A 1,148,637-nucleotide genomic window follows, 5' to 3' on the forward strand; every position below is an offset into this window, starting at 1 on the left:
TAGAATTTTTGATGCTGCAAAAGAAGTAGCACTCATATAAATTTCCTCAGCAAGGCAATTTACTTCTACAGAAGGGTGGGGCTCACAGATGGAACAATGGTGAGCGCATATTTGGACAAGGGAGAAAAAGGGGTACTTACGCCTGAGGGGGTCGCCCCTACTCGTGTGTCATTCCCCTCTTGGCTAGGGTTAGACCGGACAAGATATTTTAAAGAGACCAGGGGTCTGAGATGGAGTGGCAGGGTGGGTGGTTTGGCGGGAAGGTTATGGGTGGGTCAGAGCAGGTAGCTAGGGGTGACTTAGGTCAAAGAAGGTGACCAGAGCAGGTGCCTGGAGCAGGTGACTGAAGCAGGTGATTGGGATGAGTCAGGATGAAGCGGGGGGCCAGGGGAACAGATGTGAACTCCTGATTAGAACTGGTGGAAAAGATTGTTTACTGAAACTACAAGGAAGTTAAACTTTAAAATAGAGAATTAAAGAATAAGAGAGCTAAGCATACTGACATACCGATTCTTTGAAGAGAAACTTGGGGTTCACTATATCTAACACTACCATGTGAGAAACTGTATAAGGTAGCTTTACAGCCACGGCCCAGTGTTCTCTATTTTAAAGGCAAGTGTGAATAGCAACTAGACATACATGTAATATTTTCATTTATATCTTATTTCTTTTAAGTGGGCCTTCTCAGAAAGAAGTGCTGAGGAGGAGTTTCCTTTTCTCCACATCAAGATTTTGCTATTTCAATGGCATCCCAACAAGTTACACAATAAAAAACTTCTTTCCCTTACTTCCCTCATTCCTGGAACTTGCCATTTTGGCTCTTCCTAAGAAATGTTTTCATTAAAATTTGTTTTCATTACAAAGCTCTTATTTAAAATACTCAGGGTTTAGCCGTCAGGTGGCTTTCAAGTTATAAACAATAATGCACTTGGGGAAATTGGAGAATTCCAGAATGTGGAAGTGTCTCATCCTAATCAGAGAGGTTACTGTTGCAATATGGAGAAATCAACATTAAGAGGCTGAAGTTATTGGTCCTCTGGTTTCTCTGGTTTACACTGCAATTGAATGCCTTCGATCAACAAGCTTTCTTCATGTTGGCCAGGCTGGTCTCAAACTCCCGACCTCAGCTGCTCCACCCACCTAGGCCTCCCAAAGTGCTGGGTTTACAGGTGTGAGCCACTACATCCAGCTTGTTTTTTTTAATAATCATGTGAATATATTACTGCTTCCTTCAAAATTATGTTTAGATTTTATCCAACTATAAGAGCAACACATATTTGTTTTTTCTGTTCATTGGCATCATTTAACAAAAATATTGTAGCCCACCGGGCACAGTGGCTCATGCCTGTAATCCCAGCACTTTGGGAGGCCAAGGCAGGCAGATCACCTGAGGTCAGGAGTTCGAAACCAGCCTGACCAATACGGAGAAACCCCGTCTCTACTGAAAATACAGAATTAGCCAGGTGTGGTGGTGCCTGTAATCCCAACTACTCGGGAGGCTGAGGTAGGAGAATCGCTTGAACCTGGATGGTGGAGGTTTCAATGAGCCAAGATCACCCCATTGCACTCCAGCTTGGCCAACAGGAGTGAAACTCTGTCTCAAAAAAAAAAAAACAAAAAACTATAGCCCTAATGATTATTTTCCCCACACCCACTATACCATCAGCTTCCAAATGTTTGTTTTGTTTTGAGATGGAGTCTCTGTCACCCAGTCTGGAGTGCACTGGTGCAATCTTGGCTCACTGCAACCTCTGCCTCCTGAGTTCAAGCAATTCTCCTACCTCAGCCTCCTGAGTAGCTGGACTACAGGCGCATGCTGCCACACCAGCTAATTTTTTTATATTTCAATAGAGATGGGTTTTCACCATGTTGCCCAGGCTGGTTTTGAACCCCTGAGCTCAGGCAGTCTGCCTACCTCGGCCTCCCAAAGTGCTGGTATTACAGGTGTGAGCCACAGCACCCACCCCCTAAATGTTCTTAATTTTCTGAGCCATAATTTACATGCAATAAAATGCACCAATTAAGGCATATTGTTCAATGAGTTTCAACAAAAGTACACATTAGTGTAATTACCAACATAATCAAGATGTAGAACATTCATATCATCTGAGAAAGTTCCCATGTGCCCTTGTTACTCAAAAGGGTTCCCAAACAGACCCCAAAAAAAGGTTGGTGGACTTCATGCAAAAAAAGCATTCGGGGTGAGTCCATACAGTAAAGTGAAAGCAAGTTTATTAAGAAAGTAAAATAATAAAAGAATGGCTACTCCATAGGCAGAGCAGCCCCAAGGACTGCTGGCTGGTTACTTTTATAGTTACTTCTTGATTGTATGTATTATCTTTTTTATATATTTCAAGATGTTATTTTAAAATATTTTGTTGATAAATTTGGAGCCGGGTGCAGTGGCTCACGCTTGTAATCCCAGCACTTTGGGAGGCAGAGGCAGGTGGATCGCTTGAGCCCAGGAGTTTCAGACCAGCCCGGGCAACATCGCAAAACCCCATCTCCACAAAAAAAATAGAAGACTTAGCTGGGCGTAGTGGCATGCACTTGTAGTCCCAGATACTCAAGAGGTTAACATGGGAGAATCACCTGAGCCCAGGGAAGTTGAGGCTGTAGTAAGCTGTGATCACACCACTGCACTCCATCGTGACAAAGTGAGACCCTGTCTCAAAAAAAAAAAAAATGAATCTATGTTAAAAAAGGATATTGGTTTATAGTTACCTTGCAATGTGGTTCTTTGGTTTTGATATCTGGGTAATGCTGGCCTCATGAATTGAGTCAGGAAATCCATCCCCTTTGTTTATTTTCTGGAAGGATTGATATATTTTGGCAATTTTTTGTAAAAGCAACGTAATTTCTTTTGAGACAGGGTCTCCGGCCGGGTGTGGCGGCTCACGCCTGTAATCCAATCACTTTGGAGGCCAAGGCGGGAGGATCACCTGAGGTCAGGAGTTCAAGACCAGCCTGACCAACATGGTGAAACCCCATCTTACAAAAAAAAAAATAATAAATATAAACAAAAAAGAGAAAGAGAGTCTCACTCTGTCACCCAGGCTGGAGTGCAGTGGCATGGTCTCGGCTCAGAACAACCTCTACCTCCTGGTCTCAAGTGATCCTCCTGTCTCAGACTCTGGAGTAGCTGGGACCATAGGTGGGTGCCACCATGCCCAGCTAATTTTTTTATATTTTTGGTGGAGTTTGGGTTTTGCCATGTTGCCTAGCTGATCTCGAACTCCTGAGCTCAAGCAATCTGCCCAACTTGACCTCCCCAAATGCTGGGATTATAGGTATGAGCCACCACATCGGCCAGGATTGATATTATTTGTATTGAATGTGTGATAGAAATTTACTGGTGAAACTATCTGGGTACAAAATTTTTTTGGGGGGAAGGTCTTACCTGATGAATTTGATTTCTTTTCTTTTTCTTTTTCTTTCTTTCTTTTTTTTTTTTTTTTGAGACACAGTCTTCCTTTGTCACCTAGACTGGAATGTAGTGGCACAATCTTGGCTCACTATAACCTCTGCCTCACGGGTTCAAGTGATTCTTCTGCCTCAGCCTCCTGGGTAACTGGACTACAGGCACGCACCATCATGCCTGGCTAACTTTTGTATTTTTAGTAGAGATGGGGTTTCACCAAGTTGGCTAGGGTGGTCTTGAACTCCTGACCTCCTGATCCTCCCGCCTTGGCCTCCCAAAGTGCTGGGATTTACAGGCATGAGCCACTGTGCTTGGCCTGAATTCAGTTTCCTCAACTGATTTAGGACCATACAGGTTTTCTATTTCTTCATTAATTTTTATTGATGCATAATAGATGCATATAGTTTTGGAGTACATGTGATAATTTAATATATTCATATAATTTATAAATATCAAGTCAGTGTAGCTGGATATCCATTACTTTAAATATGTGTATTTTCTTTTTGCTAGAACCATTTGAATTATTGTCTTTTTTTTTTTTTTTTTAAAGACGGGGTTTCACCATATTGGTCAGGCTGGTCTCGAACTCCTGACCTCAGGTGATCCACCCACCTCAGCCTCCCTAAGTGCTGGGATTATAGGCGTGAGCCACCGCACCCGGCTTTGAATTATTGTCTTCTAGCTATTTTGAAAGGTACAGTAGATTATTGCAAACTATAGTCACCCTACTGATCTGATACTGCCTTATTTCTCCTATTAAATCGTATATTTGTACCCATTTCATTTTTTTTTATTTTTTTGAGATGGAATTTCGCTCTTATCATCCAGGCTGGAGTGCAATAGTGTGATCTCCGGTCACTGAGACCTCTGCCTCCTGTCTCAACCTCCTGAGTAGCTGGGATTACAGGCACCCGCCACCATGCCCAGCTAATTTTAGTATTTTTAGTAGAGATGGGGTTTCACCATGTTGGCCAGGCTGGTCTCAAACTCCTGACCTCAAGCGATCCACCCACCCTTGGCCTCCCAAAGTGCTGAGATTATAGGCCTGAGCCACTGCACCCAGCTATTTGTACCCATTAATCGACTTTCCTTTATCCTACCATTTCCCTTTCCCCTGCTGCTTTTTTTTGTTTTGTTTTTTTCCTGAGACAGTCTCCCGCTGTCACTCAGGATAAAGTGCAGTGGTGCAATCTAGGTTCACTGCAGCCTCTGCCTCCTGGGTTCAAGTGGTTCTCCTGCCTCAGCCTCCTAAGTAGCTGGGATTACAGGCATGTGCCAACACGCCTGGCTAATTTTTGTATTTTTAGTAGAGATGGGGTTTCATCATATTGGCCAGGCTGGTCTCCAACTCCTGGCCTCAAGTGATCCGCCCGCCTTGATCTCCTATAGTGCTAGGATTACAGGCGAGAGCCACCATGCCCAGCCTCCTATCCTTTCTTTTTGAATTAGTTTTAGTAATTTGTGATTTCCAGTGAATTTGTCCATAAAACTAAGTTGTTCAACTTGTGGGCATAGAATTGTCTGTAGTATTCCCTTATCCTTCAAAGGTATGTAAGGTCTACAGTGATAGCTCTTCTTTCATTCTTTGTTATTGTTATTGTTCCTCTTTCATTCTTTTTCTTTTTTATTTATTTATTTATTTTCTTGAGACATAGTCATGCTATGTTGCCCAGGCTGGAGTGCTGTGGCTATTCACAGGCGCGATCCCACCACTGATCAGCACCGGAGTTTTGACCTGCTCCGTTTCCGACCTGGGCCGGTTCACCCCTCCTTAGGCAACCTGGTGGTCCCCGGCTCCCGGGAGGTCTCCATACTGATGCCGAACTTAGTGCGGACACCCGATCGGCATAGCTTATACAGCCCAGAACTCCTGGGCTCAAGCGATCCTCCCACCTCAGCCTCCCGAGTAGCTGAGACTACAGGCACGCGCCACCGCGCCCAGCGGAAAAATCTTTATGCATGAAATCATTGGAAACGGATGGGCGCGGTGGCTCACACTTGTAATCCCAGCACTTTGGGAGGCCGAGGCGGGCGGATAACAAGGTCAAGAGATCAAGACCATCCTGGCCAACGTGGTGAAACCCCGTCTCTACTACAAAATACAAAAATTTGCTGGGCGTGGTGGCGTGCGCTGTAGTCCCAGCTATTCAGGAGGCTGAGGCAGGAGAATTGCTTGAACCCAGGAGGTGGAGATTGCACTCCAGCCTGGCACCTGGCAACAGAGCAAGACTCTGTCTCAAAAAAGAAAAAGAAAAAGAAAAAGAAATCATTGGAAACAACCTGAATATACCCAAAGAGTTAAGCCATACTATATCTTCTTAGAACTATTATGCAGTCATTAAAATTCTTTAGTTTGTAAAACAGCACAGGAAAGCATGCATAGGGCAGGAAAAATACACATGCATGATTACAGCTTTGTAGTGGGAAGGAAGTCCTATCCATAGAGTCTGGAATTAACAAAAATGTCACCTGCTTTTTCCATTAGGTTAGAGAAATAAGGGTATTTTTCTCTATTTTCCTATTTTTTCAAATTATATTGTATTATATTTATTTTTTAGACACAGGATCTTGCTCTGTTGCCAAGGTTGGATTGCAGTGGTGTGATCCTAGCTCACCAGGCTCAAGCAGTCTTCCCACCTTGGCCTCCTAAAGAGCTGGGATTGTAAGTGTGAGCCACCATGTCCAGCCATTTTCCAAATTCTATTCAATATCATGTTAATTTTAAAATGAAATATCAAGGCCAGGCACAGCAGCTCCTAGCACTTTGGGAGGCAGAGGCAGGCGGATCACCTGAGATCAGGAGTTTGAGACCAGCCTGGCCAACATGGTGAAAGCCCATCTCTACTAAAAATACAAAAGTTAGCCAGGCATTGTGGTGCACACCTATAATCCCAGCTACTCAGAAGGCTGAGGCAGAATAATCGCTTGAACCCAGTAGGCAGAAGTTGCAGTGAACTGAGATCACTCCACTGCATTTCAGCCCAGGCGACAAAGCAAGACTCCGTCAAAATAAAACAAAACAAAACAAAAAAACAGGCAGGGCTCCATGGCTCACGCCTGTAATTCCAGCACTTTGGAAGGCCAAGGCGGTCAGATCACCAGAGGTTGGGAGTTTGTGACTAGTGTGACCAATATGTAGAAACCCCATCTCTACTAAAAATACAGAATTATCCAGGCATGGTGGTGCATGCCTGTAGTCCCAGCTACTCGGGAGGTTGAGGCAGAATTACTTGAACTGGGGAGGCAGAGGTTGCAGTGAGCTGAGATCGTGCCATTGCACTCCAGCCTGGGCAATAACAGGGAAACTCTGTCTCAAAAAAAAAAAAAAAAAGAAATAAAGAAATAAAATAAAATAAGTATTTAATACATCCTGCCAGGCTTGGTGGCTCACGCCTGATAATCCCAGCACTTTGAGAGGCCAAGGCAGGTGGATCACCTGAGGTCAGGAGTTTGAGACCAGCCTGGCCAAAATGGTGAAACCCCGTCTCTACTAAAAATACAAAAATTAGCTGGGCCTGGTGGTGTGGGCCTGTAGCCCCAGCTACTTGGGAGGCTGAGGTGGGAGGATCACTTGAGCCTGGGAGGCGGAGGTTGCAGTGAACCGAGATTGTGCCACTGCACTTTAGCCTGGATGACAGAATGAGACCCTGTCTTAAAAAAAAAAATTTTCCCAGCCCTTTGGGAGGCCGAGGTGGGTGGATTATGAGGTCAAGAGATCGAGACCATCCTGGTCAACATGGTGAAACCCCGTCTCTACTAAAAATACAAAAAATTAGCTGGGCATAGTGGCACGTGCCTGTAATCCCAGCTACTCAGGAGGCTGAGGCAGGAGAATTGCCTGAACCCAGGAGGCAGAGGTTGCGGTGAGCCGAGATTGCGCCATTGCACTCCAGCCTGGGTAACAAGAGCAAAACTCCGTCTCAAAAAAAAAAAAATTAAAATTAAAAATAAAATAGCTAATGAAAATGGTGGCTGTTAGGATTTAAAATTAAAAATATATAAGCACAGGCCGGGCGCAGTGGCTGACGCCTATAATCCCGGCACTTTGGGAGGCCGAGGTGGGTGGATCACAAGGTCAAGAGTTCGAGACCATCCTGGTCAACAAGGTGAAACCCCGTCTCCAGGAAAAATACAAAAATTAGCTGGGCATGGTGGTGTGCGCCTGTAGTCCCAGCTACTCAGGAGGCTGAGGCAGGAGAATTGCTTGAACCCAGGAGGTGGAGGTTGTGAGTTGAGATCGTGCCATTGCACTCCAGTCTGGGTAACAACAGTGAAACTCCGTCTCAAAAAAAAAAAAAAAATATATATATATATATATATATGTGCACAATAGAAAAATATATAGTATCAAATGATGAAATATCGAAACAGAAAAATACATATCAAAAGCACAAAAATTGTATTTCCAGTGTAATTGTAATTATGTTTCAAGTGTGTGTGTATATGGTGGGGGAGAGAGAGAATAGAAAGAAAAGTATCAAAATGCCAGGAAGGACTGTATAAAGTAGGGCTGTGGTGATTTTTTTTTTTTTTTTTTTTTTTTTTTTGAGACGGAGTTTCGCTCTTGTCACCCAGGCTGGAGTGCAATGGCGCGATCTCGGCTCACCGCAACCTCCGCCTCCTGGGTTCATGCAATTCTCCTGCCTCAGCCTCCTGAGTAGCTGGGATTATAGGCATGCGCCACCGTGCCCAGCTAATTTTTTGTATTTTTTAGTAGAGACGGGGTTTCACCATGTTGACCAGGATGGTCTCGATCTCTTGACCTAGTGATCCACCCGCCTCGGCCTCCCAAAGTGCTGGGATTACAGGCGTGAGCCACCGCACCCGGCCTGTGGTGATATTTTTAATCTTATTTTCTAAATGTTTTGTAAGTTAATTTTTATTTATTTTTATTTTACACATTGAATTTCTGCAGATGTATTACTTTTTAAATAAGTACCTTTTTGACAAATTACCTGGCTGACTCATAGTGAGTCAACTGCACCCAGGCACCCTGGTTTACTGCAGGCCTCATCTTGGCTTACTGCTGGGACATGCCTTGTCTCAAAATGATAAGATGCCTTTAGGGAATTAAAGTTCTATTGTGTCATAATTTATCAAGCCCATAGACAGATAGGGGCAAAGCTGCTGCAGTGACTTTTCGTACTATAGTTGAAAGAATGCTGAATGGAACAAGAAGCCCAGAAACACTGGTTCCATGTTCAGTGCTGCCTTTTTGTCCAGAGTGGTCATTTAACCTTCTTTCCTTGTTCCAATACTAAAAGGGTCAGATAACTTGTGAATCTCTAATTATGTTATGTATAGAAATGTCAGCTGAATAGAGGAGATATAGAAAATTAGTGGTAGACTACAGCAAGACTCCAAGAGTTTGGGAAACAAGGAAGCATGGTTTATGACCTCTCATACTAGGAAAATACAAAGTAAAGAACTTAACAATGGGTTGAGACAAAAGTGCAGGATTTCCCAAAATTTAGACAAGAAATCTGGGTAATAGCATACAGCACTAGCAACAGGTTTGAGTAACAGGAATTTTTTAAACTCTGTCTAGCAAAAAACAGAAATTTGTGGTAGGGTGTAATCACACACATAGAATTTAGGTAGGCACTCCAGGCTAGAATGAAGATGTAGAGAAAAATGCTGTTTCAGGTATAGACGAGTGTTTCACTTGAGAGAATACTGAAGCCGAAAAGGCTCATGTAGTTTGGGGAGTCAGTACTTCTCAAATGCACTATCCAGAAGAACTCTTTTTTTGAGACGTTGTCTCACTCTGTTGCCCAGGCTGGAGTGCAACAGCGAGAACTCAGCTCACTGCAGTCTCCACTTCCCGGGTTCAAGAGATTCTCCTGCCTCAGCCTCTCAAGTAGCTGGGATTACAGGCACCTGCTACAACACCCAGCTAACTTTTGTATTTTTGGTAGACAGGGGGTTTCACCATGTTGGCTGAGCTGGTCTCAAAGTCCAGACCTCAACTGATATGCCTGCCTTGGCCTCCCAAAGTGCTGGGATTACAGGCATGAGCCACTGTGTCTGGCCTTTTTTTTTCTTTTTTTTTTTTGTGACAGAGTCTCACTCTGTGGCCCAGGCTGGATTGCAGTGGTGCAATATCTGCTCATTGCAACCTCCACCTCTAGGGTTCAAGTGATTCTCCTGCCTCAGCCTCCCAGGTAGCTAGGATTACAGGCACATGCCACTGTACCTGGCTCAGTTTTTTGTATTTTTAGCAGAGAAGGGGTTACACCACGTTGGCCAGGCTGGTCTCAAACTCCTGACCTCAAATCATCCAGCTGCCTCGGCCTCCCAAAATGCTGGGATTACAGGCGAGAGCCACCACGCCTGGCCAAGCCTGCCTTAAACTTAACCTCAGATTAGATCTGGGCTCTAGAGTTTGGAAAGGCATAGCAATTCTTTCAGTGACACTCATAATAGAATCAACTAGTGCAGACAAGGATGTTCCTAATCTTAGACTGTTCCTAAGTGCAAAAATAACAGAGCCAAATCACACAGATTTATAAACTGGACTCTGGACCTAGAAATCCAGACATTGCTTTCTACCCTGACACAGTTAAGAAAAGAGACTATTTTTTAGTATGCCATACAGGTTTATTGGTTATTTTACACAAAGGAATGTGAGCAATTTGCAAGGATTCAATACTTTAAAAGGCTCAATACAAGCTGCCTTCCTTTCAACCTAAGAAAGTATACTAACTCCAGGTAAATAGAATAGACTATTTATACAATAGACTAAAAAGAAACCCAGGGTCCCTGCTTTGTTAGGAAAATGGACAAAACTGGCTAAAAGTAAAGGAAAAAAATTAAAAGTAAGATATTGGCTGGGCACCGTGGCTCACACCTGTAATCCCAGCACTTTGGGAGCCGGAGGAGGGTGGATCACTTGAGGTCAGGAGTCTGAGACTAGCCTGGGCAACATGGTGAAACCCCATCTCTACTAAAAATACAAAAAATTAGCTAAGTGTGGTGGCACACACCTATAATCCCAGCTACTCAGGAGGCTGAGCCAGGAGAATAGCTTGAACCTGGGAGGCAGATGTTGCAGTGAGCAGTGATCATGCCATTGCACTCCAGCCTTGGTGACAGAGTGAGACCCCATCAAAAAAAACAAATACTAAAGTACTGATTCCTATAACATTAACTATTCACCTATGAGACAGACAACACGTTCAACATTCAAACATAAAGTTAATAAATTTTAAAAAGGAAAAAAAGTGGCTACTCTAGGGACACTGCCTATGGGGTAGCCCTGCTCCACAAGGAGCAATTAAAAAAATAAATAAAAAGAAAAAAGTACTGGTAAAGTTATCAGGTCCAATTTTTAAAATGAATCATTAATAGTTTTACCAGCTCCCTTCGAAGGAATCCAAAAGCCAAGAAGTAAAACAAAATTTTAAAATGATCGGAGTCTTCCTGAAACTAAGCCCAAGATTCCAATATTTTTCCTTTCTTCAAATCCTCTAAACCCTTTTCCTTTCTTCAAATCCTCTAAACCTATCCTATGAGGGTATCCTCTAAACCATTTTGTGAGAAATAACACACTCTGATCACTGCAAACATTTCTGCACAATGACATAATCAGAAATTATACTTCTTCCATTATTTAACTTATTCATTCTTGTTCTCCACATACCATGAACACCAGAGTAAGCAAGAGAATATAATTTTCCTCTGTAACTGAAACATTACTAAATTTACAACGTGAGAAACTTAGGCACTGTGGAAGGCCCTGATGGCAAAGAAATAAGCCACTCGCATGGCCTCAAGAACAAACTGCGCATCTCTAAGGAAGATTTACAGAGGCATTTATCCAGGAATGGGTCTTCTCCAAGCCTGGACAGGGAGGGAGTGCAGAAAGCACAGCATTTCTTGTAGGATAAAAGGTGTCACTTGGAGACACTCTGGTGTCCTGAGGAAGAGAAGGAGACACTGAAACAGCCTGTTTTGTGCATTTTAAATCTTCCTTGTTTTCCACCATCAATAACTGTTCTATCTTCTCTTTCAAAGATAAATTTGCCTGAAACTCATGTTTGGGTGTCATAAAGTGTTCTTTCTGAGTTATTCTCTGGTCCTCTGACCCCTTTGACTCAGGGCAAATGAGTTTGTTACTGGAATCCTCACTGGTTTCCCCTTTTTCTATGGGAGGTAGATGTTGAGGTTTTGTAGCTTGTTTATTCATAGATTCTTCTTTCAGTAAATTCACATCCCCATGAAAGTCTTGAGATGTAAAACTTGGAGTTTTATCTATCCTAGAATTTTTACCAAATAAGAAACCTTTGATATTCTGTTTCATTGCTGCTTCTGTCACTAATTTCTTTGGCTGTAGCACTGTCCTTATAAGGAGTCCCTGTGCATTCACCCTATATTCTCTTGCAGCTTTCTCTCTGCGCTGCTTCTGGAAGTCCTTGAGTTGAAGCAGTTCCTCTGGCAGTTCCATACATGTAGGCTAAGAAGAGAAAGCGAACACAAGTTTACCATAACTAAACTTCTGAATATAGTACTTAACATCACTTCTTTTGTTTTTCGAGACGGAGTCTCGTTCTGTTGCCAGGTTGGAGTACAGTGGCGTGATCTTGGCTCACTGCAACCTCTGACTCCCTGGTTCAGGTGATTCTCCTGCCTCAGCCTCCCAAGTAGCTGGGATTACAGGCACACTCCACACATCCAGCTAATTTTTGTAGTTTTAGTAGAAACAGGGTTTCACCATGTTGGCCAGGATGGTCTCAATCTCCTGACCTTGTGATCCACCCACCTCAGCCTCCCAAAGTCCTGGGATTACAGGCATGAGCCACTGTGCCCAGCCTGAAATCACTTCTATTGTACCGAATGGTAATTGGTAAATGAGGGTCTATTCAAATGTGTTCATATAGCACCCTCTGGTGTCTTCAACTATAGTAGTACCATTTTTCTAGTAATTTCCATATTTTGAAAAGGCAGTGAATCTATAGGGCTGTGTGTCTGTGTGTGTATGCACATATGTATAAAAATTATATAGGAAAAGTAAGTCTCCCTTCCAACCTGGCTTCAGTTGCCTTAGCAGGTACATCTTAGTTTCTTGTGTTATCTACCAAATACAGTCTACTCATGTATGATCATATACATATACATATTTTTTTCCATCAGATTACATTTTTATTTTCCTCCAAATTTTTATTTTGTTAACTCTTTCAGGTTTGGGGGAGGGTTTTTTTTTTTTTTTTTGAGACAGGGTCTTGCTCTGTTGCCTAGGCTGAAGTGCAATGATGTGATCATGGCTCACTGTAAACTCTAACTCCTGTAACCTCTAACTTTGTGATCCTCCTGCCTCAGCCTCCTAAATAGCTAGAACCACAGGTACATGCCACCATGACTAATTTTTTTTTTTGGTGACAGGGCCTTGCTCTGTCACATAGGCTGAAGTGCAGTGATGTGATCATGGCTTACTGAAACCTCCACCTCTTGGGCTCAAGCAATTCTCCCACCTCAGCCTCCCCAACTCAGAGTAGCTGGAACTTCAGGTGTGTGCTACCACACCTGGCTAATTTTTAAATTTTTTTTTTTTTTTTTTTTGAGACGGAGTTTTGCTCTTGTTACCCAGGCTGGAGTGCAATAGCACGATCTCGGCTCACTGCAACCTCCGCCTCCTGGTTTCAGGCAATTCTCCTGCCTCAGCCTCCCGAATAGCTGGGATTACAGGCACACGCCACCATGCCCAGCTAAATTTTTTTTGTATTTTTAGTAGAAACGGGGTTTCACCATGTTGACCAGGATGGTCTTGATCTCTTGACCTCGTGATCCACCCGCCTCGGCCTCCCAAAGTGCTGGGATTACAGGCGTGAGCCACGGCGCCCGGCATAATTTTTAAATTTTTTGAAGAGACGGTTTTACTACACCGCCCAGGGTGGTCTTGAATTCCTGGGCTCAAGTGATCCTCCCTCCTCGGCCTCCCAAAGTGCTGAAATTATAGGCATGAACCACCACACCCAGGCTCTGATTACATTTCCTAGCTGCTCCTATGGACATCAAAAAGCTATTAATTTTTACATATGTACCAGGCACTTTACAAATTGCCTTTTTGTTTGTGGTAGTCTTTTTCAGTTGATTCTCTTCAGTTTTTAGTTGTGAACTGGCAAGTCATAATTCCGATTCTTTTTTTCAATTTTCACAGCTCATATTTTATTTTCTAGTTTCAGTAATAGCTTCAAAAATGCTAAAATAGTGGTGATTGTCACAATTTTTGTACATTCCTGATATTAATGTTCTCGAACAAATATGCAGTCTTCTCTCTTGAGATACTTTCCATATCCATGAGTTCTGCATCCATGGATTCAACCAACTGTGGATTGATATAGTCAGGAAAAAGGGGTGGGCCCGGTGGTTCGCACCTGTAATCCCAGCACTTTGGGAGGCTGAGGTGGGCAGATCACATGAGGTGAGGAGTTCCAAAGCAGCCTAACCAACCCCATCTCTACTAAAAATACAAAAATTAGCTGGGCATGGTAGCGCATGCTTATAATCTCAGTTACTCAGGAGGCTGAGGGAGGAGAATCACTTGAACCCAGGAGGTAGAGGTTGCAGTGAGCCAAGATTGCACCACTGCACTCCGGTCTGGGTGACAGAGTAAGATTCTGTCTCAAAAAAAAAAAAAAAAAAAAAGGCTGGGCGTGGTGGCTCACGCCTATAATCCCAGCACTTTGAGAGGGCGAGGCGGGTGGATCACGAGGTCAAGAGATCGAGATCATCCTGGTGAACAAGGTGAAATCCCGTCTCTACTAAAAATACAAAAATTAGCGGGGTGTGGTGGCATGTGCCTGTAGTTCCAGCTACTCTGGCAGCTGGGGCAGGAGAATCGCTTAACCTCGGGAGGCAGAGGTTGCAGTGAGCCGATATTGCACCACTGCACTCCAGCCTGGCAACAGAGCAAGACTCCATCAAAGAAAGAAGAGGGGAGGGGAAATGAGGGAAGGGGAGGGGAAGGGAGGAGTATTAGGCTAGGCATGGTGGCTTATGCCTATAATTCCAGCACTTTGGGAGGCCAAGGCAGGCAGATCACCTGAGGTTGGGAGTTCGAGACCAGCTTGGCCAACATTGTGAAATCCCATCTCTACCCAAAATACAAAAATTAGTTGGGTGTGGTGGCACATGCCTGTAATCCCAGCTACTCAGGAGGCTGAAGCAGGAGAATTGCTGGAACCCCAGAGGCGGAGGTTGCAGTGAGCTAAGATCATGCCATTGCATTCCAGCCTGAGTGACAGAGTGAGACTTCATTTCAAAAAAATAAAATAGAATACATAAATACAGAAATATTAAACTTACACATTCTTAGACAGAAATATTTCTTGGAAACCTAACTTACTATGAAAAGGTGTGCAAGGGGATGGATCATGCCCAAGCTGTTGCCCCTTCAAGAATGTTTATCACCAAGTTGGCCCCATCAAAATTATTGCAGCTATTAAGAAAGAGTATCACTGTGTCTGCCTTCCATGGGAAGAACGCAGAAAGGAGGTTCTGAAGACAGAGAGCTGCAGCTACCTCGGTGCCTCCAAGACGGTCTGCAGACCCTCCGCGGTATGTGTTTAGGTATCCATCCACCAGAGTGGTTAGGTCAGACATCATCTCATCTAGGAGTGCCAGGCGAAGGGGTAATAGGTAGGTAGCTTCCAGGGCCAAAATTTTCAGTAAAGAGGGTGAAACAGGTCGGATAAACCATACTTCTGGATTTTCCTGGAGACAATAAAACAATTTCCTCTGAATAGTAAGCAAGACTTTAAAGAAAATAACTGTTTAAGTGTTGCTTAATTTAAGACACTATCATTTTCTTCTATTACTACCTTCTACTTTCACACTATCGATAGCCTTTGAGCATACACACACTTGCGCACATACTCCTACATTAACAGTGTGTGTGTAAAATAGAGAAAGAGACGGGTAGAGGAAGAGACAGGTTGGTCAATCAAGACTTCTCAAAGCTAGAGGCAGCAAACTTGATTATGTGAACAGAATTGTAACCAATATATTTATGACCTAAGTTAGCATGCAAGGATTATCAGGAGTAAAAGAAAATTCACCTTACTTTGGGATAAATAACTAGGGTGATTTGGTCCCATTGACTTGATCCAAATTCCCACAAAAACTCCCCCCTTGACCCAGCTAGAAAATTTATTCAAGAATGCTTTTTATTTATTTTTATTTTTTGAGATGGAGTCTCTGTCTGTTGCCGAGGCTGGAGTGAAGTGTGCAGCGGCGCCATCTTGGCTCACCTCAACCTCCACCACCCTCAGCCCCAACCCTGGGTTCAAGTGACTTTCTTGCTTCAGCCTCCTGAGTAGCTGAGATTATAGACGCCCACCACCATGCCCAGCTAATTTCTGTATATTTAGTAGAAATGAGATTTCACCATTTTGGTCATGCTGGTCTTGAACTCCTGACCTCAGGTGATTCACCCGCCTTGGCCTCCCGAAGTGGTGGGATTACGGCTGGCCTAAGAATGCTAAGATAGCCAACAAACCTGGATCTTGGCTTTTATCCACTTGAGACCAGATATAAACTGTTCCTATTTGGCACAGTTAAGATTTCGGCAATGTTCCTATGATTACATGGCAGCTGTCGTTTTTCTATGTAATAGGCTGATAATACTGCTCAGAAAACACTTGAAAAAAGATAATGTCATACAGGACATCCTTTAACACTCACCTGAATCAGTTTTTGTCTCTCTTCTAGAAAGGAGAGATATTTAGGGGCTACTTTAAGGTGTTTGATTAAACTCTCCTGCAAAGTAGTGATGCAGTTTGGAAGATAGCCACCCGTTTCCATGGAAAACTGAAGGACATCTGCTACCTGTGGTATTTTAAAAAGACAAACAGACCAGTTGAATATATACAGAGAGCTATCTCATGGCAGAAATATATTTAGAGAAATGTCTAACTACCATTTTCCCCAAGGATCCACATGACAGACTACGTCATCATGAAATTTAAAGTTGTTCAGTCAACTTATTCTGAAAAAATGGGGAAAAAAAGCTTTTTTTTTTTTTTTTTGAGGTGGAGTCTCGTTCTGTCACCCAGGCTGGAGTGCATTGTGCAGTGGCATGATCTCAGCTCACTAAAACCTCCACCTCCCAGGTTCAAGCAATTGTTCTGCCTCAGCCTCCCCAGTAGCTGGGATTACAGGTGCACACTACCACCCCTGACTAATTTCAACTTTTTTATTTTTATTTTTTATTAGAGACAGAGTCTCGCTCTTATTGCCCAGGCTGGAGTGCAATGGCGCAATCTCAGCTCATCGCAACCTCTGCCTCCCGGGTTCGAGTGATTCTCCTGCCTCAGTCTCCCAAGTAGTTGGGATTACAGGCGCCTGCTACCATGCCCAGCTCAACTTTTTTTTAGAGACAGGGTCTTGCTATGTTGTCCAGGCTGGAGTGCAGTGGCTATTCACAGGCAAGATTCCACTACTGATGAGCACAGGGGTTCTGACCTGGTCCATTTCTGACCTGGGCTTGTTCACCTTCACTTAGGCAACCTGGTGGTTCTCCCTGCTCCTAGGAGGCCACCACATTGATGCCAGTCTCAGTATGTACACCCAATCAGCACAGTGCCCTATAGTCCCCAACTCCTTAGCTCAAGCAATCCTCCCACCTCAGTCTTCACAGTAACTGTGACTACAGGCACAAACCATCATAGCCAGCAATTCAAATTTACTGTGTCCTTCTCGCCACCGAGATGGAGTCATGCTCTGTCACCCAGAGCTGGAGTGCAATGGTGCAATCTCGGCTCGCTGCAACCTCCACCTCTGGGGTTCAAACTATTCTCCTGTCTCAGCCTCCTGAGTAGCTGAGATTATAGGCACGCGCCACCACGCCTAATTATTTTATTTTTAGTAGAGATGGGGTTTCACCATGTTGGCCAGCATGGTTTCAATCTCTTGACTTTGTGATCCGCCTGCCTCTGCCTCCCAAAGTACTGGGATTATAGGCGTGAGCCACCGAACCCGGCCAACAAGTGTTTTTTTAAGAGCAGGGCACAGGGATATTTTACTACAGTCAGAGGAGAAGGTGATGTGATGATGGAAGCAGAGATTACAGTGATGCACTTTGAAAACCGAGGAAGGGGCTACAAGCCAAGGAATACAATTGGCCGCTAAAAGCTGAAAAAGGCAAGGAAACTCTCTCTTCAGAGCCTCTAGAAGAAACCAGCTGTGCAGAACACTTTGACTTTACTCTAGTGAAAATGAATCAAGACTTCTGACCCCTAAAACAATAAAGTAATAAATTTGCACTGTTTTAGGCCACTAAATTTGTGGTTATTTGTTACAGCAACAGTAAGAAACTAAAATGCTGTTATAGAAAAACAAATTGGTAAAATTTCTGCTTCTTGGACTATGTAAATCTGAAAAGAGAAACATGAACAGATATGCTAAGGTCTTCATTAGACAATATGTATAAGATCTAATCAAGAAGCCTAAAGGCCTCAAGGAAACAAGCAGCAATTATCTTAGAGTTTGGAGTAAGCATAAAAGCAATCTCTACTTAGTGAAACATCCTGAAAGAAGGCACAAAGGAACACTAAGTTAGAAATGGCAGCAAATTCATTGTGGATAGATACATAAACAGAAAAAGTGAACCAAATATAGTAACATAAAATTGAATAGGGATTGCTGCTCAAAAATAATTGGCCAACTCCTTAGTTCAATTTCTCTCCAAAGGCTCTAGGCTTGTGCAGTCAAGATTTCCCTTTCAGTCATAAACCTAAAAGACTAGAAGTACCTAATGAAAACTAGTGGTTTTAGTGCTCTCACAGCCAAACCAGAAACCTAGATCAGCTCTAAGAGATAGTAGAGGTTCATCATGTATTTGGGTGGCTGAGGCAGGAGGACGGCTTGAGCGTAAGAGTTTGAGACTAGCTTGGGCAACATAGTAAGACTCTGCTTCTAAATGATAATGATAATAACAAAACAATAATGGTTAGTAGAATCTAGGGAATTTTTATTTCTCTAAGGTCCCTTAGATGACAGACAAATTATATCACTTCAGGCTGTTTTGGGCCCAAATAGATTTGGGGGTCATATGCAGGACAACCTGTACTCCTGAGTTAGATGTCAGTTTGCCATAATTGTTACATATGTGGTAAAGGCAGATATTTGATTGTTCCTCTCACACTACGTCTCCCATGTCAGGCTTCTGAATGATCCCTAAATTACTCAAGATTCACAATGCTATGGACTACGGATCTTGCTTCTTATTTGACAAATTCTGGAGCAAAATGAGGAAAACATCTTTCTAAATAATTTTAAGAAACTTCTCTGCAGTGCTTTTAGAGTACACTAAATCTTCTCACATATTATACAAACATTTTACATGAGAAGTGAGCAGAAATGGGGCACCAAAAAAAAAAATTAAAAAGACTTTCACTTATCAGATGACCAGATGTGCCCTTTTATCGTTCCAATTTTAGTATATGTGCTGCCGAAGCGAGCACGAACCCTTTTATCAACAGGAACTGTGTATATTGGTTTGAATCCAGTGCTTCCCTTCATGTACCTGTGTGTCAAAGACATTATTCAGCAAAATTCCATACTGATGAGAGAGGCAATCAGAAAGCCAACGACAATCATGGATAACCTAAGGAATCAGAAGGGAACAGTTATTAGAACCAGGCTGCTAATCTTAATAGCGCAGGAATTGGTTTACACACTTACCTTCAAAATTCTCTTGTCTTCTAATATCATCTGAAGTCCATTGTTGAAAGCTCGACTTCCCAGAAGGAAAATGTCAAATAAATAAACTCGGCAATTTGTGGCCACCTACAATAGACCATTCAGACACACATATCATAGGATAAGGAAGAACTAAGGAAGGGAAATCTGAGGATGAAAAGTAAAAGACGTGTTAAAATATCTAACATCTTCACTTCATCTATCTATTTATTTATTTAGAGACAGAGTTTCACTCTATCGCCCAGGCTGGAGTGCAGTGGCACAATCTCGGCTCACTGCAGCCTCCATCTCCTGGGTTCCAGCGATTCTCCTGCCTCCGTCTCTCTAGTAGCTGGAATTATAGTCATCTGCCACCATGCTCAGCTAATTTTTGTATTTTTAGTAGAGACAGGGTTTCACCATGTTGGCCAGGCTGGACTCAAACTCCTGGCTTCTTTGGCCTTCCAAATACTGAGATTACAGGCGTGAGCCACTACACCCAGCCAATTTTTTTTTCTTAAATTTTTAATACAGACAAGGTCTTGCTACATTGCCCAGGCTGGTCTCAAACTCCTCAGCTGAAGCAATCCTCCTTCCTTGGCCTCCCAAAGTGCTGGGATTACAGATGTGAGTAACCACACCTGGCGTAGAGTAATGTTTTTAGGGTTTATATATATATATATGTAGAGAGAGCGAGAGAGAGACACAGACAGACAGAGAGAGGAAGAGAGATGAAGTCTTGCTCTTTCACCCAGTCTGGAATGCAATGGCACAATCCTGACTCACTACAGCCTCCACCTCATGGGTTCAAGCGATTCTCCCATCTCAGGTTCCCAAGTAGCTGGGATTACAGGCATGTGCCACCACACCCAGCCAATTTTGTATTTTTAATAGAGATGTAGTTTCACCATGTTGGCCAGGCTGGTCTTGAATTTCTGACCTCGTGATCCACCTGCCTTGGTCTCCCAAAGTACTATGTATCATGAAAGTTCTGAGAATGGGTGCTAGGTATGTCTGGCAATTGTAGTTATAACATAGTTCAGCTCCTGAAATGACATAAATGGTATCAGACTGTCACGTGCCTAGCTTTCTCGATTCATTTGGATGTTGTGTTTTAAATTAAATTTTTTTTGTTTTTTTTTGTACAGACAGGGGTCTTGTTTGGTGCCCCAGCTAGACTTGAACTCCTGGTTTCAAGTGATCCTCCCACCTCAGCCTCCAAAGTGATGAGATATAGACATGAGCCACCATGTCTGGCATCTGGATTTTTTTTGTCTTTGCTGTCGTAGTAGATCATCCAGCTATGCTGCTTTTGTGATTTTTGTGATCAGAAACAATGTTGGCTGCGCATGGTGGCTCAGGCCTGTAATCCCAGCACTTTGGGAGACCGAGGTGGGCAGATCACCTGAGGTCAGGAGTTTGAGACCAGCCTGGCCAGTATGGTGAAACTCTGTCTCTAATGAAAGTACAAAAAATAGCCAGGCATACTGATGGGCTCATGTAGTCCTAGCTATACTTGGGAGGCTGAAGCAGGAGAATTGCTTGAACCCAGGAGACGGAGGTTGCAGTGAGCCGAGGTCTTGCCACTGTACTTTAGCCTGGGCAACAGAGTGAGACTCTGTTTCAAAAAAAAAAAAGAAAGAAAAGAAACAAACAACCTAAAATTCTTACAATTATATAAAATTGATCTGTAAGCAGCATTGAATATTTGACATTTTACCATTTGTATCAGTGTATTTGTTGCCTGTTTTAAATTGCTAGAGGGCAGGGATCTTCTCTTATGAAAAATTTTATGTAACACCTAACACAATCTTACATATTAAGGAACTCAGAGAAATAGCATTTTCAGTTGATAACCATGAGATACTACTGTTCATTCACCTTAAACTGGTGTTTTCCTGAAGTATTAGACTTAGAGATATAGAGAAAAAAACTAAAAGTGCTTTTTTTTCCTATACTCTCTACTTAACACAGAACATTCTGGCCAGGTGCAGTGGCTTACACCTGTAATCCTACCCCTTTGGGAGGCCAAGGTGGGCAGATCACCTGAGGTTAGGAGCTCGAGACCAGCCTGGCCAATATAGTGAAACTCTACTTCTACTAAAAATACAAAAATTAGCTGGATTTGGTGGCAGGCACCTGTAACTCCAACTACTTGGGAGGCTGAGGCAGGAGAATTGAACCTGGGAGGTGAAGGTTGCAGTGAGCTGAGATCATGCTACTGCACTCCAGCCTGGGCGACAGAGTGAGACTCCATCTCAGAAAAAAAAAAAAAAAAAAAGAACTTTCTGTCACCCTAGATGTGTGTGGGTTGTTTCCTCACACATGAAGCAAGCAATTCTGCTGCTACTCTCCAGCATACACCAGTTTAGTGTCCTCTAATTCAATTCTGGTGCTGTTTACCTGGAAATAGTGCCAGAATCCACAGGTTGAAGGCTCAGTCCCACAAGAAGGCAGTCTTGTGGGACTGAGGCCTCAACCTGAATATTATGAAAGATACAAAAGATACAGATAAACTGTCAGACTGAAGAGATACACAGGGCAAGGAATGGGGGGAGGAGTCCACCCCGCCCAGGAAACCTCCCCCTGCTCAGCTATCTGGAAGCCCTAGCCCTATGAATTTTTTTTTTTTTTTTTTGGAGACGGAGTCTCACTCTGTAGCCCAGGTTGGAGTGCAGTGGCGTGATCTTGGCTCATGCAACCTCAACCTCCTGGGTTCAAGCGATTCTTCTGCCTCAGCCTCCCGAGTAGCTGTGACTACAGTCGCGTGCCACCATGCCCAGATGTTTTTTGTATTTTTAGTAGAGACAGAGTTTCTCCATATTGGCCACGCTGGTCTGGAACTCCTGACCTTGTGATTCACCTGCCTCAGCCTCCCAAAGTGCTGGGATTACAGGCATGAACCACTGCACCTGTCCAGGCCTTTTCTTAGTGTCTTAAAAATTAAAAAAAACAAAAGGTTGGGGGGCCTGACATGGTGGTGCATGCCTATAATCCTAGCACTTTGGGAGGCCAAGATGGGTGGATCCCTTGTGTCGAAGATTTCAAGACCAGGCTTGGCAACACAGGGAGACCCCATCTCCATATTAAACAAACAAACAAACATACAAAACCTTGGTGCTCACCTCAGCAGCACATATACTAAGGGAAGGAAGGAGGGAAGGAGAGAGGGAGGGGCTAATAAAATGAGATAATTACTAATTCTATGAAAAACAAGAAACTGTTCAAGAAAGAAACAATCCTCCTTGACTCAGCTGAGTTATCATTACAGCCATAATAACATGTAGACTAAACTCTGTCTTTTTTTTTTTTTTTTTAGATGGAGTCTCACTCTGTTGCCCAGGCTGGAGTGCAGAAGCACAATCTTGGCTCACTGCAACCTCTGCCTCTGAGGTTGAAGCAATTCTTCTGCCTCAGTCTCTCATAAATTCTGAATTCTGTCTTGATAAAAATTTGTGACATAACTAAGTTGGAAAGACCTAGGGAAGAGCAGGTGCTATAAAGGAGCAAAATCACACAAAATAGAAATTAAAAAAATAAATAAAAAATAAAGGAGGAAAATCTTTATGTATCATAATAAAATTGAATAGATAATTTGTAAAACTGAAGAATCAAGAGAAAGCAATAAGCATGTTATTAAAAACAGGAAAATATGGGCCAGGTGCAGGGGCTGATGCCTGCAATCCCAGCACTTTGGTAGGCCAAGGCGTACCGAGTACCAGCTAGGCCAGGAGGACCCCGACCAGGTGGTGCTGACGGCAGTGAGAGGCAAACACTCTGATAGAACAGCAGAGTGAGTCTATCCCAGGGCCAGCAGCCCATCGAGCTGAGAGCCTCAGGGGCTGCCAGCATTCCAGGCTGAAGGCCCGTAGCATCTTCTGATCCATGTTTTTATGCTCTCTTAAACAGGTGAGTCTTATTTATTTTATTTTATTTTTTATTTTTATTTTTTTGAGATGGAGTTTTGCTCTTGTTACCCAGGCTGGAGTGCAATGGCGCAATCTCGGCTCACTGCAACTTCCGCCTCCTGGGTTCAGGCAATTCTCCTGCCTCAGCCTCCTGAGTAGCTGGGATTACAGACACGCACCACCATGCCCAGCTAATTTTTAGTATTTTTAGTAGAGACGGGGTTTCACCATGTTGACCAGGATGGTCTCGATCTCTTGACCTCGTGATCCACCCGCCTCGGTCTCCCAAAGTGCTGGGATTACAGGCGTGAGCCACCGCACCCGGCCCCAGGTGAGTCTTATTAATAAACAGGTGTTCTGTATTTACTAATAGCGCAAAAATATACCACGTAGGCAGCTGTTATCCATCTACCACTAATTGCAAACTAAAAGGTATTCACAAGGGAGCCATTGGGACAGAGTAAACCTAATGTTCCTCAACAGTAAACTTAGTATTTCTCAACAAAGGTGGGCATACCATTTGAGGTTAGGAGTTTAAGGCCAGCCTGGCCAACATGGTAAAACCTGTCTCTACCAAAATTACAAAAATTAGCCAGGCATAGAGGCCAGTGCCTATCATCACAGCTACTTGGGAGGCTGAAGCAGGAGTATCCCTTGAACCTGAGAGGCAGAGATTCAGTACAGTGAGCCAAGAGATCACACCACTGCACTCCAGCCTGGGCAACAGGGCTAGATCCTGTCTCAAATTAAAAAAAAAAAAAAAAAAGGAAGAAACACCAAAATAGCAGAAACAACATTTCAATGTGTTAAAAGTAGTTGACTCCCCTAATGTTTGTAAAAGTGTTTTTTAAAGTGTAAGGTACTGCACAAATATAACAATCCTGTTACTCAACTCTTTGATCTGGTTGGGGAAAACGTGTCCATTAATTTGCTTGTAGTCACAGAAAGGACAGCTGTAGGCCAGGTGTGGTGGCTCATGCCTGTAATCCCAGCACTTTGGGAGGCTGAGGTGGGGTGATCACCTGAGGTCAGGAGTTCGAGACCAGCCTGGCCAACATGGTAAAACCTCATCTTTACCAAAAAGACAAAGCCGGGCAGAGTAGCTCACGCCTGTAGTCCTAGCTACTCGGGAGGTTGAGGCACAAGAATCACTTAAACCTGGGAGGCAGAGATGGTGTCACTGCACTCCAGCCCATGTGACAGAGTGAGACTCTGTCTCAAAAAGAAAAAAGAAAAAAAAAAAAAGAAAGGACACCTGTAGCCAACTCCATGTCCCCTCTGATAACCAGAAAACCAAAGGGGACAATTTAAGAAATAAGCTAGAACTGCCCGGGCCTGTGTTACCAGGAAGTCTACTCTATTTTGTTTTGGTAGATATAAGTTTTGGGTTGTTTTAAGTAATTTGCATTCGTGCTGCTAATTCAAACCTAGTCATCTGAAAGCTAAGGTTGGCTAGATGCAGTGGCTCATGCCTGTAACCCCAACATTTTGCAGTTAGGCTGACTCAGAAGGATCGCTTGAGACCAGGAGTTTGAAACCAGCCTAGGCAACATGGGGAGATCACATCTCTGAAGTAAAAAAAAAAAAAAAGGAAGAAGGACCCAAAAGCTATCCATCCTCTAGCTATTCTTCAAGGCTAACTACAAACTTTTAGAAAATATCATCCAGGCACGGTGGCTTATGCCTGCAATCTCAACACTTTAGAAGGCCAAGGTGGGTGGATCACCTGAGGTCAGGAGTTTGAGACCAGCCTGCCCAACATAGTAAAACCCCATCTCTACTAAAAACACAAAAATGAGCCAGGTGTGGTGGTGCGTGCCTGTAGTCCCAGCTACCCAGGAGGCTGAGGTAGGAGAATTGCTTGAACCCAAGAGGCAGAGGTTGCAGTGAGCCGAGATCGCACCATTACACCCCAGACTGGGTGACAGAGCAAGACTCTGTCTCAAAATAATAATAATAATAATGTTAACGATAATGATGATGGAGACTCTCAACTGACATCTCCCAGGTCCAGGGAAACTAAAATGATGTGGTGAGAAACCTACTGTGGAAAACTACCACCCTAGAAAAGAGAAGACACTCTTCATAGAACTAAGGTGATAGGACAGAGCTGGGAAAGACCTCCAGCAGAGCCTGTGAGACAGCACTGATGGCTGTAACAGTGAACCTATTCTTGCCACTGAGCTTTAAAAAAAAAAAAAGTGAATCTATAAGGAGATAGAAGCTCTTTCCTTTTGAAAAGAATAAATTGAGTACCAGGAGAAGGAAGAATATTCCAACAAGTTACGTAACAATGACACTAGGGTGGCAGAAAGAAGATAATTCATAAATCTAACAGTGAGCCAGGTGCAGTGACCTATCCCTGTAATCCCAGTGACTAGGGGGCCTAAGGCAAGAGGATTACATGAGGCCAGGAGTTTGAGATCAGCCTGGGTAACACAGCAAGAGCCCATCTCAGAAAAACAAAGCTCAGTGTGGTGACACTCATCTGTAGTCCCAGCTACTCAGGAGGCTGAAGTGAGAGGATAGACAGCATGAGTCCAGAAGTTCAATGCTTCAGTGAACTATGATCTGCACTGTGGCCTGGGTGACAGAGTGAGACCCTATCTCTAACATATAATGTTCAAAAAGAAAGAAAAAAAATCTACCAGTGGCTCTATAATTACTTCAAAATAAAAAGTTTTCAGAAGTCTTTTACCTGCAGCCAGCACAGTTTCCCATGGCGACACACATTCACTCCTTCTGCTGCCACGCTCAGGACACTCTGCTTCTTGATGTGGAGCATCTGGTAAGAAAAAGAAGGAAAGAAAAACATTTCAGGGAATAAATGTTGGCATGATAACATCATGATTGGCACAATTACAATGGCTACAGTAAACAAAGTGCATAATCTTTGTTAAACTTACAAAATTTGATTAATACAAAACACAGTCTGTTTCTTTTTTTTTCTTTTTTTTTTTTTGAGACAGAGTTTTGCTCTTGTTACCCAGGCTGGAGTGCAATGGTGCGATCTCAGCTCACCACAACCTCCATCTCCTGGGTTCAACCAATTCTGCTGCCTCAGCCTCCCGAGTAGCTGGGACTACAGGCGTGCGCCACCATGCCCAGCTAATTTTTTGTATTTTTAGTAGAGACGGAGTTTCACCATGTTGACCAGGATGGTCTTGATCTCTTGACCTTGTGATCCACCCGCCTCAGCCTCCCAAAGTGCTGGGATTACAGGCGTGAGCCACCGCACCCGGCCCCTAATTTTTGTATTTTTAGCAGAGACAGGGTTTCACCATGTTGACCAGGATGGTCTCGATCTCTTGACCTCGTGATCCACCCGTCTCAGCCTCTCAAAGTGCTGGGATTATAGGCGTGAGCCACTGCACCTGGCCAACACCGTCTGCTTCACATACACACATATATCAGCACTCAACACTTCTGATTCTCATTTTAGTTTTAGGAAAAGTGTTCCACAGCTGGAAAATAAATCGCTCATATACCAAATAACAATAAAAGTTGAAAACTCAGACACCTTTTGTTACTACTGATGAGACAGAGAAAGAATCATAATCTGTTTTTTTTTTTTTTTTTTTAATTGAGGTGGAGTTTCACTCTTGTTGCCCAGGCTAGAGTGCAATGGTATGATCTTGGCTCACTACAACCTCCAACTCTGGGGTTCAAGTGATTGTCCTGACTCAACCTCCCAAGTAGCTGGGATTATAGGTGTGTACCACCATGCCCAGCTAATTTTGTATTTTTAATAGAGAAGGGGTTTCACTATGTTGGTCAGGCTGGTCTTGAACTCCTGATCACAAGTGATCCACTCATCTCGAAGTCCCAAAGAGCTGGAATTACAGGCATGAGCCATTACGCCCGGCCCTGAATTATAATCTTTAAGACAAGATTCCTCATGCAAACTATGGCATGCTGTAACACAGGGCAATTCTGAAAGGAATATATGTGGTGGCTAAGTCTCAGAGTATCCACTGCTCAGAAAGACAGAAACAAGGACTCTTCAGATGCCTTAAAGCCTCAGATTCACTGAATTACTCAAAACTAAAATAGTGGCCAGGTGCAGTGGCTCACCCCTGTAATTCCAGCACTTTGGGAGGCTGAGGCAGGAGGATCGCTTGAGCCCAAGGGTTTGAGGCCAGCCTGAGCAACACAGTGTCTCTATAAAAAATACAAAAAATTATTCAGGCATGGTGGTGCACACCTGAAGTGTAGCCCCAGCTACTCTGGAGGCTAAAGTGGGAAGGTCACTTGAGCCTGGGAGGCTGAGGCTGCGGTGAGCCATGATGATGCACTTCAGCCTGGATGAGAGAGTGAAACTCTGTCAAAAACAAACAAACACAAAAAAACTGAAATAGTGGTACCCCAGGTACACACTCTTGTCCTTTGATTATCTATAATCTTAGCCTATTTCATTATAGAATTCTAAAATCCTTAATCCATAATTCATAAAAATATTTGCATGACACAAGATTCTCCCCATTTTATAGGTAGGTAAATTATTCAAGAACAGAAAGGCACAGTAATTTACACTGGCACAATATCTCCCTTTAGAGAGCATAAAGTGTTCTACATTCTAAGTATCTCTCATCAATGATGAGAAAATAGGACTGAATTTCAGCTTCATTCCCAATCAACAAAAGATGGCTGCAGAAAGGGCAACAAAAGCTGAATTTTCTATTGATGAGAACTCCTAATTACCTCTTCCAACTTCCAGAGCAAAAGCTTTTTTTTTTTGTTTTGTTTTGTTTTTGAGACAGTCTCATGCTGTCCCCCAGGCTGGAGTGCAGATCACAGCTCAATGCAGCATGGAACTCCTGGGCTCAAGCTATCCTCCTATTTTAGCTTCCTGCAGCCTTGACCTCCCAGGCTCAGCTGATCCTCTCACCTCACCCTCCTGGGTAGCTGGAATTACAGACATGTGCCACCATGCCCAGCCAATTTTTTGTATTTTTCTGTAGAGGTAGGGTTTTGCCTTGTTGCCCAGGCTGGTCTCTAACTCCTGGGCTCCAGTGATCTGCCTGCCTTGGCCTCCAAAAGTGCTGGTATTACAGGAGTGAGCCACCATGTCTGGCCACAAGTTCTTTTTTTTTTTTTGAGACGGAGTTTCGCTCTTGTTACCCAGGCTGGAGTGCAATGGCGCGATCTCGGCTCACTGCAACCTCCGCCTCCTGGGTTCAGGCAATTCTCCTGCCTCAGCCTCCTGAGTAGCTGGGATTACAGGCACGTGCCACCATGTCCAGCTAATTTTTTGTATTTTTAGTAGAGACGGGGTTTCACCATGTTGACCAGGATGGTCTCGATCTCTTGACCTCGTGATCCACCCGCCTCAGCCTCCCAAAGTGCTGGGATTACAGGCATGAGCCACCGCGCCCGGCTGGCCATAAGTTCTTATCCTCATTTTTTTCTTATTGTTGTCATGGTCCCTTTAAATAATCTGCTTATACATATATAATTCTTACAGCTCAATGATAAAAATAATTATTACAACTCAATTAAAAAATAGGAAAAGGTTTGGGCACAGTGGCTCATGCCTGTAATCCCAGCACTGAGGAAGGCTGAGGAGGACAGATTGCTTGAGCCTAGGAGTTAGAGACCAGCCTGGGCAACATAGTGAGAGACTGTCTCTACACGAAATACAAAAATTAAAGCTGGGCGTGGTGGCTCACGCCTGTAATCCCAGTACTTCAGGAGGCCAAGGAAGACAGATTGCTTGAGTCCAGGAGTTCAAGACCAGCTTGGGGAACACAGCAAGACCTCATCTCTTAAAAAAAAAAAAATGAGTTGGGCATGGTGGTACATCCCTGTAGTCCCAGTTACTCAGAAGGCTGAGGTGGGAGGATAGCTTAAGATCCTAGGAGGCGGAGGTTGCAGCGAGCCGAGATCGTGCCACTACACTCCAGCCTGGGCTACAAAGTGAGACTGTCTCAAAAGGCAAAGGATCTAAATAGATATTTCTCCAAAGAAGTTATACAAATGACTAGTAAGCTCATAGAAATGTTCAACATCATTAGCCATCAGAGAAATGCAAATCAAAACCACAATAAGATACCACTTCATACCCACTAGGATGGCTATAATCAAAATTACAGATAAGTGTTGGCAAGGATGTGAAGAAATTAGAACCCTCACAGACTTCTGGTAGAAATGTAAAATGGTGCAGCAGCTTTGGAAACAAAGTCTGGTCATTCCTCAAAAAAGTTAAACACAGAATTACCAAATGATCTAGCAATTTCACTCCTAGGTAACTATCCAAAAGAAATAAAAACATCAAGACAAAAACTTGTCCATGAATGTTTATAGTAGCATTATTCACAATAGCCAAAAAGTAGAAACAACCCAAATGTCCATCAAATGATGAATGGATAAATAAAATGTAGTATATCCATACAATGGAATATTATTTGGTGGCTGGTTGTGGTGACTCACGCCTGTAATCCCAGCACTTTGGGAAGCTGAGGCAAGTGGATTGCTCGAGCCCAGTAGTTTGAGGCCAGTCTTGGCAACATAACTAGACATTGTCTCTACAAAAAATATTTAAAAATTAGCTAGGTGTTGTGGCACATGCCTATAGTTCCAACCACCTGAGAGGCTAAGGTGGGAGGACTGCTTGAGCCTAGGAGGTCCAGGCTATAGTGAACTGTGATTCTGTCACTGCATTCCAGCCTGGGTGACAGAGAAAGACCCTGTCTCAAAAAAAAAATTTTTTTAATGTATATGAAATATTATTTGGCAATAAAAAGAAGTGAAGTCCAGGCGCAGTGACTCACACCTATAATCCCAGCACTTTGGGAGGCTGAGGTGGGTGAATCACAAGATCAAGAGTTAAAGACCAGCCTGGCCAAGGTGGTGAAAAAAGAAGTGAAATACTGATAGAAGCTACAATATGGATGAACCTTGAAAACATTATGCTAAGTAAATAAAGCCTGTCAAAAAAACTACTATTTTACTTTATTTTATTTTATTTATTTTGAGACAGAGCTTTGCTCTGTCTTCTGGGCTGGAGTACGGTGGCATGATCTCGGCTCACTATAACCTCCACCTTCTGGCTCAGCCTTCCCAGTAGCTGCAACCACAGGTACCCATCACTACACCTGGCTAATGTTTGTATTTTTAGTAGAGACGGGGTTTCACCATAATGGCCAGGCTGTTTTAGTGGTTGCCAGGGGCTGAGGAGTGATGAATAAGGGGTGTGGGGTTTCTTTCTGGCGTATTGAAAATATTCTAAAATGTATTATGCTGTTTTCCATACAACTCTGTGAATATACTAAAAACAAACAAACTGTTTGTTTAACTAAATAAATTGTATGGCATATGGATATCTCAATAATTTTTTATAAAACTTTTTGTTTTCAAATAATTTTTTAAAATTTATTTTAAAATTTCAAATAATTTTTAAAAAAAATTTTCTGTTCAGTTCAGACTTAGTTAAAAAATAACCTGTTGATAGCTAACTCTCCTTTTAAAAATCCATCCATGGGCCAGGCACAGTGGTTCACGCCTGTAATCCCAGCACTTTGGGAGGCCGAGACAGGCGGGTCACCTGCGCTGAGGAGTTTGAGACCAGCCTGGCCAACATGGTGAAACCCCATTTCTACTACTAAAAATACAAAAATTAGCTGGGTGGTGGTGCGCACCTAGTAATCCCAACTACTTGGGAGGCTGAGGCAAGAGAATCACTCGAATCCAGGAGGCAGAGGTTGTGGTGAGCCAAGACTGGCCTACCAAACTCCTGCCTGGGTCACACGGTGGGACTCCATTTAAAAAAAAAAAGGTCAAGTCAATGATAAAGAAAAAAAAGATGCATCCATGTACACACAAACATAAGTTTGCATCTATACAGAAAGCTCAATGACCTTCCTGAAGCCCATCTGTGAACCACACTACAGGATACTTGCTGCCATTTCTCAAATTAATACATGATTAATAGAGTAATTGCCTAAGTACAGTATCCTACGTGACACTTTTAAAATGTAAGTCAGACTGGACGCGGTGGCTCACACCTGAAATCCCAGCACTTTGGGAGGCCGAGGCAGGCAGATCCTCTGAGGTCGGGAGTTCGAGACCAGCCTGACTAACATGGTAAAAACGCGTCTCTACTAAAAACACAAAATTAGCTAGGCATGGTGGCACATGCCTGTAATCCCACCTACTTGGGAGGCTGAGGCAAGAGAATCACTTAAACCCAGGAGGCAGAGGTTGTAGTGAGCTGAGATCGTACCATTGCACTCCAGCCTGGGCAACAAGATCGAAACTCTGTCTCAAAAAAAAAAAAAAAAAAAATTCTGACTCTTCTCTGAAACTGCCAATGGCTTTCCATGTCACTCAAGTCAAACTCAAAGTCTTTACAATGTCTAGAAAGTCTTAAATGAACTGCCTCCTACCCCCTTCCATCTCCTACCATTCTTCTTCACTGTGGTCCTGTCACACTGACCTCCCTGCTGTTCTTCCACACAAGTCAGGAATATTTCAGCCTCAGGGCCTTTGCACTTGCTAATTCCACTTTTAAGTTCTTCACTTTGATATCTACCTGGCTCCCTTACTTACACAAGTCTTTATTCTAATGTCACTTCCTCAGATATGTTTTCTCTGCCTATCCCACATAAATTAGGACCTCTTTGTCACTCTAGTCCCCATACCATGCTTTCTTTTTTTTCCCCCTTCCCAACCCTCACCATGCTTTATTTTTATTCCCAAAACTTACTGCCACCTAAAATATAATAAATTGTTTATTGTCTTGCATTAGAATATAAGCTCCTTGAGGGCTGGAACTTTGTATTTTCTTGATTATTGTTTACTCCAGATCTCAGAACAGTGCCTGGCATATAGCAGCCACCAAATATTTTCTTGAATAGAAAAAAAATAACAAAAATTTTTTAAGGCATCCATGGGAGAGCAAAAAATCTTATGATAAAGAAATGTATGAGACACAGACATGATACCTACATACAGGTAATACTAGTAATGATTGAAGACAATACTTACTGCAGCACCAAACTTCTGCTGGAACTGATCAATGACTGTGTATGTCACCTCCTCTTCCTCTACAGGACAAAGGTGGCATTAGATCTATTTCTATTCCTCAGCAACAGAATAGCTCTCCCACTAATTTTGGCCATACTCATATATTCCTACTCTATTGCAACTCAAATGTCTAACGTTATTTCATTATCACCTGCATTAGCCCATTACACAGTGAACACTAATTAACATCTTCTTTGTCAAATGAGAGTAAACAAAAGTCCCACCAATTGAACTGTTTATATGTCCTGTGATAATCCAGTAATGTTTCTCTCCTTATAGGTTTATATCTTGAATACTTCAAAGAATACACTATGAGATGGAGTTTCCCTCTTGTCACCCAGGCTGGAGTGCAATGGTGCAATCTCTGCTCACTGCAACCTCTACCTCCTGAGTTCAAGCGATTCTCCCATCTTAGCCTCCTAAGTAGCTGGGATTACAGGGGCCTGCTACCACACCCAGCTAATTTTTGTGTTTTTAGTAGAGACAGGGTTTCACTATGTTACCCAGGCTGGTGTCGAACTCCTGACCTCAGATGATGTGCCTGACTCAGCCTCCCAAAGTGCTGGAATTACAGGTATGAGCCACCGCACCTGGCCAAAATTTTTTAATATTTTCTTTAAATTGAGATGATGTTTCACCATGTTGCCCAGGCAGGACGTGAACTCCTAGGCTCAGGCAATCTGTACAATGCACCCACCTTAGCCCCCTGAAGTGCTGGGATTACAGGCATAAGCCACCATGCCCAGCCTTATTTTATTATTATTTTTTTATAGAGATAGGATCCCATATGTTGCCCAGGCTGGTCTTGAACTCCTGGCCTCAAACAATCCTCCCACCTTGGCCTCCCTAAGTGCTAGAATTACAGGCGTAAGCACTTGTGCCTGGCCTTGTTGTTTTTTTTCTTGAGACAGAGTCTTGCTGTGTCGCCAGGCTAGAGTGCAGTAGCACAATCTCAGCTCACTGCAAACTCCACCTCCTGGGTTCAAGCGATTCTCCTGCCTCAGCCTCCCAAGCAGCTAAGATTATAGGCATACGCCACCATGCCCGGCTAATTTTTATATTTTTAGTAGAGATGGGGTTTCACCATGTTGGCCAGGATGATCTCAATCACTTGACCTCATGATCCAGCAGCCTTGGCCTCCCAAAGTGCCAGGATTACAGGCATGAGACCCCAGCCTGCTTTGTTTTTAATAAAAAACAAACAAACAAAAAACCTCCAAGGGTTCCTCGTCTCACTTCAGAGTAAAAATTTAACTCCCAGTTGGGCATGGTGGCTCATGCCTGTAAACCCAGCACTTTGAGAGGCCAAGATGGATAGATCACTAGATCAGGAGTTTGAGACCTGTCTGGCTAACATGGTGAAACCCCATCTCTACTAAAAATACAAAAAAGGTGTCTCTACTAAAAATACAAAAAAAAAATTTTAAAAATTATTTTTTTTGTATTTTTAGTAGAGACAATACAAAAAAAAATTTAAAAATTTTTTTTTTGTATTTTTAGTAGAGACACCTGTAGTCCCAGCTACTTGGAAGGCTGAGGCAGGAGAATTGCTTGAACCTGGGAGGTGGGGGTTGCAATGAGCTGAGATTCTGCCACTGAACTTCAGCCTGGGTGAAACAGCGAGACTCTGTCTCAAAAAAAAAAAAAAAAAAAAAAATTAGCTGGGTGTGGTGGCACACACGTATAATCCCAGCTACCCAGGAGGCTGAGGTAGGAGAATCACTTGAACCTGGGAGGTAGAGGTTGCAGTGAGCCAAGATCCACCCACTGCACTCCAGCCTGGAGGATGGGATGAGACTCTGTCTCAAAAAATAATAATAATAATTAAAAATTAGCTGGGCATAGTGGCACACATGCCTGTAATCCCAGCTACTCAGGAGGCTGAGGCAGGAGAATCACTTGAACCTGGGAGGTGGAGGTTGCAATGAGCCAAGATCAAGCCACAGCACTCCAGCCTGGGGAACAGAGTGAGACTCTGTCTCCAGAAAAAAAGTTTAAGTCCCCGCAAGGCTCTAAGAACTCCTCTTTGACTCACCTGTTCCATCTCATGTACTGCTTCTCTCCCTGCTCCAGCTGCTCTGATCTCCTTGCTGTTCCTTCAAGATTCTGGTATGTTCCTATCTCAGTGACTTTGTATTTGCTTTTTTTTTCTCCCCAGCCTAAAGCACATTTCCCCAAGATATCCCTAGAGCTTGGTCCGTCGCCTCCTTCAGATCTTTACACAAATACTATCATTTCAGGAAAACTTGTCCTGGATACCCTAAAATTGCAAAACCACCCTCCCTACATATTACTTCTCTTTTATTTTTTTCCTCCTTAGCATTTGGCACTATTACACTATGTATTTTATTTATTTATCTTATTTAGCATCTGTATGCTGCTCAATAAGGGGAGGGATACCATACTTCAGAATCCCCAATAAATGAGTGTGCCCCAATAAATGAGTGCATACACAGTATGAACTCAATTATTAAATTAAAAAATGAATCACAATATTTTATCTTAATTCAGAACCCAGAAGCAATGGCTCAGCTAAGCATTCTATAGAGGTTACACCAACCCTAAACAGTGAAGAGAGTCTAGTTGAATTTGACTGACTTGGTTCAAAAAAAAGGAGAGCCTAGAAAATTCAGAGCCGCTGTACTTACCTGATGGGCTGTACTTGAGGTCATTCAGCAGAGAGGTAGTTGGTGCTTCAGGGGCAGGAGAAACAGACTCACATACATTTAGGACTTCAATTTTCATTTTCTCCATCCCAGTTCTTTCTGCATTTAGACTATCCTTACAAGAAACAACATCCAGATGGACTTGTTCTTTGTTGCTGATGCCACACACAGATTCTGCCACACATTAACATTAAGGGCTGTGGTCCTTCATTAACCAGAGGACCCATTCATCCACTGCTTATTCATCCAATGCTTACATTGATTTGAGGGTGCTATCTAACATGGATGAAAACACACACACACACACACATATATGTGTGTATATATATATATATATATATATTTTTTTTTTTTTTGAGACGGAGTCACACACTGTCACCCAGGTTGGAATACAATGGTGCGATGTGGGCTCACTGCAACCTCCACCTCCTGGATTCACTCGATTCTCCTGCCTCAGCACACTACCACATCCAGCTAATTTTTTGTATTTTTAGTCAGGATGAGGTTTCACTATGTTGGCCAGACTGGCCTCGAACTCCTGACCTCATGATCTGCCCACCTCGGCCTCCCAAAGAACTGGGATTATAGGCATGAGCCACTGCGCCCAGCCTATATATTTCTTCTCGTTTATATTTCCTCATGCCAAGGAATTAAGCAGCTAGTGAATTACAGTTAAGGCTTTCTACTCTAATGTGCACATTTGGGAAACATCATAAGTAAGAAAATGATTCCATCTTACCTAACAGACGATGTATTTTCTCTCACTGAGCTTTGTTCCACTTCATCTAGTAGTTCCACTGTAAAACAACCAAATGGCTTCCAACAGAGTCTCCAATCTGAAATCAATTAACTACTCTGCTACCCACACATCCCCAGTTTAACCATGTACTGCAAACAATAATCAGAAATGAAATGTTAGTCTATAGAGGCTTTTACTGGCCAGCAATAAATACAACAGAAGAAACTAAAGTGTCAAAGACTCTCAATATTATATCCCTACAAAGCTTCTGGGTTATTTAGAAGGATTAGGAACCTTTCTATGTATCTCCTTCACCCTTTTTCTTCTAGGGTAGCTTTGTGGTCATTCAAATTAGTTCTAGACATTTCTTTCCCATTCATCCTAATCTTAATGCACCTTCTCTCACATGGTACACTGTTTGAGGGTTTTCTCTTAAATTATTCACAAATCTGTCCCTAGCACTCTCACAGGCTAGCACATTAATAGTTCAGTGACATGAAAGGTAATGAAGGCTTAAATGGAACTACCAAAAGAATTATGAGAGAAATATTCCATGGAGATCGTGAAATCTTTTTGTTTTTAACCTAATTATGCAGGAAATGTAGAGAAATACTATATTCCACTGATTCTTTTTTTTTTTTTTGAGACGGAGTCTCACTCTGTCACCCAGCCTGGAGTGCAGTGGCCTGATCTGAGCTCACAGCAACCTCTGCCTCCCTGGGTCAAGCGATTCTTGTGCCTCAGCCTCCTAAATAGCTGGGATTACAGGTATGCACCACCATGCCTGGCTAATGTATTCTGTTGATTCTAAGATACACATTTTAAACACCTGAAAACAGTCTGTTGGTTCCCAGACCTATGTAACATGTATTAAGAAAAAATAAATAGAATAAACATCTGAAATTTGATGTGATTACAAGAAAGTTTAATTGACAGCTTCTTTTTCTTTCTTACAATGCAAAAAGGAATAGTGTGCCTTATAATTAATGGCATCTTAGATTCAATGAAGTACATTTAGGTAGTTTTTTTTTTTTGAGACAGAGTCCTGGGCTCTATCTCCAGGCTGGAGTGCAGTGGCGCAATCTAGGCTCACTGCAACCTCCGCCTCCCAGGTTCAAGTGATTCTCCTGCCTCAGTCTCCTGAATAACTGGGACTACAGGTGCACCCCACCACACCCAGCTAATTTTTTTATTTTTAGTAGAGACAGGGCTTCACCATGTTGGCCAGGATGGTCTCCATCTCTTGACCTTGTGGTCTGCCCATCTCAGCCTCCTAAAGTACTAGGATTACAGGCGTAACCTACCGCGCCCAGCCTTATTTAGGTACTTTTCAAGCAAAAAGCCTCTATGTTTCAAATGTCTCTTTTCTCTGAACTATCTAGAAGTATTGAATCTGGGGCAGAGAAAAGGTAAAATTGACTAAAAAAATGCTGATTAGCCATGATTATCCTTCATCTTGACAATTCTTTTTTTTTTTTGAGATGGAATCTTGCTGTGTTGGCAGGCTGGAGTGCAATAGCACAATCTTGGCTCACTGCAACCTCCAACTCCCTGGTTCAAGCGATTCTCCTGCCTCAGCCTCCTGAGTAGCTAGGATTATAGGCACACACCACTACGCCCACCTAATTTTTTATTTATTTTTATTTATTTATTTTTTTTTGAGACGAAGTTTCACTCTTGTTACCCAGGCTGGAGTGCAATGGCGCGATCTTGGCTCACTGCAACCTCCGCCTCCTGGGTTCAGGCAATTCTCCTGCCTCAGCCTTCTGAGTAGCTGGGATTACAGGCATGCTCCACCATGCCCAGCTAATTTTTTTTAATTTTTTAGTAGAGACAGCGTTTCACCACGTTGACCAGGATGGTCTTGATCTCTTGACCTCGTGATCCACCCGCCTCGGCCTCCCAAAGTGCTGGGATTACAGGCGTGAGCCACCGCGCCCGGCCCCACCTAATTTTTATATTTTAGTAGAGACGGGGTTTCACAATGTTGGCCAGGATGGTCTCAATCTCCTGACCTTGTGATCCGCTTGCCTTGTCCTCCCAAAGTGTTGGGATTACAGGCATGAGCCACCGTGCCTGGTAACAATTCTTATTGAAGGTGCTTTTTGGGGAGACTTGTCCATGGTTGATTGGGCACAGAACAAAGAAAGAAATGACTATCATTTGAGCTTAAAAATCATGAACAAAGCCTATAATTCCAGCACTCTGGGAGGCTGAAGCAGGCAGATCACCTGAGGTCAGGAGCTCAAGACCAGCCTGGCCAACATGGAGAAACCCTGTCTCTACTAAAAAAATACAAAAATTGGGTTGGGTGCAGTGGCTCATGCCTATAATCCCAGCACTTTGGAGGCTGAGGGGGCAAATCATTTGAGGTCAGGAGTTTGAGACCAATCTGGCCAACATGGTGAAACCCTGTTTCTACTAAAAATACAAAAAAATTAGCTGGGTGTGGTATGGTGGCACACACCTGTAATCCCAGCTCCTGGGGAGGCTGAGGCAGCAGAATTGCTTGAACCCAGGAGACGGAGATTGCAGTGAGCCAAAACTGTGCCACTACATTCTAGCCTGGGCCAAAGAGTGAGAATCCGTCTCAAAATTTTATATATATACACACACACATACACACATACACAGACACACACACATACAAACATACACAAGTTAGCCAGGCATGGTGGTGGGTGCCTGTAATCCCAGCTACTCAGAAGGCTGAGGCATGAGAATCGCTTGAAACCTGGAGGCAAGGTTTTCAGTGAGCCAAGATCACGCCACTGCACTCCAGCCTGAGTGACAGAACAAGACTCCATCTAAAAAAAAAAAAAAAAAAAGGTATGAACAAAGGCCAAATCCTGGATAAGAATTTAGGAGGCAATGAATTCCATGTGTACAAATCAAAAAGCTGGTCAGCCATCAGCCTTCTCAGTTGGGGAGATGATAGTAGTGATTCCTTCACTTTTCTCTACAAACCCATTCACAGCCTAGCTTTGCTCCAGTCCAGAGCTCTGTTTCACTGCAAAGGCTGATAATGAAAATACAATTAAGATCTCCAACTACCACCACTATCCCTATCATTATAAAAGAGTATTCAAGGGACAGACTGTTCATGACAGCATACTCAATGAGAAAGAATAGTTAGGTAGCTGACCAGACTTACATTACCTGAAGTGGCTCAGAATTGGCAGTCATTAATTTGATGAGATTTTCATTTCCTCCTAAATTCTAGTTTTCTCACAAAGCAAAGCAATCTTTCAAGCAGTAGTAAAGTCTCATTTATAGGAGTCCTTTCCTTTCCTCAAATCTGCCCCAAAGTGAGAAGTACACAGCCCTAAGAGGTCCCAGAACTCTCATTCCTCTGCCCCCTCTACCCAGCTCCTGATCTGTACTCCTCCTTAAAGGGCAGAAGCAGAAAGCTCCTGAGTCCTTGAAAGCAAGACATTTATACCTACTCTTTCAGACAATTGTACCTACTCTTGCTAAATGGTTTGTGCTAGCAGAAATAAAGAATAAGGCTGCTTCCTGCCATTCCAAAGTCCAAAAAGCTCTGAAAACCAAAATTTTGTTGTAACTTTTGGTGGCAGAACTGGATGTGATATGCTATTTATAGTCTGATTTTATTCCACTTAGTATGATTGTCCACTCATTTCTCTGGAGAAATGTGTTGTATTATAGAGTACCGTAGAGTACTGCCCAGACTTTGTGGAAGTGTTATGTAATATGAATATTATATATGCTGTTACATTTTCCAGAAGTCCAGAACAATTCTTGATTCTGAGACATCTGGCTCCAAGGTTTTGGATGAGGAATTGTGAACGGACTGTAAAACGGTAGCATTTTAAATAGCTTGCTTAGCAAGACAATCCCTTCCTGTTCACATTCCTAACTGCCTGCTGGCCCAAGTCACTAGTGATAAGCACCAACAGACCTGACATTGTAAAACCAAAATGATTATAATTCAGTAAGACTATTCTACTCACAGGGTACCCACAGAAACAGTAAGAAAAGGGTCAATTCTCAAATACCAACTTTAAGAATTCATAAGTGAAACATTAAAGGCAAGACAATACCCTATTTCATTTCAAATATTGGAATGAGGCTGGAAATCTCAAGTTTACTACTGCTGGAAATCTCAGTACTAGCATTCAAGGAACATGGGGGTCTCACCATTCACAATCTCATGCCCAAAAAACATCTTCACTCCTGGGACGCTCCGACCTGTCTCCACATTCTTCACTGTTAGAGAAAACAGTTCATTCAGTTAATAACAAATAATAGTTTCCTAAAACTCCATGAAAATATGATGCCTCTCAAAATTTCCCAAGTCTGAGTTTTATTTAAAAAAAATCTCTAAACTATTTTTCCCAAGGAATGAAGAGTCAATAATAAACAAGTAGTATAAAAACAAGCCTTTAAACAAATAGTATAAAAAACAAGGGAAACCCCGTTATGTTTCAGGAGAAACCAAAAAGGATAGTATACAGAATTTAAAATTCTCCTGAGAATATTCTAAGGCCTTTGACTTTTTATTTAATTTTACTCCACTTAACTCCAGAAAAAAAAATTTAAGGCAGCCCACAACTTCTAGTGTCCACACCTGCTTCATGTCATGCTACACACTCAAAAGTATCATCAAGGACAATGATCCAAATCCTGGCTCTCCTATGAGTAGATCAGCAAGTTAGAAGGTTAGGCACCATCTCTACAATGTGCTGTCGTTTTCCTAGATGGAAGTATTCATAGCAGCTGTCTTTTTTCACACCTCTCAGCAATTCAAATAATTGAGTTCCACCCTCACTGTTACACTGAATATATTCTTACCAGGGTCAAAGATCACCAACTACTTATTTGTCAAATCCAAAAAAATGTTTTGCAATCTTATCTTCCTTGACTTTCCTGCAACCTTTGACAATCCTGTTCTCTATTTTCTTTTTAACTCCTGGCCTCAAGTGATCCTCCCACCTCAGCCTCTCAAAGTGCTGGGATTATAGGTGTGAGCGACAGTGCGAGCGGAACCTTCTTTCTTCTTTAGTTGTAAGACACTGTGATTCTTTTCCTATTAATTATCTAGAGCTACCATATTGAGCACCCACTGAGCCAGGCATCATGCTATTTCCTTTTGTTCTCTTATTTATTTATTATTATTATTATTTTTTATAGAGAGATAGGGTTTCACCATGTTGGTCAGGCTGGTCTCGAACCCCTGACCTCGTGATCCACCCGCCTCAGCCCAAAGTACTGGGATTACAGGTGTGAGCCACTGTGCCTGGCTGGCATCATGCTATTTCTCTATACTCAGTTTTCTAGTAACATAATAAGAATTTCATTATCTCAGTTATGGAGGACTCTGAGGCTCTGAGGTTGAATAACTAGCTCAAGGTACCACTGCTAGCAAAAAACAGTCAGGAGTCAAATTCAGGACTCAGTGATTTTAATATGTCTTTTTTTTTTTTTTTTTAACTGACACAGGGTTTTACTCTGTTGCCCAGGCTGGAGTGCAGTGGCATAATCCTAGCTCACTGCAGCCTTGAACACCTGGGCTTAAGTCATCCTTCTCCTTAGCTTTCCGAGTAGATGGGACTACAGGCATGTGCCACCATGCCTGGCTATTTTTCTTTTTTTTTGGTAGAGATTGGGTCTCACTATGTTGCCCAGGCTGGTCTCAAACTCCTGGGCTCAGGCCATCCTCCCACTTCAGCCCCTCAAAAGTTGTAGGATTACAGGTATGAGCCACCCTGCCTGGCAATACACTTTCTTACAACCACTGTTACAGTGGCTTTCTGATTTGCTCCTTCCAGTCTCCATACCTCTGCCTGCCCCTTGTACATTGATGGTCCCCAATGTTTTGTCCCTCATCCTTTTTCCTTCTCTTTGAATGATCATACCCACTTCTTAGTTGTCCTGACATCCATTTTTTCTCCAGCATGAACTATTCTTCTCAGCTTCACTCATATTTTCAACTAAGAATAGACTTACTAAAGATTTTCAAATTGGGCCAGGTGCAGTGGCTCATGCCTGTAAATCCCAGCATTTTGGGAGGCCGAGGCAGGTGGATTACCTGAGGTCGAGAGTTTGAGACCAGCCTGGCCAACATGGCGAAACTCTGCCTCTACTAAAAAATACAAAACTTAGCTGGGTATGGTGGCATGTGCCTGTAATCCCAGCTACTCAGGAGACCAAGGCAGAAGAATCCCTTGAACCTGGGAGGCAGAGGTTACAGTGAGCCAAGATTCCTCCCAAAGTGCTGGGATTACAGGCATGAGCCATCACTCCGGGTCCCTTCCCCATTTTTGACTCCTACTCAACCAGATGGAGTTCCAACACCAATTCCTCCTTTAGAAGATCACTCCACTGTCCTAATTCAAGCACTTCTAGATCCAAATTAGCTGAATTTTTGTGTTTTCATAGCATCCTTTGCATCTTCCTATCAGAGAGGATCTCATACTCCATTATACCTGTTTACCTATCTATCTACTAGAGTAAGTTTTTTTTTTCTTCTTTTAGAGTAAGTTTTTAATTAAAAAAAAGTTTTTTTAGAGATGGGGGTCTTGCTCTGTTGCCCAGGCTGGAGTGCAGTGGCATGCTCATAGCTCACTGGAGCTTCAAACTCCTGGGGTTAAGTGATCCTCCCACTTCAGCTCCAAATACCTGGGACTACAGGTGTGAGCCACCAAGACTGGCTAATTTTTTTAAAAATTGTTTTTTATGCTGGATGTGGTGGCTCACACTTCTAATCACAGCACTTTGGAGGCTGAGTGGGAGAACTGGTTGAGCCCAGGAGTTCAAGACCCTCCTGAGCAACACAGGGAGACCCTATCTCTACAAAAAATTGAAAAAATTTACTCGGCTTGGTGGCACATGCCTGTAGTCCCAGGTATTTAGGAGGTTGAAGCAGGAGAATCACTTGAGCCCAGGAGGTCAAGGTTGCAATGAGCCATGATAGTGTCACTACACTCCAGCCTGAGTGACAGAGTGAGACTCTGTCAAAAAACATTTTTTTTGTTGGGGGCTGGGTGTGATGGCTCATGCCTATAATCCCAGAACTTCGGGAGGCTGAGATGGGAGGATCACTTGAGCCCAGGAGCTGGAGACAATCCTGGGCAACATAGTGAGACTCAATCTCCATCTCAATTTTTTTTTTTTTTTTTTTTTTTGAGATGGAGTTTTGCTGTTGTTGCCCAGGCTGGAGTGCAATGGCATGATCTCGGCCCACTGCAATGTCTGCCTCCCGGGTTCAAGTGATTCTCCTGCCTCAGTCTTCTGAGCAGCTGGGATTACAGGCATGTGCCACCATGCCTGGCTAATTTTTTAAAAATTTTTATTTATTTATTTATTTTCAGTAGAGATGGGGTTTCTCCATGTTGGTCAGGCTGGTCTCGAACTCCCGACCTCAGGTGATCCACCCGCCTCAGCCTCCCAAAGTGCTGGGATTACAGGTGTAAGCCACCGTGTCCTGCTTCCATCTCAATTTTTAAAAAAAGAAAAAAAATTAATTAAAAAAAAAATTTTTTTTTTTTTTGAGACGGAGTTTCGCTCTCGTTACCCAGGCTGGAGTGCAATGGGGCGATCTCGGCTCACCGCAACCTCCGCCTCCTGGGTTCAGGCAATTCTCCTGCCTCAGCCTCCTGAGTAGCTGGGATTACAGACACACACCACCATGCCCAGCTAATTTTTTGTATTTTTAGTAGAGACGGGGTTTCACCATGTTGACCAGGATGGTCTCGATCTCTTGACCTTGTGATCCACCTGCCTCGGCCTCCCAAAGTGCTGGGATTACAGGCGTGAGCCACTGCGCCCGGCCCCCAAATTTTTTTTTTTTACAGATGTGGTTTTGCTATGTTGCCCAGGCTTGTATTAAACTCCTGGCCTCAAGCAATTCTGCCTTACCCTCCGAGATAGCTGGGATTATAGTCTTGACTAAGTTTTTTGAGAACAGGGACCACATTCTTTCTATATGTGTCCCTGGTACCAAGCAGAGTTCCTGAGACACAAAACAATCAATACATGATTACTAAATGAATTAATGTTGCAGAAACCTGTTACAATCCCATCCTAGCCCATAAAAGTCTATTTTAACTTGAAATATGGCTTAATAACATTAACCTATCAAATGCAATTTATACATGTTTCCATGATGAATCCGAAACTTATGATACCAGGAAACTCTATATATTGAAGCTTCCAGATTTCAGACATGGAGGTACTGGGAGGGTGGCACAACCAAAGAGGACATGGAAATTCCATCTCCCTTCCCCCATAAAAAAATGAAACATTAAATCAGAAAAAAATATTAACATAAAACTAGCATTTTGGAGGCCATGGAGAATCACTTAAGCCCAGAAGTTTAAGACCAGCCTGAGCAACACAGGGAGATCCTGTCTCTACAAAAAATAAAGATTAAAAAAATTAGCCAGGTGAGGTGTTGTATAAGTGTAGTCCCAGCTACTCAGGAGGCTGAGGTGGGAGGATCACTTAACCCTGGGTAGTTGAGGCTGCAATGAGCTGTGATCACATGCCATTGCAATCCAGCCTGGGTAGCAGAGCCTGACTTTGTCTTAAAAAAAAAAAAAAAAAAAACAAGATTGCCCTATGTATCTCTTGCATTTGCCTGTTCTTGAGCTTTATCCTTTATGATAAACAGGAATTGAAGCTGGGAGGTGTAGAGACTCTACTGGTGACCATGAGGATAAGAGATGATCACTGACGTGGCAGAGCAGGTGCAAAAGGCACCTGGTCTCTGTTGGTGTCTTTCAGCCATTGCACTATTCTTCAGCTGCCTACCTCTGTACTTTTTGTATGAGAAAAATTAACCTCTTACTGTGTGAACTCATCTGCTGAAGTCAAAAGCAATTCTAACTAATGTGGTGGTTATTTTTAATTTCAAAATGCATATGGAAAGAAATTAAAGGGTCGGGCACAGTGGCTTACATCTGTAATCCCAGCACGTTGGGAGGCTGAGGTGGGCGGATCACCTTAGGTCCTGAGTTTGAGACCAGCCTGGCTAACACAGTGAAACCCTGTCTCTACTAAAAATACAAATATTAGCCAGGCGTGGTGGTAGGCACCTGTAGTCACAGCTACTTGGAAGGCTGAGACAGGAGAACTGCTTGAACCTCGGAGACGGAGGTTTCAGTGAGCCAAGATAGCACCACTGCACTCCAGCCCGGGTGACAAGAGCAAGTGTCCATCTCAGAAAAAAAAAAAAAAGGTGGGGGCTAGGCGTGGTGTCTCATGCCTATAATCCCAGCACTTTGGGAGGCTGAAGTAAAGAGATTACCTGAGATCAGGAGTTTGAGACCAGCCTGCCCAACATGGTGAAACCCTGTCTCTATGAAAAATACAAAAATTAGCCAGGTGTGGTGGCATACACCTGTAATCCCAGCTACTTGGGAGGCTGAAGCAGGAGAATTGCTTGAACCCAGGAGGTGGAGGTTGCGGTGAGCCAAGATCATGCCACTGCACTTCAGATGGGGCGACAGAGCAAGACTCTATCTCAACAACAAAAAACAAATTAAAAAAAAATGTTTTTTTAATTAAAAAAACTTTTTATATTGAAAATTCCCGCTATCATGTCAAAAGTATAGAAGTAGAGACAAACCAGCATATACAGTCACATTATTCTGTTTGGGAAAAACAGTATTCTAACCTTCCTCCCACACCTTCCCTAAAATAGGAATAATGCCACCCTCCCAATTGCTAATGGAGCCCAAACCTATCACTGAAACTCAATCATTAATCTCTTCAAAGGCAGAACATTATGAGAAATAGAACAAGACCTTTCTTCAGGACAACAATCTTGTTAGGGTCAACATGCTGAAGCACACCCTCGAAGATGCCACAGACCAACGTGAGTTTCACCCTTCTCCACAAGATCTGGTTGAGGAAATGATAGTCACTGCTGGGATCCATGCTAATTGATTCCAAAAGCCGTCTTCAAATTACCTTCTTTAAGCATCCAAACACTTGAAAATTAATAAAGAGATCTATGAATTTTAAAATATTTTTAGGGGAGCAAAGTTATTTTCCTTTTCTCATATCTGTAATGGAAAAGAAGAATAAAATCTGAATAATTCAGTTCTATTCATCTTTTTGGAATGATGAGAAAAGGATCATTGCAAGCACCAACTCTCATATATAGGAAACTGAAAACCATAAGAAATTGGGCAAGATAGGCTTGGCTTCTTTGTTTTAAAAAATGGGCATGATAGGGCTGGGCACAGTGGCTCACACCTGTAATCCCAGCACTTTGGGAGGCTGAGGCAGGCAGATCACGAAGTCAGGAGATCGAGACCATCCTGGCCAACATGGTGAAACCCCGTCTCTACTACAAATACAAAAAAATTAGATGTGCATGGTGGCACACGCCTGTAGTCCCAGCTACTCAGGAGGCTGAGGCAGGAGAATTGCTTAAATCCAGGAAGGAGGTGGAGATTGCAGTGAGCTGAGATCATGCCACTGCACTACAGCCTGGGTGACATGATATCATCTTTCCTTCCTTAGCTAAAAGAAAGAAGCAGAAAGGCCGGGCGCGGTGGCTCACGCCTATAATCCCAGCACTTTGGGAGGCCGAGGCGGGTGGATCACGAGGTCAAGAGATTGAGACCATCCTGGTCAACATGGTGAAACCCCGTCTCTACTAAAAATACAAAAATTAGCTGGGCATGGTGGTGTGCGCCTGTAGTCCCAGCTACTCGGGAGGCTGAGGCAGGAGAATTGCTTGAACCTGGGAGGCAGAGGTTGCGGTGAGCCAAGATTGTGCCATTGCACTCCAGCCTGGGTAACAAGAGCGAAACTCCATCTCAAAAAAAAAAAAAAAAGAAAAAAGAAAGAAAGAAGCAGAACATTTAGAGGCTTTTTTTTTTTTAGATGGGGTTTCACCCTGATGGCCAGGCTGGTCTCGATCTCCTAACCTCAGGTGATGAAGAAAAGTTGACATCAGCAGAAATACTTGCCAATACATGCTTTAATAAATTGTTTAGGGCAGCATAACTACTTGGGCTCATATTTTTTATAACTCTGGTTGAGATTTTAAGGGCATGGTAATTTTTACCAAAACTGAAGCTGATAATTTTAAGTAAAGCAACTAAATTTACCCTTTACTTAAGGATTAAAAGGAAATCAAGGCAGGTAGGACAATAGTGGTACATTGGGAAAGAGCTTTTCTTTCAAATTGTGTTTAATGACTGTTTCCCATAACTTGGGTCTATGCTATTGTATTAATTTTTATGTCTAGGTACTTGAAATGTTCCATTTCTTTGTGTTTTATTATTTTCTGCCCTATGACTGTTCTATGCTAAAAGTATTTTAAAATAAAAGCCAAATTGAAGATTGAAAAATAAATTGTTTACCCAGAAATGTCTGGATGTACCCTCTTCTGGATGTATCCTCTTCTGGATGTATCCTTTTCTGGTTTAATAACATTTCCATAGATTGACATTGTTACCGAGCAACCAACACAATTAACGCATAACCAATCCAGTTGCCATGATGTTATTGCAAAGACCATTCCAAGCTACCTGGGCCACAGCTTGGGGATTGGGCTGCATACTGTAATCAACCAGTCATATGCAGCCTGACAGATGAAACTGCCACATGCCACACACTCAAATGTTTTTGTAAAAATGATATATGTCACCGGGTGTGGTGGCTCACGCCTGTAATCCCAGCACTTTGGGAGGCTGAGGCCGGCGGATCACCTGAGGTCAGAAGTTTGAGACCAGCCTGACTAATATGGTGAAACCCCGCCTTTGAAAACAAAATAAAAAAATAAGAAAAAAAAATGATACATGTCCATTATAAAGAATTACAACAACACAGGCCAGGCATAGTGGCTCACACCTGTAATCCCAGCTTTTGGGAGGCCAAAGCAGCAGATCAATTGAGGCCTGGACTTCAGGACCAGCTTGGCTAACATGGTGAAACCCCATCTCTACTAAAAAGACAAAAGTTATCCACACACAGTGTCCTGGGCCTCTAGTCCCAGCTACTTAGGAGGTTGAGGCAGGAGAATCACTCACTTGAACCCAGGAGGCAGAGGTTGCATTGAGCCAAGATCGCACCACTGCAGTCCAGCCTGGGCAACAGAGCAACATTCTGTCTCAAAAAAAAAAAAAAAAATTACAGTATGGAAATCTACAGAGTAAGAAAAAATGTACTAAGAATTGAGATGAGATGTGGGTGGGGACACAGAAACCAAACCTTATCAGTGCCTCTATATTGAAAGTGCATGTCTTCAAAATAGCATATGTTTGGGTTCTGTTTTTTTGTTTTTTAAATTTTATTTATTTATTTATTTTAGAGATGGGGTGTCTCCATGTTGGTCAGGCTGGTCTCGAACTTCAGATGATCCACCCACCTCGGCCTACCAAAGTGCTGGGATTACAGGCATGAGCCACTGCGCCTGGCCTTGGGTTCTGTTTTCTTTTTTTAACCTAGTTAGACAATCTCTGTCCTTTAATTGGAGTACTCACCGCTGGGTGCAGTGGCTCCTGCCAGTAATCTCAGCACTTTGGGAGGCTGAGGCAGGCAGATCACCTGAGGTCAGGAGTTCAAGACCAGCCTGGCCAACATGATGAAACCCCATTTATACTAAAAATACAAAAATTAGCCAGGCGTGGTGACATGTGCCTGTAATCCTAGGTACTTAGAAGGCTGAGCCAGGAGAATCGCTTGAACCCAGGAGATGGAGGTTGCAGTCAGTTGAGATCCTGCCACTGCACTCCATCCTGGGAGACAAGAGTGAAACTCTGTCTCTCTCTCTTTTTTTTTCTTTTTTCTTTTTTTTTTATAAAGATGGGGTTTCACCATGATGGCCAGGCTGGTCTTGAACTCCTGACGTCAGGTGATCCACTCACCTCGGCCTCCCAAAGTGCTAGGATTACAGGTGTGAGCCACCACACCCAGCCGAAACTCTGTCTCAAAAAAAAAAGAAAGTAGGTACTCTTATTTACTATAATACAGTAACTTTTAAAAGTTATTTTAGAACTATTCTGTTATTTAGATGTCCTTGTATTTAGAAACTTAGATAAATATTCTTCTACAGTGTTTTAAATTTAAAAGCTGCTTACTTTTGCCACACTAGGAAAACTCAACCAGTGACTTTTTCAATTTAGCCATAAAACCACTGATGAAGTAACTAGAGTCTAAGTCAACTAGGAAGAAGGTGAGATGTTACATACCATTTTCAGTGAAATCAATAACCTATATTTTATATTTTAAGGTCAATCAAGTGCCTACACAAATATTACTTGATACAACAACCATAACCTAATTTATAAATGAGGAACCTGTAGTTTAGAAGTTTAAGACACCTGCCCAAAGTCACACAGCTAGAAGGTAATGCAATCTCAACTAAGATCAGGCCTCTAGTGTAGGATGTTTGTAGTCTAGCTCAAGACCAAGTATTATGCAACCAGACAGAACACAAAACAATCAGAGAGTCTAAGAGAAATCATTCTGTAAGTTAATCCAACAAGTAAAAGAAGAATTTTTAAAGCAAAATATATAAAACTGGAAAAAAAACCAGCCCTTGATAGACGCAAAAGCTAATTTATCTTTTTAAAAGCTACCCAAGAAAGAAAAGTTTGTGAAATGCCTGGAAAATAAGAGAATTACTAACACAAAGTAATGAAAGCTTTGACTGGTGACAGCTGCAAATGGTAAGATTCAAGATTAGAAAGGAAAAAAGTAAGGTCAGCAGCTAGAGATGGGCTTCAGGGCTGAGAAAAGGGACATTTATGGGGCTGACAAAGTTTTCCTGTCACAGCCATATTCCAACATAAAAAGCAGCTCCAGTGATTAAGCTTTTGGGCACATCCAAAATGTTACTGAGTGTTAGGAACAATATCACTAGGTCAGACAAGCCCATGCCAATCATAAAAGTAATCTAAGGCCAGGCACCGTGGCTCATGCCTCTAATTCCAACACTTTGGGAGGCTGAGGCGGGTGTATCACCTGAGTTCAGGAATTGAAGGCCAGCCTGGCCAAGATGGTGAAACCCTGTCTCTAGTAAAAATACAAAAATTAGCTGGGTGTGGTGGCACGCAACTGTAATACAAGCTACTCGGGGGGCTGAGGCAAGTGAATCATTTGAACTTGGGAGGCGGAAGTTGCAGTGAGCCAAAATTGCGCCGTGATCAGGCCATTGCACTCCACCCTGGGCAACAGAGTGAGACTCTGTATCAAAAAAACAAAACAACAAAGAAACAGGGCCGGGCGCGGTGGCTCACGCCTGTAATCTCAGCACTTTGGGAGGCCGAGGCGGGCGGATCACCTGAGGTCAGGAGTTCAAGACCAGCCTGGCCAACATGGCGAAACCCGTCTTTAAAAAACAACAACAACAAAGAAACAAAACTCTAGTTCTTCAAAGTAGAACCTCAGCCTGCAGGTAACGTGTGGGGCCTCAGGCTAAGCTGTAAAGCTTTAGGTAACGCTTAAAATTAATAACCTAAGTTGACCTGGGAAGCATGCTAAGACAAAAATATCCTAGTACTTAGGTACTAACAGTAGTCGGAATTCGGTTTTTCCATATTCTATATATGAGTTCTAACCAAGCAGGTGTGAAGGGGTAAGGCAAGTGAAGCAGTAAAAACTGGTTCACCTGACAGTGGGTACCAATTTAACGGGTGACTTTTACCTTTTTTTTTTTTTTTTTTTTGAGACCCAGTTTCACTCTTGTTGCCCAGGCTGGAGTGCAATGATGCCATCTCGGCTCACTGCAACCTCCGCATCCTGGGTTCAAGCGATTCTCCTGACTCAGTCTCTCGAGTAGCTGGGATTACCGGCGTGCGCCACCACGCCCGGCTAATTTTGTATTTTTAGTAGAGACAGGGTTTCACCCTGTTAGTCAGGGTGATCTTGAACCCCCAACATCAGGTGATCCGCTCGCCTCGGCCTCCCAAAGTGCTGGGATTACAGGTGTGAGCCATCGCGCCCGGACTACCGTTTTCATCAAAACAAACAATACACTATGAGAATGAAATACACATTTTCTCACTTTTAAGACAAAAATAAGGAAACGGCGGACCATACGCTAGGAATTCAGGGTCCTCCACCGTTAGGGCTTTTTCCTCCGAAGCAAGTTTGGGAAATCTGGACCCCAATTTCACCCAAGTGGTTAGTTCCTCAGTCTAGGTCTAAAAGAAGAGAGGCTACAGTGAAGGAAGAAGTCTCGAGGCGCTCCACGCCACCCGGCGGGAGTTACCAAATCACAGCCTAAAAGCAACCTGGCGAAGCCAGGCACCCGCGCCGCAAAGCCGACGCCCGCCCGGCCCAACGTCGAGAATTGTCCGTTTCCCGAGAAGCCAATCAGCATGCGACCCCGAGGCCGGCTCCCCAGCGCCCCCTGCGGCCTGGAGGAGGACGGCCGCCAGGAAAGATGACTGGAGACTCCCCGCGTGCAGTTCTCGAGGGGCACACCCTAGGGTTCCCCCCACGCGACGTTTCTTTTCGCAGTGCGTACCAGCTATCGAGTTGGATTCCTAGTGTTCGATGCCTGTGAGAAAGGGTAGGCTACGCTGCCTGCCGCACGTTTGTTGTCAAACGGTTGGTCAATTGAGTTGCCCTTTTAATTGCGTCGTTAGCGCCAGAGTGGCATCGCCCTTTTAAGGCCGGTGGCAGCTGCGGTTCCGGGGGCGGGGTCCGTCTTCTGCAGGACTTGGGTTGGAGCTGGGCTGATTCATTCGGGGCTGGAACTCGAACGCTGACGTCGGCTCCTGAGCCGGGCGCTGCCTCGCGCCTGATTGGCGGGTCCTCGGGGCCGCCTTCCCCAGCGCACCACCCCTGGGTTCCCTCCTGGGTCCGCAGTGGAAACACTGCCCTCTCCCTTCTTGACCCCTAGCCCTTCCTCCCCTCCCTCCTTCCCTCCTGTCGCCGTCTTTTCTGGCGCCGCTGCTCCCGGAGGAGCCCCCGACACGGCGATGGGTTCTCGGGCCTCCACGTTACTGCGGGACGAAGAGCTCGAGGAGATCAAGAAGGAGACCGGCTGTGAGTTCTGGTTGGGGGTGGGAACGCCGGGCGCCTCAGGCTGGCCTCAGAACCGAGGGCGGCTGTCTCGATAAGGTCTGGAGCTCAGGTGTCTGTGAGGATGGGGGTCCTGGGCAGCCTCCAGGTTTGGGGAACGAGAGCTGGAATACCTGTTCTTCCAGCTGCAGCTTCCTGGAGTGGGGCTGTAGCTATTGTGGCTCGTCCTTCCCTTCAAAATCGGGAGTCTTGATCACTCGTAGAGCGTCGACGTCCCCGTTTTCTGCCTCCTGCCCGTCAAAGTCCCCGAAGTCAATTCCCTTCTGTTGCCTCGCACCACCCTTCCCTATGAAGAGGCATCCTGAACGGTAGGTAAAGCCCGAGAAGCAAATTCAGGAACTCGAGATGGATTCTGTAGAAAATCAATTTCTGAGCAAGGACCTAAAACCGCTGACAATTGTGGGAAATTACAAACAAGTTCTTGTCACAAATTGGGGAAACTACCCAGAAAGCAAAACCGTGTAGTAAGGCTTTGGAAGACATGATCCGATGCCTGGAGACTTTTAAACAATCAGGGATCTGGGATTGTGAAAGTTCTTTCAGTCTCAACTTTTAGAGAAAATACACAGATACTGTGACCACCAATTTTTTACTTACACGAGGATATTTGCTGTCCTAGTGCTCCAAAAACTCCATGTGAATTTGTACTAGGAATTGATTTTTTCTTTCTTTCTTTCTTTTTTTTTGAGACAGAGTCTCACTCTGTCTGCCCAGGCTGGAGTGCAGTCTCCTGCCTCAGCCTCCCTAGTAGCTGGGATTACAGGTGTCTGCCACCACACCCGGCTAATTTTTGTATTTTTGGTAGAGACAGGGTTTCACCACGCTGGACAGGCTGATCTCAAACTCCTGACCTCTCAAAGTGTTGGGATTACAGGCCTGAGGCACCACGCCCAACATAACTGATTTTTTTTCTTCTCTTTTTTTGTAGTCCAGTCTCTTCCTCATTAGCTTGAACAAAGGAGCAAAAGAGTTCTGGTGATTCTGAAGCTCTGTAAAATACCGTCATACGTTTGAATAGCCCTTGATAATGCAATGTATGATACAATGGTATTGATCCATACAATATTTTATCTTTTCAGTAAACCTTTATGATTCTTGTTGAGTTAACGAATGATGTAGCACATGAGCTCTGACTCTTCATCATACCTGTCTTTGAGAATGACATGATCAGTAACTCACTCAGGGGCCCGTATGCAGATAGTACTGAGGAGTGCTATGAGGAACTACAGAATTATTCCGGCCTAGGATATATTAAGTGCTGTTCTCTTCGTGACAAATTCAACTTTCTAGAGTTTTCAAGTTGGAGGGGACATTATCTAGTTCCATCCCTTTTTGGATTGGTTTGCTTCTTTCAGCCTCCCCCCAAAATATAAGCCTCTCTGTAAAGACCTTTAATGATGAGAACCTCACCACCTACCAAGGCAGTCCTTCTCACTATTTTGAATGAGCAAAAGTAGTTAGCTCTCTATAATTTGCATTACTTGTTTGGCCACTGACTTACTCTGACCCTAGGAGTGGATACAGGCAGTTTGGATTCAGCAAGCATTTTGTTACATTTTGTGGCCATAACTTCTGGCCGCATTTGTAATTAGAACTACTTTAGGTCAAGGGTGACATCAAATTTAAGTATTTATGTTAAAGAGTCACAGGGAGAAATAAGGAGAACCAAATAAAAATAAAGAGTCACATAATGAGAAAGTGTAAACCATAGTGAGCATGCAAAAAGCCATTTTTGCTTCAGAATGAAGGGAGCAGTAATCCCACTCTGGTTTATATATGTTTGACCAAATAGAAAGGCCCTAAGATGGCTGTAGTCCTCTGGGATACTTTTACCATGTGGCTTGTGGACAAACAACTAAGTGCTCATGGAAAACTGTTTTCCCTATTGACAATGAGTGAATACTTTGTGAGGGAGATTCTCACCACAACCAGTGCAAATGTATGTATTGAGCCAGAATGCTTAGTGAAACAAGTGCTTACTGAATTTGTACAGTGTCTGTTCAGTACTGTGCTAGGTACTCAGAGCAGATGGTGACAAAAAAAACGCCCACAACCTGATTGGGGAGATAAGCCCAAGAGAGTTATGATTAGCATCATGACATAAGAAAGCTGAAATTGTGTGTCACCCACCTTCAGAAATCAGGGAAGAGAGAGTCTTTGTGGAGGACAGGAATTGGGCCTTGATGCATGTATGAATAGATTAGATTTGGAGAGATTAACCTAGGGCATTTTGAGTAGCTTCCAGGAGAGATCTCCCCTAAGCCTGCTACAAAGTCATTCCTTTGCCCTGGGAACCATCAGTTTATCCAAATAGTGCCCATTATCAGAGTTGGTTTTTCTTTTTCTTTATTTTAGACACAGGATCTTTGCGCTGTGTCTTAGGCTGCACTACAGTGGCTTGAGCATAACTCACTGCAAGCCTCCAACTCCTGGGCTTAAGCCATCCTCCCACTTCAGAGTCCCAAGTAGCTAGGACTACAGATGCATACCACCATGCCTGGCTGATTTTTATTTTTTGTAGAGATGAGCTCTCACTATTTTGTTGAGACTGGTCATGAACTCCTGGCCGCAAGTGATTCTTAGGCCACCTCAGCCTCCCAGAGTGCTGGGATTATAGATGTGAGCCACTGCACCAGGCCCAGAGTTGTATTTTCAAGGAGTAATTTGGTATGATGCAAAAGATTTTGAAGAATAAAAACAGATACCTGGAGTGGGTAGAGAGGTGAAATTTGTCCTGTTTTCATCTACCTTTTGTTCTATGAAGAATTTGAGGAACTATCAGAAGTACTTTAAGAACAATTATAGGCAGGGCGTGGTGGCTCATGCCTGTAATCCCAGCACTTTGGGAGGCCGAGGCTGGCGGATCACGAGGTCAAGAGATCGAGACCATCCTGGCCAACACGGTGAAACCCCGTCTCTAAAAATAATAATAACAATAATAAGACATTTTACTACTTACTCCCTTTGCCAGTAAAAAATGTAACCATAATTGAGGAATACTAACTTTATATTCATTGTGAAAGCTTTGCATTGGAATTGATGATTGCATTTAACCATATTTTTTGTAAATTTAAATTGATTAGAACTCATATGACTAGATTAGCTGGTATTTGATATTTAATGAATAACATTGTTTGGAAAAGTATTTATTTATTTATTTTTTAAAGATGGGGTTTCACTATGTTGGTCAGGCTGGTCATGAACTCCCAACCTCAGGTGATCCGCCCGCCTTGGCCTCCAAAGTGCTTGGATTACATGCGTGAGCCACCATGCCTGGCCAGAAAAGTAATTCTTAAATAAGAATTACCTGTGAGCCTCAGTTTCATCATATGTAAAATTAGAATAATAATAGTGTCTGCTTTATTTGTTTGTTTGTTTTTTTGAGATGGAGTCTCACTCCTGTTGCCCAAGCTGGAGTGCAATGGTGCGATCACAGGTCACCACAACCTGCTCCTACCAGGTTTAAGTGATTCTTCTGCCTCAGCCTCCTGAGTAGCTTGGATTACAGGCAGCTGCCACCATGCCCAGCCAATTTTTGTATTTTTAATAGACACGGGGGTTTCTCCATATTGGTCAAGTTGGTCTTGAACTCTCAACCTCCCAAAGTGCTGGGATTACAGGTGTGAGCCACCATGCCTGGCAGTAATGCCTACTTTATAGGATTGTTATAACAATTAGATGAATTATGTAAACTACTTAGAATAGTGTCTGGTATAATAAACTTCATGTGAGAGTCATTATTTTGAACCAGAGATAACAATCATCTTATTGAGAAAATACCATTTGCATGTGCTAGTTATAAAAACTATTGTAGGGCTATATAATTGGTGAGGTTACAGCATTTTGTACTTCTATTGTTAGTGGACATTTGATTAGGAATTGAGTACAGATGTTTTGCCAATTTTAAGGAAATAAAACTTTTAAAGGAGTTTTTAACCGTTTATGAAACTGTTTAGTCATGATGTGTTTTTGTTTTTTGTGAGTTGGAATTTCGCTCTTGTTGCCCAGGCTGGAGTATAATGGCACGATCTCGGCTCACTGCAACCTCTACCTCCCAGGTTCAAGTGATTCTCCTGCCTCAGCCTCCCTAGTAGCTGGGATTATAGGCATGCGCCATCATGCCCGACTCATTTTTTGTATTTTTAGTAGAGATGGAGTTTCACTATGTTGGTCAGGCTTGAATTCCTGACCTCAGGCAATCCACCCGCCTTGGCCTCCCAAAGTGCTGGGATTACAGGTGTGAGCCACCGCCACCAGCCAAGTCATGATGTTTTAACAGTTTAGGAATTGTCTAAGAAATGCTTTCTGTTGGTATGCTTGCTAAATTGTCATTGTTCTACTTTCTTTCAGACTTCTGCATTTTCATAAATTAAAGCTCATTTGAATAAAAGGTGTAATTGGGGATAAGCCACAAATGTCTTAGGAGTTTCTGTAATCATCACCCTTAATTCACTTAATTGCAGATTATTTTTAGTCTGTACCTTTTGGTGTGTGTCATGTGGTATGGGAAGGGTGTTGTACAGGTTTAGGAAGTAGTACAGGTTGGTGAGGTTTTGTTTGTTTGAAAGAGTGTAATAATGATAGAACTAGTTCTAACAGAATACGAGCCTGGCAAAGGCAATTGCTTAAGAACAAATTCATGGCTAGAATGTAAGTAGAAATGCGACTTCAGGTTTCTCGTCCCTCCAAATATAGGACCTTTCTCAACCCTCACCAGCCTGAAGGTTCTGTTATTACAGAAACCTTGCTGTCTTCTGCCTCCTATTGGAATGGACATGCATGGATAACTAACACCTTTACCTGGTTTTGGGTTAAGTGATTTGTAAAGCTCTGTACTTTTCTAGTTCTAGTGTGAAGTTTTATTCTCATTTGATGCCATAAAGGGGTAAGAAGCAATTGTTTGTCACATTAGAGAGGACATGGTGGGAAAGAGACCCTAGGAACTTTTTTTTTTTTTTCTGAGACAGGGTCTCTGTTGCCCAGGCTGCAGTGTAGTGGTGCAGTCATAGCTCACTGCAGCCTCAAACTCCTGGCCTCAAGTGATCCTTCCACCCCAGCCTTTCAGAGTACTAGAATTACAGCTATGAGCCACTGTGGCCAGCCACTGCCTGATTTATTTGTTTATTTATTTATTTATTTATTTTGAGACAGAGTCTTTCTCTGTCACCAGGCTGGAGTGCAATAGTATGATCTTGGCTCACTGCAACCTCCACCTCCTGGGTTCAAGCGATTCTCCTGCCTCAACCTCCTGAGTAGCTGAGACTACAGGTTCGTGCCACCACCCCAGTTAATTTTTGCATTTTAGTAGAGACAGGGTCTCACTATGTTAGCCAGGATGGTCTGAATCTCCTGACTTCATGATCTACCCACCTTAACCTCCCAAAGTGCTGGGATTACAGGCATGAGCTACTGCACCTGGCCCACTGCCTGATTTTTAATTTTTATTGATTTTTTGAGACAGGGTCTTGCTCTGTCATATCTAGGCTGGAGTGCAATGGCATAATTACGGCTTACTGCAGCCTCAAACTCCTGGGCTCAAGTGATCTTCCCAGCTCAGCCTCCTGAGTAGCTGGGACAACAGGCACATGCCACCATGCCTGGCTAGTTTTGTTTTGTTTTGTTTTGTTTTTGTAGAGACACGATTTCACTATGTTGCCCAGGCTGGTCTTAAACTCCTGAGTTCAGGTGATCTGGCCATTTCAGCCCCTCAAAGTGCTGTGATTACAGACATGAGCCACCATGCCCTGCCAGGAACCTTTTTGGGGTGCAAGGGGCAAGGTGGTTCAGGGCATAGAGTAGTTGGAGTTTTATTCATTCAAAAGATAATTGACCCCAGCAGCAGCTGCAAAGATACAAGCTTTTTTTTTTTTTAGGGAATAATTTTTTTTTTTTTTTTTTTTTTTTTTGTGACGGAGTTTTCGCTTGTTACCCAGGCTGGAGTGCAATGGCGCATTCTCGGCTCACCGCAACCTCTGCCTCCTGGGTTCAGGCAATTCTCCTGCCTCAGCCTCCTGAGTAGCTGGGATTACAGGCACGCGCCACCGTGCCCAGCTAATTTTTTGTATTAGTAGAGACGGGGTTTCACCATGTTGACCAGGATGGTCTCAATCTCTTGACCTCGTGATCCACCTGCCTCGGTCTCCCAAAGTGCTGGGATTACGGGCTTGAGCCACCGCGCCCGGCCCAATTTTTTTTTTTTTTATTGCATTTTAGGTTTTGGGGTACATGTGAAGAACATGCAAGATTGTTGCATAGGTGCATACGTGGCAGTGTGATTTGCTGCCTTCCTCCCCTTCACCTATGTGGCATTTCTCCCCATGCTATCTCTCCCCAACTCCCCACCCCCTGCTTTTTTTTTTTTGAGACAGAGTTTCACTTTTGTTGCCCAGGCTGGAGTGCAATGGTGCGATCTCAGCTCACTGCAACCTCTGCCTCCCAGGTTCAAGCAATTCTTCTGCCTCAGCCTCCTGAGTAGCTGGGATTACAGGCACATGGCACCACGCCCAGCTAATTTTGTATTTTTAGTAGAGATGGGGTTTCTCCAACTCCTGACCTCAGGTGAGCTGCCTGCCTCAGCCTCCCAAAGTGCTGGAATTATAGGGGTGAGCCACTGTGCCTGGCCAAGATACAAGCTTTATCTATTTATATAAATTTTTTGATAAACCATTTGAAAGTTGCAGGTAAGGGCCAGGTGCAGTGGCTCACACCTGTAATCCCAGCACTTTGGGAGGCTGAGGTGCGTGGATCATGAGGTCAGGATTTCAAGATCATCCTGGGCAAGATGGTGAAACCTCATCACTACTAAAAATACAAAAATTAGCCGGGTGCAGTGGCAGGTGCCTGTAATCCCAGCTACTCAGGAGTCCGAGTTAGAAGAATTGCTTGAACCTGGGGGGCGGAGATTGCAGTGAGCTGAGATTGAGTCACTGCACTCCAGCATGGGTGACAGAGTGAGACTCCACTCCATCTCAAAAAAAAAAAAGGAAGTTGCAGGTATTAGAACTCCACTTCTTCATACTTCTGCATTGTCCCCTAAGTATTGGGATTGTTTTCACGTAACTGCATTACTGTTATCACACCTTAGAAAGTTGATAATACTGCGTAATATTATCTATCATTCACTTCCTATTCAATTTTCTCCAATTATTAGAAGGTAGATTTTGTTTGTTTTATATAATGTTTTTTAAATCCCTCTTAATCCCTAAGAGACTAGTCCAGTTCTTGAAGTCTTCATGTCAGGGGGAATGTTTAGGTGTAGAGTGTTTGGGACACACAGGCCTCAACTTTCCTTTATCTAGAGCTACCTTTAGCTGTACTTGTATGCTTTACCTAGGTTATCAGTCTGTTCTTCTGCATTAAGATTTGGAATAAAGGCAAGGACAAAGTAACTTTTTCTCACTCCGTTGTTTTTATTCTTTCCTGTGCCATTTCTGCTTGGCACTTCTCTGAAATGCCTTCCTCTTCTTTGCCCAATGCAGTGATGATGGAAGATTTCAGGAAGGTTAACAGGGCCTTCTTCTCCTCCTCCTCTTCTTCTTCTTCTTTCTTCTTTTTTTTTTTTGTGTGTGTGTTTTTTGAGACAAGGCCTCACTCTGTCACTCAGGTTGGAGTGCAGGGGTGTGATCATAGCTCACTGCAACCTTGAATTCCTGGGCTGAAACAGTCCTTCTGCCTCAGCCTCCCAAGTAGCTAGGTGTACAGGCATGCACCACCATGGCCAGCTAATTATTGATTGATTGATTCATTCATTCATTCATTGTAGAGATGGGGTCTTTTTTTGTTGCCCAGGCTAGTTTTGAACTGGCCTTTCTTCAGGGGATCCTCCCACTTAGCCTCCCAAAGTGCTAAGATTACAGGCATCAGCCACTGCCCTCAGCCAAACAGGGTCTTTTAAATAATCTTTCAACAATTTAAAATGATTATTTGCCCATGCCAGTGGAGAAAAAACAGCTTCATTCAAGACATGTTTACATGCATGACTTCTCTGAGAGTAGCTGTCAACTCCTGATACTTCCTTCGGGTTACCAAGAATTGTGCAGGTTTTGGGCACCTGTCTGACTGGCTTAGAGCCTTCTGGGGGAAATAGTTCACTGGAAACATGATCTGCCTTCATTCTTCCTGGTTCCAATACCTTCCTGCACATGGATTGTCTAGTTCCTTTATAGATAGATTAGGGTTGTTCTGAGATTGCTTTATATTCTTTGTCACAGTGAATTTAGCACCTAAATTAAAGCCTTCTCTCCTTTTTGTTAACAAAACTCCTTGTAACCATATCATTATGGTTCTAAAATTAGTTCTAAAATTTTGGAGTTTAGATATGACCATATTGATTAATATTAAAAGTCGACATTTGGTTGTATGTTTCTTTGCTGACTCCCATATAGCCCAGTTCATCCTGGAAGACAGTAGTTTTATGATTGTTTTGGCTACTTATTTACATTATTTATTTTTAACATATTAGTACTTTGTTGTTGTTGTTGTTGTTGTTGTTGTTGTTTGAGGTGGAGTCTCACTCTGGAGTGCAGTCGTGAGATCTCAGCTTACAGCAACCTCTGCCTCCCCGGTTCAAGCAATTTTCCTGCCTCAGCCTCCTAAGTAGCTGGTATTACCCCACCACACCTGGCTTATTTTTGTATTTTTAGTAGAGACGGGGTTTCACCATGTTGGCCAGGCTGGTCTCGAACTCTTGACCTCAGGTGATCCATCTGCCTCAGCCTCCCAAAGTGCGGGATTGCAGGCTTGAGCCACTGCGCCCTGGTGTTATACTATAGGAGGTTTCAGTGCACAGTAAACTGGTGTTATACTATAGGAGGTTTCAGTGCACAGTTACTTTAGATAATATAGATTAGAAAGATGTTTAATGGCTTATTTGTGGCTTTTTTTGGTTTAAAATAATTTTATTTTTTATTTTTGTAAAGATGGGGTATCACTCTGTTGCCCTGGCTGGTCTTGAACTCCTGGCCTCATCCTGCCTGAAAGTGCTGAGATTATAGGCAGGCCATTGTGCCTGGCTCTCATTTGTTCATTGAAGGGGTTGGATTAGATAACATTTCTTCCAATTTTAAAATTACATAAATGGGATTAAGAAGGATCCAAAGCAATATAGAAAAAGTGTGAATTACTAAATGAAAACCAAGCTATTACAACTTTGTAAAGTATGCAAGTAACTGATACTAGATGACATGTGAAGAAATGAAAATGGCAGTGTTGGAATTGTGAACAAATTTTGTTTTTTTTAAAAAGTCTTTTGGGAAACTTAGTAATTCTTTAACTGACTTATTTTTGCTTAACTAAAGGGAACATCATTACAAGAGTAGCCTTTGAAGCCTGAGACCAGAGCTGGGATAGACTGGTCAAATTCTTAAAGAAAATAGTTGTAACTAGCAGAATCAGGAGGGAAATGGAGAGTAATTAGTGCAGCACTAATACTTGTGCCTTCAGGCTCAGAATGTAAGCATGATGCTGATAATAGCTAACCTGGACTGCTTGCCATATGCCAGGCTCTTTGCCAAGCACTTTCCTTTCATTGACTGGTTAGTTTGCCCTACAGTCGCATTCACTTACCCCTCTCTGGTAAGCAGTGGTGCTATCTGCTTAACTGTCACAAGTGTGTACACTTTACAGTGATCCATTTATACCTGCCTGGCTGGCAAAATGGTCCACAACTGCCTCCTTAGTGGCTGGATCCCTGCTGGCTCTGTCTCCGATGGAAATGCTTTTGCCTTCTCTGTTCAGTGATCAGCTTAGAGCACTAGGACAGAACAGCCCAGCTTCAAGGGTGAAACCTAATGCTGAAGAATTCACAGCCTCACCTAGTGTGTCCTCTTACCGCAGCTCTGGGCCACTCACTTCTTGCTTGTTCCTGTTTACTTTGTCCCATTGTTGCCAACACTGGTAAATTTCTGTTTCATGAGCTGAGGGAGGAGGACAGCTATCGAAACTACTTGGTCACCCCTTTAAACGTCTGAAGGTACAGCCTAGGACAAAGTCCACACCTGTCACACCCTTTTAGGATGTTGTCTTTTCTCCTCCGATAACTCTGTTTGTTGACCTTCCTTACTTCCAGTCTATCAGGAGACTAAACTAATTCCCAGAAAGGCCTTTTTGACTTTTTAGTGTTATTGTGTACCTGCCATTATTACATCATTTTAATTGTCAACTTGTACCTTGAGTTTATGGACTAAATCCAAAATGAGGAGCAAAATAGCTTTCTGGTAGATGTCATCTGATGATCGCATGACCATTTTACACATTTGCCTAATTTGCTTCCTTGGAGCCAGTTCCTTTCCTGGGAACTCAGTGAAGCTCATACAATCACAGAAAAGAGGCTGATCTTTTACCCAAGGGTCCATCCCAAAAGAAAGGATAAAGCCTGTAATGCTTGGTATAGGAGTAAACAGATTTGTAAAACAGAATCTGTTTGATGTACCCCAGTCAAACATTCTACACACAACACCTACCTTGCAGTACGCCCTGAAATAGCAAACAGATCATAGGTATTTTTTCAATCAAAACATGCATTTTTAGCCAGGAACTGTAGCTCATGCCTGTAATCCCAGCTACTCGGGAGGCTGAGGCACAAGAATCGCTTGAACCCAGGAGGTGGAGGTTGTAGTGAGCTGAGACTGCACCACTGCAGTCCAGTCTAGGTGACAAAGTGAAACTATCTCAAAAAAATAAAATAAAATTTAAAAAATAAGTAAAATAGGCTGGGCATGGTCGCTCATGCCTGTAATCCCAGCACTTTGGGAGGCCAAGCTGGGTGGATCATGAGTTCAGTAGTTCAAGACCAGCCTGGCTAACACAGTGAAACCCCTTCTCTACTAAAAATACAAAAAATTAGCCAGGTATAGTGGCGGGCACCTGTAATCCCAGCTACTCAGGAGGCTGAGGCAGGAGAATCGCTTGAACACGGGAGGCAGAGGATGCAGCGAGCTGAGATTGCGCCGCTGCACTCCAGCCTGGGAGGCAGTGTGAGACTTCATCTCCAAAAAAAGTAAAATAGGCCAGGCATGGTGGCTCATGCCTGTAATCCCAGCACTTTGGGAGGCCGAGGCAGGCGGATCACCTGAGGTCAGGAGCTCAAGAGCATCCTGGTCAACATGGCGAAACCCTGCATCTACTAAAATTACAAAATTAGCCGGGCATGGTGGTGGGCGCCTGTAATCCCAGCTACTTGGGAGGCTCAGTCAGGAGAATCGCTTGAACCCGAGAGTTGGAGATTCCAGTGAGCTGAGATCGTGCCATTGCACTCCAGCCTGGGCAACAAGAGTAAAACCCCATCTCAAAAAAAAAAAAAAGTAAAATAAAATAAAAACACATTTTCTCAGCCTCTAAGTCAGGACATTGAAATGTGAAAGTTTCAGTTTCCTTTTAAACTAAATTTGGGCCAGGTGTAGCAGCTCATGCCTATAATCCCAGCACTTTGGTAGGCCGAAGCAGGTGAATTACCTGAGGTCAGGAGTTCAAGACCAGCCTGGCCAACATGGTGAAACCCCATCTCTACTAAAAATACATAAAATTAGCCGAGTGTGGTGGCAGGCACCTGTAATCGCAGCTACTCCAGAGGTTGAGGCAGGACAATCGCTTGAACCCAGGAGGCGGAGGTTGCAGTGAGCCGAGATTGTGCCACTGCACTCCAGCCTGGGTGAAAAGAGCAAAACTTTGCCTCAAAAAAATAAAATAGAAAACTATACAAACAAAAGAAAAAGAAGGAAAAAAACACTAAATTTGGCTTTGTTTTGTTAAATATTAACCATCTGACATTCAATACAGTCTTAATTAAGCCTAGACTTCATTCTTGAGATTGAATTTTGATTGCCTTTGATTTAGTTTATTTTCTAACTCCTTTCATTCTTTAGCTTTTAAACTTTATGCTTTAACATTCTCGAGATAAGAGTTGCGACATCCCCGTCTTACTCAATTTTCAAGCATTTGACAGCAGGGGGTGGGTTCAGTGTGAAGGAGGGCTGCTCCCCCGCCCCCCTCCCCCGCACTAATTTTGTGCTCTTTAGTTTCTCACAGTCAAATCACTCGCCTCTACAGCCGGTTCACCAGCCTGGACAAAGGAGAGAACGGGACTCTCAGGTAGGCAGTGTTTTTATTTTCTTCACAGAAACCAGAAACTCTCTGGCAGTGTCTGAATAGCTGCCTTTATCCCCAAGGCAGACATGATAGGCATCCAGCATGCAGATAGCAGGGACCATTTCTCTACTGGTCTTTGAGCATCATTGATCCACAAGGGAATTAAATCAACAAAACAGTGGCAATGAAGAGTATTACCGGGTCCCTGTTGCTCTATTCCAACTCCCGTTAATTTAGGTGACCATTGTTCTAATCCTAGGAATGTATTTTCAAGATTTCAATTCTCTCTGCTTACATTTTCCCATAATCCTTTCCCAAACATTGGCTTTTAGGAAGCTGACCCATAGCAATCCCAGGTGGTCTAGGTTTTTTGTCTTCTCTGATTTACCAACTCATAACCCTAAGGTACATCACTTCATGTATATTAATGTTAGCCAGAATGTTCAGTATTTTAGTCTAGAGCTGTGGTTCTCATCTGAGAGCCATTTTGCCACCTGGGGCAAAATGTCTGGAAACATTTTTAGTTGTCATGACTGGAGAACGCTACTAGTGTCTGGTGGGTTGTGGCCAGAGATGCTGCTAAACATCCTGCAAAGCACAGGACAGCCCCCATGACAAAGAATTCTTCTGGTCTAGATGTCAGCAGTGCCAAAATTGAGAAACTTTGGTCTGGGTAAGTACATGATATCAGAGTGATGTAATGCTGTACTGTTTCATGTTTGTAATTGTCTTACCATAGTCAAAATTTTTTTATCATTATCTCCCATGCTGACTCTCAGTAGCAACCTTTCTTATACTGTGGTTCTTCATCTTTGATTAACTAGCGTGTATTGAAGCTGTTTGCTTTCCTTTTGGCTGGCATCAAGCAGTTTAGGACTTCTTTAGAAAGCTTCCAGCACAGGTGTTGGATGTAGCATAAAGGGGGAAGCAATACAGTTGCTAAGCCTTTGGACATAATCACCCCAAGTGGAAACCCCATACTCATTAAGTATGAGGTTAAACATACCTATTAAGCATACCTATTCCCGCCTTCTCTCATCCCCTGACAACCATAAATCTAACTTCTTTTTCTCTCTGGACAATTCATATAAATGGACTTATGTGGCCTTCTTATAACTGACTTCTTCCATTTAACGTGCTGTTTTCAAGGTTCATCCATGTTGTAACATGTACCAGTACTTCATTCCTTTTTATGGCTGAATAAATAGTCCATCATATGGATATGCCTCATTTGTGCATCCATTCAGCAGCTGGTAAACATTTGCATTTACGCCTTTTGAGTACTGTGAATAGTGTTGCTTTGAAGATTTTTGGGTACACATGTTTTAATTTCTCTTGGACATATACCTACGAGTGGAATTGTGGATCATATGGATTGTCTTTTCACTTTCTTTATAGTGTTCTTTGAAGCACAACAGTTTTTAATTTTGATGAACTTTAGTTTATTATTTATTTATTTATTATTATTTTTAATTATAAATTTTTTTTTTTTTTTAGAGACAGGGTTTCTCCGTGTTGGTCAAGCTGGTCTTGAACTCCTGACCTCAGGTGATCCGCCTATCTCGGCCTCCCAAAGTGCTGGGATTACAGGCATGAGCCATCGTGCCCGGCCAGTTTAGTTTCTTTAATATTTCTTTCGGTGCTTGTGCTTTTGGTATCATATATAAGAAACCATTTTCAAATCCAGTGTCCCAAAGCCTTATCCCTATATTTTCTTGTAAGGGCTTTATAGTTTTAGCTGTTACATTTAGGTCTTTGGATTTATTTTGAGTTGATTTTGTATATGGTGTGAGAGAAGAGGCTAACTTCATTTTTTTTGCATGTGGATATCCACTTGTCCCAGCATCATTTGTTGAAGACACTTAGAAAACTTTGTGAATTTGCACTTGAAAAATAATTGGACTAGAAATCTCTATTTGTGATTTCAGCTCCAAAACTTAAAAATTCCTTTGAGTTTATACTTTCCTCATAAATTCAGACTTAACCACCATAAAGTATTATAATACTTTATTATATATAGTAAAGATATATATAATTCATATTAGTTCTGAGTTCTTTTCTTCTCTGTAGAAAGTGGGTGGTTTCTAAATGTGTGTGTTTTTACCATGTTTGCTGTATGCTGGAAAACAATAGAAAAGTTTTTTTTTAATGAGCTATTTCTTGTTAGAAAGCTTGAACACTTTCCAGGTGTCAGTGTTACCTGCTCCTTAAAATCTAAGTAAGGGCCAGATGTGGTGGCTTATGCCTGCCTGTAATCCAGCACTTGGAAGGCCAAGGCAGGTGGATCACTTGAGGCCAGGAATTCAAGACCAGCCTGGCCGACATGGCAAAACCCCATCTTTACTAAAAATATAAAAGTTAGCTGGGTGTGGTGGTGCATGCCTGTAATTCCAGCTACTTGGGAAGTTGAGGCAGGAAAATTGGCCTGGTGAAATGGCTCATGCCTGTAATCGCAGCACTTTGGGAGGCAGAGGTGGGTAGATCACCTGAGGTTAGGAGTTTGAGACTAGCTTGGCAAACATGGTGAAACCCCCATGGAACACTAAAATTAGCCCCCCAGGAACACCAATAAGGACTAATTATTAGTGTTCCTGGGAGTCTAATTTTGTATTTTTGTTTCTACTAAAAATACAAAAATTAGCTGGGCATGGTGGCATGTGCCTATAATCCCAGCTACTCAGGAGGCTGAGGCAGGAGAATCAACTGAGCCTGGGAGGTGGAGGTTTGCAGTGAACCGAGATTGCGCCACTGCATTCCAGCCTGGGTGAGAGAGTGAGACTGTGTCTCAAAAAAAAAAAAAAAAGAAAAAGAAAAGAAAAGGAAAAAAAAAAAATGTTATCTGGGAGTGGTGGCCCATGCCTGTAATCCCAGCTACTCAGGAGGCTGAGGCAGGAGAATCGCTTGAACCTGGGAGGAGGGGGTTGCAGTGAGCCAAGATCATGTCATTGCACTCCAGCCTGGGAAACAAGAACAAAAATTTGTCTCAAAAAAAAGAAAAGAAAAGAAACCTCACCTGGATTTTGTTCCTATTTTACAAATTATTTCCTTTCCTCTTTATTTTTATTGATTGATTGATTGATTGATTGAGATAGGGTCTCACTCTATTACCCAGGCTAGAGTGCAGTGGTGCAATCTCAGCTCACTGTAACCTCTGCCTCCCAGGCACAAGGAATCCCGGCTACTATAGTCTCAGCTACTTGGCTAGTTTTTGTATTTTTTTGTGGAGATGGAGTTTCACAATGTTCCTTAGGCTGGTCTTGGCCTCCTGAGCTCAAGCAATCCACCTGCCTTGGCCTCCCAAAGCGTTGGGATTACAGGTGTGAGCCTCCACACCTGGCCTCTTTATTTCTTCTTTATGGCATTTCTGTTGGTTGGCTGTTGGACCACCATGGCTCAACTTTTATATTTTCTGGCTCTTTGACATTTCCTTTGTTTTCTGGAAGATATTATTGAATTTATGTTTGAATCCTTTTGATGGACTTTTTATTTTTTTAAGTCCACAATCATATTCTTTTTTTTTTTTCTTGTGGTTATATATATATTTTTTATTGCATTTTAGGTTTTGGGGTACATATGAAGAACCACAATCATATTCTTAATTTATAAGAACTTTTCTTGTTCTCTCACCTCTGCTGTATCATAGTAGCTTATTTTTGTTTTACAGGTGCAAAAACTTATCAAATGTCTCCTAGATTACTTATTAGGTTCCTTATTAGTGCTTATTAGTCCTTATTAGTGTTCCTGGGGGGCTAGTCTCCCATACTTGGCTGAAGTCCTGCTCAGGTAGAGCTTTCAGTTTTTTTTCTATAACAGTTCTCCATTTTATACTTGAGACATATTGTTTTGTAATCTTGGGATGGGTGCTGGGAGCAGTGGGCAGATGGCCCCCCTTTTTTTTTTTTTTTTTTTTGAGATGGAGTCTCCCTCTGTTGCCCAGGCTGGAGTGCAGTGGTACAATCTCAGCTCACTGCAACCTCCACCTCCTGAATTCAAGCGATTCTCCTGCCTCAGCTTCCCGAGTATCTGGGACTACAGGCGTGCACCATCATGCCGACTAATTTTTGTATTTTTAGTAGAGATGGGCTTTCACCATATTGGCCAGACTGGTCTTGAACTCCTGACCTTGTGATCCACTCACCTCAGCCTCTCAAAGTGCTGGGATTACAGGCGTGAGCCACTGTGCCCAGCCAGGCCATTCTTTAAAAGGTCCTTGAATTGATTATTTTGAGTACGGCTTCCCTTACCCGGCGACTCTGAGTGTGGTGCCTCACTGAGACTCTGCAGCATAGAATGGCTCTTAGCCCTGCTACAGTCTGTTCATCAAACTTCTACTCCAACTTACATCTACTTTCTGAATTCCAGATTTTTTGAAAATCCCTTTGTCAGTGTGTTTCTCCTACCCTGATTATTTGTAATGTGGATATATTTTCATATGTACATTTTTGCTGACATTTCAGGGGGTGCTAGAGAATGAGAAGAGGTAAATGTGTATGTGCTCACCACTCTTAACCAAAAGTCAGAATGCAACCTTGCAGATAAGCCAGCCTAGCCCTAGAGTCCTAAAGTAACCAATTAGCAGACTGGCTTTAACATTTATTGGCACTTTATATGAAAAACTTATATTATCAAAACAACAAGATTATCCCTTCTTTTTTTTTTTTTTTTGAGATGGTGTCTCGCTCTGTCGCCCAGGCTGGAGTGCAGTGGTGCGATCTCGGCTCACTGCAACCTCAGCCTCCGAGGTTCAAGCGATTTTCCTGCCTCAGCCTCCTAAATAGCTGGGACTACAGGTGCATGCCACTGCATTTAGCTAATTTTTTTGTATTTTTTATTAGAGACAGGATTTCACCATGTTGGCCAGGCTGGTCTTGAACTCCTGACCTCAGGTAATCTGCCTGCCTCAACTTCCCGAAGTGCTGGGATTACAGGTTTGAACCACCTTGCCCAGCTATATGATCCATTTAATTTAAAATACCAATTAAATAGCTAATGGAAATTATTGTCATTGCAGTGTTAATAAATACATCGTACCATATGATTAACCGCTGTCATACTAGTTACATATGAAAAGCTGTGTTTTTTTTTTTTTTTTTTTTTTTTGGAGATGGAGTTTCGCTCTTGTTACCCAGGCTGGAGTGCAATGGCGCGATCTCGGCTCACCGCAACCTCCGCCTCCTGGGTTCAGGCAATTCTCCTGCCTCAGCCTCCTGAGTAGCTGGGATTACAGGCACGCACCACCGTGCCCAGCTAATTTTTTGTATTTTTAGTAGAGACAGGGTTTCACCATGTTGACCAGGATGGTCTCGATCTCTTGACCTCGTGATCCACCCACCTCGGCCTCCCAAAGTGTTGGGGTTACAGGCGTGAGCCACCGCGCCCAACCCAAAGCTGTGTTTTCTTAATTGAATGTGTGTTCTAGTGGGTATGTCCTATTAACAGATTTTAATCTCTTCATTATGTAAGTCATCTAAAGCAACAACCTGTGGGTGCTTGAGATAGAAGTTACCTGTGAGGCTGAATCTCTATGTAAGAGAAGGGACTTGTGCAGTGAAGTCGAGCAGTGTAGAGGGATGGCATGTCTGGTTACTAACAGTCTCAAAACTCTGGTTTTGGCTGGGTGCAGTGGCTCACACCTGTACTCTTAGCTACTCGAGAGGCTGAGGCAGGAGAATTGCTTGAACCTAGGAGGTGGAGATTGCGGTGAGCCGAGATCGTGCCACTGTACTCCAGCCTGGGCAACAGGAGCGAAGCTCCATCTCAAAACAAAAACAAAAACAAAAACAACTCTGGATTTTCAGAGCATCCCTGTGCCTTGAATGTCTTGAAAACCACTCCCCATTAGGAATTTCTTGGCCACAAAGAATGCCATCGTACATGGCTCTGTTCTTAGACTTGACTACTACCAGTGATACTGTCTTTTTCTCAAAAAATCTTCAAGGAAGGTTTTCCTAGGTATGCCATGAGACAGAATATAATGTTGATATGTTTTTCAGTGAATGCATACAGATCTATATTTCAGATGGATTTTTTTTCTTTAAAAATTTCAAAAAATTTATTTCCTTTTTGTGGAGAACAGGGTCTCGCTATATTGCCCAGGCAGGTCTCGAACTCCTGGGCTCAAGCTGTCCTCCCACCTCTGCCTCCTTAAGAGCTGGGATTACAGGCATGAGCCACAGTGCCTGGCCAGATGGATTTTATGCTTGTGGTTTTTAAGCCAGTTTGGAGTATTTATTTTTTTCTTTCTTTTTTTTTTTGAAATGGAGTCTCACTCTGTCACCAGGCTGGAGTGCAGTGGCGCGATCTCGGCTCAGTGCAACCTCCTCCTCCCACGTTCAAGTGATTTACCTGCCTCAGCCTCCCGAGTAGCTGAGACTACAGGCATGTGTCACCACACCTGGGTAATTTTTGTATTTTTTAGTAGAGACAGAGTTTCACCACGTTGGCCAGGCTGGTCTTGATCTCTTGGCCTTGTGATATCCGCCTACCTTGGCTTCCCAAAGTGCTGGGATTACAGGTGTGAGCCACCGTGCCCAGCCATATATATATATTTTTTATTAGGTATGTGTAGATGGGCAAATTTGAGAAGCTAAGTTTTAGAGAAACTGCCCAGATCTCCATTCTGCTATAAACAACCAGTAATAATAACTTGTTTGTATATTATTTAACAGTTGACAAATTTTTTTTTATACTCTTTCTGTTTTTTCTGTTTTGAAACAGGGTCTCGCTCTGTCACCCAGGCTAGAGGGTAATGATGTTATTATGGCTTCTTGCAGTCTTGACCTCCTAGGCTCAAACAATCCTCCCACTTCAGCTTCCCAAGTAGCTGGGACTACAGGCATGCGCCACCATGCCCAGCTAATTTTTTTTATTTTTTAAATTTTTTAGATATGTGGTCTTGCTCTGTTTCCCAGGGTGGTGTCCAACTCCTAGCCTCAAGCAGTCCTTCCACCTTGGCCTCAAAGTGCTGGGATTATAGGCTGAGCTGCCACGCACAGCGCTCTTTCTTTTTAACTTTAATACTTTCAGTAATATTCCCTCGATTTGGGTGACTGGAACATACTATGTATACAATCTAAATTCTAAGACTAGATTTAAATAGTATCAAAGGACAGGTCCTTATTGACATTGGAAGTCCAAGTCTGCACCCCCTTATTGAGACTGAAGTTTAGGCTAGGTTGTGCATCCACTGCTTGATACTCGACTTGGTATTTAAACTGTGCCTCTTCTCTGCTGAAGTTTCTTAAGCTTGTTAGACATTAAACTGAGGTATGTAGCCAAGCAATTCAAATCAGCCTTAGTCTTAATTTAAAAGGGAGTAGTTATTGTTTTTTGACCTCTGTCAGACAAGAGGAGCTATGTTTTGATGATAGTGTAGACTTTGTATTATAGAATAAATTATGTAATAAAAGCTTAGTACATGTTTGTTGAATTAATAATCAGGACCTTGTTAATTGTCTATTACATCATCTTCAGCAATCCAATTATCTTATGAATTGCTTCTTCTAGTTCATTCATTGATAAAAAATTATTACCATGAATGGTCAAGACAAACTAGAATCCAGGGTTCTTGTTCCAGAGCTTTGTATTCAGTCCACTAGGTCAGTTTCTCCCTGTGTCGCCAAATGTGGTGGAGATGAGCTTGCTGAATTAAGTAAGTACCATGTAAAGGTTAAACCACAAGAGGAACAGAGTGTGAAGTCTCCTGGGTGAAGTAGGAGTATTTTATTGTCTTCTGTTTTTGCTAACATGTATTACAAAGAGGGTAGAGGTATATGTTTTATCTCTTCTGTAAGTAAACTTCTTGAAGGCAGAAGTAAGATCTGTTCAAGTTTATAATCTTTTTTTTTATTTAACTTTATCTGAAGTAATTTTAAACTTGAAGTTACAAGAACAATAAAAGACAACTTTTATTCTGATATGCCAGTTGACCAATTGTTAACATTTTGTCACATACTTCACTGTTTATTTCCTATAAAAAGGACATTCTCAGATGAAAATCAAAAAAGTTAACTTTTTGAAAGAGTACCATTATGTGGTATTCCATATTTCATATGGTCCATGCTTCATTTTTATGTATCACCGAATAATGTCCTTTGTAACAGTTTTTTTCCTAGTTCAGGGTCATGTGTTGGGTTTTGTTGTATGTCTCTTTAGTCCCCCTTGATCTGCAACAATCCTCTGCTTTTCCTTGTCTCCCATGACATTGATATTTTTGAAGACTACAACACAGGTAAGTTGTAGACAGAGGCCGGGTGCGGTGGCTCACACCTGTAATCCCAGCACTTTGGGAGGCCAAAGCTGGTCGATCACCTGAGGTCAGGAGTTCGAGACTAGCCTGATCAATATGGTGAAACCCCGTCTCTAAATAAATAAATAAATAAAAAGAAGTTGTAGACAGCTTTGTATTCTTGGCCCAGGACATCAACCAAAGAAAGTTTTTAAAAAATACTTAAAAATTTGGGGGCGGGGCGTGATGGCTCATGCCTTTAATCCCAGCACTTTGGGAGGCTGAGGTGGGTGGATCACCTGAGGTCAGAAGTTCAAGAGCAGTCTGGCCAACATGGTAAAACCCCTTCTCTACTAAAAATACAACAATTAGCTGGGGATGGTAGTGAGTGCCTGTAATCCCAGCTACTTGGGTGACTGAGGCAGTAGAATTGCTTGAACCCAGGAGGCGGATGTTTCAGTGAGCCGAGATGGTGCCACTGCACTCCAGCCTGGGTGACAAGTGAGATTCCATCTCAAAAAAAAAAAAAAAAGAAAAGAAAAATTTTGGGGAAAGTAACTTTCATTCAAAAAGTTTAATACAAAGGGCCGGGCACCATGGCTCACACCCGTAATCCCAGCATTTTGGGAGGCCGAGGTGGGCAGATCACCTGACGTCCAGAGTTCAAGACTAGTCTGGCTAACATGGTGAAACTCCCTCTCTACTGAAAGTACAAAAAATTAGCCAGGGCTGTTGGCAGGTGCCTATAATCCCAGCTATTTGGGAGGCTGAGTCTAGAGAATTGCTTGAACCTGGGAAATGGAGGTTGCAGTAAGCTGAGATCCTGCCATTGCATTCCAGCCTGGGTGATAGAGTGAGACTCTGTCTCAAAAAAAAAAGTTAAATATAGGAAAGAAATGTGATTTCTAGAAAAAGAACACATACTTTGACTTAGGGACTTAGATTTAAATCACAGTTCTGCCACTTAGCAGTGGTGTGGCATTGGGCAAGTTACTTTATCTTCCTGACTCTCAATTTCCTTAGCTCTAAAAGGGTATACATAAAATATTGGTGTGAAGAAATGAGACAATGTATGTAAACAGAGCTGCACATGCTGTGTATGCAATGCATGGTAACTGACAATACTCGCTTTGGGATAACCTTGCCTAAGTAAAGTGAGGATGACTGCTTATGTCATATTTGACGGTTAAATATTTCTATAGCCCTAGTCCACAGAACATGGAAATAGAGAAAAAGCCAGAATCAGAACAAGGAAATCAATTGGTTGTCACATTCTTTCCTTGGATGTAAATAGCACCTAAGAATTCCTTGCATTTTCTAAGTGCCTTAAATCTTAACAAGAATGTGGAGACTCCTCTAAGTATTTGTCCCCATATTCAAGTTCTGCAGTATTTAATACTTTCCGTTTGCTGTTCACTTTCCAAATTTAATAACTAGGTACGAAATGCTAATGTTCAAGGAATCATTTACTAGGGGACAGCTTACTAGTTGCTTGTGAATTGGCTTATTGACGTAATCTGTGTGCTGAATTCACTGGAATGTGGCATAGTCAAATCTGGCTTCTTCTACTACTGAGTTGGTGCAAGAAACACTTGGCAGGTATTAAAGTGCTATTCTTTGCAGTTACTTGGTATAATTTGCCACAGAAGTAAATTCCAGGAGGTAATATTCTTGCTAGGTTACACCCTGTTACCTCCTGACTTAAGGAGTTCAAGCTAAGGGCAATGGTCTCTAACTCAAGGTGATTCTCTTGGCAGCCGGGAAGATTTCCAGAGGATTCCAGAACTTGCCATCAACCCATTGGGGGACCGGATCATCAATGCCTTCTTTCCAGAGGGGTGAGTCAGTACAGTTGTTGGACTTCCTTCCTGAAGCTATCACAGCCTAAATTATTTGCTAACCTGGAATAATGGTATTGGTTGTGTCATCTCAGACTGTGAGATCCCCTGATTATATTGCACATTTCTAATTTTGACATTTCTAGAATATCTCTTCTGTTCTAACCTACTGTGTGGTTTTTTTTTTTGAGACGGAGTTTCGCTCTTGTTACCCAGGCTGGAGTGCAATGGCGCGATCTCGGCTCACCGCAACCTCCGCCTCCTGAGTTCAGGCAATTCTCCTGCCTCAGCCTCCCGAGTAGCTGGGATTACAGGCACGCGCCACCATGCCCAGCTAATTTTTTGTATTTTTAGTAGAGGCGGGGTTTCACCATGTTGACCAGGATGGTCTCAATCTCTTGACCTCGTGATCCACCTGCCTCGGCCTCCCAAAGTGCTGGGATTACAGGCGTGAGCCACCGCGCCCGGCCTACTGTGTGTTTTAAACTTCAAATAGATATATGAGTCTATCTTCAAAATTCTGTCTTTAATCCATGCTTATTATTGATGTAAAACTAGACTTTAAAAAAATGTTTATTTGGAAATAATTTCAAATTTACAGAAAAGTTGCAAAGTGAAAAATAGTACAAAGAATACTTGTATACCTATTGCCCTGATGCATCTATTGTTATATTGTCAACGTTTTGCCTCATTTGTGTGCTCTCTTAGTGGTAGCCAAGAAAAATATAATACAAGCCATATAAATAATTATACATTTTCTAGTAACCACATTAAAAAAGTAAAAATAGGCCGGGCGTGGTAGCTCATGCCTGTAATCCCAGCAGTTTGGGAGGCCAAGGTGGGTGGATCACCAGGGCAGGAGATCGAGACCATCCTGGCTAACACATTGAAACCCTGTCTCTACTAAAAATACAAAAAATTAGCCAGGCGTTGTGGAACGCGCCTATAATCCCAGCTACTCAGGACGCTGAGACGGAAGAATCGCTTGAACTCGGGAGGCAGAGGTTGCAATGAGCCGAGATGGCGCCATTGCACTCCAGTCTGGGTAACAACAGCGAAACTCCGCCTCAAAAAAAAAAAAAAGTAAAAATAAATTAACTTTGGTAATGAGGGAAGGTGTTCTCTTTCCAGGATCCACAAGGGGGCGTAATTTTAAGGGCAAGCATTTCCCAGCGTCACGCCCCCGTCCCATCTCTCTGGGAGATTTAATGGTTTATGTTTAAATTTCGCCGGCTTGGGAGGAAACAAAAAGTCAATCACTCAGGGGAAGTTCTAAGGAACTCCTTTCATTGGCAAGGGGTCTTAGAGAAGGTGAGGGGGGTTCCTCCCAGGTTAAAAGTCCCTTCCTTCCACATCTCTTTGGACTCCATGTTTGGATCCCCTTCCACAAACACTCTATTTCTGGAGTCCCCTGCCACAAACACTCCCGTAGTGGAAGGCTGTCTTCCCCTACTAAACTCCATCTCTCTCTATTCCCTTCCACTGAGTGTGGAAGCTGCTTTCCTCTCCTGGACTCCATCTTTCTGGATTCTCTCACTCAGTGTGAGAGTCAGCTGTTGCTCTCTCTCTCCTTCTCCTGTTTCTATCTAAATAAATCACTTTATTTTTATTTTTTAATTTTTTTTTACAAAAAGCTCTAGGCATGGAAAATAAATCACTTTCTTTCTTTCTTTTTTTTTTTTTTGAGACGGAGTTTTTGCTGTTGTTACCCAGACTGGAGTGCAATGGCGCGATCTCGGCTCACCGCAACCTCCGCCTCCTGGGTTCAAGCAATTCTCCTGCCTCAGCCTCCCGAGTAGCTGGGACTACAGGCACGTGCCACCATGCCCAGCGAATTTTTGTATTTTTACTAGAGACGGAGTTTCACCTTGTTGACCAGGATGGTCTCGATCTCTTGACCTCGTGATCCACCTGTCTCGGCCTCCCAAAGTGCTGGGATTATAGGCGTGAGCCACCGCACCCGGCCAATAAATCACTTTCTACAAACACTTTTGAGTCTGTCATTTACTGCACATTGCACTGTGGTCACCTCTCTCATTCTTGAGAGGGCAAGAGACCAAAACCCTGGAGAAAAGTTCTCTCAGAGGAGCTGAGGGCACCCTGAACCCCAATATTACAGTAATATATATTTAATATATTTAAAATATTATTTCAATATATAATCCATATTAAAAATAACAGATATTTTACTTTTTTTTACAGAGTCTCACTCTGTTGCCCAGGCTGGAGTGCAGTGGCACGATCTTGGCTCACTGCAACCTCTGCCTCCCGGGTTCAAGCAATTCTCCTGCCTCAGCCTCTGAGGTACCTGGGATTATAGGCGCACACCACCCCATGCCCAGCTAATTTTTGTATTTTCAGTAGAGACGGGGTTTTGCCATGTTGGTCAGGCTGTTCTCGAATTCCCGACTCCAGGCAATCCGCCCGCCTCGGCCTCCGAAAGTGCTGGGATTACAGGCGTGAGCCACCATGCCTGGCCTACACTTTTTTGTAATTAGTCTTTGAAATCCAGTGTGTAATTTATATTTAAACACATATCAAGTCAGACTGACCATGTTTCCAGTACACATAGCCCCATGTGACAAGTGACTGCAGTATTGAACAGTGCAGTTTGTTCTACATACCCTCTTGCTAATGTTCCACATACCCTCTCTTGTTCTACATACCCTTTCTTGCAGACATTTTTTCCCTGTCTCTCTCCTCTCTCTCTACACACACTCTATGTGTGAATGTATATATATGTTTATACATATACTTATGTAATTTTTTTGTGTATGTTTGTTCATATAATTGTATTTCTGAACTATTTAAGGATAAGTTGCATAGTCATGACCCTTTACCTCTGAATACACCTGTGTGTGTTTGCTAAGTGTAGGGACATTCTTTTACATATCCATAGTATAGTTATCCACATCAGTAAACTTAACATTGATAAAATACTCTTATTTGTGTTCGGATCACCTCTGGATATAAAAAAAAAAAGAAAGAAAAAAATACTCATCTATTACTGTTTCATTAATATATTATCTATCTTATCCTAATTTATATTCATATTCCAATTTTGTCATCTAATAATTTGTTTTATAGCACTTCCCTGCCTCCGGTATAGGATCTATTCTGGGTCAGTTGTCATGGCTCTTTAGCCTCCTTTAATCTGGAACATTTCCACAGCCTTTATTTTACTTTTGTGGTACTGAAGAAAGATACAGTTCTCATCACACACACACACTTTGTCAAGTAAATTGTTCTTTTTTTTTTTTTTTTTTTTTTTGAGACGGAGTTTTGCTCTTGTTACCCAGGCTGGAGTGCAACGCACGATCTCGGCTCACTGCAACCTCCACCTCCTGGGTTCAGGCAATTCTCCTGCCTCAGCCTCCTGAGTAGCTGGGATTACAGGCGCGCGCCACCACGCCCAGCTAATTTTTTGTATTTTTAGTAGAGACGGGGTTTCAGCATGTTGACCAGGATGATCTCGATCTCTTGACCTCATGATCCACCTGCCTCAGCCTCCCAAAGTGCTGGGATTACATGAGTGAGCCACTGCGCCTGGCCCAAGTAGATTGTTCTTAATGTGGGATTTTCTAACGTGAAAGTAGTCTTTTGATGTGCTTCACTACCTAATACACTGCCTTCATAGTGCTGAGTAAATATTTATTGATTTGATTAGGTACCTTTTCATGAATAAAGCTTACATATAAGCTTGTTTTAAGTAATTTCCTAAACAGTCTCTTCCTGGTTCATATGAATGGTCTTATGACCTACAGGACTTCAAAATATTATATGGGTGCCAGTTCTTAATAATGAGACTGTCAATGAGGACACTATCAGATAAAATGCCTGGAGAGGAAATTTTAGAACTCTAAATTGAGAGCAAAAGAATTTGCTAGTTGAGAGGGTTGGGCACTCAGTAAATGTAAGCAAAAGTCAGAAGGGGAAGTTAGTTCATGTAAAGGTGGGAATCAAATCATGTTGACAATGAGGAATCTTGTGCCCTCCTTCATTTTTCTCTTTCTCCTTGAACTGGCCTGTTTATTTCAGGTGTGGTGTGTCTGCTGAATTCTTCCTTTTTCTACTTCCTCTTTTACCCCTGCAAAGCACTGAACCCTATCCAGAGATAACTTTAACAGCCATGCTTTGTATCCAAAGCTTTTGCAATGAAAACTAAACCCAGGAGAGTCACTGTGCCAACTTTTTTTTTTTTTTTGAGACGGAGTTTCGCTCTTATTACCCAGGCTGGAGTGCAATGGCGCAATCTTGGCTCACCGCAACCTCCGCCTCCTGGGTTCAGGCAATTCTCCTGCCTCAGCCTCCTGAGTAGCTGGGATTACAGGCACGCGCCACCATGCCCAGCTAATTTTTTTTTTGTATTTTTAGTAGAGACGGGGTTTCACCATGTTGACCAGGATGGTCTCGATCTCTTGACCTCGTGATCCACCCGCCTCAGCCTCCCAAAGTGCTGGGATTACAGGCGTGAGCCACCGCGCCCGGCCCGCCAACTTTTTTTTAGAGTTCCTTAGTCACCATTGATTACTTGAAGAAACAAGCTTGTGGGAAGCTGTTTTGTAAGGCTAAACCACATTTGCTGTGACTACAGTGTCACCTGCCATTTTGTCCACCAATCGACTGCTAAGGAAATGGGACAGAGTGCATATGAAGAAATGGAGGGCTCTTCTGGGCTGCACTGCTTAGCTCTTAGCAAGCTGTGCCTCTGCCTCTTGCTCTAATCACATAGATATATTTGGCTTCTGGGTTTTTCTTTCTTCCCTAGTCATATGCACATGGGGGCTTTTTAAACATTTTTTTATTTTAAGAGTGAGATATGGAAGTGGACCATGGTTATTTAATTCCTTTTTACCCAGAAACTTTATGTTATCAATACTCATTAATGTGTTTTTTCTGGCATATTATTTAAATTTTACTCCACGTTACTTGATTTCTCAGATCTTACATTTTTGACCAGATACTGGTCCATTAGCAATATAGATACCTTGAAGAACTAAAAGGTCATTCTTTTTTGTTTGTTTTGTTTTTTTGAGGCAGAGTATCCCTTGGTCACTCAGGCTGGAGTGCAGTGGAATGATCTTGGCTCACTGCAACCTTTACCTCCTGGGTTCAACCAGTTCTCCTGCCTCAGCCTCCCCGAGTATCGGGGATTACAGACACATGCCATCATGCCTGCCTAATTTTTTTTGTATTTTTAGTAGAGATGAGGTTTCGCCATATTGGACAGGCTGATCTTGAATTCTTGACCTCAGTTGATCCACCCGCCTTGGCTTCCCAAAGTGCTGAGATCTGGCCCCAGGAGTGAGCCACCGCACCCAGCCAAGGTCATTCTTTTGAGTATAGATGGCTCACAGGCTAGCCTTTGAACTCTGCCTTTAGAAAGTCCCTGAACTGCATGTCTATAGGGCACAAAAGAGACCCTAGATACCTCAGCTATTCGGTGGGGCACAGAGAGATTTTTATTTATTTTTTTTTAGGTAACCAGAGGAACCAGGCCACTTGCCTTAGATAAATATTATGTCACATAGGACATTATTTATTTATTTATTTATTTTGTATTTTATTTTATTTTATTTTATTTTATTTTGAGACGAAGTTTCGCTCTTGTTACCTGGGCTGGAGTGCAATGGCACGATCTCAGCTCACCGCAACCTCCGCCTCCTGGGTTCAGGCAATTCTCCTGCCTCAGCCTCCTGAGTAGCTGGGACTACAGGCGTGCACCACCATGCCCAGCTAATTTTTGTATTTTTTTCAGTAGAGACGGGGTTTCACCATGTTGACCAGGATGGTCTCGATCTCTTGACCTCGTGATCCACCTGCCTCGGCCTCCCAAAGTGCTGGGATTACAGGCGTGAGCCACTGCACCCGGCTCTTTTTTTATTCTTATTATTTTTTTATATGTCGTCCAGGCTGGAGTGCAGTGGCTATTCACAGACGCAATCCCATTACTGATCAGCATGGGAATTTTGACTTGCTCCATTTCCGACCTCAGCCAGTTCACCCCTCCTTAGGCAACCTGGTGGTCCCTCGCTTCCGGGAGGTCACCATATTGATCCTGAACTTAGTGTGGATGCCCGATTGTCATAGTGCACTACGGCGCTGAACTCCTGGGCTCAAGTGCTCCTCCAGCCTCAGCCTCCCAAGTAGCTGGGATTACAGGCACGTGTCTCCGCACCCGGCTCTTTTTTTTTTTTAATTTTTATTTTCACCACTATACTAACAAGAATCTTTTTTTATTATTAAAGAACATCTTCATTCAAGCTTTGAGAATTATTATTATTATTATTGTTTGAGACGGAGTCTCACTCTGTCTCTGAGGCTGGAGTGCAGCGGTGTGATCTCGGCTCACTGCAACCTCTGCCTCCTGGGTTCAAGCTCTTCTCCTGTCTCAGCCTCCCAAGTAGCTGGGACTACAAGCACATGCCACCACACCGAGCTACTTTTTTGTATTTTTAGTAGAGATGGGGTTTCGCTTTGTTAGCCAGGATGGTCTCAATCTTCTGACCTCATGATCTGCCCATCTCGTCCTCCCAAAGTGCTGGAATTATAGGCGTGAGCCATCACACCCAGCTGAGAATTATTTCTTATAGGGTTATTGATTAGCCTGTGGCAGAATAAAAAGATTTTCTCTAAGCTTAAGTGCCAAAAAGGCTTTATTCACAAGAGGTCTTTCAAAACATTTTTTTTTTTCCTGAGATTAAGTCTCCCTCTGTCACCCAGGCTGGAGGGCAGTGGCGTGATCTTGGCTCACTGCAACCTCCATCTCCAGGGTTCAAGTGGTTCTCGTGCCTTAGCCTTTTGAGTAGCTGGGATTATAGGCACACACCACCACACCCATCTAGTTTTTGTATTTTTAGTAGAGACAGGGTTTTACCATGTTGGCCAGGCTGGTCTCGAACTCCTGACCTCCGGTGATCCACCCGCCTCAGCCTCCCAAAGTGCTGGGATTACAGTTTGAGCCACTGTGCCCGGCCCAAAATATTATTTAGCAAAAAATTGGCCAATTATAAGGGAATAATAAAATCATGATGTGTCCACAGAGTTATGCATGGATTTTAAATGTTTCGAAGTGTTTATATTGATTGGAGAAATGCTTAAAAGTTAAAAAAAAAAAAAAGGCAGGATACCAAATTACATAATACGGTATGTTTGTAATTATCTAAAAAGCATAGAAAAGTTAAAAGAGAAAATATATTCATATATATATATATATATGGGGATCTTGCACTGTCATCTGTGCTGGAGAGCAGTGGTACAATCTCAGCTCACTGCAACCTCTGCCTCCTGGGTTCAAGTAATTCTCCCACCTCAGCTTCCCAAATAACTGGGAGTATAAGCATGAGTCTGCCTATCTTTCTTTCTTTTTCCTTCCTTCCTTCCTTCCTTCTTTCCTTCTTTCCTTCCTTCCTTCCTTCTTTCATTCCTTCCTTCCTTCCGTCTTTCATTCCTTCCTTCCTTCCTTCTTTCCTTCCTTCCTTCCTTCCCTCCGTCCTTCCTTCCTTCTTTCCTTCTTTCCTTCCTTGTTTCCTTCTTTATTTCTTTTCTGTTTTGAGACAGATTCTCACCCTGTCACCCAGGCTGGAGTGCAGTGGCATGATCTCGGCTCACTGCAACCTCCGCCTTCCAGGTTCCAATGATTCTCCTGCCTCAGCTTCCAGTAGCTGAGATTATAGGCGCCAGCCACCATGCTCAGCTAATTTTTCTATTTTTAGTAGAGATGGGGATTTCACCATGTTAGCCAGGCTGGTCTCAAACTCCTGACCTTGTGATCCACCTGCCTTGGCCTCCCAAAGTGTTGGGATTACTGGCGTGAGCCACTGTGCCAGGCTTTTTTTTTTTTTTAAGACAGAATCTCCTCTGTCACCCAGGTTGGAGTGCAGTGCTGCAATCTTGGCTCACTGCAGCCTCTGCCTCCTGGGTTCAAGTAATTCTCCTGCCTCACCCTCCTGAGTAACTGGGATTACTCAGGTGCCCACCACCAGGTCCAGTTCATTTTTTTGTATTTTTAGTAGAGACGGGGTTTTACCATGTTGGCCAGGCTGGTTCAGTCTCCTGGCCTCAAGTAATCCACCTGCATCGGCCTCCCAAAGTGTTAGGATTACAGGCGTGAGCTACTACGCCTAGCCAGTATTTTTCTTTTTTGAGATGGAGTCCCACTCTGTCGCCCAGGCTGGAGTGCAATGACACGTTCTTGGCTCACTGCAACCTCCGCCTTTTGGGTTCAAGTGATTCTCCCACCTCAGCCTCCTGAGTAGCTGGGACTACAGCCTTGTGCCACTACACCCGGCTAATTGTTTTGTATTTTTAGTAGAGACAGGATTTCACAATGTTGGCCTGACTGGTCTTGAACTCCTGACCTTGTGATTTGCCTGCCTTGGCCTCTCAAAGTGCTGGGATTACAAGCATGAGCCACCAAACCCGGCCCCAGGATCAGTATTTTTCTGTCTACTTTTCTTTTTTCCAAATTTTCAAAAATATGTTTGCTTTTATAATTAAATAAATTTGGCTAGGTGCAGTGACTCATGCCTGTAATCCCAGTGCTTTAGGAGGCTGAGGCAGGTAGATCATGAGGTCAGGAGATCGAGACCATCCTGGCTAACACAGTGAAATGCTATCTCCACTAAAAATACAAAAAATTAGCCGGATGTGGTGGCATGCACCTGTAGTTCCAGCTACTTGGGAGGCTGAGGCAGGAGAATCTCTTGAACCTAGGGTGGCAGAGGTTGCGGTGAGCCGAGGTCTCACCACTGCACTTCAGCCTGGGCAACAGAATGAGACTCCATCTCAAAATAAATAAATAAATAAAAATTAAAAATTTAATAAACTTTATTTTAAAAGCAGCTGTTCTATAATGTACCTTAATTTTAAAATATTCCGAGTATACATTACTTCAGGAGAGATGTGGGAGATGGCTGAGGAGTCATTGGGTTGAATTGACTTAACCTGTGGCTTGCTGCAGAGTTCAAAGCAATGAGTTCAAGTTCTTGCTTTCTTTTATAGTGCTGGCACTACTCTATATCTGTTTTTTGGAAAAGAGATACAAGTAAATTCAATAGCTAACTGTAGCCCTGGTAAGTCCTGTTACCTAAGTCTGGTTAAATCATTTATAAAGTGGAAGTAATAGTGGGAATAATAGCACCTGCCCCTTAAGGTTGGGGTGAGGCTTAGATGATAAGGTACTATGAGCCCCAAAGTACCATGCATATGGAAAGAAACCTCATTAAATGGACTTTCAGGTGATTGTAGCTAAAGCTGTTGATTTAATTAATTCATAAGAAATAATCACCGTGATTGACATCGTGTTCTGTTTGTTATACTTCATAATCAGAGAGGACCAGGTAAACTTCCGTGGATTCATGCGAACTTTGGCTCATTTCCGCCCCATTGAGGATAATGAAAAGAGCAAAGATGTGAATGGACCCGAACCACTCAACAGCCGGAGCAACAAACTGCACTGTAAGGAGCTAAAGTCTTCTGGCTTAAAATACTTGCTGTCCATTTCTTTAAAATCATGTATGCCGGGCGCAGTGGCTCAAGCCTGTAATCCCAGCACTTTGGGAGGCCGAGGCGGGTGGATCACAAGGTCAAGAGATCGAGACCATCCTGGTCAACATGGTGAAACCCCGTCTCTAGTAAAAATACAAAAAATTAGCTGGGCATGGTGGCGCGTGCCTGTAATTCCAGCTACTCAGGAGGCTGAGGCAGGAGAATTGCCTGAACCCAGGAGGTGGAGGTTGCGGTGAGCCGAGATCACGCCATTGCACTCCAGCCTGGGTGACAAGAGCGAAACTCCGTCTCAAAAAAAAAAAAAAAAAAAATCATGTATTTACTCATTCATTATTTGAACAAGCATTTACAAGAACATACTGGTTAAGACCTCAGACTCTGAAGCTAAACTAGTCAAATTTAAATCCTAGTCTACCTCTTTTTGGCCATGTAACTTTGGGCAAGATACTTAACCTCTTTGGGCTTTGGTTTTCTCTTCTGTAAAATGGGATATTAAGGGCTTCCGCATTGGATTGTTGTGAGGATTAAATGAGGGAATAAATGTCAAGTGCTTCAAACAGTGCTTGGCATATACTAGATACTTAATAAGTGTTAACTAGTATCATTATAATTCACTGAGCACCTACTGTATGCCAGGCACTGCAGTAAGTACTAGCATGGCAATAGTGAACAAGACATAGGCCCTACCTTTAAGAAATAATGGCAGTCCTCAGCTCATCTTAGAATTTGGTAGACACTGGGTCCTCAGCTCATCTTAGAATTTGATAGACACTAGATGTGACTTAAGTAGGGGGGAACAGCCATATTTAATTTTTATACCCATGTCTCATGCCTCTTTTCCTTTAATACTTGTTTGCTTTCCCTTCTGCCCTTACTGGTTCATGTATGATATTGCCCAATCCCTTAAAACACTTCTCCAGGAAATTGAAATTGAATTTCTCTTTTTACTCAGTACAACTTGAAATTGAAATTGTATTAAAACTGACTGAAGGCTGGGTGCAGTGGCTCACTCACACCTGTAATCCCATCACGTTGGGAGGCCAGGGTGGGTGGATCACTTGAGCCCAGGAGCTTGAGACCAGCCTGGGCAACATGGTGAAACACCGTCTCTAATAAAAATACAAAAATTTGCCAGGTGTGGTGGCATGCACCTGTGGCCCCAAGTATTAGGAGGCTGAGGTAGGAGAATTGCTTGAGCCTGAGAGGTTGAGGCTGCAGTGAGCCATGACGGCACCACTGCACTTCAGCGCAGGTGACAGAAACTCTGTCTCAAAAAAGAAAGAAAACAAAATCTTCCAAATAGCACTAATGGATTTGGGCGTTAGTTGGTGTCTTAGGATGCCTTTAGTTGACTCAGCTGGCTTAAACAATAAGGAAATATATTAGCTCACTTTACAGGTCAGGTTAGGCCAGCAGGAAGGTTGATTTTGTTTCAAGCACTAGGGATTTTTATCTTTACTCTGCCATCCTTGTAGTCTGTTTTATCCTGAGGTATTATGGTCATATGACAGCTCTCAGTTGTTAACAGGGCTTCTTTTTTTTCTTGTTCACATCTGGCAGTAGAGGAAGAGAGATATATGTAGAGAGAGATCGAGACTGAAATTGAAATTGAGCAACACTCCTCCCAAGCATGGAATGTAAGTCCTTCCCCTCACTTTGATAAGTTAGTTTAGGTCAGGAGAGTGCCAAGTGCTAAGGAGATTAGGCTAATGAGACTCCTCTCCTAATGCTGTGGTTGGGGTTCTGCTAAGGAAGAAGTTTGGAATGTACAGAAATGGCAAATTTCAGGATGAGATAGAATAATAACAAAGTGCTATATGCAGGTTATGCTTGGGTTTATTTTGTTTTTTCTTTTTACTTTTTTTTTTTTTTGAGACGGAGTTTTGCTTTTGTTACCCAGGCTGGAGTGCAATGGCGTGATCTCGGCTCACCGCAACCTCTGCCTCCTGGGTTCAGGCAATTCTCCTGCCTTAGCCTCCTGAGTAGCTGGGATTACAGGCACGCGCCACCATGCCCAGCTAATTTTTTTTGTGTGTTTTCAGTAGAGATGGGGTTTCACCATGTTGACCAGGATGGTCTCGATCTCTTGACCTCGTGATCCACCCGCCTCGGCCTCCCAAAGTGCTGGGATTACAGGCGTGAGCCACCATGCCCGGCTATTTTGTTTTTTCTTAATTTTTTTTTTTTTGTTTGTTTGAAACAGGGTCTCACTCTGTCACCCAGGCTGAGTGCAGTGGCATGATCACGGCTCACTACAGCCTTGACTTTCTGGGCTCAAGTGATCCTTTTGCCTCAGCCCCACAAGTTGCTAGGACTACAGGTGTGTGCACTACACCCAACTAATTTTTTTTTCTCCTAGACTTCGCAGCAGGATAATTTTTCATTTTCTAATTTTTTGTAGGGACACAGTCTCACTGTGTTGCCCAGATTGGTCTCAAAATCCAGGAAGCAAGGAATCATCCCACCTTGGCCTCCTGAAATGCTGGGATTACAGGCATGAGCCACCATACCCAGCCTGCCTTTTTCATTACATGCTTTAGTCTTGGATGTTGGATTAACTTTTACAGGAAGCTAAAAATTAATTCGAATTCTGTTGCAGTCTCTCTGTAGGGCTCACGTTCATGTAATTAAACCAGTAAAACCTAAGCTATTCAGAGGCCAAAGAAAAGATGGAAGAGCCTGAAAAGTCCTCAGTTTCTATCTGTTGCTTCTCTTTGAACTTCCCACAGGGCTGTATAAGCTGCAGGATGGTGCCTCTTCTTGTAGACTGAGGGCAATTGAATGTCATATACAATGTCTCAGGGCAACACATTTGCCACTGAGACACATTTACCTTAGAGATAGGGGATGTGTTACTTAGAAATGTAGATTTACAGGCCAGGTGTGATGGCTCATGCCTGTAATCCCAGCACTTTGGGGGGCCAAGGCAGGTGAATCACTTGAGGTCGAGAGTTCAAGACCAGCCTGGCCAACATGGTGAAACCTGTCTCTACTAAAAATACAAAAATTAGCTGGGTGTGGTGGCACCTGTAATACCAGTTATTCAGGAGGCTGAGTCAGGAGAATAGCTTGAATGTTGGGGGCAGAGGTTGCAGTAAGCATAGATTGCACCATTGCTCTCCAGCCTGGACGACAGAGTGAGACTTCATCTCAAAAAAAGAAATATGGGTTTACAGAAGAGTGGAACCAAATTTTATTATGGTTTCTCCTTTGCATAGAATACTGTCTTCAGGAACTCTTAGAACACACCTTGTTCTATTTCTTTTATGTGCCACAGTGAGAGAACTTTTTTTTTTGAGATGGAGTTTCACTCTTGTTGCCCAGTTTTGGAGTGCTATGGCGTGATCTCAGCTCAGTGCAGCCTCCACCTCCTGGGTTCAAGCGATTCTCCTGCCTCAAACTCCCGAGTAGCTGGGATTACAGGCACTCACCACCATGCCCAGCTAATTTTGTATTTTTAGTAGAGATGGGATTTCTCCATGTTGGTCAAACTGGTCTCGAACTCTCGACCTCAGGTGATCCTCCCGGCTCAGCCTCCCAAAGTGTTAGGATTACAGGTATGAGCCACCACGCCCAGCCGAGAATTTCAATCACAATCAGCAAGGCTAAAAACTGTGCCCACGTAGGCACAGGCCCAAGCACACATAGTGCTACTCTGATCTTCTGTTTGTCTCCTGGAAGTGGTACCTTATTGCTTTTCTCTTTGGATTGGTGAAGTTATATAATGCTTTGTGTAGGCCATGTGCAGTGGATCATGCCTGTAATCCCAGCACTTTGGGAGGCCGAGGCGGGTGGATCACAAGGTCAGGAGTTCAAGACCAGGCTGACCAATGTGGTGAAATCCCGTCTCTACTAAAAATACAAAAATTAGCCAGGTGTGGTGGCACATGCCTGTAATCCCAGCTACTTAGGAGACTGAGGCAGAAGAATCGCTTGAACCTGGGAGGTGAAGGTTGTAGAGAGCCAAGGTCACGCCATGGCACTCCAGCCTGGGCGACAGAGAAAGACTGTCTCAAAAAAAAAAAAGTGAAAGGTATAGAATATCCATTTTAGAATGCCCCAGGGCATGGTAAATAAGAGAATTCAAGAGGTCTACAGGTTTTCCTTCCCACATTCTAATTGTCCTTTTAAATGGTTTACGTTTGTATAACATATAATGATGCAGAAAGTAGAGTCTACATTAGAATATTTTATTTGGGTGTTGAGTATAGGTGGAGTAGAGCTTGGGAGTGTAGCCAGGAAGAAATAGCAGCATTATTCATAGAATCCAAAAGGTAGAAGCAATCCTAGTATTCGTCAACAGATCAATGGATAAATAAAATGTGTAGATATACAATCGAATATTAGTCTGTGTTAAAAAAGGAAATTCTGGCACATGATACAACATGGATGAATCTTGAAGACATCATGCCAAATGAAAATAAAGTGGATATGAAAGGACAGATATTGTACGATTCCTCTTATGTGAGGTTTCCAGAGTGGTGAAATTTGTAGAGATGGAAGGTAGAATGGTGCTTGCCCAGGGCTGGGGGCTGGGGGATGGTGGTGGTGATGGTAATGGAGTTACCGTTAAAAGGGTGCGTATTCTGCTGGTGAAGATGCAGAAGTTATGGAGAGATGGATGGTGGTAATGCTTACACAACAGAGTGAAAGTACTTAATGCCACAGAACTGTGCCTGTAGAAAAGGTTAAAATGATAAATTTTAGGTATATTTTACCACAATAAAAAAAAGAAGCAATAGCATTCATTGAAGTAAAGGTAAAGGTTTGTAGCCTGGACAACAGAGTGAGACCCAGTATCTACCAAAAAAAAAAAAAAATGAGCTGGTTATGGTGCCACATACCTGTATTCCTAGCTACTCAGGAGGCTGAGGCAGGAGGATCACTTGAACCCAAAGTTCAGGGCTGCAGTGAGCCATGATCACACCACTGCACTCCAGCCTGGGCAACAGAGTGAGACCCTATTTCTTTTTTTTTTTGAGACCAAGTTTCACTCTTGTTGCCCAGGCTGAAGTGCACTGGCATGATCTTGGCTCACTGCATCCTCTGCCTCCAGGTTCAAGTGATTCTCTTGCCTCAGCCTCCCGAGTAACTGAGATTACAGGAATGCACCACCATGCCTGGCTAATTTTGTATTTTTAGTAGAGACAGGGTTTTTCCATGTTTGTCAGGCTGGTCTCGAACTCCTGACCTCAGGTGATCCACTCGCTTCAGCCTCCCAAAGTGCTGGGATTACAGGTGTGAGCTACTGCACCCAGCTGACCCTATTTCTTAAAAAAAAAAAAAAAAAAGAGGTAGAGGTTTGACTGAGATCATTCCTTTCATTTTTCATTAAACAAATGTTTGAGCACCTACTATATGCCTGTAATTTTAGGCCCAGGATACAGTGATAAATAAATCAGGTAAGGTTCTTACTCTTTTAGAACTTATGATCTAATAAGAGAGACAGATTATAGAGAAAATTGGTGAATAAACAGGATTTATTATGGTAGCAAGGTCTGTGAAGGAAATGAATACATGAGATGAGAAAGTCATGGGGAGATGTCACTACTTTACAAAGAGTGATCAGTGAAAACTTCTCTGAGGAGTTGAAATTTGAGCCAAAAGCCTGGTCACAGTGGCTCACACCTCTAATCCTAGCACTTTGGGAGGCTGAGGCAGAAGGATTGCTTGAGCCCAGGTGTTCAGGACCAATCTGGGCAACATAGTGAGACCCTGTCTCTATAAAAATTTTAAAAAATTAGCCAGGCGTGGTGTCTGTGGTCCCAGCTACTCTGGAGGCTGAGGTGAGAGGATCCTTTGAGCCTGGGAGGTTGAGGCTGCAGTGAGTCATGATTGTTGCACTCCAGCCTGGAAGACAGAGAAGGAGCCTGTCTCAAAAAAAAAAAAAAAAAAAAAAAAAGCTAACCAAATTAAACCAAAAAAAAAAAAAAAAATCAGAAAGTCTCTTCTAGCTACTTCCTTTCTCCAGAATTCTGATATATAACTTACAAAGACTAAATTAGATTCTAAAATTATTTTTACTTTTTTTTTTTTTTGAGACAGAGTCTTGCTCTGTTGCCAAAGCTGGAGTGCAGTAGCATGATCTCGGCTCGCTGTAACCTCTGCCTCCCACATTCTAGCAGTTCTCCTGCCTCAGCCTCCCAAGTAGCTAGGACTACAGGCGCATGCTGCCACCCCCGGCTAATTTTTTGTATTTTAGTAGAGACAGGGTTTCACCTTGTCGCCCAGGCTGGTCTCGAATTCCTGAGCTCAGGCAATCCACCAGCCTTGGCCTCCCAAAGTGCTAGGATTACAGGTGTGAGCCACCGTGCCTGGCCTATTTTTACTTCATCTTTTAGTGGACTCACCCTTTTATTTTGGAGGGCAGGGATATTTATTTTATTTATTTATTTTATTATTATTATTTTGAGATGGAGTTTCACTCTTGTTGCCCAGGCTGGAGTGCAATGGTGCAATCTGGGCTCATCACAACTTCTGCCTCCCAGGTTGAAGCAATTCTCCTGCCTCAGCCTCCCAAGTAGCTGGGATTACAGGCATGCACCACCATGCCTGGCTAATTTTTTTGTATTTTTAGTAGAGATGGGGTTTCTCCATGTTGGTCAGGCTGGTCAGGCTGGTCTCAAACTCCCAACCTCAGGTAATCCACCTGCCTTGGCCTCCCAAAGTACTGGGATTACAGGCCTGAGCCACTGCCGCTGGCAAGAATATTTAAACCTGTAGATAGGAATCCATGTTCTTATGCCTTTGTGCCCAATAATAGCTCTTCGGAATGCTTGTCACATTTTTATTTGTCTTTCAAGGCCTTGTTCAAATGTAACCTTTCCTTGATGTTTCCCCAGCTCCACCAAAAAGCTGCATCTGCCATGCACTTTTTTACCCCTGCATTTTGGATATGTTGTAGAGCTTAGGATATATTTGAGGGGGTCATGTGTATTGCTCTCCTCTACAAGATAGTGAGCTCCTAAGGACAGAGTCTAAATCCGTGATCTTAATAGCTCGAGAGCAGTGGATTTAGACCTTTTAGTATTTGCGACACCCTATGACCCAGAGTCTTAGTGGCATTATTCAAGTGATTCAAAACCTAAAAACCATGCTAAATTCAGTTGTGGGAGAAGACATTCATGTCCTCAGGGCGAATTTTTCTCATGGCACCTATAAAATCACCCAGTATTATTACCCTATTCTGTTGGTAGCCTTTCAGCACCATGGTAGAAATTTAATAATTTTGCTCTTCTGATTTCTCTCTCATATGGACCCAAGCAAAGTTCTCATATATCCTAGTTTCTAGAAGGCTTAAAGAGAAAGAAACATGATAAGGCCAGGAGACCATCTGAGCCATCATATTTATTTGAAACTCAATTTCTTTTTTTTTTTTTGAGACGGAGTCTCACTCTGTCACCCAGGCTGGGATGCAGTGGCATAATCTCAGCTCGCTGCAATCTCCACCTCCCAGGTTCAAGTGATTTTCCTGCCTCAGTCTTTGAGTAGCTGAGATTACAGGTGCCCACTACCACGCCCAGCTAATTTTTGTATTGTTAGTGGAGACGAGGTTTCATGGTGTTGACAAGGCTAGTCTTGAACTGCTGACCTCATGATCCGCCCACCTCGGCCTCCCAAAGTGCTGGGATTACAAGCGTTAGCCACCTCGCCCAGACTGAAACTCAATTTCTTTATCTGCAGGACTCCCAAGTGATAGAGAATTACTTGAAATTTGAGACAATTTTGCCCAGGAGGCTCTATTCCCACAGTAGTACTTTGTGTCATCAGCTCTCATGGTGCCTGTGGGGCACCTATTGTTGGTTTTCCCTGAGTGGTGCCTGGTAGAATTGATGTTTATGTGAGGTGGCCTAACTTACAGAACCACGTAAGGGATGTTTGGGGGGCTGTTCAACATTCTAGGTTAAGAAAAAGGACATTTGGCTTTCTTTTTATGAAGTTTTCTGATTTGTTGGAAGAGGGACCATACTTCATGCAATCTAAGATCACATCAATACTCAGTTCTTCAATGTTACAATTTTTTTAAAGCCCTACAAGTAATGGCAGTTGTTCATAAAAAATTGATTAATTGGCTGTCAGTTTTCTGTCTAGTGTCTTATATATTTAGTTCCTTGAGAAGAGGCAACACACTACAGAATTTTGACTAACTTTGTGTTTTTCCCTTACAGTTGCTTTTCGACTATATGATTTGGATAAAGATGACAAGATCTCCCGTGATGAGCTATTACAGGTATGTGGGAGAGCTCCTGGAGAACTTGTGTTTGGACCCTGCCTGCTTATTATTATGGGCAGGAACTATTCTTTCCTTTAGTAAGCATTTATTTAATACCTGCTATGTGCAGAGTCCTGACCTGGTTATAAGGCAAAGGAGATGCCCTGGGAAAATTTGAAATAGCTCATTGTGTTTTCATAGACAGATATCTCCACTATATAAAAGCTAACTAGGGCCAGACATGGTAGCTCACGCCTGTAATCCCAGCACTTTGAGAGGCCAAGACAGGCGGATCACGAGGTCAAGAGTTCGAGACCAGTCTGGCCAACATAGTGAAACCCCATCTCTACTAAAGATACAAAAAAAATTAGCCGGGTATGTTGGCAGATGCCTGTAATCCCAGCTATGTGGAAGGCTGAGGCAGGAGAATCGCATGAACCCAGGAGGTGGAGGATGCAGTGAGCCGAGATGGTACCATTGCACTCCAGCCCAGGTGGCAGTGTGAGACTCCACCTCAATCAATCAATCAGTAAAATAAAAGCTAACTAGGCTGGGCACAGTGGCTCATGCCTATGATCCTAGCACTTTGGAAGGCCAAGGTGGGCGGATCACCTGAGGTCAGGAGTTCAAGAGCAGCCTGGCTAACATGGTGAAACCCCATCTCTACTAAAAATACAACAATTAGCTGGGCATGGTGGCAGATGCCTGTAGTCCCAGCTACTTGGGAGGCTGAGGCGGCAGAATCGCTTGATCCTAGGAGGTGGAGATTGCAGTGAGCTGAGATCCCACCACTGCACTCCAGCCTGGGCGACAAGAGCAAAACTCCATCTCAAATAAATAAATAAATAAACAAACAAACAAAATAGGCTGATGCCCTTTTCAGCCTCAGCCCACGTGCACTCAGGTGAATAAAAAATAAAATGAAATAAAATAAAAGCTAAATAAATGGCTTTTAGGTACTGACTGACAGTTAAAATATACAACATGATTTAGATCAAATAGTTCAGTTATTGACAAATAAGATTGTTGGCAGCCAGGTAATTCTGATGTTACTTAGGTAAATGCTGTTATTTAGTCTGTCCTTAGGCTTGACAGAAGAGTCAAGGAGCTGCTGCTGTGCTGGTGTACCTTGAGCTAACTGCCCACTTTCCTTGTTGCTCCTAGGGATAATTTCCTGTTTTCCTCCTAGCAGTGACTGGCATTTCATCCTATTAGCATTGCCCTTCTCTTCCTCCTTACCCCTTTCTCCTTCTGTAAGGTTAGGAGGGATGAAAATTACCCTTTTAAAAAGTGTGTGGTCTGGGTGTGGTGGCTCACACCTGTAATCTCAGCACTTTGGGAGGCCAAGGCAGGTGGATCACCTGAAGTCAGGAGTTCGAGACCAGCCTGGCTAACGTGGAGAATCCCTGTCTGTACTAAAAATATAAAAATTAGCCGGGTATAATGGTGGGCACCTGTAATTTCAGCTACTCAGGAGGCTCAGGCAGGAGAATTGCTTGAACTCGGGAGGCAGAGGTTGTAGTGAGCTGAGATCGCACCATTGTACTCCAGGCCGGGTGACGACAGCAAGACTCTGTCTCAAAAAACAAGCAAACAAACAAAACAAACAAAAAGTGTGTGTGTGTGTATTTATGAGTCTGGACTCTAGGAGGCTAACACATTGGAATTCCATGGGGAAATTCTCTATTTCAAGATATACTTAAAAAAATAAAGTGGTTTCCACCCATTCATTCAGAGTATTGTCTTCCATGTTGAAAATTACTCAGGGCAGACTCGGGAGCAACCGATCATATTCTTACATTTCTATGAGCAGAAACCAAAACAGTCTGCAGGTCAGTGTTAGCATCCCTTGCTTCTGAGTTGAGAATTTCTTTAGCAAGAAGCATTTGTTTTCTTGCAAGTTGCTACATATGGACTTCTGAGTTCTGAAGAGAAAAGACAGGTGTGGGCCAGGTGTGGTGGCTCACGCCTGTAATCCCAGCACTTTGGGAGGCTGAGGCGGGCAGATCACAAGGTCAAGAGATCGAGACCATCCTGGCCAACATGGTGAAATCCCATCTCTACTAAAAATATAAAAATTAGCCGGCCGTGGTGGCACGTGCCTGTAGTCCCAGCTACTCGGGAGGCTGAGGCAGGAGAATTGCTTGAACCCAGGAGGCGGAAGTTACAGTGAGCTGAGATCACGCCACTGCACTCCAGCCTGGCACCTGGTGACAGAGCAAGACTCTGTCTCAAAAAAAAAAAAAAAAAAAAGAGATAAGAGAGCCAGTCACTCTATAGTTGACATGTGTTAATGCTCTGGCCCAAATCTGGTTGCCAGAAAGATTTTTTTTGAGTGGAGGATTGATTTATTTTTCATTATTAGGATATAGAAAGCCTGAGGCAGGCAGTGGGGAGGAGACCATATAGCCGGAGTGACAGTCAGTGCCACCAAAGCATTCCTGGGGCCAGGAATGACTTTGGGACAAATGTGCTCATGGACTGTTGAGGCATCAATTAGTTATATCCTAGCAAGAAGAGGATATGAACATTTTACCAAGTTAGAGAAGAGAACAAAGTTTATCTTTTTAGTCACTGCAATTTCTAAAACATTTGGAAATTTTCAATTCTTAGCTCTTCGGTATTTTGTTTTGTTTTGTTTTGTTTTTTTTGAGACAGTCTGGCTCTGTTGCCCAGGCTGGGGTGCAGTGGCGTGATCTCCACTCACTGCAACCTCTGCCTCCCGGGTTCAAGCCATTCTCCTGCCTCAGCCTCCCTAGCAGCTGGGATTACGGGCATCAGCCACCACACCTAGCTAATTTTTATATTTTTAGTAGAGATGGGGTTTCACCATGTTGGTCAGGCTGGTCTTGAACTCCTGACCTTGTGATCCACCCGCCTCAGCCTCCCAAAGTGCTGGGATTACAGGCATGAGCCACCGTGCCTGGCCTTCAGTGGATGTTAAGAATTTTGTGGTGAGTTCATCCTAAGGAAAGACTGAGTGGTCATGTTTGCTTTCTTTTTTTTCTTTTTTTTTTTTTTCTGAGATGAGTCTTGTTCTTTCACCCAGGCTAGACTGCAATGGTGCGATCTTGGCTCACCACAACCTCTACCTCCTGAGTTCAAGTAATTCTGCCTCAGCCTCCCGAGTAGCTGGGATTACAGGTGCCTGCCACCACGCGTGGCTAATTTTTGTATTTTTAGTAGAGACGGGGTTTCACCACGTTGGCCAGACTGGAATGCGAGCCACCGCCCCCTGCCACAACTTCTAATTTTCAAGAATTGGTTTATTTAAAAAATAACCAGTTTGGATACAAATCAGTATTTCATCTTTTTTTCTTTTTAGAAAATCATGTCATTTACTATTGATGGATTGACTGATTAACTGATAGGGTCTCTCTCTGCTGCCTAACCTGGAGTGCAGTGACTATTCACAGGCATGATCACAGCACACTCCAGCCTTGAACTCCTGGCCTCAGACCATCCTCCTTCCTCAGCCACACAAGTAGCTAGAACTATAGGCACGCACTACTACACCCAGCTTATAATTTACTTTTTAAAAATCTGTTTCATGGGCCAGGCGCAATGGCTCACACCTATAATCCCAGCACTTTGGGAGGCCGAGGCGAGTGGATCACCTGAGGTCAGAAGTTTGAGACCAGCCTGACCAACATGGTGAAACTCCATCTCTACTAAAAATACAAAAATTAGCCAGGAATGGTGGTGGGTGCCTGTAATCCCCACTACCCGGGAGGCTGAGGCAGGAGAATCGCTTGAATCCGGGAGGTGGAAGTTGCAGTGAGCTGAGATCGCACCATTGCGCTCCAGCCTGGGCGACAGAGTGACTGTCTCAAAAAAAAAAAAAAAGTCTATTTCATGAGACTGTCGAAGGAAGTAAAGGGCTGGGCACAGAGGCTCATGCTTGTAATCCCAGCACTTTGGGAGGCTGAGGCAGGTGGATCACCAGGTGAGGAATTCGAGACCAACCTGGCAAACATGGTGAGACCCTGTCTCTACTAAAAATACAAAAAAAATTAGCCGGATGTAGGGGCATGCACGTGCATTCCTAGCTACTCAGGAGGCTGAGGCAGGAGAATTGCTTGAACCCTAGAGGTGGAGGTTACAGTGAGCCGAGATTGCACCATTGCACTCCAGCCTGGGAGACAGAGCGAGCCTTCACCTCAAAAAAAAAAAGTAAGTAAAAGAGTGGAGGCAAAGAAAGCCTATGAACCACTGGGCTAGAGGCCCTTTCTTCCTGTGGAAAAGCTCAGCTCTTAACATTTGAAGACAGAGGTGACTGACTACAGTAATATGAGGAGTCAGAAAGGCACCCTGTCCCCCATTTCATACTGTCTAAGAACTAGCCTTTCTATATTGTCTTATAGTCAAAGTGTTAAAGTTCCTTTTTTTGTTTAAGGGAGCAATTTTCAAAGTATGTTCACACCCTAAAGATATTAATAGAATTGCTAGGGCCCAAGGGTTGGTTAAGTTTGAGACAAATTTGGTGAAACAGTGTTAAATTCTCTTACTAAATTCTCACAGCCCTTTAATTGTCCTTGTTATTTTTCTCAGAAAGGGATTTAGCATTTAACTCTTCAAGGATTTTTATGTTTTTGGGGGGCATACTTTAGGAATAGCTGGCTTAAGGCAGCACCTCAAAGAGGACTACATTTCCGAGGGGATTTCAGAAAGTCCCCACCAAACTAATTTAAATAAATAAGGAACTAGTTATGCTCACACAACAAGAATTTTTCGTATAGATTGTCCAGGCTTATATAGTACCTAACTGGTGTCCAGGAACCAGGCTTATTCTGTGTTCTTGTCTTGGCATCCATAGCTTATGTTACTCACCTCATGGCTCCAGGGTGGCTGCAGTGCCACCAGACGTCATATTTATATTCTGGGTAAGAAGAATGAGGAAGGGCAAAATGCAAAGGACTGTCCCTTAGTAAGTCTTTGTCTTCTTAACCAGTAACTGGGATAAGTTCTCCTTACCTCATTACCTAGATGAGAAGATAAGGGTTTCAGCCTTTTAGCTGCTATATAGTCAAATGATGCTAATGATGAGGATACATTCTGAGAAATGAATTGTTAGGCAATTTTGTAGCTGTAGGAATATCATAGAATGTACTTAGGTGAGCTGGGTGCAGTGGCTCATGCCTGTAATCCCAGCACTTTGGGAGGCTGAGTTGGGGGGATCAACTGAGGTCGGGAGTTCAAGATCAGCCTGACCAACACAATGAAACCCCATCTCTAGTAAAAATACAAAACAATTAGCCGGGCATGGTGGCCCATGCCTATAATCCCAGTTACTTGGAAGGCTTAGAGGAGAATCGCTTGAACCTGGGGGGCGGAGGTTGCAGTGAGCTGAGATTGTGCTATTGCACTCCAGCCTGGACAACAAGAGCAAAACTCTGCCTCAAAAAAAAATGTACTTACATGAATGTAGATGGTATAGCCTACTACACACCTAGGCTATATGGTGTAACCTATTATTCTTAGACTACAAACCTGTACAGCATGTTACTGTTCTGACTACTATATGCAGTATACTATAGTATACTATACTGTATACCATTTTGTGTATCTACTATATGCAGTATAGTATACTATATGCAGCATATATAGTATATGCAGAACTATATACTGTTTTGACTACTATATGCAGTATACTATATGCAGTACATATAGTATATTCTACTATATACCATTATGTGTATCTACTATATGCAGTATAGTATACTATAGTACTATACTATAGTATGAACACATAATGGTATTTGTGTATCTAAACATATCTGTGGCTGGGCATGGTGGCTCACGCCTAGAATCTCAGCACTTTGGGAGGCAGCAGAGGGAGAATTGCTTGAGCGCAGGAGTTGAAGGCCTGCCTGGGCAACATAGTGAGACCCCATTGCTAAAAAAAAAATTTAAAAAATTAGCCAGGCATGGTTGCATGCACCTGTAGTGTAGTCTCAGCTATTTGGGAGACTGAAGTGAGAGAATCACTTGAGCGTGGGAGGTGAGGCTGCAGTGAGCCACATTCACACTACAGCACTCCAGCTTGGGCAACAGAGTGAGACCCTGTCTCAAAAAAAAAAAAAAAAAAAACCGAAACAAATATATATATCTAAACATGGAAAAGGTACAGTAAAAATATGGTGGTGTAATCTTTTTTTAAAATTTTTTAACTTTTAGGTTCAGGGGTACATATGCAGGTTAGTTATGTAGGTAAACTCTTGTCATGAGAGTTTGATATATAGATTATTTCATCACCCAGGTACTAAGCCTATTACCCAGTAGTTCTTTTTTCTGCTTCTCTCCCTCCTCCCATCCTCCACCCCCTGGTAGCCCCCAGTGTCTTTTGTTCCCCTTTTTTTGTCCATGTGTTCTCATCAAAATACAGTGTTATAATCTCATGGCACCACCACTATATATGCAGCTGATCATTAACCAAATATTATTATGCAGTGCATGACAGTATTTGTGGGCATCAGAGGAAAAGGAGGATGGTGATAGCTTTATTTTTAATCTTACTGGAAGAGTCCCTCTGATTCCCAAGGCCCTTGTCATTCCTGGCTCTTGATCTTGCAGGTGCTACGCATGATGGTCGGAGTAAATATCTCAGATGAGCAGCTGGGCAGCATCGCAGACAGGACCATTCAGGAGGCTGATCAGGATGGGGACAGTGCCATATCTTTCACAGAATTTGTTAAGGTTGGTCACTTATCTCTTTGTTTTTGTTTTGTTTTGTTTTGAGACAGTTTCGCTCTTGTTGCCCAGGCTGGAGTGTAATGGTTCAATCTCAGCTCACTGCATCCTCCGCCTCCCAGGTTCAAGGGAGTCTCCTGCCTCAGTGTCCTGAGTACCTGGGATTACAGGCATGCACCACCACACCTGGCTAATTTTTGTATTTTTAGTAGAGATGGGGTTTCACCATATTGGTCAGGCTGGTCTCGAACTCCTGACCTCGTGATCTGCCCGCCTCAGCCTCCCAAAGTGCTGGGATTACAGGTGTGAGCCACCGTGGCCGGCCACTTCTTTCCTTAAAAAGTTAAATTCCAGCCGGACATGGTGGCTCACACCTGTAATCCTAGCACTTTGGGAGGCCAAGGTGGGTGGATCACCTGAGGTCAGGAGTTCAAGTCCAGCTTGGCCATCAGGGTGAAACCCCATCTTTATTTTTTATAAATTAAAAAAAAAAAAAGAAAAAGAAAAAAAAAGTTAAATTCCACTGAACAGGAGGGAGAAGGGAAAACATAACTCAGATAAGAACTTGGGAGTGTTGTGACCTTTATAACCTTCATAACTGTCACTGGTTTTCTCCCACAGGTTTTGGAGAAGGTGGATGTAGAACAGAAAATGAGTATCAGATTTCTTCACTAAAGGATGGAGACCAAACTGTTTCTTGAGGTCTAGTATTTAAGAACTGGAACTTGAAAGTCCTCCTTCCACCAACCCCACCTCTCCCCCATCATTCCCTTTCTCCCTAAGTACTACTGCTGTTGCATGACAACCCTGAATATGTTCTGTCAACACAAATCTGCCTTTGATGTATAAACAGGGCATTACAGAATGGTACACCCAGTCTATTTCTGTTCGGTATTATTCACTTGTTCTTCATTTATAAATATCATCTTCCCCTTTCTGCTGCTGAATGCCACACATCCATCCAGTCTGAGAAAGTGAGAGAGGGACTCATGCCAAGAACAAGCCAGCAAAGCTCTTTCACTGGATGTAGACCGTAGCCCTGCTGCCTTCCCTCCAGCGAGCCTGCCAGCATGCTTCTTTATCCTTTTTATATGGCCTTTGCTTCCTACTTCTGTGTCATCCAATATACTGTTCACTTAGTCTGGCAGTCTTTCTGCTTTTCATTAAGTCTCAAAATCTCCTCTGTTTTACTTGGCACCACAAGCTGTGCCCTATATATGTATTTCTGACTTGGCAGGATAGTTCAGGGATCTGGTAGTTTTAATTTACCTTCATTATTAAATGGACCTCTGGGATGTTGCCTTTCTAGGAGCTTTTTGGTAACCAACACTTGTCTCAGAAGTATAAGATCATCCTCTGCACTCTGCTCTGTGATCAAAGGGCTGCTGGGCGGAGATATCCCTTCTTGAAAGGTGGCCCTGGTGAGAGGTGTGGAGTCAAGTCTTCTAGGTTGCTTGCCCACATCACTCTACCTCTGGCCTCTGATTCTCAACTTTGTACCTCTGTGGCTCCTCTTGTTAATGCAGTGTTGACTGATCAAAAAATAGCAACACGCCTACAGGTTTGCTTAGTTTGGGGACACCATTACCACCAGAATGGCTGCTCTGACAATATGCCTGGGAACTTTCTCATAGCTTTTTTTAACAAGGAGGCTGGGCACCCTATAAAGCCTCATGCATTCACACCTTTGCAGCATGGTTTGTGCCTCAGTGTTATGTGCACTGGAATGTTTTTCGCTTCACATTTCCAAGTAGAAAGATTAGTGTTACGAGCCAGGCATGGTGGCTCATGCCTGTAATCCCAACACTTTGGGAGGCCAAGGAGGGCATTTCACAGGTCAGGAGTTCAAGACCAGCCTGGCCAACATGGTGAAACTCCGTCTCTACTAAAAATACAAAAATTAGCCAGCCGTGGTGGCAGGCACCTGTAATCCAAGATACTCAGGAGGCTGAGGCAGGAGAATCACTTGAACCTGGGAGGCGGAGGTTGCAGTGAGCCGAGACCACGTCATTGCACAATAGCCTGGGTGACAAAGCAAGACTCCGTCTCAAAAAATAAAAATAAAAAAAGAATGATTAGTGTTATGGAAGTGCCTAAGTTATCCTAGTCCAAAATATTTAAAGATTGCTTCCTCAGTGTCTTGAGGTTTTGCACAAAATTATTATTATTATTTTTTAAGACAGAGTCTCACTCTATCGCTTAGGCTGGAGTGCAGTGACACCATTTCGGCTCACTGCAACCTCTGCCTCTTGGTTCCAGCAATTCTCCCACCTCAGCCTCCCAAGTAGCTGGGATTACAGATGTGCACCACCACATCCAGCTAATTTTTCTATTTTCAGTAGAGAGGGGATTTCACCATGTTGGCCACGTTGGTCTTGAACTCCAGACCTCAGGTGATCCTCCTGCCTCAGCTTCCCAAAGTGCTGTATAGGCATGAACCACCACACTTAGCCACAAAATTCTTTATGAATTTTATACTTGGCAGATATTAATGATGGAAGCCATAGTCAGCTCCTAATACAAGTTCAAAGAATTGACTATTGTATCATTAGCTGCCTGGTTACATTAGCTTCCTAGCTCCTTGTAAAGACCACCACTAATCCCTTAAAAACAAGAGGTCTGGCAGTGGTAGCACAACCTAAGGTGGCATTACAGATCTTTGAGCAAGCCACAGCAACTTTTCTGCCAAAGTCAACTTAGTTTAGACTTCAGTGATTCAGGCTATTGCCATCCTAATGTATGTCTCTATGAGTCCGTTTATCCACACATCTGCCCTTGGCTGACTCTGATTCATTGCTTGCTTGCTTGCTTGCTTGTTTCCTTGCTTTGGAAAACTATTGAAGATGTGTACATAAGTCTTTAGGAAGGGGATTGCTAAAAAATGCCACTGCAAAGTGATGGAAAAGGGTGGAGAACACGGAAGTAGCCAGGCTGGATGGCTTAAAATATAAATTAATGAATAATTCTTTATGAAGTATCAGTCAGACTTTGTGATCAAGTGATGCAATATAGGAATTATGTAAAAGGGAAGAATGTCCAATACCGACCTATTAGAGAGGTACTTCACAGGCTCCTTAATTTGCATATTTAAAGTTCCTAAGGTTATAGCTTTTCCCCCTTTTGGCTGTGTAGTAAACTGTTTTAATCCACAGTTGTGCCTTATTGTTCCATTAAAATTGTATCTTCGATCCATCAATAAATATTTGTGGTTGAAACAAAATAACTTGGTTGATTTTGTTCATTTTACAAGAATTTTATGTAACTTAGTCCCTTCTTCAAGTTTGAAATCAGAGTGTCTCCCTTACTCAAGTTAGTCTGTACTGTCAGCTGCAGTCTACTTTGCTGCTGCCTGGACATATGAAGTGGAAAGATTCTTCTACAGGCCAGCACTCTCAGCCTCTAGACACGGTTTTGTCAGCCATGGCCACTTCCCATTCATTCCAGGTAAGATGCAATTTCTATTCTTGACTCCCTGATTCTTTAAAGATAGAAAAAGCCTAAAAATGCAGTATCTGTCTATTCCTTGTTATTAAGTCGCCCACCTCTTCCTTTATGTGCAGCCTCAGTGGTGACATACTCTGCTTTTACGTGGCATTTCACATTTTCATTTCTTTTTTGAGACTGAATCTCACTTTGTTGCCCAAGCTGGAGGGCAGTGGTGTGATCTCAGCTCATTGGAACCTCCAACTCCCAGGTTCAAGCGATTCTCCTGCCTCAGCCTCCCAAGACGATGGGATTACAGGCGTGTGCCACCACACCCAGCTAATTTTTAGTTTTGTTTTGTTTTCTTTGAGAAAGAGTCTCACTTTGTTGCCCAGGCTGGAGTGCAATGGCATGGTCTTGGCTCAGTGCAACCTCTGCCTCCCGGGTTCAAGCGATTCTCCTGTCTCAGACTCCCACGTAGCTGGGATTACAGGTACCCACCACCATGCTCAGCTAATTCTTGTATTTTTAGTAGAGATGGGGTTTCACCATGTTGGCCAGGTTGGTCTTGAACTCCTGACCTCAGATGACATGCCCGCCTCAGCCTCCCAAAGTGCTGGGATTACAGGCGTGAACCACTGAACCCGGCCATAGCCTATTGTTTCTAATTTTATCTGTTATAAAATATTGATGTAATGAATCTCTGCATATAACTTTTTACTTTGAAAAATTTACAAGGGTGGAATTACTAGGTCAAAGTTCAAGCATATACTTACATTGTTTGCTACGTTTATTATGCTCCTTTATCTTTGGTGTTCTATTTAGGATATCTTTATCGTCACTTGTTTTTCCAAATTGATTTTAGAATCATTTTGTCAATTGCATTTAAAACGTTATTAGGCTCACGCCTCTAATCCCAGCATTTATGGTGGCTGAGGTGGACAGATCACTTGAGGCCAGGAGTTCAAGACCAGCTTACCCAACATGGCGAAACCCCTTCTCTACCAAAAATGCAAAAATTAGCTGGGTGTCGTGGTTGGCGCCTGTAATCCCAGCTGCTCCAGAGGCTGAGGCAGGAGAATCGCCTGAACCCGGGAGGCAGGGGTTGCAGTCAACCGAGACTGTGCCACTGTATTCCAGCCTAGGCAACAAAGCAAGACTCTATCTCAAAACACACACACACATTATTAGAATAGATTGTGTTAATTGGGATTTGGAACAAGTATTACTGCAGAGATGCCTTAAAAGAGGACTACCTTGCTCTTTCATTGGGGCCGCCAACATGCCTTCCAGACTGAGGAAGACCCAGAAACTTCAGGGCCACATTTGCCATGGCTGCATCTGTAAGCACTGGAAGTACCCTGGAGGCTGTGGTAATGCTGGTGATATGCATCACCACAGGACCAACTTCAACAAATACCGGCCAGGTTCCTTTGGTAAAGTTGGTATGAGGCATTACCGCTTAACAGAGGAACCAGACTTCTGCCCAACTGTCAACCTTGACAAATTTTGGACTTTGGTCAGGGACCAGACGGGTGAATGCTGCTAAAAACAAGACGGGCTGCTCCCATCACTGATGTGGTGAGATCTGGCTATACAAAGTTCTAGGAAAGGGAAAGCTCACAAAGCAGCTTGTCATCTGAAGGCTAAATTCTTGAATACAAAAGCTGAGAAGATTAAGGGTGTGGGTGGAGGGGGAACTGTGTCCTGGGGGCTTGAGGCCGAATGGAGGGAGGTTCATTAAAGGCTAACTACTTAAAAAAAAAAAAAAAAAAAAGAGGACTTCGTTTACAAACAGATTTTCTTATACTACAAACTAGGTGTGGCCACCGCCGCCTGGCCAGAAATCTATATTGCTACGAATCGACCAGGTGACAGCCCTCTTGGTGTCTGGGAAGCACGGTGGACCTACACCGCCTACGCCAGGCCCCTCTTGTCATAACCCCAATAAGGAGCCACCCCATATACATACCCTCCCTGCCCTTCTTGGAAACCTTGCAGAAGAAAGGATGTCCTACAGTTGGGTGTAGCAAACAACAAAATTGCCAGTCATAACAGGTTACCTCTATGTAGAAGGGCCCTCAGGAAAGTAACGAATCCTTCTCTCCTGTATTGATCAAAGCTGTAAACAGCAGGACATTTGGGCCCTTTAAGAGTCTAAATGAGTCACACTCAGAGATAAACTGGAACCATTACATTTTTTGCCTAGGTGTTGTGCTATCCCAGAATTAAAAGCCGTGGGGTTGGGTACGGTGGCTCACGCCTGTAATCCCAGCACTTATCACCTGAGGTCAGGAGTTGGTGACCAGCCTGACCACAATGGTGAAACCTCGTCTCTACTAAAAATACAAAAATTAGCCAGGCGTGATGACCTGCGCCTGTAATACAGCTACTCGGGAGGCTGAGGCAGGAGAATCATTTAAACCCGGGAGGCATAGGTTGCAGTGAGTCAAGATAACGCCACTGCACTCCACCCTGTGCCACAGAGCAAGACTGTCTCAAAAAAAAAAAAAAATCCCTCGGGCCTGAAACTGAAATTATTAGTCCTACAGTTTAACCTAACAGTGGATTAAAATAGTCACGTGGCCTGGCCACACTATCTTACCAAGTGGCACAGCTTTTACGCGAAGATTTTACAGTCTTAATAAATGAATTACAAAAGTATTTTTCCCTGTTACATCAATTCCGGGACCCAATCCGACAGAAAAGGGATGGAAGGAGTGTGGTGAGTGCTATTGATTGACGTGCCTTCCAACCAACCTACAACGTATGAAGGGCGCGCGCGAGCAAGCCTGTGTCCAATCACTACTCAACGGCAGTGGCGGGGGCGGGGCTTGTGGAAACGGCCCGCCGCAGGGTTGGCAGGCTTGAGAAGCTGCGAATATGGCGGAGTGAGGCGTGCCTCTGTGAACTGGCCTCTGGGCCTGGGGCAGGCCAGTCCGGCCAGCCCCCGGGAGGCCGAGTGCATTTATTGGACCGTGCGAGGTGAGCCAAGAAGGCCAGTGACTAGGGGGACGAGCAGGTGGCGAGGAGGTGGCGTGGCCTAGCCGTATGCCGGGGACGGAAGCTCCCAGGAACCTGCGAGCTGCGAGTAGCCGGCCTCAGCCTCGGCCGGGCGGGTTCCAACCTCAGGGGCCCTAGGGCGGCCCGTACCCGCCTTTTGGGTGTGTCGCACGGCCCACACTCTCCTCAGCCCGCCTGGGTCCTTCCCAGTGCCGTGCCTTTAGCCGCCTTTGTGTTTTCTGCTTGCACCCACGCGGGGCTGTACCTGGCAGTCGCTGCATCCACCATCGATTTATTTTTCGAAGAATATCTTTGTTTTATTAATTTACTTACACTCCTCGCCTCAAGACTTCGTGCCCCCTCTTTTGCCCCTGGCTGCGGTATCATTTGAGGCCTGTTGTGGCGCTGAGTACTTTTTGTCCCTAGCTCGTTGACCTTGAGACTTGTAAGAGGTTCCCCTTGGGAATTGCATTCGCGTGTGTGTATCTCGGACATCCTCGTGCAACTTTTAGTAAATCCATTCGCTCCCACTCCCACCTCCCAAACTTTTACTATCTGAGTAAGCAGTTTTGGCACTGATGTCCTGATAGCGTTCTAATGGCGCAGTAATTTCCGCTGACGCCAGGCTCTGGACCGTTTTTGGTTTCTGTGTACACTATTGTTCTTATAGAGACAGAATGAAAATCGTTTGGGGAAATGTTATTAGAACGTACTTTGTGTAAAGTGTGGAGTAGCACAGTGTCAACACTGTGAGGCATTTGGTGTTTGGTTTTCCTTTGACTTCACGGGGTGTCTCTTTTTGTAATTTGGATTGTTGTAACCCCTCATCTGGTCTCTCAGTTAAATTCTAGGAAAGTTCCTGTTTAAAACTGGGCACATTTGTTCAGTTCCGTTCCGATGGACACATCATTAGACAAATTAATGTTTTGGGTATGCTCCTTGTTGGCCCTGGATTTACTGGAGTTGAAAATAACAAATAAAGGAGGACTTCTATATGAGATCTTTTTTGTCGTTTTTGTCAGTTTATTTTTTGTGGGTTTTTTTTTTTTTGGTCTCATCCAGAAGAAAAAAAAGATCGGCCAGAGGAAAGGAACTGAACCCCTGCCTTACCGAGGGGAGTGGTCACCTACACTAAAGCAAAGGTCTAAATAGAGGTCCATAAACTACTGGAAATTTTATGCACAATTACAAATTTTTGTGGGAAGAAGAAGGTCCATAGCTTCAGATTCTCAAAAAGGACAGTGTTCCAGAAAAACGAGAATCAGTGCTCCAAGACTTGTCATCTTTTTAAAAATAATGCCAGTGCAGGTAGAGAGTAACTGCTTTCTTATTGTTCCTTTTGAATAGTTTATGATATTAGTTGTTTTTTTTAAGAATAGCTTGTTTAATTTTGTATACTAAAATTAGTAGCAACAGTGAGGGCTATATGCTTAACGTTCTTTTTATTTTCAGATTCCTTATCACAGGAAGAACATTTTCCTTGACATTTGGGTGCTTTTACATTCATCTCAAAAACAAAATTCTGAACTCAGGACTTGGCAAGTAAGTAATTGTAGGCTAATCATTCCAAATACTGTTTAAGCAGCTTGAAAACAGGTACATAGAAGTGGAACGATAAGCCCTGAGCTTCAGCAGAATATGAACATGAAAAATGACTGTAAGTTGTTGAAATTTAAGTTCAATCTTTTATTTTTCAACAGCAGAAATGTATTAAGTAAAAAGGAATAGTCTTGATTATTAGTCCAAACTACCAGCAGTTTTTACTGTCTAAAGAAAAAAGACTCGTATTTAATTAGATTGAAGGAAATCAAATGATAAAAAATAGGCCTGGCGTGGTGGCTCACACCTGTAATCCCAGCATTTGGGGAGGCCGAGGTGGGCAGATCACCTGAGGTCAGGAGTTTGAGACCAGCCTGGCCAACATGGGGAAACCTCATCTCTACTAAAAATACAAAAATTAAGCAGGTCTGGTGGCCCATGCCTAAACCCTAGCTACTTGGGAGGCTGAGGCAGGAAAATTGCTTGAATCCCGGAGGCAGAGGTTGCAGTGAGCCAAGATCGTGACACTGCACTGCAGCCTGGGCAACAGAGAGAGACTCCTTCTTGAACAAAAATATCAATTAAAAAAAATAAATGTAGGCGGGGCGCGGTGGCTCACGCCTGTAATCTCAGCACTTTGGGAGGCTAAGTGGGCCGATCACTTGAGGTCAGGAGTTCAAGACCAGCCTGGCCAACATGGTGAAACCGCGTCTCTACTAAAAAAATACAAAAATTAGCCATGTGTGATAACTCGCACTGTAATCCCAGTTACTTGGGAAGCTGAGACAGGAGAATTACTTGAACCCAGGAGGCGGAGATTGCAATCATTCGAGATCATGCCACTGCACTCCAGCCTGGGCGACAGAGTGAGACTCTATCTCAAAAAAAATAAAATATTACGTGGTAGTTTTATTTAAATAAATTTTGTGTATGTTTCAGGTATACAACATGATGTTATGGGATACATACACATAGTAAAAAGGTTTCTACAGTGAAGTAAATTAGCATCCATTATGTCACATAGTTTTTTTCTTTTTGAGATGGAGTCTTGCTCTGTCGCCCAGGCGGGAGTACAGTGGCACAATTTGGCTCACTGCAACCTCTGCCTCCCAGGTTCAAGCGATTCTCCTGCCTCAGCCTCCTGAATAGCTGGGATTACAGGCGTGCCACCATGCCTGACTAATATTTTGTATTTTTAGTAGAGATGGGGTTTCACTGTGTTGGTCAGGCTGGTCTCGAACTCCTGACCTGGTGATCCACCTGCCTCGGCCTCCCAAAGTGCTGGGATTACAGGTGTGAGCCACTGCCCCCAGCCTATTCTTTTGTTTTGTTTTTGTGGCAACAGCTGAAATCTCATTTAGCAGGGATCCTGTTTACAGTACAATTTTGTTACCTATAGTTGTCATATTGTACATTAGATCATTAGACTTGTTCATCCTACATAACTGTTCCTTTTTGTCCTCTGACCTTTATCTCTTCATTTTCTAACTCCTTCATTAATTTTTGTTCTCTATCTCTGTATATATATTTTTTAAAATTGCACATGTAAATGAAATAGTGCAATATTTTTTTCTTTTCTTTTTTTTCCCCTCCCCCTTCCCTGTGCAATATTTTTCTCTCTGTCCTCCTGACTCATCTGCGTTGTAACAAATGGCAAAATCTCTTTTTTTTTTAGACAGTCTTGCTCTGTCACCCAGACTGGAGTGCAGTGGCGCCATCTCGGCTCACTGCAACCTCTGCCTCCTTAGTTCAATTGCACAAGCGATTCTTGTGCCACAGCCTCCCGAGTAGCCAGGATTACAGGTGTGTGTCACCTTGCTTAGCTAATTTTTGTATTTTTTTAGTAGAGACAGGGTTTCACCATGTTGGCCAGGCTGGTCTCCTCACCTCACCCCAAAGTGCTGGGATTACAGGTGTAAGCCACTGCGCCTGCCAAGATCTTTCTTTTTTAGGGCTGAGTAACATATTCCATCATATATACACACTATAGTTTCTACAGTTTATTCATTCATGCATTGATGGACAGTTAGGTTATTTCTATATCTTGGCTATTGTGAATAATGTTCCATTGAACATAGGAGTGCAGACATCTTTATGAGGTGGTGATTTCATATCATTTTGTTGTATGCCCAGAAGAGGGAGTGATCGGTTATGTGGTGGTTCTATTTTTAATTTCTTTAGAAACTTCCATACTGTTTTCCATAGTGACTGTTCTAGTCTACACTCCAAGCCACGAACAGTGAACAATAGTTAATTTTTTTCTACACCTGGGCAAATTTTAGAATATCACCATTATATTTATTTAAATTTTAATTATAGGGAAATATTGATATTTTCATCTTTAATTTCTTTTTTTTTCTTCTTTTTTGGGACAGAGTTTCACTCTGTCACCCAGACTAGAGTGCAGTGCCAGGATCTCGGCTCACTGCAACCTCCACCTCCCGGGTTCAAGCGATTCTCAGCCTCTTGAATATCTGGGATTACAGATGCGCACCACGCCCGGCTAATTTTTGTATTTTTAGTAGAGACGGGGTTTCACCATGTTGATCAAGGCTGGTCTCACTCCTGACCTCATGATCTGCCCACCTTGGCCTCTCAAAGTGCTGGGATTACAGGTGTGAACCACCACACCCCGCCCCCCCTCCCTTTTTTTTTTTTTTTTTTTTTTTTAAGAGAGGGGGTCTTGCTGTGTTGCCCAGGCTGGTCTTGAACTCCTGGGCTCAAGCAGTTCTCCCACCTCGGCCTCCCAAAGTGTTGAGATTATAGGCGTGAGCCACCATGCTTGACCTTTATCTTTAATTTCTGAAACCTTAAGTACACTTTTAATAATTCTTGGTATGTGGCTATTTGGTGCCAAGGGTTGTTGACATCTTACGAATTTACCACAAAAGTAAACTAGGTTCTGGTACTCAAAAAGCAAAAGATGATATGTCCTTTCTTAACTGACAATAACATTATGTCTGCAAAATAGACTTCATACCTACTGTGGTAGTTTTAGTTTCCTAGGCCTGCTGTAACAAAGCACCACAAACTAGGTAGCTTAGAATAACAGAAATTGTTTCATAGTTTTTTTTTTTTTGAGATGGAGTATCACTTGGCTCACTGCAACCTCCGCCTCCTGGGTTCAAGCGATTCTCCTGCCTCAGCCTCCGGAGTAGCTGGGACTACAGGTGCACGCCACCACGCCTGGGGTTTCACCATGTTGGTCAGGCTTGGTCTCAAACTCCTGACCTCATGATCTGCCCACCTCAGCCTCCCAAAGTGCTGTGATTACAGGCATGAGCACCACACCAGCCTCCCCTAACTTTTGTAAGGACACCAGTCATATTGGACTGGGGTCCACCCTGCTCTGTTATGACCTCATCTTGGCTGCTGACATCTGCAATGACCTTATTATGAGATAAGGTCACAGTATGAGGTAGTAGGGGCTAGGAATTTTAACATCTGAGTATTGGGAGGACACAATTCAACCTAGAACACCTACTTAGACTTTGATTGTATTATATGAAAAGCATTCAGTGTACAACTGCTTTGAGGATGAAAATCTTCTATGTAGTCCCAGCTACACTCTGAAAACTGAGGTAGTAGGATTGCTTGAGGCCAGAACGCTGATTATGCCTGTGAATAGCCACTGCACTCCAGCTTGGGCAACATCAGCATCAAAGAGACAGAAAGTAGAATGACAGTTGCCAAGGGGTGCAGGAAGGGAAGGGAAAGGAAATTACTGTGTAATGTATACAAGGCTTCAGTTTGGGAAGAAGAAATGAGTCCTGGAGATGGATTATCATGATGGTTGCACAGCAGTATGAATGTACTTAATACTACTGAATTGTATTCTTGAAAAGGGTTAATATGGTAAATTTATGTGTATTTTATAGCAATAAAAAATTGAAAAATATAAAACCACCTTTGTATGTATATGTATATATGTGTGTGTATGTATATTGTGTCTGTATATATATGTTATATGAAAACTATTCAGTGTACCTTTGCCTCCTGGGCTCAAGCTATCCCCCCCCCGTCAGCCTCCTGGGTAATTACGACTATAGGCACATGCCACCACACCTGCTAATTTTTAGTTTTTTGTAGAGACAGAATTCTCAGTATATTGCCAGGCTAGTCTCAAACTCGTTGGCTCAAGCAGTTCTCCCCACCTCCCCCTCACAAAGTGTTGGGGTTACAGGTGTGAGCCACTATGCCCAGACAGCCACCCTCAGATGGGTTAGTTATATCCTGCAGTTCATGACACAGATACATACAGACTTGTGTTAACAGTATGTAAAATTGAATAGTTATGTCAGATATGAAATTTAGCATTTTGAAGAGAATACAAGGATATGATTTGCTAGGGTTATTGTCTAATATTAAGATACAGATTGTTTACAGATAAGATTGTGAAAGTTTTTTGGGTTTTTCTAAAAAATTAAATAATTTAAAAAAATATAGATTGTTTGGGGGACAAAGTTTATATATGTTCAAGGTGTGTCCCCCACACCCCAAAACCCAGGCTGGAGTGCAGTGGCGCAATCTTGGCTCACTGCAACCTCTGCCTCCTGGGTTCAAGCACTTCTCCTGTCTCAGCCTCCCCAGTAGCTGGGATTACAGGCATGTGCTACCACGCCCAGCTAATTTTTGTATTTATAGTAGAGATGGGGTTTCACTTTGTTGGCCAAGCTGGTCTCGAACTCCTTACTTCAGGTGATCCACCAGCCCTGGCCTCCCAAAGTGCTGGGATTACAGGTTCCACTGTGCCCGGACAAGGTGTGCATTCTTTTACTTGTGTTTTTTGGGTTTTTTTGGAGACACAATCTCACTCTGTTGCCCATCTGGAGGGCTATGGCGCTATCACGGCTCATGGCAACCTCTACCTCTTAGGTTTCAAGTGAGCCTCTGTAATGAAGTAACCCTGCTGCTCATAGGATTCTAAAGGTATGCCTGTGGATCTTTACTTTCCTCTTCTATGCTGCTTTTGCAACAAGTACAAATTCTTCCTCCTGATTTGATTCTGGATTAATATATATTTGACTTTCCCAGGCTTTGAATAAGAACCCTATCTTCAACCGGCTGGGTCTGGTGGCTCAATGCCTGTAATCCCAGCACTTTGGGAGGCTGAGGCAGGCGGATCACCTGAGGTCAGGAGTTTGAGACTAGCCTGACCAACATGGAGAAACCCCATCTCTACTGAAGGTACAAAATTAGCCAGGTGTGGTGGTGCAGGCCTGTAATCCCAGCTACTGTGGAGACTGAGGCAGGAGAATCACTTGAACCCGAGAGGTAGATGTTGTGGTAAGCTGTGATTGTGCCATCCTGGGCAACGAGCAAAACTCCATCTCAAAAAAAAAAAAAAAAAGAACCCTATCTTCAACCAGAAGAGGTTATTTAGGTTCAATTTAGAGTTTAATGTATATGACAGACTAAAAATAGTGGGCTAGAAAGACTAGTTAACAAATTGCTATTGGCCATTTTTGTAAACTAAAATCATTTAAGCCTTTGTCCTGCATCTGTGATGTATTTATTATTGTAGAGCATATATAACAAAACTCTTTTAACCATTTTACAGTATAAAATGTATTGGCATTAAGTATATTCTACATTGTTGTATTATAACTATTACCATTATCTCTAGAATTTTTTCATCATCTTAAATAAACTCAGTACTTATTAATCTCCCTCCCACAGCCCCTGGTAACCTCTCTACTATCTCTATGAATTTGACTATTGTCAGTATCTCATATAAGTGGAATTACTCAATATTTGCCCTTTTGTGTCTAACTTCTTTTTGAAAATTTAACAGTTTTACAATGAACTTGATTTTGTGTTTTTTTGTGTGTGTGTTTTTGTTTTTTTTGAGGCGGAGTCTCACTCTTGTCACCCAGGTTGGAGTGCAGTGGTGCTATCTCGGCTCACTGAAACCTCTGCCTCCTAGGTTCAAGTGATTCTGCTTCAGCCTCCTGAGTAGCTGGGATTACAGGCACCCGCCACCACACCTGGCTAATTTTTTTTTGCATTTTTAACAAAGACAGGGTTTAACCATATTGGCCAGGCTGGTCTCCTCAGGTGATCTGTCTGCCTCAGCCTTCCAAACTGCTGGAATTACAGGCATGAGCCACTGCACCCGGCCTTGATTTAGTTTTTACATGTTTGCAGTTGGTGATAATGGAATAGTATATATTTTACTTACAGTTATATTTTATAAAATATCATCTGTTGTTGGTAGTTGAAGGTGATTCAGAGTAAGATACATATGGTTTTGAGTATTATGTATTTAAACATCAAATTTGGAGTACAGTGCTACTTTATTTTTGTTTCTTTTTTCTTTTGATAAGAGCTGCAAGCAAAGATATAGTACTACCTTGTTTTTTATTTTCAGAGACAGTCTAACTCTGCTGCCCCAGGCTTAGTGCAGTGGTGCAGTCATAGCTTAAGCTATCCTTCAACATCAGCCTTCAAGTAGCAAGGACCACAAGAGGGCGCCACCACACCCAGCTAATTTTTTATTTTTTGTAGAGTGGGATCTTGCTGTGTTGCCCAGGCTGGTCTCCAACTCCTAGGCTCAAGGGATCCTCCTGCTTCAGCCTCCCAAAGTGCTGGGATTACAGGTGTGAGCCACCGCACCTGGCTTAGTGCTACTTTTAAACACAAATGTGGCCAGGCACAGTGGCTTATGCCTGTAATCCCAGTACTTTGGGAGGCTAAGGTGGGTGAATCACTTGAGCTCAGGAGTTTCAAAGCAGCCTGGCCAACATGGTGAAATCCTCTTTCTACTAGAAATACAAAAATTAGTTGGGTGTGGTGGTGCACACCTGTAATCCTAGCTACTCAGGAGGCTAAGGCAGGAGAATCGCTTGTACCCAGGGGGCGGATTGTAGTGAGTTGAGATAACTCCACTGTACTCCAGCCTGGGTGACACAACAAGACTCTGTCTCAAAAAAAAAAAATGTTTTATATGTAAATAAGCTTTTTTTCTATCATGCTTGTATAAATCCAGCTTTTTTTTTGGTATCTACTTGTATTTTTTTTTCTGGCTGTTACTGCCTTTCTGATGACAGTACTGAATTTGGTGTTATGGTTGGTCACTTTCTTTTAGATAATACATAATCCAAAATATTCTTTTCTTTCTTTCTTTCTTTTTTTTTTTTTGAGCCGGATTCTTGCTCTGTTGCCCAGGCTGGAGTACAGTGATGGAATCTTGGCTAACTGCAACCTCCACCTCCTGGGTTCAGGCGATTCTCCTGCCTTGGCCTCCTGAGTAGCTGGAACCATAGGTGCCTGCCACATGCCTGGCTAATTTTTGTATTTTTAGTAGAAATGGGGTTTCACCATGTTGGCCACTTTTTCTCTTTTTTTGAACTGGAGTCCCTCTTTGTCCAGGCTGGAGTGCAGTGGTGCCATCTCAGCTCACTGCATCCTCTGCCTACCAGGTTCAAGTAGTTCTCCTGCCTCAGCCTCCCAAGTAGCTGGGATTACAGTCACACACAAGCCCACCTGGTTAATTTTTGTGTTTTTGTTTTGTTTTGAGATGGAGTCTTGCTCTGTAGCACAGGCTGGAGTGCAGTGGCTCAATCTTGGCTCACTGCAGCCTCCGCCTCCCAAGTTAAAGTGATACTTGTGCCTCAGCCTCCCGAGGAGCCGGGACTACAGGTGTGTACCACCACTCCCAGCTAATGTTTGTATTTTTAGTAGTGACAGGGTTTTACCATGTTGACCAGGCTGGTCTTGATCTCCTGACCTTGTGATCTGTCCACCTCAGCCTTCCAAGGTGCTGGGATTACAGGCCTGAGCCACAGTGCCCAGCCTTCTCTTTTATGTTTTAGATATTGTTTTTAATCAGCTCATGCAGAAGTACCTGTACTAATCTTCCTGTTTTTATTTTGTATTTCTAGGTGTCTCTACGTCATCTCCTAGAGTGTATAGTTCTACTTCTTTTACCCAGTTACTTTTCCTATTCTTTTTTTTTTTTTTTTTTTGTTCTGCCTCTCGGACTGAACACAGAGGAGCTCCTAGGATTCCAGTTATCCTGCCAACTTCTCCACGAAGAAAGAAGCAACTTGCATAGGTCTTCTGCTGTTTGCTTAATTATAAAGACATCATTTTGCAAGCTGAAGGCTGAGTTTCATTTGAAACAGGTGCTTGGGTGGTGGTATTTGTGAATACTTTTCGTTACGAACAAGAAGACTAAATAAATAGCAAGTATGACTTCAGGGTTTAAAAACAAAAATGTCTTCCAGTTTCAGCCACTATCCTGATAAGCACAGTTGAGACTGCAGCAGTAAATTCCAAATATGCATTTCTAATTTGACATGAAAGATAGTAAAAAAGTACATATATTTATATATTTAAATCCTGGCTCATCCTGTGACATAGATTTACTAAATAAGAACAAAGGCACAATTTTATACAAAAACCTGGGCCAGGCACGGTGGCTCATGCCTGTAATCCCAATACTTTGGGCGGATCACCTGAGGTTGGGAGTTTGAGACCAGCCTGACCAACGTGGAGAAACCTCATCTTTACTAAAAATACAAAATTAGCCAGGCATGGTGGCGCATGCCTGTAATCCCAGCTACTCCAGAGGTTGAGGCAGGAGAATTGCTTGAACCTGGGGGGTTGCAGTGAGCCGAGATTGTGCCACTGCAGTCCAGCCTGGGCAACAGAGTGAGACGATCTCAAAAAAATGAAGAAAAAAACTTTGGACATAGAGGAGTTGGGGGTGGGATGGGAGGATGAGAGAATTTTTCATATAACTCCTTTTCCCTAAGAAAAGCAAAAATGCTTCATGCAGTGCCATTTGGCTTTATAGTGTTTCATATTATATATTCACTGTTTTCCTGGAACCCAAGGTGGATACTTAGATGTTTGATTGCTTTTTTTTTTTCTTTTTTTGGGGGGGGCGGCAGAGTCTCACTCTTTTGGCCAGCCTGGAGTCAGTCTTCGCCGCCCGGGTTCAAGCAATTCTCCTGCCTCAGCCTCCCAAGTAGCTGGGATTACAGGTGCCCACCACCACGTCTGGCCTGATTTCTTACTCAAGATACTAGGTGTAGTGTTAGGCTCAAAAGGCTGGGACTCAGGTACTTTTCCTGGTTGGGACTGAACTTTCTCATCAGAGAATGAATGGGCCTCAGAAGCAATGTTCCCAAACTTGTAATTGGATCATTGTAGATTCAGGATGTGGAAAAGAAACCTTGAACACGAAAAATAGTTACAATAAGAAATGGATTTTCTTTTTTTACCATAATAGTTATTCGTTATAAAAAACAGATTCTCATAGAAAACTGTCCTTGCTTCCAAATCAGGACCATTGTATGTACTGTTATGTCTTTACATAAGAGTGAAACCTTTATTTATGCTTCTTTGTGAGTAGAGAATAAATTTTAAAACTAATTAGTTGAAATTAAGGACAGATAGTATTGGAACATCTGTGTGTTTTCCAGAATGTTTACTCAGGGCCATGAATGCTGTGATGCTGGGACTTAGGGCAGAGTCACCAAAATTTGAGAGTGATAGAAATGGCCCAAAATGGGAAATTACTGAGATTGGTCAATCAACCCATTTGAAATGGGTAAAAAATACTTTTAGTGAAATAATTACATATTATATGTAAAATATAATTTTTTTGAGGGCAGCTACGAGTGATAAAGCATAGTAGAAATAACTTTAGTTAAAAGTAACCCAAATTTTTCTCTTAAGTAATCTTCCTACTTCCTGATGTTCTTAATATTTTGGAATTGTTCAAGACAGTGGAGCCTACATGTTTGGGTTCTACTGATATGTTTAAAATGTCATATCATAGAGAATTTGTACCTTCCAGTTGTCTGTTACTTGTCTTCTCTGTGTACTTTGGCATCTTTTTGGGTAGGATCATTTGGCAGGGGGTAGAGTACCTGTACTTTTGGCACCATTGAAAGCAGCTCTGGCCCACTTGTTTGAATAGATATCAGACTCAGCGTCTCCATATGCTTTATATTTTTTCATTTCACAGTTGAGAGAACCAGAGTTTAATGCTTTTTGAAACTGTTTCTGTATCTACCATGGTTCAGACCAGGTGCATTTAACAAAATGGATATATTCCAGCTGTAGTTGCCCAGTGTTTACTTAATACATCTACATTTTTTTCTTGTCTATTTTTGTCCCCTTGATAGGAAAAGCTATAATTTAGGCGGGACTGTGCGTTGATTTGTAGCCATGCTTCCTTCCTTTCCTTTGCTTATTCATGTTAGCTGGCAATTTTTCTTTTGAAAAATGGGACATGTGCAATAGAAATATATATATATATATATATATGTATATTTTAATACTTGTGGACAAATGTTACAAGTTGTTTAAGAACAACAAAATCACCAATGTCTTCCATTTTGAGATGTGTATAGTTTTGTAAGCATTAGTGCTTGGTAGCATATTGTAGTGCCATGTTAGGGGTTAGTGCATGAGCCTAGTAATTTTAAACTTCAGGGTGAATTATTAATAATAACAAATACTGTAAAAAGAGTGGAAAATCTAAACCTTTTCTTTTTTTCATAATGTCTAAATCTGTTATATTTTCCCTGGGGAAAAGAGATTAAGGCCCAAAAGATTCATTTATGAATAGAAATGTGGGGTCAATGTGAGGGCTGTCTCTGCCATTCCATCCACCTCGCCCTTCACACCTAAACTTGAGCCTGCTGCTCACCAACCTAGCATTGCTCTCGCCATGGCTCTCAGCGATGCTGACGTGCAAAAGCAGATTAAGCATATGATGGCTTTCATCGAACAAGAAGCCAATGAGAAAGCAGAAGAAATAGATGCAAAGGCAGAGGAAGAGTTCAACATAGAGAAAGGTCGACTTGTGCATACCCAAAGACTAAAGATTATGGAGTATTATGAGAAGAAAGAAACAGATTGAGCAGCAGAAGAAAATTCAGATGTCCAATTTGATGAATCAAGCAAGGCTTAAAGTCCTCAGAGCAAGAGATGACCTTATCACAGACCTACTAAATGAAGCGAAACAGAGGCTCAGCAAGATGGTAAAAGATACAACCAGGTACCAAGTGCTGCTGGATGGACTGGTTCTCCAGGGTTTGTACCAGTTGCTGGAGCCCTGAATGATTGTTAGATGCAGGAAACAAGATTTCCCTCTGGTAAAGGCTGCGGTGCAAAAGCCAATCCCAATGTACAAAATTGCCACCAAAAACGATGTTGATGTCTAAATTGACCAGGAGTCCTACCTGCCTGAGGACATAGCTGGTGGAGTTGAGATCTATAATGGGGATCGTAAAATAAAGGTTTCCAACACCCTGGAAAGCCGGCTGGACCTCATAGCCCAGCAGATGATGCCAGAAGTCCGAGGAGCCTTGTTTGGTGCGAATGCCAACAGGAAGTTTTTGGACTAAGCCTCCGGGAGGTAGAGCTCATTCTTGGCTCTCCTGCTGTGACGTGAAATCTTCTGATATTTGAAGAAACACGATGTCTCTGTAGCTTCCTCTTTACTGCCCCAGTGTTGCTCTGTATTTATCATCAGTGATGCCCCTCTGTCTGTCACTAATGCCTTGCCTAATTGTTCACAGCGGTGGAAAGCTTCATGTAATATGATCAAGACCCACCTCCAGTTCATCTGAAAGTAACACAGCGTCCGGTTGGTTCAGCACACTAGGGGAGGGGCAGGTGGTGGTTGCATGGGCTTCCTGGGTCTCCATTCTCCATCTGGCGTAGAGGTGATGTGTTTGGTGTTCTCGGCCCTGCATTCCCCACTCTTGAGGCCTAAGGCGCATGTGGCACACTACTTCTTCCAGTAGTCGCTTCACTGTTCCCTGTTTAGGCCTAGAACTTTTCCCTCTTCTGTAAATGTGATTCAGAATCTAAGCCATGGATATGCTTTATTTATTAAAAGAGTTATGTGGAACTATAAAAAAAAAAAAAAAAAAATGTGGGGTCAAAATCTGAGATACTATGTTTGAGGACATTTCAGCTTTCCATAAGGAATCTGGAAACCAGCTGCCTTTGTGTCTTATGAAACCTCAAGTCAAAATGAGACCCCATTTCTTTATTCTGCTTTGATCTTTTTTTTTTTTTTGAGACAGTGTCTCACTCTCTGGCCCAGGCTGGAGTGCAGTGGTACAATCTTGGCTCACTGCAACCTCCACCTCTTTAGTGGCTGGAACTAGGCACGTGCCACCATACCCGGCTAATTTTTGTATTTTTAGTAGAGACGGGTTTTGTCATGTTGGCCAGGCCCGTCTCAAACTCCTGACCTCAAGTGATTCAGCCTGCCTTGTCCTCCCAAAGTGCTGGGATTACAGGCGTGAGCCACCACACCTGGCCTGCTCTTAAACTGTCTTCACATGGCATGTCTTTTAGGTTCATTATTTTCCTACTCCTTGTATGTCAAGAAATTATATTTTGCATGTCTTATGGAGATGCTATGTTAATTGCTTTAGTGAGTGCTTTTCTAATCTGCAGACCATTTACATTTCCTATTTGTAGCATGCTGTGTGTAAACACTCAGTAATTTGGAGTATTCAGTTATTTGTTATGGGCTCTTCCTATTTCCAAATCTGCTGAAATGTCTATTGATGGGATTTCAGACTTTTTCCTGAGAACTGGAAATGTAGCTGGGTGATGCTTACCTAGGTTGCTATGTAACAGATAGACTCTTTTCCTTGGTTATAGTAAGCCTCAGACAGCTTTCACTTTTATCTACTTTACTTGTGGAAATCAAACTGTTGGTTTATTCTGAAAGCTATCTTCTGAAAGGTAAGAATAAGGTAGCTTTCTGAAAGAATAAGATAGCTTTCTGTAGGGAAGTAATTTCTACCTGTAAAAGCTGCCTTGAGAACTCAGAAGTGGCAGTTTTCTGAGGCTTTTAAATTTCAGTATTAGGGAGCATTCATCATTTGCTGACAGATTCTACATAACTTGTATGATAACAAATGCAAAACTATAATAATGTGGTATATCTTGTACATACAAAGGTTAGAACAAGTAGATTCTGGCAGCAGATCTCCAGAGACCCAAGTTTAGATTCTCATAGTGTATGCGAAGTAGTTATATTCTTGGCTTAAATAGTTTAGTGCCTGGGACAATCTATTACTGAAAAGCAATTATTAAAAAAAAAAAAACTGAAAAGGTAATGAATGCAGAATAGCACAGTATATAGGAAAGGATATTTCCTGTTGCAAAAAAAAAAAAAGCCATAAAATGAATAGTAATTTTCAAGAGATAGAATTGTAGTAGCAATAACAATTTTTGCATTTATAATAATTTGCATTAGCAAGGTTGTACAATAGAATATGTGATACTACTTGAGTTTGTGGGGCTCTGCAATCAACAGTTGCACAAAAGGAAAAAATGTTCTGGATAAAGAGCATATAAAAGGTACTCTTAGAACAGTATGAATGTATATGAATTTATCTTTGTGTGAGAAATGTCAGCTTTTGTTTAAGTTAAAGGTTAAATACCCTATTTGTTTCCTAATTCAGAGGGTTAGAGCCGTTGAAATTAAAGCTTTATAGTGCTTAACCTGAAAACAAATGTACTACAGTCCCACTGAAGCCGCTGTGTGGGTTTTTGCTTAAGATGTTTTAGCAACAGGCATTTATTCTGTAGAGTGGTATACTTTCTGCTTTGTCTCATCTTTCTCCATTGGTTTCCTGGGTACATTTTTTAAAGGGAGAGAAGTTTGTGAGTTTAATGTTTAAAATAAAACTCCCATGAACATGGATAAGCTGGATTTCTCTCATGATTAGGGAATAAGGATTTAAAGATGAAAGGCAGAAGGATTGAAGGGAATAGCCATTGAATATGTTTGGGTGAGTGGGGTGTAAAACCTTGTCTAATGTAGATATGGCCTATGGCCTGTGACTGCTTATTTATCAAGGAGAACCCAGTAAACTAGTTTCTTGCTTGATCTGAGGAACCACACAGCTCGCATCAGGATATAATAGTGGAATTAGGGTGACTTCACTCCCTTTCACCTGATGCCTAATCCTGGCCTTTTAGCACTTTGACTATCCCTGAAAAGACTGGGTCTACATTTCCTTGTTTTCCCAGGGGAAAAACTGAAAGATAAGTGATGTAGATCTAGGAATAGTGCCTCTTTTTAATTCTTACATGACAACTAACGCATAGGGAAAAGGCTATGTTAAGTTGATTGTAGATCCACTTTAAATGTCCTGTGCTGTCAGTTGGTCTTAGAGACATTGGAATAACCAAGCAATATTCAGATATCAGCCATCTGGGGACGGTGTTACCTATTACAGTGATGTCAACAGTTCAGTTACTTGGAACAATTAAAGATTACCCTTAACAGCCATGTTAATAATTCTAATGCTAAAATATACTACAAGCTTTCAGTCTTAAAAGTTTGCTGTTACTTTAAAAAGTTGTGGTCTCATGTTTACTCTTCGTGTATCTGTGATATGCAAAAGTAAGAAGAGATTCTTGGCCTCCAGGAGTTTACATTCTCATGGTGCTGTTGGTGCAAGCAAATTGCTTCTAGTTTATTAATAAACATTAATTGGCTATTAATTATATTCTATTTGGAAGAATCCCTTGGTGAACAGTTTTAAAAAGCAGAGAGCTGTGTTAAATTTCAGGGTATTGATGCTTGAGTTTACACTGTACTGACCTTGCTCCTTATCATCTTTTCCCCAGGGAGCTATGCAGGTAATGCTCGTTAGTGTGAATTAGAAAAGAAACCACCTGTGTTCTCCTGTTACAGTTGTAATGGCCAAGAAAATTTATAGCTCTTTAAGACTGTTTTTATATAATTCTCACTCAGAAGGGCCAGGATTTGCATATAAGCCTTTTAAAACTGATTAGTGGTCCTAATTTTAACATTTTTGTGTATGACTGACTCCTCTGTCTCTGTTCTGAAGCACCATTGTGATAAAAGTGGAGCATCTACCTGCATTTCTAAGCAATTATTAACCCAACTTTTGAGTTGAAACTTGAATGGATCCTTGTTATTTCCCATAATTCCTCTGAATCAAGGAGTTTATTTTGCATGCTTATTAAACTAAAATGGAGCCTGATTGAAAGTGCAAGCAATAGTGGCAGGCCCATAACTCTAATTTTAGAGTACAAACATTCTAATGCATGACTGAAAATATCCAGTGTTGTGGTTACTAGTAGTTTTATATATGCATTTATTAACAATGAAGCAATAGAGACTAAAACCAATAGCTTGAATTTATTCAGATTGTTTTCATTTTTTTTTATAAAGGATTTTTCTTCCATTGAAAATGGGAAGATAAACAGGGGCAACCACAAGACATTCAGACTGTCAGGACTAGGGCATAACAGTGCCCACCCTCTAACCTCTTGCCTGGTTACATTAGTCCCCAAGCATGTTTGAAAACAAAAGACACAAACCAAGCATGTTGAATAAATTAGCTTCTATGGCTATAATAAATAATCAGAAAGGTGCAGAGTTTCACAAAGAGTAGGAAAGTAGGGAATGCTAGTATGGAGTATATAAAATAACTAGATGTGGATATGGAGTTTGTTTATGATATGGTTTATTTACACATCTGGGATTTGAGTTGAATATAATCTGTGTGCAAGAAACAAAGTACCCCTGCAACCCTGCAACAAGGGAGACTTCCCTTTATCTGTGGTTTAGTTTCTGTTATTGTATTGCATAAAGAATAGTTTAAACAAATTTTATAGCCAAAGTTCTACCCTTGATGGGTTTGGTCAGACTACAATTCCTTGATTAAAGCTTTTGATGCCAGGTTAAACAGGAGAAACCATTTCCACTTTAAAAAAAGAAGAAAATCCTTGCCATTTATTTGATGAATAAACACATTTATTGCAGTAGCTTAAAATTTTTCTTTTCCTTTTTTTTTCAAAACAGTCTCACTCTGTTGCCCAGGCTGGAGTGCAGCGATGTGATCTCAGCTCACTGCAACCTCCACCTCCCTTAGTAGCTGGGTTTACAGACTTGCACCACTACCCCCAGCTAATTTTGTGTTTTTAGTAGAGACGGGGTTTCACCATGTTAGCCAGGCTGGTCTCAAACTCCTGGCCTTATGTGATCCTCCCCCTTAGCCTCGCAAAGTGCTGGGATTACAGGTATGAGCCATTGCACCTGGCCTGTAGTAGCTTAAAATTTTCCTTGAGAAAATTCCTGACTTTGAAAATAACCCTTATATAAATACAAATGATATGACAAATAACATACAAATAGCATTCATGATGTCTGAAAGAAGCCTCAATAGAATTCAAGATTAGACTAAATGATTTTCACTAGGCACATTCAAGGTTTTACATTCTCTGATTGAAGGAAAAAAAATTTTTTTTAAAAAAACCATTTTTATTTCACATTCTTTCCTGTATGATTTTGCTAAAAATACCTTTGGGAATGAATAAAGTGGAATGATAACTTTTCAGTGCTTCAGAATTGAATAAGACTTCTTATCATTGTGATGTTTGGTTTCCATTCAAATATATGAAGTGAGATGTCGGCCAGGCGTGGTGGCTTACGCCTATAATCCCAGCACTTTGGGAGGCCAAGACGGGTGGGTCACGAGGTCAAGAGATGGAGACCATCCTGGTCAACATGGTGAAACCCCATCTCTACTAAAAATACAAAAATTAGCTGGGCATGGTGGCGAACACCTGTAGTCCCAGCTACTTGGGAGGCTGAGGCAGGAGAATTGCTTGAACCCAGGAGACGGAGGTTGCGGTAAGCCGAGATCGCGCCACTGCACTCCAGCCTGGGTAACGAGCGAAACTCCGTCTTAAAAAAAAAAAAAAAAAAAATGAAGTGAGATGTCATATCCTGAATATAGTTTCTCCTCCCCAATTACTGATAGCATGTCTGTCAGCCAGTAAAGATTAAGAACAGAGTTTCTCTAACTTCCTCTGGTTATTCCACTAAAGCACATTAAAATACTTAATTTTGGAAAACCAAACATCACAGATTTCTTGTGAACTCCTAAATCTTTAAAGTCAGAAAAGGTATCTTTGTTACTGACAGTTTTCAGGTTTTTTTCTCCATTGGTGATGATATGTCATTACATCATTGAGAAAATATTTTTCTCCTAGGGGTAAGAAAGGTATTCTGGCAATACATTATCATCAATCCTTAAACAGTAACAGTTTTGGCATTTTTCTTAAAACCACTAATCTCTTATAACCAGTAAGATTATCCTAGACTGTCCTTCACGTTATACTTTACTTACTGCCTTGTAAGAATATGAGTTGCTCACTGTGTTTACGTGCTGTCCTGCATATTCTCTACTGCACCATTGGTGTATAATGTTAAAAATAATTTCATTTAATATTATTCGAAGTATTACAAAAGGCAGCTTGATTTCAATCTATGCATCCTTGCGGTTTTTGAAGAAGAAATGTAATTCTTTGATGTAAAAAGGAACTGTTAAAAGAGCTGGAAACTCTGCACCTGTGTATATATATATTTTTAGCAATAAAGCAGCATGGGCTGAGAATGCACTGAAATCTCATTGTGTGTCGTTACTTGAAATGGGTAATTTTAAATAATGCAGTATATGATGATGATGGGAGAAGGAGCCTTCCCAAAGGACCTGTGCTGAATGAAGTACTCTCCAGATGGCAAAGGACAAAGGACCAGGTTACTTGAGACCTAGTGTGGCAGTTTCTGGTGTACGTTATACAATGGAACAGGCAGCCATTCAAACTTGAGTATGTAATGTTGTCCTTATAGCCATATGGAGTTTTGGAATACTTTTTTCAACATATATGTAATTGTCTTTATTTTGCATCTCTGTGTGTATCCACATACATGGAGTTTAATAATAATATTAATTGAGCACTGACTGCCAAGCACTGCTCTAATGACATTAGATGTATTAATTAACTCATTTAATTTTCACTACACCTCTAATTACTCTAGTTTTTATCCCTATTTTACATAGAAATTAAAACAGATGATTAATTGTTGCAGTTCATGGCTAGTAAGTACCCAAGTGACATTTTCAATCCAGTTTGGTTCCAGAGCCTGCTCACTTACCAGCATATGCTATATTGTGCCTCTCAAAAAACAGAAAGGTAAGAAGTGTCCTTTCACTTTGTATTTTGTCACACATCTCTGTCTTTTTTTCTGGACTGAGCATGTAATTTGAAAAAACTGAATCTGTTTAAAGCTAGCCAGTTTAATATGATATAAGGGTCAAGCATTTAATTTTCTATTGCAAGTCATAACCGGCCAGGCGCGGTGGCTCACGCCTGTAATCCCAGCACTTTGGGAGGCCAAGGCGGGTGGATCACGAGGTCAAGAGATCGAGACCATCATGGCCAACACGGTGAAACCACATCTCTACCAAAAGTACAAAACATTAGCCGGGCGTGGTGGTGTGTGCCTGTTGTCCCAGCTACTCAGGAGGCTGAGGCAGGAGAATTGCTTGAAACCGGAAAACAGAAGTTGCAGTGAGCCAGGATTGTACCACTGCACTCCAGCCTGGCGACAGAGTGAGCCTCTGTCTCAAAAAAAAAAGTCATAGCCAAAACAGCAATCCAGAGTTAACAAATGCCCATTTGTTTATTTATTTATTTAGAGATGGAGTCTCACTGTTGTCGCCCAGGCTGGAGTGCAGTGGCCTGATCTCCGCTCACTGTAACCTCTGCCTCCCAGGTTAAAGTGATTCTCCTGCCTCAACCTCCCAAGTAGCTGGGACTACAGGTATATGCCGCCATGCCTTGCTAATTTTTGTATTTTTATGAGAGATGGTGTTTCACCATCATGGCCAGGCTGGTCTCAAACTCCTGACCACAGGTGATCAGCTTGCCTTGCCCTCCCGAAGTACTGGGATTACAAGTGTGAGCCACCACGCCTGGCCTATTAAATTAATCTTTCGATTAGCTACTCAAAGTGCTACATAAAGCAAAATTAAACAGTACTTTAGTGAATGTTTGATATTTTATCATTCCTTTCATTATTGCTCTGTTAACCTCAGTTTACAATTGAGAGACAAATTGTATATTATTCAGCCAATTTATTAAACATTACCTATAGAATATCATGGTCTCTATTTTATATATGTGTAAAATTTTACTAATAAAAAATGATTTATAGTATTCATAACAACTGCTTCATGCAAGAATACGAGTAGTCAACATTAAGCCCAACTATTTTCAGACCAACCATGCAACTGTAGAGAGGACATGAGACTCTGCATCTTAATTCCTAAATTTACAGTCAAAGACGTTTTTAGAGGTAAGTATTGTGAATTCAGTAAGAATCTAAAATAAGTTCTTAAGGCAAATAGCTATAAAACAGAAGAATCCTTAGTTTATCATCTTCTGAAAACAGCTTCACAAATCATTTGGAAAATCAGCCTAGAAGTAAATGGAAACTGCATTTCCTGCCCCCATTCTTGAAGCCAGTCTTTTTCAAGAAATGACGTAAGCAGCACCTGTTGTTGAAGACATCAATAAAGCCTGAACCTGACACTCAAGCTTTGGTACAGATCAGTTTTCTGGCTTGGACTGGTCAGAAGTCACTTCACTCAGAATCTTCATTAGTGAATTTAAGCGAGTGTGCATTAGCACTATCTTCTCTTTCAGCTAGGAAGAGAAATATATTGATATCAGGGCATCCTTTTAAATTTTTATTTATTTTTTTTAAGAGACAGGGTCTCACTCTGTTGCCCAAGCTGGAGTAAAGTGATGCAATCATAGTTGACTGCAGCCTCAAGCTCCTGGGCTCAAGTGATCCTCCTACTTCAGCCTCCCAAGTAACTAGGACTAGTCAATGTGTTTTAATTTTTTTTTTGGTAGAGACAGGGTCTTGCTTTGTTGCCCAGGCTTGTCTTAAACTCCTGGTCCCCAGTGATCCTCCTGCCTTGGCCTCCCAAAGTGCTGGAATTATAGGCATGAACCACCATACCCTGCCAGATATCTGGGCATTTTAAGCTTAACTTTCAATTTGCTGGTCATCAAAGCCATTTCAAATTTAAGTTAGCTTATATCTAGTAATTGGGAGCTGGCAATGTCTAAATGCATTCGAGGAATAGATTTCTTCTAATTCTGAAAGAACTTTATACAATAACCTAGTGTACAGTAAGATCCTCAGATGTAAAGTTTCATGTGAAAAAAAACCACTGATGAGCAGCACTGCTTCAGTGAAGACGAATACAGTGTGGTCAGAGAACTTCGTGGAAACAATTAGTCTTCCCCTTCTTTTCCAATGGCAAGAATTTAGCTTTTCTTTTTCTTTTTTTAGCTTTTCTTTTAACCCTTTGTTAAGAGTAACAAATGCTTTTCTTACTTTAATACTCTACTAATGGTCTGCAACATTAACCCTGGTTATTAGGTTTAGAATAAATAATTGTTGCAATTAAATAATTTCCAAGAGTTCTTGCACCTTAGAACAGCTAAATTTGGAACAAAATTTAGTGGTGTTACTCAGCAGGGCAGGAGCAGCAGCTTCTGGTCATCTCCATTCACCCCTCCCAGCATGGGATTTCCACCCTACAAGCAAGCTGGGGGGCAAAGATAACTGGGTTCTCAACATTTTTGGCCTACTGTGCCTGTAGCAGAATACACTACAAAGGCCATTTCTACCTGGAATAGAGTTTCTGAAACACAGAGCTGGGGGTGGTGAGAAATGCTGGTGGCCTAACCCTCCTGGGGAGATGCCATGGTCCATGAGTGGAAGCTGGGGGAAAAACATCCCTGCGTCCTTGACTGCATCTGCCCTGATGGGGCCTCCCTCCCTCTGAACTGGGATAGTAGAGTGGAAGGGAGGGAGAAAGTAGGTTGTGAGTCAAATGCTAGACTCCCACTGTTCTTACCAAGGTTTAGTAGACATTGGTAAATACGTGAAAATATGATGAACCCCCATCTCTACTAAAAACACAAAAATTACCCAGGCATGGTGCATGCCTGTAATCCTAGCTACTTAGGAGGCTGAGGCAGAAAAATCGCATTAACCCAGGAGGTGGAGGTTGCAGTGAGCCAAGACTGTACCACTGCACTCCAGCCTGGGAGGCAGAGTAAGACTGTCTCATAAATAAATGTATGTATATATGTTTCTCTTTCTGCCATATGCCTTGAAAATTTCCACAAACTTAAGATGGTTGTTTCCTTCATAATATTCTACCTGGATCCTATCCATGGAACTCCTGATATTGCCATTCCAAAGTCATTTCCTGTACCAATTATTAGTATTACTTTTTGAGACAGACTCTCATTCTGTTACCCAGGCTGAGTGCAGTGGCGTGATCTTGGCTCACTGCAATCTCTGCTTCCTAGGTTCAAGCGATTCTCCTGCCTGAGCCTCCGGAGTAGCTGGGATTACAGGTGCCTGCCACTACGCCTAGCTAATTTTTGTGGTTTTAGTAGAGAGGGGGTTTTACCACCTTGGCCAGGCTGGTCTTGAACTGACCTCGTGATCCACCCACCTCAGCCTCTCAAAGTGCTAGGATTACAGGCGTGAGCCACTGTGCCCAGCTAGTAAGAATTCTTAATGACTATTTTATCACTCTCTTCTGAGACAGTAGAGCAATTATAAGGTGTTTGCAAAGAAGACAGCTCTATGGCAAAATGATGATGTCCATTCTCAGCACAAACAGGAGTGCAGCACTTGAGCAGCTTTCCCTTTCTTCTTGAACTACCCCTTACAGCATGGCTTTAGTATTTTGTTTTTTTGTTACAAATTCAATAGGGAAGGTCAAACCAAGTACAAAGGACTATTGAGCATCACACCACTTCATCATCCCCAAGTTCGTTGGTACAAATTATCAAGAGTTGTCTCTATTTTTTAAAACCATAGAACCATCGTGAAATTTTACCTCTGCAATCGTTTCTGATAGAGGAACATTGTGAATATCCATCTCTGATGCATTTACTATGGCTTTTGTTTTTAAGAGATAGCTAGATAGGAAAAAAAGACAAAATATTAGTGTCATACCACAGTTAAGATTACAAATGAACCAAACTTGCCTTCTAAAGAAAATAATGTGTCAAACAAAGACTGCCTTCTTACTGATTTTCATTTCAAGACTCATGTATCCATGGGTACAGTATCTATGGATTCAAACAATCATAGACTAGAAATATTTGGGGAAAAAAAGGATTATGTCTGTACTGGACATGTACATATTCTTTTTCTTGTCACCATTCCCTTAACAATGTAACAACTTTGTAAATTTGCTATGTAAATTTGTAATGTACATAGCATTTACATTATATTAGCTAACATAAGTAAACTAGAGATGATTTTAAAGTATAAAATATATACTTTTATGCTTCAAAAAGGAGGATATCCAAAAGTAATATGCAAATATTACACCATTTAATATCAGAAAATTGAGTGTCCATGGATTTTAGTATCTGGTTGGGTCCTGGAACCACAGATACCTGAAGGATGATTGTAATTTGTTGAAAAAAAAAATTCAAAAGTAAACAAATTGAGAGGATCTCTGACTCATCCTATCAGAGACAAAATTATCTCAGAGTAAACTAAAGACAAAAACCAGGCTTATATGAATAATTATGATGAGTATAAGCTTTACACTTTACCAGTAGGTAAATCCTGTAGCATAGTTTGAAGCAAAGTAATCCCAGTGTGAGACATAGTGTTGGTTACCTATTCCCAGTAGCTATTCCTCACTTTTTTTTTTTTTTTTAAAGATGGAATCTCACTCTGTCAGCCTGGAGTGGTGGATTCTCCTGCCTTAGCCTCCCAAGTAGCTGAAATTACAGGCGTGTGCCACTACATCCTGCTAATTTTGTTTGTTTGTTTTGAGACGAAGTCTTGCTCTGTCACCCAGGCTGGAGTGCAGTGGCGTTATCTCAGCTCACTGCAAGCTACACCTCCTGGGTTCAAGTGAATCTCTTGCCTCAGCCACCCGAGTAGCTGGGATTACAGGCGCATGCCACCACACCTGGCTAATTTTTGTATTTTTAGTAGCGATGGGGTTGGCCATGGTGGTCTCGAACTCCTGACCTCAGGTGATCCGCCCACCTTGGCCTCCCAAAGTCATGGGATTACAGGCATGAGCCACCGTGCCTGGCCCATTTTTCTTTTGTAAGAGACAGGATCTTGCTCTGTTGCCAATGCCAGAATACAGTAACACAATAATAGCTCACTATAACCTTGACCTCCTGGGCTGTAGCTATCCTTCCACCTTGGCCTCCCAAGTAGCTGGGACTACAGGCATGCACCACCACACACAGCTAATTTTTAAAAATTTTTGTAGAGACAGAGTCTTGCTATGTTGCCTAGGATAGTCTCAAACCCCTAAGCTCAAGTAATCCTCTCAACTCAGCCTCCCAAAGTGCTGAGATTACAGGCATGACCCATCATGCCTGGCCAGGTATTCATTCTTGATCTAATACCTGAAAGTGGGAATCACACATGATACAAATACGGTCCCAACGCCTGACCTATGAGAAGAGACAGAGGCTAGGCACAAACCCAAAAGGTATCTACTACATTTATTTTGTAAAAGCTTACCTTCTAGAATGTTCTTTTTATCTTTTATTTTATTTATTTTTTTGGGACAGAATCTCATTTTGTTGCCCAGGCTGAAATGCAGTGGTGCGATCTCAGCTCACTACAACCTCTGCCTCCAGGGTTCAAGCCATTCTCCTGCCTTGCCTCCTGAGTAGCTGGGACCACAGGTGTGTACCACCATGCCTGGCTTATTTTTGTATTTTTTAATAGCAATGAGGTTTCACCATGTTGGCCAGGCTGGTCTTGAACTCTTGAACTCAGATGAACCGCCCACCTTGGCCTCCCAAAGTGCTGGGATTACAGGCATGAGCTGTTGCACCTGACCATACAATGTTCTTTTTATTAATTTTTTTAAAGGGGGTGGTTTGAGATGGCAGGCCTCACTATGTTGCCTAGGCTGGATTCAAACAGCAAGACTCAAGGGATCCTCCTGCCTCAGTCTCCTGGGTAGCTAGAATTACAGGCACATACCACCACATCTGCAAAAGTTTCTTTAATGAAAGAATACCCTCTGAATTATTCCATGGTATGATTATTAAGATATGGTATGATAAGACACCAAAGATAATCATAATGTTATAAGATTATATTTTGGTCCCACTGCTATCTTTTCTTTTTTAAGATATGGGGTCTCGTTTTGTCATCCAAAGTGGAATGCAGTGGTGTGATCACAACACACTGTAACCTTAAACTCTTGGACTCAAGTGATCCTCCCACCTCAGCCTCCCAAGTACTGGGACTATAGGGGCATGCCACCATATCTGGCTAATTTTTTTTAATTTTTTTGTAGAGATGGGGGTCTCACTTTATTGCCCAGGGAGGTCTTAAACTCCTGGCCTCAAGCAGTCCTCCCTCCTTGGCCTCACAAAGCACTGGCACTATAGGCGTGAGCTACCACACCTAGCCCAATGCTATCTTTTTGCCAGAGACAGTGCCTGACTTTAGCATATTCTTTGGTACAAACACTGCCTTTTTTTTTTCTTTAAAAAACAGAGTCTTGCTCTGTCGCCCAGGCTGGATTGCAGTGGCGCAAACTCAGCTCATTGTGCAACCTCCACCTCCCAGATTCAAGCAATTCTCCTGACTCAGCCTCTAGAGTACCTAGGACTACAAGTGTGCATTAGCACACTCGGCTAATTGTCTTTTTTCTTTTGGAGACAGAGTCTCTGTGTCCTGGGCTGGAGTGTAGTGGTGCTGTCTCGGCTCACTGCAGCCTCTGCCTCCCAAGTTCTAGCAATGCTCTTGCCTCAGCCTCCCAAGTAGCTGGGATTACAGGCGTGTGCCACCACACCTGGCTAATTTTTGTATTTTTAGTAGAGATGGGGTTTCACCATGTTGACCAGCTGGTCTCAAGTGATCCACCTGCCTCAGCCTCCCAAAGTGCTGGGATTACAGGTGTGAGCCAGTGTGCTTGGCCTACTTTGTCTTTTCTGAAAAATCTTTTAAAATTTATTTGATGGGACTCTGTCTCAAAATAAATAAAATAAAAAAATAAAATAAAATAAAATGTATTTGATGATCACTAAGTCTACTCACCACACTATTTTGTCACTGGAAAGGCAGAAGTAACCTCTCAAGGCAGCCAGGGCAGCATAGGTAGAATACAGATGGAAACCAATGGGAATCCCACAGGAACCACAGAACAAAAGGTTGTAAGTACTAGGGGTGGGGAAAAACAGAATATGGGTAAGAATTAAAAATCATATAAGAAATAAAAAACAACTAGTCTCTAAAGCATTCCTATCACTTAAGTCATGAGTGAAAATTATGTTGTAATAGGAGTGTGACTGAAAGAATGTCACATTCCAGAAAGACTAACTCAGATTCTAATTTAATTACATGCTGAATTATGGATAACCTCTTAGATTCTGGAAAAAGCAATTATGGATGTATAATTGTCACTTCAGTAGAGAAAGGTAATTTGCCTCTTAGAAAAAGAGCTAACTAATCTGATTAACATTTATATATTTAAAATTACAAATCACCATATAAAATGGCTGTCATTATATAAATTAACAGTTGTTGAAAAATAATCAAGTTGACTGGAGGCTTACTAAAGAAATTGTTAATAGAACTAAAATCAAGATTTGTCTTTTGCAGATATAAAAAAAGTTAATGGAAAAAGTGCCCAGACTAAAAGAGAAAGAAATAAAAGGGAATCCCATCACCCTAGCAAGCAATCTGTTTTGTTTTCCTTCTCTGAAAAGATTACTGATGAGGAGTCAGATGTTGATTTTAGTTCTCATTACAATATTTGAGCAAGTCATCACATTTGGGGGTATATAAGACATATTTAAATGTTAGAAAGAAACATTTTGGTCAGGCACAGTGGCTCACGCCTGTAATCCCAGGACTGTGAGAGGCCAAAGTGGGCAGATCGCTTGAGCCCAGGAATTCGAGACCAGCCTAGGCAACATGGTAAAACCCGTCTTAAAATTAAAAAAAAATTTTTTTTCAAGAAAAGAACTTTAAGAAAGTTAAATATTTCATCATGCTTGTACTAAAAGCAATTTTAAAGTGGTTTGGTAAAGGAAAAATTTATTTACATTAATATAAATAGAGTATACTATAAAGAATTTTTTTTTTTGAGATAGGGTCTTGCTCTGTCCCCCATATTAGAACGTAGTGGTGCAATCAGCCTTAAATACCTGGGCTCAACTGACGCACCTGCCTCAGCCTCCCAGATAGCTGGGACTACAGATGCATGCTACCATGCCCTACTTTTTTTTTTTTTTTTGGCAGAAATGGAGTTTTACTTTGTTTCCTAGGCTGGCAGAATTCTATTAATAAAATATGACATAAAAATCACATAGCTGTCATGGCACCTTAGTCATATTAAAAAATAAAAAAAAAAAACAACACATAGTAGGGACAGGGCAGGGAGGGATAACACCGGAAGAAATGCCTGATGTAGGTGACGGGCGGGGGGGATGGAGACAGCAAACCACCATGGCATGTATGTACCCATGCAACAATCCTGCAGGATGCTGGATGTGCACATGTATACCAGAGCCCAAAATACAAAAAAAAAAAAAAAAAAAAAAAAAAAAAATCACATAGCTAGGCCAGGATGGTGGCTTACGCCTATAATCCCAGCACTTTGGGAGGCCAAGGTGGGTAGGATGCCTGTGGTCAGGAGTTTAAGACCAGCCTGGCCAATGTGGTGAAACCCTGTCTCTACTAAAAATACAAAAACTGGCTGGGCGCACTGGCTCACGCCTGTAATCCCAGCACTTTGGGAGGCCGAGGCGGGTGGATCACAAGGTCTGGAGTTCAAGACCAGCCTGGCGAACATGGTGAAACCCTGTCTCTACTAAAAATACAAAAATTATCCAGGCTTGGTGGCGTGAACCTGTAGTCCCAACTACTCGGGAGGCTGAGACGGAAGAATTGCTTGAACCCGGAAGGCAGAGGTTGCAGTAAGCCGAGATCATACCACCGCACTCTAGCCTGGGCCACAGAGCAAGACTCCATATAAAAAAAAAAAAACAACAAAAATTAGCCAGGCATGGTGGTGGGCACCTGTAATGCCAGCTACTCAGGAGGCTGAGGCAGGAGAATCACCTGAACTCAGGAGGCAGAGGTTGCACTGAGCTGAGATTGCTCCATTGCACTGCAGCCTGGGAGAGAAGAGTGAAACTCCTTCTCAAAAAAAAAAAAATTACATAGCTAAAAAGGAAATATTCATGTCAATGGATATAAAAAATAACAAAATACTTATTAGTAAATGAAGTCCCATACCACACATATAGTACTGTAATCTTGTGAATATAAGTAACCAAAAAGCAAACTATGAAATAAAGTGTCATTAATTTGAAATTCCACATAGGAATTAATTAGTTCAGACAAAGCACAGTACTTATAAACAGATATCTCAATGGAAATTAATTTAATGGGCCAGGTGCAGTGGCTCATGCTTGTAATTACAGCACTCTGGGAGGCCAAGGTGGGCGGATCACTTGAGAATTTTAAGACCAGCCTGGCCAACATGGTGAAACTCCATCTCTACTAAGAATACAAAAATTAGCAGGGTGGTATGCGACTGTAGTCCCAGCTCCTAGGGAGGCTGAGACAGGAGGATTGCTTGAACCCGGGAGACTGTGGATACAGTGAGCCAAGATCTCACTACTGCACACCAGCCTGGGTAACAGAGTGCAACTTAAAAAAAAAAAAAATTATATGGCACAGAGCAATATGTAAAGAACTTCCAACATTATGCATACAATAGAAAACAAATACAGGTATACCTTGGAGATATTACAGATTTGCTTTCAGACCACTGCAATAAAATGAGTATCACAATTAAGTAAATCACACCAATTTGTTTGTTTTCCCAGTGCACGAGTGTTTACACTACAGTCTATTAAGTCTACAATAGCATTACGTCTATAAAAATGTACAGACCTTAATTTTAAAATGTTATTGCTAAAAAATGCTAGCAATCATGTGAGCCTTCAGCAAATCATAATCTATTTGCTGGTGGAAAGTCTTGCCTCAATGTTGATGGCTGCTGACTGATCAGGATGGTGGTTGCTGAAGGTTACAGTAGTTGGGGCAATTTCTTAAAATCAGACCATAATGAAGCTTACTATATCAACTGACTCACAGATTTGTGTAGCATGCAATGCTGCTTGATAGCATTTTACTCTAGAGTTTCTTTCAAAATTAAGAGTCAATACTCTGAAACCCTAACACTGCTTTATCAAGTAAGTTTATCCAATATTACAAATCCTTTGTTGTCATTTCAACTACATTCATAATATCTTCACCAGGAGTAAATTCCACTTAAGAAACTACTTTCTTTGCTCATCCACAAGACGGGCCTCCTCATTTCAAGTTTTTTTTTTTTTTTTTTTTTTTTTTTTTTGACACAGTCTTGCTCTGTCACCAGGCTGGAGTGCAGTGGTGCAATCTCGGCTCACTGCAACCTTCGCCTCCCGGGTTCAAGCTATTCCCCTGCCTCAGCCTCCTAAGTACCTGGGACTACAGGTGCGTGCCACCATGCCTGGCTAATTTTTTGTATTTTAGTAGAGACAGGGTTTAACCATGTTGGCCAGGATGGTCTCAATCTCCTGACTTCATGATCTTCCTGCTTCGGCCTCCCAAAGTGCTAGGATTAGAGGCATGAGCCACTGTACCCAGCCATCTGTTCAAGTTTTATCATGAGACTGTGGCAATTCAGTCACATCTTCAAGCTATACTTCAAATTCTAGTTCCCTTGCTATTTCTCACATCTGCAGTTACTTCCTTCACTGAAGTCTTGAACCCCTCAAAGTCATCCATTAGGGTTGGAATCCACCTCTTCCAAACTTCTGTTAATGCTGACATTTTTACCTCATTCCATGAATTATTTATTTATTTTTTTTGAGATGGAGTCTCGCTCTGTTGACAGGCTGGAGTGCAGTGGTGCAATCTCAGCTCACTGCAACCTCCGCCTCCCAGGTTCAAGCAATTCTCCAGCCTTAGCCTCTCAAGTAGCTGGGACCACAGGTGCGTGCCACCATGCCCGGCTAATTTTTTGTATTTTTAGTGGAGATGGGGTTTCACCGTGTTAGCCAGGATAGTCTCAATCTCCTGACCTCGTGATCTATCTTCCTCTCCTTCCCAAAGTGCTGAGATTACAGGCATTAGCCACCGTGCCCAACCTAGAAAGCTTTTTCATCTGTACTGAAAATCTGTTGTTTAGTGTACCCACCTTCATTTTCTACAGCTTCTAGATCAGTACTTGCTGCTTCACTTTGGACTTTTATGTTATGGAGTTTTCTTTCCTTAAATCTCATGAACCATCAGCCTTTTTTTTTTTTTTTTTTTTTGAGATAGTCTTGCTCTGTCACCCAGGCTGGAGTGTGGTGGCACAATCATAGCTCCACTGCAGCCTCTACCTTTCTGGGCTCAAGCCATCTTTCCATCTCGGCTTCCCAAGCAGCTGGGACTATAGGTGAGTGTCATCACACCTATTTTTTTTTGTCTTCTGTAGAGACAGCATTTCACCATGTTGCTCAAGCTGGTCTCAAACTCCTGAGCTCAAGCAATCCACCCGCCTTGGCCTCCCAAATTGCTGGCGTTACAGGCATGAGCCACTGCGCCCCGCCAACATCTGCTACTTTCAGACTTCTTCTGCAGCTTCCTCAACTCTTAGCCTTCATAGAATTTAAGAGTTAGGGTCTTGTTCTGGATTAGGCTTTGGCTTAAAGGAATGTTGTGGCCACCTTGATCTACTCATACCACTCAAACTTTCTCCATATAAGCTTATCACTGGAGTAGCACTTTTAATTTACATTTATTTATTTATTTTATTTTATTTTTGGGACAGAGTTTTGCTCTTGTTGACCGAGCTGGAGTGCAGTGGTGTGATCTCGGCTCACTGCAACCTCCACCTCCTATGTTCAAGGGATTCTCTTCCCACAGCCTCCCAAATCACTGGAATTACAGGCGTGCACCACCATGCCCAGCTAATTTTGTATTTTTAGTAGAGACGGGGTTTCACCATATTGGTCAGGCTGGTCTCAAACTCCTGACTTCATTTGATTCACTGCCTCAGCCTCCCACAGTGCTGGGATTACAGGTGAGAGCTACCACACCCACCCCCCTTTTTTTCTTCATATTCACAATTTGGCATCACTTCACATGCCTTCCTCACTAAGCTTAATCATTTCTAGCTTTTAAGTGAGAGACTTGCAACTCTTTCTTTCACTTGAACACTTAAAGGCCATTGTTGGGTTAATTGGCCTGAGAAGGCAAGAGACTGGCTGGTTGATGGAAGTCAAAACACACGCATGTATTAAGTTTGCTGTCTTCAATGGGTGCCGTTTGTGGCATCACAAAACAATTATAATAGTAACAGCAAAGATCATTGATCACAGATCAGCATACAGACATAATAATGAAAGGTTTTAAAAACTGCCAGAATTACCAACATGTGACAGAGACACAAAGTGAGCACATGCTGTTGGAAAAGAGGTGTCAACGGACTTGCTCAACACAAGCTTGTCACAAACCTTCAATTCGTTAAAAAAAAAAAAAATATATGTATCTGGACCAGGCGCAGTGGCTCACACCTGAAATCCCAGCACTTTGAGAGGCCAAGGCGGGCAGATCACTTGAGGTCGGGAGTTCAGGACCAGCCTGGCCAACATGGCAAAACCCCATCTCTATTAAAAACACAAAAATTAGCCAGGCGTGGTAGCGCACACCTGTAATCCCAGCTACTAGGGAGGCTGAGACAGGACAATTGCTTGAATCCAGGGGGCAGAGAGACCACGCCACTGCACTCTAGCCTAGGCAACAGAGTGAGACTCCACCTCAAAAAAAAAGAAAAAAAGAAAAAAAAAGCAGTATCTGCAAGTGCAGCAAAACAGGGTAAGACTATATTTTGTTGATAGTAGTATATTTTATTCTACTATAAAACAAGGAAAATAAAAATTTTAATAAATTCAGATAGTGAGATTAATGACATAGCAGTGCCTCTGTGGCTAAACCATAGTTTATGATTTAAAAAACTTTATCTTGGCCTGGAGCGGTGGCTCATGCCTATAATCCCAGCACTTTGGGAGGCAGAAGCAGGCAGATCATGAGGTCAGGAGATGGAGACCATCCTGGCCAACATGGTGAAGCCGTCTCTACTAAAAATACAAAAATTAGCTGGGCATAGTGGCACATGCTTGTAGACGCTGCTACTCGGGAGGCTGAGGCACAAGAATCACTTGAACCCAGGAGGCGGAGGTTGCAGTGAGCCAAGATCATGCTACTGCACTCCAGCCTGTCAACAGAGCAAGACTCCATCTCAAAAAAAAAAAAAAAATTTATCATAAGGTGACTACAGTAAGAAAAAAAGAATTTAATTCCCATACTTTGCCTCTGATCAAGTGTCTAGTCTGTGGCTCCCTATTTTTAAGGAAATTTCCACAGTAGGTACTACGTCTCTAACCATCTGTGCTGAGCTGCTTTGGGTTGCCTTGCTCTGCCACTAAGGGTTAGCACCACCTAGCTTGCTGGGATCATGGGCACTGGAGGGTGTTATGGGAGGAAAATACCTTCAAGACACTAGCAAATACAACTGTTTCTCCATTTCCTTATCTGTAGAATGAGGTCAACTAGATTATGACATCTTTAGGGTGTAAGATTCTGTGAATCTACAAGACAATAGGAAGTAATACCAAAGTGATCAAGAGTTGATTTATTTTCTGTGATTTGTTTTAAAATATTACAGGAATTAAAAAAAAAAGAGTATAGATGAAAAGAACTGTCAAAATATTAATAACTGTTGAAACTGGGTACCTGTGGCTTATTATAGTATTTGGGGTATGTTTAAATTTTTTCATAATAAAAAGTTTTAGACCAAGCATGGTGGCTCATGCCTGTAATCCCAGCACTTTGGAATGCCAAGGGGGTTGGATCATGAGGTCAGGAATTCAAGACTAACCTGGCCAAGATAGTGAAACCCAGTCTCTACTAAAAATACAAAAAAATTAGCTGACGTGGTGTTGGGCACCTGTATTCTCAGCTACTTGGGAAGCTGAGACAGAGAAGTGCTTGAACCCAGGAGGTGGAGGTTGCAGTGAAACAAGATCACACCAGTGCACTCCAGCCTGGGCAACAAAGCGAGACTCCATCTCAAAAAAAAAAAATTTTTAGATTTTTTTTGGTGGCTCAAACCTGAAATCCCAAGACTTTGGGAGGCTGAGGAAGGAGGACTGCTGGAGCCCAAGGAGTTGGAGGCTGCATCGAGGTATGATCATGCCACTGCATTTCATCCTGGTCAACAGAGCAAGACCCTATCTCAAAAAAAAAAAAAAAGTTTTAAAAAGCATCAATCTGGCCAGGTATAGTGGCTCACGCCTGTAATCCTAGTACTTTGGGAGGCCAAGGCAGTGGATTATGAGGTCAGGAGTTCAAGACCAGCCTGGCCAAAATGGTGAAACCCCATTTCTACTAAAAATACAAAAATTAGCCGGTTATGGTGGTGGGCACCTGTAATCCCAGCAACTCGGGAGGCTGAGGCAGAAAACTGCTTGAACCCAAGAGGCAGAGGCTGCGATGAGCCAAGATCACACCACTGCACTCCAGCCTGGGCTACAAAGCAAGACTCCACCACACACACAAAAAAAGCATCTATCTACAAACAACATTAAATTATTAAATGTAGTTTCCCAATAACATACTTTGCTTTTTATAGATATAATTAGGTTATATCTATAAAAAGAATAGAAAGGCTGGATGCAGTGGCTCACGCCTGTAATCCCAGCACTTTGGGAGGCAAAGGTGGGCAGATCACTTGAGTTCAGGAGTTCAAGACCAGCCTGGACAACATGGTGAAACCCCATCTCTACAAAAAATTAGGTGGGCATGGTGGTGCACACCTTATAGTTCCAGCTACTTGGGAGGCTGAGGTGAGAGGATGGCTTGAGCCTGGGAGGCGAAAGAGCCAGATCCTGTCTCAAAAAGTAATGGAAAAAAGTTTCTTATAAAGATCCTCACCACATATTTACGGATAGAATGATATAATTTCACGTATTTGCCTCAAAACATTATGGAGGATAGATGTTTCGTTTTGTTTTTAAGAGAGAATCTCGCTATGTTGCCCAGGATGGTCTTGAACTCCTAGGTTCAAGTTATCCTCCCACCTTAGCCTCCAAAAGCGTTGGGATTACAGGTGTGAGCCAGCACACCAAGCCAACTATAATTTTAGATAAAATGAGATTCACCAAGGGTTGATAACTGCTCTAGTTTAGTGACAGGTAGATAGAGGTTCATTATACTCTTCTCTCGTGTTGGAATTTGCAGTAACAATTAGAAAAAAATGTACCTCATTTATAACACAAGCAAAATTCCATTAAATAAATATGCTGTTGAGCACAACAAACGCTAAGGGTAACAAAGCTATTTCTATGTGTCAGCATACTATAATAATCCTTTTTAAAAGTAGTTACAATAAATCCTCTACCAGTAAGAGAACAAAAAAATGTAGATGGAAGAAGTAACCTTGTATCTGTCTCCTTTATGACTATGAATCTAGGAGGCTCATGCCAACTGTAGAATGTTTAAATGTGGGGGTGGGGGAGTACATTTTAGAATTATTCAAATATGACAGACTGAGAGGGATCAATTTATTTTACATGCCTTATTAAGAGGTAAAGTTAAAAGAGCCTGTCTTCGCTCTCCAAAATTTATGCTCTTTTAGCTGCATCAGTAATCATCCTCTTTTTTTTTTAAACAGGGCCTCACTCTATTGCCCAGGCTGGAGTGCAGTGGCGCAATCTTAGCTCACTGCAGACTCTGCCTCCCAGGTTCAAATGATTCTCCTGCCTCAGCCTCCTGAGTAGCTGTGCTGGGACTACATGCATGCGCGCCACCATGCCTGGCTAATTTTTGTATTTTTAGTACAGATGGTGTTTCACCATGTTGGGCAGGATGGTCTCGATCTCCTGACCATGTAATCAGCCTACCTTGGCCTCCCCAAGTGCAGGGATTACAGGCATAATCCACCACACCCAGCCCAGTAATCATCTTCTTAATTCATTCTCTGATCCCACCTAGGTAATAAACATACACTTAAAAAAAAAAAAAAGTTTTCTTGAGCTGTGTCATTTCGTAACCCTCTCTACAAGTCCTATAGCTCATCTTGTTCCACAATACAGAAACCCATGGGACTTTCCAGTTTTTTACAAAGTATCTAAACTAGCATTGTCTAATAGAAATATAATGTGAGACACATAAGTAATTTTAAATGTTCTATTAGTTTTGCTTTAAAAAATAAAAAACAGGTGAAATTAGTTTTTAAATATTTTACTTAACCCAGTATATAAAAAATGTCATTTCACCATGTAATCAATATTTTAAACGATTAATTTTTCTGTACTAAGTCTTTGAAATCCAGTGTGTTTTCTGCATTCACAGCATATCTCAATGCAGATTTAATAATATATAACAGCTACATATGACTAGTGGTTACAGTATAGGACAGCACAGGTCTAGATTCATTAGCCTCTCCTCCAAGAGGACATTCAGTAAGCTTCTGCTTCTAGCCCCAAAATATACCCAGTTCCAAGCAGGCCACTGCTCCTTGCTTTGTCCTCTTTAGGTGGGAAGGGGACGGGGACTCCTGTAGTGATAGGGAGTGTCTTTTATTGAGGAAAAAGAAAGGTAGCTGTGGGTCTAACTCAGTTTGTGAAGTTTGTCCAAGCTGCAGAAATCTTTCTGATTACTGTTCAAAGCAAGTAAAAATTCCTATACTTTAACCCTAACATTGAATCAAACTAGTCAGAATGAAATATATTGTCTCTTAAAGCCAAACTCAAACTCCAGGAGCCTAGTAATATCAAATTCACTGAGTACTTTGTTATCACTTGTAAATCATAGTAGAGGCAGGACGCAAAGGTTACCAGGCAGTATTCAAGTACAAAACATTCTAGTTGCATTTTTCTCCAGTTTCTGGGGTTACTGAAGAATTAGCCCTGGCATCGCCTATTACAAACTAATCATATATGCAAACTTAAAAGTTCTAATATCAAACCTGGGCAATATAGTAAGTTCTCTACAAAAAATGTAAAAATCAGCCGGGGGCTTTGTGGTGTGTGCCTGTAGTCCCAGCTACTCCGGAGGCTGAGGTTGGAGGATAGCTTGAGCCAGGAAGGTAGGGGCTGTAGTGAGCTATGATGGCATCACTGCACTTCAGCCTAGGCAACAGACTGAGATCTGGTCTCAAAAAGCAGTATGTCAGTTCCACTCTCTTCAGTCTCATAAAGTCCGGGACTAGAGACCAATACGTAATTTCCAATACGTACCTGCCTTTGAGTGAACCTTCAATGCCAACTAGGAAGGGCGCTTCCAAAACGATGTTATTTGTAACTCCTAAAAAGACAAACATGGGTCAGAACCCAACCTCTTCGGGCCTTGAAATGGAAAAATCTCAGGCCGGGCGCGGTGGCTCATGCCTGTAATCCCAACACTTTGGGAGGCCGGAGGCAGGCGGATCACGAGGTCAGGAGTTCGAGACCACCCTGGCCAACATGGTGAAACCCTATCTCTACTAAAAATACAAAAATTAGCCGGACGTGGTGGCGGGTGCCTGTAATCCCAGCTATTCAGGAGGCTGAGGCAGGAGAATCGCTTGAACCTGGGAGGCATAAGTTGCAGTGAGCCGAGATCGCGTCACTGCACTCCAGCCTGGCGACAGAGCGAGACTCTTGTCTAAAAAAAAAAAAAAAAGAATGGACAATCTCTCTTATAGACAGACTCATCCTCGCCATAAACATCAGGAGACTTCCCGGTTCCCTGCCCCATCCTCAGGCCACGGAGTTACTGCCTTCCAAATTTTCATCCCGTTTTCTTCCCCCAGTGGTTCTCCTCCGCCGATGGAGAAAGCGGAACAGCCTCTCGGGCTCGCCTCTACCTTTCCCGAATGCCGCACTGCACTCACTGGAGAAGACCACGGCCCCGAGGGACCGCGACAGGTCCCAGGCGAGATGCACCGAATCGGCGAGCACTGCGTGGCACTGTGCGCACTGGAACACAGCGCACCGCTCAGGCTGCAGCCAAGACGGTAGCTGCTGGCCGGCGGCCAGCTCCTCAGCCTCCAGCCCCGCGGGGCCGAGCGGCGAGGACCCGTTCACCACCTGAGTATCCCACTCCATGGAGGTCGTAAAAGAAGCTTCGTCAATCGTCCTCTCAGTGCCATCACAAAAGTCAACCTGGAGCGGCGTTGCAAACGGCGAGAGACGCCGCCGCGGCTGAGCAGCCATCTTCCTGCAGCCGGCGCCTCCGTTTCGAATACACGCTAGACCCCGCCCCAAGCACAGTTCCTGCGTCCTCATTGGACATCGTGGGCAGCGGGCTCTGCTCTGCGCTCGTTACCTGCACACGCCTTACAGGCCCTTCAGGCGCCCGCGCATTCCCGAGGTGTGGGAAAAGCGCGCGTCTGATGGGACGGGAAATCAGCCTTTCTATTGGTCAGGGTTAGAAATCCCGCCTTTGAGGTATTTTGAACCAATGGAAGAGCGGCATTCTTCATTTTTAAACTGTATATAAATTTCTGTTTGGTCAAAGCTGGAAGTGGAGCCAGGGATTTCAACCGCGGTATCGGAGCTGCGTGATCCGTCTTCTGAGTATCGCCGGAATTTCGAATCGCAATGGTCGTCCCCTCCCTAGAGGAGCTGGACTCCCTCAAGTACAGCGACCTGCAGAACTTAGCCAAGAGTCTGGGTCTCCGGGCCAACCTGAGGGTACGGCGCTGGCGGTGCAGGCCCCTGGGCGGGCGCAGCGGGAATGTGGGAGCGAGAGCGGCCTCGGGGAGATGTGGTGCGAAGGGACAGAGCGGGAAGCCTAGGGGCTGAGGTGGCTGTCCCTGCCCCTCGGGCTGTAGACGTAGTTCACGGTGGTCCCAGTTAGAACTCAGCGAAACGGAAAAAGAACTGTAGTTTTCACTCATTTTGAGGCTGGCTGCTCTTGGTGTTCATGTGATAAGCCTCAGTTCCGGAAGGGCTAGTTTGTTGTTTTGTTTTGTTTTTGAAGTTACTTTATACCTCTTAGGGCATTGATGACGAAACGCAGGCCCAGAAAGCCCTGTTGTTAACCGTTAGACAGTTAAATACATAATTGGCTTAGCTGCTGGAAAACTCACCAACAGTTAGACTTCAGTGATTTGTAATATTGCCGATAATTGGCCGGGCGCGGTGGCTCACGCCTATAATCCCAACTTTGGGAGGTCGAGGCGGGTGGATCACGAGGTCAAGAGATCGAGACCATCCTGGTCAACAAGGTGAAATCCCGTCTCTACTAAAAATACAAAAATTAGCTGGGCATGGTGGCGCGCGCCTGTAGTCCCAGCTACTCGGGAGGCTGAGGCAGGAGAATTGCTTGAACCCAGGAGGCGGAGGTTGCAGTGAGCCAAAATCGCGCCATTGCACTCCAGCCTGGGTAACAAGAGCGAAACTCCGTCTCCAAAAAATATATATATATATGTATATATTGCCGATAGTTTCTTGATGCTTTGTTGGTGGACCTGTCAGGGGAAAAAAAAAAAGCGACTTTTAGGGGACCACCTCCGTGGGTGAATTTTTATAACTCAGCGCTGATCTAGTGTAGTCATGTACTTATTGATGACTATTGTGGTGATGGTCTCGTTCAAAACTAGTAAGGTCTTTGACTCCGAGGCTGCAAGATGTTTAGGAGAATTGGCCGGGCGCGGTGGCTCGCACCTGTAATCCCAGCACTTTAGGAGGCCAAGGCAGGCGGATCACCTGAGGTCAAGAGTTGGAGAGCAGCCTAGTCATTAAAAAATTAGCCAGGCGTGGTAGCACACACCTGTGATCCCAGCTACTTGGGAGGCTGAGACTGGAGAATCGCTCGAACCCTGGAGCGGACGTTGCAGTAAGCCGAGATCATGCAACTGCACTCCAGCCTCGGTGACAGAGCAAGACTCTGTTTCTCAAAAAAAGAAGAAGATTTGGGCGTTCAATGTAGGATTACAGTTTTATATATTTTGTTAAGTTGAGACTTTCCACTTAATACTGCTGTATACTCTGGAGGTTTGTCCTGCAGGCTGTGATACTGACACTGAATAAATGCCTAAATCAGTCATCACAAACGTATTTAAATGGTTTAAATAAAATAGTTAGAGCCTAGGTGCCTGTTGGGGCTGAATGACCAAAGGGTTGTCCTTGGGGATGTTTCTGAGCTATAGTGGTTAATAGCTTCCCTATAAATTCCTTAGGTATTTTTGCCGCCTGGCTGGAATTTTTTATCCAAGGCTGCATCCCTGAACACTTGGCACTTTTGTCCATCTTTGTGCAAATGCTTATTTTGACCCTTTGGCCTCAGATCCCCTTCTCTCTCCTTTATCTGCCTGGCTAATTTTTTTTGTTTTTGTTTTTTTGTGTGTGTGTGTGTGTGTGTGTGTGTGTATCTATCTGTATTTTTAGTAGAGCTAGGGTTTCGCCATCTTGCCGAGGTTGGTTTTGAACTCCTGAGCTCAAGCGATCCTCCAGCCACGGCCTCCCAAAGTGCTGAGATTACAGGCATGAGCCACCACACCTGGCCCATATCAAGTATTTATAGGTGAAATGTCATGATAACTGCAAAATTTGCTGTAAAATACTCGAGGAAAAAGGGGGAAACTAGGTGAAGTAAGAATAGCATAATGTTAATAATTACTGAAACTGGTGATAGGTACATGGGATTGTACTATTCTCTCCAGTTTTGTAGGTTTGAAATTTTCCATGTTTTAAATTACTTACTGTTGGTACATCCCAAGAGCTCATTAAGTCAATTGCCTTTTGAAAATCTAGTACATAGCAAAAATATTAATAAATTTCTCTGAGAAATTATCAAGATTTGATGAAAATGAAACAATACAATTTAAATAAATTTTACTAGTGTGATACTATTAATAATTGTATGACTGGGCATGGTGTCTTCTGCTTATAATGCCAGCATTTGGGAGGCCAAGGCAGGTGGATCACCTGAGGTCAGAAGTTCAAGACCAACCTGGCCAAAATGATGAAACCCTATGTATACTAAAAATACAAAAATTAGCTGGGCATGGTGGCGGGCACCTGTAATCCCAGCTACTCAGGAGGCTGAGGCAGGAGAATTGCTTAAACCAGGGAGGTGGATGCTGCAGTGATTGGAGATCTCACCATTGCACTCCAGCCTGGGCGATAAGAGCAAAACTCCGTCTAAAAATAATAATAATAATAAATTTATGGGAGAGAATATTAGCTCTTTCTTTTGAGAGACTTCTCTTAATGGTAAAGCAAACTGAAGAAACCAGTTATTAATGTTTGTGTGGCTACTGGACCTTTTCTCAATCATGTCCTCACTTCCTTTCTTGTGAGCTTAAATTACAAATACTGGCACTATTTCCACTTCCTTGCACCTCCCTCTACTCACCTGGCAAAACCCAAGCCTGATTAAACCCAGCTATGTGCTTAATCTTTGCTTATACGTCTGCAGCTAACTCTAGCTGGAGAAAAATACCTAACTTTGTTGACTGAGCTAATTTTAGATATGTGACTGTAAACCTTAAAATGAGAATTTGATCCTCCTTTTTTTTTTTTTTTTTGAGATAAGGTATTCTGTTGCCCAGGCTGCAGTGGCATAAGCAGGACTCACTGCAGCCTCAATCTACCAGGCTCAAGCCATCCTCCCACCTCAGCCTCCCAAGTAGGTGGGATTATAGGCACTTGCCACCATACCTGGCCCATTTCCTTGTTAGTCATGAACTTTCCTACTTTTGATACTTATCATCATCTTGACTCAACTTGGCTCCCTTCCCTCCCTTGATGACTTTACCTCATAGGTCATGGGAAAATAGATGCAATCAACAGAAAACTACCTTATCCTTCAACCACCAAATCCCCACCATTTTTTTTTTCTTCTTCTTCTTCTTTTTTTTTTTTTTTGAGACAGGCTTTTGCTCTGTCAGCCAGGCTGGAGTTCTCTGGAGTGCAATGGTGTGATTAGGGCTCAAGCAATCCTCCCACCTCAGACCCCTGAGTAGCTAGGACCCCTGAGTAGCATGACCACTATGCCTGGCCAATTTTTTTTTAAATTTTAATAGAGATGAGGTCTCACTATGTTGCCCAGTCTGGTCTCCAACTCCTGAGATTCAGCTATCCTCCTGCCTTGTCCTCCCAAAGTGCTGGGATTACAGGCTTGAGCCCCTGGGCTTGGTCCCACCACCAAACCTTCTAGCGCTGAAGGTATTTGAGAGGCAGACACCCAGATAGCACAACAAAGTGGATCTAACCTGGGGACCAACAGCCTGAGAGCCTATGGGGCTTACAGCTCTCCAGGCTGAAGGCCCAGAGCAGACTTTCATCCACACATTTAGTTGCTCTTAGACAGGTGAGTCTCATTAATACACAGGTGTTCTATTTACGCATAACTTAAAAATACATCGAGTAAGCAGCTGGTACCTACCTACCACTAATTACAAATTAAAAGGTATTCCCCACAAAGGAACCATGGGGGCAAGGTCAAGTTAAGTTTCTCAATATCTAAAGGCAACCTTTCCATTTATGCTGAAGATCCTGGGCCCTCCTGCCTCCCCTAGGACTACATTCCCACAATTAGAGCCTCTCTCTTGCATCAGTTTCTCCACTCTGCTAGCTTATTGCCATAAGGCATGCAATCATGTTTTACTATCACCCATCTTTAAAAAAAATAAAAAGCCAAAATCCTCTCCTGACCCCATGTCCTCATTCCATCTTCTGCCGGATTTCTCTGTTCTTTTCTACTGAAATTGCTTTTATTAAGGTCACCATCTTACAAAGCTTGTGTTCGTCTTTCCCCTCACCTGTGCCTATCAGTAGCATTTGGCAAGATTGAACGTTCCTCTCTGATCCAGCCACTTTCTGTTGTAGACTTTGATATTTCACTATATCCTGCCTTACTAGAACTTCTTTCTAGACTTCTTAGTTGGTTCTTTGCCAGATCTCTAAATGTAGAGTGCCCAGGGCTCTCTCCTTGGCTCTTTTCTCTAACTGTGCTCTATCCCTTGGTGATCTTGTCTACCCCATTCCCCCTCCCCCGAGACAGAGTCTCACTCTGTCACCAGGCTAGAGTGCAATGGCACTATCTTGGCTGACTGCAACCTTCGCCTCCTGGGTTCAATCGATTCTCATGCTTCAGCCTCCCGAGTGGCTGGGATTATAGGCATGGGCCGCCACACCCAACTGATTTTTGTATTTTTAGTAGAGATGGGGTTTCACCATATTGGCCAGGCTGGTCTCCATCTCGTGACCTCGTGATCCACCTGCCTTGGCCTCCCAAAGTGCTGGAATTACAGCATGAGCCACTGTGCCCAGGCTTTTTTTGTTTTGAGACACAGTCTTGCTCTGTCACCCAGGCTCGAGTACAGTGGTGTGATCTCGGCTCACTGCAACCTCTACTTCCCGAGTTCAAGCAATTCTCCTGCCTTACACTCCCAAGTAGCTGGGATTACAGGCACCCGCCACCACACCTGGCTAATTTTTTGGTATTTTTAGTAGAAACAGGGTTTCACCACGTTGGCCAGGCTGCTTTCAAACTCCTGACCTCAAGAGATCTACCTGCCTTAGCCTCCCAAAGTGCTGGGATTACAGGTGTGAGCCACCGTGTCCAGCCCACTTCCATAACTTTAAATTTACTCAGAAGCTAATGCCTTCCAAACCCACATCTCCAGTAGGACCTCTCCCCCGAGATGCTGACTCATGTATTTCAGTGCATTTTCAACAACACAGTCAGTTCCAAGCATCGACAGTGTCTTCTCCCTCTCAGGACATGGTTCAGGCCCAGGTTGGATCACCCTTGATTACTCTCTTCTTCACCCACAACCATCTAACATTGTCAGCAATGGCGCGATCTCGGCTCACCGCAACCTCCGCCTCCTGGGTTCAAGCAATTCTCCTGCCTTAGCCTCCTGAGTAGCTGGGACTACAGGCATGCGCCACCATGCCCAGCTAATTTTTGTATTTTTAGTAGAGACGGGGTTTCACCATGTTGACCAGGATGGTCTCGATCTCTTGACCTCGTGATCCACCCGCCTCAGCCTCCCAAAGTGCTGGGATTATAAGCATGAGCCACCACGCCCAGCCCAGCACTGTCATCTCTTGACCACTGCCTCAGTCTCCCTACTGGGCTTCCTGCCTCTACTCTTAACCTCACAATAGTGTTCTCTTGGTAGTCGGAGTGATATTTGAAACTTATGGAAAAAACAAAAAAAAAAGAATAGAAAGACCAGGCGTGGTGGCTCATGCCTGTAATCCCAGCACTTTGGGAGGCTGCGGTGGTTGGATTGCTTGAGGCTAGGAGTTTGAGACCAGCCTGGCCAAGATGGCAAAACCCTGTCTCTACTAAAAAAAGTATGTATGTATGAATTAGCCAGGCATGGTGGCTCGCGCCTGTAATCCCAGCTACTCAGGAGGATGAGACAAGAGAATCCCTTGAACCTCAGAGGAGGTGCTACAGTGAGCCAAGATCACGCCACTGCACTCCAGCCTGGGCAACAGAACACAACACTGTCTAAAAAAAAAAAAAAGAAAGAAACTTAGAACATGTCTTTTTCTGTTTAGTAGTGCCCTCCAGTGACTTCTTTCACATCTAAAATAAAATCTAAACTCTTTGCAGTATAATGAGTGAACAGTTTGATCTTGATTTGGAGGGAAATCTTTTTAAAAAGAAAATAGCTAAAATTGGAGAGAAATTTCTTTATGGGCTACATAGTAGGTAATATTAGGAAATTACTGCTTTTCCTGAGTATACAAATATATTAAAGGTTATGTGGGAAAATTTTTCCTTATTTTTAGGAGACGTGGCTTATATATTTAGTAGTAAAGTATCATGATATCTGGGACGTGTTTTTAAATTCTTGCACAAGAAATATATATTTATATAGAGAAACCAAATATGAGACAATGTAAATGATTGTTGAATCTTGGTGGGAAATATGAGTGTCTATTATACTACTGCAACTTTTCTATAGGCCTGACATTTTTTTCTAATAACATGTTAGGGGAAGAAATTCATTTTTTTTTATTTTTTATTTTTAGTTTTGCTCTTGTCATCCAGGTTGGAGTGCAGTGGTGCGATCTTGGCTCACTGCAACCTCTACCTCCCATGTTCAAGCAATTCTCTGCCTCAGCCTCCTGAGTAGCTGGGATTACAGGCACCCACCACCACACCTAGCTATTTTTTGTGTTTTTAATAGAGACAGGGTTTCCCCATGTTGGCCAGGCTGGTCTTGAACTCCTAACCTTGGGTGATCCGCCCGCCTCAGCCTCCTAAAGTGCTGGGATTACAGGCCTGAGTCACTACGCCCTACAAAAATTCTTAATTTTGGCTGTGGCCTTTACCTCTCTACTTGACCCACCCTGTGGTCACCTCTGATCTCCCTGCCTTCCTCCCACCTCAGTGTTCACCATGCTCCTACCGTAAGGGCAGTTTCTGTCCTTCAACTCATGGGTCCATCTCAGGGCTCCTGTTCGTGGTGCTCACCCTGCTTGGAGTGCTTTTGCCTCATTCACATCTCAGTTCAGGCCACCACCTCAGAGAGGCCTTTCCCAACCATCCTAATTCAGGTAGCATCCCCAACCCACCCCAGTTGCCCAGTTTTATTTTTGCTTCATAATACCTCATGTCATATCATTCATTTTTAGCTTTCTTGGGTAATAGACTGTTTCACCACTGCTAGAAGATCCTGGAAGACAGTTAACTTGTCTGTTTAATTCATCACTCTCTAGTGTCTGGAACAGTGCCCAGCACAATAAAAGCTTGTTGAAGGAATGCGTGAATATATGCTGATAACTAACATCTGTACCTCTAGCACAACTCTTGAACACCACCTCATATCATTCAGTCTCTTCACTCGGCTCTGCCACAGGTGCCTCACTTCATTCATTTTTGTATGTTTGGTGAGATTTTGAAGGTATATTAAGAAGGTGTTAGAACAATCAAGAATGACTGAATTCTGACCTGCCAATCACCCCCTTCCCAGAGAAAACCCCAAGGATGGTTCAAGGAACAAGTAGAAAATAAGATACCACTTTATATTACTAGCTGAAATGGTGCCTGATATGTCGATGCAGAGCATTCTGGTATAGTAGATTGGAAGATGTGGCTTAGACTTGCACCACAAGCAAAAGCTTCAGCACAAACCAAATTTCAGGATCTTTGCCGTTCTCTCTACTAGACACATGGCCCATCATAAAAGGTGTAAGAAGAATAGAGCCAAACCTGGTGGCTGGGCACACGTTGAGAAGGGTGGCTCTGGCCCTCAACGGCATCGCTGGGTGGAAGGGGAAGAAAAGAGAACCCAACCAATAAACTTGACTTTTAAAGCACAGAAAAATATAACCAGCCAAATTAATATTCTTCTTTCAGGAAAGAACAACAAGGGAAGCTTTCCTAGGTTGGGAAGAGAAGCTCAGTGTTCCCTTCCCTCCACAGGGACCTATAACCATCCCCCTGAGACCCTATCACCTTTTGCATTCCTCATCTTAGGGACCGCACCACACTTCACCAGCTGTCCAAGCCAGAAACCTTGGCATAACAAAGTTTCCCTCTTCAACTCTCATGTTCATACTGATTTCACTTCCTAAGAAGGTTTTGACTCCATCTACACTGCCTTAACCCTGCTCTAATTCAGGCCACAGCATCTCTGGTTTCCTACATTAGCCTCCTAGCTGTTTCCTTGTCTTCAGTCTTACCCCATCAAAATCATCTCGCACATTGTGCAGGTATAGTAATCATTCTGAGTAATGCAAAATTGGTCACCCACTCCCTTGTTTCGAACTCTTCAGAGATTGCCCTGTTCTCTGAGAATAAAAATTCATACTCTTTTTTTTTTTTTTTTTTTTTTTTTTTTGAGATGGAGTTTAGCTCTTGTTACCCAGGCTGGAGTGCAATGGCACGATCTCGGCTCACCACAACCTCCGCCTCCTGGGTTCAGGCAATTCTCCTGCCTCAGCCTCCTGAGTAGCCAGGATTACAGGCACGCGCCACCATGCCCAGCTAATTTTTTGTATTTTTAGTAGAGATGGGGTTTCACCATGTTGACCAGGATGGTCTCGATCTCTTGACCTCGTGATCCACCCACCTCGGCCTCCCAAAGTGCTGGGATTACAGGCGTGAGCCACCGCGCCCGGCCCAAGTTCATACTCTTTAAAGGCTTACAAGGCTTGGCAACATGAGGCCCCTGCTCACTTTCCCAGCGTTGTCTCCTGCTATCTCCTGCAACAGCTCCATGCTCCAGCCACACCGAACTTCAGTTCTGCAAACTCCACCCTCATTGTTGCCTTGCTGTGCTATTCCTCTACCTGTTTCTCTACGTTCAGCTCTCCTGTTCATCCTTCAGATCTCAGCAATTAGAGACATCACATCTTTATCTGAGAACTGCCCTGTGCAGATACTTGCTGAAGTCTACCCTAGCAGTCCCAACTTTTATGGCCACGCCTACCTGTGTTCCCAAGACAGCCTGAGCCTCATAGCATGGGCATTTACCCCACTGTATTGCAATTGCCTCTTTCCCTGTCTAACTTTTCCACTCAGATGTGAAATTCTTTAGAGTGGAGACCCCCTTCTATCTAAGTAATGGTTCTCGTCCTGTGGTCTGACTGGAGTACATTTAATGAATACAAGAATAGCAGAAAACGTTCATTGTCTTTCTTGTTTGATTTTTGGCTCTGATTATAAGATCTCTCTTGCAGGCAGGCAAGTTGTTAAAAGCCTTGAAAGGCCACATTAATCGTGAGGCAAGAAAAGGAAATGAGAATCAGGTGAGTAATGTTTTTTATGTTTACCTGTTAGCTAGCAAAACAATCATATTTAGTTAATGGGCAATTAACACACAACTAGTGATGATTTAAGACATGCTGTTGGCCGGGTGTGGTGGCTCACGCCATTGCACTTCAGCCTAGGTGACAGAGGGAGACCCTGTCTCAAAAAAAAAAAAAAAAAGAAAAAGAAAGAAATACAAATAGACAAGCAATAATCATGAGACATTTGAGGAAAGCTAAAAAGAAAATGGACTGGGCATAGAGGCTTACGCCTATAATCCCAGCATTTTGGGAGGCCAAAGTAGGAGGATGACTTCAGCCTAGGAGTTCACAACCAGCTTGGGTAACATAAGGAGACCCTATTTCTACAAAATTAAAACAATTAGCTAGGTGTGGTGACACATACCTGTGGACCCAGCTGATTGGGAGGGTAAGGCAGGAGAGTCAGTAGAGCTCAGGAAATAGAGGCTGCAGTGAACTATGAGCAAGCCACTATAATCCAGCCTGGGCAACAGCAAGATATTGTCTCTAAAAAAAGAAGGAAATAAAAGATGACTCTAAGGGAAATGAAGATAATACAAAAAATAACTGACAGCTTGTTGTTTTGTTTTATTGTATTTTTTTGAGACAGAGTCTCACTCTGTTATCTAGGCTGGAGTGCAGTTGCATGATCTCGGCTGACTGCAACCTCTGCCTCCCAGGTTCAAGTGATTCTCATGCCTCACCCTCCTGGGCTTACTTTCCTAGCAAAAATGCAATTATTGCTCCTCTAGAACATTTTACCTTTGTACTGATTTCTTTTTTTTTTTTTCTTAGAGTTTCGCTCTTGTTGCCCAGGCTGGAGTGCAATGGCATGATCTCAGCTCACCGCACCCTCTGCCTCCCGGGTCAAGTGATTCTCCTGCCTCAGCCTCCAGAGTAGCTGGGATTACAGGCATGCACCACAATGCCCAGCTAATTTTTTTGTATTTTCAGTAGAGACAGAGTTTCTCCATGTTGCCCAGGTTGGTCTCAAGTTCCCGGCCAACACCTTGGCCTCTGAAAGTGCTGGAATTACAGGTATGAACCACCGTATCTGGCCAACAGCTTTTGTTTTTCTTTTCTCAAGATGGAGTCTCATCTTGCCATCATCTTTGTAAGAGAGTTATACCACTTTAGTCACTCTATTAGTTACTTTTATTGTGGGTTTTTTTTTTTTTTTGAGACAGAGTTTGCTCTTGTCTCCCAGGCTGGAGTGCAGTGGCATGATCTCGGCTCACTGCAACCCCCAGGTTCAAGTAATTCTCCTGCCTCAGCCTCCCAAGTAGCTGGGACTACAGGCGCATGCCACCATGCCCGGCTAATTTTTTGTATTTTTAGTAGAGATGAGGTTTCACCATGTTAGCCAGAATGGTCTCAATCTCCTGACTTTGTGTCCGCCTGCCTTGGCCTCCCAAAGTGCTGGGATTACAGGTGTGAGCCACCACACCCGGCCCAGCTTGTTTTTTAAAAAATATTACAATGACATACTGATTTATCAACTCTTAAAATAAGCTAGGTAGGCTAAGCATAGATGATACAATTAAGGTTATATAACAAAGCCAGGCATGGTGGCTAACACCTGAAATCCCAACACTTTGGGAGGCCGAGACAGGCAGATTGCTTAAGCCCAGGACTTTGAGACCAGCCTGGACAACATAGTAAAACTCTGTCTCTACAAAAAATACAAAAATTAGCTGGGCGTGGTGGAGTGCCCATGTAGTCCTAGCTCAGCTACTGGGGAGGCTAAGGTGGGAGGATCACTTGAGCCTGGGAAGTCTTGGCTGCATTGAGCCAAGATCATGCCACTGTACTCCATCCTGGGCAATGGGAGTGAGACCCTGTCTCAAAAAAAAAAAAAAAAACAAAAAGAGACAGAAAAAATAAGATTATAAAACAGACTATAAACGTTATCAACTTTGATACTAATAATGAATGGATGACAGAACTTGAGAAGTGAAAGGAAGAACAAGAGGTATAGTGACATACAAAGGTGCCAATATCTGTAGCTTAGAGGATATGTTGCCTATAGTTGTGCAACAAGATTTAAATGTATGTATAAAAGTAACTAGGGCCGGGCGCGGTGGCTCAAGCCTGTAATCCCAGCACTTTGGGAGGCCGAGGCGGGTGGATCACGAGGTCGAGAGATCGAGACCATCCTGGTCAACATTGTGAAACCCCGTCTCTATTAATACAAAAAAATTAGCTGGGCACGGTGGCGCGTGCCTGTAATCCCAGCTACTCAGGAGGCTGAGGCAGGAGAATTGCCTGAACCCAGGAGGCGGAGGTTGCGGTGAGCCGAGATCGCGCCATTGCACTCCAGCCTGGGTAACAAGAGCGAGACTCCGTCTCAAAAAAAAAAAAAAAAAAAAAAAAAAAAAAGTAACTAAAGCCGGGTGCAGTGGCTCACACCTGTAATCCTAGCACTTTGGGAGGCCGAGGCGGGCAGAGGAGTTCGAGAATACCCTGGCCAACATGGTGAAACCCTGTCTCTATTAAAAATTTAAAAATTGGCCTGGCATGGTAATTCACGCCTGTAATCCCAGCACTTTGGGAGGCCAAGGCGGGTAGATCACCTGAGGTCAGGAGTTTGAGACCAGCCTGGCCAACATGGCAAAACCCTGTCTCTGCAAAAAATAAAAAAATCTTCCAGGCATAGTGGCATGCACCTGTAATCCCAGCTACTTGGGAGGCTGAGGTGGGAGAATTGATTGAAACCCAGGAGGCGGAGGTTACAGAGAGCTGACATCGCGCCACTGAACTCCAGCCTGAGCGACAGAGCAAGACTTCATCCAAAACACAAAAACAAAAAAATACAAAAATTAGCCAGGTATGGTGGCATGCACCTGTAGTCCCAGCTACTCAGGAGGCTGAGGTGGGAGAATTGCTTGAACCCAGGAGGTGGAAGTTGCAGTAAGCCAAGATCATCCTATTGCACTCCAGCCTGGGTGGCAAGAGCAAAACTCTGTCTCAAGAGAAAAAAAACAGTGAAAGTAATAGCATGACAAAAGTGGTATAATTCTCTTAGGAAGATGAGAGTACAAATAAGCTAAACTTTAGCATGTGATAGGCACTAAAAATAGGAAAATATGAATGAATCCTGTCAGCAAATCACTAGAGATACATAAATAACCATCTGAACTTGAGCCTCATGAATAACAAGGTTGGGCAGAGAACCAATTGCTTTTCTTTTTTCTTTTTTTGTTTTGAGACAAAAAAACAACTCCTGACCACAAGTAATCCTTCCCATCTGCCTCCCAAGGTGCTAGGATTATAGTTGAGCCACCACGCCCGGCCCCAATTGCTTTCATTACAATCTTTTCTATGGTATTTGATTTTTTTCAGCCATATGTATGTATTGGTTTATCTTTTTTAATTAGCATTTACTTATAACAAAATACATAAACACCAAAACCAAATCAAGGTTTTCCTTTATAGTTTCCAGGTAAGATAACATGCTTAAGAAGGATTTCCTCAGCTGGGCACTGTGGCTCACACCTGTAATCCCAGCACTTCAGGAGGCTAACGTGGGGGGATCACGAGGTCAGGAAATCAAGACCAGCCTGGCTAACACAGTGAAACCCTGTCTGTTTCAAAAAATTATTCAAAAATAAAATAGAAAAAATTAGCCAGAAGTGGTGGCATGTGCCTGTAGTCCCAGCTACTTGGGATGCTGAGGCAGGAGAATCGCTTGAACCCAGGAGACAGAGGTTGCAGTGAGCTGAGATTGGACCACAGCACTCCAGTCTGGACGATAGAGCAAGACTCTATGTCAAAAAATAAATTAATTAATTAAATAGAAAAAAGAAGGACTTCCTCACATTCATGATAATATATTCACCTATTTCTTTTCTAGTGCTTTTATAGTTCAACTTTTGCATTTAAATCTTTAATTTCATGGCCAGGCGCGGTGGTTTATGCCTGTAATTCCAGCACTTCAGGAGGCTGAGGTGGGCACATCCCTTGAGCCCAGGAGTTCTAGAAGACCCCAGGCAACATGGCAAAACCCCATCTTCTACAAAAAAAATACAAAATATTAGTCAGGTGTGGTGCACACCTATAGTTCCAGCTACTCAGGCAGCTGAAGTGGGAGGATTGCCTGAGCCCAGAAGGTCCAGACTCCAATGAGCCCTGATTGTGACACTGCACTCCAGCCTGCATGACAGAATAAGACCCTGTTTCCAAAAAATATAACAAAATAAAATGATCCCTCCAGATTTCATTTTGGTGTGAAAGAATGAGAATGGACCAAGTTTTCCAGCCATCAAAAAACTCCTGACCTCAGGTGATCAACTTGACATGGTCTTCCAAAGTGCTGGGATTACAGGTGTGAGCCACTGTGCCTGGCCTAAATACTCTATAATTCTTGTCTTTGCCAACAATTTAGTGTTAGAGAGTTTTAAATTTTTTCTTTTGCATCTGTAATGTGTTTTTTATTCAGTCTAAATTCTGATTCTTTCTGAGCATCATAACTATATACATAGCACATAGCAGATTAATACTTCTCTTTTCAGGATGAAAGTCAAACTTCTGCATCCTCTTGTGATGAGACTGAGATACAGATCAGCAGCCAGGAACAAGCCGAGAGAGAGCCAACTGGCCATGTCACCAAAACAAGGAGAAGGCACAAGACTGTCCGTGTGGACCCTGACTCCCAGGTGAATGGATATTTACAAACTGAAAATATACCACCACCTATGCCAAAATTGGCATATTCTTAAGAAGCTTTCTTTTTAAATTCCCATGTGATGTCACGTGTTTGTAAGCTTACTGTGTACTATAAGCTCCATGAAAACCCAGACCCGAAGAAAATCAAAACAAAAATGCAAAAAAAAAAAAAAAAAAAGCAGACCCAAGTCCATCTGCTCATCACTGCATCTCAGGGCTTCTCCCTCAGGAAGCACTTTTTAAGTATTAAGCTCACATTAAATATTTGTTGTATAACTTTGAACATTCATTAAGTGTTTACTTAAGTGAAGTGTAGTAGATAGGAAGAAAAGAGAAACAAGCATTAAATGTGCTTTTTTGTGTTTTTTGTTTGAGACAGAGTCTTGCTCTGTCGCCAGGCACCAGGCTGGAATGCTGTGGCCCGATCTCGGCTCACTGCAACCTCAGTTTCCTAGGTTCAAGCAATTCTCCTACCTTAGCCTCCCGAGTAGCTGGGATTACAGAACGCCCGCCACCACGCCCAGCTAAGTTTTGCATTTTTAGTAGAGATGGGGTTTCACCATGTTGGCCAGGCTGGTCTCGAACTCCTGACCTCAAGTAATCCGCCCTCCTCGGCCTCCCAAAGTGTTGGGATTACAGGTTACAGGCGTGAGCCACCATGCCCAGCCTTTTTTGTTTGTTTTCTGAGATGGAGTTTCACTCTCGTTGTTCAGTATGGAGTGCAAAGGCATGATCTTGGCTCACTGCAACCTCTACCTACCGGGTTCATGTGATTCTCCTGCCTTGCCTCTGCCTCCCGAGTAGCTAGGATTACAGGTGCCCACCACTATGCCCAGCTAATTTTTGTATTTTCAGTAGAGATGGGATTTCACCATGTTGCCCAGGCTGGTCTCAAACTCCTGACCTCAGGTGATCCACGCATGTCGAGCTCCCAAAGTTCTGGGATTACGGGCGTGAGCCACCATGCCTGGCCCCAAAACACTGTATTAATTTTCTTTTCTATCTTCGTATAGTTATTTGCTCAGTAGACTATCTAGGTTTCTTCATTTGTCCTTGCTAAGAGAGCTAATCTTGCCATTTCTATTTTACCTGTTAATGTGCCCTAGTATCTTTTATTCTCAAATGTATATTCTCTTGACACTTAATAATGCAGAGAACCAAATCTGCCACCAAAAATCTCATTCTCCTATTTTTCTTCCTTTGACCCCTTTTTCTTCTCATTTTGGTACTTATCTTTAGAAGGCAGCAATTCTTATTTATCATCGAAATCTTTTATTTCATTTTTTAAATTTGTTGCAGGATCATTCAGAGATAAAAATAAGTGATCCCACTGAATTCCAGAATCATGAAAAGCAGGAAAGCCAGGATTTCAGAGCTACTGCAAAAGTTTATTCTCCAGATGAGCACCAAGGAGCTAAGAATGCTGTTTCCTCAGGAAAACATGGAATAAATGGTATGTCAGGTAACATTTTAAAACCAGAATTGCAGCCAGGCACAATGGCTTATACCTGTAATCCCAGCACTTTGAGAGGCCGAGGCAGGCAGATCACGTGAAGTCAGGAGTTCAAGACCAGCCTGGCCAACATGGTGAAACCCCATGTCTACTAAAAATAAAAATTAGCAAGGTGTGGTGGCATGCACCTGTAGTCCCAGCTACTCGGGAGGCTGAGGCAGGAGAATCGCTTGAACCCGGGAGGTGGAGGTTGCAGTGAGCTGAGATTGCACCACTGCACTCCAGCCTGGGTGACAGTGAAACTCCATCTCAAAAAAAACCCAGAATTGCTAGAAGTAGCCATGTACATTAATTTCTTAGGACTGTCGTGACAAAGTACCACAAACTGGGCAGCTTAGAACAACAGAAATTTACTCTTTCATAGTTCTAGAGTCTGGAAGTCCAAAATCAATGTGTCAGCAAGACCATGCTTCTCTGAGACTCTGGGTGGAATCCTTCCTTGCCTCTGACTACTTTGCAATGGCTGTCGATGCCTGGTGTCCACACCCAGCCATGAAACCCTGTTTCTACTAAAAATACAAAAAGGCACTGAGGCAGGCACCTTTAATCCCAGCTACTCAGGAGGCTGAGGTGGGAGAATTACTTGAACCCGGGAGGTATAGGTTGCAGCTGTATCATGCCAGTCTCTGGCTCTGACAGTGCATGACATTCTCTATGTCTTCTTAATAGGACACCAGTTATATTGTATTAGGATCCACCCAAATAGGTCAGGCATAGTGGCTTATGCCTGTACTCCCATTACTTTAGGAAGTCAAGGTAGGAGGATTGCTTGCGTCTAGGAGTTCTGGACCAGCGTGGGCAACATGGTGAGAACCTGTCTCTACAAAAAGAAGAATTAGCCAGGCCTGATGGTGCACACCTGTGGTCCCAGCTACTCAGGAGGCTGAGTTGAGAAGGTCACTTGAACCCAGGAGGTTAAGGCTGCCATTAGCCATGTTCATACTACTTTATCCCTGCCTGGACACAGCGAGACCCTGTCTCAAAAAATTAAAAGAAGGTCCAAATGACTTCATCTTAACTTTATTGCATCTGAAAAAAAATGCCTATATCTAAATAAGGTCATATGACAGGGATCAGTTGTTAGGACTTCAATATGTCTTCTAGGGGCCCACAATTCAACCCATAGCATGATGTTATACAATTTCTTTCCCTTTTTTTTTTTTTTTTTTTTTTTTGAGGTGGAGTCTTGCTGTGTTGCCAGGTGGGAGTGCAATGCATCAATCTCGGCTCTACAACCTCCGCCTCCCTAGTTTAAGGGATTCTTCCGCCTCAGCCTCCTGAGTAGCTGGGATTATAGGCGCATGCCATTATGCCTGGCTAATTTTTGTATTTTTAGTAGAGGTTGGGGTTTCACCATGTTGACCAGGCTGGTCTTGAACTCCTGACCTCAGGTAATCTACCTGCCTCACCCTCCCAAAGTGCTGGGATTACAGGTATGAGCCACCACGCCTGTCCCATTACAGAATTTCTAAGTGTTGGGCTGGGCTCGGTGGCTCACACCTGTAATCCTAGCAGTTTGGGAAGCCAAGGGGGATGGATCACTTAAGGCCAGGAGTTCGAGACCAGCCTGGCCAACGTGGTGAAACCCTGTTGTTTTATTTTATTTTATTTTTTGAGATGGAGTCTCACTCTGCCACCCATCGCCCAGGCTTGAGTGCAGTGGTACAATCTCAGCTCACTGCAACCTCCACCTCCCAGGTTCAAGCGATTCTCCTGCCTCAGCCTCCTGAGTAGCTGGGACTACAAGTGCATGCCACCACACTCAGCTGATTTTTTATTTTTACTAGAGACAGGGTTTCACCATGTTGGCCAGGCTGGTCTTGAACTCCTGACCTCAGGTGATCCGCCCACCTCAGCCTCCCAAGGTGCTTGGGATTACAGGCGTAAGCCACAGCGCCCAGCTCCGAAACACTGTTTCTACTAAAGATACAAAAATTAGCTGGGCACTGAGGCACACACCTGTAATCCCAGCTACTCAGGAGGCTAGGTGGGAGAATTGCTTGAACCCGGGAGGTGTAGGTTACAGTGAGTCAAGATCACGCCAGAGGTTTAGTAGGCAAAAGAAAGAGAAAGGAGAATAGCTCACTCCAGTGAGAGAGAGGGGCTTCTGAAAAGAAAGACCCAATTATTATTATTATTATTTGAGACAGAATCTTGCTCTGTTGCCCAGGCTGGAGTGCAGTGGCACAATCTCAGCTCAGTGCAGCCTCAGCCTCCCAAGTAGCTGGAACTAAAGGCATGCACCACGATGCCCGGCTAATTTTTGTATTTTTAGTAGAGCCGGGGTTTCGCCATGTTGCCCAGGCTGGTCTCGAACTCCTGAGCTCCCTGCTTCAGCCTCCCAAAATGCTGGGTTTACAGGTATGAGCCACCACGCCTGGCCAACATTTTTTAATACAGGCTAGTTTTTTTCTCCTCTGACTTGGTTTGTCTAATACGTCCTCATGTTTAGCTTCTGAATATGGGCTGTTAGCAGGAATCCCACAGAGCAACGCTGTTGCTTCCTCTGTAATCACCCTAGGAGGCACAAGTGCTGGTTTTGCCTATGACTAGTCATGTTAACTTCCACCAGTTGTTTATGGTGGTGTCTGCTAGTAACTTTGTGAAGTTACTGTTTTACCACTTGTAGTGAATAAGTATCCGGTGCAGAGTTACTCCACGTAAATATCCTTTGTTTGTTTGTTTTTTGTTTTGAGACTGAGTCTCTCTCTCACCCATGCGGGAGTGTAGTGGCACTATGTCAGCTCACTGCAACCTTCGCCTCCCAGGCTCAAGTAAGTCTACTGCCTCAGCTTCCCAAGTAGCTGAGATTACAGGTGTGCACTGCCATGCCTGGCTAATTTTTGTACTTTCAGTAGAGACAAGGTTTCACCATATTGGCCAGGCTAGTCTCCAACTCCTGACCTCAGGTGATCCCACCCACTTCAGCCTCCCGAAGTACAAGGATTACAGGTGTGAGCCACCAAGCACTGCCAAATATCCTGTTTCTCATGAAACTTTCACTTTCTGGTTTTAGAGCCAAAGTCTAAGCAGAAGCCCCTGCAGCCATGCCAACTCTGACAGAATATTCTTCTGCCTTGTTTTATGGATATATTGGGGAATCGTAAGGATGACAACAACTTTATAAATGGTATTTCTTAGAAACCCACTTGCTTGCAAACCAGTGGATGAAAGAAAAGAAAAAAATAATTGAAATGAAAACCCATGGTGTATTTTTAAAATAGATTGTCTCAAGTTGAAAAAGATGTAAGATTGAGGCTTTCTTCTATTTGTAGATTAGACTCAACTCTATAACATATTATACGGGGCCTTTTATGGTTTAACCTATTACCTGTCCTATTCTAAATGTTTTCCACTCCCTCTTATGTACTCTACACTTCAGCAATTTCAGCCTACCTCAGTCTCTCTCTGAATGTCATTATTTCCACTGTAGTACATCTTTATATGTCACTATTATTCCCTCTGCCTGCGATGGTTCTTTTCCTTCCTTCCCTAATAAATTCCATTACGGTCAAAAAATAAATGACAGAATGTGGAAAATGATTATATAAATGGGAAAAAATACCAAACCTAATATATAACATAATTTCAACTGGATTAAAAAAAAAATAAGCTGGCTACAGTGGCACATGCCTGTGGTCCCAGATACTCAGGAGACTGAGGCAGAAGTAGCCCAGAAGTTCGAGGTCTATTAACAAAAGCTAACAAGCTGGGTGCAGTGGCTCATGCTTGCAGTCCCAACACTTTGGGAGGCCGAGGTGGGTGGATCACTTGAGGTCAGGAGTTCGAGACTAGCCTGGTTAACATGACAAAACCCCGTCTCTAATAAAAATACAAAAATTAGCCGGATGCGGTGGCTCACGCCTGTAATCCCAACTACTCAGGAGGCTAAGGCAGGAGAATCTCTTGAATCCAGGAGGCAGAAGTTGCAGTGAGCCAAGATCACGCTACTGCACTCCTGCCTGGGCAGCAGAGTGAAATTCTGTCTCAAAACAATCAAACAAACAACCACAACCAAATATGAATAAGAACCAAAGGAACAGAGGAAATATGCAAAATGTTAATGGTGTTTCTTTGGCTGCTTGGATTACGTGATTTTTATCACTTTGGTTGTAATAATATTATGTTCATATAAAAACTGAAAAGTTTCTTTTTTAACTGATACATATATTTGTTTAAATTTAATTTATATTAAATAATTTTTTTAAAAAGAGAGATGGCGTCTCGCTGTGTTGCCCAGGCTGGTCTCAAACTCCTGGGCTCAAGCCATCCACCCACCTGAGCCTCCCAAAGTACTGGGATTACAGGCATGAGCCACAGTACCTGGCCAACTTTCTGATAGTTTTATATAACTTCTCCACAGGCATCAGAAAATATCTGAATGTCTACTTGAAGCATATGACCTGTAATTGTAGGAGTGCTGTACCTAATTCTTTGTGCTCCTTATGTACTGTTTCTACCACCGTCTTGGCAGAGCCTACCATGTAAAAATGCTGTGTTAACTTACACATTTCTTTTTGGAGATGGAATGTCGCTCTTGTGCAATGGTGTGATCTTGGCTCACTGCCACCTCCGCCTCCCGGGTTCAAATGATTCTCCTGCCTTAGCCTCTCGAGTAGCTGGGATTACAGCCATGCACCACCACACCCAGCTAATTTTGTATTTTTAGTAGAGATGGGGTTTCTCCATGTTGGTCGGGGTGATCTTGAACTCCCAGCCTCAGGTGATCTGTCCTCCTTGGCCTCCCAAAGTGCTGGGATTACAGGTGTGAGCCACTGTGCCCAGCCAACTTACACATATTTCTTAATGAGAACTTTTTTGAAATTCTTCATTATTTCTGTATCTTTGGATTTAGGTAACAAAGATTCAAAGATACCTTCAGAAAGAAAGAAATCTCTCTACACAGATGAGTTATCCAAACATGGAAAAAATAAAAGAACTGCAATGACTACTCCAAGTAAGTTTTGTAGACAAAGACATAATAAGTAATGGTTGAGCCACTTCAGACTGATGTTGGACTGAAATAGGTAAAAGCATAGATGCTGGAAGCAGTTTATATTCTAGTTCTCTCGTTTTTTAGCTTGGAGATCTTGGGGAACTTATCCTCAATAAACCCGCTTCCTCAGTGTAAAGTGGAAATAGTTATACTATAGTACCTGTTTCATCAGATTGATAGATACATAAATTGAGAATACATTTTTCACTGCTGCTTCCCTATCACAGCAAATAGCATGCAGCAGGGATTCAATAAATATCTGATGAATGAATGTACAAAGTACTTGGTACAATCCTCACCTTCTAGTAAGTTTTTCTTAAGTCTAAGGGACTCTGTTTTTGGACATATAATTCTTCTTCTCTATCTTCTATTGTTGAAATTGCTTGGCACATAGAATGTTGATTGAGTATTGTATATTTATAGTAGTTAGAATACTGTTCATCATATATTAAAAATTCAGTAAATGTTCATATACTTAATCAGAATAGGATACAGCAGGGTTCAGCAAACTGCTGCCTGTTTTGGCCTGTCTTAGATCCTTTGAGCTAAGAATGGCTCTTAGATTTTATAAGGAATTTAAAGGCCGGGAGTGGTAGCTCACGTCTGTAATCCCAGCACTTTGGGAGGCCAAGGTGGGTGGATCACTTGAGGTCAGGAGTTCGAGACCAGCCTGGCCAACATGATGAAACCCCATCTCTACTAATAAATATGAAAATTAGCTGAGCGTCGTGGCAGGCACCTGTAATCTCAGCTACTCAGGAGGCAGGAGAAGCGCTTGAACCCAGGAAATGGCAGTTGCAGTGAGCTGAGATCGTACTACTAAGAAAACAAAAAGAAAAAAAAAAGAATTTAAAAAACAAGAAGAATATGAAACAGAGACCTACCACCATAAAATACTTTTTTTTTTTTTTTTGAGACGGAGTCTCGCTCTGTTACGCAGGCTGCAGTATAGTGGTGCAATCTTGACTCACTTGCAGCTTCCACCTCCTGGGTTCAAGCAGTTTTCTGCTTTAGCCTCCCAAGTAGCTGGGATTACAGGTGCCCGCCACCACACCCCACTAATTTTGGTATTTTTAGTAGAGATGGTTTCACTGTATTGGCCAGGCTGGTCTGGAACTCCTGACCTTGTGATCCACCCGCCTCAGCCTCCCAGAGTGCTGGGATTACAGGCGTAAGCCACCGTGCTCAGCCCTAAAATAATTTATCTTGCGCTTTATAGAAAAAAGTTTGTCAGTCCTTGACATAGAGCATTATAAAATATCAAATTCGTGATTAAATAACACTCAACTAATTGGTAGGAGAGAAGATAAATCTTTTTTTTTTTTTTTTACCTCAGAGTCTCAGCCCAGAGAAGATAAATCTCCTACTCTCATCCTCTGAACTAAACCAAGATGTCAATTTAGTGAAATTAGACAATGCGGAGATGTGAATGTTTGATAATTTATAAGATGAATGTGCTTTGCCCCTGAGTTTCCAAAAACAAAGTATTTTGAAATTAATGTTTTAGCACATATTATATTGAAGTTGAATGTCAGGGCTGCAAAGAAGAAAATAAGTGTTAACAGAAAAACAGAAAAGATATATACATGGGTTTTGTTTAGTTATTAATTTTTATATTGGGGGAACATTCTAGACTTTAAGAAACTTCATGAAGCTCATTTTAAAGAAATGGAGTCCATTGATCAATATATTAAGAGGAAAAAGAAACATTTTGAAGAATACAATTCCATCATTGAACTGAAGGTATGTAGATAAAATTATGTTCTTAATGGAACTAAACTGATTTTAATTCTGAAACTATATAACACCATGGTTACAACTGGCTGTGACTCTACCAGTAGATTTGTTTGAGTTTAATACATCTTTATCTAAAACTTGCTTTCCCCTACCCTGATAATTTTCAAAATCCTCCATATAAAACAGTGAATCCATGGCTGGATGCAGTAGCTCATGCCTATAATGCCAGCACTTGGGGAGGTCAAGGTAGGTTGATCACCTGAGGTCAGGAGTTCAAGACCAGCCTGGCCAACATGGTGAAACCCTGTCTCTACTAAAAATACAAAAATATCAGCTGAGCGTAGTGGTGGGCACCTGTAATCCCAGCTACTTGGGAGGCTGACGCAGAATTGCTTGAACTGGGGAGGTGGAGGTTGCAGTGAGCCAAGATTTCACCATTGCACTCCAGCCTGGGTGACAGAGTGAGACTCTGTGTCAAAAAAACAAAACAAAACAAAACAGCCGGGCGCGGTGGCTCATGCCTGTAATCCCAGCACTTTGGGAGGCCGAGGCAGGTGGATCACGAGGTTAAGAGATCAAGACCATCCTGGTCAACATGGTGAAACGCCATCTCTACTAAAAATACAAAAAATTAGCTGGGCATGGTGGCGCGTGCCTGTAGTCCCAGCTACTCAGGAGGCTGAGGCAGGAGAATTGCCTGAACCCAGGAGGCGGAGGTTGCAGTGAGCCAAGATCGCGCCACTGCACTCCAGTCTGGGTAACAAGAACTAAACTCTGTCTTAAAAAAAAAAAAAAAAATAGTGAATCCTGACTGAGGAACTATTTCCCAAATTGCGATGTCATTCTACTTTCCATATTCAGATGTTCTGCCTATTACTTTCATTGAGGGTGAACCAAACTTATGACTGAAGCCATCTACTTTCTCTTGTCCCTTATGTAAAGGAAAATGGGTGATTAATAGTGGTAAACCTAAAGGGTTACTGTGGTAACAGCTCCCTTGAGGGCTTTCAGTCCAGGTCTTACAGGACTCAAAGCCCTCTTGAGTAAGAGAAGGTGATAAAATCAACTCTGAGGCTGAGTTGGCAGAGTAGTGACATTCTAGCAAGTTGATGTTATTGGTATCTGGTAAAGGAGTGCCGAATGGAGGACAAGAAACACATTTTTACAAATTTACTGATTTATGTATTTTTCTCAAAGACAGGGTCTCCCTATGATGCCTAGGCTGTCCTTGAACGCCTAGGCTCAAGTGATCCTCCCACCTCGGCCTCCCAAAGTGCTGGGATTACAGATGTGAGCCACCAGATTATATTTATTTCTCTTCTCTGTATTTAATTATTAACCACATGTTTATTTTACATAGCTTCCCTATTTCTCAAAAAGAATTTAAGGCCTGTTCTCAAAATAATTTAAGTTTATGGTATTAAATATAAAATAGTATGGTCAATTTAAAAGGTACAGAAAATGAGCACTACTAGTAGGTACAGTATTTATTACCATCAGTCACTCAGGTAAGTTTAAGTTTTCTGGCAACTAGGGATAAGAGGAAAACTCATTGGGTGATAAGGTGTAAATAATTTAAGTACCTAAGCTTCCAGGTGAGAAGCTTAATTAAAACAATAAACATTCATTGTAACAACTTAAAACTTGTTTTACATTGCCACAGTTTTTTTTTTTTTTAAGATAGAGTTTCGCTCTTGTTGCACAGGTTGGAGGACAGAGGTGCAGTTTCAGCTCACTGCAACCTCTGCTTCCCAGGTTCAAGCGATTCTCCTGCCTCAGCCTCCCGAGTAGCTGAGCTGAGATTGTGCCCACCACACCTTGGCCTCCCAAAGTGCTGGGATTACAAGCATGAGCCACCACTCCCATTCTCACCGTTATCACATTTGAAGGCACTATTTATCAGTTTTTTGTTTTTGTTTTTGTTTTTGAGATGGAGTCTCACTCTTTCACCCAGGCTGAAGTGCAGTGGCGTGATCTTGGCTCACTGCAACCTTCACCTCCCGGGTTCAAGAGATTCTTTTGCCTCAGCCTCCCAAGTAATTAGTATTACAGGTGCCCACCACCACACTTGGCTAATATTCGTATTTGTAATTTTGTTTATATATTTATTTCAGACAGAGTCTCATTCTGTTGCCCAGGCTGCAGTGCAGTGGCGCAATCTCTGCTCACTGCAAACTCCGCCTCCCAGATTCAAACGATTCTCCCACCTCAGCCTCCTGGGTAGCTGGGATTACAGGCAACTACCATCACACCCACCTCACCCTCCCAAGTAGCTGGGATTATAGGCAACTAGCATCACGCCCGGCTAATTTTTATATTTTTAATAGAGACGGAGTTTCACCATGTTGGCTAGGCTGGTCTCAAACTCCTGACTGCAGGTGATCCACCCACCTCAACTTCCCAAAATGCTGAGATTACAGGCATGAGCCACCACTCCCATCCTCACTGTTACCACATTTGAAAGTATTGCTTATCAATCTATTTTTTTGTTTGAGATGGAGTCTCACTCTGTCACCCAGGCTGGAGTACAGTGATGCAATTTTGGCTCACTGCAACCTCCACCATTTGGGTTTAAGAGATTCGCCAACATGGTGAAACCCTGTCTCTACTAAAAATACAAAAATTAGCCAGGTGTGGTGTTGGGCACCAATAGTCCTAGCTACTTGAGAGGCTGAGACAGGAGAATCGCTTAAACCAAGGAGATGAAGATTGTAGTGCAGGAAGATTGTGCCACTGCACTCCAGCCTGGGGACAAAGCAAAACTCCATCTCAAAAAAACAAAACAATAGGCAGGGTGTGGTGGCTCACGCCTTTAATCCTAGCACTGGAGGCGAAGGGAGGTGGATCACCTAAGGTCAGGAGTCTGAGGCCAGCCTGGCCAACATGGTGAAACCCCGTCTCTACTAAAAATATAAAAATTAGCCAGGCATGGTGGTGCATGCCTGTAATCCCAGCTACTCAATAGGCTGAGACAAGAGAATCACTTAAACCTAGGAGGCGGAGGTTGTGGTGAGCTGAGATTGCACCATTGCATTCCAGCCTGGGCAAGAAGAGCGAAACTCTGTCTCAAAAAAATAAAATTTAAATAAAATTTAAAAAGCTTTCAGCCTGACACAGTGGCTCACGCCTGTCAATCCAGAACTTTGGGAAGGCGAGGCCAAAGGATCACTTGAACCCCAGTGTTCAAGACCAACTTGGGCAACACCGTAAGACCTCATCTCTTTTTGTAAAAAAAAAAAGGGCCGGGCTCGGTGGCTCACACCTATAATCCCAGCACTTTGGGAGGCCAAGGCGGGTGAGGTCAAGAGATAGAGACCATCCTGGTCAACATGATGAAACCCTGTCTCTACTAAAAATACAAAAATTAGCTGGGCATGGTGGCGCACGCCTATAGTCCCAGCTACTCGGGAGGCTGAGGCAGGAGAATTGCTTGAACCCAGGAGGCAGAGGTTGCGGTGAGCCGAGATCACGCCATTGCACTCCAGCCTGGGTAACAAGAGCAAAACTCCCTCTCAAAACAAACAAACAAAAAAGCTAGGTGCGGTTGCTGACGTCTGTAATCCCAGCAGTTTGGAAGGTTGTGTCAGGCAGATCAGTTGAGGCCAGGAGTTCGAGACCAGCCTGGCCAATATGGTGAGACCCCTGTCTCTACTAAAAGTAAAAAACTAGCCAGGCATGGTAGCACATGCCTAAAATCCGAGCTACTGGAGAGGCTGAGGTAGAGGAATTGCTTGAATCTGGGAGGCGGAGGTTGCAGTGAGCCGGGATGGTGCGATTGCACTCCAGCCTTGGCAATAGAGTGAGACCCTGTTCCAAAAACAAAAAAAAAACCTCAAGTTGCTGCTTTCTATACTTGGTAATATGGATGACTCAATTTTCTAAGTAAAAGTTAAGGACAGAACAAGAACAACTGTCTGACCCATAAACTTTGAGTGTTGCCCTAGAAGATGTGTTGAAAAAACAAATAGTTCTTCTTACTTTTTAGATAACTCCTGCCTGGTAAATCTATCTGAATGAGTTTAGTTCTAAAATAACACTGTCCAAACTAAATGTTTAAGAAATTCCCCTATCAGATGTGTAACTTGGTATGTTCTCTTTGGAGACTAGAAAATAAAAAATCAATTACAGTAACCACCATATCTGAGATGAAGTTGCTTTTGGCACATTTGGGGCTTGATCATTTGAATGGTGATGGACAACAATAAACAGATATCCTAAAGAGTATCATTCTGGCCATGACAGCTTCTCTTTGACTTTCATGGTAAGAAAAGGGAGACTTGTTTGATCTAGTTGTCAAATGGCCCTCTAAAAAAATCAGAAACCTATCTGGGTGTGGTGGCCCATGCCTATAATCCTACCTACTTAGGAGGCTGAGGTGGGAGGATTGCTTGAGCCCAGGAGTCAGAGACCAGGCTGGGCAACATAGCATGACCCCATCTCAAAGAAATACATACATACCTACATTTAATTTATTTATTTATTTTAACTAATTTATTTATTTATGTAAAGATCGGAAAACTTGTATCCCAAGGTAACTTATATTGTTGTAACTCTTTATATTTTATAATTGGCTATTTTTATGCAGATTTGCTTTTTCTCAATTTTTGCCCATTCTTATTTATTGGTATATATTACCTGTTATAAATACTTTTCCATTGTTAATCTTTTAACTAGATTAATGGTATCTTGCCTTGTGGAAGGTTTTTAATTGTAGTTAAACTTATCCAAGTCTTCTTTTTAAGGATGAGTTTTTTATAGTGCTTAGAAAGGTCTTACCTTCAGCTACTCAGGAGGCTGAGGCAGGAAAAACACTTGAAGCCGGTAGGCAGAGAAGATTGCTGCAAGCCGAGATCACGCCACTGCACTCCAGCCTGGGTGACGGAGTGAGACTCTGTCTCAAAAAAGGTGGTGGGTGCCTGTAATCCCAGCTACTGGGAAGCTGAGACAGGAGAATCACTTGAACTCAGGAGGCAGAGGTTGCATTGCCACACATTGTGTGTGTGTGTGTGTGTGTGTGTGTGTGTGTGTGTGTATGGCTGGGCACAGTGGCTCATGCCTGTATTCCCAGCACTTTGGGAGGCTGAGGTGGGTGGATCACAGGAAGTCAGGAGTTCAAGACCAGCCTGGCCAACGTGGCGAAACCCCATCTATACTAAATCAATATAAAAATTAGCCAGGTGTGGTGGTAGGCACCTATAAAAGAAAGAAAGTTCTCTCTCTCTTTTTCTTTCTTTTTTTTTTTTTTTTTGAGATGGAGTTTTGCTCTTGTTGCCTAGGCTAGAGCGCAATGGCACAATCTTGGCTCACCACAACCTCCACCTCCTGTGTTCAAGTGATTCTTCTGCCTCAGCCTCCCCAGTAGCTGGAATTACAGGCATGTACCACTACACCATGTTAACTTTGTATTTTTAGTAGAGACAGGGTTTCTCCATGTTGGTCAGACTGATCTCGAACTCCCGACCTCAGGTGATCCACCCGCCTCAGCCTCCCAAAGTGCTGGGATTACAAGCGTAAGCCACCAAGCCCAGCCACTTTTTTCTTTTTTTTTTGAGACAGAGTCTCACTCTGTCACCCAGGTGGTAGTACAATGGTGCAGTGATGGCTCACTGAAGTCTCAACCTTCTGGACTCAGGTGATCCTCCCACTTCAGCCTCCTTAGAACCTGGGACTATAGTCATACGCCACTACACCCAGCTATCTTTCAGTTTTTTGTAGAGACAGGTCTCACTATGTTGTCCAGGCTGGTCTCAAACTCCTAGGCTCAAGCAGTCCTCCCTCCTCTGCCTCACAAAGTTACTGGGATAACAGGCGTGACTCACCAGATTATGTTTATTTCTAGTCCCTGTATTTAGTTCTTAACCTACATTTTTATTTTTGTATATATTAATTTCAGTTGTCATTTCTCAGTTGACAGGTAATATAGTTAACATTTCTTCTGTTTGCAACAGATCTTTGACTAATGATAATAAGATATTATTCTTTGTGCCTTGACAATATCTAAGAAAGACACCCTAAGTGAAATCCTTCAAGCATTTATTTCCTTCCCTCTTTGCTTTAGTTTTTTGTTTTAAAGGACTTCAAAATACTCTTATTTGGGGATAGAGGGAGGGGGTGGAATTAATTGTAGATTGAACATGTTAAATATATAATAGTTTCTTTAAGTTTGATTTTGTTTGTTTGTTTTTGTAGAGACAGGGTCTCCTAATGTTGCCCAGGCTGGTCATGAACTCCTGGGCTTAAGTGGTCCTCCCGCCCCAGCCTCCCAAAGTGCTGAGATTATAGAGTGTGAGCCACTGCACGTAGCCTAAGTTTATGTTTAATAAACTATATAATGCTCTCAAATGTTCCATAGTTTCAAAATCTTTTTTCCCCTTTTTGGCTACAAGGGACTGTTTTCCTACATTATATCTCTTGTTAGAAAATGCCTAGATACCTCAGCACAGTGGTTCACACCTGTAATCCAAGCACTTTGGGAGGCCAAGGCAGGCAGATTACTTGAGGTCAGGAGTTTGAGACCAGCCTGGCCAACGTGACAAAACCCTGTCTCTACTAAAAATACAAAAATTAGCTGGGCATGGTAGCAGGTGCCTGTAATACCAGCTACTCTGGAGGCTGAGGTAGGAGGATTGCTTGAACCCAGGAGGTGGCAGTTGCAGTCAGCCCAGCTCTCTGTCTCGAAGAAGAAAGAAAGAAGGAAGGAAAGAAGGAAAGAAAGAAGGAAGAGAAGGGAAAAGGGAAAGAGAAAAGGAAAGGAAATAAATGAATGCCTGGGTACATGGCAGCTGGGAAAGGTTTTCTTGTAACTCATTACTCAGCCACAACTGGAAATTGCTCTTCACAGCAGAATCCCCATAGCAATAAATGGCAGGTAATTGTGGAGCCAGCCAGACGGGTAGAATAGGATGAGGTGAGGTGGTAGGGAAGGAAAATACTCCAAATGGAGTTACAAATGAGGGAGTAAACACAGGGATAAATGGAAACGCTCTTTTGAACTTTGCCTAGGGAGACAATACTGAATCAGAGGCCAAGCTTTTAAAATGGTGCATTTTCTCTTCAGCAGCAGCCCATCAATAAGGGAGGAGTCATGACTCCAGTACCTCCAAAAGGAAGACTCTCTGTGGCTTCTACTCCCAACAGCCAACGACGCTCTCAAGGCCAGTCTTACGGCCCTGCATGTCAGAGTACCTTGGGTCTGAAGGGATCACTCAAGCGCTCTGCTATCTCTGCAGCTAAAACAGGTGTCAGGTAAAGAAATCACTTGAAAATGTAATCATGGACAAGATTCCACATGGATTATATATATATATATATTTTAAACCCATGGAGGATTGCAAAATTAGAAGGATTATATTTTTTAAAATGTTTTTAATTGGTAAATAAGAATTGTACATATTTATGGGATACACAGTGATGTTTCCCTTTTTTTTTTTAAGGCAGAGTTTCACTCTGTTGCCCAGGCTGGAGTGCAGTGGCACAATCTTGGCTCACTGCAACCTCCACCTCCTGGGTTCAAGTGATTCTCCTGCCTCAGCCTCCCTAATAGCTGGAACCACAGGCACGTGCCACCACGCCTGGCTAATTTTTTTTTTTTTTTTTTTTTTTGAGAGAGTCTCACTGTCACCCAGACTAAAGTACAATGGCATGATCTTGGCTCACTGCAACATCCACCTCCTAGATTCAGGCAATTCTCCTATCTCAGCCTCCTGAGTAGCTGGGATACAGACACATACCAACACACCTGGCAAATTTTTATATTTTTAGTAGAAACGGGATTTCACCATATTGGTCAGGCTGGTTTCGAACTCCTTACCTAAGGTGATCCATTTGCCTTGGCCTCCCAAAGTGCTGGGATTACAGGTATGAGCCACTGTACCCAGCCTTAGAGAGAGAATCTTACTCTGTCGCCCATTCTGGAGTGCAGTGGAACAGTCTTGGCTCACTGCAACTTCCACCTGCTGGGTTCAAGTGATTCTCCTGCCTCAGCCTTCTGAGTAGCTGGGATTAGATTACAGGCATGCACCACGACGACACCCAGCTATTTTTTGTATTTTTAGTAGAGACGGGGTTTCACCCTGTTGGCCAGGCTAGTCTCGAACTCCTGACCATAGGGGATCTGCCCACCTCAGCCTCCCAAAGTTCTAGGATTACAGGCATGAGCCACCGAGCCTGGCCCCTAGTTATGTTTCAATACATATATTGTATGGTAGGCAGATCAGGGTAATTAGCATATCCATCATCTCAAACAGTTATCATTTCTTAATATTGGGAATATTTAGTATCCTCCTAGCTCTTCGAAACCATTACATCCAGCTAATTTTGCAAGTTCTCACTATGTTATCCAGTCTGGTCATGAACTCTTAGGCTCAAGTGACCCTCCCACCTCGGCTTTCCAAAGTGCTAGGGTTACAAATGTGCCATTGCACCCAGCGTTCTAGCTCTTAAATTTCTCATTCAAATCATGAATTGTTTTCTTGATTTCATTGACTTGTCTGTCTGTATTCTCTTGTATCTCACTGAGTTCCCCTAAGATTATTATTTTGAATTCTTTTTCTAGTATTTCATATATTTTCTTATGATTAGGGTTATTGGAGAATTAACATTTTTCTTTGGAGGTGACTTGTTTCCCTGCATTTTCATGGTTTATGTGTCCTTCCATTGATTTCTACACATCTGTTAGGAAAGTCACCTCTTGCAATTTTATAGAGAAGGTTTCATAGGGAAGAACATACTCATATGAATAGGTCTTGGGGTGTCAGTTAAATGGGGTGCATTGGCCTTGGTTCTAGGTGGGTACATACAGTGTCTGTAATTTCTTCAGGTGTAATTCTAGTGGCATTTGCAAGTTTCTCAGTAGCCTAAGCTAAGAGAGTTGGTGGTGATGGTGGCTTTGCCAGGTTTGGGACTGTGGGACTGTTTCTCAGGCCTGGTATGCAGTTGCATGACTGCTTGGCTGGTCTTGGGGTATGTCTACCAGAGGCTGCTTACAAGGCTGCTTCTCACCAGGCGCGGTGGCACAAACCTGTAATCCCAGCACTTGGGGAGGCCAAGGCAGGCGGATTGTGAGGTCAGGAGTTCAAGACCAGCCTGGCCAACATGGTGAAACCCTGTCTCTTAAAAAAAAACAAAAAGGCCAGGCATGGTGGCTCATACCTGTAATCCCAACACTTTGGGAGGCTGAAGTAGGTGGATCACAAGGTCAGGAGATTGAGACCATCCTGGCCAACATGGTGAAACCCTGTCTCTACTAAAAATACAAAAAATTAGCCAGGCATGCTGGTGCATGCCTGTAATCCCAGGTACTCAGGAACCTAAGGCAGGAGAATCATTTGAACCAGGGAGTCAGAGGTTGCAGTGAGCCAAGATCACGCCACTGCACTCCAGCCTGGTGACAGAAGGGAGACTCATTCTCGAAAAGAAAAGAAAAAAAAGGCTGCTTCTCAGGCCCTTACTAGGAGTACAGGGCCATTGGGCAGATCAGGGGCTTCTCTGCAGGGGTGAGGCATCTCAAGGCTGTTTCTCAGGCCCTAGGCACAGGTAGCTGAGTGTGTCAGCTGCTTGACATTCTCTCCCACTCCAGAAAGGGCATGTGGCAGTTTGGCCAGCTCAAGGGCATGTTTGCCCTGAGCACATCTGCTTAGGCTCCAAGCAACTGGGGTCATGACGTTGAAGCCACCCCTACCAAGACCCTGTGGGTTTGGTCAATGAATATGGAGCTCTAGTGCTGGAGACGTGTAGTGGCTACTGGCCCCCAGCAGACCAGAGTGCATTCCAAAAGTGGTTCTCGTCTCAAGATGGTTCTGTGCTGCAGAAGCTAATGGCAGTTAGAGTGCATACCTTGTGCTCTTAATCCAGGGCAATGCAGGTGCAGTAATTCCTGGCAGCTCTCCAAACTGGGAGACTTGGGTATTAAACATGGGTATTCTCCTGTAGTAAGGACTGTAGGTGCCTGCAGTAGCAATGGGGGCTGGTGGGGATCTTCAGTTTACTGTTTCTTCACAACAGGAATCCCCTCCTGACTTCAGGCAGATCTGATTCTGGTGGAGGAGACAGGGCTGCAGAGGCTAGACGCCTCTGGCTGCCCTCCTGGGCCTCCATTCGCCACAGGTACATGTCCACTCCTCTGATGCACTCCAGTGCTTTCCTGTTGACACTCCAGTCAAATCTTAGCTTTTTTCTGCGGTGGCTTCCACCCGTAATCCCAGCTACTTGGGAGGCTGAGGCAGGAGGATCGTTTGAGTTCACAAGTTTGAGGCCAGCCTGGGCAACATAGCTAAAGCTATCTCTAAAAATAAAATTCTAAAAATCTTAGCTGTTTATTTGTTGCCTTCATCCTTTCTTGTTGAAGGATGAATACCAGTCATCTCTAGTCGGCCATCTTGCTGACATCACTCTCAAATATGTGTTCTTTTGCTTTTGTTTTGTAGAGATGAGGTCTTGCTATGTTGCCCAAGATGGTCTTGAACTCCTGGCCTCAAGTGATCCTCCTGCCTCAGGCTCCCAAAGTACTAAGAATACAGGCATAAGCCACAATGCCCAGATATTCTTTATTTTATTAATATATGACTGCCAAGATGCCCAAGGAGAAACTTTTCCATTTACTTAAATATAGAAGTGAAGCTAAATGCCTATAGAAAGTCTCTCACTGCAGTGAAATGAAAAATTAACTCTTCCTCAAATACAAATATTATAACCTAGTGGGCACTAAAGTAACATCACTATCTCATGCCCCGTTGATCCCTGTTTTTGTTTACTTGTAACTTTTCTGACATCAAGGTCACCTTCAACTGGGACTCTCCCCATAGACAAAAATCTTCCAATTACTTCTAATATCAAAACTTTATTTTCTACTTCTTTTTTTTTTTTTTGAGACAGAGTCTCGCTCTGTCATCCAGGCTGGAGTGCAATGGTGCAATCTCGGTTCATTGCAACCTCCACCTCCCTTGTTCAAGTGATTCTCATGCCTCAGCCTCCTGAGTAGCTGGGATTACAGGTGTACACCACCATGCTCGGCTAATCTTTCTTTTCTTTCCCCTCCCCTCCCCGCCCCTTTCTTTTTCGAGACAGATTCTCACTCTGTCGCCCAGGCTGGAGTGCAGTGGTGCGACCTCGGCTCACTACAACCTCTGACTCCTGGGTTCAAGCAGTTCTCCTGCCTCAGCCTCCCAAGTACCTGGGACTACAGGCACCTGCCACCATGCCTGGCTAAAATTTTTGTATATTCAGTAGAGATGGAGTTTCACTGTGTTGGCCAGGCTGGACTTGAACTCCAGACCTAGTAATCTGCCTGCCTCAACCTCCCAAAGTGCTGGGATTACAGGCTTGAGCCACCGTGCCCAGCCCCTTCAACATAGTTTTTAAAACTTAAAAGTGGCTTTAAGCTTGGAATTCTATGTATTGAATTTGCTTGGAATATGAAGTACCTATAAAAGGTGGTTCTGGTTTCACTTAAGAACACCATGGGCCAGGTGCGGTGGCTCACACCTGTAATCCCATTTTAGGAGACTGAGGTCAGTGGATCACCTAAGGTCAGAAGTTCAAGACCAGCCATGAACAACATGGTGAAACCTCATCTTTATTAAAAATACATATTTATCCGGGCATGGTGGTCCTCAACTATAATCCCAGCTACTTTGGAGGCTGAGGCAGGAGAATCGCTTGAACCCAGGATGTAGAGGTTGTAGTGAGCCAAGATCACACCATTGCACTCCATTCTAGGCAACAAGAGCGAAACTTTGTCTCAATTAAAAAAACACCATGGTCAGAGAATTGGCCCTTGCTTCACTGCAATGTACAGATGGGTCTGGACTTCACGCCATTAATTGAATGAAGGCTCATTTTTATTTTATGAACCATTAAGAAAAATCACTGCTGGCTGGGCAAAGTGGCTCATGCCTGTAATCCCAGCACTTTGGGAGGCCAAATGGGCAAATAGCTTAAGCCCAGGAGTTTGAGACCAGCCTGGCCAACATGGCAAAACTCTATCTCTACCAAAAATGTAAAAATCAGTCAGGAGTGGCTGGGCACAGTGGCTCACGCCTGTAATACCAGCACTTTGGGAGGCTGAGGTGGGCAGATTATCTGAGATCAGAAGTTCGAGACTAGCGTGACCAACATGGTGAAACCCTGTCTCTACCAAAAATACAAAATTAGCCAGGCGTGGTGGTGTATGCCTGTAATCCCAGCTACTCAAGAGGCTGAGGCAGGAGAATCGCTTGACCCCGGGAGACGGAGGTTACAGTGAGCCAAGATCGCGCCATTGCACTCCACCTTGGCAACAGAGCGAAACTCCATCTCAAAAAAAAAAAAAAAAAAGGCCGCACATGGTGACTCACACCTGTAATCCCAGCAATTCAGGAGGCCGAGGCAGGTGAATTACCCAAAGTCAGAAGTTCCAGACCAGCCTGGCCAACATGATGAAACCCCATCTCTACTAAAAATACAAAAATTAACCAGCTGTGATGGCAGGCACCTGTAATCCCAGCTGCTCAGGAGGCTGAGTCAGGAGACACACTTGAATCCAGGAGGCAGAGGTTGTAATGAGCTGAGATCGAGCCACTGCACTCCAGCCTAGGGGATATAACGAGACTCTTGGCTCCAATTAAAAAAAAAATTTAGCCAGGCACAGTGGCTCACACCCATAGTCCCAGCTATTCAGGAGGCTAGCAATTTGCCATATGTAAAGAATGGGGTTGGCCAGATGCAGTGGCTTACACCTGTAATCCCGACACTTTGGGAGGTCAAAGTGGGCAGATCACAAGATCAGGACTACAGCCTGACCAACATGGTGAAACCCCATCTCTACTAAAAATACAAAAATTAGCCAGACATGGTGGTGGGTGCCTGTAATCCCAGCTACTCAAGAGGCTGAGACAGGAACATTGCTTGAACCCAGGAGGCAGAGGTTGCAATGAGCCAAGATCACGATACTGCACTCTAGCCTGGGTGATGAAGGGAGACTCCATCTCAAAAAAAAAAAAAAAGGGCTTATTTCTCTACCGCTCAAATGAATGACATTCTTTTAGGAAAATACAAGACCTGTTCTTACCACTCACCTAGCACAGAAGTCTCCTACTCCCTGTGACTTCCCCTCACCCGGAGGAGGAGGAAGAGGGGGAGCTCTTTGGCTTGCCTCTTGAACTATAATGAGGCATATTCCTCCAGCACCATCATCGTCCAAGGCAGAGAGACCAGAAAAGACAAGAACATATTTTACAAATAACGGAAGTTGAAATGTGATTTACTTTAGCATCAGCCTTTTAGAAATGTGTCTCTTCTGCAAAAGAGGTTCATTACTATGACAAGTATTCCGTGCTGGGAAAATCCTTTTGATTTGGGTAAGGAAAAAAAAAAAAACGACAAGTATTCATCAAGGCCCTTTTCACTGTTTGCTATTGGTCAAGTGGTTTTATTTATTTATTTATTTCATTTTTTTTTTCTTTGCTACTGTATTCCTAGGTAAAGTGCTTTTATTTATAAGCTAGATACAAGTTACTCTTGCCACAATACTCATGTCTTGTATTCTGCTGTCCTATTTAGGTTTTCAGCTGCTACTAAAGATAATGAGCATAAGCGTTCACTGACCAAGACTCCAGCCAGAAGGTCTGCACGTGTGACCATGTCTGGGAATACCCCAAAAGGCGAGGCTATGCTTGGGACACACAAAATAAAGACCACCAAGGGGAATTCTGCTGGTAAAAAAAAAAAAAAAAATCTGTTTTTTTGTTTTTCTGAGATGAAGTCTCACTCTGTCATCAGGCTGGAGTGCAGTGACGCGATCTCGGCTCACTGCAACCTCTGACTCCCTGATTCAAGCTATTCTGCCTCAGCCTCTTGAGTAGCTGGGATTACAGGCACCTGCCACCAAGCCCAGCTAATTTTTGTATTTTTTAGTAGAGAAAGGGTTTCACCATGTTGGCCAGGATGGTCTTGATCTCCTGACCTCAAGTAATTCACCCGCCTCGGCCTCCCAAAGTGCTGGGATTACAGGTGTGAGCCACCGCACCCAGCCATCCATTTCATTTTTAAGCCATGTAACTTTCTCAAAATTATTAGATGTATCTCTTTTTTTTTTTTGAGATGGAGTTTCACTTTTGTTTCCCAGGCTGGAGTGCAGTGCAGTCTTGGCTCACTACAATCTCCGCCTCCCGGGTTTAAGCAATTCTCCTGCCTCAGCCTCCAGAGTAGCTGCGATTACGGGCATGCACCATCACACTCGGCTAATTTTATATTTTCAGTAGAGACATGGTTTCACCATTTTGGTCAGGCTGGTCTTGAACTCCTGACCTGAGGTGATCCACCTGCCTCAGCCTCCCAAAGTGCTGGGATTATAGGGGTGAGTCACCACACCCAGCCTGTATCTGTTTCCTTAAACCCTTTCCATACCTATAAAATCAAAAGCAAAAATTTTACTGTAGCCTATTTTTCATTGTGTACTAGTGAGGGAAAGGCCAGAGACATAAGCAAAAATCTGATAACTGCCTGAGAGCTCCATCTAATCCTAAAATGGGGACCCTCCAGGAATAGCATTGTGCCCCATATAGGACTCAGGGATTAGGAGGATGAGCACAGTATTCATTACAGCCTCAGAATGGTTCTGGAGGACTCTGACACTAATAGGATCCCAGACCACAAAGTTCATGTTTCAAGATTCAATCATGTTGACTCATTTTCACTGTATTTTTCAATGGTATGGGTATATGTCAGTTGATTTATCTATTGTACTATTCATGAACATATGGGTCATTCCAGCTTTCATGATTATATATGATGTTGCTATGAATACTCTTAAACATGTCTCCTGTGCAAGAATTTCCCTAGACCTAGGAGCAGGACAGCTGGATTGGAAAATATGCAGACATTTACTGCCCTGAATGAATTGTACCAATTCGTGCTTTCCACTGGCAGTGTATGGCAGCCCCTTATTCTACTCCCTGCCAACACTTGCTATTGATACAGTGGGATCCCTTGAACACAGGGTTTTGTGCTTTTTATGTTTAACTAGCTGATCTTAGATCCCGATTGCTGGTTCACAGATGGAGGCAAGTGTTCACATTTGGCAATGACCTGGATACAACTGATAAGTGGCTTCCCAATATGAAGAGAAAGGATTGGCCAGACACAGTGGCTCTTGCCTGTAATCCCAGCACTTTGGGAGGCCGAGGTGGGTGGACCACTTGAGGTCAGGAGTTCAAGACTAGCCTGGCAAACATGGTGAAACACCATCTCTACTAAAAATACAAAAATTAGCCTGGCATGGTGGCATGCACTTGTAGTCCCAGCTACTCAGGAGGCTGAGGTGGGAGAATCACTTGAACCAGGAAGCAGAGGTTGCAGTGAACCGAGATTGTGCCACTGCACTCCAGGCAGCCTGGGCAACAGAGCGAGACCGTGTCTCCAAAATAAAAGAGAAAGGATTACAAAATGTGCTAGATAACTGATGGCCAACTGTAGCAAAAAGGCTGACTAAACTATACCATCTTTAGACAGGGCACAGTGGTTCACAGCTGTATCCCAGCTCTTTGGGAGGCCAAGGCAGGAGGATCACTTGAGGTCTGGAGTTTGAGACCAGCCTGGCCAACAAGGCAAAACCTCGTCTCTACTAAAAATACAAAAATTAGCCAGGCCTGGTGGCACACACCTATAATCCCAGCTACTCGCTTGAGAATCACTTGAACCGGGGAGGCATAGGTTGCACTGAGCCGAGGTCATATCATCTAGCCTGGGAGAAACAGCAACACTCCATCTCAAAAAAATAAAAACTTCACCATCTTGGATATTCTTAACTTCATGGTTCAAAAATTTATATATTTTTGTTTTTGTTTTTCTTTTTTTTTGAGATGGAGTCTCCCTCTGTCACCAGGCTAGAGTGCAGTGGTGCAACCTCGGCTCACTGCAACCTCTACTTCTTGGGTTCAAGTTGTTCTCCTGCCTCAGCCTCCCAAATAGCTGGGACTACAGGTGCGCACCACCACGTCCAGCTGATTTTTGTATTTTTAGTAGAGACAGGCCTTCACTATGTTGGCCAGGATAGTCTTGATCTCCTGACCTTGTGATCCGCTCTTCTTAGCCTCCCAAAGTGTTGGGATTACAGGCGTGAGCCACCACACCCAGCCCCCAAAAAATTCATATTCTTAAGTGATAACAGCCTTTATTAATAATATTCTGTCTACAAACAATCTCCTGCCTCAGCCTCCCAAAGTGTTGAGATTACAGGTATGAATCACCAGGCCATGAATCCTTTCAACTTTATGTGATTAGGTTCTTTTTATGTTTACCTATGTTAATGATACTATTAATATGTAATTTTTTTTTTTTTTTTTTTTTTTTTGAGACGGAGTTTCGCTCTTGATACCCAGGCTGGAGTGCAATGGCGCCATCTCGGCTCACCGCAACCTCCGCCTCCTGGGTTCAGGCAATTCTCCTGCCTCAGCCTCCTGAGTAGCTGGGATTACAGGCACGCGCCACCGTGCCCAGCTAATTTTTTGTATTAGTAGAGACGGGGTTTCACTATGTTGACCAGGATGGTCTCGATCTCTTGACCTCGTGATCCACCCGCCTCGGCCTCCCAAAGTGCTGGGATTACAGGCTTGAGCCACCGCGCCCGGCCTAATATGTAATTTTTATGGGTAGCTGTTGTCAGGGAAATAAGCTGAAAAATTACCATTATTTCTTTCTTTCTTTTTTATTTCTTTGAGACGGAGTTTCCCTCTTGTTGCCTAGCCTGGAGTGCAATGCGCGATCTTGGCTCACTGTAACCTCCACCTCGTGGGTTCATGTGATTCTCCTGGCTCAGCCTCCCGAGTAGCTGAGATTACAGGCATGGGCTGCCACACCCAGCTAATTTTGTATTTTCAGTAGAGATGGGGTTTCTCCATGTTGGTCAGTCTGGATTTGAACTCTTGACCTCAGGTGATCCACCTGCCTCCGCTTCCCAAAGTGCTAGAATTACAGGCATGAGCCACCGCGTCCAGCCGTACCGTTATTTCTTTCAACAGAATTCTAAACTCCCAGCTGATCCTAAGAAATGTCATATTCAGGCCAGGCGTGGTGGCTCACGCCTGTAATCCCAACACTTTGGGAGGCCGAGGCGGGTGGATCACGAGGTCGAGAGATCGAAACCATACTGGTCAACATGGTGAAACTCCATTTCTACTAAAAATACAAAAAATTAGCTGGGCATGGTGGTGTGTGCCTGTAATCCCAGCTACTCAGGAGGCTGAGGCAGGAGAATTGCCTGAACCCGGGAGGCGGAGGTTGCGGTGAGCCAAGATCGCACCATTGCACTCCAGCCTGGGTAACAAGAGCTAAACTCCGTCTCAAAAAAAAAAAAAAGAAAGAAATGTCATATTCAGAACATTTACAAACCTGTTTAGCAAAGGAAACTAATGTCAATGGTTAGTTTTCCTCAGTTATTGTTTTCTTCCCTTGTCTCCATTTTAACCCTTACTTCAGACTCTTTCATCCATTTCAGAGTGTTCATGTAGATTGTCTTAGTCCTTTGGGGCTGCTATTATACAACAAAGCACAAAGACTGTATCTTATAAATAGCAGTAATTTCTTTCCCATAGTTCTGGAGGCTGGATGAAGACAGATCAGGACACTAGCATGATTCTGGTGAGGGCTCTTTTCCAAGTAGCAGACTGCCAACTTCTTGTTGTATGCTCATGTGACGGAAAGAGAGCTAGAGAAAATGTGGGGTCCCTTTATGAGGCACTGAATCCCATTCATGACCTACTTACCTCTCAAAGGCCCTACTTCCTTACACCAGTCATATTGAGGGCTAGTATTTCAACATGAATTTGGGGTCACAAGAGGTACAAACATTCAGACAGTAACATGTATTTTTAAGATTGAAAAGTAACACTTTGACAAACATTTTAACAGGTCTTTGTTTGTAACTAAGCTCTTGGTTTTCTTCTTCTTTTTTTTTTTTTTAGTTATTACCCCATTCAAGTTGACAACTGAGGCAATGCAGACTCCAGTCTTGAATAAGAAACCAGTGTTTGATCTTAAAGCAAGTTTGTCTCGTCCCCTCAACTATGAACCACACAAAGGTATTTAGGAGTATATTGAGCTACAGGCCCTGTGAAACAGTTAAGATTGGTGGGGCACGGGGGTTCACACCTACTAAAAATACAAAAATAAGCTAGGCATGGTGGCACGTGCCTGTAATCCCAGTTACTTGGGAGGCTGAGACAGGAGAATCGTTTGAACCCAGGAGGCAGAGGTTGCAGTGATCTGAGACCACGCCACTGTACTCCAGCCTGGGGCAACAAGAGTGAAACTGTCTCAAAAAGAAAAAACAAAAAAAAACTTAAGATTAAACAAATTCTGCTGGGCACAGTGGCTCACGCCTGTAATCTCAGCACTTTGGGACAGGCAAATCACTTGAGGTTAGGAGTTCAAGATCAGTCTGGCCAACATGGTGAAACCCTGTCTCTACTGGGAAAAAAAAAATACGAAAATTTGCCTGGAGTGGTGGTGGGGACCTGTAATCTCAGCTACTTGGGAGGCTGAGGCAAGGGAACCCGTGGAGTGGAGGTTGCAGTGAGCCAAGTTTACACCACTGCACACCAGCCTGGGTGACAGAGTGAGACCATGCCTCAAAAAAAAATAATAATAATAATTCTGCATCTAAAGTTGTAAAACAACAAGAACAAAAAAGTCTAGTGACCCAATGGAAGCCATACTTGACTACCTAGAATCCTTTCCCCTGCCTCTGCTTCCATATAGACCCATGATTTAAAAGACCTCCTATTAAACAAATAACAAATACTTCATTCAGCAGAGTGCAGTGGCTCATGCCTATAATCCCAGCACTTAGGGAGGCAGAGGCAGGAGGATGGCTTGAGCCCAGGAGTTCAAGACCAGCCTGGACAACTTAGCAAGATCTTGTCTGTACAAAAAATTTTTTAAATTAGCGGGGCATGGTGGCATGTGCCTATGGTCCCAGCTACTCAGGAGGCTGAGGTATGAGTATTGCTTGAGCCCGGGAGATTGAGGCTGCAGTGAGCCATGACTATACCACTGCATTCCAGCCTGGGCAACAGAGTGAAACCCTATTTCAATATGTATGCCTGTACTCCCAACTACATGGGAGGCTGAACTGGGAGGATCACTTGTGGCCAGGAGTTCAAGGCGGCAGTGTATGCTATGACCATACCTATGGATAGCCACTGCACTCCAGCCTGGGCAAAATAGTGAGACTTAATTGTTTAAAAAAAATTAACTTCCTTGGGAGGCCGAGGTGGGTGGATCACGAGGTCAAGAGATGGAAACCATCCTGGTCAACATGGTGAAACCCCGTCTCTACTAAAAACACAAAAAGTTAGCTGGGCATGGTGGTGCGTGCCTGTAATCCCAGCTACTCAGGAGGTTGAGGCAGGAGAATTGCCTGAACCCAGGAGGCGGAGGTTGCGGTGAGCCAAGATCGCGCCATTGCACTCCAGCCTGGGTAACGAGCGAAACTCCGTCTCAAAAAAAAAAAAAAATTAGGCCGGGCCCAGTGGCTCACGCCTGTAATCCCAGCACTTTGGGAGGCCGAGGCGGGTGGATCACGAGGTCAAGAGATCAAGACCATCCTGGTCAACATGGTAAAACCCCGTCTCTACTAAAAATACAAAAAATTAGCTGGGCATAGTGGCGCGTGCCTGTAATCCCAGCTACTCAGGAGGCTGAGGCAGGAGAATTACCTGAACCCAGGAGGCGGAGGTTGCGGTGGGCTGAGATCGTGCCATTGTACTCCAGCCTGGGTAACAAGAGCGAAACTCCGTCTCAAAAAAAAAAAAAAAATTAACTTCCATCCTGGCTAACATGGTGAAACCTCGTTTCTTCTAAAACTACAAAAATTACCTAGGCTGGGCACAGTGGCTTACGCTTGGAATCATAGCACTTTGGGAGGCCAAGGTGAGTGGATTGCCTGAGATCAGGAGTTCAAGACCAGCCTGGGCCACACGTTAAAATCCCGTCTCTACTAAAATACAAAAAATTGGCCAGGTGTAGTAGCGTGTGCCTGTGTCCCAGCTACTCAGGAGGCTGAGACAGGAGAATTGCTAGAACCCAGGAGGCAGAGGTTGCAGTGAGACGAGATGGCACCATTGCACTCCAGCCTGGGTGACTCTTAAAAAAAAGAAGAAGAAGGAAAAAAAAAATTAGCTGGGTGTGGTGGCACGTGCCTGTAGTCCCAGCTGCTTGGGAGGCTGAGGCAAGAGAATCGCTTGAACCCAGGAGGCAGAGGTAGCAGTGAGCCAAGGTCACTCCAGTGCAATCCAGCCTGGTGACAGAGCGAGACTCCGTCTCAAAAAAAAAAAAAAAAAATTGAATTTTAAAAAGCAACACATAAACTTCCAGAAACGTGGTCTCAGGCTGGAGTGCAGTGACTATCCATAGGTATGGTCATAGCATACACTGCCGCCTTGAACTCCTGGCCACAGGTGATCCTCCCGGTTCAGCCTCCCATGTAGTTGGGAGTACAGGCATATATACTACTACACCTGGGTCTATGTCCTGCTTTTTTTGAGATAGGGTTTCACTCTGTTGCCCAGACTGGAATACAGTGGTTCTTTTTTATTAATTGCAAATTAGCTGGGCATATTGGCTCATGCCTATAATCCCAACACTTTGGGAGGCCAAGGCAGGCAGATTGCTTGAGAACAGGAGTTCTAGACCAATATGGACAACACAATGAAACCCCGTCTCTACTAAAAACTACAAAAATTACCTGGGCATGGTGTTGTGCACCTGTAGTCCTAGCTACTCATGCGGCTGAGCTGGAAGGATCACTTGAGCCCAGGAGGTGGATGTTGCAGTGAGCTGAGATCAGATCACACCACTGCACTCCAACCTGTGTGACAGAGTAAGACTCTCAAAAAGAAAGTATAGGCCTGGCACGGTGGCTCGCACATATAATCCTAGCACTTTGGGAGGCCAAGGCAGGCAGATCACTTGAGGTTGGGAGTTTGAGACCAGCCTGATCTACATGGAGAAACCTCATCCCTACTAAAAATACAAAATTAGCTGGGCGTGGTGGTGATACCTGTAATCCCAGCTACTCAGGAGGCTGAGGCAGGAGAATCACTTGAACCCGGGAGGTGGAGGTTGCAGTGAGCCAAGATCGTGCACTCCAGAACTGAGCAACAAGAGAGAAACGCTGTCTCCAAAAAAAAAAAAAAAAAAAAAAGTATAAATGTTGATAACAGGTAACCACAGATGAAGAGAATGAAGTTGGGAATATAAATCAACCAATCTTCTTAAAACTCTTTGTCTCTGTCTTAAACTAGGAAAGCTAAAACCATGGGGGCAATCTAAAGAAAATAATTATCTGAATGGACATGTCAACAGAATTAATCTCCACAAGAAAACTTACAAACAACCCCGTCTCCAGACAAAGTAAGTACCTAATGACACAGCTTTATGATTATTTTAATTTCAAAAGCAGCACCTCAGAGGGACAGAGGCTCAGTAATAGTGGTGTTTTAAGAGGAGGTTAGAAGTGATATCATGTATAGAACTTTCTGAGTACATGTGCGTAGGTCCCAGTGTAATGAACTCCAAATCAGCAGGTTTGGGGTGAGGCCCAAGCACCTGCATTGTTTCCAGGGTTCTGCAAGTGATTCAGAAGACCCAGATTCAGAGCACTGCTCTTGTATGACTCATCTGCCTAAACACAGTGCACATGGTTATCTCTCCAGATACCAATGTCCAACAGCCTAGGGCACCTACATATCCAAATAGACATAAATTCCTCCCTCCTAAGGAAACCAGGCTTACAAAGCATCAAGGCCCTGTAAAGAGGAAAAACCCAGGATGGTCCTTAGAGGCTTCCTTCAGCATGAAAACCAGGTTAAAGCCAGAGCTCATCCTGCATTGCAGCAAGTCATGGTTGGGCCCAGATTCCCTGCCTGGACCCTCCTGACACAGGGTTACCTATCATTTGACTCGTGCCTATACCCAACTGCCACCAAGGCCTTTGCTCACTGTTACTAAGATGCGTTAACATAATCTTAGGCTTTTTTTTCCCTTTTCTTTTTTTTTGTCTAATCCTCTGAGAGAAAAGCATAATGGCTAACTCAGACCCTGGTTCTAGTTCTATTCCTTTCACTAAACTATGTGATTTTCAGCTTGACCTTTGACTTTGATTTCTAGGTGTAGACATTTCACGTTTAAAACAAACTGTTTTGTTTTTTTTTTTTTTAGAGACAGGGTCTTACTTTTTGTCACCCAGGCTGTAGTACAATGGCATGATCATAGCTTACTACTCCTTGAACTCCTGGGCAAGTGATCCTCCCACCTTAGCCTCCCAAAATGCTGGGATTATAGGTGTAAGCCACTGCGTCCAGCCTAAACCAAATTGCAAAATAATAGGAGTTGGATTCAATCACCAAGGTGACTTCTGACTACAATTCCATGCATGATTTTATTGTTTGTGTTTTTTTTTTTGGTTTGGTTTGGTTTTTTTTTTGAGTCTTGCTCTGTCACCCAAGCTGGAGTGCAATGGCACGATCTCGGCACACTGCAATCTTGGCCTCCCAGGTTCAAGTGATTCTCCTGCCTCAGCCTCCCCAGTAGCTGGGATTATAGGCGTGAGCCATCATACTGGCTTGTTGTTGTTGTTGTTGTTTTGGTTTGTTTTTAAGACAGAGTCTCACTCTGTTGCCCAGGCTGTAGTGCTAAGGCGAGATCTCAGCTCACTGCAATCTCTGCCTCCCTGGTTCAAGCAATTCTCCTGCCTTGACCTCTCTAGTAGCTGAGATTACAGGCACCCACCACCATGCCTGGCTAATTTTTTGTATTTTTAGTAGAGATGTGATTTTACCATGTTAGCCAGGATGGTCTTGATCTCCTGACCTCGTGATCCACCTGCTTCAGCCTCGCAAAGTGCTGAGATTACAGGCGTGAGCCACCATGCCTGGCCTCCATGCATGATTTTAGAGTGCCCAGATAACAAAAAGGAAAATACTAGTTTCTAGACCTTTAAAACAACAATGACAAACAGGTGTTAGAAACACTAGGCAGAGCATAGTGCCTTGTAAGAGTCTGTTTTACACAAGTATGCTGGATATCATTGCTTAAAACTTTTTGTGTTAGTCCAACAACAGTTTTGCTTTAAAGTGTCTGTTGTGGAGCCTCACTAGAGCTTAATGTGTGACCTGTCCCTCTCAGGGAAGAGCAACGGAAGAAACATGAGCAAGAACGAAAGGAGAAGAAAGCAAAGGTTTTGGGAGTGCGAAGGGGCCTCATTTTGGCTGAAGATTAGTAATTTTTTAACATCTTGTAAATATTCCTGTATTCTGAACTATTTTTCCTTTTGTAAATTTTTTTTTGCTTTCTTCCCCACTTTAGTCATGAGATCTTTTTCTGCTAACTGTTCATATTCTATGTCGTGTCCATGGGTTCTTCATGTGCTACAATCTCTGAAAAGACATGATCCCCTTAAAGCTCAAATTATTTGAGATGGTTTTTGCTTAAGTCCCTATACAACTCAGTTTTCTAATGAGACCCATCCTAAGATTCTGGTCCTAGATTTTTAATGTCAAGTTCTCCCTACTGGTTCTAGTATGAACAGAACTGCAGTCTTCTGCTAGGCAATAGCATTTACCTGTTGGCAGCGAATTATACAAGCTTCAGTCGAAATTGAACAATAACAAGAGTAGGGTAAGCTGGGGTAGAAAGACCACCTCTTCACTCTCTAGTCTATAGAATATAGTACCCTTTATGAAATGGGGCCATATGGTTTGGTTACTACATCAATATTTTATCTAGGTGAAATTGTTTAGGCTCATATCCACCTTTGCTCAAATATTCTCCTGTAATTACCACCTGTCACTCACTATATTTGCAAAAATAAAACTCTATATAACTCATTCTAATGTTGCTGACTTACAATAAAAGCTACATAGCCCTATCAAAATGTGAGGATTAATGTTCCACCAAACCTACTTCTTATTTATTTTATGGAAAAGACTAGACTTTGCTTAGTATCATGTCCATATTTCTTTCACCTCAGTGGAGCATCTGAGTTTTATACTGCTGAAGATTGTCGTCAATAACATTTTTTCTCATTGTGGTAGATTAATTCTTTGTAAACATGTCTTCCAAGATTTAGGTGGCTAGCTAGGCTTAACGAGAGTTTATACATACCCTTTGTATGCCCTTTACTGGCCACTGCTTCCATTCCCAAAAGAAACAGCTATATGCTTTGTTTATATTTCCACAGCACTCTTCAGGTTTTATTAAATGCTGTTTTGTATATACAAGGCTTTAGGACATGGCACACTCCTGGGTACTGGAAACATTCAGATTTTCCTATCAAGGGGAAGAGATCAGATCAGTGAAAAAACATTCAGGGCCGAATACACATCTGATGGAAATGTAAAATGTTACAACCACTTTGGAAAACAGTTTGCTAGTTTGTTTGAAAAGTTAACAGTACATCTACCATGTAATCTAGCCATGCCAGTAGGTAGTGAGACCTTATCTGAAAAAGAGAGAGAAAAAAAAACATGATCTTACATAGAGAAAATCCTAAGGGCATCACTAAAAAGCTCCTAGAATTAATAAATTGAGTAAGGTTGCAGCATACAAGATCAATACCCAACAATTGCAGCCGGACACAGTGCCTCACACCTGTAATCCCAGCACTTTAGGAGGCCAAGGCAGACAGCAGATCACTTGAAGTCAGGAGTTGGAGACCAGGCTGGCCAACATGGTGAAACCCCATCTCTACTAAAAATACAAAAATTACCAGGGCATGGTGGTAGGTGCCTGTAATCCCAGCTACTCAGGAGGTTGAGACAAGAGAATCACTTGAACCCAGGAGTTGGAGGTTGCAGTGAGCCGAGATCACACTATCGCACTCCAGCCAGGGCAACAGAGTGAGACTCCATCTCAAAAAAAAAAAAAAAAAAAAAATCAATACACAACAATTATATTTTTGTCTTTTGTTTGTTTTTGAGGCAAGTCTATCTGTCGCCAGGCTAGAGTGCAGTGGCACAATCTCTGCACACTGCAACCTCCACCTCCCCTGGAGATCAAGCTATCCTCATGCCTCAGCATCCCAAGTAGCTGGGATTACGGGCATGCACCACAATACCCAGCTAATTTCTGTATTTTTAATAGAAATGAGGTTTCACCATGTTGGCCAGGCTGGCCTCAGCTTCCCAAAGTGCTGGGATTACACCACTCCCAGCCCTTACTATTATTTTTTGTTTTTGGGGGTTTTTTAAACGGAGTCTCACTCTGTCACCAGGCTGGAGTGCAGTGGCACGATCTCGGCTTACTGCAGCCTCCATCTCCTGGGTTCAAGTGATTCTCCTGCCTCAGCCTCCCGAGTAGCTGGGAGTGCACGCAGGCGCCACCACGCCTGGCTAATTTTTGTATTTTTGGTAGAGACTGGGTTTCACCATGTTGGCCAGGATGGTCTCAATCTCTTCACCTAGTGATCTGCCCACATGGACCTCCCAAAGTGCTGGGATTTCAGGCGTGAGCCATGGTGCCCAGCCTAATTATTTTTTCAGAGACACAGTGTTGCTCTGTCACCCAGGCTGGAGTACAGTGGTAAGATCATAGTTCACTGTAACTCTTCACGGGCCCAAGGGTTCCTTCTGAGGGAATGTGTTCTTTCTGGGTCCACAAGGGGGTGTAGTTTTAGGGGCAAGAACTTCCCAGTGCCATGCCCCACTCCCATCTCCATCCAGAAGATTTAAAGGTCTCTGTTTTAATTTTTGCGGCTGCGGGAAGAATCAAGTCAATCACTCCAGCGGAAGTTCTAAAGAACTTCTTTCATCAGCCAGAGGTCTTGGAGAAGGTGGGGGTTCCTCCTAGGTTAAAAGTCCCCTTCTTCCACATCTCTTCGGACTCAATGTTTGGATCCTCTCCCCTGCCCTTATGTGGAAGTTTTCTTCTTTTTTTTCTCTTTCTCTACCTAAAATAAAATCACTTTTCTGCAACACTGTTTGGGGTCCTGTATTTCCTTTGCGAGCACACCTGGTCCCCTCTCTTATTCTTGAGAGAGCAGACCAAGAACCTTGGAGAAACATCCTCTCAGGGGAGCTAAGGGCTCCCCTGAACCCCAACACTCCTACTACAGCCTCCCAAGTAGCTGAGTCTACAGGTGTGTGCTACCACACCTGGCTAATTTTTTTTTTTTTTTTAGAGACAGGATCTCACTATGTTGTCCAGGCTGGTCTCAAACTCCTAGGCAAGTGATCCTCCCACCTCAGCCTCCCAAAAGGCTAGGATTATAGGTGTGAACCACTGTGCCTGGCCCCAATATTTCCATATACTAGCAATGACTAATAAAAAAATGAAATTAAGGAAATTGCATGAACAAGAGTACCAAAGAGCAAAAAATAATAAATTTAAGCTGGCACAGTGGCTGATGCCTATAATCCCAGCACTTGGGAAGGCCATGTGAAACCCCGTGTCTACTAAAAATATAAAAATTAGTTGTGGTGGCGGGCACGTGTAATCCCACCTACTTGGGAGGCTGAGGCACAAGAATCGCTTGAACCTGGGAGGCAGAGTTTACAGTAAGCCAAGATCATGCCATTGTACTTCAGCCTGGACAACAGAACGAGACTCTATCTCAAAAAAAAAATTTAATAAAATTTAAAATCATGGCCACACACGGTGACACGCCTATAATCCCAGCACTTTGTGAGGCCAAGGTGGGCAGATCATGAGGTCAGGAGTTCAAGACCATCCTCACCAACATGGTGAAACCCCATCATCTTCATGAAAAATACAAAAATTAGCTGGGCTTGGTGGTGCATGCCCATAATCCCTGCTCCTCAGGAGGCTGAGGCAAGAGAATCACTGGAACCTGGGAGGCAGAGGTTACAGTGAGCTGAGATCGTGCCACTACACTCCAGCCTGGACAACAGAGCAAGACTCCATCTCAATAAAACAAAAAACAGCATATAGAAATAAGCTCTAACAAACAGTTGTTTTGTTTTTTTTTTAAACCACTAGACCACCAGGGAGGTTTTATTTTTTAACAAAGATGCCAACACTATTCAATGGAGCAATAGTCTTTTCACCAAATGATATTGAGACAACTGGATACTCAGATGCAAAAAATGAATTTGAACCTTTATACCATACACAAAAGTTAACTTAAAATTTATCACAGGGCTGAGCACAGTGGCATATGCCTATTGTCCCAGATACTTGAGACGCTGAAGTGGGAGGTTCACTTTAACCAATTCAATCAAAGGCTGTGTTGCATTATGAGCACTCCTGTGAATAGCCCCTGCACTCCAGCCTGAGCAACACAGCAAGATCCTATCTCTTAAAAAAAAAAAAATCATGGCTGGGTGCCGTGGCTCATGCCTGTAACCCCAGAACCTTGGGAGGCAGAGTTGGGTGGATCATTTGAGGTCAGGAGTTTGAGACCAGCCTCACCAATATGGTGAAGCCCCATCTCCACTGAAAATACAAAAAATTAGCCAGGCAGGGTAACGCTTGCCTGTAATCCCAGCTACTTGAGAGGCTGAGGCAGGAGAATCACTTGAACCTGGTAGGTGTAGGTTGCAATAAGCTGAGATTAGGCCATTGCACTCCAACCTGGGCAGCAAGAGTGAAATGCAGTCAAAAAAAAAAAAATCAGGCTGGGTGAGGTGGCTCATGCCTGTAATCCCAGCACTTTGGGAGGCCAAGGGAGATAGATCACTTAAGGTCAGGAGTTAGAGATCAGCCTGGCCAACATGGTGAAACCCCGTCACTACTAAAAATACAAAAATTAGTTGGGCATAGTGTTGGGCACCTGTAATCCCAGCTACTCTGGAAGCTGAGGCAGGAGAATCACTTGAACTGGGAAGCAGAGGTTGCAGTGAGCTTAGATCATGCCACTGCACTCCAGCTTGGGCCACAAGCAAGACTTCATCTCAAAAAAAAAAAAAAAAAAAAAGATCACAGACCTAAGTGTTAGAACTAAAATTACAAAAGTCTTAGAAGAAACCATAGGAGTAAGTCTCAGTGATTTGCTGAATTATTGCCTTGGGCAAGGCAATGATTTCATAGACATGACAACAAAAGTACGAGTGATAAACATTACCAAAAAAATGTTATGAAAGAAAGAAACTACTTTATCAAAACTCAAAGTATTTACACTTAAGACATCCCCAGAAAACAAAAACACAAGCCACAGGCTGAGTGTGGCGGTTCATGCCCATAATCCCAGCACTTTGGGAGTCCAAGGCAGGAGGATCACCTGAACCAGGAATTCAAGACCAGCCTGGACAGCATGGTGAGACCCCATCTTTACAAAAAATTTAAAAATTAGAGGTTAGGAGTTCAGGACCAGCCTGGCCAACATGGTGAAACCCCATCTCTACTAAAAGTACAAAAATTAGTGACGCATGGTAGCGAACACCTACCTACAAAAATTAGCGAGGCATGGTAGCGAACTCCCAGCTACTTGGGAGGCTGAGGCAGGAAAACTACTTGAACCTGGGAGGCAGAGGTGGCAGTGAGCCGAGATCACAGCACTGCACTCCAGCCTGGGCAAGAGTGGGACTCTGTCTCAACAAAACAAAATGAAAATATAAGAAATCTGAAAGCAACAGTGTGGTAGAAAGGCCATAAACAGTCATCTGAGAGACTCCTGCTTTAGAAACTCCTCATATAGGAAATGTTCCTAACAGCAACTGTTCTGACAAAAACAGTAAGTTATTTATAGTACATTTGCATCAGTACTTGCATTCTATGAGATAAAGTACACCAGAGAACCTGATTTCATGCTGTGTTCTTATCCAGTGCCTTTTAGCAACAGCATTTATTTTTTGGCGGGGGCGGGGGGGGGGGGGGAGTCTCAGTCCGTGGCCCAGGCTGGTGTGCAGTGGCGGCGTGATCGGCTCACTACAACCTCCACCTCCCAGTTCAAGCAATTCTGCCTCAGCCTCACAAGTAGCTGGGATTACAGGCGTGTGCCACCATACCCAGCTAATTTTTCTGTTTTTAGTAGAAACGGATTTCACTATGGTGGCCAGGCTGGTCTCAAACTGCAGACCTCAAGTGATCTGCCCGCCTTGGCCTCCCAAATTGCTGGGGTTACAGGTGTGAGCCACCATGCCCAGCCAGCAACAGCAGTTCAACTTGTTTTAGAGAATACATACTGGCCATTGGTTGGATTCCATTAAAGAAATATTTTATTTTGTCTATATCACTGTAGATGCTAGTACCCTTAGTTTAGTAAAACAAGACTACCACATGATCTTTATTGAAAAAGTCTTGGGCTAAGCTCTGGAGAATTTTCATAGGCAAATTCTTCTGTGTGGGCTGGATCGGTAAACACTCCAATAAAATCTATCTCCAGGAAAAATGGACCATCCACTTTATCAGCCAAGGTGAATCCTATAGAAGCGATCTAAATTTAAAATAGAGACACTGATTAAAATCTCATACAGTGATGTACTGATATTATTCCCAGAGTTTAAAATCCCATCAGGTGATTATTATAACTGGATTTTAGTGCTATCAGTCCTTCGCAAATACAAACTAGTTCTCACACAGCATACTATAAGAGGAAGTACAAGATTGCTTTTCTTTCCACATTCAACTTCCTCCCCCCTCTCCCCTTGCCACTCAAGACTAGTATGGATGGCCGGGCACAGTGGCTCACGCCTGTAATCCCAACACTTTAGGCAGAGGCAGGTGGATCATAAGGTCAGGACTTCAAGACCAGCCTGGCCAAGATGGTAAAACCCTGTCTCTACTAAAAATACAATTAGCTGGGTGTGGTGGCGGGCACCTATAATCCCAGCTACTCGAGAGGCTGAGGCAGAAAATTGCTTGAACCCAGGAGGCAGAGGTTGCAATGAGCCGAGATTGTGCCACTGCACTCCAGCCTGGGCAACAAAGCAAGACTCCATCTCAAAAAAAAAAAACCTAGTAGGGACAACACGAATGCCTAATGGAGGTTCCTGAAGCGCTCATAAACTCTTATTTTAAAGCTAAAATGGGAGGGAGGGATGGGGGAAAAAAAACCTAAAATAAAAAGTACACATGCTAAAAAATGATCATTCTAAAATTCCTCCAGGATAGGGGTATAGCTCATAAGAGAGGTCTGAGTCAGCCTCTGGCTGGGTATAACAGCAGTGACCCTGAGGAGGAATTTTCATCTACCATTCTTCCCAAATGAACTCAGTCTCACAGGAGTTCCGATTCATTAAAAATGATACAGTTCTGAGTGAAAAATATAGGAATACATTACCTTGTCAACCACAATCTGATTCTGAACATCCAGGATTCTTCCACGATTAGAGAAGAAAAATTTGGAAAAAGGAATCTGAAAGAAGAAACCATTTACTTCATAACTGAAATGTAACCAACTGAGGCACCTACATGGAATTGCAATGATAAAATAGCATTTACATTTACATTTATTCTTTTTTTTTTTTTTTTGAAATGGAGTCTTGTTCTGTCGCCAGGCTGACATATAGTGGCACGATCTTGGCTCACTGCAACCTCCGCCTCCCGGGTTTAAGCCATTCTCCTGCCTCAGCCTCCCAGGTAGCTGGGACTAAAGGCATGCGCCACCACACCCAGCTAATTTTTGTATTTGTAGTAGAGACGGGACTTCACCATGTTGGTCAGGCTGGTCTCGAACTCCTGACCTTGTGATCTGCCCTCCTCGGCCTCCCAAAGTGCTGGGATCACAGGCATAAGCCACCATGTCCAGCCTAGTATAGCTCTTTTAGAGTGCAGCTGGCAATTGTGGTAGGCAGAATTCTAAGATGGCCCCAAGATTTCCATTTCCCAGTATACACAGACCTCCTTCCAGGTATTCAACCAAGCACTAATGTCAGTGCTGCCATGAGATAATTGGTTCCAAATCATCACACTGTAATAAAGGGAGATTATCCTTTATTACAGTCCTAACAATCACTTGAGCCCGTAACAAAGGGACCAAGGAGGCTGAGCCTGGTGGCTCATACCTGTAATCCCAGCACTTTTGGAGGCCAAGGCAGGTGGATCACTTGAGGTCAGGAGTTTGAGACCAGACTGGTCAACATGGTGAAACCCCATCTCTACTAAAATTATAAAAATTAGCAGGGTGTGAGCCAGGTGCAGTGGCTCAAGGCTGTAATCCCAGCACTTTGGGAGGCTGAGGCTGATGGATCCTGAGGTCAGGATATCGAGACCATCCTGGCCAACATGATGAAACCCCATCTCTACTAAAAATACAAAAATTAGCTGGATGTGGTGGCAGGTGCCTGTAATCCCAGCTACTAGGAAGGCTGAGGCAGGAGAATTGCTTAAACCCGGGAGACAGAGGTTGCAGTGAGCCAAGAAGTGCCACTGCACTCCAGCCTGGACAACAGAGTGAGACTCTGTCTCAAAAAAAAGGTGGGGAGGTGGGGAGGGGAAAATTGGCAAAAGAGATTAGAAGCATGGGATGTATTCAATGAGAGGCAGAGTCTTCGTTGCTGGCTTTGAAGATGAAAGGAACTACATCACAAGGAATGTAGACAGCTTCCAGGAGCTGAGAGTGGCCCCCAGTTGACAACCAGCAAGGAAACAAAGCCTTTAGTTCTACAGTCATAAGGAACTGAACTTGGCTAACAATCAGAATGAGCTCGGAAATGGATTCTTCCCCAGAGACTCCGGAAGGGAATACAGCTCAGATGACAACTTGACTTTAGCTTTTTAAGAATCTGAACATGGAAGCCAAACACTCTGTGTCCCAATTTATGACCTACAGAACTGTGAGCTAACAAATGTGTATGGTTTTAAGCTGCTCAATCTGTAGTAATTTTTTTTTTTTTTTTTTTGAGACAGAGTCTAGCTCTGTCATCCAGGCTGGAGTGCGGTGGTACAACTGCAACCTCCACCTCCTGGGCTCAAGTGATCCTCCCACCTGAGCCTCCCAAGTAGCTGGGACTATAGATGTGAACCAGCATGCCCGGCAAATTTTTTTTTTGTATTTTTTTGTAGAGACGGGGTTTCACCATGTTGCCCATGCTGGTCTGGAACTCCCGGATTCAAGCAATCCACCACCTTGGCCTCTCACAGTGCAAGGATTAGATAGGAATTTCATTTTTAATCCATAACTGGGCAGACAGAGGGCAACAGTGCTAGGAGTGGTTCACATCTTCTCCATAAAGGATGGGAAAAAGGAGGAGTCCCTTTTCGGTCATCTCAGGGTACAGGGTAACAGATAGTCACATGAGCCACAATGCTCAGTCCAATTTGTGGTAATTTCTTACGTATTAATAAAAAACTAATAAGGCAATATCTAAAGCAAAATTTGAAATTTATCAATTTTACTTTTAGGAATTTATATTATAAATAAACTCTATCAAATACCTAAAGATACAACTTTCCTAATAGTAAAAACAAGGGAGGGGACCAGGCACAGTGGCTCATGCCTATAATCCCTTAGCTTTGGGACGCCAAGAAAGGAGGATCACTTGACCCCAAAAGTTCAAGACCATCCTGGGCAACATAGCAAGACCCTGCCTTTACAAAAAAAATATTTAAAAGTAGCTGGGTGTGGGTTGGGCATGGTGGTTCATGCCTGTAATCTCAGCACTTTGGGAGGCCAAGTCGGGCGGATCACTTGAGGTCAGGAATTCAAGAGCAACCTGGCCAACATGGTGAAACCCTTTTTCTATCAAAAATACAAAAATTAGCAGGGCATGGTGATGGGCACGTGTAATCCTAGCTACTTGGTAGGCTGAGGTAGGAGAATCGCTGGAAGCTGAAGGCGGAGGCTGCAGTGAGCTGAGATTGTGCCATTGTACTCCAGCCTGGACAACAGAGCAAACTCCATCTCAAATAAATAAATTATTAAAGTAGCTGGGTTTAGTGGAGTGCACCTGTAGTCCCAGCTACTCAGGAGGCAGAGGAGGGAAGATCCCTTGAGCCCAGGAGGTCAAGACTGCAGTGAGCCATGATCACATCACTGCCCTCTAGCCTGGGGGACACGACTGCAAAAAATAAATAAGTGAAATTAAAAAGTAAAGTGTACCAGTCACTTCTCTAACAGACAAAAGGCTAATCTAAATAGTTAATGAGTTCCTAGAAATTGAGGGGAAAAAAACACCAAATACTCAATAGAAAAGACATGAACAGAGAATTCACAGAAAAAGAAATACAGATTGGCCCTTAAACATAAGAGATGTTCAGTCTCACTCAAAGAGAAATGCAAATACAGCTTCTGAAAATATAGAGGGAAAGAAAACAAATTGTTTCTCCTACCCTTGCTACTCACATGCCACTTAACACAACCCTTCTAACACTTGGTGTGTGTGGTTTTTCTCCACACACCAAACCATCCTCCAGCTGAGTGGAAAAAAACTCAAACTGTTTTTTCTATTCTCTCACTCAACAACAATCAACACAGAAGACTTCTGTGATCAAACATGTGGGGTTTCTCCCCACCCACCAAGCAAGCAATCAGTTCTGCAGCAGACACCAGCTGGGTGTCCTCTAATTCAATTCGATTCTACCTGGAAATTGAGTCGGATGCCACAGGCTGAGGCTCAGTCCCATAAGACCATAAGACTGTCCCCCACTGCAGACGCCAGTTGTAAGTAGTAGGCTGTCACATATACTTCTGAATGAATGGCTATATATCCCTTCCTTGGGTTCAAACAATTTGCTAGAGTGGCTCACAGAACTCAGGGTAACACTTCACTTAAATTTACTGGCCTATTATAAAGGATAGTTTCATCTGACAGATAAACAGACAAAATACATGCATAGGGTCGGGTATGGGAGAAGAGGCACAGAGTCTCCATGCCTTCTCTGGGCATGCCACCCTCCAGTAACCTCCACATGTCCAGTTATCTGGAAGCTCTACAATGTCTGTCCTCTTGGATTTCTATGGAAGCTTCATTATATAGACATGACTGATTCAATCATTGGCCATCAGTAATCAATTCAACCTTCATCCCTTCTGCTCTCCCTAGAGGCTGGAAGTGGGACTGAAAGTACCAGCCTTCAAATCATGCCTTGGTCTTTCCAGTGACCAGCTACATCCTGAAGCTGTCTAGAAGCCCCCACCCATCAGTCATCATTAGCATCCAAAAGCATTCTTATTCCAGAGATCCTTCAGGGACAAACAACAAATATATAGTTCACATTATCAAAAAGCTACACTGAGTTACCATTTCTCATTGATCAGAGTGGCAAAAATCCCAAAGTTTGACAACTTATTCTAGTGGTGAGGCTATGGGGAAATAGCCATTTCATTACTGGTGTGAATGCAAAAATGAAACAAATCCTTTGGAGGATAATTTGACAGTATTTATCAAAATTACAAAAGCATTTACTCTTTAACCCAGTAATCCCACTTGCAGAAGTTGGCCTAGAGATGCACCTGCATAAATACAAAGTGATCTTGCACGTGGTTTTTCATTGAAACATTATTTACAATAGCAATTGGGAATTTAAGTGTCCTTCAACACAGGACTCATTAAAGAACTACGGAATATCCATATAATACATAATATCAAACAAAATAAAGAATGGGCCCCTGGCATGGTGCTCACAGTGGGGAATGTCCCAGGGAGAGCCAGCAGAGTCACAGTCTCTGCTCCACCTTATGTGGCTGTGTGAGCCAGGCCTGGCTCACCCCATGTGGAGATGGCTGAACAGTTGGACTAGAAGTACTACACCCTGGAGGAGATTCAGATACACAACCACAGAAAGAAACCGTGGCTGATCCTGTACCACAAGGTGTACGATTTGACCAAATTTCTGGAAAAGCATCCTGGTCGGAAAAGTCTGAGGAATAAGCTGGAGGTGATGCTACTGAAAACTTTGAGGATGTCTGGCACTCTACAGATGCCAGGGAACAAAGTCTCACTCTGTTGCCCAGGCTGGAGTGCAATGGCGCGACCTCGGCTCACTGCAACCTCCGCCTCCCGGGTTCAAGCAATTCTCCTGCCTCAGCCTCCTGAGTAGCTGGGACTACAGGCATGTGCCACCATGCCCAGCTAATTTTGACATTTTTAGTAGAGATGGGGTTTCACCACATTGGTCAGGCTGGTCTCGACCTCCGGACCTAAAGTGATCCACCCACTTCAGCCTCCCAAAGTGCTGGGATTACAGGTGTGAGCCACCATGCCCAGCCAAGAACTCACTTTTTTTTTTCTTTTTTTTTTTTTTGAGACAGAGTCTCACCCTGTCACCAGGCTGGAGTGCAATGGCACAATCTCAGCTCACTGCAACCTCCGCCTCCCAGGTTCAAGTGATTCTCCTGCCTCAGCCTCACCAGTAGCTAAGATTACAGGCATGCATCACCATGCACGGCTAATATTTTGCATTTTTAGTAGAGACGGGGTTTCACCATGTTGTCCAGGATGGTCTTGATCTCTTAACCAGGTGATCCGCCTGCTTTGGCCTCCCAAAGTGCTGTTGCAGGGATTACAGGCGTGAGCCACTGCGTCCAGCCTTTTTTTTTTTTTTGGAGACAGTCTTGCTCTGTCACCCAGGCTGGAGTGCAATGGTGTGATCTCAGCTCACTGGAACCTCTGCCTCCCAGGTTCAAGCGATTCTCCTGCCTCAGCCTACAGAGTAGCTGGGATTGTAGGCACGCACTACCACACTTGGCTAATTTTTGTGTCTTTTAGTAGAGGCGGGGTTTCACCATGTTGGCCAGGCTGGTCTTGAACTCCTGACTTTGTAATCTGCCTGCCTTGGCCTCCCAAAGTGCTGGGAATACAGGCGTGAGGCACCATGCCCAGCCAAGACCTCATTTTTATAAACAATGAAGACTTATGCTGTTACCTTGACCTCCTGCCAGTAGGGACCCCCGCGGGTGAACATGAAGTAACTATACAGCTGATTCTTCCTCTGGACGAAATCTGTGTCCTCCATGATATTCACCATCCAAGGCCGACCATCCCCACGTACACGGAGATACAGAGTATTGAACTGAGTCCAATCATAAGGCATCTTCCTCTCAAAAGCACCCTAAGATAATGAAAGGAAAGTTAATTGTACCTCACTCTCCACTATTACCAAAATGTGAGTCATCACCACGTCAGTATCATCAACAGGATTCACTAACCATTTTTCTTTTTTGACTTTCTGTCCCATAAGGAGGCAGATAAACCCGTTGATTATTATTTTAGCACAAAATACTCACATAGTTATATGTTTCGAAGGTAATGTTCAAAACACGACTGGCCCAGGACAGTGTTTTTACATGGGGTAGGCACTCACCTGTGCTCACTGAATGGAAATGAATGTATTTCCTCTAACAGGTCCCTATGGAGCAGTGGCTTCTGAGTGGCCTATTTCATGACAACTGCCTTTCCACAAGTCAGAAAACTATGAAGAATACAGCTTCAGTTTTAAAAGTGATATTTAACAGCATCCATTAAATATTTGCATTAATCAATTACATGAATAATTTAATCCTCACAACAGCACTATGATAGGTTAGTAACATCTTACCCTATTTTACAGATAAAGAAACTGAGCTAATAAGTGGTATATTCAGCTATTAAGTGGTATATTCAGTGCTGTTTAACTCCAAATCTGTGTGCTTAACAACTATCTATACTGCCTCCCTCTTCAAAAGTGCAATTTGGTGTTCATTTCCAACGGCAGTTATAGCAATCTCAAGGCTACTCAGATGTCAAGAATACCAATGTCTAGATATGAAGTAATATTTATTAGCCGTTTAACTTTGGACAAGTTACTAAATTTCTCCAAGTCTGTTTCCTCATCCATAAAACCGGGATGATCTTACCTCAGGGGATTGTTGTGAGAAATACATAACGTATATAAAGTGCTTAGCACAAGGACTGGCAGGACATACTTAATAACTGTTATCTACTATTTTCATTATTCCAAAATGAATATTTGGGCCGGGTGTAGTGGCTGACACTTGTAATCCCAGCACTCTGAGAGGCCAAGGCGGGCAGATCACTGAGGTCAGGAGTTCAAGACAAGCCTGGCCAACATGGTAAAACCCCGTCTCTACCAAGAAATACAAAAATTAGGAATAGTGCGCGCATGGCAATGTTCCCAGCCTCTCAGAAGGCTGAGGCATGAAAATTGCTTGAACATGGGAGGCGGAGGTTGCAATGAGCCAAGATCACACCACTGCAATCCACCCTGGGTGGCAGAGTAAGACTCTTATCTGGAGGTCTGGAGTTCGAGACCAGCCTAGCCAACATGGTGAAACCCCGTCTCTACCAAAAATGCAAAAATTAGCCAGGTGTGGTAGCGGGCACCTGTAATCCCAGCTACTCAGGAGGCTGAGATAGGAGAATCACTTGAACCTGGGAGGTGGAGGATGCAGTGAGCCAAGATTGTGCCAGGCACTCCAGCCTAGGCAACAAAGAGCAAAACTCCATCTCAAAAAAAAAAAAGAAAGAATATTTGGCCATTGAGTTATTTTCTACTCTGGACTGACCAAATCTATTCTGAAGATTTTTAGGGCCTATAAAAAAAACAAACAGCTATGTATCATTTGTTGAATCTGAAAGAACGTATACCTTTTTCTCTTATTATTATATGGAGAGAAGGAGCTTAATATTACTCCTGACATTTGCCTTTCTCCTAAAAGCACAATATCCAAGCAAGCATTCCAGGAGCTGTGGCCAGGGAAAGGCATAAAAGCCCGTCCAGGGCAGCCATGAAACAGGTCAGCAAAATTCACAAAAAGTCAGAGGTTGCTGGGAAGACAAAGGAATTAATCTAAATAACTATAGAAAACAGTGTCTTAATTGAAAACCACAAGATGAGAGACAAAATAAACTGTACATAAACACTGTAGTTAGTAAGTTGTTTCTTACAGGGTAACAAGCTAAAAATTCTGACACTGCTTTACATATATACTAGGGTTGAATTAATAATAAATGGATAATAGATAGTAGTATACAGGTTTCTCACTGTTAGAGAGGGAAGTTACAAATAAGCAAGAGAAGAGGCTAGAATGAACCTTGTGGTAAGGGTGAGAATCAGAGACAATAGTATGAACTCATGTTTAGCATAATATAGACAGAGATGGATAAATAATTACAGACATGTGTCTATATACGGGTTAGTACACATATATCTATTTCCTAGCTATGTCCACTAAAAGGACCTAGAAATAGTGAGAACCTAGTAGCAACAAGCATACACAACCCAGACCTTGGTGTGTAACAAAAAAATGTGAATCGGCGTAACAAAGAACAAAATCACATCCTTTGCAGCAACATGGATACAACTGGAGGCCATTATCCTAAATGAATTAACTCAGAAACAGAAAACTAAAAACCACATGTTCTCACTTGTAAGTGGAAGCTAAACACTGGATATGTACAGACATAAAGAGGGAAACAATAAACACTGGAGATCCACAAGTGGGGAAGGAGGCAGTGGGCAAGGGTTGAAAAACTACCAAATGAGTACTATATTCACTGTTTGGGTGATGGGATCAATGAAAGCCCAAACCTCAGCAACATGCAATATAAACCCATGTAACAAACCTACACGTGTACCCCTGAGTCTAAAATTTAAAACAGTCAGGCACACTTTAGGTGGCTGAGGCAGGAGGATTGCTTGAGCCCAGGAGTTCAAGACAAGCCTGGGCAATATAGTGAGACCTCATCTCCACAGAAAATTAAAAAATTAACCAACTGTGGTGGCCCACACCTGTAGTCCCAGTTACTCAGGATGCTGAGGTGTGAGGATCACCTGAGCCTGGGAGGCAGGGGTTGTAGTGAGCTGAGATTGAGCCACTGTGCTCCAGCCTGGACAACAGAACAAGACCCTGTATCAAAAAATAACTGAAATAAAATAAAATTTAAAAACAGCCTGAGCGACATAGCAAGACCTCGACTCTACTTAAAAAAAAAAAAAAAAAAAATTATGCCAGGTGCAGTGGCTCATGGCTGTAATCCCAATACTTTGGGAGGCCAAGTCGGACAGATCACCTGAGGTCAGGAGTTCAAGACGAGCCTGGCCAACATGGTGAATCCCCATCTCTACAAAAATTAGTATGATGGAGGGTGCCTGTAATCCTAGCTGCTCGGGAGGTTGAGGCGGGAAAATCACTTGCACCCAGGACGCAGAGGGTGCAGTGAGCTGAGATCGTGACACGGCACTCCAGCCTGGGTGACAGACCAAGACTCCGTCTCAAAAACAAACAAACAAAAAAATTAGCCAGGCATAGTAACACAGGCCTGTATTCCTAGCCACTTCAGAGGTTGAGGTAGGATCATTTCACCACAGATATAGAGGTTTCAGTGAGCTATGATCATGCCATTGCACTCCAGCCTGGGCGACAGACCCCATATTTCAAAAAGAAAACCTTGGCTGGGCGAGGTGGTGTAAGCCTGTAATCTCAGCATTTTGGGAAGCCGAGGCGAGTGGATCATGAGGTCAGGAGTTGGAGACCAGCGTGGCCAAGATGTTGAAACCCTGTCTCTACTAAAAATACAAAAATTAGCTGGGCACGGTGGCACGCGCCTATAATCCCAGCTACTCAGGAAGCTGAGGCAAGAGAATCACTTGAACCTGGGAGGCGGAGGTTGCAGTGAGCCGAGATCGTGCCATTGTACTCCAGGCTGGGTGACAGAGTAAGACTCCGTCTCAAAAAAAAAAGAGAAAAAGAAAGAATGAGAAACTGTCACAGATCAGAGAAAACTAAGGATACATGACAACTAAATGTAACGTAGTATCCTGAATGGGATACTGAAACAGAAAAAGGATTTTAGTGGAAAAACTAATGAAATTCAAATAAAGTCTATAATTTAGTTAATAGTGACAGAGTAATGTTTCCTAATCATGACAAACACAGTACAGTAATGTAAAATGTGAACAATAGGAGAAGCTGGGTGAGAGGTAAATGGGAAGTCTCTGTATTGCAATTTATCTATAAATCTACAACTATTCTAAAATACAAATTTTACTTAAAAAAAAAAAAAAGGGGGTGTGGGGAGAAAGAAAGCCACAGGCTGACCCTACATCCACTCTATAAAACCCCTAGCCATTACAGAGGTTGTGGTCTTTGTTAGAGGAGACACAAATCTCTCCAAAAATCTTTCAAATGTCTAACCTCTCAGGATTCCTGAAATATTACAAGGCTCATTCCTGGCCCAAAGCAATTCCCAGAAACAAGTAACTACTCCTCCTCAGAAACCACTTCCCCCGCCGGGCGCGGTGGCTCACGCCTGTAATCCCAGCACTTTGGGAGGCCGAGGCGGGCGGATCACAAGGTCAAGAGATCGAGACCATCCTGGCCATGGTGAAACCCCGTCTCTACTAAAAATACAAAAATTAGCTGGGCGTGGTGGCGCGCGCCTGTGGTCCCAGCTACTCGGGAGCCTGAGGCAGAAGAATTGCTTGAATCCAGGAGGTGGATGTTGCAACCACTTCCCCCTTGTGCTTCCATTTTACACTTGTGCCCAATATTTATTTATCCCCATACACAGGTGAGGTGCCCACATGTAACATGCCAGGTGTTCTCCTTTACAGAAATAAAAGCTATCTGCTATAGTTTATGCTACAATGAAGTTCACCCCGCCCCCCTCACTAGAAAACATGGCTCCTGGCCTCACCTACCCTTCGAATCCTGGATATCATTGCACAGTACCCACTTTGGCGACTCTCCCCATCCTGAGGCACCTCAGAGCTCAGAGTTCCATATAACAATGCACTTTGGTTATTCTTGCCCATTTTCAAAAACACTTCACTTCTGCCTCCAATCGTCTTATCAGAAGTCACTTTCCACTTATCCAAATCCTCTTTCCCCCGGAATTGCCAGACAACCTTGGCTTGTTCCAGCAAGACCTCATGCAGAGGGCGGCCTTCTGGTCCTATCCAATGAGCCACAATTTCATCCTTCAAACGCCAAAAATGGTCTATTACTTCATCTCTAATTGCTTTATCAAAACTAACTTCAGGCTTATCCTCAGCAGAAGTTATATCCAAAGCAACTTCTTTCTGGTGATCTCCTTGCAAACCCCCGTCAGTCTTCCTCTGTGAGGAGGCTTTGCCAGGAGAAGCCACTGGTTTCTGAAGACTACTGGAATAGTCTGCAAATCGAATACCCAAAAATGGATACAAGGCAGCAGTTGGCTTTGAGCATTTTCTGAGAATATAAGTGCCGTGCAGCAATTTGTGAACCAAAGCCATAGTACAAAAAAATCAAAATGTTAAGTTTCTTCCTGGGCTACCAAGAAGCTTCAGCAAATAGCCCAATTCTACCTATAACAGAAGAGACATTGAAGAATTATCAGTATAGCAATGAATGCATCACAATATCAAAGTCAACAGAAATCAGGTACTTTGAAATTTGTAAACTTATTTTATTTGCTTATTATTATTATTATTTGAGACAAGGTCTTGCTCTGTGGCCCAGGCTGAAGTCCAGTGGCACAATCACAGCTCACTGTAGCCTCTACCTTCTGGGCACAGGCGATCCTCCCATCTCAGCCTCCCAAGCAGCTGGGAATACACGCACACACCACCATGTCCAGCTAATTTTTAAATTTTTTGTAGAAATGGACTGGGAGCAGTGGCTCATGCCTGCAATCCCAGCACAATGGGAGGCCTAGGCAGGTGGATCACAAGATCAGGAGATCAAGACCATCCTGGCCAACATAGTGAAACCCCGTCTCTACTAAAATACAAAAAAATTAGCTGGGCGTGGTGGCACACACCTGTAGTCCCAGCTACTCGGGAGGTTGAGGCAGAGGAATCACTTGAACCCTGAAGGCAGAGGTTGCAGTGAGCCAAGATTGTGTTACTGCACTCCAGTTTGGTGACAGAGCAAGACTCTGTCTTAACAAAAAATAATAAATAAATAAATGTTGTAGAAATGGCTCTCCCTGTGTTGCCCAGGCTGGTGTCGAAATCCTGGGCTCCAGTGATTCTCTCCTCAGCTTCCCAGAGTGCTGGGATTGCAGAAATGACACACTGTCCCCGGCCTTTTCTTTCTTTTTCTTTTTTTTTTTTTTTTTGAGACGGAGTTTCGCTCTTGTTACTCAGGCTGGAGTGCAATGGCGCGATCTCGGCTCACTGCAACCTCTGCCTCCTGGGTTCAAGCAATTCTCCTACCTCAGCTTCCCGAGTAGCTGGGACTACAGGCTGCGCCACCATGCCCAGCTAATTTTTGTATTTTTAGTAGAGACGGGGTTTCACCATGTTGACCAGCATGGTCTCGATCTCTTGACCTCGTGATCCACCCGCCTCGGCCTCCCAAAGTGCTGGGATTACAGGCATGAGCCACCGCACCCGGCTTCTTTTCTTTCTTAAGAGAGAGGGTCAGGCCGGGCAAGACGGCTCACGCCTGTAATCTCAGTACTTTGGGAGGCCAAGGTGGGTGGATCACCTGAGGTCAGAAGTTTGAGATCAGCCGGGCCAACATGGTGAAATCCTGTCTCTACTAACAATAAAAAAATGAGCCAGGCGTGTTGGCAGATGCCTGTAATCCCAGCTACTCAGGAGCCTGAGGCAGGAGAATCACTTGAACCCAGGAAGCGGAGGTTGCAGTGAAAAATCTTACCACTGCACTCCACCCTGGGCAACAACAACGAAACTCCGCCTGCAAAAAAAAAAAAAAAAAAAAAAAAAGAGACAGGGGTCCTGCTCTGTCACCCAGGCTGAAGTGCAGTGGCAAGATCGATAGCTCATTGTAGCCCTGAACTCCTGGGCTCAAAGTGATCCTCCCACCTCAGCCTCCCAGATGGCTGAGACGACAGGTACATACCACCATGCCCAGCTAATTAAAATAAATAAATAAAAATTGTAGCCCGCCACGGCGGCTCACGCCTGTAATGACATTACTTTGGAAGGCTGATGCAGGAAGATCACTTGATGTCAGGAGTTGGAGACCAGCCTGCCCAACATGGTAAAACCCCATCTCCATTAAAAATACAAAAATTAGGCCGGGTATGGTGGCTCATGCCAGTAATCCCAGCACTGGGGAGACCGAGGCAGGCGGACCACGAGGTAAGCAGTTCAAGACAGCCTGACCAATATAGTGAAACCCCGTCTCTACTAAAAAATACAAAAATTAGCCGGGCGTGGAAATGAGCCAAGATCGCGTCACTGCACTCCAGTTTGGGTGACAGTGCAAGACTCCGTCTCACCAAAATAAAAATAAAAATAAAAATTCCAAACAAAAAAAATATATTTTCCAAACCCTCGGTAGTGTTATTTCTCTAATAATATAACTTTAATTATAAATGCTTTGTTTCATTTTTTTTCTACCGGGAAACAGAAAATCTAACCTATTAACTGGACAATACGGCCCTGAGGTTGACAGTGGGTTTCGACAGCATAATCCACGCAGCTAGAAGCGAGTACGATTAGTAAAGATATCCGTAGCTTACCAAATTCCAGAAACTGCTGTGTTTGACTGCTCACAACAACCCTGAGAGAAGCACTATTATTATTTCAATTACAGAGACGAGGAAACTGACGTTCCAAGACTAATTTACCCGAGGTCACACAAGTAGTGAGTGGCAAAACTCGCCCACCTCGGCGTTTACCTCCCACACTTACAGCCCAGCCTGCGGGGGCTGGACGTTCGCCGCGCTAGGGCGGCTCCGTCAACCCTCAAGTGCTAGGGCTTTGTCGCCTCCCCACGTCCGGGACACACCAACCACCTATCTGCGACCGCTCACCTCCGGAACCTCAGTGTGACTTCCGCCCGGAAGCCACTTTTCCCGTATAGGTCCATCTGCTTTTCCCTTCCGATACCAAACAAGGCAACAGAATATTCAAGTTCCGGCAGGGTATAAAAGCCCAGGAAGGCTACCAAAGATCGCGTAGTCCAGCTGTTTTTGGTCCACCTGGTCGCCAGTTCTGAGAAAGTAGGGAGAATTCAGATAAGTTTTTCGCCTCTCCTTCCTGTATTCCTTCAGGCGTCTAACTCCATCCCTGCGTCTTTCAAATAGAACCCAGTTATTGCTAGCACCCCTTCGCCCCCAGACGCCTGTATCCCTTCTTTCCTTATCTCTCTCCCCTCAGTCCCCATAAGAACTGCCCAAAGCCTCAAAAGGCCGGTTCTGCTGGAATTGCCCCCTTGAATTCTTGAGGCTCCACCACGCACCGGGACAGCAGCGGGTCCTACCAGCCCTTCCCCAGTCCCGTCCCCCCGCAGTTCCGCAGGGCTTCTGTTTGTATGTTTGTACCTGGTGCACATCTTTGTTAAAGAACTTCCTTAAAAATTTTTTTTACACAGTCTCACTCTGTCGCCTAGGCTGGAGTGCAGTGGCGCAGTCTTGGCTCACTGCAACCTCCTCCCGGGTTTGAACAATTCTCCTGCCTCAGCCTCCCGAGTAGCTGGGACTACAGGAGGAGCACACCACCACACCCGGCTAATTTTTGTATTTTTAGTAGAGGCAGGGTTTCACCATGTCTCGAACTACTTACCGTGTAATCCGCCCGCCTCAGCCTCCCAAAGTGCTGGGATTACATACATGAGGCACCATGCCCGGCCAAAGTACTTAAACATTGTATCTCTTTTTTGTTTTTTTTCTTTAATCTCTTTTTTTTTCCTTGCTGCCAGTGAAGACAGAATCAACATTGTATCTTAATTATTCACTCACATCTCACTCCCTCCTCCAGACTGTGAGCCTTCTTGAGTCCAGAACTGCGCTGTTTTTCCTTTCCCCAGAACCTACCATGGTGGCAGGAATTTAGTGCTTAGTGTGAATTTCAGACCATATAGCTCTGTCACACCTTTGTTCTCTAAGGTTCTGAAGGAGCTCACCAAATGCAGTAGCTTTTTCCATGTTTTCTCCATCACTAGTTTCCGCGCCACCTCCTCTTCTTGAAATTATACTTGGCTTCCCCAGACTCTACACTTGCCTCCTCAAACCTTCCCTCTCTGCCCTCATTACTGACTCTTCTATTCTCTTCCCACAACCTTTAATGCGGGCCGTCTACATGCTCGCATTTTTTTTTTTTTTTTTTTTTTTTTTTTGCCTCCCTCTGTCTTCCCAGCTGGAGTACAGTGGGGTGTTCTCGGCTCACTGCATCCTCGCCCCCCGGGTTCAAGTGATTCTTCTGCCTCAGCCTCCCAAGTAGCCGGTATTAGAGGCCTGCGCTACCGCAGCCGGCTAATTTTTTTATTTTTCGTAGAGGCAGAGTTTCGCCACGTTGGCCAGGCCGGTCTCCAACTCCTGACCTCATTTGATCCACCCACCTCAGCCTTCCAAAGTGTTGGGATTACAGGTGTCAGCCACATCTGACTGTTTGCCAGTTTTTTAAGTATAGGAAACCCCATATGTATTTATTACCAGTAGAGAAAGGAAGGCTGGAAGAGAAAAAAATTATTCAGTTAGAAAGGAAAAACATGACAATGCCAGGCAGAAGAAAGGCCGGAGGCATTAGGGGAAGGAAAGAAAGACAGAGCAGAGGGAAAATGATTATGTAGGTTAACGCAACCATGTCTGTAGCACCTTCTTCCTTGGCTTCCCAGGCAGTGGTAGTGGGCTCCACCAGATCTTAACTATAGCTTTGTTCACAACAAAACTGAAACCTGGCTGGGTGTGGTGGCTCATGCGTGTAATCCCAGCACTTTGGGAGGCTGAGGCAGGTGAATTACGAGGTCAGGAGTTCAAGACCAGCCTGGCCAACATGGTGAAACCCTGTCTCTATTAAAAATATAAAAATTAGCCAGGTGTGGTGGTGAGCACTTGTAATCCAAGCTACTTGGGAGGCTGAGGCAGGAGAAAGGCATGAATCAGGGGACATGGAGGTTGCAGTGAGCCGAGATCTTGCCATTGCACTCCAGCCTGAGTGACAAGAGTGAAACTCCGTCTCAAAAAAACAGAACAACAACAAAAACTGAAACCTATCTAAATTAGACATGGAGACAACAGGGGACAACCTATCTATTTGTGGACATAGGGGAGACAAATGTCATAAATGATAATATGACAGGCTGGGCGTGGTGGCTCACGCCTGTAATCCAAGCACTTTGGAGGCCAAGGTGGGTGAATCACCTGAGGTCTGGAGTTCAAGACCAGCCTGATCAACATGGTGAAACCCCGTCTTGATAAAAAATAAAAATAAATGATAATATGACAAAGGGAAGAAAGTGAAGCAAACTAAAAGTAAAATTTCGACACCGCATAAGAAATAGCACTTGGAGATAAATCCTCTCAGCAAGGCAGTTTACTTCCATAGAAGGGTGCGGCTCATGGATGGAGCAATGGTGGCCACACACTTGGACAAGTGGGGAAAAGGGTACTTTTGCCTGATAGGGGTCGACCCTACTGCTGTGTTGTTCCCCTATTGGCTAGGGTTAGACCGCACAAACTAGACTAATCCCGATTGGCTATTTTAAAGAGAGCAGGAGTCTGAGCTGGAGTGGCAGGGTAGGTGTTTTGTGGGAAGGACAGTTACGGGCGGGTCAGAGCAGGTTGCCAGAGGTGACCTAGGTCAAAGAAGGTGACCAGAGCAGGTGACTGGAGCAGGTGACCAGGACAAGTCAGAATGGAGCTAGGGGCCCGGGGAACAGATATGAACTACTGATTAGAACTGGTGGAGAAAGTTGTTTACTGGAATTACAAAGAAGATAAACTAGGCCGGGCGCGGTGGCTCACGCCTATAATCCCAGCACTTTGGGAGGCCAAGGCAGGTGGATCACGAGGTCAAGGGATCGAGACCATCCTGGTCAACAAGGTGAAACCCCGTCTCTACTAAAAATACAAAAAAATTAGCTGGGCATGGTGGTGCGTGCCTGTAATCCCAGCTACTCGGGAGGCTGAGGCAGGAGAATTGCTTGAACCCAGGAGGCGGAGGTTGCGGTGAGCCAAGATCGCGCCATTGCACTTCAGTCTGGGTACCCAAACAACAGCGAAACTCCGCCTCAAAAAAAAAAAAAAAAAGAAGTTAAACTTTAAAATAGAGGATTAAAGAATAAGAGGGCTGAACATACTGACTGACATACTGATTCTTTGAAGAGAAACTTGGGGTTCACTATAACAAAATGAATAGTAAGAACATCATTGGGAAGGCTGGGACCAGAGGACACTGAAGCTGTTCTGAATCAGGACATGAATGAGTAAAGCCCTGTAGTCCCCTATAATGCAGGCAGTGAACAAAGAGTCAGAGGTGTTGTTCAGCCCTGGCCAACCTTAGAAGGTAGCAGGATCGTTTTTTGTTTTGTTTTGGAGACGGAGTCTTACTCCGTCACCCAGGGCAAGGTGCAGTGGCCCAATCTCGACTCACTGCAACCTCTGCCTCCCAGGCTCAAGCAATCCTCCTGCCTCAGCCTCCTGAGTAGCTGGAACTACAGGTGCACGCCACCACCATGCCTGGCTAAGTTGTGTAGTTTCAGTAGAGACAGGGTTTATCCATGTTGGCCAGCCTGGTCTTAAACTCCTGATCTCAAGTGATGTGCCCACCTTGGCCTCCCAAAGTGCTGATATTACAGGTATGAGTCACTAAACCCAGCCAGGATAGTTTTTTATTTGTTTGTTTGTTTGTTTGTTTTGAGACGGAGTCTAACTCTGTTGTTGAGGCTAGAGTGCAATGGCGTGATCTCGGTTCACTCCATCCTCCACCTCTGAGTTAAAGCAATTCTCCTGCCTTAGCCTCCCGAGTAGCCGGAATTACAGACACTCACCACAATGCCTGGATAATTTTTGTAATTTTAGTAGAGACAGGTTTTCACCATGTTGGCCAGACAGGTCTCGAACACCTGACTTCAGGTGATCCACCCGCCTGGGCCTCCCAAAGTGCTGGGATTACAGGCATAAGCCACTGTGCCCAGCTTTTTTTTTTTTAAGCCGCTGAGTTTGTGTTAAACATGATCCTAATGTCATTTCCAATCAATATTAAATGAGATAATATATATATTTAAAATGTTTGCCTAATTCTTGGAAATTTTTGGTAAATGTACAAAAAAGCTAGCTAGTATTGCTGAACGCTAGGACAGAGTTGCTCAACAAGTACACAGTCCAGTACAGGGCATGTCGTCAAACAAATAACTGAAGCACAGTTAGAGAGAAACTATAGTAGAGGGAGGCACTAGGTACAAGACTGGCCCAAAGAAGGGTGTAATGAGCACTTATGGGCTAGATATTGAGTTTAACAAGTCTCAGGCATTTTCTCTTTCAATTCTCAGAACAATTCTGTGATGTAGGTACTCATATTACACCTATTTCTCAGGTAAGAAAACATATTAAGTAACATGGTAATCACATGCTTGTCAGAGCTGTTGAAGTGGCAGAGCTGGAATTCAAACCATGTCTGTCTGCTAAATCCAGGATACATGCTCATTCATTACACTGTATCATGTCTGCTCATCTGAGTTAGGGAGTAGTTCCTAGAGGAAGACCATGAGCTGAGCATTGAAGGATAGGGCATTTAACAGACAGATGAGAGGGAGAAGGGCACTCCAGGTGAGGGAGCATGTATACACAAAGGCAGGGAGTTATGAAACAGACTGTGTGCCTATAGAAATGGAAGACTTCCACTTGTCAGAATAGTGATGATTTCTACTGTCTAAACAAGATAGTCAAGTCCAGGGCCATGCACTTATCATACCATGTCTTTTTCTTTTTCTTTTTTTTTTTTTTTTTTTGAGATGGAGTCTCACTCTGTCGCCAGGCTGGAGTGCAGTGGCGTGATCTAGGCTCACTGCAACCTCCACCTCCCGGTTTCAAGTGATTCCCCTTCCGCAACCTCCTGAGTAGCTTAGACTACAGGCACGTGCCACCATGCCTGGCTAATTTTTTGTATTTTAGTAGAGATGGGGTTTCACCATGTTGGCCAGGCTGGTTTCAATCTCCTGATCACATGATCTGCCCGCCTTGGCCTCCCAAAGTGCTGGGATTACAGGCGTAAGCCACCACGCCCAGCCTCCATACCATGTCTCTTAAGACTTACCACAATCTTGTAAGACAGATGATATTTCCCTCCTTTATCACTGAAGGGAATGAAACTCAGAGAGGTTAGGTGACACAACCAAGTTCACAGAGATAAACAAGTGTGAGAACTAGCCTCTGAATGCAGGTCTGGTAAGTTCTATGCACTAATTTGGATTAAAGGATGAGGTGAGAGCAGGAAAGGGAAGCAGGATAGCAGTTTCTCAACTATTTTTTGCTGTGACCCATAACAAGAAATGTAATTTGCTATGACCTAGTATATACATAATATATATGTGGTGGCATTATCTAGTCCTCATCCACATCCACTTAGTCTGTACCTCTGGGCATATTGGAGGATAATACCTCTCTGCCTTTTTCCAATTAGGAAGTCACCTGACTAGCTCTGGCCAATATATTATGAGGAGAAGTGAACATTTATCAATCCTGGCCAAAACATTTCATTTCAGGTCCAAGATCATCCAGTGAGGCCGGGCACAGTGGCATGATCACCTGTGATCCCAACACTTTGGGAGGCTGAGGCAGGCAGATCACTTGAGGTCAGGAGTTAGAGACTAGCCTGGCCAGCATGGTGAAACCCCATCTCTACCAAAAATACAGAAAATCAGCCAGGCATGTTGATGAGCATCTGTAATCCCAGCTACTCCGGAGGCTAAGGCGGGAGAATTGCTTGAACCCGGAAGGCAGAGGTTGCAGTGAGCCAAGATGGCACCACTTCACTCCAGCCTGGGTGACAGAGCAAGGCTCTGTCTCAAAACAAACAAACAAACAAAAACCAAAAAAAAAAAGGCAAATTTCTGAACCAATCCCTAGGGCCAGAGAGGTGAGACATGCTGATTGGATAAAACCAGTTAGCAGGGCTTCCAGGATATGGTGGCAGGTTTGTTCTTGCTGCAGCTGGAGCTCTGGGTTTCGTCTTTGCTGTTTTGTGTTCTCTGCTCCTAGAGGCCCAATCTCTGTGGCCCAGTGACCTGCTGGTACTGGAGATCCACAACTAAGATGCCAGGGCCCCCTGGAAGCCTAGAAATGGGAGTGTTGACATTTAAAGATGTGGCCGTAGAATTCTCTCTGGAGGTGTGGCAATGCAGCAGAATTTATATATGGATGTGATGTTAGAGAACTACAGAAACCTGGTCTTCCTGGGTATTGCTGCCTCTAAGCAAGACATGATCACCTGTCTGGAGCAAGGAAAAGAGGCTTGGAATGTGAAAAGACATGAGATGGTAGCTGAACCTCCAGAGTTTTGCTCCTGTCACCCAGGCTGGAATGCAGTGGCATGGTCTCAGCTCACTGCAGCTTCCGCCTCCCAGATTCAAGTGATTCTTGTGTCTCAGCCTTCCATGTATCTGGGATTACAGGCGCCTGCCACAATGCTCAGCTAATTTTGTATTTTTAGTAGAGACAAGATTTCACCATGTTGCCCAGGTTGGTCTCAAACTCCTGACCTCAGGTGATCCACCTACCTCGGTTTTCCAAAGTGCTAGGATTACAAGTATGAGCCACCACGCTCAGCCTATTCATGTTTCTTCTTAATAACCAATAATCATTTGGTATAATTGTTTCCTGTCTGTGATGCCACAGTCTTTCTGCTGCTGTAAAACTTAGTCTCAGCAGACTCAAACTGTCATTTGAAAGAGTACCACTATTTCTTTCAGAACTTTATGTAATGAGAGACAGGAACCAGTGTCTGTAAAAGCCCCTACCATCCAGAAATAAAGATGTATAAGTTAGTTTAAAAAAAAAAACAAACAGCACAACCCTTAAGGATGGAGACCCCCTTAAGGGGGTCTCCTTATGTAGCCAAGGCTGGTCTTGAACTCCTCACTTCAAGTGATCCTCCTGCCTAGGACTCCCAAATTTTTGAGATTACAGATGTGAGCCACCAGAGCCATGCTTATGAAAGTATAGGCCACAGTCACTGTTGTAGTCTTTCATCTTCCATTTATTCCTTAGCCCTGATCACAGGACAAGAATTGTTTCCCATGCCAAGTTCACTAATTACTGCCATATCCATTGTTTCCTCTCAGTTCTTACCTTATTTGACTTTCCTGTATCATCTGGCCCTGTTTGCTTCCTTTTCTTGACTCCTTTGCTTTAGGTGATGCAATTTTCCTTTTTTGTTGTTGTTTTTTGAGACAGTCTTGCTGTCTCCCAGGCTAAAGTGCAGTGGTGCAATCCTGGCTCACTGTAACCTATGCCTCCCTGGTTCAAGCAATTCTCCCGTCTCAGCCACCCAAGTAGCTGGGATTACAGGTGTGCGCCACCACACCTGGCTAATTTTTTGTATTTTTAGTAGAGACTGGGTTTTGCCATGTTTACCAAGCTGGTCTCAAACTCCTGACCTCAAGTGAAGACCCACCTGCCTTTGCCTCACAGAGTACTAGGATTACAGGCGTGAGCCACCGCATCTGGACTTGTGATGCAACTTTCTCGAGGTTCTGCTTCTACCACTCAGGCCACTCTTTTTTTTTTTTGGTTTTGTTTTTTTGTTTTTTTTGAGGCGGAGTTTCATTCTTGTTGCCCAGGCTAGAGTGCAATGGCGTGATCTCGGCTCACCACAACCTCTGCCTCCCAGATGATTCAAGACATTCTCCTGCCTCAGCCTCCCGAGTAGCTGGGATTACAGGCATGAGCCACCATGCCCAGCTAATTTCGTATTTTTAGTAGAGACGGGGTGGTCAGGCTGGTTTCGAACTCCCGACCTCAGGTGACCCACCCGCCTCAGACTTCCAAAGTGCTGGGATTACAGGCGTGAGCCACTGTGTCCGGCCTTTATATTTATTTTGAGACAGAGTTTTGCTCCTGTCGCCCAGGCTGGAGTGCAATGGCACTATCTCGGCTCACTGCAACGTCCTCCTCCCAGGTTCAAGTGATTCTCCTGCCTCAGCCTCCCAAGTAGCTGGGGTTACAGGTTTTCACCACCATGCCCAGCTAATTTTTTGTATTTTCCTAGAGACGAGGTTTCACCATGTTGGCCAGGATGGTCTGGAACTCCTGACCTCAGGTGATCCACTTGCCTTGGCCTCCAAAGTGCTGGGATTACAGGTGTGAGCCACTGTGCCTGGCCTTTTTTTTTTTTTTTTTTTTTTTTTTTTTGGAGACAGTGTTTCGCTCTTGTTGCCCAGGCTGGAGTGCAATGGCTCAATCATGGCTCACCACAGCCTCCACCTCCCGGGTTCAAGTGATTCTCCTGCCTCAGCCTCCTGAGTAGCTGGGATACAGGCATGTGCCACCATGCCTGTCTAATTTTGAATTTTTAGTAGAGATGCGGTTTCTCCATGTTGGTCAGGCTGGTTTCAAACTCCTGACTTCAGGTGATCCATCTGCCTCAGCCTCCCAAAGTGCTGGGATTACAGGCCTGAGCCACCTTGCCCAGCCCTCTTTTATTTTATTTTTATTTTTATTGAGATAGAGTCTCGATCTGTAGGCCAGGCTGGATTGCAGTGGCATGATTTTAGTTCATTGCAACCTCCACCTCCTGGGTCCTGGTTCAAGCAATTCTCCTGCCTTAGCCTCCCAGGTAGCTGGGATTACAGGTGCCCGCCACCATGCCCAACTAATTTTTGTCTTTTTGGTAGAGACGAGGTTTCACCATGTTGGCCAGGCTAGTCTCAAACTCCTGACCTTGTTATCCACCCATCTCGGCCTTTCAAAGTGCTAGGATTACAGGCGTGAGCCACTGCACTTGGTTTATATTAATTAATGGAATCACTGTCCATTTTGTTATCTAAACCTACTCCCTGTTATCCTTCCTCAGGACTTTACTCAAATTCTTCCTAACCCTCGTAATTCTATCTTCTTCTTCGTTTTTTTTTGAGTCAGAGTCTCTCTCTGTCGCCTAGGCTGTAGTGCAGTGGCGCGATGTCGGCTCACTGTAACCTCCACCTCCCTGGTTCAAGCGATTCTCCTGCCTCAGCCTCCTGAGTAGCTGGGATTACAGGCGCCTACTACCCCGCCTGGCTAATTTTTGTATTTTTAGTAGAGATGGGGTTTCACCACGTTGGCCAGGCTGGTCTGTAACTCCTGACCTCATGTGATCCACCTGAATTGACCTCCCAAAGTGCTGGGATTACAGGCATAAACCACTGTGCCTGGCCATATTTTCTTAACACATCTCACTATACCCTTCGTTTATCCCCATTGCTGCTGCCTCTTTAATACTTTATTTTTATTTTTTTTATTTTTTTTTATTTTTTATTTTTTTTTTTGAGACGGAGTTTCGCTCTTGTTACCCAGGCTGGAGTGCAATGGCGCGATCTCGGCTCACCGCAACCTCCGCCTCCTGGGTTCAGGCAATTCTCCTGCCTCAGCCTCCTGAGTACTGGGATTACAGGCACGCGCCACCATGCCCAGCTAATTTTTTGTATTAGTAGAGACGGGGTTTCACCATGTTGACCAGGATAGTCTCGATCTCCTGACCTCGTGATCCACCCACCTCGGCCTCCCAAAGTGCTGGGATTACAGGCTTGAGCCACCGCGCCCGGCCTTATTTTTATTTTATTATTTTATTATTATTTTTTGAGACGGAGTCTTGCTCTGTCACTTAGGCTGGAGTGCAGTGGTGCAACCTCGGCTCACTGCAACCTCCACCTCCTGGCTTCAAACGATTCTCCTGCCTCAGCCTCCCAAGTAGCTGAGACTACAGGCACACGCCACCATGCCCAACTGATTTCCTGTATTTTTAGTAGAGATGGGATTTCACCATGTTAGCCAGGATGGTTTTAATCTCTTGACCTCATGATCCACCTGCCTGGGCCTCCCAAAGTGCTGGGATTACAGGCATGAGCCACTGCTGCACCTAGCTTTTTTTTTTTTTTTTTTTTGAGATGGAGTTTTGGTCTCCTTGCCCAGGCTGGAGTACAATGGCGCAGTCTCAGCTCACTGCAGCCTCCGCCTTCCAGGTTCAAGCAGTTCTGCCTCAGCCTCCTGAGTAGCTGGGATTACAGGCATGCGCCACCATGCCCAGCTAATTTTTGTATTTTTAGTAGAGATGGGGTTTTCCATGATAGTCAGGCTGGTCTCGAACTCCCAACCTCAGGTGATCTGCCTGCCTTGGCCTCCCAAAGTGCTGGGATTACAAGCATGAGCCCCCTCCCCTTTTTATATTTTTTTGAGAGGAATTCTCACTCTGTCGCCCAGGCTGGAGTGCAGTGGCACCATCTTGGTTCACTGCAACCTCTGTTCCCTGGGTTCAAGCAATTCTCCTGTCTCAACCTCCCAAGTAGCTGGGATTACAGACATGTGTCACTACACCCAGCTAATTTTTGCCTGTGTGAGCCACTGCATTTGGCCTGGAATCATTTTTCTAATTAGGAAGAAATTCTATTACTCCAAAAATATTAAAAAATCATTCATAAAAAATTCATACTTGGCCAGGCGCAGTGGCTCACACCTGTAATCCCAGCACTTTGGGAAGGCTGAGGTGGGCGGATCACTGAGGTGAGGAGTTCAAGACCAGCCTGGCCAACATGGTGAAACCCCGTCTGTATTTCAAACAAAAACAAAAACCAGTTGGGTGTGGTGGTGAAGCCTGTAATCCCAGCTACTAGGGAGGCTGAGGCAGGAGAACCGCTTGAACTAGGGAGGTAGAGGTTGCAGTGAGCTGAGATCTTGCCACTGCATTGCAGCCTGAGCGACAAGAGCAAAACTCTGTCTCAAAAAAAAAAAAAAAAAAAAAAAATTCATACTCATTATAGAGCTCAAACAGCACCAAAGTGTATAAAGTACAAAATAAAAGGCCGGGCACGGTGGCTTATGCCTGTAATCCCAGCACTTTGGGAAGTGAAGGCGGGCAGATCACGAGGTCAAGAGATAGAGACCATCCTGGCCAACATGGTGAGACCCCCATCTCTAATAAAAATACAAAAATTAGCTTGGTGTGGTGGTACGCGCCTGTAGTCCCAGCTACTTGGGAGGCTGAGCCAGGAGAATCAATTGAACCCGGGAGGCGGAGGTTGTAAAGGGAGCCGAGACTGCGCCACTTTACTCTAGCATGGGTGACAGAGCGAGACTCCATTTCACAAACAACAACAACAGCACACAAAAAAAACAAAAGTTAGGACAGGCGCAATGGCTCACGCCTGTAATCCCAACACTTTGGGTGGCAGAGACAGGTGGATCACCTGAGGTTAGGAGTTCGAGACCATCCTGGTCAACACGGTGCAACCCTGTCTCTACAAAAAAATACAAAAATTAGCTGGAGCCGGGCGTGGTGGCTCACGCCTGTAATCCCAGTACTTTGGGAAGCCAAGGTGGGCTGATCATCTAAGGTCAGGAATTCAAGACAATCCTGGTCAACACAGTGAAACTCTGTCTCTACAGAAAATACAAAAAATTAGCCGGGTGTTGGTGGTGAGCACCTGTAATCCCAGCTACTTGGTAGGTCGAGGCACTAGAATTGCCTGAACCCTGGAGGCGGAGGTTGCAGTAAGCCAAGATCGTGCCACTGCACTCCAGCCTGGCAACAGAGTGAGCCTCAGTGGAAAAAAAAATGTACAAAATAAAATCTCCCATTTCTAACCCCTTCTCAGTGCAGTCTCTCTCCCAAAAGTGTAATAAGTATAGCTGACATTTATTGTTTACTGTTTGCCAGCAAGTATTCTAAGCACTTTTTTACATGTATTAACTTTTCTTTTATTTTTTTGAGATGGAGTTTCGCTCTTGTTCCGCAGGTTGGGGTGCAATGGTGTGATCTTGGCTCACTGCAAACTCTGCTTCCTGTGTTCAAGTGATTCTCCTGTTTCAGTCCCCCGAGTAGCTGGGATTACAGGTATGCACCACCACACCAGCTAATTTTTGTATTTTTAGTAGAGATTGGGGTTTTACCACGTCGGTCAGGCAGGTCTCAAACTCCTGACTTCAAGTGAGCCTCCTGCATCGGCTTCCCAAAGTTCTAGGATTACAGGTGTGAGTCATGGAGCCTGGCCTAATTTATTATTTTTTTCTTCTTTTCTTTTCTTTTTTAAAGACGGGGTTTCACCATGTTGGTCAGGCTGGTCTTGAACTCCTGACCTCAGGTGATCCGCCCGCCTTGACCTCCAAAGTGCTTGGATTACAGGCGTGAGCCACCACAGCCGGCCCATTTTTTGAGATGTGGTTTCTCTATGTTGCCAAGGCTGAATTGGCACTCCTGGGCTCAAACGATCCTTCCTCCTTAGCCTCCCAAGTAACTGGGACCATAGGCCCATGCCACCATGCATGCTTTGTAACTTACACCTTATAAGAACCCCAAAAGACAGATACTATCATTATCCTCATTTTACTAATTGGAAACTTTCACTGGTTGGGTTCTCTGGGACAAGAGGGAGTTTAAAGCACAGGATGTTTATTCACTAAATATAGACATTGATTAATCTCAATATGGACTAACTTCAGTCCGTAGATCATTAGAAAACCCCTTGCAGGGCCAGGCGCGGTGGCTCACGCCTATAATCCCAGCACTTTGGGAGGCTGAGGCGGGTGGATCATGAGGTCAAGAGATTGAGACCATCCTGGTCAACATGGTGAAACCCCGTCTCTACTAAAAATACAAAAATTAGCTGGGCATGGTGGTGCACGCCTGTAATCCCAGCTACTTGGGAGGCTGAGGCAGGAGAATTGCTTGAACCCAGGAGGCGGAGGTTGCGGTGAGCCGAGATCGCACCATTGCACTCCAGCCTGGGTAACAAGAGCAAAACTCTGTCTCAAAAAAAAAAGAAAAGAAAAGAAAAAGAAAACCCCTTGCAGAAAAATCAACAGATTTCACTCAAATAGCATACTTTATGTATGTATGTATGTATTTATTTATTTATGAATGACAAGTCTCGCTATGTTGCCAGGTGCCAGGCTGGAGTGCAGTGGCACGATCTTAGCTCACTGCAGCCTCCACCTCCCAGGTTCAAGCAGTTCTCCTGCCTCAGCCTCCCGAACTCAAGGGCCACTGACTATGTTATGGCTTTCTTTTTAGCAATTCTGTGTATTAACACATTTAAAGAGGGTCCTTCAGAAGGACACCAGGCTTCAGGGTGGCTAGACATAGGGAAGCTGGGTTGGTGATTTGGGGTCACCTTGGCCATAGGCTCAGTTCCAAGGATATGTTTGGGGAGAAAACTCTAGGGGCTAAATCATAGGAAAACTTTTCTAGGGTAAGGAGATAGCTGGACTTTATTGTTTTGTTTTTTTGAGACAGGGTCTTGCTCTGTTGCCCAGGCTGGAATGCAGTGGTGTGATCTGGGCTCACTACAACCTCTGCCTCCCGGGTTCAAGTGATTCTCATGCCTCAGCCTCCGCAGCACCTGGGATTACAGATACCCCTCACAACCCACAGCTAATTTTTGTATTTTTGGAGAGGTGGAGTTTCACCGCATTGCTCAGGCTGGTCTTGAACTCCTGACCTCAAGTGATCCACCCACCTTGGCCTTCCAAACTGCTGGGATTACAGGTGTGAGCCACTGCGCCCGGCCTAGGTTATTTTCTTTACCTTAATCCTGAACACCTTTTCAAGCTAAGTGGCACTGGGCACTAATGTATTTAATTCAACAGCTGGGATTGGTGGTGGGCGCCTGTAATCTCAGTTGATTACTCCGGAGGCTGAGTCAGGAGAATCGTTTCAACCTGGGAGGCGGAGGCTGCAGTGAGCCACTGCACTCCAGCCTGGGTAACAACAACAGTGAAACTCTGTCTCAAAACAAACAAACAAAAAACACACAAATCAGGCTGGGCACGGTGGCTCACGCCTGTAATCCCAGCACTTTGGGAGGCCGAGGCGGGAGGATCCTTTGAGCCCAGGAGTTCGAGACCAGCCTGAGCAATACAGAGAGACCCCTGTCTCTATTAAAAAACAACGAGGCAGGTGGATCACGAGGTCAAGAGATCGAGACCATCCTGGTCAACATGGTGAAACCCCGTCTCTACTAAAAATACAAAAATTAGCTGGGCATGGTGGCGCATGCCTGTAGTCCCAGCTACTTGGGAGGCTGAGGCAGGAGAATTGCTTGAACCCAGGAGGCGGAGGTTGCGATGAGCCGAGATTGCGCCATTGCACTCCAGCCTGAGTAACAAGAGCGAAACTCCGTCTCAAAAAAAAGAAAAAACAAGAACCCTTCCACTTCAGGCCTTAAAAGTAAAAAAAAAAAAAGACCTGTAATCCCAGCACTTTGGGATCCCGAGGTGGGTGGATCACGAGGTCAAGAGATCGAGACCATCCTGGCCAACATGGTGAAACCCCGTCTCTACTAAAAATACAAAAAAATTAGCTGGGTGTGGTGGCACGCGCCTGTAGTCCCAGCTACTCGGGAGGCTGAGGCAGGAGAATTGCTTGAACCTGGGAGGCGGAGGTTGCAGTGAGCCGAGGTCGCGCCACTGCACTCCAGCCTGGTGCTTGGTGACGGAGTGAGACTCTGTCTCAAAAAAAAAAAAAAAAAAAAAATTATATATATATATATATAAAGAAGAGAAAAAAAAAACCACACAAATCAAATCATGTGGTTCTTCAGTTTAAAATCTTCCAATACTCAATTTCAAACTCCCTAATTCAGCTTACTTATTAGGCTCTGAATGATGCGGTCGCCGAGTCCCTCTCCACCCTCGTCTCTCGACTATCCCCACCCACAATCTCTGCTCTGGCCATAACTAACTTCAGTTCTCCGAATCCAACTTTATTATAATCGCTGGGCCATTTTGCCTATGCGTTCTCTGCGTACAACACTCTACTGTCCTTGTGGGTAACTCAGATGCATTCTCCGGCTCCCAGCTCAGGTGTCACTCGTACAGTCCCCGGTCAGCACGCTACCGCAACAGCCGGTGCCCACCGCGTGGTCCAGGCGACTCATGTCTTCCAGGCGGTCGACTCCTGAAGTCGCCCCCTATACGCCATCAGTGTTGGACAGTTGAAAGGCAGCAGACACGAGAGCCCCCTCAGAGAGGACCTTCATTCTTGCGGCTCCAGCCCCCGATAGATAGAGACACCACCGAACTTCGGCTCCATAGTAGAGACACAGTCAAGGACTCTGCGGCCGTTGCAGGGAAAGCCACCAACATTCTCTGCCCGCACGTTGCGTCGGGGGCGGGGCAGGGCGGGGCATCAGGGGCCGGCGAACGGCGACCGACGAGCAGGGGGCGGGGCCAGGGGCGGAGCGGAGCGCGCATGCGCGGTCGCCTTTGTGTCGGTCGAGCAGCGGCGGTGGCGGCGGCAGCGGCGGCAGTGGCGGTCCCACTGGCAGGCGGGCAAGAGGGGAGTCCGGGCGGCGTCCGGCGTGGGAGCCGGGGGACCACCATGGTAAAGAAGCGGAAAGGCCGTGTCGTGATCGACTCGGACACAGAGGACAGCGGCAGCGACGAGAACTTGGATCAGGTGAGGGCAGGCCGCGGCGACGCGGGCCGGCGAAGCCAGAGGGCTGAGTCCGGGCCGCGGGAGACGGGAGCTGGCCGGGCCTGGAGCCTTCCCACCTGAGCGCCCGGCTCACCCTGTGCCCTGAGCATCGCTGCACCCCTTTCCTGTCTTCCCGGAGCATGCGGGGCCTTGGAGACCGGCCTGGGCCTGGAGACGGAGTCCGGAGGACTTGGCGCCTTGGGCGGGGAGGCGGGGCGGCGGGGCAGAGACCGGGCTGTTGGGCCTCGGGCTCCGGGGTAGCCAAGGGGGCCGTGATCTGCCGGAGCCAGATCGGGGCGGCGGGCTGCAGTCCAGGAGATCCGGGCTGGGAGAGATAGGAAGTATCGCCCGCCAACCTGGGCGGCTGGGAGGTTTTGCAGGAGATGCAAGGGTGCTCTTGGGTCAGTGAGGGGCGAGGGCCAAGAAGATGCGGACTCTGGAAAATGAAGTTTTTCGGACAAGGGATGTAGACAGAGAGAAAGGACACTCTTGTAAATGTTCCTAGGAGTCTCTGCCGTGTTTGGCAAGGAAGACTTAGCTGTGGGCACGAGTTTATTTCGCGACTAGGGTCGTTTGTGTTTGAGAAGGGCCCCTGTTGGGGTGTCAGACCCAAGAAAACACTCTTGGGTGGAGGAAAGAGGGCAGATACTGGAAGTAATAGAGAACTATGTAGGGCGACATGGAGGGACTGTGCATAGCCCAGGCCTCCTCTTGGCCCTTTCATGCAGCTTCCCAGAATTCTTTCTTACTTGAAGACTGTGCAAGGAAGCACTGAAAGTAACTTTTGGCCTCAGTGTCTTGGGGTTGAACTATTTATATACTCTAGAAAATATTATAGGGAGGAAGCTGCTCTTTGTAGCAGTGAGCTATTGATACCAGGAGATACAAAGATGGTCTCCCCTATGTTTAATGAGCAAATGATGTAAGGAAAGAATATGCAGCAGATAGTAGCTTTTGAGTAGAAAGAGTTCTGATCTTGGAGTCTGAAAATTTGAATTCTATTCTGGGCTTATGCTCTTTCCCAGCTATATAACTTTGGTCTTAAATGTAAAATGAAGATGTAACATCAGCCTTGTGTATCTAATTGGTTTATTGTAAGGATCAAGTGTTTGTAAGAATTGATGGCAGTGCAAGCATTTATTAATTATAAAGGTTTTCTATAATTGACTTCCTGGAGGTCTTTTGTATGAGGCCAGAGGTCTCAGTTTGAAAGTATTAGGGACCAGGCGAGGTTGCTGAAACGCCTGAGATGACAGCACTTTGGGAGGCCCAGACGGGTGGATCACCTGAGATCAGGAGCTGGAGACCAGCTTGACTAACATGAAGAAACCCTGTCTCTACTAAAACTACAAAATTAGGCTGGGTGTGGTGGCTCACACCTGTAATCCCAGCACTTTGGGAGGCTGAGGTGGGTGGATCACCTGAGGTCAGGAGTTTGAGACCAACCTGACCAATATGGTGAAACCCCGTCTCTACTAAAATTACAAAAATTAGCTGAACATGACGATGTGCACCTGTACAGTCCCAGCTACTCAGGAGGCTGAGGCAGGAGAATCGCTTGAACCCAGGAGGCGGAGGTTGCAGTGAGCTGAGATCACACCACTGCACTCCAGCCTGGGCAACAGAGCAAGACTCTGTCTCAAAATAAATAAATAAAATAAAATAAAACAATAAAAATAAATACAAAATTAGCTTGGCGTGGTGGCCTATGCCTGTAATCCCAGCTGCTTGGAAGGCTGAGGTGGGGAATCCCTTGAACCTGGGAGGCTGAGGCTGCAGTGAACTGAGATTGCGCGATTGTACTCCAGCCTGGGCAACAAGAGTGAAACTACATCTCAAAAAAAAAATAAAGGAAGTATTAGGACATAAAAGAGGAGGACTTTTAAGAAGAAAAGGACTGGAGAGGTACTATAGAAAGACGACTGCTTTGAAAATGGTAGTAGGGAGGTGGGGAAGTAATGGGGCCTGTATAGGACTATCTAAGGAATAGAAACTTTGTTTTGGGATAGGAATTGAAAGGGTGAGTTGAAAATGTTCTTATTGAAAGGCTCCCGAAATTTACAAAAATATCAAAAGTATAATTTTGACTGTAAGAGTTTCATTGGTAGATAATTTTAGACTGGCAGTTAGGAGGAGTAGAGTCTATTTTTTCTTTTTTTTTTTTTTTAATTTGAGATGGAGTCACGCTTTGTCGTCCAGGCTGGAGTGCAGGGGCACAATCTTGGCTCACTGTAACCTCCACCTCCTGGGTTCAAGCGATTCTCCTGCCTCAGCCTCTTGAGTAGCTGGGATTACAGGCACACGCCACCATGCCCAGATACTTTTTGTGTTCTTAGTAGAGACAGGGTTTCACCATGTTGGCCAGGCTGGTCTCAAACTCTTGACCTTGTGATCCACCCACCTCGGCCTCCCAAAGTGCTGGGATTACAGGTGTGAGCCACTGCACCCTGTGCGAATCAATTTTTTTCTGTCTTCTGATCTATAAATGTGAATGTCTCAGTTAATAACAACATTGGCTACCATTTATATAGTGCCTAGGGTAGGCACTTTAAATTATTTACATTGTCAGGTTTTCAAATTATGGTAAATTTGGAATTATTTACCCTACCTTACATAAAGAAAATGGAGGTTGAAAAAGTTAAATAATTCACACAACTAATAAGTGGTAGCATTGGGATTCGAGCCCAAATTTGCATGACTACAAAGCCTGTTTCTGCTATACCAACTTAATCTGTTAAGTTTTAAATTTTTTCATGTTGCAAAATGATAATGTTTCACAGTCATTTTTCATGGTGCTCGAATTCGTGTTTATAAAGTACACTGAATAGAGGAAATTAGAATATCAGTTAAAAGGATTATTTGGGAAGCTTTCTTGGTAAAGTACTCTCAGGACATCTGTTCAAATGATGAATGAACTAAGCTGCAAATTAGTGTCCTTAGTGGTTCTCCACAGAATTCTGATGAATAAAATAAGTTGATTGCTTCCTTTTGTGGTAGAAATATTTTACCTGATTCACAAAAAGCTTTTTCAAAGTGGGAACTGGAGAGAATTGCCACTTTATTTTTTATTTTTTTTTTGAGATGGAGTCTTGTTCTATAGCCCAGGCTGGAGTTAGTGGCATGATCTCAGCTCACTGCAATCTATGCCTCCTGGGTTCAAGCGATTCTCCTGCTTCGTCCTCCTGAGTAGCTGGGACTGTAGGTGCCTGCCACCACCCCTGGCTAATTTTTGTATTTTTAGTACAGATGTGGTTTTACCCTGTTGATCAGGCTGGTCTTGAACTCCGGACCTCAAGTGATCTGTCTGCCTCGGTCTCCCAAAGGCTGGAATTACAAGCGTGAGCCACCATTCCTGGTTGGAATTGCAACATTTAATCCAATTCTAAATATCTTTTTGTAAAAAGCAATTAATGTAAATGTATAAATAATACCTAATACATTTTAACAGCAATTACAACTTCCTTCCCTTCCGCTCGTCTTTGGCATTCTTGTTATCAGATGGGAACCAGATCAAAATTCCCTTTTCCTCCACATCCTAACAGGGGCACCAGTGCCTTCTGTTTGTCTGTTCAGCACTGTGCCAGATTCTCAGAAGAATCAAAGAGGAAGATCTCTGCCCTCTAGACATTTTCACAAAAGACTTTTAGCAGACGTTCACAGTCAGTCCTGCTTGGGGGTCTTTAGGAATCCTAATGCATTCTGGATATTTCTTACCCCAAATACCTTGGGCTGCTCCATCTAATTCTGAGTCTTCACTAGGGGTATAACATTAGACTTGCTGTCTAGTGTATGGTCCTTGTGGAAGGAATAAACCATGACAGATCACCAAGTATCTAGTATGGAATGGAGCATAGTAAGGAAGGCTTTTGTCCTTGGGTTTTTCAAATGGGAATCTGAGCCATTATGTCAAAAATTTTACCTCCAATTTATTCCTCACTGAAGGTGAGATAGGTGGGCCTTCTAGGCTGGTTTTTCCTGGTGGTGGGGGTGGACCTGTGTGTCTGAAGCCACCTGGCTAGCTTATTTAAAATGTAGGTTGGGGGTTAGAAGGTGCAGCAGTTCCCATCCCAGACTTACTGAATCAGACTCTCAGGGGATAGAGGTCTGGACTCTGCATTTTTAACAGGTATAGTTCAAGTAATTATGATTTATGTTAGTGATTAAGATCACTGCCTGTATGCAAGTTAATCTTTTTTGTAACACATTATAAGTAATTTGGGAGAGAAATAGTTTCCTGTCTCTGCCATAATTTCCAAGTTAAGTACACATGTATAGGCCAGGCATGAAGGCTCATGCCCTGTAATCTCAGCACTTTGGGAGGCCAAGGTGGGAGGATCACTTGAGCCCAGGAGTTTGAGATCAGCGTAGGCAACAAAGTGAGACCTTATCTCTATTTTTTTTTCTTGTTTTTTCTTTCTTTCTTTTTTTTTTTTCTGAGACCTCATCTTTAAAAGAATTTAAAAATTAGCTGGGCATGGTGGTGTGACTGTAGTCCCATCTACTTGGGAGGCTGAGGTGGGAGGATTTCTTGAGCCTGGAAAGTTGTTGAAGTTGCACTTAGCTGGATCCCACCACTTATCTCCAGCTCAGGCAACAGAATGAGACCCCATCTCAAAAACAAAAACAAAAACAATAGAATAAAAAAGGACAAGGAAAAAAGGGCACTTGTATAACTAAAAGAACTTGACAGGGAGGTTTTAAAATGGCGAAGCTATTGCTTTTTATTTATTTATTTTTTTAATTTAGATAGAGTTTCAGTCCTGTCGCCCAGGCTGGAGTGCAGTGGCGGTATCTCTACTGCAACCTACATTTACCAGGCTCAATTGATTCTCCTGCCTCAGCCTCCTGAGTAGCTGGGACTTCAGGCATGCACCACTATGCCCAGCTAATTTTTGTATTTTTAGTAGAGACAGGGTTTCACCATGTTGGCCAGGCTGGCCTTGAACTCCTGAGCTCAAGTGATCTACCCACCTGGGCCTCCCAAAGTGCCAGGATAACAGGCGTGAGCCACCTGGCCAAGGCTGCTAGTTCTTCTGAAGCTGTTTGAATTGTTGGAATTTTTTTTTTGTTGTTGTTGCCCAGGCTGGAGTACGATGGCATGAGCTCGGCTCACTGCAGCCTCCACCTCCTGGCTTCAAGCGATTCTCCTGCCTCAGCCTCCTGTGTAGCTGGGATTACAGGCATGTGCCACCACGCCTGGATAATTTTTGTATTTTTAGTAGAGATGGGGTTTCTCCGTGTTGGTCAGGCTGGTCTCGAATTCCCGACCTCAGGTGATCCACCCACCTCAGCCTCTCAAAGTGCTGGGATTACAGGTGTGAGCCACCGCCTGACCTGGAATGTTTTTTATTGGGGCCTGTTTTTCCACCTTCCCCCACCCCTTGTCTTGTGTGAACAGTTATATGATAATTAAAGTGGAGTAGTTTAAACTTTTTCTTCTTTTTTTTTTTTTTTGTTTGTGGCAGGGTCTCACTCCCCGGCTGAAGTGCAGTGGCACAATTATAGTTCACTGCTGTAGCCTTGACCTCTCTAGCTCAGTCATCCTTCCACCTCAGCCTCTCAAGAAGCTGGGACTACAGGTTTACACCACCACACCCAGCTAATTTTTTAAATCAGTTGTGGAGATGGGGGTCCCACTACATTGCTAGGCTGGTCTTGAACCCCTGGGCTCAGGTGATTCTCAAGCTTTGGCCTCCCAAAGTGCCGGGATTACAGGTGTGAGTCACCTCGCTTGGCCTTTATTTATTTATTTATTTATTTATTTATTTATTTATTTAGAGATGGAATCTTGCTCTGTGGCCCAGGCAGGAATGCAGTGGCGTGATCTCCACTCATTGCAGCCTCCACCTCCTGGGTTCAAGCATTTCTCCTGCCACAGTCTTCCGGGTAGCTAGGATTACAGGCACTCGCCACCACACCCAGCTAATTTTTTTGTATTTTTAGTAGAGACAGGGTTTTGCCATGTTGACCATACTGGTCTTGAACTCCTGGCCTCACGTGATCCGGTACCTGGCCTTTGAAAGTTTTTTAAACTAAGACCTAGTTTGAGAGTTTGAAAGCTTTTCTTTTAGCATTTGACCTGGTAGTGACGCTGTTCTTATGTTGACCACACCCTTTCTTCAACATTTTGAAATCTCAAAATACTTGCTCTTGGTGCCCGTGGGAAAGAATAATTTGAGGCAAACCTCTGGGCTGTATGTCATCATTCTTTTTTTTTTTTTTTCTTTTTTTTTGAGACGGAGTTTCGCTCTTGTTACCCAGGCTGGAGTGCAATGGTGCCATCTCAGCTCACCGCAACCTCCGCCTCCTGGGTTCAGGCAATTCTCCTGCCTCAGCCTCCTGAGTAGCTGGGATTACAGGCACGTGCCACCGTGCCCAGCTAATTTTTTGTATTTTTAGTAGAGACGGGGTTTCACCATATTGACCAGGATGGTCTCGATCTCACGACCTCGTGATCCACCCGCCTCGGCCTCCCAAAGTGCTGGGATTACAGGTGTGAGCCACCGCGCCCGGCCCTGTCATCATTCTTTATGGAATAATATTTATGCATAAGTCCTATAAAATGAAAAGCATTCTTCAAGTTAATAAAAGAACCAGAGTTCTCAATTCAGATCAGTACAATGCAGTATTTATAAAAATTTTACTCTGTCTTTCCAAAAAAAGAAAAATTGAGCTATATCCACACTGGGATGCTTTATTTTAGAGTTTTCTTATTTAAAATGGAGATTATATTGTCATGTCCTGTTTTTCTCACTTGAAGTAGCAAAAATTAAATTTGTCTTTGAGAAAGTAGGCCCCCTAAGTATTTTTTTGTTTTTTGAGACAGGGTCTCACTCTGTCCCCCAGGCTGGAGTGCAGTGGTGCAATCTTGACTCACTGAAACCTCTGCCTCCTGGGTTCAAGCAATTCTCTGCCTCAGCCTCCTGAGTAGCTGGGATTACAGGCACCCACCATCACGCCTGGCTAATTTTTGTAATTTTTTTTTTTGAGACTGGGTTTCACCATGTTGGCCAGGCTGGTCTCAAACTCCTGACCTCAGGTGATCCGCCTGCCTCAGCCTCCCAAACTGCTTGGATAACAGGCATGAGACATCGTACCTGGCTAAGTTTTGTACTTTTAGTAGTGACGGGGTTTCACCATCTTGGCCAGGCTGGTCTTGAACTGCTGACTTTGTGATCCATCCGCCTTGGCCTCCCAAAGTACTGGATTTACAGGCGTGACCCACCATCCCTGGCCAAACCCTTAAGTATTTTCTAGGAACTGTTTTCAGATACTGCATGTAAAAATAATATTATTACAAAGTATCCTTCTATAAACCTTCCCCATAAAACTTGAGAAATTTAAAAGTTGTGCTTCTTGTTAATGTAGTGTTTTTCACATTAATCAGAGGCAAATTTTGAATGTAGGATGAATTTGTGAGAAGTGTCAGTGTTAATTTGTTAAAGTTTTAATTTGTGTCATAATATTACATCTAGTTTGATATAATTCGCTTGTTAATTTCACTCTTTTCAAAGAGTGAGTCCCATGGGAGCTTTAACAGTGATGCTTTTAGGAAAAATACAAAACCGATCTTCAGACACAGGTCCTAATGGTGTATTTATTGCTTTCTTCCTAGGCTGTAAGTTTCCCCAAAATTAGAGATTGTTCATCTTTCTTTTTCTTGTCTTTTTTTTTTGGTGATGGAGTCTTGCTCTGTAACCCAAGCTGGAGTGCAGTGGTGAGGTCTCCACTCACTAAAACATTCACCTTCTGGGTTCAAGCGATTCTCATGCTTCAGCCTCTCAACTAGCTGGGACTACAGGCGCACGCCACCATGCCCAGCTAATTTTTTGTATTTTTAGTAGAGACAGGGTTTTGCCACATTGGCCAGGCTGGTCTCGAACTCCTGACCTCAAGTGATCCATCCCCCCGCTTGCCCTCCCAAGAGTGCTGGGATTACAGCCAATGAGCCACCACATCCGGCCAATTGTTCGTCTTTCAATGAATGTATTAGACAGTGTTAGGCACTAGAGCTATTGGGTGAACAAAATGGAAGCAGTTTCCACCGTCAAGGAGTGTAAAGTGGAGTGAGAGAGAGATGGGGTGAGGGCATTGCTCAGAGAGACTCATTTCCTTAAAATCGCACTACAGGCCATGAAGCAAGGATAAGAATACTGTGGAAGTATTACCAGGGACCCTATTCTAGCCTGATGAGAGTGACATTTAAACTGAAACCTGGAATATGTGTTAAGGAAAAGAAGACTGGAAGACTGAAGAGTAAAAGGAAGGGTGTTGAGTGTTCATGGTTGAGGCACCAGCATATATAAAAGAAATGAGGCAGGAAGGATCTAGAACCCTTATGAAACTGAAAGAAGCACAGAGTGAGTGTAACATAACCAGTTGCACAGTTGGAGAGAGAGAAGCACAAATGGAACTGTAGAGGTAGATTTTGTTTTGACCCTTTGAGGATGAAGAGGTCAGTTTAGCAGACTACAACCAGCAGTAAAAATAAAATTGAATTGAATAGAAAACATGGTAAAGATAGTATGTCATACATAGTAAAGATAAGTAATGAGGCCGGGCGCAGTGGCTCACGCCTGTAATCCCAGCACTTTGGGAGGCCGAGGCGGGTGGATCACGAGGTCAAGAGATCAAGACCATCCTGGTCAATACGGTGAAACCCCGTCTCTACTAATACAAAAAAAATTAGCTGGGCATGGTGGCGCGTGCCTGTAATCCCAGCTACTCAGGAGGCTGAGGCAGGAGAATTGCCTGAACCCAGGAGGCGGAGGTTGCGGTGAGCCGAGATCGCGCCATTGCACTCCAGCCTGGGTAACAAGAGCGAAACTCCGTCTCAAAAAAAAAAAAAAAAAAAAAAAGATAAGTAATGAAAGTTGTGTGTCTCATAGGTACATGTACATGTATACTGGGTTTATGAGGTATAATTTGTCTTACTGTGGGCTGGAGTTAAAAAAATTTTTTGGCCAGGTGCAGTGGCTCATGCCTGTAATCCTAGCACTTTGGGAGGCCAAGGTGGGGGGATCACATGAGGCCAGGAGTTCTACCAGCCTGGCCAACATTGCAAAACCCTGTCTTTACTGAAAATGCAAAAATTAGTCGGGTGTTGTGGCACACACCTGTAGTCCCAGCCACTGGGGAGGCTGAGACATGAGAATCCCTTGAACCTGGGAGGTGGAGGTTGCAGTGAGCCAAGATCCACCACCGCACCAGCCTGGGTGACAGAGCGAGACTCCATCAAAAAAAAAAAAAAAAGAAAGAAAATAAAAGAAAGAAAAAAAATTTAAAGCCACTGGCAGGGCCATGTTGGCAATATTAAGGACTTTGGACTTTATTCTTAGGGTAATAGGAAGCCACTGAAGGATTTTAAGTTGGAAGATGTTTTCAGATTTGCTTTACCCAGACTATGTGGAGAGTAATATGGAGGGGAACACTAATTAGGTGTCAGATAGAGGAGTCCAGATGAGAGATGGTGGAGAACATACGTTCCATTAGAATGGAAGCTCCAGGAGGGTAGGTGTATGTGTTCACTATACTATCCCTGGCATCTAGAGCAATACCTATATGCAGTAGGCACCCTGTCAGTATTTATTGAATGAAGGACTGACTTGGATGGATATGGTCTTTATAGAGATGAGTTAGTGGAATTGGTTGGACTTAATATTCACTATGTAGAACTGAAAGGACTTGAAGACTGAGGACTGATTAGATATTGGGATAAGAAGAGGAGTATCAAGGATTGATGCCAGGCTCTGGCATGAGATGGGGAATGCTGGAGGAGCAGGTTTAGAGGTGAAGATCCTACATTCAGTCTGGGATACTTTGAGTTTGAAGTGATTATGAGATATCCAACTGGAGACATCAAGTTGGTAGTTGAAAATAATGCTTGAGGGCCAGGCACAGTGGCTCACACCTGTAATCCCAGCACTTCGGTAGGCTGAGGTGGGAGGATTATTTGAGCTCAGGAGTTCCTAGGCAACATGATGAAAGCTGCTCTCTACAAAAAAAAAAAAAATTTTTTTTGTGGTGGAGTCTCGCTCTTTTGCCTAAGCTGGAGTGCAGTGATACCATCTTGGCTCACTTCAACCTCTGCCCTGGGTTCAAGTGATTTTCATGTAGCTGGGATTACAATCATGTGCCACCATGCCTAGCTAATTCTTTTTGTTTGTTTGTTTGTTTGTTTTCTGAGACAGAGTCTCACTCTGTTGTTCAGGCTTGAGTGCAGTGGTGTTATCTCGGTTCACTGCAACCTCTGCCTGCCGGGCACAAGCAATTCTTCTGCCTCAACCTCCTGAGTAGCTGGGACTACATGCATGTGCCACCACACCCAGATAATTGTTGTATTTTTAGTAGAGACAGGGTTTCACCATATTGACTAGGCTGGTCTCGAACTCCTGACCTCGTGATTCGCCCACCTCAGCCTCCCAAAATGCTGGGATTACAGGCATGAGCCACTGTGCCCAGCCCAAAAAATTTTTTAAAAATTAGTTGAGTGTGGTGGCATGTGCCTATGGTCCCAGCTGTTCATTCAAAATAAAAGCTACATAAGCTGGGTATAGTGGTAGTGCGCCACTACATGTGTGCCTATAGTCCCAGCTACCCAGGAGGCTGAGATAGGAGGATCACCTGAACCTAGGAGGTTGAGGCTGCAGTGAGCCATAATCATGACACTGCACCCTAGCCTGGGTGACAGTGAAACCCTGTCACAAATAATATTAACAGTAATAATAATTATACTGATGCTTGCCTGACACAGAGTAGGCACTTAATAAATACTTATTGAATAAAGAAATGTTACTTGACAGATCCATGATGTCAAGTTTTCTTTTTTTCTTTAATTTTTAGAGCTGGGGTTTTGCTCTGTCAACCAGCCTACATGGTGGGACGTTTTCTAACTTGGTTGCATTGAGATTACTTGAAGAGATAAGGGACACTGTCACTTTGAGAGTCTTGTTCCAACCCCTCTACTGCAATATTAATTTTTTTTTTTTTGAAGACTGGATCTTGCTCTGTCACCCAGGCTGTAGTGCGGTGACGTTATCATGCTCACTGCAACCTTAACCTCCTGGCTTTAAGTGATCCTCCCTCCTCTGCCTCTGGAGTAACTGGGATCACAGGTGTGTGCCACCATGCCCAGCCAATTGATTTATTTATTTTGAGACAGAGTCTCACTCTGTCACCTAGGCTGGAGTACAGTGGCACGATCTTGGCTCACTGCATCCTCTGCCTTCTGGACTCAACCGGTTTTCCTGTCTCAACCTTCTGAGTAGCTGGGATTACAAGCATGTGCCACCATGCCTGCCTATTTTTTGTAGAGTTAGGGTTTCGCCATGTTTGCCAGGCTGGTCTTGAACTCCTGATCTCAAGTAATGTGCTCACCTTGGCCTCCCAAAGTGCTGAGATTACAGGCTTGAGCCACTGCACCCAGCCCCAGCTAATTGATTTTTAATATTTTGTAGAGACAGGGTCTCCCTATGTTGCCCATGCTGGTCTCAAACTCCTGGGCTCAAGGGATCCTCCCTCCTACCTTGGCCTCTCAAAGTACTAGGATTACAGGCTACCTGTGAGCTACCACACCTAGCCAATATTCACTGTTTAAATCAACCAACAGTTTTTCTATGGAACGGCCACTAGGAAGTAACTTCTCAGATTTAAAGTTCTGTGAATTATTGTTGTTTTCCTTGTCATCTCGTAAATCCTCCCACATCTCTTTGTCCCTGCTACTTACCTTGTCTGATGTGACTGCTGTGGGTTCCTTCTGAGTCCTCTCTGTACTTCCACCCTGGCCCCTCTAGTCTGTTCATCTACCAGCTGTAGTGCTGTGTTTTCTCTCTCTCTTTTTCCAGGAGTGCTCTTTTTAAACTCTTGCTGGATTGTGTTACTCCCCTGCTTCAAACCATTTGATGGCTTCCCACTGCCTTCACATAGAATCCATGATCCCGACCCTGTTTTATAAAGCTCAGAATGATCTGGTTTCTTACCACTAACCCACCTCATTCTATTCTCCTCCTTGCCTGCTAAACTTTAGTCACAGTGTTTCTCTTTCAGTTCTTTGACTAAGCCAAGCTGTTATCAGCTTCAGGGCCTTAGCTGTTCCATTTGAAGGCCTCTGTCCAGAAAAGTAATCTCTTTTCCTCTCGAAAAGTTTCTGGTCTCAGCCTAAGTGCCATCACCTCAGAGAAGCTTCTTTAATCACCCTATTGCAAATAGACCCTCCATTCATTTAATTCACTTCCTTCTTAACACTTATCAATAGATGGAATTCATTGTTTCTTTTCTTTTCTTTTTTTATTTTTATTTATTTATTTATTTTTTTATAAAGACGGGGTTTCACCATGTTGGTCAGGCTGGTCTGGAACTCCCGACCTCAGGTGATCCGCCCGCCTTGGCCTCCAAAGTGCTTGGATTACAGGCGTGAGCCACCACACCCGGCCTCTTTTCTTTTTTTTTTGAGATGAAGTCTCTCTCTGTCACCCAGGCCGGAGTCCAATGGCACGATCTGGGCTTACTGCAACCTCCGTCTCCTGGGTTCAAGTGATTCTCCTGCCTCAGCCTCCTCAGTAGCTGGGACTATAGGCGTGTGCCACCACACCCAGCTAATTTTTGTATTTTTAGTAGAGACGGGGTTTCTCCAGGTTGGCCAGGATGGTCTCAATCTCTTGACCTCGTGATCCACCTGCCTCGGCCTCCCAAAGTTCAGGGATTACAGGTGTGAGCCACTGCGCCCGGCTGGAATTCATTATTTCTTTGCTTGTTCATTGTCTGTCTCCCCTACTTGATTTTGAATCCCAAAAGGTCAAGAACGATGTATTTTTTCCTTTAAAAAAAATTTTTTTTTCTTTGTTTCTTTTTTTCTTTGAGACATAGTCTCGCTCTGTTGCCCAGGCTGGAGTGCAGTGGCACAGTATCAGCTCATTGCAATCTCAGCCTCCTGGGTTCAAGCAATTCTCCTGCCTCAGCTTCCTAAGTAGCTGGGATTGCAGGTGCACGCCACCATGCCCGGCTAATTTTTGTGTTTTTAGTAGAGATGGGATTTCATATTGGCCAGGCTGGTCTTGAACTCCAGACCTCAAAGTGATCTACCTGCCTTGGCTCCCGAATTGCTAGGATTTCAAGCATGAGCCACCACAAGCATGGAGCCACCACTCCTGACCTCTTTTTTATTTTACTTTTTTTGCTGGAGTCTTGCACTGTCACCCAGGCTGTAGTTCAGTGGCTCGATCTTGGCTCACTGCAATCTCTGCCCCCTGGGTTCAAGTAATTCTCCTGCCTCAGCCTCCCGAGTAGCTGGGACTACAGACGTCCACTGCCACGCACAGCTGTTTTTTTCTTTTTTTTATTTTTATTTTTAGTAGAAACGGGGTTTCACCATGTTGGCCCAGATGGTCTTGATCTCCTGACCTCGTGATCTGCCCGCCATGGCCTTCCAAAGTGTTGAAATTACAGGTGTGAGCCACTACACCTGGCCTTATTTTTTATTTTTTTGAAACAAAGTCTCGCTCTGTTGCCAGGCTGGAGTGCAGTGGTGCGATCTTGGCTCACTGCAGCCTGCACTTCCTGGGTTCAAGTGAGTCTCCAGCCTCAGCCTCCTGAGTAGCTGGGACTAAAGGCGCACTCTACCACACCTAGCCAATTTATGTATTTTTAGTAGAGACAGAGTTTCACCATGTTGGCCAGGATGGTCTTGATCTCTTGACCTCATGATCTGCCCACCTCGGCCTCCCAAAGTGCTGGGATTACAGGCGTAAGCCACCGTGCCTGGTTTTTCTTTTTCTTTTTTAAGACACAGGGTTTCATCCACTGCCCTACCTGGAGTGCAGTGGCAGGATTCTAGCTCACTGAAGCCTTGACGTCCCAACTCAAGTTACCCTCCTACGTCAGCCTCCCAAGCAGCTGGGACTGTAGGTGCCCATCACCACGTCCAGCTAATTTTTTTTTTTCTTTTTTTTGAGACGGAGTCTCACTGTGTCGCCCAGGCTGGAGTGCAGTGGCATAATCTCAGCTCACTGCAACTTCTACCTCCTGGATTCAAGTGATTCTCCTGCCTCAGCCTCCCAAGTAGCTGGGATTACAGGCGCCCGCCACCATGCCTGGGTAATTTTTTTTTTTTTTTGAGATAGATTTTCTCTCTTGTTGCCCAGGATGGGGTGCAATGGCGCAATCTTGGCTCACCGCAACTTCTGCCCCCCGGGTTCAAGCGATTCTCCTGCCTCAGCCTCCCAAGTAGCTGGGATGACAGGCGTGTGTCACTACGCCCGGCTGATGTTGTATTTTTTTTAGTAGAGATGGGGTTTCTTCATGTTGGTCAGGCTGGTCTCGATCTCCTGACCTCAGGTGATCCACCCACCTCAGCCTCCCAAAGTGCTGGGATTACAGGTGTGAGCCGCCACACCTGGCCAACGCCCGTCTAATTTTTGTATCTTTAGCAGAGACAGGGTTTTGCCATGTTGGCCAGGCTGGTCATGAACTCCTGACCTCAGGTGATCTGCCTGCCTTAGCCTCCCAAAGTGCTGGGATTGCAGGTGTGAGCCACTGCACCCAGCCCAGCTAATTTTTAAAAAAACCCTTTTGTCAGGATAGGGTCTCCCTGTGTTGCTGAGGCTGGTCTTGAACTCCTGGGCTCAGTTTTCCCACTTCAGCCTCCCAAAGAGCTGGGATTATAGGCATGAGCCACTGCGCCCAGCTGTATCTTTTCTTCACTATTGTTTACCCAGTGCTTGCTACATAATGGATGCTGTTAGTAGGATTACCAACCTTCCTAGTTTGCCAGGAACTGAGAAGTTTCCCAGAATGTAGGACTTTCTGTGCTAAAACCATGACAGTCCTGGGAAAACCAGGATATTTGGTCGTCTTAGCTGGTAGTAATTACTGACATTAGTTATATTTGTGGAATGAGTGAGAAAGAGCTCAGCATGCTAATTAGCTATAAAACCTGTCGAGATTTATTCATATGGGCTTTCATTCTCTTTTCTTGCTTGTTTCAGGGTCTCAGTTTTGGCAGTCTAGTATAATGTTAAATGCAGCTTTTAAGCAATGTTAGTGAAACTGCTCTAGACGCCAGATGCGACATCTCTGCACAGCCATCTTATAGTAAGTAGGTTGGGCATTGGCATTATTTTAAGTAGATCTTTGGTTCAGCCTTCATTTGATATACCATGCTGGCACCCCCTGCACCATTCCCCTAGGGGAATGTCAAGATAAATAGGGAAGGCTTTCACTGGATGACTTGAAATACAGGGACAATAGTAAGAGATATTCACTGGACACATGAAATATTGTCTCAACCAGTGTAGCACAGTGAAGTGGGCTGGTAGGAGAGAGCTGCAGATGCATCAACCTCTGGTGTATGGAGCAGTTTCAAATGGACTTCAAAAAAAATTTTTTTACATTTCTTGGGCAGATGTGATCTCTGCCCAAGCTGGTCTTAAACTCCTGGTCTTAAGCAGTTTTCCCACTTTGACCTCCTGAAGTGCTGAGATTATAGGCATGAGCCTGGGAGGCGGAGGCTGCAGTGAGCCAAGGTTGTGCCACTGCACTCCAGTCTGGAAGACAGAGCAAGACTATGTCTCAAAAAAAAAAAACAAAAAACCGATTGTGATGGCTTATGCCTATAATCCCACCACTTTGGGAGTTCGAAGTGGGCGGATCATATGAGATCAGGAGATTGAGACCATCCTGGCCATGGTGAAACCCATCTCTACTAAATTACAAAAAATGAGCAGGGCATGGTGGCGTGCTCCTGTAGTCCCAGCTACTTAGGAGGCTGAGGCAGGGGAATTGCTTGAATCCGGGAGACAGAGGTTGCAGGGAGCTTAGAGCATGCCACTGCACTCCAGCCTGGCAAAAGACTAAGACTCTTGTCTCCAAACAAACAAAAAAAGAATATAGAGGACTGAACTAAAAAGTCATCTTCCTGTGAGTTTTCCCAGTAACTTCCTTTACAATCCTCAAGTTGTGGAAAGTACATCTTGTATCTTTTATACTGTTAGGAGAGTCTTTGCTGTCTCCATACTATTGTGGTTTTCTTTTCTTTTTTCTTTTTTTGAGATAGAGTCTTTCACTTGTTGCCCAGGCTGGAGTGCAGTGGCACTCCTGCCTCAGCCTCTCAACTAGCTGGGATTACAGGCATGCACCCCCATGCCTGGCTAATTTTGTATTTTTAGTAGAGACAGGGTTTCTCTATGTTGGTCAGGCTGGTCTCGAACTTCCAACCTCAGGTGATCTGCCCTCCTTGGCTTCCCAAAGTCCTGGGATTACAAGTGTGAGCTGCTGCACCTGGGCGATTTTTCTTTTTAAGGCAGTGTCTTGTTCTGTTTCCCAGGCTCGAGTGAAGTGGCAGGATCATGAGTTGCTGTAGTCTCAACCTCCCAGTCTCAAGCGATTCTCCTGCCTCAGCCTCTTGAGTAGCTGGGACTTCAGGCATGTGCCATGACGCCTGGCTAATTATTTGAATTTTTTTGTGCAGGTGGGGTTTCACCACATTTCCTGGACTGGTCCGAACTCCTGGGGTCAAATGATCAGCCCTCATCGGCCTCCCAAAATGCTGGGACTACAGTTGTGAGCCACTGTGCCTGGCCCATACTGTTGTTAATATGATATTTAATGTAGTAGAGGGATTGTATTTATCAGATGCAGTTGTTCATTGATGAAAGAGAGCTGTTTGTTAGGTTTTCAGTATGTAAAGTAGAACCTCCTTAACAGGAAGGCAGGAATAATGTCTTAACACTTCAGTTATAGTAACTTTTAACACATGTCTGCTGTGTTTTGATCGATAGCAAATCCAAATCTCTGTTATACTGAACTGGTATTAAAACAGGCATACTAGGCCAGGTGCAGTGGCTCACGCCTGTAATTTCAACACTTTGGGAGGCTGAGGCAGGCAGATTACCTGATATCAGGAGTTTGAGACCAGCCTGGCCAACATGGTGAAACACCACTTCTACTAAAAATGCAAAAAATTAGCCTGGTGTGTTGGCATGCACCTGTAATCCCAGATACTTGGGAGGCTGAGGCAGGAGAATTGCTTGAACCCCAGAGGAGGCAGGAGAATTGCTTGAACCCCGGAGGCGGAGGTTTCAGTGAGCAGAGATCTTGCCATTGCACTCCACCTTGGGTAACAAGAGCGAAACTCTGCCTCAAAAACAAACAACAGGCATACTAAGATACTAAGGCCGGTGCAGTGGTTCACGCCTGTAATCCCAACATTTTGGGAGGCCAAGGAGGGCAGATCATCACGGAGTTCCAGACTAGCCTGACCAACATTGTGAAACCCTGTCTCTACTAAAAATACAAAAAAATTAGCTGGGTGTGGTGGTGTACCCCTGTAGTCCCAGCTACTTGGGAGGCTGAGGCAGGAGAATCGCTTGAATTCGGGAGGCAGAGATTGCAGTGAGCCGAGATCACTCCACTGCGCTCCAACCTGGGAGACAGAATGAGAGTCTGTCTCAAAAAAAAAAAAAATAAAAATAATACAAATAAAAAATAAAACAGGCATTCTAATGCATTTGTGAACCTGAAGGGGTCAGACGAGAAGTCTTTTTTGTGTTTTTGAGACAGTCTCATTCTATTGCCCAGGCTGGAGCATAGTTGTGTGATCCTTGCTTATTGCAACCCGTACCTCCCAGGCTCAAGTGATTGTTGTGCCTCAGCCTTCCGAGTAGCTGGGACTACCGATGTCTGCTACCATGCTCGGCTAATTTTTGTATTTTTAGTAAAGATGAGGTTTCACCATGTTGGCCAGGCTGGTCTCAAACTCCTGACCTCAAGTGATCTACCTGCCTCAGCCTCCCAAAGTACTGGCATTACAGGCGTAAGCCATTGCACCCAGCCCAGAAGTCTTTCTACAGCTTATAAATTTACATTAAAGTGATGGGAAAAAAGGTAATGGTAAAGACCATAAACATATTACGATACAACCCAGCAATCCCAGTCCTAGATATTTACTCAAGTGAAGTAAAAACTTACATTTACATAGAAACCTGTATATGAGCATATAATTACCTCCAAATGGTAACAACTCAGATGTTTTATTATTGTTGTTGTTGTTTTTGCGACAGGGTCCTGCTCTGTTGCCCAGGCCGGAATGCAGTGGTGCAGTAATAGCCCACTGCAACCTCAAGTCCTTGGGTGCAAGCAGTCCTCCCACCTCAGCCTCCTGAGTAGCTAGGCCTACAAGCATGCACCACTACACTTGGTCATTTTTTTTTTTAAGTAGAGACGACGTTGTGCTATGTTGCCAGGCTGGTCTCAAACTTTTTTTTTTTTTTTTTTTTTTTTTTTTTTTTTTTTGAGGCGGAGTTTCGCTCGTTACCCAGGCTGGAGTGCAATGGCGCGATCTCGGCTCACCGCAACCTCCGCCTCCTGGGTTCAGGCAATTCTCCTGCCTCAGCCTCCTGAGTAGCTGGGATTACAGGCACGCGCCACCATGCCCAGCTAATTTTTTGTATTAGTAGAGACGGGGTTTCACCATGTTGACCAGGACGGTCTCGATCTCTTGACCTCGTGATCCACCCGTCTCGGCCTCCCAAAGTGCTGGGATTACAGGCTTGAGCCACCGCGCCCGGCCTCAAACTTTGTTTTGTTTTGTTTTGTTTTGAGATGGAGTTTCTCTCTGTCGCCCAGGCTGGAATGCAGTGGAGTGATCTTGGCTCACTGCAACCTCCACCTCCTGGGTTCAAGCTGCTCTCTGCCTCAGCCTAGCTGGGATTACAGGCACCTGCCACCATGCCTGGATAATTTTTGTATTTTTAGTAGAGACATGGTTTCACCATCTTGGCCAGGCTGGTCTTGAACTCCTGACCTCATGATCCACCTGCCTCAGCCTCCCAAAGTGTTGGGATTACAGGTGTGAGCCATCACAGCTGGCCTCAAACTTTTGGGCTCAAGCAGTCCTCTCACCTTGGCTTCTCAAAGTACTGGGATTATAGATGTGAACCACTGCACGTAGCACAAATGTTTTTCAGCTGGTAAATGGTTCAACAAACTGTGGTACATTCATACAGTGGAATACTATTTAGCAAAAATAGGGATATAGTAATGAGACATGCTGCTATGTAGATGAATCTCACTTGCATTATGCTAAATGAAAGAAGCCAGACTCAAAAGGCAAAGATACTATATTATTCCATCTATATGATGTTCTATAGAGACAGAAAACAGGGCTTTGATTGCCAGGGAATGGGAGAAGGGATGTAAGAAAGACAAGAGAATTGAGGGGTGATGGAACTATAGAGTGTAGATGTTGGGATATATTGTGGAACCTTCTTAACAGGAAGCCAGTACTAATGTCTTAACACTTTAGTTACAGTAACTTTTTTTTGTGTGTGAGATGGAGTCTCGCTCTGTGTCACCCAAGCTGGAGTGCAGTGGTGCGATCTTGGCTCACTGCAACCTCTGCTACCTGGGTTCAAGTGATTCTCCTGCTTCGGCCTCCTGAGTAGCTGGCATTACAGGCACCCTCCTACCATGCCCGGCTGATTTTTATATTTTTAGTAGAGACAGGGTTTCACCATGTTGGCTAGGCTGGTCTCGAACTCCTGACCTCAGGTGATCCACTTGCCTCAGCCTCCCAAATTCTGAGAATACAGGTGTGAGCCACCACACCTGGCCTACAGTAACTTTTAACAGATGTCTACTGTGTTTTGATTGATAGCAAATCCAAATCTCTCTTATAATGAATTGGTATAAAAACAGAAATACTAGTGTATTTGTGAATCTGAAGGGGTCAGAGAAGAGATTAGATCTTCTCTATATCAGAGAAGGTATAGATCTTGACTGTGGTCATGGTTTAAAGTATTTGTCAAACTCATAGAACTATATGTGTTAGTATATTAGAAGAGTATAGGCCAGGCGCAGTGGCTCACACCTGTAATCCTAATACTTTGGGAGGCCGAGGTGGGCAAATCATGAGGTCAGGAGATTGAGACTAGCTTGACCAACATGGTGAAACCCCTTGTCTACTAAAAATACAAAAATTAGCCAGGCATGGTGGTGCATGCCTGTAAATCCCTGCTACTTGGGAGGCTTGAGGCAGGAGAATCGCTTGAACTGGCAGGTGGAGCTGAGATTGTGCCATTGTACTCCAGCCTGTGTTACCAAGCGAGACTGTTGAAAAAAAAAAAAAAGTATATTAGAAAGGATAAAATATCCTATATATAAATTATACCTTGTTTGCATTTTTTGTTTTGTTTTTGTAGAGACTGGGTCTCTACAAGCGAGCCTCCCACCTTGGCCTCCCAAAGTGTTTAGATTACAGGTATAAACCTAAACCACTGCACCCAGCCTACCTCAAGTTTTTTTGTTTTTTTGTTTTTGACTAATCTTGTTCTGTCACCAGGCTGAAGTGCAGTGGCACAATCTCAGCCCACTGCAACCTCTGCCTCCTGGATTCAAGTGATTCTTTTGCCTCGGCCTCCCAAGTAGCTGGGACTATAGGCACCTGCCACCTTGCCTGGCTAAGTTTTTGTATTTTTAGTGGAGATGGAGTTTCACCGTATTAGCCAGGATGGTCTCACCTGACCTTGTGATCTGCCCGCCTTGGCCTCCCAAAGTGTTGGGATTATAGGCGTAAGCCACCGCGCCTAGGCCTACCTCGAGTTTTAAAATGACTGTAAACGCTCGGCACGGTGGCTCATGCCTGTAATCCCAGCACAGTGGGAGACTGAGGCAGGTGGATCACCTGAGGTCAAGAGTTCGAGACCAGCCTGACCAATATGGTGAAACCCCATCTTTGAAAAAAACATGACTATAAACACACAAATGTTAATATAATTTGCATTTGGTTCCTTTGGGACCATTTTGGTATGAAAAAGAGTTACCATTTTGGTATGAAAAAGTAGAGTATGATTTCAGCCTTTCAGGAAGTTGGTATGTTAGCTTTCTCTAGTGAAATGACAAGAGTTAACATTTTATGAGTGTTTATGAACAACTCATAACTCACTTTTGAGAGAGAGTATCAGCTGTTTAATCTGAGAGGATCATTTCTCATTCTGGGCAAGGAGGGAGGGTATATTCTTAAAATAGAGACTGGAAGAATAAAACAGATACTTCGTAGCACTCTATTATTTTAAAATCTGCCTTGGCACTTGATCCGTAATTGTATAGTGCCATCATCATTAAGGAATGATGTTTTACTGGTGTTTATTAGCTGTATCTTTTTCGTTTGGCAGAAGGGAAAGGTGTTTTAGACTAGTAAACCATGACTTAATTAGAAGCCAGGATTCTGTCTGCCAAGGTTTGAATCCTGGCTCTATTACGTGCCAGCTGTGTACTAGGTAAGTTACACAACTTGGGTAAGTTACTTAAACTCCTTAGTTTCTTAGCCTGGTGCTGTGGTTCACACCTGTAATCCTAGCACTTTGTGAGGCCGAGGCAGGTGGATCACTTGAGGTTAGTAGTTCAAGACCAGCCCAGGCAACATGGCAAAACACCGTTTCTACTAAAAGTACAAAAATTAGCCAGGTATGGCGACATGTGCCTGTAATCTCCAGCTACTTGGGAGGCTGAGGCACGGGAATTGCTTGCACCTGGGAGGTGGAGGTTACAGTCAGCTCAGATTGTGCCACTACACTCTAGCCTGGGTGACAGAGTGAGACTCTCAGAAACAACAACAAAAACCTCTTTAGTTTCTATATCTTTAAATGGTAATGATAACAGTTGTTGTGAAGATTAATATCAGATGTTTAGAAAAGTACCTGGCATCTAGTGAGTATAGTATAATTGTGGTATTAGCAGAAAGCAGAGCAAGTAACCTTTTGTTGCATTTTTGAGCGACAGGACTGAGTTGCGGAGACTTCAAGGGAGACGAGAACCACATGACAGAGCAAATCCTGGTTGTAGTCATGGCTTAGTTACTGGTACTTCCTTGTTACTGTCATCTTGCTTAAGTGACCAGGACAAGGCAGAGCTGGTGAATGGGAGAATAGGGGTTGTTAAATTAGGATTCTGGTCTAGTGGCCAGCACACTTACTGCTTGTTGTCAGAACCTGGGTTAAACACTGGAAATAGACACTTTTTTTCTGGTTTAAGCATTCAAAATATAAAATGACCTCAGAAATATATAGTTTGTAAGCTTATTCAAAGCTTCCCCACAAATGCCAGTGTTACCATAAAATACAATGAAAGGTTAGCTAGCTATACCAGTTAAAACAGTGATCAGGTTACTTTTGTAAACATGGTTCTTACCAGTCCCAGAGAATCAATGCTTCTGTCATTTAGGGTAGAATTAGGGACAATTTGAGTATAGCCTCCAGTTCAGTTTTCCATTTCCTTTTCAACTTCAGACATATATTTCCCATTAAAAAGGAAGGGACAAGCCGGGCGCGGTGGCTCACGCCTGTAATCCCAGCACTTTGGGAGGCCGAGGTGGGCGGATCACGAGGTCAAGAGATCGAGACTAGCTTGGCCAACATGATGAAACCCCACCTCTATAATAAAAAAAAAAAATAAAAAATAAAAAAATAAAAAGGAAGGGACAGATTTTGCAAACATTTCTTCAGCACCTCGGAATCCTAGCAGTCAGTCTATTCATGCTGATAGAAGTCCCTGTGATGATGTCCTTTGGTTGAAAGCACAAAAATATAAAACAGATCTAGAGAGGGTGGGCATTTTATTACTCTTGGATATTCTTTCTCTGTTGAACAAAACTGATGTGACTATTTCTGTCCCATTAGGAGCTCTTGTCCCTGGCAAAGCGAAAACGCAGTGACTCTGAGGAGAAGGAGCCACCTGTGAGTCAGCCTGCAGCCTCGTCAGACTCAGAGACGTCCGACAGTGATGATGAGGTGGGTGTGGAGGGCCTCGGCTTCTGGGACCATTAGATAGTTGAGGGTCCTCGCATTGGTGGCTCTTGTTGGCCTTATTTCCTTAAACTGAGACTTACAACCTAAGAGATAGAAGAATTTATTAGGGAAAGAAAATGGTGTAAGGAAAGCTGTTGAATGTCATGTTCATCGTACTGCTAGTTATCTAATGGGTCCTTCTGCAGAGCGTGTGTAGCCATTCTGTACCTTTTTTTTTCTGCCTTATTGCAGAAGTGGTACACTCAGTAGTCAACTTTTTTTGTTTTTGAGTCATCTTTTATTTTTTTTGTTTTACTTTGTTGTTGTTGTTTTTTCACATCATAAACTTTTGCTGCAAGAACTAGTGAGTCATCTTTTAAATCTCACTTTCGTTTGTTTGTTTGCTTGTTTTTAATCTCACTTTCATGATAGAAAATAAAGACTGGGTGCAGTGGCTCACACCTATAATCCCAGCACTTTGGGAGGCCTAGGCGGGCGGGTCACCTGAGGTCAGGAGTTCAAGATCAGCCTAACATGGTGAAATCCCATCTCTACTAAAAATACAAAAATTAGCCAGGTGTAGTGGCAGCCACCTGTAACCCCAGCTACTCAGGAGGCTGAGGCAGGAGAATCACTTGAATCCAAGAGGTGGAGGTTGCAGTGAGCTGAGATTACACTGTTGCTCTCCAGCTTGGGCAACAGAGCAAGAATTCGTCTCAAAAAAAAAAAAAAAAAAAAAGAAAAGAAATTCTATCAAGGATGCTGTAGTTTAATGGGAAATACTTTAGTGAGAAAAGAATCTTTCTTTGGGGAGATTGATTCGACATCCCTCAGAATGATGGTGTTAACTTTAAAGGAAGAAAATCTAACTGTTCGTTGTCTAGACCAAGGTCACTTTCCCAAATTACATACCAACAATGCCAGGCCCTAAACTCAGAACCGTAATGGAAGACAGGGATCAGGGGAAAGATATTTGAAACACTTCTACATGTTTCTCATTTTATTTTATTTTATTTTTTTGAGGTGGAGTCTCGCCCTGTCGCCCAGGCCAGAGTGCAGTGGCACAGTCTCGGCTCACTGCAACCTCTGACTCCCCAGTTCAAGCAATTCTTCTGCCTCAGGCTCCTGAGTAGCTGCAACTACAGGCACGTACCACTATGCCTGGCTAATTTTTGTATTTTAAGTAGAGATGGGGTTTTGTCATATTGGCCAGGCTGGTCTCAAGCTTTCAATCTCAGAGACTCTACCCACCTTGGCCTCCCAAACTGTTGGGATTACAGATGTGAGCCACTGCACCCAGCCTCTGATTTGATTTAAAATATTTTCTTCCTGATAGGAATTCCCTGGAGAGAAGCCAGATGTTACCTTTCAGTGTAATTTCTTACCCTGTAGTCTAGGAAAATATTTGTTAACAGTAAAGTAAAAAATGTATATTTAACATAAGGAAATTGAATTAGCAGGTGAATAGTATTTACCAGGGCCTTGCATGTCCATATTGGGAGTGATTGCCTTCTGATTGACTATGGTGATAGTCTCTCTCTTTTTTTTTTTTTTTGGTTGTTTGTTTGTTTGTTTGTTTTTTTGAGACTGAGTCTTGCTCTTTTGCTCAGGCTGGAGTGCAGTGGTGCAGTCTCTGCTCACTGCAACCTCCACCTTCTGGGTTCAAGCAATTCTCCTGCCTCAGCCACTCAAGTAGCTGAAACTACAGGCATGCACCACCATGCCTGGCTAATTTTTGTATTTTTAGTAGAGACAGGGTTTCGCCGTGTTGAACAGGCTCGTCTCGAACTCTTGACCTTAGGTGATCTGCCCACCTCAGCCTGCCAAAGTATTGGGATTACAGGCTTGAGCCACCGTATCCAGCCATGATATTCTCTTAATCTTAAATAATTTAATAGATCTAAAATTGCTTTGTATGGCAAGAAGTAGTGAAAGTATATTCTTTATTTTTAATGGAGGAACTATAATTTCTCTCAAATTAATAGAAAATCAGTGGGGGTCTATGAAATAATTTGCTTTTTTGTTTTGTTTTCTGTTTTTTTAAATGCCTAGACAATACAGAAAAACATTGAAATAGTTTTTTCTTCCGCTATTTCTGTAGCTACTTTCATTTTTCTTGTTTCAGAAGTCAGTTTCTGTGGTCCACCCTTGCCACTCAATATTCTATTAAGTTTGAATCTGTGCTGTGCCTGGAATACCCTATAATGTGTTTGTGGTCTTTGTTATTCCTTAAGATATAAGCAGTAACTGCACTTGGAACACATTCATTCTCCGTATTTCTGTCATTAGACTTAGGTCAGAGTCCTAACTTTTGCAGTTACTATTGAGATTGCCTTACTCCTTTTTAGCCAAAGCATTAGAGGAGCCCAAAACCTGTGTTGGAGGAGATCCACATCCATAAAATCTTTTATGGTTTAGGGTTCCCTTTGTTACCTGCAGCTGCTTAATGAAGTAAAAAACTGCTCATCTTACAGCACTACCCAATAATTTGTGCACATATTGGAGAAAAAGCTGACAGCAAGCTGTACCCTGCCCAGTAGGAAATGAACCTTTGAGTGACTTTTCCGCTATAGGATTTTTAGCTCCTGCCTCTGCCTCCAGCTTCTAATACTTCCACCCCTCTCTCAAGAGAGCAGGGTCTATATCATGGTTGTTCAGAAAGATGCTTGGTTTTCAGTTTGTATCATGTCTCTTTGGCCCAAGATACTAGCTTAGCACAGTACACCTCAGAGTTAGAGCAAATAGTTCATTATTTTGGACAGTTCAAAAAATAACTATTAAAATCTTCGTTAAAAAATTCTTCAACCACTATATAACTCAGTGTTACTACTGTGAGCTCAAACTTGCTGCTGTAGACATTTTAGATTGGGTAGGGGACTTCTGAGAGATTCTTAGGATATAAAGTTTGAGACAGTGGTTCTTGCTTTTCTTCCTTTTCATAATAATTATTAATACATCTTTCATGGGGAAAAAAACACATACTGCTATGTCTTCCTGTTTCTTGAACTTTTGTGTCTTTATTGCCTACAAATTAGCCTTTTAGAAATTTGGTTGTTGGCTGGGCATGGTGGCTCACGCCTGTGATCCCAACACTTTGGGAGTCTGAAGTGGGTGGATCATGAGGTCAAGAGGTTGAGGCCATCCTGGCCAACATGGTGAAAACTCATCTCTACTAAAAATACAAGAATTAGCTGGGCGTGGTGGCGGGTGCCTGTAATCCCAGCTACTCGGGAGGTTGAGGCAGGAGAATCGCTTGAACCTGGGAGGTGGAGGTTGCAGTGAGCTGAGATCGCTCCACTGCACTTCAGCCTGGGTGCCAGAGTGTAGTTCCATCTCAATAAAAATTTAAAAATGAATAAATTAAATAAAGTGGCACTTCTCCATCAGATGAAGCCCTCCTTGGGCCAGAAGCTGCCCTGGAGTTTTTTCAAACTTATATATGTCTCTCTTATTGTTTATTGTCATTAGTGAGCCATGAATATAGGTAGAAAGAAATATGTTTGTCAGCCAGGCACGGTGGCTCACGTCTGTAATCCCAGCACTTTGAGAGGCTGAGGCGGGTGGATCATGAGGTCAGGAGTTTGAGGCCATCATGGCTAACATGTGAAACCCTGTCTTTACTAAAAATACCAAAAATTAGTCAGGCATGGTGGCATGTGCCTGTAGTCTCAGCTACTTGGGAGGCTGAGTCAGGAGAATCGCTTGAACCTGGGAGGTGGAGGTTGCAGTGAGCCGAGATTGCATCATTGCATTCCAGCCTGGGCAACAGAGCAAGACTCCATTAAAAAAAAAAAAAAAAAAAAAAAAAATTTATATATATATATATGTTTGTCCCCTCAGATTTGCTAGGACAAAAATTGATCAAGAACATCTGAGCTAAAAGATTAATCGGTAATTTGTTTATGAAATCAGAGACATGGCCGGGCGCGGTGGCTCACGCCTATAATCACAGCAATTTGGTAGGCTCAGCCAGGCAGATTGCCTGAGCTCAGGAGTTCAAGACCCACCTGGGCAACACAGTGAAACCCTGCCTCTACTAAAATAAAAAAAAAAAAAAAAAAGTAGTCGGGCATGGTTGCATGCACTTGTAGTCCCAGCTACTCGGGAGGCTGAGGCAGGAGAATTCTAAGAACCCGGGAGGCAGAGGTTGCAGTGAGCTGCGATTGTGCCACTGCACTCCAGCCTGGGCAACAGAGAGAGACTCTGTCTCAAAAAATAAAATAACATCAGAGACATGCACTGATTTTATAGCAAAGAGATATTTAGCTAATTGATGAGGGGGAGGGTAAATGGAGAGAAGCTCTGAAAGTTTTTTATCCAGAAAAAAATGGGTACACTGGACATTAAGTATAAAGTCAAATTAGTGAGGAAATAAGTAGATGTTTCATGTGTAATATATCTTGGCATGGGGGAATAACTGAAATTTAGTGACAGATACACTTGTCTTATTTTTGGTGAATGAATTATTCTCGACATCTGGAAGCACATGTAAAACTAAAAAGCAAGGCTGTTTGTAAGATTTACATTGGTCAAGGTCATAATGCTGTGGTGTGGCACTTAGATGCTGTCTCTTCCTCTCCTTGAAAGCATTTGATAGGAGAAGCAGCATCAAGGGTGCAAGCAAGAGTGATTGGAAGGAAAAATGACAGGATGAGGAGGAGGAGAGCTAGTAGCCATTCAGTCATGAGTTGGGGTTAAAAAAAAAGTGGCCAGCAGGGTGTGGTGGCTCACACCTGTAATCCCAGCACTTTGGGAGGCCGACGTGGGAGGATTGCTTGAGCCAGTGAGTTCAAGACCAGCCTGGGCAACATGGCAAAACCCCATCTCTACTAAAAATACAAAAAATATTATAGCTAAAGGTGCAATAATAGAAAAAAATAAAAAAGATTTGTAAAATATACAAAAATTAGTCAGGTGTGGTGGTGTGCACCTGTAGTACTAGCTACTCAGGAGGCTGAGGTGGGAGGATCACCTAAGCCCTGGAGGTCAAGGCTGCAGTGAGCTGTAATCATGCCATTGCACCCCTATCTGGGTAAGAGAGTGAGACCCTGTCCCTGCCACCCTCCCTGCCTCCAAAATAGCCAAAACAAAACAGTCCATTTGTTAGTTCATGTCTCTGATTCTGTTACTGCTTTGCCATTTAGATAACACATAATTAGCATATGCTTCCCATAAAAGACCTTCGTTGCTCAGCTAATATTTTCCCGCATGTGTGTTGGTTTAGTAAAGTTTTCTGGTCGGGCACGGTGGCTCACGCCTGTAATCCCAGCACTTTGGGAGGCCAAGGCAGGTGGATCACAAGGTCAAGAGATCAAGACCATCCTGGTCAACATGGTGAAACAACCCTGTGTCTACTAAAAAATACAAAAAAAATTAGCTGGGCGTGGTGGCATGCACCTGTAGTCCCAGCTACTCGGGAGGCTGAGGCAGGAGAATTGCTTGAACCCAGGGTGCATAGATTGCAGTGAGCTGAGATTGCACCACTGCACTCCAGCCTGGCACCTGGCGACAGAATGAGACTCTATCTCGGGGAAAAAAAAAAAAAAAAAAAAAGTAAAGTCTTCTTACATACAACATCTCTAGGACAAGATGTTCCACATAGATGAATCTTGCCAATACTGAAACTAAACTCTTGAAAGTTTAAAATATAAAACCATAATTTTAAAAAAATACTTGACAGATATTATTATTATTATTTGAGACAGAGTCTCACTCTGTCTCTCAGGCTGGAGTGCAGTGGCACAATCTTGGCTCACTGCAACCTCTGCCTTCCGGGTTCAAGTGATTCTCCTGCCTCAGCCTCCCGAGTAGCTGAGACTACAAGTGCGTGCCACCACACCCAGCTAATTTTTGTATTTTTAGTAGAGACAGCATTTCACTATGTTGGCCAGGCTGGTCTTGAACTCCTGACCTCATGATCCACCTGCCTTGGCCTCCCAAAGTGCTGGGAATACAGGTGTGAGCCACCAAGCCTGGCCTATTAACTTTTTTTTTTTTTTTTTTTTTTTTTTTGAGCCGGAGCCTCGCTCTGTTGCCTAGGCTGGAATTCAGTGGTGCGACCTCACTCAGCTCACTGCAACCTTCGCCTCCCGAGTTCAAGTGATTCTCCTGCCTCAGCCTCCCGAGTAGCTGGGACTACAGGCGTCTACCACCACGCCCAGCTAATTTTTGTATTTTTAGTAGAGACAGGGTTTCACCATGTTGCCCAGGCTGGTGCTGAACTCCTGAGCTCAGGCAATCTGCCCACCTCGGCCTCCCAAATTGCTGGGATTACAGGTGTGAGCCACCATGCCCGGCCGGACAGATACCACCTGTAGTCGTTTTTCTGTTGATTTAAAGCCATGACTATAAATGACATTTCTTGTACTGTGAAAAAATGTCTTTCAGAATATCAGGCTGTGTGGTACTGCTTTTTATAGCTTCCTTTCTCTTCTGTTATCCATCAAAAGTGACCGTTTGGCTCGTTTCTTGGTAATCTCTTCTGTAACACTTCCAGTTTACTGCATGTGCTCTGTTGTGGGGTCAGGAAACCAGGGAATGCCATAGAGGTCAGGCTGGAATACCCCACTTTAGTGCTTGAACTTAGTGACAGCTGTTAAGATTCCTCATGAACTTTATTTTGTACATACTTATTCCCTCTTCACTACATACACAAGCAGACAGTAACGCTTCATGTATCTAGACACCATTGAGATCTCATTGCAAGAATTTGGAATAATAAGGTGATTTTCCTGGACTAGTTAATTGCTCAAATTTATTTACAAGAAATTCCGGCCAGGCGCGGTGGCTCATGCCTGTAATCCTAGCACTTTGGGAGGCCAAGGTGGGTGGATCACCTTAGGTCAGGAGTTCAAGACCAGCCTGGCCATCATGGTGAAGCCCCATCTTTAAAAAAAAAGAAAAGAAAAGAAATTACAACACTTCCTACTTAACAGTGTAATATAGTATTAATTATATTGTGCATTATTTGGTGTCACTTCGTTTCATTTGTGCTCTTGTCTTCATAAATAGACTACAAGTTTTTGTGATTGAGTGCAAGGATTTTCTTTGCTTTCTAGTTAAATGTATATGATTGCTTCATGATGAAATACAATATTGTCTTTTGTACTTTGTCTGATTAATTACACAGTAGAAAGGAAAGAAAGCTAAGCTGTTCTTCATGTCTTCAGGCTGACATTAAATTGCATATACTGCCTCCTGTCACTTGGGATAAAAAAAAAATTGCATTTACTCTTCAATGCCTCTGACCCTTTTTTCTTTTTTCTTTTTTTTTTTTTGGAAACAGAGTCTTGCTCTGTCACCCAGGCTGGAGTGCAGTGGTGCAATCTTGGCTCACTGCAAGCTCAGCCTCCCAAGTAGGAGGCAATTCTTGTGCCTCAGTCTCCCAAGTAACTGGGATTACAGGTGCATGCAATCACTCTCAGCTATTTTTTTTGTTAGTAGAGACGGGGTTTCACTGTGTGTGCCAGGCCTCGAACTGCTGACCTCAAGTGATCCGCCTACCTTAGCTTCCCAAAGTGCTGATCCTAGCACAGGTGTGAGCCACCGCACTTATCTTCCTCTGACTCTTTTTTATTTTCAGAAAAAACACCTAAATCAGGAACTGTGCCCTCTCAAACACATCTCCTTACGGGCCATTGTCAGTATCTAGCATAATGACTATAGAACCTTCCTTACAATTACTCTGACTCAGAATAACTTTCAGTTCATATGGAAACCTGTAATGTTACGAAGTCTTAGAGATCATCTGAACTTTTTTTTTCCACAGATGAGAGAACAAACTCACAGAAATTCTCATTTTCTTTTTATAAAATAGTACCTCGCAGGTATGTAGAACTTCCTGGTATCTGGTGCTCTAGAACTTTTCTTACTCTGTCTCCTTTTAGTCTCACACTACCCTGATAGGTGGTCAAGGCAGTTTTATTATTCCTACTTTGTAGATAGGGAAACAGTCTCTGGTTAGAGGATTGAGCTCTATCCCAGTTCTTTTGACTTTATTCCAGTGTAGTTTGTCACTAGCCCAACTGTTACTCTTTTTTTTTTTTTACCGAGATGGAGTCTCGCTCTGTCACCCAGGCTGGAGTACAGTGGCATGATCTCGACTCACTGCAACCTCCGCCTCCCAGGTTCAAGCAGTTCTCCTGCCTCAGCCTCTCAAGTAACTGGGATTACAAGCGCCTGCCACCATGCCCAGCTAATTTTTGTAATTTTGGTAGAGTCAGGGTTTCACCATGTTGGCCAGGCTGGCCAAGTGATCCATCTGCCTCAGTCTCCCAAAGTGCTGGGATTACAGGCATCAGCCACCACGCCCGGCCCCAGCTGTTATTCTTGAACCCTACTTACTTAAAAGTATTTTATTTCACTTGTAAATTCTGTTGAGAGTCACTAGACTGGAATGGTTTCTATGCTGGGACCTGAGACCTAGGAATATGGGTATTCCTTGCCCATTAGAGGCAGTTTCCTCTCTGAAATCTTGAAGTTTCCTTACTTCCCTGCCTTCCTCATGCTCAAAATACTCAGCATCTCAATGGCACCCAGTTCCAGAGCAACCAGTCCCCACCTTGTGTTTCTTCCCGTATTTCAGCTGAGTGCCTTGAAGGACAGCTGCTTCACATAATGGGGACCTACTTATTACATTCTATACACACTCAGCATGGCATGGGGGAAATATGGTACTCACCTTCCTTGTTTCACTACATAATTGTTGCCCATTAGAATATCTGTTACATCAGTGAGAGTCAAACTGCCAATCTATATTATTAGGTAAGAAAACATATTTCATCCAGTCTCTTTTTAACTTTTCTTCATTGCATATTTACAAAATACTTTTCGTCAGTGTGTATAAGAGTCCTAACAACGGATCCTTTCCTTTGCCTGGATGGTTTTTGAGCGGTGGTCATTGGGAGGTCCTCTGGCCTCTGTACTTGGAGTTCAGATGCAGACCAGAGGGCACTTTTTTCTCATTCTTGCCTTATGTTTGGTGCATTTGAGGGCATTTTGAAGGTTATATATAACAGAGGTTACCTTTCAGTAGAACCATAGTTCTCAAAACAAATTAAGAAATGCCAGGTCATTTCCTCAACTTCCTCCTGGATGGGGAAAGAATGAGCATCTCTTTAGTTCTCTCCTTTATTCTTTAGACCCCAATTACTACTACATTCTGATGAAATAATTCATTTTCCCTTTGTCCCAGAATCAGGTGTATAAGACTTTTACAGGGATGGGTCAGCCATCTCTGGACTAATAGCTGGATTAAGATATTTCCATATCAGTTCTTCTTAGACTCTGTTCTTGGGGGAAGAGGTACAGAGCACATATTTTAAGTATGTGCTTAGACAAAAAAGCATTCAAAAATCTCTGGTTTACAGGAGTAAATGTGATCTATTCTCTAAGAAAAAAAAATCTTTGGGAGATTATTGGGACCTATTTGAGTCTCTTTCTCTGGATTAAATAAGGATAATAATGATACTGGCTCCCAGATTTTAAGTGATCATTTATCTTTGAGTGATGACAATACAGGTGATTTTAAGAAACTAAAACATAAATTTTAGAAAAGTAAGAAATGTTGGCCAGGGGTGGTGGCTCATGCCTGTAATCCCAACACTTTGGGAGGCCAAGGTGGGCGGATCACCTGAGGTCAGGAGTTTGAGACCAGCCTGACCAATATGGTGAAACCCTGTCTCTACTCAAAGTAAAAAAATCAGCTGGGCATGGTGGCAGGCACCTGTAATCCCAGCTACTCGGGAGGCTGAGGCAGGAGAATCGATCAAACCCAGGAGGCAGAGGTTGCTGTGAGCCTAGATCACACCACTGTACTCCAGCCTGGGTGACAATGTAAGACTCCATCTCAAAAAACAAAACTAAACAAAAAATAGGCAATGTTTCACAAATTTGCATGTCATCTTTGCACAGGGGCCATGCTGATCTTCTCTGTATTGTTCTGTGTTTAAATATATGCTGCTAAAGTGAGCACAGGTGATTTTTTAAAATAATTTTTTATATTACATTAAAATCATTTATTTATTTATTTGAAACAGGCTCTTACTCTGTAGCCCAGGCTGGAGTTCAGTGTTGTGACCTTGGCTCACTGCAGTCTGGACCTCCTGGACTCAAGCTGCCCTTCTGCCTCAGCCTCCCGAGTAGCTGGGACTATAAGTATTCACCACCATGGCTGGCTACTTTTTGTATTTTTTTGTAGAGACTGGGTTTTGTCATGTTGCCCAGGTAGCCTCAAACCCCTGAGCTCAAGCAATCAGCCCTTCTTGGCCTCCCAAAGTGCTACGATTACAGACGTGAGCCTCTGTGCCCAGCCTATTTTAATTTTTTTGTCCGTGTCATGGCGGTGGGTGATTTATTTTTTATTTTTATGTTATTATTTTTTAATTTTAATTTTTTTTTTTAGAGACGGGATTTCACCATGGTCTCGATCTCTTGACCTCGTGATCCGCCTGCCTCAGCCTCCCAAAGTGCTGAGATTACAGGTGTGAGCCACCACACATGGCCTCGTAATTTTTTTCTTTTTCAACCTTACAAATACTTTTCTTGTTGTGCACTGTAGTGTGATTCTGTAGTAATAGCTGCACTCAGGAGGTTGAGGTGGGAATATCACTTGAGCCCAGGAATTTGAGTCCAGCCTGGACAATATAGTGAGACCTCATCATAAAAACGAAAAGAAAATAAAAGGCAAAAAACTTTCCTATATATTTTAAGGCTTCATATAATGAACATTTATTATTATTAAAATTAGATTTTAAAGGTTTGTTAAAAATAAAATATAGGCTGGGCACAATAGCTTATGCCTGTAATCCCAGAATTTTGGGAGGCTGAGGCAGGAGAATTGCTTGAGCTTAGGAGTTTGAGACCAGCCTTGGCAAAGTAAATATACAAGTAGCTGCAGTCCAACTTCCTAGTAATTTAAGATGTATATAAGACATTTTAGGCCGGGCACAGTGGTTCACAGCTGTAATCCCAACACTTTGGGAGGCTGAGGCAGGCAGATCACCTGAGGTTTGGAGTTCAATACCAGCCTGACCAACATGGAGAAATCCCATCTCTACTAAAAATATAAAATTAGTTGGGTGTGGTGGCTCATGCCTGTAATCTCTGCTACTCGGGAGGCTGAAGCAGGAGAATCGCTTGAACCCAGGAGGCGGAGGTTGCGGTGAGCCAAGGTCTTGCCATTTTACTTCAACATAGGCAACAAGAACAAAACTCAGTCTCAAAAAAAAAAAAAAGAAATTTTATGTTTAAAAGTAAATTCACCCACATTATTTTAATTCCTTCAAAACCTTGTCACATACTGAGGTGTTGGTTTTTTGCCTTTGGTGTGATAGACCTGACTGAGTCAGCCTCATGAGAAGTAAGGCAGCTTTGCTCTTGGAAGAAAAAAATGGTGTTCCCTTCTCACATTCATGTTTAGTTAGGAAACCCTCTTTTAACTCAAAGCACTTTTATTTTCTTCTAATTTATTCTTGTCTTTTCTCACTACCCCACAAAGAATGAACAATATGGGCTATGAATGAATGACAGTTGCTAAGCTTAGGTTGAGGCAGATTGAAGCAGTTAGAAGGGGGAAGGTTAAGAAAGCCTTGGCTTCCTAGCATCTCCTGAGTTGGATTCACCTGTATGACTTCACATTTAGGTCATTTTGCTCTCATAAACACTTTTTTTCCCGAGGAATCCAGAATTTGACTCTATTCCACGTGAGAAACCCAAATCTGTAGGCAAAAATAGACCTAGTCCCTCTGACACACCTGTTCCCTGATAGCCCAACCTTTATGCTCTGAACCTCTTTATATTCCCATTGAGTAGAAGTAGAAAGGGCCAAAACACTGTTTGGAAAAGGTAGGTCATGCCCATTTTCAAAAGCAACCAATAAATGTTGAGTATTATGCATATAGTTATGTAATATTTTATAACAAGAGCCAGTGTAAAAGATGTTTTATATATTATTTACTTGAGTAATAACTTCACTGTCAGCATAGAAAGTTGATATATTAGGCCAGGTGTGGTGGCGCAAGCCTGTAATCCCAGCACTTTGAGAGGCCGAGGCGAGTGGATTGCTTGAGGTCAGGATTTCGAGACCAGCCTGACCAACATGGTGAAACCCTGTCTCTACTAAAAATACAAAAAGTAGCCAGGCATGGTGGCGGACACCTGTAATCCCAGCTACTCGGGAGGCTGAGGTAGGAGGATCGCTTGAACCTGGGAGGTCAAGGCTACAGTGAGCTATGATCCTGCTGTTCTGTACTCCAGCTGGGGTGGCAGAAAAAGACCCTGGCTCAGAAACAAACAAACAAAAAGATTAAAAATAGCACCCTTTACAGTGTTTTGTTAAGGTAAACTAGCAAACTGTCCTTTTTTTTTTTTTTTTTTTTTTTTGAGACGGAGTCTCGCTCTGTCATCCAGGCTGGAGTGCAGTGGCAATCTCAGCTCACCACAACCTTCACCTTCCAGATTCAAGCCATTCTCCTGCCTCAGCCTCCCGAGTAGCTGGGACTACAGGCACATGTCACCACGCTTGGCTGATTTTTGTGTTTTGAGTAGAGATGGGGTTTCACCATGTTGGCTAGGCTGGTCTTGAACTCCTGACCTAGTGAGCCACTGCGCCTGGCTGTTGTTCTTAAGAATAGTTTATGTGGAAAATTTCTAAGTTGGAAACATCTTCAGAACTACCCCTCTACCCGACTCCACCCTCTCAAAAAAAAAAAAAAAAGACCAAAAGAATTTACTTCTTCTATTTATCTATTGTGAAATAGGTTAATTTCTCATCCTATTATAGAAGAAACAGACTTTGTGCCTTCATTGAATATTAGATGTAGAAATATTATATTAATACCAGACTTAATATTCAGTCTGTGATAATCAAAAGATGATTATTCTTTATGGTAGTTAGAATAAAGTTTCCGAATAAAGTGTTTTTTACCTAAAAGCATTTTAAGCTGACACAATATCAAAGGAGATAGGGTTTAATGTAACTAAGTAGTCTTTGCAAATTTATAAAGTGGCTTTGTTGTCTTTCAGCTTATAATTGAAGTTCTTAAAGATGGCTTTTTGGCTTTGAGGTAGTTAGCTGTATTGCTTGCCTGTTTGATGATACAAATTACAAGTTCCTTACGTTTAGATATCTGAGATTTCCTATTTATGATCCAGTTTAAATGTTACATTACTGGATAATGCATGCCAATGTTTTAAAAAGGATATGCACATATATTTAATGATGTACATTACTTTCTACCTTTCTGGAGTAAGTACCAGTGCTGCTATTCATGCCAAAGAATGCCCTTCTTCCTTTCTTTTGGTGCTTTCTGCAGTTTTCTCCTGGGCACAAGCTACATTCCCTGCCTTCCTGAGACCCACTCCAGAACTAAACTATTCTCTGTACTGAAACCCAGACATACCAACCATTAACAACTACTGCCATCTCTGCCACATAAAACATCAGAAGCTGTTTTTTGACTTGCCAAAAAGTTGCTATCTTTTCTGTTTTCTATTGGCGATAAAACATACATGAGCTGGGTACAGTGATGCGTGCCTGTAGTTCCATCTACTCAGGAGGCTCAGGTGAGAGCATCGTTTGAGGCCAACCTAGGCAACGTAGCAAGAACCTGTCTGAAAAAAAAGAAAAAAATAATTAAATTATGTTTATTATGTAACTTTTCTACTTTTTCTAAGACATTCCATACCAGAAGTTCTAAAGTTTTAACCAAGTTTTCAAAAATGTAGGCTGGGGCCAGGCACAGTGGCTCACACCTGTAATCTCAGCACTTTGGGAGGCCAAGGCAGGCAGATTGCTTGAGTTCAGGAGTTTAAGACCAGCCCGGGCAACATGGTGAAACCCCATCTCGACAAAAAATACAAAGATTAGTCGGATATGGTGGTACACGCCTATCATCCCAGTTACTTGGGAGGCTGAGGCAGAAGGATGGCTTGATCCTGGGGGTCAAGGCTGCCGTGAGCCCTAGATCGCGTCACTGCACTCTAGCCTGGGCTACAGAGCAAGACCTTGTCTCAAAAACAAAAATCTAGGCCAGGCACAGTGGCTCACATCTGTATTCCCAGCACATTGGAAGGCCAAGACAGGAGGAATACCTGAGCTCAGGAGTTCAAGACTAGCCTGGACAACATAGTGAAACCCCATCTCAACAACAAAAAAACCCCAAATTAGCTGGGCATGGGGGTGCATACCTGTAGTCCCAACTACTCCAGAGGCTGAAGTGGGAGGAATGCTTAAGCCTGGGAAGCAGAGGTTGCAGTGAACCAAGATTGTGCCACTGCACTCTAACCTGGGCAACAGAGTGAGACCCTGTTTCAAAAAAAAAAAAAAAAAAACTTTTCAAAAATCTGTATTTTTTTTTCATGTGAAGTGTATTTGTTTTGGATTCAAAGATGAATGCCAGAGACTCTTAACTCTTGAGTCTTCCAGCTTTTCCCAGTAAAGTCCCTATTCCTATTTCAGTTTTTTTTTTCTTTTCTCCTTATAGTGGACATTTGGGAGCAATAAAAATAAGAAGAAAGGAAAAACCAGAAAAATAGAGAAGAAAGGAACGATGAAGAAACAGGCCAACAAAACTGCCTCCTCAGGCAGTTCAGACAAAGACAGTTCAGCTGAGAGCTCAGCCCCTGAGGAAGGTGAGCTGAGTAGCCCAGACCTGGAAGGTCAACTCCCATTCTTGTCAGCTTGAAGGTGCAAAGGCAGAAGTGGGGAGGAAGGGGGGTACCTGCATTTAGCATGACCTCTGTCTTTAGAGCAGTGATTCTTAATTTTTTCCATGGTCGTGGATGCTTTGAGAATCTGAATGAAGCAAGAAAAATGTATGCAATTCCAAAAGGTTGGTGAGAGCCCTGAAACCTATCCCTGGAACCCACAAGGATTCCTGCATGGTCTTGAATACCCTGAATGCCTTCTCCTCCTTTTTTTTTCTTGCTTATGCATAGTCTGACTGAGAAGGGAAATCTTGTTACAAAACTCAGTAGAAAATGTTATTTTTTTGGAAGCCAATTCCAGAATTTTTTGAACACTAGTTTGAAAAGTTAACTTGGGCCAAGTGCGGTGGCTCATGGCTGTAATCTCAACACTTTGGGAGGCCAGGGTGGGAGGATCACTTGAGCCCAGGAGTTCAGGACCAGCCTAGGTAACATAGTGAGATCCCATCTCTACCAGAATGTTGTAGTACACACCTGTAGTCCCAGCTGCTCAGGAAGCTGAGGTGGGAGGATCACTTGAGCCTAGGATTCTGTGAGCTATGATCACACCACTGCACTTCAGCCTAAGTGACAGAGCACGACCCTGTCTCAACAACAAAAAAAAGTAAGAAAATAAAGAAAAGAAAAATGCAAGGACACTGGGAAAGAAAATAAAAGTGAACTTGTTCCAGGACTAGAATGATAACCTATAAATTATTTAAAAATTTAAAAATATTTTCTAAAATAATGTTTATATACAAGCTGGCTTTATAAAATTGGCCTAACCTGGTTTTGAGCACATGCCTATGAATGTTAGCTCAAACTGAGTCAAGTACAGTTCCTGTTAAATTGCTGACTTAGCTCAGTACTCATTGTACTCACATATTTTTTCCATGCCAACATTTGTCCTATTAAGATCCACTGTTATTAGAAATTCACTAATCAGATGTTAATGATTCATTAAAATGTTTTTTTTTTTTTACTTTTTATTTTTGTTTATTTTTGAGACAGAGTTTTGCTGTTGTTGCCCAGGCTAGAGTGCAATGATGCAACCTTGGCTCACTTCAACCTCCGCCTCCTGGGGTTAAAGCAATCTGCATCGGTCTCCCAAGTAGCTGGGATTACAGGCGACCACTACCACAACCAGCTAATTTTTTGTATTTTCAGTAGAGATGGGGTTTCATCATGTTAGCCAGGTTGGTCTTGAACTCCTGACCTCAGGTGATCTACCCACCTTGTCCTCCCAAGGTGCTGGGATTACAAGCATAAGCTATTGCACCTGGTCATAATTTTTTTTTAATGCCAGCTAATAAATGAAAAATAAATTATAGGGTTATAAAAATCACCACTTTTCTTTCTTTTTTTTTTCTGAGATGGAGTATCGCTCTGTCACCCAGGCTGGAGTGCAGTGGCACAATCTCGGCTCACTACAACCTCTGCCTCCCAGGTTCAAGTGATTCTCCTGCCTCAGCCTCCCAAGTAGCTGGGGGACTACAGGCGCCCGCCAGGACACGCTAATTTTTGTATTTTTAGTAAAGACAGGTTTTCACCATATTGGCCAGGCTACTCTCGAACTCCTGACCTTGTGATCCACCCATCTTGTCCTCTCCAAGTGCTGGGATTACAGGTATGAGCCACTGTGCTTGGCCACCACTTTTCAATCATAGTGATAAAGTTGATTTACTCAAGAATCCTCAATGATTGTTAAAACCACTGGTTGAGAATTCGTTGGAAAACAATATTTTATAGTCTTAAACCTTCTCCCTATACATACTATTATACAAAGAGGAAAAGGTGCCTTTACAAAGGGAAAATCTAGAAGACACTACCTTAACCAAGTAATCCAAATTAAAATAGTGGGACAAACAGATATTAGTTAGGGCTTCCTAATGTCTTTTTGTTTTTTTTCCTTTTTGTGGAGAACGGGGTCTCGCTATATTGCCCAGGCAGGTCTCGAACTCCTGGGCTCAAGCTATCCTCCTGCCTCTGCCTCCCTAAGACCTGATGTGATAACGTTGAAAAGGACACAATCACTTACGGAGTATTCTTGCCAAAAATCATAACCTGAATTGTTTCTTAACAAATTAACCAAACCAAATGAGGTGGACTTGATAACTGTTGCTATTTCAACTTAAATTAACTAAAAATTAATGTTTAAAATGTAGTTTTTCAGTTGCACTAGCCACATTTCAGTTTGTGAATGGTTATATGTTGTGGCTGCTATTCAGATAGAGAATATTTTTATCATCACCTCACAAAATTCTACTAGACAATTTTTTGGGCTTATACTCTTCAAAAATTCAATGCACCAACAAATGGATAAACAAAATATATATGTGTGCCATGGAATATTACTCAGCCATAAAACAGAGTGAAATAATGGCCTTTGCAGCAACTTGAATGGAGCTGGAGGCCGTTTTTCTAAGTGAAATAACTCAGGAATGGAAAACAAAGTATTGTATGTTCTCAGGTGTAAGTGGTGGTTAAGCCATGAGGATGCAAAGGCATAGAATGATATAATGGGGCCAGGTGTGGTGGCTCACGCCTATAGTCCCAGCACTTGAGGCCAAGGCAGGTGAATCACTTGAGGTCGGGGGTTTGAGATTAGCCTGGCTAACATGGTAAGACCCCATCTCTGCTAAAAATACAAAAATTAGTCAGGCATGGTAGTGTGCTCCTGGTGCCAGCTACTCAGGAGTCTCAGGCATGAGAATCACTTGAACCTGGGAGGAGGAGGTTGAAGTGAGGCTAGATTGAGTGATGGAGTGAGATTCTGTCTGGAAAGGAAAAAAAAAAGAATGATATAATGGACTTTGGGGACTTGGGAGGGAGTGAGGGATGAAAGACTGCATATCGGGTACAGTGTACACTGCTTGGGTGATACGTAGGCCAAAATCTCAGAAATCACCACTAAAGAATTTATTCAGGCCAGGTGCGGTGGCTCATACCTTTAATCCCAGCACTTTGGGAGGCCGAGGCAGGTAGATCACCTGAGGTCAGGAGTTTGAGACCAGCTTGATCAACATGGTGAAATCTTATATTTACTAAAAATAAAAAAATTAGCTGGGCACGGTGACATGTGCCTGTAGTCCCTGCTACTCTGGAGGCTGAGGCAGGAGAATCGCTTGAACCTGGGAGGCAGAGGTTGCAGTGAGCCAAGATCATTTCATTGCACTCCAGCCTGGGCAACAGAATGAGACTCAATCTCAAAAAAAAAAAAAAAAAAAAAAGAACTTATCCATGTATCTAGAAAACACCACTACCCCCAAAACCTTGAAATAACATTTAAAAAAAAATTAATGGCATGAAAGACAAAGAAAGGCAGATCCCAATTAAAAGATACTAGACAAACACGGCAACCAGATGCAACATGTGATAGTAGATTGGAATCTACTTGGTTAAAAAGTGACTGTAAAGGACAGTGGTGAAACAGTTGGTGAAATTTGAATATAGACTGACTATTGAATATAAAATAATGATATTGTATCAATGTTAAGTTCCCTAGATTTGATAATTGTGTAATTGGTTATATGAGACTGTCAGCGGGGTGTGGTGGCTCACGCCTGTAATCCCAGCACTTTGGGAGGCTGAAGTGAGTGGATCACCTGAGGTCAGGAGTTCAAGACCAGCCTGACCAACATGGAGAAACCCCATCTTTACTAAAAAGACAAAATTTTCCAGGCATGGTGATGCATGCCTGTAATCCCAGCTACTTGGGAGGCTGAGGCAGGAGAATCACTTGAACTCGGGAGGCGGACATTCCGGTGATCATGCCATTGCACTCTAGCCTGTGCAACAAGAGCAAAACTCCATCTCAAAAAAAAAAAGAGAGACTGTCATCTTTAGGGGTGAAGGGCCATGATCTTTGCAACTACTTTTAATTCAGCAACATAAATAAATAAACATAAATACATTATTTTTTATATATGCAGAGAAAGTAAATTGGCATTGGTGGGTAAATCTTAAGGAAAGGATTTATAGGAGTCAAATTATTCTTGCAACTTTTCTTCAGGCCTACAATTTTGTCAAAATAAAAAAAAAAATGCATTAAAATAAACTGGGAGGCTGGGCACCGTGGCTTATGCCTGTAATCCCAGCACTTTGAGAGGTTGAGGTGGGCGGATTCCCTGAGGTCAGGAGTTTGAGACCAGCCTGACCAACATGGTGAAACCCCATCTTCACTAAGAATACAAAATTAGCTAGACGTAGTGGCACATGCCTATAAACTTAGCTACTTGGGAGACTGAGGCAAGAGAATCATTGAACCCGGGAGGCAGAGTTTGCAGTGAGCCAAGATTGCGCCACTGCACTCAAGCCGGCGACAGCAAGACTACAGCTCAAAAAATAGTAATAATAAAATAAATAAATAAGCTGGGGCCAGGTGTGGTGGCTCATGCCTGTAATCCCAGCACTTTGGGAGGCCAACACAGGAGGATTGCTTGAGCCCAAGAGTTCTAGACCAGCCTGGACAACAAAGTGAGACCCCAGTTCTATTTAAAAAGTAAAAATAAATAGGCTGGGTGCAGTGGCTTATGCCTGTTATCTCAGCACTGGGAGGCCAAGGTGGGCAGATCACCTGAGGTCAGGAATTCGAGACCAGCATGACCAATATGGCAAAACCCTGTCTCTAATAAAAATACGAAATCAGCCAGATTACACCTGTAATCCCAGCTCCTTGGGAGGCTGAGGCAGGAGAATCACTTGAACCGGGGAGGCAGAGGTTGCAGTGAGCCAAGATTGCGCCATTGTACTGCAGCCTGGGCAACAAAAGCAAAACTTCTTCTCAAAAAAGAAGTAAAAATAAGTAAAATAACAAACTGATTTCTTATTCTAGCCCAAAGAAGGGTGATGTTGGCCGGGCACAGTGGTTCATGCCTATAATCTCAACACTTTGGGAGGCCGGGGCGGACCCATCACAAGGTCAGGGGATTAAGACCATCCTGGCCAACGTGGTGAAAACCCCCTCTCTACTAAAATACAAAAAATTAGCTGGGCATGGTGGTGCACACCTGTGGTCCCAGCTACTTGGGAGGCTGAGGCAGGGGAATCGCTTGAATCCAGGCAGCGGAGGTTGCCGTGAGCCGAGATTACGCCATTGCAATCCAGTTTGGCAACAGAGCAAGACTCTGTCTCAAAAAAAAGAAATAGAGAAGGGTGATGTCACCACTGTGGAGCCACTTGTGGCCTGTCTTCTGTAGCATAGTGTAATCTTGTGTTTGGGCCTTTGTTGCAGGTGAAGTGTCAGATTCTGACAGCAACAGCTCTTCTTCCAGTTCAGATTCAGACTCTTCCTCAGAAGATGAAGAGTTCCATGATGGCTACGGAGAAGACCTCATGGGAGATGAGGAAGACAGGGCCCGTCTGGAACAGATGACAGAGAAAGAGAGAGAGCAAGAACTGTTCAATCGCATAGAGAAGAGAGAGGTGTTGAAAAGAAGGTAAGGTTGAGTCCTCGTTGCCCCTGCTTCCACCCCTGCCTTTTCTGTTCATTTCTTATGTCATACTTCCTCTGTCCTTGACATCTGACCTACATATGGAGACTGACATTTGGGATTGATTGTTAACATGAGAAGCAAATGATGTATTAAATTTCATTCATTATTTACTCAGTGCCACTGGCTTTATTTACTAATATATGTCATTCAGAAGGTTTTATTCATAAGACATCATATATGTGCATGACGTAATCTTCACAACAGCTCTGTGAAGTTGGTTATACCATGTTACAGAGGTAGAAGCTTAGGCTTAGAGACATTAGGTAACTAAAGAGTAAGTTGAATGAAGGGAGAGACTTAGTCCTGTTCACTCCTCTATTCCTGGTGCCTAGAACAGTGCCTGGCACAGAGATATGCACTAAATACTTATTGAGTGAAAGAATGAAGAAACTTGTCCAAGGTCATTTAGCTGGCAAGTGGTAGTACTGTATTTCAAACCTGGGACCATCTGACACCATAAAACACAGTGTGGCCACATCCTCTCCTTCCTCACATTTCCTATTATTTTACCTATTCTATAACACAAACACTACAAGCAGCATTCTAAAGGGATTACACATTTTGGGAGGCCCAGACAGGCGGATCACCTGAGGTCAGGAGTTCGAGACTCGCCTGGCCAACATGGCAAAACCCTGTCTCTACTAAAAATATAAAAAAATTAGCTGGACATGGTGCTGCACACTGGTAGTCCCAGCTACTCAGGAGGCTAAGGCAGGCGAATTGCTTGAACCCAGGAGGCAGAGGTTGCAGTGAGCCGAGATTACGCTACGGGACTTCAGCCTGGGCGACAGAGTGAGACTTCGTCTCTAAGTAAATAAATAAATGCAGGGAATTACAGTCTGGACACAGTGGCTCACACCTATAATGCCAGCACTTTGGGAGTCTAAGGTGGGTGGATTGCTTGATTCCAGGAATTCAAGACCAATCATGGCAAAACCCTGTCTCCTCTAAAAAATAGGCATGGTGGCCCATGCCTGTAGTCCCAGGTACTTGGGAGGCTGAGTCAGCAGGAGGATCATTTGAGCCCGGAATGTGGAGTTTGCAATGAGCTGAGATTGTGCCACTGTACTCCAGCCTGGGTGACAGAGTGAGATCCTGTGTCAAAAAAAAAGAGAGGGGAATTACAGAGGTTGTTTTTGTTTTGATAAAGACCAGTGCATGATTTGATTTCTACTGAGTAAACAGTATTAAGGTAATCATAAGATTACCTTGGTTTTAGAACAGGAATCCAGTAGTGATTGAGAGTAACATGGGAATACAACAAATAATACGTAAAAATTAAAGGAAGAAATGGTGTTTAAAGCTTTATATTTTACAGATTGGCTTCAAATTTTTCAAGCTCCCAGGTTGAAATAATTTTCCAAACTTTACATTTGGAGCCCTGTCTTCACAGGATTCAAGACTTGGAATTTCTCCTGATTATGTACAAATTAGGTATCTGACTGTCCTTCAGCATAGTTTTTGTATTTTTTTTTTAAAGTCAAATGTTAAATTGCTTTTTGATATTTACAAGCTGCTTCAGTTTTTTGAACTTTTGCCATATTTTAAATGGAAAACTTTTAAATATGGCAGTAGTTCTTCCTTGTCTCCTAACAGAATTTCAAGGTAAAAATAAATTTGGCTTTTATCTTGGGAAATAAAATAGCCCTCAGAATGAGGATCCTACCTATTTAATCTCATGAAAGGAAAATAGAGCATTTTCTTTGGCAGCAGTTAGTTTCTTTTCATCTGGGAGTCTTGTTTGTCCCTTCTGGAGACCATATTAAGTATGGTTAGTTATCCTGAAGAAGAATGTTTGGCTTTCAGACAGCAGCAAGCAATAGACATTTGGTTTTTGTTTTGTTTTCCTTTTTGAGAAGGTCTTTTGCTCTTGTTGCCCAGGCTAGAGTGCAATGGCGAGATCTCGGCTCACTGCATCCTCCGCCTTCCAGGTTCAAGAGATTTTTGTGCCTCAGCCTCCCAAGTAGCTGGGATTACTGGCGCCCGCCACCATGGCTGGCTAATTTTTGTATTTTTAGTAGAGTCAGGATTTTGCCTTGTTAATGAGGCTGGTCTCAAACTCATGACCTCAGGTGATCCACCTGCCTCAGCCTCCCAAAGTGCTGGGATTATAGGTGTGAGTTACTGTGCCCAGACTAGACGTTTGTTTTGAGTGTGAATGCTTCCAAGGTTACCTGTTTTGGAACAAATAGGACTTAATAAACTGTGCTGGAGTTGCCAGATGGTTGGGGATGACTTCTAAAATTTGTATTTCTGAACTGTGGAAAGCATAGCAAGATGCTGTTGTATAAGGCCAGTAGGTCCTATGACAAAATCACAAAGTAGCTCAAGGGTAATGGGTGGCTTATCTCAAACTTAGTTTTTATGTTTTTCACTGTATGTGAATAAGACAGTTGACTGATTCAGTGACTTTATTTTTTATTGTTTTTAGAGATGAGGTTTTACCATGTTGGCCAGGCTGGTCCTGAACTCCTGACCTCAGGTGATCCACCTGCCTCGGCCTCGCAAAGTGTTTACAGGTGTGAGCCACCGCGCCTGGCTGATTCAGTGACTTTAAAAAAAATTTTTTTTTTTTTTTTTTTTGGATACAGAGTCTGGCTGTCCTCTAGTCTGGAATGCAGTGGTGTGAGGTTGGCTCACTACAATCTCTACCTCCTGGACTCAAACCAGCCTCCTACCTCAGCCTCCCAACTAGTGGGGACTACAGGCTACAGGCTACTACGTCTGGCTAATTTTTCTTTTCTTCTTTTTGAGATGCAGTCTCACTCTGTTGCCCAGGGTAGAGTGTAGTGACATGATCTCAGCTCACTGCACCTTCTGCCTCCCGGGTTCAAGTGATTGTCCTGCCTCAGCCTCTCATGTAGCTGGGACTACAGGCGTGTGCCACACTGCCTGGCTAATTTTTTTTTTTGAGACAGAGTTTTGCTCTTGTCGCCCAGGCTAGAGTGCAATCATACAATCTTGGCTCACTGCAACCTCTGCCTCCCGGGTTCAAGATATTCTCCTGCCTCAGCCTCCTGAGTAGTTGGGACTACAGGTGCGTGCCATCACACCCAGCTAATTTTTTTGTATTTTTGTTTCACCATGTTAGCCAGCCTGGTCTCTGTCTTCTGACCTTGTGATTCGCCCACCTCAGCCTCCCAAAGTGCTGGGATTACAGTGAGCCACTGTGCCTGGTGTGCATGCATGCATGTGTGCGTGTGTGTGTATGACAGAGTCTTGTTCTGTGGCCCAGGCTGGAGTTCATTGGCACGATCTTGGCTCATTGCAACCTCCACCTCCCAGGTTCAAGCAATTCTCCTGCCTCAGCCTCCTGAGTAGCTGGGATAACAGGTATCCGCTACCATGCCGAGCTAATCTTTGTATTTTTAGTTTCACCATGTTGGCCAGGCTGGTCTGGAACTCCTGACCTCAAGTGATCCACCCGCCTTGGCCTTCCAAAGTCCTGGGATTACAGGTGTGAGCCACCAGACCTGGCCCTTTTTTTTTTTTTTTTTTTTTTTTTTAGAGAGGGATTTTTGCCACGTTGCCCATGCTGGTCTTGGAACTCCTGGCCTCAAGCAATTCGTTCACCTCGGATTCCCAAAGTGCTGGGGTTACACTGAACCACCGCACTCTGCTTCAGTGACTTTTTTTAGTGACTGTAAGAATGATTTAGTGTCCTGATTATTAAGACAGAAGTTCAGAGCCATCATAGAAAATTGGTATTTTTATAGTTCGTTTGTTTAGCTTCAGGGCAGTGCAATATGGCAACTCAGAAATTTCTTGCATCTTTTTTTTTTTTTTTTTTTTTGAGACGGAGTTTCGCTCTTGTTACCCAGGCTGGAGTGCAATGGCGTGATCTTGGCTCACCGCAACCTCCGCCTCCTGGGTTCAGGCAATTCTCCTGCCTCAGCCTCCTGAGTAGCCAGGATTACAGGCACGCGCCACCATGCCCAGCTAATTTTTTGTATTTATAGTAGAGACGGGGTTTCACCATGTTGACCAGGATGGTCTTGATCTCTTGACCTCGTGATCCACCTGCGCCCGGCCCTTTTTTTTTTTTTTTTTTTTTAACCTACTCCCACTCTGTCACCAGAGTGGAGTACAGTGGTGCAATCTCAGCTCACTACAACCTCCACCTCCCTGGTTCAAGCGATTCCCCTGCCTGAGCCGCCCGAGTAGCTGGGACTCCAGGCACGTGCCACCACGCCCGGCTGATTTTTTTTGTATTTTAGTAGAGAGGGGTTTCACCATGTTGGCCAGGTTGTCTTGATCTCCTGACCTCGTGATTCGCCTGCCTTGGCCTCCCAAAGTGTTGTAATTAGAGGTATGAGCCACCATGCCCGGCCCCTGCATCTTTTTTTACTTTAAAATGTCTTAATATGGATCGCATTTAATCTTCATAGTCTTTTTTAGGTAAGCACCATTAGCATCCTGTTCTCTAGCCAGCAGCACCAGTAGTGAGATGTCATTTTCAGTTGTTAGATTCTTCATGGGGGCAGGCAGCATAAAAGATAACCTGGTTGTAGAAAGGGCACTGACGTTGCCGTCAGAAGGTCTGGGTTCAAGTCAGATTCGCTGGCAGGGTGATCAGAATTAAGTCACTTTCTCTCTTTCTGCCTCAGCTTCCTCCTCAGGGGTTGTTGTAAACCTCAATTGAGATGATATACATAAGAACATTATGTAAATGTTAACTATCACTAACTCTAAAAAATAACTTTGATTAAAATAACCCACTTAAGGTATATTATTCACTGGTTTTTATATGTCCAGGGAGCTGTGCAATCATCAGCACAATTAATTCTGGAGCATTTTATCACTCTTCTCTTCCCCTATAAGCCTCCCAGCCCTAGACAACCACTAGTCTCCTTTCTGTCTCTCTAGATTTGCCTAGTCTGGATGTTTTTATTATTGTTGTTGTTGTTATCGAGACAGGGTCTTGTTCCATTGCTCAGGCTGGAGTGCTGTGGCATGATCATAGCTCACTGAAGCCTCAACCTCCTGTGTTTAAGCAGTCCTCCTGCCTCAGCCTCCCAAATAGCTGGGACTATAGGCTGGTGGCACCACTTGGCTAATTATTTTAATTTTTAGTAAAGATGGGGTCTTGCTATGTTGTCTGTGCTGGTTTTGAACTCCTGGCTTCAAGCAGTCCTTCTGCCTCGGCCTCCCAAAGTGTTAAGATTATAGGTGTGAGCCACCATGCCCGACTTGGATACTTGATATAAATGGAATCATAATATGTAGTCTTTTGTGACTGACTTCTTTCACTTAGTATGTTTTTGAGGTTTATTTATTAGCATGCATTAGTACCTTCCTCTTTTTTATGGATGAGTAATATTCCATTATATGTATATACCACATTTTATTCATCCATCTATTGATTAATATTTGTGGGGTTTTCACCTTTTTGCTATTGTGACTAGTGCTACTGTGAACATTTATATACAGCAATTTGAGTGCCTAGTTTTAGTTCTTTTGGATGTATATTTGAAAGTAGAATTTCTGGCTCATATGGTAACTCTTTCTAACTTTTTGAGAAACTGTAGCTGCACCATCTTAGATTCCCACCAGCAATAAGTGTTCTAATTTCTCTACATCTTCACTAACACTTTAACACTTGGCATTTTCCTTTTTTTTTTTTTGGATACAGGGTCTCACTCTGTCACCCAGGCTGGAGTTCAGTGGTATGAACAATTTCCTGGGCTCAAGCAGTTCTCCCACCTCAGTCTGCCAAGTAGCTGGGACTACAAGCATGCAGCACCACACCTGGCCAATTTTTAAAATTTTCGTAGAGACAGGGTCTCACCATGTTGTCCAGGCTGGTCTCCAACTCCTGGGCTCAAGTGATCCTCTCGCCTTGGCCTCCCAAAGTGCTGGAATTACAGGTGTAAGCCACCATGCTTGGCCTCCCTTTTTGTGGTAATAGCTATCCTGGGGATTGCGAAGTGGTCTTTCATTGTGTTTTGTTGTTTTTTGTTTTAGTTTTTGTCTTTTTGAGAGTGAATCTCACTCTGTCACCAGGCTAGAGTGCAGTGTGACAGATGAGTACAGCAGTATCCTATATATATTCTCTCTCTCTCTCTCTTTTTTTTTTGAAATGGAGTCTCTCTCTTTTGCCAGGCTGGAGTGCAGTGGCACGATCTCGGCTCACTGCAACCTCCGCCTCCCAGGTTCAAGCGATTCTCCTGCCTCAGCCTTCCGAGTAGCTGGGATTACAGGCACACGCCACCATACCCAGCTAATTTCTCTATTTTTAGTAGAGACGAGGTTTCACCATGTTGGCCAGAATGGTCTCTATCTCTTAACCTGGTGATCCACATGCCTTGGCCTCTAAAGTGCTGAGATTACAGGCATGAGCCACCGTGCCTGGCCCATGTTCTCTCATTTATTTTTATTATTATTATTATTATTTTTAAATAGAGATGAGGTTTCACCATGTTGGTCAGGCTGGTCTCGAACTCCTGACCTCGTGATCCACCCACCTCGGCCTCGTGATCTCATGCTGGGATTACAGGCATGAGCCACCCCGCCTGGCCGTTCTCTCGTTTAAAATATATTCCAACTTAATGCATTAAATGTTTTATATTTTATTGTAATTAACATATCAAATTTTTTAATGTACTTATAATAAGGTACATCAGAGTTTCTTGCAGGAAAGCCAAAATATCTATTAGGTCCTTTCCCTTAGTTCTTTTCTCCTATCTAGTAGAAATTAGTTTTTACATACATTTCATTGCTACTTAAAAACCAAGTATCTTTTAACCAGATTTGAAATCAAGAAAAAGCTAAAAACAGCCAAAAAGAAAGAAAAGAAAGAAAAGAAGAAAAAGCAAGAAGAGGAGCAAGAAAAGAAAAAGCTGACACAGATTCAAGAATCTCAGGTAGGAGATTCAGTTTTCCTCTTTGTCCAAAGAATAAACCTCTGAGAGAGAGAGAAGTGTGTGTTTACATTAATCAGCTTAAGTTTATTAGTACAAGACTTGTGACATTGTTTCATTAATCTCTAGACATATCTTAGTGTTTCACCATCAGCTGTAGTGTTTAACTCCTTAGCACTTTTTCCTTTCTTTTCCTTTTCTTTCTTTTTCCCTTTCCTTCTGTTTCTTTGCCTCCTATTTTCCTTGTCTCCTTTCTTTCCTTTCTTCCTTTTCTTCCTTCCTTCCTTTTTTCCTTTCATAGACAGGGTCTCACAATGTTGCCCAGGTTGGAGTACAGTGGCTATTCACTGGCATAATCATAACACACTGTAGCCTCAGACTCCTACTCTCAAGCAATCCTCCTGAGTGGCTGGGACTACAGGCATATGCCACTGCCCGGCTTTCACCGAAGTCTGCATTTAAAAAGCAGCCCTCAGCTGCAGTGACTCACATCTGTAATCCAAGCAGGCAGATCACTCAAGGCCAGGAATTTGAGACCAGTCTGGCCAACATTGTGAAACCCCATTTCTACTAAAAATACAAAAATTAGCCAGGCATCATGGCTTATGCCTTTAATCCCAGCTACTGGGGAGGCTGAGGCACAAGAATTGTTTGAACCTCAGAGGTGGAGGTTGCAGTGAGCTGAGATTGTGTGATGGCACTCCAGCCTGGGCAAAAGAGTGAGGCTCTATTTAAAACAAAAAAGCAGCCCACTAGTGATTGAGCATCCCTTATGGAAAAGTTGGTAAACAACCTGTCCTAGGTAGCCAGATGCTTATGATATTTACTTAGATGTATGTCATCCTAGACTTGGTATAAATATATCTGGAAAAATAATCTCTGTGTTTATCATCTAAAACTTTTTTGATAATATCAACAAATACTAGCTATGTTCTAGCGTTCTCTTCCAGAAAGAGTTTATTCGGATAATTCTTGAACTTGATTTTAGGCATTTTAGACAGGGCTTCTTTACTGCTGTATCCTCTTTGTCCACAAGAGGATGCTCTCTCTCCTTACACTACAAGCTCTAAGTTTCTGCAGCCCATATAGATTGATGTTGGAGGACTAAATGAATTAAGTGTTGGATTTAGAGAATCTTATCAACTGTTGGTAAAAAGGGCCATCCTGTATATCCTTTCCTTCCTAGGTAACATCCCACAGCAAGGAACGGCGTTCCAAGCGGGATGAGAAACTAGATAAGAAATCTCAAGCCATGGAGGAGCTAAAAGCAGAGCGAGAAAAACGAAAGAACAGAACAGGTAAGTGGGGAAAATGTAATGGCTACTTTGTGTCTTTGATCATATGATTTGACTTCTTGGTGTCTTTGTTTTTTTTTCTGAGATGGAGTCTCACTCTGTTGTCGAGGCTGGAGTACGGTGGCACCATCTCGACTCATTGCAACCTCCGCCTCCTGGGTTCAAGCGATTCTTCTGCCTCAGCCTCCTGAGTAGCTGGGACTACAGGCACATGCCACCATGCTCGGCTAATTTTTGTATTTTTTGTAATTTTTTTTTTTTTTTAAGATGGGGTTTCACCATGTTGGTCAGGCTGGTCTTGAACTCCCGACCTCAGGTGATCCGCCCGCCTTAGCCTCCAAAGTGCTTGGATTACAAGCATGAGCCACCACGCCTGGCCTAATTTTTGTATCTTTAGTAGAGATTTGGAGTTTCACCATATTGGCTAGGCTGGTCTTGAACTGACCTCATGCTCTGCCCGCCTCAGCCTCCCAAAGTACTGGTATTATAGGCGTTAGCCACCGCGCCCAGCATTTTTTTTTTTTTTTTTTTTTTCAATGAGACGGAGTTTCACACTGTCACCCGGACTGGAGTGCAATGGTGTGATCTCGGCTCATTGCAACCTCTGACTCCTGGGTTTATGTGATTTTCCTGCCTGAGCCTCCCCAAGTAGCAGGGATTACAGGAGCACACCATCACAACTGGCTAGTTTTTTGTATTTTTTTTTTTTGAAAGGTCTCACATATTTATTACTGAACCCAGGCAACCAAAGCCTTCATTTTTTTTTTTTTTAACATGAATAATGGAAGCACTGTGGGTTGTACTAACTAATACCTTCATAACAGATCCAGAGAGGAAACTGTTCAAACTTCTCCAGATAGCGGTGACATTTTTCAGCTTGATTTGGTAACACGATTGTGACCTTCAGACAGCATAAATATGTGTGCCATCGCATGTGTAATTTCTTATAGACCCAGCTTGGTTCTTCTCCAATGTCTCCTTTTGGAGTTGTACCTGATTTTATTACCAGTTTTCATCTGAATCCACTAGGGAATGGGGCGATTCTGTTTTTGTTTCTTGGCCAGGAATCGCTTAATCCTGAAAGTCTTGTGAGAAGACATGGCGAGAAATGGAGTAAAGCACACACCACGATGGTGGACAAAGGAAGAGAGCAATTTTTTGTATTTTCAGTAGAGATGGGGTTTCACTATGTTGGCCAGACTGGTCTCAAACTCCTGACCTCATGATCCACCCACCTTGGCTTCCCAAAGTGCTGGGATTACAGGCATGAGCCACTGTATTTGGCCCCTTGTGTCCTTTTTTTTTTTTTTTTTAAGACGAGGTTTCACCATGTTGTTCAGGCTGGTCTTGAACTCCTGACCTCAGGTGATTCTCCCACCTTGGCCTCCAAAGTGCTTGGATTACAGGCGTGAGCCAGCTCGCCTGGCCCCTTGTGTCGCCCGGCCCCTTTTATATGAGAAAGGCCTAAAAAGAGGGGAAATAAAAATTTCCCCTCTTTTTAGGTCTTTCTCATATAAAATTCCAGTATATACCAAGAATAATATAATAAACATCCACCCATTATCCAGCCTCAGCAGTCAGCTCATGGCCAATCTTGTTAAATCTATAATCCTTTCATCAGATTATTTTAAAGCAAATACCAGCATCATTATATTTTAACTATAAATATTTCTTTTTTTTTTTTTTTTGAGATGGAGTCTCTGTCGCCCAGGCTAGAGTGCAGTGGTGCAATATCAGCTCACTGCAACCTCTGCTGCCCAGGTTCAATCTTTCCCCTGCCTCAACCTCCCGAGTAGCTGGGCCACCACGCCAAGCTGATTTTTTTTTTGTAGTTTTTAGTAGAGATGGGGTTTCACCATTTTGGCCAGGCTGGTTTTGAACTCCTGACCTCATGATCCACCCACCTTGGCCTCCCAAAGTGCTGGTATTACAGGCGTGAGCCACCGGCACCTGGCCAACAATAAATATTTCAATATGTTTCTCAAAAATATAAGTCCTTTTCTTTTAAACCTAGCTATAATACCATTATCACCCCTAAAAATAATAATTCTTTATCAAATAACTAGTCGATGTTCAAATTTTTCTATTTGGGTTATAATTTAAAAAACAATAATTGGATCACTTGACTCAGGATCTTAAAGTCCATACATTGTGATTTGTTAATATGTCCCTTAAGTCATTTAATCTGTTTTTTCCCCCATCTCTTTTTGCCCTGCCTTGCGGCTTATTTGCTGAAGAAACTGGGTCATTCGTCTTCTGGTTTCTCACAATGCTGACTGCATCTCATTGTTGTTGCTGAATGTGTTTCTGGTCCCTTGAGTTTCCTATAAATTGGTAGTTAGAGCTACAGAATTGGTCAGATTTGGGTTTGTTCTGTTGTTGTCGTTGTTGCTTGTTCTTGGGGAAGGCTGATTTTTAGGTAGTGGTATATATTTCCATCAGGAGACACATATCTGATTGTCTGTCAGTTTGTGATGTTAACAATCCTATCAGTTAGCTCTTACCACAATAATGTGAAGTGACAAACCAACCCCTGTTCCTATTCATGCGTCTGAAGTTCAACTGCATTTCAGCGGCCTGATAGCATGAATTCAGCTGGAATTATCTCCAAGCTGCAGGTGGCAGCCAGGTCTGTTCTACCTCTCTCTTGCTCCCTGGGCCAGTAAACCCCGGGCACTTTTACATGGTGATGACAGAAGTATAAAAGGAGCAAGCAAAGTCACATGTGCCTCTTAAGGCCTAGACTTGGAGTTGACATGGTGTCACTATGGGGCCAGGAAGAATGACTAAGGCACATAGCAAAGGGCATGGGTATAGAGAGGGGTGAAGAATTAGAAAGGATAACATGGCACCTGGTCGCAGTGGGTCACGCCTGTAATCCTAACACTTTGGGAGGCTGAGGCAGGAGGATCACCTGAGGTAAGGAGTTTTAGACTACCAGCCTGGCAAACATGGTGAAACCCCATCCTACAAAAAATACAAAAATCAGCCAGGTGTGGTGGCACTAGCCTGTAATCCCAGCTCCTTGGGCAGCTGACTCAGGACAATCCCTTGAACCTGGGAGCCAGAGGTTGCAGTGAGCCGAGATTGTGCCACCGGACTCCAGCCTGGGCAACAGAGTGAGACTCTGTCTCAAAAAAAAAAAAAGGATAATATAGGGCTGAGTGTAGCAGCTCACGCTTGTAATTCCAGTGCTTCGGAAGGCCGAGGCATGAGGATTACTTGAGGCCAGGAGTTTCAGACCGGCCTGGCCAATATGGTGTAACCCCATCTCTACTAAAAATACAAATATTAGCCAGGCCGTGCACAGTGGCTCACACCTGTAATCCCAGCACTTTGGGAGGCCAAGGCAGGTGGATCACTTGAGGCTAGGGGTTCAAGACCATCCTGGCCAACATAGTGAAAGCCTATCTCTACTAAAAATACAAAAATTATCCAGGCCTGGTGGCACATGCCTGTAATCCCAGATACTTCTGGGGCTGAGACATGAGAATCTCTTGAACCCAGGAGGTAGAGGTTGCAGGGAGCCTTGATTGGACCACTGCACTCCAGCCTGGGAGACAGAGCAAGACTCTGTCTCAAAAAAAGAAAGAAAGAAAGAAAGAAATAATAATGTGTTCTATCATAGCCATTGATAGTCATTACCTAGATAATTTAATTCATTAGGAATTGCAAAGTGGTGATATTTCTAATTTATCATTCTTTCTTCATTCATTATCTAGCCTGCTTCTATAAAGAGAAACTTCTAATCAGCTATTTAGTTACCCCCCAGGCACATTTTGAATAGGAAAGGCAAGATAAATGCTTGATTCATTTTCCTTTTATTTACCAGTTTTCAAAAGAATGAGATAATTCCTGGAAGGGTACAGTGACTCACATGTGTAATTTAAGACCAGCCTGGGCAACATAGTAAGATCCTGTCTCTGCAGTATTTTAAAACAGAGAAAGACAGTTCTTAGCAACTTCCAAAGATGATTGATGAGTTTTATTTATTTTAAATATCCTTGTGAACACATGGATTTTAACATACTTTATGTGTTTTAATCCATTGCTCCCTCCCTCCCTTCCTTCCTTCGTTCCTTCCTTTTCTTTCTGTCTCTCTCTCTGTCTTTTTTTTTTTTTTTTTTTTTTTTTTTTTTGAGACAGGATCACTCGGTCACTCAGTCTGGAGTGCAGTGGCATGATTGTGCCTCAACCTTTCAAGTCTAGGCCTTAAGAGGCATGTGTGTCTTGCAACCTTCACCTCCCATGTTCAAAGGATTCTCCCACCTTAGCCTCCTGAGTAGCTGAGACTACAGGCGTGCACCACTGTACCTGGCTAATTTTTTTTTTTTGATTTTTTTTTTAAATTTTATTTTTATTTTTTTGAGATGGAGTCTCACACTGTCGCCCGGGCTGGAGTGCAGTGGCACAATCTCAGCTCACTGCAACCTCTGCCTCCCGGGTTCACTCGATTCTCCTGCCTCAGCCTCCCGCGTAGCTGGGATTATGGGTGCACACCACCACACCCAGCTAATTTTTTGTATTTTTAGTAGAGACAGGATTTCACTGTGTTGTCCAGACTGGCCTCAAACTCTTGACCTTGTGATCATCCCACCTTGGCCTCCCAAAGTGCTGGGATTGCAGGCATGAGCCACTGCACCTGGCCTTTTTTTTTGTATTTTTAGTAGAGCTGGAGTTTCACCATGTTGGCCAGGCTGGTCTTGAACTCGTGGCCTTAAATGGTCTGCCTGCCTTGGACTCCCAAAGTGCTGAGATTACAGACGTGAGCTACCACTCCCAGCCTAAAATTTTTTATATTATTGTTTTTTTCTTTTTAAAACATAAGTACACAGATTCACCTCCCATCTTAGATTAATGGTATAATGGTAGTACACTAGGCACACTTTTCTCTCTTTTTTTTTTTAGACAGAGTCTCATTCTGTTGCCCAGGCTGGAGTGGAGTGGTGCAATCTCCACTCACTGCAACCTCTGCCTCCCAGGTTCAAGCAATTCTCCTGTCTCAGCCTCTTGAGTAACTGGGATTACAGGCACCCACCACCACACCCAGCTAATTTTTTGTATTTTTGTTAGAGATGAGGTTTCGCCATGTTGATGAGGCTGGTATCGAACTTCTGACCCCAAGTGATCCACACCCCTCAGCCTCCCCAAGTGCTGGGATTACAGGCGTGAGCCACCATGCCTGGCCTATACACACTTTTCTCTCTACCTTGCTTTTTTCTTTCTTTCTTTCTTTTTTATTTCTTTTTTCTTTTCTTTTACCCAAATCAAAAGGATTTTCCCAGCACATCTACCTTGCTTTTTTCACTTAACAGTATATCTTAGACATCACTACTGAGTTTTTATAGAGAGCAGCCATCAGCAACAGGCTTTCTGTTTTTGTAAATGAAATTTCACTGGAAATTTCAATACCTATTTGTTTACATATTATCTATGACTGTTTTTTTTATAGCTACAATAGCAAAGCTGAGTAATTGAGGCAGTGACCATATGAATCACAAACCTAAAATATTTTCTTTCTGGCCCTTTAAAAAACATTTTCTGCCCAGACGAAAAAAACAAAAAGAAATATTTTCTGACTCAGGATGTACTGTTATGTTGTGTTCCTTTGTAGGGGGTGGTTAGTGCTCATTTTTTTTTTTTTTTGAGATGGGATCTCACTGTCACCGAGGCTGGAGGTTAATGGCTCAATCTCAGCTTACTGCAACCTCTGCCTCCCGGGCTCAAGCAGTTCTCCCACCTCAGCCTCCCAAATAGCTAGGACCACAGGTGCATGCCACTACTCCTGGCCAATTTTTTGTATTTTTGGTAGAGATGCAGATTCACCATGTTTCCCAGGCTAGTCTCAAACCCCTGAGCTCAAGTAATCTACCCACCTCGACCTCCTGAAGTGCAGGGATTACAGGCATGAGCCACTGTGCCTGGCCATATTCTTTTTTTTTTTTGACAGAGTCTCACTATCACCCAGACTGGAGTGCAGTGGCACAGTCTTGGCTCACTGCACTGCCTTCTGGGTTCAAGCAATTCTTGTGCCTTAGCCTGCCAAGTAGCTGGGATTACAGGTGACCGCCACTACACCTGGCCGGCTAATTTTTGTATTTTAGTAGAGACAGGTTTCACCATGTTGGCCAGGCTGGTCTCGAACTCCTGACCTCAAGTGATACGCCTGCCTCTCAAAGTGCTGGGATTACAGGCATAAGCCACCACACCCACTCCACGTTCCTTTTTTATAGCTGCATAGCAGTCCATTGGTAGATGTACCAGTGGTGATTCAGCCTCTCTCGTATTTGAAGTTTTCCTCAGAAGCCTCTGAAGTCATCATGAGTCTTTCCCCCTCTTTCCTCCCCAGAGTCAAGTGTCTTGAGTGCCATAAAAAAGAACTCTCAATAGTGTTGGTGACCCTTTCTGCCCACTTAGTATCAATCTTCCAGCCCTTTTTTCATCTATTAGGGCCTGATATTTGGCACCTGAATAATTTTAACTGTGTGGTTTAACTCATTTCTGTATATACCCCAAGTTAGCACCATCCAGTCTAGAGAGGACAGAGCTGTGTATTTGAGTCCTCTTCCATTTTCAGTTCTTTTTCAAGGATGAATTCATTTTCTTGTTGAGAAAACCTAGGTAAACATCTCTCCTTTCTTTCTAGCTGAGCTCCTTGCCAAAAAACAGCCATTAAAAACCAGTGAGGTCTACTCTGATGATGAAGAGGAGGAAGAGGATGACAAATCCAGTGAAAAGTCAGACCGCTCATCTCGAACGTCGTCATCTGATGAAGAAGAGGAGTAAGCTCTTGTACATTTTGGTCTAGTAGGCAGGATAGGTGGGGTTTTGAGGAGGAGCTTGGTGTAGTTTCAGAATCTCCATGTGTGGGCCACTAACTTTGACTTGGTTACCTTTGGTTTGCTGAACTGAGTTCCCCAGCACATCAGCCCACTTATTTATTTGTCTGCTAGCCTGCACGCCTGGACATTTCACTTGGGCCTGGAATTTCAAATTGGCCTGGAGCTTTCATTCTTTTTTTTTTTTTGAGATGGCATTTTGCTCTTGTTGCTGAGGCTGGAGTGCAATGGCACGAACTTAGCTCACCACAACCTCTGCCTCCCGGGTTCAAGCAGTTTTCCTGCCTCAGCCTCCTGAGTAGCTCAGATTACAGGCATATGCCACCATGCCTGGCTAATTTTGTATTTTTAGTAGAGACTGGGTTTTACCATGTTGGTCAAGCAGGTGTCGAACTCCTGACCTCAGGTGATCTGCCTGACTTGGCCTCCCAAAGTGCTGGGATTACAGGTGTTAGCCACCGTGCTTGGCCCATTTTCATACTCTGATGGGTTGTCTAAGATGGCAGCCTTATTTGAAGCAGCTCACACTTCTGGTCAGGAACAGGATTCTATTACAAGTCTTTCCTGGTGTTTCATTTGTTTCTCCACCTAGGCTAGTCATGTGTATTTTGGTTAAGTTTTGAGAAGTTGGTATGATTTTTCTGTTTTTATGATGAACATTTTTTCCAGTACCCCTTTGTTCCTCATAGGAAAGAAGAGATCCCTCCAAAATCCCAACCAGTTTCCTTACCTGAAGAATTGAATCGGGTTCGATTATCACGGCATAAGCTAGAACGTTGGTGTCACATGCCCTTTTTTGCCAAAACCGTCACAGGATGTTTTGTACGGATTGGCATTGGAAACCACAACAGCAAACCAGTTTACCGGGTTGGTATTTCTTCCCTTGGACAATTGTCTATGCTTTAAATACAATTAGTCTCAACTGAGGGCAGGAGCTACTGAAAAAATCTATCACTCTTCTGTCAGCATTTGATGGAAAGTAGACTCCAAGTGGGGTGCTTATAGAGCAGTGACAATTTGAGGTGCCTAGGAATCATTCATGACTTGTCGCCAGTAAGAGGACTTGGAGCTCAAGGGGCTGGTGGATTTGGATTTAGAATAATTTTCTATATCCCCACTTCAGTATAAAAGGGAGAAGGGAGTGTTCTTTGGGAGTTACATAATCTGAAGATTTGTTCATTTGAAAAATCAATGAAAAGTTTCCGTGTTGCATACCAAGTGACTTCTATGCCAGGGAATTGTATTGAGGTTAAAAAAAAACCCTCCAGCTTAATACAGGTTATTATGTAGGTTCCAGCACTGCTTCTGTGGTCTGGTTGGACTGGGCACAGTGGCTCACGCCTATAATACCAACACTTTGGGATTTATTTATTTTTTTTTATTTTGGAGACAGAGTCTCGCCCTGTTGCCCAGACTGGAGTATAGTGGCATGATCTCAGCTCACTACAGCCTCCACCTCCTGGGTTCAAGTGATTCTCATGCCTTAGCCTCCGAGTAGCTGGGACTGCAGGCACGCACCACCACGCCTGGCTAATTTTTGTATTTTTTGTAGAGATGGGACTTCACCATGTTAGCCAGGCTGGTCTTGAACTCCAAACCTCAAGTGATCTGCCTGCCTCAACCTCCCAAAGTGCTGGGATTATAAGTGTGAGCCACCATGCCTGACCACTTTGGGATTATTATTATTATTATTATTTTTTGAGGCAGAGTTTCAGTGTTGTTATCCAGACTGGAGTGCAATGGTGCAATCTCGGCTCACTGCAACCTCCGCCTCCCGGGTTCAGGCAATTCTCCTGCCTCAGCCTCCCGAGTAGCTGGGATTACAGGCGCGAACCACCATGCCCAGCTAATTTTTGTATTTTTAGTAGAGACGGGGTTTCACCTTGCTGACCAGGATGGTCTCGATCTCTTGACCTCGTGATCCACCCGCCTTGGCCTCCCAAAGTGCTGGGATTATAGATGTGAGCCACTGCGCCCGGCCCACTTTGGGATTTTTAAAAAATTGTTTGTAGAAACAGTCTATGTTGCTCAGGCTGGTCTCAAACTCTGGGCCTCAAGTGATGCTCTGGCCTCAGCCTCCTAAAGTGCTCGGTTTTTTTTTTGAGACAGGATCTTAACCATGTTGCCCAGGCTGATCTTGAACTCCTGGACTCAAGCAGTCCTCCTGCCTCAGCCTTCCAAGGTGCTGGGATTGCAGGCGTGAGCCACTGCGCCCAGCCTGTTTGAGATAGGGTCTTGATCTGTTGCCCAGGCAGGCTGGCATGCAGCTGTGTGATCATAGCTCACTGCAACCTTGAACTCCTGGACTCAAACGATCCTCCTACCCTAGCCTCTTGAGTAACTAGGACTATAGGTACACACGACTATGCCCAGCTAATTTTTTTTTTTTGATAGAGAGTGGGTCTCTCTGTATTGCCCAGGTTGGTGTCAAATTCCTGCCTTCAAGTAATCCTCCTACCTCAGCCTCGCAAAATGTTGGGATTACAGGCATGAGCCACGGCGCCTAGCCTGGTTTGTTTTTGTTTTGTTTTATTTTGAGTTGTCTGGTTTTTACATGTGTTATCTCCTTGTTTCAGGACCTGCAGCCATACAAGCTTGGCAACAGACACTGACCTACATGGTCTTCACATTTGATTGATAAAAATCAACTGGTGAAATCCCAAATATATCCCTCATAAATTAGAATTAGTTGGAGGAAAAGCTTCCAGTGGGCTCCCCAGGCTCCTCTTCTGCTGGCACTTGCTCCTCCTGGGCACAAAGCTCCCTGTGCTTGGCCATCTGGATTCTAAACCTGAGAAAGGTGCCCAGAACCACTGGCAGCTATGGGCTCTACTCGGCACTCAATAAGCTTTCCATAGCACTCAATCAGATAGAGGCAAAGGAAGAGTGCTATGGAAAGCTCTGGAAGAGTCTGGTTTTGACTGGTGTCTCTGTCCTCTCACTTAGGTTGCTGAGATTACGGGTGTTGTGGAAACTGCCAAAGTTTACCAGCTAGGTGGCACCAGAACAAACAAAGGGCTGCAACTACGGTAAGAGGCACTTCCGGGGCAGCTTTTGCTTCCACCTCATACAGGCACTAGCTTTGGGGGCTGCTCTTCTCCCTATATGATATTCCTTGTTACTGTGAATGCTATTTATGCAATCTCTTCAAGGTACTTGGAGGGAGACTTGTATTCCATCATTGTCTGTAGGGAAGGTAGGATATTCTCTCCTGTATGGGGAGCCAGATGTATGAAGTGGTAGGACACAGAGAAGGGAAATTTCGGGTTGTGAGAGAACCTCCCAGGCCTGGCTGGCATTCCTTGGCAAGCATGGCCAAGAGCCTTGCTTCTGGTTCTAGCTCTATGTCATAACTAACCTCATCTGTGACAAGAAAGATCATTTTTAGGCCAGGTGCAGTGACCCACGCTTGTAATCCCAGCACTTTGGGAGGCCAAGGCAGGCAGATCACAAGGTCAGGAGTTCGAGACAAGCCTGGCCAATAAGGTGAAACCCCGTCTCTACTAAAACTACAAAAATTAGCCGGGCATGGTGGCACATGCCTGTAATCCCAGCTTGTTGGGGGCTGAGACAGAAGAATCACTTAAACCTAGGAAGCAGAGGTTGCAGTGAGCTGAAATAGTGCTGCCGCACTCCAACCTGGGCGACAGAGCGAGACTCCATCTCAAAAAAAAAGGAAAGATCATTTTTATGGACTTCATTTCCTCTTCGATAAAATGAAAGTGTTACTCACTCAGCAAATATTTACTGACATACAGTGTGCCAGGCACTGTTCTAGGTGTGATCGTAGTGCACTGTAGCTTCGAATTCCGTGGCTCAGGTGATCCTCCCATCTCAGTTTCCTGAGGAGCTGCGACCACAAGCTCTGTTGTATATTGTTGATGCTGACTGTAATAGATTTTACTGTAAATTGACTTTTGAAACGCTGACCAAACCCATTTGGTTTCCAGTACTAGCTTTGGGATTCTCAATCTTGGCTGCCCATCAAAACAACCTGGGATGATTTTATAGGGTATCTAGGATTGAGAACCACTGCAATAGGTAGATACAGGTAGTACACAGTCTGGTAAGGTTACTTTGCTTGTACTACAGTAAACATGCACATTTCTTGGAGATCCTTTCTCTCTTTTATGTAGGCATGGCAATGACCAACGCGTGTTCCGTTTAGAGTTTGTCTCAAACCAAGAATTCACCGAAAGTGAATTTATGAAGTGGAAAGAAGCGGTATGTGACTAGAGACTACCTAGCAGTTGTTCATGCACGTTGAGAAAAATATCTTTCTAAAATCCCTTACTAATGACCTTGTATCGTATTTTTGATCCAGATGTTCTCTGCTGGCATGCAGTTGCCCACTCTAGATGAAATCAATAAAAAGGAATTATCTATTAAAGAAGCTCTTAATTATAAATTTAATGATCAGGACATTGAAGAGGTAAGAAACCTGGTAACCCAGAGCCTGGAGGTTCATCAAGAATCAGTGTTGAGAGAAGAACATGATCCTCTTATTTCCCTGTATCTTGATATTTTTAGCTATGCATGAAAATGAGGGAATACTAATATTACTACCTTATTATTTATAGTTCATCGAGCTTTTTTCTATCCATTCTCATGTCCAGATGAGGCTAACATAGACTAAAGCGTATTCAGAGTTCAGATGAGACAGCAAATGAGGCTACTTACACTAAAGTGTATTTAGAGTTCAGGGATCTGTATTCTGCTAGGCTTGATCCTTCAAGAGTTTTCCTTCTCCAAAACATCTTGGTAAAATTATTTGATCTCTGTTCTCTTGGACAGTGGCTAGCCTTACACTGCCAGGCCCTTGGGCTGCTGCTGTTTATTGGTGCATGTTCCTTCAGACTGTCCCAGAAGAATCTCCGTGACCCAGGAAGCAGCATAGTATCCCTTGGAATGAACTTGCTGTCTTTCTCTTTGGGGCATGACACTGCTATAGGAAGAGCAGCCCCCTTGTAACTAGCTGTTTGAGTCCAAAATGGGCTCACTTAGCCTATCTACAAAAATAGCTTAGGAATACCTCACTGCTGGTATCTCCTCTCTGGTACAGATTGTAAAAGAGAAAGAAAGGTTCAGAAAAGCTCCACCCAACTACGCTATGAAGAAGACTCAGCTACTGAAGGAAAAGGTAAGGATTTGTACTCGAGCCTCTTTCCTCATCCTGTAAGGAGATGTGGAAATCAAACTTGTTCATCCTCTGCCAAGTTAGTGGTGGCAGGATTGGGAGAAAATTCTGGGCTCGATTATAAGCAACACAGTGTGTTCTTGGCACCTGGGCAACGTTCCTTGACCATTTTCCGTTCCCTAAATTCAAACTGATCTTCTGTGTGCCAGTCTTCTGACTTTCTAGTCACTTTAGTTTCCTGCGTAATGAAATAGACCCTGGGGTAGTATTCAACACTGGTCTGAACAGACAGATGACACTGTCAGGGCCACCTGTGGCAGGTGATTTTCCATTCTTCACACTGGGTTGGGGTGGGCCTTGTTATGGTGATTTAGCCACCCTATGAGGCCTGGGGTTCTACTGCCACCAGGGACCCACAGCCAGGTAGCAATATGGGAAGGTGTTCCCCACTGTACTGTGCACTACTATAAAATAAATTATATCTTGTGTTTGTAAAGTACTTCTGCAATATTCTTCCACATCTCCTGTCCTGTGTTCACCACGAGATAACTTGCCTGTGCTGGAAGTAAGGGGAGACTTGAGATAGAGCCAGTTGTAGCCAAGAACTCACACATCTCTCTGTGTAGGCCATGGCTGAGGACCTGGGGGATCAGGACAAGGCCAAACAAATCCAAGATCAGCTGAATGAGCTGGAGGAACGAGCAGAGGCCCTGGACCGCCAGCGGACCAAGAACATATCCGCTATCAGGTGTGTTACAGAGCCTGTTTTTGGCCCATAGACCTTGGCCAAAATTATCAGGCAAGCCTGTGGCCTGTACACTCTGTGCTGTACTGACCCCACAGATAACTGGGTTCAGGGCTCAGTGACTCCCTCCCTCCCTCCCTCCTTTCACAGTCACTGACTCATCCCTCTTACTCACCCCATAGTTACATCAACCAGCGGAACCGGGAGTGGAACATTGTAGAGTCTGAGAAGGCCCTTGTGGTAAGAAAACTTTATCTGAATCACTAAAACAAAGTTAATTAATAAAATATGACATCTTTTCTATATCTTGCCCAAGTTTATTTTTTAATTATTAAAATAACATATGCACTTAACATATACATACTCTCTCTGTATATCCACATACATCGATAAAATATATTAAATCATAATGAAAAGCAGAAGTCTTCTGCCCTGTCCTACCTCTTCTCACCCTTAGTATCTACTCCACAGGTATTCGTTTCTTCTCAGTTTCTGTTTCTTGGTTGTTGCCCTCATATCTACTCTGGTATTCTCAAAGGGAAAAGAGTAATATGCTGGTTGTGGTGGCTCACGCCTGTAATCCCAGCACTTTGGGAGGCCAAGGTGGGTGGATTACCTGAGGTCAGGAGTTTGAGACCAGCCTGACCAACATGACAAAACCCTGTCTCTACTAAAAATACAAAAATTAGTCGGGCGTGGTGGTGCAAACCTGTAATCCTAGCTACTTGGGAGGCTGAGGCACAAGATTCACTTGAACCTGGGAGGCAGAGGGTGCAGTGAGCCAAGATTGTGCCATTACACTTTAGCCTGGGCAACAGAATGAGAATCCATCTAAAAAATAAAAATTAGCAGGTTTGGTGGCTCATGCCTATAATTCCAGCACTTTGGGAGGCCAAGCTGGGTGGATCACCTGAGGTCAGGAGTTTGAGACCAGCCTGGATAACATGGTAAAACCCTGTCTCTGTTAAAAATAGAAAAATTGGTCGGGCATGGTAGCTTGTGCCTGTAGTCCCAGCTGCTGGAGAGGCTGAGGCAGGAGAATCGCTTGAACCTGAGAGGCCGAGGTTGCAGTGAGCTGAGATGGCGCCACTGCACTTCAGCTTGGGCGACAGAGTGGGACTCCATCTGGAAAAAAAAAAATTTTTTTTTTAAAAGGAAAAGGATAATAGACATTTTTTTTTTCCAGTCCCTTGCAAAGACTTATTTGCCTGTGAGCTTATGGTGAATGAGAGGAGGAGGGTGGAGGTACAGTTCTGTGGTGCATGCTCTCTGTTTCAGGCTGAAAGTCACAACATGAAAAACCAACAGATGGATCCATTTACCCGGCGGCAGTGCAAGCCTACCATCGTTTCTAACGTGAGTGCCGAAAGAGGACGTTTTAGTCAGGACCTAGATTCTAGGATGTAAAATGAATTCCATTAGGAAATTAATAAAGAAGTTAAAAATAATGTTTTCTTAGCTGGGATTTGCTTGTCTGAAGCTCTGGGGTCTGGATACTTCCTTTTTTATCTGGCTGTAGGGCATATAGGTAGTGAAAACATGGCATGGATTTATAGAAACCTAGTGACTGACCCCCATATCAGGGTGGGTTTATGGTGCTCCAGACCTTAGTAATGTGTCCCTTAGCTAGGGCCTGGCTGGGCTGGGCTTGGCTTTCAAGCTTTTAATTGCCTTTTTGTTTTTTTTTTTTTTGCTGCTTTGAGGAAAACCCCACTAGCTGCTGATGGGTCTGCTGTGGTGCTTGTGATGTTAGTTTGGTAGGTGGGAAAGAATCTGGCAGTAGGACTCTGTGAGTGTCAAACGATCTCTAAAATAAGTTATTTTCTTTTTCAGTCCAGAGACCCAGCTGTTCAAGCTGCCATCTTGGCCCAGCTAAATGCAAAATACGGTTCTGGAGTGTTACCAGATGCTCCAAAGGAAATGAGCAAGGCAAGTGTGGTACCACCCTGTTGCCTGCTGAGCAAGGCTACTGGCTCAGACACCGAACAAGCACCTTGTCTAGTTTGGGCTTGATTTTTCCACCTTGAGGAACAGGGAATCCCTCTTGGAGTCTCTTCTCCATCCCAGTTATTTGCAAATATAATCAACAGATAACCTTAATACTAAACCTAACACCACTACTTACCTAGGGCCTTGAGTGTGTTCTTTGGCACCTGGCTTTTAGCCCTCAGCATCCCCTTTTCTCCTATGTAAAATAAGGATACTACTATATATCCTGCCAACTTCACAGGAGGAGAGATAACATAAGGATCAGACATTGTAAAAGTGAAAGCTTGTTGAAAATGTCTGGCTGGGCGCAGTGGCTCATGCCTGTAATTCCAGCACTTTGGGAAGCCAAGGTGGGCGAATCACCTGAGGTCAGGAGTTCAAGACCAGCTTAGCCAACATGGTGAAACCCCGTCTCAACTAAAAATACAAAAAAAATTTAGCTGCATATGGTGGCAGCCTCCTGTAATCCCATGTACTCGGGAGGCTGAGGCAGGGGAATTGGTTGAACCTGGGAGGCAGAGGTGGCAGTGAGCCGAGATCGCCCCATTGCACTCCAGCCTGGGTGGCAAGAGCGAGATTCCATCTCAAAAAAAAAAAGCAATTTTCTGTCCAAGTTAAGTCTTTTGCTGTTGGAGTCTAACTGGTCTCAGGACTTTTGAAATATTAAGTCAGGAAGTGACCTGTTGTTATAAGCCCACCCTTTCTACCCGCATACCACAGACATGAGCCTGCCCTCTTTTCTGTGCTTTTAGCCTTCAGGAGAGAAAGCTCTTTGTTCTTGTTCTCTCCTGTCATCCCTCTGAGAGAAGGAATCAGAAGGGGGCCTTAGTAGGAAAATCTAATGAACTCAGATAAGAGCTTTCTACCATTAGTGGCTGCTGCTGCTTGAAATCCACTTGTATTTATGCTGTTATCATTAGTTTTCCTCTTCACATTCTAGGGTCAGGGCAAAGATAAAGATTTGAATTCTAAGTCAGCCAGTGACCTCTCAGAAGATCTGTTCAAAGTACATGATTTTGATGTGAAGATTGATTTACAAGTTCCCAGCTCAGGTATGTGAGGGTGGGGGGCGGTGGTGAGGGCTGAGGACCAGCTGGATCCATGGTTCTCTGGGGTAACAAGGAAGCCCACTTTTAGGGAAGAAATGGGGATGTTGGCTCATTGACATCCACAGGCCAGGCCAATACAGGCTGCAGGTATGGTGAAAAGGAATAGGGCCACAGTCAGGAGGCTGCCTACCATAGTGAAGCACGGGACTAAGAGGACTTTGTGGGACCTCAGCTGCCAACTTGCTCTTCTTTGCCACAGAGTCAAAGGCTTTGGCCATCACCTCCAAGGCTCCACCAGCCAAGGATGGGGCTCCAAGGAGATCTCTGAACTTGGAAGACTACAAAAAACGACGAGGGCTTATTTGATCACACCCAGCTTGCTGCTTCTGACCCTGCATGCCCCATCGCAGTGTCCTACCTTTCCTCCTTTCCTTTGATTTAGCCTCTTTGGGCTGGAGCAGCTGTTGAACTGGGAAGAGACTCTAAACTGCCAGTCATCTGTAATATAAACCATTTGCTGTATAGACCTCCCTTGTCTGCACACCATCTTCCACCAGCCTTCCCTCCCCCCAGGGCCCCACGCAGTGTGGGCCTGGGCTCTCTTGGGCTTTATTCATGTCTTTAGATTTTGTGTTTGCCTTTTGTTTTTTTTTACTGCGCAGTTCATTGGCCACTCTGCACGCATTCAGTATTACCGTGGAGTTGGGAATCTTGCTGGAGCCCCTGGGGCGATAGCAGCAGCACAGGGTGGTCTCTACAGACTGCCTTGGCCCACCCATTGAACATTCGGCACTTGACCTTGTGGAGGGAGTGGGATTGGGCACCTGCAGTCCTTCTTCCTTCCTTTATCTTTCTCTTGTGCCCTTCTTTTTGGAAGAAGGGTTTTCAAAACCAGTTTAGTTTCCAAAAAGTGTACATTTGTTGGGTGGGGGGGGATCTAATTTGAGAGAGCGAGAGTGTGTATGTGTGTGTGTGTAAGTGTGTGGATTTTTTTATCATTTTTTAAAAATGCAGTACTCTTTGTATCAGTCTGTCATGGGTCTATAGCTGTTTCAGATTTTTTTCAGCTGTACTTAAGCATCTGAAACTGCAAGAAAGAAACTCATTAAATGTGATTCTTCTTACTAAACGGGCCTGACTGCTGTAGCTGTGTAACTTCCCCATCCCCACCTGCTCTTCCCCATCTCTTCCTGACTTTGGAGAAAACTCCCCAGTTTAGCCCCCTGAGCTGCAGGCTGTGTCCTGGCACGTGGGGGAGGGAAGTCCATGGCCACATACCAGGGAGGGCAGAGAATGTCTTGCTCATCCCGTGGGTGCAGACCACAGCTTCTTGGCTGAACATAGAACTTCTTTTCCTCACTCAGTATACCAGCCTCTTCCTAGTGTTTCTGTTTTGCTGTTTTGGCAAGAATTACATTTTGTTTTGTTTTGAAGATAATTACTCACCATGAATGTGGAGAGCAAACACAAAAAGATTTAGGTTGCGCTGGGCGTGGTGGCTCACACCTGTAATCCCAGCACTTTGGGAGGCCGAGGAGGGCGGATCACCTGAGGTCAAGAGTTTGAGACCAGCCTGGCTAACATGGTGAAACCCCGTCTCTACTAAAAATACAAAACTTAGCCGGGCATGGTGGTGCCTGCCTGTAATCCCAGCTACTCGGAGGGCTGAGACAGGAGAATCTCTTGAACCCGGGAAGTGGAGGATGTGGTGAAGGTTGTGGTGAGCCAAGATTGCACCACTGCACTCCAGCCTGGGCAACAAAGTGAGACTCCATCTCAAAAAAAAGAATTAGGCTGCAAATGTTTCAAGCATGTGCAGTTTTGTGTGTGTGTATACATATATATGGTCAGCATATATATTGTTGTGCAGCTAGGGCGAAGCCAGCAGAGGTGTGTATGTCTTTATGAAATGTTTGAAAAGAGATAAGCTGACTGCTTGATAATCATTCTCAGGTGTAAAGCTCCAAGTGTAAATAAAAGTGGCATTTAACAAATCTTTTCAGAACAAAGTACAGCTGACTATATATACCGAGAACTAACCTAAAGGAACAGCTGAGAGCTCCTGATCTCCACAGGAGAGGAATCTTAAAAGCTCTGCTTTGTACTTCTTCACCCTGCTTTTGTACAAGAAAGGGGGATGATGGGAAATCATGGACTTGTAAGTTGTATTTAAACATAAAAATGAACTTGGTAACTCTTCTGGGTTTAGTAGAGCCTCAGTGTCGCTTTAACTTAGTTTACATTTTTTTATTTTAAAAAAAAAGCAGCAATGGACGGTTTTAAAGGAGTATTGTGACTGTAAAATTGCTAAATATGACTGTAACAGCTGTGTGGTAGCTGTGACACAGTTTGGTTGGGCAAAGGAGTGGTGATGGACTCATTAAATCATACATACTTGAATAGTCCATTGACCGAAACTCTTTATAGACTATTGTGTAAATGTGGAATCACAGACTGTTAACATTGCCTGGACTCCAGCAGAGTCCTGGAGCTGCTGGGACCTCTCCTATCGTGATGAACTTGGACTTTTTTTTTGATTTCTGGTTTTAAAAGACATAAAATTATAGAATCCAGATAATTTGCTGGAGTCATTCTGATCCACCATGTAGATCTGTATTTAGTATCATTTGGATTTGGAGAAGTGTTGATTACATTATGGCTGTGTAATAAAATTTTTATTAAAACTGCATCACACTGTAGCCACTTTGCCACCACCTCCCCACACGCAGCTGCTGCAACCACCGCGAGATACCAAAGCACACAGCAGGGAGAAAAGCCAACCAAAGAAGACCAGAGGTAACTTTTCACCTGAGTAGCCTCCGTAGCGATTGAGATCAAGACTCAGGACTTGTCTCCAGTCTCAGCTGAGGCAGGGCCTCTGAACCAAGATCTTGGCCAGGCATGAAGACATTGGCTTTGTCCCACCAACTAGGATTTCTTGGTGGCTCATACTATTTCTTGTGCTAGGGAATTGCCTCAGTGGGCCCCTTCTCCCTCCACATTATGGTTTCGGTGTTGAAGGTGCAGCACCCAAGCTGGTTTTATGCATTTTTTAGTTCCTCCAAGAAGCAAAAAGGCCAGTGTCCATATGCCTAGTTCATAATGCATAAAGGTCTGTTTGCCTGTCTTGTTTCTGGCGGGTGTAGGGAAAGTCTACTGCCTGCCACTTGCCACTTCCCTTCAAAAAGAATTGTTTTTGCTGGCCAAGGATCTAATGTATAGCAAAAAAAAAAATTGTTTTTGCTTTTGTGAAGTCCTGACTTGTCACTCAAACTGTACCAATATTGTAAATAAACTTTATGCCATTTTAACAAAGGGATCAGATTTAGTCTAAGGATTGCATCCTGAGTGGCAACTCTTAAAGCCATGTTTTGAAAGTCCAGGAGAGCCTCTCTTGTTCCTTTTCCTTCTCTGTGCCCACAAAAGTGAAAGTTACCATTGTCAACTCTTTAGCAGCCTGGTTTCCCCAAGCCTCTCGGGTAGAGTTGCCTAGACTCAGGGAAATCTCCAGTTGTCCTGGTTTACTTCCTATCTTGGTAAGAGACCAACAAGCTTTAACAGAGCTAAGTAGACCCCGGATATATTGCCTAACCCTAGTGAGAATCTGGGCCTTTCAGCCTTGTTTTTTTTTTTTTTTTTCCCCCTTTTTGAGACAGGGTCTCTGCTGTCCAGGCTGGAGTACAGTGGTGCAGTCACAGCTCACTGCAGCCTCAACCTCCTAGGCTCAAGTGATCCGCCCATCTCAACATCCCAAGTAGCTGGGACTACAGTCATGCACCATCTCACCTGCCTAAAATTTTCTGTTGAGACAGAGTCTTGAATTCCTGGCCTTAAGTGATCCTCCCACCTCAGGCTCCCAAAATGCTGGGATTGCAGGCATGAGCCACTGACCAGCTCCTTTCACCTTTAAATTGGCCTAGGCATAGTTCCTTTGCTTTCCTATCTTCTGACCATTATGAGTATGAAGGGGGTGCCCAGGGGCTGAGTGTGGCTATGGAGGAAACACTGATTTTCCTTCATGCCCCCATGCTGGGGAGATCTGTAGTCCTCCCCATCCCCAGTGCCTGAGGCTGTGTCTCTAACCTCTATGAACACATTTGTAGCTACGAAGCAAGAAGATCTTGGATCTTCTACACCCTTTAAGAAGGCAAGAGATGACAATCACAATGGTAAGAGCCATGTCCAAGACTGCTTCTAGTGGCAGAGAGGTTGCTTACCCTGCAAATGCATCCAATGAGGTTTTCATCTACTCCGTAGCACTCCCATTATCTGCCAGGCGTGGTGGCTCAAGCCTGTAATCCCAGCACTTTGGGAGGCCAAGGCGGGTGGATCACAAGGTCAAGAAATCCACACCATCCTGGCCAACATGGTGAAACCCCGTCTCTACTAAAAATACAAAAACAGCTGGGTGTGGTGGTGCGCGCCTGTAGTCCCAGCTACTCAGGAGGCTGAGGCAGGAGAATTGCTTGAACCTGGGAGGTGGAGGCTGCAGTGAGCCGAGATCGCGCCACTGCACTCCAGCCTGGCACCTAGCGACAGAGCAAAAACTATGTCTCAAAAAACAAAAACAAAAAGCACTCCCATTATCTAACTGATGGGAGCAGTGGGGCCTAGAGAGCAGGGGTTCTAGGCAGATGACAACAGCTTGCTTATCTTCCAGGATCTGGGTGCTGTGGGGCAGCCACTTGCTACCTATCTCTGAGAAGGAAGAAAGCTGACCACCTGGGGTGCAACTGGAAGGAAGAAGGGTGCTACGATGGTCACCTTCTTTTCCCTGGCCATGTTTTTCCAGGAGGGAGACTGTTCCTTGAGTAACTATAGGTGGCTTTGATCCAGCAGCCCTAGAAGCCATCAACCCCCAGCTCAGATTATTTTTATGATTTCCCTGACCCAAGTGGGGACTACTGAGCTCCCTTGGCAAGGAGGGTGTTAAGGAACTGAAAGGAATGGCAGCGCTAAGACAGGGCCAAAAGGCAGCCTGCCTTCTCTAAGGTTCCACAGGCCAGCCCCAGGGGACAGGGAGATGGGACTTCTAGGCACTGGAGCATAGATAGGCATGTCTAGGGCTTCCAAACCATTCTCAGGATTGAAGGGAGGGCCAAGAGCCAAAAGGCACCCAGGCTCAGGAAAGGGGGCCCCTTCTGCCACTTACAGATCCCCGCTCTGCCACTTACTACTATCTAGAGCTGAGCTACTTAACGCCTTTGAGCCACAAGTTTTCCACCTTTGAAAAAAAAACCTGTCAGGATCATGTTGAATATTAAGTGTTCTGTCCTCAGTAGGGGTTTGGTAAATGCTGTTCTTAATGAGAGTGAAGCTGCTGGACCCAGGAGGAGGAAGCACCCCCAGAGTGGGCTGATGAAGGGCTGAAGCACTGGGCAGTGGGCAGGACCTAGAGACTCCAGGCAGCCCCACTTGGGGCAGGAGTGGGGGAAAAAGAGACCCTGCTTCCAGATGGAGGTTCTCACAGGTAGGCTCTGGGCTGGCCTGGGGAAGTGTCCAGGGAATGTGGGCTGCCTCTGCCCAGGCCCTTGTTGCTGTCACTCCCCCAAGGCCAATGCTCACCTCCTTTACTGACCAGGCTTCTGAAGGCATTGAAGGCTGCCAACTCGCCACCTTCCAGCTGGTCCCAACTGAGGCCTGACCTACCCACAACCCTCAAGAGTAGTAAAAACTCAAAATAGTACCAAACAAGAAGGTAAGTGTAAAGAAGCCCAATAAAACTCTGACCCTTCCCATGATGATTACCTCCATACTTCTTCAAAAGATAGATACTTTTGGGCCCTGCATGGTCTCTTGCACCTGTAATCCCAGCAGTTTGGGAGGCGGAGGAGGGAGGATCGCTTGGGGATAGGAATTCAAGACCAACCTGGTCAACATAGTGAGACTCCCATTTCTATTTAAAAGAAAAAAAATCGAATACTTTTTCTCGTTTAGCCATGGACGGGCCTGCTTTGCTAAACACGTGCGATGCAGCACACCCTGGCAAGCCCGAAAGGCGCAGGTTGACCATGGATTTTGCGTGGCAAGCCCTGCGGTGCTCTCCGCGCGGCGTCTCCACTGCACCCCCTGCACTGGCCTGGGCGCCACCCGTGTCCACGGCGCCAGCCCCATCCCTGGCCCCGCAAGCCTCTGGTGTCGTTAGCGCCTAGTCCACGCGGCAAGGGAGGAGGCGCGGGGCCGCTGCATTCCAGGGCGCTCTGCTTCACTTCCCCACTTTTTCCCCACTCCTCGCTGGCAGCCTCAGAGGAGCCGGGGTCCCGGCGGCCCAGGGCGCGGATACCGCCGGACGCGAGGGTTGGGAGTTGCAAGCTGGACCCCCACTTGCACACGGCCCACACGGAGGCGCCTGGGCATTGGGGTCCCGGACCCCGGGCCACCGCATGCTCTGTGGACTAGGTACCCACGCATGCCCAAGGTCTGGAGGTCACGCCTGCAGGCGCAGAGCTCACAGATGGAACTAGGAGCTGCTCCTCCCACCCCCCGCCGCCCCCCCTCCCACGTCACCGTGACTACGCGATGCAGGGAAGTTCCCCGGTGGCGGTGGCGGCATCAGGGAGAGAGGCCGACGAAGTCCCAGGCGTTCCTACAGTGGGCACCTCCGCAAGCAAGCCGACTCCCTGACTTCAGACCCTTCCTGTCCCCTCCGCTTCCCCTCGCACTGGGTGAGGTTCTGCGGGTTCTGAGTTCTGGAAAGGAAGGAGGATCACAGGAACGCAGGCTCCTGAAAGGGATCGGAAACCTTGCTTCTGAAGTGGCAGAAGCATGTTCTTACTGCGCGCACACAAGCGTGGTAACACATTTCGTTCGTTTTAGACAAGGCTGACAGATTGTGGAAGGTCAGTGAACACTGCTAGATCCTGAGCCCTGCTGACTTAACCTTGCACCCATCCGTGGATATTCCCACAAAGTCTAGTCCATCCATTTATGAGGTCAGAGATTGCCTGGAAGGAGGGGAAACCTAGAGGCGAGGAAAAGCGGGTGGGGCTGGGAGCTGAGGGCTCACCTGTCAGGTGAAGACCCATTCACGCCTCTTTCCAGGAGAAACAAGACCCTCGCCTCTCTCCCATCCTTCCATGTCCACTGGGCCCTGGGCAGCCCTCCAGCACCCTCTCTAGTAGGCCCTGACAGAGAAGGACATCGAACCCACCAGAGGTGAGGAATGTTCTGGATGCAGGAAACAGCCGAGAAAGCAAAACTCCCAGCGCCCTCATTGACAACCCCTTGGAAAGGGAGGGAAGGCAGCCACTGAGTGTCTCGGGGCCTGATTTCTTCTTGAGCCCTTTCTGGTTTCCTTCCTCCATAAGACAATGAAAATGATAACGCTATCACTCCTGGGAAAGGGCGGGGGCATCACAGGATCCACGCATTCCTATGTCCTTTGCACCTAGCACAATAGCAGCTGCTCCATGGAAGTGTGTCTGCTCTGTGAATTCGTGAGTGAATCACAGGTATTGTCACAGAATATTGGAGTCTTAGGGTCATAAAGTCCTTTGGAAGGACACCAAGTTCCACAGAGCATGTCTGGGAGTTAATAGAATAAGACCTTGCACCACCGGGTCCAGTGGAACATGACAGCCCAACCCCCTCCTACCTCCCCGCCCCCACACCACACACCACACACATACCACACACCACACATACCACACACACACCACGCACCACACACATACCACACACCACACCACACCCACTACACAAACCACACACCACACACATACCACACACCACACACATACCATACACCCACCACATACACACATACCACACACAGCACACACACACCATATACCACACACACACCATACACATACCACACACCCACCACACACCCCACACACATACCACACACCACACCACACACACCATATACCACACACACCACACACATACCACACACCACACCACACACCCACCACACACCACACACATACCACACACACCACACACCCACCACACACACACCATGCACCACACACACAACACACCACACACACCACACACACACCACACCATACACCACACACATACCACACCACACACCCACCACACACACACCACACACATCACACACATACCACATACCACACACCACATACCCACCACACACACCATACACCACACACCACATGCCCACCACACGCCCACCACACACCACACACATACCACACACCACACACACACCATACACCACACACATCACACACCATACCACACCACACACATACCACACACCACACACACACCATACACCACACACACACCATACACCACACATCACACACCACATACCCACCACACACACCACACTCACACACCAGACACTACACCATATACCACACACACACCATACACTACACCATATACCACACACACACCATACACCACACACATATCACACACCACACACCACACACACCACACAATCACACAAATACCACACACCACACACACATCACACACACCACACACCACACAACACACCACACACACCACACACATACCACACACACACCACACAACACACGCACTGCTAACACACCATACACACCACACTCACAACACACCCACGCCACTCACTACACCCACTACATACACCATACACACACCGCACACCGCACACACCACATACCACACAGCACACACACACCACACACAATACATTCACACACACCTATCATACACCACACCAAACACCACAAACACCACACACCACACACACAACACATTCACACACAATACCCATCATACACCATACCAAACACCCACTACACACATACCACATGCATCACACACACCACACACACACCATACACACATACCACACATCACACCCTTACACCACACACACATGCCACATACACATGCCACAAACACCACACACAACCCCCCCACACCACACACTCCACACACACACCACACACATGCCACACACACACCAGAGAGGCTCTGCTCCTGCTGGAGAAGGCTTAAAGTCTCTTCAAAGAAACAGATGCCCCATTCAGGAGCACAGGTCAAAGGCTGTGCCTTTCCTTCTCTCTCCCAGGTGACCAGCTCTGCTTGTCATCTTAGGAAGCGGAAACCAGCACTGTGCCTGGCATAGGGTGATGAGTGGTGATTTTACTCCTGCTCCTGGGGCCACTGGTGCTGGACTGGGGATGGGGTAGAGGTGGGGCACAGCTGTGAGGCAGGTTGGGGTAAGGCCCCCAGAAACCCCTCAGCACACACATGCCATTTTCCAGGCCCTTTTCTTCCCCAGTTTTGTACCCCAGGGTGGTGGTTCTCCAAGAGACATGCAGCCCTCAGGCATGATAAATCCTGAAAGACTTTTTTTTTTTTTTTTGAGACAGGGTCTTTCAATCTGTTGCCCAGGCTGGAGGGCAGTGGCTCAATCTCAGCTGACTGCAGCCTCAACCTCCCTGGGCTCAGGTGATCCTCCAACCTCTTCCTCCTGAATACCTGGGACCACAGGCATGTGCCACCATGCTTGGCTAATTTTCTTATTTTTTATAGAGATGGTTTTCAACATGTTTCCCAGGCTGGTCTCAAATTTCTACATTCAAGTGATCCTCCTGCCTGGGCCACCCAAAGTGCTAGGATTACAGGTACCAACCACTGCACCCAGCCCTGAAGGTCTTTGAAGGGGGTGAGGACTCAGGCACTTAAAGAAGCAGACTTCAGCCTGGGCACAGTGGCTCACCCCAGTAATCCCAACATTTAGGGGAGCCAAGGTGGGCGGATCACCTGAGGTCAGGAGTTTAAGACCAGCCTGGCCAACATGGTGAAATCCCATCTCTATTACAAATATAAAAATTGGCTGGGCACTGTGGCTCACGCCTGTAATCCTAGCACTTTGGGAGGCCGAGGTGGGTGGATCACCTGAGGTCAGGAGTTCAAGACCAGCCTGCCCTTCATGGTGAAACCCCATCTTTAAAAAAAAAAAAAATACAAAAATTAGCTGAGTATGGTGGTAGGTGCCTGTAATCCCAGCTACTTGAAAGCTGACACAGGAAAATTGCCTGAACCCAGAAGCCTAGGTTGCAGTGAGCTGAGATTGTACCATTGCACTCCAGTCTGGGTGACAGAATGAGACTCTGCCTCAAAAAAAAAAAAAAAATGGAAGCAGACCTCTAAGGAACAGGAGGATCAACTAACTGAGATGCCACAAGAAGATAAGAAGATGGTTCTGGCTGGGCACAGTGGCTCACGCCTGTAAACCAGCAGTTTGGAAGGCCAAGGCAGGAGGATCACTTGAGCCCAGGAATTCAAGACCATCCTGGACAATGTAGTGAGACCCCTATCTCTAACAAAAATTTTTAAGTTGACTGGGCATCACTGCACTCACATGTTGTGACACATGCCTGTGTTGGCAGTCCCAGCTACTGAGAGGCTAAGGCAGGAGGATCACTTGGGCCCAGGAAGTTGAGACTGAAGTGAGTTGTGATCACGCCACTGCACTCCAGCCAGGGTGACTAGGTGACTAAATGAGACCCTGTCTCAAAAATAAATAAATAAAGGACAAGGAAAAATGTTCTCTGCTTAGACCCATGTAGCTGGCCTTGTGGCCAAGGCAGAGAGACTCTTGTGGCCTATCTTAGAATAGCCACCTAATGACCATCAAAACCTTGACACATTGGCTGGGTGCAGTGGCTCATGCCTATAATCCCAGCAGTTTGGGAAGCTAAAGGAAGAAGATTGTTTGACGCCAGGAGTTCAGGACTTAGGCAACAAAGAGAGACTCCATCTCTACAAAAAATTTAAATTAGTTTGAGCATGGTAGTGCGTGCCTGTGGTCCCACCTACTCAGGAGGCTGGGGCAGGAGGATCCCTTTAGCCCAGGAGGTTGCAATGAGCCATGATCTCACACTCCAGTCCGTGTGACAGAGTGAGACTTTGTTTCAAAAAAGTAACAACAACAACAACAACAAAAAACTCAAACCAAAAGACAACCTTAAGACATTCTTCTACACCCCAGTTTCCCCCTTTCTTGTTGTTTATTTAATTTTTTAAAACTTTCTCCAGCAGTTGGGCGCAGTGGCTCACACCTGTAATCCCAGCACTTTGGGAGGCTGAGATGGGTGGATTACCTGAGGTCAGGAGTTCGAGACCAGCCTGGCCAACATGGTGAAACCCTGTCTCTACTAAAAATACAAAAAATTAGCTGGGCCTGGTGGCACGCACCTATAATCCCTGCTACATGGGAGGCTGAGGCAGGAAAATTGAGCCCAGGAGGCGGAGGTTGCAGTGAGCTGAGATTGCACCACTGCACTTCATCCTGGGTGACAGAGCAAGACTCCCTCTCAAAACAAACAAAACAAAACACTTTCTCTGACTTGCTGAATGCTTAACTGTTTTAATTCCCCCCACCCACCTTTTTTTTTTTTTTGCAATACATAAGAGGCCATCCACCTCCCTACTGGTCAGTCTTTCTCTACATCCCTTCTATTCAAGCATCAAAGACTGGGGAAACTGAGTCATAAGAGAACAGATGTTCTAGGGTTTCAACGTTTATTCCTGGCATGATTAAGAGGACAGAAGAGCCATGCTAAGTTGAGAACTCAGCTGGGCAAAGTGGCTCACGCCTGTAATCCCAGCACTTTGGGAAGCCTGGGTGGGCAGATCACCTGAGGTCAGGAGTTCAAGACCAGCCTGGCCAACATGGTGAAACCCCATCTCTACTAAAAATACAAAATACAAAAATTAGCCGGGCATGGTGGCAGACACCTATAATCCCAGCTACTTGGGATGCTGAGGCCTGAACCTGAGACGCAGAGGTTGCAGTGAGCCTTGATCACACCATTGCACTCCAGCCTGGTCAACAAGAGCACAGGAAGTCAGGGGACCTAGCCAGGACACACTGCCTTTTCCACCAACTAGCTGTGTGGCCCTAACCTGCCTGGTAGAGCCACTTAATCTCTTTTTTACTTCTGTAATGTGAACAAGGAGGATAGATGGATGTAAGGCCCCTTACTGCTCTAAGAATCCATGGGATTGGCTTTCAGTTCAGCACCCATTTCCAGGTTTGCCCTCACTTTTCCAGTGAGAGGCACCTGGGCAGGTATGGCAAAGAGCAATTCTCTGGCTGCTGGTATAGTAACCTAAGGCTTGGGCATGTGCCTGATACAAGAAGAAAAAGAATTGTCCCTTTTTCTTGGCAGCTGGGACAGGGACCCAGTGCCCAGCCTGCTTATACCTCCAGCCCTGCCCATACATCGCCTGGCACACAGGTACACAGAACATGTTCTCTCCCCTCATTGCCCTCCCTACCTTTCCTGTTCTGGCAGGTCCTTGCTGGCTCTCCCCAGCCCCCGTCTCTGAAGGCAGCACCAGCCCACGTCCTGCCACAGGTTGGTGTAGCTGTGAAGGAGGCGGAGGAGTGAGTGTCTGACACACGAGTGATCCAGGGCCTTCAAGCTGCAGAGTACACCCCTTACACACACACTCAGATTCCTCCAGACCGTTCTCCTAGAGAAGGTGGTGATGTGATTTCCCAGGTTCTCCATGAAGCAGTCAAGTGTTCAGACTCCTCCACGTCCTTCTATCTCTCACTCCTTCATTCCCTCTATTTCTCTTGCTTCCCTCATCCCCATTCTTTCTTACATTATTTTGCTTCCTTCCAGTTCTCCAGTATCTTCACCTTATTTATTTAGAGATAGGGCATTGCTCTGTCACCCAGACTGTAGTGCAGTGGAATGGTCATGGGTCTTTGCAGCCTAGACCTCTGGGCTCAAGTGATCCTCTCACCTCAGCCTCCCCACCAGTAGCTGGGACTACAGGAACACGCCACCATGCCCAGTCAATATTCTGTAGTTTTAGTAGAGACAGGGTTTCACCATGTGGCCCAGGCTGGTCTGGAACTCTCAGGCTCAAGCAATCTCCCGGCCTTGGCCTCCCAAAGTGCTGGGATTACAAGCATAAGCCACTATGCTTTGCTGAAGATTCCATGTTCCCACTGAACCTTCCTGTTTCCTTCCCTTGGGCCATTTCTGAGCCCTGGCTGAGGGGAGAGAAGGGAAGGAAGGAAAGCCCCTCCTTTGGCCGTCTCATCATCCAAGGCAATCCTTCTAGGAATGCTCTGTCCCCAGCGCCCCAGCAATCCCCAGACACTGCGTGCCTGAGGGGGCACTCAGTGTCTTCCCCTCACTCCTGTCTTTCCCTCACTCCTCTGGCAGTGTGGTGAAGACAGGAAACTGGCTTCTACTCAAAGCAGCCTCGCCGGTCAGCTGACTACCAACATGGGAAGTGGCGGAAGATCCGAATGGGATAACATGACAAGCACTTTGCATTGTCTGAAACTCTTCAACATCAGTGCTGTCTTCTTAGTTTTACAGACACAACTCTGTGGGTTGGGTGAGGTTTTCCTAAATGTACAAATGCAGAAACATACGGAGGGGGTGGAGGGACTGCCTAAAAATCACATCTAGAGTGTAGCGGACCTTATTTCAAAGCTTTTATTCTCGCAACAACGAGAGAACCGCACTCGAGGGAGGTGAAATGACTTGCTGAACGCCACACTGCAGACTCCCAGCCCCGAGCTCCTAAAGGAGATGCTGCCCGGGACTCGGCTGGGCCGCGGGGACAGATCTAGGCCCCGCCCCCTGACCTTGTTCTCTGCCCGCCGGGAAGTGTGGAGCTTGCGAGGAGCAGCCTCAGCTTGTCTCTGGGGCCGAGTCTCCACTTGAGTGCACGCCCTGGGGTGGGGCTGCTTTGGGAGGCAGGTGGCCTTGAACTCTGCTCAGGAGCTCGGGCTGGAGCAAGGCCCAGGAAACTTGAAGCCCTTGCCCGGGAGGGATGAAACACGGAAAGGAACCCGAGGGACAGGGTAGGGGAGCAAGAGCAGGACCAGCTTCTCCTGCGCGGGCGCAGGGCCAGTGGAACCGCCTGGAGGAATCCCTCCCAGCCACTAAGCCCGGGAAGGCTGCGAGGCCCCGGCGCCAAGCGGCCCCTCCCACCTCCCCGAAGGCGGGCGGAGCGAAGCAGCTAGGCCCCGGACCATGTTTTGTGCCTACGGAGGCTGGATTCCCCACCACCCCGAGGAGCCACCGAGAGCCTTTAGTGCCTGGCAGGGGCCCTAGGAGGCCCGCGCTTTCTCTGAAAGTGAAAGGAGTGGGCGGGGGGCGCGGCCGAGGCGGGGCGCGGGCGGGCTGCGGCGCAAGCTCCGCCCCGGGGCCGTCTCCTGCCGGGGGCGCGGAGCCGCTCCAGTCCCCGGCGCGCCGCGGGCTGGTGGGCTCAGCCGCGGCGCCGGCACTGGGAGATGACCCTGCCCGGGGGCCCGACGGGCATGGCGCGGCCGGGGGGCGCGAGGCCCTGCAGCCCGGGGCTGGAGCGGGCCCCGCGCCGGAGTGTCGGGGAGCTATGCTTGCTCTTCGAGGCGCGCTGTGCGGCGGTCGCTGCGGCCGCCGCCGCGGGGGAGCCCCGGGCCCGCAGGGCCAAGCGGCGTGGGGGACAGGTACCTAACGGGCTTCCGCGGGCTCCCCCGGCCCCAGTGATCCCTCAGCTGACCGTGACAGCCGAGGAGCCCGACGTGCCCCCGACCAGCCCTGGGCCGCCCAAGCGGGAGGTTGACTGTCTCCCGGCAGGGGGCTCCTCGCACCTGCAGCAGCCGCGCCGCCTTTCCACCTCGTCGGTCTCCTCCACTGGCTCCTCGTCGCTGCTCGAGGACTCGGAGGACGACCTGCTGAGCGACAGCGAGAGCCGGAGCCGCGGCAACGTGCAGCTGGAAGCCAGCGAGGACGTGGGTCAGGTACGGGCCTCGGGGGCGGGGCCAGCGCCTGGCGCGGGGGCTGAGCTGGGGACCTGGCTTGGAGCTCCCGGAGGACCCGCTCCTGTCCCTGCTCCCTCCCGCGTAGGGTCCTGTTCTCGCGGTTTAGGAGAAGTCTGGGGGTCGGAGGGAGGCGCCAGGCCGACCTCTCGCCTGGGCAACTTTCACCCCGGCTCCGCTGGCGGGTCGTAGCGCTGGCCCTGGGGCGTCTAAGAAGCGGGGCAAGGAGCAGGCGACCCGCCACAGGGACCCGTTGAAGCGGGGGGAGCGGACCTTGTTGGCTGAGGGGTAGGACAGGAGGGATCGGAGGGGCTTGAGCCTTGCCGGGTGAACCCTCTGAAGAAGAGGGGCGAAGGAGCGTTTCCCTAGCTCCCCGCCTCCTCTCCGGTGCCGCGGCCCCACCCCCGCCGTTGCCACGGTTTCCCTCTCCTGAGTGGGAGTGGAGCGGCGCTCCAGGCTCTGCTCGGGATCCGCTGCCGTCTGCTCCTAGCGCCCGCACGAGGCGTGGACGCAGGAGAGGGAGGGGCGCGGGGCTGGGAGCTCTGGCTGGGAGCGGAACGCAGCCCACCCGCTGCGCGCCCTGCCTCCTGTACCCCCGGCTCTCCGCTCCTGAGCGCGGCAGAGAGGGACGGTAAACTGAGGCGGAAAGGGGGTGGGATCAGCCTGCTAGTGTGCCTCTGATAGCCTGGTTGTTCTGGGACCAGGGCTGACCCTCGGAAAACAGCCCTGGGCACTGTTAAGTCGTTCCCGACGACCGCCACTTAGGGATGTGCGGCTCCCGGGACAGCCTCCTTGTCCTCTTCGTTTTAACCAAGGCCAGATACCTTGAATAACTGTCCGTGGTCAGCGCGAAGAGCTTGCTTTAGATCCACATTACGCAAGTGTCCCTGAGCCGAGGGAGAGGCGAGGGGCGCTCCTGGCCTCGGGCGTCTGGGGCCTGCCCAGAAGGCCAGGTCGTCGCGGCGGGGCAGGGAGAGCTGCGGCCGCGCGCCTTGCTCCGCTGCACACTCCGATGGGACGAGGCGGGGAGGCTGTGGCGACTTGCAGGGGTTCACAAGCCCAGAGGGCGGTGGGGCTTGTCAATGACAGAAGAGAGGAAAAGCTTCACACAGCAACACCCCCTGCGGCCAGGTGCGGGGCGCGCCGACTCCGTCACGAGCCTGCCGCTTCCCCTTCTCCTCCCCTGGTGGTCAGGGCAGCCCCGGACCCAGGATCGTTTCTGGGGTAACCCTTGCCTAGGTCGGGGGGCGGATGCCGGGGCTTCCCAGTGTTGGGTGTGTGGGTCAGTGAGAGGCCCCCGCCCCGCCTCTTCGGAAAAGCACGAGCGGCCTCCGCCGAAGCTCTGACTCCTGAGAGGCGGCGCAGGCGAAAGGGCGCGAAGCGCGGGGGCGCCGAGGGCGCGGGCGCGTCTCGCTTCCCTCCTCCGCTCGCAGGGAGTCGGCGAAGTGCCTGGGAGAGGGACAGCGCGAGGAGGAGGTCCTGCAGCCAAGCCTGGGTGCAGGGGAGACCGCCCCGGCCGAGGTCAAGCCTCGAGGACCTGGGCGACCCCGCCGTCCCCCGAGCCACCGGGAACCGGTGCAGATCGCCGCTGAGGGCCCTTCCAGCTCCAAGGCTGCGGCTTCCAGGCCTTCCCCACCCCCAGCCCGCCGGGGCCTCCCCGAAGGCAAACAGCCACGGCGGCGGCAGATAAGCCTGGAGCTGTTGACAGAGGCTGCCTGAGTCCGCGTGGAAAGGCCCAGGGCGGACTTTGCCTCGCGGCGGGTCCCGGAGCCGTACAGCGCGCCCGCCCATGCCAATTTAGGGCTTCCCCAGGCAGGAAGCAGGGCCGGTCCGGCTGACCGTGAAGGATGCACCTGGGGAAGGGGACCGACCGAGGCCGGGCCCTAGGACTCCCGGGTTGCCAGCCACTTACGCGCGGCCCAGGCAGGCCGAAGCCCAGGAAGGCTCTGGCTGCCTGCCTCTGCCTGGGGCATACCTAATCCCCTTCACCTGCTAGGAGCTCTCGCCAGCCTGCCCAGAGCAGAGGAATTGAGACTGGGCAGCCTGACTCCCGCAGACGAAAAAGTCATGGTCAGGCTTTTCCCAACCAGTCAGGGGAGAAGTTGGAGGCCCACCACCAAGGTCAGCTGTCATGACTCTAAGGCCTTGCCTGCCTCCTCAAACAATTGTAGGGTGTTGCTGGAGCAGAAGAGAGGGTGTTTGGCTCCTGTTCATCTGGTTTTCTTCTTTACATGCTCCAGGATAGGTAAGGAGACCTGGATGCCATCCCCTCCTGGATTCAGAATTCCCACACATCACTTTCCACTAATTATAGAGCAGAATTTAGGTTAACAGACTTCCTTTTTAAAAAGCTAATGCCCATGGGAAGGTGAAGTCGTGGGTCACTTATACCTTAGTGCAAATCGTTTTATAAATTTAAACTGATTGTTCTCCCCACCACCACGACCACAGGGAGTGCTAGTTTGACAGGGCAATTGGAACATGGGGAGGGTGTTGGGCTGGTAGAGCTTCAACCAGAGACTGGATGACTGCAGGCAGGAAGCAGGGGTTAGTGCCAAACACAGAGCAAAGGGTCTGCTCCGGCAGAAGATAAAGCGTACACTGTGAGCAGTGAGCATGAGCAGGTGTCTTCAAGGCTTCCAAATGGAGCTTAGACAAAGGAGGGTCTGAGGCTAGTATCCAGCCAAGCCCTGCCCAGGGAGAGATACTCCCTGCTCAGCCCCAGGAGTAAGAAATTATCAGAGGGCCCTCCTGTGACTTCATCAAAGCCTCTCACACAGTCAGCAATCCTAGCCTTTGCCCCAAGATACCCAGGTAGCCTCTGGCTATGTGTTGGTCTCCCAGAGAGGGCACCTTTGTGGAGGGAGGCCCAAGCCAGAGGATGTGGCTCTGCTGCCCTTGGCAGCTAGATTTCACTCTAACATCATCTGCTCAAAAAAATTCTCACCTGCTTAAAAATATCTTCCCTGCTGTTCAGGTGCCCAAATCCCCACCCACCTACCAAAGAATGATGCTCCAGGAGCCTTTTTGGATACATTCATTTTTATTTATTTATTTGAGACAGTGGCTTGCTCTTTCCCCCAGGCTGGAGTGCAGTGGCGCAATCTCAGCTCACAGCAACCTCCACCTCCTGGGTTCAAGCAATGCCTCAGCCTCCCAAGTAACTGGGATTTCAGGCTCGCACCACCACATTGACTAATGTTTGTATTTTTAGTAGAGATGGGGTTTCACCATGTTGGCCAGGCTGGTCTCAAACTCCTGACCTCGTGACCCACCCGCCTCAGCCTCCCAAAGTGCTGGGATTACTGAGCCACCGCACCTGGCCTTACATTCATTTTTAAAATGTTATGTTCTCTGGGGGAGGTATCTCCCTAAGGTGGAAGGTGCCAGTGAGTTGAGTTCCATGAAACTTGCACAACTCCTGCCATGCTTGGCCATATCTATTACTGGCAGGGGAGCTAAGTCCTGTCATAGCAACCTCAGATGGTGGTTTGGAGGGCTCAGATGAGACAATGGGTATGAAAATCTTTTGTAAACTGGGAGCAGTGGCTCACACTTATAATCCCAGCATACTGGGAGTCTAAGGTGAAAGGATAACTTGAACCCAGGAGTTTGAGGTCAGCCTGCGCAACATGGCAAAATCCTGTCTCTACTAAAAATATAAAATATTGGCATGGTGCCTCATGCCTGTAATTCCAGCACTTTGGGAAGCCAAGGCGGGTGGATCATTTGAGGTCAGGAGTTCGAGACCAGCCTTGCCAACATGGTGAAACCCTGTCTCTACTAAAAATACAAAAATTAGCCAGGCGTGGTGGTGCATGTCTGTAATCCCAGCTACTCAGGAGACTGAGGCAGTAGAATCACTTGAACCTGAAAGGCAGAGGTTGCAGTGAGCTGAGATTGCACCACTGCACTCCACCCTGGGTGACAGAGCAAGACTCTGTCTCAAATAAGTTAATATATACATACATACAAAAATACAAAAAATCAACCAGGCATATTGACTCACATGTGTAGTTCCAGCTACTCTGGGTGCTGAGGTGGGAGGATCACCTGAGCCCTGGAAGTCCAGGCTGCAGTGAGCCGTGATCACACCACTGGACTCCAGCCTGGGTCATGGGAGTGAGAACTTGTCTCAAAAAAAAAAAAAAAAAAAAAAGAAGTATTTTGTAACCTGCTGGCTAGGAATGACCTTAGTTGCTGCTTCTTCTGACTCATATAAGATGCCAAAAAGCAAGGTCAGGAGAGTAGGTGATGATGCCATTTTGTCCCAGCTTGGGAGCAGGTCCATCAATCAAATGGTAGTAGCCCAGGTTTTCAGATGCACATCAAATCCTCTTCTACCAGGCCCACTGTCCAGCCCTCCTCACTGCTTCTACACAATTCCAAAACGATGGTGCAGTTCCCTCACCCTACCTAGCCCAAGGCAAGTTTCCTCTTCTACTGTGGTGGCTACAGAACTAGATGTATCCTCTCACTAAGTCCATTCTGGTCTCACTATTCCTCAAATTCTTCTAGCAGGTCCCTACAGCTGTCTGAAGCCCCTGCCATTAAACACATTCTTTTGGATAAAGGCAAAGGTGGCCAGCCAGTAGAGAGGGCTGCCAGGCAGGTCTTAGTGTTTCCCCAGAAGTCAAAACTCAGACTGCCTTATTGTTGCATGTCATGTCACCATGTACAAAGCATTTCTCATGTGATATCCCATTTGACCCCAAGTGGAGGCAGGATGGTAGCATCTTGCTGGGGATACTTTGGAATCTGCTGGGGGCAGGAACACGGGGAGGAAGGATGGGCTGATGGAGAGCTTCAGCCAGAGATTGGGAGACAGGAGGCAGGGCATGAGGGGATGTACCTCCCCTTGATTTCCTTTTGTAAAATGGGAATGATACCACTTCATGCACTTGCTATGCGTGTGCGTTCATTATGGCTCTCACACTGAGTGTGGGAGAAGGGGTACAGGATGGTGCTGCTGAATATACATGGCACATACATCATCTTCCTGGAATTTTACTTGAGGGTTTGGAGGTGGTGAGTTTTATAATAAAACTTGGATTTATTATGCAGCAGAATGCAAACCTGGTGTGTATTTAAAGATTTTAAAAGGAGTTTTGAAAGTGATGTCATGTTTCTAGTGGGCTGCTTCTGGCTACACCCCCAGATCCCTGGGGATTGGGCACGTGATCACACCCTAGTGTACCATGTAAGGGCTTCAGTGAGAAAGTGGGAGCAATGCTGCCTGATGAAAGATGAGAAAGAGTCTGACATGCAATAGGCAGGCAGTATTTGATGGTTCGTGTTATGGCAGCAGCTATGTCCTCCCGGGGAAACAGGTCCACGCAAGTGGCAGTACTTGTTTGATACAGTCAGGACTGGAACCAACTACTGACTCCCCACCCAGTGCTCTGTCATAACCTCCATCTTCTCCCGGTGGGAAAGGGCTTTATGGTCAGCAGTCCTCCACCACTTAGGCCACCTCCTCAGTTCTCCCTCTCCCTCTTAGAACTCCCTCTTGTCAAGGAGGTGTATTCCTGTGGGGGCACACACGTGTAACTGTGCTAAAAGGCAAGCATCTCTCAGGGAATGCAGCAGACACAGTTGACATGAGCCAACCTGTGCACTTCATTTTTAAAATTTTTTAATTATTTATTTATTTTTGAGACAGAATCTCTCTCTGTCGCCTAGGCTGGGGTGCAGTGGTGCAGTCTCGGCTCACTGCAACCTCTTTCTCCTGTGTTCAAGCAATTCTTCTGCTTCAGCCTCCCAAGTAGCTGGGACTACAGGCACATACCCCCACACCTGGCTTATTTTTTGTATTTTTAGTAGAGACAGGGTTTCACCATATTGACCAGGCTGGTCTCGAACTCCTGACCTCGTGATATGCCTGCCTCAGCCTCCCAAAGTGCTGGAATTATAGGTGTGAGCCACCGTACCCGGCCACCAACCTGTGCACTTCAGAGAGGACTCAGGGCTGCTGAGTTGTGGGTGGGAAGAGGAGAGGTCCAGAGGATGGGATGCTCTCAGGATTAGCTGAAGGCCAGAAAAGATAAGGGACACACCAAAAGAAACCCTTCATCTCCTTCCCAGTTTTGTCTAAGTTGACAGGCCCTCAGGTTTGTACCTTATTTTCAAGGCTTAGGTTTCTGGGCCCAGATCAAAACCAAGGGTGCCCTGAGCCTTGCCAGCTAATGAGTGCATGGAATCCAGGGATAGCAAGAGAAGCTTGGAGAGCCCCAGCCTATTCTTTCTGCAGGACCTGCCAGGCTGGCCTCCCTGCCCTGGGCCTGTGTAAAGGTTTGTTTCTGTGTATGTCCGTCTCCCTAAATGAGAGAAACCAAGGTCCTGAGTGAATGAATCAGTGATTGAGATTTGTTCATCTTCTGCCTCATACCATGGAAAGGGATTGGTGAGCTGGGTGCCTATCATCCTTAACCCTTGTTTACTACTCACAGCAACCCAGTAAGGATAGTTATTTTCTTATTTTATATATCCTTTTCTTATGGGTGCACAGAGGCTTGTTTCTTGGGCGCTGGAATCTTTTGAGGCATTGGTAGAAATAAAAACTTTGGGGGCTGGGCACAGTGGTTTATGTCTGTAATCCCAGCACTTTGGGAGGCCAAGGCAGATGGATCACCTGAGGTCAGGAGTTCGAGACCAGCCTGACCAATATGGTGAAATCCTGCCTCAACTAAAAATACAAAAAAAAAAAAAAAAAAAAATTAGCTGGGTTTGATGGTGTGCGCCTGTAGTCTCAGCTACTCCAGAGGCTGAAACAAGAGAATCTCTTGAACCTGAGAAGCGGAGGTTGCAGTGAGGTGAGATTGAGCCACTGCACTCCAGCCTAGGTGACAGAGCAAGACTATTACTAAAAAAAAATTGCCCCCACTCTAGACCTACTTAAAATTTCCCTGTAGTAGGCCTGAGAATCTGCATTTTTTTCTTTTTGAGACAGAATGTCTCTGTTACCCAGGTTGGAATGCAGTGGCGAGAGCTCGGCTCACTGCAACCTCTGCCTCGAGGGTCAAGCCATTTTCCTGCCTCAGCCTCACAAGTAGCTGAGATTACAGGTGCCTGCCACCATGCCCGGCTAACTTTTGTATTTTTAGTAAAGACAGGATTTCACCATCTTTGCCAGGCTGGTCCTGAACTCCTGACCTTGTGATCCATCTGCCTCAGCCTCCCAAAGTGCTGGGATTACAGGCGTAAGCTACCACTTCTGGCTAATCTGCAGATTTTTTTTTTTTTTTTTTTTTTTGAGACGGAGTTTCGCTCTTGTTACCCAGGCTGGAGTGCAATGGCGCGATCTCGGTTCACCGCAACCTCCGCCTCCTGGGTTCAGGCAATTCTCCTGCCTCAGCCTCCTGAGTAGCTGGGATTACAGGCACGCGCCACCATGCCCAGCTAATTTTTTGTATTTTTAGTAGAGACGGGGTTTCACCATGTTGACCAGGATGGTCTCAATCTCTTGACCTCGTGATCCACCCGCCTCGGCCTCCCAAAGTGCTGGGATTACAGGCGTGAGCCACCGCGCCCGGCCTTAATCTGCAGTTTTTAACAAGGGTGACCATCAGGTAATTTCGACGCTCACAACAGTTCAAAATCCCCAATGGAGCATTTCTGTAACCTGCCTATGCGTTCTTCAGTGGCAAAGCTGGAGCGCAAACCGGGGTCTTCAGATGCTAAGTCCAGGGCTCTTGACAGCTCATTGGAGACGCTGGAATCACCTTCACTGCACTGTATCAGCTTACCACACAGGGGCACAATAAACCTTACCAGAGTGAATGAATGAATGAATGACACATCCAGCCCCAGGTGCTTCCGGTGGATCGGGGCGTGGCGAGACCCTGCTTCAGAGGAGGGAGGGCTTATGCATTGCCGAGAGGCCGATTTGCAGACCTTCACCCTGTCTATTTTAGAAAAGCCACTGGCAGAAGATCCGGACCATGGTCAATCTGCCGGTCATAAGCCCTTTCAAGAAGCGCTACGCCTGGGTGCAGCTGGCGGGGCACACAGGTGAGCCGCGGGGCGGGTGGGCAGGTTCCCGCGACAGGAAGGGGCTGGGCGGCGCTGACGGATGCTGGTTCGCAGGGAGTTTTAAGGCAGCGGGCACCAGCGGGCTGATCCTGAAGCGCTGCTCCGAGCCGGAGCGCTACTGCCTGGGGCGGCTGATGGCGGACGCTCTGCGCGGCTGCGTGCCTGCCTTCCACGGCGTGGTGGAGCGCGACGGTGAAAGCTACCTGCAGCTGCAGGACCTGCTCGATGGCTTCGACGGGCCCTGCGTGCTTGACTGCAAAATGGGCGTCAGGTACTCGTGCCCTGTCAGGTCGGTTGGGGATCAAGTTGGGGGCTGGGCCGGAACAACTGCTCCAGGGGGCCCGGGGCGAGTGCTCGAAGGGGTCCCCGTGCGCGCTCCCTTATGTCCTGGCCGCTGCCTGCGCCCGCACAGAACTTACCTAGAGGAGGAGCTGACCAAGGCCCGCGAGCGGCCCAAGCTGCGGAAGGACATGTACAAGAAGATGCTGGCGGTGGACCCTGAGGCGCCCACTGAGGAGGAGCACGCGCAGCGCGCCGTCACCAAGCCGCGCTACATGCAGTGGCGGGAAGGCATTAGCTCCAGCACCACGCTCGGCTTCCGCATCGAGGGCATCAAGGTGGGCAGGCCTGCTTCGCCTGGCACCGATCCAGCCCCCCTTCCCCGCGCGCGCTGTCCATCCCAATATGTTGGCCTCCACCTTCCCAGCGTCCGCTCCGCCTGCTCCTCCGCCCTCTCTGTCTCGCTGTCCCCTGCAACTGGGAGGTACCGCTGCTGCCCTAGGCTGTCCTCTTCCCTACTGGCGGGCCCGGGCCCCTGACACTCGTGTCCCACCTCCAGAAAGCCGACGGGTCCTGCAGCACCGATTTCAAGACTACAAGAAGCCGGGAGCAGGTGCTTCGCGTCTTTGAAGACTTTGTGCAAGGAGACGCGGAAGTGCTGGTGAGAGTGGGATCCTAAACCCTGAGGTGTTGGGGAGCCTGAAACCCAGAACTCCCCATCATCCGGCCCATTGCCCTCAGCTGTGTCCCCACTGTGGCCCTCACCACGCTGGGTCGCACCTGCTCTAGCTCCTTCCCTTCTGAGCCCACCCGGGCGGCCTCTGGGTCTTCCCTACAGCTGCATTTGCCGAACCTATCTGGGCCGCGGCTCCTCCTAGTTAGCAGGGGCTCATTTGGCGTTTAATTAATTTGCCCTCCTTTCCCACCCACCCTCTGCAGAGGCGGTATCTGAACCGCCTGCAGCAGATCCGGGACACCCTGGAGGTCTCTGAGTTCTTCAGGAGGCACGAGGTAAGCGGCGGCAGCCCGGGTGCCCGGCCGCGAGGGCTAGGGCGGGAAAGCGGCGGGGGCGTCTCTGGGCAGGGCCGCGGCCTGACCGTGGTGCGGGGCTCACAGGTGATCGGCAGCTCGCTCCTCTTCGTGCACGATCACTGCCATCGCGCCGGAGTGTGGCTCATAGACTTCGGCAAGACGACGCCCCTCCCCGATGGCCAGATCCTGGACCACAGGCGGCCCTGGGAGGAGGGCAACCGCGAGGACGGCTATTTGCTGGGGCTGGACAATCTCATTGCCATCCTGGCCAGCCTGGCTGAGAGATGAGGCTGGACTCCTGTCCCCACGGGCCGCTGCCCTGACATGTGGACCTGCGGCTTTGTTCCCACTGTGCATGCCGCTTGAGACTGGAGCCCTGGTGCAGGGCAGTTCACCGGGTCCTGCAGGGCCAGGTGCCAGTCACTAAGGGGGGCACTGCCGATGCCAGGGGTTGCACCCACCCAGGCCCCAGCGTTCCCAGAGCCGAATGACATTAATTTACAGGAGGGGAGGGAGCAAAGGGCTTCTTCCTCAGGCCAGCTCTTCTGAGGTGGCTCTGCCCCCTCCAGAGGGGCCAGACTGTGGATTTATTTAGCAAGCCTAGACCTCCTGGTCTAACCTCTCACACTACAATGGACTCCCCTTCCTAATAAAACTCAAAGGCAAGATGCAGCTTCCTGTGCCTCAGGCCTCACCCCTCCCTCCTCTGGTCCCCTCTTCCTCAGATCCGGTATCCCTGGCATCCACTCAGATCGCTGGAGGATAAGAGCTTTTTATTAGAAGCAACTGCAGGGTAGGGGACTGCCCAGATAAAGGATGCTCATAGTGGGAGGGCAATCCAGCAACTCCTCATGGACACTTGGGGTGTGCATAAGGTGGCCTCTGGCCTGAGATAAAAAGCTGGAAGTGGCGGGCCCTTCCCTGGGAAGCCTGGGACTGGTTTCCAGTATTGCAAGGGCAGTGCTGCCAGGCCAGTCCCAAGACAGGCCCAGACAAGCAGCACAGACTGCAGGGACAAGGGCTGCTAGCATAACAGGCCACCCAGGAGCCTGAGGGGTGCAGGGAGGAACCCTCAATGCTTCAGTCCTCACCCTCAGGGCCCCTTGGGGCTCAGGATCGATATGTGGGATTCCAAAGGTTCTGAGGTTGGAGGCCCCTGGATTTGAGGGGCTTGAGGCCAGAGGACAGCCAGGGGCCAAGAGAGCTACCTCCCCAGCTTTTCAACTTCTCTGGACTCAGTTCCTGGGGCTGTGGGGGTCTTAGGCACTCCAAAGACCTGTTTCGCAGCCCAGAAACCCCTTCCTCCTCTGGGGTGGGCCCCAGCTCCATCGGCAGGGGTGAATTGAGCACATCTGGATCCTATAATGGAAGAGTCAGGGAGTAGTGGGGTATAGACAGTTTTCTGTCCCCCCTCCTCCTGACCCCCAAGACCAGGATGATAAAGTTAGGTTGGGGGCATACCTGAGTGCAGTACTGAAGACGCTCCAAGATGCTGGCAAAGCTGGGGCGGAGCTCAGGCTGGTGCTGCCAACACTGGGTCATGATGCGGTACCTGGGGGGAGGCAGGAGTTGGTGCCACCCACGGTTGTGAAGGCCTCCCTTCCCGGGCAGCACTCAACTCACACGGGCCCTGGGCAGCCCCTAGGAGGGTCCATCCGGCCCCCTGCAACGACGAAGTCCAGCACCTCCTGGTTGGTGAGCCCAGGATAGGGCATGTAGCCCAGTGAGAAGATCTCCCAGAGCAGCACCCCAAAAGACCTGCATCACAAGTGGGGGAACCAAGTGAGTCCTGTCAAGTGCAGCCTCCCCTCACTTGAGGTGGCTGGAAAGGACTGGATTAGCCTCAGGGGAGGAGAAAGGGAGAGGAGAAAGGGAGAGGAGAAGGGGAGGGGAAGGGGAGGAGAAGGGGAGGAGAAGGCGGGGAGGAGAAGGGGAGGAGAAGGGGAGGAGAAGGCGGGGAGGGGAAGGGAAGAGAAGGGGAAGGGTGTTATCAACCAGGAATCTGTTTTGGATGTGAAGACACCCTCCAGGAAGGCCTCTGGGGGCATCCACTTGACTGGGAGCAAGGCCCGGTCCCCCCTGCGGTAATAACTGGCCCTACAGGAGGAAGAAGGGGAGTGAGGAGTTGTTCGAATATCACCAAGGTGCAGGCAAAACGCCCTTGGAGCAAGAGCCTTCCCACCTTCCCAAGTCCCGCACCGGTAGATATCTCGTGCCATCCCAAAGTCCCCAATCTTGGCCACTCGGCTGGGCCCAGTGCAGCTCAGCAGGCAGTTCCGGGCAGCAATATCCCTACAGAGGAGGCAAAAAAAATCACTGCCAGAATTCAGAAGTTCTTGCCCTTCCTGATCTATTTCCTTAAAAGTTGAGTGGAGGCGGGGTGTGGTGGCTCATGCCCGTAATCTCAGCGCTTTGGGAGGCCGAGGTGGGCAGATAACAAGGTCAAGAGATCGAGACCATCCTTGCCACCATGGTGAAACCCCGTCTCTACTAACAATACAAAAATTAGCTGGGCGTGGTGGCACGCGCCTGTGGTCCCAGCTACTCGGGAGGCTGAGGCAGAAGAATCACTTCAACCCAGGAGGTGGAGGTTGCAGTGAGCCGAGATTGCGCCACTGCACTCCAGCCTCGCGACAGAGCAAGACTCCATCTTAAAAAAACAAACAAACAAAAAAAAGCTAAGTGGAAGGGCTGTTCCTTGAGGAGGGACTTGGGATGGGGGTCCCGTGAGCCAGGACTGCTCCTAACCTGTGGATAAAGTGATTTTCCTCCAGGTAATGGCAGCCCTGGGCTATGTCCTGTGCCAGTTGCAGCAGGTCCCGCATGACCAGAGGTGATGGCTGGCCCTGGGTCAGGCAGAGGGGGCATCAGTCCATGCAGGTCTCAGACATATCCACGGGGTTTTTAGAGGGGCCTAGGGGGCTGAGAAAGGGTCTCACCAGGTGTGGCCGACTCTGCCTCAGGAAACTCTTCATGTCCCCTCCAGACATCAGTTCCAGCAAAATGAGGCGAGGGGCGGCCCTGAGGCTGAGCCCCACACACCGCACGATGTTCTGATGGCTAAACTTGCTGAGTGGGGTGGTGGCAACACCCCGTCACCAGCCATCACCAGCAGGGAAATGGAAACCATGTTCTAGGCGCCACAAATCTGGAGAGGCCCTCTGTGTCCCCTGCCTTGCTACCTCAGCCTCGGGGTGGGGAGAGGCTATTTCCTGAGGCTTCCCCTCCAGCCCCCACCTTCCAGCCCTGCCCAGGCCCCAGGTGCACCTGATGATGAGTGCCTCCATGAGGAAATCCAGCTCATCCTGAGGAGAGCAGAGTTCTGGCAGGGTCTGGGGAGGAAAAGGCACAGTTTCTGAGCTGCCCTGGACACTTCAGGAGGGTTAACCCTAGCTCTAGTCACTGTCCTTCCCTTCAGGGTGCCCAGCTCTCCTACCCCCAGCCAGAAGTACCACTCCTCTCACCTTGATAGCCACCTGCAGGGGACTGGAGTCCCCAGGAAGGCCAGTTACCAGTCCCTCATACACCTCCCCAAAGGCACCATGGCCCAGGGCTCTGCAGGAAGACAGGTTGGCAGGGAGTGGGCGGCCGGCCTGGAGAAGAGTCCCAGAGAGTCTAGTACCTCCTCTGCCTCTTCTGCCCCTGCCATATGCCCAGCTGACCCTCCATAGACTCCCTCTCCATTCCAATGCATGTCCCCAAGTAGAAGCCCTGCAAGGGTGATGATGACTGGCACAGAGCCAGGAAAAAAGAGAGGGCAGGTGCAAATCAGAGTCAGGCCAGGAGTCCACGATGAGGCCTTTCCTGGTGACCCTGCAGATGCCCTGGGAGGGAGGCAATCCCTGGGCTCCAAGAATCATATATATATATATATATATATATATATATATATATATATATGTGTGTGTGTGTGTGTGTGTGTGTATATGTATTTATTTGAGAGAGTCTCACTCTGTTGCCCAGGCTAGAGTGCAATGGTGTGATCTCGGCTCACTGCAACCTCTGCCTCCTGGGTTCAAGCAATTCTCCTGCCTCAGCCTCCCAAGTAGCTGGGATTACAGGTGCCTGCCAGCACACCCAGCTAATTTTTGTATTTTTAGTAGAGATGGAGTTTCACTATGTTGGTCAGGCTAGTCTCGAACTCCTAACCTCAGGTGATTCACCAGCCTCAACCTCCCAAAGTGCTGGGATCACAGGTGTAAGACACCGCGCACAGCCACGAGATCATATTCTAAGAATTGGGATGGAGAGGTGACCCTGGGCAAGTTGCTTCCCCTTCTAGAGCTTCTCAGGTCCTCCTTCTCCCCTACACAAGGGATGTGGGCCAGATTTTTTCCCAGGATCCGTAATTCACTACAGCAGGGAGAGGATCAGAGGTGGAGATTCATAGTGCATAGGTTCTCAGAAAGAGGCAGAGGACTCACCTGAGCAGAGTGACATTGGCTGGGGAAACCTCAGTGACACCTGGGGGCAGAGCCCAGGACTGGGCTGGGCCAAGCCCCATCTGGCAGTAATAAGGATTAGGGGCTGTCCTGATGGCAGAGGTTCGAAGCTTGCTCAGCTCAAGCTCAGGGTTCGGCAGCCTCATCCCACACAGGCCCTGCCACTTCTGCTTCACTGGGGGTGGGAAGAATAACGGCACAACCTCCACCTGCCCATCAGGTCTCCCCCCGCCTGCCCCCACACCCCTCATTATGGTAACGTTTTCCCCGGGCCTCCCCAGCTGCTTCCTATCCTAGAATCCCAGAGGAGTCTACCACTGCTCTGCTGTGGTGAATGGTCTTGAAGTCAGCCCGGGACCCCTCAGAAGCCCATCCCAGCTCACTGAAGAGGAGCAGCTTTGAATCAACTGTGCCTGCTAGATCCTTCGTACCCAGAATCAGGACCCCACACACCATAAGGAGGCTCAGTGTCGAGGTTGCCACCACAGCCACCATCAGAACCAGAGGGCCTGGGGGGTTGCGCAGGTCTAGGGAGAAGGAGAGACACCTCCAGTGGGAAGTCCTCTCTGCTCCTTTACTCTCAAGTTTTACCCACACTTCAAGACTCAGCTCACGTGTTATTTTTCCATGATGCCTTCCCCCACTATCCTGGGCCAAAGCAACCTCTCCCTCTTGAACACCCCTAAAGCACTTTATACCTCCCACAGCAATCATCACTTGGGATACACATTTACATAGCTATATCTAAACATCCTCCCACACTGGACGATATGCCTCTGAAAGGCACTGTGCACCGATCAATCTCCAATCCCCTGCCCAGCACCCACCACAGTGCCTGGCACACAGCAAATCTCTATACCATCTTTCCCAGTGGCCTACTGCTCCTCTCAGTCTGTGACCCCAGGAGTCCAGACCTTGGGCAAAGGTAGGACATACCCATGCAGGTGATGTTATCCACAGCTAGCTCCATGCCCTCTGGGCACAGGCATTCAGCCAACTGGAGCTCTTCCTGCCATTGACAGTCTCCCAAAAGACAGTGACTGCAGTTAAGGTGCTTTCGGATCTCTACCTCTCCGTGGCTCTCTGTGACTGTGAGTAAAAGAACTGATATGGTATGGTGTGGTGGGTGGGGACTAGGGGTGGGATATATTAAATACATGCTTCGGGCTGAGTGCGGTGGCACATGCCCGTAATCCCTGCACTTTAGAAGGCCCAGGTGGGCGGATCACCTGAGGTCAGGAGTTTGAGGCCAGCCTGGCCAACCCCTTCTCTACTAAAAATACAAAAATTAGCCAGGTGTGGTAGCACATGCCTGCAATTTTAGCTACTCTGGAGAATCACTTGAACCTGGGAGGCTGAGTTTGCAGTGACCCGAGTTCGTACCACTGTACTCCAGCCTGGGTGACAGAGTGAAACTGTGTCTCAAAAATAAATAAAGACACGCCTTTTTCAGCCACATGGTCAATTCTAGCCCAGGACTTTAGAGCAAAGAGCAGCACCAAGCTTACAAGGGTGGTGGGAGAGGCTGGGGGACTTCTGCCAAGCCTGCACACTCCCAAGTGTTTGAAGCAAATTCACAGCAAGGGGATACTTGACAAGCACACAGCATGCCCTGTGCTGGCATCTGACACAACTGACAGCTGCCTTTTCAAATGACCCTGTGATATGCAAGAAGCCTGTGCTATGCAAGGTTATTCACAGTGCAGGTCGCTCTTCTGGGAGTGGGCTCAGGGATTGAGGAAGAAGGCCAGGCCAGGCTGAGAGGTGGGGTTGGGGCCAATACCTGCCAGAGGCTGCAAGTAGGGCTCGCTGCTGGGGTGCATGAAAGATACTCCATCTTCCCCATCAGCCCAGAGGTTGTCAGTCTCTGAAGCATCACCCCCTGAAAGTAGAGAGTGATGGAGGGTTTGACTACAAATATGAGGGCTGGGGGAGAAGCTGGAATCTCCCAGTGGAAATCCCAGTGTGGCCTTCTCTTCTCCAGCATCATGATGCAAGTGCTGTCTTTTCACAAGTGAAAATGGAGGAGGTGAGGAGTGGGTAATCAGCTGGAGCCTGAAGGCGTAGCTCAGGCTGGCAGGGACGCCTCCTGCCTGCCTGAGCCCCTCATGTCCCATGTCCTCACAGTCCCTTTCTGTGAGAATGTGGATGATGTGTGTATATATGAACAGTACAGCCTGCACAGGCACACAGCCTCTGTTTTCTTTTTCCTTTTTTCTTTTTTGAGACAGAGTTTCACTCTGTTGCCCAGGCTGGAATGCAATGGTGGGATCTCGGCTCACTACAACCCCCACCTCCCGGGTTCAAGCGATTCTCCTGCCTCAGCCTCCCCAGTAGCTGGGATTACAGGCATGCACCATCATGCCTGGCTAATTTTGTATTTTTAGTAGAGATGAGGTTTCTCCATGTTGGTTAGGTTGGTCTCAAACTCCCGACCTTAGGTGATCCTCCTGCCTCAGCCTCCCAAAGTGCTGAGATTACAGGCTGAGCCCCCTCACCAAGCTGATAGATATTTTGCATTTTGAACAGCCTAGGCTGTGTGGATATTACCGGTTCCTGGACCACACTTTGAGAATCACTGACTTAACCCAGGCCTGCCTTTCTGCCTCCCTGCTCAGCTTGCTCACTTGGTCAGCTCTAAGTTCTGGGGACAGCTGCAGAACAAGGCAGGGACCTGCTGTGATGGGAAATACCCTGGACTGAATGGAAATCTAGGGAGCCTGTCTGCATGCTGATTTGCAGTGTATTTGACCTTTTCTAAGAGCTCCTGTTTTGCCTGGAGCTGCTGAGCGGGTCTTAATGCCTCTCCCACCCCTATCCTCCTGAGGGCTGCAGCCTGTGCTGAGGTTCTAATTTCACGTCACCTTCGGGCCTGCTCAGCTGCCCTCTCCAACAGTACACGTACCCCGGTAGCCGCCGCCGCCTCCGCCCGCAGTGCAGGCCCCTCCGCCGCCCCCAAAGCCGCCGGCCGCGGCCCAGCCAAGCGTCGCCCAAGCCTCGGAACAGCCCTGGCCGCCCTCCGCCCCCTCCTGCAGTGAGCGGCCCGCCTGCAGAGAGGGAGCCCGCGACGTCCAGCCGCCCCCTCCACCTGCAGAGCGACAGCAGGAAGGTTGGCAGCCACACGGAGAGCACGCCCGCCTCTCCCCGCGGGCCGCGCCCTCACCTGCTGCCCCGCCTCTTCCGCCGCTCCCGGGCGCCTCCAAGCGGTTCTCCAGTTTCTCGGGGGCTGCCAGAGTCCGGCTTCGGTCCCGCGGCCTCAGGTAGGCCCGACCGCCACCTCCGGCCGCCACCAGCAGCGGTTCCAGCTCGCTGGCGCGCACCTGTGGGGCCAGCGGCGCGTTCCAGGACGCGTCCTCCTGCCGTCCAGGGGCACTGGCACTGGGCAAGGGCTCCCACCCCGGGGGCCCGGATAAAGGCAAGGCCCCCCAAGCCCAGCACAGGGTTAGAGGGACCCCAAGAGATGGACGTAGAGTGCGTGCGTGCGCGCCCCTGAGGAGAGGATAGGGACCCCAACGCTGAGCGCCGAAGGGAGCACGTACCCGATAAACGTAGGTGGCGCCCCCGCCACCCCCACCACCTCCTGCCCAGCGCCGCGACTCCAGGGCCCCTTCGCTCCCATCCATCGCCGCGTGTTCTTCAACAGCTCGAGACTCCCCGAGGCAGACTAGCTGGCTCTCCGGGCTACCCTGCGGGCAGCGGGGGCGGGAATCGGCGGGGCCCAGGAGCCTCCCTTCGCTGTGCAGGTGACCCGGCACCGAGGAAGGCTCGTCCGCCCGGCCCCCAGGCCGCCCTCACCCCGCGGCGCCGGAGCCGCCCCATCCCCACTGGCTGCGCTCACTCCAGGACAGGCGTCCTCTCCCTGCTGCCCCACCAGGATGTACAGCGACTCTCCGAGACCGAGGGAGAAGATTGCTGAGACGAAGACGCCATGCGCCCGCGACAGGTGGTTCTTGGCGCCTTTGCCGCCCGCGGCTCCGTAGGCTGAGATCCTGTGGAGAGCAGGCGGTGAGTCCCCAGCCCTCGGTGCTCAGGTCGGCCGCTGCGGGCAGAAGGTGACGATAGAGGAGGCTCCAGAATTATTTTTTATCTGAGGAACTTGGAGGCTGCAGTCAACTCCAACGGGATGGGAAGGCTGATTTTGCACACCGAAAAATTAAATATCACACTTATTTCAGGAGGGTTCGTGGAGCTGTGAGGAGACTCAAGCACCCTTTGGCAGCGCCCTGGTTGGGGGGCTTCCGCTCGGTGGAAGAGGTTCCAGGTACGGTCTAACTCGGTGGCGACTACTGCCACCTTGGGGGGCACTCAAGGTCGGCCTGGGTGGACATCCCTTTGCAATACCCCAAGACGCAAGGCGGTGCACACGTGGCCTTCGTTCCCCTGACGGTGAAACCTCCGACTCCCAGGTCACTGCCCACCCTACCCTCGCCCCGCACTTACAGATACTGGCCTGGGCTCGGCACGCGCCACAGCTGCACGCCTCTCAAATGCCCGGCGGCCCCCACAGTCACCACCACGCTGGTCCCCGCGTACGCCCCGTCACATTGTGTCTGTGTGGGCCCATGCCTGCCACTGGCCCCGCAGGTATTAAACAGCCAAGACCCCTCGGTGCCTGGGAGCAAGGAACGAGGCAAGGATCGTCGAACCCCTGGCTGGGCCAGAGGGGTCTGGAATGGTGAGCGGAAGAGGAGGGAGGCGCCTGGAGCTCACCCCGAGAATTCAGCTGGGAGGCTGGCTCCAAGCTACTAGGCGGGGCGCTGACTTTCGGATCCAGGGGGCTGGGACTTGACAGCGGCAGGGGCGAGGACGGCAGAAAAGGCTCCTGGGACCCGGGGCTAGAGCAGAGAATGGCGCCTGAAAGGTGTTAGCAGAGGGCGCAGGATGTTAACGGGGGTGGAAATAGGATATAAAAGAAAGAACCCCGCAACAGCAGCCCTTGCGGGCGCGGCCACACCCCTCACCCCGCCCAGTCTGCGCGCTCAGCCTGGAAGCCACCACCGGACTCCTGTCGCAGAAGCCCCGCGGGTGCTCGCTCATAGCTCTGCCAGTTTCTCTCCTCGAGCGCCCTTCCCAGTGAATGACTTGGGGGCCACACTGAATTCGGTTCTGCAGTCTCCCGCGTGCTTTCCTCGACTTAGATTGATGGCCCCGCCCCAAGGCGGTGCTGAGACCGCAAAGAATGTTCCTCCTTCCCAAGCTGCGTGATCCAGACTCTGGGATTCACACGCGCTTGGCGCTTCTCCGTCTGCACTTCAGAAGCACGGGCCCGAGAAATTTGGCTGTGAGAGTTCGAGGGCTCTGGCGGAACCACTGACACCTGGCCTGTTGCGACCGGCCACCCCCAAACCTAGGAAGGTGCCTCTGACTGGACCGTCCCCTGACCAACAGACAGCACTTACCCGCGGCTCCGAACCATACCAGCAGCAGGCCCCAGCGGCCCATCTCCGTTGGGTCCACCCCGCAACAGCACTGGCGGTCGCGGCCACGCCCGTCAACCTGAAGTTGACAGCTCACATTGCCACTGCAGCCCGGGCCGCCGCTTACAGGGGTGTAGTGCGGCTGGCAAGACTTCCCAGGACTTAAAGCCGGCCTGACCACGCCCACCTCAGACCCCAGGACGCCAGAGGAGGAAAGGGCGGGGCGTGTGGCAGCGAGGTCCCTACGCTTCCGGGAGGAGCCTTAAGGAGTCCCCATCTAGGGCTCTAGTCTTCAGTCGTCACATCTGCCGCAGCCAGCCGGGAGCTGGGGTAGGTTTGAGGCCGGAAAGGAGGTGCCCAACCCTCAAAGCGGGAGCCACGCCTCGGACACCAGGTGGGGGCTTTCAGGTTCCTGAGGACAGGATCAGTGGAGTGTGCACTTCATTTGTGGTAGTGGTGGTGGTGGGTGTGTGGCACGCGTGACCACACATGGGATGTACTTTTTTTTTTTTTGAGACAGAGTCTTGCTCTGTCGCCCAGACTGGAGTGCAGTGGCACGATGTCGGCTCACTGCAACCTCCGCCTCCCGGATTCAAGCGATTCTCCTGCCTCAGCTTCCTGAGTAGCTTCCTGAGGCGCCCACCACCACGCCCAGCTAATTTCTTTTCCCTATTTTTAGTAGAGATGGGGTTTCACCATGTTGGCCAGGCTGGTCTCGAACTCCTGACCTCGTGTTCTGCCGGCCTCTGCCTCCCAAAGTGCTGGGATTACAGGTGTGAGCCACTGCGTCTGGCTGGGAAGTACACTTTAAACTGCCCCAAGTAAGGTCTCATTACTTGCCATTGCTTGTGGCTTTCAGTGGTGCCCTTGTGATTGCAAGGCTGAACCTCCCTGCTACCCCCAGAAACTTGGATCTCTGTGTTTGCCTTATGTAGTTCGGTTGCCTGTGTTACTCCTGTGCACAACTTCTCACTGTGATGGGGTAAAAGACTGGACAAGACGTCAGAAGATCCGAGAGCTTTTAGTAGCACTGAAGGATGACAGATGATAGATACCTAGCTAGATAGCTAGATAGCTAGATAGATCGACCTTGAGTATTAGTACTAGCATCTCTGGTCAGTCGGTGATGTAGCACAGGCCGCAATTGCTCTGAGAGTTTCTCTACCACCTGCAAAATAATATGAAGGGAAATTGCTCTGTAAGCTACAAGTTACCCTATAAATGTGGGAGCCACTCCCTTCAGGTAGTTTTGTGTCTTGGGTCCTCAATCATTTGCTTAAAATCCTAACTTGAGGGCCGGCATGATGGCTCACACCTGTAATCCCAGCACTTTGGGAGGCCAAGGAGGGCAGATCATCTGAGGTCAGGAGTTGGAGACCAGCCTGACCAACCTGTGTCTACTAAAAATACAAAATAGCTGCACCTGGTGGCGCATGCCTGTAATCCCAGATACTCTGGAGGCTGAGGCAGGAGAATCGCTTGAACCCAGGAGGCGGAGGTTGCAGTGAGCTGAAATCGCGCCATTGCACCCCAGCCTGGCCAATAAGAGCAAAACTCCATCTCCAAAAAAAAAAAAAAAAAAAAAAAATTCTAACTTAATAGTCTGAGATCTATGTTTATTATAAAACACTTCAAAAGTGAAGTTTTAGTAGTTAGCTACTTGGTAAAGTCTCAGTGTAATGCAAGATGTGGCCACAACAATGATTTTGTAAAAACTCTGGTCTCTATGCCCTAGTTAACACTAGCTACCACACTATGAGGTCACAAAATTTACTTTGCAGTCTCTAAGGCACTGCTCCTCAAATTGTGGTTGGTTCTGAACACCAGTATCAGTATCACCTGGGAACTTGTTAGAACTGCACATCCTTCGGTTTACTTCTGGTGGTTGGTAGGGCCCAGTAACCTGTTTTAAAATACCCTCCAGGTGATTTTTGTCACGTAAGTTTCAGAACTACTGGTATTTGCTGATACAGTAGTTGCTTAATAAAACATACTGGGGCTGGGCACCGTGGGAGGCCGAGGTGGGCAGATCACCTGAACTCAGGACTTCGAGACTACCCTAGGCAATATGGTGAAACCCCACCTCTACTAAAAATACAAAAAATTAGCTGAGCATGGTGACACACCCCTGTAGTCCCAGCTACTCAAGAGGCTGAGGCATGAGAATTGCTTGAGCCCAGGAGGCAGAGGCTGCAGTGACCCAAGACTGCCACTGCACTCCGGCTTGGGCTACAGAGTGAGACTGTCTCCAAAAAAAACAGGCCAGGCATGGTGGCTCATGCCTGTAATCCCAGCACTTTGGAAGGCAGATCACAAGTTCAGGTGTTCAAGACCAGCCTGACCAACATGGTAAAAACCCATCTCTACTAAAAGTACAAAAATTAGCTGGGCATGATGGTATACGCCTATAAACCCAGCTACTTGGAGGCTGAGGCAGGAGAATGGCTTGAACTTGGGAGGCGAAGGTTGTGGTGAGCTGAGATTGCGCCACTGTACTCCAGCCTGAGCAACAGAGCAAGACTCCTTCTCAAAAACAAAAACACTGTTGGATAATTCTGTGTTCAGCAGCTCCATTTATGAGGATTGTGTTCTCTATACCTACTGGCAGGGCTAGGCCATGGCACACTGCCTTCACTCTGATTACTTGCAAACACAGTAAGTCCACACAGCAAAGGACAGTCTAAGAAAGCCTAAGTTTTAGAATTCAGACAAAAGAACAATCTAGAAACTACCAAAACAGACCAGGTATAGTGGCTTATGCCTGTAATCTTAGCACTTTGGGAGGCCGAGGTGGGTGGACTGCTTGAACTCAGGAATTCAAGACCAACCTGGGGAACATGGTAAAACCCTATCTCTACAAATGCAAAAAATTAGCCAAGCACGGTGGCACTTGCCTGTGGTCCCAGCTACTCAGGAGGCTGAGGTGGAAGAATGGCTTGAGCCTAGGAGGTCGAGATGGCAATGAGCTATGGTCACACCACTGCACTCTAGCCTGGGTGACAGACCAAGACCCTGTCTCAGAAATACATATATAAATAAATAAACAAAGACACATGGGGGTCTCACTATGTTGCCCAGGCTAGAATTGAATTCCTGGAATCAAGTGATCATCCTGCCTCAGCCTCCCAAGTATTTGGCACCAGAGGTGTGTGTATTTGGCCCCACATTCTTGCTGTCTCTAGATGTTTTTACCTCCCGCTTATGATTCTTCCCCATCTCTCTCAAAGCAGTCCTGCTCTCACCTGGGATAACCCACCCCCAGATACTAACCCTGAACTAACATGGGTGAAATTAGTCCAAATCAGATTTCCAGGAGATAGAAAACATTTATTTTCATGTACAACTATAGCGTTCATATACCTCAGCCCGGGGCAGGGGGTGGGGGTAGGTAAGGAGAGATGCATTTAGTTTGCCCTGTCCCCAAAGACAGGCTAAACAGCTAAGTCACTCTTCACTCCCAGCACAGACCTTCAGGAGCCCCAGACATCAGGATGTAATGGTAGGGCTCATTCTCCAAAACAGCTCAAACAACCTGCTCCCAGGAAGGCGAGCCTTGTGGGCCTTGGTCTCCTGCCTACCATTAGGACACAATGTCCTCTGGCTGGCTAGGCATCTGTTGAAAGGCTGGATACAGGACAATGTACCCACCTTTCCATCTATAGCAACTGTCCTAGGTCTCTGATACCCCATTTTGGAGCACTGTTGAAGTCAGTCTCTGGAGGTAGTGCTGGCGCAGCGGGGGCAACTGAGGATAGAGCTCAAAGCCCTCTGGGAGCGTGGAATTGGGAAGCTTATAGTGGAGGAGGTGCTGCCGGAGACCCTGCAGAGAGGAAAGAAACCTTATGAAGTGGGTAATGAGATCTGGTGGTCTTAGTCATCTAAGATCTTCTAATAGCCCACACTCCTAATGGCCCTGACCCTACCTCATCTGCCAGCAGCCATGTTTTCTGCAGCATACTCCTGCGGGCAGCCTTTACCTCATCCTAGAAGCAGAACAGGGAGACGTGGCACTGAGCTGAGGGCTGGTACCCACCACTGGCCTTGCCTGGCCCTCACCTCTCCCCCAGGTGGCCCAGAGGGAGCTCAACTGCTAGCTCCCTTCCTTCCTCTGAAGATGGAGATGTAACTTACTGAGCTCTGTGGGTCCTGAGAGAAGATGAAGCTATTGACATGAGCCACAGCCACAGCATAGAGCACAGGGCACCAATGTGGACGGAGCGCACCAGTAACCAGGGTCCTGAAGTAGAGCTGAAGGAGGGCCAGGTTGTCTTCAGGAGGTACCGTGTAGCACTCCAGGGACACAGGCAACTGTGACAGGTGAAATGATGTGCTGAGGGGGAAGGTAGGAATGTATATACATCTACAAGGTGCATGGATAATGATCACATGAAACCAAATCATGAGGGCAGAGATCAGGTTCTGAACAGGTATTTGTCCTTCTCTAGCACAAGGATCAGGGTTAAAGACTACAGAGCAAAAGTCAGGGAAAACTGGAAACTGAGAAGCAGCCATAAAAAAGAATGAAATTGGCCCGGTGCGGTGGCTCATGCCTGTAATCCCAGCACTTTGGGAGGCTGAGGTTGGCAGATCACGAGGTCAAGAGATCGAGACCATCCTGGCCAACATGGTGAAACTCCATCTCTTTTACAAAATTTACAAAAATATTTGTAAAAATACAGAAAATTAGGGGGTGGGTGGGGAAAAAAAATACAAAAATTAGCTGGGCGTGGTAGTGCACACCTGTAGTCCCAACTACTTGGGCGGCTGGGGCAAGAAGTGGCTGAGGCAAGATCACTTGAACCTGGGAGGCGGAGGCTGCAGTAAGCCAAGATCTCGCCACTGCAACCCAGCCTGGTGACAGACTGAGACTCTGTCTCAAAAAAAAAAAAAAAAAAAGAATGATATTGGCAAGGTGAAGTCGATCACACCTATAATCCCAGCACTTTGGGAGGCTGAGGCAGGTGCATCACATGAGGTTAGGAGTTCAAGACCAGCCTCACCAACATGGTGAGACCTCATCTCTACTAAAAATACAAAAATTAGCCAGGCATGATGGCAAGTCCCTGTAGTCAGGAGGCTGAGGCAGGACAATCGCTTGAACCCGGGGGGCAAAGTTTGCAGTGAGCCCAGATCACGCCACTGCACTCCAGCTTGGCTAACAGAGGGACACTTTGTCATAAAATCCTAGGCAAATTAACATAGGAGCAGAAAACCAAATACGTGTTCTCACTTATAAGTGGGAGCTAAACACTGGGTACTTATGGACAGAAAGGTGGAAGCAACAGACACTAGGGACTACGAGTTGATGAAGGCAGGGGTAGGGAAAGGGTTGAAAAGCTATTGGATACTATGCTCACTACCTGGGTGATGAGATCGTTTTCCTCACACAATATACCCATGTAACAAACCTGTACATGTCCCCACTGTGCAGAGAGAGAAGAAACTTTATGAAGTGGGTAATGAGATCCTGTTATCTCTGTCCACCAAGACCCTCTAATAAAAGTCTAAATTATTACAAAAAAAGAGAGAAGCAGTTGTGATGTTCTACTGCCTACCACTACTTTTTAATAAATTTAAAATTAAAATTTTCAAAATGTTATGTTCAGCTGTGCAATTCTATTTTTTTTTTTTAAGATGGAGTTTCACTCTGTCACCCAGGCTAGAATGCAATGGCGCAATCTTCACTCATTGCAATCTCCGCCTCCAGAGTTCAAGCGATTCTCCTGCCTCAGCCTCCCAAGTAGCTGGGATTACAGGCATGCACCACCACAACCAGCTAATTTTGTATTTTTAGTAGAGATGGGGTTTCACTATGTTGGTCAGGCTGGTCTCAAACTCCTGACCTCAGGTCATCCACCCACTTCAGCCTCACTAAGTGCTGGGATTACAGGTGTGAACCACTGCGCCGGGCCAATCTTTTTTTTTTTTTTCTAATTCCTAAAAATATATTTTTTTCTGAGACAGAGTCTTGCTCTGTCGCCCAGGCTATAGTGCAGTCGTGTGACCTCAGCTTGCTGAAACCTCTGTCTCTGGGGTTGAAGTAATTCTCCTACCTCAGCCTCCTGAGTAGCTGGGACTACAGGCATGCACCATCACACCCAGCTACTTTTTGTATTTTTAGTAGAGACAGGGTTTCACCATGTTGGCCAGACTGGTCTCGAACCCCTGAGCTCAGGTAATCTGCTCGCCTCAGCCTCCCAAAGTGCTGGGATTACAGGTGTGAGCCACCGTGCATGGCCAATGCTTTTTTTTTTTTTTAATTCCTAGAAATATTTTATATTTTCTTTTTAATTAATATATGTTTGCACATTAAAATATTTATAGTTTAAGTTCATTAGAATAAGCTATAACTAAAATAAAAACCAAGCCAGGTGCAACTGCTCCCACAGGTAATCCCAGCACTTTGGGAGACCAAGGTGGGTGGATCACTTAAGTCAACAGTTTGAGACCAGCCTGGCTAATATGGTGGAACCCTGTCTCTACTGAAAATAAAAAAAAATAATAAAAAAAAAATTAGCCAGGTATGGTGCTGCATGCTGAGTAATCCCAGCTACTTAGGAGATTGAGGCAGGAGAATCACTTGAACCTGGGAGCTGGAGGCTACAGTGAGCCAAGATCAGGCCATTGCACTCCAGCCTGGGCAACAGAGTGAGACTCTGTCTCAAAAAATGAAAAAAAAAGAAAAACAAAATCTTAAAAACAAAACGTAGTAAATAGAACCTTGTTCTGTTGCCCAGTCTGGAATGCAGTGGTGTGATCATAGCTCACTGGCAGCCTCAATTTCCTGAGCTCAAGAGATCCTCCTGCCTCAGGCTCCCAAGTAACTGAGTCTATAGGCATGTCACCAGGCCTGGCTAATTTTCAAAAATTTTTTTGTAGAGATAGTGTCTTGCTTTGTTGCCCAAGCTGGTCTGAAACTCTTGGCCCTCTCCCGCCTTGGCCTCCCAAAATGTTGGATTACAGGCATGAGCCACCTCACCCAGCCATAACATAGTAACTCTTTACAGATTATGAATTAAAGTCCTTGGCCTGATATTTGAGGCCCTCTCAGACTTCACTTCTTATTTTTAGCCTTATTTCCAGCAAGTTCCCAACAGAAATCTTTCCTCCCTCCTTCTGCCCTTTGTCATGTTCCTTTTGCTTCGTTGTTCTGCTAGCAACCTCCTGCCCTTCTACCTCCTTCCAATTCAAATTCTACCCAACCTACAGTGTCTGGGTCAATCCCCACTTCTTCCACAAAGACCAAGGTGATCTTTCCCTTCTCTGAATCCTGACAATACCTAGAATCTGAATAATTTGGAACTATGTTGGTTTTCAGTGTATCTCTAATTATCGAGATTGTCGCACTGATGAGCAAGGAGCTATGCCTTAGTAATGAATACCCACCATATGCCAGATACCATGTTAACCCTTTTCTTTTTTCTTTTGAGACAGGGTCTTTCTCTGTTACCCAGGCTGGAGTACAGTGGCTCAATCTCAGCTCACTGCAGCCTCCGCTTCCTGGGTTTAAGCAATTCTCATGCCTCAGCCTCCTGAGTAGCTAGGACTACAGGCGCATGCCACCACGCTCATCTAAGTTTTGTATTTTTAGTAGAAATGGGGTTTTACCATGTTGCCCTGGCTGGTCTCAAACTCCCGACCTCATGTGATCCCCCCCATCTCAGCTTCCCAAAGTGCTGGGATTACAGGCATGAGCCACCATACCCAACCCCATGTTAAACCCCTTTCATTGATTCTCTTAATGCCCTCAAAGCCCCCAAGCAGTAAGATGAGGAAGCTGAGGTCTTCCAAAGCTCTTCACGGCTCAGGACTGACCCCGGGACCCAGTGCAGGGTGCCCTTAGCAGGTCCTGCTGGGCTGAGAAAATACCTGGGTCAGAGGCAGGCTCAGAGCTCGCAAAGCTCCCACGTGTTCCCCAAAGAGGGTGAGGCGCAAAGTGACACTGAACCGACGCTGAAGAGGCAGGAGGACCAGGGCCCCAAATAGGTGGTCCCCAAAAGAGACAGCCTCAAAATGATCCAGGAAGTTGGCATAGAGGTCCGGGAAAGACGTCAGGCCAGGGAGTGGGCAGTCCAGGTTGAGGTTTGGCAAGACTTGAGGCTGACAGAGCTGTGCTAGGAGGGCTGCCACCAGACGCTGTACTGGGGACTCCTGGAACAGCTCACTGTCCACCAGGAACACACACATGAGCCGTGCCAGGTGGGCAGCAGGGGGCACAGCCCAGAGGGCCTGGGGGCGCCAGCTCTCCAGAACTAGCACCCACTGCAGGACCCGCATGGCTGTGCCCACGGTGTCTGTGGGAGGGAGCCCCGAGGGGGTGTCTGAAGCCCGGTGGTAGAGGCGAATCAGCGGCAGGAAGGGCCAGTCGGTGGGTAGCAGCGGCTCCGTAGGCACAGGCAGTAGCAGGGTCGGGACTCGCTGTAGCTCTGCTCGGTACAGGGCCTGGGAGGCCAACAGACTGGCTTGGGCTGGCGAGCAGTGAGTCAGGTAGCAGCTGCGGATGCTGGGGAGGTCCTGGCAGGCCTGAGCTAGCAGAGCCCCTTGCCCACATCGAGGGGCCCTGCTGCTTCCTAAAGACAGCTGGTCAGAGAAGTCAGCTGCCTCTGGACCCCCTGATGTTCTTTCCCTGTAATGGGACCCAAAAATAAAAAATGAGGGCTGGAACCACAGCACGTGGAGGCTGTGGCAGCTCTTTGGGTCTTCTCTGAGGCTCCTAGGTCCAGACCTCTGCCTCCCTGTTCCCTTAACAACCTCCCACGCAATGCTGTGTATCAGTTAAGAGGATGCACGCTAGAGCCAGCCGCCTAGGTGCGAGTTTACATAACTTCTCTGTGCCTCAGTTTCCTCAGAGTAAAATAAGAATAATAGTATCTATCTCATGGCCCAAATAAAATACTTAAATGTAGATAAATACCTAAGGAAGTATCAGACACAGAGTAAATACTCAGTAGCTGATGGCTATTACATACGTGTAACTGATTTATACACTTTTTTTAGCCATGCAGTGACACTGAAGTCTCACAATCATTCTTGGGTGTGGTTAGCCTGATCCTCACTTCACTAATGAGGTCATGGAAGCTCAGAAGGGCTAAGTGTAATCCGTGGAAGAAAGAGTAAAATTTGGGTCTCCTGGCTCCGAATTCAGGACTGCTCTGTTAACAACCACAGCAGCATCCAAAAGGGCTGAGCTGATGCCACTGAACAAGCACTTACGGGAGGAACTCCAGCCGGAATACACAGCTGAGCAGCAGCTCATAGGCGAGGTACTCGCTTCCAGGCAGCAGCCGGCTCAGCAGGGCCAAAGCCATACCATGATAAAGGGCAGCATGGGTGGCTGGCAATGGCTGCAGTGTTGCCTGCAGACAGAAAAGCAGGGAGCTATCCAGTGCAGGAGAGTCGGGGAAGGGGATGTGGCAGAGAGAAGTGAGGAAGAGGATACAAGTGAGGCTGAAGGGCACAGGTCCAGGGCGTGTCTGGAGGAAAGTGGGAGCCGCATGGCCTGCCAGAAGCAGGCTGGGTTCCACAGAAGCGGGAGGGGGATAACGGGATGCGGGGGCAGGACTTGTCAGACAAGGGGACCCACCGCTTTCTGGGCCAGAGCGAGTGCCAGGTACTGCAGGTGATACTCATGACGCAGGGCCCACGCAGAGAACGGTGTGAGGGGTGGGGCGGCCCCCGGAGCCACACACTGGAGGAAGTACTTCTGGAGTCCCGGGGCAGCCAATATGGCAGCCAACTGAGGAAGAGCAATTTTCTTCAGATCTAGAAATTGACTCTGATGCCTTCTAGGGCTCCCCAGGTGGCTGCCCCTCTCTCCAGACTCAGGGAAATAAGTGCTGTCAGGCCGCCTCCCTTCCCCATGGGACATCCTCCCACATTCTTTCTTTTCTTTTTTTTTTGAGACGAAATTTCACTCTTGTTGCCCAGGCTGCAATGCAATGGCGCTATCTTGGCTCACTGCAACCTCCACCTCCTGGGTTCAAGCAATTCTCCTGCCTCAGCCTCCTGAGTAGCTGGGATTACAGGTATGTGCCACCACACCCGGCTAATTTTGTTTTAGCAGAGATGGGATTTTTCCATGTTGGTCATGCTGGTCTCAAACTCCCAACCTCAGGTGATCCTCTCGCCTCAGCATCCCAAAGTGCTGGGATTACAGGCATAAGCCACCGCGCCCAACCCACCCTCCTACTTTATTTCTGATTCCTGCCATCTTGGCCCCTTGCCTGGCCCCTAACCAGGCACCCCACACTTACCTGGCCACAAAGCCCCTTGTGGATCCGGGCCAGGGTATTGATAAGACAGAGGAGGGCAGTGAGGAATGGGAAGGGTGAGGCTGAGCCAGCCAGACTGAGAGCGGCGCAGCCTCCCGAGCAGCCCAGTGACACGAGGCTGGGGGGAGCTTCAGGGGCTGGCGCACAGGACAGCGGGTTGCAGAGAGGGGAGCAGTGCCTGTAGGTAAAGTGGAGAGTCTGAGGGGGACTCTAGCCTGGTGTGTGCCAGGCTGGAAAAGAACTGCTCGGTCTGTACCCAAGACTAACGGGGGGCCTGGCTGTGGAGGTCAGTGCCACAATCCTCAGAGCCCACCCTACTGCTGCCTGCTAGGGACTCAAGTTTCCCTTGGGCTGAGGGCCTGCACCCTGGGATGGACCCAGGAGCTGGACCCAGAAATCCCACAAGGAAAGAAACTGCCACCTCCCCTGCCTCTCCTGGTTACCACACACAGTACATACCTAAGGGAATCCCACAGGCTGCCCAGGGTGGGCTGACTCAGCAGCGGCAGCAACAGCTCCTCTGACAGGCGCTCCATGTCCTGGAGCCAATCCTCTGGGCATGAGCTCGGCTGGAGGACCAAGGAATTCACTGAGCTGATGGCCCGGCCATTCATTCTCCTAGCCCCTGTGTACCCAGGCCAGTGCCACCACTCTAAGAACCCAAAAACTACGTGTGGAGGCTTCTGCAGGCTAAGCCTTCTGAAGAGAAAGAAGGCCCTGATGTTTAGGGGGCATAAAGAGAGAGCACACAGGCTCCAGGAAGCCTGAGCTGCTGCATGGGCTCTCTGGTCCCACCAACATGGCTCCTTGGATGCCCCATGGGGATATGGAGGTGGAAAGAGGAGGAAGGGTAGGAATTAAAAGGAAAGACAGGAAATAAGGAAGTGGGAGTGGAGAGGGGGACACAGAGCAATAGGTGGAATGTGGTTGAAGGCAGGGTGCAGGGGTCTGGTGGGCAGCTGGCAGGCAGCACTCACTTGCTGGCTCCAGGCCTGGTAGAAGGCGCCCAGGAACAACAGGCAGGCAGCAGGCACTGGGCCCACGGCTCTCCACATCTCAGGTCTGGACAGCAACTTCAAGGTCTGCCTTAGACACAGCTCAACAAGAGGCTGGAGCCCAGACACCTGTGTCCAAGTGACTAAGGAGGTAACTGAGAGGCTGGCCTCAACAGAGTCGCTACAAAAGTGTCAAAGGGGGCCACAGTGAGGATCTGGCTGCCTCACACCCCTCTACGCTCCAGCTACCCCTTCCCTGTGGAGGAGCCCTCCACCTGTCCTGCGGGTCCTGGCTGTACTCTACCTGATGGTTTCAGCGGGGGTGCTGCCAGCTGCCAGGGTCAGCTGGGTGAGGAGAGTGAGCAGTGAGGCTATCCGCTGCATGGACAGGGGCTGAGGCGGGTGGGTGCTGAGCTCCTGCGGTGCCACCTGCAAGGCCTGCATCACCACTGGGTAGAGCTCCCTAGGGAAGAACAGGGACTGATTTTCACTGTATGAAGGCAGGTGGAGACATGAGACACAAGTCATGGCCCTAGCCCAGGGATCTGCAGTTTGGTGAAGGAGGATGAGAAAGAGCAGGGCACCCTTGGAAGGCTCAGCCCTGAAGAATGGAAAGGATGTAGTCCTTCAAGGCTGCCCGCAACAGGGAATTCACATGTGATTTTACGGATACCAATGCTTTTGAGCGCAGAATGTGGTTAACCCAGGTTTGTCCCCCTCTTCCCTGGCTAGTCCTGACTCCCAAGCCTTTTCATACCTGGCAGAAGCCCTCCCCATCATTCTTCTCCTCCCTCCAAGCTTGGGACCTTGAGCAAGGCTGAGGGGTTAGATTTGACCAGAAGAGCAGAACTGAGGGTGTCTATGGGGGAGCCTACCCCTGCCTTTCCTCACCTGTAAAGGTCACCGCTCTGGCCATAGGAGGCAGCCACCGCCCACAAACGGAGAGCCTCAATGCTCAGCGTCTCAGCTTCCTCCGGGGGCAAGGTCAGTTCTCGGGGAGCCTCAGCTATGAAGCGGCACAGGCGGCTCCGGAGATCAAAGCTGCTCAACTGGAAATGGGCACAGTCTGGGGATCAGGGTCAGCTGCAAGTCTCAAGTGCAGCTACTCTCAGCTGGACAGAGGGTGGTTCAACTCAACCTTGACCCAGCTCCCTCTGGTGCCACAAAGTCATACCTCATCCACCCTGCCCTTCCTCCTTTTTATTTATTTTATTATTTATTTAAAATTTCAGTTTTGTTATTTTTTTATCATTTATTATTAATATTATTTTTGAGACAGAGTCTCACTCTGCTGACCAGGCTGGAGTCCAGTGGCGCAATCTCGGCTCACCACAACCTCCACCTCCTGGGTTCAAGCGATTCTCCTGCCTCAGCCTCCTGCATAGCTGGGACTACAGGCATACACCACCATGCCTGGCTAATTTTTGTATTTTAGTAGACACGGGGCTTCAATATGTTGGCCAGGCTGGCCTCAAACTCCTGACCTCATGATCCAGCTACCTGGGTCTCCCAAAGTGCTGGGACTACAGGCATGAGCCACCACGCCTGGCCCCTGTTATTATTTTTTTTAGAGGGAGTATTGCTTTGCCACCCAGGCTGGAGTGCAGTGCGATCTTGGCTCACTCCAGCCTCCACCTCCTAGGTTCAAGCAATTCTCCTGCCTCAACCTCCCAAGTAGCTGGGACTACAGGTGAGCATCACCACACCTGGCTAATTTTTCTATTTTCAGTAGAGACAGGGTTTTGCCATGTTGGCCAGGCTGGTCTTGAACTCCTGACCTCAAGTGATCCACCACCTCGACCTCCCAAAGTGCAGGGATTACAGGTGTAAGCCAAGGCACTCGGCCAGTAGTAGTATTTTTGGGACAGGGTCTCAACCTATCACCTAGGGTGTAGCACAGTGGTGCAATCATAGCTCACTGCAGCCTCGACCTCCAGGGCTCAAGTGATCCTTCTACCTCAGCCTACCGAGTAGCTGAGACTATAGGCATGTGCTACCATATCCGGCTAATTTTTTGCTTTTGTTTTGTTCAGGGCCCAGGCTGGCCCCTGAACTCCTGGCCTCAAGTGATCCTCCTGCCTTGGCCTCCCAAAGTGCTGGTATTACAGGCATGAGCCACCACACCTAGCCCTCCCTCTTTTTAGCAAGACTTGCTGGGCACCTTCTCTAGGGCTACTTGGCTATGGGTGATGAGTGCCTATGTGCATGAGGCCTTTCTGATCTGGGTCTAGGGAACAGGGAGACCTCCTATCACATCATGAGACCACAGTAGGCCTTTATGATGCACCAGGCTCCAGTAAACAGGTTCATATCTGGTGGGTTCTGCCACATTTCTAAGCAACTGAACCAAAAAGGAAGAGGAAGATGGCAAGGGCTGGCTCTCCAGAGTTCAGGGGCCATGTTTAGCTCCCAACCCAACCCTGTCCCATGCATTCCCCCATCCCTTGCCCTGTGCCCTGCTCACCAGCCGGGCAGCAATATTCCTCCCAGCTGAGGCCAGGACACGAAGTAGTTTCATGGCAGTAGCACAGGGTACTTTGTATAGACTGGGGGTAGGTCCTGCCCCAACAGGAGACCAGCTGGTGGGCAAGAACTCTCGAACTATGGTCTCTATCAGCCGAGGGCACTCCAGGACCTATGGGTGACAGAAGGAAAAGGGAAGCAGGGAGGCTGTGGGTCAAAAGCAGGCCCCGCTAGGCTTTTTTCCCATTCCCTGCTTCCTTTTCCTCACCCTTGTGGCTGACTCCAGGGAATGCCGGGCCAGGCGGATGAGCACGGCCAGGATGTCAAGAACCACAGCAGGTCCTGGGTAGGTCACCTCCAGCACATAGCGCAGCCGAGGCAGCAGGCTGGTAGCCAGGAGCCCCTGGGGGTTGGAGAGAGAAACCCACTGACAAATGCAGCTGGGCCCTGAGCACTGATGACCCCTCTTTCCAGCATGTGTTTCTAGAATGTGTGCCCTAGGCCATGGGATGGGAAAGAGGCTGTCCCTTTACCTTGATGACATCATGTCGGGCCAGGTCAGGTGGAGGCCGACTTTCTTCTTCAGGGCTTTTCCTTTTTGCCTTTTCTGCTGGGTGTTCTTCATCTTCATCCTCATCTTCCTTGTCCTCCTTACTGGGCACGAGAGGGAACGTCAAAGCTCCGTGGTACCAAGAGAAGGTGCTGTCAAGGAGTTCCTGCCAGAGGAAAGGGAGTCAGGAGGCGATGCTGCAGGGGCCAGGAAATGGGTCTAGGAGCAGAGAGGATGCTCCCCCAAAAAAAGCAGAAAGGCAAGGCTCCTGGGCTCTGGGGCCTTTAGGAGACAAGGGAGATGCCTGCCATCCCATTCTACATCTTGCCTGTAAAGCCTTAGCAATGGGGCATACCCAGCAATAGGAATAGGGACCCTGACACCTCCAAGCCCAAGCCCCATTCCTATCCCTGTGGTACCTCATCTCCAGGAGCCACCAGCAGAGCCCGAAGAGCACGGATGGCGGCTGCAATGACCCCATCCACTCTGTCATCCAAGGAAAAGCGCAGTAGGAAGAGGAAACCAGCATCCAAAAGGAGGCTTAAGACACTGCCTGCTAGCCGGTCCCCAAACTCACCAGCCTGGGCCTGGGGGCAGGAGGATAAAACCTTGCTGAAGATGCTGAAGTCATCTAGAGGCTTTGCCCTAATCCTTCGTTTGCCCCGCTATGATCCTAGGTTGTTAAAGCACACATCTGGCTAGTGAGCCAACGTGAAAAGGGCAGGAGATGGGGAAGTCTGAGGCTGTGGGGTGAAGGACAGGGTGGGCAGGACCAGGCTGACAATCCACTCACCCTGCTTATGACTTGGGCCAACACATGCAGTGCCAGTGCTCTCTGCTGGGACACCTGGCTGCGGGTCAGGTGGAACAGCTCCTGTAGGGAGTACCCTGCTCTCTGGGGCAGGAACAAGAAGTCAGAAGCAGCCAGGATACAGCACAGTGCCCTTAAAACACCAAGCAAGGTATCACAGGAAAGACAAAGGTAAATAAGTGAAATTCGCCTTGCTCTCCACGGAGCTTCAAGCGGTAAAGAGAAGACTTGCATATAAGTAACCATGTCATAAGGCAGATGCAGAGGAACGTGGTAACTGATGTTTAATGTGTGACCAGAGGACAGGACAAAGAGAGAAGGGGACCTGGAAAATTGAACTGGTCTCAGTGGCTGGGTAGAGCTTTGATGGCCTGTTATGGAGCAAAAGGCAAAGGGCATTCCCCGTAGTGAGCGGAGTCCTATAGGTCCCTGAGCACAGGTGCATGGGGAGAAGCCAGCAGTACGGTGCAGCAGGAAGTGAAGGAGGCAGAGCAGCAGGGTCAGCAGGGACAGAAGGTGGAAGGACTGTCTTGCCCAGTTGAGGCCAGGACCTTATTCTATGAGCAGAGGAGAGCTGGGAAACTTCCAGAGGCAAAGCATGGCCTGAGCTGGGCCAGGAGAAATCAGCACAGCAGCCCTGTGAGGTATGGAATGGCAGGGAGCAGAGAGCAGAGGGCATGGAGAGCCAGCAGACAGAGGAAGCAAGGCCACAGTGCAGGAGACATCATGAGGAGGTGACAGAAGATTGGCAAGTTCTAGCAACTGATCAGAATGTGGAGAGAAGATCAGGATTTTAAGCCTAAGAAACAATGCACTGCAAGGGCATGAACTAGAACGGCACGCAGAAGGTCAAAGGCAATTGACCAGAGATCCCTTTCCACAGGGTTGTTAAAAGAGCTGCCCCGTCCTCTCCAGTCCCATGCCTCACCTCTGCCTCCTCTCCATGGTGGTGCAGACCCAGGTGGGTGGGCAGGTCCACGTCAGGGGCCAGTAGTTCTCCCTGAAGACTGAATCGAGCCTGCATCCTCTAATGGAGAGAGAGAGAGGACTGTTGCCTGGGGGTACCAGCAAGCTTCCCACACCCACTCCCCACCTTTAATCCCAGGCCTTTCAGGACTTAGGTACTGACTCTACCTCTAACCAGATATGGGGCTTATCTGGTCTTGGAGGCAGAGTGATGGGAAAGATGGGTGAGAGCAAAGGAGGGATGCTTCTCAGGCTCTGGGCAGTAGAAAGGCCTGAGTTCTGAGGGCAAGAGCAGCAGCTCCTCTCCCGACCCATCTCATCCCTCCTCTCATAGGCCAGCTGGCCTTCCTCACCTCCTGTGTCTGCCGCCGCCGGAGAGGGGGCAAGTCCTGGGTCCAATGGAGCTTCTCCAGCTCGACAGTGTCCATGTGCAGCCATTCTTTCTGAAGGGTCACGGGCAGTGCCAGAGCTGGGGAGACAGAGTGTTACAGTATTCCCCAAAGGGCTCAGCTCAGTATCCACAGGAATCTCCACCATCACCCAGCAGCTGCCACATCCACCTCTGTTCCAGGATCTGACAGCTTCTACCCTCAGTTATGGCTAAAAGGCATGGCCCAGGGACTGGAACTCCTAGGGCTGGGGTGAAAGTCTCAAATATGACAGACATACTCCATCCTGGACTCCAGCTCCTTGTTTGATTTGTTGGGAGGGGAGAGAGGAGGAGGAGGAGAAGGAAGAAAGAAAAAAAAAGGAGAAAAAGAGAAAGAAGGGAGGACCACACATATTGGGAAGCCTTTCCACTCTCCAGTATCAGCCCTTAAAGGAGCATGGGAGTGGGGACAAGGAGGAGGAGGAGGCGGCAGCTATATTGCTTCTAGGGGGCAGAATACAGAAACAAATCCCACATTTTCTCCTTCATGCCTACCCCCACCCAACCTGCTCAGTTGGCCTGGAGTTCCTCCAGGGGCATGAGGTTCCAGGCTGTCATAATTCAATTTCTTCTTTTGTTAATCACTAATGAAATAATCTTGTTTCTGGGAAATGAGTACTTCCACTGGCCTCTGCTTCTGGTCTGGCATGTTCATAAGACCTCTGTCAGATTCTGCCTCTCCCATTACCCTGGCCCTGACATCTTCACCCCAACACTGTGAGCAGAGAGAGAACAGTGGGATGGACAGAGCCAGAGCTGGGGCAGCTACAGCAGGGGCAGGAAGACAGTCTGCTGGGAGGGGGTGGGGTGGGATTCAGCCATCACGCACTGCTGCCCCTTAAAAGGGAAGGTGGAGAAGGAGCAGTAACAGGACAAGAAAACAGGAAACATGTGCAGGAAGAAGACATGCCAACAGCAATGAAGACTGACTTGAAGCCAATAATGAGGATTAATGTTAGATGTCCAAAAGCAGAGAAGCTTCTCTCTTCTCTCATTTCCTAGGCCTAGAAGGGACACTTTCCCCTACTTTTATCCACCAAAATCTGACCCCCACCCCCTACTAACCTGGGGCTTCTGGCTCCAGCTTGTCTCCCTTCTTGGGCTCACTGGCAGAAGATGACATGAGGGGTTCCTCCTTGGTGACATTAGCAGAGGGTCCTCCTGGCCTCTGCTCCTCAGAGGTCTTCTCTACTGTTTGCTCTTGGGTGCGGCTGTGAGATCTCAAGAAAGCAACCAAGCTGGGGTCTAGAGGCGAAAGCAGAGGGGAGAGTGAGTGAGACAGATCCTCCCTGGCCTCCTACAGACCTGGAACCTACTGAATATTGCCTATCTGTAGGTGCCTAGGACAGGACAAGCTGCTTCCCAGCCTGGACCTGAGCCTTCTGGGTGCTCCTGTGGCCCATCAATGACCTAGCCTTCTCACACCTGTGGGGTCACTAGGCCCACCTTTCTCTCTATCTGTCACAGTCCCCCGGCCCAGGTTCCTATGCCTATCCCTGGGCTTGGCTTCAGGTGACAGTTCTGATGTAAGTGGCTGTAAAATGACTAAGTTAATGTTGACTAGGGCCAAAACAAACAAACATATATATCTATTTATTTTTATTTTTAAAAGATGGGGTTTCACCATATTGGTCAGGCTCGTCTCGAACTCCTAACCTCAGGTGATCCGTCCACCTCAGCCTCCCAAAGTGCTGGGATTACAGGCGTGAGCCACTGCGCCCAGCTTATATATATATTTTTGAGATGAGTCTCACTCTGTCACCCAGTCTGAAATGCAGTGGCATGATCTCTGCTCACCACAGCCTCCACCTCCCAGGTTCAAGTGATTCTCCTGCCTCAGCCTCCTGAGTAGCTGGGATTATAGATGCATGCCACCACGCCTGGCTAATTTTATATTTTTAGTAGAGACAAGGTTTCACCATGTTGGTCAGGCTGTATATATATTTTTAAAGAGACAGGGTCTTGCTCTGTTACCCATGCTGTACTGCAGTGGCACAATCATAGCTCACTGCAGCCTCAAATTGCTGGGCTTAAGCAATCCTCCTGCCTCAGCCTCCCAAATTCCCAGGGGACTACAGGCATGCGCCACCACACCTGGCTAATTTATATCTTAATTTTTTTTGTTGTTTTTTTTTTTAGCCCTATGGTTTAGCATGTGAGGAAAGCATCTTAATTTTTTTTAGAGATGGGGTCTCACGATGTTGCCTAAGCTGGTCTTGAACTCTTGGCCTCAGGTGGTCCTCTCACCTCAACCTCCCAAACTGCTGGGATTACAGGTGCAAGGCACCATACTGAGCCCTAACACATACTCTATAGAGGTGCTAGCATACAGTGGGTAACAAGATTGACTGAGTGCCTAGCATTTTGGTGAGCAGACACGGGGTGGGGAGGTATAGCGCTGCATAGTAGAAGACTGTAGTTATACTAGAGTAAAGCTATAATAACACATAGTGTATACTATACCGGGGTAGTACAGTTATATAAGGACAGTGGTTACAAGCAGGCCCTTGGCTGGGTGCAGTGGCTCATGCCTATAATCCCAGCACTTTGGGAGGAGAAGGTGGACGGGTCGCTTGAGGTCAGGAGTTCGAGATCAGCCTGGTCAACATGGTGAAACCCGTCTCTACTAAAAATACAAAAAAATTAGCTAGGCATGGTGGTGCACATCTGTAATCACAGCTACTTGGGAGGCTGAGGCAGGAGAATCACTTGAACTTGGGAGGCGGAGGTTGCAGTGAGCCGAGATCATGCCATTGCACTTCAGCCTGGGTGATAGAGCAAGACCATCTCAAAAAAAAAAAAAAAAAAAAAAAAAGTATTAAAGTACTCAGCACAGTGTCCGGAACTCACAGTAAGCCTTACTCCATGGTGGTGGTCCCCTCCTAGCCTGGTCTCAGCAGGAAAGGAAGGCACCCATACCAAGCTGCGCCAGCAACCGCTGCTGTTCCTGCAGGATCTCCTCAGGAGCCATGGCCTGCAGTCTTGCTACATTCTCTTCATGGATAGTCTGGGCTTCCTGCTTAGCTTCTTGACCCCTGAGTCCCTTCCCTGTGACCAGATGAGGTCCCTGGAAGCTGTGGCTGCTTCCAGGAAGCTGGCAGCCCTGGTCCCTAGGAGCCAGTGTCTCACAGGTTACGGCACCTGGAAGAAAGGTATGACCACATTCATTGCTCTGTCCTCCATGGCTCTAACTGGGCTTTCTGGCCCTCTTCTATAAGGCTATTAGCACTGGAGACAGGTACAGATCCAAGCTTTCTTTAGACAGAGTGCAGACCCCATTGGGTCTGGCATAGGACTCGAGGTGGCTTCTCCACTCACCACTTCCCTAGTACTATTATGAAAAGGTTTCCTCCAGAAACACCCTAATTTCTGACTCTTCTCTTGGATATCCAGGCAGCCATCTATAGCTAAGGGCCTGCTCCCAGCTCTTCAGCTAATAATTTGTATAATTAAAGGAATCTTGGCCAATACATTTATTTTACAGTCTCTGCCAGACTATTCCCTTTCTCTTAGGATTACATAATGGCCTGACTCACTCCCAGCACCTGAGACCAAGATATGGACCCAAGCCTCCCATAACTTGTATTCTCAGATTACTTCAGATGGCTCAAATGCACCTCCCATTTGAGGCAGGAAGACTTGTCTTCAAAAATAACCCTATGATTGCGTCTTTTAAAAAGGCCAAGCCCAAGCCTCTTCAACCCCAGCTCACCCTCTGGTGGGCCTCGATTGGGCACAACTTCCCCGACTGATGGGACCCCGGCTTCAGATATTCTCCTCGCTGCAATCTCCTGGGCAAAGATGCTTCTCTTACCAGATGTTGCTGATTTCCCCTGTGGGGCAAAAAGAAAACCCAGGTTACTGATGCTCATTATCCCACTTTCCTCTCAGCCTCTTTATACCAAGGTCTCTGGAACAAAGAGATAAAAGGGGCTTTGCTCAGTCTCCAGGGATCACAACACTCGTCCTCAGAAAAAAGGAGAGGCCTATAGGAGTAAAGATCTTAGAATCTGACAGACTTGGGCTGAAGTTCTGGCTTTTCTACCTATTATATGTCTGGTGTTGGACAAGTTATTTATTTCTTTAGGGGGTGTCAGTTTCCTCATCTGAAAAATGGGAATAAGGAATCCTCATCCCCAAGATATCATCATGATACCTCCCTTATATGTTTGTTATGAAGATTAAAAGATGTAATGGGTATGAAGTGCTTAGTACGGTCCTGCTTTGTAAATGAAATTGCCTGTCATCATTAAAACTACCTGTCGGTAGTTTGAAGATGCCTATGAGACTCACCTGTCTGTCTCCTAAGCACCACCTAAACTTACCCTTGCCTACCTGTGTGTCCCGAGAGCGATGGAACACAGGGGGGAAAGCTACAGCACTGGGCACAGGCAGCTTCACGGCCACTGAACTTGTATCTCGTTCCTGTAGCAACAAAGCACAAAGTTGTGACGCACAATGGACAGACTTCCCCAGGCTGGACCCTATCCTATTAGCCCAGTTCTGAACGATACAACCTCACTCTGGGGGATTATGGACCCTCCTCCTTTCAGGGCAAAGTGATTCTAACCCAGCCCCCAACCAGACTGCAGTGGGGAAAAGTCTCCCTTTCTGAAGCACCCTCCACTTATAAGGCTTACCCACCCCGAGCATCCAATATCCCTGTTGCCCAAGAACATCTTATCCTACTCAGCCAGAGTGAGACGCACAATAATCTTAGTCAAGACAGCAGTGATGTGCTGATCATGCCTCCTCAGCCTCTCTTCTGGGTCCTCATCCTCAGGCAGGGGGTGGCCAGGGCTGGGCCTGGCTCTCTTCGGGGGAGAAGGGACCAAAGCTGGGGGCAGATCTGGGAGATCTGAGAAAGAAAAGATCCCAAACATGAGTATACGCACCTTCCTAGGAAGTCACTGCAGCCTAGGAAAGAAAGCTTTGGCTGCCATGGGGCGCTGGCTCAAGCTGTCACCTTGCGTAGGATATTTAACCCCTTTGAGCCTCAGTTTCTTCCTCTGTAAAATGGGGCTGCAGCAACAGTGTCTAAAATAACAGTGTCTGAAATAACAATGTGTCTGAATCCAACCACATCAGGAAGAGGGAGGGGCCAAGGCTGTACCCTGTCTACTTCTCAGCCTCATACCCCCGGGGCACTTACTGTCCAACATCACCACATCCCGATGGTCCTGTAGTGGAGGCCGGTCTGAGTTGGCAACACCACTGCCCCTATTTCCTTTCTTCACCAACTGCACCGCTGGGGCTGCACCAGCTGCAAGAAACTGACTCTGGAAGCGCAGCAGGTCCACCTCGGACTCCCCTGGCTTTGGTCTTGACAGCATCTTGCTGCTCCAGCTGCCTCCCCAGTACGACTCTCTCCAGTAGTGTCTCTCTGTGGGGATTCTCTCTTATTCATCCCTAAGAGCAAAAAAGAATATGGGCCCTCTGCAACTGAATCCTGATTTTCTTTATTAGGCGTCAGAGAAGACCTTCTTCATCCTTGGGTTCACATGAACTCATTCCTCCTCATTCATACCTTATTGCCATTCCCTGTCTTCAGCCCTCCCTGATGTCATCAGCCTAGCAACAATATTTACAGCCAACTTAGGTTGTTTACAATCTCTGGGTGATGATAAAACTCTCAAAAACAACCAGCAGGAGACCAGAGGAAAATTTCATTAGGGGCTAGGCAGATATATGGGTCATAATGGGGGGATGATGATTCTTATCAAACTGGAGAGGACGTGCTTGGCCTAAAGGTATGCAAATTATTAAAAACCTTGGGCTGTAAAATATCAATATAAAAAACATTTGTGGGGGTGGCGGTGGCTCATGTCCATAATCCCACCACTGTGTGAGGCCAAGGTGGGTGGATCACCTGAGGCCAGGAATTCGAGACCAGCCTGGCCAACATGGTGAAATCCCGTCTCTACTAAAAATACAAAAAATTAGCTGGGCATTGAGGTGGGCATCTGTAATCCCACCTACTCAGGAGGCTGAGGCAGGAGAATCACTTGAACGCGAGAGGTGGAGGTTGCAGTGAGCCGAGACTGCACCATTGCACTCCAGCCTGGGCAACAAGAGTGAAACTCCATCTCAAAAAAAAAAATTGCATGTCTTTTTTTTTTTTTTAAGATGGGTTTCACCATGATGGCCAGGCTGGTCTTGAACTCTTGACCTCAGGTGATCCACTCACCTCGGTCTCCCAAAGTGCTAGGATTACAGGCATGAGCCACCGCGCCTGGCCAAAAAATTGTATGTCTACGCACTAGCAAAGAACATGCAGAAAATGGAATTAAGAAAACAATTTAAATTACAGCAACAAAAAGAATAAAATGCTAATGCTTTAGAACAAATGTAACCAAAGAAGTACAGGACTTGTCCACTGAAAACTATTAAACATTGTTGAATTAAAGTACTAAACAAGTGTGGCAGTCATAGTGGCTTATGCATGTAATCCCAGTACTGTGGAAGGCTGAGGCAGGAGAATTGCTTGAAGCCAGGAGTTCAAGATGAACCTGAGCAACAATTTTTTGTTTCTACAAAAAATAGTAACAATAAGAATAAAGACCTAAACAAATGGAAAGATATCCCATGTTCATGAATTAGAAGACTTAATACTTCCCAAATCTATGATTCAATATAATCTTTAGTTTACTACAGCCTCAAACTCCTGGATTCAAGTGATCCTCCCACTTGACACAGGAAGTTAATTGCCCCAAATCACATAGTAAATGGCAGAAACAATCTGAAATTAGGCACTGAAGCTGCAGAATGTATGCACTTCTCTATCTGCTCAACCTTGACAATGATAAATGATCAAAGGATTAGAAGATAAAAAAGGACCGGCCGGGCGCGGTGGCTCAAGCCTGTAATCCCAGCACTTTGGGAGGCCGAGGCGGGTGGATCACGAGGTCAAGAGATCGAGACCATCCTGGTCAACATGGTGAAACCCCGTCTCTACTAATACAAAAAATTAGCTGGGCACGGTGGCGCGTGCCTGTAATCCCAGCTACTCAGGAGGCTGAGGCAGGAGAATTGCCTGAACCCAGGAGGCGGAGGTTGCGGTGAGCCGAGATCGCGCCATTGCACTCCAGCCTGGGTATCAAGAGCGAAACTCCGTCTCAAAAAAAAAAAAAAATAAATAAAAGATAAAAAAGGAAAGAAACAACATAAAAAAGCCGGGCACGGTGGCTCACGCCTGTAATCCCAGCACTTTGGGAGGCCAAGGCGGGTGGATTGCTTGAGGTCAGGACGTGGCCAACATGGTGAAAATATAAATAAATAAAAATAAAAAATAAATATTTATTTTAAAAAATAAATAAAAATAAACAATAAATAAATTTAAAAAATCAACAAACAAGTGAGCAATCAAACGGTTGTTTTGTATCATGATAAAATATGCACATTTCATTTTTCTCTATATATTGTAAATTTATGTACTTTTTAAACTTGTAATTTGTTATAATGTTAAATTTACAGATTTATATAGATAGTATGAAGAGTTGCCATATATAGTCTTCACCAGCTTCCCCAAAGGTTAAGACTTTACATAACCATGGCACAAAGGGCTAAAAAAGAAATTAATGTAGAGATATTAATTTGTCAGTAAAAAGGAATGAAGTTCTAATGCACAAACCTTGAAAACATTACACTAAGAAGCTACATGACTCAGAAACATTTTATTTGGTGAAAAAAAAGAAAGAAAGAAGCTAGCCACAAAGGGCCTCATATTGTATGATTCTGTTCATACAGAATGTCCAGAATAGGGAAATCCATAGAGACAGAAAGTAGATTAGTAGTTGCCAGGGGCTAAGAGAGCTGGAGGGAAAAGGGAATTGACAGCTTCTTTCTGAAGTAATGAAAATGTTCAACATTGTAAGTATATTAAAAGCCATGAATTGCAAACTTTATTTACTTATTGTCACAGGGTCTGGCTCTGTCAGCCAGGTTGGAGTGCAGTAGCATGATCTTGGCTCACTGCAATCACCACCACCACCTCCTGGGGTTAAGCCATCCTCCCACCTCAGTCTCCCAAAAAGCTGAGACTACAAATGCACCACCACACTCGGCTAATTTTTGTATTTTGTATAGAGATAGGGATTCACCATGTTGTGCAGGCTGATCTCAATCTCCTGGGCTCAAGAAATCTGCCCAGCTCAGGATCCCAAAGTGCTGGGATTACAGGCTTGAGCCACTGCACCTGGCCGGTAAAGTTTAAAAAAATCTGGCCTGGCGCTGTGGTTTATGCCTGTAATCCCAACACTTTGGGACGCTGAGCCGGAGGGATCACGAGGTCAGGAGTTTTAATACCAACCTGAACATGGTGAAACTCTGTCTCTACTAAAAATATAAAAAAACTAGCCCGGCATGGTGGTGTGCACCTGTAATCCCAGCTACTTAGGAGGCTGAGGCAGGAAAATCGCTTGAACCTGGGAGACGGAGGTTACAGTGAGCCAAGTTCATGACTGCACTGCAGCCTGGGCGACAGAGTAAGACTCTGTCTCAAAAAATAATAATAAATGGGAATCTACTGGGCTTGACAAAATAAAAATTAAAAAATAATAATAAAATAAAATGATGAATTCTGTGGTATGTAAACAGTATCTTAATTATAAAATAAAAAACGCTGGGCTGGCCAAGCATGTCTGCAAGCTGGCTGGCTAATTTTGAAACCCCTGAGCTAGATGCTGATAATAATAAAAATGTTATTGTTATTGCTAACACTTATTGAGCACTTAGCATGTGTCACATACTGTTCTCGAAGTACTTTTTCCATATTCATTAATTTAATCCTCATAACAGCCTATGGTAGGTTACTACTATTATTCAAATTTTACAGCTGAGAAAAGAAGAGTGCTGAGAAGTTAAGTATTTGCCCAAGGTGTCAATGTAAGTAAGTGCTAGGATTAGGATTCACTCCCAGTCAGTCCATACTCTTAACCCACTATGTTCTACTGCTTAGTGCTGTGTGGTGCCTGGGTGTCCTGGAAGTCTGGAATAGTGAGGCAGATGGGGAAGAACTATAAAGAATCTCCTGAAGAGCAAAGGCTGGGACTACACTAGGCTTTCTCAATAGGGACTATTGACTTTCATGGCTGGATAATTCTTTTTTTTTTTAATTTAAAGATGGGGTTTCACCATAATGGCCAGGCTGGTCTTGAACTAACCTCAGGTGATCCACCCACCTCGGCCTCCCAAAAGTGCTAGGACTACAGACGTGAGCCACTGCGCCTGGCCAACTGGATAATTCTTTGCTGTGGGAAGCTGTCCTGTACTGTAGGAATGTTTAGTGGTATTCCCGGCTTTTACCCATGAGATGCCATCAGCAAACCTCCTCCCCCAGATGCGACAAGCAAAAATGTCTCCAGACATTGCCAAATGTCACCTAGGAAAAAAAATCACCCCCGGTTGAAAAAACTGAACCAGACCTTGAAGGATAAGATAGGCCTGCAGCCAGAAGGGATAGCTAGGCAAAGGTATAGAAGCAGGGAATAAACAGGGTACATGGGAAAACATGATGAAGTTGACCACCTCCTAAAAGCTGAAGGAGTGTGAAATGGAGGAAAAGACAAGGCTAGATAGCTGGGACTAACAATAGCGCTGAATGACACATGTCCTTACAGCTGGTTCTAGGCGGAATCAGATCTAATAACTAAGCCAGCATTAGAAACATCTCCCAACACAGGGAGGCTAAAAGGGATAGAAATGGTGAAACAATCACATGACAGTGTGACCTTAAGAACATTTTCAAAAAAATTTTTGGAGAGTTTACTCTGGGCAGAGCAATGTACACGGGGCTGTAAATAGAAAGAACAGAGGTAAAACACAGTCCCTGGGTTCAAGGGGCTTACTGGGGAGACAGAGACCATGACGAAATGCTGGGTCTTTCAATCATTTCCCACTTTATTATCTCTCTTTGCCCCAATAAGTCTAGAAATTCCAAAGGTTTATAGTTAAAATGATGTCTCTCAGATTGTAAAAGTCTTCCTTTGGTCAATGATGTACCCAAATTTGGGGTAAGAGTATATGGTAAACACACATACACATTTACAAGGCAGTACATCCCAGAGATCAAATTAATCACATAGAAGATCAGAGATACAGGATTTCAGAGGTGGGAAAAATCCCTAAAGATTAAAAATAGAGCTGAATATTGAAGGAGAAAGATAAGCAGAGAACAGAAAGAAGTGGATGAAGTGAGCAAAGATCTGTCTACAAAATTTGGTCTTAAATTTGGCATAGAATGTGTAATAAGTACTAGTTGTAGAGTGACAACAGCAAAGTATGTAGATGTGCCTTTTCCTGGATGAGAAGTAAACAGTATGAAAATGGACAGCTAGCCGAGACGCAGTGGCTCATGCCTGTAATCCCAGCACTTCGGGAGGCCGAGGTGGGTGGATCATGAGGTCAGGAGTTAGAGACCAACCTGGCCAACATGGTGAAACCCTGTCTCTAGGCCAGGCGCGGTAGCTCACGCCCGTAATCCCAGCACTTTGGGAGGACAAGGCAGGCAGATCACAAGGTCAGGAGTTCAAGACCAGCCTGGCCAACATGGTGAAACCCTGTTTCTACTAAAAATACAAAAATTAGCTGGGTATGGTGGCGTGCCCCTGTAATATCAGCTACTCAGGAGGCTGAGGCAAAAGAATTGCTTGAACCTGGGAGGCAGAGATTGTGGTGAGTGGAGATCATGCCACTGCCCTCCAGCCTGGGCAACAGAGCGAGACTCCGTCTCAAAAAAAAGAAAAAAGGCCAGGCGAGATGGCTCACGCCTGTAATCCCAGCACTTTGGGAGGCTGAGGCAGGTGAATCACGTAGTCAGGAGTTCAAGACCAGCCTGGCCAACATGGTGAAATCCCATCTCTAATAATAAAAATAAAAAAATTAGCTGGGCATAGTGGCATGTTCCTGTAATCCCAGCTACTCGGGAGGCTGAGGCAGGAAATTGCTTGAACCAGGACTCAGGAGGTGGAGGTTGCAGTGAGCCGAGATTGCGCCACTGCACTCCAGCCTGGACTACAAAGGATCCATCTCAAAAAAATAAAAAAGGAAAAGAAAAGAAGATGGACTGCTGACCAGTCACAGTAGCTCACGTCTGTAATCCCAGCACTTTGGGAGGCTGAGGTGGGTGGATCACCTGAGGTCAGGAATTCGAAACCAGCCTGGCTAACATGGTGAAACCCCATCTCTACTAAAAATAAAAAATTAGCTGGGTGTGGTGGCATGCGCCTATAGTCCCAGCTACTCGGGAGGCTGAGGCAGGAGAATCGCTTGAACCCGGGAGGCGGAGATTGCAGTGAGCTGAGATTGTGCCACACTGCACTCCAGCCTGGGTGAGACTCTGTCTCAAAAAAAAAAGGGAACTCCCTGTGTTCAATCCAGGCTCTGCCATCTACTAACTGTGTAAGCTTAAGCAAGGTATTTCACTGAAATTATTGTGCTTGTTTCCTCATCTGTAACATGAAGATAACTGTACCTACCTCCTGAATTAATATGTATGTAAGAAGATTAGAACAGAGTCTCATACATGAAAGGACACAAACACCAGTTATAATTATTATTTATACAGCCAAAGGGCAATTAGCCATATCTAATTATGGAGCAGACCTGCCAACAAACAAGGAAAAAGTCTCCTACCCTAGTGCCTACCCAAAGGCCCTAAAGAAGGCTGAACTCAATGAAGAAAGAATCCATAGTATGTTAACAATTTACTCCTGTAAGATTCTACATAAGCAGAAACAATTCCTCCTACTTATCCATGGATTCATGTGACCCAGAAGCAAAGTCGAGCTCACTTCACGGGGTGGGCCATATCCATATTGAAAACAGAGCCAGGGTAGTTATGGGCACCAGTTTTGGAATAAACCAGAAGTCAAATATTAGCTTACTAAATGTGAGAAATTAGGCAAGTTATCTATGCGACCTTTTTTTTTTTTTTTTTTTGAGACAGGGTCTCGCTCTTGTTGCTTACGCTGGAGTGCAATGGTACAATCAGCTCACTGCAACCTCTACCTCCTGGGTTCAAGTGATTCTCCTGCCTCATTCTCCCGAGTAGCTGGGATTCCAGGTGTCTGCCACCACACCCAGCTAATTTTTTGTATTATTTTTTAGTAGAGGCGGGGTTTCTCCATTTTGGTCAGGCTGGTCTCAAACTCCTGACCTCAGGTGATCCACCCACCTCGGCCTCCCAAAGTGTCAGAATTACAGTCATGAGCCACTGCGCCCGGCCTCTATGCTGTCTTAAGTCTCGTTTCCACAATTGTAAAATGTGAATAACAGGTCCCATATAATAGGAAATGTGTGAGGATTTAACTGACTATGGACGCAAAGCGCGTAGCCCAGTGCCTGTTACTTATATAAATAAACCTCAGTAACAATTCCAATTCTTTTCGTCCTAAGTAAAGGCAACAGTGTATTTCCCCACAAACTCCAGAGCAGATTTGTCCAGAACCAATCCGTGCTAGAAGTGCTAAGTTATTAATAGAATAAGAATGGGTTGGCCTGGCCCGGTGGCTCACACCTGTAATCCCAGCACTTTGGGAGGCCGAGGCAGATGGATCACTCGAGGTCAAGAGTTCGAGACCCGCCTGGCCAACTTGGTGAAACCCCATCTCTACTAAAAATACAAAAAATTAGCCAGGCGTTGTGGCAGGCGCCTGTAATCCCAGCTACTTGAGAGGCTAAGGCAGGAGAATTGCTTGAATCCATAAGGCAGAGAGGTTGCAGTGAGCCAAAATCGCGCCATTGCACTCCAGCCTGGTCAAGAGTGAAACTCTGTCTCAAAATTTAAAATAAAATTAAAAAAAGGATAAGGATGGGTTCCCTGGCTAAGAAGTAACTCGTAAAAAAAAAAAGTAGCCCTAACAATGGATCTCTGGGTTTATCTTGACCTCTGAGGAGTTTCGGGGTCTCTTACATTGCAGCCTGTCCTCCAGCGCCAGGATCCAATCCCGAGTAGGGACGCTTGACTGCCCTTAGGCTCTGTTAAGGGCGCTAGTTAAGCCTCCTAGACCACTCAACTCGGCAATGAGGAATCACCGAGTTGCAGCTTTTGCTGCCCGTTGAAGGGCCGTGCCCGAGATCTATGCACAGAAGAGCCCACAGTCACTCCCTTACAGACCAAAGGCCCGCAGGCAGGTTCCAGCAAAGAAACTGGACACGCTGCCCTGGGTCCTCCGCCCAGATCACCTGAAATCCGTCCCTCCAGCCCCGCCACCTACGTGCTCCAGGCCAGTCTGGGCGCCGCCATCTTGCCCCGCAGAGGTCGCGTTTCCGCAGCCGCCGGATTCCAGCTTCCGCCCCGCAGCCCAGCCCCGCCTCTCCCGGGCTTAGCTGCGAGCAGTCTGGGCTTTGCCTGTTCAGTGTGGCGTACTGGTGATAGCGGTGCTGCTTGGCTGGCGGTTTATTACTTCCACGTAAGCTCTATACCATCACTCGGAGCATGCATCCTTTTTTTTTTTTTTTTTTTTTTGAGACATAGCCTTGCTCTGTCGCCCAGGCTGGAGTGCAGGGGCGCAATCTCGGCTCTCTGCAACCTCCGCTTCCCGGGCTCAAGCGATTCTTGTGCCTCAGCCTCCCGATTACCTGGTATTACAGGTGCCCGCCACCATGCCTGGCTAATTTTTGTATTTTTAGTAGAGACGGGGTTTCACCATGTTGGCCAGGCTGGTCTCGTACTCCCAACCCTAGGTAGTCCGCCCGCCTCGGCTTCCCAAAGTGTGCTGGGATTACAGGGGTGGGCCACTGCGCCTGGCCCACACATCCTTCTGATGTACAGCAGGCAAAGGCTCTTCTGCACATACGACACCCCTGGCAGGGACAGCGTTCCTCAGACGTCCCTCTGCACTCACCAGCCAGTGTTACCACATCCTACATCCCAGCACCCACGCCCACGGCAGCACACACACACACATACACACACCCCAAAGTGACGAATGTGTTTATGGACGAGCTAGAAGGTAACAATGAAAAAAGCCCAAGGAAAGAACACTGCCAGAGTGCACTGCGGGAATAGTGGTGGTGAGAAGAGAGGGAAGAAAGCTTCATTGCTAGCAAGGTTATCATCTTCTCCAGAATCTTGCCTTTGTTCATCCCAGTCTCTCTTCTTGGAAATCTCCCTTTTCCCTGCCACCCCTGTCTCCAAAGGATTTCTCTTTAAGGCTTAACTGGCATCAACTCTAAAACTTCTGCCAGCCATGCCTACTCGCTGAACTTTCCTTGGAATCACCCGGACTCTTATCACCTGTGCCAGTTCTGTGGTATGCTAAGAACACACTGCCAACTACCAACTGTCACTAGTTACCTTTTCACAGGCATATGTCCTTTTCCCTTGAATAGACTGCCGGTTCCTTTCAGTCACCAGACCTTGTTCTTTGCATCTAATGCTGAGCACCCAGCATGCTGGCATGCACATAGTAGGACCTTAAGTAAATCATTGCTAGACGGAAGGACATCATGGGGCAGACAATGTTAGCCTAGTGGGTCTTCAAATTTAGGCACTAGAATCAACTGGAAGGCTTGTTAAAACAGATTGCTGGGACTGGGCACCATGGCTCATGCCTATAATCCTAGTACTTTGGGAGGCTAAGGTGGGTGGATCACCTGAGGTCAGGAGTTGGAGACCAGCCCGGCCAACGTGGTGAAACCCTGTCTCTACTAAAAATACAAAAATTAGCCAAGCATGGTGGTGTGCACCTGTAGTCCCAGCTACTCAGGAGGCTGAGGCAGGAGAATCGCTTGAACCTGGGGCAGAGGTTACAGTCAGCCAAGATCGAACCACTATACTACAGCCTGGGTTATAGAGCGAGACTCAGTTTCAACAAAACAAAACAGATTGCTGGACCTCAATCTGATTCAGTAGTTTTATTTTTATTTTTATTTTTAAGATGAAGTCTTGCTCTTGTCACCCAGGCTGGAGGGCAGTAGTGTGATCTAGGCTCACTGCAACCTCCACCTCCCAGGTTCAAGTGATTCTCCTGCCTCAGCCCCCAGGTAGCTAGGGTTACTGGCGTGTGCCACCATGCCCAGCTAATTTTTGTATTTCTAGTAGAGACGAGGTTTCACCATGATGGCCAAGCTGGTCTCAAACTCCTGACCTCAGGTGATCCACCCACCTCGGCCTCCCAAAATGCTGGGATTACAGGTGTGAGCCACTTGGCCCAGCTGAGACTATTAAATATATAATGTGGTCTTTGTTTATATCTTGATTTTTGAGACTGTTTTTTTTTTTTTTTTATTTATTTTTTTTATTTATTTATTTTTTTTTTTATTTATTGCATTTTAGGTTTTGGGGTACATGTGAAAAACATGCAAGGTTGTTGCATAGGTGCATACGTGGCAGTGTGATTTGCTGCCTTCCTCCCCTTCACCCATATCTGGCATTTCTCCCCATGCTATCCCTCCCCAATTCCCCACCCCCCCGCTGTCCCCCCCACTCCCCCACAACAGACCCCCATGTGTAGTGCTCCCCTCCCTGTGTCCATATGATCTCCTTGTTCAACACCCGCCTATGAGTGAGAACATGTGGTGTTTGATTTTGTGTTCTTGTGTCAGTTTGCTGAGAATGATGGTTTCCAGGTTCGTCCATGTCCCTACAAAGGACGCGAACTCCTCGTTTTTAATGGCTGCATAATATTCCATGGTGTATATGTGCCACATTTTTCCTGTCCAGTCTATCATCGATGGGCATTTGGGTTGGTTCCAGGTCTTTGCTATTGTAAACTGTGCTGCTATGAACATTCGTGTGCATGTGTCCTTATAGTAGAACGATTTATAATCCTTTGGATATATGCCCAGTAATGGGATTGCTGGGTCAAATGGAATTTCTATTTCTAGGTCCTTGAGGAATCGCCACACTGTTTTCCACAATGGTTGAACTAATTTACACTCCCACCAACAGTGTAAAAGTGTTCCTATTTCTCCACATCCTCTCCAGCATCTGTTGTCTCCAGATTTTTTAATGATTGCCATTCTAACTGGTGTGAGATGGTATCTCAATGTAGTTTTGATTTGCATTTCTCTAATGGCCAGTGATGATGAGCATTTTTTCATATGCTTGTTGGCCTCATGTATGTCTTCTTTTGTAAAGTATCTGTTCATATCCTTCGCCCACTTTTGAATGGGCTTGTTTGTTTTTTTCTTGTAAATCTTTTTTAGCTCGTTGTAAATTCTGGATATCAGCCCTTTGTCAGATGGGTAGGCTGCAAAAATTTTTTCCCATTCTGTTGGTTGCCGATTCACTCTATTGACTGTTTCTTTTGCTGTGCAGAAGCTGTGGAGTTTGATTAGGTCCCATTTGTCTATTTTGGCTTTTGTTGCCAATGCTTTTGGTGTTTTGGTCATGAAGTCCTTGCCTACGCCTATGTCCTGAATGGTTTTGCCTAGGTTTCCTTCTAGTGATTTTATGGTGTTAGGTCTTATGTTTAAGTCTTTAATCCATCTGGAGTCAATTTTAGTGTAAGGTGTCAGGAAGGGGTCCAGTTTCTGCTTTCTGCATATGGCTAGCCAGTTTTCCCAACACCACTTATTGAACAGGGAATCCTTTCCCCATTGCTTGTTTTTATCAGGTTTGTCAAAGATCGGGTGGTTGTAGATATGTTGTGTTGCCTCCGACGCCTCTGTTCTGTTCCATTGGTCTATATCTCTGTTTTGGTACCAGTACCATGCTGTTTTGATTACTGTAGCCTTGTAGTAGAGTTTGATGTCTGGTAGTGTGATGCCTCCTGCTTTGTTCTTTTTGCTTAGAATTGACTTGGCTATGCGGGCTCTCTTTTGGTTCCATATGAAGTTTAAGGTGGTTTTTTCCAGTTCTGTGAAGAAGGTCATTGGTAGCTTGATGGGGATAGCATTGAATCTGTATATTACTTTGGGCAGTATGGCCATTTTCACGATATTAATTCTTCCTAACCATGAACATGGAATGTTTCTCCATCTGTTTGTGTCCTCTCTTATTTCGTTGAGCAGTGATTTGTAGTTCTCCTTGAAGAGGTCCTTTACATTCCTTGTTAGTTGTATTCCTAGGTATTTTATTCTCTTTGTAGCAATTGTGAATGGCAGTTCGTTCTTGATTTGGCTCTCTTTAAGTCTGTTATTGGTGTATAGGAATGCTTGTGATTTTTGCACATTGATTTTGTATCCTGAGACTTTGCTGAAGTTGCTTATCAGTTTCAGGAGCTTTTGGGCTGAGATGAGGGGGTCTTCTAGATATACAATCATGTCGTCTGCAAATAGAGACAATTTGACTTCCTCCTTTCCTAATTGAATACCCTTTATTTCTTTTTCTTGCCTGATTGCTCTGGCTAGAACTTCCAGTACTATATTGAATAGGAGTGGTGAGAGAGGGCATCCTTGTCTAGTGCCAGATTTCAAAGGGAATGTTTCCAGTTTTTGCCCGTTCAGTATGATATTGGCTGTCGGTTTGTCATAAATAGCTTTTATTATTTTGAGATACGTTCCATCGATACCTAGTTTATTGAGGGTTTTTAGCATAAAGGGCTGTTGAATTTTGTCGAAGGCCTTCTCTGCATCGATTGAGATAATCATGTGGTTTTTGTCTTTGGTTCTGTTTATGTGGTGAATTACATTTATAGACTTGCGTATATTGAACCAGCCTTGCATCCCCGGGATGACTCCTACTTGATCATGGTGGATAAGCTTTTTGATGTGCTGTTGTAATCGGCTTGCCATTATTTTATTGAAGATTTTTGCATCTATGTTCATCATGGATATTGGCCTGTAGTTTTCTTTTCTTGTTGAGTCTCTGCCAGGTTTTGGTATTAGGATGATGTTGGTCTCATAAAATGATTTGGGAAGGATTCCCTCTTTTTGGATTATTTGGAATAGTTTCAGTATGAATGGTATCAGTTCCTCTTTGTATGTCTGGTAGAATTCGGCTGTGAACCCATCTGGACCTGGGCTTTTTTTGGGTGGTAGGCTCTTAATTGCTGCCTCGACTTCAGATCTTGTTATTGGTCTATTCAGGGTTTCGGCTTCTTCCTGGTTTAGGCTTGGGAGGAGGCAGCTGTCCAGGAATTTATCCATTTCCTCCAGGTTTTCTAATTTATGTGCATAGAGTTGTTTGTAATAATCTCTGATGATGGTTTGAATTTCTGTGGAATCTGTGGTGATATCCCCTTTGTCATTTTTTATTGCATCTATTTGATTATTCTCTCTTTTCTTTTTTATTAGTCTGGCTAGTGGTCTGTCTATTTTGTTGATCTTTTCAAAAAACCAGCTCCTGGATTTATTGATTTTTTGAAGGGTTTTTCGTGTCTCTATCTCCTTCAATTCTGCTTTGATCTTAGTTATTTCTTGTCTTCTGCTAGGTTTTGAGTTTTTTTGATCTTGCTCCTCTAGCTCTTTCAATTTTGACGATAGGGTGTCAATTTTAGATCTCTCCTTTCTTCTCATGTGGGCACTTATTGCTATATATTTTCCTCTAGAGACTGCTTTAAATGTGTCCCAGAGATTCTGGTATGTGGTGTCTTCATTCTCATTGGTTTCGAAGAACGTCTTTATTTCTGCCTTCATTTCATTGTTTATCCAGTCAACATTCAGGAGAAAGTTGTTCATTTTCCATGAGGCTGTGCGGTTCTGGGTTGGTTTCTGAATTCTGAGTTCTAACTTGATTGCACTGTGGTCTGAGAGACTGTTTGTTATGGTTTCCGTTCTTTTGCATTTGCTGAGGAGTGATTTACTTCCAATTATGTGGTCAATTTTAGAGTAGGTGTGATGTGGTGCTGAGAAGAATGTATATTCTGTGGATTTGGGGTGGAGAGTTCTGTAAATGTCTATTAGGTTTGCTTGTTCCAGGTCTGAGTTCAAGTCCTGGATATCCTTGTTAATTTTCTGTCTCGTTGATCTGTCTAATATTGACAATGGTGTGTTGAAGTCTCCCACTATTATTGTGTGGGAGTCTAAGTCTCTTTGTAAGTCTTTAAGAACTTGCCTTATGTATCTGGGTGCTCCTGTATTAGGTGCATATATATTTAGGATCGTTAGCTCTTCTTGCTGCATTGATCCTTTTACCATTATGTAGTGTCCTTCTTTGTCTCTTTTGATCTTTGTTGCTTTAAAGTCTATTTTATCAGAGATGAGAATTGCAACTCCTGCTTTTTTTTGCTCTCCATTTGCTTGGTAAATCTTCCTCCATCCCTTTATTTTGAGCCTTTGTGTATCCTTGCATGCGAGATGGGTTTCCTGGATACAGCACACTGATGGGTTTTGGCTTTTTATCCAATTTGCCAGTCTGTGTCTTTTGATTGGGGCATTTAGTCCGTTTACATTTAGGGTTAATATTGTTGTGTGTGAATTCGATCCTGTCATTTTGGTGCTAGGTGGCTGTTTTGCCCTTTGGTTGATGCAGATTCTTCATTGTGTTGGTGCTCTTTACCTTTTCGTGTGTTTTTGGAGTGGCTGGTACTGGTTGTTCTTTTCTATGTGTAGTGCCTCCTTCAGGAGCTCTTGTAGAGCTGGTCTGGTGGTGATGAACTCTCTGAGTTCTTGCTTGTTCACAAAGGATTTTATTTTTCCTTCACTTATGAAGCTTAGTTTGGCTGGATATGAAATTCTGGGTTGAAAGTTCTTTTCCTTAAGGATGTTGAATATCGGCCCCCACTCTCTTCTGGCTTGTAGGGTTTCTGCTGAGAGATCTGCAGTGAGTCTGATGGGCTTCCCTTTGTGGGTAACCCGACCTTTCTCTCTGGCTGCCCTTAGTATTTTCTCCTTCATTTCAACCCTGGTGAATCTGATGATTATGTGTCTTGGGGTTGCTCTTCTAGAGGAGTATCTTTGTGGAGTTCTCTGTATTTCCTGGACTTGAATCTTGGCCTGCCTTGTTAGGTTGGGGAAGTTTTCCTGGATAATGTCCTGAAGAGTATTTTCCAGCTTGGATGCATTCTCTTCGTCACATTCAGGTACACCTATCAAACGTAGATTAGGTCTTTTCACATAGTCCCATATTTCTTGTTGACTTTGTTCATTCCTTTTTACCCTGTTTTCTCTAATCTTGCCTTCTCGTTTTATTTCATTGAGTTGATCTTCGACCTCTGATATCCTTTCTTCTGCTTGGTCAATTCGGCTGTTGAAACTTGTGCATGCTTCGCGAAGTTCTCGTGTTGTGTTTTTCAGCTCCATCAATTCGCTCATATTCCTCTCTAAGTTGTCCATTCTTGTTAGCATTTCGTCAAGTCTTTTTTCAAGGTTCTTAGTTTCTTTGCATTGGGTTAGAACATGTTCTTTTAGCTCACGGAAGTTTCTTATTATCCACTTTCTGAAAGCTGATTCTGTCATTTCATCACACTCATTCTCCATCCAGTCTTGTTCCCTTGCTGGTGAGGAGTTGTGATCCCTTGTAGGAGGAGAAGTGTTCTGGTTTTGGGTGTTTTCATCCTTTTTGCGCTGGTTTCTTCCCATCTTTGTGGATTTATCCACCTGTTGACTTTGTAGTTGTTGTCTTTCTGATTTTGGTAATTTTAAGTCTGCTGTGGCAGAACTCATAAACCCCCTGCTCTTCCCCCCAGGTGTTCTGTCCCAGGGAGTTACGGTTTTATGATGTTCCCCTGTGCGGTTGCTGTTTTCCCTGCCCACAAGGTGGCAGCCTAGTCACACTCAGGTTGCAGAGGCTTCGCTAAGCTGCTGTGGGCTCCACCCAGCTTCCGTGTGAACTTCTGGGTGTAGTTAGAACTGCTTCCGCGATGTTGGCCCGCCCCTGTAGTGACGGAGTCTCTGTAGTGGCGGACTGCCTTGTTAGATTGCCCTGGGAACAGCAGGGTGCCTATGGAGAACGCCCCTCCTCCACAGAGCTGCACCGTCCCAGTTTCAGTTGTGTTTCAGGTCTTCTTGCTGGGTAAGAGGGGACACCGTCTCATCTGATCTGCCTCTGGAGCCGCTGCGTTGGCTAAAGCCGCGGCTCTGAGATTCGTGGCGCTGGCCTGGCTCCCCGTTTCAGCTCCCCTTGCTGTCTTATAGGGGACTCAGACTCTCTCACTTTGTACAGTGAGCCGTTGCCTCAGGGTGCCGGCCCAGCGGCTGAGCCGTTCAAGCCAGCGGCACCAGCGGCGCTGGCGACCCGTGTGGCTTCTCTGCGTGTGAATCTCCTGGTCTGTGGGCAGTAAAAATCAGTCTGGAAATACGGCGTCCACTCACCCTCTGTGCTTTCTCTCGGAGCTGCATTCCCGAGTTCCTCCTAAGCGGCCATCTTGAGACTGTTTTTTAAGACTGCTGGAGAATCCTGTATATAAACTGGATTTTGTATGATATTAAGGATTTACTTTTTTTATTTGAGAGAGGGTCTTGCTTTGTCACTGAGGCTGGAGTGCAGTGGTGCTTTCATGACTCACTGCAGCCTCAACCTCTTTGGCTCAAGTGGTCCTCCCACTTCAGCCTCCCATGTAGCTGGGACCACAGGTGCATGTCATCACATCCAGCCAGGATTTATGAAATTTTTGTTGGGTGAGACTGTGTTTTTTTCTTTCAAAGACTGGGTGTAGTAGCTTATGTCTATAATCTCAGCACTTTGGGAGGCTGAGGCAGGAATATTGCTTGTGGCCAGGAATTTAAGACCAGCCAGTGCAACATGGACAGACACTGTCACTACAAAAAAATGTTATTTTGAGGGGGGTGGGGGTTGGAGTTTCACTCTTGTTGCCCAGACTGGAGTACAATGGCATGATCTCAGCTCACTGCAACCTCCGCCTCCTCGGTTCAAGTGACTCTTCTGCCTCAGCCTCCAAAGTAGTTGGGATTACAGGCACCTGCCACCACGCCCAGCTAATTTTGTATTTTTAGTAGAGACAGGGTTTCTCCAAGTTGGTCAGGCTGGTCTCAAACTCCTGACCTCAGGTGATTCACTGCCTCAGCCTCCTAAAGTGCTGGGATCCCAGGCATGAGCCACCACACCTGGCCAACACTTTCCCTTATTTACATCTAATATTAATATTGTTGTTATGATTTTATTTATTTATTTTTTCTTGAGACAGAGTCTTACTCTGTCACTAGGGCTGGAGTGCAGTGGCACTATCTTGACTCACTGCAACCTCCCCCTCCCTGGTTCAAGTGATTCTTCTGCCTCACCCTCCTGAGTAGCTGGGATTACAGGGGCATGCCACCATGCCCGGCTAATTGTCGTATTTTTAGTAGAGATAGGGTTTCACCAAGTTGATCAGGCTGGTCTTGAACTCCTGACCTTGTAATCCACGCACCTTAGCCTCCCAAAGTGCTGGGCTTACAGGAATGAGCCACGGCACCCAGCCTTTTATTTATTTATTTTTATTTTTTATTTTTTGAGACAGAATCTCACTTTGTCCCCTAGGCTGGAGAGCCATGGCGCAATCTCAGCTCACTGCAACCTCTGCCTCCCAGGTTCAAGGGATTCTTGTGCCTCAGTCCCCCAAGTAGCTTGGACTAGAGACGTGCGCCACCACACCAGACTAATTCTTGTTTTTTATTTATTTATTTATTTTTTTGAGATAGAGTCTCACTCTTTTGCCAAGCACCAGGTGCCAGGCTGGAGTGCAGTGGCGCGATCTTGGCTCACTGCAACCTCCGCCTCCCAGGTTCAAGCAATTCTCCTGCCTCAGCCTCCTGAGTTCTACAGGCGCACACCACCATGCCCAGCTAATTTTTTGTATTTTTAGTAGAAACGGGGTTTCATCACATTGGCCAGGATGGTCTCGATCTCTTGACCTCGTGATCTGCCCGCCTTGGTCTCCCAAAGTGCTGGGATTACAGGCATGAGCCGCTGTGCCCGGCCTTGTTTTTTGTTTTTTTTGAGATGGAGTTTCACATTGTTGCCTGGGCTGGAGTGCAATGGCGCAATCTTGGCTCACTGCAACCTCTGCCTCCGGGGTTCACACAATTCTCCTGCCTCAGCCTCCTGAGTAGCTGGGATTACAGGTGCGCATCACCACACCCGACTAATTTTTTGTATTTTTAGTAGAGACGGGATTTCACTATGTTGGCCAGGCTGGTCTCAAACTCCTGACCTCAGTGATTTGCCTGCCTTGGCCTCCCAAAATGCTGGGATTATAGATGTGAGCCACCAAGCCTGGCTAATTTTTGTGTTTTTAGTAGAGACAGGGTTTCACCATGTTGGCCAGACTGCTTTCAAACCTATGACCTCAGTTGATCGCTGGCTTCAGCCTCCCAAAGTGCTGGGATTACAGGCGTGGGCCATTGTGTCCCACCCTGTTGTTAAATTATTGACAAATATTGATACATTGTTGCCAACTAAAGTCTATACTATATTCACATTTCCTTAATTTCCCTCATGTCCTTTTTCTTTTCTAGGATGACATCAGAGATACCACATTACATTTATTTTTATGTATTTATTTTTAATTTTTATGTTTGCTTTTTTTTTTTTTTTTGAGACAGAGTCTCACTCTTTCACCCAGACTGGAGTGCAGTGATGCAATCTCGGCTCACTGCAATCTCTGCCTCCCAGGTTCAGGAGACTCTCCTGCCTCAGTCTCCCAAGTAGCTGAAATTACAGGCATCCACCACCACATCCTGCTAATCTTTGTATTTTTAGTAGAGATGGGGTTTCACCATGTTGGCCAGGCTGGTTTAAAACTCCTGACCTCAAGTGATATGCCCGCCTCCGCCTCCCGAAGCGCTAGGATTGCAGGCTTGAGCCACCGCACTGGGCCTTTATTTATTTTTGAGAGAAGGTCTTCTCCGTTGCCCAGCCTGGAATGCAGTGGCACGATCACAGTTCATCACAGCTTCAACCTCCTCGGCTCAAGCTGTCCTCCTGCCTTAGCCTCCCAAGTAGCTGGAACCACATGTGTGTGCCACCAGGCTTGGCTAACTTTTTAATTTTTTTGTAGAGACAGAGTCTTGCCATGTTGCCCAGGCTGATCTTGAACTCGCAGCCTCAAGGGATCCTCCCACCTCTGCCTCCCAGAATGTTGGGATTACAGGTGTGAGCCACTGTGCCAGACCCAGATTACGTATAGTTGTCATATTCCCTTAGGCGCCTATTGGCTGTGACAATTTCATAGACTTTTAATGTTTTTGATGAGTTTGGCAGCTTGGAGTAATACTGGTAGGGTGTTTTGTAGAATGGCCCTCAATTGGAGGCCTGACATGGTGGCTCACGCGTGTAATCCCAGCAGTTTGGGAGGTCAAGGCTGGTGGATTACTTGAGGTCAGTAGTTCGAGATCAGCCTGACCAACAGGCTAAAACCCTGTATCCACTAGAAACACAAAAAAATTAGCCAGGTGACCAGGCATGGTGGGTCACTCCTGTAATCCCAGCACTTTGGGAGGCCAAGGTGGGCAGATCACCAGGTCAGGAGTTCGAGACCAGCTTGACCAACATGGTGAAACCCTGTCTCTACAAAAAACACAAAAAATTGTCTGGGTGCGGTGGCTCACACCTGTAATCCCAGGGAGGAATTACACCTGTACGCTTAGGGAGGCAGAGACGGGAGGACAGCTTGAGCCCAGAAGTTTGAGACCTGCCTAAGCAGTATAACTAGACCCTGTTCTCCACAAAAAGGAAAAAAAGATACAAAAAAAAAAAATACAAAAAATTAGCCGGGTGTGATGGTGCACGCTTGTAATCCTAGCTACTCAGGAGGCTAAGGCAGGAGAATTGTTTGAACCTAGGAGGCGGAGGTTGCAGTGAGCTAAGATTTCGCCACTACACTCCAGCCTGGGCGACAGAGCGAGACTCCGTCTCAAATAAAAAAAGGTAGCCAGGTGTGGCGGCACATGCCTGTAACCCAGCTACTTGGGAGGCTAAGGCAGGAGGATCCCTTGAATCTGGGAGGTGGAGGTTGCAGTGAGCTGAGATTGCGCCATTGCACTCCAGCCTGAGCAACAGAGCGAGACTCCATCTCAAGAAAAAAAATGCTCTCAATTGGGATTTGTCTGATGTTTTTCTCATCATTAGGCTGGGGTTTTAGGTTTTTGAGAGGAAGACCACAGGTTAACCTGCTAATTTTATTACATCCTGTTGAGGGTACCTACAATCAACATGTCTTATCACTACTGGTATTAACCTTAATCACCAGCTGCGGTAATGTTTGTCAGGTTTCTCCACTCTAAAGTTAGTCTTTCTCCCCTGCTTTTCATACGGTACTCTTTGGAAGGAAGTCACTATGTGCAGATCACAATGAGTGGGCAGTCATGCTCTGCCTCCATGAGGGTGGAGCATCTACATACGTGACTTGGAATTCTTCTGCATGGGAGAGGTCTGTGCTCCTCATTGATTGATTGGTTATTATTTTTTTTATTATTTTGAGATAGAGTCTGGCTCTACGCGCTGGAGTGCAATGGCACTATCTTGGCTCACTGAAACCTCCATCTCTCAGGTTCAAGCAGTTCTGCCTCAGCTTCCCAAGTAGCTGGGATTACAGGTGCCCGCCAACATGCCTGGCTAATTTTTTGTATTTTTAGTGGAGACGGGGTTTCTACATATTGGCCAAGCTGGTCTTGAACTCCTAACTCAGGTGATCCACCCACTTCAGTCTCCCAAAGTGCTAAGATTACAGGCGTGAGCCACCACACTTGGCTCCCACTGATTTATTATTTATTCATATATATACAGGCTTTTATACATTGGGTTATAATTCAATACTATTTTGTTTATTTTTTGAGACAGTTTTGCTCTTTCACCTAGGCTGGAATGAAGTGGTGCAATCTCAGTTCACTGCCGACTTTCCTGCCTCAGCCTCTCCAGTTGCTGGGATTATAGGTGCCTGTCACAACGCCTGGCTAATTTTTGCATTTTTGTGTGTGTGTGTGTGTTTTTAGTAGAGACGGGATTTCACCATGTTGGCCGGGATGGTCTCGATCTCTTGACCTCGTGATCCACCCGCCTCGGGCTCCCAAAGTGCTGGGATTACAGGCTTGAGCCACCGCGCCCGGCTAATTTTTGCATTTTTAGTATAGATGGGGTTTCACCATGTTGGCCAGGTGGTCTTGAACTCCTGACCTCAGGTGATACACCCGCCTCAGCCTCCCAAAGTGCTGTGATTACAGGTGGGAGCCATCACGCCCAGTCAACTCTGACCACATGAGCCAGTAGTTGGGAAAGAACAGGGCTTTGGTTATAGGATGAGTGAGGCTGCCATGACCCCACAGCTCCTCATGGTTTCCTCTTGTTTCCCCTACTCTAGGGGTGGGAGAGAAGACCTTAACTCTCAAAAAGCTGAAACAGGTGCTTCCTGCGAGTGCTGGAAGTTGGTAGCAGAGTGCCCTGCTTCTGTGGGCAATGGTTTTTATTTCCAGGTTTGTTTTCATCTTCTCTGGATCCTTGGCCTCCTTGGACAGTTCTGGGTCATAAAAGGCTGAGAGTGGGCGGAGACTTATTTTACTAGATTAGTGAGATGCCCGGGCCCAACCTAGCCCCATCCAAAATAAGGGGTTGCCACTGGCCCTTCCTCTCAGCCTTCCTCCACCCTTGCAGCCCCTTCTTACTCCTCTGGAATAGAGTATAGCTGCCTCTGGTTATGTTTTGAGGACAGGAACTCCTGGGACAGCTACTCCTGCATTAGGTCAAATACATTTCCTGTTGATTTGATTAGTTTCCTTCTCAACAATGCATTTATGGAAGAGCTTTTGCAGACATGCATTTGCACAGGCAGCCAACCTCCTCCAGTCACACACATAGACACACACACCTCCATACCCACACGCACACACTTTCTCCCCATCCACCCACAAAGCATCAGTCACATTTAGAATTTGTACAAATGCACACCCTCCCTCATACATCACAATGCACACCCTGTCATCCACCTACACATCTCTTCCACAAAATCACACCTGCTCACATACCCTTAGAAGCACATTCCTATACTGTGCCCAGAGAGAGAAAGGTGGGGGAGATAACCAAGGAGAGTGGGTTGTAAGGACTCAGGAGGCCAAACCTCTGTAGGAGGTGAAAAGCCAGAAGACCAGACCAGGAGGCCCCTACTCCTCTCTGCTGTTTTTGTTTTTTTTTTTGAGGCGGAGTTTTACTCTTGTTGCCCAGGCTGCAGTGCAATGGCGTGATCTCAGCTCACCTTAACCTCCACCTCCCAGGTTCAGCCATTCTCCCTCCTCAGCCTCCTGAGTAGCTGGGATTATGGGAGTGTGCCACCACACCTGGCTAATTTTTGTATTTTTAGGAGAGATAGGGTTTCTCTATGTTGGTCAGGCTGGTCTCAAACTCCTGACCTCAGGTGATCTGCCCACCTTGACCTCCCAAAGTGCTAGGATTACAGGCATGAGCTGCCATGCCTGGCCTTTTTTTTTTTCCTTTTTTTTTTTTTTTGAGATGGAGTCTTACTCTGTCGCCCAGGCTGGAATACAAGTAGCTGGGATTACAGGCACACGCCAACATGCCTGGCATATATATATATATATATATATATATATATATATATATATAGAGAGAGAGAGAGAGAGAGAGAGAGAGAGAGAGAGTATTTTTAGTAGAGATGAGTTTTTATTATGTTGGGTAGTAGGCTGGTCTTGAACTCCTGATGTTGTGATCTGCCCTAGGCCTCCCAAAGTGCTAGGATTACAGGCGTGAGCCACTGTTCTTGGCCTCCTCTCTTCTCCTGTAAGTAGAAATACTATGGTCAGGCATGATGGCTCATCCCTGTATCCCACCACTTTGGGAGGCTGAGGTGGGTGGATCACCTGAGGTCAGGAGTTCGAGACCAGCCTAGCCAACATGGCAAAATCCCATCTCCACTAAAATTACAAAAAAAATTAACCAGGCATGGTGGTGTGTGCCTGTAATCCCAGCTACTCAAGAGGGTCAAATCACTTGAACCTGGGAGTCAAATCACTTGAACCTGGGAGGCAGGGGTTGCATTGAGCCAAGATTGCACCATTGCATTCCAGTCTGGGTGCCAGAGTGAGACTCCATCTCAAAAAACAAACAAACAAACAAACAAACAAACAAACAAAAAGACAAAAAAACAGAGGGCCAGGTGCAGTGGCTCACACCTGTAATCCCACTTGGGAGGCTGAGGAGGGCGGATCATGAGGTCAGAAGTTCGAGACCAGTGTGGCCAATATAGTGAAACCCTGTCTCTACTAAAAATACAAAAAATTAGCTGGGCATGGTGGTGCATGCCTGTAATCCCAGCTGCTTGGGAGGCTGAGGCCGAAGAATTGCTTGAACCCAGGAGGCAGAGGTTGCACTGAGCCGAGATTGTGCCATTGCACTCCAGCCCTGATGACTGTGTGAGACTCTGTCTCAAAAAAAAAAAAGAACGAAAGAAAGAAAGAAAGACTGAATTGAGAGGGATTTAGAATTAGGGGTAGGGGACGCAGGAACTTAGAGCCCCCTGTCCCACACAGAAAATGTGCTGCCCCTGTGACAGTGATGTTTCAGGCTGGTGGCTGAGGTGGGACGTTTGTGAAAGCGTTCAGTGACATCCATGACTTGTCTGAGAAGCCTATTTTGACCAGTATAAAAGGATGGCCTGCTGGGCGCAGTGGCTCACACCTGTAATCCCAGGACTTTGGGAGGCCGAGGCAGGTGGATCATGAGGTCAGGAGTTCAAGACCAGCCTGGCCAAGATGGTGAAACCCTGTCTCTACTAAATATACAAAAAAATTAGCCAGGCATAGTGGTGGGCACCTGTAATTCCAGCTATTTGGGAGGCTGAGGCAGAGAATTGCTTGAACCCAGGAAGCAGAGGTTGCAGTGAGCCGAGATCACACCACTGCACTCCAACCTTGGTGACAGACCAAGACTCTGTCTCAAAAAATAAAAAATAAAAAAAGGATGGCCTTTGTGGTGGGATTCCCTATCAGCTCAGGAAATGGTGGGGAAGGAATGAAGAGAGATAAGGAAGTAAAAGGCTAGGTTGGGCTCTGGATCCAACATCCTCTAGAAGGAGTCTTACTAATGTCAGCCGGAATCAAGAGGAAGAGGCTTCCTGTCACTGGAACCTTGAAGTCCCCCTCAGAGAAAAGGTGAGGGAGAGAGCTTGGAAAAGTGACAAGTGCCCAAGAGCAGCCCAGGCAATTCTGCCTTCAGCCCCAGACTATTGCCTGCCTACCCTGACTCAGCCCAAACTCAGAAACTGTGGATTCTGGAAAGCAACAAGCCTTTTCCTTTGGGAAAGGGTCCTGAAGCTAACTCACAGTGCTCAAGAAAATTGGCAGAGGCCAGGCGTGGTGGCTCACGCCTGTAATCCCAACACTTTGGGAGGCCGAGGCGGGTGGATCACGAGGTCAAGAGATCGAGACCATCCTGGTCAACATGGTGAAACCCCATCTCCACTAAAAATACAAAAATTTAGCTGGGCATGGTGGCACGTGCCTGTAATCCCAGCTACTCAGGAGGCTGAGGCAGGAAGAATTGCCTGAACCCAGGAGGCGGAGGTTGCGGTGAGCCGAGATCGCGCCATTGCACTCCAGCCTGGGTAACAAGAGCGAAACTCCATCTCAAAAAAAAAAAAAAAAAAAAAAAATTGGCAGAGAAGCCAGGGGCAGTGGTTCACACCTGTAATCCCCGTATTTTGGGATGCCAAGGTGAGCAGATTACCTAAAGTCAGGCGTTTGAGACCAGCCTGGCCAAGATGGTGAAACCCGGTCTCTACTAAAAATATTAAAATGAGCTGGGCATGGTGGTGGGCACCTTTAATCTCCCAGCTACCTGGGAGGCTGAGGCAGGAGAATTGCTTGAACCCTTGAAGTGGAGGTTGCGGTGAGCTGAGATTGCACTCCAGTCTGGATGACAATCCATTGCACTCCAGCTTGAATAACAAGAGTGAAACTTGTCCTAAAAAAAAAAAAAAAAAAAAAAAAAGGCCGGGCGTGGTGGCTTATGCCTGTAATCCCAGCACTTTGGGAGGCGGAGGTGGGAGGATCATAAGGTCAGGAGATCGAGACCAGCCTGACCAGCTTGCTGAAACCCTGTCTCTACTAAAAATACAAAAATTAGCTGAGCATGTGGTGAGTGCCTATAGTCCCAGCTACTCCGGAGACTGAGGCAGGAGAATAGCTTAAACCCGGGAGGGGGAAGTTGCAGTGAGCTGAGATCCGGCCACTGCACTCCAACCTGGTGACAAAGCGAGACTCCATTTCAAAAAAGAAAAAAAAAAAAGGGAAAAGAAAAGAAAAGACAGAGACATCTGGCCCCTGCCATCCATGTCTTGATAGTGTCTCCTGAGTCTCTCCTCTTGCTGCCGCCTGGGGGCGCCCCCAGCTGGGTCTCAGGCTGCTGCCAGCCCTGCTGTTGTTATCATTAGTGTAATTAATAAACAAGCACTGCTGGGGCCAAGTGGGAGAAAAGGCAGGCCCCTGCTGCTCAGGAGAATTCCTGAAAAGATCCAGTGAACCTGCGGCAACCAGGACTGCATGGCTGGTCCCTCCTCTCCACCCAGGACCTCTGGAGCGGGTGTGGAGTGGGTTCCAGGGGGCAGGCAGAGAGGGAAGGGCAAGGGGAGGAGCACACTTGGTAGGTTTGGTTTGGAACCGGCTTTGCAGGTGCCCGACAGGATGTATGTGGGCAAGGCCACCCCCATGATTACTGGTTGTGGGGCAGGCTCTGAGGCAATTATTCATTCATTTAACAGGCATCTGCCTATTTATTTATGGAGTGCCTACTGTGCTCAAGGTGGTCTACTCATAATAGCTAATGTTTAATTGGACAATGTGACGACAAAGCCAACTTTCACAGCAGGTCCTGGGAAAAGGGGTAGAAGCAGGGGAAGCAACTAGGAAAAATGACAGCCCAAAAAGATAAGGGCAATTGGGCTTTGGCCTGTGTAGTGTAGCGGTGGGGATATATATTAGGTAAAACCTGGGGATTATCAAGATCTTGGGAAACTCAAGACCTAAGTTGGAAAACATACGGCAAGTGGGGCTGGAGAAAATGGGCATTTTCAGGTAGGAGGGACTTGGAGATAAAGGCATGGCAATAGGACGTGAATATGGGAATTTTGGGTGAACGGCTCAATGAAAGTGAGGGACGAAGGGATGCTAGCAGATCCTGTTGGGGGAGCCCTGGGTCACGGCAGTTTCAGGGGGCCTGATAGATGGGAGTGTCTAGGGGGTTGAGGTGCTCTTAAGTCCTAGCGGGTGCTGGATTCTGGGATCACAGTCTGAACAAAAGTTGGGGTGTGGTAGGGGCTGCCATCGGGGTTTTGAGGGAAGGCTCCGGAGCGCTAGAATGGAAAAGATGCTGGAGCGCTTTTAGGGAAAGGAGGGGCGTGACCGGGGAGCCCCATCCTGGGGGCCGAGCCGGATCCTCGGGTACGGTCTGGGGGCGGCCGGGGCCGGGGTGCCGGCGGGGCTGCGGGGGTCTGCGGCGCTGGCCGGGGTTCGGGCTCGGAGCGAGCCGCCGGGGCTCCGCGGGGGGGCGGTGCGAGCTCAGGCTGCGGGCGGGCTGGGAGGAGGCGGCGGCTCCGAGAAGAACATGAATCAGCGGCGGCGACGGCGGCGACGGCAGTGGAAGGATCGCGGTGGCCCGGGAGCGGCCCCGGGGACCCAGCGCTGCTGACGGCGGTGATCGCGGCGGGAGGCGGACGCGAGTATCCGAGGCGCTCTCCCCGGCGCCGCCCCACGGGCGGCCCCAGCCCCTCCCGCAGCCCTCCTCTCTCCCGCTCCCTTCCCACCTCCTCCTCCTCCTCCCCGTCCTCCTCCCTCCTCGCTCGCGGACCGGGCCCGGCATGGTGCGGCGTCGCCGCCGATGGCGCTGAGGCGGAGCATGGGGCGGCCGGGGCTCCCTCCGCTGCCGCCGCCGCCGCCACCGCGGCTGGGGCTGCTGCTGGCGGCTCTGGCTTCTTTACTGCTCCCGGAGTCCGCAGCCGCAGGTAGGGGCTGGCCCGAGAGGTGGGGGAAGCCGGGGGCTGCGGAGGGGCGCGGTCGGGGATCGGAGCTTGGGGTGGGCCTGGCGGGCGGGAGTCGGAGTCGGGGTCCCGAGCCGAAGGCCGAGGCTCTGGGCCGGGTCAGGGCGCGCTGCGGAGTACTCGCCGCCAGATATCCCTCCGGGCCCCCACCCCCAACTTTCTGGCACTCTGGGCTCTCGTGGCGGGGTGGAAGGGAAGGTTGAGCGGGGTGTGGGCTGTGTGGTCATCGGGGAGTGTTTGGGACTGCATTTTCCCGCCTCGATGTTCCCAGCTGTTAGATCCCTCCTTCCCAGTTCTGGGGACCCCATTCTGCCTGCCCTGCACGCGAAGGTCCGGCTCTGAAACCACACGGGCCGGGGCTGAGCACCCAAAGGCCACCCTGATACCATTTAGGAACAGGGGCTGTGAGAGTGCCCAGTCACAAAAAGCAAATGGGCACACTCGAGTTCCTGTGCCTTCTGAGCTTCCTGAAAGCAGAACCTTGGAGAGGATGGGCTGGGGCCAGGTTGCTGGTCTTTGGGAGGGGTTAGCCTTGTGTTCCCACATAGCCACTGAGGCATTTGCTAGTGACCAGAGCGTTCCATGCAGCACGGTGCTCTCCAAGTTCCCACCCCGCACCTCGGTGACTGCTGGGCTTATAGAGAGCGGGAGGCTGCGCCCCCCTGTCCTGTGACTGGTCCTGAGAGGGTGAAGGGAGCAGGGAAGAGCCACAGGCCAGGACAGCAGCCACCCAGCTGGCATCTTCTCTTGAGACAGCGTTCCCTGCCATATCAGCCTCTCAGGGAAGGGAAGGGAAACGGGTGACGAGCATTTATAAGCTGAAAGGTGTGGACCTGATGCTCAGGGAGCCCACGACTTTGCCTAGAGTTGCACAGCAAAGGACAAGAAGAAGCAGGGCTGGATTTCAGTTATGCAGATACTTGACCTGCCCCTCTCTCTGCTTAAAAACACTCCAGGAAGCCGGGCGAGGTGCCAGTGTGTGTGTATGTGTGTGTGCATATGCACGCACACACACACACACACACAAGTTCCAAAGAGTGGCCTTTGTTGGTGTGGCAGTGGCTCGGGGGCTTAGGCTCCCTGCTCAGGGCCCCAGCCCTTCCTTCTGCCTCCCACCTTCCTAGCACCCGCCCCTGCCCACATTCAGGTATTAATAGAGCGGATGGCTGCCAGGAAGGCTGCCATGTGTTTGATCTGACGTGGTTTTGCAGCCATATGTTCTCCACTTCAGGGGAGCACCCCCTCCTTCCCTTCTTCAGCCCTGCTCCATTTGGTAAGGTTGGGTGCAGAGGGTGCTGGCAGCAATACAGGGTCTGGGCTGACACCTTGGGTGGAGAGCTGGCAGCCTGTTGCACTAGTTGGGTGCAGCAATTATTCTTAGGGCAATGCCCGCCCCAGTAGGGTAACTCCCTGTCATTTCAGCCCAGCCTGCCTTCCTTTTGCTGTCTGGTCTCAGCAGGAGGATACGGGGAAGAGGTCCTTAGAACTAGTGGGAACTTGGAGAGCTTGTCATGCCCCTTCCCCTAGCCCAGGTCTAGCCACCTTCCCTCCCACACTGTCCTACCTCTGCTTCCTTGACTTTGGCTAAGAAAGAGCCCTCTGCCTGACACAGAAGCTACGTTCTGGAAGAGAATGGGAACTGTTTACAGAGACAGAGTTCCTCTCAAGGTGACACATGTTCCTTCCACTCCTCAGGTCTGAAGCTCATGGGAGCCCCGGTGAAGCTGACAGTGTCTCAGGGGCAGCCAGTGAAGCTCAACTGCAGTGTGGAGGGAATGGAGGAGCCTGATATCCAGTGGGTGAAGGATGGGGCTGTGGTCCAGCACTTGGACCAGTTGTACATCCCCGTCAGTGAGCAGCACTGGATCGGCTTCCTCAGGTGCAGGCCTGTGAGGGAAGGTGTGGGCTGCCAGCCAGGGGGCAGGCTGTGCTCTTTCCTTGGGGATTGGGAACTGGGGGCCTCACTTGATGCTCAGAGGTTTGTGGGTTTTTTTATGTGGCTACCTGTGGGACTTTCCAGAAGTGGGGGCAGGCTGAACCCATCAAGTTTGCCTGGCAGAGCTGCCCCCTTGACCCTGGGAAGCAAGCCTGGTATCCTGTTTCCACAGCCTGAAGTCAGTGGAGCGCTCTGATGCGGGCCGGTACTGGTGCCAGGTGGAGGATGGGGGCGAAACCGAGATCTCCCAGCCAGTGTGGCTCACGGTAGAAGGTGAGGAGGCAGAGCCATATGGGCATGTTGGCCTGGAGCACGTGCTGTCTGCTGGTGACCATACCTCTGCAGCAGAGAACTCCGTGGAAGCTGGGCTCCCCCACTGCTCTGTGGGTCCTGATTGTCCAGGCTCTAGGCCCACTCCAGACATCAGAAGACCCTATCAGTTGGAGTTGGGTATCTGAGAACCAAGGGGGCAACTGGGATCCACAAACTGTGGGGTGCAGTCTGTTTCCATTGCTTGAGCAACAAGCTTCAAGCACCCATCTGGGACTGGACCCTGTTCTGCCAAGTGGCCTGGCCAGCTGGGGGAGGGGAGGAAGGCTCTGCAGCTGCGGGAGCTCAGAGCTTTTCAGCCCAGGAAAACAAAGTGACTAAGAAAGTAACAAAGGGCCCTGAATGGGAGCTGGGGCCTGGCAGCAGAACTCTGCTAAAGCTCCCACCCACTCCCCCGAGTTTCAGACCCCTCCCCCAGCTCTCTATCCCCAGTCTCCTCTCTTACTGCAAGAAGAGTTATCTAAATCCGCCATGGCTAAGGGGGCAGCATGGAAGATGCGTCCAAGGTGCCAGGTGTGGTGGCGTGCACCTGTAGTCCCAGATACTCTGGAGGCTAAGGCGAGAGGATCGCTTGAGCCCCCAGGAGTTCCAGGCCAGCCTGGGCAACATAGAGAGACCCCCCAATCACAAAAGAAGAAAATTCTTAAGGAGGCTAAAAAATAGAAGCACTGCCTGCCTCATAAGCTAGGTTCCTGTTCTGCTGTTGCCCTGATCATAAGGGGCCTCTGGGAACCTTCTGTGTGGAGGACTTCAGATGTAAACAGACTTGTGATTTGCACAGTAGGAAGCCAAGAGGTGGCAAGTTTCACTCCTCACTCCCCTTCTCTCCTAGGTGTGCCATTTTTCACAGTGGAGCCAAAAGATCTGGCAGTGCCACCCAATGCCCCTTTCCAACTGTCTTGTGAGGCTGTGGGTCCCCCTGAACCTGTTACCATTGTCTGGTGGAGAGGAACTACGAAAATCGGGGGACCCGCTCCCTCTCCATCCGTTTTAAATGTAACAGGTGAGCAGCCTCAAAAGGGGGCTTGGAGTGGAGAAGGAGCTGGGTCCTCGAGGGCACTGAAGCTGGCAGAGTTTCAGCCACTGAGTTTGCAGCTGTGAGTGTCCAGAGCAAGCCCCAGTGTCTGGGGACGTGAGCTGCACCCTTACTAAGCTCATTAGTTAGGTGTGCTAGGCTGGCCGGGTGGGCTTATTAGTGGTGATCCTGCTGTGTGTGCTTAAGGAGGGTGTGGGGCCTCTGTCTTTGGTTCACAGCAGTCCAGGCCATGCACAGCTGGCCCTTGGAGATGAATTGTATGAGACCAGGGGCACCCATCCCCCACCCCTCCCAAGGGAAGGAGCCAGAAACCAGCCCACGCAGAGCTAGGGAGGAGTATCTGGCAGACACTGAGAAGACAAGACTCTCCGACTGCAGAGAGGGGAGAGGCGGGAGAGAGAAGGGGTAGGGGGAGGTTAGCACAAAGATACAGGGCCTCCTCCCCTAATGACGCTTTCCAAAAACCTCCAGACATTTTCCCAAACAACTGTGTCTGCCTGTACCTCTGCACAGTCACACCTGCACAGCCACCTGGGCCCCAAGTTTCTTGGACACATACCCTCACATGCTTGTAAGGCTTGTTAATTTGTGAAACAAAGTATACTGTTTCTGGTTGAGGCTTGAACTGGGCAAAAAAGATGGGTCTCATGTGCTGGAAGGTGCCAGGAAATGGAGGCTGAGCTAGATTCCCCGGCAATTTGAATCTTGAGAAGAGGTGGACTATGAGACAAGGGCAGGTCCTGTTCAGGAGGCACTGAGTTGGAGCAGATTAGAGAGGAGGTTGGGTTCCCTTCCTTCCAGATGTGCGTGGTTGGGACCCTCAGGAAGGCAGTCTGGTATAATAAGCACTCACTGAACTCCTACTCCACACCACACTGTGCTAGGCACCACAGGGGACAGCGGGAATACAAAGGAAATAGAAGCCAAATAACTGAGTATAATTGGGGAGACAAGACACGTGCAGAAAGAGCTGAGAACCACTGCAAGGCAGAGAGTCTGCAAATAACAACCCCGAAGGGGCACAGAGCAAACAGAAGGGCTCACTGTGGTATGCGCAATAAAAGTGTGACCAGAAAAGGGAGGCAACTTGTGCTGTGTGTGGGAGAGGGGATGGAGGCGGGAGGGTGCTACAACATTATTGCACGCTGTGCACTTGACACACTCGTTACCTGAGTTCACAATTCTCCCATTTGAGAGATGAGAAAACAGAGCCCCCTCCAGGCTCACCAGACTCCAGCATCCCTGTTCATTTCACCGTGCCTGACTGTCCAGCCCATTCCTTTGGCTGCAGGGATTTAAGGATGTTTAGACCAGAGCCTGAGTATTCCCCTTTCCCAATCCCTCACTGAGTGGGGGTTGCTACTTGGGGAGCTGACTGAGGTTTTCTGGCCCCAGGGGTGACCCAGAACACCATGTTTTCCTGTGAAGCTCACAACCTAAAAGGCCTGGCCTCTTCTCGCACAGCCACTGTTCACCTACAAGGTAGGAGGGCTGGCGGGGAGGAAGGGGGATGAGGCCGGGGGCATTCCCAGGAGCTGTCCTGCAGTTAGAATTGTCCAGTGTTCCAGCTCCCCTTGGTCCTGCTGGGATCTAGGGAGCAAGGGGTTAATTGGCATAGCTCCCATTCCTAGTGGGAGCACCTGAGACCCTGCGTGGCTGAGCTGAGAATAGAATCCTTGACGTCACAGCAGATTTCCCATCACGAAGCAGAGTCCTTGGGAGGGAGGGAAAGAAGGGAGGGAGGCAGCAGGAGATGGTCAAGGCCCAGCCTTGTTTCTGCTCCTCCCTGTGAGGGGATGGGGGTGGGGAAAACAACCTAGCACTGGATGGAGGAGACGCAGAGGGTTGGCGCACAGAAAGAGCGGGTGGGAGAGTGTCTGCGGGAGCCGGGCTGTGGCTGCAGGGCAGCTGCCTGTCTCTTTTTTGTATCTCCCAAGCCTGAGGTGCCACCCCCACATACCCTCTCATCTCATTCCTCGGTCACATCGCAGGGAAAGGCAACCTCCCTCCACAGCCCAGGCACTCTCCCAGGTGTGAGCAGCTGTACACTGCTGGCTGCTTGTTTGTGTATCAGTGTGGTCCTGGGAGTGCTAAGTAAAGTAGCTGTCTTCACGTTGGGGATGCCCTGGACCCTCAGAGAGACTCAAGGCTTGACTCCCATGCCTCCTGCTCCCTCTGCTCATATCCCTACTGGGCACTGATTCTGAGTCCCCATCCACAGCACTGCCTGCAGCCCCCTTCAACATCACCGTGACAAAGCTTTCCAGCAGCAATGCTAGTGTGGCCTGGATGCCAGGTGCGGATGGCCGAGCCCTGCTGCAATCCTGTACAGTTCAGGTAGGCTCTTCGGGCCAGGTGCTGTTCGTTCTGGCTGCATGGTCAGCATTTTGTTGACATGGGTATCACACTCACTAGACAGCTTCCCGGGCTTGGTCTGCAGCTCTTTTCAGGTGCTGCTCCATAGCAGTAGGAGCACAGGCCGCTGTCTCTTATAATGGGATGCTGTGGCAACTAAGAGACTTTGCAGATTGGCTCAAATTCATGCATTCTTCAGGTTGGAAAGGAGATCACTAGAGCAGATTTGGGGTACCTGGAAGAGTCTTTCTTTCTTTCTCTCTCTCTTTCTTTTTCATTTTTTTTGAGACAGGGTCTCACTCTGTTGCCCAGGCTGGAGTGCAGTGGCACCATCTCAGTTCACTGCAATCTCCACCTCCCAGGTTCAAGTGATTCTCCTGCCTCAGCCTCCTGAGTAGCTGAGATTACAGGCACCTGCCACCATGCCTGGCTAATTTTTTTTTTGTATTTTTAGTAGAGACTGGTAGTTCATCATGTTAGCCAGGGTGGTCTCAAACTCATGACTTCAAGTGATCTGCCTGCCTCAGCCTCCCAAAACGCTGGTATCACAGACGTGAACCAATGCACCCGGCCAAGTTTTTCTAACTTAGGTGAGAGCTCAGACCTTTGCTGATACTCATGCTGTCATGCTCCACCTCACCTCCCAAACCCCACTGAAGCGAAAGAGAAGACCAGGAGGGGCCCTAAGCCTTGGAGAGTGGAAAAGCTGGGTGAGGTGATACTATAAACAAGAAGCAATGCAGCCTTGCTCATTTTCATCCGTTTACTCAAAAACCATTTAATAAGTACCTTTCAAAACTGTTCTGGGCAGTTCCCCTGGGCAGAAGGGGCCCCTGCTCTGGGCTTCACCATTTAGAGAACCCTACTCAGGTAGGGCACAGTGGCTCATGCCTGTAATCCCAGCACTTTGGGAGGCTGAGGCAGGTGGATTGCTTGAGCCTGGGAGTTCAAGACCAGCCTGGGCAACATGGCAAAACCCTGTATCTACAAAAAAATACAAAAATTATCCAGGCATAGTGGCATGTGCCTGTAGTCCTAACTATTCAGGAGGCTGGAGTGGGAGGATCTTTTGAGCCTGAGAAGTCAAGGCTGCCGTGAGCCGAGATCTTGCCACTGCACTCCAGCCTGAGTGACAGGGCAAGATCTTGTCTTTAGAGAGAGAAAAAAAGGAGGATCTTACTCTGGCCCTCCTTTGGCCAACCCTTTGACCAACCCTTTGACCCCGGCAAAGAGTCTGCAGGGCCAAGAGGACATGCCCATCCAGATGGCAAGCACCCCCTCACTGTCACACTGTGCTCTAGATATTCAGGATCTCTTGCCTTAATGGTCCCAAGTCTGCTTCTGGGGCCCGTGTCGGGCTCTTCCCTAGTCCATCCTCCCAAGGATGGACCACAGAGTGATATGAGCACCTCTAAGCCCAAGGGGCAGCCAGTCGTGAGGGGGATGGGAATGGAGCTTGGCTTTGCAGTCAGCATTGTTCACGCCTGTGCACATGAGGCCCCTCATGGTGCAGACCTTGGCTTCGGGCCAGCTCTTCTAGTCCCGCCTCATCCTGACTTGGGACTTCAGGGATTTGGAGAGTCATAAATGCAAACCTGATTTTCCAGGTTGTTTTGAAGGTTTATTGGTCAAAATGTTAAGATAGAAACTTTTTACTAGTTTGTTAGCTGATTTACAGTGTTTAAATATTTAGCCATATAGTACATGGATGTCTATTTGTACTCTTGCCCTGGGCCCTGAAAATATAAGATGAGGGTCTGGTTCATGGTGCCCCTAGACTCCCAGTTTCTCTGAGCTTCAGAAGCTCTGGAACTTTGGCATGGCATGTAAACAGGCACAATAAGTGGTAAGTGCCATAACAGTTTCGCACCAAGTACAAAAGGACAAGAGGAGTTCTCCAGAGTAGTTGATAAAGGCTTTCACCAAGAAAATTCTATTGGCACTGAGTCTTAAAGGATGAGTAGGGCTTTGCTGGGAAGAGCAGGTCATTCCAAGTGAAAGGAACAGCATTTGCAAAGTCATGAAGGTGTGGAACGTGGTGTATGACTGGGGTAGGGGCAGATGGGAGGGGGTGGGTTGCAAGTGTTTGCTGATAGAGGAAGCATTAATTCAAGCACCCGTAACTACACCCTTCTCATCTTCCGTCTCTCACAGGCTCTCCCCTACATTCGTTTTTTGCTTTTCTATAGGTGACACAGGCCCCAGGAGGCTGGGAAGTCCTGGCTGTTGTGGTCCCTGTGCCCCCCTTTACCTGCCTGCTCCGGGACCTGGTGCCTGCCACCAACTACAGCCTCAGGGTGCGCTGTGCCAATGCCTTGGGGCCCTCTCCCTATGCTGACTGGGTGCCCTTTCAGACCAAGGGTCTAGGTAAGGGATGCATAGAGCAGAGGGGCTGGGCAGGGCTGGAGCCGGGAAAGGGGCCCGTGTTGGCTGGAGTTCTGAATGGTGCTGGTGGAGAGGGAGGTTCAGGCATGTTCAGCAAGCATTTACTGCATATCTCTACTTACTACCTTGTATCTAGTTCTTTTGGGTGGAACAGATAAGGAAACTAGAAAAGATCAGATAATGTGGTTGATGAAGAGTGCCCCCAGGTGGTTAAGGAAACAGTCCCTAAAAAGGTCTGAGTAGGGTCTGAAGGATAAAGAAGGCATATAAATATCTGGGGGAAAATCACTGCCAGCAGGCACAGCAAGTGCAAAGACCCTATGACAGAAACTTGCTTGTAGTTCTCTGGCAATTGCAAGGAGGCTGGCATAGCTGTGAGAGGGGAGTGGTGAGGGATGAGGCAGAGAGGCAGTAACCATGGTGATGAAGAGCAACACTGCCGAGCTGGGGTGCTGCCTGTCCTGCCCATTGCTTACCCCTCCCCCAGCACAGTGGGTGAGAGCAGTCAGAGCTGGGAGGTGAACCCTGCCCCCATCTGTGCCTCTCAGAGCTGTTTAGTTCTTGGGAGTTGGTTCCAAAGGTCTGCATGGGATTATGATGGTGGGAAGGGCAGGATCTTAGCAATCTTCTCTCTTTGGCTACAGCTCCAGCCAGCGCTCCCCAAAACCTCCATGCCATCCGCACAGATTCAGGCCTCATCTTGGAGTGGGAAGAAGTGATCCCTGAGGGCCCTTTTGAAGGCCCCCTGGGACCCTATAAACTGTCCTGGGTTCAAGACAATGGAACCCAGGTAAGAGAGACAGAACCCTCCCCTCTCTCCACTCTCCTGGAGTATCAGTCCTCAGGGTTCTAAGGCCTTTAAGAATTTCAAAACGATTGTCTTTGGCGGGCCTGGGTCTCCCGCTGCCCCAGAGAATCCTTTCCTCCTCACCCTCCTCTGCAAGTTCCACTTCTCAGAGGATTATGTCTCCTGTTAGGATTGCATCCTGTGTGCACTTTGTAAATAAAGCAGGAAGCACATTCCTGCATGAGCTGGGGGAGGGCACAGATAAGGCTTTGTCCCCAGCTCAGTCCGCTCCCATCCCCCACCTGTGCATTCTGGGACTGAGCCTTGTTTGTGTTCTGGAGAGGCCCCTGCAGCTTGGAGCAGGAATGTGATGACTCCCAGAAGGTTGTGTTCTCGCAGCCCCTGAACCCACAGTGCCCCTATACTCCCATGCTCCCTGCTGGACCTTTTTCTGTCCTCAGGCCCCAGCTGGAGGCCTTCTCAGGCTCAGTATGGGGTGGGGGCTTTTCCTGGCTGCAGGATGAGCTGACAGTGGAGGGGACCAGGGCCAATTTGACAGGCTGGGATCCCCAAAAGGACCTGATCATACGTGTGTGCGTCTCCAATGCAGTAGGCTGTGGACCCTGGAGTCAGCCACTGGTGGTCTCTTCTCATGACCATGCAGGTGAGGCCTGTAGGGGAGAGGGACAGAGGCTCAGGGGATCAAGGTTCTCAAGGGCAACCTAGACTGGTGGGAGGAGTCTGGTAGCACCTCGCATCCTAATCAGCCCACAGACAGAGTGAAGAAGTTGAGGCCAGGACTGGTATTTAAACTATATCTTGACTGGGCATGGTGGCTCAAGCCTGTAATCCCAGCATTTCGGGAGGTTGAGGGATCCCTTGAGGCCAGCTGTTTGAGACCAGCTCTGGCAACATAACAAGACCCTGTTTCTATAAAAAATTTCAAAAAACCAATTAGCCTGGTGTGGTGGCTACTCCAGAGGCTGAGGCGGGAGGATTGCTTGAGCCCAGGTGTTTGAGGCTGCAGGGAGCTATGATCGCACCACTGCCCTCTAGCCTCTGCAACAGAGTGAGACTGTTGCCTCTAAACAAACAGACAGACAAATAAGGCCAGGAGTGGTGGTTCACACCGGTAATCCCACAACTTTGGGAGGCTGAGGCTGGAGGATTGCTTGAGTCCAGGAGATGGCCACCCTGGGCAGCAAAGTGAGAGCTTATTTCTACCAGAAAATATTTAAAATTAGCCAGGTGTGACTTTCTCAAGGGCAACCTAGACTGGTGGGAGGAGCCTGGTAGCACCTCGACTCCTCATCAGCCCACAGACAGAGTGAAGAAGTTGAGGTCGGGACTGGTATTTAAACTATATCTGGGATCTGTAGTCCCAACTACGTGGGAGGCTGAAGTGGAAGGATTGCTTGCGCCCAGGAGATTGAGGCTGCGGTGATCTCCAGTGTGCCCCTGCACTTTGGCCTGGGCAATAGAACAAGACCCTGTCTCAAGCAAACTATATCTCATTCTCCTCTGTCTGCCCCAGAACTGACATAGAAATGCATGGTCACACTCTAGGTCACAACAGCCAGGGCCTGTCGCTGACCAGGTAGGAAGGGCTCCTGGGTCTTCCTCTGGAGCCCCTTTCCCTCAGAACCTTTATTGACCTAGAGAAGCCCCTTGACCCGGCTGGATAACCATCCTGGGAAAGTTCTGAAGGGGCCCCGTGGTGTCATCCTAGCTCACACCACTGTGCCTCCCTCCCACAGGCCACCAGGGCCCTCCTCACAGCCGCACATCCTGGGTACCTGTGGTCCTTGGTGTGCTGACGGCCCTGGTGACAGCTGCTGCCCTGGCCCTCATCCTGCTTCGAAAGAGACGGAAAGAGACGCGGTTTGGGTAAGGGTGTGGGGATGTGGAGGGAGACTCGGGTGATGACAAAAGACCTTGGAGCTGACCCCAAGTCCTGGGTTTTCCTTTAGGCAAGCCTTTGACAGTGTCATGGCCCGGGGAGAGCCAGCCGTTCACTTCCGGGCAGCCCGGTCCTTCAATCGAGAAAGGCCTGAGCGCATTGAGGCCACATGTGAGTGGTGGGAATCATGGGAAGGACAGCGGGCTGTCTTGTGCGCCTATCTGTTTTCTTTTACCAACTCATTAATTTGACTGCTGTGTCTGAATGTCAGTGAGTGCCAGGCACACAAACCTGCCTGTGTGGAGCTCACCACCCCAGCCGTGGGAGACCTAACTCACGTCTGTGCTCTGAGGGCAGAGTCTGGGGTATAAGAGGCAGGCTGAGTTTTGGATCAGGAATCAGAGATCCCTCTTTCCCACAAACTCTTTGCCCACAGTGGACAGCTTGGGCATCAGCGATGAACTAAAGGAAAAACTGGAGGATGTGCTCATCCCAGAGCAGCAGTTCACCTTGGGCCGGATGTTGGGCAAAGGTATGTGGGGCTGTGCAGGGATGGGCATGGCTGGTTCGCTATAGCTGGAGGTGTTTGGTTGCCCCTGTCACTTTTAGGGTGTGGGTCTGGGTTGGCTCCTGTAAACAAGGTATGCTTGTAGACTCCTGAGTGTGGGACATTTGGGTGGAATGGTGGCTGGGGACAGGGAGGGCTGAGGAGCTGCTCCCAGCATGCTCTGCTTTGGCTACTGGCAAGGGTGCCTTCTCCAGTGCCCCCAGAGTCTGCTGACTGTGTCCCCATGGAGGGTCACTTGGGAGAGAAGATGTCAGGGAGCAGAGAGCCAAGGAGACTCTCCCTCACTTGGACTGGTTTCTAGGAGAGTTTGGTTCAGTGCGAGAGGCCCAGCTGAAGCAGGAGGATGGCTCCTTTGTGAAAGTGGCAGTGAAGATGCTGAAAGGTGAGTGGTGGGTAGTTGTGGCCTAAGGGCATCACGTGGAAGGGTAAGAGGGGTGACTGACCCTGAAGAAGGCTCTGCTTTGCCCCTAGATTTTCCAAGAAGAGCTGGGCAGCACTAACTGGGATGCTGTCTTTACCACATGAATAATTCAGAAGCGTAAACCCCAACACACATATTCATGCCCCAGCCATTGCTCTCTGCCATCGGCAGTGACTGTCCTCTGAGTTCCCTCTTTGGTGATCACAGCTATGGTTGGTTGACCTGCTGGGCTGCCCAAACCAAAGGGAAGGGAAGGCATTAGCAAGCAGAGGAGTTGCTGAATAGCACCACTCCTTGGGGGTTTCTCCTGCTCATGACTGGGCTGATTCCTGGGCTCCCTGGGAAGCCTAGGAGATCTTAAGGACAAGACCTGGGAGTCCTGGGTCAAATCTAGGAGCACATCTTGTTTTATTCCCTCCTTCCCATCCCTTTCTCCTAGCTGACATCATTGCCTCAAGTGACATTGAAGAGTTCCTCAGGGAAGCAGCTTGCATGAAGGAGTTTGACCATCCACACGTGGCCAAACTTGTTGGTGAGCCCCTTATGCGGGGAGGCAGATAGAGAATAGGGCTAACAGTATGCTCTGCCAACATGAGAGGGTAGCCTGTAGGAAAGAAGTTTGGACTCACCTGGTAAGTAAATAGATAAAATAGCAAGGACGGTCCTGGTAGAAATCTGAGGTGAGACGTACCAAAGATCCGCACATGAAGACTGTGGGGCCAGGCGTGGTGGCTCATGCCTGTCACCCCAGCACTTTGGGAGGCTGAGGTGGGAGAATCGCTTGAGGCCAGGGGTTTGAGACCAGTATAGCAACAGCCCACCTCTATTTGAAAAAAAGAGAAAAAAGGCCCAAAGGCACAGCACTTTGGGAAGCAGAGGTGGGCAGATCACGAGATCAGAAGTGCAAGACCAGCCTGGCCAACATGGTGAAACCTTGTCTCTACTAAAAATACAAAAATTAGCCAGTGCGGTGGCACACGCCTGTTGTCCCAGCTACTCAGGAGGCTGAGGCAGGAGAATCGCTTGAACCAAGGGGGCGGATGTTGCAGTGAACTGAGACCACACCACTGCACTTCAGCCTGGGCGACAGAGTGAAACTCTGTCTCAAAAAAATACACATACACACACACACACACGTACACCAAAATTAGCTAAGTGTGGTGGTGTGCACCTGTGTACGGTTACTTGGGAGGCTGAGGTGGGAGGGTCATTTGAGCCCAGGACATTGAGGCTGCAGTGAGCCGTGATTAGGCTACTGCATTCCAGCCTAGATGACAGTTAGATACTGTTTCAGAAAAAACAAAGACTGCTTATGTGGACAGAGAAGGAAAGGAAGGGGGCAGAAGATGCTCCAGGGATCTGAAAGCTGCCAGAGTCCCTGCTGGGTAGTCCCCAGACCAGTATGGAACCTATGAAAATATAAGTGGCAGAGCCAGAGCTAGAGATGGGATCCAGCAGGTGGGAACTTATGCAGACACCTGAGCTGCCCCTTGACCCTTCTGTGCTCAGCTCCGGACTGTCCCTTGTCCCAGGGGTGAGCCTCCGGAGCAGGGCTAAAGGCCGTCTCCCCATCCCTATGGTCATCTTGCCCTTCATGAAGCACGGGGACCTGCATGCCTTCCTGCTCGCCTCCCGGATTGGGGAGAACCCCTTTGTGAGTGCCTGGTGTGGGGGTGGTCAGGAGGAAACAGGTGGGAGCACAGGGCCTGGAAAGGGATAGAGACCCTGGCAGAGAGGGGCTTGCTGGGCAGGGTTGATGGAGCTGGGTGGGAGTGGGAGAGCTCTGAGTTTGAATCCTTTTAATCTAGCAGGCTTCCTTTTCTCTCACAAAACCCTGCTGAGAATTGTGGGCTGGGCAAGGGACCTTTCTAGGGGGAGGGATTTGTGGAGACTCAGGTTGAGGGTCTTAGCTTCCAGGCTCCCTCTCAGGCTTCCCAAAGCTTCCTTGCCTAGGGAAGGCCCTCCATCCCTTTCCTTCCTTCCAGTGATTCTGGGGACAGTCTCCAGCCTCTCTGGCCAGGGACCCCTTCCATCCTGCCCCAGCTGGTGGGCAGGTGAAGCCTGAGCTTGCCCTGTCTGTCCACCAGCACCTACCCCTCCAGACCCTGATCCGGTTCATGGTGGACATTGCCTGCGGCATGGAGTACCTGAGCTCCCGGAACTTCATCCACCGAGACCTGGCTGCTCGGAATTGCATGTATGAATTCTAGAGGGCTTGGGGGTGGGAGACAGCAGCAGGTGCCAAGAGGAGCTAGCTAATGGTTGACTCCTGCCTGGGACAGTATCCGCTATGCATAGGGAGATCTTGGGAGCAAAGATATCCTGGCTTTTGCCAAGTGCAGTGGCGCGTGCCTGCAGTCCCAGCTACTCAGGAGGCTGAGGTGGGAGAATCGCTTCAGCCCAGGAGTTCTGGGCTGTATGCGCTATGCCAATCGGGTGCCCCCACTAAGTTTTGCATCAATATGGTGACGTCCCAGCAGGAGACCACCAGGTTGCCTAAGGAGGGGTGAACTGACCCAGGTCAGAAACAGAGCAGGTCAAAACTCCCGTGCTGATCAGTAGTGGGATCGCGCCTGTGAATAGCCACTGCACTCCAGCCTGGGCAACATGACAATACCCCGTCCCTAAAAAAGAAAAATAAACGTTTAATAAAATTAAAAAAAAAAAAAAGATATCCTGGCTCTTGTAGGGCTGTGAGCATGGTGGAAGGCTGACTCCCTCCCTCAACACCCCCTGTAGGCTGGCAGAGGACATGACAGTGTGTGTGGCTGACTTTGGACTCTCCCGGAAGATCTACAGCGGAGACTACTATCGTCAGGGCTGTGCCTCCAAATTGCCCGTCAAGTGGCTGGCGCTGGAGAGCCTGGCTGACAACCTGTATACTGTGCACAGCGACGTGGTGAGCAGGGTGGACCCTGAAGCTTGGTGGGGACTCGTGTGAGAGCAGACCTTTAGGATCTTTAAGGGCCTAGCCAAGTATGTTCTCGGGTTTGGCTGTCCTGTGATGAGGCCCCTGAGCCCCAGGCTGTGCCTGCCTCAGAGCCATGGCTCTGCCTGGCCCAGGACGCCTAGTGACAGCTTCTCCCCCAACCTTGACTCTGTCCCAGTGGGCCTTCGGGGTGACCATGTGGGAGATCATGACACGTGGGCAGACGCCATATGCTGGCATCGAAAACGCTGAGATTTACAACTACCTCATTGGCGGAAACCGCCTGAAACAGCCTCCGGAGTGTATGGAGGACGTGTGAGTATCCTGGGAAGGGGCTCTGGAAGGAAAGGGGGATCTGGGGTTTTAGCTGATGGCTGCCACCACAGCTGCTGGCCTAACGGAAACTAACAGCCTCAACTGGACCTTTGTTTTTTTGATGAAACGTCCTCGTAGTTGGAAGATGGCACTCCACCTCACACTCACTGTTCCTCCACCGCCTCCCTGTTTTCTTTCTTTCCTCCTTCCCATCCCATAGTTCTTGCTTTAGCCTTTGTCTATCAGTCTCTTTTCTCCAGTTTGTAGGGAGAACCAGGAACCCCAAGAATAGAAGGCACAGTGCTGAGTACAAGTGTGGGAGGTTTCCCTACCACCTTCCCACCCATAATACCTTTTTTTTGGAATTTTTATTTATTTTATTTGTTCTACTCTAGTGAATGCAACCTTTGTCCTGGAGACCCTAGCTAGTCTAAGAACTTCCTAGGCTGAGCTCCCCCTCCCTCTCAGATGGGGCTTCCTAAGGCATGAAAAAAACTATTTGGCTTCATCGCTCTCCTTGCCTGGCAAGGAGGAGGCAGAGTGGGTGGGAGGCTGGAAAGGAGGGAATCTAAGATGAAGAACTGAGATCCTGGAAAAAGGGAACTGCCTCCTCTTTCTGCAAGCCCAAAGCCCTCAGGACTGGGCAGGCAGTGATACCACCCACTTTGCTAGAGTGATAACAAAAACCCTTGTGACAAGATTATGGGAAGTGTCACTGACATTAGCTGGGCATTTAGGCATTCTTTCAGGTAATCTTCCTCTGAATGTATGAGGAAGAGACTTTTATTATTTGTTTTTTCTTTTTGAGACAAGAGTTTCACTCTTGTTGCCCAGGCTGGAGTACAATGGTAAGATCTCAGCTCACTAAAACCTCCACCTCCCGAGTTCAAGCAATTCTCCTGCCTCAGCCTCCCAAGTAACTGGGATAACAGGCACCCACAACTACACCTGGCTAATTTTTTTTTGTATTTTTAGTAGAAATAGAGTTTCTCCATGTTGGTCAGGCTGGTCTTGAATTCCGACCTCAGGTGATCCGCCCGCCTTGGCCTCCCAAAGTGCTGGGATTACAGGTGTGAGCCACTGCCCCCTTATTTATCTCCACTTTGTAGATGAGAAAATAGGATTAGAGAGATTAAGTAACTTGGCCAACATCACAGAGCTATTAAGTGAATGAGCTGGAATTTGAACCTAGATCCTTGTGGTTTTAGAATATGTATTCTCAACTCTTAATGACAGCAACTGTGGTTTGTCTGTTCTGGTATTAAATTCCCACTCCATCCAAGCCAAGTTCTCCCTAGGCCTCCAGATGACCTTTTGTGGGTATTTTTTGTTTTGTTTTTTTTGATATAGGGTCTCACTCTGTCGCCCAGACTGGAGTGCAGTGGTGTGATCTGTGCTCAAGTAATCCTCCCTCCCCAGCCTTCCAAGTAGCTGGGACTACGGCATGTGCCACCACACCTGGCTAATTTTTGTATTTTTGTAGAGACAGAGCTCTGCCATATTGACCAAGCTGGCCTTGAGCTCCTGGGCTCAAGCCATCTACCTGCCTTGGCCTCCCAAAATGCTGGGATTACAGGTGTGAGCCACCATGCCCAGCCCAGAGGACCTTTCATGAGCACCAGGGGGACTGGAGCCACTGTGATAAGAGAAAGAATCTACTCCATTTCTTGCTCTGGGATTGGACTTTGAGAAGGCTGAGGTCATGGACAGGCAGAGGAAGGTTCAGCCCGATGGTGGGATCCTTCCCTTGCACAGTGGGGAAATCTTGAGTACACAAGCCAGGCCCTGCCCCTTCTGTTCATTCAGCAGAGCTCAGGGCATGGCAAGGGGCAGTAAGCTCACATCTCCCCGTGGCTGCAGCCTGCCTCAGTTCTAATCTGGAGCTGCAGAAGCTCTGATGGGCAGTGGGGACTAGACCTCAGCACAGCCTCCTCCCAGCTGGGGCTGGTGCTGTCAATGGAGAGCAGGCGGGCACTGGCCTCCCCCAGGCGTCCTGGTGGACAGATGCCAGTTGGCTCCTAGCACAGCCTTGGGAATGTGTCCCAGTCTGGCCATGTACCCACGGCCCCAGACCATTCCTGTTCCCACGGCCTGCTCAGTGTCTGGCATGATCCCTGCCATTATTAGAGGCCCCTGCTGGGTGTGCTGGGTTTGAGGCAGTGCTTGGGGCTCTTGTCATGGACACTGGCAAGAGAGCAGGCATTTGCTTTCGCTGGACTTGATTTCAGCCTCTTCCCATTAGGTTTTTTGGTTTTTATTTTTCAACCTTGGCCTGAGGCATTCCTTGGGCACCCTGGGTGATAGGCTTCAGGGAATTTGTAAGGTTCCTGAAATTGTATGTAAAAAAGCATTCCTGTCAGGAGGAGAGCTGGAAGCTTTTTCCAGATACTCAAAGGTTGTGTATGAATAGTGAGGATTTTTTTTTTTTTTTAAATATGGGGTTTCATGTTGGCCAGGCTGGTCTTGAACTCCTGACCTCGTGATCCACCTGCCTCAGCCTCCCAAAATGCTGGGATTATAGGCGTGAGCCACTGCGCCTGGCCCCAAATAGTGAGGATTTTTTATTGATTTTATTATTATTATTATTATTATTATTATTATTTTGAGACAGAGTCTTGCTCTGTCACCTAGGCTGGAGCAATCTCGGCTCTTTGCAACCTCTGTCTCCCAGATTCAAGAGATTCTCCTACCTCAGCCTCCCGAGTAGCTGGGATTACAGGCATGTACTTCCACACCAGTCTAATTTTTGAATTTTTTAGTAGAGACGGGGTTTCACCATGTTGGCCAGGCTGGTCTCGAACTCCTGACCTCAAGTGATCCACCCAGGGTCTCGCTCTGTCACCCAGGCTGGAGTGCAGTGGTGTCAGCATGTCTCACTACAGCCTCGACCTCCCTGGGCACAAGTCATCTTCTCACCTCAGCCTTCCGAGTAGCTGGGACTTTAGCCATGTCTACCAAGCCCAGCTATTTTTGTTATTGTAGAGATGGGGTTTTGCCATGTTGCCCATACTGGTCTTGAACTCCTTAGCTCAAATAATCCTCCCCACTTGGCCTCCCAAAGTGTTGAGATTACAGGTGTGAACTGCTGTGCCCCACCAGGGATTACAATTTTTAAAAACCCTAGTGCCATATGATGAAGGGGCCCCTGCTTTTGAGGGGAGGGCTGCTGCCTTTGCTCACGCTTCTTTCCACCCCAGGTATGATCTCATGTACCAGTGCTGGAATGCTGACCCCAAGCAGCGCCCAAGCTTCACTTGTCTGCGAATGGAACTGGAGAACATCCTGGGCCAGCTGTCTGTGCTCTCCGCCAGCCAGGATCCCTTATACATCAACATCCAGAGAGCTGAGGAGCCTGCCACGGGAGGCAGCCTGGAGCTGCCTGGCGGGGATCAGCCCTACAGTGGGGCTGCGGATGGCAGTGGCATGGGGGCAGTGGGTGGCGTTCCCAGTGACTATCGGTACATCCTTAACCCTGGAGGGCTGGCTGAGCAGCCAGAGCAGGCAGAGCAGCAGCCAGAAAGTCCCCTCAATGACACCCAGAGGCTTTTGCTGCTGCAGCAAGGGCTACTGCCACACAGTAGCTGTTAGCCCACAGGCAGAGGGCATCAGGGCCATTTGGCTGGCTCTGCTGGCTACTGTGCTGGCTGACTAAGCCCCGTCTGACCCCAGCCCAGACAGCAGGGTGTGGAGGCTCCTGTGGTAGTCCTCCCAAGCTGTGCTGGGAAGCCTGGACTGACCAAATCACCCAATCCCAGTTCTTCCTGCAACCACTCTGTGGCCAGCCTGGCATCAGTTTAGGCCTTGACTTGATGGAAGTGGGCCAGTCCTGGTTATTTGAACCCAGGCAGCTGGCAGGAGCGGGGTGGTTATGTTTCCATGGTTACCATGGGTGTGGATGGCAGTGTGGGGAGGGTAGGTCCAGCCCTGTGGGCCCTACCCTCCTGCTGAGCTGCCCCTGCTGCTTAAGTGCATGCATTGAGCTGCCTCCAGCCTGGGGGCCCAGCTGTTACTACGCTTGGAGTTTAAATACCCAGGTTTGCCCCTCCAAGTCACACAGAGATGATGTCCTTGTAATATCCCCTTTTAGGTGAGGGTTGGTAAGGGGTTGGTATCTCAGGTCTGAATCTTTATCACCTTTCTGATTCTGCACCCTGCCTAGGCCAGGAGAAGTTGAGGGGAGCATGCTTCCCTGCAGCTGACCCGGTCACACAAAGGCATGCTGGAATACCTAGGCTATCTGGTGCCCCTCTTCCAAAGGCAGCGTGCTGAGCCAGCAAGAGGAAGGGGTGCTGTGAGGCTTGCCCAGGAGCAAGTGAGGCTGGAGAGGAGTTCAGGAGCCCCTCTCCATGCACTCCCACAATCTGAGCATGCTACCAAATCTCAAAATACCCTAAGACTAACAAAGGCAGCTGTGTCTGAGCCCAATCCTTCTAAACGGTGACCTTTAGTGCCAACTTCCCCTCTAACTGGAGAGCCTCTTCTGTCCCATCTCCAGAGAGAAATCAGGCCTGATGAGGGGGAGTTCCTGGAGCCTGGACCTCAGCCTTGGCGGGGAAGCCTCCTGGAATGCATGGGGCGGGTCCTGCTGTTAGGGACATTTTCAAGCTCTTAGTTACTGTTTAAAACAGAAATAAAATTGAAGACTAAAGACCTCAGGTTTTGTCTCCATTTTTTTTTCTTTTTTTTTGAGACAGAGTCTCACTCTGTTGCCCAGGCTGGAGTACATGGCGTGATCTCGGCTCACTGCAACCTCTACCTCCCAGGTTCAAGCAATTCTCATGCCTCAGCCACCCAAGTAGTTGGGATTACGGGGTGCACCACCACGCCCGGCTAATTTTTGTATTTTTAGTAGAGATGGGGTTTCGCCATGTTGGCCAAGCTGGTCTCCAACTCCTAATTTCAGGTGATCCGCCTGCCTCTTCCTCCCAAAGTGCTGGGATTACAGACATGAGCCACCATGCCCAGTACCAGCTTTGTCTCTTAAATGTTTACTTTTTTCCAGATCACAAGAATGAAACATCTCCACATAGAGAAAAGTCTGGAAGGACACGTGCCAAAATGTTAACAGCTGTTATCTTTAAATGATGGGGTTGAGGGGACTTCCTTCTTTGTGCATTCCAAATTTTCTGCATTGAGCACAAAATGCTTTTGTAATTAGATAATTAAATACAGGACCCCAATGAATCTTATATTGAAGATAATACAGAGTCACTGTGGGCAGTTAGAAAAATGCAGGAAATCATAAAGAAAGAGTGCCAATTACTTATACTCCCACCACCTAGAGATAACCACCACTGATCTTTTGAAAATGCAAACATTGGCTGGGTGCGGTGACTTGCACCTGTAATCCCAGCACTTTGGGAGGCCCAGGCGAGTGGATCACGAGGTCAGGAGACCAGCCTGACCAACATGGTGAAACCCCGTCTCTACTAAAAATATAAAAAATAGCCATTCTTGGTGGTGCGTGCCTGTAATCCCAGCTACTCAGGAGGCTGAGGCAGGAGAATTGCTTGAACCTGGGAGGCAGAGGTTGCGGTGAGCCGAGATCACACCACTGCACACACTCCAGCCTGGGTGACAGAGTGAGACTCCATTTCAAAAAATAAAAATAAAAAAGGGTATGTAAATATTCAGCAGGGCACAGTGGAGTGCTTTTTTATTTTTATTTTTTGAGACTGAGTCTCAAGTCTCACTCTGTCGCCCAAGCTGGAGTGCAGTGGTGTGATCTTGGCTAACTGTAACCTCCACCTCCCAGGTTTAATCGATTCTCCCTCCATGGCCTCGTGAGTCGCTAGGACTACAGGCACGAGCCACCTTGTCCAGCTAATTTTTTCTATTTTTTGTATTTTTCTATTTTCTGAGACGGTTTCACCATTTTAGCCAAGCTGGTTTCAAACTCTTGACCTCATGTGATCCACCTGTCTCAGCCTCCCATAGTGCTATGATAACAGGGGTGACACACCGTGCCCCGCTTGTAATCCCAGCACTTTGGGAGGCCGAGGCATGTGGATCACTTCAGACCAGGAGTTCCAGACCAGCCTGGGCAACGTGAAAACCCATCTCGACTAAAAATTCAAAATAACTTTGCCAGGTGTGGTGGTGCAGGTTTGTAATATCAGCTACTGGGTGACTGAGACATGAGAATCACTTGAACCTGGGAGGCAGAGGTTGCAGTGAGCCACTGCACTTCAGCCTGGGAAACAGAGCAAGACTGTCTCAGAAACAAAACAACAAAAAAGAATCTTTTAGAGCAAGTTCACGGGAGGTGCAGCAGGAGGGGCAGGAACCACGCCCCATGCTAGTGAGGAGTGTGGGGAGACTGGGAGGGGCACAGGTGTTGTGCTGATTCTGGCTGAGGGCACAGGTGTTGTGCTGATTCTGATAGAGTGGCTGCTTCTGAAAGCAAATATCCTGAAAAACCTGTTGCTGGTACTCCAAATTCTGGTTCCCAAGAAGATTGTGATACCTGAATAAACTTCCAGGCAAGTAGCTTTCACTGCAGGTAGTGATTACCTGTGAGATAACATTTGGGAATTATTGATTGAAAAAACCTTCACTATCGGTTGGATCTAGTGGCTCACACCTGTAATCCCAGCTGCTTGGGAGGCTGAGGCAGGAGAGTCATTTGAACCCTAGAGGCAGAGGATACAGTGAGCCAAGATTGCACCACTGCACTTCAGCCTGGGTGACAGAGCAAGACTCTGTCTCAAAATAAAAAAAGACCTTCACTCTCAAATAAGTGTCTACCATTAATGGGCACTGATTATGTGCCATGCACTGTACCTAGTGCATTCTATATATTATCTTTTAGTACAGTATTCCTATCAGTGGGGATATAATTATTGTTCTTCCAGCAGATAGGACAGAGGTTCAGAGTTAGTAACTAGTCAAAGGTTATATAGCAAATGAGTGGTAGACCCATGCGTGAAACTCACTAGATTAGAGATCAGAGCCTGTGCAACTCCTTCCCACCACTCCAGAAAGCACCCTTAGGCTCTATTCTGATCATTTAATATTTTGGTGAATACAGGGCAATAGTAGGCACATTTGAAATCCACAGGAATTCTAATATATCTGTGTGAGACAAAGTTTAACCTATTTGAGAGGCACCTACAAGTAATTAATGCAAATATATATATATATATTTTGAGATGAGATATCACTGTCACACAGGCTAGAGTGCAGTGGCACAATCTTGGCCAACTGCAACCTCTGCCTCCTGGGTTCAGGCAATTCTCCTGTCTCAGTCTCCTGAGTAGTTGGAACTACAGGCATGTGACACCATGCCTGGCTAATTTTTTTTTTTTTTTGAGTCGGAATTTCGCTCTTGTTGCCCAAGCTGGAGTGCAATGGCGCAGTCTTGGCTCACTGCAGGGTTCAAGTGATTCTCCTGCCTCAGCCTCTGGAGTAGCTGGGATTACAGGCATGTGCCACCACGCCTGGCTAATTTTTGTATTTTTGTAGAAATGGGTTTTCACCATGTTAGCCAGACTGGTCTCCCACTCCTGACCTCAGATGATCTACCCACCTCGACCTCCCAAAATGCTGGGATTACAGGCATGAGCCACTGTGCCTGGCCTTTTTTTTTTTTTTTTTTTTTTGAGATGCAGACTCACTCTGTTGGCAGGCTGGAGTGCAGTGGCACCATCTTGGCTCACTGCAACCTCCACCTCCTGAGTTTAAGTGATTCTCCTGCCTCAGCCTCCTGAGTAGCAGGGACTATAGGCGTGCACCACCATATCCTTAGTAGAGACGGGGTTTTGCCATGTTAGTCAGGCTGGTCTTGAACTCCTGACCTCAGGTGATCCACACGCCTCAGCTTCCCAACGTGCTGGGATTACAGGCCTGAGCCACCGCTCCTGGCCAATGCAAATAATTTTATCAGCTCAGTCCTTTTTCTCCACATGTCATTTATTTATTTATTTATTTATTTATTTATTTATTTATTTATTTATTTATTTTTGAGTTGGAGTCTCGCTCTGTTGCCCTGGCTGGAGTGAGGTGGCAGGATCTCGGCTCACTATAACCTCCACCTCCTGGGCTCAAGGGATTCTCCTGCTTCAGCCTCCCAAGTAGTTGGGATTACAGGCGCCTGCCACCACACCACACTGGGCTAATTTTTTCTGTATTTTTAGTAAAGATTGAGTTTTGCCATGTTGCCCCAGTTGGTCTTGAACTCCTGACAGCAGGTAATCTACCCACCTCGGCTTCCCAAAGTACTGGGATTGCAGGACTGAGCCACTGCACCCAGCCTCCAAGCATCTTAACCTCCATGACCAAATGGTTTGAAGTTATAATAATGAAATTATTAAAAACCTTTGTATTGAGGGCCGGGCACAGTGGCTCAAGCCTGTAATCCCAGCACTTTGGGAGGCCGAGGCGGGTGGATCATGAGGTCAAGAGATCGAGACCATCCTGATCAACATGGTGAAACCCCGTCTCTACTAAAAATACAAAAAATTAGCTGGGCATAGTGGCACGTGCCTGTAATCCCAGCTACTCAGGAGGTTGAGGCAGGAGAATTGCCTGAACCCAGGAAGCGGAGGTTGCAGTGAGCTGAGATTGTGCCATTGCACTCCAGCCTGGGTAACAAGAGCAAAACTCCGTCTCAAAAAAAAAACAAAAAACAAAAAAACAACACCTTTGTATTGAAGTATAAGACAGAAGCTAGGGGTGGTGGCATGCACCTATAGTCCTAGCTACTCTTTGAGGTTACCGTAAGCTATGAAAACGCCACCATGCTCCAGCCTGGGTGACACAGCAAGACATCTACTCTACTCTGAAAAAATTAGTCTGAGTGCAGTGGCTTATGCCTGTAATCCCAAAATTTTGGAAGGCTAGGATGGGTGGATTGCTTGAGCCCAGGAGTTCAAGACCAGCCTGGGCAACATGGTGAGACCTTGCCTCTACCAAAAATTAAAAAATTAGGCCAGGCACAGTGGCTCATGTCTGTAATCCCAGCACTTTGGGAGGCCAAGGCAGGTGGGTCACGAAGTCAGGAGTTTGTGATCATCCCCGCCAACATGGTGAAACCCCGTCTCTGCTAAAAATACAAAAATTAGCCGAGCATGGAGGCAGGCGCCTGTAATCCCAGCTACTTGGGAGGCTGAGGCAGGAGGACTGCTTGAACCCAGGAGGCGGAGGCTGCAGTGAACCAAGATGGCACCACTATACTCCAGTATGGGCGAAAGTATAAGACTCCATCTCAAAAAAAAATTAGCCAGGCATGGTGGTATGTACCTGTGGTCTCAGCTATTGGGGGACTGAGGTGGGAAGACTGCTTGAGCCCAGGAGTTTGGGCCTGTAGTGAGCTTTGATTTCATTACTGACTCCAGCCTGGGCAACAGAGTGAGACCCTGCATCACAAGTAAGTAAATGAATAAATAAATAAACAAAGAAAATAAAGGATCTTCACAAACAGATCCAAATAACCAGCATCCAGATCAAGAAACAGCATTAACAGCAATCCAGAAGCAACCCTTGGGCCCATCCCCAATCTCTGCCTCCTTCCGACTACCCATAAGTAACCTCTATCCTGACCTCTAACACTAGGGATCAGTGTAGCTCCTTTTGAATAATTGGAGTCATGTAGGTTTGATTACTCTGTGCTTGGCTTCTTTCCCTCAGCAACATGTTTATAAGGATCATCTAACAATATCAGTTTTGAAAAGTGAGTCGCAAAGGGGCAAGAATGGCCAGGCGTGGTGGCTCACACCTGCAATCCCAGCACTTTGGGAGGCCAAGGCAGGTGGATCACCTGAGGTCAGGAGTTGGAGACCAGCCTGACCAACATGGTGAGACCCCGTCTCTACTAAAAATACAAAAAATTAGCCATGCATGGTGGCTCATGCCTGTAATCCCAGCACTTTGGGAGGCTGAGACCGGAAGATAATAAGGTCAGGAGGTTGAGATCAGTCTGGCAAACATGGTGAAACTCCATCTCTACTAAAATACAAAAATTTAGCTGGGCATGGTGGCAGGTGTGTGTGATCCTAATTACTTGGGAAGCTGAGTCAGGAGAATTGTTTGAACCTGGGAGGAGGTTGCAGTGAGCCGAGACCACAGCATTGCACTCCAACCTGGACAACAGAGCAAGATTCCTTCTCAAAAAAAAAAAAAGAAGAAAAAGAATTAGCTGGGTGTGGTGGCAGGCGCCTGTAATTTCACCTTCTTGGGAGGCTGAGGTAGGAGAATCACTTGACTCTGGGAGGTGGAAGTTGCAGTAAGCAGAGATTGCACCATTGCACTCTAGCCCGTGCTCCATCAATAACTTGAAAGTGCAGTGAGTGTTTCCTTCCTCCCTTCCTCCCTCCCTCCCTCCCTTTTTCTTTCTTACAGGGTCTTGCTCTCTCTTTTTTTGTTTGTTGTTTGTTGTTGTTTGTTTTATTTTGTTTTTTGAGATGGGGTTCCTCTTGTTGCCTAGGCTGGAGTGCAGTGGCATGATGTCGGCTCACCACAACCTCCGCCTCCTGGGTTCAAGCAATTCTTTTTTTTTTTTTTTTTTTTTATGAAAGGCGTATAATTTTAAAATGTACCTGTAGCTTTGGAATGTACTGTCCAATGAGTTCGTCATACATCTAGATTAGTACGTAAAAGAACAGAATCTTGGAATTTTCCTGCCTCTCTGTGCAGCTTGAAAGAGCCTCTAATCCAAGGGAAACCTACAGTTCGTTCCCTGCTGTAGGTTTTCTTCTCCTCCTCTCCTCCACTTCCTCCAAATCCTGTGTCTCTCTTCCTCCCTGTGTGTTTTACTACGTGGTTTTTGGTGTCTGTTTTCTCTCCTGATTTTTACCTTTTTCAGTCCTCAAAATGGTCTGAAAAAACTGGAGATTAATTTGTTTCTGAAAGACCTGTTTCTATCACTAAGTGAGGTTATGGAAGAGATCCAAAAATGTGCTAGGTGGCAGGAGAAGACATTTGAAATATACAGTTAATAAGCCACATTTGGATAATCGGTAATTGACTGTGGTTTATTCAGAAATGTCTTTCGTTAAGTAAAGCTTCTAAGTGAAGTCTCAAAGCCACAGAATTAAGAAAGGCTGTTTGTTTAGTCAGTGTGATTACTGCTTGTATTTTTAAAAGAAAAAAAAAGCAAAAAAAATCAATTTTTTATACTGTAATTTCCAAGTGAACTTAAAAAAAACTATAAGGTATCAATTTTTTTCAATCCAAAAATTTCATCTAAACACGTTAAAAAACTATTTCATTCTACAGCTATTTATCAATTAAAGTCTAGAAGGGATGTCATATCATTTATTAACAGTACTTGTAGTATAAGGAAATCCTATTTAGTTCCTGAAGAAAAACTCTTGTAGTTTACTTCTCAACAGTTAAAAGTTGAATTTAGTAAAAGCATTTGAGGATTCTGTCTATATGTTTAACCTAATTTTATAATGTCAACACATGGGTGGCATTTATAAAATTTATAAATATGAGTCTTAGTTCTGATGAGTCCATAATATGGTTATATTAAACATAATTTATCTTATATGTAAATATGAATTATATGCTAGGAAATGAAAATGCTTACCATTTCTTCTCCAGAAAATTAATATCCTGTGGATATAGAATGAAAGTAGGGAAAGGACTATTATTGATAGTCACAAAAAGGAACTTTACTTGCTTTACAGCAATAGCCATAGTTCTGGGCTATCTCATTTGCCATTTCCTTTTTTTTTTTTAATTTTTAATTTTTAAGTTTTTATTTATTTATTTATTTTATGAGAGAAAGAAAGAGAAAGAAAAAGGGGGAGAGAGAACAGGATTCTTGCTCTATTGCCCGGGCTGGAATGCAATCTAAAAATAGGTATTAAAAACCTCTTTTATGCCGATAATTGTGCTTAACAACAGAGACAGGAAGGAATAAGGGAAGAAAATAACAAATTAACAGCCAACCAATATTTCATTTAAGTCTGTGAAATGTTATGCAAATACTGAAGAGTGATTTACTTCCAATTATATAGTCACTTTCAAAATAGGTGTAATATGATACTGAGAAAAATGTATGTTCTGTGGACCTGGGGTGGAGAATTCTATAAATATTCACTAAGTTTACTTATTCCAGGTCTAAGTTCAAATCATAGATGTCCCTATTAATTTTCTATGTCGTTGATCCATCGAATATTAACAATGTGGTGTCAAAATCTCCCGCTATTATTGTGCGGGAGTCCAGGTCTCTTTATAAGTCATTAAGAACTTGTCTTATGGGCCGGGCGCGGTGGCTCACGCCTGTAATCCCAGCACTTTGGGAGGCCGAGGCGGGTGGATCACGAGGTCAAGAGATCGAGACCATCCTGGTCAACATAGTGAAACCCCGTCTCTACTAAAAATACAAAAAAATTAGCTGGGCATGGTGGCACGTGCCTGTAATCCCAGTTACTCAGGAGGCTGAGGCAGGAGAAAGGCGGAGGTTGCGGTGAGCCGAGATCGCACCATTGCACTCCAGCCTGGATAACAAGAGCGAAACTTCGTCTCAAAAAAAAAAACAAAAAAAAAAACAACTTGTCTTATGTATCTGGGTGCTCCTGTATTGGGTGCTTATATATTTATAATCATTAACTCCTGTTGTTGCATTGATCCTTTTACCATTATGTAATGTCCGTGTTTGTTTCTTTTAGTCTTTGTTACTATTAAAGTCTATTTTGTGAGAGACGGGGTTTCACCATGTTGACCAGGATGGTCTCGATCTCTTGACCTTGTGATCCACCCGCCTCGGCCTCCCAAAGTGCTGGAATTACAAGCATGAGCCACCACACCTGGCAGTGTCTTGCTTTCTTGCCCATGCTGGAGTGAGATGGCAACATCAAAGCTCACTGCAGCCTTGATCTCCTGGGCTCAAGTGATCCTCCTGCCTCAGGCTCCCAAGTAGCTAGGACCACAGGTGCGTGCCAACATGGCCAGCTAATTTTTATTTTTATTATTTTTTTTTTGTAGAGATGGGGTATTGTCATGTTGCTCAGGCTGGTCTCCAACTCCTGGGCTCAACACACCCACTTGACTTGGCCTCCTAAAGTGCTGGGATTACAGGCGTAAGCCTCTACATCTGGCTGTTTTTTTTTTTTTTGAGACAGGGTCTGGTTCTTTTTTTTTTTTTTGAGCCAGGCTCACTGAAATCTCTGCCTTCTGGGTTCAAGCGATTCTCCTGCCCCAGCCTCCCATGTAGCTGGGACCATAGGTGCAGACCACCATGCCTAGCTAATTTTTGTATTTTTGGTAGAGACAGCTTAGCCGGGCATGGTGGCTCCCGCCTGTAATCTACTGGGGGGCTGAGGCAGGAGAGTTGATTGAACCTGGGAGCCAGAGGTTACTGTGAGCCAAGATGGTGCCATTGCACTCCAGCCTGGGCAACAAGAGCATAACTTTGTCTCAAAAAAAAAAAAGTGATATAGAGATTCAAAACTATTTTTCCCAGATGCCTTTCCATTGTCCCAACACCACCATCTATTGAACAATCTATATTTCTGAACATTTCCTTTCTTTTCATTTTTATTTTTTGAGACAGGGTCTCACTCTGTTTCTGCCTGGGCTGGAGTGCAGTGGCACCATCTTGGCTCATTGCAATCTCTGCCTTCTGGGCTTAAGTGAGCCTCCCACCTCAGCTTCCTGAGTAGCTGGGACTACAGGCACGTGCCACTGCACCTGGATAATTTTTAAGTTTTTGTAGAGATGGAATCTTGCTTTGCTGCCCAGGCTGCTCTGGAACTCTGGAATGAAGCAATCTGCCCACATTGGCCTCCCAAAGTGCTGGGATTACAGGTGTGGGCCACCACACCCAGCCAGCATTTCTGGAATAATCTATCTGTATGTCTCTATATAGCCTCATCCATCATGTCTAAACTCCCATACTATTTGGGTTGCCAGACTGTTCATCCCAATTCCATGTGCCAGTGTCACTGCTACACTAATTGAGTTACTATGAATGTATAATGTAATTTTCCTGTATGTTAGTTGTACATTTTTTTGCAACATTCTCCCAAGGTTTGAGGAACACTATGGTAAGGCATGGCATGAAAGGAATGCAGGTCTCCCAAGGCTTTACAAAAGAATGATTTGTTCATGGTGTCACAAAGCAAGGGGTGAGGAGCACAACTGAGATGAAACCCAGGGATCTACGGAATTCCTCTATCTTTCCACTGCCCCAGAGTGGAAAGGTAGGGGTAGCTGAGAGGTTTTGAGGATCAGAGGATAGGAAGGAGTAGTCTGGATAGACTTTTGTGTCAGGGTCCACAAGGAACAGGTCTCTAAGTCTTGTTAGCTCCACTCTCCCATTGCTTTTGCATGGGCCCTTCCCCTAACATCAGCATGCTGAGGCCTCCCCTCTCACCCAGAATATTGCAACAACCCTGCAAGCCTTCCTGACCAAGACCAGGTCAGCACTCCCTTGGTTATGAAGCCGTTGCCCCCAGCACCTATGGAATTTGTCTTCAGGGTTCTTGTTACTGTTTTGTAATTATAATAATTATCTCCAGGCTGGGCACAGTGGCTCATGCCTATAACCCCAACACTTTGGGAGGCCAAGGTGGGTGGATCACAAGGGAAAAGAGGAGATCGAGACCATCCTGGCCAACATGGTGAGACCCCGTCTCTACTAAAAATATGAAAATTAGCCGGTGTGATGGCATTCGCCTGTAATCCCAGCTACTTGGGAGGCTGAGGCAGGAGAATCACTTGAATCCAGGAGGCAGAGGTCGCAGTGAGCCGAGATCATGCGGCTGTACTCCAGCCTGGCAACAAAGCAAGACCCCTTCTTAAAAAAAAAATCTCTGGAGGCTGAGGGGAGCGGATCACTCGAGGTCAGGAGTTCAAAACCAGTTTTACTAACATTGTGAAAGCCCGTCTCAACTAAAAATACAAAAATTAATTGGAGGTGGTTGCGTGTCCCTGTAATTCCAGCTACTTGCCAGGCTGAGGCAGGAGAATTGCTTGAACCTGGGAGGCGGAGGTTGCAGTGAGCCCAGATTGCACCACTGCACTCCAGCCTGGGTGATGGAGTGAGACTGCGTCTCAAAAAAATATTGATTATCTCTCCCCCTTCCCTTTTCTCTTCATATATGTTGTGTGCACAGGGATTTTTTTTTTTTTTTGAGATGGTGTCTCACTCTGTCACCCAGGCTGGAGTGCAGTGGTGAGATCTTGGCTCACTGCAACCTTCGCCTCCTGGGTTCAAACGATTCTTCTACCTCAGCCTCCAGAGTAGCTGAGACTAAAGGCAAGTGCCACCAAGCCTGGGTAATTTTTGTATTTTTTTTTTTTGAGACGGAGTTTCGCTCTTTTTTTGTATTTGTAGAGACGGGGTTTCACCATGTTGACCAGGATGGTCTCTATCTCTTGACCTCATGATCCACCCGCTCGGCCTCCCAAAGTGCTGGGATTACAGGCGTGAGCCACCGCGCTCGGCTCATAATTTTTGTATTTTTTTTTTTTGAGACGGAGTTTCGCTCTTGTTACCCAGGCTGGAGTGCAATGGCGCGATCTCGGCTCACCGCAACCTCCGCCTCCTGGATTCAAGCAATTCTCCTGCCTCAGCCTCCTGAGTAGCTGGGATTACAGGCACGCGCCACCATGCCCAGCTAATTTTTTTTTTTGTATTTTTAGTTGAGACGGGGTTTCACCATGTTGACCAGGATAGTCTCAATCTCTTGACCTCATGATCCACCCGTCTCGGTCTCCCAAAGTGCTGAGATTACAGACGTGAGCCACCGCGCCTGGAAATTTTTGTATTTTTAGTAGAGATGGGGTTTCACTTTGTTGGCCAGACTGGTCTCGAACTCCTGACCTCGTGATCCGCTCACCTCGGCCTCCCAAAGTGCTAGGATTACAGGCGTGAGGCACCGTGCCCGCCCAGGACTTGTCTTTTTTATTCATTATGGTATTCTCAGTGCCTTAGCACTTAGTAGGCGCTCGATAAGTATACATTAAATGGGTGTCGGGGTAAGGGAAAAGGGGTGTAGTAAAATTTATAACGGGAATTTGGTGGATGGTGAGTGTATTAAGTAGTGTCTAGGGTGCACAGAGGAAAACACTAGTAATGCTTATTTCACAAGGCCTTTTTAGAATTAAGTGAAAGTATCTAAGTGCCTAGGAGAGTTCTCGACAATTGGCCAAAGTTCAGTAAATCTTAGCCACCACTCCTCCCCTTTTCTCCAAATTCCTCAGCTTTTCCCTGGGGCAGAGCAAAGGAGAGAAGCCTTTTGGACCCTCCCTAAGCCACAGAGAGGTTGGGGAAGCCCCTGGATCATTAAAAGGCAGAAAATAATTTTACTTTTGATCCTCGAAACCCCACGTGTTCCAAATCAGTAGGCTGTGCCTGGACTTAGCTCGAGTGATCCCAGAAGCGCCTGCTGGAACGCGCAGCTGTGCCGCGGGTCTTTATCCACAGGCTCTGGCCAGGCAGGTTCCCGCTAGGCTGGCTGGGCCCGCGGGAGAATTCTCCAGCTCTGCGGCCCACTCCAGAGCGGAGCCACACGCGGACGTCACACGCGCGGTCACGAGCGACTTTGCCCCGCCGGGGCTTGGCCGAGGCCACTCAGCGGCGGGCAGGGAAAGGCTCTGCCTGGCCGGCGGGACACCAGCCCCTTTGTCCGCGGCGCGGAGGAGCCCCAGCTGCAGGCAGAGCCGGCGCCCTGCAGGCCGCGGGGAGGAGCGGCGCCCCGGTGCGGGCGGGGACAGACGCTCCCCGAATGGGCGCCCGGCAGCCTCGGGTCTACGGGATCCATCCTCCCCACGGTAGCCCGAGAACACCCAATGCCTGCGCTTCTTTCGTGAAGGCTGTCTTTGCGTTTGCCTCCTCTGGTGGTAAAATTTAATTTCATGAGTATTGACTTGGCCCAGAGTAATAGCAAAGAACCGTGAGGTCCGGTTTTTACGCCTAAGGGGCTTGCTCTTCGAAAAGACCAAATCGTTGCCTGCTTGTCAAGAAAACTAAGGAAAAACAAGTAAGAACGCTAAGACACTGTACTGACAGTAAGGGCCCTGGAAGGAGAGGCGAGAGCTAGGTGGGCAGGGCCACGTGGCGGGAGTGGAAAAGGCCCTAGCCGGGGGCTGGGAGCTGTGGGATGCCACATGGCAGTAAAGTCAGCAAATGCTTATTGGGCAAAACGGAAATGAGCCCCCAAAAGCCACACAATGGTAATCATTACCATTCAACAAAAAAACTTTCCCTCAATATGTTTTTTAAGGTTGATAGAAGTAAGCCTTTATTAAAATAAAATGTATGTGACATCAACATGTAACTGGGTGAAAACAATTCATGTGATCCTTAAACTGTTTAAATTTTCCTTGTTAAGAAATACTTTCCTGGCTGGGCGCGGTGGCTCACGCCTATAATCCCAGCACTTTGGGAGGCTGAGGCGGGTGGATCACGAGGTCAAGAGATCAAGACCATCCTGGTCAACAAGGTGAAACTCTGTCTCTACTAAAAATACAAAAATTAGCTGGGCATGGTGGCGCACGCCTGTAATCCCAGCTACTCGGGAGGCTGAGGCAGGAGAATTGCTTGAATCCAGGAGGCAGAGGTTGCGGTGAGCCGAGATTGCGCCATAGCGCTCCAGCCTGGGTAACAAGAGCGAAACTCCGTCTCAAAAAAAAAAAAAAAAAAAAGGAAGAAAGAAATACTTTCCTGTTTGTGACGGTGACCTACCTTGGTCCAACTACTGAAATTTACAAATGAGGAAAAATAAGAGAGTCAGACTCATTTGTTACTTGCTCAAGCTTCCATTGTAAAATGCAGCATTAATTTCTACCAGAATGAGGAAAGTGTTTTGTCTGATGGAAATTGAGCATTTGTAGTGTCTTCTAGAAATACATTGAATATTATCAGAACTATGCAAACTTCTTCCACTTCTGCTATTGTTTCCTATAATCAGTTCATTTTTTTTGTTTGTTTGTTTCTTGAAGACTATTTGACACTATAATTGTCAGAGGCCTTTGAATTAGAGCAACTCCATCTTGAATATGGCCTGAGTAAAATAATGCTAAGGCGGCCGGGCGTGGTGGTTCAGGCCTGTAATCCCAGCATTCTGGGAGGCAAATGCAGGCAGATCATTTGAGGCCAGGAGTTCAAGACCAGCCTGGCCAACATGGCGGAAACCCTGTCTCTACCTAAAATACAGAAATTAGTGGCCAGGCTCTATGGCTCACGCCTGTAATCCTATCACTCTGGGAGGCCAAGGCAGGTGGGCCACCTGAGGTCAAGAGTTCAAGAGCAGTCTGCACAACATGGTCAAACATGGACTCTACTAAAAATACAAAAATTAGTCAGACATGGTGGCACACACCTGTAGTCCCAGCTACTTGGGAGTTTGAGGCAGGAGAATCTTTGAACCTGGGAGGCGGAGGTTGTAGTGGCCGAAATTGTGCCACTGCACTCCAACCTGGGTGGACAGAGCCAGGCTCTGTCTTAAAAAAAAAAAAAAAAAAAGGGCTGGGCGCGGTGGCTCACGCCTATAATCCCAGCACTTTGGGAGGCCGAGGCGGGTGGATCACAAGGTCAAGAGATCGAGACCATCCTGGTCAACATGGTGAAACCCCGTCTCTACTAAAAATACAAAAATTAGCTGGGCATGGTGGCGCATGCCTGTAGTCCCAGCTACTCGGGAGGCTAAGGCTGGAGAATTGCTTGAACCCAGGAGGTGGAGGTTGCAGTGAGCCGAGATCGCGCCATTGCACTCCAGCCTGGGTAACAAGAGCGAAACTCTGTCTCAAAAAAAGAAAAAAAAAAAAACAAAAAACTGGGTGAGGCTCACATTTGTAATCCCGGCACTTTGGGAGGCCGAAGCTGGTGGATCACCTGAGCTCGGGAGCTGGAGACCAGGTTGACCAACATGATGAAACACCGTCTCTACTAAAAATACATAAATTAGCCAGGTATGGTGGTTTGTGCCAGTAATCTACTACTGTAGTCAGCTACTCAGGAGGCTGACACAGGCGAAGCGCTTGAACCCGGACAGTGGAAGCTGCAGTGACTTGAGATTGTGTCGTTGCACACCAGCCTGGATAACTCTGTTTTTTTTAAAAAAAAAGGCTGGCCGGGCGCAGTGGCTTACGCCTGTAATCACAGCACTTTGCGAGGCTGAGGCGGGCGGATCACGAGGTCAAGAGATCGAGACTATCCTGGCCAACATGGTGAAACCCCGTCTCTACTAAAAGTACAAAAGTTCGCTGGGCGTGGTGGCGCACGCGTGTAGTCCCAGCTACTCAGGAGGATGAGGCAGGAGAATTGCTTGAACCCGGGAGGCAGAGGTTGCAGTGAGCCGAGGTCACGCCACTGCACTCCAGCCTGGCGCCTGTCGATGGACCAAGACTCTGTCTCAAAAAAAAAAAAAAAAAAAAAGGGCTAAGACCTGCTAGGCTGCATTCCCAGGAAATTAAGGCCTTCTTAGTCACAGGATTAGATAGGAGATCTGCACAAGAAACAGGTCATAAAGATCTTGATTTTCATTGTTGCTGTTTCTTGAGAGTGGCTCTCACTCTGTCTCCCAGGCTGGAGTGCAATGGCGCTGCAACCCCCACCTCCCGGATTCAAGCAGCTCTCCCGCCTCAGCCGCTGGAGTAGCTGGGATTACAGGTGCGTGCCAGACGGGATTTCCCCATGTTGGTCAGGCTGGTCTCAAACTCCTGACCTTGTGATCTGCCCGCCAAGGCCTCCCAAAGTGCTGGGATTACAGGCGTGAGCCACCTCGCCAGGACTTGGGGGGCACAGTTTTTAAGGATAACTTGGTGGGTAGGGGGTAGCCAGTGAGCCAGGAGTGCTGATTAGTCAGAGATGAAATCGTAAGGAATTGGAGCTGTCTTCATGAGCTCAGTCAGTTTCTGCGTGGGGGCCACAAGATCAGATGAGCCAGTTTTGTGATCTGGGTCGGGCCAGCTGATCCATCAATGCAGGGTCTGCAAAATATCTCAAGCACTGATTTTAGGAGCAGTTTAGGGAGGGCCAGAGTTTTGTAGTCTCCAGCTGCATGACTCCTAAACCATGTTAGTCCTACAAAAGCAATCTAGTCCCCAGGCAAGAAGGAGGTCTGCTTTGGAAAAGCGCTGTTACCGTCTTTGTTTAAACTATAAACTACAAACTAAGCTTCTCCCAAAGTTAGTTCAGCCTACGCCCAGGAAAGAACAAGGACACCTTGGAGGTTAGAAGCAAGATGAAGTCAGTTAAGTTAGATCTCTTTCACTGTCAGTCATAATCTCGCAAAGGCAGTTTCAGTAACATAATTGTTCCTAAGACTCCGTTTAAACATGTATAACATACCAGATGCTTTCCTTGTAACTTTGAAAATTTTATTATTTTTAATCCTCAAAGTATATGTTTTATTTAACTTATTTAATAAACGTACTCATCTTTTTTTTTGTTGTTTCAGATTGGGTCTCATTCTGTCACCCAGATTGGAGTGCAGTGGCATGATCACGTCTCACTGCAACCTCTGCCTCCATGCTCAAGTGATCCTCCAACCTCAGCCTCCCAAGTAGCTGTGACCACAGGCATGTGCCACCATGACCGGCTAATTTTTTGTAGAGATGGGGTTTTGTCATGTTGCCCAGGCTGGTCTGGAACTCCTGGGCTTAGGCCATCTACCTGCCCCAGCCTCCCAAAATGCTGGGATTACAGGTATGAGCCTCCATGCTCAGCCTATTTTATTTTTCTGAGAGCTTTCTAAGTATTAACAAATTTAATACTCACAACAATGGCTTTGTTACCAGAAAGGAGTCCCAAACCAGACCCCAAGAGGGGGTTCTTGGATCTTGCCCAAGAACAAATTTGGGGCTAGTCCACATAGTAAAGTGAAAGCGAGTTTATTAAGAAAGTAAAGGAATAGGCCTGGCGCAGTGGCTCATGCCTGTAATCCTAGCACTTTGGGAGGCCGAGGCAGGTGGATCACTTAAGGTCAGGCATTTGAGACCAGCCTGGTTGACATAATGAAAACCTGTCTCTGCTAAAAATACAAAAATTAGCTGGAGATGGTGGCACACACCTGTAATCCCAGCTACTTGGGTGGCCAAGACATCAGAATTACTTGAACCTGGGAGGAGGAGGTTGCAGTGAGCTGAGATCACACCACTGCACTCCAGCCTGGGTGACAGAGTGAGACTCTGTCTCAAAAAAAAAAGAAAGTAAAGGAATAAAAGAATAGCTGCTCCTATTCCATAGACAGAGCAGCAGCAGGGGCTGACTTATGGTTATTTGATTATATGCTAAATAAGAGGTGGATTATTCATGAGTTTTCTGTGAAAGGAATGGGAGTTCCCAGAATTGAGAGTTTAGACCCTTTTAGACCATATAGAGTAACCTCTGAGCAGTGCCATGGCATTTGCATGGTGCTGGTAGGTGTGTCTTTTAGCATGCTAATATGTTGCAATTAGCATATAATGAGCAATAAGGACAACCAGAGGTCACTTTCCTTGCCATCTTGGTTTTTGGCCCGCTTCTTATTTTTTTTTTTTAAAGATGGGGTTTCACCATGATGGCCAGGCTGGTCTTGAACTCTTGACCTCAGGTGATCCACCCACCTCAGCCTCCCAAAGTGCTAGGATTACAGGTGTGAGCCACTGCGCCCGGCTGGCTGGCTTCTTTTTGCATGCTGTTTTATCAGCAGGGTCTTTGAGACCTGCATCTTGTGCTGACCTTCTATCTCATCCTATGACTAAGAACATCTAAGCTCCTGGGGATGCAGCCCAAAAGGTCTCAGCCTCATTTTACTCAGCCCCTATTCAAGATGGAACCAGCCTGGTTGCAATGCCTCTGCCAGTTTGGAGAGGAGAGTTATTTATTTATTTATTTAGAGGCAGGGCTCACTGCAGCCTTGACTCAAGTAGCTTGCCACCACGCCAGCTAATTTTTGCATTTTTCTCCAGAGACAGAGTTTCCTGATATTGCCTAGGCTGGTTTTGAACTTTGAACTCCCCGACTCAGCCTCCCAAAGTGCTGGGATCATAGGCATAAGCCACTGAGCCCAGCCTGGAGACTATTATCTTTATCTCTGTTTTTCCAATGAGGCACAGAAAAGTTAAGTAACTTTCCCAGTGTCACTGGCCTGTAAGTGACAAAGCCCTTGGATTTTAGAGTTCATGCTTTTTTTTTTTTTTTTGAGAGAGGGTCTGGCTCTGTCACCCAGGCTGGAGAGCAGTGATGCCATCACAACTCACTGCAACCTCAACTTCTTGGCTCAGGTGATTCTCCCACCTCAGCTTCTTGAGTAGCTGGAATTATAGGCACATGCCACCATGCCCGGGGAACTTTTTTATTTTTTGTAGAGATGGGATTTCACCATGATGGTCTTTAACTCCTGGGATCAAGTGATCTGCCTTTCTTGGCCTCCCAAAGTGCTGGGATTACAGGCATGAGCCATTGTGCCTAGCCAAGATAGACATTATTTTGAAATTGGTATTTATCCTCTCCTACTCAGGAGGCTGAGGTGGGTGAATCACTTGACCCTGGGAGGCATAGGTTGCAGTGTACAGAGATTGTCCCATTGTATTCCAGCCTGGTGGGAGAGCGATATCCTGTCTCTATTATTATTATTATTATTATTTTAGATGGAGTCTCACTCTGTCACCCAGGCTGGAGTGCAGTGGCATCTCAGCTCACTGCAACCTCTGCTTCCCGAGTTTAAGTGATTCTCCTGTCTCAGCCTCCCAAGTAGCTGGGATTACAGGGGCTTGCCACCACACCCAACTAATTTTTGTATTTTCAGTAGAGACGGGGTTTCATCATGTTGGCCAGACTGGTCTTGAACTACTGACCTCAGGCAATCCGCCTCCCAAAGTGCTGGGATTATAGGCATCAGCCACCACACCTGGCCTTCAATTCCACCTCTCGGGTTCAAGCCATTGCACTCTAGCCTGGGTGGCAGAGCGAAACTCTGTCTCAAAAAGAAGAAAAATGAGATGGAAGAGGTCTTGAGCTACGGAATGTAGCCAGCCTTTAGAAACTGGAAAAAGCAAGAAATTAGATTTTCCCCTAGACTACCAGTAGAAAACAGCCCTTTGCGTACCTTGATTTTAGCCCATTGAGAAGACTCATTTTGGACTTGTGACCTCCAGAATGAAAGATAAAAGCATGTTGTTTTAAGCCACTAAATTTGTGGCTTAAATTGTAATTTGTTACAGCAGCAAAAGGAACCAATTCTTTTTGACTAGCAGAAATAATAAATCAAGTACAGCTAGGTGCGGTGGCTCACACCTGTAATCCCAGTACTTTGGGAGGTCAAAGTGGGCGGTGTAAGGTATATTGCCGAGTTAAAATGAGGAAACTGAGGCCATTGAGAAAAAATGAGAATCCAATTTATTCAGCTCCCGGGCGAGGTTCTGTGGTCCAGGAAGGGGCCAGAGAAGTTGCAATGGGCTTCTCAGGGCGTGGGGTTTTATAAGAAGTGGAGGTAGTTGATTGGTCATTGGGAAACAAAGAGCAGACAATTTCATTGGTAAGGAGATTTGATTGATTGTTAGGGAAACAAAGAGCAGACAGTTTCATTGGTAGGCTGACTGGCTGGGGAGGTTAATGTTAAACTGCCATTGGACAAATCTCCCGCGGGCTTTTTAAATTTTGAAAGGGTTGAGTGAGGAATGCAGGAGTGGGCGTGTGGAGCCTGCATGGAGAGGCCAGATAGGAGCAGGTGTGGGGAGCCAGCACAGAGAGATAAGTGTGTCCATTTGGCTCTTCAGCGAGGCAGCCGGCCTTACAGGCGGATCACCTGATATCAGTAGTTCGAGACCAGCCTGGCCAACATGATGAAAACCCATCTCTACTAAAAATACAAAAATTAGCCAGACTCAGTGGCACACACCTGTAATCCTAGCTCCTTGGGAGGCTGAAACATGAGAATCGCTTGAATCTGGGAGGTGGAGGTTGCAATGAACTGAGATTGCACCACTGCATTCCAGCCTGGGCTACAGAGTAAGACTCTTGTCTTAAAAAAAAAAAAAAATTAAGTACAGGTCTACTACCATTTTGTTTTTTTGTGACGGAGTCTCACTCTTGTTGCCTAGGCTGGAGTGCAGTGGCATGATCTCGGCTCACTACAACCTCCGCCTCCCAGGTTCAAGCAATTCACCTGCTTCACCCTCTTGAGTAGTTGGGATTACAGGTGCCCATCATCACACTCAGCTAATTTTTGTATTTTTAGTAAAGACAAAGTTTCATCATGTTGGCCAGGCTGGTCTTGAACACCTGATCTCAGGTGATCTGCCTGCCTTGGCCCCCCAGAGTGCTGGGATTACATGTAGGTGTGAGCCACCGCACCCAGCCCCATTTTCTTTCTGTCTTTTTTTTTTTTTTTTTTTTTTTTTCAGACAGAGTTTCGCTCTTATTGCCCAGGCTGGAGTGCAGTGGCGTAATCTCGGCTCACTGCAGCCTCCTCCTCCAGGTTCAAGCAATTCTCCTGCCTCAGCCTCCTGAGTAGCTGGGATTACAGGCATGCGCCACCACACTCGGCTAATTTTGTATTTTTAGTAGAGGCAGGGTTTCTCAATATGGGTCAGACTGGTTTTCATTTCTCAACCTCATGTGATCTGCCAGCCTTAGCCTCCCAAAGTACTGGGTTTAGAGGTGTGAGCCACCACGCCCAGTCTTTGTTTTTTTTTTTTTTGAGACGGAGTTTCACGACCGTTACCCAGGCTGGAGTGCAATGGCGCGATCTCGGCTCACCGCAACCTCCGCCTCCTGGGTTCAGGCAATTCTCCTGCCTCAGCCTCCTGAGTAACTGGGATTACAGGCACGCGCCACCATGCCCAGCTAATTTCTTGTATTTTTAGTAGAGACAGGGTTTCACCATGTTGACCAGGATGGTCTCGATCTCTTGACCTCGTGATCCACCCGCCTCGGCCTCCCAAAGTGCTGGTTTTTTTTTTTTTTTTGAGACAGAGTCTGGCTTCGTTGCCCAGGCTGGAATACAGTGGCACAATCTTGGCTCACTGCAACCTCTGCCTCCTGGATTCATGTGATCCTCCTGTCTCCGCCTCCCAAGTAGCTGGAGGCTAACTTTTGTATTTTTAGTAGAGATGGGGTTTCACCATGTTGGCCAGGCTGGTCTCCAACTTCTGACCTCAGGTGATCTGCCTGCCTTGGCCCCCCAAAGTGCTGGTATTACAGGTGTGAGCCACTGGGCTCAGCCAGCGGTACTCACATTTTAAATAACGTGGAATTCCTGGGGTGGTGCTAAGGTGCTTTTTTTTTTTTTTTTTTAAATAAAGATGAGGGACTGGGTTTGGACATAGTCATAAGATAAGTGTTTAAACAAGTTTGCTTGTTGGCTTTGATTTATGGACAACACTTTCCCAGAACACACAAAAGCCTCAGGAAGACTGACACCAACTGTAAGTTTCTTCTCTTCTGATCCTTTCTGTGTCACCTCCAGTTCTGAGAAGACCAGGCTCCATTACCTAGTTTCCTTCCTGGATGCTAGGGAACTCCCCTAACATGCTTGGGAGCCAAGTCCTTCCCATTATGCCGTGGGTTCTGCATTCCAGAGTTAGAGACGGTGTTATGCTATGTCATCTGAGTCTTCCGTGAGTGGGTTTCTTTGGCTTCGGACTTGTGATCCTACACAAGCCAGACGCCTCCTTTGCTGTTTGTTGCGGTTGCCAGATCAGGAGTTCCTTTACTGGTCCCTGTCTTTTCTGCTTGATTCACCCTGCCTGCAGCCACTGCATCCAGTGGATCCTAGTCCTGTTTATGTCTTTTTTTAAAGACTCTAAATGATCTTTAGGTTCCTTCTTAACTCTGTGCTTCTAGGATTGTTCTGCCTCCATCACGTCTCCAGTCAAATTCTTAGAGTAAGTTATTTAATGAAGTCACATTTCCCTACTGAATTATTCTAACCTAGCATCTGTCTTTTTTTTTTTTTTCTTGGAGATGGAATCTTGCTCTCTTGCCTGGGCTGGAGTGCAGTGGTGCCATCTCGGCTCACTGCAAACTCCACCTCCCAGGTTCAAGTGATTCTTGCACCTCAGCCTCCTGAGTAGCTGGGCTATACAGGTGTGCACCACCACAGCCAGCTAGCTTTTCTTTTTTCTTTTTCTTTTTTTAATAGAGATGGGGTTTCACCATCTTGGCCAGGCTGGTCTTGAACTCCTGACCTCGTGATCCACCCATCTTGGCCTCCCAAAGTGCTGGGATTACAGGCATGAGACATCATCTATTTTTTGTGGAGACGGGGTTCCATCATGTTGGCTAGGCTGGTTTGGAACTCCTGAACTCAAGTGATCTGTTGGCCTTGGCCTCCCAAAGTGCTGGGATTACAGGTGTGAGCCATTGTGCCTGGCCTAACCTAGCATCTATCTTATCTTCTCTAGAGGGTCCTGCTGTCAGGATGATCACCATTTTGTCCATGCCCTGACTATGTGGCTTGTCTTTAGGGAGCCCAGATGCTTATTTTAAGTTGGGTAAGAAAACTGATCTCCCTCTTTGTATGTTAGCTTAGCTTCCCCTTAGCTTCTCTGGCAATTTCTCTGCTCTAATCCCAATACTGGCAACTAACATGGCTCAGATCTGGCTCATGGCCATTCACTGCCCCAATCCCTTTTCTTAGCCGCAAACATCCACTCATGTTGGGGTGCGCAAGGGGAAAATGGACTCCACAAGGTCACACTGTTATCTTTTATAATACTTTAAAACAAACGTTAAGCCAGAATGTAATCAGCTCCCAACATTGGAAGGGGCATCTTTCTCCATAAGGAGATATGTGCATGTGCTTACCTCCATTGCACTGGACTTAGGTCAGCATTTTGGCACCATGCAAGAGTAGAAATGTGTGATGTACTCAGCCCAGAACTGTCCTTTTCCCTGGGGAATATAGGAGCTTTCCCTGAACCCCATTCCTCTTTTGGGAGGGTTGTCCTCTTCCTGCCTCAGCCAAGGGGTGGCCTCAGTCTCTCCCTATCTTCATTCCTAGTATGGATATTCCTCCTATCAGCATTATCTCAGAGAGCTTCTGACTATGCCAAATGTCTTAATGATCTTTCTGTGAGGCTACACTGGACCCCCCTAAGTTTAGGTCACATTCCAGCTATTAGGGGGTCCCAGATTCAGCTCTATTCCAGAGTCCATAAACAGCAGTTCACTTTTCTAGGGGCTTAAAAGCAATTCTCTTTTTGTATCCTTGGACCACAGATTTTTCTAGGGCCATCTGGACTCCCTGAGTTGCTGCCAATAGGACAGCAGGGAAACTCCAGGCAAGTCCAGGTTAAGCGGCCCCAGCATATCAATATGGTTTCCGGTGATGTCTCCCACTCCCCAGGTCAGCCAGCCAAAGTCTGATCCATTGCGTTTCAGAGTTCCTAAAATGGAGCTGTTTGGTTCTTCTAGGAGCACAGGAAGAAAACAGTGAGGAGGAGGAGTGGGGAGAAAAAGACTCATGCAAAAAAGGGAGAGGAAGTGAGTGATGCTGAGGGAAGAGAAAAAAGCAAACAGCAACAGCAGCAGCAGAAGGAGAGTGAGGGTGGGAGGGGAAGGCAGAAATACAGAGTTCTACTCTTGATAATTTATTATTATTACTTTAGAGATAGGGTCTTGCTCTATCACCCAAGCTGGAAGGCAATGGCGTGATCAAGGCTGACTGCAACCTCGACCTCCTGGGCTCAAGCAATCCTCACTCCTCAGCCTCCCAAGCAGCTAGGACTACAGGTGTGTGACATTACACCCAGCTACTTTTTAAATTTTTTTGTAGAGATGGGGGTCTTGTTATATTGCCCAGGCTGGTCTCAAACTCCTGACCTCAAGTGATGCTTTCACCTCAGTCTCCCAAAGTGCTGGGATTACAGGTGTGAGCCACCATGCCCAGCCTACTCTTCATGTGTGTGTGTGTGTATGTGTGTGTGTCTGTGTGTGTGAAGAGGTGAAGGTTTATTGAAATATGAACATTTGACCAGGCCCGGTGGCTTCGTACCTGTAATCCCAGCACTTTGGAAGGCCAAGGTGGGTGGATCCGTTGAGCCCAGGAGTTGGAGATCAGCCTGGGCAACATGGCAAAACCCTGTCTCTACTAAAACACAAAAAAATTAGCTGGGTGTGGTGGTGCATGCCTGTAGTCCCAGCTACTTGGAGGCTGGGGTGGGAGGATGGCTTGAGCCTGGGTGGTGTAAATTGCAGTGAGCCGAGATCATGCTACTGCATTCCAGCCTGGGCAACAGAGTGAGACCCTGTCTTCAAACAAACAAACAAACAAACAACAGCAACAACAAAAAAAGAGAAATAAATAAATATAGAAGCCATAAAAAAGGATGAGTTCCTGTTCTTTGCAGGGACATGGATGAAACTGGAAACCATCATTCTCAGCAAACTGACACAAGAACAGAAAACCAAACACTGTATATTCTCACTCATAAGTGTGTGGAACAACGAGAACACATGGACGCAGGGAGGGGATCATCACACACCGGGGCCTGGGGGATGGGGTGCTAGGAGAGGAACGGCAGGGGGTGGGGGGATTGGGGAGGGATAGCATTAGGAGAAATACCTAATGTAGATGATGGGGCAATGGATGCAGTAAACCACCACCATGGCATATGTATACCTATGTAACAAACCTGCACGATCTGCATATGTACCCCAGAACTTAAAGTATAATAAAAAAAAGAATATAAACATTCAAGGACATGTAAGATGGAAAACAGCCATAACATATACAGACACTTGCTGCAAGAGGACGCTTGAGGTATTTATTCCCTGCCTAGGCCACCCATGTGCTATCACATGTTTCCTGGTTTAAATACATATACGATGGGAAAAGGGGAAGGGATAGACTTATCTGGCTGACTGCCTACCATGTGACCTTCAGGAAAGCTCCAGGGCCCCACTTCTGGGCACCTGCTGGCTCCCTCCCCTCTTGGGCTCTGGCTGAGACGTTGCTGTTGTCCTTGAGGACAGTGAGGGCTCACCCAGAGGATGAGGTCAGGCAAGCTGCCTGGGGAAAGGGAGAGGATCCAATGACCAGAAAGAAAGTGTGCTGTCCTTGCGTCCTCTGAGTGGGAAGAGTCCATCTTTTGTGACCAAACCCCTGAGAAACACACTGGCCGAATGTCTGAGACACTTTTAAGCAGGCTCAGTCTCAGCCAATTGGCTACCTCACTGGCACCATCCTCTCCCACAGCCTGCCCTTGAGGTACTTGTTTTATGTTCAAGCTTTTAATTTTTAATTTTTTTTTTGAGATGGAGTCTCGCTGTATCACCAGGCTGGGGTGCAATGGCCCGATCTCGGCTCACTGCAATCTCTACCTCCTGGGTTCAAGCGATTCTCCTGCCTCAGCCTCCCAAGTAGCTGGGACTACAGGCACACACCACCACATCCAACTATTTTTTGTATTTTTAGTAGAGATGGGGTTTCACCATGTTGGCCAGGATGGTCTCGATCTCCTGACCTCGTGATCCGCCCACCTCGGCCTCCCAAATTGCTGGGATAACAGGCATGAGTCACCGCGCCTAGTTGTGTTCAAGCTTTTTATTTCCCTTTCCTTTCCTAGACAAGACTGAATGCTAGCTATGCTGTCACACATGCCTCACATCACCCATGGTGTCTTCCACCGCCACAGCCTGAGGATGTTGCAGTGGTGGTGTTCTACTGAACACGTCAGGGCTTACTTGATGGAGGAGAGCCTTGTGCAAAATCACCTTTCCTTTACAACACAGGAGCAACCTATGGGAGCAAAATCTATGTAGCTAAGCAGTGCCAAAGAGGGAACGAGACATGATGTAAAAAAAAAAAAAAAAAAAAAAAAAAAGAAGAGGGGTTCTGGTTTTAGCTTATCCCAAGAAGCAAAAGTAAGAGGAGAATAAAACAGACTTCTAGAATCTGTAGATTTCTTCTTCTACTAGAAGAGGCAGACTTGGCAGGGGGCAGTGGGGTGTGTAGGACTATATGGAACCTTCTTGAAGACACATGCAGATAGCTTAAGGACAGACAGCGTGACCCCAAGTCTTCAATCTGTGATTTACTTGCACATGTGGGTGTGTGACATCTACCTCTGACTTTCTGGACACAGCAGTTGGAAGATGGCCTTCTTCTCTTAGAAGAGTGCCTGTTGATATGTGAGGGGCACCCAGGACTTCAGCTGGATGACAGTAGGAAGCTGTTGATGTAATGGCTTTGACAGCTTCAACTCATGTCTGGTTTGGTGTCAGACACTCCTGATCTTTCCCGAGCTTTCACGCAGTACAGTAGGAAAAACTGTAGGCTTCTCTTCCCAGTAAAGGACTAGATGTTGCCAGTCATCACTCCTCTTTAAGTCTATCCACAAGGCTGGACGTGGTAGATCCCAGCACCACGTGCTGTAATCCCAGCACTTTGGGAGGCTGAGGCGGGTGGATCATCTGAGTTCAGGAGTTCAAGATCATCCTGGCCAATATGGTGAAACCCTGTGTCTACTAAAAATACAAAAATTAGCTGGGTGTGGTAGCGCATGCCTGTAATCCCAGCTACTCAGGAGGCTGAGGCAGGAGAATCGCTTGAACCTGGGAGGTGGAGGTTGCAATGAGCTGAGATCGCATCACTGCCCTCCAGCCTGGGTGACAGAGTGAGACTCCGTCTCAAAAAAAAAAAAAAAAGAAAAAAATAATAAAAAAGTCTATCCACACGAGAGAAGCATGTCAGAGCTTACCCATGGGTCCGGAACTGACTTCCTTTGGAGGTTTCTCAGTGGCCCAGTCTTTAGCACTCTGTCCTCATCACTGTGAGGAATTAGTCTTCCCTTCATATCCACCAGGAGGAGGTAGAGGGCATGCCTGCCTGGGTGATGCCAGGACTGGCACGCTTCACAGGGGTTTGTAAGCACCCCTCAACCCCCATTCCTTTTCCTGGCAGCAAATAACAGAGGTTAGTGAGGATCAGGCTTGTCTCCCAGAGTGGGAAGGAGGGAAATGGGGGAAGGGAGACAGCATATCAAAATGTACTTCCAAAATGAAAATGAAGAAAAAAACCCACGAAAATGATTTCTGTAGCACATGGTGGTACTGAGGGAGAGGTGATGACAGCCTCCTCCCATTTCAGGAACAGTTGCCAGTGTTGTCTGTAGGCGGATTCACATGACACATTCTTAAACCCAATTCCATTCTGTGCTGTGTTTGCTCCTTGTTTGCATCTCAGGAACAATGGATCTCTACATCTTTGTATCTAAGTTTGGTTCTGATGCGTTGTCTGGGTGAATATCCCAGCTGCCCCACTTGTAATGTATTTGTGCCAGTACTTACACTTTTGAGTCATGAAACCTGGTCAACCCAGCTCTCTGCATGTGCCCATGACCTGGAATACCTGAAGAGTTACTAAGAAGTTGGGTGTTCTTCACGATGTTTCGATGTGAAAAATACAAATACATATTGTGGAGGAAGTAATACCAATGATGCAAACTTGCCTGGAAATGATTCTGAATCCAACTCTCCTTCCTGGGAAATGAAATTTTGGTTGTGGCATTTTTTGATTGATGTCTCTATATGAGGAGGTTTTTGGTTTTTTAGTGTTGCTGCTTTTCTGTTCTCACTCCCAAGATTCTTTGCCAAAATACTCCTGACATTTGAGGAAGAGAATAGAGACAGTTTGATTTCTTACTTGTAAAGTCCTGTTTCCTTGGTGATGTAAATAATTATGGAATATATAAAAAGTTTTTAGCAAATTCAAATTTTGGTTTAAAAAAAAAACAAACAAGTTTTATTACCTGTGGTAAGGGATACAGGAATCATTTCAGAGAGCTAGAAACTGTCTGTTCCTCTTTAACTGTTTTTTCTTTCTTTCTTTTTTTTTTTTTTTGTAGAGACAGGGTTTCACCATGTTGGCCAGGCAGGTCTGGAACTCCTGACCTCAAGCGATCCACCCACCTCGGCCTCCCATAGTGCTAGGATTACAGGCATGAGCCACCATGCCTGGCTGTGTTCCTCTTCAGCTCTTTTTAAATTAGAAAGGCTGGCTGAGTGCATTGGCTCACATCTGTAATCCCAGCATTTTGGGAGGCCAAGGCAGGTGGATCACCTGAAGTCAGGAGTTCCAGACCAGCCTGGCAAACATGGTGAAACCTTGTCTCTAGTAAAAATACAAAAAATTAGCTGGGCATGATGGTGTGTGCCAGTAATCCCAGTTACTCTGGAGGCTGAGGCAGGAGAATCACTTGAACCCAGGAGGCTGAGGTTGCAGTGAGCCAAGATCTCACCATTGCACTCCAGCCTGGGCAACAACAGCAAAACTCTGTCTCCAAAAAAAAAAGAAGAAAAAGAAAATCACCCCTGAAACATAGGGCCTACTAATACCCCAATTCTGATGCCATTTTAAACATGCACTTTAAATGGTTCAGTAAAGCTGCCCAGGTATATGGGTTGTGTATGGCCTTGTCAGAAAACAGCCTAGAATAATTCTCTGCCACCTTCAGCTTTACTAGGAGAATCCTGTCCAAAGGGCAGACCCAGAGTCCAGGAATGTGAAAGGAAGGGCTGAATCACCTCAAACAGCCTGAAAGGACTGAGGAATTCCACACATCTGGATTGTGGAATCTTCAAGGGGAGAGGTTCTATTAGCAGGAGAAAGTATAAGGCTGCTGATCTGGAAGAGGGCTTTCTCGTCTCGCACCCTCAGCGGCATGCTTTTCACTCTGGCCATTCGAAACTTTTATATTCATTCAAGTTCCCAATTTCCCCTCTTCCTGTTCCACCAGTTTCTCTTTTACTCTTGGCAAATCACCTTATCTCTTTTCTATCTTGTGGGTAGAAATATTAGCACTACTTCATTTTTTTTCCTTTTTGAGACAGGGTCTCACTCTGTCCCAGGCTGGAGTGCAGTGGTATGATCACGGCTCACCCACCTCCCAGGCTCAGTCAATCCTCCTATCTCAGCCTTCTGAGTAGCTGGGACTACAGGCACACATCGTTATGCCTGGCTAATTATTATTACTTTTTATTTTTGTAGAGATGAGGTCTCACCATTTTGCCCAGGCTGGTCTCAAACTCTTAGACTCAACTGATCCTCCCACCTTGGCCTCCCAAAGTGCTGGGATTACAGGTGTGAACCACCGGGCCTGGCTGAGTACTACCATTTATAAGCTGTGTGACCTTGTTAAAGTCACCTCACTTTTTAGTGACTCTGTTTCCATAACTGTAAAATGGGGATAACAACAGTATATACCTTAGGAGGCTGTGAGGATTAAGTGAGTTAATATATTACAAATTGTTTAGGCTAGTACCATGTTGAAATCTCAGTAAATGTTAGGTCTTACAATTATTACTGTGAAGGCAGAAACCAATGACATGAACTCCATTAGCCAAACTCCTCTCTACCTAAAAAATACCTGCATCATTACCCATCACTTCTCTTTCTACTTCAGAGCAAATGACTGTCTTATTTTCTTTCTCTTTCTTTCTTTCTTTTTCTCTCTTTCTCTTTCTTTCTCTTTTTCTTTCTCCTTCCTTCCTTCCTTCTTTCCCCCTTCCCTCCCCTCTTCTTTCTTTTTTTGAGAAGGAGTCTCACTCTGTTACTCAGGCTGGAGTGAAGTGGCATGATCTTGGCTCACTGCAACCTCTGCCTCTCTGGGTTCAAGAAATTCTCATGCCTCAGCCTCCCAAGTACCTGGGGTTATAGGTGCCCACCACCCTGCCTGGCTAACTTTTGTATTTTTAGTAGTGATGGGGTTTTGCCATGTTGGTCAGCTGATCTTGAACTCCCAATCTCAGGTGTAATACCAAAGTGCTGGGATTACAGGTATGAGCCACTGTGCCCAGCTGACTGTCTTATTTTCTAAGTCGGTGCTTTCCACCTGTGTCTTGATTCTATCTTCTTCTGTCCCCTCAAGGGAACTTATTGTGTGATTTATTTTCTCCTTCACATTTTAAATTGGTTCCTTTTCCTGGCTCCTTGTTCTGATCTCAAACGCATTCAGGTCTCTCCCATTTGGAAAAGGCCTCCATGTGACCTCACTCTCTTTAAGCTGCTGTCCCATTTTTTCTTCCTCCTGTTACTGCCAAATACTGTGTGCCTCCATGTCTTCATGACTCATTCTCTCATTATTCCTCCACCATCTGGTTCTTTCCTGCAACGCCCCACTCTCACATAGCTATGCTATGGTCATCCAGCTCTAAATTCTAAGAACTTAAAAAAAATTTTTTAAAGAGATGTGGTTGTGATTTGTTGTTCAGGCTGGAGTACAGTGGCTATTGATAGTCACAGCTCAGTGCAGCTTCCAACTCTGGGCTCAAGAGATCCTCCTGCCTCAGTCTCCTGAATAGCTGGGACTGTAGATGCACGGCACAGCACATGGCACCAAAGGACTTTTCGTGATTTCTGTTCTCAGCCTCTTTGCTGTGATCAATATTGCTGACCATCACCTGCTATGAGAAATCCTCTCCTCTCTTGGCCTCTATGCAAGTCTGGTGTGCTGCTGCTGCTTCTCTCCTGTGGTCTCTTGGACTAATGCCTCTACAGACTCTGTGTCTTTCTTTCCACTCCTCAGCTGTGGGCAGGGAGGAAGGTTTGATGGCCAACCTTTTGATTTATTTCTTTTTTCTTTTTTTTTTTTTTTTGAGATGGAGTCTGGCTCTTGTCGCCCAGGCTGGAGTACAGTAGTACAATCTTGGCTCTCTGCAACCTCCGCCTCCCAGTTTCAAACAATTCTCCTGCCTCAGCCTCCTGAGTAGCTGGGATTACAGGTGCCCACCAGCACGCTTGGCTAATTTTTGTACTTTTAGTAGAGATGGGGTTTTACCATGTTGGCCAGGTTGGTCTTGAACTCCTGACCTCAGGTGATCTGCCTGCCGTGGCCTCCCAAAGTGCTGGGATTACAGACGTGAGCCACTGCTCCCGGCCCACACTGACCTTCTTTTAGTTTCCTGAAGGTGCTGTGGCATGTCTTTTTTCCCCTGATTATTGTTAACTTACATTTATCTTCATCTTTTTTTTTTTTTTTTTTTTGAGACAGAGTCTTGCTCTGCCACCCAGGTTGGAGTGCAGTGGCGTAATCTCAGCTCACTGCAGCCTCTGCCTCCTGGGTTCAGGCGATTCTCCTGCCTCAGCCTCCTGAGTAGCAGGGATTACGGGCATGTGCCACCAAGCCCAGCTAATTTTTGTATTTTTAGTAGAGACGGTGTTTCACCATGTTGGCCAGGATGGTCTGGATCTCTTGACCTTGTGATCCACCCGCCTCAGCCTCCCAATGTGCTGGGATTACAGGTGTGAGCCACCGTGCCTGGCCTTATCATCATCTTTAAAAATTGAAATATAATTTGTTTACCACAAAATTTGCCTCTTTAAAGTATGCAATTCTGTGGATTTTAGTATGTTCACAAAGTTGTGCAACTGTTACCACTATCTCATTCCAGAACATTTTCATTGCCTCAAAAAGAAACTCCATACCCATCAGCAGGCACCCCCTTCCTCTCTGCTCCCCACCACTCCCTGGCAACCACTAATCTGCTTTCTGTCTCTATGCTGTAGACTTTGGACATGTGGTTCCTTCTGCCTAGAACTTTCCCCATCTTGTCTCCTAGTCAACTCTTGCTCTTACCTTCAGCTCTCAGTGCCAGCTTCCTTGAGCGGGTCAGTTCCCTTTACTTTATGCTTCCATACGAGTATGTACCACTTTACAGCATTTATTACAAGTTGTAATTTTAGGCTGGGCATGGTGGCTCACGCCTGTAATCCCAGCACATTGGGAGGCTGAGGTGGGTGGATTACGAGGTCAGATGGAGACCATCCTGGGTAACAGGGTGAAACCCTGTCTCTACTAAAAATATAAAAAATTGGCTGGGCATGGTGGCTCATGCCTGTAATCCAAGCACTTTGGAGGCCAAGGCAGGCAGATCACCTGAGGTCGAGAGTTCAAGACCAGCCTGACCAACATGGTGAAACCCCGTCTTTATAAAAGAAAAAAGAAATAAGAAAAAAAAATACAAAAAATTAGCTGGGTGTGGTGGCACACATGTGTGGTCCCAGCTACTCGGGAGGCTGAGGCAAGAGAATTGCTTGAACCTGGGAGGCGGAGGTTGCAGTGAGCCGAGATTGTGCCACTGCACTCCAGCCTGGGTGACAGAGCAAGACTGTCTCAAAAACAAAAACAAATGAAAAAACCCCAAAAAAAACAAAAATGTAATTTTATATTTACTTATGGAATTCTTTGATTTATGTCTATCACCCCAATAAGTGACATGAGAGCAAAAACTATGTATATATAAGGAGGCATTCATAAATGAATAAAATTTGGCATTTCTGTCTATTACACAGCTTCACTTGAATGTAACGGTATGCCTCCCAACATGGCTAAGACAACATAAATTGTTTTTCTCTGAAAACTGATTCCTCCTTCAGCCTCCCTGATTTGATGCTTCTGCATCCTCTAGGACACACAGGCTCTGTTTCTTGGAGACATTTGACTTCTTTCCTCTCTCCTGTCTCCTATATTCAGTGCTCTTCAAATTCTTAAGTCCCTTGGATGCTTGTATTCCAGCCTTTTGTGTAGTGTACTTAGTGCTCAGTTAACATCTAGTATAACTTTTGGAGGTATCTGCAGAGAGGGAAATGGCTGCAGCCATGAGGATAGGTGAGCCTTCAAGGACTGCTAGAGGAATGAGAGACAGAAAGAGAAAAGTAAACGGCAGATGATGGCAGTGGATGGAGACCTAGGACCCACCCATACAACAGAGGGCTGGAGAATACCTGTAAAGTAATGAGAGAAGCAAAAGGAGACGCTGACTAATGTGCGATAATCCATTCACTGTTTACTGAGTATCTGTTACTTGCTGGGTTCTTAGATTATGGTGATATGAAGATGAATCAGAAGTTGTCTCTTTGCTGAAGGAAGTCAGGGTCTAGTGAAGGAGAGAAACATCTAAACAAAATCTTACAGTACAATGCTTGATAAATATTATAATACAAGTATTCACAAAACGTTCTTTAAGCCAGAGGAGGTAGTGACTAAGACTCTTTCAGGACAGGGGTGGGTAGAGGGAAGTGTCACAGGATGACTAGGACTTTTTAGCAGCCTGAGATCAGAAGGAGTGACATGCCAAGAAGATGGAACAACCTCAAGAAGCCAGGACCCATGTGGAATTTCAAATCATTTTATTTAGTTTTAGTGTCAAGAAGGGACCATCTTGGGAATTGAGGCTGGGGTGACTGTGTGTAGAGTCTCCTACCAAGCTATGGAGGTTACTCTTTGTTCTCTAGCTAATGGAGAGTCACCAACGGTTTTTTTTTTTTTTTAAATCAACTTCATTCAGGTATGATTTACTACAATATAATATATAGATTTTAAGTATACAGTTCAGAGTTTTGATAAATGCATACATTTCTATAACTATTAATCTAATCAAGATATGGAACTTTTTTTTTTGTTTTGTTTTTGAGACAGGATCTAACTCTCTTGCCCAGGCTGGAGAGCAGTGGTGTGATCTCAGCTCACTGCAGCCTCAACCTCCTGGCCTCAAGTGATCCTCCCACCTTAGCCTCCCCAATAGCTTGGATTACAGGTGTATGCTACCACACCCAGCTAATTTTGTATTTTGCAGAGACAAGATCTCACCATGTTGCCCAGGCTGGTCTCAGACCCCGGGACTTAAGTGATCCTCCCGCCTCACCCTCTCAAAATGCTGGGCTTACAGGCATGAGCCACTGCACCTAGCTGATATAGAACATTTCTATCACCTCTAAGTCCCCTTGTGCCCCTTTGCCATTGATCCTGCCTCTTCCCAGTAATACTGATGTGATTTCTATTCCCATATGTTTTGGTTATAGATTGTTATGTCTATAGATTGTTTTGTTACTCCAAAACCCAGTGGCTTAAAATCATCAAAATCATTTGTTTGCTTGTGGTTTTCCAATTTGGTCATGGTTTACTGGAATTGATTTGTCTGCTTTGTGGGTCAGCTGGGGTAGCTTGACTGGGGCTGGAGAATCCTCTTCCAAGATGGCTCACTTACATGGCAGGAGAGTTGGGATAGGCTCTAGGCTGGGAGCTCAGCTAGAATCGTTTTCCATTGGCTGTTTGGGCTTCCTTACAATATGGCTGGTGGGTACCAAGAAGGAGGAAGTTGAAGTTACCAGTGCTTATAAAGACTAGACCCAAGCTGGGCACAGTGGCTCATGCCTGTAGTCTCAGCACTTTGGGAGGCCAAGGCAGGTAGATCACCAGATCTGGCGTTCAAAACCAGCCTGGCCAAGATGGTGAAACCCCGTCTCTACTAAAACTACAAAAATTAGCCAGGCATGGTGGCAGATGCCTGTAATCCCAGCTACTTGGGAGGGTGAGGCAGGAGAGTCGCTTGAACCCAGGAGGCAGAGGTTGCAGTGAGCTAAGATTGCACCATTGCACTCCAGCCTAGGTGACAAGTGAAACTCCATCTCAAAAAAAAAAAAAAAAGAAAAGAAAAGAAAAGAAAAAAGGCTAGACCCCAAACTGGTACAGCATCACTTCAGCTGTATTCTACTGACCAAAGCAGGCACAAGCCTAGAAGAAATTCAAGGGGATGGAGAAATAAATTCCACTTTTCAGTGGGGAGAATGACAAAGATGGGCCATCTTCTACCACATCATAGCTTAATTTTGTATGTTCTAGGCTGTCCTACAGAATGGAATCATACACTGTGTATTAATATATGTCTGGCTTTTTTGATCATTATGTGTTTTGAGATTCATCTATATTGTTTTTTTATTTAAAAAAAAATAGAGATGGTGGGTGTGAGGGGGGGTCTCTCACTATGTTGCCCAGGTTGGTCTCGAACTCCTGGGCTGAAGCAATTCTTCCACCTCAGCCTCCCAAAGAGTTGCGATTACAGGCCTGAGCCACTGCACCCGGCCATTCATCTGTACTGTTGATACCAGCAGTTCATTCCTTTTTATTGTCAAGCTCTAGAACTCCATTCTGTTTTTTTTTTGAGATGGAGTCTTGCTCTGTCACCTGGCTGGAGTGCAGTGGTATGATCTCAGCTCATTGCAACCTCCACCTCCCAGGCTCAAGCGATTCTCCTGCCTTAGCCTCCTGAATAGCTGGGATTACAGGCACATGACACCACGCCTGGCCAATTTTTGTACATTTTTTTTTAGTAGACATGGGTTTTTGCCATGTTGGCCAGGCTAGTCTTGAACTCCTGACCTTGTGATCTGCCCACCTTGGCCTCCCAAAGTGCTGGGATTATAGGTGTGAGCTACTGCACCTGGCCACTCCATCTTTTTTTTTTTTTTTTTTTTTGAGACGGAGTTTTGCTCTTGTTACCCAGGCTGGAGTGCAATAGCGCGATCTCGGCTCACTGCAACCTCCGCCTCCTGGGTTCAGGCAATTCTCCTGCCTTAGCCTCCTGAGTAGCTGGGATTATAGGCACGCGCCACCATGCCCAGCTAATTTTTTGTATTTTTAGTAGAGATGGGGTTTCACCATGTTGACCAGGATGGTCTCGATCTCTTGACCTCGTGATCCACCCGCCTCGGCCTCCCAAAGTGCTGGGATTACAGGCTTGAGCCACCACGCCCGGCCTCCATTCTTTTTTATTATTGCTGATTATAGTCCACTGATAATTTGTTTACTCATTTTTTTTTTTTTAATTTTTTTTTTTTTTTTTTAAGATGGGGTTTCACCATGATGGCCAGGCTGGTCTTGAACTCCTGACCTCGGGTGATCCGCCCACCTCGGCCTCCCAAAATACTAGGATTACAGGCATGAGCCACTGCGCCCGGCCCTCATTTATTTGTTGATGGACATTTGAGTTGTTTCTATTTTTGGTTATTATGAATAAAGCTGTTACAAATTTTTTTTTTTTTTGAGGAGTTTCGCTCTTGTTACCCAGACTGGAGTGCAATGGCGCGATCTCGGCTCACTGCAACCTCCGCCTCCTGGGTTTAAGCAATTCTCCTGCCTCAGCCTCCTGAGTAGCTGGGATTACAGGCGTGCGCCACCATGCCCAGCTAATTTTTGTATTTTTAGTAGAGACAGGGTTTCACCATGTTGACCAGGATGGTCTTGATCTCTTGACCTCGTGATCCACCCGCCTCGGCCTCCCAAAGTGCTGGGATTATAGGCGTGAGCCACCGTGCCTGGCCATAAAATTTGTAATACAATAGATTTTTTGTGTGCTGGGCACAGTGGCCCAGGCCTGTAATTCTAGCACTTTGGGAGGCCAAGGTGGGAGTATTGCTTGAACTCAGGAGTTCCAGACTAGCCTGAGCAACACAGCAATACCTTGTCTCTACTAAAAATAAAAGAAAAATTAGCTAGGTGTGGTGGTGCACACCTGTAGTCCCAGCTACTTGGGAGGCTGAGGCTGGAGGATTACATGAGCCTGGAGGTTGGGACTGCAATAAGTTGTGATCACACCACTGCATTCTAGCCTGGACAGCAGAGTGAGACTCTGTCTCAAAAAAACTCAATGTTTTTTTTTTGGATATATGTTTTCATTTCTCTTGAGTAAATACCTAGGAGTTAAATTGCTAGGTGATAGAGTAAGTAAGTATATGTTAAACTTATAAACAATTGTCAAGCTGCTTTTCATTTTTTTTTTTTTTTTTTTTGAGATGGAGTTTCACTCGTTACCCAGGCTGGAGTGCAATGGCGCGATCTCGGCTCACTGCAACCTCCGCCTCCTGGGTTCAAGCAATTCTCCTGCCTCAGCCTCCTGAGTAGCTGGGACTACAGGCACGCGCCACCATGCCCAGCTAATTTTTGTATTTTTTAGTAGAGACAGGGTTTCACCATGTTGACCAGGATGGTCTTGATCTCTTGACCTCGTGATCCACCTGCCTTGGCCTCCCAAAGTGCTGGGATTATAGGCGTCAGCCATCATGCCCGGCCATCAAGCTGCTTTTCAAAGGACTGTACTTTTTTTTTTTTTTGAGACAGGGTTTCACCATGTTGGTCAGACTGGTGTCGAACTCCTGACCTCAGGTAATCCACCTGCCTCGGCCTCCCAAAGTGCTGGGATTACAGGCGTGAGCCACCACACCAGGCCATTTTTTTTTTTTTTTTTTTTTTTTTAATGAGACAGAGTCTCACTCTGTCACCCAGGCTGGAGTGCAGTGGTGCAATCTTGGCTCACTGCGATCTTCACCTCCTGGGTTCAAGTGATTCTCCTGCCTCAGCCTCCTGAGTAGCTGGGACTACCAGCACCTGCCACCACACCCAGCTAATTTTTTGTATTTTTAGTAGAGATGGGGTATCACCATGTTAGCCAAGATGGTCTTAATCTCCTGACCTTGTGATCCACCTGCCTTGGTCTCCCAAAGTGTTGGGATTACAGGCATAAGCCACCTCGCCTGGCTACTTTAGTATTTTTAGTAGAGACGGGGTTTTACCATGTTGGCCAGGCTAGTCTCAAACTCCTGACTTCAGGTGATCTGTCAGCCTCAGCCTCCCAAAGTGCTGGAATGATAGGCATGAGCCTCCACGCCAGACCTTGTCAGTTTTTTAAATTTTAGATATTGTAGAGGATGTGAAGTGGTGTCTCTTTGTGGTTTTAATTTGTATTTCCCTAATAACTAGTGGTGTTATGCATGTTTTCATACATTTTTTGGCCATTTGTAAATTTTCTTTGGTATGATGTCAGTTCGTTTACTCATTTAAAACATATTGGCCATTGAACACTTTGTGTTTTATGGAATGAATTGTTGCCTGATTCTAGAATCGCAATAAAGCCAACTGAATTCTTTAAAAACAATATATTGGCCAAGACTATAGTTTTAGGAATCATTTCTATAGTTTGTTACCAGAGAAGTTTTTCTGAGTGTATTATATAAAATATATAATAAGAAAAAAGGCCTGCAGTCCTTTTTACAGGCGGTGGCTCAAGCCTGTAATCCTAGCACTTTGGGAGGCCAAGGCAGGTGGATCACCTGAGGTCAGGAGTTTGAGACGCGCCTGACCAACAAGGTGCAACCCGTCTCTACTAAAAATACAAAAATTAGCTGGGCATAGTGGCAGGCTCCTGTAGTCCTAGGTGTGCTGTGCCCAGATTCCTTAACCACAAAAACAATGAGGTAATAAATATTTGTTGTTTTAAGCTGCTAAGTTTTGGAGGTAATTTGTTATACAGTAATACACAACTAATACAGGTGCCAAGGTAATTCAAAGAGGGAAAATAATGTTCAACAAATAGTGTTGGATCAACTTGGCATCCTTATGAAATAAATGAATCTCAACCCCTACCTCACATCATACATAGATATTAATTTGAGGTGGCTATTAGACCTAAATGCAAAATGGAAAACACTAAAAATTCTGCAAAAAACATAGAAGAAAATTTTTACAACTTTGGAATGGGCAAAAGTTTATTAGGTAAGGCACAATAAGTACTAACCATAAAATAAAAGGTTGATACATTGGACTTTATCAGTGTTTTATACAGTTTATTTTTATTTTTAAAAGTAACAATTATTTTTATTTTTTTGAGACAGGGTCTCACTCTGTCACCGAAGCTTGAGTGTAGTGGTGCACTGATGGCTAACTGCAGCTTCAACTTCCTTGTTCAAGCGATCCTCTCACCTCAGCCTCCCAAGTAGCTGGGACCTTAGGCATGCACCACCACACCTGGCTAATTTTTTGATTTGTTTCTTTTTTCAGAGATGGGGTCTTGCCATTTTGCCGAGGTTGGCTTGACCTCCTGGCCTCAAACCATCCGCCCACCTTGGCCTCCTAAAGTGCTGGGATTACAAGTACGAGCCACCACACCCAGCTAATTATGAGTAAAACTTTTATAAACATTTGTGTAGACATAAGTTTTCAGCTCAGTTGGGTAAATACCTAGGAATGTTTTTGTTTTTGTGTGTTTCTTCTTTTTTTTTTTTTTGGAGACATAGTCTTGCTCTGTCACCCAGGCTGTGGTGCATTGGCAGGATCTTGGCTCACAGCATCCTCTGCCACCTGGGTTCGAGCAATTCTTCTGCCTTAGCCTCCCAAGTAGCTGGGACTACAGGCGCGCGCCACCTCTTCGGGCTAATTTTTGTGTTTTTAATAGAGATGGGGTTTCACTGTGTTAGCCAGGATGGTCTCGATCTCCTGACCTTATGATCCACCTGCCTCAGCCTCCCAAAGTGCTGGGATTACAGGCGTGAGCCAGCTTGCCCAGTGTTTTTTCTTTGTTTTTAGAGACAGAGTTTCTGTCTCTCTCTTACCTAGGTAGGAGTACAGTGTTGCCATTATAACTCACTGTTAACCTCCAACCCCCGGGCGCCTGGTCTTGGCCTTCCTAAGCATTGGGCTTATAGGTATGAGCTACTGCATCTGGCTTACTACTTGGAAATGTTATTGCTGGGTAGTATAGTAGGACTATACTATATTTAGCTTTATAAGAAACTGCTGAACTGTCTTCCATAGTGGCAGTATCATTTTGTACTAGTAATGAATGAGAGTTCCTGTTCCTCTACATCCTCATCAGCAACCTCTACCTGCCAGGTGTAAGTGATTCTCCTGCCTCAGCCTCCTAAGTAGCGTGCCACCACACCCAGCTATTTTTGTATTTTTAGTAAAGACAGGGTTTCACCATGTTGGGTAGGATGGTCTTGATCCTTGACCTTGTGATTTGCCTACCTTGGCTTCCCAAAATGCTGGGATTACAGCCGTGAGCCACCATGCCCAGACATTTATTCATTTTATAAGTGAAATTTTGTGGCCTTTGACCAACATCTCCTCTCCACCTCAAAACTCCCCATCCCCAGCCCCTGGCAGTGAGCATTCTACACTCTGCTTCTATTAATCTACCTTCTTTAGATTCCACATATAAATGGTGATTTTTTTTTTCTTTTGAGATGGCGTTTCACTCTTTCATTCAGGTTGGAGTGAAGTGGTGAGATCTCGGCTCACTACAACCTCCATTCCCTGGGTTCAAGTGATTTTCTTTCTTTCTTTTTTTTTTTTGAGGCAGAGTCTTGCTCTGTTGCCAGGCACCAGGCTGGAGTGCAGTGGCACAATCTCAGCTCACTGTGACTTTCACCTCCCAGGTTCAAGCAATTCTCCTGCCTCAGCCTCCCGAGTAGCTGGGACTACAGGTGCACGCCACCACACCCAGCCAATTTTTGTATTTTTAGTAGAGACGAGGTTTCACCATGTTGGCCAGGATGGTCTCGATCTCTTGACCTGGTGATCTGCCCTCCTCGGCCTCCCAAAGTGCTGGGATTACAGGCTTGAGCCACCTCGCCTGGCCGAGTTCAAGTGATTTTCTTGCTTCAGCCTCCTGAGTAGTGGATTATAGGAACCCACCACCATGCCCTGCTGACTTTTGTATTTTTAGTAGAGATACTAAAATGTTTCGCAATGTTGGTCAGGTTGGTTTCGAACTCCTGATCTCAGGTGATCCACCTGCCTTGGCCTCCCAAAGTGCTGGGATTACAGGTGTGAGCCATCGCACCCGGTCTAATGGTGATTAACTTATTTCACATAGCTTAATGTCTCCCAGGTTTATCTATATTGTCGCCAATGGCAGGGGTTCCTTTTTTATGGCTGAATAGTACCCCACTGCATATACATTTTGGTATTCTGAAATAAATGTTAACATGCAACTGTCATTATAGTGTAATACTTTTATGTTTGTAGAGTCTCAAAGAGATAAAGGTTGTACTAGTATAATGGTGGAGGAAATGGAAAGTAGGTATTAAATTTAAAAGACATTTAGGCCGGATGCAGTGGTTCACACCTGTAATCCCAGCACTTCGGAATGCCAAGGGTAGTGAATTACTTGATGTTAGGAGTTTGAAACCAGCCTGGCCAACATGGTGAAACCCCACCTTTACCAAAAAATATTAAAAAATTAGCCGGATGTGGTGGGGCATGCCTGTAATCCCAGCTACCTGGCAGGCTGAGGCAGTAGAATTGCTTGAACCTGGGAGGTGGAGGTTGTGGTGAGCCAAGATCGTGCCATTGCACTCCAGCCTGGGCAACAAGAGCGAAACTCCGTCTCAAAAAAAAAAAGACATTCAAGTGTTGGAAGCAATAGAACTCTGAGATCAACCAAATGTGGAAAATTGAAGGGGCAGTTGAGGATAACACAGGTTTTGTAGCCTGGCAAACTTACTGGAATGGTGGTGGTATTGTCCATTTACAGGAATGCTGTAGTGCTTGTGTGTGGTGGTGAAGGGACAGACAGTTAGTTTGGCTTTGGAAATGCTGTTTCAGATGTCTATGAGAAGTTCTGCCTAAGCTAATCCCTCCCTTTTTAAAGGGTAAATGAGGAAGCTAGTAGAGCTTCTGCGGAACCACTGGAAGGAGGCCAGGAAGAAAGCAGCTGAAATATTGTTATATAAAAGAGTGAGTTTTGAGGTGTCTTTACTTTGAGATATTTAAATAAAAAATTTTAGTCTCTTTGAAGTTCAGGCACTGGTGCCCCCTCTATAGCCTCTGTCAGCATTATTTTACTGCAATAATGTCTACAGCTCAGCATTTTAAAATGTTAAGAAAAAAAGCTTAAATGAAGGTGGGAGACAATGTAAATATATGTACCAACAGATTGGCAGTAGTCACCAAGGAGTCCAAACAAGAGCTATGGTAGAATCTGTTAGTGTTCCTCTAGCACTGTCTAGGGGAGAAACAGAATAGTGGAGAAAACAAGATTCAAGAACATGCTGTATTGCAGAGAGCGTAGGGTGCTAGTTCAAATGCAACCTTCCCACTAACTAGTACTCACATTCATAGAGTTCATCCTATTTATCCGGGATTTTGACAGGTGTTCTAAATATTTTGAACTGAGAATCATTATGACAATCCAAAGACAATCCAGGCCAGGCATGGTGGCTCACGCCTGTAATCCTAGCTTCTTGGGAGGCTGAGGCAGGAGAATCACTTGAATCTGAGAGGTGGAGATTTCAGTGAGCCGAGACTGTGCCATTGCACTCCAGCCTGTGCAACAAAAGCGAAACTCCATGTCAAAACAAACAAACAACAAAAAAGGCAATCCAAATTGGCCTCAATTTGCAGTTAAAGGAACTGAAAATCAAAAAGTTCAAAAACAGCTGGGTGTGGTGGCTCACATCTGTAATCCCAGCACTTTGAGAAGCCAAGGCGGGCAGATCACCTGAGGTTGGGAGTTCGAGACCAGCCTGGCCAACATGGTGAAACTCCATCTCTACTAAAAATACAAAAATTGCCAGGCATGGTGGTGGGCGCCTGTAATCCCAGCTACTCAGGAGGCTGAGGCACGAGAATCACTTGAACCCAGGGGGCGAAGGTTGTAGTGAGCTGAGATCATGCCATTGCACTCCAGCCTAGGCAACAGAGTGAGATGCCATCTTCCAAAAAAAAAAAAGTTCAAAAACCTGTTCACCACAGTTGGAGTGCAGGAAGTAAAAGAGCTGCGTTCACATGGATCTGTCTGACTTCAAACCTTGGGCTCTTTCCACTACAGCCAACAGGTCCCGAACCTAGTTGTGCATAACAATTGCCTGGAGAATATGTTAAAATACATTTTTCCAGATTCCCACTCAAGACTGACTTAGAAGATGGTAATATTAGTATAGCACTTTTCTCTGAGTTGTTATAAAAATTATATATTATGAAGAATATTGGAATGTTTTATAAATTTCAAGTGTAACATCATATGGTTATAATTTTTTTTCCTTCTCCTTTACTGTGCTGGGAATTAATTTTTTTTAAATTACATATGATCATCTAATACCCTTTCTTTTGATTTTCTAGTCAGGGAATTTTCTGATAATTAGGCTTATGAAGTACCTTGAAACTAGAAAAGGGGTGCCCCAAACTATATTTTGGCTTCATGAACACATTACAAATTAATACATTTAATTTTTAATCTATAAATAAGGGCTCTTGAGCTTGACCATCGCTAGTCAAATTCATTCTTCAAGCTTGATCATCTCTTTGAGAATTGATGAATCCTTCTGAAATTGGCAAAGCTATAGAATGGAGTTCAAAGCAGAAAAGGTGTTAAATGGGGGTTTTATGGGAGTAAAACATTAGGTTTTGGTCTGAAGGGCAGTTTGTGAATATGTTACAAAATTAATTGGTTCTGATGTAGGACCACTTTTTCTGAGTTAGGAGATGGTGTTTTTTTTTTTTCGTTTCCAATATACCATAGTTCATATGAGGTGGAACCAGTAACTGTGATATAGACGTGTCCCTGCCCCCTTTAAAATGCCTCCTGTTTTTCCCACTCCCCCTTTCCCCAACAGTAGCAATAAGTTTAGCAAGAAAGGTCTTATCTTCTATCCCAAGGGAAATTCTAAGTACCATTTCCACTCCCAAGTAGGGCTCCTAGTTAAGTTTATTTAAATTAGCATTCTTTTTCACTGGCCAGGAAAGGCTGGCAGTTCATTTGCAGGCAAATACCCTTGCTTTTTTTTTTTTAACTTTTTAATTTTTTTAATCTTCACAAAGTCACTCAGCAGGCGCATACTAAACGCTTGCTCCTTGGAGAAATGTTAAGCGGTTTCCCCAAGACCACACAGATCAAACAAGTGGGGGAAGGAGGGGCTGAAAGTGACTGGTATACCTCGCCGCACTACCATAATTACCCAAACCGTCTCATTCTGGGCTTTCAAGGGGACACGAAAGGAACGCCCGGGAGGTGAGCGCCAGGAGATCGGGAGAGGTGGCTTTCCCGGCATGCTCTGCAGCACACCGAGGGGCGCCAGGCGTATCCCGGCGTGCATCGGGGAGCGCCCAAGGGCGATGGTTCCCGGCTCCTTGAGAGGTGCGCGAAGTTAAGCCGGTAGGTGCGAGCTTCCTTAGCTTTGAGCCTCTGGTTTCTCGTTTCCTCTTTATGGGTTTAACCCCATAAGGGCAGAAAAGGAGGCCCTCTAACTACCCTCCCTTTCCGCGTGCGAACGACTTCTTGCCGCTTCGAGCTCGGTGCCAGGTGATTAGCGGGTAGGGGCGGGCCTGCGACCAGCACGTGACCCGAGCTGGAAGCCAATGACTAGCCGGGTGGTCCAGCAGCGCGAGGATTCCGGGACCCGCGAGCGGAGCGGCGCGTGGGCCGGTTGCGGTCGGCCGTGGCAGGTACGCGCAGGCGCCTTGGTTGCCACGCGCTCCGCCCGTCTCCACGCGCCTGGTGGCGTGTTCTTGGCGCGAGGTGTTAAGAGTCTGGGTGTTTTTGTGAGTTGGGGGTAAGGAGACGGTGGAGGGGAGCTCAGGCGTCACGTGGACGCCACAGCCAATCTGAGGCCGAGGCGCACCCACAGCTTTCCCCGGCGCCCCGGGGTGCGACGTGTTCAATGAGGTTCGACTGGGCCCTGACGGTCAGAGCGCTCTTTCGAAGCGCGTGTGCCGCCTGTAAAATCTGGCCGCGGCTTTTCGTGGCGTCCTGCTCCGCGGTGAGCACAGACAACAAGTTCTCGGCAAAATGGCTGCTGGAAAGAGTCGCCGAGCAGGGGGAGCGCTGGGGCCGCGTGAAGGTCACATGACGAGGTTGGCAGCGCGTGCTGCTGGCGCGGGGAAGGGGGAGGGTCGGGGGGGCGCCGTGGTGGGTCACGTGCCTTCGACTGTGCCGGCCTGTGGTTTTCCAGCGTCTTTGCTGCGGTCGGATGGCCTGCTTTTACTCCTCCCATTTCGAAGCGTGGCAAGCGTCGGTGAGAAGCCGTGTGGTGTATTGGGATGAGCCGAGATCTGGGTATTCGGAGGCCTGGGGTCCAGGCCTTTGGCTAGTTTTGTAATTAGCAAGTCATGTTGCCACTCTCGGCCTCCACTTTCTCATTTATAGTTTAGCTCTGTAGAGGAGATCACCTTTTAAGGTCCCTCATATGGCCTCTGACTACCTAACCTCAATTTCATGCAGATAAAAAAAATTTAACAAATTCTTACCAATTATAATGAGACAAATCCCCGCCCCCCCCAAAAAAAAAATCCACAGTCACTCCCCTCTCAGTCATTACAGTGATATGGGAAACCTGGTGGAGGTAATTTATTTTAATATTCTGGGCATGTCTGCCCATCTTTATCAATCGCATTTATCCTTTATAGCTGCTCACGAGCTCATTTCAAAAATACTGTCTTTTAGACATCTAATCCCAGTGTATTTTCTGGGAGGAAATCAAAAGGTAACTACTATTGTCATAACTGTGGAGATGAGGAAATAGTATTTAAAAGGGAAGTACTGATGCCCCATAATGCTGACTAGAAGGACCTAGAAGTTTCTTTTCCACTTGGTGAGCCTATCTTTGTAAAATTTTAGAGACCTGGTACCCACCAACCTTTGGCATTTTTCTTCGTCTCTGCTTTCAGCTCCAGCTCTTCATTTCACCAAAGAAGGGTCAAGGCATTGGTGAAGAAAAACAAGCATAAATTGTATGTTTTCCATATCACTGCTTATTATTATTATTTTTTTTGAGACGGAGTTTCACTCTTGTTACCCAGGCTGGAGTGCAATGGCACAATCTCGGCTCACTGCAACCTCTGCCTCCTGGGTTCAGGCAATTCTCCTGCCTCAGCCTCCTGAGTAGCTGGGATTACAGGCGCGCGCCACCATGCCCAGCTAATTTTTTGTATTTTTAGTAGAGACGGGGTTTCACCATGTTGACCAGGATGGTCTTGATCTCTTGACCTCGTGATCCACCCGCCTCGGCCTCCCAAAGTGCTGGGATTACAGGCTTGAGCCACCGCGCCCGGCCCACTGCTTTATGTTTTATGATGTCTTTGATTTATCTTAAAAAGAGCCTTCGAATTTTGTGGGAACACATCTGGAAAATACTGAGCAGTCATTATAACTGTCACTTTTGAATAATTATAATAACATCTTTCTGGCATAGTGTTTAAGTATTTTATACTGTATTTAATTCATTTAGTTCTTATAACAAACCTACAAGGTAAGTACTCCATTTTACCACTGAGGAAAATAGCAACAGAGAGATAGGGCTGGCGGTTTTACGTAATTCCAACCAGATTCCTTTTGAAAAGTTGACAAAATGATTCTAAAATTTATTTGAAAAAGTAAATTTAGAAAGTAAGAAAATTTTTGGAAGAGAAGAATGAGGAAAGGACTTGTGCTAGAGAATATACAAATAAATCTATGATAATCAAAATACAATAGCAACCCTAGAATAGACAGAGTAGTAAAACCGAGTAGTCTAGAAATACATAAGGCTAGTTAATGTTATAAAGGTGATATTTCTTCTTCTTTTTTTTTTTCTTCTTTCTGAGACAGAGTCTCACTCTGTTGCCCAGGCTGTAGTGCAGTGGCACGATCTCAGCTCACTGCAACCTCCATCTCCCGGTTTTAAGCAATTCTTCTGCCTCAGCCTCAAGAGTAGATGGGATTACAGGAGTGGGCCACCATGTCTGGCTAATTTTTGTATTTTTAGTAGAGACGAGGTTTCACCATGTTGGCCAGGCTGGTCTCAAACTCCTGACCTCAAGAGATCCTCCCACCTCAGCCTCCCAGAGTGCCAGGATTACAGGTGTGAGCCACTGTAGCCCAGCCATAAAGGTGGTGTTTCATATCAGTAGGGAAGGGGTTCCAAAATTATGTTGGAACAATCAACTGTTTGCAGAAAAAATAAAATGGGATTTGTACCCTAAAATTTAAATAAAATCTAGGTGAATTACTTTTCTTTTTTGAGATGGGAGTTTCTCACTTCTCCCCCAGGCTGCAGTGCAGTGGTCCTCACTGCAACCTCTGCTTCCTGGGTTCAAGCAATTCTCCTGCCTCAGACTCCTGAGTAGCTGGGATTATAGGTAACCGCCACTATGCCTGGCTAATTTTAGTATTTTTAGTAGAGATGGAGTTTTACCATGTTGGCTAGGCTGATCTGGAACTCCTAATCACAAGTGATCTTCCCGCCTTGGCCTCCCAAAGTGTTAGGATTACAGGCATGAGCCACTGAGCCCAGCTGAATTATAGATATATTTTTTGAGAGTCTCGCTCTTTGGCCCAGGCTGGAGTACAGTGGTGTGATCTTGGCTCACTGCAACCTGTACTTCCTGGGTTCAAGCAATTCTCCTTCCTCAGCCTCCCACATAGTTGGGAATACAGGCATGGGCCACCACACCCAGCTAATTTTTGTATTTTTAGTAGAGATGGGGTTTCCCCAAGGTGGCCAGGCTGGTCTCGAACTCCTGACCTCAGGTGATCCACCTATCTCAGCCTCCCAAAGTGCTGGGATTACAAGTGTAAGCCACTGTGCCCCGCCTAATTAAATATTAATATATAAAATGTGAAATCAGAAAATTACTGCTTTAAAAAACTGGGTAAACAGTTTTTCAGTCTTGAAATAGGATAAGGCTAGGTACATGGCTCATCTGTATATCCCCAGGACTTTGGGAGTCCCAGTTGGGAGGATTGCTCAAACCCAGGAATTCAAGACCAGTCTGGGTAACATAGTGGGACCCAATCTCTACAAAAAACTTTAAAAATTAGCTTGGTGTGGTGACACGTCCCTGTTGTCGCAGCTACTCAGGAGGCTGAGATGGGAGGATCATTTGATCCCAGGAGGTCGAGGCTGCAGTGAGCCCTGACATGTCACTGCACTCCAGACTGGGCAACAGAGTGAGACCCAGGGTCAAAAAAAAAAAAAAATAGGTTGGGCTGTTCTACTAAGCATGACTGCCAAGGCAAATCCATGAAGACAAAGTTTGATGTGGTTATTACATAAAACAGCTGTCTAGTTGGCAGAAACACCATAAAGTTAAAAAAAAATTATTTACTTAATATTCTTTTATATTTATTGAGTATTTACTATGTGCCACCCAGTTTTTTTAGGTTTAGGAGATCCAGTAATGAGCAAAGCCTGGCAAATTGTGGGGGAAAAAAAAATTGAACAAGGCTGATTCAGGAGGATCCCTTGAGGCCAGGTGTTTGAGAACAGCCCGGGTAACATAGTGGGGCTCCATCTCTAAAAACAATAAAAATAAATTAACAGGGAGTGGTGGTCCTATACCTTCAGTCCCAGCTACTCAGGAGGCTGAGGAGGGAGGATCCCATGAGCCGAGGAATTTGAGGCTGCAGTGAGATATGATAGTGCCACTCTATTCCAGCTGAGATGACAGACCCTGTCTCTAAAATTTAAAAAAAATAGTCCAGGTGCAGTGGCTCATGCCTGTAATCCCAGCACTTTGGGAGGCTAAGGCGGATAGATGATGAAGTCAAGAGATCGAGACCATCCTGGCCAACATGGTGAAACCCTGTCTCTACTAAAAATACAAAAATTAGCCAGGTGTGGTGGCGTGTGCCTGTAATCCCAGCTACTTGGGAGGCTGAGTCAGGAGAATCATTTGAACCTGGGAAGTGGAGGCTGCAGTGAGCGGAGATCGTGCCACTGTACTACAGCTTGGTGACAGAGCAAAACTCTGTCTCAAAAAAAAAAAAAAAAAAAAAGCCAGGCGCGGTGGCTCACACTTGTAATCCCAGCACTTTGGGAGGCTGAGGCGGTCAGATCACCTGAACAAGGAGAAACCCCTTCTCTACTAAAACTACAGAAGTTATCAGGTGTGGTGGCACATACATGTAATCCTAGCTTCTCAGGAGGCTGAGGCAGAAGAATCACTTGAACCCGGGAGGCAGAGGTGGCAGTGAGCCAAGATTGTGTCATTGCACTCCAGCCTGGGCAACAAGAGCAAAACTCTGTCTCATTAAAATATAAAAATCATAATATGGGATTGGATAAATATGGTGCCTTTAGGCCTGCTTTGGTGGCACACACCTGTAATCCCAGCACTTTGGGAGGCCAAGGCGGGTGGATCACCTGAGATCAGGAGTTTGAGACCAGCCTGGTCAACAGGGCAAATCCCCATCTCTACCAAAAATACAAAAATCTGGGTGTGGTGGCACATGCCTGTAGTCTCAGCTACTCAGGAGGCTGAGGTGGAAGATTCACTTGAACCCAAAAGGTCAAGGCTACAGTGAGCCATGTTTGTGCCACTGCACTCCAGCCTGGAGTGAGACTCTGTCACACACACACACACACACACACACACACACACACACACACACAGAAATAAATAGCTGGGCTCAGTGGCTCATGCCTGTAATCCCAGCATTTTGGGAGGCCAGAGTGGGCAGATTACCAGGTCAGGAGTTCGAGACCAGCCTGGCCAACATAGTGAAACCCCGTCTCTACTGAAAATACAAAAAATCAGATGGGTGTGGTGGCACATGCCTGTAGTCCCAGCTATTCGGGAGGCTGAGGTGGGAGAATTGCTTGAACCTGGGAGGTGGAGGTTGCAGTGAACTGAGACCATGCCATTGCACTCCAGCCTGGGCAACAGAGTGAGATTCCATTTCAAAAAAGAAACAAAATTTATTTTAGTTTAGTTTTTGAGATGTAGTCTCACTCTGTCAACCAGGCTGGAGAGCAATGGCACTATCTCTGCTTATTGCAGCTTCTGCCTCCTGGGTTCAAGTGATCTTCCTACCTCTGCCTCTTGAGTAGCTGGAATTACAGGTGATTCTTGAGCCTCAGCCATCCGAGTAAGTGGGAATACAGGTGTGTGCCACCACGCTGGGCTAATTTTTTTGTATTTTTAGTAGAGACGGGGTTTGATCATGTTTCCTAGATTGGTCTCCTGAGCTCAAGGGATCTGCTCACCTTGGCCTCCCAAAGTACTGGGATTAGAGGCATGAGCCACCACACCTGGACTATTATAATTAATGCACCAATAATGATACATTATTATTATTATTTTGAGACAGAGTTCCGCTCTTTCACCCAGGCTGGAGTGCACTGGGGCGATGTTGGCTCACTGCAGCCTCCACCTTCCAGTTTCAAGCGATTCTCCTGCCTCAGCCTCCCAAGTAGCTGGGATTACAGGCACGTGCCACCATGTCTGACTGATTTTTGTATTTTTAGTAGAGATGGGGTTTCACCATGTTGGCCAGGCTGGTCTCAAACTCCTGACCTCATGATCCGCCCACCTCAGCCTCCCAAAGTGCTGAGATTACAGGCATAAGCCACTGTGCCTGGCCCCATGATACATTATTATTAACAAAAGTCCATAGTTTATTCAGATTTCCTTTTTATCTAATGTCCCTTTTTTGTTCCAGTATTCCATCCAAGATAACACAGTACTTTTTTTAGTCATGTCTCCTTAGAATCCTCTTGGCTATGATAGTTTCTCATGCTTTCCTTGTTTTTGATGACCTTGACACTTCTGAGGAATACTGGTCAGGTTTTTTGTAGCATGTTACTCAATTGGGATTTGATGCTTTTTTCATCATTAGACTGGCATTAGAGTACTTAGTATCAACTTGATTGTCAATATCAATGTGACCTTGATCACTTCGCTGTCAGTTTGGTTTTTAAATGTTTGCTTTTCTATAGCTAATATTAAAAATAATTTTTTTACCTGCAATATAAAAGTGAATATTTGTTGATATTCTGCACATGTCTATCAGTAGCATTTATAATAAGTAATGCATTGACAAGCGTAATAATACAGAAAGAGGATGGATGTTATAGTCAAGAAAAAATAATGGCGAAGTTGCCTGAAGGGCTAATTGTACAAAGGAATTAAAGGCATTAGTACTGTATAGCTTTTTTTTTTTTTTTTTTTTGAGACGGAGTTTTGCTCTCGTTACCCAGGCTGGCTGGAATGCAATGGCGTGATCTCGGCTCACCGCAACCTCTGCCTCCTGGGTTCAGGCAATTCTCCTGCCTCAGCCTCCTGAGTAGCTGGGATTACAGGCACGCGCCACCATGCCCAGCTAATTTTTTTTGTATTTTTAGTAGAGATGGGTTTTCACCATGTTGACCAGGATGGTCTTGATCTCTTGACCTCGTGATCCACCCGCCTCGGCCTCCCAAAGTGCTGGGATTACAGGCGTGAGCCACCGCGCCCAGCTGTATAGCTTATTTTAACAGTCTTTAAGCTGTTTTAGGACTCTGCTCTAAGAGGAACATTCTGATAATCAAGAATTAGATCTAAATTCAAAGGCAGAAAAGGAATTATTCAATTATTCATAATGGGATGAAAATACAAATAGGATTATTTAGATCAATTTGGTAAAATCTTCTGGCCTGGTGCAGTGGCTCATGCCTGTAATCCCAGCACTTTGGGAGGCCAAGGCAGGCAGATCACCTGAGGTCAGGAGTTCAAGACCAGCCTGCCCAACATGGCAAAACTCCATCTCTACTAAAAATACAACTAGCAGGTTGTGGTGGGAGGTGCCTATAATTCCAGCTATTTGGGAGGCTGAGGCAGGAGAATCACTTGAATCTGGGAGGTGAAGGTTGCAGTGAGCCGAGATTGCGCCATTCCACTCCATCTGGTGTGACAAGAGTGAAACTTCATCTCAAAAAAAAAATTCCAGTTCAACAACAAATAATTAATGAGCCCAACTTCGTGCCGGGTATTCTGCCAGGTGCTAAGGATTGAGCAGTGAACAGGACAAAGTCCATGTCCTCATGGAAGTTATATTTTGGTAGACAGTGAGCTAATAAAAAAAGATAATTTCAGGGCCGAGCCTGGTGGCTCATGCTTGTAATCCCAGCACTTTGGGAGGCCAGTTGAATTCAGGGCATGCTTTCAGGGTAGAACCAACAGGATTTGCTGATGAGTTGTGGGAGGTGAGTGAAAGAAAGGAATCAAAGATGATTCCAAGGCTTTTAACTAAAGTGACTGGTGCCATTTACAGAGATGGGAAACAGGAAGGAGCTAGTTTGAATGAAGTGTTTAGTTAGATGTTTGCAGCTTGACATGACTACTCTACTAGATATCCAGGAATAGCCATTGAGTAGGCAATTGGCTATTCAATTCTAAAGCCTAGAGTCAAGGTTAGGGTTGTGGATATACTTTTTCAATGTCATTGATAACAACATTGATGGCATTTAAACACAAAAAACTGCCAGCCTAGGCAAAATAGTGAGACCTTGTCTCTACAAAGAAAAACAATTAGCTGGGTGTGGTGGTATGCCCATGGTCCCAGCTACTTGGGAAGCTGATGTGGGAGGATTACTTCAGCCTGGGTGGTCCAGGCTACAGTGAGTCATGATCATCCCACTGCACTCCAGTCTGGATGACAGATGGAGACCCTGTCTCAAAAACACAAAACAAACTACAAACAGAAACATGTAACTGGTTAGATCAGTTAGGTAGTAGAGTAGAGGGCCAATGACTGAGCCCTGAGACTACTGACATCATGGAGGGGAATAGATTATAATATACTTAAATTTCTTTTGTATTGGTATCAGGACCAAGCTGACTGAGCAACATGTAAATAGTATAACTTTGAATAGCTGGGCGCGGTGGCGCATGCCTGCAATCCCAGCTCTTTGGGAGGCCAAGGTGGGCGGATCACGAGGTCAGGAGTTTGAGACCAGTCTGACCAACACTGTGAAACCCCGTCTCCACTAAAAATACAAAAAATTAGCCAGGCATGGTGGTGCATGCCTGTAATCTCAGCTGCTCGGGAGGCTGAGGCAGGAGAATCGCTTGAACCCAGGAGGCAGAGGTTGTGGTGAGCCAAGATCACGCCATTGCACTCCAGCTTGGGTAACAAGAGCAAATCTCCATCTCCAAAAAAAAAAAAACCAAAAACAAGGGCGGGCGTGGTGGCTCACACCTGTAATCCCAGCACTTCGGGAGCCTGAAGCGGGAGGATCACTTGAGGCCAGAAGTTCGAGACCAGCCTGGCCAACATGGTGAAACCTCATCTCTACTAAAAATACAAAAATTGCTGAAGGAATTAACAGACAGTGCAGAGTTAAAAAAAAAAAATTTAGCCAGGCGACATGGTGGGGTATGCCTGTAATCCCAGCTACCCTGGAGGCGGAGACTGGAGAATCACTTGAACCCGAGAGGCGAAGGTTGCAGTAAGCTGAGATCATGCCAGTGCACCAGCCTGGGCAACAGAGCCAGACTCTGTCTCAAAAAAAAAAAAAAAAAAAAAGGAAAAACAAAACATCCCCTCCAAAAACCACTGAATAATGCCTTTATGATTATAATGTTACTAGGCTCTTCCTGTTACTTGAATCCTCATGTTTTTATCACTTTTCTGCCTGAAGATTTTTACTTTCTCTCCATTGTTTGAGGATATAAACCCCAGATTTCTTAGCTTAGCATACCAGAGCCTTCATTGTCTGGCTGGACTCTACATCATCTTGCTCCTTTTTATCTTTTCTCCTCTATCACTCCTACCATGCCCAATGTGCTTGGCTCCTTTATAGCCCCCTATTGGCCTGGAATACTCTGTCTCCTCCTCCTCATCCACAAACTCCTACTCAGTCTTCATTATCCACCTTAAATTTGCAATGTAATTTTCCCCTACTTTGACTGATAAAATTGACCCCTTCACTGCATGGTACTTCTCAGTGCTGTTGCTTATACTTCAGTTTACAGCAAAATAGAAAATCAGTTGGTATTTTGGCTTTTAAAAAAATTCATTTGTTTCTCCGGTGCTTGGCATGTGGTAGATGCTTAATAATGCATTATGAAAGTTTAAAAGTTTTGCTTTGGCCAATGAGTAAATAATTAAAAACTAGATCTTATAATACACAATTATATGGATCATTAGCTGAAATTTTTAGGATCTTCTTATTATGTCAGTTGTTGGTTTTAATGATACTCATTGTGGCATAATTTAGCCAGTAAAGTTTAGTGAAATGATGTCAGTTAGGAGTCTTAGTTCAGAGACATATTAGGAGTATTTTAATATCTAGGGCTGAATAATGCTTATTCTTTGGAGGCAGGCTATTATAATAGATCTTTTCTTCACTTGCCCACTTTTCCACCCACCTTCTCAGTGGTTGGGAATTCTATTTTAACATTACACGTGTACTTTGAGCTCTTTGCTGGAGAAGGAACCTAATGTAATTAAATCTAGTAGAATCAGCAGTACTCACCCCAGGAATGTCCTTTAAATTGTTGGACAGAAGGAGGCTTACTGGTGTGAATTGTAGGTGTGAAGATTTTTCAGCCTGTCAGTCTAAAGTAGGGTTGATTATTTTGTCATTCAATCATAAGCATGTATTGAGCAACTGCCATATATGGGTATTGTATGAGGTACAGTTTGGGAACACACACAAAAGAAATAAAAGGCATGGTTCTCTGCACATGAGGCCTTGACAATTTAGTTGAGGAACTGAAACATAAGATTAGGAAGGAATTTAATCTTAACAAGCAATATAGTATGTGCAGAGTACTGAAGTATAAATCAGAAACTGCATTTCTTAAGCCCATTATCATGTTCTCAGGATTATTTGCAGTCTTATATAAGTTTTCAGCATTTTAACCTGACTTGAAGTTCTGCATTTTCTCTTATCCTTTAACATTTCTGGTTTCAATAAGATACTGATTTAGCTCTTTGTTTAATATGATAAAAGCCATATATAAGAGTCCTCTGCAACCATGTTGCATCCAAGCATTTTATTCTTTCATGTCTATAAAGTACATAGGCCCACACCTGTAATCCCAGCAGTTTGGGAGACCAAGGAAGGAGGTTTGCTTGAGGACAGAAGTTTGAGGCCAACCTGGGCAACATAGTGAGACTGTCTCTACAAAAACATAAAAATGAAAAATAAAGACTGGGCATGGTGGCTCATGCCTGTAATCCCAGCATTTTGGGAGGCCAAGGCGGGTGGATCACAAGGTCAGGAGTTCAAGACCAGCCTGGCCAACATGGTGAAACCTCATCTCGACTAAAATTACAAAAATAAGCTGGGCAGTGTTGGTGTGTGCCTGTCATCCCAGCTACTCCGGAAGCTGAGGCAGGAGAATCACTTGAACCTGGGAGATGGAGGTTGCAGTGAGCCAAGATTGAGCCACTGCACTCTAGCCTGGGTGAAAGACAAGACTCTGTCTCAAAAAAAAAAAGAAAGAAAAAATAAAATACATAATTTGAAAAGGTGGAATGTCATTTATCCTTTACACGTGTGACTTGTAAAGAGGCACGCTTTCATTTCTTTTGCTGTGTGTAGGTTCCTCCTTGCATACTTTGTCTTTTCCACTCAGAGGTGGAGGGGAAAAGAAAACCTGGAGAACAAATTTTGTATATGTATATGAATGTGAGTTTAAAAATAAGTGTTTTCATTAAAGGCAACCAGCTGAACGGAAAAGAAAAGAAGTATGTATTTTCATATTTGAATTATAAAAGTGGCTTGCTTTTGTGAAGGTAAATACATAAACACAAAGAAGGAAATAATTTCTAATATGCTATCACTGTTAGCCTATTGATACTAATTTAGGTTTCTTTTTTTTTAAATGGCAAGTGTTTTTTTAGCTCAGACACCTTTAGAAAAAAGATAATTATCTTCACATAGGTGTATCTGATGAGATTACCCTCAACAATTAATTCTTCAGTGGCTTTGCATAGTAAATGGAATCAAGTTGAGACAAGTTCACATTCCTTACATAGCTTTTATGTGTCAACCTCTGCCTCCTGGGTTCAAGTGATTCTACTGGCTCAGCCTCCCAAGTAGCTGGGACTACAAGCGTGCGACACCACCCTTGGCTAATTTTTTTGTGTGTTTTTAGTAGAGAGGGGGTTTCACTGTGTTGGCCAGGCTGGTGTCGAACTTCTGATAAACTGCCTCATAGTTTATCTCATGCCATATGTCTCCCTCATACACGTCTTTGTTTGTTGGTTTTTTTTTTTTGGTGTGGGGGGCACAGAGTTTAGCTCTTGTTGCCCAGGCTGGAGTGCAATGATGCAATCTTGGCTCACCGCAACCTCTGCCTTCCAGGTTCAAGCAGTCCTCCTGCTTCAGCCTCCTGAGTAGCTGGGATTATAGGCATGTGCCACCATGCTTGGCTAATTTTGTATTATTAGTATAGATGGGATTTTACCATGTTGGCCAGGCTGGTCTCGAACTCCTGACCTCAGGTGATCCACTTGCCTCGGCCTCCAAAAGTGCTGGGATTATAGGCAAGAGCCACCGCGCCCGGCGACATCTTTGTTTTATCCGTATTACATGTGTGTAGTACTTTTAGGCCTCTATATGAGGGGTTGGCAAATGTTTTTCTGTAAAGGACTAGATAGTAAATAATTTAATTTATGGGTCTTAGTGTTTCTTTTTCTTTCTTTTCTTTTTTTTTGAGATAGAGTTTTGCTCTTGTCTCCCAGGCTGGAGTGTCGTGGCGTGATCTCGGTTCACTGCAACCTCCACCTCCTGGGTTCAAGCCATTCTCCTGCCTCAGCTTCCCAAGTAGCTGGGATTGCAGGTGGCTGCCACCATGCCCAGGTAATTTTTTGTATTTTTTGTAGAGATGGGGTGTTGCCATGTTGGGCTGGCTGGTCTCAACTCCTCACCTCAGGTAATCCTCATTTTGGGATTACAGGTGTGACCCACCATGCCTAGCTAGCCTTTCTTTTAAGTACTACTCAATTCTGTTTCAGTAGTAACCTACTGGACCAGCCCAGAGGGGACCTACTCTGATGATCACAATGTCAGGTGACTTTGTAGATATAGAAGAGCCAAGACTGCAAGTTATGTAGCCTGGACATGCACAATAGAAAAAGCTTTGATGTCTAACAGCACCCATAACCAACATCCCTCCTCCCCTCCCCCAGCAGGACCAAGAAATCTGGGACTTGAATGCTGGATCCTTTTTAGAAGCAATGGCTCCATTGGCCGTAAAGATCCAGAGCTAAAATTCTCCTCAATATACCTTAACAAAATAGTCAAATTTGAAACCCTCCAGTCAGACCTTGGCAAGCCAACATTCACAAATCTTCTCTCTTGCCCTCCAGCCTCTTAAAACTTGTCCCAGACTCCAAATCAAGGAGAGAGATTTGAGCTGGGCCTCCTGTTTCCTCTCTGGTCTGCCTTACAATAAAGCATTTATTTTCTCAAAAGCTGGTACCTCCTTCCTGTAGGAGATGGGGGGAAAAAAAAGCTGGTGTTATAGTATTGGCTTCAATGCATATTGGGCAGTGAGCTTGTTTGCTAGATAACAGTACAAACGCAGCCATAGACGAGAATATATAAACAAATGAAATGGCTGTGTTTCAGGGAAACTTCATATATAGACACTGAAATTTTAATTTCATATAATTTTTTTTTGTTTGTCTGAGACCAAGTCTCGCTCTATCACCCAGGCTAGAGTGCAGGGGTGCAATCTTGTCTCACCACAGTCTCTGCCTCCTGGGTTCAAGTGATTCTCCTGGCTCAGCCTTGTGAGTAGCTGGGACTATAGGCATGCACCACCACCCACACCCCCAACCCGTGACTAATTTTTTATTTATTTTTCGTAGAGAGGGAGTTTCACTGTGTTGGCCAGGTTGGTCTCAAACTCCTGACCTCAGATGATCTGCCTGCCTCTGCCTTCCAAAGTGCTGGAATTACAGGCGTGAGCCACCGCATGCACCCTTTCATATAATTTCTACATGTCAAAAATTTTTATTACATTGATTTTTTACATATTTTAATGTTTGAAATTAAATGAATTTTTAAAATTTTTATTTTTTCTTTTTTTGAACCATTAAAATATGTAAAAAATCATTCTTAGCTTGTGTGGCATATGAAAACAAATGGCAGAACATGGCCTTTGGGGCTATAGTTTATGGACTCCTGCTCACTTGCTGGGTGCCTCTGCCCCTACTGAGCACCTTCTTCTCTCCCCGCCATACTTTCTTTTCCTAGCATGGCTGATTTAGTCAAACCTCATAGCAATGTTACAGTCTCAAGGTAGTCAGAATTTGTTTTAGATCCTCCTTTTCTGGTGATGGAAGTTCTCTGTTCAGAGCTCTTTTATTTGAGACAGGGTCTTGCTCTGTTGCCCATGCTGGAACGCAACCTTGACCTCTGAGGCCCAAGCCATCCTCCTGCCTCAGCCTCCCATGTACCTGGGACTATGTGTCACCCACCACCCCTGGCTAATTTCTTTCTTTTTTTTTTTTTTGTGAGACGGAGTTTCACTCTTGTTGCCCAGTCTGGAGTGCAACGTGGCGCAAACTCGGCTCACCACAACCTCCGTCTCTTTGGTTCAAGCAATTCTTTTGCCTCAGCCTCCCGAGTAGCTGGGATTACAGGCATGTGCCACCATGCCTGGCTAATTTTGTATTTTTAGTAGAGATGGTGGGGTTTCTCCATGTTGGTCAGGCTGGTCTTGAACTCCCCACCTCAGTGATCCTCCTGCCTTGGCTTCCCAAAGTGCTGGGATTACAGGCATGAGCCACCATGCCCAGCCCCACCCCTGGCTAATTAAATATATTTTTATGTTTAATTTTATTTTTTATACTTTTTAATTAATTTTTTGAGATGGAGTTTTGCTTTTGTTGCCCAGGCTGGAGTGCAGTGGTGCAATCTTGGCTAACCGCAATCATCACCTCCCAGGTTCAAGTGATTCTCCTGCCTCAGCCTCCTGAGTAGCTGGGACTACAGGGATGCGCCACCATGCCTAGCTAATTCTGTATTTTTTAATAGAGATGGGGTTTCTCCATGTTGGTCAGGCTGGTCTTGAACTCCCGACCTCAGGTGATCCACCTGCCTCGGCCTCCAAAAGTGCTGGGATTACAGATGTGAGCCATCATGCCCGGTCAGTTTTTAATTAATTAATTAATATTTTTTTAGACGGAACCTTGCTCTGTTGCCTAGGCTGGAGTGCAATGGCGTGATCTTGGCTCACTGCAGCCTCCGCCTCCCAGGTTCAAGCAGTGCTTCTGCCTCAGCCTCCTGAGTAGCTGGGATTACAGGTGCGTGCCACCATGCCTGGATAATTTTTTTTTGTATTCTTAGTAGAGACAGGGTTTCACTGGTTGGTCAGGCTGGTCTCAAACTCCTGACCTCGTGATCTGCCTGGCTTGGCCTCCCAAAGTACTGGGATTACAGGCGTGAGGCACTGTACCCAGCTAATTTACTTTTTTAATAAAGATGGGGTCTCACTGTGTTACCAAGGCTGGTCTCGAACTCCTGGGCTCAAGTAATCCTCCCACCTTGGCCTCCCAAAGTGCTGTGGTGGCCTATAATCCCAGTACTTTGGGAGGCTGAGGTGGGTAGATCACCTGAGGTGATCCATGTCTGGACTAATTTTTAAAATTTTTGGTAGAGATAGGTCTGTGAGCTGTGATTGTGCCACTGTGCTCCAGCCTGAAAGAGAAGTGAAACCCTGTCTCAAACACACAGATGCACACACACGCACAGAAATAAAGAGGAATAAAAAGTCATGGTCAGTGGTAACATTGTAGGTATCACATATTATTATTTGCTTATTTATTTTATAGGTTATTTGTTAGAATGTAAACTTGTAGAGGTCAGGGATTTTGTCAGTCCTAGGACAGTGCCTGGCTTACCGTAGATTTGAATAAATATTTGTTTATTGTTTCTTTAATTGAATGTGGAAACATTTCTTTTTTATGGCCTTAATGTTAACATTATAGTAATGCTTATTTTTTTTTTTTTATTATTTTTTATTTTTAGACGGGGTTTCACCATGTTGGTCAGGCTGGTTTTGAACTCCTGACCTCAGGTGATCCGCCCGCCTTGGCCTCCAAAGTGCTTGGATTACAGGCGTGAGCCACCATGACCGGCAGTAATGCTTATTAACATTAAATTAAAACAAAAGTTAAAAAGACAATTTCTGCCGGGTGCGGTGGCTCACGCCTGTCAGCAGTTTGGGAGGCTGAGGTGGGTGGATCACCTGAGGTCAGGAGTTTGAGACCAGTCTAAACAAGTTGGTAAAACCCTGTCTCTACTAAAAATACAAAACTAGGCTGGGCGCAGTGGCTCACGCCTGTAATCTTAGCACTTTGGGAGGCTCAGCTGGATGGATCTTGAGGTCAGGAGATCAAGAACATCCTAGCCAACATGGTGAAACCCCGTCTCTACTAAAAATACAAAAAAATTAGATAGGTGTGTCAGTGCATGCCTCTAGTCCCAGCTACTCTGGAGGCTGAGGCAGGAGAATTGCTTGAACCTGTGGGGCAGAGGTTGCAGTGAGCCGAGATTGCGCCACTGCATTCCAGCCTGGTGAGAGAGTAAGACTCTTTCTCAAAAAAAACAAAACAAAAACAAAATTAGCTGGATGTGGTGGTACATTCCTGTAATCCCAGCTACTTGGGAGGCTGAGGCAGGAGAATCCCTTGAACCCAGCAGGCGGAGGTTGCAGTGAGTCAAGATTGCACAACTGTACTCTAGCCTGGGCAACAAGAGCGAAACTATTAAAAAAAAAAAATTCCTAATTATGTCAATCTTTTTTTTTTTTAGGAAACAGTTTTGCTTTGTCTCCCAGGCTGGAGGGCAGTGGCGTGATCTCAGCTCACTGCAACCTCTGCCTCCCAGGTTTAAGCGATCCTCCCACCTCTTGAGTAGCTGGAACTATAAACATGTGCCATCATGCCTGGCTAATTTTTGTATTTTTTGTAGAGATGGGATTTCGCCATGTTGGCCAGGCTGGTGTTGAACTCTTGGCCACAAGTCATCCACCCGCCTCGGCCTCCCAAAGGCCGAGATTACAGGAGTGAGCTACTGTCCCCAGCCCCAACCTTTTTAAAATGCAGCATAGTTTTTGCATATTCTCACCACCGTTATTGGCCACCTCTGGTGCTCTTTAAGTATTGTATTTGAAACAGGACATACTCTTCTAGATTTAAGCAATCCAGCGCAGCATATAGAGGAATTACTTCCTCTCAGGATCTAGATACCACACATTTAATGTAGGGTTTCTTGTACATGTGTCCCATTGTTGGCTCATATTGAACTTACTTTGTAAGGGTAAGAGGAAAAACCAAACTGCTTTTTCCTAATCTCGTATACTGCTCAGCACTTCTGACAACAGATGTGTGTTGGATTTTTCTTTACACACCAAGCAGTTCTCCAGTAGACACCAATTGAGTATCCTATAATTCAATTGTAACACTCTCTACCTGCAGATAGTGTCATGTGGAATAGGTTAAGGGCTCAACCACACAAAACTGTCTCCACTTCACATGCCAGTTATACATCCATGTTGCGACCTGTGCTTGCCAACTGGCTGTGAATTGAGTATTCCCGCAACCTTCTCCTTGGGTTTGGCTAATTTGCTGGAGTGGCTCACAGAACTCAGGTAAACACTTTATTTGTGTTTATCCATGTATCATAAAGAATATTATACAGATACAGTTGAGCAGCTAGATGAAAGAGATGCATAAGGCAAGGTCTGTAGGAAGGAGTGTGGAGCTTCTGTGTTCTCTCTGGGTGCTCCATACTCCTGGCTCCTCCCTGTGTTCAGCAGCTCAGAACTTCTCCAAATCTTGACCTTTTGGGTTTTGTAGAGGTTTTATTATGTAAGCATTCTTGATTAAATCATTGGCCATTGGTGGTCAGCTCAACCTTCAGCTCCTCTTCACTATCAGGAAGTGGGAGTGAGGTGGGAATCAGTTTCAACCCTCTAATCACATGGTTGGTTCTCCTGGCAAGCAGCCCTCAGAAGCTATCTAGGAGTCCATCCTGAGTTGCCTTATTAGAACAAAATACGCTTCTGTCACCCAGGAAATTCTAAGGGATTTAAAGGCTCTGTGTCAGATGCTTTTGTCAGGAAGTTATTAAGATCTTAAGAGTTTTATCTCAGGAACTGGGAGTAGAGACCAAATATATATTTCTTCTTATATTACAGTAGGTATTTAAAAGTTTAATTTTGCTAACACATTATAACAGCTTCCAACTCTTCCCAGTAAATGTTTACCTGATAATATAACAGAACTGACTAGCTTGCCTTTTGTGTATTTTTTGCTTTTCCCTGCCCTTCTTCATTGGAGGTACTAATAAGTAGCAAAATGTTCAAAAGATGGGTAGGCAGAGAATAAATAAAACCTCTGGAAAGTCTACACATTTTTAAAAAATTTTATTATTTTATATTTTACTAACTTCTTTTAACTGTCCTTACTGCTTATGCAAAGTCTGCACATTTTATATTATTTAAAAATATATATATATATATATATATATTTTGAGACAGAGTCTTGCTCTGTTGCTAGGTGCCAGGCTGGAGTGCAGTGGCGCAATCTCAGCTCACTGCAACCTCCGCCTCCCAGGTTCAAGCAATTCTCCTGCCTCAGCCTCCTGAGTAGCTGGGACTACAGGTGCGCACCACCACGCCCAGCTAATTTTTGTATTTTTAGTAGAGACAGGGTTTCACCATGTTAGGCAGGATGGTCTCGATCTCTTGACCTTGTGATCCACCCACCTCGGCCTCCCAAAGTGCTGGGATTACAGGTGTGAGCCACCGCGCCCGGCCTATAAAATATATTTTTAAAATTTTGTAAAGTATTATAAAATTTATAATATTCTCCAAATAATTCAATGATGACTATACATTTTCTAGATGCTTTCTTCAGAATTCCTGAAATTGCAGGAGAGTAAGTAGTTGTGTAAAAATCAGAAACTGATTTCATGGCGCTTTCTTCAGAATTCCTTAAATTGCAGGAGAGTAAGTACTTGTGTAAAAATCAGAAACTGATTTCATGGCTCTGTCTTCAGAAAGTACTGAAAACCTGTTTTTTCTAGGAAAATGTGCCATTATAATTTTACCCTAATTTTCCAACACTGTAACCAAATTCTTATTCCCATCAGCCCTTCATTTCTCATGGATATCACTATGATATCTCGTGGGTGTCACTGTGATATCTCATGGATATCATAGACCAAGAGATGTCAGCCTTTCTCTTTCTTCCCCTTGGTGTTTCAGGAAGGCAAACATTTTCTGTAAAGGACCAGACAAGCTTTGTGGACCAGAGGGTCTCTTTCTCAACAACTTGACTGTGCTTTTATATCACAAAAGTAGTCACAGACAGTATGTAAATGAATGGACATGGCTGTCTTTCAATAAAACTATTTACAAATGCAGACATGAGACCTAGAGTGAAGAAATCATTCTACCAAAAAGACACAGCCACATTGCAGCACTGTTCACAATAACAAAGACATGGAATCAACCTAGGTATCCATCAGCAGTGGACTGGATAAAGAAAATGTGGCATATATACACCATGGAATACTCTGGAGCCATAGAAGAGAATGAAATCATGTTGTTTTTTTTTGAAAGTATTTTTGAAAGCAACGTTTTCTTTTTTTTTTTTTTTTTTTTTTTACAGAGACGGGGTTTCTCCATGTTGGCCAGGCCAGGCCAGGCTGGTCTCGAACTCCTGACCTGACCTCAGGTGATTCACCCGCCTCGGCCTCCCAAAGTGCTGGGATTACAGGCGTGAGCCATCACACCCAGCAAAAGCACCGTATTTTTGAAAGCAACATGGATGCAGCTGGAGGCCATTTTCCTAAGTGAATGAACACACAAACAAAACCAAACACCATATATTCTCACTTTCTTTTTCCTTTTGAGATGGAATTTTGCTCTTGTCACCCAGACTGGAGTGCAATGGAGCGATCTTGGCTCACTGTAGCCTCCACCTCCTGGTTCAAGCAATTATTTTGCCTTGGCCTCCCAAGTAGCTGGGATTACAGGCGCCCGCCAACGTGCCCGGCTAATTTTTCTATTTTTAGTAGAGACAGGGTTTCACCACGTTAGCCAACTGGTCTCAAATTCCTGACTTCAGGTGATCCGCCTGCCTTGGCCTCCCAAAGCTGTGGGATTACAGGCATGAGCCACTGCGCCTGGCCCACATGTTCTCACTTTATAAGTGGGATCTAAACATTAGGTGCTCATGGACATAAAGATGGCAACAGTAGACACTGGGCCCTACCAGAGGGGGTAGGGAAGGAGGGGCCAAGCCTTGAAAACTCTCATTATTGGGTATTATGCTTACTACCTAAGTGACAGGACCATTTGTACCCCAAACCTACGTATCATACAATATAACCATGTAGCAAACCTGCACATGTACCCTAGAATGTCAAATCAAATTGAAATTGTTTAAAAAAAGCCTAGAGTGATGTCTATTGCATAAGGCATAGTAGTAATGACTGCTATCATAGACCCACTATCTTCACCATCCATGAAGATAGAATAATAGAATTCTAGGTTGGAAATTTTCTTTCAGTATTTTTGAAAGCCTTGCTTCTGTCTTCCAATGTTCCTTTTGAGAAATCTTTTACTATTCTGATTTTTAGAGGCAGGTGTAGGGGTGTCTTATTATATTTCGCAGGCTGGTCTTAAACTCCTGGTCTCAAGCAATCCTCTTGTCTCGGCCTTCCAAAGTTCTGGGATTATAGGAGTGAAGCAGTGTGCCTGACCCCATTCTGTCTCTTGATCCATTATTTAAACCAGTCAGGGCGAGGGGTGGTGGCTCACGCCTGTAATCCCAGCACTTTGAGAGGCCAAGGCAGGCAGATCACATGAGGTCAGCTAATTTTTGTATTTTTAGTAGAGATGGAGTGTCACCATGTTGGGCAGGATGGTCTCGGGAAGCTGAGACAGGAGAATTACTTGAACTCAAGAGGCGGAGGTTGCAATGAGCTGAGATCGCGCCAGTGCCTCCAGCCTGGAAAAAAAATATCGAAACTCTATCTCAAAAAACAAAACCAAACAAACAAAATGCACAAAAAAAACTAGTCTTTTCCCATCATCCTCTGTCTGGAGGCTTCTCTTGGTTCTTAGGGCTTTCTTGGTTCTTAGGACTTGTAAGAATTTAAACTTAGAAGTTTAAATTCTCATCACTTTTTCTCATCAGTACAATGGAGGTAGGAGTACCTATCTTAGGCTTGTTTTGAATATTAGTGTGATAAAGAATACAAAGTGCTGGAGCCAGCACAGTGGCTCATGCCTGTAATTGCAGCACTTTGTGAGGCTAAGGTGAGTGGATCACCTGAGGTCAGGAGTTCGAGACTAGCCTGGCCAACGTGGTGAAACCCCGGCCTCTGCTAAAAATAAATAATTAGCTGGGCGTGGTGGTGGGCTCCTGTAATCCCAGCTACTCAGGAGGCTGAGGCAGGAAAATTGGTTCAACCTGGGAGTTGGAGGTTGCAGTGAATGGAAATCACGTCACTGTACTCCAGCCTGGATGACAGAGCAAGACTCTGTTTCAAAAAAAAAAAAAAAAAAAATGCTAAAAATAGTGCCTTGCATATAATTGTTGCTGTTATGATCATCAACATCTTACTGAAGCATCTCACTAAAATACCTTTCAATAGTTTTGACAGTCCATAATCACTTTTTGGTACCATGAGGTTTCTATGGTGTGAAATTTTGATTTGAGAGACAAAGTCTGGGATGACTTGAAGTGATACTAGAGATTTTTAGGGTTAAGGAATGGAAATGGGATCTTCCAGTAGCTCTGAGCCTAAAATAGAGGTTTAAAGCCACGTAAGAATTTGGTATAATCGAAACGTTTGTAACAGAAGGAAATGGTAAATGCTCAAGGTGATAACCTTGTTTACCCTGATGTGATTATTATACATTGTATGCCTTTATCAGAATATCTCATGTACCCCATAAATATTATATAAACCTACTATATGCCCATAAACTTAAAAATAAAATTGAGCCGGGCGCAGTGGCTCACGCCTGTAATCCCAGCACTTTGGGAGGCCGAGGCAGGTGGATCATGAGGTCTAGAGATCGAGACCATCCTGGTCAACATGGTGAAACCCCGTCTCTACTAAAAATACAAAAAAATTAGCTGGGTACGGTGGCATGTGCCTGTAATCCCAGTTACTCAGGAGACTGAGGCAGGAGAATTGCCTGAACACAGGAGGCGGAGGTTGCGGTGAGCCGAGATCACGCCATTGCACTCCAGCCTGGGTAACGAGAGTGAAACTCCGTCTTAAAAAAAAATTAAAAGAATAATAAAATTGAAAAATAAAAAAGAGAATTTGGCCAGGTGTGGTGGCTCATGCCTGTAATTTCAGCGCTTTGGGAGGCCGAGGAGGGTGGGTCAGAAGGTCAGGAGATTGAGACCATCCTGGCCAACATGGTGAAACCCTATCTCTACTAAAAATACAAAAAACTAACTCGGCGTGGTGGCACGTGTAGTCCCAGCTACTCAGGAGACTGAGACAGGAGAATCGCTTGAACGTGAGAGGCAAAGGTTGTGAGCCAAGATCGCGCCACTGCACTCCAGCCTGGCAACAGAGTGAGACTCCATCTCAAAAAAAAAAAAAAAAGAATTTGGTTCCTAGTTGCATTCACTGAGCTTGGAGGTTACAATAGAATACATGTGTACCTTCCTCCACCCAGGTGACCTCTTAGCAGGATTATGTATATGTTAGTATCAATCACAGTGTTTTTCAAGCTGCTAACTGTATTTATATTTTCTAAATGAAAGCTTTTTAACACTATAGGTTACTTTTCAATTATTTTAAAGTGTTATAACTTCTTTATTTTAAATAGTGTGTTCTTGGAACCAGCATTTTACATTGCCACTAAGAATTTAATTAGATCAATATTGGTGCCATTTGAAATAGGATATTTGAAAAGAGCAGATTTTTTTCAGATTACATTTTTATGTAAAAGCATACTTAATTTCCTCTGATTTACCTTACCTTTTTTTTTTTTTTTTGAGATGGAGTCTTGCTGTGTTACCAAGCTAGAGTTGGAGTGTAGTGGTGCAGTCTTGGCTCACTGCAACCTCTGTCTCCCGGGTTCAAGCCATTTACCTGCCTCAGCCTTCCAAGTAGCTGGGACTACAGGAACAGGCCACTATGCCTGGCTGAATTTTTTTTGTATTTTAGTAGAAACGGGGTTTTGCCATGTTAGCCAGATGGTATCGATCTCCTGACCTTGTGATCTCCCTGCTTTGGCCTCCCAAAGTGCTGGGATTATAAGTGTGAGCCACTGTGCCTGGCTCACTCATGTTATTTTTTCAGGAGACATCCTTGTCCTTTCCTTCCCCTTACTGAGGTAGAATAAATAGTGATTTAGAGGAGTTGATGGGTATAAGGATTGTTTGGGGGAAGTGGAGGGATAAATAGTGTGATCTAAGGCGAAATAATGGGAAATGCAGATAATGTATGTTGAGGGAGCATTTGGTTAGAATGAGGTTTTGTTAGGAGTATGAGAGACGTGAAGTAAAAGAGGCAGTTATGGTCCCACTATTGGGAGCCTTCAGGTTCAGGCTAAGGAGCAGATATTTTTATCTTGACCTTTGAAGGTTTTTGAGCAGGAAAGTGTTAATGAAAAAAAATAGTACTTTAAAAAATATTTGATTTTGCAGTGGTGATCAGAATAGTTTGAAGTAAGAAGAGGCCATTATTAGGGAGAACACTTAGGATGTTATTAGGATGATATGGTTCAGAGGTGAGGCAATCAGGGCTGAAGTTTATAATTAAGAGTGGAAATTGGTTGGTGCTGTGGCTTACTGTGTAATCCCAGCACTTTGGGAGGCCAAGGTGGGCGGATCATGAGGTCAAGACGAGACCATCCTGACCAACATGGTGAAACCCCGTCTCTACTAAAAATACAAAAAAATTAGCTGGGCGTGGTGGTGCGTGCCTGTAGTCCCAGCTACTCGGGTGGCTGAGGCAGGAGAATTGCTTGAAACCGGAAAATGGAACTTGCAGTGAGCTGGGACCGCACCACTGCACTCCAGCCTGGTGATAGAGTGAGACTCTGTCTCAAAAAAAAAAAAAAAAAAAAAAAAAAGGAGTGGAAATTGGCTGGGTGTAGTGGGTCACGCCTATAATCCCAGCACTTTGGGAGGCCGAGGTGGGTGGATCACTTGAGGTCAGGAGTTTGAGACCAGCCTGGCCAACATGGCAAAACCCCGTCTTTACTAAAAATGCAAAAATTGGTCAGGTGCGGTGGCTTGTGCCTGAAGTCCCAGCTATTTAGGAGACTGAGGCAGGAGAATCACTTGAACCTGGGAGGCAGAGGTTGCAGTGAGCTGAGATCGTGCCACTGCACTCTAGTCTGGACAAAAAGCAAGACTCTGTCTCAAAAAAAAAAGTGGAAATTAAAGTGCAGAGATGAGATTCTAGACAAAAAACAAACACACACACACACACACACACACACACACATACACATAATAAGGCTGGGCATAGTGGCTCACACCAGTAATTCCAGCACTTTGGGAAACTGAGGTGGGAGTATTGCTTGAAACCAGGAATTTAGTGAGACTCCCACTCCTATAAAAAATTTAAAAAATTAGCTGAGTATGATGGTGTGTGCCTGTGGGCCCAGATACTTGGGAGACTGAGGTGTGAGGACTGCTTGAGCCCAGGAGGTCAAGGCTGCAGGGAGCCAGGATCATGTCATTGCACTCCAGCCTGGGTGACAGGGTGTCTCAAAAAAAAGGACTGGCCAGGTGTGGTGGCTTATGCCTGTAATCCCAGCACTTTGGGAGGCTGAGGTGGGCGGTTCAGGAGGTGAAGAGATCGAGACCATCCTGGCTAACATGGTGAAACCCCATCTTTACTAAAAATACAAAAAAATTAGCTGGGTGTGGTGACATGTGCCTGTAGTCCCAGATACTTAGGAGGTTGAGGCAGGAGTATTGCTTGAACCTGGGAGGCAGAAGTTGCAGTGAGCTGGGAGCGTGCCTGGTGACAGAGTGAGACTCTGTCTCAAACAAAAAAACAAAAAAAAAGAAGGACTAAGTTAAGACTAAATCCCAGCTACAAATGCAGTCACGTACCACATAATGATATTTTGGTTAATGATGGACTGCATATACTACAGTGATCCCATAAGATTATAGTGTAGCTGAAAAATTTCTGTTACATAGTGATAGGGTGGCCCTTTTAACATTGTGGTGCAATGCATTTATTCGTATTTATGGTGATACTGGTGTAAACAAACCTGTGCTGCCAGTTATATAAAAATATAGCAGGTACAATTATATATAGTATATGATACTTAAAGTTTAAAAAATTCAATTCTAGATTATACTGCAGTAACGTCGTATGTAATATACAGTGCGTACACCTAGATGACATAATTAATAATAAACTGTTATTGGATTATGCATTTACTATACTATATCATTTTATTATTTTTTATTTTCTTGCAAATATGTTATCTACTACTTGACTATTAATTTTTTTTATAGACAGGATATACTCTGTCACCCATGCTGGAGTGCATGATCAAAGCTCACTGCATCCTCCAACTCCTGGGCTCAAGCAATTCTCCTGTCTCAGCCTCCTGACCATGCCAGACTAATTTTTCTTTTTTTCTTTTGTTTTTTGAGACGGGGTTTTACCATGTTGGTCAGACTGGTCTCGAACTCCTGACTTCAGGTAATCCACCCGCCTTGGCCTCCCAAAGTGCTGGGATTACAGGTGTGAGCCACCATGCCTGGCCTAATTTTTCGTTTTAAACTTGTAGAGAACTGTGTTTCCCAGACTAGTCTTGAACTCCTGGCTTTAAGTGATCCTCCTGCCTCAGCCTCCCAAAGTGCTGGGATTACAGGCGTGAGCCACCACACTCTGCTTTGCTGTACTGTTTATTATTATTTTAGTATATATTCCTTCCACTCATTAAAAAAAAAAGTTAACTGTAAAATAGCCTTAAGCAGGTTCTGTAGGAGTTATTCCAGAAGAAAGCAATTTTTTTTTTTTTTTTGAGACGGAGTTTTGCTCGTTACCCAGGCTGGAGTGCAATGGCGCGATCTCGGCTCACTGCAACCTCCGCCTCCTGGGTTCAGGCAATTCTCCTGCCTCAGCCTCCTGAGTAGCTGGGATTACAGGCACGCGCCACCATGCCCAGCTAATTTTTTGTATTAGTAGAGACGGGGTTTCACCATGTTGACCAGGATGGTCTCGATCTCTTGACCTCGTGATCCACCCGCCTCGGCCTCCCAAAGTGCTGGGATTACAGGCTTGAGCCACCGCGCCCGGCCAGAAAGCAATTGTTATCATAGGAGATGACAGATCTATGTGTATTATTGCCCATGAAGACTTTGTAGTGGGAAAGATGGGGAGGCGAAAGAGAGTGATATTGATGATCCTGACCTTATGTAGACCTAGGCTAATGTGTATGTGTGTGCTAGTTTTTTTTTTTTTGACAAATTTTATTTTTTTGAAATGGAGTTTCGCTCTGTTGCCCAGGCTGGAGTGCAGTGGTGTGATCTCAGCTCACTGCAACCTCTGCCTTCCAGGTTCAAGCGATTCTCATGCCTCAGCCTCCTGAGTAGCTGGGATTGCAGGCATGTGCCGCCATGTCCAGCTAATTTTTGTATTTTTAGTAGAGATGGGGTTTTGCCCTGTTGGCCAGGCTGGTGTCAAACTCTTGACCTTAATGATCTGCTGGCCTCAGCCTCCCAAAGTGCTGGGATTACAGGCATAAACTATCACACCCATCATTTTTTTTTTGTCTTTTATTAATAAATGAGACAGGGTCTTGCCCTGTCACCCAGTCTGGAGTGCAGTGGTACAATCACAGCTCACTGTAGCCTCAACTACCTGGGCTCAAGCAATTTTTCCGCCTCAGCCTTCTGACTAGCTGGGACCACAGGCATGTACCATAATCACATCTGGCTAATTTTTAAAAATATTTTGAGGCTGGGCATGGTGGCTCACTGTTGTAACTCCAGCACTTTGGGAGGTCGACGTGGGTGAATCACTTGAGCACAGCAGTTTGAGACCAGTCTGGGCAACACAGCAAGGCCCCATCTCTATTGAAAAAAACACAAAAACTTTAGCCAGGCATGGTAGCTCATTCCTGTAGTCTCAGCTAGTTGGGAGACTGAGGCAGGAGAATTACTTGAGCCTAGGAAAGTTGAGACTGCAGTGAGCTGTCATTGGATCATGGCACTCCATCTGGGTGGCAGAGCAAGACCCTGTCTCAGAAAAATTTTTTTCTTTTGTAGAGATGGGGTCTTGGTTGGTCTTGAACTGTTGGGCTCAAGGGATCCTTCTGCTTCAGCCTCCCAAAAGTTCTGGGATTTGTAGGTGTGAGCCACTGTGCCTGGCTCAGAGTAGATATTATCAAAATTTTAAATATTTGCTGGTTGGGAAAATGATTGATACCCTGTTTTGATTTGAATCTCTCTGATTAGTGAAATTGAGCATCTTTCCATATCCTTATTGACTTTTAATATATGTTTTTGTGAATTGCATAGTCATATTTTTTGTTAGTTTGTCTACTGAATTTATAGGAGTTTCTTGGGTATTAATACAGATAATTTTTTTTTTTCCTTTTGGTAATAGAGACAAGGTCTCACTATATTGCTCTGTTGCTCAGGCTGGTCTCGAACTCTTGGGCCCAAGTAATTATCCCACTTTGTCCATCCAAAGTGCTGGGATTTACAGATGTGAGACACCATGCCTGGCCCATAAATCTTTTGACTGGCACATATGTTTAATATTTTCTCCAAGTCTGTCACTTACTATGGTAGCTGTTTGTCTTTTCCTGTATGATTTTAAGTTTTTGTTTCCTTACCTTGTGATTATATACAATTCTCTTATCTTATAGAACTAGTATGTTTTTTAGAAATAGAACTTAACTTTTAGTTCATCTCAGTTTATATTTATTTATAGCACAGGCTAGGAATTTCTCCTCAATATTGTTAACTATTTGTACCCAATACACAATTGAAAAAGTGTGCCCAATAATTGAATCCTTTTTCAGTGATTCTTATTTTCTTTTTTTTTTTTTAGGGATGGAGGGAGGAAGGGGGCAGGTGAGTGAGCAAGGGCCTTTTTCATTGATTTGAAATGCCTCCCTTTTATAAGTTTCCCTTCAGTCAGTTTCTGGAGTCTCCTTTCTGTTCTATTTATGTATCTGTGCATCAATATCATATGCCATTTCAAATTCCTATAGCTTTATAGTTTTTCTTGTTGTTTTTTGAGAGCCTCATTCTGTCACATAGGCTGGAATGCAGTGGTGTGGCATGATTACAACTCACTGCAACCTTAACCTCCTGGATTCAGCCTCAAGGCTGAATGAATGAATCCAGGAGGTTGAGGTTGCAGTGAGTTGTAATCATGCCACACCACTGCATAAATTTTTACTCCTGAGTAGCTGGGAGTATAGATGAGCACTACCATGCCAGCCTAATGTTTTAATTTTTTGTAGAGACAGTGTTTTGCCATGTTGCCCAGGCTTGTCTTGAACTCCTGGGTTCAAGTGATCTGCCTGCCTCTGCCTCCCAATGTGCTAGGATTACAGGTGTGAGCCACCACACCTGGCCTAGGTTTTTGGGTTTTTGATAGCAGGTTAATAAATCTCCACTACTCTTTTTCCTTTTTTTTTTTTTTAAGATGGGGTTTCACCCTGATGGGGAATTCACCTCAGGTGATTCACCCACCTCAGCCTCCCAAAGTGCTAGGATTACAGGTGTGAGCCACCGCGCCCGGCGTCTTTTTCCTTTTCAAAAATTTTATTGAATATTCTCATTTTGATTTCTAGTTGTTAGAAATAGACTATTAAGTTTCAGAAAACATTCTGTTGAAATTTTGATTAGAATTACATTGAATGTATAGAATAATTTGAGGACCATTTCACATCTTTACAACATTGAGTCTCCTTGTCCTGGACTATGATGTTTCTCTATTTTTTTCTGTTGTTACCACCTTTGAGCTTTGTAATTTACTTCAGTTGGTCTTATATGTTTCTTTTTAGTTAGTTAGAAATAATCATATTTAAGCTGAGTGCAGTGGCACATGCCTATAATCCTAGCTACTCAGGAGGCTTAGGTAGGAGGATTGCTTGAGCCCAGGAATTTGAGGCTATATTATGCTGTGATCACACCCGTGAATTGCCACAGCACTCCCCAGCCTGGGTGACTTAATGAGACCCTTATTTCCAAAATTAAAACAAAAACTCTCATTTGATTAATTTTATTTTCTTAAAGCTTTAGGGGAAAAGAAATACCCAGAATTGCTTTGGTGACTGGTTATGATGGGCTTTTAAAATTTTTTAAAATTTATTTATTTAGAGACAGGGTCTCTGTCACCCAGGCTGGAGTGCAGTGGCATTATCTTGGCTCACTACAGCTTAAATGACCTCCTAGGCTCAAACTGTCTTCTTCCCTCAGCCACCCAAGTAGCAGGGACTATAGGTGCACACTACCATGTCTGGCTAATTTTTTTTTTTTGAGACAGAGTCTCTGTCTCCAGGCTGGAGGGCAGTGGTGCAATCTCAGCTCACTACAACCTCCTCCGCCTCCTGGGTTCAAGGGATTCCCCTGCCTCAGCCTCCTGACTAGGTGGGACTACAGGCACGTGCTACCATGCCTGGCTACTTTTTTGTGTTTTAGTAGAAATAGGATTTCACCATGTTGGCCAGGATGGTCTCAATCTCCTGACCTTGTGATCCACCTGCCTTGGCCTCCCAAAATGTTGGGATTATAGGCGTGAAACTACCATGTCTGGCTGATTTTTTGTATTCTGTGTAGAGGTGGGGTTTCACCATGTTGCCCAGGCTGGTCTCGAACTCCTGAGCCCAAGCACTCCACCCGCCTTGTCCTCTCAAAGTGTTAGGATGACAGGTGTGATCCACAGTGCCTGGCCTTTTTTCCTTTTAAAATAGGGACAGAGGCAGCCTGACCAACATGGTGAAACCCCGTCTTAAAAAAAAATAAAATAAAATAGGGACAGAGGGCAGGTCACGGTGGCTCACGCCTGTAATCCCAGCACTTTGGGGAGGCCAAGGCAGGCAGATCCTGAGGTCAGGAGTTCAAGGCCAGCTTGAGTAATATGGTGAAACCCCATCTCTACTAAAAATATGAAAATTAGCCGAGTGTGGTGGCATGTACCTGTGGTCCTGGCTATTCAGGAGGCTGAGGCAGGAGAATCGCTTGAACCTGGGAGGTGGAGGTTGCAGCGAGCCAAGATCGCGCCACTGCACTCCAGCCTGGGCGACAGAGCCAGACTCCATCTCCCGCCCCCACAAAACAAATAATAATTGAGACAGAGTCTCACTCTGTTAGCCAGATTGGAGTGCAGTGGTACAGTCATAGCTCGCTGTAACCTTGAACTCCTGGGCTCAAGTGGTTCTCCCACCTCAGCCTTCCAAGGAGCTGGAACTACATGCATGTGCCACCATGCTCAACTCATTTTTAAAATTTTTTATAGAGATGAGGTCTCACTGGGTTGCCTAGGCTGGTCTTGAAAACCTGGCTTCAAAACATCTTCTCACCTAAGCCTCCCAAAGTGCTGGGATTACAGGAGTGAGCTACCATGCCCGGCCTGTTTTGTTAATAAAGGTATTACCTGCTTCCTAGAGACTTAAAAACCCTAAATGGAGAAAAATATAGACAAGCATAGATGGCTTAATCAGCAACATTTTGGGTCTTTATTTAACAGAAACTGGCTTTCATTTTATGCTTGATAACCTAAAACAACTCCTTTTACATGGTTAAAAGTATGGAAACTCTTGAATTTAATAGATGTAGCAGGAAGAGTCATACTGTATCTAATGTGTCTTACATAGGTTTCTGAATCTTAGCAATTTTCAGAATTATAATTTATTAGTATCTACTTTGTGTAAAACCCTGTGCCAGTTGTTTTGAAGAATACTAAGACTGAATTCCTGCCCTCTAGGAGTTTACCAGCTATGAGACTAGCAATATAACATTTAAGAAAACCTGTAATTGCTGGGTGTGATGGCTCACACCTGTAATCCCAGCACTTTGGGAGGCAGAGGCAGGCAGATCACCTGAGGTCAGGTGTTCGAGACCACTCTGGCCAACATAGTGAAACACTCTCTCACTGAAAATATAAAAAATTAGCTGGGTGTGGTGGTGTGTGCTTGTAGTCCCAACTACTTGGGAGGCTGAGGCAGGAGAATAATTTGAACCAGGAAGACGAAGGTTGCAGTGAGCTGAGATCGCATCCCTGCACTCCAGCCTGGGTGACAAAGCAAGACTGTCGAAAATTAAAAAAAAATCAACCAAAAAAATGTATATTCGAAGGCACTATATGATATGTCAAGTGGGTGTTGGAGAAACTTCACTGAAGAAAAAAAAGGAATTACCTGTAGTTGAATATCCTGGGTAAACTTGGTAGATAAGCTGGGATTTGAGGTGGACCTTGAAAGATGGATGAGATTTTTCTTTGCAGTAAGCTCTGCACATAGCATTTTATGTGAATTTAAAAAATTTAATCTTTACAACAACTTTTATGAGACAAGTATGGTTATGATTACTATAGTAAATATGAAGAAACTGAAGCTTAAAATGTATATTTTCTGCTGCAGTACAGTGGTACGATCTTGGCTCACTGCAACCTCTGCCTCCCTGGTTCAATCGATTCTCCTGCCTCAGCTTCCCAAGTAGCTGGGATTACAGGTGCCCACCACCACGCCTGGCTAATTTTTGTACTCTTAGTATAGACAGGGTTTCATTATGTTGGCCAGGCTGGTCTCGAACTCCTGACCTCAGGCGATCCGCCCACGTTGGCCTCCCAAAGTGCTGGCATTACAGGCATGAGCCACCATGCCCGGCCATGAAAAACATTTTTGAAAAAAAGGTCTAGAAAGATTCGTCTTCAGTTACATTTTGGTTACCTATGGGAGAAGGTACTGAGATTTTGGAGGTGGAAGGCAAAAGGAGGCTTTGGAATTTCAGGTTATCATTTAAAGAAGGTGTATTTAAAAATGCATTGTAAGAAGAAAAATATAAACATTTTGGAACTAAGATAATGGGAAAGGAAGGTTAAGATATTAAAGATTTTTTTTTTTTGAGACAGAGTTGCTCCGTTGTACAGGCTGGAGTGCAGTGGCACGATGTTGGCTCACTGCAGCCTCCGTCTCCTGGGTACAAGCAATTCTCTTGCTTCAGCCTCTCGAGTAGCTGGGACTACAGGTGCGTGCCACCACACCCAGCTAATTTTGTATTTTAGTAGAGATGAGATTTCACCACATTGGCCAGGCTGGTCTCGAACTCCTGACCTCATGATCTGTCTGCCTCAGCCTCCCAAAGTGCTGGGATTATAGGCCTGAGCCACTGTGCCTGGACTTTTTTTTTAAATTTAATTTTATTGTTTAGATAGAGTCTCACTCTGTCACCCAGACTGGAGTGCAGTGGCAAGTTCTTGGCTCACTGCAACCTCCGACTCCCTGGTTGAAGCAATGCTTCTGCCTTAGGCTCCTGAGTAGCTGTGATTATAGCCACACAGCACCACACCCAGCTAAGTTTTGTATTTTTAGTAGAGTCAGGGTTTCAGTACGTTGGCCAGAATGGTCTTGATCTCCTGACCTCATGATCCGCCTGCTTTGGCCTCCCAAAGTGTTGGGATTACAGGCGTGAGGCACCATGCCTGGCCAAATTTATTTTTCTGTAACATGACATTGATAGTAAATTATCCAAATGTGGCATAATCTGCATTGGTTGCTCGAAGTCATCATTGTTTTTCTGTCCCATGGGTTTTCTACAGCTAGAAACTATTCTTTTTTTTTTTTTGGAGGGGGAGACAAGAGTCTCACTCTGTCATCCATGCTGGAGTGTAGTAGCATGATCTCAGCTGGCTGCAACCTCGACCACCCAGGTTCAAGCAATTCTCCTGCCCTTAGCTTCCTGAGTATGTGGGATTACAGGCTTCTGCCACCACAGCCAGCTAATGTTTGTAGTTTCTGTAAAGACAGAGTTTTGTCATGTTGGCTAAACTGGTCTCAAGCTCCTGGCCTCAAGTGATTCACCCTTCTGGGCCCCCCAAAGTGCTGGCATTAAAGGTGTGAGCACCTTGCCTGGCCAACTATTCCTGTTTTGATTTTTAGTTTTTGTGTGCTTAATATGTTAATCTTTTATTTAACTTTCTGTCTCCGTTCACTTTCTCTAATTCATTGATACAGATGAACTTTAATGTTGTTAGGGAAACCCTTCACTTGCTTACTTTAGTAATCCTGTAACCTCATGGTCACTCCTAATGGTAGTATTTTCTGATATTTATTGATACACCTAATAAAATCATGGCGTTAACTTGATTACTACCTCTGTTAAAGAAAAAAAAGATGGAGTAATAATTGTGCAATGGATAGAATATTGAAACTTTAATTTTTTTTAAAAGATAACATAAATGTCTCTAGAACATGAAAACAAAGCAATGAACATTGAAAGCACTATTAATGTGTCAATGGACAGTTTTTGAATCTTAGGACAGATTCTTCTTAAGGGTTGCCAGGTAGGTCTGTTAAATCTGAGTAATTAGACACCTCCTGAGAAAGTGTTCAGTGACATTTACTATCTCTGTTTGGAATTAACTTAAGAGGGTTCAATGCTGTCTTCCTGCTGGCTCCCTGAGAGTACTGGTTTAAATGACAGCCAGAATAAGTTAGTTTAGCTCACAAACTTCAGAATGGAAATCTGAATGTCAAGGAGGTGAGCATTTTAAAGGATTTTGTCTTTTTCACCTTTTTTTTTTTTTTAATTTTGAGACAGAATCTTGCTCTGTTGCCCAGGCTGGGATGTGGTGATGTGATCTTGGCTCATTGCAACCTCCACTTCCTGGGTTCAAGCGGTTCGCATGCCTCAGCCTTGCTAGTAGCTGGGATTACAGGCGTGTGCCATCACACCTGACTAATTTTGGTATTTTTAGTAGAGAAGGAGTTTCACCATGTTGGCCAGGCTGGTCTTGAACTCCTGGCCTCAAACAATTCACCCACCTCAGCTTCCCAAAGTGTTGGGATTGCAGGTGGGAGCCACTGTGCCCAGGAGTTTGAGACTAGACTGGGCAGCATAGCAAGACCCTGTCTCTACAAAAAATTAAAAAATGAACCAGGCTGTGTGGCACGCACCTCTGTCCTAGCTGCTCCATAAGCTGAGGTGTGAAGATTGCTTGAGCTCAGGAGGAGTTGGAGTTGCATTGAACTATGATGGTGCCACTTTACTCTATCCTGGGCAACAGAGTGAGATCCTGTCTCTATTAGAAAAAATAAAAATAAAATAAAATAGGCTGGGTGTGGTGGCTCATGCCTGTAATCCCAGTACTTTGGGAGGCCGAAGTGGGTGGATCATGAGGTCAGGAGTTCAAGACAACCTTGGGCAATATGGTGAAACCCCGTCCCTACTAAAAATACAAAAATTAGCTGGGCATGGTTGCTTGTGCCAGTAGTCCCAGCTACTTGGGAGGCTAAGGCAGAAGAATTGCTTGAACCCTGGAGGTGGAGGTAGCAGTGAGCCGAGATCGTGCCACTGCACTCCAGCCTGGGTGACAGAGTGAGACTCTGTCTTAAAAAAGAAAAAAGAAAGGAGTGCAAGTGACCTGAAGTTGTACCCTAAGAGACTTAGATATCTAATCATTGGATCTGGATTGCGGGGAATCAGGGATTATAGGTCAAGGAGCAGGTGTGGTCAGAGTAAGATTTTTGTGAGGTACTTGAGTAATCAAGGCAGGGGACAGTTTCAAATGATGACAAGATCCAGGGTTAAAGAAGTAAAGACCAGGTGCTTGAAATAGAATTGTGCTAAAGATTGCTGGGCATGGTGGCTCACGCCTGTAATCCCAGCACTTTGGGAGGCTAAGGCAGGCAGATCACCAGAGGTCAGGAGTTCAAGACCAGCCTGGCCAACATGGTGAAACCCCCTCTACTAAAAACACAAAAATTAGCTTGGGCATGGTGGCAGATGCCTGTAATTCCAGGTACTTGGCAGGGTGAGGCAGGAGAATCTCTTGAACCAGGGAAGTGGAGGTTGCAGTAAGCCAAGATTGATCCATTTTGGATGTCAGAGGGAGACTCCATCTCAAAAAAAAAAAAAAAAAAATGAGCAAAAGATCATTGGAACTAAAAACATTCATGAATTCTAATGTACAGTAGTTGGTTGGGTCATCTTGATGGGTGTTGAAGTGTTCCAAGATTGTGATAGGAGATTTAGTAGAGAAGGCTGTGAACTAGGTTCCCAGGTTTTTAGTTTTTGATTTTTTTTTTTTTTTTTTGAGACAGAGTCTCACTCTGTTGCCAGGCTAAGTGTCATGGCTTCATATTGGCTCACTGCAACCTCTGCCTCCCGGGTTCAAGCAATTCTCCTGCCTTAGCTTCCCAAGTAGCTGGGACTACAGGTGCATGCCACCATGCCCAGCTAATTTTTGTATTTTTAGTAGAGACGGGGTTTCACCATGTTGGCCAGGATGGTCTTCATCTCCTGACCTTGTGATCCGCCTGCGGTGGCCTCCCAAAGTGCTGGGGTTACAGGCATGAGTCACCACGCTTGGCCTGAGGTTCCCAGGTTTTTAATGAATGAAGACATGTATCTAAGGAATTAATTAGAAGATACTAGGTGATGAAAGGACACAATTGACCCTGTTCATGGTTCTGCACCTGCCGATTCAACCAACCATGGATTGAAAGTAGTTGGGAAAAATAAAAAATAATATGACAATTAAAAAAAAAATAAGGCTGGGCGCTGTGGCTCACACCCATAATCCCAACACTTTGGAAGGCCGCGGTGGGTGGATAACCTAAGGTCAGGAGTTCAAGACCAGCTGGACCAATATGGTGAAACCCCATCTCTACTAAAAATAGAAAAATTATCTGGACATGATGGTGTGCGCCTGTAATCCCAGCTACTTGGGAGGTTGAGACAGGAGAATTGCTTAAACCCAGGAGGCGGAGGTTGCATTGAGCCAAGATCACGCCACTGCATTGCAGCCTGGGTGACAAAGTAAGACTCCGTCTCAAAAAAAACCAACCAACCAAACAAAAAATACAGTATAACCACTATTTGTATAGCGTTTACATTGTATTAGGTATTTTAAGTAATCAAGAGATGATTTAAAGTGTATGGGAGGATGTGCATATGTTATATGCAAATACTGTGCTATTTTATTCTTGAGTCAAGAGTTTCACTTTGTTACCCAGGCTGGAGGGCAGTGGTGCAATCTCAGCTCACTGTAGCCTCCACCTCCTGGGTTCAAGCAGTTCTCAAGCTGCAGCCTGCTGAATAGCTGGGATTACAGGCACCTGCCATCACGCCTGGCTAGTTATTATTATTATCTTTATTATTATTATTTTTTGAGACGGAGCCTTCCTCTGTTGCCCAGGCTGGAGTGCAGTAGTGCGATCTCAGCTTACTGCAACTTCTGCCTCCTGGGTTGAAGTGATTTTTGGCTTTTTTTGTTTTGTATTTTTAGTAGAGACAGGGTTTCACCATGTTGGCCAGGCTGGTCTTGAACTCCTGACCTCAAGTGGACTGCCCAACTCAGCCTCCCATGGTGCTAGGATTATAGGCATGAGCCACTACATGCAGTCTAATTTTTGTATTTTCAGTAAAGATGGGTTTTCACCATTTTAGCCAGGCTGGTTTCGAACTTCTGACCTCAGGTAATCCAGGCCTGCCTTGGCCTCCCAAAGTGCTGGGATTACAAGTGTGAGCCACCATGCCTGGCCTGTGGTATTTTGTATCAGGGATTTGAGCATCCATAGATTTTGTTATCTGCAGGGGGTCCTGGAACCAGTCCTCATAGATAACAAGATACAACTGTATATCTCAAAAGTGAAGCCATAAAGGAAGATGATCATGATCTGGAAGGTATGGTAGAAAGGCAAGACAGTGACAATTATTTCTGGCTCTGTGGGGGTAAAGGTTGTAGTAAAAAGAGAAATATGAGAAAATACTTGAGGGAGGACAGCCAGATTTAAATCAATGTAAATAAGTGGAAGTACCATTTTTCAGAAAGATTTGAGGGAGCCTGGGAGTTGGTATGACAACAGTGAGTATTTTCTTGGGCATAGTGGAAAGATTTGGGCAGTGACAGTTTGGAAAAAACCAGGATTCAGGACCTACAGATTAGTAAGATAGATCATGGTTCATATCATAATTGCCTTTGCCTTTGGTGACCTGGGATTATAGAGATTAGAGGGGATGTTGGAAGTTATCGATTGACTCAATTGTCTGAGCTTTGCAAGTTGTTTTGGTACTGAAACTGGTTTAAAGATCCAAATATTATATGACTTGATGTTATAGAGGTGGTAAATGTTTTTTATAAAGTTAGTGTCAAAGGCAGCAAAGACCATATTCTGGGTGAGGGGTTGAATAAGCAGAGTTGAAGTCACTTGTTAGGTAAAGGCTCCCAGGAGGAATGTGGTGAAAAACCGATTGTGTCCAAGGACTCCTGTGATGCTTATAGCTAAAGCTCAGGTTGAGGGGATTGTGGTGACAGGGATCATTTTAGAATAGAGTGATTATCAGTTTAAAATTGAATGGCTTGTGGATATATGCTAGAAGGAAACAGAAATGAATACCTATTAGGATATTGGAATATGGGTTATGATTTTTTCTTTTTTTGAGATAGTCTCGCTCTGTCACCCAGGCTGGAGTGCAGTGCCACGATCTTGGCTCACTGTAACCTCCACCTCCCAGCTTTTTTTTTTTTTTTTGAGTTGGAGTTTCGCTTTTGTTACCCAGGCTGGAGTGCAATGGCGTGATCTCGGCTCACCGCAACCTCCACCTCCTGGGTTCAAGCAATTCTCCTGCCTCAGCCTCCCGAGTAGCTGAGATTGCAGGCGCCAGCCACCATGCCTGGCTAATTTTTGTATTTTTAGTAGAGATGGGGTTTCACTGTGTTGGCCAGGCTGGTCTCGAACTCCTGACCTCAGGTGGTCCACCTGCCTTGGCCTCCCAAAGTGCTGGGATTTACAGGTGTGAGCCACTGCGCCTGGCCAGATGTGGGTTAATTTTAATTTTTAATTTAAAAATATGCTAACTTTTTTTTTTGAGACATTCTTGCTCTGTCACCCAGGCTGGAGTGCAGTGGCATGATCATAGCTCACTGCAGCCTCTAACTCCTGGGCTCTAGAGATCCTCCTGCCTCAGCTTCCTGAATAGCTGGTACCACAGGCACTTACCACCACACTCAATTAATTAAAAAAATTTTTTTTGTAGATAGGGGTCTTGCTATGTTTCCCAGGGGTCTTAATTGTCTTGAGCTCCTGGGCTCAAGCTATCACTTTTTTTTTTTTTTTGAGATAGGGTCTCTCTCTGTTGCCCAGGCTGGAGTGCAGTGGTGTGATCTTGGCTCACTGCAACCTCTGCCTCCTGGGTTTGAGCAGTTCTCTTATCTCAGCCTCCTTATTAGCTGAGACTACAGGTGCATGCCACCATACCCGGGTAATTTTTTGTTGTTGTATTTATTGTACAGATGGAATTTTGCCTTGTTGCCTAGGCTGATCTTGGACTCCTGGGCTCAAGTAATCTGCCCACCTTGGTCTCCCAAAGTGCTGGGATTACAGGCATGAGCTACCGTACCTGACCTTTTTTTGATGGGGGCCTCACTGTGTTGCCCAGGCTGGACTTGAACTCCTGGTCTCAAGTGATCCTCACATCTCAGCCATTTCAGCATGATAATTTGTCATTCTCTTCCTGGATGGGGATCATAATGTTTTCTCTTCTTCCCTCTCTTGTTTTTTTTTGAGATGAAATCTCACTCTATTGCCCAGGCTAGAGTGCAGTGGGGCGATCTCAGCTCACTGCAGCCTCTGTCTCCCAGGTTCAAGCAGTTCTCTGCCTCAGCCTCCCAAGTATCCAGAATTACAGGCACCCACCATCACGCCCCACTAATTTTTGTATTTTTAGTAGGGATGGGGTTTCACCATCTTGGCCAGGCTGGTCTTGAACTCCTGACCTTGTGATCCACCCACCTCGGCCTTACAAAGTGCTGGGATTACAGGAGTGAGCCACTGCGCCCAGCTCCCTCTCTTGTTATACTATTCTTGTCCCATCCAATTTCTGACTTCACCCTTTTTTTTGGTATGTTTTTCATTGTCTTACAGTTTCCTCTTTTGTGTGGCCATACTATTTTATGGCCCCTTCTCTGGCAATGTTTTAGTTTCTATTCTTGCTTCTAGCTCTATGAGTCTTTCCTCCCACTTACCATTCAGTTGAGAGAGAATGAGAGAATACATTTTTACCTTTAAGACAGAGAATCTGTTTGTCATTCCTTTTTGACTAAACTCTCATAGCACTCTTTCTTCACAAGCTGATGGTCAATTTATAGAACCTTTGGATCAGGTGCATCCCCCTGTGTGATAGTTAGATACAGGAGTCAGGAGCATGTAGTTTTTATGTGGAGATATGGGTTGACAGTGAAATAAGAGACTCCTTAATCTGAAAGGCATTGTTGATAAAGCTTTTACCTTGAGAGAAACGACTGTAAGTGTGCTGACCAATCTGTCAAAGATGATGAGAGCTAGATTACTGTGCACCGAAAGAGAGAGACAAAATCCTTTGATAGTTTAGATGAAGGCCAGTGTTTACACAGCAAGGGCATCAAGGCAGCCTTCATAAAAATACTTGACTTTAAGAGTGAAGATTATTTCAATAGGAGGAGATTAGGGAGAATGATGCTGGCGAATTTATGGACTTGGAAGGCAGAGAGAAGATGCTAAAGCAGTGTAATTATAAATACAGAAGTTCAGATAAAAAAACCTGGGGGCATATTTAGGAAATACAGAGTAGTAGTTTAATATACAGCAGCAGGGAGAAGGAAAGCTGGGTCCAGAGTAGTAAGGCCCTTATATGCTAAGCTAAGGAGTTGAGGTGCAACTTGGTGTTCATTGTTTGTCTTAGAGTTCTCACTAACCTTAAAGTTACTGAGAATTTACAAATGAGTTGTTGAGTCCAGAGAAGTGATACAATTTCTTATCATTGAGATAAAATTGTACATCATTTAAACCTTAGTTTTGTGACATTAGTGTGTAACATTTATTTGTAAGTATTTCCTCTTAGTTACTTTTGTTGTTGTTGTTATTTTTTTATTTTTATTTTAAGATGGAGTCTCCCTCTCTCTCCCAGGCTGAAGTCCAGTGGTGCGATCTCAGCTCACTGCAACCTCTGCCTCCCAGTTTAAGCTATTCTCCTGCCTCAGCCTCCCTAGTAGCTGGGATTACAGTTGCACATGACCATATCCAGCTAATTTTTGTATTTTTAGTAGAGACAGGGTTTCACCATGTTAGTCAGGCTGGTCTCGAACTCCTGACCTCATGATCTGCCCACCTTGGACTCCCAAAGTGCTGGGATTACAGGCTGAGCCACCGTGTCCGGCCTCCTCTTTGTTTTTTAAAGTTTTGATATAAAATTAATATGCTATAAAATTTACCCATTTAAAATATATAATTCAGTGGTTTTTAGTATATTCACAGTAGCGCATCTGTCACCACCATTTTGGAACATTTCAGCATCACAGAAAGCAACCCTATACCCATAAGCAGTCATTCCCTGTTTCTCTCCCAATCTTCCCACCCCTAAGTGACCACCAGTCTACTTTGTATCTCTATGGATTCATCTATTTTGGAACATTTCATATAAATGGAATCATACAAAATGAGGTCCTTTGTAATCCTTGTGTTTTTGGCATGTTTTCAGGGTTCGTACATGTTGTAGCATGTATCCATACTTCTTTTCATGGCTGAATAATATTTCATTGTGTCAATATAGCATATTTTGTTTATCCATTCTTCAGTTGATGAACATTTGGGTTGTTTTCATTTTTTGGCTACTATGAATAATGCTATTGTGAACAATTAATGCACCTTTTTTTGTGTAAATGCATGTTTTTATTTTTCTTTGGTATATGCCTAATAGTGGAATTACTGGGTCATATGGTATCTCTATGCTTAACCTTTTGAGGAACTGCCAGTGTTTTCCAGAGCACCTGCATTGTTTTTTATTTCCACCAACAAAAATTGTTCCAAGTAACACTTTTTTTATTCTGTTTTGTTTTGAGACTGGTCTCGCTCTGTTGCTCAGGCTGGGGTCCAGTGGTGCAATCACATCTTACTGTGGTCTTGACCTCTGGGGCTCAAGCAGTCCTCCTACCTCAACCTCCCAAGTAGCTGGATCTACAGGTGCACTCCAGCACACCTAGCTAATTTTTGTGCTTTTTGTAGAGACGGAGTCCCATTATGTTGCCCAGGCTGGTCTCCAACTGAATTCCTGGGCTCAGGCAATCCTCCTGCCTCGACCTCTCAAAGAGCTGGCATTACAGGTGTGAGCCACTGTGCCAGGGCCTAGCCAACACTTAATTGTCTTTTCGATTATAGCCACCTTAGAGGATGTCAAATGGAATCTCGTTTGGTTTTGATTTGCATTTCCCTAGTGATTAATGACATTGAGCTTCAATTTATGTGCTTTTATTAGTAATTTGTATATCTTTGTTGGAGAAATGTCTTTTCAAGTCCTTAGCCCATTTTTAATTTTAATTTAATTTAATTTTTTTTTTTTTTGGAGACGGAATTTTGCTCTTGTTGCCCAGGCTGGAGTGCAATGGTGTGATCTCGGCTCACTGCACCCTCCACTTCCCAAGTTCAAACTATTCTCCTGCCTCAGCCTCCTGAGTAGCTGAGACTACAGGTGCATGCCACCATGCCCAGCTAATTTTTGTATTTTTAATAGAGACAGGGTTTCTCCATATTGGCTGGGATGGTTTCAATCTCTTAACCTCGTGATCTGCCTGCCTCAGCCTCCCAAAGTGCTGGGATTACAGGTGTGAGCCACTGTGCCTGGCCATTTTTTTTTTGTATTTTTAGTAGAGACAAAGTTTCTGCATGTTGGCCAAGCTGGTCTCAAAGTCCTGACCTCAGGTGGTCCACCTGCCTCAGCTTCCCAAAGTGCTTGGATTATAGGCATGAGCCACTGCACCCAGCCTATTTTTTCTTTTTTTTTGAGACAGGATCCTGCTCTTTTACCCAGGCTGGAGTGCAGTGACATGGTCAGGGCTCACTGCAGTCTCATCCTGTCAGTGATCTCTTACCTCAGCCTTCCAACTATAGGCATGTGCCACCACACCTGGCTAATTATTTTTTATGTTTGGTAGAGACAAGGTCTTGCTGTGTTGCTGGTGCTGGTCTTGAACTGTGCTCAAGCCAGCTTCCTGCCTTGGCCTTGCAAAATTCTGGGATTACAGGTCTAAGCGCCATGGTGCCTGGCTCTAATTTTTAAAGTGATTTTGTTGTTGAGTTGTAGGAGTTCTTTTTATATTCTAAATACTAGTCCATTATCAGATAGATGGTTTGCAAATTATTTCTCCTTTTCTATATATTGCCTTCTCACTATCTTTTTTTTTTTTTTTTTTGAGACAGAGTTTCGCTCTTGTTACCCAGGCTGGAGTGCAATGGCGCGATCTCGGCTCACCACAACCTCCGCCTCCTGGGTTCAGGCAATTCTCCTGCCTCAGCCTCCTGAGTAGCTGGGATTACAGGCATGCGCCACCATGCCCAGCTAATTTTTTGTATTTTTAGTAGAGATGGGGTTTCACCATGTTGACCAGGATGGTCTTGATCTCTTGACCTCGTGATCCACCCGCCTCGGCCTCCCAAAGTGCTGGGATTACAGGCGTGAGCCACCGTGCCTGGCTGCCTTCTCACTATCTTAATAGTGAATAATATACAAAAGGTTTTAATTTGATGACATCCAGTTTATCTTTTTTTATCATCTGTTACCTATGCTTTTTGTGTCATACTTAAGAAATCATTGCTAAATCCAAGGTTGTAAATGACTCTCCCTTTTTTTTTTTCTAAAAGTTTTGTGATTTCAGTACTTACATTTAGATCTTTGATATGGTTTGAGTTCATTTTTGAATATGGTTTGATGTAGATGGTTCAATATAATTCTTTTATTTTTTTGAGTCAATGTTTTGCTGAACCAACATAATTCTTCTGTATTTGTATCTAGTTGTCCCAATACCATTTTTTCATCTTCTATGAAATTAATAAAGTACTTTTTCATATTTTACATAATAAGATATTTCTTCATACTTTATATACTGTCCTAACATCCCATTCAAAGTATTACTATACAGGCCAGATACAGTGAGTGGATGAATTATGCATGTAATCTCAGTACTTTGAGAGGCAGAGGTGAGAAGACTGCTTGAAGTCAGTAGTTTGAGACCAGCCTGAGCAATGTAGCAAGACTCCCATCTGTGCAAAAAAAAAAATGAAAGAAGAAGGCAGGGGCAGTGGCTCACACCTGTAATACCGGCACTTTGGGAGGTCGAGGTTGGAAGATCACTTGAGTCCAGGAGTTCAAGACCAGCCTGGTCAACATGGTGAAACTCTGTCTCTATTAAAAATACTAAATATTAGCCAGGTGTGGTGGTCACGCACCTGTAATCCCAGCTATTTGGGAGGCTGAGGCACGAGAATTGTCTGAACTGGGAGGCAGAGGTTGCAGGGAGGTGGAGGTTGCAGTGAGCCAAGACTGCGCCATTGCCCTCCAGCCAGCCTGAGTGGACTCTGTCTCAAAAAAAGAGGAAAACATATTACCATTCAAGTTAAGATAAAATGTGTGTTATTTGTGGAATGTTAAAGTTGGCATATACACCATAGTAGTTGTCTTCAGTCTGCCTTATTTTATAAATGTGGAAAGAAAGACCTAGAGAAGTTAACTAATGTCTATTGTTGTATAAGTAATCAGTTAGAGATAATACTTTAACCCAGGTGTTTGCAAATTTTTTCTATAGAGGGCCACATAGTAAATATTTTAGGCTTAGGAGTCCAAGAGGCAAAATAGGATATTATCTAGGTACATATATTAAAAGAAAAACCAAATTTCCACAAATTTTGTATTGATGAAGATAGAAAATTTAATTTTTTAGTACTTTTTCATTTTGGTAATACATGTCTGCAGATGAGAATAATGGAATTCTTTTTTGGGGAGGATAACAATTTGATTAATTGAGGTTCAAAGTATATGTTGCTTAGCCTCACAATCAGTTGCAAATATTCATCTGTTACTATCTGTATGAAGTTTCATGTAATCTTTGAAAATGTCATTTTTCACAGACCAGTCCTGCCAGTTACTGATACCAGTTCACAAGCATGTGTTTCTAATTGAGTCTGTTAATCTCTTGGAAGGCATTTTAAGAATTGTGTTAGGGCTGGTGCGGTGGCTCACTGTAATCTCAGCACTTAGGGAGGCTGACACACAGATCACTTGGGTGGAGCTCTTGACCAGCCTGGCCAACATGGCAAAACCGTCTCTCTACTAAAAATACAAAAATTAGCTAGGCATGGTGGTGTATGCCTGTAATCCCAGCTACTCAGGAGTCTGAGCAAGGAGAATGTCTTGAACCTGGGAGGTGGAGGTTGCAGTGAGCTAAGATTGTGCCCCTACACTCCAGCCTGGGCAACAGAGTGAGACTCTGTCTCAAAAAAAAAGGAAAGGAAAAGAATTCTGTTAGATTCTTCTGATTTTTAAAACATTAATCGAAGAGTAATTACTTTAAATTTAAGCCTAGGTGGAAGCTCCTCAATTGCACAAGTAGATTATGAAATGGAGAAATTCCCTTTTCATTTGCATCAAGTTCTGAAAAATGCTGCTGGAACTGTAAAATGCTAAACTTGGAAGCTATATTCACTACAACTTTGTATGGGAATGGACATCTCTCATATTGTTTTAACTGTTGACAGCACAGGCGATGTATGCACCTTGACATTACTTGTGGTTCAAGCAATGTTGGTTTTAATTGAAATGACTTTGTTGCAGCATAAGTTCTGCATATAATCACTGTTTTGCTATTTGACTAGGTTGAATTCATAGAGAAACATGATGAAGTCTGTCAGAAACGCTAATTTCCAAAGCCATTTAGTGTTCAATTAATAGTGGGTGAGGGTGGTCTCATTCAGAAAAATTTCAGCTCACCCTGAGTTTAAAAAATTGCAGTAAGGCTGGGTGCAGTGGCTCACAGCTGTAATCCCAGCACTTTGGAAGGCTGAGGTAGGTGGATCATGAGGTCAGGAGTTCAAGACCAGCCTGACCAAAGTGGTAAAACCCCGTCTCTACTAAAAATACAAAAGTTAGCTGGGCATGATGGTAGGTACCTGTAACCCCAGCTACTAAGGAGGCTGAGGCAGGACAATCGCTTAAACCTGGGCGGTGGAGGTTGCAGTGAGCTGAGATTGTGCCAGTGCACTTCAGCCTGGGCAACAGAGCGAGACTTTGTCTCCAAAAAAAAAAAAAAATTGCAATAAAGTTTTCTCTCTGCTAAGCTCAATAATTGCTTCAGAAAATAAACTGAACCAGTTTATTTTCTCTGGATACAATTCTTTGGCAGCTATAGTCAGACATGATTTAGTTAACTTACCATTGCTAAGTGACTTTCCTTGCTTGGTTAATAGAGGTGATATTCAGAACCTTACCTTGGTTGCATCCTGATTTGTAGTTTTTGTTTTGGTGAAATTTACCTGTAAGGAAATATTCCACTTTATTTTGTTTATTAATATTTATTATTAGTTTTTTTCTATTTTTCTTTTTTTTTTGTTTTGAGATGGAGTCTCGTTCCATCACCCAGGCTGGAGTGCAATGGCACGATCTCGGTTCACTACAACTTCCGCCTCCCAAGTTCAAGCGATTCTCATGCCTCAGGCTTCCCAGTAGCTGGGATAACAGGCGTGTACTCCCATGCCTGACTAATTTTTGTATTTTTAGTAGTGAGGGGGTTTTGCCATGTTAGTCAGGTTGGTCTCTAATTTCTGGCCTCAAGTGATCTGCCCATTTAGGCCTCCCAAAGTGCTGGGATTACAGGCGTGAGCCACTGAAGGGAGAATTGCTTGAATCCAGGAGGCGGAGGTTTCAGGGAGCTGAGATCGCACCGCTGCACTACAGCCTGGGCAACAGAGTGAGACTCTGTCTCAAAAAAAAAAAAAAAAACGCATTTTTGACATAATGGCATTTTCAATTTTGATGGATTAATTGAGATAGTACCCCACTATAAGTTGATGAGGATCTATATTTGTGTGATTCCAGGTTACTGGAAAACTATTTCAGTAACCTGTATGTGTACATTGGTTAGCAATGTATTTTTCACTGAGTCACAGTTAGAAAAGTTAAAGAAATATTTATATAGCATACATGATATCAAGTAAGAAATGTCTGGAATCCATGCAGACTGGCTGTCTTCCATGTACAACTTCTTCAAATTTGTTATTTCCATTGGATAAGCTTCAGGTTTCTTTTATATATTGATGTTCTCCAGTGCTATTTTTAGCTTGGCTCTCTCTTCTCATTCAACTTCTGTGGTTCTTACCTTTTGTTGGGTCATACACCCCTTGGAAAATTTGATAAAATTTATTGGCCCTTTGTCAAAAATTGCTTGTTGTATCATACAAACTTCTGTTTATAATTTTAGGAGTTTCACAGGACATCCGCTTGCAAGCTGATTTGTAGATTCCAGATCAGAGCTCCACCTATGTGCTACACCTGAATAATTGCACTCTTTCTTTTTTTTTTTTTTGAGACTGAATTTCACTCTTGTTGTCCAGGCTGGAGTGCAATGGCATGGTTGGTCTCGGCTCACGGCAACCTCTACCTCCCGTGTTCAAGCGATTCTCCTGCCTCAGTCTCCTGAGTAGCTGGGATTACAGTCATGCACCACCACGCCCGGCCAATTTTTTTTTTTTTTTTTTAGTAGAGACAGTTTCTCCATGTTGGTCAGACTGGTCTCAAACTCCTGACCTCAGGTGATCAGCCTGCCTTGGCCTCCCAAAGTTCTGGGGTTACAGGCGTGGGCTACCTCGCCCAGCCCAACTGCATCCACTTTTATAGTTTGAAATACATTGATTTTCTTCAGTATGATTCTCTGTCCTGAACACTAGACCCTGATACTCATTTACTTCCTCGCCTTGCATATGTGAATATTCTATTGCACTACTCCACTTATGAAACTCTGTAGTTCCTGGAATACATTTTTCTGTTTTTAAATCCTTGACTCCTTGGTTATGAGGCCTTGCTGCTTCCTTGTTCTTTAAGACATTCTCCCTCCTTAGCTTCTGTAATACTACTCTCACATATTTATCTCTTATTTCTGTGACTACTCTTCTCTTCCTTTTCCCTAGATTCTTTTTTCACCAGTTGTCCTGCAAATGTCTATCCTGACCATAACCCTCTGAAATATTTTACTCTACATTTTTGGGCAAACTTTTTCAAACTCCTGGCTTCAGTTTCTTCCACATCTTTGTGTTTAGCTAAGGTTCACCTTTTTTTTTTTTTTTTTTTTTTTTTTTTTTTTAAATCTCCAATGCCTACTGAACATTACCACTTAGATCGATGGTTTCTAAATGTTTAGGGGATTACATACTCCCTTAAGAATGTGATTAAGGTAAATCTCTCTCCCCAGAAAATTACACAGTGTACTAAATTTTGCATACTGTTCTACGGTGTTCCTGGACCGCTTTCAGCCCTTCCATGGCTTCCTTGTGGGATTCTAATTAAGCAGATATTAAGATGTTCCTGAGCTGCCTTTAATTCAGTTTGTCCAAAATTGACAGTATAATTATTGCATCTAACCAATTTTATTCTTATTCCTCTCCCTAATGCCTCTAAATGTAATTATTTGCCTCTTAATTATTTACTAAAAAATTTATTCTGCAAATATATGAATGCTTCATATCTGGCACCAGATCTGAATATGCAGTGATGCACAAAATAGACATGGTTATTCAATTCTTTCAAAGCTTGCTCTATAGCATAGTGAATAAAAATGTGAACTTTGGAGCCAGAGTATCTAGGTTCAAATTTTGACTCCTTACTGCTTTGTGACCTTGAACAAATTACTTAACCTTTCTCTTAACCTTTAACTTAACCTTTCAGTTTCATCATCAGCCTGCTTCACTGGTTATTAGGATTAGATGAGTATGGCAAATGCTGTATATATGTTAGCTTTTATTCATGGAGGAGACATTGAATAATCATAAGTAAATAATTATACATTTTGATAAGTACCATGAAGGAATAGAACAGGGTACTTTGAGAGAGAATTTAAATTAGGGAGTGGGGATAGCATTGCTAAGGAAGGGACTGACATTTAGACAAACTAGTAGAATGAATAGGTGTTACCCAGGTGAAGGTTTGTAGTGACTGGAAGCACAGCATTTCAGGCAAATAAAAAGGCAGTGCAAGAGCCCTTCTGGGAGAAAGTGTTTGGAGCATTTGAGAATAGAAGGTCATTGTGCCTGGAGTATGATGTGTTATGGGGAGAATGATTTGAACGCAGAGATCTGTATCCATACTAAAGAGGTCAGATTTTATTCTAAATGAAATGGGAAGCTAATGGAAGGTTAAATATGGCAGAAATGGCATGAACTGATTTATGTTTAGAAAGGGTCCCTTGATACTGTGTGAAGAATAGATTAGAGGAAAGCCAGAATGAGAGAGCCTAGAGAGAGAAAAGAAAAAAGTCTGTTGCAGTAGTCTGAGTAAGAGCTGCTGGTGGTTTGGACTAGGTTGGTGCATGGAGGTGGAATGAAGTGTGTGGGTTCAAAATGTTTTAAACTGAGTGCTTCTGCGTGCCATGTATACCATTGATAGAATCTGAGGGTACAGTTTAGAGGTTAAAAAGGACACATAGGCCGGGCACAGTGGCTCACACCTGTAATCCCAGCACTTGGGAAGCTGAAGTGGGTGGATCACAAGGACAGGAGTTGTAGACCAGCCTGGCCAAGATGGTGAAACCCCGTCTCTACTAAAAATACAAAAATTAGCCAGGCATGGTGGCAGGAGCCTGTAATCCCAGCTGCTTGAGAGGCTGAGGCAGGAGAATCACTTGAACCCGGGTGGCAGAGGTTGCAGTGAACTGAGATCAACCACTGCAATCCAGCCTGGGTGACAGAGTGAGACTCCACCTCAAAAAAAAAAAAAAAAAAAAAAAAGGACATATAGTTAGTCTATAGTTTATAGGGATGGGATGAGCAGGAGAGAGAAGACAATTATACAAATAAATATAAAAAATAGACCTGGGCCGGGCGCGGTGGTTTATGCCTGTAATCCCAGCACTTTGGGAGGCCGAGGCGGGTGGATCACGAGGTCAAGAGATTGAGACCATCCCGGTCAACATGGTGAAACCCCGTCTCAACTAAAAATACAAAAAATTAGCTGGGCATGGTGGCGTGTGCCTGTAATCCCAGCTACTCAGGAGGCTGAGGCAGGAGAATTGCCTGAACCCAGGAGGCGGAGGTTGCAGTGAGCCGAGATCACGCCATTGCACTCCAGCCTGGGTAACAAGAGCGAAACTTTGTCTCAAAAAAAAAAAAAAAAAAAAAAAAAAAAAAAGACCTGTGGTAAGTTCTAGGAAGAACAGTAAGTGGTGTTTTTATAGAGTATCAGAGTATCATGGTCAGGAAGGTCAGTGATGTAGAATGAACAGGAAGATTTGATAATTGATTTGATGTAGAAGGAAGGGAGATGAGGATATGTAGATGGATATGGAGAAAAATCTTACTGGGTTCTAGTCTTGTCATCTTCTATACTATCTTATTTATTTGTTTATTTATCGAGATGGAGTCTCGCTCTGTCGCCCAGGCTGGAGTGCAATGGCGCGATCTCAGCTCACTGCAACCTCTGCCTCCAGGTTCAAGTGAGTCTCCTGCCTCAGCCTCCTGAGTAGCTAGGATTACAGACACCTGCTGCCTCACCCAGCTAATTTTTGTATTTTTAGTAGAGACAGGTTTTTACCATACTGGCCAGGCTGGCCTTGAACTCCTGACCTCAGGTGATCTGCCTGCCTCAGCCTCCCGAAGTGCTGGGATTACAGGAGTGAGCCATTGCACCCAGCCTTCCACACCACCTTAGCTAGTAACCAAAAGTAAAGAAGAGGCTTTTTCCACACTACCAACTACATTTTTGCAATATGATTATTCTGCCTTTTCAATCAGAGCTTGAGTTTTTTGAGGGGAATTGTTTTTATTTATTCATTTTCCCCAGTTTTAGGGCTTAGCACATAGTTGATACTTAATAAATATTTAACTCATTGTAGCCTTATTTACTTATGCTAATAAGTATAGATAACCCCAAGAATGTAGAGTGGAAGTAATCATGAGATGAAAAATATTGCCTCTTTATAATCTCTACAATTTGTAATCTGTATACGTATAATTTGTACTGCATTCAAGTTGCTTGAATAATCTTCATGTTCTCTATTTCCATACAGCCTTTTCCTCTTTTTAAAACAGGCGTAGCTGGGCGCAGTGGCTCACACCTGTAATCCCAGCACTTTGGGAGGCTGAGGCGGGTGGATCCCCTGAGGTCAGGATCACTTGACCAAGATGGTGAAATCCCTTCTCTACTAAATATACAAAAAAATTAGCTGGGCATGGTGCTGGCACCTGTAATCCCAGCTACTCAGGAGGCTGAGGCAGGAGAACTGCTTAAACCTGGGAGGCGGAGGTTGCAGTGAGCCAAGATTGTGCCATTGTGCTCCAGCCTGGGCAAGAGAGCGAGACTTCGTCTCAAAAAAACAAAAAACAAAAGAACCCACCAAAAAAAAAAAAAAAAAAACCCAGGTGTTCCCCTGCCCTCCAGTAACATCACAGCTAACAATTTTAGTAAAGGTCAAGATTATAAAATATTTTTACAGTGTTTATTTTGAAGGAATATGTAAAATCTGACGTAGCAAGACCCCATCTCTACATTAAACAGAAAAAATTAGTCAGGTGAGGTGGTATGGCCTGTAATTCCAGCTACTCAGGAGGCTGAGAAAGGAGCATCACATGAGCCCAGGAGGTTGAAGCTGCATTGAGTCGTGATCACACCACTGCATTCTAGCCTGGGTGACAGAGTGAGACCCCCATCTCTTAAAAAAAAAATTCCATTTGATTTACTTTTCAAATAAAACAAGTTTCCCCCACCTTTTTTCCTCATATATGTGATATGCCTGAAGCCTAGTTTAAACTAAGTGTAATTTAACCTGCCTCTTCCTTTTACCATGTGTTCCACAGTTTTTCCTAGGTATGTGGTAATTGGGTAGGTGGTTCACTCTGTCTGACCTTGGTTTTACTACACTGTTCTGTACTGTTACCAAAGTTGCAGGATCTTGCCCCAGAGTAAAGGCTTTCCTGTTTTCCACGTTTCCCCCACCCCGATTCCCAAAGTAGTTTCCTAATCTTGTGGCTGTCGTTTGGTCTTGACTGAGATGTCTCTTGGCCAACATCCTCTTCTTCTGTATTGTGACTGATGAGAAGCTGACTCTTGACTTCTTGGCCTAGTGATTTATACCCAATCCCAGTCCTGTTGTATATTGTTTTTTTTCTATGAACACCAAATCTTAGCTATCTAGGGAGGCTCCTGTAGGGCCAATCAGTCATTTCTAAATACTTGTCCTCTTAGGCTGGTTGCAGTGGCTCACGTCTGTAATCCCAGCACTTTGGGAGGCTAAGGTGGGCAGATCATGAGGTCAGGAGTTCGAGACTAGCTTGGCCAACATAGTGAAACCCCGTTTCTGCAGGCAAGCAAGCAAGCTAGCAAGCAAATAAATAAATACTTGTCTGCAAAGAGGTTTTCAGTGATATATCACAGCAAAAGGACCAATGTAGTGAATTTTTTGTCTATCTAAATGTATTAAAAATAAGACTATTTATGAGATGTTCTTTCTAGTTGTTTTTAATCTTAAAGTGATCTTTTTTTTAAAAGAAATCATAGTAATAATAGATGATGGATTTTTTTTTTTTTGAGGTGGAGTTTCACTATTGTTGTCCAGGCTGGAGTGCAGTGGCACAATCTCAGCTCACTGCAACCTCCGCCTCCTGGGTTCAAGTGATTCTTCTGCTTCGGCCCCTTGAGTAGCTGGGATTATAGGCATGTGGCACCATGCTCGGTTGATTTTGTATTTTTAGTAGAGACGGGGTTTCTCCATGTTGGTCAGGCTGGTCTTGAACTCCATACCTCAAGCGATCCACCCGCCCTTTGCCTCCCAAAGGGATTATAGGCATGAGCCACTGTGCCCGGCCAATGATGGATGTTTTGTAAGATAAATTTTGTTCACCTTACAATGGTCCTCTAAATACTTTTTGGGATATTTTGCTGGTCTGTGATGTCCAATAGTTGGGGAATTCCTACGATGACCACCATAGCTCTTTTCTGTGAGGCAGTATTGCCCTTCATGTAAAGTAAGGATGGCTGCTTTCATATGCATTTACAAAAACTTTTCCAATATATTTTTTTCTCATAGGTGTCTTGATTTTTGCCTAATTCCAGCTTTGCAGTTTACTTGATCTATCCCCTCTTCTTTGGCTAATAACTCTAGTTTCTGTTTTTATACCCTTCTCGTGTATTTTAAATCTCTGTGCAGCCCTTGGCTTAGTTAGGTAAACATTTTCTTCTTAAAGCTTTCCTAGATAAGATGATTCTTCTAAGGGGTTAATATTATGTTTAAAACTTTTACTATGTTTCTTTTAGACCTATTATTTTTTGATTCATAATCCTTCTGAATCTGTCTTTCTGAACTTCAATTGTTTTATTGTTTTCTGACATTTTTCCTTTGTTATTAATTTTTTGAGACAGGGTCTCACTCTGTCACCTAGTTTGCAGTGGTGCCATCATAACTCACTGTGGGCTCAAACTCCTGGCTCAAACCATCTTCCTACCTCAGCCTCTTGAGCTGGGACTCAGGTGTGCACCACCATGCCCAGCTAATTAAATTTTTTTTTTTTAAATAAAGATGGGAAGTCGTTATGTTGCCCAGGCTGGTCTCGAACTCCTGAGCACAATCAGTCCTCATACTTCAGCCTCCCAAAGTGCTGGGATTACAGGCATGAGCCACTGTGCCATCTTTTAAATAAAAATGGAGTCTCACTATGTTACCCAGGCTGGTCTCAAACTCTTGGGCTCAAATGATCCTCCCACCTTGTCCTCCCAAAGTATTGGGATTACAGGTGTGAGCCACTGTGCCTGACATTTTCCCTTTAGAATTTAGTAAAACAAATTCACTGTTACTGAAGTGTCCTTTCTTTAATATATTTGCTGTTTTTTTCCTTGTAGATGACTATGTAACAGATGGTAGTCTCCATTACAACTTGTTGCTTCCATTACTAGATGGTATTATAACATTTTTTCCAATTTGTTCTAAGAATCTGCTGTTTTTGTTGATTTTCTAGGTAATACAGTTGTCCCTCAGTATCTGTAGGGGATTGGTTCCAAGATCCCCCCCTCCCCAGGATACCCAGATTCTCAGATGCTCAAGTCTCTTCTATAAAATGGCATAGTATTTGCATATAACCCATGTACATCCTCCCATATACTTTATTTTTTAGTTTACTTTTTTTTTTTTTTTTTTCCAAGACAGAATCTTGCTCTTTCACCCAGGCTGTAGTGCAGTGGTGGGATGTCAGCTCACTGCAACCTCCACCTCCTGGATTCAAACAATTCTCATGCCTCAGCCTCCTGAGTAGCTGGGAATACAGGCACATGCCACCATCCCCGGCTAATTTTTGTATTTTTAGTGGGGATGTCTGTGTTGGCCAGGCTGATCTTGAACTCTTGACCTCAAGTGATCTGCCCACCTTGGCCTCTCAAAGTGTTGGGATTACAGGCGTGAGCCACTGCGCCCGGATGAAGGACTTTTGTAAAAACAAAAGCAAGCATCTTTTGAAACTTGATCTGCATGTAGCCTTTATTTGATGAATGTTCTTTATCATATTGATATTTTAAATGAGGCTACATAGTCCAGGAGTTTATTCATGGTAGTGGTTTCATCTGAAGAGTGAGGTCTTTTTTTTCAGTCAGTTGAGAGAGGATGTTTTAGAAATCAGAACTGAAAGGATTGGATCTGAATAGATTGGATTAGGAGGTTTGTCTTGGTGGAATCTGTTAATTAAGTTGTGCCAATCTTTGGGGTTCTGCTGTAGACATCTGAAAAGTGTATCCTCAGCATATAGAAGGCACTCAGATATTTGCTGATTAGAGAAAGTGTGTATGTAAATGGGATAGTGCCTGTGTGTTTATAGGACAACCTGGGATCAAAACTGTGTACATTCTAGGCCAGATTGTTAAATTGCATGCATTCTCTATAGTTTTTTTTTTTCCTTTTCCCTTAATATTCAGAAAAATCCCCTTGAAAGTTCAGCTTAGGCAAGTCAAGGCAAAGACTTCTGTGTTAGGCTGGACCAATAAGTTGAGCTATGATAACTGAAAAAGGTGGAACTTAGGAGCATCACTTTAGCAGTTAGCTTGGCATTTTTAAACCTTGGATTATACATGGATGCCTTTTAAAGGAGGAAATTTCTTACATTATCCAAAGTATACAACTAAGAACTTCAGTATGAGACTACTGCATTAAAAGTTGAATGTAACCATTTAAGTGGTTACTTGAGGCAAATAAAAAAGAAAAACGAACAAGTGGTTGCTTGGTACCTGCATGATGGTAAACCCAAACTGGATCCCTGAAATCCATGTGGTGGTATTTTTAGAATATCATATAAAAACAACACAAGGTCTCATAGAACCCTTAGATTCTTGACATCTCCTGACCTTTCTAGGTTAGGCAGACTCCACTTTGAAAAACTATGGATAGTTTTCTTTTCCCACTGGGATATTTAGTACTGAATCTTGAAAGTTCAGCGTTGTTTTTTTTTTTTTTTTTTTTAAAGTATTTAGTAATATGTTTGCCTGGTGTAGGGAAAGAGTACCAAAAGATAATCTCCATTCCCCGTCTTCCCCACGAGTTGCCCTAGCAGATCCCTCAGTTAGAGATCATTTGGGTTAACTTGTCTCTTTGGGGATGCATGGTTGTTAACCAGTCATTCACACCTTAGGATCAGATGTTTTAATGCCTTTTTTTTTTTTTTTTTTTTGAGACAGTCTTGCTCGGTTGCCAGGCTGGAGTGCAGTGGCGCGATCTCAGCTCACTGCAATCTCTGCCTCCCAGGTTTAAGCAGTACTCCTGCCTCAGCCTCCCGAGTAGCTGGGACTACAGGCGCGTGCCACCACGCCCAGCTAATTTTTGTATTTTTAGTAGAGACGGGGTTTCACCATGTTGGGCAGCATAATCTCCATCTCTTGACCTCGTGATCCGCCAGCCTTGGCCTCCCAAAGTGCTGGGATTACAGGCGTGAGCCACCGCGCCCGGCTGGAAGTTTTTTTTTTTTTTTTTTCTTTTTGAGATGGAGTCTCCCTCTATTGCCCAGGCTGGAGTGCAGTGGTACAATCTCGGCTCACTGCAACCTCTGTCTCCTGGGTTCAAGCAATTCTCCTGCCTCAGTCTCCCGAGTAGCTGGGACTACAGGCACGTGCCGCCACGCCCAGCTAGTGAGTTTTGTATTTTAAGTAGAGATGGGGTTTCAGCATGTTGGCCAGGCTGGTCCTGAACTCCTTACCTCGTGACCCACCTCGGCCTCCCAAAGTGCTGGGATTACAGGCATGAGTCACCGCACTCAGCCGTTTTAATGCTAAATCAACATAAATTTTTATTTCTTACCCAGAAAATGGAAGTTTTTTTTATGAGGAAACCTTAGATCCTTGAGCAGAAGGCATTCTTGGTAAGGTGGGAGATTTTTACAGGGCAGCTTGTAGGAATGGTTCTTAGGGTCAGGGAAGAGGAGGAAGGTGTTAAACTGTTACATTTCTTTGCCTAGGATCTTGAATGCTCTTGCTGACGGTGCCTGAATTGGGGGGTTCAGAATGCCTTCAGAAGTCTGTAAAGCAGCCTATACGTTTTCTAGTTCAGACTATTCCAGCAGTTTCTGTCCATGTTGTCTATCTCCTCAGGAAGAGCAAAGTGTAGAGAAATAAGGTCCTTCCTAAGTAAAAAGTAGGTCAGATCAGTAGTGTTGGATAAGCCTTCTCCTGTTGATTCCTTCCTCTTAGTCTCCTCATTCTCCTCCATAGTGTTTTGTATTAAGTTACCTAGCATATCATGTCGTAGGTTCTCAGTGCTTGCTAATTCTTATAAGATGGTGAAAGAAAGCAGTTTTGGATCACAGACCACACATTCTGCTCTCCTACTCCTTACTCGTCTTTTTTGCCTCTTTTATCTCTCTTTAAACTACTCTTCCTTTTTACTGGTGTGTCAGCAGCACAGAAGAAAGAACAGCTGGTAAGGAGTAGAGAAGGATAAAGATAACTAATTTTTGAAGGTTAGGAGAAATACTGTCCATTGATTTAGTTCAGCCACTGCCTGAAACATAATAGATATTCAGTAATATTTTCTTTGCACCTCATAGCATAAATGTCTTCAAGAAACAAAAATTGAATGCACAGGATCAAGGCACTAAAGCTCAGATAACACACTCCTGCAAGTTTCTTGTTTCCCTGTTTTATCAAGATGTCTCTCATCTTTATATCAGGCAATTTAGTGGCAACTCTTCGCTTTCCAACTGCGCACTGAGTCTTTCGGTCTCCTCCCCATTTTTCCTAGTCGTCTTCGGATGTGGATGTTGTAAACTCGACCATCCGTCTCTCAAGGTCGTTGCTTCAAGGTTTCCCAATGCTCTGCGGCTGTCCAAGCCCCGGCACTCTGGGGAGGAAGACCTCGAATTCATTTGACGGGCTTGTGGAGGCTGGGGGTCTGCGGAGCCCCGTGTGGGTGGGGCTGGGCGCGGCCGGGGCGGGGCCGGCGAGGAGCCCTAGGGAAAGGGTGAAAGGCACAGTTAAGAAAGGCCTGGCAGGCAGTGGTTTCACAGTTTCCACGAAGGCTTCGTGTGCAAGCCTGAGGAATCTAGGTGCCTCCCTCCTGCCTCGCCTTTCTTGATTCTAGAAGCTTCAGTAGGCTTTTCTGGGTTCCTGGGACCCGGAAAAGCAGCGGCTTCCACACTGGGGGCGGGTCCCAAGGGTCTTGCTGCTGCTCTGGGGCCATTTGGACTCCTGGTGTTGGGGGAGGGGCCAGGGAGGTGCTGCTCGCGTCTCTTTTTGCGCCTGCGCGGCGGGCTCCGCTCGGGTAGGAGCGCGTGCGCGGTGACGTGGACGTCCGGTGCGCGCGCGCAGGCTCTTCAGCTGGAGCGGACACACGGTGTGCGAACCGAACAGAATAACCCGCCCCCAGCGGGATGTGAGGGACTCCTGGTGAGGCCGGCCACGCCCCGCACGGTAACTCTCGGGCCTGGGTGGAGGGCATCGCTTAGTAATGGCCCGATTGGAGTTTTTCGAGAGTTTGAAGCTCTTGTGTATTTGAACGGCGTGAGAAACGTTCCGCTGAGAGAGCTTCGCACGCCCTCGCCAGGCCGGGCCTTGCGCGGGGCCGCCTTTGGCGCGCGCCTATGGTCCCCTGAGCTAAGCTGCGCATGTCACCTCGCGCGCGTCCCCGGCCTCACTTCCGCGTCGCTCAGCTACCTAAGTGGGAACATCGACGCCAGAGAGAGCGGCCACGAGGCGGGAGGGGTGAGAAGCGCCCATGACTCGGCCCTGCCTTCGCGTGCGTGGGGTGCCGCTCCGCGTGGTACGTCTGCGTGACAACTTCTAGCCCGGCGCCGGGCTCTAGGTCAAGAGCCATGCTTACGTGCTTTGCAGTTTAGAGCCTAGGTCTCGTGCTTCTAGAACTGCAAGGGAAACAGTGCTGGCGTCGCTTTTCTGAGGAACTGGGCGCAGCGTTTTGACACCTGTGTAAACGTGTCTTCTAACAAGTAATTTCCGGCCAAATTGTTTGAGGCAGGACGGCAAGTTTAATAAAGGAGGGCGAGGAAGTGAGCTGTAGGAGTGGGGACTTGGTAAACAAAGGACCGGTGTTGCGTAAGTGTAGAAATGAGGGAGGGGAATACAGGTGGGGAGAGTAGGTGTTATTTTCTTTTTCCCTCTGTGGGGCAGCCTTTGCCTAGTTCTGATTTTGGGGTTTCCCGTTTCTGTTAAATGGTTAAGTAGGTCTCTGCCCTCAGGGCTAGGTATCTGAGACATTAACAGCTCCTCCTCGACCCCCGCCACCCTTCCCCCCGCTCTTCACGAAGCACCAGTAGCCAAAGTTGAGGACTCTGTGTGTCAGAAAGAATAAGGAGAAACTAGGGATCATTTCAGACTGGGTCGAGAGTGCAAAGTGGTAATGTCTTGCTGTGCAGATTTTTACCTTGCCTTTGGAACCCTGGGAATGCCTTCTTCCTCTGGCTGGGGTGGAAGCAGGAACGGGTAAATGAGGTCTGAAAGGAGGTTACTGATGGCAGACCAACCTAAGAAACCAAAGTGCACTCTTTTAGAGGGAAGATAACTTTCCCAAGGTTTGCCTCGCCGGAGCAAACACGTGGATCATGAGAAGTCTCGAGCCCACCCGCACGCGGGTTGTTGTAGAGCTTGCCAGGCTTATGCGGCTAAGTCCCCTGTTAACTGCTTGCTCTGTTCGTTCTTTTTGGGCACGACGCCGCGGCTAGGCTGCAGGGAAAGTGCCTGGGGGCGGCGTGACGGCTGCTGGGAAGGGGGTTGGCCGGGGAGGGTCTGGTGGCTGATTCTGTAGTCTCCAAGGTAACAGAATGCGGCTGGGTCCCGCAGCGCGATCTTCGGGTTCCGGCCGGCTGCACGTGATCTTTCGGGACTCCTCTTCCCCGGAAGAGCTTTCCTTGCGGCATTTTTTCACGTGGTTCTTGGCTGCTGTCCTTTGCAGTTGAAATACAGCGATTGTGGTTCATTAATAGTCGACGGCGACTGCTCCTCTCGGGGATGGCAGTGAGAGTCTTTTACTTTCCTGCGTATTGGAACAGCGCTAGTGTGTCTTTCGCCTACGGTTATGTTTTCTAGCGTTTATGTGGGTTAAGTGGGTTGGGTCCACTTAACAGAACACACAGGCTGAGGACTTGAGAAAATTTCAGTGCCCTGGGTACCTTGGCATACTTACTTCAAGTTTGACTACTGCCCGTTTCTGCCTTAAAAGTTCTTTAAATTCTGCTTACCCAACGGCTAGGGACCTGTCAGCTTGCTGTCCCTGAGTTGTAGTTAAGGGTCCATTCCTAGGAATAGAAAATAATCCTGAGGCCAGCAGTAACAAATGGTATCTGGGAAGAGAAGGGGTCAGTACTCTCTTTAGGCAGGTGCAGTTCTGTGCCTTAAAACCTAAAAGTGTTTCAGATAATATTTTGACATTTGACCTGTAAGGTTGTGACGATAAAATGCTCAGGATATTGTCTGTTCCAAAGTGAATGCTTCTTAATAAATGGCAAGTACTATTTAGTAAGTTAGTAAAAATAAGCAAATGATGGTTAAGAGCTATTAAGAAAGTATTAATAGTTGGCTATTTTATTGTCTTTGCTTATTTGTTGTCATGTTCTGATCATATCCACATTTTATTTTTTAAGATACTTAAAATTTCTTGACCCAGTGTTTGTTGGTAAATACTGAAATCTAAGTAAACCTGCTCTCTTGAAATTTGAGTTTCACAAATGTAATTTTTCTTTTTTTTTTTTTTGAGACAGAGTCTCGCTCTGTTGCCAGGCGCCAGGCTGGGGTGCAGTGGCACGATCTCGGCTCACTGCAACCTCTGCCTCCCGGGTTCAAGCAATTCTCCTGCCTCAGCCTCCCGAGTAGCTGGAACTACAGACGCGCGCCACCACGCCCAGCTGATTTTTGTATTTTAGTAGAGACGAGGTTTCACTATGTTGACCAGGATGGTCTCTATCTCTTGACCTCGTGATTCGCCTGCCTCGGCCTCCCAAGGTGCTGGGATTACAGGCGTGAACCACTGCGCCTGGCCCACAAATATAATTTAACTTAATCATATTTTTGTAGTGAAGGATTATTTTAAGGAACATACTAAGATACTGGTGTCTGCCATACAGTAACGTATTTATTGTATGAAAGGTTGTAGATGTTTATAGCAACTTGGAAAACGTTCAGAATGTGTTGCTTAGCGGTTGAATATTTGTGTATGTAAAGTAATGATACGGTCTTGGAATTTTGATTTTGTGTAACTAACTTTGGGGATTGGGCACAGTACATAAATCACTGAATTAGGAAACTACCTAGTAAAACCAGTGTATTTTGTGAGTTGTATTAGGGTCATTGCTTTAGTAGTTAAACATTTCCCAAAAGGTCACTGGTGAAAAGATAATTAAAATAGGGAGTTTGGAATTGTAACAATTTATGGAACTTGTCACATTACTTACCAAAAAATGTTTTCTGTGATAGCTTTTGTGTGTGTATGTCTTCTGGTGTGACATTTCAGAGTGTTACTGAATTTTCTCCTCCACTGTTTATTTTGTTGGCTTGTTATTACTATTTTATCTAGATAAAAAAAACTTGATGTTGAAAAGCTGAACTGAAATTTTTTGAATGTTAATGTATATATATGTACCAAAATTGTGGTTTTCATTAAAGCTTTTAGTTTTCCAGAGTATTTTAGGATGTTGCTAGAAGATTTACTTCTTCATGAGTACCCTACCCCTTTTTTTTCTTTACTTTTTTTTTGGCGGGGGGGATGGAGGCTCACTCTGTCTACAAGGCTAGAGTGCAGTGGTGCTATCTCTGCTCACTGCAACCTCTGCCTCCCGGGTTCAAGCGATTCTTGTATCTTAGCCTCCCTAGTAGCTGGGCCTACAGGTGCACACCACCACGCCCCGCTCATTTTTTGTATTTTTAGTAGAGAGGAGTTTTGCCATGTTGGCCAGGCTGGTTTTGAACTCCTGGCTTAAGGTGATCCGCCTGGCTCAGCCTCTCAAAGTGCTGGGATTATGGGTGTGAGCCACTCCCCTGGCCTAGCCTACCCCTTTTTAAAGTCCATTTGAGTTTTGCAGTTGGCTGAAGATTGTTTTAGACCTTAGAGTGCTCTTGGTTTATCTGAAACATGCTGAATATCCTTAATTGACTGCCCTTTGATTAGAAAATTGAAATGTTTTATACTATTTATCTTAGGAAAAAAAAAGGAAATTCACCTGTAGCTCCAAAACATAGGCATATCCTTATAGTGAAATGGAATCTGTGCTCAGATTGACGTAGAATAAAAATTTCATTCCTTATTCTTAAACCAGTAGCTGTTATGACTCAAGATAGAGATGGTTTTAGCCATAAATTAAGTCTTTAATTCAGTGCATTTTCATTAACTAATGGATTAATTTGATTAGTGGAGTTAAAAAAACTGGCCTTATACAAATCATAAGTCAGAAAGTTGGTTTTCCTGTCTTCAGGCACATTTTTACATTTTTTAATTAGATGCCTGTACACAAAGGTTAATCTGACTTCCCTGCACTTGCTTAGGCAAAAAGAAAAACTCAAAATGTGTGTATATAAAGTTAGTGTAAAATTTACTTCAAGTGCAGTCTAATTTTTCACTAAACTGGATTTTTGTTAGTTGCATCTTTACTATTTCATAGATTAATCTTTAAAAGATGGTAATTTTTAAAGCATTGGTTAAAACTTCTCTGTCTTGGTTTTACCGGTGATGATCTGAAAGCCAAAATTTTACTACTATAGAAAGATAATGCTTAAGAAATTCTGCACCTTTTCATGTAATTCATAGGTTGGGGATAACTAAAATTTTTTCATGTACTTCTTTGCTGCCTTAGTCATATTAAATGCAACTAAGGATGTTGTGCTCACATGGGACACATACACAGGATGTTTTGCATACTTACTAAAAAAAATAGTTTGTGATTTGTAACAGAAGCCTTGAAGTTTATGAATAAATACAAGCGAGGATTTTGCATTGTTTGAATTATACCACATTGTAGAGGTATTATTTTTTGCCAGCTCTTTAAGTTTTAATATTTTACCTTATTTGTGACTTCTGAGTCTGTTTAGTTTTTTTGTTTGTCAATCTCTGGTAGGTATTGCCTAAGTGTGTTAGTTTTAGAAAACCAGTCAACTTCATAGGTAAAAATCAACTTCATATGTAAAAGCTTGAGGCAGCTTTTGAAAAGAATCACTGTAAATTTTTTCTATCTTTTAAAAATAAACTCCACATGAGAGGAGAGATTTTGTTGTTGTTCCTCACCTTCCCTGATATTAGTTCATTAATGTTAGAAAGTCAATTTCTGTTTTTAGCTCTAGTCATAATAGGAAACACTAGTCAACGTTTTTGAAGTCTTGATTTAAAAAATATCTATAGACTAACAGATATTTTAAGCTTTGGAGCTGTATGACCAATCTTGTAAGAAGAGGTAAAATTCAGATTAGATGCTTTTGTTGCACATCATTAGCTGTGATGAAAAATAAAATACTTTATAATGAAGAAGACCAATAAGTGGCTGAATTTGATTAAGATTATTGACCCACTTACACAGGAATGGTGATGTAGCATCTTCCTTTTTGTATAAAAACTAGAAGCTATAGCTTTTTTTTTTTTTGAGATGATGTTTTGCTTTGCTGCCAGGCTGGAGTGCAGTGCAGCGATCTTGGCTCACTGCAACCACTGCCTCCCGGGTTCAGGGGATTCTCCTGCCTCAGCCTTCCGAGTAGCTGGGATTACAGGCATGTGCCACCACCCCCAGCTAATTTTTGTATTATTAATAGAGACAGGATTTCACCATGTTGGCCAGGATGGTCTCCATCTCCTGATCTTGTGATCTACCCTCCTCGGCCTCCCAAAATACTGGGATTACAGGCGTGAGCTACCGTGCCTGGCCATAGCTATAATTTAGCATATCAGTTCAGTTGATTTTAGCAATCAGATCACTCTGTCCCCCTCTGTTCCCCTCTCCCCATCTCCCCCCCTCCCCCTCTCTCCCCCTCTCCCCCTTCTCTCCCCCTTCTCTCCCCCTCTCCCCCACTCTCTCCCCCTCTCTCCCCCTCTCTCCTCCTCTCTCCTCCTCTCCCCCTCTCTCCCTCTCTCCCCATCCTCTCTCTTTCTTTCTCTTCTCTTCTCTACTCTTCTCTCTTCTCTCCTCCCCTCCCTCCCCTTCCCTCTCCCCCTTCCCCCCTCCCCTCCCTCCCCTCCCTTCCCCCTCACTCTGTCATCTAGACTGGAGTGCAGTGGCACCATCACAGCTCACTGCAGCTATGGCCTCCCCACCCCCAGGCTCAAGTGATCCTCTTACCTCAGCCACTCAAGTAATTGGGACTCCGGGTACACACTATTGTAGAGGTGGAGTCTCACTGTGTTTTCCATGTTGGTCTCAAACTCCTGGTCTCAAGCAATCCTCCTGTCTCAGCCTCCCAAAGTGGTGGGATTATAGGCATGAGCCACCATGACTGGCCTCAAATTTCTTTATTATTAAACTTTTTATTGAGATACAATTCATATAACATATAATTCATCATTTTACAGTATACACCAAAAAGAAATCCCACACCCATTAGCAGTTAGTCTGTTACTCCTCCCCCTGAAACCACTAATCTGCTCTCTGTTTCTCTAGATTTGCCTGTGTTGGACATCTCATATAAATGGAATCATACAATATATGTGACCTTTTTCTTTATAACTTTTAATAATTAATTTAATTTTAGCTTTATTTTTTGAAGAGGTGGTGTCTCATTCTGTCGCCTAGGCTGGAGTGCAATGATGTGATTATCGCTCACTGCAACCTGAACTTCCAGGGCTGCTCAAGGTGTCTTCCTGCCTCAGCCTCCTAGCCACCATACCTGCTAATTTTTTTTTTTTTTTTTTTTAAGAGACCGACTCTGGCTGTGTTGACCAGGCTGGTCTTGAACTTCTCACCTCAAGCGTTTCTCCCACCTTGGCCTCCTAAAGTGCTGAAAGTATAGGCGTGAGCCACTGCACCTGCCCCACCTGGCCTGTTTTTTAGTTTCTGAAAGTTGCATATTCACAAAGCACAAAATTTATAAAGTATAAAAGGGTATCTTTTCCAAGTCATCAAGTCTTTCTTGGATATGACCAATACTACCGTTTTCTTTTCTGTCTTTCTGCAGATAGTCTGTGTCAAGCAAATAGATACATGTTCTTTTTCATTCTTTGGCTTTTTATTTAGTTTAAACACCAAAATACTATTTCTTTGACTTTGAAAAGGTAAAATCTTTTACAAGGTTAGAAAACTACCGTTTATCAGGTACTATGTTCACTGCTTAGATGATGGGATTGTTAGATGCCTAAACCTTATATTTTGCAGTATACTCATAAACAAACCTGCCCGTGTACTCCTTGCCTGAAGTTTAAGAAGTACAGTAAAAAACTTTTAAAAGATGTATAGCACAATTTACAACTCTACTGAACATTTTACACTTAATGTATCTTGTAGATATTTGTTGTATGCATTCATTAAGCTTATACATTCTTTTTTATTACTGTTACCATTCCACTCTGTGGATGTGCTGTCATTTGCTTTACCATTTTAAGGACTTCTCTTCTTCTCTCTAGTCTTTTGCTGTTATAAATGGGAATGCAGGGAATAATCTTGTATATACCATTTATAACAGGTGTGTGTATTTAAAATAAAGTCCTATAGTGGGTTTTACCAGTAAATTAAAAAAAAACAAAGTCTAGAAAAACTTCTTTGTCATAGGATGATATTTGGATTCGTACTTTTGATATTTTCAAGTTGCCCTGTGTCATAGAGATTCTGTTATTTTTACACTCCCAGTAACTGGTTAGGGGAGAATGCTGGTTGATGTATACCCTTTCCAACCCTACGAAGCTTTGATTTTTGCCAGTCTGATAAGTTAAAAAAACAGTATCTCAAGATGATTTTCATTTTCTATCCTCTTACTCTCAAACTATGTGTATATTCCTAGGCATTTGTGTTTATCATTTTTCTGTTAGGTATTTGGTCTCATTGATGTGTAGGAACCCTTTAAAAATTATCACTGTTATTTATTTTAATTTTAATTTTTTAAGACAGAGTCTCACTGTTTCGCCCAGGCTGAAGTGCAGTGGTGCCATCTCAGCTCACTGCAGCTCCACCTTCTGGGTTCAAGAGATTCTCCTGCCTCAGCCTCCTGAGTAGGTGGGATTATAGGCGCACGTCACCACGCCCAGCAGTTTTTGTGTTTTTAGTAGAGATGGAGTTTCACCATGTTGGCCAGGGTGGTCTTGAACTGACTTCAAGTGATTCGACCTCCTTGGCCTCCCAAAGTGCTTGGATTCCAGGTGTGAGCCACTGCTCCTGGCCGTTATGATTTTTTAATAGAGACGGGCTCTCACTATGTTGGGCAGGCTGGTCTGGGACTCCTGACTTTAAGGGATCCTCCTGCCTTTGCCTCCTAAAGTGCTGGGATTGTAGGTGTGAGCCACCATGTCCAGCCCTCTTTGTATATTAGGGAAATGAGTTCTTTATAAGTTGCAGATACTTTTTCCTGGTTGTTTGCATTTTGATTTTGCTTAAATGATTTTGCTAGATTAAAGAATTTACGGAATATTTAATTTTTTAATTTTAATTTTTAGTTCTTTGAGACAGTCTTTCCTTGTTGCCCAGGCTAGAGTGCAGTGGCATAATCTTGGCTCACTGCAACTTCTGCCTCCTGATTTCAAGTGATTGTCATGCTTCAGTCTCCTGAGTGACTGTGATTACAAGTGTGTACCACCACACCTGGCTAATTTTTTTAAATTTTTAGTAGAGATGGGGTTTTGCTGTGTTTGGCAGGCTGGTCTTGAACTCCTGGCCTTAAGTGATCCACACGCCTTGGCCTCTTAAAGTGCTGAGATTGCAGGTGTGAGCCACGGCACCAGGACTTATATAATGTTAAATTTATCAACTTTTTTTTTGGCCTTGCTGGTTTTAGGTTTTGTGTCTTATCAAAAAGCTTTTCTCAGGATTTAGGAATAAAAAAATTAAATATTAGATTCATCTGCATTTTTTTTTCATTGTAAGGTCCACTGAGTTCCAGTGATTTGTCATGGCTTCTTTAAATGTGTGTACTAAGAAGTTAAGATAGCTTTTTACTTGAAACCATGTCTGTCTCCTGAACCATGTGAAGAACTAATTTTGTACAATTAGCTTTTATTTACTTATTTAATTTGCTCATCCAGGAGAACTTGATATATGAAGGAATCTTCTGGGAAATTAATTCATAAAGTGTTAGGATACTTTAAAAATGCATAACCTTCAAATTTACCTTTTTAATTTTGTATACTTATATTTTTTATAATGAATATACACTTCTGTTTCTTTGTGTGAGATTATAGTATTTATAGTGAATTGTGAGAGGATTAGGATATGGGCATCTTAACTAATTAAATTTAAATAAGCTTTAAAAAATAATTAGATATTCCAGAATAAATATTCTTAATGTGATTGAAAGGCTTAGAAGCAAAGTCTTGGAAGAATTTAGGACTATTTCGGGAATGACATAATCATTCTTGTATTTTTGTTCAAGAAATAAATATTCACTTGATTAAAGGGTGTTTTTTGTTTTTGGTTTTTTTTGCTTGTTTCTTAGGATGGGAAGGCCATTGTGACTATGTGGTGATTACAGTTGTCTTACTACTGAGTTTCCTACTGAAATCATGGAGGAGAAACAGCAGATTATATTGGCTAATCAAGATGGTGGAACAGTGGCAGGAGCAGCACCTACCTTCTTTGTCATCCTAAAGCAGCCAGGAAATGGCAAAACTGATCAAGGAATTTTGGTTACTAATCAGGATGCCTGTGCTTTGGCTAGTAGTGTGTCATCACCAGTAAAATCTAAAGGGAAGATTTGCCTTCCAGCTGACTGTACTGTGGGTGGAATCACTGTTACCCTCGATAACAATAGTATGTGGAATGAGTTCTATCATCGAAGCACAGAAATGATTCTGACCAAGCAAGGAAGACGCATGTTTCCTTACTGTCGTTATTGGATAACAGGTTTAGATTCAAATTTGAAGTATATTCTTGTCATGGATATATCTCCTGTGGATAACCATCGTTATAAGTGGAATGGTCGTTGGTGGGAACCCAGTGGGAAGGCTGAGCCTCATGTTTTGGGGAGGGTTTTTATTCATCCAGAATCTCCTTCCACAGGTCATTATTGGATGCATCAACCAGTATCTTTCTATAAACTCAAACTTACCAACAATACACTGGACCAAGAAGGGCATATCATCTTGCACTCTATGCATCGTTACCTGCCGAGGCTTCATTTGGTGCCTGCAGAAAAGGCTGTGGAGGTGATACAATTAAATGGCCCTGGTGTCCACACTTTTACCTTTCCACAGACTGAATTCTTTGCAGTAACAGCTTATCAGAACATTCAGATTACTCAGCTGAAAATAGATTACAATCCATTTGCCAAAGGCTTTCGTGATGATGGGCTGAATAGTAAGCCCCAGAGAGATGGAAAACAAAAGAACAGCTCTGACCAAGAAGGGAATACTATTTCCAGTTCTTCTGGTCATCGGGTCCGTCTTACAGAAGGTCAGGGGTCAGAGATACAACCAGGTGATTTGGATCCTTTGTCAAGGGGTCATGATACATCAGGCAAGGGTTTGGAGAAGACTTCCCTTAATATAAAACGAGACTTTCTTGGTTTCATGGATACTGATTCAGCACTTAGTGAAGTTCCTCAATTGAAGCAAGAGATTTCTGAATGGTAAGTAGTAGTTTTTGTGTTCTTAGAAATAAAAGGAAGATTGAGATGGGCCGGGGTGTTGTATTTAACATGTTGCTTCTGTGGAATGTTACAGATGTCGATAAATTGTAAGCCACTATAAAATATACTTAACTGCTTTTACATTCTGTGAAGTGACTGTTATGAGTATCTGTTGGGTTCAGGATCTAGGATTGTAGGCAAATTGGATAACTTATCAGAATTATTCATATATATTTTGAATGTTCCTTGATATCCTTGGGGAGTTGGTTCCAGGACCACAAGAGAATACCAAAACCTGACAGTGCTCAAGTCCTTTGTATAAAATGGTGTAGTATTTGCAATATAATCTAAGCAGATCCATGTGTATACTTTAAATTTGCTCTAGATTACTTACAATATCTAATACAATGCCTACATATCACATACTTTAAATCAGCTCTAGATTACTTAAAATATCTAACATAATGCCTGTACATTACTTGGTTTGTGTGGATTCAATGTAGTAGTACTCAGTGCGTGGCAAATTCAAGTTTTGCTTTTTGGAACTTTGTGAAATCCTCCCCCTTGTTTCATCCCAAATATTTTGGGTTTGTGGTTGGTTGAATACACAGCTGCAGCCTCCATGGAAGATTGATTGTATAGACAACTCATGATTACAGGCAACTTTCTTTATCTGAGGGGGACTGGTTCCAGGACCCTCTCCAGATACCAAAATCTGAGGATACTCACATCCCTTAGTTGGCCAGCTGTATCTGTGGGCACAGAACCAATGGATGTGGTGAGTCTGCTGTAATTGAAGAAGGGAAGAAAAATAACCCCAAATCATAATGGAAACAAAACTTATCTATATAAGGCAAAAAATGGATTCAGAGTTATTTTTAGTATCTAATGTTTGTGAATTTACTGCCCTATGGATATCCTAATCCATAAATTGCCCAACCAAAGAACAAGCTGAAAATTATTACTTGTTAAAATAGCGTGCTTAATGTTTCTTTTTTTAAAATTTACCTGGCATAACTGAAGCTTTGTACTCTTTGACCAACATCTTTCAGTCTGTCTCTACCCTCGGCAACAACCATTCTACTTTTATGAATATTTTGCAGTATTTTTTGTTTTGTTTTGCTTATTTCACTTTAGCATAGTATTCTCTAGGCTCATCTATGTTGTCACAACTGGTATGATTTTTGTCTTTTTTTTTTGGAGATAGAGTCATGCTCTGTGGCCCAGGTTGGAGTACAATGGTGTAATCTCAGCTCACTGCAACTTCTGCCTCCTGGGTTCAAGTGATTTTCATGCCTCAGCCCTCTGAGTAGCTGGGATTACAGGCATGTGTCATTGTACCTGGCTGATTTATTTTTAGTAGAAATGGAGTTTTGCCATGTTGGACAGGCTGGTCTTAAACTCCTGGCCTCAAGCTATCCACCTACCTCGTCCTCCCAAAGTGCTGGGATTATAGGAGTGAGCCACTGTGCCTGGCCCTAATTTTTATCTTTTTAAAGGCAGAATAATATTCCATTGAAAAAATACACAGTTGGCCCTCTGTATCTGTGGATTACTCATCTGTGGATTCAACCAACTGCAAATTAAAATTTTTGGGAAAAGAATTGTATCTTTACGGAACATGTGCAGACTTTTTTTCTTGCTATTACGTAAACAATGTGTTATAACTTTTATTTATATAGTATTTACATTGTGTTATATAAATAATCTAGAGATGATTTAAAGTATATGGCGGGGATATACATAGGTTATATGCAAATACTACACCATTTTACGTCAGAGACTTGAGCATCTGTGGATTTTGCTATCTGGTCCTGGAACCAATCTCCCATGGATACTGAGGAACTACTGTATAAGTTACATTTTATTAATTCTTTCCTTTATCAAAGGACTCAGGTTTCTTCCATATCTTGACTATTATGAATAAGGTTGTTGCTTCTTTTTGCTTGAACTTGCCTTATTTATTTATTTTTGAAACAGAGTCTCTGTTGCCCAGGCTGGAGTGCAGTGGCACCACCTCGGCTCACTGCAGCCTTGGGCTCCCAAGTACAAGCGATTCTTCTACCTCAGCCTCCCAAGTGGCTGGGATTACAGGTGTGCACCACCACGCCCGGCTAAATTTTTTGTATTTTTTTTGTAGAGATAGGGTTTCACCACGTTGGCCAGGCTGGTTTCAAACTCCTGACCTTGGGTGATCCACCTGCCTCGGCCTCCCCAGGTGTTGGAACTACAGGTATGAACGACTGTGCCCGGCCTGAACTTGCCTTATTTTGACTTTTTTTTTTTTTTAAGATGGGGTTTCACCATGTTGGTCAGGCTGGTCTTGAACTCCCAACCTCAGGTGATCCGCCCGCCTTCGCCTCCAAAGTGCTTGGATTACAGGCGTGAGCCACCACACCCGGCCTTATTTTGATTTTTAAACCCAAGTTCAGCAAAAGTAAATCAATCCTTGCACACGACTTTCCTTTGCTTTCCTTTTCTTGCTAAAATTGTAGGCTACTTAACAGCTACTGTTTTTGGATTTGGAATCCCCATGCTCATGAGTTTCCCTTCCTTTGTCTGTGATCTCTGGTTATTATTTGCTTTTTCTAAGGATTATTACAGCAGGAGTAAGTGCTACTCAAGCAATGTATACAGTTTTTTTTGCTGTGATATTGTTTGTAATTGCAAATGGTAGATGCCATCTTTAAACTTGATACCTCAGCCACATCTTAATCATCTTGATTGTCTAACACAATTAAAATAAGATTTAAACAGTTGACCACAAATTATATTTTTACCCTTGTTATCTAGAAACAGTTTAATCTACCTCTGGATGATGCAGAATTTATTAAAATTTCTTTAGAGGATAGAGCCTGAAGGAATTTGTTAGCTGAAAGGATCAGACGTATTTTTGTTGGTTTGTTTTTTGAGACAGTGTATGGCTGTGTCACTTAGGATGGGGCACAGTAGCACAATCACAGTTCACTGCAGCCCCAACTTCCTGGACTTGGGTGATTCTCCTACCTCAGCTTCCGAGTAGCTGGGACTATAGGCATGCACCATCGTGCCTGGCTAATTTTTTGCATTTTTAGTAGAGACGAGGTTTTGCCACGTTGCCCAGGCTGATCTCAAACTCCTGAGCTGAAGTGATCTGCCAACTTGGCCTTTCATAGTGCTGGAATTACAGGCATGAGCTGCCGCACCCAGCCAGGTCTATTTTTTTGTTATATATAGCAGCTGTTGGGATTACATAATGGTTGAGCTTTTGATTTTAATGGATCAAGAGAGTGATTCAGATTCATTACTGTATAGTATCTCTGTCACTGGAGGGAGAAAAGCAACTTGAGTCATGCCCTAAGAAATAGCATTATCTTCGTGTATGAAAATGGTATTTAGCTATATGTAAACTTTGTCTCTTAAGTGCTTGATTTGGGAGCAGAAATTATTTTTAGGCAGGAATGGGGCAAATCTGGCCTGTAGCCTATTTTTGTATGTATATAAGAATATGTGACAGAGAAGACCATATGATGCTTGTAAAGCCTAAAATATTTACTGTCTGTTCTTTTACAGGAAAAATTTGCCAACCTCTGATTTAAGGATTTAAAAAATTATATACACATGCATGTACATACACACACACACACACACACACGTTTTTTTTCCCATTTTCTGTTCAGTTACTGATATATAATTGCTCTGTCACTCTACTTTGTTTTAGCTGATGTTGTCATTGGTAAACACACTTATCTTTATTTAGGCTTTATTTGCTACATTTGCTGTTTGAACATTTTTCTCCTACTTTAAACTATATTTTTGTTTCCTTGGCTTTTATTGCATCATTTACTTGGTTCTCCTAACTCTTGATTTTTCCCTTCTTTCAGTTATTCTTACTTATGAAGGTCATTTCCTAGTGTTATGCTCTTGTAGTTATTGTTGTTTTTTTTTTTTTTTTTTTTTTTTAGGCAGAGTCTTGCTTTGTTGCCCAGGCTGGAGTGCAGTGGTGCAATCTTGGCTCGCTGCAACTTCCACCTCCTGGGTTTCAGTGATTTTTGTGCCTCAGTCTCTGGAGTAGCTGGGATTACAGGTGCATGCGACCATCCTTGACTAATTTTTGTATTTTTAGTAGAAACGGGTTTCACCATGTTCTCCAGGCTGGTCTCCAACTCCTGACCTCGTGATCTGTCCACATCGGCGTCCCAAAGTGCTGGGATTACAGGCATGAGCCACCACACCTGGCCTTTTTTTTTTTATTTATTTTTATTTTCATTTTTTTTTTTTTTTTTTTTAGAGATGGAGTTTCACCATGTTGGCCAGACTGGTCTCAAACTTCTGACCTCAAGCAATCCACCCGCCTCGGCCTCCCAGAGTGCTAGGATTACAGGCGTGAGCCACCGTGCTGGGCATTCTTTTTTTTTTTTGTCAGACAGTCTTGCTCTGTCACCCAGGCTGGAGTGCAGTGGTGCGATCTCGGCTCATTGCAACCTCTGCCTCTCAGGTTCAAGTGATTCTCCTGTGTCAGCTTCTTGAGTAGCTGGTATTACAGGCACCAGCCACCATATCCAGCTAATTTTTGTATTTTTAGTAGAGATGAGATTTTGCCATGTTGGCCAGGCTGGTCTCAAACTCCTGACCTCAGGTGATCCTCCTGCCTTGGCCTCCCAAAGTACTGGGATTACAGGGCATGAGCCATTGCACTTGGCCGAGTATTTTTGATGGTATAAGATAAGGGTTTACCTTCATTCTTTTGCCTGTGTGTATCCACTTTTCCCATCACCATTCATTAAAAAGACTTTCCTTTTCCCATTGAATGATCTTTGCACCTGTTGAAAATCAATTGGCCACATATGTGAAGATTGATTTCTCAGCCCTGTGTATTCTGTTAGCCTGTGTGTTGATCTTTATGCTGGTACCACCTTATTTTGATTATTAGAAATTTTGAAACTGAGCAGTGTGTGAGACCACCAACTTTGTTCTTTTTTTTTTTCCCCTTGGTGCTAAACCAGAGAACTTTGTTCTTATTTTTCAAATTTGTTTTTGCTATTTAAGGTCTCTTGAGATTCCTTTTCTTTTTTTTTTTGAGATGGAGTCTCACTCTGTTACCCAGGCTGGAGTGTAGTGGTGTGATCTTGGCTTACTGCAACCCTGCCTCCTGTGTTCAAGCGATTCTTCTGCCTCAGCCTCCCAATTAACCAAGCCTGGCTAATTTTTGTATTTTTAGTAAAGACAGGGTTTCACCATATTGGCCAGTCTTGAACCCCTGACCTCGTAATCTACCGGTCTCAACCTCTCAAAGTGCTGGGATTACAGTCACTGCGCCTGGCTGAGATCCCATTTTCTACCTTTGAAAAATCCCATTGGGATTTTGATAAGCATGCTATTGAATTAGTACATCACTTAGGGTTGTCTTCCTATTCATGAACGTGGGATATCTTTTAATATTTTTCAGTAATGCTTTCATGGTTTTCAATGTAAAAGTGTTCTGCATTTTTAGTTAAATCTATTCCTAAGTATTTCATTCTTTTTGATGCTATTATATATTGAATGGTTTTCTTTTTTTTATATTGCTCATGGCTCTTTTGTATTGCATATTGTTGATTGTATAGAAATACAACTGATTTTTGTGTGTTGAGTTTGTAGCTTTCAACTTTGCTGAATTTGTATATTAATTGAGTGGTTTGTGTGTGGGTTGTGTTGAGAGGGACTGAGTGGGTTTCTTTTTGTGGATGTATGTGTGGATTCTTGAAAGTTTTCTATATATAAGATTGCACTATCTATTAATAGAGATACCTTTACCTACTTCTTGACAATTTGTATGTGCTTTATTTCTTTTTCTTGTCTAATTGCTCTAACTGGGACTTTCAGTACTATGTGGCAAAAGTGGGAGCATTGTGGTTGCAGTTTGTCTTTTTCTAGTGATTAGCAAAGTTGCACACCTTTTTGTATTATTTATTGATTGTTGGGGTCACTCAGGTGATTGTGTATATGTGTATATTCTTGGACACTGTTTTATTCCCTTAATCAGTTTGTCTACCCTTAAGGTCCAAATCACATTGTTTTAATTGGTATACCTTTATGTCAGTAACTGCCTGACCATGGTCCTACTGTATTCCACCTCTGTGGTAAGACATTTTTGTAACTAGTCATTGTTGGTTCTTAATTACTTTGATGCGTTTATTACTGTCTCTTGGGTGTATTGCTCAGATTGTTGCAACATTCTTTCTTCTAGTATTGCCCTTGTAAGAATAAAATTTTATTTATTTATTTTTTGAGACAGAGTTTTGCTCTTGTTGCCCAGGCTGGAGTGCAGTGGTGCAGTCTCAGCTCACCACAACCTCTGCCTCGTGGGTTCAAGTGATTCTCCTGCCTCAGCCTCCTGTGTAGCTGGGATTACAGGCATGCATCACCATCCCTGGCTAATTTAGTAGAGACTGGGTTTCTCCATGTTTGCCAGGCTTGTCTCAAACTCCTGACCTCAGGTAATCTACCTGCCTTGGCCTCCCAAAGTGCTGGGATTACAGGCATGAGCCACTGAGCCCGGCCAGAATTACAATTATATTTTTTGAGTTATTATTATTTTTTAAGATGGAGTCTTACTTTGTTGCCCAAGCTGGAGTGCAGTGGCGCAATCTTGGCTCACTGCAACCTCTGCTTCCGGGTTGCAAGTGATTGTCCTGCCTCAGCCTCCCGAGTAGCTGGGATTACAGGCGTGCGCCACAATGGCCTGGCTAATTTTTTTTTAATTTTTTTATTTTTAGTAGAGACGGGGTTCCACGTTGGCCAGGCTGGTCTTGAACTCCTGACCTCGTGATTCACCTGCCTCAGCCTCCCAAAGTGCTGGGATTACAGGCGTGAGCCACCATGCCTGGCCAGAATTATAATTTTTAAAAGGATATTCAGTACTGTTACTAATCTGCTTAACTTTTCAGAGGTATATGGTTGCCTTACAATTTGAAAAATATTGTAAAAATTGTACCATTCTGTTTTAACCCCACCTGATGTATTGAATTAGAATCCATAGTTAGATTTCATGGGTTTAAATCTATGGTCCCCAAGAAGACTGCCCCTGGTGCAGACATTAACCACTCTGGGGACTGTAGACCACCTGTACCTTTCAGCACTTGGCTACAAATCCTGAGATTCTCACAATCTCTCTCAGGTTCACAAATTTACTAGACACACAGAACTCAGGAAAATGCTGTATTTAGGATTAGAATTTTGCTGTAAAGAATAGAAATTAGGGCCAGGCACAGTGGCTCATGCCTGTAATCGCAGCACTTTGGGAGGCCAAGGCGGGTGGATCATGAAGTCAGGAGTTTGAGACCAGCCTGACCAACATGGTGAAACCCCATTTCTACTAAAAATACAAAAATTAGCTGAGCGTGGTGGCATGCGCCTGTAATCCCAGCTACTCAGGAGGCTGAGGCAGGAGAATCGATTGAACCTGGGAGGTGGAGATTGCAGTGAGCTGAGGTCGCACCACTGCACTACAGCTTGGGAGATAGAACGTGACTCCATCTCAAAAAAAAAAAAAAAGGAATACAAATTAGGACAAGCCTAATGAAACATAAAAACCAAGGTTGGGAGGGTCTCAAATACAGAGCTTTCATGCCCTCTCCCCATGGAAACACATAGAGTACATCACCTTCCTGGGACATCAATGTGCTCACCAACAAAGAAGCTTTATTAAGCTTTGGTATTCAAAATTTTGGGAGTTCGTTATGTAGGGGTAATTGACTAAATCTGTGATTGAACTTAATCTTCTGTTCTTTTCCCCACCCTAGAGGTTGAGCTGGCTTAGAGTCCCAGTTCTTTAATCCCAGTGTTGTTTGGAGACCAGTGCCATTCTGGAACTATTTAGGGGTCCACCACAGGTCACGTCATTAGCATAAACTCAGGTGTGAATCAGTGGGCTCATGAATGACAGACACTTCTGTTACTCTGGAAATACCAAAGGTTTAGAAGCTTTGTACCAGGAACACTGGACAAAGACCAGACAAGCTCATTATATAGCAAATACATAATTAATAATTTAAAAAGATTTACCACCTACAATGAAAAATAGTAGTGGCTTGCTTTACTGTTTTTCACTCCCTAGTTTTCTTCACAGAGGAAATTAGTTTTTCCATTTTGGCTATTTCTTGTGGTATTTGCCTCTGTCTAGGTCATATGTATAATGCCAAGTAGTTATCAATTTTACATGTAATCCATTTAAAACTATTTTCTAGTATAATATATAGGTCTTTTAGTAGTACTTTTTAAATCTTATTAGTATAGTTACTCTTTTTAAAAAAATTCTCTTGGTATAGTTATCATAATTTTTGGTCAACTAATTTTTCTTTCTTTTTTTTTGAGACAAGGTTTCACTCAGTTGCCCGGGCTGGAGTGCAGTGGGTGATCACACTTCACTGCAGCCTCAACCTCCCAGGCTCAACTGATCCTCCCACCTCAGCCTCCTTAGTAGCTGGGACTATAAGTGTGTGCTACCTTGCCTGGCTAATTTTTTTAATTTTGTAGAGATAGGGTTTTGCCATGTTTCCCAGGCTGGTCTTGAACTCCTGTGCTCAAGCAATCCTTCTCCCTTGGCCTTTCAAAGTGCTGAGATTACAGGTGTGAGCCACCAAGTCTGGCCAAATAATCCATTTTTTATGTTATGAGGTAAATCTGTACTGCTGAGCCAAATGTGTTACTATGAGTTAATTTTCTTCTATAACTTTGTATTGTAGTAGTTAATTACTGCTTTTTTAAAAATATTTGTAGTTTTATATATACTGGTGCTCATTCTACCCACATTCTTTTTTTTTCTAGCCTGTAAAATTTAATTAGAAAATTTATAGTTCATGAAAGTACATATATTTTTGTTGCTAGCTCAAGACACTTATCATAAATTTACCTAAGATAAAGAACAAAATTCATATCTAGAGGTGACATTTAGTACTGTAAAATTCTGTGTTGGATCTATTGATATTTTTCTTTTTTAAAAAATTATTATACTTTAAGTTCTGGGGTACATGTGCAGATCATGCAGGATTGTTACATAGGTATACACATGCCATGGTGGTTTGCTGCATCTATCCCCCGTAATCTACATTAGGTAATTCTCTTAATGTTATCCCTCCCTAATCCCCCCACCTTCTATTCCTTCCCTAGCCCCAACACCCCCCAAGAGGCCCCGGTGTGTGATACTCCTCTCCTTGTGTCCATGTGTTCTCATTGTTTAACACCCAGTTATGAGTAAGAACATTCAGTGTTTGGTTTTCCGTTCTTGTGTCAGTTTGCTGAGAATGATGTTTTCCAGCTTCATCCATGTCCCTGCAAAGAACATGAACTCATCCTTTTTTATCGCTGCATAGTATTCCATACTGTATATGTGCCACATTTTCTTTATCCAGTCTATAATTGATGGGCATTTGGGTTGGTTCCAAGTCTTTGCTATTGTAAACAGTGCCACAGTGAACATACATGTGCATGTTGCATGTATGTCTTTATAATCGAACGATTTATAATCCTTTGGGTATATACCCAGTAATGAGATTGCTGGGTCAAATGGTATTTCTATTTCTAGATCCTTGTGGAATTGCCACACTGTCTTTCACAGTGGTTGAACTAATTTACACTCCCCACCAACAGTGTAAAAGTGTTCCTATATCTCCACATCCTCTTCAGCATCTGTTGTCTCCAGATTTTTAATGATTGCCATTCTAACTGGCATGAGATTGTATCTCAATGTGGTTTTCATTTGCGTTTCTCTAATGACCAGTGATGATGAACTTTTTTTCATATGTTTGTTGGCTGCATAAATGTCTTCTTTTGAAAAATGTCTGTTCATATCCTTTGCCCACTTTTTGATGGGGTTGTTGTTTTTTTCTTGTAGATTTGTTTAAGTTCTTTGTAGGTTCTGGATATTAGTCCTTTGTCAGATGGGTAGATTGCAAAAATTTTTTCCCATTCTGTTTGTTGCCCATTCACTCCAATGGTAGTTTCTTTTATTGTGCAGAAGCTCGTAAGTTTAATTAGATCCCATTTGTCTATTTTGGCTTTTGTTGCCATTGCTTTTGGTGTTTTTAGTCCTGAAGTCCTTGCCTATGCCTATGTCCTGAATGGTATTGCCTAGATTTTCTTCTAGTTTTTATGGTGTTAGGTCTTATGTTTAAATCTTTAATCTATCTGGAGTTAATTTTTGTATAAGGTGTAAGGAAGGGGTCCAGTTTCAGCTTTCAGCACATGGCTAGTCAGTTTTCCCATCACCATAAATTAAATAGGGAATCCTTTTCTCATTGCTTTTGTCAGGTTTGTCAAAGATCAGATTGTTGTAGATGTGTGGCGTTACTTCTGAGGCTTCTGTTCTGTTCCGCTGATCTATATCTCTGTTTTGGTACCAGTACTATGCTGTTTTGATTACTGTAGCCTTGTAGTATAGTTTGATGTCAGGTAGTGTGATGCCTCCAGCTTTTTTTGCTTAGGTTTGTCTTGGCTATGTGGGTTCTTTTTTGGTTCCATATGAAGTTTAAGGTGTTTTTTCCAGTTGTGTGAAGAAGGTCAGTGGTAGCTTGATAGCGATGGTTTGAATCTATAAATTACTTTGGGAAGTATGGCCATTTTCACTATATTGATTCTTCCTAACCATGAGCATAGAATGTTTTCCCATCTGTTTGTGTCCACTCTTGTTTCCTTGAGCAGTGGTTTGTAGTTCTCCTTGAAGAGGTCCTTCACATCCCTTGTTAGTTGTATTCCTAGGTATCTTACTCTCTTTGTAGCAATTGTGAATGGGAGTTTGGTCATCATTTGGCTATTTGTCTATTATTGGTATATAGGAATGCTTGTGATTTTTGCACATCGATTTTGTATCCTGAGATTTTGCTGAAGTTCTTAACAGCTTAAGGAGATTTTGGGCTGAGATGATGGGGTCTTCTAGATGTACAATCATGTCATCTGCAAATAGAGGCAATTAGACTTCCTGTTTTCCTAGTTGAATGCCCTTTTTTTCTTTTTCTTGCCTGTTTGCTCTGGCCAGAACTTCTAGTACTATGTTGAATAGGAGTGGTGAGAGAGGACACCCTTTTCTTGGGCCAGATTTCAAAGGGAATGCTTCCAGTTTTTGCCCATTCAGTATGATATTGGCTGTGGGTTTGTCATAAATAACTTTTATTATTTTGAGATAGGTTCCATCGTTACCTAGTTTATTGACAGTTTTTAGCATAAAGGGCTGTTAAATTTAGTTAAAGGCCTTCTCTGCATCTATTGAGAAAATCATGTGGTTTTTGTCTTTGATTCTGTTTGTGTGATGGATTACATTTATAGATTTTCATTTGTTAAACCAGCCTTGCATCCTAGGAATGAAGGTGACTTGATCGTGATGGATAAGCTTTTTGATGTGCTGTTGTTTTCAGTTTGCCAGTATTTTATTAAGGATTTTTGCATCAATGTTCATCACGGATATTGGCCTGAAATTTTCTTTTTTAGTTGTATCTGTGCCAGGTTTTGGTATCAGGATGATGTTGGTCTCATAAAATGAGTTAGGGAGGATTTCCTCTTTTTGTATTGTTTTGAATAGTTTTAGAAGTAATGGTACCAGCTCCTCTTTGTACCTCTGGTAGAATCCAGCTGAGAACCCATCTGGTCTTGGACTTTTTTTGGTTGGTTGGCTATTAATTGCTGCCTCAACTTCAGACCTTGTTATTGGTCTATTCAGGGATTCCACTTCTTCTTGGTTTAGTCTTGGGAGGGTGTAAGTGTCCAGGAATTTATCTATTTCTTCTAGATTTACTGGTTTATGTGCATAGAGGTGTTTGTAGTAATCTCTGATGGTAGTTAGTTGTATTTCTGTGGAATTGGTGGTAATATCTCTTATCATTTTTTTAATTGCATCTATTAGATTCTCTCTTTTTTAGTAGTGTGGCCAGCGGTCTATCTATTTTGTTGATCTTTTCAAACAACCAGCTCCTAGATTTATTGATTCTTTTTTTTTTTTTTAAGCGTTGTGTCTCTGTCTCCTTCAGTTGTGCTCTGATCTTAGTTATTTCTTGTCTTCCACTAGCTTTTAAATTTGTTTGATTTTGCTTCTCTAGTTCTTTTAATTGTGACGTTAGGGTATTGATTTTAGATCTTTCCTTGCTTCTCATGTCTACCCACATTCTTTAATAAAATCTTTAGGTTCATTCATACACACACACACACACGCACACGCACACGCACACGCACATTTTCATACATATATGTGCACACATTCATCTGTTGAAAGCAAATTTTGTGTTTACTTCCTTTGGGAGCTCTTTATTTTCCCTTGCCAATCTGATCTGGTTGTTCTTTAGGCACCTCCTACCAAGCTGCCATCTTGGGATCTTCCTTTGCTATCATACTGCTAACTTGGCATTTCCTCTTTTCATGTAGGTTCTTTTTTGTTCATTTGTTTTGAGACAGAATCTCCCTCTTATCGCCCATGCTGGAGTGCAGTGGTACAATCTCAGCTCACTGCAATCTCTGCCATCCGAGTTCAAGCGATTCTTCTGCCTCAGCCTCCTAAATAGCTGGAACTGTAGGCGCATGCCTCCATGCCCAGCTAATTTTTGTGTTTTTAGTAGAGATAGGGTTTTACCAAGTTGGCCAGGCTGGTCTCAAACTCCCGACATCAAGTGATCCTCCCGCCTCAGCCTCCCAAAGTGCTAGGATTACAAGTGTGAGCCACTGTGCCCGGCCTCATGTAGATTCTTTTGTGCCCAGTATCTTAAGCTTTCTTTACTGGTTTGTATTGTTTTTGTTGTTTTGTGAAGTTCATTTCTCATTAGTTTCTTTGTGAAGTATCTATGGAACATAGAATTTTAAGATATTTAAGTAAAACTACTTATGAAAATAGTTCCCAACTTCAGCTCTGTTTACCCCTAAATTTTTTCCTATATGTTGGGAAATGGCTTTATTCTGCTTCTCACACTTTATAAAATTGTTTCTGTAAAGAGTTCTTTGAAAATGTGTTGTTGCCTCCCAGTTTCCTGTTGAGAAGTTTGATGTCATGTTTTGCCCTGGTGATTTGAATGTAACCTTGCACCCTTCTGCTTTCAGAACCTTTTATTGATCCCTCCTATTGTGAAATTTCACAGTTATGAACCTTGGTGTGGTGGTTATCATCATTGTACTGTGCTTTTTTTTTTTTTTTTTTTTTTAAATTCAGACAGGCTTTTGGTTTGTCACCCAGGCTGGATTGCAGCAACACAGTCCATGGGTCACTGCAACCTTGGCCTCCTGGTCTCTTCAAGTTATCCTCTCACCTCAGCTTCCTGAGTAGTTTGGTCTGACTATAGGTGTGTGCCACCATGCCTGGCTAATTTTTTATTTTCATTTTTTGTAGGTAGCGGATTTCACTGTGTTTCCCAGGTTGGTCCCTACCTCTTGGACCCAAGCAATCCTCCTGCCTTTGCCTGCCAAGAGCTCTTTTGTTTTTTTTCTGTACTCTACATTTCTCTTTTCCAGTGGATTTCTTTGTTCTATTAAGTTAAGCACTAGTTTTTTTTTTTTTGTTTGTTTGTTTTTTTAGCCAGAGTCTCACTTTGTCACCCAGGTGGAGTGCAGTGTTGCGATCTTGGCTCACTGCAGCCTTGACCTCCTGGGGTCATGATCATCCCACTTCAGCCCTATAGGTAGCTGGGACTACAGGCATGAACAGTTGACTAATTGTGTTTTGTATTTTTTGTAGAGACAGGATTTCGCCATTTTGCCCAGGCTGGTCTTGAACTCCTGAGCTCAACCGATTTGCCCACCTTGATCTCCCAAACTGCTGGGATAACAGGTGTGACCCATCGTGTATGGCCTAAGCACCAGTTTTGTTTTTTTTAATCCTCTTTCCTTTTTTAAAAAAATTAATTTTAAGTTCCTGGATACATGTCCAGGATATGCAGTTTAGTTACATAGGCCGTGCTAAGCACCAGTTTTATGGAAAGCGTTATGATATGGGTTCTTCTAATGTGTACCCTTATTGCCTATATATATGTTTATCATAGCATCTGTTAAATTACATCATGTTGTCTACTTCTCTGTCTCCTGCACTGGCCTATAAATTACTTGAATGTAGAGACAGTGCTTTATTTACTTTGTTAATCTCTGTGCCTAACAAAATGTCTGGCACTACTGGGCACTCAGCAAATGTTTAGTTGAATGAGTTTATCAGTAGTATTTAAAACTTTCTTAAAAAAAAAAACTTTCTTAATGTGTTTTAGAGTGGTTAGTATTGTCACACATTAATATTTGTTGCATTGATTACATACTGCCAACAAAAAAATAATCCTTTTAATTAACTGATGTTTGTAATTCATTGGTTTTGCCTAGATGTTCTGTCACCTAATTTATTTGGATAGAAGAGACTTCTATCCAAGAGACTAAGAATGAAACTTAACTGTTTGTAAAATTCTCTCACCAAGGCAAGATTTCATGCATTATGTATAAAGTTTTTGTTGGAAAATAGAAGAAATTCTTTCTGAGTATAACTTAGCAAGTTCAATTTCTCAGGAAATGTGAAAGCAGTTACTGAATTAGCGGCCAAGATCTATACTCATGAGATTTCCCAGCTACTGTAAACATAATGCAGGTTGTGTGCTAAATGAAAAGAAGATAAAATTTTTTTCTGATTATGAAAGTTATGTCTTGAAATGTGAAGATACCAAGATAACATAGCAAGAAATTTAAGCATTAATCTTTAATTACTTGATATAGCATGTCATTTATATGGGATATATGTAAGAACTGAGATAATTGGGAAAGGGAAAAGAGTGGGCTTGATGATGGAAATTGATTGGCTTGTGGCTTTTCTGTAGTTTTTGTTGGCTTAACCTTTAAAAACAGATAAAGGGAAACTGGATTGTGATAATGGCTAATAACTGTACATTTATTAAAAATTATTGAGTTAACACTTAAAATGTGGGTGGCTTTTATATTATGTAACTTATGCAGTAAAGTTGTAAAACAGTTGATAAAGAAATAGCTATTTTCGGCCGGGCGCGGTGGTTCACGCCTGTAATCCCAGCACTTTGGGAGGCCGAGGCAGGTGGATCATGAGGTCAAGAGATCGAGACCATCCTGGTCAACATGGTGAAACCCCGTCTCTACTAAAAATACAAAAAATTAGCTGGGCATGGTGGTGCGTGCCTGTAATCCCAGCTACTCAAGAGGCTGAGGCAGGAGAATTGCCTGAACCCAGGAGGCGGAGGTTGCGGTGAGCCGAGATCGCGCCATTGCCCTCCAACCTGGGTAGCAAGAGCGAATCAAAAAAAAAAAAAAAAAAGAGCTATTTTCACCATTAAGTGAAATATTTGAAAGGGGGAAGTTTTTAGTTTTCACATTTAAGTCTATGATCTATCTTGAATTAGTAATAATTTTTGTGCATGCTCTGAAGGGTCAAGGTTCTTATTTTTCCATGCAGATGTCTAGGTGCTCTAGCATCACTTATTGAAAATATTTTCTCCATTAAATTGCATTAGTGCTTAGGAAAATCAGGTGACTATATGTGTACACGTAGGTTTATTTTGTACTAAATTCCATTCCAGTGATTTATTTGTTCATGTTTTCTATTTTTTTTGGCCGATACCATGCTGTCTTTATGATAGTAGATTTATAATAAGTCTTAGAATCAGGTTATGTAAGCCTTTGAACGCCCCCCGCCCCATTATTTTGGTTATTCTAGGTTCTTTGTATTTCCACATAAATTTTGAGTCATTTTGCGAATTTCCTTGAAAAAAATCCACTGAAATTGCCTTGAATAATAGATCCATTTGAAAAGACTTGATATCTTGACATCATTGAGTCTTCTAATAAACATGGTATATATCTTTGTTTATTTAGATCTTACTTAATCTCAGCCATAATTTATTCTTTTCAGTTTTTAATTAAACATTTCTAGGTGCTTTAAAAAATGATTCTTGTAACTGGCATTTGAAATAATTTACAAATTTTCTGATAGTATATAGAAATGCAGTTGATTTTTACCAATTTATAGATTCCTTTAGAAATTTTCTACATGTACAATGTTACTTGTGAACCAAATTAGTTTTACATTTTCTTTCCAATCTTTGTGCCTATTCTCTCCCTTGCATTATTGCATTGCTTGGATTCCCAGTACTGTGTTAAAAAGAAATGTTGAGGCTCACACCTGTAATTCCAGCACTTTGGGAGGCCGAGGCAGGAAGATAACTTGAACCCAGGAGCTTGAGACCACCTCTGGCAACATAGTGACACCCACCCAGCTCACCCCCATCTCTATAAAAACTTAAGAAAACAGTTAGCTGGGCATGGTGGTGCACACCTGTAGTCCCAGCTACTTGAGAGGCTGAGGTGAGAGGATTGCTTGAGTTGAGCCTGGGAGGTTGAGGTTGCAGTGAGCCGTGGTTGTGCCACTGCATGGGGGACAGAGTGAGATGCTGTCTTAAAAAAAACAAAAATATTTTGGAGTGGTCATTCATGTCTCCTGAGCTTAAACTCATTCTGTAATTTTTGTTGGATGTTGGGTATAGTTTTTGTACAGTGGTGCTCTTTATCACATTGAAATACTTTCCAACTATTCCCCATTATCCTGAATGTTGTTAAGAATGAGTGTTGAATTTCATCAAATAATTTTTCTAAATCCATTGAAATATCATATTTTCCCCCTTTATTTTGTTAATATGGTGAATTAACATTGATTTGGGGGGAGAGGTGATGATGTTATACCACTCTTACATTATTGGGCTAAACATTACCTGGCCATGATGCTACCATCCTTTTTGATATTACTGGTTTCAGTTTGCTAATATTTTATTGAGGATTTTTGCACCAAATTCATGTGGGATATTTGTTTATAGTTTTATTTCTGACGTGTTGGCACTAGGGTTATGGTTACCACATAAAACACAATGCAAAGTGTTCTGTTCTCTGTATTTGCTGAGTTTGTGCAAGATTGCTTTTTTTTTTCATTATGTATTTGATAGAATTTATCAGTGAAGCCACAGAGTTTTCTTGTTGGGAGGTTTCAAATCATGACTTCAGCTTATTTTTTTCTATTTTGTTGATTTCTCTCTCATAATTAACTCCTTTGTTGTACTTGTTTTTGGTTTAGTTTGCCTTAGATTAGGGGTTGGTGGACTAAGACCCATGGACCATATGTGCCTACCACTGGTTTTTACTTGTCTTGTAAGCTAAGAATTGTTTTTGTACTTTTCAGTGGTTGGGGAAAAAAAACAGAATAGTTGTTTGTGATGTGAAAAATAAAGTTCAAATTTCAGTGTCCTATTTTTTGGAAGACAGTCATGCTCATTTGTTTATGTATTGTCTGTAGCATTTTTTGTGCTAACATGGCAGTGTTGACTAGTTGCAACAGAGACTTTATGGACTGCAAAGCCTAACATTTTTTATTGTTTAGCCCTTTACAGAAAAAAAAAACTATCAACTCCTGTCTTAGATAATTGATTTTAGACTTTTTCATTTATATATATTTTAAACTGTACGTTTAATTCTTGAGCACTACTTTAGGTACCTCCTACAAATTTGGTATGTTGAGTTGATGTTTGTTACTATTTGTAGTTTTATTCCATTGTCAAAAAACATATGGCTTAAAACCTTTGGAAATTATCAAGGGTTTGCTTTATTGTCTAATATGTGATCTGTTTTTGATTGATACTTTGTGTATACTTGAAAAAGATGTGTGTAGTTTACAGTTGTTGGATATAATGTTCTATAGGCTTATCAAGTAAGTTTGATTGGTAGTATTATTCAGTTCTTCTATTTCTTGATTTTTTTTTTTTTAATGTCAGTTACTGAGAAAGTTGGGTTAAAATCTCCCACTATAGTTGTGGATTTGTCTGTTTCTCTTTTCAGTACTGTAAACTTTTGCTTCAAATATTTTGAAGCTATATAATTAGGTACATATACTTTTATGGTTGTTAATGTTTTATTGGTGAATTAAGCTCTTAAAGATTTTTATTATGTGCCTCTTTATTTCTGATAAAACCTCTTATTTATTTTTTAAATTAATTAATTTAGTTTTTGAGTTGAAGTCTTGCTCTGTCACCTAGGCTGAAGTGCAATGGTGCAATCTCGGCTCATTTCAACCTCTGCCTCCCGGGTTCATGCAATTCTCCTGCCTCAGCCTCCTAAGTAGCTGGCATTACAGGCATACACTGCCATGTCTGGCTGAGTTTTTGTATTTTAGTAGAGATGGAGTTTCACTGTATTACCTGTGCTGGTCTCGAACTCCTGACCTCAGGTGATCCACCTGGCCTAGCCTCCTGAAGTGCTGAAATTACAGGTGTTAGCCACCGCGCCCGGCCTAAAACTCCTTATTTTAAAATCTACTCTGTTTGATGTTATTGAGCCATGTTGGTTTTCTTCTGATTTGTTTTTGCATTGTTTATCTTTTTTCCTCCTTGTATTTTAATTCTTCTTCCTTGAATTTACATTGTGACTCTTTTAAAAAGCTTATAGTTGGACTTTTTTCTTTTTCTTTTTTTATTTGAGACAGTCTTGCTTGATGTTTCTAAGGTTCATCCATGTTGTAGCATGTATCTGTACTTTATTTTTATTGTCAAATCATATTTTATTGTGTGGTTGTTGCCACATTTTATTTCATTAGTTGATGGACGGTAAGGTTTTCATTTTTTGGCTGTTAGGAATAATGTTCCTGTGAACATTTGTGTACAAGTCTTTGCGGGAACACAGCTTTTTTTTGTGTTGAAAAGACCATTCTTTCCCCTGTGGAATTATCTTGGTACCTTGGCAGTTGAATTAGTTGATATAAATGTGGACATTTATTTCTAGGTCTTAATTCTGTTAATTGATCTGTATATCTAGTCTTATGTCAGTATCACACTGTTGGCTGGGCACAGTGGCTCATGCTTACAATCCCAGCACTTTGGGAGGCTGAGGCAGGAGGATAGCTTGAGTCCAGGAGTTTGAGACCAGCCTGGCCAACATGGTAAAACCCTGTCTACTAAAGACACCCTGTCTCTACAAAAAATAAAAATAGTACCTGAGTGTGGTGATGTGTGTCTGTAGTCCCAGCTACTCAAGAGGCTAAAGTAGTAGGAGGATCACTTGTGCCCAGGAATTTGAAGGTGCAATGAGGTATGACTGTGCTATTAGACTTTAGTCTGGGTGACAGAGTGGGACCTTGTCTCCAAACCAAACAAATAGACACACTGTCTTAATTACTGTAGCTTTGTAGTAAGGTGAAATCTGGGAGTATGAGTCCTCTGATAACTTGGTTTCTGTTTTTCAAGATTGCTTTGGTTATGTTAGTGGTCCCTTGCATTTCCATGTGAATTTTAGGGTCAGTTTGTCACTTTCTGAAAAAAAATCCCACCTTGGTAGAGATTGCATTGAATTTGTAGATCACTTTAGAGATTATTGCTGTTTTACCAAAATGAAATATTTTTTTGTTTATAAGCATGGGATGTTTTTCTATTTATTTTGGTCTTTAATTTGTTTCAACAGTGTTTTATAGTTTTCCATGTACAAGTCTTACTTACACTTCTTTTATTATATTTATTCCTAAATATTTTATTCTTGTTGATGTGATTGTAAAATGGAACTATTTTCTCACTTTTACTTTTGACATTCATTGCTAGTTTGTAGAAAAACAGTTTGTAAGAGAGTGTGTGTGTGTGTGTGTGTGTGTGTGTGTGTTGGATCCTGGAATCTTGCTAAACTGATGTATTAGTTCTAATAGGTTTTTAGTGGATTATTTCGTATTTTCCATATACAAGATTTTTACCTGTGAATAGAGGTAGTTATGCTTTTTCCTCAGCAATCTGGGTGCCTTTTATTTCTTTTTCTTGCCTAATTATCCTGATAGAATCTCTAGTACAAGTAAGTAGAAGTGGCAAGAACTGGTATCTTTGTCTTATTTGTGAGCTGAGGAGTTAATATTTTTGTGCAATCTGAATGATCTCAGCTGTCTGAAAATGTCTACAATTTTAAAGGCTTCTTTTGGTAGGTATAGAACATTAGGTTGGGAGTTTTTCTTTCAACACTACATGTTGGGTAAAGTATATTGTCTTCTGACTTAGATAAGTTTCCAGTGAGTCACTTGTCAGTCTGTTGTTCTCCTTGTTATTCCTCCAATGTAATGTCTGTTTTTCCCTCTGCTGCTTTCAAGGTTTTTCTCTTCATCTTTCATTTTCAGCAGCCTGATCCTTGATGTGCCTCGGTATGACTTTTCTTGTTTTTCTTCTCTTTGTCCTCATGGTTGCTTGCTGAGCTTCTTGGATCTGTGGGTTAAAATCTTTTGCTCTTGCAAGATTTTTGTTCATTTTCTCTTCAAATATTTCTTCATTTTGTTTCTCTTGCCTTTTTGGAAGGTCAGTTAGTAGTATGTTAGATCAGTTCGTGTTGTCCCAGAGATCTCTGACACTGGTTTTTTTTCTTGTTTCTCTGTCCTTCAGTCTAGGTGATTTCAAGTGGCTTCCCACTTTAGTAAATTTCAGCTCACAATTTCAGTTGTGTCAGGGGAGTGATGGGTCTCTTACCTTTGGCAGGACTTTATGACCTAAGCATTAGTAGACTACATGTTCTTTTGTTTCCAGGCCAGCCTTTCCTCCCTTCCCCCTTCCCTCCTTCCCTCCTTCTCTCCTTCCCTCTTTCCCTCCTTCCCTCTGTCCCTCCTTCCCTCCTTTCTTCCTTCCTTTTTTTTTTGAGATGGAGTCTCGCTCTCTTGCCGAGGCTGGAGTGCAATGGTGCAATATTGGCTCTCACTGGAGACTGCCAGGTTTAAGCAATTCTCTTACCTCAGCCTTCTGAGTAGCTGGGGTTATAGACGAGTGCCACAACACTTGGCTAATTTTTTTTGTATTTTTAGTAGAGATAAGGTTTCTCCATGTTGGCCATGCTCTTGAACTCCTGACCTCGAGTGATTCTGCCCCGCCTTGGCCTTCCAAAGTGCTGGGATTACACACGTGAGCCACTGTGCCCACTAAGCTAGCCTTTCTGCAGCACTGCTGTTTATTCCACAGAAGTCCTCTGGAGTGGTGGTAATTGGACAGCACTGAAGACTAGTTTTCTATTTGAGGTCCTCTAGATTCTGCCCATGCTCAGGCATTAAAAGTTGGTTTCTCTGTGTTTCTGTAAAGATCCTTTGCCTATAGTTGTTTTTTTCTCTCCTTACTGTATCTCCAGGCTATAGCTATATAAACTGTAGCTGTCTCTGGTCACCTAGAGAAGCCTGGTCCTTTTCTGGAATTCACTTCATTTAGACTTATTTATGTCCAGAGGTCTTCAGTAGCTTTTTAGAAAAATAATTTATGTAGTGTTTTCTCATTGTTATGGCAAAAGTGATGATCTTTTGTGATCTTCCACAATCTAACAGGAAGTGGAAATCTTCCATTGGAGGATTTTCTTTTTTTTTTTTTTTTCCTTTTTTTAATTTTTAGACAAAGTCTTTCTCTGTGGCCCACAGGCTGGAGTGCAGTGGCACAATCTCGGCCCACTGCAACCTCTGCGTCCTGGGTTCAAGCAATTTTCTTGCCTCAGCCTCTGGAGTAGCTGGGACTACAGATGTGTACCACCAAAGCCTGGCTATGTTTTTTTTTTTTTTTTTGAGACAAAGTCTTGCCCTGTTGTCCAAGCTGGAGTATAGTGGCGCTCTCTTGGCTTACCACAACCTCCGCCTCCCGGGTTCAGGTGATTCTCCTGCCTCAGCCTCCCGAGAAGCTGGGATTACAGGCATGTGCCACTGCACTGAGTTAAGTTTTTGTATATTTAGTAGATACGGGGTTTCACCATGTTGGCCAGGCTGGTCTTGAACTTCTGACTTCAGGTAATCTGGCTGCCTCAGCCTCCCAAAGTGCTAGGATTATAGGCATGAGCCACCATGCCCTGCCAATTTTTTTTTATATTTTAGTAGAGATGGGGTTTCACCATGTTGCTTCCCAGGGTGGTCTCAAACTCCTAAGTTCAGGCAGTGTGCTCACCTCACCTCCCAAAGTGCTAGGATTATAGGCTTGAGCCACCACCTCCAGCTTCCATTAGAGGATTTTCAAGTAAGGTTAAGATCTTAAGTAGAAACTGCAAGGAACAAGTAACTACACATTTATGTAGTAGTTGCTAGTGCCTATTTGAGTTTTATAAAGTTTTATAAAGATAGTGACTTTAATTGGGTTAGCAAGTAGTGAAAAAGATAGTGCTTCATTAATGATGGATTAGTGTTGAAAATGTATTTTATTGGACTGAGACACTAAGGTAATATTTTCTGTGTGATTGGATCCTATGGAATATACTGTAGGTTATTGTTTAAGATGAGGTTGAAATGGCTGAGGATAAATTATATTGGGCTTTGAAAAGCATCCCAGATATTTATACTTTTTCCTTTAGTTTCAGAAGCCTTTGAAATGCTTTTGAAAAGGCAGATAACGTAAATACAGTTCAATATTTTATGAAGATAAATTTTTGTATTTTTAGTAGAGATGGGGCTTCACCATGTTGGCCAGGATGGTCTTCATCTCTTCATCTCAGGTGATCCGCCCACCTCGACTTCCCAAAGTGCTGGGATTATAGACGTGAGCCACAGTGCCCAGCCTTAGATGGAATCTAACCTAATTTTTTATTTCTACCATATTCTCAAGATACATTGGTATAGTTTTTAGGCTTGCAAAGGCTGATTGGAAGGAGGGGGAAACTAGATGTTTATATTGTTTTTGATGAATTATATCCAATATATCTGGGTCATATGCATTTGCCTTCAACTATCCTATCTTTTATTTTGAGGATTAATGGTGAATTCTTTATATTGAAAGTGAGGTTTTCAATTTTAAAGTTGAAAAATCATCCGGCAACATCATGACTATACTAAAAAGCAGTGAATTGTATACTCTAAAATGGCTGAGATACTATGTTTTATGTTATGTGAATTTAATCTCAAACATATAGGAAAAAATCAGCTGGCAGTTTGGAGGCCCTTTCCTGTTTGTTGCAGTTCTTAGTTATGATGGATGTGTGTTTGCTTTACAGGGTTGTTAATCGGCATGTGGATTTTTGGAATTTTTTTTAGTGTTTTTGAGGAATGACTGATGAAATCTGATGTGTTACTTGGACTCCTAACATCTCTTTTTCCTCTCTGAGTCTTGTTTATGGATTGTTTTTTACTTTTTAAATCCCTTTCTCCCCTCTCTCTTCAGTCTTATTGCCAATAATTTTGAAGATGACTCCCATATAACTTCACCATTAGACCAGAATGGAAGCTTCAATGTTGTTATTAAAGAAGAACCTCTAGATGATTATGACTACGAACTTGGTGAGTGCCCAGAAGGGGTCACTGTGAAACAGGAAGAGACAGATGAAGAGACGGATGTATACTCAAACAGTGATGATGATCCTATACTAGAGAAACAGCTAAAGAGGCACAATAAAGTTGATAACCCAGAAGCTGACCATCTATCTTCTAAATGGCTTCCAAGCAGCCCATCAGGTGTTGCTAAAGCTAAAATGTTCAAATTAGATGCTGGAAAGATGCCAGTAGTCTATCTGGAGCCTTGTGCCGTTACCAAAAGCACAGTGAAAATTTCTGAACTGCCTGATAACATGCTTTCCACATCTCGAAAGGATAAATCTTCTATGTTGGCAGAATTTGAATATTTACCTACATACATTGAAAATTCCAATGAGACTGCCTTTTGCTTAGGCAAGGAATCAGAAAATGGTCTTAGAAAACATTCACCAGATCTAAGAGTGGTACAAAAATATCCCTTACTGAAAGAGCCTCAGTGGAAATATCCTGATATATCTGACAGCATTAGCACAGAAAGAATACTTGACAGTTCAAAGGGTTCAGCTGGGGACTCACTTGCAGGAAGAGAGGAGTTGGGCAGAAAGAGAACAACTATGCTTAAGATTGCAACAGCCCCAAAGGTAGTGAATGCTAATCAGAATGCCTCTCCAAATATACCTGGAAAAAGAGGAAGGCCGCGAAAATTGAAACTCTGTAAGGCAGGAAGACCACCTAAAAACACAGGAAAGTCTTTAATTTCTACAAAGAATACCCCTGTAGGCCCTGGGAGTACCTTTCCAGATGTGAAGCCTGATCTGGAAGATGTGGATGGTGTTCTCTTTGTTTCCTTTGAATCAAAGGTAAGATTGTAATTTTCAGGATACTTTCAAAGGCTAATTAGTTACACTGCAATTGTATACTGGCTTATAACTAACTCGATTTATAATCTAGTTTTGTGACTACAGCTGTTTGTAAGGGTGTAAGAGGGGTGAGGTGTAGAGGGAAGTGTTTCCAAAATGTTTGGTTTAGTTAACAGGCATCACTTAAGATATTTCATTTGAATAGACTTAAAAAATTTAAGTCTTGCTTAGCTTTCAGTTCATGATTTATGCATAGATGTGTTTTAAAAATCTTCAGGTCTTAGTGGAATCATCATTATGGATTTTTGAAAGGCCTAAAAATACATAAAACGTTTACTAACTCTTTGGCGATATTCCTTTTATTTTACCTCCTAGTTTTCCTTTCTTTGCTTTCTTTCTTTTTCTTTCTTTCCCTCCCTTTCCTTCCTTCCTTCCTTCTTTCCCTCCCTCCCTCCCTCCCTTCCTTCCTTTTTTCATTCCTTTCCTTTCCTTTTTCCTTTCGTTTCCTTTCTTTCAGATTATTGTTCTGTTGCTCTTTCTTTCTTCAGATTATTGTTCTGTTGCCCAGGCTGGAGTCCAGTGTTGTGATCTCAGCTCACTGCAGTCTCCATCTCCCTGGTTCAAACCGTTCTTGTGTTTCAGCCTTCCATGTACCTGGGATTACAGGCGTGTGCCACCACACCCAGCTAATTTTTGTAATTTTAGTAGAGATGGGATTTCGCCATGTTGGCCAGGCTGGTTTTGAACTTCTGGCCTCCAGGAATCTGCCTGCCTCGGCATCCCGAGCCACTGCACCTGGCCTCGGTTTTCAAAAGTAGTAATAGAGTAACGTTGGAAAACCAAATATTAATAGTCATCTTAACTCTGCTGTCTTACACATTGACAGTCTGTTTATTGCACTCTGAGTCTTCAACCAGATTATTTCTCTTTGAAATTTTTATGGAAGCCTAGTCTTTCTTAATTAACTATACATATGTTGGATGTTTCATCCATTCTACCTGTTCTTTTCCTCCCTTCTTGTTAGCTGAGTAAGCTATCTGTATATAGACTCTGAGAAATGAACATGCAAATTGGCATACACTTTGAGGTCAGTTAGCTTAGTATGACATACTCACATTTTTTTGCTTTCCTTTTTTCCCTTTCTTATTATTAAAGTAATATTAATGTGGAACACTTAGAAAATACCACAAAGTATGAAAAAAATTACTCGTGTTCTGCCAATTTTAGTATCACTGTAAGTATGGAGATTTTTTTCCTCCTGGTCTTTAATTTTTCTTTTTAAATCCTGTTTTACATTTATTTTTCAGAAGTAATATGAACTATTTTTTTTTTCATTTATAGGAGGCTCTGGACATTCACGCAGTTGATGGGACAACAGAAGAATCTTCTGGTCTTCAGGCATCAACCACAAATGACTCAGGTATTATAAAATAGTATAAAATGAGTTGTATTTGTGGTTTGGGCTCCAGTAATGAAACATGCAACACTCATTTGTCTGTAGTGTACAGTAGCTTATTTTATTACTGTTTGTTTTGGGAGTAGGTTGCAGAGCAAGAATTTCCCAGTTGGAAAAGGAGTTGATAGAAGATTTGAAGTCTTTGCGGCATAAGCAGGTGATACATCCTGGTCTTCAAGAAGGTAATAGACAAGTGACTTTTTTTCTGGTTGTCTTTTTTCTCTCTTTCTTCCCTACTGTTTCTCCTCTTTTTCCTCTCTCCTTCTCTTTTCTTTTTCTTTTCTGTTTTTCCTCCTTTCTTTCTAGCCTCGATTTTGTTTCTTTCAGTGCCTTTCAGTTTGCGTGTTTTTCTCTTCTCTGTTTCCATAATTCTTCCCTTTTATTTAAAAACCATGTCTAGGTCTTCTTTATCCTAATATCTTCTGTAAGAAAAAAATGAAGCATGGTAAGCACACAATATTTTCTTTGTTCATTCTTAAAACCTGGTATTCTCCCCCACTCCTATTTCTCATCTTAATTTGATTGCTTTTGTTTATGTGTTTGTTTTTATAATTTTGGAGGATCTTCCTTGTCCTTTAGTAATATGTTTAGGTGTGTAAATAGAAGAATACTCTTCTCTCTCATGTTTTGGCTGCAAACATCTATTTTATATATATGATGTACCAGTGGGAAGTTAATTTAAAATTTTCATGATTTTTAAAAAAATTTTATTTTACTTTCAGTTCTGGGATACATGTGCAGAATTTGCAGGTTTATTATTACATGTGTACACATGTGCTATGGTGGTTTACCGCACCTGTCAACCCATCATCTAGGTTTTAAGCCCCACGTGCATTAGGTATTTGTCCTAATGCTCTCCCTCCCCTTGCCTCCTACCCCCTGACAGGCCTTGGTGAGTGATGTTCCTCTCCTTGTGTCCATGTGTTCTCATTGTTCAACTCCCACTATGAGTGAGGACATGTGGTATTTGATTTTCTGTTCCTGTGTTAATTTGCTGAGAAGGATGGGTTCCAGCTTCATCCATGTCCCTGCAGAGGACATGAACTCAGTCTTTTTTATGGCTGCAGTTTTCATTATTATCTTTATTTTATTGTAATGCATTATCTTGGCCTTGATGATGTTGCTTAATCTTTAAAAAAACGTATCTACTGTGGTTATTAACATTATGATCACTACTGATTTTCCTGTTTTGTGATGTAATTTTAGGCTGTGGCCCAATTTTTAGTTTCTTATAAATATCTTTGATTTTAGATATGCATATTGGAGTAGTTTTTTGAGTTTTTGACACTAATTTTCAGAAGACTGTCTAGCTTGTTTACACTATATAGTAGTTCATTTACCTGAGAGTCTAAACGTTACAAGCTATCAAAGAAGGACTATAACACTAGTCGTTCAGTTTCTAAATAAAATGGTAATACTTGGGAGGTTTTTTTTTGGTTTGTTTTTTATTTTTTTTGAGATGGAGTTTCACTTAGCTGCCCAGGCTGGAGTGCAATGGCGTGTTCTTGGCCCACTGCAACCTCTACCTCTCGGATTCAAACAATTCTCCTGCTTCAGCCTCCCAAGTAGCTGGGATTACAGGCACATACCACTATGTCTGGCTAATTTTTTTGTATTTTTACTCGGGATGGGGTTTCACCATGTTGGCCAGGCTGATCTCAAACTCCTGACCTCAGGTGATCTGCCTGACTCGGCTTCCCAAAGTGCTGGGATTATAGGCATGAGCCACTGTGCCCAGCAATACTTGAAGGATTTTTGCTTTAATGGAAGGCAGCTGGTGTGACAATGTGATCTTAAGGTGTGCAGATCCCAGTCTCAGTCAGTCAATGTGGACTGATTGCTGTGGATTGTAATAGACAGTCACATCATAGCAGTCTTGCAGATAACATTTGCTGCTGTTTATTGTCAGCTTTAACTTCTATTTTATTTAAATAACACACTCTTCTCCCTTTTTTTTCCCCTTTGCCTTTCTTCATTCCTCCCTATCTTTAACTTAACCTACCTGTCTTCTCCCTTTTCCACTTCCATTTTTTTTGTTATTTACTTGATAATACAGAAATAATATGACATTTATATTCTGTTCTTTTAAACTTAATCCCTACATTTAAAATATCTTAGTTTGGGAGTTAAATACATTCAGTGCTTGCAGCTGGTCCTTTTGCTCTGGTTTATTTGCCTAGTATTTGCTGGTTAACTAAGCTTTGACTGTTTTTCCTTCTTTTATAGATACCTTAGTCAAATTTATACTCTTTTCCTTAATGGAATGGGGGTGTTCAAAAGCCAGTGTGTATGGAAACTAACTAGGTAACATAAATAGTGAAATTAGCCTGAATTTGGGGGCTAGACTTGGACTCTGGTGGGGTAGAGTACAGGCACCTCTTCTAAAGGGACAGCTGCATCAGTGGATTGCTGTCATATGGAAAAATGGGCCCAGAATTCTGAGGTCTTCCCATAGTTCAGTAGAAGCTGGAGTGGCTGTGTGATGTCTCTGAAGTGGTGGGAGCTAATAGTTTTTTGGGCAACTAACTCAGAGTTTTAAAAACACAGCCAAACAAAACATCTCAGTAGCTATTGCTTTTCACCTTCTTTATAGAGTCTGCATTGTTGCAAGTTTATGTTTAATCCTCAGGTTGTTAAAATTTATTCAACTACTTGCTTACATAGTTTATTTTAATTATTTATTTATTTTTTTGAGACGAAGTCTCACTCTATCGCCCAGGCTAGAGTTCAGTGGCACAATCTTGGCTCTCTGCAACCTCAGCCTCCCAAGTTCAGGCAATTCTCCTTCCTCAGCCTCCTGAGTAGCTGGGATTACAGGTGTGTGCCACCATGCCCAGGTAATATTTGTATTTTTAGTAGAGACGGGGTTTCACCATGTTGGTCAGGCTGGTCTCAAACTCCTGACCTCGTGATCCACTCGCCTTGGCCTCCCAGAGTGCTGGGATTACAGACATGAGCCATTGCACCCGGCCATAGTTTTGTTTTTTAAAAACAAATCTGTAATCTGTGTGGTTCTTCAATGTGTGAGGTAGAGTCCTGTTTTGGACTTTTTTTCCTCTATTTTATTTTGGCATATTTTTCTCCCCAACATTTGTTTCCTTTAAAAAGCTATACTTGGGCTGGGCACCGTGGCTCATGCCTGCAATCCCATTACTGGCACAGTGGCTTACACCTGTAATCCCAGCACTTTGGGAGGCTGAGGCAGGTGGATCACTTGAGGCCAGGAGTTCGAGACCAGTCTGACCAACGTGGTGAAACCCCGTCTCTACTAAAAATACAAAAAATTAGCCAGGCATGGTGGTGCGCCCCTGTAGTCGCAGCTACTCTGGAGGTTGAGGCAGTAGAATTGCTTGAACCCAGGAGGTAGAGGTTGCATTGAGCTGAGATTGCGCCACTGCACTCTAGCCTGGGTGACACAGCAAGACCTTTTCTCAAAAAAACAAACAAATGAAAACTACAACAACAAAAAACTGGACTTAAACAGTTTCTAAAGAATAAAGTTAGTTTGGCGAAATATTTGTAGTAACAGGCTGATGCCAATCCCAGGTCTCTGAAGGTAATGATGAAAGTATTCTAGGTTCATCTCTAAAATTTGATTCTTGAAGTAATTTTTTAAATTTCAACTTCATAATGTCATATTTCTTTGCTCTGCTATTAACTATAATTTCATTATTCTTTAGAAAATAGCACTTAAACATCTTTTGAGCTGAAAACCCTTGAAAAACTAGAAAAGCTTTTTGAGTTTGCTTTTGTTTTTTTTTGGAGACAGGGTGTCGCTCTGTCGTTCATGCTGGAGAGCAGTGGTGTGATCTTGGCTCACCGGGTTCAAGCAATTCTCCTGTCTCAGCCTCCTGAGTAGCTGGGACTACAGGAGTGTGCTACCACACCCAGCTAAGTTTTTGCATTTTTAGTAGAGACAGGGTTTCACCATTTTAGCCAGGATGGTCTCAATCTCCTGACCTCGTGATCCATCCACGTCGGCCTCACAAAGTGCTGGGATTACAGGTGTGAGCCACTGTGTCTGGCCTTGAGTTTACTTTAAAATTGGGAAAGCCATGTTGTTTAAGCCTGGGAAATTGTTTTTATTGTTGTTGGTAGTTTTGCTTAAAAATAAAATAAGATTCTTAATTTTTCTTTCCATAGTACAATATTTTTCTGTTTCCTATGCTACCTTTACTGTATCTACATTGGTCTGCTTTTTAAGTCTATTAGTTTATCTGAAGTTATCATCTGTCTTTGCATTTTAAATGTTTGTTTAAAGCATTTCTCCTTCATTGCTAGCAAGTCAATTATTGTCAGTTTTTAAAGTAAGCTTTATATTTTAGAAGAGTTTTAGATTTATGGAAAAATGAGGAACACAGTATAGAGAATTCCTTTTTCCCACTTCTAATTTTCAGCATCCAGAATTTCTCCTATTAATATCTAACATTAGATTGGTACATTTGTTACAGTTAGTGAACCAGTACTGATAACATTGTTATTTAAAGTTCATACTTTACTCGGATTTCCTTAGTTTTTACCCAGTGTTCTTTTTTTTGCATCTAGGGCTCCATTCAGGATGCCACAATGCTTTTATTAGTGATGTCTCCTTAGAATCTTCCTGGTTGTGACAGTTTCTCAGATTTTGTGTTTAATGACCTTGACAGTTTTGTAGAGTCAGGTATTTTTATAGATGTCCCTCAGTTGAGACTTACCATCCCATAATATCAAGGGTACATATATTCAGCATGATTGATTTATCACTGTTGATGTTGACTTTGATCACCTGGTTGAGGTATTGTCAGTTTCTTCACTGTGAAGTTAACCTCCCCTGCCCCTGCTTCTCTCCATACTGTACTCTTTGGAAGGAAGTCATTATACTTAGCTCACAATGTGTGAGAAGTTACATTGTACCTCCTTGAGTGTAGCCTATCTGTGTAAGTTATTTGGAGTTATTTTGCACCAGAGATTTGCCTACTCTTCATTTAAAAAAATTTACTTTTCAGGTGAAACCCTGTCTTGCTAAAAGTACAAAATTAGCTGGGTGTGGTGGTGTGTGCCTGTAATCCCAGCTACTTGGGAGACTGAGGCAGGAGAATCTCTCCTGGGGGGTAGAGATTGCAGTGAGCAGAGATCTTACCACTGCACTCCAGCCTGGGCAACAGAGCAAGACTCCATCTCAAAAAGAATAAAAAATTCGCTTATCAGTGTGGACTCTTATCAGTTTTAATGTTTTTTTGTTTTCTTTTGTTTTATTTTTTGGTTTTTGTTTTTGAGTCAGGGTCTTGCTTTGTCACCCAGCCTAGGCTGTAGTTCAGTGAGGTGAACATGGCTCACTGCAGCCTCAACCTCCTGAGCCCCAGTGATCCCATGTCAGCCCCCCAAGTAGCTGGGACTACAAGCACATGCCATCACACTTGGCTATTTTTTTTTTTTTTGTATTTTTTTGTAGAGTTGGGGTTTCGCCATGTTGCCCAGGCTGGTCTCGAACTCAAGAGATCTGCCTGCCTTGGCCTCCTGAAGTGCTGGGATTCTATGCCTGAGCCATTATGTCTGGTCAGTTTTAATGTTGATTTACTTTGTGAGTAATGACAATATTTCAAGAACTCTTTCCCTCTTTTTAAAAAATTATTTATTAAAATTGTTTTATTTTTCCTTAAAATATATATTTTTTAAGAGATGGGGTCTTGCAATTTTGCCCGGGCTGGTCTCAAACTCCTGGCTTCAGTCTATCCTCCCAAGTAGCTGGAATTACAAGTTTGAGCCATGGTGCCCTGCAGTTAAAAAAAAAAAAATTCCGAATGTTGTATTAAATAAGTGATTAGCTAGAGTTTTCCTTATAGTATATGCTTTTCTGTTCTATGTTTACGACTTCCATAGGTGTTCATAGAACTATAAACATCTTGAGTGTACTTTTGCATTTCAGTGGGTTTAGCTAGCAATAGGCATTTTTCACTGTATCTTTTCTTAGGTGAATCTGCCTTTGCTTAAATCTAAAGGTTATCTCAGCTTTATCTTTATGAGTCTTTTTGTAATTTTGAAACCTCCGCCTCCCAGGTTCAAGTTAGTCTCCTGCCTCAGCCTCCCAAGTACCTGGGACTACAGTTGCATGCCACCATGCAGGCTAATTTTTATATTTTTAGTAGAGATGGGGTTTTACCATGTTATCCAGGATGGTCTTGATCTCCTGACTTCATGATCCACCTGCCTCGGCTTCCCAAAGTGCTGAGATTACAGGTGTGAGCCACCACACCTGGCTTTTTTGTAATTTTTTAAAGAAGTAGCTTCTAATATGGTGAAATGAAGCAAAACCATTTAGAAGTATAGTTTAAACTGACATATGTAGGCAGTATTTTAGGTTCTAAATAGGCTCTGGTTGAATGAAAATATAAAAATTTTAGGTTTTTCACAATATGCTTTCTATGAATTATTCTGCTAACTATTATTTTCTGTAAGCTAAAGTTATTTATGCCCATTTCATATGAAATCAGCTGAGTCTAGGTCTCAGGTGTCTGTTACTTGGGGGAAAGGATTTTCTTTCATGATCAGGAAAGTCTGGATAAACTAAATTGGGTATTACATTAAACAAGGTTTATGTGCCATTGACCTTTCTATTTTAGGGCTTATAAGAATTTGTATTTTTTAAATAAATTATATTTGGTCTTTTTTGTTTGTTCTTAGGATTCGGTATTATTGTGTGAGGAAGCAGTTAAAATAGACAAGTAAATGCAGACAAGAAAATATCTAGGAAACACAGTCTCTAAATAGATTTTTTTTTTTTTTTTTTTTTTGCCACGAGGTCTTTACTCTGTGGCCTAGGCTGGAGTACATTGGTGTCATCTTGGCTCACTGCAACTTTTGTCTCCCGAGTTCAAGAGATTCTTGTGCTTCAGCCTCCTGAGTAGCTGGGATTACAGGCACACATCACCACTCCTGGCTAATTTGTATCATTAGTAGAGATGGGGTTTCACCATGTTGACCAGGCTGGTCTTGATCTCCTGACCTCAGGTGATCTGCCTGCCTCAGCCTCCCAAAGTTGTGGAATTACAGGTGTGAGCCAGTGTGCCCAGCCTCTTTGTATTTTTTTTTTAATTAATTTTTTTTTTTTTTTTTTAAAGAAATGGTGTCTCACTATGTTGCCCAGGCTGATCTGAAACTCCTGGTCTCAAGTAATCCTCTGGCCTTGGCCTCCCAAAGGGGTGGGATTACAGGCATGAACCACTGTGCCTGGCTGATTGTATAAATCTAGATTTTTATGTGTCTACCTCCTTGCCAGTATGGTACGTTTTTTACACCTTTATTCTTTTCTTTCTCTATTGACAGTTGTTCTGGCAGTTTTTGTTATTAATAATAAGTAATTTTGTTTTATCAGAGCACTATAGTATCTCATTTGATTGTTTAGGATTCATTTTCACTTGAATTCGTGAATTAGCTTTAGCTTCTTGATTTCTGGTTTCACCCTCTGTTCCTCCTCTCCTTTCCTTGTTATTTCCTACTTATTCTAACTTAGTTAATAGTGTATATATATATATTCTATGTATATAAATTATATATTATGCAAGTTATATCATTTATTATGTTCTATTATATATATAGAAAATATAAAAGGTAAACAAAATAGTTACAAAATACATAACATATATAACTGTATTTTTAGTAGTTTTACCAGATTCCTTTGGGCTTTCCAGGTTTTGTTTGTTTTATTTTGTTTGGTTTTGTTTTTTGAGACAGAGTCTCCCTTTGTCGCCCAGGGTGGAGTATAGTGGTGGGATCTCGGCTCACTGTAACCTCTGTCTCCCAGGTTCAAGTGATTCTCCCGAGTCAACCTCCTGAGTAGCTGGGAGTACACACCCGGCTAATTTTTGTATTTTTAGTAGAGATGGAGCTTCACCATGTTGGCCAGGCTGGTCTCAAACTCCTGACCTGAGGTGATCTACCCACCTCAGCCTCCCAAAGTGGCAGGGTTACAGGCGTGAACCACTGTGCCCAGCCTCAGATTTCTTTTTGTTTACCTCTCATAAGGACTTATTTACCCTATGCTAACTATTAAAAGTCAATTGGGGAAACATAACACTAAAGCTTCTTCTTTTTTTTTTTTTAGTTCAAGACAGCGTCTTGCTTTTTTGCCTAGGCTGGAGTGCATTAGCACAATCATGGCTCACTGCGCCCTCAACCTCCTGGGTTCAAGCAGTCCTCCTGCCTCAGTCTTCTGAGTAGCTGGGATCACAGCCATGTGCAATTACACCCAGCTAATTTCTGAATTTTTTTGTACAAATGGGAGTCTCACTCTGTTGCCCAGACTAGTCTGAACTTCTGGATGCAAGCAGTCCTTCTGCTTTGGCCTTCCAAAGTGGTGGGATTACAGGTGTGAGTCATCAAGCCCCAGCCTGAGAAATTTCTTTTATCTCTCTGAGGCCATCTGCTTTACAGAGAAAGTATAGTAAATTCTCAAAGCATACAACTGTGTGTCGTGGATTGGTTTTCTTTTACTGTTGAGAGAACTAAAGAGAAGTTTAGCCCAAGTCGTACAATTAAAAAGTATTAAAGACAAGATTAGAAACCATTATTTTGACTCATAATCCTTTATTTCCCACAGTTGACTGGGAACATGAGGAAAGAATGTTTTATTTGATATTTTAATTATATTGTGTGATTAAACAAAATAAATATGTAATACAATAAAAATATGTTAAAGAACTGGCATTGAAAACTAAAACACAATCTTTTTTTTTTTTTTGAGACGGAGTTTCACTCCTGTTGCCCGGGGTGGAGTGCAATGGTGCGATCTTGGCTCACTGCAAACCTCCACCTCCCGAGTTTAAGTGATTCTCCTGCTGCAACCTCCTGAGTAGCTGGGATTACAGGCGTGCCCCTACATACTCAGCTAATTTTTTATTTTTAGTAGGGATGGGATTTCTCCATGTTGGTCAGGTTGGTCTCGAACTCCCGACCTCAGGTGATCTGCCTGCCTTCACCTCCCAAAGTGTTGGGATTATAGACGTGAGCCACTGCGCCTGACTTTTTTTTTTTTTGAACTCTTGGTCACAAGTGGTCTTCCTGCCTCAGTCTTCCAAGTAGTTGGGACTACAGGTACATGCTACAGTGCCTGACTTGCCATCTTTTGTTCAGATAGATTTTATGTAGAGGGTACAATGTGGTTCATAATGTACCTAATGTCTTTACATGTTAGAGAACCAGCACTATGTGAGCTTTTTATTGGGAACTTATACCTGTGCCTTTTAATGGCTTTACTGTGATACTTAACACTTTGCTTTTTTTTTTTTTTTTTTTGAGATGGAGTCTTTGTCACCCAGGCTGGAGTGCAGTGGTATGATACTGGCCCATTGCAACCTTTGCCTCCCAGGTTCAAGTGTTTCTCCTGCCTCAGCCTCCCAAGTAACTACAGGCACATGTCACCACACCTAGCTGATTTTTGTATTTTTAGTAGAGATGGGGTTTCACCATGTTGGCCAGCTGGTCTCAAACTCCTGACCTCAAGTGATCTGTTCGCCTCAGCCTCCCAAAGTGCTGGGATAACAAATGTGAGCCACCGGGCCCAGCTGATACTTAACACTTTCACTTTGAACTTTTTTTGGCCTCAGTTTTATTAAACTTTAAGTTAAATAACTTTCCAAAAGATTGCCTCTTAACCTATAAATAAGGAAGTCATAATATTTTTAGGCTTGATTAACCATAAATGTCAATAATAACTAGAGAACCAGTAGCCATAATTAGGCCAGCAGCTTAGTATATGGCAAGTTCATATGAATGGCCTTAGAAAGTCTCTGGGCCACAAAGAGTTAAAGCACAAAAGATCTGAATTTTGCCATTTTTAAATTAGTTATTTTGCTTAATAAATTACCACAAACCTAGCAACTTAAAATGATATGTTTACTGTTACGGTTTCTGTGTATCAGCAATCTGGGTGTATTGCTTAGTTGGGTACTTTGCTTAGGGTCTCATCAAGGCTACAGTTAAAATACTGGCCAGGTCTGTTTTCTCAAAGACTTAGTTGGAGAGGAATCTGCTTCCAGTTTACCTTAGCTTGTTGGCAAAATTTATTTCATTGCAGCTCCAACAAGATGGATAACTTGTGTTGTCACGTGCACATTGTCATGCCTTTCCTATTTCCCTTGCCACATTCTGTTGGTTAGAAACAAATTAGAGGCCCTGCCTACTACACTCAGCAGAGTGAGGGGGGTTATACAAATGTGTAATACCAGATGGCATGGATCATGGGGACACCTTAAAGTGAATCTGTAACTGTTTTTTTCATTGTTTTTGCTCTTCACTGTCTCCTTTGTCTCTCTTGACTTTACCCCTCACCATCTCCCAGGCACAAGTAAAAAAAAAAGAAGGGAGATAATATGATTTATGATTGATTCATGGGAATATGATTTCCTTTTTTCTTGTAGTGGGCTTAAAATTGAATTCAGTGGATCCAACAATGAGCATTGATCTTAAATACTTGGGAGTACAGTTACCTTTGGCTCCAGCCACTAGCTTTCCATTTTGGAACCTTACAGGAACCAACCCTGCCTCTCCTGGTGAGTACGTAACATTTGCAACATCAAACACTGTTTTTCTTGAAGTTTACGTTATTTGTGATGTAAGTAAAAAGCTACATTTATTGATGATATTTAAGATAGGTCTAAGATATTTTGTTGTTAAAGTTTTGATAAGTGATTTATATACTTACTAAATTGAAGTTTTATTAATTAATTAGGTCCATAATATTGGCCTGCTAGAAGTTTGGTCATTTCTTTGACTTTTTCTTTTATAGATGCGGGATTTCCCTTTGTTTCTAGGACAGGGAAAACCAATGATTTCACTAAGATCAAGGGATGGAGGGGAAAATTTCATAGTGCTTCTGCATCTAGGAATGAAGGTAATTAGTTTTTTAAAATTCTGTAAATGTTCTGAAACATGTAGCCAACAACCTTTTGTTAAAAGTAAGTCTTGGTTGTTTTACTTCATCCTTTCCCTCCATGATTTAAAATGAACTGAAAATACTTGTCTTTTGCTGTTTTCTGTCTGCTACTCACTTGCCTATAGTCACAACCCTGAGGTTCAGTTGGGCTTAAATAATTGCTGCATCCTTTTTAACAACAGCATTTCTGTTATTTCTATTTCTGCAGTTACAGAAAACATCATTCTAAGCATTAGTTTAGAACTGTATACTTCAGAGTTGTATAGTGATTCCCGATAGTCTTATACTTCAAAGTAAACTTCTAATCCAAGCATTTTGACTGTGTCCTTCTTGGTCTCCTTTCTTAGTGCTTTTCCTTGTTCACTGAGTTTGTTTGCAATTTATACTCTTAACTAGATAAATATACCAGTTGTCCAAAGTAGTTTTTCTCACCTTTGAATCTTTTCACTGTGTTTATAACAGTGTAATCTATGTCTTTGTACTTAATTTTTTTGTTTCTTAAAAACTAAATTTTATGGCTAGGCATAATGACTTATGCCTGTAGTCCCAGCACTTTGGGAGGCCGAAGTGAGTGGATTGCCTGAACTCAGGAACTCGAGACCAACCTGGGCAACATGGTCAAAACTCCTCTCTACAAAAAATGCAAAACAACCAGATGTGGTGGCGCATTCTTGTAGTCCCAGCTACTTGCGGGTGAGATGGGAGGATCGCTTGAGGTTGAGGCTGCAGTGGGCTGAGATCACACCACCGCACCCCAGCCTGGGTGACAGAGCGAGACCCTGTCTCAAAAAAAAAAAAAACACCAGCTAAATTTTATACCCCTCTTTTTGTGGTCTTTTTTTCTTCTCTAGTGTTTTATGCCACACTCCAGGCATTCCAATCTCTCTTCCTCTTTTAAAGACAGGATCTTACTCCATTGTCCAGGTTGGAGTGCAGTGATCCAATCTCAGCTCATTGCAGCCTTGACCTCTTGGGCTCAAGTGATCTTCCCTGCTCAGCCTCCAGAGTAGCTGTGACCATAGGAATGTGCCTTCACGCCTGGCTAATTTTTTGTAGAGATGGGATTTGCCATGTTGCCCAGGCTGGTCTTGAATTCCTGAGCCCAAGTGATCCACCTGTTCTGGCCTCCCAAAGTGCCAGGATTACAGGCATGAGCCACTGTGCCCAGCCTCAATCTCTTTTTTTTTTTTTGGAGACAGAGTCTTGCTCTGTCACCCAGGCTGGAGTGCAGTGGTGTGATCTCCGCTCGCTGCTGCAACCTCTGCTTCCCGGGTTCAAGTGATTCTCTTGCCTCAGCCTCCCAAGTATCTGGGATTACAGGCGCCTGCCACCACGCCCAGCTAATTTTTTGTATTTTTACTAGAGATGGGTTTTAACCATCTTGGCCAGGCTGGTCTTAAACTCCTGACCTCGCGATCCACCTGCCTTGGCCTCCCAAAGTGCTGGGATTACAGGAGTGAGCCACGGCGCCTGGCCAATCTCTTAAATAATCTTTTGGCCGTCTGTTGAGGCCTGCTTTAATTTAATTATTTTTTTCCCCTGTTATTTTTTTTTTTCTGAGACGGAGTTTCGCTCTTGTTACCCAGGCTGGAGTGCAGTGGCGCGATCTCGGCTCACCGCAACCTTCGCCTCCTGGGTTCAGGCAATTCTCCTGCCTCAGCCTCCTGAGTAGCTGGGATTACAGGCACGTGCCACCACACCCAGCTAATTTTTTGTATTTTTACTAGAGACGGGGTTTCACCATGTTGACCAGGATGGTCTCGATCTCTTGACCTCGTGATCCACCCGCCTCGGCCTCCCAAAGTGCTGGGATTACAGGCGTGAGCCACCACGCCTGGCCCCTGTTAAGTTTTTACTTATCTTTGGTCTCTTTAATTAGGTCAAAGATTGTCAAAGGTTGAATATTCTTAGGTTAATTATGTTGTTAGAACTTTGTAAAAATTACTGCCTCAATAAATGATGTAATGTGATAATTTTAGGGTAAGACATAATTTTAGAGAATAGATTTTAATGTGATTAGCGCTCAAGACTAGAGAATGGATTTTAATGTCATTAGTGTCTGAGACTCATTCTCTTTACTTGGTTTTATTTTTTTTCTTTCTGAGAAAGGATAGTTTATTAATGAATTTATTTTTTTTTTTAATTTATTTTTTTATAGACAGGGCCTTGCTGTGTTGCTTAGGCTGGTCTTGAACTCCTGGCCTCAAGTGATCCTCCTGCTTCTTCCTGCCAAAGTGCTGGGATTATAGATTTGAGTCACTGTGCCCAGCTAAGGGATAGTATAGAAGATTCAGTAGCTTGTAGCTCAGAATTCTTGGCCTTTTTTAGTGTTTTTGTGGAGATTCACAAATCTGTCATAGATTTATTTAAGCATTTTGTGTTTTCTTGTTTCTAGGTGGAAATTCAGAAAGTTCACTGAAAAATCGTTCCGCTTTCTGTAGTGATAAGCTAGATGAATACTTGGAAAATGAAGGCAAGCTGATGGAAACAAGCATGGGTTTCTCTTCTAATGCTCCCACATCTCCTGTGGTGTACCAGCTTCCCACTAAGAGTACCAGCTATGTACGAACACTTGATAGTGTACTAAAGAAGCAATCTACTATTTCCCCTTCTACCTCTTACTCTTTGAAACCTCATTCTGTAGCACCTGCCTCTCGAAAGGCAAAGTCTCAAAATAGACAGGCAACTTTCAGTGGCCGAACAAAATCATCTTATAAATCCATTTTACCATACCCTGTTTCACCAAAGCAGAAATACTCTCATATGATTCTAGGAGATAAGGTTACCAAGAATTCTTCAGGCACCATCTCAGAAAATCAGGCAAATAACTTTGTTGTGCCAACTTTAGATGAAAATACGTTTCCAAAGCAGATTAGTTTGCGGCAGGCACAGCAGCAGCAGCAGCAGCAGCAACAGCAACAGGGAAGTCGCCCTCCAGGCTTGTCTAAATCTCAGGTGAAGCTAATGGACCTGGAAGACTGTGCACTTTGGGAAGGAAAACCAAGGACATATATCACAGAAGAGCGAGCAGATGTATCCTTAACAACTCTACTTACAGCCCAAGTAAGTAGCTGCTGTTTTCTTGAGGCATATTAGTATTTGGCTAGAAAAAGAATGAGGTTAGTGAGGGGAAATGGGAACAGGACTTTTTGGCAGGGTGATCAGCCAGTTTTTAGCATTTAGAACCTTTGTGAGAACTAAGGCGATGTCTTCCCCATTTATTGTTCTTTACCAACTAGACACTCAGATGTAGATTCCCCACCAGCAGAGGGAGACAGTACAATTGCACTTTTGAATAACATCTCTCTCCTGTATAAAGGCAGCTGGCCATTCTCAAAATCTCTAATTTCATTCTTCAACATATGGGAAAGTACATTTGCTGATCTTGTTAACACAGCTTTGAAAATTGTGCTTTTATTATTTTTTTTGAGATGGAGTCTTGCTCTGTTGCCCAGGCTACAGTGCAATGGCAGGATGTCAGCTTACTGCAACCTTCAACCTCCAGGTTCAAGCAGTTCTCCTGCCTCAGCCTCCCAAGTAGCTAGGACTGTAGGCACATGTCACTGCTCCTGGCTAATTTTTGTATTTTTAGTGGAGACGGGGTTTCACCACGTTAGCTAGACTGATCCCGGACTCCTGACCTCAGGTGGTCCACCTGCCTCGGCCTCCCAAAGTGCTGGAACTACAGGCTTGAGTCATCATACCTGGCCTGAAAATTATGCTTTTAAAATATACTAAATCCCAGGAAATTCAAAATTAAAAACCTGTGGAGAAAAGCCTTTTGTTTTCTGTGAAATTTTGTATTAATAATTTTTCACTTATTTTATTTTTATATTTAAAGAATTTTATGGCAAGGGATGTAGGAAGGAATTTTTGATCAATTGATTAATATATCTATCTTAGCAGCCTCTGAAGCATGTGAAATGATACCACAGCATGTTTATTTATTTATTTATTTATTTTGAGACAAAGTCTCACTCTTGTTACCCAGGCTGGAGTACAGTGGCATGATCACAGCTCACTGCGATCTTCCCACCTCAGCCTTCTGAGTAGTTGGGCCTATAGGTGTGTACCACCACACCTGGCTAATCTTTTGTATTTTTAGTAGAGAGGGGGTTTTGCCATGTTATCCAGACTGGTCTCAAACTCCTGGGCTCGAGCTATCCATCTGCCTCGGCCTCCCAAAGTGCTAGGATTACAGGCATGAGCCACTGCACCTGGCCTTTGTCATGAGTTTTTGTACTTTCCATTTTGTAATTCTATGACTGAATTCTGGAACGGAAGATGATCAGATGTTGGAACTAAATGCATATTGTTTTATTTATTAATCCTTCATAAAGACTTTTATTTGTGTATTATCCTATCCTTTTTTTTAATTAATTACCCTAGAATAAGGCTCTGCAAACTTTTTCTGTAAAGGGCCAGATAGTAAATATTTAAGGTTTTGCAGACCATGTGTTCTATATAGCAGTTATTGAACTCTGCTATTGTAGTTCTTCAGACAGTATGTGTATGAATTAGCCTGGCTGTGTTCCAGTGAAACTTTATGAAACAGGCTGGATTTGGCCCATCGGTCTCAACCTTTGTTAATCTTTGCCTTAGAACATTATGTATAATTTATATTGAAAATAAATCCATCCTTGTTAATTTTGCTCATAATTGTCTGTACTAAGCATTAGAATGGCAGATCCTGGTTATATTCTTGTCCTTTGAATCTGCATTAGTCTTGTGCTATTAGTACTTAAAATCAGAGAGTAAGGCAATCCGGTATATGACTATAATTTGTTGGTGATATTGGTGGACAGTTTAGTGGAATTACAATTTTCTACTTTGACTTTAGGCATCTCTCAAAACTAAACCTATCCACACAATTATAAGGAAACGAGCCCCTCCATGCAACAATGACTTCTGTCGACTGGGTTGTGTATGTTCCAGTCTAGCTTTGGAGAAGCGCCAGCCTGCTCACTGCCGCCGACCAGACTGCATGTTTGGTTGCACTTGTTTGAAAAGAAAAGTTGTACTTGTTAAAGGAGGATCCAAAACTAAGCATTTTCAGAGGAAGGCTGCTCATCGAGATCCAATAGTTTATGATACTCTGGGAGAGGAGGCAAGGGAAGAAGAAGGAGTCAGGGAGGAGGAGGAACAACTCAAAGAGAAAAAGAAGAGAAAGAAGCTAGAATACAGTGAGTATTAATTGAGAGATAAAACTGTGTGGTATCATTTTTTGGATAAGTATGGTTATTTTAGAATGATACAACCTACCTTAATCCTAATCAATTATCCAATAAGAGTTTTGAGATTTCTTATTATCCTTACATGCTCTTTCTGACTGACTGTCTGAGATGCACACAAACACACCTTTTTTAAGTTGAATTGTTCTCTGCGAATTGCTTTTGAGTGCTAAATTTAGATCATACATACTCTTACTTGATCTTCTAGAATCTCTTTGACCTTTGAGTTTCATCCATTTTCTGGATTGTGCACACACACAGGTAGACACATATACTTTCTTTGGAAAGACTACAGATGATCCATATAATGCATCATATTTTCTAAAAAGAGTAGTTTGCAATAAGACCCTCTGGTCATTGTTGGAGATTTGGGGACAAAGTAGGGGTGTGATAAAGCTGAACATCATGTACTCTGTTGAAAATTGGGGTTTATTTTTGGAGGGGAGGATAAAATATGATGTAGATGCAGACCCAAGTTAAATATTATTTCATTATTGATTTTTTTCATTTCTGTTGTATCTTTGTATTTTGTTCAAATATATTGAAATTTTACCATATAATTGAAAAGTTTTCTTAGTTTATCAGGGGAGTAATAATCCTTTTTTGGCAATTTTATATTTACATTTCCTGTTGCTCTGTAGTCATTTTAATCAGAGGTGATGATTAATATTTCAGTATATGTTCTATCATAAGATCATGTTCTGCTTTCCATATCAACAATTGTAGATCTAATTTATAGTGTTAGTTTTAATAGCTTTGTGTTATAATGCCTTTGGTTGGATAGTTAGCCTTTTTGGATTTTCTTTATTATAAACTGTACAGTGATGAACATCCATTTTCAGAATAGACTATTAAAAGTGAAATTGCTGTGACAGTGCGTACATGTTAAACATTTGTAGATGTTACTAGAGTTGTACCAACTTTAGACATATACCAGTAGTCAGATACTGGATGGTGCCAGTTTTCTATTCTCTCTTCTTTCTCTTTTTTTTCTTTTGAAACGTAGCCTTGCTCTGTTGCCCAGGCTGGAGTGCAGTAGAAAGATCTTGGCTCACTGCAACCTCTGCCTCCTGGGTTCAAGCAGTTCTCCTGTGTTCAAGTGATTGTCCTGCCTCAGCCTCCTGAGTAGCTGGGATTATAGGTGTCCGCCAGCGAATCCAGCTAATTTTTTTGTATTTTAGTAGAGACGGGGTTTTACCATGTTGCCTAGGCTGGTCTTGAACTTTTTAGCTCAGGTAAGTCTGCCTGCCTCGGCCTCCCAAAGCGCTAGGATTACAGGTGTGAGCCACTGCGCCCAGGTAGTTTTCTGTTCTAATACTGAATATTTTAAAACTTTTAAAATTGTTATATGGATAGGCAGAAATTGATATTTTGTTTTAGATTTGTATTTCTTCTGTGGTAAGTCTTTTGACTATTTATCATAAACTGTTTTCTGTAAATTGCCTTTTGAATTCTTTGCTAACTTTTATTGGAGTGGCTGTTTTTTTTCCTTTAGTTTGTAGAAGCTTTATTTTTTTGGGGTTGTATTTTTGTAATTTACATTTTCATTTTGTTCAAGGTTCCCTCCCCCACTGCCCATCCATCCCCAGTGAAAAAGCAGTGATAGTTAAACTTGGCAGTCTCCTTTTATGGTTTCTAGCTTTCTTTTTTTTTTTGAGATGGAGTATTGCTCTGTCACCTAGGTGGAGTGCAGTGGCGTGATCTCAGTTCACTGCAACCTCCGCCTCCTGGGTTCAAGCGATTCTTCTGCCTCAGCCTCCCCAAGTAGCTGGGACTACAGGCACATGTCACCATGCCTGGCTAATTTTTGTATTTTGAGTATAGGTGGAGTTTCACCATATTGGCCAGGCTGGTCTCGAACTCCTGACCTTGTGATCTGCCTGCCTCGGCCTTCCAAAGTGCTTGGTTTCTATCTTTGAAGTCTTGCTCAGAAAGTCTTTCTCTACCCTTGAGATTATAAACATATTTAATTATATTTTCTTTTTTTTTTTTTTTGATACAGTGTTTTGCTCTTGCCCAGGCTAGAGTACATTGCCGAAATCTTGGCTCACTGCAACTTCTGCCTAGTGAGTTCAAGTGATTCTCCTACCTCAGCCTCCCAAGTAGCTGGGATTACAGGCATACATCATCACACCCAGCTAATTTTGTATTTTTAGAAGAGAGAGGGTTTCACCATGTTGGTCAGGCTGGTCTTGAACTCTTGATCTCAGGTGATGCACCCATCTTGGCCTCCCAAAGTGCTGGGATTACAGGCGTGAGCCACCACGCCCAGCCTATTATATTTTCTTCTAGTACTTTTATAGACCTAAAAAAATAAGTGTTATTGTATCTGAATTTATTTAATGTGAGATTTGTAGTAGGGAATCATTTTTCCCCCACATGCCTAGCCAGTTGTACCATCACTTATTGAGAAATAAACTTTTCCTACTGGATCAAAATGTCATTCTGTAATGTAATATATTAAAATATATCAGTGCCTGGATCTCTTTCTGGTCTCTCCTGTTTTGTGACCAGTGCCAGGCTATTCTTATTTCTATTTTAGTGTTTAAGTGAGATATAGTGTATTTATATACCTAAATGATCTTTGTGTAAATAAAGATTTTAAATGTTTAAAATGAAGCATAGTGTAGATTTATTTGTTTAGTTCTATTCATATCTCCTTACCGAGTTTACTTCCTTCTTGTGCTTAAAACAACACATTTCCATTTGAAGGCAACAAAAGTAAGTTACAGAAGCCCACATAAGCAGGAGTACTGCTTATCTGTTAGGCTTTACTGCTTTTTGATTATTTTCTTCAACCTGTGTCCTATCCTTGACCATAATTAAACTCTGATAGCCAATTAGCAAAGTACTTTTTTTGTTGTTTTCTTACTGGTACAGTTTATTATAAGAAGCAAAGCTTGCTATTCCCTATCTAGGAACCATCAATTTTCTTGTGCTGTTAGGGAAGAATAAAAAAAGAGGGGTGATATTTTTGTTAACAACTGGTATGTAAGAGGAGTAGAAATATGAAAGAGTTCTTAGAGGTAAACATGTTGCTAAGACCAAAAATGGACAAAGAAAAAAATATAAAAACTGGAAAAAGTTGAAATCCTGTAGTATGTTTTGCAAAAAGGTAGGTGGAAACTGGGGCAGGGTGGGGGGGGAAGTAAGTTATGAAATTGAGTTATAAGCATTTTATTTAGAATGATTGAGTGTAACCACTAAAAATAAACATAAATGGTTAAAAGTAGTCACTTGTGGTCACTGCACTACTGGATATGATGGAACACTTGTTTTTTTCTTTATATATTCATTAGCACAGTTTTAATTTTTTGGTTTTTATTATATAGTTAATATTTAAATAAAAAAATTAGTGGTCTCAATGGACAAAATCTAGGCACTTAATAATACATTTTTTGTCATTGTAACAGACTTAAAATTTTTCTTTTAATGGTTCGATCCATTGCTGTAAAAAAGATGGCTAACATTATTGGACACTCTTATGCATAGCGCTCTATGAGGGTTATATCATTTAAACCTGCAGCCTTATATGCTAAGGAGGCTTTATTATTCTCCATTTTACAAATTAGCTAATTGACTGCTTAGTGATTTGTTCCCCAAGGTCATAAAGATACTAAGTATCTTGTATGGGACTGCCAAGTCCTCATGCTTTTTCTGCCTTTTAAGGTAGGGACAGTTTCTGAAATTTTAATTCTACCTCCTTGTTGTAGTCTCATTTGACCTTCACTTTCATCACCTGCTTACCCTTTAGTTTGTCAAAAAATACTGCTGGCTATGCTGAGATACCGTGCTTAGCTGTTGTGGGTAGTACCAAAGGAAAGAATAAAACCTGGCATTTCTGTTTTCGAAGCCCACTCAATATACCTGTAAATTAATATATATAAAGAAAAAAATTTAATAAAATTGATACTTGCAGCTAGACTGAGGAATAAAGAGAACACACAAATTACCAGTATTAGGAATGAAAGGTGACTTAAGTACAGACAATGAAAGGATGATATGGCAATATTACAATTTTATGCCAGTAAATTGGACAAATCAGATGAAATGGAGAAACTCTTTAAAAGACACAAACTACAAAACTCACGAAGAAATAGATAACTGCTTAGCCATATGTTTATTAAAGAATGGAACTTGTAGTGGAAAATCCTACAATAATAGCTCTGGTTCGAGTTGCTTCACTGTTGAATTCTACAAAACATTTAAAGAATAAATTCCATTTGATGCAGTCTTCCATAAAATTGTCCCATCTTATGAGACCAGCATTACCTTGATATTCAATTCAGAAAAAGACTTTGTAAGAAAACGGTAGACTAATAACATAGAGGTAGAAACTATAACATAGATGTAAAATTTTCAAATAAAAGTTTAGCAGCTCAAATCCAACAGTATATGTAAAGGATACTGCATCATGCTAAGTGGAGTATATCCTAGAAGTGTAGGATTTGTTTAAATTTGAAAAAAACAACATAGTTTGCCGTTACAATGGACTTAAAAAAAGACCATATCATCATCATAAGATACACATATATATATAGTATTGATATACATAGTATTATGTGTAGGATTTGTTTAAATTTGAAAAAAATCAACATAGTTTGCCGTTACAATGGACTTAAAAAAAGACCATATCATCATCACAAGATACATATATATATATAGTATTGATATACATAGTATTATCAGTTATTAGTTTCTTAAGAAATTCAAAACACCATTTTGTGAGGTTAAATTCCATTCTTCAGGACCAACACAGATCACAGGTAGCCCTGGAGCTGAGGAATAGCTTTGATTTTTGGTAAAATTTGTGAGTCCACAGCTTTCTGATCAGTCTTGCACTGCTCTGTAGCCTTGTTTTTCTGTGTCAGAGATCTCACCTTCCTGGTGTCTGGGCTTCTGCAGCTGCTCTTGAAGTAAGCATCAATAAGATGTTTTGGGATTTTTACGTTGCTGATGCCAATTTTGGTTGAGGTGGAAATGACAAATTTCTGGCGTGTTCGAACTCCACCTGATTAAGAGATATTTTTGAAGATTGACAAAATTTATTTCTGGTAAAAATTCTCAGCACACTAGGAATAGAAAGGAATTTTTCTCTGCTGGAAACAAGAATCTTTGAAAAATATTACAATTGACATATTAATGATAAAAGACTGAGTGTTCCCTCCCAAAGACTGGGAATGAGGAACAACCCCCACTTTTGCCACTTCTTTTGAACACTATACACAGGAGGTTCTAGCCAGTGCAGTAAGACTTGATCAAGAGAGAGGTATCCAGATTGGAAAGGAAGAAGGAGAAATTGGCTTTATTCTTGGATAGGAAAATCCTAGGGAATCTACAAAACAAGCTACTAGAACTACAAGTCAGTTTAATGAGGTTGCAGCATACATTATCAATATGCAACGTATTTGTATATTTCAGCAGTGAACAATTGGAAATTGAGATTTAAAAATAAACCTTTTAAAATAGCATCCAAAGAGATGAGACACTTAAGGATAACTGATAAAAGATACCTAAGACCTATATACTAAAAACTATAAGACATTGCTGAGAGTAATTTTAAGAGGCCTAAATAAATGGAAAAAATATATTGTTTTCATTTATCAGAAGACACTGTGGTAAGATACTTTTTACAAATTGACTTATAGATCTGCTGATGCTATTCTAATCAAAATCCTAACAGGATTCTGGGGTATAGAAATTGACAAGTTTCTAAAATTTTTATGGAAAAACAAAGGGCTTAGAATAGTCCAAACAACTTTGATAAAGAATGTACCTGGCCAGGTGCAGTGGCTCACACTTGTAATCTCAACACTTTGGGAGGCCGAGGCAGGTGAATCATCTGAACTCAGGAGTTTAAGACCAGCCTGGGCAACATGGCAAAACCCAATCTCTACCAAAAATACGAAAAATTAGCCTGTGTGGTGGCATGTACCTGTATGTAGTCCCAGCTACTTGGGAGGCTGAGGTGGGAGGATCACTTGAGCCTGGGAGGCAGAGGTAGCAATGAACTGAAATCATGCCACTGCACTCCAGTCTGGGTGACATAGTGAGACCCTGTCTCAAAAAAGGAAAAAAATTAATGTTCTAAATTATGGTGACATTATATGTTGTAATTAGTAAATATGTCCATATATATAAAATACATATATATGGTTAGGGATAGAAATTTGATTTAGATATGAATATTTATGTAATTTACCATATAACAGATTAAAGGAGATAATTTATGATATTAATACTGAATACTGTTAAATTGATAAAAATTCAACATTTATTTTTGTTTTTTATTTAATTAACATTTATTTTTTATTTAAAAAATGGCTCTTAGCAAGCGGATCTGAATATTGGAAAAATGGTGGTTCTCATTTTCATTGGTGATCTTATTGCAATTCTGATGAAAACTTTGACAGCTTTTAACATGAAACATGAAAAGCAGAACTTATAATTAATTTATATGGAAATGCAAAGGCCCTAGAAATAACCAGGTCAATCTTGAAGAACAAGGGCAGGATGGAAGGATTTATTGTATATCAAAAGTTATAAGACTACCACATTTAATATGGAAGATACTGGCTTGAATATAAAATGAATAGATATGTAAAACAGAATAGAGAGGCTACAGGCTGGGTGCTGTGGCTCATGCCTGTCATCCCAACACTTTGTGGAGCCAAGGCAGGAGGATCACTTAAGCCTAGGAGTTTGAGACCTGCCTGGGCAACATAGGAAGACCCCCCTGTCTCTACTAAAAATTTAAAAAAAAAATGTGGCTAATGGCATGGTAGCTCAGGCCTGTGATCCCAGCTACTTGGTAGGCTGAGACAAGAGTATGGCTTGAGTCCAGGAGGTTGAGGCTGCATTGAGCCATGATAGCACCACTGCACTCCAGCCTGGGTGACAGTGTGAGACCCTGTCTCAAAAATAAAAATTAAGGCCAAGTGTGATGGCTCACGCCTATAATCCTAGCACTTTGGGAGGCTGAGGTGGGCGGATTGCCTGAGCTCAGGAGTTTGAGACCAGCCTGGGCAACATGGCGAAACCTTGTTTCTACTAAAAATACAAAAAATTAGCCATGCATGGCAGTGTGCTCTTGTAATCCCAGGTACTTGGGAGGCTGATGCATGAGAATCTCTTGATCCCAGGAGACCGAGGTTACAGTGAGCCTAGATCATCACATCATTGCACTGGGTGACAAAGCGAGACTCTATCATAAAATAAAATAAAATAAAATAAAATGATTAAAACATAAATGAACCCTTGAATTGACAAGAATAGGGAAAGGATGATCTTTTCAATAGATGGTGATAGGATTATTGTACATCCGTATGGGAAAAAAGAGAAACTATTAATTTCTCACACTATGCATGGAAATAATTTATAGGTATGTTATAAACCTAATTTTCATTGACTAAACAATACAGCATTTAGAAGATACAGGCAAATGTATACAGGATCTCATATTAGGAAAAATTTCTTAAACATGACAGAAGAAAACCAATTTTTTTTTTTTTTTTTGAAAACCAATTCTTAAGGAAAAGATCAACACATTTGACAACTTTAAGATAAGACATTCAGGGGCTGGGCACGATGGCTTATGCCTATGATCCCAGCACTTTGGGAGGCTGAGGTGGATGGATCACTTGTGGTAAGGAATTGGAGACCAGCCTGGCCAACATGGTGAAACCCCATCTCTATTAAAAATACAAGAATTAGCTGGGTGTGATGATGTGTGCCTGTAATCCCAGCTACTCAGGAGGCTGAGGCACAAGAATTGCTTGAACCCGGCAGGTGGAGGTTGCAGTAAGCCAAGATTGTGCCATTGCACTCCATTCTGGACAATAGAACGAGACTCTTTCTCAAAAATAAATAAATAAATAAAATTTAAAAAAAAAAGAAATTCAGAGATTTAAGATATTAAGTAAATGAAACTGTCAGCTACAACAAGAAAGCAGGTATTTGTGATACCTAAGGACCTATATCCAGAATATATAAAGGTGCTACAAATTAATAATAAACAGCCCTATAGAATAAATGAGCACGAGTTTTAGAAGCATTTCATAAAGTGAAATGTTGAACATTTCCTTTGTAATTGGAGAAATCTAAATCCATCGTGAGATTCTACTAGATGCCTGCCAGAATGGTTATCATTACAAGCCTCTGGTAATACCAACTGTTGATAAAGACAGTGAACAATGGGAAATCTCCTATACTGCTTATGGAGAAATAAATAACCACTTTGGAAAATAAGTTTGACAGTATCTACTAAAGTTGAAGATTCATATCTCCTTGATGGAGCAGTTTGACTCCAAAGTAACAAGCAGAACTGCATTATATAAGAATATTTATGGTCTTGATTCTCACAGTATCTAAAACCTGAAAACAACCCCAAATGTTTAATAACAATAGAAGAATAAACAGTAGTATGATTAATCAGTGAAATAACATACCACAGTGCAAATAAATGAATTACAACTATGTGTATCAGCATAGATGAATTTTACAAATATAATGTTGAGAGGGAAAAAAGCCAGGTTAAAGAATATATCTTTGATTTCATTAATATAAACTTTAAAAGTAGGCAAAATTAAGCTATGATATTTAGAAGTTATACTTTGACATTAGAAAAAGGAAAGCAAAGAGGTAGCTATCATTTAAGTGCCTTTTTTATAGGAAGGGGAGGGATTGTGATTGAGAAAGTATTCTGGAATTGATAGCACTGTCCTATTTCTTGTATAGTGTTTACATGGATGTATAGTTCTTAATATGTATTGAACTATACATTGTTTATGTACTTTTCTTTATAAGTGTTATATTTCATTATAAAGATACTCAAATTGCCTACAGAAATGAGAGGAAGAGGAACATGGTGTTTTAGTGTGCTATATTAGCATGGCAGTTCTGTAAGTCTTCTAAGTGTAATGCTATTCATTTATGCTGCAACTACTGTAGACACTGCTGGGAGTGAGGAGGTAGAATACAGGCAATTAAAACAAGTCCATCTCTCTAAGAGGTTATTGTCAATTTGATGAAATAGGTATATGGTGAAAAGATACTGAAATTTTAAGTGCCACAAATAACTAAATTCCTGTAATGTTTTAAGTGTCATGAACAAAAGAACAAAAGACTTACTGAGAAGCTAGAAGACAGGGGATAAAGCTAGAAGACAGGGGATAAAGCTAGGGGACTTGGGGAAGGTAATATATATATTAGGAGGCATTTCAGTAGAATTGAGGAGATCATTTCTTTGTTAAAACTGATTTCCTTTCTTGACTCCTGTCAATGAATATGTACTACTCAGGTTCTCCCCTTAATTCTGCTTCTTCCTGTCTAGTGTTGTTCTTTTTTCCCTGAGTTTCAGAGAAAGAGTAAGAGACTCTCTAGTGTCATTATAAGGGGGAATAAAGAGATGCTGTATCTTGGATCCTAGGCTGTGTAAAGGAATCAAGTGAACAGTGGGCCAGTGGAGTGTGAGGGATCAGTGTCTTGTTCTTGCCTTTGTGGGGAGTCTGTTTTCATGACTTCAGCTATAGACTGTGTCGATGACAGTCCTGATTTTTAATTCCCATGCTATTTTATTTATTTACATATAGTTTGAGAGAGAGCGTCTTGCTCTGTCCCCCAGGCTGGAGTGCCGTGTCTTGATCATAGCTAACTGTATCTTTGATCTTCCTGGCTCAAGTGATCCTTCCATCTTAGCCTCTGGAATAGCTAGGACTATGGGTGCATACCATCATGCCCAGCTAAAGCTTTTTATATTCTGTAGAGACAGGGTCTTGCTATGATGCCCAGGCTGGTTTTGGACTCCTGGCCTCAAGAGATCTTCCCCACATTGGCTTCTGTATTAGGATTATAGGTGTGAGCTACTGCACCTGGCTCCCTACCCTATTTTTAGTATGTTGTTGTCCTTCCGATCTTAAACATGTTATAAACAGAACTGAACTCTTCCTTTTTCAATTAGCTCCTTTTATGAACTCTCCTATTTATTGGAAGCTCCATTTCTCATTTTTTCCCACTCTGATGACAGGTTAGCCATTTTCTGCTTATTCATGGTTGAAATTTTAAAATTGTCATTGATTCTCTGTGAGAGATTAAGAGAAGTATGAATAATCATTCTTGATATCTTAAGAGGTTTTTTTTTTTTTAGAAGTACTGTACTGTGTATTTTGTAGTTATTATTTCAAAAGAAAAAGATGGAAGGGACCTTTACTTAATATAATGCTTAGTTTATGGAGGCTTAGAAAATCCTTAAAAGATTGTTGATAGAAGTCCAAGACGTCTTGCCCTAAAGGCATTTTTGTTTTTGTCTTATAATTAATATGTGTATAAAATAATTAGCTACACTGAACAAGAAAGTTTTACCAAATGTGTGGTAGAACCCCTTAATGCCCCCTTCACTGGGAGGGCAAATCTCAAAAGACATACTTGTACATACTTACTGTGCATGCTACTTATTTTCTTTCCTGTTTTTTCTCTTAAGCACCTAACCATATTCCAACACATTTTCCTTATTCATCATACTGCCTGTCTCATCTTACTTCCCTCCAACAACTACATGTGGGAAAGGATTTTTGTCAGTTTTATTCATTGTTGTATCTGCAAAGTCTGATACATAGTAGAAATTCAAATATTTGAATGCATGCATGAACATTGGTGTCTTAGAAACCTTTGTGCCATCTCTACAAAAAAGTTAAAATTAAAAAACATTAGCCAAGCATGGTGGTGTGTGCTTGTAGTCTCAGCTACAAGCTAGGCAATGGGAAGATCCCTTGAGTCTGGGAGATCAAGACTGTGACCTTGACCATGATCGTGCCAGTGCACTCTAGCCTGGGTGGTAGAGTCTCAAACTCTGTCTCAAAATAAAAAACAGCTCAGAAACGTTTGGGTTTAAACGTGTATTATAAAGGAGCTACGTTTTAAAAGGTAGATGACAGAGACTACAGCTGGCTAAGTAATTGACTCAATCACTTTCTAGCTTTGCTGTCCCTATCCCTCACCCTGTATTTTAATTTTTGAATCTTTATTCAGCATTTTGTGGTTGTGCTCTTATGTTCATCTCAGGAGCCCCTTAGACAAGTTGTTCTTCACCAGTTGTTCTTAATGTTCAGAGCAAATATACCACTTACGAAAATCAGGTAGCAGCTTAGATTCTGCTTTGTCATGAAAGATTAATTGAAGTAAGTATTTGAATTAAGTATGAATGTCACTGAATCACATTTTATGTGACTTTAGGTAAAAGGTTTTGGGGCTTTGGCTTTGAACCAGCTGTATGTTCTCTTTGAGGACTGACCATTAAAATGCAGAAATACATTTGCTTCACTACAGCTGCTTTCTTTATGGGAATGGGCAGTTTACTTTGAATAAAACCAATAGTGCTTGGCATAGTGGCTCATGCCTGTAATCCCAGTGACTCAGGAGGCTGAGGCCATAGGATTGCATGAGGCCAGGAGTTCAAAACCAGCCTGGGTAACATAGTGAGACCTGGCCTCTGGAAAAAAAAAATTTTTTTTTTCTTTGTATTACCTTTAATCAACTCTTAACACCTAAATTTTTTTAAAAAAGACGTAGCCAGGCATGGTGGCATGTACCTGTAGACCTAGCTTCTTGGAAGCTTGAGGCAGGAAGATCACTTGAGCCAGGAAGCCACAGTGAGCCATGATTGTGCCACTGCCTGGGCTACAGAGTGAGACTTGGACTCTTAAAAAAATAAGTAAACCCAGGAGCCTCTTAACCTAGATCTTCTTTTTAATTTGATTAAGTAATCAATACATGTTTTCCTTTGTGCAGAATTTTTTTGGGATTATTTTTTAACAAGTAAAAATTGCATATATTAATGGTGTATAACTTGACATTTTGATATAAATTGTGGAATGGTGTACAGAACTTCTTGATAGTATGATTTTTACCTCAGTTGGATTTCATTGCCTCTATATTGACATACATGTTTTTGCTCCTATGCTGAGTTCAGGTTGTCTTTTGATTACAATTTGTCATTAGAATGCAGCAATGACAGCTTGGTCTCTGGAATCAGATTGACAGGGTTTGATTCTGGTTCTGCCTCTTAGTGATTGGACATCCCTGAACCTCAGCTTCTGTACCATGGGAATAATAATATCTTTTTCAAGAAGTGTTGGAGTTAAAACACATGAAGTGCTTAGTATAGGTGCTTGGAACAATGCTTAAGACTGTTGAATAGTAAGGTTTAGTAAATGTTTGTTATTATTTAGAAAATAAAGTGTAGTTAAAAGTTATCTTTTTAACCAGGCACGGTGGCTCACAACTGTAATCCATCACTTTGGGAGGCCAGAGTGGGTGGATCACTTGAGGCCAGGAGTTCAAGACTAACTTGGCCAACATGGCAAAACCCTATCTCTATTAAAAATATAAAAATTAGGCCGGGCGCGGTGGCTCAAGCCTGTAATCCCAGCACTTTGGGAGGCCGAGACGGGTGGATCACGAGGTCAAGAGATCGAGACCGTCCTGGTCAACATGGTGAAACCCCGTCTCTACTAATACAAAAAATTAGCTGGGCATGGTGGCGCGTGCCTGTAATCCCAGCTACTCAGGAGGCTGAGGCAGGAGAATTGCCTGAACCCAGGAGGCGGAGGTTGCGGTGAGCCGAGATCGCGCCATTGCACTCCAGCCTGGGTAACGAGCGAAACTCCGCCTCAAAAAAAAAAAAAAAAAAAAAAAATATAAAAATTAGCCAGGCATGGTGGCACATGCCTGTAATCCCAGCTACTCTGGTGACTGAGGCAGGAGAATAGCCTGAACCTGGAAGGCGGAGGTTGCTATGAGACAAGATCACACCACTGCACTCTACCCTGGGCAACAGAGTGATACTCTGTCTCAAAAAAAAAAAAAAAGGTGTTTTGCAGTAAGATCTTCTCTGACCCTGCTAAATATAATGGCATCCCCTTTTAATTCTTCATTCCTTAATTACCTTGCTGTGTTATTCTACATGGCTTACCATTACTTGATATTAGTATTTATTAGTTTGTCTTATTCTACTGGATTTTAAACTCTGAGGGCAAGGACTTTGTTTTATTCATAGCTGTGTTCATTCTAGTGCCTAAAACAGTATGTGGTTGATAGCTGCTGTTCAACAAATATTTGATTTTTGATGAATAAATTAAGGTATATGAATGCAATTTAATGCCCTTTTTTAGGGGGCATCTATTTGATTATTTTAACAAGTTAATTGCCTTTTGTGAGGGAACATATTTTGTTTTGGCAGGGCCTCAGTATTGATCTTTTGTTGCCAAAAGCACCTAAAATCTTACTCTTCTTTTTTGTTAAGCTATATGTGAAACAGAGCCTGAACAGCCTGTTCGACATTACCCATTATGGGTAAAAGTAGAAGGTGAAGTAGATCCAGAACCAGTTTATATCCCCACGCCTTCTGTCATTGAGCCTATGAAACCATTGTTATTGCCTCAACCAGAAGTTTTATCTACTACTGTGAAGGGCAAACTGGTCACTGGAATTAAATCTGCACGGTCATATACTCCCAAACCCAATCCTGTGGTAAGTCCGGAATTTAATCTTTTATTACAAGTTACCAAAGTCATATGTAAAGATGATGTGTTTCAACCAGATTTTTGATTATTTTGTGAATCATTTTGCTTTCAGTAATATGTTTATAAGTCATCTTCCTTTCTTTCTGGTTTAATCAGTTTTGTGCTGGCACTTTTAAAATGTCTTAAAAGTAGAAATGAATAGTAGTAATTTTAAAAAATAGCCATCTTCTCTTCAAGATCATAGATGGGCTCTTTTACATGGCTTGGAAAAAGTTTTTTTAAAGATATTACTCCTATATTGTAGAATATTAATAAGATATGCAGTATTTATTATAAGTAGAAAAACATTAAGAAAAAGCTTTTAAAAGCAAATTTTAAAATGCACAACATCAGTAAAGTTTAAGATTTAAAATAACAGTTTATATAATGTGACTGTTAAAACTTGTAGGTAGAAGTAGGAAGTTATTGGCTGGGTGCAGTGGCTCATGCCTGTAGCACTTTGGGAGGTCGAGGCAGGTGGATCAAGATGGTTAGGAGTTCAAGACCAGCCTTGCCAACATAGTGAAACCCCGTCTCTACTAAAAAATACAAAAATTAGCTGGGCATGGTGGCACATGCCTGCAGTCCCAGCTACTCGGGAGTCTGAAGCAGGAGAATCGCTTGAACCTGGGAGTTGGAGGTTGCAGTGAGCTGAGATCATGCCACTGCACTCCAGCTCGGGCAACAGAGTGAGACTTAGACTGAAAAAAAAAAAAGATAGGAAGTTATTCATTGTGTTAATGGCTTAAGCAAGTCTTATTATCAAATTCATGTGTCTTCCTAGTCCATTAGATTGAAGAAAAGTTCTATACTGCGATGCTACTGAGTGTGTTTTTTGTAGCAGAGCTGTTATAGTATAAAACTGTTTCCGGTCTGTGATGAAATACGTATCGTTGACCCTTAAAAAAGGCAAAGGTAGCTGGGCATGGTGGGTTACGCTCGTAATTCCAGCACTTTGGTAGGCTGAGGCCAGTGGGTCACCTGAGGTTGAGAGTTTGAGACCAGCCTGGCCAACATGGTGAAACCCTGTCTCTACTAAAATACAAAAAGTTAGTAAGGCATGGTGGCTCATACCTGTAATCCCAGCTACTAGGGAGGCTGAGGCAGGAAAATTGCTTGACCCCGGAAGGCGGAGGTTGCGGTGAGCCGAGATTGTGCCGCTGCACTTCAGCCTGGGTGACAGAACAAGACTCCTTCTCAAAAAAAAAAAAGAAAGAAAGAAAGAAAGAAAGAAAAAGGGTTAGCGCCACTGATCTTCCACACAGTCAAAATTCTACATGTAACTTTTGACTCCCCCTAAACTGAACTCTTAATAGTTTACTGTTGACTGGAAGCCTTACCAATAACATAAACGGTCAATCATCACATTTTTATGTTCTATATAGTATATACTATATTCTTAAAATAACATGAGCTATGGAAAAGAAAGTTTTACTAAGAAAATAATAAAAAGAAAATGTAGTTATTATTCATTAATGGATCATCATAAAGGTCTTCATACTCATTATCTTCACATTGAGTAGTCTGAGGAGGAAGAGGAAGGGTTAATTTTACTGTCTTGGTGACAGAGGTGGAAAAAATCCACATATGAGTGGACCCACACAGTTCAAACCTGTGTTGTTTAGGGGTGAACTGTATAGAAAATAAGAGTAAATATTGATAAATTTCTACTGCAAGTTGGTTAGACTGAATCTAATATTAAAAAACTTAAATTTTACCTGTATTTAGTTTTTCTGGTAATTTACTGTATTTATTAAAGTATCAGTCTGTGAGGGAATGTAACAGTGTATCCTTCACCATAGATAATTTGAAATGCACTGCTCTGGTATGATCTGAAATTTCCTGATAAGAGAACTGGATCCTTTCTGACTGCCCTAAGATTCGGCACATATGAACTGTAGTTGTGTTATTTGATTTTAAAGTTTGCATTAAAAAATTTCAGCTATTGTAATAGGAAAAAAAGATTAAACATTCCTTTTCTTTTGGAGTCTAGGGGACTTTTTTCCCATTGTATGGAATGTTTTGTTGTATGAAATTTACAGATTCGGGAAGAGGACAAAGATCCAGTCTACTTGTACTTTGAAAGTATGATGACTTGTGCTCGAGTTCGAGTATATGAGAGAAAAAAAGAGGACCAGAGACAACTATCCTCTTCCTCTTCCCCATCTCCATCATTTCAGCAGCAGAGTTCATGTCATTCTAGCCCTGAGAACCATAATAATACAAAGGTAAGTTTCTTGTTCCATAGTTTCTTTTTAACTTCCAATTTCCTGTTTTTGGTATTAAGATTTGCATTACTATCAGAATAATTAATTTACTAATTATCCTACAGGGCAGGGCAGAGAAGGCATATGCGACATGTATGTCAGTTTATTTCTCTGTGTACCTATTGTATGGTATGTCTGTTAGGGTTATTACAAGTGTTATTCTTTTTTGGTTAGGTGCGGTGGCTCACGTGTCTAATCCCAGCACTTTGGGAGGCAGAGGCAGGTGGATCAGTTGAGCCCAGGAGTTTGAGACCAGCCTGGGCAACATGGCAAAACCCTATCTTTACTAAAAATACAAAAAAAAAAATTAGCTGGGCCTGGTGCTGCATGGCTGTAATCCCAGCTGCTTGAGGCACTGAGGAAAAAGAATTGCTTGAACCTGGGAGGCGGAGGTTGGAGGTTGTAGTGAACTGCAATCATGCCACTGTACTTCAGCTTAGGTGACAGTGAGACTCTGTCTCAAAAAAAAAAAAAGTACTATTCTTTCTTTTCTTTCTTCTTCTTCTTCTTCTGTTATGATAATCTTTTATTTATTTTAGAGACATAGTTTTGTTCTTGTTGCTCAGGCTGGAGTACAGTGGCACAGTCTCATCTCTGTGCAACCTCCGCCTCCCGGGTTCAAGCGATTGACCTGCCTCAGCCTGCTGAGAAGCTGGGATTACAGGCGCCCACCACCACATCTGGCTAATTTTTTGTATTTTTAGTAGAGATGGGGTTTCATCATGTTGGCCAGGCTGGCCTTGAATTCCTGACCTCAGATGATCAGCCTGCCTTGGCCACCCAAAGTGCTGGGATTATAGGCTTGAGCCACTGCACCCAGCCGCATTTGTACCCCACACTTTGGGAAGCTGAGGTGAGCTGATCACCTGAGGTTGGGAGTTTGAGACCACCCTGGCCAACATGGTGAAACCCTGTCTCTACTAAAAATACAAAAAGTTAGCTGGATATGGTGGTGGGCACCTGTAGTCCCAGCTACTCGGGACCCTGAGGCAGGAGAATCGATTGAACCTGGAAGGTGGAGGTTGCACTGAGCCGAGACTATGTTATAAGTCATGTATTAGTGATTATTTTGCAGAGATAAAGCGAATAATATTATCTTTAAATGAAGAGGAAAAACAAAGGACATCCAACCAATTTTCTATCCTTCGTTTTTCATTGCCTGGAAAATTAAGGATGAAAGACATTTATAAAGGCAGCATTAATGCCAGTTCTTCTGAAAAGCTCTTGTATTTTAAAACAGAATAGGGATGACAATAATTTATTTTATTTTATTTTTGAGATGAAGTCTTGCTTTGTCTCCCAGGCTGGAGTGCAGTAACATGAGTTCGGCTTGCTGCAGACTCTGCCTCCTGGGTTCCAGCAATTCTCCTGCCTCAGCTTCCCGAGTAGCTGGGATTACAGCAGCACTCTACCACACCCAGCTAATTTTATAAGTTTTTATTTCAGATCTCATGATAAATAAAAACTTTATTACCTATATTTAAAAATTATGTAGTTAAGCCAGGAAAATATCTATGTATCTATGAGGAAAAAATTTTAATTGCCTTTTTAGTATATTTTAAAATTCTCTCATAACAATTTTAACAATATTAATAAAAACTCTTTAAAATAAACTTAATGAGAAAGAAGGAAAGAACAGAGCATCAAGTTTTTAAAGTAGTTAATATACGACTTTTAGTTTATGTTATATCATTTTGGATAAAAAACCGTTATTTTCCCAGCTTTCAGAAGGTAGGTTTGAGTGACGCTTTCAGGGACACCCTATTCTCCAGTTTGTTTAAAATACCCATGAATAAATTTTTAAAAGGTAAACTTTTATGAATAAAGACACAAGAAATTAGTTTTTCAAAGTAAAAGTTATTCGTAGCGTATAATCCTAATTAAATACTATGCCATTTGATCCCAGTACTTACTGAAACTTGGTTGATGGTAAGATCATTTTCTCAATTTTAAGAAATGGGATTAGGCATCTCTCAAACATGTAGAGAGGCAGGACATTTGAGAATAACACTAATAAGAGTTTCTTGTCTTACTGCCACTGGGCAATTATACCTTCTCCCATTTGATCTTGTTACTGTTTACCATATGTCAAGTAGTGTGCCAGTGTGCTGTGCAATTATATGTACTATATATTTTACCGTATGAGTTTGGTGGTATTATCCCTGTTGCACACGAGGCAAGAAGGCTTACGTTATATTGCTAGCAAGCAGTGGAGCCAGGATTTAAGACTGAGTATACTTGACACCAAAGGCTATTTTTGTTTTTGTTTTGAAAGAAAAAGGCCCCCAAATCCATTTTGTTATCCTTATTGTATACTGTGAAACCTGAAAGACTCAATCCGACATTTGCTTGGGTCACATAATGCTATCTAAGTGGTTATATCCTCTGCTAATGTAAGAACTGATAAATTTTTAGATGACCGAGTGAACACTTACTTATTGTGAAGTGGGAGATATTTTAGTCCTTCATTACGATATGCAGTTGTTACGGCATTTAAGTTTCTCATGTCTTGCTTCTGTGATTTCAGCTTTTATTTATCATTGCTGTTGTAATGGTAACTATGGAGCTATCCCAAATTCTTTTAAATTTGCTATTTATCCTCTGTGGCCTGTCTAAGGAGACATTCTACATATATGTAAAATGTAGATTAGATTAGCATGTGTCTGGTACATTTTAAGTACCCTGTAAACACTAGCTTTCATTATTATCTGCCCAGAACAAAATCTGCTATTAATACATCAACTACATAGATTAAATGGAAACTGCCATTATCCTACAGCTCTTGCCTCCTTGGCAACAGTGTTCTGGGTCATAGAGTGGTGTCTGACCCAAGATGAACCATTCAGATTCCTAAGGATTTTAAAAATTGGAACTAAGTGCTGCTCTGCTTTGTCTATGGAGTAGCCATTTTTTAATTTTATTCCTGTGCTTTCTTTTTTTTTTTAGACGGAGTCTCGCTCAGTCACCGAGGCTGGATCGGTGTAGTGGTGCAATCTTGGCTCACTGCAACCACTGTCTCCTGGGTTCAAGCGATTCTCCCATCTCAGCCTCCCGAGTAGCTGGGATTACGGGCATCTGCCATCATGTCTGGCTAATTTTTGTATTTTAGTAGAGATGGGGTTTCACCATATTGGCTAGGGTGGTCTTGAACTCCTGACCTCATTTGATCCGCGCACCTCGGACTCCCAAAGTGCTAGGATTACAGGTGTGAGCCATCATGCCTGGCCTGTTCCTCTGCTTTCTTAATACACTTGCTTTCATTAAAAAAAAAATTGGAACTAAGGAAAGAGGGTGGTCTCTCCTGATTAGTGAAAGTGGAATGGTAAAAGAGTCTAGGTGGCAATGTTTCCAACCCATGGAGGAAGCTGGCATGAGAAACTGAGGCACACATTCACAGATAATTTAAAGAGTAAGTTCTGATTTCAATTATCCTTGTAGTTAGGCTTTACCTCTGCCCCTTCCATGGTTCAGCTGATGGCTGGGGGCTCCACCTTCACCTGTACTGCCACCTCAACATCAGTGGTGACTACCTAGAAAACCACTACAGGTATAAATCAGCAGTTTTCTTTTAAACAGCAATTTGTTAATAACAACAACAAAAAATTTAAATGTGCGTATCTTTTGACCCTGAATTTTAAGTATACGTGGCAGGTTGGTATATAGAAATACTAGCATGAGGGCACAAAGATATGTGTGTGTGTGTGTGTGTGTGTGTGTGTGTATTTACTCAAACATACACATATATAAGGCTGTTCAGTGCCCTATTGTTCTCAATAATGAAAACTTGGAAGCAGAATTCCTGTTAATAGAGGATTTGATAAATAAATTAAAATGTATTATTTTTTCTGACCTTGGAGTAATTTTTAAGAATTCTGGTTTTAATTATTTATCTGTAATTGTTAGGGTGTGCATCTTTCCACATTGGCAAATTTTCTTTTCTTTCTTTCTTTCTTTTTTTTTTTTTTTTTTGAGATAGGGTCTCACTCTGTTGCCCAGGCTGGAGTGCAGTGGTGTGATCTTAGCTCACTGCAGCCTTGACCTCCTTGGCTTGAGCGATCTTTCTGTTTCAGCTTCCCCAAGTAACTGGGACCACAGGCGTGTGCCACCACTGGCGGCTAAGCTTTTGTATTTTTGTAGAGATGGGGTTTTGCACTCTGAGAGGCACCTCTGCCTCTCAGAATGCTAAGATGATAGACATGAGCCACCGAGGTGGCCTCACTTGGTGAACTTTCTGAATAACTGCCATTTGTTTCATTAAACAGTAAATATATTTCCTTCTTTACTATAAAGTACAATGTGAATTATTTTCTTGATGACTCAATCACTATCAAGGATATTAGGGAGCAAAACTACGTGTTTTTGCCCAAGGTTTTATATGATAGTAATGTAGCTGTGCATGTGGATTGAAGGTGTTGACATTTTAATCATTCTAATAATTTAAACTTCTGAGAGAGATTTAGTGCTTGTGTCCAAGTTTCTGTGAGTATTGAATATATGTTAAAGTATTTCTGTATTACTGTCTCCTTCAGGAACCTGATTCGGAACAGCAGCCCTTAAAACAACTCACCTGTGACTTGGAGGATGATTCTGGTAAACTACAAGGTTAGAATGAAAACTAGATCTTAACATTTTATAGGAATTATTTAGGTCTAAATTATATTAATAATGGGAGAAAACCCAAACCATCAATTCAGAACATGTCTGCCTACCCTATTTCAAACTTATGCCAAAAACAGGGACAATAAGTAAAAGTTTTTTCCCCATTATTTGGTCTGTTAACACTCCTGCTTTCAAAAATAAAAGAAAACTCATTCATGTTGATATAGCATGTTGTTGCAAGAGACATTTAGGATGAGGTCAGTGAATTTTTTTTTAACCTCTTTCCAACCCCCAGCAATATTGGCATCATTAGCTATTGGTCCTCCATAACTGCCACCTTTGGGGAAATCTAAAGGGAGAAAGGAAGGAATATTACTGTGATTTATCTAGCAGAGGCCACTGCCAGAATTACTTTGATGAGAGATAGTGGTCAGGGAGTTACCTATTTGATTTTGGTTATGCTTCCTAAGACTTCTGACATTTAAGCAGCAGGGCTTAACTTTTTAAAAGAAGTCAGTGGTACAGACAAATAATGATAATGTTTCTATAGCACATTGAGGTAAGTGGAGGAGGTTGCTGGGGTGGAGGGAACCTGGCTGAGAGCATGAGCACCCTGAGAGGATTATGGGGTCCCTTGACATACAGGTACATTCATTGGGCAGCTGTTCTCAAGAAATCTAGGAGTCTAGTGAAATACGTATCTAGTGTACATGTTGCCATGGATGGAATACTTTGGGGAGCTGAGTGATCTACATACAATGTAGAAATGGAGCAGTCGTATCTAGAGGCACAGAAGTAATTCAGAAGTATTTGCAGTAGAAATTAAAGGTACAGTACACTTAAAGTCAGAATGCTATTTTTCTTGCTGTTCTTTTGGATTGACTCTAATGTTCACATGCTTCAAACATCTTGCGAGTAGCCTCACTTTCCCTGTATGGATAGCAACATAGTAACCTATACCAGTGAAGCTTAACCTTGGTTTAAGGTCATGCTTTTTTGCAAGCTAACCGCTAATGTAATAATTATGGCATTTAGAGCAGTTTTAAGGGAACTCTCTATTAAAGCCCAGTCAGCGGGATAATTAGGACTATTGTAGTCTGATTATCTGGAATTTTTCTTACTGGAAAACTCCCAAATTTTGAAAGTTAATACATTTTAAGTTGCTACTGTGAAAGAACATGAAAATGTGACAATTTTTTTCAGAGTTTCATACAAAATGCTGTGATACAGAAATAGTCTTTCGCCTTTTTATTTATTATTATTTCTCGTCAGAAAAGAGCTGGAAGTCTTCCTGCAATGAAGGGGAATCCTCTTCTACTTCTTATATGCATCAGCGGTCACCTGGTGGTCCCACCAAACTGATTGAGATCATCTCAGACTGCAACTGGGAGGAGGATCGGAACAAGATTTTGAGCATCTTATCCCAGCACATCAATAGCAACATGCCACAATCACTTAAGGTGGGCAGCTTCATCATTGAGTTGGCTTCTCAGCGAAAGAGCCGGGGTGAGAAGAACCCTCCTGTTTATTCTTCTCGTGTGAAAATCTCTATGCCATCATGTCAAGACCAAGATGATATGGCTGAGAAATCTGGATCAGAGACTCCTGATGGTCCATTGTCCCCTGGGAAAATGGAGGATGTCTCTCCTGTGCAGACAGATGCCCTGGATTCAGTGAGGGAGAGATTACATGGAGGCAAAGGTCTGCCTTTTTATGCAGGGCTTTCTCCTGCAGGGAAGCTTGTGGCCTATAAACGTAAACCCAGTTCAAGTACATCTGGGCTTATCCAGGTGAGAATTATCTTTAATCTGGGTGTAGCACCTTTTTATACTTAGGTAGTATCATGATTTTTCAGAGTCCTTTATGGGCCTGATATCCTTTATCTTTATGTTTCCTGGGTGACAAAATTATTATCTCTTTTTGTAATAGGCCTAGGTTAGATGTATACCTAGAGTGAATTTTTGTCACATTTACGAACAGAAATGTAGGGCCTTGTATTAGTTTATAATTTTCTTTCTTACCTTCCCAGAAAGTTGCTCTTCATAAACTTTATTGCCTGGGGCTCTAGAGATACTTTGACAATCAAGCAAGGATAGTTAGGGATTCAGTCTAGCTCTTGGAATTTATTATTAGCGGTTAGCTTTCAAAACAAAATCATGGTTAGAATGGTAGGTATAAGGGGAAGATGAAATTGACTTTATGATAGGCAGTATGTGTTTAGAAACTTGGGGAAGTTTTTATTTCATTTTTTAAAAATTTATTTATTTATTTGTCAGAGTCTTGCTCTGTTGCCGAGGTTGGAGTGCAGTGGAACAATATTGACTCACTGCAACCTCTGCCTCTAGGTTCAAGCGATTCTTTGTGCCTCAGCCTCCCAAGTAGCTGGGATTACAGGTGTGTGACACCACACCCAGCTAATTTTGTGTGTGTGTGTGTGTGTGTGTGTGTGTGTATGTGTGTGTTTGTTTGGTAGAGATGGGCTTTTACTATGTTGTCTAGGCTGGTTTGGTACTTCTGAGCTCAGGTGATCCACTCACCTTGGCCTCCCAAAGTGCTAGGATTATAGGCGTGAGCCACCATGTACAGCTGAAAATTTTAATTTAGTAAGGTGTTATTTAAATACATAAGTAAAAATTGAGCCATATTTACTTAATTATATTTTTTCTTTATTTGATTCATAGGGGTTTTGTCAGTGTAATCGTTATTGTAGGACAAATATTTCTATCCTTGATATTTAGTAATTCAGGTAGGTTATATTAGTAGAATTATACTGGCATCTGGAAAATTTGAAAAGAGAAGTTCTGAATTAGTGTGAGTCACAGTCAGAAAGGTTTTTCTAGCTGGGTGTGGTGGCTCACGCCTGTAATCCCAGCACTTTGAGAGGCCGAGGCAGGCTGATCACCTGAGGTCAGGAGTTCAAGACCAGTGTGGCCAACATGGCTAAACCCTGTCTCTGCTAAAAATACAAAAATTAGCCAGATGTGGTTGGTGTGTGCCTATAATCCCAGTTTCTCAGGAGGCTGAGTCAGGAGAATCACTTGAACCCAGGAGGTGGAAGTTGCAATGAGCCGAGATTATGTCATTGCACTCCAGGCTGGGCTACTGAGCGAGACTTGGTCTCACACACACAAAAATGCATTTCTGTATTAGAGTAGTGAATGTGTGGAAATGTTTGATATTACTGCAAGGTTAACTTGACTTTCATTAGATTGGCTGCTTTTAAGTTACTAAGGACTTCTCCATTAATAATATGATTGATCTACTTAAAAAACTTTTTATTGCAGTTTACTGTTGTGCGTGCTATGTAAATTCTTTTGTTGGCATTTCTTGTACTCTTAATGATGAGGAATACAGTGTTTTCTCTTTACCTTATTGATTGATTGGTACTTTGAAAGCAGAGGTTTGCCTGATATAATTTCTAGTGAGATCAGACTCCCTAAAATACAAGCGTGGAAATTTTGTATTCTCTTCTACCCAGGACTCATAAAGCCACCATAGAATGTGTCTGCATAAGCAGTCAGGCAACTGTAAAGTAAACTTTGGGGAAACTACAGAGTAGTCTTTAGAGCAGTCCCAAGGGAGTCGGGAAGGGTATCTTACCTATTTCCATATAGCCTAAAAAGTGATAGTAAAGTTTACTTTCAGGGAGAATGATCACATTCTTTGTACCAAACTCAAGGCAGAGATAATCTTGATCTTTGGGGGAATCATCACAATTTTACTGAAGTAGTTACTTTCAGGGAGAATGATCACATTCTTTGTACCAAACTCAAGGCAGAGATAATCTTGATCTTTGGGGGAATCATCACAATTTTACTGAAGTAGCAAAGAGTAATTTTGTTTTGTGTCTCTGAAGATGGAGTTGCTTGCTGTAGCTAGTCTCCTCACCACTTGCCTACTAGAGAGTAGATTCTACCTCACTCCATCTCTCCCAACCCCTGACTTTTAAATGGTGAAAAGGAGATACAGAGAAGGTTGTCTTCTCTAGAGTTACCTGGCAATATGACCTAGAGAACATGGGTAGAGACTTGGGAGGTGTTTTTTTTTTCCCTTAAAAAAAAAAAAACAAAGAAACAAACAACCCTCACATGAAACAGCTGTGCTTCTGCTACCCATGATGGGCAGTCTAATCAACTGAGACAGCAGATAGGATCTTTACCTCATTTGTTGGTTCACTTTCTTCTGACCATTTAGTTAATAATCTAGAATGAGAATGAGTTTCTACCAGCATTTATTTTGAATCCGTGTTTTGTCCAAGAGATAAAAATGGTATCTTTAAAGCTAAGCCTTTTGAAAACCAAAAACTGCGAGGTAATTATGGCTTAGGTTATTGCAACAATGATTATCTTGTAACTTAGATTCACTTAACATTTTTCAAATATGAAGGATGCTTGAAAGGACCCTTGTGTGAGAGCTTCATTATGCCTCTCTGGTCTTATCAGAGACATTCCGTGGGACACAGTTATTCATTTTTGCTGATGAGGCTAATAACTTAGCCAGAATGGCTTATGTACAAGTAAAAACAATTGGATAATTCCAATTGTTTAGATTTGTTAACTTTCACATACCTAGGATGCAGAAATGATGAGTTTCTGATTCTCTGTTTTCAAACGACAGAATGAAGGAGATGAGATTAGTTCAGAATATCAAATGACTGCATTTTTCTACCTCCTGATTACTCAGATTATTCTAAATGGAAAAAGTCTACTTCTTTTTCCCTTTTAAATCTGAAAAATAGACTTATAAAAACTTGTAAAAATGAAGCCCCTGTCAAGGGAGAGGAGTTAGCAAGAGAATTTTATCTTTACAGAATTTCTCTTTGCCACTTGTTTCAGGTTAATGGTAAGAGTTACCCGCAGGCTAAGTTGCTATTGGGACAGATGGGGGCATTGCATCCAGCCAATAGGCTAGCTGCTTATATCACAGGCAGGTTGCGACCCTCAGTCCTGGACCTCTCAACCCTCAGTACTGTCATCTCCAAGGTAGCATCCAATGCCAAGGTGGCTGCATCCAGGAAACCACGTACCCTGTTGCCTTCAACATCCAATTCCAAAATGGCATCCTCCTCTGGCACTCCAACAAATCGCCCTGGGAAGAATCTGAAGGCATTTGTCCCAGCAAAACGGCCAATCGGTAAGTTGGAGTGTACGTATGGTTTGGAATGGCCTATGACTTGGTGGTGGGCCAGTTGGTACAGGTGTGGAGGTTGTAAAAATTAGAGAAGTATGTAATTTGGCATTATTCTTATTCTTGATGTCTGTCTTGCCTGGGCTTTTTAAATTTTTGATTTTATTTTTTAATAACACTGACCTGAAGGCAAGTTTTACAGTTATTTTTAAGGGTTTTAGACTTTTTATTAATGTAGCAAAGACTTAGGATTTTAATTTTGTTTCTAGAAAGGGAAGACATTTAAAAATAGTTTACTATTGCTGGGTACAGTGGCTCACGCCTGTAATCTCAGCACTTTGGGAGGCTGAGGCGGGTGGATCATGAGGTCAGGAGTTTGAGACCAGCCTGGCTGACATGGTGAAATGCTGTCTCTACTAAAAATACAAAAATTAGCCAGGTGTGGTGGTGCACGCCTATAATCCCAGCTCCTCAGGAGGCTGAGGCAGAAGAACCTCTTGAGCCCGGGAGGCAGGGTTGCAGTGAGCTGAGATTGTGCCACTGCACTCCAGCATTGGCGACAGAGCAAGATTCCGTCTCCCCCAACCCCCAAAAAAGTTTACTTTTTAAAATACTATTTTACTAAATTATTTATTAAAATATTTTACTAAATTAAAAATAGTTTACTATTTTCCTATGAGGGCTGGTGTTTTTGGCATCTTGATGAATTCTTGCTGGTGCTATGTAAATTCTTCTGTTGGTAGTTCTTAAACTTATGAAATGAAGGAGCTAGCAAAAGCTGGTGGGTGAGTAGTATAGGCTTAAAGTAGAAAGCTCCTATAAATACAATTTTGGCAATGTTGGTTTATTCTATTCATCTCTCTTTTGTGAATGAAAATCTCTTTTTTTTTTTTTTTTTTATTTGAGACGGAGTTTCACTCTTGTTGCCCAGGCTGGAATGCAGTGGCGTGATCTTGGCTCACTGCAACCTTTACCTCCTGGGTTCAAGCTATTCTCCTGCCTCAGCCTCCCAAGTAGCTGGGATTACAGGCATGTGCCACCACGCCCTGCTTATTTTTGTATTTTTAGTAGAGACAGGGTTTCTCTATGTTGGTCAGGCTGGTCTCGAACTCCCAACCTCAGGTGATCCGCCTGCCTTAGCCTCTCAAAGTGCTAGGATTACAGGCATGAGCCACTGATGAATGAAAATCTCTTTTGCTTAACATTTAAATGCCAAAGTCTGTAATAAATTACCTTCTTGAAGCATTTGTGTTTTAGCATTGAGAGTATCTGTAGTTGGTTTATTGCATTCCTCATTTTGTTGTTTCATATCTGTTAGGAATGTTAAATAAGCGTGTCAGTTGAAATCTCTGGCTGAATGGCTAGAGTTGTGTGAAGATAGAAGGTATTTATTGTCTGCCATAAAAAGAACCTATTTTACCTCTTATAAAGCAGCTTCAATTGTGACTGAGAGGAAGTAAAGCAATCCTATCCTGATCTCTTTTGAGAAATGTCTTTATATATTTTAAGAATATGTAATATATAACCATCTCATAATAGCACAGCGGTAAAGAGGTGAAAGTGCTCAGACAGGAGGAAATAGTAGAAACAAGTTTTTACATTAGAATTTGGGGGGAAAAAAACCCTCTCATTTTCTTTTATCTGTTTTAGGTGATGAAGTTTTTGCTACTGTATTGTCTTTTTAGTATCCTGACAGTTTGAATATATTGCACAAGAATTTTAGTAGGAACACTCTATTTTTAAATTTTTTTTTCAAGGATGGAATCTTGCTCTGTTACCCAAGCTGGAGTGCAGTGACACTATCTCAGTTCACTGCAACCTCCACCTCCTGGGTTCAAGCAGTTCTCCCCCCTCAACTTCCTGAGTAACTGGGATTACAGGCCCGCACCACCATACTCAACTAATTTTTGTATTTTTAGTAAAATCAGGGTTTCACCACGTTGGCTAGGCTGATCTCGAACTCCTGACCTCGTGATCCGTTGCCTTGGCCTCCCAAAGTGCTGGGATTGCAGGCTTGAGTCACTGCATCCAGCCTGGAACACTCAATTTTAATCCCTTTCCTGTTAGAATTATAAAGGTTTGCTTTTAGCTGAGGCAAGTGCTTGATTTCTGAGGGTAGAAATTGGCACAAATAATGCAGGTAGGTAGTACCTGTAAGAAATTGACCCAGTGCTGCACAATAAATGTTGGTAAGCACAGTCACTAAGAGGATAAAATATCAGAACTGAAGATTTTTGACCTGCAAATTTCTATTTGCAGCGGCTCGACCCTCTCCTGGAGGTGTGTTCACACAGTTTGTGATGAGTAAAGTTGGAGCCTTGCAGCAGAAGATACCTGGAGTTAGCACACCCCAGACCATGGGAGGGCCACAGAAGTTCAATATCAGACCTTCTCCAGTAATGGTCGTCACACCTGTGGTTTCTTCTGAACCAGTTCAGGTGTGCAGCCCTGTGACTGCTGCTGTCACTACTACCACCCCTCAAGTGTTTTTAGAAAATGTTACTGCTGTGACACCTATGACTGCTATTTCTGATGTGGAAACTAAGGAAACTACTTACTCTTCTGGTGCCACCACTACAGGGGTTGAGGTCTCTGAAACTAGTATCAGCACCCCTGTAACGTCTACCCAGTCTACAGCCACTGTGAACCTTACCAAAACCACTGGGATAACTACCCCTGTGGCTTCAGTTGCTTTTCCTAAGTCTTTGGTAGCGTCTCCTCCAACCATAACTCTTCCTGTTGCTTCCACTGCTTCCACCTCCTTAGTCATGGTGACTACAGCTGCATCTTCCTCAGTGGTGACCACGCCAACTTCATCTCTGGGCTCTGTTCCTATTATACTCTCAGGAATTAATGGAAGTCCACCAGTGAGCCAGAGACCAGGTAAGGCCTAAATGTTATTAGCTGCTTTATTACTGTACAGCTATTTATATAACTTTGTGATTGTGATAGGATTATAGATATATCAGGATAACAGTATAGGTATTTCTGTTGTAACATGATACATGTATTCCTGAAAACCTCTGCATGCTGCAAAACTGAACACTAAAATTAATAGAGCTCATGGTTAATATAGGATTGGGATAAATCACTGAAAATATATGCAGTTTTGTCACCAGAACATTAATAAAAACAATAATTGATAACCTTGAGCGTTAACTTGAACAACCTTGACTTGATAGTTTAGTGGAGCTGGAGGTTGCCACTCAAAATACTCAAACATTAGAATGGAAGTGGTGGCTGATACTGAAATAATGCAGATAAGACTGGAGCTCGGAGCTTCTAAGATGGGCATGGGAGGAAACCTGACCTGCTGTGTGCTGAGAGCTAGGAGTGCACATCTTTGAGGAGGGAGCCCCAAATGCAAGTGTTCCTTTTGTGGGGTGGGGAGGGTGCTGCTTTTCAATTAGAGAGAGATGAGCAGACTTCATCGCCTTTGTCTAGTAAAAAGCATTAATGAATCAGCACTTATTTAATTGCTGGACATGAACTGATTGAAATAGAAATAAGGAGGCATATTTGTTTAGAGTTCTAATATTTTTAGAAAGTTTTTAGTTAAAGTCTTGTTTATTGGCTTAGATTGAGTGAATTTGAAAAGGAATATCCTACATTTTGGTAGTTTTTATATCCAGATGCAAATAGCTAAAGTAATTGGTTCTTTTAATCCATTCATAGAGGAATTGATGTGGAAAACAGCAAGAGACTTTGCAGGATTTGAGGGGAAATAATTACCCAATAGCAATTCTGTCTTGGTTATTGATGTTTTTCTCTTAAATATTTTTGCATTTAGTGATGCAGTCCAAATCCCTCTCTGTCTTTTATGGAAGAAGAGATTGGGAGTTAGTTTGTAGGTTGAAGTTCTGTTGAAGGGAAAAGTGAATCACAATATTAAATGTGTTTGTCATCTGCTTCTTCCCATAAATAAGCCCATAAAACATGATTAGTCTGATACATAGTTTTGGAAGTGAAGTTGTTAGTGAAGCTACTTTAATTTCCTGTTGAATCTCAACGTGCATATCTCTTATATTTTAATAGATCATATCTTCTAAACTGTATGGATTCCAACCTTTCCCTGTACTCTTAATTCTTTCATGAAACAATAAAGTAGTTTATTCTTCTGTAATTCTGTTGTTTCTCAGACTTCAGTTATTCAGGATATGCATTCAGATATTTTGCTCTGAGTCTCATCTGTACTGTCAACTGCTTAATATTTTTATTTAAATCAGCTGCCTTTTAAATATGTAAATATTCATTTATTTATGAGATGGAGTCTCACTCTGTTTTAAAAGCATCTTTTGCCTCTCTTTTTTTTTTTCAAAACAGTCTTGCTTTTGTTGCCCAGGCTGGAGCACGACGGTGCAATTTCGGCTCATTGCAACCTCCACCTCTTGGGTTCGAGCGAGTCTCCTGCCTTAGCCTCCTGAGTAGCTTGGGTTACAGGCGCCTGCCACCATACCTGGCTGATTTTTGTACTTTTAGTAGAGATGGAGTTTCACCATGATGGCCAGGCTCTTCTCCAGCTCCTGACCCTGTGATCTGCCTGCCTCGGCCTCCCAAAGTGCTGGGATTACAGGCGTGAGCCACCATGCCCGGCTGTAAATGTGTTTTTAAGAGACAGCATGAATTGGAAACCTTATTACTCAGCATAATGGAGGTTAACCCTATAAATAAATATATCAGAAACTATAATATTTAAAAAAATGATTAAATTCCTGTTAGCTACTATATATTCTGAACACATAGCTAAAAGAAGAAAGCTAGAAAATACTAGAATAACATTAAAGACATATCATCAAAGACTGGTAGCTAAAAATATCTTTCATAATACAATTTGACGTTAAAAAATATGTAGATTTTTTTTTTAAAAATTATTTTTATTAAAACATTCATATGTATATAGAGAGAGACAGGGTCTTGCTCTGGCATCCAGGTTAGAGTGCAGTGGCATGATCATGGCTCCCTGCAGCCTTGACATCTCAGGCTCAAGTGATCCTCCCATTTCAGTCTCCCGGGTAGCTGGGATCACAGGCATGTGCCATCATACCTGGCTAATTGTTTTGATTTTTAGTAGTTACGAAATCTCACTATGTTGTTTAGGCTGGTCTCAAACTCCTGGGCTCAAGCTGTCCTTGCATCTTGGCCCCACAAAGTGCTGGGAAGGTGTGAGTCACTGCATCCTACCAGGAAATACTAATGTTAACAAATTTTCTAATCTTTTAAAAATAAATAGACCTGATTCAGGTAACTGCCATCTAAGGAAATGTATGTAATTTTTTCTCTATTTATAAAGAGGATCCCACTTTGGCACTATGATATCTGTGGATTTTTTTTTTTTTTTTTTTAATGGAGACGGAGTCTTATTCTGTCACCCAGACTGGAGTGCAGTGGTGAAGTCTCTGCTCGCTGCAACCTCAGCCTCCCAAGTAGCTGGTGCTACAGGTGTGCACCACCACACTCTGTTAATTTTTTGTATTTTTAGTAGAAATTGGGTTTCAGCATGTTGCTCCTGAGCTCAGGCAATATGCCCCCCTCGACCTCTCAAAGTGCTAGGATTATAGGTGTGAGCCACTGTGCCTGGCCATCTGTGGCTTTTAAAATTTGATTTTCTTCCTTTTTCTCTTTACCTTCCTTTCTCTTGCACACATTTAAGTAAACCATCACATATTTAGTGTGTATATTAAAGATTGCTTTCATTCTCTGAATTAGGTTTTGAATCACTCTCTAAAAGTTAATTTGAAAAGAAAAGTTGAAAAATTTAGAATGCATTAACATGTTTATTTCTTAATTCACATAAGATAGATGAATATGACTCATGCCTGTAATCTCAGCACTTTGGGAGGCCGAGGCGGGTGGATCTCCTGAGGTATAGAGTTCAACACCAGCCTGGCCAACATGGCAAAACCCTGTCTCTACTAAAAATAGAAAAATTAGCTGGGTGTGGTGGCATAGTCCTAGAGTCCCAGCACATGCCTGTAGTCCTAGCTACTTAGGAGGCTGAGGCATGAGAATCGCTTGAGCACAGGAGGCAGAAGTTGCAGTGAGCCGAGATCGTGCCACTGCACTCCAGCCTGGGCAACAGAGTAAGACTGTCTCAAAACAAAAAAAAGATAGATTAATATTTTTTGTTTAATTTGAACACAGTTATTTTCATGAACAGTTTGGTCTTTGTGTTTTATTTAATTTTTGAGAGTAGTCCTGGATTTTTTATGTAATTTTTCATCTAAATGTTATGAGCATAACTTTCTTTGAGGAATTTGATATTTTTTGTGTGTGTGCAGAATGCCTGTCTGATAGAAAATCACATGTTAAGCTAAAGTCTTTGTTTCATTTGTTTGATTTTTTTCTCTTGAATAGCAAGCTTTTGAAGTTATTTATTAATGCTAAATAAGCTCACCAATTTGAATAGTAATGTTAGACCAGTTTCATTTATGCCTGCTGTTACCATGATTCTTACCTCTTTCTCTCTCTGATCTAAAAAAAAAAAAATCTAGATTACTCGTACTGTTTTTTCTTATGTCTTTAGTATTTTCCAAATATCTCTTTTAATCAGTAAAGGGCATCTGTAAGTACTGTTAATGGTTTGAAATCTCTATTAATTCACATCTTCTGCATTAAATTTCTGCTTTTACTATTTTAAAAGCATCTTTTGCCTCTTCTTCTTTTTTTTTTTTTTCTTGAAGAGGAGTTTTGCTCTTGTTACCCAGGCTGGAGTGCAATGGCGTGATCTCGGCTCACCGCAACCTCCGCCTCCTGGGTTCAGGCAATTCTCCTGCCTCAGCCTCCTGAGTAGCTGGGATTATAGACACACGCCACCATGCCCAGCTAATTTTTTGTATTAGTAGAGACGGGGTTTCACCATGTTGACCAGGATGGTCTCGATCTCTTGACCTTGTGATCCACCCGCTTAGGCCTCCCAAAGTGCTGGGATTACAGGCTTGAGCCACTGCGCCCGGCCCTTTTTTTTTTTTTTTTTTTTAATAAGATGAAGTCTTGCTCTTGTTGTCCAGGCTGGAGTGCAATGATGTGATTTCAGCTCACTGAAACCTCCGCCTCCTAAGTTCAAGCAATTCTCCTGCCTTAGCCTCCTGAATAGCTTGGATTACAGAACCCCGCCACCACTCCCAGCTAATTTTTATATTTTTAGTAGAGATGGGTTTCATCATGTTGGCCAGGCTGGTCTCGAACTCCTGACCTCAGGTGATCCACCTGCCTTTGCCTCCCAAAGTGCTGGGATTACAGGCATGAGCCACTGCACCTGACCTTTTTGCCTTTTCTAAGCCAGGTTTATTTCCCTGCTTCTATGATGTCTGTTAATTTTATTACATTTTGGGGGCTTTATGTCATTTTTTTCTTCTGAAAAGTAATTCCCACAAATCTTTTTTTTTTTTTTTTTGAGACAGAGTTTCGCTTTTGTTACCGAGGCTGGAGTGCAATGGCGTGATCTCGGCTCACCACAACCTCTGCCTCCTGGGTTCAGGCAATTCTCCTGCCTCAGCCTCCTGAGTAGCTGGGATTACAGGCACGCACCACCATGCCCAGCTAATTTTTTGTATTTTTAGTAGAGATGGGGTTTCACTATGTTGACCAGGATGGTCTCGATCTCTTGACCTCGTGATCCACCCGCCTTGGCCTCCCAAAGTGCTGGGATTACAGGCGTGAGCCATTGCACCCGGCCCCCACAAATCTTTAAGCTTTGCTTGTTAGTGAATTTTAAAAACCAAGAAGCCTTTTATAAACCAAGAATTTTTTGTTCTTTATCTTCCTCAGGTAGTATAAGCTTAGAAATTCAGTCATACTTCTAGTAAGTGTTATGAGCCTTAAAGTTAAATTGTGCAGGATATGGATTTTATTTAAAAAAATAAAAAAGAGGCCAGGCACAGTGGCTCATACCTATGATGCCAACACTTTAGGAGGCTGAGGCAGGAGGATCGCTTGAGCCCCAGGAGTTGGAGACCAGCCTGGGCAATACAGCAAACTCCTTCTCTCTAAAACAAAACAAAAAAAAAATGTGCACCTGTGGTCCCAGTTCCTTGGCAGGCTGAGCCTGGGAATTCGAGGCAGCAATGAGCTGTGTTGGCACCACTGCACTCCAGCTGGGGAGGCAGAGTGAGATCCTTTCTAAAAAAAATTAAAAAATAAAATTGAAGAATAATTTTATCATGAAGGATCTCTAACAGAAATCCAGATTTAGAGGGATACCCATGTTTTTATTTAGGCAGAAGCATTATCTCTTTAAATGTGCCTCTTGACAATTGATACTCTATTTTTTACTATTCTAAATGTAAAGCTCCATAATGTCTGACTGTTCTCAGCCATAAATAGTGTATTATGAAAGTACAGAATTTCAGCAGCTTTATATTTCAGATTAGAAGTTATTTTGCAGCAAGGTCAGATTCTGTGACTTAATAGTTTTTTTGTTTGTTTATTTATTTGACTGGGCGTGGTGACTCATGACTGCAGTCCCAGCACTTTGGAAGGCCAGGAGTTTGAGACTAGCTTGAGCAACAAAGCAAGACCCTGACTCTACAAAGAATAACATAATTAGCCAGGTGTAGAGACACGTTCTGGTAGTCCCAGCTACTTGGAAGGTTGAGGCGGGAGTTAGAGACTACAACAAACTATGATTTAGCCACTGCACTGAAACTGGGGTGACAAGTGAGACCCTGTCTCTTAAAAAAAAAAATAGGCCGGGTGTGGTGGCTCATGCCTATAATCCCAGCACTTTGAGGTGCAGAGGCAGGTGGATCACAAGGTCAGGAGTTAAAGACCAGCCTGGCCAAGATGGTGAAACCCCGTCTCTACTAAAAATATAAAAATTAACTGGGCATGGTGATGGGCACCTGTAATCCCAGCTACATGGGAGACTGAGGCAGGAGAATTGCTTGAAACCCGGAAGGTGGAGGTTGCAGTGAGCCAAGATCACGCCATTGCACTCCAGCCTGGGCGACAGAGTGAGATTCTGTCTCAAATAAAAAAAAAAAACTGGGTGCAATGGCTCATGCCTGTAATCCCAGCACTTTGGGAGGCCGAGGAGGGCAGATCACTGGTGGTCAGGGGTTTGAGACCAGCCTGGCCAGCATAGTGAAACCCTGTCTCTACCCCAAAATACAGAAATAAGCCAGGTGTGGTAGTGCGCACCTGTAGTCGCAGCTACTCAGGATGCTGAGGTGGGAGAATCACTTGAACCGGGGAGGCGTGGAGGCTGCAGTCAGTTGAGATTGTGACGTTGCACTCTAGCCTGAGCAACAGAGCAGGACTGTGTCTCAAAAAAAAAAAAAAAAAATTATGAATATTTTTTCTCCTACGTATGTTAAAAGGGGAATTTTCGTACTATGTTTCCATTTCCTGTTTTTCAGAAAATGCTGCTCAAATTCCAGTGGCTACTCCACAGGTCTCTTCTAACACAGTGAAACGTGCTGGACCTCGATTGTTGTTGATTCCAGTGCAGCAGGGTTCTCCTTCTCTTAGACCTGTCTCAAACACACAACTTCAGGGACATCGGATGGTCTTACAGCCTGTTAGGAGTCCAAGTGGAATGAACCTATTCAGGCACCCTAATGGGCAGATTGTCCAGCTTCTACCTTTGCATCAGCTTCGAGGCTCTAATACTCAGCCCAGCTTACAGCCTGTCATGTTTCGGAACCCAGGTATAAACTTCTTTCTTATTAACTTTTCTTTTGTTGCATCAGTTGGCCATATGGTATGTTAATACACCAGGATAGTTTTTCTCCCTTTCTTAGAATTGCTTTTCCAAAAAGAAAAGCAAGCATTGGAAGTCTTGATATGGGCAGTCGTGATTTAAAAATTTCTCTCTTATTTTTTAAACTAGGGTCTGTGATGGGAATCCGGTTACCTGCTCCTTCCAAACCCTCTGAGACTCCACCGTCTTCCACTTCATCCTCTGCTTTCTCTGTCATGAATCCTGTAATCCAAGCTGTTGGGTCTTCAGCAGTAAATGTTATCACTCAGGCACCATCATTGCTTTCCTCTGGAACTAGTTTTGTGTCTCAGGCTGGTACATTGACCCTGAGGATTTCTGCTCCTGAACCACAAAGCTTTGCAAGTAAAACAGGCTCTGAAACCAAAATAACCTATAGCTCAGGAGGACAGCCTGTTGGTACAGCCAGTCTTATTCCTCTCCAGTCTGGTAGTTTTGCCTTGTTACAGCTCCCAGGACAAAAGCCTGTTCCTAGCTCCATTCTTCAACATGTTGCTTCCCTTCAGATGAAGAGAGAATCTCAGAATCCAGACCAGAAAGATGGAAAAAACTCCATAAAAAGAGAGCAAGAAACCAAGAAGGTTCTACAGTCAGAAGGACAGGCTGTAGACCCTGAGGCTAATACAGTAAAACAAAACTCAGGAGCTACTACCTCAGAAGAAACTCTGAATGATTCCTTGGAAGACAGGAGTGATCATTTGGATGAAGAATCGCTTCGAGAAGAAGGTTCTGCAACTGTCAAACCATCTAAGCATTCCTGTATCGCTGGGTCACATACAGATGAAGACTATAAAGATGTTAATGAAGAATGTGGGGCTAGGAATCATAATACTTCCAAAGAAAAAGTGGCTGTTCTAGAAGTTAGAACCATTTCTGAAAAAGCCAGTAATAAGACAGTTCAAAATATGAGTAAAGTACAGCATCAAAAACTTCGTGATAGGAAGGTGGAACAGCAGAAAGGATTAGACAATCCAGAAGAAAACTCAGATGAATTTCCAGACATCTCTAAGGAAGAAAGTAAATTTGAACTGTCAGGGAACAAAGGTCTGGGGCAGCAATCTCATCCACAGCCAGAGGCCACAGAGAAGGAATGTGGAGACTCTCTGGAGAAAGACAGTATTAGGGAAAGGTGGAGAAGACATCTGAAGGGCCCCTTAACCAGGAGATGTGTTGGAGCTTCACAGGAATGTAAGAAAGAGGCAGATGAGCAGTTAATTAAAGAGACAAAGATATGTCAGGAAAATTCAGATGTGTTTCAACAACAACAAAGCATCTCTGACTTACTTGGAAAAAAGGGAATCACTGAAGATGCCAGAGTTTTGAAAACTGAATGTGATTCTTGGAGTACGATTTCTAGTCCTTCAGCCTTCTCCATTGTTCGTAGGAGAGCTGCAAAAAGCAGCAGAGGGAATGGACATTTTCAGGGTCATTTACTGCTACCTGGAGAACAGATACAACCAAAGCAAAAGAAGAAGGGTGGGAGAAGCAGTGCTGACCTCACTGTTTTGGACTTAGAAGAGGATGAAGATGAGAATGAGAAAACCGATGATTCTATTGATGAAATTGTGGATGTTGTTTCTGACTACCAGAGTGAGGAGGTTGATGATATAGAAAAGGTGGTGAGCCTATTTTTCTTGTGACTAAAACCTAAAGGATGTAAATGATTTATTAGAGACAGTAGCTTTTTCAGAAGATCACTAAGATATAATACATTTAATTGGATGCCTAGGTTTAGATTATGACTTAAATGGCTTAGTAGTTTTTAGGTCGTGTCAGTCAAGCAACATTTATTGAGCTTATGTTATTTTTTGAGACTTGTCTGGTTTTATGGGAAGGCTGCCTTAAGCCTTTGAGGGATAGGTGCTTGAGAGTCCCTACCAAGTTGGATTTTTAAAATCCTGAAAGCACTACTCCCATTTGACCTCAGTCAAATTCTGTGATGTCTTCTATGTGAGGTGGTTGTAGCTTCTCTGGTAAATGTTAATCAGAAACTGGGAGTGGGTGACCTTAGAACTTACTCACTTGCATTTAGAGAGGTGTTTTTGTTTTTGGACAAAAACTGGAAAATACCATCTAATATTCTAATATCTTGCCTTGAGTTGCTTTTATTTCCAAAAATTAAATAGTCTCTAGAATTTATATTCTAGACTTTGGTCATCATCCTTTGTAATATGACCTTTATGGCCTATTTTTATTATTTTCCTGAAGTGTTTTGATAGGATTCCTATTTAGGGTTGTTGTATTTACTAAACTAAGTAACTGTCAGGTATTGATATAGTGCAGGAGTTGAACAAACATTTTCTCTAAATGGCCAGATAGTAAATAGTTTTAGACTTTGCGGAGAGCCAGATGGCTCTCTGTTGCAACTGCTTGACTGCTGTTGTAGTATAAAAGCAGCTATATTCTGTTAAAACTTTATTTTAAAAAAGCCAGGTATAGTGGCTCACGCATGTAATTCCAGCACTTTGGGAGGCCTAGGCGGGTGGATCACCTGACTTCAGGAGTTCAAGACCAGCCTGACCATCATGGTAAAACCCCATCTCTGCTAAAAATACAAAAAATTAGCCAGGTGTGGTGGCGGGTGCCTGTAATCCCAGTACTCAGGAGGCTGAGGCAGGAGAATCACTTGAACCTGGGAGGCAGAGGTTGCAGTGAGCTGAGCTTGCACCATTGTACTCCAGCCTGGGCTACACAAGCGAAACTCCATCTCAAAAAAACAAAAAAACTTTATTTAAAAAAAAAAAGTAACTGTGCTGTGGTTTGCTTATGCCTGATGTAAGGTCTGATATAAAACATAGGGATATCATAGCCAGCTGCCTGTGGAGTGCCCTAAAATATAAACTGTATTCTTCTCTTCAGGAGCAGATGACAGCCATCTACACTGATTGTCATACAACTGCTTGTTTTAGAATCGCACTTCCTTGAGATTCATTCTGCATCTGTGTTATCTGGTTCTTTTCTGTTAGTGCTTAACTGCTTTTTGCACATACAATATAACAAAAAGATTATTGTTTTAAAAATCTAAAATGTTGAAAATTAAGCACATGGCCATTTTATTTAGATTGCAATTTTTAATTTCATTCATTTCTTTTTTTTTTTTTTTTTGGAGACGGAGTTTCGCTCTTGTTACCCAGGCTGGAGTGCAATGGCGCGATCTCGGCTCACCGCAACCTCCGCCTCCTGGGTTCAGGCAATTCTCCTGCCTCACCCTCCTGAGTAGCTGGGATTACAGGCACGCGCCACCATGCCCAGCTAATTTTTTGTATTTTTAGTAGAGACGGGGTTTCACCATGTTGACCAAGATGGTCTCGATCTCTTGACCTCGTGATCCACCTGCCTCGGCCTCCCAAAGTGCTGGGATTACAGGCGTGAGCCACCGCGCCCGGCCTAAGTGAACACTATTTTAAAGGTGGATTTAAAAAGATCTGATTATCCCATGTATCCATATAATTCTGCTGTTACATAAAATATTTAGCAAGTTTCTGTGACAGGTGCTCAGTAAACACTTACTTGGTCGACTCCTTTTTTGGTATAATAAGGAAATATAGCAACCCTGGGCTTTTTGGAAACCTGAAATTCCTCACAAGCTCTCATTTTGTGAGGTTGAGAGAGTTGCAGGACTGGGCTATATCCTATTTCCATACTTGTCTTCGTATGCTAATGTGTGTTGATTTGTGGGCATTTGATAGGATGTTAGTCATGAAGCCTCCTTAAAGTGGAACTTGAATTTTTCTTCTTTCCCTATTTGTCTCACCAAATTTTATTTTACTCTTGTTTAATCGTCAGCTTTATGAAACCTTAATAGATCTGTACCTGAATTTTGTCTACTAGAAATAACATTGAAGCATCAGTGCAGTCCTTTGAGGACTCTCTTAAGTTTAGTGATGTCTGTTTATTTATTTTATATTTTATTGTTCTGAGACAGGGTCTCACTCTGTCTCCCAGGCCTGGTGTGCAGTGGTGCAGTCTTGGCTCACTGCAGCCTCGAACTCCTGGGCTCAAGCATTCCTCTCACCTCAGCCTCCCAAGTAGCTGGAATTGCAGGCGAGCGCCACCATGTCTAGCTAATTTTTGTTTTTTTTTTTTTTTGTAGAGACAGAGTTTTGTCGTGTTGCCCAGGCTGGTCTTGCACTCCTGAGCTCAAAACGATCCACTTGCCTGGGCCTCCTAAAGTGCTATCTTATAGGTGTGAGCCACCACAGCTGGCCATGATATCTGTTGAATATATATATCTATGACTTACAACATAGTTCTTGGTTGTTAATTCTAATGATATGTTATCTTTCTGTCTTAATTCCTTGTTATGACTAACAATCTTATCAGTACTCATAACACTAATATGTTTGGCATTAGTTGGTTTTATAAAGGGAGCATGCAATTGAAGAGTTTAAGTGTGCTTGCCACTCAATACATTATTTACTGTTGTAATGATGTATTTCAGAATAACTGTGTAGAATACACTGAAGATGATGAGGAGCATGTGGACATTGAGACTGTAGAAGAACTCTCAGAGGAAATTAATGTTGCTCACCTGAAGACCACAGCTGTCCACACTCAGTCATTCAAACAGCCGTAAGTCTTACTTCTCTTTGGATTGTTGTTTTTGTAGCTTTGTAACCAGAAACAAAATGAAATGTTCTGTTTAGGAGCTCTGGGTAACTGATCTGTTTCCTTATTCCTCTAGCTTTTTTTCTGATTAGTATAGATGATGAGAGGAACTGGAATTTGGGTAATTAATTTTCTTTGGTCATTGCTTAGAAACAGTGTGTAAATGTGAATAACATGCTTTTGGAGCCTGATACACTGGTGTAATAAAATACTAGTTTTGCTAGTTTGTAGGTATTTAAACTTGGGCAAATCTTGAATCTCTCTGAACCTCAGATTTTTTACCTATGAAATGAGGAAAATGCCCCCATTTGAAGTGTTAAATGAGATAATATATGCAACTAGCATAATAACTGACATAAGTGGATTACTCAACAAAACTTAAGTTTCTTTTATCATTTAAGAATAGGCATTACATTCTAAATTTCGTTACTTTACTAGTTGAACAGATGAGATACAGGTAGGAAAATTTTTCTTCCTGTTACACTGATGAGATGAAAATATGGAAGGAATGATGGCCTGCTAAGGAAAATTTATTTCATTTTCTGTTTTAGTAAGCCTTATATTGATTATGGATTGGGGTGTGAGAAAGAGTATAGAAGGAAGATACTTTGTGTCAGACATTGTACTTTTCCTATCATCTCATTAACTACTATGATATGAAAGTAGCTATGCATTGAGAAAGAATAATTCTTCATCCCTACTAATGCTGAGAAAGTTGAAAGAGTCGAAAGTAGGACTAATAGTTTTCTTCACTCCGGAGCTGTTTGTAGGCTCTTTCAGTTACCTACTGGCTAAGCTTGAAAGAACTTAACTCCCTTAAAAACTTAATTAGACTTAACAAGTTCAGCAGTATTGCTGGGATAATGAGTTCTGTATATTAAAACTGAGTTTGTAAACAATAGCAACAAACAAAAAATTATCTAAAAAATATGTGTAATAGTAACAGGAAAATGCTGTTTGAGAACATGTCTGACAAAAGCTGTGTAAGACTTTTCTTAAAAAATTGTGTTGAAAGACAAAGAGAAATTTAACAAATGGACAGAGATAACATGTTAATAGATTGGAATAGTAAAGGGCCAAGAATATACAACACACAGAGAGCACAAACCATAAGGGAAGAAATTAAAATTAAAAATATTTAGGCTGGGCGTAGTAACTCACCCCTTAATTCCAGCACTTTGGGAGGCTGAGGAGGGTGGATCACCTGAGGTCAGAAGACGGAGACCAGGCTGGCCAACATAGCGAAACCCCGTCTCTGCTAAAAAATATACAAATTAGCTGGGCTTGGTGGCACATGCCTGTAGTCCCAGCTACTTGGGAGGCTAAGGCAGGAAGATTGCTTGAATGTGGGAGGTGGAGGTTGCAGTGAGCTGAGACTGCACCACTGTACTCCAGCTTGGGTGACAGAGCGAGACTGCATCTCAAAAATAAAATTAAAGATAAAATTAGATTTGTTTAAATTAATTGTTTAAATTTAATTTAAAATAAAGGTTAAAAGAATTTAAAAATTCTGTTAGAACACCATGAAAACAGTGAAAAGGCATACTCAGACTATGAAGCAAGTATTTGCTATATATATAAATTTTTAGTAAAACTTATAAAGATGTGCATGGTAAACTCTGTCTTGGAATGTTTGATTTTGAGAAGGAAGGGAGGGAATGTGATTGAGTAGACTGCTCATAGAACCTTCTATATTTTGAGATGTAATATTTCTCAAGTTGGATCGTTCATACGTGGGTGTTCATTATACACTTACTCCTCCTTCACAGTTGGGAGGACCGAGTGTATAATGGAAAAGCATGTTTCCACAAATAACAGAAAACATGTATTTGTAGATTCACCCAACTGTGGGTTGGAAATATTTGGAAGAAGAAAAATTGTGTCTGTATTCAACCTGTATAGACTTTATTTTCATGTCATTATTCCCTAAACAATACAGTATAACAACTATTTACTTAGTTGTTACGTTGTACTAGGTATTAGAAGTAATGTAGGAATGATTTAAAATACACAGGAGGAGGTGCTTATGTTATATGCAAATACTATATACCATTTTATATTAGGGACTTGAGCATCTGAGAATTTTAGTGTCTGCTGGAAGTTTTGGAACTAGTCTTCCATGGATACTAAAGGATGACTTTAAATTTGTTTATATGGTTTTGTGTATTATATATTTCATGATTGTACAAAATAATTGCAGTTTTAGTGACTATTTGGACACTTTTAGGGAAAATGTATAATGTCAAGTAAATAATGTGGCCATAATCACACTTTGGGAAAAAGAGAAACTGGTAATTTCCGATGGTTTTGTTGTAACTATGATTAGATTATTAAATTTCAGTAAGACACTGAAAAATCTTCTCTTTATCTAGGTGCTATACTCACATCTCTGCAGATGAAAAAGCAGCGGAAAGAAGTCTAAAGGTATTTAGGATATATTTAGTGATAATTACTCATTGAATAAAATTGTTAACATTTATCTTAGAGTTGAAACAACATTAGCTCTATTAGCCATGATTTTTTCTCAGGGCTGTTTTTGCCAGTGAGTTAATATAATCAGTTTTTTTTCCCCTTAATAAACTTATACCATTAATGTCCTTTTTTTCCCTTTCGATTCTTCTCTCCAAAGGATAGACTAATTTAGAGGAGTTAAAAGTGGCTATGAAATTGGCCGGGCACAGTGGCTCACGCCTGTAATCCCAGCACTTTGGGAGGCCAAGGCGGGGGAGGATCACAAGGTCAGGAGTTGGAGACCAGCCTGACCAACATGATAAAACCCCCATCTCTACTAAAATTATAAAAATTAGTATGCGTTGTGGCATACACCTGTAGCCTCAGCTACTCAGGAGGCTGAGGCAGGAGAATGGCTTGAACCCGGGAGACAGAGGTTACAGTGAGCTAAGATTGCGCCACTGCACTCCAGCCTGGTCAACAGAGGGAGACTCCATTTCAAAAAAAAAAGGATATGAAATTTATGAAAATATATATGCTTATTTGAAAACTGATCTTGTAATGATTTGATATAAAGTAAGCTGTCATTCTTTCTTGCTTGGGCACTTGATTTTCAGTGATTTAAAAAATTATCCTCTGCAAAATGGCTAGCAGTTCAGGGATTCATGAAACAATAAACCCTTAAGTGTGTTAATCTTTTTGATGTATATCATTGTAACATAGTTAAGCAGGGTTTTCTGTTTATCCTAACCAACAGTAGGCATGGAGGAGAATTTGGTTTGTTTAAATTGTTTTCCACTTGTTTTTCTGTCTTAATTTAAGAGATTTAAAAAAGACAGTGCTGGAGGTTGGGTTGAGGTAGAGGGTGGCATTTGGGTTCTTTAAAAAAACCATAGTACAGTTTGGTTTTGATCTGACTTGGTGAATCATATGATACAGTGTATTTGCATGGTTGTAATTATTTGCATACATCATTATATTTGACATTTTGAAATTTATTCTGAAGCATTTTTCATATATAACAAGAATTTTCATAATAGCTAATTTATATAATCCATTGTTTTGTACCCATATTATTACATGCAAATCCTTGCTGCACTTTGCTATATTTAAAGTTTATTTTGCTTTTTTTTCTGTCTTGTTGGCTTTTTAAATTCTCCTTTTCTATATTAATGCATAATGGGTTTAACTTTAGAAAGGTAATGGCTTTTACATAGAAGTCTTTGGGTACTGTCAGAGTTACACTTAACCAAACAGTGTCATAAAAAAGAGACAATTAGAAACATCAGAGGGAAGAAACACAAAACCAATAAACTGCACAAGACAGGATATATTATTCACTTTGTATGAGTAGTGTTTACTATGTCATAATAGTTAATGCTTTTTTTAAAAAAAGTTGACAACCTACGATTAAAATACAGAAGACTTAATTTCAGTCTTGAAAAATGTGAGAATACAAATGACAAATTGCGAAGTGAGAGAGGAAAGAAGAAATAAAGGGAAGGATATGGGTGCTGATACCCTCATTTTACAAAGAAGAGAGGCAAGATAGATTGTTGTTGATGAAATAAGAAATTAAGATAGAATTCAAGTTACTAAGGGATCAGTAGAACAACTAAAAGTAGTGATGTATCTATGTTGGGATGATAAGGTGGTAAGACATGAGGGTGATGTGAGCTTAAATCCTCTCTGCATAGCAAGAACTCAATAGATAGCATTGAAAATGGAAAAACATAAACTTATGTTACTATTTTTGGTTTAGGATATAGATTTAAGAACTAGAAGAAGCTGCTAAAAGAATAAGAAAGTTATTGTTTCTGAGGATCCAGGTACAAGTGCAGGGCATAGTTACTTTTTATTATAAGCCTCTTAATACGTGTGTGTGTGTGTGTGTGTGTGTGTGTGTGTGTGTGTGTTTTGAAGAAGTCTTACTGTGTTGCCCCTGTTAGTCTCAAACTCCTGGCCTCAAGTGATCCCCTACTGTGGACTCCAAAAATGCTGGAATTGCAGGTGTGAGCCACTGTGCCTGGCCAGCCTCTTCATATATTTTAAATCCTAGATGCAAAAATTGAAATAGAACTGAAAAAGTGCAGAGTTTGAGTTTTAAGTGTTAAGTTTTAAAGGTTGTGGAGGTTTAGGTAAGAGGAGGAATAAGTAATCTAGGTACAGGTAAAAAGCCTGTATAATGTCAGGGAGGTGTAGGATTGTATAGTATATTTTGGGAATTTCTAGCAGATAGGAATGGTTGGAGAGAAAGGTGATTTAGAAGAATGGCAGTTGATTCTTTACCAGATTGAGGGAGGATCTTACAGTATTTTTTGAAAAACAGTTAATGTAATTCGTGTCATGAAAACAAGTTTTAGTAATATAAATTAGATAAATAAGCTCTCTCAGATTTCTTACACCTGTAACATATACAATTTCTTCCTCCTTTGAAAATCACTGAAATTTGAACTGAGAGCTGGTAAGATCACTTTAGCATGTATTTGAAATTACACTGTTGGCATTGTAAGAGTTAGATTTGAAGGAAAGATAGACTGGTAGTAAGACCACCAATTGAGAAACTGTTGAAACAGTCCAGACCAAAGGTAATGGGTGCCTGAAATAGAGCAATGTCATTTGGAACAGAGTAAGAGGGCCAGGTACATGTTCAACATGTTTAGGAGGCAATCTTGTTTGGACAGGCTCCACCAATTCCTTTAAAACTGAAGCCTGATTACTGGAGTGACAAACTACAGAAAGAAGCAGAAGCGTTTGCTTATTATCGCCGGACACACACTGCCAATGAGCGGCGGCGGCGTGGTGAAATGAGGGATCTCTTTGAGAAATTAAAGATCACATTGGGATTACTTCATTCTTCCAAGGTTTCCAAAAGTCACATTCTTACTCGAGTAAGTGTTCTGTGTAAAGTACAATAACAGCTTGACTAAGAGATTGTTACAAATGCTATGAGAAAGGGAATCCATTGACATATAAGGGAGATTGAAATAGAGCTACTTAAAACTAACAGTTGAATATGGACTAATGAATGTCCAGTAAATCCCTTAGGGGGAAAATCATTATGCTAAATCACAGTAGCTTGTCACTGAAAGTCAGGTTCTTATTTGGCACAGCTATCCTTTCTTCAGATAGAGTCAGAATCTCTGGTTAGCCACGGTGACCACATTCTCTTTACATTGGTGTTCTTGATAGCACTTAGTCCAGGTTATCACAGCATGAGTGATATTTTAATACACTTAACAGTTGACAGTCATTTTAAAAGAAAATCTGAAATATTCAAGGGAGTAGAAGTTTTAACTTTGCATGTGGAATATCTAAAGTAATTTCATTTAAATTGTTTTTAAGTAGAAGTTGGAGGAGTACTGGATAAGCATTCATATCCCTCTAGAGCAAAGTTATTTCGACCAGATTTTGATTAGACTAGGAGATGATCTTAAGGTCGATTATTAAAATCTAAGCAAAGCACAAGTGTTTTGTATCTCCTCGCAGTAGTGGAATGCCTACTACCATTCAGTGATGCTTGTTGGAAATAATCATGATCACATTCCTTAAAAGTGTAAGCCAGAAACCCTCTTACAGTTTAACAAAAAATAATTTCGGAAACATCAATTATTAATGGAATTTAAAAATTCTTTTAAGATACTAGATTGTTTTTTTTTTTTTAAATTAGAGAAATTGTGTAGGCCTTACCTGTGTTTAAAGAAAGAGTGGATCAATTTTTAATAATACTGCTATTTCTGTTTTAGGCATTCAGTGAAATTCAGGGACTAACAGATCAGGCAGACAAGTTGATAGGACAGAAAAATCTCCTGACTCGGAAACGGAATATTCTCATACGAAAAGTATCATCTCTTTCAGGTGAGATAAGTAAATAATACCTGGTAAAGAGCATACAGCTTTAGCAAGGAGAAGTCCTCAGTAGATCTTTCAGATACTACTAAGTCCTCAGTAGATCTTTCAGATACTACTAAATTGAAGTCTTGGCTCCCAGAGTTTACAGCACAGTTATCCTTTGTCCGGGTGGGATGTTTCTTTTGAACTGTAATCACCTTCCTTCCTATAGTTTTCGGGAATGTAGTTAAAGCAACTGGATTTCTGTTTCTCATTATGTGGGATAATGCAGAAAGTGATAATGTATCTCTATAATTCTCTTGTAGGTAAGACAGAAGAAGTGGTCCTGAAGAAGCTAGAGTATATTTATGCAAAACAGCAAGCACTAGAGGCACAAAAAAGAAAAAAGAAGATGGGATCAGATGAGTTTGACATGTCTCCCAGAATTAGCAAACAGCAGGAAGGATCTTCTGCATCATCTGTAGATCTTGGACAGATGTTTATAAATAACAGAAAGGGAAAACCTTTGATTCTTTCTAGAAAAAAAGACCAGGCCACAGGTAGGAGGGACATTCTTTGCTTCCCTTAACGTAGATGAGTATCAATTGACTTTACTGGACTGATCATCCTCTCTTGTCCAGTTTTTTTTTTTTTTTTTGAGACAGAGTCTCTGTTGCCCAGGCTGGAGTGCAATGGTGTGATCTCAGCTCACTGCAACCTCCCTCTCCCGGGTTCAAGCAATTCTCCTGCCTCAGCCTCTCGAGTAGCTGGGATTCCAGGCATGTGCTACCACATCTGGCTAATTTTATATTTTTAGTAGAGGCGAGCTTTCTCCATATTGGTCATGCTGATTTCACACTCATAACCTCAGGTGATCCGCCTGCCTCTGCCTCCCAAAGGGCTGAGATTACAGGTGTGAGCCACTGCGCCTGGCTTTTTTTTTTGTTTGTTTGTTCCCCCTGCCCCTCCCGGCCTGAGACGGCTCTGTTGCCCAGGCAGGATTTCAGCTCACTGCAACCGCCACCTCTCGGGTTCAAGCGATGATTATACTGCTTCAGCTTCCTGCATAGCTGGGACTACAGGCATGCACCACCATGCCTGGCTAATTTTTTTATTTCTAGTAGAGACAGGGTTTTGCCATGTTGGCCAGGCTGGTCTCGAACTCCTACCTCAAGTGATCTGCCCACCTTGGTCTCCCAAAGTGCTGGGATTACAGGTGTGACCCACCTCGCCTAGCACACAGTTTTAGTTTTAATTAAATGAATTAAAGATGGATTGTATAAAAGTAGAATATTAACTACTTTAGATTTTGGTTTTTTGGTTGTAATACACAGTCATGCAAATCCTGAGAAGTTACTAGTCCTGGTAACATATAAGTCTATAGTCATGTATTTTATTTTTATTTATTTTTTTGAGACAGAGTCTCGGTCTGTTGCCAGGCTGGAGTGCAATGGCATGATCTCAGCTCACTGCAACCTCTGCCTCCTGGGTTCAAGCAATTCTCCTGCCTCAGCCTCCCCAGTAGCTGGGACTATAGGCATGCGCCACCACACCCAGCTAATTTCTGTATTTTTAGTAGAGATGGGGTTTCACCATGTTGGTCAGGATGGTCTCGATCTCTTGACCTCGTGATTTGCCTGCCTTGGCCTCCCAAAGTGCTGGGATTACAAGTGTGAGCCACCGTGCCACCACCCCTAGTCATGTATTTTTAGTGAGTAGTTTTTTAAACTGTTATCTTTTCTGACTCTATATGTGACTTCACGATTTCCTTGCAGTTCTACTGATGTGTTGAAGAAGTTGGGTCTAGCTGAGACAAATAAATGGGAAATTTTTTGTAAAATTTAATTTTGTCAAATCAGGGTCTATTTTTCATCAGATCACTTATTAATACATTGCTATTAAGAAACAAAGTAGCCGGGTGCTGTGGCTCATGCCTGTAATCCCAGCACTTTGGGAGACTGAGGCAGGTGGATCACCTGAGGTTGGAAGTTCAATACCAGCCTGACCAACATAGAGAAAACCTGTCTCTACTAAAAATACAAAATTAGCCTGGCATGGTGGCATATGCCTGTAATCCAGCTACTTGGGAGGCTGACGTGGGAGAATCGCTTGAACCTGGGAAATAGAGGTTGTGGTGAACTAAGATGGCACCATTGCACTCCAGCCTGGGTAACAAGAGCAAAACTCTATCTCAGAAAACAAAACAAAACGAAAAAGAAACAAAGTAAATGGGTCTTAAATTCTTATTACCATCTTTATTTTGGAAGTGAAACTATACTGATTTTATATATTATATTATATATTACTTATATTCTTAGAGAATGGTATATCTGGCTGGGTGTGGTGACTCATGCCTGTAATCCCAGCACTTAGGGAGGTGGAGGCAGGAGGATTGCTTGTACTCAGGAGTTTGAGACCAGCCTTGGGCAACATGGTGAAACCCTCTCTCTACTAAAAATACCAAAATTAGCTTGGTGTGGTGGCGCACACCTGTAGTCCCAGCTACTCGGGAGGCGGAGACTGCAGTGAGCCCAGATAGCACCACTGCACTCCAGCCTGGGCAACTTTTAAATTAAAAAAAAAAAAAGAATGGTATATCCTTTTTTACTCTTTGGATCTTTGGATAACCCAGTGTATGAACCAGAAAAATCCGGTATGGGTTTTTTGTTTTTGCTTTGAGACAGGGTCTTACTCTGTAGCTCAGGCTGGAGTGAAGTGGTTCACTTCCAGCCTTGACCTCCTGGGCTCAAGCAGTTCCCCCACCTCAGCCTCCCTACTAGCTGGGACCACAGGTGTACACCAGTATACCTGACAAATTAAAAAAAAATTTTTTTTAGGCTGGGTGCGGTGGCTCACACCTCTAATCCCAGCACTTTGGGAGACTGAGGCAGGTGGATCTCCTGAGATTGGGAGTTCAAGACCAGCCTGACCAACATGGAGAAATCCCGTCTCTACTAAAAATATAAAAAATGAGCTGGGCATGGTGGCACATGCCTGTAATCCCAGCTACTCCAGAGGCTGAGGCAGGAGAATCGTTTGAACTCAGGAGGTGGAGGTTGCCATGAGCCGAGATTGCGCCATTACACTGCAGCCTGGGCAACAAGAGTGAAACTCCGTCTCAAATAAATAAATAAAAATAAAAAATATATATATTTTTTGGTAGAGATGGAGGTGGGGTCTCACCATGTTGCCCGGGCTGGTCTGGAACTCCTGGACTCAAGTGATCTGCCTGCCCCAGCCTCCCAAAGTGCTGGAATTACAGACACGAGCCACCATACCCAGCTGAATGCCTTTTATCTATAACTAATTTCTGATCTTTCTTGCAGAAAATACCTCACCCTCGAATACTCCACACACCTCTGCCAACCTTGTGATGACTCCACAAGGGCAATTGCTCACCCTAAAAGGTCCTCTATTCTCAGGACCAGTGGTAACTGTTTCTCCTGATCTCTTAGAATCTGATCTTAAGCCTCAAGTTGCCAGTAGTGCTATGGCTCAGCCAGGTATGTTGTAAGTGTTGTCCTCTATGGGAAGTGATAAAGTTAACCCTGGTGTCTCACAGTGACCAAGGAAGCCTTTGAATGTGTTCTGTAATGATAAAGAGCTATTTTGTTGGCATTTGCCTTGGTAGGAGGTGGCCCTCTTTTTAGAACATATTTGGCTTGAGCTGTGGTACTGTTTGGTGTGTTTTACACCTGGTATTGGGAACCATTTTGTGAAATCTGGTGATTTCTAAGTAGAATAATCAAAAAGATGTCAGAGTGAAAGGAAGATGTTAAATGATCATGGTCTTAGGTCTTGGTGTTGATAAATATTTTTCAGTTTTTTGTGGTACTCAGAGATGATAACATTCCTGCATTACCAGCCTCATTCGCTTTGAGCACTACTCTGTTTTGGGGCAAAGGGTAAAGTTGAAAGAGAAGCCCCACTTGGGTGATCAGGTTCCAGGCATCTAAATTTCTATTAAGGTAAAAGAGTCTCTTTAGTAATATTAAAATCCTAGTTACTTTATTGCCATTGCCAGCCAAAAGTTCCTTGTCTCTACCTTTTGCCCAACTCACTCTGGAGGACTCATCTTTTTCTAGTTCCCATGCTGCCTCTAGGGCTTCATTTTCTACGCTAAGTAGCAGTTAGTTAGGTGAACAGAATCAAAATTCATTTCTGCCTTAGGACAGTAATTAACTTGGGGAGCATTTCTATAAAATAATTAAATGGAGCTTTAAAAAGTGGTGGAAAGAGACTTTTGGTTGGATTTTACTTGAGTTTTTTCTTGTTAGGTCACTAATTTGAAGAACTGATATTTCTTTCATCTTGTTGATAAAAGTAGACTACTGCTGAATTTAGAGTACAACTCCCTAAGATGGTCATATGGTATGACACAGAGAGAGAGGCGCTAGCACTGTAGATCTAAATGAATTTTTCTTTTAATTTTTGTTTTTCAGAAAACGACGACTTATTTATGATGCCACGAATTGTTAATGTGACATCACTGGCCACAGAGGGAGGTTTGATAGATATGGGTGGCAGCAAATATCCTCATGAAGTTCCTGATGGCAAGCCATCTGACCATCTGAAAGACACTGTCAGGAATGAAGATAACTCCTTAGAGGATAAGGGTAGAATCTCTTCCAGAGGAAACAGAGATGGCAGAGTCATGTTGGGTCCATCGCAAGTTTTTTTGGCAAACAAAGATTCTGGTTATCCACAAATAGTTGACGTTTCCACTATGCAGGAAGCACAAGAGTTCTTACCTAAAAAGATTTCTGGTGATAGGAGAGGGATTCAGTATAAATGGAAAGAGAATGAATTGAGAGGGGAGAGAGTGAAGTCAAAGGAGTCTTCATTTCATAAATTAAAGATAAAAGATCTCAAGGACTCAAGCATAGAGATGGAACTGAGGAAAGTAACATCAGCTATAGAGGAAGCAGCTCTTGATCCCAGTGAACTGCTAACTAACATGGAAGATGAGGATGATACTGATGAGACACTGACTTCACTGCTCAATGAAATTGCCTTTCTTAATCAACAACTAAATGATGACTCTGTTAGCCTGGCTGAACTACCCAGCTCTGTGGATACAGAGTTCCCAGGGGATGCTCGGCAGGCTTTTATCAGTAAGGTTCCTCCTGGAAACAGAGCAACTTTCCAGGTTGAGCACTTGGGAACTGGTTTGAAAGAGTTGCCTGATGTTCAAGGGGAGAGTGACTCCATCAGTCCCCTCCTCTTGCACTTAGAAGATGATGACTTTTCTGAGAATGAAAAGCAACTTGCAGAACCAGCCTCTGAGCCAGATGTCCTTAAGATTGTTATTGACTCCGAAATAAAGGATTCCCTCCTTTCCAACAAAAAAGATACTGATGGAGGGAAGAATACTTCTGGCCTCCTTGCAGAGCCTGAAAGTGTGTCCTCACCCCCGATCCTGCACATGAAGACTGGCTTGGAGAACAGCAACAGCACAGATACTTTGTGGAGGCCTATGCCAAAGTTGGCCCCTCTAGGTTTAAAAGTAGCTAATCCTTCCAGTGATGTAGATGGTCAGAATCTCAAAGTGATGCCTTGTTTGGCACCTATAGCTGCCAAAGTTGGGTCAGTTGGACACAAAATGAACTTAACAGGAAATGACCAGGAAGGCCGGGAAAGCAAGGTGATGCCTACATTGGCACCTGTTATAGCTAAATTGGGCAACTTGGGGACTTCACCAGGTTCTGCAGGGAAATGAACTTACTTGTCCTTGAGCAGAAGCCAGGCTGTGAGGGGAAATTGATTTCACCTCCTTTCTCTGCAGGTATCTGTTTATTTGTGTCTTGGAACTTGGATCCTTGACTTCAATGATGCAGTGGATAATGATGGAGAAAGGGGGTAGGGTGCTGACCCTGGTATAAGAAGTACTCTGAAATTCTGATCATGTTAAAATGTGTTACCTCACTTGTGGTGCTGGGTCCCCTCATCCTCTCTAAGAAGATGTGATCCATTGCTGAACACGAGGTGCCCCTCTTACCCAAGGAATTTATAACAAGACGCTGGCCCCACAGTGGTTTCTAATTCTTCCCTCCAAGAGAAAGAGCTGTTTGCAACTTTGGAGTTGCTGTGGACTGAACTACAACTCGTAGCTGTTGGATTAAGTCTGAAATCTAAGGAATGTGATGGACTTGTGCAAAGGGATCCAGAAGAGATACTTTTTAGTTGATGTTTAAAGAATAGGGAGAGAGAGGATGGGTACCATGGAATACCAAAGTGAAGGACTTTGTGTCATTCAGCAAAATTTTCTTTTTTCATATCCCAAGTAGCTCCCATTCCGTCACCTTTGCAACCAGAATTAACAAATTCAAGCCTTCGGTAAAGTAGGGATGCTTTTAACTTTTATTATTAAGGTAATTATTTTGAGATCTTAAAAAAATAGTAGTTCTCCCTTATTTTTGTGGGTATTGAAAAGATCATTTAACATTACCAGGGATTTTTACTGGGAATATATATTTTGGAGGTAGGCATAGAGGGAGCCCTGCCTCTTCCACAGGTTCTATCAGTCAGGAGACAGCTAAAATAAAATGCATTATCTCCCCAGACCAGAGACAGTGGCCAAAATAAAAAATCATGGGGCTGGAAATTTCCCAAATCAAACCAGCCTCCTGGTGCTTGAAGGTTTCATTCACTATTACCTTCACAGGATGTAAAGAAAAGTCACAGTAGGCACTCTTTACCAGGGAAATAAGGCAGTATTTGAATCACAAGATATATTTTTTATCTGCAACCATGGGTTCAATGATCTGTAGAGCTTTTTCACTCATTAGCTGTCAGGATATGAAGGACTGACAGTCTGTAAAGATAAAGATATTTATATTTTTGTATAGTTGTTTTCATAGATTTCTCAAAGGCTGAAGTTTTCAACCCAGAAGATGAGATTTGTATTGAGTATAGAAATGATGTTTCCTATCTAGTTTGTAAATAATCATGGTGCACTTGAGGGGTCTCGTGGAAACTCCTGGGGGCAAGAATCACTATTCTGAAACTGTATAGACTGGGATTTAGCTGCTGCATTTTGCCTTTCTTAAATAATTATATTTTGGAATGTAACCCCTGTTCTGTCTTCATTGACAGGATTTGCTTGTGTTGTTAAAACACTAACACAAGAGCTTCCAGTGCCTGGGCCGTGCCTAGGTGATGCTATTTCTTCTATATCTCCTGTCTTCTTTATCCCAAATCCCACTCAGCATATCTTCAGACCTAGGTTGTGAGACCAACTTTGGATTGGATCTAGCCAGTGAATTATTATTTCCATGGTTGGTTCCCTTTCTGTTAACTCTGGTTATCAACAGATTGAAAACAGTGGAAAAACTTCCTCTGCAAATTGCAGTGGGAGCAAATTCTTGTTGGTTTTGTGCTGCTTGCCTTTCTTACCTGCTCGTCAGCACTTAACCTTCCCTCCTCTACAGCTTAGGAAAGAAGCTTGAAGTAAGTAAAGAGTGCTCCTCAGCTTCTCATTATCCTTCCACTGTTTACCCAGCAGATTTCATTCAATGCCTTAGCCAAGGAATCCAGCACCTGTCTCCCCTGCTAATAATTGTCCTTAGAGATGCTAGTACTTTAATCCAGGTATAGCAGTTTCCAATTAATTCCTTGCTTGTCTTTTCCCTACATTTCCTCCTGATTTCCCAAGGCTCTTTTTGTGGCTTTTGAGGGTCAGCCAAGGAGCAGGCAAGTGAGTGAACAATCCTCAGGAAAAGAAGGACCATTTTAGCTTAACACTTGCTTTTTTTTTAAGAAGAAAGTAGGTAAACAGGTAATGATTCTTAATTGGAGATAGTTGACTCTTGATGAGATTGTAGGAAGATGGAAATGAGGAATGATTCCAGGCGTTTTAGGGGGAAGGCTGCAGATATCATTCTAACCCCCAATTAACAGTGTTCTCAAGACCTCTTAGAACTAGGTGTTGTCAGGGATAAATTGAGGAGGGCTTAGTCTTCAGAACAATCCTGCAGTCTTGACAGAAATCTCAAATCTCCAAAAACTCCTACCCTTTAACCTTACCCTAGGGGAAACTGATCTATGAATATTACATGTGTGATTATGAAAGGTGAAGTTGAGTGAGAGGAGTTGAGGAACCTGGAAGACAGTGAGCTCTCACCCTAATACTGTAAGAAGCATGATCTCAGTAGACCAATAATTCGCCTTTTTATACATCTGTAAATAAATGGAATGTTTTTAAGAATATAATTATGTCAGATTTAGCATTTTCTTTTATATATTAAATATATATTTCCTTTTCTGCTTTCGAAAAGTGACTATTTTTTTAGAAACCTAAGAATAGAAGTTTGGTGATTGAAAGGTAGAATATATAAACCTGAAATAAATCAGTTACAAGAATTAAAGCAGAACTTGGTGTTGGGAGATTTGTGCCAAGTTGGAGTAGAGAATTCTAATTCCCTAAGATATATTTGAGAGAGGCGCCACTTAAGTAGTTTTATCTTAGGAATCCCTTCCTTTTCTCACAGTTTCTGATACACCATTTTGGGGAGGTTTTCGGTGTTGTAATCCTTGTAGCATGTTTTACATGCAGGCTTCAAAATTGTTTACAACCTGATGGCATGTTTTTGTTTTAGAAGACATTCTAAAATCATTTTAGTATCATTATGGGCAAGGCAGTTTACGTGTTAACCTCGGAGAGTAACAGTACACAAACACAGTCCTTTTTTTTTTTTTTTTGAGACAGTCTCGCTCTGCTGCCCAGGATAGAGTGCAGTGGCATGATCTTGGCTCACTGGTTCAAGCCTCCCGGGTTCAAGCAATTCTCCTGCCTTAGCCTCCTGAGTAGCTGGGATTACAGGCACACACCACCACGCCCGGCTAATATATGTATTTTTAGTAGAGACAGGGTTTCACTGTGTTGGCCAGGCTGGTCTCAAACTCTTGACCTCGGGTGATCTGTCCGCCTCAGCCTCCCAAAGTGCTGGGATTACAGGCGTGAGCCACTGCGCCTGGCCACACAAACACAGTCTTAATGGTAAAGGACAATAGGTGTTCTTAAGGGAAGATATGTTAAAGAATTTGACAGTTTACAAAAACGTTTAAAGGAATCCTTTAGACATCTAACTACTCAATCTATTAAGGTCACTAACAGATCAAGTCCAGTTATATAAGTTTCATACGAATGGTTCACTTTGTGTTAATTTTACAGTAAATGCAATTTTTTTCCTGGAATTATGGATGAAATACCTGATGCTAGCCCCTTCTATAACAAGTTTGAAAATGTTTTGAACACACAAGAAAGCCAGACAATCCATCTGTTATTTTGGTTTTAGTGGCTTAGATGATTGATCTTTTTTTCTAACTATACTGGTTGAACTATTTGAAATGGAATAGGGTGATGCAGTTTGAAAATGGGTCTAGAAAATAGTGTCAGCCCTTGTCCCTCACTCCAGAATTAAACAACAGCAGCAACAACAAACCATGCACAGCACATTTTCCAGGTCATTCCCATTTTATCGGTCATTCCCATTTTATAGGGAGTGACTGATAACCAAGAATAGAATACATTTCTTGCACAAAACTGTTCGTTTTGAAGAAGATGCTGTAAGGGCATCACTACTTTATGTCATTGTATTATCACTAATGAAATTTTACATGGACACGAATGTCTAGATACAGAGAAAATTAAAGCTGAGATATTCAGACTCACTGCAAGTTGGAGGAAAAAAATCAGTTAAAATGCAGTTTTTGAAATAGAGGGAAATGGATAAATACAACTTTTTATTTGAGGCGTAACATAATAGACATGACTGAGCTGTTCTACACATAAGTAATGTTGAGTAGAATAGTGATGGTGCTGTGTTAAGAGGGTGGGAAGACTTAAAGTATGGGATGAGTTGGAAATTTTGAGACACATCTAAACTGCTAAATTCTATTGTAAACTCTGCTGGTAGAAAAGACATTAAGTAGGAAAGCAGTCTTGGAAGCATGGTTTTGAGATTTACCTGTTTCCAACTGCAATCATTGATCTCAGCTGTCTCACAGTGCCTTGCATGTAAAGGTGCTCAATAAATATTTGAATTGATGAGCAAATGTTTAGCCTGTTTTCCAGGATCTTATAATTGTACCTTATTTGCATGTTCCACCTAGGGTGAATTTTAAAATTTGATCTAATAAGTATACTGCTTAACAGACAACTATATAACATCTATTCCCAGACATCTAGAATTTCAGAAGCTGACAAACACTATGTATAGATGTTTAGGACATATAAAAGCAGAATAAAGTGTTAAATGGTGTATGGATAATGAAATACGAAGAGTTAACTGCATTTTGGAGGATTGGGATGGCAAGTACAGTCGTGTGTCACTTACTGATGGGGATATGTTCTAAGAAATGCACCTTGGGTGGTTGTGTTCTGCAGACATCATAGAGTGTACCGTAGTTACACAAACCCATTTAAATGGTGTAGCTTTACCATACACCTAGGCTATAAGGTACAGCCTCTTGCTCCTAGGCTATAAATCTGTACAGCATGTGTTCATAATTTAATGGGATCATGTGATCATTGACTGAAATGTCATTATACAGTGCATGACTAAATCTGAGTAGAGAAGAGTGAATAATGCTTCTCTTCACATTAGATCTGGGAGTGTTACTTTCTGAGGAATTCATGAAGAATGGGACTAGCCTATAGCTTTATTCCTATATTGGTATATCAAAGGCAGCATAGTACCTATACAATAAAAGTTGGACTGAATTGTGAAGAATTAAAAATGTGTGGGCCAGGCACACTGGCTCACGCCTGTAATCCCAGCACTTTGGGAGGCCGAGGAGGGCGAATTAAGAGGTCAGGAGTTCAAGATCAGCCTGGCCAACGTGGCGAAACCCGTCTCTACTAAAAATAGAAAAGTTAGCAGGGTACGGTGGCACATACCTTTAATCCCAGCTATTCAGGAGGCTGAGGTAGGAGAAGTGCTTGAACCAGGGAGTCAGAGGTTGCAGTGAGCTGAGATGGCAGCACTGCACTCCAGCCTGGTGACAGAGCGAGATTCCATCTCATAAACAAAACAACAACAAAAAAGTGTGGTTTTGGCCTCTGACTGGAAGTACCCAGATTCCAGACTTAAGAAATCTTCATTACGCTGCTTTCAGTTTTTCATATGGGTCATCTTAAGGAAAATAGGAGTTTGGATTTGCCTTCCCGCTTCAGCTTCAGTTGAGGGTATTAGGGGAACGTTTTTTGTAAGGGGATAAACTACGGTAGCTTTGGATAAGAAATGACTGATGATACTTGGTAAACCATTTACCTGGCCATGAGTGATTAGGTGAGAAAACCGTTAGTGGACAGCTCTTGTGGGCACATTTTTACTTGTTTCATGGATGGAGATGGCAGTTGCCATGGTCTGCAGCATCCAAGTAAAGACACCAGGTGGCACCATTTATTAGCTTTTACTCCCATGGAGAGGTCAAATCATGTACTAGCAAGGGGTTGAGGGAACCAATGATCTCTTGCATATTGTAGCTAATGGTTCTTGCCTTTTTCCTTCAGATTTGGGAAATAAATTTGAAAATCGCATTTCATGTTTCATATTTGCAGTGCATGGTTGAAGGGAAGAAAGCCACATGCTGTTGTTGGTCTTCCAGAAGCTGACATCCATCATCTCCATGTCAACTTGTGAGCTTTACAAATCTCATTTTTAGTATGTGGCTACAGTATACACAAGCACATATTTGCTTTGCCACTTGGCTGTACAAGGCTCACCATTGTACACAAGCAGTGAATTTAGGGGTTCTTCCCTCTTGCTAACACATGTCATCTCAGGGCTTCAAAAGATCTGGATAGGGTGAGACAGTTACACCAGTGTACTATTTTCCTTGGGTCCCTTGTCTTTTATTTAGGCTTTTTCATAAGGTCTAATAATTCCTTAGAGGTTCCTCCCTCTTGTTGACACATGTTATCTCCACAGGGTTTTGAAAGATCTGGATAGGGTGAGACGGACACACCAGTGTACTATTTATTCCCTTGGGGTCCAAGTCTCTGACTTGAGGTAATTTCTCAATTACCTCAAGTAGTAATAAAGTGGAGAATACTCAGGAAATATATATTGTATGTAGCATTTCCGTGTATTCCGTCTGTTTCCCCCGCCATGAATTAGAAAAACTACCCCTCGATATAGTATCAGCAAGCTTGACAGTGACCTCATCAAAGAACAGCCTTGGGGCAAAGGATTCACAACTAAATTTTGACAGGAACAAGGAAAAAGATCTGGAGCAACGAAGTCCTGGTCAGCTTTAGTTGAGGGAGCACAATGGGATTTCGGAGGCTAAAAAATCCATGAACCATACAGTATATCCCATAGCACATACATTTGTCGTCTCTTACCCCGAACGTCCAAAGCTCTGTTCAAGACTACCCTTTCCCCTTTCATTATGACCAATCAGGTTGCGTAGTGCAAAACATTGTTCTTAGCAATTGAATTGCGTCACTCAGAAGAATCTTTTCCACGTTGAGTTAACGTGCCGCACGGGCTGCGAGCAGAAACTATTCCAACCGCTTTAAATCTCGACAGTTATGGTCGCTAGGAGCACAGCTTTTAGGCTGTAGTTCAGTCTTCTAATACTGAGCTAGGAGTTTCTGCTACGGGCCCTCGGGCCTATCAAATGCCAACCTTAACACCATGGAGGCGTGGTTATCGTCTGGGGGCTCTGGGAAGTGCAGTTCTCTGGGGGACCAGGCCTGATAATACCATAAAAGGCTTGGTTCTCTCAATTCTGAAGCAATGTTCTGTTGACCTTTCTTTAAAAGCGGTACCCGCAATTGTGCGGATTCCGTGGTTCTCTACTCCCAAGTCGTCTGCTTCCTGGGCCCTTTCATTGGCTCCGCCCCGTAAACCTTGCTAGTCTACCCTGGAAACGCCCTCCTGGCTACAGGCCGCGCCCCTCGCGTCGGCTCCGCCCATCTGGCCCGTATCTTAGCCCAAGCGGTAGTTCGCGTTTTGAGCCGCTCGTGCCACCATAGCTACTGCTGCTGCCTCTACCGCTGCAGCTACCGCGGCGGAGCTGAAATTGTCGAGCGCGATGCCCAAGGGCGCTGTGAGCGTGGTGGCCCTCGCTCGCCGGGGCTGGTGAGGCCAGGCCCGAACGGGGGCGCTGACGAGTAGCAGGGGCTTCAGAGGCGGGTGAAAGATAAAGGTTCAGAGCCGCTGTGGAAAGCAGAGAGCGAGCTTTGGAGGATAGGGGGTGGGGAGGGAGGCTCCCGTGGCAGAACGAGTTGCTGGGCTACGTCCCCGCTGCCGCTAGCGCAGGTGCCCTGGCCTCCTGTTGAAATCCCTGGTGGTCTCGGCGGTCTCCTCCCTTGGACACTACAGTTGCCATGGGAACAGTTGGGCATTAACGGGAACCAGATAGTCCACGAGACTAACTAGGGCCCATTCCATCCATTTCGCCAGTTAAATACCTCTGGCGGGCGTGGGCCTGGCATTTCTTCGTGGCTTAGGATTTTGTCTCCCTTTTTTGTGAGCCTTTCCTTCCAACGTTTAAGAAACTATGCAGGGCTCAAAGGCGGGAATGAGGGGAAATGTGAGAGCAACACTTAGAGGTAAAAGCTGCAGCCTTCGCTAGGTAGAAGGTAAGACTCTGATAGTAAGGTGGCTTCTGCCGTCTCAGGTCAGTGAGAGGGCATATTCAGAAGTCCTGTGGAGTGGGAAGACAGTGCCGCTGTTGAGACAAGACCCAGGACTGGGCCAGGGACTGTCCCCAGGGGTTTCTCGTCGTAATGGCTGTGGAAGGGTCAACCATTACCAGCCGGATCAAGAATCTGCTGAGATCGCCTTCCATCAAACTACGCAGGAGTAAGCCAGGAAACCGACGAGAGGACCTCAGCTCCAAGGTGAGTCCTGGTGGGAGCCACCTCTTTCCAAACTGACCCTCTCCTCCTCCATGTTCCTCTTTAACTTTCCTGTTTATTGGGAAAGAAGATATCTAGAAGCTCTTGTTGACTCTAAAAGATCACGTATGATCTCTGCAGTCAATGATTTGGTTTTAGGTTGAAGGAAAAAGCAGCAAGGGTGGCCATACTGAGATTCATCCCTGAGAAGAGGTGAATAGGAGGAAGGCCACCTGGCCTTCCTGGGTTCAATTGTGGTCTTACCACCTGGGTTCAATTGTGGTCAAACTATACACTAAGCATGTGCTTGGGAAGCCAGTTGATATGCCATGACTCAGTTTCCCTTCTTGGGAGAGGACAGTAGGAACACATACCTTGTGAAGGGCTAAGCTGTGACTAATGTAGCTGCAGGTGTTAATGTTACAGCTGGAGTTATGTAAGACTGTAGTGGCAGAAAGAAATACGCCAAAACACCTAGTCGGAGGGATTGGCTTGGTAATTGCTCTTGCCCAGGGTCAAAACAAATTTGTTTTGTCTCTTCAACAGGCATCTTGGCTTCCTAGGAATGATTACACTCAAGAAGCCAGATATCTGTCAGCAAAACAGTTCGGGATGGTCCTTGAGCATTGCTTATCTCATTCACTATATGCCAAGAGCCACATCCCACTCCACTGCAGATGATCCTCACAGGCAAAGTTCCTTTCCATCCCTTCACTTGTCTGGGTTTTGTTCCTTATGCTTTTTTCAACTAAATGAACCCCAGAACTTTGGGAATCCTGAAGTAGACTACATTTATTTAAACCTTTGAGGAAATCCAGGGCTTTATTCCCACAGGATCGGATCAGATTTTGTGTCTTATTAGTAGCCTGTAAACTCAATAGCCTTGCGTGGTACAAGATTGTTACAGGGAGAGGCATTCAAGACCACAGCATGTTATTGCTTTGTCTGTAACTCTTCAATAATGAGTAAATCCCATGAGGAATGATTTAGAATGCCACTGTACAAATGGCAGGATTCTGGGACGACTGAGCTCAGCTCTGTATTCCTTGGCAGAACCTTGATTGGATTTGGTAAGAAGGTGAACAGCTTTCCTGTATATTTCAGCAGAAGTTATACTGAATCACAGTTTGCTAGAAGGTTCTGTGATGGTGGACATTGTGACCCTTCCAAGGTCTCTTATTAATCATTGTTTCTATTCTCCTGAGGCAGGCGAATAAGCCTGAAACATAGAAATTGTCTTAGATATGACTCTTCATTCTTACTACTGCAAGTGCTCTTATTCTTGGCTGGTAACTTGGCAGTGACCAGCACTATTAGAGCAATCTTCTCAAATCTTTGGCCTCTTTTTCTGGCCAGGAATGGTATAAGTAGTAGAAACATGTAATGAGGGTTTAGCCTTCATTATTAATTCTTACTGTATGGTTGCCATTCTTTAAGACTTCCAATATTATTCATTACTAATGCATTTAACAAGTGTTTATTGAGTACCATTAGGTGTGCAATCAATGATAGGTAAAACATTACCCTTGCCATCAAAGAGCTTATGGCTAGTCAGACATGTAAACAAATAATTAAAACATAGTGTGATAAGTACTGCTCTAGAAGTATGCGTAAGTTGTTAATGGAAGCACAGGGGAGGCGACTTAAGTCGGTTCAAGGGAATTAGGAAAGGCTTCACCGAGGAAGGGATGCTTGAAACATGAGTCCTGAGGCAGGTGGAGGAAAGTTCTCCAGGAAAACAGTAGAAAAGGGGCATCCCTGGGAAGACCATTTACCATTCCCTGTTTAAAACAGGAATTCAGTGCTTCAGACTGCTTTAAATGCCTTTGTCTGTCCTAAAGCTGTGTGTGAAAGAAATACTTAGCTGAAGTTGAATGACCCTTGAATGGTCTGGCAGCAAAATGACTGGTGCGTATCTTTAGCACCCAAGAGAAGTAGCTGTCTTTGTGTGCCCAGGACCCTAGCGATGCTGGACTCCCCACACTCTTCAGTAAAAGGTCTCTACCTAAGATTATTCTAAAAGCCTGCCTTGTAATAACTCTAGTGTATTAAGCTCTGTGAGTTGCTCTAATGTGTGGTGGCTGTGGGTAATCATGATAACAGGACATGTGTGATTCATGGATAGCTAATTCTCAAATAAAATTTGAAGACAGAAAGGTACATGCCCCTTTTGGGGGGCAAAGAAGGAAATGTCAGAAAGCCTTTATGCAGCTCTTACTTCAGATGACCTCCTGCTTTGAGTTATACTCTTGCTTCTATCTAAAGTAGCCTTCTCCGTTACACCAAATTCTACACTTATTTTTAGGTCCAGTTCCTTATTTATCAGAGCCACAGGGCTTTCTCTGACTAGCCCCCACTTTGAAAGCGGTTTCTTACTGTTCTTTTATGTATGTCTTCATTTCCCAAGATTGGGGTCATGCCCTTCTTTCCTTTACATCACACCGTTTAGGACAGTGTAAGATGGGCAGTAAGTACTTAAAAGAAAATGAGTGAGAATAAAATAATCAGGAGGAATTATGACCTCTTTAGAAGAGAAATCAAAACTAGGATTAATAAAATGGTGACAAAGAGGTAGAGATGCAGCCTGATGAGGTGTGAAGGACATGAGAAAAGTCCACATTTGCAGAAAGCAGTGCTCAGTAAAGACTTCTTAATTCAGGAGAGACCTAGTTGAAAACATGGCTATAAGCTGGTGTGAGAGAGCCAGCGGAGGTGGCGGTTTAAGTTACAGCAAAGAGAGTAGATAAGAGCTGAGATTTTTATTAAGCCTTTTCAAAGGGAGGGGAGTCTCTGAAGTAGAATAAATTGGAAAAGAGTAATTTAAAGTTTTATACTAAATCTGCTTAGTCTTGGTGAAGTGTGACTTGAAGTTACCAGTTGTAAATACCCAAGTTCAAATCCTGTAGACTTGTCAGTTCCTGCCTCTCATCTCTAAGTTGGGGCTGTGTTTTCCTTAAGAAGCAAATGTGTGTGTTTTCTTGGTGGCTAACACTCCTCCTCTTAAAGTTTCTGAAAGATTTTTATGTGGAGGGAGCTGGGCTTGTTTTCAGTGACAAAGGACAGAAATGGACTGAAGCCCAGCAGGCAAGATTTAAGTTAGGGTTACAAAAGGATTGTCTGAGCTGGAGGGTGCTAGATTGTTAAAAAGTGACTGAAGGAGGTGTTGAGATCTTCCTCCTCCTTAAGAGTCATTAATCTGATCCAGGTTATGTGTTATTTCTTCTGGAAACAATGAGTAAATGACTTTCTTTTAGTTGGATTTTTTAATTGTAAATCTAATTCTTCTCTCTCTATTCTTTTCCCAAATTTTTTTTCCTGTGTAGTTGTGGTGGTACTTTGAGCCTTTTAATAGGTGACTCTAAGAAGAGTTAGGGTAGGTGAGTTTCATGAAGGAGAAAAAGTGGCAATAATCTAATTTCAGCTTCTGCTCAATGTTTGAACACATATATGATTTGGTATTGGGGAAGTATACTCATACTCATATTGTTTTTGTGAGATGAAGTTTCGCTCTTGTTGCCCAGGCTGGAGTGACGTGGTGCGGTCTCAGTTCACTGCAAGTTCTGCCTCCCGGGTTCAAGTGATTCTCCTGCCTCAGCCTACTGAGTAACTGGGATTGTATTTTTAGTAGAGACAGGGTTTCTCTATGTTGGTCAGGCTGGTCTCCAACTCCCAACCTCAGGTGATCCTCCTGCCTCGGCATCTTTTTTGAGGTGGAGTTTTAGTTCTTGTTGCTTAGGCTGGAGTGCAGTGGTGCGATCTCAGCTCACTGCAACCTCCGTCTCCCAGGTTCCAGTGATTCTCCTGCCTCAGCCTCCAGAGTAGTTAGAATTACAGGCGTGCACCACCACGCTTGGCTGATTTGTTTGTATTTTTAGTAGAGATGGGGTTTCACCATGTTGGCCAGGCTGGTCTCGAACTCCTGACCTCAGGTGATCTGCCCCCCAGCCTCCCAAAGTGCTGGGATACATGTGTGAGCCACTGTGCCTGGCCGCATACTCTTTTTTTTTTTTTTTTTTTGAGGCAAAGTCTTGCCTGTCGCCCAGGCTGGAGTGCAGTGGTGCGATCTCGGCTCACTGCAACCTCTGCCTCACGGGTTCAAGTGATTCCCTTGCTTCATCCTCCTGAGTAGCTGGGATTACAGATGCTTGCCACCACGCATGGCTAATTTTTGTATTTTTAGTAGAGACAGTGTTTCACCATGTTGGCCAGGATGGTCTCTATCTCCTGACCTCACGATCCACTCGCCTCAGCCTCCCAAAGTACTGGGATTACAGGCATAAGCCACTGTGCCCAGCCCACATATTCATTTTTAAAGCATTTATGGATCTTGAGCTCCTGCTCGACAGCCCTCAACTTGTGGGAGGAGCGCAGAGGGAAATGAGACATGAGAATTCCTGTGCAACATTTAAAAAATATGCATTCCTGGACCCCATCTTAGCTGTATGGAATCAGAGCCTTTGGGGGTAGTGTTTGGTAGCTGTGTATATATTAAGTTCCACCAGAAGCCCACTGCTGGCTGAGCATGGTGGCTCACGCATGTAATCCAAGTACTTTGGAGGCCAAGGCGGGCGGATCACCTGAGGTCGGAAGTTCAGGACGAGCCTGACCAACATGGTGAAACCCGATCTTAAAAAAAAAAAAAAAAAAGCCCACTGCTGGTTACAAATCCCTGGCCTTCAGTGCTAGGACCCTGAAATCTATTGGCTTCATATCCAAGTACTCACTGAAGCTTCTTAGAAGTATATAAAGCTGGCCAGGCGGCGGTGGCTCATGCCTATCATCTCAGCACTTTGGGAGGTCGAGGTGGGTGGATTACCTGAAGTCAGGAGTTCGAGACCAGCCTGACCAACATGGTGAAACACTGTCTCTACTAAAAATCCCAAAAATTAGCCGGGCATGGGCATAGTGGTGCACTCCTGTAATCCCAGCTACTCAGGAGGCTGAGGCAGGAGAATCGCTTGAGCCCAAGAGGTGGAGGTTGCGATGAGCCGAGATTGTGCCACTGCTCTCCAGCCTGGGCAACAGAATGAGACTCCATCTCAGAAAAAACAAAAAACAAAAAAAACCAAAGAAGTATATAAAGCTAGTCAAGTAAGTGTGCTCTTCTTTTTGAATAGGGTTTTTGTGGTTTTTTTTCTTGGTTTATTTGTTTTTTTATTCTGTACTGTGACCTCTAGACTGATTGCTCTGAAAACTGCTATGTCAGGGATAGATTTGAGAGAACTACATTACTGTGGAGCTGATCATTGCCATGCTAACGCAGATTAGCAGGAGCTTCCCCTATGGGCAAGATTAGGAAACTTTATGATAATATCCCAGAGCCCAGGCCAGTCTTTCATGTCACCATTCCACTACCCATTTCCCTTTGGACTCACAGGAATCAGTAGGTTTTGTTTGTTTGTTTTGTTTTAAAGAGATGGGGTCTCCCTGTGTTTCCTAGGCTGGACTTAACTCTTGAGCTCAAGTGATCCTCAGCTTTCTTTTTTTCCTTTTTATTTGAGACCTCTGCTCTGTTATCCAGGTTTCAGTGCAGTGGTGCGATCACGGCTTACTGCACCCTTGAACTTCTGTGCTCAAGTGATCCTCCCACCTCAGCCTCCTGAGTAGGTGGGACTACAGGCGTGAGCCCGTACGCCTCTTTAAGTTATTTTTGTTTCTTTGTAGAGACAGAGCTTCGTTATGTTGCCCAGGCTGGTCTCGAACTCCTTGCCTCAAGAGATCCTCCTGCCACAGCCTCCCAAAGTGCTGGGACTACAAGCATGAACCACCATGCCCAGCCCCTGCCTTACTTTCTGATTAGCTGGGACAAGGGGCGCTTGCCTCTATGCTAGGCTCCAGTCATTTCTTAGTGTTCAGTACACACTCTGAGCTCCCCACCTAGAATAGATGACTAAGAGTGGATGTCCCTGTGGCCAGCAGCGATGCCCCTCAACAGCCTTTGTGAGTGCCCTTGGCCAAGTTCTGGTTCAGTTTTCTTTCTCTGAGGTGGTCTGGAAATAAGTCTTGGGAAGTGTCTTGACGTCCTCACAACAGGTGGTATTCAATGAAAAATGTCAATGTTCTCCGAGTTTTCTTTCTTTGATCTTCATTTCATTCCTCCTTCCGGTTCCTGCAGCTGCCCTCAGCCTTCAAAGTGATTCTCACTGGAGAGAGACGATGCGTCTCTCCCTGGACCCAACACCTCTTCCTTTACTGTCTAAAAATAGCCCAGCCTCTTCAGGCTCAGAGTTGTCTTTCGAAACCTCCTCTCATCTACTTGGCCTCACTCATTTCAGAGTGGAACAGCACTGCTGCTTTCCAAGTTTTCCTCTCTTTCAGTTTGCAATTTAGGGCAGGCCCCTGTTGGATCAGTTTGAGTCAATGTCTTATTCCCTGCTGGTATTTTGAATGTCTTGCGTTTGTCACCTGTGTGTTTTCATTTCTTGACTAATGAAAAAAACAGGTAGAAATGAGGCTTCCGCCTGACCTCTGTAACCTCTCCACCAACCCCATGAGTCTGAAGTTGGGCTTGATGCTATTATCACTAACCCTTTGTTTGGAAAACAGTCCAGGGCTTGAAATTGGGGCTACGTTTATCCAAACTAAGCTTCTCTGAGCGCATGGTCTGTCCCACTCATCCTTGGAGTATCTGTTGGTTTTACTTCGTGTTCAGACTGCAGTGTTGTTAAAGAAATAAAGCTACAATGTTTTCAGTATGATTTGTCATATTATACTTCATGTTCCCACTGCTGCAGGCTAAGCCTCTTCTCTGGGCTCCATTGTTTAATGCAGGACAAGGCCAGGGTTTCTGGCAGCTTCCTTTTCATAGCAATTCTCAGTAGAGGTATAGAGTGAGACCTACCCACCTTCTTGGGTGTTTATTACCCCATTTGTGGATTTTACTTTAGCTTCTGTTACCTTTTAAAATTTTTTTTTAAAAAAAAGTTTGGTGGGGAAGGCAAGAAATAAAAGTGAGTATGACAGACTGGATAGTGTGGATATTTTTTTTTGAGACGGAGTCTTGCTCTGTTGCTCAGGCTGGAGTGCAGTGGCGCAATCTCAGCTCACTGCAGCCTCTGCCTCCCAGGTTCCAGCGATTCTCCTGCCTCAGCCTCCTGAGTAGCTGGGATTACAGGCGCCCACCACCATACCCATCTTTGTATTTTCAGTAGAGATGGGGTTTCACCATGTTGGCCAGCATGGTCTCGATCTCGTGATCCACTGGCCTTGGCCTCCCAAAGTGCTAGGATTACAGACGTGAGCCCCCACGCCCAGCCGGTAGTGTGGATTTTTAGGGTTAGTATTTTTCAGTGTCCAGATTTTTCAAATCTTTCTTTCTTTCAACTGTTAGAGCAGCAGGTCCACAATGCTTCTTCCCTGGTCACATTATTTTCCTCTGGTTTTGAAGGACAATAACAGAAGAATGAGTTTACAGTATGGATAGCTCCTCCTAGATTTCCAGGGAGTAAATTCTCCCTCCCCCAATTTTATCACAATGTTTGCTGTACTTTTTTTTTATTTCTTTTTTGAGACAGAGTCTCTCGCTCTGTCAACCAGGCTGGAGTGCAGTGGCACGACCTCGGCTCACTGCAACCTTCAGCTCCCTGGTTCAAGTGATTCTCTTGCCTCAGCCTCCCTAGAGGCTGGAATTACAGGCATAAACCACCATGCCTAGCTAATTTTTGTATTTTTAGTAGAGATGGGGTTCTACCATGTTGGCCAGGCTGGTCTCGTACTCCCAACCTCAAGTGATGTGTCTGCCTTGGCCTCCCAAAGTGTGCAGTGTTGTTTTGGATTGCTTTCCTATCCTGTAAAACAATCCTTTCTTTTTTTGTTTATTTGTTTTTTTCTTGCCGGGATTTTAAAATTTATATGCCTTATCTCTCCCCTTAAAACTGAAATGAAACTATTTTCCACTAGGCATGGTGGCTCACACCTGTAATCCCTGCACTTTGGGAGGCTGAGGCTGAGGTGGGCGGATCAGGAATTTGAGACCAACCTGACCAACATAGTGAAATCCCGTCTCTACTAAAAATACAAAAATTATCTGGGTGTGGTGGCGCACACCTGTAATCCCAGCTAGTCAGGAGGCTGAGGCAGGAGAATGGCTTGAACCCAGGAGGTGGAGGTTTCAGTGAGCCAAGATTGTGCCACTGCACTCGAGCCTGGGCAACAGAGCAGGACTCCGTCTCCAAAAAAAAAAAAAAGGTATTTTTCTTTGCCTGCTATCCCAGGCACAGTGGTGCACACCTTAGGAGACTGAGGCGGGATGATTGCTCAAGCCCAGGAGTTTAAGGCTGCAATGATGGCACCACTGTATTCCAGCCTGGGCAACAGAGTGAGACCCTGTGTTAAAACAAATACAAAACTCCCTGCACTTCCGTTTATAATTGAGATTTTAATTTACTTGAAAATCTTGGAAAAAACCCTTTGTGAAACCATATGGATTATTTTTTTTCCAGTTTAGCCAATGTTCTTTTGGAGAAACCCTGAGAAGAGGGTTTCTTTGGTGTTCAGGATTTGAGCTTTGCTCCTTATTCATTACAATTCTCATCAGCCTTTGAGACCTGTCTTCCTTTAGTGGATCTTCTGGTGATTGCTTCATAAGTTTGGCTGATGCTGTTACAGGTGCTGGCTCTTAAAAAAACAAGACTTAGGCTGGGCGTGGTGGCTCACGCCTGTAATCCCAGCACTTTGGGAGGCCAAGGCGGGCGGATCACAAGGTCAAGAGATCGAGACCACCCTGGCCAACATGGTGAAACCCCGTCTCTACTTAAAAAAAAAAAAAGATTAGCTGGGTGTGGTGGCGCACACCTTTACTCCCAGCTACTTGGGAGGCTGAGGCAGGAGCATTGCTTCAACCCGGGAGGCAGAGGTTGCAGTGAACCGAGCTCGTGCCACTGCACTCCAGCCTGGCACCTGGCAACAGAGCGAGACTCTATCTCAAAAAAACCAAAAGCACAAACAAACAAGACTTGAAAAAATTATGAAATATAGCAGACATAAGAGTGTATACAAATATAATACTGTATTACAAATAATGATAAATGATTCCCCCAGGTAACCCCCACCGAAGTGAAAAAATAGAATAATGCTAAGGTATTGGCAGTTTCTGAGGGATGTGATGCTAGGGGTGTCATCAGGGTGGGTGAGGATGTATTAGGCACTGTGCCAAGCATTTTACATAGACTATCTAATTCAAGTTTTATAGAACACTAACATAAATACTGTTACCACTCCACTTTGTAGTTAAGAAAACTAATGATAAGAGAGGTCAGGTGAGTAGCTGGTAGTTACACAGCCAGTGAGTGACTAAGCTAGATTTCAAATAGAGCCTTTCTGAACTCCAGTACCCATGCTTCATCTTTATTCTGCATTTCTCCCAGGGAGCCTTCATGAGCACAGTATGGCACTGATTGCAGAAGTGTGTCTAGTATTGCCATAGCCAAGAGGCACATCCTGCACTCAGCTTAGAAAAAGGGACAGTTCCCAAAGAGAGAGAGAGAGAAAAAAAAAATAGACAGTTCCTTAAAAAAAAAAACTTTCTCCCCAACATTCCTTATAAAAGTCAATTTAATGAATTTCTCAGACTATTGTTTTAGATCCATCACTCAGTAACCCTTGTCCGTCTACATCCTTACTCCTCTTCCCACCTCCAACTCCAGATTTCTTGAACTGTTGTTCCTGCTTCTCGTTCTTGTTAGAAACTGTGCAACCTGTGGTTCTGTGGGTATGTGAATGTCAAGTTGGCAGGGTGCAGCTGCGTAGTTCCAGATGACCATAAGCCACAAGCAGTTGCCGCTTCTCTCTTGGGGTTGGTTGGGGAGTGAAGGGGAGACTGATGGATGCCTTGGTTGTTTTTGTGTGTGGGTATCACAGGGCTTCAAACTGTTGTGCTCTTGGTTGGCTGGTTGACTTTGTAGCTCCTGCTCTTGACTAGTTTCGGTGCTCCTTCAGCTCTCTCCCTCTTTTCCTCTGAATTCCACCTCTTTGTTATCTCTGTTAGCATACCACTGACCTTGCTTTTGAAGCAGTGAAGAATAGCTGGTAGGAAATACCTCTTTCTGTTGGGAGAAAACGCACTTAAAAATGTCCCATGTCCAGGCTAACCTGGATGATGACAGTTGTTGATGAGTTCGTATGAACATGAGCAGAAATGAGGTGGCTTGCCCACCTGACTCCATGTGGCTGTGCTGGCTCCAGGTTGCAGGGTTCTTTGAGCAAGTGCCTTGTCTTACCTAATCTCAAATTTCTATTCTATTTATTTCTTCTCTCAAATAGGCACTGTGATAACATTATAGGTGCAAAATCATGAGATCTAAAGGCCTCTCCTTCCTGGCACGGCCTCAGTTTGTCCTGAGCAGAGGGAGCCCCGAGGCAGATGGATTGGATGGAGGGGAGCCCATAGGCAGTTTGCAGTTGTAGGCAAGTAGCTGGGAGCATGCTCAGAAACTCTGATTCTTGCATCTCCATGCTACTGCTTTAGAGAAAAGCAAGAAACTGCTTGTCAGGACTAATCTTGTAATGTATAGGCCTGCCTCCTTTAACCTGACATTTAGTGGTTAGCTTCTGTTTGAGAGGGCACAGTATCTTTGTATACCATGGTTGTTTTCATATGACATAATAATCTGCTGCTGACTTTTCTCAACATATCCTTTCCGCTTGTGATGCTCTTCTTTCTGCGGGCTGCTTTGGGTTCTCTTGTGAGGCCCCTACAGCAGCTGTCACTCAGATACTGCCTCGTAACAAACCTAGAACTGGCTAGTGAACACAGCTTCTCAGGAGTTAACATGAGCTGGATGTGGTGGCTTAGCCCTTAACCCCAGCTACTCTGGAGGCCAAGGCAGGAGGATTACTTGAGGCCAGGAGTTCACGACTGGCTTGGGCAACATAGCAAGATCCCATCTCTAAAAACTTTTAAAAAAAATTAGCTGGACTTTGGGAGGCCATGGTGGGCAGATCACTTGAGTCCCGGAGTTCGAGACCAGCCTAGGCAACATGGCAAAACCCTGTCTGTTAAAAAAAAAAAAAAAAAAAAAAAATTAACTGTGCATGCCTGTAGTCCCAGTTACTTAGGAGGCCTGAGGTGGGAGGATTGCTTGAGGCTAGGAGTTCTAGGTCACCCATGAGCTAGAGACTCCCTCCCAGGGCCGTTGTGAGATTTAATGAATTTGAAAGCACATTTTAAGTTCTAAATAAGTTTACAGCTATAACGGGTTGCTAATAGTATCAGTGTCTGAGATATCTAGAGTACCAAGGAATTTTCTTCTAATTTGTTGGCAAGATTTTAGTCCTTCAAGTTTCCATTTGTGAAAGGTCCTTTTTTGTAGGCTCAACCTCTTCTGTTCCAACATTTTAAATCAGACTTTCTGCATGACTTTTTACTGTGAACTATCTTCAGTACATTTTTCTTGCCAATATTCTAACTTGTATCAACACTACTTTACTGATCAAAAGGAAGGCTTAGCAGGAGTTCTTTTTGATACTAACTACTGTGTAATTTATTTCAGGACTACGGCTATGATTTTGGGGGGGATTTAAAAAAAAATATCAATCAGTGAACTCTGGGAGTAGAGGAGAGTCCTAATTTTTTCTTTATCTATTTAGAAACTGCCAGTGTGATGAGCATGCTTTTTAACAGCAAAAGCTCCTCTTGATATAGAAATATTTTTTTTTCTTTTGAGGCTAATTTATATTGACAAATAATTTGAGAAATGAATTAGCCTACAGGCCGGGTGAAAATGTGTTAATTTTATAACCCATTATTTAAGTTTATAATATTGTGACCAGAGTGAAATATTCTATTTAAATTTTTTTTTCTTAAAAAAATAAAGATACATGAAAATGTGAAGATATAGTGAAAGCATACATTAACTCTCTTAGAAGACAGTTTGGTAGTATCCATTAGAAAATTTTGCATATTCATATTTTTTGATTCAGCAGTTATAATTCTGGTATCTTAATCTATGTAAATACTCATACTGCACAAAGGTGTATATAACTGAATTTTTTGGTGTTTTTGATAGGAGAGAAATTTTGAAGTAATCCAGGTACTTATGAGTAGGGGATTCGTGGACATCCATAAAATGAAATACCTTGTACCTGCCGGAAAGAATGAGGTTAATCTATATGTACTGATGTGGAAGAGTACACAAGATACCTTAAATGGGGGAAAAAAGCAAATTGTGTGAATTTTTTATGTCAATTTTATGTTAACAATTGTACAACAGTTTTTATGTTAATGATTATATTTTTGTTAAAACATCTATATGTTAGTATATGCATATTAAAAAGTGAAGCTATAAATACCAAACTTGTTAATATTGGTTATCTCAGGGAGGGATAGTAGATTATGATGGACTTTTACTATCTACATTATATATTTCTGTAATGTTTAAATTTTTGACAAAGAGCCTGTATTATTTTTGTAAGTAGAAAAAAAATAAAGCTGGAAGTCTCTTCAGTTTAAACATGAGTATTTCATATGTAAATCTAAGATGTTTAAAATTTAAAATCTGTATGCTCATTTTATTAAAGCAGTTATGCACAAATGATATTGAAAAATATATCTGGTATAATAAGCTTTTTTGTTTTTTAAAGAAGTAATAGGACATAAAATTTTTTTTTGAAGATTAAATGATAAGCTTGTTGAATTTGAGACAGTTCATTTCTTTTTCTTTCTTTTTTTTTGAGATGGAGTCTTGCTCTGTTACCCAGGCTTGAGTGCAGTGGTGGGATCTCAGCTCACTGCAACCTTTGCCTCCCAGGTTCAAGTGATTCTTTTGCTTCAGCCTCCTGAGTAGCTGGGATTACAGGTGTAATCCTGAACTCAAGTGATCCTCTTGCCTCAGCCTCACAAAATAGATTTTTTTTTTTTCCTGTTGAGATTACAGGCCTGAGCCACCATGCCTGGCCAGTTTCAAAAATATTTCCTTGGTTATCTTTGATAAATAAAATATTTTTGATACTTTTTGAAGTACGTGTGCTTTCTGAAAAGATTGCATACAACATTTATACAGAGAAGCATAAAGAAGAAAAAAAAATTATGCATAATTCCAACACCTAGAGATAACACTATTCTGATTATCAAGTGCGTTTAAAGCTCTTTTTGATCAACATGGTCACTTTTATTTAATTAATTAATTTATTTATTTTAGGGTTATGGTTCATCACTTTTATTTTTTAACCATCTCTAATCTTCTTGCACATATTCTGTTTTTTTTTCTGAGACAGAGTCTCGCTCTGTTGCCCAGGCTGGAGTGCAGTGGTGTGATCTCGGCTCACTGTAACCTCTGCCTTCTGGGTTCAAGCACTTCTTCTGCCTCAGCCTCCCAAGTAGCTGGGACTACAGGCGCACAACACCATGCCTGGCTAATTTTTGTATTTTTAGTAGAGAGGGGTTTTACCATGTTGCCCAGGCTGGTCTTGAACTCCTTACCTTTTGATACACCTGCCTCGGACTCCCAAAGTGCTGGATTTACAGGCGTGAGCCACCACACCCAGCTTCGAACATATTCTTTAATTATAACTTAAGTCGGGTTTGTGAAGAGCCATGCCATGCATGTCTTTACTAAAGTCAGGGATTAGAGTATTCTGTTTGTAATCATGTATGACACATAGATTATGTTATTTAGGTCTTCCTCTGTCTTTCTGGAAAGGCATCAAAATCTCCCGCTTCAGCTTTTAGGGCTGGCATTGATATATAGTTGGAGAATTCTCTAGGAGATAAGAGAATTTAGATTAACTGAAGCATATTCGTAGAGATTTTTAAGTTTTTTAAAAATGTTTTTGAGTATTTAAAAAATCGATTCAACAAATATATATTAAACACTCTGCCCTGTGCTATAAGCGTATGATTGTATGACATACAACCTCTGCCCTCCAGCAGTTTATAGACTGGTAGGAGAGATAAGACAAATCCATAAAGAACAGAAGTTCTTTACAAGGTTCTAAGCAGTGCATGCCATATGAATGATGCAAATTAAGTGCTGCTGTAAGAGTACCCAGGAGGGGGAGGAATCATTTCTGGCCAGGCGGTCACAGAAAGAATCGGAGGGGATGTGACATTTGAGCTGGTCCTGGAAGGAAAGGGATGATTTCAGTATAGGGTAGTGGAAGGGAAGGTTAAAAGAGTATGACCTAAAGCCCCGAGGCTCCTTTCTAGAAAAATGAATAGTCAAGATTGACAAATGCACATGATTCATATAGATGAGTGGTAGGAAATAGAATTATGAGACAGGTAGGGGTCATTGATTCTAGGCTGAAACATTTATATTTTATTTAGTTGACAGGAAGGAGTGACTGAAAAAGCTTTTGGGCAGGGGAGGAACATGGATCAAAGCTATTCTGTGGAAAAATTATGCTGATAGGTTGGAGGAGGGGAGGAACGTGGATCAAAGCTATTCTGTGGAAAAATTATGCTGATAGGTTGGAGGAGGGGAGGAAAGAGCCTCTAATAAGGAAATTGATTAGAAAGCCATTGCTATATCCAGGAATGTGTTGAAGGCCTAAACTGGGATGTTGGCATTTTGTAGAGAATAGATTGAGGAAACCTATCTTCTTCCCAGGAGAGTTTCATGGCATAAGCTGTGTGCTTGTAGGGGCACTGAGGGCCCTCCATATTCTCCTTTTTGTTCCAGGAGACACATTTCACTTTGCACACTTCGTCCAGATAAGGAACAGTTAATATTCTCCCTGGTTACAAAATAGAAAAGGAAGAGTTTAAGAAAGCTCAGGTGTGTAGAGTTGGTATGTATAAGGAGGAATTAGATCCTTTTGATGATCAGATTTTTGGCTCATAAAGCTTTGTTTGTGGTTCTGGTCTTGCTGTAGTACTGTAGAGAGGACTAACTTTAGAGGAAAAAAAATTTACAACCTCCACCCCCACCCCAATTCTGCGTGCTTATAGTGAGATAACTTCTTTTCTTGACTTTCTGATAACTGTGGAAGAGAAAGAGAGGGCAGAAGGGCTCTACCAGGCACTGTAAAAGCTGTTAAATCTGCTCTCTGGACTTGGGCACGTGCTGATGACTGTACTATTAATATAACTGGGCCCTTTAGCTAGAGTCTCTTCATTCCCTCCCCCTCTAGTCTGACGCCTTGCTTACCTCTTCCTCCATCTGCATACGAATCAGCTTCTCCTGCTTCTGACACTGCAGTGCCAGTTGCCTTGGAAACAGGCGTCCTCTGTCTATATTTGGCTCTAGCATTTGGCTCTAGCATAGGCTGGACATGGGCAAGCTCTGACCACATGGGATACTCTGGCATTAGGAAGACCCTCCTTCTTTCTTTGCAACCATCTCAGTGAGGAGAAGTCAGAACCCATTTTTTAGACCCATTTTAGCTGCTAATTTGTTGTTGTTGTTGTTAATGTTAAAGATAGCATGAAAGGTCTCTATTGTCCTTCTATCTTGTTGCCCTCTGCCTTCTATCTTGGTTCTCAGACCCGGCCTTGATGCTTGCACAAAGGCATAGTGACTTCCCTGTGTGCTGTTTCAGAAACTGTAGCATTCTGATGGTTCTAGAGAATTTGAACTCTCTCCTCAAAACACCATGGTTTCTGGAACCAGACAGCCCCAGGTCTAAATCCTGGTTCTTCCACTCACTGCTTACCTCTTTCATCTGTAAAATGGAGATAACCCTAGTCCTTCATGATTCAGAGTATTGAATGAGTGAAGTGCTTAGAACAGTTATTGGCACAAAGTATACATTCAGTAAATGGCAGCTGTAGATCCTGTCTCTGCACCAGACCCTTTTGTACCCACCGTGTGTTCTTGGAAAAATACCTGGAACATTGAGACTAACCCAAGAGAGGCTAAAATATGGAAATGAAAGGGCAAATGCTTTAATTTAGTAGTTCCCAATCTGATAATCATTAGAACCACCTGGAGAGCTTTACTAGCAGACTCTTAAACCCTACTTCTTATCTTTTCATTGAGAATCTGGCAGTCAAGGGAAGAGGATGGGGCACGGATAGAGTTGGGACTGTCACATGAAAAAAGCTTAATTTCTTTGGGTACTTTGTTGACTTGCCACATTTGGGAACTTTTGTTCCAGTCTCCTTGTCTGCAGGGCTAGAGGCTTTGTCAGCTCACCCTTTCCAAGCAGTGGCACTGCACCTTCCTTAGAAACTAAGGTTGTTTTAATCTTAGTCTGGAGAATTGACTCAGCTCCAACTAGTTTTGAACTGTTAAGCAGGATACGCTTTTTGTTTGTTTGTTTGTGGCATTGGAATTATTTGTTTCTGGGAGTCTTTGTCATATAGATGGAACTCTAAATTAGCCAAACTGGGTAGAGACCAGGAGCAGAGATGAGACCCAAGGTCTTCGGGTGGCCATTGGGCCCCAGCCTACCTTTGGCCAGATGGCACTTTGAACTTTGAAGGGGCAGGAATGCATTAGCCTGGTCATGATACCTGTCCTTCCTCCCCGCTCCCAGGTCCAGTCACTGGGTCTCTGCCCCACTGCCTAAGTCTCTGCACAAAGCCTGCTGGCTTTGGCTTCTTCTGTGACTTTGGCCTAAGTGGCACTTCTCAGAATCTGATAGAGGATCTGCTTTGTGAGATTAGAGTGTAGTGTGTGGGCAAGAGACAAATATAGTTCTTCTTAACCTGTAGGAAGGGAGGGGAAGGCGAAGAGTGCTCTGCCTTGGACATGCTTGATGATAGAAATAGCAAGTCCGTGGTTTGGCTGGAATGACTTACAACTCAGGTATTTATAACTTGAATTGAGTGGGATTGAGAAGTGGGGGAGGGGAAAAGGGGGAAGAAAGAAGCTGGTGGCAACAAAACATAGCAACCAAAACAGATCGTTTTCCTCACAGTTGTGGGGTTTCCTTACCAGTTTGAGGTCAGCCAAATCCTAAGTGACCCTGGCCTTTTGTGACTCTGGCCTCTTAGTTCTCTATCTGGAGGGAGCAGCCACTCCCATGCCATGGCAGACTCCTTGTAGGGGTCCCTTGCACTGAGAAAAGGAAAGCACTTCCTGACAACTTCTGCTGTGGGTCCAAGCAGGAAGCCCTTCCTAACAGTGCCACTGTCTGGGCTGCATGGACTCTCTTCTATTGGCTAGTGCCTGTTCTCTAGATCATGGACTGATCAGATCCAGGAACTTGAGAGAGAGCAGAAAAGCTTAGAAGGCCCTGCTCAGTGTCTAGGATTGGGTGTTTAGGGCTCTGAGACTACTTGGGACCCTGTACTGTGCCACCTCTCTTGCGGTTGGCTGTGGACTCTGGAGAGTTCTGTCCTTGTCTCCTTCTTCTCTTTCATTGCTCACTATCGACCACCCTTCCCTCTGGGAGCTCTCCGCTTCACCGGCTTCCTGGTTCTCTTCTCTTTCTCACTGCCTGTACCTTATCTTCTCCATGCTCTAAAAATAGGTGATCCCTGAGGTCAGGAGTTCGAGACCAGCCTGACCAACATGGAGAAACCCTGTCTCTACTAAAAACACAAAATTAGTTGGGCGTGGTGGCACATGCCTGTAATCCCAGCTACTCGGGAGGCTGTGGCAAGAGAATCGCTTGAACCTGGGAGGCAGAGGTTGTGGTTAGCTGAGATCATGCCATTGTACTCCAGCCTGGGCAACAAGAGCAAAACTCTGTCTCAAAAAAAAAAAAAAAAAAAAATAGACTGCAATCTGCAGGCTGGAAACTACTGTTCTATCTAGTATGAATGAGTAGTTCCGACTCTTGCCTCTACACCACCTGTTTTTTCCATCTACTTTAATGAGAGCCAGAAGAGCACTTAAACACTTGGCTTTATTCGTTCTTTCTACCCTGGGAATAGGCCAGTATGAAGTTACTCCTTTATCTTATTAAAGTGAGGGATAATTTTGCTGGCCCTCTTTCTTTGGGAGGATACAGTAGTGCTCTGCCTACTGCCTACTGCGAGTGGTGGGTATTCAAGCCCCCCCTTGAATTATACTTGCAGTAATTCTGCCTCCAGTAGCCCTGCTTCAGGGGAAAGATGACACCTCTGTCAGGTTGGTATACACTTTCTTCCATCTCAACATCTGCACCTGCTAGAGCAAAAGCTGGGTCACAGCTTGAGTATTCGAGGCTGCATTTCGGGTGTGGAGGAGCTCACTGCAGAGAACCAAGTGGGTCCTCTCTTCTTCCTTCTGAGTTTCCACTTGTGCATGAAGCAGTGTTCCTAGAGCTGTTGATGGACGGGTCCCAAGTCACTGCCCAGACACAGTTGCCTGGACTGGCGTGTCTCTTGGGCTGTATTTCATTGGCATTCGGGCCTTGAGGGTTTGGAGCTGAGATTCCTGTCAGAACTTTGGGCCGCGTCCCAGACTTTGCGGACTGCTACTTTCTCACAGGGCCTTTTTCCTACCTCACTTTCTTCAAGTGATCTTTGAGCCCAGAACCCTCTCACACGTCAGCTTGCTTCCTCATGTGGAAGATGCTGCAGTATTTAGAGTGTGGTCTGAGAAGCCTGGAGTCCCCAAAACCCCTTTGGGGGTCCATGATGTTTTGTTTCCAACTCCATATCCAAACGAGGCTAGGTTTTCTTCACATCCTTCCACTAGAGAACGTCAGAACAGATTGAATACAGATGCAGATATGAGAACCCGGCTCTCTCTATGAAGCCAGATATGAAAAAGATTTGCAAAAATGTAAAACAGTGCCATTCTTCTAATTATCTTTGTTTTGGAAAATAGAATTATCTTTAATAAGGATGTTAATATATGATGGGTTTATTGTTATTTTTAACTGAATTAGTAAGTATTGTTAATGTTTCCCATCGTGATTTCAAATACAGTAAATATTGATAGATATGACCTGCCTAAACAGAAGCCCTCTGTCATCCTTGATGAGTTCTAAGACTGTAAAAAGGTCCCAAGGCCAAAAAGTCTGAAAAATTTCTGGGCTAGGTCCTGCTTGGTTGTTACCAAGCAGGTGGTTGTAACCACCTGAGAATCCTCCTGGCTTAAGCAACAGTTTATTTCTTGCCCATGCTACGTATTCAGATGGGCCAAGGGGCCCAACTCATCACCTGCTGCCATGCTGAACAGTCAGAAAGAGGGGTACGCACAGTGGTTTTGTGACATGTCAGAGTTATACGCATGTGCAGCTGCGTAAGCACAGAAGTGAGAAACTTAAAGCACAGATTTTTGGCTGGGCACGGTGGCTAATGCCTGTTAATCCCAGCACTTTGGGAGGCCAAGGCGGGTGGATTGCTTGAGATCAGGAGTTCGAGACCAGCCTGGCCAACATGTGAAACCTCATCTCCCCACTAAAAATAGAAAAATTAGCCAAGTGCAGTGGTGGGCACCTGTAATCCCAGTTACTTGGGAGGCTGAGGCAGGAGAATCGCTTGAAACCGGGAGGCAGAGGTTGCAGTGAGCTGAGATTGCCCCACTGCACTCCAGCCTGGGTGACAGAGTGAGACTTGTCTCAAAACCCCACCCCCCACCCCACCCCTACATTTTTGAATTCTTCATACCCTTTCCCTTCACATTGCCAGGTCAATGAGTGTCAGTGAAGTGGCTTGAGGCTAGAGAGAGAAGTGGGGACGTGAGTTATAGAAGGATGTTGGTCATAAGGTCCTGAACCTCATACCACATCTTTGACTATACCTTTTCTCTCTTTTTAATATTTACTGCACAGTATTTAAGACATAAAATAAAGACATGGAATAATAAGCAAGTATGTGTGCCTACCATCAGCTTAAGAAGCGAAAGGTTACCTGTACCATTTAGTGCCCTTTCTGTTTGTCCTCAGCTGCTCATAGCCGCTATCACAACCAGTTTTAGATACTTTGTGGGGAACAACTTTATTGGCCAGAAATACCCCAGTTTTCCTGTGCTTTCACTTCCTGAAACCTCTGCAAGGCAGTCATTTGTTCCTTAAATATGTATCAAGTGCCCATTGTGTGCCAGAGACTGTTTAAAGTGCTGGGGCTACATCCATAGGAGGATAGCAGCCTAGGAACTATCCTCGAGGAGCTCACATTCTGATGGGACAGACAGGCAGTAAGAGCAGGGACAGAGATATCATCAATATTGAGTTGCTACCTGCCTCTGTGACCTATGAAGAAAAATAATGCTGGGGTAAGTTTGGTGTAGAATTACAGCAGTAAAGCTAGTCTGGAAGGCCCTCTCTGAGGAAGAGAGCTTTGAGCAAAGACTTCAGGAAATTAGCTCTGTGCGCAGTTGAGAGAAGAGCCTTTTAGTCCAAGAAATAACATATGCAAAGGACAAGAGGCTAGAATCTGCCTAAGGTGCTTAAAGTTGGTAAGCTGGCTGTGGTGGAGTGAGTGAGTGAAGGGGAGGGTACAGGAAATGAGGTCAGAGAGGTAGCCAGAGGCCCAAGGCTTTAGGGCCTTGTAAACCTGGGTAGAGTGTTTGGATTTGAACTTAAGGGAGATGAGAAGCCATTTGGAGGGTTTAGGGCACAATGATGACATGGTCTCATTTATATTTTAAAAGAATCCCTGTGACCTACCATGTGGAGAAAAGACTATAGGGGGTAAGGCCTGAAGCAGGGAGAGCATGTGGATGTTATAGCCCAAGTGAGAGATAAGAGTGACTTGAATGAACTAAGTGGCATGCTGGCAAATATTTACAGGCTCTGTGAGAGGGGAAAAAACTGTGATTTGTAAGATTTGTGAGCCTCTGCTGATTTCCATGGTGTAAGCTGTCGTGCGGTGGTGATTTCAGGGCCACTCTTGTGCTAGCTCTGAATGTGGGAAAAGTTTTGCAGAGTCAGTATTCATGAGTTGGTGCAAGCCAGCTCCGGCACACCACCGATTGAACTTGAATGCATTGAACCTGGGGTGTGTTTGCAGGGGATGTTGTCTCCATTTTCTTTTTCTTTCTTTCTTTCTTTTTTTTTTACTGTCTTTGGTAAATGGATGTTAAGTTTGTCTCCATTTTCTAAGGCGGGGGAAGCTCTACCACCTTCTTGGAAAGGAGGCTAGGAAGAAAGTTATCAGAGGGAGAGAGTCAGTTTATGAAGACCGTCGTGTTGAAGCCTTGCAAAATAAGCCTAGATGTTAGAGGCCTTGCAGGAACTCTGGACTCTTAGATCCTTTGAAAGTTGAGCTCAGCCCAAAACCTCCCTGCAAACAGGAAGCTGGTTTGAGTTAAGAACATAAAATAAAAACCAGCTGATGCCCCTGACTGTTTTCCCCTGCTCCTCCCTTCCACACAGCCAAAGGAAACTGCTTTTTTTCCCCGCTTGGATAGCTGCTTAGAAAGCCAGAAAAAGCCAAAAAACATAAATCCTTTGAAAATAAGCCAAGTTTTGAGCCCAGGCAAACTCCTGCCTGTGGGGTTTTCCTAGTGCGGAAGTGCGTTCTACCGCTCTGAGTCCTAGGAGGAAAATGACTAAGGAACACAAAGGTGCCAGTGATCGGAACCTGTCACCCAGGCCTGGCAGAGAGAGATGTTCTATAGCAGGGTGTCCCAAACTAGAGCTTCCAGCCCATTTGTAGGTCATGAACTCAGTAAAGTGGGGCATGACCAGAATTAGTTTTTAAAGAAATGGAATAGAAAATAGAGTATATGACATGCAATAGGATATTGTTTTGTGAAACCTTCAGTTGTATGCACATGCACACATGTCTCTATATACCAGGTCATGATACAAAATGTGTTTCTTACTGTAGGTCATGGCCAAACACTTTGATAAACACTGGTCTCTAGAGTGTTAGTAGCCCATGTCTCCTTCTTGCTTTAGATTGCTTTAGAGAATTAAATCTCTTTGGAATTGGATCATCTGCCCACAAAACACCTACCCAAATTCCTGTTAGAAAGAAGATCAGCTGAGAACCAACTGACTCGGTGTAATTCTTGGGGACCAACACTGAAGCATGAGGGAGGGAGGGGATCAATGCAAATTTGAATCCAAAGGATTTACCTTAAATCAGATTAGCAGGAGAAAATAGGAGTTGAGCAGCCCTTTAGCTCACAACACTTGATTTTCTGGCCTCTTCTAGCTGTATGGGTCATGCCAGCCTGGGGCCCTTCTCTTTCCTGTCTGCAGAAGCAGTGGGTGTGGCAGGAATGTCCCTGAATATCCCTTCCTCTGGGAGAGTTGAAGGTGCAATGCCAGGATGACGTGGTGGCTTAAACTGAGTATCCCCGAGACTTCCCCAGGATGATTTTGTTGCTCTCCAGTCAGTAATAGGTGACTGGGTGCCAGTGGGTCATTAAGCTGAGAAAAAGTAGAGCAGGCATAAGTTAGAGTAACCTATCAAGAATGTATAGAGAAGGCCAAAGTTATTTTATTCCACACTAGATTTAGTGCCTCAGATTGGCGCAAGGGTAATTGGCAAGTTTGGTGCTTGCCAGGTGGCTGTGGGTTGCTGCCCTGCGTTGAAACCACATCTACCCATGAGCAGACACACATTAGAACTCCTTGTCTGCATCACAAAGATACACAGATACCCTTGGGGACCTTTCTGGGGAATAGGTTTTAAATGTAACATCTCAGGAGACTCATTTTGGTCTTTGGCCACCATAGGGCATTTCCTTCCAACCTAATTCAAGCTAAAATGATCCTCAGAGATAAGAATTTAAAGAGGTCCTCTAGGAGTACTTTTTATTTTTTTGAGACGAAGAATCACTCTCAAACAGGCTGGAGTGCAGCTGCGTGATCTTGGCTCATTGCAACCTCCGTGTCCCAGGTTCAAGTGATTTTTGTGCCTCAGCCTCCTGAGTAGCTGGGATTACAGGCGCCCACCACCGCACCTGGCTAATTTTTGTATTTTTAGTAGAGACAGATTTCACTATGTTGGCCAGGCTGGTCTCAAACTTCTGACCTCAAATGATCTGCCCAGCTCGGCCTCCCAAAGTGCTGGGATTACAGGCATGAGCCATTGCGCCCGGCCCCTCTAGGAGTACTTTTAATTCTGAGGTTGGAATAGTAAAAGAGGAGGAGAAACTCCAAAACTGTCCTAACTGATTCTGAACCTCCCTTCTCTAGATGCTGACTTGGACTAGGAGTAGATCCCCTGCCACAAGCATCCACCCCTAAGTGTTTCTGGTTTACATTGCCCTCCTAGGGCCTCCGAGACTCTCCTCAGGGTTGGTGTTTTCATAGCAGAGTGCTGGTTACCCTGTTCACATGTCCGTTCTGCATTCTGAAGCCCCACTCTCTGAGCTAGGGGAGACCAGGGGCATTCCTGAGCAGGGCCAGTGCAAGGACTGCACAGGCCTGGAGCAGGTAAAGAACTGGAGCAGCAAGTGAAAGACCTGGAGCAGACGATGACGTGGAGTGACAGCAAGAGGTTAGAGCAAAGTCTCAATCTCACCTGGCATCGTCTAGCATAAAGACCAGTGAATTAATTTGAGGCAGTTCGATTGGGTCCTGGGGCCTGCAGACAGTGTGGGGTAACAATACTAGTGATGACAGTGATGTGTGTCTCCCGTGGCCATGTCGTCTCAGAATCTCTGAGCATTTTATACATGTTTCCCTTTTATCTCTGTGGGAGTTGCGGCTTAATAATAATAATTAGAGTACCCTGAGCATCGGTGCTTTGTAGAACACAGCACTAAGCCATGTTTCTGCCTCCTTGGATTGTAGTCTGTATCAACTGGCAAACATTTGGGAGGCAGAGCCCTCTGATGGAGGGGAAGAACATGATAGAATGCAAAGGTTGAGAATATCATGAGTCACCTAATTGATGCCTAACATTCTTTTGGCTCTTTGTAAGTCAGAATGGCCTTTCCTTCATGCCTGCCAAAGCATGAATATCAGTGGCCTCCCCTGAGTCTCACAGACCGTCTAGTCTGGGGACCCCAGGCGCTAGCTTATACATGGTGCCTTCCTGGTTTGGGGGAATCCTTGTTCCTCTGTGGCCATGAGTTGTGCTTTAACAAGTTGGTTTTCTTTCCTGTGGTACCAGCATACTGAGCCCTGGTAAAAATAGGTGATGCACATAGGAACACTTTTACACTGTTGGTGGGAGTGTAAATTAGTTCAACCATTGTGGAAAACAGTGTGGCGATTCCTCAAGGACCTAGAAATAGAAATTCCATTTGACCCAGCAATCCCATTACTGGGCATATATCCAAAGGATTATAAATCGTTCTACTATAAGGACACATGCACACGAATGTTCATTGCAGCACAGTTTACAATAGCAAAGACCTGGAACCAACCCAAATGCCCATCGATGATAGACTGGACAGGAAAAATGTGGCACATATACACCATGGAATATTATGCAGCCATTAAAAACGAGGAGTTCGCGTCCTTTGTAGGGACATGGATGAACCTGGAAAACATCATTCTCAGCAAACTGACACAAGAACACAAAATCAAACACCACATGTTCTCACTCATAGGCGGGTGTTGAACAAGGAGAACACATGGACACAGGGAGGGGAGCACTATACATGGGGGTCTGTTGTGGGGGAGTGGGGGGGACAGCGGGGGGGTGGGGAATTGGGGAGGGATAGCATGGGGAGAAATGCCAGATATGGGTGAAGGGGAGGAAGGCAGCAAATCACACTGCCACGTATGCACCTAAGCAACAACCTTGCATGTTTTTCACATGTACCCCAAAACCTAAAATGCAATAAAAAAAAAAAAAAAAAAAAAAAAAATAGGTGATGCACATTGGGTTTTTCCCATGTGATCAACAAGCCCGGTGGCGAGAACAGAAGAAGCTACAGAAGTCATAGCTCTGTTCTCCTGAAGACATGGGCATCTGGAAAGTAGCCAGTGCCTCAGGATGGTCCCAGGTACTTTTAGCACCTTCTTCCGCAATACTCTCTGTCTATAACATGTCCCTTCTGTCTTGCTCTAACAGGTGACCTTGGAGAAGGTGCTGGGAATTACAGTGTCTGGAGGCAGAGGACTTGCCTGTGACCCCCGATCAGGTTTAGTTGCCTACCCAGCAGGGTAAGTTCCTTGGAAGAGATCTTGTTGTGTGGGAATTTATAGCCATGCTAGACCAGCTGGAGTGGGCAGAGCTTTTCTCATATCGTCTGGAAGATACATCCAGGTTAATGTATTGGTGCCATTTTTGTAAAGAGACGCAGGTCCAGGTAAAAGTTCTTTGTCAGGTGCTGTCATTATTGCCATCCTGTCCTGCTTTTTGGTTATCTAACCCACCTCCCACACACAGATTTACACTTTATATTACACACAGTTCCCAGCACCACCTTCAATAACTACCTTCCAGTCATTTAAAAAACAGCTTTATTGAGATGTAATTCATATACCGTATAACTCACTCATTTAAAATATCCAATTCAGTAGTTTTTAGTGTATTCACAGAGTCGTGCAACCATCACCACAATCAAATTTAGAATATTTTCATGACTCTGTTCCTTTTTTTTTCTTTTGAGACAGAGTCTGGCTCTGTCATCCAGGCTAGAATGCAATGGCTCAATCTCGGCTCACTGCACCTCCACCCCGCCATGCTCAAGCAATCCTCCCACCTCAGCTTCCCAAGTAGCTGGGACTATGGGTGCACTCCCCCATGCCTGGCTAATTTTTTGTAGAGATGGGGTTTCACCACGTTACCCAGGCTGGTCTCAAACTCCTGAACTCAAGCCATCCACCTGCCTCAGCCACCCGAAGTGCTGGGATTACAGGCGTGAGCCACCGTACCTGGCCCTGTTCCTATCAGGCACTCTTCATTCCCATGCCAACCTCACCAGACCTTCATCCCTAGGCAGCCGCTAATCTGTCTCCATTAATTTGCCTGTTCCGGATATTTCACATAAATTGAATCAGATAACACTGTATTTGGCCTTTAGTGACAGGCTTCTTTCTGTTGCACAGCCTGGAGTACAGTGGTGCAATCATGACTGACTGCTGCCTCAGCCTCCTGCCTTAGCCTCCTGAGTAGCTGGGGTGATGTGTGTGTACCACTGTGCCCAGCTAATTTTTCCATTTTTTGTAGAGACAGGGTCTAACTGTATTGCCTAGGCTAGTCTCAAACTCCTGGGCTCAAGCAATCCCCCCACTTCAGACTCCCAAAGTGCTGGGATGACAAGCGTGAGCCACCACGCCTGCCAACATAATGTTTTCAAGGTTAATCTATGTCGTATCACTACCTTCTTATTCCTTTCTGTGGCTGCATTGCATGGATGTACCACATTTTATCTGTTCTTCAGTTGATGGACATTTAGCTTGTTTCTACTTCTTAGCTATTATGAATAATGCTGCTATGAATATTCGTCTGTTCTAGTCACTTTGAGAGAGATCAGTGCCGTAGAAGAGAAGTAGAGGACTGGGCTACTATTCTTTCTCTTGCTGCCTTTTCACTCCTCTGCTCCTATAAGTGAGAAACCTCCAACCATAGTTTCTTCAGGCTTCTGCAGAAAGCTTAGAACCCCTCCTGCTTCTGGCTCCCTCTGTTCCATGGTGATAGGCGCAGGAATGTGAAAATGAGAAGGGCCGCGGCTGTACTTTCTTACTCTGCTATTAGCTTGGTAATGCCTACTTCGTTCCCCAATGTAATTTTCATAACAGCTTTTATAGTTTTTATACTAGATACATGATTTGCTTGGTTTTATCACCCCCATCAAAAAAGCTCCCTTTATTGGGCTGGGTGCACCTGTAAACCCAGCACCTTGGAAGGCCGAGGTGGGCAAATCACTTGAGGTCAGGAGTTCAAGACCAGCCTGGCCAACATGGTGAAGCCCTGTCTCTACCAAAAACACACAAAGAATTAGCTGGGTGTGGTGGCAGGTACTAGTAGTCCCAGCTGCTCCAGAGGCTAAGGCATGAGAATCACTTGAACCCAGGACATGGAGGTTGCAGTAAGCCGAGATTGCGCCACTGCACTCCAGCCTGGGCAACAAAAGGAGACACTGTCTCAAAAGAAACAAGCCACGACCAACAAAAAAGCTGCCTTTATCAAGTACAGTCATGTGTTACTTAATGATGGGGATGTGTGCTGAAGAAATGTGTTGTTTGCCAGTTTTGTTGCTGTGTGCATGTTAGAGTACACTTACACAAACCTGGATAGTAGAGCCTGCTACACACCTAGGCTACTTGGTGAAGCCGGTTGTGCCTAGGCTACAAACCTGCACAGCAGGTTACTGTTCTGAATCTTGTACATAATCCTAATACGATGGTATTTGTATATTTAAACATAGAAAAAGTACAGTAAAAATACCATATAAAATATTCTTTAAAAAGGCACTCTTGTATAAGGCACTTACATGAATGGAGCTTCCAGGACTGGAAGTTGTTTTGGGTGAGTCAGTGAGTGAGTGGTGAGTGAGTATGAGGGGCCAGAACATTGCTGTACACTTTACAAACACTGTACACTTGGCTACATTACATTTATTTTAAGAACATATTTTTCTTCAATAATAGATTAACCTAACTCACTGTAACTTTCTTGTGTTATAAACTGTAATTTTTTTGACTTTTTGACTCTTGCAGTAACACTTAGTGTAAAACAGAAACACAGTACAGCTCTACAAAAATATTTTCTTTTTTTTTTTTTTTTTTCCTGTGACGGAGTCTCCCTCTGTCACCCAGGCTGGAGTGCAGTGGCACAATCTTTGCTCACTGCAAGCTCTGTCTCCTGGGTTCAAATGTTTCTCCTGCCTCAGCCTCCTGAGTAGCTGGGATTACAGGCATCCACCACCACGCCCAGCTAATTTTTGTATTTTTAGTAGAGACAGGTTATTGCCATGTTGGCCAGGCTGGTCTTGAGCTTCTGACCTCAAGTGATCCGTCCGCCTTGGTCTCCCAAAGTGCTGAGATTACAGGTGTGAGCTACCATGCCTGGCCCGGAAGTATTTTATTTATATCTTATTCTATAAGCTTAAATTTTTTTTTTTTTTTTACTTTTTGAACTTTTTTTTTAAAAAAAACAAAGGCACAAACACACATGTTAGCCTAGCACATAGAACTACATAGGGTCAGGATCATCAAGATGTCACTCAGTAATGGGAATATTTTAGCTTCATTGTAATCTTATGGGACCACTGTCATACATGCCCTTCACTGTTGACCAGAATGTTATTATGTGATGCATGGCTGCACTTATTCTATGCCCAGGCACTTTTTAAGCACTTTATATAAATTATTTAATACTCTGAGCAACACTTTGAGGTTGGTACTCTTATCACTTCCATATTTTAGAGGAGGAAATTGAGATTCAAAGAGGTTAAGCAGACCTGACGCGTTGGTTCATGCCTGTAATCCCAGCGCTTTGGGAAGCCAAGGCAGAGAGGATTGCTTGAGACCAAGAGTTTGAAACCAGCCTGGGCAACATAGTGAGAACCCTGTCTCTACATAAAAGTAAAAATGAAAAAATTAGCTGGGTGTGGTGGCATGTGCCTGTAGTCCTAGCAACTTGGGAGGCTGAGGTGGGAGGATTGCTTGAGCCCAGGAGGTCAAGGCTGCAGTGAACTATGATCATGCCACTGCACTGCAGCTCGGGTGACACAGTGAGACCCTGTCTCTTAAAAAACAAAAAAGGTTAAGCATTTTGCTTGAGGTAACATAGCTAGTGTGTGTATTTGGGTTCTAACCTAAGTATGACTATAGAGCTGTGGTGGTGAAAATGGCACAGGGTCGGGAAAGACCACACTTACTGCTTATTTTTAACAGTTGCTTTTCCTCTAAGCTGCCTACCTGCCCTTTGAATGAGAAGAGCCCAATTTATGGGCAGCTGAGTCTGTGTCAGGGAGACTTCTACCCCTGGGTTTAGGGTCAGTGTCTTTCCCGAGTGCCCTTGGTGTTTAATGGCTGCAGTAGGGGTGCTGTGGGAGCCTCTGTTTTCTCCCAGAGCAGCAAGCTGATGGAAAGACCTCTCTACTGGATAAGCGTGTGCAGCCTGCCTCAGGGGAATTCCACTTGTTCTTGCCTCTGCCTGGGAAAGCCAGGTTCTCTCTTGTTGCAGGTGGGGCTGGGGCTGGATGTAGCATAGGCAGAAAAGGCCTTGGGGTGCTACTTGGTGCATGCTGAGCCCTGTGTCCCTGCCCTGGGGAGTGTGGAGTCCTGCCCGCTTTCTTCCTCACACACCCCTGGGCTCTAGGCCTGGCCTTCAAGGGCGTGTGCTTATGCATGTTCATGGGCAGGTCTCAGCCCAGTGCCTGTGCCTGGGAGTCATTATCCTTCCAGGTCGTGTAGAGACTTCCCTGATGGAACCTCTAGTAGGTTTTCTGAGTGTGTGTGCTTGGCTTAGGCCAGCCCTGGGCAATGCCCTTAATCTGTTCCCTGAACTTTTGGTTTCTTAGAACTTCAAGTCCTCTGTGTGAATGGCTTCTTGCTGTGTGTTTGAGTTTTGCTGTGTCCTAGAGCTCCCTGATGTGCTGCTGTGATGTTGGAGGCCACCAGAGTCTGTGTGAGCACAAGCAGGTTCTTCCCTCCCTCCTCGTCTCCCCCCTTTTCCTATCTGATCATCCTAACGCTGCCCCCAGCCCCCGCGCTCTGGTTCCTCCTGTGTCTGTTGCTCTAGGAGCCAGCTCAGGTATCCTAGAAACAAGGAGAGAAACAAAACTCAGAAAATGCTCTGAGGCCCAGAGGCGAATATCAAACCAAAACAAAGTTTTCTGAAAGGAAATGAAACAGCACAGGGAAGGAGGGCAGGCAGCGTGTCAGGCAGAGGTTGGTAGGACTCCAGGCCGAGCGTGGAGCCTGTCCTAGTGCCTCCTGCATCTGTTCCCTGGAGTTCACCCTTGGCTGTTGTTTCCCACGGGAAGCCCCCTGCCAGAGGAGGCCAGACAGTCCCTTTGAGAGACTTGGTTGAGTTGGGCCTTTTCCCCACTGGCTTGGTGGAAGGTTGATGGGCTTTTGAACCCAGCACAGCCCCTGGTGCCCATGCGGAGTCAGCCAGTCCTGAGAATGGGTTTCTCCTGGCTCCCATGCCAGAGTGGCCTGGTGAGTGCTCTGCGCACGGCCGCTCCTCCGCTGAGGTGGGAAGTGTCCTAGCAAGGTGACGGGGTGTAGCCAGCAGCTAAGAAGAGATCTCTTGGTTGCTTTAAGTGGAGAGGAGAAGAGGGAAACCCTGCTCTCCTGAGAATGCCCTCCATTTACCCAGCCCATGTTAGAATTTATGTTGAGATCCTCAGCTTCGAAGCATTGCACTGGGTGTGTTGGAATCCTCCTCCTGAACTGTATTCAGTGACACCTGAGCTGAATGAAGGGGCACAGAGCTACCTTCTTATTCTCTGTAGGGCACTCGCCAGGGATAGTAGAGAGACCGGGGACCTGAGAGAAGAAAAGCCTGGGACTTGGTACCCAGGATCACTCAGTGTGTGAGCAGACAGGCCCGTGACCTCATGTTCTGCTCTTTCCACTGCTACGCTGCCCTCGAGCATCAAGCAGTCCTAAATGCCTGAGGTACGGGAGAACCATGGAGCGCTCCCCAGGGCCCTGCTTCACACGCTGCTACCCAGGAGGTTCCTTGGCAGCCAGGGCTTTGAGATCTTGTAGCTAGTGACTTGAAGATAGATTCACTCATTTACAAATATTTACTGAATGCCTATCTTCTAGGCCCTGGGAATTTAACAGTAAGTAAAACAGAAATACCATCCTCACAGAACTGGCAGTCTGGTGTCTGAAGATAGATCCCCTCCCCCCAATGTAAGTTATATGGAATATTACCAGTTGATGTGTACTTTGGAAGCAGTATAAGCAGTTGCAGTGATGCAGGAAGGGTTGTAATGATAGATAGGGCTAGAGGGCGACTTTTGAGCGAGGCTGGAAGCCCCTTTGATGTGCCTCTGTGAGTCACTCTCAGACTTTACCTGATCTGAAAGAAAAACATTCAAAGGCCCAGGGTCTCTGGCTGGATCTCCTGTGTCCTGCTCCCTGTCTGTGCTGCCTCATGCGTGGCTCATCCCATCGGGGGATGGAGAGTGGTAGGAGGTGGATCCTGTGGGAATCCTGGGCTCTCTGTGGTAGCAGCAGGCCCAGACCTGTGTCGGGAAGGTGGATGTTGAAGGCTTGGCCCTTCCTGGGCAGTGGGCCCAGCACCTGGTGCGGGTGCTCCACCACATGACTCCCCCATGTTGAGGCCTGGATGGACCTGTGGCCTTACACCCTCCCCGTGAGAGTGAGCAGCTGCTCTGCACCCTCAGGTGCTGAGTTGCAGGACTCAGCTGGTTGGGCCAACCTAGCCCTTGGCATGTGGTGAAATCCCAGCCAGCACTGCAGGAAGGGCTCACCCAGCTGGGCAGGGTCAGGGGATGTGGAGGGAAAGACTGATACAAACCAGGTCCCGCCCTCCTCTCCCTGGCTGACCTAGGAGCTTGCTCAGAGTTCACCAAGAAGGCTGAGAAGGCCCCTTGCTGCTTTTGAGAACAGGTTGGACCTCAACAAGCCAGGCACACAGGGAACCTTGGCCATGCCGCTCTCACTTCAGCATCTACATTACCATCCCTGCATGTGGAACTTTGACCGTGGAATCAGGACCTTATTCCATCCAGCAGCCTTGCTGCCTGGTGGGAGAGGTTGCCCCCACCTTCTCTGCGAGGTGGGCAGAGTCCTTGATTGTCTGCTTCTGGCAGTCAGCGGGGGTTCTTCTCAGGTTTCTTGGGTCCAGGGATTCTCGGGGTGGGGCCCGGGACCTCCATGGCACTGTAAGGTTTTCCTGGGCCTTTCAGGCTCTCTCTTGCTGTCTTTCTGTTTCTCATGTTGGATGGCTTCCAAATAAAAATTCTCACTTAAGCGACGACCTCTATGTGGTTCCTTTTCTTGCTTAGCTCTTCTGTGCCACACCTGAGAGTTTCTTAGTCTGTACTGGGGCCAGGCGGGGTATTAGAGGATGGAGAGTTCGCCTCATTCCCTTTAGCCAGCCATCCTTCTGTCTATATAGTGTTCCTGCACACACGCACGCTTCATCCACCCTCCTCCTTCCACCGTGGAGCTGAACATAGGAGGAGGAGACAGGATGTCATGTCCCAGGAAGACTGAGTTTGGATGCAGTGACATGAAAAGCGTTTTAAGCAGTCCGATGCACTGCCCTTTAAAGGCCAAAATGCTGCTTTGGGATGAGAATTAAGGCAAAACTCATGAGATTGCACATAGAGCCCAGTTTTTCTGGATTTGGAATATCGTTGGCTGGATTATGTGTCAAGTCAATTCAATTAGATAAACTCTCAGCTGAAGCCCTCTACCGTGGTTCCTGTGTAACAAATCCAAAAGCCAGGGAACTTGTACCCATTCAGACTAGAAGCCTTTGCTGGAGAGACGTGCCTGCAGAGGGCCTCAGGTCAGCACAGATTGGAAGAAGGTTCAGAAAACATTGGTTAACCCCTGAGAACTTTCTGAGCTCTGAATTCACGATGGTGGCGGGCCTGGGGTTATTACTTTTTATACACTACATGAAGTATTAAAATCTAAATAAATCTGGCTGGGCGCAGTGACTGACATCTGTAATCCCAACACTTTGGGAGGCCAAGGCGGGTGGATTACCTGAGGTCAGGAGTTCAAGAAAAGCCTGACCAATATGGTGAAACCCCGTCTCTACTAAAAATACAAAAAAAGTAGCCAGACTTGGTGATGGATGCCTGTAATCCCAGCTACTCGGGTGGCTGAGACAGGAGAATTGCTTGAACCTGGGAGATGGAGGTTGCAGTCAGCTGAGATTGAGCCACTGCACTCCAGCCTGGGTGACAAAGCGAGACCCTGTCTCCAAAAAAAAAAAAGGAAGGGCTGAGTAGGGTAGCATGGGCCTGTAATCCCAGCTACTTGGGAGGATGAGGCAGGAGGATTGCTTGAGCCCAGGAGTTCAAGACCAGCCTGGGCAACATAGTGAGACTTTGTCTCAAAAAAACAAACAAACAAACCAAAAAAAGAGAAAGGAAACAGGAACAAGGAAAGAGTAGGAAATGGAGAAAGAAGAAGAAATAAAATAGTGAGGAGGAGTTGGCAGATTTGAGGAGAAGATGATGTGGCGCAGGCATTCCACAGCTGTTGGTCAGCCTGGCAGTTCTGGGCATATCTGGTCACATTGGAGGTCCCAGTGTCCCTAAATTTGCATATTGAAATGGTTTATTGAGCCCAAGATGCTTAGCATTCACTAGCAGCTTGCACCCACCTCCGTTCAAGGTTCCAGCCAGTAGTGGTGTTCAGATACAGGGGCTGCAGTGAAGTCCCATTCGGGAAAGTCAGGTCTGGGGGAAGTAGCTATCTGCCCTTTCCCTCCTTCCTGCCTTTCCTAGTCGAGGCTTGCTCCTGTCTGCTAGTTCAGTGCTAATGAAGAGGTGAGGCAGAAGGGGTAACGGGCCAGGGCCTGCTGACGGCCAAGAAGCCTGAGGAGAAGCTGCCTGGCTGTTGGCCTTTGGCTTCTTGCCCCTGATTCCTACTACCCAGCTTCCCTCTCCAGAGGTGCCTCTGGAAAGGCAGGACCTGATTCCATCCAGCAGCCTTGCTGCCTGATGGGAGAGGTTGCCCCGCCTTCTCTGCGATGCAGGCAGAGTCCTTGAATATCTGCTTCTGGCAGTCAGGGGAGCTCGTCTCAGGTTTCTTGGGGCCAGGGATTTTCAAGGTGGGGCCTGTGACCTCCGTGGCACTGTAAGGCTATCCTGGGCCTTCTCAGGCTCTCTCTCCCCCTACCCTATCTGACTGAGCCTCTCTGCTGTGTGGCCCCATGCCTGGCCTCCCATTTCCTTCCTCACTCAACACATGGAGGGTGTGGGGGGCCAGCTCTTGCCAAGTACACACATGGGTGCAAACGAGGCCTTACATCTTAAGGCACACATGCTTGATATACGTACGTGTGGCCCCAAGCCTGCGTACAGGCTGTACACCTGAGGCCTGCTTTGCCCAAATCACATTTCTTCTTCCCTCCTACACCCCTTCCTGAGCTATGCACAAGGGCTGTGGGATGGCCTGTGTCCCTGCTACCCTTTGTGGGTATGACCAGAGAGACAGCTGGTATTTAGGGACTGTAGTGGGGACAGGCTTCCAGGGAGCCCTTTCACCCTTGTGGGGCTACAGAGATAGGCTCTTTTGGATGGGGAAAAGGAGCAAAAACAGGTTGCCAGAAGAAAGCAGTGGAGGCTGGGTGCGATGGCTTGTGCTGTAATCCCAGCACTTTGGGAGGCAGATCACTTGAGCTCAAGAGTTCAAGACTAGCCTGGGCAAAAGACTAGCCTCTCTCTACAAAAAATACAAAAATTACTGGCATGGTGACACACGCCTGTGGTTCCAGCTACTAGGGAGGCTAAGGTGTGAGGATTGCTTGAAAAGTCGAGGCTGTGTTGAGCCATGTTTGCACCACTGCACTCCGGCCTGGGTGTCAGAGTGAGACCCTGTCTCAAAGAAAAAAAAAAGCAGCAGAGCCCTTCTGAGCTCTCTCTGCCCAGCTCCCTCTGCTGGGTGACCAGAAGTCCCGGGTGGCCTGGAGGGTTCCTGGGGAGCTGTGGTTTGGTGCTGAGCCTGGTGTCTGCTCCTCTCCTCAGGTGTGTGGTTGTGTTGTTCAATCCCCGGAAACACAAACAGCACCACATCCTCAACAGTTCCAGGTAAATGGGCCTGAGTCCTCAGGATACCTCTTCTTTCTGGGGGCTGTGAGAAGGGCACTGTCTAGAGTCTCTATGGCTCTGGGGGCTGGGACCTGGTTGGGCCCTAGGGCCAGGTGGAGAAGTGCCACATGTGCCATTGGTGTCTGCTGGTCTCACCTCTGGAGAGGCTGGGATAGAGCTAGGCTTAGGCCAGGCTGCCAGTGCCCCTCTGAGCTTGCCCCATCTCTTGCAGGAAAACCATCACTGCCCTTGCCTTCTCCCCTGATGGCAAGTACTTGGTCACTGGAGAGGTGAGTGAGGAAGAGGGCTGGCAGTACTGTAAAGAGGGCGGGTGGGCTCGCCTCAGCAGAGGAGAGCTGCAGTCCTAGGCCTGCTGTCACTTTGACTTCTGAAACAGACACCAAATCCTGGTTTTCACTGTACCTTAAAACAGTGGTTCTCAAGCTTTAGTGTACATCAGAATCACCCGGAGGGCTTGTGAAAGCAGACCTCACTGGGCCGGTCCTCAGAGATTCTGATTCTGTAGGTCTGGGATGGGGCTCTGAAATTTGTATTTGTAACAAGTTCCCAGATGGTGCTGTTGCCACTGGTCAGGGAATTGTGCTTTGGAAACCTCTGCCTTAAATATTCCTTATCCTCGGGGGCCCCCTGCTGGGCTCAGGAGGAACACCTCTGTCCCGGCGTGGTCTTACTAGGGGCAGAAATAGACCTGAGTGGTAGTGGCTCTCAACGCCGGCCGCCCATCAGAACCATTCAGGGAGCTTTGAGCAAACAGAGGTACAGACTGCCCAGAGATGCTGAGTAAAATCTGGGGCCGCTTTCTCCCTGATAATCAGTGTTGCTCTCAGATCTTTATCATATTTCCTCTGTTCCCTGCCCTGTATAGCACCCCACTCAACTTTTGGTTGAGCGGGGAGGGATGGTATCCAGTAGCTGAGGAGGCAAGGGCCCCGCTCTGGAAGGCTAAGGGGGGTGGTTCTGTATGCCTGTGGAGAACTTAAGAAGTTGTTGGGTACCAGCCCCAACCCTGTACGTGGGTGCCCTTAGTCCCAGTGGTGATGAGGGATTGAGAAAAGGAAGTAAAGACAGAGACGCAAGAGTAGAATGTACAGCATGGGTCCAGGGGACCAACGCAAGCGTGGGAACTGTTGGCCCCCCAGCTCTGTGCTCCAAACACTTTTATTATGTGCATAATCTCATAGATCTTATGGGCGTGGAAGGGAAAGGTGCAGGGGTATCTAAGATAGCCTGGCAGAAAGCACTTGAGATCCTTCTAAGACATGCTAAACTAGTACTCTGAGTTTGTTATCAGGGTTCGGCTACATCAGAAGTATAGCAGATGAGGAGCCACCTGCTCTGACCACACCCAGTGCATCCAGGGGCTTTTATCAAGGTTGCATTGAGGACGTAGAGCAATTAAAATCACTCCATATTCTGAGAACCTAGGCAGAGCCTGAGGCGTTCTGTGATCTCTGCCCTGCAGGGCTTTTCTCCTCCTTGCCAGCTCCCATGCAGAGGTCACCTCCCTTCTCAGAGATCTTTGCACAAGCCCTCTTTACGAGACCCTCATGCAGTCTCCATGTTGAGAAGGCATTTGTGGGACCAGAGCAGTATTGCCTGCTCTGCAACCACACCGGTATTCTCCAGTATTACTGAGCTCTCAGATGGTCTTTACCTTAGGCCTCCTGTTGCCACTTGATTTCTAATTAACTGAACTAATAATATAGTTTAGTTCAGTGTATAAACTTCAGTCTACTCTGAGCCAAGCAAGCTTATAATTATTTAGCTAGAATTAACATAGGTCTCCCCCTGGCCATCTTGGCCCACAGAACTCACTTCCGGTTCTTGCCTCCCTGCAGAGTGGGCACATGCCCGCCGTGCGGGTTTGGGACGTGGCAGAGCGTAGCCAGGTGGCTGAGCTGCAGGAGCACAAGTATGGTGTGGCTTGTGTGGCCTTCTCTCCTAGCGCCAAGTACATTGTCTCTGTGGGCTACCAGCATGACATGATCGTCAACGTGTGGGCCTGGAAGGTGAGTGGCTGAGTGGGGTGGCCTGGCAGCCTCACAGTGGTCAAATGTCAGCTGGGGAGGCAAGAGACTACTGACCTGCACTGCTCCATCCACCCCACTGAACCCTTCTCATTGTAGAAAAGGATTTGAAGCAGAGAAGAGCAACCGTGTAGCCAAGCATGTTGGTAGAAGGGGGCTAATTTTATACCTTACAAGGCCTTCTGCAGGAAACAAATCTTTTCAGCTCCTCTAGAAAGGGATTCTTTCCCCACCCCTCTTTTTCCAGCCAGTAAATTCTGGGAAAAAAACCACTTTTTCAAGTACAAATTCTAACTCTCCTCCATTCTCTGAGTCACTGTCTTCTTAGCTCCAAGAGACAGAGCCTTGATTCTTCCCTTTGGCATCCCCTCCAGAAAAACATTGTGGTGGCCTCCAACAAAGTGTCCAGTCGGGTGACAGCAGTGTCTTTCTCTGAGGATTGCAGCTACTTTGTAACTGCAGGCAACCGGCACATCAAATTCTGGTATCTTGATGACAGCAAGACCTCAAAGGTGAGGTGCTGAGGCTGGGAGTACCCACCAGGGCCCTGGCCAGGGCCTGCTCAGCCCTCCCCAGGAGCTCTGCTTCACCTGGGCCTCTCTCTGCATCCCCAGCAGTCCTGCAGAAGTTTTGGATGAACCAAATGCTGTCTGGGCTGAGGAGTAGGCTAAAAGAGCAAGGGGGCCTGGGGGCGTCCCCCATCCTCTCCTGGGGCCTAGTTTGCAGGGGCAGGCTCTGGAGTGGATAGGGGGATAACACTGGTGTGCCTCCACAGGTGAATGCCACTGTGCCCCTGCTGGGCCGCTCAGGGCTGCTGGGAGAGCTGAGGAACAACCTATTCACTGACGTGGCCTGTGGCAGAGGCAAGAAGGCGGACAGCACTTTCTGCATCACGTCCTCGGGGCTGCTGTGTGAGTTCAGTGATCGGAGGCTTTTGGACAAGTGGGTGGAGCTGAGGGTAAGTACCTCCATCCTCAAGGGTAGGGTCAGCCCATATCTCAGTTCAGGGGAGAACTAGTGCCCAGGGCTTCAGAGTAGGAGCTGGGCCCTTACTACATGAGATCCCAGGAGAATGAAGCTTGAGGGAGCTAGAGCTTGGCCCAGTTCCAGCCCTTGGTGATCTGTATAACTGCCTCCTCTCTGCTCTTTCTGTCTCTCTTTCCCTTGCTTTCCTCTTCTGCTCAGAACACAGACAGCTTCACAGTAAGTGGTGCCTGCACCTTCCTCTCTCTCTTACGCTGTTTCTTTCTCTTCACTGGGCTTTTCCTACTGGATCCTCTGGTGCCTTAGAAGAATCCCTGATTCCTGTCTCCCGGCTGCACGGGGCTGAGGGGCTCAGGACGGAGCAGCTGGGCAGTTTTTCCCTTGCCCCTGCCTTGGCTGGTCCCTCCTCTTGGCAAGTGACTGTTGATGGGCGGGGAGGAGAGACTACTGAGTGAGTGGGCAGGTGGCCTTGCTGAGCTGAGCCACTCTGCCCACAGACCACAGTGGCCCACTGCATCTCTGTGAGCCAAGACTACATCTTCTGTGGCTGTGCTGATGGCACCGTGCGCCTTTTCAACCCCTCTAACCTGCACTTCCTTACCACCCTGCCCCGACCCCATGCTCTGGGGACAGACATTGCCAGCGTCACTGAGGCCAGGTGAGCTACATGGGCCCCCTTCCTCCATTCGTAGCCTTGCCCCTGCCCAGTCTTTCTTGGCAGTGCTTCAGGGAGCAGGTGAAGAGTGTATTGATGGCCCAGAGATTACTGGGAACACCTCGTTAGACAGAAGAATTTGGGTTTATTGGTACTTGTTGCAACCAAGGAGACCCCACACTGTGGAAAATTGTGGAGAGTCTCAGTAAGTGGGTGTTGGGAGGGGCTTATGGGATTAGATAATATCTAAGAGGTGAAGGAAAGGTATGGGGCTAAAGCTGTATTTGGTAAAAAAGCCGCCCGCAGTCACGTAGATGGGAAAGGGTGGTGTTTGGTCATTGCTGTGGTTTGTATGGTGATCTCGTTTTTATCTGTGCACAGAGTAGTCTTGTTTTTGTTTTGCCCCATCACAGCCATAGAATTCCCTTGTCTAACATTGGTGTTCTGCGAAACTGTGTTCACCTAAACACCATGCCCAGCAGCTAGTGCCGGGTCAAGTTCCTGTGGATGGCTGGTAGGGGCTCCTTCCTACTCGCAAGCAACTTACTTCCAAACCTGCGGGTCTGGGAGGGCTCCTCACACAACACTCCTTCCATTGTGGATTGGCTTCCCGTTTCATTCCCTCCAGTCTCACCCATGTGCCCTGTCCTTTCCCTACAGTCACCTCTTCTCTGGAGTGGCCAATGCCAAGTATCCAGACACCATTGCCTTGACCTTTGATCCTGCTAATCAGTGGCTGTCTTGTGTGTACAATGATCATAGCATTTATGTTTGGGATGTGAGGGACCCCAAGAAAGTGGGCAAGGTGTACTCGGCCCTGTATCATTCTTCCTGCGTCTGGAGCGTGGAGGTATGTGGGCTGGCTGGAGACTGGCCAGGTTGGCTGGGGTACCATTTGGAGGACAGAAAATGGGGATCCCCAAGTATAACCTTATGTTCCCGCTGCCTCCCTGTTTGTCTAGTGACTTCCCTGTGATAGATCCTGGGGACTGAGTTTGCATGTTACAGCCTTCCCCAGTGTGCCCCATCCTTAGTTTTGCCTCAGTGATCTTGGACAAGTTAATGAACTTGACCAAGCCTCAGCTTCCTCAGTGTAAAATGATACTTGATTTACCTAATTGTTGTAAGAATAAAGTGAAATAATTTAAGTGGGAGACATGGAAGAGTGGCTGATAGATAGTGGGTGCCAGGTTAACGTGCTTCCCCGTGGTCATGATGAAGAGTATATACCAATTACGGCCCATGGCAGGCACTGGGCTGAGTTCTGGCTACCATTCCCTCTTCCATCCCATTCCCTTCCATCTTCTTGGGTAGGCAGGGGACTGCTTCCAAATGGAGGCCTGATTGTGTTCCCTCGGCCCCTTCAGGTCTACCCCGAGGTGAAGGACAGTAACCAGGCCTGCCTGCCCCCCAGTTCCTTTATTACCTGCTCCTCAGACAACACCATCCGCCTGTGGAACACAGAGAGCTCTGGGGTGCATGGCTCCACCCTGCACCGAAACATCCTCAGCAACGTGAGCCTGAGGCCGTGGGGCCCCCACTGCACCCTCAGTGCCCCTATCCCCACAGCTTCTGCACCTTGATTTTGGGAACTGGGCCCCTAGACCTTGGCCTTCTAGCCCTCATTTGGCTGTGTTCTGTGGTCCAAGGGTAGGTTTTGCCCAGGTTTCTCTCCCCTCGCAGCTGTACTGGTCAGGCCTTCCTCATCCGCCTCTTCTAACCTGTTCCACTAGGACCTCATTAAAATCATCTACGTGGATGGGAACACCCAGGCCCTGCTGGACACAGAGCTGCCTGGAGGGGAGAAAGCTGATGCATCCCTGATGGATCCCCGTGTGGGCATCCGCTCTGTGTGCGTCAGCCCCAATGGACAGCATCTAGCATCTGGGGACCGTATGGGCACACTTAGGTAATGGCAGGCCCAGGGTGGGTACTGACTGCCTCTCATGGTGCAGAGTCAGGTATTTAGAACTTTAGGGAGAGTTTGACTCAAAAATGTTGGACCACAAAATATTTATCGACAAGGGAAAGATAATAACTTTACAATGAGTAAACCTATCAGAAATCATCTTCACCAAGCGATCAAGATTAACATCCTCGTATCAACATCATGAAGCCCAAGATAGGATGTACTAAGAAGGGTGTGACAATGTTTCTGTGGTGTTCTTAACAAAAATGCATAACTCAATGTAAGTATGAGAAAACATCTGACAAACTCAAATTGAGGTACATACCACAGAGCAATCACTACTCTTCAAAAGCGTCAAGATCATGAAAGGTCAGGAAAGACTGAAGGACTGTTACATACGACAGAAGTCTAAGGAGAAGAAACTCAATGCAATTTGGACTCTGCATAGGATCTGGGGTCAAGAAAAAGGACATAGTGGGAAAACTGGTAACATTTGAGTAAGGTCTCTAGTTAACAGTATTGTACCAACATAAATTTCCTAGTTTTGATAATTGCACTATTGTTAGGGAAAGCTGGGTAAGGGAAATATGGAAGCTTTCTATTCTTTCAGCAACTTTTCTCTATGCCTAAAAGTTCAAAAAAGGGAAAAAAGGTAGGGGGACAAAATGTAGCAGAGGAGGGGGTGTAAGTCCTTCCTGCGGCCTGTCCATGACCTCTTCCCACCTCTTCTCATCTTTTCAGGGTGCATGAACTTCAGTCCCTCAGTGAGATGCTGAAGGTGGAGGCCCATGACTCTGAGATTCTGTGCCTGGAGTATTCTAAGCCAGACACAGGTCAGGAGAATGCCCGGAATGGCCCAGGGCTCACTCAGTCCTGCTGGTGCCACTTATATCTGTCCTGGCTCTTGGATGTGTGTTGGTAATCCTTTGGATCACTGGGGTCTTTGCTGGTTTAGAGGAGGACAGCTCTGTCCTTGCTCCGTGGTTCACATGGCTTGGGGTATGGGGCTCAGTTCCCTCGGGGCTCTTTGCCAGGCCCAGATAAGGAAGTTCAGGGCACTCATGGGTTGATGAAGTTCTTCCAACCCCAGGTCTGAAACTGCTAGCATCGGCGAGCCGGGACCGGCTGATCCACGTGCTGGATGCGGGGCGGGAGTACAGCCTACAGCAGACCCTGGACGAGCACTCATCCTCCATCACTGCAGTCAAGTTTGCAGGTGGGGCAGGGTGAATGAGACATGCTGCCACCCTCACCCCTGCTGCCATCTACCTCCCCCTCCATGAGAAGGGTCTGCCGGTCATGGGGCAGTGTTGGACAGCAGCTGGGAGGCCTGGAGGTGGTGGGAAGACAGGTGGAACAGAGACTCTCAGTGCAGGGACTTGAGCCAGCCAGGTTGGGCTGAGGATAGGGAGAAAGGAAAATCTGGGTTTCGAGGTTTAATTTAGTTGGTTTTCCCTGGCATGTAGAGTAGCTTGATGGGGGATCATATGGAGGGAAGGTGGGAGAGAGGCTGCTCCCATGTGGTGAGAGCAGTGGGAACAGCTGGGCCCCCCTCCTTCATAGCCAGCGATGGGCAAGTCCGCATGATCAGCTGTGGAGCAGACAAGAGCATCTACTTCCGCACTGCGCAAAAGGTGAGGACGCGGGGCTTTCCTGAGGGGCAGGGGCAGGGCGGAGTCTACCATTCCCCTGCGTGAGGTTACAAGAGGTGAAGGGAGGCGCAAGTTGGACTCTTGGGGCCTGGTGAGGCATCTGGGTGTGGGCCTGCCCACATACTCTGCCCCTGCAGTCTGGAGATGGAGTGCAGTTCACACGGACACACCACGTGGTGCGGAAGACGACCCTCTATGACATGGATGTGGAGCCCAGCTGGAAGTACACGGCCATCGGCTGCCAAGACCGAAATATTCGGTGGGTGTCTCCTTCTCAGACTCTCTACCCACATTCCTTCATTGCCCTAGGGGGTCAGCTCCATGCAGCTAAGTTCCCACATCTGTTGTTCTGTCCTGGACCTTGTACCCCCTTGAGTTTACAGTACTTTGCCTCACCCAAGAGGTGGTAGCCCATTTGCTGCCGGTGGTGGCCCCCAGAGAGCATAGGCCAGGGGTGGATGTTGGCCTTTCCATTACCCAGGTGTGCTCTACCTTCACAGCCTCCACATGTGAAAGAGAGTGTGTTTCTTACAGGATATTTAACATCAGCAGCGGGAAGCAGAAGAAGCTGTTTAAAGGGTCACAGGGTGAGGATGGCACACTCATCAAGGTAAGGACCCAGGAGGGGGCACCGGACAGGGGCTTGGGGACAGGGTGGTACCAGGTGGGAGGGACTGGCACTTCCCACATCCTCCAGCTGTATGTCCTGCTCCTCAGGTGCAGACAGACCCCTCAGGGATCTACATTGCCACCAGCTGTTCTGACAAGAACCTCTCCATTTTTGACTTCTCCTCAGGCGAGTGTGTGGCCACCATGTTTGGGCACTCAGGTGAGTGTAACCTAAATACCTGAGTAGAAACTGATACCTGCGTAGAACCTGAGTGAGTTCTACCCCTGGAACTTCACTCTTCTGTTAGTTTCTTGGGACCTGCAGAGCTACTGCTCCTACCCTGCAGCCAACCCCCGTGTCCACTATTGGGACTGAGTGAACTTGGTTGGGAATTCAAGGTGGTTTATAGACCATATTCTTTGTTCTTCACAGAGATTGTCACTGGCATGAAATTTAGTAATGATTGCAAACATCTCATCTCTGTGTCTGGGGACAGGTGAGCAGAAGCCAGCTTCCCTGAGAGACAAATTCTTACTGTGCCACAGCACCCTGCCCTCCCCTCTCTTCATCTCAGCAATGTCTCTGGGAATTGGGGTTAACAGGGATATCCCTTGGCTATACCTGACCTGGAGGGTGGCTATGGTCTCCTTCCCAGCCATGGATAAGGGGAACGAATGATGTTGCCCCCTTCAGAGTCCTCCCTGTCTCACCCAACTCTGTGGCTTTACCCCAGCTGTATATTTGTGTGGCGCCTGAGCTCTGAGATGACCATCAGCATGAGGCAGCGTCTGGCTGAGCTACGCCAGCGTCAGCGGGGCAGCAAGCAGCAAGGACCATCCTCTCCCCAAAGGGCTTCTGGACCCCACCGGTGAGAACAGAATGTGGGCAAGTGATGGGTGGGTGTGCAGATGGCTTGCTGTGACCTCAGCGCTCTTCCTCCATGCTCTGGGCCTGCCATTCAGCAACTCTGTCTCCCAATACCTCTCACACAAGGATCCATGAGGTCAGCCTCTCCTCGCATTGAGTCCCCTCACCCCCTGTTGAGTCCGTCTCCCCATGCCCTTCCTTGTCTCGGACTCAGGCACCAGGCCCCATTGATGGTCTCTCCTGGACCGGCTCTCTCATCGGACAGTGACAAGGAGGGAGAAGATGAGGGGACTGAAGAAGAACTTCCAGCACTGCCCGTCCTTGCCAAGAGTACCAAGAAGGAGCTGGGTCTGTGGCAGTTGGGTGTGGGGCCAGACAGACCCTAGTTGGTATAATGGCTAGATATGCTTTTTCTGGGACTTTGTGGGGAGAGCAGTGTGAGCTGAGGAAACTGAGGCATCATTGTGGTCACATGGTATGAGCTGATGGGGCCAGGGCTCCAGGGGTGGGTGGGCAGGAGACACTCCCTCTGACTGCCTATTTCTTTCTAGCCTTGGTCCCCAACCCAGCATTGCCCCGAAGCCTGTCCCACTGGGAGATGAGTCGGGTGAGTCACCATTGTTAAAATGTTCTTCCAAGGTTACAGGAGGCAAGGGGAGGTGAGAGCAGGGCTCTCCGGGCCGGGTAGGATATTGGGGCATGGGGGCTGCCCACATGCCACACTCCTGTGTCCAAGGAAGGCCTTGTAGGGAAAGTTGAAGCACTGGGCCAGTCCTGGGTGTGGGATGAAGAGAGCCCAGGTATTTCCTTCAGATGAGGACCAGAAGAGGTGGGTGGAGCACGGGGTTGCCTAGCACTTAGGGAGGTGCTGCTGCTTCAGCTGCATGGTGCCTGGAAGTAAATCTCATCAGAGAACAGCTCCAGGTGGGGAATGGACAAAGGGCCTCTTAGCCAAATAGTGAGAGCTATAGTGCAGGAAACCAAGAATCCAGAGAGCAGAGATCTAGAGAAGCTAGTTCTAAAGACCCTTGTTAGGAGGTGAGCAGAGAACTTCCAGAATAGTTAGAGGGAAAAGGCCACGAGGGGACCAGTAACTGAGCGACTGCTGTAGGGTGGCCAGAGGGGGATGAAGGTGTTCCGAGCAAGTCCCCAAACACCAAGACCTTCCATTGTCAGCAACAGTTTCACAAAGTGATGGCACTGTGGTGGCTCTAGTGTACCCTGGCCAGGCCAGGGGTCTCAGGCCTGGGCTATAGGTTAGTCCTCCATGCTGTGAAGGGTCTTTGGGGCCTCCAGCCATTGGAGAAGTTGGGGTAGAGAGAGGCAGAATGAGTGGTTGGTGTAGACAGGCAAAAGTGGCCTTGGCCCTGGGCTGGGTTTCTTGGAGGACTCTTGGTAGTAAGTGGTTGTTGCTGGGGCTGTCCTCAGAGCTGGGACACTTTTAGAGACTCCCAGCTCTGAGGCATCCATGACACCAGGTGAAGGCTGAGACTAGAGATTCCTGTGCCAGAGGATGTAGAATGCAGCTAAGAGCATGAACTCTGGAGCCAGACTAACCTGCAGGCCACTTACTGTCTGTGGGATGCGGACTGGTCACTTAAGCTCCCTGTGCTTCAGTCTCCTCATCTGAAAAACAGGGATTATAATAGTGCCTATTTCAGGCCGGGCGCGGTGGCTCACGCCTGTAATCCCAGCACTTTGGAAGGCTGAGGTGGGTGGATTACAAGGTCAGGAGTTCGAGACCAGCCTGGTCAACATGATGAAACCCCATTTCTACTAAAAATACAAAAATGAGCTGGGCATGGTGGCAGGTGCCTGTAGTCCCAGCTACTGAAGAGGCTGAGCTAGGAGAATTGCTTGAACCTGGGAGGCGGAGGTTGCAGTGAGCCAAGATTGCACCACTGCATTCCATTCTGGGTGACAGAGCAAGACTCTGTCTCAAAACAAAAACAAAAAGCCAATAGTGCCTATTTCAACCTTTCAAAAGGTTGCTGTAAGGATGAAGTAAGCTAGTAAGTGTAACATGCCAGGCACACAGTAAGGGATATATGGATATTTGTTGATCTTAACGTGTGGTTGTTACTACCTCCCACCAGGCACAGGAGACTGTGGGGTTCCTGGACCCAGCTCCTGCAGCCAACCCAGGACCCAAAAGAAGGGGGCGCTGGGCTCAGCCTGGTGTGGAGCTGAGTGTTCGATCCATGCTAGACCTGCGGCAGCTGGAAACACTGGCCCCAAGCCCACGGGGCCCTCGCCAGGACTCGCTGGCCATGATCCCATCTGGTCCTGGGAAGCACGAGCAGCAGGCCCTTGAGACTTCACTCGCTAGCCAGGTGAGCCAGCTTTCTCTCAGTGCTCTAGAGCACTCCAGGGGGCCTTAGGCAGCCTTTGCCACCAGCTGGGACCTGAGCTCTGGTCCAGTCTACTTGGTCTGCCTCTGTGGCGCATGGTTAACCGAACTGCAAAGCCAGGACAGGGCTGGCCAGGCTGTATGGTTTGGTCATCAGGGCAGGCAGGGGAGCAGTTGGGATAGAGAGGCAAAAGTGGCCTTTGCCCTGGGCTGGGTTTCTTGAAGGACTCTTGGTATGAAGTGGTAGCTGGAGGTTGGCAGCCCAGAGTGTTAATATAGAAGTTCCCATCAACAACTGGAGCCCAGCCTGGCTTCTTGGTGTCTGTCCTCAGAGCTAGAGTATTCTGCTTCCCCCAGAATTAGTGCACACCACATCCTTACCCACCTCCACCTCTTCTCCAAAGGGAGGGTCACTAAGGGCTTACCCACCAGCTACCACTGCCTCATCCTTCACCTCTTCTCACATCAGCTGCTCTAGTGATGTCCCTTTGTGTGTTCCCAGAATGAAAAGCCCACTCGGCCTCAGGCTTCCCAACCCTGTTCTTGCCCCCATATTATCCAATTATTGTCACAAGAGGAAGGGGTCTTTCCCCAAGATCTGGAACCTGCACCCATTGAAGATGATATTGTCTACCCGGAGCCAAGTGACAGCCCCACCATGGATGCCAGGCAAGGATCTTGCCCTGGCCAGACCTTGTGGGCCGTGCAGCCCCCTGTCTTCCCCTCTTCCTGAGTGTTGTTTAGTTGGGGGAGGGTTGGCCCCCAGGATCCTCAGGGCTTACCTACCAGCTCACCGCTGCCTCATCCCTCACCCTGATCACAGGCAGGAGTCCAGCTGGAATGCTGCTCACCCATGCTTACTGCCTTTTCTTCTCCCTGCTGGAATCCTGGCAGTGAGTTCCAGGTGCAGGCTCCAGCCCGGGGAACTCTGGGAAGAGTGTACCCAGGCAGCAGGAGCTCAGAAAAGCACAGCCCCGACAGTGCCTGCTCTGTGGATTACAGCAGCAGCTGCCTTTCCAGCCCCGAGCACCCCACTGAAGGTGAGGCTGCAGCCGGGAGGGAGGGCTCATGGGCTGAGGTGCGGGAAGCCTCTGGCAACAGATGGGTGCAGTGCAATGCCTCTCTTTTCTCCCCACACCAGACTCTGAGAGCACAGAGCCCCTCAGTGTGGATGGCATCTCCTCAGACCTTGAAGAGCCAGCTGAGGGTGATGAAGAAGAGGAGGAAGAGGAGGGAGGCACGGCCTCCTATGGGCTGCAGGAGGGAAGCCCCTGGACCCCAGACCAGGAGCAGTTTCTGAAACAGCACTTTGAGACTCTGGCCAATGGAGCTGCTCCAGGTGTGGTCAGAGGGCCAGCATTTAGTGCCTGCAATTTGCCCTTCTCCCCTCCTTGCCTCCCTGAGAGGAGCGTTCCAGGGTATAGATAGTGGCTGGGCTTTCCTTCTCAGGGAAGCAAAATCTGGGCCAAGGGCTTGGTTTCTGCCCCAATTCATGATTTTTCTGACCCTGGTAGGGGCCCCAGTGCAGGTGCCAGAGAGGTCAGAGTCTCGGAGCATCTCTTCACGATTCCTGTTAAAAGTGCAGACCCGCCCACTCAGGTACAGAGACCCCCTCCACACAGCAGCAGCAGCAGCTCCGGCTCTCCTGGCCTCCCAGTGCTGCTGCCCTCTCCTCTCCAGTGTTCTGTCTCTTCATGCCTGGGGTGTTTTCACACTTGGTTCTGGGCTAACCGGCCTTACCCCAGCCCTGTCTGGCTTTGTGCTTGTCCTTCTCTCCTAGTGCCTTAGTGCCATGAGTTTCTCACCATTTTGGCAGGGAGGAGCATTGAGCCTTCTCTGGGCCTTCTTCCACATTTCCTCCCTGTAGGGAACCATCCCCGTCCTCCTCAAGCCTGGCACTGATGTGGAGACCAGCCCAGGTGCCACAGGCATCTGATAAGCATCCGAGAGGCAATGGTGCCAGTCCCCCTGGAGCACCCCCGGAGGCAGACCTGTCCTCTGTCAATCCCAGCCCCCAGCAGGCCGCCACTGTGCTGTTGTCACGATGCCGTCTCAACCCTGACAGCAGCTGGGCTCCCAAGAGAGTGGCTACAGCCAGCCCCTTATCTGGACTCCAGAAAGCCCAGTCTGTGCATAGTCTGGTGCCACAGGGTGAGGAGCTTGCTGGGCTCGGTGCCAGGGTGCAGTGTGCAGTGCGGAACAGGTGTACATGCTGGAGGAGGGAGGGCCTGGTGTAGCCCTGATATGTCACTGTGCTGGCCACTGGGTGTCCCTTAATGGGCAGGTGGAGGGGAACAGCAGCTCTTAGGTATTGGGCATTGGTACCTGGGATGCCTTTCTTACCACCTGACCTGTGTATACTTCTGTGTCCTTTGCAGAAAGAGATGAGACTGGTCTACAGGCCCCTTCACCAGGCCTATTGCTCTCTCAGGAAATCAAAGCTCAGGATGGTCTGGGCTCCCTGCCCCTGGCTGATGGCCGTCTGTCTCGGCCCCACTCTTACCAGAACCCCACCACCAGTTCCATGGCCAAGATATCCCGCAGTATCTCTGTTGGGGAGAACCTGAGCCTGGTCTCTGAACCTCAAGCTCCTGCCCCTATCCGAGTCTCACCACTCAGCAAGCTGGCCCTGCCTAGCCGGGCTCACCTGGTTTTGGACATCCCCAAACCACTGCCTGACCGTCCTACCCTGGCTGCATTCTCACCTGTAACCAAAGGCCGGGTTCCTGGCGAGGCAGAACAACCTGGCTTCCCAGTGGGCCTAGGAAAAGCTCACAGTACAACTGAGAGATGGGCCTCTTTGGGGGAGGGCACCACTCCCAAGCCTCGGACAGGCTGCCAGGCTCATCCTGGGCCCAGCCACCCCTGTGCCCAGCAACTGCCAGTCAGCAGCCTCCTCCAAGGCCCTGAAAACTTGCAGCCCCCACCCCCTGAGAAGACTCTCAACCCCATGGACTGCACGAAGCCAGGGGTAGCCCTGAGCCAGGACTCAGGTGTGCACAGCTCCCTAACTGTCCTCTCCTGCCCCTTCCTCTCTGTCCTGTCTCTGGTGGCTGCTCTCTGGCTCCATCCCATTGCTGTGCGTTCAGCTTCTGGTGTTTCTCGTCCTGTCTGCTCCTGTCTCAGGTCCATAAGTCACACCCCTGATGGTGAGACACTCCTGCTAACCTTCATGATTTCCTTGTGACCCACTTGCCCATTCAGTGCCTTCTCGACTTGGGGCTGTCCCTCTCCTCTGGACCTTTTTTGTGTGGTGTTGGGGAGGCCGTTGGAAGAGAAGGCAAGAGGAAGGGACTGAGGGCAAGTCGGGGGTGTGCTGCTGAGGGCTAGGTCTCTCCTGCTCTGAGTGTCTTGGGTGGGGAGGCCTGAAAGGGCTGCAAGTTGGGCCGCACTGAGCTGTATCCATCTCTTTCAGAACCAGCGGTGAGCCTGGAGCAGTGTGAGCAGCTGGTGGAAGAGCTCCGCAGCAGCGTGCACCAGGCCGTGCGGCTCTACCACTCGGTGGGTATTCGGCGCCCCCCTGGCAGGCAGGTGAGCACGTCAGTAGTGCTGGGTGTTTGAATAGCCATGTCCAGAATGGTATGCTAAGGCTCTTGTGCTGACACAGTGGAACACCCAAGAACATCGTGGGCAGCATAGGTGAGGGGGTTAGAGGCCAGGCTAGCCTCTTGAACCGGGCATCTGCGGTCATTTCTGGTTAAGAGCTGGAGACTTCCCTCAGGAGATGAGGCATGGAGAGATCACAGCTGGTTGGCTCAGGACAATCCGTTTATGCCATTGTCCCAGTTTAATTATTAATGGCATCCTTTTTATACCCACAAATTATTTGGCCTCCTGAGACATAGGGAATAGTCCAGGAGGGCTAAACTTTGACAGAGAAAGTTGATTCTGCCTGAGTTGTCATAAGGAGTTGCTAACAAGATGTAGATGGTTCTGTAATCTGATGGGCTTCTCCTTGGGGGTCACCCCCAGAGTCTGCCTGCATCCCATGTCCACATGTCATACATGATGATCTTGGCAGGTAGAATTCCCAGTTAGTCCCTTCTTCTAAGGCAGGCTGGACCCAGGTAGGGCCCCTCCCTTTTGTGTGTCCTCCACCTTACTTCCTGGGGTCTTGTTTCAGGTGACTGGCTGCAAGATGCCCTCAGCAGAGCAAAGTCGGATTGCCCAGCTCCTCAGAGACACCTTCTCTTCAGTGCGACAGGAGCTGGAAGCCCTGGCTGGGGTAGCACTGTCCAGCCCAGGCAGCAGCCCTGGGGCTGTGGGAGCTGAGCAGACACAGGCCCTGCTGGAGCAATACTCAGAACTGTTGCTTCGAGCCGTGGAGCGGCGCATGGAAAGCAGACTCTGAGTTCCAGAAGCCTGCCCCAAGTGAATGAATGCCCCAGCCATTCCAAACTGCAGACCCTCTGCCACTCACCAAAACCTGCAGGGCTGCTTGGAGTGGAAAGCAGGGAGCAGTGTTGAGAGGTGAAGCAGCCTTCCCAGCCACTCCTCGTGGGGTGCCTGTATTTATTAATTTATTTCCCTGACTGTTGCCTCACTTCCTTGGAATTCCTGCCTCCACAGCCCCTCCAGTGGCAGGGACGGGTCTTGGGTCTTTGTCATCTTGGTGCTGTGAGGGGTAAGAGGGCAGCCTGCCCCATCTAGGAATCTGGGAAGGGCTGGCCCTCTCTTAGAAGCCATTTGAAATTACTGCAGGGATCAGCTCCCTGGGGTGGAGCATACACAGGGTACTCGGGTCGAGGTGACAGGTCATGTGGTATTCAGTGCCCTTCAGCCAACTGGGGGCCTTCACCTCTACCTCCACTTCCCCTCTCACACCAGCTGCACTCCCCTGGCTGCCAAAGCAGGGTGGTTTTCCCCAATACCTGGCAGGTCAGAAAGGCAGAGCCATCTGGCCTTCCAGGGTGTCCCCAGCCACCAGGGGACTTGAGTTGGTATTAGAACCTGAGCCCCTACATTCCACTTCCATTCTCCCTCCAAGAGGGGCCCAGCATTGTCTCTCCCTGTGACCCCTTTCTCTCCTGGCCAGAACTTGAGCCAGCTGTGAGACATTGCTGCGGGACAGTAAGCCCTCAGCTGGGCAAACATGAAGCTCTGGTCTCCTTTCCTCAGCCCCTTGTCCTTCCCTGTCCTCCAGCCCTGGACCCCAGCCACCTGCTGGAGTCCAGAGGTAACCTTCTCCCTGCATCCTGAGTGATGCTCAGTCAGAAGCCTGTGTTGGAATGTCCCTCGTTTACAGGGCGCTGGCCCACCTCCTGAGGATCTCAGCCACAGATGAGATCACATGCATGCATGCACACACACACACACCCCTGCACAGCATGCAGATGAGATCACATGCACACACACACACACACACCCCTGCACAGCATGCAGATGAGATCACATGCATGCATAGACACACACACACACACGCACACGCAGTTGAGTGTTGGTTGCTAGAGCATCTGGCTGGCTGCTGTGTGCCTGGTTTCCTCACATCCTGCCTCAGCCTCACCACCCTGGCTTATGGGGAACACACATCAGGGTGCAGAAAAAGGGGTGGAACACACTGAGTGAACCCAGATTCTGGATTCTTGGTGTCCACAGCCTCGCTGATAGGAGATAGCCCATAGGACACCTGGTTTGGGTAGAAGGAGCCTCCTCAAAGGCAGTGCTGGGCACCCACGGGTGTGCTGGATACTGGAGTTTGAGTTGAGGGAGGTGCAGGGGCCAAAGGAGACACTGGAAAAGTGGTCGGTGGGACAGGTAAGTGGCAGAGGTGAGGGGATAGGTTAGAATTTAAAAGGGCAGTAGTTAGGGGTGAGGGTAAGTGAACAGGGCACCGTAGGAGGTAGAGTAGGACCAAGTCATGAGGCAGTTGAAGAGGTGAGGAAGGAGTCTTTGGGCCCTACTGCTCCCCTCTGCTCCAGGTAAGTCAGGTCATGACAGCCCCCTCACTTGTGCTGCTGTGCCGTAGGCAGAGGCTTATAAAGAAGTGGGTTCTGAAGGGTGCCCAGCTGCGGGGCATCAGCCTGAGTGCGTCTGAGCTGCTCCAAAATTGGCCCTCCCCCACTCCTACCACCGCGTGGCCCCGGAACTGCCACAGCTGGCGGCGGGCCCGTACTCGCTGCGCCCCTACCCCGCATACTAGCCGCAGCCCACCGCAGGTGGGACTCAGGTTCGCTTTCTGGGCCAGGTCCTCCTCGAGGAGGGAGCTACCCTCCGCCTGAGGTTTGTGAGAACGTGGCCGCCCTTTTCCTGCCCTCTGACTCTTGTGGGTGGGTGGGGGGGGGGCTCGTGGCCCGGCTGGCGCCCCGTCCCTTTCTGCATGTCTGAGGCCACCGGCAATCGCCGCCCCACTCCAGAGTCGCCCCTGCCCAGTTTTAAAAACCCCTTATTTATAACTTTTCTACTTTGTCGAAGTCGCGGCGCTTTCCGCCTCCTACCCGGCTGCACGGGGCGGCGGCTGTTTTTAAAGTGCCCGTTTGTACTGATGTATGAACTTGTCAATAAACACAATCGTTTGTTAACCGTGGGATGCTGGCCAGTGGGGCAGGCGGAAGCGGGCGCAGCTGCTCACTCCACCGCTTTGGCGGGTGTGCGCCTAGGGGCGGGGCGGAGGCCTCGGGGGGGCGGGGCGGAGGCCTCGGGGGGGCGGGGCGGAGGCCTCGGGGGGGCGGGGCGGAGGCCTCGGGGGGGGCGGGGCGGAGGCCTCGGGGGGGGGCGGGGCGGAGGCCTCGGGGGGGCGGGGCGGAGGCCTCGGGTATGGCCTGCGGCGAGGACGTCAGGGAGAGGCGGGGTCTCGCGCCGGCGCTGGCGCAGCCATGGCGGAGGCGTCTTTGGAAGCCGTACGGAGGGAGTTACGAGAATTCCCGGCCGCTGCAAGGGGTGAGTAGGCTCTCCCAGAGGCTGCGGTGACCTCCGAACACGGGAGGGGCCCTGAGATGCCGCTGACGGGGGTGGCGGAACCTCTTGTGTGCGACTGGCCTAAGGCCCCACCAGGTTGCTCTTGTGTCGCAACCCGCTTCCCTCCTCCCGTGTTCACGCACTCTCGTGGCTTCGGGTGACTCTGTTCACGTTATTCCCAAGGCCCGGTGCCGTCTTGACCATGGTCGTGGCCGAGTCCTTTGTTTCCCACGGTCTTGGGCAGTTTGCTGTTACCCATTTTGAAAGCTCATCAAAGGCACACGTGTGGTGGTCGAATTCCTCCCCCACGTGTCCCACCTCCGCCCCCAAGTCCCCTGTCACACTTTGGGAGGATTGCAGGCTGACAGATGGTCCTTGGCTCTTCCCCTGCTTCTTTTTTATTTTTTCTTCCTCTCTTCCTTCCTTTTTTCTTTAAGTGATTTCTTAGCACAGACAGCGACACAGGCACGTGTACGTAATATATAATGGTATGCAATGTAAATGAGGCAAGGTGCCATCCCGGCCCCAGTTTGCATTCATCCAGAAAGACTGTTTATATCTTTGCACGCACGGCTTTTTAGTCTCTTTTTTATACAATAGTAGCCTGCTAAACACACTCTACTTCACCATGTATCTTGAAGATCATTTAACATTTCTCTACCTCAGTCTTTTTCACATCTTTGTGCTAGTGCTGTATTCACTTAGTCATTTAGGTCATTTCCAATCTGTTGTTTTCAATAATGCTGCAAGAAATACTTTTGAGTATCAATTTAACAAATAATTACTCAATATCTGTGTGGCAGCGTCTGTTCACTGTGTTTGAGATATTGAACAAAACAAATCTCTGTCTTCATATGTTAACATTCTAAGTGAGAAGGTGAACAATTAACCACAGGTGTACTGAGTGAGTAAATTTACAATAGAAGGTGGTTAGAAGGTAAGTGCAGGCAAAGCCCTCAGTGGGAGTGTACCTGGTGTGTTCAGGAAACAAGCCAGTCTGCAGGAGCAGGGTCTTTGTGTACATGTGTGAGTATTTTCGTTGGTTAAATTGTTTATATATTTTTATTTATTTATTTATTTTGAGACAGGGTCTTGCTCTATCACCCAGGCTGGAGTGCAGTGGCATGGTCATAGTTCACTGCAACTCCGCCTCCCAGGTTCAAGAGATCCACCTGCTTCAGCCCCTGGGAGTAGCTGAGACTACAGGCATGCACCACCATGCCTGGCTAATTTTTTTGAATTTTAGTAGAGACAAGGCTGGTCTTAAACTCCTGGGCTTAAGCAATTCTTGGCACCTCGGCATTCCAAAGTGTTGGGATTACAGGCATAAACCATTGCTCCATGCCTTGTTAGCTAAGTTCTTAGCAGAGTTATGGGATCAAAGGAATTGTTTGGATCCCATTCGAAATTTTCTCACTTTGAAGCCACAGGAGAGAAAAGCAACCATTCTCTAAAGGAAATGGTGAGCAAGTAAAACAGAAATTCCTAATTGCAGAAATCCAAAGGGTGAGAAAATGGCAGTTTCCATGTATTTTCAGAATCCTGGGCTATGTGCAGTGCTCACACCTATAATCCTAGCGCTATGGAAATATCTCTTGAGGCCTGGAGTTCACGACCAGCCTGGGCAATGTAGTGAGACACCATCACTAAAAAAAAATTTTTTTTGAGACACAGTCTTGCTCTGTCACCAGGCACCAGGCTGGAGTGCAGTGGCATGATCTTGGCTCACTGCAACCTCCTCCTCCCAGGTTCAAGCAATTCTCCTGCCTCAGCCTCCCGGGTAGCTGGGACTACAGGTGCACGCCACCATGCCCAGCTAATTTTTTTTTTTTTTGTATTTTTAATAGAGACAGGGTTTCACCATGTTGGCCAGGATGGTCTCGATCTCTTGACCTCGTGATCCACCCGCCTCGGCCTCCCAAAGTGCTGGGATTACAGGCTTGAGCCACCACGCCCGGCAAAAATATATTTTTTTAATTGGTGTGGTAGCATGTTCCTGTAGTCCCACCTATTCAGGAGGCTGAGGCAGGAGGATTGCTTGAATCCAGTAGTTTTGATGGCAGCGGCGGCCACTCTGGGACGGATGCTGTCATCACACTGGCTGCAGCGGAGAGGCACAAGTTGGGCAGCAGAAGTGAGTGTGGGAGCAGCAGTGCGGTAGTGGGTCCCCTGTGCCCTGCATCCCTATGGCAGCTGACTGCACCATCCTCACCCTCACATGGCCGGGCAGGACCTGCTCCCAAGCCCAGAGCCTCTGCTGTAGCCTTAACCTTGCTCCCTGTCACATCCCAGAAGCCTGTGAGTGAGCACCTCACCAACAGTACAGCTGGGACTTGTAGGGCCAGCCCCAGGAGCATCAAGTTCATTTGTGTTAGGTTGACTGGTGTTGCCATGCCACTTGGACCTTGCCCGTGCTGCCACCCCACCCCGGCAGGGGGAAAAATGCAAAAATGAGGTGCAGCTGCTGTGACTGCATGCTCCACAGAGCTAGCAGGAGCTGAGGACAAGCAGGAACCCCGCCCCTTCCAAGTTGGTGGAGTGGGAGCTCCCTAGGCACAATCGTAGCCACCCAAGCCAGGGCTGCAATGCAGGCACACCTGTGCTCTTGGGAGGCAGGAGCCCCACCCTCCTGGATGCAGCTGCAGCCTCCCAAGGTGCAGTTGTGGACCCAGGCATCTCTGAACTCTTGGGGGCCTGGCCCCCTTCCTGCCGCTGCAGGCTCAGAAGTGCCTGGTCCTGCTGCCTGGCTTCTCTCCACTGTCAGCACTTGATGAGATCACGAAGCAAAGTTGAGGCCAAGCCTGGGTGCTATTGCAACCTGGCTGTGTGTGTAAATGCTCAGGGCAGTGCTGACACACCAGCCCCCTGCCACCTTGGTCCCCTTCGGACTTTGGGCACCAAAGAGCATGGGAGGGAGGCCAGGAGGAGCTGAGGACAGCTTGATGCTGGCCTGCAGGCACCCCTTGGCACAAACAGCCTGGATGCCATGAATGGTGGCAAGAGACAGACAGGTTCCTGGGTAGAAGGGGCCAGGTCCTGGGTACAGCCCCACCTTCAAGCCAGGGAAGGCCTGAAGCCTGGGGGCTGGGCTACCGGTCCCACCCACTGGAATGGGAACTTGTGCTTTTTCCAGCTGGCACATGGCTGCCCATGGACCAATCAGCATGTACTTCCTCCCCTCTGAGGCCCATAAAAAGCCCCAGACTCAGCCAGACCAGAAGAGACTGTGTGATGACCAGCTGCAGGGAGGAACTACCTAGTCTGCTTACAGCTGGAGAGATGACAGAACAACCTGCCTGCAGAGAGGAGGTACCCTAACCAGAGAAACAAGCAGGCATGCCAGCTCTTTCTTGTATTCCTGGGCCCACTGGGGTCTTCTCACTCAGTTCCAATTTTTGGTCTAAGAACGTTCACTTTGCAACTGATCACAAAGTATAGGTGACTGGCATGGTGTGGCCGTGAGAGATGGAGCCTAACCTCCGAGGTGAACATCAGTGCCGGGACCGTTTGGAGCAGGGTGTGGTAACTACCGAATGGAGACCAGGGCCTTCTGGCTTGACCTAGAGCACGAGTGTAGCAAAGTGAAGCCCTGTATACTTTATAAAAACCAGCAGAAAGACATTCCAGTCTGAATGAGCAGCTGGAACAAAGGCACCACCTGAATAGACGGTGTTTGGCAAGGGCAGGCACAAGACAGCAGGAAATCAGACTAGAAGAGTAGGTCGGGCCTGATCGTGCGTGCCAAGGCAGGCTGCATTCTCTAAGGAGCAGCAGTAAGCCATCCAGGCGTGCGTTACTAGAGGTACGACAAGATGAGATTGTATTTTCAGAAGATGACTGGGGCTGTGATGATTAACGCTTTGAGAGGGAGTGGTATTAAGCCAGAGAAACCAGCTAGTTCACTGCTGCAACCGTCAGCCAGGATGCTGGAGACTTTTTTTTTTTGGAGACAGAGTCTTCCCCTGTTGCCAGGCTGGAGTGCAGTGGCGCAGTCTTGGCTCACTGCAACCTCCGCCTCCCGGGTTCAAGCAATTCTTCTGCCTCAGCCTCCCGAGTAACTGGGACTATAGGTGTGCACCACCATGCCCAGCTGATTTTTGTGTTATTTTAGTAGAGACGGGGTTTCACCATGTTGGCCAGGATGGTCTTGATCTCTTGACCTCGTGATCTGCCTGCCTCAGCCTCCCAAAGTGCTGGGATTACAGGCGTGAGCCACCGCACCCGGCTGATGCTGGAGACTTTCATTCAACATTAAGCAAATCTCTGCTCAGCATCTGCTGTGTGCTCAGTACTGTTCTAGGTCCCAGGAGTGCGTCACTGAACAAGACGAGTATCTTTGCCCTTGTGGAGCTTACATTCTAGGAAGGGTGATAGAATGATAAACTGATGTAAGTGAATGATAAGCTAATGTAAGTGAAATATATCATATCTTTTTTTGAGATAAGGTCACACAGGCAGGAGTGCAGTGGCATGATGATAGCTCAGTGCAGCCTCCAGCTCTTAGAATCAAGTGATCCTCCTGCTTCAGCCTCTAGCATAGCTAGGAGTGTAGGTGCATGCCACCATGTCCAGCTGATTTTAAAATTTTTTGTTGAGATGGGGCCTCACTATGTGGCCAAGACTGGTCTTGAACTCCCAGCCTCAGCAATCCTCCTGCCTCTGCCTCCCAAAGTGCTGGGATTACAGATTATGAGCCGCCATGCCCAGCCCTAAAATATATAGCATGTTAGATGGTGATGAATGCTAAGGAGAAAAATAAAATAGGCAAAGGGATACAAAGACTAGGGGGGGCAGATTATAAATTTAGAGAGTATAGTTAGAGAAGGAAGCCTTATCAATGTGACATTTGAGTGACGACCCAAAGGAGGTAGCTGGAACGTGGATGCCACCGGAGGAGAGAAGAAGCAGGTGGGTTTGAGAGACATGGGAGACAGAATCAACAGGACTTGGAGCCAACCAGTAGGGTGACAGGAGCGAAGGAGAAAGCCGAGTCAAAAAGAGGAGGTTTTTATTAGAGGTGATGCAGGGCCACTGTAGACCCCTGCGGGGTGGTGGCACACTGCACAACCTGCTGAAGTGCACGTGGTGGCCCTGGGAGTCTGGAGGTGGTGATGCAGTTCAGTGGGACCCAAACCACAGCCAAGCCCTTCCATTTCTCCATTGGTGTCGGCTGGTAGTTAGTCTTCCCGGTGAGAAGGTTGTAAATTTCCTAAGATGGTGATTGTGTCATCCCGGATAGACCCAGATTGGCCAAGCCAAGTGCTGAGCACATTCTAGGTGCTCAGTAAATAATCACTGTTGAAGTGGGTTTTCCAGAGCCACACCGCACCCACACCAACCTGTGGCTGGTGGGCCTCAGCCTTACTCATTCTAGAGCTCCTGATTCCACCATATTCCTGGTAGGTGCTAGGAGACTGGCCTCTCCAGGGTGGGAAGGTGGAGGGTCCATCATGTAGGTGCAGACACAGCCCCACAGGGGATTTGGGTTATGGGCTGGGCAGTAGTCCCTGGCCCTGTGGATGGTCAGGGCCTGTGCTGGTGTGCATGCATGGTGCTTTCTGCCTTCATTTTTCCTCCTCATCCTTCTATTCCTGGTTGTCCAGGGTCCTTTGGTCAGCAGTGGGCATTTCCCAGTGACATAGCATAGCCTTTCCAGGGAAGGCATCTCTTGGGCAGGGACGGGGTGCTGCTGATTTCAGCCCCTCCATCCCCTGTCCTCCTCTTTCTCTCAGAGCTCAGTGTGCCTCTTGCTGTGCCCTACCTGGACAAGCCCCCAACTCCGCTCTGCTTCTACCGGGACTGGGTCTGCCCCAACAGGCCGTGCATCATTCGCAACGCTCAGCAGCACTGGCCGGCTCTACAGAAGTGGTCCCTCCCCTATTTCAGGTGGGAGCTGCCCTGGGGTGGGGCGTGAGCAGTGATTCCTGGCATCAGAGCATGGGCTGAGTGTCCCCTCCTCTAGAGCCACTGTGGGCTCCACGGAGGTCAGTGTGGCTGTCACCCCAGACGGTTACGCGGATGCTGTGAGAGGGGACCGCTTCGTGATGCCAGCTGAACGCCGCCTGCCTCTGAGCTTCGTGGTGGATGTGCTGGAGTACCGTGCCCAGCACCCGGGAGTCCTTTATGTGCAGAAGCAATGCTCCAATCTGCCCACTGAGCTGGCCCAGCTGCTGCCTGATCTGGAATCCCATGTGCCCTGGGCCTCCAAAGCCCTGGGTGAGTGGAGGTGGGGTGGTCGCTTAGGTGATGACTTGGCCTACAGGCTTGGTCCTGTCGGCGCCGGGTGCAGCTCACAAAATACTCACGTTCCCAGGCCTGACTTCATCGCAGATGAACTACTGAAGATTGTTGTCCTTTCTTCTGCCCCAGGGGAGGGAAGGCCCCTTTCCCAAGCTCCCAACCTCTGCGTTTTCTTCCTGACCCTCTTTCTTGGGATTCTTCTGCGCTCACCCAGGTTTTGGTTTTAGCATCCCTGGATGGCAGCTTTCCCCAGCCCGGCCTTCCTAACTTGCTGTCTGCCTCTGTCCTGCAGGAAAGATGCCCGACGCTGTGAACTTCTGGTTGGGGGAGGCAGCTGCCGTGACTTCTTGTAGGTGTAAGGGGAATACAAAAGTGAGGAAGGAGCAGGTGTGGGCAGAGGGAGGGAAGACGAGGCCAGGAGTGGAGGGTTGGGCCTGGGCGGAGGTTGGGCTGACTGTCTCTAAGATTTCTTTTGGCTTCAAGGACTCAGGCACCACAAAGGGTTTCCCCTGACAGCTGAGGTGGGGGAACGGACCCATGGCATTGGGGGTGGGTGTACTGTTTATTTTAGACCCAAAGAAAGCTCCCTGAAGGCCAGCTGGGTCAGGGGTGAGTATAGGAGAACTTCCCCTCTTGGTGGAGAGGAGTCCAGGGCCTGGCGAGCATCAAGTCCCGGATGGGTGGAGTTCTGGAATACGGGAGCCCTGGCATCTTGTCCAGCCCACTGATTCTGTGCGCTCTTCTCTTTTGTCATAGGCCGTCTTGGGGTGCAGGGCTCTGAGCCCCCTGGGCCTTCTTTCTGTTGGCAGTGCACAAGGACCACTATGAGAACCTCTACTGTGTGGTCTCAGGAGAGAAGCATTTCCTGTTACATCCGCCCAGTGACCGGCCCTTCATCCCCTATGGTAGGGGGTGTGGTGTGTAGGGTTTGGGGACCACTGTCCCAAGAGGGAGGGAGGCAGCAAGAGCCTGGGAGGCCAGTTCCCGGACCTGAGGTGTGCCTGTGGCATCTGCACTGCACCCGTGCCCCGATCCCCCTGCTCTTGCCCAGGGCTGGCTGGGGTGGAGGAGAGTCTGGCAAGTTCCAGGCTGTTTGCAGTTCCCCCACACCCTTCTCCCTTGGGCTCTAGAGCTGTACACGCCGGCAACCTACCAGCTAACCGAAGAGGGCGCCTTTAAGGTGGTAGATGAAGAAGCCATGGAGAAGGTACCTGTCCTGTTTTTGGGCTCAAGGGAGGGAGAAGGGCAAAAGCCTGGCCCTGAGGAGCAGGCATGAAAGATCTGGGGAGGTGGCACCTTGACCTGAAGAGTCCCTAAGTCTGAGGCTGTTCAGTGCTGAGCCGAGCAGGGTCTGTGGTGTTGACCTTTGGAAGGGACACAGCCTGAAGTCTGGGAGGCCTGGGGGGCTGCTCCCTGGCATCTCATGTGTTCCAGGTCCCCTGGATCCCACTGGACCCCTTGGCACCAGACCTAGCCCGGTACCCGAGTTACAGTCAGGCCCAGGCCCTTCGCTGCACGGTGCGGGCCGGTGAGATGCTCTATCTGCCGGCTCTGTGGTTCCACCACGTCCAGCAGTCGCATGGCTGCATCGCAGGTGAGGGGCAGGTTCTGCCAAGGTCCATCAGGGCCTCTAGGGGGAGGTTTGCGAGGCTCCAGGTCAGAAGAGGGACCTTTGTGCTCATTCTCCCCACAGTGAATTTCTGGTATGACATGGAATACGACTTCAAGTATAGTTACTTCCAGCTGCTCGACTCCCTCACCAAGGCTTCAGGTCTCAACTGATGGAGCCCTGGTGAACACAGCCAAGCACGCCTCAGGGGAAGGGGCCTATCCCTCCCGGCTGGGTCAATTTTCGAGACAGCCTGGAGCGTGCATGCTGGCTGCTGGCCCAGGGTGCAGCATGGCTTGGGGTCAGCTTTGGAGGATCTTGGAATGTGGTCAGGAGGACACGAGGTGCCAGGCAGGTCTGGGTGAGGGCTCTCAGGACTTTGTCACATAGGCAGTGGGGAGCGGAGCAGGGCTCAGGTGCAGCGGCACCTCTCACCAGCGCTGTGATGTTGGGCAAGTCACTGCATCTCAGGGCAGTGGTGTCCTGTCAGTAAACTGATAATAGTGGCTCTGCCTCTCATGGCTGTTGTGGGCTTGGAGATGATGTCTGTGAGGACCAGCATGGGGCTGGCACACAGCACTTGTTGAATAAAAGGTAGCTGTAGGTTGGATGTTCCGATCCTCCCTCTTGAAGTTGCCTTCTGTGGTTGAGGGAGGGCCTGAAGGTTCAGGTAAAAACTTCAGAGTGATCTTCACCGTGGGTGAGGGCTGGATCCTGGCCTGGGCCCGAAGAGCCGTCAGCTGTCCAAGGCCTGCTCTCCACAACAGCCACCGCAGCCCTTCCCTTGAATAAACAAGCAGACCTTAGTCCTGTGGCTCTCTGGCCCAGGGCTTTGAGAGCTATTCCTAGCTTTGCTCGGGTTTACTGTCCTGCCCCCATTCGGGGGCAGCAGGTGGGACCTGGTGCCCTGGGGATAACCCCTGTTTTTCCCATAATAGGCACAAGCAGGATGGGGACAGAAACTCCTGCCTCTCCTGAGACTGCCCCTCTGAGGAGGGAGTTGGTGTCCACACTCTGACCTTCCCACAAACCATGCCCTGGAGACAGAACCCCCTGCCCGAGTGCCAACCGACAGGCCTCATCCCCAGCCATGCAGCACCCAGCTCCAGGGTGGAGGCTGCCCAACACCCGACTTTGAAGGGCTGTTTGATGAGACAGCCACTCCCCTGCCTGTCGTAAGGGTGCCTAGTTGCTCATCTCAGATCGGCGGAGCCCTGTAGTCAAGACTGGGCATTCCTGTCCAGCAGGTGCCAGAGTTGCAAATGGCCTGCGCCAGGACACTCCACTCTTTCCTCGGCTGCTGTTCTGGGGCTAACCCCTGCTTTTCTTCTGCTTAGCCCCTGGCGGCAACCTCTGCGGGGAGCAGCCCTCCCCTACAGCAGGGCTGGGACTACAGAGCTGGGAGTTGAGGGCCGGGTTGGGCAGGCCCAGGTGGTGATGGCTGGCAGATGCCACACAGGTGTCAGAAGCTCGAGTACAGATTTAGGGTGCCTCATTTCCTGGACAGGTGACTGATCAGGAGTGGGTGTAGAGCTTGGGTGGAGCAGAGGCAGGGGGTGGGAGGGACTTGGGACCAGTTGGGACATCACATCCCTGGCTCTGGATTAGAAAGCCGGCAGTCCTTGATCCTGTGGCTGCTGCATCATTCCTGCTTCTGAGGACTCAGTCTCATGGCTCTGGTAAGGCCTGGCAGGGTACTGGGCTCCTACGCTGACCCCTGATCTCTCCCTGGGACCTGGTTAATGTGTTTCTTATGGGAGCTGTGGTCTTCAGGTGTAGGGAAGGGAGTTTGTTGGCCACAAGACCAGAGCAGTGGGCAGAGGCCAGGGGAGGAGGCAGCCTGGGGATGATGGATCCACCTTGAGTTTTTTCTGCTCTGGGAACAGCTCCCAGCAGAGGTCCCTGGCACCATGGATTTGGGCCCTGGAAACTTAGAGGCTTCCAGCTGCCATCCTGAGGCCCTGGAAGGAAGTGGCTGCTCTATGCTCCTCTGACTCAGTTGCCTGGAATGTGAGGGCCCTGGGCTGACCCTGGTGGATGAGGCTCTCTAGCACTGCCCCAGACCTGGTTGCTCCCTGGGCTTGACCCATTAGGGCCCTTGTGGAGGCAGGCAGAAGGCCGAGAAGAAGAGTTGGCACAGGCTTCCCTGGTCCTGGCCCACCTGCCAGGCTGCATTCCCAAAACCAGGGGTATGGGTTGGGAAGGAGCTACCGGGGTACCATCTTCAGCCTGACCTGGCAGGACCTGGAGGATGTGACAGCCTGTACGGGGTCTGAGCTAGAAGCCACTGCCACTGCCCAGGAGAGAGCCCTCCAGTTTCTAGGGTGCACTTCTGAGTGGGGTGGAGGGAGGGTAAGAGAGCAGCTCCGCTGGGGGCCCAAGGCCCTGACATACCACTTCCCCTCCCTCCATAGTTTATGTCCTCTGCCACCCAAGGCCGGCCTGGAAGCTGCTTAGCTGGGGTATGGGCTGGGGATGTAGGGTGGAGAGCCTAAAGGGAACTGCCCCGAGGAGGTGGAAGCAGGTCTGTGTAGGGCGTAATCTGGAGTTAGCCTGCCTGGGCTCCAATCCCAATTCTGGACCTCAGGCAAGTGACTGCCTCTCCGTGCCTCAGTTCCCGTGTGGAGTGGGTCATGATAAATAGTACCAGCGCATAGGGTAGTTGTATCATGGATGAGTTAATGTATGCAAAGCCCTTGGCCCAGAGCCGGCGCAGAACCTTGTGTAAGTGCTGGCAGGTGTCATGATGGAGATGTCATGTCTCCTCTTGTCGATTGAGGAGTCTGATAGGGTGGAGGACAGGCCTGGGGCTCAGGATTAGGCCTTGAGGGACTGCCCCAGCCTCCCTTGCAGCCCTATCACCCTTGGCTTCATCAGCCTGTAGCCGGTCTCCCCTCTCCTGCCTCTGCAGGCAGAGGTGTCCAGGACCTGCCTGCTCACGGTTCGTGTCCTGCAGGCCCATCGCCTGCCCTCTAAGGACCTAGGTGAGTGTACACCTGAGGAGGAGGGTGCTATGGCTGGATTGCGGGGCGGGGGGGGAGGTGGTGGGCAGGGCCTAGAGGAGGGGGCTGAGAGGAGCTTCTGGGTGGAAGGTGGCAGCTGGGGCTCTGCCTCTGCTCCCCCTTCCCCTCCCCCTCAGTCCTACCCCACATGGGGCTCTAGGTGATGGAAGGAAGGGGTCTGGGCAGCTGGCTGGGAAGCGCTCTTGGCCACCGCTGGGCACTTGTTCCTCCTTCCCACAGTGACCCCCTCTGATTGCTACGTGACTCTCTGGCTGCCCACAGCCTGCAGCGATAGGCTGCAGACACGCACAGTCAAGAACAGCAGCAGCCCCATCTGGAACCAGAGCTTTCACTTCCGGATCCACCGGCAGCTCAAGGTGGGCCCGTTGTCAGTACCGGCTCTACCCACATCCCCACCGGCCGTTGCTGCTGCCCTGCTCACCTTCCCACCGCCTCCCTCCAGCAGCCCTGTCATAATGTTCCCCTTCCAGAATGTCGTGGAACTGAAAGTCTTTGACCAGGACCTGGTGACTGGAGATGACCCTATACTGTCAGTGCTGTTTGATGCAGGAACTCTGCGGGCTGGGGAGTTCCGGCGCGAGAGCTTCTCACTGAGCCCTCAGGCAAGGCAGAAGGTTGAAATCTCCACATGCCCTTGCACACACCCATGTCTCTCCCACTCACTCACATACACGCACTCCTTCTGACCCTGTCTAACTTGCTTCTGGTTCTCTTCCCAGGGCGAGGGACGCCTAGAAGTTGAATTTCGCTTGCAGAGCCTGTGAGTTGGGGACCTGGGGCAGTTTCGGTGGGATTGCCCCGTGGGAAAGACAGCGCCGGTGCCTGGGGTATGCCCAGGCCTCTGTGGGGTGAGGACATGGACTCCTGTTAAGGGAGGTCTGGGGGCTCTTTCCAGGGCTGACCGTGCCGAGCAGCTTGTCAGTAATGGCATCCTGGTGGTGAGTGTGACTGGTGCTCTCGGAGGTGGTCTGGGGTCCCGGGAATCCTTCATGCCAGTGGCTCGAGTTTCTGCCTGGGCCTGAAGCTCAGGCCTCACCACTGCCTGAGTCTGGGGACCTGGGATTTCAGTTCGTTAAGGGAGTACAATCTCAAGCAAATGCTTGGTGCCTCGGCCCAGGTAATGAAGTGCAGACCAGCAGGAGCCAGGGTGCCAGGAGGGTGGGGGTCCCTGAATGCGGGTGGTATTAGTATCTAAGAGGTTTTCTTCATACCTCAGGCCCAGGAGCTCTCCTGCTTGCACGTTCAACTGGAGGAGACAGGAGACCAGAAGCGTGAGTCCACAGCCCACTGGGATAGTGCCCGGCTCTCAGCCCTTGTTTTCCTCCTTTAAGGGTTGGCTAATTCAATGTGGGACTCCCTGGGGCTTGAGCTTCCCCTTAGGCCTTCTGTGGGGGACTGTGGTGGGGGCTCCATCTTCCAGCCCTGGCCTGGCCAGACCATTTCAGCGGGGAGAGGGAGGTGCCCTCTAGCCCTCCCAGCAAGATGGGCTCTGTGGACAGAGACACTGTCCCCAGCCTCTCTGCTCTGGTCCCTGTTTCCAGGCTCAGAGCGCAGTGTTAAGCTTGTGGTTCCTGGGTCCTGCGAGGGTCCGCAGGAGGCCTCTGTGGGCACTGGCACCTTCCACTTCCACTGCCCAGCCTGCTGGGAGCAGGAGCTGAGGATTCACCTGCAGGTAGAGGTGGGGCCCCCAGAGCTTCCTCCCTCCCTCACCTCCTCCCAGCCTGACCTCTGCCCCATGTCACAGAGTAGTCACCCTGGCAGTGTGTGTGGGCCCATGCTGGCCTTCCTTTCCCATCCCTCCCATTCCTCTGTGGCTGCCAGCGGGAGTTGGTGAGGTCCTTGCTAGGAGCAGAAGCATAAAGATTCTTAGATCTCTGTCCTTTGTCCCCTGCAGGATGCTCCCGAGGAGCAACTGAAGGTGCCACTGAGCGCCCTGCCCTCTGGCCAACTGGTGAGGCTTGTCTTCCCCACATCCCAGGTACTGGCCTCCCAGAGGAGGAAGCAAGGCACCTGGATGGGGCTGGGCCCAGGCCACAAAGGGATGGGCCTGTTTCCCGCTTCTCTCCACAGGTCATGCCCTGAGCGGGTGCTGGGGCCAGGCTCTTGAGGGAGTGCCCTCTGAGCACCCCTGCTTCAGGCCTGGCCTGCAGCGAGGGTTGGGGCAGTGCACATGGGGTCAGGGTAAGAGAATCCGACTTGGGTGGAGGTGGTTGACCTTTGTGGCTGGGGCCTTCATGGTTTTCAGGAGCCCCTGATGAGAGTGGAACTGAAAAAAGAAGAAGGGTGAGTGGCCTGGCTGGGGACTGGGCAAGGCTCTGGGGAAGCAACCAGGGGGCGGGGCTGGGGCAGGCCCGGAGGAGTGAGGGGGAGAAACAGCCGTCCCTCATCCTCATGCTCTCTGAAGGGGCTCAGGCTGGTGCTCTGTGGAGGGCATGAAGTACCAGGAGGATCCTGTGGTCGGAGGGGTGAGTGATCGGCCCAATGCCAGGCACCCGAGGAGTGCTTAATAAATGTTTGGCTGGGAAATGTGGAGAGATGAGGATGGAAAATGGTTGTAACATGGTTGGAGGCACAGAGAGAGCAGGAAAAGCAAGGGAGAAAAGAGGGGAAATTGCACCCTTTTGGGTGGAAGGTGTTATGGCTGGACCTTAAATGATCATAGAGTCGTCGCCCACCCTGGCCCTCTGTCTTGGGAGAGTGGCTTCTCACCTTGCAGAGATGGGATCATTGGTCCTTCTTTTCTCCCCGTCCACTGTATTTTTTTTTTTTTTTTTTTGAGACAGAGTATTGCCCAGGCTGGAGTGCAGTGGCACGATCTTGTCTCATTGCAGCCTGCAGCCTCTGCCTCCCGGGTTCAAGCGATTTTCCTGCCTCAGCTGGGACTACTGGCATGTGCCACCATGGCTAATTTTTGTATTTTTAGTAGAGATAAGGATCCCTCATGTTGACTAGGCTGGTCTTGAACTCCTGCCCTCGAGTTATATGCCTGCCTTAGTTTCCCAAAGTGCTGGGATTTTAGGTGTGAGCCACTGCGCCTGGCCTCCACCCTCTTTGTAGTGTTTTTTTTTTTTTTTTTTTTTTTTTGAGTCAGAGTCTCGCACTATTGCCCAGGCTAGAGTGCAACAGCGTGATCTTGGCTCACTGCAACCTCTGCCTCCTGGGTTCAATCGATTCTCCTGGGTCAGCCTCCTGAGTAGCTGGGATTATAGGCCCCCCCCCACACCACCATGGCTCGCTAATTTTTTTGTATTTTTAGTAGAGATGGGGTTTCACTGTGTTGGCAAGGCTGGTCTTGAACACATGACCTTGTGATCTGCCTGCCTCGGCCTCCCAAAGTGCTGGGATTACAGGCATGAGACACCGTGCCTGGCCTGTCGTCATTTTTGAGCTCCATGGGTGAGAAACAGAACCCCAGACTTGGAGGGGAAATCCACTGTATGGGTCCTGCGTGAGGGCCTGTCTGCCCTGGGGACCGCAAGCAGGCTCTTTCGGTCGTGGCATTCCACGTCCTGCCAGTCTGTTTTGCTGTATTCCCAAGCGTGTCCACATGTGGACATACTCTCCCCAGGTGTCACACTTTAGTCTTGTGACACAGGAGTGTTAGGGAGAGGAGAGAAGGCAGTGGGCGTTGCAGTGAGGCCGACCTAGCTTCCTAGTCTCTGGGGAATGCTGAGAGCCGTCTCAGGATCTCTTCCTTCCCTCACAGACCGAAGGAGCTGGCTGTGCGACTGGGCTTTGAGCCCTGTGCAGAAGAGCAGGCCTTCCTGAGCATGAGGAAGCAGGTGGTGGCCGCAGCCCTGAAGCAGGCCCTGCAGCTGGACGGAGACCTGCAGGAGGACGAGGTTTAGGGGCTGGGCTGGGTGGGGTGTCCCCTGGGCTTGCTTGGGCCTGGCACCTGGTGCTTAACCCTGGAGCTGCCTGTCCCTGCCCTGCGTCCTCTTGCCTGGCGTTAGCAGGGACTGGGTACAAGCAGTGTTGCTCGCGGTGCCTGGAGCCCGCACAGGAGCTGCCTTGTAGGGCTGGCTTTCCTGCTCTTTCTTGGTTGTCAGCCTAGCCCAGGCTTTAAGAATGGTCCTGTTCTGAGGAGTGAGACAGATAATGGGTATGAGGCCTGCTGGCCCAAGGTGGTTCAGGAGGTTCATATTAGCCTGGGCCCTCTCCTGGGGGAGTGACGGCAATTTGGGAGAATTTTGAGGTGGCCCTTGGGACTTTCAGCAAGTGAGCATCAGACTCGGGGTGAGGAGATGAGGCTCAGAACTTGCCTGGGCCATTATTCCTGGACTCCTTAGAACTGGATGCTCACCAGGCTGTTTCTGATCCCATTGTCGGGATGGTTGACCCAGAACTGGTCCCAAGACATGATCAGGTCTTAGCTGTGGGGCAAGATGGGGGCCACTTGACCTGCTACCTCCTCTTCCTGTGGCTTGGCCTTCCCCATCCCTAGGGCCTCTCCAAGCCTGCCTGCCTGTCTTCTTTTCCAGATCCCAGTGGTGGCTGTTATGGCCACTGGTGGTGGGGTCCGGGCAATGACTTCTCTGTATGGGCAGCTGGCTGCCCTGAAGGAGCTGGGCCTCTTGGATTGCGTCTCCTACATCACCGGGGCCTCAGGCTCCACCTGGTGAGCTGGGGCAGGAGGATGCTGGAGCCTGTGTGGCAGTGGGTGCTGGGGACAGGGTGCTTCTAGGCCTGTGAGTAAACTAGAAGGGCTGGGAGAATGAATGCGCCAGGGAGAAATGTGCTTGAGGGGACCCTGGGAGGGACCCTGCTAGGCTGTTGTCGTAGGAAGCCTGGGGCACATGAGGTCTAGATGGGGTCCTTTAGTGACAGGCCCCTGGCTGTGGCTTTTCCCAGGGCTTTGGCCAACCTCTATGAGGACCCAGAGTGGTCTCAGAAGGACCTGGCAGGGCCCACTGAGTTGCTGAAGACCCAGGTGACCAAGAGCAAGCTGGGAGTGCTGGCCCCTAGCCAGCTGCAGCGGTACCGGCAGGAGCTGGCGGAGCGTGCCCGCCTGGGCTACCCGAGTTGCTTCACCAACCTGTGGGCCCTCATCAACGAGGCGCTGCTGCACGATGAGGTGCGGGTCTGTGGCCTGGGGGCAGAGCGAGGGTATGGCTCTGGACAGCAGCATGGGAAAGGCCCCAGGCACCCAGGCACCCAGGCACCCAGGCAGCTGTGGGTTGAAGTTCCACTCATCTTTCCCCAGCCCCATGACCACAAGCTTTCAGATCAGCGAGAGGCCTTGAGTCACGGCCAGAACCCTCTGCCCATCTACTGTGCCCTCAACACCAAGGGGCAGAGCCTGACTACTTTTGAATTTGGGGGTGAGTGGCCCAAGAGCTGACACCTGTGCCCTTGTGGTTGGTGGAGCAAGGGGAGACGGGGCCTGTGTGCAGAAGTGGATGTCACACCCACCTCTCTTAGGCCAGGTCCCATGCTTTCTGGAGACTGGCACCCTACCAGGGTCCCTCAGGCCTTTGGGAAGGAGGCAAGGGCCATAGGTCCTATGCTCAAAGGCCAAGCCACAAGGCCTGGGCCTCCTGGTCCTCGGCAAAGCCCTGGGTTGGGGTGCGGGTGCCTGAGCGCTCTGGACCATGAGGCTGAGAGGTGGCGTCTCCTCACAGAATGGTGTGAGTTTACCCCCTACGAGGTTGGCCTCCCCAAGTACGGGGCCTTCATCCCCTCTGAGCTCTTTGGCTCCGAGTTCTTCATGGGGCGGCTGATGAAGAGGCTCCCTGAGTCCCGCATTTGCTTCTTAGAAGGTGAGGGGTATTGGGCAGGCTAGAGAAGCTGGGCGGCGCAGGGCAAATGAGCCCGGGGTGAGAGGGTGGCCTTCAGAGGAGTGTCCTGGGCCAGGCCTGGCCGTGGGGAAGGGTGGGGTTGGGACAGGAGTTCGGGCTCTCTTCCCTCACAGTCACTCCTTCAGGTATCTGGAGCAACCTGTATGCAGCCAACCTCCAGGACAGCTTATACTGGGCCTCAGAGCCCAGCCAGTTCTGGGACCGTTGGGCCAGGAACCAGGCCAGCCTGAGTAGGTGCTCAGGTGCCTTTATAAGGGTGCCTAGGGACAGCCGGCAGGGGGCTCTCCCCTCCTCCCCCTCCAGGGTCACCACTCTCTTGCCTGTGTAGACAAGGAGCAGGTCCCCCTTCTGAAGGTAGAAGAACCACCCTCAACAGCTGGCAGGATAGCTGAGTTTTTCACTGACCTCCTGACGCGGCGCCCGCTGGCCCAGGCAACACATAATTTCCTGCGTGGCCTCCATTTCCACCAAGACTACTTTCAGCATCCTCACTTCTCCACCTGGAAAGGTACCTGCTTCTCTCCAAAGTCTTCCTGTGGCCATCTGATCCTCGAGTCCTCAGTCCAGACACCCCTTACAGTCCATTCCCATCTTCACCCTTCGAGCTCGATTCCCTAAACTACTTGGAGCAGGGGCTCTTTTTCTCCTTGTCTTGGGGACCCAGGGCCTACCTGCAAGGCTGTGGGGGTGTTAGTTCAGCAGGAGAGCAGAGTATCTTGTGCCAGCAGGAGTCTGGTGCCCTTGGTGTCTGTGACAATTGCTGTTCTCCCCAACCTTCCAGCCACCACTCTGGATGGGCTCCCCAACCACCTGACACCCGCAGAGCCCCACCTGTGCCTGCTGGATGTCGGCTACCTCATCAACACCAGCTGCCTGCCCCTCCTGCAGCCCACTCGCGACGTGGACCTCATCCTGTCATTGGACTACAACCTGCACGGAGCCTTCCAGGTTAGGGAGGTTGTGGGTGGCCCCAGATTCCACCCATCCTCTTGGCTCCTCCCCCATGGAGAGTGGTGCTTTGGAGTCTAGTGTCTGGTCTAGCTTCCTTTAGGAGCTGTGACAGTAACTGCATGTGACTGATTGGGACACTGGAATCTGTTAATTTGTCACTAGAGGAGCTTATTCTGTTCTGGAAGCTGGTGAGGTTTTCCTGGTATCTTGGATCTGGGTCCCCCCTCACTGACCTGCAAGGTGCAGTCCTGGGCCTCTGGGCCCACCTGCTAGTCTACTTTGCCTCCCAGCATCAGAACTGGAGTGCTGGGGGCAACCCGGCTCAGTCTTGCCCCAGAGCAGGTGCCACTGAAGCCTGTCAGGTGTGGAGCATTTTCTCCAAAGCCTGGCATTGTAGGCCCCACTGGAGAGTCGGACGTGGCATTCGAGCCCCAGGTCCCATGCGTCTCATGTTCAGTCAGCCCCAGCTTCAAGGATGCCAGGGGCTCTGTTCTGCTGATGCCCCTTCTGCCTGCCCTGCAGCAGCTGCAGCTCCTGGACCGGTTCTGCCAGAAGCAGGGGATCCCGTTCCCGCCCATCTCTCCCAGCCCAGAAGAGCAGCTTCGGCCTCGGGAGTGCCACACCTTCTCCGACCCCACCAACCGTGGAGCCCCTGCCGTGCTGCACTTCCCTCTGGTCAGCGACTCCTTCCAGGAGTACTCGGCCCCTGGTGAGCCTCTGTTCACCTCCCCCTCCTGCTGCCCCACCTTCCCCAATAGCGTGTTCCCCTGCCAGGCTGCACTCTCTCCACAGGGGTCCGGCGGACACCCGAGGAGGCAGCCGCCGGAGAGGTGAACCTGTCTCCATCAGATTCTCCCTACCACTACACGAAGGTGACCTACAGCCAGCAGGATGTGGATAAACTGCTGCGCCTGACACATTACAATGTCTGCAACAACCGGGAGCAGCTGCTGGAGGCCCTGCACCAGGCAGTGCAGCGGAGGCGGCAGCGCAGACCCCAGTGATGGCTGGGGCCCTGCCCTCCCCTTCCCCGCCCCACAACCCCACCAACTCTCGGGCTCATTTATTCCCTGTCCGCTGACGACTTGCAGGTGGGGACCATCCTTGCCCAGTGTACCAGATCGTCTAAGGATGGGGCTCCAGCTCCCTAGGGGTCACAGGTGCAGCAGGGCTTGGACTCCCAGAGCTTTGTAGTGGGAGAAGGAGGCTGAGCCCAGAGCAGTGCTGACTGTATTTAGTTCTTTGAGCATCTATGAATCGTCAGTTGGTTGTTTGTTTGTTTGGGTGTAATCAATCACCCAAAGCCCATGATCCGTGTCTGTTTTCCCTTCTGCGCTACCTTGAATAGTTGTACAAAGTGGGATGGAGCACTTCTTTTACGTTACAGACACATACAAAAGAAGTGAGGCGCTGTCTGAGATCATCTGTTATTACTGCTGAGAAGGGCTATGTCATTCTAGGCTCTTGGTTATCCATAGCAAGGGCTGTGTATCAACACAAAACATCTCCCCAGGTACCTTACAGAGCTCGCTCATCAGCGTGGGCTTCCTCCGAAGAGCAGGTTCTCTGCACAGGTCACCCTGCCAAGCAAGGAGGAGGCCACTTGGGCCTGGGTTCTCTGCTGTGGTAGCCCTGGCCTTTGTCAGCTGCTCTGCCATAAAATGTCTCCTCTTCACCCAGACAGGGACAGCAGGGCAAGGCCAGGCAGTGGCTGTTTCCTGCTACATGGTGGGACCCATCTTGCAGCAAGGACCTGTCTATTCCAGAAGCTTGTCCTGGGGGCCTGGGTTGAAGCAGCCAGGGGAAAGAGCCCTCGTGCCTGTAGCCAAGTCTCATTCTGGTTCCCTAGACGTGTCCTCGCTTTTGGCTTTGAGGTTTGATGTTGCATTGGGGTTCTCCTCAGGGATCAGACCTGTTGGGAAAACAGATGGAATTAATGTAGTAGGGCCTGGCCACCCCAAAATCTCCGAATACCAGTGCCCCTGCCCTCTCCTGGACCAGCCAGCCTCCTAGAGTAAGTGTGGGAGTGGATTCCAGAGCTGACAGGTGCTGCAGCAATGATGTGGGGTGAGTGGGTGGGAACTGCTTCTACTCACAACCCAAGTCCACATCTCTCAGGGCTCCAGCTCTGCCGTGCGCTAGACAACAGAAGAAATAGCTGTTTGGGTAGCCTCACGAGCCGCGGAGTCCAGGACAAGACCTTAACTGTCAGTAACACATCTGAATCATAGTGGGCCCCGCAGGACTGGGAGAAGGGTACACTGGAGACCACAGCTGTGGCTGTCACACCTCCAGGCACATGGCTGTGTGTGCGGGTGCACATGATACCGAGGCTCAGCCGGGCGTGGGACCCATGCACGTAGGATGTTCCTGTCGCCAGTCTCTCCTCTGCTTTTATCTAACCCCAGGTGTCCCCTCCCTCTGGAAAGCCTGAAGCCCTTTCTGGTTTGGAGGTGGGAAGGAGATGTGGGTGAGGGGCTTGAGCATCAAAATGGTGCTGGGATCTGCAAGGAGAGACTGAGGAGCCAGGTAACAGCCTCGTGCCCGTTCCTCCGCCTTTACCTCTCCTCCGCGGCCTGCAGTGGGACATGCTCACCCCGGGCCCTCTCCATTGCTGTGCACTGGGGATGGGGGAAAGCAGGGGAGGATCGGTAGAAAACGGGTTGGAGCAAGAGTGGGGCAGGGTCTGGCTGTCCTGCCAATGTACCATGCCTTGGAGAGGAAGGAATCGGGGAAGTAAGCCTGTGGGCCGCTGGGAATCAAACCCAGGCAGGCAGTCAGCACCAGGTGAGGGAAACCGAGCTGCCCCTCATGCAAGTGGCCAAGGAGGAAGGGCATGCCCGGACAGCTGGCTACAGGGTCTCTGCACTGTGGAGGGTGTGGAATGAGCCGTGGAAGGGGACAGTTGTCAAGTCTGTATGCAAATCTGGGCCTTGTGGCCTGGATTCCTCTCTCACAGCTGAGAGTGGGCAGAGGCAGCTGAGGGTCTCCCATAGCATTTCCCCACAGCCCAAGAGAATAAGTCTGAGTTGTGGAACCTCAGGCTGCAGATGGCGGCGCCTGCCAGCCACTGAAGCCCAGGACTCCCCACCCTGCTTCCTGCCCTAGGTGTCCCACCTGTGTAGACATCCAGGCTGGGCATCCTCTCGGCCGCACACTCATTCGAAGAGCTGACAGGTTTGGCTTTGAGTTCCAGGCTCAGACTCTGGGCTGCAGAGCAAGGGAATAACCACTGTTAGCCTGGCCCTGACCCAGGCCATCTGCAGCCACCCAGTCTGGCCACTCCTTTCTCCAGCTTCTGGGGGTTCAGCATGGCCTTGGGCAGCCTGGCAATGCCAGGCCCTTCCCACGTGGGGATGCAGGGTGGGCTGAGCGCTCATGGGCAGGCTTTCCCCCCATGCTTCCTGCCTCAGAAAACTCCATGCAGGCGAGCTAAGAAAGGCTGAGCCTTTCTTTCCTGAACACACTGTGTCCACACACAGCCTCGGCAGAGCACGCTAACCACAAAATAAAGGAGCATAAGGGATTATCTCTGTATATTTCTCCGAGTGGAACCAGGCTTGTTCACTGTGCAAAACAACTGTCTGAGGACTAGAAGGCTACAGAAGCCCCCAGAGCAGACAGGACAGAGCCTGGAGGAACACAGTGTCCATGAGGATCCTGGCAGGAAGGGCTTGGGGCAGCCTCAGAGCAGCAGACTCCAAAAGGGGCAAAACAGGAGCAGGACACAGCTGGGGGTCAAAACTAGCCCCATGTTTGCTGCTCATTAGCTGTGTGATCTTGGGCAAGTCACTTAACCTCTCTGGGACTGAAGTTCTCTGAGAAAAGACAGTAAATCCCACTTCTGAGGGGTTAGAGATGCTAGCTGTGGAACCTCCCAAGGATGCATAAACCACCAGGGGCTCAGGGAGTCGGCCACCCTCCCCGCATCCTTCCCCAGAAGCCCACCTGCAGCATGGGCCAGGGCTTGCCACCAGCTCTCAGCCTGCTCTTCTGACGGTGCCGCAAACAGGATCTCTGCCCCACTGGTCAGCCTGGCACCCACACAGCCACAGGTCAAACTCTCCACTGTCCCTTCGGGGACCCCCACACCTCCAGCCTATGCTGCGCCAGGTGGCTGCTGGGGGCCGTGCCTGAGTCCAGTCTCTCCCCTCACCTTAAGGAGAAAGTGTGTTTCCTGCCATGGTGGCCCCGCAACCTCTCACACTGGGCTCCTGTGAGGTCAAGGAGGACCATGGAAGCTACTTTCTGAGGAGAGATGAGAGAGAAGGCCACTGCAGCCTCCTCAGCTTTTCCCCTTGGGGTCCCTTCCATCCTGTGTTCCCTCTGCCTTGTCTCCCAGCACCCTGATGTCTGCATCTCCCCCACCCCACATGCCACCTGGTACCTCCGCTGCCATCCTCTCATCCAGGAACAGGCTCAGGCAGCCACTGTGCAAGGCCCCACGGCAGCTGTCCCAGGAGCTGGAGCTGGGCTATGGAGAGGAGGCAGAAAGACCGCATGAGCCACGCGCAGAAGGGAAGCCAGAACTGGGGCCTGTCCACGCCTCACCGTGTGTGTGGAGCCTCCCCGGAAAAGCACTGGATTGGACCAAAGTCCCTGAGGGGAAGGGGAAGCCACGGAGGGACTCTGACAGGGCAAACAGCAGAAGGGGAAGAGCCGGCGGGTAGGAGGAATCCCAACACCTCCGCACCTCTGGGCTGGGGTCAGAAGCAGGGAAGGGCCCCAAGGAGCCAAACTGCCCTGAGAACATGGTTGGGGGCAGCATCTGCCCAGGTCCACAGTGTGAGGGCACCAGGCCCAGAGGGCTCCTCCCAGTCCCTCCGTGTTCTGCAAGGGGGGCGCTGCCTAGAGAAGGAATCTCTTGCCACTTACCTGCTTCCCGCCAGGCAGCAAGTGCTGCTTGAACTCCAAAGACCCCTCCATGGTGGGAGTACCCTCTGCATTCTGAAAATGCAAGATGGGGCCCTGAAATGTCAGGACAGGCACCTCAGGAAGGCGGGCAAAGCACCCACTGCCCCCTGCCCTCTTTATTCTTCCCATCCAAGTACTAGCCAGGCTCAACCCTTAGCTTCTGAAATAAGATTGGGTGCTGATCTTGTTCAGGGTGGTTCTGCTGAAGACAGCCCTCTTTATTCCTAACGACCTTCAGCTCCTGTTCCCATGACTCCCAGCACTGGCTCCAGGGTATAGGCCCTCACCCCGACGGCCCCAGCCCCACTATAAGCTCCAGGGAGACCATGGTGGGGGAGCCTGCAGCCCCATAGGGACACCTACCTGCAGATCCCCCATCTCAGCCAGCTGTGCTCCTGGCCCCTGGTGTCCAGAGGTCCTCCACTGAAAGGATGTCAGTAAGCTGCCAGCTCTCCTGGGTTTCAGCTCCTGCAGTGGCAACAGCAGCTCCTGTTCCATCTTGGGGAGCGGGGCAAGGTGAGCCAGGTCAGGGAGATGGGCCATGCCTCAGTCTCATGTCCATCTCTCCCTTCCCATCCCTCCCGTTCAGAGGCCTGCCTCTCCCTCGGTAGCTCTTTCAGCCTCGACTCTGGAGGCTCCCTTCGCACCCAGTCTACTGTGATGCTGCTCCTACCACTGCAGCTGGCCTGGAAAAGGATTGGGTGAGGCAGGACCAGGTGAGGACTCAGTGGCCTGGGAGACCCTGACTTGCAGACTGAGAGGGACCGCTCCCCCACCAGCCCTCAGCCCCTGGCCAAGGCACTCCTCACCTCTGTCTTCCTCTGCATTTGGGCAAACTTCTCTTCCTGGGCTGCCAGCAGCTTTTCTAAGTCCTGGTGTCTGTGCAGCAGCAACTCCACATCTGACACTGAGTGCTGGGGAGAAGCACGTTCGGGTGAGGCCCAGCTCTGGGGGTCCTGGAGCCTGGTGGCCAGCTAAGGGGCAGGACCCCCACTCACCCCATAGTCGGGCTCCAGCAGGAGGCCTTCCCGGGAGGCCAGCCAGGCCTCAGCCTGCTCCAGCTCCTGCCTAAGCTTCTGTAGGCCCCAGCTCTTGGCACAGCATTGCCGGCGCAAGGCCCAGGCCTCCTGCAGCTCCTGCAGCCGACCTTCCAGCTCCTGCAGACACTCTGTCACCTGGTGGGGAAGGGCTGCTGTGGGTGAGAGCTTGGGTAGAGCTCCCACTTTGGGATGGGCTGGAGAGCCAAGGATTAATGGCTGCACCTGCCCCTTCCCAGCTTCTCTCCCTGCCCGTGCCTAGCCCTCCTGTCCTGCTGGTTTCCACACCTGTGAGGGGCCCTAAGGCCTTGGGCAATCAGACTGCATCCCCGGCCCAACCCCAGGCCCACCCTCTGTGTTCACACCTCCAGGGACATGAAGTGGCTGTCATCTACCAGCTGCTGTCCTTCCTGCCGCAGGTCCTGGGCTTGAAGGCAGCACTCCCTGATTTCTTGCCCCAGCTCCTCATGCTGCCCAAGGAGCTGCTCAGCCCCCACCACATCCTCAGCCAGCTCCTCGGAGGATGCCTGCTCCTGCCCCTCCTGTGCCCGTGCTCTGTGGGGGGCAGGGAAGGGAGCTGTTGTCAGGGCTGGCTGAGGAGCAAGGGCAGGGCAAGAGCAAAGGAGGGAGGGTCCAGCTCTCCGAAGAACCAGGATACCCCCACCTCGCAGGGCAGAGGTGAGCCAGCAGCCAAGGAAGGACACCTACAGCAGTTCCCGGCAGCGCCCAAGGAAGGCATGGCCCCGTGCAGCCTGTGCCAGCCACCGGCCTCTCTCCTGGGCCTTCAGCTGCAGGGTGGCCCAGGCCTCCTGCACCTTGGCCAGCCGCTCGGCCAGGCCCCCCTGAGCCGCAGGATGTAGCTGGCCCAGTCGGCCGGCCTCCATGTGCACCCGTGCCACCTCCTTCTCCATAGCTGCCAGCTCTCTCTGCAATCAGAGCATGCAATCAGGCCTCAGTCTCCCCACTAAGCCAATGACGCTCCCCATTCAGGAGCACCCAGGCCTGAAGACCACCTCCACTCTGCTACACAACCTGGGCCAAGTCCCAGGGCCCCTTGGGGAAGGGATCTTGGTGTCTGGAGAGGAGGCTGACACGGCTACGGTGAGAGGGCCCTCACCTAACACTTGGGGGAGGCTGAGATAGGTGCCCTGAGCCACCGGCTTTGGGCAGGGGTCAGACAGGCAGGCTGCAGGGCACAGGCCCTCACCTCCAGGCGCCTGTGCTGCTGCTGCAGGGTCTGCACAGATGACTGGCTGTGGCCTCCATCCTCCCCCTTCATCAGGGCTGTCTTCTCCCGCATCCTTCCTTGCAGCTCGGCCACTGCCTGCTCAAAGGTGTAGACCTCATGGGCTGCAGCCAAGTTCTGGTAGAGGAGAAAGGACCTGTTCAGGGCTGCGCTCTGCACCCAAGACTCCTTTCTCCCTGGAGACAGGGCCTCCTGGGTCATGTCCTTTTGAACAAGGAGGACCGTGGGGCTTGCTGTGCCCCCAGGTACAGAAACCATCCTCCACACTGCGGCCCTCGGGGCATGTGATGATGCGGGCTGAGTGGCAGGCCGGGGTCGGGAGGGCCAGAGAAGAGAGGGCCTCACGTGCCTCTCAGGGAAAGGCAGACACGAAGTGTTGGGTCCACATGAGGGAGCAGGCCGGTTCTCGGGGGTCTGGCTGGCCCCGGCAGTACCACCCGCAGCACCTCACAGGGCTGGGAGACAGGGTCAGCTCAGGAGGTGGCCCCGGCCCAGGCCCTATAGAGACGGAACGTCCTGGGCTGCAGGGTCTGTCAGTTGCTCAGGAGGCTGGGCTGCTGTGATAGAGCCTCAACTGCAGCCGAGTCCTGGAAGAAAGCTGAGCCGGGGAGGGAGAGGGAGCATCCACTGGGGCCAGTGCGTGCGACTGACCAGAGGAGACCAGCAGGGTGTGTGTCTTGTTGGAACTAAAGCCTGTGGTAGGGAGGGTTCAGAGGGACTCAGATGCCGGCCAGACATGCTTTTTTGAAGACTCACACCCCTTGGCTCGGCCCCGCCTGTGGTCACCTACCTCTGTGCGGGCTTGTATTGCCTTGTCCAGCCTCTCCCAAGCGGCCTCAATACGGCTCCTCTGGGCTTGGATGTGGGGATAACTCCTGGGTGCGCCCCGCTCCAGGGTGCCTGCCAGCTTCCTCAGGGCCTGCACCTTGGCCTGGCCCAAGCTCTGAACTTCCTTTCTGAAAGCATCAAACTGCTCTTCCAGCACCTGCAAAGGTGTGAGGCCCGGCAGGGTCATCTGAGATGGTATCATGAGCTCTCAAAGCTCATGAAGAGCCCAGCAGACTCTCATGGCTCCGAAATCCCTCAGCCCCAGTTCTGGAACCGTCGGGATCCTCCCTGGGACACCCTCTCCAAGCTCCTTTCTGCTCACTCCCCAGCAACCCCTCCATCCCTACTCAGCCTCCACCCACTCCCGGCAAGGTATGCTCAGGAGTCACTCACCGTGACACCCTCCAGGTCCTGCCCGTAGTCCTGGGACTCGGCAGTGGCTGCCTTGGTGGTCAGCCAGGCATGGAGGAGCAGGGTCTCTCGCTCCAGCTGGTGGAGCTGCAGCTGTTCCTGCAGGCCGTGCCCTCTGCCCTCCACCCTCCGCAGCAGCTCTGCATGGGCCTCCCGCACCGCCTGCAGCTGGGCTAGCACCTTGGGGCTGCAGGAAGAGAGCGCAGCCTGGACTGGAGCCCTTCCTCTCTAGCCTCCCAGAGGGGCGGCCTCCTGCTGCCTCTGAAGGGGGCTTCTCTCTGCTCCTTCCCGCCTGGTGTGGCTCCTGCCCACCTTTCTGGGTTCTTCCTGCTCTCCAGGTGTGCCGCTGTCTGCTGCAACCTCTCGATGCGTGGGCTGAACGCTTCCAGGTCTCTCCTGGTGGCCTCTAGTCGCCGCAGTAGGGCCTGGGTGGCCTCAGCACTGTGGCCCATGTCCTCGCTGTCCAGGACATGGCCCCGCTCAGCCAGCCAGGATCCTGCCTCCAGGAGCTGCGGTGACAGAGTGGAGATTTGTTTTCCGTGGGCACCCTCCAGGGCTCAGGATTTACAGCTGGATTCTCAACCTGGCTGCACATGGCAATCGCCTGGGAGCTTTAGCGCTTGCTCTGCCTGGGCCCCGCCCCTCAACTGTCACATCTGGCCTGGAAAGCAGCCAGAGCAGCAGTGTTTGGTAAAGGGTCCAGGTGATTGGTTTTTTCCATGCAAAATAGACACTTTATTCCTGATTCATTGGCATAGACTTTGTTTTTGTCAGTAAAATAAAACCAAGTTTTAGCAAATATTCCTTGCAGTGTTTCTCCCTTTGAATTATTAGCCTATTTACTTCAGTTTTTCTTCCTTCACAATTACATTCACCATTCTGAAGTCACTGAGGTATAATGGTCCAGGGAAGGTTCCAGATGATTCCCATCTAAAGCCCTGGTTGAGAACCACTGGTCTAGACAGAAGAAAAACAAAAGCCAACCCAGCCAGCGACTGGGGGAAGGAAGCCCTTGGGGGTGGGAGACCACTGAGCAGAGGAGACGAAGATGCCCAGGCCCGGAGCCCCTGGAGTTACCTTCTGGCCGCACTCGCCCTGGAGTTCCTGGCCCAGTGGCTCATCACTCCCCTCACCTCAGTCAGAAACTGCTGGGCCTCCTGAGCCTCCTGCAGCAGAAGCCGCCTCCGTGCCGCCTCTGCCTGCAGGCGGCCCACGGCCTTCTCCAGCTGCTGCACGCGGGCGGCCACCTCATGGGCAGCAAAGTGCCCAGCCTGTACCAGCTTCTGCCCCGTGCCCAGCACCACCCGGGTCAGAGCCTCGTGGCTGCTCATCTCTCTCTCCAGGTTCTGTGGGGTAGGAGCGAGAGGACGGGGATGCTGCTGACGCTTGGCGGATTCCCACAGTTGTGCTTGAGGCTTCATGGGACCCCACTAACTTGCCCCCCAAGGATTTCCCTGTCCCCATGACCCCCAAAGAATCTGGGGTACGCCAAAAGCCCCCACAGTCAGAGAGTTCCTAGCTAGGCCACAGGGGGTGCCATTTCCTTGGTTGAGGAGCCCCACTCGCATCGAGGCGAGGCCTCCCCTCCCCCCATCCCGGGTGGGCCCGCACCTGGTGCTGCTCCTGCAGCTGCCGCACAGCACTCAGACTCTGGCCACAGTCCTGGGCAGTGGCCAGAGACAGCTTCTCCTGCACCCAGGCCATTTCCTCGTCGGCGTCCCTGAAGAACTGCAAGAGGAGGCTCCGGGCCTCCAGGGTCGTCCTGCGCTCCTGCAGGGGCTCCCGCAGGCTCTTGACCCTGCAGAGGTGGACGGTGGAGGGTGGAGGGTGGAGGGTGGAGGGCGGGACCCAGGGAGGCAAGGACCATGGGTGTCAGTATTAGGGTGACCTGGTGACACAGATCACCCAGCTGTGCCCATCACCATGGGCAAGGGGAAGAAGTGACAAGACATCACTTAAGGGGCAGGGGTGGGGTCCCTCCAGGAAGGCAGGGAAGGGAAGATGAGGGCACAGGCCAATCTACCTCTGGAGCAGCTGCCAGGCCTGCTCTTCTACATCCTGGGCAAGCCAGTGGCCTTTCCTCACCAAGACCTGGGCCTGGCCCAGCAACGCCTCAGCCTGCCTGGCCTTCTTGTCCATGGCTGCCTCCAGCTCCACCTGTGCGCCCAGGAGCTCGCCCACCCCAGGCAAGGCCTGGCCCCCAATGGGGGCTCTCAGCTCAACCTCGATGGGCTCTAGCCAGCTCGACAGTTCCTCCATGCTCCGCCGCAGACGCTGGGCCTAGGGTAGACAGCGAGGTGGCCAGGAGGGGAGAGGCCCGGAGCCTGGCCAGCTACCCGGTGACCTGCACAACCTCACCTCGCAGGCCTTTTGAAGCTTAGCTGCCTTTTTCTGGAAGTTGGCTTGCAGCTCACCCCAGAGCGCTCCCAGCTCCTGCAGTCGCTCCTGGATGGCCCCCGAGGCTGGGGGGCCCACCTGCAGCAACCTCTGTCCCTCCTGCAGCCACAACATGAAACACACTTTATAGACTCAGGACTGCTGGCACCAGGGTACTGTGTGGACTGTGACCACTGGCACCGCAGCTGTAGAGTCCTTGCGAGCCAGCCGCATGTTCTTGGGCGGGTTTCTTTACCTCTCCAAACCTCATGTTCCTCATCCATATTGTAGAGAAAATAATGGTTATTTTGTTTAAATGAGATAAACTATATAAAATACTTAGCAGGGTGATCTACATAAAGGGAGCCAGCCTGGGGTCAGGACCTGCCCTTGCAGATGGAAAAGGGAGTGTTTAAAGAGGTGCCATGCCAGGCCTTGGTGAGGGAAGGCCCTCACGCCTGTAATCCCAGCACTTTGGGAGGCCTAGGCAGGTGGATCACCTGAGCTCAGGAGTTTGACACCAGCCTAGGCAACATGGTGAAACCCTGTCTCTACCAAAAATACAAAAAAGTAGCGGGACATAGCACGCGGGCCGGTGATCCCAGCTACTTGGGAGGCTGAGCTGGGAAGATCACTTGAGCCTGGGAGGTGGAGGTTGCAGTGAGCCGAGATCTCGTCACTGCACTCCATCCTGGGTGACAGAGCGAGACCCTGACTCCAAAAAAGTGGCTACGTTTTGACTCCACCCACAGGACTGCTGGCTATGTCCTGACCACATCAAAATGTTATCTTTAAAATTACTGAAAAAGTTTATTTTTGGAGACGGTTCCCTGGGGAAGCAACTGCTTCTCACTACTCTTCCACCTACACAACTGCTTAGCCAGGTGCTCCACACAAAAAGTACTGGGTAACACTGGCCACTGTCACTGCAGTTCAGCCCAGCTCTGGAGCACTGTCCTGCGCGCTGCCTGGAGAGCTGCCCCACGGCCTCCCCCCACAGGGCCTCACCCGCTGCAGCTCCTGCTGTTGGTGCATGCTCACATCCAGCTCAGCCTGGAAATTCTGCTGCTTCCGCAACTGCACCGGCAGTGTGGCTGGGTCCAGCAAACCTTCCTCCAGGGCCACCAGGTTCTTCTCCCTCAGCCACGCAGCCGCCTGGGCACATGGGGACGACAGGCCTGATGTCCACGGCTCTCCCATCCCCTGACTTCTGGGATGCTCCAGAAAAAGGGTGGCCTTTCCCTGGGGCGACTCCTTCTTCCCAACCCCCCGAAGTGCTGCGACCACCTCCGTCTCTTGGTGAGGCTAACCTCCTGGGAGTCCTGTAGGAAGGCCTGCAGCTGCTGGAGCTCCTCCAGGCGGTGGCGGCGGGTCCTGGCTTGCCTGAAGAGCGCTTCCTTCCTATCAGAAAGAGGCTTGTGGACCTGAGGCCACCCCCGGGGCCCACTGGGGTACACAGAACACAGACTCATGTGTGTGCCCGTCCAGCCTAGGTTTCCTTGGGTATATTTGGAGTCTGGAGTTTCCTTTGGAATAAAGGTACATTGCACTCCCCATCTGTATCTATTTGTTATAGGCTGGATTCTGTACCCCCAATTTTTTTATTTTTTAGACAAAGTCTCTTTCTGTTGCCCAGGCTAGAATGAAGTGGTGCCATCTTGGCTCACTGCAATCTCCACCTCCTGGGTTCAAGTGATTCTCTTCTCCTGCCTCAGCCTCCCGAGTAGCTGGGACTACAGATACCTGGCTCCAGGCCTGGCTAAATTTTGTACTTTTAGTAGAGGTGAGGTTTCCCCATGTTGGCCAGGCTGGTCTCGAACTCCTCACCTCAAATGATCCACCCATCTCGCCCTCCCAAAGTGCTGGGATTACAGGTGTGAGCCACCGTGCCCAGCCTGTACCGCCAAGTTCTTATGTTGAGGGTCTAACCCCAGAATCAGTTTTAGAGACAGGGTCTTTGAAAGAGGCAATTAAGAGAAAACAAGGTCCTATGTGTGGGTCCTAATCCAATGTGACCTGATGTGCCCTTATGAGAGGACACTGCTGGGGCAGACAGGCACGGGGGGAGGGCGGCTCTGCCAGAACAGGGAGGCCTCCAAGGAAACCCACCGCTGACACCTGGACCGTGGCCCTCCAGCCTCCAGGATTGTGAGAAGAAAAGGTTTATTCCAGGGGTCCCAGCCTCTGAGCCACAGGCCAGCACCAGTCCTCGGCCTGTTAGGAACCGGCCGCACAGAAGTGAGTGGCAGAGCATGAGTGCCTGAGCACCGTCTCCCGTTGGATCCACCAGCATCAGATTCTCACGGGAGCTTGAACCCTGCTGTGAACTGTGCACACAAGGGATCTAGGCTGCCGGCTCCTTATGAGAATCTAATGCCTGATGATCTGAGGGAGAACAGTTTCATCCTGAAACCACCTCCCATCCCCTGGGAAAAACTGTCTTCCACAAAACAGGTCCCTGGTGCCAAAAAGGTTGGGGATTGCTGGTTTATCCACCACACCCAGTTGGTGGTATTTTGGTACAGCTGTCTGAGCAGACTAACACAGTGTCTAAACCACTTTTTTGATCATGCATTGGTATTAGCAATAGTAATAATGATTTTTGAGATGGAGTCACGCTCTGTCACCCGGGCTGGAGTGCAATGGTGAGATCTCAGCCTACTGCAACCTCTGCCTCCCAGGTTCAAGTGATTCTGCTGCCTCAGCCTCCTGAGTAGCTGGGACTACAGGCATCTGCCACCACGCCCAGCTGATTTTTGTATTTTTAGTAGAGACGAGATTTTACCAGGTTGGCCAGGCTGGTCTTGAACTCCTGACCTCAGGTGATCCAACCACCTTAGCCTCCCAAAGTGCTGGGATTACAGGCGTGAGCCACCACGCGCCTGGCAGCAAGAATTTTTAAAGCAGGGCCTCCCAATATACATAATATGTAATACCTAACATTTATATAATATTTAATTTATGTACTATATATGTACCTCTACCAACATCAAATACATTGCCATATGCACAAAAATAGAAATTGAGATTTATAAAGTAAATAGAAGCTCTAATATCCCTCCTACCCACCCCACCCCTGAGGATCTCTCATACCTGAGGGTCCACACACTCCTCCCGACACTGGTACGAGTTTAAACCTCACTGCTAAAGGGTGTAGTGGGTGGGGAGAGGCTGGACTGAACAGAAACGTGCTCCCGCAGAAGGTCAGAAGCTGGGGGTGGGGTGGGAGTCAGGTGCTGGGGGCAGCGGGGCCTGCCAGGAACCACCTATGGTGACTGGGGGAGGGGGTGGTGACAGACCAGCAAAGCAATGATTGCATTCTGTTAATTCAAAGACCTCCACAGGTACCCAGGTGCAGTCCACCTGCAAGAACCGAGAGAGGGTGCCCCGGCCACTGCCAGGATAGCAGCGCAAGGAGCCTCAGCATTTGTAGGTGCTGGCAGCTGTGCTGGGAAGGACCAAAGCCCTCACCAGTCTGGGATCTGGCTTTTGACCATATCTGCCTTGATCTAAATGTCTGAGGAGCTGGATGAAGCAGCCAAACCCAGTGAGCTTTTACAGGGGAAAATGCAGAGCTGGGGTCTCATGGGCCATGCGGTCGCATGTATCTGTGCCTGAACTTCCATTAGATAACCTAAGACTTCTGTCAGCCTGCCTGTGGGGCCAGCACCGTGCTTTCATCCTCATCACAGCACTTGGGCTGGGATGCGAGGTTCAGCTGCTGTCAGGAGGAAACTGCCTAAGTCCCACCGTTAGTGGGCAGCACAGGAACTCAGGACTATGACCCTGGAAGGCCCACGCTCGACCACTGAGCCCTGCTACCTCCTGTTTCACCAGACATTTTTCTCTCAGCTCCTAGCATAAGTCTCTGTGTAAACTCCCTTTATCTCAACTGAATGTAAAAGGAAGTGGGATTTTCCACGTGGTGTTTGATGTCCGTAACAGGAAGACACACTGCAGGATCAGGAGCTCTGGGGAGCTCTGGGGACCCCCGGCATCTGACCTCAGTCCTTGGAAAAGGCTGGTGAGGCTGGACCAAGCAGTGGAAGGTGGGAAGGGAAGAACCGGGATGCCAGATGCCTGCACCAGCCCGCCCACAGCAGCCCTCACCCCAGGGACAGCACTACCTTAGGAGCATGGCCTGGCACCTGCCCAGGGCACTCTGGGCCTCGGGGTGCCCACCCTGCTGCAGGCTGCAGGCCGTGGCCTCCAGAGCACTGATCTTTCCCGCTTGCACCTCCAAGTCCCGCTCCAGCATCTTGTGCTTCCACAGAAGAGGCTCCACGGGGGCCAAGGGGTCCTGGCGGGAGCGAGGGACCCAATACTGTCCACGGGGCTGCCCACTCCCATCCCAGGCTACCTGCCTTCCCACCTAGAGCCGTCCTACCAAATGCTCATCCACAGAGCGGCTGCGCGGCCCAAGCACATCCCTCACATCACTCAAGGCCGTTTCAACCTTGAGGACAGCGATTCCCAGCCAGGGAAGGCTTTTGGGATAGGGATCAAGAGCCAGAATCTCTGGGGCCAGCAGAGCTTTTTCACAGAAGGTGAACACTCACTCCTCTGTGCTCCCCGGAGGCCTAGGTTAGTCCCCAGTTATCCTCTGATGCCTCCTCTGAGTTGCACTTGTCTGCTACAGGGTTGGGGCACTGGTGGGAAAAGTGAAACTTTAGGCATTTGGAAAGTGAGGGGGGCAGGGGTGAGGTGGCAGGAACGGGCCAGGCCCACACAAGCACTCTCGAAGCTCTTTGGTGTTCACGGTGGAGCCTGTCCACAGCTGCATGGGAACTGCTCCAGATGATGGGTAAGTAGCCGCCCAGTGATGGATGTGGCCCATGGAGGGGAGATGCCCCCAGAAGGGATCCCTGGCCTGGGGAGCTCAGGCAGCACTGGCTGGTTTGACCCCTAATGCTCCTCTTCTAAGTCCCCCCTTCCTGCCCATTCCTGCCGGGCACCTACCCACAGAACCTCACTGCCTGGGGTGTCTTCCTTGCTGGAAAGCCAACGTTCCATCTTCTCCATAGAGCTTAGAAATAGCTGGGAATGAAGGAAAAGGCAAGAGACAGTCGGCAGAGGATCTGGCCACAGAGGAGTGACCCTTCCAGTGGCACAGGTTGGGGAACCAGGTGCCCCGGCAGGCAGGAGTGCTGAGTGGTGGGGGGGGGGTCCCAGTACAGTAGCCCCTCCAGCCTTAGCCCTGGCCAGGGGCTGTGGGGTCAGGGCAGGCCCTGTCGGGTTGGGACAAGATGTAGGCTGGGGATGGGACTGTGCCTGCCTGCAGCTCCAGGGCCTGCTGCAGCTGCTGCTGGTGTTCCTGCCAGGCCCCTTCCAGGCTGCTCAGCTCCTGTTCTAAGCCAGCTAGGGCCTGGCGAATGTCAGGGGTAGACAGGTGCCCCGCTGTGAGTAGCCGTTGCCCAGTGCTTCGGGCCAGGCTGATGCTGTCTGTCCAGGAGTCCAGCTCGGCCTGGAACAGAACTGGGCTCAGATCACTGGAGGCTGGAAGCAGCCCGGCAGGCAGGAGGAGAGGTGGGGAAGCAGCTGAGGGGTGGGACGCTGGAGGATACGGGGCCGGATGGGACACTCAGGAGGTCCAAGAGCAAGTGGGGATGAGAGGAAGGGGAGGGTGGGGCCGAGCGGAGAGGAGGGCCTGGGAGAGGCTTGGGCCAGCTGCCCATTCACCTTGTGCTCCTGGTGCTCTTCTAACATTCGCCGGGCTTCCACAGGGCTGCGAGGAGTGGGGCTCACATCCATCTGAGTCCGCAGCCTCTGGGCATCGACCAGCAATTTCTGCAGCATTGCCTGGAGTTTCTGAGCTTGGTGCAAGGCATCCAGCGCCTCCCTCCTGCCCACAGCGCTCATCAGCTAGTCCCCAGGCTTCAAGCCCCTCTCCCCCGTGCCCACTGGTGTCTTCTGTCCCTTAATCCCCTCAACCACAGGAGGGCCCACCGGCTGGAGTTACTGGGGGGATAGTACAGTTATTTGAAAGGTGGAGAAGGAATCCTAGGGGAGCACAGGGGCTGAGGGGAAGCATGGGGACTGAAATGCTGGGGGATGGGTCAGCTAGGACGAGACCTGCAGGGTTCATACCGCTTCTGGGCCCCGCTCCGGAGCTGCCACCAGCTGTTGGTCATCTCCTGCTGCCTGTGCCTGAGGCCATGGGCTGCCTCGGGGCTTCTCTGGCAGAGGCGGCCCACCTCATGCTCTAGGGACTGTGGGGGAAGCTGGGGTCAGAGACTGGGCCAGGGGAGCCCTGGGGTACCCTGGCATCCCAAAGCCCATCCTCCCTGCTTCTGTCCAGGGTCCCACTGAGGCGGCCTCGGCACAGCTCCACTGCAGCTGCGTACCTCCACCTGGGTCTGGATGGGGTGAATTTCCCGCTCCAGCTCCTCGTGTTTCTGCAGCAGCCTCTGCATACTCTCCAGATCCTTCCCGCAGTCCAGGGCCTGGATCAACGCATCCTGGGGGAGGGGCACAGCCAGTCACCTGCTGGGCCTTTGCTTCAGGTCCTCCTTCCTGGCAAAGGGCCCGGCTAGGGCCAATGGCTTCTGTGTGCACAGCAAGCACACGGCGTGATTCCCTTCCAGTTGCCGCAGTGGGGCCCAAGCAGGGCCCTGACTTCAGGGGCCAGAGATCCCTTCCTTATTTGAGGGGATCATTCAGAGGCGCGACCCTGGGTTTGGAGTCTCCTCTGAGATAAGAACTTCACATGTGTGCTGCTTCCTTATACAGTCTCATTTGACTCTCATCCCTTGAGAGGTGAGAAAGAAAACGGAACAAGGATGGGCAGACAGGCCTGTGCTATCATCTGAAGCAGGAGCCAGCAGAGTAAACAGCCAGGCGTGCCCAGCACAGGCAGCACCTGTTTCACACGAGAGCTTCATAGACGGGGTTCTAACTCTGCCTGATTCCCGCCCGGGTCTCTGTGGTTGTGAACATAGTCCCAGGGCAAACCTCCTGAAGGGTTGGGCTGCCTCAGAGATGGGAGGAAGCAGAGAGGGTGTTTTCTGGCCTCTGGACCTGTGTTGTGTCTGGGGACCAGGTTCCGGGGAGAAAGGAGACAGGGAAGCCCCCACTGAGCTTGCAATGGGCACTTCTATGGTCCTGAGTTGATCCGAGGGCCAGCACATCAGACGCCCCTGGTGCAGCCCTGGTAGGACCTACCTCCGAGTACCCAGCTGTACAGGAGAGGTGGGTGAGGGGTGAGAAACATGGGAGACTCTAGGCAGCACCCCTCCCCTGACTGCATTTGCTCACAGCCCCTGCCAGGACCCCTTTACATGTCATGTACCTTCTCCCGAATCCTCTCGGTGACATTGTCCAGCTCTCGGGACAATGTGTGTATCTCCAGGGCCCCTTCAAGCTGCTGCTGGTACCGGAGCAGGTTGCCATGGAAACTTGCCCACCTGGCCGAGGGGTAGTGTTGTCACGTGGAGCCTGAGGGGGCCTCTCCAGCCCTCTCCCAGCCCCTCGGTTCTCCCCAGCCTGGGACTGGCCTGTTGTTGAGCTGGCTTCGCCGCTGGCAGATGATCTTGACTTCCTCAGGGTCCCGGTTCTTGAGTTGGAGTGACAAGTCACTGATGCTCCTGATGCGGGCATCACCCACTGTGTCCTACAGGGGAGGTGCAGGTGAGGACGCTGGCACCCCCCACAGAGCCCCTTCTTCCCACCTCAGCAGGCACTGGGAACGTGTCTGTGCCCCAGAGCATGAGGAGAAGCGTATTTGGGCGGTGGGAGGAACTGTCTCCTGCCTCCTCTACAGTGGCAGGTGCCTGAGGTCACCCCATCCAGGTGAATTGAGCAAGATCAGCCTGGAGCCTGGAGCCCCAGAGCCATCTCTAAGCCCAGGAAATGGAATCCCTGGGTCGGAGACCACGTAGGAGGGGAGAGTGGGCACATGCTAACAGAAACTCTTTTTTTTCTTTGAGATGGAGTCTCACTCTGTTACCCAGGCTGGAGTGTAGTGGCGCAATCTCAGCTCACTGCAACCACCACCTCCCCAATTCTCCTGCCTCAGCCTTGTGAAAAGCTGGCACTACAGGTACCCACCAACAAGCCTGGCTAATTTCTTTATTTTTAGTAGAGACAGGGTTTCACCATGTTGACCAGGCTAGTCTTGAATTCCTGACCTCAAGTGATCTGCTCACCTTGGCCTCTCAAAGTGCTGGGATTACAGGCGTGAGCCACTGTGACCACCCACAGACACTTTTAAAATGGAAATTCAGCTTCTTGGATAAAGAGAAGCAAAGGGAGGCTGTGGAATGGAACCTGAGCTTTGGCTTCCTGGGGTTTGGGTGTCCCTGCCCCAGGACTTGCCTGAGCTGAAGCGGGTGCTGCTTGGACACTGGGCAGGGCTTAAAGGTACACAGGGAGGGGTCCGCCGCGGGTCCGCCCTGGGGTGTGGTTGCAGGCCTCCTGCCTATGGCATCTGTGGAACTTGTTTAAATTTCCACAGCACTTTCCTATGAAGTGCCTCATGTGAAATAGACAGGGAAGGACATTCCTTTCCTTTTATAGATGCCAGAGAAGAGCTCAGAGGCTAATGTGGCTCCTTCGTGGCAGAGCTAGGATTTAAGCCCCGCTCCTTTAAAGTCTAGCTCTCTTCCTACTATGGCATCTGGTACAGCATCTATGAAATTCTACCATCAGCAAGGGATGCCCTACGTTTAAGCACCGCTGCCTTTTAAAGTTATACACACATACACCGGGGGACAGGATTAGTACATTTGGTCTTTTAACACCTGATTGTGAATACATTTGCCAATATTTTTCCCCTCTATACCACATAAGAGATGTTTTGTGCCTCTGTGCGTGTGTGTGTGTGTGAAGGGGCGGGTGGGGGGGTGACGAGACGCTGAGATGCTGAAATAGTCACACTGAAGGCGGATGCCGATTATCCACCACATCCAGGAATATGTCCTATCTTTTGAAGATTTTTGAAATAATTATAGACGCACAGGAAATTGCAAAAGTCACGCAGAGAGGTCCACATGCCCTTCCCCCAGCTTCCCTTACAGTAGATCCTATTCAACATTACAACCAGGAAGCGGACGTTCGTATAATACTATCGACTGGACCAGACTTCATTCCAGTTGTATCAGTTTTTCAAGTATGCATCTGTGCGTGGCAGGGGACACAGGTCTATCACAGCTAGAGATCCACATACCTGCCACCACACACACGTGCTCTCTCACCTCCGAGATGGGTGCTACCCCCATTCCAAAGAGGAAGGAGCAAAGGTGAGGTGAGGGATCCTGCCTCACGGCATGGGAGGAGCAGGCGTGGAGCACATGCCCTTTCCCTGCTCTCAACTGGATTTACAGTGAGGGATGCGTGGCCCACCTCTACCCCAGCAGGGTCCCCTCACCCCAGAAGCTCCTCGGAACTCGTGGAGCCGCCTTCGGAGCTGCAGGCAGTGCTCGAGGTCCTGGCCCAGGTCGCCAACACTCACCATCACTTCCTGTGAAGGCCCAGGGTGCGCTGTGAGCGCCGGCCCACACCCCTGACACCCACTGCTGGGGCTCCCTCCTGTCAAGGGAGGGCTCCTTCCCCCATCTCTCAGCCCAGGCCCAGCTGGGGTTACACCTTCTCCTGGATCCAGGCCTCTGCGAGGTCTACTCTTTGCAGGAACTCCAGGAACTTCTGCCTGTCCTCCAGCTCCTGGCCTCTGAGGGCCACCACTTGCCTCAGGTCCTCCCACTGCTTCCGCAGCCCCTGCAGCCGCCGGGAGACCTCTCCCGCTCGAGGGTGGCTCTGTGCCAGGAGATCCTCACCCTTCTGGAGGGAGAGAGGGGACACAGGACCTTACCTGCTGCCCTTCCTAAGACCTCATCCCTCGGCCACACTTTGGGGCAGGCATGGAGCTGAGGGCCCAGTTGTCACCTTGGCAACAGAGATCAAGACCTCCTCATGGGCCTGGACTTCAGCCTCAAAGGCCTGGTGTTTCAGCAGGGGCTTCAGCTTCTCTCTCAGGTCCCCAGGTGGGATCAGCTCCTTCAGCCGCTGGGCCTGCACCTGGATCCAGTCCTCCACCTGGCGGGGGTGGGGGTGGGGGTGGGGCATGAACACCACATGCTCTGCGGTGGCGGGCCCCAGATGCCACAGGCCTAGCCCCCAGCCATACCTAGGAGGCTGGCTTCAGGGGCAGGGTGGGCAGCGCCTGGTAAATGAGCACTTAAGGTTTCAGCTGGGGAAGATGTGCTGCAGGAAGCAGCTGGATCTCATTGTGGAGATGTGACCCCTGCTCCTGGGACCCTCCGCTGCTCTGCTCCCTTCCCCACCTCTCTTTGCCCTGGCCCTGCTAGCGCTCTGGACGCTGGTGGGGTCTCCACACAAAGCAGCTTAGATCTCATGTTCTGGGCTCCAGCACAGCCTCTGGGAAGCCATCCACTCCTGGCACCTGTTTCTGCATCCACAGCGTCATGGTGCGAAAGCCAGCTGAAGTTGTCAAGTGTGGTCCCCTTGGAAGGCCCGGGGTTGGGGGTGCCCTCTGACCTGGGTTGCAGCCTGGGTGAAGCCGGCCATCAGCAGCGAGGCACGCAGGGCATGTCCCCGGCTCTCTGCCAGCTCCTTCACTCTGGCCCGGCGCTGCAGCACGGCGGGAAGCGGGTCCTGCACCCGGGGGCCCCGGAGCGCCTTCAGCCTCTCACGCAGGGCTGCCTCCTGTGGGGCAGGGGCACAGCTGCTGCTCTCCCACCTTGGGCTGTGGCAGGGCCTGGTCCACAGGGCTCACAGTCCTTTCTTTGGGGGCATCGGAGCCCTTGCCTCAGCCCCGCATGGCTGAGGGCTATCTGAGCCTCCCAGCTACAGGCCAGACCTGGCTGCTCCCCAAGGACCACATGGTGTGGATGGAGCGGAATAACTTCTCTGGGTCCCTGCAGCATGGCCCGTCTCACCCTGGGCCCTCTTGTTGAGCCACCCATACAACTTGCTCAGTCAATGCCGACTAGGCCCCCAGCTTCGAAGGCTCTTCAGCACTGCCTCCAGGAATGCACCAAGTGCCCTGAGACTCCCTTCAGGACTCTCTCCCGACCCCCACACTCTGACCACACCGAGGCCTCCAGAGTTCATTACCTTCTTGTCCTGGGCAGTCAGAACCTTCAGGAAGACCTTGTGCTTTCGAATCAACTGCTCTACCTCTTCCACCGAGCTCCCCAAGGGACTGGTTTTCAGGGATACCTGGATTCACAGAAAAGTCAAAGAGGCCACCTCACCTTCCAGCCAGCCCGCCCCTCCAGCTGCAGCCTGTGCTGGGCTGGGCCCATGGGCACTCTGGGCATAGCAGGGCCTTGGGAGTGCCCACTGAGCTCGGGCATAGAGCTGTATGAACACTGGGAGCCCAGGTTGGGAGGTGGCAATGCCTCATCCTGTGTACTGTGTGGGGAGTATGACCAGCCTCTGGCCAACTATCTGTGGGCTGTCTGGGGTAGGGACTGGGGGTGTCAGCGGAGGCCCACAGGCCTCGGCGCTCCACCCTGACCACCTGGGAGGACTTGTGCACAGCTGCCCCATATTAGAGAAAAAGCCAGAGAGGCAGAAGGAAGGGACTGAGCAAAGAGAGAGGAATGGAGAGGAGGAGCAGGAGGATGCGCAGAGGGTGAGGGTTGGTGGGGGGACCTGCCTCCTGGGCCCTGAGGATCTCCTCCAGGTGACCACACTCTCTGAGGAACAGCTGCTCCTGCTGCTCGGCCTGCAGCCTCTCTTGCTTCCGTGCCCAGCCCTGGAACACCTGGTCTCGCTGGTCCTGCAGGGCTCGAAGCCCTTCCTGGACCTGGGGATGGAAACGTGAGGCGCCTCAGCTGGGGAGGGTGATGAGGGTGAGGTGAGGGCTGCATTCTGAGGGAGGCCCCTGAGGAAGCCAGCATGGCACAGGATGGGGCACCAGGTGGCCAGGCACAGGCCAGGTCAGCTAGGGTAGGTGGGGGCACCAGGAGAGAGGGCCCACCTCCTTGGCGGGTGTCCCTGCAGCCAGGAGCGCCTGCTGACCCAGCTGGGTGGCACGCTGCCACAGCTTCTCCCGGGCCTCCAGCTCTGCCCGGAGCCACTGGTGGGCACTGAGCTTCAGGGGGGCACTGCTGGGCTCCGGCGAGCTCTCCTCCACCTGCAGGTCCTGCCGCACGCGGGCTGCCCAGGAAGTGTAATCACGCACCTGATCCCGCGACACGGAGGGAGAGTGGGAGAGCCGGGTGAGGGCTAGGCTGGGCAGCTGGAGCCCACCCGAGTCCACTCACACAACCCGAGCCGACCTGGTCAGGGCCTTGGGTGAGGCAAGCGTGGCCCTTTGTTACCTGGCTTCTCTGTTCTCATCCAATCCGATCCTCCCAGGGCCACAAACCCTCCACGTGAGCTGGACCCACCCTTTGCTCCCGCTGCCCCTGTTGCTTAGAAGCTCCGCCTCCTGCCTTCCCGCCTCTACAGAGCTCACCTGGATGAGGCCACGAGGAAGCGAGCAGATTGGCAGCTGGCAGGATCAGCCCCATCAAGACTGCTTGATGGGGACAGAAAGCTCACCTGCTCATCAAGGGCCTAGGCTGCCTTTGCCTGGTGAAGCCTTCCCTGGTATTTGACATCTCACTGCTCTCCTTGTTCTCTGAATTACTAATTTAACCCTTACAGATTGCCTTTGGCTGATTTGTGTACCACCACACAAGATTGGAGGTGGAGGGACTTTAGGCCCTTGTCCAAATATCTAATTGCATAGACGAAGGAAGGGTAAATGGCACAGAGTCTTGGAAACTCTAAGTGCTTGACAAACCCAGGGTTAGTGCCTTGCTCGAGCTCACACTGCCAGCAAGCAGCACAGCTGGGTCCCTAAACTCAAGCCTTTTTGCAGTGTCATACTTTGGGCCTTCTGGTCTGCCTGGACCCAGGACATGGGGATACCTGGGACAGCCCATGGCCAGTACCCACTGTCCCAGTCTGATTCTCTGGGCATTGGGTTCATCTCCCCAGGAAGAAGGCCTCCACGAGGGCCGCAGCTCCACTTTCCATAGCTTCTGTATTACCCTCCTCTCTCTACAGATGTTGAGTAGGTGCTGGCTGACCCTGAGGTCACTGTCTAACATTTGGGTCTCCAGTGATGAGCTTTCCTGGGCCGTGCTTCCTCCCATCCCTGGTTGGGACCCTGCATGACTGCCCTGCCACTCACCTTGCTGGCACTGACCCAAACCCTAAGGTGTCACTGCTACGCCCATGTGCTCAGCCCCTGACCAGCCAGGCTGACCTTCAGAGTGCTTGTGCTCTCCCACCCGAGTCCATGCTTGTTCTCTGTCCGGAGCTGCAGGGCCTCATGAGTACGTGCCCACGGGTAGTGCAGCACACACATGCGCACACATGCCACCCAAGGGGCAGGAGCCCTCACCGCTGAGCGGAAGCGGGCCAGGAGGCGTGCACGCTCCAGCTGGCCCCTGCGCTGCTTCATGCGTCGCTGCAGCACTGCCCATGCCTGCATCACAGCTTGCTGCCTCTGCTGCACGGCATGGGTCTGAGGCCCCGGACACAGCTTCTGCACCCTGCCTGCAGTCTCCAGCAGCTCCTGCAGCTGTGGGAGGGGCAGGGAACACGGAGGGAAGGGTTGTGTTCTCCTGACTATCCCACAGATGTATCCCTTGCCTGGGATCTCCAGCCCCTTTGGGTCACGTCTTGCCATGCACAGTAGGCCCAGGGGAGGACCTGAGGGACAGTGGAAAATATAGAGGAACAGGAGGGCCACCCTGAGGGGGCGGCAGGGGCCTGGGTGGGAGAGGCGGCCAGCTGGGCTCACCTGCCGCTCGGTGCCCATGAGTTCTCGCTCTAGCCCCTGGTGGCTCCTAAGTTGGGCCTCCAGCCCACGCAGGTCCCGCGCCACTTTGTTGGGGAGGCTCGTGGCTTTCTCCTGAGGAGGGGAGAATGCCAAGGAGCTCAGGGATGGGCAGACACAGCCCCAAGGAGCTCAGGGATGGGCAGACACAGCCTGGGGCATATCCACGTGTAGAAAGAATCCCTTCCTCCCCTCCGGCTCACACCTGGACCTGGGTGAGGACTTCCAAGAGATCTCTGTGAACTCTGAGGGCGGTCTCAGCATCTCGGAGCAGGCGGCCTCGGGCCTGGGTCAGCTCCCACAGCTCCGACCAGGCGGCCCTGCCCGCGGCGTGTGGGAGACCAGCAGGGGTCAGCCGCTGGGCCACCTCATTCCTCCCTCTCGCTGGGGGTCAGGCCCCTCCTCTCGGGGTTGTATCAGGACTTGCCCAAAGCTCCCCCTTCTTAAAACCTCTCCCGCCTGTGGCCCTGCCTACACACCTTCTTCCCGGGAGCCTGTCTTCTAGCTTTACCATGAATTCAGTGCTCTTCTAATGCAATGCTCGGCGTGGAATGGTATCTGTGTTCTGCGATAGTCTTTACATCTTGTGCTTTGATTCATAGTATGCCACCCAGATTGCGATTACAAATGCTTTGTGGGCAGAGGCCACATCTCTGTTCCTTGCTCACTCTGCAAACTCACTGAGCTCCTAAGGCTTCTGCCAGGCCAGGCTCTGGGCTAGAGATTATGAGCAAGTCATGACCTTGCCTCAAAGCTCACAGGCTGGGAGTGAATCCCAATCAGCTGAGTGGACTACTAGGAACAAGAGGAGGCATGGGCTGTCCCGAGTGAGCACAGGAGCTGGGGCAGCTGAGGGGAAGGCCCTGGCGCCCGGCCCCATCATCTTCCCACAGCTCCTGCTCTGAGTCCCAGGAGCAGGGCTCTCTGACCTGCACACGCAGCCTCACCTCCCTTCGCAGACCAGAGCCTGTGGTGGGCTCAGCTTCCTTGGAGCAGCCAGGACCAGTGCGACCCTCACAGCATGCCATCCTCTCTTACCATCACTCTGGGTCCTGCCTGCCCAGCTCCCTCCCCCACACCCCGGACTGGCCTGGCCCCCTGGGCACTCACTGCAGATCCTGCTGCCTCTGACGGGCCATGGGGCCAGCACCACGTCCACGTTCCAGCAGGCTCTCCGCCAGCAGCCTGCAGGCTGCCACCCGCTGGCCGCCTGTCTCCACTTGGCGCTGAAACTTTGCAAACTTGGTGCAGAGGTGCTGAGAAGTGGGGGTGGGTGACCGGGTGGCCCCCGGCTGGTTAGGCGGCAAGCAGCCTGAGAATCGAGGCACCTCAGTGCCCAACTGGGGGATGTGGGCTTGGACGGATGACGTCTGCCCACTCCACTCAGAAGGCCCCCACCTCAGCCAGGGCTCACCACTCTGCCACCACCTTCTCCCTCAGCCTACCAGGGCCAGCCTCCCTGCCCCACAGGCTGTGCCCCAGGGCACCCTCCTTGCCCCTGGCCCTCTCCTCACCAGGATGTGCTCGGGGTCCTCCCCCAAACTCTCCCCGCCTTTGGCTGCCTGCTTCTGGCTGGTCAGCCAGCTCTGTAGGTCCTTGGCCTCCCTCAGGAACTCGTGCAGCTTCAGGGTCCCCTCTAGCTCCCGGTCCCTGAGGTGACAGCCCGTGGTCCCCAGAAGTGAGTGGCCCACCCCCCAGGGGCCAGCCGGGCCACCCAGAGGGGCCGACCTGAAGAATGGGGTTACTCATGGTCTCTGTCCCAGCCTGCATCTCGGGATTCAGGGAGAAGCAGACACAGAAGGGCGAGTGTAGGGGCAGAGGAGGGCGGGGACGTCGGGAGATGGACAGCGGGGTGTTGTGGGCCTCACTGAAGGCTTTATGGAAAGAAGTGAGCAACACACACCCCCTCCCAATGCATCCCTACAGCTGGGGGTCGTGGGTTCCGCTTGACTTAGGGCCATGGTGTGGGAACACTCAGCTGTGGCTGGGCCCTCTGCACCCACTGCTGAGGGGTACAGTGCCCTCACCGTGTGGCTGCCAACTCCTGCAGCGCCCGCAGCTGCTCCCGGAGCCTCTCCTGCACCACACGCTGCTGCTCAGGGGCTTCAGGGCCAGTGAGGGTTTGGGCCCTCTGGTCAAGCTCCTCCATAGAGTTCCAATGAACAGCTAGTTCCTCCTGTAGGGCCTGTGATGCACAAGGACCCACACCAGGCTCAGCCTGGGTGACTCATCCACCCATCTGTCTGCTGGGTCGACACCCATGCAGTCACCAATCCTCATCCATTCACCCACCCCTCACAGACCCATCCATCTACTTCAGCTCATGCACCCGCCCACCCGGCATCCATCTACCCATGACTGATGGAGTCAGTACTTATTGTTCCATAAAATGAACACCTGGTCTGTGCCCACTGAAGGCTCATTGTTTAGCTGGGAAAGGTGGATGCTGGCTAATCTGGGCCAAGGAAGGGAGGGCACAGGAGGGATTAGACTGGACCCCATCATCCATGTGTGAGGGAGAGGCAGAGTTAAGCAAGCTGTCCAGTATAGCGGGGCACAGGTGCTCTGCAAGGCCAAGGCTGTGGGCTTTTAGGATGGGCTCTCTGAAGCTCCTGCCTCGGAGCACACATGAACTGGGGCTGTGCGGAAAACATGCCAAGATAGGAGGACACTTCAGTGACAGCAGGAACCAGGGCTGCCGTGGGGTCCAGGCTTTGGAGATGTGTGGTTTTGGGAGTCCTAATTCAGGAGTGAGGAAGGGACTTCCAGACCTCCCTCCCTTCAGCCAGGGATGATTGTGGGAGGAGGTCGGCTTCGGGAAGGGCGTTTGGTTAACTCAAAGGATGATAGGCCAAGCCTGGGAGGGAGACACCTGTGGGAGATGTGGAGCAGGCTGGGCAGGTGACCCCAACAGAGGAGAAAAGTGCCAGGGGTGGGGTAGAGAGGAAGCAAGAGGAGGCGGAGAAACCCCAAGGCCACAGGGAGAGGCAAGACTCGCAAGAGGAAGGGAGAAAGATGTAGACCACAGTGTCTGCGCCGCCGTGGAAGGAGGGCTGCTGTGGAAGGAGGGGTGCTATGGGATCTGGGTGGCAGTGGGGATGAGGCTGTGTCTCCAGGAAGCAGGAGCAGGGCTCCGTGCCTCTGGAGAGGGAGGGTGACAGCCCCCTCCCCTTGGTCCGTCATCACCCAAGCCACACCGCGGGGAGGCTCGGGACATGGTACCTTGTGCTTCTTAATAAGCCCAAGGGTGGCTGCCTCGTCTCTGCCATAGTCCCGACTGCTGACCAGTGGCCGCTTCTCCTCCACCCAGCCCTCCAGTTCTGATGCATCCAGAAAGTACTGCCAAGAGTGGGGCCAGCTCACCTGGAAGGTCTCAGGCAGGACCCTCCGTCAGCCCTTGGGGACATCCTGCCCTGCTCTCCAGCATCCTGCACAAAGGGGCTTCTGTGCCCATAGGGGGCCCATCAGCTCCCGGTGCAGAGCCCTTACCACTGACCCACCTCTGAGAGTCCCACTCTGATGGCCGCTCAAGGAGTCCCGACTTCTGCCTCCTCCCCCAACCCCACCTCTCTGCATCCTACCTGCTGGAAAGCGACCGCCTGCTGCAGACACTGGGCCTGCACTTCACATGCCCTCTCCAGCTCTGCCCAGCGGCCTTCCAGCTCCTGGCACTTCTCCACGATGCTCGGGGTTTGGGGGTGCCCCGAGGCTGCCATGCTCCGTCCGGAACTCAGCACCCGCTGCACCTGCCCCTGGTGAGCTCTTACTTCCGCCTGGAGCACCTGCCACAGAGCAGCTTGAGAGGCCGCTGCTCTTCACCAAGTGGAGTCCCAGCAGAGCCATAGATGCAGCTCCAGGCCCCAGTGGTGGCAAGACTCCCAGGGTCAAAATAGCTGGGGCAGAGATTTGGAAATTGGGATATCCAGGGCGAAGGACTTAAAGGTTAGGATGCCTCAGTAGGGGCAGAGGGTTTCTGAGGTCTGGGAAGAGGACATCTGGAGTCCTGTAGGAAGAAGGGGGCTGTTACCTTGTGCTTGCGGAGAAGGCTTCGGACACCATCCAAGCCCTTGGCAGAGCAGGTAGGGCTGCCACGGGGCATGTGCTCGGCCACCCATGAGAGCTCTGTGTTGCTCAGGTGGCAGAACTGGTGCAGCTCCACAGAGGCCTGCAGCTGCAAGCCCTGGATGGCCAGCTGCCCCTGCAGAAACTCCAGCCTGGGAGGAGGAGGAACACAGAGGAGAGGCTGGGAACCAGGTGAGGACAAGGCTCCTGGCTCTTTCCTTGGCCCAGCCAGGGACCCGTAAAGACCAAGACCAGGGAACAGAGCAAAGTCCCATCTGACAAGGGCAGGCCGAGGAAGGGCGCCCGGGCTCCACCTTGTGGCATAGATGACTCGCCTGACCACACTGTGGGGGTCCTGAGGACGCACGACAGAGTCTCCCACACTTGCATCCCGGGAATGACTCTACTCATAAGGGAGGAGGTCTGGACACCACGGTCCTGTAGGTGCCACCTTGCGGAAACTTAAATTGCCCCCAGGGGAGTGACACACAGGTGGGTGGGAGGACAGGCTCACCTCCGGAGGTGCTTCTGGGTGTCTTCCAGGATGGCCGGGGAAGTGGCCACACTGTGTGCCTGGGAGGCGAGGGCAGTCATCTTGCTGGCCAGGGCCTGGCTCTTGCTCTCCAGCTGGTGGTGCCATCTCTGCAGCCTCTTGCTGGAGCTCAGGTCCTGCCCCGTTTCCGAGCTCTGCAGGGCACCTTCCAGCTGCTCTAGCTGCTCCTTTGCATCCTGGGGAGGGGTCCAGGGAGCTACCTTAGGCTTTCCGTGGATGGCACAGCAGGGGGCCTTCCTGGGCTCTGGGACTGTAGGACTTGTAGCATGAGATTCACCAGGGCCCTATTAGGGACCTCTGTCCCCACCACTGTCAACCCCCACCTAGAAGTGCCCAATCTTCCCGTTTCCTCACGCTTCGTCCTTCCTGGGAACTCAAGCTGTGCTGACCACATGCTGGGCACAGGAGCGAATCCTGTATTGGCCGACTGCAGGGAAGGCCACGCTCAGCTGGTCCTAGGCCAGAGGCCTCCAGAGGCTGCAGAGCCCGGGTCAGCAGAGCACGCAGACTTCCCCTCCCCATTCTGTCCAGCCTGGCCCGGCCTCCATCCCCATCTTGTGCCCTGCGTCTCTCCCCAGTGGACCTGCAGCTGCCTCAGGAGCTGCTCCTGCTGTCCAGCCTGCCGGAGCTTGTCCCCACGCTCGGCCATCTTGCGATTCAGTGCTTCCCACTTGCTCCTCAGGCCTTGAAGCCTGGTCTGTACGTCCTCCTGGCCACGGGGCCTCCTACTCAACAGCTCTCTCCCAGCCTGGAGTGGAGACAAAGGCCAGGGAGTTTGGCTGAGCTGCTGGTACCACCTGTGGCCACAGCAGGCTGGACCTGGGTGGCAGTGGAGGTGAGGGGGTGGCCACAACTGCATTCCATAGACTGCCTGGATGAAAGCAGTTCATGTAGCCCCAAAACTGCGAGTAAGAGGGCTTTCCTCTGACTCCTGCAAGTGGAGTGGGGTGAACCGGCATGAGGTTGGTGGGCATCAGGGAGAGCTGTGTTCTGTAGAGGTGGCCAGCTCTGGGACTTGCCCCAGAGAGTCGAGGGGGAAGGGATGGATGGCGCAGCTTTGGGGCTGGTTTGGGTGCCAAGGCAAGGCGATGCCAGCAGTGTCAGGAAGGCTTGGTGGGGGGAGGTCCTAGGTTCACGCTGAGGCTGATTCTTTCTTCAAAGACTTCCATGGAAACAGGTGGTGCAGGAGGGTTGGGAATCGGAATGCTAGGACGCTCTGCACCCTCTGTCCTGTGTCCCCACCTGCTGCAGGGCCTCCACGTGTCTTCGGGTGGCCAGCAGCTCGCACTCAGCTGCTTCGTGCTGCTTGAGTGTCCGCAGGATGTTTCGGGGGGCTCCAGAGGGCTCATGTGCTGCCAGCAGCCCCTTCTCCTCCATCCACTGCATCAGCTCTGCCACATCCTGCTTCCACTCCTGCCAAGAACCGGGCGACAGTGATCTCAGAGCACGGGGGTGGGGAGGGATCTCAGGGACCCCCCCATGGAGAAAAGCAGGACCAGAGCTGGTTCTGGGGTGCAAGAGGGGCGGGGCCTGAGGTTGCTGCTCCCCATGTGGGGCAGGAGGGCTGTGCCTAGAGAGGAGGAACGCCTGTTGGGTCCTTACAACTCCAGCTCACTTCAGACCCCATATGGTTGCACCTCTCCAAGTACGCGGAAGCTCAGGGAGCCGGAGATCCCCCAACCCTGCTCCGCTGTGGGGGCTGAGCAGCCATTGGACAGAGCCAAGGCTGGCAGCTGGCACCATGACCTGTGCAAGACCCTAAAGAGTGCCCCGAAGCATTAGGGGAAGGGGCGTGGTGGGGGGAGGGGGAGCGTGGGGTTAGTTGGGAGCCTGACATCAGGCCCCGCCCTGCATCTGAGGGTGGCATGGCCACAGCCCCAGTTTTCCTCATCAGGAACAACCTGAGCAGTGCTGCCTGCCTCACAAAAGGCGTTGAAAGGATGATTGACAGAGCGTGGGGAAAGCGCTCTGTAGTCTGCACAGAGCTCTGGATGGTCTCAGGCCTTCTTCTCAGGGAGGCCGCATGTGCCCTGGGCTCCAGGCCCTTACCTGGAGCTGGAGGGAAGCCAGCAGCTGCCTCCTCCTCTGCTCACTCCTCGCCTGGAGCCTGGTCCACTGCACCTGGACACTCTGCAGCTGCTCTCTGACCCTGGAGGGTGGGGGGAGTTGGAGGAGGACATGGGAGGGGACTCCCACCCCAGCCCGAGGTGTACTTTCTCCCCACCCCCTAGTCTCCCAACCCAGGGCAGCAGTCTGTGCAGGATGAGAAGGGGGCATTTGCGGGTGCTGCAGACTGAGGCCAGGCTCACGTGTGTGCAGCTGGGTGCTGGCTCTGGACCAGCTTCTCGCCGTGTGCCCGCAGAGCCTCTGCCCGAGGGCCCAGGCTGCTCAGGAGCTGCCCAGACTCCTGGTGCTGCTGCAGCAGGCTCAGGGTCTCCCTCACGTCCTCCTGGGAGTGCAGAGACCTGAGGTCATGCCTGGGAGGATGGGGGTCAGGACCATCTCACCAGCCACTGTCCCAGGGGCCTCCTCCCCACGGACCCCAAGGGGATGAGCTCCCTCCAGTGACGGGCAGTAACACACTAGCTCCACATTCCTGGCTCCATACCCCAAGGTTGTCCAGGTGCAGCCAGGCCTCGTGGTTGGCACAGGTGGCAGTGAAACCATCCACTTCTTGGCTAAACCTCTGCAGCTCCAGCTCCTCCTGCAGCCACTGCTGCCTCTGCTCCCACACAGCCTTCAGCTCCTGGCCCTGCTTCCCTAGGAGCCTCAGAGTGTTGGCCACCTCTTGGCAGTCCAGGGAGTCCAAGGCTGCCATGGGCTGGCCCTGAGCGTCCAGCTGCTGCAGCCTGACCAAGATGACAGGGAGAGGGTCAAACCCCAGCAGGCCCCCTTTGTCAGCCTCCTTCTCCTCTTACCTCCAGGGTTCATGCATCCTGGAGCATGAATGGCACACTGAATGTGATGGGCCAGCAGAGTGCTTAGGATGCAGGGGTTCCCAAGCCCCCCACCAGCTCCAGCTGGCCGTCCTCTAAGCGTGTACTGCCAATGGCTGATGCCCAGCCGAGAGGACATGTGGAGGCAGCGCAGCACGACAGAAAAATATCACACAAGTCATACAAGCACCCCACCACGGGGCCACTGCAAGCCCCATGGAGCTTTTGAACAATTCAAAAAGGTGCCCCTTTCAGCGGGTGGCAGCTTGCACGACTTGGGAACAGGTAACACCCTTGTGTGAATGAGAGCAAGTCTCCACTTCCTTTAAGCCGCTGCAGCCCTGAACCAAGTACTGGGGTCTGGCAAGTTGAGGACCAGATGCACTTCAGTGTCCACTTGACCACCTGTAAAGCACCCTCAGGAGAGGTGCAGCCTGTGGACTGGCCCTTGGTGGCTTTGCCTGCTTGCCAGCCCATAACATCGTCCCTGCAGGAGGAGAGGCACCGCTGCACTGCGGAGGTGGGTATCTCAGAACTATGGGTGGATCCTGAGCCATTCCACTTAGAGGCCAGTGGGGTCTGTGTTACCCAGGATGGCAGAGGAGACTAGATGCCCTGAATGAGAGCAATGCATCAGGCCCACCTGGAGGGGCTGGCCGGGTCTGGACTGGAGACAGCCTCCTAGGCAGCTTGGTGTCCTGTGTCTCTCCTTGAAGTGTACAGGCTGCCTGACCCAGCCCTAGTTATATCCTCCTCCTTGTAAACTTGTCTCAAGCACCATGCCACACTCCAACCAGTCTGGGCCGCTCCCTGGGGAAATCACACTACTTCCTGCCATGCTCTTTCTGGGCCCAGCGCACACTCCCCCTGCCCTCCCGTCCTGACCTCTCCTGCCACAGGTGGATCTCCTCCAGCAGATCTCCATGCTCCCACAGCTGCCGCTGAGCGGAGGCCACATCCACTGGCTCCTCCTTGCTGCGCAGCTGAGCCTGGATGCTCTCTGCCCATAGACGCAGCCGCAGGCTCTCCTGCAGGAGGCTGTTCCGGGCCTGAGCTTCAGCCTGGCCCTGTGCCTGTCGGGCCACGTGTTCCTGTACCTGCTTCAGCAGCCCCTGCAGCGTCTCCATCTGTCCTAGCAGGGGCTGGCTCTCCGCGTGGCCTGACTCCTCGACCCTGGGAGGCGGGCGCCACACAGTCAGTGCCCTGTCCTGGGCCCAGTGCTCCAGGCCCATGTCCTTTCCCCCCACCTGCATCCCCCAGGGAAAGTGGGGGTGACGCTGAATGCCCACCCCACCCTTGACCTGGGGGCAGCAAGAACAGATGGCTCTTCTTATCCCCAGGTGCATTTTCTCGTGATTGTCCCCCGACCTTTGCCAGAGCCCTTCTGACAGCACCTCCTACCTGTCCTCTCCCCAGATCCCCATTTCTGTCCTCCTCATTCCATCGCCCTGCCCACGCCTTCCCACAGTCCTCACTGCCTCCCTGTGCCACCACTGCGCTGGCCGTACTTTATGACCACTCTTTGGAGGAGGTGGACCCTCCTCTCCAGCACCAGGGTCTTCTTCTGGGCCAGCTGCAGGGTGCGGCGGGTATCCTCTGAGCTCCCTGGCTGCAGGGCCTCCAGCTGGAGGAGGACATTCTGCAGCTGGACCTGTGTGGGGCCACACTCCTGCAGAAAGGTGTGCACTTCTGCACCGCGTGCCAGCTGCATGGCTTTCTCCTGCTTCAGGGCCTCTAGCTGCCCCCACCTAGGCAGAGGGTACAAGTTTGTCTCTGCCACAGGGACACCTTCCCATCCAACCTGGAGCCTTGGCCAGAGCCTCACACAATAGAAGCTGCCAGACTGTCCCTTGCCCCCTCTCTGTGCCTCAGACTTGTCCAGCCTCTTCACCTGGCATGGCAGGAGGCAGGTGAGTCAGGCCCAGGCTAGGCACTGTGTCCGCCTGCCCCACCACCTGCGCTCCCGCCTCCTTCTCACCTCTGCCTTAGTTCCTCCTGCTGTCGTTGGATTTTTGTGGCATCCCCAGGATATCTCTGCCTCAGTGGCTCAGCAGAGCTGCTGACCTCAGCCCAGAGGCCCTTTCCCACAGTCAGGGCAGTGAGGAAGTTCTGGGGAAAAGGAGGACCCAGGACTCTTAGGGGGCTTTTTCTCTTTCTACACTCCCCTCAGGCCTATGGCAGAGCTCTCTGCTACAGGGATGCCACACTGCCCATCCCCAGAAGGACAGCCATCCGAGTCCTTAGGGGCCAGGAGGTCCTCAAAGTTCAGGCCAGCTCTCTGCTCCCCACCCCCAGGCAGGACCATAGGTAAACTGGAGAATTCAGTCACAGCAACGGACCATAGGGCGGCAGGGGCAAGGCAAGGAGGAACCTCATATTTGAGCTGTGTGACCTCCAGGCTGTCGACCTGGGGCTGCATCCTCTGGAGCAGGGCGGTCTGCTCCTCCAGCCATGACTGGAGCTCCCCACAGGAACTGCAGAAGCCAAACAGGGCCATGGCCTCCTCCAACTGGGCCCTGCGGAGCTGGGGAGGGGCGGCCCAAGGCTAGGGTGAGGGTTAGGGCCCCCAACAGGGCTCTCAGAGCAGGTGAAAGGGGTGTTCCTCCCCATCCCAGCCCACCAGCAGAGCCCAGGGTCAGGGCCAGAGGAGGGTCCCCGCCTCACCACTGGGCCCCACATCCTCTCTCAGGGGCCTTGTGGCTCCACCTGGAGGGAGCTGGCAAGGGTTTAGGATAGGGTAAAGGGCACTGCCAGTGTGCTCCTGTCTGGTCTTGCCCTGCTCAGACCTCTCGGTGCCAGCCCTGCTCGTAGGTAAAATCCACACAGCTCTCTATGCCTGCCCCACCCCTACCTGCCGCTCTAGTCTAGTCTGTCCTCTGGCCATGGCCTCCGCAGCCTCTGTGCTGCAGGCACCCAGGTCTTTGCTTCCTCCACTGGGCCCCATTCCTGCCTTTGCACAGGTCCTGGCAGCACCCCAGCTTTACTTGCTTTATGTTTCTCATTCAAGCCTCAGCTTAAACGTCCTTCCCTCCAAGGTGCCTTCCCTCCAAGCCTGACCTTCAGCCTGACCTGGGCTATCTTCTCACGTGATCCCATCACACCTGCGTCTAATGAGGTGTCTGACATCTTCTTGGCCATGAGAAAAGCTCCTTGAGGGCAGGGAGCATGTCAGTCATGACTTTCTTCCCTGCGATCACTGCACAGGAGCTACTGGCACAGGGTAAGGGCTTGATGAGTATTTCTCGAAAAAGGAGTGTTACCTCTGCCAGGGCCCGCAAACTCTCATAGTCTTGACTCAAGCGGTCCTGTGTCTGGAGTATAGTGTTGGGATCAAAGTCAGGGTCTGGCTCTGCTGGGATGGCCATCTTCCAGGCATCCCCAGGGCCAGGGTGGCAGGAAGCCTCACTCCAGGGCCCTGGGTTCCTCAGGCTTTCTCCTGGAGGGCTCGGGGAAGACTGCACCTGTGTGACAGAGGGCAGCGTGTCTAGAGGGGGCCCCATCAAGCAGCAGGGGCTTTGGCCAGGCCACCCCCGCCTCCCTGCCCTGAGATCTGGAGGGCCTGAGCTGCAGCTCAAAGGGTGTATGAGATATGGGTTGGGACTGGAAGCTTCCTTGGGGCTGAGGGTCGAGGCAAAATGTGAGCACAGGATCAGATGGTTTTGATGTCCACATCTTTTGCTACATACACAGCTTCTTGAAAGGGGGTTGTGAACCAAGCTACCCATGTTTTTAAGAACTTTGAGGGCTCAATGATCTGAGCAAGGGGTGTCAGAAGGCAGTCTGGGACAGCGATTAGGCCACTGGAAACCAACAAGGGCTGTCAGGAGAGACAGCCAAACTGAGTTGAAGGGTCACTACCGGCCTGGGTGAAAGTGAAAGGGATCTTCCTGGAGGAAACTGCTTCACGCTCTGAAACTGCTGGCCATGGGAGCCAGGTCATGCTGTATTTGGGTGACCTCAGTTTGCGTGGGCAGACAGGATTCCACTACTTCTGGGCTAGGTCAACAGGTGAGATGCAGCGGAGGATTGGGGTGAGGGACACCCACACCCACGGGAAGGCCACGAATCCCAGGGCAGAGGCCACAAAGGCCCTCCCATTTTCGTCCTCTGTGTGGCCCAGACGCGGTGGAGCAAGGGAGACCAGGAGCTGAGCGGAGGCCAACCGGCATTTGGTCTGCGTCCCTTCCCGGTCCCGCCCCGCACCGTGAATGATGCCCGGGTCGAGGCCACCCGCGCCTGCTCCTCCAGCTGCCGCAGCTCGTTGGCGAAGGCGAGCAGGACGCGCTCCAGCCGCACGTGGCGCCGCAGCAGGGCCTCGGCGGCCGCTTTGTCCTGACCACAGGACGCGCTCTCCAGCGAGGATCGCTGCTCGCGCAGCCAGGAAGCCGCCTCCGCCGCGTCCGCGAAGTACTGCGGAAGGAGGTCGGGGAGGTGTGTGGATGCGGGAGAGCGGCTGAGCTCTGGCAGGTGCTGGCACCCCCACCCCGCCCCGCTGGGCCCCGGCCCCACCCCACCCCGCTACCTGCAGGACCAGCAGGGCTGTCTGCAGCCTTGCGCCCTGCCCCGCCACCCGGGTCCGGAGCAGCTGCCAAGAGCACTGCACGGCCTCTGCGCGTTCCCCGGGATCCGGCTGCGTCGCGGGCCCTCGGGCGCTGAGGTCACGTCCCCTCCGCACGAGATCTACGCACACGGCCTGGTGGCGGTGGACCTCAGCTTCCAGGGCCTAGCGGGGGCAGAGCAGGGGGCTCAGTGAAGGGAGAATAGGGGAGGGGCCGGGGACGAGAGAGAGGGACGGGTGAGGCGCTGGCGACCGGTGGGGGTGCGCGGGGAGCGGCCACCTTGTGTTTCTGCAGGGCGCCTGCGATCTGGTGGAGATCCCGGCCCAGGGCCGCATTCCCCACCCGCTGTCGGCACTCCTTCAGCCAGGCTTCCTCCTCCTCACAGTTGCGCAGGAACTCTGCCCGCTGCAGGGTCTGCTCCAGCAGGGCTCGCCTGAGGGACAGTAGGGGCCACGGAAGAACATGGGGAGTGGTGGGGAATGAGCAGTGTGTTCCCCTCCAGGGTCAGACACTCTCCTTAGGCAGGAGTTTTCCTTTCCCTGGATGACCCAACAGGTGAGACAGAGGCCTTGGAGTAGGGTCAGTGTGGAGAAAACCGCCAGGGCCGCCGTACTTTAACCTAGGCAGGAGATAATATGGGTTATAGAAAAGTTCTGGAAAAGGTGGAAGATTTGGGGCGGGATCTTACCGGGCCTTGACAAGAGCCACCAGGCTTTGGTGGAGCTGGGCCAGTGTCCTGGCCTTGGTTTGCAGCACCTCCACACTGGTGCCCAGGGAGAAGTCCAGCTCTGCTGCCTCCTGGGCAAGATGGCTCACGTGGGCTCCATGGGCCGAGACTTGGGCCTCCAGCAGGTTGTGCCTCTGCAGCAGCTCTACCACCTCTGCCAGCTGCTGCCCACAGGTGGTGGACCTGGCCAGCTCCTGGTCAGAGATGAGTGGTCACTGTAGTATTCCCAGGGTGCTGGGTCCCTCTGAGCACCAGCACGGGGAAGTCCTCCACCCTGCCGTGTTTCCCAAGGGCCTGCTGGTCCAGTGCCCACCTGCAACTCCTCCAGCTGTTTGAAGGCAGCCTCCACCTCCTGTAACAGGCTCAGCACAGCCTTCATATCTGCCACCTGCTTCCTCTGTCCCTGTAGACGCTGGAGGAGCCTCTGCCAGCGCAGGGTAACTTCCTCCTGCCTGGAGGACATGAAAATAAGGGAGATCTCCTCGGTTGGGGCAGGGAAGCTACTTCAGGATTCCTGGTCTCTGGTGGGGCTTGGCTTCCTGGAGGAGTCTGACCTCTGGCTGGGGCAGGGTCTGTGGACTCTGAGAGCATCCTGGTCGGGGGCGATAGGGGCAGGATGTCCTACCTTTGGACACAGGCAGAGAAGCCAAAAGGAGGACCTGGAAGGATTCGGCCTTTGGGGCACCCTACCTTGCATGCAGTCCCCATCTCAGTTGATAAAAACTCCATCCTTCCAGGTGCCCAGACTAAAATCTTTTTTTTTGAAACAGTGTCTGCTCTGTCAGCCAGGCTGGAGTGCAATGGCATCATCTTGGCTCACTGCAACCTCTACCTCCCGTGTTTAAGTGATTCTCCTTCCTCAGCCACCTGAGTAGCTGGGATTACAGGCATAGGCTATCATGCCTGGATATTTTTTGTATTTTTAGTAGAGATGGGGGTTTCACCATGTTGGCCAGGCTGGTTTCAAACTCCCGACCTCAAGTGATCTGCCTGCCTCAGTCTCCCAAAGTGCTGGGATTTCATGTGTGAGTCACTGTGCCCCGCCTGAAATCTTGATAACTTACTTTCTCACATGCCACTTCTGATCTGTCTGCAAATTCTACTTGGCACTACTGCAAAATCTGTCCAGAACCCCACCACTTATCACCACGGCTGCTCCATCCTGGATTACTGCAATAGCTTTGTAACTGGTCTCTCTGCTTCTGCCTTTGCCCCTTGGATCTATTCTCAACATGACATCCAGATGAGTAAGCATCGCAAAATGAAAGTCAGATTGTATTACTCCTCTGTTCTAGCCCTCCGCTGATTTCCTATCTTTCTCTGAGCAAAAGCCAAATCTTTACTGTAACCTGCAGGGCCCAGCTTGACCTCCATGCCCACCCTCACCCCTGTCCCCGCCAACTTCAGTTCCTGCCACTTGTTCACTTTGGCCAACACTGGCCTCTGGGCTGTTTTCAAACCTGCCAGGCATGCGACTCACCTAAAAGGACACTGCATTTGCCGTTTCCTCTGCCTAGAATACGCTGTCTCCCATGTCTGCATGGCCAGCTCCTCACTTCTTTCTGGTCTTTATGTAGAAGTCAGCTTCCCAGTGAATCCCCTCTAGCCACTCGACCTTAGCACCTCATATCCCCCTCTCCTCCTTTATTACTATTATTGAGACGGAGTCTCACTCTGTTGCCAGGCTGGGGTGCAGTGGCACCATCTTGGCTCACTGCAACCTCGGCCTCCTGGGTTCAAGCGATTCTCCTGCCTCAGCCTCCTGAGTAGCTGTACCACAGGCGTGTGCCACCATGCCTGGCTAATTTTTGTATTTTTTAGTAGAAACGGGGTTTTACCACGTTGGCCAGGCTGGTCTTGAACTCCTGATCTCAGGTGATCCGCCTGCCTTGGCCTCCCAGCATATTGGCATTACAGGTGTGAGCCACTGTGCCCAGGCTCTCCTTTATTATGTTTTTAAATTACCACATGCTATGCATTTTTCTTATTTGTCTGTTTTCTCTAGTAGTATGTAAGTTCATGAGGGAAGGAATTTCTGTGTGTCCTCTTCTCTGTTGAATCTCTACACCCAGCACAGTGTGTGGGACATAGTAGACACTCAAATTCTTACTTAGTGAATGAATCAGAGGCTACCTAGAAAGTGCTTTACCAATAGGGATGAATTACTGATGGTGGACTTGCAAGCATCACTGGGAGACAGGTCTTCGTAGGGGGAGCTCTGAACCCATAAATCACCCCTCTCCTCTGTGGCAAAAAATGGGCACGTGACATGGAAGGATGGGGGTGTGGTAGGAGAGCCTCAGCCGGTTATGAGGAGAGTTCATGTGCTCGGGGCTCACCTGCGGGCCACATCTGCCCAGCTGTGGTACTGCTCCTGCTGGAGGATGTCTGCGATCTCAGCCAGGGCCTGGAAGCGCCCCTCCTGGGGCAGGATGCCAGCCTCCAGCATGCCCAGCCTCTGGACGGCTGCCTCCACTGCAGCCAGGCTGGCTGGCGGGGCTCCGGCCTGGTCCAGCACCCGCTCTGCATCCTTAAGGAAACTCTCCCGGAGGGCCACTTTGCGCTGGAAGCGCCGGGCCAGGGTTTCTAGCCGCTCCAGCTGCAGTAGCCTGTGCTGTAGGGCCTGGCTCCGTGCAGCCTCTGCCCACTCCAGCCCTGCCCAGCACTGAGACAGCTCTACAAGGTCCAGGGCCTCATGAGGCAGGAAGGGCCTACGGTTCTGGGCTTGGAGTGCTGTCTGTAGCCGGAAGAACAGCGCCTCTGCGGCCCCTCGCTGCTGCAGCCGAGGTGGCTTCTCCTGGGTTCGGAAGGAGGTGAATGCTGCCAGTAGCTGCCGCATGGCGGGCAGAGAGTTTGGGAAATCCCGTGCCTCCAGCTGTGCCTGCTTCTCTGCAATCCAGCGTAGCAGGTCGGCCACCAGCTGCTCGTACTGGGTCTGCAGTATCTCTGTCTCCTGGAGCTGAAGCAGGATCTGGTGGAGAGTGTAGGAAGGGGTCTGGGTGCTTCTTGGGGCAGGCCCTGGAGTGGGCACTGAGTGCCAGCCTGAGTTCCCCAGGTGGGCTGTAGCTACTTCTCTCAGCCAAAGATGCTTTGAAGCAGTGGTACCCCACCCCAGAGACCTGGGTTTGCTTGCATTGCACACTCAGACCCGGGAGCTTGGGGCCCCTTTCCATGCCTGTGGGTGAGGCTATCCTGCCTTCCTCCTCTTGTTTTACCCACTTGGCCTCACTGGTGGGGGTGGAGGCCCTTCAGGCTCCTGTTCTTTTGCTAGGCCTCCTTTCCCTTCCCTGAACCCCCACCCTATAAAGCAGCTCAGAGCCCTTGGCCTGCGTCATCCCCACCCATACCCCAACTGAGATACCCACCCTGAGAAGAACACTTCCAGGCCTCAGCCTCCGCCATCGTGTCCAGAGAGTAAGAAAGCCCCCCAAAAACATGAACTCTGCGTAGCCCCTGTTGGCAGAGCCTCTTCTGTGCCTGTCCTTGCAGAATCCTGGCTCTCTAAGCCTTTTAATCCCATTAGAAGCTTAAAAGCCTGAGAGTCGAGGAGAAGGAGGAGGCCCAGGAGGGCCCATTCCTCCCCTGGCTTCCCTTGTATGCCAGGCACCTTGCTGGGCACATTACCAGTGCTCCCTGGAGCACTCACAGGGCCTTCTGTTATCCAGGCATCATCATCTCCATGTGACAGAGGGTGCACAGTGAAGTTGGGTGACTTGGCCAAGGCCACACAGCTAGTAGGTGGCAGGGCAAGCTTCACACTTAGGCCCGTCTGCCTCTGGAGCCCTTGCTCACCCACCCCTCCTTTCTCCCCCACCTTAGCGAGTCTCCTCTGGACAGTCTGCTCCTGATGCAGGCGGGAGCAGTAGTGGTAGTAGAGGGAGACGTATGTCATGATGGAGCGTTCATCTGGCTGTGCGGCTGCCACGTCCTCGGGGTCCAGCAGCTGAGCGATGCCCAGCTCCCGCTCAGCCACCAGGAAGGCAAAGGCGAGGTTGTGCAGTGGGCAGTCTGGACGCAGGGAACCGTAGTCCAAAAGGTCTGGCCTGGACAGAGAGCGGGAAGGGCGCCTCACCAGCAGGAACTGAGTGCTTTCCTTCAGGTAGATTCTTAAATGCACTCATGCTGCTATTGGCCATTCATACCGTCTTGTGAATTTGTTTTTCCCACAGTTAATTGAGGCCCTGCTGAAGGAGTAGGACTCTGATAGAGAAAGAGGAGGGTTCACTGGGCACAGGGACCAGGCCAGGGGAGGGGGCTGGGGGGACCTCCAAAGGGTGGGTGCTGCCAGAGTGAAGAGCATGAATAGAATTGAGCGGCACAGAAAGTGGAGAAGGCTGTGGTCAAAGGCAAACTTGGCCAATCTCATGGCATTGTCTAGGGAAGGGAAAGGGGCTGACGGAGAGCAGGGACTCAGACATCGGCCCTCTCTCCATCTGTGTCCACTTTCCCTCCTCCTTCAAGCCCAAAGATGTGGGAGAACGGGCAGACTGAGGACCAACCCGGGAGCCATGGGCTCAGTGGGCAGAGGCCTCCTGACGAGGGCAGGGTCACACCTGTGGGCATGGATGAGGGCATTGAAGCCTAGCCCATCGCTCCAGCTTCGGGAGAAATCAGTAATGTTCACGTTGGTGTAGCTGGCCGTCTTCCGCTGGCACCAGACCAGCAGGGCTTCCTTGGTAGACAGCAGGGCTGCGCTGGCCCCAAACTCCTCCTGGAGGGACAGGGCAGTGGGGTGACTGTGCAGGGACGGGGTGGGGTGGCAGAGAGACTGCAGGCTGTGGGAGAGGCAGGCTGGCCACAGCGGACCCTGCTCCTCCCCGGCCTGGGGCTGGTGTGACTTCCCTCTCTTCAGAGCATCTGATTTTACCCAATTTCATCCACAGTGGGCAGGGATTGGGGGTGAGAGCGACTGGCCTTCCAAAGAAGCAGAGCAAAGGAAAGCTGTCACTGCGAAGCCTCTGGCTTTGCGTCACCACAGGTGACCACACAGCAACGCCTCCCGTTTCTGAGCCTTTCTGACAGGCCAGGCTCTGCGCTAACTGACCTTGGGCTCATGGGATCGAGGCTGAGCTTCATGAGACTGGGTCCCGTCACGAGCCAGGCCCTAGGCCCAGGCACTATGGCCCTTAGCCCTCCCCACACTGTGAAGTCGGCACTGCAGCAAACCAGGTGCAGCAAGGGAGGTTTGGAGACTGCCCAGGGCCCCCCAGACGGTAAGGGGAGGGGCTAGCACCCAGGAATATCTGACAGCACCCACCCGCCAGCCATGCTCAGGGCCTCACGGGGTGCCGCAGGCTGCTCTCAGCCCCTCCCCTTCCCACCATATTTCCCCCATGCTGCCACTCTCGGCTTCCATCTGCCTCTCCCCATCTCTCTCCGTCCCACTTCCCCTTCTCAGCCTCCTTTCCCTCATCTTCTTTCCCCCAGTGCCCGTCCTTCCCTCAGTGGTACTGTCGCTGAATCTGTTCCCTGCCTCGCCCCCTCACACCCCCAAGCCCCCATCTCTCCTTTTTCCTCTCCCATTTTCCTCTCATTTCCTCCCCTCCCCGATTCTCTCCTGTGCACTCCCCTTCGTCACCACTTCCTGGGTTTTGTTTGTTTGTTTTTGTTTGGTTTTGAGATGGAGAATTGCTCTGTCACCCAGGCTGGAGTGCAGTGGCACGATCTCGGTTCACTGCAACCTCTGCCTCCCAGGTTCAAGCAATTCTCCTGCCTCAGCCTCCCAAGAAACTGAGATTATGGGCGTGTGCCGTTCCCTGGCTAATTTTTTGTATTTTAGTAGAGATGGGGTTTCACTATGTTGGCCAGGCTGTTCTCAAACTACTGACCTCGAGTGATCCACCTGCCTTGGCCTCCCAAAGTGCTGGGATGAAAGGCGTGCGCCCCCAGGCCCGGCCTCTTCCTGTTATAAACTCAAAACATCAAGGCCCAGCAGGCTGCACTTCCCCTGGCCTCTGGGCCCCAGAGCTTGGATAGGAAGGATATGTGGGCACCAGGCAGGGATGAGGGGGCCCTGGAGCTAGGCTCTGCCCCAATGAGCTCAGGCCCCAGTACCCTGCATGGTGGGGCCAGGCTGCAGATGGAACTGGGAAAGAAGCTGGGATGGCTAGTGAGGGAGCAGGGCTAGCCTGAGCCCAAACACGTCTATGTCAGCAGGGAGCAGGGCCGGAGTGGGGCTGCAGACAGGCAGAGGCAGTGCTGGTCAGGGGAGAATGTGCCCTGCTGCTCCCAAAGGCCTGGGCTGCAGGGGGCACCCAGAACTGGCCCAAGGGCCTGGGGAGGTGAGTATAGCTTCCTGAAAGGGCTTGAGGTCAGTTAGAAATTCATCCACCCCTTCAGCCTTCAAATAGACGCTCAGCCCTGGGAATGCAGACACACAAGACACCTGCTCTCCTGGGATTCAGGCCCCATGTTTTGAGGCCATCCTGGACTTGTGCCAGATCTGTGGCTTCTTTTCATGGGAGTTTCATTCTCCAGGTTGGCTTTCCTTACCTACTCGAATTGAGTTTTAGGTAGTGTTTTGGAAATCATGAAACTATGAAAAAGAATAAGTATAAGGGCTTTTTTTTTTTCTTTGAGATCGGGTCTCACTCTGTAACCCATGCTGGAGTGCAGTGGTGTGATCACAGCTCACCATACCCTGGGCTCAGGATATCCTCCCACCTCAGCCTCCCGAGAGCAGGGACTACAGGCATGTCCCACAAAGACTGTATAGTCTTTCTGACCCAGTGTTGGGTGGAAGAGGCAGAATGGAGGAAGCTGGGGACCATGAAGGGAATACTGTGTGCTCTGCAGGGTGCCAGGGTCTTTGTGAACCCCCAGAGCTGGGCGTCCCTCCATACCTTTCATTTACCCCAGCAGTGCATTGCGGTGTAATGGAAGTTACAGAGCCTCAGTGCCAAGTTGGGGAGCAGCACACAGGGGTGAAAGTGGGTGCTGGACAGTGACCCCGAACCCTCCCTAGTGAATCATTTGCTCAGGCCGGTTTGAAGCCCGTGGCTCTGGCCCTCACTTTAGCATATTTCAATGTTACAATATCTCTGGCATCCTGGGTTCTTTACTCATGGTTAAAGAGTAAATATTGACTTTGTGGTTTCCAAGATCTCCTATGGGGATCGTAAAAGTTTTGTGCAACGACTCGGTCCCCAGGGGTCTGAGGTGAGGCCAGGGCTGGGCTGGGTCACTAGGTGCTGGGGGGTGGGGACTGAGCCATACCCTGTCCAAGGAGATGTGGGAGATCTGGAAACGCAGAATGATGACCCAGATGAGTCCCAGGATGAGTGTCTGGTCTCCATCCACGATGTTCTCTGGCCCGATGAGTGGTATTGGCACCTGTGGGCACATTGGCTGGGCTAAGCCATGAAGCCTGTGTCCAGAGAGGACTCAGTCAGCAACGTTTGGGGGCTGGCTGTGGGATGGAGGGGTCCTGGAATCTATCCTGCCCCAGCCGGGAGGTCCCCCAGGGAGAAGCAGGCAGGGGATAAGTCCAGGAAAGCAAAGGCTTCCTGCCTGCTTGGAGCCATGGCCCCAAGCCCACCTGGACGAAGCCCCAACCTGGTGAACTGGGCTGGGCCCCTGGAACAGAAGGACTCCCTGTGTGTGGGCTACAGGTGGACCCTGGCCAAGGTCAGTGGTTCAGCTACAGGGTCTGGGAATGAGGTGTCCTAACAGTCAATGTGTGAGCACAACAGACAATAGCAACTGTCTGCCTCCATCTCCCCGGGTGACCTGACCTTCAGGGGGTGGCTGGGTCCCTGGGCTCACATTCATATCTCCGTCCTCTTCATCTGTTCCAGCTCCAACAGGGCCAGCTATACATCCAGATTCCCAGGCTCCACCCAGTCAGACCCACTTGGACCAGAGTCCAGGATTTGCACTTGAACGACACCTCAGTGGCTCGTAAGTGTACTAAAGTTGAGACTCCTCTGCCCTACATCTTGCTGCTTGGACAGGGAGGGTGGGTGAGTCAAGGGGAGAAGCCCTGAAGGGTCTGGACCCCAGCTCCCTCTGGCTCCATCTTCCACCCTGTGGAATCACACAGCTCCAAGGCCCATCGGATTCTTGTAGTTCCGTGAGATTGTAAGCACAGGACTTCAGGCCTTTGCACGGCCATCCCTGCTGTCTGAAAGGATTCCCAGATATCTGCACGGCTATTCACCTCTCTGCCTTTAAGCCTTCACTCAGATGTTGCCTAGCCTGACTACTGTATTTAACATAGACACTAAAGGACTATTTCTCCCACCCAAATACACACTCTCCATTCCCTTGGCCTGCTCAAGTGAGGATCTTGGCTTTGTTTTCTGATGTGTCCTAGGAGAGTGGCACACAGCAGGGACTCAATCAGCAAGTACTAAATGGATAAAGACCTGGAGGGCAGCTGGCTTCAGCTGGCCACTGCTAGCCCTGTGGGAGGGGCTGCCTCTCTTGGTGTTCCCCTTGGTAAGCTTTGGTATATCCGGCTGGTCTCTAAAGGATCCTGCTCTTTGGTGCTCCTGGGGTGGATTCCACCCGGCGTGTCAATCACGTCGGCTTAGAGTTGGAGCCTCTGGTGAGTGGGCTGTTTGTCTGCTCCTCCCAGCTCCTGAGAGCCCATCCTCCTGACTTCCTGCTTAGCGATGTCAGACTGGTGGCTTGAAGTCACCATGACGGGGTATTAATACCATAGGATCAGCGAATACTGCACACTGGAGCTTTTACGTCTCCCAGAGAATCATTTGTTAAACATTTACCAGCAGACGGCAGATCTGGGTTCAATGAATCTGTCTCCCATTGAAGCCAGGTGCCTTGAGGGCGGGGTCTGTGCTTTGCTGATTGTAGCCCCGAGCCTGCCTAGAATACCCAGGGCATGGTAGCGTCTCCATAGTGAATGCATCCCTCATTCTGCCATATATTCCCTGTGTGTTTGGGGCAACTCCCTTGTCCTTCTAGACCACAGTTGCCTCCTATGTGTATGGAGACAAGGATGTCTCCCTCACAGGTATCAGTGACATGCTGTATATTAAAGCTTGGGGAGAGCTACACTCCTCTGACAAAGACTGTGGGGCTCACACTGCTCCCAAGTTCCTTGGGGGGAGATGACTGGCTCACAGGATCATTGTCCCTGGATCAACTAGGGCCCGGGATTCTACAGCTGGCAGTGTTCTGCTCTTGTACCTGCTCAGGATCACGGTGGCTCCCCTTCCCTTTGTGGGGTTTCTTCCCTCCCTGGCTTTCCTCCCACACGCCAGTACCCCAGGAGGCTGGGTATAAGCTCCACTCCAAGACATAGTGATGGGCACGCACAGTCAGGATCTGTCCAGCCAGGCCCAACTCAGTGACTTCAGAGCCTCCAGGGACAGCCACCTCCAGGAGTCCTTGGTCTTCCCAGTTCCCGGTTCCCAACCTAAATGATCTCTTTGCCTCACCCCACCCCTGTACAGGCCCCTTGCCCTGGCCAGGAGGGTCCCTCTGCCCCTGGAGCTCTGGCCTCCTTTTAGCGACTATCTCCTTGGCCCTGTCTTTCAGGAAACTCTGGCTGCCCCCATTTGCTAAGGCCTCCCTGCTTCTCTAAGACAGCCCCTGCTCCTCTCCCCACTGCCGGCTTAGTGTCCGGGTCTCCTCCCTTTCTTTCCTACTGGATGCCGGCCCTCCATGGCCCCACATCTGGTCTCTGCTGGCCGGTTAGCCGTCAATCTTGCCTGGCAAATAATTTGGGGCCTCTGTTTTCTCATCTGTGAAATGAGAAGCTTAAGAGAACACTAAGATTCTTTCAGCCTAGAATCCTGCAAGTGTCTCTGATGACAGACAATGACATTTTCCATCCCAGTAGGGACATGGATTGCTCCTGCCTCGGCCAGCTGGGTGCTCTCAAAGTCAGGGGTGCTGTGCGAGGAGGGCCTGGCTTCTGCTCCTCTGTGTCCTGGCCGCTCCTCCGGTACTCAGGCCCCAGCTCCTCTGCTCTGCCCTGTGGCCTGGACCAGGAAAGGTGACCCAGTAGTCCAGCCTGTCCCAGCTGCCTGCCCTGGCACCATCCCAAACCCCTTTCCCTGGGGCCCACCTTGGCCCTGAGGAAGGCCAGAGCTCGGCTGCTGTTCTCCAGGAAGTGCACGCGCATGCGGCCCCGGCTCGGGGGTGGCAGGGCCTCTCCGGAGATGAGCTCCAGCAGCCGCAGCAGGTGGGTTCCGTCAGCCAGCTCTGTGTACAGGTTCCGGATCTTGATGCCAACCTGGGGAGGGAATGGGAGAAGGTATGGGGTCAGCCCAGCCTCACCTGTCCTCCCATCCTGGGACCCGAGAGGTGTGACTCAGAGCAGCTGCCCTGGAAGAAGGAGCTCTGGCCTCAGCTCATCCTCAGGCAGATGACCCCACAGCTCACCCCCGAGGCGCACTGGCCAGAGCTGGGGGCATGGCACGGGTGGGCTGTGGGGCACAGCTAGCTACACTTACCTGGCCGCACTGGAAGACGTTGTTGATCCACTTGGTGAAAGTCTTCTCCTGCATCTGCATGTGCCGGGCCTGCAGCTTGCGAACATGGCCCATCTCGTACTGAGAGTCCGCGGTGGCAGCTGGACTGGGCGGGGCCTGGAGCTCTGTACTGGGCCTCCTGCTGCGGCGCCCTGCAGCCCTGAGGAGCTCCCGGGGGCTGTGGGGCTGACCAGCCATCAGGCCTGCAGGCCTTTGGGGACGAGGAGCTGATGGATGCCTCCCTAAAGCCGGAGGGCATGCAGGTTAGGGGATGTGTGAATGGAGATGGCCCCTCTGCCAGGGGCCTGGGGTCCTGCCTTGCCAGACTGTCCTCACATTTCATGGGGATTGCAGCTTGGAGTCCAGCCAGGTAAGGTCCAGTGCTCCTGGTTGAATGACCCAGGTCCCCTTTGCCCCACCCCACCCCACCTTCCAGATTCTTCTTCTCGGAGCCCCTGCTGCCAGGTCCCTCCTCCACAGTGACTGGGGCAGGTGGAAGGAAGACAGGAAACTGCTTACCTTGGTGATGCCTGGGTCCCCGTGGAGGCAGCCCTGCTGGACAGATGGAGAGGGCAGATAGCAGGGGCTGTGCATGGAGGGAAAGGGACATCGGGAGAGGCCTAGGCTGGAGCGGGGCGGGCCACAGCCCTCCCCTCCAGCCAGTGTGTGCTGGGGTGACCGCACACAGGCAGCATTGTCCTCCCACCTGCCACAGGGCGTGGCCTAGACTGGGAGGGGGCGGCTCGAGAATGCTCCAGGGCCATTGCTGGAGGAGCTCTTCCTTCATACCCTTCCTTCCCCACAAGCAATGTCCCCAGCTCCAGGTGGGGGTCCTGGCTCCCAGTACGCAGAGGCCCATGGGGTGGCCTTGTTACCCTGGGTTGGAGGTCCGTGGGGGCGTTGCAGTCTGTGTAGGAGGCACCAAAGGGCAGAGCCTCTGTGGGAAGCCTGTGGTCACACTTCCCAATCAAACTGCCCTCTGCCCACCTGTGGGGTCTCTCTGTGAGCACCAGGGCGAGGGGATGAGGGAGCATCCTGGGCCATGGGCCTTTCATTCACCCCCAGGGAGCAGCCCATAGACTGAGGGCCTCACAGTCCCTAGGCTTGGCTTTCCAGGCCCTGCCAGAGGCGCAGCCAGCCTAGTCTGGAGCTGAAGGGTAGGCTCCCCGTAGGAAGGGGTGACCTAGAACTGCATGAGCTATGGAGTCTCCTCGAAAATCAGAAACACGGTGTTAACCCAGGGCTTGGAGGCAGGTGTTCACAGAGAGCTGGTGGGCGCCTATCCCTTCTTCGCTGAGCAGTTGTGGACTGCATGCCATGGCTGGTTCTAGAGTGAAGGCAGGTTCTAATTCTGGGGGTCTTACCCATCTCCCTCTAAACTCTGGGTAGCAATGCAGGCTGAGGTGCGTGTTTGTGGGTGTGTCTCCCAGCAGCCATGGAGCCTCTGAAGTGACAGCCCGCTCCTCAGGGAGGCACCCCCGGCAGCCACAGCCCACAGCAGGATAGCAGCTCAGCCCACCCTTGAGAGCTGGGCCAGGAATTAATCACACCTGAACTGCCTGGGTACACTGCAGGCAGTCAGCGGTGACGTGGAGGGGTGCCGTGGTCTTGGGTGGAGTGTGGCTCCCTGCATCTGAGAGATGCTTTCTCTCCTGCTGTCCTCTCCTGCCAGGCCCCTCCTGCACCGACTGGCTTCCAGACACTCTGTGCTCCTTCCTTGCTTATGGCAGCGGCTGTAGTGATCCTCCTGTGTGCCTCCCCTTCTGCCCTCCCTGCCCCTGCGGGTCCTCGTCACCGACCCCCTAACTCAGCAGCCAAGGCACCACCACCCCGCACCTTTCCGCAGCGCAGCTCTGCTCACGCCTGTGAAGCCTGCCACCGCCTGGGAAGGAAAAGCCAGACGCGCCAGACTTGCCTCAGCTGGGCTTTTGAAGCCCGCCAGGTTACCTAACCAGGCTCACCTGCCCCTCACTCTGGGTGCTCCCCATGGGCCACTCTCCATTCCCTGAGCAGGACCTGAGCTCTCCTGCCCCCGAGGCTGGGCTTCAGCTGTTTCCTCAGCTTAGAATGTCCCTTCCCACTCTCCATCCACATTCACCTATCCTGCCTGCCCCAGTTAAAAGCCTGTTTCTTGCAGGAAATGCCTCATCCCACCTGTTTACTCCAGGGAGACTGAGCTTATTCCTTCTTCTATTAAGACCCTCAGCCCATGGAGTCGCGTGTGAGGTTGTGCGCTCTGGAGGACAGACTGAACTGCAGGATGCTCTGCACATAGACCTAACAGACACTGTCATTTTGAACTTGTTGGAGGGGGCTGCGACTGCTTTTCTTCCTTTCTAGCTCACTGGCAGCTAAAACCACTGCACACCATGCAAGGACTGGCTTTTCTCTGGCCATGACTGATTGCAGCCCCTGGTGACATAAGAACCCTGTTGATTAGAACAAAGTTTGGATTATTTATGTTGCAAGTAACCAAAATCTCAAGTGAAACTGGTTTAAACAATTTATTTATTTATTTTTAGTTAATTCTTTTTTAGAGACAAGGTCTTCTTAGGTTGCCCAGGCTGGTCTTGAACTCCAGGCCTGAGTGATCTTTCCACTTCTGCCTCCTGAGTTGCTGGGATTATAGGTGTTAGCCACCATGCCTGGTTTAAACAGTATGAAGGTGGCCCACACAGTGGAAAAAAAAAACAAAAAACAAAAAACTAGTAGGAATATGACTTCAGGTGAGGTTTGATCCAGCAGCTCAAATGTTGTCACCACAGGCCTGGATTCCTTTGGCCTTCCTCAAGGTCTCTTTCATTTTCATGCTCCACAGGATGGCATTTGCCAGGCTGACCTCCCTCCCCTGACCCCAGCAGCTCTGGACACCCATCTCAATGTCATTTATATTGTTGCATCAGTAAGCTCATTTCTATATACTGCAAAGTTCAGAGAAGAGAGAACGTCTCTCCCAAGAGTTTTAACAGAAGTCTGAGGGCCCTGGCTCTCATAGGCTTCAACAGGGCCACATGTCCATTCCTGAACCAATATTTGTGACCAGAGGGACGTGGTCTAGCTCATCCAAATCTCACTTAAGGTGAGGGTGGGAGGAGGAGTGCTCTGCCAGGAGACTGTAGGTCTGGACACCAAAAAGGGAGATGGGTTGGTGGGAAAAGCCAGATGCCTACTATAGTTGGGTTGGGGGAGCACACCAGCAAGGTGTGGCAAGAGGCGGGAGGGGTGCTGGCCAGGCAGGGGCTCCTCCCTAGCACCGCTGGGGAAAGGGCTCCTGTGAAGCGTCCACCTCCACGATTCCCTCGTGTCCTGGCTTCCACCCAGTCTGAGGTTTTCATCTGCCGACCTGGTCTCTGCCGCCTACCCTCCTCCGGCCCCACCCGATTGGGTTTCTCTCCACAGTGAGTTTGGGGTCACAGGCACAGCCTCTTCCTAACTCTTCTCCCCAGTTCAAACTGGATCCAGGGATCCACACTCTGCTCCGAGGCTGGCACGCAGCCCTGGAAATGGAGCCAGTGGAGTGGGAGAGGGCAGCTCCGTGTTTACTGATCAGCAGACTGTCTTTTTGTTTGAAACTTCTAAAGAAGATTAGAAAAAGAAACAAAATAGAAGCATTGTGTATTAACAGCATTGGTTAACCAACACTGGAACCAATACACTCTTGTATTAGGCCCGAATTTACCTGGGTAAACTCAGTGATTATCTGTCCTAAGCATGCTCGCCTACTACACCATGGAGGAAATAAACAGTGAAACACTTTCCTCATCTTGAAGGCAATTTGTCTCGGGCATCCTCCAGGCGTAATGAAGGAGGGTGAGTGAGGGTGCAAGGCGGAAGGTCCAGGCTGCACTGTGACTCCCGCAGGTGAACCACAGCCCTATAGCCCCAAATCCAGAGATGCTCTTGCTGCATCCCAACAAGTGTTCAAGAGAGAACTGGGTCCAGCCCCGGAGAAACCAAAGCCAAAAACCAACTAAACGGCCCTCCCCTAGAAGAGCGACCCTGCCACCAGGCCATCTGAGTTCGGTGAGTTTGGAAAAGAGATGACAGATGCTGCTGGGCTGGAGCAGGAGGCGGAAGCAGGTTGGCGAGCTGTTGTGCGCCATCCCTCCCTGGAGCTGGGGAGAGTCCCAAGTCTTAGTGCAATGCTTCTTTACCGATGGGTCTGGAAGACCTCATTGGCAGGCTGACAACTTGGAAGCAGACTGTGGAAGCAACAGGCTGGACTTTTCCTTTCCCTTTAAACTCAAGATTGGAAGGTTTGTGTTATGTGATACCATGTGCTGTGTAGAAAACGGGGCCTCGGCTTCTTAGATGCTAGAGTTCTAGAGTTTGGGTATTTCCACGCTCCCTCCTATACATACTCTGGGGAAGAGGTTCTTTGAAAATTGGCGTGGTACTAGAAGGGCAATAGTACAGTGAGCAGGCCCCAGGATGGCCCTTTCTGTGTGGGAGGGAGACAGCTGGTGGTGTGGACACCCATGGAACTTTGTGCTGGTCCTGGGAAGATACAAATCCTCGCTTGGTCACCATCCCTAATATTTTCTTTTTCTTTTTTTTTTTTTTTTTTTTTTGAGACGGAGTTTCGCTCTCGTTACCCAGGCTGGAGTGCAATGGCGCGATCTCGGCTCACCGCAACCTCCGCCTCCCGGGTTCAGGCAATTCTCCTGCCTCAGCCTCCTGAGTAGCTGGGATTACAGGCACGCGCCACCACGCCCAGCTAATTTTTTGTATTAGTAGAGACGGGGTTTCACCATGTTGACCAGGATGGTCTCGATCTCTTGACCTAGTGATCCACCCGCCTCGGCCTCCCAAAGTGCTGGGATTACAGGCGTGAGCCACCGCGCCCGGCCCATCCCTAATATTTTCTAGTGTTTTCTTTTCCAGTCAACTTTTCATGATGAATGACTTCATGTAAGAGGATATTAAGAAAAGTGGGCACATGGGCCAAGCGCAGTGGCTCATGCCTGTAATCCCAGCAGTTTGGGAGGCTGAGGCAGGCAGATCATGAGGTCAGGAGTTCGAGACCAGAGATGGTGAAACCCCATCTCTACTAAAAATACAAAAAATTAGCCAAGCGTGGTGGGGCGCACCTGTAGTCCCAGCGTCTCAGGAGGCTGAGACAGGAGAATCGCTTGTACCTGGGAGGTGGAGGTTGCAGTGAGTGGAGATCATGCCACATTGCACTCAAGCCTGGGTGACAGAGCAAGACTCCGTCTCAAAAAAAAGAAAAAAGAAAAGTGGGCACATGATTTGATTTCCTTTTTTTTCCCCCTCTCCAAGAATATTACCAGGTGCCGGCAGGGAAAGGACTCCGCTGCCTGGCGTCTCTCCCTCCTGAGAGTGATCACAGTGCCTGCAAGGTTGCCCTCCATGGAGAAATCAGAAACGTCAACCTACTGGCCTCCAAAGCAGCTTTGTGTCCAGACAAAACTTACATATGTATATATTGTTTTAAAATGACATGCTCAGATGACATACATGTATATAAATTCATGTTATATGTGAGAATTGAGCAGAGTTAAAGAACAAGATAATTCTGGATGAAAAAGTCAGCTTGCCTGGGCATCTCTGAGCCTTTAGGCAGATGAATTCCCTGTTCTCTTCCTGAGTTTACCCTTTGGTTACCTCCACTGTGCTTGCAGACTTTAGATGGTCCTCGTGCATTCACAGAACTGTGTGTTCAGATAACAGCACTGGGATTATAATGGTTCTTTTCTATGCGTCTAATGAATTTAAGCTAAAAACCACACAATGCCTTTTTTTCTCTTACAACTAAATTATGTAGAAAGTAAGCTAGGAAGTGTGAGGGTGGGCATTGGGATATAAATGCTTCTACCAAATAAATATTTTCTCTTCAATCTGTGCCTTTGACCCTGTCACCAAAGGCAGGTGACAGAAAAAAAATGACATGGCTTTTGGAAGGCTCAGAGAGACTGTTGATTTCATTCACTTCTGGGGCCAGCAGGGCCTCATACCATGTGGCCATTGCTATTTTGTGTCTCTTACCACATAAATAATGGTGGACGGCACCTACCTCCGCAAGCTGGTGCCCACGGAGAGGGGGTCACCTCCACCTGACGCAGGTGTCTGAGCAGCGGGCCAGAGAGGTTTACTCAGGGGATCTGGGGAAAGCGTACTCTGGAGCCAACCTACAGGTAAGTGCCCGAATCCTGCCTCATGATGGGCATTCATGATACGAACCACAGAGCTGTCAAAGAAAAGGTTTTATGTGAAAGATTCCATTTTGTTTTTGTATAAAGACTTTTATCCTGTAAGGAGAAAAAACCCTGGACATAATAAATGTCTGTTTTCTACAAAAACAATGTCTAACTCAGGGTGGACTGATCTCTTCTCAACAGCCCAGGGCAGGGCTGGTCCTTCATCCGCCTGTGTCCACAAGGCCTAGGACACTGCACACACCAGGACAGGATTTGGCTGAATTTAAATCCTACTACCCACCAAGGGGACTTGGGGACATTTAATGGTTGAGGGCCACACCAGATGATCACTGCAGAGAACCATCTCTTTTCCTTACTGTAGTTTAAGTATGATAATTGGGCTCTGCTATGACTTACTGGACAAACCAGTAAGAAAAGCTAATCTTCAGGCTTCAACGTGTTTTCACATGCAAAAGAGAAGTTTTGCCAGGGGTTAATAAAGGTTGTGAGTTCCAAATTCCTAGGTGAATATGGCTTTGCTGGGAAGCCCCCTGGAGGGGAGGCTGGGAGGGCTGACCAGGTGGTCCTGGGGCACTAGGCTGGATGTACGATGGGGCCTGGCTGGCTGCTGTACTGGAGACTGTGGAAGGGATGGGGATCCACAGTGCATCCCCTTCCAAACCCAAGAGGCATCTGTCGCCTTCCTTTTGGTAGACAGTCTGGAGACAGCAGAAACCTTCTGCTCTGTTGTTTTGCCACTCTAAATATAGCAGAAGACAAGATAAAATAATTAAGATAATCTTTGCTGCCTCCCGGTGCCCCCTGAGGGACAGACAGCTGCTCCAGAGTTGTTCATGAGGACAAACAGCCCAGGCAGCCTGAAGACCCAGCTGCTCTAAACAGGCCGGGCTCACTTCCGGTGGCTCCGGGGACTCAGCAGGCTCATCTCCATGCGCATTTCTCCAGGCAGGTTGTTCTGAGGACTCCTTGGACAATTTCTGTTTGTTCTCAACCCTTCAATCTCCTAATCCACCCCCACTACTCCCAATATTTTCACAGAAACTAAGGGAATTTTGGAGGTGAAAGAACTCATCTAGTTTCCAGTGTCTGCCCTCCCCATTCTACAGATGGGGAAACTGAGGCACAGAGAGGGCAGTGCCTTGCCTAAGGTCATTTGGTGAGTCAGTGGTGGAGCAGGCCTGAGGCCCAGGTCCCCCAGTTCCTGCCTGTTCTGCGGCCTACCCCTCAGTCGGCCTTGGGCAGGGACTTCCTGTGTGAAGGGGGCACGAGGTGCGGGGGCAGGCTGCTGGGCAGCTCGTAGCCATCGAGCTTGATCTTGATGAGGTGCTTGGCCAGTGCGAACTCCTCCTCGTCCAGCATGCCGTCGCAGTCGCAGTCGGCCAGCTTCCAGATCTTGCCCAGGACGCTGTTGGGCAGCTTGGAGGTCACCATCTCCTTCTTGGCATTGACACCTGAGATCTTGCCATTGATGGGTGACAGAGTGTAGAAGAGCTCGTCGTAGATGGGCTTGTCTTTGGCCACGACCCACTCTTCCTCGTCGGCACCCTCCTTGGCACCCTCCCCGTAGCCCTGGTTGAAGGGGCCCTCGGTGGTGCCGTCGAAGGCCCCGCCCTGCACCAGCTGCGTGGGCGTGCTCATCTCCTCCTGGCTGATGAGGTTCATGAGAGATGAGATCTTGTTGCTCAGCATGTTGTCCACCGCCTCGATCAGCTTGGGCTTCAGTGAGTGGAATTTGGTGAAGTCGTAGTTCTCAAGCTGTTCCTGCAGAGGGACAAACCACGGGATGGGTTACGTTCTGTGTCTTCAGGAGCAAACAGGATGGGGGCAGCTGGAGGGACAGTAATTCTGCCCCAGGGTAGACATCCCAATGTGCATTACTTTGGGGTGCACTCTTCGGGGGGCTCCTCACATCCAAATGTACCAGATATAGGAGTGTTTTTTTTTGGAACAAGAAACAAGTGTTTTCTCTATGGCAGCCAATCTCCGCTGATGGCCGCACGCATGACAGCAACCTCCTAGGACTCTGAGAAACCTTTCGCCTGCCTATTTTTTAATGCTCTAGAGTTAGTATTCTCTTCCTCAAGGGACTTTGCTGCACACTTTAACTGATCTTCACAGCAATCCTGGGAGGAAAGAGGGGCAGGCATTTAGAACCCCAGCTTACAGAGAGCTGAAAGGGGCTGCCTGGCAGAGTGAAGGCAGAGCCTGTCTCCTGACTAATGCTCTCTGTGCTGGAGCACAGAGCTGCGACAGAAGGACTATATCTAGGTAAAACAATTAATTAAATACCTTGCTTTTGGAGTACCTATAAAACGCAGTTTAGGGTAGCTTCTCAGTGGCTCTAACCTCTTATGAATGAGCTGAGGAGGCTACTCAACAGGAATCCTCTAGAAACAGCTCCACCAAGCACAGCCTGACCAGGAGCACCCACACTACCCCAGGAAGGTATCGAGGCAGGGCCATGGAGACCTTGCTCATACAAAATAATCATCGTGAATCCACTGTCATTTCAAAAGTATGGACAAATAAGCAAAAGCTGAAACTTGTAAAAGCAAGAAGCAGGGCTAGGGAGCACGAGTGGATAAACCTAGCCAGTAGGCCTGAGTATCACTGGCCAGGTGAGGACAGGTCTTAGCTCCACCTGTTGAGTGAGGCAGCCTGTCAGCAGACAGAGCAGCAGAAGCACAAGGTCTGGAGGGGGCCTGAGAAATACTGCAACTGCCCAGCCAGGCTGAAGAAGACAACAGGATGCCACAGAGGCTCTGTGGATGGCACTGAAGAAACGGACCTTCCTACCTTGGTTACTCATCCATCCATCCATCCATCCATCCATCCATTTATTCATCCATCTATCTATCCATCCATCCACCCATCCATCCACCCATTCACCTGTCCATCCATCCATCTATCCATCTACCCATCCATCCCCCATCCATCTATCAATCTATCCATTTATCCATCCATCCATCCATCCATCCATCCATTTATCCATCCATCCATCCATTTATCCATCCAGCCATCCATTTAGCCATCCATCCATCCATCCATCCATCCATTTATCCATCCATCCATCCATCCATCCATCCATCCAAGCAACCCTCCATCCAACCATCCATCCATTCAACCAACCCTCCATCCATCCATCCATTCAACCAACAATTCATCCATCCTTTATCCATCCATCCACCCACCTGCCCAACTTTTATTTGTCATTTGCCGTGCATCAGGGGCTTGGGGACATAGAACAAATAGGAAAAGCCATGTTCTGGGGCTTGGGGATATAGAATAAATAGGAAAAGCCATCGTTCCTGCTTTAAATGAGCTTATGTTGTAATGGAGAAAGGATACTCCAATTGTTTGAAAAAGAACTTGACATAACACAGTGTAAAGGATAACATGAAATATATAAAGTCATTAGACAGAAAAAAGCCAAGTCATTAAAAGGGAGAGGAGCCAGGCATGGTTCACACCTGTAATCCTAGCACACTGAGAGGGCAAGATGGGAGGATTGCTTGAGCCCAGGGGTTCAAGACCAGCCTGGGCATGAGACCCAGTCTAATATATATATATGTTAGGGAGAGGAAGGGAATAATCACATCAGCTGGCTAAGGTTAAGGGAAATTACCACCTGTATATGGAGGAGAGCTCAGTTGCCCAGGGTGGGCCATGGGGATCCTCACTGTCTAAGGAGATAAAACACTTGTTTATTTATTTATTTTATTTATTTATTTATTTATTTTTTGAGACGGAGTTTTGCTCTTGTTACCCAGGCTGGAGTGCAATGGCGCGATCTCGGCTCACCGCAACCTCCGCCTCATGGGTTCAGGCAATTCTCCTGCTTCAGCCTCCTGAGTAGCTGGGATTACAGGCACGTGCCACCATGCACAGATAATTTTTTTGTATTTTTAGTAGAGACGGGGTTTCACCATGTTGACCAGGATGGTCTTGATCTCTTGACCTCGTGATCCACCCGCCTCGGCCTCCTAAAGTGCTGGGATTACAGGCGTGAGCCACCGCGCCCGGCGCAACACTTGTTTATTTTAAGAGAAAAGCTTTCTGTCGCCCTGAACTGTGAGAGTTCCCTAGAACTTTACATAAGGGGCTTCAAAGGTCTGAGGAAAAGTGTCTTCAACCACAGTTTTACCAAACAAATGCAGAATTGTTCCAGGTATGGCAGGTTTTATATGTGAAATGTTTCTGTATGTACAGTTCTAGAGGGGTCAAAAGAGGCCATGCAGGGCTGCAGTTTTCTGGAGATGAGGCAGGGAGACTGGCAAGGAAAAGTCAGAACCTTGCTGTTTTGGACAGAAGCAATGTGACAGGCTGCTAGGAAAAAAACCCCAAAACCTCAGTGTTACTATAAATATCATGCTTTTATTATTAAAAAAAGACTGAGAAAAAATTTATAATCCCATCATCTGGCAAAAACCTCTGCTAGCATATCTGGGCATGCATTTCCAGCCACTAACACACACACACACATACACACACACACACACACACAGTGCCACACTGTTAACAATGTGCCCTATGTTTATGTGGTATTAATTTTTACACAACCTTTTTCTTAATATCTCCAGAATAGTGAACTGTAGGCTAGAGCTGAGCCATTCTTTATTTGCCCTGTCCCCTGTAGCTGGACACATAGGTTGTTTCCAATGGAGAATCAAAATCATGATATCTAGGGTGGCAGGGCAGGAATTCTGGGCTGACATTTGGAAGGGGATTTCTGTGTGAGATGGTGCGGGGACAGAGCTGAGGAATGTCAGCTAAACCGGCAGACATCTCTCTAGGGAAGGGACTCTGACATTCTCCTCAGGTGGCAAACCCAGCAGCCATCAAATCGTGCAAACCCAGCATGTCGCTCCTGACATCAGCATCAAATAATGCGACCTGCACTTTGGGCTCCTGCCTCCAACGTCTTAGTCAGCCATAGAGATTGAAAAGAGAAAGCCAGGCAGGTGGAGGAGCAGGCATCCCCCACAAAAATCCCAGTGCTGCTGAGTCACCAAGTTTGGATTCCCTGGGTGCGTGAACACCTACCCCATTTCCTTAAGAATGAGCCTGCATTTGGAGCGCACACAGAGCCCTGTGTCTGGCCCAGCAGACAAAGGAGGATGACGCCTGCCCAAACTTCCCACCAGCCTGCAGGGGCCGTGGATTCCGACTGCAGAGCTCTGGAAAACTGGCAGGGGGAATAGCCACATATTTGCAGAGGTGGACAGGAAGCAGCAGTTATTCCCGCCCCGGGAGGGAGCCAGGAAATAAACCCTCCATTCTCATCCCTGTGGTCCCCCCCAGGCTTACTCGGGGTTGTGGGGGCACCAGTTAAACCATCATCATCCCTGCCCTCTGCCAGGGTGGGTCAAAACAGTTTTATTGCGATGAATACACACTGGGGAACTTACAGATTTGCCCATCAACAGTTGTAGCCACTGAGCTGGGACCCTGGAATTCCTCCCTCTCAAGAGACGAAGGTCAGTTCCCAGCCCCGTCTCCTGTGGGGCTGTCCCTTGCTCATTAATTGCTAACATTCGCCAGAAGAGTTTTCAAATCCACCAGAGGGTCTGAGCAGATGGGGCTGACTCTGCTGCCCCCTGCTGCTGAAACGCTGCCAACTCACCAGCTGAGGGGTCCAAATTCTCCTTCTAGTGGGAGGAGCAGAGTCAGCAGGAACAGTGGCCCTTCTGGTGCTCGTCTCATCCTGCAGCATTGACACTGTGCTGTCAGTCACGGTCCCTCCCCAGAGCGTGCCAGGCACGCAGAGGCAGCCTCACAGGTGGGTTGCAGGGTCTGTTCCAGCACAGGGAAGAGCCTTCAAAATACACGCTCCTCTCACTGCTAAGAGTCACTCTAACCAGCTGGCTCCATGAGAGAACAGGGAGAACAGCAACCTGACGCTGGTATCAGTCAGCTCTCTGAGTGACCCCGATACGTGCAAAGACCACAATGTGGTCACCTCTGAGCATATGCCCCCACCTCTGTCAAGGCCTATGTTGTAGGGGATGTTAGACTTAACAGCCTCAGGGATGGGAGAGGCCCTAACCCACACACATGCCCCTCAAAGCTTCTGGTGACTGCAAGCTAGCCTGTAGTATCAGGTGACACTGAGCACTCCTGACGGGCTCCAGGCTACCTTGTTCCCTGGGGATTCTCTGAAGGAATGGGGTGGTGTGACCGGGCTTCAGCTGACTTCCCAAGGAGGCCTCTTCCTGCAGCTTACAGGGGGTTGGCACTGGGAACCCCTGGTCTATAAGCCCTGTGGGAATTGGGGCTGGGTCAGGGCCTGAGAGACTGCTGTGATACGGTCTCACACTAACTTACTGATTCACTCGACATGTGTTAACTGAGCACCCTCTACATCCTAGATACTGGGGCTATGGCAGTGAGCAGGGCATGGGGTCACTGACCTCACGGAGCTGCAGACTTAGGAGGGAGAGAGATACTAAATATCAGACATCTGATAATTCAGTTACACAGAAGCACAAGAAACGTGTGTCCTGACAATGGGGTTGCTGTCAATTACTTTTACTCCCATTTGTTCATTTTTCCTTTGTTTTTTTGGGATAGGGTCTCCTCTGTCCCCCAGGCTGGAGTACACTGGTGTGATCATGGCTCACTGCAGCCTCGACCTCCTGGGTTTAAGCCATCCTCCCACACCACCCTCTCAAGTGGCTGGGACCACAGGCATGAGCTACCATATCTGACTAATTTTAACATATTTTTATGGAGACAGGGTCCCACTATGTTGCCCATGCTGTTCTCCAACCCCTGGGTTCAAGCAATCCTCCCATTTCAGCCTCCCAAAATGCTGGGATTACAGGCATGAGCCACCATGCCCAGCCCCATTTTTTCATTTTTTCTTTGTTGATTTATTCCAGGGGCCTAGAACAGTGACAGCAGCAGCAGGCAGACAAATGCTGAGGCAGATAGGGGCGGGTCTCCAGTGAAACCCCATCTTCAAGCCAAAGGCAGTTTAAAGCCTGAAGACCAAGCTACAATTCAAATCCATGGACCAGATTGAGAACCTGTCTTCCCATTTGGCTGTTTTCCTTTGATTGATCCCACCCATCACCTATTTTACATACACCTACGCTTCCCTAATTGTTTTTACGCTGTCGTGCCCACCTTTGACTAGTGCCTTTGTTTTAACCTTTTTAGCATACTCACAAATCAATCAGCATGCACCCCTCTATCCTATGCCTACAAAAACCCCAGACTCAGCCACACTGGGGAGATGACCTGACTTCGGGAGAGACGACCCAACCTTCCCATCTCTTCTTCACTCAGAGCTGTTTCCTTGCTTGGTAAAATCCTCCACCCTCATCTCCCTTCAATTGTCAGCGTGACCTCATTCTTCCTGGATGCGGGACAAGAGCTTGTGACCCACCAAAGGTGGGTACCACTGGCCCTCTACCCTCACTGGTGGAGGGTAGCTGTCCCACTGAACAGAAGCAGTGGTGGGGCTGAGCTGCTCCTGGAGCCATGGGCCAGAGTGTGGCAAGAGGCTGACTGAGCTGCTAACACAACGCAGAACTAAAAGCGCTAACTAGCATACTATAACACCTCCTCTGGGGCTTTGACATTGCAGGTACCCCTGCCTGGGCACTGGCACATTCCCCTTGGGGTGACACATTTGGTCTGGCTGCAGACCCTGCTTCTACGTGAGCACTTGGAGCGGCCGGCCGGATCCTGTACTTGCTTGCTCATGTGCTCCCTCCCTCAAGGGGCCAAGCATGCAGTTGTGACAGCCGTGGGAGCTGCAGGCCAAAATGCAAGCCAGATGAGGCCCAGCAGGGTAGACGAGGCACCCCCTGCTGTAATCCTGGCAAAGGGGCCAAGAAAAATCCTGTGTCAACAGTGCCTGGCCCTGTAGGCTTAATTAATATTTCTTGGATGAATGAATAAATAAACACAAGTGAACAGGGCACCTCATCAGGTGACCTTAGCACCACCAAAAGTGCTAAGGTACTGGATGTAGACCTGACTCCAGGTGATTCTCAGCAAAGGCTCGGCCCTCCTTGTACCCTCCATCTCCATGGGCCATGGCTGCTCCCGAGACCATGCTTTCCTCACTGACCCTCCATCTCCGTGGGCCATGACTGCTCTCGAGACCATGCTTTCCTCACTGACCCTCCATCTCCGTGGGCCATGGCTGCTCCCGAGAACATGCTTTCCTCACTGACCCTCCATCCCCGTGGGCCATGGCTGCTCCCGAGAACATGCTTTCCTCACTGTCTTCCCCCAGCTCAGAGGACCCTTGGTGTCTTCTGACCTGGCCAGCCCAGGCTAGCTCTGTCATGAGTAGCTCCCTACTTTGTCATGAGTAGGTCCCAGAGTCTGCTCCCTACATTATTGGGCTCACAGGGGACCAGCAGGAGAGGCCTGGCAAGGGAGGCCTCCGCGGAGCCCCAGGACTCAAGAGCAGCGTCTCCCTGCGGCAAGGTACTGTAGCAACTTCAGGAGGCCAGTGAGGTACAGAGGCCCCTACTGGGCCACAGCGCAGGCTCCATATTTCTTCAAAACTTTCACCTAGGTCAAGAAACCAAGTTCACTTCGGAAACATATGAAGGGTCCGAGGAAACAGCTGTCTTACTGCTTGGTCATGGATGCGGGGCATAACCGTGGGCGTGAATGGGGAAGTTGCCCAGGGAGACTGCTCCTGGAGCCACAGCAGCCCTCCAATACCCCCTGGTGACCAGAAAAACCCAATTCAGCTTGGGAGCACAGGAACACCCATTTCATTGCTGGAAGAAAAAAGACATTTCTCTCTCTCTCTCTCTCTCTCTCTCTCTGTGTGTGTGTGTGTATGTGTGTGTGTGTGTGTATGTGTGTGGTGTGCATTTTTTTGAGACAGGGTCTTACTCGTCCACTTGTCCAGGCTGGAGTGCAGTGGTGCAATCTTGGCTCACTACACCCGCCACCTCCAGGGCTCATGTAATCCTCCCACCTCAGCCTCTGGAGTAGCTAAGACTATAGGCGTGCACCACCACACCTCACTAATTTTTTGTGTATTTTCTGCAGAGATGGGATTTCGCTCTGTTGCCCAGGCTGGTCTCCAACTCCTGAGCTCAAGTGATCTGCCCTCCTTGGCTTTCCAAAGTGTAGGGACTACAAGTGTGAGCCACCGCCCCCAGCCTCTATGTGTGTGTATATATATTTATTTTTTGAGTTGGGGTCTCCCTGTGTCACCCAGGCTGGAGTATAGTGGCATGATCTCAGTTCACTGCAAACTCTACTTCCTGGGTTCAAGTGATTCTCCTGCCTCAGCCTCCTGAGTAGCTGGGATTACAGCCACCATACCTGGCTAATTTTTGTATTTTTAGTAGAGATGGGGTTTCGTCATGTTGGCCAGGCTGGTCTTGAACTCCTGACCTCAGGTGATCTGCCTGCCTTGGCTTCCCAATGTGCTGGGATTACAGGTGTGAGCCACCAAGCCCAGCCCTCTGTATATATTTTAAAATAAATACAGCTAAACCATATTTGGCCAAATCACATGTACTAGACTCATTCACTCTGAACCCAAGCGTAAAGAGCTGTCATCAAAACAGTAAAAAAAAAAAAACCCACCCCTGAGTTAGTATGTAATTTATATAAAGCTTACATTAGAAAAACTCTCAGGATCAAAGTTCTCCTCCCACTGCCTCCTGGCCCTTGCCTCTTCTGCCTGACCTTCCCCTCCCCTGCATCCTCTCTGCTTTCACCTTTCCCTCCTCCTGCCTCCGCCTGTATCTGCTTGCAGTTTTTAAATTACGCTGGCTTCAATGCTGTCACTCTGTGGCTCAAGGCAAAAGATGGTAACCGGTGGTCTCCATGTGCAGCCGGAATGCAGGTGGGCTTTGTTTGCCCTACATAGTATTTTTTTGAGCCAAAATGTGAAAATCAGGTGATTTTACACACAAATCCAGATTTCCGGCTTCTCTTGAGCCTTCCAGGTCTGCATTCCCACAGGGTGGTGACCCCTGGGCTAGACAGGGCTTCGGCACTGTCTAGTGCCATGAGACCCTGACACCCGTCATGAGACCCTGACATGTGCTCGGCACACTTGCAGGATGGTTTTCTTCCTTGCTGACGCATGTTTCTCGGAACCCTCTTCTCTATCAAATGTGGGAAAACCTAGAGAGGGTGCCAGAGTTTCTCTTCTGCCTGGCCTGCCCCACTGTTCACATTATTGGCTGGTGGCTGCAGGCATCTGACTTTGTGGTTCCTGCTATATAGAGAGGACTGTGGCCTCCAGAACGGAGGGGTCCCTGCACCAGATTAGAAGATGGCCAGCCTGGCCCTGTGAGGACTGTCAGCCCAGAAGCCAAGATGGTGGCCTCGCTTAGGAGGACATGCTCATCTAACACCAGTGCAGAGACGTAGATATGCCAGTCAGGCCAGGGTGGCTGAATGTGGCACCTGTTCATGCCTGGCTGGAGCCGCCCAGCCACAGCTCAAGAGAGGCCTTGACAGCAGGCCAATGGCTGCCTGGCGCCAGCCTTTAAGCTCAGTGCTCCCTGTGCCCACACAGTCCAGCAGTGCCCGCAGAGCCCCACAGCCCCTGCGGGAGCCCTTGAGCCTGCACAGCAAGGCTGCCTGAGCACATAATCCCACAGTGTGGGGCAGGGCTGGGCAGGGCTTGAGGAGGCTGCTCAAGGTGACCCTTAAGGCCACTCCCAGCTCTGATTCCCTCAAGGTTCTGGGATTCCAAAGAGCAGTGTCACCGCAACATCAACCAGCCTCCTTGGACACAGTCTAAGAGGGCTCTCATCTGACTTTCTCATGGGAGCTTCATTTACCTTTGGCTGTATGTCTCCTTTTTTTATGCTTTTTTTTTTTTTTTTTGAGAAGGAGTCTCACTTTTGTCACCTAAGCTGAAGTGCAATGGCATGATCTCCGCTCAGTGCAACCTCTGCATCCCAGGTCAAGTGATTCTCCTGCCTCAGCCTTCTGAGTAGCTGGGATTACAGGTGCCCACTACCACGCCCGGCTGATTTTTGTATTTTTAATAGAGACGGGGTTTCACCATGTTAGCCAGGCTGGTCTTGAACTCCGGACCTCAGGTGATCCACCCACCTCAGCCTCCCAAAGTGCTGGGATCACAGGAGTGAGCTACCGCGCCTGGCCTGTTTACTCATTTTGGAAGACAGGCAATAGGCTTTATTCATAGCCTATTGTCATGGATCACCATTAGGAAGATGAATTCATTGCATTCTCCTTGATCCTAAACCACAAGCCCCTCACATGTCTCCAGCAAACAGCCAGATGACGTGGCACTGCATCTCCACCCTCTGCCCATGACATTGTAATGGGCTCCCAGTACCTGCATGGCCTTGACCTCGGGGAAGTCCCCTGCGGAAATCTGGTATTCTCGCTGTAGCTGAATGTAGATTTCTGGTAGCCTGCTAATAAGCTCTCTCTTCTTGTTTTCCTTTCCAAATACACTCGGCATCTCCTTCTTCAGGTAGCTGATGATATAGGCATGCACCTGGAGGGGTAGATAGAGATCAGGCAGGGAAGTGCCATTTAGAATTGCACCAGAGAAGGAAAAAATGAGATCACATTTTACCTCCATCATAACACATAACAGGCATCAGACCAGGTCCCAAGGACAGGAGGAGGGGAGGGTCCAGGGGGAGTGGAGCTGTCTAAGGGTGGCTGGAATGTAACCAGGGAAATTCTACAGTTACAGTTCTGTTGTGACTCAGTGGCAATTCCGATGTCTATAGGTAGTGAGTGGTATGGTGGGGCCTGGGCGGGAGAGCTCTTAGTTCCCGCAATTAACCAGAAGACCCATCAGCAAGTTTCACCAGGCTGGTGCCCTGGAGCACCAGGAAATGAAACTGGAGGCTGGTGACAATGGCTGATCAACATGGAAATCTGTGCTCAGTGAACGATGAGATGAGAAAGAATTCCCATAACCACCGTTATGGGAGGTTTAGACTCTGAGATCTCTACAGGTGGAACGAAAGTCATTTCTGCACAAGACCAGCTGCCTGGGATCAGGCTGGATGGCAGAAGATCACTCTGGGAGAGAAGCCCCAAGAGTTTGTGGGAGAAGCCCCAGAAGCCTTGATCACTGGGGGCTGGGGTAGCCAGCAGGCTGTCATTGGAGGGGTGGGAATCTGGCCTTAACATTTCCACTCTTCTACTGATTTCCAACTTTAGGATATTAAGAAATGTTCACTACAAAAGTTCTCTTTGTATGTTTTTTCTTTTTTGCTATGGAATCTCGCTCTGTTGCCCAGGCTGGAATGCAGTGGTGTGAGCTGAGCTCACTGCAACCTCCACCTCCTGTATCAAGTGATTTTCCTGCCCCAGCCTCCTGAGTAGCTGGGATTAAAGGCGCATGCCACCACACCTGGCTAATTTTTGTGTTTTCAGTAGAGATGGGGTTTCGCCATGTTGGCCAGGCTGGTCTCCAACTCCTGACCTCAGGTGATCCACCCACCTGAGCCTCCCAAAGTGTTGGGATTATAGGAATGAGCCACTGTGCCTGGCCTCTTTATATATCTTGAATTCCACAGAGTAACTGTGAAGTCAAGTAAGTAACTAAAATAAGACAGGATGAAAAACAGAATGGTGATTACAAAAAAAAAAATGACAATATAGCAATGGAAAAACCTATTAAAGAAAACAGACTTCTACTGTAATCTTGTGGAAGAGTTGAAATTAAATAAAGGCGGTAAGCAGATACGTTCAGTAGCTCAGCTGAGGGTCTGTGTGTGGACACATGCTGGACACAGCCAAAAACATTTTGTGAGGATATGGACACTAACCCTAGTACCTAATGCAACGTCTGACATGCTCAGGCCAGACAATGCCAGCTTCTCCTCTGCACGAGCATCGCTTAACAGAAGCACACACTGTGCTGCCTGGCTACCGCTGGGAGGATGCACTTGGAGAGCTGATGCTAAACTTTTCTGTCACCAGCAAACCTGTTTATGTACTTACTTTTCAAATGAAGACAACTGAAATTATTTACAAGATTCTTAGAGATAACTAGAGAAACCGGAAGTTTGGGATCCGTTATTTGGAATCCTGGGCTTTAACCGCACTCCTGAGGCTGTGACGAGCAAGTGGTAAGATGGCAATTCCTCCACCTCCCACAGTGAATGCCTAGCTTGGTGTGGGTGGGCTGAGGAGGGCTGGGGCTCGGGGAGCACCCTCGGACTGGAGGGGCTGCCACGCTCCGTCAGGGAGAACCAGCTGCTCACCAGCTGTCATCATAGCCTCTGCCTTCCTGGAACCTCTGGACTGGGCCTATGTATACCTCTCTCTTCTGTGCTCGGGCTCACCCCATCCTGGAGCCACCCCAAGGGAAGTAGGAGGCCCCAAAGCTGCTCAGTCTCCCAAACACAAGGGCTTCTGAGACCACCCCTCTCCCTGCCCTGGGGCCTAGCCCTGAAGCAGCTGCCAGGCCCCTGCAGGGCTTCCCAAGACCCCTCATCGCCTACTAGTAAGGTAGCTTTGAGCCAACAGGCCCCAGCTCTGGGAGGGCTTAGTTCCCGCTTCTCATCAGGTTGACTCCTCAATTAGCCCCTGGCCTCCTGACATTGGACACCCTGTTCCTGAACACTCCCTCGTGCCCAGGGCCTGCTTTACCTGCACTGAACTCAGCTGCCACACCCTCCACCCTCCGAGTGGCACCTGCTTCCTCAGCTTGGTGTTTGCCGGCTGATGACGGAGGCTGCCCGAATACCTGGCCAACAGAGCCCTGACAAACCTGGGGCTGATCTCATGCCAGGTCTCAGCTCCCTCCTCCTCCGCCAGCCTGGTGCCACCTGAGTCATGGCCCTTAGGTGGCCTGATCACACTGCACTGCTCTCGGCCCCAGCCTCCACTTCTAGGAAGTTCCGTTGGCCTGTTTTGTAGAAGTCTCCTGTTACACTGCCTCTGCATATCCACCGTTCTTCTGCCCTTCCTGGTGCGTCCTAGACAATAACCCAAGGCCGGCTTCTGTGCACAGACCCACTTTCAGGAGTTCATCAAGTTGGCTGGGTGTAGTGGCTCATGCCTGTAATCCCAGCACTTTGGGAAGCCAAGGCAGGTGGATCACTTGGGTCAGGTGTTTGAGACCAGCCTGGCCAACATGGTGAAATCTCGTGTCTAGTAAAAATACAAAAATTAGCTGGGTATGGTATTGTGCTCCTGTAGTCCCAGCTACTTGGGAGGCTGAGGCAGAAGGATCGCTTGAACCCAGGAGGTGGAGGTCGCAGTGAGCTGAGATTGCAACATTGCACTCTAGCCTATAGGTAACAGAATGAGACTCTGTCTCAAAAAAATAAAAATAAAAAAATAAAAAGTTCATCAAGTCACAAGGTAAATTATAGTTGTTAGCATCATGGAGTATTGAATCTGGAAGTGACCCATGATGTCTAATTTAATTCCTGGTTCCAGGATGTCCATGTGACTCACTCAAGGTCACATGGCTAGCTGGCAGCTGTAGAGCTGGCACTAGCATCCAAGTGCCTCATTCCTGTCCTTCCAGAACTAATGACTCCCTGTGGGTATGCATTAATCATTTTATTGAAGTTGTTCAAAATCTGGAATTCAAAATGAACTGTGTCCCATAGAATGAGTTTGGAGAACTTTGATCTGAGGTTTGACTTCTGACTGTGCCTAATTCACTGAGAGGCTTTGGAAGGGTCCTTTATTCTCCCTTTCCCCACACATCAAACTCGGACACAATGATGGCACACAAACGTCAGGACACCACGTAGGAATGCGGGTGAAGCTTGAGAGCTGCTGGTAGGATAGCACCCTGTCATTTTCTAAAGTCGTTTGGTAAACAGATGGGACAGCTTGAATGGCTAAAATCCACAGACAGCCTGCAAAGCTCACTCCTGCACTTATGTGTCAAAGGCGTCTCCAAATAAATGCCAGACCGAGGGCCAGACCTGGCGGTTGTCCCTGGGGAAGGAGGTGGAAACACTCAGGTCTTTTAACATTTATATGGAGAGAAAACTAATTGGGAAGGGGAGGAGTACGAAAGAGAAGAGGGGGATGAGACCTAGCGCTGGAAGATGAGGGTCAGGCCCCCTGACCACTGCCTACCCACTGAGCAATTAATTTGGGGCCAGGCGTGGGATCTCCGCTTCAGCGTGCTCATCCACAAATCAGAAATGACAACAACATTCATCTCACAGAGTTAAGAGAATAAAAGAGATCATGGATTTGAATGCCCGCTCTTACTAGAAAGAGGAGCAAATGTTACTTGTTTTCAACTAATGGCTAAAGACCTACAGGTGGAGGTGCAGTAATTACAGAGAGGGTTCCCGGCTGGTTAGTCCTTACCAAAGAATTCATAAACTCTGTATATTTAAATAGTAATATAATGAATTTGGGTTCCAAGTGTTTAATTCACAAGTGAATGACATTGACCCCTGGGAGCTTCTGAACATTCATATCTTGTTCAAGTCATCCTTTGCCTTGTGTAAGTTTGCAGAAGCCCCAAGGCATCTAATGGGGATGACCTGGGGAAATCAAAGGGATTAAAATGACAAAATGACAATTTTTCTCTAGGCTAATAACTCAATGAGCAGAAAGGAATGTCCTCCCCTTTATATGTATATGAATGTATATGTAGTTCACACTTACACCCTGACACAGATCTCATTAATTGTGTCCAGTGTGTCTGTGTGTGTGTGTCTCTCTCCAAGACTAAAGATGTTGCCCATATCACTGTACTCAAGAGTGACATGGGCCACATCCACTCTGGGCTCAGAGGGTAACTTCAGTGAGTGCTGGGTGCCGGAAGTGACCAGTGCTGGAATGAAAACCTTCATGGAATGTGAGGATCAGGCAGTATTTTGAGGCAGGCAGGCTGGGAAGGCATGGTGACATACTGTGCCACGCGCATCTGCAAACTGAACACGACCTGCTGGAGACCTGTGGCTTTGGAAGCCCAGCTCTGGAAACCTGCGTAGAGTATTTAAAACCAGGGTATCAGCACATTTATAAAGTGGGTTTATGAAAAAGCTCAGTTATTATTAATCCCTAGACCCAAAAGATGAACCTGTGGGGTAACAAGAGTGAGACTATGAGAGGCAGAGAAAGGCGGCTGGCATGTTCCCACTTGAGTGACAGTTTGTTATTCTGTTCAGATCAAAACAGGCACCAATGGCACGTGTAATTCTGAGCAGCCTTAAAGGGGACTGGAGGGGGCTGCACAGTCATCTGAGGTCAACCTTCAAAGAGACAGGCTTCCATTTATGGGCTCAGGCACTGACACGCACACATGCACAGTAGCTCAGGGCTGCCGACTGATATATTTTTAGAGCCCCGCTGGGGACTAGGCAATACCATGATCTTCATTATCCGTTATATCATGATTCCCACACACGTTAACCTAGATCCAGTTGGTGCACAAAAAAATGCCTCATTTCTCTATTGAAGGAATTTTTTTTTTGAGACTTGCTTTGTCGCCTGGCTGCAGTGCAGTGGCGCAACCCCAGCTCACTGCAACCTCTGCCTCCCAGGTTCAAACCATTCTCCTGCCTCAGCCACCCTAGTAGCTGGGATTACAGGCACCTGCCACCATACCCAGCTAATTTTTGTATTTTTAGTAGAGATGGGGTTTCACCATGTTAGCCAGGCTGGTCTCAAACTCCTGACCTTAGGTGATCCACCCACCTCGGCCTTCCAAAGTGCTGAGATTACAGGCATAAGCCACTGCGCCGGGCCTATAGAAGGACTTTGATGGTGCAAACAGACAGGAAAGCCAGGCTCTGCACAGCACATGTGACTGAGAAGAGAATACATTTGAAAGAATAAGCTAAATTCCACAGAACTACAGTGAACCTCGAAAATCACTGACCTCTCCTCTTCTCAGTTTTACTTGTTTCTTCCTCAAATGTTGACTCATTTTTTGTTGAGCAAAGATCTGCAAATGGGTGACAGCCTTTCCTCCTCTTGGGCAATATGTTTATAAAGGGTGGGGTCTGATATGAACTTGCCTTACTTTTGCTCATTTATCCCAGGAGTAGTATTGTTTGGGATTTCTGTGAGTCTTATTTCTTTAATTTGGCTATTTTAGTTATAGCTGAATAAAAGCAAATGACATTTTCCAAATCCTTTTTTGGGCTTTCCCAAAATAGCTTCCTTTAAAGAATCATGAAATGAACCCTGATTGGCATCTCAGCATGTGAGCTGTCTTCCAAGAAGGGTATCTACTGAGATGGTAAGAAGTGATCTTTGAGAATAACCAAAAACCCACTCTAAAGGTTCCCTGTTCCTTAAATAGAGAGTTGTGAAAAAAATATGTAAACAGAAAAAGCAGGGAAAGAAGCTTCAAGAGCTCTTTGGGAAGAGGATCTACTTTTCATATTATTAAAATGCCATCGTTATGACACCTTGAGTTTGATTAAAACGATGACGCACTTCTTTATCTGGATGGGCCATGAGTCCTGCTTAATTATGGTGTTCTATAAATAAACACACTTCACAACCCAACTCAGACTTGACACCTCTTAGCTGACATCTGAAAACTTACCCTTTGCATGTTTTCAAAGTGTCAGCTTGATAAACCTAAACTTTGTAGGGTTTCTGTGGATGGAGACTTTTACAGAATTAACAGAAAAACAAGTCAGTGTGGAAAAGAAGGACATGAGGAGGTACTGTAGCTGCCGCTCACTCCCGGTTTCAGGTGACAGCTTTCTGGACCGAGGAGTCACGCCGACCGAGGTTTGAACGTATACTTAGCGGCTTACAGGCTGTGAAGCCTTGGGGACCTAACTTCACCGTTCTGAGCTTCGGCTTCCTGAGGTGGGAAATGAGGACAAAAGTGCTGAACTGTGTAGTTGTCAACAGGATCAAACAGAATAGCACACGGAATGCAGACTACAGAGCTTTGCAACACTGAAGGTGTGAGAAAAGAAAACTGGATCAAGAGAAAGGTTAATACACCAAAATAAAAGCACTTTTGGGAAATAGTCCAAAAACAAAAACTCAGGTAAGGCTCTGTCCATTTAAGCACAAACAAGTCGGCGGCGGAAGATGAAACGGCAGGTGGTGTGAAGTCAATGCCATGAGTGAGCGGCCGAGGCCAGTGCGCCGAGTCCAGCTTCTCCTCCAGCAGAGCCCGATTCCCGTCCCCACCCCCAGCACGGCACTGCCCACGAGCAACTGGCACCAAGAAGCTCTGGCTGCAAATATCCGCACTTCAAACGTTTTCCTTTGTGAAAAGGAACAAGCCAGATACTATTCTTAGGAAGAAAAAAACCCACAAGGCTTTTTCCTATAAGTAAGCTCAGCAAGTTTGACTGTCCCCCACTCCCCGCATTCACACAAGGGTTTTCATTATTCCCAGCGTTAGAATACAGAACAGTGTTCTGTGCCTCTCCACACCCAGGCCACACTGGCCCGTTCAGAGGGCGAAACACTCAGGGATGGCAGGGAAGCTCTATGGGTTAAGGCGCTTGGCATTTCCAGGGAGCTTTCTGCTCCTTATTTATTTATATGACTGAATACAGCAGCTTATATGAATTTGGGTTCCAAGATTTTAATTCACAAGTGAATGACACTGACCCCTGGGGCTTTCTGAACATTCGTATCTTATTTAAGTCATCCTTTGCCTTGTTTAAGGTTGCAGAAGCCCCAAGGCATCTAATGGGGATGACCAGGGGAAATCAAATGGACCAGTCACTGGGTCCTCAGCAATAACTGGTAAATGAAGAATGTCCTGAGCACTTAAAAATAGTTAAAAAAAAAATCTTTAAATCTGCAAAGGCTATGACAAGAGTTACCAACTTTGGTTATAAAATAACGTGAGGTGTTGCATACCCTGAAGGTTAAGTTCAGTTGTACCTGCTGGAGAAAGGAAATACCATAAGACAAGGGATCACCATCCTTCCTGCTACCAAGCATTAGGCCCAGGACAAGGGCGAGGGAGAAATCATTTCAGGAGAGCTGCACGTTAAGTGCATTTACAAACTAGTTCGCACAACTGCCTTGCAGAATTGGGAGAAAACTGGCTTGTGGTTCTGGAAAGGAAGCCACCTGCTCCAGGAAGAATGGATAAAGAAGGGTGAATCACACAAGCACCACGCCACTGAGGGTTAGCTGAGCCACAGAGAGGAATGCGTGTGCATGCACTGGGACACAGGTGACAGAGAGGGACACAAGACATCGAGGTCCTGTGTGAGGGACAGCAGCAGCCAGGGAGGTGTTCATTTTCAACCAGGCGAGAGGCTGCCCTGTGAGCATACTGGTATGAGGACAGCCTGCTAATGAGCAGCAAGAAGGAGGAAGGCTTGGCCCTGTCTCAGCTGTCACCCTCAGGGAAGCCCTGCCTGCCTCTGGAATCGTGGCAGCATCCACACCGTGACTGGCACATAGCTCCCCATTCTGCAACAGGGTGTTTGGAGCCTCCCTCCTCTACCAGGTGAGACTTCCGGCCTTGGCCCAGGGGTGCTGAGCACCTGGTAACTGAACGGGGCAAAGTGGTGGTGACCAGAAGTCTGACCTGCTGGGCCCCAGGGCCCATCCACTCACTGGGAAGTAAGAGGAATGTGGGAGGGGACATGGGTTCCTTGCTGCTGGAAGACAAAGGGAAGGTGAGCTGACTTCATTTCCTGACCAAGTACTAGTGGACCTGGAGATTCAGGCCTGCGGATCGGTGTCAGCTGAGGTGATGGGGTCCAAAGCGGAAGGCTGGTCTGAGGGCTAGGAGACTGGATTTCTTGTCCTAGCTTTGTCACTATTGGATTAGGTGACCCTGGAGAAGTCACTTACTTGCCTTGTCCTTGTAAGATTAGGCAGCCAGCACAGGTCTTTAGATTCCATCTTGGCTGATCATCAGAATCACCTAGGGAGCTCTCCACACACACACACACACACACACACACACACGTGCGTGTGTGCACTTACACACATGCATATACAAACATGGCTACATGTGCATGTGTACCCCTATAGCCGAGGCTCTGGGGCAGGGCCTGGGATGTATGTTGCTTCTGTTGATCAGCCAGGTTTGAACTTCACTGGGACTAGATAAAACTCTAAAGGCACTTCCAGCATTATAGGACAATGATTTTATGAAACATGCACGTATTTTTTAAAGCGCCATTTTTTTTCACTGTATTTTCTCTTGGAGGAGTGATATGCTTTTCTCTCTTTGGAGACATGAATTGACTCTGCCAGTTGAGGGATGTCAGCAGGTCACCTGTCACTGCCCCATTGGGTATACACTGCTGGGGCTGCCGAAAGGCTCAGCTATGAGGCAAGGGAGCCTGGAGCCCAGGCATGCAGGCTCATACCCTGCATCCCAGAATGAGGATGGGGTGTGACTCCACACCAGCACACTCCAAGGGTTAGGCTGAGCCAGGTCTCCCCTGGACCCAGGTAGTAACACTGGCCTTTGGTGCAAGGGGAATAGCAGTGGCCTCTCAGCATCCCGTTGGTCTCACCAATGCCACCTCTCTCAGGTTTGGCTGATTATATTCCTATCATCCTGACATCCTAACAGCTACCATGTAGCGGGTGCAGTGACTGATCCCTCCCTGTGCACCAGGCACTATGCCAAGTGCTCTGTCACACTGACAAACTGTCACCCCAAGTCCTCATAAGCACCTTGTGAAGTGCTCTTGTTAGCTCCAAGGTACAGATTGGAGAACAGGGTTAGTCATCTGCCCAGGAGTGCAGAGCCAGGAGCTAGGGTGTCAGCAGGGACACCTGACCTTGAGGCTGTATTGCTTTTTATTTTTTTGGGACAGAGTTTTTCTTTTGTTGCCCAGGCTGGAATGCAGTGGTACGATCTTGGTTCACTGCAACCTCTGCCTTCTGGTTTCAAGCGATTCTCCTGCCTCAGCCTCCCAAGTAGCTGGATTACAGATGCCGGCCACCACTCACAGCTAATTTTTGTATTTTTAGTAGAGATGGGGTTTCACCATATTGACCAGGATAGTCTCGAAGTCCTGACCTCATGATCCGCCTGCCTTGGCCTCCCAAAGTGCTGGGATTACGGGTGTGATTCACCGCGCCCGGCCCCTGAGGCTGTATTGTTAACCTAGGGCGTGTTCATTCCGTAAGGCTTCTGGACGGAGCCTCCTCCCACACATCTTTACTCTGGAGAGAAGAGGGCAGAGTCCTAGCCCTTGGCCTCTGTGCAGGGCATGTCCTGGCTTACCTTGGCCAGCCTTGCTCGCTTGATGAGGTCATTGAGTTTGCGCACCGCTGCCTTTTGGGGAAGGCTCTGGATGTCTCTGAAGAGGTCCTGGGCCTCAGCCTCGAAGAGCCGGCGGTTGTCCGTGTTCTGCAGGGGCTGCGCCCAGAAGGATCCAATGTAGACGCGCAGCACCTCGGGCGTGTTGATCACCTTGCCCAGGGACCACATGAGGGCCCCATAGACCCGCATCAGCTGCTGCGTGTCCACTTGGTCGGCCTTGTTCAGCACCACACGGATCTTGTCGTCCTGCCCCCGGAAGGCCTTGATGGCCTCTGAGAATTCGTCTGAGATGTCCAGCTTGTGAGCATCGAAAAGAAGGATGATCCTGTCCACCCTCTCAGCAAACCACTGCAGGACCTGGCAGAAGTCATAGCCTGGGTGGAGAGAAGGACACGTCAGTGTGGCCACTACTGCAGGAGACATGTTTACTGGGAGGGCTCAGGAATAGTCTCGCTCTCCAGCAGCTGCCAGGGAGAGAGCCCTGTCTTCAACCTGGAGGCAGTGGAGGTCTGGTGACTTGAAAATCACAGGCCGAGATGAATCTGGGTGGGAAGGATCTGGGGAGCCCTTCCACAGAGGAGGGAGGGAATAGAATGGGGCTCATGGTCACTTTGGGAATTGCAGACTTCCATATCTGCGATTTCCTTTAGTCTTCATGAGTGTCCTATTTCACCTAATACAGACCATTTGCTTGATGGAAAAATTGACCAATGGTTCTGTAAAAACACAGGCTATGAGTCAAAAGGTCTTACTTCTGAAAAGTCTCACTTTTCTGAAAGCCCCAGATAGAGAAAAAAGAGAACCAGAGGCCACCTGGCATCCCATGGGGTGTCCAGTAAGCAAGTAAGCGTAACAGGAGAGGCATTGCCTTTGCTTAACCCAAGTTTGTAGAGTGCTAAGGAGGTCAAAGATTGGCCCAGCCAGTGTTATGATCAATATGTTTATCTTTGGACTATTTATAGCTCGGGTATATTGTAAATATTTTCAAAAATTACATATCACAGCCATTGTGTGAAATGGTCTCTTGCCAATTTCTTTTTTAAAATGGCCAGGCCCACAGCAAATTCGGTTCAGCCTACCCTGACCACTTCCACAAATCATGCAGCTGCATAAATACTCCTCAGCCCAAGGTCAAGACTCTCAGGCCTTTCCCCAGGGAGGCAGATGCCCATGAAAAGCAAACAAAAGGAGGCCAATCCCACAAAGCTGACTTTAAATCTCAGTCTGATTAGCTGCAGGAGCAGAGTCTCAATCCAGCCCAGCTAGTGCTGAGATGTCATCTTGCTGGACCCCCATGCTGGGGGTCTCCCCTCTTCTTTTAGATTTTGAAAACTTTCAAACATATACAAACATCTATAGAGTCATATACTGAATGCTGATGCAGCTACCACACAATTTTAACAAATGCTGACACTTTGCTTTGTTTGCTATTTCAGATACTTTTAAAAACCAAGTCTAGTTCATTTAGAGACCATAGAGTGGTAAGAACTAACTAGATCTTCACTTGTCAACACAGGTAAATCTCCAGAACAGAACAAGGGTGAAAACGTACAGCATGAGAACATTCACGTAAAATGCTGAAATATTTCAACCATCTATGGATACAGACTAAAGCACAGATACAAAAATGTCAACATCGATTGTGAGACCCTGGCTGGCTGTGGGGGTGGAGAAGGTGTGGATCTGAGGCAGAGGAGGCAGTATCTGGGGGAATAAACTATTAGGTGAAAATAAAGAGGGTCTGTGGACTAAGGTTTCCATGGATTTGAAGAACAAGTGTTAGAGGAATAATAGTTGAACAAGCAAACTGGGTTCAGGTCCATTTTTCATAAAGAAAACAGAACACTTGGTAATGCTGAAGCCCGTCACCCCTCCCTGAGCCCTTCCCTTGCCTCCTCCCCAGAGGAAGTTGCTGTCCTGAGTGTGGTGTTTATGCCGCCACACGCGTGGATACTTCCAGTTCATGCTTTTCATTTCTCTGCTCTGTCTCACTGCGGCACTCCCTGACTCCTTGGGGATAGGGAAGGCAAAGGTGGTTCTCAGAATGTGGGCCAGAGTTTATTTTCATTGCTGTCAGCAGTCAGTTTAGGTCAGAGGAATAGCAAAGACCTACTGATGGGGTCACATATTGTAGGTAAAGATTTAGAGTCAATTTCACTGAGCTCTGTCCCTGAAAGGCCAGAACAAATTGCCCCCTAGGGTAACACTAAGTGCTACTGTCATTTGAGACAGATTTGTGCACAGACAGCCCTAGCTCACAGGATTGGAGATCCTCAGCAGATGAATGAACTGGCTGTTCGCTGGGTGCCGGAAAGAGGCTTTGGAACCACCCATAGATGGACCTGCACGGGGACTTGCTTTTCCAATGACTGATTCACCATGCTGACCTGACCACTCATGCATGTGGTCTTCCTAGGGGCCAGATGGGGTATCTCAAGGTTCAGAAACAGATCAAAGAAAATGCAGTGTCCAGGGTGCACATGGAGTGAACCTTAGTTGCTTTTGCTGAGTACCCTTCCTGTTGGGTCAGGAGGTATCCTTTATGGCTGTGGAGGCTGAAGGTGTGGCAGAGTCCCTTGCCCCATTCCTTAGCAAGGTGGGGCATAGCCATGTGATCTAGAGCCAGACATTCACCTCCTTCCACTAGAGAGGAGTGCTGAACCTTGGGGAAAGGATGCAAAGACACAGTGAAAATAAGAATTTATTCATGGTGGTGGCGGCTTCCTAACTCTTTTCTAAGCCTAGTTCTCCAACTTTCCCATTAATCCTGTGGAAAATTTCCCAAAAGCTTTCTTTTCTGCTTAAATTAGTCAGAATCAGCTTCTTTGGTTTGCTATTGAAAGTGATGACTGGGCTGGGCACGGTGGCTAACGCCTGTAATCCCAGCACTCTGGGAGGCAGAGGTGGGAGGATTGTTTGAGGCTAGGAGTTTGAAACCACCTGGCAATCTGGTGAGACCCTGTCCCTACAAAAAATAAAAACAAATTAACTGGGCATGGTGATGTATGCATGTGGGCTCAGCTACTTGGGAGGCTGAGGCAGGAAGATCACTTGAGGCCAGGAGTTTGAGGCTGCAGTGAGCCACGGACACACCACTGTACTCTAGCCTAGGCGACAGAGTGAGATCGTGTCTCAAAAAAAAAAAAAAAAAAAAAAAAAAGAACCACAACTGGTAAACAATCCTCCCCTCACCCCCATTTAAGATTTCGGAATACCTCTTATTGTCAGTTCCAAAAGAAGCCTGCTATCCAAGCTGAGACACAGCTGTCACTAGTGCTCGTGCCAACCCAGCCGTGCAGATGCAGGATCTCTTCCTCCCGGGGCTGTGTGGGTTGGATGGTTAGCTTTGATTGCAACACTTGTGTTTAAACCTTAACTTAAATTTGAGTTCCTAACAGTTAATTTGTCTTTAAAAAAAGATTCCATTTCGATGCTATAGTGAAATCAAAAGTTATTAGGAACAGAGCTGCCAGATTTAAGTTTACTCTAAGTGAGGCCAATATCCATCTCTGGAGAAACAGGTGCATATCCGTATTTTCTTTCCTGTGTGAAAGCAACAATGAGAGCTTATAGAGTTCGAGAAGTAAGGTAGGCAGAGCTGTGTTTGTTCTGTCCCTGAGCAGGTGTAACAGGACTGCCTGTCACACATCAGGCAACACAACCAAAGGAGTAGAGATTACTGTGTCTGAAATAGAGCAGAGAATGATACAAGCTGGGAGAGAGTGGTCTGCTTACCACCCCCGCCTACGAAGTTATAATTATTTTGCCATTTTAACCATTTTAAGTGTACTGCACAGTGGCAATAAATAAGTCACACTATTGTACAACCATCACCACCATCCACCTCCAGAACTTTTTCACCTTCCCCAGCTGAAACTCTGAACACATTAAACATTCATTCTCCCTCTCCTCTCCAGCCCCTGGCGACTGCCATTCTACTTTTTGTCTCTATGAATGTGACTACCCTAGGTACTTCATAGGAGTGTCCATTGTGCCTGGCTTCTTTCACTCAGCACAGCGTCCTCCAGGTTCATCTGTGTTGCAGCCCTTGTCAGAGTCTCCTTCCTCCTGAGGCTGAACAGGTCTGCTCGCTTCTTGTATCATGAAGGACTCAGGCACCACACACCTAGCTACCCAAAAATCCCAGCAGATCTACCTCCCAGCATGTTATTTAGTCTGCCGGCTAAAGAAAAACAGTGATTCAGAAGGACCCAGAGAACACTGATCCTCAAAGCCAGTTCCTGTATTGGAATGAAATAAGGGGCTTGCTAAAATTTAGACTCCTAGGCCCTTCCCCAGAACCACTGAATCAGAATCCCAGGGGCTGAGCCTGGCGATCTGCACTTAGAAGTTCCCCAGATGATTGCAATGCATAATACAGTTTGAGGATCACTGTCCAGAATGAATACCAAGGTGGGGGATTGTACAGATAGGTTTATGCCCCTGCTGGTTAGCAAAAAATAAAACAAATCAAATACATTTATAGTAATCATTTCCTTTTATTCCAAAAAGTTACAAATAGATGTTTAGGTGGTGCATCATAGGGTCAAGGAAACACAGAACTGAAACATGCTTATTTGAAGATGGATTTTAAAACCCACCAGAACTCTCTGCCTTAGCCCATGCTGGGCCTTGGCCCTGGCAAACCTTTCCTCTATGGTCTAGACTGAGCCTAGAAATCCAGCCTAAACCTTGCCGGGCGTGGTGGCTCATGCCTGTAATCCCAGCACTTTGGAAGGCTGAGGCGGGTGGATCACGAGGTCAGGACATTGAGACCATCCTGGCTAACATGGTGAAACCTGTCTTTACTAAAAATACAAAAAATCAGCTGGGCGTGGTGGCGGGCACCTGTAATCCCAGCTACTCAGGAGGCTGAGGCAGGAGAATCGCTTGAACCCTAGAGGCGGAGATTGCAGTGAGCTGAGATTGCACCATTGTACTCCAGCCTGGGTGACAGATCGAGACTCTGTCTCAAAAAAAAAAAAAAGAAAAGAAAAGAAATCCAGTCCAAACCCATGTCATTCTTCAAAATATCTGGGCCAACTTTGATTAAGTTAGACATTACTTAACTTTAAGCCTCAGTTTTTTTCACCTGTAAGATTGGGTTATTGAGTGATTACATGAGAAAATGCTTTTATCTATATGACGCTGAGACTTTGTTAACTTTCAGCAAACATGAGTTGTGGTTATTATGATTTCCTTAGCTGCTCCCCTTCTTGAGTTCCCTTGCCTGTGCCGCCTATGGCACCACTCCACACAGGGTATTAAAATCAGAGGAACGGGCTGCTCTCTCATTAGATTATATATTCTCTAACCACAGGGACCATGTCTTCATCGTGGTCACACAAGGTAGTGGTGGATAGTGTGGGCCTTGGACCCAGACTGCCTGGGACCTACCTGGCTCCACCACTTACCAGTTCTGTGATCTTGGGCAAATTACTTTACCTTTCTGTGCCTCCTTTCCTCATCTGTAATAATAGTATCATAGGGCTATCCTAGGGCTGATAATAGTAACCACCGGCCTTAGGGGCTGCAGAGTTAACACACATGAAGCATTTAGAATTACCTTGGCACCTAGAAAGCTGTCCAAAATGCTATCTACTGGTTATTTAAAAAATATTTGTATCCAGTGCCTGGCACACAGTGGGGATGCAAGGAATATTTGTGGGAGAAGCATAGTCTGCAGTTATAGAAGGAAATAAAATTATTTAGGGTAAAGGTGACAGTGCACCGATGCTTGAGCCAAGTGAGAGAATCAGCGCTCAGAAGTAGGTAACAGAAGATGCCAAGGGACGTGAACACCGCTCACATGTGCTCAATAGAGTGGCAGACTCACAGAAGCCCAGTGGCCTTTTCTACCAGCAGGTCTTAAAGATCCCAGCTTGTTCCTGAATTGAATCTATCATTCCAATCACAGACACTCCCCAGCTCAGGAAAGTCCTGCACATACCCATGCTGGCTGGGATAATGCAGGGCACACATTTGTACCCAGAAGGATGAGAATAATGAATTTTTCCAAAAGGTTCTGTTAGAGGGTGGTGAGGTTCCCAGGAATATTAGCGGTTAGCTACACTGAGCTAAGTAGGCCAGTGAAAGGAGCAATCACTTAGAACAAGGTTGAAAACCAGCGGGCCTTAGACGGAAAGTGGTGCTCAGCTGCTGTTTTGTTTGGTCTGCATAGCGGTTTTGTTTTGTTTTGAAGACAGGGTCTCACTCTGTCATGCGGGCTGGAGTGTAGTGGGGTGATCATGGCTCATTGCAGCCTTGGTCCCCCTGGCTTAAGCAATTCTCCCACCTCAGCCTCCCAACTAGCTGGGATCACAGGTGTGAGTCATCATGCCTGCCTAATTTTTAAAATCTTTTTTATAGAGATGGGTCTCACTATGTTGCTCAGGCTGGTCTCAAAGTCCTGGGCTCAGGTGATCCTCCTGCCTCAGTCTTCCAAAGGGCTGGGATTACAGGTGTGAGCCACCATGCCTGGCCTATATAGTGTTATTTTGTTGTTGTTGTTTTGACATGGAGTCTCACTGTTGTTGCCCGGGTTGGAGTGCAGTGGTGTGATCTCTGCTCACCACAACCTGTGCCTCCTGATCTTCAGCAATTCTCCTGCCTCAGCCTACTGAATAGATTACAGGCACCCGCCACCACACCTGGCTAAATTTTGTATTTTTAGCAGAAACAGGGTTTCACCATGTTGGCCAGGATGGTCTCAAACTCCTGACCTCAGCTGATCCATCTACCTCGGCCTCCCAAAGTGCTGGGATTATAGGCGTGACCTATATAGGGTTTTTAAAGTTTTGAGTTGGCTGTCTTTGGTCTGGACATGCATCATTCAATTCTTACAGACAGCTCAGTTTTCACAGATGCATCCACCTGGTGCCCAGTGCTGAGCAGAGACACAACAGCTCGGACTCAGCCTTTGAGACCAAGCTCTGTGTCCTCTGAGAAGCTGTCCCTGCTCTCCCAGGCTCCTGCAGGAGTCCTACAACGCTGCTGGCTGTGAGCCGCAAGCTTGGGCCTTCTTACCTCCTGGTCACAGCCCAGAACAGTGCTGACCAGGAGCAGGTCTTAGTCAATGCTCCTCAGACGAGTGAATGTTTTCTGTAAAAAAAATCTGTTCAAAATTCCCAACACTGGCTTTAAACAATCTTTTGCAACACATCTTTCTGGACATGGAGTATGAACATCTTAGAATTTTACAAGACACTTCAAAGACGAAAGTAAAAAATGGATTGGTTAGTAATATGGAGTGCCTAGGACATGCTTGGAACTGTCACAAAGGGACACACTTCTTTTTATAAGCCCCAAACTGGAAGCAATCCCAGTGTCCATCAACGGGATGGGATGGACATACTGTGCACATCTAGTCAGTGGAACACCATTCAGCAGTGAAGAGGAATGAACTACTGACCTGGGCATGACTGAACCTCAGACACATTATGTTGAGTGAAAGAAGTCAGACACCAGAGAGTGCTTTCTGGGGGATCCATTCCTATGAGATTTTAGAAAAGGAAAGCTAAACTACAGTGACAGAAAGCAGAGTGGCTGCATGTGATGGAAGGTCTGGCTGGTGAGTGGCACAGACAAACAGGGAGCTTCTCAGGGTGACGGAAAGCTTCTACATCTTGATCATGGCTGTGGTCACACGAGTTTGCAAATGTGTCAAATTCACCAAACTGTACAATTATATAAAATAGGTGCATTTTTCACACCTGTAATCCTAGCACTTTGGGAGGCCGAGGCAGGTGGCTTGCCTGTGGTCAGGAGTTTGAGATCAGCCTGGCCAAGTTGGCAAAATTCCATCGCTACTAAAAATACAAAAATTAGCCGGGCATGATGGCGGGTGCTTGTAATCTCAGCTACTTGGGAGGCTGAGGCAGGAGAATTGCTTAAACCCAGGAGGTAGAGGTTGCAGTGAGTGGAGATTGTGCCACTGCACTCCAGCCTGGGCGACAGGGAGAGACTCCGTCTCAAAAAAAAAAAAAAAAAAAAAAGGTACATTTTATATCTTATACTTTAACAAAATTGACTTAAAAGGCAAAAGCAAATAGGAAGAAAAGAAAGAAAAAACCCAAGGCTGCTAAACTTGTTTAAAGATATACATCTCCACAAACTGCTGAATGGATGAGGAAGTTGAAATCTGTCCATCAAGGGGACTACATACCTAAGCTGGCTGTGTATGGAGGTGAATGTAAGCTTTAGTGGAAATTGGCTTTAGAACCATTTGAAGAGGCTAATCTGCATCCTGCTTTCTGGCCAAGGGAATGAGAGCCTCTCATGGTGACAGATCAGGAGTGAGAATGCTCTGAGTTTGTGAGAACTGGTTTCAGTTAGGCATAATGCAACCAATCTGGACCTACGTGTGTTTGCACATATGAGTGTTGTGCTGTGGCGCAGGACTCAACATAATCGTAGAACTGTCCCATGGTGCTTAGTATATTTTTAACACCTATTCATGTAATTAATAGAAATTTCAATTCTTTAAGACCTTCCAGTGAAACTTGTATTAGTCTGGAACAAAAAAGAGATGTAATCAGTCCAGTTTAAAAATATAGTTTCTATCTTTGACAAAGGACCCAGAATCTACACAGCTTGGGGAACTAGGAAAAAGAATTTGTCCTGAGGAAGATCCCAGCTTGGCATTCCTGGCTCCATGTTGTGGAAACAAAGGGAGGGGGCAGGAAGGAAGGAGCCCCTTCTACCCAATCAAGGGCTTCCCGTCACAGCCCCGGGGGAAACCGTGGTCCTCCATCCTGGCCAGAGAAAAGCCACTAGGAAATGGTACAAGCCGTTAGAACAGTTGCTCACTGGCTCAGGTAAATATAGCGCGGCGGTCCCTGAGGAGGCAAATTTGGCGATCTATTTTTAATAGAACAAGAGAAAAATATGCTTACATTTATTTTGAGAGTCAAGTTTCTAATTATGAGTTTTAAGCAAGATGAGTGTCTATGGCCAGGCATGGTGGTTCAGACCTGTAATCCCAATGCTTTGGGAGGCCAAGGCAAGAGGATCACTTGAGCCCAGGAGTTCGAGACCAGCCTGGGCGAGTGAGACTGTTTCTATTAAAAAAAAAAAAAAGGATGTGTGTTAATGAAAGGATGCAAGGCAATGGAGGACAGGCAGAAACGCAGCCGGGCTCCCCCTGCCGTGTCCTTCCTCCCACTCCTGGGGTGGGCAGGGCCCCGTTGCCTGTGGTGGTGATGGGACACTGCCTAAGACTCTGCTCAAACCTCTCGTCTTTCCAAGGCCCTGCCCTGCCCGCCCTGCCCTTCCCGCCCTGCCAGAGTTCACAGCTTCAGTTCCATGTGCACATTCCCATCCCTGGCCCCAGCACTTTCTGTGAGGCTCTGTCTGTAATCCCAGGCTCTCCTGGCTTCACGTTCACCTCTGCATCCCTCCCACACCAGTGCAGGGAGCATCCAGCACGAGGCAAGCACCAAGAGTGCCTTCTTGTCTCCAGGTTCCATCCTCACCAATGCAGCCCTCTAATGATCCCCACCTCAGACATAATCTCCGAAACTGTGAGTGCCCCTGGTTACTTCTAGAATCAGTGTTTACATAACAAATTCTCCATGACTAGCCTCTGCCTCCACTCTCAACCTTTACTCATAGTCTCTTACTAAGCCCCACCCTGTCTGCTACACAAACCACCCTGGGCTCTTAGCTGTTCCCCAGTAGCATAGTACTTCCCTGTCTCCACACCCGGCCCGGGCTTTTCTTTCTGCCTGGAATGCCCTTTCCTCTTCTTCATCTACAACCGCCCATCCCTCTGGGGCACTTTCCTCTGGTGCCTTCCTCTACCCAGTGGAACAGAACTCCCTTTCCTGGTTCCTCCTGATGGGGTCTGTGGTAGCCTGAGAGCAGGGCCAAGTCTCACTGTGTCTGTGATCCAAAGGCCCACTGCAGATGCCACACACTATCAGGTTCCCAGTGATATAGTCTTAGAGTGTTAATGAATTTCCTTCATAGCACATATACTCTGAAATGGTATATTAATGTGGTTGTTATAAGACAGAAATTCTGAGGGCAGAGACTCCACTCCCCATTCTATTCGCCACTTACACGAGGAATTACTACTGAACACAGTAGGTGTTCAATAAATTTGGTTTATTCCCCCCAAAATTAAAAATGGAACTATCATATCATCCAGAAATCTCATTTTGGGTATTTGTCCAAAAGAACTGAAATCAGAATTTTGAAGAAATACCTGCGCACCCATGTTCATTGCAGCATTATTGGCATAATTCCTTTATCCATTCATTTACCGATGGACGTTTGATGGCAGTAGCCAAGATGCAGAAATAACAAAAGCATCCATCAATGACTGAATGGATAAAGAAAATGTGGTGGCTGGGCACAGTGGCTCATGCCTGCAATCCCAGCACTTTGGGAGGCCATGGCGGGTGGATCACAAGGTCAGGAGTTCAAGACCAGCCTGACCAGGATGCTGAAACCCTGTTTCTACAAAAAAAAAATGATAAGAAGAAAATGCGGTATATGCATCCAATTTAATACTATTCAGCCTTAAAAAAGAATTTCTGCAATATGCAACAACATGGATGGCCCTTGAGGAAAAAAATATGCTAAGTGAAATAAGCCCATCACAGAAGGACAAAGATACATAATTCCACTTGTATAAGACATGTAAAACCAGAAAGGGGGACCATGACTGCTAGAGGCTGCGGGGAGAAGGAAATGGGGTGTTGCTAATCAGCCAGCATAACATTTCAGTTAGGCAAGGTGAATAAGTTCTAGAGATCTACTGAATGCGGCCTATAGCCACAGTGTGCTCATAGTGAATACTTAAAAATGTGTGAAGAGGGTAGATTTCATAAGTGTTCTTATCACAATAAAATAAAGTAAAATTGGTTTAATCAAGTGAATTCACTTGAACGAGAAATGAACTGATTTTTAGCAGTTTGGCAGGTTTAGATGCTTAAACAGAGGTATGAGTTTTTAAACAGGGCTGTTATTAATGCGAGTAAGTGTAAATCATCCCAAAGTAAACATCAACTATCTGGGGTTGCTCAGGTATTATAAATACACTTTCGGAAAGAGTCTGTTGTGTTAATAATAACAGCCACTTCAGGGCAGGGAGTCTCTGCATTGTTTCCAGGCTGAGTTGACTTTGCAACTAGAAAAGGCTGCTTCTGAAAATGTTGTTGTGGCTGACAGCAAAATGATAGCTATAGATCAATAACTGCAGCAAATATTTACTTAGCTCTTACTACAATCCTGCACTGCCTGTGAGCTCCATATTAGTATAATCTCGTAATCCTTGCAACAATCTCATAAATGAGGTACTTTTATTACCCCCAATTTTACAGGGGAGGAAAAAAGACTCAGAGAGTTAAACGACTGACCCAAGGCACACAGCTGTTTCTCAGGGGAGTCCGGATTCAAACCAGGGACTTGGATCCTAGGGGCTTGCACCATATGTGCACCAGGATGGCAGAATCAGAGGTGATTTATATTTTCTCCTTTTCGATTTGTGGTTTTCTAAGTGTTCTACAATGAATATGTATTATTTTTATATCAAGAAAACAAATATGCATATTGTAAAAATTATTGGCCCACTTGTATTATTGTTGAGGAGGTTGTGCTTTTTCGTCTACAATAGCACTTTTGGTGAAGGTGTGGATTTCTAGCACTTTCCAGCCAGAGGCTATTGCTGGGTGTGCCCGAGCACCACCCTGAGGGGGAAGCAGTATCTTGGCAACTACACCCCCAGGGAAGAGGCGGCCCCCAATCAGTGGGAGCAATGGGAACTGCTAATGACAAAATAAGCCACAGAAGGAATGGGCCTGCTCCACCAGCCTTCTCTCCTCCCTGACCCCTTCTCCCCAGCTGACCAGGTGCAGGGCAGTGGCAGGGAGCGGCTGATACCAAACTCTGCCTGAGAGATTGCCCCCAGAGAACGCAGGTTCCCCAGCTCCTTTTGGAGAGGCTGGAAGTGAGTTCACCTCCAAGCTTTCAGTGGGTAATGGCCACCTCTTGGAGAATGTAAGTGGCTATGAGAAAACCACAGAGGTTGTCTCCCTGTACCCGGCCTGTAGTAGGTGTGGCCACTGAACCTACCAAAATTTAACTAAAATCAAGACCCAGATGTGCCCAGGGAGGGCGTTGTGCTGTTTATCCACTTTCTGCTTTTCTCACTCCTTCTTCCTTTGGGATTTTGCCCAAGATTCTGTAAATTAATCTTTCTGTGCCTGTTTCCTCATAAAATGAACAAACTAACCTCACACCCTGTCCCTCCTTCCTCTGGGGAATGCTGTGACAATAACAGGTGGGTGAGCCACACGTCCCTGAAGGCCCCTCCAGGGCACCGGTGGGAGAGCCCCACGTCACAGGTTCATATCACGCTACAGACATGGGGACAGAGGAAGATTCCACGCCAGTGCTCAGTCCACTGAATGCTACTGCTGCTGGGCACATGACCCAGGGAAAGGGGAAATTGGGTTTCGTATCTCACTTTCCATCTCAGAGTAAATATCAGATGAAGAACCAGGCCCATTTAAAGAAGGCTGGCCCCTGGTAAAACACAGCAGCATGGTATTATCTGCCATTTTAGGTTTTCTGCTGGAGAGGGAAGTTGGTAAAAAAAACTTAACCAAGAAAAACTGTAAGTCAGGTGATCAATAAGGATTCTTTCTAGATCTTAAATTTTAGCTATCTTGGGTAGTTCCGAATAGTAAGCTGCTTTGGAATAAAAAATCAAATTTCGAGGAAAATCCATTTAGCTCAGCATCTGTATAGCACAAACATTAACTAGTTACAGTGCCTGCCTAAGATGACCCTTCAGATGGCTACAGGAATACTGAATGACCAACTCTATATGACACAATTATCAAACAGTAAATTTCATTTTATTACATCCATGTGTTATAGCATCTGGGCTGATTTGAAGGTCCTTGAATGTTTCTATAGGTATAATTAGTTGCACTAAAGTTTAATTTACTTGTCATACAATTCCAAACAACCCTATATTGAAAGAACCTATCTGAGGAAGGGTCGTGGAATGTGTGACTTCCAAGGATACTTAAGAAGTCACCCTATCAGCTGGACGTAGTGGCTCACGCCTGTAATCCCAGTACTCTGGGAGGCCAAGGAGGGCATATCATGAGATCAGAAGTTCAAGACCAGCCTGGCCAACATGGTGAAGCACCATCTCTACTAAAAATAGAAAAATTAGCTAGGCGTGTTGGTGGGCATCTGTAATCCCAGCTACTTGGGAGGCTGAGGTGGGAGAATTGCTTGAACCCGGAAGGCAGAGGTTGCAGTGAGCTGAGATCACGCCATTGCACTCCAACCTGGGAGACAGGTCAAGACTCCCGTCTCAAAAAAAAAAAAAAAAAAAAAGTCACCCAATCTAACCTTCTTATATTATTATATATTAGGATTAACAGATCCAGGAATCCCGTGTCACGAACATGGAAATTGCCCATTCCTCATTTTCCAAGGGGGCTTTGTGTGTAAGTCAGGCAAGAAAGTCTCATACAATGTGTCTATAAATCAGATGGAGTCAGCTTGGCAAACATAATACTTGCACTGAATTTTCTTGAGGCAAAATGCCAACAGACTCCACCCAAATGTGATGAGGCCAAACATTTATAAACAAGGCTTTGACCTTGACAATGCACCTTGTCATTCTGTGGTTGAGAAGGGCAAAGACAATGTTTCTTCAGGTTACAGTTTTCTAAAGAGAAATGTTAAATAAACCAAGGGGATGACAGCTGGGATCAACAAAGGGCTGGAAAGCAACTTCAGGCCTGAAGACCCCGCCCCTCGCTCTGCCCTGTTCCTCTTTTCCAACATCGTGGCATTGCACAAATGTCTGCAAGCCTGTGGACAACAGCCAGCCCTGCAGACCAGCTCCAGCAATTAAGTTATCAGCTAACCAGCTCCTCAAGCCAAACTATTACTCAGAGACAGTTCTTTCTGGGTGTACGTCACAGATGGAAAAAAAGACCCAGTCAGTGGGAACCATGAGAATCCACACGGGGCTCCTAAGAAAAAAATGACTCACTTATTTTGCTAAAAGAAGTTCATGCTGTTACTAACAGTTTTTCAAAAACAGTCAAATACCTCCAGAAAAGGAAATACTTTAAAAAGGTATACGTGAAAAGATGCTCAACCACACTAACCATGAGGAATGAAAATGAGAATTAGAATGAGACGGTGAGCATGTAAATGGGCGTGCCTTCCACAGTGGCATTTTGGCACCAGCTAACACAATAAAAAGACTGCAGTTCCTTTTGATTCCAAAATTCCACTTCTACGGATGCATCTTAGAGTTACATCTGCATGTTTTTTGGATTAGTCTCTATTTCATTAATTTTTTTACATTGATAAATAAAAATTGTATATATTTATCATGTCCAACATGTTGTTTTGAAATATGTACACATTGAAGGTGGGTGTAATGGCTCATGCCCGCAATCCCAGCACTTTGGGAGGCTGAGGTAGGTGGATCACTTGAGCCTAGGAGTTTGAGACCAGCCTGGGCAACAAGGTGAAATCCCTTCTCTACAAAAAATACAAAACATTAGCTGGGCATGGTGGTGCGCACCTGTAGTCCCAGCTACTCAGGAGGCTGAGGTGGGAGGATCACTTGAGCCCAGGCGGTCAAGGTTGCAGTGAGCTGTCATCGTGCCATTGCACTTCGGCCTGGGTGACAGAGCCTCAAGATCCTGTCTCAAAATAAAATAAAATAAAATAAAGTATAAAATAAAGCATAATTAAATGAAAATAAAACAAAATAAAATATATATTCAATGTGAAATGGCTAAATTGAGCAAATTAACATATGCATTACTTCACACACTTGTGGTAAGAACACTTAACATCTACTCAGCAATTTCTTTTTTTTTTAAGCTCCTCCTTACTCAGCAATTTTCTTTTTTTTTTTTTAGAGACAGAGTCTTGCACTGTCATCCAAGCTGGAGTACAGTGGCGCAATCTTGGCTCACCGCAATCTCCGCCTCCTGGGTTTTAGCAATTCTCCTGCCTCTGCCTCTTGAGTAACTGGGATTACAGGCACACGCCGCTACACCCGACCAATTTTTTGTATTTTAGTAGAGAGGGGGTTTTGCTGTGTTGCCCAAGCTAGTCTCAAACTCCTGTGCTCAGGCAATCCACCTGCCTCAGCCTCCCAAAGTGCTTGAATTACCCGCATGAGCCACCACGCCTGGCGGCAATTTTCAAGATATACTTGCCCATTATTGTGCCAACTGTATACATCTGCACCATACATGCTAAACTGTCTATATCCACTGTGGCACTGTTTGTAACAGCAAAAGATTAGAAATAGCCTGAATGTCACCTACCAAAACGACGCCACCTATTAACTCTGGTCCATATGATAGACTGCGGGAAGCAGCTCCAAAGTACAGACATGGACAAGCTCCAAGATTTACTACAGGTGAGAAAATCATACCACAGGGCAGTGGAACTAATTCTCCCAGGGAGCCACGTGAGTGGCAGGGTGAGCCGGGAGGAGCTCCAGACACGGCAGACAGGGTCTGCTCTGGGAGAGGAACTGGGGGACGTGGGTGGGAAAGACGTTCTTCACGGTCTTTCTGTGACCTTCTGTCCCAAGCACATACATACCTACACACCACAGGGTGCTTCAGAGAAGGCCAAAAACTGAATAAATGGTCTGATTTGTGTTTTGCATCTTGATTTGGATTCCAACTGGAGGTGATTTTGAGAAGGAGACTAAGATTACAGGCGAATGGAGGTTTCTTGAGGAAACTGCATCAGGGCACATGTGGGGAAGATCCCTAGATTCGAGAAAGAGGATTATGGCAAAAGGATTAGAGGAGTGACAAAAACTGAGCCCGTCAGTCACAAAACACCTCTGCCCAGTCATTCTCTTCAGCAGGGTTCCCAGCTCCAGCCCTTGCCTGCATTCTTGTGGCTTTCCATAGCTCCATAGTCAGGTCCAAATATTTCACGTGCCCTCACCGCCCTTGCTGTTGGTTTCTGGAAGAGCAAGGCCCTTGTCTGAGTCCCAGACTTGGCCATCATCTGCCCTCCCTGGGGAAATGCTAAGAGATTGGCCGAGTGGGCCCTCTGTGCTGGGTCAGTCTATTCCCAGTTCTATAAAATGAGTCATGACTGCCCCCATCACCAGATAGTAATGATGATCCACCTTAAATGGTTTACACACGTTATCGCACCTCAGCTTCAAAACAACCCTGGGAGGGAAAATGCCCTCACTGTATAAATGTGGGAAGAGGCTCACGCTGGGATTCGAGCTCTGGTCAGCCTCCTCCAGGGCCCACAGGAGTGTGCCTGCATCTCCCCACCTCCCTCTCTCTTTTCAAGGAAAACACAGACACCCCCGAAAGCCTTATTATCCATGTTTCCACATCCACCAGCTTGTGTGGACGGTCGAGATGCCTGCCTGCCTGCCAAGCACAGGTATACGAAACCTGAATTCAAGCCATGCATGTACCTGGGGAGGGCCTTTTGCAGTTTCCCTTTCACTCTGAGCTTCATAGCAAACGGAAACGGCTGATACCTATGGAGCACTTGGGTATTAACAGAGATCATTCAGATCCTGGTAAGATCCCACTGTACGAAAGTATTTTCTCCTGTTTTAGAGCAGGGGAAAACGAAGCTCACGAAGCTCAAATAGGTGGAGTTACTCACCCTGCTGGTAAGAAGAGCAGGGGACAGGGAGAAACGAGCCCGGCCAGTTTCTCAGCATGGATTGCACCCTGCCTCTCTTCCACCTAGAATCCTGCATTTATTATCTTTCCCTCCCACCTTCTAGTCTCGGGGTTCTCAACTGGCACACACTGTTGAGGATGGAGAGGGGCTTTACCACCTCGAGCAACAGGGATTGAGGCTGCATAACAGGAAGTCCCCACAATACCAGGGAAGGTTATTAAACATTTCAAAATGGACCTGAAAACTTAAAAAGTCCTTCTTTATTTTCATTAGGGGTTCCTATAAATCCTAGCTTCCGAAGAGGACTAGGCGGGGGTGCTGCAAGGAGTGAGGCACAGGCAGGGACCCAGCACCAGGCCTCACGACCTCCCCGTCAGACGCTCACCAGGCCGCGCAATAGTGGGTAACCTGGTGACTCCTGCGCGGCTATCACCTCTGCTTCCTTTTGAAGCCCTGCCCTGGGAGGAGGCTGGTTAGTCACAGAGCCTGCCCACCCCATTGTCTCTCTCACTCACGTTCTCGCCATCGCTCTTTGAGAGGGCAGCCTTCACACTGGGGCACACGGAGATGCAGGACAAAGCCCAAGTCGGTTTCTTTTGGTTCGTTCTCCAAGGTTGCCAGTCCCTTCCTTCACTTGCTTTGGGGATGGCAGGGTGTGCAGGAGGGACAGGCTCAGGAGTGGTGGCTCAGCCCTACCCCAGATTCCTCAGGGTGGGGCCTCTCTGTATCACAACCCTATGGACCCTGCCCAGATGCCCCTGAACTGTGTGCCAGGAAGTATTTTATTTTTTTAAATAAATGGGGTCTCACTGTTACCCAGGCTGGAGTACAGTGGCACAATTATAGCCCACTGAAGCCTCAGAATACTGGGCTCAAGGAATCCTCTAGCCTCAGCCTCCCAAAAAGATAGGACTACAAGAACACACCACTACACCCAACTAATTTATTTTATTTTTTGTAGAGACCAGGTCTGTGTTGCCCAGGCTGGTCTGGAACTCATGCCCTCAAGTGATCCTCTCACCTTGGCCTCAAGTTCTGGGATTATAGGTGTGAGCCCCTCTGCCTGGCTGGAGCAGCATTTCACAGCTCCCCCGGTGATAACTGTGTGTAGACCCTGGGGCTCACTGCGCTAGTTTTCCCAGCATCATTTGCAGCCGTGTGGACTCCAGAACAGGAGGGAGCAGCAAGGAGAGGCTGGCCTGGGACACGTATGCAACATGTACGAAAAGGAGGAAATGACAGTGATAGCATGGTCCAAGGGAAGAGGAAACCAGCAACCAAACGCGCCCACAGAACTGAGTGGCAGGCCCAGGGCTGTGCCTCCCAGCACAGGAAGACTGAGACATTCCTGATAATTCTAGGTAATCAAGAGAAGTTTGCAAAAGACAATCCTTCAATGGCTTCCTGTTACTCCCAGAGAAATCTATGTGCTTCTCCAGGCCTACAGCTCACAGCGGGTGGGGGGGCGGCCCTCCTGACCGCATCACCCCACCACTTCCTGGCCACTCCCTAGCCTCCGCCTTCCTGGAAACTGCCAGGTCTCACCTACCCTCTGCCTTTGCCAATGCAGCTCCTCCCCCTGCAGAGCTCTTCCTCCAAATCTCTGCCAGGCAAATCCTCGACTTTATGTCCAGCCTCAATGCCACCTCCTCAGAGAGTCCTCCCTGACTGCCCACCCCTTGCTGTGGGACACGTTTTTGTTTCAATTGCATTTGTTTTGTATTTTGGCTCCTCCACCTCCCCCAGTGTATGCTTCGTGAATGCAGCCACGAGGTCTCACTGTTGCTGTGAAACCTAAGGCACCTGGCACCTGACACAGAGCAGGTGCTTAAGAAATTGACCAGGGGGGCACCTAGCAGAGTGGGGAACACAGCAGACACTCAACATAAGAAAATCTCTTTCCCCTTTCCACTGTCCTATGGTGAGAATGCAAGGTAGTGTGTACTGTTTTCCAAGCGAAGATTATCCTCAAAAATGGCTAAACAAAAACCAAAAAAAAATAGGAGACTTGGTGGTGTTGGGGGAAAGCATCAATTACACTTTCTCATGGGGTCTGCTGCCTTCTCCGTGTGTGTGACTGGCAGCTGTATTTTGCCCCAGTTTGCGTCCACATCTCTTGTGGTTAACAGCATGCACTCTGGAAGCAGACTATCTGGTTAGAATCCCGCTCAGCCACTTACTGGCTGTTTTGGTCATCAGCCACCTTAAAACATAGTGGCTTAAACAATAACTTCTATTTTCTCTGGTGGTTCTGTGGGTTGACTGGGCTCAGCTGGGTTCTCGTTTGGGGTCTGTCATAAGGTGACAGTCAGATGGCAGCTGGGGCTGGAGTCACCTGACAGCTCAAATGAGCTAGTTCTGTGATGGCTCCGTCACTCACATCTCAGCTGGACCAGCCTAGGAGGCCACCTGGGCCTCTTGGCCTCTCCCTGTGACTAGCTTGGGCTTCCTTCACAGTATGGCGGTCTCAGTCACAGTATAACTGCTAAGAGTAGTTGGACTTTTAGATGGCAGTTGGCTTCCCACAGAATGAACATTTGAAGAGATTCAGGTGGAACCTGCAGGGCTTCTTATGACTTAGATTTAGGAAATCAGGAAGTATCACTTCCGCAGAATTCTACTGATCAAAAGTGAGTTGGAGGGTGAATCTAGATTCATGGAGAGACTGCCCAAGGGTACGAATGCTGGGAAACACAGGTCATGGTGTGGTGGTGGGAGGAGGCAGCATCTTTTAAGATGAGCTACTGTACTTGCTACATGATTGCCAGCAAATTACTTAAGCTCTCTGTGCCTCAGACTTCTCTTCTATAAAATGGGATAATTGCTCCTATCTCACAGAGCTTTTGTGAGAGGCAAATGAATTAATAATATACAGAAAGCACTTAACAATGCACTATGAGAGTATTAGCTATTCTTACTATTACTCGAAAGAGTAAAGAGCAAATGTTTTTCTCTGATTAATTTCTGTATCTCAATGTCTGAGATATCCCGTCAAATGTTTTATATCATAAACATAGACATGAAATGCTCTATATGCAAAGTAAGTAAAGTGTCCTTCTCTCTATCAAATAAATTTTTTTGTTTTTCATGTAAAAGTCTAGGCTTCAAGTTTAGATAAAAGCAGTCATTTCTCACAATCAATAATGCATTTGCTATATTTACAAAAACTCAAAATAGCTGCCAAGGCTGGCAAATACTGTTGTGAGTCATGGTGGTGATATGCTCACATCAGGGCCAGAAGCAGCAACACTTGTGGTGTGGAATTTCCTGTGGCACCAGCGGAAAAGGAGTCATGGATGCATTTGCCAAAACTTCCCTGAAACAAAAAGAAATCAGGATTTCCTGCGAGAGGCCCAAGTAGCTGGTGAGGTCCAGGACCTCACAACCCAACCTCAGACTGGCCTTAGCACTGGCTGGAAAACAGGATCTGCCAACAAATCATCAGGGCTGGGCCCCAGCCTCCAGGGATGGACACCTTTCTGTCTGCCAAATCCAGACAAAGCTCAGAGTCAGGTCACTGAATGCAAACTCGAAATACAAAAATGGTTTGATGATCTGCACCTGTGGCCACATGTACAGAATTCTCTACCATGTCCTCCCATACCTCCTACCCCTCAGTATTCCATGTGGCCTTCAGGAAAAATTCGAGTCTACTGCCACGTGCGCCCACCTGTCATGGCCCCACGTTCCAGCCACACGCACAGCTCCCGCTCCTCCAAGGGCCCTGAGCTCACGTATCTCTCTCTGATCTTTCACACACTCTTTCTTCTGTCTAGAAGAGATACTGATAGTAAGGGCAACCACAGTTATCTCTCCCTCGACTCTGAGCCAGACAGAGGCTGTGGTAAGAGTGTCATGTCCTCGGCTCACTTTATCTGCGCACTGGCCCACAGCGCCTTGCCTTGGCTGGCCAGTGAGCTCGCCCATCTCTCCAGCAGGCTCTGATCAACAACAGCCCTTCAGAAGGTTAGGCACATAGACCAATGGAAGGGAATTGAGGGTTCTTGGTCTTTTAGAAAAAAAGACTCATTCCTTTTTTGTATATGTGTGTGTTTTCCTCTCAAATCCTTCTTGTTACCAAAGTCAGAGGGGAAGTCATTCTTATCTGGACATCTCTAAGTGTTCTCTCTCCTTTCCTGGGCAAGCTTCAAAATCCGGTCTTTTGTCTCCAAAGTTCAAAAGTGGATGCATTTGTATTTGCCTGATTGTGGTCTGTTGGTGCCTTTTTCATTGTTTTTTATATCCACATTAGTCACAGCTTAGATTTCCAGGTCCAATTTCCTAGCTCTGTAAATTCTTTTTTTTTTTTGGACCGAGTCTCTCTCTGTCGCCCAGGCTGGAGTGCAGTGGCGCGATCTTGGCTCACTGCAACCTCTGCCTCCCGGGTTCAAGTAATTCTCCTGCCTCAGACCCCCGAGTAGCTGGGATTACAGGTGCCCACAACCATATCTGGCTAATTTTTGTATTTTTAGTAGAGACGGGGTTTCACCATGTTAGTCAGGCTGGTCTCGAACTCCTGACCTCATGATCCCCCCGCCTCGGTCTTCCACAGTCCTGGGATTACAGGTGTGAGCCATTGTGCCTGGCCTGCTTTGTCAATTCTTTTAAGATACAGGTTGAGTAAACCTTATCCAAAAAGGTTGGGACCCAAAGTGTTTCCGATTTCAGATTTTCTGAGTTGGGAATATCTGCACATATATGAGAGATCTTGGGAACGGAAGCCAAGCCTAAACACAAAATTCATTTATGTTCCAGAGACACCATATACAAACAGCCTAAAGGTACTTTTATAGAACATTTAAAATAATTTTGTGCATGAAACAGAGTCTGGATTGTGCCCCATCACATGAGGTCAGATGTAGAATTTTCCACTTGTGGCATCGTGTCAAAAAGTTTTGGATTTTGGAGCATTTTGGGTTTTGAATTTTCAGTTTAAAGATATTCAACCTGTATTGCATTTGAGCACCTGAGCTGTGTTGGCAGACCCTGAAACAGCCTGCTCCTGTTTACGTCACTATACAGGCACCTTTTTGATTCTTGAGGACTTTCCTTAACATTCCCTTAGCATTGTCTAAGAGAACTTAAAGATGTTTATATATAAATGTTAAAATGCTAATCAGTGATTCTAAAGCTTCTGTTACTGCCTGTCCTGTTATTGGAAGTGCAATTAGACTCTCCTGGTTTCACGTACTGTTATTGTCTGTTGCTTTTACTAGCAGGGCGTTTTCTGTCCTTTTATTTTTCATTGTCTTCTCAGTTCTATTCACTGGTTTATAATGAATAGGCTGGGATTTAGAGGCAAGGGCTTAAACATCAGGAAAAGATACTCTCGAATTTTCATTTGACAGCAGTTGTTCCTGAGAGAATAAGTCAATCTGTTAGAAAATTTACATAGAGTTTTTTCCTTCTATAATTATTTAAATTTTTAAAAGGGAAAAGCTGTACTATGTTTATTACCAAAATCAAGTCTATTGGCCGCTAGGTAAAACCTCATATTCTCAAGAAACCACAGGAATAATCCGTGGCCAAAACAGCACCTTGAAAATGCCATTGTGCTAAACAGATGGACAAGCATATCAGTTGCTACATTATAATTTTTCAACGGATGTTATGATTGGAGCCAGAATCCGGAGATTTATACTAAGTAGCTAGGAACACACTTGTGTTCAAATAAATCCTAGATGTTGTTTAGGTTCAGCATGGAATCCACAGTATTCTAGGAAACAGTATTTCAGGGGGCAGAATAGCAAAAGGTCGAGTGGGAAAGAAAACGCTGTGCATGTGGATAAAGGTTTCTTCTCATAGAGTCAAATGCATGGCTGCTGTCATCAGGGGCAAAGGATGTTCTGAAGAGTGAATCAACTCAGATTTACCCACACACTTCAAGAAAGTAATTTAGAAAACCGCAGAAATCCAAACATTCTTTCACTGGCTACTAAAATACCAAAAAAGAAATCAAGAGAAGTTTGTAGGACTTTTAAGAAGCTATTACTTGATCAGAATATTATTATAAATATATCAGAACATTTTTATCCTTGCTTGGTGGGAATTCAACCCTTCATGCCATCCAGGAAAGCTACAGGTTAGTAACTAAACTAACCTAGTCTGTTGTCCCTAACGATTTTCTGCTGACAGCCAGCCATGGTGGCTCACGTCTGTAATCCCGGCACTTTGGGAGGCTGAAGCAGGCAGAAAACCTGGGGTCAGGAGTTTGAGACCACACTGGTCAACATGGTGAAACCCTATCACTACTAAAAATACAAAAATTAGCCAGGTGTGGTGGCAAGCACCTGTAATCCCAGTTACTCGGGAGGCTGAGGCAGGAGAATCGCTTGAACCTGAGAGGCAGAGGTTGCAATGAGCCAAGACTGTGCCATTGCACTCCAGCTTGGGTGACAGAATGAGACTCCATCTCAAAAAAAAGAAGATTTTCTGCTAACCATAATTGAACTAATGAACATTTGAGGGGTAACGAGTTTCCATATGGAATATACTAAAATTTGCTCCAAAATCAGTTGCCTTCATGAGTTTCATTTACACAGCTCCTAAACAGGAGATTTAGATGACATTTACTCCCCTGGAATGCTGACTATGTATTCTTCTTTTTAATAAATAGAGATGAGGTCTCACTATATTGGCCAAGCTGGTCTCGAACTCCTGAGCTCAAGTGACCCTCCTGCCTTGGCCTCTCAAAGTACTGGGATTGTAGGTGTGAGCCACCGCACCCAGCCAGTCACTCAGCTTTTGAGGGTTCATCATCAACTGCACAAAGGGGAGAGGAGGAGCAGTGGAGGGTGGCACACCAGTGGCCACCTTTCCTCCTTCCCAGGCACAATACCTGTACAGGATGCAAAGACCCGTCAGTCAAGTCAATGGGGATGCTTTAAACATTTTGCGGGGGTCACAAAAATTTTACCTAGTTTATTATCCCATGTTGACGTCAATTCCTGGCAAAGGGGTGGGGGGCTGTGGTCTTATGAAGCTGGTCTTGTGAAGCTGGGAGAAGGTGTGAGCATATGTGAGAACACAGCACTGTTTGCAATCGTTTGAGCTGAAGCTGCTTTACAACACTACGCATTCTTTGGGGTTAATGTGTTGAAAATGTCAGCTGAGTGACTTTCACCACCAGCTGCGCCCCTAACACCGTGTTGCACCCAGGCTTGGGAACCACGGCTGTGGCCTGTCGTGCTGTGGTTGCTTGTGGCTCTGGGTCCTTCCCACCTGTTGCTGTGTCCGTCAGTGTGGCAGAGACCGCCGACTGGCTGGAACATATGTGCTATTTCTGTGCATAGGATGTGAGTGAGTATATGCCACAGTTAGTCAGATCAGGATATGAGTCAGATCATATTATAAAGTGATACAAATAACTGATCTTTAAAGCATTCTGGAAGCATTAATCCATGTGTCAACACTATTGTAAGGGAGCTACAGTTTCAAAGACATTTATGATTACTAAGCAAAGGAGAGATGCTGCAAGACATGGGTGAACAGAGTTGGCTAAAGACCTGTGAAAACAAATGCCTATGGTGGAAGCCAAAATTTAGAGGCAAAAAGAAAGATTTGCCAGGACCACATGTTTCTCTGGCATATTCAGTCAGAAATGGAGAAGTAGTGAAATACAGGCAGCTCAGAAGAGCTGTGGAACAGGGGCCTGCTTTATTTTCCTATTAAAACAAAACATACTATCCACAGAGCCACCTTTCTGGGGCTAAATTAATGGTCCTAAACTGACTCTTTGAAAAATTTTGATTGGCACTGAGGCATAAAGATACACCCAAAAAGATGACCATATACAGTACTATTCACAAGCATAAAAAACTATTAATGGTCATGATGTCCACAAATCAGCAAAATGAACTTTATTATGTCCCTCTACCGGAACCCAAGCAGCTATTAAAGGGAATGAAATAATCTGAATATAGTGGCATGGAATGATGTCGAAGATAGACTGTTATGAGGAAAAATCAAGTTGCAGAAAATGCGCATGGTTAATCCTATTGCTGTTAGAAATGTGTTTGCATATGCGCAGGAAAAAGTCTCTAAGAAGCGAGAGAAAACCATTAATAATTGTTATCTGTTATGGTGAGTTTTTTTACATTTTTATTCATTGAATCCTTTGCAACAAACATCTATACTTTTATAATAGAAAATAAAGCCAACAAGATACTCATGAGAGAATAGCACTAACCTGTTTTGTCCTATAATTGCAAGGTTCTTGGAGGCCCAAGAAGGGTGGCCTTAATGGCCCTTCCTTAGCTGGGAAGTCCCTGACTGAAACCGTGAAGGCACAGCAGGTGAGCCCTGGAGGCCTTGGCTCAGCGCAGCCCTGAGCTCTCTGCGGGGCCACAGAGAAGCAAAGGTAGCATTCCAAAAATGCCATGAGAAAGGAGGGCTTATTGGCCTTAGAATCCCTTTCTTTACCCTTTCTTTCCCTGTCACGGGACCCTCGCTGGCCTATGCAACTGCACTTCTGCTTTGTGAGCTGTGGGGCGTTCACTGCCTGGTCATGACCTGTGGCCGTGACCCCACACAGGCTGCTGTTCAACCTTGGCATGCCCCGACTTCTCAACACGGTGCTACCGACTTGTTGTTCAAGGGGTTGTGAAGAGTTCTCAGCCAGAAGTGACACAGAAGTGACAGCAGCAATGTCTCTGCTCCATCTTCTCCCTCCCAGCAACCCGCCTTTGTTTCAAGGGCCTGGGAGAGGGAATTTCTTGACCTGTCTCTGGAACTGTGACGGCAGGAACCCCATCCTGACCCTCCCGGTCATGCATTTCCTCTCCATAAGTCAACTCTGTCCTCTGGTCTGCCCTGATGTCCCCTTCCTCCAGGAGGGAGGGAGACAGCAGGCCCATCTGTTTTTTTTTTTTTTTTGAGATGGAATTTCACTCTTGTTGCCCAGGCTGGAGTGCAGTGGCACGATCTTGGCTCACTGCAACCTCCGCCTCCCAGGTTCAAGCGATTATCCTGCCTCAGCCTTACAAGTAGCTGGGATTACAGGTGCCCGCCACCATGCCCAGCTAATTTTTTGTACTTTTAGTAGAGACGGGGTTTCACTGTGTTGGCCAGGCTGGTCTTGAACTCCTGACCTCAGGTGATCTGCCCGCCTTGGCCTCCCAAAGTGTTGGGATTACAGGCATGAACCACTGTGCCTGGTCCTTTTTTTCTTTTTCCTTGAGATGGAGTCTTGTTCTGTCACCCAGGCTGGAGTGCAGTGGTGTGATCTCAGCTCATCACAGCCTCCACCTCCCAGGTTCAAGTGATTTGCGTGCCTCAGCCTCCCAAGTAGCTAGGACTATAGTTAGGACTACAGGTGTGTACCACCATGCCCGACTAATTTTTGTATTTTTAGTAGAGATGGGGTTTCACCTTGTTGGCCAGGCTGGTCTCGAACTCCTGACCTCAGCTGATCTACCTGCCTCGGCCTCCCAAAGTGCTGGGATTACAGGCATGAGTCACCGCACCCAGCAGGCCCATCTGTTTTGACTACAAAGCACAGGTTTAGAAGCAGCTGTTGCCTCAGCCTTGCCTTGTGAAGGCTGGAGAAACCCCATGTCCTCTTCTGCATAAGCAATTTCTATTCTTCACAGATCCCCTCCGAAGGCATCACAGTCTCCCTCGTCACCCCCGAGCTTCCCTTAGGTAATTCCTACTCCTCTTTCAGATCACAGTTCAAATGCTGCTTCCTCTGGGAGCCTCTCTCAACACCTCAAGGCCAAGCCAGGTCCCCTGACATCCCAATATCTCCCAGTGTTTATCCCAGTTCTCATCTTCTGTTTACTCATGTGTAGCTTGACAAATAGCCCCTGGAGGGGCAGAATCTTTGATGCTATGACCTCCTGGTTGACTCTTGGGACCCCTTCAGCTGCCCAACAGCTTCCCTGAAGGACAGAGAGAATAAGACAGGAACAGAAATCCTCTGCTCACAGCAGAGAGGGCCTCAGCCAGCACTTGGTGGGGAGGGGCGGGGACGGGCACTGACCTCGGCTGATGCGCTGCTTTTCCCCAGAAAGGATGCCGGGGCTGTCGATGATGCTGATGCTCTTCAGGACCTGATTTGGCAGCTGGGAGCACATGAATCTGGAAGAGACGGATCAAAGGAGGGGTCAGACACTGGGCATCGCAGAGTGCTACCATGGGGGTCCTTGGCCTCTCTGGGCTTACTGACCTCTGTAAAGAGGGGCCCTGAAGGAGACTGACAGAAACTGAAGATGCCTAATAAAGCCATCTGTGAAGCAGGAGCTTGGAGGAGATTGACAGGATCCACCCACACCACAGAGAACAGATGCTGGTCCACGGGACAGGTATGGGAGGTGCACCGGCACCTGCTGCCACCTGCCACCTGATGCCTTTCTGTTCACTTTGATTTTAGCCAACAGTTATTGGGAATAACTAATAATCCTTAACCTAAGAGAGGTTAAATAATGCTTAGGGTCACTCAGAGTAGGGCCTTAAACCCAGGTCAGCCTGGCTACAAAGCCATGGGCCTCACCTCTCCCCATTCCATGCTGGTCTCTGGTCAAGCATCTTGGGCTTCTCCCCCTGGGAATCCCATGCCTTCTTCAGGGTGCACTGCCCCACTGGGCTGGAGAGCCCCAAGCTGCCTGCACCTTCCCTAGCATGAAAGCTGGAGGGACTGGGGCCTGTTTCCCCGTCTGATGCCCCCAGGACTTAGCATCCAGCCCGGTGTCCCCTATGGCTTTAGGGCTAGGAAGGGGTAGGCACCGGTGGCACCCTACACCCTCCAGGTGCTTAGGAGTCCTAGGGGAGCTGGAGAGAGGGTGAGAGGACCAGGCTGGGGGAAGCCCTGGCTGTAAGCATCTTTAGGCCCCTCTCATTCCTCACTTGCCTGACACCATCTCCTCCTCCTGATCCTGGTCCCTCCTCCCTGTAGTCACTGCCTTTGCATCCATCCCACGGAAGCAGGGTGGGGAGGAAAAGTCTAGCCTGTGGGTCAGCAGACCTGGGTTCAAGTTCTGCCCAGCGTTTCCCGATAATCTGCTCTGGGACTCTGGATAAGGGCCTCCCTGCTCTGGGTCTCATGTTCCTCACATGAAAACGGAGGCTTCCCGACAGGGTCTGGTGATGCCCTTTTAGCTTTTAGACTGAGTAACACCATGAGTGGCCGTAGGAAGCGCTTTGTCGCTTCCATCCCGGGCACCAGGGCCTGGGCTGGACCTTTGTGAAACACTGTGTATGTTTAAGGCAGAAACTGTAGAATGCCTCTCCTTTTCATGTACTACGGATGGCTGACATCTGCATCTGTGTGGGCAGAAGCTAAGAGCTCAATTCTTCCATGCGGTGGATGTGGTAGGGATTACTCAGAAAGTAAAAATGCTGGGAATGCAGGACAGGGAGGCCTGGCCAGCCTCCACAGAGCACATGTGGACAACGCAGCCCTGGGTACAAGCGGCTGCCACTGACATTTCAAAATAACTTTCTCTGAAGGGGCTCGGGACATGATTTTCACACAGTCTTTCCTACATTTTCAAATCGGCCCAGGATGATGTAGGAAAAGATATTAGGATCCTTTTGCAGGTGGAAAAGTTGAAACACAAAACAGCTGACATTCTGAGGCTGTGCTGCTAATGCATGGCTGGCTGGAGACTGGAACCTACTATTTCTGATGTCAGGGGGTAGAACTCAACCCACAAAGTCAACCTCATCACATTAAAAGGAAAGTGTCAAGTTAGTGGAAGAGAAGCCCCCCATTTCTGCTTGTCTCCAGACACTTGTGCACAGTCTCCTCCTGTACCCCAACCTTTCAATAAACCCCACCACCCAACACGGGGAGAGACTGGAGAGAATAAAGCACGTGGGGCTCACCAAGCATTCTTTGTAAGTTCACAGAAAAAAAAACCCACCAGGCCATTATTCAATTCTCTAGAATTGGGGTAGGAACGGGGCTCTGGGCGCATCTGTGGTGAACCTCGTTTCTTGTCAGGAATGACTGTCTCTCAGTGCCGTCCCATCCTTTCCATCGGATGGCCCGAGACATCTGGCACAGTTGAACATATCACATCTGTGTGAAACGATTTTCTGCAAACTGTTCCCGTGGAATGGTTGATCTGTTCCCCAAACCACAAGCTCACACTCAATATCCATTTTTCCAAAATACCAACTCCCTAGATGCTGGGTGAGGCTAACAGAGGGGTTCAAAATTCGCACACTGGTCACTCCGTGTGTAAAGCGACAGCCTTTCCACAGCTCCCAGTCCTCCTGACATGACAGTGGCGGCCAGCACAGGAGCCACAAAGCAAGCCACCGTGAGATGCGCTGATGTCACCACACGGCATCGAGGGTGCAAAGTGAGGCGCCGAGGATGGCTGAAAAAGAGAGGACGAGGAGGAGGAGGGGGAGGGAGAGCTTTGGCTGGGGGCACCCCAAGAATGGGCAGCTGGGGTTATATGTGCACAGCTGGACTCTTCTTCCTGAAAGACAGTGTCCAGGGTTGAGAGGCAGGCAAGAGAACAGGAAGGAGCACTGAGATGCTGTGGTGCCACACTCATGCTGCAAGGTGGGAACTCCATACCGACGTGTTCCTATGAAGTTACGCTGGTATCAGAAAAAATCCTAATGCTGTTCTAGCAATTGTGACTCATGCTTCTGCTCTGAGAAAGGGAGGTGCATGGCAAACTTACTTGTTTACATAAAAGCAGTGCCATGGTAGTCGTAGCCCAGTAATGAAGAACTGGGGCTATGCAGTCAGCACTGCCAAGTTCATGTCCCGGCCCCATCACTGCAAAACCGTGGGACTTGGCAAGTTATATCGTGTGACTCCTCTGCACCCAGTGTGCTCCTTTATAAGCAGAGGCTCACAGCCCTACCTGTAAGGTTGTGGTAAGCCTGCAGTTAATGTGCCCAGGAAGTGCTCTGAATGGTGCCTGACACCCAGTAAGAGGGCCCTGGCCAGCCCGGCTTACTGAAATGTTTCCAAGCACAGATTTGCTGTCTCAAGATGGATTTTCTACTCCTTCCTGGGGAGATTAACACAAGGAGGATCTGTGCCTTGCCTTCTACATTTGACGTAAAATATGCAGACATGTGCTGGTTAAACCCAGGAGCCTCACATGGCTTTTGTGAGTGGTCCCCATCTGAGGATGTCCTGATAAATGTTGTCTTCTGAAGTAAGAGAAGAAGTGGGAGCAACTGAAGATTCTAGGCTGGCCCCCCCAACTCCACATTCTCTCCACGTCTAAGGAAGGGCCAGGGGTAATGGAGAGGGCATAAAGTAATGATTCAGGCTATGAGGTCTCAGGCAAGCTGATAGGCGTCCTGCCACACAGTAAAAGGAGACAGTAAAGCCGGTGTGGTGACTCTCGCCTATAATCCCAGCACTTTGGAGGCTGAAGGGGAGGATCTCTTGAAACCAGGAGTTCAAGACCAGCTTGGGCAACATAATGAGACTTTGTCTCTACAAAAAATAAAATTAGCCAGGCATAGTGGCATGTGCCTATAATCCCAGCTACTCAGGAGGCTGAGGTGGGAGGATGGCTTGAGCCCAGGAGGTCGGAGCTGCAGTGAACTGTGATGGTGCCAGTGCACTACAGCCTGTGCAACAGAGTGAGCCCTGTCTCAGATAAATACATACATACACACACACATATCTACAGGAGGAGGGGGCAAGGAGATTACTCAAAATTTCCCCCAAACACTAAAACTCCAATTAAAAGATCAGCATTTTAAAAACTACACTTTTAGAAGAACCAGACAGTACCTTAATACTGATTTTGATTTCTCAGTGAAACAGTAATATCTGTAGCAGTTAGAATAAAATAGTACAAACATTTCCTGACCTCTTTCTGGGTGTCAGGCACAGTTCGAAGTACTTCCCATGCACATGAACTCCAGCCTTACTGCAGCCTTACAGGTAGGGCTGGAGCCTCTGCTTTTAGAGGGGGAGACTGGGCACAGAGGAGACACAAGCCATAACTTGCTGAGAAGTGATGGAGCCGGGACATGAACTTGGCAGTGCTGACTGCAGAGCCCAGGTTCTTCACTCCCGGCTACTACTGCCACGGCACACACTGGAACCACTTCTGTGTAGTGTATCATGCACAGGGCAACGTCCTAAAACAAAGAGGTGACGTGCCACAACCCTGGAACTCGCCCCCAAAGGGGCTTCCTTGTGTGGCTTGCTCTCTATCTAGCGGTATGGGATGTCAGGGTGGGGAACAGAAGGTAGGAGATTTGGGCTCCAGACGTCTCCCTTACTCATTTACTCTGAGACCTTGACCTTGCACAGGTCTCTAAACCTCTCAGCAATTCTACCAGCCCTGTGGACCTCCAGGTTTGCCATTAGGTTCAAATAAACCTAAGCTTACAACGCAGAGAGTATAGAATTGTTTCAAAGTACTTTGACCCCAGCCCACTTTATTGAAGAGGGTAAACCAGAGAGATGATACAACCTCCTAAATTTGTACAGTAAATAGGACACAACCCACAAAAAGACTGACAACTGAACTGTAATCATTCTTATTATGTGGTTCCACCACAAATGGCTGATCTTATCTTCCAGAGCCTAGGAGGAACCAGGAACAGAATTTCACATCCAGATTATAGCAAAGTCCCTGAGTGCCCTATTAGATTGAAACTAATTACCACTTTTAAAGGTTAGAGATGGTTTAAGACTGGCAATTTTATACGGTTCAACTTAAATATGTGCTTTTATAAATCGCTCCTGACTGCCACAGGGGAAAGCCCAGTGCAATGGCTCAGGCAGGAAGGTCTGCCCAAGCCCAGGGAGAAAGGCATTTCTGGAACATCAGGACCAGAAATGTACAGGCAGCTGCCAGTCAAGAACAATGGTTTAATGACCAGGGAACCACCACAAATCTTTTTTTATGTTATTATTTTTTTAGAGACGAGGTATCTCGCTTTGTTGCCCAGGTTGGTCTCAATCTCCTGGGCTCAAGCAATCAGCCCGCCTTGGCCTCGCAAAGTGCTGGGATTACAGGCGTGAGCCAGCCAGCAAATCTTGAGGCTAAAGATTAATGGGGAAAGCTTCAGCAAGTTTATTATAGAAAAGTGAACCATAGCACACCTGCACAAGACAACCCAGTTATTCCTTCAGATTAAAAAAAAAATTATTTTGTTGGTGAATCAAGAGTGATTCTTGGCAAGAACCTGTTTTCCTTAATTTCTGCAGCTAAATGGGCTGGGGGAAGCAGCATGTGCCTGGACTGATGTTGTGAACTTTATTAAGTCAGTTTTTAAAAATTCCCAGTGGTACTTAAGTGATTATGAAATGTTCAAAACTTGGCTGGGTGCTGTGCCTCATGCCTGTAATCCCAGCACTCTGGGAAGACAAGGCGAGTAGAATGCTTGGGCCCAGGAGTTCAAGACCAGCCTGGCTAATATGGCGAAACCCTGTCTCTACAAAAAATACAAAAATTAGGTGGGCGTTGCCTGTAGTCCCAGTAATCGGGAGGCTGAGGTGGGAGGACTGCTGGAGCATAAGTCAAGGCTGCAGTGTGCTGTGATCGTGTCACTGCACTCCAGCCTGGGAAACAGAGTGAAACCCTGTATGAAAAAATAAAAAAATTGGCCAGGCACAGTGGCTCACACTGTAATCCCAGCACTTTGGGAGGCCGAGGCAGGTGGATCACCTGAGATCAGGAGTTCAAGACCAGCCTGGTCAACATGGTGAAACCCCATCTCTACTAAAAAAATCAGCTGGGTATGGTGGTAAGTGCCTGTAATCCCAGCTACTCAGGCTCAGGAGGCTGAGATAGGAGAATGACTTCAACCTGGGAGGTGGAGGTTGCAGTGAGCTGAGATTGAGCCACTGTACTCCAGCCTGGGTGACAAGAGTGAAACTTAGTCTCAAAAAAAAAAATTTTAAAACTCAAAAACTAAACTGAATGAAGCCTCACTTCATTACAAACACAGAAGTAACAAATGGAGTACAAGCCCAATAATACCCCTGTGTATTTTATGATGGGTGAATCACCACTCGCACATAAGACAGTGATTATTTATCATCACCATCCTCAGGCTTAGCTAAAATGACCAAGCCCGGGAAGAGCTGTTCACATCCCTTCAGCTCAAAAGGAAGTTTCAAAATTTTAATTCCCAGAGCCAGTGATTCAAGTTATTTTTCAAAAAGAAACAGAGGCAATGAAGAAGTACATGAGATTAAGAATTTCTTCTGTGGAAGATAACAATTTAAAATAATACTAGATCCTAGACTAAAAATGTCTGTAGCTAACTGAATTTGAATATATATATATTCCCATTTTTCAGCAAAGCAGATTGAGGAATAACATAATATCTTATTCAAAAGCAGACTGACAGTGGAATGTCAGACCCCAATGCCTGGCACTTCTTAAACTGATCCAAGTACCCTGGCCTCTCAGAGGACCCAATGCTCTGGGTGCTCTTGGCTGTCTCCTCCTCTGTGGGGGGCAACTGCTTCCTGAGAGCAAACTCTGGAACGTCAACAAGTACCTCCCCAGAGCCGCTCCCAGATGGACCACTGAGGAATTCCTCCTGACTACAGCAGTCTGCTAGAGTTTCAGAATGTCCCACTAACACCGTTGCCACAGAACTCTTCATGTTCCACACTAAACTCCTTTTATTATTCAAGTATGGAATTTCTCTAATATAAACCTTTGTAGGATTTTATCTTCATTTCTCAGAAATGCACCATAGACCCCTTGTCGCTCCTTAGAAACCAACCTTGGAGGCTGAGACTCAGGCTCTACAGGTTTGCTTAATGGCGGAGGGTATTGTCACCCTCCAGGTATCACGTGGTACTTAATTCTTTTAAAGATGCCCCTGGGGGCTGATGCCCAAGCCGATACTCCTTAAGTAGAAGGCCAGGTAATGATGACCTGTCCCAGAGAGATTCTGGTGTGGCTGCCTGGGGGAGAAAGTTCTCCATGAAAACAAACAATTCTCTTGACTAGGTGTTACATTTTGACCTAGTTCCCAGAGAAGTATGCTATGTGAAAAGAAGTTTGCCTCTAGAGCTAACCCTGTGCTGTTCCCAGAGGGAAGTTATAATTATGTACACACATTTGAACGCCCTAACTAATTGACTCTTTCTTAAATAACTGCTGTGTGACGCAGTGGCGCTGTCCTGTGGATGCTACTTAATCAGGCTGTTTACTCTTAAATAGCTATGAGTTTATATGAGGCATATCCTTTACACATGAGCCTGACACACACGTGGCTAGAAGACAGAAACTCCTCTTGGCTGGTGCTGAGCAGAGGTGTGGGGTGGGGGACAGAGGACAAGGGGAAGCCTGGATTCCAGTCCCCTCTCTGCCTCTTCCTGATGGCCTCTCCCTGAGTAAGTCATGTCTTTGCTTTCTGCTTTTTCATCTGTAGATTGGCCACAGTATTGTCTGTGTTATCAACCCCGAAAGAATAATGTACATAAAATTATGTAAATGATGACTTGGGACATAATCACTGTCATCTTCATCATCATTACTAGAGGGCTATATTAGGGACAGCTTTACAAGTTAAATAGGGGGCATTGGGCAGTGAGTCCCAGTCCGAATATCATACTATTCGTCAGCTGGCCTGAGTTCCAATCCCAGCACTGATCTTATTGGTGGAGTGACCCCCTCCTGAAATTAAAGTAATGTCTTTATGCCTTGATTCTTCCCCTTACATTGAAGATAACAGTAGCACCATGTCACAGGGGTTCTTTGAGGATTTAAAGCTAATATACAAGTCTAGAACAGAACCTGACACACAAATGCCATATAATTATTATTGGTTTTTTTTTGAGATGGAGTTTTGCTCTTGTTGCCCAGGTTGGAGTGCAGTGGCATGATCTTGGCTCACTGCAATCTCTACCTCCCAGGTTCAAGCGATTCTCCTGCCTCAGTCTCCTGAGTAGCTGGGATTACAGGCTCCCTATCACGCCCAGCTAATTTTGCATTTTTAATACAGACGGGGTTTCTTCATGTTGGTCAGGCTGGTCTCGAACTCTCGACCTCAGGTGATCTGCTCGTCTTGGCCTCCCAAAGTGCTGGGATTACAGGAGTGAGTCACCGCACCCAGCCAATGCCATATAATTATTTGCTATTATTTTTCTATATATTATTCTGAATTCAATTGACACTTGCTTTTATAAGGCATGGATTATTTTCACCAAGTTTTAAATTCTGAGACATGAGCTTTGTCATTCAAAATCGTTCCTAAAAACTTTTCTGTACTCATCTGTCATGTGCTTGGGATTTGAAAAAAAAAACAAAATATTTTTTTGTTAGGAAAGTAAATCATTTGCCAAAATAAAACAAGCCAATAACCATTCTTCCTGGTTTCTTGCTTGTGAATAAAGACTTCACTAAGTGGGAATGTGAAAAAAGTGGCAGTTTATTTCATTAAGCCTTTTTTGGGCAAAAAGAGCCTCAGATAAAGGGCAGAGGCAATGAAACCAGAGGACCCCAGCAAAGCCTTCCACAGAGACGGATTCTGTGCCTTGCACTTTCTGGGGCCTCCCCTTCTGGTCCACTTCCCCTCTACCCTGGGCTACTCTGTGCTGAGAGATCCAGAGAGATGACTCTCTGGGGTTCTCCCACCCAGGGCTCAACTTCCGCTCCCACAGGCACTCTGGTATCAAACCAAGGCAGCTCTAGAGTTGAAGAGTAAACTCCTCCTAGAAAAGACAGCCCTGCAGTTTGGAAAAATCAACTGGACAGTGTTCCTATCACCATCAATAATATCATGGAACTTCTCTGGGACTCCATTCACATCACCTGCACATTTCTGTTCATCCCACTGCCAAGTTCCCTGGGTGCTTTCTTTGATTTGCAATAGGAGCATCAAAAAGCCCCTAAAGAAGAGTTCAGCTCCCCAGAGAGTTCCATTTTCACAGATGGCACCTGCGAGGGGGCCTGCACAGCCCTTGGCAGAGCCAGTGCACAGCATCTAGCACATCTAGCACATCATTCATTCCACAGTCCATGTGAATGGTGCCCCTGGAGTTGCGCCATGAGGTGCTTCAGCCTTTGGGAGGACAGCAGTCAGCTGGGAGGATCCATTCCTATTTTTAAAAACTTCTAGAAAGAAGATGTTGTCTGTCAGCGCTAATCCCACTTCCTCTCCCTAGAGAGGCTCAGATGACCCTAGCTCTATGCCTCCTACAATCCACTCCCCTAAATCAGCCACATGAAAGCTAGACCCAGGAAAGAGGGAAACAGAGAGGTGGGAGGGGGATGACAGGAAAAAAGAGAAAAGCATTACACGAAGGCTAGGGGTAGCAAATAGGAGGGAGGAAGGAAAGCAGATCCAGGACTGCAGCCAAGAGCACCAGCCGGCCTGTCTTCCCGACCCCCAGCAGCCCTCGGTTTCACTGGGAACTCTAATTAAAGGTTATGGGAGGAGTACAAATAAAACACATCTCCAAGTAAGGCAGAACCTCAGTGATCCCACAACCTTACATCTATAAACTAATGACCACATAGGCCGGGCGTGGTGGCTCATGCCTGTAATCCCAGCACTTTGGGAGGCAGAGGCGGGTAGATCACCTAAGGTCAGGAGTTTGAGACCAGCCTGGCCAACAAGGAGAAACCCCATCTCTATTAAAAATACAAAAATTAGCTGGCACTTGCCTGTAATCCCAGCTACTTGAGAGGCTGAGGCAGGAAAATCGCTTGAACCCGGGAGGTGGAGGTTGCAGTGAGCAGAGATCACACCACTGCACTCTAGCCTGGGAGACGGAGTGAGACTCCGTCTCCCATTCAAAAAAAAAAAAAAAGACCACATAACATAATCAGCTTTTTGTGTTTTTTGGTCTGTTTCCTCAGCCCTGCTCTGATGATTAAGGAAACAACTCAAAGCTGGGAGTGAGAAGAAAAACGGACAGGCAGGGAGGTGAGGGGACCTGTCCCAGAGTCAGCAGATAAAACCCGAGTGTCAGGTGAAGCTTAAGGTCCTCTAGGCAAAGCTCTCTGACTGAGGCCCAGTGCACCATGCCTGAGAGGTGGCCGTCTAGCCAGCGCTTAACACGGCTGCTGACAGGGAGCTCACTGCCTCACGAGGCAATCTAATCCATTTCTGTGCAGCTCAAATTATTAGAAATTTGTTCCTTATATTGTATAGCCTTTTTATTTTTTAACTTTTTAAATATTTTGCAGAGACAGGGTCTCACTTTGTTGCCCAAGCTGGTCTCAAACTCCTGGCTTCAAACAATCCTCTCATCTTGGCCTCCCAAAGTGCTGGGTTACAGGCCCGAGCCACGCACCTGGCCCTGTGCAGCCTTATAACGTCCAATCCTGGGCCTTAGCTCTGCACTCCCAAGTTACCCAGAATAGGCATAAATGATCATTTCCTATGATAGTCTTTCAAATATCTTCATATGATGAACATATTTTCTGACTTCTAGAGCAGACACTCTATTCTGTGCTTGAACCTTTATATGTAATTGCCAGTAATTCAAAGAAAAGGTTTAAACAGCCTGACCAAAGATGGCAGCTTGCTGGTCCTTACCGATTCAGGAAAGCATTTCCAAAGCGACTGAGCTTTCTAAATGGCTTTTTGGGGTCCACGACTAAAGCATTCCCTGGGGTGCTGCCCTCATTCTCTCCGTACATCACGGCGATGAAGGAGTCAGTGGTGGGCTCCGGGCCAATCCTCATGCCTGGGAAATCCTGCTCCAGTAGGTATCTGGGAGAGGGAAGAAGAAGAGAAAGCTTAGCATCTTGTCAGAGGCCAGAAAGCTGCCTGGGATTACCAATGTTTTACATAATCATTTAAAAACATAGAAACATAAGCCCCAAGAAAAGTACAGCAATCCTCATTTGCATTTCTGTTGATGCAACAGACGCTACCTCAAGAGAAGCGTACGGCGCAAGCCCTGTGCCGCCTGGAAGCTCTGCTCAGGCTCAGCCCCCTTAGGGGAGCCTCCCTGACCTGCATGTGGGTACGCCTCTTCTGTGGTCCCTGGGTACCCCGTGCCTGCCGCCAGTGTGGTGCTCACCGTGTGTACTGCAATTACTTGTTTGTGGGGCCTGCAAGGTGTCTGAGATGATGAGGGTAGAGCCACGTCCCAACCACACCAGGAAGGTGACCTTTGCCTTATAAGCCTTGAAGGGGCTCAAGGCAAAAACCTGCACAGCTTTCTGTAGCTCTCCACTCCTGCAACTAACAATCTATTTGGTCCCACACTATTTCTTTGTTTCTAAAAAGTCCTGACCCATTCAATGTAAGCCCACAATCTGTGACTATTTCCAGGGATAGAGAGAAAGCACCGAAAGCTGCTTCTCTATGCTGGCTATTAGAAAAAAATGAATTAAAAAAAAAAAGCACCGAATGCTATCAAATGCCAAACACAATTTTTCCATCTTTATAACAATGATAAATTAAGCCATCATTTAGATCTATGTTTTCCATGTAAACAAAACTGAATTTTTTTTTTTTTTTTTTTTTTTTTGAGACAGGGTCTTGCTCTGTTGCCCAGGCTGGCGTGCAGTGGTACAATCTGGGCTCAAACAATCATCCTACCTCAGCCTCCCAAAGTGGCTGGGACTACAGGCACACACTACCACGCCTGGCTAATTTTTTGTAGAAATAGGGTTCCACCATGTTGCCCAGGCTGGTCTTGAATGCCTGGGCCCAAGCCATCCACTTACCTTGGCCTCCCAAAGTGCTGGGATTACAGGCATCATGAACCACCATGCCTGGCCTAAAACTGAAATTGTTTAGCAATCTTAATGGGCTATACTCTAAACCTTTAATTGATGTCATTGCTAGTTTTAACTTCATCCAAAGTTTCTACGTTTCTGTGAAGTTGTGGCATCCCAGAATAGATACACCATTAAAAGATGTCTTCTAAATTTAGAGTGACTCTATCTGATGATATCTTTTATCTCTAAATTTAGAGAAAAAAATATCTGCTAATAGCATGCAGCATTTGCTGAGTGTTTGCTATATTCCTGGTATGGCACCGAGCCTTCTATATTGTTTTACTTCATGCTCTGAGGTGGATGATGACATTATCCTCATTTTATTTACAGATGGGAAAACTGAGGCATCAGAGAGGCCAAGCGGCTTGCCCAAGGTCACACAGTGGACGTTTGAGTGGAAATGGAACGCAAGCAGTCAGATTCCAGAACTTGCACCATCTTCAGAAATGGCCTTCAGCTAGTGGTTTGCTTGGGGTGAAGAGCAAAGCAAAGTTCAGGGCATCATTCCAGGGTGTGGCAGTGGGCATGAGGCACGAGGACCCCATTTCCTCTCACGTGAGGGGAAGAGCTCTCCACACTAGCTCCCTGAAGTCCTCTGGCCACCCTGATGATAAGGGCCATCTCTCCCTACTCTCCCTGGAGGAAAGCTGGGTTCAGGAGGTGCTACCATTTCGAAATGTGTTCAGATTTAATTTGTAAAATCTTCAAACGTTTCTCAATCAAAACCATTGTGTCAGCTGGGCGCAGTGGCTCAAGCATGTAATCCCAGCACTTTGGGAGGCCAAGGCTGAAGTTAGGAGTTCGAGACCAACCTGGCCAACATGGTGAAATCCCGTCTCTACTAGAAATACAAAAAATTAGCTGGCCATAGTGGCGCACGCCTGTAATCCAAGCTACTCTGGAGGCTGAGGCAGGAGAATTGCTTGAACCCAGGAAGCAGAGGTTGTGGTGAGTGGAAATCACCCTATTGCACTCCAACCTGGGTGACAGAGCAAGACTCCGTCTCAAAAACAAACAAACAAACAAAAACAAACCTTTGTGTCCCTAATAGACTAGAAATGTTCATGTTGATCAGTTCTTATACATTCCATATGAATCTGAGAAATACTGGTAAAAGCTACTGCGAGGGCATGGCCTACTCTGTGATACTCCAGCCTCTGGTGGAGTGTATCTAGAGCGTGTGGACTCCATATACCCACATGAATGTGGAATTGAGGTTTTACAGCTCCGCTGGGATCTCAAGTGTGAAGTCATTCAGCAGCGAGGCTGGAATTCAAAGCCAGATCACACACTTGCCTCCCCTCACCGTCCAGTCTGATTTTTATGCCCTGTGGCCTGGAGGAGGCTTTGCCTGGAGGCTACAGGAGACATTGAAAGAGGGGAGGGAGACTGCTAGGGAGAGACGGGCTCGGGAGAACAGCAGCCAGTGTCGCCACGGCTCCCTGCACAGATGGTTCTCAATTCACGAAAATGTGAGGTGTGGGAGTGGGTTTGAAACTTGACAGGCACTTTTCTACAGAATCAGTGCTAACAGCAGTGCTGGACTGGCTGAGATGGCCTACAAAAGGGTCACGCACACTGATAAAAGGAACGACTCAGACGAGAACTGCAGCATGTCCTCTTGGGGGAAGAGTTTGGTGTGGAGCTCCATCTCGGGTGGCTCATGGCAACATGCCCCTTCTTGGTACCTTCACCAAGCCTGGCCAGGAGGAGGCCCTCCAGACTCCAGCCAGGAAAGTGAGCATACGGACAATCACTCACACGGCACAGGTGCTGAAGTCAGCCATCACGGTCAAGGAGTGCCTGAATTACTTTCTGATGTTTCATTTCTATACAAGTACAGAAAATCCCACTACCTTTGAAATAACAGGGGTTTCAAGGAAAAACAGAAATGAAAAAATTGTTTAAAGAAGAGCAGATGTTTCCTACTTTCAAGTTTATATTGTAAAAGAAGCTAGAGTTTCCTAAGTAGCAACCCTACCAGACAGAACTTTAACAACAAATTATTTTTTGCATTATCAATTTGTTTAGTAATACTTTGATAATACAAAGTTAACATTCAGTGTTCAACTTCACTATCAAAGACATACCAGTAATGACACAGCATATTAACAAATTTTTAAAAACTCAGAATCATCAATGCTGGCAAGGGTCCTGTGAGGTAAATACCCTTATGTATGTTGGTGGGAGAATATGCTGCTCGAACTTCACTAAAAAGCAATTTGACAGGCCAGACGCAGTGGCTCACGCCTCTAATCTCAGGACTTTGGAAGGTGAGGCAGGTGGATCACGAGGTCAGGAGTTCAAGACCAGCCTGGCCAAGATGGTGAAACCCAATCTCTACTAAAAATACAAAAATTAGCAAGGCGTGGTGGCAGCTGCCTGTAATCCCAGCTACTTGGGAGGCTGAAGCAGAGAATTGCTTAAACCTGGGAGGCGGAGGTTGCAGTGAACTGAGATCCTGCCACTGCACTACAGCCTGGGTGACAAAGTAAGACTCCACCTCAAAAAAAAAAAAAAAGCAATTTGACACCATGTGTTAGAAGCCTTTAAAATGGGGGTCTTGCTGGGAGCAGTGGCTCATGCCTATAATCCCAGCTTGAGAGGCCGCAGGGTGAGGAGTTTGAGACTAGCCTGGGCAACATGGAGAAACCCCATCTCTACAAAAAAATACAAAAATTAGCCAGGTGTGGTGGTGTGCACCTATAGTCCCAACTACTTAAGAGGCTGAGGTGGGAGGATCACTCGAGCTCAGGGAGGTCAAGGCTGCAGTGAGCTGTGATCATGTCACTGCACTCCAGCCTGGGTGACAGAGTGAAACCCTGTCTCTAAATAAATAAATAAATAACAATCTAAAATGGGGGTCTTGCAGAGCTTGACCTCTAACAGGTCATGCTGGTGTTATTTGAAGCCCTGTTTCCTCTCCTCACTTGGGTGGTCATTTCCTGCAGGGCATGGTCTATATACTCAGTACTAGAACCTGGAAGTCTGGCAGGAATGATTTGATTCAGCCTCTTATCTTTACAAGTGACAAGACTGAAGGTTAACACAGGAACGTGGCTTGTTGCTGGTTGAACTCACGAGTAATCACACAGGGTGGCCACACAGGACCCAGAACCTGCAGCCCTTTTCTCCTGGCCCCAGGCTTCTGCTCTTACACCAGGCACAGCACCATCACCCTGGGGTCCCACATTGCCCCCAGCTCCCTGGTGCTCTAAGCAGGGCCTGGCAGACCCCTGAGTTGACATAAGACACTCTAAGCTGATTGTCCTGAAGACATTTTTCACTGGGGTATTGCTGAAACTCAGATGCATTTATGTCACACTGCTGGGTAGGCAGGTGCATGTCAGTGCAGTGAGGGAACTTGGAACAACCAAGACACCAAGTGCCTGACATAGAAAAAGGGAGAATGAAGTGATGGATCCACTCACAGAGAGCTGGAAGGGAAGAATCGGAGCTGATGCTGAGGTGCAATGCGCATAAATGGGTCAATCACACAGCCGCACGGGACAGGCTGATCAACTGTGTTAGACATTTCTCGCTGGGGGAGTGCCTCAGAGGCCTTCCCAGAGCAATGAGGTTCAGGGACTCTAGTGTTATCTGCAGCAACAACAATTCAAGGAACAAGAGGACACAGGAAGACCACCGTGATTCAGAGCTGATTAGCCCCTCCACAGGCATCCTGTGCTTTGGAGACTTGATTTTTGTCCTTGGCTCCACTTTGCTCCCCTTTTCCTGTGTTCTGGGAGAGGCCTGCCAATTCCAGCAGTGATTGCTCCAAGGTTCTCGAGCCAAGTCATCCACATAAAAAGGTACAGACATTTGGATTCCAAGCTGCTGGGCGGAAGGGATGGTGGGGTGGACAGGAGACCTGATATCCCCTCGTCCTGGTCCGATGAGGTCCCCAGTTCACTCATCCAAGTGGCTTTGGGGCATGCTGGCTGCCAGTGCTTCAGCCTAAGCTCACAGAGCTACTTTGATGCAAGAGTATATATGGATGGTGTCTTTGTTTTTTCATTGCTTAGGCTAGATTTTATTTTTTTAACTTCATAGAAGTGAGTATCAGCCAGGTGCAGTGGCTCACGCCTGTAATCCCAGCACTTTGGAAGGCTGAGGCAAGTGGATCACTTGAGATCGGGAGTTTGAGACCAGCTGGACCAACATGGAGAAACCCCGTCTCTACTAAAAATACAAAATTAGCCAGGCATGGTGGTACATGCCTAATCCCAGTTACTTGGGAGGCTGAGGCAGGAGAATTGCCTGAATCTGGGAGGCGGAGGTTATGGTGAGCTGAGATGCGCCACTGCACTCCAGCCTGGGCAACAAGAGCAAAACTCCAACTCAAAAAAAAAAAAAAAAAAAAGAAGTGAACATCATTTGTGACAAGGGGAAGAAAAAAACTCTCGAGATAGTGAAAACGGAGATACTCTCAACATGTCCAAGCACCATCTTCTCAAAGATGAGCTTAAGAATGAATAAAAACCAAACAAATCTAAGTGGCACAATATTCAAACTTTGACTCCCCTGGATATTCATCCTGCATTCTCTGGATTTTGACTGTCACACAGGTGCCTGGAGTAGTGGGCAAAGCATTACACTTTAAAGAAATAGAACTAACGTTTGAGGACTTGTTACATGCTAAAGTCTTCACGTGAATAGTCTCATTTCATCCTAATTACCTTATGGGCAGGTACTATTTCTATCCCTATTTTACAGATGAGGAAACTAAGGCTCAGATAGGTTTAGTGGTTTATTAAGATGAAAGATTTCTTACTCGTCTTGTGAGTACACCACCCACCCTAAATCAGAGCCTGAGAGGATGAGTCAGGTTCCACTGGGAGTGTTTACAGGAACATGTCCTGTGAATCATAACAAATACACAAATGTAGGATTTAAAAAATAATATAGCACATACATTTTGAGTGCTGTATGAGCATTATTTTTAAATTCTCAAGCCAAATCTAAAGAAATGGTTTGTATGATGATAAACGGAATCTTAAAATATGTTTGTGCATACCTTGGCATCTGTGCATGGAGTCTGGGGGTTCAATTCATTGCTATTGCCTGAAACATTTTTAAAATAAGTGTTGGAAAGTTTCATGTAATATATTTTTCTTGATAATACTTACTTGATCCACTATTTCACTAGGAGAGGGATGAAAAGGAAGGGTGGGTACTTCTACTCTGATTTGATTTCAGTCTGGAAAGATATTTTAAGAGCAGGTTCTGGCCAGGCGCAGTGGCTCATACCTGTAATCCTGACACTTTAAGAGGCTGAGGCGGGCAGATCACCTGAGGTCAGGAGTTTGAGACCAGCCTGGCCAACACGTGAAAACCTGTCTCTACTAAAAACACAAAAATTAGCCGGGTGTGGTGGTGTGGGGCCGCCTGTAATCCCAGCTACTCAGGAGGCTGAGGCAGGAGAATCGCTTGAACCCGGGAGGCAGAGGTTGCAGTGAGCCAAAATCGTGCCACTGCACTCCAGCCTGCGTGATGGAGTGAGACTCCATCTCAAAATTAAAAAAAGAAAAAAGAGCAGTTTCTATTGTTTAATCTATCCTCATGTTTCACTCCAGGAAAAATAAGTGGGAGAATCAAGCATTTATTACTTCCAAAGTCTCATAAGATAGGCCAAGTTAAATAAATATGTTCTAGCAAAACAGTATGACCTGCACTACCACTACTTCTAGATACTAACAAATGACAGATTACTCTGAAACCGCACTGTACAGTTTGTAATGCATTTCACACATTCAGCTTATTTCATCCTCACTGCCTATGGAGCAGGTACTTTTATCCCTAGTTTACAGAGGAGAAAACTGCTTATGGCCAAGTTAAGTAGCTTACAGAAGACCACATTAACACTGGGTAATGACTGCTTTTAACATTTTGATGTATTTCCATCCAGTCATCATTCAGTAAATGTAATTTTCCTTTATAAAACTGAGATTAAAGTTAAACAATTTTGCATCTTGATTTTTCACCATTAGTTTTTCCTCATGCCATTAAAAATTCTTTGAAAACATGAAATTTTTAATGGCTGCATACTATTCTAAGTTGAATATGTATCAATTTATTTTGCCATTTCCTAACTGTTAGGCATTTAAGTAGCTTTCCATTTTTTTGCTGTTATAAATAATGCTGAGGTAAACATCCCTCAACAAACATCTCATCTACTTAAAGTAAGTCTCCTCTGAATTACTGAAAAGCTAAGTTAGGCTGATCTTCACTTAAATTTTAAGTGTGAAAACTAAGTTTTATTTTCATTTTTCCTTTAGTTAAATCATTGACATGCTATCACTAGGACTGTTTGTTCAGATGTCACCTTTGAAACTGCTGGGCCTACTAAGGGAATGGACATTAGGCCATTGAAGCAAGAAACTGGAATTTGTTGGGTAAAACCGTTCGCATCTCAGGCTATTTTTCCAGCCATGGATGGGATTTACACTATTCTGGGCTGAGATGTGCTTGAAAGCACACTGCTGTCTACCTACTGCCATTACTTGTAAGCTGCTTCACTCCACCTTCCGTGCTATTTTGGGAGGAGGGTGAAAGAAAGGGAGGGGAAGTTTGCTGGAATCAAATCAGTTTCTTATAGTCCTATTTGTTTTTCCAGTCTTTCATTCGCTCGTGCAATGAATACTTACTGAGTGTTTCTGATGCTGTGACTTGTAATTTAGGAATCTGACAACAGACTTCAGCTTGTAAACTCTTTGATCTGGGAGCACTGTAAATTATCATAAGGAGCTTATAGAACACAGCATTTCCCAAAGTTACTTGACTATGGAACCCTTTTATTTTCTTTGAACACTTACGAATAATCTCCCACAACTGTATTCCACAGCACATAGGTTAAAGGAAAAGGCTAAAAAGCATCTAACAAACTCAATATCCATTCTATTTTTCCCCAAATAGAATCACTTAAATGAAATCCTTTTAAAACTAGTAACAGATAATTTCTTAATGCAATTAATTTATAGATAAGAAGCCACCAGCTGACAGGATCTCTTAAGGTGAAATAACAAAGGCCATATCATTAGAAGCTTGATATGAATGCCTACTTTCTGGTATTATGAAATATGGAACAGAAGGGGAGACAAAGTAATCACGAATATAACTGATACAGCTATCTATCTAGAAAACCTAAGAGAATCTACTGAAAAGCTGTCAAAATAACTTCTTGAGTCAAATGACCAGATACAAAACAAAAATGCACAGCTCAGTAGCTTCCTTACATATCCGCAATACCCCGCCAACAAATATAAGAGAAATAAAAAGCCCATTCACAAGAGCAACAGAGTATAAAATACCTAATACATTAATAATAAGACCTCCATAGGACCTGAATGAGTAAATGAATCACTTTTACAAAGCACGTAAAAAAGGTCTGAGTCAAAGCAATGCTGAGCTGCTGCTTGGGAAGAGCAAATACAAAAATGTAACTTAGAGACAGAATGCAGTTCCAGTACAAATGAATCCCAGTGGGAATTTTTGTTTTGTTTTGAAGAACCTAACTAAGAAAGTTCTTCTCAAAGAATGACAGAAAATGAGGACTGATAGCATTTGGAAAATAAAGAGTAATGAGCGCAGAAGGGTCTTGAGCTAAACTTACCAAAAAATATTTCAAAGGGACAATATTTAAGATGTTATGGTGCTGGCATAACAATTTACAAACAGAATGACAAGAGACAAAGGTCCTAACAGACCCAATATAGTATTTAATAACTTAGCATATGAGGGTGCCTCATGTGATAGCAGAAAAAGGTAGAATTATTTAATAATAGTGTTAGAAAATGACAAAAGACCAAAAAAAAAAAAAAAACCCACAACAAATATAATTGAGACAGATTTTACTTCCAGGTGGGTTAAAAAGTTAAATATTTAAAAAGTAAGCCTATTTTAAAAATAGGCAGAGCACGGTGGCTCACGTCTGTAATCCCAGCACTTTGGGAGGCCAAGGCGGGCGGACCACTTGAGGTCAGGAGTTTGAGACCAGTCTGCTTAACATGGTGAAACCCTGCCTTTACTAAAAAAATACAAAAATTAGCCAGGCATGGTGGCTCATGCCTGTAATCCCAGCTACTTGGGAGGCTGAGGCATGAGAACCGCTTGAAGTGGAAGGTGGAGGTTGCAGTGAGCCGAGAAAATACTCCTGCACTCCAGCCTGGGTGAGAGTGAGACTCTGTCTCAAAAAAAAGAAAAAAGAATATGAGTGAACATTTCCTGAGTCTTAAGATAAACAAGGATTTTTTTCTAACCAAAAAAGAATAAAAGACATTATGAAAGAGGAATAATTGTTAGATTTGATCACAAATATTAAATATACCTATATGAAAAAATATTACAAAAATTACAAGGCAAATTTAAAACTAGAAAAACAAAAAAACTTTTACAACTGTGACAAAAAATTGATATCTGTTATTGAGAAAAACATTTAAATTTATTTATAAGAACAAGACCAATACTTCAAATGAAAATTGGACAAAGTTCACAGACAATTCACAAAGTAATATGGATGACAACTATATTATATAAGTTCAATGTCATTGGTATGAAATAAGCAAATTAAAATAATTATTTTTTTAAATTTTTACTAGAATAACCAGCTTAAATTCTTTTCTGTTGAGTGCCCTACGGCTCACGCCTATAATCCCAGCACTTTGGGAAGCCAAGGCGTGAGGATCACTTGAACCCAGGAGTTTGGGACCAGCCTAGACAGCGCAGAGAGACCCCATCTCTGCAAAAAATAATAGAATTGGTGGGTGTGGTGGTGCAATGTATCTGTAGTCCCAGCTACTCCAGAGGCTGAGGTGGGAGGATTGCTTGAGCCCAGGAGTTTGAGGCTGCACTGAGCTATGATGGAATCACTGCACTCTAGCCTGGGCAACAGAATAAGACCCTGTCTCAAAAAAGTTTTTATTCCTATCAAATTAATTTTAATTAGTTTTACTAGCAGTTTGGTGAAATGGTGATCCTCATATTTCTGGTGTCTAATTTGGAATAACTTTCCTAAAATTTTCCTAGATACATAGATTTAGGAATATATACAAGCCTGAAAAAAAAAAATGTGTATGTGTGTGTGTGTATATATATATGTATATATATATATTTTTTGTTTTTTTTTTTTTTGAGACAAGGTCTTACTCTGTTACCCAGACTGAAGTTCGACCACCTGGGCTCAAGTGATCCTCCCACCTCAGCTTCTCAGGTAACTAGGACTATAGGCATGCACCACCATGTCCGGTTAATTTTTGCATTCTTTTGTAGAGATGGGGTTTTACCATGTTGCCCAGGCTGATCTCAAACTCCTAGAGTCAAGCAATTTGTCCACCTTGGCCTCCCAAAGTGGTGGGATTACAGGTATGAGCTGATGCGCCCAGCCTCTTAATATATGTATTTATTGAGGCACTAATTTATGCTTAGGCTATTCTAAGAAAAAAAAAACTAGAAATACAAAGACTTATGGCCAAAAATGTTCATTATGTTCATTGCAACAGTATGTGTAACAGCATAAAAACAGAAACAACCTAAACGTTCCAACCTGTACTATAGATGAAGATGCAGACATTGAAGTTATTTTTGAAGACTATTTAATGACATAAGAAAATGCTCATCATATCATATTAAGTAAAAAAGAATCCCATTTATTATATTTATTAGATAATCAGTTTTTGTGAGCATGATTTCTATGTCTTCATCTAAGTCACTGATAAAAATGTGAAAAGATTGAGTTTGGATCGGATGGAAAGTTCAGCAAAGTTAGCCTCCCTTTTCTGGGTTGAGGCTATCCCTCTTCCAATCCTCCATCTAGTTCCCAAATGTTTCCTAGGGAAGGGTGTATAAGAATTACTCTGAGAGACAGTTTAGAAAAACAAAAACAGCTTTTAGAGCCTGACCCACAGAGATTTTGACTCAAGAGTTCTGAGATGGGGCCCTGGAATCAGTGTCAAATGGCCTCCAAGTGATTCTGATGCACAGCCACGAGCAGAAAGAACCACAACCTTCTGGTTCAAGGTTTTGAAAAGTATACTGAACGCCTTTTAGAAGTCAGCTTCTGAATGTGAGTTAGGGAAGATAATGTCGGGATGGGAAAAGCCTTCCCCCTTTAACCTTTCTCCAAATACTCCATTGCTGCTTGTCAGGTGGAAGATGTGACGAGTGGTCCAGATGCTGGCCTGCAGCGCCTCATTGCTCAGACTGCAGCTGCCAGTGCCACCACCCTGCCTGCCCGCAGCTCCCTGCCCTGCTCTTCAGGACTTTTGCTCCAAGTCTTGTTTCCTCTGTGTCTTCTGAAATGCCAGTTGCTCCCTCTCTATGGTTTCCCTTCTGTCCACTTTTCATTCTGCTGAGGTTGTGCTTGTCTTTACTCAAACCCTCGTGATACCTGCTCCCAGGCCTCCTTCCCCCAGGCCCAGCTGCTGAAAATTTGATGCCTCACATCCCACTCATTCCTCAACCCACTGCCATCTGGCTTCCGTCATCACCACTCAAAGGCATACCTCTTGCCAAGGTCACCTGGCTCCTGAAGGCTAATCCACTGGTTCTGTTTCAGTCCTTTTCCTGGAAGCATCTGATACTACTGACCACCACCTCTCTTCTTGGCTTTTGTGGGGGTCATTGTTGCTTTACTCACCTCACATCCCCTTTTCTCAGTAGCAGCATCCTCAGGAGCTGCCTTCCCCAGCTCTCAGGCCATGTGGTTGGGGCTGACCTCCCCACTCCCCACCTCTCATTCCCCTACCCCTAGGGATTGGTTCAGGGATGGGCGTATGGCCAGGCTCAAACCAATGAGACTCAAATCTAAGACCTTTACTGGGGCTGCTGAGCTAGAGAATTCAAGGCTGGATGTGGAGGTGGCCACCTGCCCACCCTTGAGAAGCAAGCCAACATGAGGAGGGCCGCAGAGCCGGCAGACAGAGTCCTGGTGTCTCCTGCAGTCCTTGGCCAAGCCTGAAGCTTCCACATCCTGGTCTGATGGTGTTCATGAAAACGTTCATATCTTTTTATTGAAGCATTTTCTGTTGGATTTCTTCACTTGCAACCTAAAGAGTTCTGAGACAGCGCTGAACCACTACCCTCCCAGGTACCCCATCTCTCTGGTGACTTTCCCCTCAGGGTCTCCACAAGTTCTGCTTCCTCTCACTTAGAGTCCTGTCAAAGACTTCTATTTCCCAGATGTTGGCTACTAAATGCTGACGCTCCCAAGTCAACAGACCAGCCCAGATATTCATTCCCCTGAGCTCCAGACCCACATCTCAGCCCTCAAGGACATCAGGACATCGCCACCTTGGTGTCCGCTCAAACATGACAGGTCTAAATCTAAACTTCTCATTATGCCCCATCTTCCTCTTCTTGGATCCCCATCTCAGTGAAAGGCTCTACTCCCCACAGTTACCCCAGAAACTGGGGCTGCATGGGTGACACCTCTCCATCCTCACTCCCTGGCCCTCTTCGGGCAGCTAATTCTCTGCTCATTCCTCAGGGCTCAGCTTTTAGGCTGCATCCTCAGGGAGGCCTTTTCCAACCCGCAAGCCTGAATGAGGGGTCCCTCCTATGCCCCCACCACCCTGTGTATCTAGTGTCACAGCCCTTGTCGCTCAGAGCTGTGGTGACCTGTTGACTATTTTCTGTGACGGCTGGCCCCAACCCTGAAATCAGTATCATTTGAATAAATGAACACTAGCATCTGTAGGTGTGATCTTATATCGTACATCGAAAATATAGTGTAATTTTCTGCAAAAATTACATATCTCAATATTTCAGAGAGATCTGTAAAGGGTATAGTATTTGGGACAGCAGATTGATTTTCAGGAGCCCCAGTGCCTGGATGAGTGTAAGAACCACTAAATAGGACCCATCGTTTTTCTGTGTGAGATTTTATTTCTTGAAAAATAGACGAACCAGGCTGCCTATTAGTGGATGCTTTCACTTCGCTTTTACTTAATTAGTGAGTCTAGAAACTTATCAAGGGAATGAAGCAGGCCTTTGTTCCTTAATTTCCCTGCTTATCTTTTTACTGAAGCCATTTTCTGTTGGATTTCTGTCACTTGCAACCTAAAGAGCTCTGAGACAGCGCTGAGCCACTACTCTCCAGGCAATTACCCCACCTCTCTGGTGACTTTCCCCTCAGGGTCTCCATAAGCTCTGCTTCCTCTCACTTAAGAAGTCCTGTGCAAGGACTTCTATTTCCCAGATGTTGCCTACTAAATGCTGACACTCCCAAGTCAGCATCACTGGAACATCTGCCTGCTTCCAGTTTTCCAATACTTTTCATATTCTTCACAATTTCTTAAAAGTCACCAAATGCAGTTCTTTGAGCACAACTGCAAGTTCTTTCATCCATGTGTCCAGTCAGAGATTTCCTGGGCCTTGCCTGTGGCAGGCCCTGAGAGAGTTCCTCATCCTGCAGTTTTAATCCCTTCTTGAACACAGCTGGGCTCCTTCTGCCATCTCTGGGGCATATTCTTGGAGGAAAAGGAGGAAGCTGCGTAGTTCTGCTTTCTGATAATATTGCAGCAAGAGCCCAAGCAGCAGGCTGATCACTTCCTGATTCTTGTTCTTGTTTTAATCATACCTAAAAAAGGCTTTTTATTGTCCAAGGCGTTTTTGCCCTCTCAGCCCACTCCAACTTCTGGATCCTTCATACCGCCCATAAACCTTGTCTGTACCCTTACATGTGCACCCCTGCCCCCTTTCCCCTATTACACACTATAGTTAAATGTTCCTATTTAAAGATTTTAAACACAATTACTGTATCAACAATTTTATTAAAATTTTTTATCATATCTTGATTTTAACTACTTGAGTATTATGAACAATGAACATGTTTATACATTGACAAGAATACTAGGGGAAAAGCCATACAGGGATTGTGAGGTGGCTACTTTCACTCCCTTTTCCCTCATCTTTACTCTTTTTTCTTTTTCTTTTTGTAGAGATGGGGTCTCTCTATGTTGCCCAGGCTGGTCTTGAACTCCTGAGCTCAAGCAATCCACTAGCCTGAGCCTCCCAAAGTGTCAGGATTACAGGTGTGAACCACTGCACCCAGCCCCTCATCTTTACTCTTTAGTTCCTTTGTCCTTGGGTTCTTTTAGCTTATTTCCACTTGGTTTTCTTTCTGGAATCCATTTTTATTTTAAATTATTGCATGTAGATGCAGAAATTACTTGGCTAACGCTAGTTTCAGAATCATGAGAATTAAATAAATCACAGGATGCTTAGTGTTGAAAGACTGAATTGTTTTGGTTTTGTATTGAGATATAATTCATATACCAGAAAATTTACTCTTTTACAGGGTGCACTCTGGTTTTTAGTATATTCACAAAGTTGTGCAACCAATATCATTATCCAATTTCAGAACACTTCATCACATCAAAGAGAAATGCCACGCCCACTAACAGTCATTCTCTATTTTGTTTGCATGTGGCTATCCAGTTGTCCTAGCACCATTTGTTGAACTATTGTTTTACCCATTGAATTGTCTTGATGCTCTTCTCAAAAATCAATTGACCAGGAGGGGTCCAGTGGCTCATGCCTGTAATCCCAGCATTTTGGGAGGCCAAGATGGGAGGATCACCTGAGGTCAAGAGTTTGAGACCAGCCTGGACAACATGGAAACCCCGTCTCTACTAAAAATAGAAAAATTAGCCAGACGTGGTGGCATGCACCTGTAATCCCAGCTACTTGGGAGGCTGAGGCAGGGAATCGCTTGAACCCACGAGGCGGAAGGTGCAGTGAGCTGAGATTGTGCCACTGCACTCCAGCCTGGATGACAGAGCAAGACTCTGTCTCAAAAAATAAAAATAAAAAAAGGGCTTGGCATGGTGGCTCACACCTGTAATCCCAGCACTTTGGGAGGTGGAGGTGAATGGATCACCTGAGGTCGGGAGTTTTGTAAAAATACAAAATTAGCAGGGAGTGGTGGTGCATGCCTGTAATCCCAGCTACTTGGGAGGCTGAGGCAGGATAATCGCTTGAACCCAGGAGGTGGAGGATGCAGTGAGCCAAGATTGTGCCACTGTACTGCAGCCTGGGCAACAGAGCAAGACTCTGTCTCAAACAAAACAAAACAAAACAAAACAAAACAAAACAATTGACCATAAATGTGAGGGTTTATCTTTGGGATCTCAATTCTATACCATTGGTCTATATGTCTGCCCTTATGCCAGTACCACATCAACTGTTTACTGTAGCTATGCACTAAGTTTTGAATCAGGAATTGTGAGTCCTCCAAACTTTGTTCTTTTTCAAGACTGTTCTGGGTCCTTTGATTTTCCACATGAATTACAGGATCAGTCTGTGATTTTGCTAAAAAGGGAGCTAGGATTCTGAGAGGAATTACACTGAATCTGTAAATCAGTTTGGGGAGTACTGCCATCTTAACATCTTCCAATCCATAAACACAGGACATTTTTCCATTTATTTAGGTCTTTCTTTTTTTCAACAGTGTTTCATGGTTTTCAGTGTAGAAGTCTTACACCTCCTTTGTTAAGTTTATTCCTAGGTATTTTATTCTTTTTGGTGGTACTGGAAATAAAACTGTTTTCTTGATTTTACTTTGGGATTGTTCATTGTTTGTGTATAGAAATACGATTGATTTTTGTATAATGATTTTGTATCCTGCAACCCTGCCACCCTTGTTTATTTGTTCTAATAGTTTTTAAGTGGTTTCTTAGGATTCTGTACGTAGAAGATCATGTCATCTGCAAAGAGTTTTACTTTTTTCTCTCCAGTCTGGGAGTCTTTTATTTCTTTTCTTTCCTTATTTCCCTGGTCACTACCCTCTTAAAGCCTATATAGTTTCTTGAGTGACTTTCCTCTTTTTCCCTGATTAGAATAAGTTTTCTGGGGAGAGGAGACAGAGCATAGGAAGGGAGAAAGTGGAGCTCTTAAAAATGTGTACTTTGAATTCATTTCAAATGGCTTCATACTTTCTCAATGGAAATGTCTTCCTTCACAGCACCTGGGCCCAGGGATTTTCTGGAGGAATCTTTGAAATGTGTTTTGGATACAAGCCTAGCTGAGCTCAATATCCACCCTTCCTTGGCTAGTGCGGTATCTAAGATGACATGGTCACTTTCCCCAGTGCCCATCTCCCCTCCTTCTCTGGCCAATTCTTCATTGCTCGTCAAAGGTAGAAGGGCCAAGAGCAATAAGAGAAGCTTCCCAGCATGTCAGCACAGGTTCTGTCATCAGTGACCTCTTGGAACGTGCAGGAAGCCAGGGAGATAAGAATCTATGGCTATGTAGATTAAGTGCACCCCACAGCCAAGTATGAGCTTCTAGTGCCCAATTGCTGGAAGCAAACAACGCAGACCACTAACCAGGTTCTAACCAAGGCAGGCTCCAGGATGGTGAGCGCCGTGGGCCAACCCTTCCGCTCAAGATGAATCCACGGTTCATTTTGAGTGTCTGGGGTAATATTTAATTTCAAGTGCACAAGTCTCCAGAGTAGCTGCCCTTTCATTTGGGGATTTCCTCTCGGGTGCTAAATCACTTCCTCCTAGCTTCAATCAGTAAAGCAATTCAGGTCTCCTGTGGCCTCACCAAGCTTCCTGCCCACACTGATTTTCTTCTAACCTCATGGGTCTACTTGTGTACATCACCTAACAACAAAGCCACTTAGCTGGATGAAGGCCTCAAGAACAAATGACTTCCTGATAAGGTGATTCCTCCCTCACCCTAGGGTGGCCCATGGCTCCAGCACCTACTGAGAAGTGACCAGTTTGGATGAGGTAGCTGCCAGGAGTCAAACCGCAGAACCCTTCATAAAACTGTGGTTACTCCACAAATTTCTCCAAATAATAAAACAGAGAGAAGAGTGAGAATGCAATGAGAGAGAAATCTGGAAAAATACAAAAGATAAATTCATGTTCCTGTGAGTTGTATTCATCTTTCCATGAGTTGATAATCAGGCTGGCTAGCTGTCTAGTCTATGGGGGCAGAGAGGGGGCTGCATTAACTTCAGGTTGGCACAGCATCTCTCTCTCTCTCTCTCTCTCTCTCTCTTTTTTGTTTAAATACTTTAAGTTCTGGGGTACATGTGCAGATCGTGTGGGATTGTTAAATAGGTATACACATGCCAAGGTGGTTTGCTGCATCCATCCTCCTGTCATCTACATTAGGTATTTCTCCTAACGTTATCCCTCCCCAATCCCCCCACGCCCTGCTTTCACTCCCCTAGCCCTCCCACCCCCCAACAGGCCCTGGTGTGTGATGTTCCCCTCCTTGGGTCCATGTGTTCTAATCATTCAACACCCACTTATGAGTGAGAACACGCAGTGTTTGGTTTTCTGTTCTTGTGTCAGTTTACAGAGAATGATGGTTTCCAGCTTCATCTGTTTCCCTGCAAAGGACATGAACTCATCCTTTTTTATGGCTGCATAGTATTCCATGGTGTATATGTGCCACATTTTCTTTATCCAGTCTATCATTGATGGGCATTTGGGTTCGTTCCAAGTCTTTGCTATTGTAAACAGTGGCACAGTATCTTGAAGGAGCTCCCTCCCTGATGACACCTGGGCACAACAAGGACCTCACGGCAGACAAATAGGAGGAAATGCCTAGGGTGTGGGAACATGCCACCACTAAATTACAAAAATACAGACCCTTCTTGGTATGTTTCAACAGTACCGCTTCCCATCTGCGTACCACTTGGCCATTTATTATCCCAAGTACCTAAAAACTAGTCAGTATTACTGGGACCTTAAGTGTGACATCTGTTTGTCATCTTTCAAGGTGCCAGTTACTGTAATACAGCTTTGGTTCATTTTGAGTGTCTGGGTGATGTATTTAATTCTACTTTTGTCTTGTTCATAAGCACCAAATAAAGCAATTTTGAAATTACTTTCTTCAGTCTTCCTTCACAATTAATTTATTGTCTAGAACGACATTTCAACACACAGTATATTTGCTTTGCAGAATTCATTTACAACGTATCTAGAGGCCTGGATTTAACATATTTCTTGTAGTGACAATTACTCTATTTGTAGGAACTATTTAGGTCACTGGAGTGGAGAAAAAGAGGTCGCTACTTAACAGAAATGGCATGTATCCAAATATAGATGCAGTTTTTTGAACACCTGTTGAACATCAAATGATGAAGAGATTGTTACAATTTCTAAAACCCTGGACCAAAACCTTAAATGATTAGCACTTTGTTTCAACTGATACATGGTTTAAGTCAGAAAAACAAGTCTTCTTACCAAAAAAAAAAAAGTGAGCCTAACTATGCTGGCTACTTTAGAAAGAAAACAGGTGATTAACAAAGCAATCTGTTTTAGTGTAAATTATTTCCCAGCAAAAGTAAATTCAGATGAAACTATATGATTTGAACCACAGGGCACGTACAGTGATTGTGTGCTTTCGGAAACACGGTAAGCATGACAAATATTTTCAGTTGTCAAGGGTGAGCGAGGAGGGAATGGCCCACCTAAGAAATGGAAACTAACAAATAGTAATATGACACTCCCCCTTAGTTCCACAGGCTGGTGCGGCTGCTACACGCCGCAGTTCATTTCCTACTAAAGGCTGTGCACGAGCTGAAGGAAGGCGGCCTCTTTATCCCCTCCCCAGAACACTGTGGGGTGGCACGTAAAGACCTCAAGGGAAGGGGGCCTGGGAGATACCCTCTCCTGCTGCCATTCATTTGTTCAATAAATAGTTATGCGCCGGGCACTGTGCTGGGAGCTTACTCTCTAACTAGGACTCTGTAGCCATTCGGATACCCCACGCCTCTGTCCCAATTTGCATCCCTAGGCGTCACTCCCGCGTCCAGAAGATGCTGATTCTGGCTCGCGCCCCTCCCTCCCTTGGGGCCTCCGGCCAGGGGACGGGACAAGGCCAGCAGGAGCAAAGCCTTCCGAACCGCAAGGAAAGAGGGCTCCGAGTGCGCAGGGCGCGGGTTCACCGGGACCCTCCAGCGCCCGCGGCCGGCCAGCCGGGGCGGGGCCGAGGGCACCGGGCGCCGCGCTCAGGGAGGGGGTCTCCGAGGTCGCGCCCGCCGGGAGGGGCAGCGGCGGGAGGCGGCAGCCCGCTGCGCACAAGTGGCGAAGGCGGCGCCGGGCGGGGGCCGGGCGAGGGGCAGCGGCGTACCTGATGAAGGTGGTCTTGCCGGTGCTGTACTGGCCCACCAGCAGGATCATGGGCTTGTTCTCGAAGTCGGCGTCCTCCAGCGCGGGCGAGTGGAACTCGTGGAAGCGGTACGCCTCCTCCAGCGGCAGCACCTTGCGCAGGTAGAGCGAGCGCAGCCCGCCCGTCACCGTCTGCACCGCGTCCGCGCCGCCGGCGCGATCGCGCCCGCCTGCCTGCCGCCCCAACCAGCTGAACATCCTGCCGCCAGTCCACGCTTGGCTGGGACCCTGCTCCGGGTTCGACCCTCCCCGGCTCGCACAGAGTCGCCCCGGCCGCGCTAGCCGCCGCCCGAGCCCGGCCCCGCCTCGCGCTGCCACAGCCAATCCTCGGCCGTTACGTCACGCGCGCTCGCTCACTATTCAGAGGCGCTCTCTCAGGTCCTTCCTGATTGGACCTCTGCCAGCGAAGGGTGGAAGCGTCAGCCAATGGAAAGGAGGTTCTTAATGAATTATTGATGACGGGTCAGTCTAGAGGACTGGGACGGGAGAGGGCGTCTCCCGGGCAGGGTGGCGCTGACCGGTCATGTCCAGGGCCCCCTTCTGGTCGCCGGGGCCCCACCTCTGGCCAGGTGGCATCGGCTTCCGGGTAAATCTGAGCTGCCCAAAGCGAGCCTCCGGAGAATGCTCCATCTCCTGGAATGTTTTACTCATTCAGGCCTCGGGACGTAGAAACGAGATGAAAAGTTCAGAAAGTGGACAGGCAGGTTCTGTCTTCCCGGGGCGGGTCGTTATGACTCCATTTTACAGGCCAAGAGACCCAGGCTCACCGGCATAATTGACACAATCTTAAGAAGGGGAAGTGGACTGGAATCTATTTGAATAGCTGTTTCTCCTACTTCTCCACATTGCCCTAACTAAATTCTGGATCAACTAAAGATCTTTTCCCCTTAGTTTTCTTTATTTGATTTTCTGTAAAGCCGAAAGTTTAGTCGTTACTCTCATTATTACAATCTTATTTCCACATATTGACATTTGAGTTATTGTCACCGCCTAGCTGTTTCTTTTTTTGTTTTCTTTTTGAGACGGAGTCTCGCACTGTCGCCCGGGCTGGAGTGCAGTGGGGCGATCTCGGCTCACTGCAACCTCTGCCTCCCGAGTTCAGGCGATTCTCCTGCTTCAGTCTCCCTAGTAGCTGGGACTACAGGCGCCCCCAACGACACCCGGCTACTTTTTGTATTTTAGTAGAGATGGGGTTTTTCCATGTTGGCCAGGCTGGTCTTGAACTCCTGACCTCGGGTGATCCACCTGCCTCGGCCTCCCAAAGTGCTGGGATTACAGCCCGAGCCACCGCGCCCAGTCTAGCTGTTTCTTTTCTAGGTTAAAAGGACACTCACTTATCTAAGATGAGATTGGGGGACATAATCACCTTTGGTGTCCTCAGTTATAGCTTAGGAATATTTCTCAGTTGTTTCAGAGCATTTCTCGAATGTGATCCATGGGGCCACCTGCATATATGGATTTATGACCTGGGATGCTTATTAAAATGCAGATTTCTGGTCCTCAGTCCAGACCTAGTGAGTTTTAAAATATTGAGGAGACTAGAGCTGAACAGATGCCCTAGGTGACTCTGATGTGCCCTAAATCTGGGGAAACAGTACACATTGCAGTACTTCTGCAACCTGACAGAAATGCAGATTCTGATTCAGTAGGTAAAGGATGGGGCCCATGACTCTACATTTCTAACAGGCTCTTGAGTATTGCCATTGCTACCTATCCATGGACCATACTTTAAGTACCAAGGCTGTGTTGGAAAGAGAACAGGACTTGGCATCAAAAGATCTGGGTTTGAAGCTAGACTATGAAAATGAATGGCTATGTAACTTTAAATGTGATGAGTTACCTCTCTGTCCTAGCTTTCTTATGAGCAAAATGGAAACTCCTTTGGAGTTGTCGTGTGGGTCACATAGTTGGAGGGAATTGTATGTAATTAGGGAAGTGAAAAGAAAGTCAAGGAAAAATAAAGTTAGACATCTGCCCTGTGTCAAAATAAAACAAAGTTTGAAATGGAAAAATAAAATGAAACCAGTGTACTACTAGAAGAAAGTAGAAGAGATTTATACAGTTTTGGGGTGGAAAAACTTTTTAATTAACACAAAGGACAGAAATTATGAAAGAAAAGGCTGACATATTTGACAACCAAAGTAAAATCTTCAATGTAATTTTTTAAAAATACATGAAAGCAAACCAATGTAAATACAATCTTACCATATGATGCAGAAATCAGCTCCTTGGTATTTACCCAAATGAGTTGAAAATTTGTGTCCACACGAAAACCTGCACATGGATGTTTATAGTGGCTTTATTCATAGGTACCAAAAATTGGAAGCAACTAACGTGTCCCTCAGTATGTGAATGGGTAATGTGTGGTACATCCAAGCAATGGAATATTATTCAGCACTAAAAAGAAATGAGTGGGCTGGGCGAGGTGGCTCATGCCTAATCCTAACACTTTGGGAGGCCGAGGTGGGTGGATCACAAGGTCAGGAGTTCAAGACCAGCCGGACCAATATGGTAAAACTCCCATCTCTACTAAAAATACAAAAATTAGCCAGGTGTGGTGGCACCCACCTGTAGTCCCAGCTACAGGAGAATCGACTGAACCGGGGAGGCAGAGGTTGCAGTGAGCCAAGATTGTGCCACTGCACTCCAGCCTGGGCGACAGAGCAAGACTCCGTCTCAAAAAAAAAGAAAAAAAGAAAAAAGAAATGAGCTATCAAGCCATAAAAAGACACAGAGGAAACTTAAACACATATTACTAAGTGAAGCCAATTTGAAAAGGCTATATACTGTACGATTTCATCTTTATGACATTCTGGAGAAGGCAAAATTATGGAGGCAGTAAAAAGGTTGGTGGTGTCTAGGTGTTAGGGAGAGGGAAGGAGTGAATAGGCAGAGAACAGAGGATTTTTATGGCAGTGGCTCTACTTTGTATGGTACTATAATGATGGATACATGTCATTATATACTTGTCAAAACCCACAGAATGTACAACACTGAGAGTGAATGTGATAAGGACTTGTGAATTTCAGATCAGTTTTAGGTTCACAGCAAAATGGAGCATAAAGTACAGAGAGTTCCTCCTGCCATCACTCCCAACCTCCCCCACTATCAACATTCTGCACCAACTGAACATCATTACAGTCAATAAACCTAACCTAAATTGACACCTCATTAAATTAACTCAAAATGGAACTAGATATAAAACTAATATAAATGTAGAGCTAAATGTAAAACTTAAGATTATAAAACTTCTAGAAGAAAACATGGGAGAAAATTTTTGTGACCTTGGGTTAGATGACACCAAAAGCACAATCCATAAAAGAAAAAAAAAGTTGGTAAATTGGACTTCATCAAAATTGAGAACTTCTGACATTTGAAAGTACTGTGAGGAGAATGAAAAGACAAGGCAGATAATATATTTGCAAATCACATATCTGATAAAGGGCTTGTATCCAGAATATTAAAAAAGTCTTAAAACTTACTAGCAAAATCTCCAATTTTAAAAAATGGAAAAAAGATCTAAATGTATTTTACAAAAGAAGATGTACGGAGGGTAAATAAGCACATGAAAAGACGTTCAACATTGTTGGCTGTTAGGAAAATGCAAATTAAAACCACAGCAAGATACTACTACATACCTACTAGAATGTCTAAAATTAGGAAGACTGATCATGCCAATCATTGATGAGGATGTGGAGCAGCTGGAACTCTCATACATGGTTGGTCAGAATGTAAAATGGTACAACCACTTTGCAAAAGTGTGGCAGTTTCTTAAAGAGTAGAACCTACACTTACCACATGACTCAGCAGGGGAGAAGCAGAAGGAAGGATTGCAAAGGGCACTAGAAAACTTTTGGGGCTGAAGAGTTTATTCACTATCTTGACTGTGGTGATGGTTTCACCGTTGTATGCATACATAAAAACTCATCAAATTATGTACGGTGGATCCTCCATATCTGTGTGTTCTGTATCCATGGATGTGACCAACCACAGATGGAAGATATGTGGGGAAAAAAATGATGGTTGCATCCATACTGAACATATACAGACCTTTTTTCCTTTTGGTTATTCCCTAAGCAATATAACAACTATTTTCATATCATCTACATTGTATAGTAAGTAATCTAGATATGACTTAAAGTATATGGGTTCATGATGGATGGTGTTTTAAGTTTAAAAAAAGTATATGGAGGATGTGCTTAGGCTGCATGCAAATACAATACCATTTTATATAAGGAACTTAAGCATCCATGGTTTTGGTATCCCCAGGGGTACTGGACTCAGGGATAAATGCACTTTAAATATGTGCAGTTGATGGTATGTTGATTATACCTTGATTAGTTGTAAAATATGGTCATGCTTTTTGATTCAGGAATTGTTATCTTGAGGAAATTTATCCTGAGGATATTTATACTGAGGAAACAATGAATGTAAACTTTTATCTAAGAGGATGTTTGTCAGCATGGAGCTGTCTATCATCATGGAGGATTAGATAAGCTAATTATGGATTCCTATGTGGTTACTGAAAACTGTATCAAATGAGAAGAATATTAATGATGTGCAAAAATGCTCAAAATATATTTTTAAGTGGAAAAAGGCTAGGTTACAAAAGTGAATGTACCTGCAGCTGCTATGGAAAACAGCATGGAGGTTCTGCCCAGGTGCAGTGGCTCATGCCTGTAATCCCAGCACTTTGGGAGGCCAAGGCAGGCGGATCCCTTGAGGTCAGGAGTTGGAGACCAGCCTGGCCAACATAGCAAAACCCCATCTCTACCAAAAATACAAAACTTAGCTGGGTGTGGTGGCGGACACCTGTAATCCTAGCTACTCGGGAGGCTGAGATGTGAGGATCACCTGAACCTGGGAGGCGGAGGTTGTACTAAGCCGAGATCATGCCACTGCACTCCAGCCTGGGTGACAGAGTGAGACTGTCTCAAAAAAAAAAAAAAAAAAAAAAAAAAACCCTACCATATGATTTACCAATCCCCAATTTGGGTATAGATCTAAAATAATTAAAAGCAGGATCTCAAAGAGTTATTTGCCCACCCAGGTTCACAGCAGCATCATTCATTATAGCCAAGAGGTGGAAGCAAGCCACTGTCCATTAATGGATAATTGAAATGTAACACATACACACACATACACACACACACACACACACACACACACAGAGGAATAGTATTCATCCTTAAAATGGAAGAAAATTCTGGTACATGCTACACCCTGGAACATAGATGAACCTTGAGGACATTATGCTAAGTGAAATAAGCCAGTCACAAACAGCCAAATCTCAGATGAGGCTTCTAAAGCAGTCAAATTCATAGAAATGGGAAGTAGAATGGTGGTTATCAGGGGCTGGAGGGAGGGAGCCTGGGGAGTTGTTCAATATGCGTAGAGTTTTAGTTTTGCAAAATGAAAAATGATAGAGATCTGTTGCACAGCAATGAGAACATGCCTAACACTACTGAACTATAGACTTAAGATTATTAAAATGGTAAATTGTGTGGGTATTTTTTACCACACTTTTTAAAAGTGAATGTACAGGATTTTTGTACTTTTGTTTAAAAATGTTTAAAGTATCCAAGAAAAAGGTGGGAAGGATAAACCCCCAAATAATAATGATGTCTGAGCTTTAGGATGGTAAGTGATCTTAATTTCCTCTTTATAAGTTGTAGCATTTTTCAAATTTTATGCAATAATCATGTTCCTGTTATAAAAGCAGAAAAAAATTTTAGGAAGAAAAAAAAAGTACTGTCTTTAATCTGAAAAAAAAAAAAGAGAAAGTCCTGAAAGCATCTGGCCAGACACGGCACTGGCCCATCTTGCTTTGCTCCCTGCTTGCCTTCTTGCCTTCATGCAGCTGCAGCTTTCTGATTTATTATTTTTGTGGGCACATAATAGATGTGAATATTTATGGGGCAGCAGCAGCTTTCTTTTATATTTTCATTTTTTTTTGAGACAGAGTCTTGCTCTGCCAGGCTCGAGTGCAGTGGTACCATCTTGGTTCACTGCAACCTCTACCTCCCGGGTTCAAGCAATTCTCCTGCCTCAGCCTCCCGAGTAGCTGGGACTACAGGTGCACCACCATGCCCAGCTAACTTTTTTTGTATTTTTAGTAGAGACAGGGTTTCACCATGTTGGCCATGATGGTCTCAATCTCTCAACCTCATGATCTGCCCACCTTGGCCTCCCAAAGTGCTGAGATTACAGGCGTGAGCCACCTTGCTCAGCCTATTTTATTGTTTGTGGGGACACATAGTAGCTGTGTGTATTCATGGGGCAGTGGCAGCTTTCTTGTTCTTGCTCTGTCCTCAGTGAAGCAGAAGAGTGGCGGATTCTCCCTGCCATAGTCATGTTGCATCTGTTTGCAAATCATGCTCCTCTTTTTGCTTTTCTTTCTTTACACAAAACAGTCCCAATTGTAGTCACCCTTTCATCTGAACCCAGTTGTTTTTCAGGTTAAATCCTATCACAGGCACTTCTACAAGAGAGTACCCTTAGTCGTTCAGAAATCGGTAATCAGACTCAGGACTCCCTTTGTTATGTGGGACTTTTTTTTAATCTTGATAATTTGATGGTCACAAGATTTGCTCTAGATCACGTTCAGTGGTTGGCTTTAAATGGTGATCAAGTCCAGCGTTTTACTCTGAAAACTGGACTGCAGAGTGGTCAAAGGCCTGGGAGGCTCGTGCTGAGACCAGAGGTGGTGGCATGGCCTGTCTCTGTTGCCACTCACCCAGGTCACTGCCACCACCCAGGGGAGGGGCTTATAGGACACACAGGTGCAGATGGCTAGGAGGTACTTGCAGGAAGATGGCTAGTTGCCTATAAATTGTCCTTCTTTCACAGCAGACCTCTGAGTTTTAGGTGGGTGCATTGCCACCCACGTAAAAAACAAAAATTTCCAACCTCCCCACAGTTAAGTATGGTGATGAGACCAAGTTCTGAATGGTGATATGTTAGCTGCAGGATGTGTGAGACTTCCAGGAAGTCCCTTAAGAAGGAGTTCAATCATTTTTCTCCTTCTTCCTTCTGGTGACCTGGATTATGGGTGTGACAGCTGGAGCTCCAGGGCTCATCCTGGACCACGAAGCCAAGGACCACACAAGGGTGGATAAAGCAAAGGGCCAGAAGAAGCAGGGTCCCTGATGAGTTGTAGAAGTGCCCTGGACTGCCTTCCTGTGGATGTCTTTTACATGAGTGTGTTTAAGCCACCATTTTTCAGAAATAAAAAGCAATTCCTAATTAGAATAGTCAGTCTGTTACCAGAAATGGAGTCTGCCACAACAGAACCTAAACTGTGACATTTGCATAGTGGACAAGGGGGAAGGTCAATATTAATGGTTCAAATTTTGTATCTGGAATTTTAAATATGGCTACACATTTCTTGTCATGTCCTCCATCCAGAGGTGGGTTCATTGTCCCCTCCCCTTGAATCTGCACTGGCTTGTGACTATTTCTATCAATAGATTTCCACAGAAGTGGAGCTATGTAACTTCTGAGGCTAAGTAATAATGGGCCATGCTGCTGCCACTGTAACAGACACTCTTGGAATCCTGAGTACCATTTAAGAAGACTGACCATCCTGAGTCCATCATGCTGGGGTCACCAAGGTGCTCTGATTGACGCTCCTAGCTGGGACTGCCTTTCATCTTTCTCAGACTTCCCAGCCCAGGCACAAGACACATGAGTGAGAGAGTCCTTTGGCATGGGCCCTTCAGCCCAGGTTGTTCCCATTTGAGTCCTCCCCAGCAGTTCAGATCATCTGAGCTGTGGCCCCAAACATGGAGCAGTTGTGACCTTTCCAAATGCCTGACACACAGAATCTGTGAGCATAATAAAGGGGTGGTTTTTTAATGCCATTATACATTGAGGGCTTTTGATGCTCAGCAGTAGATAACTGGAACAGTTAGTTGGTAATTCTTATTATCTGAAGATAAAAGTTTAATTCTCTTTCACAGAGTAGAAGTCCAGAAATAGGCAGTCCAATACTAGTTTGGTCACTTGATAGTCAGCAAGAAAGCAAATTACTTTATCTTCCCTGCTGCCTGGAATGTAGACATAATGCGTGGTGCTCCAGCAGCAATAATGGACCAGGAGGTAATCTTGCGGATGACAGAAGAGAGCAGAAAGAATCTTGGGTCTCTAGAAGTAGAGAAATAACTTTTTCTCTTGTTTCAACCACTGTAATTTTAGATCTTTAGGTATTATGGCTAATAGGCACAGAATTGGAATTCATAGGTTTAGCACTCAGGAGATTGGCTTGGCTAAAGCTAAAAGGTTAAGGATTTTCAAATTAGAAGCAGTCATTGAAGTCCTGGGTATAGATGAGGTTGCTTAAGCGGAGTATAGAGTGAGAAGAGAAAAGAACTAAGGAACCTTGAGGAATGGCAGCAGTTGAAGGAGAGGCCAGAGGAGGGGCTCCCACCTTTCCAGGGGAAGCAACCTGAGACAGAAGGTGTTCTGTGAATCTGACCCCTTCCCCTCTGTGGCTGGGTTGGGAACCTTTCCTATGCCTCTTCTGGACACAGCTAACACGCAGCTTTCTCTTTCTATCGCAAGGGCTCTGTTTTACCCGTGGGCCTCCCACATGGGACCACAAGGAACCTCGGAGAAGTTTGGGATCAACTGTTAATTCTTCGTATGGTCCCAGTGCCTACAACAGTGATTGGCATGTAATGGGCAGGCAATAGTTATTTGCAAGCTGAATTGAACTGCTGTTGGCAAGGAAGTCCTGGGAAGGGGGGGTTTCCAGAAGGAAGGAGTGGTCTGCGGTGCAAACACTGAGAATAATCAAGTCAGATAAGGCCTGTACAGGACTGGTGGCTTTGGCTCAGTGCATCTGGCAGTGAGGAGACCATTGGTGACCTTGGGGAGAAAGTGGGGACAGGGTAACTGGTGTGTGGGAGTGGGTGGGGTGCTGATTGCCCTTTTGGGAAGAAAGGGTGGAGACAAGGAGGGAGGAGTTTCATTTATTTTGTCAATTTCATCATCTTCATCATCTTCATCATCTTCATCATAGGCAGAGAATGGGAACTGGGAGTTCCTGCTGCAGGAAACCGTGTGCTTGTTCTGTCAGAGCCGATGACACTTTTGTCATTTCCACAGCTAACTCATCATTTAACTTCTCATGTATGCATAACAATCTTTTCATGGTTTTCCCCAAAACCAAAATGTAAGTTCCTGGAAAGCGGAGACTGTTTACAGCTTGCTGTACACAGAGTAGGTGCTTTGTTGGTGTTAATTGCCTCTGCTTCCTCTCAAGCAATGTTTCCTGAAATATATCCGAGCTTGGAACAGCATGGATCTGTCCCAGCTGGTGCACCACTAGTTGATGACATGGCTTCCTGAAAGCAGAGGAGCACCTCACCACAAGAAGAGAGCCTTGCAGTAGGAAATAACGCTGCTTGAGGAGAGGTGGGATGGGATGGAAACAGCGTACTCACTCTCCCAGGAGTGGTGAGGAGGAAGCCTGGAGGGATGAGGGCAGGGTTGTGCGTATTTTGCAGCATCAGATATCAAAGCAGATGAGTCAGCAGCATTCACCTGCGTGGCTATTTTATTCCATGCGCGAATAATATGATGATTTTTATGAACCTCATTTAACAAATTTTGATGAATCCAAGGCATGGCTGCCTTTGCTTTACAATAAACAAGTCCTGTCTGTTGCTCGGCTCACTCTTTGATACTTGAAGGAGAGTCTGTTGCAGTCAAAAAGAAAAGATGTCAAAGTGGAGGCAGCCAGTTGCTCTGGTGGAGGGAGGGCTGGTGTCCCAGGTTAGCATTACCTGGGTGGCGGCCAGTTTTGCCGGTCCAGACCTCAGTTTATCAGTGGCTCAAGGGAGCAGTGATTCATCTGTTCCAAGCTTATGGGAGGAAGTGGCATAAATCCATGCCTCTTAAACTTTAATATGCATAAGAATCACAGAGGGTGTGGGAGATTCCCACGAGGGTGTGGGAATCTCCTGAAAATGCAGCTTCTAATTTAGTATAGCTGGGCTGAGGCCTGAGATTCTGCATGTCTAACCAGTTCCCCACTGCACTTTGAGTAGCAAGGATGTAAATTGGAGGCCGATTTTTCTAAACTTTTGGTACCTGTCACCACTGGTTTCTTCACAACCCAAAGACTGCTTAGGCAGCAAGGTGGCCCAGAAACGGGACTCTGCCTTCCAGGGTTGCTGGGTTTCCTGTAGACCTCATGTCTTCCTGCCTTTTTGCTTTCATCTCTATCAGCCTGGGCCTGTCAATGGCTCCGGTTAATTATGTTTCCATCCTGAAAGGAGACCCGTTGACTTTGGGCTTCTCTGTGTCCCAGAGTTTTCCCAGAGATTCGTTAGGAAGCAATCTTCAAGGATGGGGTTCTTCCTCTGAGGGCTAACCCAGTATTTTTTGATTAATTCTTCCTAGTTTCAGTCTCTCTGGGTGACTCTCCAAGAGTTGGAATGCACTGGCCACAATGATGACAAGACAGATAAGAGGAATCACATTTAGAAATAAGTAATCCCATCTGGCAGCCAGAGAGATAGGGCGGTAAGATGCTGAGCAATGCTTTTGGAGCAGGATCTTCCATGAGCACCGACAGCTGGAGTGGGGGCGCTGGGTGTGTCGTCCGCCTGCCACCTGACTTCATTTACCTGCAGCCTGCCTGACCTTGCTGAACTCCATCCCAGATCCTCATTTGGTGAACCTGGGCTGTAGACTTGGGCTTTGCATGACATTTATTTGGAGCTGGATGCTTAGGCATGACTGCCTGGTCATGATCATATGGATGACCAGCTGTGGAGCTCTGAGTAGCTGCAGAGAGCCTCTGAAACCAGCCACCTATTTGGCTTTGTTGTGGCAAAGACTGGCTTGTCTCTAGGGCTCCATCTAGATCTTCTAGCTTCATGCTTGCCATTAATACCCAGATTCATAAAAATAAAAATCACAAACTATATTTGCCTATGAAAACGAGACTAGGGCCGGGCTCAGTGGCTCACACCTGTAATCCCAGCACTTTGGGAGGCTGAGGCAGGTGGATCATTTGAGGTCAGGAGTTTGAGACCAGCCTGGCCCACATGGCGAAACCCCATCTCTACTAAAAATACAAAAAATTAGCTGGGCGTAGTGGAGGTGCTTGTAATCCCAACTACTTGGGAGGCTGAGGCAGGAGAATTGCTTGAACCAGGGAGGTGGAGGTTGCAGTGAGCTGAGATCACACCATTGCACTTCAGCCTGGCGACAGAGCAAGACTCCATCTAAAAAAAAATCATGAGACTGGAATTGCCTTAAATTTTAAAATGTTTTTCAGAGTAATGCATAGTGCCTCTCAGGTCCTCCTGTGCATTTCTCTAGGCCTGCCACACAAAGTGGAGGGCAGAGAGAGGAGGGCTGCCAGCCCTGGGCTCCACCTCTGAGTCGAGGTTTCTAGGGGCACAGCCTCTTTCCCATGCTTTTCCTCTCCACAAATGTGTGAGAGCCTGTGGCTATGAGACAGCCTTCTCTACAGGGAAGCACTTAAAGAAATTCCAGTGGGTATAAAACCCCAACAGGGCTGCTCTCTCTCTCTCTCTCTGACTTTCTCAACTTTAAAAAAATTTTTATTTTTCATTAGAAAGCCCAGGACAACCTGCTCGCAACCCGTTGTCAGAGAGCAGAGCTGGCTTCGTAGTAGCCCGGTTGGCCTTGACGGGTCCTGTGCCTCTGGCAGTAGAAGCTGACACGGGGCAGGGGAGGCTCCCTGGGGCCTAGGAGGCACACCGGCCCTTCAGCCCCTTCTTCTTCTCCACCGCGAGCCGCAGGGCCTGGAGGAGCGTGTCCTTATTATTCAGGATGTTGTACTCGGAGAGTTTCACCAGCTTGTCGAAGGTGGCCTCCGTGTATGTCAGCTCCTTGGTGGCATAGGGAGTTTTGGGACCATAAATATCCACCTGGCCGTGCTCCAGCTCCTCAGGGCTTCGCTCTACACCTGGGGGCAGCAGGAGGACTTGTTATAGATTCTGCCACGTTAGGTTGGAATGACTTGTTTCCACATCTATCCCCAAGGCCCACCAACCTGCATTCATGGACATACACACCAGCATGAAAATATGTACACATGTACCCTCACACACGCACACGCACGCTCCTCAGGGCGGAGTACAGCTTGCCCATTGGAGGATTGTCCTAGCCCCATGCACAGTACTGGGCACACGGCCAAATGTCAGAAAATGTAGAAAGTTGAAAGAATAGGGGATGACATTCCCAGCCCATGGGGGTGAGGGAATGGGAGGGGCTCTTTTCTTCTTTGTGGAAGCCAAGGTGGGATCAGGCTGGAGCTGAGCCAGGTGTCCCCATTTAGTGATCTTAGCAGATGCTGCAGGTCTAATGGCAGCTCCCAGGCCAAGCGCAGCGGGTGCTGGGAACTGGGCGCAGAGGCAGCTCACCTGGTGCCTTGTATTTTTGGAAAGTGTCATTGATGAGTGGGAAGAAAGTCACGATGGGGGCATCGGGCTCCTGGGGGTTCTCCATCAGGTAACATTCCTTGAGGTCTTCATTATCATCTGGCAGCTCGAATTTGGGGAAGGGGATGTTCTGCACGCTGCAGTACTCACACGTTTGTTTCAGGGGCTGGAATGGCAAGAGGGTGTGTTTGAGCATTAGGAGGAGTGGGAGTGTGTAAGAAACACAGAGTTCTTAGCCCCAGCTTCCTGATCTCTGCAGCTAACAACTCAGCTCCCAGACTGCTTTGCTGGTTTGTGATATTTTGAGACTAAAGCCAGGTCAAGGCAAAAGGCCTGAGGCAATAGGTTGATGCGCCACCAGCTGCCAGCTCCTTCCCCGAGTATCATGGACAGAAGCCCTTTCGACGGTGTTCCCACCCAAACACAGAGCTGGGTGGATGTGGTAGGTGGCCCGCAAGGGCGACTGGAGCCAGGCCACGCACAGCCAGAGCTGGCCAGGCCCCTGTGGGATGTACATAGGCTTTGGAACTGACGGTAGCACAGGGCTAGAAAGGACTCTGCAAGGGCGTCTCTAAAGCATGATGCTGGAGGAACAGTCCTGGCCTTAGCGTGTCAGAACCCCTCAGTTCTGCCCCTTGTTCCTCTGCTCACTAGCTGTGTGATCTTAAGCAAATCTCTCTGTGCCTTGGTGTTCTCATCCACAACACGAGAAAGATAACAGTTGTGCCATCTCCCTCCAAGAGCTGGTGTAAGGGCCAAACGAGATGGCAAATATGAAAGTGCATTGTTACCCATGTACAAACGTAGATTGCTATCACTGTTGCCCGGTTGGTCTGCCTACACTTCCCTTCCCCCGGCTTCAGGGTAGGACTGTACCAAAACAGAACTTTCCAAAGTAAATAAAAAACAAAAACCTCTACCATCCTGGCCAACATGGTGAAACCCCGTCTCTACTAAAAAATACAAAAGTTAGCTGGGCATGGTGGCACGCGCCTGTAGTCCCAGCTACTTGGGAGGCTGAGGCAGGAGAATTGCTTGAACCTGGGAGGCGGAGGTTGCAGTGAGCTGAGATCACACCACTGCACTCCAGCCTGGGTGACAGAATGAGACTCCGTCTCAAAAACAAAACAAAACAAAACAAAACATAAACAAAACAAAACAAAAAACCCTGGTCCTGATTCTTGAGTGTAATTCATGGAGGGTTATATACCCTGGGGGAAGGGAAAGTGCGATCATTTTGAAAATAGGTTATTACAAGCTCTTGAATGGAATGGGCTCTGTTAAGGTTATTTTTAAAAACCTGTTTTTTGTAGCTGAAGAATTGCCATATATGGCAAATGCTCCAAGTCAAGAGTAAAATGTGAACTGGCTAAGTCAACCCCAGCCCCATGGCGTGTGAGAGCCAGCTGACTGCCTGCGAGGTCTGGGTGTCTGACTTCCCATCATGACGGCTGCTTGGCTTTCTCTGATGCTGTCTTGGGGTTGTTGAGAGTGTGTCTCTTCCCAATTCACAGTGAGGGAAGCCACTGACTGCAGGACCTGTCTCAGGAGAGACTGCAGCCCACGCTCAGGATGGAGGCTGTGCACTTGCCTTTGTCTGGGACCCGGCACAGTAGTTGAGGTGGATGATGAGGTCGACTTTTCGCTCTGGCCTAAGGAGGGGCGGGTAGCTGGAGTTGACAAAGAACGCTGTGTCCAGCAGGCACAGGTGGTTCGCGGACTCGGTCAGCTGGTTCGGGAAACCATCCAGAACTGTGTCTGAAAGCCAAGCCTTCTGGTTACTGACACACCCGGTGCCCTGACTGACCTCAGCCAATGGACAGAGGCACCTGTGGGGACAGAGCGCCCTGACTGTAGCATCCTTCACCTCAGCCTGACCAGGATGCCCAGTGAGCTCCAGTGCCCCTCTGGGTGGACTGAGGAAGAACAGCATTATCTCGGGCTTTTAGCTGGTCTTCTATGGGATATTCACATTTGAGGGGAATGAGGGGCTTAAGACAGCCTGTAAATAGGGTAAACCCTGGGCCCTGAGCCAGTGTACAATTGGCCCCAGTTGGTGAGGATGAGGCTTAGCAGGCTAGGCTCGGCTCAAGCAGCCATTTGCAGACCATGGCCAATTAAAATACCAAAGAAGGTGAAAGTCAATCCCTTAGAGTCCCAGCAGCGGAGGCAGCAGCACTGAGATGGTGCTGCAGGACCAGTTTCAGGTCTGGCTCTGCTGCTTACCACTTGGGGGTTCCTGAGCTGGGCCATCCCTGCCCAGTTCCAAGGGGGCAACACACACATTATAATTTTTTTTTTTTTTTTTTGAGACAGGGTCTTGCTCTATTGCCCAGGCTGGAGTGCAGTGGCGTGATCATGGCTCATTGCGGCCTTGACCTCCTGGGCTCAAATGATCTTCTATCTCAGCCCCCCAGGTAGCTGGGACTACAGGTGCTCATCACCATGCCCAGCTAATGAAAACAATTTTTTTTAGAGATGGGGTCTTACCATATTGCCCAGGCTGGTCTCAAACTCCTGGACTCAAGAGATTCTCCAGCCCCAGCCTCTCAAACTGCTGGGATTACAGGTATGAGCCACAATGCCCAGCACCGCTCACATTAAAGGGCACCCCCAGAACACAACTGCAGAAAATAAGACCACCTGTTTCCGCATTTGTAACACGGGGCCAGCTTCTACCTGCTGGGCCTGTTGTACGGATTCTATATAGAGCTGCTGCACAGATGCAGTGAGTTAAGTACCCACACCACTCCCTCCTGCCAGACCTGCACAGTGTTCAAGATGACACCACCAAATGTGGAACACACCATGGGGAGAGGGCCACCTGGCCCAGTGAACACGGCCAGAGAAGTTTTCTTATTTTTTCTCCATGGCAGCCTTAACGGCCACATCTTTCTCCTCCATATGGAGGCAGGCCTTGAGGAGCAGCCAGGTGGGGTTACCTTTCCACATGGAGAACTGGCCATTCTGGAGGTAGTTGGTGTGCAGCTGCAGCCCAGACAGGAAGTTGTGAAACTCAGACCCAAAGGACCGGTAGGTGAGGATTTCTCGGAAAGTATTGGAGAGCCACGACCCCGGGATTACTACCGTGGTCTCCAAGATGTTAGCATCACATTTGGGGATTTCAGGCAGGATCGGCTCGTCTTCTGCAGGGGAAGGAGGGAGGAGGGGCAGGTCATGAGAGCTGGGGTCCGCAGATTGCCCACACAAAGCCCCACAAGGTTGCCTGGCACCCAGGGGTGAGCACTGTAAAAGCAGCTCATACCTTCCTTGCGGGGCTCTCAAGGCCCTGGCACTGGGTTAGGAGGACCCAGGTGAGAGACATGGGGTAAGCGGGGAGGGAGTAGACAGGGAGAGGGATGGAGACATGTAACAATGATCCCAGAGAGGACAGGGAGTTTCAAAGGGTGCCCTGTAACTGCCATAGATCTACCCTTCTCACCTCTCCTGGGTGCTGGGAGCCTTGCTGCCGGGCCTTGGCACAGGCAAAACTCACCTCCAGTCACCTCCCCTCCAGTCAGGGAAGACACTGTAGCCCCAGCTGCCTTCTCGTGTCTTGGGCCGTAGGGGATGATGCGGAAACATGTGGCAGGTGGCCTGGTCCTCGGTTTGTGATCCACACCCTGCCCCCCATCACCCAACCATGAGGGAAAGCCGGGGTTCACCCACCGATGTCGTGCACCTTCTCCCTTGTCCATCTGTGGAAAAACTCCTCCGAGGTGTGTGATAGGTTCCAGGCATCCAGCAGGTTCAGGGAGAAGATGCTGCTCCACAAGCCTGGGGAGCCAGGGCCAGCGTGAGCAGCTCCACCCCGCAGCCCCCAGGCCCCGCAGACACTGACTTTGATTTCTCCCCTGACCCCTCCAAGCCAGGCTGCTCCGCAGGTGGGACAGACTTCCACCTCCCTCTCCCCTCCCCGTGCTGCTCAACACAGTGTCTGAGGGTCTCAGCCCTCAGCTCTTCTCTTCCCTCCCCTCGGTGCTGGGAGATATCGTTGTAAAGGTATTTAAGGCACAGCCCCAGCAGGGATTTAATGCTGGCAAGTACAGGCTTTGAGTTCAAGTCCAGCCGCCGTCAGTGAATACACGTAAAGCATCTAGGGCAGCACCTGGCACATGGTGAACACTCAGTAAATGTAAATGCTATTTGTTATTATGATTTTTAAATGTAAGACATTAGACGTTGACCCATTTGGATCCTCTACAAGGTAGGTTTTACTCTTAAGCCTGATTAACTAATGTAAAAACCTAGGCTCTGAGAGGTGAGGCAATTTGGCCACCTTTACACAGCTAGTGAGTGAGAAGCCAGAATACAAACCCGAGTGCTTTGACCACAGTTTTCTAAACCACATGCCCAGCGGCAGAGGTGTTCAGGGGAAGGAGAGGCCGCTGTGGGCTGGGGGCTTCTGGGGCAGCTTCACAGAAGAGACGAGACTGAATTGGATCTCTGGGATGTGTTGGTTTGGGATAGACAGAGGGGAGGGCACAGACAACTAATTTAAATAACGGCACGTCGAGGCTGTGAGTGTGGGTCTGTTTCTGAAGCAGCCCTTTGACGGCCGCAGTGAAGACTCCGAAGGGAAGAACTCAAGTGGGCCCTGCATCCAGTGGGCCTGGCTCCTGAAGGACCAAGGTGCTTAGGGTGGGAGGCTGGGCCAGGCTTCCCTGGTGACCCTGCCCCTTACCCTGTGGTCTCCCTGGCCACTAGGTCCTAGGGCTGGGTTGGCCCCTGGAAGCAGGCACCTGCTGCCTGAAGCCAGAGGGGAAGTGGGTGGGAGCTAAAGAAGTTTCTGCCTGAGTCTGCTATTCCCCGTGTGGTGCTGAACAGACCACAGGGAGACTGCTGGAGACCAGCCCCCTCCGGTCCCCAGTGACCTGGGGGCCCTTGTCATGTCCTGGGCTGAAAGGGCAGCAGGGAGGTCAGGCCAGTCCTGGAGCCCATCTGGGGCTGGCTCAGAAGCCTCTCCTAGGATGAGGCGATGCTGGTAAGTGTCCCGAGTGTCACATGCTCAGGGGCCAACCCAGGGCAGCCCAGTGCTGGGGCAGCAGCCCCCTGTCATTCCGCCAGTTCCAAGGCAGTCACCTAGCATGTAGCAGATTCGAGACTCTGGGATCCTCTTCATCAGCCGCCCCATGAAGAACTTGGAGCCGAAGAGCTCAGAGGGGATGAAGGCCCCATACTTCTGCAGGCCCACCTCGTAGGGGGAGAACTCGAACCACTCTGCACATGAAGCAGCAGGACAGGGGGTCAGTCTCAGGCCAGGAGCCGTCCACACAACCCAGCCCCCTGCTGCCTGCAGGTACTGGTTCCTGGGCCTTGAGGAGCCAGGGACTGGGAGGCCACAGTTCCCCCAAAGGACACATGGGGGCACCCTTGGCCAGCTTCCGCTGGCATGGCGAGGCTCAACTTTGCAACGGGGACGGGACTGTTCATTTGCACCTCAGAGACTGTTGAACGGGACAAAGAGTGACCCTGAAGCAGGTCTCTTGAGTCTCTCCCTCTGGGCAGCTTAGAAATATCTTCCTTTCATGACCTTTCTCTACCCCAGTCCCATCAAACACATGCCCAGGGAAGCTGCAAATGGCACCTGCCAGCCTCACCCATGCAGCAGGGCAGACTGGGATAGCAAAGGTGATTTCTCAGGCCATGGGCACAATCTGAATGTAGGTTGGCAAAGATGGGTGGGATTGGGGAGCCTGGAGGTGCTGGGTGCCTCTGCCCACCAAGAAGGGACCCCCTACTTACAAATCACCAGCCACTAGTGTTACCTCTGAAGTCCTGGTTGCTTACATCATCCTTGACATTGATGGTGAGGTAGATGGGCAGGGGGTTCTGGCCGCAGCTCAAAGCAGCACGCTGATCTGACAGTTTGTATTCATTTCTCTGTGGGGAAATGGAATGGTTAAAGAGAAGTAACAGCCCAGGGGCTGGGGAGGCAGTGCAGAATGAGGGGACAATCTGGACCCCTGCAGCTGGCTCCTGGCTCCTGAGCTCACCAGGCTGCTGTATAGACCCCAGCAGACACCAGCCAAAGCACTCTTAAAAGGCACCCGTGGCATGCACACCACCTCCTCGGGCTGTCCGCCACCAGACAGGGGCCGGGACCTGGGACTGGATCCGAAGTTTAGGACAGTCCCTCAGGGTCTTGGTCTCAGGGGCCAGCAGATAAAAAGGAAGGGGTGGGAGAGGCTGGCACTGCCCCTCTTCTGCCCCATCGTCTTCCCTCTGCTAGAATTGGAGCAGCTCCATTTTTAGCAGCTCCAGTTTTTTTTTTTTTTTTTTTAATCAGTTTGGCATGTTGAGCTCCCTCAATTGAGGGGTAAAAAGTTGAGGGGAAAAAAAGTTTCCCTTCCTCCCTCCCTCCTTCCTTCCCTCCTCCCTCCCTCCCTCCTCCCTCCCTCCTCCCTCCCTCCTCCCTCCCTCCTCCCTCTTCCCTTCCCCTCTCTTCTCCTCCCCCCTCCCCTCCTCCTCCCTCCCCTCCCCTCCCCTTCCCTCCCCTTCCTTCCTTCCTTCCTTTTTTTAACAAAAGACTTAGGACTTGAGCACTAGATGCTGGCTGAGGTCCCTCTAATCCCCAGAGTGGGGAGCCTTGCAGATCAGCCCGGGCCACAGGCGACCTCCCAAAGTGAATCAGCCACTGCAGATAACGCAGAATCAAGGTCTTAGAGGGCCAGGCTCTGACCCCAGCCCAACCAGCTGACTTCTGGGTGACCAACCCTTGTCACCCAAGTGTACAAAGGCTACAGAACCCATGTGGGATGGCAAATGCATGTATATGCCCAATGACATGTGGGTATCCTTTGAAAGCAAACAGGGTCATAACTGGGCCCAGAGATCTGGGCATCACAGAGCAGACAGTCCTGGAAATAAAGTTGCAGGCTCAGGGAAGAGCCAGTCCACACTCACTGTCTAGGGGACCCAAGGGCAAGGGGCTCCTGTTGTGGGCAGAGCGTAAGAGCAGAGGCCTCCCAACATCAACCCTGCCCTTGCTTTCCTGAGAACCCAGCTCCTTCCCACCAAACCCCCAGAATGCCGAGACTCCTGATATCGGAAGACTCAGTGCTCCTCCTCATCATATGTAGCGCTCACGATTGTTACGATATTGTTGAAAATGTTAACTGGCACTTATTGATGCAATCTCCACTTAAGGAATAGTAAAGAGCGGGGCCTGGATTTCAACCCCGTCCTGCCTGAATCCCAAAGCTGACGCCCTTGGCCTCTGCCTGCTCCGCTTCATCAGGAGGGAGGACAGGCTAGGTGGTGGGCTGCCACAGGGGCAGAGTGGGTGGGATCCATCAGGAGTGGTGAGTGCCTGGGGCTGGAAGCCATATCTGATTCCTTTCTGAATCCCCATTTGCCAGTGCAGTTCCTGGCACACAGGAGGTACTTGGTTATTTAATTTAAGGAATGAGGGAAGATTGAAGATGAGGATCAGGTCGTTCTCAGGTGCTCAAACTGTCTGGCTTTCTGGAAGATGGGACGTACTATTATAACAAATAATTTGCTGCAATAATTTTCTGGCAAGTCCTGATTTGAATTCTGAACTCCTCAGACACCTTTGGAGTGGAGCAGAGAACCACGGGCCTGGCAGAGGTTAGGTAGGAAGCTCTGCTTTGGGGCCAAGCAGCAGCCAAAGTTGGTTCATCTTGGCTTGTGCAGCCTAAAGGGCACGGATGTCAGCTGAGCCTGCCCTGAGGTCCAGAATCACAACACTCCTTGGGGATCCCTCTGCTCTGCCGTGTGTCCCGGAAGAGGACCAGCCTGTGTTGGGTCACAGCTCTCACAGCAGCAGCCACCCTACACAGGCCGCTCCTCTTCTTGGGCACACAGTAGTCAGATCACTGCATCTCAGAATAGGAAGGAACCTCATTGGGCCCATTGGTGGTTGTGAGAACAAGTCCTACAGACCTCCAACTACAGAGTGTTATTGACTAAGGATCCCAGCTGCTGTGTTCTGAAATCCACAGCTGAGTCTGTGCTGAGGCTGCACTTCCTGTGACTGAGTGTGGCAGGGTTACCGAGGCTGGCCCGTTCTGGGGGATGCAGGACTCCCGTGACAGCCAGCTGCAGCTGGAGAACCCTGCAAGGGCCTCGCACAACACACCGCGGTCTGGAATGCTTCCACCCGACCTTTCTTCCTCTCCCCACTCCTAGGGTCAGCCTCGCTTCACAGTGTCTTGCTCTCCAGTCTTTCCCGGCTCCTCCCCGTGTTTCCCTCACAGGTGTCTTGGCATGGCTCTCAGAGGACATGCTACCTCTCGGCAGGGTTGCCTCCAACATGAGGGTCTCAGCCGTCCTCTAAAGGGTACACGGGAGACAATCCCACCACCTCCCTCTGTCGTACATTCCGACACCTTATGGGTCTTCCAGCCCAAGGATACATCCACAGGTCTAACCTAACTCCCTGTGCGCAATGGAAGTCCTGACTTCCCTGAGGAAGAAAGAGAGCCGGACATCAGCCAGGGCAGGGTGGGGCCCGGGAGAAGCTGAGCACCTACCTCGTCCCCCAGGCAGGCCTCTATCAACAGGCCCCAGAAGTCTGTGAAGGTGACCTTGTAGCCTTCCTGGCTGCGCTGCTGTAGCTCCTCCTGGAATTTGCCGAGCTGGTCTGGAAACAGGTAGGGTAGCTTGTCCTTTACCACGTGTCTCCGCGCCTCGAAGATAGCAGGCTCCAGGTTTTTGGAGGACCAGTCAGGGTCACGGTATAAGGTAGCCATGGTCCTGGGGAGGGACAGGCACGGCTGATAGGGCTGCCCCAGCCCCTGTCTCATCAGTCCTGGACCTGGGCAGGAGGGAAGGCAGGCAGGCCATTGGGAGCCCTAACCTGCCAGGAGGGGAAGCTGGAGGAGGAGGAGTGAGGCAGAGGCCTGGCAGGTGGCTAGGAGCAGGGAAGGTGAACACTATTACTCATAATCAAAAGTGGTACCAGTTCTCCAATGCCCACTGTGTGCCAGAAACAACAGCGGTTAAGATGAAGCTTCTGAATCCAGATCTTTCGGGATCAAATGAGGGTCTGACCCTCACTAGCTGTGTGATCTTGGGCAAGCTCCTTAATCACTGTTCCCTTCAGTTCTCCTGTCTGTGGCATGGGGAGAATTACAATAATTGTACCTACTTCATAGAGTTCTGGTGACGATTACATGCGCTAAAGCGATGTCTAGTGGTTAGAACAGTGGATGGCACAAAATAAATGCTGGAACTGACATTTAAACCCAGGCTTGGCTGATTTCAGATCCTGGGTACTTTCTACTCTGCCACGTGAATTCCCATAATTCTGATGTTGGCTGAAGATTTATTTCCCTTTCTCTTTTTAACTTACAGGTTGGCTGTTGGGGGAGCAAAACAAAGAGGTGATCCTGCTAGCTCTGGGTCTGGCCTCCGTCTGCCTCTCCTTGGCCTGGATCCAGCTTTTCTATGTCAGGACAGGAAAGGGTTCGTTTCATTCTGCGCCCGAGAACTACCACCCTGGCAGGGGAGCTAGTCTGCGGCTGTGCAATTATAGAAACAGGAGCCTCCTCCCTCACAGAACTTGTTTTTGGGAAGGTGGGAGGTAGTCAGGAGATTTTTCAAGCACCCTGCTCTCCATAAGCTTCACCCATTAATTTTATACTCTAAAAGAGCTTCCAGAAACCATTGCAAATGAGTTTTTAAAAGAATACGGCTTGTGCTTGCCCCAGGCCAGGGGACCACACCCATCCCACGCCAGCTCCGCCTGAGTTCCTCCTGTTTCCTGTCTACCCCACAGTAGCCCAGGAGGATGCAGGAGCCCCTCAACCTGCCATAAGCAAGTTACCTTCTTAACCTACTACCTGGGGCAGCCATGTGGCGTGGAGGTTAAGGACGTGGGCCCGGGAATGGGTTCAGATTCCACTCCACTGCTTTATTAGCTGAGTGTCCCTGGCAAATTGCTTTGTTTCTCCAGCTGAAAAAAGACAGCGCCTCCCTCATAGTTTTTTTGTGAGGAAGAAACAAGATGAGCCGTAGGAAGCTGGCAAGAGGCAAACGGCCTCTTCTGTCCCATCTGGGCTGATGCCTCTGCCCCCGGGGGATGCGTGCGGCACAGGAGCCCTTGGATTCCCCAGGCCCATTCACATCCACTTGCTCACGTGGGGGCTACCCAGGGCTGCTCCAGTGTACAAGGCACAGCAAGGGACCTCGGGGTTCACAGGCCCACCAGTCACAGACAGTCATGGTCCTGCTTGATATGCCTAACAGGCCACCTTGACCCAGGGCCACAGGAGAATTTTGATGGGCCCCACAAAAAATATTTATTTATTTTTTATTTTTGTTTTTTTAGAGATAGGACCTCCCTATGTGGCCCAGCCTGGTCTTGAACTCCTGGCCTCAAGCGATCCTTCTGCCTCTGCTTCCCAAAGTGCTGGGATTACAGGCATGAGCCACCATACCTGGCCACATAAAAAATATTAAAATTTTTATTTAATGACTATGTTGTATGAAGACAAATATATTCACATTATTTATTAAAAGATTTTCTTCAACCTTTAAGTTGGTTAATGAAATGATTCTGATTTTAAAAGAAATTAACCTATTTTTGTGGGCTCCTAAAAGTACAGTGGACCGCAGACACCGTGCTTTCTGTGGGTAAGCTGACCTCACCCTGGCTTCCCATGGGAAAGCCCAGTGCTCAGCATCTGGCAGTGCCCACCAGCAGAGGGTGGGCAGGAGGGAGCTCAGCCACAGGGCCCTGCCCATTGCATGTCCCCAGCAGCATGGGGTCATGTTCCCGAGTCCATGCCACAGCCCCAGGGAAACAGTAACACCAGGAAAGGCCAGTGCATAAGGTGTTTCTGGCATACTTAGTGGGAGAGTCTCTTACAGCCACCGCGTGAGGTCAGAGCTATTGTTATCCCCACTGTGCAGACACAGAAACTGAGACTTCCAGGAGTCAAGCTGGGTGCCCAAGGCCACACCGCTGCACATGGGGAGCTCCCTGGGCTTCAGGAGTCACTTTATCTTGGGATGGGAGGTGGGAGGAGCTTCGCCTGAGACCCAAGGCCAGCCTGTTGTGGCTTGCTCTGGGCTCCGCAGACAGTGACTCGAGTGTCCTTACCAGGTCGCCCCCGACAGGCCAGTGATGTAGCTGGCACAGTCCAGGAGGTTCAGCTTCTGCAGCCCCAGCAGGTGGCCATACATGGAGGTCATGGATCTTGTTCCACCCCCAGTGGCCATGATGGCTATCAGCGGCACCTGGGGGACACAGAGGCAGGTGTTTGGGGAAGGCTCCAGAGCCAAGACTGGGGAGAAGACTTAAAATGACAGCAGCTTCGAAAGAACAATGGAGGAAGCAGAGCTGGCTACAGAGGACAGGGGTGCGGCGTTGAGTTACCTGATGCCTGCCTTTCCACAGAGCAGTGGGTCTAGAAATAGACCTCAGCTCCGGTGTCAGCGAAGGACTCTGCAGCCTAACACAGGCTTGGTAAACCACAGAAAGCTGTGTCTAGCAGAGTTCTTAGCACTGTTACTCCAGCTCTCAGTTAACAGATGAAAAAACTGGGGTCCAAGGGGGGTGGGCAGCTTGTTCAAGAACCCTACTAATGTGCAATCCCTCAATGGGACAAACCAACATCTTCTGTAGCTGGATCTGGTGTGAGGCACTAGGCTGGCACATGGCACCTGCTCAGTAGGTACTGTGCTGGTAATGCCAAGAGTCAATGGGCTGGTGAAGTAGGAAGGAGCACGGTTGCCAGCTCTGGGTTGACGGAGGTTTAGAGGCCCCTGGAATGTTTCCCTAAAGATAGGGCCAGGCACAGTGGCTCACATTTGTAATCCCAGCATTTATGGAGGCTGAGGTGGGCAGATTGCTTAAGTCCAGGAGTTCAAGACCAGCCTGGGCAACATGGGGAAACCCCATCTCTACAAAAATAATGGAAAAATTTGCCAGGCATGGTGGCTCGTTCCTGGAGTCCCAGCTACTTGGGAGGCTAAGGTAGGAGGATTGTTTGAGCCTGGGAGGTGGAGGCTGCTGTGAGCTGTGATGGTGCCACTGCACTCCAGCCTGGGTAACAGAGCAAGAAGCTGTCCCCCCGCCAAAAAAGGGGGAGGGAGGAAAGGGCTCTTTGTCACGACTTACTCTATGTGTTTCATTTGAGTGGGGGCTGTAAGAGCCTTCCATTGGCTAAAGCCCTATCACAAGTCCTCCTCGGGCATGCACCAGGCCTCTGTCCTCACCTAGGGTCGGCCTCAGAAGGCAGGCACTTGGAGGGCTTGCCTTCTGCCCAGGGGAGTGTGGGCCTTGGTCCATGCAAGGGAGGCAACAGAGGGCTCTGGCAGAGGCACCATCGTCTGCTCCTGTGGAGGGAAGGGACAGGCCCTAGGGGTGCAAGCTGCTTCTCTCCAGCTTCCTAGCACTGTTACCGCTGGGAGCATGTCTACCTGTGCAGATCTGAGAGGAGAGATAACTGGGGAAAGAAGGACCTAAGGCCTTTTGGGTGGAGGTGTGGGGTGCAGGAGGTGGTACAGCTTAAAATGTTTTCTTGGTGGGGATGAGGAGGGCATTTTGTCCCTAGGTAAGGCCACTTTAGCCACCGCAGGAGCTCTCAGTGCTGGGGAGGAGCCACTGGGGCTCTCCCCTTCCTTTGTGAATAGAAAACAGAGTCACTTCCAGCACAGCTGTCACCTGCCTGAACCTTAGCAGTAAGAGCATCCATGGAGGTGGCACCTGGGGCAGGGCAGGGCCTGGGTTGGCTGGCAGGGTGTGGTGCTGGAAGGACCAGCTGGGCCCAGGCTGGCCACCCCTGATTACCCACCTCGTCCTCCTGTAGGTCCTCCTCCAGCTGCAGCACCTGCTTCAGGGCCTTGGCCACCACCACCTTCCGCTTCTGCAGAAACTCCAGCTCTTCTGAGCACAGGCTGAAGCCCAGCCGCACATCCAGTGTCTCAGGACTGGAGGGAGAGAGGACCCTGTAGTGGGCTTGCAGCCTCTACCTCCCCAGAATAGACACAACTTTGGGGTCCATTGGACCTAGGCCCAAAACCTAGCTCTGCCATGGGTCACTTCTGTGACCTAGGGTCTCCACTTTCTCATCTGTAAAGTGGGGTGAATCATGCTGAACTTTCAGTACTGTCTTCAGCACTTAAAAGAGATAACAAATGCAAAGCCCCCAAAGCCTTGGCAGGCACAGTATGAGCTGGTACTCAACAAAAGATAACTGCTGGCACTGCGTTAGGGACGCTTTGAGTCCTCTGTCTCCTCGGCCAGATCTGGAAAGTCCAGAAAGCCTTCCCCAGGGGGCTTCTCTAGCCCAGGGCCAGGCATGGTGACAAGAGGCCCTGAGATCATTTTGCCAGATTCCTCTGAACAAGCTCCCACAGTATGGACTCTTCTGTGCTAGATAAACAAACTCCCTGTTCCTATGGAGCTCACATTCTTCAATGAGCTCTTCCTGCTCCTAGAATAATGATTATCCTGTGTGTGTGTGTGCAGCTGACAAAACCATCCCATCCCTGATCTCACTGTGTCAGCTCACAGGTCTGCAGGCAGGTGGGACAGAAGCCTGTGACATGCCCAATGCTTGCCCCCTTTTTTTTTAAAATCACGTCCCTGTCCCAAGGCTCTTGGCCTGGCATCCAAGACCCTGCTTAACCTTTCCAAGCTCACCGCAAACTACCCTCGGAGCTTCTGGGTCAGGTCTCAGAGCCCCCGGAAGCAGTCCCATTTCCAGGCCTTGGCACAGGCCCCTGCCTTCACCAGAAGTGTTCTCCCTTTGCCCACCTCCAGCCTGTGCATCCTCCGAGGCCCAGCTCCCCAGTGGCTGCAGATAGATAGACCTTGACCATTTCCGACTGAGCCTGGGCTCACTAATAAAGCCACATCTCCTTGAAGGCAGGGCCTGGGAGATTTCCATCATGTCTCCTCTCTGTCTAGCACAGGGCTGCAGATATGGCTGCTAGAAAATAATTCTTTCTTTGGCCTCAACAGGGAATGAATAATAGTACAACGATAATAACAATAACATTAGTTGACGTTTGCTGAGCGTCCCACTTGCCAGGTGGATCACTGAGTACTTCGCATGTGCTGCCTCGCTGGATCCTCAGGGCAACTCAGTGATGCACAGGATCCTTGTTATGCTCCCAATGTACAGATGAGGAAAACGGAGACTCAGTGAGGGCAAAGGACTTGTCCAAGGGCAAATAGCTCATCAAAGTGTAAACAGAAACCCTGGCCACTTGATTTCTGACAATCAAGATTTCTGAAAACAATGTTGTTTTCAGCAGATGGTGCTGAGACAACTGGATATTCACAATGCAAAGAATGAGGTGGAGCCCCTCTTTCACACTGTATAGATAAATTAACTAAAAATTGATCACAGACCTAAATGTGAGAGCTAAAACTATACAAGTCTTAGAAAAAAACATGGAAATACATTTTCAGGACCTTGGTGGTGGGTGGTGACTCACGCCTGTAATCCTAGCACTTTGGGATTTGGGAGGCCGAGGTGGGTGGATCACTTGAGGTCAGGAGTTTGAGACCAGCCTGGCCCATATGGTGAAACCCCATCACTACTGAAAATACAAAAATTAGCCAGGCGTGGTAGTGTGCACCTGTAATCCCAGCTACTAGGAAGGCCTCTGAGGCAGGAAAATCGCTTAACCTGGGAGGCAGAGGTTGCAGTGAGTCGACATTGTACACGCCGCACTCCAGCCTGGGCGACAGCGAGACTCCGTCTCAAAATAAAATAAAATAAAAACTTCAGAACCTTGGATTAGGCAATGATTTCTGGTTTCTTAGATATGACACCAAAAGCACAAGTGGCAAGACAAAAAAATAAATGTCATCAGAGGTAAAGTCCTTTGTGCTTCAAAGGACACCACCAAGACTGTGAAAAGATAAGCCATAGAATAAGAGGAAATATTTGCAAATCATATATCTGACAAGGGATTTGTATCTGAAACATGTAAAGCACTTTTACAACTTAACAATAAAAACATGAATAACCCACATAAAAAGTGGGAAAAGAATCTGAATAGAAATGTCTCCAAAGAAGAGATGGCAACCAGCCCGTGGAAAGATGGTCAACATCATTAGGCATAGGGGAAATGCAAATCAAAACTACAGTGAGATACGACTCCACCCCCACTAGTGTGAATAAGTGAGAGCCACAGACAGAATGAGGGTACCGTACCAGGGTGTAGACTTCACGTGTAATTCATAACTCTCACCCTGGAGAGGGAAAAATGAAAAGCTTGTGAGAGGTGACAGTTCAGAGCCAAGTGGCCCCAGATCCACACTGTCCACCCAGACCCCACTCGGCACACACGCATACACAGGCGCTCCATCCCCGCCTCCCTCTTCTGGACACGATCTCCCCACCATCTCCAACTCTGCCTCCATATGGTCTTTGGACCACACTGTAGCTTGTCAATCTCCTGCCCCACAAGACTCCTCCATCCTACCTGAGAGCGACTCTTACGAGCCACCTTCTCTCTTGTACCCCCCAGGCTTTCCCCATCTCCCTGCCACAGGAGCTCCAGGGGAAGTAACTCAAGGGCCCCTTCCCAGACCCAGGCACTCACCACAGGCAGGGTCATCCCCTGACCATCCGGAAGGCAGTTGAGGGGCTGGCTGATGGGGCTATTCTTGTGAGAGCCGCAGCAGCAAAGCTGGAGGGATGGGCAGGTTCTGTGAGAGGGGCTGCGTGGCTCCTCTGGCACCCTCCACCTGCCCTGGTCCCCCACACCTCCCCCAGTGGCCGCCGCCTTGTACCCCACAGCTCCAGTGACTCTTGGGCACTTCCACGTGCACCCGGGACTGGAAGTACTTGGGGTAGTGGAAGCAGGCAGAGGTTGGACTGCAGGGGTCTGAGCAGGGCCGGACGTGCTGGGTGTTCTCAAAGGATTCGCTCACCATCACCAGGAGGTCCTTCGCTGGGAGAGAGGACAAGAGGGTGAGATCCTGGGAGCCTCTCACTCCACACCCCCACTTGATCCAGCAAAAAGCCACTCAGGAGGCATCCAGGAGGAGTTTAGAATCACCTGGGGCACTGTTCAAATGCCCCGGAGTCTCAATCTGTAGGATAGGGCAGAGCCCAGGAATCTGCATTTTAATGAGGTTTATGAGGATGCGGACAAACATGGTCCCCAGAAAACCCTTTACGATGCTGAGAAGGTGCTCAGGACCAGTTCTTGGCTCAGTTTTGCTAGAAGATGCCGCAAGGTCACCTGCCCACTGCAGAGGAGGCAGGCCCTCAGCACACTGCCGGTTTTGGGGTAGAGGCCTCTTCCATCTGCCCTCCTTCCCTCCCTCCCTCATGTCTGGTACCCTTCCATGGGCAACATGGGGTGGGGTGGGGAGTAAGGTCAGGGGTCTGGTATTTGTGGATCTCTTGGGTCTCTGCTATAAAGTGCTAGGACTCTGTGAACTGTGTTCTGCCTAGAGGAAGGGGCATAGCTAGAGGGGCCCTGGGCATCCGGTGCTGACCACCTCACTGACCCAGGCAACCCAAGGTCCTGGGTACAGCACAGACAAGTGTGGACAGAGGGGGCAGCACTGGGACCCCAGGCCTGGGACACTCATCAGGCCTGGGAACTCCAAGGTTATGTGGGTGCTTGGGAGAACACGCCCTTTACTGAGCAGACTGGGAGGTCAGGGGCTCATAACCCCTGGGGATGAGATGATTTTAAGGAGTTTTGGCCAAGCGTTTGGTCCCCCTGAGCCAGGGAAGCCCCCGACCAGGCGGAGTCTGATGCTGACGGGATTTGGAAGGAGCTCCCCTTTGTCCCCTAGTAGGCAGAAAAGGCAAAACGGCTCACTTTTCTCCCTCTTCCTCCACCTCCTGCACTGTGCATGAACCTCCAGGCAGGAGACTTGTCGAGACTGTAAAAAACAAGAGAGGGTCACTGAGTATCTGAGCAGCAGCCACCTCCTCCCTCTTCTGGGCTGAAGGGAGGAGATGAGGGACCAGCAGATAAATTCAGCATTGGTTTGACTGGGCTGATGCTGGGGAATGCAGGGTGTGTTAAGCACAGTTTCTGAACCCCATCAAGCCATGCCATCTCACTCAGAGATAGGATGCTTGACCATGACGCTGGCCTAGGATGTCTAGGATCCACGGTCACAGTTTACTAGGGGTCTGGTCCTTGGTTGTGGGTCGGGGATCTGACCTGAGGGAATGTTCAGCTCTGGACTTTCAAAGAGAGAGCTTCCAACAAAATACCCTTGTCAAGATGGAGAGGCAGATCATCCTCCTTTGCCACAAATTCCCAAAGACTCTTTTTTTTTTTTTGAGGGAGATGTCTCCTCGAACCCTGGGGCACTGGATGCATTTAATTAAAATAGCTGTACCAACAGCTGAATTATGAATTTTTGTTTTTGACACAGGGTTTTGCTCTGTCACCCAGGCTGGAGTGCAGTGACACAATCACAGCTCACTGCAGCCTCGACCTCCTGGGCTCAGGCAATCCTCCCACCTCAGCCTCCCAAGTAGCTGGGACTACAGACACATGTTACCATGCCTGGCTAATTTTTGTATTTTTTTTTGTAGGGATGGGGTCTCACTATGTTGCCCAGACTGGTTTTGAACTCCTGGGCTCAAGTGATCCTCCTACCTTGGCCTCCCAAAGTGCTGGGATTATAGGCATGAGCCACCATGCCTGGCTATGAAACAATTTTTAATACAGAAATTGTGCTTGTAGGCCAGGCGTGGTGGCTCACACCTATAATCGCAGCACTTTGGGAGGCTGAGGTGGGTGGATCGCTTGAGCTCTGGAGTTTGAAACCAGCTTGGGCAACATGTTGAAACCCTGTCTCTACATAATACAAACTAATAGCTAGGTGTGGTGTTGTGCTTGAGCTGGGGAGGCGGAGGTTGCACTGATCTGAGATGGCACCACTGCACTCCAGCCTGGGTGACAGAGTGAGAACCTATCTCAAAAAAAAAAAAAAGAAGAAAATTGTGCTTGTAGAATTACTGGGGTTATGGGGTACAGGGCCAAGACTGAGTCTGAGAGGAGGCCACACTTAGTGGGTTCTTTTATTGGGGAGGTTCTCAAGGGGAGGGTCATCTTTATGGGATATGGGGTGCCTGGCCAGCGTGATGTCCCAGCTACCTCCTCCCTTTATACAGAAGCCCCGGCTGGTGTACCAGTGCTGCCTGCTCCCCATTTGGCTGGCCTTGGTTAGTCTAACTCCTGCAGGGCTCGGGATGGGACAAGGACCAAGCTAGGCCCAGTGTTTTCTCCCTTGGTTCTGTTTCCCTGAGAGTAGCATCCAGCTGTGGTCTCTAAGCAATAGGAACCCAGGAATACAATTACCACCAGCACGCCATTGGTGACGAGGGTCTCAGGTGGAGAGGGGCTGCAAAACAAAAGAACTCCTGGTCAGTTCTAGCATTCTTGACTGGATTCTTCTAAAGGTGACAAAGGGAATACAAAGGGTCAACAACGACATGACAGAGCCTTCTTTGTTCTCATAAAAAATATTAGCCACAGAAACCTTAGCCTTATAGGTTGTCAGGGAGGAAACTGGCATACATTTGAAACGAAATGTCCTGATAAAAAATAGATTTATGGGTTAGAAGAGTAGAAGAGTTCTATTCTTTTTTTTTTAAAGGATAATTTTTTTTATGTCCAACCAGATTCAACTGCACGGGGTTAGAATGACTAGGTTGCAAGAAATGGCTGCAATCCACCAGCTAGAGCACACATAAACAGTTTGGTAGCCAAAAATCATCCTTTCTCCATTCTGTGCTTTTAATTTATGCATTCAACAATCTGACCCAGCCTAGAGGGTGAATGTTAAATGTCCTTGTGTTACAAAGTCGAGAACATAAGCCTCCAAGGTTTCAATTAGCCTGGCAGAGTCCACAGCATCCCTTGTCAAAATTAAGCCCAAGTTGTCTTCAGATCAACTCGGTTGTGTTTTTGTTGTTGTTGAGACAGAGTCTCGCTCTATTGCCCAGTCTGGAGCTCAGTGACGCAGTCTGAGCTCACTGCATCCTCTGCCTCCTGGGTTCAAGTGATTCTCCTGCCTCAGCCTCCTAAATACTGGGATTACAGGTGCACACCGCCACACCGGGCTGATGTTTTGCATTTTAGTAGAGATGGGGTTTCACCAGATCAACTCTTATTACCAAGCATGACATGTTTCATTTTGCAAGCCCTAATTCAGCCCAGGAGTTTTCCCCACCCTCTAAAAATCCCGTCAAATCAAGAATTGGAAGGGAGAGCTTTGATTTTCTTCAATGTGAAATGAATAAAGTCGATTTTAATTTGCCACTTAGCTGTTGATGGGAAGTAAGTTCCCTCACATAGTTTGAAGATCCCCTAGGCAGAGGATTCTTTGAGTGGCAGCTGACGAGCCCTCTTGTCCTGTCTCCCACCTGTCATTCTCCACCTGTGCCTGGGCTCATCACAAGGTGAAGAGGGAGGAGTGATGAACGAGCTGCCCAGTTACAGCATGCCTGCCTGTCTGCCTGCCTGCCTGCTTTTCCTCTTTGTTCTCTCCTTCCAGACCTCCAGCTCTGTGAGTCCTTGGTACAGTCATATCTTCATTTTCCTAATTGAAAATGATTGGGGCAGGGCACGGTGGCTCATGCCTGTAATCCCAGCACTTTGGGAGGTCAAGGCGGGTGGATCACAAGTTCAGGAGTTCGAGACCAGGCTGGCCATTATGGTGAAACCCTGTCTCTACTGAAAATACAAAAATTAGCTGGGTGTGATGGCGCATGCCTGTAATCCCAGCTACTAGGGAGGCTGAGGGAGGAGAATTGCTTGAATCTGGGAGGCAGAGGTTGCAGTGAGCTGAGATCACACCACAGCATACCAGCCTGGGCAACAGAGTGAGACTCTGTCTAAATAATAATAATAATAATAATAAAGGGAATGATTGGCAACAACCCTGCGAGGTGGGCCTGAGCCTCCCACTGACTTGGTTCCCGAGCTGGCTGCAGAGGGGGCAGCCTCCGCTTGAGGCCAGGGTTTGGGGTGTTTGTTCTAACAATTCTGGTCAAGGAGGGGACCCCTGGCCTCTGACCTCCTTCTCAGCTGGGCCTCAACAAGGCCTCCATCACCATGGTAGCAGGAACTCTTCCTGGAAGCCACCCCTGGGACTCCATTTGGCCAGAGTGCTAGATCTTTAAAGCAATGCTGAGTGCAGGAGAGCTGGGTAAGTGTGGTGGGGCCCCGGCTCCTACACTGTGGAGAAGCTCCCAGTGATTCTGATGCAGTGACGAGTCAGGGTTAGTTCCAGGAGTGAGACTGGAAGAGGGTGGGCGGCAAAAGGGCCGACTTGGCTCTGAAATGCTCGTTGCCAGAAGTCAGGACCTTGGTGGGCCCCGGGGCCCCAGCCTACTCACCTCTCCTCCAGCAGGAATTCCACCTCCAGCTCTTCCATGCCCTGGTGGGGAGGAAGGGAAGGTGGCTGTGAGCGGCGTCTGCACATCTCTGTCGACCAGAACCCTCTGCTGCCACGGGAGCCCCTGGGGACCTGCCTCCATCTTTCCCCCATGGCTGCCCTGCTGCCATGGAGTGTGCTTGCAGGCTCCTCTGCCAATCTCTGTCCTCAAGACTTTGATATCAGGAGCCTCACTGACAGCCCAGGGGAGATCGGGAGTGGAGCCGACCCCCAGCCCCAGCATGTGCATTCCTCTGCCCTAGAACGGCTCCCTTCTGTCACTTCTCTGATTTCCACCACTCTCCTACCTTCCCAAGGGGCTCAGTGCCTGTGTAGGGAGCGCTGAGATGCGCCTTCAGAAAGCCCATTCCTTCCCTCACGGAGTCCTTCACACCTCTTGCTGTGTAACTGGAGGCGAGCCGTGGCCTCACTGGGCCTCACTGTCTCCACCAGAATGTAAGCTAGGTGAGGGCAGAGATGCTAGTTCCAGAGGGGACCCAGTGCCTGGAACAGTGCCGGCCCCTCGCAGCCACTCAAGCGCTGGTTGAATGATTGAATTGACAGCATCCTGGGGTCTCCAGCTCTGACTGTCTGACCTGCAGATTCAACTGCCTTTACCCTCATCTGTTCTCTGTTCCTGGGGCCACCCCAGCAATGGGACTTGCAGGAAAGAAAAGGAGGAAGGGGAACCAGTACTTACCACATCTCCATTGTGGCCTGTGAACATTACTAGGTGCCTGGATTATGGTGTCTCATTTAAGCCCCACAACAACCTTGTGTGGTAGGTATTATTATCAGCATTGTGGAGATGAGGAAATAGGAACTCAGGAAGTGACTTTTACGGCTTCCCACAGTGAGTGACAGGGCTGGGATTTAAGCCAGCAGCACCATCTTTTCTCGACTTGACTGTGTGCACAGAGACAGTCCTGGGGAATGGCTTTGTGGGAATAAGCAGCAGCTCTGAGGTTATGATGAGGGCGGAGTCTGAGGGCCTGGACCCCTGCACCCACCTGTGGGTTGAGTGGAAACTTCACGTGGGTTTTCTTTCTGAAACAGAGCTTGGTGAGGTCATAGAGAACTGTCAAGAGATGGTCATCTGGTGTCACTGTATCTTCATCACACACACTCAACTCTAGCACGTTCTAGGGGAGAAGGAAGGATGCCAGTCTGGTCACCACGGTTGCATTGAGCCCTTCCCAGAATGAGGAGCCTGACCTCTGTCCTAGCAAGGAGGTAGGTCTGAAGGATGAGAGACAGCCCAGAAGTCCCTGCTCAGACGTAAGAAACACATGGTAGAAAAGGAATCAAGGATGGAAAGTGTCTATTCCCTCCTTTCCAACTCCCTGAAGCCTTCGTGGCCCTCTGCTCTCACTCTCCTACTAGAGAATTTTGCCTCTTTTACAAGCTTGGAAGAGACCTGTGAAGTGTGGAAGGATTTCATTTCACCTGAGGGGACAGATGGACGGGAAAGAGCAAGAAGCAAGACCCCTGCCAGGATATAGAATGTGGCCAGCACTGGGCCCTTGGGCCTGAAGACAGCCCCTTTGGTGCTAGAAAATCCAGATCAGGGAAGCTAATATCTAAAACTCCAGGGAGTGAGGTGGCGAAGCTTGTAGGGGTTCTGATAATTGGTGGGGTTGGTGTGAGGTCTGTGAACTCTATCCTTTGACTCATCAGCCCCTAGAAAGTTCTCATGGATGGCCTCAAAGCCACTATCCTGTCATCTAGCTGAACTCTGAGGTCAATGTTCTCAGGTGACCTGGACTAACCTCCGAGGCCTCTTGATCTAAGGATCCTGGGAGATGCAGGTTGAGGGTGGGCCTACCTCTGAAATCCATCTAGTGGACATAGGTAGTTCTGGGGGTTCCCAACTGGATGTAATTGCTGACCTTGTAATTACTAGAACCAACCCAGCTGCTCCACAATCAAAAGATGGCAGACGGAGCCCCCACCTAAATCCTCCTCCCTTACCATCTCACATGTGTGAGAGAAAAGGTATTGTAAAAATAGTATTTACTATTGTAAAAATAGTAAGTATAAAGCCCTTCTTGAAAACAAAAAGGGTATGTCATGTAACAGAAATAAATAAATTTCCCTAAAACATGGAAGCAGTAAGGTGGAGCTGTCCAGCCTCAAGCACCTCAAGACTGGGGCTGATGCCACTAGCATGAGACCAAATTTTCTTAAGGGGTCTCTGCTGAGGCTGTCACAACTCAAGAGGCTCAAACGGTAATTATCCTATGGGAGATATGAACTCAACTTGGACTCATCATATAGCTGAAGAAGACCAATCCTATGAAACAACTCAACAAATAAAAGAATACACACCCAAAGAAATGGAAATAATAAAGCAATATGAAAAGAATTTAAGAGGGAGAGAACCCTCTGGCTGGAATTAGACTGGCCTTGGATCTAGTGAATAGAATGGTTTTTCTGCTCTGTGTATTCCCCTGCCTGGAGAAGGCTCTGGAAATACAATCTGTTTTGGATAAGAGACACCTAGTTTCAGCATCAATTAGGACAAGAGAGACTAGGAGAAAAAGCTAGAAAGATAAATCGACTCAGAGAAGGGCAACCATGAGACAGGGAGAAGGAAGTAGTGGTGAGTGGGAAGACAGGTTTGTAGGACAAGAAGTAGACAGAAGAAAAAGAGGCAGAAGGACAAAGAGGCAAAGAGAAGGACAAGTGGGCAAGAGGGGAGTAGAACGCAGACAGGGCAGACAGGTGCAGTCCTCCGTGTCTCACCTTCACTTGGCTCTGGATCTGGAAGTTGAAGCTTTCATTCCACTCTGGGTTTGGGCAGTTGGAGATGGTCCTAGTCCTCAGCTTCTTCTGAGAGGCAGTGGGCAGCCAGAGGCTCACAAAACAGTCTGTCTGGCTCACTGTCCAAGAAAGATAAGTGGAACCCATCCAGGTTCAGAGAGGAGAAAATGTGGAGTCAAAAGGGATCTTCAGGCAAGTCTCTTCCAGAGCCTGGCCCTATCTCAGCCGGTTCCTCTCCTAACTCATAGGTCTAACTTTCCAGAGACCCAGAACCCCAAGAAGTCACAGACTGCAGGCTATGGGTCTCACAGAGGGTGACCCAGTCCCACTGGCCATTCTCATAGACACAGATGGCCCCCGACTCTTATCAGAAGCACCCTTGTCTCTGAGCAAACACCTGCTGGTTTGAGACAAGGTATGGTCACACAGTTTTCCCTCTGCCAAGGTAAGATCTGGAAGACCAGCCTCCAGGGTCCAGTTTACTTGTTGTATCAGCCCAGGGCACTAGGAAAACCAAAGTAGGACCAAACGCTCCCTCTGGGCTGAGGAGGAGCAAAGATGAGAAGGAACACAGTCTGCTGAGAGTCGGCCAGGAAGGGCTCCAGTGGGCAAGGGCTTGAGTGAAACTAGCTATTCAGCATGATCTAGGAGCAGGAACCACCATCTCCATACGGTTTAATGCCTCCACTGCATCTGGCCAGGCTCTTCATACCTATCCTGATCTACAGTATGAGGTTATAGCCTAAGAAAGCCTCCCCTCTGTGGTCATGTATTTCTTTTTCATTCTAAATGAACAATCCAAGTGTAATGCTGCTAGATATGCTCTGGAGAAGGGACAGAGGCTTTGACCCCAACAAGCCCTCCCAAAATGAGGGAAGGCCTCCTAAGTCTTCCACCTGGAGCAGCAGAAGGAATAGGGTGAAAACAGCAGCCCAGGCTGGCTCCTTGCTCCATTCTACCTGGGAGGAAGGAGGCAGAGGGGCCATGACTGCCCTTGTCACTCTCCTGGCAATCGGCGAGGGTGAGTCCCAGGGTACACACCAGATACATAGGAAATGGTGAAAGCCAACACGGTTTGCAGTGTCAGAGAGTTGTCTCGATGGTAAAGCTGGCAAGAGGATGGGAGTTCTACACTGGTAGGACTGATTTAAACTGGTTTTGAATTATTAATAGTCACTAATGAGAGTGGAGCCAGGGCTGTCTTCGCCCTGCATTGTCACCACACTGAAAGGTTTATCGGAATCAAGAGCCCTGATCTACATCACAGGCGTTCCTGTGATTTCATCCCTGAAGTCTGGTTCATCTTTGAGGCCTCACCATTCAGTGAAATGGAATGCACAGCCCTCCTCCTATTGAATAAAGGTGAGATGATGCCATACTCTAGATGTCATGATAATCGCTTAATCCAGACAAAAAGAATGACTGAAACCCAAACAGAATCAAAAGAAAATGATGACCTAATCACCCTATTCATCCCCTCTATGCTCAACCTGCTCTTCCTTATCACCACTCAGGCATCCAGGCTAGAAACCAGTGTCATCTTTGATTCTCAGCTTCAGTTGATTTAACCCTTTGCCTCTCTTGGGCCCCCCGATTTCTCGTCTACCCTGCCACTGTGGTGGTGCAGAACACCGTGATCTCTGGGGCCACTTCCCAGATGGGCTCCCCATCTCCTGTCTTGCCTCACTCTAATCTTTTCTCCAAAGAGAAGCCACAGGGAGCTTTTTAGATATGACCATGCCACTCACCAGTTTAAGATCCATCAGGGGCTCCCTTCTGCCCTCAGGAAGGAGTCCCAGACACTCAGAGTGGCTGCCCCTGCCCACTTCCCCAACCTCAGCCTCATCTCTCCAGCCTCCCTAGTACCCACCCCTGCCCTCTGTGTGTATGTGGGCACACATGTACATTCACACACACACAGAGACACATGCACCCAAACTTACACACACACACTCACAGTTTAGAATCCAGCCAAACACAATCACTTGTATGAAAAGGTGTCAGGCTGTCTTGATTTCAGCCTTCGCATGGGTAGCTCCCTCTGCCCAGAACACTCTCCTACTTTCACCCACCCTTCTCCTGGCTAGCCTCTTGGGGCTTCAGAAGGAACCTCCTCTGAAAGCTTTTCCTGAGCACCCAAGTCTGGGCCAGGTATCCCTGAGCCCAGAGCCCTGCTCCTCTCCTCGGGAGAACCCCTACGCTGCACTGCAATAACAGGTGGACTCCTTGGACTCCATCACACTGTGGCCACAGGATACAGGTACAGATACATCACTGCAGATACGTAAGAGGTCAGCCTGTCTCATTGCTCTGCTGATATGGAGACTCACTGGGGACCTGCTCAGTCCTCTTGAACCCCTCCCTTGGTTCTTCTAGAACACTGGCCCCTCCTCCCAGGCCTGGACCATACCCCTCACGTTTGTCTCCTGTCCGCTGGGAGCCTGCAGGCAGGGACCGGCCAGCTCCACACCTACTGTCTCTGTCACTCGCCTCGCACCCACGATTTGACGGACCCTGGAAGGGCCCCTTCCCTCTAAAATTGTTTTCCTATCATTAGTCCATGCCTAAAACTCTCCCACTGCACCCATTAAATAAAAACTCAGTATTTTTGGCCTAAGGCTTAAATGTCTACTAAAGAAAAAGAAATAATATTGGCAGAGACCAGAGGGATCAGACATTCACATTCCAAGCATTACTTTTTCAGTTGTGTTGTGGAGAGCGGCTTCCTGTGTCCACCCCCAGCAATGAAGAATGGTTAGGCAACGGTGACCTGGTTCTGAGAATTTCATGGACTACAGGGATTTCCTAGGTACAGATAGGTTCTAATCTCTGTTCCTCGTGGAGTGACAGAAGGTTTGGTCATCTGAATGACATGTCTCCTTTCCTGGAATGTGGGTGGCAGAGGCTACTTAATCATCTCTACAGATGTCCAGAACTCTGTCTCTCTAATACCTCTGGAGACACCTGTCTGATGTCCCTTGGGGTGCTGGTTTGGGTTTTAATTTGTTTTCCCAAGAGAAACAAAACTCCTGACCACTGGGAGGTTTCCAGACCTGATGGTCTCTCAGTCCTGGCCCAGGGCTCTTCCAATTATCAAGAAAGAGTCAGCCCTGAATCTGTATATTCATTGCCATTCAGCCTCTTTGAAATCTTAGGAGACTCAGGCACAAGTTGCAAGACTAAATGGGAGAACTGTTTATGTTGGATTCAAACTAGAAGGGAAAATTTTGGGGCAAGAGTAACCCAGGACCTAAAAGGTTTGGGATAGTCTTAAATGTAACCCAGGCAAGATGGCAACACAGCCCAGCCTGCAGCAACTGTGGAATCCAGACAGGACGTGACTGGAGCTGGCACCCTGAGATGCCACATGTGCCTTCCACCTTGTTCCTCAGGGGAAATGGAGGAAAATGTAAGCAACAAGGGGGTTCCCAAAGAGGACCAGGTACCCCCCAAAGGCAGCCTGCATGCCCAAGGGGCATGCAGGGAAGGGAGGAGGAGGCTTGTAGAGCCAGACCACAGTCTGTTTCTCTGGCTGCCTGTCCTTCCTCATGCCCCATCACCCACTGAGTGACAGGTATGGCAGGAAGAAGACAGAAGAAAGGGCCCTGAACACTGGGAAGTCTGACTGTGCAGGTGCAGGCATGCAGCTGGGGGCGTGTGACCAGGTGACTGGAGGGGCTGGGACAGACACCTCAAAAGGAGTTTGAGGGCTGGGCATGGTGGCTCACGCCTATAATCCCAGCATTTTGGGAGGCTGAAACAGGATCGCTTGAGCCCAGAAGTTCAAACCCAGCTTGGGCAATATGGTGAAACTCTGTTTCCACAAAGAATTTTTTTTTTTTTTTTTAAATTAGCCAGGTGTGGTGGTGCATGGCTGTAGTCCTAGCTACTCAGGAGGCTGAGGTGGGAGGATCACCTGAGCCCAGGAAGTCAAGGCTGCAGTGAGATGGCACTGAGCCACTGTACTCCAGCCTGGGCAACAGAGTGAGACTCTGTCTCAAAAAAAAAAAAAAAAAGAAAAAGAAAAAGAAAAAACAGAAGAAGCTGGAGGAAGGCAAGCACTGCTGTGGATACGTGGGAGCTGGGTTGTCCCAAGGATGAGGGTGAACCCTGCCCAAGAGTGGGGAAGTGTCTGAGTGACCTCCATGGCATGGGCAAGAGAGGCGGCTGTGTCCCAGGCCCAGGGGACACTCCCTGGCTCCTCAGATTGCTCACTGATGGGCTGGGAAAGACCCTAAGAAGCTCAAGGAGAAGTCCCTGACCCTTTTGTTGGCCAGGTGGCAGACACAGACTCTAACTGAGGCTGCTGGAGCTATTCCTGCTGGTGCAGGCTTTGAACACATCACCCTCCAGGGGCTCTGTCTCTGGAATCCTGCTTGGTCCCTTTGCTGTCTCTGGGGCTCAGGGCCCTCCCACACTCATCCATCCACACTCAGCCTTGCATTGCAGTGACAGCTTCCTGCAAGCACCCAGACTCTCCGCACCTGCAGTCTAGCACAGGCTGCATTTGAGCCCTCAGGAAGTCATGCAATGGCTTGCTCAAGACCTCAGGCACCCCATCACTTTGAAGGCATCCGATCCCTCCTCTGCCTCGCTTCCCGGTTCCCCACACTTGGCTTGTCTCTTCTCTTCCCACACTCTCCAGACCTGGGATCAGTCACCACTTCCCTCTTAGGCAATCATTAACCCTTCATCTGCAAAATGGGCCTCCAGGATTTCCCCTCTTGTTGTTGAGAGCATCAGGTAGTGTGTGGATGTCTGGCCGCAGGTCAGCCAGGCAGGTGCTCAGGGGGTGTGGTTCCCCTCTCTCAGGACAGCCTCTGCCCCAGATTGGGCTCCCCAGGCCTCTGGATGCTCAGGTCCTGCCCAGTCAGACCCCACACCCTCCGTGCGGCCTTTCTTGGCTTACGGAAAAAAGAAGGGCCCAGCTCTCAGTGTTCTCCTCTGCCTCTAACCTCCCTGGTGACAAGATGGGAACACTGTCTCCTATTATTCTAGAGCTGCTTTGGACATAGACAGCTCCTCTTGTTAAAATGTGCACTCAGTCTCAGGGCTCTGTGTCTTCTCTGCCCCTCTCAGGCCCTCTCTAGCCTTTGGGGGTCCCTGTGGCCTTTGAATCATTCCAGCATGGTTACCGGTGAGTGGGGATGCTCCCCAGCTGGGGGCCTGGACACAACTTTTTCCTCCTTGGGGCCAATTTCCTCTCTGGATGAGGCTAGGTGAGGGCAGTGTAGGGAGGGGCTTTCGGTTCTCATGACCTCTTAAAATGCCACCCAAAGACAGAGGTGGGAGGATTTTGCCCCCGAGATGCCTCCATTGGCCCCTGTGGCCTGGAAATGCAGCAGGCGCTGGGATGAAGGGGGAGGTTAGGGCTGCAGGAAACAGCACTGCCCAAACAGCCCTGGGAAGTCCAGCCACATCCTTGGGCCGAACTGCAGAACTGGGTGCTGTGGGCTCTGGCATGGCCCCCAGAGCCCAATTTCAGATCTTTGTTCTGAGAAAGGGGCTCTGGGAGTCAGCTGGCAGCTGGCTCCAGATGCCTAAGCGCCTCTCCTTCCACTTCACCCCAACAGGCCCTAAACACAAGGAGGAGCGAGGAGTGTTCCGTGTGGGCAAGGCTTGTGCCCCTGGAAATAGATTCCAGGGAGAAAGTTTGGGGAGGAGACAGTGGGCGAACAGAGCTCTTGGATGCAGGCACAGATCATGGGGCAGGTAGCACCGAGGAAACAGCACGAGCGCGTGGCCTAGAAGAGTGACAGAAAGCCCAAAGTCTGAACTACAGCTTGAGTAAGAACACACATGCATGCACACATATACACCCCACACCACACACACACAGAGATCCACCTGACCATTTCTCCAGCCAGGGCCTCTCCCATCCAGACCCTGTAAGCAGAGCAGAAGGAGAGAAGCGAGGTGGATACTCACGCATATCGGCCTGCCGGACATTTTTCATCCGGATGACCCGCACTGTCAACAGGTGGCATGGAGACAGCCCGTCCTGTGGAAGGAGAGGACAGAGGACTCACTCTTCAAGCATCACCCCAAGGCCATCACCCCTGGGGAGAGTTTCCCACTTTGCCTCCACAGGCCTGTCCACTTGCATTACAGCATTACAGCAACCTCCATGCTGAATATATATATATATATATTTTTTTTGAGACAGAGTTTCACTCTTGTTGCCCAGGCTGGAGTGCAACATGGTTCACTGCAACCTTTGCCTCCTAGGTTCAAGCAATTATCCTACCTTAGCCTCCCAAGTAGCTGGGGTCACAGGTGCCTGCCACATGCCTGGCTAATTTTTTGTAGTTTTAGTAGAGCTGGGATTTCACCATGTTGTCCAGGCTGATCTCGAACTCCTGACATCAGGTGATCCACCTGTCTCAGCCTCCAAAAGTGCTGGGATTACAGGTGTGAGCCAGGACACCCAGCTCCCCATGCCGTTTTGGATTTGTTTGCTTGGGTTTCTGTCTGCTCTTCACCCTGTGAGGTCCTGGAAGCTCCAGAGAGCCTGGGACCCTGACTGGCTTTTCATCTTTGTACCTCTAATACTCCAGAAAACAGTCTGCCTCTTGCTGCCTCACTGTTTCTCATGAGGGGTCCTTGGGGAGTCTTGGCTTATCTGCGATGACCTCTCTCTCTGACGGCAAAAGCTCAAGTAGTCCTTGGTTTGATGACTGGCTCCTGTCAGATGCCTCTGCGGGTCATGATCACCCCACGGGATCAGAGCCCTGAGGTGTCCCCCTCCCTAGCACCTTGTCCTAACGTCTGGGGCACGGGAACACCCCAGCCCTGCTCACACCATGCTGATGCTCCTCCTTCTATCCTGCCCCTCTTCTAGCTCTGCTCACCTCCTGGGGGCTCTGCCATCATCTCAAGCCCAGGTCCTCAAGGAACCCCCAGATCCCTCCCTGGGCTGCAGTGTCTGGGGCAGCGGCTGTGGTTCCGTAAAGCCCCGCACACCCCTCTCCAGCCGCCCCTGCACTCTGAGTCTCAGCAGCCACCACTCCACTTTGTCCTCCTTGGACCCATGACTTTCTGCCTCCTAGAGGCCCCGAAACCACCTTTCCCAGCCACACCAGCTTCTCTGGACCCTGCAGCCGCAGAGTGTCCTCAGATCATCCTTCCTGCCTACCGAGGGACCATGGCTCTCTCCCAGTGCTCCTCTGCCCATTGCCCTCGGCCCCAGGCATTAAGCCTGTGGGAGCTGCTTTTGTTTCACCCCTCTCCGTGCCGGCATCTCTTCCCTGGGCTGTCTTCAGAGCTCAGGGCCTGCGCGCTTGCTGGTGGGGCTCCCTGCCTCTGTTGCCCTGAGGGTGCCAGCCCTCTGATTGTTCCTCTGAATCAATGAGCCATCTTCTGGAGTATTACTTTTGAGCACCTACTGTGTGCTAGGCCCTATGCTAGATGCTGGGGAGTCAGGGGTGAATACGAGCCAGAGACAGACAGGTTAAAGGCAATGGCGGTCAGTGGCTTTGATGGGGAGAACGGATCAAGCTGGTCACAGGCTGTCGACACCCTTGGCTTGGGGCCTCTCCCTGGCTCCAGAAGCCTCCCCGCCATCAATCATGCTTTTGGACTCTGAAACCCTCTTCTGGTCCCTAGGCGCCCAAGGCTGCAGAGGTGAGGCGCGTTTCCACTCTGAGCTGGCACACCCTGGGAGGGGACAGCCTCGCATCTGTTCTCTTCAGGTGTCCTGGTTCTGTTCTTCTTGGTTCGTGCCTTTCCTGTTGGAATCTCGGGACGTGAAGCCTCTTCGCTGAGAGTTTTACCCAGGCTTAGATGAGTCTTCATTGCCATCCATTCCCAGCCTGCACCCATGGTAAATGCCAACCGACCGAATGTCTGTATTTACAGAGGCCTCTGAACTGGCCCTCTCCACACGCCACCCTGCACGTTCTACTCTGTGTGGCCAGAATCGCTTTAGACCTTTTTGAGAGGATGCAATTCTCCTCTCCTTAAATACTACTGGGATTAGGGGCAGAGGAAACAAGGTATGAAGAAAAAAAAGTTCCTCTAAACCCACCACTTAGAGACAATCTTTTTATCTTTATTTTGTTTTTTTATTTTTAGAGACAGGGTCTCACTCTGTTGCCCAGGATAGGCAATCTTTTGATGTTGGTCCTTCCAGACTTTCCTGGGGCTTAATTTTTTTTTTTTTTTTTCTTTGAGATGGAGTCTTGCTCTGTCACACAGGCTGGAGTGCAGTATTGTGATCTCGGCTCACTGCAACCTCCACCTCCCAGGTCCAAGCAATTCTCCCACCTCAGCCTCCTGAGTAGCTGGGACTATAGGTGCTCACGACCATGCCCAGCTAATTTTTGTATTTCTAGTAGAGACGGAGTTTCACCATGTTGGCCAGGCTGGTCTTGAACTCCTGGCCTCAGGTGATTCTGCCTGCCTCAGCCTCCCAAAGTGCTGTGATTATAGGCATGAGCTACCGTGCCCAGCTCCTGGGACTTAATTCTGATCAGTAACAGAATGCAGATTCTGTGAAGGTCACATTATTTAGTCCCTTTTAAGATCTCTTCTCTTCTCAATAGCTGCCTCAAAATCAGGACAAAAGTCAAACTGTCAGTTATAGGCCTGAAGATTTCTTTGTGAGATCAACTGTGAAATATTGAACGTTTCACGGTCAGTAACTTGCTCTGACAGCATTCTGTTGGGAGCTGGAGACTTGGGCCACAACCCACACACACTGCTTGTCTTCTGGTGCTGGAGACATGGCTATGGCCTTTGGCCAGACCTCCAAGGCACAGTGCACGCCTCCTTTCTCACTCTGCCTGAGCGCAGCACACACCCTGGGCTGGCCTGGTGAGGAGGCAGGGTCAGCTTTCACCAGGCAAGCACTTTTGGCAAAACTTGTGCCCACCGGCCCACTTTCTCAATGGACAACTAGAGTCTAAGCTGTGGAGGCTTCCACCCAGGCAGGAGTCAGTCCTGGGGGATATTCCACAGTGTTTCAGGGCTCTGAACCCAGGTCGCGTGGTCCTCTCGGCCATCATAGCCCTTCTCCTGCCTCCAGGAGGGGCTGCCTGTGGCCTAGCCTTCCTCCTTCAATATCTACCCCAACAGGGAAGGCACAGGCACGGTTTCCCTCGGGACCTCGATCCAGGTGTCCTGCCTTCCAGGACAAGTTCACTCCAGTCATCTAACCCCATTGCCTTCCAACGCATGTGACCATTTCTTCCTGCTCTAACACAGCAACAGTAACAGCTGGCATCTGCTGTGTGCCAGCCATACACAGGTACTGTGTATGGATTCTCTGCATATTATCTTGCTTAATCCTTACAACCACCCACAAAGCAGTTATTATTGGCCTCGCCTTTACAGACGGAGAATCAGAGGCTAAGCTCTTTGACGCAGCGTTCGTAGCTAGAATCAGAGAAATCCAATGCTACTTCTCAGGCCTGTGTTTCTCCCACTGCGATCGTATCTGTTTACTTGGCAAATGGGAAGAAAGGTGTTGCTTGCCCTCATCTCCTCTCCTTTGGTTTTCGTCTCTTTAAAACAATTTTCTGACAGATTCTGCTTTTCACTCAGCACTCCCCCAAAGCCAAAACATAACCCCAAACTCTGACATTCTTCTATGGCCCGCACTCTTACTGACTGTGCTTCTACCAATACATTCTAGGATCTCCCTTTCTTCTCTCTTTTTTTTTGAGTCAGAGTCTCCCTATGTCACCCAGGCTGGAGTGCAGTGGCATGATCTTGGCTCACTGCAACATCCACCTCCTGGGTTCAAGCGATTCTCCTGCCTCAGCCTCCCAAGTAGCTGGAATTATAGGCACCGGCTACCATGCCCAGCTAATTTTTGTATTTTTAGTAAAGATGAGGTTTCACTGTGTTGGCCAGGCTGGTCTCGAACTGCTGACCTCGTGATTCACCCGCCTTGACCTCCCAAAGTGCTAGGATTATAAGCATAAGCCATTGTGCCTGGCCCTGATCTCCCTCTCTTTTTAAACATCCAGACCACATCAGAGCCATAAGGTCCTTGGAGAAGTTCCCATTTTCCAGTAGCCACAGATTGCTTCACTTGAGCCTCAGATCACCACCCTCCAGCTCACGAATTTTCAGGAGAGACCCAGTTTGCAGGAGACAACCACATTTAGCCAGCACAGAAATGGGACCGGAAAGGGGGTTTGAGAGGCATCCCAGTGGGGCCATGTCGGGAGGAAGGCAGCGGGAATATGGGACTTAGGAATATGATATGGGGCGCAGATGCATTCCGGGAACCAGGTCAATGAGGAATGGCCTTCTTGGGTTGCAATAAATGTACCTATTTTGCTTCTGATATAATCTGCCTGATCAATGTTGCTAGAGATGAGCAAAAATTCATGGCCTGGAGGCAATTAATCTACAGTGGAAAGATGCAGTAAAGGACGGCATCTGTGACTGTGCATGTGGGAACCAGAGACCTGGGAGGCTGTGGAACCCAAGTTTACAGGGTTGCTCATGGTGTGATAAGGGCCAAAGCTTTAAGACTCAGACAACTCGTCCCTAGAACAGGATGCCCTGGCTGGGATTGGGTATCAAGGTGAAGAGTCAAAATATTTCACAACAGATATGATCAGGCACCATGCCAGCTGGGCTGCAGCCCTGGAGGAGGGACAGGCATTCATCCTTCATAGGGGCATTGGAAGGGCCCTGCGGTAAGGACCAGGGGAGCACTCAGGGACTTGGAGCTCAAAGCAGGAACTGTTTGGGAAACAGTACAGAGGTATATTTCGCCACTTTGACAGCCAATACAGCTGGGCCAGGGAGGACAGGCTGGACAGCAGTTTTCTGGGAAGCCAGGTGAGAGAGAGGGCCTCGCAGCTCATGCTACAGACACATGGTCCCAGCCCACTCCCCAGCCTGGATTCTGGGGTTGATCTTACCAGGACTCCACTGCCCCCTGGGGACCTACAGGGGACTGGGGGACCTTGCCAGCTCATGTGGAAAAGAGGCAGCCCCTTGAATCTCAGGATTGGCTATGATGCAATCCAATGCTGCCCCTTCCCACCCCTAATTTGATAGACATGACCTTTGGCGGGGGTGGGGGTGGGAACAAAATATAAGACTGCTGTGGCGGGCCCAGCTGGGCTGTGCTCTAGGTGTTGTGCAGGTGCTCTTATCTAACCCTCCAACCACCACCGAGGAAGGCATCATCATCCCTGCTTTATAGAGGGGAAGGCCGAGTTTAGAGAGGTTACATCTTACACAGGCACACACAGCCCGGGAGTGGCAGAGCCAGGACTCGGTGCAGGTCTCCAGGGCCCATGCACTCCGTCCACCCGGCCCTCACCAGGAATGTACAGCACCGGCCAGCAGCTTGCTCCGAGTCATGTGCTAGACTCATCAGTAGCAGAGACAGGAGGAAAAGCCTCAGTTTCCAAATTGGAGCTCTTCCTACACCCCAAGAATCTAGCTATTACCACAAACCAGTCAAAAGAATACTTAATTACAGAAGGGCTCCCAGGGTCAGGCACCTGGGTGGGAGCAGGGTCTGGGGAAGGACCTGACAACCATGTTTCAGAAGTGGTGGGTCTGATGCCCATCCCTGAGCCAGACATACCCTCAGCAAACCATCCCATGAGTTCTGGGGAGCCTGGAGAGGGGGAAGACGGCTCCTGCGGAGGCTGCAGGAACTTCCTCCCCAGCACTTCTCAGGTCAGGCCAGGTGGATGATGCCGCCTCCTCCTCCCTAGAGAGCTGGGTGTACCCTTCAGTTCCTTGCAACACCTGTGTCAGAGTTAGCCCAGCCTCGTGCTGTCTTCCAGAACATGTGGGCCCTCTCTTAAGGATATCGTTGGGAGGGGACATCATGGGACCCTAATACACGTCCCAGCCACTCTGAGCAATGTCCCAGACTAAGGGTCAACTGGGAGGAGCTTCTATGGCTGCTTTCCTTTTTATCACCAGGCTAGTTGAATGGTCAGGGCAAGAAATCCTGGTACCAACATGGACCTACCAGGGCTGACAGGGAAAGGAGCAGCTCATGGAGAGGCTCCTGAAGCCACACTTGGGATCCTGGGCTCTCAGCTGTTTCACTGCCCCCTTTGAGGTAAGCTCTGTCACCTCTGTAGAAGATCTCTCCTAGCCCAAACTCTTGGAGGCTCAAAAATATTGGCAGGAACAATCGCTGGCCAGAGGCCCTTCCAGCCACCCAAGTACTACAGGGAAACCGGGGCACAGCCCAGGAGGCAGTGTCTACCTGGCCTTCACAGCGGGGGCACTGGCCACCATCTGGCATGGAGCTCCCTGCCTTGGGCTCCTTGGAGACTGAACAGGGTCTCCATCTTCCCCACCAAGGGACAAGGGACTTCCAGGGCATCACTCATGCCATTCAATGATTTGATAGGAGCCAGGGAGGAGGCCCTGGGGAGGGTGATGAGGAAGAAATGCTGCCCTCCAGGAGCCAGCTAATGATCCTTCCCAAGGGAAGCCTACAGCAGATTGAAGCATTGAGGCCATCTCCCTATTGCCTAGTTGGGGAAACTGAGGCAGGTCTGATTTAGAGCCCCAGCAACCTGATTCATGAACCCAGAGGTCTCCCTGTGAGGCTGTGAAGAGTTGGTTGGACCCAGGAGCCTTGACTATAAACCCAGGTGAGCAGCTTTGTGGCTGATGGCAACAGATTGACAATGCCACCAATTCTCACCATACACTATACCATACTCTTGCACAGCGTAGAAGCTTAGGATGTTTGCAAGGTTAATACCTGCTTGCCATTAGGGCAGGCCAAATGTGGATCCCTCTGGCATACTGTCTACCCTGGGTGCTGGCCTGGCCCCAAGATGGCCCCAAGCCACTGCACGGTGCCTTGAAAAGCTTGAGGGTACTTTCAGCTGGGCCATCCACCCAGGAGCCCTGGCCCCAAATGGGCTAAACTGCTTCCCCCAGGTTTTAGGATGAGGCTCCCTGAGCCCAGGTCCCTAGGACGTTCAACACCCACCAGCCCTCCCTGAGGCCTGTCTCTTGTCCTCGGCTCCCCACCCCTGCCCCTCGCTGCCTGGCCATGCCTCACTGGCCTTCAGCCTCTGCCCCCAGCCACCGAGCGCCCCTCCCTCACCTTCAAGGCACAGGTGGCCGAGGGCCTGCCGTCTTCTGCTTGGCATGGGTCAGTCAGGGAGTGGGAGACCCAGGCAGGCATCTGCCTCAGGAGCATTGCGGCGGCTCTCCAGCTGGGTGGCAAGATCAGGAACTTAGTTATACTCTGACTCAGAACTCCACCCTCCAGGCTGCAGCTTGGCAGTGATTGGGATTGCCCTGGGAGTGGTTTGGGTGTGTAGACAGATAGGGTACTTGGGCCTAGATCTCTCAGTATCAAGGAAATCACAGGTCTTCCGGTCATAGAAATACAGACACCCTGCTCTTCCCTTTTGCGGTCATCACCTAAGCGGGAGCTGCCAAAATAAAATTCAATCCCTTTGTGACTTCCAACTGAAGCAAGAATCGCAAAAGGCATTTCAATGCACCTTCCCACATTCGCAGGAAGATTATGTCTTCCCCTCTTTCCAAAGAGCTGAGACAGAAGTACAACATGCGATCCATGCCCATCCGAAAGGCTGATGAAGTTCAGGTGGTACGAGGACACTATAAAGGTCAGCAGATTGGCAAAGTAGTCCAGGCTTACAGGAAGAAATACATAATCTCCATTGAACGGGTGTAGCGGGAAAAGGCTAATGGCACAACTGTCCGTGTAAGCATTCACCCCAGCAAGGTGGTTATCACTAGGCTAAAACCGGATAAAGACGGCAAAAAGATCCTTGAACGGAAAGCCGAATCTCGCCAAGTAGGAAAGGAAAAGGGCAAATACAAGGAAGAAACAATGAGAAGATGCAGGAATAAAGTAATCTTATATACAAGCTTTGATTAAAACCTGAAACAAGGGAAAAAAAAGAAAGAAATACAGGGACCCACAGGGCTCTGGCCCTTGGGGTCAGCAGTCTATAGCCCCCAGCCACTCAGAATGACCAGGCCTTTGAGGGCATAGGGTGGCAAGAAGAGGACACTGAACCCACACGACTGTAGGACTAGCCCCGCCATAATCTAGGAAATCTGTCTCTTCAGGTCATAGAGGTCAGGGCTCATAGATGCTCCTCTAGGAAGACGGGACCCTCACTCTCAACACCACTTCAGTGTCATGGCTTGGTGAAGCTTCACAGGGTCCTGACCATGACTCCCACAGAGACCAAGGTCCGGGCTCCCAAAGTTACAGTGTGAAGAAAGAAAGCAATTGCCCAATACTTGGTGAGAAGAGGGTCCAGGGCAACTGCCCCATGTCCTCCCTCCTGGTGGACAGAGGGCGTGTCCAGCTCCTGCCTGGTCTCAGGACAGCTTGGAGGATGCACCTGCCCTGCCCAGATGATTCCTATCTCTAGCCTGGTGGTTCACCCTGACAAGGGTGGCTTTGCCTGCTCTGCTGCCTGACTGTATACACTGGGAGTTTCCTGCCTGAGCTATTGCCTGGGGCCCCACAACCGGCTTTTCTGGCCCATAGATAGAAGTGCTTTTTTGGAATTGAGGATGAGATCTGAACACGGGATAGATAGACTGGGCCTGAACACAGAGATGGCAACTGGTTGGAGGTACCTCTGGGACCTCTTCACGTGCCTGGCCCTCCAGAGAGTGGAGGGGACTTAGCCTGCTGCCCTGCCAGTTTCCTTCCTTGCCCTGCCCTCCCCTCCTCTGCCAAGGATGGAGACTCAGCACCACATCCCTCAGCAGACTCCACAAATTCCATTTAGTTCATGTACCTAGTAAGCACCTGCTGTATACATCTAAGAGAGGAAATTCTAAGCTTGAAGTTGCTGACAGTCTGGCTGGAGAGCCAGATGCATCCAACCCCTCAAAGGCTCAGACATCCAAGTTTCCCTATGGTGAGAGGGGGCATCTTAGAAGAATCAATATAAATCCTTCGTGTTTGTGAAGATCCATGGTTTACAGCAGCAGTCCCAACCTTTTTAGTGCCAGGGACTGGTTTCATGGAAACCGTTTTCCTATGGACCAGGTTGAGGGGGGTGGTTTTGGGATGCTTCAAGTGCCTTACATTTACTGTGCCCTTTATTTCTATTATTATTACATTGTCTTATATAATGAAATAATCATACACCTCACCATAATGTAGAATCAGTGGGAGCTCTGAGTTTGTTTTCCTGCAACTAGATGGTCCCATCTTGGGGTGATGGGAGACAGTGACAGATCATCAGGTGTCAGATTCTCACAAGGAGTATGCAACCTAGATCCCTTGTGTGTACAGTTCACAGTAGGGTTTGCTCTCCTATGAAATCTCATGCCCCTGCTGATCTGATGGAAGGTAGAACTCGGGCAGTAACACTAGTGATGGGGAGTGGCAGTAAATACAGATGAAGCTTTGCTCACTCGCCCACCGTTTACCACCTGCTGTGTGGCCCGGTTTGGAACAGGCTATGAACTAGTGCTGGTCTATGGCCAGGGGGTTGGGGGCCCCTGGTTTCCAGAGCTCTGCCACGCAACTAAGAACTGGCTGGGAAACACAGAGGATGGAAAATGGATTCCAGCTGGAGATGGAAAGAGTGGATCTGAAAAGGCCTCACAGAGGAGGCAACATCTGAATTGGGCTTTAGACGAGGGATGGGATTTCAACAGCGATTGAGCCTAGGGACCACTAGGAGGAAGAAAAGTCATCCTAGGAGGAAGGAACAGCATGAACATGGGCAGGGAGGCCAGAAAGCAAGGCACGCTTAGGTATGCAGGTGGTCTGGAGTCTGTGCAATGAGGTGTATGGGAGGAGATACAGAGGGTAGACAGTGGAACACAGGAGTGGTAGAAATTAGGCAGAAAGAAGGAGGCTTTGTGAAAGAACAAATCTGGAAAACACCAGGGCAAGGCCCCTCTGCTCTCTGGAGGGCCAGGCACACGAAGAGGACCCACAGACACCACAAACTGGGATCTAGCCCTGCATTCGGACCCAGTCTGCCCTGCGTTGAGATGTCACCCTTAGTTCCATAAAAGCACTAGATTAGGATCCAACAATCATGACCTTAAAAGGCCATACTTTAAATTTGGACTTCCTCTCTAAGCAGTAGGGGGCTATTGATGGTTTTTGAGCAGGAGAGCTGAAATTTAAGAAGGCAAGGCTGACTGATGTTGAAACAAGGGATCAATTAGGAGATGAGATGTGAACCATCTGGAATAGGGGAAATAGGGTGAGAAGTTAATAGAAACATAAGGCCAGAACAGGCTGTACAAGCTAAGTCCAGGAAACTTTGTGGCAACCCAACTCACAGCACTACATGGTCCTGAAAGTCGTGGGGTCCCATCTGTCTCCCCATTCCTTCACTCCCCTACCCTTCCCAATCAAATAGGCCCAGGGTGAGCCCCAAACACAGGGCCTGTGATTTGGTCTCTACTCACTGAAGAAGCCCAGCCACAAACCCCCACTCCACCCTCATCCATTCAACATGATGTGTGGAAAATCTAGGTTTCCAAACCTTATGCTTCCTCACTGTCTATCAACTCCTCAAAAGCAGAATCTCCACTCATTTTGGTTGAATTAAATCAAATTGAATAGGGCTGATGGGAGGTCCGTGGAAGTTTCTTCTCCTACACCCTTCCTGGTGCCACTCTTCCAGGTGGGAGCCAGTGTCACCTTGAACTAAGTGGACCAATCTACCAGAAAGCATTTGCCAACCACCTGCTGGGCACCCACCTCTGTACTGACCACTCCAGTGGGGTCTGGAATAAAACCATGAATATATAATCTAGAAAGGGGAAGAGCAGGGGCAAAATTAAAGGGTAAATTGTCCAATGTGGGCTCTAAGTGGAATGGGAGGGGAGCAGGGGACTGGGGTAGGTGGAAGTGGGCTGGGATGGTGAGTAAGGAGTGTCAGGAAAACAGCAATGTCCCCATGCCAGGGGTGTGTGTGCCAAAGCAATGATCTTGATATATACAACTGCTTCTCCAAGTCAAGTCCCCTTTTGCCAGAGTCCCTTCCATGTGGAAATTCTGAACCTGTCTCTGTGACAAGGGGAAGGAACAGTTCCTTTCCACCCAGCACTGATGAACAGGGAGCCCCAGGATTCTCAGATCCCCTGGCCTGGCCTACTTGGGCCCAGCCTTGCTGCTGTGTGTGCTGAGGCCTCTGACTCCAGCCCTGTCACCAGGCTTTCTAACTGGCACTTCAGCTGGGGTGACCACGCGCTGCCTCTGCTAGCAGCCTCTTGGCCTCAGGTAACCCAATACTGAAAAGCACATTCCTCCCAGAAGCCTAGTGGATGCCAGTCCCCTGTGGGCCTAGCAAGGATGACTTCTCACTGTCCTCTTTCCAGGGGCCTCAGGGGCCTGTCCCTTCCTTCCCACCTCTTCAGCAGCACCTGTCTCCAGCCTCCTCTCTGCCTCCTGCAGCCTGCGAGCACCCCTTCAACCTCTGGTTCTTCTGCTGAAATGCACCTAATGCTTTTCCAGTCTGTCCCAATAAACTCTGGATTCCAATACCTTCCATAAACCAGGTAGGGCCCAGGAGCCGCTCTATCTATATATGGAATTTTAGCATTCAACAAAGGAAGTATGTGAAATCGGTGGTGAAAGTGTAAGAATTAAAGAAAGAGGAAAGAAGAATGAAAGGTGGCTTGCCAGTCAAGACAGGTTTATTTTAGAGAAAACAAACCTGAGAGGGGCTTCTGGACAAGTTAGGTGAGAGGCATGCTCTCTTACAGACTAAGAGTTTTTAAGGATTCAGGGTGGGAGAGTTTATCAGAGGCTTGGACTGCTTGTGTCTCTTTCTTGTGCTTATCTGAAAGGGAGAGTTGTGTGTCTGTTCCCATACATCTTTCTACAGCTGCTTTTAGCTCCCTATCTTAGTGCACCTGAAGGGAAAGGAATGTACTTATTAAGGCCACTGTTTTACTGGGGCCCATTGTATGAAGGTGAAGTTTGGCAGTTACCCAAAAGACTTTCCCCCCACCTCACTCTGTGTCCAACCTGTCTTATCTGTGTTTTACTATCTGCTCTTTATGGCTGCTTGTAGTTAGAAGAGAAGTGATTTCCTTGAAATGCATGAAGCTAGAAAGGGAGCTGGAACTAAAAGTGGTAGTGTTTGTCCAAGATGACAGTGCTCCTGCTCTGTCAGAAAGGATGGACTGTTCATTCTTGGAAAAAGTAGCTTACCATTTGGAATAAAATCCAATTAGATCCTCACTTCGCAACTTCACAAAAATAAATTCCAGATAGCTTAAATATCTAACCATTATAATAAAACCATAAATGCTCTAAAATAAAATATGAGAGTACATTTATATAATATTGGGTGGAGGAGAATCTTCCTAAATAAGGTATAAAACCTAGAAGCCAATAGGGAAATACTGCTGGATTTGAATATACAGAAAGTTAAAACTCTGGTAAAGCAAAAGTTGCCATAAGCAGAATTCTACCTCTACAGTATAGCTCACATTTCCCCTCTTAATAAATATCCATGGGTAACAAGATCACCTTTTAAAAAAGAGACAGAGAGGAAAATCTTATCCTACCAGATACGAAGATAAATTACAAAGCCATACTAATACAAACAGTACATCATTGGAACAAGAATAGAGCCAATGAGGGAGGAGGGATCAGAGACAGACCCCTGCTTTTCAAGGGAACTTAATAGATGATAAAATTAACACCACAAGTCAATGGGAAAAAACAAACTGTTTAACGGTTCACATGGCAAAAGTGACTTTATATAGAGTAAAAGAAGACAGCATTCCCATTTAATACCATATTAAAAGGCAGGCTATAAAAGATCAACACAGGGAAAAACCAGGGAAATTGAAATTTATCAAAAATGCAAAGAAAAATGAAAATTAGATTTTACTACATCTACTAAATTGGAAAACATTGAGAAAGCTGGATAATGGCAAGTGTTGGTGGGGTTGTGGGAACAGAGTCACTGTCATGCTCTGCTGTGGAAGAGGAGGCTGCCAGGTCAGTAAGGCACTGTCACCACTTAGTCAAAGTAAGAAGGTCAGACAGCAATTCTGACTTGGATATAGAAAGGTACGTATGAGAGCCAGGCGTGGTGGCTCACACCTGTAATCCCAGCACTTTGGGAGGCCAAGGTGGAGGATCATTTGAGGTCAGGAATTAGAGACCAGCCTGGCCAACATGGTGAAATCCCCATCTCTACTAAAAATACAAAAATTAGCTGCGCATGGTGGTGGGTGCCTAGAATCCCAGCTACACAGGAGGTTGAGGCAGAAGAATTTCTTGAACTCAGGAGATGGAGGTTGCAGTGAGCCGAGATCACGCTACTGCACTCCAGCCTGGGTGACAAAACGAGACTCCATCTCAAAAAGAAAAAAAAGAAATATGTGTATGAGGGCATTTGCTCCACATCACCTATAGTATCAGCAATGCTGAAACAGCCCAGCCCACGTGAGCATTGCAGGAAGCGTGAATGGGGAGTGAAGGATGCACAACCTGGAACGTGACACAGTAGTTCAAAGCAACACACGAGATGCACATGGAGCAGCACGGTGGGTCTGGGACACTCAGTGTTGACAGGAAGAGGTAGGAAACACCGGTAAATCTATCAAGGACATCCACGACAACTTCTATATGGCTAGGGAATATATTCAAATAAAACACACATTGAACACAGTAAAATGATTGCCTTTCTGCTGCGAGGGGATGGGGAAGCTTTTGTGGGTTTAGGGAAATAGCAATCAAGAAAGCTGGGAGGGCCCCCAGGGACCAGCGAGGATATTGGGTCGTGTCTTGGAGTCCTCTGCACCTCAGGTGAGGTCTATTTTTTCCTCTATTTTTTTCCCAGATGTCCCTGTCACTGCTCTTATCTAAGCCATTATCTCCACTTAATTCCTGCATAGCCTGACGGGTCTCCCTGCTTCTACTTTTGCCTTCCTGTAAGCCACTTTCTACTAAAGGGTAAGAGTGATCTCCTGAAAACATATGCGAGATTACGTGACTGGCCGGATTAAAGCCTGCCCCTCACTTCTGGTGGCTGACTTCTTGCCACATCTCTGAAGGTCTGTGTGGTTGGGCTGCTCACATTTATTCTACTTTTTCCTTCACACTCAAGCTGCAGCTACACCGGCCCTTCATGCCCAGGCACCTTCCCGCGTCGGGAATTTTGCCTGAAGTTCTTGACTCCCACTCTGTTCATAGCTGCTCTGTCTCATTCATCACAGCTCTGCTCAAATGTCATTTTCTGTGGCAGCCCTCCTGGGCCACCCTCCATAATGTGTGTACCTCTCATCTACCTACTTGCTCCTGGGTTTCTCTATTAACGTAACTTATCATATGTTCACCAATCTTGTTTTCTTATTCTTTTTGCCTTTTTCCACCAGCCTGTAACAGTTTTCAAGGCATGGGCATTGCCTGTCTTGTGTGTCACCTGGAAATACCTAGTCCCCATTAGTAAGGAAATGGCTAAATTAGTTGTGACACATTCACACACATTACACAAATGTCAACAGGAGCAAAGTAACTCTCATTTATTGAATGTTTACAAAGTAGCAGGGGCTGGTCTAAGGGTTTTATGTTGTCTGTGAAGAAACTATTATTATCTCATTTTAAAGAATTGAGACAGAGAGGATAAGAACCTTGCTCAAGGTCAAGATGGTAAGTGACAAAGCTGTGGCACTAGTTAGTCTGGATTTAACCACCATATACACTGCCTCTCAGGAAATGCATAGATCCCAAGAAAGCTGCTGACCTGGAAAACAGATTCTTTATTGTGTTTCTATTTATTTATTTTTATTTACTTATTATTTTTTGAGACAGAGTCTCACTCTGTTGCCCAAGATGGAGTACAGCGGTGAGATCTCTGCTCACTGCAATCTACACCTCCCAGGTTCAAGCAACTCTCCTGCCTCAGCCTCCTGAGTAGCTGGGATTACAGGAGTGAGCGGCCATGCCTGGCTAATTTTTGTATTTTTTGTAGAGACAGGGTTTCACCATGTTGGCAAAGCTGGTGTTAAACTCCCAACCTCAGGTGATCCACCCAAAGTGCTGGGGTAACAGGTGTGAGCCCCCACGCCCAGCCTGCACTGTCTTTTTAAAAGGCTTCTTCTATGTGCTTATGTTCCTTGAAAATAAAATCCAATTTCCTAAAACAATCGTACAATGAGGAATATAATTTCCATGACAAAAAGCAAAACAAGCATTAGAGCTTCTCTGGGTAAGAGGAGATTTAAAAAATCAAACATGGAAGTCAACATGCTGAGATGTCCCAGAACTTCCGGCCAACAAACGAGATGTGACTCTATTTCATGATGACAAGATACACAGTGTAGACATGGCAAGAAAGGGCCTTCACCCCAATGTAGGTAATGTTTATATTCTTAGTGTCATCAATGTATCTGGCTCCTGAAATTCTTCCCTGCTTTATCTTTACAAAATATTAAGGGCCAGCTTGGTGCTTTTCTTTTTGTTTCTTTTCTTTTCTATTCTTTTCTTTTCTTTGAGACAGAGCCTTACTCTGTCACCTAGACTGCAGTGGCACTATCTCGGCTCGTTGCAACCTCGCTTCCCAAGCACAAGTGTGATTCTTCCATTTTTGCCTCCCAAATAGCTGAGATTACAGGCACTCATCACACCTAGCTAATTTTTGTATTCTATTTTTTCCTCCTTCTACTCATTACACAATAATTTTTGCATTTTTTTGTAGAGACAGGTTTTGCCATGTTGCCTAGGCTGGTCTCAAACACCTGGGCTCAAGCAATCTGCCTGCCTCAGTTTACCAAAGCACTGGGATTACAGGCATAAGCTACTGTGCCTGGCTCTTTTCATTCTCAAAGCGCTTATATCCATAGCGCTTTTTTTTTTTTAAATGAAATTCTCATTTCATAAAGTTCCTGCTATTAAAACTTGTGGCCCCTGGTTGCAGCTAGATGCCAGGCTTTGCATCCCTGCTCTGGACTCTCTTGCTCACACAGTGAGGTGCCAAGAGCCTTCTGCACACTGAGTTTACTCCTTATCACCCATCACTTTGGTGAGGATGACATCGTCATTGTCTCGAGGCTAAGCATGGTACAGTGGTCTAGACTTTGATGTTCAATAGACCTAGGATTTTACCTTCATTCTATTATGTATAAGCTACATGGACTTAGGTAAGTTTACCCCTCTAAGTCTGAGTTTCTTCATCTGTAGGACAGGAAGCAAAACAGTTTCTACATCATGGGATGGTTGTCCAGAATACATGAGATGAAGGATTTAGCACATGGCTGGCACACGGCTGATTGCTAGTGACGGATTCACTATAAGTGATCCATAGTACAGTAACATCAGGGATACAAAGACATCATCGCTGCCCCAAGGGACCCCCAATTTAAGTTGGGTGAGACAGGAAGGTCACACAAATTGTCTCAGGATGATCATGTCACATATGAGAAGAGAGGTAAAAATAAGCTGCTCAGAGTTTGGTCACTCAGGGCTGGAAGGCCAGAAGAGGACCTGGAGGAAGAATTTGAACTTGCCCTTGAAGGAAGGGTATGGACCTGACAAATGAAGAGAAGGGGAAAGGACATTTTTCTCAGGTGAGGTGGCAAGGCTGGAGGAGGGGATTAAGGAGGTTCATGGATATGGAGTGAAAGAATCACAATCTTTCTTCAGTTGGCAGTGGTGACTCATGGAAAGTTTTTGAGCAGACACAGTTTAAGAAAGAGAGCAAATCCTGCTCCTGCAGTAGAACAAGTGACCCTCAGCGCTGTGTGGTTAGGGTGAACTGGAAGGCAGGTGTGCCTCCTGCATCAGCCATCATGGCTCCTGGGGCAAGTGGCAACCTGCAAAGAGCCCCAGATCAATTGCCTTTCCCTCTTCATCTGCGAGGTATGGCCACCCCATTTAGTTTTCTCCAATCCACTATAGGCTCCCAGTGCAGGGCAGACTTTGCGTCAGACTCTCTATCACTGTGGGCCCCTAGGGGATGGGCCTCCTGAAAGAGAAATCTGCACATCTGAGGTGGAGGAGGAGAAATTTGGAGCAGGGCCTGTGTGAGAGGGAGATGGTGCAAGGCTAGGTGGCAGGCTTCATTCATTCATCACTTTGCCTCTGGCCATCCCCCGTTAAGCCAGAACAGAGTCCTGCTCCATCTGTGTTGAGGTGGTCTCACAGCCTTCTGCTTCCCCCTCGGCCCCAGGTAACCACTCATCTGCCTCTTGTTGCTGTAGACTCAGTGCGTCTGTTCCGGAATTTCACATAAATGGAATCATGCAGTGTTTGCTCTTTTGTGTGTGGGCCCTTTCACTTAGCATACGATTTTTGAGATTATCCAGGTTTTTGTGTGTAACAAGAGTTTACTTTTTCATTGCAGTGTAGTATTCCGTTGTAAAATTATTACAATTTGTTTACCCATTCATCAGTTGAAGGGCAAAATTCTTTCTTTTCTTTCTTCTTTTTGAGACAGAGTGTTGTTCTGTTGCCCAGGCTGGAGTACAGTGGCACAATCACGGCTCATTGCACAATCCTTGACTTCCCTGGCTCCAGCGATCCTCTCACCTCAGCCTCCCGAGTAGCTGGGACCACAGGCATCTGCCACCAAGCCCAGCTAATTAAAATATTTTTTTGGTAGAGTCGGGGCCTCACTATGTTGCCCAGGCTGGTCTTGAACTTCTAGGCTCAAGAAATCCACTTGCCTCTTCCTCCCACAGTGCTGGGATTACAGGTATGAGCCACTGCACCCACCTGCTCACAACCATAGCAACAGCATTCATAGGCTATGTACTCCCATGAGGCCAAAGTTTTTTTCCTTCATGTTTAGTTATCATAAATAAAGCTGCTGTAAACATTTGCACACAGGTTTTTATGTCAGTATACATTTTCATTTTTCTTGGCTAAATCCCCAGACATTAAATGACTGGGGCTGATCGATGTTTTTACGGAGTGATGCCATAACTTGGCTCCTCTGAAAATCCCAGCCTCCTGCACAGAGGCTTCTCTCTTGGGCCCTTTCCCATTTTTTCTTCCTCTCATTTTTCTGTCTTCCTCTCCCTTCATCCTCCCCTTTCTCTTGTTGGCTTCCTTTTTCCCTCCTCCATCCCACAGTCCTCTCCTGCCATGCTCCTGGGTTCTCCCTTAGAAGGGTAGTGGTAACAGGCAGCCCTCACGTTTGCTTGGTCCAAGGCTGGCTGACCAAGCACCCACTCCTAGACTCTGCCAAGCTTCTTGACTTCAGCCCCTGAGCCGGGGCACCTCTGGGAGACTCCCAGGAGCCCTACAGCAATTTAGCAAGGCGGGGTTTCTCCTAGTTCTACTGTCTTAAGAACTATGTCAGATGGTTCTAGTCTACCTGATGTCATTTGGATGTTTGTCTCCTCCAAAATGTTGAAACGTGATCCCCAATGTTGGCAGTGGGGCCTAGTGGGAAGTACTTGGGTCATGGGGATGGATTTCTTATGAGTGGCTTGGTGCCTTCTGGTGGTAATGGGCGACTTATCGCTCTGAGTTCACGCGAGATCTAGTTGTTAAAAAAAGAGTTGCCCTCCCACCACCTCCTTGCTTTCTCTCTTGCCACGCAACATGCTTGCTCTCCCTCAGCCTTCTGCCATGAGTAAAAGCTTCCTGAGTTCTCACCAGAAGCCAAGCAGATGCTGGTGTCATGCTTGTACAGCCTGCAGAACCTCTTTTCTTTGTAAATTACCCAGTCTCAGATATTCCCTTATATAATACAAAATGGACTAATACACTATCCCATTCACTGGTGCTCTGTGTTTTGACTGAATTGGTCTCCAGCCAAGTTCTAACAGAGAGAAATAATTCCCCATGGGCTCCATTTAGTTCAAACCCCTGAGCCAAGGGTCCCTGCCCACCATCCCACAGGGAATGGGAGGTGGAAGGGCAGTGTCAGGCCTGGGAGGGACTTGAGCAGGAGATGCCCTCAGATCACGTCTTGAATTTGACAGGGGCAGCACTGCCGAGAAAGGCCTCTGCTCCCTACTGGCTTTAGGCCAGTGTCCATTGGCATTTAGAAAGGCAGCGTGGGGGTGGGCAAAATGGGGGGCTGGGAGACTTCTGTATATTTTCACCGTCTCAGATGAGTCTGAGAGGCACCCATGGTGTGGACCATCCAACTAAGTGGCCTCAGAGGCCTTTCTTACTGCTGACTTCTGGGGTCTGGTTTGTCCCTTGCTGCCCGGTGAGTCTATGCCATGCTTGAGTACAGAGAGAGAATGAGGTGGGAGATGTGTGGGTAAGACACCAGCCTAAAAATTGTGTTTGATGTCAGAAAGGAGGAACGCAGCCAGGAAAGAGCTTAAAGTAACTAAAAATAGGCTGATATTTAGGGAGGGGACTGAAATCTTTTGGGGAGGGTATTGGGGTTATGTGAAAACGGAGCTTGTGGCCTGTCATTGTCAGGATCCAGGGCACGGGGCTCCCCCACCTTTCCCCACTGCGTGTGTGTGTGCGTGTGAGGTGTGTGAGTGTGTGCGAGAGAGAGAACAGTGTGTCTGAGTGGTGTGTGGTGTGAGTGTGTGTGTGTTGTGTGGGTGTGCCTTGTGAATGTGTCATGTGACTGTGTGTGTTGTGTGAGAGTACTTGAGAGGGGAAGCTCATGTGTTCTTGCCTTGACCTTTAGGAGGAAGAAGGCCCCTGAGCTCTTGCTGAAGTATAAATTCCAGTTGCACTGAGCTGGATTAAAGTCAGCAGTCCTGTGGGGCCCTGGAGCCCCATTTCTGGCTGTCCCGATGAGCCTCGACCCTGCTTTACCTGCCAGACATAAAATCAGTGCAAGTTTTGTAGCTGGTAAGAGCAAAATACCCTAAGGATTTTTTCAGTGCCATGTAGTTGGTTTTAAGGTTTGAATGAAAGAGTTTTCACTGAGGAAATAGAGTAGTGGCTGAGCTGGCCCTTGTGACGCCATGAGGGTATCTGGGTAGGGCCCTGCCCAGCCTGTGCACTCTGTCTGGTTGGTGACTGGTGGGCTCCAGGGCTGGCGTGGTGAGATGCCGGGCACCTGGAGGAGGCGGCACTGGGGCAAAGAGCATCCTGGGTGGGGGGGGGGCGGGTCCTTTGGGGTGACTCTGCAGTCCTGGTTGCTGTCATCTAGGTAGTGCCTGGGTGAGGCTGAACACATGGGTGATCAAGCACCAAAGGCAGAAGAGGGTCCTCTGGCCTGTGAGGAGCAGGAGAGGGACAAGAGCCACCACCTGGAACCCTCTTCCTGCTGCCTCCCGGGAGCCTGTGAAAGCAGCTTCCTGCTGCTACCTGGGCCCCTGGCCCTGGGCGGAGTGGGCCCTGGTGGGGCTGGGCTCAGGCCTCCTGTCCTGTGCAGGAGAGCTGGCAGCATGGCAGAGACCCCTTGCCAAGGTGCAAATGACGCTTCACCTCTCTCAGCTGCTGTTTCCTCTGTGCACATGTATTTGTAGGGATTGAGTGGAGTGGAAGTGGGGAGTTCAAGCCCTTTTTCAGTGATGTAGAAATGCAGAGGGAAGGACTCTGGGCTCCAAGAGTGCAGATCTGACCCCCTGTAGTACCAGGCCTGTCACCCTCAGCAACTCTCTGCCGTAGACAATAACCAAAGACTAATTTCAAAGTAACCAAACATCCTGGTTTGCCCAGGACTAAAGGGTTTTTTGGGACTCGGGACTTTTAGTGCTAAAACTGGAAAGTTCCAGGCAAACTGGGATGATCAGATCACTTATTTCTAATTTCCCTTTAAAGTATTTTTGGAAGCAGAGACATAGCAGGTATGTCAGACCCAGAGTACTCCTAGGCTTTGTAACTATTTGAGGCAAAATAATTTGATTACTTTCTGATTTTATTTTGGAGAATATGAAGAAAATCTATATGTGCTGATTCTGAGTACATAAGCCAGTGAAGGGTTGAGGACTGGCTGTGTCTGTACGTGGGATGCTGGTATAGTGGGCACATCACCCGTAGAGTCCCTTTCCCCTGCCTCTGATAAGAGAGCACCATTTTCCTTTGTGATCTTATGGAGCTGTCATCATACGCAATCATCCTGCTTTCTCAAAGGTGGGCCCTTACCAGTCTGGCCAGTGTCATTCCCATCCTCTTAGACTCAGTGATTGGTTCAGAAACAATTAAATCTCCTCCTCTGCCTCCTTCTCTTCTGCCTCCTCCTTTTAAGGATTATATGAATGTTGAGAAAGAGAGAGAGGAAGAGCTCAGCTTTGAGTTACTGGTGGCCATCTTCGTCACCATGTGGAAGGACTCAGCCTTAAAGAGTTGAGAGGAGGAGAGAAAAAGACAAAGTTCTGAGGACACGATGTGGACTGCTAGATCCAGCTATGCCTGAAGCCTATATGCCCCTTGGACTTCCCAGTTACATGAGCAATAAAAGCTTTTTAATTGCTTAAGCTTATTTGAATTCATCTTTAGTTACTGTGGCACTTGTGGCTGAACAGAACTCCACACAGACTCCTGATCCACCTGGCTGCCACATCTGTGGGAAGGCTCTACTCTGGGCTCTATGCAGGGGATCACAGATCACAGAGGTTGGTGCCTTTCACTGTCCCCTGAACTGAGTCCCTTCTGCATTTAAATTAGGGCACTTCCTCCTCCAGAGCACATCTAGGGTGGGAGGCACAAGTCTGAGCATTTGCCTTCAGGAGCCCTCTTCTGGGGATCATGGGACAAGAGATCTTCCCAGTTCTTCTCTCAACTCCCGTTCTCGTCTCGTTTCCTGGATCTGCTCTGATCTCTCATTTATTCCTTGACTGGAAGTCAACACTGTCATACATCCACCCACCACTCACATACGTTACTGCTTTGGTGACATCCCGTGCAGATGGAAAGCCTCTCCTAGTCATGGGAGGAGCAACCAGCACCTGAAACATTGCATTTCAACACCTGTAAACTGGGACACGGATGCCTAGGGCCTGGGGAGTGGAGACTCACCCCTGTTCCCCACTGGGGTTGGGAGAGGCAACCATTCTCTCCCAGCAAGTAAGGCTGAATTGAAGGCAGGGAAAGGCAGACAGGATGGGACAGGCCCGGGAGATGTGGCAAACCAGCCACAGGAAATGCAGATCATGTCCTATGCAAGTCAGGATAAGAATTTGCAAAGGAGCTCAGCACTCGGGCTTCAGGTTAACTTTACGTTAAAAACTATCCCTAGGAAGAGAAAGAGGGGAAGTGATTGGGTAAGGGGCACACTGGGGGCTTTGACTCTGTCACCAATGTGATTTTTTAAGCTGAATAGTGGATTCGTGGGTATTCATTTTATTATTCCTTATACATTTTGTACATTATGAATACTGTTTAATACTTTTTAAAAGGAACCTGAATTCATGTCTATCACTCCTAGGCATTTCTTTACTCTTTCTCTATGTATGTGTGTATTCCTGAGCTATACTTGGTGTTATTTCACATTTTTAAACTTTGTATAAGCTAGATAACATACAAATATCCATTCTGCTATAAACACGTTTTTTTCTCCACTCTACATTAGGCTTGTAAGATTCACCTATATTGGTAAGAATAGATCTGGTTCATTCATTTTCAGAGCTGTGACCTATTCCACAACTTACATTTTTGTATTAAAGACAGTTAAGCATCACAGGCCACTGCAGGGAGGGTGTGGGGAGGAGGCCGAGAGCCTGCTCTGCAGCCCACCCTCCTGGGGGCCACGGTGCTGGGGCTGGGCCAGGTCACCTGCTGGTGGAGAAGCGACACAGCTGGGCAGTAGCACGGTTGGGCAGCGCAGGGCTGGAGGCAGAACTGGGCTTAGGCAGTGCTGCCCTTGCACACAGAGCACCGGCCCCAGGGAGGTGGAACTGGGGACGTGCCTCTGGGGCCCGAGGCTGGCAGTGGGAGCGGTGCCTGCTTTGGGCACCGGCCAGCAATGCAGCCATTGCTCCCACCTGCTGAGGGCACCAGGTTCCTGTGCCTCAGGAGGAGGCTCTGCAGGGCGTTGCCCAGGCCTGCGTCCCCAGGTGCACCCCACACTGGTGTGACCGCGAAGACTGACACTCCCAAAGGCTGGGCCGGGGCCTGTGATCCACTCCACCCTGGGCCATCACTGGGTGCCAGGGCAATGGGAGGGAGCTTGTAGCCATGTGGTCCCTGCCCTGGACATGGGCCAAAGCCCAGCCAGGACCTGGAGCCTCTGCCCCAGGCTGCAAGGTGGCGTGGATGAGGCTCCAGGCTCCACGGAGCTGGTGGGAGCCAGGAGCAGGCAACAGCCCAAGTTAGGGCTGTGGACCTGGGCCTCTGTGTGCTCTTGGGGGTCCCAGCCTTGCAGGCTTGGAATTGCCTGCTCCTGTTGCCTGGCTTCTGCCCGCTGTCGGCCCCCATTCGATCTTGGAGCACCATGAGGCCAAGCCCAGGTGCTATTGCAGCCTGGCTGAGGGTGCACATGTTTGGGGCAGTGCTGACACACTAGCTCCCTGCTGCTTTAGCCCCCTACAGACCTCTGCTGCCAACGAACATGGGGTGGGGGTTGAAGCCCAGTGGGGGCTGAGGACAGCTCAGTGCCTGCCTGTAGGTGCCCCCGGTGCCAGCAGCCTGGGCCCCATAGATGGCATCAGGAGGCACACAGCCTCCTGGGCAGAAGGCACCAGGTCCCTGGTGAGGTCCCACCTTCAGGCCAGGCTGCCAGTCCCGCAGACCAGAGTGTAAGTTGTGGTACCATTTCCAGGCTCACCCATGGCTGCTCACAGACTAATTGGCATGTGTTTCCTCTCCTGCAAAGCCCTGGGCTCAGCCAGAGCAGATCAGACATCAGGACGACCAGCTGCTGAGAGGACTTCCCAGTCTAGGGCCTCCTCTCAGCTAGGAGTTGACCACTGGTTGGGACACCCTGGCTGGGAAAGGAGCTGCCTACTGTGGGTCTCCTCTGAGCTGTTCTATTGCTCCGTAAAGTGCCTCATCTTCTTGCTCACCCTCCACTTATCTGTGTACTTCATTCTTCCCGGTCACAGGACAAGAACTCAGGACCTGTCCAATGGTGGGGCTGAAAGAGCTGTAACACAAACAGGGCTGAAACATGCCCCTTGCTCACCATGTTGTGGGGGAAGAGCTGTGGCCCTCCAGGGAACCCAGACCTGGGAGCTCACAGAGCCAGGTCTGTGACTCCCTCTTCGGGGCCCTGTGGTTCCTGGCATTTCTAAGCTTCTGGGCACCACGGCATTCCCTGGAGCCAGCTGTGGAAGCTGCATGCAGTGTGCCTGATCTAGCCACAGGGTCACAGAGAGCTGGCACCTGGAGCTGCCCACGTCACTGCAGCAGCCGGCACGTAGCCAGACCCCACTCTTACACCATGCAGTCACTGCTCCATGCAGTCTCCCTTGGCAGGGGTGGGATCCAGGCCGGTAGTGTGAGCTGAGCGCAACCTGCCAGGCTGAGTGGGCAGAACGAACCCAGCAGACCCAAGCAAAACTTGGGCAAAGTGCCACTAGCCACAGGTTTCTTGCCAGAAAAGTGACACCCCGAAGATCCCATAAAACTAACTTTTTGCTCAATTCCAAGGTACCTATTTTTCCCATTTTAAAATCTCTGAACTAAGAAATATTTTTAAAAAAATTATAATGTGTGACATTCTGATGAGTAATATCTAAGGTATTGATATATCTTAGATCAGTGGTCCCCATCCTTTTTGTACTGGGGACTGGTTTTGTGGAAAACAATTTTTCCATGGATGGTGGGGGGCAGGGATGGTTTCTGGATGATTCAAGTGCCTTATATTTATTATGCACTTTATTTCTATTATTATTATATAGTAATATATAATAGAACAATTATACAACTCACCCTATGTAAAATCAGTAGGAGCCCTGAGCTTGTTTTCATACAACTAGATGGTCCCATTCTAGGGTGATGGGAGACAGTGACAGATCATCAGGTACTAGATTCTCATAAGGAGCGTGCAGCCTAGATCCCTTGCATGGGCAGTTCACAATAGGGTCTGCGCTCCTATGAGAATCTAATGGCACCGCTGATCTGAAGGGAGACAGAGCTCAGGCACTAATGCGCACCAGCCTGCTGCTCGCCTCCTGCTGTGTGGCTCAGTTCCTAACAGGCCATGGACCGGTACTGGAACCATGAGCTTTCTTAGAACTACTATGCTAAGGGAGGATAAGAGGCTTGAAACCAGTGTGGGAGCGGGGAGGACAGTGCTACTGTGTGCTTTCTTGTACATGTTGTGTTTCTTCAGTGCCTATATTTCTAGGAGTTTAACTTGCTGGGTTATGAGGGATATTATCAACAATTTTACTAGATATTGCCAAAGTGTTCTCCAAACTAATTGTTACTGATTTACACTTCCAACACTACATATGAGTGTTCCCATTGGGCTATACCAAGGGGTATCATCTGACTTTTTGAATTTTGCTAAACCAGGGGATATGAAATGGTCTCTCATTGTGGTTTTCATAGGTATTTTCCTTATTATTAGGGGTTTTGGGTAACTTTTGAAGATCTTTTACTTTCACTAACCCATATTCTTGGGACTGACTCTTCACTGGCTCCGCCCACTGCCCCCACCCACTGCCTTCAAGTCTCTTACCCTCCCTTACCATAGTCAAATCTAAGTACCATCAACACTTATGAATATACAGCAGCAGTTATCCAAAGCTACAAGACTATTTTTTTTTTAAGACGGGGTTTCACCATATTGGTCAGGCTGGTCTTGAATTCCTGACCTCAGGTGATCTGCCCATCTCAGCCTCCCAAAGTGCTAGGATTACAGATGTGAGCCACCGCACCCGGCAAGCTACAAGACTCTTTATGCCCAAGTAATTACACTCCTAGAAATGTACACCAAAGAAGAAAAATGCTACCTGCTCAAAAATTGCATTTAAAATTTTTGATGGTAAAGAACTGAAAATTACATATCTGCTCAATATTGGTAGAAATATTAGTAAATGATTGCATATTTCTGTGACTGAATTCTATGCAGTCTTGGAAAGAGAACTATAAAGAGAATGTACCAATATGGAAAAACACTTTTGTTAATGGTGTGATACTGGTATACTGAGCAGCAGAGTGATCAACAGAATAGTATGAGTATCTCCAAATAGAACCAAGTGGACATATATACATATATATGTGTGTGTATGTGTATGTATATGAATACTTGAATTTGCATATGTATGTATATATACATATACTTGAATTTAGGATATAATAAGAATGGATTATTATAAAGATAAATAAGCAAAAAAATATTAATTTTTCTATAAAAAACATAGCCACATGAGAAAACAAGATCACATACAAAATAGCAATGTAAAATAAATAAACCTAAGGAAAAATAAATAAGAAATTCACAGACGCTATGTAGAAAGCTATAAAACTCTCCCAAGAGACATAAAACAGCTTGAAAAATGAAGATACATACATTGTTCTTAAACAGAAAAATAAAACGATCAGTTCTTCCTAAATTGATCTGTTAATTTACTACAATAACCAAGTAAATTTCCAACCAGAAGCGTTGGGGGAATTTGACCAAAAGTTGTAAAATGTATGCAGAAAAATGCAAATGAAAAAATGTTCAGTGAATTTGCAAAACAGATAAAATTAAGGAAAGAAAACCAATTCTATCTAGTAAATATATTTCAAAACTATAGTACTTGGCCAGTTGTGGTAGCTTCCACCTGTAATCCCAGCACTTTGGGAGGCTGAGGTGGGAGGATTGCTTGAGGACAAGAGTTCAAGACCAGTTTGGGCAACATGTGAGACCTCCTCCAGCACTCTACAAAAAGTTAAAACACACACACACACACACACACACACACACACACACACACACACTCTCTTACAGTATTTAAGGCCTAGAGCATCCAGAAACAAATCCAAGTGTATACAGGATATTTACATGTGCAAATGATAACATTACAAATTAATACGGGAAGGAGGGGTTATTTGATAAATTATGTTGAAAAAATAAGTTTTCTGAAAAAAATAATCATTTTGTCATTTGGGAAAAAATAAGCTAGTTCCATATTTCCTTGTATTAAAATAAACTCCATATGTAAATATAATCTAACTGGTTATTGTTTTATCATTATTGTGAGAAAGCAAGATATGAAATAGAGATAATTCTAACTATACAGTTTTCAGATATTAAGTTTTTCTATGTCAAAGCACACACGCAATAATACAAGACTAATTTGTAAAAATGTTTACTAAACATGATGAAAGGTTAATTTTCTCAATAAACTAAAATCTCTTTCACATAAATACTAAAATGCAAGCAACATAAAAACTGACAAAAGATACGAACGGGCAATGAATGGTAGTAATGTGTATGTCAGCACTTCCAGATTTTGCCAAACATTGGAGTCATCTGGAGATCTTTAAAAATATGTTTTGATGCCTGGCTCCCAGATAGTCGATGGAATTGGTATGGTGTTAAACTTGGGCACTGGAATTTTTAGAAGCTCCTCTGGTGATTCTAAAGTTCAGTAAAGGTTGGGAATCAATGAACTATGCAATAAGCCTACGTGAAAGATTATCGCTCATAATTTAAAGACTGTAAATTAAAACAACAAAGAGATGCCACGTTTCATTTATCAGATTGGCAAGGATAAAAACTGATAAAAGTACTGTTGGTGAAGGTGTGAGGAAGAGTCAGGAAAATGTTGGCGATGGGATGTAGATTAGAGCAAACTCTTTGGAGGGCAATTTGGCAATCTTATGAATACACAAACCGTGTGCTGCCTTTGACTCAACAACTGTATTGCTAGGAATTTCTTGTACACAAACACTTGTACAAATCCTCAAAGATATTTGATTTGGCATTATTCCCATAATATGTTAATTTTTGTTGTTATTATTTGCCTGTTTGGTTTAACAAGGGATATGGCTTAAAAGTTGTTGATGGATAAAAGGAAAAAAAAGTTGTTGATGGATGGAAATAGCAATGTCCCCACCCTACTGGCCCCCACCAATGTATCCATGGTATCTCAGCATTGGATACTGGTGAGTGGAGCTGGGCAGCACCCTCCCTTATGAATCCAGTTGCATCCATAAATTTACATAGGAGCAGACTCAGGAGCAGATGAGCCTCCTGGGGACAGGGAAAGAGGTTGGGACTCAGACTCCTCATTAAAGATTCAAGTTATTGCAGTGTATACGATGAACTAAAGAGACCACCCCCACAAGAGACCCACTGAGGTCAGAAGACAAGGAAGGACACTGGGAGTTCCAGATAGGAAATGTGCCCTAAAGAAGAGGGAAGTTTAGACCAGTGTCCTGAAATCAGTATTAGGGTTTAGCTTATCGGAACCTAAGGCACAGAAATAACACTGAAACTCTTTCATGCTTACTCACTTTGCTACCACGGGTCTCTTTAGTGGGAATTCACTGTGTGTGTGTGGAGGGACAGAGCTGTATCATTGAGAGGTACTTGGTCACCAGGTCCCTCTGCTGGGGGACCCTCCTCATTACTCCTGACAGGGCAGATGCATTCCTTAGCTTGGGCAAATCAGCAGAGAAGCTTTTGTGAACTCTCCAGTCAGCAGACAAATGACAGGGGTCTGTCTTATAGACGGGGACAACGGCCCTGGGAATTCTCTGGGCTATCTGGAGGGAAATCTTGACTTTCCTGCCAACTTGGCAAGGAGGAGAGAGAAATCACTGTAACTGGCATATCAATGACATATTTTCTAGGCTTTTGGGGGTTCATAGCATATCCAAAATAATCACAGCATCAGAAACTGGAAACAACCCATATGACGTGATAGTATGTTATGCAGCGGTTTCCCAAAATCTGGTTTTTAATAGAGAAAAATTATCACTTTTCACTATTATGTAGAAACGACAAGTTTTACAATACAAGCTTAATCTTACATATATCAATATATGTATATATAAAGAAAATTTATTTCTATCTATATATATGCCTATAAAAAAGACTGGAAGGAAGTATATGAAGGGTTCAATAAATTATTTCTGGATATTGTTGGGAATGTTTATTTTCTTTATTACGTTTTCCAAATTTTCTAATGTCTATACTGAATATATATTACGTATTATTTATAATCAGAAAAACAATTTTGTAAAAGGAACATTATTATAAATAAAGTTGCTCTTTAAATAAAGCAAAAAATGTATTTAGAGACAAGGAAAGAAAACCAACATTTATTTCATGGCTACCATGTCCCAGACCACCACACCAGATATTTATATATGTCAGCTCTGTTAAAACTACCTTCACCCATGCTCACCCTCTGGGAGTAGCAGGAGGCTTAGTTTGAGGATTGGGTCAGTGGGTCAAACCCACCCAAGGAAGGAGTTTTTTCTCAAGAGCTGGGAAGCCCTTTCTTCCTCCTCCCAAGCAGCTGGCCATCTGTCCACCAACCAGATCCTTCTCTTTGCCTTGGGTAAAATATCCATCACTGGGCAGGGAAGAGGGCAGAGCTGTGGCTCACTGAAAATTTGACTGAAGCAGATATCGGAGGCCAAGCCCTGCCCCGATTGAAAGTGTAGAGTATGGGAGGGGGCTTGAAACTGTAGAGTATGGGAGGTAAATTCAGGTATAAAAAGGGCTGTCAAGCACGAAAAAGGGTTGGACTAATATTGTGTCTGACCTGATGGTGGAAACAGGGCCTTTCTGAGTGGATCGATTTGACCTTGGTGTAAGAAAGAACTTAGTCACTTGGAAGGTAATAAGCTTCCATTCTTGGAATTATGCTAAGGGTCATTGCCTGGAAGGTACGGAGGAGAGTCCTACACTGGGCAAGGGGGTGGCTCTGGAATCCTGATGCTCTGTCCCAGCTTTGAGAGTCTGTTACTCTCTATCCCACCAGGCCCCAGATTCAGAGGACAGCTTGCTCACCCCATTGGCAGCTGGGAGCAGCTGTGGGAGAGGTCTTCCGGAGGCCAGGCCCACCTTTGTTGCCAAAGAGGCAAGTGGCTCTCACAGTGGGAACTTTGCTAGGCAGAGAGGAGGGAACAGGGCAGGGCCAGCCTGGCCTGGTGAGGGAAATACATGGGGAAGGCGGGCCTTTGGGCATCCGTAGGTTAGTCTGCCTTTCTCAGAACTAGCTGTGGAACTCATCTCTCGGGGCAAGTCTGATGCAAACATGGAGTCTCTGGTCCTGGGTGGCTCCCACGTGCTGACGGACCCACCCTCGCAAATGGTAGGTATTTAGGGAGCACTTGCAGCATGGCGGTGGAGGATACGGAAAAAAACAACCACAAACCAAAGAGGACAGTGACAAAAAGCATACAACAACAAAAGTTCATGGCAAGACCCATAAGACAGATGTAGAGGAAAGAGCTGAAGATCCGGAGTTAGAGAGACCTGAATTTGTATCTTGGCTCTGGCACTTACTGGGGCAGCATTCAGCAATTGCTCTCTCTCTCTCTCTGAAACTCACCATCTGTAAAATGGGGTTAACAGTACTGATTTCATAGGATTGTTGCAAAGATTATATACTGTAGATACATCAACACTGTATATACACATCTGGCACACAGAAGCTGGCATGTCATAGACCTTAATAAATTGTCACGGTTGCTGTTATACTTTTTGCCACAGGACAAATAAATTGAAAAGAACTAACTGTAAGTGAACTTGGAAGGCAAAGAGCCTCAAGGTTGGCATGGGTTGGAGAAGTCAGCGAAAGCTTAGTTCACTGACGACAGAGACTTTTGAGCACCTCCTGACTGCTAGGCACCATGCTATAGGTTCTGAGTATCACAATCAACGTGGTGCCTGCTCTTGGGAAGCTTCTAGTGAAGTAGCTTTGAAAGAAAACAATTTCTAACCTTCAACTGTGATGTGTATCAGGAAGGAAAAGAACAGGATGCTGTGAAAGGCAGGAACAGATTCTGATTTGGGGAGAAGTCAGGGGTGACCTCCCAGAGGAAACAGCCTTGAAGCTAAAGCCTATAGGAAAATTGGGGGTAGCAACATGTGGGCTGTCGGGAGAGACCCCCAGGCTGAAGGTATAGCAGTGCAGCACTCTGAGGGGTGGAAAAGGCCAGCGTGTTCAGCACCTGTGTCTGGGGCACAGTGAGGAAGGAGTGATGAGGTCAGAGATGTCTGGGGAGGTGGATCACATGAGGTCTTGGAAGCCATGGTCAGGATTTGGGATTTTATCTTAAGAAATTGGATGCCACCAAAGGGTATTAAGCAGGGAAGTGATGTGAAATGAGGTCATCTGGCTGCTGGGTGGGGAAAGAATTGGGCAGGACCGGAACAGGAAGATGTGTTGTAGTGGCTCAGATGGCAAACAAATGGTCACTTGGGCCAGGGTGGGGTGTGGGCAGAGAAGGAAGAAGTGATGGACTTGAGGGGTATTTCTGAGCAGAACCTACACGGCATGGTGATAGATTAGATATGAGCGCATTCAGTGGGCTTCAGTGACGCGGCAGGTGTGGTGCACAGGGCTGGTCTTGAAGGGAAGCCATCAAGAGCCAACATAGAGGCTGGTGGGGAGTCTTGTGGGGCTGAGCCTTGAGTTGGGGGCAAGTTTTGGAAAGGTGGTAGTTGGGGAAGGGATAGACTCTGGGCCAGGAGGCAGCAGAATTGGGGAAAGAGGTAGGAATGAGCTTGCCTCACACCATGTGGGTGGCACAGAGTAGGGTGAGCCCTGCTGGGAGGGAAGGGCATGAGCTGGGGGCCGAGAGTGTGAAACCAGGAGGGTGGGGTGGGGTGGAGCCCCTGGAGCGGGTGGCGGCTGCCTCCCATGAGATGCGAGAGATAGTGGGGAGCTGTTAGGTTCTCAGGCCAGCAGCCAGCCACCCAGGCAGCCCTGGCACTCCACAGCAGGGCTGGGGGATGAGAAGGCACAAACAAGCCTCGGCAGAGTCTGAGAGTATTTACTGACCACCTACTCTGTGCTCAGAAAGATAACAGGATGGGACGTTTATGGGAAAAGTCTCTTGGCTCCCGGATGCTACTTTCTCAATGGTTCCTTCTTCCCCTTCGCTCTGTCTCTTTATCCTTTGGAGATCTCGTCCAGCTCCATAGCTTAAAAACCTTCTACATTCTGCTTTATGATTTCAAACAGATTTCCTCCTCAACCTGTCTCCCGAGTTCCAGACTTGTATTTTCAGTGACGCACCTGACGGCTCTGCTTGGATGTGAATCTCACCCAGACTCCTCCACCCCAACCCATTTCTTTCTTAGCTGAGTTAGGGGTATTTCCCAGTTATTAAGGCGAAAACCCACTAGGCATCTGTGATTCCTCATTCCGTATCCAGTCTATCCACAAGTCCTGTAAATTCTACCTCCAGGAAATCCAGAATCCATCCACTCCGACTGTCCACTGCTACCACCCCAATCAAGCCACCCCCGTTTCTCTCTGGGCCACAGCAAACGCCTCCTCACTTGGCCCACGTTTCCCCTCTGGCCCCCAGGCAATCCCTGCCCCACAGACCAGACAAAGGATGCAGGTAAAACATAAAACAGATCAAGTCAGTCCTCAGATTAAATCCCTCTACGGGCTCCCCCTGTGTTTTGGAACAAAATCAAAGCTACTTTCTGCAGCATCCGGCCCAGCATAAGGCACTGATTTCACCTCCCACTGCTCTCTTCCTCGCGTCCCCTGCTCTCTGCTCTCCAATCACCCTGGCTTTCTCTCTGTTTCTAGAACAAAAAAATCTTGTGTCCACCTCAGGCCCTTTGCACTTAGAATGTGCTCTTTCTGGAACACTTGACATCCATCCCCTCATCATTCGGATCTTAGTTCAAATGTCATCCTCTTCTGATGTTCCCTCCCTGCTGCCTGTCACTTGCTGTCACATTTGGTTCTAATATCAGAAATAGTCAGATATTTATTTACTGTCTGTCTTCCCCATTGAAAGGTAAGTTTCACAAGAGCTGGATCTTGCCTGACTGCTCAGTGCTCTATCTCCCACTCCTAGAACAATACTAGGCACATAGTGGGAGCTCAGTCAATATTTGTTCCATGAATGAAACATCTTTGGATGTGGTTCCAGGTGTTCTTAAGGGAGCGTGACAAGCCACATGAGGAATTATCTAAGAACACAGGCAGGAGATGCTAACTCCTACATAGGGCAGGAGACAAAGTGATTCACATGTAATTTAAGCTGCTATCTGCTTTAGTGTTACTGGATGACAAGATGCTACCCAATAATGGGAACCTTCAACTGGCCCTAGAAAAGACAAAGGCCTGATCCATAGGGGTGGTCCTGGAGGGAACCCTTCAAAGACCAACATGGAGGGCAGATGAGGAACTATTTGAAGACTGGTAAGTGTCTCAGTCCATTTTATGCTGCTGTAACAGAATAGCTGAGGCTGGATGATTTATAAAGAACAGAAATCTATTTATTTTTTAAAAAATGTTTTGGCAGGTAGAGATAGGGTGTCACTATGTTGACCAGGCTGAACTCCTGACCTCGAGTGATGACCCTGTCTTGGCCTCTCACAGTGCTGGGATGATGGGTGTGACCCACAGCACCTGACCAAGAACAGAGACTATTTCTTAAAGCTCCAGAGGCAGGGAAGTCCAAGGTCAAGAGGTCTGCATCTGGCAAGGGCCTTCTTGCTGTGTCATCCTATGGTGGAGAGCAAAAGGACAAGACAGCACAAGAGAGATCCATAGGGTGCCAAACTCACTTTTATAACATCCTGCTCTCTCAGTAACTCACTCTCATGATAATGACATGAATTCATACACGTGGGCAGTGGACTCATGACCGAATCCCCTCCTAAAGGTCCCACCTCTCAACACTGTTGCATTGGGGATTGAGTTTCTAATACGTGAACTTTGGGAGCCATATTCAGACCCTAGCAGTGGGTCCTGCAGCTCCCTCAAAATCTGCCATGTAAGTAATCGAAGATTCCACTGTTACCCAATGTGAGCCCACACGCCCCCATTCATACCTATATACACACCCTCTTGCAGAGCTGGTGGTAACTCTTTTTATCACATTCAGATATTTCACAAATGTCTCAGGGAATGACCAAGTGACCAGTCTCTGAGAAATTCCACAGACATTTGCAAAAATAAAACACCTATAAAAACTGTCATTTCATCGTAAAAATCTTAATAAATTTTGGTGCATATATGTACACAGTAGAATATTATTTAGCCATTAAAATGATACAAAGTTTAAATAGCAAGATAGAAAATATTCATGACTATAGTTTTATGCTAACCCCACTCCAGCATAGATATGGCATAAATATTACAGCATATCATTATGCACTGCATAATGACGTTTTGGTTAACAATGGACCACATATAGGATGGTGGTCCTATGAGATCAGAATGCCCTATTTTTACTGTAGCCTTTCTGTATTTAGATACATTTAGGTATACAAATACTTACTGTGCTACAATTGCCTACAGTGTGCAGTATAGCAACAGGCTATACAGGTTTGCAGCCTAGATCAACAGGCTACCCCATATAACCTAGGCGTGTAGTGAGCTATGCCATCTAGGTTTGTGCGTACACTCTGTGATGTTTGCAAAATGACAAAATTGCCTAACGATGCATTTCTCAGAACATGTCCCTCTTGTTAAGCAACACATGACTGTAGTTATCATATTGGTTAATGGGATTTTATTGGATTTGCCCTTTATGTTTTCCAAATATTTTTAGAAATTACTTTACATTGGTTGGGCACAGTGGCTCCCACCTGTAATCCCAGCACTTTGGGAGGCTGAGGTGGGTGGATCACCTGAGGTCAGGAGTTCGAGACCAGCCTGACCAACATGGAGAAACCCTGTCTCTACTAAAAATACAAAATTAGCCAGGCGTGGTGGTGCACACCTGTAATCCCAGCTACTTGGGAGGCTGAGGCAGGAGAATTGTTTGAATCCAGGAGGCGGAGGTTGTGGTGAGCTGAGATTGCACCATTGCACTCCAGCCTGGGAAACGAGAGTGAAACTCTGGAAAGAAAGAAAGAAAGAAAGGAAAGAAAGAAAAGGAAGGAAGGAAGGAAATAAGTTTGCACATACCGAAGTTAAAATATTAAAATTAAAAACAATGTCTTTTTTGCTTGTCTGTATTCCAGTCATGTGGGTCTTTCGGCTCTCCCCTCAAGCAGCTGGAGAAACAGTAGGGGGCCATGGGCACAGCCTCATGTGTGCAATGTGACAGGCATGGGGATGACAGGCGCAGAGGGAGAAATCATGGTAAAGTCACAGTGATAACAGTGACAGCAAGCCACCTTGCTCCAGCTTCATACGCCACAGGCACTATGCTAAGCATGTTGTGTACTCTGCACCTCATTTTCCCCACAGAGGGAGGAACTGAAGTTCCAAGAGGTTAAGGAGCTTGTCTGAGGTAGCAGGGCTGGCAAATGACAGAGCAAGGGATCGAACTGGGAGTAACTCCAGAGCCCGTGCTCTTAACCACTTGAATGAGGCCAACAATTTCACAAATATTAAGCCATTATGTTTTCATTGCTCCCACAGCCTTTCAGCTGCCACCTCTAGGTGTGAGTCAGGAGGCTGAAGATCCCAGGGCAGGCAAGGGCAGGCCATTGACCTTGTTAGTGAGGCAGTAGGGGAGAGAGCTCACCCCAGTTCCCATCCCCCTCCAGAGTATCAACAGCAGGCCCGCCCATGAGACACACTGACGTCTAGAACAGAGGCAGGGTCAGGAAGAGGAAGGGGAGAAACACCTGGTCACCGAAGACTAGAGGACTGCAGAATATATGCTCTTTGGGAAGGGTGGGATAGCGTGGGGGAGAGAAAGGAGGGAAACCCTGGGGCTGGCCTTTTGAGTCCTCTTCACATGTGACTCTGGGAAGTGTCACTGGCAGAGGCCCGAGCCTCCAGTCCACCTGGTTAAGGGATGGAGCGGTGTTCTCGTGACCGGGTCATCCCCAAGCAGCCCTCAGTTACCTGTGTGGTGGACGCTGCGGTAGGTATGAAGTGGGACCTTCTGGATCCAGACAAGGTGACCCCATGGTTGAGGGTCAGGATGGAGTTTCCAGGACAGAAGTCAGACAGAAGGAGGCAGAGGCCAGACGGGTCCATAGGAGGTGAGGGGACCTTGGCCAGTGCTTCCTGTGAGCCAGGCCTTGGCTGGCAGGAGGAAGTGAGGCTCACTTCCTCCAGAGCTCAGCCTGGTGCCACTGCTAAGACCATAGCAGCCAGAGGGGCACAGGAACGCCGCCACCTCTCAAAATCACTGGGAGCCTCCCAGAAGCTCACACGCCCACTCAGAGGAGAAGCTGCACGAGGCCGACCTGGATCACCTGATGATTACCTTCAGATGCTGTTGATTCTGTAGCCCACTCAACTTACCAGATGGAACTTATGTATTCACTAATAGGTGGGGTTTGCGAGGCAAGCCAGATCTCTGCGCTCCCGCCAACTCTCTGTGAGTTGCATGGAATTACACTCATGACCCTGGTAGGCCACTATGCTAGACGGCACGGTTTGAGCGCTTGTGTGACAGGCACTCTGCTAGGTGTTTCACGTGCATGGTCTTCTTCACGCTTCTCAGCATGATATTGACAACTATCTTCCATCTCAGCCTGCCCATGAGACTAGCTCTGTGGCCTTGGGCAAGTTCCTTGACCTGTCTGAGCTTCCATTTTTTCATCAAATGCAGATACTGATTCCTGCCTAGCAGTGTCAGGTGCATAGAATATACTCAGTAAAAGGTCACTACTGTTGTTAACAGTTCTTTTATGCACAGAGGGAGGTAAGGACAGAGAGGTGATGGCAGCGGGGTAAAGGGACTCCTCTAGAGAGAAAGAAATTAACAAAACCACAACCTGCAGGAATGCAGGTGATCCTATTCCGAGTCAGGAAAGTGAGGGTAAAATTTAAGGGGCCAGGCACCTCCTCCCAGGAACACAGACATACCTGAGAGCCCCAAGGGGCCATGGGATGGAAAGGTGGGAGATCGGGAGTTTCCAGGTCCTGTGTATCCTGGACCTCACTGAAATTTCTTCCTGACTTGCTGCCTTCTTCATCCTTTTGTGGGTTCTGTGGGACAAACACATTAGTTCCCAGGCCAGGACAGCCTTCCGAGGACTGGAGACTCATCCCAGCCTCCTCGCCGGGGCTCAGGACAGGCTGTGTGGAGCTGAGGCTGGTCCTCAAAGCGAGGTGTTGTTGGAACCTGGGGGACTTTCAAGGGAGTTTTGTGCGAAAGGGAAGCAATGCCATCAGACTCCTCCTGCAGCTCAGCCAGAATGAATTATTAAGGAGCTGAAGGAAGCCAGGGCTTAACTAAAGGAGCCCCACGTCTATCTCTTTGAATATTTCAAACAATCTGGGCCTATTTTGTGGAGAGAAATTTCTTGCTCTGCCTGAAAGACAAGCAGTATCTCTCTAGCACTACACTCGCAGAGGGCAGTTCTCCGTCAAGGGAGGCCTGCGTTTCACGGCTGGGATCCAGGCTCAGAGAAAGCTTCTTACTGCTCCAAAGCTATTTTTAAAGTGTGAAACTCAATATGTCAGTGGCAGAGGGAGGGAGAGAGGGTGAGGGGTGAAATGGCTGAGGCCATCCAGGTCCCTGAAGGAATCTCACTTTCCTGGGAAGCTGAAGTCACTCATTTGGCTCTTGCCTGACACCCCCAGATCTCTATTTTAAACCCTGAAAATAAATACCTAGCCTTGTGTTCAGAGCTGATGGTGGGGCCATGAGCCAGAATAGAATGTGATCATTTACTTTGCCCCTCTTTGGTTTAATAGATGCTGTGCCTGGTAGCTTAGTTCCATGTTAGTTCCATCCTAGTTTCATGTTAAAAACAAAAATTAAAAAAATTAAGAACCTGTCTTTGTGTTCTGTTTACAACTGTTTATTTTTATTTTTTATTTTTTAAATTTATTTATTGTACTTTAAGTTCTGGGGTACATGTGCAGATCGTGCAGGTTTGTTACATAGGTATACACGTGCCATGGTGGTGGTTTGCTGCATCCATCAGCCCATCATCTACATTAGGTATTTCTCCTAATGCTATCCCACCCCAATCCCCCCACCCCCTTCTATTCTTCCCCTAACCCCCCATCCCCCAGGCCCTGGAGTGTGATGTTCCCCTCCCTGTGTCCATGTGTTCTCATTGTTCAACACCCACTTTTGAGAACATGTTGTGTTTGGTTTTCTGTTCTTGTGTCAGTTTGCTGAGAATGATGGTTTCCAGTTTCATCCATGTCCCTGCAAAGGATGTGAACTCATCATTTTTTATGGCTGCGTAGTATTCCATGGTGTATATGTGCCACATTTTCTTTATCCAGTCTATCACTGATGAGCATTTGGGTTGGTTCCAAGTCTTTGTTACTGTGAATGTGCCACAATAAACATACGTGTGCATGTCTTTATAATAGGATGATTTATAATCCTTTGGGTATATACCCAGTAATGGGGTTGCTGGGTCAAATGATATTTCTATTTCTAGGTCCTTGAGGAATCACCACACTGTCTTGAATTAATTACACTCCCACCAACAGTGTAAAAGCGTTCCTGTTTCTCCACATTCTCTCCAGCATCTGTTGTTTACGACTGTTTTTAACGTACGTTCAAAATATTCATCTTCCTGTCTTTCTGTGTGCTGGCACTGAGGCACCCACCCTCCTCTCTAGTTGGGAGCGCCCCGCCGTCCCCCTCTCTTTTCTGAGGCTGTGGTTTTCCAGTGGGTGTCTCTGGCCCAAATAGTCCTATCAGAAATGAAGCAACAGGCTGGGTGCAGTGGCTCATGCCTATAATCCTGCACTTTGTGAGGCCAGGGCGAGTGGATTGCTTCAGCTCAGGAGTTTGAGACCAGCCTTGGCAACATGGCAAAACTGGACTCTACTAAAAATACAAAAATTAGCTGGGCATGGTGTTACACGCCTGTAGTCCCAGCTACTTGGGAGGCTGAGGTGTGAGTATCGCTTGAACCCAAGAGGTTGAAGCTGCAGTAAGCCGAGATTGTGCCACTGCACTCCAGCCTGGGTTACAGAACAAGACCCTATCTCAATCAATCAATCAATCCATCAACCAAGCAACAGCCAGACGTATGCTTAGATTGACCAGTCATGTGTTTCAGTAGGAGACGTGTATAAAGTGTCGTTTTTCCTTTTGTGCTATATAGGAAAAAAATAGTTTGAATGGCAGTGCTAATAATGATAAAAATAGTTGTTTGTCAAGCACGCACCTGGTCCCCTTACAAAGCAAAGGCAGTTTGAAATAAAACAATTAAAAGTAAACTTCCAAAATGGAATATACATTGTAAAAATATCGGTTTGAAGTGACTTGGAGAGTTGCTAGATCTCTTCCTGGCATGATGTTTTACAGTTTACAAAGCTCGTTCATTTACGTTTTCCATTTCCTAGGGAACTTGGTCCAGAGGTCTTTACTAGAAGCCAGTCCTGGCAAGTAACTGGGAAAAGGCAACTCTTCATGGAGAAAGTGTGCAGATGCCAGACGCGGCTATAATATTTTATTTTTTATTTTGCCACAAGGGAGAAAGGAAGCTTGATGTTGGAAGGAAAAAAGTTCTGTGCATGGAGATATATAGATACAAAGGTGTTTGAAATCAAACTTCCTTGAAGTCAAAGAGAGAGTTATGTGTAACACCCAGAGTAACTTCTGACTCAAGGTGAACTTTTAGAATGTGAGAGGGAGACCTGGATTAGACTAAATATTGATAGGCGATGGCTTATTATGCAATAAAGACTCTCACTAATCATCAGTTCTTTATCTGATTTCCAGTGAGAATTACTTTAGTGAATAATCAATGCAAAATAAAACCAACACCAGCTAAAATTTCACAAGGTATACTTTGAGAGAATCATATCTTGGGCATAAAAAACTGACCTGGCAAAAAAAACAAAAAAAACCAAAAAAAAACCCAGAGACTTGTTAAGAAATAGTGGCCACCAAAGAAAAGTCACAAAGCTCAAGCTAGAATGGAAAACTGGTGAGGGTTGGTAAATGGAAGTGTATTCTCATTTCTCTACATCTTACCTTGATTAAAATTTAAAAAATAAATACAGAGATCAGAATGGGGTTGTTTAAGACTTCTTTTGGTAGACATGTTTTGGGCTTAGTCAAGGTGAAAGGATGCCCAGGCACTGCCATTCAGAGGTCTCTGCGCTGCTCGGGGGCATCTGGAAGAAGTCTCTTCCTCATGGCTCTGTCCACCCCACCCGTGCAGGTGAGACCCAGAATGGGCACTGCTTTGAGGCAGCTGACCAGTGGGACCCTTAGTCAGGATCTGACCTAGGGCAGCCGGTGGTGGCTGGGGCTGAGGGCTAGGATGAGTGTGGAGGCGGTGGCACAGGAGACCGAGCAGAGGGGGCAGCCTCGCTGGTACACTGGGTGTGGGGCCCGGCAGGGAGGAGCCAGGCTTCCTTTCCCTGTTCTTGGGACATCCTCTCGCCTGTTCTTTCTTCCTGTCCTTGAAGACCCTCCTGTTGCTTACGTCATTATTCTCTCCTGTGGTCCAGACTCCAGGACTTCTCCAAGCCAGGAACTATGGTGACGGATAGACAGCAGACAGGGCGAGAGGGGGGACTTTCCCTGCAGACCCTCAGGAACTTAGTGCCAGAGGAGGGGGCTCTGACTCCCTGACCCGGTGGGCACAATGGCAGGAGCAGACAGAAGTCCTCATGTCATTTCCAGATTTGCGTCAGGGAGTATCTGAATGTGTTTATCCTTTAGAAATGTTTCTAGGGGATGTCTCCAGGCCTCGTAGAGCTTTGTCTCCTGTAAAATTCACCTCCTACATGTTAAAAATAAAAGCCAAGCAAATAATTTCAACCTCAGTCGAAATAACAACTTCAACAAATGTTCTTGCACGGACCACCACATGCCCGGAATCCCTCAAGGGCACCTGGCCACTGATCCTGCCAAATTCTCCCTTCCCTGCCCAGCCTGGCCCTGGGTGGCCCCACTGCTGGTCACTCCTGGAAGAGACTCCACAGGAGTGTTGGGAATGCTGGCCTGGGCACGTTCAGTCAGCATTGCTCCTAATGGAAAGCGCGTTCTGAACTTAAATGTATATACCCTCAAATATTTCCCATGATTCCCGGACCCCCACCCTCACCTTGTGGTGTCATTTCTGCTGTAAGTCCTTCTCCCTCTCTGAGGCAGAGACTGTATTTGAGCAGAGTGCCTGACACATAACAAGGGCTTGGTAAATATTGACAGAAAAGGAAAAATGGAAAGAAGAAAAGGAGGGAGGGAAATAGGAGAGAGGGGAAAGAAAGAAAAGTAAGGCAAGTCCTAGGAAGATTTGCAGAAGTAATGACAGCTTTTTAATTTTTTAATTTTTTATTTTTTGAAGACGTAGTCTCACTCTGTCACCCAGGCTGGAGTTTAATGGTGTGATCTCAACGCACTGCAACCTCCACCCTGGATTCCAAGCGATTCTCCTGTCTCAGCCTACCAAGTAGCTGGGATTACAGGTGTGCACTACCACACCTGGCTCCTTTTTATATTTTTAGTAGAGACGAGATTTCGCCATGTTGGCCAGGCTGGTCTCAAACTCCTGACGTCAAGTGATCCACCCACCTGCACCTCCCAAAGTGTTGGGATTACAGGCGTGAGCCACCAAACCCAGCCAGTAACTACAGCTTTTAATGGTGAAAAACAACAGAGAACAAGCTGAGAAAGCTACAGTGAGGGCTGGAGTGTTTTGCCCTGATGTGTGGCTTTGGCACGTGTATGTTTTAGCTTCTCTCTTTTTTACATCCCTGGGGAAGTTTTAACTTCATTCTGTTAAGCTTAAATGCTTTTATGAGAACTATACTAATTTAATAATCTCTTATCCAGAAAAAGTTTTATGCTAATACCTCAGATGTATTATAGGGAGTAGAATGGAATCTTTTGGGTAAAGGTGGGCTATATACATAATTTTAAAGAAAAGAAAAAGAGAAAAATGTATTTTCTGGAGCAAATTAAACCAATTAATTTCTTGATCTTCTTGATTATTTTTAATAGAATAATATTTAGTGATTTCCAGTTTTGCTGCTTATCTTCATTGGGACCAAGTCTTTTCCACACGCCATGAAATCATACTCACTATGATGGGTTTTACCTTTTTCTTTGTGGCCACTATTTCTTAACAAATCTAATTTTTGCCAGGACAATTTTTTTTGTTCTTAAGATGTGGTTTTTTAAAAGTTTGTCATGTGAGATCTTAGTTGCTGCTTTCCCTTTGCATTGATTATTCACGAGAGTAATGCTCATTGCATTGGATAAAGGACTGACTATTTGTTTTCATTTTTTATTGCAAAAAGAAAAGATAAAGAAAAGACGTTGCATGGTGCGGTTGAAATGTCAGGAAGCTTTGTTACATTAAAGTAGTTGTTTAGAATGTGGAAAAGCCTTCAGATAGAAAAAGAAAAAAGAAAAAAAAAGCATCCTTAGTTTCCAGGGGCAGATTCTTTAATAAGGAAGGATTTTCTCCAGTAAGAAAGGCCCTTCACAAGAAGCAGAGGGAGGAGCCCACACAGGGAAAGGGGTTGCTGGACACCCCGGAGACCTCAAGCTACTTCGGAAGAACTGTCCCACTGGGGCTTAAATTAAAATGTTCAGGTTGGGTCTTGGCACATTTAACTAAGTGTGGAGAGTAATAGTGTGCCTTTGGGTTTTGGAAGCTGAGGACTTACTTAGTGAGCGTTCTATCCTCCTGTAGACTTTCCATTTTAGGAAGTGAATGAGAAAAAAAAATGAACAAATACAAAAAATACACATAGCAATTAATATAGGTTGTTTACACATAGTAACAGTGGTCTGGTCTCATATCAGTGGTATCATAACGGTGACTATGGTCTCCTATCATTAGAAGACTTCTATTCAAGAAAGAAGTATAGTTGGGGACAGTTACTATAAAAAATAAAATCATTTCTTGTTTGTCCCCGGACTGAGCGAGCAAAGCCACCTGCCCCGGCCCAGAGCCTGTGGGTTGTGCTCTGCAAAGCCCTCCCAGTTTCATTCCCAGAGAGGTGGCGAGAAAGGGCAAGCCAGGCAGCAGATGCTGGGGGGTGCGTATCCAGGCTACTGGATCGTCCAGCTCAGCAGGGTGTCCGTGTGTCCTCACCAGTGCTGTGTGACAGGAGCTGGGCATGACAGGAGCCTGCGTGACAGGAGCCAGGTGCCACAGGCCTGTCTGTGTCTCAGCACTGACACCGTGTGGTGCTGAGCAGAAGCAGGCGAGGGGGCCGCTGAAAGCCTTGGCGATGGGAAGTGGTCCCGTTTCCTTTTTTTGGGTTGTTAATCAGCATCCCTGGGAATTTCCTGGTTTTAGCTGATGGGATAAGTACAGGAAGGAAAGGAATACATCTAAGCTCAAACATTGAAGCCTTCAAGACTTAGAAGTCAATTCGATCAAGAATGAGAAAGAATACTATCTCAATGTGAACTCCAGAGTAGGGAGTGAGTGTGTATCATTACCTTGGGGGCTAGTCACCGCCCTGGCATAGACAAAGATGATGTAAAACACCTGTGTCAGGTTGCGAAATCCTCCTGACTGGAGGCGTGCTCGCTCCTTCCTGGATCATGTGGGCTTGCACAGCTCACACTTTCTCCGCCTCCTCTGGCAGCACCTGCTTTAGTAAGTGACTCTGCCATCCACCCAGTTGTGTAATGGATCATCAAGACTCCCTCAGTCATAGGTAGGAGCCAAACTAAACAAGATGAAGCATAAAAAACAATTTACTGGCTTACCTAGCTGGGCAAGAGGCCGAACTAACTCACAGATTCGACACAAGGAAGATTCTGGGAAGTTGAGGAAAACAGACCTGGGATTCGCAGCAGCCAGGGCTCTTTGTCCTGCCCTTGTCTCCTCTGTCCCCCTTCGCCCATTGGCTTATTCTCCACTGATGGGGACACAGCCGCTAGCAGCCTCCCTCCACTGATGAGGACATGGCCCCTGGCAGCCCAGGTTCAGCCACCCCAACATCAAGGGAGAAGTTTTTTCAACAGGAATTTTTAGGAATCTTTATAACAGAGAAGGGCTCAGATGGCTTTGCTCAAGTTAGGTGTCTGGCCCCCGAGACAATCCCCAGTGGCAAGGAGATGACATACTGAGATAGGCCAGTCCTGGTCACACCCTCTCGCCTGGGGCCGCTGGGCAGGAGTTGTCAAAAGAGAAGGGTGACAGGAACACTTATTTGGCAGGCACAGATCACAGGTTGTGCTCCACTACACAGATGATGACACCCTCAGATTTTTTTTTTTAGTAAACTCTTAAAGCTTGCCATACACACAGAAAACTGCATGGATTATGAATGTGCAGTGTCTATTCACAAGAGCAAAGACATAGAATCAACCTAGGCACCCATCAAAAGTAGATTAGGTTTTAAAATGTGGTATACATACACCATGGAATACTACACAGCCATAAAAAAGATCGTGTCCTTTGCAGCAACATGAATAAAGCTGGAGGCTGTTTTCTTAATTGAATTAATACAGAAACAGAAAACCAAATACTATGTGTTCTTACTTGTAAGTGGCTGACAGAGAGATGGGAAAAATAAACACTGGGTATTCCAAAAGCGGGCAGGGGGAGAAAGCGGGGGAAGGGTGAACAAACTGCCTATTGGGTACTGTGTTTGCTATTGCGTAGAGCTCAAAGCTCAGTATCATGCAATATACCCATGCAACGAACCTGCACATGGACCCCCAGAATCTAAAATTTTTTTAAAAAGAGAAAATAAATAGGTATAGAAATAGCAAAATGTAAGATACTTTTAAGTTCACCTTTCAGAGATAACACTGTTTATTATTGTCTTCAAGAATCTCATTTCTATTTATTTATTTACTTATTTTTTTAGAGACAGAGTCTCTCTGTGTCACCCAGGCTGGAGTGCAGTGGTGCAATCATAGCTCTCTGCAGTCTCAAACCCCTTGGTTCAAGCGATCCGCCTGCTTCAGCCTCCCACAGTGCTGGGATTACAGGCATGAGCCAGCATACTTGGCCACGAATCTCATTTTTATAGTGTCACTTTTAAAAAATTAAATAGAAAGTATGCTGCATAAAGAAAAAAATGCTCAGCTTCACAAAGTTTCCCTTTTGAATACACCTATGTAAAAGCATCCTGATGGAGAATCAGAACGCCACCAGCATCCTAGAAACCCTCCTTGGCTTCTTTCCAATCATGGCGCTCCTGTCTTCCAAAGGTAAACGCTATCCTGATTTCTGCTACTGTGATTAGTTTGATCAATTTTGGAACTTCATACCAATGCAGTCGTTCAATATTTCATTCTTTCATGTCTTGCTTCTTACATTCAACATTACGTTTATGAAACCCATCCATACTGTGTGTAATACAGAGTGTTTGTTTTTACAGCTGCATAATATTCAATTGCATGAATACACCGAACTTGATTTGGCCATTTTATTGTTGATGGACACCCTAGCCATGAAGAGGAAAATCCCAAGTGCCATTGGGTTGTGACAGTACCGTGAGAGACTGCACCTAAGCGTTTATCTCTTTGAATTTTTTAAATCATGTCCTTTGAATATATGTGTAAATGCTGTCTGTTAATTAATATATAAGGTTGCTGTATGAGTTTAAAGGGTATTTCAGCCAAGTGCAGAGGTTGATGCCTGTAATCCCAGCACTTTGGGAGGCCGAGGCAGAAGGATTGCTTGAGCCCAAGAGTTCGTTTGGGGCATGTTGTACCAGTGGCTGGGATTCATGTGGGTGTCTTCTCCATCTCTCTGTGCCCAGGCAGTGTCAGGCTGGCATGCTCTCTGTCACTTCCTGGCTGCTCATGACCAGGTGGCAGGTAGGATAACCATCTTGCCCTGCTTTGCCCAGGACCTTCTCCGTTTTTGCACTGAAAGTCTCCCATCTCAGGAATTCCCTTGGCTCCAAGCAAGCTGCCTTTTCCCCTCAATCTTGGCAAGTCAGGCCCAAGTCGCACCACAGATTCAGCTGTCCTAGATCCTGTGAGAGGACGAGAAACTCATTAGGCCTCCTGGCTTGTGATACATTGGCCAATCCAGCAAACCAGAGCTCTGCGTTGGGATTAAGGATTAACAGGGGCTTGTCCTGCCCGTGAAAATAGGCTTGGCAGCACGTGGGGTAGCCCAGCATGTGACTTCTGCAGGCAGATGGCCTGGATTCGGATCCTGGCTCCACCTCCGGCTGGCTCTGTGGCCTTGAGCAGGTCATTTCACCAACCTTAGCTCAGAACCTAAGCCTTAGCACAGTACATACCTCACTGGGGCTGTTGTGAAAACTCAATGTGAAAATGCAGATGCTTAGAAGCATTCAGCCCACAGGTCATGCTCCACAAATGACAGCCATTGCCATTCCCTTTGTTCCTTGAGCTACCAAGTAACCTCCCAAGTTCTGATCCTAAGACTTAGTTATTTTTATTATGAAGTGGTTCATAAATACAAAGGTATATATACCACATATTCACATACAAAACGTGAAGAGTAACAAAATATATACCCATGTACTCAAACGCCCTCTCCCTCTGCTTAAAATAGAATATTACCAACCAGGCACAGTGGCTCACATGTGTAATCCAGCAGTTTGGGAGGTCAAGGCAGGAGGATCGCTTGAGCACAAATGTTTGAAACCAGCCTGGGCAACATGGTGACACCCCATCTCTACAAAAAATACAAAAATTAGCAAGGGTGTGGTGGTGTGCGCCTGTGGTTCCAGCTACTTGGAAGGTTGATGTGGGAGATTGCTTGAGCCTGGGAGGCAGAGGTTTAAGTGAGCTGAGATCATGCCACTGCACTCTAGCCTGGGTGACAGAGGGAGACCCTGACTTAAAAAAAGAAAAAAGAAGAAGAAGGCTTTGCTTTTGTATCCCTCTGTAGTCATAACATTCCCTGTAATGATAACAGCCAATCTGAATTTTGTGTTTGTCATTTCCTCACTTTTTGTTATACGTTTACTCCATATGTATGTATCCCTAATAATGTATTGTTATGTTTGAGATATTTGGGTCCTGATCCAAATGCAGTCATACTTATTTTCTTTTTTCACTCAACATTGTGTTTTTGAGATTCATCGACGTTCACGTATGAAGCCATAGTTCATTATTTTTCCTTGCTTACAGTATTCCACTGCTTGAATGTGTGGTCATTCATTTATCTGTTCCCCTGGCAAACGGTGCCACCACAAACACTTTCGTAGGTTTCCTGGTGCACGCGTGCACAAATTACAGGATCAATCTAATCCCAAGTCTTCACTGCTGGCTCAGTGGCAAAGGCCTGCCATCTGGTTTGGTTTTCCTTGTGACCAGAATTCTGAGTCCAACATTCTCTGCTCCATCAAATCTTTTTCTGGGCTGGGCATGGTGGCTCACACCTGTAATCCTAGCACCTTGGGAGGCCAAGACAGGCAAATCACCTGAGATTGGGAGTTCGAGACCAGCCTGACCAACATGGAGAAACCTGTCTCTACTAAAAATACAAAATTTAGCCGGGTGTGGTGGCACATGTCTGTAATCCTAGCTACTCAGGGGGCTGAGGCAGGAGAATCGCTTGAACCTGGGAGGCAGAGGTTGCGGTGAGCCAAGATCGCACCATGGTACCCCAGCCTGGGCAACAAGAGTGAAACTCCACCTCAAAAAATTTTTTCTGTATTTTAAAGTAGGATTCATGATTACGAGTGACAAAAAACTGAACTCAAGTGATATCAAGCAGGAAAAAAATGGTGGGGTAGAGAGGAGAAATGTATTGGGATGAATGATTGGGCAGTTTAGAGGGGACTGGTTGAATCTTAGACTAAGTGTGTCTCTCTGTCACAGGGCTAGGCCACCCCCATCTTTCTTCCATCCTTGGACAGACTCTTCCCTCCTCGGGAACAGAAAATGGCAGTCACTTCTGCCTGCAGTGCCCAGGACTGAGTCTGGTGGGAGGGAGCGTCTATCTCTGCAGCCCTAAAAAAGCCTCCGGGTGTGTCACTGGCTACCTGCTCCTCCCTGTGCTAATCTCTGTGGCCAGAGGAATGCAGTCCATCCCTTGAGTTAGGGTGCAGTCACCGCTGTAAGCTTTTGGGCTGAGACTGAAGTCAAGGGGATTTCCTCCCAGGGACAGGCCCATGTGGCAAGGAGCTAAGAGTGGCCTCAGGACACATGGCCCACGAGGAACTGACCCCTGCCAGCAGCCACATGCTTGAGCCTGGAGACAGATCCCTCCCCAGCTGAGCCTCGGGGCAAGAGCAGCCCTGGCCAACACCTTGACTGCAGAGGACCAGCTAAGTCCTGCCTCAATTCCTGACCCACAGAAACTGAACAAGCTCCAGAAAACCATTATCAAGAAACAGAGGTAGTGGGCATCCCGATCTTCTTCCTTAGCTGTAAGGAAATGAATGTAAGATTTCACTATTCAGGATGACAGGCTTGGTTTTTTCATCAAATATATACTGTATTTGTCAATGCTCTACGGAGAAACAGAACCAACAGAGAAAGGGAGAGAGAGAGAGAGGGAGAGAGAGAGAGAGAGACGTAGATACATATATATGTATTAAGACAGAGTTTCGCTCTTGTCACCCAGGCTGGAGTGCATTATCTCTGCTCACTGCAACCTCCGCCTCCCAGCATCAAGCAATTATCCTGCCTCAGCCTCCCGAGTAGCTGGAATTATAGGCACACGCCACCACACCTGGCTAATTTTTGTATTTTTAGTAGAGACGGGTTTCACCATGTTGTCCAGGCTGGTCTCAAACTCGTGACCTCAGGTGATCTGCCTGCCTCGGCCTCCCAAAGTGCTGGGATTACAGGTGTGAGCCACCACACCCGGCTGAGACATGTATTTTAAGAAATTAGCTCAACATTGTGGAGGCTTGGTGAGTCCAGAGTCTGATAGGGCAGGCTGACATGCTGGAGACCAAGGGAGGAGTTGCAGCTGGGGTCCAATGGCACTCTGCCAACAGAATTCCTTCTTGCTGCTGAGAGGTCAGTTTTTGTTCTATTAAGGTCTTCAACCGAATGATTGAGGCCCATCCACATGGGCTTCAAAATCCACTCATGTATTTATTATTATTGTTTTAGAGACAGGGTCTCACTTTACGGCCTATGCTGGTCTTGAACTCCTGGCATCACACAATCTTCTTGCCTCAGCCTCCCAAAGTGCTGAGATTACTGGCATGAGCCACTGCACTCAGCCCAAAATCCACTAATTTAAATGCTCCCTCCCTTCACAGAAACACCTAGAATACTTTTAAACCAAATCTCTGGGCACTGTAGTGCAGCCAATTTGACACCTAAAATGAACCAGCACAATTGCCCTACATCAGGTTAAGCAGATGCCCTAATTTGTTAAGAGCTGTTTATAACTTCCAAGTTTGTGTTGAATTTTATCAAGCAATTACTTTCATTTATTGTTCTTATTTGTTTTTACACTGTTTTTAAAAACTGTAAATTTCTAATATAAAAGCATTCTTGCATTGTTGAGATAAATCCAACTTGAAGAGAGTATCTCTCAGTTCATCTTGCTTGCCATTCCCCTGGTCACAGCCTGTGGTGAGCAGAGGGCAGAGCGCCGGCCATGTCCTGGGACTGGTGACAGACAGCCTGCCGTCTTCCTGTCTCTGGGCCGGCCCTGGGAGGGGCCCATAGGCTGCAGGAAGAGCATTGTGCAATTTACATGGATGCCTTTGGTGGGAGCCTGACAGCTGCTGGAGTCATGGTCCTCACCCAGATCAAGGTGGGGCTGATAGGGCCTTCTGGTGCTCGGGTAGTCAGGGGCTAGGGTGACAGCAGCTAGTGGGGTCGGGTGTATGAGACAGATAAACACTCACACTCACATGCCAGGTGTGGCTTTGAGCCTCAGCCCAGCCCACTCTCCTCAGCTGTCTGGCTGACTTTATCAAAAGTTCCCTAAATAGAAAGGGTCATGCCTGCCCACTCTCCAGAGAACCAGTGCCTGCAGTTGGCCAAACTCTGAAGTTGGGGGCACAGTCCTCCAGACCACCACATCTTCTGGGACATCTGACCTCCTCTGCAGCAGAGGTTACCAAACTGTCCAGTCCAAAGGAACAGTCCCCACAAGACTGCCCCAACATCAGCCACCAGCTGCAAGTTCAGAGTCCCCAGGGCCACTTCCACTTCAGACCAGCTGGCTGCAAATGTGGGGGTGCTTACAACCACACTCAGCTTCAGTAATTTTCTAGGGTGACTCACAGAACTCAGGAAAGCACTAAACTTATGATTACAGTTTTATGATCATGAAAAGATACAAATTAAAATCAGCCAAAGGAAGAGACGCTTAGGGCAGAATCCGGGAAGGGTCCAGTTGTGAGCTTCCAGGGAGGCGCCCTCTCCCTCTGGGGCTCTGGGCAGCCTTGCCTCCTCTTAGAGACAATGTGTGAGGAAACACACAGGGCACTGTCCACCAGGAAAGTCTACCTGAGCCTTTGCTGTCCAGAGACTTTACTGAGGCTTGATCAGACTCTGCCTTTAGTCTCCAAAGCCCCCAAACAAACAAAGACACTCTTGTCAGACAAGACATTCCAGGACCCAGAGGCCACCTCCCATTAGCCAAGGGCAGAGGCTGGACCTCTCTTTGGGTGAGGTTAACTCTAAACTATGAATAGGGCGTGCTACAAAGTCAGTGCCCAAAGATGCAGAGTGATGTGGCAGTCAGAAGCTCCAGTCCTGGCTTTGCCACCTTTGAGTTTAGCAAGTTACTTACTCCCTGTGGACACCCACCAGCCAGAGGCCAGCAGGAACAGCCTGGTAGCCAAACAAATTTGAGTTAATTGGTACCAATTGCACTAAGAAGACTGCACACTAGTGGGCAGCGCAGAGTCTCAGTGTGTGTGCGCGTCGGGGGTGCTTATTGAAGGATTTGGGCATTTGTAGGATGATTTTAGGAAATGTTCAAGGAAGCAAAGTGTTGCTCTGGATTGGGTGCTGTCGAGGAATGAGGCGTGTCTATAACTGGGGATCTTCACAATTTTTATCCAGGAGGTGGAGGAACAGGGGAGGGCCGAAAAGCCTGGGAGAGAAACAGCAGTCTCTCACGTGAAACAGGAGAGGGCACTGTTTGGCCATTTTTATGGTTTCACAATGACATCGTTTTTGTCCATGCTCAGGCATAGTTACGGAGTGGTCTTAATTCTGTCCTGCTGCGTCACGGGTGCACGGTGACCCTGCCTGACATGGATGCTCCGTGAAGTTGGTGTGCATCAGGCAGACACCAGGGCCCAGCAAACGAGTCACGGGATGCTTTGTTCTTTTCCCACACCTGAGTTTCATCGTTGATAACACAGAGAGTAATTCTACCTAACACATTAGGCAGCTATGAGAATTAAGGGGAATAATGTAAAATGCCCAGCATAAAATAAAACACAACAGCCAGTCAATTCCCATACCAATGTTAAAAAATATGAGTCTGTGATAAAATGGAAAAAGTGAAGAATTAAAATAAAGCCAAATGCAGAAAAGGCACAGGGAAAGAAGCTGAGAGAGGACATCAGATGAGGGCAGTCCCTGAGCCAAGGTCTGTCCCGAAGCTCCCACTGTGACCTCCACCTGGGGCCAGGTGTGTGTGTGTGTGTGTGTGTGTGTGCATGTGTGTGTCTGTGTGTGTACCCTTGCATGAGGGAGGTAAGAAATATGCCAGCGGCTGACCATGCTGGCTCATGCCTGAAATCCCAACACTTTGGGAGGCTGAGGCAGGAGGATTGCTTGAGTACAGGAGTTCAAGACTAGCTGGGCAACATAGTGAGACCTCATCTGTACAATTTTTTTTTTTAAATTTAGCCAAGAATGGTGTTGCATGCCTTGTATCCCAGCTACTTGGGAGGCTGAAGTAAAAGGATCACTTGAGCCCAGGAAGTTGAGGATGCAATGAGCCATGATTGCACCATTGTACTTAGTCCGGGTGTCAGAGTGTGATGAGATCCTGTCTCAAAAAAAAAAAAGAAAAGAAAAAAAAATGTGCCAGCAATACACAAAAAGGTTTATATACCATAATGAAATGGAAACTGCCCCAGGAATGCAAAGTTGGTTTAATATCCAAAAACCAATGAATGCAATATAGTATGTTAATAAAATAGAGGACAAAACCACATGATGATGTAAATCACTTGACAAAACCTAACACCCTTTCATAAAAACACTCAATAAACTAGAAATAGAAGAGAACTTTCTCAACCAGATAAAGGATGTCTAAGAAAAACCCACAGTTAAAATCACATTAAATGATGAGAGACGTATGCTTTCTTCTCAGTGCCAGGAACAAGGCAAAATGTCTGCTCTTGACACATGTATTCATCATTGTACTGGAGGTTCTAGTCAGGGCAATTGGGAAAGAAAAATAAATAAAAGGTATTCAGATCAGAAAGGAAAAAGTAAAACCATCCCTATTTGGAGATGGCATGATCCGTCTGTAGAAAATTCTAAAAAATCCACAAAAGTATTAGAGCCAGTAAACAACTTCAGCGAGATTGCAGAATACAAGATCAACATTTAAAAACTATTGTATTTCTATAAAAGAGCAATGCATAATCTAAAATAAAATTAAAATAACTCCACTTATCAAAAAGAATAAAATATTTAGGAATAAATTTAAACAAGTACAAGACTTGCATACTGAAAGCAGGAGGAGAAAGAGAAGGACAAGGAGAGGAGGAGGAGGAGAAGGAGGACGAGGAGGCAATGTGTTCAGGATGTCCCGTGATTCCTGAGGCCTGAAGCCACCTGTCAGGTCAGGCATCCCCTGTCCTTCCTGTCCCTACTCCTGATCTGCTGCCTCCAGCTTGCACCTCAAATCTATTCTGCTCAGGCATGGAAGTAATCGTGGTGTGAAAGTCAGTCTGGGTGTACCAGCTGTTCTACACACTGGCCTGGCGAAGTTATTTTCAACTCCTTCTAAGCCAGCCATGAATGTGAGGGAGAACTCTGCATGGGGTGCAGTTCTCTTTGGGCAGTGAGACCAGCTGCCAAGGCCACCCAGGCCTGGGAGAGCCCACAGCTCCAGCCAGGAAGGGCTGTGGCTGAGGCCAGCTGCAGTTCTCAGCCTGCAGACCCTGGAGTTATGCCTGCAGGCCCTGAAGGGTCAGAGTGTGGGCCTCAGGGTCCTGGGGCCTCTGAGCAGCCTCAGGTCTGTGCCCCTGAAGGCCTCGCCTCTCGGACCCGGTGCTTCAGCGCAGTCCTCAGGGCCTGCAGGATGGCACCCTGGCTGGTCCACACGTTGTAGTGGCTGAGCTGCAGGAGGCGCTCGAAGTCTTCCTCCTTGTAGGTCATGTTGAACAGGGCGTAGGGGGAGGTGACCCCGGTGAGATCTACTTGGCCAGCCTGGAGCTCGGCGGGGCTGCGCTGGACACCTACCCAAGGGTGGGAGGGGTATCAGGAACAGGTCACCAGGGCCTCCACAGCCCGGCAGCGGCGCACTGGGAGGGCTGCCCCCACTGGAGGGGCCCCTGCTTTCCTCCCAGCTCTCTGCATCCTTTCCCCAGGAATACAAGCGTGGGGGCAGTGTGCTCTTTGGATGGGTACTATTTGGTGGTAGAAAATACAATTTCGTGCTTGGTTTCCTTGCGGCGTGACACTCCTAATGCTATTCAGGCAGCCCCACGTCTCTACATTGCTTGGGGGTAAGGTGGAAACAGCCAGAAGGGGGACGTCAGCTGGGTTTGTGAATGGATTCTTAGAACTCATGCTGGAAGCAAGCGGGCAGCGAGAATTTGTTGAGAGATGAAAGTTCTTTAGAATTCTCAGATGTGGCTGAGCATGTTCAGAGGACAGTTGGGAGATCTGGAATTATGGTGGGAAGCAGAAAGCTGGGAATATCGCGCGAAGGCAGCAATGAGTTTTTCCCATCGAAAGGAAATAAAATTCTGACCAGTTGGTGAGAAGAGAGGATAGGAAGGAATGCGATGGGGATTTCAATTTCGGGAGCCCCTGAGGAGAGGCTCAGCTCCCTGAGAAGGGGCCCCAACCTGGGCTGCAGAAGGATGATGGAGAGGCCAACTGAGTCCCCCACAGAGCAGAACAGCAGAGGAGGTGGGGCAGAGGGGGTACCAGGTCAGGAGGGAGGCCGCAGGAGGCCAGCATCATGACAGAGGGGACCCCCGCACAGCGACCCTGCAAACAGAGGGCCTGCAGGGACGTGGGCATCAGCAAGGAGGCCAGGGTGGGCTACAAGGCCTGGGTGGGTCTAGCCTGAAGCCTTCTCCTGGCAGACTTGCTTCCCTTCCCTCTGCTGGGCAGCGGGGAGCCCAGGGCAGGCGTCTGAGGGGCCAGGCAGCCTGGCTGTTCAGGAGGGGCTGCCTCACCGGGGGCTGAGTGGTCCTTGAAGGAGGCATTGACCAGTGGGAAGTGCAGCAGGATAGGGGCCTCTGGGCAGGCAGGGTCTGAGAACAGGTGGCACTCCCTTGGCTGGTGCTGGTCCTGAGGGCTGGGTTCCACCCGGGGGAAGGGCAGTCCCCGGGCCCGGCAGTACAGCTCCGTCTGCTGCAGTGCCTGGTGGGGAGAAGGTGACTTGGAGAGAGCCAGGCCGGTCCAGGTCAGTGCTGGGACAGTTCCAGCCCACACCGGCTGCCTCAGTGTCGGGACAACAGCCTGGCTCTGTCCTGTCTGTGGCCGGGCCAAGCTGCAGAGTGACTCGGAGGGAGACCCAGGTGAGTCCAAGGACCCCGGTGGTCTGCAATGTTGTTTGGTTAAAATCTTTAGGTGGGGTCCAAACCTAACCCCAAGCCCCACAAACTCCAACTCTGGATTGCTATTGCTGGATTGTTCAAATCCCAGAGCCAAGAGGGGACCCACATTTGCACACAGTCTGCAAGGGAAGAAGTCTGGGTTGCGGAGGGGACGGACATGGAGAAGCTTAGGGTCTCCTCTCAGCTCTTTCCAGCTGTTCTTTGGAGTGGGCATGGGGGTATCCCTCCCTGTTGAGCTGTCCTGGGACCCATGGCCCCTGCACCACCACAGTCCTTCCCAACTGAGGACCCTGGCAGAAGCCAATAGATCAAGGTCTGACACCCCTCCTTCCCTTTGGGACCTGAGTGGTGTAGGGCAGTGGCTCAGTGGCCCTGCTGCTCGCCTCTGGAGCTTGGCCTGGCTGGGCAGAGGGGTTCCCATGGGGTGACCAGGGTACCTCAAAGGGCGCAGATAGGGAGTAGTCGAAGGAGAGGATGAGGTCCAGCCTGCGGCCCGGCCGGAACATGGAGGGACAGCTGGTGTTGATAAAATAGCAAGCATCCACCAGGCAGAGATGAGGCTCCTGGGGGGTCAGCTGGCTGGGTGTGGAGTCAAGCTGGCAGTCTGTTGGGAAACGCAAGATGGTCAGAGGTCGCCACCATGCCACAGGCCATTCAGGTCCCCTTCTGTCCTCTGGGTCACTCCCTGAATGTGTGTGCCACCCCAGCCCTGCCCCAGGACCTTCCAAGGGATCTTCTCCAGGCCACACCCCAGAAGAGGATGCTGACCTCCTAGGCCTCTCTCTGCCAGTCCCCGCCACACCACCCAGAGCCCAATCTCGCGTCCGCCTGACCACGGCCCTTACCTGCCCAGGTGGAGAAGTCCCTGTGGCTGCGGTAGTTCTGGTGCAGCTGGAGGCCCTGGAGGAAGTTGGAGCTGTGCTGGTGGAGGGGCCTGCCAGTCAGGAAGCCTTTAAATGCCCGGGCCAGCGCCGTTCCTGGCTGCAACCACGAGGCCCCCAGCCACGATGAGGTCCCTGAGGAGGTGGGGGGCTCCTTCTCTGAAGCCAGAGAAGCAGACATTGGTCCCTTCTTTCCCTCAGACCCCGCACACTGCAAGCAGAGTCTGAAGGAGCAGCCTCACCCCAGGCCCCTCAGCTCCCGCTTCCCACCTAAGCTCCTCGTCTTGTCCTTGATGTGCCGTGTCCAGGCCTCCCCAGAGCTGGTGAGGTCATACCAGGCATCCAGCAGGTTCAGGGAGAAAATGTTGCTCCAGATGGCTGAGGGAACCCCGAGAGGTCAGCCTGAGGCCCCAGCCAGCGGCCCTCTCACGGGTGCTGATGGGAAATGGGGGTGGGGAGAGGGCTGCCCCTATGATGCCCCCTGGGCCACCCACCCATACCCCTCATCCTGAGATTCTGCCCCACCTGAGCTACAGGACCCATGTCCATTCAGACGCCTGGCCCGAGGCCACCCAGGGCCTTCAGAGCCACCACCCTCACCTTCCAGAAAGCAGATCCGGGGCTCAGGGGTCCTCCTCATCAGCCGTCCCATGAAGAACTCGGAGCCGAAGAGCTCAGGAGGGACGAAGGCTCCATACTTCAGGAACCCGACCTCATAGGGGGAGAACTCAACCCACTCTAATGGGGTGGGAGGGAGAGGCGGGAGTGTGAGGGGAGCGGATGGCAGGAGCCCCAACTCTGGCCAAAGGTAGTGCCCCAGCAGGCCTGAGCACTCTGTGCCTGGCGCCAATGCAGCAGACGTGGGGAGCGTGCACTCCCTCCCAGTCCCTGGTCCACACCCTCAAGCTCTCCCCACTCCCATGCACAGAGGGCTCCCCTGAGCCCTCAGCACCACTGCCCTTCCTGTAGGTTGGGCAATCTACATGGAGTTTCCAGCTTGAATTCTCTGGGGACTCTTGGGGTACAAAGGGTTTGGGGGTTGGAGCATGCGGGAGGGGGAGTGGGAAGAACTGTACCCTTGAAGTCCAGTGTCTCCAAATTGCTCTCTTTGACATTGAGGCTCAAGTAGAGGGGTAGAGGGTTCTGACCCCGTTCCAGGGCGGCTCTCTGTCCTGACAGCTTCTGATCCATCACCTGGGGCCAGAGGGTGTCAGGGCTTAAGTGAGACTGGGAGCACCCTGGAGGCAGCAGCCCAGGCTGGGGTTGAGGAGGCAGCTACTCCAGTGGGATCTGGGGGCCATGCACGGGTCAGTTCCCACTCCTGCCCCCGTGTTCTGACCAGCCCCAGACACAGGGTCTCTGGACAGGGTGTGCAGGCTGCATGCTGCATTTCTCCAGGGAGGGCCATACACAGGGACCACAATGCCAGCAGGCTTCCAGACCCATCTTCATGGGTTTAAGAGTGAGGTGGGTGTGGATACTGACATGCAGACACAAGGCACATGCACACATACACATACTGCTTTCCAGAAACGGCCCAGCAGTGCCCTTTGTGCAGACACTATAAGCTACGCTGGGGGATGGACTGCCCTCTTCCAGGTTCACCTTAATGCACTTCAAGTTTCAGTCCCTTCCGAATGCTTTCCTGACATCCTGTCTCCCACGTTGTGCCCCGTTGTTTATTCTGGCCTTCTGTTCTTAATTTCCTCTTCAATAGACCTCCAAGCTCTGTCTTTGTTTTATTTTATTTTATTTTGAGGCAGGGTCTCACTCTGTCACCCAGGCTGGAGTGCAGTGGTGTGATCTTGGCTCAATGCAACCTCCACCTCCCAGGCCCAACTGATCCTCCTACCTCAGCCTCCCGAGTAGAGTAGCTGGGACTACAAGTTACGCTCGGCTAATTTTTGTATTTTTGTAGAGATGGAGTTTTGCCATGTTGCCCAGGCTGGTCTCAAATTCCCGACCTCAAGCAATCCACCCTTCTTGGCCTCACAAAGTGCTGGGATTATAGGCATGAGCCACGGCACCCGGCCTAAACTCTGTCTTTGATGGTAACGACTGTAGCTTGCCTTTTGGGGGAGTCCTCACAGAGTCCCTGAATTCAGAAAGACCTCATTCTATGTTGAACTAGAATTGCAAATAGAGCCGGGCGCGGTGGCTCACGCCTGTGATCCCAGCACTTTGGGAGGCCGAGGTGGGTGGATCATGACGTCAAGAGATCAAGACCATCCTGGTCAACATGGTGAAACCCCGTCTCTACGAAAAATACAAAAAATTAGCTGGGCATGGTGGCACATGCCTGTAATCCCAGCAACTCAGGAGGCTGAGGCAGGAGAATTGCCTGAACCCAGGAGGCGGAGGTTGCAGTGAGCCGAGATTGTGCCGTTGCACTCCAGCCTGGGTAACAAGAGCGAAACTCCGTCTCAAAAAAAAGAATTGCAAATAGAGCTCTTCCCAAGCACCAGCAAGGCTAATGGTGCCTGCCTGCAGCGCCACCTTGGGAAGGATTCTGCCGCCATAGCTGGGGCTGATGCCGTCAGACCTAGGCTGTTCCTACTGGGCAGTGCATGTACCATGAATACGTTATCCCACCTTTGGGCTCTCCAAGCTAGAAGGGGGGTCTAGTCCTAGAGGCTTCCAACCTGCCACAGCAGCCCTTATCATCAGATTGACTCGGGGAATGTGTGTATGTGAGAGCATGTAAAGCATGTGGGCGTCTGGGTCTCCACTGAGGATCAGCCTGTTGGAAGTCACTTTGGAATTTGCCTTTTAAAAACCCTCAGATGATCCTGATGCCCAGCCAGGTGTGAGGATTCCTGCTCAGTCTATCCAAGGAGGATCCTTCTCCTACATCCATGGCAAAAACCCAACACACCCAGTGTGTATGTCCTCCTCACTGGCAGCCCTTCTGTCCTGGATGAGAACACTGCTGTGTCCACCACAGTTATCTTTCCACTCTGTTCTTCAATGGTCCCCAGTACAAGTTATAGAGAATTCACAGGAAATCTCTAAATAGGGCCCGATCCCCCGCCACTGATGGTGGTGGTGTATGTACAAGTCAGTCCTTAGGTACAAATGTGTATACATGATCCCTTCTCAAAGTCTTTTTATTTAGAAACCCTGTTTGTTGCTCTTTTGATGCATATGACGAGGGAAAATGTGTCCTTTTACTGCAGTTGCACAATTTATGCCCTATGGAAAGCTCTGGAAAAAGGTCAGCACACCCTTCCATCTGCTGAAACAGCACCCAGTGTGTCTCATGGCTCATCAGTAAGGGAAAGCTCTGGAAAAAGGTCAGCACACCCTTCCATCTGCTGAAACAGCACCCAGTGTGTCTCATGGCTCATCAGTAAGCTGCGGCAGGACTCTCAGTCTCTAAACTCTCAGCTTCCAAGTGAGTAACCTCAACCCTGCAAAACACCATTCTGATGATTTGAGGGTCCCACGGGAAGCACTGGAGCTTGGTGCAGTACTGGTCATGCAGACTAAAGGGTGTGCAAAACCTTTTCTTCAGAGTTGAAGGAAAGCGTGCCAGCTCTTAACTCAGGAAAGCATAAGAGAAACACTCTGAGTTTCTCTTTGAGGAATGATAAGCAGCTTTTAAGCAGTTTGGTACTTTCCAGCAAAAGACTGATGAAAAAAGTTTCAAAGAGATGAGAATTTGAGAAGCACTCATTACAGCTAGTGTATTTGATGAGTGGGTTTTTATAAAAACCTAATCAATATTAGAGATGTATGTAGACTAACACACTCATTCTGAGCAAAGTTTCAGGGTATGATAATTCTTAATATTAATGAAATTGTGATTTGTCATAAACGGAGTTATTTTTCTGATATTGTAAAGTGACCTTTGGTAGTTTAGATTATTATATAATAGAAGTAATAAATACCTGTTTTTATCTAAGGCTTAAAAAAATTAGAAATCAACATTAAAATTGCCTGAATAAAATATTATTTTGTAAAGTCTACAATGAATGTTAGCTTTAAGAGGTAAGGTTTGATAACCAAGAAGAAAAGAAATTATAAATTGAAAACCTTTCATATTGGGAAAAAAAATTTTAAATAGCATAGTTATTTTTTTTTATAAAGTCTCACGCTAACGCCCAGGCTGGAATGCAGTGGCGTGATTACAGCTCACTGAAGCCTCAACCTCCCATGTTCAAGCGATCCTCCCACCTTAGCCTCCTGAGTAGCTGGGACTACAGGCGTGCACCACCACACCCAGCTATTTTTGTAGAGATGGGGGTCTCCTTATGTTGTCCAGATTCATTTTTAAGAATATATAGATGTCCCATAATATCACAAGCATTGCTATTTTTGTGAACAATTAAAAAACTGTCTACTAAAAAAATGCCTATAAAGCTTACACATAAAACCATGCATTAAGTCATTACTGGAGGATCCAATGGTAATTAAATAAAAGTCTACTTTATAGCCTAGGATCAAACTGCATTTTCTATCACCTTGTAAAGTGAACTGTTAAAACAAGCTTCTCCCATTCTATGGTAATAACTAATCGCTGCCACCAGGCAGGAAAGCCAGTTATTAAAACACAACACCTTCAAAGTTAAATATGAACTTAAACAGTAGATCCAAAGAATACACAGGACATGGTAATAAAATGAAAATATTTCCAGTAATTATGTTGGCTTTGTAAATTCAATGCCATTTCAATAAAAATCCCTACAACATTTATCAGAAAGCATGACTAGGTGATTTTATCATATAATTAGAACAGCAGGCTGGGCATAGTGGCTCACACATGTAATCCCAGCACTTTGGGAGGCTGAGGCAGACAGATCACTCAAGGCCAAGAGTTCAAGGCCAGCCTGGCCAACATGGTGAAACAGTCTCTACTAAAAATACAAAAATTAGCTGGGTGTGGTGGTTCACACCTGGAGTCCCAGCTACACGGAAGGCTGAGGCACAAGAATGGCTTGAACCCCAGGCAGAGGTTGCAGTGAGCCGAGATTGTGCCACTGCACTCCAGCCTGGGTGACAGAGAGAGAGAGAGAGAAGAAGAAGAAGGAGAAGGAGGAGGAGGAAGAGGAGAAGAGGGGAATGGGAAGGGGAAGGGAAGAGAGAAAGAAACAGCAAAGTGGCAGGTACCGCCAAGAGAATTCTGAAGAATTCAAGTGGAGTGGTAACTTACCCTACCAGATACCAAGATTTATCACAAAACTTTAGTCCGTGTGCTGTTGGCATAGGGAAAGATAATCTGTCCTGTTGGAACAGAAGAGGGCACTCAGAAAGAGTCCCAGGAATATATGAAAAATATATGAAACCTGATACATGACAGAATTAGCAATACAGGTCAGTGGGGAAAAAATTCAATAGATGAGACTGGGAAAATTTGTTATTAATGTGAGAAAAAAAGAACTGTATCCCTATCCACATGATACCTGGAGATAAATTCTTAGTGGCTTGAAGTCTTATTAGTAATAAATAAATCTTTTTAAAATTTTATAAGAATGTATAGAAAGATTTTATAACTTTGGAGGAGAGAAAAGGAAGGCCCCCCCCAAAACGCCATAAAGAAGAATGATAAATTAGATTATGTTGAAATTATGGATTAAAACCATTAGAACTAATGAGGATTCACATCAAGAATATATAAAGAATTCCTATAAAACAATATGAAAAAGATAAATTAAACAGGAACATGGAAAGGGATTTGAATAGGTAATTAATGGAAGAGGAAGCCTAAATGATAAATATACTTGAAAACATGAGCTGTTTAACTAAAAATCAAAGAGGTGAAAAACTATGATAAATGTTCCTTTCATACCCCATGTTAAACAAAAAATTAAAAGTCTGTGCAGGATATAGAGAAAAAGCAACTATTACACACTAGTAGTGGGAGTGTGAATTAATACAACTCCTTTGGAGAATGGTTTGCCAATAGCTAGGAAAGTTGAAGGTGTACAAATCCAGTGGCCCAACAATTCAACTACTGGGTATGTATCTTGAAGACTTAGAGAATCGCTAATGCAGGTGTACAAGGAGACTTGTACAAAATCGTTCGCAAATAATATCACATTTTTCTTAAGGATATATATATTACAACATTGTGAACTGGAAAACGTAGAGGAAATAGATAAATTCCTGGACACATTCAACCTACCAAGATTGAACTATGAAGAAACAGAAAAGCTGAACAGACCAATAACAAGCAATAAGATTGGAGCAGTAATAAAATGTTGCCCATCAAAGAAAAGTCAAAGACCTGATGGCTTCACTGCTGAATTCCACCAAACATTTGAAGAACTAATACCAATTCTACTCAAACTATTCCAAAGAATTGAAGAGGAGGGAATACTTCCAAAGTCATTATCCAAGGTCAGAACTACATTGATACCAAAGCCAGATAAGGACACAAACAAAAAAGAAAGCTACAGGCCAAGATCCTTGATGAACACAGATACAAAAGTTCTCAACAAAATACTATCATACTAACTTCAGCAACACATCAAAAAGATTATTCACCATTGAGCATGTGGAATTCATCCCAGGAATGCAAGGATGGTTCGACACAGACAAATCAATAAATGTGATACATCACATCAACAGATACATTTGGGATCAGTGCCCTGGTTACATAATCAAAAATGCCTTCCTAAGTCTCACCTTGTTCTTACCTCTCCTATGACCATTGAAAGCTATCTTGTTATTGCTATCTTTGGCCTTGATTGATTAACCTCTTAGTAAAGCTGTGTCTTTTAGATTACAACAGTTCTGGGTAAAGGCAATGCTGGCACAAGGCTTCCAATCTATCCAGCCTACTGACCAGGAGAATTTAAGTATTCTGCCTCTGGGCTCCTTAGATCAGGTGTACAGAGATTTTTTTACTCCTCTGTTGCTTGACCAGGGCCTACCCCCATAAAATAAGCAGGAAGCAGTTACAAAAAACAGATTTCCACCCTTCCGCAGCCTGTTAAGATTAAGGAAGAGTGTCTAATCTCTGAGACAGGAATGAGATAGGAGGTGGGGCTCAACTCTGGAACCAGATTGGAGACTGGCTGAAACAGGTAAAGGCTGAAAGCACCTCTCCATAAGACATGCTCACCAGTATCATGACAGTTTACTCCTTCACTGGCAACAACCTGGAAGCTACTGCCCTTTTTCTAGAAATTTCTGAATAACCTATTCCTTAATTTGCATATAATTAAAAGTGGGTATAAATGTGACTATGGAACCGACCCTGAGCTGCTGCTCTGGACGCACTGCTGATGGGTGGCCCTGCTCTGCAGGAGCCGTCACAGAGCTGTAACACTGTGCCTTCAATAAAGCTGTTTTTTCAAGCCAGCCTTTGAATTTCTTCCTGGGGGAAGCCAGGAACCTCCATGGGCAGAACCCTAGTTTCGAGGCTCCCCTGCCCTGCAACATGATGATAAACCTAAATTCCAAAGTCAGGATGACATTGAAAACAGGGGCTCTTCCACGCTGCAGGAAATGCACATGCACACGTCAGCTGCTAGGGAGTCCTACTTTGGCCCCCAGGGTGCACATACGCTCCTCCCCACATGCACAGGCGCCCTACCTGGCCATGTAGCATGGACTCCAGCACCAGCGCCCACAGGTCCACAAAGGTGGTGGGGTGGCCCTGCTCAGCCCGCAACTCCAGCTCCCTGCGGTAGCTCACCAGGCGCTCTGGGGAAAAGACCTCCAGCTTGCTCTTGGTCAGGTGCTCCTGGGCGTGTCTGATAGGTCCCTCCAGGTCCCTCTGTGACCACTCAGGGTCCCCATACAGGTGGGCCATTGTCCTGGGAGAATGAGGAGACAGAGCAGTAGGAGACCAAGGTTGGGCATGGGGAGCTGCAACTCCTCCTTCCCACCCTGCAGCTTCTCCTAACATGTGGCTCCTGCTACCAAGGCTCTGCCCATCTGGGAAATGGGTCTCAGGGCTTTCTCTCCTTCCAAATCAGCACTGTCCAATGTGAGCCACATACAGAATTTTAAATTTCCTAGTAACCACATTAAAAAGATATAAAAGCCTGTAAAAATTAATTTTAATATTTTATTTAATATACTATATTCAAAAATTTTTATTTCAACATGTGGGACCCCAGTCCCATGTGGTGTGCCCTATGATTGCCCCCATCTGGAGCTGTGTCAACTGAGAATCAGAGGAGATAAGCTGCTCAGGGTCAGCCAGCCAGTAAGTGGTGCTGCCGGGACTCAAACCCAGCTCCGTCTGAGTCGGCGACCTCACAGCCCTTCAGTAACCTCCAGAACGCACCTCCTCTGCTGCCTTGCTCATGGCAGGGCTTCTGTAAATGCCTGTTTCCTCCCTTGTGGGAAAGCTGCTTGGCTCCTATCAGATCACACTGCTCACATCTACTTGGCCTCCCCACACAGAGGGTCCCTCTGGTGTCTACTCTGTCCCGCTAGGGCCCCTGATTGTCTCTGCTGTCCAGCCGTCCAGTCCCCCAGGATCCTCACCACGTAGAGCCGGAGACGCCACTGAAGTAGGTCACACAGTCCAGGAGGCCCAGCTTCTGCAGGGCCAACAGGTGGCCATAGAGAGAGGTCATGGCCCGGGCACCTCCTCCTGTGGCCATGATGCCCACAACGGGTACCTGGACCACACACGGACACAGGTTGGATTAACAAGGAAAGGAACTGGCTGCCTCCTGTCTCACACAGGGCCCCATCCTGCTACCTGTCTCCAGGGAAGGGACTGCAGGATCGGGGCCTGACAGTCAGGGTTAAGGCCGGGTCCAGCCCTCCTCTGGAAGCAATGGCTCTCAGCCCAGGATGGAACTCCCGAGAGTTAGAACCCCAAAGCCTAGCCACACTCCCATGTCTCCTGACACATGCCCAGTCTCCACTGACTGGAGTTTCTGGAAAGGCATAGGAATCAGGTACTCCCTTATGGCCAGTCCAGGATATCTGTACCCACATCCCCTGCGCCCCAGACCTCATCCTCCTGCAGGTCTCCATCCAGCTGCAGGGCCTGCTTCAGGGCCTTGGCCACCACCTGCTTCCTCCTGCTCAGGAAGGCCTGCTCCTCTGCACACAGATTGAAGCTCAGGTGCATGGCCAGCTCCTTGGGGCTGCAGCAATGGAGGATCCAGGGGTCAGAGGACACCTGCACAGCTCAGCCACTGGCTGGCCAAGCCCAAAGTGAGCTGCCAAAGAAGCGCCCTCCTCCAGTCTCAAGGACCACCCTTGTCCACAGCCCTCCCCTCCGGCATGCCTGCCTCTCACTGTCCCCACAGAAGTGAATGTCCCTTACCAGCTCTCTGCCTTGAGTTGCAGCCTCACTCCTGGGGCCTGAAATCAAAGCCAGAGACTCTGCTCAGATCCTCTTCTACCCTAAGCGCCACATGGGAATCCCCAGAGGCCTTGGTCCCCTTCATCTTCATTCATTGTTTTTTTTTTCTTTTGAGATGGAGTCTCACTCTGTCACCCAGGCTGGAGTACAATGGCACAATCTCAGCTTGCTGCAACCTCCGCCTCCCAGGTTCAAGCGTTTCTCCTGCCTCAGTCTCCCAAGTAACTGGGATTACAGGTGCCTAGCACCATGCCTGGCTAATTTTTGCATTTTTAGTACAGACAGGCTTCGTCATGTTGGCCAGCCGTTCTCAAACTCCTGACTTCAGGTGATCTGCCTGCCTTGGCCTCCCAAAGTGCTGGGATTATAGGCTTGAGCTACCATGCCCGGCCTCATCTTCATTCTTACTGGATGGGGATTTCCCATCCAGTTGAAGCCACTTACATGTGGAGCAGGAACATCCATGGTCACCTCCTTCCCGATGGTCAAGGGCCTCAGGGGCACAGTGAGGTGTTCAGTTGAGTTGTCTCCATTCCAGCCATTGCTTGTGGAGCTCTGGAAGGAAAATATTCATTCATTCACTCATTCATTCATTCATTCAACAAATCCTTACTGAGTATCTAGACTGTAATCCAGACAGACATGTCTCTCTCTGATAATACAGATTATAATATTGATAAGTATTGTAATTACATTGATAAGTATCAATAAGTATCATAATTATAATAAGTATAAAATTATAAGAGCTAATATTTATCTAGTATGAAGGCATTGTTCTCACCAAATAGCATGTACAAATTCAGAAAGACATGGGTAATGAACTGATGTTAGTGTCATGAAGGAAATAAGTGGTGTGATATGACAGTTTCTAATGCAACCAAAGGTGGAGTGCACGGGGTTTATTTGAGGTTGGGATCAAGGAGGGCCCTCATTTGAGCTGGGATACTGAGATAGAGGAATAGAAGGAAGAGGAGGAGGAGGAGAAGGGGAGGAGGAGGGGAGAGGAGGAGGAGAAGGAGGAGGAGGAGCAGGGGAGGAGGAGAAGAAGGGGAGGAGGAGGAGGAGAGGGGAGAAGGAGGAGGGGAGGAGGAGGTGAGGAAGAGGAGGAGGGGAGGAGGAGGAGAGGAGGAGGAGGACAGGAGGAGGAGGACAGGAGGAGGAGGGGAGGAGGAGAGGAGGAGGGGAGGAGGAGGGGAGGAGGAGGAGAGGAAGAGGAGGAGGAAAGGAAGAGGAGGAGAGGAGGAGGAGGGGAGGGGAAGGAGGAGAGGGAGAGGAGGAGAGGGGGAGGAGGAGAGGAGGGGGGGAGGAGGAGGGGAAAAGAAGGAGGCAAGGAGGAGGACGAGGGGAGGAGGAGGAGAGGAGGAGGAGAGGAAGAGGAGGAGGGGAGGAGGAGGGGAGGAGGAGAGGAGGAGGGGGGAGGAGGAGAAGAGGAGAGGAGGGGGGAGGAGGAGGGGAGGAGGAAGAGAGGAAGAGGAGGAGAGGGGTAGGAGGAGAGGGGAGGAGGAGAGGAAGAGGAGGAGGAGAGGAGGAGGAGGTGAGGGGGAGGAGGAGAGGGGGAGGAGGAGATGAGGAGGAGGAGAGGAGGGGGAGGTGATGAAGAGGAGGATGGGAGGAAGAGAGGAGAGGGGGAAGAGGGGAGAAAGGGAAGAGGAAGAGGGGAGGGGGAGCAGGGGAAGAGGAGGGGGAGGGAAGGAGGAGGGGAGGAGGAGGGGAGGAGGAGGAGGAGGACGAAAAGGCAGCCTTGGAAGGAGCCAGTGGGGGACAGGAGAGCATTTGGCATGTTGGAAGTGAGAGAGGAGACAAGGATGGTTGGCACATTGTGCATGGGGGGGTGTGGAACAAAATGAGGTGGCAGAGGTGGGTGGGTGCCAGGCTGTGCAGGGCCTTGTGGGCACAGACATCATGTCTTATTCTAAGGGTATCACTGGAGGGGCCGCTGGAGGAGTCAAAGACTGACATGGTGCAGCAGTCCCATGCCTATCTAACACCTGGTGGTCTTCCATGTCTGCCAACAGTGAGGTGCTCCAACTAGGAGAGGCTGACAAGGCCACAGGGGCCTTGGCTCTGGCGGGCAGGGAAGGCAGGGAGGGGCCCACTGCAGCTGCAGCTGCCCAGCCTGGGGTTTTGGGAGAGGTCTTGAGCCAAGACCCACCCTCAGGCACCCGCTCAGCTCTGTCTCTAGGGCTGCCATGTAGTGGAAGTGGAAGGCAGAGGCTGTGCCCGGGGAGGATGTCTGGGTGTCCTCATAGGACCCCTTCAGCACCAGCTCCAGCTCCAGTTTGTCCTGATCTAGGGAGAGAGAGGGCGGGTTAGCATGACAACAAGAGCCCGGACCCCCAGCTCGGACTTGGGAAAGTGATACCACCACTGGATCTCAGAGCATGCCCAGGAGGTTGGGCCATCGTCAGTGGCATTCTGAAAAGGGCCTTTCCCAGCCCATGGGGCCCCACAACCTCCCACCCCAGACTTCTGCCTTGTGCAACGTGCTCTCCCCCAGGTCAGGGGACTCTCCTGCCTAGAGGAGACACATGGCCTTCTGTGCCTTGTGGGTGGGAAGGGAGAGGCAAGCTCTATCCTGCTGCGGTTCCCTCCGCCCTGTGCAGGCTTCCCAGCAATCCTCCTCACCCCCACGTCCAGACAGAGTTCAGGCCTGTTTCCAAGCCGGTCTCACCTGCAACCACAGCGGTGCTCCCTGCGCTGTCCAGGTGCACATCCAGGCAGCACAGCTCTCGGGCCTAGGGGAGACCACGTCATGGGCAGGGGCCTCTGCAGGGTAAGCTGAGGTCGCCTCATCCTTAACCCTCTGAGCCCCAGTGTCCCAAATGCACCACACACACAACAAGGAGTGGTGTGGGCTCAGGATGGGACTGGCTGCTGGGGCCCTTCACCCCATCACCGATCCTCTGCCGCTGCTGAGCCTCAAGTTCTTGAGCCAGGAGGGCTGGGGCTTCACACCTCCCTGTAAGCTCTCCTGGCTTTGCCAAACTTCTGAAACCTCCCAGAGCGCCCAGCCCTCAGACACAGCTCCTTCTTCTCCTGTTTCTCTGTGGCTGGAGTTGGGAGAGGTATTCTACCACAACTCCAAATAATCTAAGCGAGCCGCCCATCCACAGGAGGCTGGACTGCGTGTCACAGAAACACTCAGAGCATATCCTGGCTGTCCTCTGTGGCCTAACTGAGGGATACTGTCAAGGCCAGGCCCGCGTGGCCTTGCCAAGATGCCCGCCACCCACGCGCCACACAACACTAAATATGCCCACCTCCTGCAGGTCTCCATCACCTCCTAAGAGGCAGTGCCACTGACGTGACTTTATTTTATTTTTTAACCAGTGTCATGTGATATTATATTTTCATGCGTATTTTAAAAAGTAATACTAGCCCATCAGACAGCCCTGGGAGTGAGCGCCTCCTTAACTGCTGGCTCTAGGTGCATTCGCACGTGACCCTGGGCCCACCTGCTCCCAGGTCTGTGCTGCTGATGGGGTGTCACACTGTGATAAAAGCATGTATCTAGCGCATCGCCTGCTCGCCACCTTGTGGCCATCTCTGCCCACTGCAGCTTCGTGAGCCCATGGTCACGAGCACTGATGGGGACTCTCCCCCGTCCCGAGGAAGAGCTGACTGAGCCGCTGAACCTATGGTCTCCTAGGTTGGAAGTAACCGCGCTGGGAGCGCCCTCTGAGCCTCAGTGACCTCAACATTAACAACCGGAAGGTGGGCCTGGCCTGCCTGATTTTTTCACCGCTTCCCAGGGAAGCACTCAGTCCCTAGAGCTATGAGTTCACCGCAGGTGACTGAACATCTTGGGGAAGCACCCCAAACAGCAGCGGGCTGGAACCTCCTCTCCGCAGAGCCCTGCCTCCCCTCTCTCCAGGCATCCTTAGCTCCAGGCCCCTCCAAGACCCACAGCCCCAGGTGACCACCTGGCTAGGAGGCCAGGGGTGGTTTCACCACGAAGCCCTGCCCCTGCCTTGTCCCTGCTGGTCCATACCCCAGGCAGCTGTCCTCCCCGCCACGCGTCTGCTCTGGGGCCCCTTCCCTCAGCCTGGGAAGGCACTTACCACAAGGACTTTGTTGGTGATGAGGTTTTCTGGGCGATTCGACCTAGAAAAATCAAACCTTGCAAAGGCAAACGCTTCTTGTATTGACCTCCCCCTCCCGCCCGTGTGGGGCTTCCTTGGTTGATGCAGAGGGCGCTATAAGTTCCGGATAAGGTTCAGGGGGAAAGGGAGATGCTTCTGCAGGGGGAGAGGGGAGGGGAGAGAGCAGGGAGGGAAAACATCGGCTTTCCTCTACGCATTTTTCATTTATACCACTGATAAATTTTTCATTATAATATTGATAGGTATCATAATTATAATACCTATAAATTATAAGAGCTAATACTTATGTGGTATGAAAAGACTGTTCTCTGAAAGCATGTATAAATTTATAAAGACATGGGTAATGAACTGATATTAGTAAGTGTCATGAAGGAAGTGGTGTGATATGAGAAGCCCCGCCCAAGACTGGACCTCGCTGGCAGGGTTAGGAGATGAGGAACAGTCAGGCTGGACTGACCACAGGGAGATCTAGGTCAGGGCCATTTCCTCAGACAGAGCCTCAGTCCTGAGACACTCCCTGGGCTGTGAGACGTTACTCACGTTTCTTCCATTAGGAACTCCACGTCCAGCTCCTCCTCTCCCTGCAATCAGAGAGGATGAGCCAGTCACAAGCACTTACCTATGTCTTCGGAGTTGACACAGTTCTTTTACAGGCATCATCTCATCCTCTCAAGCAGTCTCTGAAGTAGGCACGTTAGTACAATTATTTCCAATTTACGGATGAGGAAGCTGAGGTATGGGGCCAGATGGGCTACCTACCCACATTACCCATGGCTAGTATGTCTGCAGAGAATGGGTCTCCCTCCCTTGGAGGTTCCAGAACTCTGGGCAAGACTGAGGGGAAGACAAAGGGCACAGCCAAAGGAGGCAGGGCCTGCAGGACCCATTTGCTCTTCTTGAGAAGGGCCCAGACCCCAGAACTGCCGTCCCCACCTCCAGGCTGCAGCAGGAAGGGAGTTGAGGCCTTCACAAAGCAGGCCTTGGTGCCCCCCGCAGGAGTGATGGAGGCTGAGCTGTTTTGATGGATGTCAGGAAGTTCTCCACCTCCCAAATCCTTCCTGCCACAGGTGGCTCAAATCCCTCCATTGGGTGATTCAGTCTATAACTGTCAAGTTAAGCCTTTTCCTTGCTTATTAAAATGTAAATATCTCTGGAAGGGGTTTAGAGTTTTCTGTGAATGAGTTCACCCCAGGAGCCTCCCTACAGGTGGGAGAAACAGCAACTTCCTCAGCCTGGAGCCGGAAGAGGTGGGGCCCCCAGGGACTTCCCCACCCACCTGGGGACTCTGGGAGAAGGTTTTCCGGAGCAGCTTGCCAGGGAGGACTTCTGAGATGTCGTAGAGAACCTTGAAGCAGATGTCATCCTCCGTGACTGAGTCTTCATCATAGATGATAAGCTCCAGAACATTCTAGAAACCAGGAACAGCGACTTAGCCTTTTACCTGCTCAAGTAAGGGCTTGAGCCCCTACTTGATGTCTAGAGTCACAGCTGGTCATTATGCCGCACACTTTTGTGTTTCAAAATAAAAAGAACTGTAAAACTTAAATAGAAGGAAATCTTCTAAAATTCCTAATTTCCCCTTTCTAATGTTTTTTATCAAACATAAATTTCTGTCAAAGAATTCTCTCTTCCTCTCTGTCTCTGTCTGCATCTCTGTCTCTGTCCATGGCTTTTCTGGCTCCCTAAGCTGCGCCCCAAGGTATGTGCTGGTGATTTTCCACAGTCTCCCACACATGGTGTCATCTCCCCACCGCAGCGACCTACTCAGGAGGGGCTCTTACTGTCTCTGTTTCATAGCTGGGCTTAGAGAGGAACCAGCTGTGGGTATGAATGGGTCAGTCCCACAGCCCGCTGGTGGAAGGACCATGTTCATTCTTTCATGCATTCCCTTGCACACAGCACAGACAGGCTGGGCACAGAGATCCCTTCCCCCTGAGAGCTTCTCCACCCCAGGAACCCTCGAATGGGGGTCTGGCCTGTTCACAGGGGAGTGGCCAGGAGTCCCCCGGCCTTCACCTTGACCTGACTTTGGATAAGGAAGCTGAAGGCCTCATTCCACACAGGATGACTGCAGTCTGTGAGAGTCTTGGTCTTAAACTGCATTCCAGGCGCAGTGGACAGCTGTAGGGTCACGTAAGGGTCAGCCTCACTCACTGCCAAGGTTAGGGAAGACTTTGTGAGGGGGCAGTCCTCATAACCTCTCCACAGGCCATGACAGTTTCCTACCAAGACCCTGGTGTCACCACGGGCAGCCAAGCCCAGCCCAGCCCCACCCCAGGGTGCTCATCTGGGCCCTTCCCAGGGGATCTGGTCCTCCCTGCTCCCACCAGAATGCACAGGGCGGTTACTCACGCAGGTCGGCCCGGCGCAGGTTCCGCGCCTCCAGGACCCTCACGGTGAGCTGCCAGCAGGCAGAGGCCTCCCCCTGGGGAGAAAATCAAACTCCAGAGTCCCTCCCACATTCCCCCCACTGAGCCTGGAGTCGTTGTGCTGCAGCCCGGGCTGCCCACACCCCTCACCACCCTCCTGGTACTTGGTGGTGCTGACGCTGCTGCCAGGCATTCTGGGGACACCCTCTGGGGACCAATCAGCCTTTGTTCACCTCTGTCTTTGGGGTCACGGTTCTGGGCTGTAGCAGTCAGGGAATAGTAGGCCACCCAGGGGTGGAATTTGTGGGACCCCTTCCCCTTCAGGAACAGGCTAACACGTGGTAGTGGACACAGCAAGGAACTGAGGGCCAAGGAGTGGCCGCCACATGGGTCAGTTAGATGTCAGCCATTCCCAGAGCTCCCAGGGAGGGCAGCCCGCAGCCTCTTGGCAAAGCAAGGGCTACCTTTGGTAACCCTGCTGCCAGCACCCCACCCCAGCCCTTCCGGACAGAAAGCAGGTGCATGACTTAAGGGAGGCTGAGCCTCGGCAGCCCAGTCCACAGGCGCAACCCTGGATCTCAGCCATCTGTACTGTATGGGGTATGAATGAGGAAACTCCGAGAGCATCGGGCCATCACCGGGGGCAGTGGGTGCTGTGGGTGAAAGGCCAGAGTATTAAGATGCTGATGAGGCCACGTCAGCCACAGACAGCCCAGGTGAGAGGGAGAAGCTGCTCAGTGGGCAGAAGCTAGAGGAGATGAGCAGAGAGTAGGTGGCAGGAGGGAAAGCCGGCGGTTGGTGAGGCGTGGCTGAGTCCTGCTGGGAAAGGGCACTGGAGGTGTCCCCACGCCCCACTGCTGAGGTCCCTGGCACTGCCAGGATCAGGAGGGCCCTGGGGTTTCTATTCTTCCTGGGTCCTGCTGCTTGGCTTTTTTTGGGCACCTGGCAGTAGTTTCTTAATGCCTCTTTGAAGTGAGGTTACTCAAATGGGTCTGGCAGGGCAAATAGCATTTTTTCCTGTGGGGTGACCCCAAGGAAGGTTGTTGGCCTTGCATCCTCTTGGAAGGGAGCCTGCCCAGGAGGACCAGCTATGGGACGCGTGGACCCAGCAGAAAGAGCCCGTGTCCAAAGGGCCGTTAGAACGGGGCTATCAAGAAGGAGCACTGCCTGTGCCGGGGAGTGGGACAGTGGAAGCCCCCAGCCAGGAGGGGACCCAGCAGGGCCTCAGGGTGGCAGGACCCCCAGGGGGCATCAGGCACATGAAGGCCTATGAAATGCTAACCCCGGGAGCACACAGTGTGGCAGCCCTGGTGAAGAACCCACAGACCATCTCAATTCCAGAAAAAAACCCATGCTGGGGCTTCTGCCATTCAGCGGCTCTGCCACCAGGTTAGACTCCCAACTAAGTACGATCTTCTCAGACTCGTATGTCTCCTTCACCACCCATCCCCTGAGGGAGCCAGGAGGCAGTGCAGTGTTTGTACAGGGAACATTCAGCATCACACAGCTGGGAGATGATTGTGGCGAAACCAGAGCTGCTTCCTGCTTTGCACCATCCCATGAGCAGATCGACACCCATGCATGTGGCTGGAAGTTCTTGGTGCCCATGAGGACTGATCTCTGCTCTGCACAGATGCTGCTTGCTAGGGGCTGGCTCATCACACACCTGACTCTCCACTCCCCACCAAAAACTGTGAAGGACCATGGGCCACAGCAAAGCCACATGCCTGGTGGCCCTGCCCCTGCATCTTTCCTCTCTGTGGTTCCATGCCAGCATCCCTGTCATTCCAGGCCACTTCCAAGCAGAGCACACGTGACCTCCCCAAGCAAGGCAGACTTGTTTGTCTCTTCTTGGGGATTAGCTCCAGCTGCACCAGCAATATGTCAACTCTATAAACCTTAAGCCTTATAGGGTCGTCAGCAGCACAGATTTCATGAACTTTGAGACATCTGGCTCCATTTCCTCCCCTTGCTCTGAATCCACCACTGCTGGCCACAGGGAGGTGACGGCTGGGATGCTGGGGCCCTGTGGGGTGTTGAGTTTCAATGTCCCACTCCAAGATAAGATAGGGGAAGGGCAGAGGCAGCCTGGCCTCACTCCCCTGCTCCCCGGGCCAGGCCGACACTCCATAGGTCCCAAGCGTGTGGGCCGCTTCCCTGGCAGATTTTTTTTCCTAGAGTGAAATCCCATTTCTCTTCACCTCTAAGATCAGCGCTAACATGGAGTGCCCAAAACATGGTATTATTGTGACAATGATTATTATGACTGGTCTTTACTGGGGCTTAAAGGCAGATTCTGGAGCCAGATTGTCTGGATTTAAACCCTGGCTCTGCCACTTACTTGCTGTGTGACCCTGGACAAGTCACTAAACTTCTCTGTGCCTCTGTTTGTTTCCTCATGCGTAGTGGAAATAATAATAGTTTTGACCTCACATGGTACTCTAAGGCTTAAAATATTAACACTTGCACACTGCTTAGGAATAAAGTAAGCAGTTTCTAGGTAACTGCTATGACTAGCACTATTTATTATTTGCCATGGTTCCAGGCACTGTGAATGCTGCAGGCACCAAGATGAAATCACTTTTGTCAGACCCCAAAAAATTAGGGCTGGGAACACATGAAAGAGTAGAGCTCATGTTTACACACCTGAGATAAGGGCTGTTTCCAAGGACTTCCTACAAACCCCACAGAAAATGCCTTCACTTACTTCATGTATCTGCTACTTGGAGAAGGTTTATCACTAGACATCCTTCAGGATGGCAGTAACCCAGATAAGATACTCTAAAGAACACACGTGCCCAGTAATAGTATCGCCACCAATGAACTGACAGCTCTGGCTCTGAGCCTCTGGAACCAAGGAACTCTGTTTCCAAGCAGTTTCTGTGAGCCTCTCCCCTTTTTTCCAGTAAAAGCTTCCCTTTCCCCTTCCCTCACTGTGGCACTGGCGGCCTGTCATTCCACGCATTCCAGGCTACAGTCATTTCTTATTCCAGAGGAAATACAACATAGAGATAATTTTCTCTAGTGTCTTTCTGTAGGGTGACAATACTGTACTAAGCATATTACCTATTGTCACTTGATTTATCCTTCCACCACTTCAAAAGACAGTACTTCCATTTCCTCCCATTTTATAGATGAGGAAATTGAGGCTCAGAGAGGCTAACATGTGCAAGGTCACAGAGTTAGAAGTGACAGAGTTGGAATTCAAACTTCAAGGCCAGAGCTCACAACCCCTCTCTATTCTACCTTCCTAGGACTTTGCTTCTTTGGAAAAGCATGCAACTCTCCCCTCATTGCCCCACGGGTAGCTAGACACTAGATTTTCATAGATTTGTCTAATTTGACTAATAGATACTCATAGATTTGTCATAGATTTGACTAATATGATTACTGAGCTAACTGACATATTAACTGATATGAATCTTTTCTCCTGAGGGCATAGGGGCTTCACCTTCCCTTCTGAATGATCCTCCCACCTGAAATACCACCTTAACTGATGACTAACCCGGAGGTTTCCAGAGGGCATTCGGCAGCCCAGTCACCTGTAGGATCCCTGGAGTGGCTCCCTGTTGAGGATCTCAGCCTTTCTCTGAGCCTTGTGCAGGGACCCAAGAGTCTCTGCCGTTCTGCTCTGGGTGGAGAGGCGCAGGGCACATGTTTGTCAGGAAGTTTTTTGAGAGCCTCAGTGCTGCCCCCCACCCATCTTGGGAGATGTGGCCCAAGGGAGCTTAAGGGGGCTGGGTCTCCCCAACTGGGGTCCAGTTGCCCATGATCCTGGGTATTCGGCAGGAAGAGGGGAATGAGCAGACCCTGTCCCCCGCTGGCACTGGTGCCTGTGGTGGGACAGTGCAGGATGTCAGAGAGAGGAGTGGAACCCCTGGGCACAGCTCCGGGCCCTGCACCTTCCTCATTCAGGCTGGGCAGAGGCTCCTGGACTGGACCACACAGCAGTCACGTTTCAGAACAGGTCCCGGACAGCCAGCCCTCCCTGCCAGCCCAGCTGCAACTCTGGGGCAGGTTCCAAGCCCCTGTTCCAGCAGGAACGTGGGTAGGAGAAGCCGCTGCTGATGCTCGCCACCACAGGAGCTGACTTGAAGGCTGGAGCTTGAGGACCTGGTCCTGGGGACTCAGTCCTGTGAATGCTGGCTGGGGACCAGGTGCTTCCCAAGTGTGGGGCAGACTCAGGCTCCCAAATCGCTGTCACTTAGGCTTTTGTTTTACCCAGGAGCCAGACCTGGAGCAGGCTTAGGGGAAAGGGGGAAGGGCCTCAGCCTTTGCCAGGGAGATGAGCCTAAAGCTGGTATGTTTCAGAAACCTCCACAGCGGGCCATTCTGGGCTCAGGGCTCCTGATGGGATGGGTGGGGGACCCCGGATTGACAGCCCCTCCCCTGTCATGCAGCCATGGACTCCCCAACATCCAAATGTCCACTGATGTCTGATTTGTGGGTGGCTCCTCCTGACCTCAGGCTGGGGCAGCACGGTGGTCCTTCACCAAGGGGTCCCTCTCACCTTCTGCCAGGGCTCCGCGGTGTCTGCCATGCCTCAGGCCGAGCCTCTTCCAGGAGCACCAGACTGAGCTGCCTGCCCGGATCCAGCTCAGGCCTGGGTCTCAGAGACACAGCTCTAGAAGCCCAGCGGGGTCTGCACATGAGGCAAAGGACCTCAGGACAGTGACTTTGGCACACAGCCTCGTTCCTGGCCACTGCCTGGGGCACCAGGGAGACCTCAGGAGCCAGCCCTGCTGGCCTTGGTCCCTGGCAGAGGATGAAAATTCTGGGCTTTGGGAAACTCATGCCAGAGGTGGGGTGAGCAGCTTGCAGGCCTCTTTGGCCTGGGTGCAGCCCCACAGCTCTTGGGCTTAGTAAATAGTTTGGAGTGGATGGGGATTTGGCGCCCCAGAGCTCTGGAGACAGACAGGCTGATCCCAGGGCTTCAGCCAGTTCTGGGAAGTTGCTGGCCTGTGGGGGTGGGGCTGTGGGCCTGGTGGGTTTCCTTTTGTGACACATGCAGCCACTATGTTCTTCAATGTTGGGGGCAGGGGAGGTCCCTAAGGGCACTGCTGCAGTCAGTGGGTGTGGGGAGAGGAAGCTCTCCTGACTAGACTCATGTTTCCCGGCCCCCGCATCTATAGATGCTGCTCACCCACCCCACCTGCTCTGCATCCCAAATCTCAGACTCCCTCGCCCTCTGGCCCAGTCTGGGCAGAGACTGAAATCACCCTGATTCCAGCTGTTACACTTGCCAGAGTGCACCCTGGCCCCAGGCCCACCCTGACTGGTGCCCACATGCTCTGCAGACACTGTTACCTCGTGAGGGTGGCCAGGTAGTCCCCCAGGTGACAGGTTCTCCATGCCAGCCCTTCCAGCTCCACTCCAGGCCCAGCCCTTGCCAAGATGCTGACTCTCCGGCTGGGTGGCAGCAACCGTCCCAGTGGGATGGGACCAGCGTGAATCTGCCAGCCTCCGAGGAGCCATGATCCTATAAACAGGTTGGGGCTCCACCCCTAGGTCCCTCCTTCAGCCCTGCACCTGTCCTCTTCCCCAAGAGACTGGGTCAACCAGCATCTCCAGAAACCTCTGGCAGGGCTCCAGGACCTGCCGGTGGAGCACCTCTTCCAGACCTGGAGCTTCAGGACAGAAGATGCAGTCAGAGGGAGGCTAGATGAGTCCCAGGAGTGGCAGCAGGAAGCTGGTTGCCCTGAGGCTGAGGGCAGAGGATGGGGGATGGGGTGGAGGTAGAGCTGAGGGAACCCCCAGTCCTACTGGAGCCAGGCCAGCTTCTATGGGAGGAGGGCTGAGCACCTGAGACTTAGGCAAGGGGCCAGCCTTCCTGGGCAGCTCTGTGCAGCTGAGAGTCCAGGGGATGAAGAAACAAGAGCAGTCGTGGTGGCAGGCCCCGGGCTAGTGCATCTTCCTCATCTGACCTGAGCAGACTCCAGGGAGCTGCAGAGGGGTCCGGACACCCCCCATCACAGGTCCCTCACCTCCATGTGGCTGCCCCTAAGAATTTAGGGGATTTCAGTTAGACTTCGTAATAAAGGTAAAAGAGACCAATCAGGAGACTCTTGGGTTATGCAAGTTGTAGAAGAAAACTTTCTGAAGCCACCTCACTGTTTAAAGCATTCAGTGTGCACGTCAGCACTGAACACTCTCCTAACATGACATGAATTCAGTCATTTTACCATCAGTTCCGTATACAGTTGAACAGTGATGATTTGTTTCTGAAAGCAAATGAAACTGAGTTGATGTTAAATTACTACAAATGGATCTAAAATGTATTATTTTAGAATTGGCCAAAATAGAAATCTAATGGCCTATGAACAAGCAAACGTTATTTGGATGGAAATATCTGTCATTTGCATGAATCAGATATGAAATCTAATAAAAAAGTGAACGTAGTGGTTGAGTGTGGTGGTTCTTGCCTGTAATTCCAGCACTTTCGAAGGCTGAGGAGGGAGAATTACTTGAGGCCAGGAAATGGAGACCAGCCTGGGCAACACGGTGAGACCCCATCTCTACAAAAAATTTTTTCTTTTTTCTTTTTTTTGAGATGGATTCATACTCTGTTGCTCAGGCTAGAGTGCAGTGGTACAATCTCGGCTCACTGCAACCTCCACCTCCCAGGTTCAATCAATTCTCCTGCCTCAGCCTCCAAGTAGCTGGTATTACAGGTATGTGCCACCATGTCTGGTTACTTTTTTTGTATTTTTTAGTAGAGACGAGGTTTCACCATATTGGCCAGGCTGGTCTCGAATTCCTGACTTTGTGATCCGCCCGCCTCAGCCTCCCAAAGGGCTGAGATTACAGGTGTGAACCACCGTACCCAGCCAAAAAATTTTTTCTAAATTAGCCGGGCATGGTGGTACATGCCTGTGGTCCCAGCTACTCAGGAGGCTGAGGTGGGAGAATTGTTTGATCCCAGGAGTTCAAGGCTACAGTGAGCTATAATTGCACCTTTGCATTCCAGCTGGGGTGACAGAGTGAGATGCTGTCTCTTTAAAAAATAAGGGGGTTGGGGGGGAAGGAAGTAAATGTAAGATGTAGAAAATTACAAAGAACAACTCATTTCAAGTGGGTCACAGACGAAGCGATGTAGACAGTCACCCAGCCGGTGACTGGCAAGGCTGGGATTGTACTCTCTGGCTTGAAGCCCACACCAGAACTTCCCTGGTCTTGGTGGCCTCTTTTGTTCAGGCCCATCCCAGAGGAATCCCAGGACCTTAGGAGTCCTGATTAACCTCCCTGCCCCCGTTATCCCCATGTGTCCTCTGGTATCTGCTGGAGGCACCTAGGGAGGCAGAGCCACAGCAACACATTCCATGAGGTGACCCCAGCCCCAGCACTCCACTCCAGTATGGGAGCGCCAGGTACCCCCTCACCCCCTTGGGGCAGCTGGCTGTGACCGGAGGAAGGCATGGTGCTCAGTTTCCCCATCTATGCAATGATGGTGGGATAGATGCTGAGCCTGGTGAAAACCGTGAAATTCCTGGTTCAGAGATTCTTAATTTGGGGCTGGGGTCCAGGGATGGGAATTAGAATATTTTTAATCGTCTCTGAAATTGTATATACAATCATGTGACTATGTATGCATGTGTGAATGTTTCTAGAAAAGGGGTCTAGAGCAGCACTGTCCAGTAGCAACGTTCTGGGAGCTCTGCAGATGTTGTATTAAACTTTCTAGTGGCCACGGGAAAAGGGGTAAAATGATACAGGTAAAATTAAGTTTAATATATATTTAGCCCAATAATCTAAGGTGGTATCAACTCAACATGTAATCAACATTTAAAATTATTAAGGAGATATTTTACTTTTTGTGTGTTTTATGCTTGCAGCACATCTTAGTTCAGCCCAGCCATGTTTCGAGAGTCCAGCAGCTGCACGTGGTTCTGGCCTACCTTACCGGAGAGCTCAGGTCTATAGCTTCCATCAGATTTTCAAACAGAGTTTGAAAAAGATGGAAAACCATTGCTCAATGGGTCACACGCGGTTACCCTCACTTGCAGACAGCTGCAGGGGTCTGCATGGATGAGAGGACCTATTTAGGATGCTCCCATCACAGTTTCTATGAATTATGTGCCAAGACTTAGGGTTTTGACACCTGGTGGAGACCCAAGGCGGGAAGGGGGAAGAACCCAGAGCAGGGAAGCAGCACTATGCGTGGCTTCGGGCTGAAGTCCTAAAGATCTCCCCACTCCAACCCTCCAAGGGCTGTAAACAGGGAGCTGTGAATAGGGAGCAGACCAAGAAAGACAAAGGTCAAGACAAGAAGACAGAAGACAGGCAGAGGTGACCTGGAGGCAGTCAGCCTGGGACAGGGCTGGTAGGCATAGCAGGGCTGGGTTGAGGCCGCATGCTGCTCACCAGGCCAGGGGCGTCCTCAAAGGAGGGCCATGCCTGGAGAGCCCATCAGAGCAGATCTGACCTAAGCTGCCACGCTGGAGGAGGTCTTGGGCGCCATGCTTTCCACTCTCTCATCCCTCTCCCTTGCTGGGCGTCCCTCCCACCACTGTCTCTTCTCAACGTTTGCTCTACACTCACAGTAAATCAACATCGATTTTTTCATTCTGCACTCATAGCTCCTTTAATTTCCTCAGATTTCCTCTGGAAAGCGGCCCTCCCCCACTCTCTTCCCCCTTGGTTTGGGTGCTGTTGACTCCACCTCCAGCTCCAAGAACACAGCATGTGGCCCAAGCTGGCCAATCAGCTCCTGGAATCTTTCTGACCAAGCTGTTGGGTTCACTGGACTCATGACTCCAGCTGGTGCAATCACAGTAAATGCTGGTGCATGGAGTTCTGAGAAAGATACCTGCTGGGCAGAACTTGGGAGGATATGAAGCTGGGGCTGCTAAATGTATCCATCTTGCCACCACGAGAGGGAAATTTATCAAGAAAATGGAGCCAATAATAATGAACACCTATATAACTAACACTTCCTATGTGCCAGGCAGAGGCGGGTTTATTGTGCAGCTAATGATGCTTAAGCTGGGTCTTCTCCTTACACACACCCTTCCCAGGCTCCAAGGGGAGCCCTAGCAGTAGGTTCTTATGATCACATATTTTAGCAAAATTCACAGTTGCAAACGATTTTATCCACAATTGGTAAAAACTGCTGTCTTCCCATTCCTCCACCTCTGTTAGCATTGGTGTGGCTATAGATATTTTTAGGATCTGGCTAAGAAGAGGTTGAGTTAGAGATATGTTTAATTTCAGTTTAGTGAGATATATGTATGTGGTTTGCAGTCAGCTTCACGTATAGTGAAGTTATTGCTAGATGTGTGGTTTAGGAATAGTTTCCAAAAATACTCCTACCGCCCACTGTGCTGACTTATTTGATGTTGTGACACAAAGGTACAAGGCCAGAGGTTGCACTGTGATGTGGATGTGTCCTTTGGTGCTGGAAGAATTGGGTAGAGGAAGAGAAACGAGGTCTGAAATATCCAGAGCCAGAAACCAATCTGAAAAATTCCTCCAATCCAACACACAACATTGTAAGTGGAAGACTTAATTTTCCTTGACACCTCATCAAAACAGAAATTCCCTCCTGAAAAGGGTGTTTCCGATCATGCCTTGAATGCATGTTTTCCTTAGAGGGTAATTTTAACAAATATTAATAGGCTGTATCATGATTCCTGTGCTAGAGTAGCTAGCACAACACCTACAACAGCTTATGCACCTAAGAAGCTTGATAGAGGCTGTGGCAGATGATGTTTTCCGATCATGGTTGCACGGATATCTCCTGTCCACGCTCTTCCAGCACCTCACCACTCCCCCATCAAAAAGTAGAGGACAACTCCCTCCCTTGCTCTTAAACTGGTGGGCTTGTGATTGTATGGTAACTTACAGGATGTGAGAAAAGTGACTGCTTGACTACTCCCGAGGTTAGATCATAAGGTGATGTAGCTCTCTTTTTTAATGGCTAGAACACTCCCCCTTAGAGCCCTGGGCCACCAAGTGAAACACCCAACTCCCCTGAGGCGGCCATGCCATGGGGAAGGCCAGTCATACGGACAGGCCATCAGTCGGCACTGGAGTCAGCAGTCCTCATCTCCAGCCCGCCCAGCCCAGGCTCCAGACACGCAGACAAATGAGCCTTCCGATGATTTTAGCCCCAGCGGTTGGGTCACCCCGAGTCAGGGATGAATTTCTGATACAAAAAAATATCTGTGAGCCTAATAGAGTGGTTGCTGTGTTATGCCACTACATTTGGGGTGATTTGTCACATAGCCATAGTAAGTAAAGCAGAGGTTTTTCTAAATTTGTAATGATCCTGAAGTTTTAAGTCAAGAATTATGAAGCTGAAAGAAACAATCAATAATGAACTACTATTAACTATCAATAATTTTCTAAAAATTTCAATCAACCAGACTAGAGAAAAGATTGCTACCTATCTGCACCAAAGAAAGTGATATTACAAAATTGGTGTTATACAGCAAGGAAGAAATGAAAAAAAAAATCTCACAAAATGGGTGTTGAATGAAAAGGCAATCAAGGCGTATTCAGGCAAGCAGTAGAAGGAAAGCTTGGAGGTGCGCCTGGCAGCTGATTCACACAAATATCATGGTTTCTCCTTTTTTTTTTTGAGTTGGAGTCTCACTTTGTGGCCCAGGCTGAAATGCAGTGGCACGATCTCGGCTCACTGCAACCTCCATCTCCTGGGTTCAAGCGATTCTCCTGCCTCAGCCTCCTCAGCAGGTAGGATTACAGGTGTGCGCCACCACGCCTGGGTAATTTTTGTATTTGTAGTAGAGACGGGGTTTCACCATGCTGGCCAGGCTGGTCTTGAACTCCTGACCACAAGTGATCCGCCCACCTCGGACTTCCAAAGTGCTGGGGTTACAGGCATGAGCCACCACGCCCAGCCCATATCATGGTATTTTTTTACATTTTGTGATATTTTAGAATTTATCAACCTTTTAAAATTTGAATTTTTGTGTGATTTCTTTTTATCATTTACAGTGAATATTAACTTTTGTACCTAACTTTGTGTCAACTTGTATAACCTTCAGGCTCCGTAGTGCACGCCCTTGTATCACACTGTTCAAAGCACTTTCTGTAGAGAACATCGTTATTTTATCCACAGCTGGTAAAGCTGCCTTCCTGTTTCTGTCTTTCTGCCAACACTGGTGTGGCTGTGGATGTTTTCAGGATCTGGCTAAGGAGATCCCCCAAATCCTGTCCGGTGGGAAGTTTTCTCATCTTCATTCTACAAATGAGAAAACAGAGGCAGGACTTGGTTGATGAACTGCCCCCAGGTCACCCAGGGAATGGAGTGCAGAGGCCACAGTACAGTCTCCCTCCAGAGGAAATGCAGGCAAAAGGGAGCACAGACAGTGCCTGGATCAAGCCTTGCCTGAAGGAGTAGATCCAATCCTGAGCATTTCGCTTGGGTCTCAGCACCTCCCTATCTACTTTAACCCCAGGAAAGAAGGGTGTGTTCACTCCCTTCCTTTACCCTTGCTTAGAACAGCACTCCATGACAATGTCACAGAGAAGAGGAGGCAACTGACTGAAAGGGGTGGAGGAGGTGTCAGGGCCAATGACCTGCTGAGTTTCCATTCCAGGCAAAAGCCCTGGAGCAGGTGGTGGGTCAGATGGAGAGATGTGTAGCGTGAGGCAGGCGTGACACATGCTTCGGTGTTCAGTGCTGAGTGCCACGGGAAGGCACAGGCAGGCCTGTACTCTTGCCTCACGGGGAAGTGATTATTTACTCTGTTGACATGAGAGAAAGGACCATTTCCTGTCCAGGATGCTCAGGATCAAGCAGAAAAGGGACACCTTACCTCTGCCCTCATTCTAGGGCAACTGGAAAGGACAAGCCTTGCTCTAAGCAAGGGGCAGGGCACCACCCAGCCAAGCCATTCATTCATCCCACAAATCATGAGAGTCTACCATGTCCCAGACAGAGAGCCGTGAGAGTCAAAATAGGCCCGATCTCTACCTCCAGTGTACAATCCACCTTCCACTCCATGTCCCTCAGCCAATGGGGTAAGTCCGTGTTCCAGAACCTGGGACATTCCACCTCAGGCCCTGGAGTGCTGGGGCAGATATAGCACCCAGAACAGAGCCTCTGGAATTTCAAGGTAAAGAGTCGTGGAAGAGCCGGAAACTCACATTATCCGCTAATTAACTTTGTTTGGAGGCAGTGGTAGCATGAGCTTTGAGATAAGTTAAGAAATAGAACTATGTTTGAAGACTTCCTGAGGCACCTGCTCCAACCTCTCCCAGAACCCCTCTGCCTCTCCTCACCCAGCCTTCTCCATCCTCTAAGGGATCTCCCCGCTCCCCACTTCACCCTGTTTGCCTTTTCCTCTAATTCCTGTTTTCATAAAGCTTCCAAGCAATGGAAATATGTATGCGTGTTTTAAATATACTGTATTTGAACTAGAATATATGAATATTCTAGTTCATATTTTTTAAAAATGAGACTTTTATACATTTTCAAAACATAAACCAAAACAAAACTGGTTTAAGTATGAATAGGGCCCTCTAAAGATTATTTCTGTAGGCTGGTTGATCTGAATAGAAGACATACCTTTCTCTAGACTCCAGTAGTGGCCTCCTGCTGACCACGGATTTGGCAAGAGGATCCCAGTCCAGACCTGTGTTCGCAGTTTCATCCCACCACTCTATCGCCAGGAGTGTCTGAAATTTCACCCTCCTCGCCCCACAAGGCACTGACTCATCTGAAAGGCGATAGGTTTCCTGTAAACACCCAACTCACAGACAGCTGCCAAGGGGGACAACTGCGGGGCGATGATCTGCCTGCCCTGGGTTCAGGAGGCTGTCGGGCACACCTATGACACCTGCAAAGCCCAGGGCCCTGGCCAACCTGCTCCCCTCCTGCCCCTGAGGAAGCAGGACATGAGGCCTCTGCCAGTGCGGAGGAGATTTCCCTTCTGTGCACCTGGGGTGGCTCAGAGGGGTTTGAGATGAAGCCCAGAGCTGAGGGCCAAGCCCAGGTCTGCCCATCACACTCACTCAGCATCAGCTACACTTGATGACCTCCCTCATGTGACGTGACAGGATCTGAAATGCACACGTGAATGTGTTTTTAATGTTTTGCCCCTTCCTCCTATTCATTTCTCCCATCCTCAGGCAATGGCACCGACTGTTAAAGCTGGAGATGAGAGAAAGAAAGGGGCCCTCTTGGCCAGGTGCAGTGGCTCACGCCTGTAATCCCAGCACTTTGGGAGGCTGAGGCGGGTGGATTGCCTGAGGTTAGGAGTTCGAGACCAGCCTGGCCAACAAGGTAAAACCCCGTCTCTACTAAAAATATGAAAAATCATCCAGGTATGGTGGCATGCAACTCTAATCCCAGCTACTTGAGGCAGGAGAATCTCTTGAGCCCAAGAGGGGAAGGTAGCAGTGAGACAAGATTGCGCCATTGTACTCCAGCCTGGGTGACAGAGCAAGGCTGTGTCAAAAAAAAAAAAAAAAAAAGAAAGAAAGAAAAAAGAGAGGTGACCTCCTTTGGCCTCAAGTCTCAGAGCCAATGTTCCGGAAAGAAGGCTCGAAGGCTGACCACTGTGAGGAAAATGAAGAGTTTTCTAAATTCCCAAAGTTTCCTGTTACCATCCATAAGCACGGCTTTGAAATGTGGGTCCTGTGAAGATAGAGTCTTAGAGGAGGAAGTGCCCACCCAGCATAGGATGAAAGGAGAAAGCCCCCGTACTTCCAGGAGGGTAGACGGGAGAAAGACTCACATATCTTCCCAGCCCAGAGCAAGTCTTTGGGGGTATTCTGCACAAACAAATCACGTGGGTGAAATCTCATAACTGTGGGCTTGGCTGTCTCTCCCCAGGAATATCATGGGAAAAGTCACATCCCTGGACAGAAGCACTGTGTCCCACATACTGATGACTGCCCACCGTGGGTATAGGAAATGACTGGGGATGGTCCTAGATAGAAAGGGGGTCTGTGGTGGGGCTCCCTCATCTTCCTAGGCCCCCTTGTGTGATGGAAGGATCCAGAAATCTTCCTGACCTCCCATTGGGGGAGCGGGAGTTGCTAAGCTGAGAGCAAGAGGCCTGCCTGGAGCTGCCATGGACAGGGGTGAGGTATGGCAGAAGCTAGGGGTGGTCAGCTTGAGCCAGGGCCTGCCCCAACCTGGCCAGTGTGGAACACAGCAGTGGTCCCACCAGCTGCGGCTTTGGCTGTGCATACAAGCAGGAGTCCAAAGGCCCAGCCAGGGACACCTCAGAAGACTCCATACAGATCCTAGACTACAACCCTCCCAAGACCATTGAGGGTCCGCCATGCTTAGCTGCCATCTCAGCTATAAGGATTGGGGTAGTGAGAGCTCCAAAATGAGCATTTCCTAAAAGAAGCTGCGTTTATCCTAAAGTGAACCTGAATTTTTCATGTGAAGTGGGAAATTATAACTCCTCCCAGCCTATTTGTAACCTCCTCCTTACACAACTGTCCAGAGGCCTGGGGACTAGGAAATAAGATGTCACAAGCTATAAAGCAGAAATCTAAATGGGATATCTGGAAAGTGATTCATGGAGGAGACATTTCTTAAGTTGAGCCTTTAGAAGATAGGTTGGGCTCACTGATTATTGCAACACCAATTTACAGGATCCTGTGCTATTTAAAAGTAGAGTACCACAATTAGGTATAAGTTGTTACTTCAGAGGTCATACAGCAGCTACATTCAGCCTTTTTGGCTGTCGGTAACCCTTCCCTATTTCCCCACCTACCCTCTTCACAGAGCCTCTCACCACACTCCATCCTAAGTCCTCTTCCTCACGCAGCTCCTGCAAACCCCCATTTCTTCCATATCATATTGCCAGCCCCTCTCAAAAAAGCCTGAGTAGGGCTGGGCACAGTGGTTCACACCTGTAACCCCAGCACTTTGGGAGACTGAGGCAGGCGGATCACCTGAGGTCAGGAATTCAAGACCAGCCTGGCCAACATGGTGAAACCCCGTCTCTACTAAAAATACAAAAAATTAGCTGGGCATGGTGGTGCATGCCTGTAATCCCCGCTACTCAGGAGGCTGAGGCAGGAGAATCGCCTTAACCCAGGAGGCAGAGTTTGCAGTGAGCCAAGATCATGCCACTGCACTCTATCCTGGGTGACAGAGCGAGACTGTGTCTCAAAAACAAAAACAAAAGCCTGAGTAGGGGAGGTCTCTGAAGCAGATGCTCCACCAGGCATGGGAGGGGTTCGGCACCCACCACACCATAGCCCCCTTCACCAGGGCAGAGTAGAAGCTCAGAAGCAGAAGTCCTGGGAGTTCCATCCCAAGAAGCTACAAAGAGCAGGAAGGAAACCAGCCCTTTCATCAAGGGCTGCCCCTCTGAGGACAGCCAGAGAGGATGGCACTGAGATCAGAGGAGTCAGAGCCAGCAGGACAGAGAGACAAGACCCTGGAATCCTTTCTTTTGGCATTTAACATATGGAATCAGAATCATCTTGAAGCCAATATCAGTGACTCTATAATTCTGTGTAAGCTGAAAATACTTGCTGAATACAACTCTCCCCTGTGTAGACAGGCAGGCAGGCCCTGCAATCAAATGTCAAACCAAACCAAGGCCCATTCTGTTTGTAAAACCTTTCTACCTTTTCCTTAATCTTCATACTTCCTTAATCTTTAAGAAAAGAAAGAAAATTATAATCAAGAAGGCAAAGCTCCTACTATAAAAACAATGTATACTTTAGTTAAAGAATTTCTGGGCTGGGTACAGTGGCTCAGGCCTATAATCCCAGCACTTTGGGAGACCAAGGTGGGTGGATCACCTGAGGTCAGGAGTTCAAGACCAGCTTAGCCAACATGGTGAAACCCTGTCTCTACTGAAAATACAAAAATTAGCAGGTGTGGTGGTACGCACTTGTAATCACAGATACTTGAGAGGCTGAGGCAGGAGAATCACTTGAATCCACGAGGCAGAGGTTGCAGTGAGCCAAGATCATGCCACTGCATTCTAGCCTGGGCAACAAGAGTGAAACTCTGTCTCAAAAAAAAAAGAATTTCTGAATATCTGGACTATAAACATGGCAGTATTGAAATTTGCAAAGGTCATTCTAGACAGAATATGCCATCTGTATACAAGAAACCAAAGACCAAGACAATCGGTTAATGCTGTCTTTGATCTTAAAAGATTGCTGGCTGCTTGGATACGTCTTTGTAGCAATGAGTAAGAAAAGAAAAAAAAAGAAAAGAAAAGATTGCTGGCTGCATGTGGTGGCTCATGCCTGTAATCCCAGCACTTTGGGAGGCTGAGGTGGGAGGATTGCTTAAGTCCAGGAGTTTGAGACCAGCCTGAGCAACATAGTGAGACCTAGCCTCCACAAAAATTTTTTTAAAAATTAGCCAGGCATGGTAGTGCTCGCCTGTGATCCCAGCTACTCAGGAAGCTGAAGTGGAAGAATCACTTGAGCCCAGAAGTTCAAGGCTGCAGTGAGCCACGATTGCACTGCTGCACTCCAGCCTGGGTGACAGAGTGAGAAAAAACAAATGGCAACTTTTAGAAAAAAAAATTAAGTAAATTTTATTAAGAAGATGCCCTCAGTTATCAAATAAGGAGTGGCCTGATTTGAACATGAAGGACTCAGAGAAAAGTTATAAGTTTGAAAGTTTGAAGTTAGTTTCAAGTTAGCTCTTTACCATTCCCATGGCTTATATAGATTCAGAAGAGCCTTTTTTTATTTTTATTTTTATTTTTATTATTTTTTTTAAGACAGAGTCTGCTCTGTTGCCAGGCTGGAGTGCAGTGGCGCCATCTCAGCTCATTGCAACCTCTGACTCCCTGGTTCAAACAATTCTTCTGCCTCAGCCTCCACAGTAGCTGGGATTACAAGCATACGCCATCACGCCCAGCTAACTTTTATATTTTTAGTAGATACAGGGTGTTACCATGTTGGCCAGGATGATCTCGATCTTCTGAGTTTGTGATCCACCCACCTCAAAGAGCTGGAATTACAGGCATGAGCCATCATGCCTGGCCAATAGCATACTTTTCAAAAATATCACAAATTACTCTCATTTTTACCCAGTGGTCTCATGTCTGCCACCCTGGCACCCTGGTCATGCTGAGCTGCTGTAGTGAGGCTGCTGTGTGGCTTGTGCTACTCTCCCAAGGGGGATTGGGGCCAGGCGCTGTGACTCACACCTGTAATCCCAGCACTTTGGGAGACTGAGGTGGGCAGATCACCTGAGGTCAGGAGTTTGAAACCTGCTTGACCAATGTAGTGAAACCCCAGCTCTACTAAAAATACAAAAAATTAACTGGGCATGGTGACAGACCCCTGTAATCCCAGCTACTTGGGAGACTCAGGCAAGAGAATTGCTTGAACCCAGGAGGCGGTGGTTACAGTGAGCCAAGATTACATCATTGTACTCCAGCCTGGGCAACAAGAATGAAACTCCATCTCAAAAAAAAAAAGGTGAGGGGTGTCAGGAGGAGATCACTGGGTCAGAATGAGTCTCCTCTTCACAGCCTAAAATTTGCTGACCCTAAAGAGACTCAGAGTATTTGATGGATCCAAGGGGCTTGGAGGAATGAGAATCAGAGGGACAGAGAACCAAACTTGCTTAGATCAAAAGATGCATCGTAAAAGAGCCAAGAATTCAACCCAGACTTACATGCCCCCCCACCCCCCCACACTTTCTCATAGACATTGTTCACTACCAGGAACAATGAACATATTTGCATGGGGTAGCAGCTGTATACCTGGCCCAAGTTCAAAGAGCTGACTGCGGATAATTATCAAGGAAACTGTGCACACCCACCTGCTGGAGCCATGCTGGGATGGGTTCAACCTTTCACAGCCATCAGGAAGCTGATCAGAGGAAGCGCCAGGTTATGAAGAAGGACAAGGGAGGCCACAGAGTCAAGGGGTGGAGAAGAAAGGATGGTGAATCAGAAACCAAGACTAGCAACTCAAAACAAAATACCTTGTAGCCTGAAAGAAGCCAGGCACAGAAGAGTGCATACTATGTGATTCCATGGATCCCAAGTTCTAGAATGAACACAGTTAATGGTGACTGAAGGTAAAATTGTGTTTACCTTTGATTGAGGAGTGTCTTCCAGAAAGAGGCACAAGGCAATCCTCACACATGATGAAAATGTTATGTATCTTGATCAAAGTGGTGGTTACAGGGACAGATACATGTAAGCATCCATCCAGCTGTACACCTACAGTCTTGTGCTTTGCCGTCTATGTTATACTCAATAACATTAAAAAACAATTAAGAGTCTGCAGTTGGGGGTGGGAGCAAAGAGCTAAGCAAACTGATTAATGGTTCAACTTCTAGAAGAGCTCAGGTACTATGAAAGGGAAAGGTGCAGATTAGCTTGAAAATAGGATTAGTTGGAAGTTGGCAGAAGCATATAGTCCCACAAATCACCTGTCCAACCTCAGCAGAAGATTAAGGGTTTACTCTCTGGAGAGGAACAAGCAGAGGACATGGGAGTCCACGTACTGAAATGGGAGTCATCACCTTCAGACCTCTTTCCCCACTCAGCCCTGAGAATGCTGGCAGCCAGCCTTATGCCTCCTCTGCTGCCACCACCACCAGTATCACCAGGCAAGAACACAGGATTCCCTTCCAGGGAAACACACCAACACAAAAGGAAAAGCAAAAACAAACAAAAAAAAGTACCAATACTAATAGGTGATTGTTGTACTCCAGAGTTCCATGTCCCTACCTATCAACCTACAATGAAGTTTCTATTCAGCCAGGTCAGACCATGTGCACAGAGCTTCCAGTAATCACTTTAGTGCCTCACTCTTAAATGTGACCAGACAACCTGGGATTGCCAAACATTTGAAGAAATCCTCTAACATGATACAAGATTAAAACTACAAATCAAATAAAGGGACACAGAAATAGAGACAATGCTGGAAGTATGAGAAAACTTTTTACAAAGCTGCAATTTATGTTGTTAAAATAAAAACTTCAGCTTAATTAAATGTAAAGGAGTTTAATTGAGCAATGAACAATTAGCAAATTGGGCAGCTCCCAGAATCACAGCAGATTCTGAGAGACTCCAGCGCAACCACATGGTAGAAAAAGGTATATAGACAAAAAAGGGAAGTGGCATACAGAAATCAGAAGTGAGGTACGGAAATAACTGGATTGGTTACAACTCAGAGTTTGCCTTATTTGAACATAGTTTGAACACTCGACAATGTATGAGTGGTTGAGGTATGGCTGCTGGGATTGGTCAAGATCCAGCCACTGTTCCAATTTTAGCATATGTGCTGCCAAAGTGAGCACAAGATCCAGCCACTGTTAAGGCTCATACTCCCAAGGTAGTGTGAGCCCTAGAAGAAGAAAAAGGAGGAGGCGGAGGGGGAGGAAGAGAAAGAAGAAGGGAGGGAAGGAGGAGAAGCGGGGAGGGGGAAGAAGGAAAAGGAGGGGGAAAGAAAGAATAAATTAGGCTTCCTGGCATGCTCTTTTAAATAAAGAGTCTTATCATAAATCTCCTATTTTCATGTCTTTTTTTTTTTTTTTTTTTTAGGCAAGGTCTCAGTTTGTCACCCAGGCTGAAGTGCAGTCATGGCATCACGGCTCACTGCAATCTTGTCTACCTATTAAGTTAGGTTGCAGTTCATCAGGAAGGACTCAAATATAGAAGTACAGAATGCTTCTCAAGCCATATTTACCTCACTTTAACAGTGTCTCTACATGAAAAGACATAAAAAAGATAATGAAGACAAAAGATGATGTAACATCTTTTATCTTTGCAACAATAAGGGTGGGGATGCCATGAAATGGAATGTTCAGAGTATAAAGAATACTTGTGTATTAAAATATAACAGCAGAAATAAGTAAAATTAATGGAAGAATTAGATAACAGAATTGAGAAAATCTCCCTAGAAAAGTAAATCAAAAATTCAAAGAAATGGACCAGGCACAGAGGCTCATATCCACAATCCCAGCTCTTTGGGAGGCTGAGGCAGGCAGATTGCTTTAGCCCAGGAGTTCTAGACCAGCCTGGGCAACATGATGAAAGCCCATCTCTACAAAAAAAAAAAATACTAAAATTGGCTGGGCATAGTGGCACATGTCTGTAGTCCCAGCTACTTGGAAGGCTGAAGTGAGAGGACTGCTTGGGCCTGTGAAGCAGAGGTTGCAGTGAGCCGTGATGGCATCACTGTACTTCAGTCTGAGTGACAGAGTGAGCTTGCCTCAAAACAAACAAACAAACAACAACAACAAAAAAAAAAACAAAAAAAACCCAAAGAAATGAAAATAGGAGATTTAAGATAAGACTTTTTTTTTGATTGCATTTTAGGTTTTGGGGTACATGTGAAGAACATGTAAGATTGTTGCATAGGTACACACATGCAGTGTGGTTTGCCGCCTTCCTCCCCATCACCTATATCTGGCATTTCTCCCCATGTTATCCCTCCCCAACTCCCCGCCCCCTGCTGTTCCTCCCCTATTTCCCCCCAACAGACCCCAGTGTGTGATACTCCTCTCCCTGTGTCCATGTGTTCTCATTGTTCAACACCCACCTATGAGTGAGAACATGCGTTGTTTGATTTTCTGTTCTTGTGTCAGTTTGCTGAGAATGATGGTTTCCAGGTTCATCCATGTCCCTACAAAGGACATGAACTCATCGTTTTTTATGGCTGCATACTATTCCATGGTGTATATGTGCCACATTATCCCTGTCCAGTCTATCATTGATGGGCATTTGGGTTGGTTCCAAGTCTTTGCTATTGTAAACAGTGCCACAGTGAACATTCATGTGCATCTGTCCTTATAATAGAATGATTTATAATCCTTTGGAATATATACCCAGTAATGGGATTGCTGGGTCAAATGGAATTTCTATTTCTAGGTCTTTGAGGAATCACCACACTGTGTTCCACAGTGGTTGAACTAATTTGCACTCTCACCAACAGTGTAAAAGTGTTCCTATTTCTCCACATCCTCTCCAGCATCTGTTGTCTCCAGATTTTTTAATGATCGCCATTCTAACTGGTGTGAGATGGTATCTCAATGTAGTTTTGGTTTGCATTTCTCTAATGACCAGTGATGATGAGCATTTTTTCATGTTTGTTGGCCTCGTATATGTCTTCTTTTGTAAAGTGTCTGTTCATATATCCTTTGCCCACTTTTGAATGGGCTTGCTTGTTTTTTTCTTGTAAATCTGTTTCAGTTCTTGTTGATTCTGGATATTAGCCCTTTGTCAGATGGGTAGATTGCAAAAATTTTTTCCCATTCTGTTGGTTGCTGATTCACTCTTATGACTGTTTCTTTTGCTGTGCAGAAGCTGTGGAGTTTGATTAGGTCCCATTTGTCTATTTTGGCTTTTGTTGCCAATGCTTTTGGTCTAAGACTATTTATTTAAAAAACCATGCCAGGAAGCCTAATTTATTCTTTCTCTCCCCCTCTTCTCCCTCTACTCCCTTCTTCCCCTCTCTGCTCCTCCTTCTGCCCCTTCTTCTTACCTTCCTCCCCCTCCTTCTCTCTCTTTTTCTTCTTCTTCTTCTCTTTAGAGATGTGGTCTCACTCTGTTGCTCAGCTGAAGTACGGTGATATCTTTTTGGAAGTTCCAGGAATGGATAGTAGAAGAAACAATTAAAGAAAATTATTAAATAAATAATGTAAAAAAAGGCTGCAGAAGCAGAAGAACCTCTAAATAAAAGTGTTCACTGAGTACACAGAACATCCAGCAAACAAGTAAAAAAAAAAAAAAAAAAAGGACCCTCACCAAAGCATATTTATCATGAAATTTTAGAAATCTGGAAATAACAGCACTTGGTGATAAAAAGGGTTGCACACCAGGGACTAAAAATCATAATGGGATTGAACTTACTAACAGCAACACTGGAGGTTAGGACAATGGAAAAATGTCTTAAAGTTTTTGATGGAAAATTATTTACAACTTAGAAGGTTTTTTTCCCAATCAAACTGCTAGTCAAAAGTGAGAGTAGCATATAGGCATATACAGCAATTCAAGGACTCAATTTTTTTTTTTTTTTTTTAAGACAGTGTTTCACCATGTTGGCCAGGCTGGTCTTGAACTCCTGACCTCAGGTGATCCACCTGTCTCGGCCTCCCAAAGTGCTGAGATTACAGGTGTGAGCCACCATGCCTGGCCCAGGACTCATTTTTTTTTTAGCTTTCCTCCTGAGCTACCAGAACAGCATTTTCTACCTATTAAAGTGCCATGGGTCACCTAGGACCTTGTTACAATGCAAATTCTGGTTCAGCAGGTCTGGAATGGGGCCTGCGCACTTCCGACAAGCTCTCAAGTGATGCCGATGCTGCTGATCTGTAGACCATACGGTGAGAGTGAGATACTAGAGGATGTGTCTCACCAAAATGAAAGAATAAACCAACAAAAGGGAAGAAGTAGGACCCAGAAAATTGAAGCACCAACATAAAAGCTGGTTAACATCCAAAATGATGCTGAAGGGAGATTCCAGAACATTACCTAAAGGGAAACCAGTCCAAATTGGGACATATAAGGAGGTACTGAAACAAAAAGGAAGCTGAAGAGGAGAAAATAATAAAACTATGATTACCTGATATATTGAGAGGAGATTTATACTTCTGGTGGAGAGTTTACAGACAAATTACTGATAGTAACATAGAAAAGTAAGCCAATTTGGAAGATAGGTAATTATTAACTCCAAGGAAAACTAAAAGAATGAAAGTAATCACATCATACTACATAATCACAATAATGTAAAAAATGAATATTGACCAAAAAATTATAACAGAACAATACTGAGGAGTTGAGAGAGGACAGAGCAAAAAAAATTAAACCCTTATCCTCCATAACAGGAAGTCAATAAAAATCAAAAAATAATAGTATAAGCATGTTTTTTAGAAATCTGGAGATAGGGTTCATACCTGTAATCCCAGCACTTTGGGAGGCCGAGGCAGGCAGATCATGAGGGCAGGAGTTCAAGACCAGCCTGGCCAACATGGTGAAACCCCGTCTCTACTAAAAATACAAAAATTAGCTGGATGTGGTGGTACACACCTGTAATCCCAGCTCCTCGGGAGCCTGAGGCAGGAGAATCACTTGAATCCAGGAAGCGGAGGTTGCAGTGAGCTGAGATCACGCCACTGCACTCCTGCCTGGGAGACAGAGCGAGACGAAAAAATGCTCATCATCACTGGTCATTAGAGAAATGCAAATCAAAACCACATTGAGGTATCATCTCACACCAGTTAGAATGGCGATCATTAAAAAATCTGGAGACAACAGATGCTGGAGAGGATGTGAAGAAATAGGAACACTCTTACACAATCATTGTAGAAGACAGTGTGGGGATTTCTCAAGGATCTAGAAATAGAAATTCTATTTGACCCAGCAATCCCATTACTGGGCATATACCTAAAGAACTATAAATCGTTCTACTATAAAGACACATGCACATGTATGTTCATTGCAACCCTGTGTACAATAGTAATGACCTGGAACCAACCCCAATGCCCATCAATGATAGACTGGACAAAGAAAATGTGGCACATACACACCACGGAATACTATGCAGCTATGAAAACTGATGAGTTCATGTCCTTTGTAGGGACTTGGATGGATCTGGAAACCATCATTCTCAGCAAACTGACACAAGAACAGAAAACCAAACACCGCATATTCTCACTCATAGGCGGGTGTTAAACAATGAGAACATGTGGACTCAGGCAGAGGAGCATCACACACTGGGGGCAGTTTAGGGGGGCTAGGGGAGGGACAGCGGGGGGTGGGGAGAGTGGGGAAGCATAAAATGGGGAGAAATGCCGGTTATAGACAAAGGGGGAAAAGAGGCAGGAAACCACCTGGTTATGTATGCACCTGTGCAACAACCTTGCATGAGCTGCACATGTACCCCAGAACCTAAAGTAAAATAAAAAATAGATAAATAAGTAAATAAAGAAAGAAAGAAAAGAAAAGAACAAAAAAGAAATCTGGAGATAAATACCTAAAGACACAATTAACAGAGTCCTCAGCAGTCGCTGCTGGGTGAATAGGAGTGGGGCCGGAACCTAATGTTTCTTCATTATAAGCTTTGTAAAGCTGTTTGACTTTAAAAAATATTACTTGATCAAAATAAACATTTCAAATTAGATAAAAATTATTTGAAAATGTGGATGTTTTGTCATTAATAATAACTGTCTTACAACACATATCACAACAAATTGCCACTCCCCATTGTTTTGGGACTGCAAACCACAGCTCAGAGGCAGTTCATTACCTTCAGCTGCTCAATTCTAGGAGAGGCTGTGCGGGCAGGAAACGTGGAGTACAGCAACAGCACGTTCAAGAGATGGTTATGAAACTTCCCGACATTCAGCAGGTTTCTAGATGAGACAAGGTCATGCTGTATCTACTCTTTTCAAAAGAAGAACTTATCCCTTCCAGATATATCCACCCAGTTATCCAATGGACTAGTCAGGACCTTTTCAGTTGCAAGCACCAGAAGCCAAACTCAAACTGGCTTAAGTAGAAAAGCAATTTATGGAGTCCCATAAAGTCCATGGGAAAAACCTAGGTTCAAATCCTACCTTCGAATCCTACCTTTGGTATTTACCACTGTGTGACTTAATTGCCTATAAAATGAATATGATAATAGTATCATTGTGGATATGAAATGAGTTCACATTTACTTAGTGCCTGGTGCATAGTGTATTAGTTCTCCCACTACTATGAAGAAACACCTGAGACTGGGTAATTTATAAAGAAAAGAAATTTAATTGGCTCAAGGTTTCACAGGCTGTACAAGAACCATGGCTGGGGAAGCATCAGGAAACTTACAATCATGGCAGAAGGCAAAAAGGAAGCAGGCACGTCTTCACATGGTCAGAGCAGGGGGAAGAGAGAGAAGGGAAATGTGCTACACATTTTTAAACAACCAGATGTCGTGAGAACTCAGTTACTATCATGAGAACCACAAGGAGGAAATTCACCCCCATGATCCAATCAACTTTCACTGGGCCCCTCTTCCAACACTGGGATACAACTGGTCATGAGATTTCGGTGGGGCACAAATCCAGACCGTATCACACAGCTAACACTTAACAGATATTACTATTATAACATTATTATTATAAGCTATTATTCAGGAATCACAGCAAATCTAGAGAATAAATTAAAATGTTCATACTGGACACATGGTAGTACAACTTCAGAACACCAAAGATTAAAAAAAAAATACAAAAGTCCTCAGAAAAAAAGACATAAGTTGCCTATGAAGGATAGACAACTAGGCTGGAGCGGGCTTCTCAACAGCAGTAACTGAAGCCAGAAGAAAGTAAAATATCTTCAAAATGCTGGGAGAAAAGCACCTGCCAACTGAAAATTTTATACTCAGTCAAACTATTATTTAAGAATGAGCATTAAATGAATAATTTATTGTATCAACAAAAATGGAATGTTTACCACTAAGAAACCTCACCAAGCTCTTCTATAGATTTACCCCAGAAAGAAGGAAGTAGGTTATTAAACACATGGTAAATGAAAATATTGACTATACAAATAATAATCGTGATGACTAAAAAGGGGAATGAAAAACGAAGGAGGGAAGTAGAACACCAAACAGTGACGAGTGAAATGGGAAGCTGTGATAGAGCAAAGCTTTCAAAGCACCTGGCCTTGTTCTGGAATAGGGTAAAGATGTAACTTTAAACTTTGTTAATTTAAATAAACAGGTTAAAATTTAGAGGTACTTACAAAAAGAATAAAATTAGAACATGTAAATTCCAAGGCAATAAAGAAGGAGGGAAAAGGAAAGGAATCTAAAAGCTTTCAGGGGAAAAATAAAAACCTCAGAAAATAAAAGAGTGAATAGAAAGCACAAAATGAGATAGCAGTCCATGTGCAGTGGTTCAAGCCTGTAATCCCAGCACTTTGGGAGGCCAAGGCGGGCAGATCACCTGAGGTCAGGAGTTCCAGACCAGGCTGGCCAAAGTGGTGAAACCCCGTCTCTACCAAAAATACTAAAATCAGCCAGGTGTGGTGGCGGGTGCCTGTAGTCCCACCTACTCAGGAGACTAAGGCAGGCAAATTACTTGAACTCAGGAGGCAGAGGTTGCAGTGAGCCAAGATTGTGCCACTGTGCTCCAGCCTGGGCGACAGAGTGAGACTCTGTCTCCACCCACCAAAAAAAAGATAGCAGTAATAAATCCAAATATATCAATAATCACAATAAACGTTAATGGACTAAACTAATCCATAGTTTTTAATAAGCTATAAATTTAATTTTTCGTATGCTTGAATTTCTCCTTGTGAAAAAATTTTAAAGAGAGATTGTCAATCTAGTGCTTTTTTAAAACTCCACTTGTAGCTGTTTGCAAGAGCACACTGAAACCAACAACACACAAAAAAGTTGAAAATCAAAGATTGGATAAAGCTACACCAGGCAAACATTGATCATGAGAAAATTGGTGTACATATAGATAAAAGAGACTCTAACGTAAAAGTCATTAGGAATAAGGAGGATTGCTATGTAAAGATTAAAGGAATGATTCCCCAGGAAGATATAACAGTTTTCTATTTGCAAGTATCTAAATAATATAGCCTTAAAATATTCTAACTAAAACTTGACAAAATTAAAATGTTCTAAGCAAAACCTGACAAATCTACAATTATATCTCTCTCATCAATGGATATATAAAACATATAAAATATCATCGAGAATAGAGAAGATTTGAACAACACAGCTAACAAGCTTAATCTACAGGACATATACAGACCCCTACAGCCAAAACATTTAGGGAATATACCTTCTTCTCAAACACAATGGAACATTTTTTACAAGCATTGATCATGAACAGGGTTTTATGGTAAGTCTCAAAAATCTGAAAAAGGTACCAAACAAATAACATTTCTTTTACCAAAGTGCAAGTAAGTTAGAAATCAATCACAAAAAATATGCCTTAAAAATCTCTGATCTGACAATTATGAAACATCTTACTAAATGGAAACAGAATAAACTTATTTTTTTAAAAAAAATTAACCTTTTTTTAAGAACCGAAAAAATTATGAAGATAGTACAGTGTTCCCACAGACCCTGTGGCAAGTTTTCCTATTATTAACATCGCACATGAATGTATTCGCTACAATTAACCAATATTGATATGTTATTATTAACTAAATCTATTCTTTATTCAGATTTTCTTAGTTTTTACCTAATGTTCTTTTCTTTCCAAGATTCCCTCTAGGATATGACATTTAGTAGTCCTGTCTTAGGATCTTCTTGGCTGTGACAGTGTCTCAGACTTCCCTTGTGTTTGATGACCTTGACAGTCTTGAGAAGTACTGGTAATGTGTTTTGTAAAATGTCTATGTGCCTGATGTTTTACTCGTTATTAGACTAGGTTTTCGGGGAGGAAGACCACAAAGGGCCAGTTTCCTCACATCGCATTAAGGGTTATACTATCAATGTGCCTTATCAATGTTGCTGTTGACCTGATCACCTGACTGAGGTAGTGTTTGCCAATTTTCTTTCTATTCTGTACTCTTTGGAATCAAGTCACTAAATGGAGCTCATACTTAAGGAGTAAGGAGTCATATTCTACCTCCTTTATCAAGGAGTATCTACATAAATTATTTTGAATTATTCTGCATGAAAGATTTGTCTCTTCTTCCCAATTGATTTATTTATATTATTTTGTTTATTAGTATTTATTTATTTATATTAATATGGACTCATGGATATTCATTTTATGCTTTGGGTTATAAATCAATGTTACTTTATTTATTTTTAATTTAATTTTTTTTTGAGACCGAGTCTTGCTGCGTCACCCAGACTGAAGTGCAATGGTGTGATCTCAGCTCACTACGACCTCCACCTCCTGGGTTCAAGTGATTCTCCCGCCTCAGCTTCCCAAGTAGCTGGGATAACAGGCATGTTCCACCATGCCTGGCTAAATTTTTATTTTATTTTTAGTAGAGACCGGTTTCACCATGTTGGCCAGGCTGGTCTCGAACTCCTGACCTCAAGTGATCCACCTGCTTTGGCAGGCATGGGCCATTGTGCCTAGTTGACTTGATTTATTTTTGTTGCCCAAATTGCCCCAGCTCTGGCCATTGGGGAGCATCTGTGGTTGGCTCCTGTGTCTCTTTTGACACAGATCTATTGCTTTGCTTTTTGAGCACCTCCTTGCTTTTTGATCATTTCCTTACTTTCTAGCACTACAAGATGATTTAGGATCATTGTGTGTACTTACTGTTTCCACTCTAGAATGAGCCATTTCTCCAAGAAACCCTGGTTTTTTCTTATTGAAGAATGATATTAGAAGCCAAGATCTGGACACTGTGTGTGTTCATTGCTACTGGGGTGTCATTGCTTCTAGGTTCTTTCAGCAGACAGAGCTAGGCTATTTTATGTGAGTGTGTGTGTGTATGTGTGTGTGTAACATATTGAATATATATGTTTATATAAATCTGTGGATGACATACATTAACCTATGTATACACACATATCTATAATTATTTTTATATCTATCCATCAATATCTAAACTAAACATGCTATCTCTTACTCTAATCCAGCACCACATTGTTCATTCCAGTAATCCAAACATCTTCTGAAAAACTGAATTAGTGACTGCGCATGCTGGCTCATGCCTGTAATCTCAGCACTTTGGGAGGCCGAGGCGGGTGGAATGCCTGAGGTCAGGAGTTCACAACCAGTGTAACATGGTAAAACCTTGTCTCTACTAAAAATACAAAAAAATTAGCCAGGCACAGTGGCGCACACCTATAGTGTCAGCTACTCAGAGGCTGAGGCAGGAGAATCACTTGAACCTGGGAGGTGGAGGTTGCAGTGAGCCAAGTGCCACTGCACTCCAGCCTGGGTGACGGAGCAAGACTCCATCTCAAAAACAAACAAACAAACAAAAAAACAAAAAAACAAAACAAAAAAAACGCAGAGAGAGAAAAGAAAAGGAAAACTGAATTAGTAATCAAAAATCTACTAACAACAAAAAATAAACTCAATACCCAGATTACTTTATAGGCAAGTGTTACCAGGTAGTTAAAGATTAGACACGATTTTAAATGTGCATTTGAAAAACATTAACTAAGACCTCCCTCAAAAAAAAAAAAATGGAGAAAATATACCATGTTTCTTAGATAGAATCTTTATCTAAAGATATCGGTTCTTTCCAAAAACAATCTCTATATTTAATGCAATTTCAAATAGAATCCCAAAGAAGTTTGATGAGCTGAATCAAAAATTTATATGGAAGATCAAAAAAACAATAATAGCCAAGACAACTCTAAAAGAACAGAAAGGAGGTTTGCCTTACTATAAATTAATTAAAGCAGCTGAGTCTTGGGGCAAGAACAGACACATAGACAAATATAGAAAACAGAGCCCAGAAATATATCCACACACAGCTGGAAACGTGTCAGATGATAAAAGTGGCAGTGTAGATCAGGGCAGAAAACATACTAGCTATTAAATAGTGCCAGGGAAAACATAAAATCAATTCAGGCCCTATATTTTATTTTGTTTTTTTTGAGACAGTATCTGGCTCTGTCCCACAGGCTGGCGTGCAGTGGTGCAATCTCAGCCCACTGCAACCTCCACCTCCCAGGCTAAAGTGATCCTCCCACCTCAGCCTCCTGAGTAGCTGGGACTACAGGTGCAAGCCACCTTGCATGGTTAATTTTTGTATGTTTTGTAGATAAGGGGTTTCGCCATGTTTCCCAGGCTTGTCTTGAACTCCTGAGCTCAAGCAATCCTCTCACCTCAGTGAGAGGTCTGCCAAAGTGCCGGGATTATTGGCATGAGCCACCATGCCTGGCCAGCCCCTATATTTTAAAAGTAAAAGTTAAAACTCTTAGAATAAAATATATGATATTTAGAACATCAAGATAAGGAAGGATTTTTTAAAACAAGAAACAAAACCCATAAATCATAAAGGAAAACTATTATTTATTCAATTACATTAAAATATAAAACTTTAAAATAAAAGACACCTTCCAGAGTTGAAAAAATAAGTCACAGACTGAGGGAAGATATTTGCAATATATTTAGCCAAAAATGAATTAGAATAAAAATAGTATATGTTTACAAATCAGAAAAAGACAAAGAACTGAATAGAAAAATGGGCAGAATAGGCTGAGCACGGTGGCTCACGCCCATAATCCCAGCACTTTGGGAGGCCAAGGTGGGTGGATTACCTGAGGTCAGGAGCTCAAGACAAGCCTGGCTAACATGGTGAAATCCCATTTCTACTAAAAAAAAAAATTAGCCAGGCGTGGTGACACACGTCTGTAGTCCCAGCTACTCAGGAGGCTGAGGTGGGAGGATGATTTGAACCCAGGAGGTGGAGGTTGCAGTGAGCCAAGATTGTGTCACTGCACTCCAGCTTAGGCAACAAAAATGAAACTCCATCTCAAAAAAAAAAAAAAAAGGAAAGAAAAAAAGGCAGAATATATAAACCAGTGTATCACAGACAAGCAAATCAGAATAGACAAAAACACACCAAAAATATGCTGCATGTCACTAGTATCTGGGGAAATGCAAATTAAATCCACAGTGAGATACTATGTCAAACACAACAGATTTGCAAAATCTCAAGTCTTTCGAGATCCCTGAACTCAGCATTTTCCCTTCTCTTAAGTCATTTGAAGGCAACAGGAGAAAATAATAACAGAAACACAAACTCTACCTTTGATGAAATTTTTAAAAATTTGAATGCCAATCCACACATATATGTGGACTACCAGAAGCAATGAAAATCAAACAGGAGTGTGGAGGGAAGGGGATCAAGGATGGCTGCAACTTCCAAGCTCACAGACATCTACAGGGTACACGTGCCAACGGGAGGAACACACCTTGAATTGCAAAGCCAAAATAATGAATGGAGTACATGGACTTGTGGCAGAAACTTCTCTGGAATTGATTTAGTTGTGGGAAATATTGGGGTCAGGACTGACTGTCAAATCCCAGAAGGAAGGCTCTTTCATGAGAAGCTGCATATTCCAACAGCTGCCTGTCTCCTTTGGCGGAGTAATGGTAAAGCTAAAGGAACTCAGGCATACTCCCCTGAAAAGACAGTTCCTGCTGCAGCATGAGCAGCCCATCCCCCTCCCTGAGACTCACTTTCTGAAATAGCTGGCATCTGTGTTAGCGTTCTTCAGAGAAACAAAACAAATAGGATGTGTACAGAGAGAGAGAGAGAGAGATTTATTACAAGATATCAACTCACAATTATGGCGGCTGACAAATCCAGAATGTGCAGTGTGGGCCAGCAGGCTGAAGACCCAGGAGAGCTAATGGTGCAGATGAGGTCCAAAGGCAGTCTGCAGCAGAACTGCCTCTTGCTTGGGGAGGGTCAGTCTTTTTGCTCAATTCAGGCCTTCAACTGATTGGATGACACCCACCTACATTATGGAGGGCAGTCTGCTTTACTCAGAGTTCACCAATTTAAATCTCTTCCCAAAACACCCTCCAAATTGACACAGTACATTACCCATCACAGGTGTCTTAGGTTTGGTTCCTAACCAAACAGAGCTAACCAAAGCAGAGCCTGAGGCAGGGACTGGGGGCACTTCTTGTATAGGGGGAATACTCCCAGGAGACAGGGAGAGAGAGAGAAGCAGGCAGGAAAAGTAGCTAAACAAACACGAGGTCTCAGCTGTAGCCTTGATTCAGCTTGACCCAACCGGGACCTCTGCAGAACAAATTGCAACAGGATTGGCCCCACTTTGGAGCAAAGGGCCTGGCCTTCTGAGCCCCTCTGTCTGTCGGGGATTGACTGCTGACGGCCTCAGGGTCGTGGGTATGAGTGAGGACTTAACCTCTCAGGTGTGATCGTTCATTGCATGTGCTTTCTTGGCCAGGCTATGATGCTCAGCAGTTCGGTCAAACACCAGTCCAGATATTGCTATGAAGGTATTTTGTAGATGTGACTAATTTACAATAAGTTGACTTTAAGTAAAGGACATTACCCTCAGTAATGTGGGCTGGCCTCGTTTAATCAGTTGAAAAGCATTAGGAGCAAAAACAGGTTTCTCAGAAAAGGAGGAATTATGCCTCAAGACTTCAGCTCTTGCCTGTGTTTCCAGCCTGCCAGCCTGCCCTGCAAATTTCACACTTGTCAGAGCCCACAATTGCATGAGCCAGTTCTCTCCCTCTTTCACTGATATTGTTTCTTTGAAGAATCCTGAGTGATAAAGCAGGTACAGGGCTCTCATTCAGCCAAACACAAATCTCTGGAGAAGGGGTTAGCTGAGAGCCATTAGCAACCAACCCTCTCAGCCCCCAGGCTGGTCAAAGGAAGCTGTGCAGGCCACCAACAGCACGCACGGTCCACCTCCCGAACCACTCAGATCCAATTGCTTCCCATGTTAACTTCATTCAATCTAGGACAGCTTTTCCAGGATTCTGGCTGGTCACAATTTGTGGAAACATTTACACGAGAAGAGTTAGTGGAATGAACTACAGCCCACACTACCACAATTTGTCTCAATCTGTCACTGATACTCATCATCTTCCTCCTCCACCACCCATTCTAGGTTCCCTTTCCTCTCAGCAGGCACTCCTGCTGCTCTCTGTGGCTTTTGGGTTGGGGTATTCTAGACCCTCATCTCAGAGGGGTCTGAAGCTCCAGTCATTATGCTTTACTCAGACCATGGTTGCTATATTTACCCATTTTACATGGAAATTTCACACAGAGAAAAGCAAACTCAGGATCACCTGAGTGCCAAACATAATCTTCTCTGCCTGCATCATCCCATTGTATAGCAGCAACCTGTCTGTTCCTGATGACCAGATCAATTACGCCTGCTAGAGTTGTAATCCCTTCCTTTGCCTGACAGTCTACCAGCATAAGGAGGCCAGTGTAGCCAGGCTATAGCCATAGCTGTAAGTTTATTTGGTGTCCTATGGTATCCTCAGGATAGAAGCTCTTCCCACTCCTGCCCCCAGGAACCAGGAGCTCTAAACCCACAGAGCCTAAAGTTTCTGTGAAGAGAAGCACAATTTCCCAGGCGGGTCACTTAGAATAGTGATGAGCAGAGTCACTCCTACTTCTACCTCTTGGCCCCTGGACCATCCATTCTGCCTAGAGGGGACAAATGTACTTGCAATGGCCATTGGCTGATGTATATTGCATCCTGAAGATCGCGCACTATCCCCAAATTAGCTCCTGTACTGCAACTTCAAGAGGCCATGTCACTGCTCTATTGGGCAGTAGTTTCTGATTGATGTGATATGCACCACCCTGCCTCCTTCAGGCTAAGCTGATGTGATGCAGAGTCATCTGTAGATTAAACATTGTGTAAGTCCCTGGATTGTGGTGCTTGCTGAGGTGCAGTAAGCAGGAAAGGTCATTCACATACAGAATGTGTGTCCATTTCAGTCAGCATGAATTGTCCTTTTCAGGATGGAAGGGGTCCTGTATAATCAGCTTGCCATCAGTGGCTAGTTGAGCTGGGTGCCACATTGCAGACTCAGTGTCAGTCTTTGTAGCTGGCAGGTTGGACAATAACAATGTCAGTAGCTAGATCAGTCTTGGAAAGGGGATCCCATGCTATTGGACCCATGTACTGCCTCCATCTCTTCTCCATTTGGGAGCACAAACATTGGGACGGCTGAGGACAGGGCTGATTGACAACCACTGGACGAACCATCCTACTCATCTGGTTGTTCTGTCCTTTTGTGAGTGGCCAGCACTGTCATTAGTATAAACACACTCACTCTTTGTGCCTACTCCCAAAAGGGCTCAGCTGTACTACAGACTGGGCAGAACAAGCCAAGTGACAGGCCAGCCCTGGTATTGATGACTAACAGCCTGTTGGACCTCCCTTCCCTAGTCCTGAGCTTGAGCTTTGCTGGCTGGCTCTGGGCCTGGCCCTGGAGGGGTCTGCAGGCTGCAAGAAGTACCTTGTGCAATCCACACTGGAAGCCTGTCTTCACCCAGATCAGGGTGTGGCTCAGGGAGCCCTCAGGGTTTCAGGGCCTGGGTGTAACAGCAGCCGCAGCCAGTCAGATCAGGGTAGACAGACAGACAGACACACACACACATACACACACACACAAGTATTGTCCCTGAGACTCAGCCCAACCCACTCTAGAGGCTGAAGGCACTCCTGTCAGCCCTGTTTCCAGCTTCATTGGAAGTTTCCCAAACACAAAGACCTTTTGTTGTTGTAGAACTCAGGCCCCTTCTAACTTTCTCCACATTCATGCCTAAAACACAAGGTGCTGAAAAATCCCAAATGCTCAAAGACATAGGGTATATTGTGGCGAATTGCTTGGGTGTTGGAATAAAAAATAAGCCCTGAATTTGAATTCAAGACATGGTTTTGTCACTTTTGATTTTAATGTCCCTGGATAAATAACAATTCTCTGAGCCTCCATCTCTACATCTATAAAACATGAATATATTACCTCCCTCATAGAATTGTGAGGATAAAGGAAAACATATATGTAAAATGTTTGACACAAAACAAGTATTCAACTGAGGATATATAACAATACTATTAAAAACAAGAGTTTGTGATAAAATAGGGGACACAGACCGAAAACCCAAAACAAATGCAGAAGACAGAAAGAAATGGGGACCACTGAAGACAGGACCCTGTGAAATCACAAAAATCAGACCTCCTTCAAGAGAACCTGCTGCAGGCACATAGTGACCACCAGCCCCTGGCTACCCTCTGGAGCTATCACTGTGTTCACGCTGAGGCCACACTTTCTTGAGCTACTCCCAGCCAAAGACAGACGTGGTGGGGCACTAGTGCAGGCCCATTCCTGTGGGATACGGGACTCCTCTAATGGGCAACTTTGGCTTCAGGACTCCTATCATCCAGGCTGGAATTTTCTTAGAACTGCACTGAGTCTGAGGCCCTTCCTTCCTTCGCCCCTTCCTTTCCTGTCTCCTTTCATAGGTGTCCAAATGGCGTTACAATCTGAAGGCTCTCCTGCTCCTGCCCTTCCTCATTCACAGGTGTTTCCCTCAACAAATCTCTGGCACAAATCATCCCATCTTGGCCTCTTTAGAGCACCTGAGCTAACACAGGCCCCTTCCCTAAGGCTGGGCTTTCTTAGAGGGAGGGTCCTGAGAGGATCTGTCCCAAATCCATGTTGTGTGCCACCTGGGTGACGGCAGCGACAGTTACAGGTTGACATGAAACTCTTTGATCATGGAGCTTGAATGGAAAATAGGAAGTGAATGTCCTTGGACATGCTATGATGCCTGATGGTTCATATTCCACTCTGTATCTGAAGTTGCCCTTCAGGTCAAGCAATCCCTGCCTCTTCCTGCCTCCACTCCCTAGGCTGACTCCTCTGGCTTGCGCTTCAAATTCATTTTGCTTGTGCTGAAACATAATTAGTGTGAATGCTTTGTTTGGTTGAACCAGTATTCTCTTCAGGTCTGGGTAAGAGTTCATTGTTGGCTTCTCTGAAGCCATCAATGTAAGGGAGACCTTTAAGTGGGATGTGGCTCCCTGGGCAGGGAGACCAGCTGCAGAGGTGGCCCAAGCGTACGACAGCTGGGAAACTCCAGCCCAGGGAGGGCTGTGGCCGTGCCCAGCTGCAGATTGGGTTCAATCCCCAGCCCTTGAAAGGACAGAGTGTGACCCTCAGGGTTCTGGGGGCTCTGGGGCAGATAAGGGTCTCTGGGGGCTTCCCTCCACCCCTCACCCTAGGGCCCAGTGTATCAGGGAAGTCCTCAAGGTCTGCAGCATGGCGCTGTGGCCACACAGGTGCAACAGGTGGTCAAAGTCTTTCGTCTTGAACATCATGTAGTAGTATTGCAAAGAATAGGGCGAGGAAAAGTATAAAGGTTTCCTTGGCTTCCCTGACTCCAAGGGGAGAGGAGGAGATTAGCAGCAGGTCACAGAAGGCTCCCACCTATCTAGCAAGCTAGGGTCTCATGGTTGGAGACAAGCTAGCCTTCATGCTTGAAAACATGGAAATGTTGCACATTTTGTGGATTTGGACACATGTAACCAACCACATGTAACCACCACTACAGGGTCATATAGAGTAGTTTCACTAACCTAAAAGCCCTTCGTGCTCTGCCTCTTCATCCCCCCCGCCCCACCTAACCCTTGGCAATCACTGATTTTTTGCTGTCTTTCAGTTTTTCCTGTTTCAGAATGTCATGCAACTGAAATCATACTCTGTACTCTTTTCAGACTGGCTTCTTTCACCTAGTAATATACATTAAGTTTCCTCCATGTCTTTTCATAGCTTGATTGCTTATTTCTTTTTAGCTCTGAGTAATATTCCATTGTCTGGATGTACCACAGCTTGCTCATCAGTTCACTTATGGAAGGACAGCCTGACTTCTTCTAACGTTTAGCAATTATAGCTAAAGCTGCTATAAACATTCATGTGCAGTTTTTGTAAAGAGAGAAATTTTCAACTCTTTTTGGTAAATATTCCAAAAAGAAACTGAGAGTATATTTTTTTGTAAGAAACCTCCAGATTTGTATCCAAAGTGACTATACCATTTTGCATTCCCATCATTCATTAATGTAAGTTCCTGTTGCTCCACTTCTTTGCCAGCATTTGGTATCGTCAGTGTTCTGGAACTAGTCATTCTCAAAGATGTATATTACTATCTGGTTGTTCCTTTAATTTGCATTTCCCTGATGATGTATGATATGGAGCATCTTTTCATATGATTACCTGTCATCTGTGTTTCTTCTTTGGTGAGGTGTCTGTTATTTGGCCCATTTTTTTAACAGGGTTATTTGTTTTCTTATTGTCAAGTGTTAAGAGTACTTTGAATTTGCATTTTGGATAACAGTCCTTTATTAGATATGTCTTTTGCAAATATTTTCTTCCAGTCTGTGGCTTCTCTTTTCATTCTCTTGACAGTGTCATTTGAGGAGCAGAAATGGCTTTTGTTTTGTTTTTGTTTTTTGAGATTAAGTCTCACTCTATTGCCCAGGTTGGAGTGCAGTGGTACAATCTCGGCTCACTGCAACCTCCACCACCCAGGTTCAAGCAATTCTTGTACCTCAGCCTCCTGAGTAGCTGGGATCACAGGCATGCACCACCATGCCCAGCTAATTTTTTATTTTTAGTAGAGATGGGGTTTCATCATGTTGGCCAGGCTGGTCTCGAACTCCTGACCTCAAGTGATCCACCCACCTCAGCCTCCCAAAGTGCCAGAATTACAAATGTGAGCCACCACGCCTGGCCAAAAAAATGTTTAATTTTAATAAAATTCAGTTTATCAATTATTTCTTTCATGGATGGTGCCTTTGGTATTGTATTCAGAAAGTCATTGCCAAACCCTAAGTCATCTAGATTTTTTCCTGTTATCTTCTTCTCTCTCTCTTTTTTTTTTTTTTTTTTGAGATGGCGTTTCACTCTTGTCACCCAGGCTGGCGTGCAGTGGCACAATCCTGGCTTACTGCAACCTCTGCCTCCCAGGTTCAAGTGATTCTCATGCCTCAGCCTCCCAAGTAGCTGGGATTACAGGCACCCACCACCACGCCTGGCTAATTTTTTGTATTTTTAGTAGAGATAGGGTTTCACCGTGTTGGTCAGGCTGGTCTTGAACTCCTGACCTCAAATGATCTGCCCACCTTGGCCTCCCAAAGTGCTGGGATTACAGGCGTGAGCCACCATGCCCGACCTCTCCTGTTGTCTTCTAAGAGTTCCATAGTTTTACATTTTACATTTAAGTCTCTTATCCATTTTGAGATAATTTTTGTGAAGGATGTAAGGTCTGTGTCTAGCATCTTTTTTTTTTTTTTTTTTGGCATGTGGATGTCCAGCTGCCCCAGCATCATTTGTTGAAAAAACTGTGCTTTATTGTATTGCCTTTGCTCGTTTTCAAAGATCCTATATTTATGTGAGTCTATTTCTGAGCTCTCATTCCGTTCCATTGATCTATTTGTCTCTGTGCTATTTGTCTTCATGCCTTCCTCCCCTTTATCCTCTGTCACCAATACCACATTGCCTTGATTACCATAGCTTTATAGTCTAAGCTAGATAGTGTCAGTCTACCAACTTTGTTCTTCTTTAATTTAGTTTTGGCTACTCGGAGTCTCTTGCCTCACCATACAAACTTTAGAATCAGTTTGTCAGTATCCACAAAGTAGCTTGCTGGGATTTTGATTGGAAGTGAATTAAAACTATAGATCAAGTTGTGGAGAACTGACATCTTGACAATATTGAATCTTCCTAACCATGAATATGGAATATCTCTCCATTTATTTAGTTATTCTTTAAATTTCTTTCATTGGGGGTGTATAGTTTTCTTCATATAGATGTTATGCATTTTTTAGCTTCATATTTAAGTATTTATTTTGGGGGGATGCTAAAGTAAATAGTATCGTGTTTTTAATTTCAAATTCCACTCACTCATTGCTGGTATATAGGAAAGTGATAGACTTTTGTGTATTACACTTGTATCCTGCAACCTTGCCATAATTGCTTGCTCACTTGGAGTTTTTCTGGTACATGGTATGGAGTATGTGAATCCAACTTTATTTTATTTTATTTTACAAATAACTGTTTATCACAATACCCTTATTTAAAAGTCATTTTTTTCTTCATTGACTTGAGACATCATGTATAGTTTATACTAAATGTTGATACGTATTACCATCTATTTTTATACTTTGTATTCTGCTCCATTAGCTTATGTGTCAGCAGCATAGAATTTTAATTATAAGGCCTTTATCATGTTGTAATAGTTGATAAGGCTCATCCCCTGGCCCCCATTCACACCACAATTATTGCTTTTTTAAGAGATGGGGGTCTCACTCTATTGCCCAGGCTGATCTCAAACTCCTGGGCTCAAGCAATCCTTCCACCTCAGCCTCCCAAAATACTAGAATTATAGGCATGAGCCACTGTGCTTGGCTCCTGCAAGTTTATCTGTCCATATACACTTTACAAGTAGCTTTTCTAGTTTAAAAAATAGTTATTTTTAATTGAATTACATTGGGGGAAATTGATGACTTTATGACAGGGAGTGATTCTACTTATTTATTTATTGTTATTATTTTTTTGAGACAGAGTTTTGCTTTGTCACCCAGGGTAGAGTGCAGTGGCACAATCTCAGCTCACTGCAACCTCCACCTCCTGGTAGGTTTAAGCAATTCTTCTGCCTCAGCCTCCAGAGTAGCTGGGACTAGCGGCACCTGCCACCACGCCCAGTTGATTTTTTGCATTTTAGTAGAGACAAGGTTTCACCATGTTGGCCAGGCTGGTCTCAAATTCTTGAGCTCAGGCAATCTGCCCACCTCAGCCTCCCTGTGTTGGGGTTACAGGCATGAGCCACCGTGCCCAGCCTCTACTTATTTATTTACTTATTTAGAGATGGAGTCTTGCTCTGTCGCCCAGGCTGAAGCGCAGTAGCGCAATCCTAGCTCACCAAACTCCTGGGTTCAAGCTATTTTCCTGCCTCAGCCTCCCGAGTAACTGGGATTACAAGCGCGTGCCACCATGCCCAGCTAGTTTTTTGTATTTTTAGTAGAGACAGGGTTTCACCACTTTGGCCAGGCTGGTCTCGAACTCCTGATCTCAGGTGATCCTCCTGCCTCATCCTCACAAAGTGCTGGGGTTACAGGCTTGAGCCACTGTGCCATGGCCTGCCCTATTTTTCTTGTTGTAACTATTAACCATCCTTTGAAAACAAGTACCTTGGCTAGGTGCTGTGGCATATGCCTGTAATCCTAGCACTTTGGTAATCTGAAGCAGGAGGATCACTTGAGCTCAGGAGTTCAAGACCAGCCTGGGCAACATAGTGAGACCTTGCCTCTACAGAAAATACAAAAATTAGTGGGGTCATGGAGGTGTATGCCTGTAGTCCAGCTAATTGGGTGTCTGAGACAGGAGGATCACTTGAGCCCAGGAGGTCAATGCTGCAGTGAGTTAGGATCACATCACTGCTCTCCAGCCTGAGCGGTGGAGCAAGACCCTGCCTTCAAACAAACGAACGAACAAACAAACACACAGAAAACCAAAAATCTTGCTGCTACTCTCTAAAGCAAAAGCACACTCTACAGAGATGTTTTATGGAAAGCATCTGATTTGCAAAAACAGTGCCTGCATTTCCCAGCCTATAGCTTTCAATTTGGGGCCTGTGTGTCAAATAGTTGTTTCTTTTCTCTGTCCCTAATGTCTTTATATGTATGGCATGTCTCTCCTGACAAAGCTGTCCTGGGAGCCTCTTCTTGTAACTGCTTAGACTGCTCTGGAGGATACCGCCTATGTCTTTAAGGTGCTCCACAGATTGTGGTGAGTGCCAAATAGCCAGAATTTTAATACCATCACAAACATATCTTTCACAGTATGCCATGATTTCAGACAAGTAAAATTTCATTTAATTTTAGTAAATGTAGTCTGGCTCCAATAAATTGGCTGTATCATTTATCCAACTTAAAATTTTATCATAATCAAGATAAGAATAGTACCAGGCACAGTGGTTCACACTTGTAATCCCAGCACTTTGGGAGGCTGAGGAGGGAGGATTGCTTGAACCCAGGAGTTCGAGACCAGCCTGGGCCACATGGTGAAACCCCATCTCCACTAAAAATTTAAAAAATTAGCTGGGCATGGTAGCGTGCCCATATAGTCTCTGCTACTCGAGAGGCTGATTGGGGAGGATAGCTTGGGTCCAGGAGTTCAAGGCTGCAGTGAGCTATGACTGGACCATGGTACTCCAGCCTGGGCAACAGAGCTGGAGAATAGACAAATAAAAGATACCAAGAATATCAAAAGAATTATTTTTAAAATCTGCAATCCTAAATTAAATTCATCATTGTCAGATTGTCCCAGAAGATAACTTCTAAAGGAAAAAAAAAACACCATAAAATAAAGTATCAAAGAGTTAGTGTCCTGATATCTCACCCTCCTTCCACAAGACAGAAAGAAAGATTTGGTTTTGCTCTGAAATTATAACAGAACTTCAAGTTAAGTTTTCAACAAATTACAAATAATTTTTGCAATTTCCACATATAAAGAATAAAGTAGAACTTTCAAACTTATTTCTTTTGAAACTGTTAGAACATGTTAATTGGTGAATCCAGTTGAATAGCATACAGATGTTCACTGTATTACTTTTTTCAACTTTTCCTTGTTTGCAAGTCTTTAAAATAAAAGGTTGAGAGAAAAGAAACATCACCCCAAATCTTCCTATGAAATGGAACAGAAGTGAACACTTTGCAGAGGCGGGCACCGCACCCATCCAGACAGCATGGGCAAAGTGCAGGGTCTCCTCCAGGAGGAGACCAGCCTGGGCAACGTAGTGAGACCTTGGTAGGTCTCACGGCCAAAGGTAGCATTAAAGCACACTCTCTCTTTCTCTCTCTCTGTCTCTCACTCATGAATAGTAACGCAAAAATCCTATAGCACATTAGAATAATTATGCCACACACCCATATAAACCTTATTCTCTTAAATCACTATTAGAAAATCTGGTATAATTCCTGGTTGCAAGACGGTAAGGAGAAAAAACATGGTTATCTCCATATATGTTAGAATGACATTTGATAACATTCAATATTTATTTCCAATTTTTTTTTCACTCCTAGTGGAATATAAATACATCTATCCAGGCAGACAAGGTGGCTCATGCCTGTAATCCCAGCACTTTGGGAGGCTGAGGTGGGCGGATCACGAGGTCAAGAGATCAAGACCATTCTGAACAATATGGTGAAACCCATCTCTACTAAAAAAGATACAAAAAATTAGGCAGGCGTGGTGGTGTGCACTTGTAGTCCCAGCTACTCCGGAGGCTGAGGCAGAAGAATCGCTTGAACAGGAAGGCGGAGGTTGCATTGTGCCAGGATTACGCCACTGCATTTCAGCCTGGTGTCAGAGTGAGACTTCGTCTCCAAAAAAAAAAAATACATCTAGCCAAAAGCTGCCATCATGCATGATGGGTGAAATTCTGGAATTTTCCCTTTAAGATTAGGAATAAGACAAAATGTTCAATATTACAGTTACCCCTGTTAATTAACATTAACATTAATAACTACATCAGCCAGTGTAACTACAAAAGATAAAGAGATTAGGAAAACTGCTGGGAGTGGTAGTTCATGCCTGTAATCCCCACACTATGGAAGCTCGGGAGCTCCCAGCACTTGAGCTCAGTAGTTCGAAACCAGCCTGGGAAACATGGTGAGACTTCGTCTCTGCAAAAACTACAAAAAATAGCCAGATGTGGTTACATGGGCCTGTAGTCCCAGCTACTTGGGAGTCTGAGGTGAGAGGATTGCTTGAGCCTTGGAGGCGGCGGTTGCAATGAGCTCAGATCACGCAACTGCACTCCAGCCTGGGCAACAGAGTGAGACTCTGTCTCAAAAAAAGAGCTTAAGAATACTAAAATGAAACCATTAGTATTTGGAGAGGAAACCAAATGCATAAGTCAAATTGATATTAGGAAAATAAGAGAATTCTGTAAGGTAGCTGAAAAGGCTGGCATTTTACACAGTGAAGTCGTAATTGTTGTCTTTTAGAAGTTAGAGATAATAAGAATTTGAGTTTAGAGTCAAAAGAGTCAGGCTCCATCAAACACGAATATCCTAATCAAATAATTACTTAACTTTAAGACGCTCTAATAATCAAAACCCATAGTAGCTTTTGAATAAATAGATCACTTGAATAGAATAGAGCCCAGAAATAAACCCAAATGCTTCTGGGTTAGTTTAGTATATTATAAACGTGACATTTTCAATCAATGAGGAAAAAAAATCATTTACAGTTCACCCCACCATAGGCAGCAGGAATAGGAAGTCATTGGCAGCAGAAAAAGATGGTATGAACAGAACAGAATTGTAGAACACTACATTTCTTGCTTCTGCACTTTTTAAAGTTTTTTTTTTTTTGCTTTTCACAAGTGTAATTTTCTTTTCTAAATGCATACTGATTATTTTCTCTGTTTCTTAGATGAATGAAAAAATTGCATTTTTAGAAAAAGAGTTGTTAGAAGAAAGCCTCGGCAGCTTCGAGGGAAGTGACAGCACAGAAGAGGCCAGAGAACAGCCTCCAGGAGGAGACCCTGCCCTTTGACCTTGCTGTCCGGATGGGTACGGTGCCAGCCTCTGCAAACTGTTCACTTCTGTGCTTTTTCTGTGGTTCCATTTCATAGGAAGATTTGGGGTGATGTTTCTTTTCTCTCAACTTTTTATTTTAAAGACTTGCAAACAAAGTTGAAAAAGTAATACAGTGAACATCTGTATGCTATTCACCTGGACTCACCAACTAACATTTTGTCAGATTTGTTTTCTCTCCCCGTTGTATGTAAGATTGTGTATGTGCCCTTTTGCCCCCGAATCATTTCAAAGTAAGTTGCCAGTATCATAGCATTTCACTTCGAAGTACTTTTGCAGATATCTTCTAAGAACTAGGACATTGTCCTATATAATCACAATACCATTAATCCACCTCCAAAATTTAACATCAATACGCTAATGGTACCTAATGTTTAGTTTATCATCAACTCTCTTGTAGCAATCTGTTGTCCACTGATTAAATTTTGAACTCCAACTTGAAACCCTGGTCATCTCATTGCCTTCTTTCTTGTACCCATTAAATCAAAATGAGCTCTCATTCTATTTCAGCAGAAGAGAGAATGGAAAAGAGGGGAAGAGTCCCTAGGTATCTTGGATAAAGTATTAGCACTTATTACAAAATGTATTCTAGTTCTGTGGTTTTCAAAATTCAGTGAGCATCTCAAGGCTTCTTAAAGCACAGATAGCTGTCCCTCTTCCCCACTTTCTGATTCAGGAGATGTGGGGCTTGCCCAGAAATTTGATTTCTAACAAGTTCCCACGTGTTGCTGATGCTGAGGGTCTAAGGACTACAGTGTGAGACTCAGTGGTTTCGTGGCTATCTGCCTAATGAATACATGTGGTATTTCCTTTAGCACCTGTGATTACAGAGGAAACACCCTTCATCTGGAAGACATCATTAAACAGAGGGTAAGAGATCAGGTCAGTAAGAATTAAATTTAACTTAATTGAAATGTCACTGAAATTTCAATTAGTGGTAATGAGAAATTGGGAATACCCTCATTGGCCTTTAGTGTTTTGTCCTGTGCTATTTATCAAGCTGCTTAGTTTGATGTTGTTGAACTTATTTCCCAAGCAAAAAACAGCAGCAGAAGAAAATCGAGAGCATGTAGAAATTCAGAAGATCATGGATTCCCTCTTCTTAAAATTGGATGCCCTCTCAAACTTCCACTTCATCTCTAAACCGGTATGTGTGTTCACAGTTCAGTGGGTAGCTACAGCAGGGTGACCTTCATAGCTTTGAGCCTTTGTGAGACTAGCTCTGTATTTTGTTTCAGGACACAAACCTGCAGTAGTTCCCTGTAAATTCCAGGCAGGGTCTCCACAAGGAAGGCTAACTTCTGGTCCCATGACCATTCTGGCTCTACCCAGATCTTCAGTGGTCCCCTGCCAGACCCTCAGCCATAGCAGCAGGGACCCCTCTTTTCCCCACTCTCTGAGTCTTCTGTTGCATTTTCATTGTATGGTGGGTTTGGAGACATATGGATCTCTATACCTGGCATTTATTGAGTGTCTGCTACATGTCATGTTAGGTCCTTTACGTACATGAACACTTAATGCACACAACACGGAGGCAGATACTATAGTTTCCATTTCGCAGGTGAGAAAAATCAAGGTTTAGAGGGTGCTATTGGAATGTTTTTGAGACAGAAAACCCTAAAATACCCAGGTCCTATGGCATTCTGAAGCAGCTTGCGCCGCCCCCCAGCACTGCCGTGATGCCCGTCAGCTTAGGACTTTAGCTGTCACCATATCTGACATTTTAAATAATCTCCATTAGATTTGCTGAATTTCAAGCAAGTGAAAAAAGATAATCTCCATAAAGTATTTTGTAGATTATGCTTGAAGTTAATAGGTTCAGAATTCACCCGTTTGGTGTTAGATCCCCTTCTGACTTCTCATCAAATGTATTCTCTCTTTTCTAGCCTGTACCAGAGATTAAGGTTGTGTCAAATCTGCCAGCCATAACCATGAAGGAAGTAGCCCCAGCAAGTGTTAGTTATGCAACTCACCTGGCCCCAGAGGAGATCAAGGTAAGAAACCAGTGTTACGTTGCAGTGAACCAAGATTGCATCATCACTGCACTCTAGCCTGGGTGACAGAGTGAAACTCAGTCTCAAAAAAAAAAAAAAAAAAAAAAAGACTGGGCCCAGTGGCTCATGCCTGTAATCGCAGCACTTTGGGAGGCCAAGGGTTGGATCACCTGCGGTCGGGAGTTCTAGACCAGTCTGACCAATATGGAGAAACCCCAGCTCTACTAAAAATACAAAATTAGCCAGGCGTGGTGGCGCATGCCTGTAATCCCAGCTACTTGGGAGGCTGAGGCGGGAGAATTGCTTGAACCTGGGAGGTGGAGGTCGTGGTGAGCCAAGATCATGCCATTGCACTCCAGCGTGGGCAACAAGAGTGAAACCCTGTTTCAGAAAAAACAAAACAAAAAAAACCGGTGTTGAAAACTTAAGTGTCTGTTGCAAGTTAGTTGATTACAGCCAGGCTCCCTTTATTCAATGCCTTTTGCCTTGCATTTGTAGTTTTTGTTCCAATGTATCTCAGCAGTTTCTAAGTATATACAAACTAATAATTTTATAATATTCAAACACCAGTCTCCAGTATTCTGGTTTTAATATGAGGTACAGGTTTGAGAGTTACTATAAAAGCAGTTTTTAAATAGCTAGTATCGATATCTTGTTATAATCCAATCCATATACTAGCAATGATGTTAGGTTTAAAACAAATTGCTTGCATTGGGTACATGCTAGCAATACTTTAATATCAGCATTTCCTTCTTATTTTATGCATGTAATGCTGATTAATCATGGAATCTGGGTCTAGAATCAAGCATTTGGTTATCGGAAGAGGTTGGACACATCAAATGCAGCAGTCCCTGCCATGTGAACATTGAAGCCCATGCCTTACACAGTAATAATGGTTTCTGCCAGGTGCTCATCCTCCTGGCTGTCTTAGCAACTGGGACATGACAGGCAAATAATGTAAGAAAAAACTGGAGTGTTCAATAGCCTTCCAAGTGATCATAGAAATTCAAGTTGAAACAAAAAATAAAATACCATTTCCCTCCATTACCTTGGAAAACAACTAAGTTGGATAGTGTGGAGCATTGGTAAGATTTTGAGCAAACAAGTACTCTTATAAACGGCCAGTAGAAATGTAAAAATGACCGTTTGGTAGTATCTAGTAAAAATAAAAATGTGAATTGTGCAAATACTATTACCAACAATTCCATCTATAGGGTTCACTCTAGGAAAAAAGCACATAGATCTAAGGAAAGTTGTAGAAAGATGTTCTTTGCAGCATTGTATGAAATCATGACACATTGGGAATAACCTAATGGCCCATTAGTAAAGCAAGTAAAACTTAGTGAACCAGTGAGGAGTTTATTCCAAATGTACTTGTTACACAGGTGAGTCTTGAGTGGATTGGAAGGACAAATGAATTCTGGACAAGTTTCAAATCTGTACCAGTTGGGAATTGCTGTGACTGCAGTTGAAAACCAAAGTTATTTTTGTACACTTTTTAAAAATTTTTGTTTTTATTTTACTTTAGGTGCATACTATATCTGGCATTTCTCCCCATGTTATCGTTCCCCACTCTCCCCATCCCCCCGCTGTCCCTCCCCTAGCCCCCCCAACTGCCCCCAGTGTGTGATGCTCCTCTCCCTGAGTCCATGTGTTCACATTGTTCAACACCCGCATATGAGTGAGAACATGCAGTGTTCTCAGTAAACTGTTCTTGTGTCAGTTTACTGAGAATGATGGTTTCCAGATTCATCCAAGTCCCCACAAAGGACACGAACTCATCGTTTTTTAGTATTAGGTTGCTTAGTATTCCATGGTGTATATGTGCCACATTTTCTTTGTCCAGTCTATCATTGATAGACGTTGGAGTTGGTTCCAGGTCATTGCTATTGTAAACAGGGGTGCAATGAACATACGTGTGCATGTGTCTTTGTAGTAGAACAATTTATAGTTCTTTGGGTATATACCCAGTAATGGGATTGCTGGGTCAAATGGAATTTCTATTTCTAGATCCTTGAGAAATCGCCACACTGTCTTCCACAATGGTTGAACTAATTTACACTCCCACCAACTGTGCAAGACTGTTCCTATTTCTCCACATCCTCTCCAGCATCTGTTGTCTCCAGATTTTTTAATGATTGCCATTCTAACTGGCATGAGATGGTATCTCAATATGGTTTTGATTCTCATTTCTCTAATGACCAGTGATGATGAGCATTTTTTCATATGTTTGTTGACATCATATATGTCCTCTTTTGAAAAGTATCTGTTCATATCCTTTGACCACTTTTGAATGGGGTTGTTTGTTTTTTTCTTGTATATCTGTTTTAGTTCTTTGTATATTCTGGATATTAGCCCTTTGTCAGATGGGTAAATTGCAAAAATTTTTTCCCATTCTGTTGGTTGCTGGTTCACTGTAATGATGGTTTCTTTTGTTGTACAGAAGCTCTGAATTTTAATTAGGTCCCATTTGTCTATTTTGGCTTTTGTTACCATTGCTTTTGGTGTTTTAGTCATGAAGTCCTTGCCTATGCCTATGTCTTGGATGGTTTTGCCTACGTTTTCTTCTAGTGTTTTTATGGTGTTAGGTTTTATGTTTAAATCTTTAATCCATCTGGAGTTAATTTTAGTGTAGGGTTACAGGAAGGGGTCCAGTTTCTGTTTTCTGCATACTGCTAGCCAGTTTTTCCAACAGCCTTTATTAAACATGGAGTCCTTTCCCCATTGCTTGTTTTTGTCAGGTTTGTCAAAGATCAGATGGTTGTAGATGTGTGGTGTTGCTTCTGAGGTCTCTGTTCTGTTCCATTGGTCTATGTCTCTGTTTTGGTACCAGTACCATGCTGTTTTGATTACTGTAGCCTTGTAGTATAGTTTGAAGTCCAGCAGTGTGATGCCTCCAGTTTTGTTCTTTTTGCTTAGGATTGTCTTAACTATGTGGGCTCTCTTGTGATTCCATATGAAATTTAAAGTGTTTTTTTTCCAGTTCTGTGAAGAAGGTCTTTGGTAGCTTGATGGGTATAGCATTGAATCTATAAATTACTTTGGGCAGTATGGCCATTTTCATGATATTGATTCTTCCTAACCATGAGTATGGAATGTGTTTCCATCTGTTTGTGTCCTCTCTTCATTGAGCAGTGGTTTGTAGTTCTCTTTGAAGAGGTCCTTTACATCCTTTGTTAGTTGTATTCCAAGGTATTTCATGATCTTTGTAGCAATTGTGAATGGGAGTTCACTCTTGATTTGGCTCTCTGTTTGTCTGTTATCAGTATATAGGAATGCTTGTGATTTCTGCAAATTGACTTTGTATGCTGAGATTTTGCTGAAGTTGCTTATCAGTTTAAGAAGATTTGGGGCTGAGACAATGGGATCTTGTAAATATACAATCATTTTGTCTGCAAATAGAGACAGTTTGACTTCCTCCTTTCCTAATTGAATATGCTTTATTTCTTTTTCTTGCCTGATAGCTCTGGCTAGAACTTCCAATACTATATTGAATAGGAGTGGTGAGAGAGGTCATCTTTGTCTAGTGCCTGATTTCAAAGGGAATTCTTCCAGCTTTTGCCTGTTCAGTATGATATTGGCTGTGGATTTGTCATAAATGGCTTTTATCATTTTATGATATGTTCCATTGATACCGAGTTTATTGAGAGTTTTTAGCATGAAGGGCTGTTGAATTTTGTCAAAGGCCTTCTCTGCATCTATTGAGATAATCATGTGGTTTTAGTCTTTGGTTCCGTTTATGTGATGGATTACGTTTATGGACTTGTGTGTGTTGAACCAGCCTTGCATCCCTGGGATGAAGCCTACTTGATCGTGATGGATAAGCTTCTTGAGGTGTTGTTGCAGTCTGTTTGCCAGTATTTTATTGGAGATTTTTGTGTCGATGTTCATCATGGATACTGGCCTGAAGTTTTCTTTTTTAGTTGAGTCTCTGCCTGGTTTTGGTATCAGGATGATGTTGGTCTCCTAAAATGAGTTAGGGAGGATTCCCTCCTTTTGTATTGTTTGATACAGTTTCAGAAGGAATGGAACCAGCTCCTCTTTGTACGTCTGGTAGAATTCGACTGTGAACCTGTCTGGACCTCTACATTTTTTGGTTGGCAGGCTATTGATTGCTGCCTCTACTTCAGGCCTTGTTACTAGTCTATTCAGAGTTTCAACTTCCTCCTGGTTTAGTCTTGGTAGAGTACAAGTGTCCAGAAATATATCCATTTCTTTCTGGTTTACTGGTTTATGTGCATAGAGCTGTTTGTAGTAATCTCTGATGGTAGTTTGGATTTCTGTGGGATCCTTGGTGATGTCCCCTTTATCTTTTTTGTTGCATCTATTTGATTCTTCTCTCTCTTCTTTTTTTATTAATCTGGTTAGCAGTCTATTTTGTTGATCTTTTCAAAAAATCAGCTCCTGGATTTATTGATTTTTTTGAAGGGTTTTTGTGTCTGTATCTCCTTCAGTTCTGCTCTGATCTTAGTTATTTCTTGTCTTCTGCTAGCTTTTGAGTTTTTTTTTTTATCTTCCTCCTCTAGCTCTTTCAATTTTGATGATAGGTTGTAAATTTTAGATCTTCCCATGTTTCTTATGTGGGCATTTATTGCTATAAATTTCCCTCTTACACTGCTTTATAGGTGTCCCAGAGATTCTGCTAAGTTGTGTCTTCATTCTGATTGGTTTCGAAGAACATCTTTATTTCTGCCTTCATTTCATTGTTTATCCAGTCAACACTCAGAAGCAAGTTGTTCAGTTTTCAAGTGGTTCTGTGGGTTTGAGTGTGTTTCTTAATCCTGAGTTCTAATCTGATTGTGCTGTGATCTGATAGACTGTTTGTTATGATTTCAATTCTTTTGCATTTGCTGAGGAGTGATTTGCTTCAAATGATGTGGTCAATTTTAGAGTAAGTGTGATGTGGTGCTGAGAAAAATGTATATTCTGTGAATTTGGGGTGGAGCGTTCTGTATATGCCTATTCGGTCCACTTGGTCCAGCTCTGTATTCAAGTCCTGGATGTCCTTGTTAATTTTCTGTCTCGTTGATCTGTCTAATATTGACAGTGGAATGTTGAAGTCTCCCACTATTATTGTGTGGAAGTCTAAATCTCGTTTTAGGTCGTTAAGAACTTGCTTTATGCATGTGGGTGCTCCTGTGTTGGGGGCATATATATTTAGGATAGTTAGCTCTTCTTGTTGGATTGATCCTTTTACCATTATGTAATGCCCTTCTTTGTCTCTTTTGATTTTTATTGGTTTGAAGTCCATTTTATCAGAGACTAGGATTGCAACCACTGCTTTTTTGGTGTTCTCCATTTGCTTGGTAAATCTTCTTCCATCCCTTTATTTTAAGTCTGTGTGTCTTTGTATGTGAGATGGCTTTCCTGAATAGAGCACACCGATGGATCTTGACCTTTTATCCAGTTTGCCAGTCTGTGTCTTTTGACTGGGGGGTTTAGGCCGTTTACATTCAATGTTAATATTGTTATGTGTGAATTTGATCCTGCCATTTTGATGCTAGCTGGTTGTTTTACCCATTAGTTGATGCAGCTTCTTCATTGCATTTTTGGTCTTTGCCAACTGGTGTGCGACTGCAGTGGCTGGTACTTGTTCCTTTCCATGCTCTTTCTTAGTGTTTCTTTCAGGAGCACTTGTAGGGCAAGTCTGGTGGTGACAAAATCTCTCAATAATTGCTTGTCTGTAAAGGATTTTATTTCTCCTTCACTTATGAAACTTAGTTTGGCTAGATATGAGATTCTGGGTTGAAAGTTCTTTGCTTTAAGGATGTTGAATATTGGCCCCCACTCTCTTCTGGCTTGTAGGGTTTCTGCCAAGAGATCCACTGTGATTCTGATTGGCTTCGCTCTGTGGGTGACCTGACCTTTCTCTCTGGCTGTGCTTAGAATTTTTTCCTTCATTTCAACCTGGTGAATCTGACAATTATGTGCCTTGGGGTTGCTCTTTTTGAGGAATATCTTTGTGAGGTTCTCTGTATTTCTTGGATTTGAATGTTGGACTGCCTTGCTAGGCTTGGGAAGTTCTCCTGGGTAATATCCTGGAGTGTGTTTTCCAGTTTGGATTCATTCTTCTCATCATATTCAGGTACACTGATCAAGGGTAGATTAGGTCTTTTCACATAATCCCATATTTCTTGGAGGCTTTGTTCTTTTCTTTTCACTCTTTTTTCTCTTGTCTTGCCTTCTCTTTTTATTTCATTGAGTTGATCTTCAATCTCTGATATCCTTTCCTCTGCTTGGTCGATTTGGCTATTAAAACTTGTATTTGCTTCATGTCATTCTCATGCTGTGTTTTTCAATTCCATCAAGTCGTTTATGTTCTTCTCTAAGCTGGTTATTCTAGTTAACATTTCCTCTAACCTTTTTTCAAGGTTTTTGGTTTCTTTGCACTGAGTTAGAACATGTTCCTTTAGCTCAGAAAAGTTTGTTATTATCCACCTTCTGAAGCCTGTTTCTGTCAATTTGTCACACTCTTTCTTGGTCATGTTGTGTTCCTGTGTTGTTGAGGAGTTGTGATCCCTTGAAGGAGAAGAGGTGTTTTGGTCTTTGATGGTTTCATCTTTTTTGCACTGTTTTTTTTCCATCTTAGTAGATTTACCTGGCTGTGATCTCAGGGAGCTGTTTGATGAGGCGATGAGGTCACTTGTCTGCCTGTCAAGGCGCTACTGGGTTTCTATGGACTCCTTCAGGTTACTAGGTAAGCTTCCTGTGTCTTTTTTGTTTATACTGGGAGATTAGGCTCACTTCTTCTGCTGACCTGGAGGTGCTGCTGGGTGGTCAAGAACGCGGTCCCATTGCTACGTAGGCTTCCTGTGTTTTTTGTTAAAACATGAAGCCTAGTCCCGCCCCGTTAATGGTGGGCTGTATCTTTCCTCCACCGGGCTGGATCACTCAGGGTTCAGCTCAGACTGTGGCACTGGCTGTGCAACCCACTAGAGTTAGTGCTTCAGCGCTCTGGGGTTTGTTGGGGAGGTAGGAACCCACCCAGCCACACCGGCTGGCCGACTCCCTGCTTTCGGCTTCCTCTCTCTCCAGGGGCCACCCAGCTGCTCCATCCATTCTCCCGCTTTCGGCTCCCTCTCTCCCCGGGCAGGGGGACGAGGCAATAGCTCGGTCCACAGGCTCTACCAGCCGGCTTTTGGGCTTATGCATTTGCTTAGATCTGTGCACCAATCCGGGACACCAACCTGGATTATTATTCAGCTCCACACTTGTAGTTCCCGGCGCTTGACTGGCAAAGATTCCCTGTTCTCTGTATTGCTGAGGCTTTGGGAGAAGCGCTGTATCTGGACCAGAGTGCTAGAGGGGGAGCCTCTGACTTGCTGGTCAGATGCACTTTCTGGATGAAGTGGCACCCCTCCCCACCTCAGTCTGCCCTGCCTGGGCTTTGCTCACCATCAGACCAGACCCATTGAAATGCACGTGGTACCTCTGTTGGACTTAGGAGATCTCTGGATTTCTGCGTCTCTCTCGCTGGGTGTTGTGCACTGGGGTTGTATGTATTCGGTCATTTTGACTCCTCTCTCATTTTTGTACTGTCTTTTGGGTGTATTTCTATTTAATAATAACTTGTTTGCAAATTGAGAGGACTCTACCTATGATTTCTTCTTAGAGACCTTGACCTTGAGGAGCTCATAGTTTAATGGAAGGGAGATCTAGAAAGCAAGAATCCAATGCAGAGAGAGAGGTTCTGCAGTACCTGGTATGTACAGAGTGCAGAGAAGCACTATGGAGCAGTGTTCTGGCCTCACCTTCTACTGCTCGAGACTTCCCAAAGCGCCATTTCCTGAACCTGCCTGATTTTTTCCCACCATCTGGACCTCTGTCTAAGGCACCATTCTCTCTCCTTGCAGGCCTTTTCCGTGCCTTATGTGTCTGGTGAAGTTCTCTTTCTTCAAACTCTTCTTGGAACCTGCCTCTACCTCATCCAAATAATTGTTATGGCTATGTCTCCGTTATTTCTTTATAAATAATTACAGCCAACTCTCATTATTTTCAGTAGTCCTGTTCTATAAAGTTGCCTAGAACACTGAGTTAATCAGATACTAAACCCTTGTTCCCAGGGAAAATATGTACATATGTACTTATCTCACATAGGTTATAATCTGAATTCCTAAGAACAACTCATCCTGGTAGACTAAATTTTCTTTATTTACCAAAGAATAAAGGAAGGATAGAAGTGTTAAGTGATTTTCCCGAGGCCGCTCCACTAACAGTTGCCAGAATTAAGATACAGACCTCGCCCAGTTGGCCCCAAAGCCAGAGCTTCTTGCACTACCCTGCACTGCCCTCTACTGTCTCTGCCCTCTGGTCATCTTTGTATGAGATCTGACAGCGGAAGACCGAGGGTCATCTTATTTGACCTTAGCTTGGGAAGTGTGCAAGGAGTGGCAGATTTCTCACTACTGTGTGTATAGCCATGAGTCACCTTGAAAGCTCCCCAGGCACTGGGGATTACAAAGACATTTCAGCAAGTAAGCAAATGTGCAAATATGGGATCCACAAATAATGAGGATCAACTGTATATGTAAGTGACTGCTAGGGTCTGTTTCATGGTAACCCCTCCCGCCAGCAATGAGGAATTTTCTTTAGCTTCTTTGATAGTTCAATTATTTATTTATTCATTTATATAGTTCTTAAGCACTCACCATATGAAATGAATCCCCAAAGAGTACAGTTGCTTTGCTCAAGGGAGTCTTGGTGTGTGTAGATGTTTATGCCACATACTTTTATAGATAGTTGTATTTAACAATTTTTTGAACTATGTATTTGTACATATTATCCAGTAAAATACAAGTGAATGGGCCAGGCATGGTGGCTCACACATGTACTTCCAGCACTTTGGGAGGCCGAGGCAGGTGGATCACCTGAGGTCAGGAGTTCAAGACCAGCCTAGCCAACATAGTGAAACCCCGTCTCTACTTAAAAAAAAAAAAAAAAAAAACCTTACCCAGGCATGGTGGCACATGCCTGTAATCCCAGCTACTCAGGAGGCTGAGGCAGGAGAATCACTTGAACCTGGGAGGTGGAGGTTGCAATGAGCCAAGATTATGTCATTGCACTCCAGCTCGGGCAACAGGAGCAAGACTCTGTCTCAAAAAAAAAAAAATAAATAAGTGAATGAAGTGGGATTATGAGAAAGAGCTAAGAAAAGAGGATCTAAGGGGCTGCCTATCTTTTCAGTACTCAGTGGATATTTACAGATAGCAGTAGAAGCAACAATTGGAAGAGTAGCCCCAGGAAGGTAATCAGCCTTTCCTTTGTCTTTTCCTCAATTTCATAGAGTTTAAAAAATACTCTGCGAACAATAAAAGAATTTAAAACAAAAATGTTTTCAGAGTTTGTATAATAAAAAAAAAAAGGGTGGAGGGTGGGGGCCGGGCCCAGTGGCTCACACCTGTAATCTCAGCACTTTGGGAGACTGAGGCAGGTGGATCACCTGAGGTCAGGAGTTTGAGACCAGCCTGGCCAATATGGTGAAACCGCATCTCTACTAAAAATATAAAAACTTAGCCAGGTGTCCTGGTGGGTGCCTGTGATCCCAGCTACTCAAGAGTCTGAGGCAGGAGAATTGCCTGGACCTGGGAGGTGGAGGTCACAGTGAGCCAAGATCGCACCCCTGCATTCCAGCTTGGGCAAGAGCAAAAGAAAGAAAAAGGAAGAAAGGAAGGGAGGGAGGGAGGGAAGGAAGAAAGGGAGGAAGGAAAATTATAAAAGGAAGATGGGTCACCTTTGTGGAAGGAAGGGAGGCAGGGAGGGAGGGAGGGAGGAAGAAAGGGAGGAAGGGAGAAAGGAAAATTATAAAAGGAAGATGGGTCATCTTTGTGGAAGGAAGGGAGGCAGGGAGGGAGGGAGGGAGGAAGAAAGGAAGGAAATAAAAGGAAGATGGGGCACCTTTGTGTACTGCGTGTCCCAAAATTGGGCTGACTGACCTCGTGAAGCAGGGATTCAAGCTCTCTAGCCCACTTGGGATACATACAGGAGAAAAAAGAAAAGAAACATAAATATAAATAAATGAAAGTAACACTTCTCCCTGGTTATAAGGGAAATCACTTTCTTTTTGTAATATTTTGGATGACAAAATATAAAGAAAAATCTTTAATTTTGTCACTCAAAACATCCTGGTTTGTTGCTTTTTATACTTTTTTATGTATATAAACATTTTTAAAAGTAGAATCATAACATATAGTCTTTTGTCACTACATTTGGGGCATACTTTTATGGCAGAAATATATTCTGACATTATTATTTTTAATAGTTGGATGTATATTTAATGAATCATTGTCACCTCAGAGGTGAATTTCCTTCTATATACATTTATTGGACTTAAGAACATATTATTGGAATGAATTCATACAAGTAGAATTTCTGGTGTGAAATAATATAAAACACTTTTAGAGTTTTTAATAGAAATGTTAAAGTGATCCTGTAGGAAAATTGGTTCAGTTTATTCTTCCACCAACAGGGACAGAGCTCCAGGTTCTCCCTTCCATTTGTCATCTTTGCTGGTCTTTAAGCAGAAACTCTCATTGTTTTCATTACATTTCTTTGGTTTCTAGTACTTTTGAATCTTTCTCATATGCTCACTGGCCATTTATATTCTTGTGGGAAGTGCTCGTTTCTCTATCGGTTATTTTATATTGGAAATGATTCATTGTTTTTCTGAGAAATTTTAAAGATTTCTTTATAGGCTAAGGATACAAACCTTTTATCTGTCATTGAGGTTACAAAGACTTTCTCCCAGTAAGTAATTTGTCATTTTACTTTGTTTTTTATTTTATTTATCGATTGGTTGATTTTTCTAGCCAAGCACCAAAGTCACATTTCACTTAATTTTTATTCTGCTGAATGAAAGTGTTTTAACTTAGTGATTTTAGTGTAAGCAGAAGCAGGACAGATGTAATTATCTAGGTCTCACTCTGTCACCCCGACTGGAGTGCAGTGGCATGATCATAGCTACTACAGCCTCGAACTCCTGGGCTCAAGTGATTTTTCCCACCTCGGCCTCCCAAGTAGCTAGGACTACAGATGTGTGCTTCCATGCCCCAATAATTTTGAAAAATTTGTATAGAGATGTGAATTCTCTATGCTGCCCAGACTGGTCTTGAACTCCTGACTTCAAGTAATCCTCCCACCTTGGCTTGCCAATGTGCTGGCATTATAGGTGTGAACTACTACTCCCAGCTGAGAGCTTACTTTTGTTTGCTAGTGGTGTTCTTAGTATCTTTTTCTATTTGAGGGTTTGGTGCTAGTGCTGATGTATTACACACACCATCTGAGGTTTACAGGACTTTTGTTTGAATATTGAACAGATGGAACTGTTTAGTTCTGGGTCTTTGCAGGTATACAAAATGTGCCTATCAGGACTCTGCTTTATAACCACTGAAAAGCAGGAAGCAATACAGTAAAACTTTGCCTGGCTAGAGGCTTTGGAAGAATGGAGTATTCTGGTTTAATTCTATTAACTTGGAAGAATGATGCTGATAAAAATTCAAAACTTCAATTTCCTGTTGTATGCAATGTGAAAATATAGCCAATGATTCTGCTTTTCTTCTCTAGTAAGTTTGGACATTTGGCTCTACTTGGTCTTTTATGATAGAACTCCTAGTGTGCCTGAGTCTTCCACTGTGAAGATCCTTTTCCAAAACTTTAGATGTAAAAGGATGTAAATGATATTGGATGAAATCAGGCTGTAAGTATACTTTTTAGATGAAATCTCTGATTGCCGCTCATTTTCTTATTTTATTCATATGAATAAAACACATTGGCTGGAGGTTGGAAGTAGGAAGGAGATTTCTGTGTTTTCATTTCATGTCATTGTTTCATATCGAGACAGAACATACAGTACCCCTGGCTTTGGACCTACAGAAGGAAACACCTTTTTCTACCTGCTGTATGCCAGAGGTTCCTGAACACCTGGAGGGCTTATTGCAGCACAGATTTCTAGGCCCTACTTTAGAGTTTGCAGTTCATCAGGTCTAGGGTGGGGCCTGAGAATGTGCATTTATAAGAAGTTGCCAGGAGCTGGGCACAGTGGCTCACGCCTGTAATCCCAGCACTTTGGGAGGCCGAGGTGGGTGGATCACGAGGTCAAGAAATCGAGACCATCCTGGTCAACATGGTGAAACCCTGTCTCTGCTAAAAATACAAAAAATTACCTGGGCATGGTGGTGTGTGCCTGTAATCCCAGCTACTCAGGAGGCTGAAGCAGGAGAATTGCCTGAACCCAGGAGGCAGAGGTTGCGGTGAGCCGAGATCGTGCCATTACACTCCAGCCTGGGTAACAAGAGCAAAACTCTGTTTCAAAAAAAAAAAAAGTAGAAGAAGTTGCCAGGTACTGCTGGTGCTGCTGGTCCAAAGAGTACATTTTTGAGAACTACTCTTATATACTAACTGTAAATTGTAGAACTCTAGAAAACAGCTTAGTTTGGTCTGGGATAAAAGCACACAGGCAATGGAGCAAATCATGAAAAAGTCAACCCTTGATCCCAGCCTAATTCAGGTAACAAGCAATGCACAGTGACATAACACAATTCTCGGTTTTCATGATTGCAAGTCATAGCCAAGTATCAAGTGAGAAATTCAGTTTCATTCACAGGACTTGGAGAGGCCAGGTGATTCTAGAAAAATAGGATTTAGTGATTAACCTCATGAGAGTAGGAGTTATTTATGTCCTTTTTCTCTCCTCCATCACTTAGTATTCAGCCTTACTTTAGGAGGGTCTTATATTTGTTTTAAACTGGTAAAGAGCTTTGAATGCTTATTAAATGGAAAGCTTTGTGTATTTATTTATTTACTTTGAGACACAGTCTCATTCTGTTGCCCAGGTTGAAGTGCAGTGGCATGATTTGGGCTTACTGCAACCTCCACTTCTTGGGTTCAAGCAATTCTCCTGCCTCAGTCTCCCAAGCAGCTGGGATTACAGGCTCCCACCATGATGCCCAGCTAGTTTTTGTATTTTTAATAGAGATAGGGTTTCATCATATTGGCCAGGCTGGTTGTGAACTCCTGACCTCAGGTGATCCATCCACCTCAGCCTCCCAAAGTGCCAGGATTACAGGCATGAGTCACCATGCCCAGCTCAAAAGCTTTGTGTTTTTAAAGATATTAGACATGTTTCTTGTAAAAAAAAAAAAAAAAAGAAAGAAAGAAAAACAAAAAACTTAAAAATGTAGGAGATTAAGAGAAACATTTTCAAAAAAAAAAAATCATTGTGATTATTTGATGTAATTGGAATATTGGATAATACACAGTCTGCATCATCGTCAAGCATGCTATGGATTTTTCATTGTAATAAGATTTGTACCTCAATTGAGGTAATAAAGTTTTAAAGTTTTTCAAGTGAAACCCAGCCCTGCCCATCTCCTGGAGTGGGCGGGGGGCAGCAGGTGCATGAGTAACTTTCATTGTGACGCCAGGGGTCCCCTCATGACACACTGCTGCCTGGCCTTGCCTCTGTTCTCTTTTATCTTTCTCATTGACTAATGGGCTTGAAGCATTCAGGCCACACCCCTATTCTGGGTTCTAGTGAGGCCTGGTTACTCCTCCTCTGGCTCAGTCACACAGCTGGATGGTAGGTAACAGGACGTATCTTGCTGTCCTCTTCTGGATCACGCTTATGTGGCCCCAACCCCACGTCCCTTCCCATCCTGAGATGGCCAAATAAACCTGAAAAAGTCCATGGTCTGAGGCCAAGGAAAAGGTAAAATGCACCAGGTGGCAGCCCGTCAACCCAGTCCCAGGCTCTCTCTGATGGCAGAACTGCTGCCAGAGTCTGTGCCACTCCTGAGGCACACGGGCTGGCCCCCCAGTGCCTCTTGGCTCCCTCCACCAAAATCTTGTCAGCCAGCCCCACCCCGTCAGCAGTCCTGCTCCTGCTGTCACCAGTCACCCCAGGGTGACTTTGAGCCTGTGACTCCCAGGGCTCCCCACTCTGTACTCTGCCCTCACCTCCTGCTGCCCCAAGCCCGACCTCCCTGGGCTCTTTGGGCTCACATCTCCAAGGATCTGCGTCCCCCAGCGCCTGCCCTCACCAGTTGCCCCAGGGTGACTTTGGGCAGGTAACTCCTGGGGCTCCCTGCTCCATACTCGGCCCTCACCTCCTGCCACCCAAAGCCTGAGCTCCATGGGCTCTTTGGGCTCGTGTCTCCAAGGACCTAGGTTCTGGCCCTGTGCCCACCCATCTCAAAGTGGCAACTTGGGCATCACACTGACATGTCCCCTCTACCCCATGGAGGAGTGGAATGTAGTGATGTCGCAGTCCCCCAGGAACCGTCATTACTGCCACTAGACTGGCCTTTGATCTTAGGATCCAGTCCACTAACTGTTCTCGCCTGTTTTTGGTTCCTCTGGTGGTGGCACAGATTTTTCAGCTGGAAGAGAAATGGGGACAGTGGGACCTAGGAGTGAGAGGTTTCAGGCTGCCTTACTCCCTTAACACAGACATTGACAGTGTGAAAAGTCTACACCTCCCCCATGAGCTCAAAACATTGACAGTGTCTCTGAGTGGTGATGGGAAAAGGGGTTTGGTTTGGTTTTCTCCCAGGCTTCTATTCTCGAGAGAGACTTTAACATTTTTTCCAAGTTCTCCACCTCATATTTGAATTCTCCATGGTTCTGGGGCCAGAGTGCCCTTCAGTCAGTGGTTTCTGGAGTGAGATCTGCTTCTCTTCTGTGGAACAGATCTTGAGAAACTGAAAGTGACAGCTTGAATCTTCCTCATCTCATCTCAACCTGGGGTACTTTGAGTGCCTCAGGGTAAATATGGGGCATCTTTCTAAGGGATCAGTTTCCCTTGATTCTCTTGAGAGAGACAAAACATTAATGTACTTAGGGTACTTAGGGATGACATTCACATAGATTTCTAAGGGTATAGCAGACTTCTCTCTGAAATGAGGCTTGGGTTGTCCTCTTTCTGTTAAATTCTCAGATTTAACAGAAAGGCTGCCTTCTGCCATGAGGATACACTGATATAAAAGTTGGAGAGGTACCGGTGCCCTTCTTAACACTAACAGACGTGTGAGGATGTATGACTCTAAACCACACAGTGTACAGTTCCTGCCTACTTCATAGTGACTTTTCTACCTCTGCCTCTGGTTTTGGTCCCTGGCAGCTGCTGATTCATGGCAAAATCTGAGGTTGGAGTCAGAAGACTGAGTTTAAGTTCCATTATTGCCTTGGTTTTAGCCATGGTATCAGTCCCTTTCAGTCACCGATTGAGACAACACCTCGTACAGTTGTTGGTGGCATTAAATCAGATGCTCTATAAGAGTATTTTGTAAAACCTGCGAAGTTGGGGCCAGGCATGGTGACTCACACCTGTAATCCCAGCATTTTGGGAGGCTGAGGCGGGTGGATCATGAGGTCAAGAGATCGAGAACATCCTGGCCAACATGATGAAACCCCCTTGTCTATGAAAAACACAAAAATTAGCTAGGCCTGGTAGTAACACAAAAATTACAGGCACATCCCTGCAGTCCCAGCTACTAAGGAGGCTTGAACACGGTGGGTGGAGGTTGTGTGAGCTGAGATCACACCACTGTAAAAATTACAAAAATACAAGAGTATTTTTTGAAACCTGTGAAGTAGAGGCCGGGCGTGCTGGCTTGCGCCTGTAATGCCAGCATTTTGGGAGGCCGAGGCAGGCAGATCATGAGGTCAAGAGATTGACAGCATCCTGCCCAACCTGATTAAACCCCCTTGTCTATGAAAAATACAAAAATTAGCTGGGCATGGTGTCATGTGCCTGTATTCCCAGCTACTCAGGAGGCTGAGAATCACTTCAACCCAGAAGGCAGAAGTTGCAGTGAGTGGAGATTGCATCACTGCACTCCAACCTCATGAGAAGTGAGACTCCATCTCAAAAAAAAGAAAAGAAAAAAGTAACAAAGGATGTGACTATAGGGGCTTGTAGTTCTCATGAGTATCACTGCTCTTCTTTTCACAGCTGAGAGAATATCATCAGCACAACAGCCCTGGTGTTGGTACAGGAGCAACCGACACTAAAAGGCAAACAAATAATGGCAGTAACCCTGAGACAACCACTTCCACTGGTTGCCACTCACTGGAGGATGAGTCTTGGCTGGCCAGGTTTCTGGGGACACAGGGCCCAAGGGACAGTAGAGCGTAATTGTTAAGATTGTGGAAGAACTGCTGGGTACTAGTTAAGGATCCTGGGTTTGAATGTGCTATCTCCATCTGCTAAAGGTATGATTTAGAGCCAACTGCTTGAGCTCTTTGGGCCTCTCTTTTCACATCTGTAAAATAGGGGTGGTATTGTTTTACTTACATTTGTGAAGTTTCAATGAGATTTGTTATTGTCGTTTTTATGTTAATCCCTAGTACAGGGCCTGCTGTAAACTCTCCTCTTGTGCTTGTGTTTCTTGAGGAGGTGGAGTTAGAGAGTATCACAGGTTTCTGTTAGCTCTGAGAGTCCAAGATTTCAAGGCCCACTAGAGTGGAAACCTCGGGGCCAAGGGCACCTGTCTGCCTTTTCTATCCTATATTCCCACTGTGAAGAACCATACCTGGCCCGTATGTGCTCAGTGTTTGTTGAATGAATGCACCTTTGTAAATCACAAGCTGGCAGAAGAGTGGGCTTTTCTCATACTCCATCTCTGAAGATTGATGTGACCATCCTTTTGAGAGAATCTAGTTTCAGACTTTCAGTTCTGTGGCTGTGGGTGACAACCAACAAAGACCCAAATCCTCTTTCTTTGGGAGCTTGAGGAGAGTTCACTCCCATTGGGTCTCAGAACTTTGACTTTAAACTTCACTCCTGGCCCCTGCCTACCGCTTCCTGGTCTGCGGAATAGAGTTGAGGGGGGCCACTGTCAGTCACCTTTGACTCTCCCCACAGAAACAACAGAACCGAGCTCAGCTAGATGAAGTAACATGATTTCTTCATTTGCTCATGACATGACTGCTGGGTTTGAGGGGCACTGAGATGTAGAGGTCCATCTTGTCTTGCTCACTCCCATACTGGGGAAGAAGGCTCATCCCCAGATTCCACCCCTTCTTACAGGGTCCCTGATAACCTGGTCCTATGGGTGGTCCTGTCCTGGGGCATTGGGGGCATGTCTCACTGTGCTGTCTCTGCAACCCCCCAAGTAAGAGCTCTGTCTTCCTCTTCCTATAGGAAAATAAGCCAAACCACCACCATCAGGCAGTGCTCAGGAGGCAGGTAGAGGTGAGTGGATGGTGTGGAGTTCCTTCCTGTCCTCTGGAGAAGGTTTCTTTGCTTCTCTTTCAGCACATGTTTGGCTTTTCTCCCACAGGCTCACACAATCACCGAATTGCAGAAGGCACTCTATGTCACCGAGAATGCAGCCAGGCGGCTAGAAGGTGGGAACCTGGGCACCCCATCGTCCTTCAACCTGGCACTTTGTCAGGCTTTTAGGGGGAGTCCCTTGGGCCTCATCTCAACCTCTCTCATTCCAGGAGACTGCAGATACCTCTCTGGCCACCTACACTGTGCCTCAGAACACGTGGAAGACTTGAAGTAGGCTCTCTCTGATGTCTCCACAGAGAAAAAGTTGGAGGACAGGGTGAGTCCAACCACTTGCCCCATCCCCTGGTAACCCGGCTTCACAGATGGAGGAGTGAGTCTAAAGGTCCCTTCTGCAGGATGGAGTGTCCTTCCCAGAAGGCAGCATGGGCCATTTCTTGCTGCTTTTGTGTGTGGTTGTTAGAGGCAGGCTGCTGTGGGTGAGTTGGGGGTGCTGTAGGGAGCGAGCACAGGACACAGAGCTCAGTGGCCAAGTGCCCACCCTGCCCTTGCCTGGCTGTGGCCTTGACCAAATCCTAGGTGGGGGTTATAACAGGTACTTATACCATGAAGGTACAGAAGAGTATCTTTAGTATGTTACCATTTGTGTAGAGAGAGGGAATACGTGTTGTGTGTGTGTGTGTGTGTGTTTATCATGGTAAGATACATAAAATATGTTTGTAAGGATTCACATAAAAACTCAGGAGAGAGGAACAGTGTGGGTGGGAGATATTTCCCTCTTGTACCTTCCGAGTTTTGGACTATGTGAACCTATTGTCCTTTCAAAAAGTCAACAAAAGATTAATTTCCTTCTTCTTTTAGAAGGATTTTTTTTGTTGTTGATTAATCTTTTTTTGTTTAATTAATTTTTTGTTGATTAATCTTTTAATCAACAAAAGATTAATTTCCTGTGTCCCCACCCCCAGGAAAGAATGGGTTTAGAGAATCAGGGATACCTGGGTGTTGAAATCCCAGCTCTGTCTCAGTGATCTTAGGCAAGCACTTAACCTTTAATATCCCATGTTTTTCATCTACATTTAATAGAGGTAATAATAGTAACTATCTCCTGGTGGTTGTGAGGATTAAATGGGATTGTTAGCATAGTGCCTGGTAAAGCACTCAATGAAGATTCCAACAGTGGTAGTAATAACAGTCATAACAATAGCAATATTTTCTGCTCTGGGCCCCTTAGCCAGCTATAAATTCAATCTCTTTCCCTGTCCCTTCCACCCTCACTGAGCTCTTTGAAAAACAAATGAGGGCTGAGCATGGTGGCTCACACCTGTAATCCCAGCACTTTGGGAGACTGAGGTGGGCAGATCACCTAAAGTTGGGAGTTCGAGACCAGCCTGAACTACATGGAGTAAACTGGTCTCTACTAAAAATACAAAATTAGCCAGGCATGATGGTGCATGGCAGCAGTCCCGGCTACCTAGGAGACTGAGGCAGGAGAATAACTTGAACCTGGGAGATGGAGGTTGTGGTGAACCAAGATCACACCATTGTCCTCCAGCCTGGGCAACAAGAGTGAAACTGCATCTCAAAATAAAAAAGAAAAGAAAAATGAAGGAGACCATGGGCTTGGACATGCCTTTGGAACATGCCAGGTGTGACTGAGAGTGAGGAAGTGTTACTGTGGAGTAGTCACTGCCACTGTTGCTCCTGGTCGGCTGGCTGCTGCTCTGTCTGCTGTATCCTGACTTAACCTTTCTGTAATTGCAGTGCAATGAGGAGTTACTAAAGGAGAGGGACAGCCTGAGTCTGGAACTGCACAGGAACATGTAGGATGGGGGAAGGTGGAATGGGAGGTCTGGGGGCCCTTGGCGTGGGTGGTGTGCTGGGAGGTGGGGGGTACAGGTGAGCATGGTGAGGGGGTCATACAGGTTTGCGCGTGTGCCCAGCAAAGCTCTGGTGCCTGCTGTGCCACTGACTCATGGGGTAGCCTCAGGCAACTCATGTCTTCTCTCTGGCCTGCCACCTGTGACTTTTAATTCCTGGGGTCCCTTCCAGTGCCATGGTTTTGTGGTTGTGGAGCGAGGGTAAAGGGTTGATCACCAAAGTGGTCCTTTTTGTTCTTCATTCATGACTTTCTCTACTGCCTCTGTACATAGTATAATCAATGAGGAGCTGCAGAAGAACACCAAACTGGAAGAACAACTTCAACCCCTACAGTCTGAAAAGGGCACCATCCAGCTCAATGTCCAGGAGCTAAAAAGAAAGCTGTATAGGGCCAAGCTCCTGCTGCCACCAGTGAGAGGCTGCAGCCCCGGGGGGTTGTGGAGCCCCATCCAGCTGGGGCCATGGTCTCCAGATCATGCAGGGTATGGGAAGGTTCCAGCCCAGAGCTGGAAAATCTGGGTCCTGGTTCTGGTCCCACTATAAAATCCTCTAGAGTGTGCTAAAAATCTACAAACTGTGGCCCTGACTGCAGAATCAGAACTCAGGGTTAGGGCTTAGGAAAAAAAATTTTTTTAAGCATCGTGAATGAAAACCATTATTTTGTAGATGACATTTCTATGGCTAGCTCATGAGTCTATTTCTTTTTGAGGTTCAAACCAACACTTTCACTATTCCAGGTGCAGCTACAGGAGGAAGTCGAGAACCTGAAGCAGGAGCTTCACAGAGTGAAAGGAGAGCTCCAAGAACAGCTGGATGAAAATAATTGCTGGAATCGCCTCTACCAGGAGCAGGAGGAGAAGATCTGGAAGCAGAGAAGAAGATACAGGAGCGTGGGTGGAAGATACGGGAGCAGGAGCAGAAGATGCGGGAGTAGGAGAAGAGGATGCAGGAGTGGGAGCAGATGATTTGGGAGTGGGAGGAGAAGATGAGGGAGCCAGAGCAGAAGATGTGGGAGCAGGAAGAAAAGATGTGGGAGCAGGAGCAGAAGATGTGAAGGCAAGAGGAGAAGATTCAGGGACAGGAGGAGAAGATGAGGGGACAGGAACAGAAGATTCAGGAGCAGGAGGAAAAGATTCAGGAGCAGAAGGGGCTTCAGGAGCAGGAGAAGATGCGGGAGCAGGAGGAGAAGATGCGGGAGGAGAAGGAGTGGCTGAGGGAGCGGGAGGAGAAGATGCAGAAGCAGGAGGTGATGATGCGGGAACAGAAGAAGAAGCTGAGAAAGCAGGAGATGTGGGAGAAGGAGAGGAGGTGGGAGCAAGTGGAGAAGATGGGAGAGCAGGAGGAGATGATGTGGGAGAAGGAGAAGATGCAGGAGAAGGAGTAGAGGATGCGGGAATAGGAGAAGATGATGCAGGAGCAGAATTGTTGTAAAATACTGGCTGGGTGAGGTGGCTCGTGCCTGTAATCCCAGGACTTTGGGAGGCCGAGGCGGGTGAATCCCCTGAGATCAGGAGTTGAAGACCAGCATTGTTAACATGGTGGACCTGGGAGGTGGAGGTTACAGTGAGCTGAGATTGCACCACTGCACTCCAGTCCCTTAACTATCCCTTCATAATCAGTTTCTTAGCCTCTTGGCCCTGTGCTGTTTGCCAGTCACTGAATGTGAGGGGAAAGGCCTACAGACTGTTGGGGTCACTGCCTAGGCCAGGTCACTCAAGTCCTCACTGAGGTCTCCAGTGACCTTCCAACAATTGTTTTTGGTGGGGGTGGGGGCACAGTTTTTCTAACTGTTCTTGTGAAGAGGCTAATCTATAACAAGCTGCACTGCCTCTGGTCCTGCCCCTACACCTGGGCCTCTGTATCCATCAGTTCCTCCAGTCTGGTTCTTATTTTCCCCAACAAGGAGGGAGCATGTAAGGTCACCTGTTGAGCAAGCTCGGAGAGAGCATAGGGTGGGTCTGTGAGGACGAGGAGGAGAAGCTTATGGTCATGCTGGAGACTCAACTGAGCAGAGTCTGTGCAGGCCCATTGGCTGCCTACCCAGTGGCCATCCTGCTCCTAACCTCATTTCTTCTTTGTTAAAACCATGACTTCATTAAATATTGGACACCTACAAACTTCATGGACCCTCCTGCAGCCTCCCTTCCATGTATTGGTAAGTCTAAGTCAACTCTAGTCATTTCATTCCTCTGGCCAATGATTGTTTAGGGCTTGGGCATGAGCTGTCTCTTCACCTCAGCCTGAGCCACAGCTGCCCTCTGCACCTACCACACTGATGCACTGGGCCAGGGAGAGCTCCATCTCAATGGAGATGAGCTATCAGGAGCTGGTGGCTGGGAAGATCAGGTTGTGGTAATGGGTTTTGTTCAGAAGGTTGTCCATCAGCTTGTCCTTGGCATTAGGACAGGCAATCCCCTGAGAAAACACACAGACCTGCTGGACCCTTGTGCAACTGCCCACACTGCAGCTGACAGCTATGAAGAGAGCCCAGAGGGCCAGAGAGCACAGGTGCCTCAAGGGCTGGCTGAAGCAGTGAATGTGCTGGCAGGCCTGGCTCTCCCTGGGGATTTCAAATGACATTCAAGACAGAGCTCATCTATATTCTCCTATGCCATAGATCTTCCTCCTTTTCTTCTCTCAATCAATGGATGGCATCCCACGCTCTACACATTTGATACAAAACTGAGTGTCTCTTCCTGATCCCTCCCTTGCTTCATCCAAGTAGCCACCAAGTCCTGTCTGTCCTCTCATCTCCCCAGCTACAGCCATGTCAGTACCGCCCCAGCCCGGCCCTCCTTGTATCTCCATCCATACTCTGCCCCTGCCATCCATGTACCATACAGTGGTAGGTTGGTCTTTCTACAGCAAACTGGACTAGGGCCCTTCCCTACCCACAGCTCTCACAGCTAAAGTTGGAGTTAAGCCTCACATGGTTCTGCTTGGCATTCAGAACTCTTTCCCCCTCAGCATTGTTTCATCCAGAGCACTCACAGTGCAAGGCAAGGCAGGGCAAGAGCCTTCTTCCTCAAATGTGGGTTTGGTGCACAACTGGGTATGAGATGGTGATTTCCCTAAGAAGAAACAGGGCTGAGGTGGGGGGATTTCCTTGGTTCAGAGTTAGACCTCCAGAGTGCAAGCTTCCTTTGAGACACCAAGTGGAGGGGTCCAGCTGGCAGCTGGCTCCTGGTCTGGACCTTCAGGGAGAGGTCTCAGCTCAGAGCCACATTCAAGAGCCAGCTTAAATGCAGCCTCCTGCAGGGAGCCCCCAGAGCTTCCAGAGCCTCAGATCTGCCCCTCTGCATACTCCAGATCTTTTGCCAAGTGGTGTTTGGCTCTTCATGTCGTCTCCCTCCCATGCCTGGGAGTAAAGGTGAGGTGCAGGGACTTAAGCTTGTGTACTCTGGTGCCTTCAGGGAGAATGTGTCGAGTAGAGAGGAGGCAGCTTGCAAAGAGGGAGACTCAGAGGAGAGTCAAAGACATGTGAGCAGGTGAGCCTGGGAGAAGGAAAAGAGAAGAGAGTGAGCAGAGGCACATGCTGGGGCAGGGGAGCAGGTGGGAGAATTGGGGAATGAGGGGGCTGGAGAGGTGGGGGTGGAGATGTGGGAGAGGGGCTGCCTGGCTGTCCAGGCTCAGGAGTCAATTACATCCTCCTGCAAGGGCCAGGCTCACCAGGTTGCCCAAAGCCCTCCCTCTGTGGGTGGGGCTAGAGGGCCCAGAGCACAGATGACTCAATTGAGCAGGCCTGAGGTGGACTCCAGTGGGTGCTGGGCTGGACTCCTGACTGTGGGGAGCAGCCGCCACCCTGCCTACTGCATCCACTTTCCAGCTGGCTGCCTCCCTGAGTGGATGCAATATTGGGTGCCTTGTGAAACATCCTCCTAGTGCACCTGCTGCCTGCTGTGCCCCTGGGACTGCCCTGGGCTCTCCAGAGGGGGTTGCTATGGAGGCTGGGCCTAGATTTTGAGCCCTGCCTCTCATACTTGGTTCCCCTCCCCCAGAGGCCAGCTGCTTGAGTATCCCGGAAGCCAGTCTATCCCCAGGGTATAGCTGGGTTTGTTCCACAGCCCTTCATGGTGTATCTATTTGGACTGACTGCTCATTTCACAGAAAGGGGTGTGTCTTGCCCCAGCTCATCTGGCATGTCTAAAGCAACTGTGGGGTCAGAATCTGCAGCTCCCAGCCCCCAGCCCTGCAACATTAGGGGAGGCTGGACCCTCACATCTCTGAAGTCCCACCGGGCTGGTGCAAGTGGGCTCCTGAGTCCAGGGCTGCTCTGCAGGCTGTGGGGTTCACGCTCCAGCTCTGGGCCCACCTGATATGCTCAGGCTGCTCACCTTTGGGCCTGTCCTGCCTCTCAGGTATTCAGCTGACCCTGAGGGCCTCTCCCTCATCTTGACCATGAGCTACGAACTCTAACTTAGAAGTTCCCAGTACCTTAGATCATTTGGCTCAACGTCCCCCCCATTTCTCAGCTGGGGAAACTGGGACCAAAGAGGGGAAGCAACTTTCTCACAGACCCCTAGCAAGTGAGAGGCAGAACCCGGTCTAGGAGCGTCTTTCTGACAGAGGTCCTCCCTGACCCCTGAGCCTTCTTTCATGTCTCATTAACTTCCCCGTAAGGAGACCACCCTGCAGAGGATGGAAATGGTGCTGTCCAGGGCCGTGTGTGCTCATGACTGTGCCTGTGTTTGTACTTGTGACTGTGTAGGGGGGTGGGGATGAGGGGTGGGAATAAACAGCAGCATGCTAGGGGCTGGAATGCACTCCAGCTCACCCCCCAAAAAAGGTACGGGGGAGCCTTGCCCAGCACAGCACATGCTCAGGCTTTCCAATCTGCTGAATGCCTGTGAGGCTGGCTGGGCTAAAAAGACAAAGGACACGCCTTTCTCCCACAGATGGCAAGTGTGGTCCAGGATGGGTGGAAACTTCTGTAGCAGCTTTGGGGGTCACATTCCAGCCCATGGGCTGACAATTAAGCAGAGAAGCCGCCTCTAGGGGTCAGTCATGATCCAGTGATTGTGATGAGGACAGGTGAAACCCTGTCTAATAAAAATACAAAAAAGCTAGCCAGGTGTGGTGGCAGCTGCCTGTAATCTCAGCTACTTGGGAGGTTGAGGCCAGATCATCACTTGAACCCAGGAGGCGGAGGTTGAAGTGAGCTAAGATCATTCCACTGCACTCCAGCCTGGGCGACAAGAGCAAGACTCCATCTCAGAAAAACAAAAAGAAAGGATGCTGGAGGGTGTGGGAGTCTGCTGCTGATCTGTGTCTGTATCCCTGGCTTTATGGAGTGTATACCTCCCCAGTATCCCCAGGACAGGAGCTTGCAAATGCCATAAAACCTGGAGACCACTGCAAAACTGGAGAAATCAGGCTAGAAAAGGTGATAACATTTAATAGGTTTTTATAAAAGTTTCATGAGTATGTCTACAAAAAAAGAAAAAGAAGACCTATCTAATTATCTATTGGGAATAATATAATCTTGGTGAAAAACTGGAACAAGGATGTACAAGGAAAGTTCATGATAGAACAGTCTGAATGATGGGTCTTTGTCACAGGGAGAGGGCACAGGGCAGTGCTTAGTGATGAACTCTGGAGCCAGACAATCCGGATTTGTATTTCTGCTGCCACTACTTACCTTCCCGGCGACCTTAGGGAAAATGATGTGCCTTCACTGTGCCTTAACTTCCTCATATATAAAGGGGAAATAACCTTTACAATAAGCCTTCTAGGATGAAATGAAATACTTCAAGGAAAGTAACTTAACAATATCCAAAACATAGAAAACCAAATAGAAGTTAGCTGTTGTTAACTTTTATGAACATGAATTCCAAATTTTGTATAAAATAATACCAAGCCAAAAACAGTAATGTACACACACACAAATAATGCATCACGGTGAATTAGATTTTATTATGGTAATGCAAGGGCAGAGTCAACAGACAATGCACTATTATCAAGCTAGCATCCTTTCTTTGTTTTGTTTTGTTTTTGTTTTTTGGGTTTTTTTTTTTTTTTTTTTGAGACAAGGTCTTTCTCTCACACAGGCTGGAGTGCAGTGTTAAGATCTTGGCTCACTGCGACCTCCCCCTTCCCGGCTAAAGCAATCCTCCCCACAAGCCTTCCAAAGTGCTGGGATTGCAGGTGTGCACCACCGCACCTGGTCCTATTTTCCTTAGTGTATAGTAATTATCACACTTAATGGCAAAAAATTTAGAAGGAAGTTTTATCAACATTAGGACGTAGACAAGGGTAGCTTCTATCACTGTGTTTATTGAACATGGCACTGGAGGTGCTAGGCAATGTGTTCAGCTGATACATAGGAAGTTGCCATTCTTTTTTAAGTTATGAGATGCCCAACATCAGAAATGTATGTGAGTCAACCTATAATAGAAATAAATTGGCTGGGTGAGATGGATCATTCCTGTAATCCCAGCACTTTGAGAGGCTGAGGCAGGTGGATCACCTGAGGTTAGAAGTTGGAGACCAGCCTGGCCAACATGGTGAAAACCCCATCTCTACTAAAAATACAGAAATTAGCTGCGTGTGATGGCTCATGCCTATAATCCCAACTACCTGGGAGGCTGAGGCAGAAGAATCACCTGAACCCGGGAGGTGGACATTGCAGTGTGTGGAGATCATGCCACTGGACTCCAGCCTGGGCAACAGAGTGACACTCTGTCAAGAAAGAAAGAAAGAGAAATAAATCAACAGGCATGGTGGCTCACACCTGTACTCCCAGCACTTTGGGAGGTCGAGGCAGGAGAATTGCTAGAACCTGGGAGGTGGAGGTTGCAGTGTGTAGAGACTGTGCTACTGCACTCCAACCTGGATGAAACTCTGAAAAAAAGAGAGAGAGAGAGAGAGAGAGAGAGAGAGAGAGAGAGAAAGGGAAGGAGGGAGGGAAATCAACCAGACGCGGTGGCTCACACCTGTACTCCTAGCACTTTGGGAGGCCTAGGTGGACAGATCACCTGAGGTCAAGAGTTGGAGACAAGCCAGGCCAAAATGGTGAAACCCTGTCTCTAATAACAAACATACAAAAATTAGCCAGACATGGCAGTGGGCTTCTGTAATCCTACCTACTCAGGAGGCTGAGGCAGGAGAATCTCTTGAACACAGGAGGTGGAGGTTGCAGTGAGCCAAGACTGTGCCACTGTACTCCAGCCTGGGTAACTGAGTGAGACTCTGTCTCAAAAAAAAAAAAAAAAAAAAAAAAGTAAGAAAAAGAAAGAAAAAAAAATGAAGAAAATAAAAATTTTAAATTGGAAAGAAGAAAACTATTTATATTTGCAGACCTTATGATTGCCTATGCAGAAAATCCAGAAGAATGTACAGATACATTATTTGGACTAGTAACACAGTTTGCAGGTTTTTTTAAATTCAAGATCAACTTTAAAAAAACTATTAGCATTCCTGTACATCAGAAGTAACAAATTAGAAAATGTAATAGAAAAAGAGATTCTGTTCACAATAGCAACGAAACCCTGAGAATATATCTAGCAAAATGTTCACAGACCTTTCATGAAGAGTATTGCTATAGCCGGAATGTGCTTCCCCAAATTCCTGTTAAAACTTAATCACTAGGATGATAGTATTAAGAAGTGGGGCTTTTCAGAAGTAAGTCATTAGGGTGAGCCCTCATGCATGAGATTAACACCTTATAAAGGGCTTGAGGTGGTGGCAAATCTGTTCCTTCTGCCTCATGAGAACATAGCATTTGTCTGCTCCAGAGGAACCAGCATTCAAGGTACCATCTTGGAAGCAGAGACCAGGCCCTCACTACACACTGTACCTGCTGAAGCCTTGATCTCTGCTTCCCAACCTCCAGAACTGAGAGAATAACTTATCTTGTTTGTAAATTACCCAGTCTCAGGTGTTTTGCACTACAAAAAGACTAAGACAAATATAAAAACTACCCATAGATGTAAAGGAAGAATGGAAATATATGCCATATATTATGAATGGTAGGACTCAATGCTATAAACATATTACTTCTCACTGAATTAACCTATAAGCAATTCCCAGACAAATCCCAATAGAGTTGTTTTTGGAACTTGACAGGCTGATCTAAAAATTCATGTAGTCATTGAGGGGCCAAGAATAGTGTAGCTGGCCGGGCGTGGTGGCTCACACCTGTAATCCCAGCACTTTGGGAGGCCGAGGTGGGCCATCACCTGAGGTCAACAGTTCAAGACCAGCCTGGCCAACGTGGTGAAATCCCCTTTCTACAAAAAATACAAAAATTAGCTGGGTGTGGTGATGGGTGCCTGTAGTCCCTGCTACCTGAAAGGCTGAGGCAGAAGAATTGCTCAAACCCAGGAGGTGGAGGGGGTAGTGAACCTGGCACGGTGGCTCAGCACACCTGTAATCCAAGCACTTTGGGAGGCTGAGAACGGGTGGATCATGAGTGAGGAGATCGAGACCATCCGGGCCAACATGGTGAAAACTCATCTCTACTAAAATACAAAAAAATTGGCCAATTGTGGTGGTGCATGCCTGTAGTCCGAGCTACTCAGGAGGCTGAGGCAGGAGAATCGCTTGAACCTGGGTGGCAGAGGATGCCATGAGCCGAGATCCTGCCAATGCACTACATACAGCCAGGGTGACAGAGCAAGACTTTGTCTCAAAAAAAAAATAGTGCAGCAGACACTGTTCGTGCCATCCCCATGGCCCTCGGCATTGCCTGCCACCTTCATGATGCCAGGAGCTGATGCCTTTGACAGCACCCTCAGTGTATTCATCATGCCTTTTCATTTCCTGTATTTCCTGATGTTTTGATAGCTGGGGCCTTGCTGATCCTGGAGAGACTGCTCCACCTAGGGTGAGCCAGTTCCTAGAGACAGTGAAGGACTCACCTATAAGTGCACCTTCCATCTGCAAACCAGCCAATCCAAAGCCCATACCCCCAACCACCTCCTTCATCAGGCTCTTACACTGGGCCACTGTCCATCTGCCTTCATCACCCCAGGGCCATGAACCAGACAACTAGGGACAGCCCTATGCCCCAGAGCCAAGCGAAATTATTCAAACTATTCATAGCTAATCCTGTGCCTGCTTACCCTGCCTTGCCTTGTCTTTCCGTTGGATGCCACAAATAAAGCTCTTGCCCATGTTTTCCCCTAGCTCCTTTGACTTCTTGACTGATCCTGGTGCCTCCCCATGTATTCCTGCATAGCATGCCATGGCACTTGTTTCTAGGGCCCTCTGAGTATGAAAAGCTCCTTCCTTCAGGACAGTCATTTCCATATTCTGTGTGTCTTAGTATATCTGATTAAAGTAAATCTTGTGTCCATTTTAAAACATCCATGAGGAATGGGAGTTGGTGAATAAATATGGCAGCTTCCCCTCTCCTCAGCTGCAGTATCTTTGAAGGGCCTAGTGAGATTGAGCCCCAGTTACCCCTTGTGGCAACCTGCTTATAAATTCACCATCTGTTGGCTTTCTTCCCTTCCCTATCTCACTTCCCACCCCCTTACCTGTGCTTCTTGAAAGCACCTTCTTAACAAATGCTTGTACCTGAATCCTTGACTCAGGCTTTGCTTCTAGCAGAACTTAAATGAAGATATTTTCAAAGAATAAGAATGGCATAGAGGTCGGTGGGTAATGGAAGGTTGAAGATTTGTGTGCATACTATGATGGCAAAGGAATTAGGACAGTGAAGTGTTCAGGGGATGCACAAATCAGCCACTGGAAGAGAAGAGGAACCCAGCAAAAGATCCATGACATATGGAAACTTCAAATGAGACAGAAGTTGCCTTGTAGATTATTGGGGAAAGGATAGAATATTCTACAAATGGTGTTTGCACAATTGATTATCCATATGCAAAGTAAATACAACTAGATTGTTCACATCATATCAAAAATAAAAGCCAGTTGATTAAAGATCTAGTTGTGAAAGGCAAAACTTTGAAAGCGGGCTGGGTGCGGTGGCTCACGCCTGTAATCCCAGCACTTTGGGAGGCCAAGGCGGGCGGATCACGTGGTCAGGAGTTGAGAACAGCCTGGCCAATATGGTGAAACCCCACCTCTACTAAAAATACAAAAATTAGCCAGGAGTGTTGGTGCATGCCTGTAGTCCCAGCTACTTGGGAGGGCTAGGCGGAAGAATCTCTTGAACCCAGGAGTGGAGGTTGCAGTGAGCCAAGATTGTGCCACTGCACTGCAGCCTGGGTGACAGAGAGTGACTCTGTCTCAAAAAAAGCAAAACAAACAAACTAAAACTTTGAAGACATTTAGATAGAAACGTAGGGGGATATCATTATGATTGGGGCAGTGTCTTAGTTTGGGCTGCTCTAACAAAATGCCATAGACTGGGTGGCTTAAACAACAAACACTGATTTCTCCCAGTTCTGGAGGCTAGTTGTCCAAGATCAGGGTGTCAGCATGGTTGGTTCTTGGGGAGGGCCCACCTTCTGGTTCACAGAGGGCCATCTTCTTGTATCCTCACATGGCAGAGAGCAAGAAAGACAGGAAGCAACTCTTGTATTCCCCTGCTCTTTTTTTTTCTTTCCCAAGGTTGAGTCTCACTCTGCTGCCCAGGTCAGAGTGCAGTGGTGCCAACCCGGCTCACTACAACCTCTGCCTCCCGGGTTCAAGCAGTTCTCCTTCCTCAGCTCCTGAGTAGCTGGGATTACAGGCACCTGCCACCACACACAGCTAATTTTTGTATTTTAGTAGAGACGGGGTTTCGCCATGTTGGCCAGGTTGGTCTAGAATTCCTGATCTCGTGATCTGCCTGACTTGGCCTCACAAAGTGCTGGAATTACAGGCATGAGCCACCTCGCCCAGCCTGATCCTTTTTTATTTAAAATTTTACTTTAAGTTCCTGGATACAAGTATAGAATGTGTAGGTTTGTTACATGGGGGATACGTGTATGGTGGATTGCTGCACCTATCAATCTGTCATTTAGGTTTTAAGTCCCGCATGCACTAGCTATTTGTCCTAATGATTCTTTAAAAATTCTCTGAATACTGGCAGTTGGCTCAAACCCACCAGATTTGGGTCCTGAATGAGGCTGGGAGCAGGCCTGTATCTTTATTTTTTAATTTATTTATTTCATTTTTTAAAGAGAGGGTCTTGTTCTGTCACCAAGGCTAGAGTGCAAGTGGCATGATCGTAGCTCACGACAGACTTGAACTGCTGGGCTCAAGTGAGGCTTCTGCTTCAGCTTCCAAAGCATTGGGATTACAGGTGGGAGCCGCTGTTCCTGGCCCTAAGCCTGTACCTGTCATCCTGTGGACTGTGGACATCAGCCACTCACTGCCGGGTGCTGGGATGGGGTTTAATTTCCAGTGGCTGGCCCAGAGCCTGCCCATGGGAAGATCTCAAGGGAGGCTGTTGAAGGAACAGCATGTAACTTGCCCGACTGCACACGTTCACACAGATGGGGGTGGGGGTTTGAGGAGGTGGGGGAGTTATGTGGATCAGCTTCAGTCACAGCTGTCTGGTTTCCTAAGGGATGTGACCACATAACGGTCAGGCAAGAAGATGGCTGAATTTATCTTCTTGGAATCATTGCTTAGTAATTGTTGCTTCCCACCATTGGCATTGGAGAAAGGCTGGGCCACAGGAGGCTGGATGAATTTTGTTTTGGCCAAGTAAGCAGAATAGAAAGTAAGGTGGAAAGTAAGCAGTGAAGGTATGCTCACCTGAGCCGGGAGGGGGTCACGAACTTCGCTGGCCTGCCCCAGCTCTGCCTTTGCCCCTTTGGCCCTATGGCTACAAAGCTGCCCTACCAGGAGCAGCTCCCACTGGCAGCTCTGGCCCTGGGGATTTGTGAGTGTTTGGTGGGGGCAGAGTGTGGACAGGCCAAGACCACACTGTATTTAACCCTAGTGCAGCTCAGGATTCGGCTTGCGTCAGCCCCTTCTTCTCAGGGTCTCAGTTCCGGCCCTCAAGGCAGCAGGCAGATGGGCTCTCCTCACCCCCTAGGTCCCCTGTCCTTCTTTAACCCCCACTTCGGACACAGATTCACCTAATCCAGCTACAAGGAGAAAAGAGGGCAAATCATTCAGGGAAGGAGGCACCTGAGCCCCCGCTCTGCTCAGACAAGGCACTCTGTGCGTCTCCCAGGGCTTACCACATCTACCTGGGATTCCACAAAAGGGCCAGAGGGCCGAAGGTGACAGCAGAGTCTCCAGCATCACCTTCCAGGGCCCCTAGGGAATCGCTGGCGCTGTGGTGGGGGAAGACTGGCTCCCCTGGGGATGTGTGTGTGCTCCCCAGGGCCCCGCGGAGGTCAGGGTCCTCTCCATTCAGGACAGCAAGGAGAGAGAGAATGGCCTGGAGTGAGGTCCTAGGGTTGGGGGCTAAAGCAGCACAGAGTATCGGAAACGGGGTGCTGGGGTGATTAGAGAGGACCGGTAGGGAATACTTGGAGCCTTGCATGCGCCTAGGGGAGCTGCAGTGGGGAGGCAGCAGGGGGCCTCCCCTGCCGGATGGGGTTTTCTGAGGCCGCGATCCCCGAGGGTTCCTTGCTCTAGGGTCGCCTCCTGCAGTTGCGGGGGGGGGGGGGGGAGGTCAAGTGAGTAGGGCGCAGTGAGGCGGCGGTGGCTCGGTGGTAGCCTCGTGTTCAACGGCTCTACCCGCGGGACCAGATCCCTGCAGCTCCACAGCCAGCAGGGCCAGGACGTGCCTCGGGAATCTGGGTGCTCCCCAGGGCCCGAGGCATTCAGGGGCGCCGCGCCTCCCAGCGTCTGAGCTCCAGCTCCAGCACCAGTCTGGGAGGCCAGCCCGGCGCACCCGATTCCGGGTGCACCCGCCCACCCTGCCTATCGTCCCAGCGGTGCCAGGGGGGCCAGGGCCTTGTGCACGCCCGGCTCCGACGCATCTTTGTATTCCATCTTTTCCCGCCACGCCGTGTGGCCAGGAAGCGTTTCCCGCCCCAGAAACCCAAGAGAAGGTGAAGCGAAGGGAGCGGTTGGGGGTGCGTGTCTCAGGTGAGTGCGCGTGTGCCCGGTAGAACTGGTCCTGCGCGCTTGCCGTCTGCCGTTTCCGGGATGCGCCCAGCGGCTACTCCGCTGCAGAACTTGTGCGCGGCTTGGCGCGGGCTCGCTGAGGAGCTCGGCCTCGCGGACGGAGCGGGCGGCGACTCGGCGCGGACGGCAGCGCGCTTGAGCAGCCCCGCGCCCTGGCCAGGTAAGCTGGGGGACCCGGGCTGCCCGACTTGCCCTTGGCAGCCTGCGACCTCGCGGGGCGCCTCAGGGACCGGGACGAGTCGGGGGAGGCGCGTAGGTGGCTGCCCGAGTGCTCTGAGCGCTGCCCTCTGGACTCCGCGGGGTTGCAGGACGGCTGTTGTCGGGATCTGGGGGTGCAGCCCGGAGGCCCCACTCCTCTCCTGTGGCCACTTCCTCTTCCCACGACCCGCAGGCGGGTGCAGCGGGGACAAGGTGGCGGCTGCCGCATCCCGCGCGGTGGCACCGCAGCGACAAGCCACTTGGCAGCGGCTACAGGCGCTGTCTGGTGGGGGTGGGGGTTAGTGGTGGGGGAGCGAGGGCGCCCGCTTGGGTCCCACCAGGCTGGCCGGGCCGCTGGTGCGTTCCTTGGCCTGAGAACCTGAGCCCGGACCTTGTCCCACTTCTCTTTCCCTTTATAGTAAGGCCCAGAGGGAAACATTTCTAAATTAAAAATCCCACACTGTGTTGACCCTGGCTGCAGGCGCCGGGTTGGGTGTGTGCGGCTGGGCGTGGGCTCGCTGAGGAGCTCGGCTTCGCAGACCTACCGAGCGGGCGGCGGCGCGCTGAAGCAGCCCCGTGCCCTGGCCAGGTAAGCTGGGGGGCCCGGGCTGCCTGACTCACCGGCGGTGGCAACATGGGGCCTCCCGCGGCGCTGCAGGGACCTGGATGTGTGGGGGATGGCCGGAGGTTGCGGCCCCAGTGCTCCCGAGCACTGCCCTGTGGACTCCGCTGGGCTGCGGGGAGGCTTTTGCTGGGATCTGGGTTTCAGCCCAGCGGCCCCCCTTCTCTCCTACCCGCTACTTCCCTCTCCCAAGACCGGTGGGTGAGTGCAGTGGGTACTAGGCGGCGGCTCTCGCATCCCCGGGTTGGGTTGGGGAGGCGGGGGTCGCAGCCATTGGCCACCCGGCTAGAGGCGCTGTCTGGGGGTGGAGGGGCACTGGGGTCCTGCCGCCAGGCTGGGCAGGCCGCTAGTGCGTTCCCCCTTCCTTGCTTGGCGCTGGCATCAAGTCCCAGTGCCGGGCGGCAGCTGGGTTGGGGTCCTCTCTGGGTTCGCTGTCCCCGGAGAACCCGAGCCCGGATCTTCGCCGCCTTCCCTTTTCCCTTTATAACAAGGCCCAGATGGAAAAACTTCTCAATTAAAGACCCCACACCCTGTTGCCCCTGGGCTGCAGACGTCGGGTTGGGGGCACAGTTGGGGACCTGCGCCTGTGCCAGTCCCCTTCCCCAAGGCAGGCACTGCCTGGCAAGGCTGCTGGTGGTAGATCTGACTGCAGATGGTGAAGGAGAACATTGAGGACAGTTCCCCCAACCTTGGCTGTGCTGAGCCCATCTGGAGTGTTTCTGGTTTTAATCAGAAGTGGAACAGTTTCAGTGCAGCTTATAGGTTCATGTTAGTGATGAACTTGGGTGGAGATGGTGACACAGCTTGATCTCTCCTCCTAGGCTCTTAGTGCATCCAAGATCCTGAGCTGCCAGGTGCCTGGCCACTCCTGCCCAGAGCTCTGCCTTGGCTGAGCTGGTCACCGCTGTGTGTCCCGGGCTGCCGGCCTGCCTGTCATCTGCAGTGCACAGGTATGCATGTGTGCGCATACGTACACGTACCACACACATACCATGCCCACCTCACACACACCACACACATACCCCATACACAGCACACACAACAAACATATCTACCCACCTCACACACCACACACTACATATATACGATGCCCAGCTCACACACCCCACACACTTAACCCATCTACACCACACACACAGCACACACATATCATACCTACCTCACAAACGCCACACACACCCCAGATGCACTGCACCATATCATAACCACGTCACACACCACATATATGCCATGCCCACCTCAGACACACCACACACTTAACTCATGTACATCACGCACACCACACACATATCATATGCACCTCACACACAAACCATATATGTATCATACCCACCTCACACACATACCCCATACACACCACACACAACACGCATATCATACCCACCTCACCCACCACAAACCACATATACACCATGCCCACCTCACACACCCCACACACTTAACCCATCTACACCACACACACAGCACACCCATATCATACCTACCTCACACACACCACACACACCCCAGATACACTGCACACATATATCCACGTCACACATCACACACCACATATATGCCGTGCCCACCTCAGACATACCACACACTTAACTCATGTACATCACACACACCACAGACATACCCCATACACACCACACACAACACGCATATCATACCCATCTCACACACCACAAACCACATATACACCATGCCCACCTCACACACACCACACATTTAACCCATGTACACCACACATACACCACATACAAACTTCATATACACCATGCACTCTCCACACATACTACACACCACACACATCTCATACACACACACCACACATACCACACACACCACATAATACCATATATACACACCATACACATTTTGTATACACCCACACACCCCATACATGCTACACACCTCACACGCTTCATAAATACCACACACACAGCACAACACACTCCGCATATGTATTACATCACCCATACAACACATTACCTTCCACACAGACAACTTACACTACACAGATACCACACACACCACACAATATCATACATGCATACACTACACACATCTCTTACACACCACACACACTATACCATGCACACAAAACATACACACTCAACCCTTCCATACTACATCACACTCCACACATATCACAGACACCATGTACCATACACCATATACAGTACACTGCATACACTCACCACACCCTCAAGTACGCCCTGCCACCATACACACACACACACCACACACTACACACTCCCTACCCACCACACCACACACACTGTATCTCATGCACACACCACACAGCCCCCGCCACACGAGCTACTCATTGAATGAAATGGAAAGATTTAGTTTTCCCAAAATTTATACTGCCCATCTGCAAGACCACAGGTATCCTGGCTGGCACATCCCCTGGTCCTGCACTCCCTTGGGTCAGCAATGCCTCCTGTATTTCTGGTGTCTCTGGCTGTGCCCTGGGGCATGCTCATGTCCCGATCACCTGGTAGGCTGGCCCCTCTCCCCCTGTGGCCACCTTCCTGGAGGAGACTGGCCTGTGTGCCACCTCTCAAGGCGCCCAGAGCAATGGCTGGTGTGGGAAGTCCCACTTCCTCCCCTCGGTGTCTGCCCTTCCCCATGGGTTGTTTTGTCTCAGTGCTGACATCTCCCCAGCTAGAAGAGGAGACCCTCAAAGGTGCACAGGTGGGTTTGATTATAATGCTGGTGAATAAAAAAATGCAATTTGGTAAAAGACTCAACCAGTACAAACATCTTTAATAAAGTAAAATGTGCAAGCCCCCTCTGCTCCCACCTGTCTTTCCTCCCCTCCGCAGAGGACGTGTCTGACAAGCCTTTGGGGGCGCCCCCTTTCTGTGTGCCTTTCCGTCCATATATGGGCTGGGGAGTGTGTGTGTGTATTCTCTAGTCATCTTGATGGAGCTGGAACTGGGATCTACACACATACGCTGACTGTAGCTTACTTGCCATTTTCCCTCTAAAACAGTCCTTTTTAAGATCCCTCACTGTAGTGCGCGTTGCCCTGCCTCTTTAAAAACACCATCAACTCTTGCAGCACGCAAACTCTGCAATCATTTATTTAAAACATTCTTTTGTTTATGGGTATTTAGGTCATTTTCAATTTTTTTAAAAGATTGCCGCAGTGAAAATCTTCAGCTGTCATTTCCCATTGCTGTGGAAGAACGTGCTCGGAGGTGCCGTGGGGGTGGAGTGGCCTCGTGCGTGGCCGGGCTTTGTGAGGTTCTGACTCTGTCTTTCCCATCAATGTTCCTCCCACAGTGGCTGCCTCCAGGAGATGATGGCTTCGAGAGTGCCTGCCATGGCCCACTGGAAGCGTGAGAGTGTGAGGAGCTGCATGTTGGACCACAGGGCGAGGCCGGGCCCTGTCCCCCACTGCCAGGAGCAAAGAAATGGAACTGCCTTTAGAGGACTATGTGCCCAAGGGCCTGGAACTGGCCGCCCTATGGCCAGAGAGCCCCATGCCCGAGGAGTAGGAGTGCCAAAACCACAGCCCTGATGGGGACTCCAACTCTGACTAAGTGAATAATACCTCAGAGGAGGAAGACTACTATGAGGGCCTCCCTGAAGAGGAGGAGGGCATCACCTACTATATCCGCTACTGCCCCGAGGATGACGGCTACCTGGAGGGCATGGACTGCAACAGGGATGAGTACCTGGTCCATGGCACACACCCCGTGGACACTGACACGTGCCATGAGCATCCACACAACATGCCTCTTAACTGGACCAATGAAGAGCTCAGCCCCCATTAGAACTGCAAGGCACACAGCCCCTCCCACCACCTTGCTTCACCATCTGTGGGGGCTGTACCAGGAGGTCCCTTCCTCTCAGGCCCCTCTGCTCCTTTCTCTGGGACAGGAGAGTCCTACTCTGGGACAGGAGAGAAGTGGCTGGACTCGGTGGGCCTGCACCCCCACGGCCACTGTGCTGAGGGCAGCCAGGACTACCCGGACGGCCTCCTGCCCATCCTGGAGGGTGAGCCCTCTGTCCTGGAGGCCCACGAATGGAAGAATATGGCCACTACTGTCCCAGCAAAGAGGGCTACCAGGACTGCTACCCGACAGGGGCCAACGGGAACACCAGCACCTCCCACTACCACCTGAGGCTTGGGGACTGGGATGTGGAGGACCAGGAGGAGGCCATCGACTTGATCGTGGCCAAGATCAAGAGGAACCTGAGCATGACCAGCATCACCAATGCCAGTGAGGCCAGCATGGGCCTGAACCGGGATCTGGGGACTCTGCAGAGGCCTGCCTGCCCAGAAAGGCCAGCTGCAGCCCCAGCAAGCCTGAAGCGAAACCCAAGTCACTGAACTTCCCTCCCGAGGCCAAACACCGTGAAGACCCCCAGGGAGGCTTCAAGCCCAAAACTAGGACCCCAGAGGAGAGGCCGAAATGGCCCCATGAGCAGGTAAGACTCTCCTGTCCTAGAGAATGGAGAAGAGGGGCCTGAGAGCAAGGGACCCGGCTCTGCATCTCTTCTTACAGAGGTGCTGATCCATCATGAGAGCTCCACCCACCTGACCTAATTACCTCCCAAGGGCCTCACCTCCTAACACCATTACATAGGAGGCTAGGATTTCAACATACAAATTTTGAAGGGACACATTCAGTCCATAGTACATAGAAAGTAATTTCTTAAAGTACTCAAAGTGTCTGGGTGTGGTGGTTCATGCCTGTAATCCCAGCACTTTGGTAGGCTGAAGCAGGAGGATTGCTTGAGCCCAGGACTTCCAGACCAGCCAGGGTAACATAACAAGACCCTGTCTATATATATATATATATATCTCCACAAAATTAGCTGGTTGGTCTGCTGTGTGCCTGTAGTCCTGACTAGGGAGGCTAAGGAGAGGGGATCACTGGAGGCCGGGAATTTGAGGCTGCAGTGAGTTGTGATTGAGCCACTGCACTCCTGCCTGGGCAACAAAGTGAGACTCTGTCTCAAAAGCAAAAAATATTAAAAGCATAAGCTCAAAAGAAAAATGGTGATAGATTTGATTTCGCTAAAGTATTTAGACTTCTGTTCAACCAAAGGTACTGGAAACAAAGTTTAAAGAGAAACCATAGATCAGGAGCAGGTATTTGCAATTCATATAATCAACAAAGGATACATATGTAGAATATTTAAGGAATTCTTATAAACTAATATTTTTAAAAGTCAACCAACCAAAAGAAAAGTGGGCAAACAATATGAACATGTAATTCATAGAAAAGTTAACTTGGCCAGGCATGGTGGTTCGCGCCTGTGATTCCCGCACTTTGGTAGGCCAAGGTGGGCAGATCACCTGAGGTCAGAAGTTTGAAACTAGCATGGCCAACATGGTGAAACCTCGTCTCTATTAAAAACACGACAATTAGCCGGCCGTGATGGCACATGCCTGTAGTCCCAGGTACTCGAGAGGCTGAGGCATGAGAATCGTTTGAACCCAGGAGGCGGAGGTTGCAGTGAGCCGAGATTGCACCACTGAGCACCAGCCTGGGAAGCAGAGCAAGATTCCATCTGAAAAAAAAAAAAAAAAGAAAAGGAAACTTGAATGATCTGATCTGCAAACATAGTAAGAGGTTTAGCATCAATAGGAGTGAGGGAATTGGACATAGAAATGAGAAGGAGAGGCCGGGCGCAGTGGCTCACACCTGTAATTCCAGCGATTTGGGAGGTTAAGGCAGGTGGATCATGAGGTTAAGAGATGGAGACCATCCTGGCCAACATGGTGAAACCCCGTCTCTACTAACAATACAAAAATTAGCTGGGCGTGGTGGTGCGTGCCTGTAATCCCAGCTACTCAGGAGGCTGAGGCAGGAGAATCGCTTGAACCAGGGAGTCAGGTTGCAGTGAGCGAGGTGGTGCCATTGCACTTCAGCCTGAGACAGGGCGAGACTGTTAAAAAAAAAAAAAAAGTAAGTTTTGAATAATATGTACAAGTCACATATAATATATAACAAATAGGACATACGCGTATTAGCTAACATTTTAAAATATGTTTGAAGACATCCACATAAGTAGCAGAACTATAAAATATTGCACAGGAGTGATGAACTCTAAATTCAGAGGAGTGGGTACCTCTGGGGACGGGTAGTGGAATAAGCCTGTGGGGGGAGGTTCTGGGGGCTTTATTTCATGTATAAGTTTGCTTTAGTTTATGAAACAAGAAAAAGTCTGAAGCAAGTACCACTACATATGAGTATGTTCTGATAACCCCAGAGAATGGTACCCAGGTGTTTGGCATATGGGCTCCTACAGATTTATGTATGTTTGAAACATTTATTTATTTATTTATTTATTCATTCATTCATTCATTCTTGAGACTGAGTCTTGCTCTGTCACCCTTGACTGCAACATCTGCCTCCTGAGTTCAAGTGATTCTCCCACCTTAGCCTCCGGAGTAGCCAGGTTTACAGGCGCATGCAACCACACCTGGGTAATTTTTGAGTTTTTAGTAGAGACTGGGGTTTCACCATGTTGACCAGACTGGTCTTGAACTCCTGACCTCAAGTGATCCACTCGTCTTAGCCTCCCAAAGTGATGGGGTTATAGGCGTGAGCCACTGCACCTGGCCTGGAATATTTGACAATATAGTTTATTTTGTTTTAAGGAGTGCCTTTTGTTGAGTGTGCCCAGGAGGAAGATGGCTGTGGAGATGGGCAGGCACCCTCCCTGCTCTGTACCCGGCCCCATGTCTGCCCTAGCCATGCCCCAGCTGCAGGCTGAGCAATTGTCCACAGGCCAGACAGGCTGACGTCCTGGCCTGGGACTCTGCCCACGACTGCTGTGTGCCCTTTTTGCAGTTGCTTGGCAATGGGTGAGCCCGGTTTGCTCCACCAGCTGAGGCCCAGGCTGCAGTGGTGCTGGCCACAGAGGACAGAGTTAGTGGCCTAGGACCTGCCACAATCACAGTAGGAGTCAGAGCCCAATTTCCCAGTCTGCAGAGTGAGAAGGTGGATCTCATGGTCTCCAAGGTTTCATCCAGCTGTTTTCCTTGGCCCAAGGTTTATCCCGAGGCCTGTGGCTGATGCCCTGGGCTCTAGTCTCTGTAAGCAAGGGAAAAAAGCTGAGCAGAAGTCAGCCTCCACATTCCTGGCTTTTCGCCCCCATCCTGAGCTTCCTCTCTGCCTTCCCCATCAGTTCTGGTGCCCCTTGAGGAGGGGCTTCCCAGAGGAAGAGTTGGCCAAAAGGGGCCTTTATGTGTGACTTGGAAGGCAGAAGGAAAGAGGCAGCCGTTGCTGTCTGGAGGCAGCCATGGCCGTCCGCAGTGTCACTGGCCAAGTCTAGGTCCATTCTGCCTGTGCACAGCAAGTCCATCATTGTGACACGGTTTTGCAAAAGTAAAAAGATGGATTCACAAGGCAGCCAAAGGAGGAGGCGGGAAAACAGCTCTCAAATCCACCTCCCTGGCAATAAGGCTGGAGGTTGTTTCTAGGTTAGGGAAGTGCGATGCTCTAAGAGGTGGAGGGAGGTGACGTTATTCGCGTCCAATAGTACCGAATATTAAATGCATTTAATAAAGAGATCTTCCAAAGGGGCTTTGTGTGGGCAACAAGGCTGTTTCTCGCTGGGGTGCAAGTGGGCTGAATCCAAGAAAGGCAAAGGGGATAAGGTGGGAATTGGCTTTATAGGTTGGGGTAGTTTTTTCGGGGGTGGGGGTGTTGCAGAGTAAGATCTGTTACAGTGGTGGGGGTAGGGGCAAGGAGTATACATGACCACAAGTTTAGTTACAATGGCAGGTGGGGGTGAGGCAGAAGAGCAGTTAAGATGACAGGATGGGTGAGAGGTATTCACATTATCATAAGAACAGTTAAGATGGCAGGGTTGGGTGAGGGGCTTGTGCGGGGAAGCTCTGCTGGGTGATCAGGGACAATGGTGAACACAGGTGCGGGATGGGAGGCAATCAGCCGAGGCAGACAGGACTTCAGACTTTCATGCTCCAGGCTTGCCTATGGAGACCTGACGTGATTGGTGTAAGGTATATTGCGGAGTTAAAATGAGGAAACTGAGGCCAGTGTAAAAAAATGAGAATCCAATTTATTCAGCTCCCGGGCGAGGTTCTGTGGTCTGGGAAGGGGCCAGAGAAGTCGCAATGGGCTTCTCAGGGCGTGGGGTTTTATAAGAAGTGGAGGTAGTTGATTGGTCATTGGGAAACAAAGAGCAGACAATTTCATTGGTAAGAAGATTTGATTGATTGTTAGGGAAACAAAGAGCAGACAGTTTCATTGGTAGGCTGACTGGCTGGGGAGGTTAATGTTAAACTGCCATTGGACAAATCTTCCACGGCCTTTTTAAATTTTGAAAGGGTTGAGTGAGGAATGCAGGAGTGGGCGTGTGGAGCCTGCATGGAGAAACCAGATAGGAGCAGGTGTGGGGAGCCTGCACAGAGAGATAAGTGTGTCCATTTGGCTCTTCAGCGAGGCAGCCGGCCTTACAATTGGCAGTGGGCAAAAATGAAGTAATAGGTTCATTTTGTGCAGAGGAGGCCAGGCACGGTGGCTCATGCCTGTAATCCCAGCACTTTGGGAGGCGGAGGTAGGCGGATCACACAGTCAGGAGATCAAGACCATCCTGACTAACATGGTGAAACCCCATCTCTACTAAAAATATAAAAAATTAGCCAGGCGTGGTGGCACATGCCTGTAGTCCCAGCTACTCTGGAGGCTGAGGCAGGATAAATGCTTTAACCTGGGAGGTGGAGGTTGCAGTGAGCCAAGATCACACAACTGCACTCCAGCCTGAGCCCAGAGCGAGACTGTGTCTCAAAAACAAACAGAAGAAATGTTCAGAGGAAGGCAGTGCAAGGCTCTTGTCAGTTTCCTGGTACTTCCTTAGCCCTGTAGCTTTTGTTCTTGTGGTTACAACGTGGCTGCTGTTTTTCCAGGCCTTGGATTGCCTTCCTGGGAGGGAAAGAGGGAAGGTTGAAAGGCCGATTGCTGTCTCTTTTTAGATGAAAAACAGATTTCTCAAAAGTTTTAAGATTATACTTCAATTTTTATCTTTTGGCTGCAAATAAGTTGTGTCACTATTCTCAACTGCAGGAGTGTTTAACTAGGCATGTTGCTTCCTCTCTTAGCTCAGTTTTCAAATTTGTGAACTGAAATTTATCAGTTGCTTTTTTCTTTGTGGATTGAGCATTTGTTTCTTATCTTTTTATGTTGATAAGGTAGCTTACAGTGATTGGCTTTTGAATGTTAACTAACATTGCATTTCTGTAATTCAGTCACCTTGCTTATGATGTATGATTGACCCCATTTTATATGTGGTTTAATTGGGTTTGCTCATAGTTCATTTGGTAATTTTGTACTTACGTTCACAAGAGGAAGTGGAGTGTAAGTTTCCTTTCTGGTGATGTCATGTTAGGTTTCAGTATGAAATATTAAGGCTATGCTGGTTAAACAATTTGGAAATTGTTTCTTCTCCTATTTCTGACATAGTTCATGTAAGATGTGTGCTATTTCTTCCTTAAGTATTTGGAAAGAATTCACTTATTAAGCCATGTGAGACTGTAGTTTTCTTTATAAGGTTTTTAATTACAGGTCCAATTACATATATATCACTTCATTTTGCTAAGCCATGTTTGCTGCATGAATTTGTTCATTTTATCTCAAATTTCAAAGTTGTTCTAATATTTATTTATCTTTTTTTTTTTTTTTTTTTTGGAGATGGAGTCTCATTCTGTTGCCAAGCTGGAGTGCAGTGGTACAATCTTGGCTCATTGCCACCTCCGCCTCCCAGGTTCAAGCGATTCTGCTGCCTCAGCCTCCCGCTGAGTAGCAGGGACTACAGGCGCGCACCACCACGGCCAGCTAATTTTTTGTTTTTAGTAGAGATGGGGTTTTTCACCATGTTGGCCAGGATGGTCTCAATCTCTGGACCTCGTGATCCGCCCTCATAGGCCTCTCAAAGTGCTGGGATTACAGGCATGAGCCACCTTGCCTGGCCTCATTTATCTTTTTAATACTGATAAGGTCTGCAGTTAGAGTTTGTGTCTCATCTGTTTTTTTGTTTGTTTTTTTGAGACGGAGTCTCAGTCTTTCACCTGGCCTGGAGTGCAATGGCGAGATCTTGGCTCACTGCAACCTCAGCCTCCAGGTTCAAGCAATTCTCCTGCCTCAGCCTCCCCAGTAGCTGGGACTACAGGCACCTGCAACCACGCCTGGCATGAGCCACCGCCCCCCGCCCGGCCCTACTTCTTTATTTTTTTTATTTTTATTTTTATTTTTTTTGAGAAACAGTCTGAGTCTGTCGCTAGGCGCCAGGCTGGAGTGCAGTGGCGCAATCTCTGCTCACTGCCAACCTCTGCCTCCCAGGTTCAAGGAGTTCTCCTGCCTCAGCCTCCTGAGCAGCTGGGACTACAGGTGCCCGCCACCACGCCCAGCTAATTTTTGTATTTTAATAGAGACAGGTTTTCATTGTGTTGGCCAGGATGGTCTCGGTACTTGACCTTGTGATCTGCCCGCTTCGGCCTCCCAAAGTGCTGGGATTACAGGCATGAGCCATCGCGCCCCGCGGTTTTGTTAACCCATTTAATGTGTTACCCACAGTGCTGGGATTGGCCTCCAGAAGTGCTGGACTACAGGCGGGGGCATTCGGGGCGCCACGCCTTCCATCGTCGGGGCTCCAACCCTGGTTCCGGAGACCAGCTCGGGGACCGGTCCCAGGTGCACCCGCCCGCTCTGCCGACTGTCCCAGCGCCAGGGCCAGTGGGCGCAGGACCTCCCGCACACCCGGCGCGGTCGCAGCTTTATCTTCCCTCTCTTCCCATCGCTCATTGTCGCTGGGAAGCTTTTCCCGCTCCAATGATCCAAGAGGCGAATGAGCGCCTCTGGTGAGGGGAAGCAGCGGGGACGGGGCTGTGGGTCTGGGGCTGTGGGTCTGGGGCCGCAGGTGAGTGCGCGTGCGCCCGGTAGAGGCGGCCCTGCGGGCTTGCCGTACTCCGCTTCCCGGGCGCGCGGGCCGACCGGTAGCTTGGGGACTCGTTAGCAGTTGCTAGGCTGGGCCGTTATTAGTTGTGGTGGGCGCGCGGGCCGACCGGTAGCTTGGGGGCTCGTTAGCAGTTGCTAGGCTGGGCCGTTATTAGTTGTGGTGGGCGCGCGGGCCGACCGGTAGCTTGGGGGCTCGTTAGCAGTTGCTAGGCTGGGCCGTTATTAGTTGTGGTGGGCGCGCGGGCCGACCGGTAGCTTGGGGGCTCGTTAGCAGTTGCTAGGCTGGGCCGTTATTAGTTGTGGTGTGTGGCTCCGCGCGGGTTCGTCAGGAGCTGGGCTTCCCGGACTGAGCGAGCGTCGGCGGGCGTCTTAGGCAGCGCACTGGAACAGCCAGGGCCCTGTCCAGGTAAGCTGGAGGGTCCGGGCTGCCTGAATTGCTGGCTCTACCCGCGGGGTAGACGGGTGCGTACCCAGAGGAGACGGGGGTGGCGCGGAACCTGCGGCCAGAGCGCTCCGAGCCTTGCGCTCCGGACTCGGCGGGGCCCCGGGGCTGCGGGGCGGCTATTGCTGGGATCTAGGGGTGCAGCCCGGCGGCCCCACTCCTCTCGGGCGGCCCCTTCCCCCTCCCACGACCGGCGGGCGGGTGCAGCGGGGACCAGGAGTCGGCTCTCGCATCCTGGGCAGGGGGTACCGCAGCAAAGGGCCACCGGGCGCCGGCTAGAGGCACTGTCTAGGGGTGCTCGGGCGCTCTGTCGGGGCCTGCCAGACTGGCCGGACCGCTGGTGCATTCCGTGGCCCCGCTTGGCGCCTGCATGAAGTCCTGGTGCCGGGGCGGCAACTGGGTTGGGGTCGCCTATGGGTTCGCTGCCCCCGGGGAATTCGAGCCCGGATCTTCACGCCCTTCCCTTTCCCTTTATAATAAGGCCTAGAGGGAAAAACTTCTCAATTAAACAACCCATTGCTCCTGGGCTGCAGGCTTCGGATTGGGGGCGCGGCGGGGACCTGCTCCGAGGCCGCGCCCCTTCCCCACGTTAGGCACTGCCTGGCAAGGCTGCTGGCGGGAGGTCTGGCCCCAGATGGTGAAGAAGAGCACTGAGGCTCCCGGTCCCCAAGCAGGGCTCTACGGACCGGGCAGTGGGCCTCCGTGTGCCCAGGCCTGCGCGAATTTTTTTCATGGCCGGATGAGGAGGGAGGACACCTGCAATGAGGGTGAGGACACCTGCGAGGGGCCTGCCCTGAGGGACCCTAGTGGAGAGCAGAGCCTTAGAGGGGCCTGCCAGTGTTAACTTAGTATTTACGGGGAGGAGGAAGGCTTATTTTTTCAGATCTGTTTAGATAACACCTGGCAGGGACCAGACTTAAATCTTGGTTGATCACAGTCAGCTCCTAAATGGGCGTGTGGAGGGTCAAGCACCCCAAACTCCGTATCAGGTGTTTGGCACTGTTTTTGGGGGGGGGAGCTAAACTGCTTTTGGCCTCTTCAACCTCCTGTGCCTCTTGTTGTTGTTGTTGTTTTGTTTTTTGTTTTTCTATTTTCCGACCTCTTTGAGAAAGGACAGAGGTTTTAGAAATTAGGACCTACCTGAGAGCTTTGCAGGTTGAAGCAGAACAGGTTTTCCTAAGGTGCAGCTTGGTAGGTGCTGGGACCCTGCAGGTGGCTTTTTCTCAGGTCTCTGGGTCAGGGTCTCTCCAGTGAGATGAGGCAGGGGTTTCTCCTCTCCCAGGAGGTGTGGCCACTATGTAGGAGATAGAATCTGTGTTTCCCAGTCTGAAGCGTCCAGGATGCCCTTCCCTCTGCACTCACTCCTAGGTGACCTTGGGGACTGCCTTCACCTGCAGCCTGGGCTGGAGAGGGTCTCCAGAACTTAGGACCTCTTGGGCAGGAGGGCTGGGGTGACATGGACATGGAACCTGCTGGGGCTCCGGGCAGTGTCCAGGGCATGAGTGGATAAAGCTGGAGTTTGTGGCTGTGGGCCGGCAGCCCTCCCTCGGTGGGTGCTAGCAGCACTGGCAGGGGGGCCCTTGGAGTGTGCTCCAGGGCTGAGCAGGGACTGGGTGATGGCACTAGTGATGGGGCACTGAGTCTTCCCTCTCATTTGTTAGGAAGGGAGGTCTGTGCCTCTCCCCACTGTCCGGCTCCTGGGCTCCTGGGCTGGGAGAAGCTGCAGGCTGAGTCCCATGGCATGTGAGTGTGTGTGAGCAGTAGAGGTGGGGTGGACGGGACGCTGGAAGGAGGTGAAGCTCTTCCTTCCATCTCCCCACAACCCCCGGCAGCCACCATTCTACTGTCTGTCTTTATGTTTTTTTGAGGTGGAGTCTCGCTCTTGTTGCCCAGGCTGGAGTGCAACGGTGTGATCTCAGCTTACCGCAACCTCTGGCTCCCGGGTTCAAGTGATTCTCCTGCCTCAGCCTCCCGAGTAACTGGGATTACAGGTGCCTGCCACCACACTGGGCTAATTTTTTGTATTTTTAGTAGAGATGGGGTTTCATCATGTTGGTCAGGCTAGTCTTGAACTCCTGACCTCAGGCAATCTACCTGCCTCGGCCTCCCAAAGTGCTGGGATTACAGGCATGAGCCACCATGCCCGGCCTCTACTTTCTGTCTCTGTGAGTTTGACGACTCTAGGTGCCACATCTGAGTGGAATCATACAGTCATATGTCTTTTTGCAACTGGCTTTCTTTCACTTTTCATGATGTCTTCAAGCCCTATCTGTGTTGTAGTATGCAACAGAATTTCCTTCCTTCTTAGGGCTGTTTACTGTCCCCATTGTATGGATAGAGGACGTTTTCTTTGCTGTTCATCCCTCAGGCATCGAGACTATCTCACATAGTAGAAAGAATCAAAGAAACCTGTGAGGACTTCGTCTTGGCTGCTCATGCTCTCTGCACCTCCACCCTTTGTGAGGGTTGGGTGGACAGCCTGAAGCTACCTGCTCATCCTGCATGGAGCAGAACGGCCCATGCTGAAAGCAGAGGATGCAAACCTGAGCAGGAGCCAGTTCCTGCCCTCAAAGTGCAGCAGTGACATGCCATGTTAGTGCCAGCCTATCCAGTGCTTTATAAGTGAAGAAAAGAGCCTGTATCCATCTTGAAGGCTTTGTGACCACCGGCCTTCTGGTGGATGCTTCCGTGTTCCCAGAGTTAGGTGAGAGCTCTTGGAAGGATCTCTTTGACCCCAGGTTCGCTAAGAATGGAAAGCCCCTCTGTGTGACTGTGACTGCAGTAGCTGGTGCGATCATCTGGTTACTTGCACCAGAGCCTGGGAGTTCATGGCCTGCCAAGCTCACCTCTCATACTGAGATGCCAATAAATATCCGAAAGTGATACCCAGAAAGAGAGTTTTAAAAATATTTAGAGAGGTGGAAAATAGCCACCAGTAGAATTAAAATCAGAAATAATGACAAGGTTGACCAGCGGAGTTGTTAAGTCCAGATTGGGGAATGTGATGTTTCATTATAAGCTCTTGCAGCATTTGCTTACTTTGGTGTAAGTGAAAGAATTATCTCATTTTTTTGAGGGCCATGTACAGCAAAGGACTCACCATCTGTCAGACACACTGGTCAGTTTACCTGGCAAGGCAGATTTGGAGGTTTCTGTCCTCGTGGGTGGGCAGGGACGGCAGCTTGCCCTAAAGTATCCAGCAGCACCAGGGGCAGGAAATGAGAAGTGCTCAGTGATTGGTGGGATAATGGCATCTAGCACAAAGATTCCTGCCAAAATCTAATGGTAGCCAGGTGTGGTGGTCCGTGCCTGTAATCCCAGCACTTTGGGAGGCTGAGGCAGGTGGATCACTTGAGGTCAGGAGTTCAAGACCAGACTGGCCAACATGGTGAAACCCCATCTTTACTTAAAAAAAAAATACAAAAATTAGCTGGGCTTGGTGGCATGGACCTGTAATCCCAGCTACTTGGGAGGCTGAGGCAGGAGAATTGATTGAACATAGGAGGCAGAGTTTGCAGTGATCTGAGATTGCCACACTGCTCTCCAGCCTGGGGGACAGAGCAAGATTCTGTCTCAGAAAAACAAAACAAAACAAAACACCAACCTTAATGGTGTGCAATAAATGAAAATGCAGCCCTAGTCAGATGGGACTAGCATTTTTCAGCAACCTTCAAGGTCTTGTGTCATAGGAGTGAAGATCCCAGCCTTTCCCACCCATGGAGGGGTTGATGGACTTTTCAATCCCGGGAACCCTGGGCTGTGCTGAAAGCCTGCACTCACACTGCCTGGGTTAGTTGGGAAAGAGAGCTCCCACCGATCTCTTTTAACCCTCATCCTTTTGTACCACAGCAGTTGCTTTCCTAGACATCAGAACTGTGGCTGGGTTTAACGTCATGTTTGAAAATTCTAAAAAGCAATGAAGCGATTTTTCTCTTTTCATTTTTTTTTTGATACAGCTGTGTCAGTTTGAAATTTGATTTTCAAATAGTTCTAATAGTGTGTCTGCTTGACATCGTTTTATTAAAGGCGCTTGATATGAAATTAGTTAAACATTCAAATATTTAGAGTTTCAGAGCCCATCATCTTGGTTTTAGGGGCAATACCTCAATTTCATATAGTGTTACTCTTTTTCAGAAAGATGGATCACTGAATAATTTACATTTTATGGTTATTTTATGAGAAACAGTATTTCTGGTTATAAATGGTAAACATCTTTTAGTATTTACAGTAAGAAATACTGATTATGTTAGAAAAAAAGAACATAAAAAGATGTGATTTTAATGTACACTTCCTGTAAGTGCCTTCTGGAGCAGGTTTTCTGTTCATAGATTCTGCATCTTGGATTTGGAAACTGTGTTGCACTGAGGTGTGGTCTGTAGGGAGGAGCCTGTGGGCAGAACAGTGTGGGTTCTGCTGGCTGCTTTTCTACTCTATTCACGGAGGCTGGGTCCCAGAGAAAGATGACAGCAGTTAGGTCTTGCTGGGAAGAAAACACGGCTACCAACCCTGGACCATTTTGCCATCCCTGAACAAATGAGATAGGCATTTGCCTGCTTTTGGGGATGGTGCCTGTGGTTTGCACGGGACGAGGTGGCAGCTGGCTTACCTGCTGGCCGGCTTGGTGGAGGTAAGATGCTCAGACCCACTGCGCTATTCAGGGATCATGGAAGTAATGAATGATCTTCCCTCTGTCCACCAATCTCATTTGCATGTCTCTGGAGCTGAGCATGTATTCTTTTTCTTTCTTCATCTCAATTGAGCTTTTAAATTAAATACGTGTTGCTTAAGCCTTTCAGAAATGTTTCACATTTGAAAAAACAAAAGGTAGCTGCTTCCATGATTCGTTCGCCCACCCCTACACTGTGGCCTTGTAGGACAGTCCCCCCTTGGCTGTGCTGAGCCCATCTGGAGTGTTTCTGGTTTTAATCAGAAGTGGAACAGTTTCAGTGCAGCTTATAGGTTCATGTTAGTGATGAACTTGGGTGGAGATGGTGACACAGCTTGATCTCTCCTCCTAGGCTCTTAGTGCATCCAAGATCCTGAGCTGCCAGGTGCCTGGCCACTCCTGCCCAGAGCTCTGCCTTGGCTGAGCTGGTCACCGCTGTGTGTCCCGGGCTGCCGGCCTGCCTGTCATCTGCAGTGCACAGGTATGCATGTGTGCGCATACGTACACGTACCACACACATACCATGCCCACCTCACACACACCACACACATACCCCATACACAGCACACACAACAAACATATCTACCCACCTCACACACCACACACTACACATATATGATGCCCAGCTCACACACACCACACACATACCATGCCCACCTCACAGATACCATACCTATACCCCATACACACCATACACAACACACATATACCCACCTCACACACCATACACTACATTATACACCATGCCCACCTCACACACCCCGCACATTGAATTTGTACGGATACAGCACATATGCCACACACATACTATAACCACCTCACACACACCATACACATATCATACCCACCTCACAGACCAGGAACATATATCCACCTCATACACACCACACATATACCCCATACACACCACACACAACACACATATCATACACACATCTCGCACACTACATAACACTTATAAACCATGCCCACCTCTCACACCCCATGTAACCCATATACACCACACACGTGTCATTCCCACCTCACACACATACCACTTACACATCATACCCACCTCACACACATACCCCATACATGCCACACACAACACACATACACACCTCACACACCACATATATACCGTGCCCACCTCACACACACCACACATTTAACCCATATACACCACACACATCATTCCCACCTCACACACATACCCCATACACGCCACACACAACACACATACCTACTTCACACACCACATATATACCATGCCCACCTCACATACACCACACACTTAACCATATATAGCACACACACTGCACACACACATCATACCCACCTCACACACACCACACACTTAACCCATATATGCAACACACACACCACACCCATGTCATACCCACCTCACATACACTACACACATATCATACCCACCTCTCACACACCACAGACTTAACTCATATACACTACATACACACCACATACATACCGCACACACCACATATACACCACACAGACACCACACATATATACCCACCTCACACATCACACATCATATATATGCCATGCCCACCTCACACACACCACACACATATCATACCCACCTCACACACACCACACACGTATCATACCCACCATACACAACACATATATCATACCCACCTCACACACATACCCCATACACACCACATGCATATTATAACCACCTCACACACACTGCATATATACCATGCCCACCTCATACACACCATGCACTTAACCCATATACACCACAAACACCACACACATATTATACCCACCTCACACACACCACACACTGCACACCACATATACACCATGCCCACCTTACACACTGCACATATTGAACCCATATACACCACACTTACCACACACATACCCCATACATACCACATGCATATAACCCTCACACACACCACGTATATACCATGCCCACATGGTATACATACCTCACACACATCACACACTTAACCCATATACACCAGACACCACACACCACACACATATTAAACCCACATCACAGACACCACACACACCCCTTATACACCACACACATATCATGTCCACCTCACAAACATTACACACACACTTCATACACATTATGCACTCTTCACACGTACCACACACCACACATATACCCCATACACACTACACACACCTTATATACACACAACACACATACCACACTCACCACATAATACCATATACACACCATATATGTTTCATACACACCACACACTCCATACATGCCACACACACACACAGACACTTCATAAATACTGCATACACAGCACACCACACTCCACATATGTATTACATCACCTGTACAACACACCACATTCCACCAGACAACTTATTCACACTACACAGATAGCACACACACCACACAATATCATACATACACACACCATACACACCTCATGTACATGACACACATCCCACACACACCACATATACTACACACACCTCATACAACCACACAGTTACACCCCATACATACCACACACCACAAATACTACACCATGCACATAAAGCATACGTACACACTCAACCCTTCCACACTATATCATACTCTACACACTATCACATTCATATCACACATACCACATACCACACACCATACACAGTACACTGCACACACTCATCACACCCTCCAGGACACCCTACCACCATACACACACACAGCACACACTCCCTACTTACCACACCACACACACTGTATCTCACACACACACCACACACCCCTGCCACATACCTTTGTATGCACACTACTCGTTTTGCATTCACACTACTCAAATGAAACCAAATGATTTAGTTTTTCCCAAATTAATACTGCCCGTCTGCGCACCCCAGCTGTGCTGGCCGGCACATCCTCTGGTCCTGCCCTCCCTTGGGTCAGCACCCCCTCCTGTGTTTCGGGTGTCTCTGACTGTGCCCTGTGGAGTGCTCATGTCTGCATCGCATGGGAGGCTGGCCCCTCTGCTCCAGTGGCTGCTTTCCTGGAGGAAACTGGCCTGTTTGCCACCTTTCCTGATGCCCAGAGCAGCGGCTGGTGCAGGAAGACCCACTTCCTTCCCTCGGTGTCTGCCCTTCCCCACGGGACATTTTGTCTCAGTTCTGACATCTCCCTAGCTAGAAGAGAGACCCTCAAAGGCATGCAGGTCAGTTTGATTATAATGCTGGTGAACAATCAGTGCGTTTTGGTAAAACACTCAACCAGTACATACATCTTTAATGAAGTAAAATGTGCACAGCCTCTCTGCTCCCACCTCTTTCCCCTCCCCTCCCCAGAGGAAATGGCTGACAAGCCATTGGGGGCTCCCTCTTTCTGTGTGCCTTTGTGTCTGTGTATGGGCTGGGGAATGTGTGTGTATTCTCTAGCCATCTTGACAGAGCTGGAACTGGGATCTACACACGTGCGCTCGCTGTAGCTCACTTGCCATTTTCCCTCCAAAACAGGCCTTTAAGATCCGTCACTGTAGTGTGTGTTGTTCTGCCTCTTTAAAAATGCCGTCAACTCTTGCAGCATGCAAACTCTGCCATCGTTTATTTAACCATTCTTTTATTTACGAGGACTTAGGTCATTTCCAGTTTTTTAAAAGATGCTGCAGTGAAAATCTTCAGCTGTCATTATTCACTTAGCTGTGGGAGAATGTGGTGGGAGGCGCCATGGGGGTGGGTGACCCCATGTGTGGCCAGGTTTTGTGAGGTTTTGACTCTGTCCTTCCCAATGTTCCTCCTACAGTGGCTGCCCCTGGGTGATGATGGCTGTGTGGGTGCTCACCATGGCCCACCGGAAGTGTGAGAGCACGGGGAGCAGCATGTTGGACCACAGGGCGAGGCCAGGCCCTGTCTCCCATGGCCAGGAAAGGACATGGAGCTGCCCTAGGAGGGCTGTGTGCCCGAGGGCCAGGAGCTGGCTGCCCTGTGGCCAGAGATCCTCATGCCCTAGGAGCAGGAGTGCCACTACCACAGCCCCGATGGGGACTCCAGCTCCGACTACATGAATAACACCTCTGAGGAGGAGGACTACGACAAGGGCCTGCCTGAAGAAGTGGGCATCACCTGCTATATCTGCTACTGCCCTGACAATGACAGCTACCTGGAGGGCATGGACTGCAACTGGGAGGAGTACCTAGCCCACAGCATGCACCATGTGGACACCGACGAGTGCCAGGAGGTGGTGGAGGAGTGGGCAGAGGGCGGACTCGGCAGACCTGCACCCTTAGGGCCATGGGGCTGAGGGAAGCCAGGATTACCTGGACGGCCACCTGCCCATCCTGGAGCTTGAGCCCTCTGTCCTGGAGGCCCATAACCAGGAAGAAGATGGCCACTACTGTCCCAGCAAACAGGGCTACCAGGATTGCTACCCCATGGAGGCCAATGGGAACACCAGTGCCTCCCCCTACCACCTGAGGTGTGGGGATGGGGACCTGGAGGACGAGGAGGAGGACATCAACCAGATCGTGACCGAGATCAACATGAGCCTGAGCATGACCAGCATCACTAGCGCCAGTGAGGCCAGGGATTCTGCAGAGGCCTGCCTGCCCAGCAAGGCCAGCTGCAGCCCCAGCGGGCACAAAACGAGGCCCAAGTCACTGAACCTCCCTCCCGAGGCAAAGCACCATAGAGACCCCCAGAGAGGCTTCAAGCCCAAGATCAGGACCCCAGAGGAGAGGCTGAAGTGGCCCCACAAGCAGGTAGGACTCTGGCTGTCTCAGGGGAGGGAGCAGAGGGACCCAAGAGCAAGAAATGTCCTGGTACAGCCCCCACAGATGCTGAAGTGAGGCGGTGGGAGGGGTTGCGTGCCTTGCAGTTCTTTTTTTTGTTTTTTGTTTTTGTTTTTGTTTTTGTTTTTGCCTTGCGGTTCTAATGGTGGCTGAGCTCTTCATTGGTCCAGTTGCCAGGCATGTTGTGTGGATGCTCCGCCCACTCTTAACGCTCACCCCTCAGACTCAGGAGTAAAGTCTTGTTGAGGGCTGATTGGCAACTAGTTTTTGGCAGAAGATGCCCCTCCTCCCACCTAGAAGTGGTTCGATATCTCCCCCACTGCCCTGGATCTGCTCGTGGTGGGGCAGTGTCTGTGGGAGAGCCCCTCAATCCTCAGGGGTGTACTTGTTCCAGTGAGGCAGTGGCAAAGATGTGGCCAGTGGTGGGTGGCCTGGTGGCTGGGGTGGGGCCTGGAGTGTATTTCATAGTGGACAGGTCTCTGAAAGCCCAGGGACCTTGGCCCGATGGTCAGTTATCTGTGAATAACTATTTGGAAAAGGATCCTGCAGATCTTATCTTACAGGATTGTTACATAGGTATACACATGCCATGGTGGTTTGCTGCCTCCATCTCCCCGTCACCAACATTAGGTATTTCTTCTAATGAGAATGATGGTTTCCAGCTTCATCCACGTCCATGCAAAGAACATAAACTTATTCTTTTTTATGGCTGCATAGTATTCCATGGTGTATATGTGCCACATTTTCTTTATCTAGTCTATCTTTGATGGGCATTTGGGTTGGTTCCAAGTCTCTGCTATCATAAACACGGCCGCAATGAACATATATGTGCATGTGTCTTTATAATAGATCGATTTATAATCCTTTGGGTATATACCCAGTATTGAGATTGCTAGGTCAAATATACAAGAAAAAAACAACCCCATCAAAAAGTGGACGAAAGATACGAACAGACACTTTTCAAAAGAAGACATTTATGAGGCCAGCAAACATATGAAAAAATGCTCCTCAGCACTGGCCATTAGAGAAATGCAAATCAAAACCACATTGAGTTACCATATCACGCCAGTTAGAATGGCGATCATTAAAAAAATCGAGACAACAGATGCTGGAGAGGATGTGAAGAAATAGGAACACTTTTACACTGTTGGTGAGAGTGTAAATTAGTTCAACCATTGTGGAAGACAGTGTGGTGATTCCTTAAGGATCTAGAAATAGAAATATATATATATATAATTCTTTTTTGAGACAGTTTCGCTCTTGTTACCCAGGCTGGAGTGCAATGGCGCGATCTCGGCTCACTGCAACCTCCGCCTCCTGGGTTCAGGCAATTATCCTGCCTCAGCCTCCTGAGTAGCTGGGATTACAGGCACATGCCACCATGCCCAGCTAATTTTTTGTATTAGTAGAGATGGGGTTTCACCACGTTGACCAGGATGGTCTCGATCTCTTGACCTCATGATCCACCCACCTTGGCGTCCCAAAGTTCTGGGATTACAGGCTTGAGCCACCACGCCCGGCCTATATAATTCTTTAACATACATAATCTATATCTTAGAATGTAGAATATAATTCTTTAATATGCATAATCTATATCTTAGAATATATTTATAAATATCAGGCATAAGACATGCTAATATTTTCTTTTATTCTGTGGATTGCCTTTCCACTCTTTTGAACATATTCTTTGATGCAAAAGAGTTTTAAATTTCAAATAAGTGTAATTTATCTACTTTCAATTTAGTTGTCTGTGTTTTTGGTGTTTCATCTAAGAAAGCTTTGCCAAATCCAATATTACGAACCTTTCCATTCTGTTTTCCTCTAAGACTTTAGACTGTTAGCTATTGCATTTACCTCTTTGTTCCAGTTTGAGTTAATTTTTTGTATAGGGTGTAAGGTAAGCATCCAACTTTTTCTTTGGCATATAGATATCCAGTTTATGCAGGATCACTTTTGTTCAAAAGACTGTCTGCTTGGTCTGTGTGTTTTTGTTCCCCTAAAGTTTATGTGTTAAACCCTAACCCCCTTGATAATGGTATTAAGAAGTGGGACCTTGGAGAGGTGATTAGTTAGGTCATAAAAGTTTCATCCTCATAAATGGGATTAGTTCCTTTATAAAAGAGGCTGAGGCTGGGGGCAGTGGCTCACTCCTGTAATTCCATTATTTTGGGAGGCCGAGGTGGGTGGATCACCTGAGGTCAGGAGTTTGAGACCAGCCTGGCCAACATGGTGAAATCACGTCTCTACTAAAAATACAAAATTAACTGGGCTTGGCGATGTGTGCCTATAATGTCAGCTTCTCTGGAGCCTAAGGCAGGAGAATTGCTTAGAACCTGGGAGGCAGATGTTGCAGTGAGCTGGGTTAGCACCACTGCCCTCCATCTTGGGTGACAGAGGGAGACTGTCTTAAAAAAAAAAAAGTGTTAAGAAGCCTGTTTGCCCATTCTGCCATGTGAGAACATGACACATAGAAGGTGCCATCTATGAGGAATAGGCCCTCATCAGACACTGAGTACGCTGGTGTCTCGATCTTGGACTCTTCAGGCTCCAGAACTGTGAGCAATAAATCATGTTGTTTACAAGTTGCCCAGTCCAAGTTATTTTGTTATAGAAGCCCAATCCTTTCCTCATTGAATGTTAGTGCCTGTGTCAAAAATCAATTGATTATAAATATGATGATTTATTTTTGGAGTCTCTACTATATTCCATTGGTATATGTGTGTATTTTCATGCCAGAACCACACTAATGTGATTATTGTAGCTTTGCAGTAAAATTTGAAATCAGAAAAAATGAGGCATACAACTTTGTTCTTCTTTATCAAGATTATTTTGGCTACTCAGGGTCCCTTGAATTTCATAGGAATTTTTTATACTTTTTTCTATTTCTGGAAAAAAAACTTTTGGGATTTGGATAGGGATAAATACTTTGGGTTGTATTGACATCTTAACAATATTACCTTTTCCAATTCATGAGCAAAGTTGTCTTTCCATTTATTTGTATCTTCTTTAATTTGTATCAGCAATGTTTTATAGTTTTCAGTGTATTAGTCTTTACGTCCTTGATTGTATTTATTATAAATACTTTATTATTTTCAATAAAATTGTTTTCTTGCTTTCTTTTTCAGATTCTTCAATGGCAGTGTATGGAAATGATTTTTTTTTTTCAGTCCCTGATGTAGCCATTCTAGCAATTGATTTTTATGTGGTAGTTTTTTTAATCTTTCTACTTTGTTTAATTTATCTGTTAGTTCTAAAAAGTATTATGGGGCAGAATTTTACACAGTAGGATACAGCACTGGGTAGAGTTGTGAGGCTCCCAATCCAGGCCCTAACTCTAAGACTATATTCCTAGACATACCTTGGGCCAAAAGGGAACCTGCTGCCTTGAAGGAAAGGCCCTATCCTGGCAGGATTTATCTCTTGCTGACTAAGAGCCCTAGGGTCCAGAATAAACAGCAGTGATACCAAGGTAGCAAACTATGGGCCTTGGGCTCCTAGACATGCTGGCTTCAGGGGTAACCCAGCATATTTGCAGCTGTGATGTCTATGGCAAAAGACTCCTGATGTTTGAGAAAAACAGAGGGAAAATTAAAGGGAACTTCATCTTGCACCTTAGGTGCCAGCTTGGCCACAGGGTGGCAGAGCAAAAAGCAGGCTCTTGGGGTCCCTGAGTCTAGGGCTAGGCTCTTGGACAGCATTTCTGGACCTGCTTTGGGCCAGGGGACCCTCTTCCCATGTGTCAGGGGAGGGACCTGGTGAAAGATGATTAGATCATGGCAGCAGATTTCCCCCATGCTGTTCTTATGATAGTGAGTGAGTTCTTATGAGATCTGATAGTTTAAAAGTGTAGCACTTTCCTCATTCTCTTTCTCTCTTGCCACCATGTAAGACATCCCCTTTGCTTTCCACCATGATTGTAAGTTTCCCGTGGCCTGCCCAGGCCATGTGGACCTGTGAGTCAATTAAACCTCTTTTCTTTATAAATTACCCAGTCTCAGGTAGTTTTTTGTTTTTTTTTTGAGACGGAGTTTCGCTCTTGTTACCCAGGCTGGAGTGCAATGGCGCTATCTCGACTCACCACAACCTCCGCCTCCTGGGTTCAGGCAATTCTCCTGCCTCAGCCCTCCTGAGTAGCTGGGATTACAGGCATGCGCCACTGTGCCCAGCTAATTTTTTGTATTTTTAGCAGAGACGGGGTTTCACCATGTTGACCAGGATGATCTCGATCTCTTGACCTCGTGATCCACCTGCCTCGGCCTCCCAAAGTGCTGGGATTACAGGCGTGAGCCACCACGCCCGGCCCCTCAGGTAGTTCTTTATAGCAGTGTGAAAATGAACTAATACACCAGGCACAGTAAGACAGACTTCACATTTTCTCATTTATTTGTGAGATGTACAAATCAAAACAGTGAACTAATAGAGAAGAAGAGTAGAAAGATGGCTATCAGAGGCTGGCAAGGATAGTAGAGGGTGAAGTGTATATGGGGATGGTTAATGAGTAACAAAAAACAGAAAAAATGTAGAAGATTGGTCATTTACATTTACTTGGTTTTCTTGACTGGTCATTTACTTTTACTTGGTTACTGAACACATGGTCTGTTTTTCAGAATTCCTCCCAAGTTACTTTAGCCAGTTTCAGTTATTTTATTTTTTTTTCATTTTATAATACATCTGTGGGTGGTGTGGACTGGGAATATCCTAGTCTTCCATGTTGCTGATGTCACTTTTCTCAAGTGAATAGATTCAAATGCAATCCATAAATTGATGACTCTCAACTTGTCATCTCCAAGGAAGTCTTACCCTGAATCTCAAAGTCATATCCAATTGCCTTTCTGACATCTCATTTTATAGTTAACTCATAATCTGCCTCATTGTCTTAAATATACTCCTGCTACCTGCTTTCTCGGAAATTTTGCATTTCTAAAAATGTATAAAAATGAAATCATGCATTATGTGTACTTTTTTCTGTCTTCTCTCATTCAGCATAATTATTTTTAGATTATATTGTAGCATTGAATGATTTATTCCTTTTTTATTGCTTAGTAATAAGTATGAATATAACACATCCATTCACTTGTTGATAGAAATTTGGGTTGTTTCCACTTTCTGGCTATTAAAATAAAGTTGCAGTGAACATTAATATAGGAATCTTTGTATGAACATAGGCTTATATTGTTCTTGGCTAAACCCTTAAGAATGGAATGATTATATCATTTTTTTAATCCAAAAAAAACCTGCCAAACTTATACAAAATAGTTGTATGATTCAGATATCTATTACTTAGTCAGCTTTGGTAGTTTGTGATTCTAGGAATTTTTTCATTTCATCTATGTTTTCTAATTTGTTGTTATACAATTGTTAATTTTATTTCCTCATAACCCTTTTATTTATCTAAGGTCAGTAATAAAGTCCTCACTTTTATTTCCAGTTGCAGTAATTGAATATTTTGTCTCTCTCCATCTGTCTCTCCCCTTTCTTCTCTCTTTTTGCTCTCTCTACTTTTCTTGGTGAGTCTAACTGTAAGTTTGTCAATTCTCCTAATCTTTACAAAGTACAAAGCATTATTTTGTTGATTTTTCTCTACATTTTTCTATTCTCCAATGTATTTACTTCCACTCTAATCTTTACTGTTTCCTTCCTTCTGTTTGCTTTGAGTTTAGTTGGCCTTTCTTTTTTATGTTTTTTTTTTATTTTAATTATGCTTTAAGTTCAGGCAGGGTACATGTGCAGAATGTGCAGGTTTGTTTCATAGGTAAACGCATGCCATGGTGGTTTGCTGCATCCATCCCCCCACCCGTCATCTACATTAGGTATTTCTCCTAATGTTATCCCTCCCCAATTCCCCCACCCCCTGCTAACCCTCCCCTTTCCCCTACTCTCTGACAGGCCCCGGTGTGTGATGTTCCCCTCCCTGCGTCCATGTGTTCTCATTGTTCAGCATCCACTTATGAATGAGAACATGCAGGTTTGGTTTTCTGTTCTTGTGTTAGTTTGCTGAGAATGATGGTTTTCAGCATCATCCATGTCCCTGCAAAGGACATGAACTCAAATCGTTTTTTATGGCTGCGTAGTATTCCATGGTGTATATGTGCCACATTTTCCCTGTCCAGTCTATCATCGATGGGCATTTGGGTTAGTTCCAAGTCTTTGCTATGGTAAACAGTGCTGCAATGAACATTCGTGTGCATGTGTCCTTATAGTAGAATGATTTATAATCCTTTGGATATATACCCAGTAATGGGATTGCTGGGTCAAATGGTATTTCTAGTTCTAGGTCCTTGAGGAATTGCCACACTGTCTTCCACAATGGTTGAATTAATTTACACTTCCACCAACAGTGTAAAAGCATTCCTATTCCTCCACATCCTCTCCAACATCTGTTGTCTCCTGATTTTTTTAATGATCGCTATTCTAACTGGCATGAGATGGTATCTCAATGTGGTTTTGATTTGCATTTCCCTAATTACCAGTGATGGTTAGCTTTTTTTCATATGTTTGTTGGCTGCATAAATGTCCTCTTTTGAAAAGTGTCTGTTCATATCCTTTGGGCAAAGGGTATGATGAGGTTTTTTTTTTTCCTTGTATATTTGTTTAGGGTATTTGTAGATTCTGGGTATTAGCCCTTTGTCAGATGGGTGGATTGCAAAATTTTTTTCCCATTCTGTTGGTTGCTGGTCCACTCTAATGACTGTTTCTTTAGCTGTGCAGAAGCTCTTAAATTTAATTAGATCCTGTTGGGAAAAGCAGCAAAGGAGAAAGGGCTTACAGAGTGCCGACATAAATTGGTTATGAGTAACATGTAAACAGGGAACAACAAACTGCGCAAGGCCACAGGAGGCCTCTGAGGAGGAAGTCCTCTCTATGCCTCATGTTCCGGTGCAGGGTGACCTGGGCTCTGTTACCATAAACATTGTGCTCAAGGATGTAAAACCCCTTCATAGCACTATGACATAGCCAGACTTGTAGGCTCCTTGTTAGGCCTGAGTTCCATCAGCTGCACATAGATAATAAGTTAAAGATAACCACATGTTCTTGTTTTGTGAAACTCTCAAACCACCACTGTTGTCTGTCTTTAGAATGATATAGCAGTTCTGGCTCACTGATTCACTACACCATCACCCTCTCCCTATCACTTCACCCCTACCCTGTAGATCAAAGTGATTGTAACTCCAGTAAATAGAGTGGATGATCAGAGCTTGGGGCCTTCCCTGCCTCCTCCAAAGTAATAAAGTGATGGCCCCTTGACCCCAGTGTCTCTCTTAATCTGTCTTTTTCATTCCTTTGTCACCACCAAACTCAGGGTACCCACGGGTGATGTAGGGCTGGCTCTCTACATTCTGGTACCCAACGTGGGGCTCATGGATCCCTACATTCTGACCCCCACTGTGTGGGGCTCATGGATTCCCTAAAGATCTCATTTGTCTATTTTGGCTTTTGTTGCCATTGCTTTTGGTGTTTTAGTCATGAAGTCCCTGTCCACGCCTATGTCCTGAATGGTATTGCCTAGGTTTTCTTCTAGGGTTTTTATGATGTTAGTTCTTAGGTTTAAATCTTTAATCCATCTGGAGTTAATTTTTGTATAAGGTGTAAGGACTTTTTTACTTCCTTGTCATAAAATTTTGGTAGTTTATTCCTCATATAGGTGGTTACAGCTGTGTATTTCATGCTAAGCACTACTTCAGTTGCATCCCATAAGTTTTGTTGTGTTTTCTTTTTCTTCATCTCTAGATATTTTCTAATTTCCTTTATTATTTCTTGTTTGACTACTGTCTTTTGAGTTGTGTGTTGTTTAATTTCTACATATTTGTGAATTTCTCTGCTTTTCTTCTGTCATTGTTTTCTAATTTTATTTCATTGTGGTTAGAGAACATATTGTATGATGTTAGGTCTATCAAATTTTTTATCATGAGGTATCTTTGAGTTTATCCTCTCTGGAATTTATTGAGCTTTTGGTGTTTATAAAAAATCAAATTTTGAAAGTTTTTAACCATTATCTTTTTCTTTTTGTTACTCTAATTATATAATCTCAATTGACCTAACTTGAAGTTTCCTAATTCTTTTTCTGACTGTTCAACTCTGCTGTTTAGCCCATCTAGTGAATTTTTCATTTCAGTTATGGTGGTTGTCCACTCCAGATTTTCTATTTGGTTCTTTTTTAAGAAAACATTCTGTTTCTTTAAACTTTAAGTTCAGGGGTACATGTGCAGGTTTGTCACATAGGTAAACTTGTTTCATGGGGGTTTGTTGTACAGATAATTTCATTACCCAGGTATTAAGCCTAGTAGTGATTATTTTTCCTGATCCAGTATTTACTATTTTGTGAGACCCACTGCCCTCATACTTTCCTATAGTTCTTCTGACATGGTTTCCTTTAACTCTTTGAAGTAACTGGTTTAGAATAGTTGACTTAGACTTTGTCTAGTCAGTCCAATGTCTAGATCTCCTCAAGAACAGTTCTCTACTGACTGCTTTTCCCTCTTGGGGCCATATATTCTTATTTCTTTGCATGCTTCATTATATATTTTTGATGGAAACTGGACACCTTAAATTATGTGGCAGCTCTGGAAATCAGATTTGCCCCTTGCCCCAAGTTTTGTTATTGTGATTATTTAGCATTGTTTGAGTAATATTTCTGAGCTAAATCTGTAAAGTCTATATTTTTTGTTGTAATGAGATTCTGGATCGGTTCACTTAGTGGTCAGAAAACTATTGGAGAGATTTTCTTAAACACTGGGAAGCAGAGTCTCCCAGTTTTTGCCAAGGGACTCTGAGTATGTGTCGGGCACACCTTTAACATTCAGCCAGGCAGCATGTTTGCAAATTCCATGGGATTTTCTGTGTAAACAATGACATGATCTGCAAATAAAGACAGTTTTACTTTTTTCTGCCATTTTCCATGTGTTTTATTTCTTCTGCTTTCCTTATTGCAGTGGCTAGAAACCCCAGTACTACTGGATAGAACAGAAACATCCATTTTTTTTTTTTTAACCATAGGGAGAATGCATTCATTCTTCAACTATTAAGAATAATGTCAGCTGCTGTTAACTGTTTTGATATATTAACAGTTAACTGTTAATATATTTTGAGTATATTAATTTTAAGGATATAAATGCCAAAATTACCTTACATTTTTCTGTAACCAAGTTTATAGAGAGCTGATGCTTTTTTTTCTCTGAAGCTTCTTTTATAATGGCATTAATCACATTCATGAGGGCAGAGCTCTCATAACTTAGTCATTTTCAAAAAGGGCCCATTTTTAAAAAAATATATATATATACTTTAAGTTCTGGGGTACATGTGCAGATTGTGCAGGATTGTTACATAGGTATACACGTGCCATGGTCGTTTACAGCATCCATCCCCACCGTCACCTACATTAGGTATTTCTCCTAATGTTATCCCTCACTTTTATTTGTATATGTCACTTTTATTTGTATATGTCCTTGATTAGATTCAGGAAGGTGTTTTCTAATACTGTTTGCAGGAATTGATGTTAAATTTTGCCAAATGCCTTTCTGCATTGATTGAGATAGTTATATCATCTTCTTTCTTTTATCTATAGCAATATTCTTTGCTCTGAAATCTGCTCTTTTATTAATAGAGCCACTCTAGTATTCTTTTAAGATGAGCATGCTATATCTTTTTCAAACATGTTTGTCTATACTGTTTGTGAATTTATATATTAAAGTTTCTCTCTCTTTTTCTTTCTTTTTCTCTTTCTCTCTCTCTCTTTTTTTTTTAACAAAAGAAAGAGGTTTAATGGATTTACAGTTCTATGTAGCTGAGGAGTCCTCACAATCAATGCAAGGAGGAGCAAGTCACATCTTACATGGATGGCAGCAGGCAAAGACAGTTTGTGTAGGGAAACTCCCATTTTTAAAAACCATCAGATCTCATGACACTCACTATCACAAAAACAGCATGGAAAAGACACACCCTCATGATTCAGTTATCTCCCACCAGGTCCCTCCCACACCACATGGGAATTATGGGAGCTACACAGTGAGATTTGGGTAGGGACACAGAGCCAAACCATATTAACTTCCTTCACATGTGCAACACTCTTGGTTTGCTTAGGTCAATAAATACATATATATTTTTTCTGTTTAATATCATATATTTGGCAATTTTTGTGTGCAAATGGGTCATGAATTTGTGTGATGGTAAAACTCCTTTTACCATTTCAAAGCTCACCAGATTAATGTCTGACATCATTTTCAGAATATGTTTTAACTATACATGTTAAGTAAGTTAATATAAAACATCACAGATCAACTAAAAGTATGTTATCACCGGGAATTCTAATTGTTCAATATGTGTATGTATTTAAGAGTCAAACACAGAGAACAACTTAAAAGTGCATTCAAGTCACTTAAAAATCCAAGCACAAATTGATCAACAGATGACTGAGAGCAACATGTGCCAACAGAACATGTTTTTAGTAGAAGTTGATTGTTTGGAAGAACAGAATAGCCTCATGTGAACACTCCTGAGTGACTGTTTTATTGAACTAAATCTGACATTTGTTGTTTCCTTTTCTGATTGGCATTTATCTCATTTCCTGCATCATTCCATCTCCTTATTTCAGCATCTGTGTTTCTTGCATTATATTCCTGTGTTAGTAAACAAACAGAATATCTATGTTTATAGAAAATAAAGAGGGCTGCCAGCTTTTTCCTCTAAGTCTATGGGAATTAATTATATTTTGAGATAGTTATAATGATATTCAAAAAGAAAAATTTAAATGTACCTTTTCAAATTCAAAAATAATCAAATTGAAGCTTAGCATAGGAAAATAAAGCTAATATACTGACATAGGCTTTTCTCTCAAAATTGTACTTGCATAGTATTGAATAAAAATAGGCTTCTAATGCATTACTCTCAGAAAAGTCATTTATATTTACTCGTATTTTGAGACAAAATATTCCTAATGTAAGTATATTTAGTAAAAGATTATTTTGAGTATATTAATTTTAAGGGTATAAATGCCAAAATTACCTTACGTTTTTCTGTAACCAAGTTTATAGAGTTAGCTGATGATTTTTTTTCTCTGAAGCTTCTTTTATAATGGCATTAGTCACATTCATGAGGGCAGAGCTCTCATAACTTAGTCATTTTCAAAAAGGGCCCATTATCTTTTTTATATATATAAACTTTAAGTTCTGGGGTACATGTGCAGATTGTGCAGGATTGTTACATAGGTATACACATGCCGTGGTGATTTGCTGCATCCATCCCCACCGTCACCTACATTAGGTATTTCTCCTAATGTTAAACCTCCCCAATCCCCCCATCCCCTGCTAACCCTCCCCTAGCCCCCCAAACCCCCCGACAGGCCCTGGTGTGTGATGCTCCCCTCCCTGTGTCCATGTTTCCTCATTGTTCAACACCTGCTTATGAGTGAGAACATGCAGTGTTTGGTTTTCTATTCTTGTGTCAGTTTGCTGAGAATAATGGTTTCCAGTTTCATACATGTCCCTGCAAAGGACATGAACTCATTTTTTATGGCTGCATAGTATTCCATGGTGTATATGTGCCACATTTTCTTTATCCAGTCTATCATTGATGAGCATTTAGGTTGGTTCCAAGTCTTTGCTATCATAAACAGTATTGCAATAAACATACATGTGCATGTGTCTTTATAACAGACCAATTTATAATCCTTTGGGTATATACCAGTAATGGAATTGCTGGGTCAAATGGTATTTCTAATTTTAGATCCTTGAGGAATCGCCACACTGTCTTCCACAATGGTTGAACTAATTTACACCCCTACCAGCAGTGTAAAAGCATTCCTATTTCTCCACATCCTCTCCAGCATCTGTTATCTCCAGATTTTTTAATGGTCACCATTCTAACTGACGAGATCTCAGTGTGGTTTTGATTTCCATTTCTCTAATGACCAGTGATGATGAGCATTTTTCATATGTTTGTTGGCCACATAAATGTCTTCTTTTGAAAAGTGTCTATTCATATCCTTTGCCCACTTTTTGATGAGGTTGTTTTTTTTCTTGTAAATTTGTTTAGGTTCTTTGTAGATTCTGAATATTAGTCCTTTGTCAGATGGGTAGATTGCAAATACTTTTTCCCATTCTGTTGGTTGCTGGTTCACTCTAATTGTTTCTTTTGGTGTGCAGAAGCTCTTAAGGTTAATTCGATCCCATTTGTCTATTTTTGGCTTTTGTTGCCATTGCTTTTGGTGTTTTAGTTATGAAGTTGTTGCCTTATGCCTATGTCCTGAATGGTATTGCCTAAGTTTTCTTCTAGGGTTTTTATGGTGTTAGGTCTTATGTTTAAATCTTTAATCCATTTGGAGCTAATTTTTGTATAAGGTGTAAGGAAGGGATTTAGTTTCAGCTTTCTGCACAGGGCTAGCTAGTTTTCCCAGTACCATTTATTAAATAGGAAATCCTTTCCCCATTGCTTGTTTTTGTCAGATTTATCAAAGATCAGATGGTTGTAGATGAGTGGCGTTACTTCCGAGGCCTCTGTTCTGCTCCAGTGGACGTGACTTCACGTCAGTGAAGTTCTAAAAATCACCAGCTTTGGCTTTCCCCAACCAGGCCTTCCTCTTATATAATGGAGGTAAGACAGGGAAGGAAAAGTGGGTTTCCAAGACCAATGAAATGATAAAGGAGCAGAAAGTGATAGGCTGGAATTCTTAATGGCTTATGAGCAAGTTTCCCCATGCTATCCCCATCACTGTCCACTGTCCAATTCCACGCCGCTTCTACTCTTTCAGTGAAAAGACTATAAAAGCTAAACGACCACTTTTTCCTTTTCCATGCCTTCATTTTTAAATATCTTATTAAGATAGATGTGTATTGCTGACCAAGTCATATTTTCTTCCTTATGATTTGGACCAATAATTTCTGACACAATTGATTTAACAAAATATATTCAAATACATTTGATCTTTACAAAATATAGTATACTTCTTTTTTTTTTTTCTATTTAATCTAATGGAATTCCTTATGTTAGTATAGCAGATTTTCTTCCAGAGATAAACTACCCATTATTGATGGGAATGTAGATTGATACAGCCGTTATGGAAAACAGTATACAGGTACCTAAATAAATTAAAAATACAATTACAGTGTGATCCAGCAATTCCTCTCCTGGGCATATACCCAACAGTACTGAAATAACCACCTCATAAAGGTGTCTTCACTCCCATGTTCAATGCGACATTATTCACAATATCCACGCTGTGTCAACAACCTGGGTGGCTGTCAATGGACTAACGGATAAAAAACTGTGGCACAAATACACACACACACACACACACACACACACACACACGATGGAATGTATTCAGCCTTAAAAATGGGAGAGATTCTGCCATTCGCCACAATATGGATGATCTGGGTGATACTGTTCTAAGCAAAATAAGCCAGACACTGAAAGAAAAACATTTCATGACCTAATTTATATGTGGAACCTAAAAACTTAAACAGTTGAAATATACAGAGACAGAGAATAAAACAATGATTATTGGGAGAGGGGTAGAGAAGGAAATGGAGAGATTAGGTCAAAGGATGCAAAGCAGCAGATACGTACAAAGAACGAGTGAAAAGATTTGAGTTTTTAAGGTGGAGACTATAGTAAATGTTCCTGTATAATAATCAGGACTTTTGTTATAATATGCTTGCTACAGGGAGAAAAAGGAGTAACTCTCTGAGATGATGGGTATATTAATCTGTTTCTCTGTAATAATCACTTTTATGTATGTATCTCATAACATCATGTGATATTCCTTAATAAAATTCATAGTCTAAACTGGTACAAACATTATGAAAAATAGTATGGAGATTTCTCAAAAAAAAAAAGTAAAAATAGAACTACCATATGATCCAGCATCCTATTTTGGGGTATATTTCTAAAGAAAGGAAACCAGCACCTCATGGAGCTCTCTACTGCCATGTCCATTGCACATTATTCACAACAGCCAAGATAGGGAAACAACCTAAATGTCCACCCGTGAACAAATGGAAAAAGAAATCGTGGTGTATTCATACAATGTGATAGTATTCAGCCTTTAAAAAAGAAGGAAATTTGGTGATTTGTAACAACGTGAATGAACCCAGAGGACATATGCTAAGTGAAATAAGCCCAGCATGGAAAGACACTTTAGGATCTTACTTATTTGGAATCTAAAAATAGTTAACACTATTCTCACTACTGTGTATATATTCAAAGGAAATAAAATCTGTATGATGAAGACATAGCTGCTCTTTTATGTTTATTGCAGCACTATTCACAATAGCCAAGACATGGAATCGACTTGAGTGTCTATCAGAATGAATGGATTTTAAAAATGGGGTATGTATACACAGTGGAATACTATCCCATCATGAAAAGAAGAAAATCCTGTCATTTGTGACAACATGGATGAACCTAGAGTACATTCTGTCAAGTGAAATAAGCTAAGAACAGAGGGGCAAATGCCACTAATCTCACTCGTGTGTGGAATCTAAAAGAGTTGATTTCACAGAAGTAGACAATAGAATAATGGTTATCAGAGGCTGGGAGAGTAGTGGGTAGATGGATAGGGAGAGATTGATTAATGAATACAGAGTTAAAGTGAGATAGGAGAAACTAGCTCTAAAATTTTATTGCACAGTAGGGTGACTGTACTCAACAATCATGCATTATATACTTCAAAATAGCTAAGTGAGAGAATTTTGAATGTGCTTGCCACTGCACTCGCCCATTTTCAGAAAAATAAAAATTATTGGAGGTGATAGGTATGCTAATTACCTAGATTTGATTATTACACAATGTATGTATCAAAACATAGTGTGCCAGATAAATAGTATTATTATGTGTTAATTAAAAACAAAATAAAACTTTAAGAAAAGCCAAACTCACCAAAGCCAGGAGTAGAATGGTGTTTGCTAGGACCTATGGGGAGAAGACATGGGGAAGCAATGGTCAAGGGGTATGGAGTGTCAGTTATGCAAGATAAATAAGTTCTGGAGATCTATTGTTCAGCACAAGGTCTACAGTTATCAATACTATATTGTGTACTTAAAATTTGGTTAAAAAAGTAGATCTTGTGTTAAATGTTGTCCCACACATGCACTATACACATGCAAGTAATAAAAGCTGGGAGAAAATTTTGAGAGGGGTTAGATACATCTGTGCCTTTGATAGTTGTGATAGCTTCATAGCTGTGTACTTACCTTCAAACTTGTAGAGTTGTGTATATTAAATATGCACAACTTTTTACATGTCAATCATATTTGAATAAAGTTATTTTTTAAAAAACTAGATTCTTTGTTATTACCTCTTCTAGCCAAGAGAACTTACAACTAAGAAATTCTAGGAGGATTCCAAAATCTACATCTAGTCCAGATGTAAACTTCTAACCTTAGATTAAAGAACAAACAGAAGACTAAGAGCAATGTAAGAGACTAAGTGGCAGTTTGTATACTTGCTGTACTGGAATGTTACCTTTGTGAGATTTTCTTTATTCACTGCTGAATCTCTGATACCTAAAACTGTGCCTTGCTTGTTGCAGAGTCTCAGTAAATGTTTTTAATGTGTGGAAGTTACTGCTGCATAAAAGTCTCATCCAAACAATATCTATCGTTTTAGTATTATGTCTCATGGTTCTGAAAAGTCGATTGGGCTCAGCTGGGTGGTTCTTGTTCAAGGTGTGTTTGCTGTTGGATGGTGGCTGTAGCTGGAGTCATCTTGAAGCTTCCTCACTACAGATGTAAAGTTGATATTGACTGTTGGCAGAACATGGCATTGGCAGCCAAAGCTCCTATATAAGGCTCCTCCGTGTTGCCAGGACCTCCTGATAGTATGGTGGTTAGGTTCCAAGAGCAAGCTTCTCAAGGCAACAAGGAAGGTGTACACCTAGCCCTGGAAATCACATAGCATCCACTTCAGTCAATTTTAATCTGTCACAAAGGCTGCCCAACAACAAAACTATGCCTGTTCATAAGCACATAAGAAACAAACCGAGGAACTCTGAAAAACAGTTATAGGAACTTCATTGTGGAATGACGATCCTTTAGTAGCACATACGGCATGTGGTAAAGATGGAAAGCTACATGGTGAGTGTTTGATAAAGCATGCCATGGTTTACAGTGATACTGACTCTTCTAGAGCCTGGAGAGATCATATGAGGAGTGAAGGCAACAGGAAGTGGAGCAAGCAGAGGTCTGGCTCTCCTTCCTCTCCTTCAACCAGAGCAGCTCCACTTGTGTTTGTACAAACACAGAATTTTGTTTCTGTATAATATTTTATTTGAAGAAAGACTTTCTTCTGTTTAAACAGTTGGTAAACTGGGAAAATGGGTAAGATTATAGGCATGCCAATATACTTGGTTTGTGTTGATTCACCTGCTGACAGTATTTTTGTTTTTATCATTTCCAGAGAATTACTATTTTTTTTTTTAAAGACAGTCTCACTATGTTGCCCAGTCTGGATAGCAGTGGCTATTCACAGGTGTGGTCATAGCTCACTAAACCCTCTAATTCCTAAGTGTAAATGATCCTCGTGCCTCAGTCTCCTGAGTAGCTGAGACTGCAGGCATGTGCCACTGCACCTGCCCATTTCTAGAGAATTTGATGAGAAATATTGGGCGGATGTTCTAAGGAAATGAATTGCAATTACGTGGCATTGATGCTACCTTTCAGATATCAGAGGTGGCATCTTTCCTCTGATCCCTCATCTGTGAGCTTCTCCTCTATCTGCCACTCCCTTTTGGATTTACTGCATAAAAATAACTGTGTGCCTGCCTGCCCTTTGCTTATTAAGGTCTCCCTCTTCAAGAATGATCATTGCTCCAGCTAATCATCATGTTTCACCTTCCTGCTGGTCATTCATTCAGAAGGAGGCCAGAGTGAACACACTGATTTTGCTCCTTACATGCTCCTTTGATAAAAGTGTATAGATATGTTCTTTATTCTGTACCACATGAATATGAATAACAAAGAGATATTACAAGCTAAGAGAACTACACATTACTAAAGATAATACCCGGATTAGTCAGGACAGAGCAAATTTATGCCATGGTAGCACACAACAGTAAATCTCAGTGGATTAACACAGGAATGATTCTTGCTCATGCAATATTAGTGTAGCTCAAGGTCATCTTCAAGTGTTTTGTCTTCCACATGGTCACTCAGCTAAGCAGGCTTTGCTTTGTGACTTCATAATCTCCCATCTCCATATATATCCTAAAAGAGAAGTAAAGAGACTAAAGGTTAAGTGAGGGCTTTCACTGCCTCAGCCTAGAATTGATCCTTCAGACCACTGTCCACTGGTTAGAACTAGTTATGTGTCCTTGGCCAAGTGCAAAGGGGCTAGAATTTCTGATCATCCATGTGCCCAAAAAGGAGAGGAAAGTCAAATGCTAGAAGCATCTACCATGGTAACAAATGTTATCAACATTTTCTGTAAACCTTCTGGAAAGTAAATGTGAGGATTCTCTTTGGGTAATTCTATTCTTGAACATTTGGAAAATTTTTCTGAAGAAATAATTTCCACCCCACTACAAACAAAAGTATTTTCTTTTGTCTCCCGTAACAGCCTGGGCATTGATCTGCCATAGCTCACACCACCTTATTTTATTATGGATTTCTGAGTCTGACCTCCACATTGGTCTGTGAGATCTCTAAGGCATGGCCAGCTTCATACTTAACGTTTTGAATCTCAAGTCATAGAGATGAATAAAGTTAATGTACAATGTAAGTTGGAATATAAATGTCTGCAGTGGGGGCCATGTGTAAGTACTAAAAACTCAGTCTACACTGATCATGCCTTAGCTATGTAAAGCTGGCAGAAAAGTCTCTGAGATATGTTAGAAAGCATACCACCCTGGTATTTTGTGTTCATTTGGGTTTGAAAGATTAATAGACATGGACAGGAAGGAAAGATGGTATTAGATGCTGCTTTACCTAGATCTTCTCATTCACAGGCACTAGGTGACTCAGTGAACCAAACAACAGTGGCTAATATATACATATGCAGGGTCAGGTCAGCCAGGGATGGGGTTTAGAATTTTACTTGTCCTCTACCAGGTTCGTGGATCCTGGGAAGAAGTGGAGTGGAGGGTGCACACTCCACTTACTGTAACAAATGGCCTCCTTTCTCCTTCCCACCACCCTCACCTCAGATTCCGAAATCCGTGTCAACTTACCCACTCAGTCTTGCACACCTCAGGGCTCTTCAGCCTGTGTAGACATTTATGGCTCCCTAGGGCTGTGGCTTTGCCTTCTAAAACCTTGGATCCTACATTGAGCCAACCAGGCCATCAGAAGCCATGATGCTGCCTCTGATCTGACCCTTGATATTATTACTGTTTGAAGTTACCTGCCTTTTACCTTTCCTAGACAAAAAGAGGTACCTCCCTTTGTGTGGACATTGATCTAGAATCCTCCTGGAAACCTGAGTCAGTTGGCATACACAACAGAACCCGATTTTAATCCATTCTACCTCACTTTGGTCTGTATTCCTCAGCCCTTTTAGTCTAAATGTCCCCTCTTCACCACCACTGAGGTCCTGGCGTGAGTCTAAGACAACATGTGATATATCGTTAGTGTGATTCCAGGTAAAGCACAATATGTGAAAAGGAACAGTGATGAGAGTACATGTAGTAGATCAAGAAATCATGAATAGAGAGAGACAAGCAAATGGTTTCTACTGAAATGGTACAAGTTCAGGCTTGGAAGGAATGTAGGAGCTATGTCCTGGAACTCCTTGGATACAGAGTTAACAAAGTGTGAATGAATTTGCCTTGTGGAGGAGAAGTTACCCTGGTGCCGCCAAACAGAAACCCAGGTTGTTAATTTGCTCACCCTGGGCCTTTACCTTTGCTCTGTGATGCATTTCTCATGTGGATGTCTGGCTGGCTCTACTTTTCTGAACTCATATTTTCCCTTCAAATTAAGCATGTTCTTCTTTGCTGAGTTGTGAAGGTTAGAGTCAGTCAATCTAAAACAATGAGCACAGTGTCTGACACAGATAAAGTATTTAAAAGGGGCTAAATAATCATTGAAAGTTAGGAATAATATGTTGATAAGAGTGTTTTAGAAAAAATAACTTTAGTGGGTGGGATTGTAGATGGGACATGTTACAAGAACAAGGAAAATCAATTAATATTCCAGTGTAATAAAAGAGACAAGTTCTGGAGTAAGATGGGGCCTATTAGAAGGAAAAATAAAAGAAAGCAGTGCCGTGTATGCATGCCACCTACATGCTTAAGTAGGAGGATATTGGAGCTGAGAAAGCAGGTTTGTGTTGAAGATGACATTTGACTTTGGAGTGTGGAGTTTGACATTGAAATGGTGAATGCAAAAGGAGACTTATGCCTGAGACAACTGTCCATGGGGAAGGTTAATATTTGGTTAAGAGTTTTCTGCATAGAAATCATACTAAAAATAAAGAGAATAGTTAGATCTGTTCCAAGCACAAAACACATGCTTCTAAAAGGAGGAAAAAGTCCAGTGAAGACAGAAACACACACAGGCGCTCTCTCTCTCTCTCTCTCTCTCTCTCTCTCTCTCTCTCTCTCTCTCTCTCTCTCTCTCTCTCCCCCTCCCCCCCCCTCCCTCCATCCCCCCTCTCTCCCCACCAGAGATGAAGTGGTGCACACAGACAATCATGTCTCCAGAATGGAATGGGACTTCTTGTCTCTTACAGAGGTGCTGTCAGGACCATCCATGAGAGACAACCCCTGCTTCTGGACCCATGCTTGCATTTACCTAGGTTACCATGAGGTGGAGCCCACACTTCACTATGTCCCTACTGCTTTCTGAGATGAGCTAATTATAAAAAATGCAGAGCTGTTTACTATCTATTGACTAAAGAAATTTAGCATGATAATTTTAATAGAATTTGTAAAACAGTCTGAAAGCAGGACTATATGTCTCCTACATTTCCCTAGAATGTGGGCCGTTTATGACAGAGAACTCTTACCAGCTATCTCAGAATCATTAATTGTAGTAAAGTAATAATTTAGGTTTGTTTTCTGACATCACATTTTTTAAAATATTTCCTTGTTATGTAGAAATTTCACCTTTTACCAAAGCCAAATTCATATATTAACTATATTTTATGCTAAACAGCATGGCTTTCAGAAAAAATAACATTTAGAGTTCTTTTTATAGCAAAATTAAATTGGCTGCTCTGAACATTCTCAAACCAAGCCAATTTTGTTTTGTCTCTTTATGTCTAGTAATATCTTAGGCAAAACAGAGTCTCTTGATGGGAACTCTGTCTGCCTCTATCTGGTTAATCTAAAGACTTTTAGAAGAAAAACCTTACATCTATCCCTGAAGCCACTCTCCTTGAAATGTGACTTTTGTTTAATTAACTTCCAGTTAATTGTTTGCATAAATTAAAGTTGAGAAACAGGTCATTTTTCACTGAGAGATAGAGAGGAAGTAGAGAGAAAATAAAAGGAGGAGAAGAGCAGGAAAGGGAGAGTTGAAGATTAGATTGAAAATACATAGGGCCGGGTGCGGTGGCTGACGGCTGTAATCCCAGCAGTTTGGGAGGCTGAGGCAGGCGGATCACGAGATCAGGAGTTCGAGATCAGCCTGGTCAATATAGTGAAACTCTGTCTCTACTAAAAATAGAAAAAATTAGCGGGACGTGATGGCAGGTGCCTGTAGGCAGGATAATTGCTGGAACCCGGGAGGCGGAGTTTGCAGTGAGCTGAGATGGCGCCATTGCACTCCAGCTCGGGTTACAGTGCTAGACTCCATCTCAAAAAGAAAAAAAACCATAAAGTGCCACCACCTTCTAATTAGTGATGACCATTGAGATTTCCTCAGGGTTACTTTACCTGTTTACTGAACTTTGTAATTGATGTGTAATAAACATGCAGAATGTATTATCATAAATGTATAGCTCTATAAAAATTAAGAGCAGCCCAGTAACTACCCTTAAAATAAATTTGTATTGTATAGAATATACTTTTTTTATTTGGCTTCCTTTGATTAATATTAAGTTTGTGAGAGTCATTATTGTGAGTAAGCAATTAAAGTTTCTTAATTCTTACAGCTGCGTATAGCAGTTTATTTTGTAAATATATCACAATGTATTTACCCATTTATTCAGTTGTTAATGGACATTTGGGGGTAGTTTTAAGTTTGGGACAATTATAAATAGTGCTGCTATGAGCATTCTCATATATATTTTATTGAATGTAGGCATTTATGTTGGATATACAACCAAAGATAAAATTGCTGGATTCTACATTTCATTTGTTCATTTTAGATAATTATCCCACATAATTATCCAAAATGATCGTGCAAATTTATTTTCCCACTAACAATATACGAGATTCCCAGTTGCTCTAAATCCCTGCTGGCATTTGTCTTTTTTTTCTCTTCTTCTTTTCATTACAGCCATTCTGGTGAATATGTACGGTGGTTTTAACATACAACACATCGACAACGAATGGAGCATAGCACCATTTTTTATGTGTATATTGACCAATGTAGTTTTGAACTCAGTTCAAGTTGTTTGAATACTTTTAAATTGAATTGTCTCTCTTTTCTTATTTGTATTTCTCTTTATATTCTAGATATAAATAATGTTAGAAATGATATAAATAATTTCTTCCAATCTGTAGATTTTATTTTCACTCTCTTAATGGGATCTGTATATCATAAGTTGAAATTCTTAATTTTAATGTAATTTATCCTTTTTTCCCTTTAAACAATTCCTTTTTGTGTTCTATTTAAGAAGTCTTTGCTTAATCCAAGACTGTAACTGATCTACCTTCACAAGTTTTTCGAGTACAATGTGAGATTAAACTACATGTTTTCAGTATCATTATCCAGATGACTCAGCAACACGTATTGATAAAGCCATTCCTTTCCAGTGAAATGTAGTGTCCTCTTTGTTAATAACTGGGTGAAGTTGTATGTGTAAGTCTGTTTCTGGACTCCATTTTTTCCCATTGGTTAGTTGTCTAATCTTTTACCACAACCACACTGTAATCATTACAGTTTTATAACAGATTATGATAGCACATATTATAAACCCTCTGATAGTGATGTTATGCAAGAAGAATTGGCATGGCTCTTTTGATTCTTTTTCATTCTTATGAAAATCCTGAAAACAGTTTGTCACTATCTGCTCCAAAAATCTAGCTGGGATTGATTATGATCATGTAGAATCTATAGATTAACTGGGGAGAACCTAACATCTTTACAACATTGAGATTTTCAGTCAATGAACATTGTATATCCCTTCACCTATTTCACACTTCTTTTAATAGCACTTGTAGTTTTCCATTTAGAGGTTTCACATATAAATTGCTAGATCTTTTCCCCTAGATATGTAATAGGTTTAATTTTTTATTTTTTGGAAAGAAAAAAGAAAGAAAAAAAATGAAGGAGAGGAAGAAAAAGGAAGAGAAAGAGGGAGAGAGAACAGGAATATTGCTTTATTGCCGAGGCTAGAATGCAGTCTAAAAATGGGAACTGAAAACCTCTTTTATGCCAATAATTGTGCTTAACAATGGAGACAGGAAGGAATAAGGGAAGAAAATAACAAGTAGCCAACCAATATTTCATTTAAACCTATGAAATGCTATGCAATTTTTGAGGAGTGATTTACTTCCGATTATATAGTCACTTTTGGAATAGGTGTGATATGATACTGATAAGAATGTATGTTTTGTGTATTTGAAGTGGAAAGTTCTATAAATGTTTATTAAGTTTACTTGTTCCAGGTCTGAGTTCAAGTCCTGGATATCCTTGTTAAGTTTCTATCTCGTTGATCAGTCTTTATTGACAAGAATAAAGACTTATTCAGGAAGACTTATTCATCACTTATGTGATGTTGCAGTCTCCCACTATTATTGTGTGGGAGTCTAAGTCTCTTTATAAGTCATTAAGAACGTGTCTTATTTATCTGGGTGCTCCTGTATTGGGTGCGTGTATATTTAGGATTGTTAGCTCTTCTTGTTGCATTGATCCTTTTACCATTATGTAATATCCTTCTTTGCCTCTTTTGATCTTTGTTGCTTTAAAGTCTTATTTTATCAGAGGCGAGAATTGCAACTCCTGCTTTTTATTTATTTATTTATTTTTGCTCTCTGTTTGGTTGGTAAATCTTCCTCCGTCCCTTTGTTTTGAGTCTTTGTGTATTGTTGCATGTGAGATGGGTCTGGATACAGCATACCGATGGGTTTTGGCTTTTTATCCAGTTAATAATATATATGAGTTTAATACTGCCATTTGATGCTAGCTGGCTGTTTTGCCCATTAGTTGATGTAAGTTCTTCATTATGTTAATGCTCTTTACTTTTTGATATATTTTTGGAAAGGCTGTTACTCGTTGTTCCTTTATATGTGTAGTGCTTCTTTCAGAAGCTCTTGTAAAGCAGGCCTGGTGGTGGTGAAATCTCTAAGTACTTGCTTGTTCACAAAAGATTTATTTTTCCTTTGCTTGTGAAGCTTAATTTGGCTGGATATGAAATTCTGGGTTGAAAGTTCTTTTCTTTAAGGATGTTGAATATTGGCCCCCACTCTTTTCTGGCTTGTAGGGTTTCTGCTGAGAGATCTGCTGTAAGTCTGATAGGCTTCCCTTTGTGGGTAACCTGACCTTTCTCTCTGGCTGCTCTTAGTATTTTCTCCTTCATTTCAACCCTAATAAATCTGACAATTATGTGCCTTGGGGTTGGTCTTCTTGAGGAATATCTTTGTGGTGTTCTCTGTATTACCTGGAGTTGAATATTGTCCTGCCTTACTAGGTTGGGAAAGTTTTCCTGAATAATATCCTGAAGAGTATTTTCCAACTTGGATTCATTCTCTTCGTCACATTCAGGTACACCTATCAAATGTAGATTAGGTCTTTTCACATAGTCCCATATTTCTTGGAGACTTTGCTCATTCCTTTTTATCCTTTTTTCTCTAATCTTGACTTCTCGTTTTATTTCATTAAGTTGGTCTTCGACCTCTGATAGCCTTTCTTCTGCTTGATCAATTCGACTGTTAAAACTTGTGCATACTTGCGAAGTTCTCGTGTTGTGTTTTTCAGCTCCATTAATTCACTTATATTCCTCTCCAAATTGTCTATTCTCGTTAGCATTTCATCAAACCTTTTTTCAAAGTTCTTAGTTTCTTTGCATTGGGTTACAACAAGTTCTTTTAATTCACAGAAGTTTCTTATCATCCACCTTCTGAAGCCTACTTCTGTTAATGGGACACACTGGTTCTCCATCAGGCCTTGTTCCGTTGCTGATGAGGAACTGTGATCCCCTGTAGAGGAGAGGCATTCTGATTTTGGATATTCTCAGCCTTTTTACGCTGGTTTCTTCCCATCATTGTAAATTTATCCACCTGTCGTCTTTGTGATTACCGACTTTCAAATTAGGTCTCTGAGTGGACATCCAACTTGTTGATTCCCAGCACCAAAATCTGAGCAATCCACTGTGCCGGCCAAAACAGTGGTGTCAAGATTTTGTGCCCGGGAATCTCCAGTCTAGCTCCCTTCTTGAGTCTGTCCTTCAATCAGCTGAATAGGCGACTCTGTCTTCCCGGAGCTCCAAACGTTGGCCAAAAGGGGACCCAGTCCCGCTTACTCTGCACCAAGAACCACTGTGCCAGCCACAAGAGTCACGCTGGCAACCCATGGGGCTCCTCTGCTGGGAATCTTCTGGTCCGTGAGCAACAAAAATTCGTCTGAAAGTGTGGCATCCTCTTGTTCTCTGCGCTTTCACTGGGAGCTACAATCCTGAGCTGCTAGTGATCAGCCATCTTGGATCTCTCTCCCACGTAATAGGTTTTAATGCTGTTACAAATAGTATCACCAAAAATGTATTTTCCACTTGTTTGCCACTGGTGTATAGAAATGCAATTGTATTTAGCATATTTCAGTTGTCTGCAGAGGCCCTGATAATTTTTTCAGTACTTTTGTTAGATACCCAATTGTGTCATCTGGGTCCAGAGATAGTTTTATTTCTTCATTTCTAACTCAATCCTTTCACTTGTTTTTCATGTCTTCCTGCACTTTCTAAGACATTTATTACAATGTTGAATAGAAACCATAGTAGTAGGCATCCATGTATCATTACTGATCTCAAAGAGAAACTTCCAATAATTTACCACTAAGTAGGATGTTTGCTGTGTGATTTTTGTACAATTTGAAAATAATTGCCTTTTAGTTATTGTTTGATAAGCATTTTTATTTTATATGGTTACTGAACTTTGGGAAATATTTTTTCTACACTTAAGATGAGTATGTGATTTTTTGCCATTTTCCTGTTTATGTGGTAAATGTTATCAACTGATTTTTGAATGTTACAACCATTTTGCCTACCTAGACTCAATGACACTTGACCTTAATACATTATCTCTTTACTGTTGATTCTATTTGCTAATTGATTTAGAAATTTTGGTTATGCAAACATAAAAGCAATTAGTTTGTAATTTTCTTTTTGGTATTAATATTATCTTGTTTCAGTATCAAAAAGTTGGGAAGTCTTTCCTCTTTTTATTCTCCAGAGAAGTTTGTCAAATATCAGGGGTATTTCTTTAGCCAACTAGATCTGAACGTTTTGGGGCAGGAGTTTTAATGTAATAGTTTTGATTTATGTAATAAATACTGGCTTATTTAAATTTTCTTTTTCTTCTGTTGGCTGTTGCCCCCAGTATTATTAAGGTACAATTGACAAATAAAGGATGTATGCATTTTGGTTGGGCATGGTGGCTCATGCCTGTAATCCTAGCACTTTGGGAGGCCAAGGCAGATGGATCACTTGAGTTCAGGAATTCAAGACCAGCCTGGGCAACATGAAGAGAACCAGTCTCAAGGAAAAAAAAAAAAAAAAAGTAGATATTTAAGATGCACAATGTGATGTTTTGATATCCATATACATTGTAAAATGATTGCACAAATCAAGCTCATTAACACATCCATCACCTCTCTAATTTGATTTCCTTGTGGTGGGAGAACATATTATATATAATATAAATACTTTAAAATTTATTGAGACTTGTCTTGTGGCCTAACTTGTGGTTTATTCACATTTATATACACTTGAGAAGATTGTATATTCTTGTGCTGTTGAGTGGAGTGCTCTGTAGATGTATGTTAGGTCTGATTGATTTTCATATTTTTTTCAGAATTTTTTCCTTGATTTTTCTTTTTAACTTTAAGTTCCAGGCTTGTTGATTTTATGTCTGTTTTTTTCATCCTTATTGAAGTTTTATCTTTCTGTTCTGTAGACTGAGTAATTTCAATTGTCTTATCTTAAAGTTGCTTGATTCTTTCTTCTGCCACTTCAAATCTGCTGTTAAGCTGTGTTAGTAAATATTTGGTCCTGGTGATTATACTTACTATATTCAAAATATATGTTCTTAAAATAATATTTATCAATTAATTGGTATTATCTCTTATAGAGATTTCCTGCTTATAGTTCTGTTTGGTTATTTAGGCATGGATTTTTATTTTAGTTTTATGGAAAGTTGTAGCTGATTAAAAGTCTTTGTTTATTAAGTCTGATTCCAGGCTTTCTCAGGGACAGTTTCTATTGACTGCAAATTTCCCTGTGGATAGACCGTAATTTTCTGTTTCTCTGCATGTCTTGTAAGTTTTTGTTGGACATTGGAAATGTTATATACTATGAAGTGACCGGCATAATATAATGGAAATCAGATTTCGTTCTCAAAATTTGTTTTTACTAATGGTTATTGCTAATGTTTATTCAGGGACTTCCCTCAATGAGATCTATAAAATCTATGTGTCTTGGTGTATCCAGCCACTGAATTCTCTGCCTGATTAGTTTAGTCACCACTTAATGAATGGATGAACATTTCCTTAAATACCTTGATTCAGTAAATCTCCCAGCCTTTGTTGAAGGAATCTGTGCACATGTGTGTGCTTGTGTGTGTGTGTTGGGGCACACCTTCAATGCTCTGATTATCTGACAGGTTGTTAACAACTTAACCTTCAGTTCTTTCTTACCTAGAGCTTTTTTTTTTTTTTTTTTTACTTTAGGTGCATACTATATCTGACATTTCTCCTCATGTTATTCCTCCCCACCCTCCCCTGCCTCCCCACTCCCTACTCTCTCTCCCCTATCCCCTGCAACTGCCCACAGTGTGTGATGCTTCTCTCCCTGACTTCACCTGTTCTTGTTCAACACCCACCTGTGAGTGAGAACATATGGAGTTTGGCTTTCTGTTCTTGTGTCAGTTTGCTGAGAATGATGGTTTCCAGATTTCTCCAAGTCCCTACAAAGGACACAAACTCATCATTTTTTATGGCTGCATAGTATTCCATGGTGTATATGTACCACATTTTCTTTGTCCAGTCTATCATTGATGGGCATTGGGGTTGGTTCCAGGTCTTTGCTATTGTACACAGGGCTGCAATGAACATACGTGTGCATGTGTCTTTATAGTAGAATGATTTATTGTTCTTTGGGTATATACCCAGTAATGGGATTGCTGGGTCAAAGGGAATTTCTATTTCTAGATCCTTGAGAAATCACCACAGTGTCTTCCACAATGGTTGTACTAATTTACAGTACCACTAACTGTGTAAGAGTGTTCCTATTTCTCTACATCCTATCCAGCATCTGTTGTCTCCAAATTTTTTAATGATCGCCATTCTAACTGGCGTGAGATGATATCTCAGTGTGGTTTTGATTTGCATTTCTCTAATGACCAGTGATGCTGAGCATTTTTTCATATGTTTGTTGGCCTTATATATGTCTTCTTTTGAAAAGTGTCTGTTCATATCCTTCGCCCACTTTTGAATGGGGTTTTTTGTTTTTTTCTTGTGTATCTGTTTTAGTTCTTTGTAGATTCTGGATATTAGCCCTTTGTCAGATGGGTAGATTGCAAAAATTTTTTCCCATTCTGTTGGTTGCTGGTTCACTCTAATGATGGTTTCTTTTGCTGTACAGAAGCTCTGAATTTTAATTAGATCTCATTTGTCTATCTTGGCTTTTATTGCCATTGCTTTTGGTGTTTTAATAATGAAGTCCTTGCCTATATCTATGTCCTGGATGGTTTTGCCTATGTTTTCTTCTAGTGTTTTTATGGTGTTAGGTTTTATGTTTAAATATTTAATCCATCTGGAGTTAATTTTAGTGTAAGGTGAAAAGTAGGGGTCCAGTTTCTGCTTTCTGCACATGGCTAGCCAGTTTTCCCAACACCATTTATTAAACATGGAGTCCTTTCCCCATTGCTTGTTTTTGCCAGGTTTGTCAAAGATCAGATGGTTGTAGATGTGTGGTGTTTCTTCTGGGGTCTCTGTTCTGTTCCATTTGTCTATGTCTGTGTTTTGGTACCAGTACCATGCTGTTTTGATTACTGTAGCCTTGTAGTATAGTTTGAAGTCCAGCAATGTGATGCCTCTGGCTTTGTTCTTTTTGCTTAGGATTTTCTTGGCTATGCGGACTCTCTTGTGATTCCATATGAAGTTTAAAGTGGGTTTTTCCAGTTCTGTGAAGAAGGTCATTGGTAGCTTGATGGGGATAGCCTATGTTGACTCTATAGATTACTTTGGGCAGTATGACCATTTTCATGATACTAATTCTTCCTAACCATGAGCATGGAATGTTTTTCCATCTGTTTGTGTCCTCTCTTACTTCGTTGAGCAGTGGTTGGTAGTTCTCTTTGAAGAGGTCCTTTACATCCTTTGTTAGTTGTATTCCTAGGTATTTTATTCTTTTTGTAGCAATTATGAAGGGGAGTTCGCTCTTGATTTGGCTTTCTATTTGTCTCTTATTGGTATATAGGAATGCTTGTGATTTCTGCACATTGATTTTGTATCCTGAGACTGCTGAAGTTGCTTATCAGTTTGAGAAGATTTTGGGCTGAGACAGTGGGGTCTTCTAGATATGCAATCATGTCATCTGCAAATAGAGACAGTTTGACTTCCTCCTTTCCTAATTGAATACCCTTTATTTCTTTTTCTTGCCTGATTGCTCTGGCTAGAACTTCCAATACTATGTTGAATAGGAGTGGTGAGAGAAGGCATCCTTGTCTAGTGCCTGATTTCAAAGGGATTTCTTCCAGCTTTTGCCCGTTCAGTATGATATTGGCTGTAGGTTTGTCATATATGCTTTAATCATTTTATGATACATTCCATCAATACCTAGTTTATTGAGAGTTTTTAGCATGAAGGCCTGTTGAATTTTATCAAAGGCATTTTCTCTGCATCTATCGAGATAACCATGTGGTTTTTGTCTTTGGTTCCATTTATGTGATGGATTTCATTTATGGATTTGCAGATGTTGAAACAGCCTTGCATCCCCGGGATGAAGCCTACTTGGTCCTGATGGATAAACTTCTTAATGTGCTGTTGCAATCTGTTTGCCAGTATTTTATTGAAGATTTTTGCATCGATGTTCATCATGGATACTGGCCTGAAGTTTTCTCTTTTAGTTGAGTCTCTGCCTGGTTTTAGTATCAGGATGATGTTGGTCTCATAAAATGAGTTAAGGAGGATTCCCTCCTTTTGTATTGTTTGATACAGTTTCAGAAGGAATGGAACCAGCTCCTCTTTGTACGTCTGGTAGAATTCGGCTGTGAACCCATCTGGACCTGGACTTTTTTTGGTTGGCAGGCTATTGATTGCTGCCTCTACTTCAGCCCTTGTTATTAGTCTATTCAGGGTTTCAACTTCCTCCTGGTTTAGTCTTGGTAGAGTACAAGTGTCTAGGAATTTATCCATTTCTTCCTGGTTTACTGGTTTATGTGAATAGAGCTGTTTGTAGTAATCTCTGATTGTAGTTGTATTTCTGTGGAGTCAGTGGTGATATCCCCTTTATTATTTTTTATTGCATCTATTTGATTCTTCTCCCTTTTCTTTTTTATTAATCTGGCTAGCGGTCTATTTTGTTGATCTTTTCAAAAAACCAGCTCCTGGATTTATTGATTTTTTGAAGGGTTTTTTTGTGTCTCTATCTCCTTCAGTTCTGCTCTGATCTTAGTTATTTCTTGTCTTTTGCTAGCTTTTGAGTTTTTTTTTTTTTATTTTGCTCCTCTAGCTCTTTCAATTTTGATGATAGGGTGTCGATTTTAGGTCTTTCCTCTCTTCTCTGGTGAGCATTTATTGCTATAAATTTCCCCCTCGACACTGCTTTAATGGTGTCCCAGTGATTCTGGTAAATTGTGTCTTTATTTTGGTTGGTTTCAAAGCACCACATTGCACTTACTCTAAAATTGACCACATCATTGGAAGCAAATCACTCCTCAGCAAATGCAAAAGAACAGAAATCATAAAAAACAGTCTATCAGACCACAGCACAATCAGACTAGAAATCAGGGTCAAGAAACACACTCAAACCTGCAGAACTCCTTGGAAACTGAACAACTTGCTTCTGAGTGTCGACTGGATAAACAATGACATGAAGGCAGAAATACAGATGTTCTTCAAAACTTACCTAGAGCTTCTAAGCCATCAAAAGTGAAAGCATGGGGCCTTCTCAGATCTTCTTGAGATAAAACAGCACAACAATCCCACACGTGCATGTAGCCTTCACAAAAAGGCAACTGACCCTCTAAACTCCCAAGATTGTATCTGAGCTTTATAAAAGCCTCAAGAGAAAGCTCATTCCCCAGTTTTTCATTCTGGGTTTTTGGTCAGCCACTTGTTTGCCCAGCTGGCATCACTACCTCAGGAAGTGACAATAGGAAATGATTATCTTCTGACCTTATTATTTTCTTTTTTTTTGGACAGAAGCCCTCAGTAGAAGGGTTGTTTACCCAGAGAAAGCTGAGTCAGATCAAATAAAGACAAATTCTGAGAATGGAGCTTTTAAGCAAGCATCCACACAGAGCAAGTAGTGACAGTCCTCTGGAGATGGGCTTTGAGGTGGCTCTGATCACATTCTGACCCTCCAGTGATTTTTTGTTTTTGTTTGTGTTTTGTTTGAACAGATAACATCATTATGTGACGCTTGGTTTCCAAGGCTACTGTAAAGCTGATGGGGATAAGTAGAATTAGGACACACTGAAATGTTACAAAGTTTGCTCTTCTTACTGGCCTTCAGTTACTTAAATAAACACTCCTTGAAGTGTTGCAAACCTTCAATTTCCAAAGGTCTGAAACTTTGGATTTTGATAATTTTTGCCACAATTTATTTTCATTGCTTTCACGAAATAACAGACATTCTGAGGTTATCGATCCGATTGTGGCCAAAATCAAGAGGAGCCTGAGCATGACCAGCATCACCAGCACCAGTGAGGCCAGCCCCAAGCATGGGCCTGAGCCAGAACCTGGGGACTCTGCAGAGGCCTGCCCACCCAGCAAGGCCAGCTGCCCCCCCAGCAGGCACAAAGCAAAAGCCAAGTCACTGAACCTCCTCCCCGAGGCCAAGCACCATGAAAACCCCCAGAGAGGCTTCAAGCCCAAGACCAGGACACCAGAGGAGAGGCTGAAGTGGCCCCATGAGCAGGTAGGACTTTCCTGTCCCAGAGAAGGGGGCAGAGGGGCCAGAGAGCAAGGGACCCAGCTCTGCATCTCTTCTTACAGAGGTGCTAATCCATCATGAGAGCTCCACCCACCTGACCTAATTACCTCCCAAGGGCCTCACCTCCTAACACCATTACATTGGAGGCTAGGATTTCAAAATAGAAATTTTGAAGGGACACCATTACATTGGAGGCTAGGATTTCAAAATAGAAATTTTGAAGGGACACAGACATTCAGTCCGTAATACATAGAAAGTAATTTCTTAAATAAAGTACTGAAAGTGTCTGGGTGTGGTTCACGCCTGTAATCCCAGCACTTTGGTAGGCTGAAGCAGGAGGATTGCCTGAGCCCAGGACTTCCAGACCAGCCAGGGTAGCATAACAAGACCCTGTCTGTCTTTCTATCTGTCTGTCTCTCTCTTTCTCTCTCTCTACACACACACACACACACACACACACACACACACACACACAATTAGCTGGTTGGTCTGCTGTGTGCCTGTAGTCCTGACTACTCAGGAGGCTAAGGAGGGAGAATCACTGGAGGCCAGGAATTTGAGGCTGCAGTGAGTTGTGATTGAGTCACTGCACTCCTGCCTGGGCAACAAAGTGAGACTCTGTCTCAAAAGAAAAAAATTATTTAAAGTATAAGCTCAAAAGAAAAATAGTGATAGATTTGATTTCCCTAAAGTATTTAGACTTCTGTTCAACCAAAGGTACTGCAAACAAAGTTTAAAGAGAAACCATAGATCAGGAGCAGGTATTTGCAATTCATATAATCAACAAAGGATACATATGTAGAATATTTAAGGAATTCTTATAAACTAATATTTTTAAAAGTCAACCAAAAGAAAAGTGGGTGAACAATATGAACACGTAATTCATAGAAAAGTTAACTTGGCCGGGCACGGTGGTTCACGCCTGTTTCCCGCACTTTGGTAGGCCAAGGTGGGCAGATCACCTGAGGTCAGGAGTTTGAAACTAGCATGGCCAACATGGTGAAACCTCGTCTCTATTAAAAACACAAATATTAGCTGGCCGTGATGGCACATGCCTGTAGTCCCAGGTACTCGGGAGGCGGAGGCATGAAAATCATTTGAACCCAGTAGGCAGAAGTTGCAGTAAGCCTAGATTGCATCACTGTGCACCAGTCTGGGAAGCAGAGCAAGATTCCAAACTTGAATGATCTCATTTGCAAACATAATAAGAGGTTTAGCATCAATAGGAATGAGGGAATTGGACATAAAAATGAGAAGGAGAGGCCGGGCGTGGTGGCTCACGCCTGTTATCCCAGCACTTTGGGAGGCCACAGCGGGTGGATCACGAGGTTAAGAGATGGAGACCATCCTGGCCTACATGGTGAAAACCCGTCACTACTAAAAATAAAAAAAATTCCCTGGGTGTGGTGGTGTGTGTCTGTAGTCCTAGCCTCTCAGGAGGCTGTGGCAGGAGAATTGCTTGAAACCAGAAAATGGAAGTTGCAGTGCACTGGGATCACGCCACCGCGCTCCAGCCTGGTGATAGAGGGAGACTTCGTCTCAAAACAAAAAAAGAGAGGAAGATAGTATTAAGAGGTGGAGCCTTTAGGGCCTTTAAGCAGTGATGAAGTCATAAGGGTGAGCCCCCATGGATGTGATTAGTGCCTTATAAAAGGGCTTGTGGGTGATGGTGAATCTGTTCCTTTTGCCAAATAAGAACATATTATTTTGAGACAGGGTCTCACTCTGTTGCCCATGCTGGAATACAGTGGCACAATCGCTGCTCAGTGCAGCGTCAGCCTCCTGGGCTCAAGTGATCCTCCCACCATAGCTTCCTGTGTAGCTAGAACCACAGCTGTGCTACCACACCTTGCTAATTTTTTAATTTTTTGTGGAGATAGGGGTCTCACTATGCTGCCCAGGCTGGTCTCAGTCTTCTCAACTCAAGGAGCCCTCTTGGTCTCCAAAAATACTGGGATTAGAAGTGTCAGCCACCATGCCTGGCAGGTGATTTTATTTTGAAAGCCCTGTAATAGCAAGTGCCAGTGAGGATGTGGAACAGCAGAAGCACTTGTCAGCTGCTGCTGGGGATGCAAACTGATGCTGCCAGTTTGGAGAGAAATTAATGTTGTATCTTGAAGTCAAAGATACTCTTGTTCACATGCCCAGCCCTTCCACTTCCCGGTGTGGGCTCCAGAGAGACTCACACATTTGCATGATAATGTTTATAATCACCCTCATGTAGTGACAATCAGAAACCACTTAGATGTCCATCAGCAGGAACATGGAAGAATGCACTGTGGGATACTCACACAATACAATATGACCTGGAGCAGGGGCCAACAAACTCCTGCCCATCTGCCAAATCTGGCCCATGACCTGTTATCGTTCAGCCCAGGAGCTAAGAAGAATGGTTTTGGTAATATTAAAGTGCTATAAAAAGCAAAACAGGCAGGGCAAGATGGCTCACACCTGTAATCCCAGCACTTTGGGAGGCTGAGTCGGGTGGATCACCTGAGGTCAGGAGTTTGAGACCAGCCTGACCAACATGGTGAAATCTTGTGTCTACTAAATACAAAAAAAATTATCCAGGCATGGTGGCACATGCCTGTAATCCCAGCTACTTAGGAGGCTGAGGCAGGAGCATGGCTGGAACCTGGAAGGTGAAGGTTGCAGTGAGCTGAGATTGCGCCATTGCCCTCCAGCCTAGGCAACAAGAGCGAAACTTCATCTCAAAAAAAAAAAAAACAAAAACAAAAACACCAAAATAACAACAACAAATGCAAAGCAAAGACTTTGCAACAGAAACCATATGTTACCTGCAAAGCCTAAAATATGCTACTGTCTAGCTTTTACACAAAAAGTTTGCTGACCTTTGATCTAGAGTCATATGTATTAACACCAAGAAGTCTTTTAAAAAAGCATGTTACTTGGCCAGGAGCGGTAACTCACGCCTGTAATCCCAGCACTTTGGGAGGCCGAGGTAGGTGGATCATGAGGCCAGCAGTGTTAGGCCAGCCTGGCCTGACCAACATGGTGAAACCCCGTCTCTACTAAAAATACAAAAATTGGCCAGGCATAGTAGTGTGTGCTTGTAATCCCAGCTACTCGGGAGGCTGAGGCAGGAGAATCACTTGAACCAGGGAGTCAGAAGTTACAGTCAGTGAGATGGTACCATTGCACTCCAGCCTGAGACAGAGCGAGACTCTGTCTAAAAAAAAAAAAACCAAAAAGTAAATTTTGAATAATATGTATGAGTCTTATACAATATATATCATACATGGACATATACATATAATATTAGCTAGCATTTAAAAATATGTTTAAAGACATCCACGTAAGTAGCGCAGAACTTGGCAGCAAATCACACTGCCATGTGTGTACCTATGCAACAATTTTGCATGTTCTTTGCATGTACCCCAAAACCTAAAATAAAAAAAAATAATAATAAGTAGCAGAACTTTCAAAATATTACGCAGGAGTGATAAACTCTAAATTCAGAGGAATGGGTACCTCTAGGGACGGGTAGAGGAATAAGCCTATGCGGGGAGGTTCTGGGGGATTTATTTCATATATAAGTTTGTTTTAGTTCATGAAACAAGAAAAGGTCTGAAACAAGTATCACTACATTTGAGTATGTTCTGAAACACCAGAGAGTGGTACCCAGGTATTTGGCATATGGGCTCCTACAAATTTATGTATGTTTGAAACATTGATTGATTCATTCATTCATTCGTTCATTCTTGAGACGGAGTCTTGCTCTGTCGCCCTTGACTCACTGCAACCTCCACCTCCTTAGTTCAAGTGATTCTCCCACTTTGGCCTTCCAAGTAGCCAGGTTTACAGGCGCATGTAACAATGCCTGGGTAATTTTTGTATTTTTAGTAGAGTCGGGGGTCTCAACATGTTGACCAGACTGGTCTTGAATGCCTGACCTCAAGTGATCCACTTGTCTCAGCTTCCCAAAGTGATGGGGTTATAGGCATGAGCCACTGCGCCTGCCCTGAAATATTTGATAATACATTTTATTTTGTTTTAAGAAGTAGCTTTCGGTGAGTGTGCCCAGGAGGAGGATGGCTGTGGAGATGGGCAGGCACCCTCCCTGCTCTGTACCCGGCCCCATGTCTGCCCTAGCCATGCCCCAGCTGCAGGCTGAGCAATTATCCACAGGCCAGACAGGCTGACGTCCTGGCCTAGGGCTCTGCCCACGACTGCCGTGTGCCCTTTTGCAGTTGCCTTGGCAGTGGGTGAGCCCGGTTTGCTCCACCAGCTGAGGCCCAGGCTGCAGTGGTGCTGGCCACAGAGGACAGAGTTAGTGGCCTAGGACCTGCCACAATCACAGTAGGAGTCAGAGCCCAATTTCCCAGTCTGCAGAGTGAGAAGGTGGATCTCATGGTCTCCAAGGATTCATCCAGCTCTGTTTTCCTGGACTCAAGATTTGTTCTGAGGCCTGTGGCTGATGCCCTGGACTCCAGTCTCTCTAAGCAAGGGAGCAAAGCTGAGCAGAAGTCGGCCTTCACATTTCTGGCTTTTCACCCCCATCCTGAGCTTCCTCTCTCTGCCTTCCCCATCAGTTCTGGTGCCCCTTGAGGAGGGGCTTCCCAGAGGAAGAGTTGGCCAAAAGGGGCCTTTTTGTGTGACTTGGAAGGCAGAAGGAAAGAGGCAGCCGTTGCTGTCTGGAGGCAGCCGTGGCCGTCCGCGGTGTCACTGGCTAAGTCTAGGTCCATTCTGCCTGTGCACAGCAAATCCATCATTGTGACACGGTTTTGCAAAAGAAAAAAGATGGATTCACAAGGCAGCCAAAGGAGGAAGCGGGAAAACAGCTCTCAAATCCACCTCCCTGGCTATAAGGCTGGAGGTTGTTTCTAGGTTAGGGAAGTGCGATGCTCTAAGAGGTGGAGGGAGGTGACGTTATTCGCGTCCAATAGTACCGAATATTAAATGCATTTAATAAAGAGATCTTCCAAAGGGGCTTTGTGTGGGCAACAAGGCTGTTTCTCGCTGGGGTGCAAGTGGGCTGAATCCAAGAAAGGCAAAGGGGGTAAGGTGGGAATTGGCTTTATAGGTTGGGGTAGTTTTTTCGGGGGTGGGTGTGTTACAGAGTAAGATCAGTTACAGTGGTGGGGGTAGGGGCAAGGAGTATACATGACCACAAGTTTAGTTACAATGGCAGGTGGGGGTGAGGCAGAAGAGCAGTTAAGATGACAGGATGGGTGAGAGGTATTCACATTATCATAAGAACAGTTAAGATGGCAGGGTTGGGTGAGGGGCTTGTGCGGGGAAGCTCTGCTGGGTGATCAGGGACAATGGTGAACACAGGTGCGGGATGGGAGGCAATCAGCCGAGGCAGACAGGACTTCAGACTTTCATGCTCCAGGCTTGCCTATGGAGACCTGACAGGTGATGCAAAAGTGAAGTAATAGGTTCATTTTGTGCAGAGGAGGCCAAACATGGTGGCTCATGCCTGTAATCCCAGCACTTTGGGAGGCGGAGGCAGGTGAATCACACAGTCAGGAGATCGAGACCAACTTGACTAACATGGTGAAACCCCATCTCTACTAAAAATACAAAAAATTAGCCAGAAGTGATGGCACATGCCTGTAGTCCCAGCTACTCTGGAGGCTGAGGCAGGATAAATGCTTTAACCTGGGAGGCGGAGGTTGCAGTGAGCCAAGATCGCACAACTGCACTCCAGCCTGGGCACAGAGCGAGACTGTGTCTCAAAAACAAACAGAAGAAATGTTCAGAGGAAGGCAGTGCAAGGCTCTTGTCAGTTTCCTGGTACTTCCTTAGCCGTGTAGCTTTTGTTCTTGTGGTTACAACGTGGCTGCTGTTTTTCCAGGCCTTGGATTGCCTTCCTGGGAGGGAAAGAGGGAAGGTTCAAAGGCTGAGTCTCTCTTTAGCTGAAAAACATAGATTTCTCAAAAGTTTTAAGATTTTACTTGAATTTTTATCTTTCAGCTGCAAATAAGTTGTGTCACTATTCTCAGCTGCAGGAGTGTTTAACTGGGCATGTTGCTTCCTCTCTGTTAGCTCGTTTTACAATTTATGAATAAGTACTGAATTTTATCAATTGCTTTTTTCTTTCTTGATTTAGCAGTTTTTTCTTATATTTTTATTTTGATAAGGCAGCTTACAGTGATTGGCTTTTGAATGTTAACTAACATTGCATTTCTGGAATTCAATCAACTTGGTTGTGATATATGATCAACCCCATTTTATTTGTGGTTTAATTGGGTTTGCTCATAGTTCATTTGGTAATTTTGTACTTATGTTCACAAGAGGAAGTGGAGTGTAAGTTTCCTTTCTGGTGATGTCCTGTTAGGTTTCAATATGAAATATTAAGGCTATGCTGGTTAAACAATTTGGAAACTGTTTCTTCTATTTCTAACAGAGTTCATGTAAGATATGTGCCATTTCTTCCATAAGCATTTGGAAAGAATTCACTTATTAAGCCATGTGAGACTGTAGTTTTCTTTATAAGGTTTTTAATTACAGGTTAAATTACATATATATCACTTCATTTTGCTAAGCCGTGTTTCCTGAATGAATTTGTTCATTTTATTTCAAATTTCAAAGTTGATCTAATATTCACTTATCTTTTTAATACTGATAAAGTCTGCAATTAGAGTTTTTGTCTTTTTTCTCTTTTCTTTTTTTTTTTTTGAGACGGGGTCTTGCTCTGTCACCAGGCTGGAGTGCAGTGGTACGATCTTGGCTCACTGCAAACTCTGCCTCCAGGATTCACTTGATTCTCTTGCCTCAATCTCCCTAGTAGCTGGGATTACAGTCGTATACCACCACACCTGGCTAACGTTTTGTATTTTTAGTGGAGATGGGGTTTCACTATCTTGACCAGACTGGTCTCGAACTCCTGACCTTGTGATCCACCCGCCTCAGCCTCCCAAAGTGCTAGGATTACAGACCTGAGCCACCACACCCAGCCTTGTCTTTTTTAATCTTGCTGGGGGGCATTCATTTTATTAGTGTTTCAAAAAACCAAACCTTTGCTTTATTTATTTCTTTAGCATACTGAATATGTTTTGCTTAATTTCAAAACATATTGTTCCACTGTGATTAAATGTTTTAAATAATTAAAACTTTTTGGAATTTGTTTTCCCAATGATTGAAAATATGATTGATTTTTTATAAATATTGCTTCTGCACTTGAAAAATATGTATTCTGTATATACAGTTTAGTGTACCACATGTTTCAATTAGGTCAAGTGTGTTACATGCATCCTTCAGAGATTCTCTTTCCTTACTGATGTTTTGTCTGTTTTTCAGTGACGGAGAGATATTAAAGTTTCCCACAAGGATTATCAACTTATTTCTCTTTTTCATTTGTTAGGTTTTGTTCTGTGTTTTTTTTTTTTGTTTTTTTTTTTTGAGATGGAGTTTCGCTCTTGTTACCCAGGCTGGAGTGCAATGGCACGATCTCGGCTCACCGCAACCTCCGCCTCCTGGGTTCAGGCAATTCTCCTGCCTCAGCCTCCTGAGTAGCTGGGATTACAGGCACACACCACCATGCCCAGCTAATTTTTTGTATTTTTAGTAGAGACAGGGTTTCACCATGTTGACCGGGATGGTCTCGATCTCTTGACCTCGTGATCCACCCGCCTCGGCCTCCCAAAGTGCTGGGATTACAGGCTTGAGCCACCGCGCCCGGCCTGTTCTGTGTATTTTAAGGTTAAGTTAGTTACCAGGCATAAACAAATTTAGAATTCCTTTGTTGCATCCTCTCATCATTACGAAATGCCCTCTATCTTTCACATTGCTCTTTCCTTAGAGTTTAGAGTTTTGGTTTTTTGCTCTTTTGTTTGTTTGTTTTGAGATGGAGTCTTGCTCTGTCACCCAGTCTGGGGTGCAGTGGCACAATCTTGGCCAGTGCAACCTCCGCCTCCCAGTTCAAGGGACTTCCCTGCCTCAGCCTCCTGAGTAGCTGGGACTACAGGTGCATGCCACCACTCCTGGTGAATTTTTCGTATTTTAGTAGAAACGGGTTTCACCATGTTGACCCGGATGGTCTCAGTCTCCTGACCTCATGATCTGCCGGCCTTGGCCTCCCACAGTGCTGGGGTTACAGGCCTGAGCCACCTCACCAGGCCTCATTGGAGGTTTTTAAATATGTAAAAGAAAATAAAGTCTTGGAACCACCAAACCTGTTACGCTAAGGGGAGAAGAGAGGTAAGCTTGGGAGCTGAGTCCTGCAACACTGCTGCCATTCTTTCTCCCCAAACAGATAGCTGCCATTTCACAACCCTGTGTGATGGCATCAGACATAAGCCAGGTCCCCACTCCCACAAAAGGCCATGTACCTCTCCTTATGGTCACCCTCACAAATTGCTCACAGGGACATTCCTTGCTAACCCCCAAATCTTTCAGGATCCATGTCCCCTATAAAACAAGCATATGCCAGCCGGGCCCAGTGACTCAGGCCTGTAATCCCAGCACTTCGGGAGGCCGAGGTGGGTGGATCATGACGTCAGGAGATGGAGACCATCCCGGCCCACATGGTGAAAACCCATCTACTAAATGCAAATAATTAGCCTGGCATGGTGGTGCGTGCCTGTAGTCCCAGCTACATGGAAGGCTGAGGCAGGGGAATCACCTGAACCTCAGAGGCGAAGATTGCAGTGAGCTGAGATTATGCCACTGTACTCCAGCCTGGGTGACAGAGTGAGACTCTGTCTCCGTAACAAAAAACAAGCATATGCCAATTGTAACCGTTGCTCTGTAACTTCAGTTTCATGTGTAAAACTGAGTTCTGTTAATTGTCACACTGACAATGTTGATTATAGGCTTATCTTCCCAAGTAAAAAACAATAAAATGAGATCAATCACTTGTCAGCCTATCCTGAGATGGCTGCATAATTGACTCTTTTCTCCCTCTTTTCAGATGTTTACCTTATCTTATGTAAAATGAGGATTTACTGAGCACTAATTAGAGCCTCATAAGAATGTAACCACTGCTTCACGAGTACTTCCCCTCCCTTTTTTCTCTCCTGCATGCCTTCTCCCCTTAAATACTGAGTTCCCAAAACCCTCTTTACAAAGTGCAGGTCACGGACATTTCTGTGGCTTGTGTTTTTTCCAGGTGCATCATCAGACTTTAGCTCAAAAAACTCTACTGATGGAGGCAGTAGCTTCAGTCACTGGCTCATGTTTTGGTTAACAGTTAATACAGTCCTTGAAAATCCCTAATATCTGAGCCTTTGGGGAGACTGATTTCGGTGATAACTCCATTCCTTCTATATAGCTGGCATTGATTTAATTAAACTCTTTCCTTACTGCAATACCATGTTCTCAGTGAACTGATTTTGTCAGTTTCTTCCTGCAAACAGGAAGAACCCAGTGGGCAATTACAATGGCATTGGGAAAACTGGATTTCCACATGTAGAAGAATAAAATAGGCCCTTATCTTTCACTATAAAATCCACTCAAAATTGATAAAAGGCTTAATTATTAAGACCTGAAATGTTGAGCCCTGGAGTTTGAGACCAGCTTGGGCAAAATTAGTCAGGTGTGGTGGTGCATGCCCATAGTCCCAGCTACTTGGGAGGCTGAGGCAGGATGATTGCTTGAGCCCAGGAGGTTGAGGCTATCATTGTGAGTTATCATTGTGCCACTGCATGCCAGCCTGTCTCAAGAAGAAAAAAAAAGACAAGAATTGATAAAACTAAAAGAGTAACGGGGAAGCTCCTGAACATTGGCCTTGGTAATAATTTTTTTTTTAGATATCGCAGCAAAAACTCAAGCACGAAAGTAAAACTAAATAATGGGGCTATATCAAATTGAAAAGCTTCTGCACAGCAAGAGAAACAATCAATAAAATGAAATGGCAGCCTGCATATTGAGAAGAAAATACTTGCAAACCATATATGTGAGAAAGGTGATTTCTTGTTTTTTTTCTTCCCGGCATCTTGCTCTGTCGCCCAGGCTGAAGTGCAGTAGCATGATCTTGGCTCACTGCAACCTCTGTCTCCTTGATTTGAGTGATTCTCCTGCCCCAGCCTCCCAAGTAGCTGAGATTACAGACCTGTGCCACCATACCCATTGAACTCTCTTATGTTTAGTAGAGACAAAGTTTCACCATATTGGCCAGGCTGGTCTTGAACTCCTGACTCCAAGTGATCCAAGTGCCTTGGCCTCCCAAAGTGCTGCGATTACAAGTGTGAAGAACCGCACCTGGCCAGTGGATGGCAGGGACAGAGTGGGGTGGAGAGACCATAGGTGGGCAGGGCTGGCGAGGTACCGACATGGCTGTACCTGTGGAGATGGGAGGACAGACAAGACCTGGTGGCCACTGGGATGAACTAAGGGAGGGATCAGGAAGAGACAGTTTTGTGCCAGATGTGTGGGGTGTGGGATGCCATTCTTTGCTCGAGAAAAAAGGAGGAGGAAGATATGTCATGGAAGATAACCCTGTCATAGAGCTGAGCTCTGTCTTGAATGTCATTTGAAGTTTCCAGAAAGAGCCAGGCCTGCCAGCACCTTCACTGCTTCAGCTGGCCCTCAGGGCGCCTGTGCTCCCTGGCCCTCTGGGCTCTCTTCATAGCTGTCAGCTGCAGTGTGGGCAGTTGCACAAGGGCCCGGCAGGTCTGTGTGTTTTCTCAGGGGATTGCTTGTCCTAATGCCAAGGACAAGTTGATGGACAACCTTCTGAACAAAACCTGTTGCCACAACCTGATCTTCCCAGCCACCAGCTCCTCACAGCTCATCTCCATCGAGATGGAGCTCTCCCTGGCCCAGCGCATCAGCGTGGTAGGTGCAGAGGGCAGCTGTGGCTCAGGCTCAGGTGAAGAGGCAGCTCATGCCCAAGCCCTAAACAATCATTGGCCAGAGGAATGAAATGACTAGAGTTGACTTAGACTTACCAGTACATGGAAGGGAGGCTGCAGGAGGGTCCATGAAGTTTATAGGTGTCCAATATTTAATGAAGTCATGGTTTTGTTAACAAAAAAAAATGAGTGTGGGAGTGAATGGCCACTGGGTAGGCAGCCAATGGGCCTGCACAGACTCTGCTCAGTTGAGTCTCCAGCATGACCATAAACTTCTCCTCATCCTCACAGCCCCATCCTTGCTCTCCCCAAGCTTGCTCAACAGGTGACCTTACACGCTCCCTCCTTGTTGGGGAAAATAAGAACCAGACTGGAGGAACTGATGGATACAGAGGCCCAGGTGTAGGGGCAGGACCAGAGGCAGTGCAGCGCCTACTGAGCCAGGCGGGGGAGGATCTGGACAGTGGGCCTGGCTGCTGCAGGCATGGAAAGGAGAAGCAGATGGCAGCACTCCCAGGGACCAATGTCAGAGGCTCCATATGTGGATGTGTGCAGAGGTGGGGGTGCTGAGGGAGGAGGTGCAGGGAATTTCTCTTCTCTCTACTGCCTCTGAGTTGGAGATGTTAGAGGGAACCGTGGCCCATTGTAAACTAACAGTGTCCCCACCTGCAGGATTAGAACTGTGCTTCTGGAAGCAGCTCTGAGGGGAGCATTCTCATGGGGAGAGTGCAGGATGCTGTGTCCAGCAGGGAGAAGGAGATCACCAAGGAGGCTGACCCTCCTCTGGCCAGGTGGCTGCCTTCTGACACATCAGCATCTCTCTAGCATGGTTGGCCCCCACACACTCAGCCTGTCAAACTTCTAGCCCTCAAGAAGGCTTTGGCCAAATTAATGAGCGGCTCCCTCTCCTAGGAGGAAACACAGCTGAAGGATGGAGAGGGCAGTAGAGCCATGTATGCTCTGCTCCCTCCCTCCACAGTCAGACAGGAAGGGAGGGGGCTTTCAGCCAGGCTCACGAAGGCTGGGGTCTGAGTGTCATTGTCTAGCCAAGGGTTTCTTGCTTAATGGGGGAGCCCGGTTGTTGCCGTGCATCTGCCACCCTAGTGAGGGTGAAGGAGTAGGAGTCTCCACCACACTTCCAGGCTCAGGCTGCCTGGCCAGATGTGGTCTGTGGGTCTTGTAGGCTAGTAGAAGTCATCAGGAGGAGGAGGGGATGCAGCTGCCAGCACCCACCCCTGCAAATCAGATTTCTGAAAGCTTAGGTATAAATATTAGGCTGTGGGCTGCTGGGCCAGGAAGGAGTGTTTATTTTTCAGGGTTTGTTTATCTATTGAATTGATGAGGGAGGGTTATAGGTACAACCAGTTTAAAGATGGCAAGCTTGAGAGAGCAGGCAGGGATTTAGTGCTGGGGAAGGCAAGCAGGCTTGTGAAAGCAGCTCTTGTGGGGAGGCCAGAGTCCTGTACCAATATCCTTAGCATGTTCAGCAGCTGCTGGGGAAGTGCAGGCAGGATTGAAGCTCAGGAGAACTTTTTGGATGATGAAATATTCTGTATGTTGAAAGGAGGTGGATTACATGGGTAATGCATTTGTCAAAACTCATCAAAATGTATACTTCAGATCTAGACATTTCACTGAATATTAATTATACCGCAAATTAAAAGCATTTTTTAAAAGACAGATGGGTTGCACGCAGTGGTGCACACCTGTAATCCCAGCACTTTAGGAGGCCAAGGCAGGTAGATCACCTGAATCAGAAGCTCAAGACTAGCCTGGCCGATGTGGTGAAATCCTGTCTCTACTGAAAATGCAAAAATTAGCCAGGCATGGTGGCACACGCCTATAATCCTAGCTACTGGGAGGCTGAGGCAAGAGAATTGCTTGAACCCCAGGGGGCAGAGGTTCCAGTGAGCAGAGATCACATCACTACACTTGAGCCTGGGCCGAGGCACCATCTCAAAAACAAAAGGCGGATGAAGGTTTTCAGCTTTCACTAAAGGCAGAGTAGCTAGTTATAGATTAGCCTCCCCACAAGAACAGTTAGAAAAAATGGACAAAACTGTGCCCCGCCCCCCACCACCACCACTAAAAACAGTTGGAAGGTAACTGGAGACCTCGGCCAGGACTTGAGTGACCAGGCCTAGGAGGTGACCCCGACAGGCTGTAGGGGTTTTCCCCACATTTGTTGATCGGTAAACAGCACAGGGCCAAGAGGCTAAGAAACTGACTATGAAGGGATAGTTAAGAGGCTGGAAAGCCCAGCTGAATGGTTGGCACTCTCACAGGGCTGAAATGACATCATGAGAATTTAGGTCCCAGTAAGGAGATGAGACCTTGGTGGGAACCCTGGAAGGGCCACCCCTAGAAGTCCAAATAAATAAAAAGTAGACCAGCCATCACAAAACCTAAAACCTGCTTTGAACCAGCTTAGTCCCAAACTAGATGAAGGTGATCTGCTCTTACTCCGATTGTGTGCCATAAAGTCAAAGTAAATACTCTCTGGAGGCAGGTAAAAGTTTACTAGGCATGCCATAAGACAAGACTAAAGGAGAAAGACCAACAGATAAAAAAGACAATAGAAACACGTAGATATGAGAGTCCTCAGTTAGAAACTTTAAAATAACTTTTATTAACATAGTAAATTTTATATTAACTGTGTTTTACCAATTTTTTTTTTTTTTTTTTTTTTTTTTTTTTTTTTTTTGAGACACAGTCTCTTTCTGTCTCCCAAGCTGGAGTGCAGTGGTGCGGTCTCGGCTTACTGCAACCTCAGCCTTCCAGGTTCAAGAGATTCTCCTGCCTCAGCCATCCCCTGACCTTGGCCTCCCAAAGTGCTGGGATTACAGGTGTGAGCCACCATACCCAGCCAGCATTTTATCACAATTTAAAATAAATAATTATTTTTTCCTTTTTTTCAGGTTTGTGCTCAGACTATATTCACAGTCACATGGTGACTTACAAATCTCTGGGCCTTGGTGACAGTGCTGGCTTTCAAATGTTACCTGTCTTCACCTTGCTCTTTCCTGCTCCGTAGAAGAGTGGCAGCCAGGGGTTGCTGCGTAATCCTGCTTGCTTCTGGGGGTTCTGGATTCCACTTAGCACTGCATGCTGTTCAGGGAAGTTGTTGCTGGGAGAACCCTCCCTGGCCTCTCCTTTTGCAGGCTCCACACTCCTGGCGAGACTTACTTTGCAAAAATCTTTGGAGAGGGAGGCAGGGCTCTGAGTGCCTTGTGAACCCTGCCCTGCTCCTGCCTGCCCACCCTGCCTGAGGGCTCTATTCACCACCCTGCCTGTCCGCAGCATGAAGATCCTGTGGGGGGCTGGGGCCCCTGGAATGGGCTCATTGGTGGGGTTCTGGGAAGCACAAGTAATCTCTCATGTCTCTGGTTTTGGTCACTGGCAAGCTGCAACACCAGCTCCCCCTGGGGGAAGGTGTGCTCAGCTGTCATGTCGGTGCCCGCACCCACCCCCATCCCCACCCCCACCCCCAACACTGCAGAAATGTTGCGAATCCTAGAGGGTCCAGTGGAATCAGAAGACAGGAAACCAAGAGCATAAGGGGGTTTGGAAGGGACTACCGAGGGAGGCAGCAAAGGTGGGACAGGGGGAATCAGGCTCACCATGGCCTCCGGACTCTCCAGGTCTTCCAGGATGCTAGTCATGGGCCGTGGCACCTCCTCTTCCTCTCTGTCCTGTCCATCTCCTATGGGGGGTTGCCAGAGGGGTCCTCAGACAACCCAACAAGGGAGGTAACAGTGGGCCCAATTCTGCCCCCACCCTCACTCTGTAATCCAGGGCCAGCCCCTCACCAGAGGAAAATGAGCAGCTGTTTTTATTTTTTTGAAGAGCCAAGTTCTTGCTATGTTGCCCAGGTGCAGTCCCACTACCGATGGGCACAGGGAGTTCTTACCTGCTCTTTTTCTGACCTGGGCCAGTTCACCCACTCCCCGCATCCCCACTCCCAGGAGGTCACTATATCGACACTGAACTTAGTGCGGACATAATGACCAGCTGTTCTAAAGGTCTCTTGCAACTCCTCAATCCTGTGCTGCCAACAGTACCCCATTCTTCTGGGGGCTCTCTCCTCTTCCTCTGAGCGGTCTCCCATACCTTCCCCAGGGAGAGCCATGAGGCTCAACTGGGCCTGTAGCTGCTGGTTCTCCTGGATGGCAGCTTCCAGATGCTCCTAAGGGGCCAGGAAAAAGAGTGAGAAGGTAGGAGGTTGCCAGCCTGTCCCCTCGGGGCCCTGCCTTCAGCAACTCCCTCATTTGGGTCTCCTGCTGGTATTAGTGCCACCTCAGCCAGAGCTTTGCCCTGAGCTTCCTGCTGCTGCAGCTGGTCCACAAGCTGGGCCTGCAGCAGTAACTGCCTATGCAGCGCCTCCTTGTCAGAGATCAGCTGCTGATAGGTGGCCAAGTACTGCTGCAGGTGACCCAGGTACTGGTCTGGCTTCTGCTGCCTCTGCAGACTCTGAGCCTCTCAGCTCTTCAGCTTTACCTGCAGGATAGGCATCAGGGCAGGCTGTGGCTAGCTTCCAGATTCTGGGCCCATAAATAAAGTAGCCAGGGCACCGTGGGGCTCTGTCACCTGCACAGGCCCCTGGCCCCTTGCTCCAGGCCTAAGTGACTGCTCCCTTGCCTAGAGCGCTGTCGCTCCCTCCCTAGCCTCAAATTTCACACCCTTCTTCCTACCATTTAAACTATAGGCCACAGACTGGTGGAAAAGCAGAGGGAACCAACCACTATCTGCTAAGTTGTGCTAAGGTCCTTCTGTATGGTCTCCAGGGTTTGCAGGCACTTCTGCCCATTCCCCCCGGAGCTCTGCATTTCACTACAGTTCCCATAGCTGAATCTTGTCCTCCTGCTCCTGTAGCCTCACCTGCTCCCACATGCTATCCTTCTTCTCCCGATCCCACAGCCTCCTCTTCTGCTCTCACATCTTCTCCTCCTGCTCCCGTATCTTAACCTGCTCCCATAACCTCTGCTCCTGCTCCTGCATCTTGTGCTCCTGCTTGGGTATCTGCTGCTGCTCCTACATGTTCTTCTCCTGCTTCTGTAGCTTCGTCTGCTGCTCCCGTATCTTCTGCTCCTGCTCCCACATCTTCTCTTGCTGCCCCCATGTCTTCTGCTCCTCCTCCTGTATCTTCTCCTCCTGCTTGCAAATCTCCTCCTGCTCGCAAATCTTCTCCTGCTCCTGGTAGAGGCAATTTCAGCACTTACTTTCATTCAGCTGGGCTTGGAGCTGTCCTTTCACTCTCTCAAGCTCTTGATTCATGTGCTCGATGACCTCCTATAGCTGCACTTGGGATAGTAAAAATGTTGGTTTGAACCTCAGAAGGAAATAGACTCATAAGCTAGCCATAGAAATGTAATCTAGAAAATAATGGTTTTCATCCATGATGCTATATAAAATTTTTTTCTAAGCCCTAACCCTGAGATTCTGATTCCCCAGACAGGGCCACAGTCTGTAAATTTTTAGCACACTCTAGAGGATTCTATGGCGGGACCAGAACCAGGACCTAAATTTTCCAGCTCTGGGACAGGTAGCAGGAGCTTGGCCCTATCCAGCTTTCTTTTTAGCTCCTTTACATTGAGGGATGGCGGACTTTTCAGACCCTACAATTTGAAGTTTTTTTCTTGGAGTTCACTGTTTTTCTCCTTTAGCTCCTCATTGATTACGCTATGGCCAGAGGCAGTAGAGAAAGGAATGAACAAAGAACAGAAAGGACCGCTTTGATGATCAACCCTCTACCCTCGCTCCACAACCACAGAACCATGGCACTGGAAGGGACCCCAGGAATTAAAAGTCACAGGTGGCAGGCCAGAGAGAAGACATGAGTTGCCTGAGGCTGCCCCATGAATCAGTGGCACAGCAGGCACCAGAGCTTTGCTGGGTACACGTGCAAACCTGTATGACCCCCTCACCATGCTCACCTGTACCCCCCACCTCCCAGCACACCACCCATGCCAAGGGCCCCCAGACCTCCCATTCCACCTTCCCCCATGCTACGTATTCCTGTACAGTTCCAGACTCAGGACATCCTTCTCCTTTAGTAACTCCTCATTGCACTGCAATTACAGAAAGGTTAAGTCAGGATACAGCAGACAGAGCAGCAGCCAGCCGACCAGGAGCAACAGCGGCAGTGACTACTCCACAGTAACACTTCCTCACTCTCAGTCACGCCTGGCATGTTCCAAAGGCATGTCCAAGCCCATGGTGTCATTTTTTTTTCTTTTCTTATTTTGAGATGGGAGTTTCACTCTTTCTGCCCACGCTGGAGGGCAATGGTGAGATCTTGGCTCACTGCAACTCCTGCCTCCCGGGTTCAAGTGATGCTCCTGCCTCAGCCTCCTGAGTAGCTGGGACTACAGGCATGAGCCACCAAGCTTAACTTTCTATTTTTAGTAGAGATGGTTTCTCCGTCTTGGTTAGGCTGATCTTGAACTCCTGACCTCAGGTGGTCTGCCCACCTCGGCCTCTCGAAGTGCGGGGATTACAGGTGTGAGCCACCATGCTCAGCCCTCATTTGTTTTTCAAAGAGCTCAGTAAGGGTGGAAGGGACAGGGAAAGAGATTGAATTTATAGCTGGCTAAGGGGCCCAGAGCAGAAAATATTGCTATTGTTATGACTGTTATTACTACCACTGTTGGAATCTTCATTGAGTGCTTTACCAGGCACTATGCTAACAATCCCATTTAATCCTCACAACCACCAGGAGATAGTTACTATTATTACCTCTATTAAATGTAGATGAAAAACATGGGATATTAAAGGTTAAGTGCTTGCCTAAGATCACCGAGACAGAGCTGGGATTTCAACACCCAGGTATCCCTGATTCTCTAAACCGATTCTTTCCTGGGGGTAGGGACACATAAGAAGCAGCAAATTAATCTTTTGTTGACTTTTTGAAAGGACGATAGGTTCCTATGATCCAAAACTCAGAAGTACAGAAGGGAAATATCTCCTACCCACACTGTTGCTCTCTCCTGAGTTTTTACTGCATCCTTACAAACATGTTTTATGTATCTTAACCATAATACATACACACACACACATTCCCTCTCTCCCCACAAATGGTATCCTACTAAAGATACTCTTCTCTACCTTCATGGTACAAGTATCCTAACCCCCACCTAGGATTTGGCCAAGGCCACAGCCAGCAAGGGCAGGGCAGACACTTGGCCCCTGAGCTCTGTGTCCTGTGCTTGCTCCCTACAGCATCCCCAACTCACCCACAGCAGCCTGCCTCTAACAACCACACACAAAAGCAGCAAGAAATGGCTCATGCTGCCTTCTGGGAAGGACACTCCATCCTGCAGAAGGGACCTTTACATTTACTCGTTCATCTGGGAAGCCAGGTTGCCAGGGGACAGGGCAGGTGATTGGACTCACCCTGTCCTCCGCCTTTTTCTGTGTGGAGACATCAGAGAGAACCTGCTTCAAATCCTCCATGTGGTGTGAGGTATATCGTAAGTGGCCAGAAATGGATCTGTAGTCTACTGGAATGAGAGAGGTTGAGATGAGGTCCAAGGAACTCCCCCTAAAAGCCTGTCAAAGTGCCAGGTTGAAGGATAATGGAGTGTCCAGATTCCCACCTTCTAGCCGCCTGGCCGCATTCTAGGTGACATAGAGTGCCTTCTGAAATTTGGTGATTGTGTGAGCCTGTGGGAGAAAAGCCAAGCACGTGCTGAAAGAGAAACAAAGAAACCTCCAGAGAACGGGAGGGAACTTCACATCCTCCACCTCTACCTGCCTCCTGAGTGCTGCCTGATAGTGGTGGCTTGGCTTATTTTCCTATAAGAAGAGGAAGACAGCTCTTACTGGGGGAGTGGCAGAGACGGCAGAGCCAGACATGCCCACAGAATGCTACCAATGCCCCAGGAAAGGACCACCCAAGGGACCAGGTTTTCAGGGACCCTGTGGGATGGAGTGGAATCTGGGGGGTGAGCCTTCTTCCCCAGTATGGGAGTGAGACAAGACGGGCCTCTACATCTCAGTGCCCCCCCAAACCTAGCAGTCATGTCATGAGCAAACAGAAGTCGTTACTTCATCCAGCTGAGCTCAGTTCTGTTGTTGCTATGGGGAGAGTCAAAGGTGACTGACAGTGGCCCCCTCAGCTCTATTCCACAGGCCAGGAGTGGAGTTTAAAGTCAAAGTTCTGAGACCCAATGGGATCATAAACTAGTGAACTCTCCTCAAGCTCCCAAAGAAAGAGGATTTGGGTCTTTGTTGGTTGTCACCCACAGCCACAGAACTGAAAGTCTGAAACTAGATTCTCTCAAAAGGATGGTCGCATCAATCTTCAGAGATGGAGTGTGAGAAAAGCCTACCCTTCTGCCAGCTTGAAGATTTTAAGCAGAAGGATGAAATAATGATTTACACTGTGCTATAGCTGGCCTGGAGCCAGAACCTGAGCAATGCCATTTTATAAGACAAAGCCATGTCTCCAAAAATGAGTTGTAATAACTGCCCCATTCTCCTTGCAATAACTGCTGACTTGGTTTCTGTAAATAAGACTGCTAGTCTGCTCTGGATAATGTCCACTAGGTAAAGTCGTTTACCTTTCTCATCAGTAACTGACAGAATTGCTGGCTTTTGCTTATCAGGATACGTGGCCCAAGCTAATTTCATCTTGGCCCCTGTGAACTAAGATCTGTAAATTCCACCGCTACCCAAACAATGTGTAAACTAATGTTTATCTTTTGTAAATCATTTATGTAGCAATTAGAGTGACAATAAGCCCCTGAGCCCTCGGAATGTCCAGGGGCCCCCACCCCCATCCCTGCCCAGGCGGTGATTTACAGAATCCACCAGCCCTCAGACTGTCTGAAGCCCGTTGATCCCCCTCCCCATTCGTCACCCCCACTCCCAAGGCAGTTTTTTGGGTATAAAGAGTCTTGGCACCCTCCCTTCGGGGCCGTGGGTTTGAGAGACGTGAGTCCTCCGTGGTCGCTGGCAATAAAGACCCTGCAATTTGGCATACTTTTGTCTTGGTGAATTATTTTAATCTCGCATCCCAATACTGCAACACGAAGGAAGAAGAAAGAGGAAGGAGGAGGAGGAAAGGAGAGTGATTAGAAGGTTGATGCAGCATTCCAGGCAAAGGATGATGGCGATTTAATCCGGAGGTACAGAAGTGAGTATGCTGAATTCAGTGAGGAGATAGAACTGACAAGATTGCTAGGGAATTAGATATAGAATAGAGAAAAATGAAGACATCAAAGTAGCAGCCTAGTTTTATATCTGAGCAACTGGAAAGGCAGAGGTGCCATTTACTGCAATAGGCACGGCTTGAGTGGTGGGGCATGGGGAGAGGACTTCAGTGGATGGCAGAGTAGAGGTGGATAGAAACAACATTCTTTGGATACAGTGAATTGGCAATGCTGAGAGTACCAAAATTTTAAGAATTGTGAAAAGCTGTCCAGTCTGGATATTCCAGTTGTGTGCTACTGAATTCAAACTAAGTTCAGTCTGTCATTGCTGTAAGCCTGGACCTCAAGGAAGAGGCTGCAGTTGGAAATATGAATCATTTTATATGTCATATTTGAAGTTCTTCAACAAAATGCGTATAAAATGCTGTGCTGGGAAGAGATGTGAAAGTTCTCATTCTCAAGAAGCTTAGGGGGACAGACAAGTGGCAAATTTTTACTTTCAGTTAAGTACGAGGAGAGGAAAACACTGAATGATTTAGGAGCACAGAGGCAAGAGGAAAAATCAACAGTTTGTGTGTAGAGGGATGGGGGCCGGAATAAGCCTCAAAAGGAGTTTCTAGGCGTTAATAACTGGGGTAAGTCTGATTTCAATAACATTTCAACTGAGAGATCCATAGTATAAACATTTTAACAATTTTTTAGGTGTTGATAGTCTAGAAAAGCATGAACTCTGAAATGTGAGGAAAAGTGATTTACATTTCCCATTACCTTCCCCCAGCTCCACAAGTTGCCGGAGGCCGGCAACACGCCTCCATGGGAGACCCCCGTGGTGCCCACTCCAAGCCTGGGATCTGCGCATTTACTTGAGGAAGCTCTCTGGCCATGGGTGGCTTTGGAGACCTTAGTCAGACATGTTCCAGGGTCTCTTAGCACCAGGCCTGCTGGGCCCCGGCTGTCAGCAACTCCTGACACCACAGATGCAGACCAGGCAAGAGAGCCGCCTGGAAACCGTGCCGCAAGGATGCGCTTGGCACAACTTGGATTTCAGAGCCGAAAGTTCTGCGGTGTATAGGTTCTGGACTCACCCCCAGCCAGAGCCAATGGCAGCTTAAGTGCTTTCAAGTGTGCAGTGGGGGCAGGAACCAAAAATCACCACTGGTCAACACAAGCGCCTTTGGACTGTCTTCAAACTTTGTTATGTATTTTTCAAGGGCCATGAGGGGTGAGGCATCCTGGCTTTAAGTTTCTGCTTTAGGTAAAGTGGGCATCTTGTGTGCGGCAGGAAAGCAGTGGCCTTCGCTATGGCCCCTGCCAGGTCAACCTGCCCTCCACGGGCACCTCCTGGGGACTTTGAGAAGTTAAAATGGTGGACATCCTAAAGGTGGGGCGCAAACGCCTTAGGTGAATAGCGGGCACCTGTGAAGGTAGCTATGGGGTGGGACAGGATGGAGGCCAGGGGAGGAAGAAGGCCTCAGCCTGAGCAAAGCACCTTGACCCTGTGCACTCAGTACCCCAGGGAGCATTCTGCCACTGCTGCCAGCACCTGGGCAGAGGGTACCCTCCAGAAACACCTCCACTTAGCTCTGAGATGTCCTTGCATGAGTCCCACTGCCATATGGGAGCTGTGTGCCCTGGGTGCTGCACCTTCCAGTATGTGGGCCCACGAGGCAGGGGGTCTTGCCAAGGAGGTCAGTCAGGGCAGGGACGGAAGTAAATGGAAGTGGGTCAGTGTTATTTTACTGGGAGCCCATAAAGAGGCTGGTGAGAAACCAGAAAAGAGAGCAAGTCTTGTAAAAAAATATATATATACACACACACAGACATGCATACATGCCAGGCACTTTGGCTCAGCCCTGTAATCCCAGCACTTTGGGAGCCCGACATCGGTGAATCATCTGAGGTCGGGGGTTTGAGATCAGCCTGACCAACATCTAGAAACCCTGTCTCTACTAACACAAAATTAGCCTGGCATGGTGGTGCAAGTCTATATTTCCAGCTACTCTGCAGGCTGAGGCAGGAGAATCGTTTGAACCCAGGAGGTGGTGGTTGTGGTGAGCCAAGATATCAGAGCATATTACATCTAGAAAGGATTAGGTACTCTTTTTTTTTTTTTTTTCAAATTAGTTTCAATTGTACATTTATTTATGTGTGTACTAGGTTGTAATCCACTTGGATTACCTGGTAATAATGAGTCCACAGAACTGGGGTATATATATTAACCTGTTGATAATGAGAATCCTTGAATACTTCAGTAATTAGTTATGTAGACTGGGGCATAGCAGAAGACCATCTTAGGCTGAATTTTGCTCTCTATTCACTTATGATGCATCAAGTTTATGATCTTAGATAAAATGAAATAATGTCACCTTAATTTTCTTGTTATCAAAAATTTTAGATAGGATTTCTTTTTCTTAGCTGATGTTTTGTGATACTAGATACTGTTTGAAGTGTTTTTCATGAAAACCTAACAACTTGTTTCAAACATGTATTCATTTTGCTATTTCATGTCTTTTTATTACATAATTGTAAGGCCAGTCACCTCGCCAGGAGCTCGGACATGCCCACCCCTCTCTGCACCTAGAAACTACATCACCACTCCACGCCCAACATCAAGCCCCACACTCAGCACCTAGCTCTGCCACGTAACTTCCCCCCCCCCGACTTCTGCACTCAGCACTCAAATCTGCATGCAACACTAGGCTCTGCACTCAGCACCTAGTCCGCAATTGGAAAACCCCACCAAAATTCAAAAGAAGCCCCGCCAGAACCTGCCCAATAGCATTTTGTCCCATCCAGGTCCCACTCGCCCTGGGCAGCCCGCTCACCAGAAATCCCGCCTACCTGCCAATAGCAGCTTGTCATGTCCACATCCTGCTCTCCCACAATCAATCAAACGCCTCCACTCCCTATGAAACCCCACCTCTGAGAGGAGTCTGCGCAACTTCTCCGGCCCCTCCTGTCGGACCGCAGAACCTCGCCCAGCAGCCGATTAAATTTCTTTATTCCAATAACTGTCCTCAGTTGCCTCATTCGAACCTCGGTTGCTTCATTCAAACCTTACAAGTGGTGCTGAAACCCAAGAGGAGTTGTAAGACCCCTCCCCTCCTGGGGGAAACTGACTCCTCCACTCAAAGCCAAACTGGGGAGCTGCTCTGCCGCAAGGTAAGACTTCTGTTGCCCACAACCCCTCCTGCTGCTTGCCTTGTGGACTCCCTGCTTGTAATCGCGGCCGCATCGGGGACTCCTTGTTTCGCCGTGGGCCTGGGGCCCCAGCCTCATCTCGAGGACCTGAGCATAAAGGAGACGTCCCTACACTCTTGTCTTCTCCCCATAAGGGGTTTTTCAGGGTCAGGATTCTGAGGGAGACGTCCCCACCTTCCTGAACCCTCTCGTATCCTCTGGTGTTCGGTAGTGTGGCCCAGGACGCTGAGCCGCTCTTCTGACCATCTCCGCAGCAGCAGCCGAGGTGTGGGTAATCAGAAGTCCCGTTTGCTAGCCCGGGCCCTGCCCAGGAGCAGGACCAAACCCCCGGCTTGCGCCACTAAAACGTCTATCTCAGACTCGCCCTTTGGCATATAAACTCCACTTTCAGTTTCTCTTCCTGACCTTGGCACAAGTAAGCAGATAAGTAAGCAGCAAATTCAGAATTGGCTGTATTCTTGGCTCCTGTTTCTGCTCCTATCTCCTAACTCTCTCTCTCTCTTAAGATGACGGCCACTGGCAGCCGTTTCCCACTTCTAACTCTCTATCTCCCTCTCTCTATCTCTCTCTCTAGATAATGGCCGTTTCCTGTTTTATGGAGTAACTGTACTTTCAGTTTCTCTTCCTACCCCCGGCACGAGTGAGTGAGTGAGTGAGTATATGTGTAGTCTCATGGCCTAACGGCTACGGGGCTTGTGTGGGCCTCAACCCGCGGTTCCATGGGGACGTCATAAGGCATAATGGTGATTCACCTCTGGACTGAAAGTTCTGAGGTGACCAGGCCCGGGGGTTATACGGGTACACCTTAGCCAAGACGACCTGAAACATCCCTTTGGGGACATGGCCGGGAAGGCATCAGACTGGTCTCCCATCTGGGGGGCACCCACCCTTTGTCCATCAATCTTACATATGGTTCTGTCTTTGTTGCAAATTTGCCAGTTTTATTAGACTCCTGCTGGCTGATACACAGTGAATTAGGCCTGCTTCCCTTAAAGTAGAAGATATTCTACAATGGGTAACAGACCACTGGTTGCAGGGAAACTTTGCTAACTTCACGCCCCTAGAAATAACTCTGTTCTCCTTTTTTCTCCTACTCTCTTCTGCCACTGAGGTCTCTCTTCCTCTAATTTTTCTTGCTGACTTCATGCTCCTAGAAATAACTCTGTTTTCCTTTTTTCTCCTACTCCTCTTCTGCCACTGAGGTCTCTCTTCCTCTAATTCTTCTTGCTTACTTCGTGCCCCTAGAAATAGCTCTGTTCTTTTTTCTCCTACTCCTCTTCTGCCACTGAGGTCTCTCTCCCTCTAATTCTTCTTGCTGACTTCATGCCCCTAGAAGTAACTCTGTTCTCCTTTTTTCTCCTACTCCTCTTCTGCCACTGAGGTCTCTCTTCCTCTAATTCTTCCATGTGGCAAATAGCCTTAGCCCTGTCTCTCTTTATCTGCTTTCTGATTATAATCATTGTAGCCTGTAGGTTCTCTCAGCCACCCCCTCCAGGACGGGAGTATTTCTGTCTGTGTTGGGTATAATGCCCTTTTATAACATACTATAGGTAATCAGGAATCCTGCCTAGATTCCAAGTCTCCATTGGGATGTCTGGTCCAAAATCTACCCAAACTGGACCTCTCCATTAAAAAAAAAAAAGAAGGCTGCTCTTCCTCTCCACCGTAGCCTGGCCACAGTACTCCATGGACAACCAGTCTAAGTGGCCTCCAGAGGGCACACTCGACTTCAATGTTCTAACAGATCTAGATAATTTTTGCCAGAAAAACGCAAGTAGTCGGAAGTCCCCTCTGTCCAGGACTTCTGGTACCTGCGATCCTGACCCGCCCTCTGCTCTTCTTGTTCCTCTGCCCAGGTCCTGCTAGCCAAAGCCCCACCATTGCCCTCAGCCCTGCCTGGTCCTGCACTCTCTGAAAACCTGGAAGATCTGTCCTGCCCCACCCATTTTACCAACCCTTCTCCTTATGTGGGGCCTCAACTTCCTTCTCCCTCTTCTCCTTCCCCTCCCCAAAGCCCTAATATGACTTCCCCAGTCAGTGCTCATACCTGCTCTCATGACCCCCCACTCCTCTGCCCTTTGCGTGAGGTAGCCAGAACCGAGGGAGTTGTACGAGTGCATGTTCCATTTTCTCTCTCTGATCTATCAGCCATCGAAAAATGCCTAGGGTCATTCTCCACCAACTTTACTGCTTACACCAAAGAATTTTGCTACCTCACCCAGGCGTACGATCTCACCTGGCATGACACTTATGTAATCCTGTCCTCCACCCTTACTCCAGATGAGTGTGACCGCATTCTTACAGCGGCTTGAACACTCGCTGATCAGGTATATCTCACAAACAATCAAATGCCAGTAGATGCAGCAGCAGTTCCCGAGGCCCACCCTAATTGGGAGTATCAGTCTGGCCAAGATGGCCACCGCTGCCAAGACCAAATGCTACAGTGCCTCCTAGTGGGCATGCAAAGTGCAGCCCAAAAGGTAGTTAATTATGATAAGTTGAGGGAAATAACTCATGGACCTAATGAAAACCCAGCCACCTTCCTTGACTGATTAACTAATGCTATGATCCTCCATACTCAGCTGGATCCAGCCTCCTTAGCAGGGGCTACAGTCCTAGCCACCCACTTCATCTTCCAGTCGGCAGCTGATATAAGAAAGAAACTTAAAAAGGCTGAGGAGGGCCCCCAAACTCTCATACGGGACCTGGTAAACATGGCATTTAAAATTTTTAATGGCTGAGAGGAAAAGGCTGAGGCAACCCAACAGGCCCACCTATAGCAAAAAGTGAGCCTCCAAACCTAAGCTCTTGTGGCAGCTCTGAGGCCGGCAGCCCACCAGGCATCTGGTAGGGGGGTCCATCGAAACCTGGAGGTGCTCCGCCTGGGCACTCCTTCAAGTGCGGTCAGGAAGGACACTGCGCACATCAGTGTCCATGTCCGCAACCACCTACCAAGCCCTGCCTGGACTGCAAGCGGCTGGAACATTGGCATGATGAGTGCCTGTCCCGGACTAAAGGCTCACCTCCTGCACCTCTATGTGGAGGGGAGGCCAGTCCACAGGAAGTGCTTGAACTCCTCAACCTTCTGGATGACTGACGCAGCCCAGACTCGAGGACCCCCATCACCCTTGCTGAGCCCAGGGTAATGCTGCAAGTAGCAGGTAAGTCCAATTCCTTCTTAATGGACATGGGGGCTGCCTATTCTGTATTGCCTTCCTACTCAGGGCCTAGTATACCTTCCCAGGTTTCAGTTATGGGAATTGATGGAAAGCCTCCCTGCCCTAATCAAACTCATCCTTTAGCCTGTGTCCTCCAAGGACACCCCTTTTCTCACTATTTTCTAATTATACCCTCATGCCTAGTTCCTGTTAGGATGAGATATTCTCCAGACTGTAAGGGCCACTCTCCAACTTACTGGCCCCCCCATACTCAAACCCATCACCCACTCACCTCCTACTGCCCCTCCTAACCGACCCTATGCCCAGTCTCAACCCCTCATCTCAACCCCCTATCCCTCCTGATGTGGTTAATCCCTTAGTATGGATACCTCTAAGCCTGTAGTGGCTACACATCACACGCCAGTTAAAATACTTCTTAAAAATCCTACCCACTTTCCCTCACATCCTCAGTTTCCCATCTCAAAAACCAACTGCCAGGGCCTAAAGCCTATCATCACCCAACTCCTAGCACAGCGACTTTTTCCTCCCAGTTCCCCTTGCAACACTCCCATCTTGCCAGTCCAAAAGCCATGCGGTGGTTATCGCCTGGTTCAGGATCTACGCCTTATCAATGAGGCAGTAATTCCCCTCCACCCTGTAGTTCCCAATCCATACACCCTATTATCAAACATTCCCTCCACTACTTCTCATTTTACAGTCCTTGACCTCAAGGATGCCTTCTTTACCATTGCTCTTCACCCTGAGTCCTACTTTCTTTTTACCTTCACCTGGACTAATCCTAACACCAACCTGTCACAACGGCCTACCTGGACGGTCCCACCTCGGAAATCCCAGGTCAGCCCTCACCTTTTAGGCAGGCCTTAGCATACAACCTTAACTTCTGCCCCTCCGGTCCTGTCACCTTCTCCACCTGCCACCGCAACCTGCCTGGATAATCACCCGCCATTTGCCTAATCTCCAATATCATGCCACTCCAGCAATCACCAGCTCTGGGCAGACTGCCATGACCCATCATCACCGGCTAATAAAACAACCACTGGAATGTTGGAGTGCCTGGCAAACTGTATGTAGACTATACTTGGAGATACCCCCAGGGAACATGGCTAATATTCCGGTCCTATATCTGCATTGTCCCTGAGGTTATAGAACAACTTGGCTCTGTAAGCCATACAATCCTGGAAAATAAGGCCACCCTAACTAACCAATTCAAACCCTCAGATAGCACCTCTCATCCTTTCTCCTTGTTAACTCTAATACAGCAGGGAGCCAACATGTTAAACTTAACCAAAACCGTAAACCTCACTCACTGCTTTTTATGTGCCTCTCAGCAACTCCCCCCACTTAGCCTCAGTTCCCCTCTGGTCCAGGTTCAATCTATCACAGTCACCTATGGGGCCTAGCACCACCTTAACAGATATCCCCTTGTTTAAAGTACACTCTCAAAATTTCTCTCTCTGCTATGAGACAGCCAGCAGCTCCAGTCCCAGCTGCAACACCATAGTAAAATAAAAACCTCCCTCTACACACCACCAGGAAAATACTTCTGGTGTAATGGAACCTTAACTAAAGTTATTAACGCCTCCTTCCCCTTCCCTTGTGTGCCTCTCACTTTAGTCCCACAGTTAGAAGTATACAGGCAGGCCAAACTCCTATCCCTCCTTCCACCTTCCCCTAATCACTGAAACAGACAAGCAGTCTTCCTCCCAATGGTTATTGGTCTCTCTCTAGCATCCTCTCTAGCGCTGGTTAGGCTAGGAGGTGGCGCCCTAGGCTACAGTGTCACTTCAGCCACTCAACTAGAGGACAAGGTCCATGTAGCTATTGAAGTGTCAGTTGCCTCCCTGGCCTCCCTCCAGTGACAAATCACGTCACTAGCCCAGGTAACTCTCCAGAACCAATGGGCCCTTAACTTGCTAATGGCAGAAAAAGGAGGTACCTGTTTCTTCAGGAACAGTGCTGCTATTATGTCAATGAAACAGGCCTGGTAGAAGAGAATGTCAACACTCTCCACTGCCTCCAAAAAGACCTCCATGAAAAGCAGAATATATAAGTCTCGCTTCTGAGCTGGTGGCAATCTCCCATGTTTGCCTGGTTGACCCCTATCATCACTCCCATCATCATAATCTGCTTACTACTACTAATAGCCCCTTTTCTTCTCAGGTTCCTGCAAACTCATATGTGAGAAATTGGATGAGTGGCTGTTAACCAAAGCTGCTTTGCCCCTATGTCTGGCTCCCAACCAAGGCTCCAGCCAACTGACCCAACCCCTTCACTCCACCCCTATTCAGCAGGAAGTAGCCAGAAAGAAGCGGTGTCGTATATCATCAAAAGGGTCAGAATGTAAGGCCAGTCACCTTGCTGGGAGCTTGGACACACCCACCCCTCTCTGCACCTAGAAACTACGTCACAACTCCACACCCAGCACCAAGCCCCACACTCAGCACCTAGCTCCACCACATAACTTTCCCTGCCCACTTCTGCACTCAGCACTCAAATATTCATACAACACTAGACTCTGCACTCAGCACTAGACTCTGCACTCAGCACCTAGTCCAAAATTCAAAAGAAGCCCCGCCAGAGCCTGCCCAATAGCATTTTGTCCCATTCAGGTCCCACTCCCCCTGGGCGGCCCGCTCACTGGAAATCCCACCTACCTGCCAATAGCAGCTTGTCACGTCCACGTCCTGCTCTCCCACAATCAATCAAATGCCTCCACTCCCTATAAAACCCCACTTCTGAGAGGAGTCTGCGTGACTTCTCTGGCCCCTCCTGTCAGACTGCAGAACCTCACCCAGGAGCTGATTAAATTTCTTTATTCCAATAACTGTCCTCAGTTGCCTCATTTGAACCTCGGTTGCTTCATTCAAACCTTTCAATAATGTAGTTTTACAGGATTTTGTTTAAGCTTCACATGTATATAATTTGCCTTCTGAGAGGAATCTGCCTCTTACATTCCTGTGTTTTGGGGAATCAGAAAGCAGTGTAATACATGAGGAAAAGACCTTGCAGCCTTCTTCGGTTACTGAGTGAAAAAAGCAGGTTTCTTCACCTTTAGACGCAATTCTGCCTCTAATCCTTTAAAATTATACAAATAATTTTCGGTCTTAAAAATCCAGTCTCAGAGGAAATCCTCATAATTTAAAAATCCTCTTGATCTTTCCTTGGTTTTTTCCCAAAAATTAGATATTTTCCTTAGGTGATAATCGTTCACATAAAATACACATTAAAAGAGTCCTGTATGGTTATACCTTCAACGAACTTACTACAAAATGTAAGACAAAACATTGGGTCTAGGTAGAGAAAATTGCCTGCCCTTATAAAGTATGTGTTATTTCACTGTCACATTCCAACTGACCACTGTGAACACCAGAGAATAGCAAGTGCTTCTGAATATTCCACTTCCTTTAAGTGTTACCAGTAAATATGAGTCGTTATTAGAAAATGTTATTCTGTGTTCTAAATCTACCTGAAGCCCAGGATTTGCTTTTTGATTCCAGTCAGTTATTTGAATGGGCAGAGCAGAGTAATTTTGATTCAGTTTTTTCATTTATCTCCTCTGGTTTCACTTCAATAATTTAAAAGGACAGATATATAAATAATGGATTTTTGCATGTATTATTTGCTTAGTTTTTGAAATTCAACAAGAAGTGCATGAATTCTCAAAAGAAGGATATCAGTGGTTGTTTAATTTTCCAGGGCTTTTTTTTTCCAGACTCCAAACTCCCGTTCCAACACTAGAGCCTTCTCCATGTCACAGCCCTTGCATCAAGTGGCTGGTCCTGTATGGAACCTGGGTCAACTCAATCATGTGGCCATAGCAGTGCCAGATTTGGAAAAGCTTGCACCATTTTATAAGAATCTTCTGGGGTCCCAGGTAAGTGAAGCAGTCCCTTTTCCTGAACATGGAGTATCTGTTGTTTTTGTCAACCTGGGAAATACCAAGATGGAACTGCTTCATCCGTTGGGAAGTGATAGTCCAATTGCAGATTTTCTGCAGAAAAACAAGGCTGGAGGAATGTGTTATAACCTGAGCAAGTTAGAGAAAGTGCCACACTCTGAGTTCTGATTGTGAGTCCTTTGTTGCCGGTGACTGAGAGACCACTAACACTCAAAATTCTCTTGGCCCTGAAGAAGGGTCTTCATTTCTTTTTATACCTTGTTTAGGATAGGGGAGGGGGAGCCTAGCTGAAGTGGAATTTTACAGAAGCAGAACAAGCAAGTTGGTAGGAGGCTGGCAACCAGGAGGCAGGAGGTTCCCATAGTTGCTGGTTAGTAAGAATATTTCCGTACAATCATCAAGGGGAAGTAGTCGGGGGGTTGGGGGACTTTCCATACAATCAATCACCAAGAGGGGTATTCACAATAGCAGATGTACTTGCCAAGCAGGAGGTGGTTACAATGGTTACAGGTACTGAGAACAGCGTGACCCAAACCTCAATGGTTCAGCGTGACCCAAACCTCAATGGTTCAGCGTGACCCAAACCTCAATGGTTCAAAGCTTCAAGTACAGCATGACTCAGTAATACACTGAAGGGGGCCATGACAGGGAGGGAAAAGCTAAAGATGGACCTTGTTAGGCTCACAGCTAAGATGGAGTCAGTTAGGCTAGCATAAGTTAGGCTATGAAAAATGCATCACATCTGCATTGAGGTATTTTAATTATTTTCATGCTTGTTATTTTAAATCTGCCTTTTACAAAATGTCTTTTACTTTTTAAGACTGTTTATGGTCACTGTCTTCAGAAACTTTTGTTGGGTTCTTTAAGGGAAATGATAATATTCGTCCTCCTCAAAGATAGATCCTTAGATAGCTTTCTTTTCCCTTTAGAAAACTAAAAAATCACTGGGTGCAGTGGCTCATGCCTGTAATCCCACCACTTTGGGGGGCTGAGGCAGGTGGATCACCTGAGGTCAGGAGTTCGAGAACAGCCTGGCCAACATGGTGAAACCCCGACTCTAAAAAAAAAAAAAAATTTAATATTAAAAAAAGAGAAAACTATAAAAAATCATATTAATGTATTTTTTTGAAGTCTGGATTCAGTGACCACTATAAGCACCACCAAAGTGAGCCACAACATAGAGTCTGCTCTGGAAATGATTGATCATATGTGACCTCCCATGCAGTAGGAATACAACTGTTTTCACTATCACAGGTAATTAGAATAAACATGTGAAAAGAATTTATAAAGTAAAGCTTTCCATGTCCACGCTAAATAGCATTTCTTTTTTCAAGTTGTAATCTCACTCTGTCACCCAGGCTGAAGTGCAGTAGTATCATCTCAGCTCACTGCAACCTCCACCTCCCAAGTTGTGATTCTCCTGCCTCAGGCTCCTGAGTAGCTGGGACTGCAGGTGTGCACCACCATGCCTGACTAATTTTTTGTATTTTTAGTAGAGACAGGGTTTCACCATGTTGCCCAGGCTTGTCTTGAACTCCTAACCTCAGGTCATCTGCCCACCTTGGCCTCTTAAAGTGCTGAGATTACAGGCATGAGCCACTGCACCTGGCCTTAAATATTCTTTGTAAAATTAAAATTCTAATAACTTGTCTTTATTACAAAGGCAACACGTTTTCAAATACTGACTGTGATTTCTAAGATCTTCTGAATTGCATCTGCTAACAATTCCTAAAGGAACATGAAGAAATGTTAGACAAGAAAAGTCTCATTAGAGAACATTTCTGTAGATGTTCATGTTCAGATAACCCTCTTTTAGAATATCAGCAATGACAATTATACATCACTTTAAATGAATTTGCTGGGACAATTGTTCTGATAGAAGGAATGACATGATTGTTAGGCCAAATTTCTAATACAAAAAAGAGGTAGTTTGATTCTAGAGTGAATTCAAGGATGTATTCAGTTCATTATTTGCAAACATGTATGAGACCCTACAATGTGTATTCTGCCATGTATTTGGGATTTAACAGTGAATAAGACAGACCACGTCCATAATGAGGAGGGGCAGAAAGTGAAACACAAGTGCAATATACTTTGATAAGTAGAATTGATATATGTGACTTTATAGTAGCATGGATGAAGGAGATTTATTGCTCCAGCAGATCGATTTGCTGGGAAGGCCTCATAGAGCATGAGTTACAATGAATGTGAAGGAATTCCCCAGGTGAACCAAAGGAGAAAGCTATTCCAGACAGAGGGAATTGCATGTGGAAAGGCAGAGTCATCATAACAGCTAACACTTTAGTGGCTAGCATGGTGGCTAATGTCTGTAATCCCAGCACTTTGGGAGGCCAAGATGGTCAGATTGCTTCAGCCCAGGAGTTCATGACCAGCCTGGGCAAGATGGCAAAACCCTGTCTCTACAAAAAATACAAAAAATTAGCTAAGAGTGGTGGCACACACTTGTATTTCCATATTCTTGGGAGGCTGAAGTGGGAGCATCGCTTGAGCCCAGGAGGTACTGAGGTGGAGGCTGCAGTAAGCCGTGATCATGCAACTGGACTCGAGCCTGAGTGACAGAGCAAGACCCTGTCTAGGGAAACACACACACACACACACACACACACACACACACAAAGAAAAGAAAAAACCAACAAACATTTAGTGAGTTCTCTAGTTTTATGTCTACAAAGTACTGAATACACGTTATTATCTTTAATTCTCATAGCTACTCAATGAGAGCCATATTATCCCCATTTGACAGGAAAGGAAAGTGAGATGGAGCAGTTAATTTGCCTACAGTCATATTAGTAGTTGGTAGTGAGGCTGGCATTGAAACCCAGATTGGTTCTGATTCCAGGGTCTGCACTCTTACCCCTGATGCCAGTTGCCTTCATTATATTAACTGTGTTTTGAATTTGAGGTGGGCAAGCTATAAGATCTTAAGCAGAAAACTAAAGAAGGCCTAATATTACCCTTTATTCCAATTTTAAGAAGTGACTTTTGTGGGTTTGTGTGTGTGTCTGTCTGTGTTTTGAAATGGAATCTTGCTCTGTTGCCCAGGCTAGAGTGCAGTAGTGCAGTCTCTGCTCACTGTAACCTCTGCCTCCCTGGTTCCAGTGATTCTCCTGCCTCAACCTCCTGAGTTGCTGGGACTACAAGCATGCACCACCATGCTCGACTAAGTTTTTGTGTGTATGCTTAGTAGAAATGGGGTTTCATCATGTTGGTCAGACTGGTCTCAAATGATCCTCCCGCCTTGGCCTCTCAAAGTGCTATGACTTACAGGGTTGCTGCAGGTATCACTATTTACCAGCTAGAGGGAAGGGAAGGTGGGGGAGAATACCGGGCAAATACCTTTAAGGACATGACCTAGGATCACATTTGTCTTTATCCCATTGGCCCAAGCTTTGTCATGTGGCATACTTCTCTGCAAGGGAGGCTGGGGAAAATGTAGTCTCTATGACAGTAACATTCCCTGCTGAAACATGGGGGTTGCTTTAATTAAAAGGAAGAAAAGGGGGAAGGTAATGGAGGCCATCGATTGATGCCATGCTTGATAATTTTTTCTTTTTTTCTGAGTTGGAGTCTCATTCTGTCATCAGGATAGAGTGCAGTAGCGGGATCTTGGCTCACTGCAAATTCTGCCTCCTGGGTACAAGCTATTCTCCTGCCTCAGCCTTCCAAGTAGCTGGGACTACAGGCACATGCCAGCATGCCCAGCTAATTTTTGTATTTTCAGTAGAGATAGGGTTTCACCATGTGGGCCAGGATGGTCTCCATCTCTTGACCTCCTTCTCTGCCCACGTTGGCCTCCCAGCATGCTGGGATAACAGGCATGAGCCACCACGCCCAGTCTACTTGTTGATTTTTAAAACTAGTGTGTCTGGGATAGCTGGACCCTTTCTGAATGGGGGTGTGCTATGAGGTGGAAATATTTGAGAATCATTGTTCTTTCTCCCCTTGCTGTGCAGTCTGTGAAGTGATGTCACAAGGTGAAGGGGGCTTGTTTCCCTGACTCAACAGATGGAGCAAAATTCTTTGCTTGTCCTTGAAGAGGAAACACATTTTTTTTGAGAATGAAGCTGCTGAGATTTCAGGCTTAGTTATTTTACCACAGTATAACCTGGTCTCTTCTGGCCAATACAACTTGAGTCTGAAATTGCCTTTCAAAAGTAAAAAAAAGTGATAGAGCTTGTCAGAAAGCATTGATTTGGTCATTGTTTCAGTTACTGTTGCCATATAATAATCCCCAAACCCCATGGTGTTACACAACCACCATTTTAGTTTCCTCAGGATTTTGTGGATCAGGACTTTGGAGAGGGCTCTGCTGGGCAGTGCTTGCTTGGGATTTCTCATGTGGTTGCAGTTAGATGTCAGCTGTGGCTGTGGTCATCTGAAGGCTCAACTGAGCAGTCACAGATGCCTCATTCATGGTTGGTAGTTGGTGCTGCCTTGCAGCCAGGAGCTCAGCTGGGTCTTCTCCAGGAGCCTGTCCATGTAACTGCTTCAGCTTCACAAGCTAAGGGTTGTTCTGAGGGTCATTGGACTCCTTACTCAGCAGCTGGCTTCCCCTAGAATGAGTGTCACAAGAGAACCAGGCAGGACTGCATGGCATTTTCTGACCTAGCCTCAGAAGCCATGTTTCTGCTGTTGTCTGTTGGTCATAAACAAGCCTTCAAGGCAGGCCAGATACACAAAGAAGGACATAGATCCTGCCTCTTTATGAGAGGAGTAGCAAAGTATCTGCAGGTATATTGTAAAAGTGTTGTAGCCATTGATACATTTGTGTGTTCTAAGCAAAGGGAAAATACAAAACTTCTGAAAGCCTAGAATGAGTTGATTTTCAAATTGCCAGAAGTAGGGACAAACAGCATTTCCACATGCAAGAAGAGACAACCTGTGAAGCCTTTGTAAATCTAAGGAGACCCAAATGATTGGTGCTTGATTGGGTAGAAAGTTGACAAACATTACATACACAAAAACCAGTTCATTCTGCTTTTTCTGGTTTGGGGTAGGTGACATTCAGAAATGTGCCTTTTGGAAATGCTCATAATTCTTGTATAGCTTTATGGTTCACTGCCACTTAGGTATTTATTTAAGTCAGTGAAATTTAGCAGTGGGTGGGTTGCATACCAACTTTAGTGATGCTCATGTTAATGGGTTCTGATAACCCAGGACCATTGGGCCAGTTGGACATCCCTTCTTTTAAAATGTCAAACCACTCATCAGAGAATTGGCTTTCCCTTCTCTAATTATCACAGGGATACATCTTGTTCTTTTGCACCAGGATTTCATATAAAGCCTCTGATTTAGCAGTGTATCTGCTTGGGCATGCTCCACAGCTTTCCGTTTACTCAATATTAAGACTTTTGGTGAAATGTCCCTTTCTCAGACATGGATGAGTATCTCACTAGCTAATCAGCATTTTTCTTTCTAGGTTGAGCATTGGTTTCCATTTTCTCTTATGAGATAAGCACATATTTCTTAGGTCATCTTTGCCTTTCTGTACAGGAAGTTTAGAAGGCAACTCATTCCGTCTCTTCTCTTGCTCATGTATGGACTGAATCACGCATTGTTTTCTGGCACAGCTCATGTTTTGCTTCTAACCTGCTGCCTGGGATGGTGAGAGGGGGGTCTTTTTCCTGCCTTCTGCATGCCTCTGCTTGAGGAGACAGAGCTGGCCATGCTTTCTCTAGAGAACTTACCCAGACAGCACAGTGTGTCCCAGTGAAGACTTTAAGGGCCACTGGAAATATTGACTTACACAAATTTGTATTGAGATTGTAAAAATATTGAAATGCTTCCAGGCTGGCTGGAAAACAGCTGCTGCTCTGTAACCCCTGAGTAACATTCCTGTTGGACCCTTTTCTGGGACCCTTCAGACACCTTTCTCCCTCCACAATTTTTTTTCTTCAGAGACAGGCTCTCAGTCTGTCACCCAGGCTGGAGTGCAGTGGCACGATCATCACTCACTGTAACCTGGAACTCCTGAGCTCAAGCGATCCTCCTACCTCAGCCTCCTGAGTAGTTAGGGCTACAGGCAGCACACCATCAAGCAAGCCCAGCTGATTTTTTTCTTTTTAAGAGACAAAGTCTTGCTCTGTTTCCCAGGCTGGTCTGAAACTCTTTGCTCAAGCAATCCTTCTACCTCAGCCTTCCAAAGCACTGGAATTATAGGCATGAGCCACCATGCTCAGCCACATGATTCTATCTATTAGTATCTTTGTCTGTATTTTCCTGGTTGTTGAGTATTTTTGGTATCACTCTGTCCTTCACTGTATAAGGTACTGGGGATATGTGGCTGAACAAGTAGAAAGTCCCTGTCTTCCCAGAGCTTGTCTGCTTGCTTCATTTATTCACACATGCTCTGCATTTTCCAGAGAGTTAAGGGTGACTGACTAAAACACAGCCTACAAAATACAAAAGGATAAACAGAACTGATCGTGGCAGTTGAAACAAAGAGAAAATACAAGGGAACATTAGCATACCTTACTATTTTGGCCAAATACAGTCACACACTGCAAAACAATATTTCAGTCAATGGTGAGTCCCCATGTGGGCCCATAAGATTATAGCACTGTATTTTTACTGTAGCTTTTCTGTGCTGAAAATGTGTTTAGACACCATTGTGTTTCACTTGCCTACAGTATTCAGTAACATCTGTACAGATTTGTAGCTGAGGAGCAATAGGCTGTACCCTATATCCTAGGTGTGCAGGTGCTACCATCTAGGTTTGGTGATGTTCACACAACAATGAAACTACTTAGTGATGTATTTCTCAAAAATTTTACCCATCAAGTGACACATGACTGTATTTCTTTCTACTTACCAAAACAAAAGGAAAATCAACAGTATTGAGAGTACCTATGACTCCTCCCCTTCCCTTCCTGAAGACTTCAGGTAGGACAGAGCAAAACAGTCACTCACCTTCATGGAGAAAACCAGACTAGCCCAAAGCAGGGTATTGGGCTCCGAGCAGGGTGGGGAGGGCATCCATGAATGAGAGCTGCCTGCCACGGGGAAGCCAGAAACAGGGCTGGTCAGATGAGTAGGTGGTAGGGATCTCAGGAGCCCAGCTTCCCAGTGGCACACAGGGATGTTGGATTTGATTTTGAGATAATCCTTACTGTTGCAGGCTGCTTGGGAAAAGCACATGAGAAAAATATTATTTTAAAAATTAGATAGAAAAAAAGGTAGAGGATTTAGCAATTAGAAGAACAGTTTATTTTCTGAGTAGTCAGACAATAGATGAATTATTTTCTGGTTTATACTTTTGTATGTTTTGCAGATCTTTTTTCATTGAACATATATTCCTCAGGAAAGAAAAATTATATAACTTTAAAGTAACAGGCAGCCAGGCGCAGTGGCTGGCACCTGTAATCCCAGCACTTTGGGAGGCCGAGGTGGGTGGATCACAAGGTCAGGAGTTTGAGACCAGCTTGACTGACATGATAAAATGCCATATCTACTAAAAATAGAAAAATTAGCTGGGTGTTGTGGTACGTGCCTGTAATCACAGCTACTCAGGAGGCTGAGGCAGGAGAATTGCTTAAACCCGGGAGGCTGAGGTTGCAGTGAGTGGAGATCACTCCACTGCACTCCAGCCTGGGCAACAGAGTTAGACTGTGTCTCATAAATAAATAAAGTAACAGGCTAATGAGTGAACTAATTTCCTGGATACTGAGGAGTATCTGTTCTTCAATCAAGAAAGGAAAATATTCTCCTTTTAAAAAAATTATATTCTCATTTTAGCTTTTCACAATAAACTAGGAATTAAAAAATATATATATTTTATTATCAAGTGTGAAAATTTCAGCAGAGACCGGTATCTGAGGGATACTCCATAAAGCCCTCACTAGACTGTGTTGCAAATATGGAAGCTTAGGTAATCTGCTTCTGAAATGATTCCCAAGAAGACTGGAGCCCTCTGAATCCCATGCAAAGTGAGACGAGTGTTAGGTCCACACAGTTCACTTAGCTTTCAGCTTTCAAGGAGAGACAGTTGAAACAAACATTTAATCCAGACTTTTCACTTTTAACTTTGATGTATTTATACCAATTTGAGAATTGAAGTCATTTATCATTGATATCAGCACCATTACAATTTAGCATAAAATAAAAGCCTACGTTTGTCAATTCTGTCCAAATGTCATGCACTATTAAAAGCGGTACTTCTAATAGTGCATGACATTTGGACATAATTAACAACAACAAAAAAAAAATTATTACTTTTTTGTCTGGGTGCGGTGGCTCATGCCTGTAATCCCAGCACTTTGGGAGCCCAACATGGGGGGATCACAAGGTCAGGAGATTGAGACCATCCTGGCTAACAGTGAAACCCCATCTCTAATAAAAATACAAAAAAAAAAAAAAAAAGCCGGGTGTGGTGGCAGGTGCCTGTAGTTGCAGCTACTCGGGAGGCTGAGGCAGGAGAATCACTTGAACCCAGGAGGCAGGGGTTGCACTGAGCGAAGTTCACACCATTGCACTTGATCCTGGGTGAGAGAGCAAGACTCTGTCTCAAAAGATTAAATAAATAAATAATAAATAAATAAATAATTAATTACTTTTAAAATAAAATATAGTCATTGAGAATTACATATCTTAAGGTTATAGTTCTTTGACCCAATTCCTTGGCTTCAAACAGACAGGATTGTATTGCCATTTTCAGATGGAAAAACTGAGGACCAAAGAGGTTATGAGATGTACCTGAAGATTCTGTATTCTGATTACGACAATCCAAACATTTTATTCAAATTATTGTCACTCTTAATATACAAGTTGCAGGGCAAAATCAAGATTAATTCTCAGATACAAATGCATAGGAAAGAAGAAGGAAAGAAGGAAGGGAGGGAGGGAGGGAGGAAGGGAAGGAGGGAGGCAGGGAAGAAAGAAAAACAGAAAGAAAAGAGAAAAAGAGGAAGGATGGACAGAAGGAAGGATGGATGGATGGATGAAGGATGGATAGATGGATGGAAGGAAGGAGGGAAGGACAGATGGATGGACAGAAGTAAGGAAAGTAGGATGGGAGGGAGGATGTAAGGGGAGGAAGGGCTGGTAATAAGTTCAAGTGAGCTGGTAAGAAGTTGAAGTGAAAAGTGAATAGCCCAGATTTTCACCAATGACATGTAAGGCCTTCCAGAGCCATATGGTGCACTCTGTAATTGTTTGAAAGACTATAAAAGCAATTTGTAAAAACCATAAAACTACGTTTTTTAAAGATGGGTTATTACTATGTTACTTTTGTTACTCAGAGGGACAGATTTAATTTCTCAAATCAAATATAACCATTGCATCGACTTTCAATTCAGAAAATTAAGGCATTTGTATTTTATTACTGCCACACAAAACATTAGGAATATTCTTAAAAGAATTGTAAATTTTATGGCAACACTAACAGGATAAATATGGTAAAAGATCTTTAAAATCAAAGTTAGTGATAGAAATAGTAACAAATAGAAATAGATGCTAGTGCAATGTCACTTAGGCATTTTTTTTTCTATGAAAAGGAATTTGGTTCAACACTTAGGCATTTTTTAGAAATCTAACTTATTAAATCTTTTTTAGAAATCTAACTTATTAAATACTTAGCTTAGAAGTATTTCTTTTTGGCTGGGTGCAGTGGCTCACGCTTGTAATCCCAGCACTTTGGAAGACTGAGACAGGCGGATCACAATGTCAGGAGTTCGATACCAGCTGACCAACAAGGTGAAACCCCTTCTCTACTTAAAATACAAAAATTAGCTGGGCATGGTGGCTCATGCCTATAATCCCAGCTACTTGGGAGGCTTAGGCAGGAGGATCTCTTGAACTGGGAGGCGGAGTTTGCAGTGAGCCCAGATCACACCACTGCACTCCAGCCTTGGTGACAGAGTGAGACTCCATCTGAAAAAAAACCCAAGTATTTATTTTTATTATTTTTTTGATACAGGGTCTCACTCTGTTATGCAGGCGAGAGTGCAGTGGCATGGTCATAGTTCACTACAGCATTAATCTCCTGGGCTCAAGCAATCCTCCCACCTCAGCCTCCTGAGTAGCCAAGACTACAGGTGTGTGCCTCCACACCTGGATAATTGATTGACTGATTGTAGATATGTGGCCTCACTGTATTGCCCAGGCTGGTCTCACACTCCTGGGTTCAAGCAATCCTCCTGCCTTGGCTCTACCTAAAGTGCTGGGATTATGGGCATGAACCACTGTGCCCAACCTTGCAGTATTTTATGGGATATCGGAGAAGCAGTATACTAAAAAGTTGGATTGCAGAGTCAAAATTATAGACATTTGTACTTGGATAGAATGTTCCATAAATGAAAATATTCACAATCACATGTAGAATAGGAGTTATCAAAGGAACACTATGGAAAGAATCATGATTATATCATGAAATTGTTCAAACATATGAAAAATAGAAAAAAAAAAATCACGTCACAGACTCCCAAACTCCAGTTACCCAGGTTTAGCACTTTTCAAGATTTTGTACACTTGCTTTGCCTTTTTTCTTTTTAACTCATTAAATTATTTTAAATTAACAACATGTCATTTACCCTTATTCAGTGTGGGTCTCTAAGAAAAAAAAAGCACCACAGTGACATTACCATCTTTATTTTCTCACACTTCAGTCAGATTTAAACACAATTTTTTTGGTACCATCTATACACAGCTCATAAATTTCCCAGATTAATTTACAAATGTCTTTTTATAGTTGATTTGTTCTAATCAGGAGAAAAAGAAGATCCACTAATTATAAATGATAGTTAATCTCTTCAGACTCTTTAAAAAATTATTAACATCTTATACTAGTTTGATACATTTATCAAAACTAATGAACCAATGTTGATTCATTGTTATTAGCTGAAGTCTATACTTTATTCTGATGCCTTTAGTTTTTACCCAATGTCCTTTTCCTATTCCAGGATCCATCTAGGACTTCACATCACATGTCTCAAGGCTCCTCTGACATGTAACAGTTTCAGACTTTCCTTGGTTTTTGTTTTTTTGTTTTTCATTTGTTGTTGTTGTTGCTTTTTTAACCTTCTTCTAGGATCTCCTTTTCTTACTTCTGATGACCTTGACACTCTTGAGGATTACTGGTCTGTTATTTTATAAACTGTCTCTCGGCTGAGATTTGTGTGATGTTTTCCCTTATTAGACTCATGTTATTGGTTTGGGGAGAAAGACCATAGAGGTAAAGAGTCATTCTCATCACATCATAACACAGATATATACTGTCAGCATGATTTCCTGCTGTTGATATGAAACTTGATCCCCTAGGTCAGGAGGTGTTGTCAGCTTTCTCCACTGTAAAGCTGCTCTTTTTTCTCCTTCTCGATGCTACACTCCCTTGGAAGGAAGTCATTATGCAAGGCCCACACTTAAGTAAAGGGGAATTATATCAGTATGGACTCATGGATATTTATTTTATAGCTTGCATTACAATCTAATACTACTTTTTTGGTTCCTCAAACTGTCCAGCTTTGGCCATTAGGAGCTCTTTCAGTTGATTCTTGTGTCCCTTTGACATACCCCCATCATTTTTATATTTGTGCCATTTTTTCCACTTCCTTTTTCTTTTTCTGACACTGTAAGATGCTCCAGTTTCATCTTCTGTATTCTTTGCCCTAGCCATAGAATCAGCCATTTCTTCTAGGAGTGCTGGTTTCTACTATTGGAGAATGGTATTAGAAACCAAGATCTTGGTTGTAGGTGTGCTTATTGCTACTGGGGGTGCCACTGGTTCTTGGCCCACTGAGCTAACAAAGCAGGGAAATATATGTATGTGTACTGTGTTGATATATATATATATATACACACACACACATATATTTATATATGTTTCATGAGAAGTCATAAACTCCTGAATGCATACTGACATCTCCAGCTCTAACCCATTACCACATAGACCACATTAGCCTTTACTTTCTCATTCCAACAGTGAGAAACTAACTTAGCTGTCATCATCAGCCATGCATCTACCTCATTGTCCAATTACAGTATGATATGAGGTAGTTGTATTAGTCTTCTAGTGCTGCTCTAGTAAATGATCACAAACTTAGTGGCTTAAAACAATAGGAATTATTCTTTTCAGAGTTCTAGAAACTAGAATTCCAAAATCAAGAGGTAAAAAATCGGAAGAAAAAGAAAACAGAATAGAGCATAAGGCATGGTCAAAAGTAGGACATGGTCAAAAGTTCTAGCAGAGTATAGTTGGAGTCCCAGAAAAGGAAGAGAGAGAAAATAAAACAGAAACAATTGCTGAACAAATAGTTGACAAGGACATTACCAATCTGATGTAAGCCATCAACCTACAGATTCAAGAAACTCAGCAATGCCAAGTAGGGCAAATAGAAATAAAATCATACCTGAGCACACCATGGTAGAGCTGAAAACCAAAGATGAAGAGGAAATCTTTAAAAAGAAAGAGAAAAAGACTAATTATACAATAACACGTAATGACATTTTTTAGGTGCTGACAGAAAAAAAACCTGTCTATTTAGAATTCTGATAACAGTCAAGATGATGTAAAAAAGACCAATTTATCTTCCTGCTTGAAACAAGCAGCCAAGACAAAATACATGAAATAATGAATTTCTGGCATTGGACATGAGGCAGCATAGGGATTGATCCCTGAGAGAGGGTAAACAAACAGGATGAGCCCTGCAGTTACACAGTTTACTGGCTAGAGATACTTTCCACACTGCAGTGCAGGAAGGGGGACTCAGGTGGAGTGAGGAGATAGGAGCTGGAAGTCTGAGGAGGCCATGGTGGTAGAGTTCACAGCTCGCTTCTGGAAAGGACAGCCGCACAGAGCATGTACTCCAAAGATCCACAGTGTCTTTCATGTCTTCATCTGAGCATCAAGTAGTGTGTGCATGTTAGGAAGCTACCTTAGGCTGGAAATAGAACTCTGTGAAAGGGTTAAAGGGAATAATTCACACACAGAGATGGGGATTATCTTTTCTTACCAATCATAGTAGAAAAATCTTGTAATTTCTGTGACATTGAGTAGGGTACTCAGAAGGACTTTGGCTTAGTAGTGAGGAAAACCAGTCCTAGACTACAAGCTGCACACAGCAGAAGAAAGCTGTATAATATTGATATGAATTTTAAAAAGATAAAATTGACAATGCCTGACATTGATGAGGACTAATTTTCCTCACTAAGGATGATTGGTGGGCAGGGCCGTTCCTGTCAAGGGCTTCTAGTGCATGTTATAGTCTGCAAAAGATGAGAGTAAACCAGGTACAGAGCAAAGTATGAAATGAGCCATGGTCAGAATGTAGGCATGCATGACTTTGATATACCTAGGAGGTTTAAAAAAGAAATACCAGGAATGCAAGCAGCATATGTGCCATAGGAAGAAATTGTAACTTATTTATAGTAATGTTTATTATCCTCATCTGTTGTTTGACCAGTTTTAGAATTCACTATAGAATCCTTGGCTTTTTGGAAATAACATTGTATAAATATTGATATTTATTAGTTCTGTATGATAGGTACACGTGTGTTATACTAGTCTCTGCTTTTGTGTTTTGTGTTGTTTTCATTAAACTCTAGGGTGCTTTATGACTGCCTAGGAATGTGGACATTGCTATTATCCCTTTTCACCCATTTCCTAGGTTCCCAGTCTAAGTGGGTGACTTTCCAACATAGAGGTAGATCATTTCTCCATCAAGTATAGAGACACAGATGCTCCTTTCTTAGAGTGTCCATGAGCATGAAGATATAAATAACTTAGAAGAGATTGCAATAGCATTAAAGTTTGAATTTTAGGGGGGATGGGAAATAACATTTTGATGGCAATTTAAGTTATTTTCATGTGTATCTTGATAACATCAAAGGTAACAACCAGCTGTTTTGGCAGGACAAGTTTTCTGGATCAGGAAAACACTCATGTTTGCTAAGTACCTACCATGTCATAAACTGTACTAAGAGCTTCTTATCTGTCATCTCATTGTCATCTGTAGTCAATAAATAGGGCAGGCCTCATTTCCCTGTTATACATGAGAAATCCAAGGTTCTCAGGAAAAAGCAAGTTTTCTCAACTGCACTAATAGTACTGCCAGAGGCCAGGCACAGTGGCTCATGCCTGCAATCCCAGCACTTTCGGAGGCCGAGGCAGGTGGATCATAATTCGATATTTTTATGATTTCAAATCTGTTCAATTTATTTCCTTTTCTTAAGATGGATAATACAAATGCAGCTGTGATGGATCTGAAAAAAAAGAAGATCCATAGTCTAAGTGAAGAGGCCAAAATAGAAGCACATGGAAAACTAGTGATTTTCCTCCATTGTCAAGACTGTGGTGGAGTCCTTGTGGAACTTGAGCAAGCTTGATTTCTATTTGCAAGAAATAGAATTAATAGACCTGAAAAAGCCTTATCAAATACTATCAAAATGTTCTATGACATTGAGTTCTTTACTGCTTTCTGTAGGGAGCCAGCCCTACATCACCCGTGGGTACCCCAAGTTTGGTGGCAACAAAGGAATGAGAGAAAGACAGATTAAGAGAAAAAGTGGGACCAAGGGACCATCACTTCATCACCCTGGAGGTGACAGTGAAGTCCCCGAGCTCTGATCACCCACACTATGTATTGATTACAATCACTTTGATATATAGGGTAGGGGTGGAATGATGGTGGAATGAATCAGTGAGCCAGAACTTGGTATATCATGCTAAGGATTGATAACTGGCAGTTTGGAAGTTTCACAAAACAAGAACATGTGGTTATCTTTAGCTCATTATCTATGTAAAACTGATGGAACTCAGGCCTTACAAGGAGGCTACAAGTCTGGCTACGTCATTGTGCTACGAAGGGGTTTTATGTCCTTGAGCACAATGTTTATGGTAACAGAGCCTAGGTTACCCTGCACTGGAATATGAGGCGTGGAGAGGCCTTCCTCCTCAGAGGCCTCCTGAAGTCTTCCGCAGTTTGTTGTTCCTTGTTTATATGTTACTCATAACCAATTTATGTAGGCACTATGTAAGTCCTTTCTCCTTTGCAGTTTTCCCAACAGCTTTCATCATGTAAAAGTTCACAGTTAAAAATTGAATTTGGTCACAGATTCCTCAGGGTCAAGGTGTTTTGGGTGTTCACGCTAGATGTACAGGAAGTTTTGTGGAAAATTTGGTGCATCATCTAATGGTTGCATAGATGGCTGAATTATTTTTTAAGTCAGTAGTAATTGGTAGAGGTATGTATCACTTAGGTCTGGAACGCCACAACAGGTCCCAGGGGAATACACAAAATGAACAGAAATCCACTGCTGGTTGGGCACGGTGGCTCACACCTGTAATCCTAGCACTCTGGGATTAGCTGGGCGTGTTGACAGGTGCCTGTAATTCCAGCTACTCAGGAGGCTGAGGCAAGAGAATTGCTTAAACCTGGGAGACAGAGGTGTCAGTGAGCCGAGATCATGCCACTGCATTTCAGCCTGGGCAACACAAGTGAAACGAGTCTCAAAAGAAAAAAAAAAAAAAAGCAAGTTTCTGTGTGTTAAAAAAAGAAAAGCAAAGAAAAAGAAAGTCCATAATATATTATTACAAAAAAAGAAAGTTGAAAAAAATAAAAATAAAGAATGTTGCAGAACAATGTGATTTGGGGAAAAGATGCATGCAAAATAAACTTGCTAAGAAAAAAGACTAGAAGAATACACACAAAAGCGTTCATACTGGCTACACATGAAGAGTGGAAGTAGGGCTGGGAATGGGAGTGCACTTTTGCTTTATGCAAGTCTATAAGGCTTTATTTTTCTTTTTTTAAAAATTAATTTATTTTCTTTTTATTGCATTTTAGGTTTTGGGGTACATGTGAAAAACATGCAAGATTGTTGCATAGGTGCATATGTGGCAGTGTGATTTGCTGCCTTCCTCCCTTCACCTATATGTGGCATTTCTCCCCATGCTATCTCTCCCCAACTCCCCACCCCCTGCTGTCCCCCCTCCCCCACAACAGACCCCAGTGTATAGTGGTCCCCTCCCTGTGTCCATGTGTTCCCATTGTTCAACACCCATCTATGAGTGAGAACATGTGATGTTTGATTTTGTGTTCTTGTGCCAGTTTGCTGAGAATGATGGTTTCCAGGTTCATCCATGTCCCTACAAAGGACGCAAACTCATCATTTTTGATGGCTGCATAATATTCCATGGTGTATATGTGCCACATTTTTCCTGTCCAGTCTATCATCGATGGGCATTTGGGTTGGTTCCAGGTCTTTGCTATTGTAAACTGTGCTGCAATGAACATTCGTGTGCATGTGTCCTTATAGCAGGATGATTTATAATCCTTTGGATATATACCCAGTAATGGGATTGCTGGGTCAAATGGAATTTCTATTTCTAGGTCCTTGAGGAATTGCCACACTGTCCTCCACAATGGTTGAACTAACTTACACTCCCACCAACGGTGTAAAAGTGTTCCTATTTCTCCACATCCTCTCCAGCATCTGTTGTCTCCAGATTTTTAAATGTTTGCCGTTCTAACTGGCGTGAGATGGTATCTCAATGTAGGTTTGATTTGCATTTTTCTAATGACCAGTGATGATGAGCATTTTTTCATATGCTTGTTGGCCTCATGTATGTCTTCTTTCATAAAGTATCTGTTCATATCCTTTGCCCATTTTTGAATGGGCTTGTTTGTTTTTTTCTTGTAAATCTGTTTTAGTTTGTTGTAAATTCTGGATATCAGCCCTTTGTCAGATGGGTAGGCTGCAAAAACTTTTTCCCATTCTGTTGGTTGCCGATTCACTCTACTGACTGTTTCTTTCACCGTGCAGAAGCTGTGGAGTTTGATTAGGTCCCATTTGTCTATTTTGGCTTTTGTTGCCAATGCTTTTGGTGTTTTGGTCATAAAGTCCTTGCCTACGCCTATGTCCTGAATGGTTTTGCCTAGGTTTTCTTCTAAGGTTTTGCTTCTAAGGTGTTAGGTCTTATGTTTAAGTCTTTAATCCATCTGGAGTTAATTTTAGTGTAAGGTGTCAGGAAGGGGTCCAGTTTCTGCTTTCTGCATATGGCTAGCCAGTTTTCCCAGCACCACTTATTGAAAAGGGAATCCTTTCCCCATTGCTTGTTTTTATCAGGTTTGTCAAAGATCAGATGGTTGTAGATCTGTTCTGTTGCCTCCGAAGCCTCTGTTCTGTTCCATTGGTCTATATCTCTGTTTTGGTACCAGTACCATGCTGTTTTGATTACTGTAGCCTTTTAGTATAGTTTGATGTCCAGTAGTGTGATGCCTCCCACTTTGTTCTTTTTGCTTAGAATTGACTTGGCTATGCGGGCTCTCTTTTGGTTCCATATGAAGTTTAAGGTGGTTTTTTCCAGTTCTGTGAAGAAGGTCATTGGTAGCTTGATGAGGACAGCATTGAATCTGTAAATTACTTTGGGCGGTGTGGCCGTTTTCACGATATTGATTCTTCATAACCATGAACATGGAATGTTTCTCCATCTGTTTGTGTCCTCTCTTATTTCATTGAGCAGTGGTTTGTAGTTCTCCTTGAAGAGGTCCTTTGCGGTCTTTGTTAGTTGTATTCCTAGGTATTTTATTCTCTTTGTAGCAATTGTGAATGGCAGTTCGTTCTTGATTTGGCTCTCTTTAAGTCTGTTATTGGTGTATAGGAATGCTTGTGATTTTTGCACATTGATTTTGTATCCTGAGACTTTGCTGAAGTTGCTTATCAGTTTCAGGAGATTTTGGGCTGAGATGATGGGGTCTTCTAGATATACAATCATGTCATCTGCAAATAGAGACAATTTGACTTCCTCCTTTCCTAATTGAATACCCTTTATTTCTTTTTCTTGCCTGATTGCTCTGGCTAGAACTTCCAGTACTATATTGAATAGGAGTGGTGAGAGAGGGCATCCTTGTCTAGTGCCAGATTTCAAAGGGAATGCTTCCAGTTTTTGCCCATTCAGTATGACATTGGCTGTGGGTTTGTCATAAATAGCTTTTATTATTTTTGAGATATGTTCCATCGATACCTAGTTTATTGAGGGTTTTTAGCATAAAGGGCTGTTGAATTTTGTCAAAGGCCTTCTCTGCATCAATTGAGATAATCATGTGGTTTTTGTCTTTGGTTCTGTTTATGTGGTGAATTACATTTATAGACTTGCGTATATTGAACCAGCCTTGCATCCCCGGGATGAATCCTACTTGATCATGGTGGATAAGCTTTTTGATATGCTGTTGTAATCGGCTTGCCAGTATTTTATTGAAGATTTTTGCATCTATGTTCATCATGGATATTGGCCTGTAGTTTTCTTTTGTTGTTGAGTCTCTGCCAGGTTTTGGTATCAGGATGATGTTGGTCTCATAAAATGATTTGGGAAGGATTCCCTCTTTTTGGATTATTTGGAATAGTTTCAGAAGGAATGGTACCAGTTCCTGTTTGTATGTCTGGTAGAATTTGGCTGTGAACCCATCTGGACCTGGGCTTTTTTTGGGTGGTAGGCTCTTAATTGCTGCCTCAACTTTAGACCTCGTTATTGGTCTATTCAGGGTTTCGACTTCTTCCTGGTTTAGGCTTGGGAGGAGGCAACTGTCCAGGAATTTATCCATTTCTTCCAGGTTTTCTAGTTTATGTGCATAGAGTTGTTTGTAATAATCTCTGATGATGGTTTGAATTTCCGTGGAATCTGTGGTGATATCCCCTTTATCATTTTTTATTGCATCTATTTGGTTATTCTCTCTTTTCTTTTTTATTAATCTGGCTAGTGGTCTGTCTATTTTGTTGATCTTTTCAAAAAACCAGCTCCTGGATTTATTGATTTTTTGTAGGGTTTTTCGTGTCTCTATCTCCTTCAATTCTGCTTTTATCTTAGTTGTTTCTTGTCTTCTGCTCGGTTTTGAGTTTTTTTGATCTTGCTCCTCTAGCTCTTTCTGTTTTGACGATAGGGTGTCAATTTTAGATCTCTCCTTTCTTCTCATGTGGGCACTTACTGGTATATATTTTCCTCTAGAGACTGCTTTAAATGTGTCCCAGAGATTCTGGTATGTGGTGTCTTCATTCTCGTTGGTTTCGAAGAACATCTTTATTTCTGCCTTCATTTCATTGTTTATCCAGTCAACATTCAGGAGAAAGTTGTTCAATTTCCATGAAACTGTGCGGTTCTGGGTTGGTTTCTGAATTCTGAGTTCTAACTTGATTGCACTGTGGTCTGAGAGACTGTTTGTTATGGTTTCCGTTCTTTTGCATTTTGCTGAGGCGTGATTTACTTCCAATTATGTGGTCAGTTTTAGAGTAGGTGTGATGTGGTGCTGAGAAGAATGTATATTCTGTGGATTTGGGGTGGAGAGTTCTGTAAATGTCTATTAGGTTTGCTTGTTCCAGGTCTGAGTTCAAGTCCTGGATATCCTTGTTAATTTTCTGTCCTGTTGATCTGTCTAATATTGACAATGGTGTGTTGAAGTCTCCCACTATTATTGTGTGGGAGTCTAAGTCTCTTTGTAAGTCATTAAGAACTTGCCTTATGTATCTGGGTGCTCCTGTATTAGGTGCATGTATATTTAGGATCGTTAGCTCTTCTTGTTGCATTGATCCTTTTACCATTATGTAATGTCTTTCTTTGTCTCTTTTGATCTTTGTTGCTTTAAAGTCTATTTTATCAGAGATGAGAATTGCAAATCCTGCTTTTTTTTGCTCTCCATTTGCTTGGTAAATGTTCCTCCATCCCTTTATTTTGAGCCTTTGTGTATCCTTGCATGTGAGATGGGTTTCCTGTATACAGCACACTGATGAGTTTTGGCTTTTTATCCGATTTGCCAGTCTGTGTCTTTTGATTGGGGCATTTAGTCCATTTACGTTTAGGGTTAATATTGTTATGTGTGAATTTGATCCTGCCATTTTGATGCTAGCTGGCTGTTTTGCCCATTGGTTGATGCAGATTCTTCATTGTGTTGATGCTCTTTGCCATTTCGTGTGTTTTTGGAGTGGCTGGTACTGGTTGCTCTTTTCTATGTGTAGTGCCTCTTTCAGGAGCTCTTGTAAAGCTGGTCTGGTGGTGATGAAATCTCTGAGTACTTGTTCACAAAGGATTTTATTTTTCCTTCACTTATGAAGCTTAGTTAGGCTAGATATGAAATTCTGGGTTGAAAGTTCTTTTCTTTAAGGATGTTGAATATCGGCCCCACTCTCTTCTGGCTTGTAGGATTTCTGCTGAGAGATCTGCTGTGATTCTGATGGGCTTCCCTTTGTGGGTAACCTGACCTTTCTCTCTGGCTGCCCTTAGTATTTTCTCCTTCATTTCAATGCTGGTGAATCTGATGATTATGTGCCTTGGGGTTGCTCTTCTAGAGGACTATCTTTGTGGTGTTCTCTGTATTTCCTGGACTTGAATATTGGCCTGCCTTGCTAGGTTGGGGAAGTTTTCCTGGATAATATCCTGAAGAGTATTTTCCAGCTTGGATGCATTCTCTTCATCACATTCAGGTACACCTATCAAACGTAGATTAGGGCTTTTCACATAGTCCCATATTTCTTGTTGACTTTGTTCATTCCTTTTTACCCTATTTTCTCTAATCTTGCCTTCTCATTTTATTTCATTGAGTTGATCTTCAACCTCTGATATCCTTTCTTCTGCTTGGTCAATTAGGCTGTTGAAACTTGTGCATGCTTCACGAAGTTCTCGTGTTGTGTTTTCAGCTCAATCAATTCACTCATATTCCTCTCTAAGTTGTCCATTCTCGTTAGCATTTCGTCAAGTCTTTTTTCAAGGTTCTTAGTTTCTTTGCATTGGGTTAGAACATGTTCTTTTAGCTCACAGAAGTTTCTTATTTTCCACTTTCTGAAGGCTGATTCTGTCATTTCATCACACTCATTCTCCATCCAGTCTTGTTCCCTTGCTGGTGAGGAGTTGTGATCCCTTGTAGGAGGAGAGGTGTTCTGGTTTTGGGTGTTTTCATCCTTTTTGCACTGGTTTCTTCCCATCTTTGTGGATTTATCCACCTGTCGACTTTGTAGTCGTTGACTTTCTGATTTTGGTAAGTTTAAGTCTGCAGCAGCAGAACTCATAAACCCCCCTTTTTTCCCCCCCCCAGGTGTTCTGTCCCCGGGAGTTAGGGCTTTATTAGTTTTCGCTGTGCTGCTGCCATTTTCCCTGCCCACAAGGAGGCAGCCTCATCACTCTCAGCCTGCAGAGGCTTCACTGAGCTGCTGTGGGCTCCACCCAGCTGCTGTGTGAACTTCCCTGCAGTCCTGTTTATATGGGTGTAGTTAGAGCTGCTTCCGCAATGTTGGCCTGCCTCTGTAATCACGGACTTTCTCTGTAATGGCGGGTTGCCACAGCAATGGCAGGCTGCCTCAGTAATAGCGGACGCCCCTCCCTCACTGAGCTGGACCGTCCCAAAACTCTCAACCCAGAGTGTTTTCAATTGCTGTTTTTTTGTTTTTGTTTTTGTTTTTGTGGGGATGGGACCAGCCGGGCCTGATCTCCTGGCTCCCTACCTCAGAGCATTTTATTTTTTCATTGAACGGTTGGCTCTCTACCAGGTGACCTGGTTGCCTGTTGAATAGGTGCCAGGATCTGTGTGATTTCCCGTGCGGCGACCCACTGCGCCGCTGAAACCGCATCTCTGAGATTCGTGGCACTTTTTTTGCCTGGGAATCTACTGGCCTGGCTCCCTGTTTCAGCTCCCCTTGCTGGCTAAGTGGGACCACAGTCCCGTTTACTCTGCACCTGGAACAGCTGTGCCAGGGCACAGGCTAAACAGCCGCGCCAGCCAAAACAGCCATGCTGGTGACCAGTGGGGCTCCTCCGCCTGTGAATCTCCTGGTCTATGGGCAATAAAAATCCATCAGGAAATGCGGCATCCACTCACCCTCTGCACTTTCACTCGGAGCTGCAATCCTGAGCTGGATCTAACTGGCCATCTTAGAACTCCTCTGCTTTATTTCTTTTTCAACAAATGTGTGTATTCCTTTTGTCATAAAAATAAATTAATTGGCCAGGTGCAATGGCTTATGCCTGTAATCTCAGCACTTCAGGAGGCCAAGGTGGGTGGATCACCTGAGGTCAGGAGTTTGAAACCAGACTGGCCAACATGGTGAAACCCTGTCTTCATTAAAAATATAAAATTAGCCAGGGATGGTGGTGCATGCCTGTAGTGCCAGCTACTTGGAAGCCTGAGGCAGGAGAATTGCCTGAACCAGGGAGGTGGAGGTTGCAGTGAGCCGAGATTGCACCATTGCACTCCAGCCTGGGCAACAAGAGCAAAACTCTGCTTCAAAAAAAAAAAAGAAAAGAAAGAAATTAATCAATAACAACTGCAACCTTAAAGTATGATAAAGCAGAGCAGGAACCACTGGGTCAGTTAGCCTTGGAGGACAGTCATAAACATTAAACAGTGTGGAGGGCCACTGTGTCAGGAGGTGAGACTATTGAATGAATAGTGCCTGTAGTGCTAAAGGCTCTGGCTGATTTAGAAGATGGGATAAACTGAGTCAACACAAAGCAGAAAAAAGGGAACTCATTTCCATATGCAATTGATCTGAAGACATCATTGAGTCCACAGCCTGGCTGGAAGTCACCCCTATTGGAGTAGCTGTCAGTGTGATCCACAGGCATCTGAATATCATTGCTCAAGCAGAAGGAATGTGTGTGTGTGTGGAGGACATCCACAAAATCTGCATCTTCAGGAGAGAGCCTCTTGTGGATGTCTGCCCCTTCAAACATGGACCCAGCAGGATCAAAACCTGCAGCAGAAGGGACCCCAAACAGCTACGTCAGGTGCACCAAGTCAGTGAGTCCTGATTACAAGTTAAGTCTGCATGTGCAGAATGAAGATGTCTTCTGAGCCCAGCCCGAAGAATCAAGACATGGAAAGCATGGAAGAAAAGAAGAAACCCATTTCCATATACAACTGACCCCAAGACATCATTGCAGAAATTAAATTATACTGTTATGGAATTTATACTTTCTTCTGAAGGAAGGAAGAAGAAGTAAAATCATGTATCCTGACACCTCAACCAAACCCCGTAAACTAGCCACTAGGTTCAGGCTGCCACACAGCTCCAAGGAACTGCTCCTGTTAAAACTGAAGCAGTTCTAGGAAGAACTCAGACTGCTTAAAGTCAAACCATTTGTCCCATTCTTTCTGCCACTGAGCACCTTTCACGTCCTTAATTTTAGCAGAATTTTTACAGAATAACTAAGCTGCCTATATCCTTCTGGAAGGAGAACAGGAGGGCACTATGCCAAGAACAGCTGGCAATCCAGGCCAGCTGGCTACTCATAGGTTCCTGGAGCCAGTCAAGTTGCTTTAGTAAGGTCAGCTCTCAGGGCGGGACAGCCCCCTACAGGCAGTGGTTGACCAGCATAATTAAGTATAATTAGAGGGGTCCTTAAAAGCCAGTGGAGCTGCACTACTGCCCTCAAGAGAGCCACTTCTTGAAAGCTCGTTGTGTGCCAGCATTAATACCACCCTACTGGAGTCCAGATTGGCCATTAGTGAATGTCTGTTACATTCTTCACAGCTGTCTGAAATACAAGCAGCACACAAGGAAAGAGAGGAAGAGGTTCTGGATTCTGGAAACACCAGAATTCTTTCTGTCATGTTGAATTCACAGTCTCCTAAGGGCTGGCTGTGGCCAAGGGAGTGGTAGCGTCCTTCATGCTCTGGGTCCTTGGAGGTACAGAGGTTAAAGCTCACAGAGGGTTTGACCTCAGCCTGTACAGCTTTGGGTTTGTGGAGCTCATCCAGGGAGAGAGAACAGAGGATAGGTGCATCAAGCAGACTTGGGGAGTGAGAGACCTGGGGTCTGGTTCTAGTTCAATCATGAGCAAATTGGTTAAGCCACTTGTGTTTCAGTTTTGACATCTGCTGAATGTTCCCTTTCTACCTCCCAGAAAACCTATGAAGATATTATGAAAAGGACAGCTCATCTATACTTAATGAGTATTAGGTAGTCACTAGTATTAATTAGTCACTCTGAAATAAATAGGTCTCTCTCTTGCTTTTTCCTCTTCTTTCCTATCAAAAGGAGTTCTCCTTCCTTCCTTTTTTTTTTTTTTTTTTTTTTTGAGATGCAGTTTCTCTCATTTCCCAGGCTGGAGTGCAATCGCATGATCTCAACTCACTGCAACCTCTGCCTCCCAGGTTCAAGCAATTCCCCAGGCTCAGCCTCCTGAGTAGCTGGGATTACAGGCATGAGCCACCAAGCCCAGCTAATTTTGTATTTTTTGTAGAGATGAGGTTTCTCCATGTTGTTCAGACTGGTCTGGAACTCCCGACTTCAGGTGATCCACCTGCCTTGGCCTCCCAAAGAGCTGGGATTACAGGCATGAGCCACCACCTTCCTATTTTTGGAGTACAGGTCCTCAATTCTTTTTCTGAAATGCTTGGGACCAGGTGAGTTTCAGGTGTCAGAAGTTTTCAGATTAGAAAGGCATTATGGAGCATACACCATATATTATATAATGCTGCCAGTGGGGCCTGAGCTATCCCCCCAGATCAAACACGCTAATATTTCTGCAGAGAAATACATAATCACTCACATTTGAGGGCAAATACAAAGATAATCAATAACCTCCTGTCATCTCAGTCCAGATTTTTGCTGCCAAATGAGTTCAGATCAGGTAAGGCCAGGTCTTGCTGCCAAATGAGTTACCAAACACATTTTCCAATTTTGAGAGACTGGATTTTGGAATTGGAGGCGAGAGGCTGTGGACCTGTTGGAAAATAGGCTTCCCCTAGTGTTCCCATCTAGGGAACCTCGGGCATCCTCAGCACCCTTTCTAGTGGTGGCATGTGCCAGGCACTCATCCAGTTTGTTAAGTGAATGACTAAAGCCATGGAGAAACTCCCACAAGCAATGAAATCCCTTCTTCCAGCTTCCCTGCTCATGCACAGTGCCACCTGGGAGATGACCCTCCTCCCACAGTGCAGCTGAGGTTAATGATGGCTCCTTTGGCTTAATACTGGTAGGTGCTGTCGTCATGACACTGTTTCAGAAAGTCATACATGGACCCACCCAGCACTCTTCCAGCCATCCTGAATGCATCACTGGACAACTGGCTAGCAAGTGAGAGTATCAAACTCTCCTATCAACCAGCAGGGAAGGATGCCAAATGACCATCTTGGAGTTAACTTATCTCAGAGTTAAGAAGCCAAAGGAAAAACGTACCCAAAGGAAAAAGGTACCAAAAGGAAAGAGATATAGTGGTGGAGATAGTGGAGGGAAAGGAGGGGGAGTGTGGAAGAATGCAGCAGATGGAAGAAGAATAAAGTTCCAGAAAATGCTGCTGAATATACATGAGCAGAACTCAGGTTAACTGTCTTGAAAATGAACAAAAGCCCCCACCAGCAGAAATGTGAATCACGGATATAATGAGTTTGACAACTCCCCACCTTCTACCTAGATAGCCACTCGTAGAGACCAGATGGGGAAGTCTAGGAGAAAAGGAGACTGCGGGCTTCCTGAGACAGATCTGTGGATAAACCCACGTATGGAACAAAGACTCTTCCCCTTGGCGTCTGACCTGCTCTGGCCCCAAAGTTCTCTAGCTGCATTCCTACTACTTTTGGGCTGGGCCACTTCAGCCTCTGGGACTTTCTGATTGTTCTTCACCCAGATGTCCTCGTGCCTCCTTCTTTCACCCCCTTCAGCTCTTTACTCAACGGCCAACTTCTCCATAAGGCCTTCCCTGACCACATCCTAACATCGCCACTTTCCCCCACCAGCATGCTGCACCTTCCTCCTCTGCTTGATTTTTCTCCATAACACTGAGCACCGTTGATATTTTAATCTGCACTGTCTGTCTTCCTACCACTGAAAGGTAAATATCCCAAAGGCAGAGATTGCCATCTGTTTTGTTCACTGCTGTCTACCCTGCTCCCAGAATAGTGCCTGGCACGAAGTAGGCTTGCAGTAAATACTTTTTGGAATGAATGAAATGACTCACACATACTCAGAGACACGGAACACAGAAGTTAGAAGGAACTTTAGGATTTTAAGGTGAGGAGCCAGAGATGAGACCTGCCCCAGGAAATGCTTCTAGTTAGCACCAGAGTTGGAAACATGTTGAGTAAAGCAAGGCTTTCCATTCATTCACAGTCACCCTCCTCACATGCAGAAGTGGACACAGACCATTTGGCACAACCTCAGCAGATTCTAGTAGAAGATGAGATGATGGGGTTCAGTTTAGGTTCTCCTGAGCCCTCCCCTGCTAACCAGCTAACTTAGCTATCACCCTTGGTGATTGCCTCTGGCTCCTCCAGGGCAGGCTGCCTCCACTGGAAAAGGCTGCCACACAGAACCCAAGAGGAAGAAAAGCTAGAAGCCAGGAGGAGGAAAGGGAGGAGGAGTGGGAAGAGGAAGAGTGGGGGAAGCACAACAGTGTTGAAGAGGAAAAGACTGGCAACCTGGGGAATCAGCCTGCAGCTTCTATGCACAAGTGACACACGCTCGCTCCCTGCAAGAGCTAATCAAACCAAAGCAGCTACCTTTCCACTTAAACTTTCAAGAAACCTACACCAAGATTAAAAGGCAGCTCTAAGAGACAGAGCTCTTTCTAATAACCTTCTTGACTGTCAAACCTCCAGGTTCAGGCATGAGGACAAGGTTTCAGAGCTGCTGGCAGGCTACTGGGCTGGCTGGACAGCACCAGCAGGGGCTGAGGGAGCCACATAAGGGAAGGAGAGGGCTGGCAAGAGCCAGCGCACCCTGCCAGCCTTTGCCTCTGGCATGACTTGCTGGGGATGCCCCATCAGAAGCGCAGAGAGACAAGTGGACTCCAAGGTGAATTGGAGGAGAAAATGGGCAGCGCAGTGGGAAACTAAGAATTTCAGAGGAACAATGAGAGATTGAAGAATCGGAGAGATAGAGGGGACCCAGCACAGAAAAGAAGTGGCGGGAGGTGGGGGAATAAACATAAATGCCCATTAACTTCCAGCCTCCCTTCGGATCTAAAGGTGCAGGGCTCCCCCCAGCAAAGCAACAACAGAGGCTCCAGAAACAGAGCAGAGGAACGGAGATTCTTATCCTGCACCGTCACACCCCCTCCCCTGAAACAAACGTTTCACAAAACAAAAACCACCTCTTGGTGTTTCCAGCAGTCCCGGCCGGTAAGACCAAAAGCAGGCAACCTTTTCTCGGCCAGGGGCTGGGGAGCTGGACGCGGAGAAGGTGGAAAATGAAAACTTGGTGGCACGAAGCCGCGGGCGGTGGCAGGGAGCAAGTGTGAACGGCTTCCACCAGAACCGGATCTGCCCTCGCCCCGGAGCTTCTTAGAGAGAAGGGCTCGCTGCTGTCACACTCCTATAGAGGTAGTTTTTAAAGTATGGGAGTCATCTGACCCTTCGCCAGATGGTGATTTGCATAATTTATTCCTGTCTCTGGACTCTGATTGGTCACACCTTCGCTGATGCCAGAATCGAAACTGGAGAATGTTTGAATGAAAGGGCTGTACACTCACAGCTTCGACGCCGCGCGCTACGCCTCACTTCCTCCTGGGCCGCTCAGCAGGCAGCTTCGACTCCGGCAACCCTAGCTTTCTCCCACTGCCCTCCCTGCGCCCCCCAGATCCTCCTCTCGCCCTGAAGTGGCAGGGGCGGACATTTCCCCGAAACCCTGCTCCTGCTGGGGACCCGATCCCTGGAGAAGAAGGAGCAAAGCCACACTCTCTCTGAGAGTGGTCTGCCCTCGCTCCGGGCCAGGAGTCCATTGGGGAGCCACCCGGTAGTCCCTTGGTCCTTCTCTCTCCCCTCTCGCCCAGCGAGGGCTGCAACAGGTGCAGACCGCGCGGCCACACAATAACTCGGCGGAGCCAAGGGGATCTGGGCTGTGGCCGCACTGGAGGATCGCACAGTCCCTGTTTGGGGTCCTCGCTCCGCCACTAGCTGCAAAACTCCAGGCCAGCCAGCCAGCTTCTCCGAGGTGGTTCTCTCTTCCGCAATAAGTGGGTGACAATATATCCCCAGCTTAGGGATATTGGGAAAACTAAGAGTTCACATAGCAAAGCACTTAGCCCGGCCCGGGGCTCGTGGCAGGTGCTCTCCTCTGGTAGGGTGGAGGGCTAGAGGAGCACCAGGCGGCCTTCTTCAAGGGATCAGTGAGCCGAGATTTGGGGGCTAAGACCCGCGGTCAGCGGTAACTCCTTGGTGAATGAAATCAAGCACCTCCTTTCTCTCTTTTCTCCATCATTTCCCCCCGGCTCTCCTTCCCTTTATTGAGCCGGGTCCTGGGGCAGAAAGCAGCCAGAGAGGCAGAACTTGGCCCAGAGTCTGCATCTGGCAGTGGGAGGTGGGACTGAGCCCGGAACACTGGAGGGGCGGCTGCGCCAACAGCCACTGCGGATGCTCAGCGGGTGCAAGAGGCTGAGAGGCTGTGCCCCCTCATCCAGCCTCGCTCCAGCCCGGAGGAGCCGGCTCTTCAAGGCGACACAGTTGATCGCGAGTAGCCCTGCAGTCGCCCGGAGCAGGTCCTGCCCCTGCCTGGGGAAGTAACACCCCTCCCCGCAGTAGCCCCGTACCCCTTCCTCCCTAGCGTCGGGGTTCCAGTTGGAGAGACCTGTGTGGGGAAACAGAGCCAGGGCAGCAGAGCCTGTTCCAAGACCACTCCTCCTTACTTTTGTTACTCCACCTGCCAGCAGAGCAGCTTTATCCCTCGCGTGTGCTATCACTCATCGACAAGCACGATGGCTTTAGTTTTTGAGTATAGAACTCAGTGGTCTGTATGGGATGGTAAATGTCACACCCAGATGTATTGTTCTCTTTCTCTCCTCTCTCTCTCTCTTCATTCACAAACTATACAGACATAGGTCTGATGTTATCTCCCTTTTACAGATGGGAAAACTGAGTCATGGGGACAGGCTGCAGATTTGAAGAAAGTCTCAGGACAACCAGGTCTCGCTCCTCTACTCTAGGTTTGATTTGGCCAATTGACCTTTAAATATGAGCACTTGGCAACTCGGTCTCCATCTCTTTAGTGGGTGAGCCACGGGGTAATTTGTAGTCAAAAATTTTCTTCCCTAGCCCTGGCAACATAGAGAGACATTGTTCTCTACCAAAAAAGGTAAAAGAATTAGCCAGGCACCTGTAGTGCAAACTATTAATACTTGGGAGACTGTGGTGGAAGGAGTTCTTGAGCCCAGAAGTTCAGGAGTTCAGGGCTGCAATGTACCATGATCATACCACTGCACTCCAACCTGGACAACAGAACAAAAAAGAAACCTCCTTCCCTGTTCTGAGTTGCTCACAGCCATGGTCCCTAGAACATTAACTGGATAATGTGGAGGGTGTGTCTTGAGAAGATTTGACATAGGTGAGATAGCCCCATGGAAGCTAGGGTATTTTGCAGGGTATTTTTGCAAGGTGGTCCTGCAAAGTTGGTTATCCTGCTTAGAAAAAAAGAAAACCTGTGTTTTACAGGTTCAACAAAATTGACATCCATTTTTTAACAGCCAAGTCTATGAAACCTTTTAGGTTTTATTGCTAGTTGGTTAGTGAGCCCTCCTGTGTCTCCATATTAAAATATTATGCAAGAACTTTCAAAGGACATCATGGAATTATAATTGTAGCATTAGAATATATGACATCAACTTTTCTGCTTCATTTTTCCCAGAAGAACAAGGAGATCTGAAGAGCCTCCTCTGTGAAGGAGTTCCAGCTGAGGAGTCTTAGTGGAAACTTCTGCTGTGTTGCAGTCAAAATTTCAGGGTCTCAGACAATACATGGAAAGGGTTCCAGTCATTCTTATTTGGCAGCCCAGCATCTAAAGACCCTTCCTATGTTAAAGGAATATATCTGCTTATGATAAGAGCCCACTTCTTTCTATTTAAAAAAGCTCAAAAGCAATTGCTCACCTGCCCAGACACCCTTGCAGCTAGAGCCCCCAATTCAAACTCAATCATTTGAACTCTGAACTGAAAGCTAATAAGGCTGGAAGCACATACCCACTCCACTCTGACAAAGGGCAGCCAGCTCTGGTTCTTTGGGGCAGTAGTGGAGTCACTCCCAGACTAGTCTGTAGTGGGATTTGGGACATTACTATCTGCCTGAGTATATTCTCCATGCCTGGTTCTTCTGCTCTGCAGATTCCAAGTGTTACCCAATATTCTCTTAATGAGATCCTCTTTGACATTCATTATCCAGAGACTGTTTATATTCTTTCAACTAAGAAAATGACTTAATTGCCAGATGCTTATTGAGCAGCTACTAGGGAGGAAACACTGGCCTAGGGACCACCCCTGTGCTCTCACAGACACGATGCAGAAAGTTACAAGTGCCAGAAGGCTGGCTGGTACATAGGAATTCCCAGATACCTGGACCAATGCTATCCAACAGAAATATATAATATGAACTGCATGCCTTGGTCAGCTTGGGCTGCCAGAACAAAATACCATAGACTTAGTGGCTTCAAACAACAGAAATTTATTTTCTCATAGTTCTGGAGGCTAGAAGTTCAAGATCAGGGTATCAGCATAGTCAGTTTCTGGTGAGGGCCCTCTTTCTGGCTGCTAGATGGCTGCCTTCTCACTGTATCCTCACATGGCAGAGAGAGAGTGACAACGCTGATGTCTCTTCCAATAACAACTCTAATCCCATCATGGTGCCTTGCCTCATAACCCCATCTAAACCTAATGGTCTCCCACAGGCCCCATCTCCAAATACCATCATAGGGAGTTAGGGCTTCAACATAGGAATTTGACGGGGTCTCAATTCAGTCCATAGCAGCACATATAAAATTTTATGTTTTCTAGTAGCCATATTATAAAGGTAAAAAGAAACACATGAAATTAAAATTAAGTGACTGGGTGTGGTGTCTCATGCCTGTAATCCTGGCACTTTTGGAGGCCAGTGAGGGAGGATGGCTTGAGGCCAGGAATTTGAGGCCAGCCTGGACAACATAAGAACATTTCATCTCTACCCAAATAAATGAAACATTTTTTAAAAGAAATAATTATTAATAATATATTTTACTTAACCCAACATATTCAAAATACTATCATTTCAATATAAAAAATTGCCAATATAAAAAATTTTTGAGATATTTTACATTCTTGTTTTGAAATCCAGTGTGTATTTTACATTTACAGCACTTGTCAGTTCAGACTAGCCATATTCAAGTGCTCAATAGGCACATGTAGCTGGTTGCTACCATATTGGACAGCATCGATCTGCAGTGTTGAAACTAAAACAAACCTTAGAGATCATTTAGTACAACATCTCACTTTACAGATAATGATCCCAAGACCCAGCCAGATTAACTAACTTGCTTAAGGTCACACAGTTGGTAAGAAGGCAGAGATGGAATACAAACTTGGGTTACTAATTCCATTTTTTTTTGTTTGTTTGTTCAAGACAGTGTCCTCTGTCACCCAGACTGGAGTGCAATGACACAATCATGGCTCACTGTAGCCTCAAATTCCGGAGTTCAAGTGATCTTCCCACCTCAGCCTCCCAAGTTGCTAGACTACAATTGCAGGCCACCATGCCTAGCTATTTATTTTCTTTTATGTTTCCGTAGTGACAGGGTCTCGTTATGTTGCCCAGACTGGTCTTAAACTCCTGGTCTCAAGCGATCGTCCTGACTGAGCCTCTCAAAGCACTGGGATTACAAGCGTAAGCCATGGCACCCCACCTCTGATTCCAAGATCAGTGTTTTTCCCATGGCCTCTCTCCATTCAAAGACAGAAGAGATGATGAAGGACTGAGAGGACCAGACTTAGTGGAAGACCTGAAATCAAGACATACCATTGCCTCAAAAAAGGAATACAAACATGACCCCTTCAAACACTTACTCAACACCTACCACAATTCCTGCCTTGTGCTAGATGCTGTAGGAAACGCAAAAGAGAAAAAAGACAAATATAAATAAATGCAACGCTTACACTCTGAATTCCAAGTGCAGAGAAGAGAAAAAGTCTAAATGAAGCAAATGGATAGAACAGACCATGGGATGAAGATAAGACTTGGGGAGATCTTAAAGGATGAAAAACACTGACTTTTTGGCTCTTGGCTAGCACTTAGATCCTCCTGAGTTATTTGCTGCTTGCAAAGTTTAGAAAGGGAGTGCCAGGCTTCCAGCAAGGGAGCAACCTCTCTATGCTTACCTGCTCTTAGTTCTGGGTAACATGTAGCCTGGATATCCCCTCAGCAAGTTAAGAGTCCTGAAATCTCCAACTGCTGAAGAGTTTTTTGGGGGGTTTTCTTGGTTGTTTTGAGGCAGTGTCTCATTCTGTCTCCCAGGCTGGAGTGCAGTGGCTTGATCATAGCTCACTGCAGCCTTGAACTTCTGAGCTCAAGCAGTCCTCCTGCCTCAGCTTCCCAAGTAGCTGGACTCATAGGTGCATGCTGCCATGCCCAGCTTTTTGTTTTGATTTGTTTTTTATAGAGACAGAGTCTCACTATGTTGTCCAGGCTGGTCTTGAACTCTTGGCCTCAAGCCATCCTCCTGCCTCAGCCTCCCCAGTAACTAAGACTACAAGCATGAGCTACCATGTCCGACTCTAAGTTTATACTAGCAGCAAGACTTCCTCTAAGTGTAGTCAACTAGAGCAGCATTTCCCATTGTGTGCCCTAGGACGCTGATAGGTGTTACATGGAATAAAAATGGGAACACTGAGTTAAACAAGCAAGAATGTGCCTTTTCACTGTGGAACTTCTCAGGACTTTTAATGTTTTATGCCAGCAGTGGCTCAGCTTGATGATCAAGATTATAACATGCCTACACCACCTTTCATGGACTGGCCCAGGTGAATGGCGGCCTCACCTCACCCTTGTCTAATATACCCTTGTGCCTCTGCCTTCCTGCCACACTGGCCTTGCTGCCGGCTCCTCTAGATCCATGTCATCGAGTGCCACATCCATAGGCTATTTGTGGCTACTGAGCACTTGAGACATGTCTAGTTTACTTTGAGATGTGCTGTAGGCATAAAATACCCACCAGATTTTAAAGACTTAAGACAAAAAAAGAATGTAAATTCTGACATTAATAATTTTATGTTGAATGCATATTGAAATATCAATATTTTGGACAGACTGAGTTAGGTAAAATATATTATTAAGATTATTTTTACCTGTTTCTTTTTACTTTTTATAATGTGGTTGCTGGAGAAACTGTGATTACATACGTGGATCACAGTATATTTTTATTGGACATCCTAAAGCCTCTAGATCTGTTCATTGGCCTAGTTAATACTAACCCTGCAAGCTCCAGACATCTGTTTGTGTCCTTTCCTCAAAGCCGCTTTCCCTGACCCCTTACCTAGGTTTTCTATGAGCATGTTCCTTTCTTTTGTAGAACATACCTTGGTTTGTAATTATACATTATTTGTTTGGCTATTTGATTAATGGCCATCTCCCCTTAGGGTAAAAGATCCATGAAAGCAGCAATTGGGTTTGTTTTCCTTTATTACCATTCTCCAGAGCCCAGAATAAAGCCTGGCACATAGACAGAAAGAGCTTATTACATGATTATATAGTGTGTTGTAAATCTCCAAGAAAAGGACAGAGTTTTCAGCTTCTACTAAATTGATCTGACCACAGAACCCTTGCCCCACAAAGAGTTTAGTAAGTGTTAAAGCAAACTAAACATGGCCTGAGAAGTACCCCTACTTCTATATTTGAGTCCTTGTGGACAAACAATAACCTAACTTAATAGGTAGACTAAATTGAAAACTCAACTTAGGAGTATGCACCTGTAATAATAGCTGAGTTTTGGCCTATCCCAGCAGCCACACTTCAACCGCTCATAGACTGCTGAGTATTCTGTATTCAAATAAGGCACACACCAACCTGTAACTAATCCAGTTGTTTCTGTACCTCTCTTCCAATTTCTATACATCACTACTTTTTTGCCTGTAAATTTGTTCTGACCATGAGTCATCCCTAGAGCCTCTCTGAATCTGTTGTGATTCTGAGGGTTGCCCGATTTGTGAATCATGCATTGCCCAATTCCAGGAACACAGTCTGGGAAGCACTGGGTGAAAAACTACAGAAGAAGGTAATTGAGCCTAAATTGAAATCTCCACTTGCAGTATGACCTTGGCTCTTCTGAATAATGAAGGTAGCTTCTGACAGATGTATTTTGGTTTCTTTCTTTCCTTTTTTGGTCTATTTGACAGGGTTTCATTCTGCCATGCTTGGATTTTTTTTTTTTTCTTTGTAGAGACGTGGTTTCACCCATGCTGCTCAGGCTGGTCTTGAACTCCTGAGCTCAAAGGATTCGCTCACCTCCACCTCCCAAAGTGCTGGAATTACAGGTGTGAGCCACCATGCCTTCCTTGCCTGGTTTCTTTACTTTTTGTGTTTCCCTCCTTTGCAAATCATGAGCTCCAATTTCTTGAAGTCTTCCATTCAGAAGACATGCATCATTGTGTGTTTTTCTCCTGCATTTATACAGAAAAGGAGCAGGTGAAAAATTAGGTTTAATCAGCATTTGGGGGAGTTCAAATGGATTTACTTGAGAAACCAGCCAGGCCTTGCACATTTCTTTTGGGAGAGATTGTGTGTGGTAGTTGGCCATGTTATGAGAGGCTCAGGGAATTGTTATCAAGCTCCATTCACCCCACCATCTCCACTCCTATAAAAAACAAAAAAAACACAGTGGTTCAGCTCAGGGTGTTATTCATTCATTCATTCATTCATTTATTGAGATGAAGTCTCACTCTGTCACCCACACTAGGGTACAGTGCACAATCTTGGCTCATTGCAACCTCCACCTTCCAGGTTCAAGCAATTTGTCCACCTCAGCCTCCCAAGTAGCTGAGATTACAGGTGTGCACCATCATACCTGGCTAATTTTTGTATTTTCAGTAGAGACAGGGTTTCCACATGTTGACCAGGCTGGTCTTGAAATCCTGATCTCAGGTGATTCTCCCACGTTGGCCTCCCCAAATGCTGGGATTATAGGCATGAGCCACCTCACCCAGCAGCGTTATTTTAATTTACCAGATTAATAATCTTCTCCTACTTGTCCTATACACAAAAGCTAAATGACCACTGATGAGATCAACCAAGAACTTCATGATTCTGAGCAAACCTAGAGATCAGCAGCTCCTGTTAATGGCTGATGTGATACCTTGGTTCTTGTCATCTCAGTTTAAAATAATTTAAACAGGAGACACACAGCAAAGGAGGTATAGTATAGAGTAATTTATTGCAAAAGAAAAATAATATTTTGAAAGATAGGTGTAGAATAGACAGTTGATAGGGTTTGACTCTGTCCTCACCCAAATCTCCCCTTGAATTGTAATCCCCATAATCCTCACATGTCAAGGGCAGGACCAAGTGGAGGCAATTGAATCATGGTGGTGGTTTTCCCCTTGCTATTCTCGTGATAGTAAGTGAGTTCTCATGAGATCTGATGGTTTTATAAGTGTCTGGCACTTCTTTGCTGGCTCTCATTCTTTCTCCTGCCATCCTGTGAAGAGGTGTCTTCCACCATGATTGTAAGTTTTCTGAGGCCTCCCCAGCCATGTGGAGCTGTGAGCCAATTAAACCTCTTTTTTTTTTTTTTTTAATAAATTACCAAGTCTTGAATATTTCTTCATAGCAGCGTAAGAATAGGCTAAAATAGTACGCCCTGCAGGAGTTCAAGGCAGGCTGCATGTAAGGATGAGACAGCAAAGACTGGCACTAGGGGACTCCCTTTCTGGGAGTCTTACATGATTGATCATAAGAAGGTGGGAAGAAGTGTTGCTAGCAAGCATGTTCTGGGGGGTCCTTTGGGTGCACATGTGCAGTAGCCATACATGTTTGTTCATACGTTGCATGTCTCATTAGCATCTTAATTCTCCACCCAGAATTTGTGTCTTTTACTATTACAATGAGCAAATGGTCAGTCTGAGGACAGATAAAATCAAAATGTATCTGCTCTTTAGAGGGGAAGTTTCCTACTGAACATAGCTTTGCTTGAATGAGCTCAGTTACAATGCAAATGCTGAGGCTTATTGTGTTGACTGTACGGTCATCACGGTTGCTGCCTCCCAAGAACATGGTCACTTCCTTTACTACCTATCCTGCCTCACTACCAGGGACCAGACTGTAGCTAGCACTGTACTGATGAAACACAGCTGAGCAAACCATGCAACCTACCTGCTGACATGTTTCTCTCTCCCATCACTTCCACAGACTGGAAGAGAGCAGGGTAAATGGCAAACTGGAGGCCTAGATCACCAAGTGAAGTTCAATTTTAAATGTGCTGGGCATCTCCAAAGTTCTATTGGGGAAAATACAAAACAAAACAAAAATATCATAAAAAATTATACATTTTTCTAGCAAAATATGTGATAAAGAACTGATCCTAGAAGATATAGAATACCTAAATTGACCAATAAACACAAGAAAAAAATTAATAAAAATAACTATCCTATCCAGTCTCCCACCCCAAAACATCAAGGGCATATAGTTCCTCAGGTAAAATTTTTTAAACCACCAAACTCTTGGTTAAATCCAATTTTTCACCTATTCTGGTACCTATACCATCAGCAGAACAAACTAGGAAAAAACACTGCTAAATTCGATTAATGACCACTAACATCAACAGGTCTTTTAATTCTGCCTAGCAATAAAATTCTATTTCCCTGGACCGTGTACCCCATCTACTTTTCCTTCTAGACCATCTTCTTGCATCTTCTTTCTCCTCAAACCTCCATCAACTTTCCTATCCTCATCTTCAGTTGATGATCTGACTTCATATTGTACTAGAAAAATAAAAACAACCAGAAGAGAACATCCACGAGCCCCCTTATCTATCACACCCATCCACCTATTTGTATCTGTACCATGTCCTCAGCCTCCCTTCCTGTTCAGACTGTGCTTCTATCTAAACTCACACCCCCTCCATGTTCCCATTAGCATACAAGTCTGTTATAATTTCTCCCTCATTAAAAAAATGCAATTAACTCCACTTCCCTCTATAGACTCACCCTATTCTCTGCCTCCCTTTATGGTAAAATTCCTTTAAAGAATCCTCTGTGCTCCCTGGTTCCAATTCTTCCCTATTACCTACAATTAGTCTCCAGCCAGGTTTGCCCCCCACCCCAATTGCTGTCATCAAGGTCCTCCATGGCCTCCGCAGAGCCACAACACTCTGCTCTCAACCACCGCCTATTGACCACTCCCTCCTCCATGAAGACCCTTCTGTTTTCCCTCCTCTCTCACTGCTCTCTCATCTCAATCTCCTCTTTTCATTGACTCCTGTTGCTGGAGGAAAAAAAGGAGTGATATTTAATTTTTTTCTCACCGTGTGTGTGTGTGTGTTCCTTGATAATACATTAGGATAAACTGAAATTTGTTTTTCAATTGTGATAGTTTATACTCTGTCCATATTCTCCGGTTAGGATATTTGGCCAAAAAAATAGTGTTTTTGAGTTTATTATCAATCTCTGGGTAAATGTCATTCCCTGGCTGCTGTTCTGTTAATGAGCTAGCCATCTGACTTCCTTTTAATTTTAATGGGAATTGAGTAATCCAGTATCTACTGGATAGTACAGTGGAAATTCAACCCCACTATTGGTAAAACCAAAAAACACACCTTTTTATAAACACATTTATGTTAAAAATTATTACTTAAAAGTTTATATAAGGACATAGTAAAACTAATAGGCAAAATATTTTCTAGCTGTTTTAAGCTATTTTATAGCTTCAATGTATTTATAGATATCTTGAATATAGAAAAGTAGTAATAAAGTTAATTCTAAGTTCCAGGTTCTTGGTACTATTTATCTTTTATATTTCTAATTATGTCTAAACCCAATCTAAGAATACAATTTTTTTAGGTTGCAGAACTAGGTAAGATTCATTTAGCCTGCCCTATCTGACAGTGTATAATGACCTAAATGACATCATAAAATTATCTATTTTTTTATTTGGCATTGAGCCATTTATGGTAGTAAAAACCTTAGTGTAATGAAAAGCCCAACCGTTTGATATTGTGTGATGTCGAAGATGAATTTGAATGTAGTTAAGAACAGAATTACACTTTTAGCAGAACTCTGGATAAAATTGTGCTTATATGATGTTGAGCTCTGTCACAAGAGAGGGAATGTGGGGATGATTGTGGACCTCTTAAGATGCTTAACCAATTTGTGGCTTTACTAATACAATGCTAGCAAAACAGAGACTGCTATCAAGAAAAATTGTGTTAGCTTTAACCCCTAAAATAAAACATAACATTATTTAAATTAGATGAGTGCTGTCGACTTAATAGGAATTAATGTCTGGTTTTGCTATTGCAATGTTTCCAAATTTATCTTTCAATATTATACTTATTGGCCCATATGAATATTTGGATGCTTTACAATACTGTATTTCCCATATCCGTTTTGTAACACTAGTCATGCTCTGCCTGTCTAGTGTTTTTTCTTTTTGGCTGGATATCCTTCTACCTGACCATCTTCAGCAACTTGCTGCTTGTATATGTTCACTTAATTCTGCAAATAGTCAATAATGCCTATTGTCCTTAAGTTTATTCAGTTTGAAATAATGTATTTATTTCAGTTTTTTTTTTTACATGGTACCATTTAAGAAACAATTTTACTTTAAAGTAACCTCTCTGTATGTTTTATATACAAATGTGTCTTTTATTATAATCTTACAATCATTGTCTTTTCATTGAAGCTTCCAATTTATTTACATTGAATATAATTATCAATCTTTTTGAGTTTAACTCTACAATCTTTATGTTACCTATTTCCCAAACCTGCTTCCTTAAAAAATGTCTGCCTGTTTGCTTTCCATTGGTAGATTAGTTTATATTATCTCCTTATGTTTACTATTTATTTGGAATTCATACATTATTGTACTTGCTATTAATGTGCTAGAGGCTGTTTAAAACATATTTTTCTTACTAAATCTAATATTAATTAGTACTTTTAGTCTTCTATCCTTCTCCCAGGCAATGCAAATATCTTAGAGCACTTTAAAATCAATCTATCTATGTATGAATCTCTATTTCACCCATCTATATGGATGTCTATGTGTATGTGAATATGTATCTATATATCTGTACATGATTATTTTTCTTAAAGTCTGTTGTATAAAAATTTCCTCATTATACTTTCACTCTTATTTTCACTGGGTGTGGAATTTAATGTTAGTAGCTATTTTTTTTTGCACATTTGATATGGCTTGGCTCTGTGTCTGCACCCAAATTTCACCTTGAGTTGTAATCCCTGTAATCCCCACAGGTCAAGGGTAGGACCAGGTGGAGGTAATTGAACAGGTGTAGGTAATTGACCAGGTGGAGGTAATTAAATCATGGGTGTGGTTTTCCCCATGTTATTCTCATGATAATGAGTGAAGCTCACTAGATCTGATGGTTATATAAGCATCTGGCATTTCCTGTGCTTAAACTCATTCTCTTTCTTGCTGCCCTGTGGAGCGGAGTCTTCTGCCCTGTTTCCTGAGGAACCCCCATCTCCCCGCCGGTCATTTGGAACTGTGAGTTAAATTAAACCTCTTTTCTTTATAAATTACCCAGTCTTGGGCAGTTCTTTATAGCAGCATGAAAATGAACTAATACAACATTGAAAATACTAATTTATTTCCCTTGGTTCCATTGTTTCTGTTAAGAAATCAACTTTAAAGAAAATTTAGCTCTTTGTATTTTGTATTCTATTTTACCATGAGGTATCTTTGTGCAGATTGCTTTAATTCAGTGTGCTTTGGGAATAACTGAATGTTTGAATCCACAAAGTGATGTCTTTCATTAGTTTTGGAAAACTCTTGGTTAATATTGCCTTTGTTTCATATACTTCTCTTTTTCTGAAGTTCTAAGTACACATATGTTGGAACTTTGCACTGTGTCCAATATCTGTCTTACCCAGTCTTGTTTCTATCTCTCCTCTATGCTTAATTCTCAATAAATATTTTCTGATGTAACTTGCAGTTTTCTAGTTATCTCTTCAGCTGTGTCTAATTTACTATTAAACATGTCTTGTTTTAAACTTTTAGCTCTTGTATTTGTAAATTATAGATTTTTGGCTTTTTAAAGCTGCAAAATAATTTTTATAGTTTTGTTTTCTGCTGAAATATTTATTCAAACTCGAATAAAACAAGCAGTTATTTAAAAGTTTAAGTCTAATAATTACAATGTATTCAATCTCCTTTTCAATCTGCTATTATTAATTTTAAAATTTTTAAATAAAATTTAGTGTTACTTTACCTTTGCTATCTCATTTTTGTTTGTTGAGTATTATATTTGAAAATTGTTTATGGACATAATCTGAGGTCTAGAATGGGGTTTTTTCTTCTGAAGAGGACTTTATTGGTGGCCTCTTTTCCATATTTTCCAGTTTTTCCATTTGTCCTTAACAGGAGAGTTAGTCCTCTGCTACAGAAAATGCACCTTTTAAATATTACTGGACCTTTTAAATGCACCTTTTAATATTATTTGACCTTTAAAAGGATAAATATTATTTATCCTTTTAAAATATTAATTGACATCTCTCTGTGTCCACTTTCTACAATTACCCTAAGCTTAGCAGTTTCTTGAAAACTCCAATAATGATCAAATAAAGTGATTCCGTGATTTCCTTTGTACATTATTTAGACATTCTAAAATGTATTTTTTAGGTCCAGAAGTAGTATTACTTTATCATTGTTGAACTAAAATTTAAATGTATTAGCCAAGGACTATTTTCATTTGAAATTAATTGATAATGAGTTCTGTATGATAGCTATTGGCAATGCTTGTTGAAGCCATTTTTAGGGGTGTGCTATTGAGGACATATAATTATATTAAAGAAGTTGTTTCTGTTCCTATCAGCTGATGTGCATAATTTGCCTAAAAACTTGGCTCAGGGTTTCTGGCTTTCTAACCTCTATGCTAGGGAGGTTATATGTTGCAGTGACAAAAATTGGGTGTTGTATCAAGGATGTTTTGAAGTCAGAACTTATCCTCTCATTAGCTGTTTTACATTGGACATGTTCATTATCCTTTTTATGCCTCAGTTTTCTAGGTTGTCAAATGGGAATGGACAGTGACTATTTCATGAAATTTACATAATGATAAAATAAGTTTATGCATATAAAGTACTTAAAATACTGCCTAGCCCTCTTTAAAGACTCAGTAGAGCTAACCTGTTCATTTTATTTTGATGATAGGGCCTTATTATTTGCTATTTAGGAATGGGGATTGATTAAGGCAGATCTCCTTCTCTCTGGCTCTGATTATTTAGGTGGTACTTACCTAAACACATATTTCTATAGAGCACATATAGAGCAATCTCTAGCTCAAGCTGTAACTCATGATAATTTTCACAAGGATTACTTTCAAGGTTTGACTTTCTGATTGTATATATATACAATTGTTCTGAAACCCAATTTAGAGCTTAAATTTATGCGTGTTTCATTTGGCATTATGTCTATCCTGGATTCTTTTATCTATTACAAAAGTTATCATGTTTGGCCACAAATAACAATGTGTTCATTCAGGTCATTGATAAAAAATGTTAGATTTAGTAGAACCAAGGTGATATTGCAACATGTTCTATGTAACATAATCTGGCTTGAAAATCTTCATATGCTTTCAACAAAAAGAAGCAAATTTAATGTGGCATGAGCCATCGCTCTTGTGGTTCATCAGATCATTATAGTCTTTCTAAGGGTGAATGAACTTTCATGTTTACTGATTCCTCCAGATGTTTCCTGGCTATCAAGTCAGTGGGTTAATTTGTAGTTTTTATAATCTGAAGACTGGGGCATCATTTGACTATTTGCAAAATTTTGATGCTCTGGAATTTTGCTAGAATTTTCCACAGGTTATTGCTATAAGATTCGGCTTACACTTCCCACAGTATGATTATTTGTGGCTGAGATAATTGCACTTATTTAAAGAAATTGTGGGGGTTTTTTTTAGTACGCATTCATAGATGACCTCAAGCTCAGCTCCCTGTTAAAAATAGCCAATATTTACACTATGTTTTTTAATTGCTAAAAACTAGTGCATATTTTTTGACATCCATTTTTCTTGATACTATACCATAAAGTTTTGACTGACGAAGATGACATTATCTTCTTCCCACCCTTTGTCATGAAAGAGATCATTTTTGATGGTAAGAAATGATAGGTTTGGTGTGTGTGTCTTTCAACAAACTAGTATCTTTCACTTTAGTAGAGCAGTGTGTCATAACTCTTCCCATGACAGCCAAGTAGAATTAGATGCATTAAAACTAATCAAAAGAAAGTTAATATTACAATATAAAATGCTTGCATATGTATTAAAACATTAAATGCATACATTATAAAGGACTAAGTCAAATAAGAATTGAATGAGGTGATGTTTTAGAAATCATTATTTTGTCACTATGTTTTATAGACTAACATAATTTTAAAAGTATGAAAGACATTAGCAGGCACCCAGTTAAGGATTCTTATTTTTCAGTGGACAAAACAGAAACCCAGAGAGGGGAAATAACTTTCCCCCAAATCACATGGTTTTTGTGGTGAGAAGAATGATGCCACTTTCAGTATTTTGACTACTTGCTCTTGTTTTCCTGCCTTGGCAGAAGATTTAGTAAGTGTGTCCCATTCAATCTTATTGTGGGAGGAAAAAAAGGCAAAATAAAACTTATGAAGTAATTGCTAAAGTCAGAAAAAGAATTCACCATTTTCTCCTTTTCTTTGATGTTTGACTTTACAGAATGACCTTTGGGATGAAAGAAATAAAAAATACATTCCAGTAGCACCATGTGTAGAAGAGGCAGGATCAGGCTTGTGGTAATAATATAATGTTCCAAGGACTTAAATGTTTCTTCATCAATTATCATAGAAAAGCTCAGTTGTTTGTTCTGAACAAAATGAAATGATGGGCTGCAGGAACAAAATAAAAATATTGAACTCCTGAGGACTACTCAAGATATTCCTCATGACCTTTATACTAGGCACAGTAAAATGTAACAGCATGACTGGGTAACATGTTTGACTTCCTTTTCTTCTCTATTTAAACCATCTCTGCACTCTCTTTCTCTTGTCTCTGTCACACTCTTTCTCTTCTTTTACCTGTTCAGTGTATGTTCAGAATTTATCTCTGACTTTTTATCTGCATTACTTTTTCTGTTGTTGTTTGAGACAGAGTCTCACTCCATCACCCAGGCTGGAGCGCAGTGGTGGGATCTTGGCTCACTGCAACCTCAATCTCCTGAGTTCAAGAGATTCTTATGTCTCAGTCTCCCAAGTAGCTGGGATTACAGACACCTGCTACCATGCCTGGCTAAATTTTGTATTTTTAGTAGTGATGGGGTTTCATCAAGTTGCCCAGGTTGGTCTCAAACCTCTGACCTCAGGTGATCCATCCCCCTTGGCCTCCCAAAGTGCTGGGATTACAGCCATGAGCCACCACACCTAACCTTATATACATTACTTTTTATTTGCATAACTTGTTGCTCACTCAGTGTGTTCCCTTCTGCACTGACACATTTTCAAACTTGATCTCTCAAAATTGCTCCCGAAAAGCTTTCTTTAGCAGCTTGCCATTCTAGAGGAACAGGGAGTGGATATTCCAGTGCCTGAGAGCTGTGTCCCTGCTCTCAAGCATGTTTCTCTCTTGGAATAATTGCTCCTTTAGTTTTCTAAATGCTGCTTAAAAAAAATCCTGATTCCTAAGCCGTTATATAAAATGAGTAATTTTTATATCCTCATTAGCAAGTAGGTAGTAAAATTTCAAAGTGAGTGTATCTACAGCAAATACATCAAGTGTTTTTTTAAAAGTCTGTTTCAGAAGTAGTTATATTTTGGATACTGAGTTTATATGCCTCCTTTCCTTTTTATATTTATATTTTATCCTTAAATAGCATTGACAATTGCACTTAAGTTGCAAATAATAGTGAAAAATGAGTTTTTCTTTTCTTTTTTATATACTTAGTGCAGCAATAATATTGGGTATATTGAAAATGGCAACATTTTAGTTTAATTATGTGCATTTATTCTCATATCTGTATGGTCAAATAATTGGTGATAACTATATGACATAGATATTTTGCAGAGATTTATTATTCAATCACATAAAGAAGCAGTGCCTTCCTAAATCAAAAGACATAGAAGCAAAAGGAAGTACATAACCCAGTGGATTTTATTGTTCATAGCTTCTCTCCAGTTGCCTATTTTACATATAAAATGGAGTCTATTTTATCTTCTATATATGTTCCATTTCCCAGTTGGAAAATAAATTCACAGTAAAAGAATGATGACTGAAAAATAACCCCTGCTGGACCATATTTTCCATTTTGACAGGATTCAATGGAACAGTCCAAGTCTCGTTCCATTTTGGCGTCAAAATTATGTTTGTTATTACTTGTTTGTTTCCTCAGAGGGTCTCAGTTGCACTTCAAATCACAGCAAATACAAAGTCAGTGATTTTGTCTAGAAGCACAGTTAACTTGACAAGCCTTTTCAAGGATGCTCAAGTCCAGCTGTCATGATTACATATAATCATAGGCCCTCCAGCCTCTTCTCAAACTATTGGGTGAGAAAAATTTATTGTTTTATGAGCATACTATTGTTAATTCCAGAAAGTTTTAGGTAAAAAGTGTATTTATTTTTAATCCAAATACCTTCTTCCCTGCAATTGCTCCATTGAGTCTTCTTGTTTGCTGCTAAGCTGCACAGGCTCCGTTTAAACTGTCTGCCTTGGATGCTCTTGAAAGCAGCTCGTGTGGCTCTTCAGGGAGGTGGTTTCTGTTTATAGAGTGGCCGTTCCATTTTCCCATTCCCTGCCTTCACCAGAGAAAAAGGAGGAGTACATCAAGAGGAGTTTTTGCTCTCCTCTAGATGCACTTAGAAATAGTGAGGTTTCCTCTAAAGGAGAGAAAAGAAGTGGCATAGAAAGAGACAAAGATAGGGAGAGAAACATATATAAAAGAGATAAACACAGAAAAACAGAGAGACAGACAGCAGAATGCAGAGGTGCCAGGTGGGAAAAACATGGCCAGCGGCCATATGAGCATTTGTCAATATTCCTTTTGACTTCTTGCTCTTGATATTTTATTTTTAAAATGCAGCCCAAGGTCAGTATAGTTGGGCTATCTCATCACACCGTTGATTCACATTGAGCTTTTAGGCAAAACAGCATCTTTTTAAAAACTAACACAGCAGTAATTTAACTAATATTCATTGAGAGTTGAGTCTGTGACTGACAATCTTTTAAGGTCATTTAATCCAACAGCATTAATAAAAGATCAGTACTGTTTTTATTATACCTGTTTTATGGATCAATAAATGGAAACACAAAGAGGTTAAATGACTTGTTCGAGTTCATGTGGTGAGTAAGTGGCAGAGCAAAGATTCCAGACCATCTTTCCTGTCCTGAGCTTATGCTCACATAGTTTTGATAAAGTCTAGACTATATTTATCTATATTAATTTTATATTTCATGAATTTGGCCTTTTCATCCTGCTATTTTTAATCTCAACTCACCTACTTGTTGGCTGTTTCTCAGATTTTTTTATTAGCAAATAATAAGCAAATCACTTTTTTCTTATTCAAAGCATTCATGGACTCAATAAACAGAATGGCCAGAGATTTAGTATAATGGCTTTCCCTGACCACCTACACACTACTTGTTCCTTCTCACTAGCCAGTTCTTCTCATTTTATTCTGGTTCACTTTTCTTATAGTTCTTATTACTACCTTTGAGATAAGTGATAAGCAAGGACCTTGATTTTGTGGTTCACTATTTTATCCCCAGCCTCAATCACTTTGCATGGAATGTGAGAGTTACTTAAATGTTATTTACATAAAGGACTTTTGGGAATGGCTCATGAACTATTCACTAGTCACAGTTATTAAAATGTTTAATACTTTCTCTGTATTTATCAAGTATTAGGCCATATACAGCCAAAATGAACACATTGGGCTAGTATTATTTTTGCTGTAAAGATTTGATTAGTTTTTTCCTGATACTTGCTTTCATTTATTTTGATGGGTATATATGGTAGATGGAGAAATGTGGACAAAGATCAGGACTCAACATAAATAGAGAGCAGAATTTTATGTACTTTTTTTTTTCTTTTATATTTTACCAATAAATAGGAATCATGCCACATTAACTTACTCATATAATGTCTACTGTGAGGTCATGCGCCTAACAGATATTTTCTGTTATTAATTGAGGAGAGGAAAGCTCTGGGGGTTCCCTGCAGGAGGCTGCATTTAAGCTGGCTCTTGAATATGGCTCTGAGCTGAGACCTCTCCCTGAAGGTCCAGACCAGGAGACAGCTGCCAGCTGGACCCCTCCATTTGGTGTCTCAAAGGAAGATTGCATTCTGGAGGTCTAACTCTGAACCCAGAAAATTCCCCCACCTCAGCCCTGTTTCTTCTTAGAGAAATCACCATCTCATAACCAGTTGTGCATCAAAGCTACATTTGAGGGAGAAGGCTCCTGCCCTGCCCTTCGCTGCACTGTGAGTGCTCTGGATGAAACAATGCTGAGGGGGAAAGAGCTCTGAATGCCAAGCAGAACCATGTGAGGCTTAACTCCAACTTTAGCTGTGAGAGCTGTGGGTAGGGAAGGGCCCTAGTAAAGTTTGCTCTAATAAGACCAGCCTGCCACTGTCTGGTACATGGATGGCAGGGGCAGATTATGGATGGAGAGACAAAGAGGGCTGGGCTGGGGAGGTACGGACATTGCAGCCTCTGCAGGCCCAGCTCCTGCATCCCAGTGAGTGGTCTCTGCAGGCCCAGCACATTCCTCACAGTGGCCTTCCAGGCCTAGTTCTTGGAAGCCTTTTGGCGGCCCCTCCAAGCCTAGCTCATGCTTCTTGTGGCCTCTCCAGGCCAAGGTGTTGCCTCTCGGCTTCCTCTCCGGGCCCAGCTCTTCCTCCCAGATGCTTCTACAGGCCCACCTCCTGTCTTACCTCGCAACAACCTCTGTGGACTCGGTCAGCTCCCACCCAGCTCCTGGCAGCCTCCGTAGGCCTGAAAGGTCCTCAAGTCAAGCTCTCCAGGCCCACCCCACTCATGCCTCACAGTGGCCTCTCCAGGCTCAGCTCCTGCCCTCTGACGGTGTCTCCAGACCCAAACCTTCCTCAAGTTGGCTTCTCTCAGCCCAGCTCCGGCCTCCTCCCTTTGGCCCAAGTAGGCCTAAATGGCCCTGATTTAAATGGGCAATAGATCAGAATAGACATTTCTCAAAAGAAGACATACAAATGGCAAACTAATATATCAAAAAGTGCTCAACATCACTGATCATCAGAGAAATGCAAATTAAAACTACAATGAGCTATCATCCCACCCCAGTTTAAATGGTTTATATCCAAAAGTCAGGAAGTAACAAATGCTAATGAGGAATGTAAATTAGCGCAACCACTATGGAGAATGGTTTGGAGGGTCATCAAAAAACTAAAAAGAGTGCTTCTTTATGACACAGTAATTCTGCTCCTGGGTATATACCCAAAAGGAAGAAAATCAGTATATCAAAGAAATATCTAAATATATATATATATATTTTAAGATGGGGTTTCACCATGTTGGCCAGGCTGGTCTTGAACTCCCAACCTCAGGTGACCCACCCGCCTTGGCCTCCAAAGTGCTTGGATTACAGGTGTGAGCCACCATGCCTGGCCTACATTTCTATATTTATTGCAACACTATTCACGGTAGCCAAGATTTGGAAGCATTCTAAGTGTCCATTAACAGGTGAATGGATAAAGAAAGTGTGGTACATATACACAATAGAATATTATTCAGCCATAAAAAAGAATAGAATCCTGTTATTTGCAGAAACATGGATAGAACTGGAGATCATTATATTAACTAAAATAAGCCAGACACAGAAAGAAAAATTTTGCATGCTCATAGTCATTTGTGGGTGCTAAAAATTAAAACAATTGAACTAATGGAGATAGAGAGTGGAATGATGGTTACCAGAGGCTGGGGAGGGTATTGGGCTAGACGGGGTGCACAGGAATAATTAATGGGTACAAAAATACAGTTAGAATGAATAAGATGTAGTAGTTGGTAGTACAACAGAGTGACAATGGTAAACAATAATTTATTGTATATTTTAAAATAGATAAAAGAGGCCAGACATGGTGGCTTATGCTTGTAATCCCAGAACTTTGGGAGACTGAGGCAGGAGGATCACCTGAGGTCAGGAGTTCGAGACCAGCCTGACATGGCAAAACACTGTCTCTACTAAAATTACAAAAATTAGCTGGGCTCGGTGGTATGCACCTGTAATCATAGCTACTCAGGAGGCTGAGGCTGGAGAATCACTTGAACCTGGGCAGGGGGTGGGGTGGATGTTAGAGTGAGCTGAGATTGCACCACTGCACTCCAGCCCAGGAGACAGAGCTACACTCTGTCTCAAGAAAGAGAAAAGGAAAAGAGAATAACTGGATTGTTTGTAAAACAAAGAAAGCATAAATGCTTAAGGTGAGGGGTATTCCATTTGCCCTGATGTGATTATTACACATTGCAGACTGTAACAGAACATCTCATGTACCCCATAAATATATACACCTACTATGTACCCACAAAAATTAAAAGTAAAGTTTTTTTTTTAATTGCATTTTAGGTTTTGGGGTACATGTGAAAAACATGCAAGATTGTTGCATAGGTGCATACGTGGCAGTGTGATTTGCTGCCTTCCTCCCCTTCACCTATATGTGGCACTTATCCCCATGCTATCTCTCCCCAACTCTCCACCCCCCACTGTCCCCCCACTTCCCCCAACAGACCCCAGTGTATAGTGATCCCCTCCCTGTGTCCATGTGTTCCCAATGTTCAACACCCGTCTATGAGTGAGAACATGCGATGTTTGATTTTGTGTTCTTGTGTCAGTTTGCTGAGAATGATGGTTTCCAGGTTCATCCATGTCCCTTCAAAGGACGCGAACTCATCGTTTTTGATGGCTGCATAATATTCCATGGTGTATATGTACCACATTTTTCCTGTCCAGTCTATCATCGATGGGCATTTGGGTTGGTTCCAGGTCTTTGCTATTGTAAACTGTGCTGCAATGAACATTCGTGTGCATGTGTCCTTATAGTAGAACGATTTATAATCCTTTGGATATATACCCAGTAATGGGATTGCTGGGTCAAATGGAATTTCTATTTCTAGGTCCTTGATTAATTGCCACACTGTCTTCCACAATGGTTGAACTAATTTACACTCCCACCAACAGTGTAAAAGTGTTCCTATTTCTCCACATCCTCTCCAGCAACTGTTGTCTCCAGATTTTTTAATGATTGCCGTTCTAACTGGCATGAGATGGTATCTCAATGTAGGTTTGATTTGCATTTCTCTAATGACCAGTGATGATGAGCATTTTTTCATATGCTTGTTGGCCTCATGTATGTCTTCTTTGGTAAAGTATCTGTTGATATCCTTCACCCATTTTTGAATGGGCTTGTTTGTTTTTTTCTTGTAAATATGTTCTAGTTTGTTGTAAATTCTGGATATCAGCCCTTTGTCAGATGGGTAGGCTGCAAAAATTTTCTCCCATTCTGTTGGTTGCCGATTCACTCTATTGACTGTTTCTTTCACCATGCAGAAGCTGTGGAGTTTGATTAGGTCCCATTTGTCTATTTTGGCTTTTGTTGCCAATGCCTTTGGTGTTTTGGTCATGAAGTCCTTGCCTACGCCTATGTCCTGAATGGTTTTGCCTCGGTTTTCTTCTAGTGTTTTTATGGTGTTAGGTCTTATGTTTAAGTCTCTAATCCATCTGGAGTTGATTTTAGTCTAAGGTGTCAGGAAGGGGTCCAGTTTCTGCTTTCTGCACATGGCTAGCCAGTTTTCCCAACACCACTTATTAAACAGGGAATCCTTTCCCCATTGCTTGTTTTTATCAGGTTTGTCAAAGATCAGATGGTTGTAGATCTGTTGTGTTGCCTCCAACACCTCTGTTCTGTTCCATTGGTCTATATCTCTGTTTTGGTACCAGTACCATGCTGTTTTGATTACTGTAGCCTTGTAGTATAGTTTGATGTCTGGTAGTATGATGCCTCCCGCTTTGTTCTTTTTGCTTAGAATTGACTTGGCTATGCGGGCTCTCTTTTGGTTCCATATGAAGTTTAAGGTGGTTTTTTCCAGTTCTGTGAAGAAGGTCATTGGTAGCTTGATCGGGATAGCGTTGAATCTGTAAATTACTTTGGGCAGTATGGCCATTTTCACGATATTGCTTCTTCCTAACCATGAACATGGAATGTTTCTCTATCTGTTTGTGTCCTCTCTTATTTCGTTGAGCAGTGGTTTGTAGTTCTCCTTGAAGAGGTCCTTTACGTTCCTTGTTAGTTATATTCCTAGGTATTTTATTCTCTTTGTAGCAATTGTGAATGGCAGTTCGTTCTTGATTTGGCTCTCTTTAAGTCTGTTATTGGTGTATAGGAATGCTTGTGATTTTTGCACATTGATTTTGTATCCTGAGACTTTGCTGAAGTTGCTTATCAGTTTCAGGAGATTTTGGGCTGAGATGATGGGGTCTTCTAGATATACAATCATGTCATCTGCAAATAGAGACAATTTGACTTCCTCTTTTCCTAATTGAATACCCTTTATTTCTTTTTCTTGCCTGATTGCTCTGGCTAGAACTTCCAGTACTATATTGAATAGGAGTGGTGAGAGAGGGCATCCTTGTCTAGTGCCAGATTTCAAAGGGAATGCTTCCAGTTTTTGCCCATTCAGTATGATATTGGCTGTCGGTTTGTCATAAATAGCTTTTATTATTTTGAGATACGTTCTATCGATACCTAGTTTATTGAGAGTTTTTAGCATAAAGGGCTGTTGAATTTTGTCAAAGGCCTTCTCTGCATCAATTGAGATAATCATGTGGTTTTTGTCTTTGGTTCTGTTTATGTGGTGAATTACATTTATAGACTTGCGTATATTGAACCAGCCTTGCATCCCCAGGATGAATCCTACTTGATCATGGTGGATAAGCTTTTTGATATGCTGTTGTAATCAGCTTGCCAGTATTTTATTGAAGATTTTTGCATCTATGTTCATCATGGATATTGGCCTGTAGTTTTCTTTTGTTGTTGAGTCTCTGCCGGGTTTTGGTATCAGGATGATGTTGGTCTCATAAAATGATTTGGGAAGGATTCCCTCTTTTTGGATTATTTGGAATAGTTTCAGTAGGAATGGTACCAGTTCCTCTTTGTATGTCTGGTAGAATTTGGCTGTGAACCCATCTGGACCTGGGCTTTTTTTGGGTGGTAGGCTCTTAATTGCTGCCTCGACTTCAGATCTTGTTATTGGTCTATTCCTGGTTTAGGCTTGGGAGGAGGCAACTGTCCAGGAATTTATCCATTTCTTCCAGGTTTTCTAGTTTATGTGCATAGATTTGTTTGTAATAATCTCTGATGATGGTTTGAATTTCTGTGGAATCTGTGGTGATATCCCCTTTATCATTTTTTATTGCATCTATTTGGTTATTCTCTCTTTTTCATTAACCTGGCTAGTGGTCTATTTTGTTGATCTTTTCAAAAAACCAGCTCCTGGATTTATTAATTTTTTGAAGGGTTTTTCGTGTCTCTATCTCTCTCAATTCTGCTTTGATCTTAGTTATTTCTTGTCTTCTGCTCGGTTTTGAGTTTTTTTGATCTTGCTCCTCTAGCTCTTTCAATTTTGACGATAGGGTGTCAATTTTAGATCTCTCCTTGCTTCTCATGTGGGCACTTATTGGTATATATTTTCCTCTAGAGACTGCTTTAAATGTGTCCCAGAGATTCTGGTATGTGGTGTCTTCATTCTCGTTGTTTTCGAAGAACATCTTTATTTCTGCCTTCATTTCATTGTTTATCCAGTCAACATTCGGGAGAAAGTTGTTCAGTTTCCGTGAAGCTGTGCGGTTCTGGGTTGGTTTCTGAATTCTGAGTTCCAACTTGATTGCACTGTGGTCTGAGAGACTGTTTGTTATGCTTTCCATTCTTTTGCATTTGCTGAGGAGTGATTTACTTCCAATTATATGGTCAGTTTTAGAGTAGGTGTGATGTGGTGCTGAGAAGAATGTATATTCTGTGGATTTGGGGTGGAGAGTTCTGTAAATGTCTATTAGGTTTGCTTGTTCCAGGTCTGAGTTCAAGTCCTGGATATCCTTGTTAATTTTCCATCTCATTGATCTGTCTAATATTGACAATGGTGTGTTGAAGTCTCCCACTATTATTATGTGGGAGTCTAAGTCTCTTTGTAAGTCATTAAGAACTTGCCTTATGTATCTGGGTGCTCCCGTATTAGGTGCATATATATTTAGGATTGTTAGCTCTTCTTGTTGCATTGATTCTTTTCCCATTATGTAATGTCCTTCTTTGTCTCTTTTGATCTTTGTTGCTTTAAAGTCTATTTTATCAGAGATGAGAATTGCAACTCCTGCTTTTTTTTGCTCTCCCTTTTCTTGGTAAATCTTCCTCCATCCCTTTATTTTGAGCCTTTGTGTATCCTTGCATGTGAGATGGGTTTCCTGGATACAGCACACTGATGGGTTTTGTCTTTTTATCCAATTTGCCAGTCTGTGTCTTTTGATTGGGGCATTTAGTCCATTTACGTTTAGGGTTAATATTGTTATGTGTGAATTTGATCCTGCCATTTTGATGCTAGCTGGCTGTTTTGCCCATTGGTTGATGCAGATTCTTCATTGTGTTGATGCTTTTTACCATTTCATGTGTTTTTGGAGTGGCTGGTACTGGTTGTTCTTTTCTATGTGTAGTGCCTCTTTCAGGAGCTCTTGTAAAGCCAGTCTGGTGGTGATGAAATCTCTGAGTACTTGCTTGTTCACAAAGGATTTTATTTTTCCTTCACTTATGAAGCTTAGTTTGGCTGGATATGGAATTCTGGGTTGAAAGTTCTTTTCTTTAAGGATGTTGAATATCGGCCCACACTCTCTTCTGGCTTATAGGGTTTCTGCTGAGAGATCTGCTGTGATTCTGATGGGCTTCCCTTTGTGGGTAACCTGACCTTTCTCTCTGGCTGCCCTTAGTATTTTCTCCTTCATTTCAATGCTGGTGACTCTGATGATTATGTGCCTTGGGGTTGCTCTTCTAGAGGAATATCTTTGTGGTGTTCTCTGTATTTCCTGGAGTTGAATATTGGCCTGCCTTGCTAGGTTGGGGAAGTTTTCCTGGATAATATCCTGAAGAGTATTTTCCAGCTTGGATGCATTCTCTTCATCACATTCAGGTACACCTATCAAACGTAGATTAGGTCTTTTCTCATAGTCCCATATTTCTTGTTGACTTTGTTTATTCCTTTTTACCCTGTTTTCTCTAATCTTGCCTTCTTGTTTTATTTCATTGAGTTGATCTTCGACCTCTGATATCCTTTCTTCTGCTTGGTCAATTCAGCTGGTGAAACTTGTGCATGCTTCGTGAAGTTCTCCTGTTGTTTTTCAGCTCCATCAATTCACTCATATTCCTCTCTAAGTTGTCCATTCTCGTTAGCATTTCGTCAAGTCTTTTTTCAAGGTTCTTAGTTTCTTTGCATTGGGTTAGAACATGTTCTTTTAGCTCACGGAAGTTTCTTATTTTCCACTTTCTGAAGGCTGATTCTGTCATTTCATCACACTCATTCTCCATCCAGTCTTGTTCCCTTGCTGGTGAGGAGTTGTGATCCCTTGTAGGAGGAGAGGTGTTCTGGTTTTGGGTGTTTTCATCCTTTTTGCACTGGTTTCTTCCCATCTTTGTGGATTTATCCACCTGTCGACTTTGTAGTTGTTGACTTTCTGATTTTGGTAAGTTTAAGTCTGCAGCAGCAGAACTCATAACCCCCTTTTTTTTTCCCCAGGTGTTCTGTCCCAGGGAGTTAGGGCTTTATGAGTTTCCACTGTGCTGCTGCTTTTTTCTCTGCCCACAAGGAGGCTGCCTAGTCACTCTCAGCCTGCAGAGGCTTTGCTGAGCTTCTGTGGGCTCCGCCCAGCTGCCATGTGAACTTCCCTGCAGTCCTCTTTATATGGGTGTAGTTAGAACTGCTTCCACTATGTTGGCCCGCCTCTGTAGTGACGGACTCTCTCTGTAATGGCGGGTTGCCTTGGCGACAGCAGGTTGCCTCGGGAACTGCAGGCTGCCTCTGTAATGGTGGACACCCCTCCTCCACAGAGCTGGAGTGTCCCGGGTTCAGTTGTGCTTGCCGTGAAAGTCTCAACACAGAGCATTTCCAATTGCTGTTTTTTTGTTTTTGTTTTTGTTTTCATGGGGGTGGGACCAGCCAGGCCTGGTCACCTGGCTCCCTGCCTCAGAGCCTTTTGTTTTTTAGTTGAACGGTCAGCTCTCTACCAGGTGACCTGGTCGCCTGTTGAATAGGCACCGAGATCTGTGTGATTTCCCATGCGGCAACCCTCTGCACTGGCTGAAACCGCGGCTCTGAGATTCGTGGTGCTTTTTTGCCCAGGAATCTCCTGGCCTGGCTCCCTGCTTCAGCTCCCCTTGCTGGCTAAGAGGGGACACAGTCTTGTTTACTCTGCACCAGGAGCTGCTGCACCAGCTGAAACCGTGGCTCTGAGATTCATGGTGCTTATTTGCCCGGGAATCTCCTGGCCTGGCTCCCTGTTTCAGCTCCCCTTGTTGGCTAAGAGGGGACACAGTTTCATTTACTCTGCACCAAGAGCCACTGTGCCAGCTGAAACCACAGCTCTGAGATTCGTGGTGCTTTTTTGCCCAGGAATCTCCTGGCCTGGCTCCCTGTTTCAGCTCCCCTTGCTGGCTAAGAGGGGACATAGTCTAGTTTTCTCTGCACTGGGAACCCCTGCACCAGGGCACAGGCCAAACAGCCACGCCAGCCAAAACAGCCGCGCTGGCTACCCATGGGGTCCTCTGCCTGTGAATCTCCTGGTCTGTGGGCAGTAAAAATCCATCTGGAAATGTGGCATCCACTCACCTTCTGCACTTTCACTTGGACCTGCAATCCTGAGCTCCTCCTAACCAGCCATCTTGGATCTCTTCCCCCACCATGCAAATTCTTGAGAAGCTTATTTCTCACTTGAGTGTCAGTTCAAGGCAAAACATTCAGCAGGCAGCTTTCAAGTCCTCCATGCAGTCTTTCAAGTCTTTCAGAATCCTGGCCTCTCCTGGCCCCATCTCTCAGAACTCTTCATCTACATCCAGCAGTTTCACGTGGCTGGGGAGGTCTCACAATCATGGTGGAAGGTGAGGAAGGATAAGTCACATCTTAGGCAGATGGTGGCTGGTAAAGAGGAGTAAAGCATTTTTTAACCCCCAATCTTGGCCAGATATAGTGTGCAAACCTGTAATTCCAGTGCTTTTTGAGGTCAGGATGGGAGGATCACTTGAGTCCGGAAGTTTGAGACCCACCTAGGCAACACAGCAAGACTCCTGTCTCTAATAACAATAAAAAACAAATTAGCCAGCCCTGGTGGGGTTTATGCCTATAGTTCCAGCTACTTGAGAGGCTGAGATGACAGAATATCTTGACCCCAGGAGAGGCTGAGGCTGTGAGGCTGTGAGGCTGTGGTGAGCTAAGATTGCCCCACTGAACTCCAGCCCGGGTGACAGAGTGAGACCATGTCTCTTTAAAAAAAAAAAAAAAAAATCCTAGCATGATCTGACCCTGCCTGCCACCTCTATTCCTTTCCTCTTGCTCATTGTGCATCGGGCATCTGGGCTTCTTTTCTGCTCCTGTAAATGCCAAGTGGTTTCCCTCTTCAAGATGATTGCACATGCTCTTCCCTGCTGTAAATGGACTTCCCACCCCTCCTGCCATAGCTGGATTTTTCTCATGTTTCAGACCTCAGCTCACACCACCTCTGCAGAGAAATTCTCCCTCATCTTGTGAAGGGGAATCATCCTCCTCTGCATTGCCTCATCCTGCCTGGTTCTCTCAAAGCAGATATCACACTCAAAAATCAGCTTGTTATTTATTGAATTGCTTGTCTGCATGTTCTCCTCCCAAACTTAACGCTGAATCAGAACAGAAGCTCCCTATGGCAGGAGTCTCATTCATTCTCAGAACCTAATCTAGTAATTGCACATAGTAGGCACACAATAAATGTTATTAGAATGAATAAGTATTAAGGGGCCAGTCAAGGTGGCTCATGCCTGTAACCTCAGTGCTTTGGGAGGCCAAGGCAGGTACAGGAGTTCAAGAGCAGCCTGGCCAACACGGTGAAACCTGTCTCTGCTAAAAATACAAAAATTAGCTGGATGTGGTGGTGCTGTAATCCCAGGTACTTGGGAGGCTGAGACAGGAGAACTGCTTGAAGCTGGGAGGTGGAGGTTTCAGTGAACCAGAGGTTGCAGTGAGCCAAGATTGTGCCACTACACTCCAGCCTGGGCAAGAGTGAGGCTCCACCTCAAAAAAAAAGGTAAAATGTATGAATAAGCATCAAGGAAGGGAGATTTTGTGATTTGCCACCTTTTCATGGAAATCCTACTTAACATTGACATTTTCTATTTGATGTTATTTCTATAATAGGAAATTGAAACTGAGTTAATTAAAAAAAATGAGGCTGGGTATGGTAATTCATGCCCTTAATCCCAGCACTTTGGGAGGCCAAAGGGTAGAATCATGTGAGGCTAGTTTAAGACCAGCCTGGGCAACATACAGAGACCCTTGTCTCTGCAAAAATAACTTTTATTAACCAGATATGCCAGGTGCAGTGGCTCACGCCTACAATCCCAGCACTTTGGGAGGCTGAGGTGGGTGGATCACCTGAGGTCAGGAGTTTAAGACCAGCCTGGTCAACATGGCAAAACCCCATCTCTACTAAAAATACAAAAATATAGCCAGATATGGTGGTGAATGCCTGTAATCCCAGCTACTCAGTAAGCTGAGGCAGGAGAACCACTTGAATCTGGGAGGCAGAGTTTGCAGTGAGCCAAGATCAGGCCATTGCACTCCACCCTGGACAAAAATAAAACTCCATCTTGGGAAAAAAAAAAAAAAAATTAACCACATGTGGTGGCACGTGTCTGTAGTCCCAGCTCCTCAGGAGGCTGAAGTGGGAGGAGCACTTGAGCCCAGGAGATAGAGGCTGCAGTGAGCCATGATTTCACCTTTGTACTCCAGCGTGAGTGACAGAGCTACCCCTTATCTCTAAAAACAAAAATATAAAAAAGGCCTGGCATGGTGGCTCACACCTGTAATCCCAGCACTTTGGGAGGCCGAGGCAGGTGGATCACTTGAAGTCAGAAGTTTGAGAACAGCCTGGCCAACATGGTGAAGCCCTGTCTCCACTAAAAAAAATACAAAAATTAGCCCAGCATGGTGGCAGGTGCCTGTAATTTCAGCTACTTGGGAGGCTGAAGCAAGAGAATTGCTTGAACCTGGGAGGTGGAAGTTGCAGAAGATGGAGGGGCAAGAGTGGGAGCAGGACATCAGGTGAGGAGCTGCCATATCAACATCTTTTGATCACTCCAGGCCACGTTTTGAGCAGGGCCTCTGCAGGAAAGTGGCCCAGCCCCAGATGCCTTAATTCTGACACTGAGTGCTTGTGGAGGCCCTGTGAGGTCACACTGTGGAGGCTTCTTGGGAAAGTGTCAGCTCTTCAAAATCAACATTTTGGTTATTCCTTTGATGCTGGAGACAATGATCTGTTTCTCCTCATATGTCTGCTCAAGATAGTTACAAGTTTAGTAAAGATGGGGTTTCACCATGTTGGCCAGGCAAGTCTCGAACTCCTGACCTGAGATGATCTCCCCCCTCAGCCTCTCAAAGTGCTGGGATTACACGTGTGAGACACTGCACCCCACCCTTCTTCCATTATTGCTCAATTTTTCCTTCTCTCTCTTTCTGCCTCTTTTTTTTTCTTGATATCCTGGAAACTATAGGGAATATATCTGAATCATAATTCCAAGAGCAATTAAAAAATTTTTTTTAGAGACAGGGTCTTGCTGTCACTTAGGCTGGAATGCAGTGGTGAGATCTCGGCTGACTGCAACCTCCACCTCCTGGGCTCAAGCTATCCTGATGCCTGAGCCCCCAAAGTAGCTGGGACTACAGGTGTGCAGCACTGCACCTGGCTAATCTGAAAAAAAATCATTTTTGGAGCAATAGAGTTTTGCTATCTTGCCTGGGCTGGTCTTGAACTCCTTGCCTCAAGCGATCCTCCTGCCTTGACTTCCCAAAATGTGAGGATTACAAGAATGAGTCACTATACCTGGCCACTTTTTTAATGGAGAAGAGTCCAAGAAACACTATCTCTGTTAAAAACACCAGCTAAACTCTTGAAGTGTCACTTTTTTTCACTCTCCATTTTTTCTCCTTTCTTTGTCTCCTATCAAATTTCATTGAATGCTTCTAGATACAACTTAAGAATTCTCCTCCTTTTTTTTTTTTTTTTTTTTTTTCTGAAGACAGAGTGTTGCTCTGTCCCCCAGGCTAGAGTGCAGTGGAGTGATCTCAGCTCACTACAACCTCTGCATCCTGGGTTCACGCAATTTTCATGCCTCAGACTCCCCCGAGTTCCTGGGATTACAGGTGCCAGCCACCATGCCTGGTTAATTTTTGTATTTTTAGTAGAGATGGGGTTTCACCATGTTGGCCAGGCTGGTCTCTAACTTCTAACCACAAGCACATGCCTGTAATCTCAGCTACTTGGGAGACTGACACAGGAGAATAGCTGGTATCCAGGAGGTGGAAGTTACAGTGAGCCGAGATGGTACCATTGCACTCCAGCCTAAGTGAGAGAGTGAGACTCTGTCTCTAAATAAAGAAATTAATGCTTTTCTTTTTCTGCCACCCCAGACTTCTGGAAAAGGAGTTGGGAGCTGTGCCTGAGGATCCCAGCCTTTGCTCTCAATTGCAAACAGATTGGAGTGTCTCTTAGCTCAGGAGTTTGTGCTGCTCAAGAGTTGCACAAACACAAAGTTGAGAAACCCTGCTTGCTGAAAGGGTTGTAAAAGGCAAAGGACAAACCAGTTGTCCTCATACCTGGTGAGTTACTTCCTCTCTTTGGTACCCAATTTGTTTAAAATTAGGGAGCCAAGCACCATTGCTCACACCTGTAATCCCAGCACTTTTGGAGGCCACTGTGAGCAGATCACAAGTTCAAGAGATCAAGACCATCCTGGCCAACATGGTGAAACCCTGTCTCTACTAAAAATACAAAAATTAGCCAGGAATGGTGGCAGGTGCCTGTAATCCCAGCTATTTGGGAGGCTGAGGCAGGAGAATCTCTTGAACCTGGGAGGTGGTGGTTGCAGTGAGCCAAGATTGTGCCACTGCACTCCAGCCTGGGCAACAGAGTGAGACTCTATCTAAATAAATCAATAAAATAAACAAATAAATAAATAAATACAAATAGGGAAGTAAAACCACATGTCCCTTAGGATCCTTTCCTCTTAGTCTTTCTATGAGTTAATTAAACAGATTTGTTTTCTTATAAGCATACATCCAAAAAGGTACTCACAGTAGGTTTTCCATGTTTTCTAGAATCTTGTAATTGCCCCAAATGATGAGGGAGTATTTGTAGGAGAAGCACTTCCTTGCTTCCATTTTTTTTTTTTTTTTTTTTTTTTAAGAGATGTTTCCCTGTCACCCAGGCTGGAGTGCAGTGGTGCAATCCTGGATCGGTGCAATCCTGGATCGGTGCAATCCTGGATCACTGCAACCTCAAACTCCTGGCCTCAAGTCATCCTCCAATTCCAACTTCTGGAGTAGCTGGGAAAACAGACACAGACCACCTTGCCCAGCTAATTTTTAAAATTATTTTGTAGAGACAGGATCTCACTATGTTGCCCAGGCTGGCTCAAACTCCTGGCCTCAAGTAATCCTTCTGCCTCAGCCTCCCAAAGTGCTGGATTTACAGGTGTGAGACGTGGTGCCTGGACGTTCATTGCTTTTTAGTAACCTTAATTACCTTCTTCTGAATATCTTTAGAACTACAATGTTTTTGTCTTTTGAGGCTAGAGTTGAAGCTGATTTCCATAAATAGTCATTTTGAGTCAAGTCTTTTGAATGAAATGAGCGGCCAAAGATGATGACACAATTTTGGCTAAAACAATTTCTGAGAGTGCACACTGTGAACTCTAAAATGTGTGTGCTAGGGGTGGCCGGGGGGGGTGGGTGGTTCATAAAAAGAAAATATGAAGAAAAAAAAGTAAATGTGTGTGCCAGTCACCAGGCCACAGTTCACTCTTCTTGCCAAACTCAGAATTGTAGATGAAAATTATTTATTTACTTATTTGTTTATTATTTTTTGTTTTAGACTCACTCTGTCACCCAGGCTGGAGTGCAGTGGCAGGATCTCAGCTCACTGCAACCTCCACCTCTGGGTTCAAGTAATTCTCCTGCCTCAGCCTCCCAAGTAGCTGGGATTACAGGCATGTAACACCATGCCTGGCTAATTTTTGTACTTTTTTTTTTTTAGATGGACTCTCACTCTGTTGGCCAGGCTGGAGTGCAGTGGCCTGATCTCAGCTCACCGCAACCTCCACCTCCCCAGTTCAAGCCATTCTCCCTGCCTCACCCTCCCAAGTAGCTGGATTACAGGCATCTCCCACCATACCTGGCTAATTGTATTTTTAGTAGGGATAGGGTTTCACCATGTTGGCAGCTGGTCTTGAACACCTGACCTCAAGTGATCCACCTACCTCAGCCTCCCAAAGTGCTGAGATTAGAGGCATGAGCCACTGTGCCTGGCCAATTTTTTCTAATACCAAAGGAATCACCAGGGTCTTCCCTTTCTTTTGATTCATTTATTTTCTTTGTTCTGAAATGTTTTTTAAAATATGGAATGCTTCATGAGTTTGTGTGTTATCCTTTCACAGGGAGCATGCTCTTCTTCTCTGTGTCATGACAATTTTAGTATATGTGCTGCTGAAGTGAGCACTGATTCTGTGTTTATTTATTTATTTGTTTGTTTGTTTGTTTATGAGACAGGGTTTCACTGTGTCTTCCAGGCTGGAATACAGTGACATGGTCATGGCTCACTGCAATCTCTGCTTCCCAGGGCTCAAGCAATCCTCCTGCCTGGGCCTTTCAAAGTGTGGAGGTTACAAGAGTAAGCCACTGTGCCCAGCCTGCAATGTTTAACTGCTGACTTTGATGCCTGGTTTTGGTTGTACTAGACACTCCCACTACTTTTTTCTTTAAAAATTACTGGTTTGTTCAGCTCCTTCAAAAGATCTTTGGTGTTTTATACATCCTAATATGTGAGGCCAGGTGTGGTGGCTCATTCCTGTAACCCCAGCATTTGGGGAAGCCAAGGTGGGAGGATCTCTCGACACCAAGAGTTCAAAATCAGTCGGGGCAACATAGTTTTTGAATGGCAGTTTATTTTAAGCCATTGCTTCTGGAAGAATTTAATCTGATCCAGTGTTGGATTTTTCTTTCACTCATAGAGACAAAAATAAAGATAATAGCTATAGCATTTATTAAGCACTAACTATGTGCCCACCACTTGATCCTCATCAAACCCTCTGAGGCATGGACCACTGAGGCCATCCCCATTTTATGGAGAAGATACTGAGGCAAAGGGGGGTTAAGTACCTTGCTAAGCATGGGCAGCTATTAATGTGGTAAAGCTGGGATCCTGAACCACTCTTGTAACCAATGTGACACTGTGTCTCTGGACTCCAGACCAATTTCTCTGATGCTCAAAATTTGCCTGCAAAATGCACTTTTGTGAAATACATTTCTTTTATTTCTTTATTGAGATGGAGTCTCGCTCTGTCTCCCAGGCTGGAATGCATTGGTGCAATCTCAGCTGACTGTGACCTCTGCCTTCTAGGTTCAAGCAGTTCTCCTGCCTCAGTCTCCTGAGTAGCTGCAATTACAGGCGGCCATCACCACTCCTGGCTAATTTTTGTATTTTTAGTAGAGGCAGGGTTTTACCATGTTGGCCAAGCTGGTCTTGAACTCCTGACCTCAGGTGATCTGGCCACCTTGGCCTCCCAAAATGCTCAGATTACAGGCATGAGCCACTGCACCCAGCCAGAATAAAAGATGTTTAAATGGAATCATTTAGTTATATTGAAAAGTTTACTTTCAGACCAGCCTGGCTAACATGGTGAAATCCTGTCTGTCTCTACTAAAAATATAAAATTAGCTGGATGTGGTGATGTGCACCTGTAATCCCAGCTACTCCAAAGGCAGAGGCAGGAGAATCACTTGAACCCAGGAAGCAAAGCTTGCAGTAAGCAGAGATGGTGCCACTGCACTCCAGCTGGGCTACAAGAGTGAAACTCGGTCTCAAAAAAAAAAAAAAAAAAAAAAAGTTCATTTTGTGTCCTTACTTTTCCCCATTTTCTCATAAATCAATGAAAATTCTGCTGCAAACTTTCATCAGCCTGCCAGCTAACATTACGTTAGTCCTCCCTGCTCCCTTGGTTTAGTATACTGAGCTCAAATCTAAAAGATGGGGGGAGGGGGCAGTGGGGCTTCCAGCTCTCCCAGTTCTTAAACTTGTGGCCTTATGTTCATGGTCCCACAATTTCTTATGTTAAATAGGGATTTTTATACCTACTTAGGGGTTGGCTTACACCTGTAATCCCAGCACTTTGGGAGGCTGACACTGGGCAGATCTCTTGAGCTCAGGAGTTTCAGACCAGCCTGGGCAACAGGGAAAAACTTTGTCTCTAAAAAGATACAAAAATTAACTGGGCATGGTGGTGCATGCCTTTAGTTCCAGCTTCTTGGGAGGCCAAGGTGTGAGGATCACTTGCTCCCGGGAGGCTGAGGTCACTGTGGAGTGAGCCATTATGGTGCCACTGCACTCCAGCCTGGGTGGCAGAGAGAGATCCTGTCTCAAAAAACAAACAAACAAACCTACTTTGCCGGATGAATGTTAGGATGAAAAGTGATTACATATATATTCCCGAAATAAAGTCTGTCCTCAGTTATAGCTGTTACCATTGATAGGGGATGTTACTTTTTTTTTCAGTGTTTGATAACAAATGCCTTTAAGTATAATAAGTTTCTTGTATATAGTCATTTATATGTTTAAGTAATGTTTTAATGTATTTTATTGCTGATCATGGCATAGCATAAAGATGTGTTCCTTTAAAACACTTTTGAAGTTGTGCAAGAAAAACTAAAATGCAGAATATTCTTTTTTTTTTTTTTTTTGAGATGGAATCTTGCTCTGTCAACCAGGCGGGAGTGCAGTGGTGCAATCTCAGCTCACTGCAACCTCTGCCTCTGGGTTCAAGTGATTTTCCTGCCTCAGCCTCCCAAGTAGCTGGGATTACAGGCACCTACCACCATGCCTGGCTAATTTTTATGTTTTTAGTAGAGACGGGGTCTCACCATGTTGGCTAGGCTGGTCTTGAACTCCTGACCTCAGGTGATCTGCCCACCTCAGCCTCCCAAAGTGCTAGAATTACCAGCATCAGCCACTGTGCCCAGCCCTAATATGTAGAATATTGTATGTAGGTATTTTCTATGTTAGACCCCCTCTAAGAAGGGTTTTTATGTAAGAATAGTACAAATGATCTGGAAAGGTTAATAGGCTTGACAATTTATGTTCCTTAACACTGTAAAAGTAGTCCAGTTGTCCTATGGCATATGCCTAGGACATATACCATATGGGGTTGGTTCCAAGACCCCTATTTCTACCAAAATCCTGGCACACTCAAGTCCCTGCTGTGGGCCCTGCAGATCGAGGTATGTGAAAAATTGAGCCTCCGTATATGCAGGTCTGCATTTAGTTGAAAAAGATCCACATATAAATGGGCCCATGCAGCTCAAACCCATGTTGTTCAAGGGTCCACTGTATTTGAAAATAAATTTGACAAAAAACTTGCCTTGTTTTACAAAATGTTGGATTACTACCTCTCTCATATCTTAAAAAAAAAAAACCATCTATTTACTATCCCATTGAGATAATACAACTTTTAGAATAGAACGTGGGGCTAGGTGTCGTGGTTTACATCTGTAGTCCCAGCACTTTGGGAGGCTGAGGTGGGCAGATCGCCTGAGGCCAGGAGTTTCAGACCGGCCTGACCAACATGGTGAAACCTCGTATCTACTAAAAATATTTAAAAAATTACCCAGGTCTGGTGGTGTGTACCTGTAATCCCAGCTACTCCTGAGGCTGAGGCAGAAGAATCACTTGAACCCTGGAGGTGAAGGTTGCAGTGAGCCAAGTTCATGCCACTGCACTCCAGCCTGGGCAATGAACAAAACTCCATCTCCATTTAAGAGGAGTTCATTTACTCAATCATTAGGAAGAACTTGAAAGGGTAGTAAACTGTAGTGATTTGAGAAGAAGAGCAAGTGGTCATATTTGAATGTAACATACTCAACTGGGTTGGGAAAGAACCAGAATCTAGAGGTTGGTCACAAAAGTGCAAAACCAGGCATTCTTGTAAACCATGTCCTCTTGTAAACACTGATAAGACACAGCACTGAGCTCTGGGCCTTTCTTCTATAAAGTGTTTGTACAGGCTGAGGATTCCTAATTGGAAAATCCAAACTCTGAAATTCCCTGGTGAGCATTTCCTTTGAGTGTCATATTGGCACTCACAGTTTTGGGATTTTGGAACATTTTGGATTTTGCACTTTCAGATTTGGGATGCTTAACTGGTATATAATGCACACATTCCCAAATCTGAAAAAATTCCAAATCCAAAGTACTTCTGCTCCAAAGCATTCAGATAAGGAATACTCAACCTGTAATGGATTGCACTAGATATATATTAGATTACCAGTTTTCAAAATTTGTATCTCAGAATCCTTGTTCTGTGTCAGTGAAACAGGGATTTCATATGCCTTTGATTCACATTTTATGTTTTAACCTTTAAAATGTTATATATGTTTATATACACTCAAGTGCATATCATGCTAAATTTTAATATATGAGGACAACTGATTTGTACCACCAGGTTATCTCAAGAGAGTTCTACTGAGGGAAGGCTGGGCGTGGTGGCTCACACCTATAATCCCAGCATTTTGTGAGGCCAAGGTGGGTGGATCACCTGAGGTCAGGAGTTGAAGACCAGCCTGACCAACATGACAAAACCGTGTCTCTACAAAAAATACAAAAATTAGCTAGGCATGGTGGTGCACACCTGTAATCCCAGCTACTGGAGAGGCTGAGCGGGGAGATCACTTGAACCCGAGAGGTAGAGATTGCAGTGAACCAAGATTGCACCACTGCACAACAGCCTGGGTGGCAGAGCAAGATTCCATCTCAAAAGCAAAAAAAAAAAAAAAAAAAAAAAAAATAGAGTTAAAGGTTACATGCTGTATGATTGCATTTATGTAACATTATTGAAATAACAAGACTGCAGAGATGGAGAACAGATTTAGTGGTTACTAGGAGTTCAGATTGGAGGTGAGGGGTGGTGTGGTTGTAAAGTGGTAGCATGAGGGAGCTGTGTAGGGATGGAACAGTTCTCTATCTCAGGTATGATTATACAAAGCTGCAAATGTGATAAAATTTCATACAACCACACACACACATACTGCATACAAATCCTAGCATTCTCAAGTCCGATTTTGCATACAAAACTGTTGAAACCTAAATAAACTTGGGATTGTACCAAGGTCAGTTTCCTGATGGTGACAGTGTACTAGAGTCACATAAGTTATAACATTGGAGGACTTTGGGCAAGCATACTTGGGACCTCCCTGTGTACTTTTTTGCAAATTCCTGTGGTTTGTAATTATAGTACTTTTAACAAAAGGTTGGTCAGGCATCGTGGCTCACACGTGTAACCCCAGCACTTTGGGAGACTGAGGCAGGTGGATCACCTGAGGTCAGAGACCAGCCTGGCCAAGATGGTGAAACCCCATCTCTACCAAAAATGCAAAACTTAGCTGGGTATGGTGGGGTGTGCACCTGTAGTCTCAGTCACCTGGGAGGCTGAGGCATGAAAATTTCTTTGAACCTGGGATGCAGAGGTTGCAGTGAGCTGAGAACGCACCACAGCACTCCAGCCTGGGCAACAGAGCAAAACCCTGTTTCAAAATATAAAGCAAAAAAGCAAAGAAAAAAAAAAAAAAAAAAAAAAAAACCCCTACAAACAGAAAAAGCAATGCATTTAGAGTATTTGAGAGAAACTAAGCAAAAGGAAGAAAATGTAAATTGTCTATAATGTTCATACCCAGGACAACAATCCTTGGAATAGTTTCTCACTTTGTGTATAGAATTGAAACTTTTTAAATGCCATTTTATGTTTTAGTCTGGGTGCGGTGGCTTATGCATGTAATTCCAGCAGTTTGGGAGACAAAGGTGGGTGGATCACGAGGTCAAGAGATTGAGAGTATGCTGGCTAACGTGGTGAAATCCCTTCTATATTAAAAATACAAAAATTAGCTGGGTGTGATAGCATGTACCTATAGTCCCAGCTACTACTAGGGAGGCTGAGGCAGGAGAATCCCTTGAACCCAAGAGGTGGAGGTTGCATTGAGCCAAGATCATGCCACTGCCCTCCAGCCTGGGCGACAGAGCAAGATTCTGTCTCGGGGGTGGGGGAAATTATTTTTTAATTAAAAATTTTTTTCTTTTTCTCCTCAGAAAGCATAAAAATATTATTGTTTAGTAAGACTGTAGTTTCATGTTGATATTTTGAAATTTTAGGGTGGTGCTTGTTTGCTCCTGTAACATTATATAAGCACATTCAGTACTATCAGAACTAATCACATTATGCAATAACGTGACTACCTTATGCATATATCAGCATTAGTACATATTGTAAAGTTTTATTTTTTACCAAAAAGTTTACAACTACCAAGTATTCACATTCCTTAACATTATTACAGAACTAATTTAGAAATTTTCTACTTTTAAAACTTATAGATAGGTGTAATTAAATTCTTAGATAGCATTAATGTACTATTTTTAAAACACACAGAAAAACATTCTTTATCATTTGCAAAACATGCATTATCATCTACTCATCTTTGTGAATCAGGTTTTTCTTGATACCATGCAATCAAAACAAATTTGATGTAAGACTGTCTAACCATCCATGATTTAAAGTTTGTGTTCATGAGAAGAATTGTATTGTTCTCATTATACATGTTCTACATTAGAGTTTTTTTGTTTTGTTTTGTTTTTTTGTTTTTTTGTTTTTTTTGAGATGGAATCTCACTCTGTCACCCAGGCTGGAATGCAGTGGCACAATCTCAGCTCACTGCAACCTCCCCCCAGCTTCAAGCAATTCTCCTGCCTCAGCCTCTTGTAGGTGGGACTACAGGCATGTGTCACCATGCCCAGCTAATTGTGTGTGTATATTTTTAGTAGAGACATGGTTTCACCATGTTGTTCAGGCTGGTCTCGAACTCTTGACTTCAAATGATCCTCCCACCTCAGCCTCCCAAAGTGCTGTGATTACAGGCATGAGCCACTGTACTCGGCCCCATTTGAGTTTTAAAATACACTGATATAATGAAATACTGCTTTAATCTGTTTCTTATGTTATAGATCCACATGAAATTCATTTAGAAAAATGTTCCTGTACTAAAATATTTAAAGCAATTGGATTATGATTTATGTTTTATTTTGTAGTTAGCATCTCTAGTGGAATTTCAGAGACACTGTTTCTGTCTTGTGATTATTGATCCTTTTAAAAATCATTGTATTTGAGAAATACAGTAGTAGAAAATCTGTGACAAAATAGGGAATTAAAGTAGACAGTACACTCAACTCCACTGTGTTTAAAGATTTTAATAAATTTCTGTACATTGTGCTAGTGGTTAAGATCTGAGACTCTAGAGTCAACCTGAGTTGAAGTCTTGGCTCCATCACTTTATCTTTTGTCTATTTCTTCCTCCATAAAATGAGAGTAATAATAGTGTTAACTAATAGGATTATTGTGACTATGAAGTGCACTAGTACATGTAAACAGTCCTGGTCCCTGGCATAAATACACTCATAAAATATAGTTATTATTATTTTAGAACATGGTTGAGATCTCACTTTATGTTTAATATGTCTTTTCCTCACTTAACATATCGTGGCTGGGCACAGTGGCCATAATCCCAGCACTTTGGGTGGCTGAGGTGGGTGGATCATCTGAGGTCAGGAGTTTGAGACCACCCTGGCCAACATAGAGAAACCTCATCTCTACTAAAAATACAAAAATTAATTCCAGCTCCTTGGGAGGCTGAGGCAGGAGAATTGCTTGAACTGGGGAAGCAGAGGTTGCACTGAGCCAAGACTGTGCCATTGTACTCCAGCATGGGTGACAGAGTGAGACTCTGTCTCAAAAAAAAAAAGAAAAAAAGAAACAAACAAACAAAAAAAACATATTACAACTATTTTCCCATGTTGTTAAAAGTTCCACCAGTAATGTAAGAGAATATTGGGTGCCCTGTACCCTTGCCAATATTGGGCATTCTCACTCTAGATATTTGCCAATATGATATATGAAAACTGTCATGTCATTGTTTTGATTTGCATTTTCCCCAAGCTTCAGAGAGGTTTAATGGTTTTCACATTTTAAAAAAGCATTTTTTAATTTATAATCATCTTGTTTAATAATGAGGTTTTCATGTTTTTATTAACTCTGTTTCTTCTCCTGTTTAGACAAATCTTAGAATTTTTCACATTGATTTAGACAAATGTCAGTACAAAGGTCTTTATAAGTCTATGAAAATTTTAATGAATTTTCTTGGTAATTTTTGTCTGTAGATTCATGTTTAGAAGGGCTTTTCCAATTCTGATATCATGTAAATATGTGTAATTTGTTAGTTTTAAAAAATATGACTTCTTTAATCCCCTAGATTGTAGTTTACTAGGTGTTACCTTAGTCTTCTGGATATTGCCTGTTCATACATTTGCCCATTTTTCCCCCTCTGGGTTGTTTATCTTTTCTTCTTATTGCTTTATAGGTGTCCTTTAGATATCACAATGGGTAATCTTTTGTTATATGTGTTACATGTGTTTTCTCACTTGTTATTTGTCTTTTAATTTCGTTAATGGTGTCTTTATATAGAAGTTTTAACTATGTGGTCAGATCTTTCTCTTAAAAAAATTCTTCATTATTCAACTTGAAAATCTTTCACTTCTTTATAGCTTTGGTTTTTGTGTGTGCATTTTTATTTTTTTTTTATTTTTTTTTTAAATCCAACTTTTTATTTATAATCTTTCCTACACCAAATAGATTGGAATGGATCTGACCTTACTGGAATGTGACTCTGTGTTTTAGAAAACAAACCTAAGTGGGTGCTGCTGCTGCTGCTGCTGCTGCTGCTGTTGTTGTTGTTGTTGTTGTTGTTGTTGTTGTTGTTTAATTGCATTTTAGGTTTTGGGGTACATGTGAAAAACATGCAAAGTTGTTGCATAGGTGCATTCATGGCAGTGTGATTTGCTGCCTCCCTCCCCCTCACCCATATCTGGCATTTCTCCCCATGCTATCCCTCCCCAACCCCCCCCACCCACTGTCCCCCCCACTCCCCCACAACAGACCCCCGTGTATAGTGCTCCCCTCCCTGTGTCCATGTGTTCTCCTTGTTCAACAAAAATCTCTACCATCCCAAGATTATCTTTAAAACATTTTCATATATTTTATGTGAAATTTTTTTTTCACACTGAGCTCATTTAGTTTGTATGGAATTTCCTTTTGTGTCTAGTGTGAGTGTAGGAATCTAATATTTTCCCAAATTGATAGGCTTTTGTGTCTCTCAGTTCATTGACCTTTTTATATTTCAAATGCCACAAGGTCTTCCTGCATACATAAAGCCTCTTTCTGGATTCTCAGTTCTGTTCCAGTGACAGGTCTGTCTATGTTTATTCCATTACCTCCCCTCCCCTGTGGCTTTTTATAGAAGTTTGATATTTGATAGGGCAAATATGCTTGTTTTCAAATTTTTCTTCGCTATTCCCATGAATTTACTGTCTCTGGTGAATTTTAGAATTATTTTGATGAGTTTTAAGATAAATCCCATTGAAATTATGATTAGAATTGTGCTAAATTTATAGATGAATATGGGAAGAAGTCAGTTCTCACCAGCAGGTCTTTCTGTCAAGGAGCATACTGTATCTGTTTATTCTGGAGTTGCCTCTCTGATAACAGTTTTAACCTAGATGCTGGTTGTAGCACTGTTTTCTTCTAAATACGTGTATTACAAAAACAGTATCAGAGTCAATTAGTTGAGGGAAAAGCCTCATATCATCTCTTCCTGTTTTCATTTCATTTTTCACCTTTAATTTTGGGTCTGAAGAGACTTTATCATGATATATGGCATATGTATACTCAGGCTTTTGTAACAATTGGCAGTATAGTATGATCTTTCTTTCTTATTGTCATTAATTTAATGATTAAGGACTATTTAATCAAGTTGATAACTGTACTTAACTCTTATGTTAGATAAAAAGGATAATTCTAGTTTTTGAGAGTACATACTAAGATAGAGCTTTACTCTTGTTTTATTTGAAAAATGTTTTGGGGGGGTATTTTTTTTTTGAAAAACCTCTGAGTTAATACATAATCATTGTGAAAATTTCATAC

The 1,148,637-nt window shown here is 45.9% G+C and overlaps 18 protein-coding genes, 1 long non-coding RNA gene, 2 other non-coding genes and 9 pseudogenes across 50 annotated transcripts; 16 read left to right on the forward strand and 14 right to left on the reverse strand.

Annotated features, from left to right (window-relative positions):
* Positions 1-10,014: 10,014 nt before the first annotated feature.
* EXD1 (exonuclease 3'-5' domain containing 1) lies at positions 10,015-45,373 on the reverse strand. 2 transcript variants are annotated; one of them, XM_012462459.2, is made up of 11 exons: positions 45,207-45,373; positions 39,598-39,666; positions 35,437-35,494; positions 34,680-34,807; positions 31,993-32,051; positions 25,706-25,792; positions 19,103-19,207; positions 18,945-19,025; positions 16,103-16,246; positions 14,942-15,133; positions 10,015-11,876 (listed from the first exon to the last, which is right to left on the reverse strand). In XM_012462459.2, the coding sequence occupies exons 1-11, from the start codon at positions 45,337-45,339 to the stop codon at positions 11,214-11,216; spliced, it is 1,719 nt and encodes a 572-aa protein (XP_012317882.1). In that variant the 5' UTR covers positions 45,340-45,373; the 3' UTR covers positions 10,015-11,213. The 2 variants fall into 2 exon arrangements, with proteins under 2 accessions (XP_012317882.1, XP_012317884.1); XM_012462461.2 differs by lacking the exons at positions 39,598-39,666; positions 45,207-45,373 and having other exon boundaries at positions 34,680-34,812; positions 35,437-35,493.
* Positions 45,374-51,166: 5,793 nt separating this feature from the next.
* Positions 51,167-101,234, forward strand: CHP1 (calcineurin like EF-hand protein 1). 2 transcript variants are annotated; one of them, XM_012462458.2, is made up of 7 exons: positions 51,167-51,414; positions 63,465-63,537; positions 73,519-73,599; positions 82,931-83,058; positions 91,278-91,339; positions 97,895-98,017; positions 98,633-101,234. In XM_012462458.2, the coding sequence occupies exons 1-7, from the start codon at positions 51,348-51,350 to the stop codon at positions 98,684-98,686; spliced, it is 588 nt and encodes a 195-aa protein (XP_012317881.1). In that variant the 5' UTR covers positions 51,167-51,347; the 3' UTR covers positions 98,687-101,234. The 2 variants fall into 2 exon arrangements, with proteins under 2 accessions (XP_012317881.1, XP_064230931.1); XM_064374861.1 differs by lacking the exons at positions 51,167-51,414; positions 63,465-63,537 and adding an exon at positions 64,045-64,207.
* Positions 101,235-102,716: 1,482 nt separating this feature from the next.
* LOC105724077 (large ribosomal subunit protein uL15-like) lies at positions 102,717-103,178 on the forward strand (annotated as a pseudogene).
* A 1,106-nt stretch (positions 103,179-104,284) lies between these two features.
* On the forward strand, positions 104,285-123,412 carry LOC135274241 (V-type proton ATPase subunit E 1-like; annotated as a pseudogene).
* Positions 121,031-142,162, reverse strand: OIP5 (Opa interacting protein 5). Its single transcript, XM_012462457.2, has 5 exons — positions 141,811-142,162; positions 141,176-141,242; positions 130,929-131,051; positions 127,726-127,807; positions 121,031-125,497 (listed from the first exon to the last, which is right to left on the reverse strand). The coding sequence occupies exons 1-5, from the start codon at positions 142,130-142,132 to the stop codon at positions 125,402-125,404; spliced, it is 690 nt and encodes a 229-aa protein (XP_012317880.1). The 5' UTR covers positions 142,133-142,162; the 3' UTR covers positions 121,031-125,401.
* Positions 142,163-142,408: 246 nt separating this feature from the next.
* On the forward strand, positions 142,409-190,525 carry NUSAP1 (nucleolar and spindle associated protein 1). 2 transcript variants are annotated; one of them, XM_012462455.2, is made up of 11 exons: positions 142,409-142,612; positions 151,577-151,645; positions 156,178-156,321; positions 157,631-157,784; positions 162,700-162,801; positions 164,474-164,583; positions 171,635-171,822; positions 178,114-178,268; positions 182,514-182,630; positions 185,856-185,964; positions 187,738-190,525. In XM_012462455.2, the coding sequence occupies exons 1-11, from the start codon at positions 142,520-142,522 to the stop codon at positions 187,829-187,831; spliced, it is 1,335 nt and encodes a 444-aa protein (XP_012317878.1). In that variant the 5' UTR covers positions 142,409-142,519; the 3' UTR covers positions 187,832-190,525. The 2 variants fall into 2 exon arrangements, with proteins under 2 accessions (XP_012317878.1, XP_012317879.1); XM_012462456.2 differs by having other exon boundaries at positions 171,638-171,822.
* A 3,176-nt stretch (positions 190,526-193,701) lies between these two features.
* NDUFAF1 (NADH:ubiquinone oxidoreductase complex assembly factor 1) lies at positions 193,702-208,205 on the reverse strand. 2 transcript variants are annotated; one of them, XM_012462453.2, is made up of 5 exons: positions 207,864-208,205; positions 205,090-205,734; positions 200,314-200,499; positions 194,789-194,863; positions 193,702-193,942 (listed from the first exon to the last, which is right to left on the reverse strand). In XM_012462453.2, the coding sequence occupies exons 2-5, from the start codon at positions 205,660-205,662 to the stop codon at positions 193,793-193,795; spliced, it is 984 nt and encodes a 327-aa protein (XP_012317876.1). In that variant the 5' UTR covers positions 205,663-205,734; positions 207,864-208,205; the 3' UTR covers positions 193,702-193,792. The 2 variants fall into 2 exon arrangements, with proteins under 2 accessions (XP_012317876.1, XP_012317877.1); XM_012462454.2 differs by having other exon boundaries at positions 208,158-208,195.
* Positions 208,206-214,376: 6,171 nt separating this feature from the next.
* On the forward strand, positions 214,377-223,247 carry LOC105724076 (zinc finger protein 98-like; annotated as a pseudogene).
* Positions 223,248-223,500: 253 nt separating this feature from the next.
* Positions 223,501-293,283, forward strand: RTF1 (RTF1 homolog, Paf1/RNA polymerase II complex component). The gene is made up of 18 exons (XM_012462451.2): positions 223,501-223,707; positions 246,393-246,503; positions 260,984-261,131; positions 266,419-266,623; positions 273,429-273,543; positions 274,727-274,838; positions 281,482-281,617; positions 282,364-282,541; positions 284,621-284,703; positions 285,811-285,898; positions 285,999-286,106; positions 286,737-286,814; positions 287,438-287,559; positions 287,739-287,796; positions 288,835-288,912; positions 289,390-289,485; positions 290,486-290,597; positions 290,854-293,283. The coding sequence occupies exons 1-18, from the start codon at positions 223,501-223,503 to the stop codon at positions 290,958-290,960; spliced, it is 2,142 nt and encodes a 713-aa protein (XP_012317874.1). The 3' UTR covers positions 290,961-293,283.
* Positions 256,368-256,473, reverse strand: LOC135274361 (U6 spliceosomal RNA). The gene has a single exon (XR_010342203.1). It is a non-coding gene; the product is annotated as a U6 spliceosomal RNA (small nuclear RNA).
* Positions 275,599-275,981, reverse strand: LOC105724109 (large ribosomal subunit protein eL39-like; annotated as a pseudogene).
* Positions 293,284-304,794: 11,511 nt separating the features above from the next.
* Positions 304,795-315,369, forward strand: ITPKA (inositol-trisphosphate 3-kinase A). The gene is made up of 7 exons (XM_012462450.3): positions 304,795-305,337; positions 313,269-313,365; positions 313,441-313,657; positions 313,799-314,003; positions 314,225-314,326; positions 314,605-314,676; positions 314,782-315,369. The coding sequence occupies exons 1-7, from the start codon at positions 304,849-304,851 to the stop codon at positions 314,983-314,985; spliced, it is 1,386 nt and encodes a 461-aa protein (XP_012317873.3). The 5' UTR covers positions 304,795-304,848; the 3' UTR covers positions 314,986-315,369.
* A 90-nt stretch (positions 315,370-315,459) lies between these two features.
* On the reverse strand, positions 315,460-324,634 carry LTK (leukocyte receptor tyrosine kinase). The gene is made up of 20 exons (XM_064374863.1): positions 324,539-324,634; positions 323,850-323,993; positions 323,580-323,751; positions 322,978-323,128; positions 322,679-322,825; positions 322,303-322,459; positions 322,045-322,227; positions 320,923-321,021; positions 320,076-320,228; positions 319,571-319,666; positions 319,122-319,314; positions 318,162-318,252; positions 317,965-318,029; positions 317,637-317,766; positions 317,446-317,543; positions 316,897-316,989; positions 316,693-316,794; positions 316,321-316,455; positions 316,159-316,249; positions 315,460-316,056 (listed from the first exon to the last, which is right to left on the reverse strand). The coding sequence occupies exons 1-20, from the start codon at positions 324,579-324,581 to the stop codon at positions 315,808-315,810; spliced, it is 2,592 nt and encodes an 863-aa protein (XP_064230933.1). The 5' UTR covers positions 324,582-324,634; the 3' UTR covers positions 315,460-315,807.
* Positions 324,635-327,689: 3,055 nt separating this feature from the next.
* On the reverse strand, positions 327,690-354,317 carry RPAP1 (RNA polymerase II associated protein 1). 2 transcript variants are annotated; one of them, XM_012462445.3, is made up of 25 exons: positions 354,257-354,317; positions 346,195-346,451; positions 345,752-345,900; positions 345,378-345,467; positions 344,755-344,875; positions 343,962-344,183; positions 342,108-342,287; positions 340,966-341,081; positions 340,575-340,673; positions 339,629-339,730; positions 339,255-339,422; positions 338,819-339,001; positions 338,554-338,688; positions 338,287-338,457; positions 336,714-336,871; positions 336,127-336,285; positions 335,805-336,003; positions 335,287-335,396; positions 334,810-335,005; positions 334,140-334,292; positions 333,770-333,912; positions 332,426-333,182; positions 328,688-328,864; positions 328,480-328,539; positions 327,690-328,376 (listed from the first exon to the last, which is right to left on the reverse strand). In XM_012462445.3, the coding sequence occupies exons 2-25, from the start codon at positions 346,373-346,375 to the stop codon at positions 328,227-328,229; spliced, it is 4,179 nt and encodes a 1,392-aa protein (XP_012317868.2). In that variant the 5' UTR covers positions 346,376-346,451; positions 354,257-354,317; the 3' UTR covers positions 327,690-328,226. The 2 variants fall into 2 exon arrangements, with proteins under 2 accessions (XP_012317868.2, XP_064230934.1); XM_064374864.1 differs by lacking the exons at positions 327,690-328,376; positions 328,480-328,539 and having other exon boundaries at positions 328,741-328,886.
* An 18,352-nt stretch (positions 354,318-372,669) lies between these two features.
* Positions 372,670-392,461, forward strand: TYRO3 (TYRO3 protein tyrosine kinase). Its single transcript, XM_012462446.3, has 19 exons — positions 372,670-372,808; positions 374,540-374,723; positions 374,953-375,053; positions 375,943-376,113; positions 377,542-377,628; positions 378,368-378,483; positions 380,691-380,868; positions 381,531-381,676; positions 382,193-382,337; positions 383,431-383,560; positions 383,644-383,744; positions 384,010-384,105; positions 384,443-384,523; positions 385,002-385,094; positions 386,095-386,216; positions 386,650-386,759; positions 387,302-387,461; positions 387,670-387,806; positions 391,004-392,461. The coding sequence occupies exons 1-19, from the start codon at positions 372,685-372,687 to the stop codon at positions 391,392-391,394; spliced, it is 2,673 nt and encodes an 890-aa protein (XP_012317869.1). The 5' UTR covers positions 372,670-372,684; the 3' UTR covers positions 391,395-392,461.
* A 42,852-nt stretch (positions 392,462-435,313) lies between these two features.
* On the forward strand, positions 435,314-601,708 carry MGA (MAX dimerization protein MGA). Of its 17 annotated transcripts, none has more exons than XM_064374865.1 (24): positions 435,322-435,393; positions 501,232-502,362; positions 525,465-526,413; positions 527,755-527,833; positions 527,956-528,051; positions 538,264-538,395; positions 538,632-538,736; positions 541,174-541,841; positions 543,619-543,961; positions 557,307-557,533; positions 559,608-559,793; positions 564,362-564,434; positions 565,704-566,221; positions 569,267-569,564; positions 571,818-572,441; positions 578,915-579,205; positions 579,388-580,895; positions 583,718-583,848; positions 586,257-586,308; positions 589,020-589,226; positions 590,082-590,193; positions 590,493-590,726; positions 593,493-593,669; positions 594,609-600,214. In XM_064374865.1, exons 2-24 carry the CDS (start codon positions 501,299-501,301, stop codon positions 595,883-595,885), a joined length of 9,351 nt encoding a protein of 3,116 aa, XP_064230935.1. In that variant the 5' UTR covers positions 435,322-435,393; positions 501,232-501,298; the 3' UTR covers positions 595,886-600,214. The 17 variants fall into 17 exon arrangements, with proteins under 17 accessions (XP_064230943.1, XP_064230947.1, XP_064230950.1 ...); XM_064374875.1 differs by having other exon boundaries at positions 435,323-435,393; positions 572,325-572,441; XM_064374871.1 differs by having other exon boundaries at positions 435,323-435,393; positions 569,414-569,564.
* A 1,422-nt stretch (positions 601,709-603,130) lies between these two features.
* On the forward strand, positions 603,131-655,995 carry MAPKBP1 (mitogen-activated protein kinase binding protein 1). 6 transcript variants are annotated; one of them, XM_012462439.3, is made up of 32 exons: positions 603,131-603,257; positions 603,799-604,021; positions 628,761-628,852; positions 638,335-638,397; positions 638,630-638,687; positions 640,257-640,427; positions 640,820-640,957; positions 641,221-641,403; positions 641,631-641,648; positions 641,927-642,087; positions 642,745-642,934; positions 643,452-643,598; positions 643,818-643,993; positions 644,735-644,826; positions 645,084-645,209; positions 645,557-645,627; positions 645,783-645,904; positions 646,180-646,255; positions 646,363-646,474; positions 646,688-646,751; positions 646,989-647,123; positions 647,337-647,470; positions 647,674-647,729; positions 649,219-649,455; positions 649,975-650,141; positions 650,367-650,512; positions 650,614-650,811; positions 650,987-651,071; positions 651,340-651,623; positions 651,851-652,465; positions 652,888-653,003; positions 653,596-655,995. In XM_012462439.3, the coding sequence occupies exons 2-32, from the start codon at positions 603,908-603,910 to the stop codon at positions 653,821-653,823; spliced, it is 4,575 nt and encodes a 1,524-aa protein (XP_012317862.2). In that variant the 5' UTR covers positions 603,131-603,257; positions 603,799-603,907; the 3' UTR covers positions 653,824-655,995. The 6 variants fall into 6 exon arrangements, with proteins under 6 accessions (XP_012317862.2, XP_012317867.2, XP_064230954.1 ...); XM_012462444.3 differs by lacking the exon at positions 603,131-603,257 and having other exon boundaries at positions 603,370-604,021; positions 651,484-651,623; XM_064374884.1 differs by lacking the exon at positions 603,131-603,257 and having other exon boundaries at positions 603,371-604,021.
* Positions 655,996-656,233: 238 nt separating this feature from the next.
* Positions 656,234-664,830, forward strand: JMJD7 (jumonji domain containing 7). The gene is made up of 8 exons (XM_012462437.3): positions 656,234-656,348; positions 662,099-662,252; positions 662,329-662,582; positions 662,899-662,955; positions 663,416-663,511; positions 663,737-663,813; positions 664,041-664,200; positions 664,300-664,830. Exons 1-8 carry the CDS (start codon positions 656,285-656,287, stop codon positions 664,386-664,388), a joined length of 951 nt encoding a protein of 316 aa, XP_012317860.2. The 5' UTR covers positions 656,234-656,284; the 3' UTR covers positions 664,389-664,830.
* On the forward strand, positions 664,134-675,405 carry PLA2G4B (phospholipase A2 group IVB). Of its 3 annotated transcripts, none has more exons than XM_064374886.1 (20): positions 664,134-664,200; positions 667,127-667,199; positions 667,458-667,594; positions 667,709-667,840; positions 667,958-667,998; positions 668,134-668,176; positions 668,455-668,509; positions 668,780-668,910; positions 669,133-669,216; positions 669,484-669,521; positions 670,945-671,080; positions 671,720-671,856; positions 672,090-672,312; positions 672,442-672,559; positions 672,860-672,997; positions 673,162-673,266; positions 673,365-673,544; positions 673,818-673,984; positions 674,510-674,696; positions 674,780-675,405. In XM_064374886.1, the coding sequence occupies exons 1-20, from the start codon at positions 664,186-664,188 to the stop codon at positions 674,989-674,991; spliced, it is 2,352 nt and encodes a 783-aa protein (XP_064230956.1). In that variant the 5' UTR covers positions 664,134-664,185; the 3' UTR covers positions 674,992-675,405. The 3 variants fall into 3 exon arrangements, with proteins under 3 accessions (XP_064230956.1, XP_012317850.2, XP_012317859.2); XM_012462427.3 differs by lacking the exon at positions 664,134-664,200 and adding an exon at positions 664,938-665,894 and having other exon boundaries at positions 667,709-667,852; positions 668,780-668,916; positions 673,150-673,266; positions 674,762-675,405; XM_012462436.3 differs by lacking the exon at positions 664,134-664,200 and adding an exon at positions 664,938-665,894.
* Positions 675,406-675,819: 414 nt separating this feature from the next.
* On the reverse strand, positions 675,820-722,071 carry SPTBN5 (spectrin beta, non-erythrocytic 5). Its single transcript, XM_021668799.2, is given in 69 exon segments — positions 675,820-675,899; positions 676,550-676,608; positions 677,105-677,133; positions 677,136-677,197; positions 677,936-678,021; positions 678,144-678,235; positions 678,375-678,461; positions 678,863-678,934; positions 679,265-679,399; positions 679,711-679,815; positions 679,900-680,076; positions 680,304-680,493; positions 680,647-680,864; positions 681,146-681,301; positions 681,975-682,169; positions 682,406-682,610; positions 682,736-682,932; positions 683,557-683,769; positions 684,035-684,221; positions 684,447-684,703; positions 684,782-684,919; positions 685,808-685,954; positions 686,110-686,200; positions 688,927-689,099; positions 689,759-689,836; positions 690,075-690,263; positions 690,479-690,641; positions 690,887-691,008; positions 691,144-691,257; positions 692,088-692,202; positions 692,293-692,408; positions 694,164-694,256; positions 694,382-694,573; positions 694,679-694,828; positions 695,291-695,458; positions 695,870-695,974; positions 696,417-696,566; positions 696,741-696,944; positions 698,157-698,336; positions 698,559-698,669; positions 698,800-698,914; positions 699,705-699,850; positions 700,109-700,244; positions 700,622-700,779; positions 701,817-701,933; positions 702,176-702,376; positions 702,622-702,808; positions 703,171-703,385; positions 703,793-703,957; positions 704,452-704,622; positions 705,259-705,358; positions 705,519-705,658; positions 705,818-706,058; positions 707,031-707,318; positions 707,654-707,893; positions 708,124-708,254; positions 708,517-708,669; positions 709,406-709,606; positions 710,349-710,555; positions 710,668-710,868; positions 710,984-711,137; positions 711,393-711,625; positions 711,745-711,883; positions 713,771-714,402; positions 715,246-715,474; positions 715,985-716,142; positions 718,647-718,763; positions 721,468-721,635; positions 721,856-722,071. Coding segments are annotated over 69 exon segments (11,160 nt in total).
* A 7,114-nt stretch (positions 722,072-729,185) lies between these two features.
* Positions 729,186-805,850, reverse strand: EHD4 (EH domain containing 4). Its single transcript, XM_012462426.2, has 6 exons — positions 805,615-805,850; positions 786,326-786,502; positions 775,860-775,957; positions 749,162-749,574; positions 739,358-739,522; positions 729,186-729,813 (listed from the first exon to the last, which is right to left on the reverse strand). The coding sequence occupies exons 1-6, from the start codon at positions 805,848-805,850 to the stop codon at positions 729,277-729,279; spliced, it is 1,626 nt and encodes a 541-aa protein (XP_012317849.1). The 3' UTR covers positions 729,186-729,276.
* A 269-nt stretch (positions 805,851-806,119) lies between these two features.
* On the forward strand, positions 806,120-832,781 carry LOC135274174 (uncharacterized). The gene is made up of 4 exons (XR_010341959.1): positions 806,120-806,352; positions 807,142-807,297; positions 814,918-815,069; positions 830,857-832,781. It is a non-coding gene; the product is annotated as an uncharacterized LOC135274174 (long non-coding RNA).
* Positions 817,290-884,346, reverse strand: PLA2G4E (phospholipase A2 group IVE). Of its 2 annotated transcripts, none has more exons than XM_012462424.2 (20): positions 883,857-884,346; positions 847,116-847,188; positions 841,170-841,306; positions 839,435-839,566; positions 838,387-838,427; positions 836,345-836,387; positions 834,845-834,908; positions 833,799-833,959; positions 833,609-833,695; positions 833,218-833,255; positions 830,842-830,977; positions 829,146-829,282; positions 826,573-826,795; positions 823,843-823,957; positions 823,157-823,294; positions 821,744-821,851; positions 821,017-821,220; positions 819,666-819,832; positions 818,057-818,240; positions 817,290-817,599 (listed from the first exon to the last, which is right to left on the reverse strand). In XM_012462424.2, exons 1-20 carry the CDS (start codon positions 884,037-884,039, stop codon positions 817,379-817,381), a joined length of 2,592 nt encoding a protein of 863 aa, XP_012317847.2. In that variant the 5' UTR covers positions 884,040-884,346; the 3' UTR covers positions 817,290-817,378. The 2 variants fall into 2 exon arrangements, with proteins under 2 accessions (XP_012317847.2, XP_064230547.1); XM_064374477.1 differs by lacking the exon at positions 883,857-884,346 and adding an exon at positions 854,242-854,337.
* On the forward strand, positions 854,587-864,150 carry LOC105724067 (large ribosomal subunit protein uL24-like; annotated as a pseudogene).
* Positions 884,347-898,258: 13,912 nt separating the features above from the next.
* PLA2G4D (phospholipase A2 group IVD) lies at positions 898,259-923,647 on the reverse strand. Its single transcript, XM_021668794.2, has 20 exons — positions 923,500-923,647; positions 918,176-918,248; positions 917,840-917,976; positions 917,100-917,231; positions 916,364-916,404; positions 915,782-915,824; positions 914,392-914,455; positions 913,873-914,009; positions 912,165-912,275; positions 911,682-911,719; positions 911,364-911,499; positions 910,886-911,022; positions 909,984-910,206; positions 903,520-903,637; positions 903,044-903,181; positions 902,714-902,821; positions 902,408-902,602; positions 902,000-902,166; positions 901,179-901,365; positions 898,259-900,227 (listed from the first exon to the last, which is right to left on the reverse strand). The coding sequence occupies exons 1-20, from the start codon at positions 923,542-923,544 to the stop codon at positions 900,001-900,003; spliced, it is 2,457 nt and encodes an 818-aa protein (XP_021524469.2). The 5' UTR covers positions 923,545-923,647; the 3' UTR covers positions 898,259-900,000.
* Positions 923,648-963,086: 39,439 nt separating this feature from the next.
* On the forward strand, positions 963,087-983,638 carry LOC105724073 (golgin subfamily A member 6-like protein 26; annotated as a pseudogene).
* Positions 983,639-985,492: 1,854 nt separating this feature from the next.
* Positions 985,493-986,645, reverse strand: LOC105724072 (WAS/WASL-interacting protein family member 3-like; annotated as a pseudogene).
* A 12,723-nt stretch (positions 986,646-999,368) lies between these two features.
* On the forward strand, positions 999,369-1,067,965 carry LOC110568859 (amyloid-beta A4 precursor protein-binding family A member 2-like; annotated as a pseudogene).
* Positions 1,061,923-1,064,890, reverse strand: LOC110567859 (golgin subfamily A member 2-like; annotated as a pseudogene).
* A 70,997-nt stretch (positions 1,067,966-1,138,962) lies between the features above and the next one.
* Positions 1,138,963-1,139,069, reverse strand: LOC135274364 (U6 spliceosomal RNA). Its single transcript, XR_010342207.1, has one exon. It is a non-coding gene; the product is annotated as a U6 spliceosomal RNA (small nuclear RNA).
* Between the last annotated feature and the right edge of the window lie 9,568 nt (positions 1,139,070-1,148,637).

Source organism: Aotus nancymaae, unplaced genomic scaffold, assembly GCF_030222135.1.
Source record: "Aotus nancymaae isolate 86718 unplaced genomic scaffold, 86718_ANA_hifiasm-v0.15.2.pri h1tg000011l, whole genome shotgun sequence".
NCBI classification, from domain to species: domain Eukaryota; kingdom Metazoa; phylum Chordata; class Mammalia; order Primates; family Aotidae; genus Aotus; species Aotus nancymaae.

Excerpts from the sequence above, each read along its gene's own strand:
- OIP5 (XM_012462457.2), bottom strand. The coding sequence starts at position 142,132 with ATGGCTGCTCAGCCGCGGCGGCGTCTCTCGCCGTTTGCAACGCCGCTC. Across the intron at positions 131,052-141,175 it reads GAAGGTTCACTCAAAGGCAG|TACTTACAACCTTTTGTTCT; the intron begins GTACGTATTGGA and ends CCCCACCCCTAG. Across the intron at positions 127,808-130,928 it reads TCCAGTGACAAAATAGTGTG|CTATCTCTTAAAAACAAAAG; the intron begins GTGAGTAGACTT and ends TTTCCTATCTAG.
- MAPKBP1 (XM_012462439.3), top strand. The coding sequence starts at position 603,908 with ATGGCTGTGGAAGGGTCAACCATTACCAGCCGGATCAAGAATCTGCTG. Across the intron at positions 645,210-645,556 it reads CACTGCAGTCAAGTTTGCAG|CCAGCGATGGGCAAGTCCGC; the intron begins GTGGGGCAGGGT and ends CCTCCTTCATAG. Across the intron at positions 646,256-646,362 it reads AGGATGGCACACTCATCAAG|GTGCAGACAGACCCCTCAGG; the intron begins GTAAGGACCCAG and ends CCTGCTCCTCAG.
- PLA2G4B (XM_012462427.3), top strand. Across the intron at positions 669,522-670,944 it reads GAACTGAAAAAAGAAGAAGG|ACCGAAGGAGCTGGCTGTGC; the intron begins GTGAGTGGCCTG and ends CTTCCCTCACAG. Across the intron at positions 672,560-672,859 it reads GACTACTTTTGAATTTGGGG|AATGGTGTGAGTTTACCCCC; the intron begins GTGAGTGGCCCA and ends GTCTCCTCACAG.
- ITPKA (XM_012462450.3), top strand. The coding sequence starts at position 304,849 with ATGACCCTGCCCGGGGGCCCGACGGGCATGGCGCGGCCGGGGGGCGCG. Across the intron at positions 313,366-313,440 it reads GCAGCTGGCGGGGCACACAG|GGAGTTTTAAGGCAGCGGGC; the intron begins GTGAGCCGCGGG and ends GCTGGTTCGCAG. Across the intron at positions 314,677-314,781 it reads AGTTCTTCAGGAGGCACGAG|GTGATCGGCAGCTCGCTCCT; the intron begins GTAAGCGGCGGC and ends CGGGGCTCACAG.
- PLA2G4D (XM_021668794.2), bottom strand. The coding sequence starts at position 923,544 with ATGGAGAACCTGTCACCTGGGGGACTACCTGGCCACCCTCACGAG. Across the intron at positions 912,276-913,872 it reads AGCTGAGCGGGTGCCTGAGG|AGCTCCACAAGCAATGGCTG; the intron begins GTGGGTCTTGGC and ends TTTTCCTTCCAG. Across the intron at positions 902,167-902,407 it reads GGACTTCTCCACCTGGGCAG|ACTGCCAGCTTGACTCCACA; the intron begins GTAAGGGCCGTG and ends GTTTCCCAACAG.
- EHD4 (XM_012462426.2), bottom strand. The coding sequence starts at position 805,850 with ATGTTCAGCTGGTTGGGGCGGCAGGCAGGCGGGCGCGATCGCGCCGGC. Across the intron at positions 739,523-749,161 it reads AGCGAGCAAGGCTGGCCAAG|GTGCATGCCTATATCATCAG; the intron begins GTAAGCCAGGAC and ends CTACCCCTCCAG. Across the intron at positions 729,814-739,357 it reads CCGAGGTCAAGGCCATGCAG|GAACAGCTTGAGAACTACGA; the intron begins GTACTGGGAGCC and ends GTCCCTCTGCAG.
- NDUFAF1 (XM_012462453.2), bottom strand. The coding sequence starts at position 205,662 with ATGGCTTTGGTTCACAAATTGCTGCACGGCACTTATATTCTCAGAAAA. Across the intron at positions 200,500-205,089 it reads TGATATCCAGGATTCGAAGG|GGTGCTTTTGAGAGGAAGAT; the intron begins GTAGGTGAGGCC and ends TCATTATCTTAG. Across the intron at positions 194,864-200,313 it reads CCTACTGGCAGGAGGTCAAG|ATTCCTTTTTCCAAATTTTT; the intron begins GTAACAGCATAA and ends TTCTTCTTTCAG.
- RTF1 (XM_012462451.2), top strand. The coding sequence starts at position 223,501 with ATGCGCGGTCGCCTTTGTGTCGGTCGAGCAGCGGCGGTGGCGGCGGCA. Across the intron at positions 261,132-266,418 it reads GAGCTCAGCCCCTGAGGAAG|GTGAAGTGTCAGATTCTGAC; the intron begins GTGAGCTGAGTA and ends CCTTTGTTGCAG. Across the intron at positions 287,797-288,834 it reads AGTCTGAGAAGGCCCTTGTG|GCTGAAAGTCACAACATGAA; the intron begins GTAAGAAAACTT and ends TCTCTGTTTCAG.
- JMJD7 (XM_012462437.3), top strand. The coding sequence starts at position 656,285 with ATGGCGGAGGCGTCTTTGGAAGCCGTACGGAGGGAGTTACGAGAATTC. Across the intron at positions 656,349-662,098 it reads ATTCCCGGCCGCTGCAAGGG|AGCTCAGTGTGCCTCTTGCT; the intron begins GTGAGTAGGCTC and ends TCTTTCTCTCAG. Across the intron at positions 664,201-664,299 it reads GTCGCATGGCTGCATCGCAG|TGAATTTCTGGTATGACATG; the intron begins GTGAGGGGCAGG and ends TTCTCCCCACAG.
- TYRO3 (XM_012462446.3), top strand. The coding sequence starts at position 372,685 with ATGGCGCTGAGGCGGAGCATGGGGCGGCCGGGGCTCCCTCCGCTGCCG. Across the intron at positions 385,095-386,094 it reads ACACGTGGCCAAACTTGTTG|GGGTGAGCCTCCGGAGCAGG; the intron begins GTGAGCCCCTTA and ends CCCTTGTCCCAG. Across the intron at positions 386,760-387,301 it reads CTGGCTGCTCGGAATTGCAT|GCTGGCAGAGGACATGACAG; the intron begins GTATGAATTCTA and ends CACCCCCTGTAG.
- CHP1 (XM_012462458.2), top strand. The coding sequence starts at position 51,348 with ATGGGTTCTCGGGCCTCCACGTTACTGCGGGACGAAGAGCTCGAGGAG. Across the intron at positions 91,340-97,894 it reads CCCGTGATGAGCTATTACAG|GTGCTACGCATGATGGTCGG; the intron begins GTATGTGGGAGA and ends TTGATCTTGCAG. Across the intron at positions 98,018-98,632 it reads CTTTCACAGAATTTGTTAAG|GTTTTGGAGAAGGTGGATGT; the intron begins GTTGGTCACTTA and ends TTTCTCCCACAG.
- NUSAP1 (XM_012462455.2), top strand. The coding sequence starts at position 142,520 with ATGGTCGTCCCCTCCCTAGAGGAGCTGGACTCCCTCAAGTACAGCGAC. Across the intron at positions 164,584-171,634 it reads ATTCCATCATTGAACTGAAG|CAGCAGCCCATCAATAAGGG; the intron begins GTATGTAGATAA and ends TTTTCTCTTCAG. Across the intron at positions 182,631-185,855 it reads CAACTATGAACCACACAAAG|GAAAGCTAAAACCATGGGGG; the intron begins GTATTTAGGAGT and ends GTCTTAAACTAG.
- RPAP1 (XM_012462445.3), bottom strand. The coding sequence starts at position 346,375 with ATGCTGTCAAGACCAAAGCCAGGGGAGTCCGAGGTGGACCTGCTGCGC. Across the intron at positions 344,184-344,754 it reads CAATCGAGGCCCACCAGAGG|GTGCCGTAACCTGTGAGACA; the intron begins GTGAGCTGGGGT and ends CCTTTCTTCCAG. Across the intron at positions 340,674-340,965 it reads GGCGGCGGCAGACACAGGAG|AGGATGCAGGCTCGATTCAG; the intron begins GTGAGGAAGGCC and ends TCTCTCCATTAG.
- PLA2G4E (XM_012462424.2), bottom strand. The coding sequence starts at position 884,039 with ATGAGTCTCCAGTCCTCGGAAGGCTGTCCTGGCCTGGGAACTAATGTG. Across the intron at positions 834,909-836,344 it reads TCACCAATGGCGTGCTGGTG|TCTCGACAAGTCTCCTGCCT; the intron begins GTAATTGTATTC and ends TGTTTTTTACAG. Across the intron at positions 819,833-821,016 it reads CCAGTTCTCCATGTGGAAAG|ACACAGTTCTGGATGGTTTC; the intron begins GTAACCCCACCT and ends CTTGGCTTTCAG.
- EXD1 (XM_012462459.2), bottom strand. The coding sequence starts at position 45,339 with ATGGATCCCAGCAGTGACTATCATTTCCTCAACCAGATCTTGTGGAGA. Across the intron at positions 35,495-39,597 it reads TGGGCATGAGATTGTGAATG|TGGAACTACTAGATGAAGTG; the intron begins GTGAGACCCCCA and ends GTTGTTTTACAG. Across the intron at positions 25,793-31,992 it reads AGCAGAAGTTTGGTGCTGCA|ATGCTCCACATCAAGAAGCA; the intron begins GTAAGTATTGTC and ends TTTTCTTACCAG.
- LTK (XM_064374863.1), bottom strand. The coding sequence starts at position 324,581 with ATGGGCCGCTGGGGCCTGCTGCTGGTATGGTTCGGAGCCGCGG. Across the intron at positions 318,253-319,121 it reads GCCAATGTCACTCTGCTCAG|AGCCCTGGGCCATGGTGCCT; the intron begins GTGAGTCCTCTG and ends GTCTTCCTGCAG. Across the intron at positions 316,990-317,445 it reads GAAAATCACTTTATCCACAG|GGATATTGCTGCCCGGAACT; the intron begins GTTAGGAGCAGT and ends CCTCCTCTGTAG.
- MGA (XM_064374865.1), top strand. The coding sequence starts at position 501,299 with ATGGAGGAGAAACAGCAGATTATATTGGCTAATCAAGATGGTGGAACA. Across the intron at positions 579,206-579,387 it reads TGTCATGTTTCGGAACCCAG|GGTCTGTGATGGGAATCCGG; the intron begins GTATAAACTTCT and ends TTTTTAAACTAG. Across the intron at positions 580,896-583,717 it reads TTGATGATATAGAAAAGGTG|AATAACTGTGTAGAATACAC; the intron begins GTGAGCCTATTT and ends GATGTATTTCAG.